The sequence below is a fragment of the Sus scrofa genome, chromosome 13 (genome assembly GCF_054392235.1).
Source record: "Sus scrofa isolate SSC_HxYL_T2T_F1_AM1 chromosome 13, Sscrofa_HxYL_maternal_Yorkshire_Landrace_v2.0, whole genome shotgun sequence".
Classification (NCBI taxonomy): domain Eukaryota; kingdom Metazoa; phylum Chordata; class Mammalia; order Artiodactyla; family Suidae; genus Sus; species Sus scrofa.
This window is the reverse complement of record NC_139395.1, coordinates 146,477,460-147,575,725: the sequence shown is the minus strand read 5'-3', so window position 1 is coordinate 147,575,725 and position 1,098,266 is coordinate 146,477,460. Positions and strand designations below refer to the sequence as shown.

The 1,098,266-nt window shown below is 43.9% G+C and overlaps 6 protein-coding genes, 3 long non-coding RNA genes and 2 pseudogenes across 40 annotated transcripts; 7 read left to right on the top strand and 4 right to left on the bottom strand.

Moving 5' to 3' along the window:
• Nucleotides 1–12,035: 12,035 nt before the first annotated feature.
• Nucleotides 12,036–150,270, bottom strand: LOC110256399 (uncharacterized). 7 transcript variants are annotated; one of them, XM_084990754.1, is made up of 9 exons: nucleotides 150,104–150,270; nucleotides 147,836–147,911; nucleotides 131,173–131,260; nucleotides 82,070–82,208; nucleotides 37,107–37,185; nucleotides 33,003–33,153; nucleotides 18,609–18,694; nucleotides 17,298–17,391; nucleotides 12,036–14,334 (listed from the first exon to the last, which is right to left on the bottom strand). In XM_084990754.1, the coding sequence occupies exons 5-8, from the start codon at nucleotides 37,133–37,135 to the stop codon at nucleotides 17,319–17,321; spliced, it is 339 nt and encodes a 112-aa protein (XP_084846880.1). In that variant the 5' UTR covers nucleotides 37,136–37,185; nucleotides 82,070–82,208; nucleotides 131,173–131,260; nucleotides 147,836–147,911; nucleotides 150,104–150,270; the 3' UTR covers nucleotides 12,036–14,334; nucleotides 17,298–17,318. The 7 variants fall into 7 exon arrangements, 2 of the variants coding, with proteins under 2 accessions (XP_084846880.1, XP_084846881.1); XR_002337851.2 differs by lacking the exons at nucleotides 12,036–14,334; nucleotides 82,070–82,208; nucleotides 131,173–131,260; nucleotides 147,836–147,911; nucleotides 150,104–150,270 and adding exons at nucleotides 25,833–25,978; nucleotides 26,597–26,751; nucleotides 41,148–41,261 and having other exon boundaries at nucleotides 17,252–17,391; XM_084990755.1 differs by lacking the exons at nucleotides 12,036–14,334; nucleotides 82,070–82,208; nucleotides 131,173–131,260; nucleotides 147,836–147,911; nucleotides 150,104–150,270 and adding an exon at nucleotides 41,148–41,261 and having other exon boundaries at nucleotides 17,110–17,391.
• Nucleotides 150,271–172,662: 22,392 nt separating this feature from the next.
• Nucleotides 172,663–217,593, bottom strand: BDH1 (3-hydroxybutyrate dehydrogenase 1). Of its 5 annotated transcripts, none has more exons than XM_021070089.2 (7): nucleotides 217,413–217,593; nucleotides 204,797–204,913; nucleotides 195,355–195,427; nucleotides 194,265–194,375; nucleotides 185,623–185,764; nucleotides 177,342–177,494; nucleotides 172,663–174,809 (listed from the first exon to the last, which is right to left on the bottom strand). In XM_021070089.2, the coding sequence occupies exons 2-7, from the start codon at nucleotides 204,886–204,888 to the stop codon at nucleotides 174,340–174,342; spliced, it is 1,041 nt and encodes a 346-aa protein (XP_020925748.1). In that variant the 5' UTR covers nucleotides 204,889–204,913; nucleotides 217,413–217,593; the 3' UTR covers nucleotides 172,663–174,339. The 5 variants fall into 5 exon arrangements, with proteins under 5 accessions (XP_020925748.1, XP_084846879.1, XP_020925750.1 ...); XM_084990753.1 differs by lacking the exon at nucleotides 217,413–217,593 and adding an exon at nucleotides 213,601–213,845; XM_021070091.2 differs by lacking the exon at nucleotides 217,413–217,593 and adding an exon at nucleotides 213,657–213,845.
• A 52,907-nt stretch (nucleotides 217,594–270,500) lies between these two features.
• LOC146397682 (ubiquitin-conjugating enzyme E2 L3 pseudogene) lies at nucleotides 270,501–271,293 on the top strand (annotated as a pseudogene).
• Nucleotides 271,294–285,619: 14,326 nt separating this feature from the next.
• On the top strand, nucleotides 285,620–305,505 carry APOD (apolipoprotein D). The gene is made up of 5 exons (XM_001926063.8): nucleotides 285,620–285,685; nucleotides 289,227–289,376; nucleotides 297,872–297,993; nucleotides 301,901–301,989; nucleotides 303,766–305,505. The coding sequence occupies exons 2-5, from the start codon at nucleotides 289,254–289,256 to the stop codon at nucleotides 304,002–304,004; spliced, it is 573 nt and encodes a 190-aa protein (XP_001926098.2). The 5' UTR covers nucleotides 285,620–285,685; nucleotides 289,227–289,253; the 3' UTR covers nucleotides 304,005–305,505.
• A 25,458-nt stretch (nucleotides 305,506–330,963) lies between these two features.
• Nucleotides 330,964–359,987, top strand: PPP1R2 (protein phosphatase 1 regulatory inhibitor subunit 2). The gene is made up of 6 exons (XM_021070085.2): nucleotides 330,964–331,385; nucleotides 346,134–346,241; nucleotides 348,816–348,893; nucleotides 349,424–349,518; nucleotides 354,594–354,761; nucleotides 357,315–359,987. Exons 1-6 carry the CDS (start codon nucleotides 331,264–331,266, stop codon nucleotides 357,356–357,358), a joined length of 615 nt encoding a protein of 204 aa, XP_020925744.1. The 5' UTR covers nucleotides 330,964–331,263; the 3' UTR covers nucleotides 357,359–359,987.
• Nucleotides 350,070–350,186, top strand: LOC146397681 (U6atac minor spliceosomal RNA; annotated as a pseudogene).
• Nucleotides 359,988–388,595: 28,608 nt separating the features above from the next.
• On the top strand, nucleotides 388,596–544,741 carry ACAP2 (ArfGAP with coiled-coil, ankyrin repeat and PH domains 2). 15 transcript variants are annotated; one of them, XM_084990739.1, is made up of 26 exons: nucleotides 388,596–388,853; nucleotides 442,291–442,348; nucleotides 443,461–443,692; nucleotides 452,580–452,699; nucleotides 453,564–453,617; nucleotides 481,040–481,098; nucleotides 482,877–483,060; nucleotides 489,539–489,583; nucleotides 492,821–492,916; nucleotides 497,786–497,860; nucleotides 504,365–504,477; nucleotides 510,467–510,487; nucleotides 513,994–514,045; nucleotides 515,778–515,878; nucleotides 516,521–516,626; nucleotides 522,391–522,599; nucleotides 522,941–523,010; nucleotides 524,629–524,720; nucleotides 526,590–526,774; nucleotides 527,444–527,548; nucleotides 527,937–528,029; nucleotides 529,235–529,422; nucleotides 529,994–530,103; nucleotides 531,392–531,502; nucleotides 534,169–534,230; nucleotides 540,303–544,741. In XM_084990739.1, the coding sequence occupies exons 3-26, from the start codon at nucleotides 443,621–443,623 to the stop codon at nucleotides 540,401–540,403; spliced, it is 2,424 nt and encodes an 807-aa protein (XP_084846865.1). In that variant the 5' UTR covers nucleotides 388,596–388,853; nucleotides 442,291–442,348; nucleotides 443,461–443,620; the 3' UTR covers nucleotides 540,404–544,741. The 15 variants fall into 15 exon arrangements, with proteins under 15 accessions (XP_084846865.1, XP_020925737.1, XP_084846872.1 ...); XM_021070078.2 differs by lacking the exon at nucleotides 443,461–443,692; XM_084990746.1 differs by lacking the exon at nucleotides 443,461–443,692 and having other exon boundaries at nucleotides 497,786–497,876.
• A 4,259-nt stretch (nucleotides 544,742–549,000) lies between these two features.
• On the top strand, nucleotides 549,001–750,462 carry XXYLT1 (xyloside xylosyltransferase 1). 3 transcript variants are annotated; one of them, XR_014824568.1, is made up of 4 exons: nucleotides 549,001–549,616; nucleotides 580,627–580,774; nucleotides 670,365–670,927; nucleotides 672,915–674,058. XR_014824568.1 is itself a non-coding variant. In XM_021070076.2 (4 exons), exons 1-4 carry the CDS (start codon nucleotides 549,113–549,115, stop codon nucleotides 747,314–747,316), a joined length of 1,182 nt encoding a protein of 393 aa, XP_020925735.1. In that variant the 5' UTR covers nucleotides 549,001–549,112; the 3' UTR covers nucleotides 747,317–750,462. The 3 variants fall into 3 exon arrangements, 2 of the variants coding, with proteins under 2 accessions (XP_020925735.1, XP_084846877.1); XM_021070076.2 differs by lacking the exon at nucleotides 672,915–674,058 and adding an exon at nucleotides 746,920–750,462 and having other exon boundaries at nucleotides 670,365–670,497; XM_084990751.1 differs by lacking the exon at nucleotides 672,915–674,058 and adding an exon at nucleotides 731,675–734,695 and having other exon boundaries at nucleotides 670,365–670,497.
• Nucleotides 723,342–894,889, bottom strand: LOC110256395 (uncharacterized). 5 transcript variants are annotated; one of them, XR_014824572.1, is made up of 8 exons: nucleotides 894,793–894,889; nucleotides 894,222–894,496; nucleotides 827,605–827,731; nucleotides 825,297–825,930; nucleotides 819,509–819,678; nucleotides 818,003–818,262; nucleotides 816,612–816,721; nucleotides 815,118–815,234 (listed from the first exon to the last, which is right to left on the bottom strand). It is a non-coding gene; the product is annotated as an uncharacterized LOC110256395 (long non-coding RNA). The 5 variants fall into 5 exon arrangements; XR_014824571.1 differs by lacking the exons at nucleotides 815,118–815,234; nucleotides 816,612–816,721; nucleotides 818,003–818,262; ... (3 more) ...; nucleotides 894,222–894,496; nucleotides 894,793–894,889 and adding exons at nucleotides 729,095–731,723; nucleotides 732,641–733,438; nucleotides 734,323–734,591; ... (2 more) ...; nucleotides 740,339–740,654; nucleotides 741,124–741,235; XR_002337840.2 differs by lacking the exons at nucleotides 815,118–815,234; nucleotides 819,509–819,678; nucleotides 825,297–825,930; ... (1 more) ...; nucleotides 894,222–894,496; nucleotides 894,793–894,889 and adding exons at nucleotides 723,342–726,709; nucleotides 734,323–734,654; nucleotides 739,109–739,210; nucleotides 741,124–741,235 and having other exon boundaries at nucleotides 818,003–818,342.
• LOC146397680 (uncharacterized) lies at nucleotides 879,246–927,308 on the top strand. Its single transcript, XR_014824573.1, has 2 exons — nucleotides 879,246–879,438; nucleotides 926,707–927,308. It is a non-coding gene; the product is annotated as an uncharacterized LOC146397680 (long non-coding RNA).
• A 67,341-nt stretch (nucleotides 927,309–994,649) lies between these two features.
• On the bottom strand, nucleotides 994,650–1,024,127 carry LOC110256392 (uncharacterized). 2 transcript variants are annotated; one of them, XR_002337832.2, is made up of 4 exons: nucleotides 1,024,026–1,024,127; nucleotides 1,016,703–1,016,995; nucleotides 1,015,069–1,015,161; nucleotides 994,650–995,420 (listed from the first exon to the last, which is right to left on the bottom strand). It is a non-coding gene; the product is annotated as an uncharacterized LOC110256392 (long non-coding RNA). The 2 variants fall into 2 exon arrangements; XR_002337833.2 differs by lacking the exon at nucleotides 994,650–995,420 and adding an exon at nucleotides 1,001,609–1,001,715 and having other exon boundaries at nucleotides 1,024,026–1,024,121.
• Nucleotides 1,024,128–1,098,266: the final 74,139 nt, after the last annotated feature.

Sequence of the window (1,098,266 nt, the reverse complement as noted above, 5' to 3'; positions counted from 1 at the left end):
CTGGGAGCGGGACTATGGGAGGGCCGGGACCACGCTCCCTGCCTGAGCCACTCAAGTTGTCGAAAGAGACTCCGGAAAACCTCTCTAAGTCACTCCCAGATCTTCGAGCCTCTTCCGCGTAACAGGGACCTACCTCCCTGCTCTGAGGTGCAGAGAGAAGAATCTGCTTAAGTTTGCCCAGAATTAGTGACAAAACTGGAAATACAGAGATCATGTCTTTCAAATCGAAAGTCTCTTTCCAGCAAACCTGATAGCCTTTCACTGAGACAGTACCCTTGGGCCAATAAAGGGAAGTCCGGGGAGACTTGTAGTGTAACAGTTGTTTAGAGGTTTGCTGACCACAGAGTTTCACTTTTGGAATGCACCTTGGAATCCTAACTTGACCCACTCTCTCAGTTTAAGATAAGGAAACAGAGGTCCAGGGTAGGGAAGCAATTTGCCCAAGAATATAGGCTAATCAGCGGCAGCAGCCCAGAATTAGCTCACCTAGCTCCAGTCCAGGGCTCCTTCCACTGCGATTTTTGACAACTTGATAGTAGTATGCTGGTACTGGCAGCAAATCTATGGTCTCCTGCATCATGGAAGTTTGAGCAACAGGTAAAGCAACACTACAAAGAAGAAATGGGATGGAAAAGCAAAAGGAAGCTCTTAAAAGTAAGGAGCTTAAATAGAGGGATTTTTGAAAATAGTAAAATGGTGGGGAGAGTTAATAGTGAAAATGGCTGATGGCTATCAAGACTTCATTGAGGAACTGCGAATGAAAGGGTTCCATTTAAGGAACTATTCTAAGAATGGAATATCTTCAGAATTTAGGAGAAGGAGGAAGGGATTTCACCCACTGTTCATCCATTGTTCAGGAAATGGAGATAAAAACAGAGATCCAAGCCCTGCTCTCAGGACCCACAGCCTAATAACAAATGGATAAAGGCCAGTGCAGGTTTTTCCAGGGGCCGCTGAAAAGTCAAAAACAAAATTTGTACAAGTTCTCAATGTCTTCCTAGTCCTCCCCTAAAAACAAAGAGGAGGGGGAGAAGGAAAAGGAGACGAGGGCACAAAGCCCTTCCTTCTTGTCATCTCCTAGCCCTATGTGGTCAGCTGTGTCCAGAATGGACATGAATGCAGCTAGCCCTTGTTCCACCACTGGGGGTGAAGACAAGTTCAGGCTCAGAATGAGGGGCCTTTAATCTTTATTCCTCCTTTCTATCCATCCGTACGTATCACTTACCTAGAGCTGCATAACAAATTCCTTAAAGCTTAGCAGCTTAAGACTCAGTTCCTCAATAACTAAAACAGCAATAAACATCATCTCACAGTTTCTGTGCATCAGAATTTCAGGAGAGCCTTAGCTGGATGGTTCTGTTGTGGTCTCAAGAAACTGTAGTCGAGTTGTCTACCAGGACTACAGTCATCTGAAAGCTTAACTGGGATTAAAGGAGGCTCTTCCAGTATGGGTGTATGGCTATTCCAATATGCCAATTCTGACTGTTGACAGGAGGCCTCAGTTTCTCACCAAGAAGTTTTGTCTTTAGAGTTTGAATGTCGTCATGACATGGTGGCTGGCTTCCTCCAGAGCAAGTTTTCCAAGAGAGCAAGGCAACAGCCACAACATCTTTCATGACCTAATCTCAGAAGTAACATTCCATCATTTCTGTAATATCCTCTTATTGGTTACTTAGGTCAGCCTCAAGATACCAGGAGGTAAGAATCATGAAGTGCTTTCAAAGACGCTGGCTACCACATTACATACAGCAATGGCATCTGGACTTTTCCAAACAGCTTTTATTTCCTTGAAGTCTTCCTTATTTTATGCAGGGTGCAGCTGCCATCCGCTAAGATCCAATACAAGATCTGACTATTTTCCAACCTCCTCATTAAAAATAATAATAAAAATGGGAATTCCCATTGTGGCTCAGCAGAAATGAATCTGATTACACTAGTCAGTGACCATGAGGTTGCAGGTTTGATCCCTGGCCTCGCTAAGTGGGTTAAGGATCCGGCATTGCTGTGAGCTGTGGTGTAGGTCTCAGAAGTGGCTTGGGTCCCACATTGCTGTGGCTGTGGTGTAGGCCAGCAGCTGTCACTCCAATTCAACCCCTAGCCTGGGAACTTTCATATGCCGTGGGTGCGACCCTAAAAAGCAAAAACAATAATAATAATAATTATATATATATGTATGTATTTTTTCCCAGCTCCTAGTTAACTTGCCTTTCAAATAGCTTAAAAGGCTTAGGAGTCAAAGGACCACAGGGAAAGTCTCAAATCTCCCATTCTTCAATAGAAATGTCAGAGATTTGATTCTCAAAAAATATTGTTTCTCAGTTTTAACCTCCTCTTCCCAATAATCCTTCTACCCAAGCCACCCTTAGAGCTTCACATCTCTGTCTCTGTCCTCTGCCCCATCCAGGTGCCCAGGCTAATTTCTGTAAAGGTACTTGGGTTCTGCCAGACTCTACTGCATCTTTTGCTCTCACTCTGGCAGAGTGGCAGTGTGCTGCCTATGCCAAAGCAATCACTAAGAGGAAAGGACTTGATGCTGTCAAAAACACTTATGCCAACTTGGGCTGCCATAAGAGGAACAGCGCTGAGAATGATGGTAGTGACCCTGCTGGTTTAGACCTCCAGGAAGAGCTCAGGGAGCATTTCTTGGCAGCACACCTTAAGAAGGATCTAGATTAATCAGCATCTGGAAAGAAGAGAGACCCAGAGCAATCAGGGATGTGAAACCTAACCCGAAGGGGAACAATGGAAGAATTTAGGGTCATTTCTCTCAAAAAAGAGAGGGCTTTAGGAAGCTTGACTTTAATCTTCAAACAGGCTTAGACTATGTATCCAGGGGACAGGACTAAAACTAAAGGATGAACATTGTAAGAGCACAAAAGTTTCTTCTTTAATGAAATGTGTCAGAAATGTCCAAAATTCCAAAGACTGTCCTGAGGTGGTGGGAGTTTCCCATCAAGCTGAGGCTGAAAGAGTCCAGCCAGAATTTTTTTTGTCACAGGGAGGTAGATACCTGGGACAGAAGACTGGGTCTTTGACCTTCGAGACCACAGTTCTAAGCGCTTGAAACATCTGCCCCTACCATAGTATTAGTTCCATTTTATCTAGAATCCATTCTGTCTAGTTTAGGCAGTAATGAGACTGACCTCCTTCTGCAAAGATAATTCTTACCAGAATAAAAGGTACAAGTTAAAACCAATTCCCTTTAAAGTGTGGACAGTTGCCCACCTCCATGACAATTAGGCACTGAACTCAGGCCTCAAGTTTCTATATTATGCTGTAATGGGTTCCTAAGTGGGGATTGGCTAACAACTTCTCCCATTTAAACTGTATTTATACTGCTATAGCCCTTCACATGGTATTCAAAGACAGATTTAACTCATTGTAGTCTCTCATAGAAACCTATGAGATAAACTTACTACTTATGATCTCCTACTTTGCAGAGGAGAACACTGAGGAAGAAGGAAATAAATAACCCAGTCCAAGACAGCACAGCTAACTGACAATTAGTTCATTGTTTTTTTCCATTAGACTATGTTGCCTTTTCTCTGCTTGACTCTTTCTTACAACAAACCAACCAACCAACCACTGTGTATGTGCTGGGGCAGGCAGCAGGTATGTGAGACAGATTGGAGATAGAGTCATAAAGATAGAGAGATACTAAAAGAAAAGAAAGGAGAGACACAGAGAGATTCTGATAATAAAACTCAAGCAATAGGCTAGTGTGCTACCTATTGATAATATTTTCGAATGCTTTTAACAGTGGAAATAATTTTGATGCAAATAGGAGTGTCACCTCTGACCACAAAGAAATAAATATCCACACCCTAATCATATGTTTAGACTAAATAAAGTGTTGTGTTTTTTTTTAATGCAAGGGGTTTATTTAAAACGCTCTGTTGCTTCCTTCTCTCCTTCCTTTACCCTGACAAGTACCCTTGAATATTAATGAGAGGTTTCACAGATATATGGGGCATCCAATCTGGAAGGACCCTGAGCCACCGTTTAGTGCTATCCTCTTATATGACAGACAGAAGAGCTCCCAGACAGTATCAGCACCCAATTATCAAAAGACTTTTCCCTGAAGCAAAATGCTACTTGTATTTCAGGAATGATGAATTTTCCTCTTGGTGGGGAAGGGGAGTGGGAATTAGTAATGTTTTCTAAAGCAACCTTTCTAAGTTTAACCAAAGTTCCCTTTCTACTTTGTGAAAAACTGGAGGGTACTGAGAGAACCTGTAGGATCCCATATTGAAATCCTTAGGCTTATACACAAATCTTTTTACGTGAGACAGCCTTCTCACCCCACTCTCAGTCAAGAGGATTACCCGTGTCTATTCAAAGACACGGGTCTCTGGGTAGGAGCCCTGATCAGATTGTCCTTCAAATTGGAATTTGAAGAAACACTACTAGAATTTTAGGAAGTCATTTGTATTCCATTTCTGAGATGTGGCTTGGCTAATAGAATTCTGATAAGTAAAGGAATCCAAATGTTCTTCATAATTGGACATGGATTGAATCCCAGTGACCAATCTCCTTTAGCACAAAATACTACCACAGATTTCCAGAAGCTTTCTGTGCCAGTCTTTCATTTTTGGGAAATGGCAATGGCTAGAACTGTAATTTTCCTGTTCCTCTTGTTGGGTAACCCCAAATTCTTTTATTATTTCCTTTTATTTTAAGCTCACCAGAACGATGAAGATAAATAATCATTTAAATCTTACTTTCTATTTAAATTTCCTCTAAATTAGATTATTTTCTTCCAAAGGGTAATTTTTCCAACTGAGATTTGTGATCAAAACAACTTCTACTTTTCATAAATAAATTGGGTTACAGTTGAGGAAACTTCCAAATATGCTTTTTTAAAAAAACCTGTAAAACTTCCCCAAGTTGGAAATCATTTCAGATTGCAAATCACCATATGAATAAATGAAGCCAAGTCCAAAGTGGGTGAAAGACAACCAAACAATAACTAAATTAACCAAGAATTAAAACAAGAATTAAATGGGGGAGGGACATTATCAATTGCTTATGAAGATGAATAAAGTAATTTGAGAATAAGGAAGTAGCAGATATTAGGTAAGAAATGTTACCATAATAATTTAGAGAAGGTTGGGTTCAGGGGAACAGAATAAAGCCATGTCTCTATTCATTTTTCTCTCAGAAAATAACTCCCAAAATATTGGAACAAAAAGAAACTTGTTTCTCCATCCTCAATGAAAATAAGAGTGCCTAGTAACCCCCATCAAGACAGAAAGTAGTTGGAGAATTGGTTAAATTCCACTGCTTGGGCTGGGGGTTGGAGGAGTGGAAAATACCAAAAAAAAAAAAAAAAAAAAACCAAAGGAAAAAAACAAGTAGGGAAAAAAATGTGTGTGTATGTGTGTGTGTGTGTGTGTGTGTGTGTGTGTGTGTGTGTAAGAGAGAGAGATGGGGCATTCCCTTGGTGGGTCAGTGGTTAACAAACCCGACTGGGATCCATGAAGATGCAGGTTTGATCCCTAGCCTCGCTCAGTGGGTTAAGGATCCAGAGTTGCTATGAGCTCTGGTGTGGGTCTCAAAGGTGGCTTGGATCCTGCGTTGCTGTGGCTGTGGTGTAGGCCACCAGCTGTAGCTCCCATCTGAACCCTGGCCAGGGAATTTCCATGTGCTGTGAGTGCAGCCCTGGAAAAAAACAAGCAAACAAACAAAAATATTTTTTTAAAAAGAGAGATGTATGAACATATTGATTCTGTATGGTAAATACAAGATCGTTCATTCTATTTATCCTCTGTATTTTTGTAAATATTTGAAATGTTTGTCTTTTTTTTTCCTCTTTTCCTTTTAGGGCTGTTCCTACAGCACATGAAAGTTCCCACACTAGCGGCTGAATTGGAGCTGCAGCTGCAGGCTTATGCCACAGCCACAGCAACACAAGATCTGAGCTGCATCTGCAACCTATGCCTCAGCTTGTGGCAACACAGGATACTTAATCCACTAAATGAGGCCCGGGATCAAACCCCAATCCTCACAGACACCTATGTTGAGTTCTTTACCCACTGAGCCACAATTTTAAGATTAAAAATTTAAAACTAAAAAAAGCAGGTACAATTCTCTTGAAGAACCCTAAAAGAGCCAAAGAAATAGACATTCCAGATACCATTGAAGATGAGGTACAGCTAGGTATGGTGGGGTGGGAGCTGAAAAAAGGAAAATGGCTAAATACCTACACAAGGAGAAGTTAGATGCTAGGTTCCCACACACTCAGGCAGTGACCATCTTCTCCTATTACTCCAAACGATAAGAGTTTTATTCACTGGAGAAAAACAGAGGTTTTAAATTTGGGGACACTAGACACAGAAGAAGGTGGTGGTGAGTTACAGTAGTCAAGACAAGAAACCTGAGTTCCCATCGTGGCTCAATGCTTAACGAACCCGACTAGCATCTATGAGGATGCAGGTTTGATCCCCGGCCTCGATCAGTGGGTTAGGCACCTGGCGTTGCCGTGACCTGTGGTGTAGGTTGCAGACACGGCTCACATCCCATGTTGCTATGGTTGTGGCATAAGCCGGTGGCAGCAGCTCCAATTCACCCCTAGCCTGGGAGTCTCCATATGCCATGGGTGAGGCCCTAAATAGACAAAAGACCAAAAGAAAAGGAAACCCCCCCCCCAAAAAAAACCCAGGAAACTAAGGGAAACCTGCACACTGAACACAGAGATTCCTCCTCAGCAGCCCCTTCCTCTTCCTCGATCCAGGAGCCATAGCTGGGCAGATGTTCTTCAGACAAAATTTTTATTAAAAAAACAGGATTGCCCAAGAAAAAATCACCAATAGATATAGTTGGCCTCTAAAAATTAGGCTAAACCATCAGAAAATCAAAACTACAATGAAATACAGCTTAACACCCACCGGGATGACTGTAATTAAAAAGACACATCGGAGGTCCCGTTGTGGCTCAGTGGTTAACGAACCCGACTAGGAACCATGAGGTTGCGGGTTCGATCCTGCCCTTGCTCAGTGGGTTAAGGATCCGGTGTTGCCGTGAGCTGTGATGTAGGTCCCAGACGCGGCTCGGATCAGCGCTGCTGTGGCCCTGGCGTGGGCCAGTGGCTACAGCTCCGATTCAACCCCTAGCCTGGGAACCTCCATATGCCGTGGGAGTGGCCCAAGAAAACGCAAAAAGACAAAAAAAAAAAAAAAGACACATCTGTTAAGATACACCTATTATTATAAAAAGTGCTACTTAGGATATGGATCAATCAGAACCCATATACATTCCTGGGGGCAGAATGTAAAATGGTGGAGCCACTTCAGAAAAGTCTGGCAGTTTCTCAAATGGTTAAACACAGAGTTATTATATGGCACAACAATTCCCCTCCCAAGTATACACCAAAGAGAATTGAAAACATATCTACACAAAAACTGTACACAAATGGTCATAGCATCAGTATCCACAACAGCCCAAAAGTGCAAACAACCTAAAAGTCCATGAACTGATGAATGGATTAATAAAATATGGTTTATCTATACAGTGTATTATTTAGCAATAAAAAGAAAAGAAGAAATGATATATACATATAATATACGTATATATTATATATAGGTGTGCTCTTTGAAAATATTAAAAGAAGTCAGTTATATAAATGACCATATATTGTATGTTTGCATTTATATGAAATGTCCAAAATAGGCAAATCTATACACACAGAAAGGATATTAGTAGCTGCCTGGGTTTGAGGGTTATGGTTGATGGCAGAAGGCTAAGGGGTAAAGCCTGTTGTGGCTCGGTGGGTTAAGAACCTGACTAGTATCCATGAGGATGCAGGTTCAATCCCTGGCCTCACTCAGTGGGTTAAGGATCCAGCACCACCACAAGCTGTGGAGTAGGTTGCAGAAGCAGCTCAGATCTGGCCTTGCCGTGGCTGTGGTGTGGCCCAGAAGCTGCAGCTCTGATTTGAACCCTAGCCTAGGAACTTCCATATGCCACAGGTAAGGCCCTAAAAAAAAAATCCCTTCTCATGTACACAGAACTTCCAGTAAGCTCAGTTTTCACCAGAAAGAGGGTACCAGGGAGACATTTGGGTAATGTCTCCATCATGAAGGATGGAGACAAAAAATAGTCAAACTAAGGGGGAAAAAAAACTCAAAGAAAACAGGAGCTCAGATGAAAGGAAAACAGGGAAAATCAAGAAATTATCATTGACATCCTCAGAGAAGATACTGAATCGATGAAGTGGAAACTATAAACAAAAAGGTAGAAAAGAATTTAAAATTAAAAATTTGGGGGTTCCTGTTGTGGCCCAGGGGTTAAAGAACCCAACTAGCATCCATGAGGATGCGGGTTCGATCCCTGGCCTCCTAAGTGGGTTAAGGATCCAGCATTGCCGTGAGCTGTGGTGTAGGTTGCAGACATGGCTCGGAACCCGCGTTTGCTGTGGCTGCGGTGTAGGCCAGTGGCTGAAGCTCCAATTCAACCCTTAGCTTGGGAAACTCCACATGCCTCGGATGCGCCCCCCAAAAAGCAAAAGACAAAAAGTAATAATAATAAAAATTACAATTAAATGAAAAATTTGAAAACAAAATGCAAAACCCAATAAAAGTTTGGAAGATAAGGTCAAGTAAATTGCCAGAAAGAAAGAAAAAAGGGAAAAAAGATGAAAAACGAGAAAGAAAATATAGGCAAATGAGAAGTTTGGTAAACAAGAATCATCAAATAATAGATATTCCATAAGAGAGGCCAAGGGAGAAAATTGAGTAAATAATATGACATTAACAAAATAAGGGAAAGAAACTAATAAATAAAGCAAGAAATTTATCAGAATTGAAAGACAAGAATCTACACATCAAAAAAGGCCTACTGATCATCAAGATTAATGAAGGTAAAAAGACCCACCCAAACTACATTATTATGGTATTTTATTTTATTTTTTTATTACTCAATGAATTTATTACATTTATAGTTGTACAATTATCATCACAATATTATAGTATTTTATAGTATTTTAGAATGTGGAAAATGTAACGTAGATCCTGAATGCTTCCAGAGAGAAAGAACAGTCCACATACTAAGAATTGGAAATCAGACTGGCATCAGAATTTTAATAACTTTGGAAGTTAGAAGATAGTTAAACAATGCATTTAAAATTCTAAGGAAAATTTACTTTTCCTCAGGATCATATGTCTAACCAGATTACCACTCTGGGTAAAATTTAAAAACAATTTTTTTTCACTATCTCAAAAAATTTATCTCCCATGCATGATTTCTCAAGAGGCTTCTAGATAGATGTGCTTCAGCAAAACAAGGACATAAACCAAAACAGGAAATGTGGGAGCCAAGACACAGGATCAAACGTGGAATAGATGAAAGGAATTCCCAGGATTCTGGCTGAAGACAATTTCAGGACAACAGCTGTGGGGCAGGATTTTGAAAGGAAACAGTACAGATTAGAAGGTTGGAGGACCTCAGGATCAATGCAGTCTAAAACAGACATGGAACTGGTAAACTAATTGATAGTTTTGATTACATGGAAAATTTTATCAAAAATTTTTCAGAGCTGTTGGAGGGGTTGGGAAAACTTAAGATGTTGGAAGAAAACTAAACAAATGAAAAACATCTATTAACTCCAGGAAAATAAGTTATGTAAGAAAGAAAATATTGGAGTTCCTATTGTGGCTCAGCAGGTTAAAGACCTGACATTGTCTGTGTGAGGATGCGGATTCAATCCCTGGCCTTGCTCAATGGATTAAGGATCCAGTGTTGCCATGGCTGTGGCATAGGCCATAGCTGCAGCTCCAATTCAACCCTGGATGGGGAACTTCCATATGCTCCAGGTGCAGCCTTAAAAAGAAAAAAAACAAAACAAAACAGAGGAAAGAAAGGAAAGGAAAAGAAGGAAGGGAGAGAGGGAGGTGGAAAGGAAGAAAGAAAATATCACTATGTACTATTTGGCTCAAAAGTATAATGTTGCTGTAGTCCTAGTAATGAAAACATAATATAGTAATGAAAACTAATTTAACATAAACAAAAAAGAGAGATAGAATTTTTTTTTCTTTTTTTTCTTTTTAGGGTCACACTGTCAGCATATGGAAGTTCCCAGGCTAGGGGTTGAATCAGAGCTGCAGCAGCTGGCCTACACCACAGCCACAGCAACATGGGATCTGAGCCGCATCTGTGACCTACACCATAGCTCATGGCAACGCTGGATCCTTAACCCACTAAGCAAGGCCAGGGATCCAACCTGCATCCCCATGGATACTTATTGGGTCCATTAACCGCTGAGCCACAACAAGAGCTCCAAGAAATACACTTGTAAGAGCGGGATAGCCATCAATAAGTCAACGGTTTCAGATAAATCATACATAGGTAATAGAAAGTTAATTGATGATTTCAACTACCAAATAACATAGAAAAAATTCCAGAAGAAACAGCTAAAAGAATTGAAGATTTTTCTCCAGAGTAGGATGGAAACAGTAGAAGGGTGAGGAGATGACAAAGAACTTGTATTTTTTTATTATTGCTGTAGAACTTTTAGCAGTTTTACTTTTAAAAACTATTTGCATGAAATAATTCTATCAAAAATAAAGATCATTTTAAAAATTATTAGAGAAATTAGGTGATGCACATTGAACCCTTAAGCAAAATTCCATTGCTAAATGTAAACGTAAGGAATCTGATAACTCCACAGTTGCTGCTGGAGACCGAAATGGCCGGAGGGTGTGGTCATTATGAAGCCAAAATGACAAGAGTGCATTCTTTTCTAGGGGGCCTTTAATATTTTCTCCAGAAAATTTTAAATATGGTTCTGCTTGTAGATAATTTTATATACTTCTCAGAACCTTTCCAACTTAATATGTGTGTGAGTGCCTAGGATTTCTGGAAACAAATAGAAGACACTTCATTTCTGCCCCCCCATCACAAGTAAAATCACTGCTTATTAGCATCCAGTATTAAAATATTAGCATGCCTTAGCTTATTTGCTGATGCTTTTTTAAGGGTTTATTTTATTTTATTTTATTTTTTGTCTTTTTGCCTTTTCTAAGGCCACTCTCACAGCATATGGAGGTTCCCAGGCTAGCGGTCTAATAGGAGCTACAGCTGCCGGCCTACACCAGAGCCACAGCAGTGTGGGATCCAAGCTGCATCTGTGACCTACACCACAGCTCACGGCAACACTGGATCCTTAACCCACTGAGAGAGGCCAGGGATCGACCCCACAACCTCATAGTTCCTAGTCGGATACATTAACCACTGAGCCACGATGGGAACTCCTAAGGGTATATTTTAAAACAAATGTACAATTTAAAAAATTATGCAACTAATAGCTATTTATGGTTAAAAAACAAAACTGCAAACAATAGAAGCATACATACTTAAAAGTAAAACTCATCTTCCATTCCCACCCTTCTCCACTGACTCACTCTTTAAAAGTGTATTTTATGACATTCCCATTGTGACACAACAGAAAAGAGACACTCAGTGGTTTAAGGACCTGGCGTTGCCGTGAGCTGTAGTGTAGCTCACAGATGCAGCTCAGATCCCGTGTTGCTGTGGCTGTAGCGTAGGTTGGCAGCTGTAGCTCCAATTCAACCCCTAACCTGGGAACTTCCATATGCCATGGCTGTGGCCCTAAAAACACACACACACACACAAAAAAAGAGTGTATTTTAATAACTTGGTAAACTCCTTTGCAGGAGTATTTTGATTTTTCAAAGGAAATGGAGGTGAGAAAGGAATTCAAGAAACTGATCACTATCTATGATGAGAGACTGAACACGTACACAGATATTGGCTAGACTATATATGACAATAGTCTCTGATCCACAAACTCTTTAGCAACCAGGCCAGGGAGCCAACCACAACCTCTGCAGCAATTGGCCCAGAATGATCAGGACTTGGTTAATGACTGCCAGCTTACATACATTTTGCCCTTGCCTCTAACTTAGGACTAACCAGAGAAAACCAAACATACTCCTCAAATCAATCACATAAATTGTCCTGCTGGTTATCCCACCTCCAGCTTTCCTGTGTCAACAACCTCCAATCAGAGCATACCTGACTTTTTTTTTTTTTTAAACTACAAAGATTTCTTATTCCTCTGCCTGCCTCTGAGTCTATGCCAAACGAGAGATAGTGGCTGATCTTGCACTATAGCAAACCCTGAATAAAAAGCCACTGTTCTCATTCAAGTGGTCATTATTTGTTTCCATAATGACAAGAAAACGTTCCTGTAAGGAGTAAAAATGATAACAGAATAACTGCTTAGTCTACTACTTCAATAAAAGCTTCATTTATGAGGTTCATCTAATATGTATTATGTTAGTATGAGCCAGCCACTAAAATAAATTGAGTTTTTCTACAATTAGAAGAAACTCGTTTAAGAAGGAAACTACTTGAGGGGGCAGGCGGGATGGACTCCAGGTTTGGGTTTGGCATATGCACACTGAGGTATATAGAATGACTGGCCAACAGGGACCTGCTGTATAGCACAGGAAACTCTACCCAATATTCTGTGATGGTTTATGTAGGAAAAGAAACTGAGAAAGAATATATGCGTGTACATGTGTAACTGAATCACTTTGTTTCACATTGCAAATTATCACAACATTGTAAATCAACTATTCTTCAATAAAACTTTAAAAATGGAAAAAGAAAGACAGAAAGGAAGGAAGGGAGGGAGGGAGGAAGAAAGAAACTACTGAGCTGAAGCCTTGGGAGTTGGAAATTTGAATCTGAGTCATTGTTATGGTCTATAGCAGTCAAACAATTTACTTCAAACCTCTCAAAGTTCCTTGGTTAAACGTGAATGAAGAGAAGGCCTCCACAATGAACATAATAGCATAAAAAATACTACTAATAATTTTTCATGCTAATCTAATTTTAAAAATACTTTAGTACTTAGTACTCCTGAAGGTTTTAGTCATTTTTTAAAATTATCTAATTACTTGTCTAAGGATGATTGTTCCTCTCTCTCTCTCTCAATTATACTCAATTTACTATACCAGACCACAAAGTTTTTCATTAGTAAAGTTGGCAAACAGAGCATCTGAAAACATTTTGCTCCAGGGAATGATACTCTGGTAAATTTTACTGAAAATGACATTTTCATTAGCCTTGCTAATGAACTCTGCCTTTTCCTTTGGGAAGCCATGATTTATTAAAAGAATTAAAAGTGTAAAAAAAGCACCAAAATAATTACATTCATTCATTTTGAATATGACTATGATATTTGCAATAGAAAAATTAGTGAGAATTCCCTAAAGTCGTGGTGACTTTTAAACACTGCATAATTTTAGGTACTATCATTAGGAAAGCATTGCACCATTGCTCATTAGAAGGATAATGTCATTGTAATAGCTGTACTCTGAGGCATAAGCTAGTTAAATGAAGCACCAGAAAAAAATGGCAAAGTTTGTTTGGTGTATCACTCTTGTTCCACAGTTTGGTGACTCTGCATTGGAGCAGAAAGAAGTGCAGCTAGTGGCTTAATTTGGAGAAACTTCCAAGGAAAGGTTGCAAGAATATACAACTCTTATAATTGGTCTCTAGGTTTCATTATCTCTTCATGAAGCTGTCTGTTGACACTTAGCTTTGCAAGTTAATTGTGAACAAATCGGGAAAGAGTAAAGACTCAAACAATACAGCATTCAGGAAGATCTCTTTGGATCAGTGCTTTGGAATCCCTTCTTTGTGTTGTGACCTTATACTGGAAACTTGGGTGTGACTGGTGCTCTTCTGGTCCAAGGTGCCAGGAAGTTCAAATCAGGTTAGGGTCAAGCTCAGTCCAGGCTGACTCTGAGGTCAACCTACTGATATGTCCTTTCTTAGGCTAGAATCACTTGAGGAAAACAAGTTACTGGGGGTCATTAGAGCTCTTCTCCAAAGATGAACCACTTGGCTTGTCAACAAAATGGTTCTGCATGTTGGGCTCTGAGCACAGAATCTTGTTGAATGCCTTTTAAATTTGATCATGGAGAGAAGACGGTGTAGGAGTGAGTGAGGGAAACTCCTCTTCAGAGAAAGCTCCTATCCTAGAATCCCCCATACTCAAGGAGGGGACTACTTTAAAATTCATAACCATGGTCTTCTTAAATATAAAAGATAGATTTCTGAAGAAGTGATGATCAGGGGGTTTATTATAGGATAGCAAAGACCTTAGCCAACCCACAGGCAGTGCTGGCAGCAGAGAATTGCTTTAGTCCTGCTGCCTCTTCTGTCCAAGGGGCCTGATACAGGATGCTCTTGGGGGTGGGGCCAATGGATAGCACCTTTGGTGGTTTTAGAAGGAGGCTGGGTCTCTGGAGGTCCTAGAGGTTGGTCAATGCATCAAACTCAGCTGTCTGTAAAAAGGTTGCTCCCCTTCAAATAGGAAATGAAATGTGAAAGCATTAGCAACAAGAAAGCCTTAATTCTTCAATAGGTCATTTCAATTCGAGCGCAATATTTAACAGCACCTATTATGTTCCAGGCACTGTGGTTACACAGGGGAAAATGACCCAAGTTCTCACCCTCAAGGAACTTGTGGTTAAATGAAGGAAGTCAATATAGATAACAAGTATAATGTGATATGTGATGAGAAAACAAATCCCAGGCTGAGCCCTGAAGGATAAATTAGCCAAGGAAGAAAAGTGGAACTAATTTACAGGCTGGAAAGAGGAGGAGAAAAGCAGCAAGGAACTCTGGGAAATCCAGTGAGGCACGGTGAGAGTCTTTCCTATTGCTACCAATTTGGGATTCTAGCTTCCTCTGTTTTCTGAAAAGGGGAGTCTGAGTCTCTCCAGGTACAAGTGATAACATAAGGACCTTCACAGTCACTGTCTTCAGCACCTTGATGAAGTTGCTATGTCCTTCTGTCCCGAGGACTGGTATTTAGCCTTCACCCTTCCCTCTGTTCCTCCTTCCTCCCCCGTGAGCTTCTCACGTCTTCCAACATTTCTACATCAATCTTATTTCCCTCCCTTTTCTTTGCTTTCCCCTTGAGCCTCTGGAAAATGACCTCATTTCATTAGGCAGGGAATTCTGAGCTGAATTCAGGTCTCTAACATGGTCTCATTGGCGAGATACCTTGGAGCTGCCGGCATCCTCTGCTCCCAGGGTAATTAAGGGTCCTGCTGTCATGCTCTTGGAAAGTGATCTCATCAAGTGGGTGTTAGTTCTAGAAAGACAGCCTAATTGAGCAGGAGGCAAAAAGGGAGGGAAGGCCCAGGGAAGATGGGAGGGAGGGAGAGAAGGGGGCACAGCGGGCTGGGACGTTTCTGGGTTAGCAGCTGCTCTCTCACATTCCCAGCTCCCTCTGCAGATTCAGGCCCACCTGCCCAGAGACTTTTAACTCCTGGACTCAGAAGAATAGATTGACATGGTTACTGTGGTATGCTTGAAAAACTTGCCATCTGATGGAGTGAACCCTAGAATTACTTTGTATTCATTAACATTTTCTTCTAGTTTCTGTGCTCACTAAGAAACATTAGAAAACAGAAAAGCACCAAGAAAAAAAAACAAAGTTAACCAAAATTGCACACCCCAAAGATAACTACTAACATTTGCTGTAGGTATTTCCAGTATTTTCCATGCATATACATTTTCCTCACGAAAATAGTACCCTATAGCCTCTTTTTAAAAAAGGGAACTTACTTTTTTTCAGCTTCAAAGGGACTTGATAATAACAGAAAAGTAAGTATCTGTATGAGTTTACACCTTGGAAAATGTTTGGTGCAATTCAACTAATGGGTCAAACATAAGACATTGCAGTATTAGCCTTTCATAAAGATATTTACCCATTTAAGATGATCATTAAGCATACATCATATGTCCACATAAACATACATCCTTGAACGAGGGAATTGGGAGATCTGAGTGCTATTGTCAGTATTGTGCTCTCGACTCGATAAGCCATCTTAAGCAAATCACTCAAATTGTTTTTCTAAATAAAGTTCAAATTCTTAACCATGGTGTATGAGGTCCTGTATTGTCTGGTCCCTCCAGCTATATGGAATCACGTGTAGTTCCCAGAATGTATTATGCTCTCCTGTATTGTGTTTTTGCTTTTGTTTTTTGCCTGAAATACTTCTTTCCCTATGCCCCATTAACTCCTCCTTGCCTTTTAAAAAAATTAATGGTGGTAAAGTACGCATAACATAACCATTTTAACATGTATAGTTCAGTAGCATTAAGTACACTGAAATTGTTGTGCAATCTCCAGAATTCCTTTCATCTTGCAAAACTGAAACTCTATACCCACTGAACAAGGACTCTCCCTTCCATCCTCCCCGCAACCCCTGGCAACAATCATTTTACTTTCTGCCTCTGGGAGTCCGACACCTCAGGTACCTCTTGTAAGTTGAATCATACAGTATTTTTTTTTTTTAATGACTGGCTTACTTCATTTACCATAATGTTCCAGGCTCATCCCTATTGTAGCATGTATTAGGACTGCCTTCTTTTTTAAGGTTGAATAATATTTCATTGTATGTATACATCACATTTTATGTATTTATTCATTTGCCAGAGGACACTTGGGTAGCCTCCAGTTTTTGGCTATTGTGAATAATGCTGCCGTGAATGTGAGTGTACAAATATCTCTTCAAGATTCTGCTTTCAGTTGTGGGGGATATACATCCAGATGTGGAATTGCTGGATTATATGGTAATTCTATTTTTAAAGCCTCCTTTTTTAAAAAAATGATTTTTATTTTTTCCATTATAGTTGGTTTACAGTGTTCTATCAATTTTCTACTGTACAGCAAAGTGACCCAGTCACACATACATATACACAATCTTTTTCTCACATTATCCTCGAATTTTCCATTATTAAAAAGGGATGCTAGCTGAATAAATACTTATTTATACAATGAAGTCTTAGAAGTGGAATTGCTAGGTATAAATTCTTATGGTTTTGATGCATACTGTCACGGCACATGTTCTAAAGGCTTCTTTTTGTCTTGTATCAGCGTCTGTTGCCGGTACCCTGTATCAGCAGGGCAAGGGCCAGTAGTTTGAGGATCCTATATGGTATCTTTAAACTTTACCCCCAAAGAAAAGAAATCTTTATATCAAAATTCTTATTCAGAAGTGAAAAGGCATTGTGTACAACATCAGTTACAAGAAACAAAGTGAATGATCAATCATGCTGCTTAAATTTTCAACTAGTATAATATCAATTTTATTTTTCAATAAAATGGTCCTTCTAAAAAAACATGAAAATCCCTTCAAGTTTGTACATATTACTTTTCAGTTTACAAACCAGTTCTAGTTACATTCCTTTTGTTAGTTATTATGTTCCCTGGCTTACACATGAAAAAATTGAGGTCCAGTGAAGTGACTTGCCTGAGGTCGCAGAGCTGATAATCAGTGCCTTCTGGTTCCAAGTTCATGCACTGTTTTTCCAATGACAGATGATTCATTTGCCAGTTCTTGAGGTCTAATCATCATGGGTAAACACAATACAGACTTTTTAAAGATCTGTTGTTTGTTTGTTTATTTGTTTTTTTCTAAGCTGGAAAGGTGATAATGGTTTGGGGAAAGTAGCTGAAAGCTGTGATTTAGTAAGAAACCATTTTTGTGGACGATACCTAGCACGGAAATATAAATAGTAATTCTTCTTTTCCTGATGCCCTTCATGGTGCTGGTACAATGTGGTACTGACCATGGTGGACCCTGAGGTCAGCCTGCTTGGATTTGAACCTGGGCTCACAGCACAAGTTAACCTCTCTGTGCTTTCATTTCTTCACTGACAAAATGGACAATAACAACTTGCATCGCGTTAGGTTATGGTGACCATTAGATGACATGATGTGAGTGCCTGGCATGTGCTAATCACTTGATACAACTCATTGCTAGTGATGAGGACCTAGATAATACTATTCCTGTTTTATCCTGGGGAAGAGGGTACTTGGAAGGGGCCGGTGTAGAACAAGGTAAGAGTGAAAATAGCTTTCTCTGGTACTGGCCGATTAAAATACATAATTAAAAGGCTGCTCTAGTAGATGATCACTGGTTTTAGAAATTTGATTACAAAATCGTCTAGGGCAGTTTAATTTGTGTTTATTCTGTCTTGTGGTTTGTTGAGCTGCTTCTATCTGTGGGCTTACAGTTTTTGTCGAATTTGAGATATACTTAGCCATTCTTTCTTCAATGATTTTCTGCTTTCCCTTCTGGCACTCTAATTACAAGCATGTTTAACAGCTTGGTATTAAGACCTGGTTCGGGTTTTTTCCCCCCTCTCTTTTTTTCTCTCTGTGGTTCAGTTTAGAAGTTTTGCATTTCTATGTTTCTAAGTTATGGACCCTTATTTTGCAGTGCCTAATATGATATTGTTTTTTCTTTTGACTATACCCAAAACACATGAATGTTTCCAGGCCAGGGGTCAAACCCATAACACAGCAGTGACAATGTCAGGTCCTTAACCTGTTGAACCACAAGGGAACTCCTAATCTGCTGTTAATCGAATAAAATCATAACCATTTCAGATATTATATTTTCCAACTCCAAGTTCCATTGGGTTCTTTAGTATATCTGTCATTTCCCTCTATATGATATTCATTTTCCATTAAATCCTTGAGCATTCTGGTATTAGCTATTTTAAAGTCCCGTCTGCTAATTATATCCTCTGTCATTTGTGACTTTGTCTCGACTTACTGGTTTTTCTCCTGGTATAGGTTATGTTTTCCTGCTTCTTCATATGTCAGGTGAATCTGTTCAGGAGTGGGCGGAATCCCTGGAGTCTAAGGCAAAAAGAGAGAGAAGGAGGAGCATAAGTAAGGAGGATCGACACTGGCTTCTGTCAGAGGAAGATCCAGAACAGGACAATTCTGCTCACACAGAAGCAATGGCAACAGCGCCTTAAATTTATATGGCACCTTGAGGTTCGCAAAGCACTTTCATCTCAATTACCCTCCATAACTTACACTATATCTGTTGCTGGTAACTGGGACAGGGTACAGGTTACAGATGAGAAAACTCATGTTCAGACATGTTTAAGTGACTTGGCCAGAGTCCTATTCACTCAGAAGTCTACGGGGCATTATTACCATTCTTACTGACCTGTAACCTTTCCCATTCGGGTGTTGAGGAAAAAAGCCCAGATTCTCTGCCTCAAGAAATTCTGATGCACGCACAAACCTGATAAACTCTCAGAGTCTTTTAAACTGCCTCCACCCCTTTGTTAAAAATTTTATGAATGACTAAAAGATATTTGTTACCACTAGCAATTTGTTAGTTCCTCCAAGAATATAAAGACATGATGGAATGGGTTGGGAGGACACAATAGTGCTTTCCTCATAAACATACTGGCATTTATTAGCAGGGAGCCCCTAATGTCTTAGGATGATCCTGGGACATCTAACTCACCTTCAGTCACTAGTTAGCCCTTGCATCACTGCTATGTTGTAGCCCTCGTTCCCATCTTTGGAGATTCTAGTCTGAAAGTGGTTGAATGATTTATATCTAATATAGTATAAATTGGACTAAGATGCATTTCTCTTTTCCCCCCTCTTTTCAAGGAATTACATCAGCAAATCTGTATCTACATCAGTAGCTTTAAAACTTTTCTTTTTTTTGGGGGGGGGGCAGCTCCCATTGTGGCTCAGTGGTTTACAGACCTGACTAGTGTCCATGAGCACGTGGGTTCACTCCCTGGCCTCACTCAGTGAGTTAAGGATCCGGTGTTGCTGTGAGCTGTGGTGTATGTTGCAGATGCGGCTCAGATCCCACGTTGCTGTTGCCCTGGCGTAGGCCAGTGGCTGCAGCTCCGATTAGACCCCTAACCTGGGAATCTCCATATGCTGCAGGCTCGGCCCTAAAAAGCATCCCCCCCCCAAAAAAAAAACCCTTTTCCTTTTTAACAGCAGAATATCTTCTAAAAAAATAGAATCTGAAGTGGAGCCCAACTACATAACACAGATAAAAGTCACTTATGATGGAGCATGATAATGTCAGAAAAAAAAAAAGTATACATGTATGTGTGAATGGGTTACCTTGCTGTACAGCAGAAAATTGACAGAACACTGTAAACCAGTTATAACGGAACAAATAAAAATCATTATATATAAAAAAAAAAAAAAGGTGGAAGTGATAGGGTCGAAGAGGGGTGGGGCTGGCAGAGTCCTGCCCTCTGGAAAGCCCCTTAGATCCCACCTGGTGAACCTGAGGCCCTTTTGCTGAGCCCCAGAGCTCCAAAGAATTTGGAAAAACAATAACCTGTATAATAAAATTAAAACATCCATTCAGCCCTCCTTCTACCGAAGGAGACACTGGGTTAGATCTTGGGGTAGCAGCAGGGAGAAGACAAAGTGAGACAGGGATCTACAGCTCAAGAAATTCACAACCTAGGAGGAATACATCCACCAAGAACTAAATACAGGGCAGAAAAGCTAAACCCCAAGAGAGATTCAGATCAAGGGCCACAGAAGCATTCATTCTCTTGACTCGAGGACACTAGCTAAAAGCTCAGAAAATATAACAATGAGGATAAAAGCCGTAGATGGGGGGCTTTTCTCTGTGAAACTTACAAGAAGGATTTCAGTATGCAGAAGTGATCTCTGAGAGAAAGGATATGGTCAGTTTCTAGCTGTCATCATACTTAGAATATTTTTTTTCAAGTTTCTACACATTACATGTATTCATTTAGCATTCGAAGAAAACCTTAAGAAAAAATTGCATGAAATGATAATATCTTTAATGTTAAAGAAAAAGAGCAGATGAAATACTATTTTAAAGTCTACATATATTATTTTCATTTGAGTGAGCTTGAAGACACAGAGAGGAGAGATGACTGAAGGGTTAAAGCCCCGTTTAGAGACCTCCATGGCTCCTTTGCTGGACATTCTAGGTGCTCTATCATCAGTCCTCCGAGTAACTTTCCAGCCAGAGCCACCCCCCCCACCCCTAGTTCTTCCTATAATTTTATTTTAATTTTTTTGGTCTTTTTTTAAGGCTGCACCTATGGCATATGGAGGTTCCCAGGCTTAGGGGTCTCATCGGAGCTGTAGCTGCTGCTGGCCTATGCCGCAACCGCGGCAAACATGGGATCAGAGCCACATCTGCGACCCATACCACAGCTCACAGCAACACCAGATCCTTTAACTCATGGAGCGAGGCCAGGGATTGAACCTGCATCCTCGTGGATACTAGTTGGGTTCATTAACCACTGAGCCATAACGGGAACTCCTTCCTACAAATTTTTAAATTTCAAGCAAACAAACCAATGTTCCCTGGGCAGGCTCTCATTCTATATCTTCACTCACTGTTCCCTCTGCTGAAATACCCCCTTTGCCTTCTCTCCTCTTGTTAAAAACCTGATCCACTTTGTGTCAAAGCCTAGCTCACCTACCATCTCCTCTGGAAAATCTTCAATATCTCTGCACCCCTCACCACCCTCCTCTAAACCCAAAAGGATGATTCTCTTCTCTGGTCTCACATCTGTTGCTTGTTCCTCTATTATTGAACTTCTCACTGTCTGCTTTGCAAAGCATTTGTGTACATCCCTGTCACCAGTATTGAACTAAGAGCCCTTTGAAGGCATAGATGGTGGCCTTTTCATCAGTTTCCCCTAGAAGCCCTAGCACAGCTTCAGGCACCCGGTAAAATAAATATTTTTTTCTCTGATAAATAATTTTTCTCTCTGATAAAATATTACAGAGCATGAGGAAAAAGAAGCCTGGGGAGCTGAGGCTGGATATAACAAGAATAATTCTGAGATGGAAACAAAAAAAAAAAAAAGAGAGAGAGAGAGAGAGAGAGAGAGAGAGAGATCAAGAAAGCAGATGGAGTAGACAGGGATAAACTTTCCCACAGGTAGCTCCTCGGGAAGACATCTCTTTGACCTCACCTTTTGCCAAGACCTACTGCTACCTCATCTCCTGGGTTTTCACAACCCTGTTTCTCTTCACTTCACAAACTGAGGTCAAAATTAGTTAGGACAATCTGGCTTTAAATAACAGAAGCTCAGGAGTTTCCACTGTGCCACAGTGGAAACAAATCCAACTGGTAACCATGAGGTTGCAGGTTCAATCCCTAGCCTTGCTCAATGGGTTAAGGATCCGACATTGCCATGAGCTGTGGTGTAGGTCACAGATGAAGCTTGGATCCCACGTTGCTGTGACTGTGGTGTAGGCTGGTAGCTGTAGCTCCAATTCGAACCCTAGCCATGGAACCTCCATATGCCTCAGGTGCAGCCGTAAAAAGCAAAAAAGAAAGAAAGAAAGAAAGGAAAAAAAAAAAACCCAAAGTTTAATTGTCAATAAAAATATAAAGACAGAGTGGGGGAGAACTTTTAATTGGATGGATGATTGGGAAACTCTTAAAACTTAATAAAGAGAAAAGAAACACCCCAATTTAAAAAGGGCAAATATTGGAATAGACATTTCACCACAGAAGATATATAGATGACAAATAAGCACACAAAAACATGCTCAAAATCAGTAGTCATTAGGGAAATGGGATTTAAAACCATACACGCCTACTCAAATGTCTACAATTAAAAACACTGATTAAACCAAGTTTTGGCAAAGATATAGAACTAGTGGGGCTCTTGTGCAGTTGCAGGGGGAAGCAAAACTGATATGACAACTTTGGAAAACAGTTTAGCAGTTTCCTAAGAAGTTAAATACACTTCTAACACATAACCCAACCATTGGGCATTTTACACTAGAGAAATAAAGACACATATCTGTACATAGACTTTGCACATCATTGTTTATAAAAGCTTTGCTTATAATGTCCAAAACTATAAACCCCCCAAATTTTTATCAAAAGAGGGATGGATAAAGAAATTCAGGTGTATTCATGGAACAGACTACTACTTGATAATAAAAATGAGTTAATTATTGCTACACATGGATGAATATCAAAATAATCATGCTTAGTGAAGGAAGCCAGACATCTCCCGAAAAAAGCATGATCTCATTTATATAAAATTCTAGAAAATGAAAACTAACCCATCATGACAGGAAGCAGATCAGTGGTTGCTGTGGGATGGGTTGAAGGGGCAGGTAGGGCAGGAGGGAGGGATTATCAAAGGTCATGAGTAAACTTTTGGAGGGTAAAAATATACATTTATTATCTTTATTGTGGTGATGGTTTCAGTTTATATACTTTTGTCAAAACATAAAATCCCACACTTCCTTTTTTTTTAGGGCCGCACCCACAACATATGAAAGTTCCCAAGCTAGGGGTTGAATCGGAGCTACAGCTGCTGGCCTCCACAGCTCACAGCAACAGGATCCCCGAGCCACCGAGCAAGGCCAGGGATCAAACCCGAATCCTCATGGATACTAGTTGGATTCATTTCCACTGTGCCATGAAGGGAACTGCCTAAAATCCCACACTTTCAATACATACAGTTTATGGTTCGTCAATTATGCCTCAATAAAGCTTGTTTTTTTAAAGCAACAAACAAGAAATTTCTCTTAAAACTAAACATATAGTTACCATATATACTAATTGCACTCTTGGGCATTTAAGCCAGAAAAATGAAAACTTACGTTTACACAAAAACTACAGGAACATTCACAGTAGCTTTATTCAAATCAGTAAAAAAAAAAAAAATCTGGAAACAATACAAATGTCCTTCATTGGCTGAATGGCTAAAGGAACTCTGGTATCTCCCTGCAATGCATACTGCTCAGCAATGAGAAGGAACAAATATATGGTACATGTAACAACTTGAAAGATCTGAAGGCTGTTGTCTTAGTGATGTGCAAAGGTGATGTGTAAAGCGATCTGCAAAGGTTACGTTTGTAATTGTTCTCAAATTACAATACGATAGGGTAAGTCAACTATACTCCAGCAGAATTAAAAAAAAAAAAAAAGCTATAGAGATGTAGAGCAGATTTGTGGTTGTCAGGGGCCAGAGGGGGTCAGGGAGATGTGACCCTAAGAGGCAGCCCATGGGAGTATCTTTGTGATGGAACTGTTATGATTCCTGACTGTTCTGGTGGTTATATACAATTTATGTGGGGTCAAACTGCGTAGAAATAGACATGTTTATGCACATGATGAGGGCATGTAAAAACTGCTGAAAACTCGAAGTCTATAGTCTACCTAATGTCTGTTTCCTGATTTTAATATTGTTCCAAAGACGTATAAGATGTCACCATTGGGAGAAGTTGGATTCAAGAGACTCTAGGAGCCAGTTTTGTGAATTCTTGTGCTCTATCATGATTTCAAAATAAAAAAGTTTACAAACATGCATAATGGTGATTTAAAAAATAACTCTTCTGGAGATTGCAGGTTGGGCTGGTGAAGTTAAAGCTAAGACAGTTTCCCCCCCAAAGCTCTTTTTAAATGCCTTTACTTAAGTAGCCAGTCTGGGGCAAAGAACAAATGAATTCCTCTTCCTCCTCATTTTAAACCAAGGCAAAAACCCCAAAATGGTGAACAAGTCTATAAACAAGTAGTCTTTTTTTATTTTTTCGTCTTTTTGCCTTTTCTAGGGTCACACTCACGGCATATGGAAGTTCCCAGGCTAGGGGTCTAATCAGAGCTGTAACCACCGGCCTATACCACAGCCACAGCAACTCAGGATCCGAGCCCTATGTCTGCAACCTACACCACAGCTCACGGCAATGCCAGATCCTTAACCCACTGAGCAAGGCCAGGGACCTAACCCGCAACCTCATCGTTCCTAGTTGGATTCGTTAATCACTGTGCCACCACGGGAACTCCTACAAACAAGTAGTCTTGATTGGTCTTTTTTTCTTCAAAGCAGAAGGCATGGGAACGTGACTTTACAGAGGGTGGGGACAGTGTCTTTATGATCCTAGCACTTAGCACAGTGCTTGGCTCCTAGCAGAAGCCCAGAAAAGGCTTGGGAAGGAGGAAAGGAAGGTAGGAAGGAAGGAAGGAAGGAAGGAAGGAAGGAAGGAAGGAAGGAAGGAAGGAGGGAAGGGTAAGGAAAGGGAAGAGACCTCTGGTAGACCTTGGACCATCTTCCTTGTGTGTCAGAGCAGAAAGGTCATGTCAGTTAATGGCAGATCAGATTATAGGACCAACTTCTGAGGGAAGTGCTGGCAAGGAAGGAGAAGGCCCATTGTGTGAAAGGCCACATCCTTAGAAAGTGAAAATTACAACTCCTGCTGGTCTTCTCTTTCGCCAGGGGCAAGGGTGCTCCACAGAGATGAGGCTCCTTTGCAGACTAGAGCCAGGCTGGGACTGGGAGGGCCTTAGAGAGTCACCAATTCAGTCCGTAGTGGAAGGTTTTAAGGATGAATATGAGCTGAGGTCTTGACAGAGAGCCCAGAGTCAGCGAAAGGTGAACCAATTCCAAAGCCAGTTCAGAAGTCCGGAGGGAATCCCAAGGGGAACCTATAATCGGGAGTCAGATCAGGCAGAACTGGCCAGATCAGAGACAAGCACGGCCATCTGAGCAGCGGGGGAGGTGCTCCCTGCCCTCGTCTGTCCTGAGCCCATCTGATGGCACAATTACAGACCAGCCAGAACTGACAACAACAACTACACTGGGACTGATTTCAAAAGGCATCACCAGAATACAAAGCTTTCTAGACTAAATGTTAGGAAAACAGCTAATATTTACTCAGCTTCTCAGGGCTCCTTTCCTCAAGCCTGTTTTGAAGATCCTATAATTCAGTTTGGGTGGACTGTTTGGGTTCAATGTCACATAACCACATTGCCCCCTTTTTCTAGTTCATACCTCCATCTTCCTCCTGGATTCCAAGGTTTTGTGTTTGAAATAGTGTCCACTTGTTTGGGACCTGTTTGCCCTTGGTTATTTGGTTACACTGCCTCCCTCTACGTTTATGTGACTTGGAGTTCCACATTTTTCTCTTACGATCCTTTACACCATGGCATAGCTACTCTAGATTACAGGGTTCAAGGATACAGATTTAGCAGAAATATAGATACCTAGTTTTTCTAAGAAATACATTGAACACAGCACTGTGAGGCCGCATTTTCCTTCGTGACAGCTCTTGACTTATATTTCTCATCCATCTTCTTAACCTTTCACATCATTTCCTGAAGCCATTTCATCTTCCTTCTAAAATGCCAACCTAAAAATAAGCAATCACACTGAAAAGGATCCAGATGGAAACAGAAAAACATGGACACACTCATTCGGTACGCAAAACATTTTCTATATTTGTCAGTAGACTTAAGTTTGCTTCTCATCTTCATGTTTGCCTCATCACAAGGGTGTGTCAGAGATTAAAAGAAATGTTTCAGCCCATTGGAACAAATTCATTCCATGTGGCTTCTGACTTCTGGTGGTAATAGCTTTTATTTTGGCACTGTAAAGGCTTAAGAAAATTATCTGAAAATAAATAGGACTAATTTTGGAATTCCCCTTGTGTTTCAGCGGAAACAAACCCGACTAGTATCAACGAGGATGTGGGTTTGACCCCGGGCTCCGCACAGTGGGTTAAGGATCCGGCGTTGCCGTGAGCTGTGGTGTAGGTAGCAGATGAGCTCAGATCTGGCATTGCTGTGGCTCTGGCATAGGCCAAAAGCTGCAGCTTCCATTTGACCCCTGGCCCTGGGAACTTCCATATGCTGCAGGTACAACCCTAAAAAGCATAAAAAAGAAAAAAAAGGGGGGGGGAGGACTATTTTACATTTTTTATTTGATCAAACTAAGACTTCAGATTATTATATGCGTTCTTAAGAAGTACCTGATTGTCAGGAAAAGAAGGCCGTGTCAAGCTCAGAACTTGGCAAATTCTGTAACCTTTCTTGGTGTAGGAATACGGAAAGCTTTCTAAGTCACGTCTTTTGCTTCTTAGACACAGTCAGTTGGGACATTAGAGTCATGAAAACCAGACGAATGCTGTGGATTACAAGAAAAGTCATAAATGTAAAATAGACTAATCAGAATTCCTAATTGGCTATTATTTTTAGAATGCTCTTGTTTTATTCTCCTTTTAGAAGAAAGAAGAGTGATACATGTGTACACACTTTTATCAGAGGGGATTTCATGAGGAACTTTTTCTCAAAGGAATCTTCTGGTATCAGCACACACATTCATCTAAAAAAAACTATGTTTTCCTTATCTATAGCCTTGTTCACTGGCAACTGGCATTCAGAAGGAGAAAGTTGAGATGCCAAAAGATAATGAATCACCAAAGGAAAAAAAAAATAACATATTCATTACCAAAATAAGCAATCTTTCTACACCATATTAGAACAATTATCAGAATAAAAAGCTGAAATAAAAAGTGTTTACTGGATAACTATCTTTCAGCCAGGAGAGGTCTCGTTTCCTAGGCAGCATGATGAGTCTTTGCAAGACTGTAGTAAAGAGTTATAAATTTTAGGACCAAGTTAAACAATCAAAGCCACTGAAGTCTGCAAATCACTCCCCCAGGATTTGAAAAACATTAGCCCCTAAATTGTGTGGCTTTAGAAAATGGAACTTAGACCTGCTATCAAGTTTAATTCTATATGAATTATCAGTCATGATTTGATTATCTTTTAGGTTCCAAAAATGTTGCGAAATTTCTTTCTTTTTTTTTTCTTTCTGGCTTTTGTCTTTTGAGAGCCACACCCCAGCATATGGAGGTTCCCAGGCTAGGGGTCTCATCAGAGCTACCGCTGCCAGCCTACACCACAGCCACAGCAACGCAGGATCCGAGCCAAATCTGCGAACTACACCACAGTTCACAGCAACTCTGGATCCTTAACCCACTGAGAGAGGCCAGGGATCGAACCCGCAACCTCATGGTTCCTAGTCAGATGATTTCCACTGCTCCAGGACATGAAAGTACAGGTGCTGCAAAGGCAACCAAATGGTTGGTATGCACATTTTCCCGAAGAAGATGTTGGACCTCAAAACCAAGGGGGCCTGTCTTCAAATATCTTCAAGGTGACAAAAGTACAGCCATTCTATCCTGCACACCCATGCATCTAAATCCCACCCTTAGGTCCTGTCTAGACACAGCCCTGACCCAGAGTTGGATGTGGTCTCTCGGCTTCTCGAACTCTCTGAAGTATGAAAGTACCAGCTTGTGACTCCAGGATAGCTGTTCCTTCCCTGGTCAGGAACTTGTTTTTGTTTTTGTTTTCCTGTGACATGTAATTGTTCTACTCTGTAAGCTAGTCATTTATTTACATTTTTCATCTCTCCTAATAGATTATAAACTTTTTTTTTTTTTGTCTTTTTAGAGCCGTACCTGCAGCATATGGAGGTTCCTAGGCTAGGGATTGAATCTGAGCTGTAGTCATCGGCCTACACCACAGCCACAACAATGCCAGATCCAAGCCATGTCTGTGACCTACCTACACCACAGCTCATGGCAACGCCAGATCTTTAACTCACTGAGTGAGGCCAGGGATTGAACTTGCATCCTCATGGATACTAGTCAGATTTGTTTCCACTGAGCCACGACAGGAAATCCAAATTGTAAACTTTTTGAGTGCAAAGACTATATCTTCTTTGACATAACAGATGAACGTGGTAAATTATGAAACACTCTCACAGGTCTAAGTGTCTATTCTTGTGAATTCTTTGCATCTATTAGTGCTTAAGATGTCATAGGTGCCCAAGAAATACTTGTTGACTGACTGAACTACTGAACAAGTGAATGCCTTCAATTATTTCCAGAATTATCAGCAGAATTCCCCATAGTAATTAGAACTCTCTAGATGTTGAGGCCCAGCAAAGAGAAGGTCAGTGCTCTAAAGGGCATTCGTTGGAATGGAGCCTGGCCGGCTGACCTGCCATCCGCAGTTCACTGTCCATCAGACACCAGTGCTGCCACTGATCCTCCATTTCACACTATAGGATTTGGTTGCACCCTGTGGCGTCCTGGCAAGTGGTCCTCAGGGAAGTGTGGCTGTCTGACTCCACGCTAAAAAGGTATTTCAGGACTGGTGAGTGCAGAGGTTTGCCAAAAACTACCCCCATCACTCGCAGGTCCAAATAGCAAGCGTTAGCACAAATATCCTCCCTCAAGAAGCGAGGGGAACTAAATTAAAAGAAACCAAGCTGGGTACTTTGCTTCGTTGCTCTTTTTCTGCCAAATACATAGGACTGAATACATGGAGAAAACGGTTCTGCTTTCAAAATGCTTCCAAATTTTGTGACGCTTTTGAAACTGTTTTATCAATTGTAATCTGTCCTGCAATAGAGATGTCACTTTTAGGGGAAAAAAACAACCTGTTTTGGTAGCAGATGTGGGAGAACTCTAAATAAATTACTTTCTCATCATGACATTAATATTTCTCTTATTTCAAAACCCAGAAAGGAAAAATTCAGAGGGTAAAAAATGAGGTTTCAGAATGGTCACTTGCTGTATCAAATTGGGAATCTAGAGGTCCCCTGGCCATCTGTTCATCTTTCATCTTAGCCAACCACAGGTAAAGCCAGAAGCACCCAGATTCTATGACATGTTTGCAATGCCTCACTGAGAACACTTACCAACTGCTGTATTTTTTCCCACAGAGTCTCACTATTTCACTATAAATACTAAAAGAACAGGCTCCTTGTTCTCAGGCAAGAAAACACAGAAGCTTCATTTGTTTATTATTTTTAGCCACTATGCATTTTGTGTGCTTTATAGCTTCTTGAATGATTGTTTAATTGTGAATATATTGGCATGTGATTTGAGGTCAGCTGTTTGTTCTCTGGGTGGTACAGTCAATCCGTAATCCCGACAGGGAGAAATCTCATTATAGTTCAAGCTTCCAATTCTAGACTAACAGTATATAATCTCTAGCTCTTCAAATCCTCTAGGTCTCTCGTGAAAAACATTTCTCAAACTGTTTCATTATCCTTGGATGTAGTTTTTAAAGCAGTTTCTCTTTTCTACATTGCTCTAAAAAATGAAGATTGGCAAACAGAATAAAAAGATTGCGTCCAATTTCACCACCCAAAGATACTCACAATTAATATTTTGGTACATAGTCTTCTCAGCTGGTTGAGAGAATTCTCTGAACAAGCACCAATACAAACTCAAAATAAGCTCCACTAGGGCTTAAGTGTTGCCATATTCTTCAAAATCTTTTTTTTTTTTTTTTTTTTAAGCCGGAACCACATAAAGTAAGACTTTCTTTTATTTAGTGTTTTCAGTTTGCCACCAGTACACAGCTCAAATGCGCCTTTCATCTCTGGGACGACAGTGTTTTTAAGGAAAAAGTGGATTTCTGCTGTTTCAAAGCTCATTACAAAAATGCCTTGACTGGAGTTTCTGTCATTGCTCAGCAGTTAACGAACCTGATTAGCAGCCATGAGAACCTGGGTTCAATCCCTGGCCTCGCTCAGTGGGTTAAGAATCCAACGTGGCCGCCAGCTGTGGTGTTGGTCACAGACTCAGCTCAGATCTGGCATTGTTGTGGCTCTGGCATAGGGCGGCAGCTACAGCTCCGATTTGACCCCTAGCCTGGGAAACTCCATATGCCTCAAGTGCGGCCCTAAAAAGACAAAAAAAAAAAAAAAAAAGAATGCTTCCACTGATTACATTTCACTGATTTCCTGCTCCTCCCCGATTACCCCTACCCTACCCCAGCACTTCTTAAACATCTACATCTACTCTGGGATCCCTTTGTCTGGTTACTTTGCTTCCATCTTTGCCTCTGAAGGGTGAGAGGAGGAACAAAAGGATAAGATTGGAAGTAAATAAAACAATATTAATAGTGGTCAAGTCTGGAAAATTGGAACACAGGCATTGGTTGCAGTCGATTCTGTATTCTTACAGATGTTTTTAAAGTTCTAAATATCAATAAAACGAAACAAAAGATATGGTCCTTGTGTTCAAAGAGTTCAGGGTCTGATGCAATGCTCAAACAATTATAGGACATTCAAGATTTGCAAACAGATCATCCCTCTAGAGAGCTTTCTAACAGAGGTTACTACAAAGTGCTCGACTCTTGCACTAGAGGAACACAGAGCAGGGAGCAGCCCACCTTTCCCCAGTGATGTCTTCTTAGAGAATGTGGGACGGCTTCTGTAAAAAGGCAGAGTTTGACTTGAAGCTGGGAGGATGAGCAGTTTTTCTGTGATTTCACATGTGAGTAAGGGCACAGTGTAGAAAAAGAACACGACATGTGAAATCAGACTCTGAGACCATACAGTGTGTCTGAGGAACAGAATGTATTTTCAGTATGGCTGGGGTTGTTCTGCGTCAGCAGATCAGCTTGGAGAGGTGGGCATTTACTAGGTGGTGAAGAGTCCCATGTGACAAGCTACCCGATGGTGGATGAGGAAACAATGAAGCAAGCAAAAGGCATAATGCAACTTTTATGTTGGCAAAAATCCTTCAGGAGATAGTGTGGAAGATGGATGGGAGGGAGGTGGAAGGGAGGCAGAGAGACCAATTAGGAGACTCCTGCAATGATCTAGGTGAGAGATGACAATGGCCTAGAATAGGGCAATGGCAGAGAGGGAGTGGAAGACAAATGGGAGGTCTTTAGAAGATAGAATACATATTTCATAGAGACAAATTGGATGTGGGGAGACAGAGAGGACAGAATTGAGAGTGACTTCAGCATTTCTTGCCTTGGAGTTGGGTGATGGTGCAAATTCACTGAGATAGGGAGGAGTAGGGAGGAGATGGAATGGATGAGTAAAATTTACAACATATTGAGTTTGAGGAACCTATGATACATCTTGGAATTGCCCAAGAGACCTTGAGGTCTAGGGATTTGGAGTGAGTGCAGAAAGTGTGCTTCTAGGCTAGAAGTAGACTCACCAATGTGGGATCACTGGGCTGAGGCCAGGTCTCATTGAAGGTGTCCTAGGAAGAGTAAGGGAGAACAGAGGCGGCAACTCTTGGGGTGCTCAACAGTTAAGAGACTGAGGGAAGGACCAAGAGGAAGAAGAACAGGAGAGAGTCACAATGTCAGTCAAGGTTACATCTGCTAAAGCAGGAGATCACTTCAAGAAGAAAGGAACGTGGATAAAGAAGATGTGGTACATATATACAATGGAAAACTACTCAGCCATAAAAAAGAATGAAATAATGTCATGTGCAGCAAGATGGATGCAATTGGAGATTATCATACTAAAGTGAAGTAAGCCAGACAAGGAAAGACAAATACCATATGATATGACTTATATGTGACCTAAAATATGACACAAATGAACCTACCTACAAAACAGAAACAGATTTACGAACATAAAGAACAGACCTGTGGTTGCCGGTGGGGGGGGTGTGGTAGGAGGGTTGGGGGCTGGAAGGAGTGGGAGTTTGGAATTAGCAGAGGCAAACTATTATATATTGAATGGATAAACAACAAGGTCCTACTATATGGCACAGGGAACTATATTCAATATTCCATGATAAACCATAATGGAAAAGAATATTTTAAAAGAAGAATATCTACATGTGTGTATAACTGAATCACTTTGCTGACAGCAGAAATTAACACAGCATTGTAAATCAACTATACTTCAATAAAAAATGAAAGAGGAAGGAAGCAACAGTCTTTAGGTTAGAGCTGGCCGACAAGCCCTGTAAGAGACAGTATTGCCAGATAAAATACACAAGCCCAGGTAATTTGAAATTCAGATGGATACATTTTTTTTTAGTATATACGTATCTTCTACTTTGCTGAATATGCAGCCCCAGTAAGATAAGACTAAAATGTGCATGTAAGTGCGGTAGTTAATGTGGGATCAGAGGACCTGGGGGAGTGGGAGCAGGAGGCGACCAAGTGGCAGTGCATGTGAACCAGTCCTTCCAGAAATCAGGCTGTGAAGCAAAAGTGTAGGGGCAGGGTTAAGATACAGAGGATTTTCCTAAGGAGAGCAGGTGCTAAATGGTGTGTCACCCCCACCTAGCCCAACCAGCTAGAGACCATGTGAGGTTCAAGACTGTGACTTATCTGTCTTTGTAATCAAAGTGCTGACCTGCCCAGACCCTTTTTCTTGTTTATCAGGAACTCAGTAAGTGGTTGCTAAATTAAATGCTTAGACTGAGTTTCTCCATGCCTGTGGTAAAGAACTGAGCTAATCTGGGCGAACCCAGGAGATGCCTCACTTTTACCTCTAGCTGGAAGTTATGATAGCATATTTTGGGCAAATATCATTCACGTTTATCAGAAGGATCTGGGGAGCTGCCTCAGCTCTCCACTGCTACTTACCAGCAAAGGCACTTTGGAGAGGCCAGCCATCATTTCTCCCTCCCCCTGAATACACAGTAGCAGCAGGAGCAGCTGGAAGTCTCTTAATTGCCTTGTGTTTGTCAAGACGATGCAACTCTCCAGGTGAGTGAAACATATTCTGAATACCTGGCTGAGGGGAAAACAAAATAAAACAAAGCTTGCACCAACGCAGCAGAGTAAGTTTCTCAAGCAGCTTTTTGAGGCCAGTGGAAAACTTCAGCATCCTTCACATCAGCCTGAGCTCACACACCACCTTTCCTCCTTTACACGGCCAAATGAAATCCACTCACTGTTGGAGGAATAAAACCAACCATAAAACAAACCTATTAAAAGGCGCTCAAGATCTGAAGCAGGCGAGCAAATGCGCAGGTGCTCCCAAAGACAGGTCTCGGGTGTTTCTGCCCCTAATGCAGCCTGGACTCTGCTGGGGAGGGAGCAAGAAGGTGCTGCCACTGCTATGCCTGGAGGGTCCTGGGGCTCTGCACCTGCTACGGTACAGAATGGAGGTCCCAGGATGGGTCTGGACGGGACAGGGTCTGGGGGTGCTTTCTGTGGGTGGAAGGAGAAGGAAAAATGGTTTCACGGAAAGACTTGGATTTTGAGGCTGGAATAAACCTGGGTTCAATCCCAAGTCCACCCTACTCTAGTTCTGTAGTATCGGGGTCTATAATCTGGTGGTTGTGAGCTAAGCTTTCGAGTTGGACACATTTGGATTTAATTTCTCGTGCTACTGGGGGAAAGAGGAGAACAGGATAACACTTTTCAAATACCTTCCTTATCCATCCTTCTTGCTGTCATTCTGCCTTTATCGCTCTCAGAAAGAGAAAAAGATGAACGGCACCCCAAAGAGGAGGAGGAGGACACGATACAGGGAATGTTCCTGTCAAACAGCTGGAAGGAAAGGAAGGCCCTTCAACTTGGGGAGGAGGAGGAGGAGGCAGGAGGGCAGAGAAGAAGAGCTCAGGAGGGAGGACTAGAAACTGTCAGTTCAGTTGAGGAGGATTCCAGAGCAGTAGGCTGCTCCTCCTTCTGCTTAAGGGGCTCCGGGAGGACCCTGATATAGAGGATGCCACCCTGAGCTGGGGTGAGCTCACAGAGCAGAGAGCGGGCCTGAGGCTGGACCGCCCCCCAGCTCGGTGGTCCTCAGCCTGAGCCAGAAGCTCCTGGGGTCCCTAGCAGGGACACAGAAGGTCTTTCAGAGCTGAGGCCAGCAAGCCCACCAGAGGAGGAAGGGACCCAAAGCAGAGACTGTGAGGGGACCGTCCCCACCACCAGGGACAGACCTGAGACCCAGGTCGGATGTCCTGGTGGGAAGAGGGGTGCCGCTGAGCCAGCAGCGGGGAGGAGAGAGAGAGGGGACATTGCATGACACCAGTCAGGCCAAGAGCACAGGCCACAGGCTGGTGTGGCCTGGACTTGGGCCGCAGGTGTGAACAGGGCCCTGTGAACAGGTGCAGTAGGGACTTCGGGCGTTGAGACCCTGCAGAAGAGAACAAGGCCCAGCCTTCTCAGGCAGGAGAAGCAAGACCTAGGGAGGGAGAAACAGGAAGAAATTTGAGCCTTGAATTATTTAAATACTTGCTCGAAAGAAACTGAGATGATGCAAAAATAAACAAACAAACAATGTCTCTTTTACTCCCATCTTCACTCAAAAAACCTCAAGATCTTTGACTTGACAAATTTCGATTTTTTTTCCTGCTCCTCTGAGGGATGTGAGGCTCTGGAGATCAAAAGCATCAGTTATAGAAAAGAGAGGACCCTACCAATTATGCACATTTGAGGTACAGTATACAAATTTAGAGCACCCCTCTACTCTAGAGGAGCTTTGTAAACTGGGGTTATCTACTTAATTTTGGGGGGCCTTAGTTTCCTCATCTACAAAATGGGAATAATACTACTTCATAAGGGTTGTTGGGTGTATTAATGAAATGATGCACGTGGAGAGGAGGGTATAGCATACACCACTCAGGTTGCCTATTAATGGTTACAAATTTTATTGTGTAGTTTCAATGAGCCTCATTTTCTACCTCTGTAAACTGGGACTGTAACAGCCATCTTAAGAAATGTTTGCAAATAGTGTTAATTTCCCTTTCTCTTCTGTTCCCTTTCTTTCTTTCTTTCTTTTTTTTTTTTTTTTTTTTTTTTTTTTTGTCTTTTTGTCTTTTTGTCTTTTCTAGGGCTGCACCCGCAGCATATGGAGGTTCCCAGGCTACTGTGGCACCACAGCCACAGCAACGCCAGATCTGAGCTGCGTCTGCCACCTACACCACAGCTCACGGCAACGCTGGATCCTTAACCCACTGAGCAAGGCCAGGGATAGAACCCGAAACCTCGTGGTTCCTAGTCAGATTCATCAACCACTGAGCCATGACAGGAACTCTTCTGGGCCCTTTCTGAAGAGCTACCCCTTATCTTAACTTGTCTCCTACCTTAAATAAATACATCTCTCTTTAGTTATTCAATCAAAACACTTTATTTTTATTTTCATTATAGCTGGTTTACAGTGTTCTGTCAATTTTCTACTGTACAGCATGGTGACCCAGTTACACATACATGTTTACATTCTTTGTTCTCACATTATCATGTTCTATCATAAGTGACTAGATATAGTTCCCAGTGCTGCACAGCAGGCTGTCATTGCTTATCCATTCCAAAGGCAATAGTCTGCATCTAACATTTTCTGAGTTTTGGCTCAGTGCAGATCCCTCTCTTGAGGGCTTCCGAGACGATAATAAATAATAATATTTATTATTCACAGTCTGGTTGAAGAAGCAATATTTTTATGTCTTTATCATAGAAGGAAAAAATTATGAGTGTATAGCAAAAGCGCCACAGTCATTCAGAGGAGGCAGAGTTCATTTCTAGTTAGAAGTCAGCGAGTACTTTCGGAATAACATGGTATTTGAACCAGACCTTGAAGAATGAGAAATACTTAGGCCTCTGAGGATTGAGGAGGGCAGTCTAGGTAGAAAATTGTGGACATGAGGCATAGGCAAGTGTGTTGTGATGGATAGGCGGTTCTTGTGACCAGATCAGAGAAGATGAAAGGCTGGGAGTAAAGATAGGCTAGAGAGCTGGGCACAGTCCTGATATGATGGGCCCATGATGCCACCAAGCTAATAATCGTCAGCTTTTCACTTTCTCATAATATGTCATGAAAGGAAGGAAAAGGAACTAGAATGTATTGAGCTCCAGATACATGAGCCACAGCACCGAGACCACTGTTCTATGCATTGAACCTCTAAAGCTTATGGCCATGCTGGGAAGGTACGTATGCATGGAGGATGAAGCTGAGGTTCCGAGAGGGTGAGGGACTTACCTAAGATCACACAGCTAGAAAGTAATCCACTGGGAATAAAATCTGGGTTCGCCTGACCTAAAACTAGTACCATGAGATAAGGCCTTTAGGCCTTATTTGTTATACCTGTTTCCTGTGAAAGCAACCCTTCCTTCCAGCTTCTGTGTTTAAGGAAATTCTCTGGCCAATAAATTAGCAGGCAGGGTGTGCTGGAAGCCATCTGAGGAACCAAGACCCAATAGAAAGACGTTTTTGATTCTAGGATTCAGGACCACGGAAAACTGCCAGAAGGAGATGGGGCTTCTCCTCCTCCAAATGGCTCCATGAGTGTCCTGGTGATCGTGAGCCACCCAAGGGGAACAGCATCTGGGATGAGACCCAATTTAAGAGGGTAATGGGAGACTAGATGAGAGAACCCAAAGATACTTTCGTCTTCCGGGTATTTAGGCTCCATTGAAGCCCCAGAAGATTCCATTTTGAAGTGGATCCTAAGTCAGCATATATGATAGGCTAATGTTTATTGAGAAGGCTCAGAAATACGTCTCTCCTCAGCAGGAACTGATACAGCCAGACCCAAGACATTTTTGGTTTTGTACCTTAAATCTTCTCTCGGGGGCATGAGATACCAGATCTGACTGTGTGAGCCCTGGGGAAGTGACCGAGGCTCAGAGAGATGGGTTGACCTCTCCAAGTTAACACAGATGGGAAGAGGCAGAGTCAAGGTGAGAGCCAGAGGCCTTGATCCTGGCTTTGTTACCATGCTGATCACAGGAGAATAAACCCACCTAATCAGAGGACTGAAGAAATCGTTCATGCTTTCAATGGCCTGTGATGGGGTTTATGAGAATCGTTGAGCTTTTCCATCTAGAAGAGACAGTAAAGATCATTTTGTCCAATTAATTCATTTTATAGATGAGAACACTGAGGTTCAGAATAGGAAGCTGACTTGCCCAAGGTCGTAACACTTAGCGGTGGGACACGGTCTAGGTCACAGATCGGCTGCACATGGTCGGCCCTCTTTCCAGTAATGCTTAATAACATGTTCCACAGACTATTAAGTACCCCAGCTCCCACACCCCCACCCCGCACACTCACATGTGGAGAGTCAAGAGCCCATCGATCACTGCCTTGCATTTAGACAGGCATACCTTTCCAATTTGATGAAGGAGATAAAAACGTGTCCTAACTGCAAATCAACCAGTGAAAGCCACTTCCCAGACATCTGGTATACTTTTCTGGTTTGAAAGCCCCTACATTGTTTCAGCATAAGTCTTAGAAAGCCAAGGCAGCAAGTTGGCCGCCACGCTCCAGCTCATTTTTTATGAAGCTCCCCAAATGCTAAACAGACTTCCTGTGCTCTCAGTGATGAGAACCTCCTCTCTGGCCAAAATCCTGCCCCACTTTTTTCACCCCAGGAATATGCATTGGCCCCACAGCAGGGGCAGCCAGCAAGCAGCCCAGACTGTTTCACCCTCTGGAACAGAATGCCTGAAGCCCACCTCATTCCTGCTTTCCTTTTTCTAGGAGGGGGCCATCCCTGGCTCCCATGAACCCAGGCAGGGGCTGTTTCCCATCACTTCTTGCAATGAGGTCTTTCCTGGAGCCTGAGAGAAGGAAACCAGGTCTCTGCTCCCTCTGGGATTAGTGCCATTCTCCCATCTGTTCTCCCGGAAGGCCCTTTCTCTAGGTCTGGCACGACTTTCTCCCCCAAGACAGGCCCAGCGAGGGTCCATTTGTGTTCCTGCCCTGCATTCCAGCAGAGGCCCTGGGGCACTGTGGCTGGAAATGATTTGTGCAGAGAACTCGGCCAGCTTCCCTTTTAATCCCTCCCAAACTCACAGACGCAGGGATTCCTGCCTCGTTCACCTGGGGGATGGGAGGAACCTCCCTCCCTTTGACTGGGCCTCTCTAAGTGGTGCCCTAAACAGTGAGTCTCCAGGAAAGACGTTGTAAAGAGCCTCTTCCTCCAGGGGTTAATTATGAAATCAAGATCTTTAGAAGCCCCTCCTCCCCGCCCCAGAGCCCCAGAGCTTTGGCTCTTATCTGAGCAGACAGAGTTCAGATTAGAGCCAAACCTCCATTCACCCCGCAGTGTTTCCTGAGTGCCACTCTGCCTGGGGGAGGGTGGGCTGGAGCTGGGCCTGGAAGAATGGGCAGCATTTGCTGAGGACGTTCAGGCGAGGAGACAGGCAAGCTAAGGCCTGGGAGAATGAATGACCAGGGCTGCGGTGAGGAAATGGGAGTCAGGGGCAGCTGGAGGGGAACAGAGAAGGGAGTAATGACTAGTCGGGATCTCAACAGGAAACAGGGGGTAGACCGCAAATGGGATCATTTTAAAAGGGTTTATTCGCCAAGATGTGGGTGTAGGCGAACCACAAAGAACTGAGCAGTAACCTGGGCTCCATGAGAGCCACAGCCTTACCACCTCCAGGCCCGGAGAGGCAGTGACTGGCACAGAGAGAGTGTCAGGTCCAACAGCTGCCTTAGAAGAACAAAGGCCTCGGTCAAGGATGCAGCCTGCTTGAGACACCCTGGCAAGGAGAGGTCCAGGCGGAGGCAGGTTACAGTGAGGTTGTCAAGTTTAAGCCGTAGGGTTCACAGCTACACAGGCCCCTTCCCAGGCCTGGGGAGGAGCCCTAGCAACGTGTTCATATGTCCATGCTTTTGTAAATTTGGAGGTAAATTTTGTAAAAAGTAAGATATTTTGGATCCCAGTTTCCCTCTACCACACGCATCCTATGTTGGGTGGCTTTGGAGGCGTCATAGGCATTTTTAGGATCTGGTTAAGGAGAAGATGAGTTTGGGTTTGGTGGGATATATTTAAGTTGCTCACAGTCACTCTGTATATATTTAATTCACTGCTAGTTGTCCTCACGTAGGAATGGCTCCCAGGAATATTCCTACCACCAACTCATCTGATGTCATGACTTGAAGGTACAGGGAGGTCATGTTGATAAGAATGGGCTTTGGGGAGCTTCCTTTGTGGCTCAGTAGTTAACAAACCCAACTAGGATCCATGAGGATGTGGGTTCAATCCCTGGCCTCACTCAGTGGGTTAAGGATCTGGTGTTGCCCTGAGCTGTGGTGTAGGTCACAGACATGGCTCAGATCTGGCATGGCTGTGGCTGTGGTGTAGGCTGGCAGCTGCAGCTCCCATTCGACCCCTAGCCTGGGAACCTCCATATGCCGTGGGTGTGGCCCTAAAAAGCAAACGAAACAAAACAAAACAAAAATGGGTGTTGGTGCCCAGCATGGGTGTATGAGGGTGGTGAAGAGAACCAAGCTTTGTGTGAGGAACCAAAAACTGGTCTGTGGCCCATCATCAGCCATAAAATTTTAAGTGTAGAATTCACTTCTTATTGTCAGAAATATGCAGCTCGTACAACTAGAAACACGCCGTCTTATTTTCTTTCTACATATTAATTCTCAGATTCCTGTGGTTATAGCCTATAAAAAATTTCAGATCGTATCAAAATTAGCAATTTATTAAGATGAAGAAAGACAATGCAAGTAGAAGAAAAGGACCTTGAATTTTTCAATAATCTCACTGATGAAGAAGAATAAAGCATATAAACTCATTGGGAAAAAATGTACACTTCTTGGGGCTCTGATATAAAATCCTGACATCTTTGAAGATGTCCCAGATTGGGTCCCCTGGAAACAGCCTATGAAATGGAAACTTGCAGGCAACTCTGTCACCGTGGAGAACTCTCAGGAGATATGCTGGTATGGGAATGAGGATGGCAGAGAAGCCGAGCAGCATGTGGCCTCAGCAGATCCCATATTCTAGCAGCTGAGGGATGCCTGCATGGGCCCCACGAGGGCATCTGGGCAAAACCGCACAGAACCTCCATGAAAGATACCATAAAACTCATGGTAGGCCAAAATAATGGGGCAAAGACAAGCTGGTTTATAAGTGTTAGCAATTCAAAGAATAAGATTAGTTCCTGTATAAGAAAATTTGAGATGCCCTAAATCTTAGTTACCTATGGAAGACAATGACAGAGGTCTTCCCAAATTGGACAGCAATCTCAAAATTTTATGTGGTATTACAGATAATGGGATGTGAAACAAATGATTCTACATTACCAATAAAAGGACCCCCAAAGTCCAATCAAATCTATGAGAGGAAAGACTAGATTGTATTTCCATTATTTCTCTAGAACGTTTTATTACAAAGTTGTCAGCTAAAGAGGCAAAGAGTATGCTGCCAAAAAAAGAAAAATATTATTTTTCTACATGTATTGAGTGATAACTTTGGTATTTTTGTGGGCCACTAAAATGGCAAGCTTCCGTCTCATAAAACCAGAATCGCACTCAGACCCAGGCAAATAAATACTCTGTCATCACTCAGCTGTCCCTCTGGAGCTCCCCCATAGCTGAACCCAACAGAAGGCAGAGGCTCCTGCAGGACAGCCCCATGGGCAGGAAGCAGGACAGAGAACGGTGGCAGCTTTTAATTATACCAGCCACAGCTAAGTCCTATGGAACCAGCTTAGGGTGGCCTTGACTGCCAAACTCAGCTTGCAAGTTATTCATAGAAAATGAAACCTGAGTGACATAAAACAAAAACACATATTGAAGGCGCCTTTAATCTGGGGTTGTAAAACACGCCTACCACTAGCCCATGAGGACAAAGTCCTGTTCCCACATAAAGGCAGGAAGACGCGTGTGCTCCTTTCCTCCTCCCTGTGGCCTGGGGCTCCCACGCAAGCCACAGGGGAGGGGAACACGAAGAAGGCGAGGGGTGGAGCATCATCACCTTGGACATGACCCCTAATCAGAGGCTGTGGTTACCCTCCTTTTGCTATTTAGCAGCCTTTTACCTTCTATCCCGAATGGGCACCCCTCCTTCTTCCACGCTGTTAAGTGAGGCCCTTTCTTGTCTTCCCTTCATCCGGTCAGCTCCCACCTGCAGCTCTGCACAGCCAGGGCTGGCTGCACACACGGAATCAAATGGGCCTCCCCCCTTGGAGGGAGGAGCCCAAGTTTGAGGTGGAAATGCCGGGACCCAATTCCTCTGTTGGCTCCTTCGTGACCTTCCTGGGTCAAGGGCACACTGTTCTCCCTCTGCTCCTGCCCCCATTCTCTCCCGCTCTTGGCACACAAAGCTTCCCCACTGGGGGTCTTCCTTTCCCAGTCCTCTGGCCACTCCTTCCCAATCTCTGTCAACATAAGTGTGTTTGATACTACACATGCACGTGCGCGCTCACACACACACACACACACCCCTCAGCTGGCCACTTTCTTCAAGAAGCCTTTCTTTCTTCTCCCTCCAGGAATTAATCTCCTTTCAGAAGGCCCTCAGTGTTTGTCCATGTGCCTCCTATGGCTTGCATCACATTTTGTTGACCTATTTCACTTACTGGTTCACAAGTCTTATCTCCTCTACCAGACAGAGACTGCCTCCAGGACTCAGCTGTGCATGAGTCATTTTTTCTCACAGCAGCAGCTGGCCTACGATGGGCATTTATGAATGGATTCATGGACGCATCTGCCCTTCAAAGTATGAAGGTCTTTCTTCTTGTGAAGGAACAAATATGTATCTCAATTATACACATGTCATGATTACATCCTCATCGTAAAATACTCAGTGTAGATAAAACTAAACTTCCCTTTGTTTATCTCTAATCCTAGTCCCCTCCCAATTATATACCTATACCTGTAAATGAAGGCATAACATGGTTTTAGGGGATTTTTTTTTAAACTATCTAAATTATTTTGCAGCCTGCTTCTTTCATTTTATACTATGTCAACAGTATCTTTCCATCTTTCTGTACCTTAGTTTTTTGCTTTGTTTTGCTTTATAGAGTCACACCTGCGGCATATGGAGGTTCCCAGGCCTAGGGGTCCAATCAGAGTTGCAGCTGCCGGCCTACACCACAGCCACAGCCATGCCAGATCTGAGCCATGTCTGTGACCTACAACCACAGCTCACGGCAACGCCAGATCCTTAACCCACTGAGCGAGGCCAGGGATTGAACCCACATTCTCATGGATACTAGTCGGGTTCATTACTGCTGTGCCACAACAGGAATTCCTACATTAGATTTATGGTAACTCATTCTTCCTAACAGCTCTGAGATTCCATAGTTCGGTTATGCCACAGCTTATTTAACCTCTCCCTTTATTGATGGTTGTTTGTGTTATTTCCAGGATTTTGCTATGTATATGTCTCCTTGCACATGTGGTCTTTCTTCTAGAATAATGATGAAGAATTAGAATTTCAGAGTCAAAGGAATTGTACTTTTAAAGTTACATTAGATTCAAGCAAAAAAAATTATATTAGATGTTGTCAAATTAACTCTCCAAGAGACCGCACTTATAATTCCCCAAACTTTGCCATTACTTGCTGTTATAAACCTTTAACACTTTGGCCAATCTAATGAGAGAAAAATGACATTGTGTTACATTAGTGTGCATTTCCCCATTTGCTCTAAGGAAGGTTGAGCATCACTTGATGGGTTTATTGACCATTTGTCCTTCTTCTTCTGTGAAATGTACGTATACTTTGCCCACTGCTGCATTGGGTAGTTTGTCTTTTTCGTTCAAGATTTATGAGATATCTTGAAGTTCCCTGGTTGCTCAGTGGGTTAAGGACTCAGCAGTGTCACTGCTGTGGCTCTGGTTACAGCTGTGGCTCTGGTTATAGCTGTGGCTCATTTTCCATCCCTGGCCTGAGAACTTGCACATGGCACAGGTGCACACACACACACACAGATTTGTATGATATATTGACAAATTCTGAATACTAATTCTTTTCTATTATGAATAACATTTTGTAAATATTTTCTCGGAATCTGTTGCTTTTTTTTTTTTTTTTTTTTTTTTAGGTCCACAGGCACAGCATATGGAAGTTCCCAGGCTAGGGATCGAATTGGAGCTACAGCTGCTGGCCTTCGTCACAGCCACAGCAATGTCGGATTGTTAACCCACTGAGCGGGGCCAGGGATTGAAACTGCGTCCTCGTTGATATTGTCAGGTTCACTTCTTCTGAGCCACAAAGGGAACTCCTGGTGCTTATTTTTTAATTTTCTTGAAAGTGCCTAGTTTGCTACAAATATTTTCTTTTGATCCAACTTTGAATTTTTCCAAATATATATCTAATTCTCCCAACATTCTTTATGAAATCCATTTTTTCCCTGATGATGTGAAATGCCACTTTTATTGAATAGCAAGATTTCCTATCTACATTAATCTCTTCCTGGACTTTTAACTTTTTTTTTTAATTTTATGGCCACACCCTTGGCATATGGAATTTCCTGGGCCAGGGATTGAATCTGAGCCACATCTACGACCTATGCCACAGCTGTAGCAATGCTGGATCCTTTAACCCACTGCACCTGGCCAGGAATTGAACCTGCGCCTCCACAGCAACCCGAGCTGCTGCAGCCAGATTATTTACCCAAAGTAGGAACTCCCAACTTCTCACTTTTCTTTATCATTTTTTTAGGTATGTTTCTTATAAACAACATTAAGATAGAGTTTTGGTTTTTTTTTTTTTTTAAGCTCAGTCCATAGATTATATCTTTTAAAGAGAGAATTAAATTCATTCAATGTAACGTAACAACAATTATACCTGATTTAATTTCTTCCTGCTTACTTTGAGTTTACGATTTTTTTCTTTTTCTTTTACTACCTTGCTCAAATTGTTACTCCTTTCCACCCTTGTTAATGTGAGAATTCACCTGCAGTCTTTCCATCCCATTAATGGTTATCTCCCCTTTCCTTTTCTAGTGATCATAATCAAACTATTTCTTTACTATTACAGGAAAACAGCTATGATTATTTATTCTGCTTAGATACTCAATTCCCCTATTATTTCTCCCATGTGGGTACTTCTTCACTCCACCAGTGAGATATTGAGGATATTTCCACTTTCCCTGTTTTCCTCTCCTTACCCCAAGAGCCTTTGGGTTCTTTTAGCCTGCCTGCCCTGCCCCCAGCACCTACGTTTTGCTGAAATAGCATAGTACTTTTCTTTCTAGATCTTATTAGAATTTCCTTTGCAGTATTTCGCCTCTATTTTAAGAATCCTTGCTCAGCACTACACATTTCCAGTCCATCATTACCCATTTATGTTGAACTATATATATGGGTTTTAAATCTCTGCACACATATACATATATACACATAGGTAAGCATGTATATATGCATGTATATGTGTATATATTATCACTCACCCCTCTTTCTTCTCTTTTCTGTTATAATATTGGATTTTGGTTGGAGTCTTTTTGAAACTATTTTCTTCAGAGAGTGCTGCAATTTTTGGATCCATGCATATTTGTAAATATATGTACATATGCATAAATATATATGTAAATATATGTGCATACACATAAGTTTATATATATATATTTGTATTTATATATATAAACTTCTGTGGGTGAATCATGACTTGGCTAGGTAAAGAACTGTTGGGCCACTGATCTTGACCTCAGGAGTCTATAGATGTTATTCCACTGTCTTATTTTGTCCTTTTTGTCCTCTGAAATTAGTTAGTCTCACTTTAGGTCTCCTGGACCTGCTTTCAAAAATCTCATATTTTGGAGTTCCCGTCATGGCTCAGTGGAAATGAACCTGACTAGTATCCAAGAGGATGCAGGTTAAGGATCCAGTGTTGCAGACGTGACTCGGATCTGGCGTTGCTGTGGCTGTGGTGTAGGCTGGCAGCCATAGCTCCGATTGGATCCCTAGCCTGGGAACTTCCATATGTCGCAAGTGTGGCCCTAAAAAGCAAACAAAACAAAACAAAAAGTAGACAGAAAGTATAATATAATGAATACTCCTGTGACCATCACTCACCTTAAAAATTTTTTCTTTAGAAACTTCATTTTTTAAAAATTAATTGTTTTATGGCCACACCCATGGCATATGGAAGTTCCTGGGCCAGGGATTGAGTCCAAGCCACAGCCATGACTTACATTGGATCCTTTAATCCACTGTGCCAGGCTGGGGACTGAACCCATGCCTCCACGGCAACCTGAGCCACTGCAGCTGGATCCTTAACCCACTGTGCCACAGCGAGAAACTCCTAAAACTTTCATTGGTGGTAAAATACGTATAACACAAAATGTACCATCATAAGCCTCTTAAGTATACAGTGAGTGGTGTTAAGTCCATTCACACAGCTCCACAACCAATCTCAAGAACTCTTTTCATTTTGCAAAACTGAAACTCCATGCCCAGCAAACAGCAATCTCCACCCCCGCTCCTGCCCCCAGCCCCTGGCAACCACCACTTTCCTTTCTGTCTCTGTGAATCTGACCACTAAAGATGCCTCTTGTAAGTGGAATTATACAGGACAGGTTTTTCTGTGACTGGCTTACTTCACTTAGCATAAATGTCCTCAAAGTTTATTCATGTTGTACCATGTGTCAGGATTGCCTTCCTTTTTACAATTGAATAATAGTCCATTGTTGGCATATACCACATTTTGTTTGTTCATTCCTCTGCCAGCTACAGTAGACTTGTTTCCACCTGTTGGCTACTGCGAATCAAGGCAGCGCCTCATGGCATCCCCCAGCTTTAACAATGATCCCCTCTGAGGCAATCCTGTTGCATCTATAAGCCCACCACGTCCCCCTTCCATATTCTTGTGAAGCAAATCTGAAGGGGGTATTTTACAAACTATATTTTCTATTGGGCTGAAGATCATTCCCAGGGAGAATCAGAGTTTGGAAACCAACAGTATGTCACCGCAAATAGCTTAAAGATGAAGTGCAGTTGAGGTGGGAGAGCTGCTACGGGAATGGTAGATGAGGAACAAAGAGTCAGAGCGTGGCTGAGGCTGATTGCATGAACGTGAGCTTTTGCTTGCCCCTACAATCACCGCATTCCCTCTCTGGCTTCTAGTCCCAGGTCCCAGGAGCAGGAAGGTCTCCAAAGCCCACAGACCACGGCAACCATCCTGGCTTTGGGGGCCTCTGAAAAAGGCTCTGCAAATCTCCGTCCCCTTGCCTTCAGCCGGGGCATTTTGCTTTGGCAACAGCAGGGCTGGAGTCAGGCTATGCCTTGAACTCACTGACACGGCCTTGGGAGCCAAGATCTATTCCTGGAGAAGAGATTAGTGGAAATTCCTCAGGAAGAAATTGGCTGCCTGTGAATGCCAAGAGGCGTCACTAGATAAACTACCCAGAAATGAGGGTTTTAATGTTCATGTCACCTTAAAATTTTGCTGAGCACCTGAGGATGGCGCAAATTAATTAACTTGGCCTCTGTTGCGCCAGCCTCCAGAGCACACAGAGGCTCTCTGCTGGGACTCACCTCGGAGGGGTGGTGTCCCTTGCCTTTGTTACTCCAAGAAATGGAAACGTGTGCTAAGGGAGTATGGCAGTAGCCATTCTGGAAGGGCCTGCATTTATCTTGCCTTGGAGAAAAAAAAAAAAAAAACAATCATTCTCACCCTCTTAGAGATCTCTGGTTTTTTTCTTCCTAACCCCGTCAACATGATGACTGTTCCTCTAACATTCCCCGTGGACAGCTTCCACCTGGGCTCCTTTACATCCAAAGGAAATCATTGCAACAGAAAAATCTTTGGTCTCTCCCCAGCCAGGCCAGTATCCTGGTTTTCTCCTCTTTTTTTCCACTCCAGTGGCCTGAGATTTCTCTCCATCCTCAAGAGAAGCATCAGTAAGTATGTGTGGGAGGATTAGTGCAGGGTTTGATTTGAACATTGTCCTACAGGAGCTGAAGCATCTGGGGCCTGTTTGTACCTCAAACAGTCAGTAGGTACGTGTCTTGAGCCGGTGACATGCTGCTGCTCCTGGCTGAGGTAGTGGCAGCATCCTGCCCGCACTGGGCATGCGCCCGCCACTTCCACTCCATCAAGCTTGACCCCATCTTTCCACCATCTCTCTAATAAACATGCACCTACCACTTCTCCTCTGCCACCCTCTGTTTTCCAGTAAAATCAGGGGATTGAACTGGATAGTTCCAAGGGCCCCTTCTAGCTCTGGGTCTGTGGGAAAAGGTAGAAGTTCTGGAAATTAGAAGCACTTCTGAGGCTCCAGGCCCTAATTCAGAGACCCTAGGGGCCATGTGAGCCAAAGGAGGAGTGGGAGGGAAGTAGGAGCTCCAGGTGAGGCTTTCCAAGGTGGAAGCTGGGATGTGCTTTGGCAGGTATGAAAAAGAGACTGGAGGAGTTCCCAACGTGGCTCAGTGGAAACAAATCTGACCAGCATCCATGAAGACACTGGTTTGATCCTTGGCCTCACTCAGTGGGTTAAGGATCCTGGGTTGCTATGGCTGTGGTGTAGGCCAGCAGCTATAGCTCTGATTTGACCCTAGCCTTGGAAACTCCATATGCTGCAGGTTTGGGCCTAAAGAGACAAAAGACAGAAAAAAGAAAAAGAAAAGAAGAAAAAGACTGGAGAGCGTGGGACAGCGAGTGAGCTGATCTAGCCTGCAGAGGGCTGGACTGGGCCACATGGGTTAGAAAGACTTGTTCCTGACATTGTATGACAGGGTCTTGGAACATCGCTGAGTTTAGGTGGTTATGGATCTGATGCCCAAGGAGGACTTAGGGGCATAACAGCAAAGATTTCCTTTTCTTCCCGTAGAAAGGCAGCTGCAGTGATAAGTGAGCACCCAGGATCAAAAAAGGACTTCAAGATTCAGAACCTAAGGAGGAGTCTGACAGGAGCTGCAACAAGGCGTGCCCAGAACAGGACAATGGAGGCTCCCCACATATTCTAAAGAGGGGTTCTCAAGCCTTAACACTATTGGGATGGCCTTAGGGGCTCTGTTGAAACATGGAGTACCAGCCTGCCCCCCTAGATTTCTGATTCTGTAGGTCTGGGGTCCACCCAGTGAGAATGATGTCATTAAAGAGACTGTCATGAGCAGGTGACTGTCAGAGCTCAGCTAGCAGCTCTGCCCTTTACCAGATGTGGTCTAAATGCATAGCCTCTCCAAACCTGCTTCTTCATCTGTAAAATGGGATTGATGATAATTGAGGAGTGGACTAGAGATACATATAAATCACTCAGAATAGTTTCTGGCACAAAGAGACTGTTCCATAAACATTAGCTATATGTGCCTCTGGATGCAAACCTCCGGCACATGGAAAGTGCTTGGTAGTGCTAGTTTTGTGTGTATTATTAGGCTTGTGCTTGAACATAAGTAAAAGAAACCAACCAGAGTGGCTTGAACAATGAGGGGACCTCTCCCTTTTGTAAAAGAAGCCCAGGGGTGAACAGTCCAGGGCTGGCGTGGCGGCATTGCAGGGACCTCTCAGGACCCAGGTTCCCACTGCCTCGTTGCCTGACTTGCTTTCATCCTCATGGTTGCAGAATGGCTGCTGTACTTCCAGTCCTCATTCCAGGCAGGAAGGGAGGGCACATGAAGGACAAAAAGGCAAACACTTTCTCCTTGTGATATTTGCTGTTATATTCTCAAAGGGAAGTCCTTCCAGGGAATTCTGCCAACATCTCACTGGCCTCATCTCATTCAGCTATGGATGAGCATCTTATGTGGCCATCCTTAGCTGCCGAGGAGGCTGGGAAGTTGGGTAGTTTAGCTTTCCAGATTGTAATGGTAGAGATGGCAAGAAAAAGGAAGTGGAGTGCATGTTGAGGGAGCCAAACAAGGTATCTGCCACCTGACAGTTCAAAGCTTGAAAACTAGGGCCAGTTCAATGAGCCATGGGAGTTTGAAGCCCACAGTTCATCCTGTGCCTTTAGTTGACTGTGTGTGTATATGTGTGTGTGTGTGTGTTTGTGTGTGTGTGTATGTGAGAGAGAGAGAGAACAAGTGAGAGAGGTTTTGCTGTTTTGCTTAGAAAACTTATCTTGCTCTGTCTTGTAGGGTAATTTCTGAGCAGACCTTCTGTTCATCACCCCTTCTCCATCTCTTATCCACCCCTGCAACCTGGGAGCTTCCCCAGGTCCATGATTTTCTTGACTTCTCACTAGACCAGACACCATTATAGAACCAGAGACACACTGTGCACAAGGCACATCTGTCACCGAGCCCCCAGGAGGCTTCCACCCTAGCAGGAAAGACATTAAAAATTAAAATGAAAAAGCACTACCATTATGTTTTAAAGTCTCTAAATAATAGAGATTTGTCCATGACATGAAATTGAATGTGGTTTATTTGATCAAAAAAGAGAATCAAATTTGCCATCAGACTTGCTCCAAAAAGCTTTTTTAAGAATCCTGAAAAATAAATAAATAAATAGGTAAGTAAGTAAATAAATAGAGTTCCCATTACGGTGCAGCAGAAACAAATCCAACTAGGAACCATGAGGTTGTGGGTTGATCCCTGGCCTCGCTCAGTGGGTTAGGGATCCGGCGTTGCCATGAGCTGTGGTGTGGGTCACAGACAAGGCTCGGATCCTGTGTTGCTGTGGCTCTGGTGTAGGCCAGCAGCTGTAGCTCCGATTAGACCCCTAGCCTGGGAACTTCATTATGCCACAAGTGCGGGCCTAAAAAGCAAAAAAAAAAAAAAAAAAAAGAATCCTGGCACACAGTAGGTCCTCAAAAATTTTTGTTGACCTGTTGAAAGACCCTCCCTCTATGAGTGCCTATTTGCTCTCCCTTCCTAGAGCGAATAAGCTCTCTTGGGTCTAGTTCAGCACTGGCACACAGTAGGAACTCAGAGAATATTTATGGAATGAAGCTTATGTCAAATGAAGACTGCCATATTGGCAGTTGGGCCCAAATCCACTTTGAGAGGGTATTCTCTAGGTCACTATTGTGTTATTGGAGTAGTGAATTCTTTTAAACCTCATAAACTTTTGCGTGTGAAGCCAGAGCCTCATTCTGGCACTACACACACACATCTTGTCCCCATGAGGTCACTGCAGGGAGAGATTAACTCCAAGAGCCTCAGCAGGTTTAAATGTCCCTGAGTGTGTGCTGCGTGTTATGCTGCCTGGCTTCCTTTCAAGCTACCCTTTTCTCCCCTCTTGTTTGCAGAAACAATGGCTGTGAATGGGACTCTTCTCTCCACTGAGAGAAGGAATGAGGAGTCTATAGATAGATGCACCAAACTTTATATATATATATATATATATAAGCTTTTTGTTTCTGAAGTTCTCTCTAACCTGAGGACTGTAAGGCACATGCAGGCCGCCTAATCACTGCTGATCAGAGGAAGAGCTACATTTGGGAGGAAGTCCCTAAGGAGCCCTTCCTTCCTGTCTTAGACCTTGGGGTCAAATTGAGTGGAAAATTATTCTGCCACAATAATGAGAATAATGTCAATTTTATCCCAATTCAAGGAAAAGAAAAAAATTTAGAATTCTATCAACTGTAAATTTGTCTTCCATTTTTCTTAAGCTAGGAAAGCTGGGTTTTTTTGTTTGTTTTCATTTTGTTTTGACCATTGGTATGATGCAGCAAATGTAATATTTCCTGAAGGTCCTCAGACATCACTGTGGGCCTTTGCTACTTGGACTAATTGGAACAGCACCACTCCCAGACAGACTCAGAAGCCACCTGCTGCCTAGAAGGCAGGGGGGACAGGTCAGCTTGAGCTGATGCTTAATTGCCTCCAAATAGTTCATGTTCTGATCCACTCACAGAAAGGACACTCAGATAGAAAAGAACCATTTGTCTAAAAATTTTTCTTTGGAGTGACAATGGGGGCAAGCATAAGGCTTAGAGACAGACATTTCTAGGTTCTAATCTCAGCGCTTCTATTCACTAGTTATATAACTTTAGGCAAGTTACTTAACCTCTCTGAGCCTCAGTTTCTCTATCTGTAAAATGGAGTGATGACTACATACCTAGGATATTTAGTAGGGATTGACCAAGGAAATATACAAATAGTGGCTGAGAGTACCCCTGACCCAAGAGAAATGGCCCTTATTATTGCTCTGATTCATATATTGGTGGCTGGGTGGCTTTTGTGGGTGTGTGTGGTGGTGGTGGCCACAGGTGTGTACAGTCGGAAGCACTGGATCCGGCTGCCCTTTCAAAAGCTTTCAAGTTATGGGGCTCAGCACTGCTACCCCTATTATATCCTCATTAATTCTTTATCCATCCCTCAGCCCCAGCTCCACTTCCTCGCACTCACTTTAAAAAAAAAGCAGAAACCTGTGGTTTTCGAGCTGACATTTCATTTAGACACAGGTTTCTAAAGGTCTTTCCTGCCGTTTGGAAGGACCGAAGAATACAAAGAAGGGACGCTGACTCCTGGGAGGGAGACACAGGGCTTCACGGATTCGCTGACACAGCACGTAATCGCCTTTCCGCGTCTCCTGGAGTGAGAGGAGACACAGGCTAATGCTATTTATTAAGTGAGCGCTCACACAGCATGCTTTGCACACTCAGAATGCCCTCAGCATCATGCTTCTCTTCCCGACACGAGCATCCTGTGGCCAAGAGGGCAAGTTTCAGCAATATTGTTGTGCCAACCTGACACACAGGCCTGGCCCAGAGTCCACCTTGCTCTGTTCTGTGGAGCCCCTGGGAGGCCTCAGTCCTGATGGAGCTACGGTCCCGGCAGCTTCATTCGAGGACGAGAGAGTGACAGAGACAGGCTGAGAGAGACAGAGGATCACAGAGGCAAAGACTGAAACGGAGATACATGGAGAAACAGAGGGACAACGAGAGAGAAGCAGAGCGAGACAGCAACAGAGACACACAGGGGGACAGAGGAGAGGGCAAGAGGAGAAACAGACAGAGAGAGGCTTGTGGAGGGATGGAGAGACACAGAACTGTAGAGAGGGAGCTAGAGACAGAGAAAGACCTTCAGAAGGAGAGGGAAAGACACAGGGCTTGGAGGGAGCTGAGGCTGTACAGAGAAGCCAGATTGGGATCAGCAGGACCAGCGGGGGGCGGGGGGGGCGGTCCCTGGGGAGAAGTGTGCACTTTGCACCTAGGAGTCTCTGTACTGAAGTGCTTTCTTAGTTCTCAGCAGCCAGCTGAGTGTCAGGTTCAGAGGACACGCTTCAGAAGTGGGCTGGACGGACTCACAGGGACAGCTGGCTTTCGGCTGCGGTTGACAGAGGCCAGCCATTTACTCCACAGGCTGGAGCTGCAGGCAAGGCCTGGGAGGTCAGAACAGGCTTCCTCCCACGGGACAGAGACAAGGACCTGTGGCCTCAGGCAGCCAGGGATGATGGAGCTGAGGGAGAGGGGTGGCCTCCTACACACCTGGGGACCCATCAGTCAGACCCTGCAAAGACAATGGGGAGGCATCTTGCAGAGGCTGGTCCCTCCCTGGGGCCTCTTCTGTCATCTTGGGAATGAGGGGAGGGGCTGCCTATTTCCTAAGCAAGCCCCTCCCCCTCGGCCTGCACATGCCCACATAGACATAAACACTTCCCAGTCTGCTGGGGGAATGGCTCCTCTTAAGCAGAGAGAGAGGACTTAGTAGTTAAAGTCAGCCTTTGCAGAATTTCCCCATTTTCTCAACACACTGGGGAAACGTGCTTCCCCTAGGAAATGCTAGCTGCCTTCAGCCTGGTACTTCCTGGGATCTCCCACAGATGGAGGCTCTGGGCAGAGGCATCACCTAAGATGCTAAGAGATCATTTTGGGGCCCTGTTTCCAGAGCCTCTCCCTTGCTCCTTTCAACTTCTCATCCCCTGACCTGTCCTGTGTCCTCACCCCTGCCTGTTCTCATTTGCGCTTCCAGGACTACTGAGGCTTCTCTTCCTCCACCCTTGTTCTCCCAGACTCAGTTTGCCCACATCTGCCTTGCAGATTCTTTGGGAGCTTGCCTTTGTCCCTGGGACCCTACCGCAGGTGGCGAGCTCTCCTGCTGGCCAGACCCAAAGCTCACAGGTACATGAGCATCGCCCGGAGGCTGCAGGAGAGGTGCTACCATCTCCTTATTAGAAAGGACACAATGCCCTTTGACCCTGAGTGCTCCACATAGAAGTTGCAATAAAAAGACACTCGTCAGAGAAATCAAAGCCCATCTATGGATTAGGAAGCTTGTCCCTACACGCAGGTAAACGTGCGAGAAAACTGCATTCCTACACCTGTCCTCAGGGCATCTGAAGCAGCCAGTGTGGTCAGTTCACCAAAGGGGAGGCCTGTGCAGGACCTCAGTGTAGCAATAGAGCTGAGTCAAACGTCCCCTGGGGACGTGGGGACCCGTCAGAGAGTTGGCACAGCATGTGGCTTTGTCAGCAGGCTGGCTTTGAGCCCTCATCAATACTAGTTGTCTTACTTTCTGTTTCCCACGTCCTTCAGTTGGCAAAGAACTTTCCTGCTCATTATTATACTGCATTCTTCCCATATTCCTTAGAAGGTAGGCAATCTCCTTTTTTCCCCACAGGTAAAGAGAGTGGGGATTGAAGAGGTACATAACTGCCTCAAATGAAGAGTGCCGGAGCCACGTGACCCGACCTGTATCGTCAGGATTCAAAAGCCAGGCGTGCTTTCCACCCTGGGTACATTTATGGTGAGATACTGTCTGGCCCCTGTCAGCCCTATCTCCTGTCTTTTATTTTCCTCTGCAAAGGGGAAGCCAAAGGGGCAGGAGAGGTCTTCTCATTCCTCAGGGTGTGAGTCCTGGACCCACGCAGAAAAAACTTGCAGCCTGAGGGCTCCTCTTGCAGCTGTCAGACCCGCAGTTCCCCCTCTCCACCCCACACATTCAGGCGCCCTGCCCTGCATGTGGGCCAGAAAACAGCACGAATGCTTGGCTACAGAATGAGCACAGGCCACTGGCTCCAGGGTGACACAAGGCAGCTGGGGGAAGAGAGGGATTTGCTGTGTCTTGTTGCCGGTTACTGCTGAACCATAAGAAAGCTATGGGCTGAGCTGTGTATCTCAGACCAGCCCTTTTTGCTGTCACCTCACTAATACTGGGAAGTGTTTCCTGTTGATTCTCTGGGAGTTTCTGATGATAATTTTCTCTTCTTTCCAAGAATTCTATTTCTTCTTTCTTTCTTTTTTTTTTTTTTTTTTTTTCCTGTCTTTTGTATGTTTAAGGCTGCATCCACGGCACATGGAAGTTACCAGGCTAGGGGGCCGAATTGGAGCTACAACTGCCGGCCTACACCACAAACACAGGAACTCAGGATCTGAGCCATATCTGTGACCTACACCAGAGCTCATGGAAACACTGGATCCTTAACCCACTGAGCAAGGCTAGGGATTGAACCCACTTCCTCATGGATACTGGTCGGGTTCGTTAACCGCTGAGCTATGATGGGAACTCCTCTTATTTTTATTTTATTGCACTAATTAGATTTTCCTGGTATTACAGAATAGCAGTTATTGCAGGGATCTTTGTTCTTGATTTTAATGAGATTATGTCTCATGCTTTACAGTTAAGTATTATGTTTGCTGTTGTCATGAATTGCATTTGATTGCATTGAGGAAGTATTTTTCTATTCCTAGTTGCTTCCAAAAAAAGTTTTTAATGAGTCAGGAGTGTATTAAATTTTCTGATAAATATTTAGCAGCTGCAGAATGCCTTGAGTCAAAGGACTGGGTGAAGAATGCTTGTGGGAACCTATAGTGGTTGGCAGTGCAACCTGGGTCGGGGTGGGGAGTGAGAGGGTGGTCTGGCAGCCTTTGCCAGGAAGACCTGGGGAGACACAGCTCTGCTATTTATCACCTGAGAGGCCTTGGGAGGTCACTTAACCTCTCTGAGCCTCAATTACCTCATCTGTAAAAGGGAAATAATAGTGACCTCCACCTGCTCGTTTTATGAGGCTGAAGTGAAGTGTATGTGTGAAGAGCTGAGATGGCCCATCTCAAAGATGGCCCTGATAATCTCTGCCTCCCGACACTGACCCATATGTCCTCTTCTCCTATGTAGCATTAGGAGTGGTCTCTGTGACCAGCAGAATACAGCAGATGTGATGCTGTGTCACTTCTAAGGCAGGGTCACAAAAGGGCATTGAGGCTTCCTGGGTCACTTGTTCTTGCAAAAAGATCGCATGTTGTGAGCAGCCCTAGGGAGAGGCTCACAGGGTAAGGAATGGAGGCCTGCTGTCAACAACTATGTGTATAAGTCATTTTGGGGGTAGATTCTCCAGCCCCAGTCAGGCCATCAGAGACAGCAGCTGACATGCCCACTGCAACCCCAGAAGCCCTGAGCGGAGGCCATGCAGCCAAGTCACTCCTTGTTTCCTGACCCTCAGAAACCATGTGACATAATAAATGTTTACTGTTTCAAGCTACTGAGTTTGGGGGGTGATATGTGGTTACACAGCAATAGCTAACTAATACAAGTGCCTAGCCTATAGTAAGTGTTCAATCACGGTTATCAATTTCATCAATGTTAGTACTAACAAGCATTTAAGTTTCTAAAAGCTCATCCATTTGACTCTAACACTGAAAACCAATGTAAATGTTTAGCAAAACCCTCCATCCTTCAAGAGATCTTTCTTGTTATTCAGGCCTTAAATTCGAACCATGTCAGGTGACATCCAGCCTCATTTATACAAAGAGTTACATGAAAATGGAAAAGAGTGACATGAAAATTAGTTCATATTTTAGGGAAAATAATTTTGCTGAGAAAGTCACCTTGTTGGTTTCCGCACAGGTGAACTAAGGAGGTTGGAATAGATCTATCTTGTCCAAAATAGTAGCGACTGGCCACGTGTGGCTATTTACATTTATATTTAAATTAATTCGATTTAAATAAACCTGCATATTTATTTTCCTAGTGGTACTAGTCACATTTCAAGTGCACATTTCAAGTGTGTGGAGCTAGTAGCCACAGTATCGGCACAGAGAATGTCTTCATTTTCCCAGAAAGCTCTACTGGGCAGCACTGGCCAGTGTCTAGTGAGGATGGGTATGTGGCTCCTGCAGAGCACGGGCACCATCCCTAGACCATACCCTTTCTTTCTTTCCTTCCTTCCTCTCTCTTCCCTCCTTGCTTTCTCTCTCTCTCCCTTTTTCTTTCCTTCCTTCTTTCTTCCTCTCCACAGCTCTCAGCAGATGCCGCTTGGCCTTTGTTTTGACATGCGTAGGTGAGAGATGTGGCAACTGGTCTTAGGAGGAACGTTCTCACCCTCACTTGCTCAGTATCATTTCGGATTCTTGTGTTTCTATTACAGTTGTCTTATCAGATTAGGTCCTGAATCTCCAATAACCAATTCTGCAATTCCATCTTGATATCCAGTCGGCACCTCAAAAATGCACAAAACCAAAGTCAGTCATTATCAGCTCCAGGCACTGTGCCCTCTGAACGTCTGTGTTTCATCCATGGGACCTTCACCCTCTCTCAGGGGACTTGTGTTCGATTCTCCTCTCCCCTTGCTGCTTTGGTTCTCTATTGACCACTCACCCCAGAATGAGTTCTTTTGATTCCCCTTTCAAACGACTTTTTGTTCCTGTTTCCTCCTCTCCTTCTCTTCTGCCAACATCCTATTTTAGGCCCCCATCTTCGCTGTCATTTGAGTGGTCTTCTAAGTGTCTTGATTTGTTAAAGACCCAGTGGAAAGTCAGGACTTGGGCTTGAAAAGGAAGGCAGACTATGGGGGCAGAGATAGGGAGTCTGGAAAGTCAGACACAGGACTATGACCTGGGGGACCAATAGGCCGACATGATGTTTATTTCTGAGGACAAATTATCTGAGTAGTTGCTGGGGATGGGGCAGGGGGAGTGAGGTCCCTAGAGAGACAGGGCCACACACATATGCATCAGTGACCTCTCATCTCTTCCTGCTGTTTGACAGCTCCTCTCTCACCACTGAGCCATCTAATCCTACTCTTTCCTCATTCACTCATTCATTCATCCATTCAAATAACACTTCCTGAACTTCTATCCTGGAAAGGGCCTTGAGTTGAATATTGCTGTTCTAGGACCCAGAGATAAATAAGAGGTGAGATTCTGCCCTCTGAGAGCTTACAATCCATTTGGGGAAAGTAGGTGGGTAGTTAGAGGGCCAAAAGATGCCAGAGAAGAATGTCTCATTTTCCTCTGCTTATATCTTGTCCCCTCAAAAGGAACCCTGTGAACTGAGCAGGAACACTGACTGCCACAGCAGGGAAAGAGGCTGATGTGCATTAGAGTAGTGCACAACCTATGCAACTGTTCATGGAGGACCTGGCGCTAGTCAGGGCAGGATGTGCACCATGAGCTGCCTGCAGGAGCAGAACCAAAGGGGGGAGTCAGGAACCGATTTGTTTGTTTGTTTTGGTTTGATTTTTAAGGGCCGCACCTGCGGCATATGGAAGTTCCCAGGCTAGGGGTCAAATTGGAGCTGCAGCTGCTGGCCCACCCCACAGCCACAGCAATGCCTGATCCAAGCCACAGGTGCAACCTACACCACAGTGCATGGCAACACCAGATCCTTAACCCACTGAGCAAGGCCAGGGCTCGAACCTGCATCCTCATGGATAATAGTCAGATTCATTACCACTGAGTCACGACAGGAACTCCAAGATTCCTGTCGCAATTCTTAAGGGGGATGAGGTCCAAGTGCCTCTTACCAGCCTGTAATCAGGAAATCAGCCCAGGAGTCAGGAGCTGAGAACAGGAACAGGACAAAGAATGGCACATTATGTGCACAATGGGCAAAGGTTTGGCTGGGGGTTCTGAGGGCTGCTTCTTAGGGGATTTGATTTCCTGGTGCAGGGATATATGAGTGAGGGGGTAAAAAGGAATTTTCTGTTTGTTTTAAGGAGGAGAATCATTTTTTCTCTTCCTTTTATTCTTACCTACACATCTGTATGGCGATGAGGGAGAGAAACAGAAGTAAAAGCGGAAGTTACAGGAGCCAAATTAGAGCAGAACAAAAAGAGGAGACAGCCAGAGCTCACTCACAATGAGAGGGGCTGTATGGGGCTGGTAAGCTCCAAGTCATTTAAAATGCTCAGACACAGGAGTTTCTGCTGTGGCACAGTGGGTTAAGAATCCATCTGCAGTGGCTGAGTCACTGTGGAGGCTTTGGGTTTGATCCCCAGCCTGGCAGTATGGTTTAAAGGATCTGGTGTTGCTGCAGCTGTGGCACAGGTCACAGCTGTAGCTCCAATTCAATCCCTGACCTGGGAACTTCCATATACTGCGGGTGTAGCCATAAAAACAAACAAACAAACAAACAAACAAAACTCAGGAGTTCCCGCTGTGGCTCAGCAGGTTAAGAACCTGACTAGCATCCATGAGGACGCAGGCTCAATCCCTGGCCTCGCTCAGTGGGTTAGGGATCCAACATTGCCATGAGTTGTGTTGTAGGTCACAAACACAGCTCGGATCTGGTGTTGCTGTGGCTGTGGTGTGGGCTGGCAGCTACAGTTCCAATCTGACCCCTAGCCAGGAACTTCCATATGCTGTGGGTGCGGCCCTAAAAAGACCCCCGAAAAAAAAGCTCAGACAGAGAGAGGCTGGGTGGCCTGCCAGGGATGGTATGTGTTGGGGGGTGGGGGTGAGGAATGATTTCTGCTGACTATGGACTCTGAGGTGCTTCCAACTCTTAGAGTGTATGAGGTGTCGAGTGCTATTTGCCAAGTACACTAGGATAGTCAGGGGTCTGTTTAACAGTTTAAGGACCAGTAGGTGATTAGGGCACACATGCGGATTCTTCTCTGTCGTATATTTGAGCAAAGATTTTCTTCTGCCCTTTTTCAGATCTCTAGCCTCACAGGACATAAAATAAGCTAGGGGTCCGGTGTGGACAGCTGGTTGGCTTAGAGTCATCTTCATGCTGGCAGCTGGCCCAGGGCATCAGGCTGGAAGTGTTTCTTTGTTCCACGGTGGGAGGTGGGGGTTGGGGGATAGGGGGATAAGGCTGGAAAGGATTATCAAGAAAAGCTGTTTGGCCATATCCCTGTCAAAGCCACTAGCCCATAAAACACATTTGTGTGGATTAGAAAAAGGCACTCCCAGCTCCAGGAGGACCCAGCCCCCACAGTCTTTTGACTTGACAAGAAGGTCTGGATTTTAGCTCCCAGTTGCTCAGTGGTTAACATGTACCACCGTACTCAGTGGCCCTGATCCCTATTCCCTGCCTTCTCTAAGCTGTTTCTCCTGTGTGCTCTGGACTCAGGACCAGAGAATTGGATCAATCAAGGAAAACGAGTGGGAAACTTAAGGAATAGTTCCATATCAGAAATCAGCCATCTGGAAGACAAAGCCACATGAAGCCAGCATCTAATATCAAGACTGATATCAGCTCTTCTGGGCCCTTCCCAGAGCTGTAGAGCATGGGAGAGCTGAGGACGGAGGGAGACCTTCCCGGAACAAAAGCCCAGATGTCTTCTTCTCTCACCAGGTCATTAAAGGCACTCACTCTTTTACTTGCACTTAAATACTTACGTGTTAAATAGTTTTTGATTTATGTATATGATTAATCTGTGCCTTCAATATCTGTCTATAATTTCATTCTCTGTCTTGAACTCCAAGCCCCTAAAAAGTGCAGGCTCCGCATTACATGAGTAATGTTGCTCAGTAAAATGCTTGGCGCCTTGCCACCTGGTCCTTTCAGATGATAACAATGACAATAAAGTTCAAATTCTGCACTTCCTATCATCTGAACTTCTCCCCACCCACTCCCCTTTCCACCCCACATTGTTTGGTTCTAGCCTCGTATACAACAGCCAGACTGGCCTACATTCCTGGGGCATCCCATCTCCGTGACTCATCTCAAGCTATTTCCTTCATCTGCATACCCCTCTCCTCTCCTCCCATTCTTGAGTGTCCAAATCCATCCCATGGCTGGAAAGTCATCTCCGATACTGTTTCTTATGATATCTTTCCTGACTCCTTGTGCCGGAGTGATCTTGCATCTTCACTCTCCTATGATACTTCGTGTGCACTTTTTATGGATCTAATTACATACCACCTTGTACATTGCTCTCTGAGCAAATGACGGCTTCCCCTGATAATCTGGGACTCCTTGAGGGCAGAGGCTGTGTTTTAGCCACTGTCCCCTCTGAGCTAACCCCAGGGCTGGCCGCCTGGTTTTTATCTCTGTGACCTGGACAAGCCCAGATCCGACTGAGTCTCGATTTGCTCATCAGTAAGCAAGGGATGGAGGGAGATGACCTCTAAGGAGTGTGGTAGCTCCAAGGCCTAGAGTCCACCACCCGCCAAAGGCTCACTGGAGGCCTAGACCATTGTGAAGAGGGCACTTCTCACTAGAAGAGGGACAGCTTTGAGGACTTGTTTACAGAGACCTAAAAATTCCTGGATCATCAAGAAGTTGCAAATTCAAACTGCTTAGTTGTACACATCAGATTTCTCTCTCCCCGTGAGTGGGAATGACATTAAGTGACTCAAAGAGTTGGCACAAAGATGAAATCTCTGTTCTTCAAAGTTGGTACTAGAGCCTCTCCTTCAGCTCCCATTCCTCCCCTCAAGAGGCAAAGGTGGGGCCCACGAAGCTCCCCCCATGGTGGCCAAGGGTGCCGTAGGCACTGAAACCCGGCCCCTCCCGTGGAGACGTCCAGGCTGCCCGTGTCATGTGCAGGCCCCGCGTCAAAGGAGCTGCCTGCCTCAACCCTGGAGACCCTGAGCTGACACCTGTTCTCAGCAATAATCATCAAGCCTTTTGTAAGAGCCTGGGTACGCAAGCAGATCTTTTAAAAATAGACCGATATTGTCTCCCCAGATTCCCGGCGGTGACTCGGCACCGGGTACAGTAGCTGTGAGTCAGGGAGTGTGCAGGCACCCAAGGCCTGTGGGGGAGCCTTAGCAGCAGTTCACTTCTCTCTACTAGAAGCCATAGGGTCACAGCCAAGGAGAGGAGGTTCGCACACCCCACATCCCCGGTCTTCCAGAATGCCACTGTCACCATCAAGCCACAGATTTCTCTGTCTTATAGACATGGCCTGCCACCAAGGCCAAGAGCATTTGCAGGACAGCTCCAGAGCTGGGACAGGGGTGGGAAGGAGACACACCAGGACTCTGACAGCCCATTGTGGGGGCAGATGCCTACCTATGGTCTTGGGGGAGGGGGAGAAGGGGGTGCACAGGAGAGAGAACAGGAGGGGACTGGGAATGGCCAGGCTGATAGAAGCCCAGCCAGGAGTTTGGGGCTTCGGGCCCAGCCGGGCTGCTGACTCACCGTGGGCTCTTAATCTCCTGTGGAGGGCAGGCCCAGCTCCTAGAAGCCTAGAGGGCTTAGTGGTGTTTGTGCAGCTACAGAAATGGGGCCTGTGGGCTGGCACGTAGCCCTGCCTGGCCATGCATGCGGGGGCAGGGGAGCAGGGTGGGGCAGGAGAGAGGAGTGAGAGGCAGGATGAGCCGTTTGGAGAGAGAGATGGGAGCCTGCACCAACCTGCGACAGGAGTGTTTGCAGGGAGATTGCCACAAACAGAATGCTGGGGTGGGAGTCAGGGGAGAGGCAGGCAAACCAACACCCAGGGAGTCAGTCCAGACCCTGTACACCCAGTTTGAGGCCAAGAAAGGTAGGCCCTTTCCAGTTTTCATAGCTAAGTCAAAGACTTCAATTTTCTCCATAAAATATATTAGACCTGCTCCGAGGCCTAAGGACTCCAAGAAGATAAGTGCTTTAGCAGAAACTCAGGACCCATTTCAGAGCTTTTGTTTCTCTCCTTCTGGCTCCTCTACCCCAGCCCTGTCCTCTGAGGGCCCCAGGGTTTACTTCATTCTCTCCCCTGTCTCACTGTGCAAATGTGAGTTGGGAACGAAAGCCCCCAATCCTTGCACCTGCCTTCTCAGATTCTCCAAGAAGGGTGAGGGGAGACCCAGGAAGAGGACTGTGCATCCCAAGGCTCCATGTAAAATGCTGACTCTTGGCACAAAAATGCAGAGATAATGTTGTTTTGAAATATTTTTAGGAGCGTTTCTGTATCTTAAACATCTCGTTGCTCTGTGGTGGCCCATTCCCTGGAGCAGGGCGTGTCAGTGCTTCAGGGGAAGGGCAACATTTGCCTTTGCTGAGGTTTCACTGTCAAATCAGATTTCCATGCATCCCAAGGCTGACAATAGGCTTGAAAGTCAAGGGCTAGGGAGAGAGGATTTTCTAAAGGCCTGGAGGATGGGATCACAGAATTTTATCAGTCCCTCCCGAGGCAGGAGGAGGAAGCGTGGGAGCCCAACCTTCTATTTCCAACAGATCATGGGAAAAGGGAGATGGGGTGGGGGCTGCCAGATAAGCATGTGTCTTCATCTCCCCTCCCCAGGTCCCAGTCTTGGGGGGAGTCATGTTTGCTAGGTCAAGGAGAATACTGTGCCCTCTTGTCAGAGTCTGCAGGGACAACCGCATACATTCCCTGCACACGTGTGAGTATCTCTGGCCACATTAAAGGAGAGGCAGCACGGTGTGGGAATCTCGGGGGCTCCTGGAGGATGATAAAGAACTTAGCTGAAAGTCTGGCTGGGGAGCTGGGGGCAGGGGCAGGGCTTGGCACTGTAGCCGATATCAACGGCCTTTGTAAGTTCTCCGAGAAGTCTAGCCAGGCCTTGGGCCTTGTGGGGCCCAGAGAAAATCCTAGAGGAGCCAAGTCAGCACAGAGACAACTGAGCCCTGGCCAAATTTGCAGCAGACGTCAGCAGCACATCCATCCATTACCTGTGGCCCAGTGGGAGCCCTCAGACCAGCCAACTCTCCACCACGGCTGCACGACAGACTTTCCCCCTGCCATGAGTGAGCCCCGGGTCCACTCCCAAAGGTTCTTGGGTGAAGCATTGGTATTTTTGTAGAAAGCATTCTGGGCTTGGAACGAGGGAAGTGGACTGCTTCCCTTCAGGATTAGAAATATCCTCCAACCCCAAGGCTAGGACCAGGGTGACGCAAGAGAGGCACGGAGGATGCACAGTGTCCGGAGGTGCTCACTGTCAAGGTCACATCAGTGTAGCCTGGGCTCCCCACAGTGTCTCCTTTCATGCGCCCAGGTGCTACCCTGCCTCGCCTAAGCCTGCGCCACCTTGACTTCAGGTAGGTTCCTTCCCTGGCTGCCTGAAGAGGTAACTCAGGCCACCAGGCCTGCTCCTTTAAAAGGCACCAGAAGGTTGCTGATGAAAGTGTCATGAGGTCGGAGTTCCGGTCATGGCTCAGTGGTTAACAAATCCGACTAGGAACCATGAGGTTGCGGGTTCGATCCCTGCCCTTGCTCAGTGGGTTAAGGATCCGGCGTTGCCGTGAGCTGTGGTATAGGTTGCAGACACGGCGCGGATCCTGTGTTGCTGTGGCTCTGGTGTAGGCCAGCAGCTACCGCTCTGATTCGACCCCTAGCCTGGGAACCTCCATATGCCGCGGGAGCGGCCCAAGAAATGGCAAAAAAAGACAAAAAAAAAAAAAAAAAAAAAAAGAAAGTGTCATGGGGCCAAGAGACCTCTGGGGACTGGGCTCAGAAAGAGAGTGGGCAGAAAACCAAAGAATGAACAGACCAAACCCTTACCTTATGTGCTTTGCCAGTTTCTGGGATGAGAATGACATGACATGACCATTGGCTGCAAGATACAGCTTAGTCATTTCCACCAGGCCTCCAAAGCCAGGACATTTTGGTTTAACGTGCTGTGGGGGATGGTGGCCGAGGCCCAGGACTCTTTAGAAAGGGATTCTAGTTGCACAAAGCAAAGTGTGCTCATGTTCTGTTACAGTCACAGAGACCAAGAGGGTGCGCCTGCCTCCAGCAGCGTGTGAGTGAGCTTGGGGGGCCCCTGCCTGGCCCTGGATTGCTCATCCATGGTCTCACCCAGAAATCCGTGCCCGAGGCAGTGAATCAGAAGTCTGCACCGTGGAAGGCAGACTTCTGAGGAGCATTTGGAACCGATTAGCTGGTTAGTGTGAGCTCAGGGCCCCAGTGAATGGCCCAGTACTGTGTGAAAGCGCGGGGCCTTACACGCTGGGACAAACGCCCTCTTTGTCAGTAATAAGTGACCTTTGTTTCCCTCTGCCCGGCCTCCCCGCCTCCCCGCTTCATCCTGGCCTCAGCCTGGCTCCCGGGTCCTCCAGAAGGAAACCTGACCTGGCCTTGCCAATGGAATTGGACAGCCTGAGCTCCAGAGAGCAGACATGGGGGTGTCACTCTGTGTTTTCATCCAAAGTTGTTCTCACCAGGCCTAGGGACAAGGGCAGAGCTGTGTCCTGAACTGTGTCAGAACATCTTTAAATTCTGGCTCTGTTGTCTCCTTTTTCTCCGCCTTGACATCAGCCAGGAGAGCTGTCAGCCAGCAGAGGAAGAGGAGGGAAGCAGGAGACAGCTCCCCATCACTCTTGGGCTCCCAGTCGCTGCTCAGGGCCCTGTCAGCAGCCTCTGGTCCCAGGTCAAAAATCTCCAGTCCTGAACCACTTTTCTTTAGAATGAGAGGTCTGACTTCTTCAGATCTGCTGGCAGAGGGGACCTGACTGCCCTTGGGGGCTCTGGAGAGGGCGAAGATGGAAGCAGCCACTGAGGCTTTCTAATGAACTAGGCCTCTCCTTTCTCTCAGTCTTGGTTTCTGCTGAGAGAAGCAGCATCAATGACCCATAAAACTTAAGCGCTTTTCCCCTGCTCATTTGCTGAGATCTATTCATCTCTTCCGATAGGCAGCAGCGAACCCATCTGCAAGACACCTGGTCTTGATTTAATTAATGCAAAGCAGAGGAACATCAGGCAGGTAAAAATGTGTAATTGGCAAGAGTGTCTCAAGATTGTCTTTGTTGGGTCCCCCCTCCTCCCCTTTCTAGGCAGTGGGAGGGGCTCTGAAGGAGCCAAAGGCAAATACAGCTTAATTCCATCTTGAGCAATTGCTTCAGAAAGCCCGTGAAAAAAAAAAAAAACTGCTGGCTGTTTAACTCAGCAATTTGAGCTTGCATTTGGGAACATCATCAAACTGTACATGCTTTGATCTTTTTTATGCTTCTGTACATAAGGAAAACCAAGTACACCTAATTCCTGGGCCGTGTTGTCATAAGCATTAGAGACTCTTGGCACGTGGCCACGGGTCGGAGGCTGGAGAGGGGCCGGCTTTGTGGGAGGAGGAAACAGCTGGATGCCTTGGAGTGAACACGGCCAGAGCAGCCAAGAGACCAGCGCTCTGATCCCTGTTCCCCAGATGACACTGGGCAGGACTGCCCCCTCCTGACCTCTATGTTCCAGTCTTAAAATAAGGGGTAAGGTCAGATGATTGCTAAATTTCCAAGTCCTCCCTCCCTGACCTCCCAGGCTCTGCTGTTCTTTGCTTCAAGGAAACACATTCTTTCTCACACCACAAACCCAGAGAGGAGAAAGTTTAAGCAAGGGCAAAGGTAATTAGGTACAGACACTGGCACTGCAGGCTTGATTATCAAAACGTTTAAGGGAAAGATAACCAATTGTGGATTATTTGATTCCTTGAAACAGTGGAGCCCCTCAGGTGCAGGGTAGAACCTGCAGCCACAGGAGGAGACAAAAAATTCACTGGCCCCTGGGGGGTTTGTGGGGCATCTGTCACTTTAGCCTTAATCAGCATCACACGCTCTCCTACAACACTAGAAAACCACGTGGGTTTTATGCAATCACCCAAATTAAACCAATACCATTGCCTTCCATGCTACAGCATGCCCAGCTGCTATGAAGGAAGAAAAGTAGAACTGTTCATCCTGTTGGTCTTTTAGGGTTACGCAGTAAATTTATAACAAGAGAAAGACATTCTCAAGGAGACTTATCTTCCAGTTCTTAAGGAGCCTGGATGCCCACCTCTGTCTGTCAAGTCCTATTCGTCCTTCAAGGACCAATTCCATGCCACCTCCCCTGGAAAGCCTCTCCTGATACCCTTGATACCCCTAAGACCCCCAGGTATCAGGACCAGTTGGTTGGTACCATTCAACTGGTTATCCTACACCAATATTGCACTATTTTTGATTCAGTATGTGTCTTATTCTCTTATTTCTCCCCAAGGGCAGGAACTACTGAGGCACAGGAAGGACAGATTTTTTTTTTCTTTTTATGGCTGCACTTGTGGCATATGGAAGTACCCAGGCTTGGGGTTGAATTGGAGCTGCAGCTGTCAGCCTACACCACAGCCACAGCAATGAGGGATCTGAGCTGCATCTGTGACCTAAGCCACAGCTTGCAGCAATGCTAGATCCTTAACCCACCGAGCAAGGCCAGAGATGGAACCCGCATCCTCACAAAGACAACATCAGGTCCTTAACCCACTGAGCCACAATGGGGACTCCAGGACGGATTTTGTTGGAGTGTTCACTGTCCTGACTGTGAGATTGTACAAGAATCTTCTAAGTCTTAACTGAGGAAAACTGTGTAAAGGGGGCACGGGATCACTGTATTATATCTTATAACAGTGTATGCATCTGTAATTATCTCCAAATTAAAAATTTAATTAAAAGCAAAACAGGCAAAATCCTAAGACCTTAAAGAGCGAAGAAACTCAAGATATCCCCTAGTCCTGTCTTTAGCCAGTAGATTAATTTCTGCCACAGCATCCCACATAGAGATTTACCAGCCTTTTTCAAATTCCAGCAATGGAGAATTCACTCTCTCGGGGGGGGGGGGGGGGGGACATTCCATTTTCAGACAATTCCAATTCTATTCTGAAACAAACTGGCCAGGCTCTAACTTCCCCTTGGATCCCACGCAGAAGAAGCTGCTTCTTATCTCCATGACAACTCTTCAGGTACGTGAAGCTGGCCACTACGTTCACCTGGGTCTCCTCCAGGCTGCAGGGTTTCCATTCCCTTATCTCCTTAGTTTTGCGTCTTCATACCATTCCGAGCCTTTTCTCTGAATGTACCTCACGTGTTCCTCTGGTCTCAAACAAGATTCCACAGCCTCCTTTGTTTTGGACACTGCACTGGCTCCAATGCAGTTAGAGACCCCATTAGCATTTTTATGCTACCTCCATCCCATTGGCTCCTATTAAATGAAGAGCCCACAATACAGTCTTTCTGTTAAACCAGCCACAGTCAAGCTCCCCGCCCCTGACTTTGGCAATTAACGTGTTTTGTTTTGACTCAAAAGGAGTGTTACATTTCTCTATACCTGCTGCAGTTCAGCTGACAACTTGAAGGAGGTCTGCGTCTGCGGTGGGATGTGGATGACTGGGAGTGAGAAGATGTGTGCACTTGAGCATGCCGCCATGGGTTGGCCTGCATCCTGCAGCAATGTGCCCAGCGATGTCTGAGTGCTTCCAGTGCTGGCAACCCTAGGGTATTGCTCATTGTTGTTGAATAGCAAGATAGGTTTATTTTTATAACAAGTATTTACTGCAGAACAGCCTAGCAGAACCTCCTGGGTTTCACAACTCTTCTGGCTCTATTACGTACGCAGAATGATGCCAGCCCGACTCCCATCCTCATTCCCCATCCCCTTAGAGACACCGACTGGGAACCAGAGCCTCAGGTTAAGGCCGTCAAGCATCTGTGTCTGCGGCTCAGGAAGACAGGGAGGATGCCTCTGCGGGACACTCGAGGGCAGAGTGGTGTTACCCCTAACTTAGTGAAAAGAGGAGGCAAGCCTTCCAGGCTCTTTATTGCAGAGTGGGACAGAGCACCTGCTTCTGTAAAATCGGTGAGGTCCAACTCTTCTCGGGGCAGGGCAGGGCGGGGAGGTATAGACTCAGTCTAGAGTCCAATGCCCCAAAGCTTCCATTTATCCCGTGTTCTCTTCCTTTGCCTGCTTTAGCATCAAGCACTGTTGCACTGGCCCCTGACAGGCCAGGGGAAGCACATCCCCATCTCTCCCCCTCCTCAAACACCTTCAGTGGCTCATGTTGTCTTGGATTCCATTCCTGCTGCTCTCCCCACATGATTGACATGTCTTAGTTTCGTGCCCTTCCTCTCCACCAATTGTCAAATAAATGGAACTCCACACAAATGCACACTTACACAAAAAGAGTTCCTTGGTTTTCCAATCTCACTCTTCCCTGTGCTGCTCTCTTCTCAGCATCCTAGGGGACACATCCTGGCAGGGTTCACAGAGGAGCTGCTGTGCTTGGTGTCTGGACTGGCCTTACATGACCCTATCTTGCTGTGCTCCCATCCAGTCTATGCCTCTGGCAGAGACTGCTTGGTGTCCCCCAACACCTGGTTTTCCCTTCTTCCATGGTAGTAGACATTTTAGCAGAGCCCATGGTCACCCAGAATGAAGACAACAATCCCCATTCTCCTTTGTAGCCAAGTTATGGCCCATGCAATGGGAGTGCAAATGGCAAGAACAATCTCTCCATCTTTAAGGCAAGGAGGCTCCCCAGGTCCGTGGCTCCTTCCCCCTTTCCCTTGATGGAATGTGGGTGTGGTGGTGAGCCATGCTGGACCATGCAAATGAGGACAACAACCTAGAGATAATGGAACATGGGGAGAAAAGAAGTCCTCACCTCCAATGATTCATTAAGCACCCAACTTTTACCAACTCAGACTTTAATTGAGAAATACGCTTGTGTCTTATTTAAACCCCAGTTACTCTGAGTCTCTGTCCCTTGCAGCTAAACCTGCATCCTCATAGAACTATTCCAACCTTAACTCTTGGCTTTCTGCCCTCTCCCTGCCTCTCTAACTTTCCCCTACTGCTTCATCTCCCAGCTTCTTGGACTAACCTGACCTCTCAAGAGAATCTTGGGTCCTTTCTCTGGCACTGTCCTGACAGGCAAGCATGGCAGAAAGTGGGGAGGGACAGGGGCAAGCTGGCATTTTCGGATTATCTTTGCTCTCTGGTTCCAACCTCTGATACTTGGGTGTCAGACGCCAAGCACCTAGTGCCTCCCAAGCCCTTCTCTTGTTCATTTGCCTTTGAGTCAAGTCCTTGCCTTATTTCTCTGTGACCAGACTGTGAGCTCCCTGAGGGCAGGCGCTGCACCTGCCTCCTCTTGAGAGGTTTTCCAGTAACTTGCCCTTAGCAGGCCCTTCATTAATATGTAGATTTGCATTTCAGGAGTCCTAGAGCACCATGCTGACTCTTGGATGGTGCAGAGAGCTGTGCACTTGTTCCTAGATTTTCCCAGTTATTGAAGCCTTTCCTGCTGGAAAAGGCAATTGGATCAATAAATCCAATCACCAGATGCTTCTCAGTTGGGGTTCTTCCCAGTTCTCTTCTCCACAGAAAGCAAGGGAGGGTTCGGCCTGACTCCATCCCCTATCACCCCAGCTTCCTGAAACAGGTTCTCCCCACCCACTGTTGACCTCTAAGTGTTAAGCCACAAATCCAGAGCAGGCTAAATCTTAGTCACTGAGTTGAAAAGAAAGAATTGGTCGGTATTGTACTTCTTCCCATAACACAGAGAAATAACTCCCCCTCCACCGTGGGCCCGAGGGGGGAAAGTGACTGGGAAATACAGTAGAACCCCTTAGCGCAGTAGTTGATAAGATGACAATATATCCTCTGTACCAGGCTTTCCAGGGCCGAGGGCGCTGGAAGATGCACGCCAGTGCTCAGAGGGCATGGTGGCACCAAGGAGTAGATCCAATCTGAGGGAAAGGAGCCATGCTGCTTTGCCATAGCTGCTTCCAGAGACTAGTGTGAAGGTTCTATGGGAAAATAAAAGCTGTTGGATGCAGAAGACAGAGCTCAGGCTCTGCCACTTCCTGCCTCCCTGAGCAAGCGGTCCTGAACAAGTTGCAGAAGCGTTTTGGACTCACTTTCCTCATCCCGATGGGAAGAGTGGACAGGATGCTCTCCAGGTCCTCTCCTGTCCCAGAACCCTAGGAGGCTGGTTGTTCCTCCTGGCCAGCTGCTCCATGGCTTCCCTCAGCTCCTCTCTGGCCCCAACCCCTCCCAGCCACCCACACACACTGATGCCTTTCCTCACTCCTCCCTGCTGTCTGTGCCTCCTGACTCTGGATGAAGGAAACTGGCACCATCAGAGTTTCCCATAAACACAGACTCCCATGAGCACCAAACCGAGAGGGACTAGGAGGGGGAGGCAGCTCACGAGCCAGGACCTGTGCACCCAGCTCTTTGGATGCCTCAGGCATTTGGTCATCCACTGCCCACTCTGTGCACAGCCAGGAGTGAGAGGAAGCAGGAGAGGGTGGATTGGACCCCTCCACAAATGTCAGTGATTTCTTTAGGGCTCTGACTTATTTTTATTTTATTTTACTTTTCTAGCCAGTTCCAAAGTCCTACCGCACATCCCCACCACCTCATTCACTCATCATCATGTACCTTCTTTTAGTCTCACTTTTTTCCTACCCAAATGAATAATCATAAGCTACGACTGGCTCCCAAAGGTAAGAGTACCAAAATAGTCAATATTTGGATCCTGCTCACTGTCTCCCAGCACACTTTCTCAAAAACTATGTTCTACTGAAACAGCTCTGCCTTATTTAAATTCCTGTTCATCCATGCAGCAGATGGCAAAAATGGCTACAATAGGGAGTTCCCATTGTGGCTCAGTGGTAACGAGTGGGTTAATTATCCATGAGGATGAAGATTCGATCCCTGGCCTCGCTCACTGGGTTAAGGATCCTGCGTTGCCATGAGCTGTGGTGTAGGTTGCAGACACAGCCCAGATCCCGTGTTGCTGTGGCTGTGGTGTAGGCCAGCAGCTCCAATTCTGATTTGATTCCTAGTCTGGGAACTTCCATATGCCAAGGGCATTGCCCTAAAAAGACCCCCCCCCAAAAAAAAATGGCCTCAATAGTTTGTAGCTCCTCCCAATTAAGAAGGGAGCCAATTTCCCTACTCCTTTTTTTTTTTTTAATTTTTATTGTAGTAAGATACACATAAACATAAAACCATTTTAACCATTTAAAGTGTACGGTTCTATGGCATTAAGTACATTCACATTGTTGTGCAGTCATCACCACCATCCACCTCCAAAAGTTTTCCATCTTCCCCAAATGAAACGCTGTACCCATTAAACACTAACACCCCATTCCCTTCTCCCTCCAGCTCCTGGCAACCACTGTTCTACTTTTCGTCTCTATGAATTTGACTATTCTAGGGAGCCTCATGTAAGTGGACTCATACCATATTTTCTTTTTGACTAGCTTATTTCAGTTCATGTAGTGTAGTGTCTTCAAGGTTCATCCATGTTGTAGCATGTGACAGGGTTTCCTACCTTTTTAAGGTGGAACAATAATTCCATTGTACACATCATGCCACATTTTGTTAATCCATTCATACCTGGATTATTCATTAGACACCTTCGCATTTTGGCTGTTGTGAATAATGCTGCTATGTACACAGCGTACAAATATCTGTTCAAGTCTCTGCTTTCAATTCTTTGGGGTATATACCCAGAATTGGAATTGCTGGAACATATGGTAATTTTACATTTTTTTTTTTTTTTTGGTCTTTTTAGGTCTGTACCCATGGCATATGGAAATTCCCAGGCTAGGGGTCAAATCAGAGCTGCAGGCTGCCAGCCTGCACAGCCACACCAAATCTGAGCTGCATCTGTGACCTACACCAGAGCTCACAGCAACATCAGATCCTTAAGCCAGTGAGCAAGGCCGGGGATCAAACCTGCATCCTCATGGGTGCTAGTTGGGTTCATTACCACTGAGCCACAATGGGAACTCCTCATGTTTAATTTTTTTGAGGAATCACCAAACTATTTCCCACAGCGGCTGGACCATTTTACATTCCCGCCAGCAATAACAAATGTTCCAATTTCTTCACATCCTCTCCATCACTTATTATTTTCTGGTTTTGGATAACAGCCATCCCAGTGGGTGTGAAGTGGTATCTCGTGATTTTGATTTGCATTTTCCTAATGATTATGTTACACATCTTTTCGTGGGTTTATTGGCCACTCTTTGGAGAAAGTTCAAGTTCCCCATTCTTTGTACCTGGGTTGGCTATTAGAGTGACCAATCATCTCAGTTTCTTCAGAACTTTCCTAGTTTTTGTACCAAAAGTCCTGTGTCCTGGGAAACCCCTCAGTGCTGGGCAAACTCGGACAGTTGGCCATTCTAGCTGGCCTTGTGTCTTGCTTTGATCAACAGAACGCACTGGAAGCGACAACGCACAGTGCCAGCCTAGGCCTCAAGGGGCTTTACCGCTTCCTCTCACACAGCTCTTGGAAGTCTGCTGCCCCATAAACAAACCCATGTTAGCCCACAGGATGATGAGAGGCATGTGGCCCAGTTGCCTCGTAACTCTTGCTAACAGCCTGCTGGCCACCAGACCAGTGAGTGAGGCCGTCCTCAGTCTTTCAACTGCCAGCCGATTTGCTCTGATGGCCGAGGCACGAGAGCTCAGCGGAGCTCAGCCAAGCTGGCCCAGACCAGTAGACGTGCCAGCCAGGCTGCCGAGCTGTCATCTCAATAAGCGGTGGTTGTTTTAAGGCACTAGGATGGGGGATGATTTGTTACTCAGTGCAAACTAATTCATACAGCTCTCCATAAAGCATGCTCTGCACGTTGTTCTGCTAAGAGCGCCACTGCAGACGGGACACTCCTGTCCCCCCAGTGCCCCTATTCTTAGTGAGAAGAGGTCACCTACTCTTTTTATTGCAGTATGGCCACTGAAGCAGCCAAGGGGTCATTCATTCTCTCTGTCAAAAGCAGACAAAAGTTTCCCCCCTCTTCCCACCCTCTGTCCTCCCACATCATCCACTCTCGTCGCACAAAGAAAGAGGTGCTCATTAGATTTAGAGACTGGAGTGGCCAGAAGGGCCCCTGCTGCATGCCACAGCCAGCTACTCTTTCTTACGCAGTTTCCATTTTTCTCTCACCCATCTTTTTCTTCTTGATCACAGTGCATCTGAAAGAATTCTGACTTGCGTCAAATGCTCTTTCTCCATGTGGCTGAAGCATCTGTGACTTTACTCCTGGTCCACTTGCTTGGTTTCCTGGGCAGCCACAGGGCAAGGGGTTGTTTTGACACAGGAGTCTGGTTGTTGCCATCCAAGAAGCTCTTTCAGAGCTGTTCAGAGGGCCTCATTCTGGGAACTCAAGGTCAAGCAGGACTAGCCCATTCCTCTAAAGGAAAGTTGCTTCTTGCTAGAACTTTCTAATTCTTAATACTCTCAATTAATCAAACTGTAATTGATTGTCTGGAAGGCCCAAAGCATGTGAGCTGCTTTCTTTTCTTCTCATCAACCCCTGGCGAGCCCCTGTACCTACAGAGAGAGGGATTGGGTGATGGTGCCACTCTGGCCTTCAGGGCATGTGGGCAGCTGGACTTGAATGGCAGGGTTGATTCTCAGCCTTAGAGTGGGCCATTTCAAGATTCTCCCTAGTCCTGGGTCAATAAAGATCAAGCCATAGAAATGCCAGGATTGAAGGACTTTAGAAATCACCCAGTCCTGGAGTTCCCATCATGGTGCAGCAGAAACAAATCTGACCAGGAACCATGAGGTTGAGGGTTTGATCCCTGGCCTCACTCAGTGGGTTAAGGATCTGGCGTTGCCTTGAGCTGTGGTGTAGGTCGCAGATGCGGCTCAGATCTGGTGTTGCTGTGGCTGTGGTGTAGGCCGGCAGGTGTAGCTCCAATTGGATCCCTAGCCTGGGAACCTCCATATACTGTGGGTGCAGCCCTAAAAAAAAAAAGACCAAAAGAAAAAGAGAAATCATCCAGTTCAGCTGCCATTTTACAGATGAGGAAACTGAGGCCCAGACCTGCCCAAGTCTGGAAAAGACCTGACCAAGGCTATCCAGCAAGATGGCCCTCTGGCCTCTAGATTGGTGCTGTCTCAACCATTTGACACTATCGACAGATATGGGCTTTGGTTGATTTTTGAAAAATGAGGAGAAGTGAAAAGACGCTGAGGATTTTCTGCAGACTGAACTGTTGGGTGGCAGAAGCACTGGGTGGAGGGCAGTGCCTCCAGGATGAGAGATCTTAGGAAGCCTCCTTCTGTCCTTTCCTTGAGCTGGGAACATCCATAGGACAGAAACAAAAACTTAAAGAAAAAGAAACAAGGAGTTCCTGTTGTGCCACAGTGGAAATGAATCTGACTAGTATCTATGAGGTTGCAGGTTCAATCCCTGGCCTTGCTCAGTGGGTTAAGGATCCAGCGTTGCTGTGAGCTGTGGTATAGGTCGCAGACACGGTCTGGATCTTGCATTGCTGTGGCTGAGATGTAGGCCAGCAGCTGTAGCTGCAATTCAGCAGCTGTCGCTCTGATTCGACCCCTAGCCTTGGAATTTCCACATGCCACACTTGCGGCCCTAAAAAGCAAAAAAAAAAAAAAAAGAGAGAGAGAGAGAAAAGAAAAAAGAAAGAAAGAAAGAAAGAAAAAGAAGCAAGGCCCTTTTCCAAGCCAGCATAGGAACATCTACCAGAAGGGGAATGCCTTGTCCTCCCACCTTTCTATCGAGGAAACACTTTTCTTATGAATGTACACAATTTTCCACAGGAAAGCTCCACTGCATATTACATAGCTCTGCCTCTATTAATTCCTTTCTGATGCTTGTCAGGGTTTCATATTGTGCAATCACTGTAAGGATACACTTCTCAGGGTGTTTTTTCTCTCTAATATTATTTAACATTCTTTTTTTGTGTGTCAATGGAGTCCTCATGTTTGTGTGTGTCCATTGTGTGGGTGCATCATCATTTGCTATCCAGCTTGCCTCAGGCTGAATCTCTGTATCATTTCTAATTCATTAGTATTAATACCAACAGGGTTATTTTTGTGCCAATAGCTCTTTTATTCCTTCGGGTTTATTAATTTGGCATACGCTTTCCTAAACAGAATGACTGGATCATGGCTAGGACTCAGCTCTTGCTACTGCCAGATTACTCTCTGGAAAGATGCAATCAGTCTTCAGGGCCTTCAGCTTCATTTAAATGTGCCATTTCTCCTAGCATTAAACCATACTATCATTGAGTTTTGTCATCTATATTCACATTTGCCATGTCAAACTGGGTCAGCTAAACAGTCAGGAATATGGGCTCTGAATCCAGGGAGAGGATCTGTGAGATGAGGCCAAGAAGCAGACTTGGGCAGAAGCTATGACCAACGCTCCAAGTAGGATGAAGTGATGAGGTTTATTTTTCACAGCCGCTTGTCCCTGGGTATGTGGTGGGCTGGCCTGGATTGAAAATTCAGAGTTAGGTTGCGTTCCACTTTCACAAATGTGTGGTAGAGCCTGAGAACTGTTTCCAGCTTTGTGCTTCTTCCCCTTTTTAGCCAGGCTGTGCATCTTTCTGTGGATGGTTTACTGTCTGCATTTCCCTCTATGCATTTTCTTTGATTTCTTATCTGGTGGTCTCTTTTTCCTACTTTCACTAGCAAAGATCAGAGCCCCTGAACCATGATGAGAAGAAGCACCTTTCTGCACTAGATTCTCCTCACCCTGGGCCCCCAAGGCTCACCAGAAGGCACAGTGATGTGGCTCCCAAGAGTCATTCCTGAGAAGCAGCTCTTCCTGGTTGTGTTTGGTTTGGCCACAATGGTGATAACTGGCCAGAGCTTCTCAGAAGCCCCAGGGAGAAAGGGGGTGGCTCAGGGAGCAGAAACTGTGGACCAGAGAGAGAGCCAGCTACTTGGGCCCATCTCTGCTTTTGCCCACCCTTCCTCACCCACATGTGACTGTTTTCAGAGTGGTATTGTACAGCCTAACTCTCAGAGGTCCCCTTGGGGACTGGTAGGCCAGGTTTGAGCCCATCCCAAGAAGTCTGTCAACCACATGGTCTGCTCTGAAGCCTACAAAGAAAAGTTATATTTAATATCCCTGGGAGAAACCAAATACAGGAAAACCAGTTTTTGTAAGAAGCATTTCTGCCTAAGTCTTTGGTGAACCCTCAGCCCTTGAGAGCTGGACTATGGATTCTTTGGTCTTAATTAGACATGAGGACAAGACCTGAGGCCTTAAGAGGTTGGGGACTTTCCAGGACCCTCCAGAGCCCTAAACAAGGTCATTGTCATCCTCCTAGATCTAGTCAGCAACTGACTGGCACCAGGGAAGACAGTGTGAGCACCTCTCGGTCAGCCTAGCATCCTGTCTAGTGGCCTGACCGTGGGCTGGGCAGTACTTCTTTCCTCCTGAAAGTCTGCAGTGGGTGGGGGATGAGGGTGGAGGTGCAGAATGGATGATCTAATTTTCCACTGGGATAATCAACGTCTTGGTCCCTACCAATGTGAATATTTACCTACCTATGGGCCAGGCCTCAAGGCTTCTGAATAGATGCTTTCTGAACAACCACCCTGAGAATCTTAAAACATGACACAGCCAGCTTCCTTTTCTCACTGATTCTGAAAAAAAGGAGCCTTCCCTGGTCCCTTTCCCACCTTCTGCCACTCCAGACAGGCTAACACTGGATAAAACCCTCCTATAGCCCTCATAGTGAGGACCCCAAAGTTCACTAGAAGACCTTCAGCCAAGCTGCCTTTGCTTAAGACACAATGGCTAGTCTCTGAAGCAGCCAGTAGAGTCTCCAAATACTGGCCAGTACATTGAAAGAAGATCTAAAGGAAACAGGTGAGGGAGTTCCCGTCGTGGCGCAGTGGTTAACGAATCCGACTAGGAACTATGAGGTCGTGGGTTCGGTCCCTGCCCTTGCTCAGTGGGTTAACGATCCGGCGTTGCCATGAGCTGTGGTGTAGGTTGCAGACGCGCTCGGATCCTGCGTTGCTGTGGCTCTGGCGTAGACTGGCGGCTGCAGCTCCGATTCGACCCCTAGCCTGGGAACCTCCATATGCCGCAGGAGCGGCCCAAGAAATAGCAAAAAGGACAAAAAAATAAAATAAAAAAATAGAAAAAAATAAAGGAAACAGGTGAGTTAATGGGGTTTCTTGAACTCCCAGCACATACCCAGAGCAGAAGAACAAGGGGAGAACCAAGAGGCAAGATTAAGGTCTTCTCCCCTGAGTGGCTCTATGTGACCCTGTCACCTAGGCACATATGGGCAAAGCAATAAGGCTGCTGGACTCCAGACTTCTGGGGTTCAGCAAAGCCTCACAGGTCAAAGGGCATGTTCTGGGCTTCCTTGGACCCCAATCAGGATATGACCCTTCTCCAAAGGGAGATGCTATAGGTCACCTCCTAGCACAGTGAGGGATCCAGCATGGGCCCAGGACAGGGACGCATACTCAGCTTAGGCAGAGAGAGCCACAGGGCCAACAACCAGACTTGCTGGCCACTTTTGGGGTAAACATGCGAAGCCAGCAACTGCAATTTTGTGGAGCCACTTGGGGGAAGAAACACAATCCATACCAATCAATTGAAAACATCTGTTCTCAACTTATGGCTGCCAAGAGGGAAGAGGGGAGGGAGTGGGATGGACTGGGAATTGGGGGTTAGTAGATGCAAACGATTACCTTTACCAAGGATAAGCAATGAGGTCCTGCAATATAGCACAGAAAACTATATCCAATCACTTGCAATAGAAGATCATCCAAGAAACCTTAGAAATCTATACATAGAACTTCCATATGACCCCGCAATCCCACTCTTGGGCATCTATCCGGACAAAACTCTACTTAAAAGAGACACGTGTACCCGCATGTTCATTGCAGCACTATTCACAATAGCCAGGACATGGAAACAACCTAAATGTCCATCGACAGATGATTGGATTCGGAAGCTGTGGTATATATATACAATGGAATACTACTCAGCCATAAAAAAGAATGACATAATGCCATTTGCAGCAACATGGGTGGAACTAGAGAATCTCATACTGAGTGAAATGAGCCAGAAAGACAAAGACAAATACCATATGATATCACTTATAACTGGAATCTAATATCCAGCACAAATGAACATCTCCTTAGAAAAGAAAATCATGGACTTGGAGAAGAGACTTGTGGCTGCCTGATGGGAGGGGGAGGGAGTGGGAGGGATCGGGAGCTTGGGCTTATCAGACACAACTTAGAATAGATTTACAAGGAGATCCTGCTGAATAGCATTGAGAACTATGTCTAGATACTCATGTTGCAACAGAAGAAAGGGTGGGGGAAAAAATGTAATTGTAATGTATACATGTAAGGATAACCTGACCCCCTTGCTGTACAGTGGGAAAATAAAAAAAATTATTAAAAAAAAAAAAAGAAGAAGATCATCCAAGAAAAAGAATGTGTGTGTGTGTGTGTGTGTGTGTGTGTGTGTGTGTATGAATGACTGGGTCACTTTGCTGTACAGCAGAGACTGACAGAACATTGCAAATCAACTATGCGTTCATTTTAAAAATTCATTTAAAAATAAATAAAGAAAATGTCTGTTCTCAATGACTCTGAACTTAGAAGTATGAGCTGGGAAAACAAGAAGGGGCATGAACCTCATACAGCAGCAGAGGATGAAAATGGCAGGAGGGACAAGAGAGGGAGACGCAGGCATCCAGGAGAGATCAGCAGAACTGGGTCCATGCAAGGACAGATGTGCAGATGGGACCAAACAGAGGTGATTCTCAAGGCCTTACAGGCCTTGGCGAGGAGAAAACGGAAGTTCACAGCATAACCCATGCCTGGGTGGAGCCTCAGCTCCCTCCAAGAGCAGATTTGACATTGGAAAGCCTTGGCCCTCTCCTTGAACTTGGTTTTCAAGGTTTCAGTGGTGAGTCATCTCATTCCCCCTCAGGCCTGACGTGTCTGAACCAGTAAGCACCTCCAGAGCTGGAGCGCCCGTCATCTTCACACCACGGATGACTAACCACGGCCTGCTCAGTCTCCTAATTATCACAAAATAAAAATGCTACATGCCACAAAGCGGAGGTTTAGGGAACAGTGGGTTTGAATTGCTGCAGGAGCAGCAGAGAGACAAGATAGCAATGAGCTAACCTTTTGACAGGCCCTTGCAATGCTTAGGAGCACAGGCCAAGCAACCCAGGATCCAGAGAGGGTTTTCTCTTTGGCGGACAGTATTGTTAATATCATTCATTACTGCCTCTGATTAGGTTCCCAGGCTCATTAAGATCTCTGAGCCTTTGAATGCTTCTCTTTGATCAGATTGGATTCCACTTTGCTGAGAACTGTCAGGGCTTTCTAGTATCCAGTGCAGACCAGATATCATCTCTTGGCTTGACTTCTTCCTAAGGTCTCTTCCCTGTGCTTCTGTGTGTGCATCGCTGATGACGCAAACCATTGTTCAGGCATGCTGGCTAGCAGACCCATTGCTGCCGGAAGAACTAGGGCTTCTAAGCCAAACAAACCCAACATATCAAGTCCAAAACACTTGAACCAAACTCACTCTAAAAATTATGGAGGTACATATTAACACTCTGGTTAGACACAGAGAACCACAGCTAAGCCAACTTTTAAAAGGAGAGTGAAGAGGGCTCTTACCCTCTCTGATATTAAGACACATTATAAATCCATCGTGATAAAAACAGCAATTTAAAAAATGTATAGGAGTTCCCATGGTGGCTGAGCAGGTTAAGAACCCAACTAGTATCCATGAAGATGCAGGTTAGATCCCTGGCCTCGCTCAGTGAGTCAAGGAATCGGTGTTGCCACAAGCGGTGATGTAGGTCACCGATGGGGCTCGGAGCCTGTTGCTGTGGCTGTGGTGGAGGGATCCCATTTGATACCTAGCCCAGGGAACTTCCATAGGCCGCAGGTGCAGCCATAAAAAGAAAAAAAAAATGTACAAATAGGTCAACAGAACAGAATAGAGTGCTCAGACACAGACTCACATATATATCAGAACTTAATATAGGACAAAGCTGCTACCACAAATTGGTGGCAAAAGACAGATTGTTTAGTAAATGGCTTTGGGAAACTGGCTTACTATAATGGAGAAAAATAAAACTGAGTCCCTACTTAATACCACATACAAAAAAAGTCTCTGGGTGGCTTAAAGACCTAAGTGTAAAAGGTTAAAGAGAATCAGTAGAAATAAATTCAGTAGAATTAAATCCAGAAAAATACCTTTGTGATTCAGGAAAGCCCTTTTAAGATGAAATTTCAAAAGCACAAACTTTTATGAATTTGATTACTTTAAAATTAAGGATTTTTTTTTTCCTGTATCCAAGGCATATGGAAGTTCCTGGACTAGAGATCAAATCTGAGCCACAGCTGCAACCTATACCACAGCTGCTGCAACACCAAATCTTTAACCCACTGCGCCAGGCTGGGGATCAAACCCACAACTCCTCAGTGACCTGAATGCTGCTGTAGGGTCCTTAACCCATGGCACCACAGCAGGAACCCCAAGGATTTCTAATCAACAAAATGAGCTCATGAACAAAGTTAACAGATGATGAAAAAAATAGAAGATATCTGTACCATCTAAACCCAATGGGGAATTGATATGAAGAATACACAAGGATCTTGAAAACTTAGGACTCCAAGAGAAAATGGAGAAAAGATTTAAACAGACATTATATGGAAGAGAAACTCCAAAGAGCTAACTAGTTGGTGGAGGTCAGTTTTCCTGGGAAGCAGGTTCTGAGATGGCGAGTTTTGAGCAGGTTTCTTTGGGAGTGGTGAGGGAGTGAGGAAGCAGCAGTAGGTGCAGCCAGAATCTGATACAGTAGCAGCTTAGGCTGACCCATGGGGGAATGTGGAAACTGGGTGTCCCTTCAGAGAGGTCCTGAGTTTAGCAAGAGGACCCGGCTTCATTTCCCTGCTATCACAAGCCATTGGGTGGATGCTGGACCCCAAGGAGAAGCTGGCTGAAGCGGCTTCCTCCAGCTGAGGGTAACTGCTGGGGCGGGCTCATCTGTGAGCCATCAGCAGCCAGTACTCCTGGCAGCTGGGTTCATGGGGGCCTCGGTCTTAGAGCAGGAATCTGAAGAGTGCACCAGGTATCCACCACAGCCGATATGAAGGAAGACTCAAAAGCATTAGTGATAGGAAAACTACAGATTAAAACAATGAAGAGAGATCATTGTATGTCTTTTTTTAAGGGCCGCACCTGTGGCATAAGGAAGTTTCCAGGCTAGGGGTCGAATCAGAGCTACAGATGCCAGCCTACACCACAGCCATGGTCCAGCAAGGTCAGATCCGAGCCACATCTGTGACCTACACGGCACCTCACAGCAATACTGGATCCTTAACCCACTGAGCAGGGCCAGGGATAGAACCCGCATCCTCATGGATGCTGACTAGGTTGGTTACCACTGAGGCACAATGGGAACTCCTCATTGCATACCTTTGATATTAGCGAAATACAGAAGTGCCAGGTATTGGCAGGGATATGGGACATGACAATTCTTATGGACTGCTGGTGAGAAAAAAAGAACTTCAGAAATGCCCCTCAGCAAACATTCTCAGGAACACTCTGGCATCACAAGTCAAATTCAGTGCAGTATACTAGCCAATTCTCCACTAGGAATATAGATCCCAAGACACTATCATACAATTCGGTAAGGAGATGTGTCTGCACATGTTCTCTGCACAGTTATTTACTGTGGGAGTTGGGGGCTACCTAGGTGTCCGTCACTGAGATTGAGAAATAAAATATAGTGGATGCACACCCTGGAGTACTATGTAGCAGAATTGAAGCAAATAATCAGACATACACACAGCACCATGGGTGGATCCTAAGAATGATGAAAAGAACGGGGAGGAGGAAGTGGAGGAAAAAGGGTAAGAAACATGATGAGTGAGATAGAGCATTTACACAAATTAAAAATACTGCAAACGCGGGGAACTATATTCAATATCTTGAAATAACCTATAAAGGAAAATAATCTGAAAAAGAATATATATATATATATATATATGCATGTCTGTATCACTCTGCTGTATAGCAGAAATTAACACAACACCGTAAAACAACCAATCTTCAACCAATATTAAACAAATACTGCAAGTAAATACTGTTTGTATGAAAACATGCAAACAAAAGGATACACACTAAACACATAAGAATCACTGGGTGAGAGAGGGGAATGGGATTGCAGAATGGGGAGTAAAAGGAATAAGTAAGTAAGTAAATGTGAGAGATTGTGTAGGAACCAATGACGCTACTATCCATGAACCAAGGAGTCAGGTTAATTCAACTCTCTACACCTGATTTCTAAAACAAGCGGCAGTAGCACCAACCTCTTGAGTCCTGGGGAAGCAAGTTCATATTCTCCATCTTCTCTGAGATCTCGCTTAAAAAGTCACAGGCTGAGTCACTGGAAAATGGCAGCGCCTTTCTATATGTCACTCCTCCCTCTTACCTGAGAATGAAATGACATCCACCTCGCATCTATGGTGGGATGAGAAGACTGGCACCTGGATAAAGGTTCACGCCTCTCTCCAGCAGAAGGACCTGGCTCACAGGATGCCTTTTCATTTTCCGTCCTTGAACTCTCCCACCTGTGATTCCAATCAAAGTCCCCCCTTTAACTGACAAGCAATAGGCACAAAGGCCACCCACCCACCCCCGCCTTTGATCAGGACTGGTATGAAAGACAGGGGAAACAAACCAACTCAGTAGTGTCTTAGAACTTGCCCACCTGGGAGAGGGCCCCCGGCATGGTGAGGTGACATTCCTCTGGGAAATGGGCTCCCTTTGGCCCACTGTTCTGGCAAGCCCTCTCTGCTCATGGGGAATGGGTGAGGCGTGAGCTCCCCTTGTGACATCCATCCTGCATGACCCATCAGTCCCATAAAAACTGGAGATCCTGAGAGAGCCAGAAGAATAAGGAGGCTTATCAGTTGATCTTCGGTCCCCTTCCACACAGTGGCTTCAGTGCTGTCCCGGAAGTTCCTAACCCTATCCGGCAAACACCCGAGGACCAAGGTCAGGTTACAAACAAACAAACAAACAAAAAAACTCAGTATTTTGAAATGATCAAATTTCAGATTTGGAAAGGACCTCAAGGTCATTTGATATAACTTCCTTGAACCCACTGTAGGAATTGCTTCTACAAACTCTGTGTTATCATTTATTTATCATCACTGTATCTTACCATGGAACAGCTTTTACTAACAGAAAATATTTCCTAATTTCCCCAAACCGGCTCCCATGCAAAGTACCTGCATCAGTCCTAGCCCTGCCCTTTGAGATATCTTTGAACAAGTGCATTTCTCTTCCCAGGGCCACCCTCCAGAAGTTTGATGGCAAAGCTCCTATCCCCCCGAGTGCCCCCTCTATTCATTTCATCAATATTCTTCCAGAGATTTTATATCTACCAAGCACTGCATTAGGCACATTGTAAACTCTATGAGGGCTTAGTCTGTATTATTATGTGCTGTCTCCACAGCACATTAACGGGCCTAAAATGCAGTAGACATTTAATAAACATTTGCTGAATGAATGCAGAGATGAATAACGTAGTCTCTGCCCCCAAGGAACTCTTGGTCCAGTGGGAGGGGAAGCAGAACTACAGGCAATTATAATCCAGAGCCAGGGAGAGAATGTGGGTTCGAAGAACCTTGAAGGAGAGGTTCTAACCCAGCGTTCCTTGCCCCCACCTCCCTCGTTCACTGTGACATCATTTTGTCACGTATCTGTGCATCTATCTTCACCCTTGGACTGTTCGTTCTTTGAGGACAGAGACTATACTGTGTGTCACTTAGCTTCACATTCCTAATGTTTAACATACGGGGCTGGCAGAGAGGAGGTATTTCATATTTGTTCAGTGAAGTGACTGATGGATGGATGGCTAAATAAATTGATATAGTAATAATCCCAGAGGAAAAGAAATTAAGGGAACTGCTTCTATTGGCCCAAACTAATGATGCTTTAAGTTTTAGGAATTAAAAATAAAAGTTTTAGCCATTTACAAAAACTAAAGTAGAAGTGACAGAAACCTTGGGGGAAGTGACAGTGTCATCCTAGGCTTCCCCAAAGTCTGTGACAGCAGACATTTAATGAGCACCTCTTCTGAGTCCGAGACACTGCCAGACTCTAGGACAAGACAAACAAGACACAGTTCCTATCTTGGAGCAGCTCCCAGGCAAGCTGGTGATGAGCGCTCTGACAGTGTGCAAAGGCTGCTGTAAGGGGCTGGGGAGTCATGAAGGCTTCCTGAAAGCAGAGAGGCCTGAGCTGAGGGCTGAGGAACTGTCCAGGTCAGGAGATGGAGGAAGGCCACCCTAGACGGAGGGACGACACAGACAGAAGCCCAGAGGTGTGAGAACACAAGGAGTTGGGACTTCTGTGTCTGGAGAGTGGGAGGGAGCAATAGAGACTAGGCCCTGCTAAGGAGTTTGGAGTTTATCTTGAGGGCATGAGGGAGACTTTGAAAGAATTCTAAAATCCTATGGTGATTTGCATTCTGGAAGACGGCTCTTATGACCACGAGGAAAATGGATTGGAGGAACCAGAATGCTCTAAGCAAGATGGGTTGGAAGACTCTTTGGAATATACTTGGAAAGTAGAGGGAGAGAACAGACATCAAAAAGCAGCTGCCAGAACCCAGTGACCGGATGTCTGCATTGGCTCTTAGGCTTCAGACTTGGGTGACTAGGCCGGTGGGGAGAGAGCCTCACCCCAGGGGGAGAAGGGGCCGAGGAGCAGGCTCAGGAGCGAAGATGATGAGTTCAAGGCGAGTCTGAGGGGCTGGGGGCCATCTAGACCAACCTCCAAGGAAGATGGACATGTTGGGTCAGGTCAAAGAAGGGAAGTGGCCCTGATACAGACCTGGGAGCCTCCAGGGGACACAGGCCAGGGTGAAACCAGGGGAGTGTGCCCATCACCCAGGAAGGCAGTGCGGCAGGGAGAAGAAAGGGTAATGTGAGCGTCTCAGTCATCTTTTGTGACGATTTCCCAAACATCTTAAAGAATCCTCTGGGTGTCTCAGAGTTATTACCAGTTTAGAGCAGTCTCCTGTCTCAAAGCAAATACAGCAGCATATGAGGAAAGTCATTAGAGAAAAACGGCAATACAGAGAGAGGAGCATGATTTTCCGATGTCCTTTGTGGGTAGCAGAGGGACACAAAGGGAGCTTCATGAAAGAGAAGAGGCAGGAGTCCAGATGAGCATTGCCTGAGTGACGTGGTTTTTGCTTATCTGAGATGATGCCCAGGCCTGACCTTCCCTCCACCCCCACTCCCACCCCCCAGCCCGGGTCCAACATTAAGCAGCAGGCTTCCCTGGAAGCTGCATCTTTGCCTGCCTGGCTCCTTCAGTCATTAAATCTTTGCAAGTTACCAGCATCTGAGGCACATGATGGCCCGAGTGAGCCATGCGCCTGTGGAAAGCTGCCTCCTGGCTGTGAGGAATAAAAATCAATATTTTAAAGGCTGAATTATTCAGACACTGTAGCCCGGGGGTGATTCATAACCTAACGAGCGCCTCAGTAGGAGAACAGCGACTGAGGATTTGTGTGAACTCGGCTTAGCCCACAGTTCTCCATACCATCAGTCACCCGGCTGACAAAAGATGAAATAACAGAATCGTTCTTACACAGTGTCCTGAGGTGCGCCCGGAGGAGCTGGGCTGCTCCCGCTAAGAAGTCCAGGCTAGCATAATAAGGAGAGAAGGAGTTCCCGTGGCGCAGTGGTTAAGGAATCCGACCAGGAACCATGAGGTTGCGGGTTCGATCCCTGCCCTTGCTCAGTGGGTTAACGATCCGGCGTTGCCGTGAGCTGTGGTGTAGGTCACAGATGCTGCTCAGATCCCGAGTTGCTGTGGCTGTGGCGTAGGCCGGTGGCTACAGCTCTGATTAGACCCCTAGCCTGGGAACCTCCATGTGCTGTGGGAGCGGCCCTAGAAAAAGGCAAAAAAAAAGAGAGAGAGAGAAGCAGCTTGCCCTCATGAAGGAGCAGAGGGTCCCCCGGGGCTCTCTGGGCAAGAATTCCAGGCTCCTTCGAACCAGGGAAGGCAGGTTAAGCTGATGAAGGGAGGTTATTCCAAGTACTCCCTTTTAGAATAAAATTTAAGAGCTCCCCTTAGAAAAGTAACAACAGTCTAACATCCTTGACCACAAATCACCGTGTCATGGATGCCCCAAAACCTATTAGTCGGGTCTGTGCATCAGGACCACGAACCATGTCTGGACTGGCCTGGGGAAGGGGATGGAGATGGGATCTGAACGGTTTGGTGACAACTCGCTTCACAAATGGAGAGAGCGCCAAGACCCATCCTAGAGCGAGGGAGGCAGCGTGGCTCAGAGCACATTCCCTGGACTTAGACCGGCAAAGACCTGAGTTTTGAGTCCTTGGCTCCACCTCCATGGGATCTAGGGCAAGAACAGTTTCCCTCTCAGCCTCCAGTTCTGTGACACTAAAGTGATGACAGTAAGCCCCTGCTTACTGGGTTCTTAGGAAGATCAAAAGAACATAAGCAGAAACACCTTGCTGTTCCCTCACACTGGGTCTGAGTTAGGATGTCACTTTGGTTGTTTGAACAGAGGGACCAAAAGAACAATGTCTTAAGCAAGACAGAAGTTTATTTCTCTCTCTCTCTCTTATGAGACTCCCAGCTGGTGTGGCAGCTCTGAGCTGAGAGATCACTAGAGTCCCAGGCACCTTTTTTTTTTTTTTTTTGCTTCTTAGGGCTGCACCCATGGCATATGGAGGTTCCCAGGATTGGGGTGAAACTGGAGCTATAGCTGCTGGCCTACACCACAGCCACAGCAATGCTGGATCCTTAACCCACTGAGTGAGGCCAGGGATTGAACCTGCAACCTCATGGTTCCTAGTTGGAAATGTTTCCGCTGCACCATGACGGGAACTCCATCCAGGCACCTTCTATTACTGCCAAGGGTGTTGAACTTCCTTCGCATGCTCCAAGAAGGCTCCGTGCCACCGCCAGCTACAGCTTTTACAAGGGGCAAAGGGGCAAATGGAGGGCAAGCCCCTTCCCCTAAACCCAGAGGTTTATACACCAACCCTTCTCATTTCCCACTGGCCAGAATGTTGTCACGGAACTCCTGTTGTGGCTCAGCAGAAACCAACCTGACTAGTATCCATGAGGATGTAGGTCTGAGCCCTGGCCTTGCTTGGTGGGTTAAGGATCTGGCATTGCTGTGAGCTGTGGTGTAGGTCACAGACATGGCTCAGATTTGGAGTGGTTGTGGCTGTGGTGTAGGCCAGCGGCTGTAGCTCCTATCTGACCCCTTGCCTGGGAACCTCCGTGTGCTGAGGGTCCAAAGACCAAAAAAAAGAATGTGGCCACAAAGTCACATCTGGCTGTAAGAGGGGCTGGGATATGTAGGTGCTGGGAAGTCACATACTCCACTGAAAATTCTGTGATCATGGAGGAAGAGGAGATAGATATTGAGGGACAAGTCACCCCCACTTTGTGTAATGCCTTTCATGTCCAGATTTCAGATTTCTGTCAGTCCCCTCAGGAGGCCTTCCCCAACCCTCCAGGCCATGGGGACGCTCTGCCCTCTGCTCCCTCACATTATCTTTGGTTTGCTGTTTTCTGCGTAGAATGTAACCTCCATGAGTGTGTGGAGGGCTGTGTCCATCAGCATCTCCACCACCTCCCTGTGCCACCCAGAGAGGGGCACAGAGTGGACAGGTGGCATACCTGTGCCAAGGACTAAGGAGGTCTGTCACCCAAGGGCCCTGGGACGTCCTTGGGGTGGGACTTTATAGCTGTGAGGCCAGCAGTGATCCCCAACCCCAGATTTGTTTGGAACAGAACTGGTGCCTCCTGCTGCCACCCAGGCAACTGGGTATATGTGTGTGTTGGGGGGGTCATCACCCTGAGAACGGGCGGAACTTTCTTTTTGCCCCTTCTTCCTCTTGGTGAAGAACTGTGCCTGTCCTTCGTCAGAGCCTTGGGTGGGTAACTGTGCCCTTTCGTGACAAACTCTGGCTCTGCAGCCCTGTTTTTCAGCTCTGGGGATGAACTGTGTAGGGAGAGCTTCCATAGCACAGTGGCCAGAACTGAGGACACAGGGAGAGATTCAGGCTTCTATTCTCAGCCTCTAGAATGCAGCTCCCAGGCCTGACGCCTGCCCTGTGAGAACAAGGAAGGGACCTCAGGGAGAAAGTCCCAGGCATTGGCCTGCATCCTCGGTGGGAAAAACTGGTTCCCAGAGGCTGGGCCCCTGTTTTGGCCCCACTTAGTGCCTTCCAGCCCACTCCTGATTTGACAGAAACCTCACCATTGTCTTAAAAATCTCCTTCTTCTCAGTTCATTTTCACTGTTACCAGGATTTCTTTAGGGATCCCAGCAAATATGACTTTGGTTCCCTGTGGAAGGGAGGCCAAGCTCCAGGACCGATCTCCAGCCCCTCAGACATATTCTTATCATCACCTTCCTTGTCTTTTATTTATTTATTTATGTATTTGTGTATTTATTTATTTATTTATTTATTTTTAGGGCTGTACCCACGGCATATGGAGGTTCCAAGGCTAGGGGTCTAATTGGAGCTACAGCTGCCAGCCTACACCACAGCCACAGCAACATGGGATTCGAGCTGCCTCAGAGAACTACACCACAGCTCACCGCAATGTCGCCTCCTTAACCCACTGAGGGAGGCCAGAGATCGAACCCGCAACCTCATGGTTACCAGTCAGATTTGTTTTCGCTGCGCTGCAACGGGAACTCCATCCTCCATATCTTTCTGTAACTGGAACCAGAGGGCAACCAGGCATGGGCTCTGAGTGAGCAGCCCTTTTTGGCTCCAGGGACACTGAAAGCGTAAGTCACCACAGACCTGGCCCTGGGGGTGCTGGCTGCTCATTTTACACGGATACACAAAATGAGCCTATTCAAGAGCCAAGTTCAAATTTCCTTGCTTGTATTTTTCCAGAGAGTTGGGGAGAGAGCAGTTGTACTCTGCCAGCAGCCCCTGGGAACTGCTCCCCCTTGCCTGGCATCAAGGAAATCTTCCCTCCCCTCCCCCCACCGTGTACTGGGCTGAGCTAAGAATGGACACAAGCACAGGCTCCTCCCGGCAGCTGGGATTTTTCCCGCATAAAATGGCAGTGTCCCTTTAAGGCTCTGCTGGTCTCCTCTCTTGGACAGGCTGTAGGTTAAATAAATCAACTGACCAGACTTTTCTCACTGGGGGTTCTGGGCTGGAAATTCCTCCTACTTGCTTCAGCTTGTGTGCAGGAACAAAGAGCAGTTAAGAAGGGATTAACTTTTCCCTCTGCTGGCTTCTCTCCTTTCTCAGAATAATTCCATTTCTAACTCAGGGCTTTAGGTTCCTCTTGGAGCTTTGCCTCTTTCCTGGTTCTTTGGTGATGGTCCGTAGAGCTACAGAAAGTTTCCTGGTTGCCTGGGTCTTCTCTGAACCCCATGCGGGGCGCAAGTGTCTCTGTGTGGATTTCACAGTGTGGCTTCTCGCACCCCTGACCCCTGGAATCTCCCATTTCTCTCCAGCACGAATCCTGGGCTGCCCTCTGCGAGGCCAAATAACATTCTCTTAATCGTGTTATTTCCCCCAAGCAGCCTTCTCTTCTGGGAAAAGACTGTGTCCATCAACTTATACGCATTGTCTGCTTCTCATTACAACCTGAAAGCAAAGGGTGATGGTAAGAGCAGAGTTTGGGGAGTTGGCATTTCTGGGTCCTCTTCTTTCCTCTGGCACAAACCAGTGTGTGACCTTGAGAAAGTCATTTCTCTTGGCTGAGCCTTACAGTGCCCTCTGTAACGGAAGAGGGTTCTTCTAGAGCCAACATTCTAGTGTCTATATTAAATAGTCCTGCCATCCCCATGACACTTGATCATCATGAATACACACAGAGGATGACTTGACCTGGGGACTGAGGGGATTATAATCATGAGCTGGATCCTGAAGCCACCTGGCCTCAGCAGCCACTTACCCCCAGACTAGATCTTGCTCTATCTGTGCCCTTTATAGAGAAGAAACTAACAGATTAATGGAACCCAAAGGTAACTGAGACCAGATTCAGAATGAACAGATCAGAGACCTGATATCCCAGGATCTATGCTGTTACCCCGCCTTTTTTTTTTTTTTTTCTTTTTCCTTTTGGCCACTATGGTGGCATATGGCCTTCCCTGGCCAGGGATCTGATCCAAGTCACAATTGTGACCTTTGCTGCATCTGTGGCAACACCGGATCCTAACCCACTGTGCCCAGCTGGGGATCGAACCTGGGTCACAGTACTCCAAAGACATCGCTGATCCTGGTGTCACAGAGGGAACTCCCATGATGTTCCATTTTTATTCCCCAAAAGGGCACCAGGTTTTTCTGTAGTGTTATGCTAAACAGAGGTCTGAGCTAGAATCATCTGGTGCCTGGGACAGGGCTGGGGTGGGGTGGGGCAGGGCTCAAGGCAGACCATCATTTGCTTTGTTCAGGTCTTCTCTTTGAGGTCTCTGCAGACACAAGTACCACTCCCAGCAGCCTTGGGGCTGTTCTACACCAGGTTCACCCCTCCCTGCCCTCAGCATGGCCTAAAAGGCAGGTTTGGCTGTGCGGGGAACAAGTGATGTTTGCACTCAGCAACAATATCACTCAGCAGCCATGTGTCAGTGACTTCAGCTTTCCAAAAACCTGGAAAGAAATCTGCTTTCCAAACAAATGTGAAATATTTGCAAGTTTTCAAAAAGGAGCTGATTCTGTTTTCCATAGGAGAGAAAAGGGAGCTGTAAACGTGGTAATTAGAAACAGACATTTCTTCCATTCTTTTAAAGCAACGAAGATGTTATAAGGCTGGCAGATCAGACCTCTCCGTGTGAAGGACCATTTGGGGACACAAGAACTTGGCAAACAAATTCGGAAAAGCAGGCCCTGCCTCAGCAGGGAAGCTTCAGGCCTTAGCAGCCAGGATATCTTTTCTGAAGCGTGGTCGTGCCCCATAAACAGCATTGCCTTCAGGATTGGCCCAGGGTGCTTGTTTGCGTGGGCCGGTGGGAAGGGTGGATGTGGTGGAAAGGGAAAACATCCTTGAGAGGGATGCCTCAGGTTGCCATGGAATCTCAAGAAGATGCCACGGTCTTCTGTGGTCCCAGTGTCAGCATGAGGAGGTTGGGTCCGAATCTCAGTTGTCTCCCCCGCCCCAGGACTGCAGCTTGGCTTTCATCCCAGCCCCCTCAATGGAGAGAACAAAGAATCATGACTATCTCCCATAGTCGCACAGCCCTGGCTCTACTAGAAACATGTCAGATAGGAAACTGGTTGCTAAAACGTATTTTGGCCAGATTTGTTTGCCTATATTATTGTTTGATCAGCTCCAAAGATCTGGCTGATCTAGGTGGCACTGGAACAAGTGCCACCTACCTCGCACTATATAGATACAGCTTCCTGTTGGCTTTATTTGACTTAAAGTGTGACTACATGAAATTGTATACACATATGAAATTAATGGTTGTTATGCAAGCAAAGCTGATACTCATCCATTTTGGTCATGTTTAAAACAGTGATTGCCTTCCTTGGCTGCACATATAACCGGGGAAGCTGTATAAAAATTCCCACGCCTGAGGCCTACCTCCAGAAAATCTATCTTAATTGATTTGGAGTGGGGCCTGGGCATTGACTTTTTTTTAAAGCTCCCCAGATGATTCTAATTGCAGCCAGGGTTGAGAACCATTGTTCGGAGAGATGCCTGAGAAATGTGCTAATTTAGTAGGGGAAAAAAGAGTCAAATGAGATCTTAGTTTGAATTGGCTGGCTTGTTAGTGTTCAGACCAGTATCTGGACAGGAGCAAAGCTGAGATTACAGTGCCAATGCTGCCATGTAAGGCTTGGAGGGTAAGCCACGTCTCCTAAAGCTGACTTATTACTGTATGTATACTTCAGCCAGAGCAATGATTTGGAAATATTAGATGGAAACCTCATGTTCTATGAATGCAGTTAAAGTCCCTTAACATGCAATAATTATCACTCCATGATCTGAATGGACAGCAGACAATAATGAAGAACTCTTGTATTTAAAATAATCTGCACTGGAAATATTTCTGGCAACACCAGCTCATGATCAGCCAAATGACACAGATTTATATTGCCTGGAATTTCAAGACATCACTCTGGTGATTCATAACAACTAGAGGCTCAAATCACCACCTCTTGCCCCTTAGATGAACTTCTGGTTCAGTGTGTCTGAAGGTGGAGTGGGGAAGACAGTTCAGGTAGCAGAGAACAGAACAAAGGCCAATCACTAAATAGGCGAATTTGAGCTCGTTAGCGGCTGGGACTGATCACCTCTCAGCGGGATTATTCAGGAGCCACAAATGGTTGGTACCCTTGTTTTCCTTTCTCTGGGAAAGACAGGTCCATTAGCTCTCCTGCTGCTTTAGAGCTTTTTTTTTTTTTTCCCCTGACACTCTGGAGGGGACGGTACATTCCAAAAGTTAGAGGACAGCTCAGGGAAATTCATCCTCTTTATAGGAGATCGTTAAGCATATGGTGCCTCGGTGGAATGGGGAAAGCCATTAACAGACAGGAGCCAAGAGAGGGATTAGCTCACAGAAGAGAAGGCTGTTGAGAGCAGCTGGGCTAGATTCAGGAGGAGCTGCCAGGTAGACACCCAGGCTTGGGGATTAAAACTCAGTTTTCATTGCGTGTTTAAAGAGTTCTCTTTTGAACATATACGGGTAGAGTTAGGAACTACCTTCAGGAAGGAGATGCATTAAATTCACCCCCAAAGGACCAAAATCCCCAAAGCTTCAATGCCTGGGGCCTTTCTCCCGGAATGACTCCGAGGCAGGGTGTCTGGCTGTCCCCCAGCTAATGTCAGGGATTTGGGGCCTCGGTGTCAGAGCACAGGCTAAAGTACTCAGGGGTTACCTGATCCCACATTTGCAGAGGCACACACTGACATTTAAGGCTTGAATGGTGCTCCGTTTACAGGTAAATGACGGCCTGGAGAGAGCGCTGCCTAAACCAGGTACTTGACATTTTCTGACCGATTTTGTATTCAAAGAGACCCAGATTAACTTTCATTCCCATCAAGATCTCCCCCAACCCCCACGCGGAAAGGGAATCCCCAGACCCACTCTGGTCCCTGAATGATGCCCAGTCACACCCAAGGCTTAGCCTGCTCTCCCTTCCCCGCGTCTGTGTCTCCAGTGGGGTGAGAAGGACTTTGGTAGAGACTTTGGGGCTGCGAATAAACCATGTGCAACTAATTGGCAGAGTAAACAACAGCACAAAGATAAGGTGGAGAGAGGGGGTGTATAATTGCAAACTGAGGCAGAATTTTGTGAGACTGAATCCTGGGGCAGTCCTGTTTCTCATGGTCCTTGCCTGATGGCTGTGGATTAAACATAAACATCTACTCAATTCAACTCCTTTACCAAATAAGCCAAAGAGTAGCATCTGTTAAATAAATACTGGGTCTCTGTCAATCTGTCTCCTTCTGCAATCCCTGACCTGCCCCAGACTGGCAAACCACCTCTCCTCCTGCTCCGCGGGCCGTGCCTTCCATGGGTGTTCCTGAGCTTTGCTGCCTTGGACTGTGATTGGCGGGGAAAGTGAATCGCCCCAGCTCTGATGGACCACCGTCTTACTTATCCAGCATCCTCAGCATTGGAAAAGCTCTTGAGACTATCTATTGAATGAACCTGTGCAGCCATGTATTCCATCTATCATCTCTGAAAGCCAAAGGACAAAGATGGTGAAAGCCATGGGAACAGAGAACTAGGTATTCGCAAATAACAGAGTAGGATAGGGCTGACTCATGTTATTAAACCACTCACAGCAAGTTAAATTCTCTCTTTTTGCCCATGTTACCTCACTCTCCACATCTGGAAAGGAGGAAGTTCAGTGGGCAGGTCTTGGCTGGGTGTCCCCTCGATCAAGAGTCAGGGGAGCTGTCTTCTAACTGACCGTGTGACCTGGGGCAAGCCCCCTCCTATGAGAAGATTACACTCGATGACCTCCCAAGTCCTTATACTTCTGTCATTCTGTGCATCTAACATCATCATCCTGACATATTCCTTACGGCTGAATGATATTCCATTGAGTGTGTGTGTGTGTATACAACTTCTTTACTTATTATTATTATTATTATCATTTAACCTTTGATTCCAGGGGATTGGAGAAAAGGCTATACCATGGTTTGAGGGCCAGAGGACACCAGGCCTGCATTTACCCACCAGCCCTCAGGTCTGGAGGAGCCAAGGGAAGTGCAGTTTCAAAATGCTCAGTGTCACACATGCCAGACCACAGCTGCACAAAATAGGAAAAATCTTGTTAGGAAATGACCACAGCCCCCTGGAGCTGTGGAAAACATTGCCTCAGACAAAAAGGATGTTTCCAGTGTGGGATGGGGGGGGATCAGCAGTATTGTGTCTGCTGCTGCGGTCTGCCCAGGCAGCTCTTAGCGAATCCTGCCTCGTCAGGCCCTTGGCTCTAGGGCAGTTTTCCCCCCCACTGGTCCTAATGCTAAATGCAGGCTCTCTCCTCTTCTGGCCCCAGCTGTCCCAGGAACCAGACTTGGAAGTCATTTTCAAATTCATCTTTGGACTGCCTTTTAAATGCTTCCTACAGATGCAAAAAATCCAAAATGCTTTCACTGGAATGGTTTTACAGATCATCTCACGATCCTAATTTAATCCCCTGGCCGTACAGAAACACGATGTCCCAGGTAGGCAGTGCCTTGCTCAAGGTCCCATAGAGAGGTCAAGGGGAATGGTCCTGATGCCCACTTCAGGTTCTTTCCATTTCCACCCTGCCTCTGGCCCCAGGGCCAGTTCTCTGCTACCTTCTCACAGCAGCTGTTTCCAAACCAACCAACCTGCCAACCAGGTAACCAACCTGTAAGTGCTTCCTATGAGCCCAGGATGGTGCACTCTGTAGGAAATTACATTTTTCCCATCCCAAAATGCAACAGTAAACACTCAGTTTTTGGTGTACAGCTGGCCCATGTGGTTGAGTCATCCTTTGATCTCTGAAACCAGAACTTAAGAGTTCCACTTATTCCTTGAAAAACACCTAGAAAGGTAGGTGTTGCATATTTTCAGGTGGAATTGATCCCAGCTCTGGGGCAGGGTGGCTTTGGTCTGGGTGGTGCTCTGATCATGCAGGAAGCAGCACCAGGCAGAGAGGCGGTCCCAGCCAGCACAGGTGCAAACCCACACACCCACCCAGGGCAGCCCCCTCTGTCAGCTGCAACCACAATCCCTCTTCCTGAGATTCCAGGGCTGGACCAAGTGCAGCCCTTGCCCAGTTAATGAACTTCAGGCTCACTCACTTAAGATGGTAATAAATCCTTTCCTTCTTAGGCCACCACAGATGAGGCTACGATCTTTTTTAATGTAAATATATTAAATATTAAATGCAATCGACAATAGACATCATATACATGTGTATATATAGTTAGGCCATTCAAGATGGCTCATCTCTTGTTCTTTGAATATCCCCCTGCTTGACTAGTCCCTGCTTCACTCACAGGACTATCCAATCCTCCTAATTACATAAGGTTTATTTTATTTATTTGTATATATTTTTTTGCCTTTTTAGGGCCGCACATGCAACATATAGAAGTTCCAGGCTAGGGGTCAAATTGGAGCTGCGGCCACCACAGCCACAGCAATGCCAGATCTGATCCGTGTCTGCGAACTACACTACAGCTCACGGCAACACTAGATCCTTAACCCACTAAGCAAGGCCAGGGATGGAACCCGAATCCTCATGGTTCCTCGTCGGATTCGTTAAAACACTGAGCTATGATAGGAACTCCTACATAGGGTTTAATTAGCCCCTGGTAACTGATGAGCCCCCCTGACCTCAATCCCCCCTGTAAGTGGTAGCCTCCTTCTCCCCTGAGTAAGGAAAATTACCACCGTGCCCTGTCCACCAGCTGCTGCACCCAGTTGGGTGTTGCTCCAGGACCCTTTGTGTAAGATCCCCCATCCAATGAGCTGGTGATGTCACTGCCCTGTCTCCAGGCCCCCTCTTTGGTCTTAAGGCAGGGTGGCTACAAGGCAGCCCTGACAGCATACTTTAAATGTTTACAAATGCTTTCACCATAAAATGATTTAAGAAAACACTTTTTTTTTTTAATTTTTTTTTTTTGCCATTTCTTGGGCCGCTCCCGCAGCAAATGGAGGTTCCCAGGCTAGGGGTCTAACAGGAGCTGTAGCCACCGGCCTACGCCACAGCCACAGCAACGCGGGATCCGAGCCGCATCTGCAACCTACACCACAGCTCACGGCAACGCCGGATCGTTAACCCACTGAGCAAGGGCAGGGATCGAACCTGCAACCTCATGGTTCCTAGTTGGATTCGTTAACCACTGCACCATGACGGGAACTCCAGAAAACACCTTTTAATTGCTTATTCATAGGTATCTCTTGGCAGTTGATTGCTGTTCATCTTATTGCTGCCCAGAAATAGGACGATCTGTTCTTTTTTAATTGGCTGCTACATCATAGGCAATGGCCCCCTGGGCAGGAATGATCCATTTTAAGAGGAAATGTTTACTAAAATAAAATAGAAAACCAGATGTGATAACACTTACAGATTAGAGATCTATAAAATAAAATTTAAAACATGTTTGTGGTAGAAAATTTGAAAAATACTTTTTAAGAATCCACAATTCCGTCACCTCATGCCTATGAACCGGCCACGTGTCACCGCAAGCACCTGAAATGTGAAAATCTGAATTGAGATGTGCTGTAGGTATAGAAAGACACCCTGCTTAGATTTAGTGCCAAGATTTAGTACAAGATTTGAAGACTTAGTACCAAGAAAAGGAGTATAAAATCTATCATTAATAACTTTAAATATACTAATGTGCTTGAAATGATAACATTTTGGACACAGATTAAATAAAATATACTATTAAAATTCATTTCACCTGTTTTTGTAATGCAGCTACTGAAAATCTTAAATTGACACACATGTGACTTTACATTTCTGTTGGACAGCTAGGTCTAGAGAAAATGCTGCTAACATTTTGGGGTGTGTGTGTGTGTGTGTGTGTGTGTGTGTGTATGTGTGTGTGTGTGTGTTGTGTGTTGTGTGTGTGATTGAAGACTCCAGCTCCTGGAGTCTTCAATTACACATCCAGGTGTGATTTTTCAGCCTGACCCTAGGTAAGGCTTCCCTGGCAGCTACACTGGGAAAGCTGCCCTCCCCGCCCTGGCTGGGCATTGCAGACTTGGAGAGAGTCACAGCCCAGTCTCAGGTCCCCAGCCAGTCATGCCCTTGGCATATTTACACCTCCAGCCCCCGTGTCTTCTTCATTCCCAGGTCTCTTTATCTGAGGCCTTGGGCAGAGGTCTTCCAGGAGCCTCTGCTGAGACCTCCGTGTGGTGGGAGGTGGGAGGACCTAGACACTTCTCCCCACTGTGACTCAGTACCCAGCACTTTTTCACTCTCCATCCTCTCCCTATCCCTACTCCAGCATCCATAAAGCTGCCTCTTATTCAGAACTCCCTCAATTCTGAGATCACCCCACATCTGCACTGATCCACTTGGCCCTCCATCGAGGTGTCGCTTCACAGGGAAAATGAAACGGGAGGTGCCTTCTTGAGTTTAGCCTCATGCTCATTATACTATCACAGCAAGTGATTAAAGGATTCGCCATGACTTTAGTTTTGACTCATTGTTGCTTCGATCAGCTATTCTGACACCTGACTGCTCAGCTTACTCTTCCAGCTCAGCTGAGCTCCTGACAGCCCTTATTTTTTCAAACAAAATGGAGATCTTACTGAAATACAATTTTCTATCTGTATCAGTCAGGGTCCCAACAGGAGTCAAAGAGCACTGTCACATGCGGATAATTCAAGGAGGTTTTATTTATAAAGGGGCTAATAACAAAGATAAGGTTGGAGTATGGGACAACCACAAAGGACAGTTTAGAAACCCAGAGCTGGCAGAGCAGAGCTGCTACTACCCCTAAGTCTGACAGTACACGGGGAGAAAGAGGTCCCCAGAACCAGGAAAGAGAGGGCTATGCAGAGTTGCATTGAAAGGTAGGAAAGTGCCAGACTAAGGCCATGGCACAAGACAGAACCAGGGGAATAAACACCTGACATCCCTCTCCTCCCTCCCTCTAATTGCTGAGGTTCTCATTGGCTGAATCCAATCAGAAGCCAGAGGACATGGAACCCCTGTGGCTGTGGTCGTCTCTCAGTGCAGAGAGCAGAGTAGAGAACTGGGGAGGATTTATCTAGAGAGGCAAATCTCTTATCTGGTACTTTCCTCATGTGGCATTGCCCTAAGTCTTATTGAGCCTGTTAACCCGATTTCCTTCCCAGGGTAACCAATGTCTAGTTCTAGCCTCTACACTGACTGACTGGGCACAATTTATAGGATACTCCACCCCAATACTTCAGTACCACTTGGGTTTCTAGCCTATGGTAGATTCAGAGGGTATTATTTGATGCTGTGTGTGTGTGTGCGCCCGAACACACGTGTACGCATGCGCACACCCACACACACCATGCACCTATAAACATGCATGTATTACAATCTCAATCCCTCTCAGAATATGCTTCCTTCCATATTATCCCTGGGTAGGAGCCCCCAGAGCCAACATGCCTATTGGCTTTGCAGAGGTGACCCATCTTTGGTGGGCCGGTTCCTTTGAATCCTGCCCTGGGTCCTACCCACCCCAACCTCTTCTTTCGTTACCTCTTCTCCCACTGATCATCCACCCACGCCATTCTAGATGAGTCCTTGGTGGATTAATCACAAGTGACTGCTTCCCTCCTAGACACCAGTAATCCACTAAGACAGAGGTTAGGGAAGGGTGCTCTTCCCAGGCTAAGATGTTCAGAATGAAGTGAAGCCCCTGGGACAGCAAGCAGACCTCCCCACTCTCTGATCTTCAATTATCTAGTCCAAATTTTCTGGGAAATTGGATGAAGAGACTAGCCAGGCTAAACAATCCTGGAGCTGAGGGCCTGGAAAGGTGGCAGGAAGAGGGTTGCACGTGAGAAGACAGGGTTGAGCTTCTGTCTACAAAGCCAAGTGATGCTGAGTTGAGGCTGAGACATGCCAGATGCCAGGTAAGGGGTTCCAGGGTCAGCTGGGGGAGCTGTGCTCAGGCACAAGTAAGCTTATTTGAAAAGTAAGTAGGAGCCCAGGAGAAGACTATAGAAAACATGGAGAGACGGTAAGGCCACAGTGGAGATATGACAAGCAGAAGGGAGTCATTTTACAAAACAGGAAAAAAATCTGTTGCAAGGTTCATCATACCTCCAGAGAAAGAAAAGACAATTTAAGTTTGTGAGGAGGAGTTCCCATCGTGGCACAGTGGTTAACGAATCCGACTAGGAACCATGAGGTTGCGGGTTCGGTCCCTGCCCTTGCTCAGTGGGTTAACGATCCGGCGTTGCCGTGAGCTGTGGTGTAGGTTGCAGACGTGGCTCGGATCCTGCGTTGCTGTGGCTCTGGTATAGGCTGGTGGCTACAGCTCCGATTCAACCCCTAGCCTGGGAACCTCCATATGCTGCGGGAGCAGCCCAAGAAATGGCAAAAAAACAAAAAAACAAAAAACAAAACAAAAAAAAAAAACAAAGTTTGTGAGGAGAAGGCAATTTAAATGTAAACCCATGAGGGTACCATCTGAAAGAGAATTCCTTCTGTGCTTATCAAGGCCCTGAAAATGTAGAAGGACCCACACCCACCAGGGGCCAGCCCAAGGGGCAGAGACACATTTCTGGCTGGGAGGAGGCAAGCGAGCAGCAATAATGTCCACCCAGTACTGTCCCTGGCACAAAGAGGGCACCTGACACATTGATGCCAGCCTGGTCATCCATGTCTGCCCAGTCCCGTGATGTCCATATCAGCTGCAGCTTTATATGCCTCCATTCACCCCCTCCTTCATTCACTGGTCCAACAAACGTTTAACAGAACCCCTTGCTCTGTGCTGGGTGCAGCGCTAGGGACTTAGAGACATAAAAGAAGAACAAGTCAGGGGTGCCACCGCCAGGCAGCCAATAGTGTAGTGGAGGAGAAAACCAACACTCCAGAGCTTCCAACACAATAAGGGGCTGTGACAGGGAGAAGCGAGGAAGACCTCACTGAGAAGTGGAGGGCTGAAGGAAAGATGCGGATAAGGAGAGGAGGAGGAGTATGAGAAAGAGTTTATTAGGCAGGTGCTCAGCAAGTATTTCTTGATCCCCTTCCAATGAATACGGAAAACACACACCACAGGGATGTACTAGTCTGTCTTGTGAATCCTGTCACAGTTTTTCTCTTGTAAGGTAGAATCTACATGTAAAGGTTTTCCAAGGGCAAGGATGAGAGACCTTAGATCGCTTTGTGTTCCCAAGTCCTCCAGGGGCTGGCCTTTTGGTCAGCTGCTGAGGAGTAACCAGATCTGAGGAATCACGAAGCATGGAAGGCTGTGGAAAGATCCCTCGGTGGGGATTCCAAGTTTCCAGGTCAGAGGGACTGAGAATCTGCCAACAGCACCTCGAGGCCTTTAAGACTTTCCTGGATGAGAACCTGAGAGACTGTCTCCCTTGTCTAGCCTCACCCTCCCGTGTACACTCAGCTCTGTCTCCTGCACCTGGGAAGCCTGCTCCCTAAATTTAGAATGGGGTTCAGCGCACCTGCCATTCCCCGCCCCTCCATCCTGTTGTGGTCCACTCCCCAGATTTCTGGCCATATATTCTATGGCAGTCCTAGCAGGGCCCCAGTTTCCACTTCTGTTAAGCGCAGGGGCATCTTGACACAGCAGAAACAATAGCGTCTAAAAAGCACTCACTTCTTCTAGCTTCCCCTACTATTCTCTTCCCCACAAGACCGGACCCTCTGGCCTTCCCACTGTCAACCACTACTGGCCCTTTGAGACCTGCCATTCTGGAACCCACTCTCCCAGCCACAGGCTTAAGATAACAGTAACCTCCAGCAGAAAGAATGTAAAATTACAACATGTACACAGATCCTGTCTCTATGAGAGTGAGCAGAAATGACGTCCAATCTCTAATCTCCAAGCAACCCAAGCCGAGTGTGTACCAGACATGGCCTGATGGCCCGAGAGCTGCAGCCCTATCGAGGACTTGAAAGGGGCCAAAGCAATGGCAAGAATGTGAGAGGTCTGATTAATCCACCAAGGACTCTTCTACATATCACCGAACAACTGGGTGTTTGTTTTTCTTTTTAGGGCCGAATCTGCAGCAATACAGAAGTTCCCAAGCTAGGGGTCAAATAGGAGCTGCAGCTGCTGGCCTACACCACAGCCACGGCCACACTGGATCCGAGCCATATCTGTGACCTATGAGCAGCTTGTGGCAACAATGGATCCTTAACCCACTAAGTGAGGCCAGGGATCAAATCCGAGTCCTTGTGGATACTTCGGGTTCTTAACCCACTGAGCCACAAAGAGAACACTTCAAACAGCTGTTATGGCTTGTTTTCCTCTGAGTTCCCTGGACAGTTCCTGTTTTCCACATGCAAGACACTCACTACTCCCTTGTTGGATAAATAAATGAACATGTGAATACTTGGATGGAATTGTCTGAGGTTTTGATTATTCTGATGAGATATTTGGGGGGTCCTAAAGACCCAGGTATTGAATATTTCAATACATATGAAAACATCTGGAGCTCACATATTTCCTCGTTATTTGCACTCTAGGAAACTATGCACTACTAGGCAGAAGCAAGAAAAATCTCTGGTGCTTGGTGATCTAGAGGGAAAGAAGAAACTGTGGTGTGTGTGTGTGTGTGTTTAGTGTAGTGTATAGTGTAGGGAAGAATAGAAATCATTCAAAAATGGAAAAACTCTAGGTCTAAATATTTTTCTTTTTGAGGACTCCCCTGATCAGCTCTCTTGAAGAGGACTCCATCCTTTGCTGTTCACATTAGCCATCAATCGGCCTTCAGGGGTCGGCTCTGAGGTTGTAGTTGGTGTCCAGCCACAAGAGATTGGTGCCTCCCCTGCAGACATCAGAGGCTTGTGCAGGAATGAGGACAGCATCTAACTCCATGGCTCTCTCACCGCACAGAAGACCATCTCTTTTTATTTATTTACTTTTTTTTTTGCTTTTTAGGGCCATACCCATGGCATATGGAGGTTCCCAGGCTAGGGGTCCAATCAGAGCTATAGCTGCTGGCCTACGCCACAGCCTCAGCAATGCCACATCTGAGCCACATCTGCAACCTACACTACAGCTCATGGCAACACCGGATCCTTAGTCCACTGAGTGAGACCAGGGATCGAACCTGCATTCTCGTGGATGCTAGTCAGATTCATTAACCGCCGAGCCACGATGGGAACTCCCACAGAAGACCATCTCCACTGTCCACAGAACCCTTACGGAGGATGATGTGTTGGGTAAGTCTACAACTAGGGCTAGATGCACTGCAGAAAAGGTGGAAGCCCTTTCCATGCCCTTTGGCTTGGAACTGGCCAATGGAGTAGTGGATTCCACTTCTATCCAAAGGGGTGCTAGAAAGGGAGGTAGGCAGCTAGGGCCATATAACAAAGGTTAGAGGGGAAGAAATTGTTCTCCGTGACTACAGTGGAATCACATTGGGTCTGGGGAGCAGCTCAGTTACAGTGAATGCCAGGCAAACCTGCCAGGTCCACGGAGACAGGGCCTCTGCCTCTTAGCTGATGCACAAGCAGGGGAAGCCAGGGCTGCCATAGGAAACAGGAAACGAGATGCTCCTGGGGTGCAGCCACCAGTGTGGTTGGGGCAGGTGGTGGGGGTGCTCATAGTCATGCTGACTGGGAGAGGAGGGCTCAGGGAGCAAGCAGGGTGGCCGTGGCTAACAGGCTTGGAACTGATCACTTTTATTTCCTCCTTTTTTAGGGCTGCACCCACGGCATATAGAAGTTCCCAGGCCAGGGGTCCAATCAGAACTGTTGCTGCTGGCCTACGCCATAGCAACACGGGATCTGAGCCACATCTGCGACCTATGCCACAACTCACGGCAATGCTGGATCCTTAGCCCACTGATTGGGGCCAAGGATCGAACCCATGTCCTCATGGATACTAGTCGGATTCGTTTCCACTGTGCCACAAGGGGAACTCTGAACTGACCACATTTGAAAAGTCTCTTCCTTCCCCCAAATCACAAACTTCCCCTAAACACTGACAGGAGGATTTTTATATTTCCTAGGAAAAGACGGCATCGCTCACTGACCAGATTTGAAGACAAACAGATTGTAAACTTTGTCTTCGTGTGGTATTAGGGTGGGAGGAAAGAGAGACATTCATAGGAACACACACAGAGGACACAGCTATGATGAATTAGTCTCTGAAGTCTTTGACCACACACATGAAATTAATTGGAAATCAGCAGTCAGCCCTAATGTCTGTTCATACCCAAGTGAAAAAAAAAATCAGACTGTTAAGTTTCTCTTATTCTGACATTTTAAATAGCAGGATATAAAAATCCCACAATGAGAGACAGCAAATGCTTTGTTTCTTTTATCTGGGGGATGGGGAGTGGAGATAAAAATATATCTCCTCCTCTTGTCAGTTAATAGATTTTAGTGGAATTGCTAGACCGGAGAGTATCTTATTACAGGGACAGAAACAGACTGGGTTTCCAGTTTGTTACTAGCTGCGGGATCAACCTCATGGTTTGGCTGATGGTTTTTGTTTTTTTTCCCCTTTCTTTCTTTTTCCTTTCTCCTTTAATGAAAATGAAAGTCCTTTGTGCACAATCTCTAAACTTTTAGAATAATCTAATTGTTCTTAAGTCATGTTTCCTGTGGGGACACATGAAGAGTCCTTCTAAACCCATAATCCAAGGCTACAAAAAAAAAAAAAATTGAGGGCGACTGATCAAAGGTGAACTGCCCATTTACAACCTCTCTTTCAAGGCCCCTTCCCATCTTCCTGACAGTTTTATAGAAGTCTTTCTCTTTTGCTGCAACCCAGATCAAAGATTTGGATGTGAGGGTCTCCCCACCCCCCACCTAGCACGGAAGGAAGGGATTACCCCAGGAATTAAAAACTTCAGTGGAGTGGGCTTACCCACCTCCCTGGGGGGTGGGGTGAGACCTGGAGCCTTTTCTTGCCGCTAAGAGCAGAGCCAAACAAAAGCAAGATTAAACTCGGGGTGTCCTTTCTCTGTTCTTGCAGCAGAATAAACTTAGTCCGTCTTCCAGTCTTCAGAGAGAGATTTTCTGATCTTTTGTGCATAGCTTTAGTTAACATCTACAGGTTGCTAGAATCGTGTTCATTTATTGGTCAGTGACCTTCCTTCCCTTCCACCCATGGTAAACCCATGCAACAGTCCCCACCAGGGTACTGGAAGCTTCCCCGACACCATGCGTCTGGGCAGCAGCGAGCAGAGAGAGAGGTGGGAAGAAGATGCAGGGTGTGTTTCGTTGACTTCGTCCACAGCTTCACCCATTTGGTGATTTGCTTTCAATACCACCCTCTGCCGGCTCCTGGACACACCCGGATCTACTTTAGATCTTAGTGCTCATGGTAAAATCTCTGAGAATGCTTCTTTGAGGGCTGGACAGGCCTCTGTTCCTGGAGACTCAGTGCCTCATCCTATAAAGAGACATCAAGAGTGGGAACAGGAGCGCCATGAAGCTCCTCTTCCTCTGGGAGCCACTGGGCCCCCATCCCCACTCCTCTTCACCCTGACCCCACACAGCAGGCTTGATTAGGCCAGACCCTCAGGGCAAGGGTGCTGACAGGAGGCTGAACACACATGTTCCCAAAACTATGGAATCTCTTTGTTTAAAGACACTTGAGAAATCATCTAAGACTCCTCCCACCCCACCACCCTCCCCAGGATATAGAGGAATCCTACAGAGAAGGAGGACAAGCCTGCCCTGAGTCACCCAAAAGCCAGATCCTGAAGCCAGATCTCCTGACTCAGGCCTCTGCTACCTTAGAGCTTAACACAGGATGCTCCCAAAGACATGAAACTCCTAACTGGGCCCTTGGGGACTGCTAGTTTGCCTGGCTGTTTAGGGCTTAATGACAAGGTCGGGGGTGGGGTGGGGCGGAGAATCTGTAACCCAAGCATACTCTCCAAAATTGCCACTTCTAGAGAGACATGCAACCTCCAGAATCCTCTGCATTCTGGCCTGGCCAGTCTCACCACCCTCGGTTCCCTATTCCCCCAAACTGCCTCTGCTCCAGCAATCCCTCTATTCACTGTTCCTGCCTTCCTTTCTTGGCATGGTCCCCTTTGCTCTGCCTGCAATGCATTGTGCCCTCATCTTCACTTAAGCAATTCCTATCCATTTCAAATCCCAGCCCCTCTCCCTCCTAGAGTACTACTCATTCTCTGCTCTAGATGCTTGCCACTCAAAGTGCGGCCACAGACCTGCAGTATCAGCCCCACCCAGAACTACATAATGACAGCCCGCATTTTCACGAGATACTGGTATGCACAATCAGGCATTGAGATGCACTGCTCTTAACTATTGGTGCTCCAAGTGCAGTTCCAGGGCCTGGACCAGCAGCAAATTCTTGAGCCCCACCCCAGGCCTACTGAATCAGAAACTTGGGGGTGGTACCCAACCATCTGTGCTTTAACAAGCCCTGCACATGATTTTGATGCATGCTCAAGTTCAAGAAAGCAGAGACAATCCTTATCTTACCCAGGGCTTCATGGGCACACGACCATAGTTTAAGGCTCCTTATCACTATCTTGAAATTCCTGACCTTTTCTTTGAATGTGTGCCTTGCAACTGAAGTCTGATAAGACACTGGAGCCCACATGCAAACAGAGCAGACGTCTACCACCATTCCTTGCCCCTCCATTGGTGGACAGCAATCACGAGGTTCATGAGGGTGGAACATCAGTGGATCCATAAGGTGTGGAGTTCAGCCAGACTCAAGGAGGGTAAGGGTACGAGATAAGTGTGTTATATCTATGACCGAGTCAGTGGGGTGATGACAGATCCGAGAAGCCATGTTCTCCTTTAGAACCAGAACCTGCTTTTATACACCAAAGAAGGCAATTTAAGAAATATAAATGACCAAGGAACTCTATCATATCCTTTCTCACCCATTACTTCCCTGTAGCTAATCACTGACGTCAAATATTGTGACACAGAAGGAAAGAAAGGATAACACATAGTTTCTTTTCCTTTCCATCCTTTCTTTCTCATCAATGGGCTGAAGGGGAGGAGTATTGGTAAAATGTGGGAGTGTCAAATGGTTAAATAAAAACAACTGAGGTCTGTGTTTTTGCAACATTTCCTCTGTTCTGGTGAGAATGGAATAAATATACGTGAACCAAAAAAAAAAAAAAAGAAAAGAAAAAAACAAAAAACGCATGTACAAACTACAAAAAGTGAACTATATCAATCATTTTGGTGGTTCCAAATTCTAGTTAAATGCTCTTATATTGCTTTTAAGTGAGCATTACACAATATAAAGATGAAAGGTAAAATTCATGTTAATAATTTAATTTTTAAAAAAACTAGAACACATAAAATAGCAAATAAAAAAAACACCATGAGGGAAGTTCCCTTCGTGGCTCAGCGGAAACGAATCCAACTAGTATCCATGAGGATGTGGGTTCAATCCCAGGCCTCACTCAGTGGGTTGAGGATCTGGTGTTGTCGTGAGCTGTGGTGTAGGTCACAGGCGTGGCTCATATCTGGTGTTACTGTGGCTGTGGTGTAGGCCAGCAGCTGTAGCTCAAGTTTGACCCCAAGCCCAGGAAACTCCATATGTTGCAGGTGTGGCCCCCCCCCAAAAAAAAGAAAACAAAACAACAACAACAAATAAAACACCATGACAAGAGAGGCTACACAAGAAAGGAAGAAGTTTTCTATTTTAGTACCTTTAACAGCACATTTTTCCTGCTTTTTGAACAAGGGCCTCCATATCCTAATTTTGCACTGGGGCCAGTAAATTTTGCAGCCATCTCTGTTTTGCCCAGTATTCAGAGAGGGACATTTCTGAGGATGACATGGAACACCATTAATACCCCGCCCCCTCCCTCCACAGGTACAACTGGCCTATCCTAAGCAGCTTAGAACAGACGGTCATCCGAAATTTGAAAGTCTGTCATGGTGAAAAAGAAAAGCAAAATAGCAGTAAAGCCATTCCACTTGCTTTCTGTCAATTGCAGGAAATTTTACAGAGTTGTATTGGCTACAAAGGTTTTCTAAATGTGCATTGTGTTAACTGTAGGCCACCTCTAGATGTTTTAACAGACCTTGAGATGGGCTTAAAATGGATAGTGCCTGCCCTTTCCCTGATCTTCTGCACATAATCAGAAGAATTTTATTGGTTATGTATCTGTTGCTTCCCCAGCCCTAACAAAACTTCAACTTTTTGTGTGCTTTTGCTTTCCTCTGTTACTCTGAAAAGTTGGTGACATCCTTCTATACACGTCCTTGATCTTGTGCCCCTCCTCCCATCTTTGCGAGTATGCCCTCTTAAAATCAGAGCTCCTCAGCAGAAATGCTGGTTTTCTCTAGATGTCTTCTCTTTTTCTTTCTCATCAGGATCATTCACAAGTTTAGATTCTGAATGTTATTTTTAGAACCATCCTTTTTCTAGTCATACTCCTTTTCAGAGGTTCTCACCATGAGATCATTTGTTTTGAACTTTTTGAAGTTTGCTATCTTCAAGTCTATAAGCCTGAAGATACACATCTGACTTGTCCTGCTTGAATGGGATGGACACTCTGCAAAACTCTCATGAGTTTTCTTACTACTAATTGTTCTTTGCTGGCAGAATCAAGTCTGGGCCGTCAGTTCCTCTTGCTGTCACCTGTTCCTTTCAAGAGATGAAATGTTCAATAAAGTTACTAGAATTAACTAAATACTCTGCTTTTCAAAAGAGCAGAGGACTTACAGACTTCTACATAATTTCTATTTAATAAAGTCAACATTTGTCATTGAGTTTTGTCTCTGTGCTACTTTTCCAAAAATGCAACAGCATTACCCATCCAATTTAATCTTCTTACTATGTGACTTTGACATTGCTCCCTTCAATTGGTGGGATCTGTAGTCTCCCCTCTTAAATATATCAGGCTTCTTGCTGTGGTAGAAGGGATGCTATTTGACCTCCAAGTCTGGATCATAACATGTGATACAGCTTCTACCTGGTTTTCTCTAGGGATGTTTGTTCCTGGAACCCAATAGCCATGATGTGAGGAAGCTCAAGTAGGTCAGGTAGAAAAACCACGTGGAGAAGTCACATGTAGGTATTTTTGAAGACACCCCAGGTGAGGTCCCAGCCAATAACCAGAAACTATGGCCAGACTTCTGAGTGGAGAAGGCTCACAAATCAGATGAAAAGTCTCCAGTGACCCACCCCCCCCAGACTTCACATCTTCCCAACTGAGATCCTAGAGACGGTGGCACAAAGATAAGCCATCTCTGCTTTGTCCTATATGAATTCCTGACCTACAGAAATTCTGAGAGAGAATACCTGATGGCTTTTTAAGCCACTGAGTCTTGGAGGATGATTTGTAATGCAGCAGTGGAGAATGTGTGCAGTATTTAAAATGCATTAATTAAGAAAGAAAAATTAAGGCTAATTAAGAATGCATCATCTATACCCTTCTGACTTATTGATCCTTGGTTTACTGCCATTCCAAAAAGCTATCCCTGATATTAAAACAAAAACAAAACAAAACAAAATCAACCAAATAGTCCAATCAAAAACTCATCAGAAGATCTAAACAGACATTTGTCTAAAAAAGACAGATGGCCAAAAAGCACATGAAAAGATGTTCAACATCACTAATTATTAAAGAAATGCAAATCAAAACTACAATGAGGTATCACCTTGCACAGGTCAGAATGGCCATATCATCAAAATGTCTACAAACAATAAATGCTGGAGAGGGTGTGGCGAAAAGGGAACTCTGTTACACTGTTGGTGGGAATGTAAACTGGTACAACCACTATGGAGAACATTATGGAAGTTCCTTAAAAAACTAAATATAGAACTACCATAGGACCCAGCAATCCCACTCCTGGTCATATATCCAGAAATAAACCATAATCCAAAAAGATACATGCACCCCAATGTTCATTACAGCACTATATACAATAGCCAAGAAAAGGAAGTAACCTAAATGTCCATCGATAGAGGAGTGGATAAAGAAGATGTGGTACACATATTCAATGAAATATTACTTAGCTATAAAAAGGAATGAAATAACGCCATTTGCAGCAACATGGATGGAAATAGAAATTATCATACTAAGTGAAGTCAGACAAAGGCAAATATATGATACCACTTACATGTGGAAGCTAATAAAAAAGATACAAAAGAACTTATTTATAAAAACAGAAACAAACTCATAGATTTCAAAATCAAACTTAAGGTTACCAAAGTGGAAACCATAGTGAGAGGGATAAATTAGGAGGATGGGATTAGCATATACACAGATTACTAACAAGGACCTACTGCATAGCATGGGGAAATCTACTCAATATGCTGTCATTTGGGGGAAAAAGAATGGATATATATATAACTGATTCACTTTGCTGTGTACCTGAAACTAACACAACATCGTGAGTCAACTGTACTCCATTAACAAACAAACAAAAAGCTGAAAAGCTATCCCTGTAATTTAAGTCCAGACCCACCCAGTGGAAGTGAAGCCATGATTGTACTAATCCCCAGTCACTGGTCATAGATTGTACTCCCTTTTCTGTCATACTTTTGTATGACACTTAATCATGGTTAAATCAATTAGATCATCCCTGCTTAGTATACCGTGTGGATTTAAGAGCAAAGTTAAAACATTTCTCACATACTTTTCTAACTGATTAACACACAATTCTACTTAATTTCAGACCCCCTGCTGGAACATGTTCCCTCTTACTTTAACTTAGTGAGTCAGAGATCATTTGGTTGCAATGAACAGAACCCAGGCAAACTGGCTTAAGCAAAAAAGAAAAATGATTAGAAATAGATAGATCTGGTGGAACCCAAAGGCAGGAAGTGAGGCCAGGCTTCATGAGAGCTGATGCCAGAAATGGCAAAACTGACAAAAGCCAGGTGGAACCCAAAGGCAGGAAGTGAGGCCAGGCTTCATGAGAGCTGATGCCAGAAATGGCAAAACTGACAAAAGCCAGGTGGGTTTGTCTCTCCAAAACTCTGTCTTTAAGAGCTCTATTGTCTCTTTTATCTGATTCTTTAGGGCATATGCCTCATCTCTCTCCCTCTCCCTCTACCTCTCTCTCTCCCCCCCCCCTCCCTCCAGAGAATAGTTCAGCATGCGGTTAAGGACAATCTCTGAAGTCAAAATGCCTAGATTCAAACACAAATTCCACCATTTAGTTGCTCATGACCTTGGGCAAGTTCCTTAAGTTTCTGTCCTTCAGCTTCTTCATTTATAAAGTGGGGATGAAGATAATCCTCATGGGATTGCTGTGAGATTACATGAATCAATACATAAAAAGTTCTTTGCACAGGGTCCTTCACTTTGCAAGTGTCTGCTTTCATTATTATCTTCCCTGCTCACTTAGCCACATCTGAACAGGGGTGTCCCAATCCCAGCTTCATATCAAATTTATAGCTCAACCATTTGGCAGAAATCTGCTAAGTGTCTGAGACCCAGTTCCATGTTCCCAGAAGGGAGCATCTGAGTCCCGCAGGGATCACATATCTGTCGGTGGTCCAGTCAGCTGTGGTAGGAGGTAAGGGAGTGGGTGATGAGGGGTCCTAGCAGGCTTAGGTGGGGAAGATTTTCTGAGAAAGGAATATGGGTTGGTTCTCAGAAGAGGACTCGTCTGCCAGTGGCCCCCTGAATGTAACCACAACCATTTCCAACATGGCAGCTCCGGCACGCTGAGCCTCAGGTCCAGCTCCCTACTCAGCAGAAGCTGTTCCTATTATTGACTGACCCAAATGGCATGAAGAAGGTGGCTTACTCCAACCAACACACACTCCCCTCTCTCCCACATAACCAGCTCTCCTCCTTCTGCTTGGCATTGAGGACTCTAGTCCTCGGAGATGACAAAATACAAAGGTCTCTTCCTTCTAAAAGATGGCTTTTCCAAATCCTCAGATGGATTTCCCCCTCTGAAGTCATCGCACATTTTCCACCTCTCAGAGAGAACAAAAGGGAAGACGACTCAGGTCCCTCTCATCTAGTATAGTGAGTTGAAGCTATTAAGCATGTCGTGGTGATTTGCTTGTTGAGGCTCTCACTGGTAATGGAAACTTTGAGAAATAATACTTAAAAGTATTGATCTCACCATAGAGAAAAAGAAAATTAAACAAAATGTTAAGCAGAAAGCTAATTAGTTTATCAAAAGGATAATAAGGTTTAAGGAATATGGTTCAAGTCTCCTTTCATTTCTATATATCATTCTAACTCCATTAGACTTGATCATTTGGGGTAAGATGCTCTGAAATGGCATATTTCAAAATTGTAACCTTATCTTCAGAAATACTTGAATGTCATGGATGAATCAATAATGCTTTAAATTATGGAGCAGGGCGATTAGTGGTCTTCCCTGGGAGAGGAGATGGCTGCACCTGCCCACTGAGTGCCGGGCCAGCCTCCAAACTGGCATGAGTTGACCTTTTCCCCGGGCTGGCCTTTTATTGAGGATTCTTCCTGCAATGTCTTAGAAACCTTACAATGGCTGATATTCTTATTCTTTTCTGGTGTTACCATCAGACTTTCTTTCTTAGTGTCTGAGCATTGTGCATTCTTAAGAGGATCCTTTCAGAGAATACAAGAGGTTATTAGGGGGAAATGACCCATGATGAATCATTAGCCCAGTGAAATGACCAACTTGAAAGGAGGTAAAATGTTCCCATCAACTATAAATGAGAAGATTGCTTACAATATATGGTCCATATTCCCCAGATCCAATGTCCCCATTTCCTCTCCTCGGAGTCATCTTCTAATGAATGGCTTGCTGTCCCCATTTTTTTCTTCATGGAAATTGCTCTCTATGCAAAGTTGTCAGAATTATTTACAGTTTGAGCCAAAGAAGCAACCTCTTTCACTCCATCCACTTCTACGAGAAGTAGACAGAACTATCTTAATCCAATCTAATAAAGCTTAGAAGAAAACAAGATGTGTGGCCCATTATTAAATTATGGCTATACCTAATAAACTGCAGATGTCAGAAATAATATCTATAAATGCTACAGGGCATGTGAAGACAATGAACACAACTTACTCCACTAATAATTATAGGGTCATTCATGTTCAATACAGATGCCCAGAAGAAGGATTATACTTTTTGGTGAACTCCCCTGATCTGCTCCTCCAAAGACGCCACCCCAGTTCTCTTTAGCCCATCACTCTAATTTAGTATTTTGTGTAGCACTCGCTGCTCTGATATTTTTATGATTCTTGTTCATAGTTTTTACATATTTATTGCTCACATTCTCTACGAAGGCAGTGAGAGCAGAGCCCTTTCCTGTGTCTCTCTCACCACTGTATTCTCAATGCCTAGAATGAAATCTAGTTTATAGGGCACCCAGTAAATATTTGTTGCATTAATGTGCCCCCAAGTCCCCAGGGTCTCCCAGCCTCACTATTAGCTCCTAAAGAATATATCACCTCTCTTCCTGGCTCCTCCTTAGCGTGGAACCATGTTGGCTCCCCATAATCCATGATACTTGTAGCTGTAGCTATTGCTACAGCAATATGAGGGTGGCTAAGGAACCAGCTTGCTGGGGAAAAGGAAAGGTAACCTCTACAGTCATTCTATGGGCTAGTTCCATTTTTAAAAGGCATTTCCCCCTCATTGGGAAAACTCTGAAAGAGTCAAGTTTTGCTATAAACTTAGTTTCCCATTAGAAACCAGCCAGGCACATAGAGTGCAAAACCATGCAGCAGCCCAGGAGGTGCACTGAACCCCAGAAAGCACCGAGAAACCAGGCCTAGTGTGTGCTGAGCCCCTGGAACTATAATTCCCATAGCAGAAAGTACAAACTGCAACCAGATCTTTCTCAAGACTGGAGTCCTGAATCTAGTCTTGAGATCTTAGTCATCTGTGACTTTAATGCCTTCTCCACTTGCATCACATCCAAAGCACACTGAGTCCTCCGCAAACCCTTCTTGCTTCGGCTGTGGCACCACACCTCCCAGGCACTTACACTTCCTGCTGTGAGTCAGTTACTTATTTACGTTTATCACCGTTCCTTGTAGCCAGAGACCATGTCTGGTCATTTGTCTCTGCCTCCCCCTCCCCCAGCATGATGACTTTCATGAAGTAGGAATTAAAAATATATATTACCTGCCCAACCCTTATGTCTTCTTAAGCAACAACGATAATCTAGAGAAAAACTGGGGCTCATATATAAATATAACATGTAATGGAGATATTTAGGGGGTGGTAAAACAGTGCATTTTTTTCTTTCTTTCTTTCTTTCTTTATTTTTTTTTGAGCCACACCTGAGGTGTATGGAAGTTCCCAGGCTAGGGGTTGAATTGCAGCTGCAGCTACTGGCTATTCCACAGCCACAGCCATGCCAGATCTGAGCCGTGTCTGCATTCCACACCACAGCCACAGCAATGCCAGATCTGATCATGTCTGCAATCCATACCATGGCTCATGGCAACGCCAGATCCTTAATCCAATGATCAAGGCCAGGGATCGAACTCGCATCCTCATGGATACTAACTGGGTTTGTTAACCCTGAGCCATGATGGGAACTGCCAAACAGTGAATTTGTATCCTTAGTTCCTGGTTGTCTGGCAGCTCCCATAGCAAAGGCCAAGACTGGGGGCCTCACCTCCTAACTCCTGTTTTCCTCATGATGGCCAGGCTGTGAGGATGCTGCCATATGGAGGACAGAATACAATGTGAAGAGGTGGGAATCCTCCTCCTCCTGCTCCCATGGGCACTGGGAGAAGGAAAAGAGATAAAAGTTGGGGAAAGAAATAATCTGGTCAGAAATTTATAGTTTATCCCACTCCCTGAGTTGGAAATCCAGGTGGGTGGAGATGCTAGATGACTCCAGGAGAAAGCTAAACGTGAAGATTTTTTTATGAGCCCTCCAATCCACAAGGTCCTCCTGTGAGGGAACCAGCTTGCAGGGTCCCATTACTACCAAGAAGAGGCCACATTATGAGCTAAAAAATGATCAGTTCAAAAAATGGCCTGCATTGGTCCTTTCAGGTCTTACCCCAGGCTCATGTGCTGTAGAAGGGCTTCTAAGATCCCACAAACCCTCTGGGAAATAGAGACAGTAACTGAGGTACAAGTGAGTGGGCCTGTCAGGGGGCATCGTGGTGAGGAACAGAGTGAGCCCACATCAGAGGCCTTACGTTGGATGGGGAAAGTGGCTGAGACTCAAGGGTGTGGGCCAGGAGGGTACCCCGGGACCCTGACTGAACCACAAGGTCCCCTGTGGAAACCAGAAACTGGTCATACACCTGGCTGGCAACAGGAGCCCACGGGACCCGGAGGCCAGCATGACAAGCACGAGCTCCAAGGCCACTGCTGCCATCTTGGGTAGGATGGGGGAGGGGAAAAACATCAGACATTCTAAGCATTCACCCCCAAGAACCTCTCAAAGCTGGAATAGACTGAGCTGCTACTGATTGGCAAGTTACCATTATCTCTACTCCTGTTATACAAGAGGGACAGGATTCATGAGAAAGATTAGATCAAGTATAGGAAAAACAAAACAAAAAACCACACTTGCTCCTTATGCCTGAATGACAAGGATATATAGACTTGCGGCTGTACTACAAATGTTTATCGAGTATTTGCTCTCTCTTTATCTGAAGCTTCATAAAAAGTGTGGTCTAGTATAAAAGTATGATTACCAGTGACACCAAAATTTTGAGTGTCTTTCGGACTCTTTTAAAAATTAATATCTAGCGAATGGATGAGGTTCCAAGAGAACACCAAGTTGGAAAGAGCACTTCGGTCGGTATCATATTAAGAACAAACAATGTCTTCCTGCCTGCCTTGCACAAAGCCGCAGCAGGGACCCCGGGTATACTAAGATGAGTCCCTTGGGGCTATCTTCCAGCCTCTGACTCTCCCCTGTGAATTGCAGCAAAATTCAGAGAAAAGGAAGACAGGGGAAAACTCCGACAGAAGGGCAAGTAGATAAACATGCCGATTTATCACTGCACAATCCTCTGCCTTTTTTATCCTATTGATTTTCCTGCTCTGCTGTGTATGCCACTGTGTCTAGGGGAATGAGTGTGCTTGTGAGCAACCTTGCAGTTGAGCAGGGATAGCTTAGGTAAATTAGACCTTCAGTCAACCTCTCCCCAACCCCACCCTGTCTTCTGGTCCCTATTCTTCAGAAGAAAGAACCACATGTGGTAGAAGCGGGGTGGGACCTGTCTGCCAGTCTCTATCCATCACCATCTGTGTGTCCCCGCTGACCTGAGCTCTGGGAGGCCAGGTCTCTGCAGTGTATCCATCTCTGCAGCCTTGAACCATTTTCCCCAGTGTCAGATGAATGAGTGATGCTTGCAAGAAAGCATAAAGGAGTCTGGAGTAGAGGTGGTAGCCCAACTCTTAGAAGACAGTAAATCCCCTTGGGCTTGATGTGACCGGGGAAACGTCAAGAAGCATTTCAGTCTGCTGTGGGGGAGGTTTGTTGGTCCTTGTCTTCTCCTCACTTAAGAAACAGGTCTGGGGAAGCCATGGAGGATATTGGGGTAGCCTGAGATCCTGGCACAGCAGTGAGAGCTCTAGCGTAGCCCAGATTACTCCTGATCAGGGGGAGCCCCAAGTCCTGGGTGATTCTAGGGAAAAGATTCTAGGGACTTCAAGCACTCACTTTCCACTTACCTGACAAGAACCTCTGAGGGGATTTTGGGACCGCAGGGAAGTCTTGGAAAAAGGGGAGAGACCCTGCATGCCTTCAGCTATCATTTCAATGAGGGCGACTAGAGGGGGACAGGAGCTCCTTGAGAAAGGAGTATGAGGATGAGCAAGGGGAAAAGGTGAGAAATGGAGAGGAGCCTTAGAAAGGGCTGGGGGCTAGAGAAGCAGGAGGGAATGATGGGGAGTTGGGGGTCTCAAGGGCCATGGTCATAGCCATTTGAGGGTTGGAGTCCCTGCTGACATGGGGGCAGGGGGAGGTGAAGGTGGGAGGTGCCACATCTTGGAAATGCCGAGGAATACTGACACCTTTGCAAAATCAGAGACATCCAGAGCCAGAAAGCCTCAGCTTTCCAACACCCTCCTTTTTAAAACAAGAACACTGGGAGTTCCCATCATGGCTCAGTGGTTAACAAATCCAACTAGGAACCATGAGGTTTGCGGGTTCGATCCCTGGCCTTGCTCAGTGGGTTAAGGATCTGGCATTGCCATGAGCTGTGGTGTAGGTTGCAGACTCGACTCAGATCTCGCGTTGCTATGGCTCTGGTGTAGGCCGGTGGCTACAGCTATGATTGGATCCCTAGCCTAGGAACCTCCATATGCTGCAGGAGCAGCCCTAGAAAAGGCAAAAAAAATAAAAAATTTAAAAAATTAAAAATAAAACAAGAACTCTGAGGCCATGAGAGGTCAAGCCACTATCAGAACCACACAGGTCAACAGCCCGGGTATATGGAGGGCTGAGGTCAAGGCTCTCTGCACAGGGGCCCTTGAGTCTCATGAATCTCCAAGAAGAGGCAGTTTGAATGAGGAAGTAGTCAAACAAGAAGGATAAAAGGATTAAAAAAAAAAAAAAAGCAAGTCAATGAAACCTTGCCCAATAAATAGACAAAATTCAGGAAACAGTATTTAATCCTGTTAAAGCTTTGGAAGGAACTGGCAAATCACAGAGCCCTTCTTGACTAGAAAGGAATTACTGATGAAAGAATCTAACTGAGGCCAAGCCTTTCCCCAGAAGAGCCCAGAGCAGTATGAAAATCAAGCGTTGCTCTTCCAAGATGCCAGCAAGTCTCCCTGTGCCTCTCCCAAATCTCTCCTCCCCCACAAAGAAACCCAAATCTCCTCGACATGACCTCAGGGCACAATAAATGCATTTCTAATGAAGGATATATTCATTATGGTTTAGACTCTACTGTTTCTGAGCTTTCTTTACTGTCATCTGATTGAATGAAGAACTAGGCCTGTTATGAAAACTCACATAAGAGGGTCCTGTGGTCCTAGACCACACCTCCCCGAGGGCCGTATGAGACAAAGGGGCACAAATATCAAGGTTCCTTTCTCTGCCACCTGAGTGTTACTGGGTCTTCACGACTCAAGAAGGGCCCAGAGAAACAGCATGCTTTATGAGTTTGGGGTTTAGGGATTAAAAATGGCTCTGACAAATCTGAGGGCAGGTGAGTCAGGTTAGGAGAGGGAGAAAGTGCTGTCAGAGGAAGCTCACTGCAGGGTTGTTATCTGTGGCGAGGAAGCTGAAGGTCACCCATCGTTCACTGTGGAGAGAGAGAGGGGAGAGTCTGATGGAAGGGCAATGGGAACAGATCTTAAAGGCACAGTGCTGGGGGAAGAAGGGAGAAAAGAATGCATCATCATACAGCACCATTTACATCAGATAAACACACATACCAGGAAATAGACAAAAAGATAAAGATTAAATCCATGATTGCCTACAGGAGAAGGAGAATGGAGGGGTGCAAGGAGGAAAAGGGGAATGAATAACGAATACAGGAGCAGGGCCTTGCACAGACCAAAGAGGACAGAGTGTCTTGAGGTCCATGGGAGTTGGGGTGACAAGCACGGGCCCTCCTAAGGAAGATCAGAGTCTTTTCTTGTGAGCTTCAAGAAACAGTCCAAATAAACTGCTCTAGGTTCTGTTCCTTCTCTCTGAAGGCACCCTAATCCTTCAGGAAAGAAATCTGCCTGTGCCTGCTGTGTGAGCTTATGGAGGCCAAAGGGCCAGTGGGCCAGGAGAAGAGGGGCCTCTTTCACTCAGTTGCCTCTTGGATGCAACAACCTATCCGTGGGACTTTGGCTCAGGATTCCAGGTGTCTTTGGGGATATGGAAAGGTGGCCCACAATAAAATAGCAGCAGTCAAAAGCAGTGCTGCTATGCACCCGAAAGAATGCATGTTAACGACACTGATGGAACCTTCGGATTATCTCTGAACCAAATTTTAAGCTCTGAGAGGGGGACATGGCCCCCAGCAAACTCTGGGGGCAGGGGTGCATACAGTTATTAATTTGTTGATAAGTAAAGGGAGGCTTAGAAAGGTTAGACAGTTTGCCTGAGGTCATGCAAAGCAGCAGAGGTGGTGACTCAAAGCCTGTGCTCACCGCCAGGTTACAGTGCCTCCAGCTGCAGCCTGTGCACCCCGGGCACACGGACACACACACTTACATAGGCGTGTTATCAAAGTTACACGTCATGACACAAATTCATACTCTGGTTTCTTCTTCCAACCCAAGCTCTCAAGGGCACAGTGGAAAGGTATTTCTCAGGGGCAGACAAGGGCAGTTGGGATGGCTGCAGAGCTCCTCAGGCAAAGCCACCAAGAATGGCAAGGAGAAGACAGGGGAGGGAGGGGGAGCCGAGGGCAGAAAATGGGGAGGTTTCCCAGCGTGTAATGTGGAGTCAGAAATAGCCATTGAAGACAGATGAAAGCAATGCTTTGCAGCAGACGTGCCCTTGGGTGTATTTCCATCTGAAACTAAGAGAAGGGATGACAAAAAGGACTGTCATCCATGCACTAAGTCTGATCTGAAGCACTTCTCAGGGCAGAACAGGGAGAACAGGTAGTGGAATTTCAAGGTCTGAAGGGATATTGAGGACCATCTCAGCTAACTCCTCAGTGGGCGGTGGAGAGGACAGGCTCGTGCCAAGCCACACAAGAACAAGGACCTGGGCCCTGGGATCCTGGGCCCTGCTTGGCCACCTTGCTACAGTGCCATTTCCTGTCAAGTCAGCTTAGAGGGACGACTCACTCCAGGCCACCCATTGGCCCTGCTCCTCCCTCTCTGCTCCTTCTGTGCCAGCATTCTCATTCTCTCTCTCTCTCTCTTTGAAAGATGACTGCTTCTCGAGAGAAGGGCGAGGGGCAATGAGGCCAAGAGACACCTCTTAGATTGAAGGGCAAGCAGGCAGGGGTGAGATTCTGGACAGATGAGCAGTTCAGCCATGGCTGAGCTCCCTCTATGCACCATCTTTCCAGCCTCTTCTTTGTGCACCCCTCCCCAGGGCTTCCAAGCCCGCCCACTCTTTCTAAACTTGGGGCAGGGGGCCATGACCTTAATTTTTAAAATTCTGGTCAATTTGTTTTTCAAAGAAAACCCAGACCCTGATACAACCATGCAGGGGGCTCCCTCGGCAGGAGAAGCAGAGCCTGTCACAACAGATTATCTTTCTTTCCACCAAAGCAAGAGACACTCCCAGAACACAAAGGGCACTGAGAATCTTGTCTCCTTGGGGGATTTAATTATTGCCATTAGCTGTTCTCCTCTTCAGCAGTGGCATCTTTGCCTCACTGCTCCTAGAGAAGAGGGACATAGAATTTCAGTTTTTAACCCAGGCTGGGCGGGAGCCAGTCCCCCACAGGCACCCGGCGGGAGGGGAGATAAGTGGCCACCTACACAGTTTCAGAGGCTCCGAGTCCCCAAACACAGCCAGCATTCACTAGCTGATCCCCAAAGCCCACCATCAGAGTTTTATTTATTTAGCTTTGGAGTCTGACAGTCAACATTCAAATATTCCTGGAAGAGATGATAGTTAGGACAAGCCATTTGCAACTTGGTATCATTTATTTTTCAGATCACACTCCAAAGGCATTTTTCAGAGCCAGAGAGAAAATCAGATGGCGGAGGAAGGGAAGAAAGTGGAGGGAAAGACGGATCTCACAAATGAGAGGGAAGAGAAGGGCCCAAGAGGAAGCTGGGGAGCGTGGAGCAGGCCCAGCCTGGAGCCCTGGAGCTCAGTATGGGCTCAGCACCAGTGGTACCAGGGACACCTGGATCCTGTCATTCACACAGATTCTGGGGCCTCATCCCAGACCTACTGAATCTAAAACTCCAGGGGTGGGGCCCAGAAATCTGTTTTCACAAGCCCACACGTGACCTCGATGCATTGTCAAGGTTGAGAACCACTGGCTTGCAGTGTTCATCTCTGTACCTTGCAGCTCATCAAGCACTGTCCTCTGACTGCTGTCTCCTCTGCCCTGCAAGAGTGAGCCACGAGAAACCACCACTGTGCATGGCAGGAGCGTGCTCAGCACACAGGAAGGCTCGGTAGCCACAGGAGGTGGGATGGTGACACAGAACAGGACTGCCTTTGGCCAAAATGGCAAGGGCTTGAGCTGAAGGCTGGGGAATTGCTGCTGAAGTCTGGTGAGTGAAAGTGAGAGATGAGCTGAAGGAAGTTCCCCAGGGTAGTCATCTGGGCATCAGAGAGAAACTCAAGTGGGATCACGCTGAGTGAGGAGGCAGAACATGGAGACAGAAGCCTGCTCCAGCCCTGACTGGGGCCCCATAGGGTGTGGGTTCTGGGTCATGAGGCACCACTGGGTGGGAGCACTTCCCACCTCCCTTCCCTCCACATCAACTCTCTTTGGGTCAATATGCTCAGGATGCTGCTCTTAGGCCAGTTCATCTCCTGGTTACCGCCCTCCCCAATCTCTCAGCCCCCAGCCCCCACCCAGGTAACCCCTGTGCCAAAAGCAAGGAGGAGCCCCAAGGAATTAGATGGTGAAGCCTGAAGCACCCTCTGCAAGCTGGGCATGGCTCTTAAGTCCCCTTCCCTGCTATATTTTTCTCCATAGCACTTGTCAGCATCTGAAATATTAGGGTTTTATGTGTGTGTCCATTTCCTTCCACTAGGATGTGAGCCCCATGAGGGCAGGAAGACATTTGATAAATACTTTTTGGAAAAAAAAAAATAGAATGAATCTTGAATTTGGTCAAATCTTTTTTTTTTTTTTTTTTTTTTTGTCTTTTTGCCTTTTCCAGGGCCGCTCTCGCGGCATATGGAGGTTCCCAGGTTAGGGGTCTAATCAGAGCTGTAGCCACCAGCCTACGCCACAGCCACAGCAAGGCAGGATCCGAGCTGTGTCTGCAACCTACACCACAGCTCATGGCAACGCCGGATCCTTAACCCACTGAGCAAGGGCAGGGATCCAACCCGCAACCTCATGGTTTCTAGTTGGATTCGTTAACCACTGCGCCACGGCGGGAACTCCTAATTTGGTCAAATCTTAAACTTTACTTCATAAGCTATCAACATTTATTTTAATACAAAAATTATTCCACCCCCCACCCCCCAATACTTGAGTAAAAATCAATGCCTCGTGTCTTCCTCAAAGTTGGGGCTTCAGATGCCTACACCTCGGCTTCAGGCTTTACTACAGAGTGAAGCTCGCTTATGATCAGACAGCCAGGAGGAGAGAGGAGGAGGAGTCAGGTCTCCTGTGAAGGCAGAATCAGTTCATCAAGGCTCATGTCTCTGGCCTCAGCCTCTGGGAGGCGGAAGTACAAGTAAGTCTTAACCAAGTGACAGGCAATGTACACAAACTTGTCTCCCCAGTGACTGGCACACAGTGGACACCCAATAAAGTGGGCAAAATCTCTGCACGGGAACTCTAGTGAAATCTTGAGGAACAAGACATTCAGGGAACAGTCTTAGGAGATTTGTTCTCCTTGACCTCAGTAACAGGGTCTTAGTCCCTTTGTTTCCCGAGTACTTGGCATGATGTGTGCCCAGAAGGTCTTAAATGAATGCTTGATGAATGAAAAATAGTGTTTCCATTGATTTTTCTGAATATTAAATGACATTTCAGGCCTTATGGATAAGAAAGATTCTTAAATGTATTCTGCAACATTTCTACATTAATAAGTCAAGAATACTGAACTGCTTTGCATCTTCCTATGGGAACACTGACTCCTGCAAATGGTCATCAGCCAGCACCTCCCTGATCATGTGTCATTGTGGGAGGCTGTGGGAAAGAATGCAAGAAAGATGCATGAGATTGAATTTGTTTTAACTCCAAGAAATCACAGGGTATTAAAAGAATTCCCTGCTATCTTTTGCCTTGATAGTGAGGGGCTAAGATTATCTAACCCGAATAGCCTAATCTGACAAATGGAGAAACCAAGCCCCAGAGAGGGATCCAGTAGCCTAATGTGACAAATAGAGACACCAAGGCCCTCAGTGCGTGAAAAGCATTGTCAGAAGGGGAACTTTGGTTCAACACTCTTTCCATTTTATTGCTCTGTCTCTATCTCCTAAGAATAGAAAGCAGGGAAAAATTCTGATTAACTCTTGTTTAAATTCAAATTAAGGGAAAGATATCAATTTGTCTGTATGGCTTTGTTTATTGAGCTCTTTGTATTCAGTACTACCTTAGCAGGGGACAAGGCAGACAAAAAATTGTCCCTATCTATTGCATAATGATGATCTTGATGATAATAAGTAGTTTCAATTTTGGAGTACCGGTTATATAAAAGCATTAGGTGCTTTATATGCATTCCCACAAATCATTCTCACAGCAGCTTTATAAAATAGATCTCTATGGTTAAGCCTCTTTGGGTTGCTCATGACAGAAACTCAGCTCAAACAAGCTTAAGATAAAAGGGAATTATTGGCACACATAAATGAAAATACTGGGAGTTGTCTAGTTTCTGGATAGGCTGGATCCATGTACATAAAAAAATGCTGTCAGAAATCTCTCTCTCCTTCCATCTCCTCTGTGTAAGCTTCACTTTTTAACATGTTCTTTCCATGTGATGAAAAAGATTACCGCCCAGTAGCTCTGGGTTCCGTGAGCCCTACTGTTTATAATTTCAGAAGGAAAGAGACCTGTTCTGACTTGACATCCATATCAGCCCTCCTCAAGACTTTATCTGATCCTCTCTCTGGGTTACGTGGGCACACGTGCACCCATCATTGTATCCAGGAAATGAGTACTTCGGCCACTCCTTTTCTCCATGTGCTGGGGGCGGGGAGAGTCACATATCAGTAGAACTGAAGGAAGGGCAATTCATAATCCCATTTTACAGAGGTTGCAACTGAGATGCACAGAAATGAATCACCCAAGGCCACAGGGCATTAGAGGCAGAACTGGGACAGAAATTCAAAATATTTGTCTCCAAAGCCTGTTTTTAATTTTTCCTGGTTTTTTTTTTTTTTTTGGAGGGGAGGGGAGGGGAGGAGTAGAGGGGGAGATATTCACTTCACATACCTTTTCTTTTTTTTTTTTTTTTTGGCCATGCTCATAGCACGTGGAGGTTCCCTGGCCAGGGAACCACACCACAGCAGCAACCCAAGCCACTGCAGTAACAATGCCAGATTCTTAACTCATTGTGCTGCAAGGGAACTCCACATACTTTTAAATTCACCATTTTAAAAGTGTGCAGTTTGGCGAAAAGCCTATTTTATTTTTAGTCTTTTTAGGGCCGCACCTGTGGCATATGGAAGTTCCCAGATTAGGGGTCGAATCAGAGCTATAGGCGCTGGCCTATAGCACAGCCACACCAACACCAGATCTGAGCCTCATCTTTGACCTACACCACAGCTCATGGCAATGCCAGATCCTTAACCCACTGAGTGAGGCCAGGGATTGAACCTGCGTCCTCAGGGATACTAGTCAGATTCATTTCTGCTGAGCCAGAATAGGAACTGGGAAAAGCCTATTTTAATAATCATCTCAACTTTGCTGGGATCATTGCTCAGTTATAAATTATTTATTTATAAATTAATTATTAAGCAATTTGTTGCTATTAGTGATTGAATTATCAAAGTTATTGAATAATTTACTTTTAAAAACAGAAATCAGAATTAATTAAAAAGTACTGGTCTAATAATGCCATCCTCATTTCCTTGCACTCTGGTGTACTCTTTTAGGTACAGCCAGCAAACTCCTGCTGAAGAGAGTGTTGTCACCTGTTTTGAGTGAAAAAATGCTACAGCTTGGAGTATTGCTATGTCTTGCCATAAATAAAGCTTTCCCCACTGTAAGACAGAATGGGTAAGCCTTCCAAGAAAGACACATTGTATTCTAGGAATATTAGTAGAAATGACAAATCTGTTCAGGAATATTGCAGATTGTAAGAGTAAAATTAAATCAATACCCTTTCCAGATTCCAGGGATGAAGACTCGAAAGAAATGCAATGGAGAAAAGAGCACTTTCTTCCCTGAAGAGTCGAAAACATTAAAGTATTTTGGATCTAACCTAAAAGTACATGCAAAAATCTATTCAGAGAAAATTAAAACACTCTAATAGGGAAAAAAAAAAAAAAGACATTGAATAAATAGAGCTTTTGGCTGGGAAGTTTCTATTTGGTAAATGGTACAAAAGCTAATGCAATCTTGGGCCTCAAGAATATTCTGCTTTAGAAGGAGGGAGGTGATAATCCTGCTTCCTCTTGGTTGCTCAGACCGCACATTTAGGGAAACCCAAACAAACTAGAGTATATCTTGGGGTGGGGGGAGGGATTTTATGTGGCCAGGCTGGCAACAGGTCTGGAAATCACATCATGCAGGGAACTGAGAACGTTTAATCTGGCTGTGAGCGAACAAGAAGCCACTGTGTTAGAGGAGATTTAGGGGTGATTTGAAAGCCTGTAGCAGAGAAGTATTAGACTTGCTCTGTGAGTGCAAATTATAGGAAGAGAGACATTGGGAGCTCTCTCAGAATCAAAACTGGGGAGTTTCCTGGTGGTCTAGTGGTTAGGATTTGGTGCTTTCACCAATGTGGCCCGAGTTCAATCTCTGGTCTGGGAACTGAGATCCCACATTAAGCTGCGGCCAAAAATAAAAAAGTCAGAACAGTCACTGATTTAAATTAAATAACCTTGTGAAGCAGACAGAGTGATATCATCCCTAACAAAGGGATGAGGAAAAGGTCCAGCAAGCAAAAAATGACTTGTCTGTAATCAGTCAGGAGGGGCACACGAGACTGTGGATGCCCCAGTGCAGTGCCCATTGGCTCAGGCTGCTTCCAGACCCGGCACTGAGCTTAAAGAGATGCAGCGAAACAGGTGTGAACAGCCGGCAGGACAGAAGCTACAGGAAAGCTATCAATGTCAAAGCATGACAGACAACTCTGAACATCCTGTGGAGAGAAGAATCAGGCAAGGAGCAGCAACTTCCAGTAGGAAAGTAATGACTTCTGACAAGAAACAGGGATCTCTGTCAGGAAAGCAGGATTTCTGACAGGAGAGCAGGGATTTTTGACAGGCGAGCAATGGTTTATAACAGGAAAACAGGGATTTCCGACAGAAAATGTTGACTTCTGACAGGGTATTAGTGGATTTCTGACAAGAGAACAAGGCTTTCTAAAGAGTGGTGGTGATTCTTCTCAGAACAGTGGTTTTTAAAAGGAGAGGGTGATTCTTGACACAACAGTGATTTCTAACAGGAAAACAGTGATTGCTGCTAGAAGCTCATGGATTTCTGATAGGACATTAGTGCCTATTACACAGGAGAGCAGTGATTTCTGACAGGTCTTTGACAGGAATGAGGGGGTTTTCTTAGGAAGGACAAAAAAGCAGCAGCACAGAACAAACTGGAAAACAACAGGGAGGCATCAAATGCCCTGTGGAAATAGCTGTTGGTCCTGGGTGTGGAGGGAGGTTCATCAGTAACAAGAACAGGCTGGAGCCCAGGAGGCTCAAAATGGGCAGGATCTTGGATCCAACATCTCATTCGGCAGAAGAGGACTGAGGGGCCTGGAGGGAGAGTAGCTAGGAGATTTACAACACAGATGTGAGCAAATTTCTAGGAAATGCATTCCCACCAAGAGACCTGGAGGAAGTCGGAGAAAAGGGAAATCTTCAGTCCCCCAAACCCGGAAATACTAAAGCCTTGGTTTTGACTCAGGAAATTCAAACGAAAGCTTTCACCCTCTTAATGACTTACAGATTCTTGGCAAGGGGGGTAGGACAGGAGAGGTGTGGTCTCTCTAAAGCCGTAGCCCTATAGTTATTCAGGAACCAGTTCCTAGCTTGGTGAGAAATCCGCCTAGAGATAGAGAGGAAAATGAATTAAAGGAGGTGACGGTATCAACGAGAAGCCTCTGATAGAAAAATACTAATCGGAAAGGAAAGAGATTCGCCTCCCGCCGCGTCACGCATGCGCCTATGAGCTCCGGGGCGTGGGGCGGGGGCAGCAATCTGGCCTGGGTCCTGGCCTGCGCCCTTTCCCTGCAGGTGGTGAGGCATCCTATGAGCAAAAGCCCAGCAGTGCACAGTGAAGCAGGCTGTGTCTCAGAGGGAAGGAATGCTTTTTCTTGCAGACTGAGCTCTCATTGACCCCAGCTCCAGGCACCACGTCCACCACGTGACTGGATTCCTGCGGGCACCGAGCGCTAGGAGAATTCTAATTGTGCAGATCCTCAGAACAGCTGCAGCATCCCCGGAGCCAGGAGCTCCAGACTTGCTTGTACTTCCGACCGGATGCGGGGCTCCGCACAGCTCTTCGCTCAGCCCTGCAGGCCTGGAGCAGAGATGGACACACACGGCCTCCTGCGGAAAACTGGCCCCCCACCCACTCACCCACCCTGGGCTCTCTCTGGGGGTCACTTTTCTCCTACAGACCGAGGGAGCATGGTTTTGTATTTCAGCTGCTGCCACCTCTCCTCCCTCTTGGGGTTCCTTTCAGCCCATGCTTGACTCAGAAGAGGAGGCAGAATCCTCTAGCTTTTCCCCCTTAAGATGCCCCTAGCTGATCCTCCTGCCACTTTAATTGCTGCAACCACCAACTGGGAAATAGGATGGTCACTATAAAATTACAGATGAGAAGCAGACTTGAAAAAAATTTTTTTTTAATCTCAAAAACTTGCATTTCCAAAGAGAGCATGATTTTCCTGAGGAGATGCTAGGTGGCTAGTCCTGCCTCACTTTGAGAACCGCCATAATAGACCTTCCCAGGCAAAGCTCTTTCCTGCGTGCCTGCCTGAGGAGGCAAGTGAAATCTGACATGTCCTCAGTAGTGATTTTTATTCCTTCGTTGCCTGGGTCACTGCTCACCCACAATTTCCCAGGGAGAGCAGCAGTGTAAACCAGCAGGCTGCTCAGAGCATCCAGATCAGTCCATTTCTCTGAAGACTCGAAAAGCCTTTCTAGGAGTTCCCGTCGTGGCTCAGTGGTTAATGAATCTGACTAGGAACCATGAGGTTGCGAGTCTGATCCCTGGCCTTGCTCAGTGGGTTAAGGATCCGGTGTTGCCATGAGCTGTGGTGTAGGTCACAGATGTGGCTCGGATCCTGTGTTGCTGTGGCATAGGCCGGCGGCTACAGTTCTAATTCAACCCCTAGCCTGGGAACCTCCATAGGCCGCAGGAAAATAAAAGAAAAAAGACAAAAAGCCTTCCTAGCTGGGTGCTGTTGGGCAAGTTGCTTAACCCTGCTAAGCTTTAGTTACCTCATCTGTAAAATGGGAATAAAACGCCTACTTCACACGATGATTGAAGTGATTAAATGAGATTACATGTGTGTGATATCTGACACTCAGTAGGCTAAATAAATGTGGTCCCCTTACTTCTCACTGGGGTAAGCAGTACCCTTGAGAGCAGGGCCATGGCAGGAAAGACTGTGCTGTTTGTGCGCACCCGACTGAGCAGCGAAGTGGAGACAGAAATACCATGGGTGCTTCACTCGCAGTGTCTTGCCCCCCCCCCCTCGGGTGGGGGCTTCTCTACACAAAGGCTGTGTCTCTCTCACGCACAAAGACACCCTATGGGGAGCAGCAGCTGCTGGGTGTCTGTGCCCGGAACCCAGCCCACCCTGCTGGGAAGAGCCAGAGAATGGCACTTGTTAGGTGAGCTTTTACATTACCTCCCTCCCCACTGTAAGACCAGGTTCTCCTGCTTGTCCTTGGAGGCCCCCAGTGGAGAGCAGCTGCCATGGCAATGGGCTCCCCCTCTGCCATTAGAGGGGTCTCCTTGAGTAGGGCTAGCCTGCCTGTATTTGGCCTCTGGCAGGCCTCGCAGTGGGGTGATTTGTAGGGTCTCAAACTCAGGACCTCTACCTTTATATCCCAAGGCCCCCAAAGAGCTCACTTTAACCCCAAGCAGGGTTGTTTTTTCTCCCCCTCCCCCAAGCGGGAAAAGACTGAAAGATGGAGTTCAAGGCAGAGACTTTCTGGGCTTCCTGAGACTTGATGTAGCTCACATGGGAAGGGGCTACCTGTGCAAGGCTGCTTTGATCATTGCTCGGTTCCATCTTCATTTCTGTCTCAGATAGTTGATAAGGCACGAGATGGGTTATATCTCCTAGAGTCACTCTGTGTATTTCCCTTTTGTTCTGCTTCTCACTGGTACCCAAGGGCATTGTAGTCCACGCTGACAGAAATACACACTCTCAAGTTCATACAACTCAATATCAAAAAAATAAATAAACATCTGAATCAAAAAATGGGCAGAAGACCTAAATAGACATTTCTACAAAGAAGACATGCAGATGGCCAACAGGCACAAAAAATATGTTCAACATTGCTAATTATTAGAGAAATGTACATCCAAATCACAATGAGCTATCACCTCACATCAGTCAGAATTGCTGTCATCAAAAAGTCTACAAATAATAAATGCTGGAGAGGGTGTGGAGAAAAGGGAACCCTCCTACACTGTTGGTAGGAATGTAAATTGGTGCAGTCACTATGGAAAACAGTATGGTGTGTCCTTAAAAAACTAAATATAGAGCTACCATATGATCCAACAATCCCACTCCTGGGCATATATCCAGAAAAGATGAGAAAACTAATTCTAAAAGATACATGCACCCCAATGTTCATAGCAGCATTCTTTATAATAGCCAAGACATGGAAAAAACCCAAGTGCCCAGCAACAAATGACTGGTTTAAGATGTGCTACACACACACACACACACACACACACACACACACACACAGGAATATTACTCAGCCATAAAAAAGGATGGGATACTGCCATTTGCAGCAACATGGATGGATCTAGAGAATATCATACTCAAGTGAAGTCAGGCAGAAAAAGAGAAATATGATATCACTTATATGTGGAGTCTAAGAAACAATACGAATGAATCTATGTACATAACAGAAACAAACTCACACACATGGAAAAAAAGCTTATGGTTACCAAAGGGAAAAGGGAGTTGAGGGAGGAATAAATGAGGAGTATGGGATTAACAGATACTCACTACTATATATAAAATAGACAAGCAACAAGGATTTACTGTATAACACAGGGAATTCTATTCAATACCTCGTAATAACCTATAATGGAAAATAATCGGAAAAAAAAATATATATATATATAAAACTGAAAAAAAAAAAAAAAAACACACTCACAGAAACAGCAGATCCAGGGTTTAGACACACAGGCTTAGAGACCTTGCAGAATGAGATTTTCCTCTCCCAGAGACTAGACAGAACCAAACTTATGGAAGCAGCAAGAGGCAGCTGGGCGGGGACAGGAAGACTGAAAACACCTGAGTCCTTGAAATGGGGGAGGAAAGGGGAAGAAGGGAGCAGGTGGAGAGCAGTCAGTCTGGGGCTCGGTGTGGACCCCCATCGGGCACCCGCTCTTGGTGCTTGTTAGGCCTGGCACAACAAAAGGTGCTTTGGGGGCCAGGAGAAGGGATGAGGCCAAGAGGGAATACCTCACTCCTGAACGGAACCAGGTGGAAATTTCCCTGTAAGTAGAAGGAGTGATTAACACTGCACTGCCGAGGGGTTTGACTGTGGTGGGAAAGTTCTCCTCAAAGGAAGGAATTTCCAATGGAAGATTATTTAGAAAAAGCTGGAAACATTTTAGCAAAAAGCCTCAATGTATCAGCACAAAACTAATTGAATTTCTCAGGTAACTGGAATATCTTTTTTTTTTTTTTTTTTGGTACTATTTTTAGGAGGAAGAGGTAAATAATAAGAAACCAAAAACAACTCAAAGATTTATTTTTAAAAACAGCAAAATATCAACAGCTTCCAGGGACTCCCCCGGCCAGCACAATCCATCCCTACTATATTTTTAAAAAAGAGCAATTGATATTCAAAGGGATGACCCTTGAATCACTAGGGCATCAAAAGGAAGCTTCAGTTCAGTCAGCTGCCAGAATCCCTATTTCCTCTGCATTATGGTGAAGTGGAGCTTGACCATATTTCTAAATTAACACAAGCGCCTTGAAATGGATTTTTCAAGAATTCTAACATCCTGTGGATAAAGGCGACATTGTCTATAAATTGAATGTATTGTGATTCAGGAATGAGCCAGTCTTTGAGAAGAACCCCCTGTGGTGGTTGCATCCTGTAGTCTTTTGACTGGATTGGTTCTTGCTGGTGGTTCTCAACTGGAGGGGGTGGCTAGTGTGGTGTGGGGAAGAACAGGGCCCAAGAATATTTGGCAATGTCTGCAGATATTTTTTGGTGGGGACAGGGGCTACTGCTATATAGTAGAGAGAGGCCATGGATGCTGCTCACCATCTGCAATGCACAAAACAGCTCTCCACAGCAAAGCAGTACTGGACCCAAAATGTCAATGATGCTGAGGTTGAGACCTCGTGGCTCACAGTGATGAAAAAAGAAGATACTCCTAGTGCGGGTCGATAGGGTAGCTGCCCCAAGGCTACTACTCACAGGCCTCAGGACCAGGTTCAGCCCTGTCAGCCATTGCTTGGGGCTGCTCTCACCTTCAGCATGCTCTTAGGATGGGTTTTTTTTTTTTTTTTTTTTTTTTTTGACATTTTAAGGGCGGGACATTCATCTGCAATGTAATGCAACAATCAGGACGTCTGGCTGCTCTCAGCTGGTGACATGGGCACTCAGTTGAGCCTAGAGTGGAACACAGGAGTTGTTCCACCGGGACCTGAGCCTGGGTCCCTAGGTCAGTGCATGTCTTCCCTGGGCAGGACTGGGAGGGTGCTGCCAGGGCTCAACAGGGTAGAGCTACCTCCTCTGGCTTCTACTGGCAACCAGGTCTTCTTGTAACCAGCACCTAGCTTCTTTGGATTTGTTAATGTCATCGGTTGAGCCTGAGCCTGACTTCAACCTGGGGCCAGAGTCCACTTAAGATGATGGTATTATTTGGCTCTGATCCATTCATTTTGTTTCCATTTAATGGTTTAATGAAGGATTTCCCTGATCTGAGAGCTGAGGGAATTCTTTTGAGAAGTCAGCTAATCTGTGAGTGCCTGGAAATTGAATAACTAACATAGTTTGCCCTAGTCTAGTACCAGTACTGGTCAAAAATATTAATATAATGTAGCAATCAATAAAATATTATACAATTTAAACAGTGGTCATAACACATAATAGCTTTCTGCATGTATTTTCTTAAATACTGAAAGTACAAATATCATGTGGGAGTGGGTTTGGGCAAGATTTTGATGATAAAAGGGAGTGCTTATATTGGAAAAAGTTGGGAACCACTGCTAAGACTTCAGAGATTTCTTAGTTCTTGAGCTAGGAGCCACAGTTCCCTAGGGTTGTCCTCCACCTGCCACACCCCAAAGGGTTTGCTTGCTTCCTCTGTCCCCAGGGACACATTGGGAACAGTCTTAACCCCTTGTGTTTGCATACTTTACAATTTCCAAAATGTTTGTTTTCACATCCACTATCTCATTGGTTCATTGGCTCTTCCAAGTGCCAGTGAGGAAGGTCAATGGGGCTATCACTTCTTTCAAGTAAGAGATCCAAGTATTTAAGAGCTTTGATGACCTCATCTTTCATATACTTATGAATCCCGGCTAGTTTATGAGAATTGCACAAAGATAAAGGGAACAGAAAGCAATGAAATAGCCCCTGTTCAGTTGCCATGGAAACCAATGCTTACCTTAGGCTTCCTATTTGGAAAAAAATCCTGAAATTTCCCTTGAGGGTTCCAAGTGATCTTGGGGTTCTCTAAATCTCACTTTCTAAATCTGAAAAGTGAAAAAAACACTGAACCTGAGTATTTCATCTTTGACATTCTATTAGTCTGAATCTATGAGTTCTATTGGCATCATCAAAAGAAGAACTCTCTAGAATAAATTAAGGTTTTGTTGCCTTTGTTCAAGAGAAATCCATCTAATCATCTGTTCATTCATTTAGTCATTCAACAAACTCTGATCAAGCGTAAGGTACTATGCTAGGTTCTGTATAGAATACAGACTTGAAAACCAAAGAAGTCCATAGGACACAAATCTGTGCTGCTAAACTCTATAAGGAAATTAAGGACAACTACAAAAAAGTCATTATAACTGGCTGACAATTGATGCTTTAAACCACTTTTGACAAAAAGTAAAGGGCCCTTCTATTGGAATGTAAAGTATGTAGACTAAGAAAATTTCCTGCAAGTGATTCAGAAATTCTCCAAATTCTAAAAAGGCTCTCGAATGGCTATAATGTTTAGAGAAGACTAGTAATAAAACTCTTTTTCCATCAGTTCTCTGTGATGAGAATCTAAAATCTCATCATACACACTTCAAAACAGGTTCCAGTGCAACTATCTCAAGGGCAAGAAAAAAATACTTGTTAAATTTAATCTAGAGTCTGGTAGTGACTGCTGTCCACTATGGGAATTTCTTCCTGTCTTAAAAAAGTTTCATATGGTACAATTCCATTATTTATATAATATCTTTTCATTTCATCAAAAAAGTAACTACATTTTATTTGGTAGCAGGAGATGGGATTGATCTGGCAAATGGAAACCAAGGAGCTATTTCTAAATGGATGTTTTCACTTTCACTGTTATAAGAAAGATGACAAAATTAGGCAGGAAAATACAAAAGTCTATGACACAAAAGAGGAAATTACGTGTGTGGTACCTGTGTAGAAAGGCTACACTGAGAAGGAGCTGTGGACAGATAAAATGAGGGGCTCGGCAAGCTTTTTTTTTTTTTTTTTTTTTTCCCATTTCTAAGCATCACTGCCCATACCAGTCCCAGGTGCCATGCCCCAAACAGAGCATGAAGGCAGGTAGGATGCTATTCCTGTTTTCAAGATATCTGTGGTCCATATGGGGAAGAATCAGCCAAATAACTGGACAGTGTCAGCCCAGGTTGATCAGGACCCTAACGGGGCCAGCCCTGGGATTATGGACTACATAGGAAGGCCCTTATCCCCAAGTGGGGACCTGTAGATGTTGCCTGGACAGGAGACTCTTCAACATGCTTTCCAGGACTAGGATTTCACCCGTGGCTCTGAAGAGGAATAGACATACAGAACCACAGGTGTGATAAGTGATCCTTCAGAAGAAAAAAAAAAAGAGACTTGAAAACACTGTCAAATCCTCTAATACTTTTACTCAATCATACTTGGAAAGAGGAGCCAGGCAGACGTGGAGGGTCTGGTCAGCAACACCTGCCTCCCAGGTTTGCTCAGGCTGTCACGGAACCTCTAGGGACATCCACTTCCCTCATTAGCAGTGCGCTGGGCCACAGGATGTACCACGGCTGCACTAATATTCACTATATTGGATTACGAAGCCGAGTAATTGCCATTTAAGTTTCAAGTAATGGTGGGAGCATTCATCTGTGTTTTCTTTCATTTGTACAGCAATTAATTTGTACCTAAATGAACAATAAAAATGGTTATGTGATCCAATAAAGTAGAAATGATGGCAGGGAAAAAAATAACCTTGTCTGTTTTACCCTACCAGCACAGCCAAGTCACTCTCTTCCCCTCCCACTGTTATTTGTCTCTCTGGAGAAGGTTATTTTCAGGCAGACAGAGTGGGAACCAGGAGTGTATGCTGGCCTCTGTCAGGGGTCCAGCCTCAAAGGCTGTGGACGGGAAAATGGGATTTGTGTGATGAAAAGTACTGTTGACTTGAAATGGTACAGGCAGGTCACTACTGCAGCGTGCTCCCAAATAAGGTCAGGAAACAGGCTCTCTGGAATGATTTAAGGCAAAGAGAGACACAGACTAACTCAGATGTTCGCACAGGATTAGCAGACTGGGGCTCTCGGGCAGCATATGGCTAGCAGACACATTTTGTTTGGCATGAAAGGGTTTTAAGTCTTTGGATTTGTTTCCAGTGTTTAAAAATTAGGATATTGCACATGAATATTCAGATCTCCAATTCTCTTGAAAAGCTGGAAGTGTTTCCACGGCATCTACATTCCTGCCTGGCAAAACTTGGTTGGAATTGAGTGGTCACTGTCCCCTTTAGCCAGGCAGTGCTTGCCAGTTTATCGCACTCCCTGCCACTCCCTATTGCCCTATACTGTTGTTGCCCTTCTCTTGTTATTAACTTGGCTGGCTCCTGTAGGAGTTTGTGACCTTGGTCTTTGCATTTGTCTAGTCACTAACAAAAGTAACCTGCTTTGTTCACTCCTTATATCAGCTTTTTTTTTTTTTACTTCCTAGAGCATTTTGTTTTTATAGAGTTTGAATGTTTAGGCATGAAGGATAGGCATAATTTCCCTGGCCAAAGATGTTATACCTGTTGCTGTGTGCTTTGGTTTCAGCATTGAAACTGCTGCTGTAGAACCATAGACCTCTCCAAAGGGAAGTTACTTTGGAGAGCATCTTATCTATCTGCCCCATTTAGGAACTGAGGTTCAGAGAGGTCAAGGTGCTTCTTTAAGTCACACAGAAACTTGAGGCAGAGCCAAGACTGGAACTAATTCTAGTACTTTTCCTACTATGTTTCAGCTCCTTCTGGGGGTGCTCATTCATAATACTACATGTCGCAGAGCAAGAGTATAATTCCTCAAGTTGTTGTGCTGTCTTTCCACCTTGGAAAAGTTTGAACAATGTAGGCCTGCTAGCCTGGCTCTGTGCTCTCTAAGATGGCCCTTGGTGACTAGATGTGGCATTTAAAGCTTATTTTCTGATTCAGTCTGTTGACTCCTAAGAGCCTTGAACTGGGAGTGAGGCCAACTGGGTTGGGATCCCAGCTCTCTTGCTTACCAGCTGTGTGACCTTGGGGAAGTTTCCTCACCTCTCTGAGTCAGAATTTCCCAAGTGCAAGACAGGAATGTTTGCCTCACAGGATGTTGTGCTGATCACAGGATGTGACAAACATGAAAGTTCTCAGAAAAATGTAAAAAGTTAGATAAATGCAAGTTACTATTACAGGCTACTAAGCTTAGATATCAGAGAATCTCAGAATCCCTCATTTACTTATTTATTTATTTACTTATTAGGGCTGCACCCATGGCATAAGGAGGTTCCCAGGCTAGGGGTCAAATCGGAGCTACAGCTGCTGGCTTATGCCAGAGCCACAGCCATGCCAGATCCATGTCTGCAACGTACACCAGAGCTCATGGCAACACCGGATCCTTAACCCACTGAGCGAGGCCAGGGATCAAACCCACATCCTCATGGATACTAGTCAGGTTTGTGAACTGCCGAGCCACAATGGGAACTCCCAGAATCCTTCATTTTACATGTGAGGCACTGAGCCTCAGGGAGGAGGGTCATCCAGCTGCTATGGGCAGAGTTCAGATTAGCTAGCAGGCCTCATGTCTTCCTACCGTTAACACAGTTGGACTCATGGATTTTTTCAGTTAATGCCACATGGGACCCAGCGCGTGGACAGCGGGGCCATGGGGTGAAACGGGAAACACCCTAAATTTCCCTCACAAGGGTTTGTGGAAGCAGAATTCCAACCTCAGACGCAGAATCATTTAATGGCTCTCCTTCTAAGGGCAGAGCCCACACTTGCTGGTGGCTGATTCGCAGTCAACGACCACGGACTTGGGAGGCATTATGCTGCGCAAATGAACACTGTTTTTTGCAAATTTGTGGGACCTGCCAGCTCTCTCAGTTTAACTAGTTCTCTGCAGTGACATCCAGACATGTTCTGCATTAAATTAGAGCTGGTAATTTCAGAGGGAAACAGCTCTGAAATGGCAAGAAAGACAAAAATCTGTTCCTTGAAAAATGACACCATATGTGCCCACATCGCTGCCGTTAGGGTAAAAGGCTTTTCCTCCCTTTGTTACTCATCAAGCCGCCAGTGTTAATGTCAGATTTGCAACAGAACCATATACTAATGGAACCCAAATTAGCTCTCAAATTAGCTCTTAACAAGAAACTGGAGGCTAGCTCAAGGCAAGCAGATTTCTCTGACTGTGAGAGACAGAAAGCATGTTAGCAAAGCAGCCGCATATTGATATGCTCAAGCCTCGAAAAAGATCCCTCTTTGCTCTAAGTGAATTGCCCAGGAAGGATTGTGCACAGCCTGCTGTCTGCCTGTGTGTCAGGAACTGGCAGCTCAACCTGCAGTTTTAAGAAAATCTTCCCCCAAACAAAGCAGCTACTGGGAGTCCGGTGTGTGGGTGAGAAGAAAGAGGGATTTCGAGGGTCAGATCTGGGTTGAGGATTGGGCCCTGGGAGTAGCAGTGCTACAGATTTTAGAGTGTGTTCCATTATCACTGTTTATCTAACACCTTTAGAGAACCCAAAGACTACAGACAAACCAGTGATAGAAAATATTTATATAGATAAACAATATTTAGCAGCTGAAATGGTTAATCCTGAGTTATCTTCCACTGTCCTGAAAAATTATGAACTGAAAATTATTCTAAAGAGTATGCTATCAGTACTAACACTTCTGAGATATTAATAGAATGGTAAGCTTCAGTCACAGAGCCCAGACCCTCCAAGGCTTTGAAGCCTGGCTCCTCAATGGCCCCAGGTTGGAATCGGAAGGTCAACAGGTCTGCATTTTGAAGGCCACTTTGGTTTGGAGTTCACCCCAGGTTGGTGGACCAGGGCTGAGGGTAGGAGGGCACAGGAGCTAGGGTGGGTGGTTAGAACCACTGAAACCTACCCAGGGGAAAAAACAAAAGAATGAAGAAACCAAAGTAAAGAAGCAGTTGGAGGAGTTCCCTGATGGTTCCGCTGGTTAAAGATCTGGTGTCGTATGTGGCATGGGTTAGATTCCTAGCCCAGGAATTTCTGCATGCTGCATGTACAACCAAAAAGAAGAAGACGAGGAGGCAGTTGCAGAGTAGCAGAAAGATGGCATTAGTTTAGGTTTGGCGAAGTATGAATTAGGCCCCCTTCCATCAGGAAAAATGTACCCAGTTCTCACGGATGTTCCCATACATGCCAAGAAGCAATGAACTCCTATTTGGCCAAGGAGCACCTCTGAATGTGGCAGCTATGGCACATGAATGCAATTCATCTTCACACCGTGAAACGCACTGAGCACTATTGGCTGAGCACTGGGGTGGTTGGGCTGAGAAAGTTCTCCTCTCAGCCTCATAGAATTCAGTCTACTGGGATGATAAGATGGGTCAAAAAAAAAAAAAAAAAAAACCCAAAATATAAGCAGGAGCAGGTGAGCGTTGTGAGGAAGGGCCCGAGAAAGCCCTTTAGAGCTGCAAATGAAGATCAATTCATTCTGTGTTGTAAGTATCTGCGGAGTCCACACTAAAGAGGTGGCTCCTGAACTGGGCCCAGATAGATGGGTGGAAATGAGCTCCAGGACTTTTAGACTATCAGAGGCCAAGCTCTAAGCTTCTTTGCAAAGAAAAAAGATAGTGGCACAGAATTTAAAGCTCTGGCTTGACTTCTACTCCCTGCTCGGCTTTAAAGACTGCTGTGTATCTTCAACCAATCCATTTAGCTTCTCTGGACATTAAACAAGATGGTATATATGAATGTGCTTTGTACAAGATAAAACACTACACAAACGCTAGTTATTAGTAATGAATGACACATGTATTGCTTCACAGGGTTGTTATAAGACTTCTTTCAAAGTGCTATTCAAAAGAAAGCTATTAATTAAAAAAAAAATTCTAGAATCTTCTGGCCCTGGAAAGAAGTACAAATATAATAAAGGTTTATCATATTATCAACAACTGAAGGAAAAACTGAAGCCCAGGACATACTGTATTAGGTTAACGGGAATTATAACTGACAGAAACATATTACTTATTAAATAAAAAAGAACCTCTTAAACAAATAACAAGTTTTCTAATAATGCTTATAAATCAAATTTTAAGATGAAGAACTTGCTATCATGATTGCTCGTTCTTCCAGGGACTGCTTAACAGGGCAAATCTCATAAACTCACAGCCTTTCGTGTCAGTACAAACAGATCCAGCTCCTGTGATTATCTCCACTATTTAGGATCTGAGGTGCAAACACTCCAACATTGGCGAGCATGGGCTTGGTTCTGTCCATTTCTAAATCTGCCAAGAGCCTCAGGAAGGGGTTTCTAATAAATCTTAGTCATTAATAAAACAAGATCCCTTTGAATCTAATCCTCAAACTCAAGAAAGAGTAAGACCCCCACTTAAAAGCAACAACAGACCACAAAACTTGACAGTACATAAATGGGAAGTAGAGTTTGGAAGGGCTGCGGTAACAGTGGACCATAGGTTAGGTGGCTTCAACAATACAAACTTATTTTCCTCACAGTTCTGGAGGCTAGAATTCCAAAATCAAGGTGTCAGCAGGGTTGGTGTGTCCTGAAGCCTCTCTTGCTGACTTGTAGGTGGCCAATTTCTCCCTGAACCTTCACAGAGTCTGTCCTCTTACCTATCTGTGTCCAGAATTTCCTCTTCTTATAAGGACACCAGTCATACTGGATGAGGGCCCATCCATATGACCTCATTTTATCTTAATTGCCTCTTTAAATGACTTATCTCCAAATACTATTACATTCTGAAGTACTAGGGGTTAGGACTTCAACATACTAACTGGCTGGGGCGTTGGGGTGGGTCATGATTCAGCCTATGAGAAGGCACTTGGTATCTCACGTAACCTTTGGAAAAACCAAAAGCCCACAGACAATCTCACAACACCAGTGGAAGAGAAAGACACTCTCCTGTGCAAACTGCATGCAAATGTAGCATGTATTTTGTCCACTCATGCGGCTGCAGGTGGCCTGTGCAAGAGCACAAATGGCACAAGGCAGTACCTTTCAGTTAAAGTGGCCCCATGGAAATGGGCTCTGGGAGAGGCGGCACTTGTCTGTCAGTGTCAAGGTCAGCTATGCCAGCATCTGAACAGCAGCTGCTAGAGCAGTGGAAAAGGAAGAGGACAAGGAGGGAGGTAGCCATGCAAATTTTCCAGGAACCGTGTGGGTCTCCTTTCTCCAATGGTTTTTGTTTGTTTTGTTTTGCTTTTTCGCTTTTTTCAGGGTCACACCAGCAACATATGGAAGTTCCCACGCTAGGGGTCAAATTGGAGCTGCAGCTGCAGACCCACACCACAGCCACAGCCACACAGGATCCAAGCCACATCTGCAACCTACACCACAGCTCACGGCAACGCCAGATCCTTAACCCTCTGTGTGAGGCCAGGGAGGGAACCCGCATCCTCATGGTTACTAGTTGGGTTCATTACCACTGAGCCACAATGGGAACTCCCCCCAACAGTTTTTTTTAAAAAGAATTCCTCCTAGCCAGTTAGGAAATCTGGGAGCAGATCTTGAGTCCCTGGAGATCTGATTCCCTTCTCCTCCCCCTAAGGCCAATGACAAACAACATCTGATGGGGGAAGACAGAGATGGAAAACACTATCTCATTGACAATAGGCTCTGCCCTTTCAGCTTTCCAAAGAAATCTGCAAAGAATAACAAGTGTGTTCAAACATCATTCTACCCCACCCTACATATGGGGGACCAAGGCCCTCCAATCTGGAAGCTTCCTGGTTTTCCTGTGGGAACAGTGGGTGTGCTTTGAGGCAGGCTCCAGAATGCCTGTAATTTTCCACCTGTGGACCTCCCTGACAGACACAAGCCTAGACAGGAATGACCAAGGGAACCAGGGAAGCACAGCTTCTAGCCTAATGAGAGAGCATCACTGAGAGACACTGGGATTAAGCCAGTCACGACAATGGCCTGAGTTACCCAGTGCCTCCTATGCGCCAGGAATTTACATCTGTTATACAATTTATACAATTTAGCTCTTACTCTGAGATAGAGATCATTACCTTTATTTAATACATGAGGAGGCCCAAGTTCGGCAGAGTCAAATAAATGACTCACTTCCCCAAGACCACCAACTGCAAGTGATGGCACTGGGGGTCGAACCAGAGCTGGGACAGCTGTCCCTAGGACTGTGCTGCCCTCCCCCATGCCCTGGCTGCTGGTAACAGAATCCATGGGACCTGCAGCTTCCCGGCAAGCCTACCATACCTCAGGGGCCACGGTCACTGGAGTCAGCACCACATGGTGCTGCTGCCTCTGCCAAGGGCAGCCTCACGTGCCCGCTCGGCGCCTTGCTCAGAACAGCACACGGAAGGCCTTTAACAAAAGGGAACAGAACTCCAGGATTGTCAGGTCATGACACAAGCCACACTAGGTCACTGGGGCGAACGCCAGCACCCTAATCCCGGATAAAGGTCCTGGGAGGCCCAGGAGAGCTCTCGCTGGATGAGCAGGGGCGCTGGCCTGTCAGCCACTGGTCCTCCCCTTGAGAACAAGAACAGAAACAAATTTCCAGACCTGAAGGGATGGCCCACCACGATTTACAGTGCCCCCTCTTCTCCCCTCTTTACAATGAGGTGCTTAATCCAAGGTCTCTACTGTAATTTCTAGTCTGAAACAGCAACTTGAGGCAGAAAGTGGAGAACAGCGATGCCTAACAGTCATCACTGTTCTTTTAGACAAATCATTCCTCCATCACATGCTTTGCTTCGCTAGCTGCCAAATTGGGCTGATAATGCTGACCACCTATTCCCTTAGAGGAAAGAAGAGCGTGTTTACATCCAGCAGAGCCTGGAGCTCCTGGAGAAAAGTATTAGATAAACACTGTACCATTCACATGGAATCTGGGCTTGTTTTCACTTTCACTGCCAAGCTAGAAATACACAGCATTTCAAATATGCCCTCTAGAGCGCTAAAAGCCTTTTTCATGTTCCTGAGTGCTTTGGGAAAGGAGGCGCTAACGTGTTTTTAAAAACTATGTAATTTTCTCTTTTGGAATTTGGAGTCTCTGGAAGGGTAAGGGAAAACCAGATTAAGACATTAGTCTAGTGGCTCATTCCTATTCACACACACAGACCCTCCTTCTTGGCAGGTGTCAGTCAAAAGTTTATAGAAACACTGTCAGTCTGGGGGAAATCCTGTCTCATCCTCTCCTCCTCATGGAGAGCAAGGTATCTGTTTTTCCTTTTTCTTAATGGAAACTCGTTTCTTCCCCCAATGCCCTTTCTAAACGGCTATTGATTTCCTCTGACTTGAATAGGCCATTAATAATGCTGGGTCCTCAGGAGTCCCTTTAATGTCTTTGTTTGGGGTTGCATTTGCTTGCTGAGGCCCTCTAGGGACCTGCCTTCCAGCCATAGGTGAGCTTTCAGGGTGATGCGCATCACAACCACACACTGAAGAACAAGAAACAAATTTCCAGACCTGAAGGGATGGCCCACCACGATTTACAGTGCCCCCTCTTCTCCCCTCTTTACAATGAGGTGGGGAAGTCAGCTTGCCTGGTGCCCATCCTGTTCCCCCAGGACCTCCACCCATAGCCACGTCCAACCCATGCCTCACGATTGCTCTCAGGGTCACTAGCAGGCAGGCACCTGCTAAAGAGCTGGGAGGTAACACAGTGACAGCTGCTAATAATAAGATGAAGGACTGTCCCTGAACCAGGGACCGCGTAGACATCTCCAGAATCTCTTTGCCCTCTCCAAAAGCTGCTTGCTTCAGTCCCAGTCTGTGGGGGCCTCCACAGCTGTCACCTGGGCCAAACCCCACAGCACATCTCCTCAAGGCCACACCACTCACCACTGTCATGGACAGGGGGCTTCCCTGTTGACCCTGACACATGAAGTACTGTGTGACCTGCCTGGTGCTCGTGCGTGTGCAACAGGGAGGTGCAGAGGAACTCAGGCCCATGGGCCAGATGTCTCCACAGGATATGAGAACAAGCAGATACACTCTTCTCTCACCCTCTCCTGACCGAGAAGCAATTTATATACAGTTGTCATATGGCCTCTCAGAAGACAGTCTCGTGAAACCAGCAGTTGCAGCTTATCCAAGCTGTGGCCAGCTGAAAACACGTCCTTCTCCTGGCTCTCCCTCAGCCTCACTCCTGTTTGCCGTTACTTCTGTTCCTTGGGGCTGCACCCCTAATAAAGCAGAGACTTAAGCATTTACCTCCAGCTCTGCTGTCTGAGGAACCCCAAGTAGACAGGCCTTCATAAGGAGGTGAGCATTTTTAAAGGGATGTCTTGGAGCAAAAGGTGTTGAGACTCAAAGAAAGGCATTCTATGAAATAATGCCATCTGCAGTAACACGGATGGGTCTAGAGATTACCCTATTAAGTGAAGGAAGTCAGAAAGAGGAAGACAAATACCATTTGATATGACTTATATGTGGAATCTAAAATAAGACACAAATCGACATATCTATGAAACAAAAACAGACTCACAGATATAGAGAACAGACTTGTGGCTGCCAAGAGGGAGAGGGGTGGGGAGGGAAGGAGTGGGGGTTCAGGATTAGCAGATGCAAGCTAGTACCTATAGGACGGATAAACAAGGTCCTGCCGTATTGCACAGGGAACTACATTCAATACCTTGTGATAAACCATAATGGAAAAGAATACGAAAAAGTATATAAGGTGTAACTGAATCACTTTGCTGAAATTCTATTCTGTGTGGAGCAGAAATTCACACAATATTGTAAATCAACTCTACTTCAATTAAAAAAAAAATTTAAAGACATTTTGGTGATAGCCTTGTGGACAGTGGGGCTGATGGAGGGTAAAGTCGACCCAGATTTTCAGAAGCGGGGTGGGAAGGCACTGATGCTCTCTTTTGCTGCCTTGTCACCGCACATCAACCACCCTCCTCCTCCTTCTGCCCTTGCCGCGACCCAAGCTTCTCTCTGCCTGGCTCTGCTGTGACATGCTTTTTTCTTTCCATTCGCACATTCTGCTTCCCAAGGTGTTTCATCCCAGAGAAACACCTGCTCCCTCTGAAGGAGGTTGCCTGAATTATAAATGAGCCTCCAGCAGAGAAAGATGTGCTCCAGTGAGAGGAAAGAGAAAAACAGGTAAACAAGTGGGTCAGAACATTCCTCTGAACCTCCCAGGACAATGCAAACTTTGTTTTCCCTCAAGCCCCTGGTGTGAACCCTGAGACCAACCTCAGGATGGTCTGAAATCATACCAATCACCACCTTACTCTGACGCTCTGGGCTCCTCCACCTCTGTTCCTTGCCTCATCTTCTTTCCTCTGCTTGTGAGTGACCTCTTCCCACTCCCACCCTACCCCACCCCTATCCATATCCTATGTGTTCTTCAGGACTCACAACAAAATGCTAGCTCTTCCAGGAAGCCTTCCTGGATTCCCCAGTTGGACATGATCTCTCAAGTCTCAGTTCTTTCCCCATCTTAACTTTTCAACTCCGACTGTAAGCATTCAATTAGTGGGACTCTGGCTATTTCTCCTCAGTGAGTAATTGGTCAGGAAACAGTGAAGGAGGCAGAAGGGAAGGAAGGAGACACCAAGAGTCCTCCATCATGTGCACTGAGTTAGCAAAGACAGACCATTTCCTTAATCCAAGTTGCTTGAAGGGTAAGGAGACCCTTTTCCAAAGGCATGGCTCTCTGCTAGAGAGAGGGTGAGGCCCAGTGACCATCCACATGGCTTTCTAGACCTGCTGAATCCTCTCCTTGATGTGGCCCAGACATCCCATAGAGCTGCCAGATAAAATAAAAGAGGCCTAGCTAAATTGGAATTTTACATAAACAATGAATCATTTTTAATATAAGTATATCCCATGCAATATTTGAAACATACTTAAATTAAAAACTATGTGTTGTTTATCTGAACTTCCAGTTTAACTGGATGTCCTGAATTTTTATTTGCTCAAGTTGGCAACCCTCCCTGAGAGGCTCCTGCAATGCTGTGTTGCAGCCATTCTCTGGCACCAAGTTACAGGTCCCCTCTGGACCTCTGGGGTCAGGGAGAGGTGGTGTCAATCACGAGTGACTTTAGGAATTTCTGGATTATTGATTTCTCCCCCCACCAAACTATTTTGAAACTAGAAAAGAATGATTCCATTTTATTTTTTAGGGTTACTTTTCAGATGGGTTAAAAATACATGCTTTGGAGTTCTTGGTAGCATAGTGGGTTAAGGATCTGATGTTGTCCCTGTAGCAGCCTGGGTCGCTGCTGTGGCACAGGTTCGATTCCTGGTCCAGGAACTTCTATAGGCCACAGGCGCAGCCAAAAGAAAATAAATGTTTTGTCATACTGTATATGCTATATGTGACAGAAACCACTAAACCTGGAAAAGGGCTTACGGATTACAGAGGATAGCCACAGGCATTCTCTCTTCACTCTCAGGATGACCCTGGAAGCACAGGATGGGAAGACGAACAACCATTCTCTGCTTCGTAGCTGGGGAACTGGAGGCCCAGGGAGTTCAGTGACATGCACTGTCCTAGGAATGGTGCTGGTGCCACGCTCCTCCCTCCTTGCAGCCACCTCCTTCGCAGGCCACTGGGCTCCAAGTTAATTAGGCAGCAAAGAAGTCTTTGGAGGAAGCTGAAAGTGAGAGGAAGTGCCCTGGAGGGACTGGTGTGGGCAGAGCAAACCAGAATGGCATGTTTTAATTGATCTTTCATTGTGCCAACGTCTGCCGGCTCCCAGGGCAAGCAGCTGCTATTTCTGAGTCAGCAGCCTTGGGTGAGACTCTGTCTGCCCAGAGTACAGGCATTTCTGGCTCTTTTTCTTTTTTTTTTTTTTTTTTTTTTCCCCAAGCTCTTTGTGCAGTAAGTGGGTCTATGCAAAATAGAAGGTTTCTTCTGCTGTCTTAATTAGCCAAGCTTGGAGCCTGGAGTCCTAGGAATACTGGCAGGGTCACCTACACCTTTGACCCACCCTTCCACTCAGTGTATCCTGGCAGCCCCAAGAGACTTGACTCTGCAGATGAAGCTACACACAGCTCTGAAGATGCTGCAGGAAGCTTCTGAAGCACAAAATACTTTGTGAAGGAGTTTGAAAACTTCCATGCTACTTGGCAAGTTTGTTAGCATTAGTGGTTATTCAGGGCCACCCAGGATGCACATACTCAGCTCTGACTCTGGACAAACAGAATGTTTCCAATAGGAAAAAATAAAGGAACTCTCTTCAATCTTACTGGAGGCCTTAGGATTTGGAAATATCTCTTGTCACCAGACAGGGAGAAGGACCCCTGGACTTGGGGACCCTCTTGCCACTGAACTCACATAGCCAATGCCTGGCTTGCATCTCCACAAAGATATTTAACAGACATCTCAAACCTAACAGAACTCTTGACTCCAACCCTTTCACCCCTAAAATGTGTCCCCCAATCTTCCCCACTTCAATAAAAGACCTCACTATCTACCCAAAAAAATCAATGGTTTTGGCTTACACCAAACATCTAGACTCATCCTTGATTCCTCCTTCCACACCCCCAAAGCCAATCCATCAGCAAGATCTTTTGGTTCTACCATGACGAGATACCTTGAATCTTTCCACTTCACCTCCATTGCCACCATGCATTCCCAAGCCACCATCATCCAATCAGACAACTCACTTAGGTCTGTCCACAGCCATACTGGCTCCATGACAATCCCCTTTCCCATACATCAGCCCAAGGCCCTCTGTGATCTGGTTCCAGCCTACCTCCTCCCCCACAATGGGCTTCTCTTCCTTCAAGTAAGAACAAGAATATCACACGATCTTGTTTAACCCCTTTACTCCTTGAATCTGCCACTTTCATATTTATTCACCCATGTTTATTGTCATGCCATCTTCATCCAACTGTAAGTTCCATGTCTTATTCTCAGCTAGATGCTCAGTATGCCAATGTTAAGGCTGCCATAACAGAGTACCACAAAGTAAATGGCTTAAAACAACAGAAATGTATTCTCTCACAGTTTTGGAGGCTGGACATCCAAAATCAAGGTCTTGGTGGGGCTAAAGCCCCTCTCCAATGCCGCTAGAGGCGTTTCCTTTCTTGTCTCTTCTATCTTCCAGGATCCCTGCCTTCCTTGGCTGTGGCAGCATAACTCCAATCTCTGCCTCCATTTTCACATGACAGACTTTCCCTCTAGGTCTGTGTTTCTCTTCTTATAAGGACACCAGTCATATTGGAGTAGGGCTCACCCTACTGTAGTATGACCACATCTTCACTTGATTATATTTGCAAAGACTCTACTTCCAAATAAGGTCACAGATACTAGGGGTTAGACTTCAGCATATCCTTTTTTTTTGGGGGGGGGGCGCAAAATCAACCTATAACAGCCTTGCATAGTAGATGCTCAAAAAATATTTGAGGGAGGAGTGAATGAATATTTTTAACTGGAGTTGGTAGATTACAGTGAGCTGATTTCAAGAGCAGTGAATACAAGAGCCTCGGGGCTGAATCGCAAGGGGTAGGAAGTCTTTAAGTCTATAATGCCACAGCAACCCACCAGAAAAAGAACATTCAGATAAACTGGTTATTTGGTATTACGTGGTTTTTTAAAAATCTTAGACCCTGACTTTATTTTTTTTTCCCCTCTGATTTCAATAAGCTGGCCAACAAGGCAGCCTGCAGTTTCTAAATGTCTCTACATGTACCTATTTTTGGCTCCTCATGGAGGAGAGGGCAGGTGTAATGGCAGGGCCAGGGGTTCGGAGGGAGGAAGGTGATCTGCTAAGGAAATGGCAGGGCCAAGATGGGGGACCCAGCCATTCCAACTCCTTGGCCAGTGCCCCAGATGGCAGTGACTGTGTGGGTTTCACAGGTCCTGGTCAAGGTCAGTCAGTGTTCATATGGAGCTGCTTGATAAATGCTCGAGAATGAGGAAGAGGATGAGATGCAAGGAACTGTGCTCGGCTTTAAAAGAATCTAACTAGCCAGGACTTGAGTATTAAGAACTGAGACCAGGAGTTCCCGTCGTGGCGCAGTGGTTGACGAATCTGACTAGGAACCATGAGGTTGCGGGTTCGGTCCCTGCCCTTGCTCAGTGGGTTAACGATCCGGCGTTGCCGTGAGCTGTGGTGTAGGTTGCAGACGCGGCTCGGATCACGCGTTGCTGTGGCTCTGGCGTAGACCGGTGGCTGCAGCTCTGATTCGACCCCTAGCCTGGGAACCTCCATATGCCGCGGGAGCAGCCCAAGAAATAGCAACAACAACAACAAAAAAAAGACAGAAAAAAAAAAGAACTGAGACCAATTCTGTACAAATCCATTACAAAGACCAAAAAAAAAAAAAAAAAAAAAAAAAGACTAGAGTAACATCTTTTGAGATCATAGCTTCATAGTATTTTAGAACTGGAAGAAAGATACTGTAATAGGTTCCAAGAACCTGTACTGTCCTCAAAAAAGATAAAATTTCAAGAGTGGGATCAAGTCTCAAAGGGCTCTAAGACCAAAGCAGAACATCCTAAGAGTGTCCCCAAGGGTTCCAGAGGGAATCAGAAGCAAGACAGTGAGTTTCTGTCACTATGACCCTTAAGGAGACTGGATAGAGGAGGGAAGATCCCTTTGACCCAAGTCTGGAGGGGAAAAAAAGCAAGTTTCACATATAGAAATACATTTCTTAGAAAATGGAGTAGCTTGAGCAAAGGAAACTTGAAAAATTGGGTATGTTAGTGACCAGGGGAACAACGGGGGATCATGACCAGAAAGCGAGCTGGGCCAATCAGTTCATCCTACACAGAGACCCTTCATGGGGAAGACCACTGGCATGGGTTCAAGCCCTAGTTCACTGATTCTCCAAGGGACCTTCCCCCCCCTCCCCGGGCCTCTCGGCCTGTCTCCTCATCTCCAGATAAGAGGGTTTTCCAAATATATTAAATGAGGCCTCAAGTTCTACAAAGATGCTGCTTTGATAGGCTTTCTCACTGATCTGTCTGGTAAGACTGAGTTTTAAGAATGGTTTTGTACAATGAAAAAGATTATGCAAATATGTAACTGAGTCATTTTGCTTTCCTGTACAGCAGAGATTAAGACATCTTTTTAAATCAACTATACAAGAAAATTTTTATGCAAATTTATAAATTAAAAAAAAGAATAGTTTTTAGGCTTTAAAAAATGTTTTAAAGCCACTGGTCCCAATAACCAAGTTCCCTTCCACTATATAATTCTATTTCTTTTATGCTGCAGGCTTCAGAGTTCCTCTGGTTTGTTATTCAAATGAAGCATGACTCACATAGGATTTACCGGGTCCCTCTAAATTGTCTACAGCTATATTAAGTCATTTGACCTGTTTCCAGTGGAAAATCCATTTTTATTTAGATCTTTAGGAGAAAGAGCCTAGTACAACTGAAAGAGTCCTGGGAAGCAAGTCAGCAGATCTGGCTCCTTGCTGTAATAACATCCATAAAACAGTATAAATAAAACAATGAATATCTGTTAAATAAATGCAAATGAGTGACACCACCTTGAGCAAGCCTTCTTGTCCCTCTACCCCTGGCTTTTACCATCTCTAAAATCAGGACAATGCCTGCTGGCCTGCCTCACTACACTTTCGTGAGGCTCAAATGAGAGACTGTACTCAAAAGCTCTTTACAAACTATAAAGTACTTCACATGTGTAATGTACCAGGAGGTGCTAGGGCGACAGGGCTTGAGAAAGCAGCTCACCTGGGTGACAGTGGAGGGGCGGTCTGACTCTGAGACCTCAGGAAGTGACAGATGTTCTCTGACAAGCACATCTCAGCTTGGTCATATAAAAGAAAAAAAAAAAAAAAAGAATAAATGCACGCACCACCCACTGTAGATGTTTCACCTCACTCCAAGTTCCAGCTAGTCCTCTCAGCCACAAGGTACCTGAACCTAGACTCATCTCAAAAACTGGTAGAGGCCTAGTGGAGAAGGCGTGGCCAAGACAAATCTAGAAGGAAGACAGAGACAAGAGATCTGGTCTAGCTTCCAAAGATAGTAATCAGTTCTTTGTATTATTTGTGAGCTCAAGATGGGGTTTATATTTATTTTTACCTTTTATTTTACTTCTTTAAATTTCTTTTTTGCCTTTTTACCTTTTTAGGGCTGTACCTGTGGCATATGGAGGTTCCCAGGCTAAGGGTCAAATCAGAGCCACAGCAACACAGGATCCGATCTGCATCTTCGACCTACACCGCAGCTCACGGCAACGCCAGATCCTTAACCCACTGAGCAAGGCCAGGGACTGAACCCGCATCCTCATGGATACTAATGGGGTTTGTTAACCACTGAGCCATGACGGGAACTCCCCAATATATTTTTTTTTATTGAAGTATAGTTGATGTACGATGTTAAGTTCCAGGTGTACGATACAGTGATTCACAATTTTTAAAGGTTATACTCCATCTATAGTTATTATAAAATATTGACTGTATTCCCCATGTTGTACAATATATCCTGCAGCTTATTTTTTTTTTTTTTTTTTGTCTTTTGTCTTTTTTTTGTTGTTGCTATTTCTTGGGCCGCTCCCGCGGCATATGGAGGTTCCCAGGCGTTGAATCGGAGCTGTAGCCACTGGCCTACGCCAGAGCCACAGCAACGTGGGATCCGAGCCGCGTCTGCAACCTACACCACAGCTCACGGCAACGCCGGATCATTAACCCACTGAGCAAGGGCAGGGACCGAACCCACAACCTCATGGTTCCTAGTCGGATTCGTCAACCACTGCACCACGACGGGAACTCCTGCAGCTTATTTTATACCTAATAGTTTGTATCTTGTACTCCCCTATTCCTATAGTTTCCCCTCCCACCCTCCCCACTAGTTTGTTCTCTATATCTGTGAGTCTGCTTCTTTTTTGTAACAATCACTAGTTTATTGCATTTTTTAGATTTCACATATAAGTGATATCATACAGTATTTAGCCTTTCTCTGAGGACTTTTTTAGTTCTTGTCGAATTCCTAATTAAAGTCACATCATTAGGCCAATGCATGGGCACAATTTCTCCTGTGGTTTAAGGAAGCCCTGATTCTTCTACTGAACTTATCCACTGACAATTCATCTATCTATCGACCAAAATTCAACCAATGACAGCTGTCCTTCTCTAGCCCAAACCCCCATCCCCATAAGCTTCTCTGACCCTGCTTTGCCAGAGATCATTCTCAGATGATTCAAATATACTGGCCTACTCAATCAATTAAGGATGGAAATGAGACGTTGCGGCCTGAGCTAGGCTGCCATACTGGAATGCCAGAAAGAATGCCTTTGTCCAGATATATTCCATGGCGCCCCATCTTATGGAACCTTCCTTGGCCCAGTGGAAGGTTCCCCCAGTCCAGCCCCATTCTGGAGGCAATGAGGTCTCCTGGTGGAAGCCCTGAGCTGGGGAGAGGAGACAGACCTCAATTTTGCCTGCCTCTACTGAGAACCATTGAGCATGTTCTGTTCCATAGTGTCTCCGTTTCCCTGCTGATCCAGCCAGCCAGTTGAACTAATCCAGCTGGAAAGCTCCATTCCTTTCCTGGGGGGTTAACCCTGGGGTGAGAGGGAAGCTGAAAGGACAAAGCAGTTCTGTTTTTACCACACTGATACCTGGGTAAGCTTTCCAATGTTGAAGAATTCTGCTAAAGAAATGTTTGCTAAACACCCTCACTCCGTGACTGAGGCTGCCCTAACAACTTTCCATTCCCCATTCTGCAAGAAGCCCATGTACTCTTGGAGCGGTGACTTTACTCAAAACCCCCATAACGAGCCAATTTCAGCCTCACAACCTCCAAGAAGGCAACGTACCTATGAGGATCTCTGCTTCTTCCGAACAACGCACTGGGGGGACCCGGAGCCGTGCCGGCCTTGGAGGGCCTCGAACTGGGTGTCTCAACCGTGCCCCACTTCCCTTACAAGCTCTTAGGACCCCTGGGAGCAGGAACCAAGCTCTGAGTCCAACACCAATCCTGGGGCACAAGGGATACCTGGTGAGTGTCAGTGGATGTGGCAGAAGGTGACGTCACTGACAGGGTCCTGCAGGCTGCTTAGAAGAGGGAAACTTCCAACTCTGAGCCAAAGTGGGGCCAGTGCAAGGGACGGAGACAAGGTCCATTCCCAGAGCCGGCAGAAAGTGGAGCGAATCTGAGGCAACACAGAACGCGGTGCGCTCAGCTCCTTTAACAGCTCCTAGCGCCCACCCCCCCCCCACTCCCGACATGCCTTGCACGTGGCTGCCGCCTTATAAACACAATCCACAGCTGCACCCTATTTCCTCCAGGACTTGCTCTGGCTCCCTCTCTTCCTTTCTGTTCCGAGCCCGCCTCTTCCCCCTTGGGAGAGACCAGCCCTGCCTCTGATCCAACGCCTCTCCGTAGCGTGCGAGCTTGGGGCAGGTCCCTTCTGATTTCTGGACCTCAGTTTTCGAAGTCCTGCCTCATTGACTTTTCCAGAATTCTGCCACCGCTTTTCCTGGATACCTCGCTAGGCTCCATCCTGCCTGAGCCCTGGGGTGCACCCTGGGGCCCTCACTCTTGACTCTCCTTTGGCTCCAGCTCTGGCTCCTGTCCGGCCAGAGACACGAGCTTAAATTGATAGCCCAGGCCTAGCCCTTCTAACAGGCGAGTTGAGATGAAGGCAGGCTTGGCTCCATGGACAAGGGGAGCGCCCCCACCCTCCTATGAAACAAAAGATGCCCTGGGGTCTGGTATTCTAGGCAATAGAGATAGCCAGCCTGCCCCGCTGAGGGCAAGGACTAGAGCTAGCAATGCTGAGAGGAGAAGAGTGGCTCCCTGAGTGGCTAGCATGCCTCTGGATGGAGGCCTGGTGGAGGAGAATGTGAGGAGCAGCTCTACACCTGCCACCTGTGTGACCCTGGGCAAGTCCTCTTGCTGCTCTCCCTCCCTCCCTTCCTTTTACAAACATCTGTTGAGCATCTTGCAGTGGCAAGCCCTCTGCTAGGCTTTGAGGCTTCAAAATATAATCCATGGAGTTCCCGTTGTGGCACAGCAGAAACGAATCCGACTAGGAGCATGAGGTTGCGTGTTCAATCCCTGGCCTCGTTCAGTGGGTTAAGGATCAGGCGTTACCGTAAGCTGTGGTGTAGGTCACAGACACAGCGTTGCTTGTGTTGCTGTGTCTATAGTGTAAACCAGCAGCTGTAACTACTATTTGAGCCCTAGCCTGGGAACCTTCATATGCCATGGGTGCAGCCCTAAAAGACAAATATATACATAGTCCTGACCCTCCAGAATTTCACAATCCAATTGTGAAAGCAGAAATGTGAATGAGAGAGTTCCTGTCATGGCTCAGTGGTAACAAAACTGACCAGTATCCTTGAAGACATGGGTTCAATCCCTGGCCTTGCTCAGTGGGTTAAGGATCTGGCGTTGCTGTGAGCTGTGGTGTAGGCCGGCAGCTGCAGTTCCAATTCAAACCCTAGCCTGGGAACTTCCATATATCACAAGTGTGGCCCTAAAAAGACAAAAAAGAAAGAAATGTGAATGAATAACTATAATATTTTCCTCCTCCCTCAGCTTTCCTATCTGCAGAATGAAGGACTTCCAGCCCTGACACTCTCCCATGCTTTCATCATGTTAGACCATCTGTTCCCACCAGTCTGGTGAAGTGGGAGGCCAGAGTCAGCAGGTCATCCCTGGGGAAGAGTTAGTAATAAATGATGACTCGGATTGCATTGAGGGCAGTCTGCAGTGTGGTTCATTGTGGCCAAGAGATTGCTGTGGTCTGCTGCTTGCTCTCCAAATTTCCATTCTCTTGGCTACTTCAGCTGGAAAACCACCCTACAACTTTCAAAGATTATTTCCAGCATGTCCAGGGGATCCAAGAGGGATCAAACGAAAGACAGCTTATATGTTGGTGTCAGAGCCAACATCCAATTCAAGCTCCATCTGATTGCTGGTCCAGACTATCTGCAGGCCCACCAGACCCCCTTCCCTTTCTTGGCTAGGAATTGAGGACTATGAAACACATGTCTAGGAGTTCCTATCATGGTTCAGTGGAAAAAAATATGATTAGCATCCATGAGGATGAAGGTTCGATCACTGGCCTCACTCAGTGGGTTAAGGATCCAGCATTGCCCTGAGCTGTGGTATAGGTCGCAGACATGGCTGGGATCTGGCATTGCTGTGGCTATGGCGTAGGCTCCAATTGGACCCCTAGGCTGGGAACCTCCATATGCTGTGGGTGGGGCCCTAAAAAGACCAAAAAAGAAGGAGAGAAAAGAAAGAAAGAAAGAAAGAAAGAAAGAAAGAAAGAAAGAGGGAAGGAAGGAAGGAAGGAAGGAAGGAAGGCAGGCAGGCAGGCAGGCAGGCAGGCAAGTGAGAGAGAGAAAGAAAGAGGGAAAGAAAGAAAGAAAAGAAAGAGAGAAAGAAAGAAAAGAAAGAAAGAGAGAGAAGATATACATGTCTAGGAGTGTAAGAGGTTGTCAGGTTGAAATTACTCCACAGCATTTCTGAGGATGCTGCAATAGGCAGCCCAGAGTAGTAATTAATGTTTTTCTGGCTGGTGGGAGATCTCAGATGTTAGTTGCAGAGTTTCTGACTCTCACATTCCCACCTTTCTCTCACACACACCCCACACAGCAACTATCCTCCCTCTTTTCTGTTTCTCAAGTTTCAACTTAGTAAAGGGCAAAGAAGATACCCAGATTATTGGACCTGCCCAAGGTGTCTTCACAATCCAATAGAGGGCCTTCAGTCCACAGCGAGAACAATGACCTCTTTTCTTGGGAACCAGTGACATCCTACCAGTTTTATAGTTATGCAGCAGTCTTGGTCACATGTCTTTTTCCTTTATTTCTTTCTCTCTTTCTTTCTCCCCACTTCTCTTCTTAATATCTTCTAGAATTGGGTTTTTAAGATCCTTGCCTTACATCTGCAAAATCTGCAGAGAATGTGGTCCAAGACAGTCCTGGCTTCCATGAGCTGGTAATTTTAATTCCCAGGTCCAGAAGGACAGACTTGTTGGGCAACTCTGAAATGCAGGGGCTGCTGGAGCACTTCTCATTGCATTGTTCAGCTGGAGCATCAGCCCAGAGACAGGGGCATGGCCAGGCAAACTTCAGGGTTAACTTTGGAGTTATCAAAAGGCTTCTGATGAAAACTGGATCTAGAGAATTTGATCACTGAATATGCAGTGTGGATGATGCCCATTCTCTCCAAGAGGGAGCTGCACTAGCTTCTTCCCTGGGAGCTTCCAGAGATGAGATAGCACTTGGAAGCTGGTGGGACAGAACTCTCTTTACCCTGCACAGCAGCTGACCATCAGCCCTGGTCACAAGGAATCGAGGAAGCCTGCCACAGGCTGCACAGGAAGGCTGTGCCGCCTCTGATAGGCTGATAGCAAAGCATCCAGCTTGACCAACAGAATTTGCTCTTGTATTTGTTTGCTTTTCCTTTTATTTATTTTTATTAATGTATAGTTGATTTCCACTATTGGCTAAATTCTTCTCTGCAGCAAAGTGACTCGGTTGTACATATATACATTCTTTTTTGTATTTTCATTATGCTTTATCCCAGAAGATTGGGGATAGTTCCTCATGCTATACAGTAGGCCCTTGTTGTTTATCCACTGTATATATAACAGTTTTGCTTGCCTTTCCTTTCAGCTTTGGAAGCAACCTTCATCTTCACTGTCCTGTTTTTGGTAGAACAATTTTGATTAGGCATAGAACAATATCTTGCAGTTTCTTCCTGACACTGCTGGATGCACATGGAGGCTAGTATTGAAGGGTTGCACTGAGACACTCTGTCTGGGGTGCTGCATGGGTCACAGCTTCTGAGAGAGTGACTCATAGAGGAAGCCCAGGCCTGCCTGGGAGGCAGGAAGGGTAGCACTTAAGGATTGATGGGCCCTGGATGATGACAGACAAAGGCAGACAGGATGAGGTCCACAGAGACATTGCACCATTCTGGGGGTGACCTGAACAGTCCCCAAAGCAGACAAAAGTGCCAGGAGGATCACTGTTCTCTTTCCTGATGAGTCTGCAAAGCCTTTTCTCTTACCATTTTCTTAAAAGAAACATCTTTTGAATTATCTGTGATTTTGGTTAGGCTCTAGCCAAGGTTCTTTTAAAAATAGGACACATTGCATAGATATTGAATTACCCAGCTTTTGTCAACATCAACACATCATTATCAAAATAGGATCCAGGTGTTCAGCTGAGCAGATCCTCGCACAAATCAGTTTAAATGAATAAACACACTTCCTTCTCCTCTTTGGGAATTCAGCTGAGAAGCAAAAAACAAAGCTAGTGTGGATAAAAATGTAAAAAACATGCAGATATGCACTGGGTGCACAAAATCTGAGCAGACAATAGCACGAAGGAATAAAAGGGGAGGTGTCTAATTCTCAGTGATACCTGCATCCATCTGATGGCATGACGGTGGGCTGATGGCTATCAGTCTGGGCTGCTGGAGAGGGCAGAGTAGACTCGAAGTGTCATTGCCAACTCTTTTGAGTCAAAATGACCCAGATTCAGGGCCCTTGAAGACAGAGACCACCTCCTGTTTATGTTTGAATCCTAACCATCTGCCACAGGGCCCAGCTATCATTTGATTATGAAATCTAGTATGTTGATGTTTTTATAATCTGTTGTGAATGCCTCTGTATCTCCTATTAATTATCCACTAGATGAGACTGTCATAATGAGTATCAAGACTCACAGACATCTGCCACTGGCTTAATTTTGTGACAAGTACAACACGTCACTCTTCTGGAAGCACTTTCCCCCAGATTCCATAAACTGGCAAAATTATCTAGGAGCACCATTTATTAAGCGATGACAATTGCCAGTACAATAAAATAGGAGCCATGGAAAAATGAAATTTAGTGTTCTGGTCAAATAATTAAATATATGTACAGAGCAGAAACTGTTTTTCATTTTAGGGCCACACCTGTGGCATATGGAAGTTCCCAGGCTATGTACGGGTCAAATCAGAGCTGCAGCTGCCAGCCTACACCACCACCTACACCACAGCCACAGCAAAGCTAGATCTGAGCTGCATCTGAAACCTACACCACAGCCTACACAGCAACACCCAATCCTTAACCCACGGAGCAAGGCCAGGGATCAAATGCGAATCCCCATGGATACCAGTTCTTAACCCGCTGAGCCACAATGGGAAGTCCCAGAATGGGTTTTTGTGTCCCTCTAACCCTTAATCCGTTCAGGCTGCTATACCAAACAGCATAGACAGTGTCATTTATAAACAGCAGAAACTCAGTGCTCACTGTTCTGGAGGTCAGAAGTCCAAGATCAGGGTGTCAGCATGATCTGGAGATCCAGAGATGGCAGAGGGGGCTAGGGAGCTGGGTGGGATCCTCTTATAAGAGCACTAATCCCATTCACAAGAGTGCCACCCTCATGATCTAATCACTTCACAGAGGCCCTACCTCCTAACACATATCCTATAGGGGTTAGGATTTCAACATATGACTTTGGGGGAACACAAATATGCAGTCCATAACAAACTCCCACCCCACTCCCCTGCCTTTTCCTGGGGCCTGACAGACCAACAACAGGCCAACTCCAGGGGGAGGCAGAGCAGAGACTCCCTAAGCACATCAATACCCTGGAGATGCTCCAAGATATCAGCTTGGTCAGGAGCAAGCTCAGCTCACCTTACAGAACCCAATGACCTGTTGCCTACCAGCCCCTGCTCCAGTCCCAACCCAGGCAGAGCAGAACCCAGGGTGGCCCAACACCTGTCCTGTCTTGGAGGCTGAAGATGCAAGGAGGGACCTGGGAGTAGGAGCAGTGGGTTGAGAAAGTCTGAAGGGGTAGGATTTGGGGTGGGTGTGGGGGTGCTGCAAGGAGAGAGAGCCAAGGGGGAGGGGCCCTCTGGCCTAGCTCAAAGGATCTAGAACTTCGAAGGGCCCAGGAATTCCCCAAATGGAGTAGAAAAGCCACTTCCAACTGGTTTGGAAGCTACAACACACAGCTGTTTTGTACATTCTTCTGGATTCCGTGGCACATGGATCAGCCAAGAGTAAAACCGAGGAGAAAATGAAAACTTCTCTTCCCTTCTACTCTTCAGGGAGACACTATGGATTTGTTTCATATGCATTTGTTCCCATTCACCCATAAAATAAAAGGGATCATACTGCCACCAGTGCCCAGATTTCTCAGCTTTTTGGGTATCTGATGGGAAGACCAGCCAATCACTGGGATTCCGCATGCAAACAGGGTGGAGCTTTCCAGATGGACCTTTGCATATGAGAAAAAGAATGTATTAGTCTGTATGACTGGGCCACTATGCTCTACAGCAGAAATTGACACAACACTCTAAATCAACTATATGTCAATAAAAAAATTTTTTTTAAATTTTAAGATAACAAAATAAAAATAAAAAAAAAAAAGGACATTTTGAAGCCCTGGGTGCTGGCTGGGCAGGGTGGGGTCAGAGAAATGCAAAGCATCTCAGGCATCAACCCTGGGATTTACTCCCTTCCTCTCCTCTGCCCACAGCACAATCCCCATACCCTTGTCCTGCCTTCTCCGCTCTGAGCTGAAATTACCCCAAGACCTCTGGTGGAGATTGACCCTGTTGGCCCAGGTGAAAAGAAGGACAAGGCCCTGGTCAGAGAGATGCCCAACAAGTCATCACACAGTAGAAGGCAGATTTGGAGCAGGTGCCTCTGCTGGGCAGGTTCACATAAAAGATGTTTTTGGACCCATGAGTTGGGTGGACAGGCAAGCAGGAGGAGAGTCCATGGCCAGTGCAGATAAACCTCCTGGAAGTCCTGCTTCCTGAACCCTGGGGCAGGCTCGAGGTGAGCTGGAGGGGTGCCATCACATGAGCATAGTAACAGAGTCAAGACAAGGAAGAGGGGAACTGTCATGAGGATGAAAGATTAAAAGAGGTTTGGGGGCTGTTCCAGCCTGAGGAGAGGAAGCACATGGAAAAAAATATACTTGATTGACAGCACCTTCCAATGGTTTCCATGGAGAGGTGGGATGGGGTTGGTGATGGTTACCATCAACAGCTCCTTTTGCAACCCTGGGGTGAGCTGCTAACCTAGAATGGGGCAGGGAGAGGAGCACCACCCGATGGCAACTTGGCTAGTGTATGCACTTTACAAAGCATGGTCGCGGGAGGTGGGGGGAGGTAAATTGGGAGGATAGGAATAACATATTACCCTACTGTGTATAAAATAGATCATTAACATGCACCTACTGTCTAGCACAGGGCAATCTACTCAATAGTCTGTAATAACCTATATGGGAAAAAAAAACAGATGTATGTTTATGTATGACTGACTCACTTTGCTGTACACCGAAAACTAATACAACGTTGTAAGTCAACTATACTCCAATTAAAAAAAAAAAAAAAAAAGCATGGTCCCAACCAACATGCCACAGAATAGGACAATGATCTCGAGAAGCAGTGTCATCATCTCACTGCACCTGTTTTACAGATGAGAAGACTAAGATAGGTGCCAACCCTTGCCCACAGCGGTGTTCCTCAAAGCCAGGGTGGTGGACCCCTGGTTGAGTACAAGATGATTTAGGGGGCTATAGGGTGAACACATGTTGTTCAATAGACTTGATGCAAAGAGCCATTAAAAACAGAACTAAAATCATCAAACGGGTGGTTTCAAGGATACTTGCTTAGCAGGAGGCTATGTTTCAAAAGTGAGTTTATTTAAGGTTCATTTAAATCAAGTATTAAATAATATTACATATGGTACTTGGTTTTTATTTTTCAAAAGTGAAGGTGGGAAACCAAGTACAGATGGTGACAGGATGATGACAGCAACCAGTTTTATAATACTTCCTGTGTCCCCAAAGCCTTTACCTGTATCAAATCATGTATTCTCAGGACAGCACTGAGGGGTTGGTACAATTATTATCATTTACAAGGAGGCCTGCGGGGGCCAGGGGGAAGTGGGGCCTGGGAGGAGGATCATGTCCAGGCATTCAGACCGCAAAGCAATGCTCACCAGGCAGAGCTCACTGCTCAGCTGGAAAGTATCTGCTAAGGCCCAGGTGCAGGGGCTTTGAGTAGCTGGGGGTAGGGTTGCAGGGAGGGTTCCACGTGCTTTCCCTATTTCCCATGCAGAACTACAGGAGACTGAATCTCCCCATAGCATAAATAACTTCCTGATGCAAATGAGGATAAACCAGTGACAACAGACCAGCTCCAGAGCAGCCAGTTCTCCCATACCAGGCAGTGGTTATGTTGCAGAGTTGATGTGAGGGTCTCAGGGAGAATCCTGGCTAACTCAATTTCAGGCTGGCCTTCCTGCCTGCTAAACTCTTTCAGATGGTTCTGGCTGGATTTTTGAGGTTGTAACAGGTTTGAAAAAAAAAAAAAAATGTAGGAGTTCCCCTCGTGGTGCAGTAGAAACAAATCTGACTAGGAACCATGAGGTTGCGGGTTCGATCCCTGGCTTCGCTCAGTGGGTTAAGGATCCAGGGTTGCCATGACCTGCGGTGTCGGTCGCAGTCTTGGCTCAGATTTGGCATTGCTGTGGCTGTGGTGTAGGCCAGCAGCAACAGCTCCAATTGGACCCCTAGTCTGGGAACCTCCATATGCCGCAAGTGTGGCCCTAAAAAGACAAAAGACAAAAATAAAAATAAAAATAAAAATTCAGACTCTACATTAGAGGAGGGGAGAGACATTTGGGAAATGCCTGAAGAGAGAAGAGGAGAGAAACTCTGAGTTCAAAGGCTGGCAGGAGAGATGTGGACCCGGAGAGGAAAGCAGAGGCTGATAGGGCCTCGGAATCTAAAGAGTCGTGCTTCTTACTTTTACATGGCAGATAAAAATCTTGTAGCACATCCTCTAGTCAGCACAGTCTTTACAAGCAAGAGCTTTGAGGAGTTTCCACCGTGGCTTAGTGAACCCGACTAGCATCCATGAAGACACTGGTTCGATCCCTGGCCTCACTCAGTGGGTTAAGGATCCAGGGTTGCCATGACCTGTGGTGTAGGTTGCAGATGCGGCTCGGGTCCTACGTTGCTGTGGCTTCGGTGTAGGCCGGCAACTGTAGCTCCGATTGGATTCCTAGCCTGGGAACCTCCATATGCCGTGGTTACAGCCCTAAAAGACAAAAAGGCCAAAAAAACAAAAAAACAACCAAGCAAGAGCTTTGGAATTTCAGAGTCACTGCTCCTTAGCCAGGAGGCCTTGCTTCTCTAGTCAATCTAGTCATCTGGGTCTCAGTCCCGCCATGGGTAAAGTAGAACTCATAAAATGCTGCTCCCAGAGGGAGCTGTGAGGAAGGAATGCAAAATCCTGCCCCTCCTGAGTCTTATTGCACCTGTACTTTTCCTGAAGAGACTGCACTCTGGTCATCTATTCAAGAGATTTTCCCACTTCTGGGACCCTGAGTCTACTCTAAAGAACAAAACATGGGAGGAAATAAACAGAGAGTCAGAGGGCACTTACCACGCTTCCTGATGCCTCCAATAATAGGATGTCAGAGCCCAAAGGCCCTGGGGACCATCTAGTCTTGTGGTCTCAGATATCAGTGGGCCTCAGACCCATCCAGAATCACCAGATGAACAATATAGGTTCCCGCAGATGTCGTTAACCCCACAGCTGATCCGCTAGGCCTAGGGTAAACCCCCACATCAGGGTTTTGTACAAACTTTTGCAGGCGATCCTAACATAAGTTGTTTTGAGAATAGAGATCCCAGTCCTTCGTCCCATCTTACAGAGGAAGAAACTGAGACTCAAAGAGAAATGTCCTCTGATCAAGGTCCCCACTTGTGGACCTGAACCCCAAGCCCAGGCCTCCTGACTCCCACTCCCCTGCACTGGCTGGAGCTGGGACAGGGGCTGCAAAGTGCTTCTCTCCCAGATGGGTTACATGGTTTTTGTTGCCTGAGAGGGCCCTCCCTTGCCAATTGTAAGAGGGACAGCTTGTCACAGGAAAATACCAGAATCAGCATGGATACCCTGTTCTTTGCCAGAGAGGCTGCTGTGGCCTTAGCTGAGGAGGAAGCCCTGTGGGCAAAGCAAAGCCCTGTGGGTAAACAAAGCCCTGAGCCTGTCCTAGGCCTCAGGCCCAGCTGCCAGTTCTGGGCCTTCCAGTGCCCTGGGCAACCTAGGACAAGTCACTCCCCTCCCTGAGTCTCCATGGCATCCAGTTGATAAAATGGAGCTAAATTTGCTACCTGTTGTCCAGCCTGCCTGCCTCGTGGACCTCTGATGCTGGTGTGCTTTGTAAACTCCCAAGTGCTGCCCAAGCAGGAGGGATTTCAGCCACTGGAGATGTGACTGGAATTCTGATTTCCAGCCAGGGTCCCTTGAGGACGTGCTGGGCCCATCTTGGAAATAGCAGAGGAAGCTAAGAAGCTGCCAGCAACGTTCGTGGGAGATTCTCAGAGCCTTATGGGCGGGCTGGCAGGGAGAGCCCCTCTGCTCACACAGCGCTCCCGCGTTAGGGAACCTGCCCTGGCCAAGGACGCCCCTCGCTTCCAGGAGCGTGTGTTGGGAGTGGGGAAGTCACTGGATAGGGGCCTTCCTGCCTCTCACCTGGTGCTGCCAGGACCCTCTGTCCATCTTAAAGCATCCTGGTTCAGGACTCCTAGGAAAAGGTAAGAACACGCCAGGGGTCCAAGAGAGGTGACACGCCACTCTTTCTTTCCATGGCCTGCTTTGGCTCTTAGAGCAGATTCCAGAGGGGGGATTAGCTCATTCAGAGTATTTTTTCCTTCTCACCAGATCGCACCTTTCAGAACCATTTCCCCAGCCGGCAGGAGTCCCAGTTTACCTAGAGTTAACAGGATGCTAAGATTCTGCCACCATTCTGCCCAAAACCTGCTTTGTCACCTTGCTCAACCTCTTCACCTCCTTGAGCCTGTTTTTTCATTCATATATGAGGGAAATAGTACCCATCTCTCCCTCCATCATAGGTCTGCTGTGTCAGAGGAGGATGCCGTGGGGGAGGCTCTGTTGTCATTATCTTGTAGGAGAAGAAGACAGCGGAGGCCTGGACAGGGAGGGAGACCGGGAAGGCGCAGAAATGACCTTCAGTTCCCCTCGTGACACAGCAGAAACGAATCCCACTAGAAACCATGAGGTTGCGGGTTCGATCCCTGGCCTTGCTCAGTGGGTTAAGGATCCAGCGTTGCTGTGGCTGTGGCGTAGGCCGGCAGATGTAGCTCCAATTGGACCCCTAGCGTGGGAACCTCCATAAGCCATGGGTGCAGCCCTAACAAAAAGACAAAAAAAAAAAAAAGAAATGACCTTCAGCTCCAGGAGGCAGGAAAGGGCTGAGGAATGATTTCATTCCTGTCTAAATCTGGGGCTGTCTCAGGGCAGCAGGTCCTTTGTTTTATGATGCTCTTATTCCCGGTGCTGGGCTCAGCCTGGCCACTCAGAGGAGAAGCCAGGTCAGACTCGGGGACCTCGTGGTGATGAAGCCTATGGAAAAGTTTTCGGTCAAAGACCTCATCAGAGAGTTCCTTGACACACAGTTGTGAGGTCACCTAGGCCAGTGCTTTTCAAATCTTTTTTTTTTTTTTTTTTTTTCAGCTGAAACCCTTCTTCACAAGATCTTAAAGCAAACCCCTTATTAGTTCCTTCTGAAGAATCATTGAGTCTCTAGGAAGCACCACTGATTTATTGTGCAGATCGAAGAAACAAAGCTCAGTGCAGGACTGGAATATGACCAAAGCCACACAATAAGTCAGTGGTTAAAACAAATAAATTTCTAAAACTACCTTGGGGAGTTCCTATTGTAGCTCAGTGGTTAACGAACCTGACTAGTATCTGTGAGGACAAGGGTTCGATCACTGGCCTTGCTCAGTGGGTTAAGGATTTGGTGTTGCTGTGGCTGTGGTGTAGGCCGGCAGCTACAGCTCTGATTCAACCCCTAGCCTGGGAACCTCCATATGCCGTGGGTGCGGCCCTAAAAAGACAAAAAATAAAATAAAATAAAACCACCTTGAAGTCAGGTCTCTAACCCTCAGCACAGGTGTCTCCAGGTCAGTGAGGGATCAAACAAAAAAAGGAATTTCCTTCATTTCTAGGCCATTTACACACATGGAGGGAGGAGGCTCAGAATGGAGGTGTGGGGGGTAAATGAGGAAATGTGTGGACTCCGCTGTAATAAACAAATCTTAGTGGAGAGCAGGGAACTCATGGTCTCCTTTGAAAACAAAAATGTTTGGCCAAATGTTTCTGAGGCAGTGAGCCCCTTGTTGACATAAGCAGAAGCCGCCCCAGCAACTCTCCACAAGTGGAAATTCCTTCCAGCTGCCTTAGCTCTGCCTTCCCATTGCTGGCAGCCAGGTTTTGCCAGCGGCCACCATGAGACTGACCCACCCACGGAAGGGCCACAGGTGTCTCCCACAATGGTCACCTGGCACTTGCATGTGTCATCAGCCAGCAAGTGACTTTTTGGTGGACTTTTGGTGTTGGCTTCCTGCGGCGGGGAACTTACAGCCTAGGGGTGGGGAGCGGGCAGAGTGAGACACGCCAATCACTCCACCACGTTGTCGTTAGGCAGATGCTAGAACTAGGCACAGTCCACAGGGGGGAGGAGAGGCACAGGCTTGGTTGCTAAGAGTTTATGAGATCAAGGTCCCATGTGGCGCCTACGGAGCTGGGGCAGGGGGCCGCCCAGCCGAGGAGCGGGGAACGCCTCCCGGCTGCCTGGCCGGGAGGCACGGAAGTGCGGAGACGCTAAGTGCTGGGGCCAGTGACGCGGGGTCACCCGGACGCCCCGCCTCCTGCTCCTCACCTGGAGCCTCCCCGGCTGGGGCGGGGCTTCGGCAGGACAGATGGCTGCTGCTTCCCTTCCTTTGGTCCGGGGGTGGGTGTCGCCACTAGAGTAAAGCAGAGATGCTTCCTGAAAGGAGCTGAGATCAAGCAGAAGGCCCCAGCCCTTCTTGGCGGCTCACCTGGAACAGGGACAGGCCATGGGGGGCGGGGGGCGTTAATCGCCGTATGCGGGAGCTTGCAGACAAGTTCTGATCCAACCCTTAATCCCAAGTGTCAGTTGACAGATGGCAGGGCGCCCTGCCTTCTAAACCCCAGCCACTCCTGGCCATGAGAGACTCAGAATATTCCAATAGGAATGGATCTTAGATACTAGAGCTCGAGTTTTGTGGCTGTTTTGTGGCTCCCACATGGTCGGGGACCATAGGTGAGGCCTCCAGGTTAGGGCGCAAGTCGCGGAGGGAGGGGGATTAGATCCCACCCCGCTTCCCACCCCTCTTTCATCTTTACTGCCTTGAGATTGTGCTGGAGAGGTCATTTAAAGGAGACACTGTAACAAACAGGGTGTGAGGTCGTCTTTCAAGTTCTCTCATTTTGACTTTGTTGTGGGTGACCTTGGGCAAATGAAAAACCTGTGTGTCTTGGGTTCTTCCGGAATAAGAATACTGCTGTCTCCTTAATAGGGTTGTAAGAATTAAGCATGCAGTGGGTTTAGAGCATGTTCTGCCTGGGTCACAGCGTGTTAGGAATGGTTATGATTGTTGTCATTACTGCTATTTTTAAATGAGGAGAGTGAGGTGGGAAATGGAGAAGGGACTTGCCCAGGTGACAAGGGAACTTGGTAGTAAAACAGCGAGCAGTACCAAGCTTTCCCGTCCAGATGGGGTCCTTGATGACTTGGACATTTTGAGGTTGTTGTTTCTTGGAAATCTGTGAAGGTAAACGAAAGCCCATTTAGAGGAAGCCACTCTGTATGAGAGGCCTGGGGCACAACTCCATGATCGGGAGGATGTAAAGGAGAACGGGGGTGGAGGGAGAAGAGAGGAGCAGGAGGAAGTGGAAGAAGAGGGGGTCTAGGGCCCTCTTAGCTCAGCCACTAAGCCACTAACAAGTTAGCTCAAGCTGTTCTATAGCAGGACACCAGACTCGGCAGCCTCTAAACAACCCTTCTGGAGGCTGGTAAGTCCACTGGTCACTGTGTCCTCACATGACAGAAGGGGCCAGGGAGCTTCCTGGAACCTCTTTTATCAGGGCACTAATGCCACTCCTGAGGACTCCGCCCTCATGACTTAAGCCCCTCCCAAAGGCCCCACCTCCCAATACCATCATCTTTAGGGGCTAGGATGTCAGCATATGAATTTGGGGGGCACACAAACATTCAGACCATAGCAGATGATCACACTGGGGGTCCTCTTGAGGGAGACACCCTCATTTAGGTGGAGAAACTAGACCCCAAACATACCTCAATCTAAGAATTTTGTTTGGAGAATAAGGATGATAGTTTGGGATGCCCAGGCTTCCAACCTGACTTATGGTCAATTTCAGTGTGGTCACAGCCTCGTGAATCTCTCCTCTCAACCAAGCTGAGCCTGCTTAGCAGGGACTCTCCTTATAGCCTAAGGAACCCTCAGGGCTTAATAGCAGCAGTTAAAGAGAATCTGGTTCTGAATCCTGTCACTTTCTGACTGACTGGGCAAGCATTTAAACCTAAGCCTCAGTTTAATCATCTATAAAATTGGGATTATAAGTTTTGCCTCATAGTATCATCAGGAGGATCAAATGGGATAACACATATAAAGTGCTTAACCCTGGGCCCGGCACGTAGGAAGTGCTCAATAAATGTTTGTAACTATTATTATCTAATGTGGCTGCCTGTCCCCCCGTGTGCACAATGGCTTCTTCATCTTCTCTCTAGCTGCGGCCTACATCAGTTAGGACTGGTTTGCCTGCAAAGAAATAATCTCAAACTAATGGTAACGCGGAAAAGATGGAAGTTTATTTCCTCTCACATAAAATCCAAATAGGTGATGAAGGGTGGAAAGTGGCTCCCCAGTGTCTGGGATCCAGACACTATCTTCTAATGCCATACATGGCCTTGACCTCTTGGTCCAAGATGGCAGTACCCACGTTCCAGGCAGCAGAATGAAGGAGCCTGAAGGCTGTTTATAAGCTGTCTCTTAAGGATGATTCCTGAAAGCTGTTACCATGTCTGCTTATACACCATTGGCCAGAACACAGTCACATGACCACCTCTAGCTGCAAAGGAAGCTGGGACATGTAGTCTTTATTATGAGCAGCGAAACTTGGTGGATGGATATATCTCTATAGAAAGGGACATGTAGTCTTTATCATGCCCAGCGAAACTTGGTGGATGGATATATCTCTATAGAAAGGGAGAATGGATGTCAGAGACCTGTAGCTGTGTCTTCCCCAAACCTCTGGCTTGTCCAGGACAGCTGGGCAGCTGAGCACTTAAAAACAGGGACAGGAGCATGCTGCTTCTCCTCAGCTTTCCCCAGTGACTGCAACTGAGATGTGGAACAGGAACTCAGGTCTCCTGCCATGGGTCAGAGAAAGTCCTATCCTGTTTAACCACTTCCCCGCCCCTCAACCCTGAAGGCAGGAAAAAACACTGGAGAGGCAGCTGACTGCCCCCTCCTGGCCAGGGAGAGAACATTGCGCAAAACAGGGCTTCAGAAGGGCAGAGTGACCCAGCAAGCAGGTGGGCTTGGCACAGCCTAATGGAATGCCCCAGGGCAGGACACACACCTGAACATTGTGGTGCGGCTGGGCCCCCAAACAGTGCCAAAGTCAAAATGCCAAACTGGACAGACAGAAATGCACTCCAGCCTTCCACCCTGATAACACTCCAGTAGGCCACCTGGCCTCAGCCAGAGCTCAGGGAACACCTGTCCTTCTCCCTCCTAGCCCTTCTTTCACCCCACGAAGTTCTTTGAAAAAGGGAGGAAAGTTCACCAGCATCTCCCTTTGCTGGTCTTTTTTTTTTTTTTTTTTTTTTTGCCTTTTTTTGGGGGGCCACACTCACAGCATATGTAGGTTCCCAGGTTAGGGGTCCAATCGGAGCTAAGCTGCCAGCCTATACCACAGCCACAGCAATGCCAGATCCAAGCCACTTCTGTGACCTACATCACAGCTCACAGCAACACTGGATCCATAACCCACTGAGTGAGGCCAGGAACCTCACAACCTCAGGGTTCCTAGTCGGATTCATTTCTACTGCACCACAGTGGGAATTCCACGCTAGTCCTTCTAAAGCAAGCTGCCAGGCCCTCTCTGCTTCAGGAATTTCCCTGCTAGCAGTTACTAAGGGATAGACAAACCCACAGTCACAAATGCCCTGGCTCTCCTCTCATGTGTACAGTGGAGGAGCACAGACTAGGGGCGGGACACCAAGCTTCTAGGCCCAGATCTGTCACTAACTCAAGATGCAGTGTCCCCTCTTCTTTCACTGCCCCTTTCCTGGCTGTGCCTTGGAGTCCCATCTTTAAGATTCCTGGGCTCTGCCCCAGACTCACTGGTCCTGTTTCTTAACCAGTTTCCCAAGAGATGCACATGCAGTTCGTTTGGGAACCAAGAGACTGGATGACTTTGAGGTCCAGCTTGGAGTGATCTGGCTCTGACGGTTCTGAGGGTCAGGTCTGCCTGAACACTGCCCTCTGAGATCTCACACCCCTGCCCTTGATCATCCATTTTATCTCCAAGGGCTGAACGTCTTCAAGCCTCCCCAAATTACGGCCTTTTTTTTTTTTTTTTGGTTTTGTTTTTTTGCCTTTTCTAGGGCAGCTTCCTGCGGCATATGGAGGTTCCCAGGCTAGGGGTCTAATCAGAGCTGTAGCCACCAGCCTACACCAGAGCCACAGCAACGTGGGATCCAAGCCATGTCTGCAACGTACACCACAGCTCACGGCAACGCCAGATCCTTAACCCACTGAGCAAGGCCAGGGATCGAACCCTCATGGTTCCTAGTCAGATTCCTTAGCCACTGAGCCACAGCAGGAACTCCACGGCACTTTCCCTTCAAGAATTCTGTCCTTCCCAGATGCTGGGCTGGTCCCATGCTGTTCCCTTCAGTGCAAATGCCCTGCCGAGGGCCCTCCCTCCTGTGACTACCAGTCAAAATCCTCTTCACTCATCAAGGCTCCGATGAAACAAGACCGACCTCCATCTAGGGAGCATCTCTAATCTGCCCAATCTGAATGCTCTTCTCCCTCCCCAGGCTTCCCACAGTGTCCATGCCCTGTAGTACCGGATGTCCCCAGGTGATGGCTCTCTCCCTGGGTAGGTGCACAGCCCACCTGTCCCACAGGACTGGGAAGCCCTCAGGGGCTGAGAATGAAATCTTACTGCAGATCCCCTGAAGCCTGACTATAAAGAGCCCTTAACCTTCAGAACTGGAATGCCAAAGGAGAAAAGATGGAGAGGCAGCAGGACCTGGCTAAAATATAACTGAGAGGGAACAGGAAGAATCTAAACACAGACAGCCGGGGGTGGGAGAAACAGGTCCATCCTCCCATCCCCCCACAGCCAAACGAATGGTCTGATTCCTGACCCACCCTGGACAGTTTCAAGGGTTCATGCTGCAGAAAATACCTCCTTCTTTGCCTGGGATGCACTGTTATCCAGGCTTTGAGCTGACAGCCCTTCCGGCCAATAATTCCTTAATCCACTTGGCATCCTCTTCAGGGATTTCCAGAAAGGAGGTGATACAGGGCTGTAGAATTCGTTCTGCTTTTAGCACCCAGAAAGAGGCACCAGGAGGAGGAAATTACTTTCTCTGCCCCAGGCCCTGGAAGGAGCAGGGTGGGCAGGAAAGTGGGCTCTGGCTGCTAGGGTTCAATTTTGAGTATTTCCTGATTTTTGTCTCTGCCTTTGGAACATTAAGGTCTATTCATTTCTCAGAAAGGTTGGAGTGGGTTGGCTGGGAATGGGAAAGGGATATTTAGGCCCTGGCTACACTGACCGGGACACCTTCTAAGTCCCTCCCTTAGGCAGGCGTTGCACTAGGTAACCTTTTTACGCTCACCTAACAACAGTGCAAGGGATCCATTGTTATCCCCATTTTAAACATACAGAAACTGAGGCTAGGAGAGACTAGATCACTTGGTAGTATTACACAATCAGAAGGTTGCAGAACAGGATTCAAAGTCAGGTCTGTCTGGCTCCAGAACTTGTATTCTTTCTACCCCACCTTGTCCAGAATGCAGAACAAAAGTTCCAGCAAAGCTTGTTTCTTTCCCATCCTATGGCTGCAGGCTCTCTGAGGCTCTTCCATCTCTAACACAGCATCACTGGTGGGCTCCTTTCCCTAGGAGTGGCCCACTCAGGGACCCCCAGATCTGCCCCTTCTTTCTCTGCTGCAGAAAAGCAAGAGCCTCCCCCCAAATACCTTTGTGTGTGTGTGTGTGTTCTGTTGCATCCTTTTACTGTGCACTTAACCTCCCAGAAAGTCAGCCCCCAAAGCCGAAAACTCCAATTTGTCACATTCCTCAAAGTGGCGTCCACTCCTCCCTGTCTGAGCCTCTGGTCTGCTTCTACCTTCAGCCTTCGGACCACGTGCCCAGCCCCCGGCATCGCAGAGCCCCCGCGTACCCCCCATCATTCTGCAAGTGGTCGTAGCACTGTTTGCTTGGCCACTGCATGTTGCTGGCAGCTGGGCCATGCCCAGCAGTGATTTTCCAGAGACATTCCGTTTTTATTTTTCCTTTGAGGAAGTCAAGGGGATTCTGCAAGTAGGGAAAGACCCCTTCACATCTGGGGGAGACAGCGAGCTGGGACCCTGAGGCTAGAAAGGAAGGGAGACAATTTTGGTTGGGTGAAGATTGAAAATGACTATTTTTCTTCATTTCTGAGACAATAAAGTATTGTATTTGTCCTCTAAAACCTGCTACCTGTCACCCTGGGTTCAAGTTTCCTAGGAGAACAATGAGCTGCCTGGCACAAAGCAGGAACTCAAATAATAAAGGGGGAAAAAAAAAATAAAGGGGGCAGAGGGAGAGGGAGCAGAAGCTATTAAGTACAGAAGCCGCTGCTGCGCCTCTGAATGCGAGGACGCTCAAGACACTGGTATTTTCCTCCACAACTGCTCCTCCAGTCCCATCAACACCCCTGAAATCACACCACGCCTTCTGCCAGTTTCTTCCACTGGAACAAGTCTGTCCATCCTGCCAGGCTGCAGCAAACTTGATGGTACCCTTCATAATGTCACAGACCTCTCACCAATCACTAGTGGCTTGCCGCTCCTCACCTGTTTCCTTGAAGGGACCCTCGAATCTCCATAAAGTGTGGGTTTTCTCATCCAGCACCATGGCTTTTCCTTGTGTCTTCAGGCAAGTCCCGCACTACCTTGTACACCTTCGGTCAGACATTATGAGCCAAAACCTTTGGCCACAACACAACGCAAGTAGGAGAGAAAGAGAGGCCCCAACAGAGTAAACGACCCAGTAATGGAACAGACATGGCCCAGCAGAGCACTCGCTGGCTGTAAGCACACCAGCCAGTCAGTGCCCAGTGCCGCTCTGCAGTCCGCCAAGCCCGTTTCCACAGGCTTGGAGCAAGCTTTAGCAGCACGGAGACCCTGGGAACAGTGGGCGCTTCCTCCCGAAACCCGGGTGGCTACAGCTGAAGCTGAGAAGAGCAATCAGCCCACTGCTATTTTTGAAGGCACCAGTGTGGTTACTCAGCGAGCTGTAATTAAGCTCATCTATAATTTGATAAGTGGGAGCAGCCTCACATTTTATAGAGTAATTAAGTTTCACCAAGAGAGCAGTGCAGGGAGTTTCTGGGTCCTGGTATCCCCTGAGGTTGGTCCACATTCACACTGTCTCCTCTAACATATGCACATCAATGCTGAGGCCAGAATGGTCTCGGTCCGGCCCTGGGAATTCTTCCTGGCCTTGTGCTCTCCACCGCAGGTTCCCCATTAGAGCCCAGGCTGCTGGCAGATCCAGACACAATAGACATACCTGGGACGAAAGGCTCAACCTCACTTTCTCCACTGCTTTCTGCAAAACTGTGGACTGGAAGAAAGTTGAGGGGTTTTTTTTTTTTTTTTTTTTGGCTTTTTAGGGCTACTCCCACAGCACTTGGAGATTCCCAGGCTAGGGGTCTAATCGGAGCTACAGCTGTTGGCCTACGCCACGGCCACAGCCATGCCAGATCTGAGCCGAGTCTTCAACCTACACCACAATTCACTGCAACGCTGGATCCTTAACCCACTGAGCAAGGCCAGGGATTGAACCATCTACCTCATGGTTCCTAGCCAGAGTTGTTAACCACTGAGCCTACAACCTCATGGTTCCTCATTGGATTTGTTTCGCTGTACCATGATGGGAACTCCGAAAGTTGAGTTTAATGTTCCCTGCCATCACTCCTTCACAGGCTACATGGCCAGCCTCTGGCTAAGTGGTCCAGCCCAGCTCCAGGGCCCTGATGGACAGACAGAGGCAGCCTGGGGGTAAGGGAGAGGGGCCTAGGGATGGAGGCCAGGACTGGATTTCTGTCTTGGCTCTCCCACTTCCTGGCTCTGTAATCTTGGGCAAAGCACCCAGCCCCTGAGGCTCAGTTTCCTCATTTTAAAGTAGGAATAGTAGCCCTGCCTAACTCATAAGCTGTTGATGAGGATCAGATAAGACATGACTCAGGTAGACAATTGTGAGGGGCACGTGTGGGTAAGAAATTTTCATCAGCTCAACAGATGTATTTAAAACCTGTCCCAAGTTTGGTGCTGCTCGAGGGGGTTTAGGTGACCATTCACCTTGGTATGTGTCATCAAAAATGAGATGGGTAAACCCAACTGAAACTCTGTTCAGACAGCGAGGAGTGTGGAAGCTGTGTCAGATGAGGGACCTGGGCTCTCGAACCTGACTTGGCCATTTCCAATCCAGTGTTCTGTGAAGCTCTGGGTCAGAGCCAAGTGTCAAAGGACTTAGGTCAGAGATGGTAGATTTTAGCTCAGTCTTGGGTAAATTTTCCCTATCCAAGGAAACGCCACCTTAGGAAGTAAGGAGATTCCTGCCCCTGGAGGGCTTCGAAGCCTGGCCCCTGTCTAGAAGCTGGGGGTCAAGCTTGATGTTGCCTGAGTCCCTCTTCCTTCTCTGAGGTCCTAGGGGTTCTGGCAGCCCTCCCAGCTCTAATCACAGGCCCTGGACCCTGCCCAGTAGGTACGCACCCTATTCCTCCGAAGCCACAAACCTCACAAACCACCTTCCTTGTACCTACGCACACCAGGAAGGTCTTAGATGCTCTAGGTTTCTTGTTTGTTGTTTGTTCTACACCACAGCCCCATAGCCCTTCTTGTCCCACATCCTTATCTGAGGATTCTCAGGCCTTGTGCTCCTACAACCCTCCAGTCCTTGGAGGGCAGCTCCAGAATCTGTTTCTGTTCAAGGTTAAGGTGTTGGTAGTCTTCGAGCATGTCTTCAGAAATACCCAGGATGGGGCAGTGTGAGCCCAGGCAGATTTCCTCTGGGAGGGATGTGGATGGGCTCTTCTGGCACATCCCCTCCCAGGGAGCAGCACCCAGAGCCCAGGGGGAGGGAAGAGGGAGATGGGGGAGGGCAGAAGGAGGTGGGGGCAGGGGCAGGGGCAGGGGGAGGTGGCTCGTGGGGTAGCACTCCATGGTTGTACTGTGCATATGCCTACAGATCTCTCTCACTGTTACATAATCGAGGTATTTTTTTCCCTCCTTATTTTAGATCCTGGTGCCATCTGCCCTGCTTTTCATGCATTACTAGCTGGAGGTTAGGTCTGACTTGGCCACCCAGTTCTACCCCTTCCTGGGTGAGAGACTTGGGGTGGTCTATTTCCTTGTGTGTAAAATGTCTTACTCCCAGGGCTGCTGTGAGAACCCGGGGAGAGGAGGAGTTGGGCGGGCTGCCTACTGGGCCCAGGCCTGCACAGATGTGCCGGTTGTTCTCTGGCAGTCGGGGCCTGGTGCTACCCAAGCCGAGGGAGCCTCTGCTTGCTCATGTCTGCACCTGCACCAGAACCACTTGGCACAGCTTTGCAGGGCCAGGCCATTTGAAATGCAGGAAGTAAGCAGGTCTCACAAGAGGAGAGTCTGGCAGTCCCCCATCATGGGGAGCAGAGGCACACGTGGCAGGCAGGGCCAGGCTAGCCAGTCACCTGCTCTCCCAGCCCTTGGCCTCAGGGAAAGGGGGACGGGGGTGGGAAGGGGCTGTAACAAGGTGCTGGCAGGAGCAGCTCTCAAAAAGCCCTCACCCAGCCTCCAGCCATCAGGGGAAGGGCCGTTCGGGCTGAAGCACCAGCCCATGGGTCCCCATAGACAGAGATACTACTGGACAAAGTTTCAGGGTCTAGCCCCGCCCAGCCCCCCTCCTCCCTTCCCCAAGTTCCAGGCTTTGCCTCAGACCCAGAGCAGCCTGCTCAAGGTTACACCCTGCAGAGGTGGCAGAGTGGCCCCAATTCGGCCTTCTCCTGGCACCAAGCTCCACATTTAAGCCAGCAAGCTCTTAGAAGAGCGGAAAAGTTGTCACTGAGGAGGTTTGTGTCTTTGTGCCTGGACTGTTTCTGAGTTGGAGATCACGAACCCTTTCAACACTTTGAGACCTCAGGCTCTGGTGGCTGGGAGCTCCCAAATCAGCAGCTGGGGCCTCTCCTGCAGCGAAGGAGGCAGAGCGCCCTCTTGCGGCAGGCGTGGCCATCCAGGACAAGGCGGAAGTCCTGATTTGAACCGTAGGGCTGGAACTCAGGACCCTCTGCTACCTGGAGAAGGGTGTTGCCTGGTTTTGGTCCAGACATACAGGCTCCGGGCAATTGCAGGGATACTAGCCTTCAAACCCAAGCCCAGGAAGTGATAACACAGACACTGCTTAGTGCCCTGGTTTTATTAAAATTAAGGCCATAATAGGAAGGTGAGCTATCAATAAGGCCACCCTGAGAGTCACAGAACAGGTGTGTGTGTGTGTGTGTGTGTGTGTGAGAGAGAGAGAGAGAGAGACAGACAGATGGGGTACCTGGACCCGCCCCTGGGGGAGAAGATGCCACAGTGCCCATCCTATGTATCACGGCTTCTATCAAGGATGCCCCTTCAACATGGGTCCCACGCCAGGTAGAATCAAGCAGACACAAACCAGAAACAAATCACCTCTTAGTCAATGAGCTGCTCCACACAAGTGTGTCCTAAGACAGGCTGGAGAAATCTCAAATGGAGATCTCCAGAATGTCACCACCCCCTCCTCACAGTCAGCTCTGAATCACTGGCTGCAGGCTGCACCCAGCAGCACCACAGACATGCAAAGAGATGCAGGGCGGGCACATGATGGTATGTACGGCTCATGTGAGGCTACAGAGCTCATCAGAGGATCCTTGGATAACTGGGCCCAGAGCAGCCCTGCGACATAAAATGTGAAGCCTTTTGGAGTTCCCATTGTGGCTCAGCAGGTTAAGGACCTGATGTTGTCTCTGTGAGGATGCAGGTTCAATCCCTGACCTCGCCCAGGGAGTTAAGGATCCCCAGCTTCTGCAAGCTGTGGTGTAGGTCACAGACGCAGCTTGAATCGGGTGTGGCTGTGGCTGGCAGCTGCAGCTCCAATTTGACCCCTCGCCTGGGAACTTCCATGTGCTACAGCTACAGCCCTAAAAAGAAAAAAAAATTCGTGGAGCCTTCCTAAGAAGAGGCAGGAATACACAATTTGGACCTTTATATTTTATATAAAGCAGTATAAAAAAACCGACCTATAAAGCAACGAAAGGGTAATTCATGTATCCTCTGTGGGCCAAAACTTCATCATGTACAAAAGAAAAAAAATTTTTTTTGTCATTTTTACTCATGAGGCTGGTTTAAGGATCAAGTGAGACAAATTTTTTGAACTGATGTTCTGTCTTAAAAATGTAAAGGATTTGGGGAGTTCCCGTCGTGGCGCAGTGGTTAACGAATCTGACTAGGAACCATGAGGTTGCGGGTTCAGTCCCTGGCCTTGCTCAGTGGGTTAAGGATCTGGCGTTGCCGTGAGCTGTGGTGTAGGTTGCAGACGTGGCTAGGATCCCGAGTTGCTGTGGCTGTGGTGTAGGCCGGGGGCTACAGCTCCGATTAGACCCCTAGCCTGGGAACCTCCATATGCCACGGGAAGCAGCCCTAGAAAAGGCAAAAAGACAAAAAAAAAAAAAAAAAAAAAAAAAAAAAAAGTAAAGGATTTGGCTTCTAGTTTACAATAAATCTGTTGTTAATTTAACGACATCTCACAAAAAATCTTTGTATAAAATCAACCTCAGAAATTTCTGACAGATGCACCATGTTTGCCCTGAGGTTTGAGGGTCCTGCCCACCACTCTGCACCCCGATCGAGAAGGTCCAGCCAACTTACTGGGCACATGAGTTGGGCTAGGTGACCAGCTTGGGTTAATGGTCAAACTGGCCATAGGTCCTCCTGGGATGGGGATAATCCACAAATGGGTAACCAAGAGGTGAGGACATAAGCTCCTCCCCCTCCCTCCCTTCTTCCTCTCCCCGCACCCAGGGCTCCCCAGCAGAGGCCAGTGTGACACTCCTCAGTGTATGTAGATCCTGTCGGAGATGGCTCCAGGCAAGTGGGTCATGATCTGCATTCGCACCCACCAGTAGTAGTCCATGGGGTGGTAGCGAGTGTAGGGGGTGGTGGAGGTCAGGGCGTGGGTGACAGCATTGATGACGGGAGACGTGTCCGTGGAGCCGCTGTTGCAGAAGTTCTCCATCCTGGCGACCATCTCATCAAAGTACTTCCTGCCGTAGTCTTGACGCACCGCCTCGGGCACCTGCTCCCACATCTTAGTGGCGATGGCCCGGATGCGCTCAGGGCTGTAGAGGCTGGTGGCGACGATGAAGTTGCCGGGCTCCACCACGCTGACCTTCACTCCCAGAGGGTGCATCTCGTAGCGCAGGCAGTCAGAGAAAGCCTCCACCCCGAACTTGGTGATGCAGTAGGGGGAGCGGCTCACATTGGCCAAGCGGCCCATTATGCTGCTGATGTTGACCACGCGGCCTGCGGAGGGAGACAGCAAGCCCCTGCTCAGGACGCACCGCATGAGGACGAGGGCCTGGCACATTTCCCAAGGTCTGGCTGGAACCTGGCTTCCAACCCCTGACACTTGCTTTGCTGTCTGCCAGGCTGGGGCTTGGCCTTCTGAACCATCAGGGACAGGGGGCCTTCTCATTTATAGTCAAGGCCACCTCGGGTCCATACAGCAGCATCCGCAGGCCGGATATTTCCTGGATAGCCAGCTGCACCCGGGCAGCACAGGGAAGGAGAAGCATGAGAAGCAGCCCTGCATAGCAGGAGGCCACAGTATAACTGGGCAGCACAGCTAAGCTATTGTCAGTAACCCCGAATTGTTATCACTTGGCTGCTAAGCCAGTAGGGGCACGGTGCCCAACTTGACTTCAGGGCTAAAGCATGTGGGTATAGTCTCAGGCACAGAGCCGGGAGGAGACCTGGGGGTGTTAGGAGCTGACCACAGCCTCTCCCAGCCCTGGGACAGTGGGTGGAGGAAGAGTCCATCCAGCCCTCAGAGTAAGCCCGGGTGGACTTGAGACCTGATGGCCTTGGATGTGCATGCAGGAAGCTAAGGCACAGCCCCATTCTGGGCACTGTGGGGAGGTACCTTTCAGAAACCTCTAAGTCAGAAGTCAGTGAAGGGTTGGGGTTTTCTTCTAAAACCATACTGCTGCTCTCTGGGTTCATCCTGTCATGGCTGGGACCTTGGGATAGAGCCCACGAAACTCCCCCTTTTAGCCAAAATTAATTGTAGGGAGAAAAATTTGAGTCAGTTTCTTCTTAGGTGGTTTGCTGACATTTGGCTACCGAGCATAGTTCGGGTGTTTTGTCTGTTTTTGCAATTTCTAATCTTGCTTATTATTATTTATCATTTTTACTTACTACCACAATTGTCTATTTTTTTTTTCCATCATACTGTTTTCCATAGCGGCTGCACCAACTTACATTCCCACCAACAGTGGAGGAGGGTTCCCTTTCCTCCACACCCTCTCCAGCATTTGATATTTGTAGACTTATGGCTGGCCATTCTGACCAGTGCGAGATGGAAGCTCATAGTAGTTTTGATGTGCATTCCTCTGAAACTTAGTGATGTTGAGCATCTTTTTATGTGACTGTTGGTCATCCACACATCTTCCTTGGAGAAATGCCTATTTAGGTCTTCTGCCCATCTTTCAATTGTTTGTTTTGTTGTTTTTGAGTTGTATGAGGTGTTTATATATATATATATATATTGGAAATTAAGCCTTTGTCAGTCACATCACTTGCAAATATTTTCTCCCATTCTTACCACGTCTTTTCATCTTATTTATGGTTTCCTTTGCTGTGCAAAAGCTTGTAAGTTTGATTCGGACCCATCTGTTTATTTTTGCTTTTATGTCTATTGCCTTGGAAGACTCACCCAAGATGACACTGGTACCATTTATGTCAGAGAATGTTCTGCCTATGATCTCTTTTAAGAGTTTTATGGTGTCATGTCTTATATTTAAGTCTTTAAGCCATTTTGAGCCTTTTTTTGTGTGCATGGTATAAGGGTGTGTACTAACTTCATTGATTTATATGCAGCTGTCCAACCTTCCCAGCACCACTTGCTGCAGGAGGCTGTCTTTTCCCCATTGTGTAACCTTGCCTCCTTTGTCAAAGATTAACTGACCATAGGTGTGTGTGTGGGGGTTATTTCTGGGCTCTCTATTCTGTTCCATTGATCCATACATCTGTTTCTGTGTCAATACCACACTGTTTTGATTACTGTAGCTTTGTGTATTATCCAAAGCCTGGGAGGATTATGCCTCCTGCTTTATTCTTTTTCCTCAGGATTCTTTGGTCATTCTGGGTCTTTTACGGTTCTGTATAAATTTTAGGATTATTTGTTCTAGTTCTGTAAAAAAAATATGTCATGGGTAATTTGATAGGGATGACATTAAATTTGTAGATTGCGTAGTATGGCCATTTTAACATATTAATTCTTCCAATCCAAGAGCATGAGATATCTTTCCATTTCCTTGAATCATCTTTAATTTCCTTTATTAATGTTGTATCGTTAGCATATAAGTCTTTCACCTCCTTGATCAGGTTTATTCCTAAATATTTAAATTTTTGGTGTGATTTTGAAAGGTTTTTTTTTACATTCTCTTTCTAATATTTCATTGTTAGTATAAAGAAATGATATGCCAAAAGTTACTTAAACACACCCTTGATGATACCTGCTGTGTACACACAGCTCTATGGTTATTTGTCCTGATTAATTTCCCAGATTGGGATTACTGCTGTAATCTTTTAGTCTTTGATGCAGACTGCTGACCTCTTGCCTGTTCTACTTTCTGAAAACCACCCACCCCTTTCCACCCAGCTGTCCAGAGCACCTCTGCTCGCCACCATCCACAGGCCCCTTGTGGACCCTGGGGGTCATGTGCTCAGCCAGTGAGGGTGGTGGATATCGGGTCTGCTGAGACCTATTTCCATTCCCAAAATGAAAAGGTAGAGCAGGTCCGAGGGTAGGAAGAAGTTGTCTTTCTAACTCACCTTTGGCCCTCCGGATGAGAGGGAGAAAGGATTTTGTCACCCGCACCGTGCCCCAGAGGTTCACTTCTGCCACCTCCTTGTAGGTCTCCATGCTGGTGAATTCCACGTCCCCGAACGTTGAGATGCCTGCATTGTTAACCAGGCCCCACAAGCCTGGACAGGAGGAGAAAGAACTGCTGTCATCACAGGGCTCGACCTCAGGGATCACCCATCAGCCCGCAGCCCATTTCCCTCCCTGTTTTTATTCCTTTTCCCCATCACTGGCCAACGTCTTGTCCAAGGCTCTCGGGACACATTCTAGAGTCACTCGGGAAAAGGGGAGATAGAGAGGCCTAAAGAGCTGGCTGTGAGCCTCCCTTCAGTCTAGAGTGTCCAATCCTCATCTCACTTCCACCTGCAGTGGTTCTCTGACCGAACATGACCCAGCCCTGTTGGGGGCCCTCAGCCTGGAGCTCCACCTTCTCTCACTTACTCCACCCTATTCCCTCCAGTCAGGTCCCACACCCTGCACCTGGGCACCTGCATATTCATTCCTGTCTCTGAGCCTTCTCTCACACACTCCCTCTTGTAAGAAACCAGGACAACCTCAGGAGTCTTCCAGACCAAGCCCGTCTCCAGAGGACCAGAGAGAGGACCCAGTGGCACAGAGCAAGTTAGAACCTCAGCCAAGCCTTGATGTTGGGTCAGGCCCCCACGGTGGCTCCACCCTGAGACCCTCCTAACAATGACTCCATTCTCTGATCTCCCCTTTTGTGAACCACGCACACACTGGGTATCATGTGGTGAGCCCCAGGGACCTAGCAAGCTGTTCATCAATATCCCACAAGAATATAGTTTTGCTGGCCGAAAACACCCCTCAGCCCTGTGTGGTTCCTCAGAGCTCAGTACAGGGTCAGAGCAAACACACACTCTTTGAATATACTTGTATTAGGGAGCCATTGACCAAAGCCACCGGCCTTGGCCTGACACTATAGTAACCGCTCGCATGAGCTGTCTCACTACAAGAGGTCCTGACAAGGAACTCGGTGCTGCTGCTGAAAACTGACTGGGAGAATCTGGGAGGGACCAAAAGAAGAGGGGAGGCACCAGCCCATAATATGTTCTGCCAGCCTCCCAGAAGCCCTCCCCTGGGAATCCATCTTGACTGAGAGATGCATGTGCTGCTACAAAGAGCCCAGAGTCAGACCAAACATGGGCAGGAACAGGATATTTGGCTGGAGACAACCCAGAAACTAACCCCCCCTCTGGAAAACCTGAGACTGTGAGGCATGTGGCAGAGCAGTTCTCCTGGGTTCCCTTACCCTGCTGATCTCTGTCCAGGCACCCCTGGACACATGCTTTGTCAGTGCATGTGTTGCCTCGGACAGCTCATTTCTGAGTGTTAGATAAGACAGCTCTCTTGGGCCATGGAAGGGGTCCCCCGTCCTGCAACACTGGGGTGACTGTTCCCTGAAAGACCAGTTAAAGGACAGCTGGCTTTTGTAGACTCCGAGAACACGGGTGCTGGAAGGATCCTTGGAGTTCACTGAGTCAGACAAGTACTCTCACAGCTAGAAAACAGAGGACCTGAAGGGGAAGCCTGGCTTCAGTGTGACCAAGAAGGCGGAGGCAGAGCTGAACTGGGGGATGAGGCAATGAGGAGGCAGCCTCGTGCTGCAGGGCCCTCTCTGAGTTCTGCTTTTGGGGTGCAAGGACTGGATGCGCTGGAGCCTTAGGGTATAAGGGCCCTGTGTCTTTGCAGAAGAAACCCTCAGGGTTTAATCTCCCATGACCATGAGAGGGCTCCTTCCCAAGGGGCAGCTGCAGAGCAGAGCTGCCCTCCTGGGGGCTGTACCAGCTGTGGGAACTCTGGCCCCACTTCGCTTCTCCAGTTAGTCTGTGTAAATGACAGAGTAATTGGTCTCTAGCTGCTTTCCTTCCGTGTTACCCAAATTAAAGCCTTGCCAACTGACCTCTGGTGCCTTCTCCTTCAATTATGGAGAATTAAGGACATTTATTAGGGAAAGGAAATTGCCGGTTAACAAAGAGCTCGTGACATTCTTCCTCCCACTCCCCGTGGCGGCCAAGCTGAAGCCTCCATGCTCAGTCCTCGTGGGTGACCTCACAGTGACGCAGCCTCTGTACCACTCACCCCCCTGCAGGCTTTCCCCCAGGAGGCTTCCCCGTTCTCCTCTTCCCAGGAACAGCAGGAACTCCCCCGTTGTCAAGGCTGACACTTTACCCACCACCTCCCAAACCATCAGCCAGCCAGCCTTCTCTCTCTCTCTCATTTTTTTTTTTCTTGTCTTTTTGCCATTTTTCTGGGCCGATCCTGCAGCATATGGAGGTTCCCAGGCTAGGGGTCGAATAGTTGCTGTAGCCACCGGCCTAAGCCACAGCCACAGCCATGCGGGATCTGAGCCGTGTCTGCAACTTACACCACAGCTCATGGCAACGCTGGATCCTTAACCCACTGAGCAAGGCCAGGGATCGAACTTGCAACCTCATGGTTCCTAGTCGGATTCGTTAACCACTGCGCCACAACAGGAACTCCCATCCTTCTCTCTCTTTTAGGCAACTTGCACACTTCCTTGCCTCTGGCTCCCTCCCTTCAACATTGTTCACATAAAGGCTCAATAAATGTTTCTCAGGTGAATGAATGTCTATAAAGCCCATGTCCCCATGTCCTAAAGAAGCTTCTCTTAACCATGCTGCCCCCTCAGGCCACTGTCCTCTCTTTCCCTCCGCAGCCAGGCTCCTGAGAACACAAGCTATACTCTCCAGTTTCCCACTCCCCTGCCATTCTGAGTCCCAGACCCATGCTGCTCCACAGGGTCCAGGGGGTCACAGGCTAAGGACACCTCCCTCACCCCCCACCCTCACCATCTCACTGGCTTCAGCCTGCCCCTGTGTGAGTTCTACTCATGGCTCCCTGTCCCCCAATGTCCTGTCTTGATCCACCTTCCCTCATAGGATACTCAATGCTTAGGCAGCCTTGTCTTCTTTGTGTACATGGAAATTTCCAGCTGCTTTGTGTTTGATTCATATGGGACAGTACCATACAACATAACACATACAGTCCTTTTATCCACCTAAAAATTAATTTATCTGATATCGACATTGATAAAAGTTTGACTGAACTTGAGCGGCAGAAGCACAGTCCCTTCCTGTGCTGCTGGATTACAGCTCTGCTGACTTGATAAGCAGCAACAGTCTGTGGACCCAGGAAGTCCCTGGAGTCCTCCCAACAGTCTGAATAAACTCACGACATTCCCACTGGTCTGGGTGGCAGCTATTTTCCTGCAACGGCCTCATCACCACCTCTGAGGGCCTATTCCCATGTACATCTCAGGAGACATGGCTCGCTCCTAACCCCACCTCCTCCTCCTGATGGTCACCTTCACCTGATTGTCCCAAAGGTCCCCAACTCAGCCTAACCCACACACCAAGTGCGCAGCAGACTGAGCCTGCTCCTATTTTTTCCTAATAGTTTCACTGTCATCTTCGAGCCCTCCCCTTCATTGCTCCTCCATCTGAGTCATAAATACTGTTAATGTCACTGAGAAAGAGCGAAAGGACAGCTGCTGAGCCCTAAACTACATACTTTGAATCCATTCATTGACCTGATCCTCACAACCAACCTATCAAGGAGACACTAAATTGCCCCATATCTGGATGAGGTGACTGAGGCACAGAGAGCTTAAGCACTTTGCTCAATGTCACCCAGCTAACAGGAAGACAGGATGGCATTAGGACGCGGGTCAGTGTGAAGACACAGCCCTTGTGTTTAATGCAATGCTGCTGCTGGCTTCCTTTGCTGTATCACTAGAATCAGTGTCTTCTTTCCTAATGCACAGCATGAGTCTAGGTCCTGGCTGCCTCCCTCCTGTGTTATTGGAGAAGCACCCCCAGGTTTCCCTGATGCAATCTTTCCTGATCCAACCCCCTCCACCAGACTCTCCTCCTCTGTCAGGCACTCCCTGTTCCTGGGCTTCCCTTCCTGAGCGAGGAATGCGAGTCCTTCTTTCCCATGCTTCTCACTGGCTCCCCACCATGGACTCTGCCCTCTGGGAGCCTGAACAGCCAGCCACCCTCTGCCATCATGGCCTCTCCTGCCTCCACTGCTTCCTGGCTCCCCTCAGCTCCCCTGCCCCTCAGCCTGAGAGCAGCCTTTGTGGACCTGCTCCTGCTGTGGTTGGATGGAGGTGTGAGACTCACAAATGGGTAAGCAGAGGCCCACGTGGGACAAGGTACAAGCCCAAGCTCACACTTATAGTAAGAGGCTAAGCCCAGGGTAACTCCAGTCGTCTCACTCCCAGACCAAGCAGGCCCCAGATGTAGAGTCTTCTCTATCCATGGCATAGCGTCCCCAGGGCTCATAACTGTCCCCAGTGCATGAAGCCACCACTTGGACTTGGCTGGTGCCCAACCTCAAACTTCTCCTACCAGCTCCTGTCCTGTCGGGTGCTCGGCACACTACCAAGTACACAGTAGGCACTCAATAAATGCTTACAAGGTAAGGGGTGGTTTTAAGATCAGGCAATGCCCACAGACTGCTGATTGGTCCACTCACTTGGCCCTTCCCAGAGGTGGGGGAAGTGAGGGCTGGTCACAGGCTCTGGATGTCCAGTCCCTCAGAACCCTGCTGGGGAGCAAAGGGGCTGGTGGCAGAGGGCTCACCAGCTCTAATCTGACAGTCCCCTTCATCTCAGTGCCACAGCTGGCTCCCCTGGCTTTGGCAGCAACTATTCCATGGAGCCAGGGTGAACAGTATCAAACTTGTATCAAAATGTGCCCTCCATGGCTGGGGCAGTGGGGGTGAGGGGAATGGACTTGTCTCCTAGAAGGTTCCTGCCAGGATGGATGGGTGGAGTAAGAGCCAAAAGCAGCCACCGGCTTAGGAAGGCATCTGGTCTGAAAGCTCAGGGAGGGCACCACCTGGAGGTCAAAAACAGTATTGCCTGAGAAGGGGGGAATGTGTTCTGTTTTACCACGAAAAAGGTGGTCCTGGGGGTGAGGGGGGTGGGCAGGAAGAGAAGGAAAGGGAGAGACCTGAGCAACCACACATCTGACAGATTTGTTCCTTTTTCAGACCTAAAAGCTTCAAATCTTTTTCCAAAAAATGCAGTGTTGGTTAAGTAAGGTCTTGAATGGCTTAACAACCCTCACTGCAATGCATCATATGGAAAAAAGCAGCCGGGAAAGGTTTGTGCCTCAGGGTGGTGCTGGGGTTTGAGCCCAATCGAAGGGCAGGGGGTGAGGTGAGTGCCTCCCCCTGTGGCCCAAGTCTGCTCTGCCTTGCCCAGTTAGGCTAACTGGCCAGACCAACACAGGCACTAGAGGTGGTTCTGCCCCGGTGGCAGAGGACAAGGAGGACCAGGGCCCCGAGCAGCCCTCAGCCCTGGTGCAGCCTGGTTCTGTGCTCAGGTCTATACTGATGATTCCTTTCCTTGGCCATTTTAATCACTACAAACCCGCAGGCGGTAATGGAGTGGCTTTATGGCGCTGACTGCAGCTGTCTTCCGGCCTGAAGTTTATGAAGGCAGCACAGGGAAGGCGGGTGGGAGGGGACAAAGCAGGCTGTACCTTCCAAGCTGGTAATCATCCCAGTGGGACCCAGCCTGCCTTTTCTTAATGGCGCAGGAGCCCTGGCTCTGCCTGTTAATTACTAAACAGATGTTCAGTGAGTTTAGAAACCCACAGGCCTTTCCTCAGAGAGCAGAGGGGCCTGGGAATGGCCTGCTGTGATGGTAGGGGTGGCACTGGGCTGACAAGGTGATGCATTGATGACAGCTTCTCTGATAGCCACACAGCAGAGCACAGGAGCCCCTGGGAGATGACTGATAAATGCTCAGCAGAGTGGGGAGCACAGGCCCTGGTCACCCCACCCTCTTTCCTCCTTCCTACCAGCCACTGAAGTCACCATTCCAGAGACCTACCCCCACCCCATTCTATGGGCGAGCAGAGAACTGAGTGAAGCATGCCCTTTTTGCCTGGGCTGTCAAGAAGCTTAAAGGTAAATGTCTTGGATGAAGCAAGGGGCCTCTGTTGTACAACACAGCCCCTCCCACCAAGGTGCTCCATGAGCCGAACTGAGAGGGTACTTGCGGGGAGCCGAGAAAATGCAGGGACTCAAAACAAGGACCTTGCCTGATGGCAAAAAAAAAAAACAAAAACTGAAGGCAGGTTCCTAACCAAGAAAAGGAGCTCACCTGAACGGTACAAGCCGAAGGTGGGCTTCTGGTCAGGAAAAAAGCTCACCTGAACGGTGCATGCCGAAGGTGGGCCTCTGGTCAGGATAAAAGCCTGCCTGAATGGTACAAGCCGAGGGTAGGCCTCAGGTTACACGGCTCTCACTTTGATGTTGATGGGGAAGAATTGGGGCTTTCCTGGGAAAATAATTTCCATGTTTGCACCAGAGAACATGGATTGTTTCTCAGGTGACCTAGTCTTTCCTGCTGTTTTATTTGTTATTCAGTTTTCCTCAGTCTTTCCTGATTATTTACTTATTATTCTTATTTTCCATTCTTATTTTCCTGTGGTGATTTGTGATTTAACAAAGTTACAACAATAATATAATAAGAATTTCATCCTGAAGGACTTTCCCCTATTTTAATCCAACTTAGTTAAAACATAGTGTTTATCTATTAACTAGTTATACAGTAACTTTAGAGTTAGGATCTTAATGAGGTTCATAAAAGTTAGGCATATATTATCCAAAAAACTAGCTGTGAGTTTTGTCTTTGATTTCAAAAGCTTTTAAGTGATAGCTAGTTTAGTTAAGTTGGTTTATATTTACTTACACTGTCTCCCTGCCATAACGCTTTGAAAATATGCACCAGTCTACAAACAAGGTTTGTGAATGCCAAATTCTTGTGTCTAGGGCCTCTTCAAAGTACTCACTAAGTTCAGTTAAGATAGAGACCTTCAAACAGGATGTATAGCTGCTACACCACGTAATAGTTAACCGATGTACTTTTAACACTGGGATGTAATCTGTAGTGAAAAACTGTCTATATAATCAATCACTGTTGCCAATAAACTTTGAGCAGTCCAGCGCCCTGAAAGATGGGACAAAGAGGCTGTCTCTGTTGCAAAAGCCGACATCCCTCCATCTTCTTCGGGAAAGTGTACACTCCCTGGCCGCTGGAGCTGGCCTCCGGCAACAGGCACTTAAGTTCTTATGTTACAGAATTTTCTGCAAGCATGTGACCTTGTTGACGGCAGACCCCCAAACTTTCTGTTCCCTTAGCTTCTGGGGCACTGTACCCAACCACTCTGACATTATCCTTCCCTCCTCTGGCCTCTAGTTGCTTTTATTCCCCAGGAGTCCCTCCTCTCCTCTCTCCCACAGCGAATCTCACTTCCAACCTTGGACACTGATCTCCAGCCCACACACTCCCCAGGGGGCCATGGGCACTTCAGCAACTCCCATCTCTCGACCTCCAGTGAGGGTACCAGGGGGCCAGGACAGAGACCTCTTGCCTCTCCCTCATCCGTATATGCATCCGTCGCCAAGTCTGGCCAGCCCTGTCTTCTCAATACTCCTTGAATCGGATTCCTCCTCTTTCTCAAAGCCCATTGCCCTTGGGTTACACTCAGGCTCTCCCTTTAAATCCACCCTCCACACTGCACCACAGGCCCCAGAGCGAGCCTTTGCAAGTCTGACCAGGTCGCTCCCCACAGCAAATCCCCTTCAGTGGCTCCCACTGCTCTCAGGAGAGTGGCTACCCTCCTGTGCCTGACCCTAAGGCCCTGGATGCCCTCCCTCCCTCAGCTCATGTGCTGCCAACACATGCACCAGACCCGAGCCCTGACTTGCCCCCAGCACAGCCTGTGTGCTTCCCACCATTGTTCATGCTCTCCAGCCTCCTAGAAGGCCCCTCCAGTGCGCTGCTGATCTGCCCTAATTAACCCATTCCCCTGGGCCACCCCAACACCAGGCCACATCCCTCTGTCCTGTGCTGCTCCCCAAGAAGGGATGTGGAAATAATCTGGGTCAGCTCCCCCATGCACGTGAGATCTTTGGGGTCCAGGGCTGTGTCTTGGCCATCTTTGTGTTCCCATCATCAGCCCGCCACCTGGCCCAGAGCAGGCACTCATGAGCATTGGCTGGAGTAAGCTATGTGGCCTCATTGCAACATGATGTTTAACCCACGTCCTGCTACCAAGCAGGAGGGAGAGCTCAAACGATAGAGGAAGCCATCTCTCGGCAGGATGTTAGCGAATGGAGGGTGGTGTTTGGGGAGAGCCCCCTCAGAAAGGCCCAGGCCCTACCCTCGCTGCCCCTGGGTGCTCCTACCTTTCTCAGGGTCCTGCAAGCTCGAGCGGATGGTCTCCACCACTTTCTCTACTTCTTCACTTTTGCAGACATTGAGCTGGACGGTTCTTAATCGATCACTCTTCAAGCTGTCCAGTTCCTTGACCCCGTCATGCCCTTTGTCCTGGGGAGGAAAGAGGAGCTGCCTTGCCCGCCTCCTTTCCACCCTATCTCTGGAATGAGGACCAGGGCCAAGGCGGGGAGGTGCCCCAAGTCCCAGCCAAAGCCTGGGGCTTACTCTCAGACATGGGTGATGATCTCCGGAGGCCCAAGAGGCCTGCTCCACCAGCAGGTGATTCTAGCCAATCCCTAAGCACTGATGACACATCAAGCACCAAACTAAGTGCCACAGACACAAGCCCCCAAAGCCTCACTGGCAGGATGTTTCTCTGAGCAGAGGTTACAAAACTCAGTGCTTATCCAGGCCAAGCATGGGGGTATCAGACAATGGGGAGGTGGGGCCTCAGGAATGGAGCACAGCCCTTGCCTCTCACCCCTGCCGGCTATTGTCCATGTGGGTAAGTAAGCTTAGGTAGTTCCCGGCACAGTGGAAATGAACCCAACTAGTAACCATGAGGTTGCAGGTTCAATCCCTGGCCTCGCTCGGTGGGTTAAGGATCCGGCATTGCCATGAGCTGTGGTGTAGGTCTCAGACATGACAGATCCCAAGTTGCTGTGGCCCTGGCGTAGGCCGGCAGCTGTAGCTCTGATTGGACCCCTAACCTGGGAACCTCCATATGCCACAGGTACGGCCCTAAAAAGCCAAAAAAAAAAAAAAAAGTAAGCTTAGGGTTGCCAGATGCTTAGATTTTTAAGCTAGTAATTAGGATCTCCTTATATCTTAAGTGTTGACAACTTATGCTTTAAAAAAAAATACTACTACGTGGGCCAAAACACACCCACAGCCACATGTGACCAGCAGGCTGCCAGTTTGTCACCAAGGGCCAGTCACCACCAGGTTGGTCAGAGTCCAACTCTAATTTCAGTTCAGTCACTATTAGGCGCTGGGCACTCAGGTGTCTCCCTTAACAGGTGCTCAGTTTTCCCAGCTACAGTTGAAAAGAAGGGCATCATTACCTGTTGTGACCTGCTCAGGTTTATGCAATGAGGAAATCACTTTTTTAAAAAACCTGTTTATGATAAAACGCTGTGCAAATTCAGGTATTATTAACAGGAGAAAAGTGTCACTCGCTCAGCAAACATTTCTCGGGCCTCTCTCATGTTCCAGCACTGTGCTGGGAACAAAGATGCAAAAATAGATAACTCAGCCTCTGTTCTCAAAGAGTCACATTTTGAGGAAGGGGGCAGATGAGCAAGCAAACAATACAGGGCAACATTGCTGTCTGAGAGCTTGAGGGAGGTGGGAGGCTGCACAGCAGGTGGGGCGGGCAGGGAAGGCCCTCCAAAGGCAGTGCCAGCTGATGACATTAACCAGAGGGGCCCCCAGGGACCGGGGACCAGACACTTCAGAAAGAGGGGCACCAGGGACCTGCTGCAAGCCATTGCAGTGGTGGGACAGGAGGCTGGAGAGGTGGACAGGGGTCTGTTTGGGGGGCAGTGGGGAGCTGCTGGAGGATTTACAGAAAGTAGACATCATGCATTGTTCACTGTGCTTCAGGCAGTGCTAAGCACTGGACAGGCCTTATCTCATTAGTCCTCGCATCCTGAGCGGGCTGTACTGCCGTACTTCCTCTAGTCTGTGATATGTATTTTTTTCACCATAGGGATGAGCTACAATCGATGTAAAAATTAAAACACGGTCGGTCATAATTTAATGGGTAGTGACTTTTCTCCGTGATGCATGGAACAGTGATGCATCTCACAAGAGGACAGGAATAGCAGCCAGAGGATGAAATGCCTACTCTCAGCCAAGGGCTTGCCTAGGGCACATCTGCTACTGAAACAAACATCCCCAACAAGGCCAGCGTGGGCAGCATGAGGATGGTCAGCACACGTCAGCAGGGGAAAGTTCTCTGCAGGTTGGGCTGAGTGTTGTAAGCGGTTTGAACCAGGAGGACCCTAACCCCGGGCCTAGAGAATTTACATCATACAATGTCAGAGGGACGTAGGAAAAAATGGTGAAGGGGTTTGGGTCAAATGGAACCAGTGGTGGTGGAGACAGTCACTCTGGAAATAAGGCTCTGGAGAACAGGATGATGAGGGGGCTGACTTGTCCTACGCAGCTCGGAAAACAGGACCAGGGCCGAGATGTCAGATTTGGAGTTTCTGCTCTGGTGCAACAAGTTAAGGATCCAGGGTTGCCACAGCTGTGGTGTAGTTCAAAGCTGTGCCTCGGAGTCGATCCCTGGCTCTGGGAACCTCCAAGTGGGGCACAGCGCTTGAGGCACTAGCCTGCCATGTTCCCTCTTTGCCTGGCAGTTAAAGCTCCTTTTTCTGTCTCCCCCACCTCTGTTTCTGAGTTTCTATTTGGCATCAGTGCACAGAGGCAGCCGATGTTTCGCCAACAGCAGCCAAGAGCCTTCTCACAGAGGAAACTGGGGGTTAATCTCCCTGCCCACAGCTTCAGGCTCAGCATTCAGGCCCCCGGGAGAACTACCCCATCCCACCCCACTCCCCCGCCACCGCCACTTCTCCTGACAGATCTCCCCAGGAGTCCTCATCCACCTCTAAGCTGTCTGCATGACCTCCTGTCCTGCTCCCAACAGTAGGGACAGTGATGGTCAGTTTGCCTCCACTTGTTCAAAAGAAACCTGTCCCAACCCCCCTCAGCCCACAGCCTGCAGACCCCGGAAGCCCCCCGCTTCCAGATTCACCCATCCTGGGGCCAAGGCTGCACTGCCCAGGCCACCTCGCTTCACTGCCTCCAGGGTTTCTGTCCTTGTTCACGTCTTTCTTGCTGCTCAAGGACAAGCGTTTGGTCCTACTGTGTTGGTACCTACGTAACTGGTTTACTCATAAACTCACTTCTTGGAGTTCCCGTCGTGGCGCAGTGGTTGACGAATCCGACTAGGAACCATGAGCTTGCGGGTCCGGTCCCTGCCCTTGCTCAGTGGGTTAAGGATCTGGCGTTGCCGTGAGCTGTAGTGTAGGTTGCAGACGCGGCTCGGATCCTTCGTTGCTGTGGCTCTGGCGTAGGCTGGTGGCTACAGCTCCGATTCGACCCCTAGCCTGGGAACCTCCATATGCCGCGGGAGCGGCCCAAGAAATAGCAAAAAGACAAAAAAAAAAAAAAAAAAAAAAAAAAAACAACTCACTTCTTCCACTATCCCTTTAAACTTCATCGTGGCTATTCTTTCCACCCCTAGATGAAATATCAGGCAAGTCTCTTAGCTTCCCCACTCATTCTCAGATAAGAAAACCTCTTTGTTTTGGCATAGAGCCCAGTTCAACCTACTCATCAGATAAGTCACATCTGCAACCTATACCACAGCTCACACTGGATCACATTTTGGCATTTGTGCATGTGTGCCCTTCACCATTAGAGGGAGTAGCTCTGGTATAGCTTTGGAGGGAGCAGTTTAGCAGATTTGAGTAAATTCTAAAATCTGCACACCTTCCCACCTAACACTTGCACATCCAGAATTACTAATGAAAGCCTGCAAAGACAGGTGCAAGACTATTCACTGTGGCTTTGTTTATAATAACAAAAGTAAGAAATAAAGTGCACACATGAATTCTAGTTACTTTGGGGCAAGAGACTGAAATGAAAAGATTTCTCTTTTTACATCATATACTTCTGTATTGTTTGAATCTATTATGAGTTTGTATTACTCTCGTAATTCCCAAGAAGTAAAAGTTAAAAGGACTAACTAACTCTGATCTGGAAATATGTTCAGATCATGGTAATACAAATTACTATTTATATCTGTTTATATTATAGAAATTTTTACACTGAACAGATATTGTTTTACAGACATTAAACCTAGTTTAAAAAATTCCTTCCCAGGGTTCCTAGGGCCTTAAAAATAAAGAAAAATGTCTCATCCACTGAGCAGAGACAGCAATTTATCCTGAATATCCATTCTTCCCTTCCTCTATAGCAGTAAAATACCTGACTTAAAGCAGGGTTCATATTGTCTCAGAGTACAGACTACATTTTCCAGCTTCCCTAGCAGCCAGGTAAGCCATGTGACTAAGTTTTGGCCAATAGAATGAGAGCACAGGTGCTATAAGTGCACCTTCTGGGTCATGCCTTTAAAGACCAATAAGAGAAACACTCACGGTAGGAGAACTACAAACTAAACATATATGGAGGTACATTTCTCACCTATCAAACTAGCAAAAATCAAAAGTTTGAAGCACATTCTGTTGGTGAAATTATGTAGAAACAAGTATTCACCTACATTATTGGTGGGAATGTAAAATTACATGATAGGAAATTGAAATGATGACATATTTCATTAACCCTTTGACTTAAGTGTAATCTCACTCCTAGGAATTTACCCTGAAGACAAACCTCCAACAATACAAAACTATGCATTCACAGGGTTATTCATAGAGGCAACAATTGTAATTGCAAGATATTGGAAAACAACCTAAATGCTCCTACATATATAGGAAACTGGTAGAGCACTATGATGCTGTTTAAAAGAGTGAGGGAGATCTCTGTGAACCCATATGGAGTGGTTTCCAAAATATACTGGTAAGGGTTTTTTTAGGTACAAAAGGGGTACATACAATATATAAACATTTATGTAAGAAGCAGGAAATGAAAGAATGGAATAGAAAAGAGAGGAGGTGGGAGAGTTCCCATTGTGGCTCAGCAGGTTAAGAACCCAACTACCATCCATGAGGATGAGGGACCCATCCCTGGCCTCACTCAGAGGGTTAAGGATCTGGCATGGCCGCAAGTTGTGGTATAAGCTACAGACACAGCTGCATCAGGCATTGCTGTGGTTGTGGGGTAGGCCTGCAGCTGCAGCTCTGATTCCACCCCTGGCATGAACTTCTATATGCCACAGCTGTGGCCATAAAAAGAAAAAGAACAAACAGATAGGAGGTTGGAGAACAGTACTACTTTGAGGTTACTCTTTACATAATTTTGACTTTAGATTGTTGTTAATGTTTTACATTTTCTAAAATTAAATTAAATCAGTAAGAATGAGAGGAACAAAATACAGAGAAATACATAAACCAAACTATTTTCAAATTAATAACAACAATTTAAAAAAGAATTAATCCAAGTAATTTTAAACACAGTGTTTTGCATACCTTTGGTCAACAGATAAAAAATACTTTAATGAACTCTTGAGCTCTACTGCGGTGGCCACAATAAACTTCCTTGCAGGACAACCTGCTGTGGGAGCAGCTGACAGAAGGTCTCTGGCTGCTGTACCTTCAAATCCACTGTAGCATGAATGCCATGGTCACAGTCATGCGTGCCTGGGCTTCTCTCAGCCAATCGCCAAACACGGAAGGACCTTTGCTTGAGGACTCCCCATCATCCCAGCTGAGACTCTCTAACTGGACTGCAGTCTGCACTCCACCTAACTTATCCTCTTCCTTCTAATTTCTTTCCACAGACCTGCATTACAATCTAATGGATTTCTCCACTTTTCCTGCTCCATTCCCCTTTGGCCATTACAAGCATTTCTCAAATCAATCCCTTGCACATCCGATCCTATTCCAGCATCTGCTTTTGCAGGATCCAAGCTGACACAACAACCTAGTAGGTTTGCTGTTTTTAATGGTATGAATATAGCAATTCTGAACCAAATGTGTGTGTATTGTAGGATTAACCAAATTAGTAAATATACCTATATGGTTGAGAATCAAAGTTCCAACTACAGGAAAAGATGAAACAAATATGGAATACAGGAAGCAAGAAGAATGTTGTTATATTGAATTGGAATAGGTCAGTATAACCTCATGAATTTGTGTGTGCGTGTGTGTGTGTGATATTCATAGGAAACATATAGGAGATAGGCAAATATAAATACAGTGTGTGCACATATATGTGTGTGAGATTATATTTATGTCTTCTAACTTTGCCCACTCAGAGAAACAAGAAGCATCAATGCCTCATAGCAATGAGCTCCTCTAATGCCCAGATGTTGGTTTCTAAATTCCATTAAAAGGAACTAGGTAAAATACATGCCTACACAGAGTCATGTACATAATGTTCATAGCAGCAATAGTCATAATGGCCAAAAAAATCCAAACATTTTTATCCAAATATCCATCAATTAGTGAATAAAATTTTTAATATAGCAAATCCATACAATAAAATACTACCCAGCAGTAAAAAGGAATGAACTACTGATACATTCTACAACTGGTGAATCTCAAACATTATGATAAGTGAAAGAAACCTGACACAAAAGACTATCCACTCTATGATTCCATTTATATGACTAGTCCAGAAAAGGCAAATCCAAAGAGACAGAAATCAGAAGCTACCTCAGCCTAGAGGTAGGTGTGGGTAGGCATGCAAATTGTCAAGAAAGAAATTTCTGAAAGTTGGAAATGTTCTGAAAGTGAATTGTGATAATGGTTGCACAACTCTCTAAATTGGGGAAACTGTCCCCTAATTACTTTTGCAGCTTCATTTCCCAGTGCTTCCTTTCATGCACCCTAAGTTCCACTTGACGAGACTCAGAGGAGCCTCATGCTTCCAAGCTTATGCCCAGGTTAAGTCTTCTGTCTGACAGCTTGTTGCTCTGTCTCCACCCCTGACAGCATTATTCACTCTCCACAGCCCAGAACAAATGTCACTCCTCTGTCATGCCAGAGTCAATCCCTTCTTTCTATGCATTCTCATTATTCTTTGCACGACCCTGAGAACACTCTCCACTCTAATTCCTCCAGCTGTGTCTCTGTATGGCTGTCCCATCACCACTGAATAGTGCTCCCTGGGGGAGGGATCAGGTCTTACTCTTCTTCAGCACTTAGCAAAGTGTCCACACATAATTAGCACTTGGCAAATGAATGAATAAATGAATGAATGAATGGAGCTATGAAGAACAAGAGAGATGAAGTGAATGGAAAAGAAATCAGCTGTTTTAAGCAACAGATGAACCAGTTGTTAGGAAAGCAATTTAAAAACAAACACTGGGCAGTTCTGATAGTGAATACTCAGCTTGGAATAAGATTCTGGGAAGATGACAGAGTAGGAAGTACCAGGAATCTGTCTCCCTACCTAGACAGTAAATGCATGGGCAGAATCTGTCAAATGCAACCACTCTGGAACTCTCGAATCTGTTGAAGGCTTCCAGCTTCCAGGGGAATGCTTAGATGGTAAATTGTGGCTATCTGAGCAATTTCACCACTTCTATTCAACACGTTACTAGAAGTTATAGAGCAATTAGGCAAGAAAAAGAAATGAAATACATCCAAATTGTAAAGGAAGAAGTAAAACTATCCGCTTGCAGGTGATGTGATCTTACATGAAGAAAACCCTAAAGATTCCACAAAAATAAAACCGTTAGAACAAAGGAATTAAGCAAAGTAGCAGGATGAAAATCAATACAAAAAATCAGTTGCATTTCTATATGCACAAACAATACAAAATCTGAAAAAGATATTACAAAAATAATTCTGTTGATAACAGCATCAAAAAAGGCTAAAATACTTAGAAATTAACTTAACCAAGAAGGTGAAAGACTTGTACAATGAAAACTACAAAACACTTCTAAAAGAAATTAAAGGTGATAGAAATAAATGGAAACACATCCTGTCTACATGGATCGGATGACTTAATATTGTTAAAATATCAATACTATGCAATCTACAGATTTTATCCAATACCTGTCAAAAACTTAATGATTTTTTTAAAAAAGGAAAACCATCTTAAAACTCATATGGAAGCTGAAGGGACCCCAAATAGCCAAGACAATCTTAAAAAAGAATGAAACTAGAAAACTCAGACTTACTGATTTTGAAATTACTACAGAGCTACAGTAATCAAAATAGTCTACTACTGGCATAAAGATAGACATATGGGCCAATGGATTAGACTAGAGAGCCCAGAAATAAACTGTCATATAAATGGTCAAATGACTTTTGACAAGGCTGCTTTAACCACTCATGTGGAAAAGACAGTTTTTTCAGCAAATGGTGCTGGGAACACTGGATATCCTCGTGTAAAAGAATGAGTTGGACCCTTACTTAACACCATACACAAATTAATTCAAAAGGGATCAAGGACCTACATGTAAGACCCCAAAAATAAAATTCTTAGAAGAAAACAAAGGGCAAAAGCTTCACAACATTGGATTTGGCAATGATTTCTTGCATATGCCACTAAAGATACAGGTAACAAAATTTAAAATAGGCAAATGGACTTCAAAATTTTTTCTTAATTCTGTACATCAAAAGACACTATCCACAGAGTAAAAAGGCAACCCCCAGAGTGGGAGAAAATATTTGCAAGTCACATATGTGATAAGGATCTAATATCCAGAATATATAGAAATATACATATATAGTTACAAGAGAAAAGTCTATAACATATATTATAAATATATAATATAGTCTATATACAGAAAACCAGAATGTATGTACAAAACTCAATAGCAACAAAAGCAACAACAAAACTTATTCAAAAAATGGGCAAAGGATTTCAACAGATATTTCTCCAAAGAAGATATATGAATGGCGAATAAGCACATGAAACAATAGCCGTGTATAGAAGAATATGATGATGAAGATGATTCATCTCTTACCTTCATCAAGCAGCCAGCAAATACAAGGAAGCCTTTTGAATGCAGATGCTTGGCCAGTGAGAACCCAAATCCAGAGTCACAGCCTGTGACCAGGACAGCTTTGCTGCCAACCTGTTTCCAAAGGTGAGACCCCATGTTAGGAATGGAGGATCCTGAGGGCTGAGTGACTGTCCTCCCCCAGGCAGTGACAATTAGGGCTTCCTAAGTGGGCCAGGCCCGCCCTCCCCACCTGACTCTCACTGTTGGAGAAGCACCATGGTATCGTAGAAACGCCTGGACTCAGAATCAGGAGACCAGATTCTAACCCTGACTCTGCCATCAATGTTACAGTGTTGCTTGAGGACACTAATTCCTCTTTCTGGACCTCAGTTTCCTCATCTAGAATCTCCATTATCACCATCGCCATCATCACTGCCATCTTCACCGTCAAGTATTGAGTATTTACCATATTCAAGGCATTATTTTTATTTAATTCTCACAATAACCCCATATAGTAAGTATGATTATTATACCATGTTACAAGTGAAGAAACAGACTGTTTTGGTTTTTTTTTTTTTTTGGTTTTTTTTGTTTGTTTGTTTTTTGTGTGTTTGCTTTTTAGGGCTGTACCCATGGCATATGGTTTCCAGGCTAGGGGTCGAATCAGAGCTGTGATCGCCTGCCTGCACCACAGCCACAGCAATGCAGGATCCAAGCCACGTCTGCAACCTACACCGCAGCTCAAGGCAACGCTGGATCCTTAACCCACTGAGCAAAGTGAGGGATCAAACCCCCGTCTTCAAAGATACTAGTCAGGGTCATTAACCACTGAACCATGACAGGAACTCCAGAAACAGACATTTTTTAAACGCCCATTAGTGACAGAGCTGGAATTGAAAACCAGGACTGAGACCTCCCATAGTCCCATAGTCCAAACTCTTAACCCCTCGTCTCACTTGATTGGGGAAGGGGGTTGTTCAGTGAGCGAGAGAGTGGCTCCAAGTGCCCTGGCAACACTGCAGCCCTGCTCTGAGGGTGGTTCCAGGCCTGGGAGCTGAGAGGAGGGTTCTGACCACGTGGCTGGTTCCCAGGTGGCCAGGCTGCCACTCACCGGGTTCACCGAATCAGCATAAGTCCGACGGCTGCCAGGGACAAAGGAGGGAGAGTAAAACAGCAGCGAGCCTCTGCAAGAAGAAAGACAGCCATGAACAGAGGCCGTGGTCACACCAGACCTTGTCCCCGGGGTGGAAGCACCTTCGCAGACCCTCAGTCACCAGTGAGCACCACACTACACCCACCCCAGTCCTCTGAGGACAACCTGCTGGTACTACTGAGGAGAAGGGCCTATTTCCTCCAGGGTTACTAGTCTGGGAGAAAGTTTGCCAGCAGTCGCAGTGGCCATTTTCACCACTGTGTAGGAAAAGCCTCCTAGCAACAGACCTTTGTTAACAAAGCCTTCTGCAAAGTCAACGTCTTAACACTTAGGTTTCATATGGCTTCCTGATAGTTTTTTATTTCGAAATAATTCTAGATTCACATGCAGTTAAGAAATAATACAGAGAGGGAGTTTCCTTGTGGCTCAGCAAAAACGAATGCAACTAGGATCCGTGAGGACTGGGGTTCAATCTGTGGCCTCGCTCAGTGGGTTAAGGATCTGGTGTTGCTGTGAGCTGTGGTGTAGGTCACAGACACAGCTGGGATCTGGCTTTGCTGTGGCGGTGGTGTAGGCCCGCAGCTGTAGCTCTGATTCAACCCCAAGCCTGGGAACTTCTACATGCCGCGGGTACGGCCCTAAAAAGCAAAAAAAAAAAAAAAAAAAAAAAAAAAGAAAAAAGAAATAATACAGAGAGATGCCCTGTACCTTTTACCTAGTGGCTCCTAATGGCAACATCTTGCAAAACTCTAGTACAATATCATAACCAGGATACTGACAAATGCAGTGAAAATGCGAACCATTCCATCACCACAAGGAGCCTTCCTTTTATAGCCACTCCCACTCCCTTCCCACTCCACATTCTTTTTAACCACTGTCTGTTCTCCACCTCTATAATTTTGTCATTTCAAGAATGGAATCATATAGTATGTAACCTTTTGGGATTGCTTTTTTCATGCAACTTAAGTCTCTGGAAATACACTGATTGTTGCATTTATCATAAATGTTTCTTTTTACTGCTAAGTTGTATTCCTTGGGATCATGTACCACCTTTAATTCACCTACTGAAGGTCATCAGGGTTGTTTCCAGTTCGGGACTATTGACAAATAAAGCTTCTAGGAACATTCCTGCACAGGTCTTTGTGTGAACCTGTTTTTCTCTTGGGTAAATGCCCAGGAGAGCAATTGCTGGGTCACATGGCAGTTGCATGTTTAGTTTTTCAGAAACTTTCCAAGTGTTTCTCAGAGTGGCTGTGGCATTCTACATTCCCAGCAGCAATGTTGAGTGACCCTGTTCCTCCATATCCCTGCCAGCAGTTGGTGTATCTCTATTTTTTTATTTGAATGATAACTGTGTAAAGATAGCCATTGTGGTCTTAATTTGCATTTCTCTAATGGCTAAAGATGTAGGATATCTTTTCCAAGTGCTTATTTGCTGTCAGTATGATAGAGTTAGTTTCTTCAGTCCCCATCTTGCCCTTGCTGTAGCAAAGTACTGGAAGGGCAGAGAGGTCACAAATTTGTTAAAGTGAAAATACATTTTCAAAGAGAGAGAGAGTGAGTGAGAACTCACGTGTGCGCAGGTTAAAAGAGGGCCTGACTCATTTTACAATTGCTCTTATACTACCCCCTCTACAGGCAATTTGAGTGGAGACCCAGTTTCTCCTGCTCCAGCCCCCTGTGTAAGGGCTGAGTGCTGTTTGATCTTGTATGGGACATATTTGATCTGGTTGGTTTCCAGCAGGATACGTTATTTGCATGGGGAACAGGTTGCAGAGAGGTGGGGTGAGGAATGGGCCACATTCCTTCCTTACCAGGCTGGTGGAGGGGGGGAAAGGGGCATTACAATGAGACACGACCAGAGGCTTTTGGGTTTAATCTCCTTGAAGGGGACTTGAAGCCTATAACAAGGATATCCACTTTGGTAAAATGTCTCTTTGACATCTTTTGTGCATATTCTAACCTGATTGTTCTTTTACTATTGAACTTTTGGAGTTCTTTCTATATGTTCCAGATGCTAGTCTTGTGCTGCACAAAAATAATTTCTCCTCCTCTGTGATTTGTCTTTTCATCCTCTCTAGAGGTCTTTCATAGAGATAAAGTAATTCATTTTCATGAAATCTGACTATTCAATTTTTCCTTTACAGATCATGCTTTTGTGTCAAGTTTCAGAACTCATTGCCTATGCCCCAAACCAAAGATTTTCTCCTGTTTTTTTCTACAAGTTTTAGAGTCTTGTGTTTTACAAGTGAAGTCCGTGATCCATTATAAGTAAACTTTTGTATAAAATGTGAGACTTATTAAAGTTGGTCGATTTTGGTTTTGCCTATGACTCTCCATGCTCAAGCACCATTTTGTTTTCCTCCATTGAATTGCTTTTGCCCCTTTGCTGAATATTAGTTGGCATACCTTTGTGGGTCTATTTCTGGATTCTCTGTTTCACTGAGCTCTGCACTCTCACTTTATCTTTCTTTTTCGAAATTTTTTTTGCTATTCTATTTCCTTTGCCTTTTCATATAAATTTAGAATAATCTTTATAAAAATCTGATGAGGATTTTGATAGAAATTCTGTTAAGCTTGTATATCAATTTGAGGAAAGTCAACATCTTTACTTTTTTGAGTCCTTCAATCTCTGAACATAGGGTGGGTCTCCATTTATTTAGATCTTTGATTTTTTTTTCCTCAGCATTGTAAAGGTTTCAAAGTACAAATCCTGTATATTTTGTTGTATTTATACCTAAGTAACTCATTCTTGCGAGCAATTGTAAATGGTATTGTTTCAGATTTTGATATCTACAAATTCGTTGCTAGGATATATAGATACACTGATTTGTGTTATCTCGTGTTCCGTGTCCTGATGAATGAATTAGTTCTAGGAGTGTTTGTGGATCCCTTGGGGTTTTCTATATAGTCGATCATGTAATTTACAAATAAGAAGAGTTTTATTTCTTCTTTCACAATCTGTAGGATTTTTATTTCCTTTTCTTGCCTTATTGTACTTACTTATTGCACTATGGCGAATCAGGGCTGAGAGCAACATTCTTGCCTTGCTCCCCATCTTGGAGGAAGGCATTAAGTCTTTCACCGGGAAATATGTCAGCTACAGGGTTTTTGTAGATGCTCTTTATCAAGTTTAGAAAGCTCCCTTCCTTGCCTACTTTTCTGAAGGTTTTTATCATACATGGGTGTTAAATTTTGCTTTTTCTGCATTGATAGAGCCTTGTGATTCTTCTTCTTTGGCTTTCGATTTGGTGGGTGAACTGATTTTCAACAATGAACAATCTTTTAAAATTGACAGAACATTGTAAATCAACTATTCTTTAATTTTAAAACATTTTTTAAAAGAAGGGTTAAAAAAACCCACCTTAAAAAAAAAAAAAGTGGACCATCTTTGCATCCCTGGAACAAATCCAATTTTTCATGGTTTGTAATTCTTTTTATATTTTTTGATGAATTCTATTGGAAAATATTTTAAGAATTTTTGCATCTATATTCATGAAGGATATTGGTCTGTATGGTTTTTTGTTTTGTTTTGTTTTGTTTTTTGTACTGTCTTGGTCTGATGTTGGAATGAGGGTAATAACAGCTTCATTAAAATAAATTGGAAGGAGTTACTGCTGGGAACTGATGGGAGTTTCAGCTTCCCAGTGGGTCTACACCCATACCTCCCAGTACCTCATTCCTGCTCCCCACTCTAAGGGAGAGTGTGCTTTCATTACTGCTAAGAGGTGGAGATGGTCCTGACAGTCCTCTCTCTTCACTAGATATCCTCAAACACTGCCCTACCCCACCCCAAGAAGGCTGAGTGCCTTAGTACCAAGGGGTGAGAATGTACGACCTGGCGCCTACTTGGCTTTCTCTGACGCTACCCTAGGTGGGAGCATTGGTCACAAGTGAACAGAATTATATGGTCTGTATGAACAAACCTAGTTAAATGATCCTATTTAGGAGTTCCCGTTGTGGCGCAGTGGAAACGAATCCGAACTCTGAAGTTGTGAGTTCGATCCCTGGCCTTGCTCCGTGGATTAAGGATCCAGCATTACTGTGAGCTGTGGTGTAGGTTGCAGACGCGGCTTGGATCTGGCGTTGCTGTGGCTGTGGTGTAGGCTGGCAGCTGTAGCTCTGATTAGACCCCTAGCCTGGGAACCTCCATATGCTGCAGGTGCAGCCCTAAAAAAGACAATAAATAAATAAATAAATACTGACCTTATTTAAAAATAACTGTATGACTTTTTGCTCTACAAAAAAGGACTAGGTGTCCCTGGCAGAACTAGATTATATGTGCTTGTCCCAGTCATCCCCTTTGCATACTTTAATACTTTTAAATATAACTAAAAGGTCACAGAAAGAAAAAAATTTTATTCCAAACTGACTTATTTCCAGATTTTTTTCTAACCCACCTCCCCATCCTCAAATGTATCCACTCAAACTTGACTCTCTCAGGGTGTATTATATCAGGAACTACTGCTCATACCCAGCTGTCAGTGGCATAATTCTGCTTCTCCAGAGAGCATAAGGCTCCACCCTCCACACCCAATCCCCAAGAGTCAGAACCCCTGGCACTGCTGGGAAGCACCAGCTGACACAGGCGGGCCCTCCTGGGCACCACCTGGCTTCTCAGTCTCCTTCTTTTCCACTGCTGGGACTGCCTCTTCCTGCTCTTATTTCTCCTCTCATTTTTCAGCTTCTGCAGGTGCCAGGGGATCCCTGGCTTGGGGATACTTCTCCATTCACAGGGGACTCAGGCCTGGGAAGGCCTTAGCAGCTCAGTTATAAGCACCTGGGGAGTTTGTCAAAATGCAGGCTCCTGGGTCCCTGCCTGACATTCCGATTCAGTAGGAAGAGGTGGCCCTGGAAATCTGCAGGATTAAGCAGCACCTCAGATAATTCCAGCACAGCAGGACCTGGGAAAGGTTGATGTAGGTGCATTGCGCTCTTCTCAGGTTCTCCCCACTGGCTGTTTACTAGAATCACTTGGGATTGCAGCATGACTATGTGCTTACATTATGAAAAAGAGTTCTTACCACTTAGAGACAGCCAGCTAAGTATTTACACATCAAACACGATGTCCAGGATTTGCTTTGAAATAATCCAGGGGAGGGACGTGGGTGGGGACATAGATGAAACAAGATTGGCCATGAGCGGATAACTGTTGATGCTCAAGTCTGCCAGGGATCAATACACTACTTTCTACTTTTGCGTATCTTTGAAATTCTTTCCAAAATAGTTTAAGAAGAATAACCAGGGAAGCTTTTTAAACTACTCCCATGGTTGGCTTCATTCCTAATGAATGAAATCCAAGTCCCCAAGGGTAGGGCACAGGGATTTTTTTCTTCCCCGCTGTGCTCTAGGTGATTCTAACCTGCAAACAGACAAGTTCCCTGGTGCCCCAGCAGGTTAGGGATCTGGTATCGTCACTGCCGTGGCTTGGGTTCAGTCCCTGACCTGGGAATTTCCACATGCCACAGGTGCAACCAAATAAATAAATAACCTGAAATCCGAGTTCATAACTGCTGTCTTAGAAAAAAAAAAAAAAAAGCACTTTTTCCCTATGGGGTTTCCTTTACAAGCCTCTTGACTGCCAAAGTCTTAACATCTCTGGGGGCAAAATCAGCTCTAGGCCACAGCTCAGCTGGGCCAAGGCAAACACTGCTGTTTGTCACCATTATTTATTCTTTGCATCTGTCTCACTCTCAAAATTTTGTCTAGAGGAGCAATGTGCCCATCTCCTTCCACACAATCACCTACCATGATCACATGACCTCCTCCTGGCCTGTAAGTTACAGAGTCTGCAGGGATTGCTGGGAGAGCTTTGCTTTCCTGATGCAAGTGCAGTTCCTCCCTTCCTCTATGTTGCTTTGCCTCCTGCCTCGACTGAGGCTGGAGGTGAAGGAACATCATGGCATCCTGGGGTGAGAGCCACTATCAGGATGACAGAGCAGAAAGATACAAGAGTCCTGGGTCCACGGATGCTTAGCCAGCCCCAGCCTTCCGGAGGTCTCTGCCCTTCTTAGTGTGACACAGTCCTGATACACTGGCTGATCAAGGCCAGGGTAATGCCCCTGAGGGGTTAAGTCCAAGCCCCATAATAAGAAATTGTGTCCATTTCCCTGGAGGGTCCCCTCTCCCCAGAAGAGTCTTACAGTGGCAGCAAACTACTGGTCAATCAAACCACTTACGCCAACAGCTATGTCAGTCTCACAGGTGATACAAGTTAAATGCAAGATTGTCAGTAGACCTGCTGAGGGATGAATCTCAAAGAGGTGGCCACCAGGTTCAGAGGAGGAGAGCTTGCTGATTTCTATCCTAACCTGGAAGTGCAATCAGATGGGGTGGAGAAGGTGAGATCTGGCTCTTTCCCAAGGGCCTGTGGAAGAACCAGCTGGTTCCCAGAGCACTGGCATCCAGGAACTTACCAGGCCACATTTGAGATGCCACCCCATGCTGGCCAAGGCCTTAATGCTCTCTTCTCCATCCTTCCAGTCTGGGTCTTTATCTCTTTCGTTCCTTTCATCACGAATCAGCAACAATAACCAGTAGCCCAGCTTTCTGCTAAAAGGAGTCAGGAGTCAATTTGACAGGCTGAGTCTAACAAGATGGGTTTAGGAGGGACAAATGTCAGTGACCCAAGTGCAGCTGGGGGGAAATGCTGCCTCACACAGCAGCATCTGTGAAAATAAGTTTAGTCCGAACCGTTACAAGTGACATAGCTGCCAAAAGAAGCTAAGTGAGACTAGGCTGGACAGGAATAAGGGAGGCAAGAGACCCTCCCCAATCTACCCAGGGCAGGCTGCCCTGAAGTATTACATAGTATGTCTGGGCTGGCAGAGCTGAGCACTGGGGCTGAGCCAGCTCAGGTGTGTAACCAGAATCTGGGAGATAGTGTCCTAGAAGGGGCGGGGGTCAGGGGGAATGCATCAGTAAGTCAACCTGCCCCAGAGGGGAGCCAGAGCCTTCTGGCAAAGCCAGAAATCCCAAATCTGAGGGCTGTGCAAAGCCAGTAAGCAGATGTCAGAGCAGGGACCACCTGGCCACTCATGGGGAGGTTTCATATGGACAGATGCTGGGTGACTTGCTGTTCTGAGGTGTCTGGGATGGGGGGTGGGGGTGGGGTTCTGTTTAGAGCACCACATCTAAAGAAGGAGCATAGGCCAAGTGGACATCATTCAGGTGGAAGACCTAGATTCTGAGCAGAGAAACCATGGGAAGTGAGCAAGGAACATACACACAGATGCAATAAGAGAGGTCAGGTGGAGGTACTGGGGTGGCATGGGGTCCCCAGGGATAAGAGATTAACTTGTTCAGTACCAATACAGAATGCAGACCAGGAACAAGGGGCGGCATCTCCAGAGGAAAGATCTCTGCTCCATATGAAGAAGGACTTTATAATATCACTGCCCAAAGACAAGAGGCCTGATGTGAGAGGTACCAACTGCCCCAGGGCTGGAGACAGTTAAATAGGGGCTAAAAGGTCACCTTTTAAGGATGCGATCACAGGATCTACCCATAGGTGGTGACTGGAGTATGAAGCCCTTTCCAAGTGAGATTCAAGCAAAATGATCAGGCCACCGAAAGATCATCTGTCTGATCCAGGAAGAGTGATCACCCAGCAGACCATTCTCCTCACACACTGGATCTCCTTCCCTGACCTCTGCCGACACCTTTGCCCGAAGGACAGCTAAAATTACTCTGACTCAGCTCTGCCCCAATCACCCTGTCCCCACCCTCCCTCAGCCTAACCAGGTTATCTCTAAAATCCTTCCAGGAGATTCAGAATCCCCCATGATTCAACAATTTTTAAAAATTAAAGGGAAGTGAGGCATTAGTCAAGCTCTGGCTCATTTGAGGGGTTTCCCTCTAATTTTTCTTCCCTTTAATTTTTAAAAATTGTTGAATATTTCATGTAACTTACTGAATACTGTACTTAAGTGAAAAACTGAACGTTTGTATGGATAGATTGGCTGTATCACTCCCTTTACTTTGAAGATAAAATCTTTGTAAAAGTATTTTAACTTCCTTCTGGATTATTTTCTCCTCTATAAAAAGTCTCCAGAAATCTCGAAGAGTAACTTTTGACACCGACTGTTACCACATCTATCACTCACTGGAAAAAAAAAAAAAAAAGAAAGAAAGAAAAAATTGCAGCAAACCATCTTCCTTCAAAAGCCCTTCAACAACAGAACCAAGCTCCAGTCCGTCTTCGATGGGATGCTGCCTCTACAGCAGGAGCTATTTTTTTAAACTTTTCTTATATGCTGTCCTCCAGTAGGTGAAGCCCCATCTCCAATCAAGTTTCTGTATCTTGTGGAAATGTTTTTAAGCGAATGCTGCTAAAAACCTAAATGCATGTTCTTTTGATGTATTTACTGGCATGGAAAGTAATCATCCATTTTCTAGCTGCTGGGTCTTTGACTTTACATCTGCCACTTGATTTCTCTCCTCTCAAATACAAAAGAAAGAAAAAGAGCATTATTTTTTCCTTGCTCTGGCTACAAAAGAAGAAAATGAGGCAGCAGAGCACACCAAATCCCCTTGGAAAATGCAATGTCCAGAAGCTCTCAAAGAAGAAGAGCTGCTTGTTTAATGTGGACTTCCTGCTTTCTCTAAATCACACTGTTCAGTGAAGTCTTGTGACATTTTAGTTAACAGCTTTCATTGCTTTCATGTGCAAGATTTTAAAAGTGCCATTATCCAGGTAATCAGAGTAATGAGATCTGTGCCTCCTGATTCAATGCTCCAAGAAGGACATGACCTCGCCCAGGGCGGGGGTGGGGGTGGGGGGTGTAATTCTTCCAAACACACAAATCTGAGTTTAAACACCAGGATATCACACAATCTGCACTGAGAGACATTCTTCCATGGTGTCAAGGTCATCAGTGACAGACAGAGGAACCGCCCTCATAGGAAGAGAATAAGGAGACAGGACAACTAAATGCACTGGGACCCTGGTTTGTATCCTGGACCAGGAAAAGGTCTATTTGTGGTCCACCTGGTGGAATGTGAGTCAATTCTGTAGGTTAGTTAATAGCATTATATCAGTGGTAATTTCCTGTTTTTAATGATTGCACTATGGTTTTGTAAGATGTTAATATTTGCGGAAGTTAGGCAAAGGGGATATAAGAAAACTATTTGTACTTTTGTACTATTTTTGCAACTTTTGTATAAGTGTAGAGTTATTTCAAAATGAAAAGGTTAAAAGGTATCTGATGAAAGATATTCTTCTGTGCCCTGTGTGCCATGGGAAGGTCTCTGTCTTCCTATGACAACTTGGAGTGTCCTTTGCTGGTAGATGGCAGGTATTGAAAGATACCTTTGAGAGTCAGGCCTTATTATGTGTGAAGAGCTCTGCTGGGCCCAGAAAGTGTAGCCTCAAAGCCACCTCCAACCTTCATTTTCTTACCTTGCTCCATTTTCTCTCTCAGAGAAATTCAGGGTTTTCCTTGGGAGCTGCGACAGGGGTCTGGAGAGGCGGGCGGTCAGCATTGTGGCCATAAGAGGCAGAGTGGTCAGGCTCCTCCTGGTGGGTTCGGAAACATAAAATGTACCTTCAGTATTGCCTTGCTGCTTTTAGGGGTTTAGGCTGGCGTGGCCGTTTTCCTTCCAGGTTGTGAAAGTAAAATCGGGCTCTGCCTGTTTGACTCCGGTCCAGTCTGACACCAGACTTCCACCCTCCTCTCAAGCTACAGCCTTCGCGTGATGGAAAAAGTCAGGAGGCTGGGAGTTCCCGTCGTGGCTCAGTAGTTAACGAACCCAACTAGTATCCGTGAGGACATGGGTTCGATCCCTGACCTTGCTCAGTGGGTTAAAGATCTTGTGTTGCTGTGAGCCGTGTTGTAGGTCGCAGATGTGGCTCGGATCCCGTGTTGCTGCAGCTGTGGGCTGTGGTATAGGCCGGCAGCTGTAGCTCCAATTAGACCCCTAGCCTGGGAACGTCCATATGCTGTGGGTGTGGCCCTAAAAACCAAAAAAAAAAAAAAAAAAAAAAAAGTCAGGAGGCTGGCACAGAAATCTGAGTTCTGGTTCAGGCTGTGCCACCGACTCACGGGGCAACCCTGGATGAGTCATCACCCATTTTGTAGCATAAGGAGGTTGGACCAGACCAGTGTCCCTCAAACCAGGCTATGCAGTAACCACTGGCACACTTGGGGACCAGCCCCTCAGGGGTTCCAGCTCCATGAGTCCCACTCTCTTGTCTGTGTTCCCTGTATCCAGCAAAGCATCCATCTCAATCTGTTCACATGTCCCCAGAGAGCTTTTCCAGCCCCAGCCCATGTATCCTTTGATTCAGCTCTCCACCTCACCTCACCCCAATGCATAGGGTCCAGCTCTGGAGCTGAATTCCACAGCATGGAGGCTGGAGCTACGAAATGAGACACGCTCTAGTCAACCTAAATTAACACACACACACAGAGACACACACATATACACACGGAGACTCTCCCACCACCCTATCATTCCCTTTCCAGGTTAAAACAACCTTATTGCAACAAGGCCATGTATCACTTGGTGTCAACTTAAGGCTATTCAGCATGGTGACTAATTTATGCATTATGAATTGTTGATCGGTGTAGACATTAGTTGCCTTCCTATTCTGGTTAATTCTGCTCTGGTGATCCCTCCTGGCCTAAGAAAAGAAAGGGAGGTGGGGAGGAAGTGAGCAAGGCAATCACAGCTGGGGAGCTGTGACTCTTTTCCTGGGGAGCCACCCCAGTCTCTCTTTGCACACCTGCCTGCTTGTGGTTTGTTATGCAGCTCCTATCAGTAACAACTATCTGCCCAGAGGCAGCTCCTCCTCTGCCCTTTGGCCACCTCTCCTAATTTCACTGATAACCAGCCGTCTGGGCCAATGGGGCTGTGATAAGTTCAATAACCAGCCAACTACTGCAGTGTTTACTTCAAGAGGCAGGTGGGGCTGTCTCCTCTGTTTAATCCTCAGTAGAGGAAAACAAATAGGGCTCTTTTGTCTTTTGTGATCCTTCCTGGACCGTGCACTAGGCTCTCACTTCCACTCCAGCTTACTCGCCACGGTCCAGTCTCAGCGCTGCAGCCAGAAAAACCTTTCTAACACCAGTCAGGTTATGTGAGTCCATTGCCTAAAAGCCTCCTCTCCATGCCTTTTATTTATTTTTTTTTCAATTTTTTTTTCTTAGAGTGACTCAGGGGTCGTATGGAAGTTCCCAGGCTAGGGGTCAAATCGGAGCTGTAGCCCTTAGCCTACGCCACACGGATCTGAGAAACAAGGGATCTAAGCCACATCTGCAACCTATACCATCACTCATGGCAAAGCCAGATCCTTAACCCACTGAGCAAGGCCACGGGTTGAACCCGCATTCTCATGGATACTAGCTAGTCGGGTTTGTGACCACCGAGCCACGAGGGGAACTCCTCCATGCCTTTCAAAGCGAGCCTCTGCCTCCCTTCTTCCTGTGTTTTGGTTCCACCCTTCCCTGTGCTCACTGGCTCCCTGCGCTGTGGCCACGCTGACCTTCCAACCAACATATGCCACACTCTTTCTCACCTCAGGGCCCTGGACCTTGATCTTCCTCACTCTAGATGGTTGGTCCTGCAGACCTGGACCAGTTCGACTTCAGAGAGGCTACCCCAACCCCCATGCAACACACAGGGCTTGTTCTCCTAAAGATCACCCTTCAATTCAGAATCCTCTTGTTTTATTACTTTACCTTCCCCTTCTAGATCCTAAGCTCATTGAGGCCAGGCACCTTGTCCAAATGCTCACCACTGAATCCCCCATGCCTGGAAGAAACCTGACTCCAAGGGGCATTCAGTGAGTCTCTGCTAAGTGGGGGTGAGCTGTGTACTCGAACCCCACCTCCATCCCCACACACAGACTGACCCTTCCATGGAGGGCCCCGGCCCAGGCTGGGCTCAGCTTCTTTAAGTGGGGCTCCCCCATCTCACTCAAGCATGGACTAGCTGGCTGAGTGCAGACATCTCCACCTCCTCTCCCCAGGACTGGAGTCTGAGGTCTCCAGCACTGGGTGATTTTAAATCCAGTTGTCTATAATTCAAGCCCTTTCCATCCCTTCGGCTTAATGCCTGTGGCAGAGAATGCCTCAGTTTTATCTCCAAATAGAGGGCTGCTTTCAATTTTATTTTCCTTTGAGTCAGCAATATCTAAAAGCACTGGAGTCAAAATTGCTTAAAGTACATAAAAACTCAGCCCCTTTAATAATGCACGATTGACAATGCACAAAATGCTAGAATTTTAGATCTCTTCTTCTTCTCCCTTTTTCCGGCTCTTAAATATGTTGCTTATTTTCACCCCCAATACAGTGCCACAGGCAGTGGAATTCCTGCACACTCTTCAGGGGTGCCTGCTATCTTAAGTCTTGTGCTGGGCTTTAGTCTCTGTAAATATTAGCTTCTCAAACTTGTAATGCCATTCACTTGCCTTTGGGTCTGGAAACAGAAATCATTGTGGGAGGTGGGTGCTCCCAGTGGATAAGCAGAGCCTCTCTGGGGGCAGGGACCATCTCTTTGACCTTGAACTCAATTAGCTGCTCCAGGGCTACCAACTTCATAACATGTGTCAAACATGCATTCCATTCATCCAGAATCTTCTAACACTGGGAATACTTAGGTCCACTCTCAAGGATACCTCCTCTCTACTGTCAGTGCGTAACCCATAGAAAGCACCCCCTCTCTAAGAAAAAAACCTGTGTGCACCTGGCTGCACTCCTGGGTCAGAGTCAAGGTCTCCCCCGCAAGTGGCAAACATTCCCAGTATTGACATCCTCAGAAGAAGCAGGGCATCAGCAGTAAACAGAAATTCAGGAGGCGAGACTTTGGCAGGAAAGAGAACACTTGAATTACAACCAAGTGGGAGGGGGAGGTCCTGTTCGATGGAGGAGGGCAAGCTGGGTTTAGGCAAAGAACCAACCCGTGTAGGGACCCTACACTGAGGCGCTTAAAGCCAGTAAGACTCCAAGGTCTGACAATAGGCAACCTGTTTCCAACACACGCTACTTGGCTGTTTTATTTGGCCAGCCTAGGGTTCTAAAGGGCAATGTAACCATGGAGCTATGTTATGCTTGAACTCAATACAAAAAGTTTACACTGACTATTTTAAGCCTACCCATGTCGTCTCTTTGAACCACCTGGACACTGTGGACATCTGAGTTTGCGATCTCTTACCAGATAGATGTTTATTATCCTTTGGCTATTTCCCTTCTGATCACTTAGCACAATCTTGCCTAAAGTTTCAGCTGAGCTCAGCTATGTGTGCCAACTGTACAGTTAATGAGGGCTTCCTTGAGGCCATGCAAAAAGGAAAACTGAAAAATTCCTTAGATAACTATGCCTTAAATAACTATTCTAGAACAAAAGTCTAAAAGCATTATACAGCAATATCAAATGATACAGAATGATGTTCTTACTACCATTCTTCATAAACACACAAGTAACTTTTATACAGCTGCCTTTAATAATGCCCTTCCAGGAGTTCCCGTTATGGCACAGTGGTTAACGAATCGAACTAGGAACCATGAGGTTGTGGGTTTGATCCCTGGCCTTGCTCAGTGGGTTAAGGATCCGATGTTGCCATAAGCTGTGGTGTAGTTTGCAGACATGGCTCAGATCCTGCGTTGCTGTGGCTGTGGTATAGGCCGGTGGCTACATCTCTGATTAGACCCCTGGCCTGGGAACCTCCATATGCCGTGGGAATGGCCCTAGAAAAGGGAAAAAAAATTAATAATAATAATAATAATGCCCTTCCATAAAAGCCAAGGATTTAACTTTATAGCCCAGTTCAGCAGAGGCGAACCAAAAGCAGATACCTGGATTAGTCCAACAGACACTCTAGCCACCAGATTAGTCTTAGGTGAAAGCCAGTTCTCCTCAGAGAACATATCACACTTTGTCGTGGCCATCTTTGGGCATCTGTCTTTATAAATATATACAATGATTGCTTTGGTTTCATTATAGCTGGAAGGGTATCTGTCTTGCTCAGCCCATCCCTGTCCTCTCTGACCTGCCTCTTGCCCACAGGATTTGGCCTCTGCAGCTGTGGTTGCCCACCTCTGGCCATGAAGACTGGGTCAGGGAGAGATACCTGTCCCCAGAGGAGCCCACCATTCTGTCCCCTGGCACTGTGAAAGAATGTAAATCAGCCTCTGTGGGGCAGAGACATGTCAACTGGCTGCTGGAGTGGGGAAGGGGCAGCTATGTGACATGCAGCCTGGAGCCAATGACAGAAATGGAGAAAGCCAATCTGCAGAGAGAGAAAGAGAGAAGAGTCAGGCACACGTGTAGCAAGAACCAGAAGATGGAGGTGGAGAGAGAGAGGGGAAAAAAAGAAAAGAGTCTCCTGCAGGCAGATCTGCTCTTGAGACCCAGCTGCCTTCCTGCTCTCACAAGTAAAGTGTGAGCTGTCTTTATTTTCTGTGTTGATTTAAGCAAACTTCAAGTTCTGTCAGTTGCAGCCAAAACAAATAGTGGTGAAAACACACTGAAACCAAGTTCTTTGTCCAGATCATTACCATGAATTCTTAAGCTTGCCCAATATTCTGAGAATGCCACGCTGCCAATCTCGTAATGACAAGAGGAACACAAGCCTCCCCATCACACTTCTTCCCCAAGATAAAATGTCACCAGAGCTATCAAAATGGCCATAATTCCAGCTGCCAGATTTAGCCGGCATCCTGTGCCTCAGAGAACAGGGCTTGCCTACCAAGTTCAAGTCAGACCACTAAAAATGCAATCTCAGGGACCCCTTCTTGGTCTCTTCTCAACACTATGCTGAGCTCTCATAGCTTTAAATATAGTTTAGATGCTGTTATCTCCTAAATGTTCATCTCCAACTGGCTTCTCCTCTGAGAAGTTAGGTTTCCAACTGCCCACCCAACATCTCCGTTCGAATGTTTACTAGGTATCTCAAATATAACCTGTCCAAAACTGAACCTGTGCTGAGATAAGGCCTGGAATATCTGTTCCCCTAGGTCTTCCTCATTCTTGACTCCTTTCTTGTGCACTTCACAGCCAAGCTGTCAGCAAATCCTGGCCCCACCTTCACAATATCTCCAGCATCCTTTTCTCCCATATTTGCCTAAGCCTTCATCCCTTCTTGCCTGGATCATGGCAATGGCCTCCCAACTAGGTGCCCTGCTTCCACTCTAGCCCCTCTTCAGACTCTGCTCAACACTGCCCGCATGATCCAGATCACATCACTCCTGCTCCAAATTCTTGCTCAGAGTAAAAGTCAAAATCACTACAGACTGCCTACAGTCTGGCCTTCTTGCTGTACTTGGAACATGACAGGTAAGCTCCTGCCACAGGGTCTTTGCCTGCCTTTTCTCTCCACCTGAAATGTTCTTCCTCTCACTATCCACAGGGCCCATTCTCTCAATTCAATCTTTTACTCAAATGGTTTCTCAGTGAGACATTCCCGGAGCCACACCATTGATCCCAACACCATCCTGACATTTTCATCCCCTGTCCCTGCTTCCTTTTTTTTCCTCCTTAACAATTTGCCACATTACAACATCATACATACTGTGCGTATTTATTATCTTTCAGGCATTAGAATGTAAATTCTGAGAGCAGGAGTTTTTGTCTATTTTGTCACCATTGTATCCCCAATACTTAACAGTGTCCTGTACACAGTAGGCACATCATATTTGAATGAATTAAGAGAGTTTTCAGCAGAAGAATACCATATGAGCCTTACATTTTAATATGATAACTCTCACTGGGTTAAGCACAGGCTAAAGATGGACAAAAGCAAAAGCAGGGAGACCATTTAGAAGCTGTGCATTAATTCAGGACCATAAGGTACGGCCATGCAGGTTGCATACTGCACAACTCCAGTGAAAGGTGAAAAGGTACTCCCTGGAAATATATAAAAGAGCTGCCATCCCTGGTGGAAACCATGGAGGTGATTAGATGTGGTCAGAGTCTGGCTGTGTTTTGAAGGCAAAGCCCACAGTGATTTACTGACAAATAAATGTAGGCTATGAAAGAAGGAGCAAAGATATTTCCAAGACTTCAGGGGCAAATGCAAAAAATGACATTAGTACAACTGACAGAATAAGAACAGATAAGTGCTTACCACCTTCCAAATCAATGTACAACCCAGGCAGTCCCTACAAATCATATCTCCAACTATACTTTCCTCATGTATTGGTTATACCATTTCTCAATAAGCCCTGCACTTCCCAAGTCTTGTGCCTTGCTCATTCAGCACTGAATCTGAGGTCCCCTTCATCCACCAAATCCTGTTTCAAATAACACCTCCTTCAAGATACCATTCCTAATCCCCTAAGTCAAAAATCAGTCCCTTGCATGGATAAACAATGAAGTCTTACTATATAGCACAGGGTACTATATTCAATATCCTGTGATAAAGCATAATGGAAAATAATATAAAAAAGCATATATATCTATATATATATATATGATTCACTTTGCTGTACAGCAGAAATTAACACATTATAAATGAAATATACTTCAATTGAAATAAAAATCTCAGGAGTTCCCATTGTGGCTCAAAGGAAATGACTCTGACTAGTACCCATAAGGGCACAGGTTTGCTCCCTGGCCTCGCTCAGTGGGTTAAGGATTTGGCATTGCTGTGAGCTGTGGTGTAGGTTGCAGACGCGGCTCGGATCTGGCGTTGCTGTGGCTGTGGTGTAGGCCAGCGGCTACAGCTCAGATTGGACCCCTAGCCTGGGACCTCCATATGCTGTGGGTGAGGCCCTAAAAAGTCAAAAAAAACAAAACAAAGAAACAAAAAAAAAAAAAACAAACCACTTCTTGCCTGTATTCGCCTGTCACTTCTTCCTTCTGTGCCTCTGAAATAGCAGTTAACTTAGGCTGGGTAGTATTAGAGGTATTTCTGTTTATAAACAGCCCATGTCAACCTGGAACGTCAGTGCCCCACAAATAGCACCCACGTAATGTTTCACTGCCCTCTGCCTCCTCCAAAATAACAACTCTGGTATCTGTCAGGAGGCAGACACTGTAAATGTGTATTGAGAGATTTAAAAGCTATACACATTTCAAAGGTCAGCTGCTTCTCCCGCCCGCCTCGGGGGGATATACCCCGTGCAGGGTCAAGCTCAAATACTCTGGTACAAAGTAGGCCATTCGATGCGTCAGAAAGGATTCTGGCAGCCGGAAACCCGCTGTAATGAAACGTATGCCTCTGCAAACCCTCACAGGGTTAGACCGTGACCCTGCATCACCTGACTCTGGACAGACTTAGACTGGAAAAAAAACACGCAGAGCTCAACGGCCTGCGCAGCGCCAAGCCCTCACTCAGTAGGGCGCGGCTGGGAGGCGTGCAGCCGGCGTCTCCGGCGAGCCCTAGCGCGCTGGCAGAACGCAGAACTCCCGAGACGCGCAGGCGCCAAGGGCCCGCGCCGTGTGCAGCACCGCCAGTCGCAGGGCCGCTGTCCCTTACAGCCTACCAGAGGCTGGGAGCTGAGGGGGCCCGGCCAGAGTCGGGCTCCCATTGGCTGAGACGGCACCGCCCAAACAAAGCCCGAACCCTTGCAGGCCCGAGCCCACCACTCCACCCTACCCCCTGCATTCCCCACCTGTCCCCGCGGGGGACCTTGCTCAGTTTCTCCGTCCGTGCGGTCCTCTATATCAACAGCCGGCTCAGCTCGTGCTCAAGAAAGCTGGACCAGCAGTCTGCCGCTGTCCAGTATCTTTCCCGAGGGCACAGCGGGAGGGGAGGAAGCACACCCTCACCAAGTCCTCGAGAACGGAGCCTTGTAGAGGACGCGGAAGGAATGTGGACAAAACCGGGAAGATTTGGTGAAGAAGGAAGCAGTGACTAGTACAGGGGCCAGAAGTCAGTACTGCTCGGCTCAGCCTCTGACTACAATGTTACCTTGGGCGGGTTTTTCTCCCGCCTTGGGGCAGAGTTGTTCTTTTGTAAAAGACAAAAGGCAGGGAAGGTAGTGCCTAGGGTTTCGCCTGGGAACCTGGGGACTGCTAATTCAACTGAGCCTCCTGCCAGGCACATTATTCCGAAAAATAAACGTCAGGCTGAGCTCCCTGAGCATGGGCAGAAGGCCCAGGAGGGCGGCGGACAAGGATCACTTGGAGAGCATACTGTCTGGGCGGGATCCGTACATCTTTCCACCCTTATCCCGGCCGCGGCTGCAGGGCCAAGCCTACAAGACTTAGTGCCTCCTTCCCCACCCACATCCCAGCGACCCCGCACAAATCCAAACCGACCAGAGGGCGCCTGCGCATCACTCCCGAGCTGCAGAGACGCGGACCCCTCCTCTTACCACAAACCAAAGGAGGGTGGGGGTTGCAGTACTAAGGGCTCAGCTGGTGCGTTCGCAGTAACCCGGCTTTCGGAGGGACTAGCGTTCCCCTCTTGTACCACCGAGTGAGGTCGCTACCGCAGTTTTCTTCTCAAAATCCCCTCCACCGTCTCCCGCTCCTGCGGCTTCCAGCCTCCCCTACACGAACACGACTGCAAACCGTGGGTTTGCCGGTTAGGGCTGTGCAGGGCGGAGCCCAAAGGCGGGCGTCGCTGGGGCGGGGAGCGCTCCCGTGCCGCCTCCTTACCTTTGCCGCATCCGGCCTGGCCCCCCTCCCGTATAGGGTACCCCCAGTCCCTAGGCGCCCACCCCGGGATTAACCCCCTGCCACCCATCCGTTTTAGCCCTAAATCGCGCTCAAATCTCCTCCACAGCCATCCCGATTCTGGAATCGGCGATGAAAGATTTCAACGCCAGGCGTTGCGGGTACGGCTAGGTGAAGGTACCGCTCCAGGAAGTGAGAAAACCTGGTGAGGCTGAGGCTCCTTTCAGGTCCTGTGTCTATTTGCTGTCTTTAGAGCTCATTAGGGTTGGTTGATTTTTAAATTTGTCTTTAGATCAGATGAAAATTTTTTCCCCTATGGTTTTAAAAAATAATGGCCCAGCTTCCAGAGTTTAAACAATAGAACACCAGAGGCCAATCCACCACAGATCAGGATCCCCTGCCAAGTTTCCAGGATGAGAAACAGGCCAAGGAGAAGGAATCTATCAGGACAGTTAAGTGGCAGCTCTATGTTTAGGTCAAATGACAGAGGGGGCCTGAATGGAAAGGGACAAGGCAGATGAAAACAGGAAGGAAATAAGGCCGGGGTGGAGCTTTAACGAAGCCTGTCAGCTGTTATGTGAGCTTCTAGAGGGCTGAGACTGTGTCTTCCTTCTTCCACCTGGTCTCCCCCTGCCCATCTCCTGGCACTTAAGAATTTTGAAGACTGGGAGAGCCATGTAGGTAGGATGAACTCGGTTCTCTGTACCCATTTCACACACTCAAGCTTGTTTCAGTGCTGTGTTTCAGAATAGTCACTGGTATGGCATGCCACAGCCACAACACAAATGATTAGACTGGGTCACCAGGTTACACCTGGAGGGTTATGCATTGCCAGAAAAGCAGTTAACTAAAGAAAGAGTTAATATTTCCATTAGGGAAACCATAGATCCTGACTTTAGACTGAGAATTAATGGAAATGAAGCTCAATTTATGGAAGACCAGGACAGAATTGTTCACCAGTCTATGGTGATATCAGACTCCACCTGTGGCTGACCGCACACCTTCCCAGCCTATCTTCTTCCAGCTTTGCTGTGGCTACCAGCTGCATACCGGTGTGACAGCCTGAAAGCACCTTTTCTCAGCTATACCTGGTTATCTTCCTCTCTGGGTACTTCTCAGTCACTGCAGCCTGGGCCCCCTGCAGAAAGCCACAGCCCATTCTGCCACATGCAAAAACCTGGAAGTGCAAAGAATTAACACTTCTGGGACAGCCCTAGACCAAGGCAGACAGACGCTGGTAGAGAAACAGTCCACTGCTCCGTTCTTCCATTGGGCAGTTCTAAGGTACATTCTGTATAGCACCTAAGATGATAGAGCCCTGGGTGCCCACGGTAGTGCCCAGCTTGATCAGCTCAATAACACAACCTTGGATTGCCTTTCTCTTTCCTTCCTGTTAGAGTAGAAAATCAAAGAAGAGGTAGGAGGCTGCATCACTGAGACTTCAAGTGAGTTTTATTGACCAACAGACTGGCCAGGAGCACTGAGAGAGAACTACGGCTCCCCTGGTGCTTAGGGAGCAGTTAGTTATATAGGAAAAGGGGTAGTTTGTATTTTGAGCACAGGTTTGTTCTTGGACTAAGTCAATATTCAAGGGTTAGGGGGGAGGCAATCTCCTTAGGAATATTGGTTAAGGTTTGGGGCAGGGGGTAGAGGGAAGTTGTAAAGAAACATCCCATGACAAATGACTATTTAACCAGTCTCCAAGGCAGCTCCTTGTTGGGGGAGGGATCAGCCTTCTAGATTGTAAGTCTGATTAGAGTTTTGGTGGCGCCTAGCAAGTCACGTCCGATTCTCCACCCAAGACTTCCTTAACTGTTTGACCCTTTCCAGTCCTCCACTCCTATTCCTTGGGATTTGTTCCCAAAATAAAGTACCTCTACACAAGTTCTTGCTCAGAGTCTGTTTCTTGGGGGGGAACCCAGACTAAGCCAATGGTTATCTCAAAAGAAGCCTCTCGGCCCACCTTTCAGGGTCATTCTCAGCAGACTTATCCCAAGTCTGCTAATGAGCAATCCATTTGTTTGAGCTTTTGCACTTTTTATTCTCCAGTTGCCCCACCCTCTAGGGTACCATTAATAAGCTCTCAGACGCAGGCAGGAAGTATCAGAGACTCGCAGGAGAACGGGGCCAGCTGAAGGGCTGGGTCTAGGTTAGGGTTGGACACAACAATTCTCAGCCCCACCTTAAACCTTTTCCCTCCTTCCAAGGTGGGTCTTGGCTGCCAACTTTTTTTTTTTTTTTCAGGTTTATTCATGTATTTACTCTCTAGAAAAGCTGTTGGAGGAAATGCCTGTTAGCACATGAGAATGCACTTTACATTCAGTTTACTTCCAGCAATAATTCAGCATTTTTGGAAATTCATAAATTATTTTTTAGGGCTACACCCGCATATGGAGGTTGCCAGGTTAAGGGTTCAATTGGAGCTGCAGCCGCCGGCCTAGGCCACAGCCACAGCTATGCAGGATCCAAGCCTTGTCTGGGACTTACACCACAGCTCACAGCAACATTGAATCCCCAACCCACTGAGCGAGGCCAGGGATCAAACCTGCATCCTCATGGATACTAGTCAGATTCATTCCCACTGAGCCACCATGGGAACTCCAGAAATTCATAAATTGAAGGCATTATAGATGACAGAATTTTCCAAGTTATAACTCTATGTAAATACAAAACATACTACACTAGGGAAATTTTTCAATATCATGCAAGATAAGGATGTCCCCTTTTAACCCTATTCTTCAACTTTATAGTAGAGATCCTATTGGCTGCTAACTTGAAACTAGAGAAACTCTGGAGTGGGGTTGAACGAGGAAGCAGAGACTGTGTAACCCAGGTCACTGCCAACATAGCATGTGCCAAGATAATGTCTCCTTCCTGCCCTCCCCTCCCCCTGCCTCCCCTGTAAAACAGTTCCTCTGCCCAGATACAAGGTCTCAGGACAGGGTCTTTGGCACCTAGCACATTTCATCTCATTTCCATGTCAAGAGGGTGCTGCTGCAAATTACCGAGCTAGGTTTGGGGAGAAAGAGCCCTTAGTCAGCCTAAGAAGGGAAATGAGACATGTACTTAAGCTAAAGGAACTATTAGAAGCCCTGTAAGTCTGCTAAAAGAGAGACATGTAAGTGTAGTGGGGGTTCTGGTGAGGCTTCAGGACAAGTTTTGGAGGAGGGTGGCATCCTAAAAGACTCTCCATTGGAAAGAAACCCTCAAAAGACACCCCCTCCCCAGAGAGACACAAGGTTTGCTCCTGTCCCTATGTCAGCTCCTAACTACCTCCTTGAATCTCAGCTCAAGCCAATCATCCTCCTAGGCCCCAGCCCTCCCCTGCTAGAACTGGCCCTGCCGCATCTCTGAGTTGAAACTGACAATATTAACAGCCTGAACCTGGCCAGAACACAGATGGACTTGAAACCTACATTTTAAATTAGCACTCACCCGATGTCTGGACTTACCAAAGTTCAGGTTCTTTATGCCTCCACGCAGAAGGATTTCAGAGAGAGACAAAGTGATTGGCAAGAAATAGATTTATTAGGATAGGACACTTGCGAGAGAGGCAAGCGGACAAGAAAGGAGACTCTGCCCCGAGGATCCGGTGGGCTACACTTTCATCATCCAAGGGGAGTGGGGGTGGGGAGTGGGGGAAGACCGCCTCTTCCTCTTTCTTGCAGCAGTAGCTCCTCCTTGGTATCCGGTGAGGTGTGTATTCAAATCAGCAGAAGGGTGGTCCTCAAATTCTTGCCCTTGGTCTGAATCTGAAAGCAGGCCTGATCCCATCACGCCTCCAATAGCCGAGCAAGCCTGCCTTGTGCTGATGGCTTTCCTGAGCAGTTATTAGTTTACAGTGATCTCCCAACGTTCCCTAAGTTTCTCTCTTTAACTATGGTCCTATATCAGGACTTCTACAACTACCTGTGCCTACTCCATTCCTATCAGAATGACCCTGCTGTTCTCTGCCTCCCGCATTGTCGAATGCCAGGTGGTGCAGGTTAAATCCCTTAGCCAGCCACCTGGAAGCCCTCCAGGAGTCCACAAGTGCTGTGCTAAGTTCTAGAGGCTTACAACACCATTTACTATCCCAAACCCCTCAGGGCTTCTGTTTGATGCAACTGAATTTTCTTTAAAAAAAAAATTTTTTTTTTTTAGCTAAAAATCATACTCTTAATCAGCAAAATTTTAGAAGTGTCAGGTAGCTTTTTCAATAATTGATAGTGAAGGAAAGAAAAAGCCCAATGTATTATTTTAAACAAAGCTGTGCTAACTCAGAATCTAGTGTACTGAAGAGCCCTGGAGCCTGTAGTGACTATGACACTGAATTCTGCCCATGGATGAGCATTGGAGGGCCCCAAATTCTCCCTGCAGTGAATGAGCAAGTAAAACAAAGGCTTGGACCTTATGGGGGAGAAAGAGGGGTGTAGCAGGAATCCACATCCCCACTCCCTTTCTGTCTCTTGACTCTAATGTATTTAATTAAAATGATTGTTTAAGCCACAGAGTTGTGCGTGTGTATGTGTTGTTTCTTTTTGTGTGTGTATATTGCGGGCGGAAGGGGCAGTTTGGAAATTTAACCAAAGTTCTTCTGAGATAACTGGTATCTTTGAAAGGGTAAAGTATAGGGAAATTAAAATATCTGCATCCCGACCTCTGCCCATCCACCCCAAGCTACAGAACCGCATGAAACACCTTCCTTCCTGCCGCTTAGCTCGATCTAGCCCTTAGATCCCAGGCATTGCACTTTGTGCTGGGAAAGCAGTGCTAACCCAGGGCAGGGTCCCTGTCTTCAGTAATACGACTTAGTTAATGACCGTTCACTGTGTACCAGATACCATGCCAAGTGCCTTATGTGCATTATTTCACTTAATCTCTGCTGCAATCCTAAAAGTGACTAAAGATTATACCCATTTTCCACCTGAGGAAGTTGAGGCCTAGCGAGGTCAAATAATTGCCCACAGCAACAAGGCTGGGAAATGGCAGAGACAGATCCCATGCAAGTTTGTCCACTCCAAAGACTACCAACTGTCCTAAGGTTGCTACTCTGGAAAAAAAAAAAAATGATGAAAATCCCAGTTTATAAGGCTATTTGGACAACAGAATTATTTTATAACCAGTTGAGCATTGTTTCTGTGAGTAATCTGAACAGAAGCTGGAATTGCTCTGTTATACTGAAATTCCTTTCAATACCCATGCCAAGGTCTGATGCCCTCAACTAGGAAACGTAATTATAGGTCCTAATTGACAATAAGAACTTTGAAAGACAAAAATATGGGACAAAATCCTCAACCCTGAAATCTGACTTAATTCTGAACTACAAATTCTATTTTTCAAGGAATAGTTAATATGTTACAATAAACTGTTTTAAAAACCAGGATGCAAAACTATATGCTTAATATATATCCTACTGTATATAAAATAGGTAAGTAACAAGGTCCTACTGTATAGCACAGGGAAATCTACTCAATACTCTAATCACCTACATGAAAAAAATTTGAAAAAGAATGGATATATGTATACATATAACTGATTCACTTTGCTGGACACCTGAAACTAACACACTGTAAGTCAACTATACTCCAACAAAATTTTTTTTAAAACAACATATGCTTATTTCAATTAATCTTTTCATTTTTCCCAATGAATACGTATTATTTATATTTTATGTTATTGCTTCCAGGGACAGAGCTATTTTATTTTATTTTATTTGTCTTTTTAGGGCCACACCCACAGCATGTAGAAGTTGCCGGGCTAGGGGTCTAATCGGAGCTGTGGCCGCTGGCCTACACCACAGCCCCAGCAACGCCAGATGCGAGCCATGTCTGTGACCTACACCGCAGTCCATGGCAATGCCAGATCCTTAACCCACTGAGCAAGGCCAGGGATCGAATTGGCAATGTCACGGTTCCTAGTTGGATTTGTTTCTGCTGCACCACAATGGGAACTCCCCAGAGCTGACTATTTTAAAAGGGAAATCAAATTACAAAGTTGTTGCCTCCCATTTTGGGTTGTTAGTACCTCTTTCCAAAGGCCTATTTGTTCCTCTCCAAACCCCTCCCTCACACCAGGCTCTTCCCAAGCCTTGAAGGCTTTCCTTCTGCTAATAGTCCTCACGCTCAGCATTCTCTCACCTTGACCAGCTGTGGCAAGTCTTCTTCAGCAATAGTGGCTCAAAGGATTCTCTCTAGGCAAGTCACAAGCCATATACACCTGGAATCCTCTTTTTTTTTTTTTCTTTTTAGGGCCACACCTGCAGCATATGGAAGTTCCTGCAGCTTGTGGCAACATCAGATCCTTAACCTACTGAGCCAGGTATTGAACCTGCATCCTTAGGGAGACTATGTCAGGTTCTTAACTCACTGAGTCACAATGGGAACTCCCACCTGGAAGCCTCTTAACTCTCAGTTGATAGGGTGTAACAGACACCCCTGAAAACGTCTTCCAGGCTTTATGTGTATAATTTTAATGCTTGTCTTTAGCTGGGAAGGGAAATTCTCACATTCATATGATAAGCAAGGCCAACTAATGATAAAATACAATATTTAGAGTTCTGGATGTTTGTGTGCTGGTCATTGAACAGGTAAAGTTCAGCTTTACAACTGTTTGTTTTAAGCTTAAAATGTCTGTGAGTTTGGCCCTCCTTCAAGCAGAGGGTCAAGGTAGGTGCTGTTGCTTAGGGATACATTGAAAAAAAAAAAGATGCCAAAGGGCAGCTCTCCCTGCCAGGCATGTGTGGGCATACATGAGCTTAGGAACAGACCTAAACAGAGTAAGAAATATCCAGAGATTGCCCTGAGCATGACCCAGAATCTGGACCCGATCAAGATTGTGAGATGGTTTTGGACAGGGTCAGCTGCAAGAAAATGGGACCAAAACATACCCACCCCTGAAACCTCCCAGTGAAGGTGAGGAAGAGCACTGTCTGGAATCCAGAAGACCCCTTGAGAGCATCCCTTAGTATTACCAGACCCTGTGACTCAAGTCAGTGGAAAATTACAACAGCTGAATTCAGGCAGCACAACTAATGGTCTAGAGCCTTCCTAAATGAAGGTTTGGGTCACCCCACCAGGTAAAGAACCACGAACTGCTGCGGGCAAAGGGAAGATGGAACGGGCAGTGGAAAAATGTAATTAGAAATACCAGCTACTGGGAGTTCCGGTCCTGGCACAGTGGTTAACGAATCCGACTAAGAACCATAAGGTTGCAGGTTCGATCCCTGGACTTGCTCAGCGGGTTAAGGATCCGGAGTTGCCGTGAGCTGTGGTGTAGGCTGCAGACGCAGCTCAGATCTGGTGTCGCTGTGGCTCTGGCGTAGGCTGGCAGCTACAGCTCCGATTCGACCCCTAGCCTGGGAACCTCCATATGCTGTGGGAGCGGCCCAAGAAATGGCAAAAAAATACAAAAAAAAGAAAAAAAAAAAAAGAAAAAGAAAGGAAGAAAGAAATACCAGCTACAACCATGTGACCAGTTACAGAACAAGGACTGTAACTGTCTTGAGAATTTCTTCCTTATTTTTTATAAAGGTGGGTGATGTCTTTCTTTTCTCTCTTCTCCTCTTAACATGTAACATAAGATGCTTTGACTCTACATCATATGCCATACTATTGCTAAGGTCACATCACAGCGTTTAAATTATGGGATATCAAGGAGAAGAGTGAACATCACCCAAAGGCCTATTTGTTCCTCTCCAAACCCCTCCCTCACACCAGGCTCTTCCCAAGTCTTGAAGGCTTTCCTTCTGCTAATAGTCCTCACGCTCAGCATTCTCTCACCTTGACCAGCTGTGGCAAGTCTTCTTCAGCAATAGTGGCTCAAAGGATTCTCTCTAGGCAAGTCACAAGCCATATACACCTGGAATCCTTTGCATCCTCTTTCGGGGAAAGGGTTAGTGCATTGCTAGTTGTATACAGGATAGTTGTATCTGTAGGTCGAATTACGACCTTGTTATTGCCTTTATGGGGAGAATAAATATGGTTGAAGGAGATGTGTACGGGTGCCAAGTTGACAAGGGGTGAACTATGACGGTTAATTTTATGTGTCAACTTTGCTAGGCCAAATTGCCCAGATATTTGGTCAAACATTATCCTGAATGTCTCTATGAAGTTGTTTTGAACGAGATTAACACTTAAATTGGTGGACTTCGAGTAAAGCAAATTACCCTCCATAATGTGGATGGGCCTCAGCCAACCAAAGAAAGGTGTCCATAGAGAAAGACTGACCTCCCCAGAAGGAGAAGGCATTCTGCTGGCCGACCACCTCCGGACTTGATACAAGGTACAGACCTTGGTACACAAGGTACAGACCTCTTTCCCTGGGTCTGTACCTTGCCAGCCTAACCTAGATTTTGGACTCCAGGTCAAGCCTCCGCAAATGTGTGAACTATTCCTTAAAATCAGTCTCCGTCTCTCTCTTTCCATCCATATAAGCTGTTGATTTATTCCTCAGGACAACACTGACTAATAGACCCACTCAGAGTAGTCTGCTTCCCTGATTGGACCCTAATACGGCATTGAAATAGATTCTTCTAGGGAGTTCTCTGATGGCCTAGCAGGTTGAGGCTCCTGCGTTCTCACCGCTGTGGCTCTGGTTGTTGCTGTGCAGTGTAGGTTTAATCCCTGGCCCAGGAATTCCCACATACTGCCTGTGTGGCAAGAAAGAAAAACAAAACAAAAAACAAACAAACAAAAAAAACTGAGAGAACCTGAAATAAACGTTGCAACTCTCATTTAAAAAAAGAAAAGAGGGAGTTCCCGTCGTGGCGCAGTGGTTAACGAATCTGACTAGGAACCATGAGGTTGCGGGTTCGGTCCCTGCCCTTGCTCAGTGGGTTAATGATCCCGCGTTGCCGTGAACTGTGGTGTAGGTTGCAGACGCGGCTCGGATCCCGCGTTGCTGTGGCTCTGGCATAGGCCGGTGGCTACAGCTCCGATTCGACCCCTAGCCTGGGAACCTCCGTATGCCGCGGGAGCGGCCCAAGAAATAGCAACAACAAAAAAGACAAAAAATAATAATAATAAAATAAAATAAAATAAAAATAAAAAAAGAAAAGAAAAGAAATAGGTCCTTCTAGGAGTTCCCATTGTGGTTCAGCAGTACTAGTATCCATGAGGATGTGGGTTCAATCCCTGGCCTTACTCAGTGCGTTAAGGATCAGGCATCACCCCAAGCTGTAGCGCAGGTCACAGAGGCAGCTTGGATCCTGAGTTGCTGTGGCTATGGCGTAGGTCAGAGGCTACAGCTCCAATTAGACCCCTAGCCTGGGAAGGTCCATATGCCTCACCTTCAGCCCTAAAAAAGAAAGAAAGAAATAGCTCTTCTATTCTGTAATTGGTCCCTCTTTCTGTCTGAGAGGGCAGGACTCAACAGGAGCAGGGAGGGTCCTTACTCACGGGCCTGGGGCACAGCCCAGAGGGGGGCAAGTTGGTCCCAGGCCAAGCTGGGACATGGCAAAGCTTGCTTTTCACCCTCTCCATCCCCTGAGGTCTCTGCGGTGGTCACTGCCTTCCAGGGGCTCACAGTCCAGAGAGGGGGACACACAGGTCTGCAGCTTGCTCCACTCCAGAGCAGCAGGGGCCAGACAATGTAAACAGGCAAAACTGTGATGCTCTGGGAGGATGGAAGAGGGAGCTATTCCTTCAGGTTGGGGCCAAGGAACGGGCTTCATGGAGGAGGTGACTGCCTTGGATCTCAGACTATCACACATATAGGATATTTTTCCTCCAAACTTTTATTTTGAAGGAGTTTAAACATGCAAAAAAGCTGAAGGAAGAGGGAGTTCCCATTGTAGCGCAGTGGAAATGAATCCGACTAGTATCCATGAGAATAAGGGTTCGATCTCTGGCCTCAATCAGTGGGTCTGGGAACCAGCGTTGCCGTGAGCTATGGTGTAGGTTGCAGAACCCGTTTAGATCTGGCATTGCTGTGGCTATGATGTAGGCCAGCAGCCGCAGCTCTGATTCTACCCCTAGGCTGGGAACTTCCATGTGCCATGGGTACAGCCCTAAATGACAAAAAAAAAAAAAAAAAAAAAATGAGGGAAGAATATAATGAGCATCCACATAGCCACAACCTAGATTCACCAACTGTTTGTCATGTTCCAATTTATACACACACACACACACACACACACACACACACACACTTTGCTGAGTCGTTTGAAAATATTTTGCTGACATCAAAACACAAATATTTCAGCCTATAGCTCAAAATACAAGACAAGACAATTCTCCTAAACCATCATGATACTGTTGTCACAAGTCAAGAAATTTAACATTGATAATAATATGATTTAATAGTCCATATTCAAATTTCATCAATTATCCCAATAATATCCTTTACAGATTTAGAGTTTTTTCCCCTTAAGATTCCAGTCAAGAATCATGACTCATATTTGGTTGTCATGTCTCTTTAGTTTCCTTTATCCAGAACAGTACCCTGCCTTTTCTTTTGGGGGAGGGAGGGTCTTTCATGACATTGACAGTTTGATGATTCTAGGCTAGCAGTTTTGTAAAATATCTCCAAAGCTGGATTTGTTTGATCATCTTCTCATGATTGGATCCAGGCTAAATATTTTTGGTAGGCATACTCTACAAGTGATTCTACCTACTACATAGGACAGACTGAGATGGGGAAAGATACCCCAGACATAGGGAACAGCAAAAATGTTGTCCCTTAGGGGTGAAAAAAACCAACATGTCTAGGAATAGCTGTGGCCCCAGGTAGCTGCACTGTGATATGTGCCACATGGGAAGAGGGCAGGAGAAGGGTAAGTGGTGGGAGGATGGCCAGGGAAGTTTGGTCCATGTCCACTGGCCTTTGTTCAGAGGACACTGGGGAATCACAGCCTCTGGAGGCATACTAGCTTTTGAAAAGCGTCTCAAAGACCCAAAAGCCTTCAAGACCTAAATAAATGAGTTTCAAATGGTAGAATGTTGTCCCCAGAAGAGATTTTTCAACAATGGGGCTTTCCCAAGCACCCAGTACACAACATATTATAAACTGGGGAAAAAAAAGAAAGAAAATCTCATATTAAAAAAAAAATCTCATCTAGGAGTTCCTGTCATGGTTCATCAGAAACGAATTTGACTAGCATCCATGAGGATGCAGGTTCGATCCCTGGTCTTAGTCAATGGATTAAGGATCCAGCATTGCCCATGAGCTGCAGTGTAGGTCACAGACGTGGCTCGGATCTTGTGGCTGTGGTGAAGGCCAGCAGCTACAGCTCTGATTCAACCCCTAGCCTGGGAACCTCCATATGCTGCAAGTGTGGCCCTAAATAGACCAAAAAAAAAAAAAAAATCCTCATATAATTACTTTTCATGTCATTCCTCTTTCTTTCACTATTATCTATAGTCTGTCATTAGCTGTTTGCCTCAGAGAGGTTTCCTTCAGCCCCTCCTACCCTTTCCTCTCCCTTCTCTCTCCTTCCCAGTCACCCAAGCCCAAAACCTAAGATTCCCACAGGCGCCCCCCCACCACATCCAGTCTGCAGGGCCCAGCCCTCTGTGGGCCAGGGGAGGGTGGGGGAAGGCAGTGGGGGAGAAACTGACCAACCGATTCTAAATGAGGAAATATGCAAAATTAAGCAGGATAATTTTGAAATAGGTCTCATAAGATCAAAACATATTACAAAGCTAAGCTAGTGAGAAAAGTATGATGCTGGTGCATAAATGATATGCATGTTAATGGAACAAATAATAAGAAACAGAACCACAAATTAATGGAAATTTAACAAACAATAAGATGGTATTGCCAATCAAAAAAAGATGAATTATTTAAAGACACAGGGACAATTATCTACGTATATACCATACACAAAAAAAATTAAAGTAGGAGTTCCCTTGTGGTGCAGTGGATTAAGGATCTGCATTGCTGTGAGCTGCAGGATAGGTCACAGACTCGTCTCTCAGATCCTGCACTGCTGTGGCTGTGGTGTAAGCCAGCAGCTGTAGCTCTGATTCCACCCCTAGCCTGAGAACTTCCATATGCCACAGGTGTGGACCTAAAAAAAAAAAAAAAAATCTAAAAATGAAAACTAAAACTATAAAAAGAAAATATGAGGCTATTTCTATAATTTTATGTTGGAAAGGATTTGCTAAACCCCAACACACTACCCAGGAGACATAAAGAAAAAGACTAAAAAAGCAGACTACTTAAAAAGTTAAGCTTTTGTACAAGCAGAGCCACCATTCAAATCACTGGCTGAGAGAAAACATCTGTAACATATTTAACAGACAAAGGTTAAAAATCCACAATACATAAAGAAAAATATACAAAGGGCAAATAACTCACAAAAAAGAAAATCAAACGGCATAAGAAATATGTTCCAATATGATAATGAATCATAATTTTTAAAATGCAAGTCAAAATATATATATTTTTATAAATCACATTGGTGAAAATTAAAAGCCTAGAGAGACACGGGGAAGCAGCACCTTCATACACTGCTGGCAGGTGTGAAAGTTGCAATCTTTTTTTTTTTTTTTTGGGGGGTCTTTTGTCTTTTGGGGGCCATACCCACAGCATATGGAGGTTCCCAGGCTAAGGGTTGAATCAGAGTTGTAGCTGCCAGCCTACGCCACAACCACAGCCACAGCAATGTAGGATCTAAGCCACGTCTGCGACCCTACACCACAGCTCATGGCAACACCTGATCCTTAACCCACTGAGCGAGGCCAGGGATTGAACCTTCATCTTCGCGGTTACTAGTCGGATTCGATTACCACTGACCCATGATGGGATCTCCGAAATCCTTTTTAAAATCTATTGGGCAGCATGCATGATATCCCCTGACTCAGCAATTCCATTCTAGGACTCTGTTCTACAAAAAATATTAACATACTTCATAAAGATGAGTGTACATGGATACCTGATGCAACATTATTTGTAACCTGATGCAACATTATTTGTAACAGATAAAAAGGGAAGTAAATAATCTAATAATGGAATTTTGAATCAACTATGTACCACCTATTCCCAAAACACCGTCTTCCCAGAATGGCTGCTTTTCTGAGATCACCCTTCCTTGCCTCCTAGCCTTCTCCATCCCCTGAAACACCCTGAAACATGATTCTTTTTGTTGTTGTTGCTTTTTAGGGCTGCACCCACAGCATCTGGAAGTTCCCAGGCTAGGGGTTGAATCGGAGCTGTAGGTGCCAGCCTACACCACAGCCGCAGCAACACCAGATCCAAGCCACATCTGCGACCTACAGTGCAGCTCACAGCAACACCAGATCCTTAACCCACTGAGCAAGGCCAGGGATCGAACCCGAGTCCTCACAGATAATAGTCGGGTTCGTTACTGCTGAGCCAGAAAGAGAACTCCCGAAACATGATTCTTGTTAGAGCAAGTCTGCTTTCCTGGCCACAAGTCATCGATTTATGTGTTCTCCTCTCCTGATCCACAGCAGCCGAACAGAGCCTTTCGCTAAACTGTTGAAACTGGAAGAAAGAGAGCCAGTCTAGGGATGTAAGATATTAAGCTCGGGAGGTGGCTGGGGCGTTCCCAGAAGCTGCACTTCTGCCCTGGGAACCCGACAAAGACAGCTGGTCAGGTCATAGGAAGTGTTAACAGAGACACAGAGGAGCCCTGCAAATAGAGGAGGTGAGAGAGTCCTGCCCTGGCTGCAGATGTCCCTCTTTCTCACGAGCTTCCTGAGATACCCTCTTATTACTCTTATGCTCAATTCTCCTTCTTGCTTAAACTAGTTCTAACGTCCATTCAGTCACAACCAAACAAGAACTAGGATGACTTCCCACCGTGGAAGAGCCATTAAAAAGACTGACATCAAATATATGTAAAGACAGGATACAATGTAACATGAAAAAAAGAATCAAGGTAAGAGTTCCCATCATGGCTCAGCAATAATCCCACTAGCATCCATGAGGATTCGGGTTTGATCCCTGGCCTCCATCAGTGGGTTAAAGATCCAGTGTTGCTGTGAGCTGTGGTGTAGGTAACAGACCCGGCTTGGATCCTGCATTGCTGGGGCTGTGGTGCAGGCCAGCAGCTGCAGCTCTGATTTGACCCCTAGGCTGGGAACCTCCATATGCCTCAGGTGTGTAATTTTAAGAGAACTATTTCTGTAATATACAAAATTACAAATCTTTACTTGGGCATGGAAAAGAACGTGGAATACTAGACACCAAACTCCTAATAGTTATTATTTCTAAGGGATTAAAAAGGCAGAGGGGGTGAGGAACTTTTACTTTTTGCTTTACTTCCAACTTGTTTCAATTTTTTACGCTAAGAATATATTGTTCTTTTATGCTTTAAATAAGCGTTTTACTTTGAATTAGATGTACAGAAAAGTTGCTAAGATAGTGTGTAGAATTCCCATATGCTTCCACCGAATTTCCCTAATGTTAATATTTTATGTAACCCAAGTTTATTTGTCAAAACTAAGAAACTAATATTATTGGCACATCACTATTAACTAAACTCCAGGCTTTATTTGGATTTCACCAGTTTTCCTCGCAAAGGTTCTTTTTTGGTCTCAGGATCTGATCTAAGATACCACATTGCATTTAGATGTCATGTCTCCTAGTTTCCTCTAATCTACAATAGCTTCTCAGTCTTACTTTAATTTTCAGGACCTTGATAGTTTTAAAGAGTTCTGTGGACTGCTCCTCAATTTTTATCTGATGTCTTTCTCATGACTCAAAAAGGGTTTTTAGTTTTGGGGGAGAATATCACAGGGTGAAGTGTTTTCCTCATCACATCACATCAAGAGAAATATTATCAACATAACTTCCCATTAAAGAGGTCAACCTAATCACTTGGTTAAGGCAGTGACTGCCAGGTTACCACACAGGAAAGTTCCTATTTTTCCCTTTCCATATTATTTTTTGGAGGCAAGTCACTAAGTCCAGCTAACACTCAAGGGGGAAGGAATAAAGCCCCAAATCCAGGTGTATTTCTGTTTTAATTAAAATGACTTTTTGGAGTTCCCATCGTGGCGCAGTGGTTAACGAATCCGACTAAGAACCATGAGGTTGCGGGTTCGGTCCCTGGCCTTGCTCAGTGGGTTAAGGATCCGGTGTTGCCGTGAGCTGTGGTACAGGTCGCAGACATGGCTCAGATCCCGTGTTGCTGTGGCTCTGGCGTAGGCCGGTGGCTACAGCTCCGATTAGACCCCTAGCCTGGGAACCTCCATATGCCGCAGGAGCGGCCCAAGAAATGGCAAAAAGACAAAAAAAAAAAAAAAAAAAAAGACTTAGAGCCATTCCTGTGACATATGGAAGTTCCCAGGCTAGGGGTCAAATTGGAACTGTAGCTGCCGACCTACACCACAGTCACGTGGGATTCTGAGTAGCATCTGCCACCTATACCGTAACTCACAGCAACGCCAAATCCTTAACCCACTGAGTGAGGCCAGGGATCAAACCTGCATCCTCATGGATACTAGTTGGGTTTGTAACCCGCTGAGCCACAACAGGAACTCCTGCAATTAAAAAGACTTTTGAGAGCAGGGGTGCTGCCCTACAGTGTTCGGTTCTTGTTTCTGTCTTTCTTCTTTTCTTTTTTTTGCTTTTTAGGCCCACACCCTTGGCATATGGGAGCTCCCAGGCTTGGGTTCAAATTGGAGCTGTAGCCACTGGCCTATACCACAGCCACAGCAACGTGGGATCCTTAATCCACTGAGCAAGGCCAGGGATCGAACCTGTAACCTCATGGTTAATAATTTCCACTGCGCCACAACGGAACTCCCTCTTTCTTTTTTTTCTTTTCTTCTTCTTCTTCTTCTTCTTCTTCTTTTTTTTTTTTTTACAATTGTTCCAATATTTATTTATGCATTCTACAAATATATATTGAGCCCTACTATGGGAAGTATTAGCTCCTGATCAAGACACTGGAGACACTGCAAAGGAGTATTTTTATGGAGCATACATTACCAATAATGAATGCACAAGAGGTTAAAAGACAAATAAAAGCCTACAGGATCCCAGGAGGTGGGGTGTGCAGGGCACAGTCTCAAAATCAGGTGAGAGAAAGGAGAAGCAGAGGGTAATGCAATCCTAGAGACGCAGCCAATGTCTACAGTGCAAATGACAAGTCTTACCACATATATGAACAGGCAAGCTGGACTTATATGAAGGGGCTGAGCCAACTGGATAGCATATGAGAGGACACCATAAGCAATTTCAGGCACAGAATGGGCACTTCATAGATATTTGTTAAATAAATAGATGAAGGAATAACTACATTAAACAGGCACATTCCCCCTTGCTCACTTCAGCACTAAAAAATCCACCAAGACCTTCCAAGGTAATCAGAGGGAGAAGAATTTCAACACCGGAGAATGTGGCTGCCCCTTCCAGCTCCAAATCCTGCCTCCCCTTAGGTACGCCCAAAGCTGCTCCCCTTTCCGTGTACACTCAGGAATGGGCACAGACCTTTTCCCTAATTTCATCAGGGTCAGGGGTGCAGAGTTTTCTGAAACCAGGATGATATGTTTGCCCTGTCTTGGCTTGAGGCTCAGAACAAACTGAAGGGAACATTAGGAAACAGGCCGCCTGATTCCAGAAGTGATAGCAATGTTCACTCAAGGGTTACTGTGATCACAGCCAATGTGGAGGAGTCCCTGGGAACAGCCACGCAACCTGTGCCCATCTTTACTCCATCGTCTCCTTTTTTTAATTTTTTTTTTTTTAGGGCCATATCTGTGGCATATGGAAGTTCCCAGGCTAGGGGTTGAATCAGAGCTGCAGGTGCTAGCCTATGCCACAACCACAGCAACGGGATCCAAGCCACATCTGTGACCTACACAGCAACTTGTGGCAATGCCAGATCCTTAACCCACTGAGTGAGGCCAGGGATCGAACCCACATCCTCATGGGATACTAGTCGGGTTCATTACCGCTAAGCCACAATGGAAACTCCTACTCTATCTTCTGACATCTCCCTAGCATTTCTGCTCCCTGGGGTTCAATGGGGCAAAAAGCAAGTTCACCACCTCCTCTTCCTCCTGAGGGCAGAGAACCAACAAGGAGGCTTGAAAATGGTGGAGCCCCCTTTTCCTGTTCTGTTCTTTGCTACTCTCAGGGTGCTCTGAGGGGTGGGATCATCAAGGGCAGCCTGTGTCAAAATGACAAAGCTGTGGAGAACTCCTGCTCTAGAATCGAAAAAGAAACTAGTGACGTAGCAGGCCTGAAAACTTCTCAAAGTCAATAAAGCAGCATCCAGTTTCGGCCACGCTCTTGCCATGTGACCTTACAACTTCTCCTCCCTGGCCCTTGTCAGTCTGAGTACATAGATTGACAAGGCGGGCTTGGGTTATACGGGAGGTTGCTTAGAGGTCTCATGGTCCATCACTTTGATCCAGTGCAATGCCCTCCTGACCCCTCCATGAATTTTGCTGACCTTTCAAGTTCCCAAGACCTGTGATCCAGGGCGCACAAGCTGGAGACAAGGCGGAGAGCCAGGAAAGGGCCCAGTACCCTTTCCAACAGTAGTACCAACACTTATAAGAAACCGCAATGAACTGAACTGGCTAGAGGTGGAGCCCTCTACCAAACTGAGAAAGAATTTAGCTGTATGTTGAGTTGACGGTTTAATTAAATATTATCATCCAACAGTGTATCACTGAACATCTTAGGTAAATAATACCCCCTCAAATAACAATAAGCCTCTGCCAGCAATGAGTGACTTACCATGTGTACAATCATAATTGCCTTGCTTCTCTTCTGGAAGAAATTAATCTGAATGTGACACTAAGTTTGGACCAGAAAAAGTAAGAAATTCAATTTAATGGGTTTAATTAATTAAAATAAAGCTTTAGAAGATGCCTCTAAAATCAAGGGTTGAAAAAATTTGGATTCCATGCAGTTGCAGATATTTATTCCCTTAATAAAATTACCATGTAAAAATATATCATTTTCATGTACCTCCTAAAGGCTCAATGGCATTTAAAGCAGTAGCAACCTCAAACCTTTGAGGGTATTTAGAACCTCACCTTCCTGACCACTGCTCTCTCTCTCTCTCAAATCCTTTAGATACTCGGAGCAGACCTGTTTAGGTCTTTGAAATCCAGGACAAAAGGTGCCTTAGAAAGGCAGTGAACTGTTTAAAGATCCAAGTCAACCAATGATGGGCCCATGGCAGGACAACTGGCAGAGATTTAGGCCTTGGTAGCTTCTTCTGCAAGATGCACCTGTGCTTCCTGCCACCACCAAGCCTCCTGGCCTCTGTACCATGTAACCTGTCCTGCTCACTGCTGAGCCTTGAGCATGGTTCAGGGCATTTGTCCAGAGCCATGCACCTTGACCACGACCAAGTCCATGCTGACTGGTCTGGACTTTCCTGCTGTGTCTTATTTTCCTGTTTTGGGAAAACAGGAAATCTCGCATGCTCTTTATATCTAATGCTGACACCCTTTCTCTTAACTTTGCTGCTATTCTACCCCACTTCTTTTTGTTGTTCAGTGATCCCCTGGGGCATTACTGGGGAAGAGGGACGTCTTATTTGGGAGAAGTCTCTGAAACAGAGGGATTCAGCAGTGGAGCATCCTTCCAGTGGGAGGTGCAGAGATAATGGAACAGAAATGGGCCCTCAAACTTCCTTTTGCCACTAAGCATCTGTGCCTTGCAGAACATCCACATTCCCCTGGCCCCAACACATCCAGATCAAATACCAATCTTGAGCATTGTCAGGGAGACTGAGACATCCTGCCCTGGGTGAATGCAGAGCCACCTGTCTTTCCATTTCTCCCACCTCTGTCCTCTTTCCAAGGTCCTGCTGCCTTTCATTTTGAGTCCACAAATACGAATCAGCATATTCCACCTCTCACTCCAAAAATTGCCCTTCATTCATTCAACAACAAAAAATTTGAGTAATTAACTATTTGTTCTAGACACTGGGGTTATATCTGGGAAGAAAGCACATAAAAATCTCTGCTCTTGGAGTTCCCATCATGGCTCAGCAGTTAGCGAACCCGACTAGCATCCAAGAGGACACAGGTTCAATCCCTGGCCTCACTCAGTGGATTAAGGATCTGGTATTGCTGTGAGCTGTGGTGTAGGTCACAGACATGGTTTGGATCCCCCATTGCTGTGGCTGTGGCATAGGCCGGCGGCCACAGTCCCGATTGGACTCCTAGCCTGGGAACCTCCATATGCTGCAGGTGTGGCCCTAAAAAAGACAAAATGACCAAAAAAAAAAAAAAAAAATCCCTGCTCTCACTGAGCTTAAACTCTAGTGAGGGCCAAAGAAAATAAAGAAGATAAACAAGTTTTAGTACTGTCAAGGGTGGTAAGTGCCAAGGATAAACATAAAGTAAGAAAAGAAGAGAGGTCGCTGCCAGAGAGGAAGGGATGGAGGTATCACTTAAAATAGCTTCATTTCAGGAGTTCCTGTTGTGGCTCAGGGGTAATGAACCTGACTAGTATCCATGAGGACACAGGTTCGATCCCTGGTCTCACTCAGTGGGTGGGGGATCCGGTGATGCTGTGAGCTGTGATATAGGTCACAGATGCGGCTCAGATCTGGTGTTGCTGTGGCTGTGGTGTAGGCTGGCAGCTGCAGCTCCTATTTGACCCCTAGCCTGGGAACTTCCATATGCCACACCTCCCCACCCCCCCAAAAAAAGCTTAATTTCTAAGGTAATTTTTTTCTCTTTTTTTCTATTCATTGACTTCTATCATTATTAAAATGTACTTGATTTACAATGTTTCTTCAAGTTCTGTTATACAGCAAAGTGACCCAATCACACACATTTCCCTGTGCTGTACAGTAGGGCCCCACTGCCCATTCATTCCAAATATAACAGTTTGCATTCAAAAATCCCCCAAATGCTCCCACTCCCTCCCCTTTCCCCAACCCTGGGAACCTGCTCTCCTTGGCCATGATCTGTTTCTGTTTTTTCATATAGGAGCATCTGTTCCTCAAACGTAATATCTGAACAAAGACTTGAAGGAGCCGAAGTACCAGTCCAGAGAGATATTTGGGGAATAGGAGTTGATCCAAGGTTGGCGGTCCATTTTGAGACCTTTTTTAAGGAAAAAAAAAAAATGTATACAAAATTTGGTGCCAGGCCTTAGGGGTGCCTGTGAAACAGAAGGGTAGGAAGCCTACGCTTGATTAGCTCAAGTGTTCCTCTACCTGGCTCCTCAGAACTGCGTCTGCGCAGGGACCATCAAGCGCAGAGGGAGGCGTGAGCATGCGCAGTGAGTTCAGGCACATAAGGAGGCCCGGGGATCCCGAGCCAAGCCAAGGAGGATGAGAAGCGGGTGAGGTGGGCGTGCAGCCAGAGGGAGCTGGGGACCAGATTGCAGGGGCTGCTGGACTTTTGGCTTTATTGGTTGGATGGGAGCCACTGGTTTTGAGACGCGGAGTAACATGACCCGTCCTGGATTTTGAAAGAATTCCTCTGACCACTATTTGAGGACAGAAGAATGGAAGCAGGGAAATCAGGCAGTTGGAATAATTTAGGAGAGACGTGATGGTGGCTGGGACACGCTGGTAGCAGTAGTGTGAGGAGTGGCCTGATTCTGAATGTGTTTTGAAGAGTAAAGTCTGCAGGATTTGCTACCAGATCAGATGTAAGGGTAAGAGATAGATGTCAGAGATGACTCTGAAGATTTAGTCTGATAACTGGAAGGATGTAGTTCCATTAACATGGATGAGGGGGAAATTTGAGAGCAGATTTTAGGTGGAATATTAGAGTTCAGTTTTGAACATGTTCACACTGAGATGCTTACACACACAAAGAGAGAGATGGAATCTGGAACACAGTCTGCAAAAAATAAATCCCTGGAGCTAGACTAGATGATTAAGGGAGCAGATGTGGAGAGAGAAAAGAAGTAGGTCTAGGGAGTTCCCGTCGTGGCGCAGTGGTTAACGAATCCGATTAGGAACATGAGGTTTCGGGTTCGGTCCCTGCCCTTGCTCAGTGGGTTAAGGATCTGGCGTTGCCGTGAGCTGTGGTGTAGGTTGCAGACGCGGCTCGGATCCCGCATTGCTGTGGCTCTGGCATAGGCCGGTGGCTACAGCTCGGATTAGACCCCTATCCAAGGAACCTCCACATGCCACGGGAGCGGCCCAAGAAATAGCAAAAAAAAAAGACAAAAAAAAAAAAAGAAGTAGGTCTAGATCTGAACCCGGAGCTCCTCTGATATTTACAAGTCAGGGAGGGAGTTCCTGTTGTGGCTTACTGGTAAGGAACCTGAGTATCCATGAGTGACATGGGTTCGATCCCTGGCCTCACTCAGTGTAAGAATCCTGTGTTGCCATGAGCTGTGGTGTAGGTTGGACGAGGCTCAGATCCTGAGTTGCTGTGGCTGTGGTGTAGGCCAGCAGTTATAGCTCTGATTTGAACTCTAGACTGGGAACTTCCATATGCTTCGGGTGCTGCCCTAAAAAGGCCAAAAAAAAAAAAAAAAAAAAAAAAGTCAGAGAAGAGAGAAGGAACCAGTGGAGGAGACAAAGAAGGAGCAGGCATGAGGTAGGAGAAGAACCAAGAAAGAGTGATGGCCTGCCTGCAGGCCGGGTGAGTGAAATGTCTTAAAGAGGCAGCAGTGATCAAGTGCTTCGAAGGCTGCTGATGGGCCAAAATGTGAGACCTGGAAATTGACCACTGAATGTAATAGCAAGTGGAGGCCACTGGTGATCTTACCAAGAGGAGAAGGCATATCAGTGAGAATCCAGACCTTCCTAGAGTGAAAATCAAGCCCCCATTAAATCTTCAGCCTGATACATCTGGCTGTACCGCCTTTAGCCCCATTAGGCAGTTCCCGCCATCTGGTCTGGTCCCTGGGACCTTTCCATCATCACCCAGGACTTTCGGGCTTTTTTTTGCCTCCAGGTTCTTTCCAACCCTGCAAACAGAACTCAGACACCTGGACCAGCACTTCACTTACTGGATGCCACTCATCTCCCAGAGAGCTAGGACTCTGTAATTCCCTTTGTGGAAAAAAGAGACAGAAAAAACAAGAGTGACAAGGAGAGAAAAAGAAGTAAACCTGAGAAAACTGAGTTGCCCATTTTGTCCTTGATGGCAGGAAGTAAGCACTGCCTTCACATCACGAGTTAATTATTACAAGACCGGATCAATGACCACAGGACAGTGTAAGTTGGTAGGAAGATAACTAAAACATATTTATCTGTTTACAAAAGTACTTTTTTTTTTTTTTCTTTTTAGGGCCACACACTCAGCACATGGAAGTTCCCAAGCTAGGGGTTCAATCAGAGCCACAGCTACACCACAGCCATAGCAACACAGAATTGGAGCTGCATCTGCAGCCTACACCACAGCTCACAGCAACAAGGAATCCCTCATCCTCTGAGTGAGGCCAGGGATCAAACCCACATCCTCATGGATACTCTTCGGATTCGTTTATGTTTCGCCACAATGGGAACTTCCAAGTTTTTTTTTTTTTTTCCCAAGTAAAAATAGGTAACTAAACTAATGTGCCCCATTTCTAGAAAGTAAACTTAGCACGGTTTACTTTCAAGTGATATAATTCACATATAAGAACCATACAGTGGTTTATTTTAATATCTCCCCTCCTGACCTTTCTGCTGTTGTTGTTTACATTTTTCTCTACAGATGTTACAAAGCCTACGGTTGTCCTTTTTTTTTTTTTTCCCCGACACACCTGCAGCATATGGAAGTTCCCAGCCTTCGTGGAATCGCAGCTGCAGCTGCAGGCCTACACCACAGCCACAGCAATGCTCAGGTCCAAGGCATATCTGCGACCTACGACACAGCTCACAGCAACACCAGATCCCCTTGTGCAGCTGCAACCCTGCTGGAGGAGCAGAAGCTCAGCTCTGACCTGGGAGACCCTAAGGTGGTACATGGCTGGCAGAGTGGCTGCCAGCTCAAGAGAATGCCATTGCTGCTCTCAAGACACAGCCTGACCCCCAAACCCTGATCTTCAGAACCTTCCCTGCCCTGAATGCTCAAGGCCCTGTGAGCCGCTGCTTCTCGGTCCTGCTTTGTGCTTGTGCGGCGCCCCCTGCTGGGTCCTGGGTGTCCACTTCTCCCTACTGATCCCAGTGCCGTCGGTTTCCTAAGCCCCAGCAGGGCAGCCAGCCCCGCCACTACCTCACTCCCGCTTGACCTTCAGTCTTTGCAGGCACTAAGACCACCACCCGCTCCCAGGAGCTGATGGGAAGTTCTCCATCTGAGGTGGAAAGGTGGCTAAGAGGCAGAGTTCTGCCCTTTCCATGGGCACCACTTTCTCTAGCCCTCCCTGCCTTGCCTTAGGAGTAGTTTCCATGGTGACAGGGTCTGATGTATAGTATTCAGTATAAATATTTTGTAAATAAAGTGTTTTGTGGCAAAAAGAAAGAGTAAGATAGGATTTAGAAAAACATAAATAGAATGTAAACAGCGACCATTAAAAAGAGAGATGGGTTCTCTTGTGGCACAGCGGGTTAGGGATCCAGTGCTGTCACTGCAGTGGCTGGGGTCACTACTGTGGCACAGGTTCCATCCCTGGCCCAGGAACTTCCACATGCTGTGGGTGTGGAGAGAAGAAAATAGAGAAAAGAAGAAAAATGATAAGATATATTTGAAAGCACAAAATGTTTAAACACTGGCAGAAAAGAAAAGAAAAAGAAAAATACCCTAAACAAAATCAAAAAATAAATGACAAAAAGAGAGAACACATATGCAGCAAAGGTGACAGCTCATTAGCTTAATACACAAGAGAACATTTATAAAAAAGATTAAAAGAAAAGGAAGAAAGGAGCAAAGATGAAAAGGGAGTGCATAGAGAAAAAATGGCTAAGAAACATGTAAATGTGCTCAACATTACTAATTTTAAAGCCATACCTATCCCAGTTACATATGCCATTTTTTTCCTGCAGCAGATGGGCAGAGGTTAAAAACTTAGAAATGACCCACCCTGAACATTTGCAGGATTAAAGCAACAATACAAATGCATACCCACATATCATATTATTGAATACTTAAAGGTTATCAATCAAGCAAGCTATTAAATAAAATGTGTTCTTTTTCTTACCTTAACAAATACATCTCAATCACAGTCTGAAAGGCCAGGTTCAAGTCCAGACTTCTCACACTGCCCAGACTTCTGCACCAGAGACAGCTCCTAGCCCTTAGTCCATAGCCTGCCCCTTTGTTTCCCACCCCAGCTCCATCCTCTACTGTGAGATGCCTTATGCCTGGGGCGGGGGGAGTGCGCGCACATGCGCACATGCATGTGTGCACATCCAGCCCACACATCCAAGCTCCATGTCCACTTCATGTCCACCTTAGGGCCTAGGAATGAGTGTACAAGTCATACACATTCTGGAAGATGGATCTGGGAAGAGGCCTATGCAGATCCCAGAGGTAGGCTTAGGACTGTGTGGGAGGGAAATTCTAGAGTCTCATGTACCCAGAGGATGGTTAAGAAGGGGAGGGGTGCAGGCTCTAGATGGGCACATCCCCTTGACCCCATAGAGCCTATGCCATGTGGGAAGGGCACAGCCTGAGGAGAGCCAGAATGGAGCTTTCTACAGCTTGGGTCTGAAGCCAGGGATCCCTCTGGCCCTGGCCTCCGGGAGGTACTAGATGTAGGGCAATAGGCAGGTTTATACAAGAACTGCTTCAAATAAATTTTGCGGAGAGAACAATTTGGCAGTATCCTCCAAAATTCAAACTGGCAGTTCCACTTCTAGTAATGAATCATCTAGAGTTATTTGCGGACGTGCCCAATGGCATACGCATAATTATATTCACTATAACACTATAAAATAAAAAAGTTGCAAACGATATAAATATCCACCAAACAGTGAATGGGTAATTAAATCATGGCACACTCATACCATGAAATATATTCGGCAGCCATTAAATAGGTTAGGCTGCTATGGAAGATCTTCAATATATAGTTTGAAGTGAGAAAAGCAAACTAAGGATCTGTCGTGTAATATGACCAACCCTGTGTGTGTGTGTGTGTGTGTGTGTGTGTGTGTGTGTTATGTGTACATTTGCCAAAAATTTTTCTAGAAAGAATTACAGGAAATACTATGAGTGATTACTTCTGATTAGTAAGAGCAAGGGTTGATGCGGGCCAGGTTTTATTTACACTGCTGTCCATCTGTCTCAATTTGTCAGTGCATTTCGTCCTTTCATAATTAATTTAAAAATGGTACTCTGGGAGTTCCCATCGTGGCTCAGTGGTTAAAGAATCCGACTAGGAACCACGAGGTTTCAGGCTCCATCCCTTGCCTCGCTCAGTGGGTTAAGGATCTGACCTTGCCACGAGCTGTGGTGTAGGTCGCAGATGCAGCTTGGATCCCGAGTTGCTGTGGCTATGGTGTAGACCAGCAGCTACAGCTCTGATTAGACTCCTAGCCTGGGAACCTCCACATGCTGCAGGTGCAGCCCTGAAAAAGACAATAAATAAATAAATAAATAAAAATGGTACCCTGTACAATTTCTCACATGTGTCCAATAACAACCTTGCCTCAGTCAATGACAGCAAATGAGAGTCCACCCCAGGGTGACCCAACCAAGAATCTCTCTCCAGTCAAGTGGGAGTTTGTTCAGCCATTTGCTGCCAGTTGTTTCTCATTCTTCATTTTCAGGGTGGCAGGAACCCTACAGACACCCTGGAGAAAATCTGTCCCACACCAAAATGTGTTTCCTTCATGGGTTTTTCTAGAAGGCTGCAACTGGGCAGTGGGCCAGCAGTCCCTCTGATGCTGGTTCATGCACAGGGCCCTGCAGGCTTAGGGACAAGCTCTGGCCCTGACCTGGCCTAATCTCACCAATGTGGGCACTGGATCAGAGGGTTTTTCTGTTACTAGGAAAACAACTCAGAGTTCCCATCATGGTTCAGTGGTTAACAAATCCGACTAGGAACCCTGAGGTCACCGGTTCCATCCCTGGCCTCGCTCAGTGGATTAAGGATCCAGCGTTGCTGTGAGCTGTGGTGTAGGTTGCAGATGAGGCTTGGATCCCTCATTGCTATGGTTGTGGTGTAGGCTGGCAGCTGTAGCTCTGATTGGACCCCTAGCCTGGGAACCTTCATATGCCACAGGTGTGGCCCTGGAAAAGACAAAAAAACAAAAAAAGAAAGAAAGAAAGAAAGAAAGAAAGAAAGAAAGAAAGAAAGAAAGAAAGAAAGAAAGAAAGAAAGACACAAAGTCACCCTTTCCCAGCAGTGAGTATAATATCAACCCCACCAACTTCTGAGAGAGGCCCAAAGAGATGATCTCTACCAGGCATGAAGTCCTCCATGGCGGGGAGAGGTGATTATTGGTCTGGGAGCTCCTGGATCTCAGGGACCAGAGTGGATTAATAGTACTCCTGATGCCTGGCATAGTGCCAGGCACACAGGTGTCGCTGGACAAGTGTTTGCTGAATTGACATGGGATCTGTCCCCACTCCTGCCATATCACACCTCCTCTGCAAAGAGCTGGCTGTTCCTGAGCTTCATTCCTTTGGGTCTGGAACACTCCTCTCCTAAAGGTGGTCTGAGCTCTTGCAGAAGCTGCACTGTGCCTCTGGCAAAGCTCACCAAGGGAACTCTTGACAAGTTTCTCGCTTTAATACAGCTTATTCTAGAACATCTAGAAAAGGAACATCACTGGTCAAATAAGATAAAAATTATATTTCCCTCCACTTTCCTGCTTCAGCATAAGCTCCTGTGGGACAAACTCCTCTTGGATCTTCTGGTCTTGCATTATATATTCATCCCAGGTGCCTATTTTCATCAGTTTTTTTTTTTTTTTTAGGGCCACACCCATGGCATATGGAGGTTCCCAGGCCAGGGGTCAAATCAGAGCTGCAGTCATTGGCCCACACCAGACCCGGGGTCCAACGCAGGGTCCAAGCCGCAGCTGCAACCTACACCACAGCTCACGGCAATGCCAGATCCTTAACCCACTGAGAGAGGCCAGGGATCAAACCCGCATCCTCACGGACACTAGTCAGGTTCATTAACCACTGAGCCACGAAGGCAACTCCATTCCTCAGTCTTTTTATTGCTTCACCACCATCTGCTGGGGCTACTCAGGCATTTCCACTCTAGCATTCAGCATTGGCTATTGCTGTCTCCAGGCTTCTAGGAGCCACCCTAGAGTGTGCCTCCTCCCGTGGGGTCCCTGCTAGGATGTTAAATCCGTCATCCTGAGACAGTGCCCCTAAGTCAGCCCTTGCTTAGCTCATCTTACATCCCCACCCACTGGTTCAAGCAACCAGCTGTGTTGGCTTAAGACCCTAAGGCCTGTTTAGTAATGAACTTCCTTGTATTTGCTCTGCCTCCTCACTCCCCTTTCGCCTTCACTCGTACCTTCTTGGAACTCAGTCCCTTCCCCCAATAGAGATAATTGTCCAGGCTTTGCCTCAGACTCCATTTTCTGCAGAAACTGGACTCAGGCCAGGATCTTCATGTTTTAACCTGTTCTGAGAAGAGGAAAGGTTTTCCTTCTGGCCCTTGAACTGGGCGTGCCCAGAGCAAGTCCCTCTAGCTTTGGGATGAAAGCAGAAAACCCACCTTTTATGGAAAGATACAGAAGGTAAGGAAGGGTAACATAAAGGCTAAATAGACATTGAACAGGTTCAAATTTAGTCCCTCCCTGAAATGGCACAGCATTTTTTCATTGAAAACAGCTTGGGATGGCAGTTAGCTGAGACATCCCCAGACAGCAGAGGGCAGCAAAGGAGCAGGAGAGAGAATACCAGATGCATCCCCTGTTCACAAGCTATGGTGTATTTCTCCTTTTACTGTGGTCCATGAGGCTCCAGATCCTGACAAGAATGTGGTGTATCCGTGTGTCAGGGAGGATGGAGAGGTGGGGGAGGGACTAGGGGAACCTGTTTCAGAATTTTTAAAAAGGCTTTAGTGTTTAGAAGAGCCACACTGCAAGAAAGAAGGAGGGGAGTGTTCTTTAGGCAAGAACACTCCCAGAGGGTTCTAGGTCCAGCTCTGTCATCAGTCTGTGGCTAACTTTGGCAAGGCACTGCCTCTGCCCAGATCAAAGTCCGTCCTTTCCTGCTACTTTAACATTCTATGACTGCGATTTGGTACCTAGCATGGAGAGAAGACAGGACCCCAGGCAGGTTAGGGGAGCCAGAAAGGGAAGTGAGGGGAGGTCGTATTAACTTAGGAACCATTAAAATCCTTAGACTGGAGTTCCCATCGTGGCTCAGTGGTTAACGAATCCAACTAGGAACCATGAGGTTGTGGGTTTGATCCCTGGCCTCGATCAGTGGGTTAAGGATCTGGCGTTGCCGTGAGCTGTGGTGTAGGTCACAAACGACGTGACTCGGATCTGGCATGGCTGTGGCTGTGCCATAGGCCAGTGGCTACAGCTCCAATTCTACTCTTAGTCTGGGAACCTCCATATGCCACAGGTACGGCCCTAAAAAGACAGACAGAAAGGAAGAAAGTCCGTCCAGATTACACTTTCACTTAGCGTAAGATCCCCCTCATTCTACATCAAGGTCCTTGAGGTCAGAAGAATGAAGAAAAATACAAGCAGGACAAATGAGAAGGTGCCCAAGCCCTGCAAAAAAGGCAGGAAAACAGCAGTTACTAGAAGTGAATGCTAGAAAGATGGTTCTCAACCCTGGCTGCACATTGGAACCACCCAGGGAGCTTTAAAAAAATGCTGCTGCCTGGGTACCACTCCCAGAGATTCTGATTTAATTGTTCTAGGCTACGGCCCAGCTGTCAGAAATGTTAAAAGCTTCAAGGTGATTCTAATGTCAGCTCAAGGCTGAGACCTAGTATTCTGGAGGAAAGAGTCGTCTCTCTTTTTTTTTTTTTTTTTGCTTTTCAGGGCCAAAAAACATGGCATATGGAGGTTCCCAGGCTAGGAGTCCAATCAGAGCTACAGCTGCTGGCCTACACCACAGCCACAGCAACACAGGATCCTTAACCCACTGAGCAAGGCCAGGGATCAAACCCACAACCTCATGGTTCCTAGTGGGATTAATTTCTACAGTGCCACTTATCCAGCCTCCCTGCTCTTAAGAGTCTTCCCAGAGTTGTGGTCCAGCCGGTTAAAAATCTGACTAGTATCAGTGAGGATGCGAGTTTAATCCCTGGGCCCAGTCAGTGGGTTAAGGGATATGCGTTGCTGTGGCTTCGACCTAGGCTGGCAGCTGTAGCTCCAATTCGACCCCTAGCCTGGGAACCTCCATATGCCGCAAATGCAGCTCTACAAAGGGGGAAGAAACAAAGGGAGTCTTCTGTTCTTGTCACTTATTAGCTAAGACGGCTTGCTCCAGAGCCCAGGTGTGTTGTGTAGAAGTCAGCTCTGGGGCACACCCTCCTGCTTATCTGCGCAGGGACTCGGCCCCATCCTCGGGCTTCCAGCTGTCCTCTGCCTCACTGAGTAGGAAAAAAATCCCACTCTCCTGGCAGCATGTTGCACACAAAACAAAGCTCAGGACAGAGTGTCTTGAATAGTCCAGAAAGCTCCACCAGGAAAAAAGACTTGGAAGAAGGCAATTTGAGATGCATGCGGCCAGACTTTTTTTCATTTCCTTTTCAGTTTACATGTAGTCAAGAAAAGCCCTCCGTGGTAAAGGTCGAGGGTTCTTTCCTTGTTGATAAGTCCACACGCACTAGACTGGCCTGTTGTGGGACAGCGTGAGCAGGTAAAACTGTTAGGCTCATTATGGCCTTGAAAAGTGAATCAATATTCCTTGAGGTTCGTTCAGATAGACTCTTTTTTTTTTTTTTTTTTTTGGTCTTTCTGCCGCTCCCGCAGCATATGGAGGTTCCCAGGCTAGGGGTCTAATCAGAGCTGTAGCCGCCAGCCTACACAGGAGCCACAGCAACTCAGGATCCGAGCCACGTCTGCAACCTACACCATAGCTCACGGCAACGCTGGATCCTTAACCCACTGAGCAAGGCCAGGGATCGAACCCACAACCTCATGGTTCCTAGTCGGATTCGTTAACCACTGCGCCATGATGGGAACTCCCAAATAGATTCTTTCTACTGAGACCCATTTGGAAATGTGAAAAGCTCTTTTAGAAGTGAAATGCAGTTTCTACAGAATTCTACATTCTAGATGACCATAGCTTTCACTTCCTGGAGACCTGATTAAACTTTCTAAAAAGTGGGGTCCTTTAAAATGTATTCCAACTGAAAATTAGCCATAGATATCAGAGGCTGAAGAGAGAAAGGTTTTTTTCTTTAAAAGACTATAGTGCTCTCAAATCTGGCACATATGACGTGCTGGGTAAAGGTAGTTTTTTGTTATTAGCTACACAATCCATCAAACAGAGGGCATATGACATCTTCATTTTTGAGCAAATCCAGGTGTGATGGCCACATTTGGAAAAGCAGTGGTTATTATGAGTTTGAAAAGAACAGTCTGCGTGGGGGGTGAGGAGAGCAGCAAGGGGAATAGTTGCCATATTTTATTTCTCTTCTCTTGGAAGCCAGGCAGGGCCCTGGGAACAGCCCGGAGCAGTGGTTCTCATACCTTAGTGTGCAACAGAATCACCCCCAGTTTCTCATTCAGTGGGTCTGGGGTGGGGCCTGAGAATGGGTATATCTAACCAGTTTCTGGGTGATGCCGATGCCACTGGTCTAAGACCACACTTTGAGATCCACTGGCCAGGAGAAGAAGCTGAAAAGAAGGTGGTGCCATTATGCTGAAAAACCCACTGCTGGGATTAGGGCTATGTCCCTGGAAATCAGACCCGGAACAGCCTGTTTCTGAACTGGCAGAAAATAGATGCCTTGTTCTTTTTAGCCAGGAATGACTCAAACACCACAAGAAGCCTTTTATTTGGCTAAAAGAAAATTATATTAATAACATGTCTCTATGATAATGACTTAAACACCATTTCTAGCTTCTGTGTCTGGGCTGTCACGCCCACTACTGTCCAAAGGACTCCAGCTTCATCTTCCCACCCCCAACTCCAGGCTGCACTGGTGGCCTCACGGAACCTCAGAATGTCTTGGTGAAGAGGTTTTATTTATTTTTTATTTTTATTTTTTTGTCTTTTTGCTATTTCTTGGGCTGCTCCCTCGGCATATGGAGGTTCCCAGACTAGGGGTCGAGTCGGAGCTGCAGCCACCAGCCTACGCCAGAGCCACAGCAACACAGGATCCTAGCCGCGTCTGCAACCTACACCACAGCTCACGGCAACGCTGGATCGTCAACCCACTGAGCAAGGGCAGGGACTGAACCTGCAACCCCATGGTTCCTAGTCAGATTTGTTAACCACTGCGCCACGACGGGAACTCCAAGAGGTTTTATTAACCCTAAGAGTTAAACAGAAGTCTTTTCCCATTTTTTAAAAATTATAGTTGATTTACAAATTTGTGCCAGTTTCTGCTGTATAGCAAAGTGACCCAATCATACGTATATATACATTCCTTTTCTTATATTATCTTCCATCATGGTCCAGCCCAAGAGACAGGATATATAGTTCCCTGTGCTATACAGGAGGACCTCATTGCTTATCCATTCTAAATGAAATAGTTTGCATCTGCTAACCCTAAAGTCCCAGTCCATTCCACTCTGTCCCTCCCGGCCCCTCAGCAACCACAAGTCTATTCTGTATGTCTGTGAGTCTTTAAACAGGAGTCTTAATTCCTGTTTTGCCACCAACTAGCCACATCACTTCTCTCTCTCTCTCTGAGCCTAGACCTCCCCATCAATAAAAGGAGTGTTGTCAACAAGATAATAAAAATGAAAATGACAGTGTTTTGATAGTCATGGTTTACTTGGTATTTGCATACATATTAGCTGCAGCACTAATGGTTAGCTCAGTTAACCCTTGTGAAATAATTTTTATTCCCTCCCCATTTTTCACAAAGAAAGACAGAGAACTAGAAAGGCACCATCATTTTGAGGATCAATGTAAAAAAATGGCCACATAGAAAATTCTGCAAAAATTGGCACTGAAGACATAGTCTCTTATGTTACTCAGTGTCTCTTATATACAATATGTGAAGAATTCCTCCTAAAATTTAGTGCCTGATAAATATATCCCTCCAGAACACATAATATACATCATTTTATAAAACAGAATTAACCTCCTAACGCTTCATGTTTTCCTTTTGTTTCAGCTGCCAGGAAGCTTAGCACTAATTATACCAAGATTATAATAACCATTCCTCAAATTTCTGGTAACATTATCTCTCACATCCTCTAATTCCTAATACCTAAATGTTTTCTTACAGAGATAATCTGTGATTAGGATGACGGTGTAATTTACCATCTAAATGGGGCTGTTTTCAGAATGAAAGAGAACACCATGAATAATTATATCAGGGTGACAGATGTAAACCAGGACCATTCCAGGCGAACAGGGCTGGGTGATCACTGTACCTATGATTGGAAGTAGATATGACAAAAATTATATACAAATCATGGGACCTCAATTTGACCTTGTAGATGTGGCAGTTTGGGGTCTCGTTGAATGCAATAAAGTCACACAGAGCTGAAGATGGATTATAATTCAGAAGAAACAACAGCCACAAAAAGATTCTGAATGTATTTGTAAAACTGAGACAGAGAATGGAGCCTCCTCCCTTCAAGCATCCTTGTACCATTTCACTTCCCAAAGCCTCAGCCACCTAAGCCCTGTGGGCATCATGTCCCATGGTCCTATGGCCTAGGGCAACTTGGCAATTCCTTATAGGATGGGCTGAAATCAAGCAGTCTTTTTAAAAGGGAAAGGGGAAGTGCTACCGAATAGTGTAGCACTTAACTGAAGATTGAGAAAAAGTGTGGGTTTTCCATCTCAAAGAATGAAGTGGTGTTGATGAAGGTGGTAGGGCCCTGAAAAGTCACAGTCACCAGGCAGTTTCAAAGGGCATGCCACCCACCATTTGCCTGCTCACACATGCTCTGCCCCACCTCCCTGCAGAAGACTGACCCATTGGCCATGGCAGGATCTGGGAGGAACAGATGGAGGCCATCCAAGGGTTGGTTCTTCTGACCAGGTGCCCTTGTTCACACCCAGACACACTGCTAGATACCCCTCCCACCTTCCCCTTCTCAGAGGTGCAACTGAGTGGGGACCGATGGGGCCTTCCCCCAAAAGACGTTTCTCCCCTCCCCCCACCACAATGTCCTTTGCCTCCTCTTGTCTTCAGGAAAACTAGCCTCCCAGGCCCTTCCCAAGTTCCAAAGAATCAATTTAATCAGAGAAGTGAGAAAATGCAACAAGAAAGGAAAACATTCAAGCAAGACAAAAAAGTAATAATTTAGCCATTAAACAGCCAAGGACTTTTAGTTACTCCTCAAGGGCTGTAGATAATACTATGGGCCATATCCTTTGAGCTATTTTGGATACTGAAACCTCCACCCGGTGGAAGAAGTTAACAGGATGCCGCCCACAAGCACCTAGACCCCAGACCAGTTAAACCAGCAGTTGATGATGTTGACTCCTAATTACATCCCCACCAACCAATCAGAAGTGTGTCCCTGAGCTGATCACAGCACACCACAACTTCCTCTCTCACCCTGTCTTTAAAAATCTTTCCCTGTGAAAGCCATGGGGGAGTTTGGGGTTTTTTTTTTGTCTTTGGGTTTTTTTTTTTTTCCTTCATCTTTTATCTTTTCCAGGGCCGCACCCACAGCTTATGGAGGTTCCCAGGCTAGGGATTTAATCCGAGCTGTAGCCACCGGCCTAGCCAGAACCACAGCAACGCGGGAGCTGAGCTGTGTCTGCAACCTACACCACAGCTCACAGCAACGCCGGATCTTTAAGCCCCTGAGCAAGGCCAGGGATCGAACCCGCAACCTCATGGTTACTAGTCCAGTTTGTTAACCACTGAGCCACTACAGGAACTCCCAGTTTGGGTCTTTTAAGCACTTGCTGGTGAACTCCTTGTCCTTGGTGCCCTGTGATAAATGCTGTGCTTTCCTTTACCACAACCAGGGGTCAGTAGATTGGCTTTACTGAGCACAGGTGAGCCAACTCATATTTGGCTCAGTAACAGGGACAGGTGTGCTTGTTTTGGCCCGGTGAGTCACGGGTGAGGGGTGGGCTAAGTCTTGGGTGTTTCCAGAGGAAAACCAAGGACAGATGTGTTCGGGTGCATGATCAGGCCTCAGAGGCCAAGTGTGGTCAGGCTTCCTGGAACTCAGCAGTCTCCTCCTCGCCTCTCTAATACACCCAGTTAAGCTCTGCTCCTCTTAGTTTCCAATAGGACTGGTCCTAGGAGCCTCATCCCGGCGGCAGGAAGCCATTGCGTCTTTTCCAAGAACCAACACTAGAGGGCGCCCTTCTCCAGCGTCAGGCAAATTTCACGGGGAAGGAGATCTCCAGCTTCTGCCTAAATTGCACGGTGGGAGGCCGGCCCACTCTCCCGCCCACCTTCCACGTGGAAGGGCCTTACCCGGCCAGAAGAGGAGGCTGAGCCACAAACCTCTGAGGAGAGGCAGCGCCGGGCTGGACGGTGAGAAGTGCGGCGATGAGGGAAAAGACCCATCTTCAGAGTCCTTTCTCGGGTCCTTGGGTGGAGTGTTCCCTGGTGGGGAGGAACCTGTCTGCCGGGTGTCCAATGCCTTGGGATGTGAGGAGCTGCCAGGGCTGGGAAAGATCAAATCCAGATAGAAATACTTTTCACAAGGGATGAAACTTCAGGGAGCAAGAAAAGCTTGTGCAACCTGGAGAGTATGCAAGACAAAGCGTGTGTGTGTGTGTGTGTGTGTGTGTGTGTGTGTGTGTGTGTGTGTGTCTCTGTGTGTCTGGTGTGCGCGGTATGTGCGCGCACGTGCCCCCACGTTATAAGGCGCCACCCACGCCCTTTTTATTTTTTATTTATTTTATTTTGTGTCTTTTTAGGGCCACACCTGCAGCATATGGAGGTTCCCAAGCTTGGGGTCCAATCAGAGCCACAGCCGGCAACCTACACCACAGCCACAGCGACTCCAAATCCCCAGCGGCGTCTGTGACCTGCACCACAGATCCCCGCAACGCCGCATCCCCAACCCACTGAGCGAGGCGAGGGATGGAACCCTGCGTCCTCATGGAGCTAGTCGGGTTCGCCAACCGCTGAGCCACAACAGGAAATCCTCCACACCCTTTTTAAAATTGTCCTGTTAAAAAAGGACACTGATGGACACTGTATAAGAGAAGCCCAGGCGTCTTGTAAGAGCAGCTTTGGGCCCGGGCTCATCCCCTTGTTCGTCTGTGGTTCTCTCTCCCTTGTATTCTTCTTGGCCAAGATTTTCTCACAGAGCCCTGGTTTTCTGTGTTAAAAAGGAGGATGGCCTCCAACAGGTAGATGCACAATCTTTAGTTTTCTGGTCACAACCATTTTCAGCTGGAAGCCAGGAGGCCTCGTTCTGCGTGCAGGTAGGAACACGGTGGTTCAAGGAGGTGCAATGTCTTGCCGAGACCAGACTAGACCCCTTGGAGGCTCACTCACTGCCCCTGGCTGCCTCTTCTCACCTCAGAACTACTTGCCATCCTCAGTAAAGAACTCACAGCTGAAAAGAAAACTGCTGGGGCCAGAAAGTTTTTAACTTGGCAAGGACCTCAAAACAAAAACAAAACGGAAAACGCACAGGCGCAAGCATACCTCAGCGCTGTGAGCAGACCTTCAGTCCCTGAGGCAGCACCAAACTAACACCCATCAGCCCTCTGGCTTGGGCCTTTGGGATGGACATGGAGGTCAGCTGCTTGCCTCTACAGCACCCCAGACTTTTCTTTAAAAAAAAAAGTTTATTGGGGTATTGTTGATTGACAATGTTGTGTTAGCTTCAGGTTTATGGCAAAGTGAGTCAGATATATAGATATATCGATATAGATATAGCTATATCTATATATATATCTCCATTTTTTCCATATAGGTTATTATAGAATATTGCATAGACCTCCCTGGGTAGACAGTAGCTCCTTATAAGTTATCTGTTTTACATAGAGTAGTGTGTATGTGTTAATCCCATTCTCCCAGTGTATCCCACCCACACCCCCAGCCCCCTGCCAGGTTTCCCCTTTGGGAACCCTAAGTTTGATTTTTTTTTTTTTTGGTCTTTTTAGGGCTGCACCCACAGCATATGGAGTTTCTCAGGCTAGGGGTGGAATGGGAGCTGTAGCTGCCAGCTTACACCACAACCACAGCAATATGGGATCTGAGCTGCGTCTGCGACCTACAGCACAGCTCACAGCAATGCCGGATCCTTAATCCACTGAGCAAGGCCAAGAATCGAACCTGTGTCCTCATGGATGCTAGCCAAATTTGTTTCTGCTGAGCCACCATGGAACCTCCCCTTAAGTTTGATTTTGAAATCTGTGAGTTTGTTTCTGTTTTATAAATAAGTTCCTTTGTATCATTTTTATTAGACTCCATATAAGTGATATATGATATTTGCCTTTGTCTGACTTCACTTAGTATGATAATCACTAGGTCCATCCATGTTGCTGCAAAAGGCATTATTTCATTCTTCTTTATGGCTAATAGTCCATTGTATATACACACCACATTTTCTTAGTCCATTTCTCTGTTGATGGACATTTAGGTTGCTTCCATGTCTTGCTATTGTAAATAGTGCTGCAATGAACATTGGGGTACATATCTTTTCAAATTATGGTTTTCTCTGGATATATGCCCAGGAGCGGGATTGCCAGGTCATATGGTAGTTCTGCATTTAGTTTTTTGAGGAACCTCCACACTGTTCTCCATAGTTGTTGCACCAACTTACATTCCCACCAACAGCGTAGGGGGGTTCCTTTTCTCTACACCCTCTCCAGCATTTATCGTTTGTAGCCTTTTTGATGATGGCCATGCTGACTGGTGTGAGGCGAGACCTCACTGTAGTTTTGATTTGCATTTCTCTAGTAATTCGTGATGTTGAATATCTGTCCATGTATATCACCCCAAGATTTTCTTCATCCAGACCAAATGATAGAGCCCAGCTGCGGTGGTTATGCACCACTAGTGCTCTGTGTATCCCAAGTGAAATGCAGCCGTTTGTGTCTTCAGTTGGAGAACAGATAGGAGATGGCTGCACATAAAGCCCAAGGTAGCCTGGCAGGTCCACAAATACAGCACATGGCAGCCCCTCCTCTTCCTATTGGGAGGAAGAGTGCAATCCATTGCCTACCTGTGACGTGACCTAACAGTCCTCCCTCCACAGACTGGCATCCTTGGGGGCTATAGATCATGCTGATTTTGGCATACAGCGAAGCTCAATGTCATGGCAGAACCCAAGTTTAATGTAAATGTTGAATTGACTCACCCCGCTGAGCAGTAGCCCTCTCTACAGCCAGAGTGTGGGCAGCTTGAGGACAGGAAGTGTGGCCGTTCATCTTAGATGAGTCTCCGCACAAGCCTGGACACAAGGATGATGGGTGCCTAGGGAGTACCCTTCCAATCCTACCTCCAAGCCAACTGTCTTACTTCCCTGCTGAATTGAATTAAGCCTCAGCTACTTCTCTTGGAAGAAATTGTTACTCTGGAACACAGGGCTAGGATCCTTGGATGTAATCAGTCAACATTTTGAAACACAATAACAAGTAAAAGGCATCTGTTTGTTATTTTTTTAATTAACTCCTGAAGAAAGGACCCTTTACTAGCAATTTTGATAGTCTACCAAGAGTGCACCATTGTTGTCATATTTCTCTGTCTCTCTCTCAAGAATCAACATTTTTTTTTCCCCAAGAGAGTGCCTTCCTCAGAGTGTTTCACCACCCGTGAGAAGCTGGATGGTGCCAGAAGGGAGGTAAATCTTCTGAGAACGGGCTGTTATTCCACTCTTCTTGACCTTGAAGCTCATCTTCATGGAATAAGACACTGAGATTTTTATGTGTTTTCCTTGCTGGTGGATAGATTTTTTTTTTTTTTCCCTATCGCCAGAATGTTCCCAAGCCCCAGCTTGTGCTTTAAAGAAAGTCATGTTAACATAAGAGTCATATTTTTGTTTTCTGTCCCCCACACCCACCTGACTAAGGATCTCAGCCCACCCCTCCAGGGTCCCCCACCTCCCCCAGTCATTTTGGGGAACCCCCCAAGTGCCTCGACCTCCTCAGGGTCAGCCCCCTCACCCACTTCTTTCCTGCCACCATTCACACTCCCGCCCCAGGGCTTCATGGCTTTCTGGTTTCATCGCCCCATTCAGATCCCACAAAGTACTCACCAGGCATGCCTACTCTGCTAAATCAATTCTGTACCAAAATAAATATAACCCCCAAGTGACCCCTTTCTCAGGACTATGCCTTGGGAAAAGTTTTAACAATTTAACAATTTAAGATTAAATATAATCTTAACTGAATAAGATTATATATGGGGAACCCAGAAAACGAGTTAAATGTGGAGAAGATAGAACCTAGTGTAAATTTTCTTTTTTCCTTTTTGGTCATTTTTTGCCCCCTTCTCCCCCCACCCCCCTGCATATGGAGCTCCCGGGCCAGGGGTCAGATCAAAGCCACAGTCTTGACCTAAGTCTCAGATATGGCAACACCAGATCCCTAACCCACTGTGCTGGGCCAGGGATGAAAACCACCTCCCAGCGGCTTCCGAGACACCGCAGATCCCATCCATTGTGCCACAGCAGGAGCTCCTCTTTTTTTTTTTTTTCTTTCTATTACGATTGATCAAATGTTTCATTTTCTTCTAAGACCTCTTAGTATGAGAGGATCATTTGATGATGAAGTGATAAATAAGTGATCCTATGCATGACATCTGCATGATAACCAGACCTCATTTCCCCCGGGCAACAGAGCTCTCCATCCTCATCCCAGGCCCCTTTCAGTCCCTTTGAACCATTTATCATAGATTTACAATCTGCTGGCTGCTGCTCTTCAAAATTCTCATTCTGGTCACAGTTATTACTTCTGCAACATGTTTATCAAGTTGAAGTTTACATGGCAATTAAACCTGCAGAGAATGCTTAGATTTGGTGCAGTTGCAAGGGGAAAAACCCTCTCTCTTTCTCCTGTTATTTCCACCCTTCACCTGCTCAAAAGAGGGTTTGCATCTCTGGGGTGGATTGTGGTTAATGCAAACCCAATCATTTATTTTCTCTGCCTCAGAAATCTTTATCTTTTGTCAAGAACCTTTTCTAGGAGAAGATTGACACTGATGATTGTTTCTCTTCACCACTGGTGGGAAGGGCATGGCTGTCACCCACCTGCCAGTGTCTGAGTCACCCTGATTCAGAGGCAGGAGGCGCCCCTGTGTCTCTCTGTTCTTAATTCTCAGACCCAGCAGGCTGCTATCCCAAAGGAACTGATAGAGCCTTGGGGTTGGTGATGATATGCATGCATCTGCATTAGAGGCATTTGCCTTCAGGGAAACACAAAGACCCCTCTCCTTCTTTTTGGCCACCCCAAGGCATATGGAGTTCCTGAGCCAAGGATCAGATCTGAGCCTCAAGTGCAACCTAAGCCACAGCCGTGGCAACTCGGAATCTTTAACCCACTGTGCGCACTGGGGATTGAAGCTGGGTCCTAGTGCTCCCAAGACACAGCCAATCCCGTTTTGCCACAGCAGGAACTCTGCGACCCCTCTCCTCTTAAGGTGCTCTCCCCCAAACCTTTCCTTACAAAGGGGACCATCTGGGCCAGCCATTTCTAACCGAGAATAATGTCATGCCGTGATAATAGAAGTATTCATCACTAATGTTCATCAAGCACTGACTAGGAAATTCCCCCATGGCAGCACAGGTTGTGACTGTGGCTTGGGTTCGATCCCTGGCCTGGGAACTTCTAAATGCCTCGGGTGTGGCCAAAAAAGAAAAAGATAAAAGCACTTTGTATGTGCCAAAAGTGCTGCATTAAACATAGTATGTGTATTATTACTAATGATGGCCTTTCTGACCGGTATGAGGTAGTATCTCATTGTAGTTTTGATTCACATTTCTCTAAAAATGAGTGATGTCGTACATCTTTTCATGGGCCTGTTGGTCATCTTTATGTCTTCTTTGGAAAAACGTCCATTAGTTCTTCTGCCCATTTTTCAATTGAGTTGTTTGGTTTTTTGTTGTTCAGTTGCATGAGCTCTTTGTATATTTTGGACATTAACTCTTTGTTGGTCTTATTGTTTGCAAATATTTCCTCCCATTGTGTAAGTTGTCTTTTCATTTTGTTTATGGTTTCTTTTTCTGTGCAGAAGGCTGTGAGTTTGATTAGCTCCTATCAGTTTATTTTGCTTTTATTTCTATTGCCTTGGGAGACCTAATAAAAAACTGGTGCAGGGAGTTCCCATTGTGGCGCAGTAGAAACAAATCCGACTAGGAACCATGAGGTTGCAGATTTGATCCTTGACCTCGCTCAGTGGGTTAAGGATCTGGCATTGCTGTGAGCTGTGGTGTAGGTTGCAGATGTGGCTTGGATCCTGCGTTGCTGTGGCTTTGGTGTAGGCCGGCGGCTACAGCTCCAATTAGACCCCTACCCTGGGAAACTCCATACGCTGCGGGTGCATCCCTAAAAAGACAAAAAGACAACAACAACAAAAAAATTGGGTACAATTTATGTTAGAGAATGTTTTGCCTGTGTTCTCTTCCAGGAGTTTTATGGTGTCGTGTCTTATGTTTAAGTGTATAAGCCATTTTGGGTTTATTTGGGGGCCTGGTGTGAGGGTGTGTCCTAACTTCATTGATTTACATGCAGTTGTCTCGCTTGCTGGAGAGATTATCTTTTTTTCATTGTATATTCTCGCCTCCTTTGTCTAAGATTAATTGACCATTGGCATGTGGGTGAGACTGTCTTGATTGCGGTTGCTTTATAGTAAGTCTTGAGGTTGGATGGTGTCCATCCTCTGACTTTGTTCTGAGTATGGGTAGGGTTCTGATAGGGAGGAATGGAGGTGAGGGCACTCAGGAGAGGGAACTGAGCAAAGGTTCAGTAGGGGGAAAGGGGAGATGCACTGGATGATAGTGGGTAGTTACTGTTGTCTGTACCCTAGTTTTGTAAATGTAGTAAGATTATGTTTTCTAGAAAATAAATGCTTCCAAACACAGATGGGATTGTTGTTTCCCATGGGGATTTGAGTACCAGGACCTGCAGAGGAAGAGGGAAAGGAGATCCTAGAAGCACTTTGACTGGCTGTCAAGGGCATTTGCCAGTCAGGGGGCCCGGATTTAATGTTGTGACCTTTAGTTGATAACGTGTCTCACTTTCAGCTTGATATAAGCACAGACAGAGAGAGAGCCCCCAAAGTGTTTTCCTGGGAAGTCAGTGATATTTGGGGAAAGGCCCCGAATTGGAGTCAGGAGACCTGAGTTCTAGCTTGGGCTCTGCCATTTCTGGCCTCATGGTGGGTACAGTTCTCTTCCCCCTTGTGCCCCAGCCCCTTTGTTTCTATAGTGAGGTAATGATAGGTGCCCTTTCAGCCTCCCAGGGGGGAGAGAGTGAGGAGCAGTTAGGTAACATGTATGCAAGCATTTTGTAAACACTGAAGCACTGCCCAGGGGTAAACAATGATGAGGGAGCAAATGCTTGAAGGAAAGACATTGTCAGGCAGGAGCACATGGTCACCTTTTTCACTTTTCCACTTCCCTTCCCACATAACACAGCCTGCACCTCACCAGTGGGTTTTCATAAATAATTAGCATCAATGAGGATACTCCACATATAGACCAAGCCCTGCCCACAGTTTGCCATCATATAGTTGTTAAGTTCCTTGAAGGCAAAGGACCTCCAATTTTCTGTATGCCCATGGTTCCTAGCACAGTGTCTTGCATATATGAGCCATTCAGTGAGTGCGACGTTGCTTTTTTCATTTGTTTGTTTTTTAGAGCTGCACCCACGGCACGTAGAAGTTCACAGGCTAGGGGTCAAATCGAAGCTTCAGCTGCCAGCCTATACCACAGCCACAGCAACACAGGATCCAAGCCACATCTACAACCTACACCACAGCTCATGGCAACACCGGATCCCCAACCCACTGATCGAGGCCAGGGATCAAACTCTCATCCTCATGGATACCAGTTGGAGTCGTTTCTGCTGTGCCACAGCAGGAACTCCCAATGTTGCTTTTTAAAAACAAAACATAATGGGCTTGATAGGTGTTTATATGATAATGTTAGCTGGCCATGAGCCTAGCATGAATCAGATGGTTAAACAAGTAAATGTGCAATGACTAGCAAAGGAAGAGATGCACACATGCCATGACTCAACCATTCCCGTCACAGCTACTGACCCTAGAGAGACTCCCGCACAGGCGCACAAGGAGTCAACAGTGTTGGCAGTGTTCATGCAACATTGTCTGTATTGGAAAGTTGGAAACAACCTAAATGACCATCGCCAGGGCATGAATAAACACATTGTAAAAAATTCAACTGATTGCTAAATGGTAGTAAAAATGAATCAAATCTGAAAAGTTATAGAAAAATACATATAGTGTCACAATTTATTTGAGGTTGGAAACTTCATGTAAAACAATGCTATATAGGCATCCTCACTGTGGTTCAGCAGTAACAAATCCGACTATCATCCATGAGGATGGGAGTTTGATCTCTGGCCTCACTCAGTGTGTTAAGGATCTGGCATTGCCATGAGCTGCAATGTAGGTTGCAGATGCAGGTTGGATCTGGCGTTGCTGTTGCTACAGCTCTGATTTGACCCCTAGCCTAGGAACTTACATATGCCATGGTGCAGCCCCCCCCCCAAAAAAAGACACCCTCCCCCCAAAAAAACAATGCTATGTATTATTTTCTGATTCATGCATTCGATTGTACACAAGCATGCATAGGAAAGATTAACAGGGAGTTCTGATAATGGCTTCTCCAGGGTAGAGTGGGAAAGGAACGTGAGAGGGGAACCTAGGGGGCATCAGTTGTAGCTATAATATCTCAAGCACATGTGGCTGAAAAGATGACTTTTTTTTTTTTTTTTTTTTTTTTTGGTCTTTTTAGGGCCACACCCGAGGCATATGGAGATTCCCAGGCTAGGTGTTGAATCAGAGCTGTAGCTGCTGGCCTACACCACAGCCACGGCAATCCTTAACCCACTGAGCAAGGCCAGGGTCCTTAACCTTCTGAGCAAGGCCAGGGATCGAACCTGCATCCTCATGGATGCTAGTCAGATTCGTTTCTGCTGATCCATAACAGGAACTTCTGAAAAGGTGACTTTAAAAATCTGAAGCAAATGTGGCATCATATTAGATGGCCAAAGCAGAGGGGTGGGTGATTAGGTGATTATTTTACCCAATGCTTTTTATATATCTGATATATTTCCCAATTTGGAAAGTCATTTGTCAACAAAGGTTGGGAGAGCTTTGGATGAAGCTTAGACTGCATTACTAAAAGCCATGTGCCCTAGAGGAGAAATGCGATCAGTTTCTCAACGCTGCCACATGGTGGCACCGCACTCCCCAGGGAGCACTGACAAGCCAGATCTCAAGGAGGGGGGGAGTAAGGGAGGGGAGGGGGTGTGGGGTAGGATGCCTGAGGGCCTGGGAAACTTACAGAGTGAGGAAAGTTAAAGGAACAGGAAATGTTTAACTTGGGAGAGAGAGGATTCAAAGGGACATAGGACCACAGCCTACAAATAACTCAAGTGGAGCAGGCAGCCCACACAGATGGAAATGGGATAGAAGCTGGGAGGGAATATCCCAGCTCATCCTCAGAGCCACTGCTGCCGGACACTGGACCCCGCTGCTGCCGGGTGACATCTGAGCACGTTTGTCCCACATGATAAGGTGAAAGAGCCCATATTCCATGCTTTGGGGATGCTGCAGAGAGGAGTCCTGCTCCGTGTCAGAGGCTGACCAGCTAACCTACAAGGTCCTTTCTAGTGCTGAGAACTGTACAGGTTCAAATTTATATGAGCCTATCTGTAGTTTTAAAACTGTAACAGCATTTATTTTTCATGTTGACATTCCAAAAGGTAGCAATAGCAAATAGTATTCTATCATTGTTTGTCACCTCTTCTGAGAGTTTCTATTCCTTTTTTCTTTCTTTCCTACTATTTTTCTCTGCATGTGTCTCTGTTGCTGATTGATTTGTCCCCTGTGTTTATGTGTCTGTCTGCATCTCTGGTGTCTTTGTCTTTCCTTTCTGGTTCTCTGTCATTTTCTCTTTGTTTCCCACTCCTCACCCATCAACACTCAACCTTCCTCTAGCTTATTTTTTTTCTGGTAGCATTATCTTGTGTATCTATATTTTAATCAGTTTTATTGAGATACAATATACACATGTAATAAAATTCACTCATTTTCAGTTGTCAAATGTATCCATTTGGGAGGCCACCACCAGCCCAAGACAGAGCATTTCATGTTTCCTGCTGCCCTCTGCAGTGAGTCCCTTCCCCCACCCCCTGGCACTTGGCGACCACTGATTTGCTTGCTGTCACTATTGTTTTGCCTGTTCGAGAATGTCATATAAATGAAACAACAGGTAGTTTTTGCACTTGGCTTCTTTCACTTAGCATAATGTTTCTGAGATTCATCTGTTCTGGTGGGTGTCTGTATTTCATTCCTTTTTGATTGAGTAGTTTTCCACCCTATGGATTTATCACTCTTTGTAGTATTCAGCACATTCATCTAGTCACCAGATGATGGATATTAGGGTTGTTTACAATATGGGTCGATAAGAATAAAGCTGCTGTGAACATTCATGTAGCAAGTCTTTATGTGAATGTATGTTTCTCTTGGGTAAATACCTAGGAGTGGAATTGCTGGGTCATATGGCCTATGTGTGTTTAACCTTAGATGAAACTGTGAAACTGCTTTCCAAAGTGGCTACACTATTTTGCATTCCCACCAGCAATGTCTAAGACATTCCATTGCTCCACATGCTAACACTTGGTATGGCAAGTCTTTTTAATTTTAACCATTCTAGTGGGTAAATGGTAATATCTCATTACTTTGTTTTGTCTTTTTAGGGCCATACCCATGGCATATGGAGGTTCCCAGGCTAGGTGTCCAATCAGAGCTATAGCCACTGCCTATGCCACAGCCACAGCAACATCAGATCCGAGCCACATCTGTGACCTACACCACAGCTCACGGCAATGCCAGATCCTTAACCCACTGAGCGAGGCCAGGGATTGAACCTGTGTCCTCCTGGATGCTAGTCAGATTCATTTCCACTGAGCCACCATGAGAACTCCTCATTGCAATTTTAATTGTATTTTCCTAGTAACTAATGACATTTTTTCATGTGCTTATCAGTCTTTCATGTAACTTCTGAGGAAGTGTTTGTTTATTCTTTTGTCTATTTCTTTACTATAGTTGTTCTTTATATATTTAGTGTATAAGACCTTCATCAGATATATTTGCTGGTATTTACTTCCTAGTCTGCGGCTTGTCTTTCATTTTCTTAACAACGTTTTTTTGAAGAGCAAATTTTTAAAATTTGATGAAATCCAATTGATAATTTCTCTTTTATGGCTCATATTTTTTGTGTCCTAAAAAATTGACCTAACCCAGGGTCTCAAAGATTTTGGCTTAGGTTTTCTTCTAGAAATTTGGCTTAGGTTTTCTTCTAGGAATTCAGCCTAGGAATTCTAAGATTTGATTGGACTAAATCCTGACTCTCTCACATGGACGCATGGGCCTCCCTCCACAGGAATTGGGAATTTCAGGTTTCCCATAAGCCACAGCCCACAACACCTGGTGATACTCCTCTTTCTAAATCTGCCAATCTAATCCATGTAAAGTGATGTTGCTTTGTCATTTTAATTTGTCCTGCTCTGCTGACTTATTTAAGTCAGTGTACCTTTTATCAGTGTGACTCCCAGTTGATTTTTTTTTTCTCGTGTGTCCTCAATTGAAAGTGTTTCCCAGGCCCTTTTATAGAGCTTCCCACAGGTATCATTTGGTCCTTCTGCCTTGTTTACTGTCATAGCTGATGGCAATCAGAGGTAACCAGAGGCAAACTAATTCTTTCCTGCAGTCATTAGCTCACACGGTGAATGGTGTCATGAACATGCAGGTGCCTGAATTTCAGGACGAAGCTTCTGTCAGCAGGGCTTTTGCTGCCATAGCATTTGTTTTACTTTTAAATGCCACAAGTAACTAAGTAGCCAGACTTTTTTTTTAGTCATCATACTGGGGGCTCTGTACTCAAGAAGGGAACCCATTCCTTTCTCAAGATGTTTGCTGCTTACTAATAACATCAAAAAATCATCTGTGAGAAAGACAGATGTGGCTACATGAATTATCTGGTTTAGAGTCCAAGGCTATATCTTGAATATGCGTGATTCTGTGAGGAGGGTCAGGCCTATGCTGTGGAAAAAAATTGGCTCAAAGTAGAATTTGGAAAACAAATCATATTCTGCCCAAACATTCTCACAGTAACAAGCCAAATAAAAAATGCTATTAACTTCTTCTAAGTACACTAACATTTCTAGACAGCATTTTAAGTATCATTCTAAAATGCCAGTGCTTATAGCACTGCAGGCTGACTGCACAAGTTATGCAGGGTCAAGATCAAGCTACATAAACCCCTCTAGGGGTGGCTTCTTCCAAGATCAAAAGTGTAGTCAGATTTCCTTTTGACAGTCTCTGGGACTCCTGTCACACAACGTCTCAGAAACTGTCGCCAAGTATGGGCCATCAATTTCTCTGGTCATCTGTCAATGGCATTTTCACCCTGGATATTTTCTAGTTCTACCTACATTTTCACAGTATGGTCTCCTTCTCCTTCTCCTTCTGGTCAGGTCTCCTCCCCTGCACAGATGGCCACATTTTGCTACTAGATCAACTACTTGTAGCAAGGACAACCTAATGCTTTAAGAAGCAAAAAGGTGCCTCTCTACACCTCACCCCCATGGATGCACATCACCTCAGCTATGGATACGTTGAGAGGAAAGGGCTGTTTTGGTTTCAGAAGAATAATTCATTGGCCTCCATCCGTGTTTAGTAGCCGAAAGGAAGTGTGTGTCCAGGGCTACCATATACGGTTGTATGGCTTGTGCACTGCACATAAAGGTCCAATAGAGCTGATGAATGGGGACTGAAATCCAAGTTGTGTGTCCTGACTTAGAGCTGGCTCTTCCCAAAAAGGGTTGCACAAAGGTGCCCAGAGGCCCCCACAGGATCGGTGTTGATCCCAAAGGGCAAGACCCAGAGCTTAGGGAAGGATGAGAACATGCTAAAGTTGTGGTTCTCTTGCACCCTGTAGAAATGAAAATGCTTAGGAGGCTGCCAGAAAGATTGCACATGAGTGCCTTCAGATCCTGGGGGAAAAGGGCTGCATCCATGGTTTTCAATGGAGCAAGGCGGGGTTGCCCCAAATGGACACTCAGCAACATCTCAAGGTGGTTTTGATTGCCATGATTGGGTGTGGCTACTGGTGGTCAGAGGCCAGAGATGCTGCTAAATATCCTGCAGAACTTACAGGACATTCTCCCACATTAGAACAATCTGACCCAAAAGATCATTAAGGCTGATGTTGAGAAACCCTGGGCAACGTCAAGAGAAGAGGAATGGGTTTCCTCCGTCGGTGGATTGTCGGTAATAATGTGGTTCTTTTAACCTATATTTAAGCATGGCCAGTTCCTCCTCCACCCCAATTCTATCCCATCCCATCCTCATTTCCTTCCCACCCGTGCCCCTGGGGCCGTGGGAAAACACAATACTCAAAAGAAACTCCCACATAATGATCGTGCGAGTGTCCATGTGCACAGGTCTGCGTGTATGAGAGACACCGAGGCACACAGAGAAGCAGAAAAATTCACTTAGAGGAGTTCCCGTCGTGGCGCAGTGGTTAACAAATCCAACTAGGAACCATGAGGTTGCGGGTTTGATCCCTGCCCTTACTCAGTGGGTTAACGATCCGGCGTTGCCGTGAGCTGTGGTGTAGGTCCCAGACGCGGCTAGGATCCCGAGTTGCTGTGGCTCTGGCGTAGGCCGGTGGCTACAGCTCCAATTCAACCCCTAGCCTGGGAACCTCCATATGCCGCGGGAGCGGCCCAAGAAATAGCAACAACAACAACAAAAAAGACAAAAGACAAAAAAAAAAAAAAAAAAAAAAGACACTTAGAAAGACAGGAAGAGGAGTTCCCGTTGTGGCTTAGTGGGTTAAAAACCAGACGTAGTGTCCTTGAGGATGTGGATTTGATCCGTGGCCTTGCTTAGTGGGTTGAGGATCTGGCGTTGCTGTGGCTGTGGTGTAGGCTGGCAGCTGTAGGTCCAATTCAACCCCTAGCCTGAGAACTTCCAAGTGCCTCTGTTGTGGCCAAGAAAGACAGACAGACAGACAGAAAGAGGTGTGTAGAGAAAGATAGTGAGGGAGTCAGGTGAGAGGTAGTTGGAATGAGAGGACTGACCTCCAATTTTTTTTTTTTTTCAACAACTCCTACCTCCATTATGCCAGAGCCTAAAAATTCAGTGATAACAAGACCAGGTCCCTGCATGCCACAATCTCTCCAGGAGACAAAGGCCACCAGCTGTCACATGTGTGGAAAGTGGAAAGCTCACGGTGAGTCATAAACAAAGCTGGAGGGGAGATGGAGAGGGGGTGGAATTTCTGCTGGGGGTGGGGGCGCGGGGACACCTCAGGGGAAGGTGACCGTTGAGGTGAATGGGGAGGAGAAGCATTTGTGGGAGGAACAGAAGGAGAAGTGAGGATTCTGGGGTGGGTTTGGGACATGGCAGAGGGCTGGGAGGTGAGGATGCAGGGCAGACCCAGGCAATGGAGGGCAGAGGGGAAATGAGGTTGAAAGGGCAGGTATGACCCCTGTGATCCCCCAGGGCAGGATTAGACCTTGGATCCATGCTTAAAGTTGTAGACCTGAATGATGCCTGGAGTTTCTTGTGTAATAGTTCCTCACCTCTTTCAAGCCTTTGCTCGGGTCTTGCCCTTTCAGTGAGGTCCACCCTGACAACCCTATGAAAAGTCTCACCCCACCTCCCCAGCATCCCCAGCCCTCCATCCTTTCTGTACTACTCACCACCAGGTAACACGCCATGTATAAATCATTTATTAATTTTTTTATTTTTGTATTTCCTAGGGCCACTCCCATGGCATATGGAGGTTCCCAGGCCGGGGGTCTAATCGGAGCTATAGCTGCCGGCCCACACCACAGCCACAGCAACGTGGGATCTGAGCTGCATCTGCGACCTACACCACAGCTCACCGCAATGCGGGATCCTTAACCCACTGAACGAGGTCAGGGATCGAACCCACAACCTCATGGGTCCTAGCTGGATTCGTTAACCACTGAGCCACAACAGGAACTATTCATTTATTGATTTAATGTTTGTATTCCTTGACTAGACTATAAGCTTCATGAGAGCAGGGATTTTCTTTTGTTTACTAGTATGCGTAGTAAATGCTCCACAAATATTTGCTGAATGAATGAATGAACATGGGAGCTGGAAGCATACCTCCAGCCAGCAGCCCCTTCCCAGAACTTTATCTTTCTGACAGTTGCTCCTCAAGCAGTATAATAGTTTTCCAGTGTTGTGTAACAAATTACCACAAACTTACGGATTTGTTTAAAAATCCTGTGGCATGTGAAATTTTCCAGGCCAGCAATTGAACCCACATCACTGCAATGACCCAAGCCGCAGTAGTGAAAATGCTGCATTCTTTTTTTTTTTTTGTCTTTTTGCCATTTCTTGGGTCGCTCCCGCGGCATATGGAGGTTCCCAGGCTAGGGGTCCAATGGGAGCTGTAGCCACTGGCCTACACCAGAGCCACAGCAACATGGGATCCGAGCCACGTCTGCAACCTACACCACAGCTCAGGGCAATGCTGGATCTTAACGAATTCCTAGTCAGATTCGTTAACCACTGAGCCACGATGGGAACTCCAAATGCTGCATTCTAATCTGCTGTGCCACAAACTTAACCTGCTGAACTCCAGACTGAGGGACTTAAAGCAACGCATGTGTTTTATCTCACAGTTTCTGTAGGTCAAGAGTCTCAGCAAAGTTTGCCTGGGTCCACTATTAGGGTCTCATGAAGCTGTGACCAAGGAGGTAGCTGGGACTGGGTCTCATCTGAGGCTCTGCCGGGGAAGGGTCCGTGTCCAAGCTCCCTCAGGTTGTTGGCAGAGCTCACTTCCTGAGTTACAAGATAAAGAGCTTTGGTTTCTCACTGCCTTTTGGCTAGAGGCTGTCCTCAGCTCCCGGAGCCCTCCTGCAGTTCCTTGCCCCGTGGGACTCCCCAGCGTGGCCACTTGCTTCTTCAAAACTGGCAAGGGAGGAGTTCCTGTTGTGGCGCAGCAAAACCAAATCCAACTAGTAACCATGATATTGCAGGTTCAATCCCTGGCCTTGCTCAGTGGGTTAGGGATCTGGCGTGGCTGTGGCATAGGCCAGTGGCTGCAGCTCTGATATGACCCTAGCCTGGGAACCTCCATTTGCCACAGATGCAACCCTAAAAAGAAGAAGAAGAAGAAAAAAAAAAAACTGGCACAGGAGACAGAGACTCTAGCGAGATGACACTACAATTTTATGTAACAAAATAATGTAATCATGTATAATCACCCACATTCCTGTCACCTCTGCCACATGATAGAACTAAGCAAGTCACAGGTTCAATCCACACTCAGCAGAAGGGGGTTGATCATACAAGGGCATGAACACCAGGAGGTAGCATCTGTGGGGCCATTTTAAGAGAAAGTTCACCACAGGAGGTGACAACTGGAAGTGATACTTCTGCTTTGAATGCAGGCAATCCCTTGGTCTTAGGCACACCTCAACCTCTGTGCCATATTAAGGTTATTTCCATATGTGTCTGTCTCTCCCATGAGATTTTGGGCAAGAATTGCTCCCAATCCTCTTTAGAGTCAGCTTTGAGCACAGAGCCTGGCACATAGTAAGCAAGCACTTTGGAATGAATGGGTAGAAGGATGGATGGATGGGTGGTTGGGTGGCTGGCTGGATGGGTGGATGGATAATGGATGGATTTAGGATGGATGGATGCATGAACGGAAGAAAGGCAGAAAAGAAGGGGACATGTGGTAATAAAACAAGGTGAAGGCAGAGCATCTGGACAGAAGGCGTGTGGCCCTCACCTGACAGCAGGCCACACACTGTCAAGTGAGGAGATATAAGTATCAAGGGATGGATCTGCCTATAGATCCAGCCTCATTCCTGGAACTGCCACTTGGAGTCTTCCTATCTGGGCAGCCAGGAGAGCAGAAGCAGACAGCCCCCCTTTCCCAGATATTCTGTTTTCTCTTCAGGAAATAGGAGTAGAAAAAAATCATGAGGGATGTCCAAGTGTTCCATGTGTGAAGACACCAGTGACATCCTGCAGCTCTTTGTGACTTTGCCAGGTCTGGAGGTAATTTCCTAAGAAATAAACTGAAGGAAGAAAGCATTACTTTGTAATCCTCTCTGAGGCTCAAGGGAAAGGCTCTTGATAACAAAGGATTTTATTTTATTTTATTTTATTTTTAGGGCCGCACATGGGGCATATGGAGGTTCCCAGACTAGGGGTCGAATTGGAGCTACAGCTGCCGGCCTACACCACAGCCACAGCAATGCCAGAGCCGAGCCACATCTGCCACCTACACCACAGCTCACAGCAACACCGGATCCTTAACCCACTGAGCGAGGCTAGGGATCAAACCCACAACCTCATGGTTCCTAGTTGGATTTGTTTCTGCTGCGCCAGGACGAGACTCCTGATTTTTAAAGTGCTTCATGCAATAAACATTGTGTTTTGAGTGGAACATCTTTGAGCTCCCTCTACAGTAACAGATGGTAAATCCAGACCTTGGCCTCTGATCCAAGAAGAAAGCCACAGGCACTGCTGGTGCTGGAGGTGGGGTCTCAGGCTGCAATTCTGCTGTCAGAACTGTGAGCTGGCTGCCCCTGGGTGGGCTCACCTCATGATGCTTAGTGTTTTCCACCTGTAATGCCTCTTGGGAGGAAAGACTATGACACATGTTCTGTGATTTTTTTTTTTTTTTTTTTTTTTTTGTTCACCTGATCCGTGACACGTAATTTGTTTTATGTCAGGTAAAGGCCATTAATAGCCAAGGTGAGTGAATGGAGACAAGGTCACACCGGAGGCTGTACCATTTATGTCTTTGCCAATCAGGGCCAAACAGTAAGGCTAAGGTGGCAACTGAGCCTTTGCATGGGTCCATGCTTGTAAAAACCTGTGTGAGAGAAATCTGTGAAATGTTTGGGGCTCCGTCTCCCAGGGGTTGATACACCACAGAAACTCTGCATATTCTGACCCATGTAAAGAGAGTGTCACATTCCAGGTCAAGGCACTAACATTTTTTTTTCTTTTTTTAAATCTAAAATGGAATGTAATGCCATCTAGGAAAAGGTAGATATTTATGGGTATTTTGAATTTATTTATGTATTTATTATTTTTTTAAATTTATTTTTGTCCTTTTTTGCCATTTCTAGGGCCACTACCGCGGCATGTGGAGGTTCCCAGGCTAGGGGTCCAATCGGAGCTGTAGCCACCGGCCTACGTCACAGCTACAGCAACTCAGGATCTGAGCTTCATCTGCAACCTACACCACAGCTCACAGCAACACCGGATCCTTAACCCACGGAGCAAGGCCAGGGATCGAACCCGCAACGTTATGGTTCCTTGTTGGATTTGTTAACCACTGAGCCACGATGGGAACTCCCATATTTTGAATTTAGAAGTAATGGGATATATGGAAAGATATATAGAGACTGAATCAAGTGGTAACCTCAAGGACCCTAACTTTTAAATAAACATTTTAGCCTGGATTTCTCTTCCTGGGTTTTCTTTATAACCTATCAGCCCAGCACCACCAAGCTCGAGGAGCTTAAAGCAAATCTGGAAGAGCTGATGAATAACAGTGGGGTCTTGGAGTTCCTGTTGTGGCTCAGTGGTTAATGAATCCGACTAGGATCCATGAGGTTGTGGGTTTGATCCCTGGCCTTGCTCAGTGGGTTAAGGATCCACTGTTGCCGTGAGCTATGGTGTAGGTTGCAGACGCGGCTCGGGTCCTGAGTTGCTGTCGTTCTGGTGTAGGCCGGCAGCTACAGCTCCAATTAGACCCCTAGCCTGGAAACCTCCATATGCTGTGGGAGCAGCCCTAGAAAAGGCAAAAAAAAAAAAAAAAAAAAAAAACCAGTGGAGTCTTATTTGCTAAAATTGCCCTGAGAGCAAAACAGTAAGGAGACCTCAAAATTTCCCAACACAGTGTTCATCCTTGTTTTGAAAGCAGTGTCCTCATTTGAGAAGAAAGGGGCTTTAATCTGTGCCTCATCACATGGGCTCATCTCCTGGCTCCATGTTTGAGTTCTTCCTCACATCTGTAGAATTCCAAACAGGAGGAACATCGTTCCCCTGGATCTACAATCAGGAACTTGACCTGGAAGCATCATGAGAAACATTAGAAGACAACTAGTTCCCTGCTGGGGTGTCTGAGCCCTGAGTCCACACATTAGGCCCCGACCTTTAAAAAGCTCTAAAAGCTGATGTGGCGCCGGTGGGAAGCTTTCATATAAAGGCATCCGTTAAGTACCCATTCTCCTGCTGGATACACAGCACGTCACTTAGCATGCGGAAGGGACACAGAAGGATTAGCGTCATGGCTCTTACACTCTGGTGACAGATGTGACTTATTCCAGGGCCAGGGGACTGACTCTTAACTGGGGAGCATTTCCCATTCAGGTAGCACCAGGTGTTCACAGCCTGTCTGAGTGGATTGATCCTGGTTTCCTGGGTGGCTTCAAAGAAAATACAGAGCCATCACCTCACTCATTTCCCCAGAAGGGGCTGGTCTGGCAGGTTTTCTCTGTAGAAAAATGTGCATCACATCACACACACACACACACACACACACACACAAACATACCCAGTTGTTCATCCCAAGCAAGTCCTGCATGTTCTCTCAGGGTCCACCTTGTGTCCCATCCTCCCCCCGACTCCTGCCTTAATGGAGGGGTTTTTGATGGCACAGCCTGGGCTCACTCTCAGTAGCTCATGCTTAGTAAATCGTCTCTGTTAGAATGAAAGACTTGCTTTCCATGTGGTCCCCCCCTTTCAACATCAGATCAAGAGGAAAGAAAAAGGTGGGACTCACCATCTCCTCTTCTCCCACTGAATCACTTATGACTCTTTCCTCCTCTTAGTTTTCCATCTCTACTCATATTTCCTCTTAAAACATTTAATCTCAGTGGAGTATTTTCCGAATGAATGAACACTTCTGACAAAAACTGCTTTCTTAATGCATAACCCCTTGACCTTCCAATATTTAAAAATGCATTTGGATACAAAGGCTTTCCCCATCTATTTTACCTGGAGCAGGTTCTAACCTCCTGCTAACCCTGGCCCACTTTCTTCTACTTACGCAGCCCCATTCATTCATTAAAAATTGAGTTTGTTTGTTTATTTGAATTTTGGTCTGTCCTCCGTTGGACTGTAAGCTTCACGAGGACGGAGACCACGTCTCTTCTGCTCTCCAAGGTACCCCCAGCACCCAGCAGCGCGTTGGCCATAAAGGAGAATCTCGTTGAAATACCTGTTGAATGGATAAAAAAATAAAATGGAATGTTCATGATAAGTGATATAGCATTTAGCTAATTAAACTTAAGGTTAACAAATTTAAATACATTCCCTTAGCTAATTAAAAGTGAAAAGGGGGAGTTCCCATCGTGGCTCAGTGGTTAACGAATCCGACTAGGAACCATGAGGTTGCAGGTTCGGTCCCTGGCCTTGCTCAGTGGGTTAAGGATCCAGCATTGCTGTGAGCTGTGGTGTAGGTCACAGATGCGGCTCAGATCCCGAGTTGCTGTGGACTGGCGTAGGCCGGCGGCTACAGCTCCAATTCAACCCCTAGCCTGGGAACCTCCATATGCCACAGGAGTGGCCCAAGAAATGGTAAAAAGGACCCCCCCCCCAAAAAAAAAGTGAAAGGGGGAGTTCCCGTGGTGGTTCAGTGAAAACGAATCTGATTAGTATCCATGAGCACACAGGCTGGATCCCTGGCCTCGCTCAGTGTGTTAAGCATTGGGTGTTGCTGTGAGCTGTGGTATAGGTGGCAGACACAGCTCGGATCTGATGTGACTGTGGCTGTGGCTGTGGTGTAGGCCAGCAGCTACAGCTCCGATTGGACCTCTAGCCTGGGAACCTCCATATGCTGCAGGTGCAGCCCTAAAAAGACAAAAAGACAAAAAAAAATTAGTGCAATTTGTTAGACATGCAAGTTTCTTGTGACCCACCCGGTCCAAAAACATACAGGAAAGGAAAATGTAATGCAGCCTAACCCAGTTAACACATTACAAAGCCACTATAGTAGACACTATTTATAGAACGAATGCTTGAATGAATGAATGAATGAATGATTGGTTGAACGAGCTGGCATAGCTGCAAGAGGCATTTGGCCATCTGGACTCACCAGCATGAGTGCACCATAAGGGATGGCATTTTTGCCTGTTTCATTCATTGTTGAATCCTCAGTACCTAGAGTGGTGCCTGGCCCATGTGGGTGCTTAGGACAATTTTGTGGTATGAATATTGAAGGGGTCTGGCCCCAAATCAAAGGGACTTTTATGGAGTCATTAGAAGACACAACTGGGAGTTCCTGTTGTGGCTCAGCGGGTTAAGAACCCAACTAGTATCCAAGAGGATGTGGGCTCAGTCTCTGGCCTCACTCACTGGGTTAAGGATCTGGTGTTTCAGTGAGCTATGGTGTAGGTCGAAGATGAGGCTCAGATCCCGCGTTGCTGTGGCTGTGATGTAGGCTGGCAGCTCCAATTGGACCTCTAGCCTGGGAATTTCCTTATGCCACGGTTGTGGCCCTAAAAAAAAAAAAGAGTTAAAAAGACACAACTGAATGAAGAGTTTTCTTTGGTACAGAGCGTGGGAAATGCATGAGGAGCCACTTTATACATTTGGCGTAGATGGGCATGAAGTGAAACAAAGGAAAAAACACATTTCCTTCTCTTACAATATATCTCAAGAGAGTACACTATAAAACCATTATAGTAACAATGAGCAAATATCATAAATAATAAACTAATTACAGAGAAGCTTGGCGACTGAGAGCCAAGCATCCTGGCTAAGGGGAAAATAAGGGGAAAGGAAAAATGAGTTAGAAGCATTTTATTCACAGCCTTCCTCCAGGTCCATGTGAGAAACTGCACAGCAAAGTCAATCCTAGAAGGGGCCTTGACCCAACAGGCCATGGATACCCCAGGGCCAGAGCCATTCAGTTAAAACCAGGCTGTACCCTGAGACAGCTTCCTAGTACTTAGTCCTGGGACGGTTCAAGGTTTAGCTCAAATGTTCCACTCCTCTGTTGGAAGGTCTCTGTCAGAAGGTCTCTCATTAACTCTTGACAAAACTGCAGCATCTTGTCTGCATTTTTGTCTCCTTACCCCTCCTACAGATTTCATTTTTGTTTCAAAATATATATGCCTCTCTATGACTCTTCTACAACTCTGTCTCTATATATCAGAAGTACCAAATGTTAACCATGGTTCTCTGGCTGGTGGAATTACTTTTCTTCTTTGTGCTTTCTTGCGTTTTCCACTTTTTCTGAACATGAATTGCTTCTATAATCACACACCCAAAACAATTACAAAAGTGCTTGTAATTGGTACTGAATTTCACCAGATGTAGCACCTTGGGGAAGTTTATTCTCAGCCAAATGGTTTTCAACTTGAATTAGACTTTCTTTGATCTGCATGCCTCATATAAACTAAGAGACTCTATATTTGTCCATCAAAATGCAATAAATAAAATAAAACAAAAGATCGCTTTCCATTTATTACATATGGCATCTGTAAATTGCATATCTAAATGTTAAAGATGTCAAGGAGCCAATGCCACCAAGATCCAAGATAGCAGCCAGCAGGAGGCTGATGAGGGAGCTTGAAGAAATCCTCAAATGTGGGATGAAAAAATTCCTTTACATTCAGGCTGATGAAGCTAATTTATTGACTTGACAAGGACTTATTGTTCCTGACACCCCTCCATATGATAAGGAGATCTTTGGAGTTGAAATCAGTGTTCCAGCAGAGTACGCATTCAAACCACCCAAGATCACATTTAAAACGAAGGTCTCTCACCTGAACATCAATGAAAAGGGGCAGATCTGGAGTTCCCATCATGGCTCAGTGGTTAACGAATCTGACTAGGAATCATGAGGTTTCGGGTTCGATCCCTGGCCTCACTCAGCGGGTTGGGGATCCAGCGTTGCTGTGAGCTGTGGTGTAGGTCACAGATGCGGCTCAGATCCCGAGTTGCTGTGGCTCTGGCGTAGGCCGGCAGCTACAGCTCCAATTCAACCTCTAGCCTGGGAACCTCCATATGCCGTGGGAGCGGCCCTAGAAAAGGCAAAAAGACAAAAAACAAAAAAAAGGGGGGGGGCAGATCTGTCCACTGGTAATTAGTGCTGAAAATTGGAAGCCCACAACCAAAACCCACCAAGTCATCCAGTCCCTCATAGCACTGGTGGATGACCCCCAGTCTGAGCGCCCCTTTGGGCTGACCCAGCAGAAGATTATTCTAAAGGACTGTAAAAAATTCTGTGAGAACGCTGAAGAGTTTATAAAGAAAGAATGGGAGAAGTTGACCTGTGGATTAAAATTTGCCGCGATTGATTCCTGCATGTGAGCATAATCTCTCAGCACATTCAGACAACCTGCCCACAAAACAGGACTCTGTGGAAAATTGATCTGTACCACGGCCTGGCATCCACTTATGGCAGTTGCTAATTTTCTACAGTTTTCTTAAACAAAAGTGGTCTAGGTAACCTATAAAGAAAGGGTTAAAAAGTTAAGATCTTAAAAAAAGGAAGGAAAGAAAAGATATCAATAAATGGTGTCGATATACAAGAAAAATGCGGTTACCATTGTGTCATGGATCTAAATTAGTATAAGGGAAAGAAAAAAAAAGGGGGGGAAAGAAAAAAAACTGAACTGAATATTTGGCTTTAAATTAAAGGGCGTATCTGAGGACTAAGCTTTATGACTCATCCCTGTTTTCATAGCTGGATAAAATCCACTGACAATAAAAAGTATAAAAGTTTCTCCATCCACATTTCTTCAAACAAATCACTAGAGGTGTCCTCACTAAAGTAGATATGGAAGATTCAGGGAGTTCCCGTCGTGGCTCAGTGGGTAACGAACCCAACTAGGAGCCATGAGGTTACGGATTCGATCCCTAGCCTTGCTCAGTGGGTTAAGGATGCAGTGTTGCTGTGAGCTATGGTGTAGGTCGCAGATGCGGCTCAGATCCCACATTGCTGTGGCTGTGGTGTAGGCCGGTGGCTTCAGCTCCAATTTGACCCTCATCCTGGGAACCTCCAAATGCTGCAAGTGCAGCCCTAAAAAGACAAAAAAGACAATAAATAAAGTGGATATGGAAGATTCAAATCATTCTAGACTTTGGAAAGATAAATTTTATATTTCCTCCTGTCCTAATTCTTGGGAGAAATGAGTCACTAAGAGGAAAGCTCATTTCTGTCCCCAAGTCATAGCCCTGGTCTTCCTCTGCCTCTCTGCTTCTCAATGGTTCAGCCAAGCAAGGCTCAGGGCCCTCTTGAGGGGTGAAAGCTTGGAGTGGGGACAAGCTCACTGCCTTCTTCTGTCATTTGTGTCCAAGCAAAAGCAGGTGCAATAAGCATCAAGGGCAGCTTTGGGCAGAGCATGAAGGATGGAGATGGAGGGAGAGTCATAAGAGGGCCGGGCTGCCAGAAGCATGAGGAGGGGGATGAGCAGCCCTCGTGGACAGACGGGAAGAATTGGGGGAACACTCTGTCTGTGTCTTCGTTCTGAGTTTGGTTTGCACTAGATGAGAGAGTGACTTTTTTTCCCACAAGGAAAGCCTGTCCAAAATTAGCCAGATACGGGAATTCCCTCATGGTGCAGTAGGTCAAGGATCCAGCCTTGTCACTGCTGTGGCTCTGGTTACTGCTGTGGCATGGGATGGATCCCTGGCCCAGGAACTTCTGCATTCCACAGGTATAGCCAAAAACCAAACCAAAACAAAACAAAATCAGCCAGGTATTTTGTTCTACCCTTTCTAGATCAGCTCAGGACTCTCACTAACTTCCCAAACCTGGTCTGATCTGACCACCAGAGGCTTATCATAAAAAGTCTGCCCTTCTCCTGGAGTCCATGGACCTCAGCTCTAAGCCACATGCTTAGTCATATACCTACAATAAACCCTCCTTCTCAAATAATCACTTCTGCAATTTGGTGGAAGAACCAACCAGACCACTTGGGTCCTGCAAAGAAACTAACTCATGGAATCCTGGAATGTTTCATTCTCAACCAGTTCTTTTGTGCTGGAGAAACAGACTTTATATTCACCAAGTGTCCCCTAGACTGAGCGCTAAACAAGTTCATAGGGGTAAGACCATGAGAACAACACCCAGAGGAAATTCTTCTGGTGTCAGAACAAACTCCGTGAGCACAAAATGTACTTGCAGTTCAACCCCATCTCTTCTGTCTCATGGTGGGTTACTACAGTTCATCAGGAAAAGAGTTTGGAATTTGCAAAATCTCCAAATCCAGCCTCAGGGAGTCTCTGCCTCTTGGCTTTCTCACTGCTCTTTCATGACCGTAAGAGAGCTTTAATAATCACACTGTGGGTTGCACAACTGTTATTATACCCATAAGAGAGACATAATGCAGAAAAGCAGAATCTGTGTTTGCATGTCCTGTTTCAGATAAACAATCTCATCTGAAGAGAATAGCAGATGCTATGGACCCATGATGCTAGTCCTCTCCTGGTGCTGAGGCTGGAGGGCCTGCAGCAAATGGTTGCAAAACAGAAGCATCTCCACATGCCCTCCTTTCTCACCTTGTAGCCTTTATCTCTGGCTCTCCTCCCCCATGGTGGGTGCATATGTGGAAAAGAGAGGGGGACCCAATGAGTCCTGGTGCTTGTTAGAAGGCCCACAGGCCCTGATGAGAGCTGACAGTTTGGAATCTATGTAGAGTGTAGACTTAAAGACTCAGATAGAGTTATGCAAGGGTCCAAGGATTTTCTTTCTTTCTTTCTTTCTTTTTTTTTTTTTTTGTCTTTTGTCTTTTTAGGGCCGCACCCGCGGCATATAGAGGCTCCCAGGCTAGGGTTCTAATCCGAGCTGTAGCTGCTGGTCTATGCCAGAGCCACAGCAATGCCAGATCCGAGCCGCATCTGTGACCTACACCACAGCCCACAGCAACGCCGGATCCTTAACCCACTGAGCAAGGCCAGTGACTGAACCCGCAACCTCATGGTTCCTAGTCGGATTCGTTTCCACTGCGCCACAATGGGAACTCCAGTCTAAGGATTTTAATGGTTCCTAAGTTAATACGACCTCCCCTCACTTCCCTTTCTGGCTCCCCTAACCTGCCTGGGGTCCTGTCTTCTCTCCATGCTAGGTACCAAATCGCAGTCATAGAATGTTAAAGTAGCAGGAAAGGACGGACTTTGATCTGGGCAGAGGCAGTGCCTTGCCAAAGTTAGCCACAGACTGATGACAGAGCTGGGCCTAGAACCCTCCGGTCTTGATTCACAGACCTCTGCTCTTTCCAGAAGCCCCAACATGCAGGGGATTCTTTCACTGAGCTGTTATGGAGAGTCTCACAGATTCTTGGCTATAAATAATAATGACCTGTCAAGATACCAAAACCACAGTAAGACAAAGCAGGAGCAACCTTCGCTGGCTATGACCTCATTGAGGGCTGACTACAAACTCCCTCATCCTGAGAGTCTCAGGGATCTGAGTGGGGTCCAGTGTCAGAAAGAATAAATTCGGTCACATGAATCCTTCCTTCTCTCTGCTGTTCTGCCCAGGGACCAGTCATAGCATGCCTCATCTCTACCATGTTTTGCTGCAGGTCTCTGTAAAATTATAGACGCTAAGGAAAGGAGGGGGCCTTAAAGAGCATACAGAATAACGCACATCTGTGTGCCTGGAAGATCATGTGTTCGAAGCAGCTGCAGATTTGAAGGCAGCCAACTGTGCCTGTGCCCACTGATCCTGGTGGGACTTGAAAATTTGGCAGGCAGCTGGTTGGTTCATCTGAACAGGTAGCAGTATATTTCAAGCCAGAATATTGACTATGGCACTTGCCTTATTCTATTTGGCAGCCTACATGGCAGGACTCCTAAGAGGAAAATAGAAATTCCCCTCCACTTATCCAATTTTCCTATCTAAAGTCCTGAGGGTATCCCTGTGCTCTGCAGGATGTCCTAATGTAGCCATTTATCCCCTGGGCCATTTCCTTGGCCCATGCTGTCCCTGGACCAGAGACGCGCTTCCTCCCAACCCAACACAGATGCTGTGGGAGGCCTGGTACAGCGACCTGGGCTGGGCTGACTCCGCCACTCCATCTGCTCACAGGAACAGTGCTTCCTTTGTACCATTGTTTGGTGGTTTTTATGTTTGGGTTTTTTTTTTTTTTTTTTTTTCACTTTTCCTTGTCCCCAGTTTCAAACCCAGTCCCTCAGGGTCTCAGCTGAAGCCATCCCTGCCCATGCACATCCCCACACCAGAATTTGTACTTCTTCCCCAAGCAGGCCCTGGGTAGCTTTTCAAATGACCGTCCTGAGGTGGGAGGGTCCTAGGAAATCCAGTCACTTCCCCTCAAATGGAGGCACTGGGCTTCTGGAAAATTCCACAGCCCTGAGCCCTGGCAGGTGAAAGAAAAGGGGAAATGATGAATTAGGTTGATGCCTACATCTTTAGGTCATCTGTGGGGTTCTTTTGAGTGAGTTAGGGTGAATCGCAAGTCAGTGAAATTCTCAAGCCCGAGTCGTTTACTCTGACAACATGAAGATCATCTCAGGCCAAACTGTAGAGAAAAAAAGGCAAAAGTGTGTGTTCCTGCCTTAGGATTGTGAGGCGGGACCCTCCTTCGGTCCCAACAGACTTTCTTTCAACCCCCCTCCTTGGCCCTTTTAGGAAAGTCACAGGCCTTCTGGTCATGATTGAAATTTCCCAATTTGAAGCAGATTTGATGAGCCAGATCCTTCACATGTTTTTCTTTTAAAAGCTGAGTTTGTTTTTCTAAATTTTTGTTATTCCAACTACCTCAAAGCAGCCCAGTCTAAAGACACAGAATGTACCAGGAAGGCAGACACTGGATCATTAAAGGCAAGTGTATATAAGGCATGTTTACCTGAGAGTTCATGATGCCAAATATAAAAGGATTCCTAGCTGACAGGTCAACAGGCATTTTTCCCTGGCGACCAGGGGTCCCCTGTGGTCCCAAGGTACCCAGGGTGGTGTTGCCACTAGGGAAGGAGAGAGTGAGTGAAACAGAAATTTAGGAGGCTGGGAGTTTCCATCGTGGCTCAGCAGTTAACGCATCTGACCATGAGGATGCAGGTTCGATCCCTGGCCTTGCTCAGTGAGTTAAAGATCCGGCATTGCCCTGAGCTGTGGTGTAGGTCACAGACGCGGCTCGGATCCTGTGTTGCTGTAGCTCTGGCGTAGGTTGGCAGCAACAGTGCCAATTCGACCCCTAGCCTGGGAACCTCCATATGCCACGTGTGTGGCCCTAAAAAGACAAAAGACAAAAAAAAAAAAAAAAAGATATTTAGAAGGCTGGATGGAGACAATTTGGAAACTGAAAGTATGTAGGTGTGGAAGGAAAGTGACTCAAAAGTGAAAATCATGTAAAGACAATATCTACTTCACAAGGTTGCTGTAAAGACACAGAGTCCCTGGAATAGTATTTGAGCACCATTGGGTAGATTCTTTTGTTTTTTAAAATTTTCTTGCTAATGTATTTTTTACATTTTTAAAATTAAAGTATAGCTGATTTACAATGCTGTGCCAATTTCTACTGTACAGCAGTGTGACCCCGTCATACTTATATATACATTCCTTTTATTCTCTTATCTTCCATCATCGTCTGTACCAAGAGATTGGATGTGGTCCCCTTTGCTATACAGTAGGACTTCATTGGGATAGATAGTTAATAGAAACAGCTTCTCTCCTCTTCATTGTCTCTCTCCACTTTCATTAAAGGTAAAACCTTCCCATCTGGAAACCTCAAAGGGCCCACCCCAAGAAGGCTCTGCCAGTGGTGTCTTTATCTGAATCTCATGACTAGAGGTCATGGACACACCCCTGCCCCTACTGGTCCCCACTGAACAGATAGAAATAAAAATATCTCTCCAGAGCCGCATCAGGAAAATCCTGAAAGGCATTCTCTTCCAGTCAGAATGTTTTCTTTGTTCCTCTGAGACAAAACCAACATCTCTGTAAGGGACAAAGAGGCAGCCTGACTCGTAAGCCATGCAGATACTATGGGGTTGAGTGATGGCTGTACAGTGGTAGCTGGAGCAGAGCCCTTGAGATTTCAGGACTTGTTGTGATGTATGTTGTAACAACCTGCAGGAGATCTTTTTAAAAACCAAACACACGTATTTCTGAATGTCAGGTTCACATTCAGTCTCAGACCTTTCCAAACACACTCATCCTATGCTCTCCTGATATGTCTTCAGGGCCTTCAGGGAACTGGGACATGTGGACCGGACATGTGTCTGGCCACATTTCTGATTCTTTTCCCCCAAATAGTTTCATCCTCTCATTTATTCAACAAACATTTACCAGGCTCCTACCTTGTGCCAGGCACTGTGCTAGAAGCTGGAGCTTCAAAGAAATATGGCCACATCCCTTCCCACACACAGCCTTGTAGGGAAGACAGACAAACCACAGACTAGAGTGTTAGGTGATGTGTTGCAAGAGTTGGTGCAAGCAGCCCTGGGAGCACAGAGGAGGCCACAGAACCCAACCAGGGTTTCAGGGAGGACCTCCTAAAGGACCACAAGAGTTGGCCAGGTGAAGAGGGCAGGGAGACCTTCCAGGTAAAGGAGCATCAAGTGGCATAACCAAAGAAAAGCAAGGCTGTGGCTCAGTGATTCTCACTTCCCTGCACATAGAGATCATTGGCAGAGCTTTTAACAGTTACTGAGGAATATTTGGAGGTGGGGCCCAGAAAATCAGTCTTATGAAAAGCACCCCAGTATATATAACCAGAGTTAAGGATCACTGGTATAAGGAGGAGTCACTAACACAAGTTGTTTGGAAAAGAAAAACACAAAAAATACTATAATAGGTCACTCCATCAATAATTCTAAAACAGTGGCTCTTAGACCTCTGTGCAAAGGATGCCAGACCAAGGGATGATTTGATCTAGTCTCAGGTCTGTAACAGGTGGACCATACAGCCCCCACTCAAATCCAGAAACCAATGAAAATCTGTGGTTCTGAGTCACCTCCTCTCCCCCATACCCATTCCTCTGCACGCCCACTTGCCCCCTCCAGGAGATATAGCCCATGCAAAACCACTTGCCCTTCTTAATGGAGTGTGCTGTGGTTTTCAAAGCCTGTAATACTCTGCTCATCGCTGTAATGAGAATCTACTTATAAATACTAGTTTCAGAAAATTTAAAAGGAGGCTTCCAGGCCAAACACAGAACTCTAGACACAGTACAACAATACCACTTCTGACAAAGTAAATAATGAGTTAATGATCAAACATGGCCATTTTCTTAGAGACTTAAATGAAAGTATAGAAATCCTATTCTCCCAAGTGGGGCATGGCTCAGTCTGGGAGGGAAAGGGACTACCTTGGACCAAGAGACTGGCCAATGGCTCCCATTTACAAGAAGAATTCACAGGTGGGTGTGGATCCCAGTTCAGCTGGTCACTGCACCATGCCAGGCAAGATATTTAACCTCTGTGAGCCTCCTCTCTGCTCCACAAAATGGGCTGTAATCACATCTACGTGTTGTGGTTGCTCTTGGCTTAAAGGGGATAATATATGTAGAGTACCCAGCATAACAAGTGTCCAGTATCCAAGAGCTGGCTCCTCCGTCAGGGGTAACTCTTAACCAGGATGTCTTCTGGCATCACTTTATTATCAGGTACTGTGTTACAGGAGAGAAGGAACGCAGGAGGTAGAAGGATGGGCCAGGGTGTGGTTGTCCTCCTGCTGCCACACTCTCCCTCCCTCTAGCTTCTCTTTTGGGGCAGCACGTGGCCCCTGGGACAGCTCAATCTGCAGGCTGCTTCTGCCTCTTGGGGTGCAACGCCTGAGTGTGTGGATGGTTCAGCCCCTCTCCCCAGATGAGGATAGCATGTGAGAGCCTGAAGCCTAGGTCTCTCCTCTGCCACCTGGGCCCCCGCCTGTGTGTGATGCTTCATCACTTCCTTTACTGGCCCCTCAGACCAGCTTTAGGAAACCACCCTTCGCTCCTCCGCACTCAGCTGGACCTTGTGAAAAGAAACTCCTCTCCTGGAAGGTAGGTTAATAGCAAGTATGTCAAATCAAGAAGAGACCCCAGAGATCCTCTGGCAGGGTTTTGTGCCTTGGACCCATTGGCAGTTTGGCAAAACTGTCCATAAACGCATAAAACAAAACAGGATCACAAAGAATTCAATTTTATTGAAATATAATTCTACCAACTTCCCATGGAGATCCATGGAGTCCGTATCATAAACACCCACCAGTCAAACCCCAGACTAAAAGCCTGGGAAACTCTCCAGGGTCACCCAGCTAAGAACTTAGAGAGCCAAGGCAAGTCCCCCATCTCCTGATTCTTGGACCTGAGCTCTGTCCTCTGATCTATTTATTATCTTAGAAAGTTTAGGGGAAAAAAGAGAGAGTGAGAGAGATCTTATTACTTCCACATTAAAAAATCCTGAACTTTGGTCACATTGGAAGACATGGAGGTGGCCCTGAGTGCCCTGTGTATATTCCTAAGAACTGGCCTCACTTTATACTGGATTATAAAACTGGACAAAGATTGTTTTCCCAGCAAACATCTGGAAAGGCTTAAGACCATAATAACTTGACTGAGAATTCATTTAGTGCATAGGTAACTGGTAGCAGATGTCCCAGCTCCTGGAATATGTTGGACGACAGTGTTGGATTGTGGACAAGATAGATATGTTCAATTCCTCTGCTTTCAGGCGGGCTTCATCAAGGAGTCCAGGACACTAGCGGAGAAAACTCAGCCCTCCCGCTTGCCTCAACATTTCTCTGGAATTAATAAGCAGTTGGTATCATCCTTCTCTGCTAAGAAGTTTGGAAAGTATTAACTTCCCAGCCAATCTCCTTGTGAACCCTTTCACCCATTTCTGTTGCTGGGGCCATAGAACATGATGGTTACATGTATGGGTTTGGAGTCACACATTTGATGTTAAATTCTCGCTTCATTACTTTACAAAGGTTGCATGACCCCCTCTTCCCACCTCGGTTTTTTCATCTCTCTACTGGGAACAGTACTAATGTATGCCTTGCAGGATGTGTAACAATCAGCACTAATATATGGAAAGCACTGACACAGACCTGGTGTTGCAGTGTTCGGTTGTCAGGAGCTTTATGACAATGAGTGCTCCACCTTCCCCACTATGGCCCTTAATGAATGAAGCCGGTGTGAAGGCAGGTGTCATTAGCAGAGTGACTCTATTCAAAGAAGCCCATTCACCATAGTCAGGGCAGACCTGTTTAGTTTCTTCAACAGATCTCAGCAAGAGGAGTGACTCAACCACAGTCACACAAAGAGAAACCCCCAAATCTTACCACCAAATTGACACACCTCTCCGCCTCTGTTTTCCTCCCCTCGGCCTACCCTCCTGTTTCTATGGACCCAGAACCCTTGCTCCTCTCAGAAGCCAGCCTCTCCACCTGTGCTCTGGATCCCAGGCCCCCCTCCTTCTCAGGATTGCTCTTGTCTCTCCTGCATGGTCAATATTCCTCCTCTACAGGATCATCCCCAGGCACATGCTCTGAGCGTCTCCCTCAACCTCCATGTCTCCTTTCAGCTGCTAACTCGTTTCTCTACTATCCTTCAGCTTCACTAGAGAGTTGCTGTCTCCATATCTCTTTGTCAACACACTCACATTACCATAGAGACAGCCGTTGTCAGAGTCACCACTGACCTCCACTTACTAAACCTGGGGAGTTCTTATCTTCTTTGAATTTTCAGCAAAAGTTGATTACCTCCTCCTTCTTAAAGGAAACATTTTCTTCCCTTGGCTCTGTGATAGCCCATTTCCCTCTTTTTCTTCTGTCTGCATGATTGGCTCCTTCTCCTCCTCTCAGTCTCTCTAGGTTAGAGGGTAGCAGGGATCTGCCCTGAACATCCTTTTCTCCCATTACTGTGTGCTCTCCTTTTGTAACTCCATCCAACCCAATGGCTCCGAGGACCATCTATGTGCTCACGATTCCAAAATCTCTACCTCCAGCCCTGGCTTTTCCCCAGATCTTGACTTGAATACCCAGTTATCCTCTTCACATTTTCACACAGATATCTAACAGGCAACTCAGACATAATTTATCCATGAAGAACTCGAGTTTTCCTCCCAAACTGGCTCCTTCCACAGGCTTCCTAGCTTTAGTTATTAGCATGAGTACTCACCTGGTTGTTCAACCTGTAAATCTAAGAGTCAGTCTATATTCCTTTCTTTCTTTATATTCAATGTACACGCAAGTCTCGTCCGCTTTATCTCCAAAGCATATCCCAAATTAATTCACTTCTCTCCATTTTCATTACAATCACTCTGGTCTAAGCCACTGTGACCTGAGTGACTACAATAGCTTCCCAGCTCAAGCCTCTGCAAACATTCTATAATCCAGTCTTGACAGGGCATTCTGAATGATGTTGTCACACTCTTGCTGAGAACCCTCCAATGCCTTCCCATTGTTCTTGAAATACAATCCAGATTCCTCAAAGCAAGATGTAACATGGCTTCTCCTACTGCTCCAAACTCATCTTGAGCCACTTTCCTCCTCACTCTCTCCACTCCAGCCACACTGGTCTTTCTGTTCCTTGAAAATGTGAAATCTGTCCCCACCCTAGGACTTTTGCACTGGCCATTCTTCCTGGAATGCTCTTCCCCAAGATCCTCGATGACTCTTTCCTTTTGATCATTCACATCCTCAGCTGAAAGTCAGTACTCAGAGAGGTCCTTCCTGACCACAAAACTGAAGTAGCCCACCAGTCACTCCCTGTCACATCACCCTAGTCTCTTGGATAAGTTTTCCTGTCTGTGTGTCTGACTCTCTTCTGCGTGGTAAACTCCTCAAGAGCTTGGACCTTGTCTTCCTTCTTCATTCACCATTACATCTGCAGAACTTAGAGCAGTGTTGAACGTGGCAGTGCTCAATATATATTGTTGCAAGAGTAAACCAATAGATAAATGGATTAGTAACAAGGCTAGGATCAGAGCCCAGGACTCCTGCCGTCCAGTTCCGTGTTCCTCCCCCCATGCCATGTCAAGTTGTAATTCTTACTGGTTTGATTGCTTTCATGCTGTCTACCAGATGATTGGCATCCTTCAACTCTCAACTGGTTCAAAGCTCCTGGAGATAAAGGAAATGGCCACAAGGGAGCAGGAAGGAGAGAAAAGAGGGCATCTGAATAAATCAGAAAGTACATGGTACTCCCCACAAATAATGAGACTTAGTCAATCACCCAATAACTTTCAGTAAACACCTATTCTGTGCCAGGCATTATGCAATTTACCAGGGACAAAAAGACACACCGACTCTGAAGGACCTGACAATCTCCAGAAGGAGACGGTGGGCTTTGTGGCGATGCCCAACATGGTGTGATGGGCCTGAAAACAAAGTAGCACGTGCTGTGGGAACACAAAGCAGAAATGCTGGGGGCTGCATGGCGTGGGCAAGAAATCAGGAAGACCACCAGCCAGTGGAATTTTTGAACTGAGTCTTAAAGAATGAATATGTGTTATCAAAAGCTCTTAGTCTGAAGTTTCACCTGACAAGTACTGTTGTGTTTCCCCTTCATTTTATTTTATTTTTTTTTAATTTTTTTGTCTTTTTAGGGCCACACCCATGGCATATGGAGGTTCCCAGGCTAGGGGTCAAATCAGAGCTGTAGCCGCCAGCCTACATACACCACAGCCACAGCAACACCAAATCCGAGCTGCATCTGAGATCTTCACCACAGCTCACGGCACCACCGGATCCTTAACCTACTGAGCAAGGCAGGGGTGGAACCCATGTCTTTATGGATGCTAGTCAGGTTCATTTCCACTGAGCCACAGTGGAAATTCCACCCCTTAATTTTAACTGACAAAAGAAAAACTCACTTTAGAAGGGCATACAGAATGACTCTGACAGTTGAAAGAACCACTTATTAATAAAGAGAGAAATTTCTATTAGGGAAACTTTTTTAGAGACGGAATAGTTCTTTATTCCTTGCTATAAAAAATCCACCAAACAATTTCATCTTCCCTGAGGGTCTTAAAGTGAAAACACTGAGGCAATTACCTATATGATGAAAAATCACCCAACTGCAGAACTACTTCCCTATAAAACCACAGGCCGTCTCCTTGAAGAAATGTGCTGTCAGGTAAAAGCAAGGTTTCCCATCAGGTGAAATAATGAAGTGGATCTGTGTGTACTGATACAGAGAGATTATTGCCTGAAAACAAGCAAGTTTCAGAACACTGGATATTGCTATTATTGTTATTATGTTGGGATCCGTTTAGGAATACCTAGAAGAATAAATGCAGGAGTCCTCACTGTGGTGCATCAGGTTAAGGGTCCAGCATTATCTCTTTTGCAGTGTACGTTCAATCCTGGGCCTGCTGCAGTGGGTTAAGGATCCAACATTGCTGCAGCTGTGGTATAGGTAGCAGCAATGGCTTGGATTCAATCCCTGGCCCGGGAAATTCCACATGCTGCAGGTGTGGCTGAGAAAAAAAGAATAAATGCAAATGTAACAATCTCTGAGATGTGGGATTATGAGATACACTTTCTGAGGCCTACATTTTGGTACTATTTTCATTGTTTACAACAAAGGTGCACCATTTTGGAATTAAAAAATAAGGACTTGCTCCCCGGCCTTGCTCAGTGGGTTAAGGATCCGGCATTGCCGTGAGCTGTGGTGTAGGTTGCAGACACGGCTCGGATCCCACATTGCTGTGGCTCTGGCATAGGCCGGTGGCTATGGCTCCAATTAGACCCCTAGCTTGGGAACTTCCATATGCTGCGGCAGCGGCCCAAGAAATGGCAAAAAGACAAAAAAATTAAAAAATAAGGACTTGTTTAGAACACAGTTCCTATTCATTTTATGATGCTTAAGAACTTGTACTTGGCTCTACATTCCAGAAACATCTAAAGAGAGGATTTCTCTAAATTATATAATTTTCCAACATTTATAGGAAAAAATAAACCAAGACCCAGGAAGGTAAAGTGATGTTTTTTCTCATGCTATGACTCCTAGGCTAGTACCTTCAGCTCTAGAGTTCTTGATTTAATGCTGATGATTCCAATATACAAATAGATCAATCTTAACTTACACATTTGGAAATTTAGCAGCATTGCTTTGTGGAAAACCATGCAACTATTTAGAATAATAGTTACAGGCTGGCACTTTCCCTGGAAAACGGTTCAAATAGAAGTCGCTTGAATACTATCTCTATCTCTTTTTGCATGTCTTAGAAGACTCAGTGAATTCTTTGAATAGCTAGGTCCTTTCCATTCAGTTTACAAGTGGTTATTGAGCACTTATTCCATGTTCTGGCCACTAAGGGTATAGTCGTAAGTCAATGAGACAAATCCTCTGCTCTTGCGGACCTTAGATCCCAGTGGGGAAAACAATAAGCAAGAAAAAGCATAAATAAAGGATATAATATCAAGAAACAACATGGAAAGGATATAAGGAAGCATGTAAAAGGATAGTGCTATTTTCGAAAGGTCAGAAAGGCCTTTTAAAGGAAGTGACATTAGATCAGGGACCTGGAGGTAGAGAGGGAGCCAGGCAGAGGTCTGGGGGAAAAGCGTTACAGGAATACAGCAAGAGTCAGTGGTCTGAACTGGAATAAGAATTCCTTCTTTCCCTGAAAAGGTAAAAAATATCGCAAAAAAAGAGCTCTCAGTTTGGTATGTGAAGGTTCTGGTATGTGACGGTGTGGTTTGTTGTTACGTTCATAAGGTCTAGTGCTGAAAATTTCACTCTATGGCTTACAAATGTGAGCGTGAGTTTTATTTAGGAATATAAGTCTACTAGAAAAGTACTGTCTTATTTATATGCCACTAAAGATGCCTCCTGCCTTTCACAAAGGCATAGGCTCCAACTCCTGAGAATCATTTCAAAACTGTTCATTCCACAGAGATCAGGCCCAAGCAAAAGTGCCCCTGGGCTGAAATCTGTATCCCTACACACACACACACACACACTCTCCCACCCTGGGCTGAAATCTGTATCCCTACACACACACACACTCCCCCACCCCAAGCAAAGCAAGGCTGCCTAGAGTATGTCTCTAGGAGGGTCATCTGAGGCACAGAGAGGGGAGCTGCAGAAGATGCCTTTGGCATTCAGCTTGAGCCCTGACTGTTAGAGAGCTGGTATCTTCCCTACACACCCAGCTCGGGTGGAGACAGAAATGACAGTCTCTCCTTCACAGTGAAGAGGCTGTGGCTCAGAGACGTGGGTGGCTTGCCCAGGACCACGGAGACCACCAACACTAATTCCTAACCTTTGCTCTGTTGCCTGCGTCCCATTCCAGGCCAGGGACCACATGGGTGGATTTCATGCTCCGTTTTCAGGAAGTAGGATTGTTGATTTTTCATTTACACAAAAATGAAAAATAAATAGCAGATGTTTGAAAACATGTTGCAAGTCCTCTTACTGGAACTTAAAAGTGCGTTCTGACTGAGAAAATTTGGTTTGAAAATGCACAGAGCCAAAAAAGATGTTTTGAATGAAACACACTTTGTCTTTCTCTCTCTCTCTCTCACACACACACAAATATCTCCTTGTTTCGTCTTCAGGGAGCAGCTGTGAAGGAAACTGGGGGAGGGAGTTGAACATAACATCCCATCTTTGTGTTTCATACAGAGCTCAGCTTTTAGGCCAGCCTTCCTGAACTGTAGGGGGTGTGGCATGCATTAAAATTAAACATCAGTGACCCTGAGGAAGCTTATAAAATAGCTTAGGAGAAGCCAGTCACCAACAGAAGGCATCTCACCTTGGATGATTCTGCATGTGGAAACTTCTTTCATCTTGATTTAAAAAAGGTATGTACTGTAGTCTTAATTTTCACTTACGATAAATAATGCTTAAAATAGAGAGAGTCTTGACTTTTCATTGCCCCCCTTTCAGCTAAAAATAATAACTAACATGACTGATGGCCTTTGCAGACTTGGTCTCATTTTTTCCAAAAACAACCTTATAAGGGAAATGTTGTCAGTGGTGTTTTTCAGGGGAAGAAACCAAAGTCCAGATATCCTAAGCAACAGGCCTAAGGTAAGATCACCCACAAATGCCAGAGCTGGGGTACCAACATGGTGTTGACTCACCTCAAAGTCTTCAGCTTGCCTTATGCACCCCCCTCTATACTATACAAGACAATGAGGAATTTTTCCATACACCAATACCACGCTAGGTGAATTCTCAGGGGGCCGTTATCTGGTGTGCATTGCAGTAAAACTGACCCAAAAGTGCTTTGGAATGCATTGGGTGAATAGAAAATGCATGTCATATTAATATTAATCGAATTAACTATTAAATTAAAAATTAATATTAATAGAACATGCAAAAATACTTTCTTCAGAAGATATGTTTTCTTGTTAGATTTCGTAGTGAAATGGTTTTTAAGACCCATTTACTTGTGGGAATGCATCTCATTTTATTATGTGTAATCTACAAAGCTCATCCTTAAGGTTCTGTGGTTCCTGGAGACCCAGGTGGATGCTGACACACAGATGTGTAGACTTGTAGGAGACCTGGCCTGAGTTCTGGCTTCACAGCCTACCAGGAGGCAATTTTACTGAGGTCACAGAGAATGTCAGTGTAGGACCCTTCCAGCGAGGGTGTTGGAGAGATTCAGGCGTCTGTGAAATACTGAGGCCAGGGCTTCTCCCTGAAGAAGCTCAATGAGTATGAGCAGTGATTCATAGAGTCAATTTTGGCCCAGTGTGGATGCACCAGAACCTTAGTAGAATTATGTTTTAATAATTTAATATTTGGTTAAAATAAAATTGAAGTTACGTCTATTTTTTAAGTGTGTGAGCTCACCTCATTAGGACCATCTTCCCACTAGTATGAGAAGATGATACAAAAATAAACCATATACACCCAAGTTCAGAGATATATGTTAATAATGTGATTTACCTTCAGAAGGTGGTCAGTAAGTTTTGGGTGAGTTAGAATGTAAGGGGCGCTAAAAAACATTACAGCTGATAACAGCCCTTTCTCTCACACTCAAAAATTGAATCCTAGGAATAAAAGGACTGCAATAAAGAGGCATCTTTGAGAGAGATGCAAGCAAGGGCAATTAGTTGTGCTCTGAAAACCTCCTACAGAGCCCAAGAACATGTTTCAGCCCACAAGAGAACATTTTATAACAAGGTATTTGTCAGAGTAAGACATTGGGGAACTGACTTTTGGTGTAACTGTCACATGGTGAGACAAGACTCATCTGGTACAAAGGTAGGTGTTTGCTGAAGCCACTGAAGGTGGTGCACAGAGGAAAACACGGCTCAGAGGTGCAGTAGAAGGAAGAGCTGGAGATGGGACCCGAGCCCCAGCCCTCTGCCCCTTCTGGGCCTCAGCTTCCCCATCTGTACACCGGAGAGGAGGGTTTGGGTAAAGGACTTCTAAGGTTCTGTCCAGTTTGAGGGGCCCTATGGAATATGCATAATGTGTGGCCTTCATTTGAGGTTAGAACTCCTGGGCAAGGTACTGAGCGTGGAGCCTCCTTGGGCCCAAGGGTAGAACTGTAGTGGTTCTGAGAACATCTTAGAAATAGATGCAAATTTTTATGGGTTCAGCCTGGGTTTTGGCAAATCCATCATCCCTCGCGGAGGTTAAAAGACAACTAAGTGTTGTTTACCTGGTGGTAGGGGCTGATGGAGAGTGGAGCCTCAAAGACTAGGAAAGTGGTCCCTCAAGGAGGGGACCCAGAGACCACTCCTCCAACACCCACGCCCCCAGACCCTGAATCTGCTTTTACTCATTATATAACTGTTCTTTTGAAAAACAGGCAACAAAACCTCCAGAAGAAAAGCTATTGATTAGTAAAGGTTATTTTGAGGTTCAGAGATTCCTAAGAAAGTGGCTATAATTATTCCTGTTATGACACATCCTTTTAAATACTCAAATCTGAGAACATCTTGCTTTGAGTCGGTCCTCTTCATCCCAGGGAGAAAGGCAAAGAGCTGGAAATAACTCTTGTGCAGCTCCAGGCAAGGAGTCACAAGGAAGAGAACAGACTGAGAGCAAGTCAGTGAAAGAGGTATGGAGCAGCCCAGGCTCCCACCCTGCAGCCCCCACCCCTGCCCACTGCCCCTCCCCAGAGCAGCTTCCACACCCAAGGACACTGGGCTCAAATGCTTGTGGGCACAGTCACAAGTCAGCTGCTGGTCCCTCTCTGATTAAATGTATATCATCTATGAAAAATACCCACAAAAGAAAGAAGGAAGGAAGGAAGGAAAAAAGAAAAGGAAAGAAATTTGGGGGGTTCCCGTTGTGGCTCAGCGGGAACGAATCCAACTGGGAACGATGAGGTTTCAGGTTCAATCCCTGGCCTCACTCGGGGTTAAGGATCTGGCATTGCTGTGAGCTGTGGTGTAGGTTGCAGCAGATCGGATCTGGTGTTGCTGTGGCTGTGGCCTAGGCCAATGGCAACAGCTCAGGTTCGACCCCTAGCCTGGGAACCTCCATATGCTGCCGGTGGGGCCCTAAAAAAAAAAGACAAAAAAAAAAAAAAAAAAAAAAAAAAAAAGGGAAACAATAATTTGTTTCTGCTTTTCGTAGTAATAATAACTAGCATTTATTGGGCATTTTCTCTGTGTCAGACACTGCTCTAAATGTTCTTAATATTTTCTCATTTCTTCTCATGGAACTTCATGAGGTTGGATGATTATTATTCCCACTTAACAGCCAAGGAAACTAAAGCACCCAATGGACACAGTTATCCTTAGTATGTGCAGAGCCAGAGTTCAAACCCAGTCACGGGGACCCAGGGAGCATGGTGCTTCCTGTGCAAGTTTCCAGGCCTGCTCTTGGGTTGATACACAGCCCAGCAAAATGGGGACAGGGTGGAGAGGTGGAGAGAGGGAGGCATTTCTCTGATGAATCACACAGGTCACTAAATGTAGCGCATGGGTTGTTTTCCATTTGTTTTTTCCCACACTGTTCACTTGGTGGCTTCAGTGTCCCCGTTGCCTACTGCACCCCCTCCCCCACCATGCACACATGGTTTCTGTTCTTTCCACAAGTATCTACTGCGCCTGGCACTGCAAGGTTCTGTGGCTGAGTCCAGGGAGAATCAGACAGATATTCATCTTTGGAAAAAGCACAATTTGGTGTGTGGGGTCAGGGGCAGCTCACAAAATAAATCCAACAAACGCTAATACCAGGCAGAGTGTGTTCTAACGGAGGTACAGAAAGTTGTAGAGAGGCTCCTGGGGACACTGATGGTTCAGGGGGCCTGCAGGATGGTTCCGGAGGCAGAGGAGGGGGCTGCTCATGGAGGGACTGGCCAGCCCCGACATCTTCCTCTGGGAACTCAGTGTCCTCAGAACGCCTCCAGCTGCTTTGTTGTCCCCACGCCAGGTCCATCTCCAGCCACCCAGCCCCAAGATGGTGCCAACGCTGCTGCTGCTTCCCGCCCTGGCTGGCCTCCTTGGAGTGGCTGAGGGACAAGCCTTCCACCTCGGGAAATGCCCGAATCCTCCAGTGCAGGAGAATTTTGACGTCAATAAGGTGCGATAAAAGGCAAACTCCCACTTGTTTTGCTGTCTCTTGTTTAAATAAGCATCCTACCAGGTTCAGTTTAATGATTCCGCTTTGTTGGCCACCACAAGCCTTGGGGTAGGTACTTACTGGGGGCTCCCCCAGAGAAGACCCCGCCCGAGATGAGAGCTGGGGAGCAGAGAGGTTTTGGAAGCATGAGCGGGCATGCGGGGAAACCGAGACAGAGAAACAGGAAAGCAGTTTAGGGTGAGTTGAGAAGCAGATTGCTCTGGTAACAGCCAAGGTCAGTCCTGCTAGGGATCCTCTGCGGAAATGCATAGAATGTGCCTGAATGCCCACGGAGGCAAGTGGGCAAAGGGGGCTCCCACGGCACCGGCCAAGCGTCTGACAGAGGAGACACAGGGGCTCGAGGTGGGAGGCTGGCCCTGTGTATGGGAACTGCCCACCATGACGGAGGTGAGCCCAGAGCTGGGCTAAGAGGGCGTGGAACAGGGCATCTACAGCAGCTCCTGCAGATGAAGATGTTGAATGCAACCTATCTGCTCAAGTCACACAGCCGCAAATGTCAGGTAGGATTCAAAACTAGGCTTCCAGGAGTTCCTGTCGTGGCTCAGTGGTTAACGAATCCGACTAGGAACCATGAGGTTGCAGGTTCGATCCCTGGCCTTGTTCAGTGGGTTAAAGGATCCGGCGTTGCCGTGAGCTGTGGTGTAGGTTGCAGATGCAGTTTGGATCTGGCATTGCTGTGGCTCTGGCTCTGGCCAATGGCTACAGCTCCGATTCGACCCCTAGCCTGGGAACCTCCATATGCTGCAGGACCGGCCCTAGAAAAGGCAAAAAGACCAAAAAAACAACAACCTAGGCTTCCCTGTAGGGCAAGACCCCTGTGGGTTACTCAGACAGGGCCTAGAAGAGGACAGAACTCTTCCAAGGGGCTTTCTTGTTACCTACATTAAACAGTTAGCAATATAATTAGCTCACCCATATACAGCTCTTCTTCCTCAAATCAGGCCCAGCCTTAACTTTATATGACTAGGAGTGGGGTGGGGCACTGAGCAGCAAAAAGAGGCAGCCTGACTTAGAGGCTCCCATTGCTCCTAACTCATGCCTAGAATTTCCCCATTAAGACATATTCTTTCTCTCTCTCTATTTTTTTTTTTTTTTTTTTTTTTTTTTTTTTTTTTGTCTTTTTAGTGCTGCACCGAAGGCATATGGAGGTTCCCAGGCTAGGGGTCCAATTGGAGCTATAGCTGCTAGCCCACACCACAGTCACAGCAACGTGGGATCCAAGCCGCGTCTGCGACCTACACCGCAGCTCACAGCAATGCTGGATCCTTAACCCACTGAGCAAGGCCAGGGATCGAACCCGCATCCTCAGGGATGCTAGTCAGATTTGTTTCCACTGAGCCATGATGGGAACTGCAAGATGTATTCTCTTTCTGGAAAGTTTGGCTCTCTTTTAAGAAGCAACATGTTATAAGTAATATTGAAGTTGTCATCAGTTATTCACATGCCAGTGTGAATGTGTGTTGTGAGCTCTTGGGGATGGATTAGGTAGGGAGCTTAAAACCTGACAGGGTGGGGAAGGAGCACCATCAATGTAGAACTGACACAGGTGAGGTAAGAAGGGGAGATATGGTACCCTGGAGTCTACACTGACTTACTCCATTAATTCTAAGGGCTGATCCCTTTATTTAGGTAACCTGGAGGTCCACAGGAGGCTTTCCAGAAAAACTCCGGGAAACTGGAGCTACGTTTCAGTTTTAGGGTAAAAGTCTCAAGACACTTTGGATATTATAGTTGATCTGCATTTACAAAAGTCCTTTAAGGAGTAATTCAGAATTTTTAAAACAGGAGTTCTTGTCATGGCTCAGTGGTTAATGAGCCTGACTAGCACACATGAGGATGCAGGTTCGATCCCTGGCCTTGCTCAGTGGGTTAAGGATCCAGTGTTGCGGTAAGCTGTGGTGTAGGTTGCAGTCATGGCTCAGATCCCGTGTTGCTGTGTCTGCAGTGTAGGCTGGTGGCTATAGCTCCAATTGGACCCCTAGCCTGGGAGCCTCCATATGCTGTGGGTATGGGCCTTTAAAAAAAAAGATTTTTTAAAACAGTTCTATTGAGATATAATTCAAATACTACGTAACTCACCTGTTTATAGTTGTTTTCACTTTCAAAGGTTTTTAGTATATTCAGAGAGTTCTGAAACTGTCATCAAAATCAATTTTAGGACTTTTTTTTTTTTTTTTTTTGTCTTTTCCAGGGCCACACCCGAGGTATGTGGAGGTTCCCAGGCTAGGGGTCAAATCAGAGCTGTAGCCGCCGGCCTATGCCAGAGCCACAGCAATGCCGGATCCAAGATGCATCTGTGACCTACACCACAGCTCAGGGCAATGCCGGATCCTTAACCCACTGAGCGAGGCCAGGAATCAAACCCGAAACCTCATGGTTCCTAGTCAGATTCGTTAACCACTGAGCCACAATGGGAACTCCAGTTTTAGGACATTTTCTATAAATCTGAATATCATTCCAGAAAGAAACCCTATGCTCATTAACAGTCAATCTTCATTTCTCCCCAATCTTCCCTGCTCCAGGCAACCAACTTTCTGTCTCTATGAATTTGCCTATTCTGGACATTTCATAGAAATGGAATCCTACAATATGTGGTCTTTTGTGATTGATTCCTTTTACTCAGCATAATGTTTCCAAGGTTCATCCATGTTATGGTGTGTATCAGTATTGCATTCCTTTTCATTGCTGAAGAATATTTTACTGTGTGGATTATGCCACATTTTATTTATCTGTTCATCATTTGGATTATTTCCACTTTTAAAAAAAATTTATTTGTAATGATTTTTATTTTTTCCATTATAGCTGGTTTACAGTGTTCTGTCAATTTTCTACTGTACAGCAAGGTGACCCAGTTACACATACAAGTATACATTCTTTTTTCTCATATCACCATGCTCCATCATAAGTGACTAGACTTAGTTCCCAGTGCTACACAGCAGGATCTCATTGCTAATCCATTCCAAAGCAATAGTCTGCATTTATTAACCCCAAGTTCCCAATTCCTCCCACTCCCTCCCCCTCCCCCTTGGCAACCACAATTCTATTCTCCAAGTCCATGATTTTCCTTTCTGTGGAAAGGTTCATTTGTGCTGTATATTAGATTCCAGATATAAGTGATATCATATGGTGTTTGTCTTTCTCTTTCTGACTTACTTCACTTAGTATGAGAGTCTCTAGTCCTATCCATGTTGCTGCAAATGGCATTATTTTGTTCTTTTTTATGGCTGAGTAGTATTCCATTGTGTATATATGCCACATCTTCTTAATCCAATCATCTGTTGATGGACATTTAGGTTGTTTCCACGTCTTGACTGTTGTGAATAGTGCTGCAATGAACATGCGGGTGCATGTGTCTTTTTCAAGGAAAGTTTTGTCCAGATACATCCCAAGAGTAGGACTGCTGGGTCACATGGTAGTTGTATGTATAGTTTTCTAAGGTACCTTCATACTGTTTTCCATAGTGGTTGTACCAATTTACATTCCCACCAACAGTGCAGGAGGGTTCCCTTTTCTCCACACCCTCTCCAGCATTTGTTATTTGTGGACTTAATAATGATGGCCATTCTGACTGGTTCGAGGTGGTACCTCATGGTAGTTTTGATTTGCATTTCTCTAATAATCAGGGATGTTGAGCATTTTTTCATGTGCTTGTTGGCTGTCTGTATATCTTCCTTGGAGAAATGTCTATCCAGGTCTTTTGCCGATTTTTCAATTGGGTTTTTGGCTTTTTTGCTGTTAAGTTGTTTAAGTTGTTTGTATATTTTAGAGATTAAGCCCTTGTCTGTTGCTATTTCCACTTTTTGACTCTTAAGAATAATGCTGCTATAAGCATTCATATACAAGGTTTTGTGTGTTTGTTTTTGTGGAGTTTTTTGTAGACATATATTTTCAGTTCTCTGGGATATATGCTTAGGAGAAGAATTGCTAGGTCATGTCATAACTGCATGTTTAAACTTTTGAGAAACTGCCAGCCTATTTTTCAAGAGTCAAACCATTTTGCATTCCCACTGATAGTGTATCATTCTGATTTCTCTGTATTTGACCACACTTTTTACTGTCATCTTTTTGATTGTAGCCATTTTTAGTAGGTATGAAGTGGCATCTCGTTGTGGTTTTGATTTGCATTTCCTTAACAGTTAAGGATGTTGAACATCTTTTATATGCTTCTTGTCTATTTCTATATCTTCTTTGGAGAAATATCTTTTCAAGTCCTTTGCCCATCTTTTAACTGGGCAGTTTATCTTTTAAGTATTGAGATGTGAGTTCTATATATATTTTTAGATACAAGTCCCTTATCAAATACAAGATTTGAAAATATTTTATTCCATTCTAAAGATTGTCTTTTCACTTTATTGATGTGTCCTTTGAAGCATGAAACTTTTTAATATTTATGAAGTCCAGTTTATCTGTCTTTTTGTTGTTGTTGCTTGTGCTTTTGGTGTCATATCTAAAAAAATTTTCTGCCTAATCTAAGGTTATAAAGATTTACTCTTATATTTTCTTCTAAGTGATTTATAGCTGTAATTCTCACATTTCGTTCTTTGACCCATTTTAAGTTAAGGTTTTTTGTTTGTTTGTTTGTTTGTTTCTTATGTTTTGGGGGCCACACTTGCAGCATATGGAGGGTCCCAGGCTAGGTCAAATCAGAGCTACAGCTGCCAACCACAGCCACAGCCATAGCAATGTGGGATCCACAGCAACCTACACCTCAGCTCATAGCAACGCCAGATCTGTAACCCACTGAGTGAGGCCAGGGATCAAACCCGCAGCCTCATGATTCCTAGTCAGATTCATTTCCGATGCACCATGATGGGAACACCTAAGTTAGGTTTTGTATATAGTGTGACATAGGAGTTAAACTTCATTCTTTGTCATGTGATGATCCAGTTGTTCCAGAACTATTTATTGAGAAGATTATTCTTTCCTTATCAAATAGGCTTGACATCCTTGTTGAAAATCAATTGACCATATGTGTAAGAGTTCATTTTCAGACTCTCAATTCTACTGAACTATGTGTCTGTCCTTATACCAGCATTATACAGTCTTGATTATTGTAGTTTTCTAGTAACTTTTAAAATCAAAATACCTGAGTCCTTCAGATTTGTTCTTCCGGCTATTCTGGCTACTCTGATTTCTTCTAGTTGTCCTTTGGATTTTTATATAAATTTTAGGATTGATTTGTCAATTTCTGCAAAAAAGCCAGTTGGAATTTTGGTAGAGACTGTATTGAATCTGTATGTCAATTCAGAGGGTGTTGCCTTCTTAACAACTCTGTCTTCTAATCCATGAACAGAGGATATCTTTCCATTTACTTAGGTCTCCTTTAATTCATTTCAACAATGCTTTGTAGTTTTTGGAATATGTTTTATGTTTCTTTGGTTAAATTTATTCATAAGAATTGTATTCTTTGGATGCTATTGTAAATAGAAGTTTCTTAGTTTGCAAATTGGTCATTCTGCATATCGAAATACATTTGTTTCCTCTATATTAATCTTGTATCCTTTAACCTTGCTGAATTCATTTATTAGTTTAATAGTTTTGTATGTGTATTTGTGTGTATTCTTTAGGGTTTTCTATGTACAAAATCCTGTCATCTGGAAATAGAGATAGTTTTACATCTTCCTTTCCATGATTATTTTAAAATATTGCATTCTCCTTAAATAGAGAAAACGAGACCCAAAAAGACAAAAGGATCCTCATAAAATAATATAATATCATGAGGGAATATGACTTGAAAAGCAATCTTCCACCTCTGAGTTTCCTTTTTTCTGGAAAATCATGCTTCCTCAGTTTTCACTGTGGAGCACTAAAGTCACTTTAACAATAATAGAACTATTTTAAATGCATTGTATATAAAGGAGCTTTTTCTGATGATGCCTTTGCAACGAGTTGAACTCTAACCTTATTCTTTGGTGCTTTAAAAAAAATAAGTCCAGATGAAAACTATTACATTCAGAATGGATAAGCCATAAGATCCTACTCTATAGCATAGGAGTCTATATCCTGTGTCCTGGGCTAGACCATGATGGAAAAGCATATTTTTTAAAAAGAATGTATATATAAATATACACTTTGCTGTACAGCAGAAATTGGCACAACATTATAAATCAACCATACTTTATAAAAATTTTACGAAAGAAAAAACATTTTTAAATAAGTCCAGGAGTTTACTGTGGTGCAGTGGGATTGGCCACATCTTGGGAGCCCTGGGATGCAGGTTCAATCCCCAGCCCAGCTCATTGTGCTGGGGATCCAGTGTTGCTGTAGTTGCAGCTTAGGTTGTAACTGCAGGTGGGATCTGATCCCTGGCCCGGGGACTCCATGTGCTGTAAGGCAGCCAAAAAAGAAAAAGAAAGAATAAGCCCAGTGATTTCAGTCGAAAGCTATGCTTTAATGAATGAGTGGAAAACTTATGTCATAAAGGTGGGCATATATTCTAGCAGAGAGCCATGTGACCGAAGCAATACTGCCCCCTGTTTGCAGTATGTTCTCATTTCAAATTCTGACTTTTTCAAAGTAACTGCATCTCCTTGATTTTGTTTGGTTGAGTAATGTATTTTCAAATTTCTAAATGATTTCAGTTAATACTTTGACTACATAAATATATTCACATCATTCAAAATTCTGAAGATGCAAAAGAACATGCAGTGAAAACTTTCCTCTCCACCTCTATATCCCAGCCTCAGTTTTCCTCCCCAGTAACCAGTAAAAACAGCTCATAGTGTATTTTTAATGTATATGTGTATAAACAAGTACTTGTATAAAAGCAGTAGGCAGCATGATGTCCATGCCCTATCCCCCAGAATCTGCAGATATGTTTCTTTACATGGAAGAGGTATTTTGAAGATGTTATTAAAGTTATGGACCTTAGTATATACACTGTTTTGCACCTGGCTCTTTTCCATTAAATATATCTTGGAGATAATTGCATGTATCTCTCTCTCACTTTTTTTTTTTTTTTTTTTGTGGTCTTTAGGGCTGCATCCGTGACATATGGAAATCCTCAGGCTATGGATCGAATTGGAGCTATTGTTGCCAGCCTACGTCACAGCCACGACAACTCAGGATCTGAGCCGCACCTGTGAGCTACACCACAGCTCACGTCAACTCCAGATCCTTAACCCACTGAGTGAGGCCAGGGATCAAACCCACATCTTCAGGGATACTAGTGGGGTTTGTTACTACTGAGCCATGATGGGAATTCCTGCATATCTTTCTTTTAAAAGAGGATGAATGGATGTGCCATCATTTATTTACCCAGTTCCCTACTAATGCTCATTTAGGCTGTTTCCTGTCTTTTGTTATTACAAATAGTACTGCAATGAATAACCATATACGTACATCATTATCAGATACCTTCTCAGAAGTAAAATTGCTGGGCTGGAGTAGAGTATGCATGGTTTTAGTTTTGCTAGATATTGCCTAATTGCCCTCATGAAGGTGGTAGATTGGACCACCATGCAGGGCAGTGTGTGGCAGCAGGAGTGTGCGCTTGTCTCCCCTCACCCTCACCCTTGTTGGGGACATGGCTCGGATCATCAGTGTCAGAAAATGAGACACATGAACACGGGGAGATCTTGACAAGGCTCTTTACTTCTGCAGAAGGGCCCGGGTACTCAAAAAGGGCACACAAAGAAGAAAAGACCCTCCCTATTTATCCCTAATGCAGGTGATGTACCTGTCCCCTTCCCATTGGTCAGGTCAGAGGGCACATGCTTCTGGGTTGGCTAATTTGAAACAAATTGTTACTGGGAGAAGGGGTGGGGGGTTCTTAGGTGGTTCAGCCCAAACCATGGAGTAACCAAGATTTCCTTTGATGGAAAAGACATTATGTTACTTTCCACACCCTCACCACTGCTCACTTCTTTAAAAGTGGACACTGCAGGGAAGATATGACCCAAGAGCAAACCCCCAGGGGAAGAATAATACAGGTCTTCTAAATCCCGATCACCTGCCAAAAGCCTTGGTGACCAACTCCTTCTGTGGTGGTGGTGGTGGGGGGGCGTCTAGCTAGGAGGAAAATTCAATCAACTCTGGAGCCCCCGCTCCCTACAGTAAACATATCTGACTTGGCACACGATTTGAAGATGCGTTGTTGAATCATGAAATATTTGAGGTGGCACCTTACATCATCTAAACCCATCCCTTCTTTTTACAGAGTTTAGAATTTCACATAGATTTTGACTGAAAGGGACACCAAGAGCTAAATAAGGAGCACTTTAGGAATAGACTGTGGCATTCGACCATTGCCTACACATCCAATTCACTTGTTCTCATTTGAATCAATATCTTACTCAGTGGCTGCTGGGAACAATGCAGCCCATTTAGTCTGGTTTCCCCAGGAAAGGGCTCTGCTCTGAAAGACAACAATGGGGAAGAGTTTGCAGGTCCCCAGAGAGCCACAAGGTTTGCTCTGCTTGTCGTTGTCTCTGCAGTATCTTGGAAGATGGTATGAAATTGAGAAGATCCCAGTGAGCTTTGAGAAGGGAAGTTGCATCCAAGCCAACTACTCACTAAAGGAAAACGGAAACATCAAAGTGATAAACAAGGAGTTGAGGTGAGTGGCCATGGTTTCAAAATTAGTGCACGTCCCAGAGGCAGCCCCACAGAGAGCTGTCCTGAGGTGACTGGTGTCTTTGCCATGTGGGGAGGTTGCAGACATCGCTGGGTCTGAGCTGCCTGCTCACCATAGGTCCTGAGAGGAAAGCTTTGGCAAATAGGATGATAGGGACTAGGAGTCACTCATTCACTTGTGAGCCCCTTATTGTGTCCCAGACCCTATGAGGGGACCTAGGGATTCAATGGTAATGCAAACTGCAAGGTTCCTGCCCTCATTGCAGAATAGACCCTCTGGTAGCCGAGGACAGCAGGGATCCTCTCGTCTGACCTCCAAACCAAGAGAGAAGCCCTTTCTATCGCATCTGCTAATTGAGGACATTTAGCTTAGCTTGAAGCCCTCCAGAAACTGGGAGCTCATCGTTTTCCATGACAGTTTATCTCATCTCTGGACAGTTTTAACTGTTAGAAAACTCCTTTTCTTGTTAAGCAAGAATCAAATATGTATCTCGTTACACTTTAGGTTGTGTGAACGGGAGAGCCTACAGAAATATACTTATCTGCTATTGACGGCTTCTCACAGGTTGATATGTGATCCAAAAATTCGTACTTTAGAAAGCATACTTTTATTTTATTTTATTTTATTTCATTTTATTTCATTTTATTTTTGCTCTTTTTGCCTTTTCTAGGGCCGCTTCCTGCAGCATATGGAGGTTCCCAAGCTAGGGGTCTAATTGGAGTTGTAGCCGCCGGCCTACACCACAGCCACAGCAACGCAGGATCCGAGCCGCGTCTGCAACCTACACCACAGCTCATGGCAACGCCAGATCCTTAGCCCACGGAGCAAGGCCAGGGACCGAACCTGCAACCTCATGGTACCTAGTCAGATTCGTTAACCACTACGCCACTACAGGAACTCCTAGAAAGCAAACTTTTAAAAAGAGCCCTAGCAAGAACTCCGACCCACCTGCCATCAACAAAGATGAAAGTAACAATAAACAATGGTAGCTAATATTAATAGGCATTCTCTGTGGGCAAGCTTCAGTTCTGTATGTGTATGTATATAGGTGTAGGTATGCATGTATATATATATATATATATATATATATATTTATGTGTGTATATGTAAATGAACATAGATATTTATTGAATCCCCATAGCAACCTGAGGTAGGTACTATTATTAACCCCATTTTTATGGATGAGGAAACTGAGGTAAAGGAATTTGCCCAAGGGTCATACAGTTTATACACAATGAAGCTGCAAGTTTCAAAACCAGGGAGAAGTGAAATGGAGAAGAGACTAGAAGACATGTGAAAGAGGCTGAGAAGGAAAGCTTGCCATTCCTGTTCCCTAGTTTGTCTAAGAACTCTGTTCAACTCCAAGAAAACAACTACAACTCAGCCTGGAAGTTACTCAGGCTCAGAGAGGCTTTGTGTGGCCATCCTACTGCCTGTTAAGCATCCTGTGAGCCAAAACACAGAAGTTTGACCCTCTGATCTTGCATAAGCCAAAGCAACAAAGTAAGAATCTTGAGGAGCTCTAAAGGAAACTCCTGCTCATTTCAGAGCCCAGTAAGGGCTGCAGGAATTGAGATGCAGACCCCTAGAAGATCTTGCAGGAATTTTGTAGGCCCCAAAGTTGCAATGACTTTATTTTAAATATTTGTTCCATTCTAAGGCCAAGAGTCAGACAATGAAACAAATTCCCAAACCCATGAGATGCCCCTAGCTCTCCTTCCGAGTTGGCCAGGAGTCTCTTTAACTGTATCCCAAATGTTAGGTCACTCTGCCTCTAAGGTCACTCCTACTTAAGAGCAAGGGCACATGGAAGGTTTGTTTAGTTCAGGAAAATGGTATAGTTTCTCCTCCCAGATGTGCTGCGGAACAAGCAGGGGACATGGCAGGGAATCTAAGCAAAGTACCCTTAGGTAGTGTTAGAATGTGAGGGCCAACACAGGTGGCAGAGGCTAGGGGCTGAAGGACTCAAGCTTTGGAGTTAGGCTGCCCAGTTTCAAAGCCTCATTCTACCACTTACTAATGATTTGATGGTAGGTTGGTTATGACAATTTTCTAAACCTCAGTTTCTTCCTCTGTAATATGGCAATAATTATAGTCCCTCCTTCCATAAGGCCGTGTGAGGGTTAACTAAGGTAACACATGTACAGCACATAAAACAGTGTTTGGTATGTAGTAATCACTGAATATTACCTATTATGGCTAATCCACTTCTACTGTTGAAAATGCAAATGCGTATTTCCTATGAAGAAATTGTGAGTTTATGATCAGACACCAGTGTTTTGAAAACTGTTCTGGAGCCAAACATAAATGAAGGTGGAAAGGGGAAACGTCTTTTGGGAGGCACCTGGTTCGTTGCTAAGCAATTGCATGCAGATAGAATGAGATAGGTTGAGATCCAGGTGAGAGAGCAGGGCATGGTTTCCAGCTCTACTCAGTAATAAACAGAACCTGTAATCCAGGAGCATCAGAGAACACTTCCCATGCCCCCTAACCTGCTACTTATTGTCTGGTTTCTAGGACATCTATCCCCACTAACCATAGCTGACTTTACTGACTTCCTAACACAGGCCATGGCTTTAGTTTTAGATTGTCTGCCCCTCAGAGGGCTGGTGAATGGGCAGCTCCTCTGTTGGCCTGCTAGGAAGAGCACCCTGAATCCTGAGCGCCCTGCTTCACAGCCTCAATCCTTAGCCCTTTCCGCTTGCCCCTATGTCCACGGGGTCTTAGGAAATTATCCAGAAATGAGACTAGCTCCCTTCAAAAGAGTAAAATATTTCATCCATGCAAGCAAAGCACATCACTTTTAAGACACACCACCACTGGGAGTTTCCTGGTGGCTCAGCAGGTTAAGGATCTGGTGTTGTCACTGCTGTGGCGTGGGTTCAGTCACTGGCCTGGGAACTTCTGTATGCTGTAGGCTTGGCCAAAGAAAAAAATTAGACACACCACCGTTTTATATACCACTGAGAAAGAAATGACACTAACATTTGTAAGGTGGCATTAATTGTAAGATGCATATTCACATTTAATGGCTCTGAGATCTGGATGCCTTGGAGAATCCCTGAAGTGAAGTAAATGTTTCCTCACTGCCTGCTTTGAGGAAACCTGGCCTAAGTCAAAACCTCCCACCCTCAATCAGGAGTTCTCTTCTGGCACAGCACGTTAAGGATCTAATGTTATCACTGCAACAGCTCGGGTCGCTGCAGTGGTACAGGTTCGATCCTGGGCCGGGAACTTCCATATGACATGGACGTGGCCAAAACAAAACAAAATACCTCCCACTCTCAATCAGAAGCTTGCTGAACTGGAATAGGTCTCACTGCTCAGGCACATGAACCCCTTTATGGGACAGATGATGTCACATGATCTTACTGAGGTCCAAAGAGGGGGAAAGTTTGCATATCTCCAGACTTCATGTTTTGCAAGATTTTCAGTAATCTAATCAGTCCTTATTTTTCCCTTTGGCCCCTTCTCATTTTTAAAGAAGTGAGTCTTCTCTCTGTGTTAGGTTGTTTCATCTGCTTGCTTTTGCCTTCCTTTTCCTCCCTCTTGATTTGGAGGCCGGGAGCAGGAAATGGCCTTGCAGGCCACTGCACACACTCCAAAAAACAATGTTGACATGCCAGGGCCTCACATATGATCCAGTCCTGGGACACTGCAATTGTTGCTTCCTATCACCCCAAAGCTGCCTGCCTTCCCTTCCCAAGACAGGAAGAAAGCAAAGGGGAGGGAATGGAACTAAGACCCAGCCAGCCTTCAAGAAGCCCCTGACCAGAAATTGTAATGTTGGCCACCATGGTCATTCGTGTCACAAATCTTGCCTTTTGCTGATTTTGGGCTTTTAATGAGTTCAGGTTTTTGTTTTTTGTTTTTTTTCAACTCATTGCAGAGCTGACGGAACTGTGAATCAAATTGAAGGTGAAGCCACCCCAGATAACATCACTGAGCCTGCCAAGTTGGGAGTTAAGTTTTTCTGGTGTAAGTATACCGGTCCCTCAGGAGGTTATCAGGGACAGGACATATCCCAGCTGAAGGCTAGCGCCCTGGGTCAGAGCACTCCTGTCACATCTGAGTGTCACCCATAGTGAATCAACGCATACTTATTTGTTCAGCGCCTACTACCTGCCGTGTGCTGGACTAGGCACTGGAGATATAAAAATGAGCAAGACAGAGCTGGCCCTTGTCCCTACGAGGCTTACGTGTCAGTGTGGATACCAAGAAACACCCAGGGATTTACTATAAAACTACAGTAAGTGTGTCCATAGAGGAAGCGCAGATTGAAGCACATTAGACCTGAAAACCCAATCTCCCCTTATTTCCCAGAGGAAACGAATCACTGAAAAGTTTGTAGTTATTAGCAGAATAGCTAGCATTGCGAAAGCTTGGAGGCAGCAATAAGAGAGAAGGTAGGTTGGAGTCCTGGCTCTGTCTGCCACTTTCTAGCCACATTGTTGGGGTCTGATGGGGGTCCATCTTCCACTTAACTTGAACAAGCTGTGCAGTGAGGTTTCCTAGGTGTTGGGAGGTGGAGTTATTGAATAAGATCCTCTGAATGGAAGGGGAACTTTGAGACCAAAAAATGAAGGCAGCTTCATAAAGTACAATTATGAAATCTATTGTGGGTACCTTAGATGCAGGCAGAATCAGGTGAATAAGAGGCATTCGCAGCTGCACCGCACATCATGAAAGGGGTACAGGGGACTTAAAGGGCAAGGCTAAAAGTGGAGTCTGATTACGAGGGAGAAGCACATCCACACTAATTGGAACTGAGGGTTTTTCCCCCACCCCACCCCCATCCCACCCCCAGGGTCTCATGACCATGAACCATCTGTGTCAGCAAGTCATTCTTCCAGTTTTCATTATCAGATGAAGTGTAAATGTTGATGGGGAAGTTATCTGGCTTGGGTGCATTCCTTGTGAGTAGATTTCAGCTCAGTCATGCAGTCAGGGAGAGGTGTGGGGGCCTAAGAAGGAGCTGACAAAATGGAGTCAGCGTGGTTCAGCCATACATTTGTCTTGGACCCTGACTGTGGATGTCAGATTCACAGAGGAAGTTTCTGGATTCAGATGGAGAAAGTAAATCCTCCATCTTTCTTCTCAAGGACCCTTTTAATGTTGAGTTTTTGGTACTATACAGATATCAATGGATGAATCTTTATAGCTCTTTGAGAGGAAGTGTTTGTAACCTGTTACCCCCTGAATTACTATAGTCTTAAGCCTGGAAGGATTTTCGAAGGTCAGGTGAGAAGAAAAACAAACAAACCAACTTAGCCGCTTCGTCCTCCCTTAGGCAAGTTCTAGAGGAAAGTGGGTGGCACAGACTTGGAAAGCCTGAGGCCCCCGACCTTACATTCTTGATTCTGCTTCGCTAAGTGGTGGCTTCATGTGCACTAGCGTTAAGGGCCGCCTGTCAACCCAGAGGGTCCAACCAAACCCACAGCTACTATGGGCTTCCAGGCACCAACCTGCAATCAGGGAGTGGGGATCCAGAATGATGGCTCTGAACTCTGGCTGCACATTCAAATCACTGGGGAGCTTTCTAAAGTACCCACACCTTCCAGTTCAGAATCTAGGAGTTAGGGGTTGGGGAGGTGGGTTTACTGTTTTTCAAAATTCCCATGTGATTCCCACACGAAGCCAGAATTGAGAACCACTGATGCAGAAGAACTAGGACCCCAGAGCCTAGCTCCCAGGATCCTGAAGAAGGTGTCTCTTGCCTGGTCCCTCCTAACACTGCCCTCCTCTGGTTCTCAGTGATGCCATCAGCTCCATACTGGGTCCTGGCCACCGACTATGAGAACTACGCCCTTGTGTACTCCTGTACCACAATCATCTGGCTTTTTCACCTGGATCATGTTTGGATCTTGGGAAGAAACCCTTATCTCCCTCCAGAAACAGTGACCTATCTCAAAGATATCCTGACCTCTAATGACATTGACATTGAGAAAATGACTATCACAGATCAGGTGAACTGCCCCGAGTACCTGCAATGAGGCTTTAAAGGGAGGCTCCATGTTCTTTCTTTTGCTTTGCGTCCCCCCACCCCGCCCCCGCCCCCAGCCACCCCTCACAAGGACACACCAACCCACCACGACAGATCTCTGCAAATACCAGAAGGGAAATGTGACAGCAGAAGCTAGTGGTGAGGAATTCAAGGCAAGTTGACCCAAACACTTAGCCGTGCACCACCGTGTTACTTTGCAAGCCTGATAATAAAATTGCTGCCGACCTGCTGTTCTCACAGTAGATTCCAAATTGGACTAATTATTATGGGGTTTTAATTATAAGCTTTTGTTTGAAAATCCTTAAGCAGTTGTGTTGAAAAAAAAAAAAAAAAAAAAAAAAAAAAGCTAAGCACTGAACAATTTAAAGGTAACAGTCCCGTTGCTGGAAAGGGAAAGCTGATGGCCAAGACACATTCCAGGTGACCTGAATCCAGGTGTCCCCACCCTGCAGTAGGCATTCCTTGAGGGGAATCATTTGAAGTTTTTGAGTCTCTGACAGTCAATTTCCTGGAAGCATTTACTTTCTCATCAGGAAATCTGCAGAGTCAGGCTGAAGAATGAGCCATCTTGGGTCTGTGCAAGGAGGAAGAGAATCCATAAGGGAGAAGCTGTGGGAATATTTTTAAGAAAATAAAATTTTCCCGGATTTACTGGGACCCAGTTGCATTCCAGGCACTGAAAAATACAGAATCCCTGTCCTCCCAGAGAAACTCACAGACTAGAGAGGGAGACTGACAAGTAAAGATGCAATTTGGGAGTTCTCATTGTGGCTCAGTGGAAAAGAATCCAACTAAGAACCATGAGGTTGTGGGTTCGATCCCTGACCTTGCTCAGTAGGTTAAGGATCCAGCATTGCTGTGAGCTGTGGTGTAGGTCGAAGACCCGGCTTGGATCTGGCATTGCTGTGGCTGTGGCGTAGGCCAGCAGCCTTAGCTCCGATTTGAACCCTAGCCTGGGAACCTCCATATGCCACTGGTGCAGCCCTAAAAAGCAAAAGAAAAAAAAAAAGAAAAGAAAAGACACAATTTGAATCCAAGCTTAGGGATGCAAAGGTGGAGGCATGTGAAGGGAGCTGTGGGAGCTTTGAGAAGGTTTCCACCCCTGCAAGGCACAGGTACCTACAGGGTTGTACATGCACGCCTTGGTGTGTTCCAGCTTCATGGGGTCAGGAACCTCCTGCAGTTTGTTGTTTTGTTTTGTTTTTCTCATGTTGGCTATTAAAATCAGAACAGCCTCAGAATTATCATCCTGCAATTGCTCTTAGCTCACATACCATTTGTAATTGACGAATGTTTTGGGAAATGAATAGAAAATGAAGCCAGTTGATTACATTTTTGCATTTTCAGCATGAATATAAAATATTAATTTCCCCGAGCACTTGAGACTCTTTAATGCTTTATAGTAAAGGCTACAAAAAGTCAGAGAAAACTGCATATGTATAATTTTCATTTTACTAAATAAACATGACCTCAAATTTTGGAATTCGAAATTCCTAAAGGCTGGGGTTCCTGTCGTGGCTCAGTGGTTAACGAACCTGACTAGCAACCAAGAGGATACAGATTCGAGCCCTGGCCTCGATGCAGTGTTGCCGTGAGCTGTGGTGTAGGTCGCAGATGCAGCTAGGATCCCAAGTTGCTGTGGTTGTGGTGTAGGCTGGCAGCCTCAGCTCTGGTTGGACCCCTAGCCTGGGAACCTCCATATGCATGGGTGTGGGCCAAAAATACAAAAAAAAAAAAAAAAAAAAAAAAAAGAGAGAGAGAGAAAAAGAAAAAAAATTCCTAAAGGCTGAAAACCACTAGACAAAAAGGCAGGGAGGAGAAGGTAGATGTTGAAGGAGAACCTCTTCCCACAGGTTGGCCTGCTGTTGCACCCAGCGCTCTACCACACCGCCCGCCCTAGCAGAGGACACCGGGCTCCTCTTCTAAAATACATTTCTTTCCAAGAGCGTTAAGATGCCTATCTACCTCTTTCTCATGCTACAAGATAAGTTTTGATTGTGTTCCTCTTAACAGTTGTCTGGTAGCATCTAAGACAATGAACATGGAGTTCCCTTCATGGCTCAGTGGAAACAAACCTGACTAGCATCCATGAGGATGCAGGTTCGATCCCTGGCCTCACTCAGTGGGTTAGGGATCCGGCGTTGCTGTGAGCTGTGGTGTAGGTTGCAGACGAGGCTCCGATCCTGCATTGCTGTGACTGTGGCGGAGGCCAGCGGCTGTAGCTCAGATTTGCCCCCTAGCCTGGGAACCTCCATATGCCTTGGGTGCAGCACTAAAAAGACAAAAAAAAAAAAAAAAGAGAGAGAGAGAGAGAGAGAATGTGTCTTAATGGGGAAATTCTAGGCATGAATTAGGAGCAATGGGAGCCTCTAAGTCAGGCTGCCTCTTGAAGGGAAGGGTAAGTAAACAGCAAAATAGAGACAGAAGTAAATACCCCTGTGCCCATAAATAAATGAACCCCATGGCCCCATCCTCAGCTCCACCAGTCATCAACATAGCACCAATTTTCTTTCTTTCTTTCTTTTTTTTTTTTTTTTTTTTTTTTTTTTTGTCTTTTTAAGGCCGCACCTGTGGCATATGGAGGTTCCCAGGCTAGGGGTCGAATCGGAGCTGTAGCCACCAGCCTACACCACAGCCACAACAATGCCAAATCCGAGCCGCATCTTTGACCTACACCACAGCTTACAGCAACGCCGGATCCTTAACCCACTGAGCAAAGCCAGGGATGGAACCCGCAACCTCATGGTTCCTAGTTGGATTCATTAACCACTGAGCTACAAAGGGAACTCCACCAATCTTCCTTCAGCTATCACCCACCCACCCACCTACTCACCCCCTTTTTTTTTCCTAGAGTGGTTTTGAGACAAATCCTAAATAGCATCTTATTATTTTGCCTGTTGACGATCTAAGGATAAATCTGTAGCAAGTACAGACACTTTTTAAACAAACAAACAAAAAAAAATGCAAGTTTATGTTTTATATCCTGAAGGTGCTCAGAGAATGTCATTTAATCTATGTAATTAAAAAAAATTATTATCCAGATGAAAGGGAAGATACATGTACAAAAATGTCATCATACTTTTATTCGTAGCAGCCCCCAAACTGAAAGGAGCTAAACTAAAACTAACAGCAGAGGGGAGTTCCCGTCGTGGCTCAGTGGTTAACAAATCCAGCTAGGAACCATGAGGTTGGAGGTTCGATCCCTGGCCTTGCTCAGTGGGTTAAGGATCTGGTGTTGCTGTGAGCTGTGGTATAGATTGCAGACGAGGCTCGGATCCTGCGTTGCTGTGGCTGTGGCGTAGACCAGTGGCTACAGCTCCAATTAGACCCTAGCCTGGGAACCTCCATATGCCACAGGAGTGGCCCAAGAAATGGCAAAAAGACAAAAATAAATAAATAAATAAACAAATGATGCTTGGTTATAATCCACCTTCTTCCAGAAACTGCCTCATGCATAGAAGACACTATAATACATTGGTTAATGGAAAATGTAGATATAAAAAAATAAATAAAACTAACAGCAGAGGAATGGGATCATAAATTATGGAACAGCCCCTTGATGTAATGTGGTGTACTCATTAAAATTCGTGGATATGGGGAGTTCCCTGGTGGCCTAGTGGTTAAGGATCCAGCATTGTCACTGATGTGGCCGGGGTTCAATACTAGGCCTGGGAACTTCTGCATACTTTGAGCACGGTCGAAAAAATTCATGGTTGGAGTTCCCGTCGTGGCGCAGTGGTTAACGAATCCGACTAGGAACCATGAGATTGCGGGTTCCATCCCTGGCCTTGCTCAGTGGGTTAAGGATCTGGTGTTGCCATGAGCTGTGTTGAAGGTTGCAGACTCAGCTCAGATCCACATTGCTGTGGCTCTGGCTCTGGCCAGTGGTTACAGCTCCGATTCGACCCCTAGCCTGGGAACCTGCATATGCCGCAGGAGTGGCCCTAGAAAAGGCAAAAAGACAAAAAAAAAAAAAAAAAAAATTCATGGTTATAAAGACTGCAAGGCCACTTGGGAGCTGATACCTGCCCGTCCACATTCACCCCTTATGAGGGGAGGAGGTTGCAGCGGGGAAGGGCAGAAGGAAGAGGAGGGGTCCCTGCTTGTGACCTTGCTGCTGAGATAGGGTCTGGAACACCATCTCCCCAGCCACATCTGATCGGACCAAGGTGTGTCCACCTGAACTAGTGACAGCTAATCCATAGGCTGAACAGAAACTTCTGATTTTTGTGGCCTACCTGGACAGAAAAGATAAATTAGGCCAATCTAATCAGAATTTGACTTTAAAGGATCTAGAGAGAGGATAATGGAAAACTCTGCAAGTCATGAGGTCATGTAGTTTGGGGTGGCCATTTTTTAGCAATGCACAACTGAAGTTATGAGACTGCAGATCAGAAATGCAAAGATAGGAGTTCCTGTCTCAGCAGTAACAAACCCAACTAGTACGCATGAGGATGCAGGTTCGATCCCTGGCCTTGCTCAGTGGGTTAAGGATCCGGCGTTGTCCTAAGTTGTGGTGTAGGTCGCAGATGCAGCTCAGATGCACCATTTCTGTGGCTATGGTGTAGGTTGGTAGCTACAGCTCTGATTAGACACCTAGCCCAGGAATTTCCATATGCCACTGGTGTGGCCCTAAAGGATGAAGGAAGGAAGGAAGGAAGGAAGGAAGGAAAGAAGGAAGGAAGGAAGGAAGGAAGGAAGGAAAGAAAGAAAGAAAGAAAGAAAGAAAGAAAGAAAGAAAGAAAGAAAGAAAGAAAGAAAGAAAGAAAGAAAGAAAGAAATGCAAAGATAAGCTCAGACTCTACCCAAGGCCCCAATAGAGCAGCTTTAGTAGCTGACAGCTATCTGAATCCTGGCTCCAATTCCTGTAGAGCTTAGCTGGCTTAGGTTCCTATCCTTGAATTTCTGTGAGATTAGGCTCACACACGCCTACACACACACACACACACACACACCTTTTTTCTGAGGTAATGTAACTGAGTAAATGTTCCTTGCAACCTAAAATATCCCCAAGACAAAAGCGTTCACAATATAATATTGAGTGAAAAAAGAAGGCAACATAAGTTGTAGTTACATAAAACGATGGCATAAAATCAAGGACTAGAAATGAAAGAAATATGCTAGAATGGGAGAATTACAGAGAGATTTTTCCTTTTTTATTTTTGGTGCTGGTGTTTGTAGTGTAGGCCCTAAAACTTTAGACCCTAAAACTGCCTCCTAGTTTAGCCTGACCCTCTGGCAAGTTGAGTGCCAAGCCCCAAAGAAATCAGCTTCTTCCAATAATAAAGGTCTCTGGCTTCGAGACCTTTCTGGATTCCCATCCTACTGCACTCCCATCACATCTGAGATGATGGCTTGATTTGTGAATATAGGACATGTTATTAAAACAATTTTTATTTAGTACCAACAAGGTCCTCTGTACACCTGCTTCTAGGAGACATGAAGGGAGAGAAGTCTTTGAGAAAGTTTTTATTTTCACAGTGGGCTAAACATCATGTTCTTTTATTTTAAAAATTCCTCCAAAGCAATCATTTTCACCTTGATAATTAGGAGCGACTATAACCTTTTTAAATATCTGTTAAATATGGTCAACTTTTATGCTAAAATCAATATTTTGACTAAATGCCAAATACAAGACAAAAATAGGTTTATCAAATCTAAGATTCTCCAGTAGAATAAAGCAATCTTAACTAGTTGGTGGTGCTAGAGGCAGTGTGCTGGAAAGCTCTGGAAGGGGACCCGGCCCTAGTCCCTGCTTCAGACCGTCAGCCCAGCTTCCCCCTCCTTCTCCCCCGCCCCACCCCCACCCCCACCCCCACCCCCCACCTCGCCCAGCCTGTCTCCGCACCTGCAGGCCTTCAAAGAACTGAACCAAATGAGGTACCTCTAAGGACTCTTCCAGGTCAAACATTTATAGTTCTGTACATCATATTTTGGGAGATTTTTTTGTTTATTTTTTGTCTTTTGTCCTTTTAGGGCTGCACTAGCGATATAGGGAGGTTCCCAGGCTAGAGATCAAATCAGAGTTGTGGCTGCCAGCCTACGCCACAGCCACAGCAACATGGGATTCAAACTGCGTCTGCCACCTACACCACAGCTCACGGCAACGCTGGATCCTTAACCCACTGAGCAAGGCCAGGGATGGAACCCCCAACCTCATGGTTCCTAGTCAGATTCGTTTCCGCTGCGCCACTAGAGGAACTCCAATCATATTTTCATACATGATTAATAAAGTTAACGGTGTATGTGTACCTTTATAGAGAAAAGAAGCCCAACACTTTGAATTGTTTTGTGTCTCCTAACCCTTAGCAATGTTCACACACACACACACACACATACACAGACATACACGTTACACATTACTCTTTTTTAATTGATACATATATCTTTTTCATACTATACAGTATTTGCATACATTTGTCTATAGGGATATAAACACACATTACTCACATAACGTGTTATGTTCTATAAATGCATTAGGAGTATTATATTTAACTCTCTTGAATTAGGCTGCTAATTATAATTCAAGTATAAAGATGCCAATCTGAAGTTAACTTTTTTTTTTTTCCTATTTTAGGGCCACACCGTGGCATGTGGAGGTTCCCAGGCTAGGGGTCTAATCGGAGCTACAGCTGCCAGCCTATGCCACAGCCACAGCAATGAGGGATCCCAGCTGCTTCTTCGACCTACACCACAGCTCACAGCAATGCCAGATCCTTAACCCACTGAGCAAAGCCAGGGATCGAACCCCATCCTCATGGATATTAGTCAGGTTCATTAATCGCTGAGCCACAAAGGGAACTCCCTGAAGTCAACTCTTAAGCCTCTTCAGTGACCCCAGAGACCCAGGGAGCAATAGCTCATTGAATTATTATTATTATTATTATTATTATTTTTTGTCTTTTTGCTATTTCTTGGGCCGCTCCCGCGGCATGTGGAGATTCCCAAGCTAGGGGTCTAATTGGAGCTGTAGCCACCGGCCTACGCCAGAGCTACAGCAACGCGGGATCCGAGCCGCTTCTGAACCTACACCACAGCTCACGGCAAGGCCGGATCGTTAACCCACTGAGCAAGCGCAGGGACCGAACCCGCAACCTCATGGTTCCTAGTCGGATTCATTAACCACTGAGCCACGACAGGAACTCCTGAATTATTATTTTTTTAACCTTGCAATTTATTTTATTTTACTTTATTTTTTATAAAGATTTTAATTTTTTCCATCATAGCCGGTTTACACTGTTCTGTCAATTTTCTACTGTACAGCAAGGTGACCCAGTTACACATACAAGTATACATTCTTTTTTCTCATATTACCATGCTCCATCATAAGTGACTAGACTTAGTTCCCAAAGCTATACAGCAGGATCTCCTTGCTTATCCATTCCGAAGGCAATAGTTTGCATCTATTAACCCCAAATTCCCAATCCATGCCACTCCCTCCCCCTACCCCTTAGCAACCACAAGTCTGTTCTCCATATCCATGATTTTCTTTTCTGTGGAAAGTTTCATTGATTATGAAGTGACCCTTCAATGAGCAAGGTTCGAAGGGGATTTGAGACAAGCAAGAAGCCAAAGCTCGACACACATGGTCAGATGTGCAAACGTTTATACCCAAATCTCTTCACCCAAGCTTGCTGAAGCCCTACGATGCCTCTGGATACCTGCAAAGAGGTAGGTGCTCGGCTTCTCATTTTCCACGCCCCTCGATCTACATGCACCCTCCTGGCCTGACATCTCAGTCTCCCAGTGGCCCCTCAGCCCAGCTTTCCTGTCTCTCTTCTCTTTGCCCCTTCTCAGGCACCCAGTCTACTGGCTCTCAACCAGAGCAAGCCACAATTTCCTGAGAGAATACAGGCATCCCTTGGGAAGAGAAAGTGGGCAAAAGAGAGCAAATTTTACAAAAACATTCCCCCAAGCAATTCAGATTTGCTTTCATGCCTCAACTGAGAGCTCTTGCTCTGTCAGAACTAACTACTTACCTACCCCTGTGTCTCCCATCTCAGCCCTTTTGGTATACATCATTCCCCTTTCTGAAATCTCCTGCTGTCAAAATCCAACCCACCATGTGTGCATCAATACTTTTGCAGAGCAACTTGGCGATAGCTAGCAAAGTGGAGGAGGACACGACCTTTGGCCTAGTAAATCTTATTCTCTAGTAAATATCCTAGAAATACTGCTGCCCATGAGTACGAGGAGACATGCAAAAATGTTCACTGCACCCCTGCCTGAAAAACTGAGAAACTGAGAACAACTTCAATGTCCACCAATGGAAGAATTTATTTTAAAATTATGGTACCGACACACACAAACACATACACACACAGAGAGAGGAATAGTATGCAACAGTGCAAATGAACTAGAGCTACATGTATCAACACATATCATTTATAAAATATATATTAACATATGTATAAATTTAAATATGCAGAAGGAGAAAAGCAAAAAGCAATGTGCAGAAGGATAGAGTATGATACTATATATATAATGGCATATCATTTCAGAATATATACAAATGCAAGAAAAGTATAATGAAGTTCAGAGAACATTAAGCAACAAATTCCAGGTTACCTCCAGAGGGTGCAGAGAGGGGATTACAATAGGGTAGAGCAACACAAGTAGCTTCCATTACATTGGTAATTGTACTAGTTTCCTATGGCTACTGTAACAAATTGCTACAAAATTAGTTTAAGACAACAGAAATTTATTCTCTCACAGTTCTGAAAGCCAGAAGTCCAAAATATGAAGATGTGAGCAGTGCCATGCTCCCTCTCAAGGCAACTCTGTTCCCTAACCTCTTCCAGCTTTGCAACCTCTGGCATTCCATGGTTTGTAGCCACATCACTCCAATTTTCAAATCTCTTTCTGCTCTGTTGTCACAGGACCTTCTGGTGCAGACAAGGGTGTGTGTGTGTGTGAAATCTCCCCCTGCCTCCCTCTTTGGACACTTGTAATGGCATTTGGGGTCCATCTGGATAATCTAGGATAATCTCCCCATAGCAAGACCTTTAACTTTTGTTTGTTTGTTTGTTTGTTTGTTTTGTTTTTAGGGCTATACCTGAAGCATATGGAACTTCCCAGGCTAGGGGTCCAATTGGAGCTGCAGCTGCCAGCCTATGCCACAGCCACAGAAATGAGGGATCTGAGCCATGTTGGGATCTGTGGGATCTGCGGGATCTGCGACCTACATCACAGTTCACAGCAACACCAGGTCCTTAACCCACTGAGCAAAGCCAGGGATCAAATCTGCATCCTCATGGATACTGGTTGGGTTTGCTACTGCTGAGCCGCAACGGGAACTCCACAAAACCCTTAACTTAATCACATCTGTAAAGATCCCTTTTTCCAGATTTAACATTTACAGGTTTCAGGGATTCGGACCTAATATGGTTGGGAGGGGGTGCATTTTCAGCTACCATAGCAATGTTTTATTCTTAAGCTGAATGGTGGGAAACAGCAAACTTGGGCTTATGACTCTCGACCTTGATTACGGTTATCCGTGCCTGTGCCTGACATCAGACACAGACCATGAACCCCCGATGGAAGCAAAGGTCTCCAGGAGGCTGAAGATCGGTTGTAATGGGAGTAACTCAGCGAGAAGCTTAGAAGACTAGGAGTCATGCTCTAAGAGTAGGGTGTATGAATTTCATGTTAGGGGCAGGGCAGTTCTTGCTAAGAAACCCAGGGTATGACACCTATAAACTGACTCTTGCCATTTTTAGAATTTTTGTGAGTCTCTTTTAAGATGTTAAATTAAAGTGTTTAAAGAGTGAGCCCTCCTCCAAAAATTAAGTCTTAGAGTCCTACAGGCTAAGAAAGAAAGAAAAAAAAGAGAGAAAGAGAGAGAGAGAGAGAAAGAGAGAGAGAGGGAAAGAGGGAAAGAGGGAAAGAAGGAAAGAAAGAAAGGAAGGAAGGAAGGAAGAAAAGAAAGGTGCGGGGAGCCGAGAAGATGCAGGGACTCAAAAAAAGGACCTTGCCTGATGGCAGAAAAACCTGAAGGCAGGTTCCTAACCAAGAAAGGGAGCTCATCTGAACTGTACAAGCCGAAGGTAGGCTTCTGGTCAGGATGAAAGCCTGCCTGCATGGTACAAGCCGAGGGCAGGCCTCAGGTTAACGCAGCTCTCATTTTGATGTTGATGGGGAAGAATTGGGGCTTTCCTGGGGAAACAATTTCCATGTTTGTGCTGGAGAACATGGATTGTTTCTCAGGTGACCTAGTCTTTCCTGCTGTTTTATTTGTTATTCAGTTTTCCTCAGTCTTTCCTGATTATTTACTTATTATTATTTTCCATTCTTATTTTCCTGTGGTGATTTGTGATTTAACAAAGTTACAACAATAATATAATAAGAATTTCATCCTGAAAAACTTTCCCCTATTTTAATCCAACTTAGTTAAAACATAGTGTTTATCTATTAACTAGTTATACAGTAACTTTAGAGTTAGGATCTTAATGAGGTTCATAGAAGTTAGGCATATATTATCCAAAAAACTAGCTGTGAGTTTTGTCTTTGATTTTAAAAGTTTTAAGTGATAGCTAGTTTAGTTAAGTTGGTTTATATTTACTTACACTGTCTCCCTGCCATAACGCTTTGAAGATAAGCACCAGTCTACAAACAAGGTTTGTGAATGCCAAATTCTTGTGTCTATGGCCACTTCAAAGTACTCACTAAGCTTAGTTAAGATAGAGACCTTCAAACAGGATGCATGGCTGCTACACCACGTAATAGTTAACCGATGTACTTTTAACACTGGGATGTAATCTGTAGTGAAAAACTGTCTATATAATCAATCACTGTTGCCAATAAATTTTGAGCAGTCCAGCACCCTGAAAGAAGGGACAAAGAGGCTGTCTCTGTTGCAAAAGCCGTCATCCGTCCATCTTCTTCGGGAAAGTGTACACTCCCTGGCCGCCGGAGCTGGCCTCCAGCAACAGAAAGGAAAGAAAAGAAAGAGAAAGAAAGAAGAAAAAAGAAAGAAAAAATGAAGGAAGGAAGAGGAAGAGAAACCTCTCAAAATCTGAGTGGACTAGATGCTAACTTCTAGCAGTGGAATTTCGGGCATCAAGGACAGGTCGAGGAGAAAAAAAATCCAGTCATATTACATGGGCAGCCATCAGCTCCACTTGCTTGTAATCCAAGCCTTTTGTCTCCAATCCTTCCCAGGACAAAAGAACTACCTGTGCTCTGTGAGTCTGCTCTGTTGAGGTGACAAATGGACTCAGGAGCTCCCTGGCCAGAATGCGCAGTACTGGAAAAAGCAGGGGGCCACTCCTTTGTCAGCAGAGTTCAGCTGTGACTAAGCACATGTTCATTCTTTGCCAGCAGCCTGGTCAGAACAGGACTGGTGAGGTCAAAGCCTGTTCCACGGAGTCAGAGCACTCCTTCCATCTGCCCTCCCTAAACAGGGGAGTGGTTGGTAATGACCAGGACCAACTCTAGTAGAGGATGCTATGGAAATCTTCAAAACTGAGGCTGACATGGCTGTCATTCTTGCTTGGGGCATTGTGTCAACAAAGCATTTTGCGCATGGGAAACAGTCCAGATGGGTCATTTTTGCACCTATGAGTTACTAATATAAATAACCTCTCTACCTTGCAGGCTTAGAAGCTAAGGCTGTTGGCATTTCATTTGGCATTCATTTCTCAGCTCAGATGGCATCTCTGCAGGCATGTACCTAAAGGGATGGCCCCAATTACCATCCATCCCATTATACTTTTTTCTTTCTTAGCACTTTTCACAATCTGTGATTATCCTGTTTACTCATTTGCTTTTATATTTATTGTCTATTTATCCCAAAATGTAGGCTCTCTGAAGATAGGAGCCTTGCTGTTTTATACATTCTTAGATTCTCAGAGTTTAGGATAATGCCTGACACTCAAGAAATTTTTATTGAATGAATGGGTGAACAAATGAATGAATAGATTCAGAGGCTGAATAAATGCCCTAGGATACAGAAAGAATCAGTCATGGAAGTGAAAACAGAGCCCAAATAAATAAATTTGCTACTTTCATATTCATGTTCATTTTCCAAATGGGGAAACAGGTGCCAGCAAAGTGAAATGACTTGAACAAAACTCTGTGGCTAGTTATGGTTATGACTTGTACACTAATGTCTATCAGAGAAAGAATTTACTCATAGGATAATGTGGGGGGTTTCCCTCATTCTGTTTCCCCACCTCCCCAAAAAAAACCAACAAAACACTTGGGAAAAAATTGTTTTTGTCTCTGTGAGACCAAAAAAAACCAAAAAAACCACAACAACAAAAACCTGTGGTACAAAGTCAGTATTACATTTGGTGAGTCAATAACTCTACATAGGAGGATATAGTCAAGGAATAATGACTAAGGGGGTAACTTTGGCTAGGCTTGGTGATACTCTGTGTTAGGAAAGATGAGTGAGAGGAGGACATCCTGCTCCCCAGGACTACCAGACACATGAGATGTCAACAAGGTCTTGGACTCAGACTCTGGTTATTTTTAGCATTAGGAATATGATTTCATATGGCTAAGAGGCAACTCTACCTGGATGCAGGGGACTGACTGATTTCATGAGACTTCCCGGCGTCTAGAGCCATCTGGACAAGGACAGTACAGGAAGCAGGAAGAATAGGAGCTTTTAATGCCCCTCCTCCCATGAAGACTCTGCTGCATCCTTCTGATTTGAGGGACAAATGCAGATTGTGTGTGCTTAATGCATCAATTGAGAGACCAATTAATTTCTTTCTAAGTGTGAATGCTTTATCTATGTCCAGTTCTCATTTTCCCTTTGGGTGTTATAGAACGTATATCCTAGTTCATTCATTTATCCTTACTTTTTCGTCTTTGAAAATGTCTCCCGTTCTGAAACTTGTTTTGATTTATAATGGAAAAGTATCACTGTCATTGAAAAGAGAAAGAATTTTTTTTTCACTTCAAACAAATAAAAGCCCTGAGGTATCATAGCTTCTCATAAGTTCACTGCCAACTGACAGCAAAAGAGTTACCCATAGTAAAGGGAGACTCTAGAAAGATAAGATTTCCCAAAAAACAGTCTTTCTTGGGAGAATCTTTCTTAGCTCTCAAACCTCATCATTAAACTGATGTTGTTTATTAATTATGTCTAGTATTGTGACAACCACTTCAATCACCATCTTAAAGAAAGGCATCTCTCTTTAAAGTCACAAAGAACAGCCAATGGGTAGCTTCCTGAGAGATAATTTTCCATATAGAATGATGGTAACCCTAAATGCTAAATACAAAACTGAAAAAACAAATTGCAAAGCAGTTTAAAATGAAAAAATGTATTATTTTAGAACAATAAAAGAAAGCTAAAAGGAAACTCTTCAAGTAGTAGAGCACCTCTGTTTAAACAGGATCCAGAGAACATCCAAGAAGACATTAGAGGAGGCCAGCAATTTCAACAGGATCAAGCAACAATATGATAGTTTTCTGCCTGAGGGACAAAGACTGGTAACCTGTGCGATCTTTCAGTTCTCTGCTCTGAGGACTGGTTTGACTCATTATCTGAACTATGCCTAAGAATGCCAACAGCTCACATGATAGCTTTGGCAGGAAGGCAGTTCTTCTGTCCTTAAAATTACTGCCTCCAAAGATAAATGCATCGTGTCAACTCTAAATCTCCTTCACTCCTAGCTATTGGTTGGTCAGCTGATCTTTCCCATTAGATGATGAGGACCTTAGGGCAGGAAAAATGTCATTCATTTTTGTAGCCCCCACGTCTAGTACAGAGAAAGGAAGTTAACATACTAGTAGGTGTGGTGCCTGCCTCAAAAGTCAATCCCCTTTAAAGTACTTTTACATTTTTATCTGTTCTACCCTTTCTTTCTTTTTTTTTTTTTTTTTTTTTTTTTGGTATTTGAAAGACTTTTTAAAGTAGTTTGACCAAAAGCACTTGGGAATTTTTACTCCAAATTAGCTTATAATAGATTTGCAACATGTTAAAAAGGATGGCATGTTAGTTCCTTTGTGCCTGTTATTTTTCTTTTATTTGCTATAAATCAAGATCTTAAAATGGCTAAATAATATTTTGGATTCTGAAGCACTAATTATAAATCCCACAAATTATGAAAGCTAACTTGGGAGTTCCTGTTGTGGCTCAATGGGTTATGAACCCAACTAGTATCCATGAGGACTCGGGTTTGATCCCTGGCCTTGCTAATTGGGATCCAACGTTGCTGTGAGCTATGGTGTAGGTCAAAGACCTGGCTCAAATTCCACATTGTTGTGGCTGTGGCGTGGGCCGGCAGCTGCAGCTCCAATTCAGCCCCTATCCTGAGAATTTCCATATGCCAAGATGAGGCCCTAAAAAGCATTAATTAATTAATTAAAGCTAACTTGTGGGAGTTCTCTGGTGGCTCAGCAGGTTAAGGATCTGGCATTGTAACTTCTGTGGCACAGGTCTGACCTCTGGCTTAGGAACTTCTGCATGCCATGGGTATGGCAGGAAAAAAAATTGTGCCAAATATTGAGTGACTGAGAAAGCAAGTTATTTTAAGTATTTACAATTGGGAGTTCCTGTCGTAGTGCAGCAGAAATGAATCCAACTAGGAACCTTGAGGTCGTGGGTTCGATCCCTGGCCTCTGTCAGTGGGTTAAGGATCTGGCATTGCCATGAGCTACGGTGTAGGTCGCAGACACCCCTTGGATCTGGTGTGGCTGTGGCGTAGGCTGGCAGCTACAACTCCGATTAGATCCCTAGCCTGGGAACCTCCATATGCCTCGGTGCGGCCCTAAAAAGACAAAAAGTAAATTTTTTTTAAAAAAAATCAAGTATTTACAATTGGGATCAACTTACAGACAAGTCTTTGAGTCTCCATATAGTCTCCACATCTCATCCACAACAGTGCTGTAAGTGCCCTATCCCCGTCTCATTCAGGCTCTGCTGCTCAGCTTCCATCATGAGTAAAGCCAACATTACCCATTTGAAGGGGGTTGCCTTAGAGTCCACATCTGACGTCTGGAAATCTAGCAATTCTATCAAGAGAAAGTAAAGCAAAAAGGCCAAAAATTAGGGCCTCCCCATAAAAAGCACAGGAAGCCTCCAGAGATGCCAAAAGGGCAGTACATTTGTTAGGTACACTGCTATTAGGAGAACTGACCTGGAGTCCACTCACGTTCTCACAATCTAGAGGGGAAGATAGACAAGAAAATCAACCATTACAAAGTGGGATTCAGAGGCCGCACAGGATTAGGCGCTGCAATTGAGGTTAGAATTGGGCACTATGGGAGCACCAAGGAAGCTCACCTGATGCCAGTCTAAAGAGTCAGGGAAGGTTTCTCTCAGGATCAAATCCTGATCTGCATTTGGAAGTGCAAGATGAAGTTAGCCAGAAATAGAAGGGTGAGGAGGCGGCATCCAAGACAGAAGAAAGACTGTCACACAAAAGAACTCAAAGGATTCGGTAGCATCCAGGGTCCAGGATCTATAGAGGGGCTAGGTAGGTGGCCAAAGTCAGACCACCCACAACCTCATAAACCATGACAAGGAGTGCATCTGAAAGTGGAGGGGGGGGGTGATCGAAGGATTGAAATTTAGGAAGTAATTTAATTTGCATTTAATAAATAAAATCAGAATACCAACTTATTAATTGGCAGTGAAAAAGGTCCCTGAAGAGTAAAGGTCCCCCGCCTTCAGTTGGTTGCGGGGGTGCCAGGGTCTGACGAGGAAGGGGCTGGTGAAATTCAGGCAGCAGCCACCTCAACCATGACCAAGTGGGCATCCACCTACCACCTGTCCAGACACCTTCCCCCCAGGGAAGGGTGCTGTCCTGAGCTGAGCGATGGCTCTGGCAGCAAAGGAAGGTGCAGGGGAGCGTGAACGTGGGAGCATCCACGAGGTGGCTGTTGCGCTAATGTGTGATGACAATGGCCTGAACTAAGGCAGTGGGGATGGGAAGGACAAGGCAGATGTAGGAGATTCTGAGGCAGCGGAGTCCGGTGAGCTTAAGGACTAGCTGGGTGGAGGAAGTTATGAGGGAGTAGGAATCTAAGACAAATGGTTACCAGGAGCCAAAGAGGGAGAGCAAATATGTGAAGACGTGTTTGTGTGGGAAGATAACTGGATTCATGACCTGCTTCCCACCACATTTCAGGATTATCTCTTGCCACAGATGAGCCTAGATCCTTCACACCTGCCAGACTGGACCACTTGTAATTTCCCAACGGTGCCTTGGTACCTTTGTACGCATCGCTCCGGATGACATGACACTGTCGTCCTCTCCTGCTCTACCTGGATGACTCCAATTTATCAGCTCACCAGTGCTGTCCAACCAGCCTTCACTGGCCCTTCTCTTGCTTTCCTTCCCACCCAACTGTTATAGGTTGAATTATACCCCCGACCCCAAAGATGTGTGAACATCCTAATCCTCAGTACCTGTGAATGTGACTTTATTTGAAAATAGAGTCTTCGTGTAGCCATTCTCACTGTGGCAAAGCAGGTTAAGGATCCGGCATTATCTCTGGCTGCACGGGTTAGATCCCCAACCCCACACAGCTGTGGCCCATATTTGCTCCCTGACCCGGGAACTTCTACCTGCCATGGTACAGCCAAAAGAAAAAGAAAAAAAGGGGGGGAAAAAAAAGGAAAATAGGGACTTTGCATGTTTAATCAAATTGAGATGAGGCTATTAGGGTGGACCCTAATCCAACATGACTGCTGTCTTTATAAGAAGAAAGTGCCATATGAAGACAGAAACATGCGAGGAGAACCCCATGTGACCACAGAGGCAGAATGATGCAGGGGCCATTAGGGAAGGCCAAGGTTTAACAGCCAGCACCAGAAGCTCTTCCTTGGAGGAGCCAACGAAGGATTCCACCCAGAGTCTCAGAGGGAGCATGGCTGACACCTTGATTTCAGACTTCTAGTCTCTGGAGCTATGAGGTATTAACTTCTGCTATTTTAAGCTACTTGGTGATACTTTGTTATAGCGGCCACAGAAAACTAATACACCAACCATTACCATGTACCCATGGTTTCATGTTTATATGCTGTATGTTCACTCAGGCATTTGCCATCTAGTCTGCTGAGTGTTTGTCTTATATTTATTCTTTAAATTATGACCTTATCTTCAAGGAAAAGGATCATGTCTTACACATCTTTGTGCATATAGCCCACTGGCACAGTGAATGTTTAATAATAACTTTTTTTTTAATTTTACGATTTATTTTTTCCTCTATAGTTGATTTACAGTGTTGTCAATTTATACTGTAGAGCAAAGTGACCCAGCCACTAATATTCTAAATATTCTTATGTTTCCTATATGAGAGAAAAATGAGCCAAAGTCTTGATGAAATGTTGAGACTGGCAGGAACTTATGAGGTGACAGCAACTGAAAGGGGCAGACTGGGATACATAGTAGCTGATAGGAGCCTTAAGAAGCAGTTTTTACCTTGGGATGTGAATCAGGGTAGGGGGAGTGATGATTGTAGACATAGCCTTGAGAGTCAAGGGGAAAGGCCCACCCCTTCCCAGCCCTGGGCTCCAGGGCACAATGGTGAACTGCCAGCCATGATTTCTAAGAGCTGCATGGGTGAGAAAAACCAGAATTCTCATAAGGTGAGGAATGCAGGCAACACTCTGGGAAGTCCTCTGCAATGTCGGGCTGATCCTTGGCCTGTGTGCCATCGCAACAGCCCACTTGGTAAGGACCCACTCTTCTGAGCCTCCAGAATGCTCCCCATCACTTGTCCATCCTTGGGTCCCCCCATTGAGCCCAGAAACTAAAGGAGAAACACTCAGTACAGCAGAGGCCTCCGTGAAATATATGAACCCACACCTGAGTGATGGCCACTTTTCTTTCTGCTGGGTTGGGGCCAGCCCATGCCCTTTTGGTTACTGAATATTCTGAATGGTATGTTTGGAGGAATGGAGGCTGGAGCGCCAGCAGAAAGGGCTGAGGAGGACTGAGATGCCTGATGATGGCAGTAAGGAAAAAGGTCGCATGTCCGGGAGGCTGAGCGTGAGAGGGTAGGGAGGCCTAGTGAGTGGAACTGGCCTTAGGTGTGAAAGTGCTGATCCGTCGAGCCACTTGAACTCTCTGAAAGCTGCCTGAGCTAGAAGAGAAGCACAGTTTCAGGTGTGGCCCTGAAAAGAAAAAAAAAAGTATGCTAACTTGATTAATCAGAAAATTTTATTCCTGCCCACTCTGTATAAGTTTTCTTTATTTCTATGTCCATCTATGGAGCGAGATGAAACGTGAAACAAAAGCAGTTAATGTTTCATGTGTTCTGTTTAACCCTGAAAGAGTTGGAGGGAATTTATCCTGCAGCCTTAATCTGTTGTTTCCTATTTAGAGGGATTTAGCAAGATCAAAGTGAGTTTCAGCTACGGTCATCCAGGAAGGCCCCCAATCCTGCCCTGCAGCCATTTTAGTATAGAATCAAATATGCTTCTGGACTCTCTTCTGGGATGTGGCAAATAGAATTCATTGCCTTTGACAAGTACCTCTGAGTAGTGTATTAAGAATGTTGGAGTGTTAGGGATACAGTGGACTTTCAAACAATTAAGATTAAAATTAATGTTTGCTAAGGCCTATCTCAGACACAGTTGGGTTTCCAAGTAGGCAAACCATTCATGACAGGCAATTAGAAAGAACATTCTAGTTAGTTGCTAAGAATACAACAGCACAGGTGCCAGAGTTAAAAAACAAAAAATTCTAGGGACAAAACTAGTATTCACTTTGGCTTCATTTTTTGTTCAATTCAGTTCAAGAGGCTGGCTAGAAAACCTCATATATGAGAAAATATGAGGAGCAAATTCCTTAGGGCCCTAGAATGTTCTTGATAGGAGATAGTAAAAAGAAAAAGAGATTATTGGAAACCTTCAGCATTTCTTCCTTTGTTTCATAGATGAGTATACATGCACTGAAACCACCCACCCACATGGCACCCTGCTGCTGGTTTCCCAAGCCTGAGTTTTTCTCGAAGTCTCTCCTAACCTGCTTTCCCCCCGCGACCAAAACAGCTAGACCTCAGTTGCTCCTGCGAGAGCTTTGTGGTTCTAGTGAAGGTTCTCCCCACCTGCCTTAGCCACAGGAGAAGGCAGAGGGTCTGGACTCTTATCCAGAGCACAGGCCCACTTCATAAGAACGCCTGATGGCACAGGTTAGACTTACCCTTCAGGAGAACAGCAACACTGCTCTCACACAACACAGACCCAAAGCACAGAGAGACCCCATTAAAACTGGATGTGTATGTGTGAAAATTTTTTTTTTAGAAAGGGTTCTGAACCCAAGATGAAGAGGGAATGGCTGTTTTAGTTCAATTTATGAAACCAAGCAACCTGTGGTAACTTGAAAAGGACCTGATGCATAACAAGCCCTTCAGTGAAGATTTTTGACAGACTGTTGTTGACAGACACTGCTACTCCCCACCTTTAATGCCTCCTCTGCTTTGTTCAGCAGCCTTTCTTTCCTTTTTTTTTTTTTTTTTTTTTTTTTTTTTTTTTTTTTTTTGTCTTTTTGCCTTTTCTTGAGCCGCTCCAGCGGCATATGGAGGCTCCCAGGCTTGGGGTCTAATTGGAGCTGTAGCCGCCAGCCTATGCCAGAGCCACAGCAACGCAGGATCCGAGCCATGTCTGCGACCTACACCACAGCTCACGGCAATACCGGATCCTTAACCCACTGAGCGAGGCCGGGGATCGAACCCACAACCTCAAGGTTCCTAGTCAGATTCATTAACCACTGAGCCATGACGGGAACTCCTCAGCAGGCTTTCTTATTTCTCCTGTTTCTTCTTCCAGGGTTACAGCTGGTTAATAACTCACCCTGCCACGTAGAAAAAGATATACAAGCTGATAGTTTTCCAAGAAGATGATGTGTTTAAGGGAACCATTGATTGGGAAAGGATTTCAGAGGTGCTTATTTATTCACTGATTTGACCAACACTAATCAGGGGCTTTTCATGGAAAGACACAGCATTCATTCATTTTATGCTGTTGGGGAGCTGAGAAGAGAAATGCACCAGCTGCCAAAGAGGCCACCGTGGGACAGACAGACAGAGAGAATTATGATACCATGATACAAACAGTTCCTCAGGATCCCAGTGGAGGAAAAGACTAACTCTGCCTGAGTGGAGTGGGAAGGAGATGACCTTTGAACTGGGGTAATTCCAGGGCACAAATAGGGGACAGCACTTCACACAAACTAGAAAAGCGTGAAACAGGAGTTCCTGTCATGGCTCAGTGGAAACCAACTAGGAACCGTGAGGTTGCGGGTTGGATCCCTGGCCTCACTCAGTGGGTTAATGATCTGGTGTTGCCATGAGCTGTGGTGTAGGTTGCAGACACGGCTTGGATCCTGCGTTTCTGTGGCTGTGGTGTAGGCCAGCAGCTGTAACTCTGATTTAACCCCTAGCCTGGGAACCTTCATATGCCACAGGTGCAGCCCTAAAAAAAGCAAAAAGCAAAAAAAAAAAAAAAAAAAAAGCATGAAAAAAGTGAAAGAGGAACATGGGGTGGTCTTTTTATCAAACCAGATTTGTCTTGCCTGATGCACAGCAAGCTAAAACACAGAGACCCTGACACTTGCAGCAGAGCGGCTTTATTTGCAAAGCAACCAAGAGAGAACAAGTCTCAAATCTGCCTCCCAAATGCATGGGGCTCAGGGTATTTATGGGATAAAACAGCAGGGTACCTTGAACTGTGGGGAGCATAGGCTAAGGTGATTGAAAGAAGGTACAGTAACTGTCATTCTACGAAGGTGTAAAAAAGCCACAGGCTCCTGTGAGGTCAAAAATGGAGGCTCTTAGCAGGATCTGAAGGTAGACGTTTTCAGCTCTCTGATGTCAAAAGGTCACCAAATGGACACTCCCGCATGTCCATTTGGAGGGTTGGTGGTCCTATCCAGTCTCAACTAGCTCAGCTCAAACTAGACACAGCTGACTCCAAGTTCCTGGAAAACTACCCAGGCAAACATTGTATTAAGCTTTTGCTCCTTGGAGGTCATGCAAGTCTTAAAATGACCTTGATTAGTGAAGGCAGGTGAAACAGATTTGACTCACAGCCCATGGTTTCTCTCTGGGACCTTGAGAATGCTATGGGACTGGCCTGATGAACATGGGAAGAGAGAAAGTGGATGTGAAAAGACAGGGAGCCTAGAATAACAGATGGGGCCATATTGTGAAGGCCCAAGGTGTCTGAAATTTATCCTGGGCAGGGAGCAGTCACTGAAGACTAAGATCCTTGAGTAAAAGATGAAAAGGCAGGAAGGGTCTAGTTAACTGTTTGCTTCGTACCTAACATCGCATCTGACAAAGCAGAGTTGATTTTATAAATTAAGCTTCATTACATAACTCTGGTTTGGTTTTTTTTTTTTTTTTTTTTCAGTACAAGAGCAGTATGAAGACAAATGGACAGTGAGAAAAAATGAGATTGTTCCCTAGGCCAATCTAGAGATTGTTACAGTCAAATGAAAATAGTAAGATTAGGAGTTCCCATCGTGGCACAGTGGTTAACGAATCCGACTAGGAACCATGAGGTTGCGGGTTCAATCCCTGGCCTTGCTCAGTGGGTTAAGGTGTTGCCGTGAGCTGTGGTGTAAGTTGCAGACGTGGCTCGGATCCCCGAGTTGCTGTGGCTGTGGCGTAGGCTGGCAGCTGTAGCTCCGATTAGACCCTTGGCCTAGGAACTTCCATATGCTATAGGTGTGGCCCTAAAAAGGAAAGAAAAAAAAAGAAAGTAAGAAATCTTCCTATTGTAAACAATTGGTATATAGTCTTCAAAATCCGTTTAGTGTTTTCCATAAAGTACCACAGCACATGTACTCTGAATCAGTTTATACTCCTTATTCCATCATGGGTTCATAGAATAGTGAAATGCAATATGCAATAGAATCTGGCAATATTACAATGAAATTACAATATATAGCATTTGCTTACTTACTACTTGCAATAATTTACAAACTAGACCAGTTGACACTTATGGAAAATTTACAGTCACAAAAAGCTGAGAGATTTTTTGGCAGGCACAAGATAAATTTGTAGTTTAGCCAAGAAAATAATTCACATTTACTACTTATGATTCCAAGACTCTTCACACTATTTATCCTGCCTTCTTTCCATTTTTTGACTGATAGATTTTGAAAAGAGTGCTTCTCTAGATTTCATCAATTTAACTAGTTTTTAAAGGGTCAAGAAACATCTAGGAAATAAACCTTTGTATACCTGACAGGAGTACCTATGCTCTGTGGGTCTTCTCAGAAATGTATTTTGGCAGTGTTTTTGGGGGGAGGGTAAGGAATCTTTTTTGGTATGTGTCTTTGAAGAGAAACAGTGGAGAGTTGCAAATCAAAGCCATTTTTCAAACAGAAAATGATTAATCTTTGTCCTTGGCTTTCTCTCTCTCTTTTTAATACGTTTGTATTTTTGTTTAAATAATCTGTCCCCTGCTACCATGAATTGCCACCTCGTACTATAAAATCTGTGATTTTTCTTGTTCTATGGAGGGATTACCTAAAAAGGGAAAGAACAATGGCTATTCTTGGCAAGCCAAGAGTTGCTGCTGATTCAGTGGTCATTAAGTTCTAAGCTTTGGGTATTTTTTAATACAAATTTTATTGGAGTATAGGTGACTTACAATGTTGTGTTGGTTTCAGGTATACAGCAAAGTGAATCAAAGTGAATCATACATACACATATATGCCCATTCTTTTTCAGATTCTTTCCCCATATAGGCTAGCAGAGTATTGAATAGTTTCCCCAGAGCTATATAGTAGGTCCTGGTTACCAATGGATTTTGTGTATAGTGGTGTGTATATGCCAATCTCAAACTCCCAATCCCTCCCCTCAAGGTTTCCCCTTTGGTAAGCATAAGTTTGGTTTCAAAATCTTTGAACCTGTTTGAGTCTTTTGAGTCTGTTTCTGTTTTGCAACCTTTGGGTATTTTTCCAGAGATTGGGGGCGGGCACTATAACTTCTCTGCTCAGTAAGCCCTGGCTGATGACTTAGGTGGACCAGCCACGGAAGCCATTTCTCGCCTGTTCTTGGTGAGCAACCAAGTGATATTGCCTACTCCAAAGAGCAGAGAGCCAACTGGCTCAGCCACATAAGGAGATACAACTGATGTCTCTTCTCTTCCTCTCTACACATAGCATTGAATCAGGCAGCCATGATGAAGTCTTAAAAAGGAGAGCAGAAATACAAATAATTCTTAAACTTGTATATATTTTTAATATTATGATTTGCCTTGAGCTCAATATCTACCTCCAGAAACTGAAACCGGAATGGAAGATTCCATCCACAATCCATCTCTTGGCAGCCAAACCCTCAACACACAGGAAATATAATACAAATTCAGCCAAATTCAATGCTTGGGCTGTTTGGTTCAAACGACTTCCTGTAAGAGAGGATCTCAGCAGAGGTATAGGAGAGGAGCTGTGTTTAGAAGCATTTGGAAATCTTCTTTGGGCAACACTAAGTTATAAAGTGACTCAATTCTTCTTTTTGGTCTTTTTAGGGCTGCACCCATGGCATATGAAAATTCCCAGGCTAGCGGTCAAATTGGAGCTGCAGCTGCCAGCCTACACCACAGCCACAGCAACGCCAGATCCAAGTCGCATCTGTGACCTGCACCACAGCTTACAGCAATGCTGGATCCTTAACCCACTGAGTGGAGCCAGGGATTGAACCCACATCCTCATGGATACTAGTCCACCTTGTTACTGCTGAGTCACGGCAGGAACTCCCTCAATTATTCTAAAATGCAAAGAAAAGATGTACTGGCACTCATAATCTTGCAGTCAAACTAATATTTCATTCATTTTTTTACATATGAAGACAGTCCTCTTCATCTACATTCACTTTTAGTGGGGCTGGGAGTGGAGAAATAATATGAGGCAAAAGTTTGACTTTTGATAATGGAAATTTTTTTTCAAAATTCTTCAGAGAACTCTATACCACTCCCTGTTCTGATGCTTTTTATTTTATTAACTGTAACAAAACACATTATGTCATACTCTGCTAGCGCCTTTCATTAGCGCCTCAAAGCAAGGCAGTGCTTAATTGAAAGCCAAGTCACAGTTAGGTCCAGGGAGATGACTGCTGGCCCCAAGCAGGAACCAAGCAAATCTGCCCAGTAATTTACAACATGAAAGGAAGTTTTGTGTATTCTCTTGAAAACAGGATTACCGCCACTGAACTGGGCTCCTGCTGACAAGGCAGAAGAGGCAATGCAGGTGTTGGAAACTTGGATGGAAAGAACTCAGGAAGGGAGACGGCCGTCCAGCTTCCCCCTCAAAGAGAACCCTCTCTCTCTCCCAGGAGCTTGGCAGGGACTGCCAGGGTATGACATCAGAACCACTGGGCAGTGGAAGACCTGTGGCTAGGAACAGAAGTGGGGCCAGGAGGGGGAGGAGCCAAGGGGGGCTGTGAAGGCCTCTGCCTGGGGAGATCCTTGGAGAATACCTGCAGTGCTGACTAGCAAAGCTGTCGCCTTCCTGCACTTCCTGCTCACTTCCCCCTCCATTGTCTCCATTCAGCAATCTTGCCTTTCCTGAGGCCTTGTTCCATACCAGGAACTCAGCTACAAACCGGGGGCCAGGCAATAAAAACAGAGTCGTTTTCAGGAACCCTGCAATCGTTCCTGAGGAGCAGAGTTCTAAAGCAATGAGCTGAGTGTTGCTCAAGGCACAGACCCTGTGTTAAGGGAGAGGACATTTGGGGTGAAGGAGTAGGAGATTTTTGTGAGATCGCTGCCATGGGGGGAAGTTAAAGTACCTCCACCTTCTCTTCTCCCACCCCCTACATCAAAGGCCAGACCAGGCTAGGAAACAGGTGTCAGTTCAATCTAAGGAAGAACTTTCTGAGTCAGAGCTGCCCAAAGATAAAATGAGTTGTGTTGTGGGGTAGTGAGCTCCTGGCCACTGAAGTTGTTGGAGAAGAGACTGGTTAGCTACCTGGTAGGATTGACAAGGTCCCTTCCCAAAATGGTAGTCTGTGAATCCACCGGGGCTGGTCCACCGGAGGTGGCAATTCTGGATGGACTAGTCTGCTCTGCTCTGGCCTGTCATGAGGATTATGAGGCAGCCTGACCAAGGAAGGGGTGATGGGAAAGAGCCTGGTGATGAGGGGGTTGGGGACTAAGGGTAGGAGCTGGGGGTGGGGGTGGGGAGGTGGGTGGGTATATAAAGCTGCCATCACAGAACCACACGTTGGGTGGTTTTAAACAATAGAAATGTAATGTCTCTCAGTCTGGAGACTAGCAGTCCAAGATCAAGGTGTCAGCAGGATTGGTTCCTTCTGAGAGCACTAAAGGAAGTCTTTTCCATGCTTTTGCCACCTTTGGCTAGCCCCAGGTGGCCCTTGGCTTGTAGATGCATCACCCCAATCCTCTGTCTTCACATGGCCTTCTTCCTATAGGGACATCAGTCATTTTAGATTAGGGGCCCACCTTACTCCAGTACAGCCTCATCTTAACCAATTAGATCTCCATGGAGTACCCTTTGTGGCTCAGTGGAAATGAATATGACTAGTACCCATGAGGATGCAGGTTTGATCCCTGACCTTGCTCAGAGGGTTAAGGATCTGGCATTGCAGTGAGCTATGGTAGAGGTCGCAGACACAGCTTGGATCCCGTGTGGCTGTGGCTGTGGCGTAGGCCAGCAGTTGCATCTCCTATTCAGCCCCTAGCCTGGGAACTTCCACATGCCATGGATGTGGCCCTAAAAAGACCAGAAAAAAAAAAAAATATATATATATATACATTGACACTATTTCTAAACAAGTTTACATTCTGAGGTACTGAGTGTCAGAGATTTAACATAGCTTAATTTTAGGGAGACATGATGCAACCCATAACAGAAGGCGACTTGCTTAAATCTCTGAGACCTCCACATTTCCCACCTGTACAACTTCAGTGTGAGTGCTGCATGCAGAGAGCCTGGGTGGCTGGAGTAAACACCCCCTCCCCCCGACCCCAGCTTGACTTTAGATACAGCCTAGTTCTGAGATTGTTCCCAGAGCTTCAAATTCCTGTCCTTTTCAAGAATCCACTTCTCCTTACTAGAGCCACAGCACCCGCAACCAGGAAACCAACACATCCTGACACCCTAGAGCCTGAGGTCTCTTCGCTTTCATCAAAGTCTTCCCTGGTATCTTTCATTCACACTCAGGCAGAGAGAACTTGGGGAGAGTGTGTGCCAGAGAGTTGTTGCCTCTGCCCTCTTTTTCCTCATTTGGGACTCATCTTATTAAGAGCTAGATAGTTCCTAAGGCTTCTGGCCTATTTCAGCCAGTGTTAGACAGCTGGTTATGCTACAAAGAGTTCCCAAGATGTGGGGGGAGACAGGTTATAAACCACAATTCTAGGAATTCCTGCCATAGATACCTTCCATGGGATTACCAACAAAGAGGGAGAAGGTGGTAAAATGGGGAAATATCAGACTAGAAGAAGTTTCAAGTTCTATGACGACACTTTAAAGATAGGTTGTGTGACAGCAGTGGTCAGGTCACTTCCTCTATCCTTCAGCTTTTCCAATGGTAAGAAGAAGTTGGATTATTTCAAAGCTGATGTTCTATGACTTCACAAAAGTCAATACGATCTCACAATACGTCTCTAAGGACCAATCCAATGCTGATATTTCATGAGTTTATAATGGAGGGTTCAGTTTTTTATGCTAGTTAAACGGAAAGAAACTCCATTTCTCTCAAAGTCAATATTTTGGGAGAATGATGTCACTTTCGAGCCTCAATTTTCAGATCTATAAAATACAGAAATAAAACAATATGAACCTCATGAACTGGTGGGAGCGAGGGAGCTTCAGAGAGATGCACAACTCTGTAACGACTCACGCCAGAAACCTCTCCAAGGTTCTTTGAAACAGCTCCTGGGTTCAACTCCGCGGAAGGGGCGAGCCCACCCAGCAGACCAGAGAGGGCGGGGCGAGGAGGTTGGCATTGTTCTGGCCCCGCCCCCGCCCCGCCCTAGATATCGCGAGAGGGCGGGCCCGCTTGGCTTCGGCGTCGGCGTCGCTCCGGCGCTGTGGCGCTAGGCCGCCTTCATTCCGCGGGCCACGGATAAAGTGCCGGTGGACAAGGGCGCGCGAAGGGCCGCCAGCCACGCGGGGTCGGCGAGACGCCTGAGCGTCCGAGTCGTGTCGTGACAACGATTCTGGTGGGTGTCTCCGCGACAGCAGGTGCAGCCGCTTCAGCCCCAAGCGGGCTCGGCGGCTGCCTGGCGAGTCTCTGCTCGCGCCCAGCCTTTTCCTTCCTGGACCCAACGCTAAGCAGCGACGCTGAGCCGACCGCCGGAGCGGCGGGCAATGGCGGCCTCGACGGCCTCGCACCGGCCCATCAAGGGGATCTTGAAGAACAAGAGTTCTACGACTTCCTCTATGGTGGCCTCGGCCGAACAGCCCGGCAGGAGTGTTGACGAAGAGCTGAGGTGAGAGCCGCGAGGGACGGCCGCTGGTCGTCCGGGGCAGCCTGGGAAACCCCTCCTTCCCGGCCCGGGCGGCCTCGCCCTCCCCCTGCTGCCGTTGCCGACCCGCAGACCGACCCCGGACCTAGAGTTCGAGTGCGGGCCGGCAGGCGGGGCGGCCCCGTAGGTACGGCCCCGGCGCTGCTCGGGTCTCCCTCCGCCGGCTGGGCAGATGGGTGGAGTGATTTTGAAGTAGGCAGGAGTTGTGGCATTTACTGGGTTTTTCTTTCTCTTTTTTAAAGTATGGACCCATATATAATATTTTTAAAACGTATGTCATGATCTTTGAGCTTTTGGAAACTGGGAATATTAAAGAATCAAACGGAAATTTCAAAGCTTCACCTGTTAGGCATTTATTATTTCTTCACCTCCTAATCGAGTGTCTGAAAGTCCTCAGTAATCAAAAAGTGTGTTTCTTGGCTTGGGTACCCTTTAAGATCTAGTCTCAAGCTAATAAGAGACTCTCCGAAAAAGAGATAATTTCTCCATTTTCCTAATTGCTCTTCTTCCGCAGTCATTCCTTTTTAGGTGAACATTATCAAAAGCATCATGCTACATGCACTCTCTTGGGTCCTGGTTTGTCATTATCTCCGCACTAAAAGAAACCGAAATTTTGCTAGTCCTTGATCTGTATTTAATGGAAAGCTACTTATTGTTAACTGTTTTGCATCGGCAACAAGAGCTTGAGCACTTTCTAGTCTTTGTTCCTCTTGAAAGACATTTAAGCTCGGAACAGTTCTGAAAGTACCAACTTAAAATGATCCAGTGATAGTTTAGTTGCTCTTACATACTTAACACACACGTGTGTGAAAACATGTTGACTCATAGCATTGTATGTAATAGTAAATAATTGAGAACAACCCAAGGTCCATTAAGAAGGACTGGTGAAATATTAATTACGGTACATTAGTATAATGGAAAAAAAAGACCAGCCTTTTAAAAAGAATATAATAGGTGTTAATGCGAAGAGAAAGCTATCCTAGGTGCAGTCAATGGATAACACTGAGTTAGAAGTCCTGGGGGGCTTGGGTGTTTTAAGATAGGAAATTCATAAGGACTCCACATTCTGGAAATGAGCCTTAAGAAAAGTTATTGTTGAAATCTGTGAAGTCATAAAGCTAAAATGAGGATGTTCATGAAAACTTAGAATAGTGGAACTAGGGCACACCTGTTTGAAAGGATCATTTTAGGGCTATAAAAGGAACTACAGCTTAGTGATGGTAAATTTATGGGGATTTGTGTTACCTCGAAGAAATCATTAGGTAGGATCACAGCTCAGAATCATGGCCTTTGGGGGCTTGAAAGAACCTTAATTTGTTTAGCAACTAACTCCCCTACTCCCACCCTCTTGGACTCTCTTATATTCTCCACTTGATTTTCCAACCTCTGGGGTAAGCCACTTCAAATGTTGTAGCTCATGGGATTAGGAAAACAGTGTCGCCAAAAGAAAACAACCTCATCAGCACACAGCTATATCAGGAGGACCAAGATAGTCTTAAAAACAAAAATTATGGAAGGCTTTTCTGTGACTTCAGGATATTCAGCATAGGAATATGATTCTCACTGGCATCTAAGTTATTTAGCTATTCTCCAGTGTGAGCTTCTTTTTGTTTGGCTACCATGTAGCTTGTTATTTTCTTCTATCTTCCTGTGCTTCCTTATCTTCTACTTACTCTCAGCCTTAGCCTGCTGTAATTTCCGGTGGCCCCACTCTGTGTGTTGGCCTCTTTTATGTAATTGACTGGGATTTATCTCCAGATCCTTCTTCCTTGAAAGCCACTATGCTACACTGACTCACCTAAACAGGGCAGCTCCTTTTGCAGTAGCTGCTAGCAGGGCAGGTTCACTTAAAAGGGGCCTTTTTCCAAAGACGGTTGACTTAGATTCACTTGACTAAATAAGAAGGTTACAGTCTTTTCTTCAAAGGAAGCTACCAAACCCTAATTCTTTGAGGTTTATGATGTTTGGTTCTAAGTAGTAAAAGGGGGTGGGTTTTTTCATGATAGGTGTTATATGACTGTAAAGAAACTAATTCTTTTGGTAATAGAGTATACATTAGCATTTATGTCACAGCTCATGCAAACAATATTAGTGACTTTATGAGCGCCTCTTTGAACAGAAACACAGTAAAGTTGAACAAATTTGAAACACATTTTTTGTAGCATTTAATTGAATTACACACAGTATTTTCCCTTTCCATAAAAAGGACTGAAAAGAAATAGCACTTTAAATTACAATGCACTTAAAATTCAGAAACTAATAATAATGTTGGAACCAGAGTATAAGGCAAAAAAATCTCATATTAATGTGGAAACGATTAGGGATCTAAGTCAATTCTTACTATTCTCAATAGGTACATTCTATAAAGTCATCACAAACACTGAATTAGTGAATACTGAACTGTTGCTTCTGGGGGAAAACAGACTTAGTTTCCTGCAAGCTTCTGGTCACAGCGTTTTCATCAACCAATCAATCTATAACCTTTTAAAATTTCTGTTTCTGTTTAAAGATATCTAATAAATATATCGTTGATTCATTCATTTGAACACCTGGCCAGCAGCACTATTAAGTTTATCTAACATATTTTTTCCATGAGACACATAATAGCCTTCTTGGGCTTAGGAACACTAGATAGCACTTAAACACCATCCTCGGCAGCCATTTTGAACAGCCAGTTCACCCAAAAAGCAAAACACATGGTTCTAAATAGACACTTGTTACAGTAAGAGCTAAAACAAAAGGTAAAGTATCGCCCTGTTTAACCTAAGCTGGGAACCTGTGCATAGGGCCACTCAGATATGTCTGAAAGAGACCGAGAAAGCTCCTCAAGTTCTGACTTTGGAGTTAGAGATAAATTTTAGCACAAGTTCCCATTGTGGCTTAGCAAGTTAAGAACCCAGCTAGTATCCACGAGGATTCGAGATCGATCCCTGGCTTTGCTCAGTGCGTTAAGGATCTAGCATTACCCCACGCTGTGGTGTAGGTCACAGATGTGGCTGGGATCCTGTGTTGCTGTGGCTATGGCCAGCAGCTGCAGCTCTGGGAACTGCAAGCCTGGGAATTTACACATGCCCTAAAAAGCAAAAAAAAAAATTAGCAAGCAGACAAATTTGCAAATACACAATCTGCGAATAACCATACCTTTTATCGGTGCCTTTATCATGTAAAATACACTGGTGGCTTCCCTTTTCTGCACAAACCACTCCCCTACCACCCAACACCCCATCAGTTGAGAGAGGATATTATTTAACAGAACATTATATTTAACATAGAAAGGTATTACTAAGGGATTTTTCTTTAAGTCATGAGTTATGTTATTCCAGTGGTCTCTAAACTTTTTGATTGTGTGTCTTTTTAGTAGGAAGAAATTGAAATATGTTCCAAATATGTTCATTAATGTTTTATATACATATACTATTACTGTTAGATAATACATCTCAAGGTTCAGTATACACTTAATGCCATATTTTGAATAGTCTTTAGAATTTTTTAAATACAGTTCTTGTCAAACCATCTTTTTTTTTAATGTCTTAGTGCTGTTATTTTTTTTCTCTTTATACTTTGCATTGGTACTGTTATCTTCAATGATTGGTTTCTTCAGGTACCACTTTTTTTTTTTTTTTTTTGTCTTTTTTGTTGTTGTTGTTGTTGTTGTTGATGTTGTTGCTATTTCTTGGGCCGCTCCCGCGGCGTATGGAGGTTCCCAGGCTAGGGGTTGAATCGGAGCTGTAGCCACCGGCCTACGCCAGAGGCACAGCAACGCGGGATCCGAGCCGCGTCTGCAACCTGCACCACAGCTCACGGCAACGTCGGATCGTTAACCCACTGAGCAAGGGCAGGGACCGAACCCGCAACCTCATGGTTCCTAGTCGGATTCGTTAACATTAACCACTCCGCCACGACGGGAACTCCAGGTACCACTTTTTGAGGGCTAGTTCAATTAAAACTGGATAGAATCTGTAATCCATATTATTAGGCATTGACAATCTCAGTATATTCCAGCACACTGCTCAACTAATTAGCTTTTTTTTTTTAAAGGGCCTCACCTGTGGAAGTTCCCAGGCCAGGGCTTGAATCCAAGCTGCAGCTGCAGCTGCCAGCCTACGCCATAGCCATAGCAACGTGGGATCCAAGCTGCATCTTTGACCTACACCACAGCTCACAGCAACGCCAGATGCTTAAAGCACTGATCGAGGCCAGGGATTGAACCCGTATCCTCATAGATACTAGTTGGCTTCGTTACTGCAGAGCCACAATGGGAATGCCCATTGCCCACTGTCATCCCTATGATTGTGGAATTCCCATTCCTTCTGGATATTTTGAATATAGTGAACAATGTGTGAAGGTCAGACATAACAGATCTAATGAGTAGATATGTGTATTTCATCAAAAACAAGATACTGTTGATTCTGAGATGCACCATGATTTATGTAGCACCAAGGAAAAAAAAAATACTGCCTGTAAGACACCATCCATTTTAAGATATATTCTGTTTTCAGAAATATTAAAGTGAGAAAAATGTGTGCTTGGAATTGTTGAAATATGATAGTAAGTGTCACTAAAGCCTATTTTATGAGAAGTGTTAAAGGTTTGTGATTAATCTGGGGCCACATTGCCTAGGTTCAGAGCCTGTTTGCTGCTACTTTTTTTTTTTTGGGGTCTTTTAGGGCTGAACCCGCAGCATATAGAGGTTCCCAGGCTAGGGGTCGAATCTGAGCTACAACTGCCAGCCTTCACCACAGCTGGCATCTGCAGCCTACACTACAGCTCATGGCAACACCAGATCCTTAACCCACTGTGCGAGGCCTGGGATGGAACCTTCGTCCTTATGGATACTAGTCAGATTCATTTCTGCTGAGCCAGGACAGGAACTCCCCTGTTTGCTACTTATTAATTCTGTGACTTACCATGAGTTATTCATGATATCCCTACCTAGTTTAATTATTAAATGAGTTACTAAATGTAAAGTGTTTAATCCAGTACCTCACCCTCAAGTGTAGTCTTATTCAAATAAAAATATAGGGATCTAATTTTCTCCACATCTTAGGGGGTCGTTTTACACAGCATGCTTTGGAGTCACTATATTCAATTCAAATTTTGTAGTAGTTTTAGGTAATATAGGCAAATTCTGCTTGGAAAAATTGTGCTTGAATTAATTTCCTTTAATTTAATTTAATTTAATTTTATTTTATTATTTTTTTTTTTTTGTCTTTTTTTTGCTATTTCTTGGGCCGCTCCCGCGGCATATGGAGGTTCCCAGGCTAGGGGTCAAATCGGAGCTGTAGCCACTGGCCTACGCCAGAGCCACAGCAACGCGGGATCCGAGCCGCGTCTGCAACCTACACCACAGCTCACGGCAATGCCGGATCATTAACCCACTGAGCAGGGGCAGGGACCGAACCCGCAACCTCACGGTTCCTAGTCGGATTCGTTAACCACTGCACCATGACGGGAACTCCCTTCAATTTTATATAAGCATGCTTCAGCTTTATCTTTTTCTGCCTATAAGGGGATTTGGAAAAATGTCACGGGTTCACTGAACAAAAATTTCCAAAAGTGACCTTTTCTTTACTAATTGCTTTTATTGTTAAGTCTTAATTAACTGTTAAGCACTTTAATTGTTCAAGCTTCAAATTCTTGTAGTTTGTCAACCTATGTAAGTTGAATCTTCATTTAAGAAAGAACCATTTCTTGAAATGTGTGGTTAAAGTTTAACACATTGAAGCAAAATCTTGCATCCCACTCCAGGCTTGGCTAAAATTGTAAAAAAGAGCAGTTCACAAGCAATAAGAAGTATGAGCAGGCCTTTGAGAAATCATAGGGGCTATCAAAGCAAAAGTGAGAAGCTGTAACTTTTTCTGGTGCAGATCTAGGCTGCTGGGATAGGGCGGGAAACCATCACCCGAGAGAGAGCGGGAAGCTGAAACCAGCACGTGCTTTCACCCTTACAGCAGATGTTCATGTAAGTGGCAGTGCCCCTGTTTTTTGTAGGTGGAAGTAATGACCCAAGGAAAATTCACACAAACAAATTGTGATAGTATTGGTATTAAACTTAAATTCACTCCTAGGGTTTTGTTACTCAGCTGATGTGTTAATTCTACCTAAACTTAAGATATGCTAATTTCCATATCCGTTGCCCTCTGCTCAGTTTCTTCTACTTCATTGCGGTCCTCCTAAGAATTCCTAGCATTCTTTGCAGTCTATGCCCTTATTTAAATTCATGGTTTTACGGGATACTTATCTTCTTTGGATCTTGGCAATTGTAAGGATTTCTTTTTCTCTTAGTATTGTGTTGAGGAAGTGGACTGAAGCTTTGGGTATATAAAATATTAATTCTGTTTAGAGTGGGGGATTAAATGGCAAGCTAACTAGGAAAAAAATGGGTTATATATAATGTTTTATGTAACATGGTTTTTACCATACGTATGTATATCTTTGAGTTATATGTAATGTAACTTAAACCTTCTAATAAATTTGAGTTTTTTACATTTATGTAGAGAAAAAGAACTCAAATTAATGAGGATGTTTCTAATAGATAAAGGATGTCAGCATAATTCATATAAGGAAAGTAAAATAACAAGCATTTTTCGTATTATTTACTAGGTAGTGAGCAGAGAAACACAGAACAGGTTTAAATTCCACCTTATACCTGCTCAGGTGGAAAAAACACACAGATACACACCCAGTCCTGGCAAAGTTTTGGTAGTTATTTGGGAACATTACAAATTCTTTTTAAAAAGCTATGTGGTGACATGGAGTGAACTATAAAGCTCTTGATAAATTTAACCCAGATATGCTTGTCCTAGCAAATTGTCCTAAAAACATCATTGACTAGACTATGCACAAGTAGAAGTTCCTGTCATGGCTCCATGGAAAGGAATCTGACTAGCATCCACGAGGACGCAGGTTCAATCCTTGCCTCACTCGGGTTAAAGATCTGGCCTTGCCATGAGCTGTGGTGTAGGCCGGCAGCTACAGCTCCAGTTTGACCCCCTAGCCTGGGTACTTCCACATGCCTTGGGTGTGACCCTAAAAGACAAAAAAAAAAAAAGAATATGCACAAACATTCATTTCTGCTTTATTTATTTATTTATTTATTTATTTTTGCTTTTTAGGGCCACACCTGCGGCATATGAAAGTTCTTAGGCTAGGGGTCAAATCAGAGCTGCAGCTGCTGGCCTGTGCCACAGCCACAGCAACATGAGATCCGAGCTAGCCTACATAACAGCTCAGGGCAACGCTGGATCCTCAACCCACTGAGTGAGGCCAGGGATTGAACCCGAAACCTCATGGCTACTAGTCTGGTTCATTACTGCTGAATGAACTCTCCATTTCTGCTTTACTTTAAATAGGAAAACAATTGATTCAATCTAAAAAACTAACATTAAAAAAAACTAACATTAGGTGTTAGATATTTAGATTGAATATTATGCACATAGTATTAAAGAAGTGAAGACTAGAAAATACAAGCAGCTTATGATAAAATACATTTATTGATAGCTTCTGTATCAGTAGATGTATTTTTATATATACTAATAGCTTGTGTGTTTTTTTTCATATGTGTTATACAGAGTGGAAAGAACATACAGAAATCAAAATTATTAATGGGTTAAAGTGCTTTGATTGTGATTATTAAATTTTATCTCCAATTTTAAGAAAATAGCCTCTCTGGAGTTCCCACTGTGGTTCAGTGGGTTAAAAATCCAGCTGCATCAGCTTGGGTCACTGTGGAGGTGCGGTTTGATCCCTGGCCTGGTGCAGTGCATTAAAGATCTGGCATTGCTACAGCTGCAGCATACATCACAACCGTGGCTTGGATTCAGTCACTGACCCAGGAACTTCCGTATGCTGTGGTGCAGCCATAAAAGTGAAAAATAAATAAATAAATAAATAAATCATTTCTTCTTGTATCCTACAGTTCTTTTTCTTCCATAATTATCTCACAAAACAGATTAACAAGGGTGTTGGGGACAGGGACTACCCTTTTAACTCCAATGGGCTATCTTCATTCTTCTATCTTGATGATGAATTGTCATTTTTAATTCAATGTTGTTAACATCATTTAGGAAATATATTTGTTTTACTTTAAGATTAGGAAGCACCTGAAGTTCCCGTTGTGGCACAGTGGTTAACGAATCCGACTAGGAACCACGAGGTTGTGGGTTCAATCCCTGGCCTTGCTCAGTGGGTTAAGGATCTGGCATTGCCGTGAGCTGTGGTGTAGGTTGCAGACGCGGCTCGGATCCCACGTTGCTGTGGCTCTGGCGTATGCCGGCGGCTACAGCTGCAGTTAGACCCCTAGCTTGGGAACCTCCATATGCCGCAGGAGTGGCCCTAGAAAAGGCAAAAAGGCAAAAAGACCAAAAAAAAAAAGATTAGGAAGTACCCAACAAAATCATTTATTTTATATATATTTATTTCTTAAATTTTATTGTGAAGTTTCTGTTGTGGCTCAGCTGGTTAAGAACCTGACATGGTGTCTATGAGGATTGCGGGTTTGATCCCTGGCCTCACTCAGTGGTGCAAGAATCTGTTGTTGCTGCAAGCTGTGGTATGGCAAAAGAAAAAAATATTTTATTGTGATATAGTATACATATAGAAAAGTGTGTTAAATGTAATTTTAAAGCTAAAGGGATAATTCTAAAACAAAGGCCTCTGTAAGTACCATCCTAGTGAAGAAAGGAGTGTTTCCATCACCTCAGAAATGTCTCCTGCTCTTTCTAGTCACAGTCTCCTTCCCTGTAACATAATCACTGTCCTGACTTTTTTTTTCTTAACAGCCTCCCCTGTGGCATATGCTAATGCCCAGGCTAGGGATTTTATTGGAGCTGCAGGCGTATGCCACAGCCACGGCAACACTGGATCCTTAACCTACTGAGTGAGGCCAGGGATTGAACCCACATCCTCACAGACAACATCAGGTCCTTAACCCGCTGAGCCACAAAGGGAACTCCTGTCCTGACTTTTATGGTAATCCCCTAAGTATATATCCCTACACGCTTGAGTTTTTATCTGCCTTTGAAGTTTATATAGAGATGTGCTAGTTATCTTTTAATATCTTTTTTTGAAATTTTATTTATTTTTTACAGAATAAAATACATATATTTAAACACAATTACATTCACACAGATTATTATATCATGACTCTTAAGAAAGAGATTAAGTGACTCCCTCTGGAGAAGTGGAATGGAAAATATGCTGAGACAAATATGAAATTTATTCTATACTTTATCCCATTTTGTATGGCTTTCATCTTTACTATTTAATATTATCTATTAATTTCAATTTTTCTTTAAAAATTAGCATTATATTAAAATTGTCTATATTATGCAACTAAAGTTTATAAAGAAGAAAGCCTTTACCATTAAATATTTTACATAGCATGATAAAAAGAATAACTTAAATAATAATAAAAATAATACAGCCTCTGAAAATAAGTAAAATATAAAATGCATAAATTGGTTAAAAAATAGTGTAAATATATAAATATGTCCTCACAATTTGTTACATCTTATTGATTCTTATTGATTCTTCAATATAGGCATTACACCATTCTAGGTGATGTGATGAACAAGACGTTATAGACTTTACATTGTACCATGGAGGGAAATGGTTATTAATAATACAATTGTAGAACTGTATTATTTAATTGTACAGTGGCATTTTTTAATTATAATTATCATAAATTCTTTGATGGAGAGGAAATCAGAATCAGATCTAAGAAGACTTCAGCATTCCAAGAATGATGTCAAATGACCCCCTTCATGGTGGATTATGCACTTATTTACTATGAGATATATTTCTTCTCCAGAGTTTCCTTGTTTGTGTATCAATTGTAGATTTTTGGTGTGCAGTTATTCTGAAGTTTTGATATGAGTCTATATGTATATGAGATTGTTTTAAGTTGTTGTTCTCTTAATTGCAAGTTCATCTCCAGTGTCCTGCATTTGTACCCACCTCTTCTCATGATTTCTGATTTTGGTGGTATAATTGTGCATGGATGATTTCGTATCTTTACTATATATATACCTTTACTGGTGAGCCTTGTCATTTGTGGAATTTTTGTTTCCTGTTGCTCTCTTTTCTTTTCTGCCTAGAGAAGTTCCTTTAGTATTTGTTGTAAGGCTGGTTTAGTGTTGCTGAATTCTCTCAGCTTTTGCTTATCTTTGAAGGTTTTGACTTCTCCTTCAAATCTGAATGAGAGCCTTACTGGGTAGAGTAATCTTGGTTGGAGGTTTTTTCCTTTCATCACATGAAGTATATCATGCCACTCCCTTCTGGCCTGTAGAGTTTCTGCTGAAAAATCTGCTGATAACCTTATCAGGGTTCCCTTGTATGTTACTTGTTTCTTTTCCCTAGCTGTTTTCAAGATTTTCTCTTTGTCTTTAATTTTGGTCAGTTTGATTAATGTGTGTCTCAGTGTATTCCTCCTTGGGTTTATTTTATATGGTACTCATTGTGCTTCCTGGATTTTAGTGAGTGGTTCCTTTCCTATGTTAGGGAAGTTTTTGGCTGTTATCTCTTGGAATATTTTTTCTGTCTCCTTCTCTCTCTCTTCTCCTTCTGGCACCCCTATATTACAGATGTTGGAGCTTTTAACATTGTCCCAGAGTTCTCTGAGACTCTCTTCATTTGTTTTCAATCTTTTTTCTCTTTTCTGTTCTGCATCCGTAATTTCTTCTAATCTGTCCTCCACCTCGCTTATTCGTTCTTCTGCCTCCTGTATTCTGCTGTTAGCTGCTTCTAGTGAGTTTTTTTATTTCAGTTATTGTATTTTGCATCTCTTCTTGTTTAAGTTTTTTTTTTTTTTTTTTTTGCCACTTCTTGGGCCGCTCCCACGGCATATGGAGGTTCCCAGGCTAGGGGTCAAATCGGAGCTGTAGCCACTGGCCTACGCCAGAGCCACAGCAACACGGGATCCGAGCCACATATGCAACCTACACCACAGCTCACAGCAACGCTGGATCCTTAACCCACTGAGCAAGGGCAGGGATCGAACCCACAACCTCATGGTTCCTAGTTGGATTCGTTAACCACTGCTCCACGACAGGAACTCCCCTTGTTTAAGTTTTATATCTTGTATCTCTTTGCTCAGTGTTTCCTGTAAGTTATCCATCTTTGCCTCCAGTTTATTTTTGATGTCTTGCATCATCTTCAGGATCAACAATCTAAAGTCTTTTTCCTGGAGGCTGATTTTCTGGGGTTATGGTCCTCTGTCTTTCAATTTTTATAGGTTTTTGGTGTGGTGACCTTTTTACTGATAATAGAGTTGTAGCCTCTCTTACTTCTGGTGTCTGCCCCCCTTGTGGCTGAATTCAGTGTGGGGGCTTGCTGTAGGCTTCCTGATGGAAGGGGCTGATGCCTGGTAGGTGGAGCTGATTCTAATCCCTCTGGTGGGTGGGGCTTAGTCTCTGGATGGGATTAGAGGTGGCTGTGTGCCTGAGGGGTCTTTAGGCAGCCTGTTTACTGAGGGGCGGGGCTGTGATCCCACCGGGATTGTTGTTTGCCCTGGGGCTTCTCAGGGCTGACTGATGGGTGGGGCCACATTATCCCAAAATGTCCACCTCCAGAGAAAGGCAGCTGCTGAATATTCCTGAGAGCTTTGCTTTCAATGTCTGTCCCTCACAACAAGCCACATTCACCCCTGTTTTCCCAGGATGTCGTCCAAGAGCTGCAGTCAGGTTTGACCCAGATTCCTATGGAGACCTTGCTCTGCCCTGGGATTCAGTGCACGTGAAAGTCCATGTGTGCCTTTTAAGAATGGGGTCTCTGTTTCCCCCAGTCCTGTGGAGCTCCTGTGCACAAGCCCCACTGGCCTTCAATGCCATATGCTCTGGGGGCTCCTTCTCCCAGTGCCCGATCCCCACAGTTGAGGGTTTGTCGTGGGGCTCAGAACTCTCACTCCTGTAGGTGAGTCTCTGTGAACCAGTTAGTTTTCAGTCTGTGGAGCTTCCCACCCCGGAGGTATGGGGTTGTTTATATCGTGAAGTCAAGTCGCCCCTCCTACCTTGTGATGTGGCCTCCTCTTTTTCTTCTGGAGTAGGGTATCTTTTTTAAGGTTTCTGGTCCATTTGGGTGGAGATTGCTCAGCCTTTAGTTGTGAATTTTGTTGTTTTTAGGATAGAAGTTGAGCTCCAGTCCTTCTATTCGCCATCTTAATCCTCTCTCCCCTCTTTTAATATCTTTAATAGGAAATCTTATTAGGACTATTTGTTAATACAGCTTTTATGAAATTTTTACCTGTGCTTTTGTTTCTGATTCAGACTTAATTCTGGCTTCTCATTTCAGAGGCATTGCCAATACTTCTCTTAAAACTTGTCTGTGTCTTTAATTATCCTAATCAGAAGCTTCCTGATCATTTCTGCTATCTGAAATCTTTAGAAGTATATCTCTTTTCACTGTCGGTTTCCTCACATAGGATATGACCATGGGTAGACCTAATCATTTACTTTCTAAATTTATAGAAATTAGTAGAAAATAGAAGTATTTAGCAAAATACCTGAAACTGTAGATTTAATCAAATAGAATACTGATTGCTTCTTAGAAAAACTCATTCTATAGAAAATTATAAATTTTTCAAAATCATTTAAATTTTGAATCTTGCAGAGCAATCGCAGAAAGCATTCAGTACAAAAGCAATTTAAACATCTTTTCAGAATGCCCTATCTCAAACCATTCTCCCCATTGCTAAGTGATATATAGTTTTAGGACTTTTAATAAAACTTTAGATTTAAAAATCATAAAAACTCCATTTTATTATAATTTACATGTAGAGTAAATATCACCCAAGAGAGAATGTGTGTTGAACTTGACTGTAGTAACAGTAATGAAGCATAACAATATATACTGACAAAATTTAAGTTTGATTAGTTGGAAATTCAGATGAGTACCATGCCGAATGAATAAAACAGTTGTTTAAAGAAGAAATTTTATTTCTGTTCTATAAATTGAGTCATTATTTTTAGCTTCTCATAAGCTCTTAAGATTTTGACTTTTTCCTGAAGACATTAAATAAGCCATTAACAGAAAAAATAGTGTTTGAGTGAGTCCACTTATATGAGATAGCTAGAGTGGTCATAGATACAGAAAATGGAATGGTTGTTGCTGAGAAGTGGGAGTAGCAGATTAGTGTTCAATGGGCACAGAGTTTTAGTTGGGGAAGATGAAAAAGTTACAGAGATGGATATTGGTGATGGTTGCACAGTAATATAAGTGTATTTAGTGTCACAGCTATACATTTAAAAATTGTTAAAATGGTGAATTTTATGGTATGTATATTTTATAGCAATAAAAATATGAAGGAAAAAGGTGCTTAGTCTTAAATGGGGACACTGTGGGCCCTTTTGGGTAGAAAGCAAGAGAACATAAAGTCAGGCTCACCTGCCACGAGTGGGCACATACGATTTTTAAGGTGACTCAACATGGAGAAGAGATAATGATATTAAATTTTTAAGTATGTCATTCTTCAGGAGCATTTCAGGATCTGAGAATTGGTAGATTTAGAAATTGAAGATATCTGCATTAAAACTTCACCAATGTGGAGCAGATATGGAGAGAATGATTTGAATCTGTGTAAAATCAACATTAATTCTTTTGAAAGTAGTTTTATTTTCAAGTATATAACCAAGTTATACATTGTATATGTAACAGAATATTGTTGACTGGCAGAGAGGTCTTTGATGTGCTTTTAAATGAGTAGATAAACGTTTAATTATGGAGCACCGTAATAGTTGTATAAGTATTTTGTTAAATGGATATTGATGGATGTTCATAAAGCACTTACAAAGCATTTCTGTTTCTCTTAAGTAAATTTATCCCAGGTGATCTGAATACATCATTTCTCAGCAAACAATTATTTTTCTAGATTAAAAAAATCTAAGCTATAATTATGTGTACAACCTAAGTCTTTATTAATGGTATTTGAATTTAATGAGGTTTTCCTGATTCTTTTGATTGTTGTGAACACTGCTAAAAAAAATTAGGCCAAGGAAAATACTTCTGTTGTGTTTTTTTAATCAAACTATTAAAATTTTATAGTTGATCCCAAATCCTTAACTACTGCAATCAGGCAATGTGTCAATTCCATTTTTTGCTGTATTCTATAGGCCAGATGAAGATTAAATGCATAATATTTTTTGAATGCCTGGTGAAGAATCTGAATACCCCTCCTTATCCATAGGTTCCACATCCTCAGATACAAACAACCATGGATAAAAAAAATTTCAGAAAGTCTCAAAAAACAAAGCTTGAATTTGCTGTGTGCTGGCAACTACTTGTATAGCATTTATGTTGTATTTACAGCTACTTACATGCCATTTACATTGTATTAGGTATTATAAGTAATCTAGAGATAATTTATACAGGAGGATATGTGGAGGTTATATGCATATACTATGCCATTTTATAGAAAAGATTTGAGCATCCTTGGATTTTGGTATCTTCGCAGGTCCTGGAACCAATCCCCTGAGGATACCGAGGGAAAACTGTGATGTGTTTTAATGTGTGGGCACTAAGTATGCTATAAAGTATTTACTGACATTTTATTATAGTTATAGCTTTTACGCAAGTCAGTTTCTATTCCAAGAACATAGATGTAAAAATAGAAGTCAGATAGAAATTGAAATACGAGATTTGGATGTTTGTGAATTTTAGGTGTGTACATGTTTTTAATCTTTCACTACATTGAGGAAATTTTTTTTCTCTTTCTTTTAGTAAAAAATCCCAGAAGTGGGATGAAATGAACATCCTGGCGACATATCATCCAGCAGACAAAGACTATGGTTTAATGAAAATAGATGAACCTAGCACTCCTTACCATAGGTAATATTTTGTAGAAACCTTTCCTTTTTTGACTTGTTTCCATTTTGCATTTGACATGAGCTTCTGTATAACAGATGATTTGAATCTTTGTTTTTAATAGAAAGGAAAATGAAAATTGGGCTTGTTTGCTTTCTAAGTAGGTATCAGGGGCTTATGGATTCTCTTTGCAAAAAAAAAAAAAAAGTAACTACATATATGGTAACTCATTTTTAACCTTTTCAAAGGTCCTGGATATTTCTATGGTTTCATGTCTTTTTTTTTTGGCTGCATTAGCAGCATGTGGAAGTTCCCAGGCCAGGCATCCAACCTGTGCCACAGCAGATCCTTAACCTGCTGAGCCACCAAGGAACTTTCCCATGTTCTTATTAACTCACATGATATTATAGTTCATATAATTGCATTGTAATGGTTGGCAGTTTTGAGTCTTCCACAATTTCTTTTTGGCTGAGTCCACAGTGTGGAAGTTCCCAGGCCAGGAATTGAACCTGTGCCATAGCAACCTGAGCCACAGCAGTGACAGTGTTGGATGGATCCTTAACCTGTTGCACCACAAGAGAACTCCCACAGTTTTTTTTAATGCATTGAAAAATGATAGTGTGTGGCAGTAGTTACTATGAAGACAAAAATAATGCACCAATAAATACGAGAGGATGGAGATTCTAAATAAGAAGAAATAACCTAATTCAGATCATGTCCTAGACTGTGTTGAAAAAATACAGATTTTCAAGACCGAAAAATCTTATATTTGTCATTGAAGTAAGACAATATAAATACAGAAATTACTATTAGGTAAAGAAATTCTGTTTTAAGTCAACAGAGGAAACTTTGGAAGGTAATGAATTAACTTCATCGTAGCAAAAACAGTAAAAACAAGAATAAACGTGAAGATCTTGACAAGGGGAGGCGTTCCTGTTATGGCTCAGCAGGTTAAGAACCCAGCTAGTATCCATGTAGATACAGGTTCAATCCCTGGCCTTGCTCAGTGAGTTAAGGATCTGGCATTGCTCCAAGCTGTGTTGTAGGTTGCAGATGTGGCTCAGATTTGGCATTGCTGTGGCTGTGGTATAGGCTGCAGCCACAGCTCCAATTCAGTTCAAAACCCCTAGCCCAGAACCTTATGTATGCCATGTACTAGTGGAAAAAAAAAAAAAGCTACAAAAAAGAAAAAAAAGGAAAGAAAGAAAAAGAATATGACAAGGGGAGTAAGAAATAATGAAATAGGTGATATAGATACTGAAACTCAGTACTAATAAAACTTGAGGGAAGAAATAGATACAGCATTTATGTAAATGATTTTTTTTTTCTTTTTAGGGTGGCACTGCGGCGTATGGAGATTCCCAGGCTCAGGGTTGAATTGGAGCTGCAGCGGCTGGGCCCAGCCCCAGCCACAGCACTGGGATACTAGCCGCATCTGTGACCTACATACATCACAGCTCAAAGCAGCGCCACATCCTTAACCCACTGATGGAGGCCAGGAATTGAACCTGCTTCCTCATGAATACTAGTTGGGTTCATTACCACTGAGCCATGACAAGAACTCTGAAAATGATTCTTATTTTTCTTCTAAGTCATGGATATATACTTTAAAACATATCCTAAAACTTCTGTTATACCAGAAGCCAAAGTCAGTGCTTGCTTTCTTTTCAGTAAAGGTAGTAGACATCCTTATCTGTGTTGGTTGGAGATAACCATCCTAAAAAAATTAAGATCAAATATGATTCAAAAAAGTACCTGTTGCCATTATTTTAAACTGTTTATATTTTAAAATAAATATAACAATTTTTGCATTTATGTGGGGAGCAGATTTTTCATTAGAAGGCAGATTGGGAAAGCTAAATAGCTTTTAAACTTCCTCAGGCCTTAGGATCTAATTTTGTTATTTTACCTAACCTGTGTCTACATAGATTATTTGTCTCTTACCTTCAGGTTGATGTACAAATACACATTCTAAAACCATACAAGGGTTTTTTTTGCATTATTTATTCCCTCCCATTGGATAGACTAATTGAAGTGTGTTTCCCCTACCCCCCCCCCCGATTATTCAGGTTTTCAGTATTTATGTATTTTTTCTTTTTTAATCATAGAAGACCTTTTTATTTTTTTTGTTTGTTTGTTTATTTATTTGTCTTTTTGCCTTTTCTTGAGCCGCTCCAGCGGCATATGGAGATTCCCAGGCTAGGGGTCTAATAGGAGCTGTAGCCGCCGGCCTACACCAGAGCCACAGCAACGTGGGATCCGAGCTGTGTCTGCAACCTACACCACAGCTCACGGCAACGCCAGATCCTTAACCCGCTGAGCAAGGGCAGGGACCGAACCCGCAACCTCATGGTTCCTGGTCGGATTCGTTAACCACTGAGCCATGACGGGAACTCCTAGAAGGCCTTTTTAAAATTGATGCTTTACTTTTAAATATTTGCATTGAATAGAAACTATTTAAAATTAAACTTCAAAGATGATGGTAGAGTCATAAATATATTGATAATTTTAGTCAGTAGAATTTTGTTTCTCTACCTCTTTTTTCTACTTGAAAAATTGTAGTTCAGGTATTAATTTATAATATGCTTGTCATCCTAGTATGGTGGGTGATGATGAAGATGCATTGAGTGACTCAGAAACCACTGAAGCCCTGTCCCCAGATATCTTAGCTAAGAAGTAAGTATTGATGATTATAAAGCATTTCCCTCATGCTGTTTTTAATTGTGCAGAGTTAAAGGCATCTTACTTTACTTGTATAAGTGTACATAAAAACAATGTGCTAAAATGAAGTTTATATAGATTTTTCATTGCAACTTTTATAGTCTTATTTCTAGGTTAAGATCAAGGTATGTAGAGGGCAGAACCTGGCACACAAATTCCCTATGTCATTTCCCCAGCAGGGGGAAGGTGTTGTTTGTTGGTTTTAATATCCTCCCACCCGGGTTTTTAAGATGGAAGTGAGAAAGGCAAAAATAAGTTGAAGAAGAAAACTATTCCTTTTCTGTTCATTGATTCTGCTACTTTCCACTCTTCCTGTTGTTTATTGGTTTCTATACCCATTCCAACTCTTTTTTTTTCTTCATCAGGTTAAAGCCAGCATATTCATGATATATAGGTGTTTTTATGAGACTCAAAAATTGAATAAGACCCACAACTAATAAGCTTATCATTGTGTTGATTTCTTTGTAAATTATTGTTGTACATAGATTAATTGCTGCTGAAGGCGCAGAGCCGAAGTACCGGGTTCATGAACAAGAAAGTAGTGGAGATGAGGATACTGACCTCTCACCTGAAGAACAAGGTAGGTTATTCTTTTACTGTTCTTAGCATTATGCTAATAATTTTTGCTAAAATAAATCCATTATTTGAAAGATTATCAAGTGATTTTCCTTTTGAGGAAGTGGATGGTGGGATATTAGGGAGCAACATTTTTATAATTCAGATTCTGTTTGTGTGGGTTTATTGTATAATAAGTTTTGTCCCCCTGGTTTCAAGAAAATTAATTATATTGGAGTTCCTTGGTGGCTTAGCTAGTTAAGGATCCAGCATTGTCACTGCTATGGCATGGGTTACACTCTGTTGTGTAAGCATAGCCAAAAAAAAAGAGAAAACTGTAGGTATTCATTTCTTTGTACCAAGCATTTACTCTATACCAGGAAGATGCTTAGTGAATATTTATTTAAATGTTTAGAGTCATTTAGTGTTTGGATGATCTTAAAGCGGATAGCAGTGAGACCTAATTTCCCATTTGCTTATGCTTTTTCTATATTAAGACAGTGGTGACACCAAATAAATCAAGATGGTCAGACTTGGAGTAAATTTTTTTATTAGGTCCCATTGAACAAAACAGTAGTGTCATAGGAAAGGAGATAAAGATAACCCTCTAAACAACGATAGAAGAGGCTCTTTTAGCCATTATGGGGCATACATAGTTAAGGCATTGCTACCTATTCATTGTTTCTGTTTTTACAAGTAATAATGGTTATCTGCAGAGGTAAGGAAAGAAGGAAGATATTTTACCTTCTTGCTTTTTTTGAGCATTTTGAACCGTGTGAACGTATAATCTCAAGAATTAGGAGTTCCTGTTGTGACTCAGAGGGTTAAGGACCTGATGTTGTCTCTGTGAGGATGCAGGTTTGATCCCTGGCCTTGCTCAGTGGGTTAAGGATCTGTCATTGTCACAAGCTGTAGCATAGGTTGCACGTGTGGCTGTGGCATAGGCTGCAGCTACAGCTCCAGTTTGACCCCAGCCTGGGAACTTCCATATGCCACAGGTGCGGCTATAAAAAGAAAAAGGAAAAAATGGCAATTAAAAATTGTCCAAGCCTATGTATAGGAAAAAAGATGCAATAAAAACACCCTCACAAAAAGGAAAAAGAAAACAGACATTCGTGTACTTGAAGCTTTGAAACATCAGAACTACCTGTACTGTAAAAGAAGTTTAGAAACCTTAGAACTAAGATTCTGAATATTTGCTGGTTTACTGTCAGGGTCTTTGTCATGTGTAGCTGCAGAGGTACAATTTGCTATTCTTTCCTCTTTAGAATATAGTTTATTGAATAAACTGAGAAATTTTACATATAGCATGATCTCAGATTGTATTATATAGATCTTCTACCCTCGGTGACTTCCTTATTTTCCCCAAATATACCCCAAAAGGGCTTTGAAAAGGGTTTCAGATAGAAATTGTTTCTAGAGTTTAATTCATTATTCTCTAAAAACGTGCTCTATTTGCGAATGGGGATTTTTTTTTTTTGTATTTTTAAGTTCATTGATTTTTAAGTATAGTTGATTTACCGTGTTGTGATGATTTCTTTTGTACAACAAAGTAATTCAGTTATACATATACACACAGCCGTTCTTTTTCAGATTCTTTTCAAGAACAGGGAATTTTTTTTAACTTCTTTCTCTGTCTTCATTAGGTATTTTTCCCTCAAATTTTAGTTCCATGAATTAGCCAGCAGGGGGAGCTGTTACACTAGTCGGAGTTTTCATTAGTTCCGTGCCCACTAGTAGAGCTCCTGATACAGGTGTTTGTTGTTTTTAAACAAATTGCATGTTTGAGCATCCTTGTTTATTGACAGAAATTCTTAGAAGATTTTATCTTGTAAGTAGCAGCATAACAAAATACTGACTATGGAGTCAGTATAAGTTATGTCACTTCAGATATATCACTTAACCTAATTGCTTGATTTCTCTCTCAGTTTCCTCATTTTTAAATTTCGGGGCTATAAAAATATTTAGAATCATTGTTGAGCATTATGAGATAAAGAATTAAAAGCACCTTAGCACTGATTCTGGCATATTATAAATACTCAATAAACATTAACTTTTAATAACTTAAAATAATTGGTATATTCTCCATCATATTATTTTGTATAACAGTACAAGAAAGTATAAAAAAGATAATTCACTTGTCAAGTTCACATGGGTAGTTGGTTATTATTAGAACTGAGCCTGAAACCTGAGTTTTTGGACTCTATGCAAGAAGGTTGAGACCACTTGTGTTAACAGCTTTCTACAAAATGAATCCATTGCATATTTTTAAGTTATATAATATATTTTTAGTATTAAAAAACTAAAATACAGCTATAACAAACAAAACCAAATTTAATATCACTGAGAATTAAAAACAAGTAATTTTCTTAGGCTATAAGTATAATTGACAAAAGAAACATATTGTAATAACTCCTAGGAATAAGAAGCTGCAAATTAAAAGTACCATGGTGCTTTTCTTTACTTTCAGATCAACAAAAATTAAAAAGAATGAAAATTTCCCTTTTGGTGTGACTATGGAGAAATAAGTTATTCATATATGGTTGCTGGGCCTGAAAAATGTTTTGACTTTTCCAGAGGGCAATATAGCAACTATATAGCAATCAAAGCCAAAAACTTTAAAATGACACCCTTTGATCTAGAAATTCAATTTCTTAGGGTTTATTTCAGTATTTCTCAAACATTTTTGACCAAGTCCCACTCAATATACACGCATAAATAAAATTACAAAAATTAAAATTTCATGAAACAGGACTGTACTATTTGTAATACATTCCACTTTATGTCATTTCTTTAACATGCTGGTTATGACTTACTAAAGGGTTATAAGGCACATTTTGAAAAGCAGTAACCAGTTGTTGAGAAACTAATAGAACAAAGCACAAAAGCGTATATACAGTTGACCTTTGAGCACCCTGGGTTCGAAGTGTGTAGGTCCACTTACACATGGATTTTTTTTTTTTCTTTTTCACTGAACACCTCCAACAGCACTATATGATTTGTAGTATCTGGTTGAATACACAGATTTAGAACTGTGAATATGAAGGGCCAACTGTAGAGTGGATTTCAACTGTGAGGAGGGTAGGTGCTCCTAACTCCTACATTGTTCAACGTTCAACTGTATATTACATCATAAAACTATGAAAATGCAAAGAGGGAAACTGGAAACCTTTGACAAAGATAGGGGATTTTATAACTCATTACTTTGTAACCTTTTTTTTTTTTTAATACCCTTTTATTTTTATTTTATTTTATTTTATTTTTTTTGTCTTTTTGCCATTTCTTGGGCCGCTCCCGCGGCATATGGAGGTTCCTAAGCTAGGGGTCAAATTGGAGTTGTAGCCACTGGCCTACGCCAGAGCCACAGCAACGCGGGATCCGAGCCACATAGGCAGCCTACACCACAGCTCACGGCAACACCAGATCCTTAACCCCCTGAGCAAGGCCAGGGATCGAATCCGAAACTTCATGGTTCCTAGTGGGATTTGTTAATCACTGCGCCACAACGCGAACTCCATGTAACCTTTTAAAAATTATATCAATCTGCTATGTATGTGGCAGAATTTTACTATATCTTTATATATTTTATTGTGTAAACTCTAGATCATTTTAAGAGTGGGAGGGTCACTATTATAATTCCATCAGACAGTAGATATAAACCGAGATTTCCAGGGACATGGTCATTTTAACTATATAGTAAGTGAGAAAACAGCATACACAACAACATAAGATTGATTTTTAGAAAAAAATCTCTAGTCATAAAATATTAATGATAATTTCTGAGTAAGGAAATTGAATGTTTTAAGTTTCTACCATTTTTTCAGTTGTGTTAGTTTGTTTTGGTTTGGTTTGGTTTTTGGTTTTTTTGGCTGCACCCAAAGCATATGGAAGATCCCAGGCCAGGGATCGAATCTGAGCTGCGGCTGCAACCTATGCCACAGCTGTAGCAATACCAGGTCCTTAAAATCCACTGTGCCACAGCAGCAACTCCTCTACCATTTTTTAAAAGTTTCATTAAAAAGAGCGTGTATTTTTTGTAATGACAAAAAGTCTTACCTTTTTAGTAAATATATCTGGTATCAGAGACATGTAGAAACTTTTTTTTTTTTTAGGTCCGCACTTGCAGCATGTGAAAGTTCCCAGGCTAGGGGTTGACTTGGAACTGTAGCCACCAGTCTACACCACAGCCACAGCAATGCTGGATCCTTAACCTACTGAGTGAGGCCAGAGATCAGATCCGAATCCTCATGGAATACTAGTTGCGTTCATTGCTGCTGAGCCACAATGGGAACTCCTTTTTGGCTCTTTTTTAATATTGGCTTTTGCATTATCTGGAAGTCATCACTAAAAATTTAGTGATGAAGATTTGTTTTTTTTATTTTAATTTTACTTCCTTCTACAATATGGTACTCTGAAAGAGTAAAGCAAATCACAAAATTAACTTATAAATCGGGATGAAGACAGGTGCCTGGCAAGATCTTGGTAGTTTGAAACAAATGTTTATGAGATGATGATATGGATGTTGATCTTGGAACTTTCCTTCCCCCAGCCCAAATAGAGGCTGAAAAGTGACTTGATAGGTAGTGACAGTATGACTGTAAATGCTTGTTTTTAAAACATAAATAAGTATAGATGATAATAAAAGCTTAGAAATATTGAGAAAGTACTTTGAATAGCCGTATTCTGAGAAATTTCTCTATGCCTTTTTGGCCCTTTTTTTGGCTGCACTTGCAGCATGTGGATGGTCCCAGGCCAGGGATCAACCCCATGCCACAGCAGCAACCATGTGCATGTACATACATGCAGGCTTTATATATTGTGATATTATAGTTTGCCTTTTTTTCCATTCAACTCTATCTGGAGAATTTTCCTGTATTTTTAAGTTTTCTTCACAAATATAACTACCAATGGCTCTTACTTCTAGTCTCCCATTAGGATGTACTTGAACCATCTAAGGCAAAGGTTGGTAAACCTTTTTCTATAAAGGGCCAAATAGTAAATATTTTAGGTTTTGTGGGCCATTATGTTCTCTATTGCATCTATTCAACTCTACCATTGAGCACAAAAGCAGCCTTAAGACCTATTTTTTGTATCTTGTAGAAAAAAAGCGACAGTTTGAAATGAAAAGGAAACTTCACTACAATGAAGGACTGAATATTAAATTAGCTAGACAATTAATTTCAAAAGACCTACATGATGATGAGGAGGATGAAGAAATGTCAGAGACTGCAGCTGGAGAAAGCATGAATACAGAAGAATCAAATCAAGGTTAGATGTTTTAAAATTATCATTGAGACTCTTGTGATCCTTTGTGCCTAAATAATGTACTTTATTTTGCTTGAAACTTTTAAGAACCCTAGAAAATTTTGCTAAAATTTAGTTTTTATGCCAAGAGTTTCAAAAGTTTCAGTGCCTTTTGGCCAGTTTCAAAATAATAAGGTTTTTGTGCTCAAGAGTTGATTTAAGACCCTACGTTAATGTTATATGTCTATGTTGTTTGGTTTACTTGGCTTTAAGCAATGATGTTTTGTCTTCATATTAAGCTGTACTTTGTTTTTAATGTTTCAGATCATATTTTATCTGTCATAACAATGTAAATTAAGGTTTAAACTTTTTAAAGAAACGTGTTTGTAGTATGAAAGATTTGTTTTACCTTCCCTTTAGGTATAAGTACATCGTATTTCTCCGGTGTTGATTCTGTTGACTGTTAGGTAGACAGGTTACTTGGTCGATTTTGTTTGCTTTGTTTTTAAGTCTCAGACAGCCAGCCCCTGCAGCCTACCAGTCCTTGATCAGTCATAGGAAATTGATTTTATTTATTTGTTTTTAATAAGCTGTTATTCTGGCATTGGATACAGGTGGAGCTTCTATACCACGAACACAATTTTTTTTGCCCATCTACATACCCTGGGCTATAAACTAATGCTTTTTAGGAGAGATGTAACTCACTTTTATATGTTGTGGCTTGGATGGTTAAGTCTTATGAAAGTAAATAATTATTATTGTTGTGGTAAACACATATGAAATATAAGTGATTTTATGGTAGAACCTGATGACTGTCTTATTATGTCAGGATTACAATATTTTTTGTTATTCCATGTTATGCTTTTGCCTTTCAGTTTGTTTCATATAGCACTTCCATTTTTTTCACTGTAGTCTGTTTAGCTTATATTTAACTTGAAGAAACTTTATCTTGAGTAATTATTATTACATGTTTCTCTTCTCTTTCTTTAAATTTATTATCCCTTTTTAGGTGACCTGTCTCCTAGTTGGTCCTTGTTTCCCTACTGTATATAGCTCGGTAACTTCTTTGGATGTATTCAAAGTAAAATGTTTGATTATAACTTTTCATCAATTTCTACTCAGACTTAAGAGTGACTTTTAGCACTGGGAATACCATTCATTTGCCACTGGAAAGGGGATTTCTTTTTAAGCCACAGCTTTTGAAAAATGATTCTGGCTTTTGTCTATATCTCTGCCTGTAAAAACATTAGATTTCACAGATTTAATGCATAAATACATTTTTTTCGTTTAAGTATAATAATATATGGTTAAAATTTACATTAGCTCAATGCCTGATTTTTTTTTTTTTTCTTCAGTGGAGATGAAGTGCTCCTTACAGGTGGAATGTATCCTATTTAGCTTCAATAAAGTCCACAAAGGAGTTCCCATTGTGGTTCAGCAGTAATGAACCCAACTAGTATCCATGAGGACATGGGTTCGATCCCTGCCCTTACTCAGTGGGTTAAGGATCCAGTGTTGCTGTGAGCTGTGGTATAGGTCGCAGATGCAGCTAGGATCTGGTGTTGCTGTGGCTGTGTGTAGGCCAGCAGCTATAGCTCCAATTTGACCCCTAGCCTGGGAACTTCTATATGCCACAGGTGCAGCCCCCCCCCCCCTCAAAAAAAGGTCCACAGAGGATCCAGTGTTGTCACTGCAGTAGGTGGGTCACTGCTGTGGCATGGGTTTGACCCCTGGCCTAGGAACTTATACATGCCGTGGGCAGGGCCAGAAAAAGTCCACAGAGACAGAAAAGACTACATAATAGAGCATAGGGAAGAAAGTCCCTTATTTACATTCTGACTTTTTTGGAACCTTAAAATTTTTTTGCCAGGTTTTGAAATCTCCAGGTTCTATAGAACCCATTACTTAGCTCCCAGGCTAGGGATGGTACCAGAGCTGCAAATGCTGGCCTATGCCACAGCAGCAGCACTGTGGGATCTGATTCATATGTTCAGCTTACACCATAGTTCACGGCTATGCCAGATCCTTAACTCACTGAGTGAGACCAGGGATTGAAACCATGTCCTCATGGATCATGGGTGCTAGTCAGGTTTGTTACCGCTGAGCCATTACAGAAACTCTGGAACCCATTACTTTTTCATCATTGTCTTTCTCTTCTCTCCTATACTCGTGCCCGGCCTTACCTTTTTTTGTTTTTTTTATAAAAAGAAATGTGGTATGTTTAGACTCTGAGGAATATTTTATAATTTTGATATCATAAATGCAAATCTTTTCATAGCTTTGGATTTTTGAGTTGTAAAAAACTCATAGCTATCCACCTGTGATTTATTCACAGAAGTGTTCAATCTGAAACCTATTTGTTCTACCACTAAGTAGATGCACCTCTTCAGAATTTTTAGAGGGTATACAGATTCTGTCATATCATACTAGTTAGTCTGCATGGAATATACCTTACCTATTTTTTAGATCTTTCTATTTATCATCCATGGCAGTGGGAGGGAACTTTAGCTCAGGTAGTTGTTTTGGCAGTACTCAGCAAATTATGTTGCCGTTTTGTTTTTGTTTTTATCTTTGCAGGATCTGCAAGTGACCAACTGCAAAACAAATCACAGAGTTCATAGAAGAGATTTGCTCAACACTGTAATTGCCACATACAAACCCTGTTACTATAATATACTGCTTCTTGTTCTCTACAATTCATGACTTAAGTACCAAAATGCATACCAGTTATTATATATTGCCAATAATTAAATAACTTTAGAGACTAATTAGACTGAAAATGCCTAATTGATACATATATTCTTGTGCCTAATACTTCACCACAAATACAGTATAGTGTCATCAGTGCAGTCCAAAACTATATTACTTTTGTAAGAACACTGGCTAATTTGTATCAGATATGTAGCTTTTTATGTTTTAGAAGTTATCTTGGGTGGTGAGGGGATCTAATTTATTTTCTTCACTTCTAGATGTGATAGCTCTTATAAAAAGTTGAGTTTTATTAAAAATCAAAATCCATTTGGAACAACCGATCATACGCTGATAGATATTCAGTTTGAAAAGTATTTTAACACATGCCCTTCTGTTTAATTGAAAAGGATTATAAGAGTTACAGTTGCATTTCTGGCATACTGTCTTTAAAGTTCCTGTTGAGTTTCTTTTATGTTTAAAGGAAAGGATTAAACTTTATCTCATCAAAACTAGCTGTTTCCAAAAATAAATTATCAGGTTAAACTTGCTCTAACGTCTGCTCTTACTTTTTGTGTACACTCCATGGGCAGACTTCAGATCAGTTTTTAAATACATATGATATAGTCTCCACATTCCCTTTGTATACCTGTCTAAATCTCCCGCCTTTGTTTCTTACTCCTTTCCACATATACGCACACAATCCTTTACCTTTATAAAGGGTCATAAAGATTGTCATGATTTTAGTAACTTTTCCTTCTCTCACATATCCTGTCATTTGCTACAACAATGAAATCTTATTTTGACTATCAATGCCTATTGGTTTTTCTAATACATGGAGAAAATAGATTGAATAGCAGCAGTACTATAGATGGGAAATACAATTCAACTGTGGATTTCTACAGTTCTCTGATTTACAGCTTGCTAGTTAAAGTGCTATTATTAGTTTATTGTTTGACTTAATTAGACCTTAGAAAAACAACTGAGAGTTTTTATTTTTTGCATGATGAGAGAATTGTGTGTAACCAGTGATGATAGTTCCTAAATGTATAGACAGAAGTAATTCTGAACACATTTTAATTTAAAAACTTTAAATAGTCCCTGCTTTAAGGGAAAATGATAATGTATACTATGACAAATGTACTTTATTCTTTTAACACAGTAAGATTTGGACTTTTTCCCCTGAAATGAAGTGCAGTTCCTATATATCTTGGTTTAGTGATGGTTTCATTTCCAGTCAATTATTTGTGTCTTAATTTTTTTGTTAGCACCAAAAGAATTCATTATATGAACAGACTTTTAAAATAACTTCTGTATATTGTGTATATGAATTGGCTTTTATTCAACAGCTTATCTTCCACTTGCAAGTTTATGGAAATATCAATATGTCAAAATAAATAAAAAGTGGGAGAATCCTTTGCTGTTAGAAGAATGTTTTTATTTTGAATGTCTTTTTTTTTAAACGGGATCCAATCAGTACTTCTGAACTGCAGGTACAGTATTCTAAAACATGTTAGCTAGTAATACCACTGATTTATAAAGAAAGCAGTGTTTATCTCTGCTTTCTGAATTTAGAATGTTGAGGTATTCTTACCTGTTTAAACCTATTTGGGTGTATTTAAGCTCATAAATGTGTATGTTCATGCACACAGACCTCTGTTTCTAGTTTTCTCATTTCAAGTTCTTAGACTGTATCCACATGCTCTTTAGTTGTAGAAATAGCTGCTGTACATTGAAGGAAAGGTAAGACCTTTAACAACTGATCCTTTTGGTGTACAAACTCTTTCTTGAAAAATCACAGGTGAACTCTCATTTCTGCTTTCAGGAGGTAGGTAGTTATCTTAGAGGAATAAGACATGACGTATAGCATGCTCAGTAGGATTTTAGATGGTCACATGAAACTGTTTTCATTATCATGAGTTCTTAATTGACATGGTATTGAACTGTACCCAAAAAGATGAACTTTGGAGTTCCCATCGTGGCTCAGTGGTTAACGAATCTGACTAGGAACCATGAGGTTGTGGGTTTGATCCCTGGCCTCGATCAGTGAGTTAAGGATCTGGTGTTGCCGTGAGCTGTGGTGTAGGTCACAGACGCAGCTCGGATCTGGCATGGCTGTGGCTGTGGCGTAGGCCGGTGGCTATAGCTCCGATTAGACCCCTAGCCTGGGAACTTCCGTATTCCGTGGGTGCGGCCCTAAAAGGGACAAAAGACAAAAAAAAAAAAAAAAAAGAACTTTTATGACTCAAGTTAGGTTTTTCTGTGGAAAAAGCTGTCAATGTTCAATTCTAGCCAAAGTCGACTTAACTTTTAAATCAGTATCATTTTTCTGCTTAACTCTTCCGGTGTCATCTTTTCTGTTTATTCATTTTTCAATCTGAAACTCAGCAGTGATGCTCTTTATAACCTGCATATAAGGGTATTAAAGTGATTGTAAAAATAATTTTAAATTGAAGATTAAAGGAAAGTGCCGCTTTTCCTTAGACTTTTTGTTTTGTTTACACTTTTTTCCTTTTAAATTAGTACACTAACCATATTGTAATAAAATTCAGTCATATGACAGTTGCTTGTGTGTGGATTTTATTTTCTTGCTACCCAGCTACCTCAGGAGTATCTCATGGGCTAAGTGTTCTGGATACCAGGGGGGATCTTGGACTCCATTGTGGAAGAGTAGTTTTTATAGTTGCCCGGCCTTGTGTTAGGTGTCTATTATATAATCCTCAAAACAACTATCTAATCAGCACTTTGGAAGTGAGGAAAATGCTCTTGGCCAAGTTCTTCAATGTCTCATCCATGCCTTTTTAGATGTAGAAATTCCCGCATTTTTGAAGTTGCACTTGACAGGCAAACTTTATTCGGATTATGGTACACATCACATGCTTTAGGAGAAACATTTTTCAGGTGTTTAGTTTGAGTATTTTTTAGTTTAATCTTAAAAAAATTGTTAATTTTATTTGGGCTTTATATACCATTTAGGAAAAATCACAAAAGCACAATTATGCAGTGGCTGGAGATGTCTAAAACATGTGATATGGTTGTGTTCCACAAGTTTGTTTCTAAACAGGATGTTTTAACTTGAGACATGATTTTTTAAATAAAAATCTGTGTTATAAAGAAAGAACTGAACTAGCTTGTATGTACCTAAGGCAGCATTTCCCAGTGTGTTCGATGAAACCCTCAATCCTACCTGTTCCATGGAAAAGATTATAAAAATACATACATAGCATATCCTATTAAAGAGTCTGAGACATTCTGCATAAAGAACCTGTCTAAAACTTGGTTTAACCTAGCATTTTTCAACCATTTCACAACCAGCCCAGTCCCCTTTTCCCTCCAGTAGCACCCTAAATATGAGTAGGGGAATAGGCTGGGGTCTGTAATATATGAAAGCTGAACTTCTCCTAAAATAAGAAAACAGCTTACCATTGAAAGAGGAAAAACATGGTAGCAACAACTGTACATTATAGATTGTGTAAAATTTGCCAATCATAAGACTTTAATTTTCGGTAATTTATGCAAGAAACTGAAATACATACCCAGGGCACATAAGGGTATGGCTGATGTGGTTTGTTATAAGCTGCTGTGGTTTAGTATTGATAACAACTATTGCTCAAAGACTTGCTGCTCTAAGCAAATTTCCAAAATGTCTGTCCTCCCCATTAGCTCACATAACTGATTGACAAGAGCACATCTGTTATTGGGAAAATCAAAGAACAGATAGTAAGTGTTCCCCACGCCTTGGTTACTGCCCCAGTGTTTAGTGGGAGATGTTGGGGGTTTGGGGCTCCTACACTTTAAATTTGGGATTGACTCATCTAAGTTTATTTGAGGAATTATTTGGGGGAGGTAATGCTGAGAGGTGGTAAGTGAGGGTGGATTTGGCAAGTGTATAGTCATGATTTTATCTCAATTGCCCAACCTGAAATTTTTTTCGGTAAGTCTGCCAAGTGAGTGTTTAGCATTTCAGTCCATTAATGGAATTGGAAGAAAACTATAAATTTTTGTTCTCTGTTTAATTCTTTTGGATTGATGGCATTGTTTTGACTAGAAATAGAAGAGGATTGTGCAGGCTGATCTTAGGCATCTTAATATTATTTGACCTCACTTTTTAGGCAAAGGAATTATAAGCAACTTTGCAGTATATCTTAATCTTAATAAAACAGTTCAGCCTGAAAAAGTGTTAACCAGTAATGCACCTAACAAGTATAGGAAGAAGAAAGTTTAGTTATGTTCTTGTCCAGTTTTACTCTGGTATCTGCAGTGTCTCTTACATAAAGCAGTTACTTAAAAGAATATATTTTCATCTTCCTTTCTAAGAGATGCCTGTGTGAAAAATTAGGCACTTTATCGTAGGGCATCATGCCAAAGTAATTGGGAAATATGGGCAGAAGACTTGCCCTGCCTTTAAACATTTTTAAAGTTACATGAACCTAAAGAGCATATCTTTGGGGGAAGAAGGAAGGAGTAAGCTACATGCTTCTCTAGTCGTTCTGAGAAGGCCTTTCTGGTAGGAAAGCCTGGGCTAATTCTAATTAACAAAACTGTTATTTAGCGGATTTTTATGTAATTTTCCTGAAAAAAACCAATGTAAGTTCTCCAGTGACCCATGACAAAATTGTTACTAAGCAAGATATTCTGCAGAAATAAATATCATGTGACCATTTTTAAAACAAATCCAAAATGTTGGATTTCAAAAGTTGAAGCAGATTTGTGGATTGTTGCCAATATAGCCTCTGCTACCATTTTAGTAATCCCTAAATCAGGTTATTGGGAGAAGGGTTGGGTGAGAGGGTCTGTGTCAAGACCACATTATGGGAGCGCCGCTGTAGTTTGAAACATTCAGGAAATGTGCTCTGGTTCAGTGCTAACTTTGAAAGGCAAAGTGGTCCCTGCTTCCACAAGTGGGAGTATGTTGAGTTTTTTATGGTAAATCACAACATATAGAATTCCACCTAGGAATTTTTTAAGCAGCCCTGGTTTGGGGGTGGGGGGATTAGCCAGACTGCAAAGTGAATTGGACCCAGAATAGTAATCTCTATTCTAAGTTTCAGGCACTGTTCTGAAGACCTAGACTGGAATCATCTGAAATTTTAGTCTGGATGAGACACATTAATAAATGTAAAGTTGAAAGATGTTTATTTTTGAGATGATTTTTTTTTTTTTTTTTGGATCTTTGCCCCACCCACAGTATATGGAGGTTCCCAGGCTGTAGCTGCTGGCCTACAACACAGCCACAGCAACTCGGGATCCGAGCCACATCTCCGACCTACAGCACAGCTCACGGCAACGCCAGATCCTTAACCCACTGAGCAAGTCCAGGGATCAAACCTACATCCTCATGGTTGCTAGTCAGATTCGTTTCTGCTGAGTCCCTACGGGAACTCCCTAGACAATTGTTAAATATTAAGGCCAACTGTTTGCCCAGGAATTTGCTGGGCAATGTACATAAAAAGGTAAAATAAAAGTTGGTTCTTAGAAAAAAAGGTAAGGTATTACTGTGACCAAAATCAAAAGATAGAAGAACAGAGGGTTCAGATGTCTATTGGTTACATCATGTATCTCACACATATCAAACATTTCTAAACTGAGCTCTTTTATTTTTCCTCCAGTTCTTAGTGGCATTCTGCCCATATCAGTTAACTTAGCACCATATTATTTCTCAACTTTGATTCATTTTCTCAAATATGCAAAAACAGTCTATTAGTAAACTCTTTTGATTCTACCTCCATGATAAATCTCTCCCCTTCCCTAATCCTCACTGCAGTATCTTAGTCAAACAACCATCATACTTGACCTGTAACTACCACAACCTCCTAAGTGATTTCATACTTCCTAAGTGATTCTATCCCTTTCCAGTCCATTTTCTACAACAGCAAGTATTGCTGCCCTACTTAAAGTCCTTCAGTGATTTCTCCACCATCTTCTATGAATGAGTCCTGATTTCTTAGAACAGCTTAACAAGACTGTCCTGACCCTTAAATACCTCTTCAGACCTTCTTGTGCCACTTTTCTGCTAAATTATTAGGCATACTTTTCCTTTTTTTCAGTTTCTCCAGTTCACTAAGTTTTTCCCTTTTTTTTAGGGCCTAGGCACTAGAAGGTTACTCTCCCTGAAATGCTCTTCATATGGCTTTTTTCATTATTTAGGTTCAGATATAACTTCTCCGGAGGTGCCATTCCCTGACTATCTTATCTAAAAAATGTTTTTCCTATGATTCTTAGACTCTTGTTTCTTTGTCTGGTTGGTTTGCTTGGTTGTTGCCTGACTTCCTCATTGGTAGGATCTTTCTTACTCTCGTATTCTCAGAGCTTGGTATGGGTCAATTCAGTAGAAGCCTCAGTAAATGTTTGCTGAATGTACAAAAGGAAGACAGTTGTTTATAATGTGATTTACCTTCTCCCCGTTACTCTTTAGCATTTTCATATACTTAACGTTTGAATATTAGAAGTGGAAAGGGTTTTATCAACTAGTCTAATGGTCATTGTTTTTCAGAGAAGTCAACCAAAGCAAAGAGAAGTCAAGATTACCCAGCTGGTTTTTGGCAGAGGAGAGGCTGGAATCTAATTCCTCTGACTATTTACACAATAAATCTCTCCTTGGATTGACCAACTGTGTGCTGTCTTGTCTTAAATGGAGGGAGTTAAGAATTAACTCATATGGCGTTTTCTTCATGGCTCAGTGGAAACGAATCTGACTAGTATCCCTGAGGATATAGGTTTGATCCCTGGCCTTGCTCAGTGGGTTAAGGATCTGGCGTTGCCATGAGCTGTGGTGTAGGTTGCAGATACAGCTTGGATCTGTCATTGCTGTGGCTGTGATGCAGGCTGGCAGCTGTAGCTTGGATTCAACCCCTAGCCTGGGACTCTCCATATGCCACTGGTGCGGCCCTAAAACACCCAAAAAACACAAAAAAAGAATTAACTCATTATTCAGGATTATCTGAAAATGAGTTCTTCCATTCGAGTAAAATTTCTCAAAACTGTATTCAAACTATGACTTCTCTTTTTTTGTTATAGTTAACATACACTATTATGCTATTTTCAGGTGTATGGCTTAGTGATTCGTTATTTTTATACACCATGAAATGATCACCATAATAAGGCCAGTTACCATCCATCACCATTCAAAGCTGTTACAATGTTATTGACCTTGTTCCTTAGGTATACAAGATATCTCTGTGACTTATTTTATAGCTACAAGTTTGCACCTATAAGCATGTTGGAAGTAGATCTTGCTAAAGGATGGTGCATCTTGCAATATTCAGATACCAAAGACCCCAGACATCATCTTTATTTACCGACCCTGGTTTGTTCTTATCAACATTGCTTATTATACCGTGTGAAAGACAGTCTTGCCCTCAAGAGCGCATTGAAAGGATTTTTCCCAATCCTTAACATGCTGATCTCTTACAAAAGTAAGACATCTGAGGGTAGTTACCAACTTCTGGATGTGGCCTTTGTGGCTGATTTCCTTGATGCCAAGAGGCTTGTCACTTCCAGCTTCCTGTCTTTGTTTCTGGCTGTAATTGCCAAAAAGCTCACAATGGGTGAATAGTTTGCTACTATAATACTCCCTACTTGCTTTAGGAAGGTCTTTAACATTTCTGAAAAGATAATCAGTTGCCGGGTTCTCTGGTCCAACCAGAACATGAGTCCAAAAAGTTACAAATTTTGAGAACCAGACTTTAAATACTTAGCTTTCTCTTCTGCCCTAATTCTGGAAAATTATATTACGTGTGTTGACAAGATTCTCCTGAAGAATTAAAATGGAAGGGCATGTTTTGCCTTATTCTTCTTGAAAGCTATTTTTCTCAATTATCTAAATGCAAGTGAGTAAAACTGAGAGGACTTTTCAGTTACGTTAAATGATGAGGAGTTCCCTTTGAGGTGCAATGGAAACAAATCTGACTAGGAACCATGAGGTTGCAGGTTCAATCCTGCCCTCGCTCAGTGAGTTAAGGATCCAGTGTTGTCGTGAGCTGTAGGTCACAGATGAGGCTTGGATCTGACGTTGCTCTGGCTGTGGCAAAGGCCGGCAGCTGTACCTCCGATTAGACCCCTAGCCTGGGAAACTTCATATGCCACCGGTTCAGCCCTAAAAAGAAAAAAGACAAACAAAAACAAAAACAAAATAAATGATGGAAAGGTCATTTGCTGAATTTACATAGTCAGAGGGTACCAAGAAAAGATAGAAGAGTAGGAGTTCCCGTCGTGCACAGTGGTTAACGAATCTGACTAGGAACCACGAGGTTGCGGGTTTGATCCCTGGCCTTGCTCAGTGGGTTAAGGATCCGGCATTGCCCTGAGCTGTGGTGTAGGTTGCAGACACAGCTTGGATCTGGCATTGCTGTGGCTCTGGAGTAGGCTAGTGGCTACAGCTCCAATTCGATTCCTAGCCTGGGAACCTCCATATGCCCTGAGAGTGTCCGAAGAAATGGCAAAAAGACAAAAAAAAAAAAAAAAAGTGTGGAACCTATCTTGTATATTTCAGATACTCTACTACATATATTACATGAATTAACTTATTTCGTCCTCCAAACAATGGCTAACAGGATAAAGTCTTCATTAAATTTAGGGTCACCTAGAGTATGTTTATCTTGGTGAGAATTGATTTCATTGGCCTCATGAAGGTGGAAGCCACATCGCAAGGGGCTGAGGAGTGAGTACAAGGTGTGGAAACGGATATTGCATGTGTAGGCAACTTGTTCAAGAACTTGAGTTGTGAAAGGGAAGATGAAGAAGTGGTACAGAGATTTGTATATTTATATTTTAGAAAATGTTTAAACTCAGGAGATGAGAACGTTCATCCTTTGCATATAGGTAAAAGCACATATTATCAGATAAAGTTTCAAATAACGTTTGAAAAAGAAACCTATGAAAGTACCTGATGAATTACCCTGCCTTGCTATTCTTTGAAATAGTTACCTCCCTATCTATGCACGTTATAATGTACACATAATGTTCATTCAGCATCTCATTGCGGTGTCATCTCAGCCTGTTCTTTTAATGCAGTGCCTACAGCACATCGTTTTCTGCAGTGTAGGTTTATGAGATCTATATTAATATCTTCCATTATTTTCATTTGCCTTCAAAAGATCATCTATTTTAAAACCATTAATTAGTCTGTAAACAGATGGCACAACAATTAAGGAATCTTTTTTAGAGCCAGAGGCTTTAGTTTATATTGTTAGAACACCAAGCTTTATGGTTTTTTGTTCACACATTAACAAAAGTTATTGCATCCAAAATTTAGTTAGAAAAATTTAAATAGCTACTGATGGCAAAAAAAAAAAAAAAAAAAAAAAAAAGGCTGCTGAGAAAAACATTACATTTAAAATTACCATCCTTTATCTTGTGTTAAATGAAATTTTGGACAGTAAAAACGGCAGGTCTTAGAGAAGGGGGATATTCCAATGCCCTAAAACAAAACACTTGAGCACAGACCTAGACAGCTTGGAACTAATTTTGGAACTCAGCAGTCAAAGCAAAATTCTTCCAAAGGATATCTGAGAAAAAAACAAGTTTACATTCTTTTGTTTAAACTCAATGTGTACAAAAACTAAACTCATAAAACCTCCCTACCAAACAATGCCATCTTTGTGGAGCAGTGTCTGCCTGTCACCCAATGCTCTGCAAGGCCCTCTTTGATGCCCTCCCTGCCCTCACCCTTACATCTTGTAAGTTATAAGCTCTGTCAATGTTACCTTCAAAATAGCACTTGAATCTGTCCTTTTTAAAAAACATCTTTGTAACTCCTTTCAGTCTGATCCTTCATTACCCACCCTCCAGCTAGTCTCATTCCTTCAGTCCCTCCTTTGTCACCCTTTCTAGTATACATCCATTCTATTCCTGGATGTTAATTTCCTTTTTAAGACAAATGTAGTCATATCTTAAAATATTCCAGGTTCCGAAGACCCTGGTTCCCTACAGCTTACAGGATAAAAATCACAACTTATTTCGCCCTTAGGTCCTTTATGCTCTGCCGCTGGTCCATCTTTCCAGCCCTATTTCTTTCTCCCCTCTGTCTGTCCCCTGGGTTTGTGTGAAACTGGACTGCTCTTTTTTACAGCAGCACAGCTCTTGCGTTCTCACCTTTTTCTTTTCTCTATCAACTCTCTGTCATTCTCACCTCTTCTGTCTCTTGGGTCAAGACTCACCTCTTTCATTAAGATTTTTCGTATGTCATTTTTTCCTTTGGGTCCCTATTACATAATGCATGTTTTTCCCTTCCCACATTCTGCTCTGTGTTATAATTATTTGTGTATCTGTCTTCTCTTCCCTTGACCTAATTACATCTTTCCTATATTTTCTAACACATGGGAAGGTGCATGACAGATGTTTAATTATTCTTGAGTCTTGAGGTATATTGACTAGTGAAGCATTAGCATGTGATTCCAATCTGTAATGATGGAGCCCTAGGGTCGGTTTACAAGATGATGTAGGCAGAAGGACCAAGAGGAAACGTGGCATAGGTTCCAGTGCCTTGGACCTATTTCTTTATCGGATGTAAGAAAACATTCCAGCGGCACGACTCTTAATTCCTCTATAGATCTGGGCACCAAGCAAACTTGCTGGATTGTGAAGGTATCTATATGCAGATCCCAACACATCAGGCTCTCCCAGACACATCTCTTCAGCTTAGTTTGAGCTTTTATTCACCCTGTGCAAGGCCTTACAATATTCAAAGGAGATAAAGATTGGCGATGACATGGTCCCTCTCTCACAGGACTAGAGTAGATTTGGCTTGAACAGCTGTCTGCTTCTAAATCCTGGTTAGCAGAAAAACATAGTGATATTTTATATTTCTCAGTGACATGTGGGTCCAAGGAGATAAAAATGTTAATTTCAGCAGATGTGCCGGTTTTACTCAGGGAGAAGGTGTCAGAATACTGCACCATCACCAAAAATAGCTTCTTGAAGGCACTGGGTGCCTGAATTTAGAAAGATTAAAAATAAAAACAAAAACATTTTGGAGTTCCTGTTGTGGCTCAGTGGTTGACGAGTCCCACTAGGGACCATGAGGTTGCAGGTTTGATCCCTGGCCTTGCTCAGTGGGTTAAGGATCCGGCATTGCCGTGAGCTGTGATGTAGATCACAGATGTGGCTCAGATCCCGCGTTGCTGTGGCTCCCACGTAGGCTGGTGGCTACAGCTCCGATTAGACCCCTAGCCTGTGAACCTCCATATGCCGCAGGAGTGGCCCTAGCAAAGGAAAAAAAAAAAGACAAAACATTTTAACATACTTTTCAAATGGTGGTAAAATATGCTATGCTTTATACAAGGACATGTTCAGTGTGCTTATTTATTAGGACAGTTTCTTGCATAACCCAAATGATAAACATCTCTGCCAAGTTTTTATAAATTCCCAGAGATTTTTCATCTGCCTCTTGCAAGTTATTTACTGATATGGGAAGACTTGTTTAACAGCATTTTGTTATCCACATGCATCTTAATCCAGTTTTGAAGAGAATTTTTATTTTGGCTGCTATTCAGTTCCAAGAGAACAAATTAAGTAAGGTGGGTGACTGTAGCTGGTTGGCAGCTGGGTTTTAGAATAGCTTTGTTCTTAATCTAGTGTGCTTCAATTACACATTACTCCAATTTCCTTCTTAGATTCAAACAACAAAAATAAGATTTTGCTGGAGTTCTTATTGTGGCCCAATGGGTTAAGGATCTGACTTAAGCAGCTCAGTTCACTGAAGAGGTGGGGGTTCAATCCCCAGCTCAGCACAGTGGGTTAAGGATCTGGCATTACCACAACTGTGGCTCAGATTTGATCTCTGGCCCAGAAACCTGCATATGTCGGGGTCTGCCCAAAAAGAGAAGAAGAAGAAGAAGAAAAGATATTGCTAAATACTGTGAAAGTAAGGGAGAAGTTACTAAAATATGGAATAAGGTGATTTTGTGGACATGGAATCCCATTACACTGTGGAAAATAGATGACGCCTTTTAATTATCACACAAGGACGGCAGAAATGGCATGACTGTGATACTACTACATGTATTTGGTTTTACTGAGATCGAAATCACTTTTCCTAAAAGGTAACAAATACAATGAAATTTCAATATGACGTAGGTCATAAAGTGCCTCCCATAACTAACATGAGATCCTCTGTAGATCTGAAAACAGGGGTTACCAACAATATTGACAAAGTCTGTGCCTTGGGTTATTAGCTAACCTGACAACTGTAATCCTTATACATTATGTAACATCTGTATTGATTTTTCTTTATTTGTCAGGTTCTTGAAGCATCTTATAAAGAATATTGTGTTGATACAGACTATAATATATCTTAGAAGATCAGAGACTGTCTTTCATAGAAAATATGTACATCAAGAGACTTTTGGTGCAAAGAAACAAAATCCTTAAGCAAATGGGAATTTATGGCTCTCATAACTCTAAAGTCCAGAGGTAGATAGATCTGACTTTAGAGGTGGCTCTGTTTCCAACTTTTTTTTGGCCATGCCTGAGGCATGCGGAAGTTTCCAGGCCAGGGATGAAACCTCTGCCACAGCTGTAACCAGAATCAACAGTTGTGACACTGCCAGATCCTTAACCTGCTGAGCCACAAGGGAACTCTTCCACCTTTGACTCTGCTTCTCTCTGTGCTGGCCTCACCCTCTCTACCTGGTGGTCGAGTTGGCTGTTGCTGCCTTAGAGCCTCTCACTCACAGAGACCTGAGATGCCAGAGAGAGAGCATCCTTCCACTAAGCTCAGCAAAAATCCCCTGGAGAACTATGATTTGACCCAATCTGGAGCTTGTGCTGCTCCTTCCTGGAACAGTCACCCTGTATGTACATGGTGGGAATGGAGATGGCAAGAGGGCAGATGGAGGACTCCTGGCAAACCTGGATCTCATCTTCACTCCTCACCCAGACTGAGGGACCAAAAAGAATCACTAGGGAAGAGGGAGGGCTGGTCCCCCAAGGAAGGAGCCACAGGCAGATGAAGGCTTGTAGTGTGCTCATTCAAACCCTGTATATTTAAGCACATTCAGAATATTGGGGGAGGCTAATTTCATGTATTGCCTAAACTCTATAATATTTTATTTAAAAGAACATTTATGTAAACATTTATATGCATTTAGTTTTTCTGTTTAAAAATGTTTTTTCTTTACAGGTGAATTTTCTGCTTAGAAAATAAATTGCAGTTTCTGAATTAGTGAAGTCTACCTTAATGAACACAACTGGTTGTCCAACTTGGTAACTGATAGTAATAATGACTAACATTTACTGAGCAGTTTAGTTCTAGAAATTATTCTGTTATATATGTAATGTTTCATTTAATCTCCGAAACAACCCTAATGTGGTAGGTAGTGTTACTGCTACTCTTTTACAAATGAGGAAATGAGGCACTGAGAAAGTACATACCCTGTCCAGGGCCACACACAGTAAATGGTGCACCCAAGAGGCCAACCCAGGCCATTTCTAGAGCCCGGGCTCTTCTTAACAAATGTACTATATTGCTGCCTACGTCCATGTTACACCTCTGTTGCCTATTGTTTGTGTTGGTCTTTGCATATTTTTGCTTTCATTATCTTCTTACCGAATGCGTCATAAAATCCCAGTTCTCTGCCATGGCCTGCAAAGCTATGCCTAACCTGGCTTCTTCCACCTCTCTAGCATCAGCTACCACCATCCCCCCTGCTCACTCTTGGCTATTCCTCAGAGAGAAACACCACTCATTCTGACTTCAGGATTTTTTTTTTTTTCTGTCTTTTTGCCTTTTCTAGGGCCCCTCCCACAGCATATGGAGGTTCCCAGGCTAAGGGTCTAATCGGACGTGTAGCCACCGGTCTACACCAGATCCACAGCAATGCGGGATCCGAGACACGTCTGTGACCTACACCACAGCTCACAGCAACACCAGATCCTTAACCCATTGAACAAGGCTAGGGATTGAACCCGCAACCTCATGGTTCCTAGTTGGATTCATTAACCACTGAGCCACGACGGGAACTCCCTGACTTCAGGATCTAAACAAATTCTTTTCCCTCTGCCTGGACTGCCCTTTCCCCAGATTATTGCCTAGCTTGCTTTCTTTTCATTCAAGTCTCTGATGTTACCTCCTCTCTGCTCACTCTATAACCCCACCTTATTTTATTTTTCTTCATGGCATGTAATCGCTCTTGCAGTTACCTACTATTTGTTCCTGGGTTTGTCAATCCTCCTTTCCACTAGAATGCAAACCCCATGAGGGCAAAGATTTTTGTCTATTTTGTTCACGATGTGTTCCTGGTATCTAGGGCAGTGCCAGGCATACGTAGTAGGTGTTCTCTGTTTATTGAATGAACAAATCTAGTTTCTCCCAAGACTCTAAGAGATAGATAAGGGAGAAAATATATCCTTTTTATAGTTGAAATGATCTCCGAAAGATGAAATAAATGCCTCAAGTGTATTGGCTATTGATTGGATGGGACTAAAGTGAGACTAAAATCCCTCCCTCTTGACTCTCGATCTGGACAGCTTTCACTGTGCCCCCATGGTCTGCCTGATGTCATCTGTTTTTCTCTTCTCTGCATCCAGACTGGTTACAAAACATTTCTGAAATTACTGTCTACATAACTCATCACAGTAACCAAACCACAGCTAAGATGGATTATAGTTTGAGAATTCTTAAGTTAGTGGCCCTAACTTTTGTTGTTTCTTGACTTGGTTTTTCTACCGTTAACACTTTGAAATATCTGTAAATCTGTGTCCTTTTCTCCATCTCCTGTTCCATATGTGGTTAGAATATTTAGCAAAACCCAACGTTCGCATAACTTGAGTGAATTATTTCATTTATTCCATATGGACTTGAATTCCACTCTTGTGTTTACTGATATACGTCATTTCATCTCTCTGGGTCTCAGTTTCCTCCTTTAGTAAATGAGGATAATAATAGGACTTACCTCATCAGGCTGTTCTGTGGATGAAATGAGGTTATGTAAAGTGCCTGACATGTAGTAACAGCTCAAGAAATAGATTCTGAGCTGTGTCGCTATGTTCTATGCAGTCATTGTTGTGAGAATACAATGAACAAGCCAAATCTGCTCCCGTCTCCCTCAGAACTTTCAGTCTAACAGGGAAGATAGTTAAAGAAATAAACACAACACATGTGAAGTACTTTGGGGGGGGTGCAAGGGTGTCAACCTTGGAGTTACCCTTGACTCCTCTCCTCTCATACCCCCACATTCAATCCATCAGCAAATTATGTCAGCTCTACCTCCATAAAACATCCAGAATTTGGCCTCATCTTGCCACCTCTTACTGCTGGCACCTTGACCCAAGCCTTGATCGGCTCTCACCTGCATCAATCTAATAACCTCCTACTTGGTCTCCCTGCTTCCACCCTTGTCTCCTCCAGTTTGTTCCCCATAGAGCACCCAGGCTGGTCCTGGTAAAACTTGAGTGAGAGCATGTCATTTGTGTAGGCAGAATAATGCCATCTCCAAAGTTGTCTATGCTCTAATCCCTGGAACCTATGTCTATATTGCCTTATTTGACCAAGGGAATCTGCAGATGTGATTAAGGACCTTGAGATGTAGAGATTATTCTGGATTATTCAAGTGATCCCAGCCTAGTTGCATGAATCCTTAGAAGTGGATAACCTGGAGTTCCCATTGTGGTTCAGCGGAAACGAATCTGAGTAGTATCCATGAGGATGCAGGTTCAATCCCTGGCCTCGCTCAGTGGGTTAAGGACCCAGTGTTGCTGTGAGCTGTAGTAGGTTGCAGATGCGGCTCAGATCCTGAATTGCTGTGGCTGTGGTGTAGGCTGGCAGCTGTAGCTCTGATTCAATTCCCAGCATGGGAACCTCCATATGCTACGGGTGTGGCCCTAAAAAGACCCCCCCAAAAAAAGAAAAAGTGGGTAATCTTTCCTGTCTGTGGCCAGAGGGAGACATGGCTACAGGAGAATGGTCCCAGAAATGTATATTACCAGCTTTGAAGATGGAGGAATAGGACCTTCCACAGAGGGCTAACTGTACTCCTATTTTCAGAAAGTTTTACTATGTACGTAATTAAAAACGGGCTAGGTCAGAGATCTCATTGTGGCTTAGCGGGTTAAGAACACGACTAGTATCCATGAGGATGTGTGTTCGATCCCTGGCCTCGCTCAATGGATTAAAGACCCAGGGTGCCAAAAGCTACAGCTCAGATCTGGCGTTGCTGTGGCGGTGGCTGTGGCTGGTAGTTGTAGCTCCAATTCGACCCCTAGCCCGAGAACTTCCATATGCTGAGGGTGGGGCTTTAAAAAGAAAAAAAAAACAAAAAACAAAAAACCATGAGCTAGATGGTTCAGAATGCAAGATTTTGCTTATGGGGCTCTTCAAACTGCAGATTGTGACTCACAAGTGGGTCATAGACCAATATGGTGGGTCTAAAGCAGCTTGTAAAAAACAATAACAGACAAGAAAACAGAACATAGCATTTGGGAAGGGCAATACTTCGTGTGTCTTGCCATTTCTGTTTCAATCACACGTACGTCTACATTCCACTCGCACTCCTTGGTCACGAAGTTAAATATATATCTGACCATGGATCCTGGTTTCGCAAGTTTGAGCCACCCTGCAGCAGAGGACCTGTTCTAACTCTCGTTCTGCAGGCTAGCTGTGTCACCTGGGGTGAGTCCTTTCCAGGATCCCTAAGGTTTTTATGGCTCTGTAAGAGCATGACGCTTCATACAGGAGGTCCTCCCTGTTGGTCGTGTGGCCAAATGTCTTGCTGTGACCTACAGTGAGCTAAAAGGCAAAACCCAAGCACTCCTTAAGGGACAGCCCCAAGGAAGCAGTTGGCAAAGCAGAGCAGCTGCAGGCGGCTGATTTCAGATCCCAAAGTACCTTGTGTTTCCAAGTTAGGCAGTGGGCGGAAAGATGGGGAAGTGTGAATTGCTTATCTCCATAGTGCCACCCACCTCGGCTGCCTTCACGAGTCCCATCGACAAGCTGCCGACAGCTCTGTGGCAATGCCCCGGCTCACCCTGGCCCCTTTAAGCTGCCAATTATGGGATCAGCTGAAGAGAACAGTGAGGGCTGGTATGTCCATCAGGAGACCAAGGGGGCTCTGAGTGCCCGATAGTCATCTCTGTGGAATTTCTTTGCCAGAAGTTGCTTGGCAGACCAGCTGTTCCCTGGGCGGAGGGGAGGGTTGGCTCTGGCTAATTATGTGTATGTAGCAACTTAACCAACGCCAGTGGTGATACACATTCCCTTTGTCAGTGGCCGCAGGCCCCTGGCACTAGCCCACCTCTTAGTTTTGCTCTAACAAGTTTTCTGAGTCTCTGAGAGAGGTAGGAAAGCCAGAGTCAGAGCTCAGAGGAACTGCAGCCCTGGGGACTGGGGCCAGGGGAGTTAGATGTTCTCTGTTCTTTGAACGTAGTGATGTAGTGACCAGGTAGAAGCCAGAGTTCACCGAAACAGTATTACACTTAAGGCTCTGAGGGCCCAGGGTGGGCATGGGGTGGTTAACCCCTCGTACCCCTGACCTCTGCCACTTCTCTAACAGTTTATTCCTTGTTCTCAACATTTTACTAGCTTGAAACATCATCCTTCCCTCTTGCATTTCCAGAGTGCACACATCTGGCGATTTGAATGTGTAGTTGTGGATTTATAGCATTTGGGCAAGCAGCTGTTTTGGTGCAAAAGGCCATTAGGAACGTCAACACTACAATGTTTTAAAAAAGAATGCTTCCCTCTAGTGAAACAAGACCTCTTTTAAAAAGTTTTTTGTTTTTTGTTTTTTTTTTTTTTTTTGTCTTTTTAGGGCTGCACCCATGACATATGGAGGTTCCCAGGCTAGGGGTTGAATCAGAGCTGTAGCTGCCTGCCTACACCAGAGCCACAGCAACTCGGGATCTGAGCCATGACTGCGACCTACACCACAGTTCATGGCCATGCAGGATCCTTAACCCACTGAGGGAGGCCAGGGATGGAACCGCATCCTCGGGGATACTAGTCAGATTCGTTTCCTCTGAGCCATGATGGGAACTCCTAAAAAGACTTTTTTTGAGGTCAGTATTGTACTGCAGATCTGTACCATGATATTGGACAGTGCGTTCAAAGGAACTAACAAAGAGGTAAAATTTGTGAGCTCTTCCTCCCTCTTTTTCTTTTTTTAAAACAACAAGCCACCTTTTCGTTAGGAGGGATTAAGGAGTGAGGTAGATAGCTTTTCTAGTAAGGGGCATATTTGGCTCTATTCCTACTGTTGATAAAAATTGAAAAAAAAAGTTTTTAATTTCAGCCATGCAGGTCAAAACCTTGGTTTTCTCTATCAGTGCCAACTTTAGCACATGAAGGAAGAAGAGGAAGAAGACAAATTTATTTCTGTTGCCTTCTACATCCCTAGCACCTCCGCCAAGAGGCAGTTACAGGGAAAAGCCAGATCTTCAGAAGAAAAGCAGTACATGTTCCTCTGAAGGCTGTGGGTGGCACAACACTCGTGTGCCCCTGGCATCAACTGCAGTGAGAAAGGAGGCCTACTCTTCACTGCATACCCCTTTGTACATGCGCAAACATTTAAAATATTTTTATCATAGGAGTTCCAGTCATGGCCCAGCGGAAACGAATCTAACTAGCATTCATGAGGACGCAGGTTCGATCCCTGGCCTCACTCAGTGGGTTAAGTTTCTCGCGTTGCCGTGAGCTGTGGTGTAGCTCGCAGATTCAGCTTGGAACTGGCATGGTTGTGGTGGTGATGTAGGCCGGCAGCCGTAGCTCTGATTCAACCCCTAGCCTGGGAATCTCCATATACATCGGGTGCGGCCCTTAAAAGACAGTAAAATAAAATAAAATATTCATATCATAAACAACATCAGAAAACTAAAGTCAGAGTAACTGCCGTGGTGCAATGGGACTGGCCGCATCTCTGGAGCACTGCGACGCAGGTTTGATCTCCAGCTCCAGCCCAGCGCTCAGGTCACCCCTACAGCTTGGATCCGATCACTGGCCTGGGAACTCCATGTACCACAGGGCAGCCAAAAGAGAAAAAAAAAAGCAAAAAAACCCATAACATCCCCTAATATTTGGATTAAAACTTCATTTTCATAATTCTTGAAAAGAACAAAAGTAAAGAAAACAGGGACTGTGTTTTGAGGCACAAGGCACACTGAAGGGAAGTACCATGTCCTTGTGATAATACCACATCCTCATGTGTAAGCACTTTTAAAGTCATGAATTCAGCACTACAGAGAGGGTTTAGTGGAATTGCACGTTAGTTGGCTAACAGGTGGTAGGAACAGAAATTAAATTTGTATACATTTCTCTTGGAATGCAGGAAAATGTTTGTCTTTGCTGACATACTGGTGTAAGTTCTTTCCTCATTTGATTAGAAAAACATAAAAGTATCTATATCTATATATCTATATCTATATTTTCAAACCTGTCCACAAAAAAAAAGCCTAGGTTCTTAGCATAACTTTTTATTCTCTTCCCTGTAGTCTTCATTTTTTTAAAAGAAAACTCATTTTCACTGCCGTAGTATTTAATATTTTTTAAATTTGAGAGACATGCAGGATATAAATCATTAAAATGAAACAATTAAAATCTGAAACACTTCAGAGTCCACTTTTCTTGGAATAAAAGGTCTGAAGATTTTTTTTTCAGATTATAAAAGCAATATGTATATTTAGAAAAGGAGGAGAGATGACAAAGGAGTAAAGCAAAACAAATAATCATTGCAAACTTTGGATTTATTTCCGTCTCACTCTCTTCCCCCCTCCACCCAAGAATAACTCACATTACATAGTATTCTACTGTATGGATATATTATAATTTATTTAACCCATCTATTAATAAAAATGTAAGATACATCACTTTTTTTCTCTAGAAACAACATTGTAGTAAACAAGGCCATGTACATATCTCCTAGCCTTTTCCAAGATAAATTCAGAAGGTACACATATTTAGCTTTGAGACATAGTGCCAAATAGTCCTTCGGGAACGTTTTGTGTTCCTACAGTGTTTGAGAACCTCTATCCACACAGTCTCACCAATGTTTACTTAATGTTTCCTCCTTATACATGTTTCCTGATTCCGGTTTTTTTTTTTTTTTTTTTTTTTTTTTGGTCTTTTTGTCTTTCTAGGGCATATGGAGGTTCCCGGGCTAGGGGTCTAATCGGAGCCGTAGCCACTGGCCTACACCACTGGCCTACACCACAGCCATAGCAACGCGGGATCTGAGCCGAGTCTGCAACCTACACCACAGCTCACGGCAACGCTGGATCCTTAACCCACTGAGCAAGGCCAGGGATCGAACCCGTGTCTTCATGGATGGTAGTCAGGTTCATTAACTGCTGAGCCATGACAGGAACTCATCCTGTTTCCTTTTTGAAGGTAGTTTATCTTCTCATGCACCAGAACTTTCAAAACTCTGGGGCATAGCCGGCCACACTTCTTTTGAAGAACAGGTATTTTCTTACCTGTTGTGTGTGGCCAAGGGAAGCCTGCAGGGCTTGGATTTTCCCACCTCCTTCTGCAATAAGGAAAGCCCATCTCTTGCAGGTGTGCTAGTCACTTATTTACTATTAAATATTAAGTGGCCCTCAACCATCCTCTTGGCTCTGTGCCATGTGATAGGGGCACAGTGGAAGGCAGAACAGAAACCTCTGCTCTCAGGGAGTTTATTCTAATGGGTTGTTTTCCAAGGCATTCTTTCCATCTCTACTATCTGAGAGGAGAAGAAAAGTATAGTTTTCTAATTTGCATATGTTTGATTTCTGAATTCAGTAATTTCTTTGTTCATTTGTGTTTCTTCCATTTTTTAATATGACCAATCTTGGGTTTTGTTTGTTTGTTTGCTTGTCAGGGTTAGGCACGTTCATCTTTTGCCATTGTAGTGGACACCAGTGCCCCTCTTTATCCCTGATGACTGGCCCCTGACTGCGTTCAGGTGCTGGGTGACCTTGGGAAATGGAGCTGGACTTGGTGCCTGGGTTTTTTAGGAACAGTGTGCTGAGCCTCGGCTCTGGCACAGAATCCCCGTGCAGTCTGATAAGTGCACAGATTACTCTCACTGCACCTCTGTTTCTTCACCTGTAAAGGAAAGGGGCTGGACCAGACAATTTATTTTCAGGTTCCTCTTCCTTCTATGACTTGAGACTAAGTCTGGGGTGGCTGCTTCTCACTGGCAAAGCCTGGGTCCCAATCTCTCCATCTCTGTGTGAAGAGGGCTAGGAAAGAAAATGAAAGCCATCTTCCAGCTTTGCTGGTGGCAGGTTGACTCTGCTGTGTCAAGGGGAGGATTCTCCAGACATTTGGGGTATTCAAAGACAGAGTGACTGCATTCGTTTGCTAGGGTTGCCATCACAAACCACCACAGGCTGGGTGGCTTAAGCCACAGATATTCATTTTCTCACACTTCTGGAAGTTGGATGTCCAAAAGCAGGTTTCTCCCGAGGCCTCTCTCCCCGCCTTGCAGGCAGCAGCCTTCTCATTGTGCCCTCGCTTGGCCTTTTTTCTGCGTGCCTGCATCCCCGGTATCCTTTCCTCTTTTTACAGGGACATCAGCCATACTCTATGAGGGTCTCATCCTTATGACCTTACTTAACCCTAATTACCCCCCCCCCAAAGGCCCTATCTCCAATACAGTGCTATTCTGAGGTCCTCAGGGTTAGGGCTTCAACATATAAATTTGGGGGGAACACTGTTCAGCCAATAAGAAGTAAGGAGCCCAGTCAGGATGCTATTTAGAATAATTCTGGCAAGGGATATTGAAGGCCTGAACCAAGGCAATGATACTGCGGTTTGGAAGGTGGGCACAAATTCAAGAGCTATTGCACAGGAAAAAGTTAATAGATCTGAGGATCAATTAAATGAGGTGGTTATGAGAGAGGAAGCCTTTCAGGAAAGCACACAGAGATAGACCATAGCCAGAGCAAGCAGTTTGGAAGCAAGTGCTTAGAAACTTTGGTGTTTTGGGGAGTTGTCATGTGGCTCAGCAGAAACGAATCTGACTAGCATCCGTGAGGATGCAGGTTCCAGCCCTTGACCTCATTCAGTGGGTTAAGGATTCGGCATGGCCATGAACCGTGGTGTAGTTCGAAAACTCAGCTCAGATCTGGCACTGCTGTGGCTGTGGTGTAGGCTGATGGCTACAGCTCTGATTCGACCCCTAGCCTGGGAACCTCCATGTGCCACGGGGGCAGCCCTAAAAAGAAAGAAAGAAAGAAAAGAGGAGGTCTCATTGTGGCACGGTGGAAACAAATCCGACTAGAAACCATGAGGTTGCAGGTTCGATCCCTGGCCTCGCTCAGTGGGTTAAGAATCCGGTGTTGCCGTGAGCTGTGGCATAGGTTGCAGACTCAGCTCAGATCCTGCGTGGCTGTGGCTGTGGTGTAGGCCGGCGGCTACAGCTCCAATTAGACCCCTAGCCTTGCTGCAGGTGCAGCCCTAAAAAAAAAGACAAAAAGACAAAAAGAAAAGAAACTTTGGTGTTTTCGATCTATGGGGATTGTAGTTGGCAGAGAGTAAGTCTTCTTACTATGCAATAAAGGCAGGAAGGTGGGAAGGGGGTGGAAAGAAGGACAGCAGCAGAGGGTACAGGTGGTACTGAAGCATAGACCCAACAGGACCTGTACCAGGTCCTGGAGGTACAAAATGAACATTAGGTAGCGTTTATTGAGTTTCAGTTATGAAGGTCGCGCATCAGAATTGTCTGTAGGGCTTATGCTCCAGCCCCACCACTGGAAAATCTACTTTAGTAGGTAGGGCCCACACATTCAAACAAACACAGAACAACTCTAAAGGACTCTGTTATATAACCAGGATGAAAAGCTACCAATGAATCAGGCATTGTTAGGCCCTTTGATGTATATCTTATTTCTCATAATCACCCTAACATAAAAGTATCATTATCTGAGCTCGTAATCTGGTGGGGAAATACATGTGCACAAATAATCATGGGAATTTGAATAAAGAAAAGATCATTTAGGGGTTCCTGATGTGGCATGATGGGGTGAGAATCCAACTTTAGTGGCTTGGTCAATGCAGGGGGAGGTGGGTTAGATCTCTAGATCAGCAAAGTGGGTTAAAGGATCTGGTGTTGCTGCAGCTGCGGCTCAGATTCAATCTCTGGCCCGGGAATGCCTCATGCCACAGGTGTGCCCATTAAAAAAAAAAAAAAGACAAAAAGACAAAAAATAAAAATAAATTTTTAAAAAAGATAATTTTGGGAGAAAAATACATCCATTTATTCAGCATTTATCAGACACTTAGTGCCAGGCACTGGGCAAGTTTCTCGAGCTACAAAAAAGAAAAGAATATAATATCACCACACCCAGAAGTTCCAGGTCTGAAGAGAACAGGGGTAAAAAAATCTCAAATTGCATTACTGAGCTGAACTCTGTGCTAATGGAGTTTGCATGCAACAGGTGACAGAACAAGCAGAGCACAAAGAAGTCATGTCACATGACGGGGAAGCACCTGAGGAGATTCCATTTAAGCCAACTTTCAAATAATCAATTGGCGCTCACCTGGCACACAGAGGGAAGGCCCACTCAGGCAGAGGAAACATAACATACCAAGATGGGGCTGAGAAAAAAACACATGGAAGCAGCTGGAAGAATTCCTTTGTGGATGGCTGAAACTGTTTGGAGTAGAGAGATGGGCAGCAAAGAAGGTAGGAAAGGTTGGCGAATTGAAGGGACCTTACTTATGAAATTAAAGAATTTGGAGCTTATCCTACACATCTGTGGTTTTCAAATTATACCCAGTAGAACTGTGAGTACTCCTTGGAGCCCCCTGGTTGGTCATCTGGAAATAGGTGGGCAGGAGGCTGGGTCTCCCTCTCTAGCTCAGGATCAGATCTGAGCTGAAATTGCAACCTACACGGCAGCTACTGCAATGATTCTTTAACCCACTGTGCCAGGTGGGGATTGAACTTGCATTCTGGTGCTGCAGATATGCCACAGATCCTCTTGCACCACATTGGGAACTCCTGGGCCTCCCTTTCCTGATTCAGCCATGATAAAACCAGCTCTGCTTTTGTCCATTTAATAGTGGACTTTTTTCTTTTCTTTCTTTCTTTCTTCTTTTTTTTTTTTTTTTTTTTTTTGTCTTTTTAGGCCTCCACCCGCAGCACATGAAGTTTCTCTGGCTAGAGAATGAATCGGAGCTGTGGCCTACACCACAGCCACAGCAATGCGGGATCTGAGCTGTGTCTGTGACCTACACCAGATCTCACGGCAATCCCGGATCCTTAACTCACTGAGTGAGGCCAGGGATGGAACCCCCATCTTCGTGGATATTAGTCGGTTTCCTTAACCACTGAACCATGATGGGAACTCGGGGCTTTTTCTTTTAAACAAAAGAACCCATGATTAAGGAAAGTTTAAAAACCATAGCTTTAGGTTATGATAAACCATTGAAGAGTTTTAAGCAGGAGAGTGCTAGGAATTTCCAAGGTGAAAACAGCTGCCAACCGTATGTATCAAGATATCAAGAAAAATGGGAGTTCCCGTCGTGGCTCAGTGGTTAACGAATTTGACTAGGAACCATGAGGTTGCGGGTTCGATCCCTGGCCTTCCTCCGTGGGTTAAGGATCTGGCGTTGCCATGAGCTCTGGTGTAGGTTGCAGACTCAGCTCAGATCCCACATTGCTGTGGCTCTGGTGTAGGCCGGTGGCTACAGCTCCAATTGGACCCCTAGCCTGGGAACCTCCATACGCCGAGGGAGCGGACCAAGAAATGGCAAAAAGACAAAAAAAAAAAAAAAAAAAAAAAAGATATCAGGAAAAATAAGCACTGAAGTTCTCCTGGCTTGGCAATTGACAAGTGACTTTGTTGAAAACAGGTGATGGGGTGGACTGGGCATGGAGAACAGAGTGCAGTGGACAGTGGAATGAACTGGAGGAGAAAATGCAGTGACTACACTATTAAGATTCTTAGAGGAGTTCCCGTCATGGCTCAGTGGTAATGAACCTGACTAGTGTTCATGAGGACACAGGTTTGATCCCTGGCCTCACTCAGTGGGTTAAGGATCCGGCATTGCCCTGAGTTGTGGCATAAGCTGGTGACTACAGCTCCAATTCGACCCCTAGCCTTGGAACTTCCATATGCCCTAGGTGTGGCCCTAAAAAGAAAAAAAAAAAAAAAAGAATTCTTAGAAAGCAATGAAGGGGTGTTCCCATTGTGGCTCAGTGGATTAAGAATCCGAGTAATATCCATAAGGATGTGGGTTCCATCCCTGGCCTTGCTCAGTGGATTAAGGATCCGGCCTTGGCATAAGCTGTGGTATAGGTTGCAGAAGTGGCTCAGAACCAGCGTTGCTGTGGCTGCGGTGTAGGCTGGCAGCTGCAGCTCTAATTTGACCCTTAGCCAAATGTGGGTTTATCCAACCCATGTGTCCCCCTTTTTGCTAACCATCTCCTATCCACATGGTCACAGAGGCAAGCTTCTGGAAGCTATGTTTGTATATGGCTGTCCCCTTGGCTGTGGTCAATTGGCCCTTGATGAGGTACATCATCCAAGCTGGGCCAATACTTCCTCCAAGATATTTAGATATTGGGTCAAGAGAGAAAACCCTTTCTCTGCTGTTGCTTGGTTAGTCTCGGGAGCTGGGCCTGGACAGTCAGATGAAGTGAGCTTCGGGTGTACAGAAGAACAAAGCAGATGTATGGGAAGGCTGGGTTGGGGGGTGGAATATTCAGCCTTTACAGGCTCTAGTTCCAACTACTTCTCATGGTCTACGGAAAGCCTGCCATCCCCATTCGGGATGAAATCATCCTATTTTACCACGAACTCTTTATTTTTGCCGTACTCAAATAATTTTTCTTATAACAAAAATGATCCTCTCTGATACAGAGGATATATGCTTCTATTTATCTGTTCTTCAAAAAGAAAAGAAAGGTCAGTTGAGAGAAGGGGTGAGGATAACAAGAAAGACCATTTCCCAGAGGAGCTTGGAAGGGGTGAGGTCTGGAGCACAACGAAGAGATATGCTTTCCTCTGAGACAGGTAAGTGAGACATAAGGCAGATGAGAATGGAGATGAGTTTGTAGGGCAGGGTTGGAAAGAGTATTCCTGCCTAATGACTCCTATGTTCTTTGTGATGGGGCAGAATTATCTACATATCATGAAGGGGTGGGCCACAGCTTGGGTGACAAAGTTTGGGAATAGCCATTGTGTTAGGACACCAAGGATCTGCAGCAGATAAATAATACAAAGACAGTTGAAAATCCTAAGGAGCACCCAGGTCTTGTGATACAGTAATGGAGTGATACAGAGTTGTAGCCCTATAAGCCTGCAGCCCTTGCCTAGCTAACCCCCTTGAAAATACAAACTGGATCACATCATACTCCACCGCTAAAACTTTTCCAATGACTCCTATTGCTTTAAAAGATAAATTGTCTCCAGTATTGCTCAATTAGGGAAGTGGCATCATGAAGGAAATCTCTGGATGCTGGATGTGTGAAATAGCCAGAGAATAAACCTAGGGAGAGGTATGGGGCATGGTCAAAAAAAAAAAATATATTGGAGTTCCTGTCATGGCTCAGCAGAAACAATCTGACTAGCATCTATAAGGACGCAGATTCAATCCCTGACCTCGCTCAGTGGGTTAAGCATCTGGCGTTGCCGTGTGCTGTGGTGTAGTTTGCAGACATGGCTCAGATCTGGCGTGGCTGTGGCTGTGGTGTAGGCAGGCAGCTACAGCTCCGCTCTGATTCCACCCCTAGCCTGGAAACCTCCATATGCTGTGGGTGTGGCCCTAAAAAACAGACCAAAAAAAAAAAAAACCTTGTTCACTGTAAATCAACTATAATTAAAACACACACAAAAATTAAAAAAAAAAATTGTTGAAGTGATGGAGAAAGACATCTCCATCCACTGTTGGTGGATACCAACAGCCTGAAAGAGAGTCTGGGGGTGTGAAGTGAATATGTGTGAGTGAGACAGCAGGAAAACTGAAGGTTGAGCTTGTGCATAGAATGTTCCGGGTGAGACAAAATTTAACGTGGGAACATTTAAAGACTTTCTGGAGTGACAGATTTTGAGACAAAGAGATAACTTTTCTTCTCTCTGTGTGAATGGCACCACCTTCCACCAGTCACCCAAACCTGAAACTGGAGTCATCCTAGGAGTTTGGTCTTTATTTCATCCCTCATATTCAGTTGGCTCCCAGAACCTAAACATCTCTTGACTGCACTCTCCTTGACTGAAAACCTCAAAGTTGCTGAGCCTTTGTCCTGAAAGCCCTGCTCTCCCTTAAAATTCTAATCAGATCTCACTCCCAGGCTTAAGTTCTTCCAATGGCTTCCCATTGCCCTAAGATACAAATTCCTTCATGTGGCAGACAAGGTCCTTAGTATCTGGTCACTGTTTACCTCTGTGCTTTAGTCACATAGTTCTCTGTGATTAAAGGTCCTTGGAAAGATCTTCCTCGTCTTCTTTTGGATCTTACTTGTTCAAGATTCCTCATATCTGCAGAGGTATGAGAAACCGTATTTCCTTCCCTAGGTGAAATGACCATCAGAGTAGGAGTAGCCCCTGTGCATGCTCCTAGTCCAGAACACATCCCATGTTCCCAGCTCCAGTCTGACAGCCCTAGATGGGAAATGCTGTTTATTTCACCTGTAAACCTTACCATAGGGTTTGGCCAGAGCACATGCTCAGTGGATGTTACTGAACAAAGAAAGAATGAGCGGATGTTGAAATCACCTGAGCTGAGGATAGGAGTTGGGGTGGAGGGCTGTGAGTCAGAGGTCAAAGTCTTAGATGAGAGTTTACTAGCTGTATTTTATGGGACCTGACCGTTGACACCTTCTTTTAGCGAAACTGCCTTGTCCAGCAGTCAGCTGTCCTGCATTCCCCATCCTGACCCTATTCCTGTACAAATGACTAAGTTGAATGATCCTGGTCTTCTGTTGGCTCCCCAGAGACCTGTGTGACCTGTCATGAAAAGATGACCTGGGTTCATCAGATTTTCTCCTGGGATCTGGGAACTGGGAAACAGATTAAAATGATAAGCTTGGGGAATGTAGGTGGAAAGGCTACATCAAGAATTGTCGAGAAATACATAGCAGAAGTTGCAGTGGCCCTGAAACCTTTTTGTGACCTGTGCAATGTTTTCTAGTATTTTGAATGAGTTACCAATATTTGAAAATTGGAAGGTTTCATATTGCAATCTGGCTATTTGGCTTCTTTTATAAAATTTGAAGGTCTGGTATGGCAAAAACTGACTGAAGCTGAGTGGAACACAGGGCCTCCTCCCCCACGCCATATGCTTACACGTGGCCAGTTTCACTCATTTACATTATCTGCTTGGCCCCCGTAGCTATCTGACAACCAACTTGTTGAAGCCCTAATGAGGGCTTGCATGAAAGCCAGGTTCATAGGGGAACAGAACCCCTAAGGGAATAGAGAGGAAACTTGGTGGGAATTGAGGAATAGGTGAGAAAGAGAGCAGATACAGCTGCTAAGAGAGGGAAACCAGTGCTCAGAGATGCCTGGGTTCCTGGGCCTCCCAGTTCCAGTAACTCATGGTTACCCTCATCATAGCTCCCTTTACTTGAGATAATTTTCAGTGCAATTAGCCAGGCTAATGCAGGGAGTTACTAGAAAATTGGTGGATAACAGCAATGAGGAAAGGAAGACAGCAGTTTAGTTAGATGATAGTAACCTCGATGAAAAAAATTCTTACATGAAGGTGGAATATAAATTGTGTTTGCTGTCAAGAGTTAGACTCTTGCTGACTATGTATCCTGGCCCAGAAGGATCAGGGAGCGGGTACTGAACAAGCTCTGCTTGAGGGGGTGTATAGTCAGAAGTATTCTCAGAGGAAATCAGAAGCATTCTGGGAAGGGCTATGAATATGCAGGATTCCAGAGGGTTTGGAGGAAGAAACGGATCTGGGGAGAAGAATTTGGAAGAGATTTAAGTTTCGATCATTTACATCCTTTAAGAGTGTAGACTGGGCCTGGTAACAAACTTTCACTGTGTGTTGAGAAGAGAGGTCTATATTTCAGCAAGCAGAGAAGGCTTCCTAAAAGAGATGGCATTTGAGCTGCATTTTACAGAAGAGAGGAAAAAAGGAAGTGCTTCACGAGCAGACAGGGCCACAACTGCAAAGGTCGAATTCTAAAGGGAGAGTGGGCAGTTGTAGTCAGAGTCTGGCATCATGTGGCTTGAGACTCTTAGCAGGTTATTTCTAGATCTTGAGGTTTCCATTATTATAATAAATAATATTATTATAGTTCTTCTACTCTAAGACTCAGTATTCCTATCCTATCTTATTTTTAATATTTCTCAATTTAGGACCTATCTTAAATAGGCTCCAAAGGCTTGCTTTACCAGAGGGCAAAGGAAGATTGTGACAGTGTTATCACTGAGTATATGTAAACTGAGCCATCCACAGAAAGATGTTCATTTGATAATTAGCTTAGTTGAGTTATTTGCACTGATGGTGTCATGCAGTTGAATTTTAATTTGAATCTCAAAGTGTCATTTTAGGTGTCTTTACATTGTGTTCAATCATTGTAACAATGTTGTGTGTGTGTGTGTATATATATGATATATGTAGTATATAATAATCTGTATTATTGTATATATAGATTAGTTGTCATGCATTAGGAATACAATTTAATGTAGAAATGGCTAACTCCCTAAACTTGACATAGAAGTTACAAATCTTGAAAAGGTTGTCTTGACCAACTGAAGTGTCTGAGGACATTGAAGGTTTAACTGTCAATAGTTTCTAGTTGTTAAGAGAAGCTGTGTAGATTCTAGGAATATGGAATTCAATTAAAAAAAAAGAAACCAAGTTCATAACCCAAGAAGAAACATAACGCTTGTATGTTATTTGAAATGTCTCAAAATTATGCTGTTAATTTCTAAAGGAGATCAAGATATAACCATAGGTTTTGAAAAGAGCATGCCATCATGCAATACTTAGCCACATTGTCAAAAGCGTTATATAATATATGACTTCAGGCAGTGGAAGTGAGAAGACTTAACCTTTGGTTATTGTACTGAAGAAGAAAGTGGTCCAATTATGATAACAGCCAACATTTACTGAATGATTACTATGTGGCACTGTGCCTTTAGTGTTTATATCTATTCGGCCTCAGGACAACTCTATGAGATTCGTGGTATTACCTTCATTTTGCAGTGGAAAAGCTAGCAGACAAATCCAGGAAGTCTACCTCCAGAGCCACTATGCTGTTTGAGCACCCTCCCTGTGTATATTTATGGATATGCTTTTTAGGTTGGGTTTAAAAGTATATACTTAAAGAAAATATCTCCATGGTACTTCTTAAAATTGATGACATCTAAGAATCAGAAGTATGAGGTTGTGGGATTATTGTTAGGATCAGATGATGAATATCTGATTTTTCTAGCAGTGGCTCGTAGAAAAATCGTGGATCAGAGGGCAGGTGCTGCAGGTTGGAGTAAGTGAGTCTGCAATTCTCACAACCCTATCATCTTGGAACTGGCAAAGGCTACTGAGAAAGGCGTCAGTAAGGAGGAATGTCTTCTGTGGTTTTGAAAGTGGTTCCTCCACACGAAACGCCCTACCTTTCATACCTGTCTAAATCCTTCTGATCTTTTCATGACTACTCCAAATAACCAGAACCTTCAAAAGTAGTCTCTGATTATATGAAAATATATACATGGGTGATACTTCCAAATTATTAAGTGATGAAGCCAGTAAGTGAGAGATGTATTTTACCGAGGGAGTTACCCTCGCGCCTCTCCTGGCCTCAGTTTCTCTAAAGTGACAGGAAGTAGTGGCCCAGCCAACCTCTTCCTTTTATAATTTATACTCTTAACCTTTTCAGATTTCTGCCAAAGCTGCCTTAAAAAGCGACTCTCCTTCCTCAGACCTGCAGGAGGCGGCCCCTCCGCGTCAGCAGCTCAGCAGGGCGGGGCTGGAAAAGCTGGAGAAGAGGCGGGGGCTCCGGGGGAAGCTCGGCGCGCAGCCACGTGACTTCCTTCCCTAGGAGCCTCAGCCGCCGGCCTCCCAGCAACCGGTGCGTCCCGCCTAACGACGCCTGGCCCTCCGGGACGTAAGTGGCCAGAAGGCTCCCACGGTCGCGCTGCTCATTGGCTCGCGTTGCCGTCGCTCAGGCGCGTTGCCCGAGCGCCCGCAGGCGGTGCTACCGGAAGCCCCGCCTACTGGCCGCCTGTTCGTGGCTGGCTGGCGGAGGCTGTCACTCCCAGGCGGTTTCCCTGAAGACCGGGCTCTGCTGGGGGCGGGAGGAAGAGGGGCCGGACTGGGGCCTGAAGAGCCTTCGCTGAAGCCGCCGTTTTCGCGGCTGCTATGATCAGCGGACTAGGCGCCCTCCGCAGTTCCGCGCAGCGCTAGTCGCGGCCGTGCGCTCGCCGTCGCCGTCTGGGTCCCCAGTGCGGCCGCTCCGGCGGCTCCCTCGGCTCTTCCAAGGCTAGGCGAGGCGGAGGCAGGATGAAGATGACTGTGGATTTCGAGGAGTGTCTGAAGGACTCTCCCCGCTTCAGGTAACCAGCGCGGCCGCCCAGCTCTGGGCCGACGTCACCCGGAGCTGCCTTCCCCAGCGGTGGGGGCGTGAAAGCCGACCCGCGAAACGCTCAGTGGGGCCATTCAGTCCGCGCCCTCCGACGGGGCGGCCGGCCGTTGCGGCCGCTCCCGATCCTGGTTTGTGTGTGTGTGTGTGTGGGGGGGGCGGTGTGCGGCGGCGGCACTACAGCCCCGACAGTCCCTTAGCAAGGGGCGAGGCTGGTCCAGGAGGGGGACGTCTCCTCTTTATCCCCCTTCCTCGCCCTCTGGCCGGGGCGGAGCACCGGAGAGGCCGAGAGCACCGCCTCGGAGGAACTGGGGTGCAACCGCGTCCCCGAAGACTCGTGCCCTTTGCTGGTGCGCGCTCTCGTCCCCTTCCTCTTGCCTCTCATCCTTTCCCCTTCCTTCCGCTCCTTTTTCGTTTCCACCCCACCCCAACCCCTCTTTGAGGGAGCTTGCTGGGCACCCTCCTGCAGTTCACTTAGTTCCTCTTTGCGCTTTTCCGCTCCCCTTACCCCGGGGAGTAGGGAGTGGGGGTCAGTTGGGGACCTCGACTTCTGCTGCTGGCGTGTCCCCTGCCTGGGGGACCCTTAGGAAGGCGCTGGCGGTTGATTTGCACGGGAGTCCAAGGGTGGGAGTGCTTTGACCAACGGCATTCTATCGACCGCGGTCCGAGACTATAGGCTTTTTTTTTTCCCACTTAAGCTCTTTGAAGGTGGCACCGCTGCCGAGAGGTGCTGGGCTCTGAAGGGTGAAGACTAGGAGAAAGAGTGCATATCTGTTTTGAAAACGGAAGTAGGAGGACCCTGAAGATTGTATTTCTGTTCCTCTTCCAGCAGCGTCGGCCCGAGAGGGCCGGGATCACACTCGGATGCTCCCTGTGCATCTGTCACAGAAACTGACGTGGTGGCACTCTGATTCACTTGGGCTGGCCTCCCTCCCTTGAGAGGCGGCGGTCCTGAGTGAGAGTGTCTACAGCACGGGCTCTTTCGGTTTCGTGCATCGTAGGAAACTCAAGAATTGTTTTGGAGAATGGAGTTTTACTAGGTTGTCTTTTACAGCGCTTTCGTAGGATTGTCCTTAGGCCTTAAAAATAAGGCCTTCAAACTTCCGTTAGATTGTGACATGTCTTGAAAGCGTCCCTTGAACATTGATGTGTGTGTGTGTGCCCGCTGATCTCTGGGCCAAGCCTCGGTAGTAAATTCCTGCATCCTCTCCCTGGGAACTAGCTGTTCTCATCGTTATCGCTGTTAATTTGATTTGCCATTTTCTTTTCTGTGAAAAGGAAACTATTGTGAAGCTAAGGAACTCGTATGTCTAAGAGAATGGCCTTTGTTTTTCGTTTTTTAATGTTAATATTATTTGAGATTAGGGCTATTGCTTGTAAAAAGATGCACCTGGTTTGATTGCTGTTGTTGGCATTGTAAAAACTTGTATGTTGGACGTGATTTGACTGGACTCAGAGGAGTTACAAATGGATTGTTTAGGACAGCTTTGCAGTTTAGATTCCAGGACTGTGTGGCCAAGGAAGTAATTTTTGAAGTGTACCTTAGGAAGTTTTGCTTTTTTTGGTGAAATTTTTATTAATATGACCCATCTATTACTGGGTAATGATATAATCGCAGCATATTTTTGTTTGGAGAGTGTGGCTTTGTACTCTGTTTCACATGTTAAATTTCATGAAAAGAAAAAAGTTGAGAGAAGTGATTTGGAAATGCTTCTAACCACTGGTGTTGGTCACAAATCACGTGCTATCCTTGTTTTTGAAATAAAGGAATCATTGAATATAAAATAAGAGGAAAAGATACTGATTAAGTTGTATGGAATATTATAGTGAATGTTACACTTGAGTATAATATCTCTTTTCTGTTAATTAAGATGTTAGGGATTTTTTCAAGAGTTGTTTCCAGTATTCCGTTTACCTTTGGCTGCAAATTGGGAAGAGAAACCAAGATTCAGGAGACTCCAGTATCTTGTGTACATTTGTGGGACTAGATTAGTTTTGCATCAGCGGCAAGAATGCCAAGAAATAAAAATCTTCATTATTCATGTTCTTAATTTTTAAAATTTCCCTATAACCTCATTACAGGGTATAGGTTTCTATTGCATTTGAGAATAATATTTCAGAAGTCTTTTTATTCACATGCCTTATGTGTAAGAGAAACTTTTATGAGCATTGTGCATGTTTGTGAGTGATACATTGAAATGTTTGTATCAAAAGAGAAGATTTGTGAGGGCTGGGCTTTTTTATTCCTTGTAGTGTCCTGATCTATTTGCTGTTTTTAAAACTAATTCCTATTTTTATTCTCCTTCACAAATGAATCTTGTGGCATTTAAGTCTGGCATGTGGACATAACTGCTTTGAGTATTGTGGAATTAATGTAAATGGCAGTTCTTGCTGAAGAAAAATTTTGCCAGTTTAAGCTTTAAACATTAATTTTCCTGTTGTATTGTTAAGGAAAAGAAGAGGAGGTCTGGTTGAAATAGGGAGAAAAGGATGTTGCAGTTGCAACATTGTCTCTAGTAATTTGAATCAAGTCAGTGGTTACTTTTACATTCCTGTGAACATTTCGTTTTGTTTTTAGATTGGAAAGCACATATCATTGTGTAATTTGGGGCTCTCAGTTTTTTAAAAACCAGTCTAAAGGTCAAAATCTTGTTCATTTAAAATCTACAGGAAAGTAAATGTGTCCAAGAGTACTTTTTTTTAAGTAAGGAATTTTCCATTTTGACCAACATTTGTTTGGGCCCTAAATTGTGTGTGTAGTTGCTCTTTAACATTTTATAAAATTTAATAAAAATTGTGCTTTTCCTATATATAAACATTTGGTTCACTCAGGAAGAGAATATTTTGTTTGAAACAAAAAGTTGAATAAATTAGTGCTTTTTGAATTGTGAAAGATTTTTGCTCTAATTCAATCAGATAAAAATATTGAGTCTTTATCTGATGCATTTATTTTTTTTAATCCTTAAACAATGTTTATCTTGCATCATTCTGAAGGTTTTTTTTGTTTGTAGATTGTATTTTAGCTGTGGTCCTTGTTCAGTAACTTAGGATAAACATCTTAAAAGATGTTTTAGTGTGAAAGGTTTTAATGGGTGAGAGACATTGTAATAAAAAATATATATTTTAAAATATATACTTTAAAAATATATACTTATATTCAGGAACACACCATATAGATATAATGTTTTGCTATTAAGCTGGTGCCAATCCTGGCTGGTTTTCCACTTTACCTTCCTGCCATCTTTAGAACATGTATATACTCTTAATAACTAGTGCTGTATATAGGAAAAATATAGTGGGCAAGAGATGAAGCAAAATGTGTTTTTATCTCAGAAGTGGTACAATGGAATTATAAAATAGTCTTTGGAGTTCCTGTCGTGGTGCAGTGGAAGTGAATCCAAGTAGGAACCGTGAGGTTGCGGGTTCGATCCCTGGCCTTGCTCAGTGGGTTAAGGATCCTGTATTGCCATGAGCTGTGGTATAGGTCGAAAATGCTGCTCGGATCTTGTGTTGCTGTGGTGTAGGCCAGCAGCTGCACCTCTGATTTGATCCCTAGCCTATGAACCTCCATATGCCTCGGGTACGGCCCTAAAAAGACAAAGATCAAAAAAAAAAAAAAAGTCTTTTCTTGAACCAAAATATAGGAACCCAGCTATTTCTTATTGCAGCTTTTAATTAATCATTTAATGTAGTATCAACTTAAGTTGAAACAGGAAGAACAAATCTTTATAACATGCCAGACCTCATACCAGATGCTTTTATAGCTTCAGGTTATCTCATTTAACTTTAAAATATATTATGAGGAGTTCCCAATGTGGCGCAATGATGGTGGTATCTCTGGAGCACTGGGATACAGGTTTGATCCCCTGTCCAGCTCAGTGGGCTAAGGATCTGGGATTGCCACAGCTGTGGCATAGGTCGCAACTGCATCTCAGATCTGATCCCTGGCCCAGGATCTCCACATGCCCCAGTGCAGCCAAAAAAGAAAAACAATATATATATGTAGGAATTATTATCTTCATTTAAAAATTGTTAAAAAAAATCCTTAACCTACTCTGCTACCAGGGAACTCCTAAATCAACTTGCTTGACGGTGGAGTTTGAAGTGGTGGACTTGGAAGTGAATTCACTCTTGTACTCCTTCTCTCAAGCCATAGGCTTTAATTGCATTAATTTAATGTTGCATCAAGTTTATGTATGGTGTCTTTTATCATACAGAAATTTAAAAACTGACTTTTGTGTATTGCCTAGAAAAATCTTCCCATTGTCATTATTATAGGTTATGCTTCTACTATTTTATAGCAATTTTTTTTTTTTTTGTCTTTTTTTGTTGTTGTTGTTTTTATTGTTGCTATTTCTTGGGCCGCTCCCGCGGCATATGGAGGTTCCCAGGCTAGGGGTCGAATCGGAGCTGTAGCCACCAGCCTACGCCAGAGCCACAGCAACGCGGGATCCGAGCCGCGTCTGCAACCTACACCACAGCTCACGGCAACGCCGGATCGCCAACCCACCGAGCAAGGGCAGGGACCGAACCCACAACCTCATGGTTCCTAGTCGGATTCGTTAACCACTGCGCCACGACGGGAACTCCTATTTTATAGCAATTTTTAGTTTCATGTAATGCAGCTAGGTTTAGTTTTGACTGTGGGAGGTAATCTTATTTTATTTTCTTCCAAATAGAAGCCCTTGTTTTAATACTTTTTATTGAATAATCCATTCTTTCCCCATTGATTTAAAATTATACACATACATGCATCTATCTTTATCTATCTATCTATCTATCCATCCATCCATCCATATGAACATGGGTCTTTTTCGGGATTCTCTTCTTTTTTTACCAATGTATTTGTCTGTTCTACAAATACTGTTAATATATTAGTTGTAAAACTTTATGGAGTTTCTGTCACGGTGCAGCGGAAATGAATTCAACTAGGAACCATGAGGTGGGGGTTTGTTCCCTGGCCTTGCTCAGAGGGTTAAGGATCTGGCATTGCCATGAGCTGTGGTGTAGGTTGCAGACCGAGGCTCGGATCTGCTGTTGCTGTGGCCGTGGTGTAGGCTGGCAGCTGTAGCTCTGATTAGACCCCTAGCGTGGGAACCTCCATATATCGAGGCTGTGGTCCTAAGAAGCAAAAAAAAAAAAAAAAAAGAAGAAAACTTTATAATTTGTTATGATATCTGATGGGGTAAGTTTTCCTTTTTTTTGAAAACTTAATGGCTGTTCTTAAATATTTTGTCTTTACAGTAGCTTCTTCAATATCTACAATATGTCTTTCTATGTATTTTGGCCTTATTTATTTATAACTTTTTATTTAAGATTTCAATGACAAACCAACTGTATGTTGTTTATAAAAGATATTAGATTCAAGGACCCAAATCAATTGAAAGTAAAAGGATAGAAAAAGATGAACAGTGCAAGCAGTACCTAAAAAAAGCGTTGGAATGGCTGTACTAATATCTGATAAAATAGATTTTAAGACAAAAATTACTAAATATAAAGGACATTTTATAAAGATAAAAGGGTCATTCCATCAGGAAGACCTAGACTTATAAACATGCACTTAGCAGAGCTTTAAAATACATGAAGCAATTGACAGAATTGAAGGGAGAACTAGAAAATCCAATAGTAATAGAGACAAATGCTTTTAGTAATGGATTAGAACAACTAGGCAGATGGTCAACAAGAAATAGAAGATGTGAACAATACTATAAACAATAAGACTCAATACATATTTACAGAAAACTTCACCACAGCAATAGCAGAATTCATATTCCAGTATACATAAAAATATTTTCTAGCACAGACTGTACATTAAGGCATTAAATAAGCGCCAATAAATTTAAAAGTATTGAAATAATACAAAATTTGTTCTTTGGCCACAGTGGAATGAAATTAGAAGTTAATAACAGAGGAAAATCTGAAAAATTCGCAATACATAGAAATGAAGCAAAACATTCCTAAATAACCAGTGGGTCAAAGAAGAAATCACAAGGGAGTAAGGAAATACTTTCAGACAAATGAGAACAAAAATACAGCATAGTGAACTTCCAGAATGCAGCTAAAGCAGTGCTTAGAGGGAAATTTATATCTGTAAACACCTGTATTAAAAAAATATCATGAGTTCCCATCATGGCTCATTGGTTTAAGTGGCCTATTATATACATGAGGATTCGGGTTTGATCCCTGGCCTTGCTCAGTGGGTTAACGATCAGGCATTGCCGTAGACAATGGCTATAGTCACAGATGAGGCTCGGATCTGGTGTTGCTATGGCTGTGGCATTGCCCAGAAGCTGCAGCTCTGATTTCAACTTCTAGCCTGGGAACTTCCATGTGCCACAGGTGTGGCCCTAAAAAGAAAAGACAAAGCAAAACTCAAATCAGTGATATAACCTTACATCTTGAGAAACTATAAGAAGAGCAAACTAATCTCAAAGCAGGAAAGGGAGGAAATAAAAAAGACTAGAGCAGAAGTAAATGAAAATGGAGAATAGAACAACAATAGAGGAAAATCAATGAAACCCAAAATTGGTTGTTCATAAGGATCAACAAAAGTGACGGCCTTTATTTAGAACAGGAAAATACAAGAAGACTCAAATTTCTAGACTCTGGACTGAAGTAGAGGACATCACTGCTATCTTACAAAAATAAGAGAAATTATAAGAGAAAACTGTGTATAATTCTCAGATAATACATTAGTTAAGCTAGATGAAATCGACATATTCTTAGAAAGATACAACTACTAAAAATGACTTAAGAAGAAATAGAAAATCTGAAAAGACATGAAAAAATAGATTGAATTAGTAATCAAAAAACTTCCCCAAGAGAGAAGTCCAGGCCAAAATGGCTTCACTGATGAATTCTATCAAATGTTTAAAGATGAATTAACAATCCTTCTAAGAAATAGAAGAGGAAGTGTCGCTTTCCAACTCTTAACTCTGAGGCCAGTATTACTCTGCTATCAAAATGAGACAAAGATATCACTAGAAAACTATAGGCCAGTATTGTTACGAATACAGCTACAGAAATCCTCAACAAAATAATTAAGCAAATATAGCAACATATAGGAAGTATTGTATACCATGACCAAGTGGGAGTGCAAAAATCAATCAGTGTAATGAACCATATTAATAGAACAAAGAATAAAAAACACAGTCTTGTTAATGGATGCAGAGAATGCATTTGACAAAAATGCAACCCACTTTGATGATGAAAATACTCAATAAACTAGGAATAAAGAATTTCCTCAACCTGTTAAAGGACATCTATAAAACATTCTCAGTTAGTATCATACTTACTTTTGAAAGACCAAAAATTTTTCTTTAAGATTAGGAGAAAAAAGTCTTTTTCTGTTTCTGTTCAACAGTGTAGTGGAGGTTGTAGCCAGTGCAGTTAAGCAAGAAAGAAAAGTAAAGGCATCCATATAAGAAAAGAAGTAGTAAATCCGTCTTTACTTTTAGATTATATACAGTTGCTTCTTGGTATCCATGGGAATTGGTTCCAGTGCAATATCAGTTTGATATCCCTGCAGATATCAAAATCTGTGGATGCTCAAGTTCTTTATATAGAGTAGTGTAGTATATATGATCAGCCCTCTGTACCTGTGTGTTCTGCATCCAAGGACATGGAGGAATGACTATCTTGTATGTAGAAAATCTTAAGGAATGCACAAAAATCAATTAGATCTAATAAGCTCAACAGAGCCACAGGGTGCAAAACCATTGTCAGGACACCACAGTTTATTTATCCATTCACCTACCAAAGGACATCTTGATTGCTTCTAGGTTTTGGCAGGTATGAATGAAGCAGCTATATATATCTGTGTGCAGGTTTTTTTTTTTTTTTTTTTCTTTTCTTTCTTTTTCTTTTTCTTTTTAGGGTCATGCCTGCAGTATATGGAAGTTCCCAGGCTAGGGGTCGAATTGGAGCTACAGCTGTGGGCCACAGCCACAGCAATGCCAGATCTGAGTTTCGTCTGTGACCGCCACCACAGCTCCTGGCAGCACAGCACACTGAACTGCTACGCCACAGCCCAGGGATTGAATGAACCTGCATCCTCATGGATACTAGTCAGGCTTGTTGCCGCTGCCACAGTGGGAACTACGGGTGGAGGTTTTTGTGTGGACATAAGTTTTCCACTCATTTGGGTAAGTACCAAGGAGCACAATTGCTTGGTTGTATGGTGAATGTTATAAGAGTATGTTTAGTTTTGTAAGAAATGCCCAAACTATCTTCCAAACTGGCTGTGCCAGTTGCATTCTCAAGAGGAATGAATGAGAATTCCTGTTGCTCTACTTTCTTACCAGAGTTTGATCAGTATTGTGGAGTTTTGCCATTCTTTTTTTTTTTTTTGTCTTTTTTTGCCATTTCTTGGGCCACTCCCGAGGCATATGGAGGTTCTTCTCAGGGTAGGTAGGGGTTGAATCAGAGATGCAGCCGCTGGCCTATGCCAGAGCCAAGGCAACTTGGGATCTGAGCCACGTCTGCAACCTACACCACAGCTCACGGCAACGCTGGATCCTTAATCCACTGAGCAAGGCAAGGGATCGAACCTGCAACCTCATGGTTCCTAGTCAGATTCATTAACCACTGAGCCACGAAGGGAACTCCGAGTTTGGCCATTCTATTAGGTATGTAGTGGTTATCTCACTGTTTTAATTTGCATTTCTCTGATCATCTATGATATGGAGCATCTTTTTATATGCTTATTTGCCATCTGTATATCTTCTTTGGCAAGGTATCTTGTAAGATCTTTGGTCCATTTTTTATTTGGGTTGTTTGTTTTCTTGCTGAGTTTTAAGAGTTCTTTGTATATTTTGGATAACAGTACTTTATTACATATATATTTTAGGAGTTTTTTCTCTCAGTCTGTGGTTTGTCTTTATTTTCTTGATTCCAGTATTTTTGATATGGGAATTGTGTCCTTCCTATATATATTTGTTGTTGTTGTTGTTGTTGTTGCTATTTCTTGGGCCGCTCCCGCGGCATATGGAGGTTCCCAGGCTAGGGGTCGAATCGGAGCTGTAGCCACCGGCCTGCTACGCCAGAGCCACAGCAACTGAGCAAGGGCAGGGACCGAACCCGCAACCTCATGGTTCCTAGTCGGATTCTTCAACCACTGCGCCACGACGGGAACTCCTGTCCTTCCTATATTGAGTTTACTTTCTTTTTTTTTTTTTTTTTTGTCTTTTTAGAGCTGCACACGCGGCATATGGAAGCTCCCACGCTAGAGGTCCAATCAGAGCTGTAGCCACTGGCCTACACCGCAGCCGTAGCCATGGGGTATCCAAGCCACGTCAGTGACCTGCACCGTAGCTCATGGCAACGCTGGATCCTTAACCCACTGAGCGAGGCCAGGCATGGAACCAGAGTCCTCATGGATACTAGTCAGGTTCGTTAACTGCTGAGCCACAATGGGAACTCCTTGAGTTTATTGATTTGTATTATTATGTATATATTTAGCTTTTTAGGACCACACTCTTGGCATATGGAAGTTCCCAGGCTAGGGCTCAAATTGGAGCTGTATCTGCTGGCCTACACCATAGCCACAGCAATGTGGGATCCAGGCCGTATCTGTGACCTATACTGCAGCTCGCAGCAATGCCAGATCCTTAACCCACTGAGTGAGGCCTTCGTCCTCACGGATAATAGAATTGTTGCCGCTGAGCCACGACAGGAACCCCCCTTGATTTTCATATCGTTGTTTTTTTTCTATTTACTTATTTTGGCAGAGTGCAATTTGCACTATCCTCCCTCAGAAAGATGCATTTTTTATTCTTTTAGATCTTACCTGTCTGAAAATATAGGATTTTAGAATGAAACCATTTTATCTCAGATTTGCAGGCATTGCTTTTTAATTTCTGGTTTTGTGTTGCTGTTGACATATGGTGTTATTTTTATGTCTTGATTCATTCTTTGTCCCTGAGGTATTTTTAGTTTTTTCTTTAATATTGGTATTTTGAAATTTCATAACAATGCGCCTTTGGGTAGGTCTTTTAAATTAATTGTTGTGGACACTTTTTTTTTTTTTTTTGTCTTTTTAGGGCTGCGCCTGCAGCATATGGACGTTCCCAGGCTAGGGGACAAATCAGAGCTGTAGCTGCTGGCCTACACCACAGCCACAGCAACTTGGGATCCGAGCTGGGTCTGCAATCTACACCAGAGTTTATGGCAATGCTGGATCCTCAACCCACTGAGTAAGGCCAGGGATTGAACCTGCATCCTCATGGATACTAGTCAGATTCGTTTCCGCTGAGCCATGATGGGAACTTTGACACTTTTAATCTAAAAACTCACATCTTTTAGTTCTGAGAAATCGTATTATTTCTTTAATAAATTTTCCCCTTTTTTTAATGTTATTTTTATATTTATATTTTGAATGAATCCTCTAATTTTCTTTTTTCTCTCCTTTTCTATTTCTTTGCTTTTTTGGCCTCCTCTCTGGATGATATATCCTACTTATTTTCCAATCCTAGTTCTCAAGAATTCTTTCTTACTTTCTGAATATCCCTCCCCCCCACTTTTTTCAGATGGCCATACCTGCGGCATATGGAAGTTCCCAGACTGGGGGTTGAAGAGGGGCTGCAGCTGCTGGCCTACACCACAACCACAGCAATATAGGATCTGAGCCATGTCTGCAACCTACACCATAGCTTGTGGCAAGATGGCATCCTTGACCCACTGACTGACGCCAGGGCTCAAACCTACATCCTTCAGGACACTATGTCAGGTTTTTAACCTGCTGAGCAACAGCAGGGACTCCTGAATATTCCTTTTAATGTCAACTCATTCTTTAAGAGCTTTCCTTTTCCTTATACATCTGAAAAAATTAGTCATATTAAAAATTTTTATCTCTGAATTATTTCTCTTTCCTCCAAGGTTTTTGTTTGCCTTTTTTTTTTTTTTTTGGTTGGTGTTTGCTTTGATCTCTGATTTTCTTTTAGGAAGTTTTCCTCAAGTGTTTTCTATTGATCCTTAACTCTCTTCTTTTTTTCCCACTCTTTAGGGCTGCACTCGCGGCACATGGAGGTTCCCATGCTAGGGGTCAAATCTTAGCTACAGCTGCCAACCTACACCACAACCACAGATGCAGGGTCCAAGCCACGTCTGCGACACAGCTTAGGGCAATGCCAGATCCTTAACCTGCTGACCGAGGCCAGGGATTGAACCTGCAGCCTCATGGTTCCTGGTTGGATTCGTTTCCACTGCACCACAATGGGAATTCCTTTAACTCTGTTCATATTAAAGAATGAGGCACATAAAAAGTCACTGAGGAGTTCCTGCTGTGGCACAGCAGAAACAAAATGCAGCAGTCTCTGAAGCACCTTGGGTTGCTGCAGTGTCTTGGGTTCAGTCCCTGGCTGGGTACAGTGGGTTAAGGATCCAGTGTTGCCACAGCTGTGGCTTGGATTCAGTCTCTGGCCTGGGAACTTCCATATGCTATGGGGCAGCCAAAAAAAAAAAAAGGTTATTCAAAGTGTGGTATATTTCATTATGGCTTGTTGACTGGTGGGTTTCACTAGAGGATAGTATTTTCATTAGGACCACTCCAAAATGTCAGTGTCTTTAGGTCTTATTTTCCTGATATGTCCTTAAAGAGCCATCTTCTGCCTGCTAGATTGAACCTTAGTATTGGATTTCAGGGAGCTGAGCTAGGGAAGGCCTGGAGAAGGGCTGTGGGGTGAGATTTCCCACTGGAGTTTCTCAGGGGTTTTTTCACTTTGTTTTGTTTTGTTTTTTTTTGTCTTTTTAGGGCCGCACCTGTGGCATATGGAAGTTCCCAGGGTAGGGGTCGAATCAGTGCTGCAGCTGCCGGCCTACACCACAGCCACAGCAGTGTTGGATCCGAGATGAGTCTGTGCTGCAGCCTCTAGCATTGTCAGATCCTTAGCCCCTGAGCAACGCCAGTGATCGAACTTGCATCCTCATGGATACTCATGGATACTAGTTAAGTTTCTTACACTGAGCCACAACAGGAACTGCATTCACCGAGTTTTACGTAGTATTTTTGATTTAATTCTGTTAACCTTTACGGAAATACAGCTCTCGTCTTTTGTCTCTGGGGGAGGGGTGGTCATGTCTGCTTGGTGGAGTGGAGTGAGTATCTGAAGAGTCTAGTTGCTCCTTATGAATATAACATTTCAGCTAATCCTGTTTTTACCCTCTGACCCCTCCTACCTCCATCCCTGTATTTAGAGACATGTGACATCTTCATGTCTCCAACCATTTTGGGATTCTATGTTGTGAATCATCTTGCTTGAAGTTGGCTGAGTTGGATTTTGGCTTTTTCTGGTCCAAGTTACTGTTCTTTTTATTTGCCAGAACTGTGTTGCTACTGTTATTGCCTCTCTTCTTTTCTTTGTGCATTAGCCCCCCCCCATCATTTTAGTTGGATTTTTTGAGAAAATGGAGATAAATGGGTGTATATGGTTTGTGATTACCTGTAGGTTTCTGTGCTTTCAGTAGGCAAAGCGTAATTTTCACTGGGAAACAACACTGTTAGGGTAGTGAGTATGAGTGAACCCAAGAATGTAGGCTCTGAAGGTTGATTACCAGTTTGACTTCTTTTTCACTTACTGGTTGTGAGACCTTGGGTAGGTTTCTTAATTTTTCTTAGTCTCAGTAGGAACAATACTGCCATAATGAGAATTCAGAATGCTTTTCGAAGAAGTAGGTGGGGAGTACCCACTTAGTAATGCTAATCCTTCCTCTTGTTTCTTTAAAAAGAAGCTTGAATGATTTAGTTAGGGATGCTGGCATCCCGAAGTGGAAACAAACTATTGGTTGGAAGAATCTAAAATTCATGAAAGATTAGGCATGTTATTGGTAAATATGAAAAATGATCTATGTTGTGGATTATGAAACAGTAAAAGTAAATGGACAAACTTCACTTTGTTGAAGGGGAGCAGTAAAGGTCTTTAAAAAGGGCCATATGTAGATTTTATGGATAGAGTATTTCAAAAGGTAGAGTGAGCAAAAGAATAATAGAAGGAAAAAAAACAACCAAGAACATAATGTCTTAAGGATTTAAATCTAGTGATGGCAGAGCAAAAGATAAGTGAACTGAAAGGTTATAGAAGAAAACTACTGTGAGAAAATGTATGTGTTTGAGATTACAAGAAGTCTTTCTCCATTGAATTGTATCTTCAGGAATTTGGAGGTTAGACAGACGAGAAGCAGTGCAAATTAAACCTCTATAAAGATTTAGGTAAATGAAGGAATTTATTCTAATCTTATAGTAATGTGTACCTGAAATATGTTAGGATTCTTTATTGAAATATAGTTTTTTTCCTTAAAGTTTTTATATTTTCTGTGATGCCACAAATATATATTTAAATATAAGTTTTTTCACTGCTTAAAAAGTTACAGTTCAGGGAGTTCCCTTGTGATGCAGTGGATTAAGGATCTGGTGTTGTCACAGCAGCTCCTTGGTTCACTGCTGTGTTGAGAGTTGAGGCCAGGGAACTTCCACATGCCTTGGTGTGGTCAAAAAGAAAAAGGTTACAGTTCAATACTGAATTGTAAAAATGGTAAATTAGTTTAACTAAAGGCAGGCAATGGAGAATGGGCACTAGGACACTAGGACACAAGGATTTAACTTTTTTTTTTTTCTCCATTTTTGGTCACCCTGAGGTATAGGGAGTTCCCTAGCCAGGGATCAGATCTGAGCTGCAGTTGTGACCTAGGCTGCAGCTGCCTCAACACAGATCCTCAACCTACTGTGCCTGGCCAGGGATTGAACCCACATCCCAGTGCTTTCAAGACTCCAGTGATCCTGTTGCACCACAGCAGGAACTCCCTAACTTAGTATGTATTTTAGGGTCACTTTTAGACAAAGATGTGAGCAGAGTATGTGTGCTTTTTAAATTGATTCATACAAAATTAAAGTTGATGGAACTAATGATTTTGATTTTTTAGTTCTAGCCAGATATTCATTTTTTTAAAATGAAAATTTTTTGGGCAATATTTTAAATGATTTTTACTTTTTCCATTATAGTTGGCTTCAGACATGTTCATTTTTAAACAGATAAACCTTTTTGTGTTGATTCTTTTTTTAAAACATATTTTTTAATAGTAGTATGTTTTACTTTGATTTTCAGTTTTCTGTTCAAAGGAGACCATTATATATAGTAAGTTAAAAATTCATCTCTGGATTTTTAAATCAAAGTATTTAAACTAATATAATAATAAAGAGACTAGATTTTATTAGTTTTGGTCAGGTAATGTTTTATGTGAATAAAATAAAGATATTTCCTAGCACATTTATCGTTTTATTTGAAGACCTTTTTTTGACGTTTCTTCGAGTTTTATCTGCTGGCTAAGTGCCATCTCCATTTGTCTGAAAAAGCCTTTGTTTTTCTTTGATGTTTGAAGGCTGTTTTCCCAAAGCATAGAATAATTGTTTTTTTTGTTGTTGTTGTTTTGGAGCACAATGTCATTTCATTGTCTTTTGTTTATGTTATCATTTATTTTACAAGTTTGTTCATTTTATTGTTGCTCTTTTAAGGATTATGTGTCTGTTTTCCTCTGGCTGTTTTTAAGATTCTTTTTCTTTGACTGGTTTTCAAGCAGTTTTACCATGATATATGTTGGTGTGGTTCCTGCTGTATTCATCCTGCTTGGGGCTTGTAGGGTTTCTTAATATGTGGGGTTTGTAGACTATCTTTCATCATTTGTAAAATCTCTGGCTATTATATCTAAATATTGCCTCTGCTGCAGTTCTTCTCTTTGGGACTCAATTCCATATGTGTTACACTTTTTTTTTGCTGTGTTCTGTATGTCTCTTGTTCTTTTCTGAAATGTTATGCTTCATAGAGAAACAGGACATTTTTTATTGACTTGTATTTCATCATCTGCTGTTTATAAGCGACTATTAAACCTATTTGTGGCATTCTTCAGTTGTGCTTTTTCACTTTTGGAAATTTTATTTGATTTTCTTTTTTATAGATTCTTGTTCTCTGGTCAAAATTGGTAAATTTTCATCTGTTTTGTGCAGGCTTTTTTTCAAATTTGTGACTATATTGCCACTTTTAAGTCCCTGTCTAATAAAACCAGTTTGTAGATCATCTCTATTTGTTTCATATTTTATTGTTGTTATTTAGTTCTTTCTTTTGGTGGACGTAGTTTTTAATTTTTTTTTCTTTTTAGGGCTGCAGCCATGGCATATGGAAGTTCCTAGGCTAGGGGTCAAATTGGAGCTGCAGTTGCCAGCCTGTGATACAGCCACGGCAACACGGGATCTGAGCCGTGTCTGTGACCTGCGCCACAGCTCGCGGCAGCGCTGGATCCTTAACCCACTGAGCGAGGCCAGGGGTCAAACTTGCGCCCTCATGGATACTAGTCAGATTAGTTTCTGCTGAGCTATGATGGGAACTCCAGAACTCCTGGTTTTTGATTTAATGCTGTACATTGTATATGAAAAATTGTAGATGCTCTGAATGATACTATCTTTCTTCAGAGAGGGTTCACTCTTTCCTTTACGTAGACAGGGTAGCAGATGGTCATCCTGGTCCAATCACTGAATAAGCTTTGTTAGTTCTCTATTGCTGCTCTAATAAATTACCCTAAATTTTGTGGCTTAAAACAACACAAACTTATTATCTTACAGTTCTGGCTGTCAGTTTCAACACAGGTCTCACTCAGCTAAAGTCAAAGTGTTGGCAGGACTGCATTCCTTTCTAGACGATCTTAGGAAGAATCTTTATTTTTTGACTTTTCTAGTTTCAAGGGGCTGCCCATATTTCTTGAATCATAACCCCCTTCTGTCTTCAAAGCCAGCAATGATTGTGACACTCTCTCACTCTCTGCTTCCGTCTTTCACTTAAAAGGACTCTGTGGTAATATTGGGCTTACCCAGATAATTCCAGGATAAGAAATTTGGATTTTATGATTAGTGCAATAGGAAGCCATTAGAAATCAATGGTGAGAAGTGATAAGGCTTATATTTTTAGACTATTTTGACTTGCTGTTTGGAAAATGAATTGTCTCTGGGTGGACAGAGGTATTGTTTGCTGATTAGGGGAAGGCAAGGAAAGAACAGGTTTTTGGTAAAAAAAATCAAGAGTTCAGTTTTTTGTTTTGTTAAGTTTGAGGTACTTAGTAGACACCCAGGTAGAGCTGTTAAGTAGAATTGGCACAGAACTGTAGCCTTGTAATTTTACTTTACAAACTGATATGATCTTATTCCATACTCCCATATAGATTATAAACTCTTTGGGACAGGGACTACCAGTGTCTCTTTTCTTTCACTCTTTGCATAATTCCTTGCACACAATAGTTAGGCTACACACTGTTTTTGCCAAAAATTACATTCATATAATAGTCATACATTCTCCATTTTCACATATCATACTGTTTTTATTTTAGAAATATTTCTATTATTGTACTGTTGATGAATTTGTAAAGCTGTTAAGTAATACATGACAGCTGCCAGGACTTGTTTAACTTCTCTTTCACAACTTCGTAATTAAATCAAACCAAAATCCTTAGGTACTCATGGGTAGTTGCTGTGATTCTTGAGAGCCTAGTCTGTTTCTAGGCTACCAGAATATTTATACATGTGGTTTATGAGGAAATAGTTAATTTTACAAATTGAACTATTCAGAGAAATAATGCTTATTGCAGTTGTATAGAAAAAAATATCATATGCTGTCACCTTGATAAACTCTTAATTTTTCATTTGGATGTCTGCTTAGACTATCTATAACAGTCTTTAAGAAATTGTCATTACTGTATAACCTGAATTAGAATGAGATATTTGAAAGAAGTAATTAAGGCTCCCTAAGTAATTATAAAAGTTGTTCTTAGGATGATGCTCTTAGTAATAGTGAGATCATTGGAATAAGCATTTTTCTTTAAGATAAGCTTTGAAGTGAATGTTGACTTGAAAGTAAATGATCTGAAAATTTTTATCAGTTTTTACTTTAAGTCATGTTTTGGTTATTTATTGCTCTATAACAAACCAGTCTAAAATTTAGTGACTTAATATGACCATTTTATTTTGCTCATGATTCATGGGTCAGAAGTTTGGAAAGGTCTTGGCTAGAAGGTTCACCTCTGATGCATGTTATAACTAGATGGTTGAGGCTGGAAGATCCAGTTCCAGCATGGCTTCTTCATTCTGATGCCCTGGTGCTTTGTGGTCATGTCCTTTCTTCACATGTCATCTCATCCTTGTGGGCAGTTAAGCTACCAAACCATTAAGGGCTAAGACTGGAACAGGTTTAGCATTATTTCTGCTGTGTCCTGTTGGGGCAGTCACAGGAGTCATCCAGATTCAAGGGAATGGAGAAATAGACTTTGTATCTTGATGGGGGAATGAATGGCAGGGTCATGTTCCAGATGATTGTGTGTGGCCATCTTTGGAAAATATAATCTGTTATGCATTATGTCCAAAAGTGCCTTGGCAGTGATGATGAGGAAAATTATAAAAGTGCAATAAGATTGCATATTTAGAGCTAAAGTGAGCTATTTTTGTCTGTCAAATTGACTGTTTTAAGAGTTTCCATTTCTAGGAAAGTTATAGGGAAACAGTCCTTATACTGTTGGAAGAGTGTGGTTTGGTAGTGCTTTTGTGAAAGAGAAAGGAATAAAATATCTCTGAATTTAAAAATACGTATGATTTGAGGAGTTCCCATCGTGGCTTAGCAGAAACAAATCTGACTAGCATCCATGAAGACATAGGTTCGATCCCTGGCCTCCCTCAGTGGGTTAAGGATGTGGCGTTGCTGTGAGCTGTGGTGTAGGTCACAGATGTGGCTGGGATCCTGCATTGCTGTGGCTGTGGGGTAGGCCAGCAGCTGTAGCTCTGATTGGATCCCTAGCCTGGGAACCTCCATATGCCTTGGATGCAGCCCTAAAAAGACAAAAACAAACCCTAAAACACTTTTTGTGGGATCCCAGCCGGGTCTGCCACATGTACCACAGCTCACGGCACAGCCAGATCCTTAACCCACTGAGTGAGGCCAGGGATCGAATGTTTATCCTCATGGATGCTAGTCAGGTTTGTTTCTGCTGAGCCACAATGGGAACTCGACTCAGCTTTTTTATATCTAGGAATTTCTCCTAAGGAATAATAGGAAGTATGTGCAAAGTTATATGAACAAGGATATTTTTCAGATACATTTATCTGGTTATTTATAAGAAAAATTGTGCAAGTAGAATGTTGGTTAAGTAGAACACTATTCAGCTATTAAAATATAATGATAACTGGAGTTCCCATTGTGGCTCAGCAGTAACAAATCCAACTAGTATCCGTGAGGATGTGGATTTGATCCCTGGCCCCACTCGGAGGGTTAAGGATCCAGTGTTGAGCTGTGGTGTAGGTTGCAAGCCATGGATCTGGTGGTGTCGTGGCTGTGGTATAGGCTGGGAGTTGCAGCTCTCATTTGACCGCTAGCCTGGGAACTTCCATATGCCGAGGGTGCAGCCTTAAAAAAAAAGATAACTAACACTTAAAAGTACTTTATGTTTACTAGGACCATTCTTTGTAGTTTATACAACTTGTGAAGTCATGTAGGCCTCACTCTTAGAAGGGCCCTGGGCTTGGTTTAATGCTCTACTGTCACTTTTTTGAAATTATTTATTTAAAAAAAAAAAAGTCTCGGAGTTCCCATTGTGGCTCAGTGGTTAATGAATCTGACTAGGAACCATGAGGTTGCGGGTTTGATCCCTGGCCTCGCTCAGTGAGTTAAGGATCTGGCATTGCCGTGAGCTGTGGTCTAGGTCGTAGATGCAACTTGTATCCCGAGTTGCTGTGGCTGTGGTGTAGGCCGGCAGCTGCAGCTCCGATTGGACCCCTAGCCTGGAAACTTCCATATGCCGCGGGTGCGGCCCTAGAAAACACACACAAAAGAAGTCTTGTTTATTTTTTTTCCAGTGGTCTCTGAGAATTATGCTGTCATTTCTTCTTGTGAACTAGGTTTTTGCTTTTTTAAAGTTGAAAAAACCCAAAAGATAATTTCATGACACAGTGAAAGTTATACAAAACTTAAATTTCAGTGTTCATAAAGAATGTTTTATTGAAACACAGCCGTGCTTATTCATTTACGTATTATCAATGGTAGGTGTTTTTTGGTTTTTTTTTTTGTTTGTTTTTTGTTTTTTTTTTTCTACAACAGCAGAATTGAGTAATTGGAACAGGGACTATATGGCCCTCAAAGCTTAATATTTATTATTATCTATATGGTAAATTTGCCAATACTTGTTCTAATTTGCTTGATGCTTGGTTTATATAAACCACTTCTCTACTCTGCCTTTCATAAGAGAATGAGATACAGACCTCAATTTATGGGGATAATGTCCTGTTATATTATGTGAAAAGAAAAAGAATTTAGAGTAAAATTTAGAATGTGTAATATGACACTGTGTATGTCAAAGGGCTAGATATTAAAAAGTCTGAAAAGCCATTAACTTATTTTATCTCTGGGAAGTGGGAATATGCTTGTCAGCCATTATTTTTGAAGTTTTGTTTACAAAAATAAGTGCTGTTAGTAAAAAAACATTATGGGGAAAAAAAGCAATACATTCTTCGACTTTCCCCTCTGCCCCCTACAACTTTTTATTTTAAAAATGTTCAAACTTACTGAAATGTTGAAAGGATGTACAGCAGATACCTAACTCTTCTAGATTCACCAGTTGTTAACATTTTGGCACATTTTCTTCCTCTATCTGCATTTCTCTCTCTCACATACACATACACACGTTTTTACAGGTTGCGTGTACATATTTTTAAAAAAACACTTGAAAGCTCAGCATGCATCTTCTAAAAACAAGGACATTCTCCTTAATAGTCACATTTATAACACTAACAGTAATTACACATTTGAATTTTCCCAGTTGTGCCAGTATGTCTTTCATAAGTAGGTTTTTTTTTTCTTTGATTCAGCATCCAATTAAGGTTCATGCAGTGGATTGCTTTTTGATTACTTTTAGCCGACTGTACATTCTGTATTCATCATCTCTCACTGGAGCAACTTAGCATTAAGAAAATACTAGATTACTATGGTGCTAGGTGAGGTCTCATTCATACCTGAGGCCTTGATTTGGGTAAGGGCCAAATTGTGCAAGACTTTGTGTATATCATGTAAAGGATTTTGGTGGATCGTCATAGAAGTATTGTAGGAAGCTTTTATAAAGATATGACATGTTCAAATTTGTATAATATATAAAACTAACTTTTGAGGGAAAATATTTTAGTATATTACAATTTGCTACAAAATGATATACATAGCCTTGAACAAAAGTGTAAATACATTTTTGAGATAATCCGGGAAAGCCAAACATGAAGTGATTATTGGTTATTATTAAGGAATTATTGTTATCATGTGTGATAGTGATAAAGAGGTTCTATTAAAATTCTTTTAATCTGTTCAAGGTCAATAAAATAATATAACATCTGGTGTTTTTTTTGAAGTGCATCAGCAGAAAAGTAGCATAGGATTACATGAAACAAGAATGACAAGTTTTGGGAGTTCGTCTTGTGGCTCAGTGGGAACAAATCTGACATCCATGAGGACGCGGGTTCGATCCCTGGCCTTGCTCAGTGGGTTAAGGATCTGGTGTTACCGTGAGCTGTGGTGTAGGTTGCAGATTGTGGCTTAGATCTGGCATGGCTGTGGCTGTGGCATAGGCCAGTGGCTACAGCTCCGATTGGACTCCTAGCCTGGGAACCTTCATATGCTGCAGGTGCAACCCTAAAAAGACCAAAAAAAAAAAAAAAAAAAAGAATGACAAGTTTTGGTAATTATTGAAACTAGGTGATGGGTAAGTGAGAGTGTATCATATATTCCCTCTATTATGTGTGTTTGATTTCATTAAAAATGAAAAAGATATAACCACTGATACTTCATTTTGGACTTAAAAAATGAACTCTAGTAGTTCCCATTGTGGCGTAGCAGAAACAAATCTGATGAGGAACCATTAGGTTGCAGGTTCGATCCCTGGCCTTGCTCAGTGGGTTAAGGATCCGGCGTTGCCATGAGCTGTGGTGTAGGTGGCAGATGTGGCTGGGATCTGGCGCTGCTGTGGCTGTGGTTGTGGCTGGCAGCTGCAGCTCTGATTGGACCTCTAGCCTGGGAACCTCCATATGCTGTGGGTGCGGCCCTAAAAAAAACAACCTTTAGAGCGCTGACTTGTATGTGGAAGTTGTCTGGTATACAAAACTTTTATTACTTTCCAGAGGAGTTCTTTAGTATCAAATAAACATACCAAAGAGACACTTTTTTTTTTTTTTTTTTTTTCCCTGCCATTTCTTGGGCCACTCCCGCGGCATATGGAGGTTCCCAGGCTAGGGGTGGAATCGGAGCTGTAGCCACCAGCCTACACCACAGCCACAGCAATGCGGGATCCGAGCCTTGTCTGCGACCTACACCAGGCCTCACGGCAACGCCAGATCCTTAACCCACTGAGCAAGGCCAGGGATGGAACCCGAAACCTCACGGTTCCTAGTCAGATTCCTTAACCACTGAGCCACGATGGGAACTCCACCAAAGAGACACTTCTAAACACTTGATTAGGAAAATAATTCTGGAGTTCCCTGGTGTTTCCTGAATTGTCACTGCTGTGGCTTGGGTTGCTGCTATGGCATGCGTTCCATCCCTGGCCTGGGAACTTCTGCATGCTGTGGGTATGGCCAAAAAAAAGAAAAGTATTTCTTAGTAAAAATAATTTATTATGTTTCTGAATCTCTTGAAAAGAATTCAGCATTTTAAGGTATTAAGAAATAATTTTGCTCTTACCATATTTGTTTAAAAAGTGCAGTCTTTTTAAGAATGACAGAAAGCTAGCTATGACAATAGAAAAAGTCTGTACAAATTACAAACTGTTGAATTCAAGCCACAACTCACAATTGTAGAACACTGTTGTGGAGATTTCTTATCAATCAGCTATTGTGTTAAGTTCTTTGTAATCTTTCCTATGATTACAGCACTAACACATTACTAGTACTGCTTTTCTATGATTCCAAAAGATGTCAACAATGGCATCTTTTTTGATTTGAATCCAGCAGCTGTATTCTGGCCACCAGTTCAAGTTGTAGTCATTGAAGTAAGGATATGACAATGTTATGAAGGTAGAGTTTGATTCTAAAAAAGTAAACAGATTTCACCGTCTATATTAGCAATGTATTAGTTTTCTCTTTATTTTAATGTCTTATTGAGATCGATGCAGTCAGATAAGCAATTTTAAACCAGAGGGACACATCAAAATCACCTGGGGAGCTTTACCCAAAATACCTTTGTTTGGACACTGCTCCAGGCCTATTGAATCAGAATTTTCCGGGAGAAAATAGGCATGGATAGTTTGAAATAGGCATAGATACTTTGAAAATGCCTTTTTAGGTGATTTTGATGTGAACCTTTACTCAAAGACTGCTGCTTTAAGAGCGTCAGAATTCTTCTTTAACATATGTAAACAGATAATAAAACGGTGATTTTCAGTCTTGTCTTTTTAACCTAATGATTATGATGGCATGATTCTCTACTGGCTGTCTCTAAGTTCATTCCTTATTCTTGCGGTAGTTCTTAATGACCTGATAGCCATTAAAGTGTTTCTAGCAAGCAGGTGATGTGATAGCATTTATAACAGTTAGTAACAGTTTATTAATATTATTACTAACATTATTAGTAACAGTTATTTTGTCACACCTCGTATTGTTCTCAGTAACATCCCAGGGTAGACAACTTCATTGTAGTTTTTCCCTAGATAACCTATTCTCTGCCCAACCCAACAGTACCTATTATTATATTAATAATAATTTTCCTGAGATATTAATTTCATCATTTTTACTTTTATACATAAAAATGCTGTGTCTCTACACTGCCTTTGAGGTAAACTTTGCTGAGGCCTTCTTATTTATCTCTCTTGTATGTCTTCTACTCTAATTTTTTCTTTTCTTGCCACATAAAAACTGCTATAGAGACCACTTCAGACTTCTATATGCAGTGCCCTTTTCTTTAAAAAAAAATTATGAAGCTCTATTTTTTTCTCATCCAAGTTTTAAAAACAATTTATATGAATTGGAAAAATAATATGAGTTGGAAAAACATTCAAAATTAATTCTAAGTGCTAACAACTTAGTGTATATGCTTTCAGACATCTTGCTCTATTTATGCTAACACTCATTTTTCTTGCATGAATGAGATCAGATCATATTCAATCTGTTGCACTTGGCTTTTTTTTTTTCATTTAATGTAATATTCATATTTCTTTGTCAGTACATAGAGATCTGCCTTACTCTTTAAATAGCTCTTACTAATTCTTGAATGGTAATTTGAATATCCCCTGATGAGTTTTTTATTTTCAGTTTATTTTTCCCGTGAGCTTCCTTCTTTACTCCTGGTGTTGTCTTACTCTATTTGTAGCATAAATACCTAAAGGGATCATAATAAGTTGTATAAAAGAGGATATACACTTAAACTTTTAGAAGCTACTGCACATTTTTCTCCAGTAAAAGAAGAAAAATGATGGAGGAATAATTCAAGAAAATATTAATGCTGTCTCTTCTGTTTATGTACATGCATATCATCTTAAAGAAGTAACTTTCTAAATAGATTTTATACATCAGGAGTGGATGTTTAATTCTGTCAAATGCCTTTTATTATCTGAGATGGTCTTAGTTTGGACTGCCATATCAGATTATCATAGACTGGCTGGCTTGGATAACAAACATTTATTTCTCACAGTTCTGGAGATTGTAAGTCCAAGTCAGCGCTGGCATGTTTGAGTTCTTGATGAAGGCCTTTTTCCTGGTGTATAGAGAGAATTCTGATCTCTTCATCTCTTTATAAGGGGGTAATCCCATCATTCCCCTTATAACCTAATCTCATTCTCACTACTTCCCCAAAACCCTACCTCCAAATATCTGGAGATTGGGATTTCAGTATATAAATTTTTTGGGGGAAACCAACATTCAGTCTTTAGTAGAGATAATCATGTTGCTTTTCTTCTTTGACCTGTTAATAGTGAATTAATTTAGTGGATTTCCTAATATTTAAATATTATTACAGTACTATAAGTAATCTTCATTTGGTCAGCATTTTTATAAACACAGATGGATCTTATTAAATTTTATTTATGATTTTTCATTAATATTCAGAATTTATAACGAGCCATTGTTCTGTTTTAGGTTTTGGTAATATAGTAGTCTCCCCTTATCAGCAGGGTATATGTTCCAAGACCCCCAGTAGGTGCCTGAAACCTAGGGTAGTACTGAATTGCCTATGTACTGTTTTGTTTGTTTGCTTGTTTTTGTTTTTTAAGGCCACACATGTGGCATATGGGAATTCCCAGGCTAGGGGTTGAGTTGGAGCTGTAGCTGTCAGCCTATGCCACAGCCTCAGCAACTTGGGATCCAAGCTGTGTCTACAACCTTTAGCCACTGTCTATGGCAAAACTGGATCCTTAACCCACTGAGCAAGGCTAGGGATGGAACATGCATCGTCATGGATACTAGTCAGGTTCATTACCACTGAGCCACAACAGGAACTCCCTATACTGTTTTTTCTTATACGTGTACACCTGCGATAAATTTTGATTTATAAATTAGGCACTGTAAGTGATTAGCAACAATTTATAACAAGATACTGTAATAAAAGTTATGTGAATGTCGTCTCTCTAAATATCTTATTGTAATGTACTCACCCTTTTTGTGATGATATGAGATGATAAAATGCCTTCAGATGAGATGAATTCAGATGAATGACTTTGATATTGTGACAAAGCATTAGGCTGCTGTTGATATTCTGATTATTTGTCAGCAGGAGGGTCATCTGCTTCAGATGATCCTGGATCATCAGGCCATGATGATGTCAATGGTTGAGGATCCAGGGCAGGTTGGAGCAGGGTGGCTGAAGCATTGCTCAGGATAGTGTGCAGTTTAAAATTTGTGAATTGTTTATTGGTGGAACTTGCCATTTGATATCTTTGGCCTGTGGTTGACCGTGGGCAACTCAAACTGTGGAAAGTGAAATCATGGATAAGGGGGGACTACTATAGTGTTATGTTAACTTTTTTAAATGAAGAAAAACAAAGAACAAAAAACAGCAACCCAGCAAGTACCCATTTCTTTCTTCATTCTCTGGTGTAATTTGGCCTTCAAATTATTTGTTCTTAAAGTTGTTACATAATTCACTTAGATATGGGACCTTTCTGACTGTCACTCTTTGGCAGTTTTTTCTTACCCAGAAGTATCTGTTATGGGTTAAATTATGCTCTCCCCCCCCCGCCCCCCCGGATGTATGTTGAAGTTCTAACCCCAGTATCCCAGAATGTGACCTTATTTGGAAATAAGGTCATAGCAGGTATAATTAAGTAAAGAGGAAGTCATGCTTGAGAAGGGTGGAGTTTTTAATCCATTATAACTGGTGTTCGTATAAGAAGGCAGAAGGTAATGTGTGAAGGAAGACAGATATACAGGGAGAAGACCCTCATGTAATGACAGAGGCAAAGATTGGGGTGATGCTGCTGCAAGTCAAGAATTGACCACCACCAGAATCTAGATAGAGGCAAGGAAAGATCCTCTTGTACAGGTTTTCAGAGGCAGCATGACCCTCCCAATACCTTAAACTATACAGTTGTGAGAGAATAAACCTATTGCTCTAAGGTACTCAGTTTTTTGTAATTTGTTATGGGAACCCTAGGAAACTAATATACTATGTATTTCACTCAGGCTTTCAATTTAAAAAAAAATTTATTTACTATAGTTGATTTACAATATAGTATACCTTATAGTTTCAGGTATACAGCTTTAGATTCTTTCCAATTATAGCTAAATAGAAGATATTGAATATAGTTCCATGTGATACACAGTAAATTGTTGTTGTTTATTTTATATATAGTGGTATGTATCTTTTAATGTGATATTCCCAATTTATCTCACCCCCTACTCTCCCCCCTTTGGTAACCATAATTTTGTTTTCTATGTCTTTGAGTCTGTTTTTGTTTTGTAAATAAGTTGATTTGTATTATTATTTTTTAGATTCCACATATAAGTGGTATCATAGAATATTTGTCTTTCTCTGCCTGACTTACTTCATTTAGTATGATAATGTCTAGGTCCATCCATGTTGCTACAAATGGCAATATTTCTTTTTTATGACTGAGTAATACTCCTTTGGGTCACATCTTCTTTATCCATTCATTTATTGAATGGCCATTTCGGTTGCCTCTATATCTTGACTATTGTGAATAATGCTGCAATGAATGTTGATGTGCGTGTATCTTTTTTTTTCTTTCTGCACTTGTAGCATGTGGAAGTTGCTGGGCCAGGGATCAAACCCACACCACAGCTATAACCAGAGCTACGGCAGTGACAATGCAGGAACCTTAACTGGCTGAGTCACAAGGGAACTCTTGCATGTGTCTTTTTGAATTAAATTTTTCATCTTTTCTGGATATATGCCCAGAAGTGGATTGCTGGATTATATGGTAACTTTTAATTTTTTAAGGAACCTGCATGCTATTTTCCATAGTGGCCGTACCAGCTTACATTCCCATCAGCAGCGTAGGAAAGTTCCCTTTTGTGCACATCCTCTGGCATATGGAGTTCCCAGGCCAGGGATCAGATCTGAGCCACAGTTGTGACCTGCGCCACAGCTCTGTGGTAGTGCTGGATACTTAACCCACTGTACTGGGCCAGGGATTGAATCTGCGTCCCAGTGCTCCAGAGACACCACTGATCCTGATGTGAATTTTTTTTATCATTATTTATCATATATTGTTACTGTGTAGTTTTGATTTTCTCTTTGAGTCTGTACTCTTTAGGAGGAAAATTAAAAATACCTAAGATTGGATTTTTTTTTTTTTTTACTTCTGCTTTTTGAGTTTTCATTACATACTGGTTAATGAGTACGATTAGTTGTATTTTTGCTTTATGAAACTTATGAATTTTCTTTGTGGCTTAATCAGTTTTTTAAAGTGATCCATAAATGTTTAAATGGAAGATGTATACTCTTTTTTGTAGAGTACAAATCTTGGTTGATAGCTGTTATGTCTATTGAATCATATTAATAATCTTACATAGTTTCTATCAGAGGTTATAAACTGGCTAACATGGTTTTATTTGGCCCACAGACATATATTTGCTTGTCATGCATTGTGTTGGTCTACATAATGTTAAAAATTAAAATTGATTAAAAGTACCAACATTTAAAAATTTGGAGATTTCATATACACATGTAGATTTTTGGTTTCTTCAGAGGTCTTATTTCAGCTCCTCAAATAGCTCATACTCTGTCCTGCCTCCTCTAGGCTTTGAATAGACTGGATTGTTTGTTCCCTTTGGCTGGAAGACTTTTTCCACTCCCCTTTCCTAGCTTATTGTTCATCCTTTCTTAGTGTCAATCTCAGAAGTCTTCCTTCACCTCTCACGACGAGCTTAAGAAAGATATAGGATAGCAAATAAGCTTATGAAAAGATGCTCAGCTTCATTAGGGAAAGACAGATTATTAATACCCACTGAGATGCCACTGCACACTTTGTATAATGGCTCAAATGATACAGACCAATCATACCAAGTATTGGCAGGTATGTAGAACAACTAAAATTCTCACACACTCTAGTGGATATGTAAAATGACAAAACCACCCTGAAAAGCAATTTGGTAGTTTCTTAAAAGGTTAACGTACTATGATGCAACTCTTTCACTTCTAAGCATTTATCTATGGGAAAAGAAAACATAGATCCGAAAAACAGACTTGAGCATGAATGTTTATAGCACCTTTATTTGTATTAGCTGAAAATTAGAAACAACCCAAATATCCATCAATAAGTGAGTGGATAAACTGGTATATCCTTAAATTATTACTCAGTAACAAAAAGGAATGAACTATTGATACATCCAACAACTTGAATGCATCTCAGAATAGGCATGCTGATTAAAAGAGCCCAGGTCAAAGAGTACATGTTATATTAATTTATTTAAGTTCTTGGAAATTTTGGAGGGGGAGGGAGTGGGATAGACTTGGAATTTGGGGTTGACAGATGCAAACTATTGCCTTTGGAATGGATAAACAATGAGATCCTGCTGTATATAGCACTGGGAACTGTATCTAGTCACTTACGATGGAGCAAGATAATATGAGAAAAAGAATGTATGTATGTGTGACTGGGTCACCTTGCTGTACAGTAGAAAATTGACAGAACACTGTAAACCAGTTATGATGGAAAAAATAAAAATCATTAAAAAATAAGGTCAAAAAAAATAAAACTATGGAATGTCCTTAGGGAGGGGAGGGGCAGGAGGCAGAAATTACAGAGGGGCATGAGGAAGTTTTGGGGGTGATAGATATGTTTATTATATTGATTGTGGTGATGGTTTCATAGATGTGTGTGTATAGATCAAATTGTACATTTAAAATGTGTGTACTGTCTGTTATACCTCAATAAATCTGTTTAAAAAAGAAACTAACCTAGAGAATGTTATTACTGTTACTTCCTAATTTGTCATTGTGGATCTCTAACTGCTTTTCTCTTGTCACACAAAGGCCAGTGCTTCTTGTTATACTGGTTATTTACAGTATTTCTGTCCTTAGCATCCGGTGGATAGTTTAGCCTCTGCAAAGTTTTCCTCATTCTAGGATATAAAACAAGCCCAAGACAACTCTTAAGTGCCTTTTCAAGTGGTTCACATTTTTTACATGGGAAACACTCACCTTGGCCTGTAATCAGCAACAGTGCTACTGCAATTGTAGTCTCCTATTCTAATGGATCTAATTAAATGCTAGTTTTTAGATTTCTCAGGTAGAAGTCAGATAAAACCAGTCCACAGAGTCCCTAAGCTCCAAAAGACAGACACCCACTTTTCAGAATGGTATCCCTAAAACCCTCCTTGTTAGGTGAGAGGTAGGGGAAAACACCAGTCCATCCCTCTCTTGATTTGAAAGTGTTATTGATAGCTTACTCTAAATCTCTCCTCCCAGTTTCCATCTCCTCTTTAGATCTCTTCAGATCCTCCCTACCTCCACCCTTTTAAAAAATATCTGTAGGAGGGTGATCAGCTAAGTATTGTGAGACTACATTTTTTTTTTTTTTTTTTTTTTTTTTTGCCACTTCCTTTGCAGATCTTGTCTGTGTGGTCTAGCACTTCTTTTTGGATAGTGGAAATAAGTACTTGGTAGATAAGACTCAGCTAAGACTGAGACAGTGGTTTATTTGGGTATCATGTTATAGCTTGTTAATAGGACTTTTCTGAACTCTGTTTTAATTTAAAAATCTATACTTAAGATTCTGAAATTGTGGGAGCTCCACTATTCATTTTGTCCAGATTTCATAGTATTGGATGTATACTGTGGTATGGAATTGCAGCCATTCCCTAGTTTTGTAGTAGGCGAAGTTTTGTATAATAATTATTTACTTGTTTTTTGTCTGCACCCATGGCATATAGAAGTTCCCAGGCCAGGGATCGAATCTCCGCTGCAGCTGTGACGTTCCCCACAGCTGTGGCAACACAGAATCCTTAACCCACTGTTCCACAGCGGGAACTGCATAATTTTTTACTTTTTGTTAATGTTTGTAAACATCAGGGAAAGAAATAATCATGCTCTTACAACTTTATTTTTAAAGTGGTCAACTCTCCTTGTTAAAACAGTCATCTCTTCATTCCCTCACCGACTTCCATCTTCACTAAATTTCTGTAGAATGTATTTCTTTGTAATAATTATTCTTAATATTTATTGTTTTATTCTTTTTTATTTATTTCCTTTCAGGTGCTTTAGTGGAATTCATTTGTTTTCTATATTTTTGAAACAATTCTGTATTTCTGTATTGAATTTCTAATTTCTTTATTTTTGGAACAATTAGAATGGGTTATCTTTGATCTCCCCTGATTCAGAGATTTTAGGATTCTCAGAGCCCCTTTGGGAGAAGTCAGGTCGTTATATTATTTGGAGTTTTGTTTTTTTCTTTTTCTTTTGGCTGCCCCACAGCACATGGAGTTACCCAGGCCAGGGATCAGATCAGAGCTGCAGTTGTGACCTAAGCTGCAATTGCAACAATGCTGGATCCTTAACTCACTGGGCCAGGCTGAGAATTGAACCTGTATCCCAGTGCTCCTGAGATGCTGCTGATCCTGTTGCATCACAGTGGGAACTCCTATTTGGGTTTTATAGGTAATGAATAAGTCATATTTGAAGTGACTGGCCAATATAACATAGCAAATTAATGACAATAAGGATTAGAACGCAGATTATACACACTCCATTTTGTTGTCCGGGTTGTCTGGAAATTTTAAGATTTGATTTCTGCTAAGGAATGTGTACCCCCTACCTCTGCCTCCCATAATTAGTTATTACTGCTAGAATAATAGGTAATGTGGGAATGGGGACTACATTTAGTAAAAGTCTCATTTATTAATCGTTTTATTCTCTCCTTTGTCATGCAGTAGGGAGTTATCAAAGTAATTGATCAGAAATGACTGTTGTACTGAAAAATTTACTTACGCCACAGGCTAATTGCTTAATTTTATGTTTTTTCCTGCTCTTTTTTTTATTTGTTGTAACAGTATAGGCTGCAAAAATATAATTCGAATAATGAAAAAGGAGATTTTCAGTACATTGCCTGTGTTAAGAGGTAGTATGTCCTCTGACATAGACCTGACTGTGGGGTCAAGTGAAACATTAAGGACATAAAAGAATGTTGTCAGAGTAAACAGGAAGAAAAGCAATAGGATGCAATGCTGTCTTTTTGCCCAGCCTATGCTAGTGCTAGTCAGCCTTTAACAGTCTTAATCACCAGGAAGCCATTGGTATAGTAAGATTTATTGTGATCAATATAATTAGGAGGCCATTTATTTTGATCTTGAGTCTTGACAACATAACCAAATGCCTAAGAGAAGGAAGAGCACCATAGTCACCCTCTTTATGAAGGTGAAATCATTCTGAGTGGTTCACCACTAAAAAGATTTTCATGGTTTTTCTATCATATCTTATTCCAGACTTAGTGAGATTCCTCTTAAACAAGGATATGGTTTTGTGGCATGACAATAAGTCCTCCCCCCACCCCCTGGAAAACAAATACATGTTAGTTTGTGAGACACATTTATTTTTATTTTTATTTTATTTTATTATTATTTTTTTGTCTTTTAGGGCTGCACCTGAGGCATATGGAGGTTCCCAGGCCAGGGGTCCATTCAGAGCTGTAGCTCCTGGCCTACACCACAGCCACAGCAAAGAGGGATCTGAGCTGCGTCTGTGACCTATACCACAGCTCACGGCAAAGCTGGATCCTTAACCCACTGAGTGAGGGCAGGGATGGAATCCTCAATCCTCGCTCTCATGGATGCTAGTCGGTTTTGTTAATCACTGAGTCACAACGGGAGCTCCTGTGAGACACATTCAACAGTTACGTGGTTAAGTCACATTTTTAGATTGAAAGCTATGTCAGATGGATTCTGAGTAGAACAGCATTCTATTCCTTGTACATCCATCGATGGTCCTCTTCTCCCAAGTTATGGCTGTGTAATTCCTTTCTGCTGCTTATTTCTCTGATCTTTTTTGAGAAATTTAGCTTGTTGAATATAGCCAGAGATAAATCTGTTTTCTCTCTTTCTTAGCTTTTGCATTATAAAATAAGATTATTCTGTTTTTAACACCCTCAAAAAAAAAAAAAAAGTAAGCTACAAAAGTGAAACGCTTGAAAAAAGTAACGTACAGAACAGTGTACACTGCTCTTAAAGGAATGGCTAGGTAGTATACATTGTAGAACAGTGTCTGGAATCATGTGTAAATGTTACTCTGAATCTCATACATTTTCTGATCATAATTTTTTTCAGCTTATAATGTTTAGATTTGATTAGTATAAGGCAGATATAATGAAAAACGAATAAAACAATTCAAAAAGGGGAGTTCCCATCAGAGCTCAGTGGTTAATGAACCCGACTAGTAACCATGAGGTTGCAGGTTCAATCCCTGGCCTCACTCATTGGGTTAAGGATCCAGCATTGCTGTGAGCTGTGGTGTAGGTCGAAGACGTGGCTTGGATCCCGAGTTGCTGTGGCTGTGGCGTAGTCTGGCAGCTAGAGCTCCGATTTGACCCCTAGCCTGGGAACCTCCATATGCCATGGGTGCAGCCCTAAAAAAAAAGACAAAAAGATAAAACAAACACAAACAGAAAATTCAAAAAGGACTTTGAACATGTTTATGCATTAAAGTTAGGACCTTTCCTGTATCCAGATTAAGCAGATTGAAGTAAAGACAGGTTTGGGGAGATCTCACTCAAGTTAATGAAAAAAAATACATAAAATGAATAGAAATGAAGTCAACAAAAAATATGTGGGACTTTATACAACAACGAAAAACTTGATGACAGAAAGGGAAAATATGACTAAGGAATCATATCTGTTGCTTGAAGACTCAACATTGTAAAAGTATAAATTTTTCCTATAAATTTAAATTTCTAGATTTAAATAAATTTAAATGTAAGAACGAATGTTTGTGACTAGCCAAGAAAATTTTGGAAAATAAGAGCAATATTAGAGTACCAAGATTAAAATAGTGATGTGTTTTGAACTGACAGATGAAAAGGAACAGAATTTTTAAAAGTTCTGATACAAACTCAAATGTATATAAGAGTTTAGAGTATGATTAAGGTGATATTTTAAATTTATGCAAAATAGTTATCTGAGAAATAAAGAGAAACAACTGGCTCACTACTTGGCAAAAAACAAGGTAGGGTACATATAATTCTCCAGAATAAATTTAGGTGGAGTGGTGATTTTGCAGTTAAAATTGAAGTTGTGAATGTACTAATGGAAAATATAGATGAGATATATATTAATTTATGATCAGGACAGTTTTTCTAAGCATGACACAAAAGACAAAAGCCTTAAATAGATTTGACTATATAAAAATACTAACTTCCCCTCCATAAATGGAAGATGGGAAAATATTTGGAATATGTGAAGTAAGTTTCAACTCCTTTATATTTAGGGAGTTCTTTGAAGTGTCTTGCAGGAGCTACTGGATTGGTGAACACAGGGCTGTTTAGGAGAGAGTGGCATGCTGTGCCCCTTCCCACATATCTTGCCCATTCTCTTCTGTCTAGCTGTTCCTGAGTTGAATATATTTCTACTGGGTCATAGGAATGCCTCTGCTAATCTGTATTCTCTTTAGATTAGACCTGATACAGATGTATTTAACTGGACTCAAGAATGTGGTTGGAAATGCAAGTAATCTGTAATTAAAAATTGGAAACATAACACCTAGCTTGGATATCTGAAAATGTCTCTGTCAACTTCTGATCTGTGAGAGTAGACTCTAATGTAACAGTTCTTCCCTGTCTTCTCATCCAAGGCCATTCAAATACGTTCAGAATAATATCCTGGGGGAAAAAAAGTCTTTTTTCAGTTCCATTTATGTGAAGTGTCCAGAATAGACCAGTCTGTGGAGATGGAAAGTAGATCAGTGGTTGCCCAGGCCAGGGAGCAGGGGAAGCAGGAATGGGAAGTGACTGCTAATGAGCATGGGGTTTCTTTTGGGGTGATGAAAAATATTCTAAAATTAGTGTTGATGGGTACACAACTCTGTGAATATACTAAAAAAAGATTGATTTGTACATTTAAATATTTTTTTGGCAGTGTACATGATGTGAAGAAGTTCCTGGGTCAGGGATGGAACCTACCCCACAGCAGTGACCTGAGCCACAGCAGTGACAGTGTGGAGTCCTTAACCACTAGACCACCAGGAAACTCCTAATTGTATATTTTAAATGATTATGATATTTGAATTATATCTCAGTAAAGCTGTTAAAGTTTTTAATTGCAAATGTGCGTCAGTAGAAAATAGGCTAGTATCAACTCAGCCATAAAAAAAAGAATGAGATAATGTCATTTTTAGCAACACGGGTGGACCTAGAAATTATCATATTAATTGAAATAAGTCAGAGAAAGAAAAATACCATATCACTTACATGTGAAATCTAAAAGAACGATAGAAAGGAACCTTTTTACAAAATGAAAGTAGGCTCACAGACATAGAAGACAAATTTATGGTTACCAAAGGGGATATTGGGAGGGGGAGATAAATTGGGAGTTTGGGATTAACACACACACACTACTATATATAAAATAAACAGCAAAGACCTACTACTATATAGGCCAGGAAACTATTCAATATCTTATAATGGAAAAAAATCTGAATATATGTATGTATATATAACTGAATCACTTTACTGTACCCCTGAAATTAATACAGTATTGTAAATTAGGAGTTCCCATTGTGGCTCAGCAGGTTAAGGACCAGCATAGTCTCTTTGAGGACACACGTTCGATTCCTAGCCTCTCTCAGTGGGTTAAGGATCTGGCATTGCTGTAAGCTGTGGTGTAAGTTGCAGCTGCAGCTTGGATGTTATGTTGCTGTGGCTGTGGTGTAGGCCTCAGCTGCAGCTCCTATTTGACCCCTAGACTGGGAACAGGTTTCAGACCTAAATAGAAAAAAAAAAAACCCAAACACAATATTGTAAATTAACTGTACTTCAGCTAAAAGTGGTTAAAAAAATAAAATAGGCTAATATCATAAATAGAAAAGAAATTGCAGGTGGCTAGGAAACCTAAAAGTTACTCACTTTTTAAAATTAAATAAATGGTAATAAGTCTGCATTAAGATAGCATTATTTAAAGTCTTTCAATTGACAAAGATTTGAGTATACGCATATATAGTTGGTAGGAATGTAAATTGATTAGACTTTGTGGGAGGCTGTGTATCACTGTGTAACAACAACAACAAAAGCCTTTAAAATATTTATACTCATAAAACATTTATTTTAGCAATTCTACTTTTAGAAATTTCCTTGAGGCTTTTTTCACTTAATAGTCTATTGCAAGTATCTCCATGTTACATAATGTTTTCAGTATTTTGAATAGCCCTGTGTGTGTGTGTGAGAATATTCCCTGCAAACATTTTTACAGGAATGAATGTCCCCCCCCCCTCCTTTTTCTTTTGCTATACCTGCAACATATGGAAGTTCCTGGATCAGGGATCAAATCTGAGTTGCAGCTGTGACCTATGTCACAGTTGCAGCAACTTGGGATCCTTAACCTACTGCACTGGCCAGGGATTGAACCTGCCCCTCAGCAGTGACCTGAGCTGCTACAGAGACAACTTGGATCTTTAACCCACTGTGTCACAGTGGGAACTCCAGGAATGAATGTTCTTATCTAAACTTCTTGCTTATCTCTTTGATTGTTGAGAGTTTATTAAAAAGAATCTTTAAGATGGGTTTCAGGCAGACTAAGCAACCACCCAAGAGCAAGTTAATTGCAAATTGCATGAAATTGCAGTTTCTTGCTTTTTAAAGAAAGTTAATCCTTTAAACTAGGTTTTGGAGCTTTTTGCTGGTGAGGAGATTCAGTTTCTAACTCATGGAGCAAATGGATGCTTAAATTACAGTGTGTTAAGTGACACAATTGAATTGAATCTTAAGAGCAGATAAGAAAGATCTCTATTGTGCATGGGCAAGTAAAACTTCCTAAAATTAGGAATCTTTCAACTGACAGATGAAGGACAAATGGGGAATTACCAAGGTGAAGAGTTTAAGAAGGAGAAGGGCTTCAGGCAGAGAGCTGCCAGTGCCATCATGTAGAATGGTGAGGATGGAGACACAAGTAAGGGCCACATTATGGGCCTTTTGAATCACATTAAGGATAGTAGCGAACCATCGAAAAATATTAGGTAGGAGGTTGATGTATCTTGATCACATTTTTGCTTTTGGGGGCCAAAGGTACTGAATATGGAAGTTCACAGGCTGGTGGTCAAATCACAGCTATAGCTGCTGGCCTACACCACAGCCACAGCAATGCCAGAACCTTCACCCACTGAGCGAGGCCAGCGATCAAACCTGTGTTCTCATGGATACTAGTCAGATTCGTTTCTGCTGAGCCACGATGGGGACTCTTAGTTTATTTATTTGCACAGTTTTCATGGTGTTTTGAAATCCATTGTAAGAAAATACTTAATTGTACTTATCCCGTTTTCTGTGGATAGACATTTGTTACCTATCTTTCTCAGTGCTATGTTCATAATTAGTGTTACTGTGGAGTTCCTGTGCATGTCTCTGCACATGTGAGAGCTGGGGGTGAAACTACCAGGTGGAATTTTACCTGATGTTGACAGATTGCTTTATAGAGGGGTTTTATCAGTATATACTCCTTCTAGTTATGCATGAGCCTGTCTGTTTCATATCCTCTCCTATTGTTAGGTATTGTCAGACTTTAACATTTTTGCCAGTCTGATGGTTGTGAAATAGTATCTCATGATTTTAAATTTGTTTCTTAACTGCCTGTGAGGTGGAGCATCTCTTTTGTGTCAGTTGTCCACTCATGATTTCTGTTTGTGTTTTGCCCTACTGTTTGACCTTTTCTTTCTGATTTGTGGAATTTTTGAACAGATGTACTAATCTGTTATCAGTGAAAATCTCTCCTTCCAATCTGTGGATTTTCACTTTTTAATTTTTTAAAACTCTAAAACTTTATCTTCTGTGACTTGAGACTTTTAAAAATTTACTGCTTCATTTACCGCTTATTTCGAATGTATATATCTATATTATTTTTTAAAGAAAGTTACTTTTATATTTTATACATAGAAAATTTATCAAATCCATGGTATTGAATGGTCGTATATTCGAAAATATTTTAAAGTTATAAATGCTGGAGTTTCTGTTGTGGCGAAGCAGAAACGAATCCGACTAGGAACCATGAGGTTGTGGCTTCAATCCCTGGCCTTGCTCAGTGGATTAAGGATCCGGCATTGCTGTCAGCTTTGGTGTAGGCTGGCAGTTGTAGCTCAGATTCGACCCCCTAGACTGGGAACCCCCATATGCCATGGGTGCGGCCCTAAAAAGCAAAACCAAAACAAAATAAGAGTTATAAATGCTGATGATACAGACATCAGCAAATGCATTTTTAAATAAACTTTATTTTTTAGACTAGTTTTGGGTTCACAGCAAACTTGAGCAGAAAGTACAGAGAGCTCCCATAACCCCCTGCCTCCATATACCTCCCCCACTGTTGACATCAGGCACCAGAGAGGTACCTCTGTCACAATCAAAAAACCTACACTGATACATCATTATTGCCCAAACCTGTAGATTACATTAGGGTTCACTCTCAGTGTTGTTCGCTCCGTGGGTTTTGACAAATGCACCCACCATGATAGTGATATACAGAATAGTTTTGCTGCCCTGAATATTCTCTCTGCTCTGCTGATTCATCCCTCCCTCCCCCTTAATCCCTGTCAACCACTAATCTTTTTAATGTCTCCATAGTTTTGTCTTTTCCAGAATGTCATATTGTTGAAATCATACAGTATGTAACCTTTTCACAGTGACTTCTTTCACTTAGTAATATGCACTTAAGTTTCATGTCTTTTCCTGGTTTGGTATCTCATTCCTTTTTAGCACTGAATAATGTTCCATCATTTGGATATACTGCAGTTTATTTTTCCATTCACCTACTGAAGGACATCTTCGTTGCTTCCAGGTTTTGGCAGTTATGAATAAAGCTGCTGTATACATCAGTGTGCAGGTTTTTGTGTGGACTTAAGGTTTCTGCTCATTTGGGTAAATACCAAGGAGCACAGTTGCTGGATTGTATGCTGTGTATTCTAAGAGTATGCTTAGTTTTATGAAAACAAACTCCTGAACTGGCTCCTAAAGTGGCTTTGCCAATTGCATTCCTGAGAATAGTGATTGATAGTTCCTGTGCTGTACCTTTCACCGGATTTGGTGTTGTTAGTATTCTGGAGTTTGGCCATTGTAATAGGTGTGTAGTTGTATCTTGCTGTTGTTTTTTAAAAATTAAGTAATTAATTGAGGTATAATCGATTTACACTATTATATAAGTATCAAGTGTACAACACAGTGACTCATGATTTTTAAAGATTGTATTCTATTTATAGTTACTTCAAATATTGGCTGTATTCCTTGTGCTATACAGTATATCCTTGTAGCTTATTTATTTTATATATAGTAGTTTGTATCTCTTAATCTCTTACCCTGATCTTGTTCTCCTCTCCCCATTATTGTTTTAATTTGCATTTCTCTCATCACATACGATATGGCGCATCTTTTCAAATGTTTATTTGTCACCCGTATATCTTATTTAGTGGGATGTCCAGATCTTAGGCTCTTTTTTTTTGCTGCATACACACCCACAGTACATGGAAGTTCCTGGGCCAAGGATTGAACCCATGCCTCAGCAGCAACCTGAGCCACTGTAATGATAAATGCTGGATCCTTAACCCACTGTGCCACAAGGGAACCCCCTTTAAGGCCCATTTTTTTTTTTTTTTTTTTTTTTTGTCTTTTTGAGGGTGGCACCTGCGGCATACGGAGGTTCCTAGGCTAGGGGTTTAATCAGAGCTGTAGCTGCTGGCCTGCACCACAGCCATAGCAACACCAGATCTGAGCTGCACCTGCGACCACAGCTCACAGCAACATCGGCTCCTTAATCCACTGAGTAAGGCCAGGGATCGAAGCCGCGACCTCATGTTTCCTTGTCGGATTCTTTTCCGCTGAGCCACGATGGGAACTCCTAAGGCCCATTTTTTAAATTGGGCTGTTTGTTTGCTCATTGTTGAGTTTTAAGAGTTCTTTGTATATTTTGAATAACAGTCTTTTACCAGTTGTATATTTTGCACATATTTTCTCTCAGCTTATGGTTTGTCTTTTTATTCTTTTAAGCGGTATTTACTTTTTTTTTGAAATACATGAACCCAATATTTTTTATTGATTGGGGGGTTAAAATATAGAACGATGATAATATTCTCTGGGTTTTCTTTTATACAGTATAGTTGATTTACAGTGTTGTGTCAGTTTCTGCTGTGTAGCATAGTGACCTAGTCATACGTATATATTCATTCTTTTTCTCATACTATCTTCCATCATATTCTACCCCAAGAGACTGGATATAGTTCCTTGTGCTGTACAGTAAGACCTCATTGCTTATGTATTCTAAATGTAATATTTTGCATCTACCAACCCCAAACTCTCCACCCCCCCCCCCCCCCCACCGTATGATCCAGCAGTCTCACTCCTGGCTATATATCTGGACCAAACTTTCATTCGAAAAGATACATGCATCTTTGTGTTCATTGCAGCACTGTTCACAATAGCCAAGACATGGAAACAACTTAAATGTCCACTGACAGATAAATGGATTAAGAAGATGTGTTACATATGTGTAATGGAATACTGCTCAGCCATAAAAAGAATAATGCCATTTGCAGCAACATGAATGCAGCTAGAGATTCTCATATTAAGTGAAGTAAGTCAGAAAGAGAAAGACAGATATCTAAGTTATCACTTACATGTGTAATCTAAAATATGGCACAAATGAACCTCTTTACAAAACAGAAACAGATCCTGGGCATGGAAAGCCATATTTACTTTTACTTAGACATCAGGCATTCTTGTTTGTGGACTATACTTTCTAATTAATTGATTTGTGTCCTAAGATAGTAAATCAAGTGGTGGTGTTACCCACCAAATAAGGTAAAATCAGTAAAATTTTAAATCAATAAATAGTTCCAATCAGTAAATTTTTTTTTTTTTTTTTTTTTTTTTTTCCTTTTCTAGGGCCACTCCTGCGGCATATGGAGGTTCCCAGGCTAGGGGTCTAATCAGAGCTGTTGCTGCTGGCCTACACCACAGCAGCAGCAATGCAGGATCCGTAATGCACTGAGCAAGGCCAGGGATTGAACCCTCATCCTCATGGTTCCTAGTCAGATTCGTTAACCACTGAGGCATGACGGGAACTCCAATCAATAAAATTTTAAGTTGATTAATACTTCACTAGAAATTTAAATCAATAAATAGTTATGAAAAGAACAAAGTTTTAGTGCTTTAAGGTCTAAGTTTATGCAGAACTCCCCTCTATGGAATATAATAAAACATTTATTCAGCTATTTTCTTCACTATTTATATGGTTGAAGCAATTTCTTTCCATTCTTCAGTATATTTCAGCCATGAATATTTTTTTCTTAAATATTTAAATTTGAAACCCCCTTCCACCACTGTATTTTTTATCCTGTTTTTTCAAAAAAGTGCTTATACTACCTGTTATTTGTATATATTTGTTTATATTTAACAAATATTGTTTGTTGTCTTACCCTCACTTAGATTTCTTTATTGTCTTAAGCCCACTAGATTCCATGAGAGTTGAGATTTATTTTGTTTATTACTGTATCCTAAGTCCTATATATAGTTTCTGATAGCCAGTAAATGCTAAGGAAATATTTTTTGAATGAATAAAAAAATCTTATATTTTAATATGCAAAGCTTTGATATTGTCCAGTGGCATGGCTGTAAATACTATGTGCCATGATTCTAAATTTGTACCCTTAGCTCAGAATTCTAAAATCCAAACTTTCATATTTATTCACTTATTTGATATCACTACTTTGTACATCTAATCAGTATTTCCGAGTCAGGTCCAAAACAGCTCCAGATCTTTTCTCCCCATACCTGCTCTGCTCATAGTCTTCTCCATCTCAGTTGGTTGCAACTCTGACCTTTTGGCTGCTCCAGCCAAAAACTTTTGATCCATCTTTGATTACACATCTGCCTGCTCACTGGTGTACCTGTGCATGCATGCACTCACACTCTACGTCCAGTCTGTGAAGGAGTCCTCTTTAGTTTAAGCCACCTTCCAAATCCTGTATTATTGTACATTCTAGAGAATTTTACTATTAAAAAAAAAATCCCGTTTCTCTCAACTTGAAATTATAGGACTTGCAATGGTTCAATAAAGGTAGTATAGGCTCTTCATTATGTGCGGAAATAACTGACTTTTTTGTTGTTTCATTGTAAATCTATTTTTGAGGTATGTGTGGTTATATTTGTACTTTTTTCTTTTATTTTTCTTTAAAGACTTTTTTTTTTTTTTTTTGGTCTTTTTAGGGCTGCACCTGCAGTATATGGAAGTTCCCAGGGTAGGGATTGAATTGGGGCTGTAGCTGCTGGCCTATATCACAGCTCCAGGTAACACTGGATCCTTAACCCACTGAGCGAGGGCCAGGGATCGAACCCACATCCTCATGGATCCTAGTCGGGTTCATTACTACTGACCCACGACAAGAACTCCTATTTTCTCTAAAGACCTTTAAAGTTACACTTATATGAGGCTGGAAGAGTAATGGCAGATTGGAATCATTGAAGCCTGTAATTTGTAATTGTAGTTGTAAAGGGAATCGGAAGGTTACGCATAAATACATGTGTACTGAGATACAGGTTAAATCATCATAAGTGGCCCTGGGCCCTAGATTACATAATTGTTTTAAAAGCTGCATCTTTCCATATGTCCAGTAAACAGATGTTTTACTTGCTAACAACTGAACTAGGGATATATAGCTAAAGGAACCATAGACTCTGCTCAAGGCATCTCTCTTGAGGCATCTAGACCAATAGATGAATTATCATCTAGCGTGCCAGTGCACTATTTGAAATGAGCATAGGGTGCTTTGTGGAGGAGGTGGTGGTATCGAGGTGCTTATTTCACTGGGGAGTAGAAGGGGTCAGTGTCACAGGTTTCCTGTCCAAAGATGGTTTTGGTGTGAACATTGTAGAACTCTGAGCCTGTTTATTAGGCTCTTGAATTTATATTTTTCTGCATCCTGTTTATAGATCTTGTAAAATTGCATGGATTTAATGGAGATAAAATACTCTGTGAAGTGCTTTTCTAAACACAGCTGCTCTACTTTGATTAAACAGTTTTGACATTCAGAAGTTTGCTAAGATTTCTTCCTTTTCAATTCTGTGATTCTGGGGTTGTTGCTTATTTCCTCTTAATATTTTTTCTTTTTTTAAATTTAATGTACATTATATTGGTTCAAAGGGTGTGTAGGAGACAGTTTACAAATAATCTTGAAGCAATTCTGTACAATATTCTGTGTTGGCAATTCCATACAGCCACGGCCTTCTCTAAGAGGTCCTTTTTAAAAAATTTATTATTATTATTATTATTTTTTGTCTTTTTGCCATTTCTTGGGCTGCTCCCATGGCATATGGAGGTTCCCAGGCTAGGGGTCGAATCAGAGCTGTAGCCGCCAGCCTATGCCAGAGCCACAGCAACGCGGGATCCGAGCCACGTATGCAACCTACACCACAGCTCATGGCAATGCTGGCCGGTTTCTTAACCCACTGAGCGAGGCCAAGGATTGAACCTGCAACCTCATGGTTCCTAGTCAGATTCATTAACCACGGTGCCACGACAGGAACCCTGAGAAGTCCTTTTTCACTGATCTTTTTTGTTATTTTTATAATTTTATATTAATTGTAGAATTAATTGTATTAGTAAATTAATGTATAGTTGATTTACAGTGTTGTGTCAGTTTCTGCTCTGTAGAAAAGTGACCCAGTTATACATACATATACACTCTCTCATATTGTCGTCCATCATATTTTAATCATGAGAGATTGGATATAATTCTCTGTGCTATAGAGTAGGACCTCATTGCTTATCCATTCTAAATGTAATATTTTGCATCTGCTAAGAGTGTTTTTTCTGTTTACTATTTCATATTACTGTTTGATAGTCTTCTCTTAACGTAACAAATGCTGTATCATGCACAGAGTTTCCACCCAAATTGTAAAACACAGAGAAGATGTAAGGCAAAATTGTTTTTATTGTGTATTAAAGTGGATTTTTTTTTGTTAATGGAGGAGACTGGGAAATTTATAGATGTGATTTGTCTCGTAGCCTATAATATGTCACAGAGGGAACCTTGAAAGGCCCAGTAGGTAGTTACCTTACTTACCTGCTCTGATTTGCAGGATGTCTTGTATCTTAAGTACCATTTCTAGTTCTTAAAAAGGGTGAAGGGGGGACAGTCATAAACAAAAGAATATGGAAGGTCTCTGATCATAAGAGTTGACAATTTTATCTGAGCCTGGCCCTAGATGTCTCTACCATTTTGCTGCTTTCTCTCGTTGTGAGTCTGCTGATAGTCCCATCTTACTTGAAGTCCTTAGTCATCTTGACAGTATTATCAGTCACAGTGTTCTTTTCTCACAGAAATCTCCTCCCCCCCCACCTCCCCGTTATGAACCTTGAAGTTTACAGAGCTTTGTCTCCTTAAAGTTATCACTTGTGGCACTCCACTAATGTAATAAGTGTTGCGGTTTAACTGCTTTGGTTGAACATTTGATTTTAATCCTTTAAACAGTAATGGTCACTACCTTATTTTCCTATACGTCAGCACCTACTACAGTAATAAGAACTCTTGGGACTGGATTGACTTTATAAAAAGTCAACTTAATTTTTTTTTTTTTTTTTTTTGGAAGTACACCTGCCTGAGTTTGTTGTGATTTCAAGACAGAAATACTCTTCAGCTTTTTTTTTTTTTTCTTTTTTTCTGGGCCAAGCTGAAGGCAATATTCTTTGTTTGTAGTTGTTTTTTTCCTTAATCTTTTTTTCTCATGAAAGTGACCTTACCCTTCTTTAGAAGACTAGTGCTTTCATTCTAGCTTTACATCCTCTACTGTGAAAATTGAAAGGGACTGTTAACCAGTCATATGTTATTTACTGATCCTAACGTAATAGATGGACCATCTCTTCTTCTACCACCTTCTTTTATGGCACACTAGAATGGTGTTAACTCCTGCTGTAATTATAGTGCCATTTCACCTGTGCTAACTCCTTGGACAAGAAATTCAACCTGTTGGAGGAGGGTGAAATGGAAATAGAGCATTCTGAACTAGTACTGTTTTTTGTGTGTGTGATAAAAAATATCATTTCTTATCTGATCAAAATAAAGCATTATCAGTATTTCCTGAGAAAAGTTTCCTGGAAATAGTGAGTATTTGCCATTGCATATGATAAAAATACAAGGTTGTGTATAGTTCCTCTCTGCTCTGCAGAGCAAATTCTGGAAGTGATTATTGAAATCATACTCCTGTTAAAGAAAGAATCTGGAGCCCTAGGAACAGAAGATCCTTGTACTTTTCCTCCTTCTCCTACCCCCTGTTCTCTGTGTAGGATGATCTGGATAATATTTTACGAGTGTTACCTTTTTCTTTTTTTTATGATGGGCTTTGACTCATAAAGTTATTGACATTATTGACATCTGAGTAATGACTTGAGAGTGTTGTATTCATTCACTTGGACCTGGTGCCTTACATCTAGACCTTGGACTGTGGTTTGGTTGCCTTTTCAATTACTCTCTTCTCTGGCCTCAATGGTTTTACCTTTGCTGCTGTTATCAACAGGGGAGAACTTGAGAGGAGAGGAAGTACATGTCCCTTTAACTACCCTCTGAGAATGGCAGAATAATGTTTACAATCTTTAAAAATGAAATATAATGAAGCTCACCCGGAAGACACATGTTTGAACAGAAGATACAGTTTTTACCCTAAAATGTTAAGCTGAAAAAAAGAAACTTTAAAAAAATCCTACTATTTTCACCTTTATTTATTATCTTGTCTTTTAAGAAGTATGTAGAGGAGGCTTTTGAAAGGGATGAGTGAAACTTAATACTATAAATTTTGTTGAGGTTTTAATGGCTTACTTATATGTTTTTCCTTTTTATCTGACTCTGTTGAAAGCATGAGTGAGGGCCTAGAGGAAATCCTGCTTGGGAGAAGATAATCAAATCCAGGTTCTAGCTTTCCTTTGAATGTTTATTCCAGAATAAAAGAATGTGAAGATGTGGAAGTGGTATTAAAAATGATCCAGACTATCCTTCACTTTTTATGGGATGAGAGAACTGAGGTCTAGAGAGATTCAGTGATCTTTCAGGGACTTATTTGGTAGAATTAGACTAAAATTTGGCTTCCATGTCTTTTCTATTACAGACTTGAATTTGCCATGGATCTTGCCAGGTTAGCTTAAGTTGACAAATCTGAGTGAATAGGAGCAGTTACAATATTTTCTATGTAATATTTGGAGAATGTCCTTTTTTTTTTTTTTTTTTTTTTGGTCTTTTTGGGGCTGTACTCACGGCATATGGAGGTTCCCAGGCTAGGGGTCTAATCAGAGCTGTAGTAGCTGGCCTAAGCCAGAGCCACAGCAACACAAGATCTGAGCCACATCTGGGACCTACACCACAGCTCATGGCAATGCTCTGGATCCTTGACTCGCTGAGTGAGGCCAGGGATCGAACCTGCAGCCTCATGGTTCCTAGTCAGATTCATTTCTGCTGTGCCACGATGGGAACTCCTAAAAAATGTCCTTTTAATTTCACTGAAACTTCTCAAAAATAAAGACAGTTTTTTTTTGTTTGTTTGTTTGTTTGTTTTTTAAATAAAGGTGGCTTATTGGAGTTCTCTTGTGAAGCATTAGGTTAAGGATCTAGCGTTGTCACTGCAACAGCTTGGATTTAGTCCCTGGCCTGGAAACTTCTACATGCTATGGGCACAGCCAAAAAAAAAAAGTGGCTTATTGTTATTGTGAAATAAATGCATATTCAGGGTCTTAACTCCACCTGGTACTGATTGCAGTGTTGATTTTCTTCTGTTTGTGAGCGCTTAGAGGAGTCAGATAGAACTGACCTTGATAACCTTGGAAGAGATTTTCGGATAATATTTTATCATATTATAAAGAGCAGTGGCCTAGATTGAAGTTATGGAGAAGTTAGGAGAAGATGACATTGTGTGTTAACATATGATTTTTGTAAAAGGGCAAAAGTATTGAAGTAGTTTCTCTTAAAGCAATTTGGACTTGCTGTTTTATTTGCTGATCATAGGCCTACTGTAATTTTTTTGTTCCTTTTTAAAAACCACTTCAAATTCTTGTTGGAACTATGTGGTAGCTTAATCTTTTTTTTTTTTTTTTTTGTCTTTTGTCTTTTGTCTTTTTAGGACCAGACCTGCAGCATATGGAGGTTCCCAGGCTAGGGGTCTAATCGGAGCTGTTGCCACCAGCCTATACCACAGTCACAGCAACGTGGGATCCAAGCCGCGTCTGCAGCCTACACCACAGCTCATGGCAACGCCGGATCCTTAACATGCTGAGCAAGGCCAGGGATTGAACCCACAACCTCCTGGTTCCTAGTTGGATTTGTTTCCACTGCTCCATGACGGAAACTCTGTGATAGCTTACTCTTAATACTGCTTTCTTTCCCTTTGGCCCCATAAAATGAAAATGAAAAGAGATTGTGTTTTCTTTAACAATATAGATAATTATAGCTGATATTCACGGGTTACTTACTGAGTGTCAGGCACTGTGCTAAGGTTTTTTAATATATAAAATGTAATTCTCATACATCTCTATGGGAGATATGGTTTTTATTGTCTGCATTTTATAGGTGAAATTGAAACACAAAAAACCTGTTCACTGTTACATAACTAGTAAATAGTAAAATATGGATTCAAACAAGGCAGTCTTTTAAAACTCCATTCCATTGCCTCTCAACATAAAAAAGTGTTACAGATACCCAATTATAAAGGACTCAGAACTTACTGAACAAGATAAGGGGAGGCCATTCATATTACAAAATGATCTAATTAGGGATTTCTCTTAAAAAGTAAGTTTCCAGGGTGTGCAATCTCTGTGTTCTCTGCTCAAAAACCCAGAAGGAGCCTTCTCATAATATGGGGAGTTTTGGTCATCTAGTTTTCCCACCTTTTGAGTTATAGAGCTGTTCTTGGGTCAGTGAGCTACCTGTGATCCTGCTGTTTTCCTTTCTTTGCAAAGATTAACCCAGCATTGCCCAGAATAGATAAAGCCATTGAACTGAGAGAGTTGGTTGGGGGTGGTAGGTCATAGAGATGTATGGGCAACTACTCTGAGTATCTAACTGGTTATTCAATTTATATGCAACTTTTAAGAATATATCTCTTATATAAAACAAAGACATAGATGTTAGTTTCAAAATGCATACATTATAGTTTGAGTATTTGATCTCTTTTATAATTCTTTAGGAGGTGGTTATGGCTCAAATCCGTCTTTAATTATTTGAGGGTATTTATGTACTTAATAAATGAGCTTGAATATGCTGTTAGTTGCATTTTAGATTGCAGCATCATGTGACCTAGTCTTAGATTATCAACTCTATTTTAAGAATATTGCCAGAATTGAGGTGGAAGCTTTTTTTTTTTGGTTCTCAAATGGGTGGGTAGAATAATTCTTTATCATATTTCCTGTTTTTTTCAAATAATTTTCTTTTATAAATGCTCATGCTGCACATACTATTTAGTTATTTTTATGGATAATCTTGTAAAATACAGTGGCTTAAAAAATTTATTTTCTACACCAGGGATATGCAATTATCTGGGTGGGGAAGAGTTCTATTTTTGTGCTTTTCATAGAGATTTACTTATTTCAGAGCCCAAAGTAACCACCATGTGATTAGAAATGTCTCAGTGTTAATACTTGTGCTACATTTTTTCCTATTCTAGTTTCATGTTTTTATTTTTAGTTAACTATTTTGTGAGTTGATCGTTAAAACTGATGCATGAATAGATGAAAGAATGAAGTTGTTACTATTAAAAATGAAGTTACTCTTTCCCTGAAATCTGGGCCTATTAGGGTACAGCCAACTAGAGCTGAGTCCTAAAAATTATTTTCTTGTATATAGTTCATATATATGAAAAAGCATTTTCATCCATGTTCTTGTATTTGATATTCATAGTAAGGAGTCAGTAAACGTTTCCATAAAGGACCAAATCATAGTAAATATTTTAAGCTGTGTGAGCCGTATGGTCTCTCTTTCAGCCACTCAACTCTTCCATTAGAGCGTGACAGCTTATATAGACAGTATGTAAATGGATGAGCTTGACTGTGTTTCCATAAAACTTTATTTATAGACATTGGAATTTGAATTTAATATGATTTTCATGTGTCATTAAATATTCTTCTTTTGATTTTTTCTAACCATTTAAAAATGCAAAAACAATATTTAGTTCATGGACTGTGTGAGAATAGGTTTTGGGCCAGACTTGACTGAGAGGCTGTCATTTGCTGACCCCTGCTCATAATCCTTTGAGACTTTGCTGACTGCCTTCTGTTTTTTTCCCCCTTTATTTTAACATTTTATGTTTTTCTCATTTTGCTACTTAATCGTAAGTTTTCTTTCATTGTTAATGTATGTTTAATGTTTTAATTTTAATAATCTTAAAAAAATCCAGTCATTATTATTACATTTTAAGCTATGGAGGGTAGGATCTGTAATACTGTCTTCTTTAATGCCTTGTACATTTATAAAAATCATATGCTCAATAAATATTTGAGAGAGTTAGAAAGGAGTAATATTATCTTTCAGTAGTTGGATTGTTGTGTAGATTGCTTACTGACTCATTTATGAATTAAACGTGTTCCAGGATGGTTCTCTTGCATTAATGAGTGGAAGTAATAGGCAAAACTCATCTCAGAAAGCAGGGAAGAGAAAGGAAAGAATAAAGCTCTTATTGATTGTATTCTTTGTGTTGTAGTATGTATATATTATGGTCAGTGATATGGAGAATCCCTTATTTAACCTTTACAACTCTTTAAAATAGGTATTTCTTTACTCACTTTACTGGTGAGAAAAACTTAGGTAAAATACTTTAGAGTTAGGTAAGTGAGTGGTGGAGCAGAATTTGAACTGAGGCCGTGATCTTTTCCATATACTTTTCTTTATGTACTAAGGAATATTCAGCAATTAATCAGGCTGCTGTAAACACTAGCTACTTACTTACCGCTACAGGTATTCACACACATCTTAGATGACTAAGAACAGAGATTTTTTTTTTCTTTTAAGAAGGTGAAATGTTGAAGAACCTACATCATAAAATTTCAGATTCTTTGAATGTGTGATTACAAAGGGCTTTATTTTAAAATGACAGGCAAATACACATTTTCCTGCTTATTTCTCTTACATCTATTTAAAGATAGGTGTTTAAAAGCATTTGTTTCACAAATTAGTAGAGTTGCACAATGAAATAAGATTGAGTAATGTACATGCAGTTTCTATCAAACTGTATGCTTAGTAGAAACCAATGATTAAATCAGATCTTAAGCTGGTCTTCAACTAATTTTCTAAGTTGAAGATTGAGTCAAGCTAAATTAAATGAAAATGAAAGTATAACTGAAGAAAGATTTTGGCAGGGTCAGTCATTGTGGAGTTTCTTTTTTTTTTTTTCTTCTTTTGTCTTTTGTTGTTGTTGCTATTTCTTGGGGTGCTCCCTCGGCATATGGAGGTTCCCAGGCTAGGGGTGGAATCGGAGCTGTAGCGACCGGCCTACGCCAGAGCCACAGCAACGCGGGATCCCAGCCGCGTCTGCAACCTACACCACAGCTCACGGCAACGCCGGATCGTTAACCCACTGAGCAAGGGCAGGGACCGAACCCGCAACCTCATGGTTCCTAATCGGTTTCGTTAACCACTGCGCCACGACGGGAACTCCTATTGTGGAGTTTCTTTCTTGACTCAGCAAACATTTTAAGTATCTGTACTGCTATTGGAAGCTCAAAGTAGTGAGAGAAGAGAATAGTGATAAGATGTGCATGAGATGCTGTACACAGTCCACCTTAGTGGGTAGGGGAAAAGGTTCCAAGAAGATCTATCTCCTGGGAAGGTGATAGCTGAACTTACTACTATTCCTTCTTTATTAGCTTTAAAGATTATTTAAAAACACATAGTCATTGAAAATATTAAAACAATTCAGGAGTTCCCGTTGTGGTGCAGCAGAAACAAATCTGACTAGTCTCTGTTTGATACAGGTCTGATCCCTGGCCTCACTCAGTGGTTCAGGGATCCTGGTTGCCGTGAGCTGTGGTGTAGGTTACAGACGCGACTTGGATTTGTTGTTGCTGTGGCTGCAGCTACAGCTCTGCTCTGATTCGACCCCAGCCAGGGAACTTCCATATGCTTTGGGTGCAGCCCTAAAAAGCAAAAAAAAAAAAAAAAAAAAAAAAAAAAAAAAAAAAAATCCAGAAGTATAAGATAAAAAAGTATAAATCCTTATTTTCACTTTCTTCTCTCCAATACCCATTCTTCAGATATAAAATTGGCAGGTTGGTAAATATGCTTCCAGATTTTTTCTTAAAAATATTTTTTTAAATTACAGTTGATTTACAGTGTTCTGTCAAATTCTGCTGTATAGCAAAGTAACCCAGTTATACATATATATACATTATTTTTTTCATGTTATCCTCCATCATGTTCCACCACAAGTGGTCAGATACAGTTCTTTGAGATATACAGCAGAAGCTCATTGCTCATCCATTCCAAATGCAATAGCTTGCATCTACTAACACCAAACTCCCAGTCCCTCCCAGTCCCTCCCCCTCCCTCTTGGCAACCACAGGTCTGTTCTCCATGTCCATGAGTTTGTTTCTTTTCTGTTGATAGGTTCATTTGTGCCATATATTAGATTCCAGATACAAGTATATCATACGATATTTGTTTTTCTCTTTCTAACTTACTTCACTTAGTATGAGTCTCTAGTTCCATCCATTTTACTGCACATGGCATTATTTTGTTCTTTTTTTTTTGTGGTGAAGTAGTATTCCATTGTGTGCATGCACATCTTCTTAATCCATTCATCTCTCCATGGATATTTAAGTTGTTTCCATGTCTTGACTATTATGAATAGTGCTGCATTGAACATAGGGGTGCATATATATATCTTTTTCAGTGAATGTTTCGTATGGATATATGCAAGGTTTTTTTCCTTAATGCATGTACCAAAAGGCTTCCTCCCCCCAAAATTTTGGCTCACACTCTATATAATTTCATAACTTTCTTTTCCCTCTATGGGATAGTCTATAATGGATATGTTTCCATCTCGGTATATATAGATCAATCTCATTTTAAAATCTGCTGTCTCACATAATGGGATAATTTATTTACATTACTTTCTATTTTTGGATATGTAGGTTTCCAACCTATTTTCAAACAATGAAAATCATTGTACGAATATGTTTTCTTTTGTGAATTAAGTTTTAAGTAATGAGTAGCATATAGGCAGTTGAAGAGAGTGAGGATTAATGTGAAGGGGAAATATTTTCTAGGTTAAGGGAACAATGTATAATTTGAAAAACACTGCTGAAGAAAATGACAAATTTTAGTTAGGGGAGAAACTTTTCTGTTTCTATGAAGTGTAATACCTCATATTTTCTTGAACCGTATACTAGAATATGTCATTTTGTGAAATAGGCATCTCGTTACTGAATAATTTATAATTCATAATTTTCTTACTTTGAAGATTAAAAACCATTTTTTCAATAACTGTTACCAGGTAGAGAAGTAGAACCACAAGCAGATAAAAATGATTGAGAGGTAACATGGACGTTAAGTGGGTAGTTTTAGGAATAGAGCTTATATCTCAGCTGTTTTCCTCTTCTTAACTCTAATTGGGAATTTCTTCAGAGTTCAACATAGCTTTTTGGATGACTAGTCACCCACTATTATGCAACTGAACAAATTTAGCTTGATTCAAAAAATATGTATTACAGAGTTGCTAGCTTATCAAGTAGTTATCTGAAAATGGAATAGAGAGATGGCTTAAAGTAGGTGAATGGCATTTTTCACTCATAAGTATAAAAACATATTATCTTTAAAGTTTTAGTTGCTACTGTTTTTGTTCCAAATTTTCAGTTTTGGAATGTTGCATTACAGGGGGTCATATCAAGTACAATTTAGTGTTAGAATTTTATTATTCCCTTGACAAGGAAGAGCGTCTGCCAATTTAAAAAATACATGGGAGGAGTTCCCATCGTGGCTCAGCAGAAACGAATCTGACTAGCAACCATGAGGGCACAGCTTCAATCCCTGGCCTTGCTCAGCTGGTAAAGGATCCAGTGTTGCTGTGAGCTGTGGTGTAGGTTGCAGATGTGGCTCGGATCTGGTGTTGCTGTGGCCGTGGTGTAGGCTGGCAGCTACAGCTCTGATTTGACCCCAATCTGGGAACCTCCGTATGTGCTGTGGATGCAGCCCTAAAAAGCAAAACCAACCAGCCAACCAACCAAACAAAAATACATTGGAGGAGTTCCCGTTGTGGCTCAGGGAAAACGAACCTGACTGGTATCCATGAGGATTCAGGTTCCATCCCTGACCTTGCTCAGTGGGTTAAGGATCCAGTGTTGCTGTGTGGTCTGATTAGACCCTTAGCCTGGGAACTTCCATATGCCATAGGAGTGGCCTGTGTGTGTGTGTGTGTGTGTGTGTGAGAGAGAGAGAGAGAGAGAGAGAGAGAGAGAGAGATATGAGTAAAGTAAGTAATTTTCTTTCTTTTTTTTATTACTCAATGAATTTATTACATTTGTAGTTGTACAATGATCACCACAATCCAATTTTATAGGATTGCCATCCCACAATCCCAACTCATCCCCCCACCCCCTGAACTGTGTCCTTTGGAAACCATAAGTTTTTCAAAGTCTGTGAGTCAGTATCTGTTCTGCAAAGAAGTTCATTCTGTCCTTTTTTCAGATTGTGCATGTCAGTGAAAGCATTTGATGTTGGAGTCTCATTGTCTGACTGACTTCACTTAGCATGATAATTTCTAGGTCCATCCATGCTGCTAAAATTGCTGGTATTTCATTCCTTTTAATGGCTGAGTAATATTCCTTTGTGTGTATGTATCACATCTTCTTGATCCACTCCTCTGTCGATGGGCAGTTAGGTTGTTTCCATGTCTTGGCTATTGCAAACAGTGCTGCAATGAACATCGGAGTACATGTGTCTTTTTGAGTCATGGTTTTCTCTGGATAGATGCCCAGGAGTGGGATTTCTTGGTCAAATGGTAGTTCTAAGTTTAGTTTTCTGAGGAATCTCCATACTGCTTTCCACAGTGGTTGTGCCAATTTACAATCCGACCAACAGTGTACTAGTGTTCCTTTTTCTCCACACCCTCTTCAGCACTTATTGTTTGTAGATTTATGGATGATGGCCATTCTGGTTGGTGTTAGGTGGTACCTCATGGTGGTTTTGATTTGCATTTCTCTAATAATGAGTGATGTTGAACATCTTTTCATGTGTTTTTTGGCCATCTGTATGTCTTCTTTGGAGAACTGTCTGTTTAGATCTTCTGCTCATTTTTTGAGTGGTCTTTAAAACAAACAAACAAAACATTTGAAACAAAATGGTGTGTTAAAGAAGGGCAGTAACATCTTTCTGAACTATTTCTAAAAGTAGAAGCCTTTCTTTTTGGTTGCCAGGGATTCTTTGCTGTTTAGTTACCTTTGCTTTATTCTTTGTAAGGCTCAACTTTTTAAAATTTCGTACTCGTTTTAAAAAACATATGCTAGTTTTAATTACTATTATTAGTTTGAATAATGTGAATGCTTTGATTAAATTAGCCTAATTTAGTGTCCTCTCATTACTTTAAACAACAATTGTATTATCTGTTGTATTACATGATTATGAAGAATTCATACCTCATCTTAAGGTAGTTAGTACTCTGTGTGAAGTGTAATTGTTAAGCATTCATATCTGTATTTTTCATTTGGAGTTATTTTTCGTGAATAAAGTATACATTTCAACACAAAATAATTTTATGTTTCATTTTTCTAGGGCTGCTTTGGAAGAAGTAGAAGGAGATGTGGCCGAATTGGAACTGAAACTGGATAAGGTAAATTTTACCTTAACTTTTTAAAACATTAGTTCTTGTTTTCCATAATGTGTGCCTATGATACCAGATAGTTCATGTGAGTTCTTTTATCTCCATAAGGGTAAGTGCTGATATTATCCTGATTTTATAGATGAGGAAACTGAGTAGTTTGTTGAAAATTTAATCTAAGTGCCAGAGCAAGAATTTGAACCATGTCTTACTAGACATTTTTTGTATTGTTGCAAGTTTATTTCCTTCCCCATCAAAAAGATTGCAGTCTGTCTTTTTTGATGCTTAGTGGATTTCACATATAACCTGGCCACTGTTTTTTATACTTTTGGGTGTGGTCATGTTCAAGTATAAAATTTTAAATAATCTATTTTTTTAAGCTAATGGCAGAAATGCGGTATACAAATTCAGTAATTGATATTAAATGGTCATATTCTATGTAAGGATAAATGTACATTGATTCCTATTTTCTGTACTAATTATTGATAATTTTTTTTTTTTTGCCTCTACCCAAGAAATGTCATCTGCTGTGTAGTGGGGAGAAATATGAGAATGAGTAAGACATTGCTTCTGATCTTAAGTGAAATGTCTCTCTTAAAATTTCTGGAGATAAATCAGATGCATATACTTGAGATAACTTTTCTGAAAATAATTTGCTATTTGTGTAATTATTATTGTAAATTAAATTGTTATGTAAAGCAGTACTTCTCAAACTTTACTGTGCAGGAATACATGGGGCTTTTGTGAAAATATAGATCCATCCAGAATCAGTAAGTCTTGATATCTGAGATTCTGTATTTCCAACCAGATTTTAGGTGGTAGCAATGCTATTGTTCCATAGATTGCACTTTGAATAACCAGGATATAAGATATATTAAGTAGACTGATGGTTTTCAAATGTTTTAAATCATGAAATGTATGTATATAATATGAATAGTATAAAAACTAAAGTAGTAGAATTAGTTATATATGTAAAACAAAATAATTTTAGAAAATGTTTAGTAGTAAATTATTTTTTTACAGCACTCTGTAGTTTTCAAAGCACTTTGATATACATAATGTTTTGGGATTTTTACAATATTCTGTGAGATAGGTAAGACAAGTGGATTATTCTCATTTTGTAGATGAGGATACCAAAGCCCAGGAAGTGAAGAGGACTTATTTCAGATCACAGAGTTAGAAAAAGCAGATCCAGGGTTAGAACCCATCCGTTTTATTCTTAGCTCAGTGTCCTTCTTGTGCACCACTGTACTTCTGGATCCATGTTGAGGGAGCCCATGCCACATGGAAATTTTCCGAGCAACACTAGCAAGCTTCCAGTCAAGTGTTCTTTACAAACTAATGTTACAGTTTTTGGTAAGGATTTCATTTTCAAAAACTTTATTTTCTATTTAAAATTATATATGTGAGAGCATTGTTGTTGTTGTTGTTGTTATTTTACCCCAGGTATTACATTTATTTTTAAGGACTCTGTGAAACAAAGTTTTTAAATCCTTAAGGCAGGCGGCAGAAGATGTAGTTCTGATTTTCTGGTAGATTTATGGGAGAATATGTAGAAAGGCAAGGCTTTTTAAAGAATCACAGAGTGGTATAATAACGATATCTATTCTCTTAGGGTAAAACTGCATCTAAATCAAACAAAACACTTTGCATTGGGGACCTCAAAATTTAAAATGTCAAAACAGAATCCACTGGCAGCATTTTTGTTAATGATTTTGCTTTTATGAGCTGCTGAGCAGCTCCCTCATCCCCCTCTCCCCCTTTATAATTTGGTTAGAGTTGGGAGACTGGTAGAATCTTAAAACCAAAAGATTCAAATGTAAAGCAAGTTATCAAAGTATTGATGTTCAGTACTTAGAACTCTGAACCCTTTCTAGAGTCTGTATTACCTGAAGGGCTCCTACTAAGGGCATCAAGGAAACTTTGACGTCTTTTAAAATACCATCTTCTACCCAAATAGATTTCCATAGTTACTTTTCTGTTTCTCTAGTTTAAGATCTTGATCCTTTGCATAATGTACCTTTCCTCAGTTCTTAAGCTGTTATTGATAATTTTTACTTTAGCATTATGAGGAGTTACAATTAGAGAAGAGAGCCTGAGAGGAGCAGGAAATAGTTGTTGAAGGTGGTGGCATTGAAGGGACCAGTGGAGGGGAGGGGTTGCTTAAGACTAATTTAGTGACTTCATAACTTTTTGCAGGGCAAGTTGTACCTGTAATATCATTGCAAATCATGCTAGAAACAGGTTTAACTAGCTTGATGGCTTAGCTTATATTTATTTTGCTTATAATGTATGCCATTAGTAGTTATACTCTTTGTGTGAATAATGCCCCATGAATTGATGGCATTGTTTTACTTGGTCCAATTGTTTATTCATTCTGCCTGGTATTCTGTCATTGGCAGCATCATAGAGCATCATAGTTACCATCTAGATATAGTTTCTGTATCTATTATATCTTCTTACTGAAGTGCTTCCTCCTTGTTTGCTAAGCAGACACCGGCCCCCCCCCCCCCTTTTTTGGTCTCTTTAGGGCCACACTCAAAGCACATGGAAGTTCCCAGTCGGGATCGAATCAGAGCTGCAGCTGCTGGGCTACGCCACAGCCACAGCAACAGCAGCGCTGGATCCAAGCTTCATCTGTGACCTACAACACTGCTTATGGCAACGCAGGATCGTTAACCCACTAAGCGATGCCAGTGGGATCGAACCTGCATCCTCATGGATGCTAGTCAGGTTCTTTACCCCTAAGGCACGATAGGAACTCCAAGCATGTACCCTTTAAATCACAACTCAAATACTATCAAGCTTAGGTTCTTTTTTATGTATTACATAAATTTTTTTTTTTGCATTTTTATGTTTCTTACATTTTAAAATTATATTTCAATTTAAATTATTACAATACTGTTATAATTTTTGGTTTGAAGCATAGTTTAGTAGTTAAAAAGCACAAAGCCTGGAGCAAGTCTGCCCATATTTGAATCAAGCTTTACCACTCACTATGCCTTATGGCCTTGGTCAAGTTCCTAAACCTTCCTATGTCTCAGTTTCTTCATCTTCAAAATGGGCAAAATAAGAGTGTTTATCTCATAGAGTTATTATGTGAATAAAATGTGTTAATACATGTTAAGTACTTTCTACATGGTAAGTTCTAAATGGATGTTGGATGGTGGTATCTTTTCATTAGAGCTCCTTGAAGATAGATTGTTGTTAAAGTGAAAAGATTCTTATTTTACTCTTAGGTAAAAATCTTCCCTCTTTGTAGGCTTATATTATTCAGTTATATCTGTCATCACTGTCATAAGGACTTTGACAACTGGCAAAGTATCTGTCACCAAGTCAGTCCTTGCCCCTGAATAGCTGCTGTGTATGTGCAGTTTAGCTATATGACAATTTCATTTTCTTAGCAACTCCTGTGACAGTGACCTCTGTTCCAACTCTGAACAGAAAGTAAGTATCTTACTTTCTGAAGTGAGTCTCCAGTCTTTCCAGTTTGCATCTTCACTCCTCCTGCTTCTGTTTTTCAGGCTTATCTAGATCTCTAGTCTTTCAGTCTGTCCACTTCCAATATTTCAGATCCCTTTTATAATCACTTCCCTTTCAGTGTCCTTTTTGAAAAAATACTTTTTTATTGAGTTAAAATTCACCTAACATAAAATTGATCTTTTTAAATTGTACAGTTTGGTGGTTTTTAGTATATTTGCAGTGTATGCCACCCTTACCACTGCTTTGTTCCAGAACATTTCCATTACCTTAAAAAGAAAATCTGTACCTGTTAGCAGTCACTTCCAGTTTCCTTCTCCCTACGTCCTCTGGCAACCAGTGATTTACTTTCTGTCTCTGTAAATTTGCCTCTTCTGGACATTTCATATAAATGGAATCATGCAATATTTGACCTTTTGTAACTGGCTTCTTTCACTTAGTGTAATGTTTTTAAGGTTCATCTGTCTATGTAACATCTTCCAGTATTTCCATTTTATGGCTATTGTATGGATGTACTGTATTTTGTTTACCCATTCATTGATTGATGGACATTTGGGCTGTTTCCACTTTTTGGCTATTATGTATAGTACTGCTATGAACTCTTTCAGTCAACTCTTAATTTTATACATTATTTTATTACATTAATGGAGACCTTCATTTCCCTTCTAGAATACCTACTCTGCAAAATTCTGACTGTATTTGTCTAACCATCTGTATTCTCTGTGTCATATCTGAGCTATAAAGCCCTGCAGGAGAAATTACACAATTATTTGGTGAAACTAAATTGGTGGAGCTAAACATTTCTGGAGTTGTTGATGCAAAGTAATTTTTCTAAGAGTCAATCCGGTTACCTTACTTACTCTCTTTAGCAGCTCTTATACTTAACTGTTTCCTCAAGACTTACCACCTTGCTCTTCATTCTTAGTAGAGAACCTTGACTCTTCCTTCCTTTTGGTGGGAACACCTTTATTTCTTGTTTTTATTCAGAAACTTAACAGAATGTGTCCTTATTCCATTTTTACCCCCATTTGAGTGGTAGAAGTATCCCATTCCTATGCAATTCCAAATTCTAACTCCTCAGGACTTTGCTTTGTCTCTCTCCTTTCCTTTCTCTACCAACTCTTTAGGTAGACAGACATGTTTGTTTCTCTTGAATGAAAACAAAACAAAATCTCATCTCTGAAAGGAGTTGCAAATCTTTACCAAGTAGTTACCATGTGCCAGTAACAGTTTGTGCTAAGATCTTGTGTCTAATCTTGACTCTTTTATAGTAACCTTATATGGTTTGGTACCATTGTTAATATATCATACAAAGAAACTGAAGCTTCTTGATGTTAAGGTCACTCAGAATCACTTAGAGTGTTAAGTATGTCAGCAGAATTTGAACCTAAGCCAAGTGAACCTCTGTTTTTGTTTGTTTGTTTTTTCTTTTTGCCTTTCCTAGGGCTGCTCCCAGGCTAGGGGTCAATCGGAGCTGTAGCCACCAGCCTACACCACAGCAACCTGGGATCCGAGCCACGTCTGCAACCTACACCACAGCTCACGGCAACGCTGGATCCCCAACCCACTGAGCAAGGCCAGGGATCGAACCTGCAACCTCATAGTCAGATTCGTTAACCACTGAGCCACCACGGGAACTCCAATGTGATACATTTCTAAAAGTGAAGTTGCTACCTTAGAGGGAATAGGTGTTTAAAATTTTGATAGTCTTGCTAAGTTGCCTTCCATAGAGATTGTACCAGTTTGCATTCCTACCGACAATGTGTGAGAGTGCCTAGTTCCCCATACCTATGTACTCTAACACAGCATGTTATTACACTTTTTGAGTTTTGCTGTTCTGTAAAAAAATAGTAATTTACCTTTCTTTTATAGTGAGTGAGATTGAATTTCTCACACTTTAGGTGTATTTGAATTTTCTTTTCTGGAAATTACCTGTACATGTCTGTCAGCCAGTTTTTTTCTAGTGCTGATTGGATTTTCAAAAATGAATTGTAGGGAGTTCCCGTCATGGCTCAGTGGAAACAAATCTGACTAGTAACCATGAGGATACAGGTTCGATCCCTGGCCTCACCCAGTGGGTTAAGGATCCCGTGTTTCCGTGAGCTTTGTTGTAGGTTGCAGACGTGTAGGTTCTGATCTGGCATTACTTTGGCTGTGGTGCAGGCCCATTAGAGCTGCAGCTCTAATTCGACTCCTAGCCTGGGAACTTCCATGTGCTGCAAGTGCAGCCCTAAAAAGACAAAGAAAAAAAAAGAAAAAATGAATTGTATACCCTTTCTTATAGTAGGGAAATCAGTCCCTTGTGATTTGTTGCTGGTATTGTTTTCTGATATTGTTATTTGACTAAATTTTTTTGATTAAGTTTTTTTTTTCCTCTTTAAATGTTTTGTTGCTGTGTATTTTAATTGATCAGTTTCTTCTATGGCTTTTGAATTTTGCATCCTCCTCAGAAAGACTTCCTACTTCGAGATTACAAAGAATATTACTTCCTGTTTTCTCGAGTTTTTTTTTTGTTTGTTTTTTTGCCTTGTGGCATGTGGAATTCATGGATCAGGGATTAGATCTGAGCCACAGTTGTGACCTATGCTGCTGCTGTGGCAGTGCTGGATGCTTTAACCCATTGTGCTGGGCTGGGGATCGAACCTGTGTCCTGGTGCTACAGAGACAATGCTGATCCCATTGCTCCACAATGGGAACTCTTGGTTTTCTGATTTAATATATTTGTTTAAATTTGTATTCCATGTGAAATTAATTTTAAGTTCTGGAATACAACTTAGTTTCCTTTTTTTCCCTTTAGACAGCTAGCCAGGGTCCTATATCATTTATTTTTTACCCCTACTGGCTAGAGTGTTATTTTAATCAACTATTGCATATTTGTATCATTCTTGACTCTGTATTCTCTTCCACTGACTAATTTGTCTATTCACATCCATTATCAGACTTTTAATTACTGCACCTTTATATTTTAATAACATATGGGGTAAAGTCCCCACCTCATTATTACTCTTTTTCAAATTTTTTCCGGCTCTTCTTGCGTGTTGGTTACTCCATATGAATTTTAGAATTAGCTTCTTTGTTTGTTTGGTGGAACACTGGTCCTATGAGAATGTTTCTTGAAATGTTTCATCAAATACTTTTGAGAAATGCTGCTTATTATTCTCTCTTTCTAGAATTCACAGTACACATTTATATTTCAAAAGCTCTTAAAAGTTTAGTAATAAAGGAATCTATTTGAATTTACAAACTGAGTTTCCCAGACTTATGTGATCACAGAATCCTTATTTTGGTACAGAATGTTCCTGTGGGATAATCTGTAGAATATATAATGGGGGAGTTCCCGTCATGGCTCAGTGGTTAACGAATCCGACTAGGAGCCATGAGGTTGCGGGTTCGGTCCCTGCCCTTGCTCAGTGGGTTGACGATCCGGCGTTGCCGTGAGCTGTGGTGTAGGTCGTAGACGCGGCTCGGATCCCGCGTTGCTGTGGCTCTGGCGTAGGCTGGCGGCTACGGCTCCGATTAGACCCCTAGCCTGGGAACCTCCATATGCCGCGGGAGCGGCCCAAGAAATAGCAACAACAACAACAAAAAGACAAAAAAAAATATATAATGGGGAAGAAATGGTCTATCGTTATGTCCTTTTTTTTTTTTTTTGGTCTTTTTGCCTTTTCTTGGGCTGCTCCCATGGCATATGGAGGTTCCCAGGCTAGGGGTCTAATTGGAGCTGTAGTCACTGGCCTACTCCAGAGCTATAGCAACGTGGGATCCAAGCCACGTCTGTGACCCACATCACAGCTCGTGGCAACGCCAGATCCTTAACCCACTGAGCAAGGCCAGGGATCAAACGTGCAACCTCATGGTTCCTAGTCAGATTCGTTAACCACTGCGCCATGATGGGAACTCCTGTCATTATGTCTTCTTCATCTACAGTCCATAATGCACTGTAATCTGGCCACAGCCCTGTTAGAACAATTCTTGCTAGAGATGCTGGTAACTCTTTTTCACCAAACTCAAAAGACCTTTTTTTTAAAAGGCTTTTAAAAAGTTTAAAAAGTTATAAAGTTTTAAAAAGTTGTTCTTTATGGATTTTCAGTCTATTCATCCTTTTTTTGTGTGTGTGTCTTTAGAGCCACACCCATGGCATATGAAGGTTCCCACAGCCACAGCAATGCCAGATCCGAGCCATATCTGTGACCTGCCTACACCAGAGCTCACGGCAATGCCAGATCCTAACCCACTGAGCAAGGCCAGGGATCTAACCTGCATCTTCATGGGTGGTCGTCAGATTTGTTTTTACTGAGCTTCGATAGAAACTCCTCATCCATCTCTTGATAATTTGTTTTTTCTTGACTTTGATGATATTAATCTCTTGGTTTTCCTCCTACCTTTCCTTCTTCCTCTTTGGTCTCCTTTGTGGTCACACTCTGACCTCTGCTTTTTGTCTAGGCTATGGTGCTGTAGCACTGACACTGTCTATTTGCTGATGACTCATGTGTTTGTATTTACAGCATCCTTCTCTTTTTTGAGCTTTAAAAATCATTTTTACTTGGGTTTGATAGACTTTCCACTTAGCTTGTTTTACAGACCCATCTAGTTCAGGCCTACTTCACAGACCCAAAGCTGTTAAAACAAGTCACTGATGGACAATACAGCGTCTTTGGGCAAATTAGCATCTTGCAGCACATGTAGTCTTCAGCAAGCAGGGCTCAGGCTGAATTTCAGCCCCTACTTTTTCCTTTTAGTAGGACACTGTCTGCATAACTGTACATGGGTTCTCCACTAAGTTTTTTTTTTTTTTTGGTCTTTTTGTCTTTGTTGTTGTTGTTGTTGTTGCTATTTCTTGGGCCGCTCCCTCGGCATATGGAGGTTCCCAGGCTAGGGGTCGAATCGGAGCTGTAGCCATCAGCCTACGCCAGAGCCACAGCAACGCGGGATCCGAGCTGCGTCTGCAACCTACACCACAGCTCACGGCAACGCCGGATCGTTAACCCACTGAGCAAGGGCAGGGACCGAACCCGCAACCTCATGGTTCCTAGTCGGATTCGTTAACCACTGCGCCACAACAGGAACTCCCCTCCACTAAGTTTTAAATTTGTCTCTCCTCTTTTCTATCTGCACACTACCTTACTTTAGTCTCTCATTGTTTTTGGTCTAATCTCCATATCTTTATTCTTTCTACTTTAGTTTTTGTTCTTCTAGGACATCGTTCTAAAATGAAACTCTGGTCAACTCATCCATTTAATATCTATTATTTCCCATTTTCTTTGATATAAAATGAGAACACCTTAGCATTGCACACAAGGCTTTTCTTGATCTGGTCCTTGTATATATATTTTCACACTGCACCAAGCAACTTAGTGTCTCTGGTTTGCCCTGCCCTCTAAGCTTCTAGGCATGATTTTCCTAGAGTAGTGTCTTCTTAATACTCTCTTCTGATTGCCTAATTGCTGTTGGTCTTCAAGACTTTTTTCGAGTGTTACCTTTTCCGAGAATCCTTCCTGGATCCCCATAGTCCTGGTTAGTAGATGTTCTTCGTTTGTTCCTTCTTTTTTTTTTTTTTTCTTTTTTTCTAGGGCTGTACCTGCGGCATATGGAGGTTCCCAGGCTAGGGGTCCAATCGGAGCTGTAGCTGCCAGCCTATGCCGGAGCCACAGCAACGCAGGATCCAAGCTGCATCTGCAACCTACACCACAGCTCACGGCAACGCTGGGTCTTTAACCCACTGAGCAAGGGCAGGGATCAAACCCGCAACCTCATGGTTCCTAGTTGGATTCGTTAACCACTGCGCCATGACGGGAACTCCTCATTTGTTCTTTCTTACGTGCTTTTGATGAGCATAGCAGTTGTGTTTGTGCTGTAAAGAATTTATCTGCTTGTCTAATGGTTTCAATTAGAACAGAGTTAATATTTTTTATTTCTGTTCCTCAGGGTCCCTGAGTAATAGCTTTAAATTATACTTCTGAGATCCTTTAGGTGTTTTCTCAAGTTTTTCTGTGCTCTTTATCCTCTTCTTGGTGGTCCCTCTTCTACCCTCACGTTAGCCTTTCCTCCTTCATCTAGAGCAGCTCCATTTTGTCTTTTTTTATATTTGACCTTCACCCATGATTTTGTTTACTTACAGAATATGTTCTGTGTCTGAGTTAAAGAAAAAAAAGAAAGGAAGGAATAGAAAAAAGAGAGAAGAAATGAAAGGGAAAAAGAGAAAGATGAAAGAGAGAAAGAAAAAAGGGGAAGATGTGGGGGAGGGGGAAAGACAGGGAGGGAGGAAGGGAGAGAGAGAATCTCAGTCCTAAGATTTAGCACAGTGCCCACAATGGTAGGTACTGGAGAAATATGTTTAATTAATCAATTCTCCTTTGATAGTCTGATATTAAAATAACCAGCATGACTAACCCACCATGCCAGTTTACTTCCCTTTCCTCTGACATACCACAGTTTTGTTTTTTAAAGATCTTTTTTCATACTTCTTGCTCTGCCTAAAGGTTCCTTTTCTTCCTTCTAAGAGGTGCTTACTACATTTTTATGGAGTTAATTTGTGGATTGAATTTCGCTTGATAAAATGATTGGTTGTTGTTATCAGACAGCCTCTGCTTCCTGAAAGGTCAGCTTTTTTGGTACAACTCTCAATTTTCAATTAAGTCTCTGGGGTTTTCTGATGAATTATGATTTATCTTAACTAGGCTGACTCATGTGGTTATTGCTAACACTTGTTCAACTAAGTAATTTGTAAAATTATTTTCAATGATATAATGTTTTTCTTTTTCAGCTTGTGAAACTTTGTATTGCAATGATTGATACTGGAAAAGCCTTTTGTGTTGCAAATAAACAGTTCATGAATGGGATTCGGGACCTGGCACAGTATTCTAGCAATGATGCTGTAGTTGAGGTTAGTATTATTAAAAGTAGTTAAAATGATAAAGGCAACAAGATAAGAATTATGCATCCATTTACCTAACAGTGGTCCTTAAAATTAGAAGAGCTATCACTGGTTGGTACTGTCTTATAAAATCCTGTTTTCTAGGACTGTTAGAAGTTGATGGTTGATTTGCATTGTGAATGTGTTTACTGTACTTGCCATCAGGTGAGCTGAAGCATCCACAGGAGGACCTGGGCAGAGGGAGCAGGGTTATACCTATTAGTAGCTGCTTCTAGGGAGAAGCAGAGAGCATTAGCTTAAGACTAGTATCTAACTGTACATATGGGGAGGTGGGGGCTGCATAGAAAAGTTCTGGTCACCTGGCTATGCTGTGTTAGCTATCCCATGTGGTATTATGACATTTCTTTTATGAGGAATGGTAACTGGTGAAGAAGAAATGGGTATGGTTTGATGGTTATTTGATCTGTAGATGCCTAAATGGGCATGGTCTTGATACACTCAATTTTATCTTTAGGTTTATATATCCCACTTCAGTTTGTTAGTGTAGTAGTATTGATAGGTTTAGTGTAACAGTATTGATAGGGCAGTCTAATTCTTTGCTTGTTCTAGGGTTTTATGTTACTATATGTAGATCTCTATAGAGTGTGCCTGTGAGATAGTGAGATTGTTTTGAGAGATAAATGTTAATGTTTATAATGTGATTTGATCTTTCTGTCAGAAATGCTGAGGTAACATTTATAGCCTATTTTAGTGGCTCTTAAATGACTTGGCTTTCTTTTTTCTTTTTTTTAAAATGTTTATCGAAAGATAGTTGATTTACAATGTTGTGTTACTTTAAAATGACTTGGTTTTCTTTTGGTTTCTTTCTCATAGACAAGTTTGACCAAGTTTTCTGACAGTCTTCAAGAAATGATAAATTTTCACACAGTAAGTGTCAGTAAGTAGGTGTTATTATGACCAGGTTCATGTTTTAGCACTTTTTCTTTAGTGGCAGTCTTTTATAAAATTACTTAAGTAGGAGTTCAATGACTTTGATTTGTCAACAGACTTTTTAGCTGGGTGGATCTAAAATGTGTGTGTGTGTGTGAGAGAGAGAGAGAGAGAGAGAGAGAAAGGAGAGAGAGAGAAAGTTATTTATAATCTTCCATTCTGTAATAGTGAACCTTAATGTCAGTGAAGTATACACCCATAACAGTTAATTTTTTCCCTTAAGTTGTGCTTTTGTAAGTTTTTAAGCAATTATTTTAAGAATGAAGACATACAAGTCATCATTCTAAATTTAGCTATTTCTTTTGTGATATAAATATATCCCCTTTGTGTAATCAGTTACCAGTGTTAAAGGCTGCTGTATTTTTTGAGCTATTTAAATGTGTGTTTAAGATTTGAGGGCAAATCTTCAAGAATAAAGGATATATATTTTGGAATGTCATGATATTCCTTTATACATTTTGTAAATTTTATTAAAAATATGGTACCTTGTAAGCTATATACTTGTAATTTTTAATGTGTATGGCTGTCATGTAATACTTCAGTGCTTCAAAAGTTGTTAACAGCTATTCATAACAGGAATATCAACACTTATATTCTTTGTAAAATATGCTAATTTTCTGTTCTTAGTTAAGTTGATTTTCTTAATTTTTTTGCCAACATATTAAGGATGAAGTTATCTGATAATACTTATTTTAATTGTGGTTTGCATTTTAACAGCAAAATTATCATGAACAAGTATTTGCTTCAGCTTTTGCTTTCAGTTCTCTTGGGTATATATCTAGGTGTGGAATTGCTGGGTAATATGGTAATTCTGTTTCTCTTTTTGAAGAACCATCAAAATGTTTTCCACAGAGGCTATACCATTTTACATTTCTACCAGCAATGTATGAGTGTTCCAGTTTTTCACATCCTTGTGAACGCTTGTTACTTTTCTTTCTTTTTAAAAATTATTATAGCCATCCTAGTAGGTGTGAAGTGGTATCTCATTGTGGGTTTTTTTTTTTCTTTCTACTTTTTTGGCCACCCTGCGGCGTATGGAGTTCCTGGACCAGGGATCCTATCTAAGCTACAGTTGCCACAATGCCAGATCCTTAACCAACTCCGCTGGGCTGGGGAGTGAACCCGTGCCCTGGTGCTGCAGAGATGCCATGGATCCCATTGCCCCACAGCAGGAACTCCTTCATTGTGCTTTTGATTTGCATTTCTGTAATGCACTGGAATGTCTTTTCATCTGCTTATTGTCCATTTTGTATTTTCTTCTGACATTGTTACTCTTGTTGTTCATTCAAGTCCTTTGCCCACTTTTAAGTTGATTTTTAAAAATTGAATTCCTTATATATTCTGAATATTAAACCCTTATCAGATATGTGATATATAAATAATTTTTCTCATTCTGCAAATTGTCTTTTCACTTGTTTGATAATGTCCTTTGATGTATAAAAGTTTTAATTTTTTAATTGATGTATAGTTAATGTTGTGTTAGTTTCAAGTGTACAGCAAAGTGATTGTTAAACTTTTCAGATTCTTTTCCATTATAGGTTATGATAAGATATTGAGTGTAGTTCCCTGTGCTGTACAGTAGGTCCTTGTTGTTTTCCTGTTTTGTATTTAACCGAGTGTATATGTTAATCTCAAATTCCTAATTTATCTCCCCTCCCTGCACCCCTGCTATCCCCTTTGGTAACCATAAGTTTGTTTTCTATGTCTGTGAGTCCATTTCTTCTGCTTTATAACTAAATTTATTTGTATCATTTACAATTTTTTATTTTTTTATTCTTTAAAGTTTTATTGAAGTATAGTTGATTTACAAGGTTGTGATAATTTCTGCTGTACAACAAAGTGATTTTCAGTTATACGTATGCACACAATCCATTCTCTTATCAGATTCTTTTCCCACATAGATTATCACAGAATATTGGGTAGAATTCTTTGTGCTATACAGCAGGTTATATTGGCCAATCATTCCATATACCTTAGTGTGCATATGCCACTCCCAAACTTCCAGTCCATACCCCCCCCCCATCTCCTTTGGTAACCATACATTTTATAAAGTCTGTGAGTCTGCTTCCGATCTGAAAATAAGTTCATTTGTATCCTTTTTTTTTATAACGATTCCACATATAAGTGATATTATATGATATTTATCTTTATCTGACTTCCATTAATTTGTCTGGTAATCTCTAGGTCCGTCCATGTTGCTGCATATATCATTATTTTGTTCTTTTCTGTGGCTGAGTACTATTCCATTTTATCTATCTATCTGTCTATCTATATCATATCTTCTTTATCCATTCTTCTTTCAGTGGACATTTAGGTTGCTTCCATATTTTGGCTGTTGTAAATAGTGCTGCTATAAACTTTGGTGTGCATGTATTTTTTTGAATTAGAGTTTTCTCTGCATATGTGCCCAGGAGTGGGATTGTAGGATCACATAGTAACTCTATTTTTAGTTCTTTGTTTTGTTTATTTTCATTTTTATTTCCATGTGTGTAGGAGAAAGATCCAAAAAGATACTGGTGTGATTTATGTCGAAGAGCGTTCTGCCTGTGTTTTCCTCTAGGAATTTTATAGTATTGTTCTTACATTTAGGTCTGTAATCCATTTTGAGTTTGTTTTTGTGTAAGGTGTTAGAGAATGTTTTTTTTTTGTTTGTTTTTTTTTTTGTCTTTTTGCCATTTCTTGGGCCACTCCTGCGGCATATGGAGGTTCCCAGGCTAGGGGTTGAATTGGAGCTGTAGCTGCCAGCCTACGCCAGAGCCACAGCAATGCGGGATCTGAGCTGCGTCTGCGACCCACACCACAGCTCACAGCAACACCGGATCATCAACCCACTGAGCAAGGGCAGGGATTGAACCCGCAACCCCATGGTTCCTAGTCGGATTCGTTAACCACTGTGCCATGATGGGAACTCCGAGAACGTTCTAATTTCATTCTTCTGTATGTAGTTGTCCAGTTTTCCCAGCACTACTTATTGAAGAGACTGCCTTTTCCCCACTATATATTCTTGCCTCCTTTGTTGTAGATTAATGGACCACAAGTGCTTGGGTTTATTTCTGGTCTTTCTATCCTGATCCATTGATCTGTGTTTTTGTGCCAGTTCTATACTGTTTTGATTACTGTAGCTTTGTAGTATATTGTGAAATCAGGGAGTGTGATTCCTCCAGTTGTATTCTTCTTTCTCAGGATTGTTTTGGATATTCAGGTTCTTTTGTGTTTTAACACAAATTACAAAATTTTTTGTTTCTAGTTCTGTGAAAAATACCATTGGTAATTTGATAGGGATTACATTAAATCTGTAGATTGTCTTGGGTATTATAGTCATTTGAACAGTATTGATTTTTCCAATCCAAGAACATGGTGTCATCTGCAGTTTCTTTCATCAGTATCTTACAGTTTTCAGATTGCAGGTCTTTTGCCTTCTTAGGTAGGATTATTCCCAGGTATTTTATTCTTTTTGGTGCAATGGCTAATAGGATTGTGTTCTTAATTTCTCTTTCTGATCTTTCATTGTTAGTGTATAGAAATATAAGAGGTTTTTGCATATTAATTTTATATCCTTCAACTTTACTGAATTCATTGATGAGCTCTGATAGTTTTCTGGTATTTAGGATTTTCTATGTTTGTATAGTCATCTGCAGTGACAGTTTTGCTTCTTTTCCAATTTGGATTCCTTCTATTTCTTTTTCTTCTCTGATCGCTTTGGTTAGGACTTCCAAAACCGTATTGAATAAAAGTGAGAGTGGGCTTCCTTTTCTTGTCGTTGATCTTAGAAGAAATGCTTGAACCTTTTCACTAATGTAAGCTGTGGGTTTGTCATATGTAGCCTTTATTATTTTGAGGTAGGTTCCCTCTATGCCCACTTTCTGGAGGATTTTATCGTAAATGGATTTTGAATTTTATCAGAAGCTTTTTCTGTATCTCTTGAGATTATCATATATTTTATTCTTCAGTTTGTTAATGTATATATCCTTCTTCTTGTATTGATCCTTTGATCATTATGTAATGTTTGTCTTTGTCTTTTGTAATAGTCTTTATTTTAAAATCTGTTTTTTCTGAAAAGAGTATTGCTACTCTGGCTTTCTTTTGATTTCATTTTTGTGGGATACCTTTTTCCATCTCCTTACTTTGAGGTGTGTCTCTAAATCTGAAGTGAGTCTCTTGTAGCATGCAAATATGTAGGTCTTACTTTTGTTTCCATTCAGCAAGTCTGTATCTTTTGGTCTGAGTATTTAGTCCATTCACGTTTAAGGTAATTATCAATGTGTATGTTCCTATGGCCATTTGTTAATTATTTTGGATTTGTTTTTGTAGGTGTTTTATTTTCCCTTTTCTTCTTTTGTTCTCTTCTTTTGTGATTTGATTACTATCTTTAGTGTTAGGTTTGGATTCCCTTTTTTGTATATGCCTTAGAGATATTTGTTTTGCAGTTATCATGAAGTTTTTGTATAGGAGGCTATATTTTTACATGCTAGTTTTAAGTTTCTGATTTCTTAATTTTAAATGCATTTGGATCCCCTGCTTTTGCAGTCTCCTCCCCTCACAATTACTGTTTTTGATATTATATTTTACATCAAATAGTTTTGCATATCCCTTAGCTGCTTATTGCGGATACAAATGATTTTACTACTTTTGTCTTTTAACTTTCCTCCTAACTTTGTGCATGGATATTTCCTACTTTTTTGTATGTTTGCCTTTACCAGTGAACTTTTCCATTACATAATTTTCTTGTTTCTAGCTGGGCTTTTTCCTTTCTGCCTAGAGAAGTTCCTTTAGCATATGTTGTAAAGCTGGTTTGGTAGTGCTTGATTCTTTTAGCTTTTGCTTGTCTGTAAAGGTTTTGAATTCTTTATCAGACCTGAACAAGAGCCTTGCCAGATAGAACATTTTTGTTTGTAGATTTTTCTCTTTCATCCTTTAAGTATATTGTGTCACTCCCTTATGGTCTGCAGAGTTTCTGCTGAAAAATAAATTGATGGTATTGCAGGAGTTCCCTTGTATGTTATTTGTTGTTTTTCCCTTGTTGCTTTTAGCATTCTCTCTTTAATTTTTTCATTTTGATTACACTATGTTGTGGTGTATTCCTCTGTGAGTTAATCCTGTTTTGGTCTCTGTGCTTCCTGGACTTAAGTGACTGTTTCCTTCCCCACTTTAGAGAAATTTTCAGTTCTAATGTCTTCAACTATTTTCTTTCTTTCTTTTTTTGGTCTTCAGGTATTTTATTAGGGCCTGTCTCTTCTCTCTGAAACCCCTATGATGCAAATATTTGCATATTTGATGTTGTCCCAGAAGTCTCTTAAACTGCTCTTTATTTTCATTCTTTTTTCTTTTCTTTTTCCATTGGCAGTGATTTCCACTACTATTGTCTTTCAACTCACTGACCCATTCTTCTGCCTCATTTAATCTTTTGTTGACTGCTTCTAGTGTATTTTCAGTTTTGTTATTGTGTTCTTTAATTCTGTTTGGTTGTTCTTTATCTTTTCTAATTCTTTGTTAAAAACTTCTGATTTCTCACTCTGTGCATCCATTCTCCTCCAGGGTTCTTTGATCATTTTTATGATCATTACCCTGATCTCTTTTTCAGTAGATTGCCTGACTTTGTTTCACTTAGTAGTCCTTTTGGGGTTTTAATATGTTCTATCATCTGAAAAATATTCCTTGGTTGCCTCATTTTGTCTAAACTGCTGTTTGTGGAGTTCCCACTGTGATGCAGCAGGTTCGATGGTATCTTGGGAGTGTGCTGGGACACAGGTTCTATCCCTGGCCTGGCACTGTGGATTAAGGATTCAGCATTGCTGCAGCTGTGGCCTGGGTCTCAGTTACATCTCAGATCTGATCCCTGGCCTGGGAACTCCATATGCCTCAAGGTGGCCAAAATAAATAAATAAATAAATTTCTATTTGTATTTTTATGTAGTAGCTTATGTATGTAGTTATGTTCCTCAACCTTGGAGAAGTGGCCCTCTGTAGGAGACATCCTGTAAATCTCAGCACTGTACTCCCCTCTTGTCACCCAGAGGCTGGTTCCAGGGAAGTGTCTGGCCTGCATTTGCAGACCTGGTCTTCAGTCTTTAAGACTCTAGTTTTCTTGCTTGCCATGTCTGTCCCCTGGTGGGTGAGGCTGCTCTAGAGGTTTGTGTAGGCTTCCTGATGGGAAGGGCCAGTGCTTGCCCCCTGGAGGGTGGAGCTCAGTTGCAGTGCTCTGGTGGGCAGGGCTATATCTAGGGGTGTATCTAGAGAAGACTGTGGGCTTGCGAAGTCTTTAGGCAGCCTGTATCCTGATGAGTGGAACTGTGTCCCAATTCATTGTTTGCCCTGAAGCATCCCAGCACTGAAGCCTGTAGGCTTTTGGGCGCAGCCAGGTCTTGGTGCCAAAATGTCAGCCTCCAGGAGACCTCATGCAGATGAATGCTCCCCGAGTCTCTGTCCCCACGGTGGGCCACAGCTGCTTCCTGCCTCCTGAGGAGATCCTCCAAAACCAGCAGGTAGGGTATGGCCCAGCCTCCTGGCAAATTACTGCTTTTATGCTTAGTCACAACATGTGTGAGACTTTGTGTGTGCCCTTTAAGAGAGAGGTCTCTATTTTCCCCAATACTGTGGCGCTCCTTTAATCAAGCCCCACTGGCTTTCAAACCAAATGCCGTGGGGCTCCTCTTCCTGAGGACTCCCCAGGCTGGAGAGCTTGGTGTGGGGCTTAGTACTCTCACCCCTGTGGGACAACCTCTGTGATATAATTATTTTCTAGTTTGTAGGTCACCCACAGTGGGGGGTGGGACAGAATTTATGAGATTTGATTATATCATGAGGCCATCCCTTTTACCTGTCTTGTGGTTCTGTCTTTATTTGTAGAGGATTTTTTCTGGTAGGTTCCAGTCTTTTTCAGCAGTGGTGGTTTGCAGATTGTTGTGATTTTGGTGTGCTCCTCAAAGGTGGTGAACTTAGAACTCTTTTACTCTGCCATTTTGGCTGCTCTCTAAAAATTTTCATTTTAATGAATCCCATTTATCATTTTTTCCCCCCTGATATTCCTGCTTTTGGAGTTTTATCCAAGAATCCATTGCTAAATCCCAGATCATGCCAATTTATCCTTTTTTTTTTTTTTCTTCTAAGAGTTTTGTGATTTTAAGCTGTAATGCTTTGCGTCAATTTTTTTTTTTTTTTTCTTTTTGGGGCCGCACTTGCGGCATATGGAAATTCCCAGGTTAGGGGTGGAATCGGAGCTTCAGCTGCCGGCCTACCCCAGAGCCATAATAACGCGGGATCTGAGCCATGTCTATGACCTACACCACAGCTCACAGCAACACTGGATCCTCAACCCACTGATCGAGGGATTGAACCCGCATCCTCATGAATCCTAGTCGGATTTGTTAACCACTGAACCAGGAAGGGAACTCCTACACCAATTTGTTTTTAATGACCTCTTATTCTCTTTTGGCTTTGTGGTGAATTTGGATGCTACTGTATAGTATGTTTGATTTCTCATTAAATCAAGGGATTTGACCTTTTGTTTCCTTTTTCTTTCTTTCTTTTTTTTTTTTTTTTTCTTTTTAGGGCTGCACTTGCGGCATATGGAGGTTCCCAGGCTAGGAGTCCAATCGGAGCTATAGCTGCTGGCCTGTACTGCAAGCCACAGCAATACCAGATCTGAGCCAAGTCTGCAACCTACACCACACCTCATGGCAACACCCGATCTTTAACCCACTGATCGAGGCCAGGGATTGAACCCGCAACCTATTGGTTCCTAGTTGGATTCATTTTTGCTGCGCCACGATGGAAACTCCAATTTGATCTTTTGGATTCACACTTCTTAAAAAATGTAATATAAGTATTAAGAGTTTGTTCAAAATTACTGATTATAAATTAATGTAATAATGTAATATAGTATCCTTTGTAATAGTCCTAGTCTCTAATATTTTCTTTAGATTATTGACTTATTGCTTTATATAAGAATGTCTTGCTTTTGTTATAGTTTTATATTTGAAAAGTTACGATTAAGATAAACTTTTGCTAAATAAATAGTTTAAATGTATGTTGTAATTTTTCTTGCTAAGAAATCTTAACCTTGGAGGATTTTATAAATTATTCTCTTAGAGTAAATTGAGTCTTTAAATATTAGGTTTGTTTGAAACCAGCTTTTAGGGAGTGGCCAAGATGGCAGAGTGGAAGAATTCTGTGTAAGCAGAGTTTGCTTAAAGAGGATAGAGATTGGTCTTTTTAGTGCTAGTGCAGCTAGCTTCCTGACCTGATTCCAATATTTTTTTTTTTTTCTAAAATTGAAAGCGAATAATATTTTTTTATTTTAACAGTGTGAAAAGAATATAGTATTGTGATAGAAACAACTTCGATTGAGTTAGGGCTCCACTGTTATTAGCTGTATTTTGGTTAATTTGTTTAGTCAGTTTAGTATTCTATAAAAAGTGAATTTGCCATGCCAGTATGTAAGGGTGTTGTGATGAAGAACAAAATATGTGCAGATGTCACCCTAGAGAGTGTTATTTCTTCCTTTACCATGTTGGTTGGTATCCATTTGGGAATGTAGGAACCACATAGGCTATTTCTTATAGAAAGATTTTAATACAGTGAATGATTACAGTGTATTGTAAGGGTTAGAGGAATGAAAAAAAGCCATGATGATGCCACCTAGAGATTAGTCAATGTAGTAGGAGCGGATGTCTCTAGGGTTACAGGGAACACGGGTGAAAGTGGTGGTACCAGAGCCCCTCCCCGCTGCACTGTTGAGAACTCTTCCATTGTTCCTGAGCCAGGAAGCTAGAGCTTGCCTTTTTGTTGCTGCTGCAAGAGCCACAGAGCCTGCAGTCCCATTGACATGCCCCGATTGGTCACTGAAGCTGCTGAAAGTTGGAGTAGCTCAGTTGCTCACTGATGGCTCTTTCAGCACAGAAGCAGGAAAACAGGTGGCCTCTCCTTACCTCCTGACTTGGAATTTAATGTCAGCTCCCATTTGCAGAACCTAACCTCTTATCCTGAAGTGGGTTTGGGAAATATACTTTGCAGATTTTAGTTCCTGGTAGTACAGAAGTGATGTAATGGTGAAAGCCAATAAACAACCAGCACTCCAACCATGAAGGCTGTGATTTTGAAAACTTTTTAGTAGGCAAATTATTATACAACCTTGAGTTGATTTTTCTTGTTTGTTTATCAGTTGAAGATTTTTGGTTTGCAGTTACTCTGAAGTTGTAATATAAGAGTCTATATATATACGAGATTGTTTTAAGTTGTTGGTCTCTTAATTGCAAGTGCATCTCCAGTGTCCTGCATTTGTACCCTCCTCTTCTCACGATTTCTGATTTTGGTGGCATAATTGTGTGTGGATGATTTCATATCTTTAATGTGTATATGTCTCTACTGATGAGCCTTGTCATTTGTGGTATTTTTGTTTCTGGTTGCAGCCTTTTCTTTTCTGCCTAGAGAAGTTCCTTTAGTATTTGTTGTAAGGCTGGTTTAGTGTTGCTGAATTCTCTCAGCTTTTGCTTATCTGTGAAGGTTTTGACTTCTCTCAAATCTGAATGAGGGCCTTACTGGGTGAAGTAATCTTGGTTGGAGGTTTTTTGCTTTCATCACATTAAGTACATAATGCCACTCCCTTGTACAACCTTAACAGTTTTTATCTTTGAAACTTTTTTCTGTGTCTTTTTTTTTCTGCATACTTCGTATCCCACACATTACCAAAATATGCCCAAATCAAACTATAGTTTCTCTGTCACCTTCAAGTCTAAACTACTACCACTTTTTGTTTAGCACTATGCAACTTGTATCTGTTTCTCTTCCTGCCCTTTTATAATGAGTTCTGTAACAGCAGCCAGAATGAACTTATAAAAACACAAATTAATTCACAGTATTCCCCTGCTCTAGCTTCCTATCACACTCAAAATAAAATCCTAACCAAGTCCTGTATGATGAGCCTTTTATTGATAACTTCTTGATCTCATCTCTACTCTCTGCTTGGCTGTACCCACTTGGGCTCTTTATTGTTCTTTGAATATGCCAAAGTCATTCTCATTTTAGGGCCTTTGCATTTGCTATCTGTTCTGTGCAGAATGTTCTTCCTCCACATCTATGTGTGACTTTTTACTTAGTATATTCTTTCTCTGTCTGTAGATCTCCTCACTTTATTTAGATCACTGCCTCTGAGAGAAGCCTTCCTTCACCACTGTATGGGCACTTTCTATCAGTTTACTCTGCCTTTTATGTGTGCGTGCACCCCCCCCCCCGCCACATACACGCATCATATATATGTATATGGTCTGGTTCTTAAATATATGTAGTTATGTAATTATTTGTTCTTCTCTATGTTCTATGATTTCAGGCACTTTGTTATATTCATCTCTGCTTCTACCACTTAGGAAGAAATTACTCATGGCAGGGTTGAGGAGATAGGTTATGAACTTATGACAGCTCTTGTATGTTGTTTTATTGTCTTTAAATGAATAAAGATTTGTTAAATCAGTGACAGCTCAGTGAACAAATAGTTAAAAGTATTTAATATTCCTTTAATTTTTCTTTTACTCTTTTGTGTACATGATCTCAGATTTTGACTATACAATTTATGTTGCTTTAGAAAGATATTTGCAGGTTGAGAGGAGATTGCTGTTTGCTTGCCTTTCTGTCTGGAGGTCTAAAGGCTATAGGTTGCTAAGCTTGTGTGTATTTACATGTATACTGGTATGTGTATATACAGAGAGAATTCTTTGTTACCTAGAGGTCTGGTGCCTTTCTAATTTTATCCTATATTCCTTTTATAGCATCTCAGAAATTTTCCTAGTAATAGCTACATATATATGAAACTAGAAGACCTTGATTTACTTTCTTTTAATTTTCTTTCCTTTGACAGTTTTTTAGGCTGTCTACTTTACCTGGGTTTTTTGTTTCTTGTTAAAAAATATTTTTCTCTTAAATTTTCCCAGTAGAAGTATCCTCTGTGTACATGAATCAAGATTCTTATTTTTGTGGCAAAGGTTCTTTCCCCATCATAATGCTATATACCTCACTCAACTAGATTAAAGATAGGAAGGGCATATATATTCTTTGCTGTTATATCCCCAGTACTTGCATAATTCTTATCCTGGGAAGTCATTTAATTTTTCTAAGCTTTATGTTCCACCTCTGTAAAATAAAGAGGCTCTACTAGATGACTTTTAGTTATAAAATTTCTAAGATTATAAAGTATTAATTATTATAAAATTTAAATATGATCTCAGAGCCCTTTGTTAAAATATGGGAAAAACCTAGTTTTATAGAAAATATTTTAGTAGCATTCTTCACAGTGATATTTTAATTACATAGCATTACAGGATAAAAGAGGCTTTATAGGATAAGACAAACTGCTTTCTAAAAGATAATAAAAGATAATAAAACTGAAATTTGCTTTACATGCCATAGCAGAACTCATAGCACTTGAGTTTCAGTGTATCAGTTTGTATCAGGATAAAAGGGTGGATGTTCTAGAGATGGCATTTATGAATAACTTTGTGGGCTTAAATAAATGTTTGAAATAATAGAACCATTTGGGTCATTAGCCAAGATTAAACATAGATTAGGTTTAGATTATCCAGTCATTTTAAAAATATTTTTTTTGGATTCTTTTGTGATTTATTTCCTTTGTAAAAATGGATAGTACTGTTCCTTATTCCTTATAGAATGAGAATTTTGTAGGGTTGTTTTTAATTCATATGTTTTTATAAGATACCAACTCATGACTTTTCCAGAGCACGTCATATATGCTACATTCTGTTACATACTAGAGTTGGTTTGATTACTTACTTGTTTTCCTGAAACTTAGAGCTCTGTTACTGTAACGTCACTGATCACTCTTTTGAATTCTAATTTGCTTTTGGTATAAGTAACATGGAATATTTATTTGATTATTTGCTGAATGAAGTTTTAAAGTTGAATTGGGAGTTCCTCTTGTGGCTTACAGTAATGAACCCAACTAGTATCCATGAAGATGCAGGTTCGATCCCTGGCCTCACTCAGTGGGTTAAGGATCCAGTGTTGCTGTGAGGTGTGGTGTAGGTCACAGATGTGGCTGGGATCCCGCATTGCTGTGGTTCTGGTGTAGGCCAGCAGTGTAGCTCCAATTCAACCCCTTGCCTGGGACTTACCATATGCCACGGGTGTGGCCCTAAAAAGACAAAATAAATAAATAAAGTTGAATTGTTGCATAAAATTCTATGAACATGTGTAGCCTTTTTCTTTTTTATAATTTTGGTTTTGCATATTATAGCTTCCTATTCATTTGCTCAACAAATGGTTTAAGTTAATAAGAATATGGTAGTTTAGTATTTCCCAGCTGTTTCTTATCTCATGTCACAGGTAGAAATTGATGGTTGTATTTTTATGGGACGCTGTAAAAACTGTAGGGGAATGTAAAGATGTCATGTCCTATCTGGTGTGGGTAAAAAATGTTTAAATTTATTTTTTATGGAATTATAGTAAATATAAATAAATATTTAATAATTTCTTTTTAATAAAATTATGTCAAAATACAATATATAGTGTTAGGGAAGGTATTATATATTGAATTATATAATACTTTAATATATTTAAAAAATATCTTAATGAGAAATTTGCACTAGCTTCTGTGAACATTGAAAAAAAGGTCTCATGAATGAAATGGTTCCAAGAAATTTTTTTTTCTTTTTGTCTTTTTAGGGCTGCACACACGGCATAATGGAGATTCCCAGGCCAGGGGTCAAATCGGTGCTGTTGCTGCCGGCCTACGCCGCAGCCACGGCAACACCAGATCCGAGCCGTGTCTGCGACCTACACCACAGCTCACAGCAACGTTGGATCCTTAACCCACTGAGCAAGGCCAGGGATTGAACCTGAATCCTCATGGATGCTAGTTAGATTCGTTAACCGCTGAGCCATGATGGGAATTCCGGTTTCAAGAAATTCCTTTTTTTTTTTTTTTTTTTTCATTTTTCTATTTGTTTTAATATTTTTTTTAATTTTCCCACTGTACAGCAAAGGGGTCAGGTTATCCTTATATGTATACATTACAATTACATTTTTTCCCTCACCCTTTCTTCTGTTGCAACATGAGTATCTAGACATAGTTCTCAATGCTATTCAGCAGGATCTCCTTGTAAATCTATTCTAAGTTGTTCAAGAAATTCTTGGTCAAGATTTAAAAATTGATGATCTTGGAGGATCCGCCATTGCCATGAGCTATGGTGTAGGTCTTAGATGTGGCTCTGATCTGGCATTGCTCTGGCTGTGGTGTAGGCTGATAGCTATAGCTCCTATTTGACCCCTAGCCTGGAAACCTCTGTATGCTGCAGGTGTGGCCCTAAAAAGACCAAAAAAAAAAAAAAAAAAAAAAAAATCGATGATCTTTTTAAATTCTTGGCAATTGTCAATGATGACAACTTTGTCAATGTAGGTAGACATATTAGTGAAAATCAGGTGAGCATTTGTTTGCACTTTCCTTCTGATTGATGGGAGCTCGTTATCACTTATACTTAGAATTTAAATAATTCCATGTCTTTATATTATACTTTATTTATTTATTTTATTTATTTATTCTTTTGCTGTGTCTTTGGGCCGCTCCCGTGGCACATGGAGGTTCCCAGGCTAGGGGTCGAATCGGAGCTGTAGCCACTGGCCTACGCCAGAGCCACAGCAACGCGGGATCCGAGCCGCATCTGTGACCTACACCACAGCTCACGGCAATGCCGGATCCTTAACCCACTGAGCAAGGGCAGGGACTGAACCCGCAACCTCATGGTTCCTAGTTGGATTCGTTAACCACTGCGCCACGATGGGAACTCCCCTAAATGAATTTTTAATGCAGATTTACATCTTGCTGTCTTTGTGGCTGCACTGTCAGTATGCAGAATTGCAATGTTTCCAAATTTATCTTCTCTATTTGTTTTACATTTTTCTTTTAGCATTTGAGTATTTCATCTCTAGAAGTTTGTTTTGATACTATGACAAACAGTTAGTGTTCTTCCAAGTAATCTCCTATTCAGAAAGTTTAACTGTTGCTGTTAATTTAAGCACAGTTATTAACATGTAGAATCATTATTCAGCTATGAATACTTTTGATGCAGCTGTCTTCTGGGTTAGTAATTATTGCTGTGTTTGTTTATCTGGCATGTCACCAAACGCATCTGTTAATTCTGTATTTGAATGTGGCATGTTTTCTATTTCTTTTGCTTCTTTGGAAATTACAAAGTTCTGACATTTTCCTTGTAGGCTGGAATATTATGCAATTTTGCAATTGTATGAGATACTCTAGGTCTTTAATTGGCTAACCTTTGAACCATATTTTTAATCTGATATTGTTATAACTAATCTCATAAAAGAATTTTGTTTATATTTTGTGTTTGCAGAATTTTAGATTACAGATGTTTTTCATTATGAAATGGATATTTTGTGTCAAAGTCCTGTGTGATTCGCATCTGCCATTGCTTTTTTAAATAACTTTCCTATAAAAATATATTTTAGTTGCAGAATCTTGGAACATTGTGTTTGTCTTCTGAATGTAATGACTTTCCAGCATCATTTAATTAAAAAGTTGTCCATTATGGTGGGAAAAAAAAATCAGTAAAAAAGAATTATATTTAAACGTGAAATTAAATAGGATTTTTTTTAAAGGTCACACCCATGGTATATGGAACTTCCTGAGCCAGAGTTTGAATCCAAGCCACAGCAGCAGCCTTCACTGCAGTTGTGGCCGCACTAGATCCTTGAACCCACTTCACCAGTGCGGGAATGGAACTTCCACTTCTACAGCCACCTGAGGTGCTGCAGTTGGACTCTTAACCCACTGCACCACAGTGGGAATTCCAAAATAAGATATGTTTTAAGGTTCAAAAATTGGTAATTTGTAAAATTTTCTGAATTCTTAAAATGTTATAAATTAGATCATATTGCAAGGTTATAAAATTTGGCATTTTAGTAAAATAGAAAATATTCATTTTAGTTACTTCAAGATATGTTACACTCATGTATGATCACAAAACAAATTTTCAAAATGTTTTTGAATCTGCAAAAGCATACAATCCCATTTAAAATGATTTAATTATGTACAATTAATTTCATTTTCAAAATGTTTATTTTTTTATTTTTTATTTTTTAAAATTAATGAAATTTTATTACATTTATAGGTGTACAACGATCATCACAACCAAATTTTGTAGCATTTCCATCTCAAATCCTCAGTGCATCTTTAAAAATAATTTAAAGTAAAACAATGAAGTTTCATCAAGAGTCAGACTTTGGCTAATTAACATTAAAAGTCAAGAAGTAAGAGCTCCCCCACTCCCCCAATCAATTAATTTAATAGGAATACCTCATAGCAAATAATGATGATGCTAAGAAAGCAATCGTGTATTTTACTAGTAAGAAAAATGTAAAAAATAAGAAATAAGAGCAGTAATTGTGAGAAATAAGCCAAAGAAAGATGCGGTATTTGACATGGGGTACAAAACATAGAAGTGATGACAAACAAATTGTGACTAAAAGAGTTTTGGATGATTTCAAATGGTAATGGCAAAGGAAAAGTACAGTTTTGCCAAAGTAATGCTTATTGCATTTAGTCCCTTAGCAAAGCAAGTCATACAACTGATATTAAAATATAATTTCAGCAGTTGTTAATTTCTGAATGCTTAAAATCACTATAAAAACTTTCAAACATCAATACCTTGTGCATGACTATTGATATCTTCTCAGTTTTCTCTGTTTAACAGCCATTGCTAAATTTAGTGACTTCAAACAGCCACCATCATTTATTTGGGTAGAGCTTGGAGGGGCTTGTCTCTGCTCCTGTTGGGGTTTGCTGAGTGGCTTGTCTATGGCTGGAGGATCTAGCCGCAGCTAGATGGCTAGAGTGTGTTGCTGCAGCTGGGGTGGCTAGAATGGCTGGGGTTGGTCAGGCTTCTCCAGCCTGCTGGAGTATCTCATCCTCTAGGATTTTCCTCTTACAGTGTGGCCTCTGTCTTCAGCAGGGTAGTCAGACTTCTTAATGTGATAGCTGACCTTCAAGAGGGTGAACTTATTGGGTGTAAGACTTCTTAAAGCCTAGGCTTAGAAGTCACACAGGATCACTTCTGCTGCATCTTTTTGGTCAGAGCAACACTTGGGGCCTCCCCAGATTTAGAGTAAAAGGAAATAAACTCCACCTCTTGAGGGGATAGTGGCATGCACATGGAGGGATGAGAGGAATTGTTGGTGGCCATCCATATAGACATTCTACCATATCTTTCAGCACACCTGTAATGTGTGCCATGACCCAAGCATTGAGAACCTTTATAGTAGTAAATTGGTCCTTGTCCTTAGAGATTTTTTTTTTTTTTTTTGTCTTTTGTCTTTTTTTGTTGTTGTTGTTGCTATTTCTTGGGCCGCTTCTGCGGCATATGGAGGTTCCCAGGCTAGGGGTTGAATCGGAGCTGCAGCCACCGGCCTACGCCAGAGCCACAGCAATGCGGGATCCAAGCCGCGTCTGCAACCTACACCACAGCTCACGGCAACGCTGGATCGTTAACCCACTGAGCAAGGGCAGGGACCGAACCCGGAACCTCATGGTTCCTAGTCGGATTCGTTAACCACTGCGCCATGACGGGAACTCCTGTCCTTAGAGATTTTTTTTATGTCCTTTGGAGTATGGCATTAGAGTTAAAAAAAATCTCCCTAGGTAATTCTGACATTAAAATTTGAGAACCACTGCTTTAGATCAGTGATTCTTAAATTGTGGTCCCTGGACCAGTAGCATTAGCATAATCTTGTTAGAAGGTCAGATTTTTAGAGCCCATCCAGATCTACTGAATCATAAGCTCTGAGGCTGAAAGCCAGCAATCTGTATTTGAGTACACCTTGCAGGTGATTTTGATATATTCTAAAACATGAGAACCACTGTTTGAGAATAGGAGTTGGCAAACTACAGCTTGCAGGCCATTTTCAGCCCACTGCCCCCCCCATTTCCCTTTTCATACAAATTTTTATTAGAACACAGATAGCTCATTTGTTTCTGTATTGTCTTTGGTTACTTTGGCACAGTGGCATAGTTGAGTAGTTGTGACAGAGACCACATGGCCCATAAGCCTAAAATACTATCTAGCTCTTTACAGAAAAAAAATATGCTGACCTCTGTTCTCAAGACTATTATTGCCCATTTCCAAGGAGTGTATCTGCTGTAATACTAACTGGAAAGAGGCCCTTTTCTGCTTTAGCGAAAGTGATTTAGTGATTTAGTTGCCTTGATGAATTCTTAGTGAAGTGGTGGATGAACCAAGGCTATAATCCAGACTAGTTAGAATTTCTGGGAGTAAGAACCAGGCTTCAGTAATTTTCAGAGCTCTCCAAATCATTCCAGTGTGCAGCCCAGTTTAAGAAACAATGCATTGCTTCCCCCAGACACGCCACTTGGAAATCTTGATAAATGCAGATTCTGATTCTTTAAGTCCGGGGTGGGTGTGGAGATTCTTCATGTCCAAGAAGCATTCAGGTGATGTGGATAATGCTGGTTCACACCTGGGGAACTTTAAAAATACTGATTCCTGAGTCTCATTGTTCTCTCTAGTTATCTTAGCATCAGAGTATTTAAAAGTTCCCCAGGTTATAGTGCTGCCCAACCAATTGAGAACCCTTGAGTCAGAGCAGTTGGTCTCAATCTTTGAGTAACAGAATCACCTAGTGAACTCATTAGAAAAATACAGGGGAATTCTATCCTTCTTTAGCAAACTTGGACTTTTGTATTTTCTGTTAGTTTTGCAAGTAATTTTGATTCACACCCAAGGCAGTTAAGAACCACTACCATAGAGGAATGAAGAAAGGGAGAAAGAAGAGTTTAAATAAATGTATAGGTTAGGACAGGCAGAGGTGTAGAAAAAAACAGAAACAAAGAATAAATATTCACTTGTATACTGGGACCTGTTTCTGATGATAGCAAAAAAGAGTCTTCTTAGTTTTAGGCCTATTTATTATAGGCCTCATGAAATTAACTAAAACAGTGAATCCATCGTGTCAACAGCCACAGCCTTGTGCCCTTCTGTAGATTCTGGAAAGGTCAGGAATGATTGTATTACGTAAAACTGTAAGAAGAGACTGCTGTGGTAGCTCAGTAATATTTACATGGACCACAAAGACTTTAAACTACAAAATTTCTACTCTCAGCCAATGAGACTTAAGTGGTAAGAACTGGAAATAGTTCAGTGCTATCTATGGATGTGTAGCCTTTTCTACTAAACTTCCTAGCGTATGTGCCATCTGTGTAGTGTATCTCAGCTTTCATTCTTTCTTTATCACAGCAGAGAGAGTGTTGCTTTAACTGGGTGCAAACATGAATGGGGAATAACCTGAGTGTAAGGCATTGGTTTTAATCAGCCATAAATTTATGCACTTTAGTAAGATCCTTATATAACTAACAGGTCAAATGACATTGTTGATTATTTGTCATACACATGTTTCTAGGAATAATGCTATTCATTTCCAGAAAACCGAACCTTAGCTTTTGTGTTGGTAGCTTTTTCCGACGCGCCCTCCCACCCCCAGTCTGTCATTGTGGCTTTATTATACATCCCAGGTTTTTGTGGTATATACGTGGAAGAGAAGACCTGAGATGCACTTGATTCTGAGGATGAAACAAACATTTTTTTTTTTTAAGTCTAAAGCCTAGATAAAGTCATGGATGGGTGTTTGCTGAGCACTTTGGGTGAGATCTGGATCAGAAACCCCATCTAGTCAAGATAGTAGAACTTTACACAAGGAAAATGGGAAAAATTTAGGCAAGAGTCTTGCAAAACTTCCTCTGGTACCTAACTTCCAGGGACATTGACAAGGCTGCTTTTATTTCAGTCCTTGCTTCTTCAGTCTTACAGCTTTTTACTTTCACACATCAAAAGAAATGTTGTGAATTCTCTCTTAGTGGGTTATAGATTAGTGACCTGGGATATGAGACTGAGGCAGCTCAATGCAGTAGTTCACCAGAGAAAAGAAAGTTAGTTGGGTAGTTTGTAATTGGCAAATGGGAGACAGTTTTTACTCACTTGCCTTTGCATTAGCAGCATATTTTTCACTCTAATGGAGGTGTTTAAAATAGGTAGGCTAGTAGTTCTCCTTGTGGCTCAGTGGGTTAAGAACCTGACTAGTATCCATGAGGATGCAGTTCCATTCCTGGCCTTGCTCAGTGGGTTAAGGACTTGGCTTTGCAGCAAGCTGTGGTGTAGGTTACAGATGTACCTCAGATTCAGTGTAATTGTGGCTGTGGTGTAGGCTGGCAGCTGCAGCTTCAATTTGAAACCTAGCCAGGGAATTTCCGTATGCCACAGGGAGGTGCCATAAACAGAAAAAAAATAGGTAGGCTAGATTATTGACAATCTCCTGAAATACTTCTCATTCTGTCTAAATATATGCAAAGGTTAGGTAATGCTGTATTTTGAAGAATTTAGATAGTAATGTTTTTATAGCTTTTAAACAACAGTAATAATACATAGAAAAATATTGTTTTTCTGGAATATATTGATTTTTCTAAACTGAAGAATAATTGATATAAACTGCCTATTAAAATGTGCCATTTCATAAATGTTGACATATGTATACCTCCGTAAATATGTCACCCTCAGTTAATTTAATGAACGTACCAATTATGCCTCAAAAACTTTCTTATGCCACTTTATAATTCATTCTCTAATTTGCCACCTTCTCATTCCTAGTCAGTCACTGATCTACTGTCTCATTATTAATTAGTTTGTATTTTCTAGATTTACATGTAAATGTATTTTTTTTTAGGTCTGATTTCTTTCAATGTACTTATTTTGAGAATCATGGTCTGTATATCAATAGTTTATTCCTTTTTTTAATGCTTAATGGTATTGTATTATATAGGTATATCACAATTTATTTATCCATTCATCTGTTAATGGATGTATTAGTTACCTATTGCTATATAACAGATTACCCCAAAACATAGTAACACAAGGAAATTTACTCAGTACTCTGTTATAACCTATATGGGAAAAGAATCTGAAAAGGAATGGATATATGTATATGAATTTACTTTGCATATGCCTGAAATTAACACAACTTTGTAAGTCAGCTGTATTCTAATAAAATTTAAACCCAACCAAAAAAAAACCCCAAATGACAGTAAATATTTACCATCTCATAGTTTCCAGGCCTCAAATTTTTCTAGAGACTAAGCTGGGTGGTTTTGGCCCAGAGTCGTTATTTATTTATTTATTTATTTATTTATTTTTTGGCTTTTTATGGCTGCACCTGTGGCATATGGAAGTTCCCAGGCTAGGGGAGCTGTAGCCGCCAGACTTTGCCACAGCAACTTGGGATCTGAGCTGCATGTGTAATCTATACCACAGCTCACAGCAATGCCAGATCCCCAACCTCCTGAGTGAGGCCAGGAATCCAACCCATGTCCTCATGTATACTAGTCAGGTTTGTTCTGCTGAGCCACAATGGGAACTTCTGGCTCAGAGTCTTCAATTAGATTTCTGGTCAGATATCGGCTGGAGCTTCAGTCATTTGAAGGCTTCATTGGTGCCGGAGAATCCAGTTCCAAGATAGGGCCGTGCATACGGCTGTTGCCTCCAGGCCTTGGTTCCTCACAAAGAGCCTCTTTTTTTTAAATTAAAAAAAAATTTTTTTTTAGGGCTGCGCCTGTGGCATGTGGAAGTTCCGAGGCTAGGGGTTGAATCAGAGCTGCAGCTGCCAGCCTACACCACAGCCACAGCAACGTGGGATTTGAGCTGCGTCTGTGACCACACCACAGCTCACGGCAACAACCGATCTTTAACCCACTGAATGAATCCAGAGATCGAACCTGCATTCTCATGAATACTAGTCAGGTCTGTAACCCGCTGAGACACATCAGAAGCTCCACAAGGAGCATCTTTGCAGGGTTGCTTGAGTCGTTTTAACTACTTGGAATCTGCTTACTCCCAAAACAAGTGATCCAAGTATAAGGGCAAAGAAAAAGATGCAGTACTTTTCATGACTTTAGTTACTCTTTGTTACTTCTTCCATATTACCCTTTGTAAGAAATAAGTCGCTCTTAAGGAGAAAAGAATTAGGCTCCACTTTTGAAGGGAAGAATGTCAAAGAATTTGTGGGCATATTTTAAAGCTAATACAATGAACATTTGAGTTTTTTCTCCTGGTTTTGGCTATTACAAATAAAGCTGCTTATAAAAACATAACATAGGAATTCCCATTGTGGCTCAGCGGTAACGAACCTGACCTAGTATCCATGAAGACGCAGGTTGGATCCCTGGCCCTGCTCTGTGGGTTAAGGATCTGGCATTGCCGTGAGCTGTGGTGTAGGTCACAGATGCGGCTCGGATCTCGTGTTGCTGTGGCTCTGGCGTAGGCCAGCAGCTGTAGCTCCAATTCAACCTCTATCATGTGTAGTAGAAGTGATGAGAGCTGACATCCTTGCCTTGTTCCTGATCGCAGAGAGATCAGTAAATATGATTTTACTAGTGATCTTTCATTAGTAACTATGTCAGCCCTAGGTTTTTCTGTGTGCCTTAAGGATAAAGGAAATTCCCCACTATTCCTAGATTCTTGAAAATTTTTATTAGGAATGGATGTTGGATTTTGTCAAATGCTTTTTAACATCTGTTGAGATGGTCGTACGGTTCTTCTGTTTTAGCTTGTTAACATAGTAAATTGGTGGATTTTTGAATGTTAACTTAGTCTTGTAATTGGTCATGATATGTTGTCCTTTTTATGTGTTGTATGTCATTGTAAGAATTTACATGTGTTAATGAGAGATACTGGTTTGTAGCTTTCTTTTCCTGCAATGTCTTTGTCTAGTTTTGTCCCTCCTAAGAATTTTCTCTTTGAATAGATTTTCTGATAGAAAAGATTTTAAGGGGAAAAGTTTGAGTAGAATTATTTTTTTCTTAAATATTTGGTAGAATTTACCAGTGAGGATATCTTTGTGGAGGGGTTTTTCCCTTTTATTTATTTAATTTGGGAGTGACTTTTTCTGATATTTTATTAGAAGTTGAAATAGCTACTATAAATCTTCATATAGTCATTTTGTTATTGATACATTTTAAAATAATTTATAAAGAATAGTATATTTTACTCCTAAACATATTCCCATACATAAATTAAGAATTTTAATATTTTTAAAAGTTAAAAAAATTTCTTGAGGTAGAATTCAAATATAGTTAAGTTCATGCCTTAAGTATACCATTCAATGAATTTTGACAAATGCATACACTTGCATAACCTAAGTCCCTTTTAAGACCGAGATTGTTACCACTACCTAGAAAATTCTCCCATACCTTATTTTTAGAGAGTCCCAACTCACACCCTAGAGCAAGTACTGTTCTGATTTTTTTGCTTCTTCTATAACTTCATGTAAATAAAATCATATAGTATTTGTGTGTGTGTGACTTCTTTCACTTGGCATACAATTTTTTGGAATTGATCTATACTGTTACATTATCGCTAGTCTCTCCTTTTAATACCTTGTTGTGTTACTTAATTTTACACGAGGTCAGAGAACATGTTCTATATGATGTCACACTGTTGTTTTGTCCCCTGTTACACAGTCTGTTTTCCTAAATGTTAATTTTCCTGAGAATGGAATTTTCTTTTGGTTGGTTTTATGTTTATCTGTCGTTTTAGTAAACCTCATTAGTCATGGTATTTGTTTCTTCTTTTGTTTTTCAAAGTATAATTCTTTTTTTTTAATATTTTATTTTATTTTATTTTTTTTTTTGTCCTTTTGCTGTTTCTTGGGCCGCTCCCGCGGCATAGGGAGGTTCCCAGGCTAGGGGTCCAATCGGAGCTGTAGCCACTGGCCTACACCAGAGCCACAGCAACGCGGGATCCGAGCCGTGTCTGCAACCTACACCACAGCTCACGGCAACGCCGGATCGTTAACCCACTGAGCAAGGGCAGGGACCGAACCCGCAACCTCATGGTTCCTAGTCGGATTCGTTAACCACTGCGCCACGACAGGAACTCCTCAAAGTATAATTCTTCTAGCTTTACAAAGTTTGGTTTTACATAGGTAAATTCTGGAGTGTTTTCCATTTCTCTTTCATAGAGGTTTAACATTTACGATGGCATTTTCTAGTATTATAAATATTTTCAAGCATACAGCAAAGCTGGATTGTACAGTATACATCCCTCTATACATCATGTAGATTCTACCATTATTTCTGTACTTGCTTTGTCATGTGCCTGTACATCTATCCATCAAGCTATGGTAGCATTTTAACTATTCTTTAAAAAACATTTTATACTTTGATTTAGACAAGGAAGTCTATGTGAAAATAAATTCTCCTGGATATTATCTCTTTTTTTTTTATTACTCAAATGAATTTAATCACATCTGTAGTTGTATAATGATCATAACAATCTGATTTCACAAGATTTCCATCCCACAGCCCAAGCACATCCCCCCACCCCCCAAACTGTCTCCTCCAGAGACCATAAGTTCTTCATTGTCTGTGAATCAGCATCTGTTCTGCAAATAAGTTCAATCTGTCCTTTTTTCAGATTCCACATGTCAGTGAAAGCATTTGACGATGGTGTCTCATTGTATGGCTGACTTCACTTAGCATGATAATTTCTAGGTCCATCCATGTTACTAAAAATGCTGGTATTTTGTTCTTTTTAATGGCTGAGTAATATTCCATTGTGTATATGTACCACATCTTCTTGATCCACTCCTCTGTCAATGGACATTTAGGTTGTTTCCATGTTTTGGCTTTTGCAAATAGTGCTGCAGTGAACATCGGAGTACATGTGCCTTTGTGAGCCATGGTTTTCTCTGGATAGATGCCCAGGAGTGGGATTGCTGGATCAAATGGTAGTTCTATGTTTAGTTTTCTGAGGCATCTCCATACTGCTTTCCACAGTGGTTGCACAAATTTGCAGTCCCACCAACAGTGTACCAGAGTTCCTTTTTCTCCACACCCTCTCCAGCACTTATTGTTTGTAGACTTATGGATGATGGCCATTCTGGTTGGTGTAAGGTGGTACCTCATCGTGGTTTTGATTTGCATTTCTCTAATAATGAGTGATGTTGAACATCTTTTCATGTGTTTTTTGGCCATCTGTATGTCTTCTTTGGAGAACTGTCTATTTAGATCTTCTGCCCATTTTTGGATGGGGTTGTTTGTTTTTTTGGTACGCAGCTTATTAATTCTTTTAAAAATCTTCATATCTGTTCTCTTGTTCTTCATATTTTAAAGTTACTTTATTATTTTTTCCTTCACTTTGTTGGGTATAATTGAAATACAGCGCTATATAAGTTTTAGGTATATAGCTATAATGATTTGATTTATGTACACGTGAAATGATTACTGCAGTAAGTTTAGTGAATATCTATTATATAGATACAATATTAAAGAAAGAAGAATTTTTTTTTCTGGTGATGAGAACTCTTATATAGCAGTGTGAATTGTATTTATTGTATACATTACATCCCTAGTACTTATTTATCTTATAAGTGGAAGTTTGTTCCTTTTGACTGCCTTTATCCAGTTCTCCTTGTCCCCATCCTCTGCTAGCTACAAATATGATCTCTTTTTCTATGAGTTTGTTTTTGAGGTATAATTGGTTTATAACACGTTAGTTTCTGGTATACATCATAGTGATTCAATATTTGTATACATTTCAAAATATCCACTATGATAATTCAATTTGTCATCTGTCATTGTACAAAGATATTATTATGTAATTATTAGCAGTATTCCCCAGACCATATGAATTGACTCATTTATTTTGTAACTGAATGTTTGAACCTCTTAATCTCCCTCACCTTTTTCTCTCCTCCCCCCACCCTTCTCCCTTGTGGTTCCCACCTGTTTGTTCTTTGTATCTCTAACTCTGTTTCCCTTTATTATGTTTGTTCGTTTGTTTTGTTTTTTAGATCTCTCATATCAGTGAAATCATATAGTATTTGTCTTTTTCTGTGTTACTCATTTCACATAGCATAATAACCCCTAGGTTCATGCACGGTGTCACAAATGTCAAATATTGGAAGTCCTTGCCACAGCAGTCAGACAAAAAGAAATAAAAGGAATCCAGATTAGAAAGGGAGATGTAAAACCGTCAATGTTTGCAGATGACATGATATTATATAGAAAATCTTAAAGATGCCATCAAAAAACTATTGGAGGAGTTCCCGTCATGGCGCAGTGGTTAACGAATCCGACTAGGAACCATGAGGTTGCAGGTTCGGTCCCTGCCCTTGCTCAGTGGGTTAACGATCCGGCATTGCCGTGAGCTGTGGTGTAGGTTGCAGACGTGGCTCGGATACTGCGTTGCTGTGGCTCTGGCATAGGCTGGCAGCTACAGCTCCGATTCGACCCCTAGCCTGGGAATCTCCATATGCCGCAGGAGCGGCCCAAAGAAATAGCAAAAAAAAAAAAACCAAACAAAAAAAACAAAACTATTGGAACTTGTCAGTGAATTCAGTAAAGTTGCAGGATATAAAACTGATACGCAGAAATCTTTTGCATTTCTATACACTAACAATGAAGTAATCAAACAATTCCACTTATGGTTGCATCCTAAAGAATCAAATACCTGGGAATAAATCTAATCAAGGAAGTAAAAGACATACGCTTGAAAAATTATAAGACACTGATGAAGGAAATTGAAGACAACAAAAGTAGATGGAGATATATCCTTTGCTCACAGATTTGAAGAAGTAATATTTTAAAAATTACTATACTACCTGAGGCATTGCAGAGATTCAGTGTAATCCATATTAAAATACCGATGACATTTTTCAAAGAACTAGAAAAAATACTTCTAAAATTTGTGTGGAAATACAAAAGACCTCAAATAGCCAAAACAATCTTAAGAAAGAAAAACAAAGCTGGAGGTATCATGTGCCCTGATTTCAAAATGTATTGCAAAGCTACTATTAATCAAAACAGTATGGTACTGGCATAAAAACAGACGCATAGCTCAGTGAAACAGAATAGAGAGCCTAGGAATGAACCCACATTTATATGGGCAATTAATTTGTGACAAAGGAAGTAAGACTACATAATGGGGGAAAGGTAGCCTCTTCAATAAATGGTTTTAGGAAAACTGGACAGCTGTATGCAAAAGAATCAAGTGATTACTTTCTCACACAATACAGAAATAAACGCAAAATGGATTAAAGACTTAACTCTAAGATCTGACACATTATAAAACTTCTGAAAGAAAAATAGGCAGTATGTTCTTTATTCATTTGTTTTTGGGCCACACCTATGGCATGTGGAAGTTCTCAGGCCAGGACTTAAACCCTTGCCACCGCAGTGACTCAAGCCACTGCAGTGACAGAGCTGTATCCTTAACCCACTGAATCACAAAAGAACTCTGGCAGTATGCTCTTTGACATCTGTCTTAGCAATATGTTTTTTTAGATGTGTCTCCACAGGTAAGGGAAACAAGCAAAAATGAACAAATGGGACTACATCAAACCAAAAATACTTTTATACAGTGAAGGAAACCATCAACAAAGTGAAAGGCAGAGCCTACTAAATGGGAGAAGATGTTTGCAATGTCATATCCAACAAGGGGCTACTATGTAAAATATACAAGGAACTCATACAACTCAACATCAAAGCAACAACAACAAAAAAACCCCAGTCTAATTAAAAAATAGAGGGCCCGAGTAGACATTTTCCTAAAGAAGATATACAGATGGTCAGCAGGCACATGGAAAGATGCTTGCCATATCAAAACCACAATAAGATACCACCTCACACTTGTCAGAATGGCATTTATCAAAAAGATAACAATAAGTGTTGGTGAGGATATGGAGAGAGGGAGACCCTTGTGTGCTATTGATGGGAATTAAGTAACCATATGCAAGCTGTGAGAAATGAAGTTTTATTCTTGTCTTTAATCTTAGCAACCATTTAAGTTAAAGGGCCATATGATACTTGAATTCAGAATGTAAAACATTTAAATCCACAGATCTTTCCAAATGATAAACCTCTCACCAAGGTATAAGGCAGGTCTAGACTTGTTTTCACTTGTTGTGTTTAATGTATTGGAGTTAAGAAATTTCTGTGGTGGCTAGAGTAGAATTTGTACTTCTCATTTAAGTTGTCTTCCAAAGCCTGAATTAGGATCAAGGAAATAAATTGCTCTACTGATTGAGCATTGTATTTAAATATTAATGTAGATTTGAATTCATTTCTAAATAGAACTAATTTTGTTTTTTAAGCAGAGGATATTGGCTTAAAAATCAGTTGGTTTCTTTTAAAAATATTTATTTCTTATGTAGTCTTCCCTAAGAAATATAAGTGTTATTAGGATTGGAATGTTGTGGGAGGAATATAGTATTTTCAGAACTAAATGAAAATTAGTTTCTTTATTTCTTATTTTTCTAATTGTTTAATGTTCCTTCTTTTAGATCCTATTTGACCAAACTCAGAGATCAATTAAGGCACAGCTTCAGAACTTTGTTAAAGAGTAAGTCAATTGCAGTGAATACAACAGAAAAGCAACTAGTTAATTATCACATCTGGGAGCTGGTATCTTTTGAGAGAACTTATGAACCATGACTTACTGAAAATATTGAAATTATTGTTTATTTTTTTGCTTTGTGAAATTTTTGTTGCATTTCTTTCCAAATTACTTTGTAAAAGAATCATACTTTATGCCTTTCAATGAATCATTATACTATGAACCTTGTGTTCAGAATATATAGCTCAAATTGTTATAGATAAAACATTTTTCTCCTTTTTATGGTCACACCTGCGGCATATGGAAGTTTCTGGGCCAGGTTGAATCGAAGCTGAAGCTTATGCCACAGTCACAGCAACACTAGATCTGAGCTGCATCTGTTACCTGCCCTGCTGTTTGCAGCAACACCAGATCCTTGTCCCACTGAGCCAGGCCAGTGATCAAAACTCACATCCTCACAGAGATATCAGGTCCTTAACCCACTGAGCCATGACAGGAACTCCAAAACATTAAAAAAAAAATGTAAATAAATAAGTGGTTGAAATACTATCAGTTATTATAGTTGTCTCACTATGCTATTTTCTTTAAAGAGAAGATAATAGAATATATAAGAGTGAGTAATGAAGTGCATAATAAGTAATGAAAGTGAACCTTTTTTGTCACATTCATCACATTTGGTATGTACACTAAAATGAATCTAGAAATAATCTAGGAAAGTTTTCCTTTTTCACCTTAATAATTCAGTTTTTCTCTATTAACTCCTGCCTGAGAATATATTAAATTATAAAGTTGATTATGATATAGTATTCAGATATTATAAGCTGTAAATAGTGGCAGATCTTATGAACATAATGCATTGATGTTTTAGTTGGTTAGAATTTGTTGTCCTGGGGGTGATGTCTTGCAGATTGTTTATAAATTACTTTATAATATACTAATATTGAGAATGTCCTTATAGACTGTATACATGAAAATTTATGGTTTCTTAGAAAGAGTTTAAAGTCTCTGCTAGGCGTACTTTATTATTATTATTTTAAAATCTTTTGTCTTCAAGTTATTTTGCCTTGATAGAAAAAATAAAAGCAGAGGGATGTTAGGTATTTACCTAAGATCATTGATGAATTGAGGTTTCAGACTTTCAGGCTATTGAAATGGATACAGTTGCCCTTTATTGGTACATAATTCTTTTAGAGAGCATTATGTGTGTGTTTATTAAGAATATATTCGTGTCCTTTGGCCCACTGATTTTCTTCAACAAGAAATGAATATTATTTCTTAAAGTGTGGTCTATAGGCTACCACAACAATATAATCAAGGATGTGTCTTAAGGAAACCCCTCAGGTTTCTAGGATTTATCCCAAAGACATGAAGAGTTATAATCTTTGGGAGAAGACCCTTGGAATTTACATTTTAAACAAGTTCTCTATGGTATATAAAACTGTTGAAAAATCATTAAATATTAAATATTTAAATATTGGTTCATGTCCCTGAATTTGTCTTTAGAAAAATAACTAACTTAGCTTTTTATGTTTCTGTAATGTTAATTTGATAATTTATTTTTTACCTCAAATTGTATAGATTTAAGTAAGGAAGTGTCAGCTGACTATATCAGGAATAATATGTACTTAGAAATCAATATATATGTTAGTTGGAAGAGCTATTGAGGGTCATTGCACAGTGAATCAAATAAGTAGAGGAACATAAGAATTAAATTTTAAATGTTACTTGGCTAAAGTTTTTGATTAAGAAAGTTTTATGAAAGTTTCACTATGTTAATATTTTAGAGATCTTAGAAAATTCAAAGATGCCAAGAAGCAGTTTGAAAAAGTCAGTGAAGAAAAAGAAAATGCATTAGTAAAAAATGCTCAAGTACAAAGAAACAAACAGCATGAAGTTGAAGAAGCCACAAACATTCTGACAGCAACAAGAAAATGTTTTCGACACATTGCCCTTGATTACGTACTGCAGGTATAGTTATTATATTTTTTCAAAAAATGCTTACTGAATATGTCATTGCTTTTGAGCAATTGGACTGGAGGGACTAAGTAATACTATTTCTTTGAGTTCAAGATTGAACCATGACCTTTTGTGAAAAATTTTCATGTGTCTGTGTGTCATCTGTATGCACATATATGTTTGCAGATGTATGTACCTTTGGTTCTGATTTCTTTCCCTGTTCACTTAACATGGTATTTTTTCCCCTTTCTGTGTTTTGTGAAAAGCATTATTAATTACTGTATTTGCTTCCGTGGAGATGCTGTGTCAATTAAGATCCAGTTATTAGATGTAGTGTTGCCAGTTTTTACTGGCAGTAGTGGAAATAGCATTTTCAATGATTATAAATGATAACGTTTTTGTATACAGATCTTTTTCCTCATCTCTGGTTATTTCCTTCTCTCTCTCTTTTTTTTCTTTTAGGGTTACAGGTGTGGAATATGGAAGTTCCCAGACTAGGGGTCGAATTGCAGCTGAAGCCGCTGGCCTATGCTACAGCTACAGCAACGCCAGATCCAAGCCGTATCTGTGACCTACACCACAGCTCACGGCATCACCGGATCCTTGATCTACTGAGTGAGGCCAGGGATTGAACCCGCATCCTCATGGATACTAGTCAGATTTGTTTCTGCTGCGCCACAACCAGAACTCCCTGACTGTTTCTTTAGAGTAGATTCTTAGACATATGAAGGCTCACGATATTGCCAAATGAAAAAATCTTTCTAGAAACAGTGTACTCAAACTTGCATTAGGTGCTGCTTTTGAAAAGTAGAGACCAGTATTTGGTAAGTTGCCATATGATCTGGGACAGGGGAATCCCCCATAGATTGTTGACTTAACAGTGGTCACAGAGTATTTCTTAAAAAAATACTGAAGTAACCATATGCAAATTAGTTTTTAAAAACTATTCAGATAGTTTTGCAGAAGAAGTTGACTTTTAAGATTTTTTTCTATTAAGTTTCTAGTCAGTAAGTGGGAAGTTAAATTTTTGAAAATGAAATGCACTCCATTTATTAATGAAAGGCTTCTGGAGTGGAGTGGTCTCTTAGCTACCTCACCTTTCTAGCACTTCTGCAGTAGTATGAGTACTGAGTTTGCCTACCCCATTCTACTGAAATGGCTCATGTTAAGGTCTTATTCATGAAATACATTTTGCTTTTTAACCGACTTCACTATTGTGTTCCACTGAAATGGTAGACCATACTCTTTCTTGAAACATAACTTTCGTCTCCATGTATCTTAGACCACTTTTAGGTTTCTTAGCTACTATTTCTTTTCAGCTTCCACCTTGGGTTTCTATCTTTTGTCTGCCTTTTCAATCTCTTTTTAGGGTTTCATCTTTGGTTTTGTTGTTTTCTGATTTTATGATTTCTCTTACAGTTTCATTATGCCCTTTGCTTGAATTACTGCCATATATAGGTGAAAAAAAGCTGTTTTCCTCAGAAGTACTTCACTCTTTTTGTGTTGGAAATGGAAATGTCTTCTTCTCAAATGGCTTCTTATGGCTGTTACCTAACTGAGTGGTGTCACCCTCTTAATAATAGAAGTTCAAAGTTGGAGAATCACGTCATATATTCTGCTTTGTTCTCAGCTTCTATATCTGTCAGTCAGAATTGCCTTGAAAAGTTCTGTGTACCTCTTAAATCTGTTGTTCCTCACTCTTTTGCAGCCCCAACACAGTTCTTGTCTGGAGTATTAAGATGTTCTTATAAAAAGATTGATCTTTCTTGCCTTGCTTTTACCCACCCATTAGCAGTTCTTTCTCTGTTCTGTGATCAGAGTTACTCAAACTTCTCCAGGCGGAATGAATCATTCTTGCTTCTGCTTCTTCTGTGCTGCCATAATGTTGTTATACACATTGCTGTTAGAACACTTATTGTAATTATTTACTTAGATGATATCCCTTTCCTCTACACCAATGATTAGAAAATAGGTAATGTTTTTTGAAAGAATGTACAGCTTAATTTAAAATTTTATTTGGGGAGGGTGAAATTAGCTAAAATAGTCATTATTACCCAACTTACACACTATAAACTATCCATTTCCTTTGGTGTCCATTCATCAGTTTCAAGTTAGGACCTTACCTCTCATAACTATTAGCTCATTTGATTCTTCTAATGAGAACTGTTGTATTATTTTATTATATGGCGAAAGTATCTATTTAGGAGAATAGTAAGTAATAAATATTCAAATTTATAGTTTGTTATGCTTTACTAGAAATATTTGAATATACTTTTGTTTTTTCAAATATATGCTATTTTTCACTTCTAAACAGGCATTTTAAACATTTTCCTAAGGTTTTCTTTAGGACATTTGAAAGTTAATATATTTATTCCTTAAAACTGAATGGGGAGTTCCCGTTGTGGTTCAGTGGAAACGAATCTGACTAGTATCCCTGAGGATGCAGGTTTGATCCCTGGCCTTGCTCAGTGGGTTAAGGATCCGGCGTTTCTGTGTGCTGTGGTGTAGGTCACAGACGCGACCTGTATCTGGCATTGCTGTGGTAGGTCAGTGGCTACAGGTCTGATTTGACCCCTAGCGTTGGGAACCTCTGTGTGCCTCAGGTGCAGCCCTAAAAAGGCAAAAAAATCCCCCAAAACCAAAAAACCCCGCACAACTGAATAGACCTTGAAACAGATATGCAGAAGAAACTAGTGCTTAATTAAGCAAAGTTATTTAAATTTTTATTTTTTTTAATTCAATGAGTTTTTTTACATTTGTAGTTGTATAGCAATCATCACAACCCAACTTTATAGCATTTCTGTCCCAACCCCCCCCAGTCCAGCCCCCCAAATTGTCTCCTTGAAAACCATAAGTTTTTTAAATTCTGTGAGTCAGTATCTGTGTCCACTGTATCCTTTTTTTAGATTCCACATATAGGTGAGAGCATATGATGTTGGTGTTTCACTGTCTGACTAACGTCACTTAGCATGATAATTTCTGGGTCCATCCATGTTGCTGCAAATGCAATTATTTCTTTCCTTTTTTATGGCTGTGTAATATTCCATTGTGTATATGTACCACATCCTCTTTATCCACTCCTCTGTCAGTGGACATTTGGGTTGTTTCCATGTCTTGGCTATTGTATTTAGTGCTGCATGTATCTTTGGAGTACATGTATCTTTTTGCGTTGTGGTTTTCTCTGGATAGATGCCCAGGAGTGGGATTGTTGGATCAAATGGTAATTCTATTTTTAGTTTTTTGAGGAATCTCCATACTGTTTTCCATAGTGGTTGTATCAATTTACATTTCTACCAACAGCGTAATAGGGTTCCTTTTCTCCACACCCTCTCCAGCACTTATTGTTTGTAGACTTATGGATGATGGCCATTCTGGCTGGCGTAAGGTGGTACTTCATAGTGGTTTTGATTTGCATTTTTCTAATAATTGGTGATGTTGAGCATTTTTTCATGTGCCTGTTGGCTATCTGTATATCTTCTTTGGCGAATTAGATCTGCCCATTTTTTGATGGGGTTGTTTGTTTTTTTGGTATTGAGATGTAGGAGGTATTTATAAACTTTAGAGATTAATCCCATGTCAGTCGTTTTCCTTTGCAAGTATTTTCTCCCATTCTTTGGGTTGTCTTTTTGTTTTGTTTAGGGTTTTCCTTTGTTGTACAGAAGCTTATAAGTTTAATTAGGTCCCATTTGCTTATTTTTGTTTTTATTGTCATTACTCTGGGAGGTGGATCAGAGAAGATATTGCTGTGGTTTATGTCAGAGGGTTTGGTCTATGTTTTCCTCTAAGAGTTTTTCTAATTTCATTCTTTTACATGTAGTTGTCCAGTTTTAGATTTTTCTTCATTTGTTTTTATTTTCTGATCAGTGCTTTAAAATTATCCTATTAGGAGTTCCCGTCGTGGCGCAGTGGTTAACGAATCCGACTAGGAACCATGAGGTTGTGGGTTCGATCCCTGCCCTTGCTCAGTGGGTTAACGATCCGGCGTTGCCGTGAGCTGTGATGTAGGTTGCAGACGCGGCTTGGATCTGGCGTTGCTGTGGCTCTGGCGTAGGCAGGTGGCTACAGCTCCGATTAGACCCCTAGCCTGGGAACCTCCATATGCTGCGGGAGCAGCCCAAGAAATAGCAACAACAACAACAACAACAAAGACAAAAAGACAAAATAAATAAATAAATAAATAAATAAATAAATAAAATAAAATTATCCTATTAAAAAACAGGCAGAGTATTCAGTGGGAAGGACGTACTCTAAAGGCAGATATTCTATAATCTTTTGACAGTTTTTAGAAAAAAGTGAATAGTTCTTTTTGTATGTAAACATTTTATTCATTAAGTGTATATGTAAGAACGGACAAAAATAAAATGATTTTCTAAAATGAATTTCTAGAGTTGGGAGAGATAGTACAAAAGGCAACTTTCATAATTTAGTGATCTTTCAATAGTTTAGTCTAATTAAAATATTTGTTTAAAGTCCATTAATTTATTTAACAAATGCTTATTGAGTACTTAACATAGACAATTTGGGATGTAGAACTGGGAGTAAGGCAAAACCTTGCTCTCATGGAACATATGTTTTAGCTGGGGAAAAGACATAAATATATAAGAAAGTATAAGATAGTCATGAAAACTACAAAGAAAATACATAGGGTTGATATACTAAAGAGTGCTTAAAGGCCTACTTTTAAAAAAAGTTTTATTTATTTATTTATTGGGTGACACCTGTGGCATATGGAAGTTTCTAGGCTATGGGTCAAATTGGAGCTGTAGCCTCCGGCCTACACCACAGCCACAGCAACACGGGATCCTTAACCCACTGAGTGAGGCCAGGGATCGAAACAGCATCCTCATGGATCCTAGTTAGGTTCGTTACCACTGAGCCACAATGGGAACTCCCTTAAAGGCCTACTTTAGACTTTTGTGAAGAAGTGCTATTTAAGCTGGTACTTGATAGATAAGAGCCTGTGCCCATCTGGGCATAAAAACCATGGCATGAAGACAGAACATATATAGAATGTAGGCATTGAGGTGGGAGTAGTTTTGGGTTGTGGTTGGAGCGCGGGAAGAGGGAAGGTTGGAGTTCCCGTTGTGGTGCAGCGGAAACGAATCCGACTAGGAGCCATGAGGTTGCAGGTTCAATCCCTGGCCTTGCTCAGTGGGTTAAGGATCCAGCATTGCCATGAGCTGTGGTGTATGTAGGTCACAGACGCAGCTCGGATCTGGCATTGCTGTGGCTGTGGTGTAGGCCAGTGGCTACAGCTCCAATTAGACCCCTAGCCTGGGAACCTCCATATGCTGTGGGTGCGGCCCTGAAAAGACAAAAACAAAAAAACAAAAAAAAACAAAGGGGGAAGTTAGTAGAAAATTGGGTTGGAGAGGTAATCAGGAGCCTCATCACAAAGGGCCTTGGAGGTTGTAGTAGGGAGTTGGGAGATTTCAAGGTAGATGTAATATGATCTTATTTATTGTTTAAAAAGATCACTGTGGTTGCTATGTGAAGAATGGAGTAAGGAGTCCAGAGTAGAAACAGACTGGTTCATAGATTGTCGCAACACTCAGGAAAAGATGTGGAGATTGGTGGTAATGGTGAAAAGTAATAAGTATTTGTATTAAAGATAAGTATTGAAGGATCTTCTTTTTTTTTGTGTGTGTGTTTTTTAGGGCTGCACACACAGTATATGGAGGTTCCCAGGCTAGGGGTTGAATCAGAGCTGCAGCTGCCGGCCTACACCACAGCCACAGCAATGTGGGATCTGAGCTACGTCTGTGATGTACACCACATCATGGTAGTGCTGGATTTCCAACCCACTGAGCAAGGCCAGAGATTGAACCCAAATCCACATGGATACTAGTCAGATTCGTTTCCCCTGTGCCACAACGGGAATCCCTGAAGGGTCTTTTTTTTTTTTTTTTTTTTTTTTTCCCGTCTTTTCTAGGGCCACACCCATGGCATATGGAGGTTCCCAGGCTGGGGTCTAATCAGAGCTGTAGCCGCCGGCCTATGCCAGGGCCACAGCAACGCGGGATCCGAGCTGAGCCTGCAACCTACACCACAGCTCACCGCAACACTGGATCCTTAACCCACTGAGCAAGGCCAGGGATTGAACTCGCAACCTCATGGTTCCTAGTTGGATTCGTTAACCACTGAGCCATGATGGGAATTCCTCCCTGAAGGATCTTAATGACTGGTTAAATAAGGAGGGTGGAGAAAAGATGGAATTATAAGAAATTCAAGTATTTATCAAGGTAATGGTTTAATCAGTACAATTTTATGGTTTTAAACATGGCCAGTTTTTCCTTTGAGTTGAAAAATGGAATGAATTTTGTTGGTATGTTTTTCTTAACTGTTTTTGCAAAAAGGTTAAAATTTTTGTTTTTGTTTACTTTTCTGGAAAAGTATTAAAGTGTTAGAATAAGCAAATTTTACAATGTTTCATTCTGGGTTAGTTTTTAGAATAATGCTTAAGTGATTAATCAAGTGTATTTTCCCTCAGATTAATGTTCTTCAATCAAAAAGGAGATCTGAAATCCTAAAATCAGTAAGATATTTATTGTAATGATGGTTTAAATATTTTAGTATGGCATTAAATGTATGTATTTAAGTATTTTAAAATAGCACCTTATATGTGTGTGTATGTGTGTATATATGTATATTTATTGACTTATTTATTTATTCCAGGTTCATAATTAATCTTCTTAATGTTTTTGTATTTCTTATGTGTCCCTTAGCTGCTTTTTTGTCTCCTTTATGTTACAGTTATTTATATGTGTCTCATCCTCTAATACACTGTAAGCTCCTTAAATCAGAATTTCAGTATTTGAGATTGAGGGCACACATAAATAGTATCATTTTACAGAGTTTTTCCCTTAGGATTGTTGATAATGTATTAGCCTTTTGGAATGAAGTTAGAAAACAAACAAGATGAAATGTGAGGATCACTTTTATTCCCTGAGCCTTTACACAATCATGGCAACAATGATTTTTTAATTTTTTTGTCTTAAAGCTAACAAGGAAGTGGGCAGAAGATGGTAGTGGTATGGACATTACATTCTTTCATATTTTGAGAACCTTAACAATAATTTCTCCTCTCTGATTTTATTCACTAAAGTTTTTTTTTTCTTCTTTTCTCAAAGGGTCTCCTGAAATTGCTTTTGATCCTTGTCCCCACCTAGCTTTTTCCTAAATTCTCTGATAATACTTATGTTATTTCTTATCAGATAAGTACATTATACTTCCTTTTTACCTCCACATCCTTTCTAGATTGAGAGTAATGTGTGTTAATGGCAGAAAATGGGAAAATAAAATGTATGAAGAAAGAACGAAAATATTTATAAATGCTACTACCAAGAGAGAACCATTGTTAATATCTTGGTGTAGTCTGTGTGTGTGTGTGTGTGTGTGTGTGTGTGTGCATGCATGCCTGTTTGTGTGTGTACATGAATGTGTATATATACCTTTTAAAATTACATTTAATTTTTGAAACAAAATAGGTATCATTACCGTATACTGTTTTATAATTTTCTTTTTTCACTAATACACTCCAGAATCATCATGTGCCACCAAACATTTTTTTTTTTAATTTAACAGTGACTTTTGTGCAGGTAGGATTCTACCATATGAAAATAGTAGAAGTAGGCACACTTTTTTTTGAAGGGTTGGATAGTACGTGTTAGGTTTTGTGAGCCATATGGTCTGTGTTGTGCCTGTGCTATTGTAATGAGAAGGCAGTCATAGGCAATATGTAAATGAATGGCATGACTGTGTTCCAATAAAACTTTTTTTAGGAGCATGGAAATTTGAATTTTCTATAATTTTCACATGTTATGAATTACATGTCTTCTTTTCATTTTCTTTAACCATTAAAAAATGCAAAAATCATTGTTAGCTCATAGGCAATCTAAAAAGTTTGGAGGGTGGGTAGTTTGTAGGTTATAGTTTGTTGACTTTGAATATACCTTATATTAATTACTTATTGATGGGTTTTTAAGTAATCTCCCTGTTTTTGACATAAAGGATAACATTATGAGGTCATTCTAATGAATAATATGATTATGTCTTTAGAATAGAGTAAGATGAGATTACTTAGTCAAAGGATTTAAGCATTTATTAAGTTTTTAAAATATATTGTCAGATTTTAAAATATATAAAATATATTTTAAAATGTACTGTTGAATTTTCACGGATAGTGTGTGAGAATGAACGTTTTCCCACATTTTACCAACATTGGGTGTTAATTCCCTCTACTCTAACTGTAATTTGGTAGATAGGAAGTATCATCTCATTGTTAAATTTTGGATTTCTTTGGTAGAAATGAGTATGAACATCTCCTCCCCCCTCCCCCCCTGTTTTTTGTTTCCTTCATCTCATTTTCTGTTGGTGTATTCATGTTTTTCATATTCATTTGTAACATCTCATGTCTATTAAGACTATTAACCCTTCGTCATTTGTTTTTTTCCTAGCTTATCTTAACTTTTAATATGCTTATTATGTGTTTTGATGTGTAGGCATATTTAAAATTTTTATGTAGTTGTAGCTATTAGTTTCCCCACTCTTTTAAAAAAATAATTGTTGGGTTTTTTAAAAGTCATGGTCACAAAGCTGTACAACTGCTGTTGACTGATTCCATAATAATATTTTAGTGAACTGTCATTGTGTTTTTTTCATTGGTTTTTCTCTTCCAAAAAAATTTCTTTTGAATGATTCTTGAGTATTAAGGACCTTACGACCTGTTTTAGATTTCAGGGAATTAAACAGATGTCTCTTCTTGATAAAATTGTATGGATGTTTGAAGGATTCTTTCAGTGTTGTGATTGAATTATTTTAGTTCTTTCTCATGTAAAAACTTAACTAGTAAAAATAAAAGTGATTTTTCTCTCATGAAGAGATAAAATATAGAAAAACTTAGTAAAAAATCTTAACTCATTAACAATAGTTATGGATTTTTGGAATGAATACAGCAAAATCTCCATATTGACAAAAATCTCTTGCCTCATTTTATTTTGGTAGCTTGAGAAAAAAAAATTGTCCTACTTTGTGTTGTGCTTAGTGATCTGGCAGGTTGTAAAGTGTTTGTGATTGTTTTGTTTTGAAAAGCTTTGTGGAGTTCCAGTTGTGGCTCAGTGGTAACGAACCCGACTGGTATTCATGAAGTTGTGGGTTCGCTCCCTGGCCCTGCTCATTGCGTTAAGGATCCACTGTTGCAGTGAGCTTCGGTGTAGGTTGCTGGTGTGCCTTGGATCTGTTGTTGCTGTGGCTGTGGTGTAGGCCGGCAGCTGCAGCTCTGATTCTACCCTTAGCCTGGGAACTTCCATATGCCATGGGTGTAGCCCTAAAAAGAAAAAAAAAAAGAGGGAGAAAGCTTCATATGTCCCCTCCTAGTTTTTTAATATTTTATTTGTAATTTTAGGTATTGCCAGTGTGTTTGGTTGAAAGACACACAAATATTTTATAATGTACCTTGGGAGATGTTGAAGCTATTGAAAACTTGATTCTTTGCATTATTGCAATATGAATTTTGATCATTTGGATATATTCTAAACAACTGTAATTTGGGACATTGTTAATTTTAATCCACTCAGAAATTTCTTTTGTATAAAATTCTTATATTTGCAAATATTTTTAAAGTATTCTCAGTTTAATTTTAAATAGATTTAATATTTCAGGCTCTTATAGAGTCATTTTTAAAGAGTAAATAGGATCAGAATTTTAAAAAAAATTTAGAATATTTATCTAAGAACTGACTTTTAAAATCCTAACCTTCGTTTCCTCCTTTTAGATGCTATCCTTTATGTATGCACATTTGGCCTTCTTTCATCAAGGATATGATCTATTTAGTGAACTTGGGCCCTACATGAAGGATCTTGGTGCACAGGTAATGTTCTCTATTTCTTGATTCTGTGTTATATACCAATATATGTGTTTTTTTCAGTTGAGATGTAATTGACCTGTATTTATTTCAGGTATACAACATAATGATTCAGTATATGTATATACTGCAAAATGATTACCCCAGTAAGTCCGGTTAACATCCATCACCTAACATAGTTATAACTTTTTCTTTCTTCTGGTGAGAACTTTTAAGATCTACTCCTTAGCAACTTTCAGATATACAATATATTATTAACTATAGACACCATGCTGTATATTACATCCCCAGGATTTGTCTATGTTATAACTGGAAGTTTCATATCTTTTGACCTTCCTCACTCATTTTGCCCACTCTCTAACCTCCACCTCTAACCATCTCCAATCTTTTCTGTGAATCAGGGATTTTTTTCTTTTTTTTTCCTTTGGATTCCACATATCAATGAGATCATACCAAAGTTATCTTTCTCTTTCTGACTTAGTGTAATGCCCTCAGACTCCATCCATGTTGTTGCAAAAGACAAAATTTCCCCTTTTTATGACTGAATAATATTCCTGTGTGTGTGTGTGTGTGTGTGTGTGTGTGTGTGTGTGTGTGTGTATGTGTGTACGGCACATTTTAAAATCCATTCATCTGCTGATGGACGATTAAGTTACTTCCATATCTTGGCTAAATAATGCTGCAGTGAACATGTGGTACAGATATCTTTTCGAGTTAGTGGCTTCAGTTCCTTCAGATCAGTAACTAGAAGTGGCATTTCTGGATCATGTAGTAGTTCTATTTTTAATTAAAATTTTTTAAAATTGTAGTTGATTTACATTATTCTGTCAGTTTCTCCTATACAGCATAGTGACCCAGACATACATCCATATCCTCTCTCTTTCTCAAATTATCTTTCATCATGTTCCATCACAAGTGGTTGGACAAAGTTCTCTGTGTTATACAGCAGGACCTCATTGTCTATCCATTCTAAATGTCACAGTTTGCATCTGTTAACTCTCAACTCCTAGTCAGTCCCACTCCCTCCCTCTCTGCCACTGGCAACCACAAGTCTACTGTCCATGTACGTGAGTCTGTGTTCTGTAGATAGGTTTATCTACAGAGGAATCTCCATACTGTTTTATCATGATGGCTGCACCAGTTTCATTCTAACCAGCAGTGCTCAAAGGTTTCCTTTTCTCCATGTCCTTGACACTCATCTCTTGTCTTTTTGCTGACAGCTATTCTGACAGGTACGAGGTGATATCTCATTGTGGTTTTGATTTGCATGCCCTTCATGATTAGTGACATTTGGCCACCTGTTAGCCATATGTATGCCTTCTGCGGGAAAATGTCTTTTCAGATCCTCTGCCTGTTTTTTAATTGTATTGTTTAGGGTTTTTTTTTTGTTATTAAATTGTCTGAATCCTTTATATATTTTAGATATTAATCCCTTATCAAATATGTAATTTGTAAACACTTTTTGCTATTTGGTAGGTTGCCTTTTCATTTTATGGATGGTTTCTTTTGCTGTACAGAAGCTTTTTGGTTTGATGTAGTCTGACTTACCTATTTTTGCTTTTGTTGCCTTTGTTCCAGTATATGTATTTTTAAAGAAATTTAACATATTGGGAAATTTGACATTTCATGGAATATGTTGATAGGACATCCAACCCAGATTTGGAAAAAGGCAAGACCTTCTCATGCTCTAGGTATTCCCCACATCTTATCGAACATTAGATTCCACCCTCATCCTACATTAAATATAAATTATCAAAAAAAAATTGGTTTGTAATTGGCTAATTTCAATAACTGCATATGATGACATTTATTAACTTCAGTTTTGCAGTTTTTAACCTTCCCGGGTCTCAGGTAATTTTGCAGGTCCTTGAAAAGCATCTAAAACCCCAATGCCTATAGTGCCTAGTGGGTAAAATGGCTTGGTTGGAAGTGGCCATTTAGGATATTCTTTCAGTAATTCAGTTATGAGATGATGACATCTAAAACTAGGGTCATGGCAGTAGGGTTGGAGATAAATAGATATACTTGGGGTATATTTAGGATATAGCTAATTGGAGGATGGAGGAACATGATGAATTCAGGTTTAAATGTGTTGATTTTTGAGGATAGGACATCTAAGTGGATGCATCTGGAGCTCAGGAAAAAGCTAGACTAAAGGAGGTAATAATTGCTAATGTAATTGCTAACATATAATTGAAACCCTAAGAGTGGATGGATTGACCCAAGTGGAGTTAATAGGTATTTCAGAACTGTGGAGCCATTTTAGAAAAACATAAGTGCCCAAACCTAATAATTTTGATTTATGTAAGTGAAGGTCAAGGTCTACTAGCATGGAATAAAAAGAGAATCTAGCTCAGTACAGAGCCCTAAAAATGACCTACTCTTAAGAGATGGCTGGTTAAGAAGGGCTTGATGAGAACATAGATGAGAGAGGACTTGGAAAACCAGGAGACCGTGATAGCACAGGACAAGGAAGGAGTGTCTCAATAAGATAGGGGTGGTTGTCAGTACAAATATTGGAAAAAAGTTCAAGTAAATCTAAGACTGAGAACTATCTCTTGGGTTTAGCAGCAAGAAGCTTATGTGTTACTTCTGTGAGAGTTGAGGGTCCAATTACAGTGGGTGGATGAATAGGAAATGGGCAAGTGGAGAACAGGGAAAAGTTTTCAAGAAGTTGTCTTGCGAAGGAGAGAGAGAGAAAAGTGGTAGCTAGAGAGGAATAAGCGTTGGAAAAAGGTTTTATTTAAGATACTATTTTATGTATTAAATTTCCACAGATTTAAAAGCAGATAGGAGTGGGAGAAGTTGAAAAGCAGAGAAGTGGTAAAATCGTAGATGGTAGGAGTGGAAGGGATTCAGAACATAGGTAGAGGATTGGGGTCACCTGGCTAGTTAGAGGAGCCTATTAAACTCGTGATGTCCAACCCTAATAGAAATATGAGAAACATCCTCCTGGGCTCCAGACTCTCTCTTCCCGATAGAGTACCCAGAATCTGGGAGAGAAGACTAGCAGTCTTCACATCTATGTCCTCCAACACTCCACCATGTTGAGAAATTTATTTTTCTTTATGCTTCTCCCCCAGCAGAGGGAGGGGAATCTTCATTTCTGCTGCAATAGCAGCGGGGTGGGATACAGCAGAGAGATTTACTTACCGATTTGACAGTTTTACTACCAGCACTTGCATTGAAGTACTGGTGTAGAAGAAGGTACATGCATGCAAGTTTATAAATACTAATTTGAACCTTGGCAGCTGCCTTCTACTGCATTTCAATCTGAATGTATGAAAAACATCAGTATGCCATTCAATTAAAGGCTATGAAACTGTGGTATGGTGGTTATTCCACTCATTCAGTATAAGAAGCTGTTGAGGATAAACATTTTTCTAGTGCACCATGTACTGGAATTACCCATTAAATCAGTGTGATATGTCGTTAAGGTATGTTTGCATTAGATCCTAAAGTGGAGTAGTATAGTTGATATCTAAAAAAACACTTTGTAATAGTGATACTTCTATTTCAGTTCTTTTTCTTTTAGTTCTTTATAATTGTTCAGTGATATTAAGATTCTCTGGCTAGTACTAGATTCCTGTAGGGAAAAAAATACCATTTGTGATAGTGAATAAAGGACCACATAGTATTTTAAGAAGGCCTTTTTCAATTTAATTTCTAAAGGATATCAGTTAAAACATTTGGACGCTTAATAGTTTGTTTCTCCATATTCTGTTGATATTTACATTTTTATTCATTTATCACACATTAGAGGTTGATGGCTCTTCAGAGTTGAAATGACATCTTGATCTAGAAGATAATAGTATATTTTATAACTTCATCGTTTGTCATTCCAGAAAGAGGAGTTCAGAAAGCCAGAGCTTTTGTTATAATACTGGAAATCGTATAATTTTCTTCTGATGGAAAGGAACAAGAAAGAAATGGGGAAGTTCCTTTTGTGGCAGAATGGGTTAAAAACCCGACATAGTGTCTGTGAGGATGTGGGTTTGATCCCTGGCCTTGCTCATTGGGTTAAAGATCTGGCATTGCTGCAAGCTGTGGCGTAGGTTGCAGATGTGGCCGGGATCTAATGTTGCCATGGCTGTGGCATAGGCTTGCAGCTGCAGCTCTGATTTGACCTGTGGCCCAGGAACTTCTGTATGCCTCAGGTGTGGCCATAAAAGGAAAAATATAAAGAAAAAGAAAAAAAAAAAAAAGAAATGGGATTTTATGATTTCATAATTTTTGGTTTTTTAAAAAAAAGAACCTTAAAAATTGCTGATTTTATTTCTTGGCTTAATGAATGATTACTATTTTATTATTATTACTATTAGTAATTTTTGTTTAGCCTTTTCTTTTATCTGTTGAATTATTTTTTTACTTTTTATATTTGATTATAACATTAGGAAGCTAACTTGAAAACATACGCATCTTGAGTGGTTGGAAGTGTCTGTGAGAACTTGTGAGAGCTGGCACACACTAGCTTAGTGGCTACTTTTTGTTGTTTGGGGGAAAAGTCACCAGTGTATCTTCTTTCTGTTTTTGTTGGTGACACTCAGAATTGCTGAGTAGATCAGCAGGCAGCCATCTAGAGGCATTCTCCTTATTCAAGGAGTGAGTGTATTATCACTATTGTGCCCTTGACAAGGCCTTCTGTCACATTTGCTTGGCACCGTGATTGTTCATAGAAACATTTTCCCTGGTAGAGTTATAGACCTTCTCAAAGAGGATATGATACCACAGGGAAAAAAAAAAAAGAGAACTTCCATTTTTAGCCAAAGTGCCTTTATAGGTAAACCTAAATTGACTGGCTTATTTTGAATATGATTTTTAAAAAAATAATCATGTCTTTAACTTTTAAGTCTGTACAATTTTCTCCTTTTATAGTTGGATCGACTGGTTGTGGATGCAGCAAAGGAGAAAAGGGAAATGGAGCAAAAACATTCCACAATTCAACAAAAGGTACTTGAGGAGAGAAGTTAAAAGAGATTAATTGCTGTATTACACAATTGTTTGATTATTGGTTTCAGCAAGTTATTTTTGTGTTGAAACAAATCCTTTGAGTTGCTTTAATAATTAAATTGTATAGATAAATTCCTCCGTTTTTTGTGAAACATAAAATGTTTTTCCAGTGTTCAGGTATGTATTTTATTGTTCTTTTATATCAAAATATTTGATAGTCATGCTCTTGCACCAGTTTATAACAACCTTAGTATGTTAGGGCCTTAGGGCCCTAACTGATTAAAAGACTACTTATAGTTTCAATTAGGATATCAGCAACACGTACCCCTGTAAAAGTATGTGTGTGTGTGTTTGAGAGCGGGAGAAAAGGGGTGTGTGTTTGAGAGAGAGAGTGCAGGGGTGTGTGTTTGGTGCTAGACGTTTCCAGCTGCAGTCACTCTAGGCAGCACTTACCCTCTCAAGTCATGCTGAAATTTCACTTGTATTTCTTTTTTTTTTTTTTTTGTCCTTTTTTGCTATTTCCTTGGGCCGCTCCCACAGCATATGGAGGTTCCCAGGCTAGGGGTCGAATCAGAGCTGTAGCCATCAGCCTACACCAGAGCCACAGCAATGCTGGATCTGAGCCGCGTCTGCAACCTACACCACAGCTCACGGCAACGCCGGATCGTTAACCCACTGAGCAAGGGCAGGGACCGAACCCGCAACTTCATGGTTCCTAGTCAGATTCGTTAACCACTGCGCCACGACGGGAAATCCTCACTTGCCTAAGCCTAGCTACACTGATGTTTGAAAAAATACATTTTTAAAAGTGAAAATATAAGTGTGAAACCCGTTTTTATTTCTGTGTGCTAAAAGCTTTGAATATGCCATACCTGGAATTTAGGCTAATAATATTTTATCTCTATATAGTCATTGAATTTGTGTGTGTGTATGTGTAGTAATCTGAAAATAAAGGGAGAGAATTGGGGGTTAAATGTAATAATACTAGTATGTAAAAAGATGCCTTCTAAACTTACCTCATAGAGGAGATACCATGATCATGAAGGTTGTTTTCCCAGGATTATCCGTCAAGGAAGCTTAACCATGTCATTCCTGAGATTTCCCCAAATGTAGGAAACTTAACTGTGTAATATTTTGGTAGTGGGCAACAATAGTCATAACTTTCCTCTAAAAGGACAAAGAAAAAAGATGCCTTCTAGGATTTCCTGTTGTGGCACAGCAGAAACGAATCCGACTAGGAACCATGAGGTTGCAGGTTTGATCCCTGGTCTCGCTCAGTGGGTTAAGGATCTGGTGCTGCCGTGAGCTGTGGTGTAGGTCACAGACGTTGCTCTGATCTGGCATGGCTGTGGCTGTGGTGTAGGCCGGCTGCTACAGCTCCAATCAGACCCTAGCCTGGGGACCTCCATATGCCACGGGTGTGGCTCTAAAAAGCAAAAAAAAAAAAAAAAAGAAAAAAGCCTTCTAGCATTGTTTTAAGAAATCTGTTCCCTTTGTATTAAGCAGTCAAATCAACTTTAGTTATGGCTTATTTATTTAGAATTTAAAATATCAGTCTAAAATATCATTTAAAACAGATTTGGCATAGATGATATTACCAGAAAAAAAGTGAGAGTGAAATCAGTAAAAAAGGAAAATGTTACTGGTGATGTTATTAATACTCAAAGAGAAACATTATTTTAAAAGGGTAAGATTTTATACCAGATCACATTCAATTCATTACTTCTGACTACAGTCAGGTAAGACGTACCTCCATGATTTATTTTTTGTTTTGGTCTTTTTAGGGTCATACCTGTAGCATATGGAGGTTTCCAGGCTAGAGGTTAAATTGGAGCTATAGCCTCTGGCCTACGCCACAGCTACAGCATTGCCAGATCTGAGCTGCATCTGTGACCTACACCACAGCTTACACCATGGCTCACAGCAACGCAGAATCTTTAACCCACTGAGTGAGGCCAGGGATCCAACCTGTGTCCTTATGGACACTAGTCAAATTTGTTTCCACTGAGCCACAAGGGTAACTCCTGATTTGTGTTTTTTTTTTTTTTTTTTTTTTCCTGATTTGTTTTATTTAAAGTTAGAATCACTTTTCTGAGTTCCTGTTGTGGCTCAGCGGGTTACAAACCTGACTAATATCCATGAGGATGCTGGTTTGATCCTTGGCCTTGCTCATTGGGTTAAGGATCCAGCATTGCTGTGAACTGTGCTGTGGGTCTCAGATGCAGCCTGGATCCTGAGTTGCTGTGGCTGTGCCGTAGGCAGCTGCAGCTTAGATTCAACCTCTAGCCTGGGAATGTCCATTGGCAGATAATGTGGCCTTAAATAAAAAAGCAAAAAAAGTGAGAATCACTTTTGGTTGGATGACTTGTTTTAATGATATTACCATGGAAAGATTTTTAAAAATTTGTTCGAATCATTTTTAGTTAAAATGAGAGGTGATGATTTTAGAAACATGTGACTGTTTGTTTAAATTGAATTATTTAGTGAATATTATGCATCTTTTAGTTTCTTATCCTATTATATGCACAGCTTAATGTCCAAAAGTAGTAGATTATTAAATCTGATTAATTTAAGTAACTGTCAAATTATTGTTTTCCTTTGAGAAAGTAATGCTATTTTTTTGCTCATTATGAATACTTAACCTTTTTTGTTTTTATTTTTGCCCCTAAATGCTGACACAAGGCTGCATTACAGGTAAAAAAAAAAAAAAAAAAGGAAAAGAAAAAGACCCATCAATTCAAAATTAAAGTGTATCTAATGTAATTATTGAGATTTTTCAAGAATTGAAATTAATCAGTTGAAGAAACAATGATGCCCTGCATATCCATGTACATGCCTTTGGATGTATGCACATATTTCTGATAGATTTATACCCAGGAGTAAAACTACTGGGTCAGAGGGTGATATATGTTGAGCATTAGTAGATAATGCCAAATTATTTTTCAAAATATTACGCCATTCCCAGTAAGCAGCACTGTGTGAGAGTTCTCAGTGTTCCTTGCCACCTTGTCATATAGTGAGAGTTTTAAACTTTTGGCTAATTTTTGTGGGTAGGTATTGACATCTCATTGTGGCTTTAATTTATGCTTTAGTCACAAATGACCTTCCATATAGGGGCACTTAGATATCTTGTTTGTTAAATATCTATTTGTCTTTCTCTTGTTTTTCTATCAGGTTGCCTAACTACCTGTTGATCCTATCTTCAAATGTTCTAAATATTAGATCCCTCTTGGGAGATAGACACTTTTAATTTTCACATAGTTGTAAAAATGTCTTTTCTGTTTGGTACTTTTTGTGTCCTTCCCAGCTCATATTATGATGATATATATCCTGTATAATTTTTTTTTTTTTGCCACACTTGCGGCATGTGGAAGTTCCTGGGCCAGGGATCCAACCTGAATCACAGCAGTGGCCCAAGCTCTACAGTGACAGTGCCAGATCTTTAGCCCACTGAACCACCAGGGAGCTCCTCCTCTATTATCTTCTAAATGTTTATAGATTGGCCTTTTATATCTAGATCTTTAATCAATCTGTAATTGGGTTTTTTTGTGTGTGTGTAATATGAAGTAGAGATCCAGTTTCATTTTATTTTCACATTGGTTGCTAAATGACCTGGAATCAGTTATTAAAAAGTGTGTTTTGTAGTTCTCTGGTGGCCCAGTGGGTTAAGAATCTGGCGTTGTCACTGCTGTGGCTCTGGTTACTGTTGTGTCACAGGTATCTCCCTGGCTGGAAACGTCCACATGCCGTAGGTATGTCCAAAAAAAAAATTGTTTTTGCCCTGATACTAAATGCTGTATTCTGCTATACATCACATTTCCATATATAAGAGGTTTGTTTCAGGCTCTCTATTCTGATTTATTGGTCTTTTTGTCTTAATTATGCCAATATTATGCTATCTTAATTATTTTCAGTTTATAGGTTATCTTGATATCTGGCAAGGCAAGCCCTTCTACCTTCTCTTCTTCCAAAGTAAATCACCAGAGTTCTCTGTTTTCATATAAATTTCAGGAGCAGCTTTCCACATTGCATAAAAATAGCTTTTGAGATTTTATTTGGGATCACATTGGATCTCTGAGTCAATTTGGAAAAGAATCGCTATCTTTATTTTATAATATCCTCTAGTCCATGAGCTTAAAATATTTCTTTGTTTTATTTAATGTCCTTCATAAAGCTTGATAATTTTCTGGTACATCTTTTCTAAGATTTATTTCTAGATGCTTATTCTGCAAGTGTTATTATAAATATTTTTTAAAAAATTACTTTTCTTACTGTTTACTTTTGTCATATGTTAGAATAAAATTGGATTTTTCTGTATTGATTTTGTAGTCTGTAGTCTTGTTAAGCTCTCTTTAATACTCATTTATCTCTGGATTCTTTTGGATGTTATGTATACAGTGTCACATCAATTTGCAAATAATTTTTTCCTTTACTTTTTGTTTGTTATCTTGCTGGCTAGGACTTCCAAAATAATCTTGAGTCAAAGTGGTAATAGTGGTTCTTCTTGTTTTGCTTACAAGTTCAAAAGAGAAAGCTTCTATGAGAGTCCTCTCACTGGCCAGTCTTGGTCTTGCCTTCTATTCCTTGGGCCCCACACCAAAGCTTCAAGTTCTCCTGTGAGGCAAATGCCCTTAAAGTGAAACTTGGCTTCCTTGCTCTGTTTACATTCATGGCTTCCAGTTTTCACTTATTCTTTTGCCTTTGAGTATTCTTTTCTAATTTGTCAGCTCACCAGTGTATTTAAATTATAATATATGTTTTATTCAACATTATTAGTTGCTTTCATTATGAAAGTCTATCTCATTTTAAGTACTATAAAATATTAATTTATATTAATAGTAATTATATTTAAGATTATATCAAGAATATAGTTGAAAATTATAATACTTATAATACACTGCAATTTCAAAGAAGTCTTATTTTATATTTTAAGTGGCTTTGGAATTACTAAAAAACTGCTGTTACAGTTGCTATCTTTAGAATGTTGCCAAACTCAATTACTTCTATTGCTGCCTTAATTCTGTCTACCTGATTAAATAAATTTTAAATGAAGGAATTAAAGTTTTGCTGATTGTTTTCCCAAAAGTTAAGGTAGAAAGAAACATAGCAATTTATTTACAGATTGTTTCATTTGATTATTTTGGATTATTATGTCTTTTATGGTTAAATTTTGACAGATGTCAGCAGTTTTTTTTTTTATATATAATGATTTTTATTTTTTCCATTATAGCTGGTTTACAGTGTTCTGTCATTTTTCTCCTGCACAGCAAGTTGACACATACATGTATACATTCTTTTTTCTCACATTATCATGCTCCATCACAAGTGACCAGATATAGTTCCCGGTGCTATACAGCAGGAAGCAGTTTTGTTTTTAATTCTTAAGTTAGTCTGTTTCCTTTTCTCACTGTCATAAACAGAGATTTGTAAAGTCCTTAGATTATTCTCACTCTGCTTCCCTTCCAGTGCAGGGCCCCCACATCCCAGCATTCTTAGCATGTGATCTCTGCCACATTGGCATGCCAGTCTCTGCCAGAATCATTTTCAAGACAGAAAGTCTACTGCTGTCTAATAGGATGGCATTCTAAGTTTGATCATTGCTCCAGAAGTAATTTTGAAAGTTTCGAGACTGATTTTTAATTTGGGGATTGCAGCAATATTGTAGTTTTATTGAAATTACTTTGGAAGTTCACCAGGAAGTATTTTAAATATAGGATTTATTTTAAAACTCATTGAATCCTTGGAGGAAAATTGATAGTTTGAATTGCATGCATGTGAAGACTAGGATGATTAGAATGACAGTAGTAGATGACAGTGTCATTCTATAGTCCTCATAGAAAGGTGAGCTTGGAATGCCCACTCAACACTGTGGTGCCTCTCCTTTGCAAAAATAAAGTTTGTTTTAGGAAAAAAAATGCGTTTATCTTTTTCTGAACTCCAAATAGTGGAGTTATTATTCCTACCTGATTAAAAAAACAACCATAACTTATTTAGACAATAGTGGTAAATTTAAATAATGACAATTAAATATACCCAATTACTTTTTCATAAAAATTGTTAGCAGGCATATCACCATAAAATGTTGGGATTAATTGAAAACATTTTAAGTGTAATACCTGTAGAATATCAAGTTGTTTTCTTTGTCTATTTGTATAAATTTTTTTTGTGCTTTTAACCACAATGTATGTACAATTTATTATACAAGTTATTCTATAAAATTTACATTGCTTTTTCTCTTTTAATGTGTATTCTCTATAATCATCTTTGTTTTTACACATCATAATAATTATTGCATAATAGTCCACTGAATCGAAATACATTATTATGTTGAAGCATTTTTCTGTTAATGAACATTTAGGTCTCCTCCTTTATGAATATTGTTGATAATAACTGTCTTAATATGTAAAGCTTTTCTACTGTATGAGCTGTTTTCTTAGGATAGATTTGTTGTCTAGGGAACTTAGTAAAAATTATATGAACTTTTTAATATGTTATTTTGTCTAGGATTTCTCCAGTGATGATTCTAAGTTAGAATATAATGTAGATGCTGCAAATGGCATTGTTATGGAAGGATATCTGTTCAAACGAGCCAGCAATGCCTTCAAAACTTGGAACAGGTAATATATTTCAAATCCAGTCTTGCTCTTTCCATATTCTCAGTTTTCTGACTTACCCTGTGGTTTGGCAACTCTTTCCTTCTTAATTCTCAAAATTCACAGCCCATAGTAACTTTCCTGAACCCAGTGCATTGAAGATACGATGCCCTTCTAGAAAATGGGCTTTAAAAGCAAGTGAAAAATAATAGAAACAAGTGGAAAATAACAGTAGTAATTCTAAATTCTAAAATTTAAGCAAAGTTTAAACCAGGAAGCAAGGAGAATTTTTGTAATGCTTTGTCTGTAGTGACTCGATGGTTAAAATGAGTACATTTTTAAATGTGAGCTACCACCCAAATTTATTGTGAATGAAATAGATCGGATCGCAAATTTTATGTAGAGTATAATGGATGAATGAGACAAGTGAGCTTTTTTTCCCCTTTGGGTTCTTCCCCTATATGATGTTTATACACATTTTTACTTGATGTTAGCTTGTGAATCTTTAAGCAAGCTGATCCTGATCTTTTGATCTTTGCAATAACTTTAACCAGGAATTTTAGGAAATGGGATTGTTCTTTTTTTTTGTCTTTTTTTTTGTCTTTTGTCTTTTTGTTGTTGTTGTTGTTGTTGCTATTTCTTGGGCCGCTCCGGCGGCATATGGAGGTTCCCAGGCTAGGGGTCGAATCGGAGCTGTAGCCACCGGCCTACGCCAGAGCCACAGCAACGCGGGATCCGAGCTGCGTCTGCAACCTACACCACAGCTCACGGCAACGCCGGATCGTTAACCCACTGAGCAAGGGCAGGGACCGAACCCGCAACCTCATGGTTCCTAGTCGGATTCGTTAACCACTGCGCCACGACGGGAACTCCGGGATTGTTCTTAAATGTGAAGTGTATGTGGCAGCTGGTGCTCCTTTATTCTAAACTTGATGGCTATCAAAACCTTGGAATTTTTTTCTAATTTTTTAAAAACATTTTTACTTTCTAGGGCCACTCCTGTGACATATGGAAGTCTGCAGGCTAGGGGCCTAATTGGAGCTACAGCTGCTGGCTTACACACAGCCACAGCAATGCCAGATCTGAGCCGCGTCTGTGATCTACACCACAGCTCATGGCATCGCAGGATCCTTTCCCACTAAGCAGGCCCAGTGATAGAACCTGTATCCTCATGGATACTAGTTGGGTGTGTTTCTGCTGAGCCACAATGGGAACTTCCACAATTTTTTTTTGAAACTAATTTTTATGAATATTAATCCAGTGAATGTCTTTTGAATAGTGTATAGAATATTTTATTGTATCTTCTGATGTATTAATAAAGTAAAATAATTTCAGACATTAAGGCAAAAAAAAAGAGATTGGATTGTCTCAGGATCATCCTTCTGAATGACAGTGATTAGTCTTTTATTCAAGGATGCCTCTGTTCTTGCAAAAAAAAAGAAGAGTAGTCAGAAAAATTTTGTAATAATTGAGAATAATATTTATTGGATTCTGGTTAATTGATTTACTATTTATTGGTTGAATGTGTATATTTTATTTGCTACTTGAACAGGATATGAATTCACTTAATGATAGAGAAGATTGTTTTCTTTTAAAAAAATGGACATTAGCAAAATAAATAGAGTGTTCTTGGTAAGTTTAATTTAGTGTATGTTTTTATTAATTTAAATGGAAACGATTATGCTTAAAAATTTAATGTATTGAAATGGGTTCTTAGTGCACTTATATTGATTTCTTGGTGATGAGGTAATGTAGAAAAAACATTCACTGATATTTTTCAAATATCAGTGATTCATTGAGTATTTCTCTAGCATTTGATATTGTCAGATGTTTAAATGGTACATGGTGTGTTGTATTTGAAATAATTATTCTTTACCTGAGAATGAACATAAACTGATAAGAATAAGATTATATTTGATATTAAGTCCCTTTGAGTTAGTAAAACTTTAAAAATAATACACAATATAAAAGGATCAACTAAGTTGGTATGGTTAAGAAGTAATGTTTTAGCTGTTATAAAGTGAACGTGAAAGATTAAAATTCTACTTTTTAAGCTGTAAAAATGAAGCCAATAATCTTTTAAGCCTATCCTGACAGATTTCTATAGCCGGAGTAGGAAATTAAAATAAAAAATAGTGTGATGGTCAAATTTTTATAATAAAGATTTCTCACCCAGTATGGTTTCATGAGATAATGTTAGAATTGAATTTTAACCTTCAGATTTCCAAACAACCTTCCTAAAGTTTTTTGGTTTTTTTTGTCTTTTGTGTTTTTTAGGACCTCACCTCGGCATGTGGAGCTTCTCAGGCTAGGAGTCTAATCGGAGCCGTAGCTGCCGGCCTACACCACAGCCACAGCAATGCAAGACCGAGCCACGTCTGCGACCTACACCACAGCTCACAGCAACGCCAGATCCTTAAGCCACTGAGCGAGGCCAGGGATTGAACACGCAACCTCATGGTTCCTAGTCAGATAAATTAACCACTGAGCCATGACAGGAATTCCCCTTAAAGTGTAACACAGTGAAAATACAGTAAATCTGTAGAAACCATACCATTATGTTAAGAAGAAATGAAATGAACTTCCATCAGAAATGCTCTCACAGTTCAAAATGAAGCACAGTTAAGTGTTAGTGGAAAATTGCATTCCCATCTAGGACAACAGAAAAAAATTAATTCTGATTTAAGCATGGACCTTTTCATTTCTTATTATATATTTGATGAATTCTATTAATTGGTATAGACATTAAAATGTAACTAAAATCACATAGAGAATAACTATAAAATTCTCAATTGTAGTTATGTTACCTACCACTTGCAGAGTAAGACAGACAATTACTTTGGAAATGAGACCATTTTTTACAGGAGATGCCACCTCTCTATGTAGTGTGATGGCAGATATTGACTAGAATCATAGATTGTAGTTACCCTGATTTTTAGTAAAGAAACGGAGGTGCAGGGAGATAGTTGTTCATTCAAGGTCACACAGCTGGTTTGTGGTAAAATTGAGCCTCAAAACCTGGCTAATTAAAAGACTTAATATGGGGAGTTCCCGTCGTGGCTCACTGGTTAATGAATCCGACTAAGGACCATGAGGTTGCAGGTTTGATCCCTGCCCTTGCTCAGTGGGTTAAGGATCTGGCGTTGCCGTGAGCTGTGGTGTAGGTCGCAGATGCGGCTCGGTTCCCATGTTGCTGTGACTCTGGCATAGGCTGGTAGCTGCAGCTCCGATTGTACCCCTAGCCTGCGAACCTCCCATATGCCGTGGGAGCGGCCCAAGAAACGGCAAAAAGACAAAAAAAAAACCAAAAAAACCAAACAATATGAAATTCCAAACAATCTATATTTTGGTAACATAAAATATAACTTCAGCTATAAAAAATAAGCTTAAAAACTTTTTGTAAAAAACCTTCCTAATCCATTTGCATTATTAGGAATTAAATTGTGGGTAGCAAATTGATTTTATTTTCATATGCTTTTTTAAAGAACATTTTAATGGAAACACTAGTAAAAAGCAGACTTGTAAGGAATATGGCATATAAACATTACACAAAGCTCTTTTCAAAAACAGAAGTCAAAACCTTGAAGCAAAAGTCTTCAGTATTTTCTAGGTTATAGGTTAGTAACTTTATAGTTACTATAGTACTATAAGTACTATAAGTAATCTATTAAATGTTATTTAGGATTCCCTCTGCTTTTCAATTTGAAATGTATCTTAATTTTTTATATGAGATTTTCAAAAAACTAATCTTAAGAATCCTTCTTTTTTGGCCACCCCCAGGCATATGGAGTTTCTTAGCTAGGGATCAGATCCCAGCTACAGCTGCCACCAGCAGCTGCAGCAATGCTGGATCACTAACCCACTGTGCAGGGCCGGGGATAGAACCTGCTTTCCAGCAGTCTCAAAACGCCACCAACCCCATTGCACCACTCCTAATATTTTAGGAAATATTTGCAAGTAATTTCTCTTTACCTGTATATGATTTCAGAGTCTGCCCTACTTGATTCTCTATCCAGCTTGATTTAATATATTCTACCAGCCTTTGAATAAAAGACTGAGTGTTTGTGATTTTTATGCCTTAACTTTAAAAATCCCAGAATCTGGAGTTCCCATTGTGATGCTGCAGAAAGAACCTGGTATCTTTTCTAGTATCCGCGAAGATGGGGGTTTGATCCCTTGCCTTGCTCAGTGTTTCAAGGATCCACTGTTGCTGTGAGCTGTGGTGTAGGTCACAGACACACTCAGATCCCACATTGCTGTGGCTGTGGTGTAGGCTGGCAGCTGCAGCTCCGATTCTATTCCTAGCCTGGGAACTTCCATGTACTGTGGGTGCGGCCCTAAAAAAGCAAAAATAAGTAAATAAATAAAAAATCCAGGAGTCTGAGTTTCCATTGTGGCTCAGCTGGTTAAGGACCTGACATTGTCTCTGAGGATGAGGGTTCAATCCCTGGCCTCACTCTGTATGTTAAGGATTTGGTGTTGCCTCACAGATGTGGCTTGGATCCAGTGTTGCCATGGCTCTGGGATAGGCCCCAGCTGCAACTCTGATTTGACCCCCTGGTCCAGGAACTTCCATATACCGCATATGCAGTTGTAAAAAAAAAAAAAACCCAGGAATTCAACTATTCAGATACAAAGTTTTTTTTTCTGCCCACTGTTGAAGTATTTTTTTTTTTTAAATATTGTGGATAATTTTAGGGAATAAATTTTCTCATAGTCACCATGAGATAGTAATTATATAATGATACATTTTCTGTTGTTTATAGTTTTATGGAATAGTGGTATATAATATCTTCAAAAATCAACTTTTAAAAAAGATCTCATTCCTGAAGGAAATGTGAATTAGACTAGGAATTCCCAGATGGTTTTAAAACCTGACACTGTACTTCATAAAAATCTAAGTATATCTTGAAAGCATCATTCTATAATCTAAAATTTAACTGAAAAGATTTTATTTTATGTGATATAATTAAAATAGTGTAGGGAGCGAAACATTTCATGTCTCATGTGAATTGTTGAGCTTGTTTCTGATTGGTTTCAGATTTCCGGTTTGTGATGTTTCTTAAGATTTTTATATGTTTTTTGTATTATATATATATAATATATATATTTTGAAGATATGATATATACAAAATAATCTTTTCCTATCAGGCCATCTTCTCAGTGTGGCAGCTTCACTTCAGGCTCAAGTCGGTGCTAGATGGATTGCTAATACCTATATTTCTTTTCTGCTTTATGATAAATTTAGAAAAACTGAAGGAGCAAGGAAAACAATTAAATATTAACATTATTTAGTTATGAACTGTTAAAACTAATAAAGAGGTTGAATAATTATGTGCTCAGTTTTTGTTGACCTAGAAAATACAGCTAAATGCCTAAAACGTATTATTATACAATATCTGAAAGCAATGAATTCTGTATACTGCTAGAACAGATAGAAATTTTAATGTCTGTGGGCTTTTTAGTTTAAGAAATGTATGCATAGATTAAAGATAAACTACTTACATGTGGCCAAAAAGTCTGCTATCATTTGATGAAAAGAGAGTAAGCAGGTGGGGGGAATTTTTCCGTATGAAACATTCTCATTTGTTTCAGGTTTATATAGATATTTCTGTAGTGATTATTTCCATTAATTTTTTAGGATGAGAAAAGGTGCTATCTATATTTCATAGCTATGATCGTAGTGGCAGAAAATGATAGAGTGTACTTAGTGCTATCAGAGCCTTCTGTACCATAATGCCTGAAGAAAATTGTGAATATTTTTGGAATATTAGCGATTCAGACCCCTAAGAGTTGGAATTAATTATATAAATGCCTGTACATATAATATGTGAGCGAAATACAACAGATATTTTTGATTATTTCATTAGGTTATGAGCTTAAGCTGGTTCCTTTAATTCTTGCTTTATTTTCATATCATGCTAGTCTTTTGCTTATTTTGCACATTTGCGTTTTCATTCTTTTACCACCTTTCCCTTATGTTTTAATCCTGCCCCATTTTTTCACATGACAGGAAAAAGCCCGATCATACCAGGTACCAAATGGCTTCCTTCCCCTCACCCCTACCTTACTCCAGTTTCCTCTTTGGCACGAGAAAGCTCATAATTAACCTGCATTTATTTGGATTACTTGCAATGGATATAAAGTCTCTTGTGTTTTAAATCGGGAAGAAAATGTGAACATCTGATTTTAGGAATGGAATTGTACCTTTTTATTGCTTATCTCCTCAATTTGTTTTAATCTGGAAAAGAACATGTGATATGTTTATAGTTATCCAAAGCAGATATAGATTGAGTAATGCAAATATCTTTATATATATATATATTTTAAAGGGAAATAGGATAATAAATGTTTTTTAAAAATTTTAAATAGTAACGAGGGGTTAGTCCCTTTGTTAATAACCCTATTAATTATGTTTAAAGGAAACATTGTCAGTTCCTAGATTTTGTTGTTTTACTATTTTGATGTTTTTCTCTATGAAAAATTAAAATGAATTTTAAACAAAGAGGCATGTTCAAGCTTTTAACTTTGTTAAAGTCTCACCATTTGGCACCTATATGAAAGTGTACATGAATCCATCATCTGTATAGTTTTAGTGATAAAGTTTCTACAGATTTAGAGGTTTTAACTTTTTTTTTTTTTTTTTTTTGCTTTTTAAGCCTGCCCCTGCAGCATATAGAAGTTCCCAGGCTAGGGGTTGAATTGGAGCTACAGCTGTCAGCCTATGCCACAGCCATAGCAGTGCGGGATCTGAGCTGCATCTGTGACCTCTATCACAGCTTATGGCAATGCCAGATCCTTAACCCACTGAGTGAGGCTAGGGATCGAACCCCCAACCTCATGGTTCCTAGTTAGATTTGTTAACTGCTGAGCCACAAAAGGAACTCCTTAACATGTTCTTGATTTCAAATGCGTCTTGGAACTAGTGATTGAAAATTGTAAAAGATACTTGAGTTATTTTTAAATGTATTCCCCTCCCCCAAATTTTTGGAAGTGCTCACTGATATTTAAAAATTAATGTAATATTTTGGTATGAAATGTTTATTGAGTTATCTCAATTTGAGATAGAAAGTGATGTCTTACCTTTCTTAAAACCAAGAAATTTTCCTTCTAAAAACTTTGTTTTGATTTTGTGATCACTTTCTGAATCTCATAGAATATAGTGTAGTTGTCAGCACAATAGTTTCCAACATTTGTCTTTTTATTATTTAATTACCTTTTAAATTATCTTCAAATTGAAAGTAGCATGAGCTTGAAAAATTAAGTACTTTTCTGTAGTCCATATATGATGAACCTTTCATTTTCCCTTTTATTAGAAGTGTTATTAGCAACTAGGATTATTCTATAGGAGCAGTTAAAAATTACATTTCATTTTACTTGCCTGATTAAAGTCTTGGTCAGTGTACGTGAGTATAGCTAGCTCTTTTTCCTTTTTTGCTTTTTAGGGCCATACCTGCAACATGTGAAAGTTTCCAGGCTAGGGGTCAAATCGGAGCTGTGTCTGCCAGCTTGCACCACAGCAGTGCCAGATCTGCACTGCGTGTGGGCCTACACAACAGCTCATCACAGCAGCTGGATCCTTAACCCACTGAGGGAGGCCAGGGATGGAACCCACAGCCTCATGGATACTAGTCAGGTTAATTACTACTGAGCCATATGGGAACTCCCATCTTTTTTCTTTTTTTAGTTACAGAGGAGGGGGTATAGTATCATAAGACATACAGATCTTAGTTATTAAAATTTTTTCTGCCTAGGATACATTGTGATTTTTTTGTTTGTTTTCTTAGGAGGTGTCAAGTAAAGATGAATTTATAGTGTCTTGAGTACACAAAAGCTGGTGAAGTGGGAATGCCATCTAGAAACAGATCGATGTCAGGGGAGTTAGATTTCAGAAGTATAAGTGATCTACGAAGTTAATAATAAGAGGAAATGGTCTCTAACAAAAAAACATAAATTTTTTTAGTATTTTATTCTTATATTTAGAGGCTGTTATTCTAAGATTTATCAGGTCAAACAAAAATTATTTTTTCAAGACCTCAGAAGCATGAAAAGTTTACATGGATGTTTTTCCATTGTTCAATAAAATTCTTTGTAGTTTTTCATCAAATTATATAATTACTATATATGAAATATAAGAATTTTTGTTAATATAGTTTATTTCAAGTGATTTTTAAAAACACTTTAATCAACATCAGAGATTGTTTCCATTGCATGTCATCCCATATGGCAGGGCTCACCATTTTGTATGTTTGTAGGTATTTCCTTTAACACTTCTAACCAACCATGTGTCTCAAAGCAAAGAAACCCGGAAGTTCTTCCTTTTCTAGCCTGCCTCTTGATGATTTGCATTTAGAGGCAACCCACTTGGTTTTATCTAGATGCTTATTTAACAGATCTCTGTTTTAATAGTAAAGGTGATGCCTGTTTAAATAGCAAGAAAATCTAACAATCTGTCTAGTTTAAAAACAAAAGCATCTAATCATTTTCTCAGCTTTGGAGAATTAATTTTTTAAAACAAATTCTAAATATGTCTAAATATAATTTTTAGTGCTTTGTGTTAGTTTCAAATGAAAAGGTAGAATCTCTATCTGCTAATAGATTAATTACTAATGTTTATACAGTAGAAATCATCTCACATGAAACTAATTTTAAAATAATGACTCAAATATTGTTTTACCTTTCATGCTTGATGAGAATTTTTGCTTCCTTTTATGAATGGCTTTTGGCTGTGATTTTTTTTTTTTTTTTTGTAAGCCTTTAGGTCCTTTTACTGTTTTGATAAATTAGAATTAGTAAATATGCCGAACATAGCATAGTTGTTTCTTCTAAAGAAGATTGCAAGTAAAGAGTTTGTCAGTTAACTTAGAATAATGAGCAGAACAATATAAATAGTTGGGTGAATCATTTTTGGTAATAACTTCAATTATTCTGCTTAGAAGTATTTTATATGAAAGTAAGTCCAAGTAAATTGGCGACTATCTCCTGTTTGATATTAATTCTAAAAGAATGATTAATTTTTTGTTTTGCTTAACCAATCAAATGCTTGCCAGATTAGCTGTGGAAACGTTGAAAACAAAGCACCCTTTATTTCAGTCTTTTATTGTATGCAAATGGATGGTCTTATTTATAATATAAATTTATTTCTACTTTATAACAAAAAATTTTAAAGCAAATGGTTTTGGGGAGAAGATTTATTTTTGAGGAAGATCAAAACTAAATTTTTATTTTAAAACAATTTATTTGGTAATAGCATAAAGGATAACAACTCTTGTTGGGATATAAATTTCTGACATAAAAATGAATCAAAATACAGTAATCTTACTGTCCTACTCTGTGGTTTTAAAATTGTTTAAAATTGTTATTTACCTTCAGTAGTTATTTCATTGATATCATCAGTTTATATAAAGCAAGCCAAAACAATGCATTTCTAAAAACATAATTACTCTAAACTGATTTTCTAGTGCTTTCCCAAATATTTCATTTCTAACAACTGAAATAAATTATATTTGTGAAAACTTAATCTATTTTGTATTTATTTAGACGCTGGTTTTCAATACAGAACAATCAGTTGGTTTACCAGAAAAAGTTTAAGGTAGGTGCTTTGTTAAGTAATTAAATGAAAACCCATTGAGTCCTCAGTTTTACTTTTTTCTTCTTTTTTTTTTTTTTTGTCTTTTGAGGGCCACACCTGCGGCATATGGAGGTTCCCGGGCTAGGGGTCCAATCGGAGCTGTTGCCTCTGGTCTCTGCCAGAGCCACAGCAACACCAGATCTGAGCCGCATCTGCGACCTACACCACAGCTCACGGCAACGCCAGATCCTTAACCCACTGAGCAAGGCCAGGGATCAAACCCGCAACCTCACGGTTCCTAGTCGGATTCGTTTCCGCAGCACCACGATGAGAACTCCCCCAGTTTTAATTTTTTAACCTGCTCCTCTTGGTAATAAATTGCAGTCCATAAATATTCTGTGCAACATTACTGTTTATTAGTTTTATGTTTGAGTATGTATAAGAGGACTCGAAAGTCAAAAGTATCAACATTGATTCCTGAATTGTTAATTCCTAGCTTTCAGATGAATTTTTCTGTGTCCCAGGATTATTATTTTTATTCCATCACGTTTTTCTTTGTCCAGGTGTATAGCAGGAATTCCTTAGTATTGATTTGATGCTAAAGGAAAGGATGCCCTTTCAGAAATATCACCTTAGGGCCAAAAGCAGTAATATAGAAAGGTTAAAAATGACATTAAAATATAAGCTTGAAGTGATTCAAGTAGAAACCTCTAAGTTTGTTGATATTTCTTTTATGTATTTGTTTTCCTGAACCTTATTTTAAGGGTGAATTATATTTATTTAGTGGAAGGTCATATTGAGATTATATGTGATTTGAGAATGTAAAAATATAATTAGAGAAAAAGAACTATTAGTTAACTCTAGCTTTTATGAATGATACATTCAACAGTCAGTCTGAAATATCTACTTTAATCTTGCGATGTGAAATTTTTTTTGCTAGGTTCTTTGTGGCAGGTTTATTTCACACCAAATTCTTTATTTTTTTTTATTTTATTTTTTTTCTGCCTTTTTTCTAGGGCCGCTCCTGCGGCATATGGAAGTTCCCAGGCTAGGAACAACGCAGCAGTATCCGAGCCATGTCTGCAACCTACACCACAGCTCACGGCAACGCCAGATCCTCAACCCACTGAGCAAGTGCAGGGATCGAACCTGCAACCTCATGGTTCCTAGTTGGATTTGTTAACCACTACACCACGACGGGAACTCCCAAGTTCTTTAACTAAATATTTTTTTTCCCTACTCTGATAAACTTTGTTTTGAGTTTATATTTTTATTAAATATTAAAAGTGATAAAAAATTTCTTATTTTCTTAAGTATTTTAAGAAGCATGTATATAGTCTTCTTATTTTTCTTATAGTCATTTAAACTTGACTCGTGAAAGGCCTCTCTTTTGGAGGAAAGTAGCTTTTACTGTATGTGAGTGGGGACCAGAAGAGAAATGGATATGAAAAAAAGTAGAAGAAAGTTAACAAGAGGCTAATATTTATTGAGCACCTGCTAATTAACTACCAAGTGTTGGACTAAGCTCTTTATAGAAACTATCTCATTTAATTTTTATAGAGCAGTTTTATGAGGCAGATAAAATTAACAGTACAGAATTACCTTTATTTATATCTATATTGATAACTCCTATTTCTAATCTAAAATAAGATACAAACTTTTGAAATTAGACCGTTTATTCCACATGCTGTTTTTAAGTGTGTTTTTATTGATAGTGGTTGATAAATGTGGGAGTTTCATTTCCTTATTGTAGGATAATCCCACTGTGGTGGTGGAGGACCTAAGGCTCTGCACAGTGAAACATTGTGAAGACATAGAACGGCGATTCTGCTTTGAGGTGGTCTCTCCAACAAAGTGAGTAGTTCTAAAGAATTTGAGAATGGCTTTTATGTTTCTATAGTTCTATCTTAAAGAACTTTCCCCAAATACAGAAAGATTTGTGTTTCACTTGTGATTATCTGAGCTAAAGCAGGAAAAATTGTTCTAAAAGTAAATTTTAATAATTAATGATTGTACAAATTAAGTCAGATATTTATGTAACTTCTACCCTGGTTCATATTCTTTAAATTCTGTAAAGATTATTGATGTGGCCATATGAAAATATTTTTGCTGTCATCGTAATGAACTGAAGTTATATATCAGCGCAATCTCTCTGATAAATGTCATTTCATATTTCATCCCATTTGAAAAATTAGTCTTATTTTATATGTTAAATTTAAAGTTTTATATATAGATACAAAGTTTCAAATATATATGTAAAGTTTTATATTTATATTATATATATATATATATATATATATATGTGCACACATACATACATACTGATCTTTGATATCTTTATGAACTTACTCTGTCCTAAAGTTAGTTGAAATAAAACCAAGAGAAATTACTTTGGTGAAAAAATTAGTAAATAGCAAACTGAACAAAAAAAGTAAACCTTCTTCTTGTTTTGTGAGTTAATTTAATGTCTGAGAAAACAATGTTATTTCCTTTTAGAAGCTGTATGCTTCAGGCAGATTCTGAGAAACTACGCCAGGCATGGATCAAGGCTGTTCAGACCAGTATTGCTACTGCTTATAGAGAGAAGGGTGATGAATCAGAGGTTAGTAAACAATATTGCAATACCAAATGATATACTGTCAAGATTTTTAATTTTAATTGCAACATTGCAGGATTGTAACATTCTTTTTTATATATAAGATGATTATTTTGTAATTGAAATAGATTGTTTAAAATTATAGACTCACTTTTTCTTTTATTCTCTTATTTTATTCCAGTATTTCAATATACATTTAATCCAATATTTGAATGTGTCCCAGATTGACATAAGGTATTCTGATGTAAATATTTTTCCCCAAATATTTTATCATTCTAATAAAATAGTGAATATGAGAGGGATTTAAAATTAAAACTGGGTAAAAAACAATATAGGAAAGCTCATATTTTTAGTTAAAATTTTCCTAGAGAAGATAAGCTCAGCATGGAGTCTTGCCTCATACATCATCTGGCTTCAGCTACCTAGTGAGTTTACAGACTTTTGAGCAAGGCCGGGAGTGAGTCTTGAGCAATGGAACTCACCCCTTTCTCCACTAGCTTCCTGAAAATGTGGCATTTAAGTCTGTGCATGTCTGAAAAAATCTTTATTCTGTTCTCACATTTGTTTGATAGTTTGGTTGAGTGTGGACTTTTTAGGTTGGAAATAATTAACCTTAAGAATTTTAATAGCAGTGTTTTTCTAGTTTCTAGAGTGGCTGTTGGAGTCTGTCTTGTAACTGATCTTTAACGTTCCTCCTCTCCAATATCTTTGTTTTCTTTTTCTGGAATTTCTGGACTGGTCTAATGATTTTCTTATTTTTTGTTTTTTTTTTTTTGTTTTTTTTGCTCTGCATTCTGGAAGATTTTATTCATCTTCCAAGCCTTCCATTGAATATTTCAGTTCTGCTAGCACATGTTTAATGTGCAAGGGTTCCTTTTTGCTTGCTGAATGTTTATACACAAACACCTGTTCTTTTCTTATGCCTGCAGTGTTAGAGTTAATGGTTCTTAATCTTGACTGCATATTATGATAACACAGGGAGCTTTAAAAAAAAAAAAAAAAATCCCAGCACTTAGGTCCCTTCCCAGAACAACTGAATAGAGTTGAGACCCAGACATCAGTATCTTAAAAAGCTTCCTGGGTGATTTCTGCTTACAGGCAGTATTGAAAACCATTTTATTAGAGGCTTTCCTTGGTTATCTGGTAATCTGTTCATGGTAGCAAATTAAGGACTAACCTTTTCGGAAGCTCTGAGAATGTAGTTAACTCTGTTCTTTGACTTTGTTGACTGTGAGCGTCACCAAAATCTGGACCATTTGTTGAGGAACAACCAGAGAGGTAGGGTCTTTAGAGTCTTTTCAGCTAAGATTCACCAGAGAAGACTCACCAGTCTCCTATTTAGGGGTAAGAGGCTTGCTGGGAGCTAATTGCTGGGCATCTCAGTATTCAGTGTGTATATGTCCATTTAATCCATTGCCTTTCAGGAAAACCCGATCCAGTCACTCTCTGTTTTACTTTCTCAGAGGATAACACCCTGGTCACTTGCTTGTCTTTGTAGAGAGTAGTCCTAATAGTAATTTCCACACCTAATAGTAATTTATTAATATCATCTATCACCAGTCTATATTCAGATGTCTTCAGTTGTCCTAAAAATGTCTTTACAACCATTGTACAAAGTAGGATCTTTTTATGACTGGGCATTGCATCTGGTCTTAGGCCCCTTATCTTTCAGTCTGGAACAGCCTTTTTTTTTTCAATGATGATGAAGACTTGCTGAAAAGATTAGGTTAGTTGTTCCTTTAGATTCCTTCTCATAAGAGTACAACATAGGTGATGTGTATATTTCATGTTGCAATAGGAGATACACAGTATTTAGTTATCCAGCCATTGCTAATGCTAAGATCTTTTGTGTGAAGATGAAACAGACACATTGGATCAGGGAGATGAGAATATGATCCCCCTATAGTGGTATTAAATATCCTTTCTTATTCCCAATCTACTTGGTTACTTGGTGTAACAAATCTACTTTGTGTTACTTTGACCCTATAAAATCTACATCTCCATCAACCACTAATCTAGTGGTTTTATAACTGAATTTGTAATTTCATTAGGAATTACAAAATGATGATTTTTCTAATTCTGTCATCCCATCTGCATTTATTAACCTTCAGTCTTATGTGAAATACAGGTTTTTCTTCATCAACTAGATCTATTTAATAAAATGCTTAATTTTTTTGCTTTTAATTACCACATTTGGTTGATTTATTAGCTATCTTAAGTGGGGACAGTATATGATTTTGGGGATATCATTATGAACTCATGAATTTTGTAAATACAGTGGGTTCCAATGAATTGCAGTAATTACTCTTTTTTCATGTTCAGATTATCACAACTTTGTCTAATAAGAGCTCTGGGTAATGGCTTTTAAAACATTCTCTAATTTTTAGCAGAGTTTTGAGAGGAAACAAATTAAGGTGTGTATCCACATCATCTTGATGAATAAGCTAGTGGTATTACTGAAATACTAGTGTTAGCCATCATACACCAGAAGTAATAAGGATTATGGGAAAAATAGGGATAGGGCCAACCTAAAAGTCTGTGTAAATTTGTAACATGAATACTTTTAGGAACTTAGAATCTCAATAAAAATATAAGCATATTTAAATTCCTAATAAGTGAACACTGTAGTTTAGAATATAGATGAGACTTAACTTTAAGAACTGGTGAAGATGGCTTGGAAGGGTGCAGAAGGTCTGAGGCTTTGGTGACATACGCAAAATACATGAAGATCAGAGAGTATGGTGCAATAAATGCTTTTCAGTCAGAGCACGTGGTCAAAATGAGCTAAGAAGAATAGGGGGATGGGTGTCATGTTCAGTCCTGTGTTTCTTGAGGTGGCCAGCCTAGGTTTTGCTCTGGTAGTGTACTTTGCTTTCAGCGCCTATAAGCTAATGTCTTCGCATTAGCTTAAAAGAGGAAGAATTGGAAATGAACCAACATGATTTCTGCATTATATTGATGTCTTTTCCCTACATGATGATTGCTTATGAGCTAATTCACATTATCAGACACATCCTGGTAAAGCAGATTGTATTTATTTTTTTCAATGTTAAAATAATCTCAAACTTATAGAGAAGCTCCAAGTATAACACAATTTTTTCTCCTGAACTATTTCAGAGTAAGCTGCTAACATATGCCCCATCACCCATTATTACTTTAGTAAGTACTTCCCACAACTAGGACATTCTCCTCTATTTACCATAGTAAAGTCATCAAAATCATGAAATGACCATTGATACATGGCTACCATTTGGTTATTGAATATCATTAAATTTTAATAGTTGTCCCAGTAATGTTCTTTACAGTGAAAAGATCCAGTCCGGGAGCACAGGTCACTTTTAATTGTTATGACTCTTCAGTTTCCTTCAGGAATAATCCCTCAGTTTTACTTTGACTTTCTTAACCTTGATTATTTTGAAGATTACAAGATCCCCCCCCCCCGCCACCTCTTTTTCTTTTTCTTTTCCTTTTTGGCTGCGCCCACAGCATGAGGAAGTTCCCGTACCAGGGATTGAAACAGTACCACAACAGTGCCAGTACCAGATCCTTAACCCACTGCATCACCAGGGAATTCCCTTAAGATTACAAACTTTTGTAGAATGTCCCTTGTGAGTTTGTTTGATGTTTACTCACAAGGTTATGCATTTTTGGCAGGAATATTATATAAATGATGCTGTGTTCTTTCCATTGCATTCTCTCGGGCGGCACATGATTTTGATTTGTCTTATTATTGGTGATGTTAACTTTGGTCATGTGATTTCAGGTGGTGTCTGTTAGACTTCTCTACTGTAAAGTTCTCTATGTAATAGTATGGGGAGAACTATTGAGATTGTTCCTCATTGCACTTTGAATTTTTAAATTATATTAGTATAGGCCCTTATTTTATTCAATGTATTATAATTCCTTACTATCATTATTTGTTTTGTTGTTCAAATTGACCAAAGTTTGGCTAGTGGAGCCCTGGCTCTGTATCCTTTGGCATATTCCTAATTATCTTTGAGTTTTCTAACTTTCTAGCATGATGAGATATTCCCAGTTCATCTTCTTGTACTTTCTCTGCACTAACCTTGAAGTCAGTTTCTTCAGAGTGCCCTAGTGTTTTTTTTTTTTGTTTGTTTTTGTTTTTTTGTTTTTTTGTTTTTGGTGGAGAAAAGTTTTTAGAAACCAAGAAAAGGGAATATACATGATATATGTGTGTATGTGCACTTACACATTTATATCTATAGTCCTTTGGGGGGGGTTGCACCCATGCATATGGAAGTTCCTGGTCCAGGAATCAGACCTGCACCACAGCAATGACCTGAGCTGCTACAGCAACAATACTGGACACTTAACCCACTTTGTCACAGGGGAACTCCATACATCTGTGTGTGTGTGTGTATTTATATTGAAACCACTAGTATGCCTGTTGATATCTTGCATAAGAAATCTGACTCCTATTTATTTTTTAGCAGGTTTACTTAAATGGTCAGTCCCCCTGTATGTGACCAGTACCCTTTCTGCTGCATTACTCCTCCCACCCCCCCACTCCCCAGGGCCCTAACACCTCACTCTAGGTGGCACTACCACTTGGTAGTTCCTTTCCATCCTCAGGCTCTCATTTCCTTTGTTGGGCTGTCTTGCTCTACAGATATCCTTCTTACCCTGCTTGGGAACCAACACCTGCATGAGGTCATGCTCATTTGAGCATATGCTCCTCTCCCAGTGCAATCCACCTAGAGTATTGTATCCCCCACTTTCTTTGCTTAGCTCTACCTACTAGCTATTGGGTTGAGTTTTTAAGAAGAGCAAGACTATGGCTAAATTATATTTCTGTTGATTCCATACTAAAATACTGGCTTGTTAAAAGTTGCAATGTTTTTAAACTGGGAGACTTTTTAGACAATATCTTTAATTGCTTAGAATCCCCAAACTATATCTTTGTATTTTATCATTATTGGCATAGAGTTTTCTGTGTATTTAAAAAATTAGCTTTCTTGGAGTTCTCACTGTGTTGCAATAGGATCAGCGGCATCCCTGCAGCATCAGGGTGCAGGTTTGATCTTCGGCCCAGCACAGTGGACTAAAGGATCTGACATTGCCATAGGTTCCACTGTGGACTGGATCTGATCTCTGACCTGGGAAATCCATATGCCATGGGGTGACCAAAAAATAAAAAAGAAATAAAATAAAATGGTCAATTTGAAAAAACTTAGCTTTTCCTTATTTGCTACCTTTTGCTTTTCTCCCATTTTCCTAATTGCCTATGGGATTTTAGACATTTTGCATTCCCTTGTTGATTTCCTTGTAATTATAATTATGTAATTGATCTATTCTTTAGTAAAAGGCCATACCATTTCCAGTAATTCACTGCAATAATTGAAACACTTTGCCTGCAGTTCAGTAAATACCTTTGAAAATACTTGGTATATGATAATATTAATTTTATTCTTGAGTCTTAATAGTCTCATGTTTACTTTTTCTGTCTCTCATCCTGCCATGTTAAATTCATGTTTCCTTTTCTCTTTGCCACTATATTCTGTACATACATTCATTATGTTGAGTTATTTTTCAGTATTAATATGTTTCTTCCTATACGACTAAAGGCCAGTTGATGGAGGAAGCTATATCTTTTCATCCTGGAATCCCCAGTACTTAGAACAGTGCCTAACTTAAGCCCATAATAGGCCTTCAGTTTATTGATTAGAAGCTTTTGTTTGGAGTATGTATTGTTCAATGTAGTATTACAGTCTTCTTTTTTTTTTTCTTAAATAATTCTTAATTCTTTTAGAAGCTGGATAAGAAATCATCTCCATCCACAGGAAGCCTGGATTCTGGAACTGAGTCAAAAGATAAATTATTGAAAGGAGAAAGTGCACTGCAGCGAGTCCAGTGTATCCCTGGCAATGCCAGCTGTTGTGACTGTGGTCTGGCAGACCCACGGTGGGCCAGCATCAACCTGGGCATCACCCTGTGTATCGAGTGTTCTGGGATTCACCGGTGGGTAGGCATGCCCAGGGTGAGAAACTTCTTCTGATAAACACACATTGTAAATTACTGTGTCCTCTTGGTTAGGGAACCTTGTCCACTTGCGTAATTTGACTGCCAGTTGCTGTCTTTGTACCTTTTGCAAAGTGGATAAAATTCTGCCTTGTGAAGTCTTTTTGAGGACTTTGATTCACTATTCATTATTAACCAGAAAGTCTGTCCCTATTTATATATGTGTTGAGGGCTATATTGGAGACTTTGTCACGCTAAAAGGGAAAAATAAGTTGCATAATATGCAAATAGAGACTTAATAGTTTTATATATTAATGCAGTCTTTTTTTCCTCCCACTTAGGAGTCTTGGAGTTCATTTTTCAAAAGTACGATCTTTAACTTTGGATACCTGGGAGCCTGAGCTTTTAAAGGTAAAATAAATATTTGCTTAAAAATATTTTATGTTTTCACGTAAAAGTCAAGATTTTTGAATCTTGGTTCACAAATGTATGAGTTTCTCAGTGCTCACAGTCAACTAAATTGTAGTGTAACAATCTGATACTATTTTGGCAAATCTGGTCTTTTCATATTGGTTATTTTGTATTGCTAAGCTTATATAGCACTCTTAACTCTCTCAATTCACTTTTTAGGGAAACAGCATCCCTGCATTTTTATGTTTTCTCAGAAATTACCTTAGATTCTGTACTTTAATTTTAATTTTTTGTAATTATATCAATTCTTGCTAAAAATATGCAAGACATTGCTCTAGTGAGCTCCATAATGGATTGGCATAGCATATTATTATCATTGCATTATTTTACCAAAGGCCCATTTGCAAATTTATATTTGTCATGGGTAGTGGTCATCAAACTAAGATATCCTTTTTTCCCTGTTCAAGAATTCATGTCCACGAAAATGTCATAAATAATTTTAAGTCACAACTGGATTTTCAATAAGATTTATAAAATTTATATTGATTAATAGTGTACTCTTTTAATTCCACCATTTAGTTTACCATATTGCAAAAAAACATGTATTACTTTAAATGTTGCAGTGTATTCTGCATTTACTTCTGTCTGAAAATTGTGTTCTTAATGTGCTTCAGTTTTTATTTCAATTCATAAATAAACTGATGATCCAGTCAGTTATTGCAAACTAAAAAGTTTGCTTTGTAGAATTATTGTGTAAACGTCTAAATGAAAGTGCTAAGTTGGCTTCTGTGGTAGAGCCCCAGTTTAGATGGCTTCTATCAATTGTTACGAATTCAGTGGAAAAGAAAGTGGGAGGTGAGGGTACAAATCTAATTTCTGCATCAACTCTGTGGACTCAATTTAGAATCTTTGGTTGACACACAAATGTACAGTACATTAAAAAAATACTGAAACTTAAAAAATATTTTGAAATACTTGTAAATAAAGTATTAGGAGAAAATAGGTTTGGGATGGCATAGGCATAGTATTGTCTATGGAATGGATGGTCAAGGGGGACCTGCTGTATAATGCAGGGAACTCTACCGAGTGTCCTGTGATAACCTATATGGGAAAGGAATCTGAAAAAGAATGGATGTGTGTATGTTTATAACTGAATCATTTTGTTGTACAGCAGAAATTATCACAATATTGTAACTCAACTATACTTCAATAAAACATTTAAAGATGGGGAAAAAAGGAGATGATAGTTTCATTTCTGAGTTGTTTAAAACTTAACCTGTCTGGACTTAGGCTTCCTTTTTCAGTTAATTTAGCAGACGTTGTGAATAATATGTAGCCTTCTGCTAGCCATAGTGGAAGGATAGAAATTCTGGTGGAATATGGGTGAGGAGAAACCCTTTCTTGAGGAGGGTAAACTTCAGGAGGAGGTTTTCTGGTGAAGAATGGCAAAAGAGTGATATTGCTCTTAGTCCTTGTCTCATTTGGCTTTCACTTTAAATATCTTTGTGACATGAGCATTTGAAGAACATGTAAAAAGAATTAAGTAGCTGTATTTGCTTAAAGATCTTTATAGTATTTTTAGGAATTTATAGCTTTTTTTTTTTCTCCTGTCCAACAGCTTATGTGTGAGTTGGGGAATGATGTTATAAATAGAGTTTATGAAGCTAATGTGGAAAAAATGGGAGTAAAGAAACCACAACCAGGACAAAGGTATTACCTCAGTTGTGCTAATGTGTCCCCTCATTTTCCCCCTAATTAGAAATACAGCTATTACTGTATTTCACCATAACTGATATGTAATATTGAGACAGACTATTCCGAAGAGATCATTACCGCTTCTGTTAAAGTGTGGCTGTCTCTTTTTGGATAGGTTAATTAGTTAATTATATTCTATTAATTAGATAATCAGTTATAATTTCCCGATGAGAATCTTAAAAATTAAAGCTCAAATAGGAATGATAAAAACTCTTAGCAGTTAAAGTCGACAAAGTTCTGTTGGTGGCAGACCTTTAAAAAGAGATAAACTGTTCATTCATGTTCACAAGGATCAAGTTTCCACTACCTACAAGGAATAGTTTCACATTGTTTGACTTAGTTCAAATATTTCTTGGTTACATATTTCATACTGGCATTGTTATATTGAAGAGTTAAAGGTGAAAAGGTAGCTTCTTATAGGGAAGAGTATTTATTTAACTGCTGTATGTGAAATTTTACTTCCCAGTTCTATACAGAGAATTCATTGAACGAAGCGGCATAGAGTACTTCAAGGTGGATAATTAGTTTTTGTTGATGTTATTTTTCATCTTTATGATTCTTTTTTTTTTTTTTTTTTTTGGTCTTTTTAAGGTGCACCAGTGGCATATGGAAGTTCCCAAGCTAGGGGTCGCAGCTGTAGGCGAGACAGCAATGCAAGATCCCAGCTGTGTCTGCAACCTACACCACAGCTCGTGGCAACGCCGGATCCTTGACCCACTGAGTGAGGCCAGGAATCGAACCCACATCCTCATGGATACTAGTTGGGTTCATTAACCGGTGAGCCATGATGGGACCTCCCTGTGATCCTTTATATTAGGTATTAATATTTTATTTGCCATAATCCTAATTTGGCTTTATGATAATTAATACTTTTAAAAAGTTATTGCTCTCTAAACCAATTCCAGTTAAATTAGATTCTTATTTTTTTTTGCTAATACATGGCTGTTTGTTATTTCGGACCTTGAGATAGCCTATTTTAGCCAAAGACCTAAGCATTTTAAAAGGATATAAGTAAGAAAAGATACAGAACAAATTGGACATTTTATAATTGTATCATAGATCAAAAGTTTAAAATGTGGAGTTCCCATCATGGCACATCGGAAACAGATCCAACTAGCATCCACGAGGACGCAGGTTTGATCCCTGGTCTCGCTCAGTGGGTTAAGGATCAGGAGTTGCCATGAGCTGTAGTGTAGGTCGAAGACATGGCTTGGATCTGGCGTTGCTGTGGCCGTGACATAGGCTGGCAGCTGTAGCACCCATTTGACCCCTAGCCTGGGAACCTCCATATGCCGTGGGTACAGCCCTAAAAAGACAAAAGACAAAAAAAAAAAAAAAAAAAAGTTTCAAATGTGATACATTTTTGGTTTCCCCACTTAGTTTAGAAATGCTCTATTGTTTTAAAGTAGTTGTCTGATGAAAAATTATGGTCATGAATAGTAGTAGTTCAGTATGTGACATTATTTATTGGAGTAAAAATGGAAATTAAAATTAATTTCTGTAGATTTTAATAGGTTCTTGGTAATGCTTTTCATTCTGTAAAAAAATTGAAATGAATGATAGAAATTAAGAGAATATGAGAGGGCCATGTTAATACTTGTGATTTTTCAATTAGTTTATTATTTGTATTTCATTTAAATGCGAAATCACAGTTCATTAAATATTTGGAAGGAATATGTTGCATAATGTAACAAATTCAGTTTTAACTAGTACTACATATAGTGATTTTCTTTGAAAAATTCAATATGTAATAGCTTCGTTTCAGTATTAACCATGTTAAGAGATTAAGCAGAACATCCTGACATTTTTATATATACCAACCAGACAGGAGAAAGAGGCATATATCAGAGCAAAATACGTGGAGAGGAAATTTGTGGATAAATATTCTATATCATCGTCACCTCCTGAGCAGGAAAAAAAGATTGTCTCTAAAAGTAGTGAAGAAAAGAGGCTGAGCATTTCTAAACTTGGACCAAGTGAACAAGTCAGAGCATTTCCCCAAAGTTCAGGTATTGCAGTCAACTTGTTGTCTATATGAATATTTTCTTAAGCTGAAGTCACTTTGTTAATCTCTGAATTAGTAGGTCTTATAGATTTTTTTTAAATGGTAAAAAAAATCTGTTTACTTCTACATATCCTAAGGAAAATTGGCTTTCTCTGTCTTTAAAACAGTTGAATTTAAATAGCGTCTTGGTAATTCACATTTCTAAGTACAGTTGACCCTTGAACAGCTCAGGTTGGGGCATTGACTCAGTTAAAAGTTCACATATAACTTGTTCACATATAACTTGTAGTTGGCCCGTTGTACATGCGATTCCTTGTATCTGCTCTGCAGGTCCTCTGTATCCTTAGTTCCACATCCCTGGATTCAGCCAGCCCTGGATTGTGTGGTAGTGTAGTATTTACTATTGAAAAAATCCGTGTCTAGGTGGACCCACGTAGTTTAAACCTGTGTTTGTTCAAGGGTCAACTGTGTGTATATGCTCAGGAATAAAACTGCTTAAAATGCAAGGGGAGATGGGAAAGATAAATCTATCATGCAAAAAGCCCTAAATATCTGATTAACCACCTAATATCCTTCCTATTTTTCCCTCCTAAATTTTTCCCAATAACGTTTTTTCCTGCCCTTTTCCCTTCTTATGGCCTGCTTTGTGCTTTGCTAACTTGCATGTCCCCAGTGGTTGCTGTAAATAGCGACGAGGCCAGGCGGGAGTCTCTGTTCTGTCCTGATGAGCTAGATTCACTCTTCTCCTACTTTGATACTTCTTCAAAACTACGTAGTAGTAAGTACTACTCTTGTGGAGCATTCCAAGTCTGTGCCGGTGGTCATTGTGCGGTGTGGCCATTTCTCTAGCTGTTACCCATTGTCTCAGAATTCCACATTACTTAGAGTGATACAATAAATTAAGCTCTTTCCTACCCCTGACACATTATGGGGTAATGAGATATGTAACGACTCTGAAAATAAGTTTATTTTCAGGATTCATGATTAATTCATATTTTGATAAGTGAAGCATTCCATAAGCTTAAAATTGTGATAAATTTATTCCGCTGGTGGTGGCTGAGTTCACGTTGATGTATCAGAGCTCATTTTAAAACCTCGTTGTTTGTGGGACATTTTTTCCTTAATGGTGTGAACTTTAATCACTAGCTGTTTTTTCTCTAAAACAGTCAAAAGTAATGACAGTGGAATCCAGCAGAGCTCTGATGATGGAAGAGAATCTTTACCCTCCACGGTGTCAACGAATAGTTTATATGAGCCTGGTGAGTTTGAGTGAAAGTCAATGTTAATTGGTGTTGTTGGCTGAAAAATGCATGTGGTAAATGCCAAGTTTGATTAAATAGTTTCTAAAGGAAGTGGTGAGTCTTTTAGAAGGTACTAAGGGGCAATTATAATTCTGCTAAATGAGAAAGCAGCTATTTCTTTTCAAATTTAGAAGTCCTCTCCTAGCTGTACATTCTTCTAAGCCTCATGATAAGTGCTAAAAGTGACTTGTCAATAGCTAAGGATAATGTTTAATCCACCTGAACTGCACGTCTTATTACCTTTATCTTTTTTTTTTTTTTTTTTGTGGCTGTCTTTTCTTAGGAAAAAGATCAGAAAATCTCCCTCACCTGCCCTCCGAAATAGGTTTTTCTTCTGACCTGTGCTTTCTTCCTATATTCTCTCCTTTATGATTTCAGTGATTTTTGGTCTTGCACAATATGCGGGGTCATTCTTTAAATTATTTGGACTGCTTGTACTGCAAATTGTGATGGTATTAGACCATCCTAGGAATAAAGTAAAGTAGTGAAATTCTGTAGGAATTTCTTACTGCCTCTTACTGCCTCTTCTGAGTCCTTAAGTCCTGGCTTACAGTAATATACCTAATTTTAATTTAATACCTACCCATCAGATACTGGCAAGAGCTTTGTTTACCACAAAGACCTGGTGAACTAGTTGATATCTTTATTAAGAGAAGTTCACTGGGGAGTTATTCGTCTACAGGAAAGAAGATAACTTTGTGAAAATTTCCATTATCTCATTTTGTTAAACTAGCAGTTTCTTATGTCCCAACTTTCATAATGTGATACAAGTAAGAATTCATTTAAAAATTTTTTATTTATTTATTTATTTATTGTATGTACATTCTTTTTATTTTTATTTTTTATATATAGTGATTTTTTTTTTTCCATTATAGCTGGTTTACAGTATTCTGTCAATTTTCTACTGTACAGCATGACCAAGAATTCATTTTTTAAAGACGTTATACAGTATGCATAAAATTTATTCATTGTAACCGTTTCCAGTGTGCTGTTCTGTGGCATTACATCTGTTCGCATTGTTATGCTGCCATCACCATCATCCATCCGCAGAACTCTTCCTCTTACAAAACTGAGATTCTGTACCTATGAAACAATGACTTCCCATTCTCTCCCTCCCTGCCAAGAGCTCATTTTTTATTGCTGTATTTGTATTTGCTTTTCAGAGGGAGAAAGGCAAGATTCTTCTGTGTTTCTCGACTCTAAACATCTTAATCCAGGACTCCAGCTTTATAGGGCGTCGTATGAAAAAAATCTTCCTAAAATGGCTGAAGCTTTGGCTCATGGCGCTGATGTGAACTGGGCTAATTCCGAGGAAAACAAAGCAACACCACTTATTCAGGCTGTATTAGGGGTATGAGTTTGTAAATTCAGGATTTCAGTGGTAGTATAAAAAAATCATAGTTCATTCTGAGCATAGCATTAGCATTATCTTTTGCTTTAAGAGGTGGGTTGGAAAATAGAAGCAGCAATTAGTAGTAACTTCTGAATACCACTGTGTGTAAGCTTAATTTCCTTTTCTTAAAGAATTTTAGTATTGAAAGTATGGGCTTTGCTAGATCACAGACTACAAATTGAATTCCAATTAGAAGTTGTTCTTGGGGGGAGTTCCCTGGTAGCTCAGCAGGTTAAGGATCCAGCATTGTCATTGTTGTGGCTTAGGTCATTGCTGTGGCCTGGGTTTGATCACTGGTTTGGGAACTTCTGCATGCCATGGGTGCCTCCCCCCCTCAAAAAAAAAGCAGTAGTAGTTGTTTTGGGGAAAAAATAATTTATCATTTCTCTTTTTTCTGGGGGGGTATTTTCTCTTTGAGGGAAAATGCAATAGAAAGGCTATTAAAGTTTTTGATAGAAATATATTTTTGTTCACTTTTTGTACATCACTATTTTTTTCACTATTTTTTTTTTTTTTTTTTTCCTCTAAGGGCTCTTTGGTGACATGCGAGTTTCTCCTACAGAATGGTGCTAATGTGAACCAAAGAGATGTGCAAGGGCGGGGACCACTGCACCACGCCACCGTCTTAGGGCACACGGGGTAAACTGTAGTGCTTATATGTTTAAATAGATTTTATCTGAAAAAAAGTTTTTGCTTTTTCTCAGGTCAAGATCATTAGGTAGAGTTGTAAAGTACTTTCCTGTGACTTATAGTGTCACAATGGAACTTGAAATTTTAAAAAATTTCATTCTGAGAAAAAGATACTTTTACTTCTCAGATAAGAAAAGTGCCAAGCTTATTTTGAACTTTACTGGTTCTTTATATAGGTCTGTTTTTATATTTAAAACTGTTACTGAAATTGTGGGGATTTCATCAGACAGCTTAAGTCTATGTGTGTATTTATGCATGTACAGATAAATTATATACATAGCACACACATTTTGGGAGAATTTTGTAAGTTGATAAATTTTGGTTTTCCCATGGGGTAAAGTCAAATTCTAAAGTAAATTCTTATTCTGTGCTATTGATGTTGTCGTTTCTGGAACAATATTCACATTCACAAAATAGTGAAGCTATAAAAGTGGGCTTCTGCTAGAGGATACAAATAAAAATGTTGGCCTTATATGAAAAGTTTGTGTCATAGGTGATTGTTTTTCAGTAAACCTCTCAAGATCTCCAGTTCTCATTATCTGGACAAGCAAGAAGCTGTCATTTTTTATGTTTATTTTATCTCATCTTCTATTTTTATCATAGCTAATTTTCTTTGCCTATATTAGCAAAGGAATTCATTTCAATAACTTTATCATAAAACTTTTTCTGTACTTAAAAATGGTTGTATTTAATTCATCCTGTGTATTTTCTTCTTTGTAATAATTATTCCCATTTGACATCATAGACTCCATTTATTCATTCTTTAATTTTTTTTCATTTTTGTTGGTTTTTTTTGAGTTATGGGTATTTGTGGAATACAGTGGCGAGATTGCCTCCCATTCTTTGTGGTTGAATTATCATTAATATATTATGCTGTTAACATTACCTTGATTTCCTTCTTTCTCAGATCACGACCTTGAATGATTTTTGTCTTATTTAAGTGTATAGGTATCTGTGTACATACATCTTTTTATATTTTTCCAGGGTAGGGACCATAATTTATATATCCTGCTATGCTATGTATTATCAGGTTAAATATGAAAATACCTTGAGATTTATAAAATGTTGATCATGACAGATTTTTATTATTAAAGTTAGTATTCAATAAAGTCTTATAGAATGAATCAAGAATTCCTAATAAAATGTTATTTCTATAAGTGTTACTTTTTTTTTTTTCAGGTGAATACTAATTTTTTTCTTATTAGCAATATCTCTAAAATACTGTTTCCTTAAACAGGCAGGTATGTTTATTCCTAAAACGAGGTGCCAATCAACATGCCACTGATGAAGAAGGGAAGGACCCTTTGAGTATAGCTGTAGAAGCAGCCAACGCAGATATAGTGACCTTGTAAGTCTTTTCTTCTCACTTGATTATTGTCCATACAGTGCATTACTTGTACAGAGTTTTGTGCATAGGTGTGAAATTTAGACTTGGTTATTCACTAAAAGCCACACTACTTCTCTGACCATGCTAAATGTATTTATTAAGCACTTTGCATACATGAACTTACTTGCCCCCCTCAACCCTACGAGGAAGGTTTTATTATTATCAGCTTCATTATATAAGGAAGCCACACCACAGATAATTTGAGAAACTAGTAAGTAGTGAAGCTAGGGTTTGAAATCAAGAATCTTGGCTCTAAAACCCGTGTAATAGCTACTTCTCTTATTCTTCCTGGTCAGTAAGAATAGAAAACCAGAGACTTTACTGAGCTGGATTCTGTAACTCTTAGTACAGTACTAGGGTGGGAATTGGATTGATACGGTAACCAGTAATTATACTACTACCAAACGAATTAGAGGATTATAAACAGGGAAGCCAACTGCATTGATGTTAGTAACTTTTGCAGTTGTATTGCCTTTGGTCACCACTGCTTAGGAGACCTGTTAGGGCTTATTTTTTGAAAGAATTATTCACATGAGTACTCTATTCTGAGATAAACATTGTTCTTGAATGTTTGGATACAATTTAATATGATCTCTTAAAGAAAGAATCTTGAAGTCTTAATTTGATTGTCATCTTAGATCACAGTTCTTTGTGACACTTGGAATCTAGGAATGTGATTGTCACCTACACTTTACTGTCAGGTAGGAAGTCTCAAGCTTAAGTTGTATGAACGAAGCCTGGGACTGTTGATTCTTTATTTCTCTTTGTAAACCACTGAAATTCATGTGGATGAATTCATTTGTAAGTGACTGAAATTCATGTGGATGAATTCATGAATTCGCTTTCAAAGAGAAACTCCCTTGACTATCTTGAACTGAGCTCCCACTGGGAATTCTTTTTTTTTTCTTTTCTTTTTATGGACACACTTACAGCATATGGAAGTTCCTGAGCTAGGGTTTGAATCAGAACTGCAGCTGCCGGCCTATGCAGCACTGGATCTGACCACATCTGTGACCTATCCTGGATCCTTAGCCCATTGAGTGAGGCCAGGGATCAAACCTGTGTCTTCATAGAGACTATGTTCGGCTCCTTAACCAGCTGAGCCACAGTGGGAACTCCCCCACTGAGAATTCTTGACTTGCCATATATCCCCTCTCTCTGACCCCTGCCAGATTGAAACAAAACAAAACAAAGAAAGCAAAACGTATTTCTTTGTACTCAGCTTCTTTTTCTCACTGGAGGGATTATTGTTATTGTGGAGGTAATTGTAGGAAAATAAAGAACTATTAAAACATTATAGACTTAAAATTGGAGAAGGGTAAGTTATTAAAGAAAAGATGAGTGGTGTGGAGAAGTTAACCTTGGCTGCAGCTTCCCAGCCAATTCTTATAGTAATAGCCCTTCCTCCTCAAAAATATGTTCCCAGATTGTCTAAATTTTCTCATTTTGTTTTGTATGAGGACGCCAGTTTCATTTAAAATTCTTTTTAAATAGTCATCCTCTCTGAAAAGTCCAAATACGAAAGGGAGACTTATGTTGCTATTATTAATTCACACAATAGTTAAAAAAGAAATTGACAAGGAATTGTATTTTGAAGATAGGAAAAGACCATGTCAGTTACCAGAGAGAGGACGTTAGAAGAGGGGGTAAAAATCTGGGAAGGCCATGAGTATTTGCTGGCCTGACGGACAGGCCAGACGTTCTGAGTAGCAGAGGGGCATCACAGGCATCATTTGCCTCTTCCAAAATGTTACTTATGTTTAGTAAGAAAATGGGAAGAAATTCTTGTTTTCTTAATCCAATGCTGCATGTCTTCCTGCTACCAAGAAATGTAACCCAAAAAAGAATGTATAGTCAGTATGTAACTATGGGAAAATCTTGGTAACCTATGGTCGTTTAGTATAATGTCTATATGTCAGAATATATCCCTAGAATTTATAGGTAAGACATACTGTTTGTATGTCTGGAACTACCTTACTTCAGTGTACACTAAGTGTACTTCAGTGTGAGTTCTAGAATGAACTTATGACAGGCTACTGCTTCCATGCTACAGAAGCAAAATTTCAGCAGTTGGCAGTTACGAGTTTGACAGTTGCTTTAGAAGCCAGGAATTCTCCGTGTCTGAAGGAAGTAAGCTGCCAGTGGTGCTGCAGGGAACCTGCTTAAGTGGAGCTGAAATGTAATTTTTTGAAGTCTTTTATTGTCTTCTCTCATGAGAATTACATAAAATACACAGTTGTTGCTTTTTTTGTGTATCCTTTTTCAGCCGCAGCCATGGTATATGGAAATTCCAGGGCTAGGGATTGAATCCATGCTCCATCTGCCATCTGTGCTGCAGCTGCAGCAACACCAGATCCTTAACCCACTGCTTTGGGCCGGGGATCAAACTGGCAATGCCACAGAGACAGGCTGGATCATTAATCCATTGTGCCATAGTGGGAACTCCAAAATACAGTTATTTTTGTATTTCAGATTGCTAAGAATGATAAGAGCCCTTTTATTTCATTGGTAGATACTAGTAAGAGAAAAAATATATCAGTACATGTCCTAGCTATTTATATAATTCATTAGCTTATGAATATTTATATTGTATAACTTTATCTGAAAATCCTTTTATTTAATTTTAGGTTACGTTTAGCAAGAATGAATGAAGAGATGCGGGAATCAGAAGGACTTTATGGACAGCCAGGTCAATATTCTACTAATAACCATACTGAAATGCAGTATAAGAAATGTATCCAAGAATTTATCAGTTTACAGTTGGAAGAGTCATAGTTCTTTAGCAAGCTAACCTAATACTATAGAGTTTTTATAAATTACTTATAAAATGTGAGTTGTTAGTTATGTACTGTAATTACTGAAATCTTGAGAGTGGCTCACTCTCAAGCCTTTAAAAATCTGTAACTATTCCTCCTACAGTACACATTTCCTTGCTGTATTTAATTCTGGCTGCTGACTTCTTTATCTGCTGTACAGATGTCTTCCACATACATTCCAGTAAAGTGAATGGAATGATACTGTATCTTTCTACACTTACAGCAGCACAACAGTCATTTTCTTTTTGGCTGTCAAGTGAATATAACAAAATTGTTTTCTTTTTGTCATTCAGGGAATTTCTATAAATTGTGTTCAGGGAAAAAACCAAATCACTATGTGTTGACGTATAAAAAGTCAGTATGGAAAATACCTAGAAAAAGTTTATTGAAGTAAGAGTTCTATATTTGACTTAAAAATGAGTTGGAGGTTTAGAAATAAAATTTACCAGTAGGTTAAGAAGTTCATAATGAGAATAGTTTATAAGGTATAGGGAAGAGGTCTCATTTTATCTTGTAGCTTTGCCCCAAGCAGTTGTACAATATCTGTTGGATAAATGGAAGTATTTAGAACAATAATTTGTGAACTTGATGGCAAAGTAGACTTATTAGAGAAATCTCAACTCAAGATCAGCTCACATCTCCTTTTGAGCAATTTTTAATCTTTGAGTTGAGATGTTAAAAATAGCAAGAAATGTTGCTGATCAGATTTTTCTTTGATGAATACATCCTAATTAGACATTCTTCACAAAAGACTATAATAATTAGATCTCCGGTTTCATGAATTTGAGTATATGAATTACTGATTTATCTGTTTTAAATTCATATACATGCTGGTTAAAAATTTTAGGAATTCATGACTGAAATAATTGAGACTGTTCAGTTTTCAGTGAGTATATTTGACTTTTTTCAATGCATATTATTTTAAAAGTGGCTTGTGATTTCATTTATTTTTCCTGTTTAAGTATGTTTTGAGATTTTTGTACTTTATGCTAGTAGCAGCCATTTACTTTTATTTTAACCAGATTAATATGTAATTAATATAAATATGGGGCCATTCCTTTCTCAGAAGACTGTATTTATTACTTAGTTTTGGTCTAATTTAATAGGGAACAAGTAAGACCTTTTGAGAATAGAGGCACTTCAGCTAGATACTTCTAATCTAGGGTGTCCCACTTTAATCCTATGGATCAAATAATACTACTGACTCATGATGTACCAAGATGTAAGAGTGCTGATTAAGGGTGAAGTCTCAGCATTAATTCTGAATTTCACCCATTTGTTTTAAACTTGAATGTTAGATTTTAAATAAGTTATAATTTTGTAATAGATATACTTAACTGATAGTATTACTAGGCCATTTTTGAGGCCTTTGTGTTTAAGCACTTTAAAATGAAAATTATTCAAAGAACATGACCTGATATGCGAGATAAGAGTGAACGTCAAGATTTTAAGTTAATTTATTTCCCCCCCTGACATTTTAAACACATGCGTCTGGTCAGCTGCTCTCTCCTTAAGGTGTTTGCCGATGAAGTTGCACCCAGCTGAATAGTCAGAAGGTCACTGGTCGACTTTGCCCTGGAGCTGGGCAGGTCCTTTATGTTCTTGCAGCTTCTAGTTCCACCCAAACTGCTTGGGCTTCTGCCCCCATTTAGGAGCATTTCACTGTCATTTTATGTATTAGTTTATGAGTGTATACTTTCCATTCATCAGTAGAAAGATTTTTCCAATTTATGGGAATGAAATTTTTTTAAAGCCTCATTTAGAAAAACAAGCTTTCCTACTACCCTCAAGTTTTAGTTTAGAAAAGATTAAAAAATAGAAGTCTAGAGATGGTATATCACTAGAATAAAATGAGATTCTGCTTTGATAATAATTAGGTTTTAAATTCATTTAGAGGGCCTCACATTTGAAGCAGAACAATTTTATACAGGTTACATGATGAAATGGCTTAGCAGTTGTTCTCTGGCTCCTTTTCCTTTATAAGTTTTTGGAGGGTAGATGTTTTTGCTCAGGCAACAGGTCCTTTTTCCCCTCTCTGCTTATCACTGTAAATTGCTCTGTCATAGATTTTGGTTGGTTGTCTTATCCAGATCTTTTTTTTTTTGTTACCTAACAGTAGAAGGGAAACCTCAGAATTCTGGGTAGTTTTAAAATGCAAGTGGAGTTCTGTGCTGCAGTGGATTAAGGATCCAGCATGGTCACTGCAGTGGCTTGGGTCACTGCTATGGCTCAGGTTCAATCCCTGGCCTAGGAATTTCCACATGTTGTGTTTGGCCAAAAAAAAAAAAAAAAACAAACAGGTATTTTCATTATGAAGAGCCCTACCATTTAAAATATTCAGATATAATCTTCAGATATCATGAACCTCTTTTTAGGAAATCCCACTTTTGAACTATCAACAATCCTAAGGTCCTGAGACTCCCTATTTCTTTGCAAGGTGATGTAAGAGCACATATTTCCTAAACAGAAGATGTATTCCCCTTTCAGTTCCCACAACTCTTAGGAGGATTGGGTAGGTGGGTGCAGTATCACACGCTGCTCTCCACTGTTGGAAACCAGGTTGGTGCTTCCCAGTTTCTGGCTCTGTGACTACTCTTTTTTTTTTTTTTTTTTTTTTTAATTTTATAATGATTTTTATTTTTTCCATTATAGCTGGTTTATAGTGTTCTGTCAATTTTCTACTATACAGCAAGGTGACCCAGTCACACATACATGTATACATTCTTTTTTTTTCACATCATCATGCTCCATCATAAGTGACTAGATATAGTTCCCAGTACTATGTAGCAGGATCTCATTGCTTATCCATTCCAAAGGCAATAGTTTGCATCTGTTAACCCCAAATTCCCAATCCATCCCACCCCCTCTCTCTCCCCCTTGGCAACCACAGGTCAGTTCTCTATGTCCATGATTTTCTTATCTGTGGAAAGGTTCATTTGTGCCATATATTAGATTCCAGATATAAGTGATATCATATGCTGTTTGTCTATGACTCTTCTTGATTGTTGGCAGAGTTTCTTAGCCAATGAAAATCACCTCTTTAGTGAACCACTGGTTATGTGAGCATGTTGCTGGCAAAGACTGATGGTTGATCTAATCAGTTATAAAAATGAAGCTGTAATCAACCCAGAAAGAGCAGGATCATACACTGATCACCTAGGGGTGGGGTCATACATGCTGCCGAATCTTGCAGGGGAGTACATTTAAGAGAAAATCAGCAAAATCTTGGATCATAACTGCTGTTGCAGTGCTTATTCTGAATACCAAAAATCAAAAACCTTTTTAAACTATCAGTGGAAATTTAGCAGTCCATTTTTTAAAAACTCACATCTGTCGAGGCATATAGGAAAGTTAACCTTCTGAAGAGAAACAGAATGTGATTAAGTAATTTAAAGAATATAACTTAGTATTACAAATATTGGGTGGTTAGTTGTTTACTGTTGATAATAAAGTGTTAAATGTACTTATATGAACTTTCCAGGGCAACATATTCTGGGTTGTGGTTTATGTATTCTAGTGTAGAACAAGTTATATTTGCTGTGGGAAACATTTCAAGTGATTAAAATTGTATTTAAAAAATCACATTGAAGTTCAATTTGTGTTAACTATATTAAATATCTTAGTCACTATTGTTATTGTAATGTATGCTTTTTGACTATATTTTGAGGTCTAAGAAAGGTATTATATTAATTAATGTTTGGTTAGAAACTGAATGTTAACAAAAAGTTTTGTGTATGTGTGTGAAGGTGAGACTTCTTTTTGTATTGTATTAACTCTTCTAAATGTGTTCAGTAAGTGAAACCAATGATTAGTGTAGCACCAACACTTTCCTTCAAGGAAGCATTTAATTCAGTGAATAAAAAGTCTTATAATTTATTTTGCATGGTACAATGGTACTACTAAAATGTACTTGTGGACTGGATACTAGATAATTTAAAAACAAAAAACTGGTGAACCACAAAAAGAAAAAAATCCCATAGCTTGTTATGCAAAATATGCATTGCTAATAGTAGAAGCCATATATTGCCATTGTACTGTTGTAATACTTAAGAATGCTCATCTGGTGCTATCTGTAAACTATTTGGCATTAGTGTCTGCTAGATCCTTCTTCCTACTTTTTCTCGAATGTATAATGTGTGCCTTTTAAGTTACTTCTGGTGTTGAATGGTACAATCAGTGTGGTATTTTTGTATTATAATCTGCACTTTACACTTTCTTGGAAAGTAAAATTCCAGACTCTCCAGTTCGAATAGTATTTTTAAAATATTTATAATGTTTACAATAAATATTTTAAATATTTTAATTCAACATCTAAGAATAAGAAAAATTTTAAATATTTTGTATGGTTTGTTAATTGATATTTTCATGTTTGTCTCTTCTTAGTTTATTTTATATCTTTTAGATTGGCTAAAAACGGGAATAGATTGTAGTTTGTCTTTTAATGTAGGGTAAACTTTTATGAAATCATGGGTATATTTGGATTGTCTCACCAGTTGTTCCAGCATATCAACCTTTATTTTTATTGTTTTAGTAACAATGGTATGAGTTAGATCTTACTCTTAGCCTACCTATTATGATTCTCTTCTTACTGTATTTTTTTCTTTTTAAAGTAGATTGATTCAGGTCATGAGAAAATTTCCAGGGCTAAATGAAAACTATCTAGAGATTTTAATAACTTGCTTTTTACATTGACTAAATATTAAAAGCATTAAAATTTTTTATTGAAAATCCTGGGTTATTCTGTTAGACCTTTTTACTAGATCTTTATCCCTCTCCACCCATTTTTTTTTTTGATTCTCCAGCTTTTGGTATGACATCTGTTGCCTCAAAAAAAAAAAAATCTCGCTTTTTAAAAGCTGACAAAACTTACTGCACTATTAGCAACAACTATAGCAATGAGTTTGTAACAAGATGGATGCAAGGTATTTTATGGGAAATAATTATAAAACCATGTTGCACCAATAATCACCTAAAACAGTATTTGAGAGTCTAAATCTTGAAAACAGAACTATGCCAAACATAAACAAATTAATGTGTTTTACAGGAATCATTCATGATGAATGATTCATTTTGAAAATAAGATTTTATTTTATGCAAATCTATTGTCTGAGGAGTTAATCTGTATGTGTGTATATAGTTTTTCATCACAAGAAGAATAGTATTTAATCTGCTATAATATCAGTATCTATACACTTCTCTGCAAGCATATTTGTACGTACATACACATGTATTACTCTAACAAATGTCTGGTGTTTATTATGCTTCTCTCATAGCATCCCTGCTCGTATGACTTACCCTTAACAAAAACACTTCTGACTAAACTATGATTTTAAAGTCATTTTCTAGGCTTTATTATTTTATAAGCTTAGTAAACACTGGATTAGGTGCATTAGTTTTAGTTAAGTGTTGAAATTTGAGTACAGGCTTACTTTTTCATATGTGTTTAAAATACCTTTAATGAAAAAATATTAAAATAGGAGGCTTTTTTCTTTCTACCTGGTCTTGTCTTTCTAATAACTTGCATCCATCAGAAACATTAGTATTTGTTTTTGGTCTTTTCTTTGACCTTGATCAAGGGAAATATTTATTTAAAATATGCCTGGTTTATTATACTTCATTCAGAATGACTTTTATTTCTCATGTGTTAATAAATGTATTTCTTCACATTGCTTTAAAACACTTGCATCTTGCTCTTTTCTAACTCTGAACTTTCCTCTGTGGCTGCATCTGAGGTGCTTTTTTCAGGTATAGTTTTATTTTTTCTTTCACTATATACTTTCCCAGAACTTACGTTTAGTTGGTCTTATTTCTTCCAAAAATGCTCATCTGAATAAAATTTTAATGTAATGAATTATAAAATAGTTACTAATCATAAAAATGAATGTTGTTTATTAGTACTTTCATTGTATACATTTTAAAAGTCTCCTTATTTTACTTTCATGCAGGTGATGAAACTTACCAGGACATTTTTCGTGATTTCTCCCAAATGGCGTCCAATAATCCAGAGAAACTAAACCGTTTCCAGCAAGATTCACAGAAATTTTGAATTTTTTTAAGAAGGGGAAAATAGTAAATCTGGTTACTCCCTAAAGTATACATCTGAAAACTCACAGATTTTTACTGTTTCAGTGTCTACTTAATTTTAGTAGATACTGAGTGGTTTGAAAAAAAGGTGCCCATTCATTGATATTTTTATAAATCAAAACATAGAGCTCAAATAGTTGGGAGAGGAACCTACCTTAAGACTTGGCTTATTTTTTTTTTTAATATCTGTTTAAAGGTCTATTTTTTACAGATAAAAGTTGAATCTAGACTTAGCCCATCTCTAGGTTGCAAGATCGTAAGAGTTTAGATAGATCTCTTTTTGCCAGTGGGTGATAGCATTGATTTTTTTGTTGTTGTTCTGAGCACTGTGCCCAGGGTCGTTCCTTCAAGTACGTTTGCATCACATGGGAGCCTGATGTCCTATATGGCTGAAGAGTATGTCTTTGCTATAGCTCCCTGATGTTGGTGGCTCAGAAATAGCTTTTTTGCTTTTTGGTAGCCTAGCTATCATATACATATTATGTAATTTAACTGTTAGAGCTAGAGAATATGTGTCCCCTACTTGTTCGTAAATGCAGTACTCAGTTATTGTCCAGTGCTTTAACATACGTATAATGACTGTACAGATTGACATAACTCAGTTCTTTAGATTTATTCCATTTTATGAAGCAAAAAGAAGCCCTTAACATTTTTTTTTTTTTTTTAATTACCAGAAGACTCTCATAGAAGTTGTAGTTCTCTATTGTTGGGTTGATTCCTTAAAATCTTGACAAACTTATTGATGTAATAAAACTGTGTTTCAAAGGTTACTTGAATGTTGCAAAATTATGCTTTCATCAGATTATAACCATCAAAGGAAATGTTGATTTATAAGATAATGTGGAACATTTTTATATTTGAAATTTGTCCTTTTCAAGATAGATTTTTGTTACTGCTCCTAGTGAAAGGAAAATCTCCATAAAAGGAGGGGGGAAAAAACCTGTTTTTTAGTTTATCCTAAAATATATGGCAATAAATTGCTTTTTAATCTTTCTAACTTCTACCCTGTGTACTCATACACAGTATATACTCTTTTAAATTATACCATCTATATTGCTTTAGTATTTAGTTACATGAGTCATAGACCCTTGAGTTTTAAAGTATTATGGATATACTAATTTTCCATGTTTATATTACAGATTAGTCCGATTGACACAGCTTGTCAGAAGTATAAAATAATTTGCCTTATGGTTTCTTTCTAATATTGTCAGCAATTAAGTTTAATTGTCTTTTCCATGTTACATGTAATATTACTGATACTCAGTTTCTAAATAAGAGAGATTTTAAAACTTGAGTTATCAGATAAGTGGAGAAATTATATTGGATGAATAATAAATTTTCCAACATTTTCCAACGAGAAGTAAGTAGAATTTTCTAAGTTGATTGACCTTCAAATCAGAATTTGTCTACACATCAGTTATACTAAAATTCACATCACAAAAAGGTTCCATATTTGGCCAAATTGCCTGCATGTGATGCTTAGTTAATAATAATCACTGTGCATTAGATCAGGATAAAAATATATTTAAGGATTATTTCTAAGGCAGTGCTAACTGTCAAAGCCTTGTATGTTAACTACAACAATAACAGAAACATTAAATCTTTGCTGATTCACCTCAGTCACAGATCACCTGACTGCAAAAGTTGGATTTGTAGCATTTTTATTAGTGTACCTTGAAATTAATTGTCTGAAAGCTCAAGGATAAGGAAATCTGTTGAGAAAAGAAAGAAAGAAGGAGAAAAGGGAAGAAAAGGAAAAGCCCCACTTTTCCTTTGTGGTGTCTCTTTCCTGTTTTGACCCTAGGACTTCAGCTGACCTTTACCTGAGGCAGTTTTTCTTTTGGATCCAGCCTTTGGTCTTCAGGGCACTTTTGGGATCTCTAGTTGTGAAAGCAGTTCTTTATGACACTCTTAACATCTGTGGCTTCAGTCATGAGTTGTTAATGTGGCAGTAATTAGTGTCTACTTAAATTTAGTAATTAGAGATGTACTCACAGTTCACTAAAGATGATCAACAATCATGGTTCTAAATATCTTCAGAGAAAGTGAAATCTTTAAGAGTACAAGGGTACCTGTACATACAAAAATACATTGCTGTGGCTTGATTTCTTGAAGGTGCCAAGACTCAACTTGCATTAAATTTGGCAGAAATGATTCAGTAGTATAACAGCAAGGCTTTAAAGTAAATTAATGGTTACAAGTAGTTACAGAGTAGCTTGGTTCTTAACCAAGGTGAATTTAGCTGTGTCAACTAATAGCTTTTCTATAGTATGTAACAAATCTGAGTTTTCCTATGCTGTGAATTATTAAATACAATATGATATATTATAGTGTAAAGAATGTTAGTCATACTCTTGGGCTTCATAAGTAAGTTCATTTGTGCTTTGTTTTCTTACTCTAACTGATCAGCTGGTATTAGTTTAGGATTCCTTATCATTCCATCAACTCATTATAATTAGCTCATTAACTTAAAAATTAGATTAATCTCAAAATAAGAATAGCAGTACTATGAGGAATTCATAAAATGCAATTTCATGTTAGAACTAGACTAAAGGTAATTGCATGGTTATTTGCAATTTTTCATTATAACACTTACATGTTTACGATTTCTAAGGTTTTACCTTTGGTACAGTCCTTAGGAATTTAGAAGTTTCCAGGGATTCACTACATTACAGTGTTCGCCTAATTGATACTGGTCTTCACTGTGGATTTTAATGAACTTTAGTGTTTACTTTCTAAAACATAGATTGCACTTGGAATGTTACTTTGGTTCTTCATGAACGCATTTTGTGAAAAAAAAATGATACTTTCACAGTTGGAGCAACTTGTTTGTGACGTGTTAAGCAATATTTAAAAAAATATAATTTTACACATGTAAAGTGTAGTCATAATAAGCCAAATTGTATTTAAGACTAAATTTACTGTCCATTTTGAATAAGACATTCCCACATTACTTTTATATCGTCAGATTAACTCTTCTGTTTGATAGCACTTTCCCCTGTGGACATGAGCTGGAAAAATGATATATTTTTATAGGATTGTTTGTCCAGAATGACTTCAGATATGCATGATATAGTGGAAAGAGCACTGACTAGTAATTTCTACGCTTTTTGGATTCAGAGCTCCTCACAAAAAGAAAAAATGAGGGGGCGGGACAAGGTGAAACTATAACAACATCCCTTTGTGTACTGTTCCGCTGCTCACAGCGTACTCTGGCATTACTTTCTCTCTCAGGATTCTCACGGTAGGACTTCTGAGATCTTAATCAAGGAGTGCCAGCGTTGTCTCTGCCAGCAGAGGGGGTCTCTGCTTTGTCCATTGATGGCATAGCTGACACCAGAACCCCTGTACGGCTGACTACTAGTCAGAGGCACTTTACTCGTATCATGGAATGATTTGAAATCTTTGTAAAGCAGCAAAATCTGATAATGACTGCCAGCTTTCCTTGTATACTCCAAGTATTCCGGAGAACCTGGATATAAGATTACTTTGAAGGAATAGATTAGGATTTGAAGACATTACAGTGTAGGGAATTTTATATTTGTGCAGTAACAAACATTAATCAAGGCAAAACGTTGTAAAAGTAGTTTTAATTCACCTTAGGTTTTATTAGTGTCTTAATGCTTCTAAATGAAGACAACTAAAAGGGGCACCAATTTTGTTTGGCTAAATCCTGACATCTAAAAATACAGATTTGTGGGCATCTTTTTCTATTCACATAAATTTATTGACTAAAATGAGATAATGGGGAGGGGGAAGCAAGGTTCGATTAAATAAAATTTTCTCTGCATTGGTCTTTTCCCTATCTTATCTAGATTTTCTTATTTTTCCTCACCATGCCTCCCACTTTTTGGGTGTTAATTTTAAACAGGGAAAGCTCGCTACATTACAAAGGATGTTGGCACCACTTATTTTACACAAAGGCTAAAGGTTGACTTTTGGAAATGATGAGCTACTTTTCCATATGTGTTTACTTGTGCTTTGTGATATTTCTGGATCATTCCAGTCATAAAGACTTATTACATGTAATATTTCTTGCTACTTGTGAAAAGGTGTATTTTTAAAGAATGTATAACCAACAATCCATTTACTTTTTATTAGTATGTAGAGAATTTATTTGTATCTAATTCATGAATGTAGTTTTACTATAGGATGTCATTGTAAATGGAGCAAAGTACATTATCTTTATAGTTATTCTAAAATGTACATTATGTAAGAATTGTAAATATTACACCTGATTAAATACTTTGTATACTGAGAAATTATGTCAAGTCAATAAAATCTCACCTCTGGCACAGTTCTTCTATGCTCAGACTTCTACTTTGTTGTGAACTACAGTTGTAAACATACTTGCTAACAACTATCATGTTTAAGATCCTGAATTGATGTCCAGCCCTATCAGATTGGTCCAGATTGCTTCAATCATCAAGTTCATTTTTATCTTTTAAATATTTTTTTTCTGCCTGATTATGACTCCCAGTTCATTAGCCAAAGACCACAAAAGGCTTTCTTGGCCCTCGTTCTTATTTTTTTCCATGTATGATTGAAATATCTGTTGAAGTTTCTAATCTAGGCAACACATTCACACTTGATCCTTTTAGCAAGCAAACAAAAACATGTTTTTGCATGAATTGAAATTAAAGGAACAAACCTGGAAGTGAACCGCCTGCTTTTGCCTTTTCTTTAAAAGTTAATCAAAAGCCTAGACATAAAACTCTCCTTTGTAATTTGCTTTATTCCACTTCGTTTCATTCTCAGAATGGTTCTTTGATGAAGAGAACCCAAACTGATAGTGCTTTAAATGAAAAAATTAAAATTGGACAAAATCAAGAGTTCAGCTTATCTGCTGACCTGTCACATTTTGAGAGCTCCCAGGCCATGCATCTCGTCAATACTGTTTTGAACAAGGCAGATTATAGAACATGCTAATCAGTTTAGGGAGTGCCGTTCCTAGTACTGAGGAGGAACTGTTACTTCCTTGGTATATGTATCCTTCTAGACCTTTGGGCATATGTATTTATATACAATGGGATGATACTGTTTTGCTACCTGCTGCTTTTTTTTTTTTTTTTTTTCCTTTTCTTTTTTTGTAGGGCTGCACCTACAGCATATGGAAGGAGTTCCCAGGCTAGGAGTTGAATCAAAACTGCAGCAGCTGGCCTACACCACAGCCACAGCAACACAGGATCTGAGCCACGTCTGCGACCTACACCACAGCTCATGGCAACGCCGGATCCTTAACCCACTGAGCAAGGCCAGGGATTGAACCCGCAACCTCATGGATACTAGTCAGGTTCATTACCACTGAGTCACAACAGGAACTCCTGCCTACTTTTGTTAATAATGAGGAACAATTTTCTAAGTCCTTAAGTAACCTGCATCACTTTGGGGAGAATTTGAAAAAATATTTTTATGAAAAATTTCGAGCATATAAAAAAGTAGAGATAATAACCTTGGTAGCATTAGCTCATGGCTAACATTGTTTTATCTATATTCCCACCCATTTTTCTCTTCCCTGTTTTTTTTTTTTTTTTTTTAAACCAAATGCCAGACTTTTCAACAAGTTGTCAAGTATGTATCTCTAAAAGAAGGACTCCTAAGAATCACCTCCTTAAACTCTGAAACTATATACTCGGTATTCAAACTTGCCCAGTGTCTTAAATTGTTCTTTGAAAAAAGGTTTTTCAAATCGGAATTCACGTAAGTTCCATTCGCTGCAATTGGCTAATACATCTCTTGAGTCTCTATAGGTTCTTCCTCCACTTATCACTTAAAAAAAAAGTCGGATTCGTTTCCACTGCGCCATGGCAGGAACTCTGGATATATTACTTTTAATGACAGTACTTATTTTAGTTTCACTTTAGTGATGAACATTTGGTTCCAATAGCTTAACATAAGCCTAGGTCTGCATTACCCTTACGCCTGAATATTTTGAGTACATTCTTTATTGTTTCCTTAGGATGAATTCCTAGAAGTGAAAATGCTGGTTCATAATGTGTGGGTATATCTTTCAGGCTCATTCAGTGAATCAGGCACTGTTTTAGGTACTGGGAATATTATGGGTGAAAAAGTAGACATACTATCTGTTCTCTTGGAGTCTTTTCTTCTTGCAGTGGAGAAAGATGGGACCGGGTAGTTCATAGATGGCCCTATGGGATCCTTGAGGATGGTGCCTCAACTGGACACTGGATGGGCTGTGTTTAGAGACCACTTCTCTGGGCAGTGACCTCTAAGACAAGGTCCGAAGCAGGACAGGTTGGCGGGGTGAATATCCAGGACAGTGCTTTTCAAACTTTGGCTTGTAAAAGAATCACCATCAAGGTCCAGGCTCATGGATAATAATAGGGCCCTTGTGTTTTAACTAAGCTTCCCATTGCTTCTGATGTCACAGCAATGCAGGATCCCAGCTGTATCTGCGAACTACACCACTGGACAAGGCCAGGGATCGAACCCGAGTCCTCATGTAGACTAGTTGGGTTCACTAACCACTGAGCCATGATGGGAACTCCTCTGTAAAATTTATTTTGTTGTTCACTTTTATTCATAAATTCCAGGAGTAGTGATCTTACAAAGGTTTGAAAAATAAAATATTTGTTGAATGGATTATAAAATAAGTGGCAGGGAAAAAAACCCACCTTATTGATGGTGTGTGTGTGGGGGGTGACTAAAAGGCACAAGTCCAGAATTATCTCTCCGTTATAAATGAACAATAGTTAGAATGTAATAATACAGCAGTAGCACTCTGCTTTGGGGATTCTGTGGTACATGTAATAAAGTCTTAGTAGAGATTTGGGATTTAGTATTGTAAATACTCTAGAGAAGCTATGATTGCTAAATTATATTTTGCACTTGTTGGATCTCTAGGCTTCGTTTTAGAATTTGGTGTTTAGGGAGTTCCCATCATGGCACAGTGGAAACAAATCCAACTAGGAACCAGGGGGTTGTGGGTTCAATCCTTGGCCTTACCTGGTAGGTTAAGGATCCGGGGTTTCTGTAAACTGTGGTGTAAATCGCAGATTCTGCTTGGATCTGGTGTTGCTGTGGCTGTGGAGCTACATAGGCTGGGAGCTACATAGGCTGGCAGCTACAGCTCCGATTGGACCCCTAGCGTGGAAATGGTAAGACTTGGGTAAGGATCCTGGCTCCATTATTTGTTAGTCAACTACATTTGGGGAGTTAGTTTCTCTAAATCTCATGTTCCTCAATTGTCAAGTGCAAATAACACTGCTTCTTAATGTTGTGAGGATTAAATGAACTAAAGTAAAACCCTGTTATTCAAGCAAGTTCATTCTGCTATTGCGGTCCCCACTCTGCCCCGCAAGGTGAGTAGTATGTTGAGTTTGTTGCCAAGACTGCTTCGGAAGTCCAGTATTATTCAGATAAATGTTGCTCCAGTTGAAAAGAACAAGAGTTAAAAATGAGATGAATTGTGGTTCTGGGAACCCAGTTGAGAAATAATGGGATGTTACAATAAATGGGCGGGAGGGAATTTGTGTGTGCCTGTGTTTTCACCTGCACCTCTTTCAAGCATGCAGACCCTTGTGCATGTTTACTTATGTAGTTGGCAGTGTCCAACTATACTGTCAAAACTGCCACTGTGTGACCTTGGACGAGTGACCTCAGCTGTGCCTCAGTTAGGAATTTCCTGGAGTTCCTGTTGTGGTTCAGTGGGTTAAGGACTTGATGTTGTTTCTGTGAGGATGCAGGTTTGATCTCTGGTCTTGCTCAGTGGGTTAAGGATCCCACCTTCCTGCAAGCTGTGGTCACTGCTGTGCTGCTGTTTCCATCTCTGGCCCCAGAGCTTCCACATGCTACAGGTGTAGCCAAAAGGAAAAAGAATTTGCAAAATTACCTGTTACATATTAAGTCTTTTTTAAAATGTTTAAGTTTTTGTTTTGTGTTTTGTGTGTGTGTGTGTGTGTGTGTGTGTGTGTGTGTGTGTGTGTGTGTGTGTGTTTAAGGAGTATCACGATCTTTGGTATTACTCCCCTTCAGAGCTCTGGGCTCCTCTAAATTTTGGGCATTTGGGCCCCCCTGGTGGCCACACCTTTAAATTGCTTCCAGTGGGCCTCAGAGTTGCCAAGTGAGGTGGGCAGGCGATTTACACCTTGGTTGTCATTCCACCTTCACTGAGAATGGGGAAGGAGTGGCCAGTGTAAATTCTTTAGCCCCAGCTAAACTCCAAGGTGTGAAAGGAGTCAGAGAGAGGACTTGAGGCCTTCAAGAAATTAGAGGAATAACGGTATAAAGAGAAAAATGTTTTTTGCCCAATTTAGTCTTTTGAGTAGCCGAGGGCTTAGCTTTGGTTTCTAGCGTCTGGGGCTGGGCACTTAAGAGGGCCATTTTTCACAGACGGTATAGCCAGCTGGCCTCTCTGTCTTGGTCCTCACCAGATCCTCTGACCACCTGGGGGATGGGGGTCGGGGGTCGGGAGTGAATCCCGTGAACTCGCGGCACATCTCGGCTGTAATCCTTCCGAGCCTAGGACCCAGCGGCTGCAGGACAGCCCTGGCCCCGCCTCTCGAGCATCAGCGCTCGTGGATTGGCCCTCGGCAGCAAGGCTCCGCCCCCGCCATGGCTGCCGCCCGCCGACTGAGCTACTAAGTGGCTACCGGGGTATTGGTCTCCGCTGCAGTTTCCCGGCTGCTCTGTGTCGGCGGGCTGGTGGCGCATGGGTCTCCTCCGAGGCGTGCCCCCATGCGCTCGGGCCATGGCACGCCTGGGCGCTGTGCGCTCCCACTATTGTGCGCTGCTCCTGGCCGCGGCGCTTGCGGTCTGTGCCTTTTACTACCTCGGCTCCGGCCGGGAGACCTTCTCCAGCGCCACCAAGAGGCTGAAGGAGGCCCGCGCCGGGGCCCCAGCCGTGCCCTCGCCGCCGGTGCTGGAGGTGGCGCGGGGCTCCGTGGCGCCAGCCCTGGGTGCTAAGGCCAAGAGCCTGGAGAGCGGCGGGGCTGGGCCGGTGGACTACCACCTGCTGATGATGTTCACCAAGGCGGAACACAATGCCGCGCTGCAGGCCAAGGCTCGCATCGCGCTCCGCTCCCTGCTGCGCCTTGCTAAGTTCGAGGCGAATGAGGTGCTTAACCTGCACTTCGTGAGCGAGGAGGCCAGCCGCGAGGTGGCCAAGGCCCTGCTGCGAGAGCTGCTGCCGCCCGCCGCCGGCTTCAAGTGCAAGGTGAGCAGGGGCCTCAGCTGGAGGCTCCGGGCGGGTGGCTCTGTCAGTGCGCGCGCCCCACCAGGCTCAGGGGGTCGGGAGGGAGGCGACTTCGCTGCGCTGCCTACTGTCAACGCCAACTCGCACCCTCTCCCCGAAGTGGACTGGAGGCATCGTCGGGGGCGTGTCCGGGTGGGTGCCTCGGCGTTAGCTGACTACCCTGACCTGGTATCCCCCTTTAACTGTGGCCCCCTTGAGAATCGGCACGCCCCTTCCTTACTAGCGTTGCAGGGTTCACTGGTGAGTGCCTTCACAGTCTGCCCCTCTTTTTAATCTCCTCCAGTCTTTGGCTTTTGAGGATGGAACAGGTCATTTGAAGGCACCAGTATTCTTCTGCTGCAGAATCTGATAGACAGGGTCGTAGGCCTCTTGAATTCTTGAAGTTACAGTGGCATTTCTCATAGCTCCAAGGTATCTCAGTCGGAACTGGTCAAGCTCCAGTGTGAACCACCTCATCTCCTTTATGTGTCCCTTCTCCCCCACCCTCTAGGGTCATGAGCTCATTTAGAGAAGCAGAGGGTTCTTCCCAGGGAGGAAGAGAACGCTCCAGGAGGTACAGATAAGATCTGGGGAGAGCAGGGCAGAGCTAGTCATTGGACCAACCTGCCTCCTCATCCTCTGGCTTCACCACCTGGCTCTGCTCGGGGATTCCTAGCTTAGTGTCAATGGCCTCAGTTAAATTGCTTGCCTCCTTTTAACCTCATGGTTGCACAGAGGGGACTGATTTTGGAATAGGAATAGTAGGTGATCTTAAAAGATGGAGCCTGATGGTGGGGGGAGGGGTGGTGAGGGGAGCTGATGCCAGCATCCTGCAGGCCTCCAGGTCTCTTGTTTGTTGACTACAGAATCGATTTCTGGGTGGTGGGCCTGGCTCTCCACTCCAACCTACATTTTTGTCCTTCCTCTGCATGTACCTTAGATCTTAATTGTACTGAATGAGCCTTTATACAAGCTCTCTTCTCCACCCAGAATGTCCTTCCTTCTCTCCTGGGCCTTTGGCCACTCTTTGCTTTCACCCCCCCCCAGGAATGTCCATAGACTTAGGGACAATCTGTGCCCAGCCCTTGACAGATCTCTATTCCAGCTTCCCCTGCCCAGAAGAAATGAGCCCTCCAGGAACACCCACCGTAGTCAGAGAGTCCATGATATAGAAATCCAGGTCCTGGAACTTGTGGCTGGAGGGGCCCCAGAGACCCACTGTCTCTGTTGGGGTTTTTCAGCCTGGGGCTCAGTTTCCCTAATTGCAGTCTCTGGGGGTGGCCCTTAGGATTCTAATGTTTGAGAGATTCTGTGCTAGTCCCAGGGAGCAAACCAAGGGCCCTTGATCATAGGGCCAGTCTGTGCAAAACTGGGATTTGACTGGCTCTCCAGACATCAGCTCGAAGACTGTCATTGTCATCGCTTCACTTTCTGAGTCAGAGTTTGTAACTCCCGCCTACTGTACCACATTGCCAGGGCTCTACTGTCTCCTTGAGCTCCAGCTACAGTGTCTTGTCACATACCCTCTGCTGTCCGGCCTACCTGCCCCTTCTTCCGTCGTTCCACTGGCAGGGTACCCTTACTCTCTGCATCACTGAGAGTTGCCCATCTTCAGATGCCAGCCCCCCCCTTGGAGCCTTCCAAAGAATCCCCATCTGAAAGACACGTCTGCCTCTTCCTTGCATACCTCCCTGTGCTGTGACTACAAGACGTCTTATCTCCCATCCCTATGCTGGCCATGCAGCAGAGGCACGGAGACTACTGGTCCAGGGCAGGTCCAGCCTCAGGACCAGGGTTCCCTTCTTGGAGTTTGTGTTTCATGCTCTGACTCCCTTCCTCTGCTGGGCCCAGTTCTGACAGCCACAGCCATTGCCCAAGGCCTGAGGCAGCTGCAGATGGCCACACCACCCCTGCTGAGGCACCAGGAATGGGGCTATGTTCATATAAGGACTCATCAGTTCTAGCTAAAATGACTCCTATTCCTTTTGGATTGTTTTTTTGTGAACCTATTCTCTGTTTGTGACAGAGGATGCTCTTTTTTCTTTAAATGTGTTGTCCTAAAAGATTCGCCTCATTTTATTTGTCATTGAATTCTTCCTTGGGTTTGGAATATTCCTGAAAGGAATGCTTCTCTTGGAACCACTTCACACCTACCTTTCCCTCTGCTTGGAGACTGCCTCCATCCCTGCTCCCCATCCTTGACTAGTACTCTGCTTTCAGGTCTCAGTGTAAATGTTATGTCCTTGGTCAACCTTTCCTTGGCCCCCATTGTGCCCTCTCATCACACCAAGGACTTCTCCTTACAGTGACATGACTGTATCACTTCTCATGGTTGTCATTATATAGGTATTGAATGAATTAGGTATCTACCTTGCTAGACTGTAAACTCCTTAAGGACTTGGACCCTGACTTCCTTTAAGGGTCAGCCCCGCACTGAACATCACGTCTCACACGTGGGAGTGCATCTTATACTGAGAAGTATTTTTTTCAGTGTTAATTAGGAGGAAGGAACTAATTGACTCTGAGCTGGAAGGGATCTTCAAGAATGTACGGCGCGGCACCCCAGGTGAGGAGACTTATCTAAGGCCCCATGGGGAGTTACTGACCTGGCTGGGGCTGGACCCAAGTCCTGGGCCACTGTTTTTCCCTTTGTACCATGTTCTCCCTTTAAGGAGCACATCTCTCTTGTAAGAGAAGGTGAGAGAACAATCCACTCCTCGGGAGAGTTACTCTAAAGTGTGTTAGAACTCCTTGGGAAGAGGGAGGCAGCTCCTGGCTCAGCCAGCTGTCTGTGAACAGCCTGGGAGCTCTTCCTCCTCAGGGAGGGATCTGGGGCTCTGCTCTGCAGGGGAAAGGGCAGGGCAGGACAGCAGGGAGCCGGCCTAGGACTCAGCTCACACTCGGGAGTTCTCTTCTCTGGCCATTTTCAAATGCCACTGAAATGGTTGCAGAAATCCATCACAGAACATTACTAGTGACTTTAGGTTACATTTTGGTTATTGCGTATTAGCTAAAAAGCCATTCTCTTAACCAGAAAAATCTCGTTTTGATTATAATTGAAAGTCTTTCTAAATCTACTGGTTTGTTCTCTCCTAACAGTATGGAAATATATTATTTGCTCACATATTTAATAAACCTGTTATGTTCAAGGTACTGGCTTAGGAGCTGCTCATTTAATAGGTCTATGGAGTAACTGCATCAGACTCTCCTGGGAATGCTTACAAGTACAGAATCATGGCCCCTGCCCCAGCTTATGGGTCAGAATCATCTCCTGGTGGGGCTTAGGCTGTATGAGGCTGTAAACTTGTACGAGGCTGTGGCAGCAGGCGTAGGGGGGCCCTGCTGTGAGGGATTTAGGAAGGCCCGGTGCTCTCCTGCCCTCTTTCAGTCCCAGCTCTGATGTCCTCTCCTCTGAGCAGCCTTACCTGTGAGCACAATGCCTGGCACATAGTAGGCCTTCAGGAAGCATTTGCCTTTCATCCGGACTGTGCTGGCTCTGCTGGACTGAGGAAGGCTACCTCATGCCTCATTCCCACTCAGAACCCCTGCTCCTGGGCTCGCTGTCACTCCACGTCATGCCAGCTCTCCAGCCCCACAGCAGCTGGCTTCAGTGTCCCTGTCCAGCCTTTCCGCCCTAAGCTGCAGAAGGCACCGTCCCTTCTCTTGGAGCTTTGCTCGCTTTGCTTCCAGCCATCTGTTTCCCCATTCTGTCCATCAAGTGGGATCCCACACATCTAAAACTTAGGTCCAGACCTGTTTCATTTATAAGGCTTCCTAGCTGTATTATGTTTGATAGAATATGCTATGGGGACCCCAATTAGTGGTAGTTTAAGCACGATGGAGCTTTATTTCCCATTTGAACAGAGTCCAGAGGTAGGTATTCCCGGTCCGGCATAGGAGCTTCGCGACATCCTCAGGGTCCTAGGCTCCTTACACCTCTGTTTCACCATCCCCATGGGCTGGCCCTTGTCCTCAGGGGCCAGGATGGCTGCTGGAGCTTGAGCCATCACATCTGTGTTGTGGCAGCAGGATGGAAGAAGAACCACAGAAACTTACCCAGTTAAAAATAGGAGTTCCGTTCATAAGGAGAGAAGAGCAGGTTTGGGGTGGGCAACCTGTTATCTCTGCCCAGCACTCTGTGGATGCTGAAACCAACGTGAATGACTGAGCACCTGCCATGTGGGACCCTGAATTCACAACTGCAGGGGGCACATATGGGGCAGGCAGAGCCCCTGCCATCCAGGAACCCATGTCACTTAGCCTCACACCCACGCATGGCCTGTCCTGTGGCTAAAACTGCTGGGTTGGGCAGGAGATGGTTCCGAGGGAAAGAGACACCCAGAGTTTAAGCCAGTGGCCAGTTACTGGGTGACGTGGGTCACCCTGCTCGCCTCTCATGGCCTCCGAGGCCTCCTCTGAAATGAGATTGAGCAGCTACCTCGCAGGGCGGTGAGCATCAAATGCCTGCACTGTAAGGTGTGTAGCCCAGTGTTGCTGTGCCCGTTGTCAGGTGTCCAGTCTCACAACACAGTTCTACTCTGCTGACTCCTGGGGATTCAGCACTGAAGGGACCCTGTGGCCATCTCCCTCCTTTTCAAGGTGGCCAGCCCCCTGCAGAGGCCTGGGGGGCTTACCCAGCTCTGTGGGGACACCATCAGGGTACAGCAGGACTGCTTCTTGTGCTGTTGCCTTGTTATCACTCATCTTAACCACCCAGCAAAGCCTTCCCCGAACCCCTTTTCTAAAGCAACCGCCACCCCAGCCCTCATTGTCTTTCCCATCACCTTGTCTGCAGCACGTGTGAATCTGTTCATTCATTCAGAAGAGGTTAGTGGTGCTTACCCTCTGCCAGGCGCTGTTCTAGGTGCCCGTGAGGATTGGGAAGAGAACCAGGTCCCTGCCCTCGTGCGGCTTATGTGCTGGGACTTTTTGGGGGTGGTGGGGGGGGAGGTCGACTTTAAACAGATCAACAGGTCCACGTAGAGTGAGTTGGATTGTGATGAGTTGTAGAGAGCAAACTAAAGCTGGGTAAGGACACAGGGAGTGGTTGTGTGTCGGGGTGGGGAGTGGTGGGCTGTTTTGTACAGATGGTCAGGGAAGGCCCCACGGACATGGGGACAGCTGAGCAGCGGCTGAGGGAAGTGAGAGTGAGAGCTATTTGGACATCAAGAAGCAAGTTTGCAGAAGTCACTACCCTGTTTCCTACTTTGCATCTGCCTCTCCTCCTAGAGTATCATCTCCATGAGGGCAGGGCGTTCCTCACCTTCTTGCTCTGCTGAAGTGGGCAGGCACCCCAGAAACACCACCCTTGTTTCTGGCCTCAGCTGGGAGTGACAGACACAGGGGCAGGTGCCTCCCAACCTGGAACAGAGACCAGACAGATTTCTGGAGGGACAGACAGCTCTGGACAGCTGCTGGCTGCCCTGCGGGAGGGGCAGGCTCTCTGAGGCTAATTCCAGGGGAGGTGGCAGGGGGGCAGACCTGCCTCCCAAACTCGATCATCATGTCAGTTTCTCTTCCTGCCTTAGGGAGGTGGTGGTGGGTAGTGTGGGGTGGGGAAGGAGATGGGAAGGGGGCAGGAGGTAGGGGGTGCTGGTCTAGTGGGGTGTCCTCCAGGTGGAAGGCATGAAACAGAGGAAACAGGTGTTCCCCCTTCCTCCATCACCGTTATATTTTTTGTACAGTTCCTGGCATCTTCTGGGCTCTCGGTAATATTTTATAGTCGACTGCCTAGTAGCTTATATTAATTAAACACAAGAAGTCATAGAAGAGTTCTGGGTGATCTGGCCCTTGTTCACCCAACTTTAGCATCCTCAGTGAAGGAGGCTGGGTTGTTCCATCTCCACATGACAAGTTAGAAATAAGAGGGAGGCTGTGTGCTTTCCACACTTAAAAGTAGCCATTGTGGGGGTTCCTGTTGTGGCTCAGCAGATTAAGCATCTGACTAGTATCTATGAAGATGTGGGTTCAATCCCTGGCCTCACTCACTGGGTTAAAGGAGCGGGCATTGCCACAAGCTATGGTGAAGGTGGCAGTTGCGGCTTGGATCCTGTGGTGTGGTGGCTGTGGGGTAGGCCAGCAGCTGCAGCTCCAATTCCACCCCTAGCCTGGGAACTTCCATATGCCGCCATTGCAGCCCTAAAAAAGAAAAAAAAAAAAAGTAGCTGTTGGATTCCAGGATGAGTGTGTGCTGAGGACTGGGGGTGACGAGACACATGAAAGCGCTGCACACTGTGAGGGAATTCCCAGTTTTCTTTTACTCTAAGAGCAAAACTGTTGGGAGTTGCCATTGTGGCTCAACAGGTTAAGAACCTGACATAGTGTCTGAGAGGATGCAGGATTGATCCCTGGCCTTGCTCCGTGGGTTAAGGATCTGGCGTTGCTGTGAGCTGTGGTGTAGGTCACAGATGCAGCTCAGATCTGATGTTAGGTGTGGCTGTGGTGTAGGTGGGCAGCTGCAGCTCTGATTCGACCCCTAGCCCAGGAACCTCCATATGCTGCAGAAGCAGCCTTAAAAAGAAAAAAAGAAAAAAAAAAAAAAAAAAAAAAAGGGAAAAGGAAAAAAGACCAAAACTGTGAGTGGCTTTGAAAAGGTGAATCCCTCAGCTCACAGCTGGTGCGTGAAAGAAGCCTGGAGGGTAAAGACCTGGCTGCTGGCTGCCACCTCTTCATTGTTGTTGTGGATGAAGCTAATGAACAGCAGGTGACCTTGCAATGCAGCTTCTCCAGCTTGTCACAGCAGCAGTTACCATGACCAGAAGAAAACTTTTGAGCAAATTAGGACAATCTGGGAAAGAGATGTTGAAAGAAAGTGTCCCGTAATAAGAGGTTCTTTGAAAAGATCAGCTGACATTTGATACTATAGAATTTAGAGAGCAGTGGTATTTTACCAAATGCAGTGGAACTCTTTTAAATGATAAGATTTTCATGAAACACCTGTAGTACTTTGGGTACCAGTGCATGTGTCTCACGGAAAGCTTTCATCATGGATCTATAGGGGAAAAACTCTGTATAGTGTTATTGTATCTTGTCCAATATATTCTGGATAATTTCACAAGTATGTGTTGAAATTTCAAGGCTAAGCCCATAACATAAGGTCAGCGATCATCATGTAGAGGAAATACACTGATACCAGGGTGATTTGCAAATGCCTTGGGGCCTTCAGCGCACAGATGAAATGTGCCAGCTTGGGCTAACAGTCATTCTTCATGATTAACCTGACTGTTGTCTGTTCCAATAGGTCATTTTTTGAAGACAGATAATTACATGTCCTTGCAATAAAAAAACCCTGAACTATATTTCACATGCCACTAAAATTTACCCTTTTAAAATATACATGAGGACAAAACTGGAAAACTTTGAGATCTCCCTTATTATATCATGGTCACAGGTCATGGAAAATACAGTTCTATCATGATGTCATTAGAATCAGAAGTATGTATTATTAGCTTTGTAGATAGGAAGAGATACTGTTTAATATTTTTAAAATGCACAATTCAGTGGTTTTTTAATATATTCACAAGATTGTTTAGTTATAACCACTAATTCTAGAACATGGCATCACCCCATGAAGAAACCCCATGCCCATCAGCAGTCCCTTCCCTCTTTCCTCTCAGCCCTCTCTGCTTTCTGTCTCTATAAATTTGCCTTTTCTGAATATTGCATGTAAATGGATCTTTTGTATCTGGCTTCTTTCAATTAGTGTAATCTTTTTTTTTTTGTCTTTTTTTTGCTATTTCTTGGGCGCTCCAGCGGCATATGGAAGTTCCCAGGCTAGGGGTCTAATCGGAGCTGGAGCCACCGGCCTATGCCAGAGCCACAGCAACGCAGGATCCAAGCTGCGTCTGCAACCTTCACCACAGCTCACAGCAACGCTGGATCCTTAACCCACTGAGCAAGGGCAGGGATCGAACCCGCAACCTCATGGTTCCTAGTCGGATTCGTTAACCACTGCGCCACAATGGGAACTCCTTTTTTTTTTTAAAGGGCTGCACCTGCAGCATATGGAAGTTTCCAGACTAGGGGCTGAATTGGAGCTGCAGCTGCTGGCCTATGCCATAGCCACAGCAACTCGAGGTCCGAGCCGTGTCTGTGACCTACACTACAGTTCACGGCAATGCTGGATTCTTAACCCACTGAGCGAGGCCAGGGATTGAACCCGCATTCTCATGGATGCCAGTTGGGTTCATTGCTGCTAAGCCACAATGAGAACTCCTCAGTGTAATGTTTTTAAGGTTCATGTGATAGCATGACTTTGTATGGTTGAATAATATTCCGCTGTACGGTGATTTACTTTTTATTTATTCATTTGTTAGTCAACAGACATTTGAGTTCCCACATTTTGGCTTATCAGTAATTGGCTGTGGACATTCACTTACACTGGATACATGTTTTCACATCTCTTGGGTACACACCTAGGAGTGGAATGATTGGTCATATGGTGACTGTTTAACTTTTTGAGGCATCACCCCATGAAGAAACCCCATGCCCATCAGCAGTCCCCTCCCTCTTTCCTCTCAGCCCTCTCTGCTTTCTGTCTCTATAAATTTGCCTTCATGGGGTGAGGCACTGTTTAACTTTTTGTCAGACTGTTTTCCAAAGGAGCTGTAATATTTTCCGTTCCCATCAGCAATGTGTGAGTGTTCCAATTGCTCCGTGTCCTTGTCAGCACTTATCATTGTCTGCCTTTTGGATTCTAGCTATGTGAGTGGGTAGGAGGTTTGATTTGCATTTCCCCAATAACTAGTGAGGAGATGACTACATATTGATACGGACAGCTGAATAAGTGTATTTGGTATTTTTCTCATATATTTACTGAAACGCATTTCACATGAAAAACCCTTTCTCTTGACTCTCCCCTCCCCGTCCTAAAGGGTGTTGTAACATCTCTGGAATTGCTTGTATTCTGAAGCACATGGAGATTTCTGATAACGTTATGCCTAAAGTCACCGAGGTGTTACTAGTATGAAGACTTGATTAGGAGAATTGTAACATTTGTTCAGCGCTTTAGAGCCTATGGAAGTGGTTTCAGGAACATCTCCCTTAAGCATCCCTGTGACCTGTGAAGGAGCCCCAGAGCTGAGAGCTCCAGTGACTTACTTGTGCTCCCACCCTAGGCCCTGGGGGGTGGGGGTGTGTGAGGGGGGGCTGGACTGTGTAACATACTTTGAGGAGTAGGAGGCAGGACAAGACAGGCAGCCACTGAGGGGCAGGTGTAGCCCACCTTGCAGTCTGTATCGTCCCCCTGCCCAGATGCCCCACATCAGTACATTCAGTCTGAATAAAGATGGTGCTTGCTGCCATCCAGCTTTGAAGAGTCTCTCGGAATCATCAAACACTGTCCTCCCCGTGAGCGGACAGATCCTGGGGAAGAGGAGGGGCAAGGATTTATCCAGAGGTTCTCACAGCTGTGGTTAGAATGAATTCAGGCCTTTCACTCTTCTCTTTGAGTGTCACTGTTTTCAGAGTCCCCTGGCTCTTCTGGAAGGGTGGGTGAGACCCAGTGGAGCCTCTTCTCCCTGGGTCCCCAAGGATGCCTCTGGCTGGGATGGGCAGGGGAGGCACCACTCTGACCATCAGGGGGCCGTCCCTCTGTGGGTCCTTTGGGGCCAGCTTGCCAGCTGTGCAGTGTCTCCGATGGACCAGGGAGTTAGGATTGGGGGAGCTCTATTCCTCCCGGGGAAACTACATGGTTTGTCTTCCGCTTGAGGGTTCCCGCAGGAGGGAGCTTCAGGGCTAGAATCAGCGCCCGGGCCTCCTGGGCCAGGAGCAGACAGAGGAGGAGCTGCAGGAGTGCAGCCCATACTGGACCTCAGGCCTCCTGGCTGGTCACCACATTGTCCCAGGGACCCGGTAGGGGGAGAGCTTGCCCTCCTGCTCCCAGGCTGGGTCACCTCCCCTGCCTGTCGAGCCGAGTGCGGCGCTCAGAGCAGCCACTGGAGGGCGCTGCTGCACCGCGTTTGCTCAACCGGAGCCCCAATCCCGGCAGCCCCAAGGCCGGGAACCCAGAACCAGAGCTGCTTCTCCCTCCAGGAAAGCCTGGGGCACAAGCAGAGCTGTTTTTGTTCAGTCTCCATGAGCATTCCCCTCTCTCCCCTTCGTGTTTTAGAAAGGAAGCTGATATGAAAGGGGATCTGCCTGGCAATCGTGGGCTGTCTTTTCCTTCCTGCATCGAGTGTAAACCTGCTCTGATGAGGCCCTTTGAGAAAGGCGGATGGAAAACAAACTGGGATGGTTGGATCCTGGATGGAGAAGCCTTCAGTGCTTCTCTGCAGCACAGAGGGAAGAGTGTGGATGAAGGGCGGGGTGTGTCTGGGCATCCTTAGCTGTCCTCACCCCTCTTTGGTCCCTGCCCTGTGACTCTAGCTGGGCCCTGCCCACGGGCCTCACTGCTTCCCAGGGCCCATCTTTACTCTATCTGGGGTCCATCTAGCACGTGCCCTGCGTCCAGGTGAAGGGAGGCAGGCTTCTGCTTAAGAGGGGGAACTGTGCTTATTGCAGCTTGAAGGTGGAGCCCCTCCCACCCACTCTTGAGCTCCCCGTTGCGCCACAGGATTTCAGATCTCTCCGAAGCTCCATGTATCTTGCTTCTTGGTGGGCGAGAGGACAGCACGGTGGGGAGGCTTCAGTGACCCAGGTCCTGGGCCTGGCAGGCCCCTAGCTGCCTGACTGCCTGATCCTATGCATCCTCAGCTGTCAGATGGGCTGCAATCCCCACCTCAGGCCGTGTGGCAGTGGTGAGAGGCCTCGGCAGAGAGGAGGAGCCAGGCTGTAACTGGGAGGAGCCAAGGGAAGCCTCCTGCCCCTGTGGCCACAGCAGACTCCCAGGCTACCACAGGGCCCCTCCCAGCTTCCCTTCCTCACACCCTTTCTGGTTGCAAGCTCTTGCCTTTGGCCTTGAGGCTGCTCACACTTGCCTGAGGGCTGCACTGGGCGGTCAGGCTGGCTGGTCAGGATGGTCAGGCCGGGCCCCAGGAGGCAGCTCTGTGTGCTCCCATTGCTGTTTCAGGTACCTGTTCTGAGCAGCTGAGCCAGGCCCTGTCAGCTGGCACAAAGCCTGCTGTTAGCTTAATGTCTTTTAAATTAAAGCCATTTGTTTTATTTATTGGGGTAATTACTGTTAAGCAGCCCCATTAAGTGATCTGCCTGCTGGTGGGATGTGTGCTGCTGAGAGCCTGACCTCTTCGCCCTGCATTGGTGTTGATCTGGCCACAGCCTGGGCGCACATCTCTCTCCCTTCCTCTTCCTCTCCCGCTGGAGCGCACCACCCCTCCAGCCACCAGCGGGGTTCCATCACCAATGGGAGGCGCGAGGGCAGGAGGGCAGTCTGTGACATTTGGGAACAGTGTAGCTCAGGATGTAAACCTTCTGAGCTGAGCCTCCGACCCCTCACACATGACCTTACTAGAGGGGCTGTAAGGCAAAAATGAGGCAACATTGGGGCTCTAGCACATGACAGGTGGCTAGTGTTGGCTGCCACTAGTGGTACCTGAGTAAGTGTTGGGGGAGGAGCCTTCTCTCATCATTTTAGAAGGCACGACGCTTGTTGATTCAGTTGGAGCACAGCAAAGTTAGCTTGAAGATGTTTATTTCAGGGTGTTTTAGTCTGTTGAGGCTGTTATGACAAAATACCACAGATGGGGAGGCTAATAAACAACAGAAATTTCTCTCTTGGGGGTCTGGAGGCTGGTCAAGGTGCCAGCCTGGTGGGGTTCTGCCAAAGGCCTTTTCCCGATTGCAGACTGCCAACTTCTCACTGTGTCCTCATGAGGTGGGAGGGCCTAGGGGGCTCTCTGGAGCCTCATGTATCAGGGCACTAATCTCTTTCGTGAGGGCCCCACCCTCATGACCTACACACCTCCTGAAGGCCCCACCTCCTCATGTCATCACGTTGGGGGTTAGGATGTCAGCATATGAATTGGGGGGGGAGACACATTTAGACTGGAGCACAGGGTGTCCTCACGTTCTTTCAAGTCTTCCTCAGTTCCCTTAACTAGAGTCTCTCCTCTGACCCTCCCCAGGCCCCCATTCCCTCAGCAACACACGGTTTGCCTCTCTCTGAAGGTACTGCGTGCTGTGGCTGCAGTTGGTGCTCAGGTGTGTCCATGCTTCCTCTCTCCTGCTGGAAGGAAGAGGGCCTGGTCATCTCTCCCTTCTCCCCTGGGCCTAGCACATGCCTGGCTCTGGGCAGAGGCTCAGCAAAGGCTATCTTGCCTTGGCCTGTGCTCTGGAGCACATGCTGCTGTTTCTTGTCAGGATGGTGAAGGTGGGCTATGCTTTGCAGTCTTTGTGTAGGCAACATGGAAGATCCTGCTGCATCCTCTCTATGAAGGTTCCTTTCTAGAAATTCCAATGCTAGAATTTTCTAGAAGGTTCCAGTTCAAACTTGTTTATAGTAAACAGAGCACTTTTCATGTTTTGTTTACCTCTTTTTTAAAAAAATTATTTTTATTTTTTCCATTACAGTTGGTTTACAGTGTTCTGTCAACTTTCTACTGTAGAGCAAAGTGACCCATCACACATACATATATATTCTTTTTTTCACATTATCCTACATCCATGCTCCATTGTAAGTGACTAGATGCAGTTCCCAGTGCTATACAGCAGGATTGTTTACCTCTTTTTAATGGTGTTTGTTTTCTTGGTCTGATTGCATACAGCAATTGTTCATAATCTTTTGGGATATTTAGCAAAGTATAAATCATAAGTGATTTTAAAAAGCCAGACTATGGGGGAGACCTCCCATCCCCCAGAGCTTGCTCACTTCCCCTGTTCCCACCCAGCCCTCTGGGGGGTGGTGTCTTGGGTCTTGCCCTCTGTGGCTCACACCCCACCAATGGCTGTGAGGGGGCCCTGTTCTTACCAGATCTTCATGGCAGTCCAGGACGTGGGCTCTGTGAGACCTGCCCAGACGGTCAGACTCCTTGAGTCCTGGTCACTGGATTCTGGAGGGGCTTCGTTATCTCTGGCAGGTGGACGGGTGGCCTGGCCATTGTCTGACAGCCCGTGCAGGATCAGGCAGAGTGCAAGCTTTGCTCTGGGCACCACTCTCTGGGGGGGCAGGAAGACAGAGGGCAGTGGATTCCTGGTGTGCCTGGGGCTAGCCCTTGGGGATGGAGGGGGCTGTCTGTGAGGACAGAGGGGGCTGTCTGTGGGGGTCAGGGAGCTTTGGGGAGGTGGTGCCATCATAAGTTGGTAGGATGTGACCCTCCCAGTCTTGAAGAGGAGGAGGGGCAGCCGGGGCAACAGGCTGGCCTTGTCTCCTATACCTGGCAGGAGAGGCATGACCAGAAATTGAGGGGATGGGCTGGGCCACTTGGCTGGTGGGCATTGCTGGGACATAGCCTGGATTGTCCGGACCCCAGAGTAGGCAGAGGGAGCCGGAGAGCCTGTGCAGCCTGGCTACAGTAGGCAGCGGCTGCCTGGAGCTGTGGGAGCCTCTTCATGCCTCTGGGGCTTTGCTCAGGTGCTTCCTCTCCTGAACACCCATCCTCCCTTCTTGATCTGGTTGACACGTTTTGCCCTTCAAAATTAAGCTCTGGTGGGTGCCAATTATGTGGGGAGGCCACTCCACCCTGGGTTAGTTTAGTCCTTTCCTTAGGAGGCCTGCTGTGCAGAAGTCAGCCAGTCTGCAGGCTCCGGGGACAGGGCTGTCATGTCCTGTATCTCAGGGCGTAGTGTCACCCGGGGCCTGGCATAGGGGCAGACCCAGCACGAGCTTGTGCAAGCGGAGCAGGTGGGCAGTGCAGTGTACATGCTTGCTCCTGAGAGCCTGCTTTCACACGTTAGGATGTGGATGGCAGCTTTGGGAATCCTTGCCATCTACAGAGGCCTCTTGATTGAAGTGAAGGCTTCCTTGCACCTTGTAACATAGACTCTCCAGACAGCAAGTCGTCCAGCCTGAAACCAGCCTGAAACTAGATTGGAGACTTCCTCCTGGGTTCCAGAACCATCTCCTGGATATAGCTTGCAGATCCTGATGCTGATCTGGGGGAGTGGGGAGGGGCTTGGCTTGTGTTCCTGTCGTAGGTGTTTCATTCTCCCCCGCCCTTTAGGGGTAGGGAGGATGGGGCTGCTTTGGCCCCTTGATCTGCCTGGAGCACCTGCTGGTGAGCAGCTTGGGGCTGCGGTTCAGCCTCTTGGGTGCGCAGCCCAGCCCTGCCCATCGGCACCTTCTCGGCTGCAGTGTGGTGGGCAGAGTGATCTGGGGTTCCAGGGCTCTCCCTGGCCCTGGCTTTCATTGCAAAGCCTTTCAAGTTCTCTCATCTGTAAGATGGGCAGGGGGTTCTAGCCCTGAGTCGTAGTCCATAGCTCTTCTACCAGCATGTTGACACTGGACATGGGAAGTGGTAAAACAAACGTCCTTTCCAGACTTTTCCTGAGTCAGAGGGTAGGAGGCCAGGGGTGGGGGGTCGGGGGGCTTGAAGCCGCTGTTTGTGTCTTTCTGGGAGGGTCCTCCCAGACCCTCCTTGCCGACTCTGCCCTCCCCCTGGGAGATACTGGTTCATTTCGCGGCCCCGGCCCCCAGCCAGGCTGCACCTCAGGGAGGCAGTGGGGCGTTTGGAGGCAGCCCGGCTCTCAGCTGTTCCCAGCGTCTCCATGATGCTGGGTTCTATGTCTGTTCTTTTATTGAAACTTGGCCATTCCTCCTTTGAGGAGGGAGGGATTCTTCCCTAGGAAGAGGTCTCCCAGGTGAAGATTTTGGTTCCAGAGGTGGTTCAGAGCTTGCTTAGGGCCATGCAGCCCTGAGGTGGCGGAACGTGGATGAGAGCTGGTCTTTCTGACTCGTAGGCACCCTGTCCTGATGTCTGTGCTGTCTGTTGTTTTGGTGGGTCCTTCCAGGCCCTGCAAACAGGGAATCAGGAGGGCTGGGGTCCCCCAGGAGGGTGCCCGCTGCTCGCTAGGGCCTCACACACACAGCCTCTTCCCCTTGTCAGCTGGTGGCAGGACCACACATTGTGTGAGAAGGGCAGGGGAACCTCAGTGGGCCTAGGGCGGAGCTCATTCCTCCTTCAGGTTCTGCCCTAGAACCAGCCGGGAGCCACCGTTTAGGATGTGGGATCTTAGAGGACTGTCACGTTTGGAGCCCTGCCTCCCTCAAGTGGCAGTGGGTCACAAGAGGTCAGAACGAGGAAACTGGAAAGGCCATGGGGTTCTGTCCCCTGTTACCCATGAGGAAGCTGGCCCAGAGAGGGAAAGTGACTCGGGCAAGGCCACACAGCTAGTCAGCGGACAGGGGTTTAGGCAGGTCCCCACTGCCCACACTGCCTGCCTGCCGTCCATGTCATTTGCTCTCAGGCCAGCTCTGGCAGTGCTGGTCTCTGTGTGCTTCATTGTCTTCTGCCTTTGTTCTTAGCCTGACACATTTTTCAGATCTCACCCACCTGTGACTGCCCTGCAGTCGCCTGTGTTTTGTGTGCATTGAATGGTCTTGCTTCCCGCCCCGCTGAGCAGCGGTTCTAGAATCCAGCTGATTGGGCCTCCTCAGGTGCAGGCCCCAGAGCTGCCCGAAAGGCCCTCACTGCCCCTTTGCCAGGCATTGCTCAGCCCGAATGGGGGCTCATCAGGCCTTAGTGTGTGTGTGTGTGTGTGTGTGTGTGTGTGTGTGTGGTGGGGGTATAAGGAATCCCACTGCTGTCTCCTGCTTGGGTCTGCACCCCTTCAGACCCAGTCCTGCTGTGTCTGTTACAAGGCTGTTTGGGTGCCTGCTCCCCATCATGGGAGCTGATACACATGACTCACAGTAGGTGCTCTGGGAAACTTTTCCTGCTGTACCGTCCAGCTCACCCCACCTGGAGAATCTACTCTGTCTGGAGACCCTTTGCCTGACCTATGCCTCCGTCCTCCTCTGCTCTGTCTGCAGTGGGAGTGAAGCTGCCCAATGGGAGGCCTTGGGGGCAGGGTCCGATTGGGCTCCCTGTGCAGCCTAGTGCAGCAGTGGGCCTGCACCTCTCCAGTGAGCATGGTGTTGGCTACAGATGGGCCTGTGCAGACTCCCAGTCCACCTGGTCCCTCTAAGAGGCACAGTATCATCACCCATCTCAAAATGTGGGGATGAAGTGACGTAATGTGTCTAAAGGAGCTGTGTGTGCACAGCACTGCTGAGGACTTGAGGCTGGGCTGCCCCATCCTCTGTGAAGGCTGTCCTGGCCTGCCTCCTGCCCCCAGAATGGCACCTCATGGCTCATCCTGTGTCCCAGGTCACATCCTGGTGCCGGTGACTGGGCCCCAGCCGGGGATGTGTGAGCCAGCTGCGTGGGTGCTCAGGTGTGTCTTATAAAAGAGCAAATTTGGCACAGAGGTGGCCTGGCTGCCCACCTTCTTCCATTCAGTGTACATACTGAGTAGGAGTGAGAGGATGACTGAGCCCTGGGGGTTGTCTGAGCAGCCTTGCATCCCAGGGTCCCCAGCTCTCTCATAGGAGAGAAGGAGAAGGAATGGGCTTTCTGCTCAGGAACAGAGCTCCCAGGGTGGGGGTGGGAGGAGACCTCGATGTGGGAATACCCTGGAGGGAGGGGCACCTGTACCCCGTGCTTGGCAAGATGCTTGTGATTTCGGCTGCTGCTGATCTGTTAAGGTGAGTTTAATCTGCAGTCCGTGTAGGGAGAGACTCTGGTCTTGGGTCCCCAGGATGGGGCACTGCTGGCGCCTGAGTCATGGCCAAAGTCTCAGGTCCCTGATCGTCCTCCCAGTCTGTGGCTCAGTCAGCCAGGCATGGGCAGTGGACAGGGTATGGGCTGCCCAGCTCCAGGCTTCCCAGTCTTGGGAGCACTGGTCACCTCGGCTGGCTAGTGGCTCCTTTTGTCAGTGACAACTGGACTGTTACACAGTGGGGTGAGCAGTGCTCCAAGAGGAAGTGAGACGGTGGGGAGGTCCGTTGTGTTTACTTGCTCTGCTTCCGACTCCCCAAGCAGCTTTGCTTTGATCGGAAACGTGAGCAACCGAAGTTCGTCACCGAAACGGCTCTCAGAGAGTTGCAGGACTTTGAGAGCAAATGCAGAACGAAGACATTTCTCTTTCCTTAAAGGGAGAGCTCTGTCTCAAGCCCCGGGCTCTGGAAGAGGAAATATGACCTTGCTGTTCAACCTCCTAGTTTCTGGAGCTGTTGACTTCGGCCCTGCCCTGTGACATGTGCAGCATCTGGAGTTGATTTATGGAAATCTGTGGGGATCTGTGAGAGCCTGGAAAGAATGAAAGGGAGTTCTTGCTGCCCTGTGAGAGTATTCAGCTCTGATCCCTGGGCCTTGGGGGGGTATGAGGGGGAAGGGCCCCGAGAAAGGTGGGCAGGTGGGAGCAGTGACAGCCCCCACTTTGTGACCCACTTCAACCAGGAGTATAAAATTATAGATCAGATGGAACATTCTTATTTCTCCAGGTTCCCTTTGGTCCTTGTCCCCTGGCCGGGTACCTCTGGGGTGGCAGGGACAGGGTTTCTCATGGTGGCGCATCTCAGAAACACCCACCCATCTTTCTGTCTCATCTTGTCCTTACTGTTAATGTGGCTGCAGCGTAAATGACTGTCCTATTTCTTTTGTAAGCCATTCTGCAGGCTTCTAATGAATAACGCCACAGAGAACATCTGTGTTTTCCTTCTTTTCAATTTTTCCTGGGAACCCTTCCTTGACTCTTCACAAGGAACACTTTCCATTCCTAAAGGGTCCTCCATCTAAAAATTAATATCAGAAAATCAGGACTCAGGAGTTCCCATTGTGGCTCAGTGGTTAATGAACCCGACTAGCATCCATGAGGACGTGGGTTCGATCCCTGGCCTTGCTCAGTGGGTTAAGGATCCAGGGTTGCTGTGAGCTGTGGTGTAGGTCACAAACGAGGCTTGGCTCCCTGCGTTGCTGTGGCTGTGGTATAGGCCAGCAGCTGTAGCTCTGATTCAACCCCTAGCCTGGAAACTTCCACATGCCCAAGTATAGCCCTAAAAAAGCCAAAAAAAAAAAAAAAATTAAGCAACAAGGATTTATTGTATACCATAGATTAACTAGATTCAGTATCTTGTAATAACTTATAATGGAAAATAATCTGAAAAATATCTATAACTGAATTACTTTGCTGTAGACCTGAAGCTAACACAATATTCTAAATCAACTATACTTCAATAAAATTTTTTAGTATTTTGTTTTTTGTATATTATGAAGCATCAAAAAATCCAGAAAAAAATGTAATAGGTACCTTTTTTCCTACTATATACGTTAAATAGGGGCTAACATTTTGCTCTCTTTGCTTAGATTCTTTTTTTATTTTTTATTTTTTTACTTAAAAAAATTTTTTTTATTACTCACATGAATTTATCACATCTATAGCTGTATAATGATCATCACTGTCCAATTTCACAGGATTTCCATCCCACAACCCAGGCACATCCCCCCACCCCCCTAGATTCTTTTTTTAAAATAAAAATAGATGCAGCTCAAGCCCACCCTGTTTCCCCCCCCCGCCCACCGTGGTGTCCACTGTCACATACAAGAAGGTGATGTGCTTTGTGGGATTTGTGTTTTTGTATTTTTACCAGATATATGTCTGTTCATGGACATACACACATATACACACATATAAAATATACATTTGATTGCTTTATCTTAAACAGTTATGTAAACGCTCTTGTTATATACCCTTTCGATACTTTTTTTTTCCCACTGGACATTATGGTTTTGAGATGTATCTGTGTTGATATGTGCAGGTACCATTTGGCCTCAGTAACAACCTGAGCCACTGCAGTGACAATGCCAGATCCTTAACCCACTGAGCCACAGGAGAACTCCTTGTGTGACCATTTTAACTGCCACATCAGATTTCATCGAGGGGAGACCTCAGCAGATTCATTTTCCCTCTGAGGGATGAGCAGGTTGCCTCTGTGTTTTTTTGTCCTCGTAAGCATCACTGCAGTGAACCTCCAGGTGCGCATCTGCGTACTTATAGTACGTGAGTTCCTCCAGACTCCACCCCTGTAAGGACCTTTCCACCTGGCCGGGGGTGGGGTGGGGTGGGGGGTGGTCCATGCGTCTCTCCAAGAGCCTGCTAAGCTCTTCCCCAGGATGGCGGTCCCCGCCCACTGCTCATTCTGTGAACACTTAGTGTAGACTCCCTTTTCTGGGTGTGGGTCCAGCTGCCTTTGGAAGGGAGGTGGAAACTTGAGGGCAGCTTTGGGAATGGGAAAGAAGGGCTGCTGGAGGCAGGCCTGAGTGCCCCTCTGTGCTGCCGCAGGATTTCTGGTCGTGTCGAGACTTAGACCAATCTTCCTAATATTTTCCGCTTCTCTGTGGTTGTGGGTGGAGAGGAGGGTGCCCCCAGCTGCAGGTGGCTGCCCTTGTCCGGGAGGCACCGCGCCTGGTTTTGGGGCTGGCGCCTCAAGTGACTACCCATGTAACCTGGGGAGAGCCCCGTCCCCCTTACTGGGCCTCACTCTCCGTCTCTGAGACGTGAGGGATGGAATCTGTGACTCTTAGGGCCTCTTGGCTCGCCCACATTGCTCGCCCATTTTGGCTTTTGCAGTTAGCAGAGGGGCTCCCCCTCCTAGCCCTGCCTGCTAGGCCTGAGCCTTGGTCAGCTGGCAAGTCGGGCTGGAGGTCAGGGGCTGCCTTGTTGGGCAGCGGAGGCCTGGTGCTCCTCGGTGACCTGCCTGTCCCCTCAGTGGAATGGTCTGTGCTCTCATACAGTTTGAGGGAGGGGCCTCAGATCCCAGGGGCTTAAGGACAAAGCAGATGACAGGGGCTGCTGCTGGCCCCCGGAGATGCCCAGGAAAGCCAGGGGCAGAGGAACACTGCTTTCTTTCTAAGGCCCGTGTGAGCCCAGGCTGTACTGCTGCCGTGTGAAACCTTCCTGGAGCCAGTGTTTACTGTGTGCCTGAGAGGTGCCCGCCCTGCCCAGGGCCCTGGTGCACACTGGCTGTGTTGGGGGTCAGAGGGGAAGTCACAACCCCCGCCCTTGTGCCGCTTACCTTCTGGCAGGAAGCCTGTAAATGAGCCAATAATACTTCTCGGCTTTGCTGCCTGGCACACCATGATGTAGGGGCTCAAAAAGAGTTAGGGTTCATGTCATCTTTGTTGTTCTTTGGGAAGCAGGTGAGCAAATGGTGCATCCTTGGAGGTGAGTTAGGAGTTAGCGGGATGAGAAGCTTGGGGTGCGGGGCAGTCACGATCTTCAGTCAGACAAGTGGGGGCTCCGTCTCTGAGAAGGTGGCATTGGAGCAGAGGCCTGCGGGGTGAAGGAGCTGGCCAGGCAGCTGCTGACAGAGAGCCTTTGGGCAACAGGTGCCTGGCTTGTTCGAGGAGCAGCGGACTCCCCTGGGGGACATGGTGGGAAGGGGCAGGGCTAGCGGGAGGAGGGCGGGTCCAGGCCAGGCCCAGTGAGGGTTCGGATCTTGATGGAGTGATGGAAGGGCTGCTTCTGGGTTTTGAGCAGAGAAGGGTCACTCTGGCTGCTGGGTAGAGGACAGAATGAAGGGGAGCCCCGTTAGGAAGCCAGTGTCTTAGCCCAGGGGAGCGAGGATGCTCGTCTGAGAGGGGGAAGCTGGGGGTGGGTGTGGGTGTGGGGGAACTGCTGGGCCCACCAGGAGAAGGGTTCTCTACCCTAGAGGTTATTGAGACACGACTTGTGGCCATGAGAGGGCTGTAGACGATGTGTGTGTCTTTGGCAGAGCCGGGGTGTAGTGTACACACTTAGCAGGACGTTGCGAGGGTGTGAAATAAGAAAAGTGGAGCAAGGGTGGCCCACAGTGCTTATGTGGGGTCTGGACTCAGAGAGGCCTGGGCTTGAATCAGCCATCCACCAAGTCACCTGGGCCAGGCAATGACACCGCTCCAAGTCCCCTCTTCCTCAAGGGCCTGGCGTTGACGAGAAGTGATGGACGTGTGGCTGTCCACATTGCTGGCTGACCCCTGTTTCATTTTGCTCCACTGTAGTCCTGCCACAAGCAGGTGCCCATGCTTCGAGTGGCAGGGCTCAGAGTGGTGCTGGGACTGGGACGTGGCCTGGGGACTGTCTTAGCCTGAAGATCCAGGCGGGGACTCAGTGGACAGGCTGTGGACGGGAGTCCGGAGATCCGGTCCTGACGTCACTGTGTGACCCTGGGGAAGGCAGGGACTCAGCCTCTGGACACCTCCCGGCTGCCCGTGTTGTGCTCGGCATTTTAAACACATCCTTGCGCCCTCAAAAGGAAGTGATGGACACGAGCAGTGCCCCCAGAGTTGAGCCATTGACTGCTTCTGTCATGCTTTTTGCCAAGATCCTAGAACTGCCGGCAGCATTGACGGCTTACTATGTACTCTAAACTGACTCACCTCTTCTTCTTAGCCTCTCCCTAGGTAGTGCTTATGAAATCATAATTCTACCGTGTTTTTACTCATTTTTCTAATGTTTTATATCTCAAACTATGTCCATGTGTGTTAAAATAAAGCGGTTGGTCTGTGTGCCTCTTGGGAGCCCCTTTTATTCCCCTCCAGAGGTGTGTACCACATCTCAGGGGTCACAGGATGAGGAGGTTTCAGGAAACCCAGGAGAGCAGGCAGCCTCGGAAAATAACGGACACTGTCCTGGAGTCCGGCTGGTCTGAGCTCAGCCGGGCGCTCCAGGGGTCATGGGCGCCCTACTTCGGGTGCCCACTGTGTCCCCCATCCTCGGGAGCTAGAAGGGGAGGGGGCTAGTGTGGACCGAGGAGGGGGTGCGGGAGGCCTGGCGGAGGCTGCCTTCCCACCTGCCCAGTGAAGCAGGAAGCTGGCTGAGTGCCTCCCTTTGGGTGTCACCCGTGTAAATCAGCAGTGTTCTTTGGGAGATCATAGATCATGAGAGATGCTCCCACAAATCAACAAGGCATCTGGGGGAGAACGCCTGACAGGCCGATAGCCACCCGGCTCCCGGGCTCACAATACGGTCCTGACACTGCCTGGTCGGCACTGTCCTCCCATCTCCTCTCCCTTCCTGGCTGCTTTTCTCTCGCTCACACCTTTGCTTTTCTGTGGTGGTAGAAAACAGTATATTGTAGAAAACTGGATCCTATTGTCAGAAAAATTCAGTATTAAATGAAACAACCCAAACCTCAACATTGATAGAAGAGGTGAGTTAAGGAATGATGATAGGAGTGCCCGTCATGGCTCAGTGAATGAATCCGACTAGGAACCATAAGGTTGTGGGTTCGACCCCTGGTCTTGTGCAGTGGGTTAAGGATCTGGTGGGGCTGTGGCTGTGGTGCAGGCCTGTGGCTACAGCTCCAATTAGACCCCTAGCCTGGGAACTTCCATATGCCATGGGTGTGGCCCTAAAAAGACAAAAGAAAAAAAAGGAATGATGATACCCACTACACAGGTTGTTTGAAATCATTGAACAGATTTTTCAGTGAGTGCTGGAGGAGGTGGGGAGCCACTGGGGGCACTTGCTTTTAAGGATGACTGCTCAGCATCGAGAGAAGGGCCCTGGGAGCAGCAGGCAGGGCCGCGGGTGTTGGTGGCTATGGCCTTGGGGCTGGGGGCTGTGGGCATTGGATGGACTGTGCTGTAGAAATCATAGATTTCTGCTCCCGGAACCCCACAGCTATGTTGCAGACGTCTGCAAGGGCACATGGCCTGTCTGAGGGTGCTGTCAGCTGGTCACGGACACGTGCAGACTCTGGAAGATAGCACAGACTCTTTTTTTTTGCCCCCACGTTTCCTTTGGAGTCACCTTATGGCTCGTCAGCCCTGGAGGGGCATCTGGGTCCGATCCTCTGTCTCTCTCCCCGCCTTTCAGCGTGTTTGTCTTCTCTTGGATCCTCTTTCACCCTCCAGGGACATGCTCTGTCCTGGTGATTGGCTGTAGTTCCTGGTGGTCGTCCTGGAAATTCATGTGGAAGGCCCCGGTGTGTGAAGGTCTAAGAGCAGAGTACCCGCAAGTCAGACCAACCTTTTTATGGCTTATACCCCGTCTGTGCCTTGCTGTGCTCACAGGTCTTCCTCTCTTTCTCTTCTTACCCAAGACCCTGTCACTCTTGGGGGGGGAGGTGGAGCTCAGGGCAAGGGGGAAGCGAAGTTGGCGCTGCCAGCTGGGTGCACAGAGGAGGCTCCTCTCCTCCGGACACGGTGGCCTGCGCTTCCTGGACTCCTTGTTGGGGGCTCCTGAGGCAGCAGGCAGTTTAGGTCTCAGGGGGAGAAGGGGCTTATCATCGCCATTTATTCTCTCTCTGTCACTGGCAAGCAAATGAAACCAGGTTTTAACATGCGTGGGGATGGAGGCAGAGCTGGAGAGAAGGACCCGGCACATGTGTGCGCTTGTAGAAGTCCCGTCCCCTGCCCTCACCTGTGCCCCCTCAGCCTTCTTCTTTGGACTCACTGGGGACTTGCCCAGGGCTGCACTGCCTGTGGTGTCCGGACCTGAACCTGTCTGGTTCCCTGAGTCCCACTGGCACTGGGTTAAATGGGGCCCTCTGTCACCCTCCTTTTCAAAGTGTCTGGGGGCCACCTACAGTGGTGTCCCTGGGGGTGGCTTTTATTTATTATTAATATTTTTTTTTGTATTTTGTCTTATTAGGGCTGCACCCATGGCATATGGAGGTTCCCAGGCTAGGGGTCCAATTGTAGCTGCAGCTGCTGGCCTACACCACAGCCACAGCAATGGCAGATCTGAGCCATGTCTGCGACCTACACCACAGCTTACGGCAATGCCAGATCCTTAACCCGCTAAGCGAGGCCAAGGATCGAACCTGTGTCCTCATGGATACTAGCTGAGCTATGATGGGAACTCCCTGGGGGTGGCTTTAAATGAAGAGTCCTGAGCCTCACCTGGGACCCTGACTTGGGATGTCTGGGGTCAGGACCCAGGAGTCTGCATCTTCTCCAGGCTCCCCAGGGCGGGCCTACACACATGAAGATGGACCTCGGATCTAGACCCCCCCTCCAGGCAGTGTATCTGGAGCTCATGGACTTGGTAGACACACGCCCCTGTTGAAGCTGTTCAGCCCTCAGTCACTCACTGTCCAGGGGTCCTTTTCCACAGGTGCCAGGCCTGTTCCTCTTCTGTCCTGTTTCTTCCTCATCCTGTCCTACCCTGGCCATATGGAGGTGTGTGTGTGGGGGGGGGGTGCAGACAAGGATGCCCTGTTGTGGGTAAGGCGGGAGGGGCTGCAGCTTTTGAGCTGTTAGTAAACTGGGTCATGAGAATGGGGTTGGAAATTACTTTGGAAATTAGACGGGCAGGCTTCTTTTTTCCCCTTCAGCTGCTGGTGGTTCTGCCTGACAAAATGGAATTATATCCAGGACATCTTGCAGATGATGAACAACAAGTGAAGTCGCATGGAGGGGGGCAACCTGTGGATTTATATTTTTCTTTTCTCATAAAAACTGCACATCAGTGATGGTTTTAGTTTTTTCGTTCCCCAAATTTATAGCGTTTTTCACTTATCCTGGGAGATCTTTGTTTGCAAAGGGCACTGAAAGTGTTGAAAGAGGACAGTGTGCAGCCGCGGATAACTGATAGTATTTTAGGGCTTGATAGTGATTAAAAAAAAAAGAGTTCAATTTATCTCTCTGTTGCTCCACCTACCTTTCAATCAATCATCTGTCTATAGCTCCATCCAGAAAAGCTTCATTTAAGGAGATGATATTTTTTAGTAATGTCATAACCTTTAATAACCTTTGATATTATTTCTGACAAAATTTAAAAATAGGGCATAGGTGGAAACAGCTTACAGGTTGGGTACCAAATTTACTAGGCAGCAGCTCTCCTTCTGACAAAGTGAGGTATTGCAGGCAGCCCCGCTGGACATTCTAACCAGCAGATTAAACAGAAAACCCATATTCCTGAAGGTTTAGAGTGAGTCCCATGGGCAAGAAACTCCTCTCCTTTGGCTGAAGAGCCAGGATGGAGGTGGGGGAGCTCACGATGCGCCCCAGGGGGGTCCTGAGGTCAAGAAGGAGCCTCAGGTCCTCAGGGCCTGCAGGGCCACTGCCCTGTCTCCTGTGAGTTGTGGTGTAGGTTGCAGATGCGGCTCTGATTCGACCCTAGCCTGGGAGCTTCCATATGCCCCAAGTGTGGCCCTAAAAAAAAAAAAAAAAAAAAAATAGCAGGGACTGGCTGTGTGTGTTGGGGGGGGCGGTTGGGGGAGGAGCTACTTTTTTGATCAGGGAAGTTCTCAGGAGGTGGCATTTGAACTAGAAGGACCTAGGTACTTGATGATTCTGGGGGAGAGTGTTCTGAAGAGGCAACAGCTGGTGCAAAGGCCCTGCGGTGTAGGTGTGTTTGGCATGTTTGTGGGATTGAAAGACTGCCAGTCTATTAGCAGATTTTTCTATGAGAAAACAAACTCCTCCCCACCCCAGGAAGTCATTTTTCCTCCAGCTCTTGTTGGAATTGATTACTAGGATCACACAAATGAGGAATGTTTTGTGGGTGCCGACCAGCCTGTGGTGGGGCTCACTCTGTCCCCAGCCAGTCAGAACACTGCAGAGCTAGGCACTTCCTGTAATTTCTGTATCATATCTTGGGCTATTTATTGCAGAGCGTATTCTTTGATCAAATCTCAGCATTCTTATATGGGACAGGCACTCATACTCTCGTGGAATGGGGTGATAAGGTCATTTGTCCTTAATTGAGCTCCTGCTATGTTCCCCATAAAAGTCTGTGAGGCGGGCACCATGATTCTCTCCCATTTTATAGACAAAGTGGTTTCAGTATTTTGACCAGTATTGCCAGGTGACAAAAAGGCGGTTTTAGCATCTGAACCCAGAACTGCCCACCCCAGCCTGGGCCTGACTGCCCAGCACAGGTGTGATTCTAGCTCAAACTGGTGCCCGCAGAGCCGGGCAATCGCTCCATGGAAGGTGAATCTGCCCACCCACTGGTGGCTGTTGCCCTTGGCACTTTCTTGCTGCATCCAGATGTTGCCTCCAAAGCCTTCCTACCCAGTGGCCCGGGCCGTCCCTCGGGAAAACCAGACACCTATTTGCTGTTCCTCTGCAGCACGGGCATTCCTGCATGTGGCTGGTGCACTGGGAATGTTGCATCTCAGCAGGCGCCCCAGAGCTTTGTGTGGTCACTCTTCCCTCACTGGCTTTTCTATGACAGCTGAATCCATTGAGGTGACGTGACTGTCCCTTGGCACTGTGTCCATGGCCAGAGGAGCTGCTGCTTTTCAAGAAGCCACTGGTGTTTCTTAGAAACCTTTGCATCTCCCTGTGTGCAGGGCCACCACCTCCTTCCTTGGCTCCAAGAGCTTGGTGTGGCCTGACTTCCAGTGGGCATGCCAAGTGATAGATGAGTTTTCTCCATCGGGTTCAGCTCCGGCGTGGCATGGCCTGTGTCCCCAGTGCATGTTTGGGGGAGCAGTGGTCTGGCTCTTCAGGCCTGTCTGTCCCTGCCTGGCACCAGGCTCTGCTGTCCCGGGTGCTTTGGCCTCCTGTGTGGGACATGTCGAGCAGGTGCTGTGCCTGGTGGATGAGACGCAAGCTCCCCATCCCCGCCTCCCCAACCCGCTTTGCAAGAGAGGTGAGTTTTTCCAGTCTCTTCGTCGACACAGTGCCCTCTCAACTACATGCTTTATTTTGAACCATGACGTATAGCTTGAGACCACCTTAGCCTGAAACTGCTTTAGTCATGACTGAACTTGGGAGCTTCTAGACTTTACTTGGCAGAATTCATGAAACCTAATAGGAGGCAAAGAAATTGAACACAAATGTAGCCACTGTTTCTGGGATTTCCATCTCATAGTTATAAGTGGGGAATATTTTAATTTAAGAGAATCTTTCTTTTAAAGAGGCTACAAATATTTGATTATAGGCTAATGAAAACACCAACCACCTAAGTGATATGAACATGGGTTGGGATAGATACCATTTCCAACAACAACATCCTACACAAAGTTTTTAGGAACTGTATCCAAAACATCTTAAATGGATGATAAGAATGATGTGTTCTGGAAAACTGCTCTGAATGACGGAACTTGACCCCAAGGTCAATAAAGACATTGGTGTTGAGGAAGCACATGAAGGATTTGACAAAAATTGTTTTTTTTTTTTTGTAAGCTGTTTTTTTTTGGGGGGGTGGGGGAATAATAATAAGATTTTTTATTTAAAATGTGTAGATAAATGAGTTAATAAAAGCTGGTAATGATTGGGCTTTTAAATCTACATCCCTAAAATATGTATCTAGTGAACCATTATTTTGGATCTTCTCAGTGGTCAGTTGTCTTCATTACGGGGAGTCACCTTGTGGTCCTGGGTTTCTAGGGTGTATGGTACTTCTTCCTGCAGCCCATGAAGTGGGGGTTTGAAAAGGAGGAACGGAGTGAGGGGTGGCATATTCCCTGCCCCTCTTCTTCTCTCTCTCTCTCTCTCTTTTTGTCTTTTTAGGGCAGCACCTACGGCATATGGAAGTTCCTATGATAGGGGTCCAATCAGAGATACGGCTGCCGGCCTACACCACAGCCACAGCAACGCCAGATCCGAGCCGTGTCTGCAAGCTAAGCCACAGCTCAAGGCAACACCATTTCCTTAACCCACTGAGTGAGGCCAGGGATCCAACCCACATCCTCATGGATACAAGTGGGGTTCATAGTCCACTGAGCCATAGCAGGAACACCCCTCTTTTTCTCTTTCCATCGTCTTGCTTCGCTTTGCCCTGCAAGGCACAGCCCCTGCCTGGGCTGGGTGGGGGCTTCAGAGAGTGCCAGACTCCAACCTTCCCTCTCAGGAGACCACAGTTTGCAAACCTGTTTTAGACGCTGAAGGGCCTGGATGTTTTGATTCACCCTTGCAGTGTCTTGGTTTGTTTGCTTCTTGCTGCAGAAAGTATATTCCATGGAACATATTAATCTATCTTTAAGTAGATTTATTATGTGAAATAGTCATTGGAGCGGACTCCACCGTACAGCCTTTGGAACAGCATACCAGGTGGTACTGTTTGTCCTCATAAATCTATTAATGCTGATGGGAGGTAACTGCCTCCTGTGAAGCTTTGGGGTGAGATGGGGGCCTGGGTAGAGGAGGAAGCTGCCTGCGGCTCTCTCCCCCTCATGGCTTGGCTGCGGCAGTCCCTGCTCTGTGTGTGTGTGTGTGTGTGTGGGTGGGTGTGGGTGGGTGGGTGTGTGTGTGTGTGTGGTTGTACATATCCATTCTTTCTCTTCCTTTTTGATGACTACAGAGGCTTTCATTTCTGAGGGCCCTCTTGTCAGCTGCCAGCTTCTCATCAAATTCCAAGCTTCCAGCAGTGGTTGGAAGTATAATGAGGCTCAGAGGGAAGAGCTGCCTCATGAGTAAAGACTGATCTGTGAGCAGAGGGAATTCAGGGGACCGAGGAGGGGGCAGGATGCTAACACTGAGGAAGAAGCAAAGCGTGGCAACCCCTGGGCTGGGTGTCTTATCTGCTTGTCCCATGTGGTCCCTAACAGCCACCCGGGAAGGAGGTGTCATCGTTCTTGTGTTATCCATGAAGAAATGGAGGCTCAGTGGATGTTCTGAGAGGTCTGGTAACTTGTGCAAAATGCAGCTCATTTAGTTCAGCCAGTCTATCCTGATGGCCTGGGCCTGGGTGCAGGGCACGGTCATAGCCCCTGGCTTCTAGGAGTGCCCCATGCAGCAGCCGCAGAAACAGGACCTGCAGAGGAGTCAGGCAGGGAGGTGGTGCCTCCTTCCCTGTGACCTGGGGGGCACAGGATGGCGTGACAAATTGTGGGAGGTGGTGGGAAGGCTGTAGTGGGCATCTGAGCAAAGTTGGAAGACTGAATGGGAGTTTACCAGGCAGGTGCGGGCTGGGAGAGGGAGTTCCAGATGGTGCCAAAAGCAGGTACAAAATACGTGAGGACAGAGGCCACCAAGCTGTGGCCAGCGGGGCGGGGGAGGGGGGACGACCTGGCTCAGTTCTGCTTAATCCCCAGGAGAGGGGAGTGGAGGGTTAGCCAGAGCCACTAGGGCAGGGCCTTGCTGGGGCATTTGGACTGTAACCCAGGCTCTGAGGACCCACTGGAGGCGGTCACGGAGAGAGAGAACCAAATTTGTATATTTGGAAAATTATTGTAGGGGCACAAAAGAGGCTGGTTTGGAGGGGGTGGGCAGGAGTGGGAACCCGTGAGGTTTGTGATGCTGAGCGGCCAGGATGTCAGGTGAGTGGGGCGGGGGGGTGGGGTGTGCCAGGCAGAAGCCATCACTTGGTGCCTGTGTTGAGAAACAGCAGAACCGTCTGGAGGCTCCATCCCAGGCTGACAGGCCACAAACAAGAAGTCAAAGTCAAAGAAAAAAGCAGTCAGTGAAAGGATAAAGGGAAATAGTGCATTAGAAGAGAAATGTCAAGAAGTTGTAAAAAGATCTTTTATGAAGAGAGAAAAAAATTGGAGTTACAGTTAGGGAATGATGAGAAATAACACAATATAAACTTTTTTAAAAAAAGTTTAATAGTGTTTTCGAAACTTAAATGGATCTGAGGGTAAAAGCAAATACTTGAGTTAAAACAAAAGCAGGTTTCTGGGCAAAAGCAGAACCCAAAGCAGGGAGAAGCTGAGGGGGTGGCTGGCTGCTGCGGGGCTGTGAGAAGTGCTTATTCTAACCATCTGATGGCTGTCGCCTCTGGGAGTGCAGGCTGGACGGGTGACACTGCAGGTGACATGGGGTCACTGGGCCTGGGAGAAACTGACAGAAAGGGCAGAATAAGTGACAAAACAGATCTTCCCTGTGTGGCTGTGTGGGGACTTCTTGGGCGCCGCCTACACCGGTCATTTCTCCTGCAGGCAGGGCCACAGACAGCGTGGCCTCTCCTTTCATTGTCAGTGCCCTCTTCAGGCAGGTTCTTGGCCCTACAGTTGGGGCGGTGGCCGCCTCACGGGTTTGTCCCGTCCTGTTAGCGGCCAGGGAAGAGGGAGGTGGAAGGTCATCACCAGATCTCTTGTGGGGGTTAAAGGAGGAGGAACATCTGGGCTTCTGTCCTGAGTCTGGTTTCCTGTTGTTCTGCAGGGTCCACAGAACAACAGGAAAACTTGTAGGACGTAGGTGAGCGGAGGGCCCCGCAGGCTGGTATCTTGTATGAGGCTGCGGCTCCGTGTGGGACAGGCTGGTAATCTGGAATAATGTCAAACAAGGAAAACCAGCTCGTTGGGGTCTCTTAGCTCCTCTCATCCCTGGTCGTGCTGATGTGTTCCTCGGTCGGTCACCGTTAAGGAAAGAGGAAGCATGTGTAGTGGAAAGAGCGTGGGACTGGGAGTTTGGAGAGCAGGGGTCAAGTTCTGGGTCTGGCACTATGTGACCTCTCTGAGCACCTGCTTTCTCATTTGTGACTTGGAGCTGTAATATCGTGATGGCTGCTTGCTGAAGTCCAGGCTGTTGTGGGGCATCTGCACACATGTGAGAGCATGTCATAGACTCCAGAGATCTGTTCAATAGCTGGTGACATCGATAGACTCTAAGTGTTTTTAGGAAAGCGGTGCCTGGTTTTTCCTGATGCCTCTGCCAGGCCCTCCAAAGTGTCTGAGACATTCAAGAAATGCTGGTTGAGTCAATGAATGAGTTTACTGTAGCACTAGGCACGTTCTGGTCCCGTTTTCTAGTGCCAGAACCTCTCACTGTTGCTTTGTTGGACAAGGGGGGCGGTGGAGTCTGCTGAACATGTGTAGTGGCTTCCAGGTGATGCTGGAGCCAGTGCCAGCCCCCCTGACTTTCTGAGGGTCCTGATTTCAGGACCTGACCTTTAACCTGGTTTTCAGTCACTGGGCACAGAGCTCTCTCCATGGCGGCCCAGTTTGAAGTTCACAAGCAGCAGACTGGGGGCTGCTCTCATGCCCCTCCTGGCTCCTGCTCCTCTTCCACTACTTGCATGCCTGCCTGCACACCCTCCCTCGTCCCTGTCTCTGTATCCAGCCTTTGCTGCCTCTTTGTTGCTCCCTGTGGCCTTAGCTCCTAGGGTTTCTGAGTCCCCTGCTCCTGGGCCCCCTGCTCGTAGGTTCTAGAGAGGCAGCGTCTGCCCCCTCTGCGGCCTGAATGTACTGGGTGCCTGGGTGGGGTGTGCTCACTCTTGCTGTCTCCCGCGCCCTCCTGCAGGTCGTCTTCCACGACGTCGGCGTGCTGACGGACAAGCTCTTCCCCGTCGTGGAGGCCATGCAGAAACACTTCAGTGCCGGCTCTGGGACCTACTACAGCGACTCCATCTTCTTCCTCTCGGTGGCCATGCATCAGATCATGCCCAAAGGTAACCTGACTGTGCCGCAGTAGTCCCCGGGGTGTGGCTTTGTGTCTGTTTCCTGGCCCCAGTACTGCTGGTGCCCTATATCAGAGAAGAGCTGCCCTCCAACACAAGGGAGAGGGTGAGGGGGCCGGCCAAGGCTTCTGTGTGCAGAGCTTCCCCCACAGAGACTCCAGGGCAGGGCCTTGGGCCGCACAGCTCCTGGGGCCCAATCACAAGGACGTGGTGTGAGTTGTGTGGTGCAGAGTCTCTGGATCAGGGCATCTGGGCTCCAGCCCTGACTTTGCTCCTTGCATGCATGCCCTGTGGGACTCAGTTTGCTCCTCTGTAACTGGCAGGTTGAACTAGCTGACCCTCCATCCCAGTCTGTGGTCTTCTTCTTTCTGGTTTGAACCTATACTTATCTGATTTTTAAAATGTCAAATCTAGATGTGAGAGATGCAAATTATGACTGAGTAAGACTTATTTGGAGACTCTGATGCACAATAAAGTATTTTCTGGTCCCTCCAGGGCAGAAGAGATAGGATTGTCTGGTCTGTGTTAAGTCAGCCTTATGTGGAAGTGCTGGCAGGTTATCCTTGGACTGGAATGATAGGGGTGGGGGGGTGGAGCTCCCATTTGTGGGGTGTCCCACCCTTCTGGGTTCTTCTCTTCCAAATGGCTCTTGATTGATTCTGGAGCCCTGGATATTGCTCTACCCCTATTTCTGGGTATGGTGAACTGAGAATTTTGGGGTGGGGCGGGGAGTTTTGAGGTCTTTGGGTAGCAGCTATCCAAACTGTGACTAGTTGACTTTCTAGCAGTCCTCAGATCAAGCAGAACCTGATGGCCCACGGGATAGCCAGGCCACTTGGTGGAGGCCGCTGCTTGGGCCCAGCAGACAGAGCGGAAGGGCAGTTGGGAGCAGTGCTATTTGAAGGGGTCAGTGAAGCTGGTCCCAGCTCGGCCGCTAACCCCTATGTGCCTTTGCTGAGGCCTCAGCACCTAAACCCACCTAAAAATAGGGAGGCTGATCTGGTGAAGAGTCCAGAGTTATAGGAATGTCCATATAGGTTTCTGTAGTTCGGGGGAGCAGAGGGAAGAGGGCTTCTACCTCTCTGTCCCACCGCCACCTCACTCCTAGCGCTCCGTCTTGACACTGTGCAGATCAGGCCTGCCTGCACAGGAGCAGGATGCTATTTGGTCAAAAGGTATTGCAGTTAAACTGGCCCTTTGAAATATCTTGACTAGATGGGCCTTAAGGGCCTGGCCAGTCCGTGTTGCCCGGCATACATGACTGACCCTGAATGAAGCTCTGTGACAGAAGAAGTGGAAAAGGACAGCAGAGGACCTGGGAGGAGGCTTGCCTGACCTTCCTTTCCCTCCTCCCTCCCCATGCCCTCCCTCTCTCCCTCGTTCCCTCCCTGCCTCATCAGCTGATGGCTCTCTGCCCATAATGTGCTAAACTCTAACCCAGGTTTTGCTTTGGGGCACACAGAGGGAGGGGATTATCAGGACGGAGAAGATGCTTTGGCCTTGCAGTGCTGGAGAGGATGAGGCAGTGACCTGTAAGTGCAAACGACAAGAGTTAGGGACCCCAGGCTGAAGCCTCTCTGGTCCCTCACTCTGCTTTGTCCCATAGCCTGGCCTTGGCTCCGGGCCGTGTCTGTGGAAGAGAGGCTTTGGCCCGAGCTTCACTGTCCAGACAGGAGACCAGATCATAGGTGTCCCTCCCAGTGGTCCAGGGGCTCCGAGGGGCCAGGGTCAGGAAGTGGGGAAGAAGCTGCCTGAGATGTGCCGACCCAAACATGAACGCTTCTCCTGCTTCTCTAGGTGGTTTGATTTGCTGTCAGAGATTCTTTTTTACATCTGCCCAGAAAAAAAAGCGCGTTATTAGAAGTTGATAAAGTTTGATAATTGTACAATGAAAGGAGCAGTCCTGGGGTTCCCCGCGGAGTTTGGGTGTTTGTGTGAGCAGTCTGGCCACTATGCACTTGGCAGTGTGGCGAAGCTCCCAGGGGCAGGCCCTTGGGATTGCCTACACTTCTGGGGAGGGCGCTTTGTTTCCTAAACCGTGAGTGCTGTCCTGGGTTTGTCATGGCTCTTTAGTGCTGCCGTGTTTTGTATTCATTGTTTTAAATTATAGACACTGCTGTTGTTTTGTGCCTTGTTGATGGTTTTGTTCTTGTGTAATTGCTGCATTCTTGCTATTTTGGTTTATTTTGTCTCTTTCACAGTGTTCTTATTCCTCCGGGAAAGTGAGAATGGGGTGTGGGTGGATCGTAAACCCTTGGTTTCACCCAGAAGGCCGGGTCAGAGAAGCCTCTGCTCCCCGACTTAGGTCTCAGGAGGCCCTGTCTGGTGTTTGCCCTAGAAATCCAGGTTATTTCTGTGCCCCAAAGCCTTCTTCCCTACCCTTTTGGAAGCATAAGTGTCACCCTTCTGTACCCAAACTACCTTTTACAATGTATTCTTCTTTTTCTATTTTAAAAGTAAAACTCATTCCACGGAGTTCCTGTTGTGGCTCAGTGGTTAACGAATCCGACTAGGAACCATGAGGTTGTGGGTTCGATCCCTGGCCTTTCTCAGTGGGTTAAGGATCCGGTGTTGCCATGAGCTGTGGTGTAGGTTGCAGACACAGCTCGGATCCTGAGTTGCTGTGGCTCTAGCATAGGCTAGTGGCTACAGCTCCGATTAGACCCCCAGCCTGGGACCCTTCATATGCTGTAGGAGTGGCCCAAGAAATGGCAAAAAGATGAAAAAATAAAAATAAAAGCAAAACTCATTCCTAAAAAAAAAAAAAAAAAAAAAATCGGAAAATTACATTAAAAGAGAAAAGAAGTTATCCCTTGGAGTTCCCGTCATAGCTCAGCGGAAACAAATCTGACTAGTATTCATGAGGACACAGGTTCGATCCCTGGCCTCTCTCAGTGGGTTAAGGATCCGGCGTTGCTGTGAGCTGTGGTGTAAGTCTCAGACTTGGCTCAGATCCTGAATTGCTGTGGCTGTGGTGTAGACCGGCAGCTACAGCTCTGATTCGACCCCTGGCCTGGGAACCTCCACATGCTGCGGATGCAGCCCTAAAAGGACCAAACCCCCCCCCCCCAAAAAAAAACCAAAAAAAACCCAAAAACCAAAAAAGAAGTTATCCCTTTACGACTACATAAACATCACCACTGTTAGTTCTCTGATCATCTTCTAGTACTTCCTATCATGGAGCTTTGTTGAAAAATCTAGGCAAAGTAGGAGTTAGTTATACTATATATTTTAAGCTTTCTGCATCTTTTTTTAATATATCAAAACATGAAATTGAACTTTCATTTAAGTGAAAAAATGAAAGAAATGGTACAAGTAAATCTGTTTCATGACTTTTCAGCTAATGCCACTCATCACCATTTTCTGTGTAATCAGTCTTTGAAAATTTTTTGAATGGATGCATTGAGTAGATGAACCTTAGTTCACTTCATCATTTCTGTGTCCTCAGCTGTCTGTTTTTCCCTACAGTCATCAATTATGCTGCTGAATAGCCTCACGCATGACGATTATTTTCCTTGCTTAGGATTATTTCCTTAGGCTAGCTCCTCACAGAAGAAATTTGTGGGCCAAAGGTGACCCTTACAAAGCCAGCCTGTGTCACCTGCCCTCGCCCTGGTGTCTTGGCCTGCACATGAGAGGTTCTGTACAATTTTCTAAGCCCATGGTGTCTGACCTCTTGGAGGGACTTGAGGCAGTCACATAAGAGCTCTAGGACAGTTGCTGTCCCCACTTGACAGGAGAGGAAGCGAGGAGCTGAGGGCAGGCCCCTTCTCCGAGTCCTAGTTCTCCCTGAAGAAGTCCTAAGGCTTTGGCCTGAGCTCATTTTGATGGTGAAACTTGGGTGCCAGCCTCTCATCCTCTCATACCCGCCGAGCCCCCTGAGGCTTCCAAGGCCTGAGCTCCCTCCTCTTCCTGGCCCCTCCGCTTCAGCCCTGCCTAGGGGGTCTGGCTGGGCCAGGTGGGTGATGGCGAACCCTGTGCTTTACCCTGACTGTACCCACCCCGGGTGCAGTGCTGCTCAGGCCACATCTGCAGAGAGAAAAGAGAGGCTTTGCTGGTGGAATACGCTGGCTCTGATTTTAGTCAGACTTTGTTTTTCCTTCCTTTGCTTGTTGGAGGGGTCGCGTGCTGCTGGCTGGTCCTGCCACTCACATGTGCCTGCCCATGCATTCTACACAGACATGCAGCCTCTCTCTGCGCCTCACTCACACCCACAGGGCTTTTATCTCCTCCTGCCAGAGGTGTTGGGTTTGTCGCCATTGGAAGCATCTTATGCAATGGAAAAGAAAATATTTTTTGTCCAACTGGAGTTCGAGAGAGCAAAGTGCAGCTTCTCTCTCCTATGCCACATGGCTCCAAGGAGCTGTTGGCTCTGGCTTAGAAACACGGGTCATAAAAACAGCCCTGACCGAGACTGAACCATGATTCCTGGTCCATGGTTGTGGTGGGGTTCCTCTTGGTAGGGAAGCAGGTGCCCAGACAGTCAGCAGAGGGTGAGCCTGGCCACAAGCCCCAGGAGACTTTTCTGGAAGGCCCTGCTGTCCTGTGGTCAATGCTTTGTTAATAGACATCCTTTGCCAGGGGTCTGGTGTTTGCATGACATGGTGCTGGGCTCTCTGGGTGTCCCAGAGATGTTTGTTGGGTTGCTGCTTCTTGGGCTCATGGTGGTGGGGGGTAGGTGGCATAGTCTAGCAATTAGGCAGAAAGTCATGAAGACCACAAGGGAGATCCATACAGGGCTGAGCATTCAGAAAAGGATGAGTCCCAGGCATCTGGCAGGAAGGAGGGGGGCTTCATGGAGGAGGTGGTACTTGAGGTGGGCTTTGAAAGGTGGGTGAGAGAGTTCCCGTCGTGGCTCTGTGGTTAATGAATCTGACTAGGAACCATGAGGTTATGGGTTCGATCTCTGGCCTTGCTCAGTGGGTTAAGGATCCGGTGTTGCCTTGAGCTGTGGTGTAGATTGCAGAGGTGGCTTGGATCCTGCGTTGCTGTGGTTCTGGTGTAGGCCGGCAGCTGCAGCTCCGATTCAATCCCTAGCCTGGGAACCTCCATATGCCGTGGAAGTGGCCTGAGCAAAGGCAAAAAGCCAAAAAAAAAAAAAGAAAGGTGGGTGAAATATCATTGTGTGGAAACAGGCAGGAGCAGTTCAGGCAGCTGGGGAGAGTGTGCCACCTTTTTGGAGAAACCCTGAGGGCACGTGTCCAGAAATGGTGAGAAGAGAAGTTGGGCGAGAGAGGTTGGCTTGTGCTATGGGAGCTTGGATGCCAGGCTTAGGGGCTGGCTCTGAACACTGAGCCTTTGTGAGCATTTTGACAGGGAGGAGCTTGACCAGATCCATGTTTAGGATGTGTCTGAGACTGGGAGTGGATTACAAGAGGAAATGTTGGGGTCTGGGGCATATCTTTACCATATCTTAGCTGGACAGGCTGTAAGAGATCCACAGGCGGACTCCATGGCCTCAAACAGCAACTGATCTGAAGTGTGCAGGTGTGTGTGTGCATGTGCACGTGTGAACCAAGCATGTCACATACGGAAGGTGAACTGCAGGACCGGGTGAGACCTGACAGGCACCCACAGCTTTTGCACAGCCTCCCTCTTGCCACCAGAGCCCAGGGACTGTAGATGTTACGCTGGCTACCGCGGGAACAGCTGTGAACTAATTTCAGCTTTTAGCAACTCTGTGGCTTAAGAACAAGAGGAAGTGAAGAACTTACCAGAGTGGGCAGAGCAGACAGTCTTCTACTCTGAGCTCATAAGCCCCTGTAAAAACCAGTGCAGGCATTCCTGTTGTGGAACTTCTTGCTAGTCAGTCCTTTGCACTTGAGTGTGAATTAGTCCCCAGTCTGATTGCTTTCCTGTAACACTGAGTGGAGATAGATGGCCCAAGGGGCTGAGGTGAATAATATGTTAAATAATGACAAATAAATGAGGTTAAGGGAAAGGTGGAAGGAAGGAGAAAAAACAAATTTTGGAGCCCTGTGTTCTCCTGGGGTCTTCTGGAGATAGGCTCAGGCTAATCCAGAGAAACTCCTGAGTCCAGGCAGAAGGAGGTTGGGAGGGAGGCCAGTTGCCTGATTAGACCTTGACGAGGTCTCAGTCCTGGGAAGGTCAAAGAAACTGCCCTCCTCGTCTAGTATGTTCCCTTTGGGGCCCCACGTGTCTGGCCACTGGGCCCTGGAACTCAGGCCTGAGTGATGAAGCTTGGCTGTAGTCACACTGTTCATCGACCTGGCTTCTGTGGGCTGGTCTGGTCCCTGACCCTGGTGTCTGTTGGGGTGGGAATGTAGAAACTTCCAGTTGCTTGACTTCTTGTTGAGCCTTGGGCAAAACTAGCTCCATGGGAGATGGGGGTTTATACATCTTGGGCCCCAGTGGGGCCTTGGCAGCTGCTCACTGGGTCTGTGCCCGTCATGGTGTCCTGTCTCCAGGGGCCCTGGGTTTTGGTGGGTTTCCCTGCCTGCAGTTGAGGAGTAAGTTCTGCATAATCCTTTGTCTGCACAGAGGAGGGTGGCTTGGAATTGCAGCAGTCTCTCCTGGCTTGGCCTGTGGTGGCGGCATTGATGCCTCTGGGCTCAGGATTCCAAGGTTGCTGGCTGTGGGCTGTGCCTGCGGCACTGGTGTCTGGTCTGCTCTGTGTGTCAGAGCAGGTGGGGTCACCCATGGAGTGTGGGGACTGTCACTCTGGCTCTGCTTGGGCCATGCCGAGGAGGGGGCATTTGAAGTGAGGAAGAGGGTGTCCTGCGCTTATCTAGGGACAAGATCTTCAGTCCTAACCTTTCATCTTTATAGAGGATTCTCATGTCCACCTGTAAGTGTGTGAGGGGCGCGGTACAGCAGGCACCATGATCCTATTTTTCAGATAAACGAATTGAGGCACAGAGAAGGGCAGAGACTTTCCTGGGGTCACAGAGCCTGACTGAGGCCCTCTGATTCCCAGCGGTGTGCACAGGGACATCCTTCCACATCCCTCCACGTTCCTGGCTTGAGCTAGAGGCCGGGCCGGCCGTGCTGCTCACGTGTCCAGTCTCACCCTTCAGGCCTGGCCTCTCAGACGCGTGGGAAGTTCATATTTGCGGAAGCTTCTCTCTGTCTGCTTCAGGGTCAGTCAACCAGAATCGGAGGGCCAGCTCAGCCTCAGCCCTATTCCTGGGCTTTGGGGTTCTTTTTTTTTTTTTTTTTTTGTCTTTTGTCTTTTTTTTGTCTGTTGTTGTTGTTGTTGCTGTTGTTGCTATTTCTTGGGCCGCTCCCGCAGCATATGGAGGTTCCCAGGCTAGGGGTCGAATCGGAGCTGTAGCCACTGGCCTACGCCAGAGCCGCAGCAACTCGGGATCCGAGCCGCGTCTGCGACCTACACCACAGCTCACGGCAACGCCAGATCGTTAACCCACTGAGCAAGGGCAGGGACCGAACCCGCAACCTCATGGTTCCTAGTCGGATTCGTTAACCACTGCGCCACGACGGGAACTCCGGCTTTGGGGTTCTTAAAGAAAATTCAGTTTTGCTTGTTTCTTCTTTCCAGCATTAGTTTTCTGATCTGTGAAGTGGGGGTAGTTTTACTTTTTTTTTTTTTTTTTTTTTTTTTAAATTTTGGTTCCAGACTATTGTGGGGTGAGGAAAGTGTGGGAAAATACCGAATGAACTGTGAGTTGGGGCTGCTATTATCATTATTATTATTATTACTTCATTTTGATGATTCTTCGGGTCAGATGCCCCTAAAGCAGTGGTTCCCAAGGCTAACCACTGAGGGGGCCTCCTGCCCCCACCCCAACTGTCCAGTCACCAATGGCTCTCTCTCCCATTTGCCCCCAGGAGAAAAGCAGTGCTCACTTAGGGGGAATGGACTGTGCTGGATGGGGTGCACTGGCCAGAGAGGTGGGGTCTGGCCGGTTGTCACCTCTAGGCTGGCACAGGGCATTGTGTTATCCTCTACTGTGTGACCACGTAATTCATAAGAGGTTGGAGCAGGGATTGCTGAAGGTGGTTGAGGAGATCTATTATTTATTTCAAGCCTCCTAACAATTCTGTGACTTAAACAGGAGTTAGAGGTTGCAGTTTTACAGGTGGACCTTATGAGGCCCAGTGAAATGAGGGGATTTGGTCAAAGTGACCTAGTGACTAAGAGGCAGAACCCAGATGAGGACCTCAGCCTGTCCGACTCCAGTTCTCTCCTGGCCTCAGTTTCCCCAGCTCTTCAAAGAGGGTGTCAGGTCCCATCATCTCCCCAGTCCTTTCCAGCCAGGCATTCGCTCCCCTAAACACGTACTAGGAGTGTACTGCTGTGGAGGGGTGTGTGTGTGTGTGTGTGTGTGTGTGTGTGTGTGTGTGTGTGTGTGTCCCATCATCTCCCCAGTCCTTTCCAGCCAGGCATTTGCTCCCCCTAAACACATACTAGGAGTGTACTGCTGTGGAGGGTGTGTGTGTGTGTGTGTGTGTGTGTGTGTGTGTGTGTGTGTATGTGTATCTTCTTCACTCCAACTTATCAGACTCCCGCTCTGGTCTTCAGCCTTTGCATCTTCTCCATGTCTGTTGCAATCTGTAGTTGTAGGTAGTCACGTAAAAAAAATAATAATAAACTGTATTTTTTAGAACAGGCTTAGATTTATAGAAAAATGTGAAGATAGTACAGAGTTCTCATACATCTCAACCCAGTTTCCCCTAATATTAACATATTACATTAGTGTGGTGTATTAATAAACGTAATAAACCGATATTGATAGATTATTATCATCTAAAGGCCACACTATACAGATGCCCTTAGTTTTGTTTCAGGTTCTTTTTCTTTATGTTTTGTAAATTTTTTTTTTTTTTTTTGGTCTTTTGTCTTTTTAGGGCCGCACCCTCAGCATATGGAGGTTCCCAGGCTAGGGGTCTAATCAGAGCTGTAGCCGCCGGCCTACACCACAGCTCACAGCAACGCTGGATCCTTAACCCACTGAGCGAGGCCAGGGATCGAACCTGCAACCTCATGGTTCCTAGTTGGATTCATTTCCACTGCGCCACAATGGGAACTCCAGTTTCAAGTTCTTTTTCTCTCCCAGGACCCATCCAGGACACCGCATTACATTTGGTTGTCATGTCTCCGTAGGCTTCCCTTGGCAGTGACATTTTCTCCAGCTTGCCTTGCTCTCAAACATAGCAGTACTGAACAGATATTTTGTAGAGGGTTTGTCAGTTTGAATTTGTCTGATGTTTTTGTCATCATTAGACTGGAGTTAGGAGTTTTAGGGAGGAAGTGATGTTTTTCTTACATTGTATCAATGATGCATCGCTTTATCTCAGGGGTGCATGATTTATCACTGTTGATGTGGACCTTGATCAGCTATGGTATTTGTCGGATTTCTCCACTGTAAAGTTTCTCTCTCTCTCTCTTTTTTTTTTTTTTTTTGTCTTTTTGCTATTTCTTGGGCCGCTCCTGCGGCATATGGAGATTCCCAGGCTAGGGGTCCAATCGGAGCTGTAGCTACCAGCCTACACCAGAGCCACAGCAACGTGGGATCCGAGCCGCATCTGCAACCTACACCACAGCTCACGGCAACGCCGGATCGTTAACCCACTGAGCAAGGGCAGGGACCGAACCCAAAACCTTATGGTTCCTAGTCGTATTCGTTAACCACTGCGCCACGACGGGAACTCCTCTCTTTTTTTTTTTAAGGGCTGCACCTGAGACATATGGAGGTTCCCACGCTAGAGGTGGAATCAGAGCTGTAGCCACCGGCCTACACCACAGCCACAGCAAGATGGGCTCCAAGCCGAATCTGAGACCTACACCACAAGATCTGCAACGCGGATCCTTAGTCCACTGAGCGAGGCCAGGGATCAAACCTGCATCCTCGTGGATGCTAGTCAGATTCGTTTCCGCTGAGCCCCGATGATATTGCCTAAAGTTTCTCTTATTTCCCCCCGCCCATGCTTAAAAAATGTAGATGGTCACTTTTCAAAAGATGAGTGTTTACTGCTGGGGCCTCATCTTGCACATTGTGCTGGTCGTATCTGCCCCACGCCCGCAATGCCACTCGTCATGGTCTGTGGCAGCCCAGACATTTCGAAAGACTGCTTTACCATTCAAAAGGTAGGCTCTGTTTTGCTATATGTGAACTTCTCTTGACATCCAGGCCCAGAGTCTGCAGAGAACCCTGAGCTAGGCAGGTCTGGAGCAGCCTGAAAGGGGAGTCTGTGTCATAGGGAATAGGAGTTCAGGCTCTGGGTTGGACAGAACTGGGTGCAAATTGCCTCTTAGACTCACTAGATTTGTGACCATGGTAAGTTACTTTAACAAGGCTATGCGGTCTTTGTCTTTCTCTGTCTGACTTATTTCACTTAGTGTAATGCCCTCCAAGTCCATCCATGTTGCTGCAGATGGCAAAAAAAATTCAAATACTGTATAACTTATATGTGGAATCTAAAAAATACAACATATAGCGAATATAACAAAAAAGGAGCAGACTCATAGAGAACAAAGTAGTGGTTACCGGTGGGGAGAGGGACAGGGGGAGGGGCAAAATAAGGGTGGAGGAGTAAGCGGCACAAACTGTTAGGTATAAAATAAGCTACATGGGCAGTTCCTATTGTGACTCAGGGGAAACAAACCCACCTAACATCCATGGGGACGTGGGTTTGATCCCTTGCTCCACTCAGTGGGTTAAAGGATCCAGCATTGCTGTGAGCTGTGGGGTAGGTTGCAGACATGGCTCGGATCTGGCATTGCTGCGGCTGTGGTGTAGGCTGGCAGTGGCATCTCCAATTCGACCCCTAGCTTGAGAACCTCCATATGCTATGGGTATGGCCCTAAAAGCCAAAAAAAAAAAAAAAAAAAAACCATAAAATAAGCTACATGGATATATTGTATAACACAGGGAATATAGCAAATATTTTATATGATAACTATAAATGGAGTATAATCTTTAAAAATTGTGAATCACTGTATTATATATACTAAATTGTGTAACATATAATATTGTACAGTAACTATACTTCAATTAAAATAAATAAATAAAAAGGCTGTGTGATATAGTAGCTAAGAACTTGGGCCTGGAGCCAGAGTGCCTGGGTTCTTGGCAGCCCCCTCATTGACCTGCTGTGTGACTCTGGCCGAGTTATTGTACCTGCCTAGGCCTCAGTTTCCTCATCTATAAAATCAAGATTATAGCTCCCATCCTATGGGGTTGGTGTGAGAACTTGATGAATTAATAGATGTGGTGGGCTTAGAACGGTGCCTGGTATATGATAAAGTGTCAGCTTGTCTCCTCTCTGGATCGGTTTCCTTATCTGGAAACGGGGGCTGATGAAGTACGTGAGAGGATTAACGAGATGCTACCTCCAACAGCCCTCAGCACGGTGCCTGGCACATGGTGAGTGCCTGGTAATTATAGCAGCATGAGTCATGCCTCCAAACGCAGCACCAAAGGGTATGGGGCTGGAGTTACGCTCAGTCTCTCAGGCCAGCCACCTTTACCTTGGAAAGAGCTTCTGATGAGGGAGAAGGAGATTTTCTGGAGGATCCCGGGCAAGTCGAGTGACCTCTTATCTCCCAGGTGCAGATTGCCATCTCTGGCCTGCCTTCCTCTCAGGATTACCATGAGCGAGAGATGGAGTAATGCAGCTTAAGCTGCTCCTTCCCCCACCCCAAGGCCTGTTCCACCACCTCCCAGAATCAGAGCGCCTGAAATCAGTGCAATGACAGCACTTACTATAACCAACTGCCCCATCCTGCTCATGCTTCCTAAGCAGACCTGTGTGTATAACATTCAGGCAAATGCAAAATGCTGTAAACGCCCTAAAAATGTAGGACTCGGGACCTCTGCCCCAGAGTCACCTCCTAGAAGCCTCACGTCATGTTTGCTGCTGTGGAACAGAATGACAACGATGACTGGTGATGAGTGGGGGGGTGACCCCATCCTGTGCCCAGTCCCCTTCTCCTGACATCATGGGTGCCATCACCCCTAAGCATCCTTATTTCAGCAGTCTGTCCCTTGGGCCTTGCTGTCCTGAGTCTGGAGGCAGAAGCCTGGACTCCTGTGAGGACTTTCTTGGATCCACTTGGAGTCGCTGGTGCTGGATGAGAAAGGCAGGTGCATCTCAGCCCAGGTTACAGGCCCAAGTGAGAAAGAATGGAGTCAGGGCTAGAAAGCCTGTAGGCTGCGGACAAACCCAAGTGGGAAAATCCAGACTGGCAACTCTTATTTATTCATTTGTGCTTCGTAACTGAGGGCAGTGTGTAGCCTTTTGCAGAAAGCCTTTAAAGTTTTCCATCTTTTTTTTTCCCCCCTTAAATGAAATTGGACAGAGGTAGTAAAAGCTTTATTCAGTTTGGACTTCTTTGTTCTGTGCTTTTTGTGTTTTTACTCACTCCTGTGGGGGGTCTTTAATGTTCTCCACTGTTGTCTCATGGCAGTTTCATAAAAGAGAAGGCTTTTAAGGCTGGTTTGTGGAACTTCGTAACTTCATTCAGTGTGAACCCAAATCAGGAAGCTAGTCTATAATCAATGTGGAATCATCCATCAGCGAGGCAGACCTGTATCTAGTGGGAGGGGTCCTGCAGTGGAATGGACGTGGCTCTGGAACCTGGGGTGCGGTGGAGAAGGGGTGGGGATCCTGGGGTGACCTCTTCTTACCCCTGCCTCATCAGCTTTGCTCTCAGGAGAAAGCAGAAACAAGGGGCCCCCTAAACTCACAGATGGTTTAATCGGTTTTCCAGGCTCCAAAATCCTTAACGGGAAACGTGGCCACCAGCCTGTGCTGGTACCCACAGCTATCCCATGGCCTCTGCTTATTTCAGGGCTGAAGAGGTCTGAGGCGTGGTGTACTGTGGATGTGGGCTCAGCAGGCCTGGGAGTGAGTTTTTGCTCTGTCCGCACTGTTCTGGCTGTGGGCTGTAGGACAGAGGGACAGCTTCCCCCGCTGCCCTGATTCTTCCAGGGGATGGTGAAATAGGATCTGATTCTAGGACCCTGTTTGCTAGTGGGCACGGTCACTGTGCCAAAGGTCACATCCTTGAGGGTGTCTTCCCTTCCATCTGGAGTTTTCTTCTCGTTCCCGAAAAGGTGGAAACAGGGCTGCCTCAGCCTGGCGAGTGGGACACCCCCTCCTTCTCTCTCCTGCACCCCTCAGGCTGACTTGGGCTGGAGGGGAGTGGGGTTCTGCTGAGACTGGGCCTCACCACAGTCTGGTTTTCTGGAGAGTTCTGCCTCAAAGCCCAGCTAATGCGGACTTGATGCTTGACTTCCCCAGCTGCCCTTACTGCTGGGGTGTCTAAATGTGTCAGAAGCCTCTTCAGGAGTAGGGTCACTGGGCTGCTCTGAGTTCTCTGAGCTCCTCAATTTTTTTTTTCCAGCTCGAATCTTTGGATTTCTTTTCTTTACTTCTGGAATTATTCTGGAAAAAGGCAGCATCTAGGACTGCCAAACCCCGCCTAACTCCTAACAGAGGCTCTGGGTGAACAACTGCATGTCTCTCCCTCTTTGTTGAGAAAGTGGGGACAACTGATTGTACAAATGTCATCGGGTTGGATGGGGACAGAGATGGCATGACTAATAACAGGTTATTAGCACTTTTCCTCTCAGAGGGTCCAGCGCATAGCAGCACGCCAAAGCCTCTGATAAATACCGATAAATAAAAAAAAGAAGTTTAACTCAGTGCTTTTCAAACATAACTTCTCATCGAACCCCTTTCTGAGGAATCCTTATTGACATTCTGAGACAGGGCTGTGTCACAGAACTCACTGTCAGCCATGCTGCCCTGGAACTAGCTTAATGAATAAGCCGAGGTGTGTGTGGCTCTCTCTGTGGGGGCTTGGGGGTCAGGAAGCCTCAGCCCTCAGGGAGAGGCGCTTGCTTTTCAGCCAGTCCTTCCTCTTCCCCCTGCAGCTGCCCAGGCTCTAATTATTCACTGTTTTGTTGCCTCTCCCACGACCACTTCCTGAGCAGATCTGCAGTTGCTTTGGGGATGCCTGAAGTTGGCCTCAGACCCAGAAGGGTTAGGAAGACTTTCTCTGGATCATGAAGCATGGTGGGGACCACGGGGAACAGGACTGCTTAACGGGTGTGTCTGGTGTCCCTGTGCAAGCAGGGTGCCCTGGGGGCCTTGACAACCTGGAGTGGTTTCAGAGGAGGCTGACCCTGCGTGGTCCCAAACGGACCCTTGAGGGAACAGGGCCTCTGCATCAGAGAAGACTCAGTGGGAGAGAGGAGGCAGGCCTGTTCTGTGTGGGAATTTCCAGCTCTGTGTCCACCTTTCTGTGAGCCCCGGGGGCAGGTCCTCACCTTCACCCTGAGGGCTTGGATGAGGTCCAGGGAGGAGACTGGTCATTTATGGCCATGGTCTGCCATCTGTTTGGCCACGTTAGCCTCCTTACAGGGGCGTTGAGTGGCAGTGGCTGGGAACTGCCTGGTCTCGTCTCGTAGCCCTGGGTTCCATGTCATGTCGCCTGCGATGCTATGGGCTGAAGCCCTCTTTAGAGCTGTGCCCGTCAGCTCTGCTCCTCCTGCAGCTGCATCACTGCATTGCTTCCCTGCCCCTGTGCCCAGACCACCCTCCCCCAGGGATCCCCAGTGGAGCCCCTTCACCTCCTTTTCTCACTTCCCCTGTTAGGCATCTCTGAGCATCCAGCGGAACAGTGGGCTCATCCCCTCTGGAGCATCTGCCGTGACCCCTACTCTACCCGATAGAAAATGTATTTTACTTTTTTCTTTCCTTTTTAAAAATTTTAAAATTTATTTTATTTATTTATTTTTTTTGCTTTCTTTTAGAGCCGCACCCACAGCATGTGGAGGTTCCCAGGCTAGGGTCTAATTGGAGCTGTAGCTGCCAACCTACACCAGAGCCACAGCAACGCCAGGTCCGAGCCATGTCTGTGACCTACACCACAACTCACGGCAATGCCGGATTCTTGACCCACTGAGCGAGGCCAGGGATTGAAGCCGCAACCTCATGGTTCCTAGTTGGATTCGTTTCCACTGCACCATGACGGGAACTCCCACTTTTTTCTTTGATCATCTGTCTCCTGCACCCAAATGTAGGCTCCTTGAGAGCAGGACGTCTTATGTGTTTTGTTCATTGCTGTGCTCCCAGTGCCTAGAACAATACCATGCACATAGTAGGTGTTCAGTAAATATCTGTTGAATGAATCTAAATAGCGTAAATGAATCTGTTTTTGTCAGGTGTATATCTTTCCCTTGCCTATTTTGCTGGTCACCTCAGTGCACCAGAGGCGACTCACTGCCTCAGCACTTTTTCTTTTCTTTTAATTTTTTTTATTGAAGTATAGTTGGTTCACAGTGTTTCTTTGGTTTCTGTTGTACAGCAAAGTGACCCAATCACACCCAGTTCCCTGTGCTGTGCAGTAGGGTCCCCATTACCCATTCATTCCAAATATAACAGTTTGCATCCAAAACCCCCAAACTGCTTGTCCATCCCACTCCCTCCCTGCTTCTCCCTGGGAAGCACAAATCTGCTCTCCTTGGCCATGCCTGGCTTTTCTTAAGCATGTTTAGAACTGCCTGGAGGTAGAGTCCAGCAGCTCTGATCCATTGCATAGAAACAGGGTATTCATGTGGATTCATCTCCACCAGGAGCTTGGGTTTTCTGGACAGCACTTCCTGGTGGGTCCTTAAGCCGTTTCTTTTTTTTTTTTTTTTTTTTTAAGGGCCGCACCGAGGCATATAGAAGTTCCCAGGCCAGGGGTCGAATCGGAGCTGTAGCCGCTGACCTATACCACAGCCATAGCAACAGCAACGTGGGATCTAAGCCGTATCTGTGACCTACACCACAGCTCATAGCAATGCCAGATCCCCGACTCACTGAGTGAGGCCAGGAATCCAACGCACATCCTCATGGTTCCTAGTCAGATTTGTTTCCACTGTGCCGCAATGGGAACTCTGGGTCCCCAAGCCTTGAGGAAACACAGCCAACTCTGATTCCTGGGGCAGCCAGCAGTGCCCTGACTGCCAGTGTTCATGAGGCACAGGAGTTCTCCTGTGGCAGAAAGCAAGAGGAAAAACAGATATTCAGGAACTTGCCTGAGTGGAAACATCTGAGTAAACACTGAACAAAGGTTATGAACATGTATCGCGTGATTGCAGTGAAAACTGTTTTCTGGCAGCTCCCATGGAGCAGTCTTGAGGCATTTTGTCTTCTTATTCTGAAGCAGGACAACTGAGCAGATTTCTCGCAAAATGCTAAAAATAATATTGTGACAGGGACCACTTTCTATTAACTTAATGCCAGAGGCTGCTGGTAAGCTAATGAAAATAGTTGCCAAATTGATTGAACAGTAATACTTCCATTTTGGTCCCCCCATTAGATTCTGTCGCTTAACTTTTCAAGATCCTCTTTTAAATTCTTGGCCACCCGTCAAAGGCATTAGCCATCATTTATTGCTGTCAAGAGGTCAAACAGTGTTTATTCTCGGCATCTCGTCACCGGTGAAGGGTCTGCCCTCTCCTGCCTTATGTGGGGTGCTGGCTGGTGCTGCTGCCCTGGCCTCTGGCAGCTCCCCTTCTCCTTGGGGAGGGAGTCCAAGCGGGTGGGTATTCACAGAGCCAGAGGTCAGAGGTCAGCAGTCCAGGGCCTAGACTTAGGGAGATAGTGGGGGATTCTCTGCATGGAGAATGGACCAGATATTCTCACTTCTGTCAGAGTTCAGAGGGGGATCTTTGTCATGGAGGGTGCGGTGGGTCTGTGTCAGCCTCGGAGGCTGAGGGGTTGAGAGTGGTGAGGAGAAGGACGGGCGTTCTGGGCAAGGGAAGTGCTGGGCAACCTGGGTCTCAGCCTGGGCGGAGGCCAGCGTGCCCTGGGAATGCTGCCTCCTCTTCAGGTGGCATCAGATCCCAAATCCATCAGCCAGTGGACCCAACAAGCACCTCCGGCCTTGATGTTAAGTACGTGTCTTCTTGTCCCTGTCTCTGTGCATTCAGTTTCTCTACACAAGCCATGTGTGTAATTGGCGAGGACCAGGTCCTACCGGTTGAGCATCTTGCATCGAATCTCAGGCCTGTTCTTCCTTCCTTTCCCCCACCCACTTACTTTGGCTCCTGGACTGAGCCTTTGTTTGGAATGTTCCTGGCTGTGCTGGGCCTTCCCGAGAGAGCGCTGCAGGGATCCATGCTTTGGCTGCTCCTGTCGGCCCTTCCTCTCCCCTCCATCCCCCCCCCAGCATAGTTTCTTGCTGCTCCCCAACAGCCGTCCTGTTTGCCAGCAGAGTAGCTGCCTGAAATTGGTCTCGGCTTCCTGCATCCTGGCCTTGCTCGGCTCTTCCTTCGGCCGGGAGCGCCTCCCCCATGTACGCAGTCACTGCATGGCCTATCAGAAGGGCCCCCAGAGGGCAGGCTCCCCGAGCACACAGGGTGTCAGCAGGGCCTCTGCTGGACCTTAGAGAGTCCTTGGTCAGGTGTAATGAGACATGATGTGAACTGAAACTTTTTGTAAAATCTGAAAGCCCTTGGTGGATGGGTAGCGTGATTCCCATCACGTATGGATAAGAACTCTCAGGAGGCCAGTGATTCCACTGAGTGAATGGGATCACCTTGTGGGTGTGGAGTTCTGATGATAAAAGAGCTCTCCCAGGGAGCTGTCACAGGTAGTTCTAAAGGCAGCCTTAATCCTTGGTTTTTTGTCTTCTGTCTCACACCAGCTTCTTGCCTTGCTTCAGGACTGACTTTTTTTTTTGTCTTTTCTAGGGCCGCACCCACCGCCTATGGAGGTTCCCAGGCTAGGGGTCTAATTGGAGCTGTAGCCGCCGGCCTACGCCACAGCCACAGCAACTCTGGATCCAAGTCGAGTCTGCAACCTACACCAGAGCTCACGGCAACGATGGATCCTCAACCCACTGAGCGAGGCCAGGGATTGAACCCACAGCGTCATGGTTCTTAGTTGGATTTGTTAACCACTGTGCCACGACGGGAACTCCAGGACTGACTTCTTAACCAGGTTTAGTTGCTTCCTGCCCTAATCTCGCTCCCATCTAAAGCTCTGGGACATAACTTCTCTGAGAGGTGACTGAGCGTGTGGGGTACAGGGAGTGATGGTTTCCTTTTGCACTGAATTGGGGTAGTCAGGTTCAATATTGATTTTTTTTTTTTAATGGCCACACTCAAGGCATATGGAAGTTCCCAGGCCAGGGATAGAATCCGAGCTGCAGCTATGATTATGTTGCAGGTGCAGCAATGCTAGATCCTTTAATCTACTACACTGGGCTGGGGACTGAACCCACACTTCCACTGGGGCAGTCAGATTCTTAACCCACTGCGCAACAGTGGGAACTCCTCAAGATTGATTTTTTTTTTTTAAAGCATTGCCTATCACAGAAGATGGTTTGTCTATTCTAGTCACTAATCACAGAACTGTGAAATTTAGGGGAACTAGAAGTGCTTGAGACAGGAGTGAACTTTTGACCGTGAGCTGACTCGGTGGCTAACCTCCAGTAAACTCCCCCAGGCAAGCCTTCTGACCGGGGGTCCTGGCCCTTGTCTGATGACCTCTAAGGAGCCCTAGGTGCTCTCCCGCCTTCTCCTTCTTTTCTTCCTCTTCTCCTTTCCTATGAGAAATGGAGACTCACGCAAATCAGCACGGGATGAGGGATTATTATGGGATGAGCTAGAACAAGAGAGTCTGGGAACAGGGGCAGCTCTGGGCATTCGGGGGATTCTTTCCCTTTCTCTCTCTCTAACGGCATCTCTGTTTCTGTCTGTACTTCTCCATTTTCTTTTCTCTACACTGCTTTTTAAGAAGGTGTTTTTTTCTGTTCCTGAGGAACTGAAGCTTTCGTGGGCTTCTGTTTGTTATGACTTTCCCATATCAGGCATCACCTCTTGGTATTTTTTATCTCAGATCCTGAAAGAGAGTCTCCTGGCCCACAGGGCATGAGGTGTTGATTTTTTTTTTTTTTATTACTCAAGTGAATTTATCACATCTGTAGTTGTATAATGATCATAATCTAATTTCACAGGATTTCCATCCCACAGCCCAAGCACATCCCCCCACCCCCCAAACTGTCTCCTCTGGAGGCCATAAGTTTTTCAATGTCTGTGAGTCAGCATCTGTTCTGCAAAGAAGTACAGTCTGTCCTTTTTTCAGATTCCACATGTCAGTGAAAGCATTTGATGTTGGTGTCTCATTGTCTGACTGACTTCACTTGGCATGATAGTTTCTAGGTCCATCCATGTTGCTAAAAATGCTGGTATTTCGTTCCTTTTAATGGCTGAGTAATATTCCATTGTGTATATGTACCACATCTTCTTGATCCACTCCTCTGTGATGGACATTTAGATTGTTTCCATGTTTTGGCTTTTGTAAATAGTGCTGTAGTGAACATCAGAGTACATGTGTCTTTGAGAGTCATGGTTTTCTCTGGATAGATGCCCAGGAGTGGGATTGCTGGATCAAATGGTAGTTCTATGTTTAGTTTTCTGAGGCATCTCCATACTGCTTTCCACAGTGGTTGCACCAATTTACAATCCCACCAATAGTATACTAGGGTTCCCTTTTCTCCACACCCTCTCCAGCACTTATTGTTTATAGACTTATGGATGATGGCCATTCTGGCTGGTGTAAGGTGGTACCTCATGGTGGTTTTGATTTGCATTTCTCTAATAATGAGTGATGTTGAACATCTTTTCATGTGTTTTTTGGCCATCCGTATGTCTTCTTTGGAGAACTGTCTATTTAGATCTTCTGCTCATTTTTTGATGGGGTTGTTTATTTTTTTGGTATGGAGCTGCAGAAGGTGTTTATAAATTTTGGAGATTAATCCCTTGTCAGTTGATTCACCTACAAAGATTTTCCCATTCTGTGGGTTGTCTTTTTGTGTTATTTGGGGTTTCCTTTGCTGTGCAGAAACTTTGAAGTTTGATTAGGTCCCATTTGTTTATTTTGTTATTATTGTCAATACTCAAAGAGGTGGATCTGAAAAGATGTTGCTGTCGTTTATGTCAGAGAGTGTTTGGCCTGTGTTTTCCTCTAAGAGTTTTATAGTGTCTGGTCTTATATCTAGGTCTTTAATCCATTTGGAGTTTATTTTTGTGTATGGTGTTAGGGAGTGTTCTAATTTCATTCTTTTCCATGTGGCTGTCCAGTTTTCCCAGCACCACTTATTGAACAATCTATCCTTTCTCCATTGTATATTCTTGCCTCCTTTGTCATAGATGAGTTGGCTGTAGGTGCATGGGTTGAATTCTGGGCTTTCTATCCTGTTCCACTGATCTATATTTCTGTCTTTGTGCCAGTACCATACGGTTTTGATGACTGTTTCTTTGTAGTATAGTCTGAAGTCAGGGAGCCTGATTCCTCCAGCTCCATTTTTCTTTTTCAGGATGTCTTTGGCTATTCTGGGTCTTTTGTGCTTCCAAACAAACTTTAAAATATTTTGTTCGAGTTCTGTGAAAAATGTCCTTGGTAATTTGATAGGGATTGCATTGAATATGTATATTACCTTAGGTAGTATAGTCATTTTGATAATATTAACTCTTCCAATCCATGAGCATGGGGTGTTGATTTTTTTGTTATTGGTCCAGTCAGCTGGGATCAGAGCAGGTGGGGTCATGTGGTCCCAAACCTAGCCACCTGGGCCTGCCTCTCAGCAAGGCTGAGGGGGACAGGTGTGTGACTGCTGCTCTCAGAGCAGCCATGGGCATGGGGGGAGGGGAAAGGAAAAGACATGCATCAGATGTGGGGTTTGCCCTCATGACTTCATTTTCTTCTTCTTTTTTTTGGTCTTTTCTAGGGCCACATCCACAGCACATGGAGGTTCCCAGGCTAGGGGTCTAATCGCAGCTGTAGCCACAGCAACACAGGATCCAAGCCTCATCCTTGACTCACACCACAGGTCACGGTAATGCCAGATCCTTAACCCACTGAGCGAGGCCAGGGATCAAACCTGCAACCTCATGGTTTCTGGTGGGATTCGTTTCGCTGTGTCACAACGGGAATGCCAATATTTTCTTCTTCTACTAAAGTATTGTTGATTTACAGTGTTGTGCCAATTTCTGCTGTGCAGCAAAGTGACCCAGTCATACATATATAAACATTCCCTTTTTTATATTATCTCCTGTCATGGGCTATGCCAAGGGACTGGATATACAGTATCCCTGTGCCGTACAGCAGAGCCTCATTACATATCTATTCTAAATGTAATTGTGTGCATCTACTAACCCCAGTCTCCCAGTCCATCTCACTCCCTCCCTTCCTCCCTCTTGGCAATCCCTTTTGTCATTTTAAGAATGTTATATGAATGGAATCATAATGTAACCTGTTGAAATTGCCTTTTTTTCTCTCAACGTAATTCTTTCACATTGTTGCGTGTATCATATGCATTCTTTTTTTTTTTGTCTTTTTAGGGTTGCTCCTGTGGCATATGGAGGTTCCCAGGCTAGGGGTCAAATCAGAGCTGTAGCCACTGGCCTACACCACAGCCACAGCAACGCCAGATCCTAGCCACGTCTGCAACCTATACCATAGCTCATGGCAACACCGGATCCCTAACCTGGCATTGAGCGAGGCCAGGGATCGAACCTGGGTTCTCACGGATACCAGTCAGATTCATTTCCGCTGAGCCACGATGGGAACTCCAAACGCATTCCTTTTTATTGCTGACTAGTATTCCACGCTATAGATATACCCCAGTTTGTTTCACCATTCATTCATTGAAGGACATCTGGGTTGTTTCCAGTTTTTGGTTATTTTGAAGTAAGCTGCTGTGACATTTATGTGCAAGTTTTTGTGCAAACTTAAATGGTTATTCCTCTGGAATAAATGCTTAAAAGAACAGGAGCTGGGTCTTATAGTAGTTTCATGATTAGTTTCATAAGAAATTGCCAAGCTTTCCCCGAGTGGCTATGCCATTTTACACACCTGCCAGCGATGTGCATGTTTTCTCTATAGGTCCATCTATAGGTCTGCTTTCCTTTTGCCTCTATTTTCTTCCCTACCAGTTGGAGATAGAAAACTGTGTTTTGATATGTTGCATAATTGAGATGATACATGTGAAACTGCTTTATAAACTGTCCCTAACTGGGATTATTGGTGCTTCTCTCTTGTGGGGTGTCTGAAAATGGCATTGTAGCACCTTTGGGCAGTACGGTAGTTGTTGACTATCTGCTCCTGCGTTTCTCAGCCTGGCTGGATTCTGCAGGGCAGCTGGGTCACCAGGGTAGCCACAGGTCAAATGTCTTGGCTTTTAAAGGACCTGGGGGCCAGGAGTGAGATAGTCAGGTTGCCTGAGCAACCGGTGAGACCGTAGTCCCTGCCCACCACCCTGGCACGCTCCAGGCCACCGCCCCAGCTGCTGCAACTGGTCCTCCAGTCACCTCCTCATTCTTCCTTGTCCCAGCTGGCAGTTCTGCCGACCAGAATACGGAGATGCTTGGGTGTGTTGAGTGTGTGTGTGTGTGTGTGTGTGTGTGTGTGTGTGTGTGTGTGTGTGTATACTGACATTTTAGCCACACGTCCACACCAGATTTGCTTGAGATCATGGCAGTTTTCTAGCACAACATGTACAGCAAATTTCAGAGTTTATTAGAAATAAACATGTGAGGCTTTTTCAAAGCACTTCCTCGTCCCCTCCCCTGTGCTGTGTCTGCTACGACTGTAATTTCCTCAGTGTTGTCAGCCTTCCCCCTCCCTTGCTGAGCTGTTGCCTGATGTCCCTGACGTTACGGGCAGCCTCTGTTCCAGGAGCTGACCTAACTGAATGTCCCCAGGTTCCTGGGTGATCTCAGACAAGAAGCACAGCAGTTACCGAGCCTCCAGCCCCATCGGCATTAAGAAGGCCAGGCCTGGCGTCCCACAGCAGGGGGCTGAGAGGGATTAGTAATAGACTTGTGGAAAAACACTACGTTAGAGGAACCGTTCTGGAGAGACACTAACACCACAGAGAGGATGGATCTGTCAGGCTGTTTGCATCTTATGCTAAATGCCAAGCAATTGCTAGATCTCGTGCTGTGTGTTCTAGAAAATGAGATTTCAGTTTCGTTAGACTCGCCGCTTTGGTGGGTTTTCTCTAGTGCTAGCCTGCTCCCCTTTTGCATTGCTGTCCACCCCTGGCCTGGGGTTGGGGTTGTGTCTGCTACTCTCTTGAAGGACATGTGGGCCCAAAATGGTTTTCCCTGAGGTGCAGGAGTGGGAACAAGTCACTGAGTTCACTAATGGTGGTGAGGGTGGGGAGTGGGGGGCCCTGGCATGGGTGTTCCTGTTGAAGTGTCACAGAGCTGTGAACATGAATTGCAGCCAGAGGGCAGTTAGGTTTCTTTGGGGCTGGAACCTGCTCGCCGTTTTTATCTCCTTGTCCCTGACACATTACCCTTCCTTTGGGGGTGGAGCTCAAAGAGTCAGACCTCTTGCCTTGGTGGCATTGTGTCCCTCTTCTTTGGGCCCCTGTGACTCCCAGTGGCCTTTCTGTGGGTGGTCACTCTCCTGGTAGCAAGCTTGGTGGCCCTGAGAGCCCAGGGGCATGCTGTTTATCACACAGTCCCTTTCACTCACCTCTTACTTTCTATAACACTTTCATTAACGCCTGCCCCAGACTCGATCCTGTGGGAAGTGCTCAGATGCAGCCTCCCTGGCTCTTGGCCCCACAGAGCTTATAGGCTGTTTAGAAAGAGACCCCATTCCTAGCAACCTACCCCGCCTCCATATTCTTTTCTTTTTTCTTTCTTTTTTGGGTCTTTTTAGGGACACACCCATTGCACATGGAGGTTCCCAGGCTAGGGGTCAAATCGGAGCAGCAGATGCTGTCCTACACCACAGGCCCAGCAATGAGGGATCCGAGCCACATCTGCAACATATACCATAGCTCACGGCAACACTGGATCCTTAACCCACTGAGCGAGGCCTGGGATCGAACCTGCATCCTCATGAATACTAATCAGATTTGTTTCCATTGAGCCACAAAGGGAACTCCTCTGTATTCTTGCTGCGGTCTCTTTGGGTCAGATCCCTGTGGTCTGTTGTTATTGTAACAACAGAGGCCATGATTAAGAGAAGGCTCACCTTGTGCCAGTCAGGTGTGGAATGCCTTTCTATTTTATCTTATCTCCCATTAGCCCAGAGAGGTGCAGCTCCCGACTTTACAGCCTAGAGGGATCAGGTGAATTGCCCCAAGACACAGCCCTGATGGGAGAGCTGGACAGAAGGTGGACTGCCAGCCTCCAGGGCCTGCTCTTTACCAGTAAAAGGGAGGTTGGCTGATCCACAAACCTGGCAGAAACTTAGCTGAATCTCTCCCTGGCCACCTTTATATTCATTTTTAAGGACAGTGAACAGTACACAGCCTCAAATAACCAAGCACAGAGAAAGCAAGGTACAATGAGTGAGAACGAGCAAAAACAAGAGACAGCAGAAGTAGACCCTCTGAGACTTCAGATATTGGAATTATCCGATACAGATCATAAAAAAAGTCTAATCTCTTTAGAAAAACAAAAGACAAGCCTGAAAATACCTGCAGGAAGCTATAAAAAAATGACCTGACACATTTGAAAAACAACCGAAATGAACTTTTTAGAAATAAAGAATTCAGTAATCAAAACAAAAAATTATGGGCGGTCAATTAGAAAAAATCTTAAAAATGAAGATTTTTAAAGGTAACCAGTGCATGGATTCCTTTGTTCCTTCTTAACTACCTCAATTCCACTCCCTTCTTCAAGGGTAAGCACTGTAAATAGATCGGTAGGTTTCATTTTAGGCCTTTTTCCATGCTCTTATGAACACACATGTCAACACACAACAAAAGTGTTTTTTTAAAAATATAAATGAGGAGTTCCCGTCGTGGCTCAGAGGTTAACGAATCCTACTAGGCACCATGGGGTTGCGGGTTCGATCCCTGGCCTCCCTCAGTGGGTTAAGGATACGGCGTTGCCGTGAGCTGTGGTGTAGGTCACAGACGTGGCTCAGATCCCGTGTTGCTGTGGCTGTGGCGTAGGCTGGCAGCTGCAGCTCTGATTTGACCCCTAGCCTGGGAACGTCCATATGCCGCAGGAGCGGCCCAAGAAATGGAAAAAAAAAAAAAAAAATTAAAAATATAAATGAGATTAAACTCTACATTTTGACTTGCAACTTGCTTCTCCCCCCTTAATAACATGATAGACATTTGGATATCAGTGCATATAGATTTACCACATTGATGAAATTAATTTAAAATTTTTGTTGTCTTATTTTTCAACCACCTCCCCATGGTAGAAAATTCAGAAAACACAAAAGGATATACAGAAAAACTAAGTCTTCTTACCCTTATTCCTGCCACCAAGTTCTCAACTTCCTGGAAAATTTCTGTACATTATTTCTTTTTGTCACTTTAACAGCATGTCTTGCTGATATATTCAGGTCAGTGTGTTTAGGGGTGCCTCATTCTTTTATAGTTACAGAATATTTTATTATATAGGATTTAATTGACTTAACTGGTCCCTTGTTGACGTACCTTTAGATTATTTCCAAATGTTATGATTAAAAACAGTGCTGCAGTTACTACCTTGTTCACAAGGATTTTACACATGTGCAGGGTTTAGGGATGAATTTTTATTTATTTATTTATTGTCTTTTTAGGGCCACACCCAAAGCATATGGAGGTTCCCAGGCTAGGGGTCTAATCGGAGCTGTAGCCACCAGCCTATGCCTGAGCCACAGCAACACCAGATCCGAGTTGTGTCTGCAACCTACACCACAGCTCATGGCAACGTGGATCCTTAACCCACTGAGCAAGGCCAGGGATCAAATCTGCAACCTCATGGTTCCTAGTCAGATTCGTTTCTGCTGAGCCACGACAGGAACTCCCTGTTGGATGAATTCTTAAAAGTGAAATTGTTGAATCAAAGGTGTTTGCATTTAAAAATTTGATAGATATGGACAGATTGCCCTCCATCATGTTTATATCAATTTCTAAACCCACCAGCAATGAATGAGATTATCTGTTTCCCCATACCCCGCCCTGAAAGTAAGCAAATTATTGGATCTTTGCCAGTTTTATAGGTGAAAAATTATATCTAATGGAATATTAATTTTTCTTGTTCTTATTTTGGGTGAATTGGATCTCCTTTAATATGGTAAGAATCACTGAATTTCCTTTTCTTTGAACTATTTATATTTTTAGCCAATTTTTCTATTGGGTTGTTGGCTTTTTCTTACTGATTCCAAGAATCTCTTTATTCATTAAGGCAATTAGTATTTTTGGGCCTGATATACATTGAGTTTTTTTTTTCTTGCTTTTTAGGGCTGCACTCACAGCACATGGAAGTTTCCAGGCTAGGGGTCCAATCGGAGCTATAGCTGCCAGCCTACGCCACAGCCATAGCCACAGCCACAGCTGATCTGAGTCTTGTCTGTGACCTACACCACAGCTCATGGCAATGCCGGATCCTTAACCCACTGAGCGAGGCCAGGGGTCAAACCCACATCCTCAGGAATATTTGTTGGATTCGTTTCCACTGCAACACAATGGGAACTCCTTGAAAATATATTTTTTTTTAAAGTTTGTTCTCTTTGACTCTTTTTTTCCCCTACAAAGACTGAAAAAAAATTGTGTTGTCAGATGTGCCAGTCTTTTGTGATTTTTAGATTTTTTTGTCACACCTAGAAAAGTCTTCTTCACCTCAGGATTATAAAAAACATTTCGTGATTTCTGATGAAGCAGTCTGTAAATTGTAGTGTGTCAATAGGAAAACAAACTATTATTATCCTTAAGAATTGTCCTGACCTACTTTCTTCTCTAAATTCATTTAAAGTAACTCTTTTTTCAAGGTGACCCAAGTGGGTGACTCAGAACACAGAAGGTTGGCACTAGGGATCTGATAGTCTTAGGATAGCCTTTTAGCTCAGGCTTGTGGATGCCAGATCAACAGTCTTCTCAGGATTCCTAGATTTTCCTCTTTGGGGGCCATTGGTAGAGATGGCAGGCTCTACATATGGGAATATGTATATAGAAATTTACAGGATGGCGGGGGGACCAGTGTGCTCTAAAGCCCTTGCCTAAGGCCTCCTCTTCCCAGAACAGAGCTTGGATGGGCACTTCATAGCATCTGCTTCTAGATTCTCTTTGTCTTTTGATTGACAGCCCACATCTTAAGACTTAGCAGTGTATTCTGTCAGTATTGCCAACTTTTTTGGGACCTAGTTGGTCTCCTTAAGATGACCTTGCAATCTCTGCCCTATTCCATTATGTGTCAATTTTAGGATTCATTCTAAACACTATGTTTAGTTCTTTTGTTTTTTTGGTCTGAGAAGTCTCTCTGTAGCCCTTTGTGCTGACACCTGGAACAAAGTGAGATTCAACACCCTAGAAACTTGTTCCAAGTAGGAAATTGACCTCATCCAGTTCCTTTATACTCTTGGCTCTTAGCTCTCAGTTACCTGTGCGGCTGGAGGAAAGGAGCAGAAAGGTCGCTAAGTTCCAAACTCAGAGTTAATCAGAATGCCGAGACGTTGGGGCCCTCTGGGCTCAGGATATGATGCCTTTATCCCTTGGCCAGCCAGGTTCTCTGAGGGTGAGACGGTCCCTGGGACATCATCAGCCCAGTAGGGGCTTGGGTTTGGGGGGTGAGCCAGGATGGGTCTTCTACCTGAGATGGCCCAAAGTGTGACAAGCCGTGGAAGTCAAGCCAGGTTCCTTGTGAGAGGGATGCTTGAGACTCCAGTACAATTTCTGAATCCAAAAGGGCAGAAATGGGATCCTCAACAAGGAACAGCCACGACAAGACTTGGGGTAAAGTGAGTGTGGAACTGGGGAGGAGGCTCTGGGAGGGCTGGTGCTTCCTTCTGTTGGCATGTGCTCTGAGAGTGTGTTAGGATGGCTTAGAGACCGAGGACCGAGATGGACCTGCAGGGGTAGGTAGCTGGATAGAATGTCCCAGAGCAGCTGGGTTAATGTGTGTGCTGGGCCTCCCAGGATATACAGAGCGCCTCTCTCTGCAGGGACTGGGGACCCTGCCCAAATAATCCTGACCTTGTCCAGCTGATGATTTGAAAGGCCGTAGATTCGACACCCTTTTCAAAGAGGAACCCCGAAGTTGGGTAGTCTCTTATAAGATGCTGGAAGGGATGCTTGTGATCAGCCCTGCCATTTGGCTCCTAACAAGAGGGTGGAGTGAATCACCTAGAGAGTGTTTTCAAAATCTGTTGCTTGGGATCCAGCACTTAGGGATTTTTTTTTTTTTTTTAAGATGAATTTTATATCCAGTGAAAAATGGAGATTCTTGACTCAGTAGGTCTGGGGTTAGATCTAGATGGATTATTTCCAAAAAGTACCCTGGCTAAGTCTAATGTTCATTTCCAGTTGAGAACCTGGGTTCACTTTACCCCTGAATTTTACCAATGGAGAGACTGAGGCCCAGAGAGGTGGCTGGTGGTGGAACACAAGAGCACATTGGATTCAGGGGCTCATATTGGGCCAGGGGCAAAAGCCTAGATTTCCTTCTTGTGGTCCAGGGCTCTTTCTACCGAGTGACTGTTATCCTTAAATGGGTAGCCGATGAAGTCAGAATAGAACACGGCTCTTCGACCCTCTCTTCCCAGCCCAGTCTAAAGTCACAGTGTAGTCCCAGATCCCTGCTCTCCAGAGCCCAGGAGGGGGTCCACATGAGCCAGCTGATTGTAGGTCAGTGAGCACTGGTCACCAAACCTTTTGCCTGGGGGGAGCCAAGATGTAAGGCCTAGAGGCAAGTCCCGTGTCCTGGTGCAGGTCTCCTGGTAAGCCCTGAGCGAAGCAGTTTCCAGGCTTGATTCCAGAGGAGTTATGGCATTCCACTACTGCTAGTGAACTGTGCTATGCACTTGGATGAATTATCTCATGTGATCCACCCTTGGGAGGGGGTAGTCATTTATTTCATTTTACGGATAAGGAAGCAGGTTTAGTAACAAGGCCAGGGTTACCCAGCTGGCCGGACTGGAGCTGGAGTTCAAGCCCAGGCAGAATGACTCCAGCCCTGGGCTCCCACCCTGACTACTCTTGCAGATCAGATGCCTTCCAGAGCGCTGGCTATGAAAGAAATCTGTAGAGCAGTGTTCTCTAAACTGCATGTTCCTGGGAAGACCCTTACAGGAAATGGGAAAAGCAGTGATGGAAAAATATGTGGAGAAAGAGCATTTGATCCCTCCTTGGAGACTGATAGTGAGCTTCATACCGGAGACTTGGAGATCGGCGACGAGGAAATGTGGCGACAAGGAAATCTCTAGCTTTGATTAACTGGCAGTTCCCCAACTGATTCACCCATGGAGCCCTTTTTTTTTCCATATCACCCTACATGGCTTTCAGGCCGCTGTTCCTCAAACACCAGTTTGGGAAACACCATCATGAAAGTTAAGTCCAGTTCTCTCATTTTTAGTGAATACAGAAGGGAAGGACTTATCTAACATCCAACATGTGTGTGTCACAGGGCTGAGGGTGTCTGTGTCCTGAGCCTTGTCACGATGGCCATCTTCATGGGGACCCCTGAGGGGAGGCGATGGATGATAACTCCAGAGAGGCCCTTTAGATCAGACCTCTATAAAGGTGGTGGAATGTTTTGATGGAAATGGTTCGTTCTGTCTGTAGATACACAGAGACACAGAGGTTGTATTTTGAGGGACTCTAGATAAAATTCAAAATTCCACTTTCTTTCCCCTATGGATAAAATCCCACCTCCTCTCTCCCAAGGTAGTGATGCGACCCCTGAGCCAGAGGCTAAGGGAACAGACTGGTTGCTTAATCTGGATTCCTCCTCTGGTCCTGCCAGTGGGGCCTCTTCCGTGGGCCCCGTGTTTCCTCCCCAACACTGGAGCCCTGGCCCAGTGGAAGCATCCACACATCCCACCTCTTCACTCACACTGCAGATTAGTTTCAGTCCCTGGTAATAGAGTTGATCAAAATTTATTTCCAAGAGGCAAGGCGCTATCCATTGATGTTTAGAGAGGTTTGTTTTCTGCAGTGTGCTTGGCAAAATGCCTACCAGTATTTACTCATTAACTTGAGAATTGGTTTTTGTGCTCCCATCTGAGGACTCTGCAGCTTTAATCTGAATTTTCTGTAGTCATCAATGCTCTCAGTGGGGAGCGGAGGGGGTATTTTGCTCCCTGTGACAGAGAAGTCACTTCCCAAACTGGCTCTCAAGAACTGTGGGTGCCCTGTCCTTGCAAACACCATGGAACTTTCCTCTGACCACAGAGGCGTTCAGGTTAAAGGTTTTGTTGTGTGTTGCATGGTGGTTAAGAGCCCTGGAACAACATGGCCTGGGTCTGAAGGCAGCTCTGCCATAAGCGACTGAAAATAATAGTCTCTGCTTGTGGAGATGATTGAGTTAATATACAAAATGTGCTTGGGGATCCTGGGCACATACCAAGTGCTGGGTGAGGCTTAATGTTCCTGCCCTTGTTGGAGTGGCTTCACTCGGGACCTCCCGACAGCCCAGATCTTTGGACACCCAGGCCCTGGGCTCTCTGTCCTCGACCCTCTTTACTTACCACGGAGTCACTGGGGCCTGGAACTCCCTCCTTAGGCCCAGGACCTTCCCAGGCTGAAAGGCCTGGGCGGCTTGCTCCTGATTGGCTCTTTCTAAAACTCTGGCGAGTGGGAGGAGTAATGCTACATTGCTTGGCTCCTCATCCTTTTCATGAGTCACCTGTGCCAATTCTGACCGCCTACATTTTGCATCCCTCCCTTCCCAAGCCTACTTCTGGGCTGTTTTCCTCAAGGATTACTCCACCATCAGGAAAGGCAACTTATTTTTTTCTAATCCAAGCCAGACAGAATTGGGTGAGCCTGACATATACTGTCTCTCTCTAAGCCCCAGTTGAATGGTTATTGGATTATCTGCCATTATGAATTAGTCTCACTTTGGCTAGTCTGATTTTATGGATGAGTGAGAGCCGGGGGTGAGGTCCGTGATTAGCCCAGGAGCCAAGCCCAGCTCTGGGTGACTTCTCTCTCCAACTTGAATGGAAGGTAATGGGTGGGCGGGGCTGGTGTCTGCTCCCCCACCAGTTTGGGGCCTGCAGGTCCTTGGAGGGAAGCCTCTGGGTTTGCTTTTCTCTAAGCTCCCCATCTGGGTTAGGGGAGTGTGTGGAGAGGCCCAGTGAGCAGAGCATTTCTAGAGAGGGAGCGTGATTGCCTGTGTCAAGTGCTGATGATGGGTTAGTGTGAGGAGGGCTGGCTTTAGCAACGTGAAGGTCATCTGTGACCTTGACGAGCAGCCTCACTGGAGCAGTGGCGAGTGTGAGCCTGAGTGAAGTGGATATATAACCGTTTCCCTTTTTATAGGACATTTAATTTCTTTAGATTGTTTCAGTTTTTGTCATTTTATGTTATGATGCTTGTGAATATTTTTAGGTATATAGTTTTTCTTTTCGAATATTGTTTCATCACTGAACCGAAGGACTAAAACTTTTTTTGTTGTTGTTGTTGTCTTTTTGCCTTTTCTAGGGCCGCTCCCGCAGCACATGGAGATTCCCAGGCTATGGGTCTAATCGGAGCTCTAGCCTCTGGTCTACACCACAGCCACAGCAACGCGGGATCCGAGCCGTGTCTGTGACCTACACCACAGCTTATGGCAACACCAGATCCTTAACCCACTGAGCAACGCCGGGGATTGAACCCACAACCTCATGGTTCCCAGTCGGATTCGTTAACCACTGAGCCACGACGGGAACTCCTAAAACATTTTTAATATTATACCACTAATATTTGACTCTCAGTCTGTCTTTTGCAGATTCCCCAAAACAATTTGTAATAGCATTGCATTTTTGCTATAAATATTTCTGGTAGAAATAGAGACTGGCTCCTATTATTTTAAGTTAAAAGCCAGTTGAGCCACGGAAACTCTTTGCCAATTCAGTGCGGAGGTGCGGAAAATAATTGCCTCAATGCATATTGATTTTTTTCAATCCAAGGTGGTTATGCTCTGAGATAACTTACCAACAATGGCTTTTTAAAAGGACATATCCGTCCCAAAGCAAAGAATTTCCCTTCGACTAGTTGCTCTGCCTGTCTTGAAATCTGCTACTTCTTTATACAACATTTCCGTGAAGTGACAATTAATGACTTGAAATTATAGCCAACTTAGTCTCATCTCATTCTAATATTCCTCATTACCTTGGTATTTTAGTTTCTGCAAAGCATTTTATAATTATCTCTTTTTCCTGTCTGATATGACTCTTAAATTTTGTTTTACATAATCTGGGCCCCAACTCTTAATATGGTGATGAAATGATGACAAAATTCCAAGCAAGTTATTTATTCGGCTTTCGAAAGAGAGAGAAAGCTGGGGCCTCATTCCTCTTTCATGTTTGCCTCACGGGTCTGACTCACCCACGTGGTCTCTCCCTCTGGGTGTTTTTTCCCCCTAAGATGCTTAGCTGAAAGGTTAAAGGAACCATCCCCAGACCTCTATGAGCACACCTGCTGCCCTAGGGGGAGTGTTTGTATATATATAGGGTTGCTGGTCCAGTGGAAATGCTGGAGGGGATGCAGGGGAAGGCAGGGCCTGGGTGGGCTGTGGGGGGGGGGGGTGGCGCAAGGTCCGTGGGTGAGGTCAGGAAGCACCCAGCCCTGCCCAGCGGCCCCCCTGATGGGTTGTTGGCCAGTGTTCAGTGGCTAGAGCTGTGCTGTCTGAATCAGTAGCCACTGGCCACATGTGGCTATATAAATTTAAATTAATTTAAAGTAAATGAAGTTAAAAGGTCAATTCCTCGAGCACACTGGTCGGTCGTATTTGATGTGTTCAGCAGCCACATGTGATGGGTAGCGACTGCATTGAACAGCGCAGAATCGGAAGCTTCCCATCATTGTAGACATTTCTATGAGCCTGCGCCGATCTAGACGGCGTGACAGCACCCCCCTTCCCTCACCCGCTTTGAGAGGCCAACATTTAGGGTTCTTTTTGCTCAGACCCCTCCTACAGAGGATGGAGTTCAGCTTCCTGAACAAGTGAAGTTGACAGTGATCTGGGGAAGGAGGCTGCGACCTCAGGACAGAGTCCCCCGACGCACACCTGAGGCACCCCCAGTGAGGAGGCAAAGGGACTGTGCCTTGGAGGTCAGGGCAAGTCCCAGGCCCACGGAAGCACCCTGGATAGCTTGGTGGAGAGCCTGCAGCTGTGGCTGGGTGGCTGAAGTCCTGCCCACCAGGGGGTTTAGCTGGGATGTGGGGGAAGGCCGAGCTCCCAGGGCAGCACTGCCCACCTCTCAGAGCTGTTCCAGAGAGCTCTGTGAGCGGGGTTGGTGGGGCGGGCAGAGGGAGTGTTTCAAGAGCCGAGCAAATGGGACACAAAGGCTTGTCATTCCTGAATCTCTTTCATTTATAATATACTAGGAGTGGCCTCTGCCCAGGCATCCGAGTGATTCCAAGAACAAAGGAACAAATAAGAAAAAGACGGCTTTTTTTTTTTTTTCTTTCCCAAAGCTAAAAGTGACTCTATCCAATGGACTTTTCAGTAGGACTCCTTTTAGCTTTCTCAAAGCTGCTGGGGAAGGAGTCCACAGTGGCCACCCCTGGGGGTGCTCAGGGCCACCTTCTAGAGCACTTCAAAGGCGTGCCTATGGTATGAGTAATAGTAATAGTGATAGTGAGATTGAGGGTGTTATTGAGTAATAACAGTAATGCCAGTACAGTTGACCCTTGAACGACGCAGGGGCTGGGGTACCAACCCTCCCTGCAGTGAAAATCTACTATAACTTTACTATCAGCCCTCTGTCCCTGTGGTTCCACATTTGCGTGTTCAGCCAACCTCAGATCGTGTCATGCTGTAGTGTGTATTTCTTGAAATCCTGTGTAAGTGGAACTGCACAGTTCAAACCTGAATTGTTGAAGAGTCCACTGTAGTGAATACAGGCATAACTCATTTTATGGTGTGTCCTGTTACTGTGCTTGCAGTTTTCTTTTCTTTTTTTTTTTTTTTTAAATAAATGGAAGCTTTGTGGCAGCCATGCATCCGGAAAGTCCACTGGCACCATTTTTCCAACACTGTTTGCTCATTTCGTGTCTCTATGTCTTATTTTGATAATTCTTACAATATTTCAAACTTTTTCGTTATTATTATGTTAGTCATTGTGATCTGTGATCAGTGATCTCTGACGTTACTATTGTATTTGTTTGGGGGCACATGAACGGCACCTGCATAAGATGGTGAACTTGATAAATGTTGAGTATGTTCTCACTGCTGCACTGACAGGCCCTTCCTGCATTTCTCTCCTCCCTCTACTTGGGCCTCCCTGTTCCCTGAGGTACAATGATATTGAAATTAGGCCAATTAATAACCCTACAGTGGCCTCTCAGTGTTTAAGTGCAAGGGAGAATTGCACATCTCTCACTTTAAATCAAAAGCTAGAAAAGATTAAGCTGGGAGTTCCCATTGTGGTGCAGTGGAAATGAATCCGACTGGGAACCATGAGGTTGCGGGTTTGATCCCTGGTCTCGCTCAGTGGGTTAAGAATCTGGCATTGCCATGAGCTGTGGTGTAGGTCGCAGACATGGCTCAGATTCTACATTGCTGTAGCTGTGGTTTAGGCTGGCAGCTGCAGCTCCAATTTGACCCCTGGCCTGGGAACCTGCATATGCTGCAGGTGCAGCCCTAAAAATGAAAAGAAAAGAAAAGATTAAGCTTAGTGAGGAGGGCCTGTCCAAAGCTGAGACAGGCCAAAAGCTAGGCCCCTTGCACCAGTCAGCTGAATTGTGAATGCAGAGGAAAAGCCCTTGAAGGGAATTAAAGTGCTACTCTAGTGAACCTACCTACGAATAATAAGAAATTGAAACAGGCTTGCTGCTGATATGGAGAAAGTTTTAGTGGTCTGGATAGGAGATCAAACCAGCCAGATATTCCCTTAAATTAAAGCCTCACCCAGAGCAAGGCTCCAACTCTCCTCAGTTGTACCAAGGCTGAGTGAGGTGAGGAAGCTGCAGAAGGCAAGTCTGAAGCTACTAGAGCTTGGTTTATAAAGTTTAAGGAAAGAAGCTGTGTCCATAACATGCAAGTGCAAGGGGGAGCAGCAAGGACTGATGTAGAAACTGCTGCAAGTTATCCAGAAGATCCAGCTAAGATAAGTAATGAAGATGACTACACGGAACAACAGATTTTCAGTGGAAGTGAAACAGCTTCATATTGGAAGAAGATGCCGTCTAAGACTTTCATAGCTAGAGAGGAGAAAATGCCCGGCTTCACAACTTCAAAGGACAGGCTGCCTCTCTTGTTAGGGGCTAATGCAGCTGGTGAGCCAATGCTCACTTACTATTCTGAAAGTCCCAGGGCCCTTAAGAATTATGCTAAATTGATTCTGCCTGTGCCCTAGAAATGGAACACCAAGGTCTGGATGATGGCACATCTGTTTATAACACGGTTTGCTGAATATTTTAAGCACTCCATGGAGACCTACTCCTCAGAATAAAAGATCCCTTTCTAAATATTACTGCTCATAGACAACACACCTGTTCACCCGAGAGCTCTGATGAAGATGTACAATGAGATTAATATTGTTTTCATGCCTGTTAACACAGCATCCATTCTGTAGCCCCTGGATCAAGCAATTATTTATTTATTTATTTATTATTATTATTATTTTTGCTGCACCCATGGCACGTGGAAGTTCCTGGGTCAGGGATCAAACCTGTGCCATAACAGAGACCCAAGCCACAGCAGTGACAATGCCGGATCCTTAACCCTTTAGGCCAGGGCACTCTGATCAAGGAGGAATTTTGACCTTCAAGTCTTATGATTTGAGAACTACATGTTTAAGGCCATAGCTGCCATAGATGGATCCTCTAAGGGATCTGGACAAAGTCGACTGAAACCTTCTGGAAAGGTCTCACCATTCTAAATGCCATAAAGAACATTCATGATTCACAGGAAGAGGTTATCAACATTAGCAGGAGTTGGGAAGACGTTGAGTCTCACCCTCACAGATGACACTGAGGGGTTCAAGACTTCAGTGAAGGAAATAACTGCAGATGTGGTAGAAATAGCAAGAGAAATGGAATTGGCAGTGGAGCCTGAAGATGTGCTGTCTCGTGATAAAACTTGAATGGATGAGGAGTTGTTTCTGCTAGATGAGCAAAGAAGTCATTTCTTGAGATGGAATCTACTTCTGTTGAAGATGCTGTGAAGATTGTTGAAATAACAACAAAGGGTGTCGAATATTAATCAACTGAATTGGTAAAGCAGGGGTAGGGTTTAAGAGGACTGACTCCAGTTTTGAAAGAAGTTTTCCTGTGGGTAAAATGTTATCAAAGAACATTGCATGCTCCAGATAAATTGTTCATGGATATAAGGGTCCATTGATGGACAGACTTCATTGTTGTCTCGTTTGAAGAAATTGCCACAGCCACCCTGGCCTTTAGCATTCACCATCCTGATCAGTTAGCAGCCATTCAGACCCTCCACCCAGCAAAACATTATGACTTGCTGAAGACTAAGATGGTAGTTAGCATTTTTTTTAGCAACAAAGTATTTTAAAATTATAGTACGTACATTTTTTTAGACATAATGCTATTGCATACCTAATAGACTACAGCATAGCATAAACTTTTATATGCACTGAAAAACCAAAAAACATTTGTGACTTGCCTTACTGTAACATTTGCTTTATTGCAGTGGTTTGGAACTGAACCTGTAATATCTCTGAGGTATGCCTGTATTTGCATAATGCTTACTAAGATCCAGGAAGCGCTGTAAGTGATTGATGTAAATTCTTTTAAGAGAACATTTGTGAGAACGGCAGCAACTTTTGCCTTTGGAGGGTGCCCAATGAGAAAGGCCTAACACTACAGCATTTAACAGCATCAAAAACCAATGTAATAGCAGATGCTATATTTTATGGTTTAAAACTTTGCTTTATATACATTTCTTTTTTTCCAAACATTTTTGTTGAGATACAATTTACATACCATAAAATTCACTCATTGTAAATTCACAATTCAATGATTTTGGTAAATTTATAGTTATGCAACTATCATCGCAACTCAGTTTTAGAACCTTTCCATCACTTGGAAAAGTTACCTTGTGCTTGTTTGCAGTTAATCCCTGCTCCCACTTTTAGCTATAGGCCATCACTGATCTTTCTTTCTCTATAAATTTGACTTATATGAAAATTACTTATGAATGGAATCATACAGTATGTAGTATTTGGCATCTGGGTGCTTAGCATATCTTTTTGGGGTTTATTCACTTCTAAGTGTTAAATTGTATTCCATTGTATGGATATACTACATTTTGTTCATGTATTCACAGACTGATAGACATGTGGGTTGTTTCCATTTTGGAGTAATTTGAATAATTTTACGAACATTCATGTTTATGTTTTTGTGGGAACATATGTTTTCATTTTTCTTCAGTTGATTCTTAGGTGCAATGGACTGAATGTTTGTGTCTGCCCATAATTCATATGTTGAAATTCTAATCCCCAAATGTGGTAGCATTTGGAGGTGAGACCTCTGGGAGGTGATTGGTTCTGGTAGTTTTTCTGTGCAGATTCTTTGGGATATTTTTTTTTCCTTTTTTCTTTTTTCTTTTTTTTTTTTTTTTTTTTTTTTTGGGCATACCAAAGGATGTGGAAGTTTCTGGGCCAGGGATCAAACCTGAGCTGCAGCTGCCATCTACACCACAGCTGCAGCAACACCAGCTCCATTAGCCCAAGGATGGAACCTGTGCTGTCACAGAGACAATGATGGATTCTTAACCTGCTGTGCCTCAGCAGGAACTCCCTCCCAGGGATTTTTAACATGCAGGATCATGGCATCTGTGAATAAAGACAATTTTAATTCCTCCTCTCTAATCAGGAGAGCTTTAATTAATTAGATGATGATGATGATGATGGATATTTTTGTCTTATTGCACTAGCTAGAACTTCCAGCACAGAGTTGAATATAAGTGGCAAAAGCAGTGCCCTGTTTCCAGTCCCAGAAAGAAAGCAGTATGTTTTGCATGTATGACCTAATAAATCCTTCAGTCATAAGATGGGTGAAAAAAATTCTCTCACCATTTGTGTATTATGATTGTCTGTAGTTTTTTTTTTTTAATTGTGTAGTTGCTCTTAATCAAGTAGAATAAATTCCCTTATATTTCTAGCTTATTGGAGTTTTTTATTTTGTCTTTTGAGATGATCCATGGTCTTTGTCTTTTATTCTGTTAATATGGTGCATTACATTAATTAATTTTGGATGGTACACCACCCTGGCATTCCTGGGTTAAGTCCCCACTTGGTTATCCTACATAATCCTTTTTATATGTTGGTAGGTAGTGTTGACTAATATTTTGTTAAGAATTAAAATTTTCTTTTCTTGTGATGTCTTTGGTTTCATAGAATATGTTGGGAACTGTTTCTTCCTCCTATTTTCTGAAGGATTTTGTGAGGGATTGGTATCATTTCTTTAAAGATTTGATATGATTTACCTTTGAGATCATCTGGGCCTGAGCATTTCTTTGTGGGAGGATTTTTAAATTTCCTGTTATAGATCCATTCAGATCACCTATTTCTTTTCTGATCGGTTTTGATCATTTATGTCTTTCTATACATTTCTGTTTTATCTAAATTTTCTGCTTTGTTGGTATAAAATTCTTCTGTAAGATTGGTGGTGGTGTCCCTTCTTTCATCACACATTTTGTAGAATTTCTCTTCCCTCTTTCTCTCTTTCATTCTCTGTCTCTCTCTCTCAGCAGTCTAGTCAGGTATTTGTCAAAAAAAATTTTTTTTTTTTGGTCTTTTTTGAGGGCCGCACAGGCAGCATGTGGAGGTTCCCAGGCTAGGGGTCTAATTGGAGCTGTAGCTGCTGCCTTGCGCCACAGCCATAGCAGTGCCAGATCCGAGCCGAGACTGTGACCTACACCGCAGCTCACGGCAATGCTGGATCCTTAACCCCCTCTGAGTGAGGCCAGGGATTGAACCTGCAACCTCATGGTTCCTAGTCAGATTCATTTCCGCTGCGCCACAATAGGAACTCCCGGATTTGTCAGTTTTTTGATCTTTAAGAAACGGCTTTCGGTTTCTTATTTTCTCTAGAGTTTTCCCTTCTCTTTAATTGATTTCTGCCCTAATATTTTTGATTTCTTTTCTTCTGATTGCTTTAGTTTTTGCTTGTTCTTTGGTTTCTAGTTTCTTAAGGTGAAGGTTAAGTTATTTGTTTGAGACCCTTCTTTTATGACATAGGCATTTAAAGCTATACATTCTTCTCTAAGCATTGCTTTGGCTGTATCCCACATATTTTGATATGCTGTTTTCATTTTCATTGAGTTCAAAATATTTTCTAATTTCCCTTATGTCTTTTTTTGACCAGTAGGTTATTTAAAAGTATGTAATTTTTTGGAGGTGTTTTTGGGTGTCTTCCTGCTGTTGATTTCTAATTTTATTTTTTTTTTTTTTTTTTTTTTTTTTTTTTTTTTTTTTTTTTTAATTTTATTTTCCCACTGTACAGCAAGGGGGTCAGGTTATCCTTACATGTATACATTACAATTACAGTTTTTCCCCCACCATTTCTTCTGTTGCAACATGAGTATCTAGACATAGTTATCAATGCTATTCAGCGGGATCTCCTTGTAAATCTATTCTAAGTTGTGTCTGATAAGCCCAAGCTCCCGATCCCTCCCACTCCCTCCCCCTCCCATCAGGCAACCACAAGTCTCTTCTCCAAGTCCATGATTGATTTTCTTTTCTGAGGAGATGTTCATTTGTGCTGGATATTAGATTCCAGTTATAAGTGATGTCATATGGTATTTGTCTTTGTCTTTCTGGCTCATTTCACTCAGTATGAGATTCTCTAGTTCCATCCATGTTGCTGCAAATGGCATTATGTCATCCTTTTTTATGGCTGAGTAGTATTCCATCGTGTATATATACCACATCTTCCGAATCCAATCCTCTGTCGATGGACATTTGGATTGTTTCCATGTCCTGGCTATTGTGAATAGTGCTGCAATGAACATGCGGGTGCATGTGTCTCTTTTAAGTAGAGCTTTGTCCGGATAGATGCCCAAGAGTGGGATTGCAGGGTCATATGGAAGTTCTATGTATAGATTTCTAAGGTATCTCCAAACTGTTCTCCATAGTGGCTGTACCAGTTTACATTCCCACCAACAGTGCAGGAGGGTTCCCTTTTCTCCACAGCCCCTCCAGCACTTGTTATTTGTGGATTTATTAATGATGGCCATTCTGACTGGTGTGAGGTGGTATCTCATGGTAGTTTTGATTTGCATTTCTCTTATAATCAGCGATGTTGAGCATTTTTTCATGTGTTTGTTGGCCATCTGTATATCTTCCTTGGAGAAATGTCTATTCAGGTCTTTTGCCCATTTTTCCATTGATTGATTGGTTTTTTTGCTGTTGAGTTGTATAAGTTGCTTGTATATTCTAGAGATTAAGCCCTTGTCAGTTGCATCATTTGAAACTATTTTCTCCCATTCTGTAAGTTGTCTTTTTGTTTTCTTTTGGGTTTCCTTTGCTGTGCAAAAGCTTTTCAGTTTGATGAGGTCCCATGGGTTTATTTTTGCTCTAATTTCTATTGCTTTGGGAGACTGACCTGAGAAAATATTCATGATGTTGATGTCAGAGAGTGTTTTGCCTATGTTTTCTTCTAGGAGTTTGATGGTGTCCTGTCGTATATTTAAGTCTTTCAGCCATTTGGAGTTTATTTTTGTGCATGGTGTGAGGGTGTGTTCTAGTTTCATTGCTTTGCATACAGCTGTCCAGGTTTCCCAGCAATACTTGCTGAATAGACTTTCCTTTTCCCATTTGATGTTCTTGCCTCCCTTGTCAAAGATTAATTGACCATAGGTGTCAGGGTTAATTTCCAGATTCTCTATTCTGTTCCATTGGTCTGTCTGTCTGTTTTGATACCAGTACCACACTGTTTTGATGACTGTGGCTTTGTAGTATTTCTTGAAGTCTGGGAGAGTGATGCCTCCTGCTTGGTTTTTGTTTCTCAGGATTGCTTTGGCGATTCTCGGTCTTTTGTGGTTCCATATAAATGTTTGGATTGTTTGTTCTAGTTCTGTGAAAAATGTCATGGGTAATTTGATAGGGATTGCATTGAATCTGTAGATTGCTTTGGGTAGGATGGCCATTTTCACAATATTGATTTTTCCAATCCAGGAACATGGAATATCTTTCCATTTTTTTACATCTTCTTTGATTTCTTTGATTAAGGTTTTATAGTTCTCGGCATATAGGTCCTTTACCTCTTTGGTTAGGTGTATTCCGAGGTATTTGATTTTGTGAGGTACAATTTTAAAAGGTATCGTATTTTTGTATTCCTTTTCTAATGCTTCATTGCTGGTATACAGAAATGCAACTGACTTCTGAATGTTAATCTTATATCCTGCCACTTTGCTGAATTTATTAATCAGTTCAAGGAGTTTTGGGGTTGAGTCCTTAGGGTTTTCTAGGTATAGAATCATGTCATCTGCATACAGTGACAGTTTGATCTCTTCTCTTCCTATATGGATGCCTTTGATTTCTTTTGTTTGTCTAATTGCTGTGGCTAAGACTTCCAAAACGATGTTGAAGAGCAGTGGTGAGAGTGGGCATCCCTGTCTTGTTCCAGATTTGAGTGAGAAGGCTTTCAGTTTTTCCCCATTGAGGATTATATTTGCTGTGGGTTTATCATAAATGGCTTTGATTATATTCAGGAATGTTCCCTCTATACCCACTTTGGCGAGGGTCTTGATCATGAATGGATGTTGAACTTTGTCAAATGCTTTTTCTGCATCTATTGAGATGATCATATGATTTTTGACCTTTTTTTTGTTAATGTGGTGTATGATGTTGATTGATTTGCGTATGTTGAACCATCCTTGAGAACCTGGGATGAACCCAACCTGGTCATGGTGTATAATTTTTTTGATATGTTGTTGGATTCGGTTGGCTAAGATTTTGTTGAGAATTTTTGCATCTATATTCATCAATGATATTGGGCGATAGTTTTCTTTTTTGGTGGTATCTCTGCCTGGTTTTGGAATGAGGGTGATGGTGGCCTCATAGAATGTCTTTGGGAGTATTCCTTCTTCTTCAACCTTTTGAAAGAGTTTAAGGAGGATGGGCACCAATTCCTCTTTATATGTTTGATAGAATTCACCTGTGAAGCCATCTGGTCCTGGGCTTTTATTTGTAGGGAGTGATTTTATGACCTCTTCAATTTCATTTCTGGTGATTGGTCTGTTCAGTTGGTCTGTTTCTGCTTGATTCAGTTTTGGCAGGCTGTAAGATTCTAGAAAATTGTCCATTTCTTCCAGATTGTCAAACTTATTGCCATATAGTTGTTCATAGTATTCTCTTATGGTTTTTTGTATTTCTGCTGTATCCGTTGTGATTTCTCCTTTTTCATTTATAATTTTGGTGATTTGGGTTCTTTCTCTCCTCTTTTTAGTGAGTCTGGCCAGGGGTTTATCAATTTTGTTCACCTTTTCAAAGAACCAGCTCTTGGTTTTATTAATTTTCTCTATTGTTTTTTGAGTCTCTATTTTATTGATTTCTTCTTTGATCTTTACAATTTCCTTCCTTCTGCTGACTTTAGGACTTCTTTGTTCTTCTTTTTCTAATTCATTTAGGTGGAGGGTTAAGTTGTCAATTTGGGATCTTTCTTCTTTTTTGAGAAAGGCCTGTATTGCTATAAATTTCCCTCTGAGCACTGCTTTCGCAGCATCCCATAGATTTTGAGAGGTTGTGTCTTCATTATCATTTGTTTCAAGATAGTTTTTAATTTCCTTCTTGATTTCCTCATTGACCCATTGGTTTTTTAGTAGCATGTTGTTTAGTCTCCATGGAGTAGGTTTTTTCTCTTTCCTTTTCCCATGGTTGATTTCTAATTTCATGGCATTGTGGTCAGAGAAGATACTTGAGATAATTTCTATGCTCCTAAATTTATTGAGATTCGCTTTATGTCCCAATATGTGGTCAATTCTTGAGAATGTTCCATGAGCATTTGAGAAGAATGTGTATTCTGATTTTTTTGGATGTAGTGTCCTGAAGATATCAATTAAGTCTAACTTTTCTATTGTTTCCTTTAGGATCTCTGTTGCTTTATTGGTTTTCTGTCTAGAGGATCTGTCCATTGATGTGAGGGGGGTATTTAGGTCTCCTACTATGATTGTATTCTCATCAATATCTCCCTTTATGTCTGTTAATATTTGTTGTATGTATCTGGGTGCTCCTATGTTTGGGGCATATATGTTGATGATAGTAACATCCTCTCCTTGGATGGATCCCTTAATCATTAAATAGTGTCCTTCTTTGTCTTTCTTTATGTCTTTTGTTTTAAAGTCTATTTTGTCTGATATGAGCGTTGCAACTCCTGCTTTTCTGTCATGTCTATTGGCATGAAATACTTTTCCCCAGCCTTTCACTTTCAATCTATATGTATCTTTTGTCCTAAGGTGAGTTTCTTGTAGGCAGCATATTGAAGGTTTTTGCCGTTTTATCCACTCAGCCATTCTGTGTCTTTTGATTGGGGCATTCAGTCCATTGACATTTAAGGTGATAATTGATAGATGATTATTTATTGCCATTTGATCCTCGTGTTCCAGTTGATTCTATGGTTCTCCATTCTTCCTTTCTTTTTTTTTTTTTTTTTTTTTTTTTTTTTTTTTTTTTGGTTGGATGGTCTCCTGTTATTATCTGCTTGAGTGTTTTTTTTTTCATTTTTTGCAAATGCAATATTTGGTTTTGGCTTGTGGTTGCCCTGTTTTTTAAGTATGCTAACCCCTTCCCATAATTGTGTGTTTTAGCCTGATGGTCCTGTAAGTTCAAACACTTCATTATTATATTAAAATTAAGAAGAGAGACATACATACAAACAAAAAGGATTATTTACCTCCTAACATCCCTTGCCCACATTTTATGGTTTTGATGACTCTTTTATTTTTTTCTTTTTAATTTTATTTTGTTTGAAGCATGTTCATGATTAAATCTGTATGCTGGCTTATTTGAATGACTGCTCTCTGATTGTATCTTCCTCTGTCCTAGTTCTTCCTCTTCTTCTTCTTCTTTTTTTTTTTTTTTTTTCTTTTTTCTTCCCTTTCCTTCCTTTCTTTTGGTTTAGAGAAGCCCTTTCAATATTTCCTTTAACCTGGGTTTTGTGTTGCTGTATTCTTTAAGTTTTTGTTTGTTGGGAAAAATTTTTATTTCCCCTTCTATTTTAAATGATATTCTTGCTGGATAAAGTATTCTAGGTTGCATATTTTTTCCTTTGAGCACTTTAAATATCTCTTGCCATTCCCTCCTGGCCTGTAGTGTTTCTGTAGAGAAATCAGCTGATATTCTTATGGGGGTTCCCTTGTAGGTAACATTCTGTTTTTCTCTTGCTGCCTTTAGGATCCTCTCTTTATCACTAACTTTTGCCATTTTTATTATGATGTGTCTTGGTGTGGGTCTGTTTGGGTTCAGTTTGTTTGGGGCCCTCTGTGCTTCTTGTATCTTGAATCCAGTATCCTTTAGATTTGGGAAGTTTCCAGCGATAATTTCTTCAAATATATTTTCCATTCCCTTATCTTTTTCTACTCCTTCTGGAATTCCTATTATGCGTAGATTGGCTCGTTTTATATTATCCCATAGGTCTCTTATATTGCTTTCCAGTTTTTTGATTCGGTTTTCTGTCTGTTGACCAGATTGAGTGATTTCCATTATTCTATCTTCCATATCACTGATTCGTTCTTCTGCATTATTCATTCTGGTTTTTACTGCCCCTAGTTCAGTTTGCATCTCTGCAAATGAATGTTCTAGTTTTTCTTGGCTCCTCCTTATATTTTCTAGCTCCTTTCTGAGGGTATCTGCATTGCTGTTCATATCTTCTCTTAATTCCTTCAGTATTTTCACTATTTCTCTTTTGAACTCCAGGTCTGTCAGACTGCAGAGATCAGTTTCATTGTTGACTGTTTTAGGTGAGTTCTCCTGTTGGTTTGACTGGGGGTGGTTTCTCAGCTTCTTCATCTTGCTTGTTGTCTTCTTTCTCCTGAGGGAGTTGTACTCTCCGTTATCGGGTAGTGTTTGCCTTGTCACTGCCGTGGAATATTTCCTGAGGGCTGTCGTTGTTGGTCAATCTTTTTTTGAGGCAGTGTGGCTTTTCTGGAGTGTTGATGGGACTAACAGTGTTTCTTTGAAGCAAAGGAGGACTTCCTGAGGGCAGACAGGACTGGGAGGTCCACCCCACGATGGTAGCAGATTTCACTTGGTTCTCAGCACCCCCTGGGGTCTTGGGCGGGTAGCAGGGCCCTTGGAGACTCAAGAGGTTCCTCCCCAGGGCAGCCCGATTCAGAAAGACCGTCTGAGATCTTTTCCCGATTCCGCCAGGCTTGTTGCAGCTTTTCTGGGCTGCAGGGGGTCCTGCCTGGAGCTGGCAGTCCTATGCAGCTGGTCCACTAGGTCTCAGCACCCCTTGGGGTCTTGGGCGAGTAGCAGGGCCTTTGGAGACTCAAGAGGCTCCTCCCCAGAACAGCCCGATTCAGAAAGACCGTCTGAGATCTTTTCCCAATTCGGCCAGGCTTGTTGCAGCTTTTCTGGGCTGCAGGGGGTCCTGCCTGGAGCTGGCAGTCCTATGCAGCTGGTCCACTAGGTCTCAGCACCCCTTGGGGTCTTGGGCGGGTAGCAGGGCCCTTGGAGACTCAAGAGGCTCCTCCCCAGGGCAGCCCGATTCAGAAAGACCGTTTGAGATCTTTTCCTGATTCGGCCAGGCTTGTTGCACCTTTTCTGGGCTGCAGGGGGTCCTGCCTGGAGCTGGCAGTCCTATGCAGCTGGTCCACTAGGTCTCAGCACCCCCTGGGGTCTTGGGCGGGTAGCAGGGCCCTTGGAGGCTCAAGAGGCTCCTCCCCAGGACAGCCCGACTCAGAAAGACCGTCTGAGATCTTTTCCCGATTCCGCCAGGCTTGTTGCAGCTTTTCTGGGCTGCAGGGGGTCCTGCCTGGAGCTGGCAGTCCTATGCAGCTGGTCCACTAGGTCTCAGCACCCCTTGGGGTCTTGGGCGGGTAGCAGGGCCCTTGGAGACTCAAGAGGCTCCTCCCCAGGACAGCCCGACTCAGAAAGACCGTCTGAGATCTTTTCCCGATTCGGCCAGGCTTGTTGCAGCTTTTCTGGGCTGCAGGGGGTCCTGCCTGGAGCTGGCAGTCCTATGCAGCTGGTCCCCTAGGTCTTAGCACCCCCTGGGGTCTTGGGCGTGTAGCAAGGCCCTTGGAGACTCAAGAGGCTCCTCCCCGGGGGAGCCCGTCTCAGAAAAACCGTCGGAGAATTAGGTCGATCTATTCACGGCCTGGCTAGGCTTGTTCTAGCTTTTCTGGGCTGCAGGCCTTTTCTAGGGGGCTGGTGGTGTTTGGTGCTGCTCTGTGGAAGTGTAGCCCCTCCAAAGGGCAAGCAGGCCTGTGCAGGGAGAGCCCCTGCGGTGGTAGGCTTCAGGCAATTGTTGAGGCCAGCCCTCCTGGATGGCAGGCAGCCCCAGGTTTGGCGAGAGCGTAGGGGGTGGCGGGGGTGGGGGGAGGGAATGCACTGGGAAGCACAGCTTTCTGCTAGCTAGCGGGCCTGTAAGCTTGCTGTGGCGTGGGGGGTATTCTATGGGGACCCACCCCTTCTTCTCTCCCCTCCCCAGCACGGGCGCAGACCAGGCTCTTCTCCCAGGTTCCCTCTGAGGCGGCTTTCCACTTCCCCGCCCCTAGAGTATTGCTCCCTTCCTCTGCGACAGCTTTGTTTTCTAGTCTCCCAGGCAGTCTCTGCCCCGTCAAATGGTTTAGAGACCTCCCAAGCAGTTTCCGCTCTTCCCCGCCCCCCTAGCCCGGGGACTAATCTCTGGAGCCGAGGTCTCGGTGCCCAGCCCCCACCCAGGCGGCGCCCCCCGGCCCTTTCTTGGGGACTAACCTTCGGAGGCGAGGTCTCGGTGCCCAGCCCCAACCCAGGCGTCCCCCGGCCCCCTCTCGGGGACCAACCTTCAGAGCTGAGGTCTTGGTGCCCAGCCCCCACCCAGGCGTCCCCCGGCCCTTTCCCGGGGACTAACCTCTGGAGCCGAGGATTCGGTGCCCAGCCCCCACCCAGGCGTCTCAATTTTTGGTGACTGTGCCCGTAGTTCAGATGGTCCGTTGGGTTCTTGATCGTTTTTCCGTACTCCGACTTACTGCTACACTCTTCTCTGCATCTGGAGATTCCTCCGGTTCGTTTGATCTTTCCCCCGGTAGGAGACTTTCCAGGGTGCGGGATCCCTTTCTCCTCCGCAGTTCCCTTTCGGGAGCGCCCGTCCCGCTCGGATTCACCTTCTCTCACTCTCCTCTTTTCTCCCGTTCTGCCCAATAATGTCACGAACTTCTTGCCGTTATTGGAGTTTAGGTTCCTCTGCCAGCGATTGGTTGTTGTTCTGTGCGAGTCATTTCTTCTGTAGATGTGCTTTTTTTGTTGTGTTTGTGGGAGAGGGCGAGCGTGTCCCCCTACTCCTCCGCCATCTTGTCCTCCCGCCGATTTCTAATTTTAAACAGAGAACATACTTGATATGATTTCAAACCTTTTAAGTTTATTTAGGCTTGTTTTATGGGCTAGCATACAATCTGTCCCAGGGAGTCTTTCATGTGTTTTCAGTGTGCTGAATCTGTATATTATATGTTCTGCAATCATTAGATGGAGTGACATATATATATTAGATGAAGTTAGTTGATTGTGTTGTTCAAGTCTTCTATATTCTTGCTAATATTCTGTGTAGTTGCTCTATCAGTTATCAAGAATGGAGTATTTAAATTTCCAACTATAATTGTTAAAATTCTCTATTTCTCTTCTCAGTTCTCTTAGTAGTTGCTTCATGTATTTTGGGGGATCTGTTTTATTATTGTCTATTTATTTATTTATTTATTTATTTTTGTCTTTTTTTATTTATGGGCCACATCAGTGGCATATGGAGGTTCCCAGGCTAGGGGTCAAATCGGAGCTGTAGCCACCGGCCTACACCACAGCCACAGCAACGCGGGATTCCAGCCGCGTCTGCAACCTACACCACAGCTCATGGCAATGCCGGATCCTTAACCCACTGAGCAAGGCCAGGGATTGAACCTGCATCCTCATGGATGCTAGTCGGGTTCATTAACCAGTGAGCCACAATGGGAACTCTGGAGGATCTAGTTTTAGGTACATATGCATGTATAATTGTTACATCTTCTTGGTGTATTGACCCTTTTATTATTTAGAACTGTCCCTCTTTTTTCTCTAATAATAATGCTTGTGTTACAGTCTGGTTTTGTTTCTTATTAATTTGGCCACTCTAGTTTTCTTATTTTTTTTCACGATGTAGTTTTTTTCCCATTTTGCTTTTAACCTGTTTTTGTCTTTGAATCTTTAAAGTGTTTCATTTATAGATAGCACATAGTTGGATTCTGCTTTTTATCCAGTCTGGCAATCCTTGCCTTTGTTTAGAATACCTAGATTATTTATGTTTAATATAATTAATTGATATGGTTAGATTTACATTTGCTATTACAATATTTGTTTTCTATATATTGGCTACATTTTCTGTACCTGTATTTTTCCTTGATTTCCTTCTTTTATGTTAAATAAATATATTTTAGTGTATTTCAATTCTTCTGTTGGTATTTTCACTGTATTTTTTGAGTTATTTTCTTCATGGTTGCTCCAGGGCTTACAAGGTGCACTTTAAGTTAACACTATCTACTTTAGATTAATAGGAACTTAATTCCTATAAAACAGAACATTTAGGAATTTCCCATCATGGCTCAGTGGTAACAAGCCTGACTAGTATCCGTGAGGATGTGGTTTCAATCCCTGGCCTCACTCAGTGGGTTCAGGATCTGGCATTGCTGTGAGCTGTGGTGTAGGTTGCAAATGCTGCTTGGACAGGTATTGCTATAGCTGTGGTGTAGGCTGGCAGCTGTAGCTCCAATTCAACCCGTAGGCTGGGAACTTCCATATGCTGCGATGCAGCCCTAAAAAAAAAAAAAAAGAAAGAAAGAAAGAAAGAAGGAAAGAAAGAAAAATTATTCCAGTGAAGTTCCATTCTCTCTCCCTTCCTTTGTGCTATTATTGTCATATTTATTACATGTATATATGTTATAATCCCAATAATACAGTGTTAAATATTACTTCATGAAATATTATGTTTCTTTTTTTCTTATTCTTTTTTTTGCCATGCCCACGGCATGAAGACATTCCCAGGCCAGGGATCAAACCCATGCCATAGCAGCGATCCAAACCACAGCAGGATCCTTAACCCACTGAACCCCTGGGAGACCCCTATGTTTCTTTTTTAAGTTAAGAGAAGAAATGAAAAAAATAGGTAATATACATATTTAGTGCTAACATATATATTTTTAAAACATTCCTGGTGCTTTTCATCTTTTCCTGTAGATTCAGATGACCATCTGACAGAATTTCCTTTTAGCCTAAGGACTTCCTTTAATATTTCTTAATATGGCTTGTCTGTGAATGATGAGTCCTCTGTGTCTTTATCTGGAACTGTCTTTATCTTGTTTTCACTTTAGAGGAATTGTTTTGCCAGACAATTTTCTTTTGCTGCCTTCAAGGTTTTGCCTTTCTCTTTCTTTTTCAAGAGTTTGATTACGCTTTGTCTAGGTATAGATTTCTTTGTATTTATCCTGCTTGGTGTTTGTTGATCTTCTTGCATGTGTAGATTAATGTTTTTCATCCAGTTTCAGACATTTTCAGTCATTTCTCCTACAAACATTTTTTCTTTGCTCTTCCCTTGTCTATTCCTAAAACTCTCCTTGCATGTTTATGGTATATTTGATGTTGTCCCACAAATCCTTGAGACTCAGGTTCATTTTTCTGCAGTATTTTCTATCTATTCTTCAGATTGAGTAATTTCTATTTCATTATATTCAAGTACATTGATTCTTTTGCTTTCTTGAATCTTCTGGTGAGCTCCTCTCGTAGCTTTTCATTTCAGATATTGAACTCTTTTACTCTAGAATTTTCATTTGGTTCTTAAAAATTTTTTGTCCTTAATGGATTTCCCATTGTGGCACAGTGGAAACAAATCCAATTAGGAACCATGAGGTTGCAGGTTTGATCCCTGGCCTCACGCAGTGGGTTAAGGATCTGGTGTTGCTATGAGCTGTGATATAGGTCGCAGATGTGGCTCGGATCTGGCATTGCTATGGCTCTGGTGTAGGCTGGCAGCTATAACTTTGATTAGACCCCTAGCCTGGGAACCTCCATATGCAGCAGGTGTGGCCCTTAAAAAAAAGCAAAAAAAAATTTTTATCCTTATTGAAAATCTTTGTTGACTCATTATCATATTTTTCTTATAATTCTTTAAACATGTTTTTCTTTAGTTTGTTGGACATATTTATAATAATCTGCTTTGAATTTTTTGTCTGCTAAATCCAACATCTGGGTACGTTAAAAAATAATTTCTATTAACTGTTGTATTTCCTGAGTATAGGTCACACTTTTCTGTTTCTTTGTATGTCTGACAATTTTTTGTTGAAAACTTAACATTTTGATTATATATTTAGCAACTCTGGTTTCTGATATTTTTCCCTAGTGGTTGTTATTTCTATGTAATTTTTTTTTCTCTCTTGAGTAATTGCCTGGAGTAAATCTGTGAAATTCATATATATCTATATCTACCTATCTATATCTATATGTATCTATATCTATATTTATCGTTTTAGGGCTGCACCAGCAGCATATGGAAATTCCCAGGCTAGGGGTGGAATCAGAGCTGTTGCTGCCGGCCTACACCACAGCCACAGCAATGCAGGATCTGAGCCATATCTTTGACCTACCACTGCAGCTCATAGCAACGCCAGATCCTTAATCCACTGAGTGAGGCCAGGAACCAAACTTGTGTCCTTATGGATACTAGTCAGGTTCATTACCACTGAGCCATGATGGGAACTCCTGTGTGTGTGTGTGTGTGTGTGTGTGTGTGTGTGTGTATACATATATACTTTTTAAAAAAAAAATTAATTTCCTAATTTTAAAGCCTGGATCACTAGAGGTTGCCCCTATGTTTGTGTAGCTTAGTGGGCAAGTCATGTATGTTTTAGATCTCTGTTTCCTGTGTAAAATGGGAATAATGGTTCGTGGGGGTTTGAATTACCTAATCAGTGTGAAGTATCAGCCTAGTGATTCCTATATAGTTAGTGCTCAATGTGTGTGAGTATAATTATTATTTACTATTGCTGTGTGAGGAAAGTAAGGCTCAGAGAGATGAAGTGACTCAAGATGACACATATGGTGAAAGCTAGAGCAGGGCTTGAACTTGGGCCAGGCTGATGCTTTTCTATCAGGCTGACACCTCCTGATTCTGAGATGTTTCTGTCATGTTAAATCATAAAATGTTTAAGTGCTTGATGGGGTGAGGATTGCAAAATATTTTGCCCCTTTAACCCCAAGATTCTGTGATTCTGAGATAGTGCACAATGGACAGAAATGGGAGCAAGTAATTTTAGCTGTCAAACCTTGAGCCGGGTGGGCCCCTGTGATCACCTAGCGCTGGCAATCAGGGCCTCAAGATGCCTGAGGATCTAAAGTCGGGGAGACCACGTCTACCCAGGAGGCATCTTTGGCCCTTAGTCTGGAAAGTGTCTGGCAGAGCTCACTTCACCGGTCCTTTGCAGCAGTCTGGATTTCTGGAGAGCTCCCTGGGGCCAGCGTACCTTACGTCACTGTCTGCCCAGCTTAGGAAATGAGAGGAAACTGCAGAAGAGAGTTTGCAGATCAGATCTAGCTGTGGCTGGAATGCCTGTCTCTGTGGTCCCGCTGACCCGCAGCCCTCTCCAGCCAGCACAGGGGATTGTTTGGGCTCCCTTCCTGGATTTCCTTCCTCAAGGAGTAAAGGGCAATTCCTACATTTGTAGCTAGCTGGCTAGAGACTACTTCTATGAACTCTGCCTTTGGGAGGCACGCTAATTTAATGCTGTCCCTTCGACTTTTTTCCTGTTAGAAGCGGTAGCTCTGGGATCAAACCTTTTCTAGAGTCAGGGGTTTGCTCCTGCATCTAAATTTAGAACCAAGGAAAGTCATTGAGGCCTTACTTGAACTCATGTCCTTGGGATGCGTTGAGTACCACAGTGACTTTCTTTAGTAGGGCCTTTGTCAGAGAGAAAGAATTTGTCTTTAAAAAAAAAAAAAAAATTGGAGGGGTAAAAGGTTGACAGTAAACAAGGACACGTCTTTGAAGTGTTTAGTGTGAAAGGGAAGTTTTGACTATTTCCTGGCATTCGTCTAACTCATAAGGGCACAACTTTGTTAATGATGCCCAGGCATGTCCATTAGCACCAAGTCTCCCCACGATATTAAGAGCATGTTCCCTGGAATGCAGCTTGCATTCATCAATTCTGGCTACACATGAAAGGTTCCAGCCAGCTGGGATTCTCCCTCAGTTTGCGTGCAATTAGAATTAGAGGAGTCTAGGGGAATCGTTTCCAGAGGTGGAATCGCCTTTCTTTTGCCTTCTCTGTGCTGTCGCTCTCGAGTTCAGAGTAAACCTTAGGTGGAGACACTGGGGGAGATTGCCAATGATGAACTGCATCCTTATGGTTCCTCAGAGTGCTGCAGAGATAATTTGAAATTTCCTGAAAAAATGGCGTGGGATAATGCCTGTGGAGAAGATATTGAGAGAAGGGATTCTGTAGAGGAAGTTGGGAGAATGAGAAGCAAAGCTTCAGCTAGTATTGCCAGTAAGAGGACTCGGGTAGATGGAGGGGCGGTCGCCAGACTTCATTCCTTCACTCATTCAGCAAAGATCTATTAAATTCCTACTGCGAGCCAAATCCTACCCTAAGTACCGGGGATGCAGAGGTTAGAAAAACAGATGTGGCCTCTGTCCTCATGGAACCTACAGTAAAGAGCCATTAATGAGAGAATGGAGCAAATGGTTAATTAATTGGGATAAGGGCAGTGGAGGGGAGCTGCAGGGGCTGTGTTAGTGGGGATTTGGGGTGTGTGTGCTGGGGGCTATTAAGAAGGGCCTCCCTGAGAGGGTGATGTTTAAGGTGAGACTGATTGGATGGATAGTTGGGACTGAGCTGGGCCAGGAAGCAGAGCAGGAGGTGTATAGCCCAAGAGCCTGGTGGACATAAAGGCTTTGGGGGTGGAAGGAGCTTGATGTGTCTTAGACTCAGCGACCTAACTGGTGTTGTGGAGCCCAGTGAACTGCAGACCAGGGCTGGAGGGGTGGGCGGGGCCGGGATTGAGAGCTGGGGACTTGATCCTGGGGACTGTGGGGTTTATAACCATCGATGGAGTTTCAAGCAAGGTTTAAAGTGGTTTGCCTTCTCATCTAGTGCCTTATTTAAGTGCTTTTTCATGCATTCTTCTGTGGCATGGATTGGAGTGTGGCCTGGATTTGAGGATCCCCATGGAGCACATCAAAGCCCAGTGGAGAGTTCTGTTTGTGGCATGTGGTCTGGGAGCCAGCGTTGGGAGGTTTTGAAGAGGAGGATGACATAGTCTGGGGAGCAGCTCTGCGGTGGCTTTCAAGTTCTGGGGAAACATAGTATGTCCCAGAAGGCAGCTGAGGAAGCCGGTCCAAGCATTTAGGAGGGAAGTGGCTTGGGATTTGTAAGTGAGGGGGGGAGGTTTAGCACTCCGGGCAGGTGTCAGAGGGATGCTGGAGCTGGAAAGTTCTAGTCTGAAGTCTTCAGAGCTGGAGTGCTCAGGAGAGAGACGGCCTTCATAGGAAAATGAATACGGGTTACAGATCTGACTGAGGAGGGGAGGGAAGAGTGGCAGGAGGGGCTTCTGGCCTTGTGGTGAGAGGAAAGGTGGATATCCAGGTGCAGAGGCGGCCTATGAGGCCCCCCCCCCGCCGTGAGAGAAAAAGGGTTAGGGCTCACTTTCAGCATTCAGGAAGGACCTGATGGAAGAAGTGAAGCCACTGTCCCTCTGTGTCCCTCAGCATCTGGAGGGTACTGGTAACTCCACGACCTCAGAGCAGAGGGCTAGAATCATTTGGGCCACAGCTCTAAAGTCAGAAAGCTGACATTCATAAATCAGCACAAATTGAGCTCATTACATAGTCATTCAGGGACTTTCAGTGAAAAAACAAAAGCAGATCAAAAACCCCTCCAGACCAGAGCCTCGTTCTGGAAGCAGGACCCAAACAAAGATCCCAGCAGCTGGCTTTCTGCTCAGGTGTGTCTGTCCTCCGGGTGCTGGTTCTGGGGAAGGTCCCCTCCAGCCGTCATTCTTCCCGGTTCCCTGCAGATGTGCTCAGAGTTTTGAGTTCCACTCATCACATTATCCTGATGGGACATTCCCCCACCAAACTGCTTTTTCCGTTCTTAAGTCTTCTGAGCTCTGAGACTGTGAGCCATCCAAAACCCTGCCTTTTCTCTATTTCTCAGAACAGTTCTTTCTTCTCAGTACTCTAGTGCATTCCCCTTTCCTTCCTTTCCCCCCTTTTCTCGCCTTCTTTTTCTTTAACTGAAGTGAGGCTGTATGTGGAGCTGTCACTGCCCAGCAGAAGGGTAGCCAGAAAGGGACACCAAGCCCTTCTTGCTACGACTTCTGATTTGTACAACCTGTAAAATGAGCTGTATGAAACACGGAGCGTTTGGAAGTGAAGTCAGTCAGACAATGAGACACCAACATCAGATGCTTTCACTGACATGTGGAATTTTAAAAAAGGACACAATGAACTTCTTTGCAGAATAGATACTGACTCACAGACTTGGAAATACATATAGTTTCCAAAGGTGACAGTTTGGGGGGTGGGGGGGATGCTCTGGGGTTGTGGGATGGAAATCCTATAAAATTGGATTGTGGTGATCATTGTACAATGATAAATGTAATAGATTCATTGAGTAATTTAAAAAAAAGAGAAAGGGACTAAAAAAAATATGGAGCATTTGGGAAAATGAAACTGAAGGAATTGTTTAAGATACAAGAATAAACTATAAATCTCTCTCTTTTTTTGTCTGCACCCATGGCATGCAGAAGTTCCTGGGCCAGGTATTAAACCCACACCACAACAGTGACTCCAGCCACAGCAGTGACAACGCCAGATCCTTAGCCTGCTGTGCCACCAGGGAACTCCTATAAAACTCTTCTTTATAGTGTAGTCTATTTTCTTGGTAAAGATAAGAGTGATTGGCATGAGGGGGGAACTTCAGATTTTTTTTTTCCCTTAACTAAAGTAAAGACATGTCCTTCAGGACTGGTCATTTCCCCAGAATATTTTCCTTCTCCTCCTCTCTAGATGATAGACTGAGAAGATCTAACAGAGATCTTCATTCTGGAATTTAGGATGGTGCTTCTCTCTTAAAATGAGATGCCTCACAGGAGGGCCTAGGGCCATCAAGTGGATCTCAGAGCTCTTTGCCCCTGGAAAGTCTTAGGCCTTTAGCCCTTTTCTGGCTGTTCAACCTTCACTAGTTCCCTTCAAGCCTTGGGATTTTGAGGGCTGGGATCTGAGTTGGTTTCAAATTACCCCTTTCCTGGAACTGGAGTAACAATTGGGTTCTGGGCCATTTCACTTCCTTCTTGTTCACAACCATAGCAGAGCCGTGACCCCAGTCTGGAGGGACTTGAGTCCTCTGGATTCCTGGAAATGGCTTGACTGTCTTTGACGGTTGCTGCAGATGAAAGCTGGTTTCTCCGAGGGCCCCACAGCAGGCCCATCCCAGTCTGAATCCCAAGAGTTCAGTGGGAGGTGGACAGTGGGTGGAATGGAGGGAAGTATTTACAGTTCCCAAACCCGAACTTCAGCCCAGCTTTGCTACCCACTGGTTGTGTGAGTTTCCTTCTTTTTGTCATGCCTGAGCCTCAGTTTCTTGATTTGTAAAATGAGTGTAATAACAGATATCCCACAGGGTCTTAGAGAATATTAAGGAGATTGGAGTTCCCTGTGGCTCAGCAGGTTAAGGATCCAGCATTGTCACTGCTGTGGCTCGTGTCCAATCCCTGGCCCAGGATCTTGCCCATGCACAGGTGTGGCCAAAAAAAAAAAAAAGAAAAAAGAAAGGACATGAAGTAAATAAAAATGTAATGTAAGCTTTAATAACATTATTAATTTTTCCTGTTTTGTCTAGATTGGGGAGTTCTTTTATCCTCAGTACATGCTTTAGCACCAGACACATTACAAAACTCTCAGTAAACCTTTGCATGTTTAGGGAGTTGTTTTGGCAGCCCCAACTTAATGGTTCACATTCTGACCTTTTATAGGGAGGTAGTTGTTGTTATTGTTGGGAGAAAAAATAGACTTCACATAAAGGGATGAAAAATGTAAGGTCTTTTGTTCCTTTTTTTAATTTCCTTCCTTCCACCAAGACTTTTCGTATTATCTTCACCTCTTGATGGGGAAAGCAGACCTTGGCTTATTGCTAGATTTCCAGGAGGAGGAAGGAGAATGAAAAACAAGCAGGATGTTTTCTCCTCTGCAGAACTGTTTACAAGCTTTGGCCGTGGGAGTAACACACCCCAGGGTCTGGCTCTGTGGCCTTAGGCTTGGCCACTTGCATACAGGGCTGACTGATTTATTTGGAAAGTGATGTGAGACTTAGAATCTTTACAATGGAGATGCTTTGTTCCAGTCCCTTGTAGAGTAAAAGCTGCTATTGCTTTAGATGAACAGGTTGCTTTATGTATTTGTCATTGTCAGATAGTAGCAGCATTAGCAGTAGCAGTAGCTGACATTAATTGAGCAATTACCAGATGCTGGCCGCTGTTTTAGGTGCTTTATGAGTGCTAATCCATAATCCATGTAGCCACCATGTGAAATCAGAAAATAGGTACTATAGTTTTCTCATCTTAAAAGTGAAAAAAATCCAGCACAGAAAGGTAGGTGACTTGTCCACAAACACACTCCCGGTTGAGTGGCTGACACAGTGTTGGGGAAGATGACAACTAAGAATCAGGGGATTTGGATTAACGAATTAACGTGCTCTTCACTGTGTCTGGCACAGGCAGGACCTGAACCAATGGCAGCTTTTAGTCACATTGGTCTAGAAGTAGCCTGGAGGGGAAGTGGGGTGTCTCTTGAGATAGAAAGTATGTTTGGTTCCCATTGTGGCTCAGCGGAAACGAATCTGACTGGGAACCATGAGGTTTCGGGTTCGATCCCTGGCCCTGCTCAGTGGGTTAAGGATCTGGCATTGCTTTTGCTGTGGCTGTAGTGTAGGATGGCGGCTACAGCTCTAATTCGACTCCTAGCCTCCATATGCCACAAGTGCTGCCCTAAAAATACCAAAAAAAGAAAAAAAAAAAAGTGTGTTTGTAGTAGCATATGTCACTGGAGGTCTTACGGGAACAGGGCCATCAAAAAAAATACTCCAACTCCTTTGGAACTAACCTCAGAATTGAGCCTAAGAGCTTAACGAATGTCTGTGAATGAATTAGACAGTTCATTCATCTCTGCCTCATTTATCCATATATAGCACGTTGGGCAGGGGTATGGCCCATGGAGGAAAGCCTTGCTGATTCAAACCCTCTGCCAGATACCGCCTGTGACACATAACTGCTCTGCGTCCAGATTTCCTCCTTTACGAAGGGAGGATAATGATAATATACCTATCTCCATGGTTGTTGTGACAACCAATTGAGTGTATATAACAGGAAGACCTTAAAATAGTATCTGGCCCATGGTAAGCATTCAGACAACAATAATTTACTATTATTGTTGATATTTATTACCAGCTTCCTACTTAATCCCTTGCCTTATTCCTCAGAATGTTGCAGATGCTCACTAAAAGAACACAGAGTTAAAAAAAAATAAAGATAATATGAGAAAAATGATATTTATATAATTGGGTCCCTTTGCTGTCCTGCAGAAATTGGCATAACATTGTAAATCAACTATAATTAAAAAACTAAAAAAAAAAAAAAATCAAACAGAGACTCAGGGCCAGGGAGTAAACGTATAGAAAATGAAAGCTTAGGTCTCATAGACAAAGATGTCAAGACATAGTTGCGGAAGCAGCTCTTCAGCTCACAGCCAGTGCAGCGGGGGAGACTGTGCCCCTTCATCAGTGAGGAGGAAGCAAACTCTCCTGAGCATTGACTTCTGAAATAAATGACATGTTTATTCTCTTTTATTAGAGAAAATGAGCCCTAAGTTCTAAACACTGGCTTTGTTCACTGTCCATCAGACACATGGGAAACCTTTACCCGAAATCTTTTGTTAACACTTAATTCTTTGGAATCATTTGGGCGTTTTCTATTTTGGTTTATGGTCCACACTCATTGGCCCAGCAGGGACGAACCACATCACTTACTTTTTTACAGCTAAAGGTCTTATACCACCTTGCCTTTGAAAAGCTCTTATGAACAAAATCCCATGGTAGCGATAGGGTTCTGAGGAGCGCCCTTGTCGCCGCTGCTCCCGGCGAGCGGATGTGCGGTTGTGGGGTGAGGAGCAGTGGATGCCTTTCCAGTCTGCTGGGGCGTGTGCGGAGCCGTCAGGCCGTGAGCTGGGTCACGTTTGCAGTGGCGCTGGCTGCCCGGGTCACTGCTGCCGCCTGGTCCTCTTGGCCAGACGGGGCCACATCGTGCTCTGGGGCTGGGAGGGGCCACGGGGACTGTCCCCAGAGGCTGACCCTTATCTGTTTGTTTGCCTGTTTCCAAGGGCTACAGAGCCAGGAAGAGGAATACAGCTCCTGTAGAAAGAAAAAGGAACAGGAAATTGTTCAAAAGGGAATGATGAAATGAGAAAGGCAACAGGAAACGGCTCGGGAGTCAGGGGAGGCATCAACCGAAGGAAAAATAAGTTTTGAGGACCAGGTGGGCCGGAGGGATAAAGCAGCCCCAAACCTTGGGGACGCCTTCCTTGTTGGCCCCGACCAGCCAGGTCTCCAGGACGGAAGTGACCTCCCTGGGTTCTGAGGGTCTGTGCCACCCCTTGCTCTGGCTTCAGCACAGACCTGGGCTTCTGGAGCTAGAAATGAGCCTGTGCCCATGGGAGCCAGACCCTCCCAGTGTGCTCGTGTCCATCTGCCCCCCCCCCCGCCCCTCCTCTGCTCCTGTCCTTCCTCTGCAAGGTCAAGAGTGTTCTCCCAGGGACCCTGGGGCCCCAGGTCACTCCCTGGTGCTGCTCAGAGATCTCTGTCCCACCCCAGTGGCTCCTTTACTCCACTTTATCCTGGTCCCATTCTGTCCTGGTGAGCGACTGCCCATGTGTGAGGGGGTCAAAGCAGGAGTGGGGGTGAGGTGGTGCGTGGGGAGCACAGTGTTCTCAGAGGAGCGAACACCCGTCACTCAGCTTGGAGGGTGCAGACGCAGGGCTTCTTGGGTCAGAGGCCACACTTAGGACGTCATTTGGTGAAGGTGGCTTGCTTTAACATTTGTGCCACATCTTTATAACTGAGTGGGATTTGGGATGTCGCCTTTTAGTGTTTCTCTTCCAGGAAGGAGGAAATAGAGTCCCCAGTTAGAAACCTGCTTTCCTCTGAGTATGTCAAGCTGGTTTGTTTTGTTTCTGGGGATCGATGATCAATTTGTAACCTAATAATATCCTCTCAGAGGTTTGTATCTCGGGGCCATTTCTCACCACCCCCACCTATTCCCATGAGCACACACACAGAGATCTCTTGAGCGTAATGATTCTTTGGCTGGGATTCAGGTTCGGTTTAAATAGGACGTGACTGCAAACCAGTCCGTGAACTTCCATATCCTCTTTCTGGTCAGACTATTGAACATTGCAGTTTTTAGTGGCGATAAGGGAGTAGCTTCGTTGGGTGAGAGAATTTCAAGGTTGGAAAAAACTGGAAGGTTTGATCCCTTCATCTGTTTCTGTCTCTCCCGTGGTGTCTCCAGGGCCAGAGGCTGTGCAGTGCATCCTGCTTGGGCTCCTGATGACAGGGAGCTGCCACGGCCGCCGCCAGAAGCAGCCTCTTTCATCTGCAGACATGTTTTGGTTTTAGAAAGTTCTTTCTTACATTGTCCAAAGCCTGCTTTTATCTGTTGATGCTTATACCAACTCTTGACCTCAGTGAAGAAGCCTAGTTCCTTTCCTTCAGAAATTCAAAGGCAGCTTTCAATCAGGGGAAACAGCCCTGGTTTCCTCGTGTGTTCCCCACGGGAAACACTTCTAGACTGTTCACGAGCCAGATGCCTGCTTCTGAGGATGCCCCTGTTGGTCTCTGTCCTCTTCAAATATGGATCTGAACACAGTACTTCAGAGATGGGCACCATGAGAGGGACAGATGCAAACTGGACTACAGAGCAAGGCAATGTCCTTGTACACTTCTGCTGATGGAGCCGCACGGGGCTTCTTAGTGGTTGGCTGCTAGAGATGCAGTGCATCAAGGCACAGCAAGTCACTGTGTACCCCCTTTGCTGTGGCCACCCCTCCTCCAAGAATGGACCCCCCTCAATTTGAGACTGCATAATGAGACCTCCTGAGGGGAGCAGGGTGGCTTCCTAAACTGGTCCGAACGTGACTTGGGAGAGTGAGGAAGGAGGCGGCATGGGGTTTCTGTGGTGCTTGTGGGGTGCAATGGGGTGAGGGTTTGAACATTCTGCTAGTTCCAAGGGCTTTCTCATCAGCTGGCCCAGGTGTGGAGCAGAAGGGCAAGAGGAGGCATTGAGGCTTGAAAGCTGTCAGCAGTGAAGTATCAAAAACTGGAGTCACACGACCATTCTTTGTCTGCTTCCTGAACTCAACAAACCTGTTGGGTCTGCTTCTTTATTTTCTAAGTCCTTGGTGGGAATATTTAACAGAGTGAGTTTGAAGAGAGCACCCTGAATTCATACACATGAACTCATCGTGCATTTGAGGTTCTCCTTCAGATCTGGTTCCCTGGGCTGGGGATAAAAGGAAGGGGAGACATAGCACAGTGGATTGACACACAGATGCCTCATGAATATTACGAGCATAAGGTAGAATTGTGTAAACAATTAATGTAAAGGAGCAAGTATTTCTGCACGGATGGCCAGGGAGGTCTGCAGAGGATAAGGAGTTTGGCCGGAGGACACCTGCTCAAGCCTGAGGAAGGGGCAGAGCTGTCACAAGCAGGGAACTCCTGGCTGGTCATGCTGGTGTGACCGTCCAGAGAGAGGAGGTGGCATGTGGTCCCTGACATGCTAGAGAGGGGGCGTCAGCTGTGAGGGGCTTGCGAGCTCCTTCCCCGTTGGTTCTAAGTCATTGGCTGTGTCCTACATCTAAAATCACATTTCTAGCAAGCCCTGTAGGCATGTATTCTGTGAGGTAAGGAGTGTTGCTATGGGAACAGTGACTCTTGCATCTTTGTACTGAGCTATTCACATTGTCACTTCCGGCCCCAAACTTCTGCCTGCTGCGTGTTCAAAGTCCCTAGGTGAGCATAAGGAGGCAGTGCACGCAGGCTGCTCTGAGAAATACACACTGATGTCACTCTGCTCCAGTTCTCCAGCCTCCTCAAAGTCAGCACTTCTCCAAAGGTGAGGACTGGGGAGCTGAGGGGGCATAATAGATGTGGTAAATGAATCAAGTTACACCAGCCAATCAGAGAGGTGGCGCCCGCTGGTGGTTTGTAAATATAGATTATTGAGTTTGCGACTGAGACCCGGAACTGGATTTATATTCACGATCTGCTTGTCTTCTCACTTCATCCAGGTATTCTTAGATCAGGCAGGTGGAGGATGAGCCCAAAGGTATTAGAGTTACCTGGAGGAGATTTAAACATTTTATATAGCCCCCCTCTGCCTATGATTAAGTAATGCACCCCAGAATGGGGCAGGGGTGCCTCTTCTCCCTTTTAGTATGTGGGCAGATAAAAGATTGTGCTTTCTCACCATATCCATGGCCTGATCTCAGCTATGGCCTGTACACGGTACCCTGAACAATGATGACTCCTGCAGTAGGAAGACTACGCTAGACAGGCTGCAGTAACAAACACGCCCTGGGAGCTCAGCGATGTAATAGGCATGTGTTATTCTCCCAAGCACATTGCACTTTGGATATAGCAGCTCTCTAGGGCAACTTCCTTTCAAGCAACAACCTCGGGATCCAGACCACTTCCATCCTGTCGCCACAACCCCTGGAACACAGGCTTACAGAAGAAGAGGATGGGGCTATGCAGTGACTTTCACAGAAGATAAAACAGGCATCACTTCTGCCACAGTTTGTGAGCCAGGAACTAGTCAGAGGGCCACCCACCTGCAAGGAGCTAGGGAACAGGATGTGGATGAGCACTGGTAATAGTCTGACCACCATGTCCATCTGAGATCTGTTTTAAAAAGTCTTAGGGGAGTTGCCGTCATGGCTCAGCGGTTAACGAATCTGACTAGGAACCATGATGTTGAGGGTTCAATCCATGGCCTTGCTCAGTGGGTTAAGGGTCCGGCGTTGCCCTGAGCTGTGGTATAGGTCACAGATACAGCTTGGATCCCGCAGTGATGTGGTTGTGGTGTAGGCCAGCAGCTACAGCTCCGATTCGACCGCTAGTCTGGGAACCTCCATATGCTGTGGAAGCGGCCCAAGAAATGGCAAAAAGACCAAAAAAAAAAAAAAAAAAAAAAAGCCTTAGTTAACACTGGCCCTGGAAATCCCCGTCGGAATAGCGCATAGGTACATCAGAGTCAACATGCAACCCGGAACTGATGGTCTTCCTCTCCTCAACTTTGCCCTTCTTATCTTGGCAAATGATAGACTGTCTGAGCTGGAAACAAAGGACTTGTCTTTGATTTCCCTTCCTGCCTCATTCCCCGTAAGATTGTCACAAAGTCTCACCAGTTCTCCTTATACCTCTCTTTCTTTTTTGGCCAACTCATAGCATGTGGAATTCCCAGGCCAGGGATCAGATCTGAGCCACAATTGCTACCTAAACCACAGGTGTGGCAACGCGGGATCCTTAATCCACTGTGCCAGGCCAGGGATCGAACCTGTGTCCCAGTGCCCCAAGGCACCACTAATCCCATTGCACCACAGTAGGAGCTCTACCTCTCTTCTCCTCTCGTCTCTTCTCTTCTTTTCTCTCCCCTTCCCTTCTTTTTTGACCATCCCACAGCCTATGGAGTTCCTGGGCCAGGGATCTGTTCCAAGCTGTAGTTGTGACCTATGCTACAGCTGTGGTAAGGCTGGATCCATAACCCACTGTGCCAGGCAGGGAATTGAACCTGTGTCCCAACATTTCAGAGATAGCCCTGATCCCATTGTGTCATAGCGGGAACTCCTCTTTTTTTTTTAGCTGTTAAATGATTTTTGTTTGGCAACAGGCAAAATTATATGTGCAACTTTCTTTTTTTTTCTTCCAGTTTAATTGAGGTATAATTGACGCACAGCTCTAGATAAGCTTGAGTGCAGCATGATGACTTAACTTATATATATCATGAAATGCCTCCCACATAACCTCTTGATAGCTTCTGCCCCTGTTCCTGTCCATAGGGCTGGTGCCCTGTCAATGCATATTGCATGGCCACCCCAGTTGTAAAAAAATTTGAAATACTTACAGTCTGGTTGGTGAATTGACATCCCCCCAGCCCTCAGCAACACTGGCTTGTGGACTCCAGGATCCTTCTCCAGGGCTCCAGGCAGCTTCTTTTCCCATTGGTTCATTTTCTCTTGTGCTTCATCAACCAGTAGGTCCTCTTGTTACCTATGAGGTCTTGCCACTTGTCCTCTAAGGACGTGGCTTGAGCATTACCTGCTGGATGTCTTTTCCTGACCTTCCTCCCCAGCAGAATTTGTGGTCCATCTCTGTGGCTCTTAGGATAGCCCTGATGGCTCTGAGGAATGACTGCTTAATAGTCACCTCCATGAGACACTGAGCTCCTTAAGTGGGCAGCTCCCTCCCAAGTGAGTCCGGTTCTTGGAGGGTCTTGTCTCTCCTCCTTTTCAAAACGGTAGTTAGTGAATGTGCCAAGCACTGTGCTGCGTGCTAACATTATAAACCCTTGTGGAGCCTATGGTCCCCCTGGAGAGGCCAACCCTAAATAAGTAAACAATTAAATGTATAATTGCAAATTGTAAAAAGTCCTTAGAGGACAAACGATGGGGTGCCTGGAGTAAGAGAGTCTGGGAAAGTCATTGGACTTGGTCTGTGGGGATCCTCATTTCATGAGGGAAATGGAAGGCTCATCCGCTTTTGAAGGTCCTGGTATTTGAGACAGAGGTGGAGTGGGGACCGCGAGGGTTTCCCAGCTGCCGTGAGATGTGTTTTTCTTCGGTTTTGATTTTTTTAAAATTATTTATTTATTTGTTTGTTTGTTTGTTTTTTGGCCACACCTGTGGCATGTGGATGTTCCCAGGCCAGGAATCAAACCCATGCCACAGCAGTGACCCGGGCCACAACAGTGATAACACCAGATTCTTTACTGGGCCACCAGGGAACGCTCAGATGTGGTTTTAAAGAAGCTGATGGCTGGGATGATCCACAGCCTGCATTAAAAAAAATCACCAGAGCAGAATCCGTGGACATGGGTCCTCCTTGGGCTGTGGGCTTGCTGTTGGCTTCCTGTCCTGCTGCCAGATGGGTGACTCTGACCCCTGCAAAGTGAGGGAGCCAAAGGCTATGTCAGCAGCGTCCCTGCTGACATGGGTTCTGTGATCCACTCACTGCCTGTGGAAGACACGCCGGGAGGGACACCTGGACCCTTTCCTTCAGGGAGGGAAGGTCTGGTAGACAATAGGAGGGCCCTGTGGCCAGAGGGGGCGCAGGTGCCCCCTAGACGGTGAGCAGGTGCTGAGTGGGGGTGGGGCAGTGCCTGCCTTCTAAATGGAAGTTCACTTCCTCCAGGGCGATTCCTTTAGAGTTTGCTTCTCTGGAGCCTGTCCTTTAGCCTGAGCTGTTTGACAGCTGTGCTGGGGATGGTGGGAAGAAGGAAATGGGGAGAAATAGGAAGCTCACTGGCCATTTGAAAACCAGGCAGGAAGATGAGAGAGCTTTGAAATGATGCTTTTAATCATTGATAAAATAGGATCCAATTAATAAAAATACAGTTTGTCTTAGGCACATATCAAGTGTGTCCCGGGAACTGTTCTTCTGCCAAGTCTCCTAAAACTCAGAATGCCATTTGGCGTCAGGTGCCACCTAGGTCAGCTGCCTCCCTGGCATGTGTGCCGTGATGGTGACTGCAGAGTTAGAACCAGCAGGGGCCCGAGGGACCGCCTGGGCCTAGCCCCTGGTTCTATGGAGAGGACGTGGACCCAGGTCACAGCGGGATGGACTACATGTGCCTGGGACCCTGTGATCGACACCGGCTTCCTGGTCTCACCAGGAAACCACAGGGGCTGCCCAGGTTTGTGCTGTTAGGAATGCCGCCTCTGGCTCAGGAGGCCCCTCTTCCTTCCATCCAGCAGTGGGGCCTGAGGCGGGCAGGGCAGGGGCTGGCTTGGGCAGTTTCCTCATCTCCGGAGTCAGTGAAGAACAGCATAGGGAGGTTTGCTCTGATGCGAAGCAGTTGGCTTCAGCCTAGCTGGAGAGACCCCTGCTTTTTACCTCCCTTTGGAGCCCCAGCCCTTTGTGGCCACCAGGGGCCATATGTGGCCCCACCTCCTCGCTGGCAGGACCATGCCACTGTGCTGGGGCAGGGCTCCCCACTGGGCAGCCAGAGAGCAGAGGAGTGTGTTTATTAGGGGACTCAGGCAATTTCTTGGTGTTCGGAGGGGGGTTTGGGGTTCGCAGCCCCGGGTATAGGAACCTCCACTTTGCTCCCCATCATCCTGGGTGGGCTCCAGTTGGCCAGGCCCAGAAAAGCCTGCATTCACGTGGCCGCAGCAGCACTCTGTTCTGAGCCATAGCCTTTTTTTTTTTTTTAATCTTTTTAGGGCTGAACCCGCAGCTTACGGAGATTCCCAGGCGAGGGTTCAAATCGGAGCTGTAGCCGCTGGCCTACACCATAGCCACAGCAACGCCAGATCTGAGCCGCCTCTGTGATCTGCATCACAGCTCATGGCAACGCTGGATCCTTAACCCGCTGAATGAGGCAAGGGATCGAACCTGTGTCCATGGATACTAGTCAGATTAGTCTCCACTGAGCCATGACGGGAACTCCTGAGCCATAGTTTTAAAGCAGAGCCTCATCCTCTCTGGTCTCTCCTTTGGCAGCTGCCCTCTCACCATCCCCTTGCTCATTCTGCCCTGGGAGAGCTGTCCAGCCTGCAGGCCTGACCCTCTCAGTCTGGTGATCAGTAGCTTCCCTGGCTCCCTGGCTCCCGGCCAAAGTGTGTCACTGGGATCCTCTGCAATGTGCCCCCAGACTGCCTCTGCAGCTCATCTGCCCCCCTGCCCTGTACACGCCTTCACTCCAGCCCAGTTGGCTGGCTTTCTGCTCTCCCCTGAAGTCTTGCAGGCTCCCAGCCTTCTGTCATGCGTGTCCCACATAGGAAGATGGGTTCATATCTGCCTTTCAAAGCCTGCTGTGGACTGGATTATATCCCCCGGATTGCTGTGTTGAAGCTCAGCTCCCAATGTGATGGTATTTGGAGATGGGGCCTTCGAAAGGTTGCTGGGGTTAAATGATGTCATGGGGTGAGCCCTGTCCTTACTGAAAAGGGGGTGATAGCAGAGTGCTGTCCCCCTCTGAGCGAGCACAGAGGAAGGGCCCTGTGAGGACACAGTGAGAAGGCCGCATCTGCAATCAGGAGAGAGAGCTCTCACAAAAAACTGAATTCGCCAGGACCTTGATCATGGGCTCCAACCTCCCGAACTGTGAGAAAATCACTGGCTGAAGTTTAAGCCACCCAGATGGTGGCCTTTTGTTACAGCATTCAGAGCAGACTAAGACCCCGTCTTCACTAAAGCCGCCTCCTCTCTGCACCCACAGCACTGGCTCTCCCTTCCTGGACACTTATCCTAGGCTTCCCGGGATTATCATTGTCAATAATTGCAGGAGTTCCTGTGGTGGCACAGCAGAAATGAACCTGACTAATATCCACAAGGACACAGGTTTGATCCCTGGCCTCACTCAGTGGGCCAGGGTCTGGCGTTGCCGTGAGCTGTGGTGTAGGTCACAGATGCAGCTTAGATCTGGCATGGCTGTGGCTGTGGTGTAGGCCGGCAGCTGTAGCTCTGATTCAGCCCGTAGCCTGGGAACTTCCATATGCTGTGGGTGTGGCCCTATAAAGCAAAACAAAAACAAAAAACTTAATCTCCACCCCTAGACTCTCAGTAGTTTGAGAGACGGGACGATGTTTTGCTTCTCCTAATCAGAGTGCCAGGTACTAAATATTTATTCAGCCAATAACTGAATGAATTAAACACACACACACACACTCAGTCCCTGCTCCTTGCCAGTTGGCTGTTAGGCTGCGTAGAGTCCTTTTGTGGCCGCTTTTCACTTCTCTCCGCTCCTGGTGATCATTTGATCTGCTCTCTGCTGGGTACTCAACCTGTGCGTGAGGGAGGGGCCCACAGTGTTATCTCCCCACCCTCCTCCTGGCCTGGTTGGCCTGGTTGTGCAGCTTGTCCCAGCTCAGTTGCTGGGAGAAAAGGAGTTGTTTTGGTGATAGCACAAAGGGGAGTCAAGGCCAGGCCCAGACCCAGACCATGATGACAAGGAAAGCGAGAGTACACGTGTCCCTAAGCCTTCCTGGTATTGTCTTCCTCCAGAAATAGCTGCCCCGTTCTCTGTCTTTGGACCCCAGCCTCACAAAGGTTAGAGGATGGAGAGAAGCAGCTCCCTGAAGGGGCTGGGGTGGGGTTGAATCTCTCAAGTTCAGCCAGGGTGCCCGAAGTCCCTGTGCTGCCTGAGAGTGACACGGAAGCAGAGCCCTTGCCTGTCATTTCCCTGATAACATCTGCTGTGGCGAGAACAGTGCCTGGCATAAAGCTGGGGGGTAGTAAGTATTTGTTGACCGATAGGAAGAATGCAGAGTTACTCATCACGAACAGGGAGGCATCTGGTGTCTTCGAACTGTGTGTAGCGCACACCAACCATGTTGTGTGTGTGGCTAGTGGGACGGTCCCTTGGAGGGGCGGTTGTGGTGCTTCCCCAGGGCCAGGAGAGGGCAGGGCTGTGCTCATGCCCGGCAGTGCCTAGCAATTGACTTCCTAGGGGAGTGTTTTCCTCCTGAGCTGTTTTACTTCTAGCGACATTGAGTTTCCTTTTTTTTTTGTCTTTTTGGGGCTATACCTGTGGCATATGGAGGTTCCCAGACTAGGGGTTGAATCAGAGCTATAGCTGCCAGCCTACACCACAGCCACAGCAACTCGAGATCCGAACCACGTCTGCAGCCTACACCACAGCTCATGGCAACCCACTGAGTGAGGCCAGGGATCAAGTCCTCATGGATACTATTCGGGTTCATTAACTTCTGAGCCACAACGGATGAGTTTCCATTTTTATTACAGCATCTGAAGCTTCTCATTAGATGCAGAAGGCAAATTTGGTGCAGTTTCAGATTTCTCTTTTGAAAAGGAGAAAGCTCCGTTCTTGGACGGAAAATCCCAGCTCTGTCTGAGCTAGAAGTGTTTTTGATAGTTAGGAAGATCTGAAGTCATAGAGACCTTGTTTATATTCAAGGAATTAAAGCTACAAGCCTCATGACTATACTTCAGATAGAAGTGGAGGTGAAAATCTTTTAAGAAGAAAATAAGGCGTCCACAGAAAAGGAACATTCTTTTTTCCTTGTGGTATGTGTTTCTTCATTTCTATAACCACATAGTCACGCCTGGCTTTATAATCGAAATCAGCTGGAAATAATTCTAAGATTGTTCAACTCTTTCATCACTGGCAGTTCCCAAACTCTGTACCTGGCTGTTTATCACCAAGGACTCTAATGATGTCACAGCATACTGTTAGATGAATTTCAAAGGTGACTTGATCTCCTAATGTTGGACTGGAATATTCAGAAAGCCTATTTGCCCTGACCTAGCATCGCGGTGGCCAGACCATGGAGTCCTGTGGGAATCCTCCTGCCTCGGTAGAGAAGAGGAGGGCCGGGCCATGGCCTCCCTGATTAATCAGAGCAGTGGAGCCTTCGAGGAGAGGCAAGGCACCGATCACTGGCCACCCTCCTGCCAAGAAAAGGTTAAAGTGTCATATGTTTCCATAGGAATGCTGAAGTTTTTCCTTCATGCAGGCATGCAGGAAATTAAACCACAAGAAAGGCCAAGTTGAATTTCTTAATCTACCCCAAACAATGAAATTTGAAGTGTGGGTTTATGGTTGGAAAGTGACTGGGTAAAAATAGCACCAACTGACTCAACAAATCTGCTGCCTCAGGCTCCCAGAGCCACTGGTGCGTGCGGACTCTGCTGACAGACCCCTGTTCTTCGGTCAGCGCTTGCCCTCCCTTGGGAAGGCGGGTGGCCAGGAGAACTCGGGCCCACTTGTGTCGTCATCTACCTGGGTTTCCTGCTTTCTGCATTCTCAATGCTGTGAGTCTCCAGTCCAGGCTCAGCAGTGTCCCTTGGTGGACGTGACTCGGAGGGAAGCCCCCTGTCTGCTTTGGGTGTTGGGTGGAGATGGTCTCTGTGCCTGGGGCAGTGGCAGCTTTTTTGCTTTCAGCCGTCCTTGTCCACACAAGGTTTGCACGGTCACTCCCCTGGCAGGGGGGACTGCTCTGCCTCGGGCTACCTTGCTTGCTGCAGAGGGTTGACTGAACTTCTCTGTGATCTCGTGTCCTCTTGAATCTCTAAGGCTGACCTTTCCGTTCTGGGTTCCTGGAGGGCAAATTGGCCTCTGAGAGACTCATCCCAATAAACGTGAGGATTTTTCTAAGCTGTTTAGATACCCAAAGCACCTGCCATTTGCCTTGGACTTCCAAGATGTGCTTGGCAAGAGAAGATGGGGAAAATGTAGCACAAATTCAATTAGATAAGTAACAGGAAAAAGAACCAGATGAGAGTAACTCCAAGCTCAGCTTATCGTTTGCTTTTTCTTTGAAAAAATGCATTTGGAAACCCAGAAAACCACCTTGTGGTGAAGTAGGAGGCAGGCAGCTGTTTCTAGATGGACTTGACTTAGGAAAGCGATTATAAATATGGGTAACTCTGGCCCCTTTGAGAAGAATCTTGAAGAAACTTGAGGTTATGGCAAAATGCCTTAAATCTGATCTACTTTGCCAGAAAATGAATATTTTTATGAGGTAGTTAATTAATCCCTTTAGGAATGTTTTTAATTGAAAAGCAATACATGTCCATTTTGAAAAGATGGACAAGTATTTAAAAATAGGTATTTTCTTCTACTTGCGTGTGTGTATATACTATAGATATATACACACATATAAATATATATTTGACATACTGATAACATGATCACAATATTACATATTTTAATATATTCATGTATTTCTGTGAAAACAAAACTGCATACATATATACTGTAGGATATTTAGAATAGCATAAAGAAGACATTTAAGGTAAACTGTAATTTCACTATGGAATGAGCATATGTGGTAGTTGGTCTCCATAGATGACCTCCTAAGGAGCCATCCCTCCCAGCGTTCACACCTGTGTGCCATCCCCTCTCCCCTCTCCAAGGCTCTGTGGCTTGTTTTTGCTGGATAGGATACAGTGGAAGTGATGCAGCTTGACTTCTGAGGCTCAGTTACCAGGAGCACTATGCAGTTTCAGCCCGGGTCTCTGGGAACACTTGTTCTTGGCAAGCTCTCTTTTGGAATCCAGCTGCCTTGCTGGCAGAAGCCAAAGCCCTGGGGGAACCCACATGAAAGTGTTCTGGTTGACAGCCCCAGCTGAGCTCTCTGCTGATAGCCAGCATCAACTGCTAGCCATATGTGTGATGTGGCTGTCCAGCCTGGCTGAGTCTTTGGAAGACTGTAGCCTCTGCTGCCATTTTCCAGTGTCCACAAAGGCAGCCCCAGGTGAGGACCACCCAGCTGAGCCTCCCTGACCCACAGAACCGTGAAGGATAAAAACTGCTGTTTTAAGCCTCTAAGTTTTTTTTTAATGATTTCATTTTTTCCATTATAGTTTATTTACAGTGTTCTGTCAATTTCTACTGTACAGCAAAGTGACCCAGTCATACATGCATATATATATATATATATACACATTATCTTTTTCTCACATTATACTCCATCATGTTCCATCACATGTGACTAGATATAGTTCCCTGTGCTATACAGTAGGATCTTGTTTCTTACCCACTCCAAATGCAATAGTTTGTATCTGTTAACCCCAAACTCCCAGTCCATCCTATTCCCTCCTCCTCCCCATTGGTAACAACTTTGTTCTCCAAATCCATGAAATTCTTTTCTATGAAAAGGTTTATTTACGCCTTATATTAGATTCCAGATATATGTGATATCATATGGTATTTGTTTTTCTCTTTCTGACTTCACTTAGTATGAGAGTCTCTAGTTCCATCCATGTTGCTGCAAATGGCATTATTTTGTCCTTTTTTATGGCTGAGTAGTATTCCACTGTGTATGTATACTGCTTCTTCATGTACTAATCTGTCAGTGGACATTTAGGTTGTTTCCATGTCGTGGCTATTGTGAATAGTGCTGCAATGAACTGGTGCATGTATCTTTTTCAGTGAAAGTTTTGTCCAGATATATGCTGAGGAGTGGGATTGCTGGGTCATATGGTAGTTCTATATTTAGTTTTCTGAGGTATCTCTATACTGTTTCATAGTGGTTGTACCAATTTACATTCCCACCAACAATGTAGGAGGGTTCCCTTTTCTCCACATCCCCTCCACCATTTGTTATTTGTTGACTTGTTAATGATGGCCGTTCTGACAGGTGTGAGATGGTACCTCATAGTAGTTTTGGTTTGCATTTCTCTAATAATTCGTGATGTTGAGCATTTTTTCTTGTGCCTGTTGGCCATCTGTATATCTTCTTTGGATAAATGTCTGTTCAGGTCTTCTGTCCATTTTTCAATTGGGTTGTTGGCTCTTTTGCTGTTGAGTTGTATAAATTGTTTGTATATTTTAGAGATTAAGCCCTTGTTAGTTGCATTGTTTGAAACCATTCTCTCCCATTCTGTAGGTTGTCTTTTAGGGTTTTTTTTTTTTTATGGTTTCCTTTGCTGTGCAAAAGCTTGTCAGTTTGATTAGGCCCCATTTGTTTACTTTTGCTTTTATTTCTGTTGCCTTGGGAGACTGACCTAAGAAAACATTTGTAAGGTTGATGTCAGAGATTGTTTTGCCTATGTTCTCTTCTAGGAGTTTGATGGTGTCTTGTCTTATGTTTAAGTCTTTAAGCCATTTTAGGTTTATTTTTATGCATGGTGTGAGGGCATGTTCCGGTTTCATTGATTTACATGCAACTATCCAGGTTTCCCAGCAGCACATGCTGAAAAGACTTTTTCCCATTTTATATTCTTGCCTCCTTTGTCGAAGATTAATTGACTATATGTGTCTGGGTTTATTTCTCGGTTCTCTATTCTGTTTCATTGGTCTGTATGTCTGTTTCGGTACCAGTACCACACTGTCTTCATTACTGTGGCTCTGTACTATTGCCTGAAGTCTGGGAGAGTTATGCCTCCTGCTTGGTTTTTGGTCTTCCTCAGGATTGTTTTGGCAATTCTGGGTCTTTTATGGTTCCATATAAATTTTTGGATTGTTTGTTCTAGTTCTGTGAAAAATATCATTGGTAATTTGATAGAGACTGAATTGAATCTGTAGATTGCTTTGGGCAGTATGGCCATTTTTACGATATTCATTCTTCCAACCCCAGAGCATGGAATAGCTTTCCATTTCTTTGAATCCCCTTTAATTTCCTTGATTAATGTTTCATAGTTCTCAGCATCTAAGTCTTGCACCTCCTTGGTCAGGTTTATTCATAGGTATTTAATTTTTTTAAATTAAAATTTAATTAAAATTGTGCAATTTTAAAAGGTATTTTTATATTCCTTTTCTAATATTTCATTGTTAGTATACAGAAATGAACCTGATTTCTGAGTGTTAATCTTGTATCCTGCTACTTTGCTGAATTTGTTGATCAGTTCAAGTAGTTTTGGGGTTGAGTCCTTGGGGTATTTCTATATATGGTATCATGTCCTCTGCATACAGTGACAGTTTTACCTCTTCTCTTCCTATTTGGATGCCTTTTATTTCTTTTGTTTTGTCTGATTGCTGTGGCAAGTTCTTCCAATACTATGTTGAATAAAAGTGGTGAGAGTGGGCATCCTTGTCTTGTTCCAGATTTTAGTGGGAAAGCTTTCAGCTTTTCTCCATTGAGTATTATATTTGCTGTAGGTTTGTCATAAATGGCTTTGATTATGTCAAGGTATGTTCCCTCTATACCCACTTTGGTAAGAGTTTTTATCATGAGTGGATGTTGGACTTCGTCAAATGCTTTTTCTGCATCTATTGAAATGATCATGTGGTTTTTGACTTTTCTTTTGTTAATGCGGTGTATGATGTTGATTGATTTGCATATTTTGAACCATCCTGGTGAACTTGGGATGAATCCCACTTGGTCGTGGTGTATGATCTTTTTTATGTGTTGTTAGATTTGGTTGGCTAAAATTGTGTCGAAAATTTTTGCGTCTTGGTTTTGATGTAGTTTGTTATACAGCTACAGAAAACTGGCATGGGGTGTGGGCTAATTTCAAAGTAAACCCATTCAAAGGGAGCATGATGAGGCCAAAGAGCTCAGCCTCTAGGACCAGAAAGGCCTAAGGTATATTCTTGTTCTGTCACTCTCTAACCATGTGAACTTAGGTGGGTTTTGGCTGCTATAAACCTTCATTTTCCACATTTGTTAAATGGGAATTGGGAGATTTAAAAGTATCCCAGTGTCTTGCACTTAGTAGGTGCTAAGTAAGTGTTAGTTTCTTTCTTTCTTTTTTTTTTTTTTTTTTTGTCTTTTTGCCATTTCCCAGGCTATGGGTCTAATTGGAGCTGAGCTGCCAGCCTACACCACAGCCACAGCAACGTGGGATCTGCGCCACATCTGCGACCCACACCACAGCTCACGACAACGCCGGATCGTTAACCCACTGAGCAAGGGCAGGGATCGAACCTGAAACCTCATGGTTCCTAGTCAGATTCGTTAACCACTGCGTCACGACGGGAACTCCTAAGTGTTAGTTTCCATATGGTCACATTGAATAGTCATGGAGAACTGTGATAAGGAATCATTGACAACAGCAGTGGCAGCAGCAGAAAATACACAATGAAAATGCTGCTATATTTGCATGTTTTGCGGCTCTAAATGATCTCATTCTTTTTTGAACCTCTGCCACACTTAGCAGAGTACTGGGCACACAGTAGGGACCTCATGGCTTGCTTGACTTGGCATGGCTGAGGTCAACATGGTGAGGCATATTTTTTGTGCCTGATATACCAGTGGTACTCTGAGGACAAGCTGCTAGGTTATGAGTGAGGGAGAAAAGGCCACCATCTCTGTTCAGAGTCACAAGGAGGCAGGGCTGGGAGGGGTTTCAGAGAACATCTACTCTGATGCTCTCATCTTCAGTCTGAGAAGATGGATGTCCAGGGGGAAGTGGCTTGTCCAAGGCTGGACCTAGTGGCAGAGTCAGGCCCGTGAGCCAGGGATTTAAGCCAGTGCCCTGTCAGCTCTCACTTGGCCAGAGTTCCTAGGTTCACATTGCATTAAATAATGCAGAGCATGTTGTATGCTGTTTTTAAAAAGGGGGGCTCAAAATTAACGTCTCCCAATAGTGGGAGAAGTTGACGTGCTACGCCTCCTGACATGATGGACTGAGATGGAAGTTCCCAGGCTAGGGGTCAAATTGGAGCTATAGCTGCCAGCCTATGCCACAGCCACAGCAGTGCAGGATCCAAGCCATGTCTGTGACCTACACCACCGCTCACGGCAATGCTGGATCCTTAATCCACTGAGCGAGGCCAGGGATCCAACCTGCATCCTCATGGATACCAGTCGGATTCATTTCCACTGCACCGCAATGGGAACTCTTCTGTGCTTTTCTTGACAAAGATGCGTAACCTGAATCTAATCAGAAGGAAATATTAGCAAACCCAACTGAGGAAGATTTTACTAAATAATTGGCTGTGTTCCTCAAATTGTCCCAGGTCCCGGAAGAAGAGGAAGGACTGAGGAGCTATTTCAGGGTGAAGAGACGTGACAACCATATGCCATCCTGGACCAGATATTTTGTTTTTGGTTTTGGAGAGTTGACAACTTTTGAATGAGATTGTAAATTAAATGGTAGTGATGTATTACTGTTAATTTCCTGAGTTTGATGGTTGTTCTGTTATTGTAAGAGTGTCCTTGCCGTAGAATGTACATACTGAAATATTTAGAGGTTAATTTTTTCTTCTCTTTCATTTGCAATTATGTCAGTTTGGCATTATATTTTATGTCTTTAATTTAAAAATTACAACAAATGACTTAATTTTATTTAATTAAAAACTAGAAACTAAAGTAATTAAATGGAATTAAAATTTAATTAAAATAGGGAAATGAATCAATCAGTGCTTAAGTACAATTTGGTAGGATCTTTTTAGTTGTTGTGTCTGTGATGGGAACAGGTTATAAAGAGAGTTTCAAATGCAAATTGGAGTCTGGGCTCATAGCACAGGACCAGTATTTGACTTCTCCATGCTCTTGGATAATTCTTATTAGATTCATATAGGAGGGGCTCTCTCTTTCTCTCTCTCTTTTTTTGTCTTTTTAGGGCCACACCCACAACATATGGACATTCCTAGGCTATGGGCTGAATTGTAGCTATAGCTGCCAGCCTGTACCACAGCCACAGCAGCGCTAGATTGGAGCTGCGTCTGCGACCTATACCACAGCTCGCTGGCAATGCCAGATCCTTAACCTACTGAGTAAGGCCAGGGATCGAACCTGTGTCCTTATGGATACTAGCTGGGTTCGTTACCTCTAAGCCACGATGGGAACTCTGTAGGAGGGGCTCTCTTAACCAAGGTTAAGGTTAACTGGGATGAAAACAGTGAAATGTGGGCTCTATCTTCAGTGGGAGAAAACTATAAAATGGGGACAATAAAGCCTACTTGTAAGGATTAAATGAGGTAAAATATGTAAAAATGACCCAACCCAGTACTTAGTTCCTAAGCATATGGGAGCCTCACCATTTTACAGTTGACGATGGTTCATCATTTTTTTAATTGAAATATAATTGATTTACAATATTATATTAGTTTATGATCTACAGCAAAGTGATTCTCTCTCTAGTTTTGTTCTTTCTTTTTTGTATTCTTTTCCATTATGGTTTATTGCAGGATATTGAAATAATTCCCTGTGCTGTGTAGTAAGCTCTTATTGGTTATATATTTTATACATAGTAGTGTGTATATGTTAATCCAAAACCCCAGTTCATCCCTTCTTTGCCCCCTTTATCTTTTGGTGGCCATAGTTTGTCTTCTATGTCTCTGAGTCCACTGCTCTTTTGTAAATAATTTCATTCGTATCATATTTTAGATTCCACATATAAGTGTTGTCATACAATATTTCTCTGATTTACTTCACTTAGTGTGATAATATTTAGGTCCGTCCATGTTGCTGCAAATGGCATTATTTCATTTTTTTAATGGCTCAATTATATATTCTGTCATGTATATGTACCACATCTTCTTTATCCATTCATCTCTTGATGGACATTTAACTTGTTTCCCTTTTTTGGCTGCTCTGAACACTGATGTGTATGTATCTTTTCAAATTATAGTTTGTCTGGCTGGAAGCCCAGAACTGGGATTGCTAGGTAATATGGCAACTCTATTTTCAGTTTTCTGAGAAACACCCATACTGTTCTCCCCAGTGGCTGCACCAATTTCCATTCCCACCAGCAGTGTAGGAGGGTTCCCTTTCTCCCACCCTCTCCAACATTTATTATTTGTAGACTTTGGTGATGGCCATTCTGACTAGTGTGAAGTGGTACCTCATGTAGTTTTGATTTGCATTTCTCTAATAACTAATGATATTGAACATCTTTTCATGTGCCTATTGACCGTCTGCATTTCTTCTTTCCAGAAATATCTATTTAGTTAGGTATTCTGACCATTGTTTGGTTGGGTTGTATTTTTTTATTATTGAATTGTATGAGCTATTTGCATATTTGGAAATTAATCCTTTATCAGTTGCATTATTTGTAAGTATTTTCTCCTAGTCCATAGGTTGTCTTTTCGTTTTGTTCATGGTTTCCATCTTTTGTTTGTTTGTTTTAATGTAGCCTAAAAGGAGTTCCCCTGCGGCTCAGTGGTAACAAACCTGACTAGTATCCATGAGGACCCAGGTTTGATCCCTGGCCCCACTCAGTGGGTTAATGATCCAGTGTTGCCTTGAGCTGTAGTGTAGGCTGTAGACATGGCTTGGATCTAGCGTTGCCATGGCTGTGGTGTAGGCTGGCAGCTGTAGCTCTGATTAGACTCCTAGCCTTGGAACTTCCATATACTGCAGGTGCAGCCCTAAAAAGACAAAAATAAATAAATAAATGTCCATAAAATTAAAATAATATGACATCTTTTCAGAAGGCCTGGCTCAGGAGGCAGGAAACCTGGAGAGCCGTGGGACCTTTGGCAAGTCAGTTTGCAAACTGTCGCAGAGGGACAAGTGTTCCTCCTGAAAACACTAAAACTTTTAATCTTTTAGAAAGGAAAACAGAATTTCTTTTCTTCCTGCTATAAAAAGGTAACGGGATGGGTAGTTATTCACCGAAAAATCTCAGGGAGATATTTCTGGGTTTGTAAAGTGGAGAAACTGGTTTTTGTCGTTGCAGTTTGCCTTAACGTGGATTTCTGGGCACAAAGAATGATGTGGGGGCCTTTCCTTCCTCAACTCTTCCATGGTCCTGGGGTGAAGTCATGTGCTCGCATGTGCCGAGGGGGGCTTCCACCCTCAGGGGAGAAGCTGGCTGTTCTCTGCCTGATCTACTCACCTTCCTGGTGTAAGCATCAGGTGGTGCCTGTCCCCCTCTTGCAGGTCCTCCTGCTCTATCAGCTATAGAGGAGGCTGAGGGCTGCTGGAAATGCTGGTGGACTGCAAGACTCCTTGTCAGAAGGATGCATCTGCCTGGTGAAAGGCACTCTGGCAGCTCAGCCCCAGCAAAAGAGTGACCGATCCATTGCTTACGTCGTGAAGAACCGCTGCCAAAATACAGAAATTTCTTTTATTAGTGAAATGAAAGTGACCAAGGTACTGGGACCTTGAGAACAGTACTGCCTGTGCTGGCTTTGGTGCTGTTGTCAGAGCCCTCGGGTCAGCATCTGCTCTAGCATACAGTCAGGCCATGTGCAGGAAATGTGATTTCAGTGTTGGAGTGGAACGAAGCCACTCAAGAGGTTCACCACCGGAGACAGTGTTAGGAGATGTCACCCATCCTGGTCGTGGTGGTGGGGGGTTGGGGGGGTTGGCAAGCGAGGCATCCTGCTCACAGAACTCCCATGGGCATTACAAAGACAGTTTGGGGGTGTGTCCCAGCTCACTGGGGTCTGGCTATTTCTGGCTTGGCTCACCTTACTAGTGACCAGGCCAGGATTTAGAGACCTGTTGGGACACAGGGCAAGGAGCCAGGCCGGGAGGAAAGCGTGAGGCGGGTGATGAAGGACAAGAGTCCTTCAGGATGGCAGCTTGGGGCTGGTAGGTGCACATCTCAGTGGTGGACCAGCTAGGAGCAGACGAGGGTTGAGCAACCATCTAGGAGGTGAGCAGACAGGAGTCCTGGCAGGAACCACGCTAGTGGCGCCACTGGAACAAGGGAACTTTGTGAACAAGGAAAAGGGGTCTGGACGTGGGTCAGATGATGTGGATTTAGTGCCTGTGTTGACAGTATTGACCATGTGAACTCAGCAAAATTTAATCTCTCTGGGCCTCGATTTTTTCATTTGCAAAGTGGGTGGAATTAATACTGCCTGCTGGGAACTACTGCTAGTTGCTGCTCTGTTCTCTCCTTTTCCATTTTTAACTGAATCCCATTTATTTGGGAGCAGTGTCATGCCCAGTAAATGAATACATTTTACAGCTTTCCTTGCAGCTAGGTGTGGCCATGGGACTAAATTTTATCTGATGTGATGTAAATAAACTTTTTTTTCCCATTTTTTTTATTACTCAAATGAATTTATCACATCTGTAGTTGTATAATGATCATAACAATCTGATTTCACAGGATTTCCATCCCACAGCCCAGGCACATTCCCTCAGCCCCCAAACTGTCTCCTCTGGAGACCATAAGTTTTTCAATGTCTGTGAGTCAGCATCTGTTCTGCAAAGAACTTCAGTCTGTCCTTTTTTCAGATTCCACATGTCAGTGAAAGCATTTGATGTTGGTGTCTCATTGTCTGACTGACTTCACTTAGCATGATAATTTCTAGGTCCATCCATGTTGCTAAAAATGCTGGTATTTCATTCCTTTTAATGGCTGAGTAATATTCCATTGTGTATATGTACCACATCTTCTTGATCCACTCCTCTGTCGATGGACATTTAGGTTGTTTTCATGTCTTGGCTGTTGTAAATAGTGCTGCAGTGAACATTGGAGTACGTGTGTCTTTGCGAGTTGTGGACAGATGCCCAGGAGTGGGATTGCTGGATCAAATGGTAGTTCTATGTTTAGTTTTCTGAGGCATCTCCATACTGCTTTCCACAGTGGTTTCGCCAATTTACAATCCCACCAACAGTATACTAGGGTTCCTTTTTCTCCACACCCTCTCCAGCACTTATTGTTTGTAGAAATTCTCAATGGTGAAAAGCTGAAAGAGTTCCCACTGAGATCAGGAACAAGACAAGGATGTCTGCTCTCACCACTACTCTTCAACATAGTTCTGGAAGTCCTAGCCACAGCAATCAGAGAAGTAAAAGAAATAAAAGAATCAAAATTGGATGTAAATAAACTGTTAAAGGCTTCCAGAAAGGTTGCTTAAAGGGTCTGCCTTATTGCAGGGGGCAAGGGCAGAGGGGCTTTCCCCTTCCTCCTCTCTGTTGCCTGGAAAGCAGCCCTGTTGGCTGGAGCATCACTAGCTGTCTTGAACAGGACAGAAACCAGATCTAGGATAGAAGAACAAGAAGGTAGATGAAGCCTTGATAGCGTCACAAAGCAGCCATACCATTAACTGGATGGCTTAGCTATGGTCTTATGTGTATTTAAACTATTGTTATTTCAGGTCTTCTGTTATATGCAGTTGGACCCAGCCCACACAGATGTACCTGCCCCCTGGCGTTGTTGGAAAGATTAAAAGGGCTAAAGCACAGGAAAGAGTTTTGTGAGCTGGGAATACCCTTTGAACATTGCCATGTGCTGTAAGATATAAGGAATCAGGAAAACATAAGGAATTATTGTCATTGTCATCTGAGTAGATCAGAGGGGGAGAGCTGGCCAGATCCAGGAGCAGGAGTGTGTGTCAGGGTGAGTGTGGTGATGGGGAACCACAGGGCAAAGGGATGAAACTTTGCTTTCCTAATTCTGCCTGGAATCCATGGGTATGGGGTCAGTTCAAATGCCAGTGCAGAGGGAGAGAGGAGGTGGAAGGTGTAGAGAGAGAGGCCGGATGAGATTAGAATCAGGAGCTACCATACTTCCAATAATGAGCCTCACAATGAGGAATTTGCCAAGTTGAGCTTTGTCTGTTTGGGCAGACCAGTGGTAGCTGTTGTATCACTATTTCCAGAAAACACCTATTAATTCTTCCCAAAGAGGATTGCTTTCTGCAGCCGCCATCCTCAGGAGTCTGTGAAAAAAGCCTGCTGGTAAAGAGCAGAGACCAGGTTCAGTCTCAGTGTTGGGGGATAAAGTCAGGTGTGGTTCTGCCCCAAACGGGGAGGAGAGCTTACACATAGCAGACACCAGAGAGCTGTAAGCTGTGGAGAGGCCAGCAGGGACCACAGACACCCATACCATAGAAATGAACGGATGGGGGACATTCTGCTTTTCAAATCTAAAATTCAATTTCCCCTGCATATTGAACTTCATAAAGAAGTGCCTGAGCTATAATTTCACATTGGCAGTAGAAATGAGAGGGAAATTGAGACCGGGTGTTATATTTGTTGTCATCTTATATATGGCCCTAAAGTTTTTCAGCCAAGTTCAAAATAAATTCTGTCCTCTCCTAAAGGATGTGATTTATAGCAAGTCACAGAAGGTGCCTAGGGTGAGGGAGGAGACCCAGGTTACCCTGCTGCTGAAGCCAAAAGCATGTCTTTTCATAATACTTTATTTTGTCCACAAAACAGGAGCTGAAAGTTGTAAAAAATGTTATGGCTGAGCCATAGCTAACACGCCATGCTTAATTTTGAGAGGGGTGAGTAGGGTTCATAGAAGGAATTTGCTGTCTAGCTAATACATAAAACTGACTGTGGTCATTAATTTCAACCTCTTGGCCCCAAAGCCTTTCACCAGAGCTGCTAACAGGTTGTATAAATCACTCATATGAACTCCATTTCCTCTCCCTTTCCCTCCTCCCTCCGGAGAGGGGCTGGCCGCTAATGTGGAAAGCGGAGATTAGCCCAGAGGACTTCCTGACTGAGCAGAGCCTGCTGACCTGCGTGCTGCTTGCATCCTGGCCATCCTGGGACCCGGAAGGCAGGGAAGCAGGGCGCTGAGGAGCAAGCATGGGTTTCAGAATTTCCTGTCGACTTACTTTTGTGGCCTGAAACCTCTTTTTCCTGCAGTGTCTCCAGTGACCCTTGCTCAATGCAAGGGAACCCCAGTAGCTTCAAGTTCCTTGAGGGTGGGGGTCTTGAGGGAGGTGGCTGTGGGCAGTGGGAAACGCCTTCTCTGTCCATAGAAACCACAGTCACTGCCCACGATGCTCTGGAGCAGTATGGTATTTGCGCTCTTGACATGGCAGCATTTCTTGTCTTCTTTAAAGATAGTGGAATTTGGCATTCCCGCTGTGGCACAGTGGGATTGGCAGCGTCTCTGCAGTGCCAGGACCAGGTTCCATCCCCGGGCCAGCACAGTGAGTTAAAGGATCTGGCTGCAGCTGTGGCGTAGGTCGAAACTGGCTTGGATCTGATCCCTGGCTCAGGAAGTCCATATTCCGTGGGGCGGCCAAAAAAGAAAAAAGAAAAAAAAAAGCAGAATTTGAAAAGGGGCTTCAGGGGTGTCTGAAGGGTTTTCTCAGAAGCCTGTATAAGGCAAATCTGTGCTTGCTCTCAACTCCGCGCTTCCTCGCCAGGTCATCCCTGACAAGTCAGCAAAACCTCTCTGAGCCTCAGCTTCCTCAGTTGAAGATGGGACGTCCTAACACCCACGCGGCAGAGCCGCTGGTGGAGGGTCATGAGCTGAGTCAGTAACTGTTAAGCCCTGGCACGGGCCTGGCACACTCCCGCTCTCCCTGCTCCGAGGGAGGGAGCACCCGGTTGACCAGGCTGGAGGAGCCCCAAGAATCTGAGCCCTTGGACCCTTGGCAGTTTGCACTGTGTTCCTTCGTGCCAGCAATTCCCACCGTTAGCCAGCTGTTCCGCAGCTGGGCCTTACATGGCCAAGGGACTGGAGAAGGGGCTCTGAAGGAGGGGGAGAAGCCCAGCTGGGAGGCGACCCAAGCTCCCTGTTGGATGTCAGAACCACCCCAGCCCATTCCATCCTCGGACCCCCTCAAGGACACTGCTTGGGTCTGTGCGCCGCCCTGGCGGGCCCTCCGTCACGCACAGCCTGAGACCCTCCAGTGGGAAGAGCCAGGCTGGTGTGGTGCGTTGGGGACTGTCTCTTCCCAGTCAGGAGCCTCTGACCCTTAGAGGAAGTCTCTACCCTTCGCAGCTGCCCTTTAACTCCTGGAGGCCAGAGGTGCTGCTGGGCAGCAATTAACAAGCTCCAGAGGATGATAAAGCAGGTGGCGAATTGCTGCAGTTTTGCCAAGCAGACAAAGAGAAACGAACTCCGTTTCCAAGCAGCTGCTTCCAGGTCCTCACAGGCTCAGGACGCCCTGCATAGTTTGGGGTTGTCATAATTTCCCTCCCTTCCCAAACCCCCTCCCAGTTAGTGGAAAGCTTGGGCTGATGTTCTGAGGTGAGAGCCCTCTGATGTGTTATAAATATTTATCTCCGGGAAGCTCTGATGCAGAAAGGGAGAGAAGGAGCTTGCATTGTTCATCTGCCCCTTGCAGAAGTCCTGTCTGCTGCCCAGGGTGGTGGACCCAGCGCTTACCTAAGCACATCTTATCTTTTCATCATTTCCTGACCAATTTTGTTGTGTGTTGTTTTGTGTGTGTTAAGATGTGTCTATTGTTTCTGGGGATAGGAGAAGGGAGGGGAGAGGAAAAGGAGGTTTTCTTTTTTTTTTTTTTAAATCCTTTTGTTTGTTTGAGGGTATCATTAATTACTCACTCTGGGTTGTAATTCCATCCATGGTCAGATGACATGCCTTGTGGCCAGTTTAATTGGAAGCTGATGATGAGCGGTCTCAAGCCTGTTTCCACCAGGGAGTGTTACTTGGGAACCTCCCAGCTGGTTCTAAGGCCATGGATGTTGCCTTCTGCAGTGTGCTTGTGCAGAGATCGGCCTTACAGCCCACCATGCTGGTGCTCAGGGCCTCAGATGCAGCAGCAGAGGTGGGCTTCCTGAACCCCCGAGAACAATCACCTCCTCACTTCTGTCCAGGGCAAGGGTCTGAGGATGGTTATGGGGTCTCGAAGGTCTTGAAAGTGCATCTTGAGCCAGTGCTTGGGATCTTGTCCTTTTTTGCTAGAACCGAGGGGCACCCTTCTGTTAGCCTGAAACTGGAGCACGAGAGGATGAAGCAAGCGTACCTGTCCCCTTGTAAAGATGGTACCACATTTTTTACTTTATCCCCTGGAGTTGAAGGTCAGGAGGAAGTATGTCTCAGACCAGCAAGCCTGCCCAATGTTTCCCAGTCTGAGTGGACATACAGCCGTGGATCCTATCTTGTGGTCACACGTTCATCAGTCCTATGTGACCCCTGAACCACCTTCTGTACCTCGTAGGCCGTAATTCTTCCACTTCCTAAAATAGCCCAGATCGTCTTGCCTGATCTCTTGCCAGACTACCACCCTCCATGGAAACCAGTGTTTAAAACTCCGACCGCTGACCTGTGAGGTTGGAATGCCGGAAGCTCTTCCAGTTTCCATCATCTACCAAAGAGGCCGGGACAGCCAGCATCAGGGGGCTGAACTCATCTGAGGAGGCTGGCCAGCCACAATTATGTTCCTCAGACACTGGGTGCACACGCAGGCCTTTTCCTAACACTCGAGCCAAGCTTCCTTTACCTGAGAAAATGACCAAGGCACAGACTGAGGTTAAGTCCTTGTTGTTGTGATGTAAGCACATGTGTGAGAAGATTTTGAGTCGGAGGGGCTGCTTAGAATGTCCCTCCCCTAACTAGTTGGATGTAGCAGGAAACACATTCTCAGGAATGCCCAGATCTACCTAGAACAGAGGACGCTGGGCTGTGGGGCAGTCAGTGGTTGACCTCTGGTTGCTGTGGCTTCACACTAGGCCCTGAGCCATGTCTCTATGGGTGACTTTTGGATGCTACATCAGGTTCCTGCCTCCCTTTGAAGTTAGCAGAGCTCAAGGTATGTTCTTAGAGGAATGTAAAGATTCCTTTTGACATCCCTGCCTGGTGATATGTGAAGAGATGGAGAGCCTTTTTCTCCTTCCCAAAAGCTGGCTATAAGGTGGGTGACTCATGAAGGTCTCTTTCTGTTTTTTGGCTACTACTTAGTAATCTTCAGGTCTTCATGTTCATGGGATGAAATGCTGATCCTCCATGAGCTAGTCGTGCTGGGTGCCTGGCAAGTCTTGTCACAACGCTTTGGGCCATTAGACAATGTCATCTGCTCCCTCAGCATTCATGGCCCGTGCTGGGAGTGGGTGGTTAACATGAGTGTGTTGGCTAGGGACCCAGAAGATCTGAGTTCTGGGATCAGTTTTGCCACTCAGCTTGACTGTATGATCCCTGACATGTCCCTCGTCTTCTTTGGTCCTCAGTTTTCCCCATCTCTGCAACGGATATATTGTCCTTAGTTATTATCAGATTCTCTTTTCGAATTCGTTACCCTCAATTATTCTGTCCTCTATGTTTTTGCTATCTTCTCATTGGATTTTGACACAGTGGGCATTCAACCAGCCTTAGATGCTAGCCATTCTTTTGAATTTTGTAGATGACTAGGCCTCCTTTTTCTTAGACATTCTTCCGCATGCTTTTTAGATTTCATCTCTTTGCTTTGGGAGCCATTATCTTATTCATTTATTCCTTACATTTCAGTGGTCCTTCTGCTCTCATCACAGTGGTCCTCCATCCAGCATCCTCTCCAGGCCATCCCTGTGGCGGCCACGTCTACATGTCAGTCTTGTTTCATCCTTGGAACGGCCTTTGAGCATTACGTGTAAAACCCTTGGTGTATAGTTCCCACAGAGAGATGACTGTATCAAGGACCAGAAACCAGAGGAAGGGGCCCTTTAAAAAGATCCCATCCTAATGAATTCCAGCATTCCTGGTAAGCATCTTCCTCTTTTCGGCAGCAACGTTTACAACTTGGCATCTTATTTCACAATTGCATAAAAGGATAACCATCTGGACAGATGCCTGCAGGATAGTACAGGCTGTGTTGGGAGCTGTCAGACTCCCTGCATAGAAGGGAGTGTCCTCTTGCCTCTGCCTGAGAGGTGACAACTGGGTCAGTCCTTTCACATCATGTAAAGGAGTCACTTCATGCTGTCTTCTTCCTTCCTAACCAGTGAACCTAGTTTGGTGAAGTCTCTTTTGAAAAAAGTGTTACCAATTTTAAGCAAACCCTTCCTGAAAGGTGCTTTACAAATGAGGAGTTATAAAAAAAAAAAATTGTAAAGCATCTCAAATTCCTGTGTCTAGGGCTATGTGTGACCTTCCCAAGTTCACTCCCAGCCAGTCCCTAAAGGGCAGGGGAAATGCTCAGATTTATTGAAGGGCTCCACCCAAATGCAGGAACTGGATCTCCTCAAAGACATGGCCCTCTGCCCAGGGCCTGTCTGGCAGGGCCGAGAAGGAGGCATTTGGGCTGCTCCTGGCAGGCTAGGTAGGATTTACATGGGCTTGCAAGACCAAAGCCTACACACAGCACATGGTAGGCTTTCAAGGAAAATGACAGACAGACCGAATGGCCCCTCTATCAGGAGTTCCTTTAATTAGAATGAAATTACCACTTTTATATACAGGACTTCCTCCTGATTCCCCTTTGGCCAGGTTGTCCCTCTGCTTTTTGACTGTCAAGGTCTTTGGCACTTCTGTGCTCCTAGGCCCCCCATGTGGGTAGCACTGGAGCTCAACTCTGCCTCCCTGGAGCTCCTCTCCCATCAGAAGCAGAATCAGGGTCTACTGGGAAGAGCGTGCTGGGCCTTCCAGTCAAGCAGACCTGGGTTCAGATCCCAGCTCTGACACTTGTTGGTTATGAGGCCGTGGGCAATTGTTTTTAACCTTTTTAAGCCTCCATTTGTTTGTTTCTCTTTTTTAATGAGGAAAATTTTTATTTTGATATCCAGCATCTTGTAGAAACTAATATTCTCAATGAAATATTCACTTATTCATTGAAAAAAATGTAATGGCCTAGGAGTTCCCACTGTGGCACAGTGGGTTATGAATCTGACTGCAGCAGCCTGAATTGCTGTGGAGGCATGGGTTCAATCCCACAGTGGGTTAAAGAATCCAGTGTTGCCCCAGCTGCAGCATAGGTTGCAGCTGCAGCTCAGATTTAGTCCCTGTCCCAGGAAACTTCCCTATGCCATGGGTATGACCATAAAAAAAAAAAAAAAAAAAAGTAATGGCCTAGCTATGGCAACCACTATTCTGGCAATGGAGGCCTTCACTGTTAGAATTGACATCCTCTTTGAGGCAGAGACACATACAGCGAGTGCTCACCCTGCGTGGTCCTGATAGGCATGAATTTCGGTTAGACAGTTTAGCTCAATACCATCAGTCCCCGCAACACATGGTTCAAATTTAAGTTACCACCATTTACTGTGCACAGTTGCATAAAGTACACACTCTGCTGCTAGCTCTACTTCAGTCCACAAATCATCTTGTAACAGACTAAGCCTCTCTTCATCTGAACATGGGATGACTCCACTTTACTTGTTGGGCGGTGAAGAGAAATAAACTCTTGCCTGTGTCATAATAGTGGACACATAAGAACCACTCGGAGAAAGGATGCTTCCATGTGGCCATCGCAGATGTTATTGGAAGTACTCCCAGGGCCTGGAAGATGAGAGCTCCCCCTCTTTCATAACCCTGACGATGCCACGAAACCACCACTGTACATCCTTGAGGCCTCCCATCTCAGGCCAAACACCCTTGTGCTCGCCCCCTGCATCCCCAAGATGATGTGGTTTCTCTGCTTGGGATGGTGGTGCCATCCTGTCCCTGCTTACGAGGGCTCCGCTCTGCCTCATGTCAGAGCTGCCTGAGGCCCTGGGTGTGGTGCTCGGGACACCAGAGATGGACCAATAGAAAGAAGGGAAATGACTGCAGGTGGTTTAGTGTGTGTGGTGGGGCCGCCTCATCATGACTGGTAATGACTGCAACTAATCAGAGCTGTAGCCATTGGCCTACGCCAGAGCCACAGCAATGCGGGATCTGAGCTGCATCTGTGACCTACACCACAGCTCACGGCAACACCGGATCCTTAACCTGCTGAGCGAGGCCAGGGATCAAACCCACAGCCTCATGGTTCCTAGTTGGGTTCATTAACCACTGCGCCACGACGGGAACTCCCATCATGACTTGTAATGACTGCAACCTGTGCCTGGACATTGTCTCCTGGGACACAGTGTCTGTCTGTCTTTAAGGTCACCATCAGGTTCCTTCCCTCTATTCCCAGGGCCACCTCTTGGGAGCAGCAGATGCCCTGAGACTCTGCCCTGTGCCCTGTCTCTCTTCTCCTTCCTGGTTTAGGGCAGCTTTCTGAGAGACAGCCAGGTCACCACGAGGGCTCCCCGACCTCCAGGCTCTCAGGTTATCACCCTTCCTCCTTTCTCGGTGGTTGTGATTGTTGTCTTCCGTGCAGAAGGGAAAGCAGCAATTTTGCTCACATTTATGTGTGGGGTGGGCAATGTGAAGGCTGGCAGCTGGGGCCCCGCTGGCCTGGGCACCCATTCTCCTCCACTCCTCTTCCCACAGGGACCCCGGAAGCCACCTGCTTCCCTCTCACTTGCCTCTGGCCTGGGCAGCTGGATTCTCGCTTACTGGCACTTATTTATTTACTTATTTTTTGCAGAAAACTGATATAGGATGTCAGCTAATGATTTGTTTCTGTGTCACCAAGGAAAACAGAACAGGAACAAATGAGTCAGTTTTTCTTGAATCATAAGCTGTGATTTCTTCATAAACGAATCTAGAGAAAGGTTGTAGAATTCCACAGATGTTCCTGAGTGTTTACTGAATGCCAGGCCCCGCACTATGAGTGGATGGAGGCCAAGATGCCAGAGATGGGGTCCCTGGCTTCAGGGGGCTTCTGTGGGCAGCTGGTCCTGACAGCATTGTGCTCTGTGTGCTGGGTCCACATGAAATGCTGGTGGGGAGCCGAGGGGGGAGCCCAGCCTTCTGGGTGGATGACATGGTATTTCACTGCTCCTTGCCTGCCCCAGTCCCCCTCTTTGTTAAGTCTTCCTTGACTGCCTCAAATTCTAGTGAGTCCCCTACTCTCCAGACCCTGGGTTCCTGTGGTGCCCATAGCTCAGATGAATAAGATGTTCCCACTTGTCATCTAGGATCACAGGCTCACCAGGCACAAGTCTCAGCCGCACATTTTTTTTTTTTTTTTTTTTTTTTTGCTTTTTTAGGGCTGCACCCATGGCATATGAAAGTTCCCAGGCTAGGGGTCCAATCGGAGCTATAGCTGCCGGCCTACACCACAGCCACAGCAATGCCAGATCCGAGCCGTGTCTGTGACCTACACCACAGTTCATGGCAATGCCAGATCCTTAGCCCACTGAGTGAGCCTAGGGATCGAACCTGCAATCTCATCGTTTCTAGTTGGATTCATTTCTGCTGCGCCACGACCAGAACTGCCTCAGCTACACTTTAACAAATGAAACAACTGAGGTTTAGAGAAGGAAGCAATTTCCCTCGAGTCACAGAATCAGTCAGCAGCAAAATCGGAATCTGTACCACATGCTCTGATGCCCAGGCCAGGGCTTCTCTGAGTACCGAGTACTTACCCTCCTTCACCACTGAGCCCCGAGCCGCCCCTCTTCCGCTTCACATCAGCTCTGGGTGCCCCGCTGTTTCTAGTCGCCTGTGTGTTTCTCCCTGAGGGCAGGGCCCCATCCTCCTGTTGTTGGGTCCCCTGATGGCACTGCCAGCCCAGGAGCTCAGACAGGCTGGTTGGGTGAAGAATGGAGAACCAACTCAACATTCTCTCCTCCCTTCTCACCCCTGACTCATCTGGAGGCAGAGGAAGCAAACAACTCTTCGGAGCCGGTAACTGTGAGACTCAGTCTGCCTAATTATAGCTCAGTTAGTCTTTCAGACAGTGGATTAAATATACCTAACAGCATCTGAGGTCTCTTAGCTGGATCTCTCTGGGTCAGCATCCCAACTCCACGTATATCTAGGTTTGCAGAAATATTAACAAGAACCTGAAGTGACAGCAGTTTTTACTCCCCTTCTCTGTGGGTCATTTACTACCTGCCTCCCCCAACACCTGTATGCTTTGAATTTTAAGTATGGTGTGCAGGTACCGTATCATCTAAATCAGATACTTTTGAGAAGAAATGGTGCTCTCCTGACAAGGACAGTGGCCTAAACTGGGCGACCTGGTTGCCTAGCTTTATAGAAAACACGTGTCTGCATTTGGAAGTAAAGCTACCGGGCCAGTGTTTTCCACGAAGGCTTTTTGTGAATGGGAGGGAGGTTGCTGGTCGATGAAGGGCCTTTGTTTCCAGCAGTGTCTCTGCATTATTTGGTGCCAGCAAGCATAATCTAGAACGCTTTTCTGCACCCTCCTCCTTATCTTCTATCATTGACTGAGCCTCTGAGGATGTGTGTCTATGTCATTGTTGTCCTTTTCTTTCCTCCAGAGATCCTGCGGATAATTCAGCTGGACCTAGACCTAAAGTACAAGACCAACATCCGGGAATTGTTTGAGGAGTTTGACAACTTCCTGCCAGGTGCTGTCATTGGCATAGCAAGGGAGATGCAGCCCGTGTACAGGTATGTGGCAGCAGCTGGCGGGCAGCCTCAGGACACTGCTCCCCCCAGCCACCTCTCCTTCATCCCTGGTTAACTGGGATTGGGAGTCTGCAGTCTTGCCCTGAATATCTCAGGGCCACATTTGTGCTTACTGCTTACGGCTACTAGTATGGGAAGTGGGCTTGCACCAAAATGGTCCATGTTACCTCATTCATGTCGGGGAGTTTGTGACATTTTTTTCTTGTGGAAAGGCCAGCCATTTGGGTTGTTGGTTCTGGATCAACTCAGGATTTTAAAATCTGGGGCTTTGCCTTAACAGAAGAGGTATGAAGATATAGCTTTAACTTGGGAGCTCCTGTCTTGGCTCAGTGGAAGCGAATCCAACTAGTATCCATGAGGACGTGGGTTCAATCCCTGGCTCCCCTCAGTGGGTTAAGGATCCAGCACTGCTGTGAGCTGTGGTGTAGGTCACAGATGCGGCTTGGATCCTGCATTGCTGTGGCTGTGGTGTACGCCAGCGGCTGTACTTCCGATTGGACTCCTAGCCTGGGAACCATCATATGCCACAAGTGTGGCCCTAAAAAAAAAAAAAAAAAAGATATAGCTTTAACTTGCCAGTCTGGTGATGAATGAGGTTTCCTTGGCCTCTAAGTCACCAGTAATGCACAGACACTGCTGGAAACAAAGGTCCTCCCTGTATAAGCGGAGGGGATTTGTCAACATCTCCCAGGGAGGGTCCCAGGGAGGGGGAGACAGCACAGCCTCCAGACACAGACTGGCATCGCCTAGTGAAGAGTGTGTTCTCTTGTGAAGCAGTGTTTCCTTGTCAGGTGTGCAGTGCAGAGAAATGGCAGCCCCTGAGAATTAAGAGCACCATTCGGGAAGGTTCGTTGCGGTCTTGTTTGTAGCAGCCAGGGCTGAAAACAACGTAAATGCTCAGAGAGCAGAATGGGTAAATAAAATATATTTATCCAATTCAGGCCGATATTAAGGTAAAAACGAGCAGACGGCAGCTCTGTGCACTGATAGGCAGAACGAAACTGTACACTTTAGGGACATATACACAAGTGGTAAACATTATAAGGAAAAGCAAGGAAATGATGATTCCCAAAAGCCAGCATGACAGTTACCTGTGGAGCTGGTGGAGGAGTGGTGGGGAGGCGGACGTGGGTGGGGGTTGCCTCCGGGGGCTGCAGTGCTTTCATGCTCGCCTTGAGGTGCTGTACATATATTTGCATGTACTACTTTATGTGTAATATTTGTCTCATATTTTTTATTTTTTTGTCTTTTTGCCATTTCTTGGGCCGCTCCTGCGGCATATGGAGGTTCCCAGGCTAGGGGTCCAATTGGAGCTGTAGCCGCCAGCCTACTCCACAGCCACAGCCACGCGGGATCTGAGCCACGTCTGTGACCTACACCACAGCTCACAGCAACGCCGGATCCTTAACCCACTGAGCAGGGCCAGGGACCGAACCCTCAACCTCATGGTTCCTAGTCGGATTCGTTAACCACTGAGACACGACAGGAACTCCTCTTATATTTTTTAACAATTAGAAAAGGAAAGGAAAAGAGAAGCACCTATGGGTCTTTGCTAAAAACGAGGCCCATGGTGCTGGGTGCAGAGTCCCACGTTGCTGGCTCTTCCTCCTCTAGGCAGAGCTGTGGCTCACCCAGGGCCTGGAGCTGGGATTTCCCTCCCCGCCGGGGCCTGCTGCACTGGATTCTCATTGCGGCCCTTCATGCTGGCTCCCGGTGCTGGGAGCCGGGCCCACTCTTTAAAAGCTGCAGGGCACAGGCAGCTGGTGATTCCAGAACATGATTTCCTCTAAGATCAAGGAGAGTGACAGCCTCAGCTTGGTTGTAGATCCCGTAACAGGAAATTCCTGCAAGGCGCCTGAATGAGCTGATAACTCCTGGGCCTGGTGAGCTGTTCTCCCTCCGTAAGCCTCTCACAGGATGGAGCATCACAAAGTGGAGCCCTTGACTCTGCTGTGGGTGGGGAAGGGGGAGACTTTGGGTACACACCTGCCCTTGTAGTCAGAGCAGCCTTCCCACCTCATCCCCCACTCTCATACAAGGCGAATCTTACGTCTGAGGCTCTAGATGTGACACGAGGAGGAGATGGGAGGAGCAATGAACTGGGAGTCCTACGTGTTGGTCCCAGCTCAGCCACCAAGCCTGGGGCTGTGGCTCCCCCCGGCTGAGAGTGGGAACAGGTGGGCTCCAGGCCTCCATCCTGCAGCCCTGGCCCTCGCTGGTTCCGCGTTGTCTTTCTTTCTTTCTTCTTTTTTTTTTTTTTCTTTTTGCTATTTCTTTGGGCCGCTCCCGTGGCATATGGAGGTTCCCAGGCTAGGGGTCGAATTGGAGCTGTAGCCACTGGCCTACGCCAGAGCCACAGCAACGTGGGATCCGAGCCGCGTCTGCAACCTACACCACAGCTCACGGCAACGCCGGATCGTTAACCCTCTGAGCAAGGGCAGGGACCGAACCTGCAACCTCATGCTTCCTAGTCGGATTTGTTAACCACTGCGCCACGACGGGAACTCCCGCGTTGTCTTTCTTCATCCCGGGCGGCTTGTTGGCTGGGGAACTCCTCTCTGCTCTGTAGGGCCTGTGCCCCTGGATTGTTAAACCAAGCTAACTGTTAGGTGCAGTTAGAGCTATGAGGCTGCAGACCCTGGTGTGAAATCCTCTTATGGAACACACATGGAAAGATGACCACACTTAATTTAAATGGGATTGGAATATATTTTCTATAGAAACCGATTTTATAAACGGTAATACTTCGAATCTATTCCATGGGCCTGTTCAAAAGAAATCTGGGAAAGATTTTAGACCCAAAATGAAATTGAGTTTTCCTTACCTTCAGAATCTTTAATTATCATTCTGTACAAGGAGACAGATGAGCTCCCTGCGACAGGGCTCCTTGAGTCCAAAAACTGCTGTGTCTGTAGGGCTCGTGGGCTTGGAAGCAACAGAAATGAAAAGTCCTTGACAGGCTCTTCCCCCTTCCATTCTCCTCCAGCTGAAATGTTTCTAAAGGTCTCTGATAATTACGGTCTGCAAATGACTGCCCTGTGCTAATCTGCGCCCCACCGGCTCTGGGTAATTACCTTTGGATAGTTGCCGCCTGTCTCCTGCTGGGGCTGGGAATGGTTCGGTGCTGGCTGGGGCCGACAGGAATGGAGTGTGGTTTTTTTGCCGACTTCCATGAGAAAACTGGAGACTCCAGTGGCCCAAACAATCAAGTGTTAGTGGCTGCCAGTTTGGAGCCTGTGTCTGGGTGTGGCTGGGGTGGGGGGCGGAGATGCAGGCAGGCGAGTGAGTGAACAGAGACAGAACAAGGGCAGGCAGAGCCAGGCGCTGTCGTGGGCAGTCTCAGCCCCATCCCTGTGGCCTTGGCGGTCCCGTCAGAGCTGGTGGTGAATCCCTGAGGCCATCTGCCCACCTCTGTGGCACTCGCCGCTCCCCAAGCAACTGGCAGCAGGGACCCCGCTGCTACGTGGTCTCCCTGAGTGTCCACTGTGAGGCGGGCAAGGATTTTTATCATAAAAAGGATCTGCTAGCATCTGTGAAAAGAAAGGAAAATTTAGAAACCAAACCGCACAAAAGCAAAAATCGACTGATTAACGGCACATTCTGATCTGGAAATTCACGACGCAGAAATAAATTTGGACCGCCCCAGCTGTGTTATTTTTATCATCACTTGTCCGACAGTTACTATACTTCAAAAAGGGCGCGTATTAAGTCATTTTTATGGCTATTTCCCTTTGATTGTGTGCCATGAATGTTAGAAGCTTGCGGGGAGGGGGCAGAAAGTATTTCCCACTGTCCTTTTGACAAACAGCTTTTTAAAAAACAATCCCCCCACCCCCACGCCCGCCCTTCCCCAAACATAACACCAAATCAGCTGTGCTTTCAGGAAACTGATGGCTCGTGGGATGCTAGCATAGTGATAGTGGAGCTTTTTTCACTTGGGTCCCTGTAGGATTCTTTTGCGTCAAATATTGCATGAGCGACCTTCCTCGTCTGAAAACTGGGGGCGGTGGTCGAATGGGGGGAATGTCGTCCTTCCAGTGTTGACACTGCGTCTTCGTCAGGGAACTGTGCTTAGTCGGGCAATGTGGTTAGCCAGGATAAAGGGCCAAAAGGAGAGAAGGGTCTAGTGCTTTCTCTGAAAACAGAATGCTTTCCATAAAGAGACAACTCCATTTTGCAAATATGGGTTAGTCCAGGATGCCATTTGGCATTTACTTCCTTGTAAATGTATTGGAAAAGTAAAGGACACTGTTGGATTTGCTTTGTGTACAACCTATGAAAGTTATAAAGGTGTATCAGCAGGCAAAGCAGCCCTATATAAAATTTTTTTTTTTTTTTTGTCTTTTAGGGCTGCACCTGTGGCCTATGGTGGTTCCCAGGCTAGGGGTCCAGGCGGAATTGTAGCCACTGGCCTACGCCACAGCCACAGCAACCTGGGATCCAAGCTGCATCTGTGACCTACACCACAGCTCACGGCAGTGCGGGATCCTTAATCCACTGAACGAGGCCAGGGATCAAACCTGCATCCTCACGGATCCTAGTCGGGTTTGCTAACTGCTGCGCCGTGACGGGAACTCCAAGCAGCCCTATATAGAAGTAGTGCTCAAGTTATACCCAGAAGCCATGAATTATAAACCTGCCTTTCATGAATTAACCCATGTGACACTTTGCAAGTCAGATGATTCTCTGCACTTCTCTGTTTTCAGCTATAAGTAGGGATAAATAGATCTAATACACAGAATTACTGGAAAACATAAATGAAATAATGCACATGAGTGTTCCTGGTGTAAGAGAGACCCTCAGTAAGGAGTATGTCCGTCCTCCCTTATTATCACAACTCCATCTGTGTTTTCCTTTCCAGCTGATCTGTGGTTCTGTGGCCCTCCTACTCTAGTCCACCCCCAACCACAGAGAGTTGCCGCTTAAAATACAGGACACTCTGTTAAACGGAATTTCAGATAAACAACAAATATTTGTTTTCTGTAAGTGTAGCCCAAATTGCACGGGGATATACCTATACAAATAAGTATTCTTTGTGTGAAATTTAATTTCTTGCGTATCCTGTTTTTTTTTTGTTTTCTGGTTGTTTTTGTTTTGTTTTGTTTTGCTAAGTCTGGCAGCTCTACCCCTCCCTTTGAAGTTGAAGAAAGTGATTTGGCTTTTCCATGAGATGCCTGAGTGAGCAGGAACAAAGGGTATGGACGTGGAGTCTGTGAGGGAGATGAGTGTGAGAGAGCAAGTGTGTGGTTGGCAGTCCCTCAAAGTCTCTGTGAGGCACCAGGTCTCCAGGTCTGGGGTTCACCCACCCCTCTGCAGGAGCCAGTCACCTGGGAGGTCACTGGGGTTAGGAAGCCTGGCAGTGGCTTAGCTTCTGGCCACAGGGCTCCAGCTGAGCCTGGAGAGAGAGAGCGAGAGAGAGAGAGAGAGAGAGAGAGAGAGAGAGAGAGAGAGAGAGCGAGCGAGAATGTGTGTGTGTGTGTGTGTGTGTGTGTGTGTGTGTATTGAGGAGCTGGGGTCTTGGCCATTGGTCACAGTCACTCTGTCTTGAGCTGGCCACCTGAGGAGCTGCTGAATGGCAGCTTTGTTGGCTGGCGGGGGCCGTGGGCTTCCGGTTCATTCTCTCTTGGCTCCTCAGGCTGGCTCTTTGCTGGTTTGAGCCCAAACCCACGGTGAGGTGGAAGCAGCAGGCGAATCCTGTTAGCTGCTGATAACACACCACCAGGCAGGAATTTGCTTTTGTGGTAAATATTTTAATAGTGTCCACTCTTTTACCTTTTTTAGGTCCCATGATTTTTATTGACAGCGTTTGTGCTAGCCTAGCCTCTTTCCAGATGCTTGGAATGGAAATGTCCAGCTTATCTGCAGGGCAGCCTTTTTCTACTCCTGGGACTGGTGAAGGGCTCTCAGGGGTATTGGGAAGGCGTTGAGGACTAGCTCAGAAGTGGGGGGAGTAAGTAGACTGACACCACCTCTAGTGCTCGTGGCTGTGTGACCTTGGACAGGTTTCTAGACCTTTCTGAGCCTCAGTTTCTTTAGCTCAGACCTGGAGATTCCAGCACTGTACAATACCATGCATGGCAGAATTGATTGAGGACTTAATTGGACATGGGTCCAGCACAGGGTAGCACCCCCTTTTGGTGGTGGCAATTTCATCTAGTCCCACTCAGCCACTTATTAGTTCTTTGACCCTTAACCTCTGAGTTTGAGGCTTTTTTGTTTTTGTTTTTTGGCTACACCCACAGCATGCCCAAGTCCCCCGGGGTCAAGGATCAAACCCGGCACCACAGCAGTGATGACACTAAATCCTTAACTGCTAGCCCAACAAGGAACCCCTTCAATTTCTTTATGATATGTAAAATTGGACCAACTGATAACTTACTAAGTAGTACTGATATTTTGGCTTCTCAGCATCTGAACCCCCTTCCTATGTTTGAGGAACTTCTTGCCAAATAGGCCTGCTTCCCTTTATGGAAGACATAAGGGCTGGAAGCTCTCTTTCCTGGACTCCTTGCAGCTAGGGGTGTTCTCTCCCTGCCCCCCTGAGGAGAGCACCATTGAGAATTTAATATCCATGCAGGCTGGGTTTTATACTTTTGCTATATACCCTAAGCAATATCAGGCATTTGTGAAACAAAAACTGACAGTGTTACAAGGAGAAAACAAGGAGTCTGCATTAGTGGAGTGACATTTTCTCATGCTTCTATCAGAGGCCAGGAGCTCAAAGAGGGGGGAGAGACGCATAAAGACTGAGCAGAGGAGGAAGGAAAGAGGAGGGGCTGGGAGAGGGAGGAGGACAAACCGAGCCTGAAGCAGGCTCCGGCCCCCGTTTCATACCCAGCACCCTGGCTGGGGGCCTGGGGTATCTCAGGGCCCCACAGAGGGCGAACTTCTGGCCACTTGCTGCTTTTGGTGGCTGGTGGCTGTAACCTTGATCACCAGGGTGGTTTCTGTTCTGTCTTCTGGTCCAGGGAGATGTGCGTCTCATCTTTCACCCCTACTGCTTCCCTGCCCCTGCCACTTTCCTTGCATTAAAAATGTTATATAAGAGTAATACATTTTCATTAAAAATGCAAACGGTATACAAGGATTATTATTTTCCCAGAAATTGTCTGCAGATTTATCGGTGGTATGCGTGTGTGTGCCCGTGGGTGCTTGCTTTGTAAATACCCTTGTGCATCTTTTTTTGTTCACTACACAGTGTATGTGGCTGTCCTTCTACCTCAGTATTCCTTTATTAAACATTGCTAGTCACCCAAGAGAATTTTTTTTTTTTTTTTTACTTTTTATTTTGCAAAACTTCTAACAGACTAAAGCAGACAGAATCATGTCTTATTCATGGAGCTTCAATAATTATCAACTCTTAGCCAACCTTGTTTCATCTCTACCCGCATCCCCCACCGGAGCTGCCCCCATAATTTTGCCCCATTATTTGTCTGCCCGAGACGGCACACTGTTCCATTGGTAAATGTCATTTGTAATCTGTTGTGTTCAAAAGTTATTCTATGTGCCGTTGCTGGGTTCAAAGCCGAGGAGGTTGTGTGGACTCAGGGTGTCATTTTGTCTTTAAGCTCCTCTGTCTGAAATCAGTTTGCATGACGGAGGAAAAGAGACAGATATGCTCTAACATCTAGCCACGCGGCATTTTCCATCCCTCTCCAGATCGTCTTATGTCAGGATGTTAATGTAACACTCGTGTCTGGAAGGTTTTACGGCGGATATAAATTCAGGTCCATTGTTCGCTAGGCCTGAAGCTCTGCTTTTTAAGAGAACCCTGCCAACACCATCATTTCAGGATGAGTAAGCCTAGGACTTGGAGATGAAAGGTAGTAGATTTTCTTCTTCCTGCTGACACCTCAGGATGAACTTCTTGGCTCTTGTTCTTGTGTTTTTTTAAAAAAATTAACCAAGATTGAAACTGTCAGTTTCCATTAGAGTTAAATGTGAATAGAGAAGAGCCTGCCAGCTTGTTAAACAGTGACTGATAAAGCAGCCCAGTATTCCTCTGCCCCCGGGGTGTGAGCAGATGGGGCCGACTGCTTTCGCAGAGCCCAGGTGACCAGGAGGCAGTGGTGAAGCCCCTGCAGAAATCACTGATAAAAGGGGGGAGAGATACCTGCCCTGTGGTAGAGATAAAAATATCTATTAGGAGGTTGTTATTTCGAAATAATACCACTGGGAAAATGTATTTTAAAAGGAAAAAGCTGCACACAGAAGAACCTGAGTGGAACTGTGTGACTGTTAATATAATTGTTCCCTCTCTGATGGCCGTGCCTCCTGGGGAAGCTGCAAACATCCCAAGGTCATCTGAAGGCCAAGGGAGTCAGGGAGGCCCCTGAAAGTTGAGCATTTAGGCTAAGATGAGGTCCTGGTGACCATGTGAAGGGTTGCCCTTCTCTGAAAACAACTCATTGCAGCTCTTCGGTCACCCTGTGCATCATGAGCCCTCTGGCTCTACTGAATCAATAAACAAGATCCATCGCAGGGTGTACCTAGCACAGATGTCACTGAAAGAACGAGTGAGGAAATGACTGAGCAGATGTGGTGGCACCAAGTGGCATGTTCTCTTTAGGGTGTGTGAACCGAGTGCCATGCACATAGTAGATGCTGGCTGAATACACGAAGGAACAGTTGTTTAATCAGAGGATGCTTCCTCAGTGGTGTGCAGGCCAGCTATTAAGTAAGGGTCCATGGTCTCGTTGCTGCTATTCTTACAGAAATGGCTTTCACATTTTTTTTTTTTAAAGACAATCCACAGGAAACATTGTTATTCTCAATTTTTATTGGGCTCATTGCGTGTGAACCACAGGATTAGGTGCTTGGAGGAATTACGAGGCGGAACACATGGTTCCTGCTTTCAAGGAAATTATGAGAGGAAGATGGGGCGGATGAAATTCAGTAAAGACACCAACGCCAAAGATACAAACACCAAGTCAGTGCTGCTGTTTAGAGGTTTCCTTGGGATGGGACGCTTTGCCGCAGGGAGGAGGAACTTCGCTGTGTGGCCCACATCATCCTCAGTTAAATATTGTGCCTTCAGAATTGGAGGATGTGTGTGTGTGTGTGTGTGTGTGTGTGTGTGTGTGTGTGTGTGTGTGTGTGTGTGTGTGTGTGTGATGCTTCTGTCTTTCCTCTGAAAGGTCCCTTGGAAAGGTGGTGGGATTTACAGGCCTAGCCTCCAGGAAGCACGCTTAAGCTGGTCCTGGCTCTGGGCACAATTAGCAAACTCACCCAGTGGGCTTTTGCCATGGGTGTGGCTGAGCAGGAGAGAGAAACTAGATACATCCTCCAGAAGCTGGCAGCCTGGTTGGCAGGACCACCTCCCTGGATGGCTCTACTGGGGGGTGGGCCGGGGCAGGTGCTCCAACTGAGGCCCAACCAAGGATGACAGGCCCAGAAGGACTGTCCTTTTTTGCAGTACTACAGCTTGTTTCTTTTGCGGGATAAACATCTCATTGAGAGAACCTCATTTGTAATCTAGGCAACGAAAAAGACTTATCTATAAGCATCTTCCTGGGGGAAAAAAGGCAAAATAGCATAGTTGAATCACAGTGACATATGTACAAGAGGGACTTTCTGTGACAAACAGTGTGTGAAAAGGGCTGAGTTAAGCATGACCGGCTCCATGTGAGGGGAATTTCAATACAGCTCCACAGCCACCCCAGGCACACATTTCAGCCACATGACTGCATTTCTGCAGGTGATTAAGTGAAATGGATGTTTAGTCCCTAGGCCCTCTGCCTCTAGGTTAGCTGCAGAATTGATATTGCAGAAATATCAAGCTTTTAAAGTGGACTTGTGTTTGAAATGAACGCCTTACCTCCTACTCCTGCATCGGGTGACTTCTTTAACCAAGCCATTTACCGTTGCTTGTCGGGCATGCCTGTGATCTTCTGTCTGGAGGTGGCAGAATTGGTCCCCCCCCCATTAAGGAACTGCCATAGAAGCAAGTTGATCTTGGGACCCAGACATCCTAGGCATCCCCATCTTCGAGACTTTTCTGTCACTCTTCGTAAAAGAGAAGAAGCTTATTTAGAAGTCAGAATTGCTTTTTATATAATAATTTTCCTGGACATTTGCTATGTTCCTGCCTCTGTAGGTAAGCACTCCTTATGAGGTTTGCTGGTCCTGATGTGTTTTCAGGAACACGAGGTCATGGAGATGCTCATGGGGCCTCATTACTGTCAGGCAGCATGGAGTGGGTGCCAGTGCATTTGGCCTTGGCCCTCACTGTAGGGAAACACTGCCTCCCTTAATAAGATGAGGCCCAGTGTCTGCATCGAGTATAAGCAAGGGACACCTTTCCCTAACTGCTAAGACCATCATATCCTGCTTGATCCAAGAATCATGAACTAGGAACTGTAAAGAAGGCAATATAATTCTAGCTCTCTAACTTGGCTCAACAGTGAGGAAGATTTTAATGTTCCTAATAATGTAACTGTGGTTCATTGGTATTCAACTCTCGGAGAGCCTAGAAGAAGACAGTGTCTAAGCAAGGTAAAGGCAAAAAGATGAAGCATATTTTTTAGCAGGAACAACCAAAGCAGAGGATGGGCATCTGCAGTTCTTCCGCCTGCTCCTTCCTGCCAAGGGGTCAGCAGGGTGTGGGAAGGGTACGACGTGACCTTGTTTCTTCAGCCCACCTCTCTGCTCACACCTCACACACCTCCTTTCAGCTCCTGTCAAAGGTTCGAGGCATCATAAAGATGATCAAGCAATACATTATGTATGAAAGGAGTAGAGAGAGACTTTGAGGCCTGGTTGATGCAGAAGGCACTGAAACAACCAGCCAGAACCTGGGAGAGAGGTGCAGGTAAATGGAATAGCTGGACTGCATGTGATTAGCTGCAAGTTCAGGTCCCCACCAGCCCCGCGCATAGGCCAGAGCAGAGGAGCCCCCGTCTCCAGGCCACCTGCCCTGGGACACTCAGGATCCGAGGGAGATGAGTGGTTTTTAAATTAAAAACTATAAAATGAGAGAACATCTGGTTAGGCTCTCAAAAGAAAAGGGGAACATCCTGCGAATATAACATCTTGTAACAAGCACAAGAATCTTTGTGATTCAGAAACTCAGGATCCAGCCTATAGCAGTTTAATTTTAGGTAAAGGCCTCCAGGAAGTAATATGCGTTTTTGAAGATTAAAAATGGATTGTGACTGAGAAGGAAGGAGAGCAGTTGACTGAAAAGCCATCTATGCCCTGGTTCTTAACTGGTGTTTTTAATGTTCTTATTTATTTTGCATGAATATGGGCCTGATGTTTGGATTTTTTTTTTTTTTTAAGAGAAGCCAGAAATCTGTGTTATTGATATAAAAGCTCCTGATTTTAAAATAGTGATAATTAAGCAAACAGTCTGCTGGACAAAACAAGACAAAATGGTGCATCAGATTCAACCCGAGAACTACCAGTTTGAGGCTGTGACTCTAAAAGTTCACGGAGGAAAAAAACTGACCAAATGCCTCCTACTTGGCCTGGACTTTCTGAAGGCTTTGGTTGGCTGACCCTTGGAGACTCATGGTAACAGTTTTGGGGTCTCAAACGTTATTTTTCTCAAAAGTTTTCTCCCATTACTTGAAGCACTTGATTTTTATTGGTATTTTAAAATTCCATCAAATGGTTTCCCAACTAACCTCATGCTTTAATCATAAAATGCCAAGGCCAAACGTAATTCTTGACCAAAAATGTAATTTGGGACGAAAATAAAAAGATCCCCAGACTTACCGTTTATTAGAGTGGGCAACTGCTTCCACTTTAATGTGTGTGAGAACGACCCTCAGTGTCTGAGGGTGCTTTTAGGAGGTTGAAGGTCTAGACGGGAAGGGGAGGAGCAGAAACGCCCAAGGCAAGAGGGAAGAAGATGGGGCTGGAGTCGCGTGGCAGCTGTAAGTTTGCTGCTTCTCATCCACCAACCTGTCTGTTTGGTGCTTCCTGATGAGCAAACCAGGGCAAAGCGTAGCCTATGGCGACCCCAGCCCACGCCCCACCCCCCACCCCACGCCCCCGCCTCCCAGCCTTGCCCTCTGCGCAGGCCCGGAAGTGAGGACACTGGGGCGTGGCCTTCTTGCTGGCCCTTCTGGAAATCCTCCTCCCTGGTCTTAGAGTCACAGGTAGCTAATGAATTGGTTTCCCTTTCTGTACAATTTATCAAATGTCCCTTTTTTTTTCCCCGCCAAGTTGACGAACAGAAGTCTTAGAGCCAAGATTGGGTACACTTCTCTGTAGGATGCCTCCCAGCATCTTTGCTGGCTAAGATAAATCCTTCTGGAACAAAGCGGGGGGTCGAATGTAAAGAGAAGGAGGGAAGGAGGCTGGCTGCACTCTGCATTCGACTCCCCTTTCTAGACCTGCCTGCCTATTGTGATTCAAGTGAGAAATGGTCCTGGAGGAAGTACGACTTGTGTAGGGTGGCCATTTAACTTCACCATCAATTTTTTGGTGAAACTAGAACATTTTGAGAGGGAAAAGGGGATGCTGTTAACAACCACGCCGGGCCCATCCTGGGCCACCCGAGGGTGTGTAATCACCCTAAGCTCGAGGTGACAGAGTGGGAAGGGTGGAGGGAAAAGGACTGGGTCGGGGATGAGACAGGGGAAGGAAGCTGTGAGAGGCTGAGGTATTGAGGGTCGGAAATACTGCTGAGGTTGGCAGTGTGTCTGGATCCATCATCTCTTAGAACCAGGAGTGGAAGCATGGGCCGGTCTCGGGCCAGAGTTTGGCTTATGCGTGGACTTGCAAGTTGGAGAGTGAAAGCAGCCTGTCTCAGTGAATACATCTTACCAGGCCTGCCCCACACTGGTTTCCCATTGTTAATGCGGGAGCTTGATTGGCCCTGGATTGAATGGGAAGATGGGCCTTTCTCTGTTGGGTTGGCTCACACGCCATAGAAAATAACTTGAGAACCAACCACTGAGCTTTGGCCATAATTCTCCATGGAAGGAATCAGGGGAAAGAAGTGAAGGGGAGGTGATTGCCTCTCAAAAGTGTAAATGCTTTGTTTTCACCATTGCTTTTTGGCTGGTCTCAAAAATCCCCAAGAGCCACTTTGAGTGTGCACTCAGTGCAGGCAGAATTTCACCAAGGCTGCACCCTGTCAGGCTGTGCAGGCTGGGAGGCCTAAAGATAAGGGGCTTGTCTCCCCAGACAGGGGTGGAGGGCCCAGGAAATGTGGCCACATGCCTCCTGGACAGTGCATTATGTCTGGAGCAGAATTTCCAGAAGCTGGGAGGGGCCCTTGTCTGGCAGAAACCGGCCGGGGCTATGGGTAATGGTAGCGCAGCCCAGCACAGCCCAGCACAGCCCAGCACAGCCCATCTCCAGGAGGGGAATAGAATGGAAACTAGATACCACTGTGGATTTCCCTAGGCCTGGCCTGGGTTCATCCAAGATGAAGGCCTTAGGCAGTGAACCAGAGCTGGGCATTTCAGTGGTTGGGTACATTTTGGGGAGGTGGCCTTTGTCCTCTCATCTCAGGACATCCCAACTTATCCATGCTAACTTGGTGACTTAACAGCTGAGCTGAGGATTTCACAGGTATTGCTGAGGGTCTGCCCTATGCCAGGCTCAGTGGACAGGCTACTCCCCCTGCATCCGCTTCCCCTCTTCCCCAGCAATGTACAGTCTGGACAACTGGCCCTGCTGGCAGCTGAGGGGCCGGGCACCCTGTGAAAGAGTCTGTGGCTGCATTCCTAGAACTCAGAGGTACCTCCAGACCTCACTTCATTCTTGCTGCTAGTTCTGACACTCAAGGTCCTGGTTCCCTGCTTACCACGTCATATCATGTTCTGCCTCTTAGACATTCCTTAGCCAGACTGGCCACTTGGCTTTCACTGTCATTTCATGCTAGACACAGTCCCTTGGCTCATTGACAGCTTTGTCTTGAGCAGCCAAGACAACCTACCCCTTCCCTGTCTCCCTGGCCCCGAATTAACCAGTGACCTCACTCTTAATGCTTTCTTGCGTACCTACTATAATGCTAGTCTCAAGTCCAAATGCAGCCCTCTGCCCAGGGATGTTCTTAGTCTGCCCCACCCTCCACCCTTACCTTCCCTCTCTCCCACCCCCTCTCTGTGCCTTTTGTTTCAGTCGCACTGAACCCCTGCTGTCTCCCAGACAGGTGCTCACCTGCATGTGTGGCCTTTGGGGATGCCCTTCCCTCTGGCTAGGATGCGCTCCCTCTGTCCTGCTCTCCAGTTTACCCCACTTGTCCTTCAAGGGCCGCGTGAGAAGCCACCACTTCCAGAGAGCCCCCGGAGGGCATTCTTGCTCCCGGCCGTAACTCCCACCCCTTACCACCCACCGACCGCCCTGAGATCATTTAACAGGTCATAACTCGGAAGCCAGGTGCTTCCCGTGTGTGCACGCGCGCATGGCTGCCCCGACAAGGCTGTGACCCCTTTGAGGACAGGGCCTTGACTAATAAAACATTGCCACCCTTTCTTCCAGGCTCACAAATACAGTTTGGAAGCCTTGAACTTTACAGTTCCTCCAGCCATCATGCGACTCTGGTTCTCTAAAAACATCTTGGAGTTTTAAGGCTTGGTTATCATTTTCAAATAGTGGCATGCAGGATCCAGAGGAAGCAGAGGGGACTGAACTTTAGCCATGGGGATAAAAATCCAATCACTTAGTTTGTGGGGAAGATACATGCTGTCGTTGCATTGTGAAGATAGGCTAGAATGTTGGGAAATTATCCGACTGTGAAATCTGATGGACCCAGGTAGATATCTGGTTCCACAAAGCCATATTACTTTGCATAATATATTTAAACGTTTTAAAACCTCATCTTCCTTTTTTTTATATAATGATTTTTATTTCTTCCCTTATAGCTGGTTTACAGTGTTCTGTCAATTATGTACTGTACAGCAAGGTGACCCAGTTATACATACATGTATACATTCTTTTTTCTCACATTATCATGCTCCATCATACATCATAAGTGACTAGACTACACAGCAGGTTCTCATTGCTCATCCATTCCAAAGGCAATAGTCTGCATCTGTTAACCCCAAGCTCCCAATCCATCCCACTCCCTCTCTCTTGGCAACCACAAGTCTATTCTCCAAGTCCATGATTTTCTTCTCTGTGGAAAGGTTCATTTGTGCCATATATTAGATTCCAGATATGTGATATCATGTGGTATTTGTCTTTCTCTTTCTGACTTACTTCACTCAGTATGAGAGTCTCTAGTTCCATCCATGTTGCTGCAAATGACATTATTTCATTCTTTTTTATGGCTGAGTAGTATTCCATTGTGTATATATACCACATCTTTCTAATCCAATCATCTGTCGATGGACATTTGGGTTGTTTCCAGCTCTTGACTATTGTGAATAGTGCTGCAATGAACATGTGGGTGCATGTGTCTTTTTCAAGGAAAATTTTGTCCGAATATATGCCTAAGAGTGGGATTGCTGGGTCATATGGTAGTTCTATGTGTAGTTTTCTGAGGTATCTCCATATTGTTTTCCATAGTGGTTGTACCAATTTACATTCCCACCAACAGTGTAGAAGGATTCCCTTTTCTCCACACCCCCTCCACCATTTGTTATTTGTGGACTTATTAATGATGGCCGTTCTGACTGGTGTGAGGTGGTATCTCATGGTAGTTTTGATTTGCATTTCTCTAATGATCAGTGATATTGAGCGTTTTTTCATGTGCTTGTTGGCCATCTGTACATCTTCCTTGGAGAAATGTCTATTCAGGTCTTTTGCCCATTTTTCAATTGGGTTGTTGGCTATTTTGCTGTTGAGTTGTGTAAGTTGTTTGTATATTTTGGAGATTAAGCCCTTGTCCGTTGCATCATTTGCAACTATTTTCTCCCATTCTGTAAGTTGTCTTTTTGTTTTCTTTTTGGTTTCCTTTGCCATGCAAAAGCTTGTCAGTTTGATTAGGTCCCTTGAAAACCTCATCTTCCTTATCTATGAAATGGGGATACACTCAGCATATTAGTTATAAGTGATTTCTGCTCCCTGCTCCATGGCATATATGACAAATGTGACTCACATGTCACAATGCAGGCAGAAGGATGTGTGTAGGAAAAGCTTGCCTGCTGATTCTGATGCTGGAGTTTCTGCCTTCTCTTCTCCCTGTTTGAGCATCACTTGCCTAATCCTGTGGGTGCTCCATGAACAGTTAAAAATGAACTGATGTCATATATACATCACACAATGCCAGGTGTAGAGGTGCTCAGTGAGTGTCCCCCTCCCCGTCCTACACAATTCAGACCTTCCCTTGGTGCTAATCAGTGGTGGGCAATGTTCCCAGAACTCAGAGGGGCTGCTGTAGAGCCTGAGGTGGGGCCACCTTTTGAAGCCAGAAGGACTTTGTCCCAGCTTGGAAAGGCAGCATGCTGTGCAGGAAGAGGCTGCATCCTGCCTGACACGAAGCTGCCACTGGTGCTTCTCTCTTCACAGTCTTTGAGGTTCCAGGCCAGTTGCATGCTCTTGGCCATGATGAAGAACATGACTTTGCTTTTCTGTTCCAAGAGCCAGAAGACCAGTGGGGAAAGCCCAGTGGCAAAGGTGCAGAAACTGGCTAGATTGGAGCTGACCTTGAGCAGCAGCTATGTTTTGGAAATTGCAAAGGGAAAACAGCTCACAGCATATAGTGGCAAGGGTTTTTGAAGAACCTGTCTTAAAGCATTTCAGGCTTCTTCTTGTAATGTGCCCATCCCTGTGTGTCACTCTACCCCTTTGCCCCCAAAGAAGAGTCGCACTTCACTCTCTCTCTCACTCCACTGTCTCAGGGTCCTTTATCTGTCCCAGCTTTACCAAGCTGGCTGACGCCAGCAAATTCTCCACGGTTCATGGGTACCTTGGCCTCCTGTAAATGTGTGGGGTGACCCCGGGGGCCCTCAGCTAAGCCTGAGCTTGTGGACAGCCTCAGAGGGTATGACCAGGTTGAAATCTATCCACCTCCATTTATGTATGTATGTATGTATGTATGTATGTATGTATCTTTTTAGGGCCACACCTGTAGCATATGGAAGTTCCCAGGCTAAGGGTCAAACTGGAGCTGCAGCTGCTGCCTGACACCACAGCCACAGCAACGCCAGATCCAAGACCCATCTCCAACCTACACCACAGCTCACAGCAACGCCAGATCCTTAACCCACTGAGTGAGACCAGGGATTGAACCTGTGTCCTCATGGATACTAGTCAGATTTGTTTCTGCTGAGACAGAAATTAATGGGAATTCCTATCGACCTTCATTTAGACACCTGTCATTCTCAGTGTGAGAACCTGTCTTTGGAGCCAGGCTCTTATGATGGAGGTATTAGCATCCCATGCCACTTTTGTTCTAAAGACAAAGAATAAGCCATTTACTTTCTTTTCTTTACATTTATTTTTATTTTTATTTTATTTTTTATGGCTGTACCCACAGCATATGGAAGTTCCTGGGCCAGGGATTGAATCAAACCTGTGCCTTTGCAGCCACCCGAGCTGTTGAGTCAGGTTCTTAACCCATTGTGCCATAGTGGGAACTTCCAAGCTGTTTACTTTCTTGAGCCTCCTCTTGGTCCTTTCTTGCCCAAGCCCTTGGACAGGCGGGCCATCACCTTACCGGCAACTCAGGTGTGTTCTGTGAGCTGTGAGCTTCTCGCTGTGCTTCTTTGCTCCTGCCAGTGGTCAGAACAGCACTGCAGTCCCTTAGGCTCCAACAGAGCTCAACTGTTTCCACATTGGTTTCACATTTGCTCCTCATACTAATTTAGCGAAGTAGGAAGCAGAGAGTTTTATCCCTGCTTCGCAGAAGAGACTGATTTGGGGGGAGGTTAGATATGCCCAGGGTCACTCTGTCACTTGGTCAGGACTAGAGCCCAGGCCCCTGGCCTCAGTGCCCTGCTGGTGCTCTCTGTGCCTAAGGTCCTAGGTGGATGGTTCCTGGATTCTGCCCTTGATTTCCTGAATTATAAGGCAGCAGATCTGGGGAGTTTCCGTCATGGCTCAGTGGAAACAAATCTGACTAGCATCCATGAGGACTCAGGTTTAATCCCTGGCCTCACTTGGTGGGTTAAAAGTCCAGTGTTGCCATGAGCTGTGGTGTAGGTTGCAGATGCAGCTCAGATCTGGCATCGCTGTGGCTGTGGTATAGGCCAGCAGCTGTAGCTCCGATTGGTCCCCTAGCTTGGGAACCTCCATATGCCATGGGGTGTGGCCCTAAAATTAAAGAAAAGAAATAAGGCAGTAGATCTGGAGAGGTTTTCCCGTCTCATGCCCAGCTACCTCGCAGCCTGAGTCCCCTTCTTTGGGATTTACAGCATATACAGTCGCCCCCCACCCCAACTGCCTGTATCCTCAGGTTCCACATTCATCATTCAACCTACCATGGATCAAAAACAAAAAAAATTCCCAGAAGCAAACTTGAATTTGCCACACACTGGCAACTGTTTACATAGATTCTACATTGTATTTACAACTATTTACATAGCACTGACAGTGTGTTAGGTATTATAAGTAATCTAGGGATGATTTAAAGTGTGTGGGAGGATGTATATAAGTTATATGCAAATACTGCTGCATTTTATGTAAAGAACTCGAGCATCCACAGATTTTGGTCTTCTTGGGGGGTCCTGGCATCAGTCCCCCACAGATACCCAGGAAAGGCTGTACTGACTTGCACGTTAAAGACAGTCACAGCCTTTCCATGAAAACATTGAAAGAGCACTCAAATCCTTCCTTCGAGGTTGAGCCCCCTGACCTCTGTCCCCAATTTGGCAAAAGCTGGATTTCTGTCCCAGCTTGTATGGGTTCCCCCTGGCAAAAGCAGTTACATCACTTTTCCTCACAGCACAGTGACATCCCTGTCTGTGATGAAGGTGTAATTAGACTTGGTGATGGCTCTTCTCGGTCTGTTTCTGGGACTTTTGGCTTTGGGGGCATCCCAGTGGTATAGGTTTTAGTAGGATTTGTGTTCAGTCAGTCCACTCATGGGTTGTATACCCGAGAGGGAATGTGTTTGGCTCTTAGAGGACTTGGGCTTCATTTCTAGATGTCTGCAGCTTGACTTGGATTGAATTTCTCTTACTGTTAAGGAAGCATTAGTACATTTTCCTTTCTTCCCTCTTTCCTTCTTCCATCCATCCATCCGTCCAGTCCTCTTCCCCATCGAAGATGACAGAAGAGATTTCCTAGGGCGTCTTTGAATCTGATGAGTTTCAACATCTACCCCCTAACTTACAGAAACCCCATCCTGCTACTTACTGCAAAAGCAGCCTGTTTCTATTCTAGTGTCTGTCCTCCGGTCTCACCCTCCTGGAGCTGAGCCTGGGGATCATGCGCAGAACCGGACTGGGGTCTCCAGGGAGGTCTGGAGGTGCTCAACGTGTCACCAGCTCTTGGAAATTGAACCTACCTACACTTTGCCTCTTCCCTCCCATCTCCCTGCTGCCTCTTTGCTGTCATTGCAGTGCGTAACGAGCCTGCCTCATCCTGCTGAATGATTGTTGGATGAGAAGCTGGAGAGACAGCCTTGGGGTGGCTTGAGCCAAGTCCCTTCCTCTCTGTCGGTGCTGGTTTCCTCTCTAAACTGAGAAGGATGAATTGAAATGTCTTTCCTACTTCTAGCAGACAATTAGAAATTCTGTTAAAATAATTACAGAGTCTCAGGCATAGGGGAAACATCTGAGGGCATCTTTTCTTGTGTGTACCTTCCCCCTTGAGAGTCCCTGACTTATCAAGTTTCAGCTTGATTACCTCCCATAATGGGGAACTTGCCACTTCCAAAGCAGCCCATTATTTTATTTTTGGCCAAGTTGAAATTCATTAGCATGTTTTTCTGTATATTAATTAAAAAAAAAACCCAAAACCTGCTTCCCTGCGGTTTCTACCCATTGTCACTTCTGAACTCTGGGGCCATATGGAGGTGTGTGTGTGTGTGTGTGTGTTTGTGTTTGTACACGCTACCCCACAAAAGTCATTTGGATAGGCAGAGAAGTTCTCATTTCCTCCTAGTCGTCTTTTGTGTGGCCAATAGCCCTTCCCTGCCACACACACCCTTCTCCCTCCCCCAAGGAAGGACCTTCTACATCTGGACATCAGCAAGTTGGAAATAGGGGTGGAAAAGCCTTCCATCTTGCCCCAGGCACCCAGAGGCAGGAAGGATGCCTCTCTGGAGCAAGGCTCTGTGGGCACACATTTCTCACCAGGGAAGCTAGGCTCCCAGCCTGTAGCTTTCCCTGAGTCCCACCCTGCCTTCCGGGGGCTGACTGTCTGCTCCTGGGACACAAATGTCTGTGCAGACTGCATGCAGAACCCTCTTCCTCGGGCCTTCCCTGGGCCTCTGCCCTGTGCACACAGCTCAGAGGCGTAACGACAAGTAGGCATCATGCTCTTGTTTTGGGTCCAAGGGACCATCAAGGTTTCCAGGACATCTGGAGCTATTTGAAGAAGAAAGGGGCAAAAGAGAGAAAGCTTTGGGACAGCCAGGGTCCAGAAGAAATGTTTGAACGTATTGGGTGCTGCCCAGAGGGACCCAGGGCTTGCACGGGCTGCCCCAGGCGTGGCTGCACGGATGGACCGCCTTCTTTGCTTTCCCTTCCTCACTTGTCTCCTCCCATCTCCATTTTAAGGAAAAAAATAGATTCTTGGTGATTGTGTCCTTTCTCCTGACGGGTGGGCTGGCCTGGCCATCTTGAGCCAGAGAACCACGGTAAGGCGGGTGTTAGAGGATTCAGGCAGTGACGGGCACATGCCAGGATGCTTTTCCAAACAATGCTGTCCCAAAGAGCCACTTTTTCTTCCTGCTGTCTGGGCAGGCCCTGAACCTCCTGGGGTCCCCGCCAGGTGAGGCTGGTCTATTTTCACAGCTGTGAGCTCCAAGGGCCTCTTCCTGGCAGCTGGACGTCATGGCTGGGGACATCAGCTTTGGGGGATTTCTCTAGGGCCACACTGAGACCGTACAGCTTCTATTATCACCTAAAAACTAGCTTAAATTTTATATTGGGATAAAAGTGAATGGAACCCCTAGTTATTTCTGATACACATCCAGGCTGATCTCTAGAGGTTTTGAAATCTTGAGCTTCGCACAGAGGGGGTTCTGGTGGGAAGCCGTAGTTCTGCCCTCACATTCAGGGCTCTGAGTGTCTAGCCTGCAGGAGGTTCTGGGGGAGCGGGGCTCCCAGCCTCTCAGGTTGGGAAAGCCGGGTCACTTCCTTCTTCCCTCTCTGAACTGGGCTGAAGGGGATGCTAATGAGACAGCAGAATGGAGAGGTTAAGGGTACAGGCTGGGCTGGGATTGAAATCTGGTTCTGCCCCTCATTGCCTACATGACCTCGAACTGGCCATTTGACCTCACTGTGCCTGGGGCATGGTCTGTAAAATAGGACCTTCCTGGTGGGTAGGGGTGGACCTGGGAGGACTGAACAAGTTAACATTTGTCTATTGCCTAGAACAACGCCTGGAACAAGTGCTCTGTGAATATTTGTAACAAGTAAAGCAGTGGTGCCAAAATATGCAAAGCAGCATGGTGACTCTTCACCAAGACTATACCTTTGAGAGGTTTTAACCACCAGATCATCCCCCTGTGGTGGTTATTCCAACAGAGGTGATTAAAATATGGAACGCTGTCATTCCAAAATCAGAGGCTGAAGACCTGATTTTCTTGGTGCAGACATGTTCCTTTAGAGCCCAGTAGATGCTGTCACATACGGAACAATTTCTCCAGACTCTCTGGTCACCTTTGCCTGCTGTCCTTCTAGAAATCTTGGGCACCTATTGGATGTGCCAGCATTTTTTCTTCTTCCCACTTTGGGAGAAAGGTCCCACCTTTCTCCCTGCCCCACGGAGCTGGCAGAACTGTCCACCTGCAGATGTAGCTGCTGTGACTCAGATGTCATTTAGGAAACATTCATTTTCCATTCCTCTTCAGTGCTTCACAGCCTGGCCACCACCTTTCTGTTTAGCAGGACGTGCATTTCAAGCTTCAGCTGTTGCTGTCTGCCCATTTCATGCTCCTTGATCTGCCTGATTCCTGTCTGCACCATCCTCATTCCATGAGGCTGCTGAGACCATGCTGGTGTGTACATCTGCCCGCTACCTCCGCCCAAAAGGTCTTTCTGCATGAGATGGTGTGAGATTCTATCTCACTGGAACTCAGTTAACGGGAAGATTTGGTTTACAGAATGTAGCTAGTTCTGCCCTTGATAATTAGAAAATCCAGTTCATCTGAATATATGGTTTTGGCAGTTTTCCTGTTGTGGCTCAGCGGTAACAAAATGAGGATCTGGGTTTGATCCTTGGCCCCGCTCGGTGGGTTAAGAATCTGGTGTTGCCATGAGCTGTGGTGTAGGTTGCAGACGGGGCTTGGATCTGGCATGGCTGTGGCTGTGGCATAGGCTGGCAGCTATGGCTCTGATTCAACCCCTTGCCTGGGAACCTCCATATGCTGTGGGTGCGGCCTGGAAAAGAAAAAAGAAAAAAAGAATATATAGTTTTGATGGAGAATTAGTGTGGAATTAGGCAAACTAAAGTCAGTCTTCCTTCACCTTCCTTGGTGGTAAAATAAGAAGCATATTGTATGTCTCATGGAGTTGTTTGAAGATCTGCAGAAACCTTAAAGCCCTATGTCCATCTCTGAAAAATTATTTTATTACTAGATTTCAAGTGTCCAGCTTCATGGGGTCTCCTGAATGGTGGGCATCAGCTATGAACCTCCAAGTCAGTGACCACTAGAAACGTGGCATCACCCCTGGGCTCTTTGGCTCTGACTTGGTGCCTCAGGAAGGCTATCCATCATCTCCTTGGCCAAGGCAAAGGTCATTTGTGCCTCTAAAACTTTATTTTCCTCTGTTGTAGTTTAAATTAAGGATGAACAGAAATATGCTTTATAATAGCAATAATAACTCATACTTAGCGTGTGTCATGCGTCAAGCGCCGTTCCCAGTGCTCGGATGTCTCATTATCCCACTTCCGTGACGTCAGCACTGTTTCTCGTCCCACTTTATAGGTGAAGGAGTAAAGGCCCTGAAAGGACAAGTGCATGCCCAGCATGTTACAGCCTGTCACGTGGAGCCTGGCTTCCGACCTTGGCACTGCCCCATCACTGTGCTGTCCTTATTCCCTGGGTGTGCAGGTTGGCATTGATGGGTCCCAGGGGTGCCCCTTTTGGTGGTGGTCCCACTCTGAGGAAGGAGTGCCCCAGAAAATGACTTGGTATTCCGAGCTGCCTGCGAGAACCTCAGTCTGTGTCCCAGGGGCTCTGCGTGTGAGAATGAAGCATTGTATCCAACTCTCCTGGGTCTGTTTAAACAGGGATCAAGGGCAGGAGCTGGCAGTGTGCCTGGTGTTCTGGGTTTTAGGCCATCCCGTTAGTAACCTATAGGGGAGGCCACCCCTTTCCCTGGGGCCTCAGTGTTGAGCCCTGGGCTTGCGGACACTCCGATCCTGGAGGGTGTGGTTGTCAGGGGCCCGTGTAGTCTGTTTAATACCTTTCCCTTAAAGTAGAAATAAGAATGAAGCCTCCTGCTGGTGTTTGGGGCCTGCTCTGTCCAGGCAGCACTGGGCGCTGGGGACGCAGAAAGGAGCTGGACCCAGGCCGGCTGCCCCCAGGGGTGCTGAGGTTGAGGACTGGAGGGGCCGGGGTGGGAACTGGTCCTGGGGCTGACACTCTAGAAAGGCCATTTTCAGCAGAAGGAGCATCCAGAGTGAGGGCAGGGGCCGGAAAGGGTAGGGCTGGCTTTAGGACTGAAGGACAGGGGCTGGGGCACAGGGGCAGCCTAAGAGGGAAGGAAAGTTGAAGGCAGCAGGTTTTCAAAAACTCAAGTGTTTGCGACTGTGCTCGTCCCCTCTGCGGGCTGGTCCAGGGGCCGTGTCATGTGTGTGTTCGCCCCTTTCCAGCCCATCCCTGACCCCATTCACAGCGAGGCCCAGGGTGCAGACATGGCCCCACAGCAGTAGCAGGCAGGCCCTCGGCCCTCTGCCTCCAGCTCACCAGCCTGGCTCCAGCCTCAGTCCCTGTGTCTGAGCTCCTGTTGCCTCAGCTCTGTTGGGATCCTCAGTTCTTTAGGAGTGAGGCCCAGCTGGGCTCCCTGTGGTCTTGCTGCCTGGCTTCCAGCATCTTCCTGATGGCCCTCCCAGATGCTAACCAGCTGCCTGGCCTTCTTTGTGGCCATGTCTACTCCCTGAGCCCTTTAGGGGAGAACCAGGAGTGACTGTATCCCCATTTTACAGAATTTGCCCAAAGTCACAAAGGTAGAAAATGGAGGTGCCAGACTCAAGCATAATCCAGTATTCTTTTTACTACATTGTAACACTGTAATCTTTGCGGTGAAAATAGCCTGTTATGTCCTGTGGCTAGAATTTCATCATCTCCTGCCTGCTCTGCCAGCCTAGCGCTGCCCTACAGCTCATGCTCAGAGAGCAGTCTTCTCAGAAGGAGATTCTCACCTCCCAGCTTGAAGCGTCACTGCATGGCTGACTTGTAACCACAGTGGAGGAAAGAGAGTGGGAAAAGTGTCTTTCAGGTGGAGTGGAGCTTTCTGGAGATGCATTTTCCTGCTGCAGCAATTCCCAGCCATTCTTCCTGACTGCCGATTTGTGCATTCTGCTGCACTTGCAGAAACAGCTGTGCAATAGCTCGCCAAACGCTCTATGTCTAGTTTGCTCCGGGACAGGTAGCTGCAAAGCCAGGGCCTGCCGTTGCTTGCATGGTGCCAATAAGAATGCAGAGCTAGGACTGAAAAATGCACCTGCATTTTAGATGACCATGTCAAAGTCTTGTGCCGACAGTGACCTGTGTGTCCCTTTCATGGGCATGTTTGGAAATGAATGGGGTTGGCCAAGAGGGTGAAAGAGACCTTCTCCAGCTGCTTCAGGTTCTGATCTAGGGTGACTGACCACGATGGGGGAGATGGTCTTTGGCAATTAGGATGCTTGTGTCAGAGAGAGGCTGCTGGTCCCAGCAAAGGAAGAGGAACAGGCGGGTGGAACAGGTCAGCGGAAGGGAGAACATGTTTGTGGTGCGTTTCTGCGGGCAGGCTGCAGGGGAGGGGGCCGGATGGGATGGTATCACGGAGAGGGAGGCGCCTGACTGGTGCTATTTGCACACCTCGCAGGCCCTGCCTGCCTTCCTTCCCTGTGGCTTATAGTTGGTGGGACAGCCCCTTCTGATCTGATCTGGCTTCAACCTGATCTTTTAGCCCATTTCCCTCCCCGCCCTCCCCCTGCCATGAAGCCGTGTGCTTTGTGAGCTGTGTGTGGGTCTGAGTGCATCTCTTCAGATTCTCAAAGGCCCTGGTCTGAGTCCAGCCCCTTGGGATCGCCTGTTGCCTCTGTCCTCCTTCTCCTCCAAGGCTTTGCATGTGCCTGTCCTCAGCCTGGCATGCCCTTCCCTGGCTCCAGCTGTTGAAACCCTACGTGTTTTGTAAGCTGACCTCAAGCAGAGCTGCTTCCATGAAGTGTTCCCTGACCCTCGCAGCCCCTCAGGTGGACGCACGTCTCCCTTTCCATCTGCTCCTGAAGCTCTTTACTCACGGCTGTAGCGTCACCGCAGCTCGACTGTCAAATTTTTGAAAGCAAGCAAGTTCTCCCCTCACTCATCCCTCTATCTTTCACCCCCAGCCCAGGCCCATCTTGCAGTTTCCAAAAGACAGCAGGCTGCACAGTCCCCTGTCCATTGAGTTGAATCGTTGTCCCTTCCAAGTCAGTTCCAGAGTCATCCCTAAAGGTGTGGGGGGCCACTGGAGCTGTAGCCCATGTTCCTCAGTGAGGGATCCAGAGATCTACCAGGAAGTCCCGGGAAAAGTGCCTCATACTGAGTATTTGCTGAGCCCGGCACAAAGGCCAAGAGCTGTGCAAATGGCCAAAAAGCCGATGAGAAGATGCTGGACGTCATTAGTCTTCAGGGACATGCAAATCAGCACCACACTGAGATGCCACTACACACCCACCAGAATGACTATAGTACAAAGACAGGCACGAACAAGCGTTGGTGAGGTGGTGGGAAAATCGGAACCTTCACAGACAGCCTGTGGGAACCTAAAATGGTGCAGTTGCTTTGGAACCCAGCCTGGCTAGTCCTCAGAAAGTGGAACATAGTTACCACATAAACCAGCCATTCTGTTCCTAGATATATGTCCAAGAAATTGAAAGTATATGCCCACTCAAAAAGTTGTGCATGAGTGCTCCTAGCTGTACTGTTTATGAGGGGCACAAGGTGGAGACAGCCCAGATGCCCATCAGCTGGTGCGTGGATAAATCAAATGTGGTATATCCATATAAGGGAATATTATTTGGCCATTAAAAGAAAGGAACTATTGACACATGCTATGACATAGATGCAATGAAAACGTTATGCTGGTAGTTCCCGTTGTGGTTTAGTGGGTTAAGGACCTGACATAGTGTCCGTGAGGATGCAGCTTTGATTCCTGGCCTCCCTCAGTGGGTTAAGGATACGGAGTTCCTGCATGCTTCCGCATAGGTTGTGGATGCAGCTTGGATCCTTCATTGCTGTGGCTGTGGCTGTGGCCTCAGCTGCAGCTCTCATTCAACGCCTAGCCCGGGAACTTCCATGGGCCACAGGTGTGGCCCGTGGGGGAAAAAAAAAAAAAATGAAATGAAAACATTATGCTGAATGAAAGAAGCTGGTCACAGAAACCCACATGTTGTCTGCTTCCATGTATCTGAAATGTCCAGAAATAGGATGACATGTTTGCTTAGGGCTGGGTTTGCAGTTGAGTTTGGGAGGTTTGTGGGAGTGATGGCTACTTTAGTACAGGAACTCTTTTTGAGGTGATGAAAATGGCTTACCTGGATTGTGATAATAGCTGCACCCCTCTGTAAATATACTGAAGACCATTGGATTTTATACTTTAAATGGGTAAATTGTATGCTATGGGAATTATGTGCCGATAAAATCTTGCTCCAAAAAAATCAGGGTGGGAGTAGATATACTGCTGTAATTTACGTGTAGACGTCAATGTATGTGCTAAACTTGTTTTTGTCTCGGAAGGAGACATCTTTTAATGCTCTCCTTGTCTGCCTGGAGCCTACCACCTTTCCCCCACGCAATATTTTTTCCGGAATGGAACATGCATAAGTACTGACAGATCTGTATAAAGTCGTTTTTTAAAGATGAAAAATTTTATTTCATTTTTATGATTGAGCTGCCCTTTTTCTTTGCAAGAGAATTGAAATGACTCAGATTGCATTTGGATGTCTTGGTTGGCCCCTGGGACAACAGAGCTCTACTCATCTTTCAAGGCTGGTGACTGCTCTCACTCACTCGTTCAGCTGTTCGGTCGGCCCTCCATTCTTTCCCTGCAAACGTGTGTTGTGTGCCAGTGTTTTAGGATCTGAAGAGACAGAAATCAAAGTCTCCCCCACCAAGAAGCTTATAGTGCAGTGGGAGAGACATTCACCCAAGCCACAAGGGATCAGTATTGTGACAGTAGGCTCTGTGAACACATCACAGAGGCCCCTGAGCTCAACTAGGGATAATCCGGGAAGGCATCAGGAAAAAGGGAATTGTCGGGAGACAAGGAGGAGTTGGCCCGGATGAAAGGATGTTTTAGGTAAAGGGAGCTGCATGGGCAGTGGCCAGGGTGCTTCAGGGAACTGTGGAGCTCAGTCCAAGGTGGGCAGGGTCAGGGTCAGACATGGAGTGCCTCAGAAACCATGCAAAGGTTTTTTGTTCTTTGTCCCGTAGGGAATGGGGAAGCTTGGTTTCATTTTCATTTTAGGAAGGTCCAGTTGGCTGCATGATGGAGATTACGATGGAAATTACATCAGAGAGGAGTGAAAGCATGGATTCCTGGGATGGGGGTGAGATTTAGGGGGGGAAGCTGGGTGGGAGGGTGAGAGCACCATGGGGTCAGGGATGTTCCCTGAGATGATGCTTGGACATCCTGGTACGTGATGGTGCCCATTTGTGAGCTAGGAGGCAATGGGGGACATGTAGGCTTTGGTAGGTCCTTTGCCTCCTGGGGCAGCACTGGCTCTGAGCTCTCCATGCTTACATAGGCAGCCCTGGGCCACATGTGTCCCCGAATCAGCCGGAAGCCAGCAGTGTGACCCCACGCTCAGTCACAGGTCCCAGTCCCCGTGGTCCTGGGCTCCTGGCACACCAAGCTCTCTCACTTCTCTGGACTCAGGGTTCACTCACTGTCTGTAATGAGGAGGTGGGTTTACTGATCTTTCTGCTCCCTTCCAGCTCTGATAGTCTATCATTCTGTTGGATGGGAGATTACACATTTGCACAATCACCTCTTTTGATGATTTACCTAATCATTTCAGAGACACTTCAAATTCATTTCTGACCATCCATCCACTCTGAGAGAATTCCCAAAACTTAGATTTTGATCTTTCCGTTCCTGCCTTCCCAAGGCCTCTCTTCCAAGCGCTCATCTCTGAACATTCAGATTTACTGGGGAGCTGTGTTGGTGAAAGCTTTTCCCAAGGACGCTTCCAAAAGGTGATGCCCATGCCAGGTAGTTCAGGTTCCTCCCACCGTCACCTCTTAGGGCCTCTTCCTTTAATTTCTTAGCCTAGTTCTTTTGTCTTTTTAGGGCCGCACCCACGACATATGGAGGTTCCCAGGCTAGGGGTTGAATTGGAGCTGTAGCCGCCGACCTACACCACAGCCACAGCAATGCCAGATCCGAGCCATGTCTGCGACCTACACCACCACTCATGGCAACGCTGGATCCTTGACCCGCTGAGCGAGGTCAGGGATCAAGCCTGCAACCTCATGGTTCCTAGTTCGATTCGTTAACCACTGCGCCACAATGGGAACACTGGGAACTCTTTTTTTATTTACTTATTTTTATTTTTTTTCTTGGCCCCCGTTCTAAAAGTCCACCAGAAGAACATTCTCTAAAATGGACCAGGTATGGGTTGCTATTCTCGAGTTGCAGAATGGTACCTACGAAGATGAAAGGACTCTTTCTCTCTGCTTCCCCATGAGAGTGTTTTGGTCCCTGTGCTTTACAGCATCACAATTACATCGCAACCAGGCAAGAAAATCAAATCACCTCCTGCCAGATTCTAGTGTTTTTCCACTAGGCGACCAGGGCAGGAGGAGGGCTTCTCCCGCCTCCGCCCAGCTGACAGACACGTGGCCTGGCTGTTGACTATTTTCTCCAGGGAGGGGATGGTGGACAGGCTGAGGGAAGGAGCCAGACTTCTTCAGGGCTGTCTGTTGTTCTGTGTCACCTCTTTCTCAAGAAGGGACAATCTGTCCCTGCACACTTCTTTCCCTGGCAGTCACTTTGTCCTTTGGGGTCTTTGCCAAAACTGTCCCAGTATCCGGGAAGGTCAGAGGTGGACGGTCTAGTCCAAATCCATGAGTTCCTTCCTAGAGAACAGGGGTTGTGTCTTCGTCACCTTTATGTGTCCAGCACTGGACATGGTGCTGAGCACATAGAATCTCCACGAACGTTCACTGAGTGAATGAAGAAATGGCAGAATGACTGATTCGGTTTACGAATGAGGAGGCAACTCTGCCCTTCCTTGACCAGGGGCATGAGATTCTATTAGCGCCCATTGGACTGTGCCCAAGGCACAGGCGATGTCTCGGCCACATCGGCACCCATGGGCCGGCCCAGCGCAGGGTGGGAGTGGGTGGATACACAAATACCCGCACTGCTGCAGAGCTGGCATGGCTTCTTCTTCCAGCCCAAGAAGAAGCCTTGGCGGTGGTCTTGGTGGTGGGCCCTTACCCTGCCTCAGGCTGACAAGGGGGCTGGGTGTCTCAACCACCTAAGTGAATTAGGAGTGGGACACAACCCATTAAAAAAGAGAAGGAGAACTGCATCAGCTTGCTCAGGGAAGGTCTGCAATGAAGAGAAATTTAAAAATAACCCTACAGAGTGTGTATGTGATGTGGCTGTTTGTCACTGTTGACATTTTTCATTTGCTGACTGCAGAGCAATAATTCCTAGATGTGGTTTTGTGGTCTTTCCTGCTCTCTTACTCTGTGATCTCAAGGGTTGTCAAGAACTTGCCAAAAGTTGCTTGACTCAGAATTTTAATTCACGTATTTTTATTGATTTACTTATACCTTAGGCCCCATCAACTTGCAAAGATTTTTTTTTTTTTTTTGGCTGCACCCACTGCACATGGAAGTTCCTGGGCCAAGGATGGAATCTGAGCTGGAGCTGCCACCTACCCTACAGCTGTGGCAATGCTGGATCCTTAACCCACTGAGCCAGGCCAGGGATCAAACCCATGCTGCCACAGAGAATGATGGATCATTAACCCGCTGTGCCATGGCGGGAATTCCAACTTGCAAGGATTTTTTTTTTTTTTTTTTTTTTTTGTCTTTTTGCCATTTCTTGGGCCGCTCCTGCGGCATATGGAGGTTCCCAGGCTGGGGGTCTAATCAGAGCTGTAGCTGCCAGCCTACACCAGAGCCACAGCAACGCAGGATCCAAGCCGCATCTGCAAACTACACCACAGCTCATTGCAACGCCGGATCCTTAACCCACTGAGCAAGGCCAGAGACTGAACCCGCAACCTCATGGTTCTTAGTCGGATTCATTAACCACTGCGCCACGATGGGAACTCCCAACTTGCAAGGATTTTTAAGGTGGCATCTGATAAAGGTGTCTAGGGAATGTTTAAGTAGAAAAATAAAAGGTTTTAAAACGTGTAGAAAGCGGGAATAAAAAGTAGGATACTTAATTGCTTTGATTGAGGAGTCAGTGAGCACTTAGCTTCTTGGAGACCAAGAAAAAATGGTGAAATTCATGATAACATTTTGCAGCAGAAGCCGGTGGAGTCAGACGCCCTCTGCCCTCTCAGATTTCAGCTGTGGTTGTAGTGAGTGAACTCAGAGCTTAGACTCACTCTGAGGCATCCATAGGGCGTGGGACCTGGGGACGAAGGGGCCAACCTCTTGCCCGCTTGGAGAGCAGTTCCAGGAGGCCCCTGGACACTTCTCTGTGTCCTGGCTGTACCAGCTGCTGTGCCTCCAGCTGGAGTCTAGAAAACGCACCCTTAGGTTGGTTTCACAGTGTTCCTTGCCCGCCGGGCCCCTCTTGGACCCCACTACCCTGGTTCCTGGGCAGACACTGTTTTCCTCTGGGTGTCTCCCCTTCAGGGGGCTCAGGGGTCATGTGCACAGTAAACACCACCCTTAGTTTAGCTCCAGGGCTCCAGCGATTGTGGTGAACACTCAAGGATCTATAGCCCCCATGTTTCCATTTCCATCCTCTCCTGTTTTCGCCGTCACTTTTCAGAAGAGACTGTTTTGTGACAAGGATCAAGGAAAGGACTCCTGGACAGGACTCTCCTTTGTCTTGCCCAGAACTACCCTCTGCCCACTTTTCCCGGCAGCGGGCACTGTCATCTGATCAGGCTCCCCTGTCGTGGAAGACGGGGGTGTGGGGACCGAGGCCTTCTGGGGTTCTCCTCACGACAGGCTCGGCCCCTGCTTCTAGATTGGCACTGTCAGGGCCTTGCAGGCTGATCCTACTCCTGGCCGCGGATTCTGCTTGTGGACATTTCAGCTTATTTCAGCTTATTTCATTTCTGTTGGAAAGCAATGAGCTGGTTGAGCTAGTTTTGTACCCGGAAGCCTGGGGGCCACCCAGGGCCACAGGGGATAAACTGAGCTTGGTTTCCAATGCGGGATCACTCCCCACCCTAGGAGGTCTGAAGCAGATGGCCAGCCTGAAGGATGACTGTTACAGACCTGCTCTGCTCACCCTGTCCTTGAAGCTGCCCTGGCACCCCTCCTGGTTAGGACCCTGCTGTTTCATGGCACTTTCTAAGAGACCTGCCTTGGGTGGCACCCTAATTCCTGAGGCCCCCAGAGGAAGGAGATGGGGGTGAAAGGAATCAGCTCCAGGCTTTCCCCACCTTTACCGCATCCCTTACGTTCTGGGGGCTGTTCTAGGCAAAGGGAGGAGTGGAGGCTACACGCATCCTTTTTCAGGCCCCCAGTTATCAGTGCCGCTTTCTGTCAACATCAGGCTCTTTGTCCTGTTCTTAGCAGAAGAGTTTCTCTTGTATCTCTGGTAACTTTTTTCCTTGTTCTGTGGTTCTGTGGTCACTTCTTTTCTTTCTTCCTAGGCCAGAGCTTCTGGAGGGTGGAGAGTAAATAAGCCTTTCATATTTTCTTTTATTTTTTTTTTAATTTTTTTTTTCATCTTTTTGTCTTTTCTAGGGCTGCACCCACATCATATAGAGGTTCCCAGGCTAGGGGTCCAATTGGAGCTATAGCCGCCAGCCTACACCACAGACACAGCAACGCCAGATCCAAGCCTCATCTGCGGCCCACACCACAGCCCATGGATCCTTAACCCACTGAGCAAGGTGAGGGATCGAACCCACAACCTCACGGTTCTGAGTCAGATTCATTAACCACTGTGCCACGACAGGAACTCCCCTTTCATGTTTTCTTTCTCCTTGTGAGTAACTGCATAGTAAATATGTAATAAATGAATGGATACTGGGTTGGCTTGAAAGAAGTTGGGATGCCTTTTATTCCTGCTGTATTTGTTTCCCCCCAACATGTGTCAAATAACTCTCAGCCTTCTTGCTCACAGTGCATCAGTGTTAGGAAATATAGGTGTGTCTTGCATCCATGAAAAATGGTTCCCCTGCTGGCTCGGACTCCAGCTTTTCTGGAACCAGCCCCTTTTCACACTCTGATCGGCTCTAGTAGGAGCCTGGCTGACCACAACTAGCAGAGGCAGCCCTACCGTGCTGACAGTCAGTACCCGTTGTTCCACGGGGCTTTAGCATCTGGAAGCAAAAGGACTCATTGTCGAGGTGTCTTGGGCTCTTGGAAGGAGATATTAAGGCTCGTATTCATTAGTCTATCAGTCAACAAATATTTACCGAGTGCTGTCTGCTCGCCAGGCCCTGTGCCGGGGCCAGGATGCATTCATGAACAAAACAGACATGGTCCCTACCCCATGGAGCCCACGCTCTAGCAGGGGAGACATAGAAACATTACGCAAATGATTAACAGGAAAAAAGTGTTACTCTGTGCCGAGCCAGAAGGTCTCAGCACTCTCTCACGCTGTCATTGCAAACCATCGCCTTCCAGGTTGTTCCTCCAGTTTGGATTCATACCCATCGGCTTCCCAGAAGCATTTCAGTCCCCAGCTATCTTGTCAGCTCCTGGAGAAAGTCTTGGCACTTTCCCTAAAGCAGCTGCCAAGCACCTGGAACATTACCATTTAGCATGAGGTTCCCTGTGTGACCACTCTGGTCCTCAGTCTCTTCATCTGTACAATGAGGGCTCTGTGGTCCAGGGCAACGCTTCTCAAGGTGCCCTCCAGAACATGTCCTGGAGAAAAGGGTTTCATGATGAGATACGTTTGGGGAGTTGAATATTTTATGTAAATATATGTATTCCCCCCACCTCTAGATTCATAGAGGATATTAAGGACTCTGAGAAGTTCTGTATACACAATCTGGCCTGGCTCTGTTGAGTGTAACCTTTCTTAAACTTTGGACCCAGATCCTTATTTTCCCGAGGCTTTGAGACTCCACAGAGGCTGCTGGTCCAGAGACCTTGGAAGGCCCCTTCCGCTCTAGCCCTCTCTAGGTAGGGCTCTGGTGACGCTCTGGGCTGGAGGACAGAAGCTGGTGTGGGGCATCGGTCCAGAGCCTGGAGCATGCCACAGCACCCCTTCCTTTGGGACTGTCTTGCCTGTGTCCAAGGAGACGGCTGACCACATTTCCTGCAGCAGATTCTGGAGACATTTTAAGATACTCACTCTTGGTGGCACTGCCTCGGAATCCACAATCCTTCTTAATTGGCCTCAGAACCATCCGCTCGCCAAACCATCTGTCATGGGAAACCTGAGCAGTAGTCAGGGTTTCATTAATAATTCAGCTGACAGCTCCTTCAGACTCAGGCCTTCTAGCCCTTGGGACTCACTTTTCTTCTACCTCCAGAGATGTTCCAGGGAGAGTTCTCTGTTAGGGTGCAGGTGTTAATGGCTCAGGCAGCGGTACCTCCATGCTCTCCCAGAATCCCCAAAGCCTCATCAGTCAGAAGAGGGAAGATCGATACAGGTTAATCCCACTCTAATTATTCCAGCCAGCTCGGAGGGATGGGCTTGCTGACCGGGAGGCTCTGGGGAGTGAATGCCAAGGGCAGGCGTCAGGCAAGCCCTTTGTGCTGGGGTGACGGTTGAGAGGGGCTTATGCACTGTAATAGACTCCTTCTATCTATAGCTTCTCCAGCCATTCAGTAAAAACTTACATAGCATCTTTTTTTTTTTTTGCAAGTTAGAGATACCTAAAAATATTGGTTGAATTCGTTCTAGCTGATTAGATCTGCATCGCATTCCCATTTAGTAGAATGATAGACTGTCACAGCTGAATGGGAACATAGAAATCATCACCTCCGGCTCCTTCATTTTTCAGTGTAGGAAGATGAGACTGGAGGAGAGTGACAGTCAAGGTTACCCAGCTGGTTCGTGCAGAACCTGCCCCGTCCCCAGGCCTCCTGGCTCATAGCCCCTTGTCCTCTCCAGCATGTCACACACACCCCCTGCCCTGGGCTCAGTGAGCACAGTGTTCTTCTTGGAGTGCGGCGAGCGGTCCCAGGCACCGTGATCTTGGGACACCAGATGCTCTTTTCCTTCTCAGGCGCTGTGACGCCAAGGATAGCACATCCGTCCTGGCTGTCATGCTGATGGGGCTAAGAGGCAGCTTTGTTATGTCCTATCAATAAGGTATTAAGAAAAAAAGAGCCGGGCTCTCTTCCCTTCTTCTCTCAGCTTCCCTGCTCATTTGTGGTGACTAGTGCTGGCTGTCACCTCAAGACCCCTCTTCCCTCGGAGAGACTCGCCTCCAGTGGAGTCACGGAGGCCTGGGAATCAGCCCTTCGCATCCTCCTGTGGGCTCCCCCAGGCCTGGCTGGGGTGTTCAGGCTCTGGCTACTTCCTGGCTAGACACTGAGCTGGATTTTCCACCTCCCCCTGGAGCCCGGAGAGAAAGGGGGGAGGGGGAGCTCAGAGAGCCTACCTTCGCCATCTGCATGGGGGGAGGGTGACAGAAGAGGGCCCTGGGATCCTGAGTTTCTCATGGAGTCTCAGGGCTGAGGTGCCCTTGGACATGACTGGGTCCCGCACCCACTCTTTATAGATGAGGACCTGGAGGCCCTTATTTAAGGTTGAAGGGCCAGTTGATGGCAGAGCTGGGGTAAAGCCCAGGCTGCTGGATGCCCTCTCCATGTTTTTCCTGTTGTTTCAGCTACAGGCCTTCAGCCTTTCTAGTTTGGGATGTCCTTTTCCAGGGTAGGGCCAGCGTGTCTCAGTCCCAAGCCCTAGTGGTTAGAAAGTAGAGAGCAGGTGTGGGGAGCAGAGAGTGCTCTGTTGTGGCCGATGGGGATTTTATAGTGAGGTGGAGGGAGGAGCTGGCAGAGTTGGCAGGGGCTGTTCAGCAGAGGGACGCATGCCCAGAGGGGCTGTGCTCTGCGGGCAGAGCAGAGCTGGCATGAGCCAGGGCTCCCGGGGCCTCTCTGCACCCCTTCCAACATAGGGACCCAGACTTCCTTTACTTCCTCTCTGCACTAGAGGGAGCCCCTTCTCTCCTAACTTTTTTTTTTTTTTTTTTTTTTTTTGGAATTTTAATCTGGGGCAGTACTTGGCCAAGTTTCTGCCTGGAAGATTTAGGGAGCTGCCCCCAAGACTGGGCCTGGTTGGCCTGAGGGGAGGGCTGACCACATTCTCAGGTGGGAAGACAGACAGACGCCTGGCTGGCTTGGCAGCTTCAGACCCCCTGGGTGACTCCAAGGCCCCCAGGAAGCTCAGTGAGGCTTTGAGTAAGTGCAGTGTCTCCAAGGGCAGTGTGTCAGCTGAGTTAAGGATGCTGTGGGTGCAGGTGTTTGAACTGCCGAGAAGGGATTCAAGGAGGCGGCAGAGGCAGCCAGACCTAGCCCATGCCCCTCCTCTCCCGCTCCAACCTTGACCACCTCCAAGCCACAACTCACACAGTCCTGTCAGTGACCACAGAACAGGGTGCATTGCCAGGCCCTGTGGCAGGTGAGGGTTCTGGGAAACAGGTCCTGGGGTCCTGGCTCCACGGAAGCTCAGGTGAGGGGAGGGGCACGGGGTGCAGGAACTATGCTGGCTCAGAGCTTCTTCCCTCCAGGATCCGGCATAGTGGATACTCAGTGACTGAGCCACAGAGAAGGGACGTCTCAAGTGAAATTAGAATAATGGAAACAGGTGCTGAGCTTTTGCTTTTGAGCAACATTGGAGCATTTTTCATGGACCTGGACTCATCTGAAGAGAACGCCAAAGGGGTGATACTAATGCCGACAATGGTAATAATATCATGAGAGCATAACAGCAATGGAGCGATTCTTGTACTCAACCTGCCACTGCTGATGGGAATGTTTATTAGGGCGCATACTGTGCCAGGCACTGTGCTAAGCACTTTATGTGGAACCTTCGTTAATCCTCATGGCAATTTTATAAAAATCATTATTGACATTACCCCCATTTTCCAGATGAGAACGCTGAGGCAGATTTTTTTGTGGGGGATAAAAAGCAGCTTTGTTGAAGCTTTCATTCACATACCATACAATTCATCCATTTCAGGTACAATTCAGTATTTTAAAATATATCTGTAGAGTTGTGCAGATATCATCACAACCTGATTTTTTTATGATTTTTACTTTTTCTATTATAGTCGATTTACAAGGTTCTGTCAATTTCTGCTGTACAGCAGAGGCACAGATTGTTGACACGCTCGCTCATGGTCAGCCTCCGAGCCAGGAGGTGGTGGCGCCAGAATTCTAGGCACGGTCTGAGGCTCTTTACCCGGCTATCCTCTGTGGTCCATGGGGGCGCATCTGGGCAGCAGAGGGGCGCCAGTGGTGTTTGGAAAGAGGACACCCCACGAGGTTGGGAAGCAACAGCAGCAGTGCAGGAGAGGTGGGGCCCTTGCTGGACATCTCAGCTCTTCTCTTCTTTGAGCACATGGTCCCCTTCCTGGGGCCTTGATGGAGGCCTTAGCAAACAGGGTAGAAACCTAAGCTTTTCATTTGCAGAGAGCAAAGAGAGACCACGTGAGTTTTGACTGGAATCCGATCTGGAGAAAGGGCAGCTAGTGCCCCAGTCATCCCGCAGGAATCCTGCAGAGCCAGTGGGGTCTTCCCTCCAGGGGGAGCACGGGGACAGTGCTGGGGGCGCCCCCCCCAACCCCGGCCCAGACCCTCCTGCCCGCCTTTCCCTCCTTCAGCCAGAAACCCTCAGCCTTGTTGTTTCAACTGCACAGCGCAGGTTACCAGCTATTGTTCTTGGAAGCTTTTCTGTGATCTTAGGACCTTTGAGAAAAGAGCAAACAGCTACAAAAACACAGGGTAGTTAAAAAATGTTTGCGATTTTTGTGCTGCATGGAACAAAAGAGGCATTCAGGAGACTCAGCATTGTTCCGGGGGAGCGGGACGGCCCCCTTCTCCCTTGGGAGCATCCCACTGCCAGCTGTGGAATGTCTTAGACCGTAGTCTCGCGGTGTTGGGCTTCTCCTCCATACGGGGTCTGGCCTGGGGTCGCTCTTGCACTTGGAATCACCTTTAATGCTCGCTCGGTTTCCATCTAATGCAGTCTTTCCTCTCATTGGGAAAAGTGGCTCCATATCATCACCCAGTCGGTCCCCTTAGTTTCGTACTAGTTACCAGCCACCCTGTCTCTTTCTGAATGCCTTCGACAGCCTATCCTCAGCAGGGATAATAAAGTCATATTTATTTATATAGCAACACAGTGTACATAGTAATTTCCTTTATTGTTTCATTATACAGGAATCACCTCTATTTTATCAAAGGTAGAATTGAGGTTCGAAGCAGGGATATTTCTCAGCTAGTAACTAGCGGAGCCCGATGAACGCAGTGCTCTTAGAACCCTACTAAGATGCCTCCTTCAAGAAACTAAATTTGGAAAGCCTATGGCCTCCGCTTCCTGGGGAATCCTAAAACACTGTGGACCCACTGTTGTCTTTGAGGCTCTCAAACCCTGGGCCCAGGACTCTCTCATTCTGAGCTGGTGCATTTCCCCCATGGCGGCCCAGGGACCCCCAGCCCTGCAGCAGGGGGCTGTGAGAGAGCCAAGGTGCTCCTGGGCCTTCTCCGGGGCCACACGCTTTAATCACCTCTTCCTGTGCCTCCTGCTGCTTCCACGCCTGGTTTAATCTGCGCAGCCTTCCCCGTGTAAGTCAAGGCCAGACGAGCTCAGCAGGGGGCATCTGGGGCTGAGCGTGGACACCGCCATTTGGACGTGGAGGGTCTTTGCCTGCATCCTCTCCAAATCCCCAGGCTTCTCTGGAAAAGTAACGGCTTGACCTGCCATCAGGAAATTCCTGAGACGCATACTCAACACCAGTCTGAGGAACTGGGGCTGTTTAGTCAAGATAAGAGAGAGCCCGTGGGGGCACGATCCCTGTCTTCATGTCAGAGGAAATACGCTTGTTCCTTGTGGCTCCAGGGGGCAGGGCTTTGAGCAGAGAGTGGATGCTTGGATGCGGTTAGGTTCAGCACCATGTGAAAAAGACCTCACTACGCGGAGTTTTCAGAAAGAAAAAAAAAAAAAAAGAGAGTATGTGATCCGGGGCAGCGTGCATTTTCTCTCCCTGGAAATTCCTGTTCCTCTGAGGAGGAGGCTATGACGTGGGCTTCAGGGAACGGCAGCTCCAGCCCTGAGTGGAGAATGAGATAACCATTTCCCTTTACACCTATTGGCCTGTGATGGCACCGTCCACGGTGTCCTTTAGAACCAAGCTGCCCTCAAGGACCAAGTCGACCCAGGACAGGGCTCTGGAGGCACTCCAATGGCTGAAGAGGATCAGGGACAGAGGAGGCCACCGACCTCTCTCCCTGTGAGGGACCCGTGCTTTTGGTCTTAGCCTTGTTTCTCTGGGTGTGGAGCGGGTGGTGGGGGCGGTAGCGGTGGTGGTGACCACAAGGGCCTATGAGTGGTTTCTATAGAGACGATGAGCTGAGTTGGCACATGGCTGGGCTGTCCTGATTGCTGGCTCTCCTGGTGGGGTCTTGAGAGAGGAGAGGATATGTAACAGCTCATTTCCACATTCTCACCTTGCAGACCGTGGGAGAAGTTTGCTGGAAAGAGCAGCGTGGCGGAAGGGCGGGGCTGCCCTTCCAGCAGCCTTGTGAGTTGGAAGTATGGATGGAGGGGGGCAAGGACTCCCCAGATTGTGACCTTTTCATGATTCATCATTCTTCAGTGCAGGAACATGTGTGTGTGTGTGTGTGTGTGTGTGTGAGAGAGAGAGAGAGAGAGAGAGAGAGAGAGAGACAAACACATGGACAGACAGACGGACAGAAGGAGAGATGCTCCCGTTTTGTTTTCTCTGTTCCCTTTGTCTCCCTGTCTGAGCTCCACACCAAATAACTCATTTTATCTTATTTTATTTTTATTTCCCCAATACATTCTTTTTTTTCCCTAATGTTCAGCATGGCGACCCAGTTACACATACATGTATACATTGTTTTTTCTCACATTTATCATGCTCCATCATAAGTGACCAGACATAGCTCTCAGTGCTGCACAGCAGGATTTCATTGCTCATCCATTCCAAAGGCAATAGTCTGCGTCTATTAACCCCAAGCTCCCAATCCACCCCACTCCCTCCCCTTCCCCCTTGGCAACCACAGAATCTTTCCAGACTTTTACCTATGCTTATCAATTATATAGTTACACACACCAACACATATGTGTTAAGATTTTTTTAAGTAATTGTTTTCTAAAAATGGGATATTAATCACAGTCACTGCACACTGCTTTTCTTATTCATCAGTACTTTATAGAAAATCCCTCCAAGCCAGCTGGTATACCACTTACTTCATTTTTTTATTCTTTAGAGCAGATGGTCTTTATTTTATTAAACCATTCTTATGTTGACGGGCATTCACTTTGTCTCCAGTTTTTAAATTTACAATAACTACCTCCATAAACATCCATAGACTGCTTCCATAAACTTCCTCGTGTATGTCTGTATATCCTTATGGACTACTGCTTTTATTTCCCAGAGGTAGATTCCCAGGAGTAAGAGTGCTGAGCTGAAGGGTGGAGTGTTTTTATTTTTGATAGATATTTCCAGACTGTGTTCCAAAAGGACTACTGCAGTTCTCATTTCCATTAGGGGTTGGTGGGGGTACCTGATCCCCCATCCCCACAGCATTAATTGTTACTTCCTTGTTAACGTCAGCCCTCTGATGGCTAGACAGTAATATCTCACTGTTACCCTGATTTTCATTTCTCTGACTCCTGTTGAGTCTGAGCATCCTTACACACGTGTATCTGCTCTTTGCATTGCTCTGCCATGAATTGCCTCCTAGGATCCCAGGGGAAGGGACCAACAAGACTCCAGGTGAGGCGGCAAGCAAGGGTGTATTTCCACAAGAGCTTTCACTGGGTCCTGGGTAACTGATGGCTCTCTCTCCCCCACCCATCCCCTTCCTTTCCCCTCCTCATCTCTCCCCCCACCCCATCTCTCTCCCCTCCCCCTTCCTTCTCTGCATCTCTCCCCCCTCTTCTCCTCCCCATCTCTCTCCCCCCAATTCCTTCTCCTCTCCATCTCTCTCCCCCCCTTCTCCTCCTCTCTCCCCCCACTTCTCCTCCCCATCCTCTCCCACTGGCATAGGTTTTAAAGTCCACAGACATGAGAAATTCAATCACATTCTCCCAAAGGTCCCGGGGCAGGGCAAGGGTAAGCAGAAAATGAAGCTGTAAGCAGGTGAGAGCTGGCAGGCTGGTGGGTGGTTAGTTGCCCTTGTCCCTTGTGTGGCCCTGGGCTGGTTCCTTCGCTTCAGCCTGTCTCTCTTGACCCTGGCTGCAGGCTTCGCTTTTCCAGCTGTCACATTGAACTTCCCACATCAGACCTCGTCACCCTTTAGGTAACTGAGCCCCAGTCCTGGTACTGACACACTTAGCTCACACTTCCACCATCTCCCTCCACTCAGACATGCCCCCCAGGCCCCCCTGCCCTCCATCTCAGCTCCAAGATGAGCACGTCAGGGCCCTCCTCCAGAGCTGCCCTGGAGACTGACTAGCCCACCCTTGGAGTCTCATGGTGCCCTTTAAATAGCGATGCTCACAGGAGCACTTCTATTCTGGTTCCCTGGCATTCGAGCTTGCTTGGTTATATCCAGATGGTTTATCCACCAGGGGTCAGCACTGGAAACAGGAACCACGCAGGTATTCCAGGTATTATAAGCAGAAGGGGTTTAACAGTGGGAACTTGCGTGCTTACAGTGTTGATGGAGGGGCTGAAGGGCAGGTTCTAGACAGGGCCTTTTGAGTGACTCCTAGATCATACAGCTGCCAGTCCCACAGCTATTTCTGGACTCTCCAGTGGGGTGAAGGACCTCGACCCTAAGGTGAGGTCCAGGGATTAGAGTTTGGACAAGAAGCTGCCTCCACCGCCCTGCTTTTTGGATACCCAGGAAACTGCAGCATGATGCCTCGGTTTAGAGCAACGAGGAGCAGTGACAGCCAGGAGCTGCGTCCCCTCCCTCCACGTCTCCCTCACTCTTGCTTCACAGATCCTGACTTAGATGCACGGCTCCCAGTAGGAGTTTCCCTGGATCTGAGCTCCTGATAGGAAGGTGAAGGAGAGGCTTAGGGGGGACTAACCACACATCTGCCTCAGACAGGTTGGATTTTGACGGGGGAAGTGGGTGGGGCATTCTGCACTCACACCACAGAATTCAGCATTCTGAATTTTAGTCCGAGGCCTGTGTGACTGGCCTGATGGGCTCCAGCCAGATTGGATGTTCGTGTCCCCCCGCCCCCAGCCCCAGGGAACTCGGGCCCAGAGGCCAGACTCGCCCACCCCCACCCCCCAGGTTCTTCCCAGACTGCGCAGCAGCGCTTCCTGCAGGTGGCGGCCCCTCCGTGGAGTAAGTTCCTCCCTTCCAGTGGACATGGTTCCACTGTGCCAGCAAGGGGACTTCCCTCACATCTCTCAGCTGTTCTAAGCATATCAGGCATTGCTGCCCGCCTGAGTGCTCCCAAAGCTTTATACTTTTATTTTTACCTAGTTTTCCCTGATTCCAGAGTGACAAGCTTGGTAGAGATGCAGGCAATATGACTGTACAAAGTCGTGTCGGCTTCAGCAGGAGATGCTCTTTTGTTTGGGGTCATTAGGATTTCGTGTCCAATCCTGGTCTTCGTTATTCAGCATGTTAAAGGGATGTTCTCCCGGCGCTGTAATGACAAGAACATTTTCTTTCTCATGACATGGTGGTGTGACATGATGCCTGTGGGCTTTGGAGGGGAAATGTGTTTTAGGTGTCAGGGAAGTGACAATGATTGGGTCTCAGGGGGCCGTGGGAGAGCTCTGAGTTTGGGGGTGTGAAAGCTGAAAGCAGCTTGTGGCTGCAGAACTGGCGGCACATTTAGTGTCTGGAGGTAAAGATTGGCTTGTCATAGGAAGTGGAATTCAGGGGCGATCATGGACCCGGGCAGAGGCCTCTGGGCCTCCTCTCAGATCCCGGCACAGCACCTTATGCAGAGGAGGTGCTCAAAACTGTTTATTTATTTCCTGGAAGGAGATAGTAAGAGGTTGAATGCATGTAAGCAGGAGCTAGGAGGCTGGTGAGTCCCAGCGTTTTCCAGGTCTGCAGGCAGTAGATGTCCCCCAGGCCTAGGCCCTCTGTTTGGGGGAAAACAGACCAGGGCTCCAGGGTGTTCAGGGCTCCAGGATGCGGAGAAAGTGGCCACCCCCTGCAGCTCTCCCAGAGAGCCTTTAGAAAGGGGCACAGATTTATAGGAGAAGTTGCCAGCGTGATGGAGCAGAATCCAGAGGTGCTTCTCCAGCGTATTCTCATGGTTCTTCCAGAACTAAATCTTGGGATGCGTTCTGAATTTTAGTCCAAGGCCTGTGTGACTGGACTGGTGGGCTCCAGCCAGACTGGATGCTCTTGTCCGCCCCACCCCCCGACCCCGGCCCGATGTGTGCCAGGCGTTCACCTTCTCATCGTTGCTTGTGCCGCTTCCTGGGGGCCTTCTCCTCTCCTGTCCCCACCTTGAGAAGCCCTCTTTGTCTTTCCCGGCCACACCTTCCTCATTGCATTTCGTGAGCATCAGCCACGGGAACGCCCTCTCGCCCGATCTGAACACCCAGAGAAGCTTCTCTTCCCTTCCTGCTGGCCCTTGCCCCTTTCTGCCCCCTGGTTCATTCTGTGGATGCCCTGCAAGCCTCCCCCCTCCACAGCCCAGCTCTGCTTCCCAGGTTCTGGCTCAGAGTTGGTGTCGACACTCGTTTGTGGAATAAATAATTAAAAAGTGAAGTGAAACATCCATTAAACAGAGGGGAAATCCCAAACCAGTTGCGGAGAAAGGATTCTGACCAAAAACAGCAGCGTCTTTGTTAGGAGAGTAAATCCTCAGAGTTGTCATCCCAAAACAAAAATGTTCTTTTCTGTTTCTTTAATGTTATTTCTATAGGAGATGGTGGATGTTCACTAAATTCAGTGTGCGAATCATTTCATGATGTGTACAAGTCAAATCATTATGCTGTACACTTAAATTTATACAGCGCTGTAGGTCAACTATATCACAATAAAACTGGAAGGAAATAAATAAGAAAAATGAGTAAACAAACACTTTAGTGGGAAAAAAAAAAAAAAAGGGACAGTGCAGTAGTGTGGTTAGGCCAACAGGTGCTAGATCCACACTGCCTGGGTTTGGTCCTGACTCGGCCACTTAATAGCTCTGTGACCTTAGGCAAGCCCTTAACCTCTCTGTGCCTTGGTTTTCTCATCTGTTAAGCAAGGATGAGGCTAATACCCACCTCACAGGGCTGTTGTGAGAATTCAAATATTATGAAGTGTATAAAGTTCTTTGACTAGTGCCTGGGGTATATGAAGTGTTAATATACCCACCTTTCCCCAAATAAACTTTTGAAACTTTCTTACTTGCTTGTCAGAAGATGGTGCCAGATCCTGGGGGTTTTCTGGGCACCCACTGGATCTGCACCTCTGTTTAAATCCCATGCTCGGGGCCAAATCAGAGACATTCCCCTGAGAGGGCTCGCTCCATCCATCCCATGGAAGAGAAGAAGGGTAGGAAGTTTCCCCGACGGAGGACTGGCTACGGCCAGGCTCTGTGCGAGGGCTGCTTATACAAAATGCTGTTTAATCTTTACAACAGCCTTTAGATGTGTATTAATATTCCCATCTTGCAGGAAGCTGAAGCCCCAAGAACTCAGCTAGTGAGTGGCATGGCTTGCAGCTGAAAAGCAGATCAGACTTGAAAACCTGTGTTCTCCTGGCTGCCTCCAGCGGCTGGGCCATGGAGGAGTGTGTGCGTGGTCCCAACAGGGGCAGAGTGGGCTTGTTGGCCCTGCCCCAAGTGCCTCACAGGATAGCCCTGCAGGTGTCAGGAGGGGGAGGAGTGGATGGCTTCCAGCGCCTAGAAGACCCACAAGCATCCATTAAAGTGTTGCCCACTGTTGAGCTGTGATAGTTCACAGAATCTGACCTGGATTCCTTGGATTTGCCAAGAGGTCAGAGGTATCAACAGCCTTATTTCTGTTTTCTAGTCTTTGAATTTTCTTCTTGGTTAGAAAAGATCCTATTGGTTTTAAAAATAAATATACTCTGGAGTTCCCATTGTGGTGCAGCAAAAACGAATCCGACTAGGAACCATGAGGTGGCAGGTTCGATTCCTAGCCTCGCTTAGTGGGTTAAGGATCCGGCGTTGCCGAGAGCAGTGGTGTAGGTCGCAGACACGGCTCGGATCCAGCATTGCTGTGGCTCTGGTGTAGGATGGCGGCTATAGCTCTGATTAGACCCCTAGTCTGGGAACCTCCATATGCCGTGGGTGCGGCCCTAAAAAGACAAAAGACAAAAATAAAAAAATATATATATTCTCATTTTTTTCCTCACTTCAGCTGATGTGATATACCAGTTTACTGATTGATATCAGCACCTCATCATTTGCATATTTATGCAGCCACAGTAATGCCAAGTAAACTGTAGAAGGAATGAGTTCCTCTGCCATTTACACCCATCTCAATGTACACTTTGCACATAGAACCTGCATGTGCTATTTGAAGCAAGCTTTCATCACTGGGCTGAGCAAATAATGTTTAATATTTACATGGTTTTCTCCTGTGGGAGGCAAGGAATAAGGACACCTTACCTCTATTTTAAATCTTTAAGGAGTTCCCTTTATGGCGCAGTGGTTAATGAATCGGACTAGGAACCATGAGGTTGCAGGTTTGATCCCTGGCCTTGTACCCCCAGCCTGGGAACATGCGTGTGCCACGGGAGCGGCCCTAGAAAAGACCAAAAAATAAATAAATAAATAAATAAATCTTTAAATTGAGTTTGTAGTTCTGAAACTGTTTTGTTGTAACAGGTAAAATAGCCCCAAGCGTCTCTGAGGATGGCATATATTCAAAGCCCATCTGTCGGCTTTCCTGGCTTGAAGGCAGCAGAATTCCATGGGACAATATATGATTCAAGAGTCATTGCTGGTGGTGGTGGGCTGGGGACCAGTGGCAGAGATGGCACCATGGGGTCAACCTTGGCCACAATTAGCATGTCCCTTACCTGCTGCTTACAGATGGCCACATGACGGGTACACCTCCCTCATAAGAAACACTGACACCACCCCACACTGCCCTGGAGAAGTGTCCTGGCAGAGGGAGGACCCACAGCCAAGCCAGTCAGCCCAGCCCCGTCCCCTCCTTTCCTGCCCTCCCTCTCCCCTTCCCTCCCCACTCTCTTACTCTCTCCCTTCCCATCATCTGCCATTTCCCCCCCCCCCATATATTTATCTCCCTCTCACTTACTGTTATGGGTTGAACTGTGTCCCTATGTTGAAGTCCTAAGCCCAGTGCCCCAGGATGTGACCTCATTTGGAAACAGGGTCAGTACATGTGATTAGTTAAGGTGGGATCGTGAGGACGGGCCCTAATGCAATGTTTGATGTCCTTATTAAAAGGGGAATTTGGGACCCAGACATACTTGCCCTGGGAGAGCACCATGTGGGGAAGAAGGCAGAGATCGAGCTTCACTTCCACCAGCTAAGGACACCAAAGATCACTAACAAACCACCCAAGCTAGGGGAGAGGCAGAGAGCAGATGGGGTCTCCCAGGCCTGGGAGGGACAACCCTGCCCACACATTGATCTAGGACTTCTGGCCTGTAAAACTGGTGCAACAATATATTTCTGCTGTTTAAGATACCCAGTTTGTGGTACTTAGTTCCAGCAGCCCTAGCAAACTTACACACACACACACACACACACACCCTCCTGGCTGTGGTACTTAGTTCCAGCAGCCCTAGCAAACTTACACACACACACACACACACACACACACACACACACACACACACACACCCTCCTGGCTTGGGAAGCCCTGGCCTGGTTATTATCACTGTCTCACAGCCTACTGCTTTTTTTGGGGGGTGGGGGTGGGGGGGTGGGGGGTGGTCAGGTGAACAGGAATTCTGCAGGGGTGTTGGCCTCTCATGTAGATGCACCATGCGTGTATCTTCCTTTTTAATATTGTGCTCTTGTTCAAGAATGGAGATCTGCAAAACAAAACAAACAGACAAAAAACAAAGAAAGGATATGATCTGATGTAGTGAGCATGCATTTTTTGGGGGTAGATAGACTAGGATGATTTAAACTCCGGATTGTGTCATTTTCTGGTTATTTTACTTCTCTGAGACTTTGTTGCCTTATTGATATATTGGAAATAATAATAATGCCTTTGGGATTGTTAGGAGAACTAAAGAAAATGCAAGTAAAACTCAGAGCATAATGCTTGATTTATAAGATGAGAGCTGCCTTAATTGTTGTTATTGATGAACATTTTGTGGGAAATGACTCTGAACAGTAGCATGTTGTAAAGGTCAATCCTGGGGTTTGCTTTGCTGAAATACCGGAGTTCTAGTTTGTGTCTGGTTGGGACTGTTACATGTTACTCTTTCTTTCTGGTTTGTAGTGTTTTCCAGCTTTTAAACTTTGAACATATATTTTACAGACAAGAAATTGATTTTTTTTAAAATGGAGAAATATTTTTATTAAGTCTCATGAATAAACATTAATAAACAGCCATTTGATAACAGTTGAAGGTTGTTGAGAAAGGTTCCACTTATGCCTCGTTTGGGGATTTTTTTTTCTGTCTTGCTCAGAGTGCATGTTTTGGTAAACGTAGTGGTTTGCATTTCTAATTAATCTTTATGCCTGGATGATTTTAATATGCAGTTATATTTAGTAAAGAAAAACAAGGGTGGATGGAAGGAGCAGCATGCTGTGGCTGGCCAGGCTGGGACCAGCACTGGAGCCTGCAACCCAGGGCCGCCCCTGTAGGCCAGTGGAGGAGGTGCTGAGCGCCACCCACCCCTGTGGGGGGGCGATGACCGGTTGCTGCCACCAGATGAGTGGTGGGGGGGAAGGCTTTCCCCTTCAAATGGGGCATAGTTCGATTTTGCGACAGGTGCACTGCGATGGAGTAGGTACCCAGGTAGGGCTGTTTTTGTTTGCTGTGTGGTTGTGGCAGGCAGGCAGTGGGGAGTGGAAGAAGGGCCCTGCCGCACAGGAAGCGTGCTTGGAGGGCGACTGGCGCATTCAAAACGTGAGGTGCCTCCTCCATTCCAAAGGCAATAGTTTACATCCATTAACCCCAAGCTCCCAATCCAATGAGATCCTGCTGTGTAGCCCTGGGAACTATGTCTAGTCACTTATGATGGAGCATGATAATGTGAGAAAACAGAATGTGTACATGTATGTGTAACTGGGTCACCATGCTGTACAGCAGAAAAAAAAAATCGTATTGGGAAAATAATTTAAAATATATATATACATAAAGATGAACAAACAAACAAAAAGGTGCCACATCTATCACCTGGCTCCCGAGGCCGCGAGGGTTAAAGCAGACTGAGCTGGATCATCAGATCCACTCACAGTGGGACTCCTGGGAGGGATAACGGTGGAGGGTGGGTTTAATTTTGCCCCTGGCACTTTGTGGCCCCCTCACTTCTTTCTGAAAGGAGTTCGGAGGCAGTTTTTAAATCTTGCGGAAACGAAGCTGTAAATGGAAGGTGAAAGGTTGTTCTAGGCAAAACAAAACAAATGTGCTCTTTCCACAAGGCACAGGGTTTTATTTTTATTTTCTAATCCTGTTAGCAACAGAAAAAGACTCTGAGGAGCCCCTGATTTTATTACCACCGGGAGCACTTGATCTGTCGTTGGTGGGCACCCTGGCCAGATATCCAGGGCTCCGTCGTCTTCTTCCCCGGGGTGGGGGGCTGGTCTGGGAACTCAGCCACCGCGGCCTAGGAGCCGGGAGTGCTGATGGTCCCTTCTGTCTCCTGTCTGGGTAGAGGGGTGTCCATCATGTCCACTACCGAGGGGTACTGGCTTACATCCTGAGGCAGAGGTGGCAGGGGGAAGACGGTGGTGAAAGGAAAGTGCGAAGAGAAGGTGGCGCGGGTTAATCGGATTAGGTGGCTCCTCGCAGAGCTGCGCTGCTGAGAGGCCCCCAGACCCTTCCGCGTGGGTGCAGTTTCACGCTTCACCAGCAGGGGTCGCTCCTGGGTCACGCCCAGGGCTGCGTGCAGGTGGGAGAACTTTTTGGGCCTCCTCCCCTACAACAGCTTAGAATCACTGAGCTCTGGAACGTTCCAGCTGATGAGATTTGACACCATCTTGAGGCGCTGAGAGAGGAAGTGGCTAGCCCCTTGAGAGAGGGTGTATTTGGGTCCCAACTGCGGCAGAAACTTGCGGGCTAGGGTGGGGGTGAGACCAAAACAAGAGCATCTCTGATGATGAACATTAGTGAATGAAGGTATATATGTGGCTTCCACAAAGAGATGTTATTATTTTTCTCAGTGATAATATGAAGTAACTTTATTGTTTGATCCCCACTTTATTAATGATAACGAGTTGGTCACATTGGCTTAAAGAGCCCACGTTTAATTTATAGCATCTTTTTCATAGCAACAGTTAAATGCTACTAGGCAGTGAAATGCTGCCTGAAATGAGAAATTCACATACTTACTAATATGTATTATTTCCAGAGAAAGGTCGGCATTAAGCTTACTAAGAGGTAATGATATTCGGGTAAGAAAAGGTAGGAAAACAGGAGGTGTGACTTTAGTGCTGGTGGTTGGCAGTGTCACCAGGAAAGGAGAAGTCCAGGCTTTGCAGCCTCACAATGCAGACAGTGGCTGAACACCTGCAGAGGTGCTGATGCCTGTGGATAATGCTCACCCTCTGACCCCAGTGTCTGAACCAGGGCTCCAGGTCATTGCTCTGAGGCCTGTGTGTAGAGTTGGAGCCTACACTTGACTGGAGCTTCCGGGATGAATTGTAGTTTCTGAAGGAATCTGAGCTGCTGACACCTCAGAGCAGCGCAGTGAGCAAAAAGTGACCCTAGACGCCCACACCTACAGGGCCTTTAGAGCAACTTAAGTGCTTAATTTCCTCTGCCTGCTTCTTTTTATGAAAAATGTAAATAAACCACTCTTGAGCCATTAACCTTTGAAAGCTGTGTGTTAAAGAATGATTTCTTGTTATTATATCGTTTGCTCTCCCTTCTAACAGACACATGCTTCTTTTTTTTTAAGAGTAGAAATTTAAATAGTCTTAATAGAGCCCAGATAATTTTGCAGGTGAGCCTCTCACCTGTGTACTTCTTGTGGTATTTTGCCAGTGGACCTAGATCAAATAAAATAATATGGTATCTTGGAGTTCCTGTCGTTCCTCAGTGGTTAACAAACCCAACTAGTATCCATGAGGATGTGGGTTTGATCCCTGGCCTTGCTTATTGGGTTAAGGATCCAGCATTGCCATCAGCTGTGGTGTAGGTCGCAGACATGGCTCGGATCCTGTATTGCTGTGGCTGTGGTGTAGGCCGGCAGCAACAGCTCCGATTCGACCTCTAGCCCGGGAACCTCCATATGCTGTGGGTGCAACCCTAAAAAGACAGAAAAAAAAGAAATAATATAGTATCTAGAAATGCCTGCGCTTCTCAAACTTTGAAAACCACTTATGCTGGGGGTGCTGCAAATCACCGAATAAATGTTCTGCATCTTCCAAATGAGTCAGTTTTACTTAAAGATTTGGTAGGGGGAAAATTGGCACATTCAGACATATTTGGGTATGTTATAGAATAGAATATTAAAGTTTTGTAGATCTTTTAGGAAGAAGTTTCAGTAATCCCGGTATGTTTATGGTGTTATCATTTTATTATTATAATATTTTAGCTTTATGCACTAGACGTATGAGACAAAAATGAGTGTTCAGTTATATACTTGGGAAGATGAGGAGAGGAGTACCACCTTACCAGCGGTTCCCCAAAGTCATTGTGGCCACGTCACAATCACGCCCTTAAAATACGGGTTCCCAAGCCTTCTCCCGGAGGGTTTCTGATTCAGTTGGTCTAGGGTGGCACCTCCAAATCTGCATGTTGGACATAAACCCCCAAAGTGATTCTGGTCTGTAACGAGACTTGGGAACCTAAGAACAAGTTTATTCTGACTATAGGCACTGGGAAAGGGGCTGCAAACTAGTATCCCCCAAACCAGGCAGAAGAGTGGTTTTATTTTTGCGTGTGTGTGTGTTTTTTTTTCCTGTAGCATTTTTAAAACTATGTATTCGTTGTCACTATTTAAAATCAGGATATTTTATAGCTTTTCTTTAAAACTCAGACATCAGGGAATACTACGCCTGCCTTCTCTCCAAGTCCCACGGCCAGAGCTGCGCAGTGGCCGTCGTTTGGATGGCCCATACTTCTCATCAGGTCTCCCCAGCACCTCCACCACATGCACCACCCCAGCTTCACTCAGCCACATCATTACCTGGCCCTCTGGGCACTGGAGTTTTGATCCTGCTCAGTGGACACGTGGTTCTGCATAATGTTCTTTAATCATAACGAACAGCTGAGTCACAGGCATCCTGGTCCAGTGAACAGCCGGAGTCTGCCGCTGCCTCCGCTGCCCCTGCCCCGTCCTGGCCCCAAGGGAACAGCTCACCTCTGTTCTCACCTGGGAAGTGAGTCCTTTTAGTGAGAAGGACTTCAGCTGAGAAGTTATTGGGATTCACAATCCTCCTGCTTGGTACTTCTCCTTGTCTTGTGGTCACTTCCCTGTGCTGCTTTTGCTGTTTCGAGAGGCCCATTTTTCTCTCACGGGACCTACCCTCCCACAAAACACACACGCATATGGATCCCTTGTGGCCATCATCATGGGAGCATGATCCCAGAGTGCTCCCGCTCACCGTCAATTTCACCGCCGTGAACGCCCCTTTTCCCTTCACCACTGGTCCCATTCTAAACTCCGGGTCATTCTGTTTCATATATAAAAAGGAGCCCAGGAGTTCCTGTCATGCCTCAGCAGAAATGAATCCGACGGGTAACCACAAGGTTGCGGGTTCGATCCTTGGCCTTGCTCAGTGGGTTAAAGATCTAGCATTCCCTTGAGCTGTGGTGTAGGTCCAAGGTGAGGCTTAGATCCTGCGTTGCTGTGGCCGTGGCCGTGGCTGTGGCTGGCAGCTGTAGCTCCAAACTAGACCCCTAGCCTGGGAACCTCCATATCCCCATATCCTCTATATGCAGCGGATGCGGCCCTAAAAAGCAAAAAAAAAAAAAGGAGCCCAAATGCCATGAGGAGACAGTTTTTATTTATATTTTATTTTTTTCTTTTTAGGACCACACCTGTGACATACGGAAGTTCCCAGGGGTCATATCGGAGCTACACCAGGTCCAAGCCTCATCTGCAACCTATACCACAGCTCACAGCAGTGCCGGATCTTCAACCCACTGAGTGAGGCCAGGGATCGAACCCACATCCTCGTGGGCGCTAGTTGGGTTCATTATTGCTAAGCCACAGTGGGAACTCTCGGAGACAGTTTTTATAGGCGATTGTGTTCAGAATTCCACACAACAGACATGAAGCTATGACCCATTAGAGCGTGGTACTCCTGTGCCCTTGTTGGGACGGGGTGTCCCACCCAGCATATGGTTTGGCAGGAACGGGAAGTGCGATAGGCGGGTCCTAGCCCTGCTCAGCAATCAGAGGCATGACCCCCACTCCTGTTGTCTTCTGAGAGACCACAGGGGTTCTCTTTTATTCCATGAGGTCAAAGGCTGCCATTTGGATTGCTCACTTGAGAGGACTGCATTGTTTCTGTCATTTTTTGTTCTAGTGTCCCAGGCCCTGAGTCGCAATTCTCTTGCCTAGCAGCTTGCCCCTTGCTGGATCCCAGAGGTCTAGACCACAGGGCATCACCTCTTCCCACAATTATCTGAGTAGGTAAAAGTGCAGAGATGGTGAACGGCAATAACCTTTAAAAGGCTTTGAAAGGCAAATAACATTTTCCTTTTAAAATCGAACCCCTCTGCCTTACCTAGATTGATTCTTCTGGGCCCTGAGCATGGATGACTTATCACTCCAGAAGTGAGGAGTACGCTGCTACATGGAGATGCATTTCTGCCCTTCTTTTTTTCTTGCCACCAGATGGCTGGCATTAAGAGGCCCAGTCTCATGGCCCCGAATCCCAGTCTCTGGTCCTGAGCAAGTCACCATTTCCGTGTAGGATTTCCAGCCTTACCTTCGTCTGCTGCCTGGGGCACCAATGGTCACTACCTTCAGCCCCTGTCCTCCCCATCAGGCACCGACATTTCACTCCTTAGAGATATAAAAAGTAGCTAAATCAGAAAACATTCTAGCTTCACTCTTGGAAAACATTCTAACTTCACTCTTGGAAAAACCAGACCTGCCAGGCATCCTTTCTGACACGTCCCAGTTTCATCTACTTCATCTTAATTAAGGGCCAGGTGCTCTCATTTTCATTCAAAACATGTTAATCAGAGAAACATGCGGAACCACCCTGTTTTAGCCACATCTCACTGAAATGTATAGTGTACAAAAAAATCCCTCGGGCTAATGAATGTTTGTAAATATTTACTTAAAGCAAATGAAAATTGCGTGTATTTCTAGAGAAATTCATAAAAGAGGGGAGGGAGTGGTTTTTGCAAAAGGAGCTGTGTTGACCTGTTTCACCATGGCGATGCCCTTGGTGCGTAGATGCTAACCTGCCAGGGAGACACTGTGGGTTTATCCCAATGGGTGAGGGCGGGGGATGGGGGGGACTGTGTTTATTCTGTGCTGTAAATTAATTAGGTAGATTATGTTCAGTCTGGTGGTGCACATCCAGGCTCTAAAAGGGTAGTACAGCCCTGGCAAGTGGCCCAGTAGCCTCTGAGATAACAAGGTTTATTGGTTGCGGCCTCACTGTCATGAGCTGTGAGGTGCTTTGTGGCCGCCCTACCGAGGCTGGGCATGGCTGGAACAGCTCCCAAACGCCTTCACAAACACCAGCCCCAGCCTTGGCTGCGTGGGGCCCAGCTGTTTTGAAAAGGCAGATTTTTGTCCTTACTCTTTGTTGGTGAAATATCCCCGTCTAGAAAAATTCACTTCAGTCAATGGAGACAGTCCTTCCTGCCTGCCAGGCACTGGGCTAGGCAGTGGGGATTCGGATATAAAAAAGACGCAGGCCCTGTGCGCCGAGGACTCCCAGCTGAATGGGACAGAGAGGCGCACAGAGTGATTATAGACACCACAGCCACGGATGTGACCAAGGCTGGGAGGCGGGAGGAGAGAAGTACACCGAGGACGCCGCCTCTGGGCTGGGTTTGAATGAAGAGACGTCTCTGGTAGACTTGGGGGGTAAGGACGCTGTGCCCAAGAGGAACAGCAGCACGGCGGGTGGTCATGGCAGGTGGCACATGCGGGGACTCCAGCAGCTCCGGGCTGGGTGTGCACACGGGGCAGGGCTGGGGAGCAGAGGAGGATGTGGTGGGGCAGGGGCTGGATCGTGGGGTCCACGTGTTGTGCCGAGGAGCTGCAGTTCCTTCTCTAGGCAGTGAGGGCGTGATGTCACCCTAATGTCAACGTAGACGACTCTGTAGACCTCTGCCTTCCAGGAGAGGGGTCACACCCCAACCCCATCCTAGCCAAATCATGCTGTCTTGTTATCTGGCTGGTCAAGATGCCGAGCTGTGACGCACTTCCATGTATGCGAACAGGTCGCACTTTCTGAGCAAAACCCCAAGCCGGTTGCTGACCCAAGATTCAGATATGAGTAGGAAACCAGCCCTGTCCACCTGTCCATCAGATGTCCATAGGCTAGGCGGGGAAGGGAGGATGAGTGGGGCTGGACCACTTGTTGTAGAGTGATTATAGCCTGTTGTATGAAGCAGTGGAAGCAAAAGCGATGGGGAGATTCATTCCAAATTCTCCTGGAACCTGCAAGTTCTAGATTCTACCAGACTTTTCTTCTGAACAGTTATTATGGTACTTTATTTAATCTGGCTTCGTTTTTTTGAGTGTAGATAGGGAGACTTTTTTTTGCCCCCCCTTTTCTGAGCCTAGTGATAAACAGATCCCAAATATTACACTTGAAAAACAATTTTTTCTTAAGAGCCTCTATACTGAACAGGATTTCAAATATAATTAGTGCATTTAATTCTTTATCTTGTAGTTCTGTCTTTGCTTAGTTTTACAGGGAAAGGGGCTTGTGGGCCAGTTTATTATTATTATTTTTAAATGGACTTTCCTTCTGACGACTTGGCACATGCAGACTGACAGTTCAATGGTGGCCTTGCTGGGGTGACAGGTGCTTCAACGGTGTGTGTGTGTGTATGCAGACTAGCCTCTGTGGTCGCAAGGCGGGGTGGTGATGGGGGCAGAGCACCGTCTGTCCAGCTACTGCCCTTAGTATCCCCACCCCTGCACCAGGGCCTGCTTCATACGTGTGAAATAGAACAGGTTTATCTCTTTAACTCTCTGCGGTTTATTGTTTCATCTCCCGGGAAGGGAGAAGGAGAGGAAAAAAAATAGTCCTCCTTCAGCAGAAAGCGGGTGTTGTTTGAGAGCCTGACCTCTGTCCCCTATGTCCTCTGTTCTCTCGGAACATTCCACGTTAATTACACAGTCCACCACTGCCACGGCTTTTCCTTTGGCATCTGCAGCTTTGGAAACCAGATGGATTGTGATTGCAGAGCTGGAAGCAGTGAGAGAGAGAAAGCCACCGCCCTGCAGGGCCGACGGCCTGGAGGCAGCTTGGAGATGGGCAGCCTGAGGGAGAGGCCCAGGGTGGGGTCCCATGAGCTGCGGGTGTTGGGGCTACAGGCAGGAGTGACGCTGCAGGCAACAATCCCCTGCCAATTCTGTCACCAGACACCAGGGCTCCGGTGCTCAGATGTGAAGGGAAAGAATGCATCTTCCCTGGCACCTGGGCTCAGCAACCGGCCAGCCCAGCCCAGTGAGAGGGCAACTCCCAGGGCCTTGCCAAAGTTTGGGCCACTGTGTGTGTGTGTGTGTGTGTGTGAGGGAGAGAGAATATCGGTAACAAAATCTGCCACATTAACGTTTGTGTAGTCATTGGCATTAATTCCATTCTCAGGGTTGTGCAACCATCACCACTATCTATTTCTGGAATATTTTCATAACCCCAAACAGAAACTCTGTACTGGTTAAGCAATAGCTCCTCACTCCCCTTCCCTCCGCCCCTCGGACCCTCTAGTCCACTTTCTGTCTCTGTGAATTTGCCTGTTCTAGGTGGTTCAGATGCGTGGACTCCCAATATTTGTCTCCTACGCCATTCTTTGTCACCTCCAGGCCCTGGAGCACCCTGTCTGTCCCTCCGCTGCCCCCATGCTGGGCTCCGGGCCTCTCGGTCCTTCCTCCTCATTCTTTGCTGAGGCTGTGCTCCCCACAGGGCCTTTCTTTTTTGAAATCGAAGTACAGCTGATTGACGATATTATATTAGGTTCAGGTGTCTGGCATAGTGATTCAGTATTTTTGCAGATTATACTCCATCATTGGCTATTACAAGATAATGGCTATAATTCCCTGTGCTGTGTACCATATCCTTGCTGCTGATCTCTCTTTCCCTGGGCCCTTTTTGATTCCCCTCAACCAGCCTGCTCTTTCTCTGTCTGGAACATTTGGTTTGAAGCGCCCTTTCAGGTCACGCAGACTGCTCTGTGGGAGCTTATCCGTGTAAGGGTCTTTTCTGCATCTGGGCTCCCCCGATGAACCAGGAGCCCCTGGAGGGGGCGGCAGGACTGGGCAGCGTGGATCTCGGGGCTGTGCTTGTCTAGGTGGGATGTTCCTTGGGGGTTTGTCCCCTGAGGTGTGGTGAGGATGGTATCATTAGAGGGGCTCTGCCTGCCTTTGAACCCAGGCTTCACTTACTCGGTGAGTGGCTTTGCTAAATTCCTTAATGTCTGTAAGGTGCAGGTTCCTCACCTATAAAATGAAGATAATAATAGTGCCTAAGTCACAAGCTCACGACGAGTAAATGAATTCAAGTTAGTGAAGCACCTAGAACATGCTGACATGCGCTGTGTCATACGTGTTGGCCATGATTGTTGTCACCTACGTCACAAAGTCATGAGGAGAAAGTGAGATCATTCATATAAGTTGTTTTAAAAGCGGCTGGCATCTAAAAAGCATTTAGTAAATGTCAGGGACCATTTTGTGTGTGTGCGCATGCGTGCAAGTCTATGTGTATATGTATTTTTACACCAAAGCCAGCTTAGCTCTGAGACCCATCCCGGGGGCTGCCTCTAACTTGAAGTTGCCACTCTTCTGATAAAAGGGGATTGAACCACCTCGGGGGCAGATAAAAACACACCTGCCAGCATCTCCTGTTCTTTTGAAGACAAGAACAGAGAACATGGAAGCGCCAGAAGGTGGATGCTAAGGGAAGGGCTCAGGAGTGTGGTGAGGTGTCAATCAGTACAGCCTCAACCAGGAGGTGTCATCCGAGTTCATAGCAGTCTTAGCCTTTTAGCCTTAAAAAAAATTTTTTTGGAAACAAATCATGCGAATTTGCATTCCTTCTAAACCTCAGGCAAAAGATCCTCACACTCCATCTCCGTTTGGAAGACCGAGTGGGCTTTACCATTCATGCGAGTGCATATAGTTTCAATCAAGCATCTCATTTCTTTAAACCCACAAAAGAAAAGTTATCTTCGGTGGAAACCAAGCTTTAAAAACTGTCTCTGCGCTCTGATTTTAATTGCCGGTTAAGAGAGACCTCAACCCTGCTTGTTAAATAGCTGTGTGAGTTGTTAGCAGGGCATGGAGGAGGGCTGGGGTTAGAAATGGCCTCCTTGCAAATTTCTCTCTCTTCCCGAAGAAAAGAGGACACAGAACTAGCTGGGAAATTGAACCTCAGCTTCCCCAAGGCAGAAGAAACGTGTGTGTACATGTGTGCATGTACACGTGTGTGCATGTATGTTGGGGGGGGCACTCTGGGAACAGAGCATGGTTTCCGGGGCTCACAGGGCCACGTGTGTCCCTTCGCACTGGATGTGGGCTGGTACCATGCCAGGGGGATCCTCCAGTCCCAGCAGGTACCCTCTACAACTATGTTGAAATGACATGATTTTTTCTTTTTCTAAATTGAAGTATGGTTGTTTTACAATATCATCTTTGTTTCGGGTGTACAGCATACTTTTCAGATTCTTTTCCATTACAGGTTATTACGAGATAGTGAATATAGCTCCCCATGCTTTACAGTAAATCCCTATCACCTATCCATTTTATTTAGAGTAGTTTGTATCTGTTAATCCCATACCCTTAATGTATTCCTCCTTCCCCTCCCTTTCCCCTTTGGTAATCATACATTTTCTATGTCTAGGAGTCTCTCATTTTTTTTTTCATTTTTTAAATTAGTTGATTTACAGTATTGTGCCAATTTCTGTTGTACAGCACAGACCCCCAGTCATACATAAATATACGCAGTCTCTTCTGTTATCTTCCATCATGTACTATCACAAGAGACTGGATATAGTTCCCTGTGCTGTACAGCGGGACCTCATTGCTTATCCATTCTAAATGTAATAGTTTGCATCTACTAACCCCAAATTCCCCATCCATCACACTCCTTCTCTCTTCCTCCTTGGCAACCACAAGTCTGTTGTGTCTGTGAATCTGCTTCTGTTTTATAGATAGGCTCACGTGTGCCACATTTTAGATTCCACATATAAGTGATGTCATACAATATGTCTTTCTCTGACTTATTTTACTTAGTATGATAATCTCTAGGTCCATCCATGTTGCTGCAAATGGCGGTATTCTTTTTATGGCTGAGTAATAGTTCATTGCATATCTACCACATCTTCTTAAGCAAGTTGTTGATGGACACTTCGAGTTGTTTCCATGTCTTGCCTATTTAAATAATGCAGCTGTGAACTTCGGGGTGCAAGTATCTTTTTGAATTAGTTTTCATCTTTTCCACATATATATGCCCAGGAGTGGGACTGCTGGCTCATAGGGTAGCTCTCTGATTAGTTTTTTCAAGGAATCTGCATACTCTTTTCCACAGGGGGTGTGCCAATTTACATTCCTACCAACAATGTAAGAGGGTTTCCTTTTCTTCACACTCCCTCTGGCATTTATTATTTGTAGACTTTTTGATGATGGCCATTCTGACCAATGTGAGGTGGTAACTCACTGTAGTTTTGGTTTGTGTTTCTCTAATCATTAGTGATGTTGAGCATTGTTTCCTGTGCCTATTGGCCATCTGTGTCTTCTTCCAAGAATTGTCTATTTAGGCCATGTGCCCACTGTTGGATTGGGTTTTTTTTTTTTTTTAATTGAGTTATGTGAGCTGAAACAGCATAATTTTCTGATTAAGATCAAAGGCGCTTGCTTTTGTATATGTGTTGGGGGCAGGGCTAGAGTACAGACTGATTATCGATAAACGCTTGCTGCAATCGTTGGCTTTAGTCTAATTCCTCTTCTTGCCTTTGCCTTAAATCTTGGAAGCAGCACTGAGGAGTTCCTGTTGTGGCTCAGCGAAAATGAATCTGACTAGTATCTATGAGGATGCAGGTTCAATCCCTGGCCTCTCTCAGTGGGTTAAGGGTCCAGCATTGCTGTGAGCTGTGGTGTAGGTCGCAGACGTGGCTCGGATCTGGCGTTGCTGTGGCTGTGGTGTAGGCCAGCAGCTATAGCTCAGATTTGACCCCTAGCCCGGGAACCTCCATTATGCCGTGGGTGTGGGCCTAAAAATCATGTACTGAGCTCCATTCTTGGAGCCCCTAGCCTTTCCCTCGGCCCAATCAAAACCTCTGAAGCTGCTTGAGAACCTTAGGCCAGGAAAAGGGATGGGGAGGAGGGGTTCTGCTGCATGGTCCTTTTCCCAGCCAGACTGAGGAATGCAGCTTCTAAAGCACCTAGCTTTCTTCTATTGAGCTGCTGGCCTGTGTAGTGAGAATCAGTAAGTGGGGACATGCAGTCCCCTCCAGTGGTCGCTGCCCTGGCCCGCAGGGCAGGAGGCAGAGGGGCTTGGTTGGGCCCTTACCCAGGGCTCTCCAGGCGGCCTGACCCCTGCAGGTCCTTGCTCTGTATGGCTCCTCCTATGTGTTAGCTGGGTCCTTGTCCACACAAATAACAAAGTCACTTAAGGGATCGCCCATCACCATGGTCTGAACAACCCCCTTCCTCAGCATCAGGTACACAGCACTCCGAGCAGGCTGTGGAGACCCCTGGCCTGGGAGATGGGCTTCTGGGCCCTCCCACTCCCCTCCCTGATCACATAGGGCACAGGTTATGTGCCAGATCCAGGACTAACAGCAGAAGAAGAGGAAGACCTCTCAGCCATCACCTGCCGTGCTCCGCGGTCTTCAGGTGTTACTTCATTTAATTCTCTGGCAGTACCTCTCCTGTGAGGTATCATGTTCCTGCTTACAGGGAGAAAGCTGAAGCAGAAGGCAGAGAGGCTGCACTTGCATGCCCCAGCGGCCTCTGGCTGTCGGTTCTGCATTACTTCGTGTCACCCTCAGGGTGGTCACTGGAGGTGCGATGCTTGGTTCTGGTGGAGCTGGTGCCAGGGCGCAGCTTGACTGGCCCAAGTCTCTTTCCTCTTTCTGCTCACTCCCTAAAGTGTGGCCTTTGTACCACAGTAGCAGCATCACCTGGGAGCTTGTCAGAGATACAGTGTCCCACTCCTCTCCCCTGCTGAACCCCAGCTGCATGTTAACTGGCTCTCCAGACACACATTTTGTGGGCACAATAATGTCTGCTCCTATGGACGAGCAGACGGCCTACATACTGAAGATTCAGCACCCGCACAGGTCTAGAGGCCGCATGCATCCAGGGGCTGCGGGAGTAGGGAGGCAACTCAGAGTTGGCTCCTTGAGTCCTTTGTACCTGGATGGCACTCAGAGAGGAGGGCAGAGGCCGGAAGGGCTTCGTTGGGAAGAGTTTCCTGACCTCCCGCGAGGAGTCCAGCTCTGAACCAGGTGAGGAGCAGCCTGTGTCGGCAGCCCTGCGCAAGTGTCTGGGCAGAGCGGCAAGAGGCCTGGCGGGGCCTGCATGCGTGTGGGCAGGTGTCTGGGTCTTGGAGAAGGGGGCGCTGGGAGGAGGGGAGGGGAGCGTAGAGGACGCAGGCGGACACAGGGGTGTGGGCAGGGTGCCAGCGCTGGGCTCCGTGGGGCCCAGCCCAGTTCTGCTGCGTGCGTTCATTCCTCTCCTCCGCCTCCTTCCCAAGGTGTGTCTACAGCCCAGGTTTCTTCTCGCTTTTCGTCAGGCTCAGACCTAGTCGGGAACCTGTCACCACCCCAACTCTCCTGCCCCAAGCAGAAGGGCCCTGCAGGTTCCACATGGGGCACACGGCAGGGCCGCTTAGCGCCTCCGCTGGTGGTACGAGGATTTGCAGGATGAGGGCCCCCACTGAGTGTGCGAGTGAAAAGCAGGGCCTGATTCTTTTGGGCTGGTTCAGGGGGTCAGGACACTTATTCCTCGAGCAGCAGTCAGGCAGCCTGAAGGGCTGTGGGGAGACAGGCAGGGAGAGGGCGGCCAGGAGCCCTAAAGGAGGAAAGGCCGCCCCCTGGATGGCCAGAGAATTCCAGAAGAATGGCTCTGGGAGTGGCTTCCAGCAGACTGCTGCTGTCTTCAGAGGATTCCTAATTACTCTCCACCATGGGTAGTGGCTTGGCCTAGCATCTCATTTGAAGGCCAACTTTGATCTCTTTTTAAATTCCACTCTTCACATTCACTCAAGTCTCAGGTGGCTGTTCTGGTTAAGCCAAGGCCCTCCACCCCCACCCCAGAAAGAGCTGAGAGGTCACAGGCCCTGTGTGCCCTGGAGCCGGGTTCTCTCCACTTGCTCTTCCAGCCCTGGGAGCCCCCGGCATGCCTGTGGGCACCTGACGGTGGGGAGAGAGCAGGAAGGTAGTTCCCATGTTTTTCTGCCTTCAGAGGGAGCACCCCAGGCTCAGCAGAGATCCTGGTGAACCTGACGAACCATCTAGAAGACATGGAAAAGAGACCTGAGCAGAACGAGGAGGTGGCTCAGGGGCACACTCCAGTTTGAAGAGAAAAACAGCCCCCAGGAAGGCAGCAGGATGCACCAGGAAGACAGAGGAAGCCCACCGGCCCTGGGAGACACTGAAGGTGGCAGAGGCCCAGAGGGAGCAGGGGAAAAAAGGCAGGTTTGCTCCAAGTCATTTGGAAAGAAGTCAGCGTGTAAATGGCCCACCCAGGCCAGTGTCTCACAGCCGACCCTTCCCCATCCCACCAGCCTGGTCCTGTGTTCGGAGAGATGCACAAAGGCAGTGAGCGTGGTGCCTGCACTGAGGCGGGTGTGGGTGGCACAGAGCCACATAGATCTGAGCTGGGAGGGTCTCCTTGTTGTGCAGGTAGGAAAATGAGGCTTGACAGGGGAGTGACATGGCTGGCGTCCCTGTGTGAGTTGACGATGATTAAATAGCTGTTGCCATTTATGCTGTACCCAGGCATGGAGCTCCACCCTTCTTCAGTCCTTCTGTCCATTCACCCGTCCTCAGGTCCTGTTCTGCACCTGCTGACCATCTCCTGAATCCCCCTCTTCCCTCCATCCCTGCCACCACCATGCTGCCCCCACCCGGGTCACTCCACCTATCTTGCTGCTTCCAGCCCTGCCTCCTCCACCCCAGGCCTGACCTTGCTCCTACACAAGCTGCCTTGCTTTGACCCTTTTTTACTCCCAGCATCAAGGTCAGCCTCCCTGACCTTCCTCACAGAACCCTTCCTGGTCTGACCCCGGCCTGCCACCCATCTCACCCCAGCCGAGCTGGACCACGCTCTGTTCCCCAGGCCAGACACACCCTCGCTGCCCACCTGTATTCTCTACCCGCCTGACTCTTCACGTCTGGGCTCACATGCCCATTTCTCCAGGATGCCTACCTTGAATCCCTCAAGACTAGGAGAGCCTCGCTTCAGGGGTCCCAAAGCTCTCCCTTGCTATGCTCTTCTGTCTCTTGTCGCCCAGAGTTGTGATGGCCTCTTGGCTGGTCTGCATCCTCACCAGATGCGAAGCTCCAGGAGGGCAGGAGTCGTAATCGTCTTGCAGGTTCAGTGTTGTCTCCCAGGGCCTAGAATGGGGTCTTGCACACAGTAGGTTTTCAGTCTGTCTTCAGTAAATGTGCCAGGCGCTCCTCTGGCGCTTTGCATACCCTCCTTAGCTGATTTAAGCCTCAAGGAGATCTCAGTCTCTCAGGTATAACAGGTGACCACACCAGAAAGTTAAAGTAGAACGGGCTGGAGGCCCCGCCTCTGGGAAGGGACAGCCCTGAGTTTGCAGCCCAGGCCTGATTCCACAGCCGCTGCTTGGAATCCCTGTGCTAGTTGACTGTGGGCTCGGCTGGACCCTGGCAAGTTGAGAGACGGATGGGGTGGGACCTAGTCCCAGCCAGCGAGGCCCAGGCAATGCCTGAGCTTCCAGGCCACTTTGGAGGAGTTATGTTCTGAACCAGACTGTTCAGATACCCCACTAGGAGTGTCGCTTTTTGAGTCAGCCTAGCGCACCTGTTATCTGAGCTGGCCTGTCAGGAGGACAGACTATGTTGTGGATTTTCTTCTTCTCTCCTTTAAAAGGGAGAAAGCAGCGAAGACGACGAGGTGGAGTGCCAGACTAGGAGGGTTCAGGGCACAGTGTGCAGGCAGCTGTGTCAGGATGCTGGCAGCCGGGGCCAAGCTGGATGTCTGGAGGTCAGGTTTAAGGGTACACTATAAAGAGGACCTCTAATGCTGCCGCCCCCTGCATTGGGCCCTGGGCAGCCCTTGGGTGAGGAGAGGCTTAAACAGTAGAACGATCTTTCTGCATCTCAGGGCACCATGGAGCTGCAAGAGGCGGCAGCACTGAAGGGGTGGCTGCCCCTGGGGCTGCGGAGGTGGCTGGCCTGGCCAGCAGTCCAAGGCCTCTTTCCTGTGCTGAGTGCAGGGGTTGTGCCATCCACCAAAGGGCAAGGCTCTGAGGGGCCTGAGAGCATGAATTAGACCCTGGGCCAGCCACTGGTGGAACGGTCAGAATGAGCCCAGGATAGGAGTGGTTTCCCTTCCTGTCCTGGACTCTGCCAGGCTGTCCCCACATACAGACTGTAGCTCAGAAACACCCACCACAGCCCCAGGCAGGGCAGGGCTCTCAGGGTGTGAGGGGTACATGGAGGGCACACCAGCTCCATTTCTGACTTCACTACAGGGCCAGGGATGAGGACGGGACTCTGACACTGGTGCCACGTCACTGTCCCCTGCAGAGAGGCTGGTAAGGGGTGGAGCTTTGGGCCAAACCGATAGATTCTGTCTCCAAAGCACACACCCCTTCTGGAAACCATCCTGCGGGGACCCCCACGGAGCCTCCTTTTGTCCTTAACTTGAACTTCCAAATGACAACAGTTTCCTTGCCCACTTGCCCTCACAGGAGGACTTAGAATGCATGAATAATGTAGGTCCCACAGGGCGAGCCCTTTGTTTTAGAGGTGACGTCCACATGAAGACACTGTGGCCACGCAGAGAAGCATGGACTCTGGAGGGCTTCTATGTTTTGAGAGATCTGGGGAGTGGCTGCCTCTGTGGCCTCCCTTTCTTACCTTGTGCTCCTGTGGCTGGCAGGAGGCCTGTCTCAGGAGGGTCAGAAAGACCTTCTGCTGAGAGCCAATGTGGGCTGTCCCCAGCCTCGTGACTGGTTGTCCCATCCAAAGGGGACCCTGCGGGACGGCGGTCTCTGTGCAAATTCTCTTTGCGGCCTCAGTGCCCTCGCATTCTAGGGCACCAGGATTCGCTTTCCTAGGCTGATGGGGTCCTGGGATCATGTGTAGAGAGCATGCTTGGGTGGTTGAACTCTCCAGATGATGGCGCGCTAAGAACAGGCAGCAAGGATTGACCTAAGTATTCTAGGGAAAGAACTGGATGTACTATGTCCCTTAAAAAAAAAAAAAAAAAAAAAAAAAAAAAAAAAAAAAGATTTTCTTTAGTCAAAATCTGGAAGCAAAAGCAGAGGCTTGCTGGGGCGGCAGGGCCCACGGGCAGCTTGGTGGTGCCTGGGCTGGCCATGTGAGCGGTTATGTCCTAGCTGGGTAACGCTGTGCAAGCTGCTTCCCCTCTCGGTGTTGCTGGGTGATCTCCACAGGATTGGGGTGCCAGGGCCATGACTGGAACCAGGCTTCCTTACCCCAGCCTGCTCTGTGGTTGGACTGGCCTGATGTAATTCAGACCCCCCATCCCCAGTCTTGGTGTGTGGACCCCCCCCCCATCCTGTCTCACCACTCCACCAGCCAGACCTCCTGTGACAACCAGAGCACTGAGAAGCCCTTCTCAGAGTTCTTCCTCCCTCCGGCTCTGAACTTGAGAAGTGCACATTGAGCAGGCGGGCAGGAACATCCCCGTCTCCCCAGAATTCCTTTCCGCCAGTCATTTCAGCATAAACCCGTGGAACCCCAGTGGAAACGGGGGTCATAGCAGGAGAAGAGAAAGTGAGGGCCTCTGAAGCAATGAGAAGTGCGATGAGAGCGCACATTGAGAGGCCAACCCATAGGCTCCACCTATGCACGGGCCCCCCTGTGGGGAGCACAGTGCTAAGCAGAGAGGGCACTTCCTCCTGCCCCTGCAACCTCACCCCCAGGCTTAGCCTTGTAGGAGGGCTGTGTGACCACCAGCCCATGACTTAACTTCTCTGAGCCTTCATGTTCTTATCTGTGAAACAGAAAGAGTACCGACCATAGATATTGTCATGAGGAACTGAGTGCAGGTAAAGCTGAGTAAGAGCTGCAGCGAGTGGCGGCAGCTCTTCTCCCCCGACCCCCTCATTATTGCAGGCACAGTGTTTGGTCCACACTATGCTCTGAACAGCTGTTTACTGAAGACGTAGGGATATGGGGGTCCTCCCTTCTGAGAAGGAGTTGATGAGTTCAGAAGCCTCCGGTGCTGGGGAAACTGGAGGAGAGGCCCTAGGGGTCATCTTGGTGGGGGAGAGGTGGGTACAGAGCTACCTGCATGGGGCTGAGGCCAGATGTCTGGGACCTGCACAGAGGGAGCTGGCTTCAGCACGTGTGTGTGTAGTGTGCCTTGTGGCTGAGGGCAAAATTGGAAGGGTCTTGCTTCAGAGGCCCTCACTTTCTCTTCTCCTGCTCTGACCCCTGTTTCCACCGGGGTTCCACTGTAATGACTGTGGAAGGGAGTTCTGGGGAGATGGGAATGTTCCTGCCCCGCCTGCTCCAGCTCGGGTGCTCAGACAGCACTCCAGGGGGAGAGGGGAGATGGGCAGCTTTCTGCAGCATCCAGTGATTCCACCAGGAAAGGAGGGAGGGAGGCAAGAAGCTAAGAACAGTCTACCCCCAGTTCCTGAGACCTGCATCTATGAGCGCCCACAAAGAACATAAGAGGACTCGGCAGAAGCCAATACATACACCGATTGCCCCCGACCCCTGACACAGGGTGTGCGCTGCTGCAGGGCTTATGACTGAGAAGCACCCAGGAGCCCAATACTCGACAACAGTGGGGCTTTGCTGGCGCATGGAAATGGGTTTTGAAACAATCGACAAAAACCCAGGTTGTAGCCACATGCTGGTGCTGCACGCAGAGAGAGATTGATAGTGGTGTCTGGTGATGGCTACACTCCTTGAACTTCACCCCCAAAGTTTCATGCACAGTGACCCCTAGTCCTGGCGTGGAACCCCAGGCTTGGGAAAGGGAAAGGATCCTAGACCTGATTAATCCACTTGACAGACACAGGAACTGAGGTCCCAGGAGGGAAGTAACTTGCCCAAGGTCATCCTGCTTGGGGGTCAGAGCCAAGTGAACCAGATTCAGTGCCCCAGCTTGCCACAGACCAGGCCAGGGAAGCATGCATTTGCCACCGAGAAGTCACACCGCTGCTCACGGAACGTGATCCGTGTCCTCGGCTTCCGTATCTCCTCTGATGGGATTGAGCGTTTCACCTTCAATGCCTCATTAAGATTCAACCACCTTGTTTCTGTAATGAGAAGCCTGAAGCACAGAGAGCTCTAGCGCCTCGTCCAGGGTAGTAAGCGGAGGTCCAGGATTTGAACACAGACTGTCTGCCCCAGAACCTGCGTTCTTAGCCTGATTGTACATTGGAACCGTTTTTAAGTCAGTGGACAAGTCATAGATACCTGCATCCCCCTCCCCTCAACCTGACTGCTAATCCCTGGGGATGGAAGCTGGCAGAACCGGGCCCACCCTTCTGGCACCAAAAGCTCTCTGCTTCCAGAAAGCATCTCCCCAACAGTGCCACCCAGGACCGTGACAAAGTGAGAAGGCGCAGCGAAGAATTCGCATAAACTTGGCAAGTGGCCATGCCACTTATTTCCCGGCCATTCGCAGCATTAAAATGGTATCCGTGCTTACTCGTGTGGTTTTCATTCCTTTAGAAAATTATTAGAGTCATTAGAAAGTCTTTCTGAGTATGACCCTCAGGCCAGCAGCATGAGCATTACCTGGGAGCTTGTCAGAAGTGCAGCATCTGAGTGGGAACCTGCACTTTAACAAGTCCCAGGTGTGGTCTGCTGCCAGGGACAGGATTCCAAGGGGCAGAGCCTGTCTGGCCGATCGCCGTCCCCCCACGGTGCCTTGTGATCCTCATTGTTTGCATCCATGTGCTGACCACTCACTTTACTGTTGACCACGACCCATGCCATAAGTGTGTAGGATGGGGATGGGGACGGGGACAGGGGCAGGCAAAGGTGGAGGTCAGCCGGATGAAGTGGGAGGGCTCACAGACTGCTCTGGGCTTGAGAAGTAACGCACTTTCCTGTAGCTTGGTTGCCTCTGTGCAGGGTCCACCGCACCCAGGTAGTGGGCACTGGGCTGGCTGGAGCTGGATTCTGGACACAAGGTGAAATTCCCCCCGTGCCCCTCCCCATCGCCCTTCCTGCACATGCCTGTGTTCAGCTCACTGTCCCAGAAAAGCACCCCAGCGTGTGTCCTGGGCACTTCTCTCCCATGTCCCCTAGTGCCGCGGGGCTGTTGGGAGCAATGAGCCAGTTCTGAAGGTGACTCTCAGCCTCTCTCTTCCCCCTGATCAAAGTCCTTCCCTTCAGCCCAGCGTCAGGGAAGGGGCAGATTGTGGAGCTGAGCTGGGCCCCTGCACGGGGGTCATGAGCAACCCGGCCTGCTGGCTGTGGGCCCTGCAGTCTCCTGCTTGGGTCCCAGGGTTCCCCCCAGATTTGAGCTGTTCCTTAGCAGCAACACACAAGCCCCTGTACTTGGAGGCCAGGGGCTCTTCCAGGACCAGCTCTGGGAAGGACACTGTTGGGTCAGGTTACCATCTGGGGCTCTTCGTGGCTCACCTTTCTCACCCCTGCATCCCATCCCAGGTGTGGAGTCCTGGGCTCGCAGAGCCAGCTTTTCTCCTTTGCCTCCTCTGTCCTCCCCCACTCAGGGAGACCTGGCTCCTCCCTCCTGTGAAGGCCTCCTGGCCCCAGCTCACAGGGCCCAGGGCCCTCTCCCCTGTCTACCTCTCTGAACTATTGTTCCACCACTTTCATTCGGCTTCCTCCTCTTTTAAATTTCTGCCATCCGATTTTACAGACTCTTATTCCTTTGTTCATTCATTCCTTCTTTAATCCATTCCTCTGAAACGTAGTGGTTCCCATGGGCCTTCTGTGACTCAAATGCCCATGCCAGGCTCTCAAGACATAAAAATGAACAAGACATTCCAGTCATCAATCCAGGGCTTCCTGCCTCCATGCACGCCCTCACTACTCTTTCATTCAAATTGGATTGATGAATTGCTTTTCCCAGGGGCCCTCATAAACAGTTTCTCTTTCTCAAGCCCTTCTTTGCACCCCAGCCCCTCTCTCTCACCCCCCTCAACCTTTCAAGATTGAGCATTCATCAAAAAGGAGTTTTTTCAATATTCCTAATTCCTGCCTCAGAACCACTGCACCTTCTTTCTTCTGTCCCTTCCCTAGTCTCAGATGCATCCAAGATGTCCCTCTTGGCATATGCTTCTGCCTGGCTCTTCTGACCTTAGGCAAATGTCTTATGTCTTTCTTTCACACTCATCTGTAAATTGGAGCTAAGAGTACCTACCCCATGGGTTTGTTACAAATATTGAGTTAATACATTTAAGGACTTAACACAGGGCCTGACCCATAGTAAGTGCTCACTAAACACTAGCCACTATCATGATTATCATTCCTCAAAGGCCACCCTCCCATTCACCCTGGGTTTTTCCTGTTCATTCGGGCACACGGGCCCCTTTCCCTCAGCGTGTACACACACTTGGTTCCCTCTCTGTAAATACACTTCCCTCTGCCCTCCCTTTGCTGCAGGTGCTGCTGCCTGCCCTGCCTGTACCCCCTGTGCTTGCGCCCCCCAGGCCAAGTGTCCAGCCTCTTAGTCTCTATCACTCACCCTTCAAAGGTCCCCGAGAGCTCCCGTAGCATTTCCAGGTCTTCCTCCTCCATGGCTTTCAGCACCGTCGGGTTGCAGGCAGGCAGTGAGGAGCTGTTGAGCCTGGGTCGGGAGCCAGGAGACACATCATCTAGGGCACAGGGAGAGATGGACCCCACAGACTCCCAGGGGGCCGAGGGCAGGTTCCGTGGGGGTGGCGGAGGGCAGGAACGAGTGGTCCCAGGGGCTCTGTCTCTGCTCCCTATGCCTGGAGCAGGGCGCCTTCTGGTGGCGAGATGTATGGAGGGGGAACCAAGTGGGTGGCTCAGGTGGGACTTGAAGGACCCTGAGGCTAAGGTGAGGATGTCATCATGGTCATTGAAATTACTGAGGGTACCCCTAGGGATGGGGCGGAGAAGGGGGCATGGATGGTGGGCAGAGCTGGTAACAAGCAAGGGGGTGAGGAGGCAGCTAGACTGATGGGTGGTGGGAGGGCAGCTCCGTAGCAGGAGGCAGTGTGCGTTCCTGGGGGAGGGTTGGGAGCCTGGCTGGGGTGTCATTCTGTCCCCATCCATGTCTGTTCAAATGGGAAGTTGATATCAGTAAGAGGGTTTGGGGGGTGTGTGTCAACATCAGGGGAGAGGCCCACTGGATTGGATGGGGATGAGGGGTGGGGGAGGGAGGCTGGGGGCATTTTTGGGTGCCTGGGGGACCAGGGGTTGGAGTGGGCACAGTGGGTCTGTAGGTCCATCTCACAGCAGATAGACAGCCCCATGGCCTAGTTGGTACCAGCCGCTTAGGCCGTCCTTGGTGGGGACAGGTGGCTGGCCTACCCCAAGGTCCTACATCTTTCCTTGCTCTTCTTCTTCCATTCCGTAAATGTCAGAACTCTCCAGAATTCTGTCCTGCCCACTTTGCACTGTGCTCGTGATGTGTTGCCAGCCCCTTGCTGGACTTCTCCACACTGCTACTCTCTCTGGCGTCTACTGAAGCCTGGACTGGTCACTCCGATCTTCCTCCTAGTCTTGCAGTGATGTTAGCACCTCCACCATCCCCGTAGTACCCTAGGCCTGAAGCCCATCAGAGCTCCATCTGCCTGGCTGAACCCTCCAATGCCTTTTCCCCATCATCTCTGCCCAAGTCTCTCCCCCGGTTCCTCCACCCTCCAGGGCTGCCCAGTTCCGCATGTCCATCCACACTCCAGAACTATTTGTCAGACTGAGGGATGCTGAATCCCCCAGCCTCGCCTACCTAGTCACAGCTCTGGGGCAGCAGGCACGGGAGGAAGCCAAGACATCAGGCAGGCTGGGGGCTCCAGCCAGGACGATGCTTTACAGAAGGGCATCCCACCCCTCCTGAGGGCACAGGGAGCAGCCTGCACCCCAGTGGTGCCTCAGGCCCACAGACAGTCCCCCAGAGGCTCCTGAGCAAAGAAGGGCTGTGTGCCTTTGGAGGGCAGTCCTGTGGCAGATAGAGGCCTTGATGGCAGGGGTGTTCATGCTCCATGATTCCAGCGCCCTGCCAGGTTTCGCAGAACCCCACAGAAGTGGGCAGGTCATAGCAGGTACTGCTTTGGGAGAGATACACATGATGTGTGTCACTTTTATCATTCCAGACTCTTTGGAGCAGGAAGCCATGTTGAAACATAACCCTGCAGAAGGCTGGATGAGGGCCCGTCCTCGGGGCACCACCAGACCCGGGGAAGAGCATGGGTGGGGAGGGACGTCTGCCTTCTGGGGCCGAGCACCATGGTGCCAGCCAGGGCCACTCCTCAGGGGCCTGGCGCTGGGCAGGGTTTGGCATGCGTTTGCTCCTAGAGTCCAGGACAGCCACAAGGGGTGTCTCACCCTCAGTCCCACTTTTGCTCAACAAACCAAGGTCCTGAGAGGCCCCGTGGCTCATACAGCCAGTCTTAGCCCAGACCCGGGGTTCCAGGCGCAGCCCCCCTCCACTTCAGGACTGCCACTGACGGTGTATTCACACCCGACTCTCAGCTCCTCACTGCCATGTCCTAAGGATAGGGGTGCTGTACTCACCTCCGTGTTGGTTGGGTCTAGTAGGTGCTCCATTAAATAATCTGAGTGATTGCTGATTGACTTCTCCGTTCAGTGTGCTCTCAACACACATTCCTGCTTGTCTCACGAAGACCTAGGGACACGGCAGAGGGGAGTTTGAGGCACCTCTCTGCTGCCTGACCAGTCCTACTGCCCGTAACCTGTGTGACTTTGAGAAAGTATCTTACCCTCTCTGACCAGCAGGGTCAGAGACCTACCTGCCTAGGCTTTGCTAGCAAGTGATCCCAGCAAGGATCAGTTGTGACTCTTGGCGGTAAGAAATGCCCAGGGCAGTGGGCAATTTTACAGCCTCAATGCCCCCCCCCCCACAGTCCATACCCTCTCCAGTTTGATACCCAAGCAGTGGTTCCCCTAGAGAACTGAAGGGTCAACACCTGTCCTGCCCAACCACAGCCTCAGCTCAAGGCAGGACAGAGAGACGGTGCCACTGCTCTACAATCAACCCCCGGAACTGTCACCCCACAGGATGGGGCTGGCTGGAACACTAGGCTGCCGCCGAACCTGGCTCCGCATCCTGGCCCTTCCTCTCAGAGCACTGGAAAGCAGAGTCCCTTCCAAGTCAAACAAGAGCTGATTGGGCCTGGTACACCACACAGGCACAAGGGAAGCAGGGCTTCCTGATTCCGGCCTTTTTGCTGATTAGATGCATCCAGATGGCGAGCTTCCTCCAGGGGAGGCTGGCCTCGCTTGCCTCTTAGTGACTTGCCCTCAGCGTGAAGACCTTGAGCCACAGTGGAATGTGCCCTGTGCGAGGCCGTCCTTGAGACTTACACTGGAACCTTCTTGGCCTGAGAGCCTGTGGCTAGAACTCAGCCTGAGTTGGCACAGGCCTCTCAAACCTTCCTAGAGGGTGTGTGCAGACTGCCCAGATCCAGTGTGTGTTCCCATCCTTGCTTCTCCCCACTTGGATGTGAACGTGGGGAACTGAGCCTTAGGAGCTGAGAAAGGCCAACCTAGGAAGAAAAAATCAGGAAGAAACAGGGAGGCAAAAGGGTCAGTATTTGGGGGGCTCTTTTCTGGAGAACGAGAGCTTTGGGTCTCTGGCCGAGAGACCTGTTAGATGACCTTAGCGGTGATCATCAGGGGAAAGGCCTGAGGGAGGAGAGGATGCTGCTTTTCAAAATGACTTCAAATATCCCCCCTTCCTGTAAAGATGGCTTTTCCTCATAACAACTAGTCCACTAGCTTTTAGGTCTTTTTAAAGACTACTTTTTTTTTTTTTTTTTTTTTTTTTTGCTTTTTAGGGCCGCATCCACGGCGTATGGAGGTTCCCAGGCTAGGGGTCCAATGGGAGCTGTAGCTGCCGGCCTACACCACAGCCACAGCAACACCAGATCTGAGCCGCGTCTGTGACCTACACCACAGCTCACGGCAATGCCGGATCCTTAACCCACTGAGCAAGGCCAGGGACCGAACCCACAACCTCATGGTTTCTAGTTGGGTTCGTTTCTTCTGCGCCATGATGGGCACTCTCTTTAAAGACTATTAATAAAACATATTTGATAGAAAAAATTTAGAAAATGCATCACCCATAATTAGAATGTGCTTGAAGGTTCTTCAGTTGCCCTTTCCCAGTAAGCCTTGTTGACTTCTGGAAGGACTCGCTATGTACATGGACCATCTATCTGCTCGGGGGCTTATCTCACAGTTAAGGTTATTTCTAAAGGGGCAGGAACCTTATCCCCTCTGGCAGGGTCACCAGGTGACCGTGGGGGATGGGACCAAGATTCTGCAAGGCCTGAATGCAGACAGGCAACACAACATGGCTGGGCTGTGCGCATGGACGTTAATCTGAGAAACTTCTGGAAACTGCAGGACTCAGAACCAGATTCCTTCATTCAGAGAGGTTTCCTGCAGCCTCAGCATGTGCCCCTGGCAGTGCCCTGTGAGTATATATGGTTGGCCCAGGCCCTGGGAGGAAGGCAGGGGTCTGGGGTGCTCTCTGATCCATCCCGCAGTCAGTGAAGCACCAGCAGCGGCTGCATCACCTGATGGCTTGGTCCCTAGCGCCCGTGGCCTTGGGGTGTGCCAGCCAAATTCAAAACAAGATTGAAATCCAAGTGTTGTTCCTTGCAACACTAGCCCGTGGTGGCATCTGAGGCCGTCAAAGATGAAAGGGGCCTCGAAGATCAGAAGCCCTGGATATGAGTCGGGGCCCTGCCCCTGACAATTGAGAGCCTCTGTTCCTTCCCATTGAACTGCAGGCTATAGTGCCCCTGCGGTGCCAGAGAGGAACGAGGCAGAGAATGTGAGAGGAATTTGCAGCCCTCGTGTGCAGCGGCGGATGAGGAACTGGGGACCCCACCTCGGTAGGTGGGTCCACATTTGACCAGAGCCCCTTATGTGAGTGCTCATCCCTTCCACGTGCCTGTATCACTCTCATCCCCAAGGCTGGCGCGGTTTCTCTGCAGGACCCAGCTGACGTGGAGGCCAGAGGAACCCACCATTCCCCTAAGCAGCTGCTCTGTTTTGCTGGGTTCATCGCAGGTAGTAGGCACACTTTAAACAAGAGCAGGAATTTTGTTCTTAGACAATGACTGGTTCATCTTCAGGCTGTGTTCCTGCTTCAGCAGACACTCTGGGCAGCTTGCATTTCCAATTTCCTGTCCCTCCCTGGCTTCTCCTTACAAATCATAATATGTTGATGTCCCAGACCTGCTTCTTTCTGGCTGTTATAAGATGCTTCTTTGTGCTGATGGAGTGGCGGTGTGAGGCAGCATATTCCCGAAGAGCCACCTGGGTCATTGTCTCTGCCGGGAAGGATGTTCTGTCCATCTCCCTGCCTATGGCTCCGCCCTCCTGAGCCCAGCAGTTTCAGTGCCAGGTCACTCTGGTGTAGACAAGATGATGTGGGGGAGCTTCCCTGCTGAGGTTGGTAAGGGCACCCCAGGGCTGCTGAGGGCCCCTCACCTCCCCAGCTTTCAGGAGAAGCCCTTCTGAACCCTTTTAAAACCTCTGAGCACCCTCCCATGGGTCCCTTTTCCTCACGCACCCCTAAAGTAGATCTGGCAATGGTGGCTCTAGGGCTCAGAGAAGCAGCAGGTTTTTTTTTTTCAGCAGCAGGAGCTCTGTGTCCTGACATTTTCCTGTCCCTGGTGTCAGACAACATTGATGGCCACGTAGCCTGAGCTGTACTGACCCCTCCCTTGGTCCTCGTCATCACTCACGGTTCCTGAGGTGCTGCTGTGCCAGGCGCTGAGGAAGGAGAGGTGATGGTGGTCCTGGGAAAAGTCACAGAACAAAGGGCGGCAGACCTCACCCTCACAGCCCATGCCACCAGCCCGTGCCACTTTCCCCCGCCCTGTCCTCTGGGAAGGGAAGAGACAGAGCTGTGGGGGGAAGTACCGCAGGACGAGGGGGCTGGATGGCATGTGAGATGTCCAGGGGCTCCGGGCACAGAGACTCTGCTTCTCTGCTGCCATCTTCTCCTTTCCTTCAGGTCTCCTCCTGGAGGGTGAATCCAGTGCCTTGGCGATAAAATAACCCTCCCCTTAAAACAGGCAGAGATACAAGCCCTATACCTAAGGTGACATATAACTTATAATCTGACCAAACGTTTCAATGGATGACCAGCTGTGCAGATTTGCCAGGACCCAGGAGCTTCTCAGGACATGGGACAGTTGGTCCCTCTGCTTTTGAAAATAAAAAGGGAACATGACTATTCATTCAATTTGCAATATGTTCTGATTCCCCTTATGATTTCCTTTTGGCCAATGGATTGTTTAAAGGTGCCTTGCTTGATTTTCAGCTATTTGGAAATTTTCTAGATTTTTTTTTTTTTTTAAGTTTCCAGTGCAAGTCCATTTTGGTTAGGGAACATTCCTTATATGATTTTAAAACTTTTTCCATTTATTGAGACTTGCTTTGTTATCCAGCATACATGGTCTATCTTGGTGAATGTTCCATTTACCAGACAAAAAACAGGTGTTCTGCTGTTGTTGGGTAGCAAGTTCTACAAATGTTGCCTAGGCCAAGTTGGTTGATCTTCTACAAATGTTGCCTAGGCCAAGTTGGTTCAGATCTTCAATATCCTTTTTCTACTTGGTCAGTTACTGAGAGGGTTATTAAAATTTCCAACTAGAATAGTAAAATAAAGAACAAAACAAACAACCCCCCCCCAAAAAAAACCCTCCCCTGGTTGGAGGGTCCCTCCTTTACCATGCTGTGGTGGCCCAGGTCTATTGGTAGAATTTTGGTTGGTTTGCAACCTGTTCCTCAAATTAACCATTAGGAAGAAACATGGTTAAATGAACTAGCAGTTGTCAAACTGCATTCTTACCCCGCTATGATCCCATCACTGCAGGCTTTAGTGGCTGGAAAGATCCAGCATCTCTGTTTGCTCTTTGGAAGCTTATTTTTGCCAAGGTTGTTATCACCAAGTAGGCGCCAGAGCTCTGCTCCTCTCCCAGTCCAATTATGGTGAAATTTAGACAATGAACCTGTGTGTTCCATCTGTAAGAATGTCCAAATGGAATGCACTGCCCCTGGCCATGAGCACACTTTCGGCCCCTTTGTGATATGCAAGACCTCAAGGAAGGCGTCTCGATTCCCAGACCTGGGAAAATGTGTTAGAAGTGGAAAATGGACGGGGATAGCCAGGCCTCTGGTTTTCTTTCCACTGCGCCACCGTCACTTCACCACCTAGCTCCTGCCCTGAGATTGGTTGGGGAGCTGCTCCGTGCGAGGCCAGAGGGTGGCATTACCAGGCTTGGAACAGAGCTGATTTTGCCATGATGCATTTCCCAATTTACTGACTAGGGAAGGGGTAAAGCTGGTAAAGTAGGTGGGAACCCTCCCCCGCCTGCCCCTGCCTGGAACAAAAGGCTCTCAGTCATTCCTCTTTCCTCCAGGCCGCAGGCCCCTCTGCTGTGACTGCATTATCTCAGGGGGTGTGCAGCCTGGGGCTCTCTCTGCCCACCCAGTGCAGGAACTTGATAGGGAGGATGGGGGAGAACCGAGTGGCTAGTGCTCTAATCTTCTCATCCCTGGGGAGGGTTCTGGATCCGACTTCCCTTCTCCAAATGGAAGCATTTGGACCGAGGACCTAAAAGGTGGCCCCCTGGCTCTAGCATCCGTGAGCTGTGGGCCTAGGCTGGATTTCTAAATCTGCCTAGAGAGAAATTGAAATCAATCGAGCTGACCTTCTCTCTAAAACAACCGTAATTCTACCTGACTGTCCTGCAGCTGCTTTTTGCAGTTTCAGAAATGCAAGGCATGGGGGTCTTTAGGAAAAGTGACTTATTTTCAAGCAAAAAGAAACCGATTTTGATTCAGCCTGCGTTTAGCTCCCTGTGTCTTTATCCCATCACCACCTAGATTGTTGTACCTTCAGACTAGATGCTGGAGCTGGATGCTGGGTTGAGTTGCTGCTTGTGCTGGTTGCTGGTTGTGTGACTTTGGGGAAGTTCCCAAGCCTCTCTGACACCTCGCGTGTGCGGTGACGTATTGTCTCAGAGGGGACGGTGCCTGCCGTTCCCCGAGTCTGTACAAATGTGAGCAATGGTGACAATGATGTCATCCCGTGGTGGCCGAGGGTGGCAGGCAGAGCATGAGCCTTGGCCTCGGGAGACTCAGACTGGCTCTCCTCTTGCTGGCGCAATGATCCATCCAGCTTCTGAACCTCAGGATGTCTCCGTTCCCCTGAAACTGGAGCGAAAACGGAGCCTCCCTGCAGGGTGCTCCTGAAGACCCAGGGAAAGGGCTGGCAGGCTGCTCCCCCCCACAGCAAGCTAAGTCTCTTCTCTTTCCCCTTCCCAGGCACACGTTCTGGCAGTTCCGCCACGAGAACCCCAAGACCCGGGTCGGGGGCCCTCCCCCCGACGGGCTCCCCGGCTTCAACAGCGGGGTGATGCTGCTCAACCTGGAGGCCATGCGCCAGTCCCCGCTGTACAGCCGCCTGCTGGAGCCGGCGCAGGTGCAGCAGCTGGCCGCCAAGTACCGCTTCCGGGGTCACCTCGGGGACCAGGACTTCTTCACCATGATCGGCATGGAGCATCCTGAGCTCTTCCATGTGCTGGACTGTACCTGGAACCGGCAGCTCTGCACCTGGTGGAGGGACCACGGCTACAGCGACGTCTTTGATGCCTACTTCCGCTGCGAGGGCCACGTCAAGATCTACCATGGGAACTGCAACACACCCATCCCAGAGGCCTAGGCACCTCTCATCCGCTGGGTCCTCGGGCTCTGGGGAAGGAGAGGGGCAGGGTGCCCCGACAGGCCTGGAGTGCTGTCCCAACTCCTACAGAGACACCACAAGGATGTCCTTGTGACCAGGTGCTGCAGCTCTCCCACTGCGGGTCATTGTCCTGAGGCCACCTAGTGACGACTGGCCTGTACCCCACTGGTGCTTGGGACCCTTTTGTGGCCAGGGGGCCAAGTGTCGTGAAGGATGAACACATAGCCCTGGCCTGGTGGGCTAGGAAGCCTTTGAAAAGAAGGAAGAAAACGGTCCCCCTTGCCTTCAGCCCCCAAAGCATGGAAGTCCTTTTAAGAACTGGGCTTTCCTGGACCAAAAATCAATTTATTTTCAATCAACAGGTGAGAGAGAAAGAGTACTGCTGTAGCTCCCAATGCCCCCTCTGAATACGTGAGCCAGGGTTTTAACAACCGGCCCAGAGTTGAAGCATCCAAACGAATGCCAGCCTTCCACGTGCACACCCTGGGAGGCTGTGTGCTTCTTGCCACGGTGCTCACGTCACCCGGCACAGGTGTAAAGATCACCTCCTCTCTGGGGAGGGCCTTCAGCACCAATTGTGGCCCACAGAGGAAACCTGGACTCATTATTTTAGCCTTCATAGCATTTCTCTCGCATTTCGCTCCCAATTGCATTACAGAAGCTCATTATCCCTGACTCACCCGTGCCAGCGCCAGGTGACCAGACTCTGCTCAGAAATCAAACTCGCCATCAAAGAACAGAGATGGGCCATTCCCAAGGGTGCCTGGATTGGGAAGACCCATTCCAAAAAGGAGCCCAGCAGCACCTGTGCAGCTTGGAAGGGGTCTCGCTCTTAGGCTTACAAGCATTCTAGTCTCTTGATTTAGCAGAATCACCCTTGTGACTTTGTTGCACCAGGTCAGACTCTATACCTTAGAAGAAATTAGGCTGTCATTTCTTTCTTTGTGGCAGCACTCACAGCATGTGGAAGGTTCCTGGGCCAGGGATCAAACCCACACCACAGCAGCCACCCAAACCGCTGTAGTGACAATACCGGATCTTTAGCCGGCTGTGTCACAGGAGAACTCCGGGCTGTCATTTCCTGATTTCTGCTTTTAATGAGTTCTCCTGTAAGCGGACTGCAAACATGGTCCATTCTGTATCATCTAGCCATGGTCCTCGGGGGAAAATGTTGTTGAACTTTCATCTTATTTCAATTGCATTTACTTTTTTTTTTTCTCTCCAGGAGTGGGAATAATAATCTTTGAGAATGCAGTGGTTTATACTGTTTGCTCTCTGATCAGTTTTCTACTACCTGAAGGTTCTGAATCAAGAGTGTGGTCACTGTCATTCAACGTCTCCCTCCCCACAGGATTAAGCTGGGGTGCTCACAGCGGGTCCCCCAGGCCTAAGGGGGAGCATGTCTGGGAAGGCAGCGGGGAGGCCAGCAGTGTTGTATTGGACTCAAAATAGAGAATCATTTCGTTCGAACTTGTGCGCAGGCCTATCTGCTCCTGGGAGCAAAACCCACCACCTCATCCCTGCTCATCAAGCATAGCCCTGACAGTCTGGTCACCTCATCGTCTGATGAAGCGGAGCACACATTTCTAACTCAGCTCTCGCAGAGCTGGTCTGTCTTCTTAGGTGCCTGATTCCCTGTTCTTAGCTACCAATTACTGAATGCCTGCTGCGTGCCCAGCATTGTATTAGGAGTGTGAGAACATGCACTATCACTGATGCTCATAAAAATCTCATGAAGCTCATTCAGAATTTCTAAAATTTGTTGTAAGAAAATAACGAGATTTGTGGACAGAGGGTCCTTGTTTATCCCAGCCTTTTTTATAGTAGAAAGAAATTGAGAGCAATTTAAACTGCTGAATAGGGGAGTGGATAAATAACCTATGTTAATCCATACAATGGAGTACTTTAGGCATTGAAAATCATATTTTTAAAAAATAATGCTTTGGAAAATGCTTACAATGTGCTACTGAGAATGCAAAATACAGAGTTACATGGACAGTATGATCCTAGTGTTAGTCTTTAAATTACATATATATGTGTATGGTGTTTGTAAATATTTAAAGAGCTTGTTCTGCTATGTTTCATTCGTTCAACTCCTAAATTAATCATGCGTTTCAAACACCATATTAAAAAAGCCATCTATTTGGGCAGTTCTTGTTGTGGCTCACTGAGTTACCCAACTAGCATCCATGAGGATGTGGGTTCAATCCCTGGCCTCGGTCAGAGGGTTAAGGATCGGGCGTTGCCGTGAGCTGTGGTATAGGTCACAGACATGGCTTGGATCTGATGTGGCTGTGGTGTCAGCCGGTAGCTGTAGCTCCAATTCGACCCCTAACCTGGGAACCTCCATATGCCACAAGTACAATCCAAAAAAAGGGGGGGGGGGAGTGAGTGAAACACTAGAGTATTTAGACTTACAACAGCAAATATATTTTTCCAACAATTTCAACCATTTCAACAACATTAAAGTGTTTCTATAGCTATGAGTGTATTTTTTCATTGTGAGGAGAAGGCAGTCAGCTGATTGATCACAATGGGCAAAAGCCAAACAAAATCTCGTTTACCTTTGAGATCACCCACTCACGAGTGTCGCCCCTCTCTGTCATGAGTAGCCTTGACCTCACACCTTCATGGTGAAGAGCGAAGAACTAACCCTGCCAGACTAACAAAGCCATCATGTGCTCCTCTGCTTTATCACGAGCAACGTTCTGACAAATCCTGGCAGCCTGGTTCCTGATAAGGATCCTGTTCTGATCCATGCAGTGCAAACATAACGAATTGTGTTTAATTTGTCTTGTAAGTAGAGCATATGCCTTAAGGATGATCAGAAGTCTGAAAAGAGACACTTCCTGGAATAAGGTGCTTTTTAAAATCTCCACCTGTATTTATGTTTATATTTTCCATAGTGAAAACTCTTCCATAATAAACAATACAGGCTATAAAATTCTAGCCACCCACCTTCCTCCCAGTTCCCTCTAAGTATCATCCTGGCCACGTGACAGCTCATGCTTGGCCATGGTTACCATTATCCATAAGAAAACATCATCGTGGTTCCGTAGGCTCTGGGTTTTTGGCTTTCCTTATGGATGCCCTAGCTCTCCAAATAAAAGGGACCTAATAATAAATAACATCTCCAGACTCTGCTTTCTTTTCTGATACCGTCATCTTTTGTGTGTACACCAATGATAGTGGCCTTTGCAAGGTGTGTGGGCTTGTTGAAGAGATTTATTCTTGTATATGTGTCGAAACCAAACGACGGCATCCCCTTTCCCATAACATCACTTCACGCCAAAGAGTGATGTGTTGGTTCCACAGGCCAAGCCTAGGCCCCCTGCCCCCCTGGGGCTCATGGGCTAAGGAAACAATTACATCTATGACTTGTCATCTGCTTTGACCAAAGGCCAAACCTCCGCTCATTCTAAGACCTCCTGGCTGATCTCAGCACGGAGACCCTAGGTGGGGCGGCATGGAGTTTGGCAGGGTGAGCAGTGATTTCTGAGCAAGCAGGGGTGCCATCGCAAGAACCTAGGCCCTGAGACAGGCCTGGCTTTGAGTCCACATTCTGCCCTCGCTACCCTGGCAATCTTGGACAAGCAAGGTCACTTCTTTCCTTATTTCTAGACCCAGCTAATGAGAACTCCCTCAAAAAGTGCTGTTGGAAGAAAAGAGATGTGTAAGGGTTTGTAGGCTGAGAAATAATACATAGATGCAAGTGAATTCTTAAGAGTTATTACTTAAAACACCCTTTCTAGAAAATAAATGAGCCATGGTGGTGGGGGGGGACATTAAGCGTCATCACTAAACTGAGTAGATGACCAGATGCTTGCTTGTAGGATGATTTTTGTTGGTGACTCCACTCTGCAGAGGCCTAGATGGGCCCAGGAGCTCTCAGGTCCTTGGATAAACCCCCTCCCTCTCTGGGCCCAGTTTCCTCATCTGTGAAAACAAGGGGGCAAGGGGCATGGCCTCAATCTCTGAGCAGCACCTGCCCTGGCTCAGTTGGAAGTAATGTTTGCATCCATTGGGGTTCACACGTGCACATGGCAGGGGGTTGAAATCAAAGGCAGAAACTGCAGACCCCAACGCACCCGTTGCCAACTTGGAATTGACCGTTCACACTGCAACTCACTCAAAAGGCACTGAGAGCACACTCCCCCCTCCCAATCCGGAGAGGCCAAGTGAGGAGCACAGACACACTGGAGAACTGGGGGTGGTATTAAAATCCAGAGAGAGCCGACTGCTGTCCACGAGCCCCAGCCCCTCTGCTTGGGACTGACTTTAGCTATGGCAGCTAAAATCTTGTCTGAGCCTTCGGCTTATGTGACCGGCTCCCACAGGGCCTCCCAGGTAGAGCTGCTCTACAGAGGGACCCACGCCCCATGGGTCTTTCCCTGGGGAGGCCCGAGCCTTGAGTCCTTGGCCAGGGACCCCATGGAAATGCCCTGCAGGACACTCTTTGAGTGGACTGGCCAGCCATTCCCAGAGGTGCTTGCAAAGATCAAAAACCTTCCTGGAGTGAAGGCTTCCTTACCTGGGACTGGCTAGGCTCCCAGGGTATGTACAGGCATACCGCAAATCTGAAGATGTGTCTGCTCCACTCATTCTGCAGCCTCACCGAGCACCCCGCATTCTCAGAGCCTCAGAAATTCTGCTGCCTCCTCGCCAGACCCTCTTCCCTGATAGGACGTGCTCCAGGCCTCCCCTGAGCCCTGCTCTCTGCACACAGGTCCGAACAAGACCATGGAGCACTGAGTCTGGGGTGTTTCTGATCCTAGTGTAGAGTTCCCTCTTGGTACCAAGATTGAGTCAATAAGAAACAGATAATTTTTGAGAACTATGTCTAGATACTCATGTTGCAACAGAACAAAGGGTGGGGAAAAAATGTAATTGCAATGTATACATGTAAGGATAACTTGATCCCCTTGCTGTACAGTGGGAAAATAAAAAAAAAAATGAAAAAAAAAAGAAACAGATAATTTGAACAGACTGATTACTACCAGTGAAATAGAATCTGTAATAAAAAAACAAATAAACAAAAAACAAACTTCCTACAACCAAAAGTCTAGGACCCGATAGCTTTGCTGCAAAATTCTACCAAACATACAAGAACTTATATCTATCCTTCTCAATCTCTTCCAAAAGACTGAAGAGGAGAGGACCCTCCCAAAGCCATTCTATGAAGCCATCATTACCTTGATATAAAACCAGACAGAGACACCACAAAAAGAAAATTATGGACCAATATCTTTGATGAATATAGATGCAAAAATTCTCAATAAAATATGAGTAAACCAAAGCCAACAATACATAAAAGGATCATATACCATGATCAAATTGGAGTCATTCTAGGGTTATAAGGATGGTTCAACACAATCAATCAATCTACAGCACATCAACAAAAGGAAAGACAAAAACCACACTCAAGCTGCCCTGGGTAGAACCTGGTGTTCCTGCATTACAGCATCCTGCCCTCTCAGGAAGGCCTCCCCTCTCTCACCCCAGGCAGCCAGGAAGCTCCAACCCTATCACCCTCATCCAGCCTGGGCCTGGCACTTCCCAAAGCACAGAATGCCTTTACCCAAAGCCCAAATCTATACTAAGAGTTTCCACTAGATGTGTGTGGAATTTCCAAGCTTGAAGGATGCTGTCAGAGATGCAGATAATCCTTTTTTGTTAGCAACAGTCTGAGCCATAAAGTGGCAGGGATGTAGATAATCTTCCAAGGCTAAGTCAACATATGCTTTGAAAAATGTAAGTTCTTCACAGTCACAGACAGGCAGCTTCAACGTCAATTTGAGTCCATCTCATCTTGTCCCTCCTTTCAGGAAAGCTAACCTGATCTCTAATCCAGGAAGCCATGACAACCCTTCTCTCCAGCATCCCTCTGGGGGCTTTTGTGGCCCCTGCTCTCCTGCCTATCTTTCCTGGCCCAGCCTCTTTCCCCAGGGACCCTGGGATACCCCCTTCCACCCTGTGTGCTTTGAAACTTCTCAGCCAGGGCTCCCACCATGTCACCCCATGTCCAAACCACTGTGTACTCTGATCTCATACCACTCCCCACCTCTCCTTACAGGGATTTTGCTGCCCCGAGGAAGGGAGCTCTGAGGTGGAGGTTTATGTGCAGGAAGCTTCCTGGGGGGATTCCGTGGGAAAGGAGGGGGAAAGAACTGGGCAGGGAGAAGCTGAGCTGTGAGGCAGTCGTGATAAAGGCCTCAGCCAGCCCCACAGAGAGCTGCCAGGTTGGGGTGGCCTTGCAGAGGAGCCCTGGTTGAAGCCTGGCAGTGAGGCCTTCAACTCTGTCAAGTCACTGGGCACAGGCTTCCCCAGGGTAGGCTTATCTGTGCAGCACACCAGAGTGTCCACTCTGGAAGCCCTGGCCATGCAGCCAAGCTGTTCACAACCCACCCCCCTCCTGCATCTTCCTCCTTGGCTTTCCTCTGAACTAATCTTTGTTCTTTCTTTCAAAGTCCTTCAAAGCAGAAGGCCTCTCCTGCTTCAGCTCTACCCTATTCCAGGTTTCTTGGCCATCTCCCTGAGCAGGAGCCCAGACTTGTAGTATAGGCTGCTACCTCTCCATGGTGACACCACCCCCACTGTTACAGCCCAGATTGCCCCACGGTGTCAGGCCAGTTCTGCTGGCAACACTAGGGAAGATAGTATGCTGTCTGTAGGAAGCAAGGACTACTCTTCCGTTCCTTCCCTCTAGACTCTGATCCCTGCAGGATCCCAGGGACCCACCTGCCTCTACACTTTCCAAGATCTGTACATGGCCCAGAGTCCATGGACAGGCTGGAGGCAAGCCACTTGGCACAAACAGCAAGACCTGGGACAACTTGACGGGTGGGATGCTCTCCAGAGATCAATAACCAAACACCAGGAAGAAACTGCCCTTCCCAGGGGTGATGTCTGAGTTATGAGCCTCTGCCAGAATTTCCTCCTGCTCACTGTGGGGAAAGGAAGGAGGAATTCTGCACATAGAGTATGGGCTTTGGAGGAGGTGGGCCCAAGCTTATATCCTAGCTGTGACACTGTTGATTTATGTATGTCATGGATGTTTACCAAGCCCCAGCGATGGGTTAGATTCTTGGGTCACTGTAGTAGAGAGCGTGGGTCAATCCTGCTCTAGCAGAAGTTCCTATACAGTGAGGTAGTCTCATTGCTACAGGTTAAGTACACTGAGCGGGGGCTGCATGTGCACCTAGAGGGGTACCCTAGGGTCCAGACTGATGGTAAGAGATGTGCTCTATAGATATAACAAGAACCCCAACCCCTGGTGAGAGAGCATGGCTCTGTGGCCTTCAGGAACATACTTTACTTCTCTAAGCTTCCCAGTTATAGCCATCTGATGGCTATCATCCTCACAAAAGAAATAATGTAAGTATCAAAGTCTCTGATCCCTATTCATGGACTAGAGTTCCAACTCATTACTACGATAAATACAGGGAGCTACCATTTTCTTGGTATAAGAAAATTCCTTAAGTTCTGAGAATAAGTAGGGGCTAAGGACACTATCCTATCCAGGGCTGGGTGGGACTTAAGACTGCAAAGATTCACAGCCTTGCTGTGCCATGGCCACCAACTTGCTTTGCAAGTTACATCCCATCTCTAGAACTTACTTGACTGCTTTGTAACAGAACAGAGCTGAACCAGAATCTGTCATTCAAGGCCACATTTAAAATCCAAGTTGGGGTAGAGGGGATCAAGATGGCAAAGGAGTAAGACATGGTGTTCACCTTATCCCACAAATGCATTAAAAAAATATATACATGGAGAACAATTAGCAGAGAACATCTACTGAATGCTGGCGGAAGACCTTAAACCTCCGAAAAGGGCAAGAAACCCTCCACATAACTGGGTAGAACAAAAGGAAAAAAGAGGAAGAGAGTTAGAAAGAAAAAGGAATCAACACAGGACCAGAACTCCTGAGAGAGATCTGTGAAAGAGGCAAAGAACACACACCTTGGGAAACCACCTAACTGACAGAAAGATCAGCTGATACGGAGGGACCTCAAAGCCACAGAGAAAAGTGCAGCAGCTGAACTGAGGAGGGAAAAGCAGAGAGAGAATCACAAAGACCATTGGTACCACTGCCCCTGGACACCCCAGCTCAGGTGCTTGGGTGTGGGCTAGGTGCTGAGACTCAGGCTCTGGAGGTCAGTTCTGGGAGAGGACCAGGGTTGGCAGTGTGGAAACAGCCTGAGGGAGCTAGGGAGTGGTGCAGCAAGGGTTGGGGAGCAGAGTGCCACAGCCAAGGGAACCCATGAGGAGGTATGGACTGGCAGGAGAAGCAAGGCACCATTGTTGAGGAGGGCAAGAGGAGGAAGGGTAGACCATCATAGGAATATATTTCCCTGCACATTCACAGACTCTCAGAAGTTGGGAATATGGGCAGCAAGGAGCCTCTTGTGTGGGCTACAGGTGACTGCTCCTACTGTGCTGGCTACAGGTGGCAGCACCTCCTGCATGGGCTAAGTGTGGTCTAAAGGCAGCACACACAAACCATCTTAGTTACCTCTGATTCCAGAGGTGGGTGTGGCCTGCCACCACTAGGGGTCCATGAATAGTCACAAACTGCAGCCCCAGTCACCTCAGAGGTCAGCACAGAGGAGGGCACTGCAATCAAGCACCACTTATTGTTGCTCTCATTCCCCTGGGAATGCACATTCCCTGCTACTGCCAAATGCTCCAGGTGCCACCCAAACCTGCCTGAGGCTCACTGGCACTTCCCAGGGCCCTGCAACTAGGAGCAGCCCACACCACCTTCCCAGAGGTTCTTGCTACTGCCAAGGGTCCAGCAACCAGGCACTGGCTACTAGCCCTGCCCACTATCTCCATCTCCTTGGAAACACATGCAGCACCACATCAAGGGGATAACAGCCTGCACACACTGAGGAAAGAGACAGAAAGCATCCAAAACCCTCATGCCAGGAATAAACAGCACTAACAAAACAACTAGGGGGGCTCTAGCATGTAAACATCCCTCCAAAACTACAGTAGTTGGTTTCCCTAAACTCATAGAATAAGAAAAATATAAGCAAAATGAAACAGCTCAGGAAACATTCCTAGTTAGAAGAATAGGAGAATTCACCTGAAGGAGCAAACAATGAAATAGACCTCTGCAGTCTAACAGACACTGAGTTCAAAAAGGAGATAGTGAAAATACTGAAGGAATTAAGGGTGAGTAAGAACGAATTAAGAGCAGATATGAACAGTAATGCAGATAACTTTAGAAAGGAAATAAAAAATATAAGGGGGAGCCAAGAAAAAATAGAAAATTCATTTGCAGAGATTCAAACTGAGTTTAATGCACTGCAGAGCAGAATGAATAAAGCAGAGGAATGATTTAGTGACTTGGAAGATAGAATAATGGAAATCACTCAATCAGGACAGCAGACAAAAAACCAAATGAAAAAAACATAAAAGCAATATAAGAGATCTATGGAATAATATAAATCAGGCCAATCCATGCATAATAGGGATTACAGAAGAAGAAAAAGAAATGAGGATTGAAAATATATTTGAAGAAATTACGGCTGAAAACTTTCCAAATATAAAGGGAACAGATATAAAGATATAGGAAGCACAGAAGGCCCCAAACAATGGCCTAAATGCAAATAGATACACACCAAGACATATCATAATATAAATGGGAAAAGGTGAAGATCCAGAGAGGATTCTCAAGGCAGTAAGAGAAAAAGAGTTAATAATAAGGGAAGCCCCATAAGGCTATCAGCTGCTTTCTCTACAGAAACATTACAGGCCAGAAGAAAGTGACAAGATACACTCAAAGTTCTAGAAGGGAAAAATTCAGAGCCTACAATTCTCTACCCAGCAAGAATATCACTTAAAATAGAGGAGAAATAAAGAATTTCTCCAAAAACAAAAACTAAAAGAGTACAGCAATACTAAACCAATTCCAAAGGAAAAACTGAAAGGGCGCCTCTAAATAAAAGAACTAAGAAGAAACAGGATGCTGGAAATCACGATTGGAAAGTAATCAGTAAAATAAGCCAGTATACAGAGCTAAAGGAAAAAAAAAAAAAAAAAACCTACTGTAAAAGTGATGAGACAGGATTAAGACGGTGGAATAGAAGGACTGGAGCTCAACTTCTCTCATAAAAGCAACAAAATTACAACCAAATGCTGAGCAATCTTCAACCAAATGGACTGGAAACTTTCAAAAAGATATCCTACTCCAGAAGACAAAGAGGAGGTCACATCAAGAGGTAGTAGGGGCAGGAGTTCCCGTCGTGGCACAGTGGTTAACGAATCTGACTAGGAACCTTGAGGTTGCAGGTTCGGTCCCTGCCCCTGCTCAGTGGGTTAACGATCCGGCGTTGCCATGAGCTGTGGTGTAGGTTGCAGACGCGGCTCGGATCCCACGTTGTTGTGGCTCTGGTGTAGGCCAGTGGCTACAGCTCCGATTCGACCCCTAGCCTGGAAACCTCCATATGCCGCAGGAGCGGCCCAAAGAAATAGCAAAAAGACAAAAAAAAAAAAAAAAAAAAAAAAGAGGTAGTAGGGGCAATTATGCAATATAAGCAACCCCATACCTCCTGGGTGGGAAGCCCCCCAGACTGGAAAGTAACTGGATCACAGAAACTCACCTACAGGAGTGAAAGTTCTGAGCCCCGTGCCTGGGGCTCTGGCATTGGGAGAAAGAGCCCCTGGAACATCTGGCATTGAAGGCCAGTGGGGCTTGTGTGCAGGAGCTCCAAGGGACTGGGGGAAACGGAGACCCCATTCTTAAAAGGCACACACAGAATTTCATGTGCATTGGGTCCTGGGGCAAAGCAAAGTCTCAATAGGAATCTGGGTCAAACCTGACTGCAGTTCTTGGAGGACCTCCTGGGAAAACAGGGGTGAATGTGGCTTGTTGTGGGGAAAGAGCATTGGAAGGAAATATCATGGGAATATTCATCAGCATACGTTTCTCTGGAGGTGGCCATTACAGGAAAATCTAGCCCCATCCATCAGAGCTGAGAAGCCCCAGGGCAAACAACAATCCAGGTGGGATCATAGCCCCACCCATCAGTAAACAGGCTGCTTAAAGACGCCCCAGGCACAGAGCCTCTAATCTCACCTAGAGACAAAGCCCCACCCACCAGAGGAATAGGAATCAGATCCACCTACCAGTGGGCAGGCACCAGTCCCTCCCATCAGGAAGCCTACAGCAAGCCCCAATACCAACATCAGTCACAGGGGGGGCAGACACCAGAAGTAAAGAGGCCATAACTCTATTATCTGTAAAAAGGTCACCAGGCCAAAAAACTATAAAAATGAAAAGATAGAGAACTATAACTCAGATAAGGGAGAAAGAAAAAAACCCAGAAAAACAGCTAATCAGGAGACTCTCAGCCTCCAGGAAGAAGACTTTAGACTGTTGGTGCTGAAAATGATGAGAGACATTGGAAATAAACTGGAGGCAAAGATGGATAATTTACAGGAAACACTGAGCAAAGAAAATACAAGATATAAAACTTAAACAAGAAGAGATGCAAAACACAGTAACTGAAATAGAAAATTCATTAGAAACAGCCAATAGCAGAATACAGGAGGCAGAAGAATGAATAAGTGAGGTGGAGAACAGATGAGTGGAAATCATGGATGTGGAACAGAAAATAGAAAAAAGATTGAAAATGAATGAAGAGACTCTCAGAGAACTCTGGGACAATGTTAAACACACCAACATCCGTAATATAGGGGTGCCAGAAGGAGAAGAGAGAAAGGGACAGAAAAAATATTCAAAGAGATAAGAGCCAAAAACTTCCCTAACATGGGAAAGGAACCACTTGCTCAAATCCAGGAAGTGCAATGAGTACCATATAAAATAAACCCAAGGAGGAATACCCTGAGACACATATTAATCAAACTGACCAAAATTAAAGACAAAGAGAAAATATTGAAAGCAGCTAGGGAAAAGAAACAGAAGACATACAAGGGAACCCAGATAAGCTTATCAGCACACTTTTCAGCAGAAACTCTGCAGGCCAGAAGGGAGTGGCATGATATACTTAACGTGATGAAAGTGAGAAACCTCCAACCAAGATTACTTTACACAGCAAGGCTCTCAGATTTGGAGAAAACAAAAGCTTCACAGATAAGCAAAAGCAAAGAGAATTCAGCAACACTAAACCAGCTTTACAACAAATACTAAAGAAACTTCTCTAGGTAGAAAAGGCCATGACCAGGAAAAAAAAAAAAAAAAAACCAAAAATGACAAGGCTCACCAGTAAAGGTATATATAGAGTAAAGATACGAAATCATCCATGCACAATTATGCCACCAAAATCAGAAATTGTGAGAAGACGAGGGTACAAATGCAGGATACTGGAGATGCACTTGCAATTAAGAGACCAACAACTTAGAACAATCTCGTATATACATATATATATACACACACACATATATATACATACTTGTATATCAAAACTTCAGAGTAACTGCAAACCAAAAATCTACAATTGATACACAAACAAATAAGAAAAATCAACTCAAATACAACACTAAAGATAGTCATCAAACCAGAAGAGGAGAGTATAAGAAGAGAAGAAAAAAGAGCAACAAAAACAAATGCAAAGCAATTAATAAAATGGCAATAAGAACATATATATCAATAATTGCCTTAATTTTTTTTTTGGTCTTTTTGCTATTTCTTTGGGCTGCATCTGTGGCGTATGGAGGTTCCCAGGCTAGGGGTCTAATCTGAGCTGTAGCTACCGGCCTACGCTAGAGCCACAGCAATGCAGGATCCAAGCCACGTCTGCAACCTACACCACAACTCACGGCAACGCTGGATCGTTAACCCACTGAGCAAGGGCAGGGACTGAACCCACAACCTCATGGTTCCTAGTCGGATTCGTTAACCAATGCGCCACGACGGGAACTCCTGCCTTAAATGTTAATAAACTACACGTCCCAACCAAAAGACACAGACTGGCTGAATGGATACAAAAACAAGACCCAGATATATGCTGTCTTCAAGAGACCCACTTCACTTCTAGGAACACATACAAATTGAAAGTGAGAGGATGGAAAAAATATTCCATGCAAACAGGAATCAAAAGAAAGATGGAGTGGCAATACTCATTATCAGACAAAATAGACCTTAAAATGAAGACTATTTTAAGAGACAAGGAAGGTCACTACATAGTGATCAAAAGGTCAATCCAAGGAATTCCCATTGTGGTGCAGCGATTAACAAATCTGACTAGGAACCATGAGGTTGCAGGTTTGATTGCTGGCCTTGCTCAGTGGGTTAAGGATCCAGCATTGCCATGAGCTGTGGTGTAGGTTGCAGATGCGGCTCGGATCCTGTGTTGCTGCGGCTCTGGCATAGGCTGGCAGCTACAGCTCCGATTTGACCCCTAGCCTGGGAACCTCCACATGCCGCAGGAGTGGCCCAAGAAATGGGAAAAAGACAAAAAAAAAAAAAAAATCAATCCAAGAAGAAGATACATCAATTTTAAATATCTATACACCCAACATAGGTTCACCACAATATATAAGGCATCTTCTAACAACCTTAAAAGGACAAATCGACAAAAACACAATCATAGTAGGGGACTTTAACACCCCACTTACAGCAATGGACAGATCATCCAGACAGAAAATCAATAAGGAAACACAGGCCCTGAATGAATCATTAGACCAGATGGACTTAATAGATATTTATAGGACATTCCATCTGAAAGCAACAGAATAACATTCTTCTCAAGTGCACACGGAATATTCTCTATGATTGATCACATCCTGGGCTACAAATCCAACCTCGGTAACTTTAAGAAAACTGAAATCATATCAAGCATCTTTTCTGACCACAATACTATACAACTGGAAATCAACAAGAAAAAAAATGCAAAAAACACAAACACATGGAGACTAAACAACATGCTGCTAAACAGCCAATGGATCACTGAAGAAAACAAAGAGGAAATTAAAAAATACCTAGAAGCAAATGACAGCAAAGATATGACACTCCAAAAGCCAGGGGATGCAACAAAAGCAGTTCTAAGAGGAAAATTTATAGCAATACAAGCCCACCTCAGGAAACAAAAAGCTCAAATAAGCAAGCTAACTTTACATCTAAAGCAGCTTAAGAGAGAACAGACAAGACCTAAAGTTAGTAGAAGGAAAGAAATCATCAAGATCAGAGCAGAAATCAATGAAATAGAAACAAAGAAAACCATAGAAAAGATCAATGAAACAAAAAGCTGGTTCTTTGAAAAGATGAACAAAATTGAAAAACCCATAGCCAGACTTAATAAAAAAAAAAGACAGAGGACTCAAATCAGTCAAATTAGAAATGAAAAAGGAGAAGTAACAATGGACATCACAGAAATACAAAGGATCATAAGAGACAACTTTATGCCAATAAAATGGAAAACCTAGAAGAAATGGACAAATTCTTAGAGAAGTACAATCTTCCAAGACTAAACCAAGACGAAATAGGAAAGATGAAAGGACGAATCACAAGTACTGAAATTCAAACTGTTATTAAAAAACTTCCAACAATCAAAAGTCCATGACCAGATGGCTTCACAGGCGAATTCTATCAAACATTTAGAGAAGAGCTAACACCTCTCCTACTGAAACTCTTCCAATAAATTGCAGAGGAAGAGACATTCCCAAATTCATCCTATGAGGCCACCACCACCCTGATACCAAAACCAGACAGAGATACCACAAAAAAAGAAAACTACAGGCCAATTTCACTGATGAACATCGATGCAAAGATCCTCAACAAAATACTAGCAAACCAAATCCAACAATACATTAAAAGGATTGTACATCATGATCAAGTGGGATTTATCCCAGGGATGCAAGGATTCTTCAATATCCACAAATCCATCAGTGTGATACACCACATTAACAAACTGAGGAATAAAACCCATATGATCCTCTCAATAGATGCAGAAAAAGCCTTTGACAAAATGCAACACCCATCTCTGATAAAAACCCTTCAGAAAGTGGGCATAGGGGGAACCTACCTCAATATAATAAAGGCCATATATGACAAACCCAGGGCTAACATCATTCTCAATGGTGAAAAGCTGAAGGAATTCCTGCTGAGACCAGGAACAAGACAAGGATGTCTGCTGTCACCACTACTATTCAACATAGTTTTGGAAGTCCTAGCCACAGCCATCAGAGAAGTAAAACAAATAAAAGGAATCCAAATTGGAAAGTAAGTAAAACTATCACTATTTGCAGAAAACTGTTAGAGCTCATCAATGACTTTGGCAAATTTGCAGGATACAAAATTAATACACAGAAACTGATGGCATTTCTATATACAAACAATGAAAGATAAGAAAGAGAAATTAGCAAAACAATCCTGTTTACCATCACATCCAAAAGAATAAAATACCTAGGAGTAAACCTACCTAAAGAGACAAAAGACTTGTACTCTGAAAACTATAAGGAACTGATCAAAGAAATCAAAGGACACAAATAGATGGAAAGACATACCATGCTCATGGTTTGGAAGAGTCAATATCATCAAATAACTATACTACCCAAGGCAGTCTACAGATTCAATACAATCCCTATCAAATTACCAAGGACATTTTTCATGGAACTCGAACAAAATATTTTAAAGTTTGACTGGAAGCACAAAAGACCCAGAATAGCCAAAGACATCCTGAAAAAGAAAAATGGAGCTGGAGGAATCAGGCTCCCTGACTTCAGACTATACTACAAAGAAACAGTCATCAAAACCATATGTGCTGGCAGAAATATAGATCAGTGGAACAGGATAGAAAGCCCAGAATTAACCCATGCACCTACAGTCAACTAATCTTTGACCAAGGAGGCAAGAATATACAATGGAGAAAAGACGGCCTGTTCAATAAGTGGTGCTGGGAAAACTGGACATCCACATGGATAAGAATGAAATTAGAAAACTTCCTAACACCATACAAACAACAAACTCAAAATGGATTAAAGACCTAGATATAAGACCAGACACTATAAAACTTAGAGGAAAACATAGGCCAAACACTCTCTGACATAAATGACGGCAACATCTTCTCAGATCCACCTCTTAGAGTAATGACAGTAAAAACCAAAATAAACAAATGGAACCTAATGAAACTTAAAAGTTTCTGCACAGCAAAGGAAACCCTAAACAAAACGACAACCCTCAGTATGGGAGAAAATCTTTGCAAATGAATTGACTGACAAGGGATGAATTTCCAAAATTTGTAAACACCTTCTGCAGCTCCATACCAAAAAAAACAAACCACCCCATCAAAAAATGGGCAGAAGATCTGAACAGACAATTCTCCAAAGAAGACATACAGATGGCCAAAAAAACACATGAAAAAATGTTCAACATCACTCATCATTAGAGAAATGCACATCAAAACCACCATGAGGTACCACCTTACACCAGCCAGAATGGCCATCAGCAAAAAGTCTACAAACAATAAGTGCTGGAGAGGGCGTGGAGAAAAAGGAACCCTATTACACTGTTGGTGGGATTGTAAATTGGCGCAACCACTGTGGAAAACAATATGGAGATGCCTCAGAAAACTAAAAATGGAACTACCATTTGATCCAGCAATCCCACTCCTGGGCATATATCCTAAGAAAACCACAACTCGCAAAGAGACATGTACTCCAGTGCTCATTACAGCACTATTTGCAACAGTCAAGACATGGAAACAACCTAAACCATTGATAGAGGAGTGGATGAAGAAGATGTGGTACATATACACAGTGGAATATTACTCAGCCATTAAAAGGAATGAAATACCAGCATTTTTAGCAACATGGATGGACCTAGAAATTATCATGCTGAGTGAAGTCAGTCAGACAATGAGACACCAACATCCAATGCTTTCACTGACATGTGGAATCTAAAAAAAGGACAGAATGAACTTCTTTGCAGAAGAGATACTGACTCACAGACTTTGAAAAACTTATGGCTTCCAAAGGAGAGAGGTTGGGGTGGGGTGGGGGGATGCTCTGGGTGTTTGGCATGGAAATGCTATAAAATTGGGTTGTGATGATTATTGTACAACTATAAATGTAATAAATTCATTGAGTAATAAAAAAACTTGAAAAAAACGATAATAGCAAAAGGATATACATGATGATGTTAAAAAATCAATATCATAAATGAAAGAAAATCTAGACTTTTTTTTAGAATGTGTTTGAGCCTATTTGACTACAAGGCTAAATCAAGCAGATACAGGACAGGGTTAAAATACTTTAAAAACAGGGCAACTGCAAGTCAAAACCAAACATTACATTCACAAAAAGTAAAGGACACAAGCATAAAATAAATGGAAATCATCCAACCAAAAAAAGAAAGGAATGAAGGAAAAAACATAGAATCAACTGGAAAACAGAATCAACTAGAAAACAAGGTTTAAAATGGCCATAAACACATATTTATCAATAATTACCTTAAATGTCAATGGAATTATGCTCTCATCAAAAGAAAGAGCGGCAGACTGGATAAAATACAAGAGCCTAAAATATGTTGCCTACAAGAGACTCACCTTAGGGCAAAGGACACATACAATTTGAAAGTGAGAGGAAAAAGATATTATATGTAAATGGAAAAGACAGGAAAGCAGGAGTTGCAAAACTACTATCAGGCAAAATAGATTTTAAAACAAAGGCCATAAAGAAAGACAAAGAAGGACACTAATGATAAAAGGATCAGTTCCAAAAGAGGATATTATACTCATCAATATATAGGTCCCTAATATAGGAGCACTCAAATACGTACAACAAATGCTAAGAGACATAAAAGGAGAAATTGATAGGAATACAATGAAAGTTAGGAGACTTTAACACCCCACTCAGATCAATGGACAGATCCTTTTCTTAGGCAGAAAATCACTAAGTCAACAGAGATCCTAAGTGACACAATAGAAAAGTTAGACTTAACTGATATTTTCAGGACACTACATCCCAAAAAATCAGGATGTAAATTCTTTTCAAGTGCACATGGAACATTCTCAAGGAGTGACCATCAACTGGGGCTGAAAACTTTTCCAAAATCTAAAGGAAACTAACATGAACAAATTTAAAAGTGCAGAAATCATTTCAAGTATTCTTTTTGACCGCAATGGTGTGAAACTAGAAATCAACCACAGGAAAAGAGGAAAAAATGACTACATGGAGAGTAAACAACATGCTACTGAAAAAACAATGGCGCAATGAGGAAATCAAAGGCAAAATTAGCAAATACCTTAGACAAATGATAATGAAAACACAACCATTCAAAAATCCATGAGAGTATGCAAAAGCAGTGCTTAGAGGAAAGTTCATAATGATACATACCTCCCTCAAAAAAGGAAAATATCAAATTGACAACCCATAATCTAAAACAATTAGAAAAACAAACAAAACCTAAATCATCAGAAGGAAGGAAATTATCAAGACCAGAGAGGAAATCAATAAAATAGAGATTCAAAAAATAATAGAAAAAAAATCAATAAAAGAACTGGTTCTCTGAAAGGGTAAACAAAATCTACAAACCTCTGGCCAGACTCACCAAGAAGAGGAGAGAAAGAATGCAAATAAACAAAATAAGAAATGAGGGGAGTTCCCAAAGTCGTTAATGAACTTGACGAGTATCCATGAGGACGTGGGTTTGATCTCACTCAGTGGGTTAAGGATCTGGTGTTGCTGTGAGCTGTGGTGTAGGTTGCAGACACAGCTCAAAATCCTGCATTGCTGTGGCTGTGGGGTAGGCCAGCAGCTAAAGCTCTGATTCAACGCCTAGCCTGGGAAACTCCATATGCTGTGGGTGCAGCCCTAAAAAGATTACACACACACACACACACACACACACACACACACACACGAAATGAAAGAGGAGAAATCTCAATGGATACTGCAGAAATACAAAGAAATCATTAAGAGAATACCATGAACAATTATACGCCAAATTTGACAACCTAGAAGAAATGGACAACTTTCTAGAGACATACAGCCACCAAAACTGAATCAAGAAGAAATAGATGAACTGAACAGACCAGTCGCTAAGAATGAAATTGAGTATGTAATAAAAACACTGCCTACAAACACAAGTCCAGGACCAGATGGCTTCACAAATTCTACCAAACATACAAAGAAGAAATTATATCCATCCTCCTTACATTTTTCCAAAATGTTGAAGGAATAATCCCAAAGACATTCTATGAAGCCACCATCACTTAATAACACAACCAAAGATACTACCAAAAAAGAAAATTACAGGCAAATATCTTTGATAAATATAGATGCAAAAATTAGGTAACCAAATTCAAAAAATATACAAAGATCATATACCACAAAGTGGGATTCATCCTAAGTTCACAAGGATTGTTCAACATCTGCAAATCAATCAACATCATATACCACATTAACAAAAGAAAAGTGAAAAACCACATGAACTTCTCAATTAATGCAGAAAAAGCATTTGACAAAATCCAAAATCCATCCATGATAAAAACTCTTACCATGTGTCTTTTTTTTTTTTTTTTTTTTGTCTTTTGTCTTTTTAGGGCCATACCTGTGGCATATGGAGGTTCCCAGGCTAGGGGTCTAATCCAAGCTATAGCCGCCGGCCTACGCCAGAGCCACAGCAACACCAGATCCGAGCTGCATCTGCGACCTACACCACAGCTCATGGCAACGCCGGATCCTTAAGCCACTGAGCAATGTCAGGGATCGAACCTGCAACCTCATCATTCCTAGTCGGATTCCTTAACCACTGAGCCACGATTGCAACTCCCACCATGTGTCTTTAAGGAAAGTTTTGTCCAGATATATGCCCAAGAGTGAGATTTCTGGATCATATGGTAGTTCTGTGTACTGATTTCTAAGGTACCTCCATACTGTTCCCCATAGTGGTTGTACCAGCTTACATTCCCACCAACAGTGTAGGAGGGTTCCCTTTTCTCCACACCCCCTCCACCATTTGTTATTTGTGGACTTATTAATGACTGACTGGTGTGAGGGTATCTCATGGTAGTTTTGATTTGCATTTCTCTAATGATCAGGAATGATGAGCATTTTTTCATGTGCTTGCTGGCCATCTGTACATCTTCTTTGGAGAAATGTCTATTCAGGTCTTTTGCCCATTTTTCACTTAGGTTGTTGGCTTTTTTGCTGTTGAGTTGTATGAGTAGCTTGTATATTCTAGAGATTAAGCCCTTGTCCGTTGCATCATTTGAAGCTATTTTCTCCCATTCTGTAAGTTGTCTTTTTGTTTTCTTTTTGGTTTCCTTTGCTGTGCAAAAGCTTGTCAGTTTGATTAGGTCCCATGGGTTTATTTTTGCTTTTATTTCTGCTGCTTTGAGAGACTGACCTGAGAAAATATTTGTGAGGTTGATGTCAGAATGTTTTGCCTATGTTCTCTTCCAGGAGTTTGATGGTGTCTTGTGTTATATTTAAGTCTTTAAGCCAATTTTGAGCTTTATTTTCGTGCATGGTGTGAAGGTGTGTGATTTGCATGCAGCTGTCCAGGTTTCCCAGCAATTCTTGCTGAATAGACTGTCTTTTTCCCATTTTATGTTCTTGCCTCCTTTGTCAAAGATTAATTGACCACAGATGTCAGGGTTTATTTCTGCGTTCTCTATTCTGTCTCATTGGTCTGTGTGTCTCTTTTGGTACCAGTACCACACTATCTTGATGACTGTGGCTTTGTAATATTGCTTGAGGTCTGGGAGAGTTATGCTTCCTGCTTGGTTTTTGTTTCTCAGGATTGCTTTGCCAATTCTGGGTCTCTTGTGGTTCTATATAAATTTTTGGATTGCTTGTTTTAGCTCTGTGAAAAATGTCATTGGTAATTTGATAGGGATTACATTGAATAGGGATTGCATTGACTCTGTAGATTGCTTTGTGTAGTATGGCCATTTCTACAGTATTAGTTTTTCCAATCCAGTAACATGGACTATCTTTCCATTTCTCTACATCTTCTTTAATTTCCTTGATTAATGTTTTATAGTTCTCAGCATATAGGTCCTTTCGCCTCCTTGGTCAGGTGTATTCCCAGGTATTTGATTTTTTGGGGTGCAATTTAAAAAGGTATTGTGTTTTTGTATTCCTTTTCTAAAGTCTCATTGCTAGTACACAGAAATGCTACTGCTTTCTGAATGTTAATCTTATATCCTACTACTTTGCTGAATTTGTTGATCAGTTTAAGTAGTTTTTGGGTTGAGTCCTTAGGGTTTTCTATCTATAGTAGCACCTGCATGTTCACTGAAGCTCTATTCACAATAGCCAAGACATGGAAACAACCCAAATGTCCAATAACAGATGACTGGATTAGGAAGATGTGGTATATATACACAATGAAATACTACTCAGCCATAAAAAAGAACAAAATAATGCTATTTGCAGCAACATGGATGGAACTAGCGAGTCTCATACTAAGTGAAGTAAGTCAGAAAGAGAGAGACAAATACTATAGGATATCACATATCTGGAATCTAATATATGGCACAATTGAACCTTTCCACACAAAAGAAAATCATGGACTTGGAGAATACACTTGTGGTTGCCCAGGGAGAGGAGGAGGAAGTGGGAGGGATTGAGAGCTTGGGGTTAACAGAGGCAAACCATTGCTTTTGGAATGGATTAATGATGAGATCTTGCTGTGTAGCACTGAGAACTATGACTAGATACTTATAATGCAGCACAACAATGGGAGAAAAAATTATGTATACATGTATGTGTAACTGGGTCCTCATGCTGTACAGTGGGAAAAAAAGTGTGTTGGGGAAATAAAAAATTCAAAAAAAGGTAAAGGAATGGTGCGTATCCAATTTTTTGTCATATTTTAAACTCTGGGTCCTCTGATGTTCACATGTGCTGACAGGTGAGAAAATCTCTCCTTCCATGTTGAGCATTTGAATATGGGATATTGAATCTTTGTTCAGGAATTATGTTCAAAATTAACTTCTAAATGCAGATCCATCAAATGCATGATTAATTTAGACTACAAATATTATCTTTGTCATTATAAATCTTTATTCAGAAAAAAAAAATCTTACCAAAGTGGGTATAGAGGGAACATACTTTAACATAATCAAAGCCATTTATGACAAACCCACAGAAAATATAAGACTCAATGGAAAAAAGCTGAAAGCCTTCCTACTAAAATCTGGAACAAGACAAGGATGCCCACTCTCAGCACTTTTATTCAACATAGTATTGGAAGGCCTAGCCACAGCAATCAGACAAACAAAAGAAGTAAAAGATATCCAAATTGGAAGAGAAGAGGTAAAATTGTCACTCTATGCAGATGACATGATACTATGTATGGAAAACCCTATTGATTCCACACAAAAAAATATTCAATTGACCAATGAATTCAGCAAAGTAGCAGGATACAAGATTAACATTCAGAAATAGGTTGCATGCCTGTGCAATCAAATATTAGAAAAGGAATGTAAAAATATAATAGCTTTTTAAATTGCACCCCAAAAATTAAATACCTGGGAATAAACTTGGTGAAGGAGGTAAAAGACTTAAGATGCTGAGAACTATAAAATATTAATCAATGAAATTAAAGAGGATTTGAAGAAAACGGAAAGATATTCCATGCTCCTGGGTTGCAAGAATTAGTATCATATCATACTACTCAAAGAAATCTACAGATTCAATGCATTCCCTATCAAATTACCCATGACATTTTTCACAGAACTAGAACAATCCAAAAATTTATATGGAGCCATAAAAGACCCAGAATTTCCAAAACAATCCTGATGAAGAACAAAAACCAAGCAGGAGGCGTAACTCTCTCAAACTCCAGGCAATATTACAGAGCCACAGTAATGGTAACCAAAACAGATATACAGACCAATGGAACAGAATAGAGAACCCAGAAGTAAACCCAGACACCAATGGTCAATTATTTTTTGACAAAGGAGGCAAGAGTATAAAATGGGGAATAAAACAGTCTTTTTCAGCAAGTGGTGCTGGAAAAACTGGACAGGCACATGCAAGTCAATGAAACTAGAACACACCCTCACACCATGTACAAAAATAAACTCAAAATTGCTTAAAGACTTAAGCATAAGACAAGACACCACTAAACTCCTAGAAGAGAACATAGGCAAAACATTCTCTGACATCAACCTCCCAAATATTTTCTCAGGTTAGTATCCCAAGGCAACAGAAATAAAAGCAGTGGGACCTAATCAAACTGACAAGCTTTTGCACAGCAAAGGAAACAATAAAAAAAACAAACAAAAGGACAACTTACAGAATGGGAGAAAAGAGTTTCAAATGATACAACTGACAAGGACTTAATCTCTAAAATACACAAACATCTTATACAACTCCACAGCAAAAAAAGACAACAACCCAATGGAACAATGGGCAAAAGACCTAAATATACATTTCTCCAAAGAAGATGTACAGATGGCCAACAAGCACATGAAAAAATGTTCGACATCACTAATTATTAAATGCAAATCAAAACTACTATGAGATACCACCTCACACCAGTCAGAATGGCCACCATTAATAAGTCCACAAATAGCAAATGCTGGAGGGGGTGTTTAGAAAAGGGATCCCTCCTACACTGCTGGTGGGAATGTAAATTGGTAAAACCACTATGAAAACAGTATGGAGGTACCTCAGAAAACAAAATATAGAACTACCATATCCCCCAGCAATCCCACTCTTGGGCGTATATCCAAAAAAACTTGCCGTGAAAAAGACACATTCACACATATGTTCATTGCAGCACTATTCACAATAGCCAAGACATGGAAACAAGCTAAATGTCCATTGACAGAGGAGTGGATCAAGAAGATGTGGTATATATACACAATGGAATACTACTCATCTATGAAAAAATAATGTCACTGGCAGCCACATGGATGGAATTGGAGACTCTTATACTAAGTGAAATTAAGTAAGAAAGAGGAAGACAAATACCATATGGTATCACTTATATGTGGAATCTAATATACAGCACAAATGAGCCTTTCTACAGAAAAAAAAAAACCTCATGGACATGGAGAACACACTTGTGGTTGCCAAAGGGGTGGGAATGGGATGGACTGGGAGTTTGGGGTTAGTAGGTACAAATTATAGCATTTGGAATGGATAAACAATGAGATCCTGCTGTATAGCACAGGGAACTGTATCTGGTCATTTTTAAAAAAATTATGTATCTAGGAGTTCCTGTTGTGGCTCAGTGGTTAACAAATCCGACTAGGGACCATGAGGTTGCAGGTTCAATCCCTGGCCTTGCTCAGTGGGTTAAGGATCTGGCATTGCTATGAGCTGTGGTGTAGGTTGCAGACATGGCTTGGATCCCGTGTTGCTGTGGCTGTGGTGTAGGCCAGTGGCTACAACTCCAATTAGACCCCTAGCCTAGGAACCTCCATATGTCGCAAGAGCGGCCCAAGAAATGGAAAAAAGACAAAAAAAAAATTACGTATCTAGTCATTTGTGGTAGAACATGATGGACGGTAGATTTGAGAAAAAGAATGTATGTGTATGTGGGGGGGCACTTTACTGTACAGCAGAAATTGACAGGTTATAAATAAATCCAAGTTGTGACCAGGGATCAAGATGGTGGGATAAGAGTACATGGATCTCACTTTCTCCTACCAATGCATCAAAACTATATCTACATGTGGGACAATTCTCATAGAAAATCAATTGGAAATTGGAAGAAGATCTCTTATACAACCAAAGCTGCAAGAAAGAACTCCACATGATCAGGTAAGAGGGGAAAAAAATCAGGAATGGGCCAGCACCCTGGGAGGAATATGTATAGCTTACCCTGGCAAGCTACTTTGCCCACTTAGAAGTCTGCCAGGATAGACAAAGGGGCTGAAGGGCCTGGGTGCTGCTCACCATGAGTGTGCATGGGTTAGGTTGCTAACAGTAAAGGTGGAGAGAGACTAGTGTTGACAGCTGCAGCCTTGCTGCACTTCCAGTCCAGAGTGTGTACCAGGCAGGGCTTCTAGTACATGTAACTACTAGGTTCTGAATCTTGGGTGTATAGGCCCTGGGAGAGGCTGCATGGAGATAGCCCAGAGGGCCTAGGGTATGGTCTATGCATAACCTCCAAGCCCATAATCAGTGTGCATATGGTTGTGGTCGGGTCTGGCTGAGAAGACTTTATTGGTGCACACAACTGGTGGTGCCACAGAAATTTGTATCTTAGGTGGATAGTCCCTGGGGAGAAGTTCTTGTGGTTCAGAGTGCTCCAGCTCTTTCCATCCTGCACTGCAGTTTAGAGGTGGATCTGCAGCAGACAGTTTCTAAAAGAGTGACACAGAGGCAGCCCAAGTCTCAGGCAGCAGCACAACCACCTTGATTCCTGCAGCCACAGCATGCTGGCCCCCTACACTAGCACACTCAACACCATGGCCTAGCATTAGGTCTGGGACAAACACAATAGAGAAAGGTGCATAACCTTGGGAGGCTGCTAAGCAGAACCATGGACACCTGCGTAGGCAGCACATGTTTGCTGTGACCACATGGGCCTCACTTGCTTCAGCACTCACCTCTTTTGGGACAGAGCAGGCACTCAAGGGAAACACAGTCATATCAAACCCAAACCTCAAGATGTCTATTCAAACTGGAGAGCAGACCCCATAGCTGACAAGTCTGTGACAGCCATGGAACAAAAAGGAGTCCCTGCCCAACATTCACTGAAGGTTCTGGTCACCACAATACTGATCACACCCACTATCAAAGTGACAACAGTTAGCACACTCTGAGGAAAGACATGGCATGCATCCATACCAATAAAAGGTCCTCATACAAAAAATACTAGACTCACAGTCTAGACAGGGATAGTTCCACATAGAAACATCACTTCAAGACCACAGTGGATAACTGTTTCCCCTAAAGCCATAGTCAGAGAAATTTAAGTAAAATGAAAAAGTAGAGGAACTACTTCCAATCAAAAGAACAAGAAAAATCCCCTGAAAGAATGAATGAAACAGACCATATCAGTCTACTAGAGCCCAAGTTCAAAAAGGAGACCTTAAAAATGCTCAAGGACTTAAGATAGTAAATAGAAATTCAGATAACTGCAACAGGAATTAGAAACTATAAAGAGGAACCAATAAAAATTAGATTTTTATCTTGGCAACTGAGTTGTATATCTAAAAGCAATGAATAACAGACTACATAATGCAGAAGAACAAGTAAGTGATCTGGAAGTCAGAATAATGGAAATCACCCCATCAGAATAGCATACAGAAAAACAAATGGAAGATAATGAAAGCAACCTACAAAATCCATAGGGTAATATAAAGCATGCAAACTGATGCATAATAGGGGTTTCAGAAGAAAAGAGAGGAGAGGGTCAAAAATATAGTAGATGAAATTATGGCTGAAAACGTCCCTAACCTAAAGAAGAAACAGATATCTAGGTACAGGAAGCACAGAGAGACCCAAACAAGATGAATCCAATCAGACCCATACCAAAACATATCATAATTAAAACAGCAAAATATACAAAGAGAGGATTCTAAAGGCAGCAAGAGAAAAACAAGGAGCCATTTACAAGAGAATTTCCATAAGGCTATTAGCTGATTTCTATACATCAACTTTGTAGGCCAGAAGGAATGGCATGATACATTCAGTCTTGAAAGGGAAAAACCTGCCACCTACAATGCTCTTACACAGCAAGATTTATCATTTAGAAAAGAAAAATAATCTCTCAGACAAGCAAAAACAAAAGAATTCAGCAATACTAAACCTACCCTGAAACAAATACTGAAATTCTAAGAGAAGAATCTGCAAGAGAAAAATCACAATAGAAAAGGAAAATATATAAAAAATATTGAAGATCAACCTCAATAAGTCAGTATATAGATTAAAAAACAATTTTTTGATAAAAATGATTATAATTACAATTAACAAAAGAAATAAGCATGAAAATGCAAAATAGGACATCAAAAATCACAAACTATAGGAGAAAGAAGTATAAACATGCAGATCTTTTAGAATATGTTTCACATTGTCAGTTTAAAGCAAAGAGATATAGGTATGGGTTAACACACTTGAAAACCAAGGTTATCACAAATCAGAAAAATACCAGTAGGTTCACAAAAACCAAAAAAGAAAGGAACTCAGGATAATACAAAAGAAAAACATCAAGGAGAGTTCCCATCATGGCTTAGTTGTTAACGAACCCAACTAGTATTCATGAGGACATGGGTTTGATCCCTAGCCTCACTCAGTGGGTTAAGGATCTGGCATTACCATGAGCTGTGGTGTAGGCTGCAGATGTGGCTCAGATCCAGTGTTGCAGGCTGGAAGCTACAGCTCCATTTTGACTCCTAGCCTGGGAACCTCCATATGCTACAAGTGTGGCTCTAAAATGGCAAAAAAAATAAAACAAATAAATCAAACTACAAAAGGAGAAACAAAGAGTATAAAAATCAACTGAGAAACAAGGTTTAATGTGGCAATAAACACATACCTGTTAATAATTGCTCATAGACTTAATATCCCAATAAAAAGGTAACAGTGAAGGTTGGATTAAAAAAACAAAAACATATAACATGTTACCTACAAGTGATTCACTTCAGGGCAAAAGACACACATAGATTAAAAGTGAGAATGGAAAAAGGTATTTCATGCAAATGGAAATGACATGAAAGCAGGGGTAACAATACTATTATCAGACAAAATAGACTTTAAAACACAAGTCCATAAAGAAAGACAAGGGACACTATACAATGACAAAGGGGTCAATACAAGAAGAATATATTACACTCTTCAGCATATACGCACCCAATACAGCAGCATGTAAACATGTAACAAATACTAACAGACATAAAAGAATAAATTGACAGGAATACAGTAATAGCAGACAACTTTAATACCTCCTCTGGCATCAATGGAAAGGTCATCTGTAGAGAAAAATCAGTAATGCAAAGGAGATCCTAAACGACGCAATAGAACGTTGGACATAACTGACATCTACAGGACACTATATCCAAAAAAAAATTTTAAGCATACCCATGAAACATTCTCAAAGATTGATCATGTACTAGGACATAAAACAAGCCTCAATAAATTTAAGAGGATAGAAATTATTTCAAGCACATTTTCTGACCACAACAGTATGAAATTATAAATAAAGCACAGAAAGAAAAAAATGGGTAAAAAATAAGCATAAGAAGACTAAACAACAAGCTACTAAAAATTCAATGGGTCTATGATGAAATTAAAGAAGAAATCAGAAAGTACCTCAAGATGAATGACAATGAAAACACAACCCTACAAAATCTATGGGATGAAGCAAAAGCCATTCAAAAGAGGGCAGTTCATAACCATATAGGACTTCCTCAAGAAAAAAAATTTCAAATAAACAATGTAACATACCACTCAAAATAATTAGAATAAGAATAATATGTAAAACCAAAGCCAGCAGAAGGAAAAAAATAATAAAGATCAGAGAGGGAATAAATATAGATCCAAAAACAGAAAAGATGAATAAAACCAAGAGCTGTTTCTTTGAAGGGGTTAAAAAAAAAAAAAAAAAGACAAACATCTAGCCAGGCTCATCAAGAAGAGAGGACCGAGATGAAAAAAAAAAATGAAATTAAAGAGGAGGAATCATGACAGATACCACAGAAATACAAAAAAAGTCATGAGAGAATATTATGAACAGTTATATGCTAAAAAATTGGACAATCTAGGAGAAAGGTACAAGTTTCTAGAAACATATAGCCTGGAAAAACTGAGTCAAGAGGAAATAGATAATTTGAACAGACTGATCACCAGAAGTGAAGTAGAAGAATCTATAATTAAAAAATAAAAAACTTTCTGCAAGCAAAAGTCCAGACTGGGTGGGCTTCACTGGAAAATTCTACTCAACATATGAAGAATGTATACTTATCTTTCTCAAACTCCTCCAAAAGACTGAAGAGGAAGAAACACTCCCAAAGTCATCCTATGAAGTCACCAACACTCTGATACAAAACCAAAGACACTACAAAAAGAGGACATCACAGGCTAATATCTTTGATGAATATAGATGTAAAAATGAGCAAACTGAATACAACAATACATTAAAAAATCATACAGCATGATCAAGTGGAATTTATCCCAGGGATGCGAAGATTTTTCAGTACCTGCAAATCAGTGTAATACACCACATTAACAAACTGAATAAAAAACCATCTGATCATCTCAATAGATCCATAAAAAGCTTTTGACAAAATTTCAACACCCATTTATGATTTTAAAAACTCTCCAGAAAGTGGAAATAGAGGGAACCTACCTCAACATAATAAAGGCCACATATGACAAACACATAGCTAACATTCATACTCAATGGAGAAAGACTGAAACCATTTCTTCTAATATAGGAACAAAACAAGGATGTCTACTCTTGCCACTTTTATTTAACATACTTTTGGAAGTCCTAGCTATGGCAATCAGAGAAGAAAAATAAAAGGAGTCCAAATTGGAAAAGTAAAACTCACTATTTGCAGATGACATACTATACATAGAAAAGACTTAAGATGCTACCAGAAAACTACTAGAACTCACCAATGAATTAAAGTTGTAGGATACAAAATTGGTACACAGAAATCTCTTGCATTCCTATACATTAGCAATGAAAGCTCAGAAAAAGAAATTAAGGAAACAATCCCATTTACTATTGCATTGAAAACAATACCTAGGAATAAACCTACCTAAGGAGCCAAAAAGACCTTTACTCTGAAAACTATAAGATGCTGTTGAAAGAAATCAAAGATGACTCAAATGGAAAGGTATGTCACATTTTTGGATTGGAAGATTCAATATCATTAAGATGACTATACTACCCAAGGCAATCCACAAATTCAGTGTAACCCCTATTAACTTACCAATGGCATTTTTCAAAGAACTAGAACCAAAAAAATCTCAAAATTTGTATGGAAAAATCAAAGATCCCAAAGAGCCAAAGCAATCTTCAGAAAGAATAACAGAGCTGGAGGAATCAGACTCTCTAGTTTCCAACTATAAAGCTACAGTAATCAAAATATATGGTACTGGCACAAAAGACAGAAATATAGGTGAAACAGGATCAAGGCCCAGAAATAAACACACACATCTATGGTCAATTAATCTATGACAAAGGAGTCAAGAACATAAAATGGAGCAAAGACAATCTCTTCAATAAGAGGTGCTGGTAAAACTGGAAAACTACATGTGAAAGAATGAAATTAGAATGTTCTCTAGCACCATACACAGAAACAAACTCAAAATGGCTTAAAGACCTAAATTTTAGTGCAGATACTATAAAATTCTTAGAGGAAAACATAGGTAGAACACTCTTTGACATAAATCATATCAATACCTTTCCTGACCCACCTCTTAGTAACGAAAATACAGAAATAAACAAATGGGGCCTAATTAAACTTAAAAGGCTTTTGCAGAGCAAAATAAACTATCAACAAAATGAAAAGACAGGAGTTCCCATCGTGGTGCAGTGGAAACGAATCCAACTAGGAACCATGAGGTTGTGGTTAGATCCCTGGTCTTGCTCAGTGGGTTAAGGATCCAGCATTGACATGAGCTGTGGTGTAGGTTGCAGACGCGGCTCAGATCTGGCATTGCTGTGGCTCTGGCATAGGCTGGTAGCTACAGCTCCGATTAGATCCCTAGCCTGGGAACCTCCATATACCGCAGGTGCAGCCCTAAAAAGACAAAAAGACAAAAAAACCAAAACCCAAAAAACAACCAAAAAAACCCCCCAAAAAAACAAAATGAAAAGACAACTCACAGAATGGGAGAAAATCTTTGCAAATGAAGCAACCAACAAGTGATTAAGCTCCAAAATGAACATCTCAAACAGCTTTACATAAAACAAACAACCCCCCCCAAAAAACCAAGCAAACCAGCTAAAAAAATGGTCAGAAGATATAAACAGACATTTCTCCAAAGAAGACATAAAGATGGCCAAAAAGCATATGAAAAGATGCTCAACGTCACTAATTATTAGAGAAATGCTATCACCTCACACCAGTTGGAATGGCCATCATCAAAAAGTCTACAAACAATAAATGCTGGAGAGAGTGTGGAGAAAAGAGAATTCTCCTATACTGTTGGTGGGAATGTAAGTTGGTGCAACCAGTATGGAGAACAGTATGAAGGTTTCTTAAAAAACTAAATATAGAACTACCACATGTTCTAGAAATCCCACTCCTGGGCATATATCTAGAGAAAACCGTAATTTGAAAACATACCTGTATCCCATTGTTCATTGCATTGTTATTTACAATAGCCAAGACATGGAAGCAACCTAAATGGCCATTAGCAGAGGACTGAATAAACACGATGTGGTACATATAGATAATGGAATATTACTAATCCATAAAAGAGCATGAAATAATGCCATCTGCAGCAACATGGATGGACCTAGAAATTATATTAAGTGAAGTCAGAGAAAGGTATCAGATAAAATCACTGATGTACGGAATGTAATGGAAATGATACAATAGGACTTACAAAACAGAAACAGACTTAAAGATTTTGAAACCCAACTTATGTTTTCCAAAGGGGAACGTTGCGGGGGGGATAAATTAGGGGGTTGGGATTGATATGTAAACACTACTGTATATAAAATAGATGGATAACAAAGACCTACCTGATAGGACAGGAAAATTTACTCAATACTGTGCAATAACATATGGGAAAAGAATCTGAAAAGGAATGGATATATGAGTATGTATAACCAATTTACTTTGCTGTATGCCTGAAATTTAATATAACTTTGTAAGTCAACTATACTCCAATAAAAATTTTAAAATGTATGAGCAAACTGAATATAAAAATACATAAATGAGATCATAGATCATGGTCAAGCTGGATTCATTCCAGGGTCAACAGGATGGTTCAACATAATGCAAATCGATTGATGTGATACACCACATTAACAAAAGAAAAGACAAAAAGCATGTGATCATCTCAATAGACACAGAGCAAGCATCTGATAAAATTCAATATACATTCATGATAAAAACTCTCACCATAGTGGGCATTAAGGGACTATATCTCAATGAAATAAAAGACATCTACAATAAACCCATAGCCAACATAATATTCAGTGAAAAGTTAAAAGCCTTCCTGCTAAATTCAAGAAAATGACAAGGATGTCCACTCTAGCCACATCTATTCAACATACTATTGGAAGTCCTACCCACAATAGTCAGAAAAGAAAAGTAAATTAAAAGTATATAAATGTGGAAGGGAAAAGGTAAAAACTCACTATTTGCAGATGACATGGTACTCTATATATAGGGAACCCTAAAGGCTTAGAACTAATGAATTCAGCAAGGTTAACAGAATACAGGATTAGTACACAGAAATCTGTTGCCTTTCTTTACACTAGCCATGAAATTATCAGAAAGAGAAAGTTAAAAAAACCTATTTAAAATCTCATGAAAAAAATAAAACCATAGGAATAAACTTCACCAAAGAGATGAAAGACTTATCACTATGAAACATTGATAAAGGAAACTGAAGATGATTCAAAGAAATGGAAAGATCTCCCATGCTCTTGCACTGGAAGAATATTGTTAAAATGGCCATACTACCGAAAGCAATCTACAGATTTAATGTGATCCCAATCAAAATACCTACAGCATTTTTCACAGAACTAGAATAGTTCTAAAATTTACATGGACCCACAAAAGACCTGGAATTGCAAAGGAAATCCTGAGAAAAATAGAATAAATCTGGAGGAATAATCCCCCCATGCTTCAGATAATACTACCAACATATAGTTATCAAAACACACTAATATTGGCACAAAAACAGACATATAGACCAATGGAACCGACTAGAGAGGCCAAAAATAAACACACATCTCTGCAGTCAATCTACAATAGAGGAGGCAAGAATATACAATGAAGAAAAGACAAGTCTCTTCAGCAAGTGATATTGGGAAAGCTGTTCAAATAAATTAGAACACTTTTTCACACCATATGCAAAAGCAAGCTCAAAATGGTTCAAAGACCTATATATAAGGCATGACACCATAAAAGTCCTAGAAGAGAACATAGGCAAAACACTCTCAGACAATGAGACATAAACTGTAGCATTATTTTCTTAGATCATTATTCTATTATTGCAGATAATTATTCTATTATTGCCTTAGTCTCCCAAGGCAAAAGAAATAAACAAATGGAACCTAATCAAACTGAAAAGCTTTTACAAAGAAAAGGAAACCACCAAGAGAACAAAAAGAAAATATTTTCAAATGATGCAACTGACAAGGGGTGAATATCCAAAATATACAAACAACTCATACAACTCAATATCAAAACACAAACAATCCAATCAAAAAATGGGCAGAAGACCTAAACAGACAATTTTCCAAAAAGACAAGACACATAGCCAACAGGCACATGAAAAGACATTTAACATTGCTGATTGTTAGAAAAATTCAAATCAGAACCACAGTGAGCTATTACATCACACCAGTCAGAATGGCAATCATTAAAATGTCTGCAAATAATAAAATGCTGGAGAAGGTGTGGAGAAAAGTGAACCCTTCTACACTGTTAGTGGGAATGTAAATTGGCACAGCCATGGTGGAAAAGAGAGATTCCTTAAAAACCTTAAAGTAGAAGTACCATATGATCCAGCAATCCCACTCCTGGGCATATATATCCAGAATAGACAAAAACTCTAATTTGAAAAGATACATGCATTCCAATGTTCATTGTAGCACTGTTTACAATAGCCAAGACATGGAAGCAACCTAAATGTCTATTGAAAGAGTAATGGATAGAGATGTGGTACATATATAATTGATATTACTCAATCATAAAAAAGAATGAAATAATACATTTGCAGTAACATGGATGGACCTAGAGATTATCATATTAAATGAAGTCATACAAAGAAAATATGATATCACTTATATGTGACATCTAAAAAGATGAAACCAATGAACTTATTTACAAAGCAGAAACAGACTCAAGAACTTATGGTTACCCAAGGGGAAAGCTTGGGGGAGGGATAAATTAGGAGTTTGGGATTAATGTATACACACCACTCTATATAAAATAGATAAATCAACAAGGACCTACTATATAGCAATGAGAACTATATTCAATATCTTGTAATAACCTATAGTGGAAAATAATCTGAAAAAATATATATAACTGAATCATTTTGCTGTACACCTGAAACCAACATGTTATTATAAGTCAACTACACTTCAATTAAAAAGTAACAACAAAAAATCCCCAAATCCCCACAATGAGGTATCACCTCAGACCAGTCAGAATACCTAGCATCAAAATATCTATAAATAATAAATGCTGCAGAGGGTACGGAGAAAAAATGAACCCTCCTACACTGTTACTGGGACAGTAAGTTGATGTAGCCACTATAGAAAACACTATGGGTATTCTTCAAAAAACTAAAAATAGAGTTAATGTATGATCCAGCAATCCCACTCCTGGGCATACATCCAGATGAAATACTAATTTGAACAGATACATGCACCCCAAATATTATAGCACTATTTACAAATAGCCAAGACATGGAAACAATCCAAGTGTCCATCAATAGGTTATTGGTTTAAGGAGATACTGCATATTTATACAATGGAATATTATTTAGCCATAAAAAGAATCAAATATTGCCCTTTGCAACAACATGGATGGACCTAGAGAATATCATACTAGTGAAGTGAGTCAAAGACAAATATTATGTGTGGAATCTAAGTCAACTTATTTAAGAAACAGAAATAGGAGTTCCCGTCGTGGCGCAGTGGTTAACGAATCTGACTAGGAACCATGAGATTGCGGATTCGGTCCCTGCCCTTGCTCAGTGGGTTGACGATCCGGCGTTGCCGTGAGCTGTGGTGTAGGTTGCAGACATGGCTTGGATCCCGCGTTGCTGTGGCTCTGGCATAGGCCAGTGGCTACAGCTCCGATTCGACCCCTAGCCTGGGAACCTCCATATGCCACGGGAGTGGCCCAAAGAAATAGCAAAGAGACAAAAAAAAAAAAAAAAAAAAAAAAAGAAACAGAAATATACCTACCGACATAGAAAACAGACTTATGGTTACTGAAGGAGTAAAGGAAGGAAACAGGATAAATTAGATTAGTATAGGATTAACAGGTACAAACAGATATACCCAAAATAGATAAGAAAGATTTACTATTACAGGGAATTATATTCAATATTTTGTAATAACCTAGAGTCTAAAATAAACTGAAAAAATATAACTGAAGCACTTTGTTGAGCACTTGAAATCAGCACAGTATTGTAAATCTAATATACTTCAATGCAAATGGGGTTTGTAGATGCAAACTATTACATTTGGAACAGATGGGTAATGGGATCCTACCATACAGCACAGGGAACTATGCCCAGTCTCCTGGGTTAGAACACGATGGAAGATAGTATTAAAAAAAAGAAGAAAAAAGAAAAAAGAATGTATGTGTATGTGCGGTTGGGTCACTTTGCTATACAGCAGAAACTGAAGGAACACTATCAATCAACTATACCTTTTGTATGTGTATGTCTTTTTAGGACACCCATGGCATATGGAAGCTCCCAGGCTTAGGGTCAAATTGGAGCTGTAGCTGCTGGCCTACACCACAACCACATCAATGCCAGATCTGAGCCACATCAGAGGCTTACACCACAGTTCACAGCAACACCAGATCCTTAACCCTCTTAGCGAGGCCAGGGATCGAACCACTTCCTTATGGATACTAGTCAAATCTTAACCTGCTGAGCCAACATGGGAACTCCAACTATACCTTGATTAGCAACAACAACAACAAAACCCACATCTCCCCTCCCCCCAAAGAAGAGTATATTCAATTGTAACCCCCCAAAAAGATTATATTCGGCTGCAAACAAAACAAAAAACGAGTTGATTATTCAGCCCTTGCTAACGTGATGACTTTATATCCTCTTATGTACTTTACTGCATGTGGTATTGTTTGCTTGTTTAGAAGAAATAGCTATTCTTTTATTAAGACTTAGGTAGAATAGACAACAGTTTAAAAAAATAATTTTAGAAAAAGAAAAGTAAAATCCAAGTTGGCATCCTCATGTTCTAGGGAGTCACCAAGGGGACAGGAGAGGCGCCCCAGGAATAGTCTGGTTGACTGTCCTTGAACTATCCAGTGGAGAAGTGTGAAACCTGTGATTGCACCCGCTTGGTACCAAATGACAAGAAAATGCAAAATGTATGAAGTGCAGAGAGTGGCTTCCTGCCTCAAGTCTATGGGATGTGTCTTTGTGGTAAAAACTTGCTTTCATCCACATGAACTTTCAATAGCCTGTGAAAATGAAGGAGCAAATGGGTTGGTCCTTGTGCTTCCCCAAACAAGCCCAGCCCAGAGTCTCATGTGGCCCTGTCCAGAGCCCCCTTCCTGCTCCTTGCTCAATCTCATTTTCCCCACCTCCTGCTCCTCCATGACAGCATAGCTCCTCCAGCTCAGAGCTGGAGGAAGCCTTCTCTGAACTCCTAGCTGAGGTTAGAAATCCCTTCTCTGTCACCCAGACGCTTGTGCACCCCTCTGCAACAAAAAATGTGGAGAATTTCACATGTCAAGGGTTTCTTGTAACAGAAAGCAGTCACACTGAAAAGTGAGCTCCATCTCTTGCATAGCAGGTGTGAAGGAGGTCCAGGAACCTCTGGCTAACAACATCCTATAGTCCTCAGCCTGGCTTGCAGAGGGAAACAGGAGTCCAGGGGTCCCTGGGGATGCAGCTGTGAGGCCGGGACTATAGAGGAAAAAGACAGAAGAGCTAGGATTTGTTTTAAGAGAAGAGTCACAAGTGAGGGATTTGGAGCACGGGGGGCGGGGGGCATACAGAGATGTGGGAAGAGTTTTCCAGAAAGTCTAAGATTCAGAGACACTGGTGGCAGGGGGTTATGAATAGGATCACCTTTCCCCTTTTTCGCAAAACAGAGATATTCATTGACCTCACTCTTGTATTTAGTTTTGGTTGCTGGACTACATGCTGTTGACTATGACTGGGTTACATTGGGTCCCAGGGTTTGTTGCCCAGACATCACTGTAATCATGGTGCCTCTCCAATTTTCCAACTCTGCCTGTAGTCTATGCACTTCTGTAAGACAGGAACCCTGGCATCCTTGTGCCTCCAGCAGCTAAATCAGTGCCTGGCATTTGGTGGGTGCTTATCCAAACTTCAGTTATTTGAGTGCATGAGTAAGTGAAACTCATGCTCACACCTTGAGCATAGAAGAGAAATGGCATGAGTGGATTTGGGAGTAAGAGAAACGAGTGAAGAGAGGCCTAAAATTCCTCATGTCATAGAATCCCACTAGGGGCCAAAGGAGAGGGGACAGGAAAGTATTGAGCAGCTGCGAGGACACGGCATTAGAGCTGAATTGGGGGAGATGAGTAGAAGCCCAGAAGTCAACAGTCATGACAGGAAATCTCCCTGTGTCCCCATTTAATGACTATCCTGTACTCACATTGGTCCTTTCATCAAACTTAATGAAATCCTGGGATCTGACATTCTCTCTGGTGATAGTTTTGCCTATAAAACTCCCAGAATCTGATTGAGGATGCCCTCGAATGTTCTATTAGCCCTGCTCAGTGAGACTGAGAGGGATGACCCTCAGGTGAAGGTAGAGTGGAAAAGAGATGCTTACAGAGGCAGTGAGCTCCACGTCACTGAAGGTATGCTAGCAGAGGCTGTGAAACCTCTCGAATAGACATGAGATAAAAATTAAGCCACAGGTGGGAGCTTATGCGGCTTGACCTGTGCGTCCCAGATAACCCTGAAATTCTCGGATTTCCAAGCCCTTTCCCACAACAAAACTCCACTGAGAAACATTTACTCTCGACACTTGAGCATTTTCAGGGTTCGAGTTCTAGGGGTTCTGCCTACTTCTAGGAAGGAGGTTCCTCTAAAGACTATAGGACAAGGATCTTATGAAAACCCCTTCCATACTCGCTTCAGTCTTCCTTTTCCCAGTTTCTATGTGGGAACTTCCTACAAGCAGTACTATACAAAGCCAAGCTGAACATCCCACAGGCAAGCAGAGACCTGCATAGAGAGAGATGGCTCAGGGAAGGGGCATCAGGCTGGGCCTGGCCTGAAAGGTAGTGAAATGGCACTTGATGGAAACTCATCCTCCTGCAAGGATTTTAACTGTGGACCCAGCCCAAGTGCTGGTCAGCCCCCAGATTAAGCTACATACATGGGCTAAAACCTTGAGAAGGGAGGGCGATTAATAAAAGCAGCATTAAAGAGTAAAAGATGATATCCTTTTTTAAAAAATTACAGTGGCATTTTAAAAAGGAAGATTAATGATCTTAGCAAAATGAAGAAAGAACAATCCTGACCCAATCAAGATAACATTTTCCAGTGCCAAATTGTGCTTGCTGTGATTTCTGTTTCATTAAAAAGTCATTAACAAGCACTATTGGTGACAGGAGACAAAAATGGAGCAGAAGGAGTTGAGCTCACCCCCCCCCCCACAAAAAACACCAAAATCACAATTAACTGAACAACCATCGACAAAAAAGGCTAGAACCTACTAAAAAAAGATATCCTACATCCAAAGACAAAGAAGAAGCCACAAGAAGACAGTAGGAGGGGTGATCTCATGATCTAATCAAGGCTCATGCACAATGGGTGGGTGACCCACAACCTGGAAAATGGGAGAAAGAGTTATGAGCCCCTTGTCAGGTTCCCCAGCCTGGGGTCCAGCCACCAGGAGAAGCCTCCAGTGCATTTGGCTGTGAAGGCCAATGAGGCTTGTGTGCATTGGCTCCACAGGACAGGGGGAAACAGAAATGCCACTCTTCAAAAGTCTTCACATACACTGGGACCCAGAGCAAAGTATGTCTCTATAGGAGCCTGGGCCTAAGTCTAGACCTCTGCTAGGGTCTCCTGGGGAGGCAGGTATCAGCTGTGGCCCTCTGTGGGGGCAAGACCACTAGTGGCAGAAGCCCCAGGGAATATCCATCAGTGTGAGGTACCCTGAAGGTTGCTCTTTTGGCACTGAGACCTGGCCCTACCCAACAGCCTGCAGTATCCAAGGCTAGGACATCTCAGGACAACAACCAACCGGGTGGGGACACAGACTCCCTCATCAGCAGACAGACTGCCTAAAGTCATCCTGAACCCACAGCCACCTCTAAACACACCCCTTGACACAGCCTGGTCCACCAGAGGGATAAGGCCCAGCTCCACCCACCAGCAGGCAGGCACCAGTCCCTCCCACAAGGAAGCCTGCACAAGTCCCTGGAACAACCTTATGGGGCAGACACTAGAAGCAAGAGGAACTACAGTCCTGCAGCCTGTGGAATGGAGACCACAAACACAAAGTGAGACAAAACAAGATGGCAGAGAAATATGTTCCAGACAAAGGAACAAGATAAAACCCCCAAGGTGGGATCAAAATGGTGGAAGAGTAGGATGTGGCACTCACCTTCTCCCACAAACACAAAAACCTTCCACTTGTAGGACAGTTTTCACTGAACATCTATTGAACACTGGCAGAAGACCTCAAACTTCCCAAAAGCACAAGAAACCCTCCACTTAACTGGGTAGAACAAAACAAAAAGAGAGAAAAGGAATAAGGATGGGACCAGAACTCCTGAGAGGAGGTTGTGAAAGATGAAGGGAATATGCACCCTGGGAGGCCACCTAACTGATGGGGAGATCAACCACTACAGAGGGGGAGACTCACAGCCTTGGAGAAAAGCGCAACAGCTAATCTGAGGAGGGCAAAGCAGAGAGAGAGCCGCCCAGACAAGCATTACTCACAACCAGGTACACTAAAACCTGAGACACTCGAGGCAGGGGGCTGGGCACTGAGGATCAGGTTTCTGAGGTCAGTTCTGGGGTAAGGACTAGGTTTGGATGTGTGGAAACAGCCTGAGGGACCTAGGGAGCAGGATATCATAGCTGAGGGAGCATAGGAGGATGTCTGGACCTGCTAGAGAAGCAAGGCACCATTGTTGGGGAGTGTGAGAAGAGGGGGGAGTGGATCACCATAGGAACTCTTTCCCCTTCACATGCATGGGCTCTCAGGAGGTGGGACATCTCTTGTGTGGGTTATGGGGGTGGAGTGTAAACCACTACAGCCATCTTGGACTCCTGAGGTGGGCTTGACCCACTACCACTAAGAGTCCCATGAAGAGGCACTGCCTGTGGCCCCAGCCCCCCCTTAGGGGTCGCTACCACAGAGAGCAGTGCAACCAATCTCCACCCACTGCCCCCACCTCCTTGCAAGCACAAGTGGGCCATATACATTCACATTACCTATCAAGGGGATAACAGCCTGCATACACTGGCAAAAGAGAAAGCAAGCATCCAAACCAAAATCAGCCCTCACACCAAAAAAAACAAACAAACAAAAAAGTAAGCCCTCACAAGCTGTTCAGGGATGCTCCTGCATGTAAATAGCTCTACAAGACTACAGTAGGTATTTATTTTCCCTAAACCCACAAAGTAAGAGAAATATAAGCAAAATGAAGAAACACAAGGAACCATTCCCAGTTAAAAGAACAGGAGAATTTCCTGAAGAAGCAAACAATGAAAAAGACCTCTGCGGTCTAAAAGATACTGAGTTCAAGAAGGAGGTAATGAAAATACTGAACAAATTAAGAACAGATACCAATGGTAACACAGATTCTTTTTAAAAGGAACTAGAAAATATAAGGAAGGGCCAAGAAAAATTAGAAAATTCATCTGCAGAGACAAAAATTGAGTTCAAGGCATTGAATGGTACAGTGAATAATGCAGAGAAATGAGTAAGTGTCTTGAAAGATAGAATAATGGAAAGCACCCAATCAGGACAGTAGACAGAAAGCCAAAAGAAAAAAACACAAAGCAATAAAAGATCTATGGGATAACAGAAAGTGTGCCAATCTATGCATAATAAGGATTTCAGCTGGAGGGGGGGGAAAGGATTGAAAATATATTTGAAGAACTCATGGCTGAAAATTATCCAAATCTTAAGGAAACAGATATCAAGACAGGAAGCACAGACGGCCCCAAACAAGTTGAACCCAAACAGACCCACACCAAAACATTGTAATAAAAATGGCCAAAGATAAAGTTAAGGAAAGGATTCTAAAAGTAGCAAGAGAAAACAAAATAATTATAAGGAAACCTCCATCAGACTCTCAGATGACTTCTCTACAGATATGCTACAGGCTAGAAGAGAGTGGCAAGATATACTCAAAGTTCTAAAAGGAAAAAGTTTACGACCTAGAATATGCTACCCAGCAAGATTATCATTTAAAATAGGAGAAAGAAATAATTTCTCAGGCAAACAAACACTAAAAGAACAAAACCACCCTAAAAAGAAATATTGAAAGTTCTCCTCTAAATAGGAAAAAAGTAAGAAGATATAGGATGATGGAAATCACAGTGAGAAAGTAATCACTTAAAAAAGCCAGTATACAGATTAAAAAAAAACTATTTGTGAAAGCAATGATAGAAACAAGGAACAGCAAAAGGATAAACAAAATCATAAAAGGTGGGGAAGGAGAGTAGGAAAATTTAGACCTTTTTCTTTAGAATGTATTTGATCCTAAATGACTATCAGTCTAAAGCAAACAGATACAGGAAGGGGTTAACATACTTGAAAAACAGGGCAACCACAAATCAAAAACAACACATTTACAAAAACCAGAAAATAAGGTAAAATGAAATTATCCAACCAAAAAAAATTGAAAAAGAAACAAAGGAGAAACATACAATCAATTGGAAAACAAGATTTAAAATAGAATACATATTTATCAATAATTTTACTTTAAATGTCAATAGACCAAATGCTCCAATCAAAAGACAGAGCGGCAGACTGGATAAAAAAACAAGAGCCTAGAATATTCTGCCCATAAGAGACCCCCCTTAGGGTAAAGAACATATATAAATTGAAAGTGAGAAGATGGAAAAAGATATTTCATGTGAATGCAAATGATAGGAAAGCATGTGTTGCAATACTCATATCAGACAAAAGAAGACTTTAAAACAGAGGCCATAAAGAAAGATACAGGACACTAATGATAAAAGGATTCGTGAAGAGCATATTATACACATCAACATATGTGTCCCTAAAATAGTATTTATGTATTTGCATGCTTCCAACAGACATAAAAGAAGAAATTGATGGGACTACAATAACAGTAGACTTTAACAACCCACTCATAACAATGGACAGATCTAACAGAAAAAAAAATCAATATAGCAACAGAGATACTAAATGACACTATAGAACAGACCTAAATGATATTTTCAAGACATTACATCCAAATAACCAAGAATACACATTATTTAAGTACACATGAAACATTCTAAAGGATTAGCCACATACTGGGGCACAAAACTAACCTCAACAAATTTATGATTATTTGAAGCATCTTCTCTGGCCAAAATGGCATGAAACTAGAAATCAACCACAGACAAAAAATGAGAAAAAACCAACCACATGGAGATTAAACATGCTGCTAAATAACCAATAGGTCAACAAGGAAATCAAAAAGGAAATTAAAAAATACCTTGAGACAAATGACAATGAAAACACAACCATACAAAATCTATGGGATGCCGCAAAAGCAGTTATTAGAGGGATGTTCATATCAATAAGGCCTTCCTCAAACAAGAAGAATCTCAAATCAACAACCTTACCTACTGCCTGAAAGAATTAGAAAAACAAAACCTAAAGTCAGCAGAATGAAGGCAATCAAAGATCAGAGAGGAAATCAATCAAACATAGATTTTAAAAAACAATAGAAAAACCCCAAGATCTGGTTCTCTGAAATGGTAAAGAAAAGTGACAGACCTCTGGCCAGACTCACCAAGTAGAAGAGAGAACTCAAGTAAACAAAAAACACAATGAAAAAGGAGAAATCTCAACTGATACTGCAGAAATACAAAAAAAACATAAGAAAATACTCTGAAAGATTATATGTCAACAAATTTGACAACCTAGAAGAAATCAGCAACTTCCTAGAAACATACAGCCTACCAAAACTGAATCAAGAAAAAAAAATAGATAATTTGAATAGACTAATCACTGCAAATAAAATTGAACATGTAATAAAAACACTTCCTACAAACACAAGTCCAGGACCAGATGGCTTCACAGGCAAATTCTACCAAACATACAAAGAGGAAATTTTACCCACCCTTCTTAAACTTTTCCAAAAGATTGAAGAACATTCCCAAAGACATTCTATGAAACTATCTTCATCCTAATACAACCAAAGATACCACTAAAAAAGAAAATTATAGGACTATATCTTTAATCAATATAGATATAAAAATCCTCAACAAAATTTTAGCCAACAGAATCCAATAATACATAAAAAAGATCATACAACATGACTGAGTGGGATTCATCCCTAGATCATGAGATTGGTTCAACATATGCAAATAAATGTCATATACCACATTAACAAAAGTAAAAACAAAACAAAACAAAACAATCATTTCAACAGAGGCAAAAAAGCATTTGACAAACTCCAATATCCATTCACGGTAAAAACGCTTACCAAAGAGGATATAGAGGGAATATATTGTAACATAATAAAAGCCATTTATGACAAACCCATAGCCAATATAATACTCAGAGAAAAGCTGAAAACCTTCCCACTAAAATCTGGAAAAGACAAGGTGTCCACTCTCACCACTTTTATTCAACATAGTATTGGAAGTTCTAGCCATTGATATATAAAATATATATAATATGAATGTATAATATATACAAATTGGAAGAAGTAAAATTATCATTATATGCATATGCCATGATACTATATATAGAAAACTTTAATGATTCCACACAAAAACTTTGGAACGGATAAAGGAATTCACCAAAATAACAAAGTACAAGATTAACACTGTATTAATCTTGCTTGCGTTTCTGTATGCTAACAATGAAATATCAGAAAAGGAATATAAAAAATACCTTTAAAATCACACCCCCAAAATTAAATACCTAGGAATAAACCTGACCAAGAAGGTGAAAAACTTAGATGCTGAGAACTATAAAACATTAAGGAAGTTAAAGAGAATTCAAAGAAATGGAAAGATATCACATGCTCCTGGATGGGAAGAATATTGTTAAAATGGCCATACTACCCAAAACAATCTATAGATTTAATGTGATCCCTACCAAATTACCCATGACATTTTTCACAGAACTAGAACAAATAATCCAAAAATTTATATGGAACCATATAAGACACAGAATTGCCAAAGCAACCTTGAGGAAAAAAAGCAAAGCAAGATGTATAATTCTCACAGAGTTCAGACAATATTACAAAGCTACAGTAATCAAGACAGTGTGGTACTAGTAAAAAAACAGACATGCAGACCAATGGAACAGAGTAGATATCCCAGAAATAAACCCACACACCTATGGCCAATTAATCTTCAACAAAGTAGGCAAGAATATAAAATGGGAAAAGACAATCTCTTCAGCAGGTAGTGCTAAGAAAACTGGACAATTGCATGTAAATCAGTGACACTAGAAACACCCTCAGGCCATGCACAGCAATAAACTCAAAATGGCTTAAAGACTTAAAACACAAGACTCCATGAAACTCCTAGAAAGGAACATAAGCAAAATATTTCTCTGATATCAACCATACAAATGTTTTCTTACATCAGTCTCCCAAGGCAATAGAAATGAAAACAAAAACAAATGGGACCTAATCAAACTTAAGTTATTGCACAGCAAAGGAAACCATTTTTAAAAAAGGCAAAAAGCCAACCTACAGAATGGGAGAAAATAGTTCCAAATGATGAAGCTGACAAGGGCTTAACCTCAAATACATACAAACAACTTATACAAATCAAAAACAACCCAATTAAAAAATGGGCAGAAGACCTAAATAGACATTTCTCCAATGAAGACAGAGAAGGCCAATAGCCACATGAAAAAATGCTCAATATCAGTGATTATTAGATAAATGCAAATCAAAACTACAATAAGGTACCACCTCACACCTGTCAGAATGGTCATCATTAACAAGTCAACAAATACCAAATGCTGGAGAAGGTGTGGTGAAAAGGGAACTCTCCTACATTGCTGAATGTAAACTGGTACAACCACTATGGAAAACAGTATGGCGGCTCCTCAGAAAACTAAATATAGAGCTACCATATGATTCAGCATTTCCAGTCCTGGGCATATATCTGGACAAAACTGCAGTTCAAAAAAATACATGCACGTATATGTTCATAGAAGCACTATTCACAATAGCTAGGAAATGGAAGCAACCTAAATATCAACCAACAAATGGTCTAGGAAGACTTGGTATATATATGCAATAGAATACTACTTAGCCATATAAAAGAATAATACCATTTGCAGCAACATGGATGCAACTAGACACTAAAATACTAAGTCAAAACATACCATATGGCATCACTTATAAGTGGAATCTAAAATATATCATAAATGAAGATATCTGCAAATCAGAAACAGACTCACAGACACAGGAACAGACTTTTGATTGACAAGGTGGAAGGAGGAGGGAGTGGTGTTAACTGGGAGTTTCAGGTTGGTAAATGCAAAATATTATATTTATAATGAATAAGCAAAAAGCTTGCCTTGTATAGCAAAGAGAACTGTATCCAGTGTCTTAGGATAGATCATGATGGAATACAAAAAAAAAAATAATGTATATATATGTATGACTGGGTCACCTTGCTGTACATCAGAAATTGGCACAAAAATATAAATCAACACACTTTAATTTTTAATAAGGAAACATGGACTCCTATGTTCATAGCAGAAGTATTCACAGTAGCCATGACATGGAAGCAACCTAAATGTCAATGGACAGATGAATTGGTGTACATATATACAATGGAATACTACTTAGCCATAACAAAGAAGTAATGTCATTTGAAGCAACATGGATGAAACTAGAGATAATCCTAATAACTGAAATAAGTCAAAAAGAAGGACAAATATCATGATATCACTTATGTGGAATCTAAAATATGGCACTAATGAACTTATCTACTAAGCAGAAACTCTCAGAGAAAAGACTTGTGTTTGCAAGGTAGAGTAGAGAGGGATTGGGATGGACTGGGATTTTGTGGTTAGTAGATACAAATTACTGCATTTAGAATGGATAAGCAATGAAGTCTTACTGTATAGCACAGGAAACTGTGTCCAGTCATTTCAGATAGACCATGATGGAAGATAAGAAAGGTAGCCATGTATATATAGGTATGACTGGGTCACTTTGCTGTACAGTAGAAATAGGCACAACATTGTAAATCATCTATAATTTAAAAAATATACATGCCACTGTATGTTCATAGCAGCACTATTCACAAACCAAGACATGGAAGCAATCTACAAGTCCCTCAACAGATGAAAGGGTTAGGATGTGGTATATATATACAATGGAATCCTACTTAGCCATAAAAAAGAATGAAATAATGACATCACATCTGCAGCAACATGGATGCAACTAGAGATGATGACACTAAGTGAAGTCAGTCAGAAAGAGAAAGAAATACTACAGAATATCACTCATATGTGGAATCCAAAATAGGCACAAATGAACTTTTCTGCACAACAGAAATGGACTCCCAAACATACAGAACAGCCATGTGGTTGCCAAGGGGGTGGGTGGAGGAGGGAGTGGGATGGACTGGGAATTTGGGGTTAGTAGATGCAAACTATTCCATTTAGAATGATCAGGAATGAGGCCCTACTGTACAGGCAGGTTGCCATGAAATTAGAAATCAACCATGGGAAAAGCAAAGAGAAAAAACCTACTCCATGGAGACTAAACAACATGCTACTAAAAAACCAATGGGTCAATGAGGAAATCAAGAAGGAAATTAAAAACTACCTTGAAACAAATGATAATGAAGACACAACCTCTCAAAATCTATGGGATGCTGCGAAAGCAGTGCTCAGAAGGAAATTTATAGCAATCCAGGCCTTTCTCAAAACAGAAGAAAGATCCCAAATTGACAACTTAACCCTCCACCTAAACGAATTAGAAAAAGAAGAACAAAAAAGTCCTAAAGTCAGCAGAAGGAAGGAAATTATAAAGATCAAAGAAGAAATCAATAAAATAGAGACTCAAAAAACAATAGAGAAAATTAATAAAACCAAGAGCTGGTTCTTTGAAAAGGTGAACAAAATTGACAAACCCCTGGCCAGACTCACTAAAAAGAGGAGAGAAAGAACCCAAATAACCAAAATTATAAATGAAAAAGGAGAAATCACAACAGATACAGCAGAAATACAAAAAACCATAAGAGAATACTATGAACAACTATACGGCAACAAGTTTGACAATCTGGAAGAAATGGACAATTTTCTAGAATCTTACAGCCTGCCAAAACTGAATCAAGCAGAAACAGACCAACTGAACAGACCGATCACTAGAAATGAAATTGAAGAGGTCATAAAATCACTCCCTACAAATAAAAGTCCAGGACCAGATGGCTTCACAGGTGAATTTTATCAAACATATAAAGAGGAATTGGTGCCCATCCTCCTTAAACTCTTTCAAAAGGTTGAAGAAGAAGGAATACTCCCAAAGACATTCTATGAGGCCACCATCACCCTCATTCCAAAACCAGACAGAGATACCACCAAAAAAGAAAACTATCGGCCAATATCATTGATGAATATAGATGCAAAAATTCTCAACAAAATCTTAGCCAACCGAATCCAACAACATACCAAAAAAAAAATTATACACCATGACCAGGTTGGGTTCATCCCAGGTTCACAAGGATGGTTCAACATACGCAAATCAATCAGCATCATACACCACATTAACAAAAAAAAAGTCAAAAATCATATGATCATCTCAATAGATGCAGAAAAAGCATTTGACAAAGTTCAACATCCATTCATGATCAAGACCCTCGCCAAAGTGGGTATAGAGGGAACATTCCTGAATATAATCAAAGCCATTTATGATAAACCCACAGCAAATATAATACTCAATGGGGAAAAACTGAAAGCCTTCTCACTCAAATCTGGAACAAGACAGGGATGCCCACTCTCACCACTGCTCTTCAACATAGTTTTGGAAGTCTTAGCCACAGCAATTAGACAAACAAAAGAAATAAAAGGCATCCATATAGGAAGAGAAGAGATCAAACTGTCACTGTATGCAGATGACATGATACTACACCTAGAAAACCCTAAGGACTTAACCCCAAAACTCCTTGAACTGATTAATAAATTCAGCAAAGTGGCAGGATATAAGATTAACATTCAGAAGTCAGTTGCATTTCTGTATACCAGCAATGAAACATTAGAAAAGGAATACAAAAATACGATACCTTTTAAAATTGTGCCTCACAAAATCAAATACCTCGGAATACACCTGACCAAGGAGGTAAAGGACCTATATGCCGAGAACTATAAAACTTTAATCAAAGAAATCAAAGAAGATGTAAAGAAATGGAAAGATATTCCATGTTCCTGGATTGGAAAAATCAATATTGTGAAAATGGCCATACTACCCAAAGCAATCTACAGATTCAATGCAATCCCTATCAAATTACCCATGACATTGTTCACAGAACTAGAACAAACAATCCAAACATTTATATGGAACCACAAAAGACCCAGAATCGCCAAAGCAATCCTGAGAAACAAAAACCAAGCAGGAGGCATAACTCTCCCAGACTTCAAGAAATACTACAAAGCCACAGTCATCAAAACAGTGTGGTACTGGTATCAAAACAGACAGACAGACCAATGGAACAGAATAGAGAATCCGGAAATAAACCCTGACACCTATGGTCAATTAATCTTTGACAAGGGAGGCAAGAACATAAAATGGGAAAAGGAAAGTCTATTCAGCAAGCATTGCTGGGAAACCTGGACAGCTGCATGCAAAGCAATGAAACTAGAACACACCCTCACACCATGCACAAAAATAAACTCCAAATGGCTGAAAGACTTAAATATAACACAAGACACCATCAAACTCCTAGAAGAAAACATAGGCAAAACACTCTCTGACATCAACATCATGAATATTTTCTCAGGTCAGTCTCCCAAAGCAATAGAAATTAGAGCAAAAATAAACCCATGGGACCTCATCAAACTGAAAAGCTTTTGCACAGCAAAGGAAACCAAAAAGAAAACAAAAAGACAACTTACAGAATGGGAGAAAATAGTTTCAAATGATGCAACTGACAAGGGCTTAATCTCTAGAATATATAAACAATTTAAACAACCCAACAGCAAAAAAGCCAATCAATCAATGGAAAAATGGGCAAAAGACCTGAATAGACATTTCTCCAAAGAAGATATACAGATGGCCAACAAACACATGAAAAAATGCTCAACATCGCTGATTATAAGAGAAATGCAAATCAAAACTACCATGAGATACCACCTCACACCAGTCAGAACCGCCATCATTAATAAATCCACAAATAACAAGTGCTGGAGGGGCTGTGGAGAAAAGGGAACCCTCCTGCACTGCTGGTGGGAATAGAAACTGGTACAGCCACTATGGAGAACAGTTTGGAGATACCTTAGAAATCTATACATAGAACTTCCATATGACCCTGCAATCCCACTCTTGGGCATCTATCCAGACAAAGCTCTACTTAAAAGGGACACATGCACCCGCATGTTCATTGCAGCACTATTCACAATAGCCAGGACATGGAAACAATCCAAATGTCCATCGACAGATGATTGGATTCGGAAGAAGTGGTATATATACACAATGGAATACTACTCAGCCACAAAAAAGGATGACATAATGCCATTTGCAGCAACATGGATGGAACTAGAGACTCTCATACTGAGTGAAATGAGCCAGAAAGACAAAGGCAAATACCATATGATATCACTTATAACTGGAATCTAATATCCAGCACAAATGAACATCTCCTCAGAAAAGAACATCATGGACTTGGAGAAGAGACTTGTGGTTGCCTGATGGGAGGGGGAGGGAGTGGGAGGGATCGGGAGCTTGGGCTTATCAGACACAACCTAGAATAGATTTACAAGGAGATCCTGCTGAATAGCATTGAGAACTATGTCTAGATACTCATATTGCAACAGAAGAAAGGGTGGGGGAAAAACTGTAATTGTAATGTATACATGTAAGGATAACCTGACCCCCTTGCTATACAGTGGGAAAATAAAAAAAAAATTAAAACAACATTGTATGTCAACTATACTAATAAAAAAATACATGTGCCCATATGTTCATAGCAGCATTATTCACAATAGCCAAGACATGGAAGCAACCTAAATGTCCATTGATAGATAAGTGGATTAAGATGTGGCACATGGGAGTTCCCATTGTGGCTCAGTGGAAACGAATCTGACTAGTATCCATGAAGACACAGGTTCTATCCCTGGCATCACTCAGTGGGTTAGGGATCTGGCATTGCTGTGAGCTGTGGTGTAGGTCGAAAATGTGGCTCGGAACTGGCATTGTTGTGGCTATGGGATAGGCTGGCAGATACAGCTCCAACTGGACCCCTAGCCTAGGAACTTCCATATGCCATGGGTGTGGCCCTAAAAAGACAAAAAAAAAAAAAAAAAGATACGGCACACATAGGAATACTACTTATACAATGGAATACTACTTAGTCATATAAAAAAATGAAATGTCATTTCCAACAACATGGATACAACTAATGATTATCATACTAAGTGAAATAAGTAGAGAGTTAAGACAAGTACCATATGATATCACTTTTATGTGGAATGTAAAATATGGCGCAAATGAACCAATATACAAAACAGGAATAGACTCCCAGACATAAAGAGACTTGTTACTGAGGGGGAGGCAGAGGGATTGATTGGGAGTTTGTAATTAGCAGCTTCAAACTATCACATTTAGAACAGATAAGCAATGAAGTCTTAATATATAGCACATGGAACTATATCCAGTCTCTTGGGATAGATCATGATGGAAGATAAGAAAGGGAATGTGTATATATATGCATGACTGGGTTACTCTGCTGTAGAGCAAATATTGGCACAAACTTGCAAATCAACTATACTTTAATTAAAAATAACAAGATACATGCACTCCTACATGCATAGCAGCAGCATTCACAATAGCCAAGACATGGGAACAATCTAAATGTCCATTGACAGATGAATGGATTAAGAAGATGTGGTACATAAACAAAATGTAATACTACTCAGCCATAAGAACAAAATAATGCCATTTGCAGCAACATGGATAGAAACAAACTCTCATACTAAGTGAAGTATGTCAGAAAGAGAAAGACAAATACCATATATCATCTCATATCTGGAATCTAACATATGGCACAAATGAACCCTTCCACAGAAAAGAAACTCATGGACTTGGAGAACAGACAGTGGTTGCCGAGGGGGAGGGCATGAGATGGACTGGGAGTTTGGTGTTAGTAGATGCAAACTAGAGCATTTAGAGTGGCTAAGCAATGACTTGCTGCTGTATAGCACAGAACTATATGTAATCACTTGTGATGGAATATGATAGAAGATAATGTGAGAAAGTTATATATAATTATCTATAACTGGGTCACTTTATAGCAGAAATTGACAGAACATTGTAAATCAATTATAATAAATTTTTCTTTTGAAAACAAAATTGACAAACCTTTGCTAGACTAAGAGGAGGACTCGAATTAATAAAATTAGAAAAAGTGACAACTGACACCACAGAAATACAAAAGATCATAAGAGCAACAATATGACAATAAAATGGACAACCTAGAAGAAATGGACAGATTCTTACAAAGGTACAACCTACCAAGACTGAACACAGAATAGAAAACATCCACAAATACTGAGATGGAAAATGTGATTTAAAACTGTCAAAAGCAAAACAAAACAAAACAAAATAAACATCCAGGATCTGATGGCTTCACAGGAGAATTCTATCAAAAGTTTAAAGAGTTAACACCTAATCTTCTGAAACTTTTCCAAAAAATTGCAGAGGAAGGAATTTCTATTCATTGCCAAGCTCATTATATGAAGCCACCATCACCCTGATATCAAAATTAGACAAAGATATCACAAAAAAGAAAATTACAGGCTAATATCACTGATAACTATAGATGCAAAAATCCTCAACAAAACAAACTGAATCCAACTGTATATTAAAAGGATCACATACCATGAGAAAGAGGGATTTATCCTGGGGATGCAAAGATTCTTTATTATCTTCAAATCATTTAGTGTGATATACCACATCAACAAACAGAAAAATAAGAACCATATAATCATCTCAGTAGATGCAGAAAAACCTTCTGACAAAATCAACACCCATTTCTGTGGAAAAACTCTTCAGAAAGTAGGCATAGAGAGAACATACCTCAAAATAATAATAGCCATAAATGATAAACCCACAGCCAACATCGTTCCCAATGGTGAAAAACTGAAACCATTTCCATGAAGATCAGGAACAAGATAAGGATGCCCACTTTCACCACTATTATCCAAAACTATATTGGAAGTCCTAGCCACAGCAATCAGAGAAGAAAAAAAAATAAAAGGAATCTAAATTAGAAAAATGGAGTAAAACTATTACTGTTTACAGATGACATGATACTATACCCTGGCGAAATCCTAAAGACACTACCAGAAAACTGTTAGAGCTCATCAATGAATTTGGTAAAGTTGCAGGATCCAAAATTAATATACAGAAATCAATTGCATTTCTATACACTAGCCATGAAAGATCAGAAAAAGAAATTAGGGAAACCATCCTATTCACCATCATATCAAAAATAATAAAACAATTAGAAATAAACCAATTATTTTATTAATTAGGAATAATAGTTAATACAATAATAGGAATAAACCTAAAGGAGACCAAAGACTTATACTCTAAAAACTATTAAGACACTGATGAAGAAATTCAAATATGACACAATGGAAAGACACACATGATTTTGGATTGGAAGAATCAATATTGTGAAAGTGACTGTATTATCCAAGGCAATCTACAGATTCAATGCAATCCCTACTAAATTATCAATGATATTCTTTACAGAACCAGAACATTTTAAAATTTGCATGAAAACACAAAAGACCCTCAATAGCCAAAGCAATATTGAAAAACAGAGGAGAATCAGGCTCCCTGATTTCAGACTATACAACAAAGCTGCAGTTATCAAAATATATGGTATTGGCACAAAACAGGATAGAAAGCTCAGAAATAAACCCAAGCACCTATGGTTACCTAACCTATGACAAAGGTGACAAGAACATACAGTAGAGAAAAAATAGTCTCTTCAATAAGTGGTGCTGGGAAAACTGGACAGCTACATGTGAAAGAATGAAATTAGAATATTCTCTGACACCTAACACAAAACCAAAATCAAAATGAATTAAATACCTAAATTTAAGGCCAATACTATAAAACTCCTAGAAGAACACACAGGCAGAATGCTGACATAAATCATAGCAACATCTTGTTTTATCTACTTCATAATGACAATAAAAATAAGCCAGTGGGACCTAATTAAACTCAAAAGCCTTTACACAGCAAAGGAAAGCACTAAAAAAAAAAAAAAAAAATGAAAAGTCTACCCACAGAATGGGAGAAAATCTTTGCATACAATGCAACTGACAAGGGCTTAATCTCCAAAACATACTAACAACTCAACAGAAAAAAACAACCCAATCAAAACATGGGCAGAAGACCTAAGCAGACATTTCTCCAAAGAAGATATACAGATAGCTAACAGGCACATGAAAAAATGCTCAACATCACTATTTATTAGAGAAATGCAAAACAAAACTACAATGAGGTACCTCTTCACACTAGTCATAATGGCTATCATTAACTATTAAACAAATACCAAATGCTGGAGAGGGTATGGATAAAGGGGAACCCTCCTACACTGGTGGTGGGAATGTAAATTGGTATGACCACTGTGGAAAACCACATGGAGATACCTCAGAAGACTAAATATAGACTACTATAGGATCCAGCAATCCCACTCTCCTCAGCATCTATCTAGAGAAAACCATAATTCAAAAAGATATATGCACCCTAATATTCACTGCAGCACTATTCACAATAGCCAAGACATGAAAGTAACCTAAATGTCCATTGACAGAGGAATGGGATAAAGATGTGGTACATATATACAATGGAATATTACTTAGCCATAAAAAGGAAATAACGCTACTTGCAGCAACACAGGCAAACCTAGAAATTATCATACTAAGTAAAGTCAGACAAAGACAAATATCATAATGTCACTTATATATGGAATCTAAAAAAAGATACAAATGAACTTATTTACAAAACAGAAACATTCACAAACTTTGAAAACAATTTGCAGTTATTAAATGGGAAAGGTGGGGAGAGGGATAATTAGGATTTTGAGATTAACATAAATACACTACTATATAAAATAGATATGATCAACAAGGACCTGCTGCATTGCGCAGGGAACTCTATTCAGTATTCTGCAATAACCTATATGGGAAAAGAATCTTAAAAACAATGGATATATATATATATTTGTGTGTATATATACATATATATATAACTGAATCACTTTTGTATACCTGAAATTAACACATTGTAAATCAACTATACTCCAATATAAATTAAAAATTAAATTGAAAAAAGATCTGATATAATCATGGAAGGTGGGTATATTGAGCAAACACATCATAAAACAGTAGGACAGATGTCAGTAAATTTCTTTTTTTTTTTGTCTTTTTAGGCCCACACTCACAGCATATGGAGGTTCCCAGGCTAGGAGTCTAGTCAGAGCTGTTGTTGCTGGCTTATGTCAGAGCCACAGCAATGACAGATCTGAGCCATGCCTGTGACCTACACCACAGCTCATGGCAATGCTGGATCCTTAACCCATTGAGTGAGGCCAGAGATCAAACCCTCAGCTTCATGGTTCCTAGTCAGATTCGCTTCCGCTGCACCATGACAGGAACTCTGACGTCAGTAAATTTCTTGCAAAGAGTTTCAAAATGCTATTTTGCCTGTTTATATAAATTGGTTATATTTCAATATTTTCACTTTTAGTAACTTCAAGTTTCAATTAAGTCCACACCTAGAGAAAGGAACCCAAAACAATTTTTTTCCCTTAGTATAAAAGTGTAAATTTTTAAAAAGATGGTCTGGATAATCATATCTCACAAACAATAGGGATAAGAAAGTATCAATCTCCATAAATACTTGCAGGTGCTTCATGATACTACCGACTCAAATATTTTGACAATTGATTTTGAAGTACTCATATTCATATGTACAGTAAAAATATGATCAGAGAAATAAAATTGTTTCTGTAGAAGAGTATTACAACAACAAACGAGCACTATCATTGCTCTGTACTATGGTTGAATGAGTGCAGTCCAGGAAGTCTTTGGTCAGAGATGGGCTTAAGCTCTCTCTGGGTTCAACTTGCTGTGCCTGGGCCACTGCATTGCTCAGCCCAGTCGAGGTAGTGCAGGAGCCCTGTCGGCCTGAGGTCTGAAGCATATAACTAGAAATGCCAGCCAGCTGCTTCCTGCTGTATAAATGACGGTGGGGGCTTTCCCCTCTAAAATAAGGCATTCTACCCAGTTACCCTCACCCATTTATAGCCCTCTTTTCACTTCTGGTTCTTTTAGGGATAAGAGAGAACAGTAGGGGAAGTAGTTGCAGGTGACAGCCTTTCTGTATGTGTTCACAGTACTTCATGAGGGTTCCTAAACAAGCACTTACAAAGGGCCTTCACTTTCACAACCTCACTCAGTCTTACAGCAGTGTACCAACCACCTCCCTGCCCCCACCCCTGCCATCAAAGACGGAACAGAGACAATTATCCACATGGTACACAAAGGGTAAACCGAGGCTCAGAGAGGTCGAGTTAATTGTTTATGCTTGCCTAGCTTGAAAATCATAAAACTAGTATGATAGGAAAGGACTCCTGGCTCTCAACTCTTATATCAGTTCCTACTGTATATCAAACACTGCTCTAAGCACTAGGATATAGTAGTGATCAAGATAGACATGGTCCCTGCCCTCATGGAACTTATCTTCTAATGGGAAGAAACAGGTAACAAAGATGTAAACCAATAAACAAGCCGGATCATCTTACACAGAGATGAGTGGATAGTGATTCAGTAGCTACTGGAGTGGGAGATGCTCTTTAGGATGAATGCTCAGGGAAGTCCTCTCTGAGTTGTTGACATCTGAACCAAGAACTGAACAAGGAGGAGGAGGGTTTGTGAAACCTTGGGGAAGAGGATGCCAGGCAGAGGAAACAGCAAGAGCAAAGGCACCAAGGAAGAAAAAAGCCAGGGAATTCCTGTCATGGTGCAGTGGAAACAACTAGGAACCATGAGGTTGTGGGTTCAATCCCTGGCCTTGCTCAGTGGGTTAAGGATCCAGTGTTGCCATGAGCTGTGGTGTAGGTCGCAGACATGGCTCAGATCTGGCATTGCTGTGGCTCTGGCATAGGCTGGCAGCAACAGCTCTGATTGGACCCTTAGCCTGGGAACTTCCATATGCCATGGGTGTGGCCCTAAAAAGATAAAAGACAAAAATGAATAAACTCACTTAAAAGAAAAAAGCAACACTTGTTGAGGGACTGTTAGAAGGCCAGAGTGGCTGAGGACAGAGAAGAGGGCCAGGGGAGGAGGTAGGGTAAGAGTTAGAGGTCATATCAGGAGGGCCTCATTAGCCACAGGGAGGAGTAGTAGGGTTTTTATCTGAAGTGTGATGGGAAGACACTGGAGAATTTCAAACAGCGAAATGACATGATCTGGTTGTTATATAGAAATTGTAGGTGGGCAAGAGTGTCACAAGGAAGACCGATAAGGAGGAGATACAATAGTTTAGGCAGAAGGTGATAGAAAGGTGTAGGCTTGGGTTGGTGACTGGTTAAGGAGGAACAAGAAAGGAAAGAGAAGGTTTTACTTTGAAGAGAAAGCAGCCAGGTCTTGCCATGAAAGAGGCCCACAGTCAGGCTGGGATGAATACAAGAGGGGAATTACAGCTTTCTCTTGTGTTTTTGGCTCAAGCAATTGGCCTTTATTAAGACAGAAGACTTAGAAGTAGTCTTGAAGTAGTTCTTTTTTTAGGGGAGAAGAAATAGTGTCTTACTGATGACAAATGGGAGATGTTTATTAAAGCAACCAAGTGTAGATCTCAAACATACTGACAGAGTTCAGGGGAGAGGCTGGTTATGGGCTATTCTTCTGAGTCAGATTTGTGGTTTCAAGATGCTAGGTGAGGACATATCACACCCTTCCTTCTCCTCTTTAAAATTGCCTCCAAAACAAAACAAAAACCTAAAATAAAACTCCAAGTCTGGTGAAGTGAGGAGATGTCTGTAACTCCAAACAACAATATATGAAGATGGGAAGTAGATAGAGAAATAAGAAATAAACTTAGCAGAAAGGAGAAGCCCCAACCTAAGTGAAGGCGGAGGATACTGGCAGGAAGGGAGCTGGTCTACCTTGCAGAACCCCTGTAGGGAACAGGAGTTAGAGGTACTAGACAGGAATGATGGGAGTGAGGCCAGGGAAATGGAGGCTGAAAACTGGGCAGGGGTAGGGGCAGGGAGTGTCTGAAAATCTGTGTAAGGAGAAGTAGTCCTTACCCAGATCCTCACTAGAAAGTACCCTTTCTCCAATCTGGTAGGAAACTGGAACTTTATTCTCTGGATAATGAATCAGGGAGGCCTGAGAGCAGGGAGCAGGGATGAAGCCCTAGGAACAACAAACTAAGCTCCTTCCCAGAAGCTAGCATCTATCCTTGGGCAGACAGGAAGAGGAGGAGCTTTCTAGTCTCTGGAGAAACTGAAGTGCCCACGAATACCTGTAGCTACTGACTCTGCGGACACAACGTGAAAATACCAGTGATCACCTAATCACCCCACAAGGAAGCTCTCCAGTCTCCTAATCTTACTCGTGCCCAAAGTTTCCTATAACATTTGGCCACAAAGGCACTGTCGAGTTCCAGCAAATATTTGAGGAAAGCATCTACACAAAATACAAGAGACCAAGACAATCAGAAGAAGAAAAACAAACAAACAAACAAAAAACCAAAAAACAAACAAAAAATACCCAGAAGAAGCAAATAGTACCTAAGAGATTTTTTTAAATGTCAAAATAAAATCCTCAGAAAGATGAGATTGTTTTAAATCCATGAGACAGAAATAGAAACTACATTAAAAAAAAAAAAAACAAAAAACAGCCAGAGATCACAATATATTCTTGGAAATCAGAAATGCTAGCTAAAATAAAAAAATTTAATTACAGGGTTGGATGATAAATTTAGGGAAATTTCCAGGAACTAGTGGTGGGGGGAACAAAGGTGGAAAACAGTGAAGATGTTCTTAAAATCAGCAGATCCAGTAGGAGTTCTAAGAAGAGAAATCAGAGAAAGTAATAAAGAGGATATTACCAAAAGAATAGTATAAGATATGTAAGAAAATATAAGAAAATAACTAGGGGACATAATGCTCACTCCAAAGAATGCAAGAAGTCCTAAATCAGTGCAATCAACATGAAATTTAAGAGTGCTAGAGATAGGAGTTCCTGCTATAGGTTAAGGATCTGGCATTGCTGCAGTTACAGCACACGTCACAGGTGTGGCTCAGATTCAATCCCTGGTACAAGAATTCCATATGCCACAGATGAGGCCATAATAAGAAAATTAAAAAAAAAATTTAAACAGTGCCAGAGATAAAAATACTAAAAAATTCTAGTCAAGTGTGAGGCTGGAACAAAGATGTTTTCCAACACACAAAATCTCAGAATATTTTCCTCCCACATGTTTCACAGGAGGCTTTTAGAAGAAAAGCTCCACCACAATGATGGAGAGAATCAAGAAAGGATCATTCATGGGATTGAGGCAAGAGGGCCAATTAAGGTTAAAGGGAACACTCACCTGTACAGCATGCCTGGAGAACAGAGTATAGTATAGTTTTGAGGAGGCAGTCAAAGGGGGATTGTGGGGGTACAACTGATAAATTTAGTGACATATTTGACTAAAAATTTATATTGATAGGCCTTAGATGGTATAGGAAGATATAGCCAGATGGTAAAAGAGAACTAAAACTTTTTAGGCTGGAGTTATTTTCATTTAATTAAAGAAAGAAAATACATACACTTGGCCCATCAATGAATATTATTAACATAATTGTATAAATAAGATATTACTGCACATTTCTCTAAAACTCACATGTAAGGAGAGGGGGGAAGGGATGTAAAATTCAAATCATTATTGTAAGAAGTTAAAAGATATTATATAAAATTGATCATTAGAAAAGAGCAAGATGCATATTGTTTAGAAATATGGAGGGAAATACTAGAAGGAAAGTAAAGGCCTTTACAGAGACCATTTCTGAGGAGTATGAAGAAGGGTAGGGAAGATATCACTGGTTTTTAGAAATAAGATTGGGAGTTCCCATTGTGGCTCAGTGGTAATGAACCCAACTAGTATGCATGAGGATGCAGGCTTAATTATTTACCTCATTCAGTGGGTTAAAGATCTGGTGTTGGTGAGAGTGAGAGAGAGAGAGTGAGAATTCCTGTCATGGCACAGTGGAAATGAATCCGACTAAGAACCATGAGGTTGCAGGTTCAATCCCTGGCCTCACTCAGTGGGTTAAGGATCCGGCATTGCCATGAGCTGTGGTGTAGGTCACAGACATGCCTTGGATCCTGCATTGCTATGGCTTAGGCTGGCAGCTGTAGCTCTGATTGGCCCCTAGCCTGGGAAACTCCATATGCTGCTGGTGTGGCCCTGAAAAAAATAAATCATCAATAAAACCAAGAGCTGGCTCTTCGAAAAGGTAAACAAAACTGACAAACCTCTGACTGGACCCACCAAGAGGAGAGAAAAAAACCCAAATAAACAGAATAAGAAATGAAAAAGGAGAAATCTCAATGAATACTGTGGAAATACAAAAAAACCGTAAGAGAAAACTATGAACAATTGTATGTCAACAAATTTGATAACCTAGAAGAGATGGACAATTTTCTAGAGACTTTACAGCCTGCCAAAACTGAATCAAGAAGAATCAGATCAACTGAATAGACCGAGCACTAGAAATGAAATTGAATATATAACAAAAACACTCTCTACAAACACAAGTCCAGGACCAGAGGCTTCACAGGTGAATTCTACCAAACATACAAAGAGGAACTTACTCACATCTCAAACTTTTCCAGAAGGTTGAAGGAATACTCCCAAAGACATTCAATGATGCCACCATCAACCTAATACCAAAGCCAGACAAACGTACTACCAAAAAAGAAAATTACAGGCCAATATCTTTGATGAAAATAGATGCAAAAATTAACAAAATTTTAGCCAACTGAATCCAACAATATATAAAAAAGATCATATACCACGACCAAGGTTCACAACAAGTATGGTTCAACGTATGCAAAAATCAGTATCATACACGGTCACACGGTTAGAGAGTGACAGAACAAGAATATACCTTAAGCCTTTCTGGTCCTAGAGGCTGAGCTCTTTGGCCTCATCATGCTCCCTTTGAGGGAGCCCACACCCCATGCCAGTTTTCTGTAGCTGTATAACAAACTACATCAAAACCGAGATGCAAAAATTCTCGACACAATTTTAGCCAACCAAATCTAACAACACATAAAAAAGATCATACACCACGACCAAGTGGGATTCATCCCAAGTTCACCAGGATGGTTCAAAATATGCAAATCAATCAACATCATACACCGCATTAACAAAAGAAAAGTCAAAAAACCACATGATCATTTCAATAGATGCAGAAAAAGCATTTGACAAAGTCCAACATTCATTCATGATAAAAACTCTTACCAAGGTATTGAGGGAACATAACTTAATGTAATAAAAGCCATTTATGACAAACCCACAGCAAATATAATACTCAATGGAGAAAAGCTGAAAAGCCTTCCCACTAAAATAGGGAACAAGACAAGGATGCCCACTCTCACCACTTTTATTCAACATAATATTGGAAGGCCTAGCCACAGCAATCAGACAAACAAAAGAAATAAAGTGTATCCAAATTGGAAGAGAAGAGGTAAAATTGTCACTCTATGCAGATTACATGATACCATATATGGAAAATCTTAAGGACTCCACACAAAAACTACTTGAATTGCTCAACGAATTTAGCAAAGTAGCAGGATACAAGATTAACATTCGGAAATCATTGACAGAACACTGTAAACCAGATATAATGGAAAAAATAAAAGTCATTATGAAAAAAAATAAAAACATTTGGAAATTTCTTGCATTTCTGTATACTAACAATGAAATATTAGAAAAGGAATATAAAAAACGTAACTTTTAAAATCATACCCCCCAAAAATTAAATACTTTGGAATAAACCTGACCAAAGAGGTGAAAGACTTAGATGCTGAGAACTATGAAACATTTAATCAAGGAAATTAAAGAAGATTCAAAGAAATGGAAAGATTATTCCAAGCTCCTGGGTTGCAAGAATTAATATCATAAAAATGGCCACACTACCCAAAGCAACCTACAGATCAATGCAATCCCTATCAAGTTACCCATGACATTTTTTGCAGAACTAAAACAATCCAAAAATTTATATGGAACCACAAAAGACACAGAATTGCCAAAACAATCCTGAGGAAGACCAAAAACCAAGCAGGAGGCATAACTCTCCCAGACTTCATGCAATATCACAAAACTACAGTAATCAAGACAGTGTGGTACGTGTACCAAAACAGACGTACAGACCAATGGAACAGAATAGAGAACCCAGAAATAAACCCAGGCACCTATGGTCAATTAATCTTTGACAAAGGAGGCCAAGAATATACAATGGGAAAAAGATAGTCTCTTGAGCAAGTGGTGCTGGGAAAACTGGACAGCCATATGCAAATCAATGAAACTGCAACACACACTCACACTACGCAAAAAAATAAACTCAAAATGGCTTAAAGACTTAAAGACAAGACACCATCAAAATCCTAGAAGAGAACATAGGTAAAACATTCTGACACCAATAGTGCAAATGTTAGTTTAGTCTCCCAAGGCAACAGAAATAAAAGCAAAAGTAAACAAATGGGACCTAATCAAACTGACAAACTTTTGCACAGCAAAGGAAACCATAAAAAAAAAAAACCCTAAAAGACAACCTATAGAATGGGAGAAAATAGTTTCAAATGATGCAAATGACAAGGGCTTAATCTCTAAAATATAAAAACAACTTATACAACTCAACAGCAAAAAAACCCAACAACCCAACTGAAAAATGGGCAAAAGACCTGAAAGGACATTTATCCAAAGAAGATGTACAGATGGCCAACAAGCTCATGAAAAAAATGCTCAACGTCGCTGATTATGAGAGAAATGCAAATCAAAACTACCAGGTACCACCTCATACCAGTTAGATTGGCCATCACGAATAATTCCACAAATAATAAATGCTGGAAAGGGTGTCGAGAAAAGGGAACCCTCTTACACTGTTGGTGGGAATGAATATTGGTACAACCGCTACAGAAAACACGCATGGAGATAACTCAGAAAACTAAATATAGAACTACCATAGGATCTAGCAATCTCACTCCTGGGCATATATCCAGATAAAACTTTCCTTGAAAAAGTTACATACACCTGCATGTTCATTGCAGCAGTATTCACAATAGCCAAGACATGGAAACAAGCTAAATGCCTATCAATAGATAAACAGATTAAGAAGATATGGTACATACACACAATGGAATATTACCATTCAGCCAAGAAAACCCACAAAATAATGTCATTTGCAGCAACATGGATGGAACTAGAGACTCTCACACTAAGTGAACTAAGCCAGAAAGAGACAGATACCATATGATATCACTTAAATCTGGAATCTAATATATGACACAAATGAACCTTTCCACAGAAAAGGAACTTGGAGAACAGATTTGTGGTTGCCAAGGGGGAGGGGGAGGGCATGAGATGGACGGGGAATCTGGGGTTAATAGACACAAACTATTGCATTTGGAGTGGATAAGCAATGAGATTCTACTGTATAACACAGAGAACTGTATCTAGCCACTTGTGATGGAGCAGGATGGAGGATAATGTGAGAAAATGAATGTGTATATATGTGTGTGTGTGTGTGTGTGTGTGTGTGTGTGTGTGTGTGTGTGTGAGAGAGAGAGACTGGGTCACTTTGCTGTACAGTAGAAAACTGACAGAACACTATAAACCAACTATAATAGAAAAAATAAAAATTAAAAAATACAAGAACAAAATCTACATGATCATTTCAATAGATGCATAAAAAGCATTTGACAAAAATCCAACATCCATTCATGGTAAGAACTCTTACCAAAGCGGGTATAGAGGGGAACATAATAAAAGCCATTTATGACAAACCTATACCAATATAATACTCAATGGAGAAAAGCTGAAAGCCTTCCTACTAAAATCTGGAAGAGACAGGATGCCCACTTTCACTGCTTTTATTCAACATAGTACTGGAAGTCCTAGCCACTGCAATTAGCCAATGAACATAAAATGTACCCAAATTGGAAAAGAAGAGGTAAAACTTGCCACTCTTTGCGGATGACATGATACTATATGCTGAAAACCCTAAGGGCTCTACCCAAAAATTACTCAAACTGATAAACTAGTTCAATAAAATAGCCAGACACAAGATTAACATTCAGAAATTGGCTGCATTTCTGAATATTAACAATGGAATATTAGAAGAGGAATATTTAAAAATATCTTTTAAAACTGCACCCCCCAAAAATAAAATACCTAAGAATAAGCCTAACCAAGAGGTGAAAAGACCTATATACTGTAAACAATAAAACATTAAATCAAGGAAATTAAAGAGGATTCAAAGAATTGGAGAGATATTCCATGCTCCTGGATTGGAAGAATATTGTTAAAAGATCATACTACCCAAAACAATCTATAGATTTAATGCAATCACCTATCAAATTACCCATGATGTTTTTCACACAGAACTGTAACAATCCAAAAATTCAAATGGAAACATAAAAGACCTAGCATTATCAAAGCTTTCCTGAGGGAAAAAAACAAAACAGAAGGATAACTTTCCCAGACTTCAGACAATATTAAAAAGCCAGAGTAATCAAGACATTGTGGTACTGGTACAAAAAACAGACATGTGGACCAATGGAACTAAATAGAGAGCCTAGAAATAAATCCAGACACCTACAGTCAATTAACATTCAACAAAGGGGGCAAGAATTTAAAATGGGGAAAAAACAGTCTTTTCAGAAAGTGGTGCTAGGAAAAATAGATGGCTGCATGTAAATCAATGAAACTACAACATACCCTCACACCATGCACAAAAATAGACTAAAAATGGCTTAAAGACTTAAGAAACCATAAAACTCCCAGAAGAGAACATAGGCAAAACATTCTCTGACATCAGCTGTATAAATGTTTTCTTAGGTCAGTCTCCCAAGGCAATATACATAGAAGCAAAAACTTAAGTTTTTTCACAGCAAAGGAAATGATAAAATGAAAAGATAACCTATGGAATGGGAGAAAATAGTTGCTAACAATGCAACTGACAAGGGTTTAATCTCCAATATATACAAACAACTCATACAACTAAACAACAACAAAAACAACCCAATCAAAAAACAGGCAGAAGACCTAATTAAACATTTCTCCAAATAAGACATATGGATGGCCAACATATCCTCAACATCACTAACAGAGAAATGTGAATGAAAACTACAATGAAATACTGCCTTGCACTGATCAGAATGGACATCATTAATAAGTACACAAATAACAATGCTGGAGAGGGTATGGAGAAAAGGGAACCTTCCTACACTGTTGGTGGGAATGTAAATTAGTACAACCACTATGGAAAACATGAGATAACTCAGAAAACTAAATTTAGAACTACCCTAGGACCCAGAAATCCCACTCTTTGGCATATACCCAGACAAAACTAGAATTCAAAAAGATACATGCACCTGAATGTTCATAGCAGCACTATACACAATAGCCAAGACATGACAACACCTGAACGTCCATCAACAGATAATGGATTAAGGAGATGTGGTACATATACAAAATGGACTACTACTCAGTCATAAAAAAGAACAAAATAATGCCATTTGCAGCAATGTGGATGGAACTAGAGACTCTCATACTAAGTGAAGTTAAGTCAGAGAAAGACAAATACCATATGATATCATTTATATGTGGAATCTAAAATGTGACACAAATGAACCTATCTACAGAAGAAAGACTCACAGACATGGAGAATAGATTTTTGCTGCCAAGGGGGAGGTAGTGGGATGGACTGGGAGTCTGGAGTTAGCAGATACAAACTACTACATTTAGAATGGATAAACAATGAGGTGCTACTATATATCATAGGGAACTATATCCAATCTCTTGTGATAGAACATGATAGAAGATAATGAGAAAAAATGTGTATATATTTACATACACAACTGGGTCATTTTGCTGTACAGCAGAATTTGACAGAACATTGTAAATCAACAAAAAAAAAAATACAGATAAAGCCCTGCCCCCAAAAAGAAAAAGAATGTGTATACATGTATGACTGGGTCACTGCTGTACAGCAGATATTGACACAATACTGTAAATCAACTATAACTGAAAAATTTTAAAAAACCATTAGGTTGAAGTTATTCTGGTACATGAATGAAATAGAATTAAAGATGGCTTTTTAAACTATATAATTCACACTCACCAAAATCAGACTGGTCTTCTCTCCCCCAGCACAGATTTAAAACTTATTGGCTGTCATATCACTAGCAATCCCTTTTTAACACCTGCCCCCAGTAAAAACAAAATGAACAAAACTACTTTATCTCCTGTGCCTCAAATTTACTTTGTGCTGGAGCTGGCTCATACCAGCTTGCAAGAGTTTGATTGTTAATTTGTCAAGAGTTGTGCAATCTGGTTCTGTGGTATTGTGATTTGTTATAAGAAATAAATAGTTCAGTTTCTAGAACTTTCTAAGCTTCTAAAACCCTTAAGTGATAGATAAAGGTATCTTTTGTTGTTAGCGAGGTGACTTTTGAGATGCCCCTAGGTGACTGAAGGATGGGGGATGATTGCCAGGGGAAATAACCCATGACTGGAGGTTGGAACTTTCAAGCCACGTCTCCCCCCTCAACCTCCTGGGGAAAAGGTGAGGGAAGATAGGCTGGAGGTTGAATCAGTTGCCAATGATTTAATCAATCATGCCTCTGTTTGAAACCTCCACAAAATACCAGAAAGATGGGGTTTGGCAAGCTTCCCGGTGGAACACATGGAGCTTCAGGTAGAATGGCATACCTCACCTTATTAGGGCCTGAGATCCCTTCCCACAGTACCTTGTCCTATGCAGCTTTTCCATCTGGTTGGTCTTGAGTTACAACCTTTCAAACTGGTTATCTAGTAAGTGAAATGTTTATCTGAATTCTGTGAACCACACTAGCAAATTAATCAAACCCAAGAAAGGTGATCATGGGAACCTCTGATTTACAGCTGATTTGTCACAAGCATGGGTAACAAATCTGGACTTGTGACTGGTATTGGAACTTGGGCTTGTGGGGGAAGTCCTGTGGGACTGAGCCCTTAACCTGAGGGATCTGATGCTACCTCTGGATAGAGTGTCCAAACTGAGTTACATTGTACAACACCCAGGTGGTATCTGGAGAACTGCTAGTTGGCAAAGTGATCCCTCCCCACCACATCACACACATACACCCTTGCATTGGAATGAGTGATCAGAACCACCTTTTAGGTTGTTAGATGCAACCATCATTTAAGATTAAACTATATAAACTTCAATTAAATTATCTTAAAAGCAAAAATAACCAATACTCAAAACTTACCACCTTATAATTATTTTATACCATTTTACAATTATCTATGCTATTGAAGTTATCTGTATCTGTGTGGTGGAAATATCATCTAAAAACAGGCCATTGTGCATCTTTCCCCACTCTGCCTTGGTGACATTGTTTTGGTAGCTTGAATTCAACCACAGTGGGAATATTTATGTCATAGAAATTGGCCAGATTCAATGCAATCCATATCAAATTATCAAGGACAGTCTTCACAGAACCAAACGAAGTATTTTAAAATTTTTATAAAAACAAAAAATACCCCAAATAGCCAATGCAACACTGAAAAAGAAAAATGGAAACGGAAGAAAGCAGGCTCTCTGACTTCAGACAATACTACAAAGCTACAGTTATCCAAACAATATGGTACTGGCACAAAAACAGAAATATAGATCAATGGAACAGGATAGAAAGCCCAGAAATAAACCCAAGCACGTATGGTCAACTATCAATGACAAAGGTGGCAAGAACATACAGTGGAAAAAAGGTGGTCTCTTCAGTAAGTAGTGCTGGGAAAATTGGACAGCTACATGTAAAAGAATGAAATTAGAACACTCTCTAACACCATACACAAAAATAAACTCAAAATGGATTAAAGACCTAAATATAAGGCCAGATACTATAAAACTCCTAAAGGAAAACACAAGCAGAATGCTCTCTGACATAAAATCACAGCAACTTCTTGTTTGATCCACCTCCTGGAATATGGTCAATAGAAACAAACAAACAAACAAACAAACAAAAAAAAACCAATGGGACCTAATTAAACTCAAAAGCTTTTGCATAGCAAAGGAAACCTAAAACAAAACAAAACGACAGCTCTAGAATGGGAGAAAATCTTTGCAAACAATGCAACAGACAAAGACTTCATCTCCAAAATACACAAACTCACAGAACAGCAAAACAAAACAAAAAACAAATTCAAAAATGGGCAGAAGAGCTAAATAAATATTTTTCCAAAGAAGATAATACAGGTGACCAACAGGCACATGAAAAAAATGCTCAGCATTACTAATTACTAGACAAATGCAAATCAAAACTACAATGAAATACTACCTCACACTGGTCACAGTGGCCATCGTTAACAAGTCCATAAATACCAATCGCTGGAGAGGGTGTAGAGAAGTGGGAACCCTCCTTCACTGTTGGTGGGAATGTAAACTGGAACAATCGCTAGGAAAATAGTATAGAGGTAGCTCAGAAAACTAAATATAGAACTACCATAGGATCTAGCAATCTCACTCTGGGCATGTACCTGGACAAAACTTTCCTTGAAAAGGATACATGCACTCGTATGTTCATTACAGCACAATTCACAATAGCCAAGACATGGAAACAACCTAAATGTCCATCCACAGATAAATGGATTAAGAAGATGTGGTACATATACACAATGGAATACTACTCAGCCATAAAAAATGAAATGCCATTTGCAGCAACATAGTTGGAAACAGAGACCTTCATACTAAGTGAAGTCAGAAAAAGACAAATACCATATGATATCACTTATATGAGGGATCTAAAATATGGCACAAATGAACCTATCTACAGACAGATTATGGCCATGGAGACCAGACTTGTGGTTGCTGGGGGGAGGGGAGAGGAGTGGGAAGGATGGAGAGTTTGGGGTTGGAACAGCTACATTTGGAATGGATGGGCAATGTACAGCACAGGGAACTGTGTATGACTGAACCACACTGCTGTACAACAGAAACTGAAGAAACATTGTCAATGAACTAGAATATATATAAAAAAAGAAACTGTCAAACACCACGAACCAGGGTTTTTGCCTCATACTGCCAGTGATTAAACATACCAGAACATCACTGCTTATACAATTCTTTGCATATTCCCCTTGGATTCCAGTTGGATGAATGGATAGATTGCTTGTTGACTGGTTTTATGGCTGTCTGCTAGATAATTGGCTGGGTAGTTGGAAGGCCCCTCTCTTTCTGACAGTCACTGGAGCCTAAAGACCACAGTCCCAGTGCAGGATCAGCAGAGCATGAGGAAGGCCTGGCTCTAGCTGCTAAACGTCTCTCCTTAGCTAAAATGGATCATCCCTCTGCTCAGTCTTGCCTAAGCCTGGATAAGGAAGAGCTTGCCTGGAGAAGTGGGCTATCTCTACCATTTTGCCAGAAGGAAAGCCTTCTGTGCAGAGGGAAGAGGATACCTTTTATTCTCTTCATGCCTTTAAGTGGCTTTGGTCCCCTGCCAACTGCACATACACACCCAGCACTAGAGGTTGACAGCACCACTCCTCACTGATACACTGCTTATTTTCATAGAGCCTTGATTGACAGCTAGGCTGAGGGAAGAGTTAGATACACATCTCAGATCATAAAGAAATTACTGGTAAGAAACTCAGGCAGATATTGGTACCAGGGAATATGAAGAGACCAGCATTAACTAACAATGATGGGTGAATGGCAGCAGGCTGTTGTATAACCTGATTCCACTGGAGAAGCAAAGCGGGGCCCCTCTGACTCACCAGTACCTGCCCCCACTGCCATCCCAGCTCCCTCAAGAATGTCAGGAAATACCTCCTACCATTTTCCCATTTTCCAGGGCTTCTTGAAATGGTGGAGGGCTGGGTTTTCATCTCTGCTCTGTTTCTCTGTGATCCTGAATATGTTAATTCATCTCTCTGGGCCTTCCACCTGTTAAAATAATGGAATGAACTTAGATCAGCATATCTCAGAACATGTTAATGGCTATTAAAAAAAAAAAAGATTTTGTGGTCAGAAGTCAAAAGGTTTCTTAGGCAAATGTTTGCAAAACCCCATATCCACCCTGAATCCCTTTCTCAGAGATTTGCAATCCTCTCTTGCACAAATTAAAGGCTCTGAGAAGTTCTGCAGGAGAGAACTATGTCTATTTTTCCTCTAAGACATCTCAAATCTATTTCACCACAGAATCCTTTTTAAAGAATTGCTGTTGTAGAGTATCTTCAAGGATGGGTAACAACCGTTTGCAGATAAGGCCCCTGCAGTATGACCTGCCTGATTCCAGGGGTCATTGTGATTGGTCCATATTTATTTCCAAGTCACCAGCCATAGGGTAAGGTGAAACAGGATGGAACAAACATTGTGGGCCTCATCAGCCCCAGGTGCTCTACATCACTCACGTTATTTAAATCTAATGAAAAACTCTGAAAGGAGAGCAGCTCACACCAATTTAACAGATGAAGACTATGAGGCTTAATGATGTTACATTACTAACTCAAATCCTCCCAGTTGGCCAGCAGCAGAGCTGAGCAGCAGCCTGTCTGCTTCTTAGGCCCCTGCCCTTCCCTCCCCGCCATGGGTCTCCCAGGAGGGAGGGTGGGCTCAGCCTGGGTTCTTTCTTTCTGGGAAAGAGCTGCAGCAGTTGCCATTGCTTTCTGGGCCTGAATAAACCCTCCCCCTACACACAGAGCTCCCCTGACTCAGCCTCCCAGAGCAGCTGTGCCTGCAGGGCTGCTTGGGCTCTGTCCCTGTCTCTGTGCTGTGGCTGCTCTGTGGCCTGGCTGCCACCAAGTATTTGGTCTTTCTGGGTGTCTGCCTTGTGTCCAGCACCTCATTTCCCTCAGGAAGTCTCCTGTTCTCCTGGGGCCCTCTCTGTGCCCCCTCCCCTTTCTCCTTCCTGGCACTCTCACAGGTACCCTTAGAGACAGATTTGTGCTTTCTCTACCTCAGGACTGAGGGACTCAGGAGCCCTGGCTTCTGGCTCTGGGGATATTGTGGGCAGCCTGAGGTCAGCCCAGCACTTCGTTGAGTGTGTCAGTGAGTTTCAGAGACCCTGCTCCCAGACCCTCTACATCCCCACCCCAACTCCACCCCGCCTCAGAAATAGGGACATTCCTGGGAGATGGGAGGGTGAGAAAAGGGAAGCTTGGTAGATAGAAAAATATTGGCATCAGACAGGCCCTGACCCTCCAGCGGAACCACTCTGAGCCTCACCTGGGAGACGGAGATCCTGGGTGGGTCTGAGAATGAAACAGGATGATGCATGCAGAGTTCTTAACGCCCAGCTCTGCATGCAGTGTGAGTGATGCGCAGTGGGGAGGGTGAGGAAGATGGTACTGCTGAAGACGAGAGGCTCAACCGCATAGCGAGCCCTCTGAGGCTGTGGCTTGGAGGGGAGGCTCGCTTGGAAGTGGACTCCAAGGTGAAGCTCAGCGTCCGGGGTGTGTACTAGGGAGCGCTGTTAGCATCCACACCTGTGGGCGCAAAGGGCGGAAGCAGGATCGCATAAAGGAAGAAGCTGAGGCTTCAGCTGATTCCAGAGGCCCTGGAGTGCGGGTGGCGGGGTGACGAGCCAGAGATTTATACCCCTGGGTTGATCGCTCACCCACTGTGGGACACCCAGGAGCGAGCGAGACCTTGCTGCAGGCGGCTTTCTTCAGCCCCACCCCGCCCACCCCGCCCACCCCGCCCACAGGCCGGGAGTGGAGACGGACTTCCGGCGGTGCTCCCAGCAGCCGGGAAGATGAGTCACTCTTTCCAAGGAGGTTTCCGCAGTGCATCAGGGTGCCCACCCCAGAAGTCCTCGAGTGTAGTGGTTCTCAAACTCAAATCACCTGGAGGCTGTGTTAAATCATTGCTGGAACCCCAAGTTCTGGAGTATCTCTTTCAGTGGGTCCTAAGCCGGCCTAAGAATTTGTTCCCAGGTGGAGGTGGGACCACATTATCTCAATGTTCTAGTCGAATCCCTTCATACCCTACAGGTGGGGTATCTCTTGGGAACTAAGTGAATACCCTATTCCCCAGCGACCTCTCTCCCAATGGTTTTAGGCTCTGTGGACTTGCTGGTGTCAATTTTTCTATAAATGGCACTCGCACATCTATGAAGAATGGTGGGCAGGTGGGGGCCCAGAAGGCCCATGGGCTTGTGGAAGAGAACATGACACTGCTCAGTGGTTGCGAAGGGTGGTTTGTTAAGTCTCTAATTCCTTCTAGTTTTGTTAGTTGGCATTCTTCTAGAAAGAGATAACTTTCTCTTTACCGTTTAGGCCAGTGGGTCTATGCTTGAACTACCTAGGAGCTTTTAAAAATGACTAGAGCCCACCCCCATCCCCCAAATTCTGTTTTAATTGATCTAGTTGGGGCTTGAGCATCCATAGCTTTTTAAAGCTCCCAGGTGATTCTGCTGTGTAGTCAGGGCCTAGAGCCTGCCCTGGGTTCTGGGCCACCATGGAAGAGTTGGAGGCAGGGGAGCAAAGACCCACTGAGGGTTCAGAAGGGGCCTTCTCACTGCAGAGGGGAAGGTGCTTGGGAGTGGGGAGTAGGGCTGGGGGCGGGGAGTGGAGTGAGAATGATGCTGTAATAATCCTGTGGAAACACCGTGAAGGGCAAATCGAAGGAATAAAGGTCATGTGTGAAAGCACTTAGATGTTGCAGTCCCAGGGGCTGTCTCTGAGGATGTTGTGGGCTGGAGTTCATAAAAAGTGAATCTCTTTCACGCACCTGGCATGGCCTGCGTTTCAAGCGTTTCACATCCTTCACATCTCACACTTAGAAGCATCTGGGAGGACAGAGAAGGGCTGAGGATGAGGGTGAGGTATGTGCCCTCCCTTCCGCTTTGCTCTCCAGCCCCTGAGATCTGAACGGCTGCCTGCCCCTCACTTGGCAAGTGGCTGTAAGACACAAGAGGGAACATGATCCTTTCGGCTTATGATTCTCATTAGTTTTGAGACTACCTCTGGGGTTGGCTTTATGCTGCTCTTTATTTAAATGGCACTCGCACATCTATGAAGAATGGTGGGCAGGTGGGGGCCCAGAAGGCCCATGGGCTTGTGGAAGAGAACATGACACTGCTCAGCACCCTGGCAGAGTGTGACCAGACAGGTTGGTGGCTGCTGGGGCTGAGCAGACTCCAGGGCAGCTCAGGAAAGCCCATCGGGGGTGACAGGGTCTGGCTTTGCAGAAGGGGCCCTTCTTGGGCATCTGAAAGCAGCTTTTTTAAAGGGCTGCAGCTAGAATCGTTGGCATGCTGACCCTGGGTTGTTTCGTCTATCTTTCCTTAGCTCTGCAAACCCCTCAGGAAAGGCCTGGCCTGGGCCCAGCCTGTCATCACTCTCTTTCGCTCCTCTGTGGCCCTGCACTGAGTACAGCAGCAGGGAACACCAGGGGTTTGTGGGCTGGTGAGCAGATGAGACCAACTACTCTCTCCAGGTTTATCCACTGCAAGCTGCATGTGCAGGGTGGGGGTGGGGAGGCCTTTGGGACTTCAGCTTTGGTGCCATATGACCTTAGGTGGGTCACCTTCCCTTTCTGGGTTTCAGGCTCCCCAACTTTTAAAAAGGGCAATATTTGTCTCTGTCCTCCAAGAATTTTTGGGCAGATCCAAGCTGTTGGCCTTGGAACCCAGTGAAGAGCCTGGTTGAATGTGGGGGAGAAGAGTTATTTCCATCATGAGGGAGAATCCTCAGGTCCCTCCCTCCCCACAGGAGCTTTGCAAATCTGGGGCAGTGTTTTTCTCCTTATAGCTGGGTGGCTAGATTTCATTGTCTTTCTCCTCCTGCAGCTCTCCATCTCTTTCAAAAGATGAACCTGCCTGCCACTCAACTCTGGAGCAGTGCTGTGAGGTTCAATGGAATAATACTTGCAAAAATCATCTGGCTATGAAACCAGCTCCTTTCTTTGCCTTCTCGGGGCTCCTCAGGCCTGCCTCTCCACTCCCAGAGGAGGCTGGGGTCCTTTCTGGGCCCCCAGTTTCAGAAGTCCCCTCCTCCCCCATCCTGTCCTCTTGCTGCCCCAGCTCTGGGTCCCCGGCAGTTTGTCCTGGGTCCTCTGACACCCCAGAGCAGGCCCCTTTGTGGACTGCCAAGCCCTGGCCACCTGGCCCTCTGAAGGCCAAAGATTTATCCAAAAGGACCAAGCTTTTTTCTTGCATTTTTTCTCCCTTTCTTGGAGAATGTCAAACAGAGAAAGGCAGTTTAGAAGAAATCAATATCCTCAGATGGAGGAGAACCTGCTGCATTAAAAGCAAATCAATTCGGCACAAATTTACCCGGCACCCGCTGTGGGTGGGGCCCTCAGCCCTGGAGGGAATCAGAGTTGAATCAGCCCCCGCTGGGCCACAGAGAAGCTCACTGGCAGGAGGGAAGATGGACACAGGCATTAATAATTTTTATTTAACCTGAAGAGTGTGGCCAAACCAGAAAGCCATTTACCCCTTTGAGCTGCCACTTCCTTACCTGCGGTATGCAGGTAATATCTAGCTAGGGCTGTTGTGCAGAAAACAGGAGGCGAATTTTTAGACATGTATGTGAAAGGGCTCTGCAAGTAGCAACCTACTATCCATGCTTTTCTATCCATAATGACCAGTGTTATAATGGTGGTCTAGGAGAAGGAGAGATCGACTTGGACTTGGGGGGGCTATGGCCATGTTTCTTGGAGGAGGCTGGATGTGCACCTTGCGAAATGGTGTGATACTAAGTTTGATATTAAGTTAATACCAGAGTAATGAGATAGCAAATGGCATAAGCATAACACAAGGCTCTTTCCTTTTCACAGAACAATCCCAAGGTAGGTGGCCCAGGGCCGGTATAGCAGCCCCATGGAGTCAAGAACCCACAGTGACCTTCTGTCTCATCGCTTTTCTATATATTGCTTCAGACCCAAGATTACCTCATGGCCCCAAATGGCTGCTCCCATTCCAGCCATTAAATCCACATTCCAGACACTAAGAAGGAGGGAAATAAAAGGAGAAAGGTGCATCCCTTCAAGAAAATGTCCTGGCCTAGATCTTAGTCACATGGCCATATCTACTGCAAGAAATGCTGGAAAATGTAGTCTTTATTCTGAGCAGCTATATCCGTAGCTAAATATCCCATGGAACAGGGGAGAACAGATATTAGAACCAACAAGCCTCAGCTGCTACAGGTAGGCAGGCCTCTGGTTGTCTGCAGACTTTGTCTCCAGCCCTCATTTCTGTCTGCTTTTAGGAGACCTCCTGCTGCACCTCCCTCCCATCTGGTATCCAGAAGAATGAACTCAAAGGGCTTGGCCAGCTGGCTCTGAATTCTGACCTCCCTGCGAAAGCATAGAAGGTTACTTACACTGTTTCAGCTGCTCCAGAAAGAGCTCTACCAGGGGGATGGGGATGAGGGTTGTGTGCTGTTATCTGTACAACCTTGGGGGCATGAACCCACTGATCTGAAGAAGATTTGTCCCCAACAGAAGAGGCCCTCTCTCCGAGGCACCTCTGAGGCCCCAGAGGAGAAGGCGGGCTGAGGAGCTGAGAAAGATGCACCCCCTTCTCTCCCCAGAGGTGGGAGGGAGACTCTGTCCCTGACCCCCTTCGACTCTTCCCAAGTGGACAGGGCTGGCCTGTCCAGACCCTGGGCCCCTCCACCTGAAAAGGAGAAGCCTGGGGAGGAGCTGGGCAAGTTGCTAAGAGAAGCTGCCTGGAGAATTCCACCTCTGCCTGCCTCGGGGTGTCCAGGCTTCTGGAACACGGGGTGTCCTGTGAGACTCTTGGTGTTCATGTTCCTGCCCAGCACTGCCTGGCTTCCTACAAAGGCCTCCTCTCCCAGCTCAGGGCCTTGCCCTGGCCCTGTGCCTGCCTTGTCCCCGTCCTTCTGCAGTCTGGTGAAAAAGCTCATCCTATTTTCACTTACACTGATCCTTGGCCTGGAATGCACCCTCCTCCCTGCCTGGCCTCAGGCCAGCCCCTCCTCCAAAGCCCCCTGTGTCCTCTTGCCTCAGTGCCCTGCTTCTACTGCACTTGGCTGTGACCATTTCCTACCACCCCCACCACGCGACAAAGTGAATCCCCTTTGCGCTCAACTCACACCTCTCCTAATGGCACCACTTTTGGTCTCAGGTGTAGGTATTTGGTTCCTGTCCTGAGTTCTCCCCTAAACTGAGACCCTTGAGGTAGAGGGGCCATCTCTGTGTCTCTCCCCAGTTAGGACCTGGCCCAGAGTAGGTGCTCAGTGGTGTGTGCGGAGGGAACGCTGCTGGGCACAGGTTAACCCATCTCCCCACTGCCCCCTGAGTAAGAGGAGTTTGCTCATGGTAACATGGTGGTGGGTCCCCAGAACTATCAGGACTTTAAGGCTATATGGGTAGATTTAAAAGACTTGGTCGGGGAGCTCCCCCTGTGGCTCAGTAGTAATGAATTGGACTAGTATCCCTGGGGATGTGGGTTCAATCCCTGGCCTTGCTCAGTGCGTTAAAGATCTGGTACGTGAGCTGTGGTGTAGGTCGCAGACGCGGCTCAGATCCCGCATTGCTGTGGCTGTGGTGTAGGCCAGCAGGTGTAGCTCCAATTTGATCCTTAACCTGGAAACTTTCATATGCCACAGATGTGGCCCTAAAAAGACACACACAAAACAATCGGCTTGGTGGGCAGGCTGGACACTCACTGCATGGGACATATACTCTAGTTCCAAACAGCCTGGTTTCAAACAAACTCACGGGAACAAGTTGTCTTTGGTGAATTTGGGGACTCATGGCATTTCCCAGACCCCAGAGCCCTGTCTGAATCAGCCGAAGATGGGAAGGACATAAAGACTCCTGAAGTGGGAAGAAGCAGATGTGACATGGAAAGTCCTCCAGCCCCTTGTCCTTGTTCTTTGAAACCATAAAGGCCTGAAACCTTCTCCCCACTCCATCTCTTCTGCACTAATGAAAGCCTAGAAATTCCACAGTGGTTGGGATTGAAGCTGTCAATTTCGCTGTGTCCTAAACAGACTTCTCTGAACCTTGAAGGTCAAAGTTGCATCACTTCCTGGATGGGAAAGAAAATGATCAATCATCAGCTCCAATCACTCTTCCATTCTCTTTTAACCTATGCAATGAACCCCGTCTGATTCAGTGTGGACACTGCGAGGTGTGTCTGTGCAGGTGCACCGAAAAGTCCCTGCCTGATCCCTGTCTCTGCTGATCTTCACTCAGACCTATTTATCCAGCGCTGCTATTGCTGATATGTACCTGTTAAACACTTTAGTTTCAGGAGAAAAAGTGTATCCAGGACTGTTGTTATACTCTCCTACCCTCATGCTGAAGGTAATTCAAGATGGAAAGTGACCATTCTGAGGAACTTTCTCTAGGACTAAAATTTTAGATTTTGTTCAGCTATTTGTTTTAGCATCTCAACTTTTTTTGGATGATATAGCTGATACCTGAGAACATATGCAGTGTTTTAGCTTTTTACCATATCTACTTTGCATACAGAAGAGCATACTTAAGTGTGCAGCTGGATGCATCTTTGCAAATAGTACATACCTGGGTAACCACTTCCTCATTTTTAAAGTCCTCATTAATACAAATAAGATTCCATCAGGAGAGGAAGCCTCAGCTGGGGCTCCAGATCAGAGCTGTATTTAGACTTACCAGCTAGAAGGTAGGTTTAACCTTCAGAAACCACCCATGTAAGGGCCCTTGTCTCTGCTTCCCAGTGGGCCTGAGGTGGTCCCTGAGTTATCATATTGTATTCAATTTTTAAACACTGAAGTATAGTTGATTTACAATATTGTACTAGTTTCAGGTGCACAGCAAATTGATGCAGATTACATATACCTGGCAGGTTATTTTCCATTATAGGTTATTACAAGATATAAATACATTTCCCTGTGTTATGCAGTAAATCTTTGTTGCTTATTTATGTTTAGTAGTTTACATATATATTAATCTCATACTCCTAATTTATTTCTCCCCCTGCCTTTCCCCTTTAGTAATCATAAATTTGTTTTCTGTGAGTCTATTTCTGTTTTGGTGTATAGATTCATTTATATTATTTTTTAGATTCCACATCTAGGTGATATAATAGTTGTCTTTGACTTACTTCACACAAATTAACTTATTTGCTTAAGAACATAGCTGAGTGCAGTGTTTTTAGGAATTTTACATTGAAATTATCAATTTATTTTAAGTTTACCCTTTGGAGTGGTCTTCAGCTGGACCATGTGGGGCAACTTCTTTGGAACCCCTGTTTCCTGCAGTGTCTGATAGGTGATTTTCCAGAGCTCAAGAATCACACAGGGAACCGCATTGTCGGTTCTAAAGGCCCAGTTAGAGTATAACTGAATCACTGATTTACCAAAGTGTCCAGAATTGCCTTCACTTACTCTGACCTGGGCAATTTTGGAGGAAAATGGATTTGGGATGTAAATGTTCTGTGATGACCACATGGTCCTGGGACATAAGCCCCTCAGGCTCCTTGAACGCAGAGATTCAGGAACCAGCGGCCAAGTTCGCCAAACAGATGAGGTCCCCTTCCCACCCCGAGAGGTGCCCCACTCACCAAGGGATCCTAGGGTGCTGGCAACCCCTGGTCCTGGCTGCCAGAAGACCAACCCTGCTACCTTCTACCACACTTGTGTCACAGGGAAATTCCAGGCTTCTCCAGAGACCATTTCAATGGCTTGGAATCCTGCTCTTTGACCTGTCTGGGCTGGTGCAGGCCTGGGAGGAAAGGAAAGTAAATCAAGAGAAATCCATTTGATCACAGGCAGGATGTTTATCTTTCAACAGGAAACTTGCTAAGGAAGAAGAGAAGGGGTTTGGAATGAGAGTGCTGTGTGAGCCTTGGCCTGTCCATGCCTTTGCTCATCAAGGGTAGTGCCTGCTGTGACCCATGAAGGCTCACTGGGAGTGGCATCATGGCCATGCTAAGCCCCAGCCCTGCCCTTCCCGCCAAGGTCCCTCCAGGGGTGCACCTCCCTCTGGACTATAGAGGGCAGCTGAAGGGCCCAGCCTGGCTCCCTGGGGCTTTCCAAGCAGAGGAGAGAATGAGTCTTCACTGAAGCCAATAAGCCAGCCTCCCTCCAGGATTCAAGTCTTCTCCACAGCTGGGGAGGCAGTGCTGGGGCGAGGAGTACGATTGGGAAGCCAAATTCAGGTGTTCCCTGTGGGGGTGTCATCTGGCCATTCAGGATCTGGAAAGAGAGAGGGTGCCTGTATCCTTCTGGTTTGAGTCTTGAGAATCATTTGCCTGGGACACTTGTCACTCCCCCTTTATATCTTTACATCTCTATCCTTGTCTGACTCTGGCCAGAAACCCTGTGTTGGCTTTAGATGCTAAAGATCATGGAGGGGCCCAGAAATCCTTTCCCAAAGCTTGCAGAAATCCAGTGGCTGTGGTCAAAAGCCCATTTGCTAATCAGCTGGTGAAAGGTCATGGCCTTTCAAGCCCTGCCCAGTAGATGGTGTCTACCCTGCAGTCCCAAGGGCACCTTAAATGACCACATGGAAAATTAACTTGGCACTTGCCCCCTCCCCACTTCCTGCCCCACTCTACCCTCTCCTTCCTTCTGCTGGACACCTGAGAAGTCCAACTTAGTCCATATCCCCCAATCCTCCTAACATTTAAAATCAAAATCTAGGAGTTCCCATCATGAATCAGCAGTTAGTGAGCCCAACTAACATCCATGAGGATGTGGGTTCAATCCCTGGCCTCGCTCAGTGGGTTAAGGATCTGGCGTTGCTGTGAGCTGTGTTGTATGTTGCAGATGCAGCTCAGATCCTGCATTGCTGTGGTTGTAGTGAGGCCAGTGGCTACAAGTCGAATTAGACCCCTAGCCTTGGAATCTCCATATGCCGTGGGTGTGGCCCTAAAAAGACAAAAAGACTAAAAAAAAAAAAAGTAAAATAAAATCAGAATCTAGGAAATTATCCGATGTCCCAAAGATGTGTTTTGTGACAAACCCCATTTCACTTGATTTGGTTAAACTGATTTCTTTTCATTCATTCAATAATTCATTCATTCATTCTCTCCAGACACTTCTAAAGTGCTGGGTACTGTGCTGGAGCTAAAGTCACAGAGGGGAGGAAGATTCAGGTGAGGCTTGCAGGGACAGTGTCCTGGACAACTGCCATGCACCCAGGAGGCAGGAAGAGCACTGTGCACTGGACTGGAGTGCAGCCCTCAGTGGGCTCCACACTTATCACGCTCCTGTTCATCAAAAATCTGCATAGTTCACAACAGGAAATATAGGGCACAAAATAATGGTCATTGTCAATAACTGAGAATCAAAAGGTAGGAAAAGGGAATAAAATGGGCTCTGTAGGCATCATGTATTTTCAGAAAATGGAGTTCATTCACTCAGGAGGCTTGATGGATAACTGAAGTGGATCAACTAGAAAGAACATACAGAGAACAGAAGCCTCGTGGAACCCCTCTATGAAGTAGACAAGGCCCTGTGTTGGCACATCACATGTTATCAGCAGCTATAATTCTCAGAACAACCCCCTGCAGCAGGTACTCTGCACCTTCCCATTTTTTGGATAAAGAAACAAGGTCAGAGGAATTACATGGCTGGCCCACAGACACAGGACTAGAGCTGGGATTCAAACACAGGTCTGTCCAACTCTAGTGTTTCTGTTAATTACAGCACAGAAAGGATTCCTTGTTTCCACCAGCTTCTTTTTAATCCAGACTAGGCATTCGTGTACCGGCTAACCTAGCCTTTGAGTGCAGGGACATATATTTAGCACCTACAAAGTGCAAAATTAGCTGTTATGTGTTTGTTGGTATTCTGGGAACAGACTGTTGACAATTACCACCCAGGCTTTATCTCACGTACTGTGTTGAAATCTCTGCCCATATTTACCTTGCCCACATAATGGCTCTGGAAATGGAATGGACTGGAAGTCAGGTGACTGGAGATTTAATCCTGGGTTTGTAGGGGATTATCAGCGTAACCTTGGAGAAGTCACTTTTCTCTGGTTTCAATTTCCCTGTTTGAAAATGAAAAAGAATGCAACCATTCTACTTTTAAGACTAGGAGAGAAGTACAGGTGCATTAAGAAGCATGCCTATGGATGTTCATGGCAGTGCTGCATGTAATTGTGAAAAAATGAAGACTGCTACTGTCATGCGGTCCATGATGGCCCTCAATGATCCCCCCTCCTGGTATTGCCCTGGGTATAGTCCTCTCCCATTGAACCAGGGTTGTTATGCATGACCAACAGCCACTACATGGCAGAATGATAGCATGCTATTCTTGAGCTCAGGCTATAAAAGGATGGCAACTTCCATCCTGGGTTCACTCCCTCTTTCTCATCACTAGGGAAGCTGCCTTGTTGTGAGCAGCTTTGTGAAAGCTCCATGCAAAGAAGGACTGAATCTTCTTCCCAACACCCATGTATGCGAGACACTTTACACTGCAATTTTTATCCCCAGCCAAGTCTCCAGTTGACTATAGTCCTGGCCCACAGCTCAACTGCAACCTCACAAGAGACCCTAATTCAGAACTACCAGCATAAGCTGTTCTCAGACCCCTGGCCTCAGAAACTGTGTGAGATGATATATGTGTGTTGTTTTAAGCTGCTAAATTGGGGAGCAATTTGCTACATGGCAATAAAAACTAATACACTCACTATAGAATGTTATATAGCAGTTAAAAAATAGATTAGATTTCTGTGTGCTGATATGGAAAGATTTCTAAGGTATATTTATAAGAAAATAATAACTACAGAAAAATATACAGAGCTGTATCCCTTTTACATAAAACACTATCACCCCTCACTATATTTTTGTGCATTTACAAAATAGTAGTCATCAAAATATACCAACTACTAACCTTGGTTTACCTCTTAGTAAGGGGGCCAGAGGAGGATGCAAAAGAGGACTTTCATTTTTTTATTCAATATATCTCAATTTTATTTTAGATTTTTACCGTGATAATGTGTTCATGTATTACTTAAATACAATTATTTATTTATTTATTTATTTATTTATTTATTTATTTATTTATTGTCTTTTTGCCTTTTCTAGAGCCGCTCCTGCAGCATATGGAGGTTCCCAGTCTAGGGGTCGAATTGGAGCTGTAGCTACCGGCCTACGCCAGAGCCACAGCAATGCGGGATCCGAGCCACGTCTGTGACCCACATCACAGCTCACGGCAATGCCGGATCCTTAACCCACTGAGCAAGGCCAGGGGTCGAACCCACAACCTCATGGTTCCTAGTCGGATTTGTTAACCGCTGCGCAACAACGGCAACTCCTATACAATTTTTAAAAATTCTTCTTTAAACAGAGGGATTGGACTGCATGATCAATGAGGTCTCTTTCAACTCTAGTATTTTAGAGTTCTATTAAAATAGTCACTGAACACAAATTAAAAGAAGGGGTAACATTTATTACCTCTTTGTTGTCAAGCATTATGAAGTTTGATAAATTAATTTTTGGCAAAAATGTCAGGAAAACTGGTACTCTTATATACCACTTCTGGACAACTAAAGTGAGAATCATTTGGGAAAGCTGGTTAGGATGTGAATAAGATAATGTAAACTAGAATGAAACATGCAGACTCCACACCCTTGGAAGTCTAGCATTTCTACTTCTATATATTCATTCTTTTACATAGAATCATTCTGGAAACCAGATGGTATTGTGATTATTGACATAAACACTATATTTCAAGGAGCATTCTGTCACACATGTAAGGATGTACATGGCAGAAAGGCATGTAAGAGCAAATACTAAGATATAAGCTAAATGTCCATAAATAAATGTTAGTGTATTTTCATACTATGAAATACTATGAAACCATTAAAATGAATGAGTTACACTTATATGTCACAATGTGGATAAATCTATGATATATCAAGTGAAAAGATATACTGCAGAATGTTACATAGATGATACCATTTAAAACCATAAACACAAAAACCATCTTGTCTCCTAAGTTTCAATGAAAAATCATAGAAAAATGTCTGTAATGGTATAAGCCAAAGTCATAAGGCTAAGTGTCTGTATCTCTGGAGAAGAAGAAGAGACTACAATTGAGGGATAACTAAAAGAGACTTAACCTTTGTCTGCAATGTTCTGATGTGATTAAATAGTTATAAAGCACTAGTAAGAACTATAAAGAAGTATTTAAATATTCATGTGTCATTAAAAATTAAATTAGAAATACTCACTTGCTCATACCAAGAACTCTGCCTGGATAAGAAGGAATTCTGAGCAATTTATTTAAGAGCAATAATCTCATCTCTGACTGGGTGCACATCAGAATCACCTGGAGCTTTAGGAAAAAATGTTAGCCCTGCCCACACCCAGCAACTCTGGTATAATTAGGGGATGGCTCTATACTTGCTGATTTTCAAAGGCTTCCTAGGTTATTCTAGTGGACAGTCAGGGCTGAGAACCCCTGGTTTAGAGCAGCAGGCTCTGGAAAACTGACAAAGACAATAGGACACGGAGGAGAGATAATGATGTGGTCTCATGGATTAGATACTGGAATAAGAAAAAGATATTAGTAAAATCCAAATAAATCCATAATTTAGTTAATAGTGTGTACCAACATTAACCTCTCAGTTTTGATAAATGTACCCTAGTTAGGTAAGACATGAACATGAGGGAAGATGGGTGAAGGGTGTAGGGAATCTCTCCGTAGTAACTCTACAACTCTTCTGTGAATCTAAAACTATTTCAAAATAAAAAAGTGTTACATATCTTGGATAACTGTTCTGGTAATATTTAAATTCTTGCTCAATTTAAAAAAATAATTCAGGGGCAGAGATCAAGATGGTAGAGTAGGATTATGGAGCTCACCTTTCCCCACAAACACATCAATTATATATCTCGACATAGAACAATTCTCACAGAAAACTGAAATATTGCAGAATAGCTCTTATACAACAAAAGCTGCAAGAAAGATCCCTACATAACCAGGTAGGATAAAAAAAAAAGGAATTGGGGTAGAACTTGCACCCTGGGAAGAAGCTATGAAACAGGAAATGTTGTATTGCCCTGAAAATCCCCTTTGTGGGATGGGAGGTCTACTGGGAGAGATAGGGTGCTGGAATGGTCTGAGAGGCACGTGCAGATTCTGAGTTGATAGCAATCAGGGGCAGAGAGACTGGCACTGAAGGCTACCATGTCACCATGCTTCCTAGACAAAAATGCATGCCTGCTAGTATGCAGTGGCTAGGTACAGAAACTCAGGCTTCAATCAATAGACCCTGGAAGAGGACTCAGTTTAGCTGCATGGAGACAGCCAAAGAGCCAGGACTATGGTCTGAAATATCATTGTTAATGCAAGCAAGATAGGTCATGGGTCTGCCATAGGAGCCCCATTATCAGTGCACACAGAGTGTGATGTGGGTCTGCCATAAGAACCCCACTGTCAGCATGCTTGTGGTGGGGCTTGGCTATGGCCATGGCAGACTTTGTGAGGGTTCACATGCTAGGGGCAGGGCTGACATTGGAGCTGGATCTGGGGGCAGGTCCAGGAACAGTGGACTTTGTGGGCACATCCAGAGGATGGTGGGATACTGAGTCCAGCACTGCAGGGCCATATGAGATCCTGAAAGAGGGATGGTATGGTATAACAAAACACACAAGACTTTTTTAGAAAGTGGGAGACCAGGAGGCACTCTGTTTTTCAGAACAAAGGCTTTAGCCCTCATGACTTTTATTAGGGAAGGTGATGTAGGTTAATGAGCAAAATTGGGTGCAGGCAATGACAAAGCCATCTCTTAGTAAATAACAAAAGAAACCACTAGCAACTAGTTACAGGTGCATACCTCTAGGGCATACTGCAGCTGCTCATGGTTAAAGCATAACTCCCTTGTCTTGTCTTTGAAGGAGACCCTGTACCTTAGAACTCTGCACCAGCATTCCTTAGCTTGTTGTGCTTCTGCACGTGCATCAAATTTGCCTTCTGCAGAGTTTGGCAGTTCAGTGGTTCCCAATGGTGGGAAACATTATAGAATTGCATGTCCCTTAGGACAGCCCCTGGGAAGAAACATACAATGGTTCCTTTTCCAGCCCCATTTGCCTCACACTGCAGCTTGGAGCCAGATCTAGGGGCTTCTACTCCAACAACTGGGGAGCAGACCCTGGCCATGACAGGGTTATGAAATCACAAAGCAAATAGGAGGCCCCACTCTAAATTCAGTGCATGCTTTGGTCACCACAATGCCAAAATACCTACTATCAAGGGGACAACAGCCCACACATGCTGAGAAAAGGCATAGCTGGCATGTATAACAAAAACAGCCCTCACTCTAAAAGTACTGAACCCACACAGTCTACACAGGAATGTTTCCACATAAAAATAGCCCTTCAAGACCAAAGTAGATAACTTCTTATCCTAAATTCATAGAATCAGCGAAAAAGCAGAGAAACTACTCCCCATTAAAAATAAGAAGAAAAATCCCTTGAAAGAACAAACAATGAAACAGAACTGACCACTCTACCAGACCCTGAGTTCAGAAAGGAGGTAACAAAAATGCTAAAGGAATTAAGAAAGATTATTGATGGAAATGCAGATCACTGTAACAAGGAACTAGAAACTATAAAGAGGAACCAATCAAAATTAGAAAACTCAATTTCTGAGATAAAACCAATCTGAAAGCAATGAACAGCAGATTAAATAATGCATAAGAATGAATAAGTGATCTGGAAGACAGGATAATGGAAATTATCCAATCAGAACAACAGACAGAAAGACAAATGAAAAAAAAATGAAAGCAACATACAAGATTATGGAGTATAAAGTGTTCCAACTAACACATGATAGAGGTTCAGAAGGAGAAAAAAGAGAAAAAGGGATGAAAATATATTTGAAAAAAATATGGCTAAAAGCTTCTCAAACCTAAAGAAGGAAACGATATCCAGGTATAGGAAGCACAGAGGGTCCCAAACAAAATCGACACAGACAAAACCACACCAAGCATATAATTAAAATGGCAAAAGTTAAAGAGAGGATTCTAAAGGCAGTGAGAGAAAAATCAATACAAGGGAACCCACATAAAGCTATCAGCTGATTTCTCTACAGAAACTGCCAATCAGAAGAGAGTGGTATGATATATTCAAAGTCTTGAAAGGGAAAAACTTACAACCTAGGATATTCTATCCAGCAAGATTATCATTTAGAATAGAAGTAGAAATTAAGAATTTCTCAAATAATAAAAGACTAAAAGAATGCAGCAATACTAAACTTAAAATAAAGGAAATATTGAAAAATCATCCCAAAATAGAAAAGAAACCAGAATCTATAGGAAAGGGGAAAAAAAATAGGAAAGTCAAATAAATAAAAGTATTGAATTGCAGCTAAATAAGCTAATAGGTAGATTGAAAACAATAAATTTTGTAAAAAAATTATAACTACAATGGAGAATAAAAGGATAAAATGAAGATGTAAAATAGAATATCAAAATCACAAAATATGGGGGAGGAAATAAAAAAATAGATCTTTTAGGATGTGTTTGAACTTACATTACTATCAGTCTAAAGCAAGCAAATGTAGTTATGGGTTATTATTCTTGAAAACCAGGGTAACTACAAATTAAAAAACACAATAGATTCACAAAAACCAAAAAGAAAGGAACTTGAGCATAATACAAAAGAAAATCATCAAACCACAAAAGTAAAAACAAAAACAAGAAGAAAGGAACTAAGAACTACAAAATCAACTGGAAAATAAGATTTACAATGGCAATAAATACATACTTACCAATAATTACTTTAAATGTCAACAGGCTAAATGCCCCAATCAGAAGACATAGAGTGACAGATTGGTTAAGAAGAACCTACAATAGCATGCCTACAAAAGACTTACTGTAGGTTAAAAGATATACATAAATTGAAAGTGAGGGGATGGAAAAATATACTTTATGCAATGGAAATGAAAATAATGTAGCTGTAGCAAGGCTGATATCAGACAAAAGAGACTTTAAAACAAAGTCCATAAAGGAAGACAAAGAAGCACACTATATAATGATAAAAGCATCAATACAAGAAGAGGATATTATACTTAGTAACATATATGGACCCAAAATAGGAGCACATAAATATATGAAACAAATACTAACAGGCATAAAGGGACAAATTGACAGACATACAATAATGGTAGAAGACTTTAACATCCCACTGACATCAATAGACAGATCTTCCAGATATAAAGTCTATAACAATTAGAGATTCCAGATGACACAATAGAACAGTTGGATATAATTGATATCTACAGGACACTCCATCCAAAAAACCCAGGATGCACATTCTTTTCAAGCATGTGAGGAACATTCTCTAGGACAGACCATATAATAGGTCACAAAACAAGCTTCAAGAAATTTAAGAGGACAGATATTATTTCAAACCTCTTTCATATCACAGTGGTATGAAACGTGAAATCAACCACAAAAAGAAAAATGGGGGGAAAAAAACACTGGGAGACTAAACAACAAGGAAATCAGAAAATACCTTGAGAAAAATGACAATGAAAAAGCTACCTTACAAAATCGATGGGATGGAGCAAAAGCAGTTCTAAGAAGGAAGTTTATAGCAATACAGGCCTTCCTCAAGAACATGAAAAATCTCAAATAAACAATTTAACCTACAACCTAAAAGAATTAGGAAAAGAACAAAAAAAATCCAAAGTCAGCAGAAGGAAGGAGGTAATAAAAAATAGAGAGGAAATGAATAAAACAGAGATTAAAAACAATAGAAAATAAAAATCAAGATTTGGCTTTTAAAAATCTAAACAGAATCAACAAACCTCTAGGCTCACTGAGAAGAAAAAATAAACAATATAAGAAATAGGAACTCCCGTTGTGGCTCAGTGGTTAATGAATCTGACTAGGAACCATGAGGTTGCAGGTTCAATCCCTGGCCTTATTCAGTGGGTTAAGGATCCGGGGTTACTGTGAGCTGTGGTATAGGTTGCAGATGTGGCTTGGATCTTGCATTGCTGTGGCTCTGGCATAGGCTGGTGGCTACAGCTCTGATTAGACTCCTGGCCTGGGAACCTCCATATGCCATGGGAGTGGCCCTAGAAAAGGCAAAAAGACAAAAAATAAAAAAAATAAAAATAAAAAAATAAAATAAAATAAGAAAAGAGGAGAAATTATAAATATTACTGCAGAAATACAATCACACTCACTAATGTTTGCATTGTAGGGATCCCAGAAGGAGATGGGAAAGAAAATGGGTCTTAGAAAATATTTGGAGACATAATAGCTGAAAACTACCCTATCCTGGAGAAGGAAACAGTCACCCAATTTCAGGAAGCAAAGAGAGTCCCATACAAGAATAACCCATAGAGAAATGCATTAGGACTTGAAATTAAATGACAAAAAATTAAAACTAAAGAGAAAATATTAAAAGCAGAAAGAGAATTCAACACTCTCACACCAGACTCAGAAGGCAGATGTAAAGTGATAACCATCTTCCTGGTGCTTCACCAGTTTTCTGCTGGAAAGTGGCGTCATGGAGATGTTGGTTTTTCTAAGGCAGTTTCCCAATGACTAACCACTAGTTTCATGAGAATTTGAGGCAGATGGGGTAGCGGTGGCAAGCAACAGCTTCCTGACCCTGAGATAAAAGTTCCAGGAAACAAATTTAGTGGATTCTCTACTTTCCTGATTGTGTCATCTTCCATTATAGGCCAGTTTGGGGGTGTGATTCTGAGATCTGTTCCTTAAGGACCAGTCAGGAGCTGATGTCTTCAGCCCTTCCAGCAATTTTATTGAGTCCTTCTTGGCAAAATAATATAAGCCGACATCTACAGCTAGATGGACCTTTTGAACCCTTCCAAGGGCTTGGTTGGCAGTGTAAATTAAACCACAGAATACAAAATCACATTTAAGGGGGTCTGCTGTACCCTGTAACCTATGAGGGATAGCTATGGAGGGCTCCAACCAAGATGTCAGAGCAGTAGGTTGTGGAACCCCCCCCCAATGAATATATCAAAAATACATTCACAAATGGAACTGTTCTCACAGCTATTGAGCACTAGCAGAAGACCTCAGACACCTGAAAGTACCAGAAAGATCTTTACAAAATTAGGTAGGATGAAAGGAAGAAAAAGAAGATGCAGGATGGGGCCTGTACCCCTGGGAAGGAGCTGAAGGGGAGGAGAGGTTCCCACATCCTGGAAAGCCCCTAACTGGTGGGGAGATCATCTGGGACAAAAAAGGAGCTTCAGAGGCTCAGAGGAGAGCACAACAACCAGTTTACAGCAGGTAGAACAGAAAGAGGTCTATGCCGACACTACACTCCAGCCTGAGATGCACATCTGCTGGTATAGGAGAGGCTGTGTGCTGAAACTCAGGGTTTAGAGGATAGACCCAGGGAAGAGGAATGGTGTTGGCTCTGTGGAGATAGCCTTAGGAGCTGGAATGTGGTATGGCTACAATTGGGAGTGTTGCCAAAAGAATCCTGGGCCTACCATAGAAGTGAAGCACTATTGTTAAGTGGTGCTGAGGGTGGGGCTGCCACAGCAGCTTCCTTCTGCATGAGCCAACCCCTGCCTCTGCAAGCTTCTGGAGAGCATGCCCAGAGGCCAAATGGGCTGGCTCCTACAACCCAGCTGCAACCTTGGCTGGCCCCTGTACCAACTGCTGCCTTAGCTGGCCCTGGGAGCAGAAACCAGAAGGTTCCCATACTCAGAGATGGGGCTGAAAACACAACTGATCCACAGGGGCCCCATAACTTAGGAAGCAGGACTGAAATCCCTTCCTGCATCCAAGCAAGGCATGGATTTACACCTCCACAACCAGCTTTGTAAATTTAGTGCCTGTGGGACATACAAATGGACAAAAAGTGTTCCAATGGCTGGGGAGGGTCTGACCTTAGCAGCTGTGGGCTATGTGGTTGTATGAACGTGGGGGCTGTGCTGGGCCAGGATCTAGGCTGCCTCCGTAGCTCCCACAGTGGGTATGTGTGTGACTATAGAAGTCCTGGGACCTGACTTCAGTGGATCTGCACTGGTGGCCTTCTGAAGACAACACTTGAGAGAGACCAGGATTAATTGCAGGCATTCCCACAGTTGAGGAGGGGTCAAAAGCAGTACCAACCATAGTGTGTTTTGTGAGCTTGCGCAATGGTGACAGGTTACTCAACAGAGCATATTCTTTGGTGAACAGCACTGGGAGAGGAATAATCAGTGGCTCTTCTCCCAGAAGGAGAACTCCAATCCCACCTACCTTGTACCACAGCTCAGAAATGCAGCTCAGAAGTGGGTCTGGGGACTTCTACTCCAAGAACTAGGGAGAAGATCCTGCCCCTGACAGGGCAGTAACAACAACAGAGCAAAGAGGAGACCCTGCTCAATATCCAGTGCAGACTCCATCACCACAACACCAGTCACACCTCCTATGAAGAGGATAATGGCCAGTATACATTGAGGAAAGAGGTGGCAGTCATTCATACTAAAAACACTTGCACCCAAAATATTAAACCCAAATGGGATACACAGGATGATTCTCACATAAAATAGCTCTCCAAGACCATAGCAGATAATTATTTCTCCTAAGCCCACAGAGTAAGATAAATATAAGTAAAATAAAGAAGCAGAGGGATCACTTTCAATTAAAAGATCAAAAGAATTCCTCTGAGAGAATGCCATATAATATCACTTATATCTGGAATCTAATACATAGCACAAATGAACCTTTCCACAGAAAATAAATTCACGGACTTGGAGAACAGACTTGTGGTTGCCAAGGGTGAGGGGGAGGGATTGGAATGGACTGAGAGTTTGGGGTTAATAGATGTAAACTATTGCATTTGGAATGGATAAGCAATGAGATCCTGCTATATAGCAGAGGGAAGTATTATATAGTCACTTGCGATGCAACATAATGGAGGATAACGTGAGAAAAAGAATGTATATCTGTGTATGTATATATATATATATATATACACACACACATATATATGTATGTATATGTATGCGTGTGAGAGAGAGAGGGAGAGAGTGGGTCACTTTACTGTACAGTAGAAAACTGACAGAACACTGTAAACCAACTATAATGGAAAAAATAAAAATCATATAAAAATTAAAAAAACAAGAACAAACAATGAAACATCTCTTCAGTCTAATAGACACCAAGTTCAAAAAGGAGATAATGAAAATGCTATTAATTTTGAAATTCTATTAATTAATTAAGAAATTAAGAATTAAATTAAGAAATTATAAAATTAAGAATTAAGAAATGCTGTTTACAAAAATGTAGATTACTGTAAAAAGACTAGAAACTGTAAAGAAGAGCCAAAAAATTTAGAAAATTTATTTTCAGAGACTAAAGCTGAACTAAAGGAATGAATAGCAGAAAGAACAGTGCAAAAGAATGAATAAGTGATCTGGAAGACAGAATGGTGGAAAATACCCAATTAGAAGAGCATACAGAAATCCAAATTTAAAAATGAAAACACTATAAGAGACTTAGGGATAATATAAAGCATGCCAATTTACACATAACAGGAGTCCAGGAGAAGAGAATGGAGATTTAAATGTATTTGAAGAAATTATGGCTGAAAACTTCCCAAATCTAAAGAGGAAACTGATGTCCCAGGCAGAGAAGGCACAGAGGGTCCCAAACAAGATAAATCCAAACATACCTACACAAGATATATTATAATAAAAATGGCAAAATTTAAAGATTAAGAGAGGATTCAAAAGGAGGCAAGAAAAAAAAAAAGGTTAATTACAAGGGAACCCCCATAATACTATCAGCTGGTTTCTCTAGATAAATGCTACAGGCCAGAAGGGAGTGGCAAGATATATTTAAAGTCTTGAAAGGGAAAATCTGCAACAGAGGATACTCTGTCCAGCAAGATTATCATTTAGAATAGGAGAGATGAGGAATTTTTCTCAGACAAGCAAAAACTAAAATAATAAAGCCATACTAAACCTGTCCTAAAGAATATATTGAAAGGTTACCTCTAAATAGAAATGAAATAAGGACCTATAAGAAAGAGAAAAATCTCAACTGGAAAGTAAATCACTTAAATAAGCCAGTACACAGGGTTTAAAAAAATTTTTTTTTAAATTGTGTTAAAGTGATGGTAACCACCATAAAGAGTAAAATGGTGAACATTCAGCTGTAAAAGAGGATATCAAAATCATAAAATGTTGGGGAAGGAAGTAGGAAATTTAGATCTTTTTCCTAGAATGTGTTTGAGCCTATATAACTACAAGTCTAAAGCAAGCAGATATAGGAAGGTGTTAATATACCTGAAAAACAGGGCAACCACAAGTCAAAAACATACAATAGATCACAAAAAAAAAAAAGATGAGAACATAAGCATAATGCAAAAGAAAATTATCAAAACACAAAAGGAAAAGAAAGGGACAAAGAAAACATATGAAATTAACAGGAAAACAGGTTTAAAATAGCAATAAATACATGTTTATCAATAATTATCTTAAATGTCAATGGATTGAATGCTCCAATCAAAAGACACAGAGTGGCAGATTTAATAACAAAACAAGAGCCTATACTATGCTTCCAAAGAGACCCACTTTAGAGCAAGGGACATGTAGATTGAAAGTGAGAGGATGGGAAAATGATATTTCATGTGAACAGAAATGACAAGAAAGTGGTGTTGGGCAGTATTCAGACAAAATAGACTTTAAAACAAAGTGTATAAAGAGAGATAAAGGACACCATATAATAATAAATGGATCAATACAAGGAGAGGATATTACACTCATCAACATGTATGCACCCAATATTGGAACACCCATACATATAAAAAATACAGACATAAAAGGAGAAATTGACAGAATATAATAATCATAGGAGACTTTAACACCCCCACTCACATCAATGGACAGATCTTTGTCGCAGAAAAGCAGTAAGGAGACAGAGATCCTAAATGATACACTAGAATAGACTTCATTGCAATCTTCAGGACATTACAGCCAAAAAAAGCAGAATATACATTATTTTCATAAGAACATGACATTCTCTAGGACAGATCACATACCAGGATATAAAACAAGCCTCAACAAATTTCAGGGTATGGAAATTACTTCAAGCATCTTTTTTGAGCACAATGGCATGAAACTAGGAATCAACCACAGAAAAAGAAACGAAGAAAAAACTTACATGGAGACCAAACAAAATGCTACACAAAAACCAAAGGGTCAATAAGGAAATAAAGAAAGAAATTTTAAAAAATACCTTGAGGCAAATGACAATGAAAACACAGCCAAACCTTATGGGATGCAGGAGTTCCCTGGTGGCTCAGCAGATTAAGGCTATGATATAGTCACTAATGTTGCTCTGGTTACTACTGTGGCATGGGCCCAATTCCTGGCCCAGGAAATTCTGCATGTTGTGGGTGCAGCAAAAACAAAACAAAACAAAACAAAACAACAACAAAACAATTCTATGGGATGTAGCAAAAGAGGTTCTTAGAGAGGAGTTCATAGTGATAGAGGTCTCCTTTAAAAAACAAGAAAAATCTCAAATAAACAACCTAATCCACCACCTAAAAGCATTTTTAAAAAGAGAACAAAACCAAAACTCAGCAGAATAAAGGAGATAATAAAGATCAGAAAGGAAATACATAAAATAGAGATTAAGGAAATAATAGGAAAAAAATCAATAAAACCAAGAGCCCATTCTTTGAAAGGGTAAACAAAATTGACAAATTTCTGGCTGGTTTCACAAAAAAGAAAAGAGAGAAGACTCAAAGAAAATAATAAGTGAAAGAGGAGAAATCACAACTGACACTGCAGAAATACAAAAAAACACATGAAAATACTATGAAAAATTACATGCCAACAAATTTGACAACTAGAAGAAATGGACAACTTTCTAGAAACATATAGCCCACTAAAATTTAATCAAGAAGAAATGTATAACTTGAACAGACTGACCACTAGAAGTGAAATAGAAAGTGTAAAACTTAAAACAAAACAAAACAAAAAACAACTCCTTACTAACAAAAGTCCAGGACCAGATAACTTCACTGGGGAATTCCACCAAACACACAAACAAGAACTATACTGATCATTCTTAAACCATTCCAAAAGATTGAAGAAGAAGGATCACTCTCAAAGACATTCTATGAAGCCACCATCACCCTGATACCAAAACCAGACAAAGACACTACCAAAAAATAAAATTACAGGGCAACATAATTTGATGAATATAGATGTAAAAATTCTCAACAAAATATTGGCAAACTGACTCCAACAACACATAAAAAAGGTCATACACCATGACCAAGTTGGATTCATCCCAGGGTCACAAGGATGGTTCAACATGTGCAAATCAATCAATGTGATACACCTCATTAATAAAAGACAAAAACCACATGATTATCTCAATAGATACATAAAGTGCATCTGATAAAATTCAATATCCATTCATAGTAAAAACCCTTATGAAAGTGGGTATAGAGAGAACATATCTTAACATACTAAAAGCCATTTATGACAAAACCTCAGCTAATATAATACTCAATGGTGAAAAGCTGAAAGCCTTCCTGCTAAGATCTGGAACAAGATGCACTTTCACCACTGCTCTTCGACATAGTATTGGAAGTCGTAGCCACAGCAACCAGAACAAAAAAAAAAAAAAGGAATAAAAGGTATTCAAATTGGTAGAGAAGAGGTATGCAGATGATATGATACTATATATATAGAAAATACTAAGGACTCTGCACAAAAACTGCTAGAACTGATAAACAAATTCAGCAAAGTAGCAGGACACAAGATTAACATACAGAATTCAGTTGCATTCCTTTATACACTAACCATGAAATATCAGAAAAAGAATGTAAAAAAAAATCACTTTTTAAAAATTGCATAAAAATATTTAGGAATAAACCTCACCAAGGTGAAAGACCTATACATTAAGAACTATAAAACATTATTAAAGGGAGTTAGGAGTTCCCATTGTGGTGCAGTGGTTAACGAATCCAACTAGTAACAATGAGGTTGCGGGTTTGATCCCTAGCCTTGCTCAGTGGGTTAAGGATCCAGCGTTGCTGTGTGCTGTGGTGTAGGTCGCAGACATGGCTCAGATCTGGCACTGCTGTGGCTCTGGTGTAGGCTGCTGGCTACAGCTCCAATTAGACCCCGAGCCTGGGAACCTTCACATGCCACGTGTGTGGCCCTAGAAAAAGCAAAAAGACATAAATGAATGAATGAATGAATGAATGGAGTTAAAGAGGATTCAAAGAAATGGAAATATATCCCATGCTCTTGAATTGGAAGAATTAATATCATTAAATGGCCATATTATCCAAAGCAATCTACAGATTTAGTACAATCCCTCTCAAATTACCCATGGTGTTTTTCACAGAATTAGAATAATCCTAAAATTTATATGGAACTAGAGAAGACCCAGATTTTTGTCAAAACAATCCTAAGAAAAAACAGCAAGCAGGAGGCATAATCCTCCCAGACTTCAGACAATACTACAAAGATACAGTAATCAAAATAGCATGGTATTGGCACATAAACATACACACAGACTATTGGAACAGAGTAGAGAGCAGAACAGAAATAAACTCACACATCTATGGACAATTACACCTTGACAAAAAAGGCAAGAATATACTATGAATAAAAGACAGTCTCTCTCTCTTACTTTTTCCTTTTTTTTGAGGGCTGCCCCCATGGCATATGGAACTTCCCAGGCTAGGGGTTGAATCAGAGCTATGGCTGTCAGCCTACACCACAGCAACCCCAGATCCACCGAGTCTGCAACCTACACCACAGCTCACAGCAATGCTGGATCCTTAACCTACTGAGCAAGGCCAGGGATCAAACCTGCATCTTCATGGATCCTAGTCAGGTTCATTAACCACTAAGCCACAAAGGGAACTCCTGAAAAGACAGTCTCTTCAGCAAGCAGTGTTGGGAAAGTTAGACAGCTACATATAAATCAGTAAGGTTAGAACACATCTTCATACCATACACAAAAATAAACTCAAAATGGCTCAAAGACTTCAATGTAAGACACCATAAAACTCTTATAAGAAAATACAGGCAAAACATTCTCTGACATAAATCATACCACTGTCTTCTTAGGTCAGTCTCCCAAGGCAATAGAAATAAAAGTAAAAACAAAAAAATAGGTCCTAATCATAAGCTTTCTCAGAGCAAAGGAAACCATAAACAAAATGAAAAGACAAGTACAGACTGGGAGAAAACATTTGCAAGTGATGTGACCAAAAAGGGCTTAATTTCCAAAATATACAAACAGCTCATACAATTCAATAACAAAAACCAAGAAACCTACTTGAAAAATGGGCACAAGACCTAAATAGACATTTAACTAAAGAAGACATACAGATGGCCAACAGACTCACAAAAAGATGCTCAACATTGCCAATGATTAGAGAAATGCAAGCCAAAACCACAATGAGGTACCACTTCATACCAGTCAGAATGGCCATCATTAAAAAGTCTACAAATAATAAATTCTGGAGAGGGTATGGAGAAAAGGGAACTCTCTACATTGTTGATGGGAATGTAAATTGGTGCAACCACTATGGAAAACAGTGTGGAAGTTCCTCAAAAAACTAAAAACTGAGCTGCCATATGTTCTAGCAATCCCACTTGTGGGCATATACCCAGACAAAACTATAATTTGAAAAGACACATGCACCCTATGTTCATAGCAGCCCTATTTACAATGGCCAGGACATGGAAACAACCTAAATGTCCATCCACAGATGAACGGATAAAAGGTAATATTTATAGACAACCAGATACTGCTGAGCCATAAAAAAAAGAATGAAATTTTGCCATTTGTAGCAATGTGGATTGTCTTGGAGGGTATTATGCTAAGTGCAGTAAGTCAGAGAGATAAAGACAAATATTGTCTGATATCGCTTGTATGTGGACTCTAAAAAATATAACAAATTGGTAAATATAACAAAAAGAGGAGTTCCCATTGAGGTGCAGTGGTTAACGAATCCAACTAGGAACCATGAGGTTGCGGGTTCTATCCCTAGCCTTGCTCAGTGGGTGAAGGATCGGGAGTGGCTGTGAGCTGTGGTGTAGGTTGCAGACGTAGCTTGGATCCTGCGTTGCTGTGGCTCTGGCGTAGGCCGGCAGCTACAGCTCCGATTAGACCCCTAGCCTTGGAATCTCCATATGTCGAGGGAGCAGCCCTAGAAAAGGCAAAAAGACAAAAAAAAAAAAAAAAAAGAAAGAAAGAAACATGCAGATATAGAGAAAAATCTAGTGGTTACTAAAAGGAGAGAGGAAACATAGGGGTAGGGAGTTAAGAGACACAGACTCTTATGAATAAAATAAGCTCCAACTATATACTACACAACATGGGGAATATAGCCAAAGTTTTATGATCACTCTAAAAGAAGTATAAGTTTTAAAAACTGTGAGTCACTATATTCTATACCTGTAAGTTATAAAAATATTGTCCATCAACTATGCTTCAATAAAAAAATTTTAAAAAGAAAAAAACTTTAGTTGTATAAAAAAGTCTTTCATATATTTGTGTTCTTGAGTGTTGTACTTTAAAATGTTGGGGGTAGATTTCCCCAGATCTGGTGCTCATAAGGTTTCTAGGTAAGAACAGAGTTTGATCTAGAACCTCAGAACCTCCCCTCCAGCTGGAGCCCCAGAATTCTTACTAGAGAGGAGCCTCAGAGGAATCATACCCTTTCCTTTGGGGTTGCAGGCTTTCAGCAATGAAAAGGTGTTAAACAATGTTCATATTCTCCAGAGAACATTTTCCTCAAGGTTCACAGGCTAAATTTCTCAGGAGTAAGAACTGTCCATGAAGCCCGCTGGCTGTTCCATAATGAGATGGCAATAGAGGGAGTTTCTGCTCTCCACTCTAGGATTGGCGGCATCCCTAGAGTGCTGGGATGCAGTTTCCTTAACCCAGCACAGTGGGCTAAGGATCTGGCATTGCCACAGGTGCAGCATAGGTGGCAACTGTGCCTTTAACCTGATCCCTGGCCTGGGAATTCAATATACTGCGGGGCGGCCAAAAACAAACAAACAAACAACCCAAAAAACAGAGATGGCAGGAGAAGAAAGGTCTTTTCCACAAGAGGGAAAAACCCCAGAGCCTTTGAACTGAGAGAATCTGAACACTCTTGGGTCTGATGAACTCTTTGCATAGAATGGGAGAACAAAGGCCAGAGAAATGGGAAGGCCAAGCCACGCCTGCTGGGAGTAAGGCTAAGGCAGCCTTCAGATCTAGTTCTCTTGACCTGCAAATATAGGGCCCTTCCTGTTACTTCACCCATGTTCCTGTACTTGACAAGCAGGTGTTTGTATGGGAGGATCTAGTGTCTGGGCTGAAGAGCACCCAGAACTTAAATTGTGGTTACTTATAACTCCCTCTGTTTCTGCCAAGTTAAATTTCTCCTTTTCAATTAGTTGTAAGAGATGGGCTCTGGGAGAGGGCGCCAATATGCCAGCTGCTAACACCTCACAGAATGCAATCATCTGATCAAATTAATAAACTCTGGACCTACCTTCACCAGAATGCTGGACCCTGTTCCTGCTGGCACTCTTGGCTGATAAGGCTGTTCCTCCATTTTTTCTGGAGGGCCAGGGCCTCACTCAGTTGACTTGGGTGTTTAGCTGAGATGAATGGGCCATGTTGCCACAACATTTCTCCAGAATTTATGCCATCCCTCTCCCCAAGCCTGACGGCCCACTCAGAGGCCTGAGATTGGCCTGCCCAACTCAGAACATCTTATTCAGGGTTTGTTTGAGTGAAAATGGCCTTGGAGAAAAGCAATTGCTTCTAAGAGCATTCTCAGTAAAGTGCCTCTGATTGATCTTGCTTGAGGAGGGACAGTAATGATCCTGGCCTGTGGGTTTGAGGGGGATGTTCTGGGGAGATGGGAGCAGCAGTTCTCAGCCTGGCTGCGCAGCGCAATCACCACCCCATCCCCCATCCCCTGCCACACTGGGATCTAACTGATTTGAGGGCCCAGACATGGGTATTTTTAGAAGTGACACAATTGGCTTTAATAAACAGCTAGGATTGGGGACTCCTGGGCTGGAGAGAAAGGGAGAAAGAACATGAAGGCCAGTGGATGAGATGGGTCATGTTTGCTAAGCCAAGAAACCTTCTAGAGACGGGAGTGACTGGCCCATTGGTTTGCACATTCTTGGCAAATTAAAGTCAAGTTTCAGTTGAGCAAAAATCTGTGGGTCACCTAGTCTGTGCTGGGTGTGGAAGGAGACTGGGATGGAAAGAGTCATCTCTCCCAGCCACTCAACCAGCTGTCACCTGGAGCAGGAGAGGAGGAGGCCAAGTCCCACCCACAGCTCCTGTGGAGGAGATGGGGGAGGCGGTGCCCAGCTCCTACCATGGTCTCTTTCCACCACGTCCTCCTACATATGGCTATAAACCTGAAGTGTTGGGTGACTGTCTCCTCTGAACAGCCTTCCCTTAGAGGGGCACTCTAGTACAGTAGGTGATCATATAGGCTCTGGAAGCAAACTGCCTGGGTTACCTGAAGCTCCAGTGCTTCCTAGCTGTGTGACTCAGGGCCCATGACATAAACTCTCTGTGCTTCAGTTTCCTCATCTGTCAAGTGGGGATAATGAAAGCATCAACTCCACAGAGCTGGAATGGCTAAATGAGTCAGTATCTGGCCCTCCACACATGCTCATTCAAGCTTAGCTCTTGTTAGGCCTGCAGGCTCACCAATCATGCCTCTTGGTTGGAAGGAAGGGAAGTTTCTCTACAGAACAACCCTGTCTTCCTGGTGCATAGGCAATTCCAGGGTAGCATACCTACCACCTGTACTCACTTCTTTCCTGTACCCCCAACTACCTGATCTCAGATGCACCTGTGTAACTGAGCATGCCCTGGTGGGGTCTTTCCAGGACAGACCAGCCCCCCCCACCACCACCATGTCCTCTGCCTGCCTCTTGTTTGTAGGAAAACTTTAGCCTCCTAGGCCTTCTCTGAGTTCCAAAGAATAAATTTAATCAGAGAAGTGAGAAAATGAAGAAACAAAGGAAAACAGACAAGAAAGACAAAATAATAGTTTAGCCATTAAAGTCAAGGACCTTTAGTTCCTCCTTAAGAGCAGTAGTTATTATTCTGAAGCCATAGCCTTTAAGCTATTTTGCAGACACTGAAACCCCCACCAGGTGGAAGACGTTAACTGTATGCCGCCCACAAGCAAGTAGACCCCAGACACGTAGGAACCAGAAGGTTAATGATGTTAACTCCCAATTATATCACCACCAACCAATCAGAAGAATGTCTACAAGCTGATCACACACCCAGAAACTCTCTACCTCACTCCATCTTCAAAAAACCTTTCCCTGAAAGCCATCGGGGAGTTTAGGCCTTTTGTCCATTATCTTCCTGGACTCCTTGTTCGGCACCCTGCAATAAGGGTTTCTCTTTCCTTCACCACAACCCAGTGTCAGTAGATGGGCTTTCAGTGATAAGGTGAACAGACCCAAGTTTGGTTCAGTAACACCTGGGCTTAGCTCCATCTACAACTTGCACAGGTCACTTTACCTGTGCTCAGCTCTCACCTGGACCTGGGTCCCCTCTGTGCTTGGTTCTTGTCTGAGCCAGTCCCGCTGTTCCCACAGATTCACCTGTTACCACCTTGAGCTTGTGTTGGGGAAGCATCAAGGGCAGGTATGTGAGGGTGAACTGACTTCAGCGGGAAGGAATCACATATTCCTGTGGCTGAAAAAGAAATGTCATTGATGAGCTGGGATGGTGAAACATTCACCATGTCAATGGAGAAATTTCAGTGAAGGGCCTCTGAAAAGCAGCAAAGAAAACCACTGCAGAAGCAGGTGAGCGGGAACTTTCCTACTCTCCTTGCCTCATCTCTTTCTCCCATGGTGCCTACCCCGGGAAGGGCAGGAACCACAATTAGCAAGAGGGGGAGGAAGAGTAGAAGCAGTAAAGGGGAGAGAGGGAGAAGCTCAGCCTTCCTGTTATAGTCTGAATTGTGTCCCTCCCCAAACTCACGTGCTCAAGCTCCAACCCCCAGTACCTGAGAATAACCTGAGAATATGACCGTGTTTGGAGATAAGACTGTGAATGATGTGATTAAGTTAAAGTGAGGGTGTAGGATGAATCCTAGTACAAGGTGATTGGTGTCTTGATGAGAAGAGGACATGTGGACACACAAGGAGACACCAGGAGTAGAAATGCAAAGAAAGACCATAGGAGGACACAGCGAGAAAGGCCATTTGCAAGCCAAGGAGAGAGGCCTCAGGAGAAACCAAACCTGCAGAAACCTTGACCTGTGAATTCCTACCTCTAGAACTGTAAGAGAGTAAATTTCTGTTGTTTAAGCCACCCAGTCTGGGATGTTTTGCCATAGCCGTCCTGGCAAACTAATGTATTTCCCCAGCGAGATGCTTTCTAAGGACTCTGTCGTTTAATATCCTGCAATTTCTTTGGTACCCTCACTGAGAATTTTTTAAAATTGTCTCTGGCCCCTGAGGAAGTTCTGAAAGGGAGAGCCTGGTGCTGGGATTGGGGTGCTGAGTTCTGGGGTATGTTGCTAGCCATCTCCCATGCAAGCTCAGGGCACAGGAAGGATGGTGAAGTAGGTGATTCCCTGCAAGTGTAGCTCAGCCTGCCCTCTCATTTCACAGCTGCTCTGCTGAGCGAACTCCCCAAGTTAAGCAGTGATGTAGTTCACAGCCAATGGTGAGCAGAGAGGGCACCCCGCCAGGTTGTCCAGGCAGATCCTGCCTTCCTCACCATGAATAAAGGGTCAGACCAGCCTCTAAAAGTATGTATTACTGACAGGCTTTACCACGTAGTGAGTTCAAGTCATTTCAGCTGAGTGCTGGCTGCATGTTGAATCCTCTGTTTGGAACATGCTTGCTAGGAGCTTACCAAGAGATCTGGCCCAACCTCCATCCCCAGCCCTTCTTCTCCACACCAGAGCACCTCGTGTACCTGTGTTAGTCAGGGTTCTTTTAGTTGCAAGTGGCAAAAAACCAATTCAAATCAACATAAACAAATAGGAAGGAATTTATTAATTCACACAACTAGAAAGTTCTAAAGGATGCATATGGCTTAAGGATTCAAGGGTTTAAGTGACAATATCAGTAATATGGCTCTTTATTCTCTCTCCTGATAGCCTGTTTTCCTCTTTGCTGGCTTCATTCTCAGATAGACTTTCCCTACATTAAGTAATTGCCTAGCAAATCTTTTATCAGAAGGACCCCAGTAAGATCTGGCCAAGATTCTGATTGGCTCTTCTTAGGTCATGTGCCCATTTCTACACTAAACATTATTATCAAAGGGGGGAGTGTATACAGGCCTGTATCATATGCACAGCCTTGAGTAGGGGAAGGAGTTGTCCATGTGGAATGGGCTCCCTACTTTTAGGAAAGTTTCTGTGAGTAGAAGAGAAGGAGAAAGGATTCAGGGCAAACAAAACTTATAGCTGGCACAGTCTGCTGCAGAGCTAAATAGAACAGAATTGTTACTATTGCCAGAGCCCCTCCTTATATTTCCCCATCACCTTGACTCAGGCCTTCCTCCAGCCTGTACTGAAAAAAAATTAACATAAAACATGATGGTTATGATCAAACACTACTGCCATCCAGAAAAGCAAGCTCAGTAAGTTCCAAAAAGTAGAACTACTACAGACTTTCTTTGATCCCAATGCAATACAAGTAAAAATGGATAAAACCAGAAGTAAAAATCCCTATTATTTAAAATTTTTAAAATAATAAGAACCAAATTTTGTTCTTCTGGTTTCTGGTCCAACATTTAAGGAGCTTGGAAGTTGCCACTCACTCCTAATGACAAGTAAAAGGCTGAACAAACTGAAATATTAACAACTCTTTTTAGATCTGTCAGAGAAGGGAGGTCACAGGGCAAAACACTGCCCCCCAAATTGAAGAAACAAATAATCACCACTTACTAGTGTAGAAACCTCTGTGGGAACCAGTACTAAGTTAGGAAAACATGAACTATAATCAATGATTGCTGAAGGCTTAATGTGGATAACTCTGTGATTTAGAAACTTCCACTCTGTGAGAGATACAAAAGAATGAGAAGACAAGCCATAGCCTAGGAGAGCATTTTGCAAAAGCCATATCTCATAAAAGACTGTTACCAAAAGTATGCAAAGAACACTTCAAATTCAATGATAAGGAAACAAACAACTTGATTTAAGAAATTCACAAAAGACCTAAAGTGACACCTCACCAAAAGAAATATACAGATGGTAAATAAGCAGTCTGTGCTATTTTGTTATAGCAACCCTTTCTGACTAAAATATCCACACAAAAAAATGCAAAACAAATGTTTATTACAGCTTTATTCATAATTTCTAAAACTTGGAAACAACCATGGTGTCCTTAAGTAGGTGAATGGGTAAACAAATTGTGGTACATCCATACAATAGAATATTATTCAGCACTAAAAAGAAATACTAGGTCCCTAAAAGACATGAATAAATCTTAAATGCATCTCGCTAAGTGAAAGAAGTCAATCTAAAAGTGCTACATAACCAAATGATTCTAACTGTATGATATTCTGGAAAGAGCATAACTATGGAGGTAGGAAAAAGATTTGTGATAGGGTTGGCTAAGGTTCATCTTTTTTATCTTGAAGCAACTCATATTTATTAATTTCATTATCATTTTTCTAATCTAAAGATTCACTAATCTTTATTTATTTATTTGGTTTTTGCTTTTTAAGGCCACGCCCATGGCATATGGAGGTTCCCAGGCTAGGGGTCGATTCAGAGCTGTAGCTGCCGGCCGATGCCATAGCCACAGCAATGCCATATCTGAAACATGTCTGTGACCTATACCATAGCTCATGACTATGCTGAATCCTTAACCCACTGAGTGAGGTTAGGGATTTAACCTGCGTCCTCATGGATGCTAGTCAGATTTGTTTCCACTAAGCCGCTATGGGAACTTCAAGATTCACTAATCTTTAATGTATTTATTTATTCACTTATACCTGGATAAGAAAGTAATATTCTCAGATACAGAACTAACTAAAAGGGTTGTGTGATGTTTCTTCCCTCCATTCTATGCAAATAATTTTGAAAATCTGGGTGAAATAGATTGTTTTATAAGGGAATGTAAGTTCCCACAAATTACCCCCAAATAGATAGAAGATATAAACAGAAAAAGTAATAAAGAACAGGAGAAAATATTGTCAAATGACTACAACAATATCAGGAGACCCAGATGGCATCACAAAAGAATTACATGAAAATCTAAAAGGATGATAATAATAATGCTAGTTGTTACTCTGTAACATAGGAAAGGTTTTTATGACATATAACACTGATACCAAAACCAAAAAAAGTACACACAAAAAGAAGAAAACTGCAAACAAACTCCACTTTGATTATCAATGCAAAGAAATCCCAAATGAAGTATTAGCCAAAAGAATACACTAGCAAATTAAAGCCATTTCAAATAAGTGATGAAATTATGGATTACTTAATAAATAGAATTGGTACAATCATTAGCTGTCTGGAAATGATTAACTTGGATCTATACCTCATATTTTGCATCAAAATAATTCCACATGAATCAAATATTTAAATATAAAAATACTGTAAGATACCATGAGATTTTTTTTTCATTTTTCAAAATAGAGAAAGTCTTTCTCAATACAACTGCCAATGCAAAATCCATAAGAAGCTTATAAATTTAAGTACATAATTTTTTTAAAAAAACAGTTCAGTATGGAAAGAAGCACCATAAACAAAGTCTGAAAAAAGGTTGGAAAAATAGCAAATTATATCATAAATAAAAGCCTCTTAATATTTAAGAACCCCTACAAATCCACAAGAAAAAGACCCACAGCCCAGTAGAAAAACAGGCAAAGGTTATGAATAGACAATTCACAGAAGAGAAAATACAGATAGTTTTTAAACAAATGAAAAGGTGTTCAACATCACTTATAAAATGAAATGCAATTAAACTATGATGAGATTACCATCTTTGCCTGTCAGACTGGCAAAGATAAGACAACCAGATAACACGGTGAGGTAGTGAGGATGGGAAGGAATAGGCTCTGTTACACTCTTACTAGAGGGGGTGTAAATGGGTACAATTTTCCGAAGAACTCTAACAAATATCTTGCAAAAAATGACACAACCCTTTGATCCAGAAAATTGACTTTTATGAGTTTATCCTGCAGATCTGCACATCTACAAGATGACTCATGTTTAAGAGCATTGATTGCAACATTTTGTCATTGTAAATGACTATAAATGACCTAAATAACTGTCAGTAGAGGATTGAGTTAATAAATTGTGGAACAAGTACATGAAGAACACTATCAGCTATGATTAAGGCAGAGCAGAAGAATATATGGGAATGCTGCACTCCTTTTAACCTCTCTGTAAATCTGAAACTCTTCTAAAGGAAAAACAATAACAAAGAAAACCCTACAACCTGTGGATCACCCATGCCAGGGGCTGTGCTATAAAGGAAGTAAAAGAACTATTACTATCCTCAAAGAACTTGAATATGAATAAAGCCCAGTTCAATTCAAAAGACTGATTGTAGCTAGATAGTACAGTTCTTTATAACAAAGAGAGAGACAGTCCAACAGATACAAGGCAGCTTTGCATATCTGATATGGAACAATCTCCAAGAAGAGAACAACATGTACAGTATGCTACATTGCTACATTCTTTTTTTTGAAGAAAAACATATATTTGCTTATAAATGCATAGGGTATCTCTAAAATTATATTTAAGAAACTGTTAATGGAATTCTTCTGTGGCACAGCAGGTTAAGGATCTAGTGCTCTCACTGTAGCACCTTGAGTGGATGCTATGGTGTGGGTTTAATCCCTGGCCCAGAAACTTCCACGTGGATATGTGGCCAAAAAAAAAAAAAAAAAAAAAAAAAAAAAAAAAAAAAAGATTGCCTCTAGGGAGGGAACCTGGCTAATATGATGCAAAGACTATTCTGTTTTACTTTAAATTGTTCTATATATTTTATATTTTACACCCTGTCATGAATTATCAGATTTAAAAAAATTAATAATGCAATTCATGGAGGGAGGATAGTCAGGGAATGCTTCCTAGGAGAAGAGGCATCAGGTGGGTCTTAAAGGATGATGTTGATAATGGCCAAAATGTCCAGGGCAAAGGGACTGCACGAACAAAGGAATGGAAATGGGAAGCTAGAGGAGGGAGCTGGAGAGAATCACATGATAGTTTCACTGAAACAAAATCTTTAATAAAGTGACAGCTAAGAAAATATCTCTATATTTCTATGTGGGATGATAGGGCCCAGTGAGTAAAAATCAGTCAAACACTGTACTGTTTACCAGCTCTGCGACCTTGGGATTTACATACCTTCTGTAAAGTATACATAATGGTAGAAATTTTTAGGGTTTTATGAAGACTATATAGGTAAGATCAAGGGCTCAGTCCAGGCCTTTCAGCAGGAGGTACTCAGTGAGTCTCAGTTCTTCTATGACTAGAGGGCTCCTAGGGCTGGATTTATGCTGTGGGCAATGAGAAGTTAGTACAGATTTTTTGTCAGTAGAGTAACATCACCAGAGCTGAAATTTAGGAAAAGTACCTAGTCACCTGTGTGGGGTGAACTGCAACGGCATGAGATGGGAGTAAAAGAGACCAGGGAGGAGGCTGCTGACATAGTCTAAAGGAGAAAAGGAAGAGGAAAGAGAAGAGGAAGGTCTGAACTAGGCAGGTGCCACAATTAGGGAAGGACAGACTTGGTAACATAAGAAAATTAACAGAGAAGAAGGTATATTGAAGAAAATTTGGGGTTTTAAATTTAAGTAACACAGAGGTTTATGACACCTCTAAAGAAATATAAATCCTGAAGAAATGAGCAGGATTGATAGAGAGATAACTTTTTGGATGTGTTTTAACATGTGAAGAAATCCAGGTAGAGATAATCAGTATGAAGCTACAGATATGGGAAACTCCAGGAAAATGCTGAGATAAGGTATAATACTGAAATTGATGTTAAAGAGGACTTTTATTTTCAAAAGAGAGAAGGCCAGCTTGAATTAGATTAGGCAAAGAGTCTATTTATGCGTGGATCTGCAAAGTCTAAGGAATGCAAGCATGGCTGGATCCAGGGGCTCAAACAATAGCCTCAGGTCTTAGGCACTTATCTTTCTGCCCTCATATGCTATGCTTGGCTTTATTTTCTTACAACCTCTCACATGAGACAGCAAGATAACCACTGGAAGCTCTATTAACTCCAAGAGAAAGGTTTTTTTCTCTTATAAATTTTGCAGAAAAGTTCTGGGTAAGGCTATATTTGGCTTGGATTAGATCACTCCTACTAGAGAAAAAGCAGAAAAATCAGCAAAGAGTGGTGTCAAGGGAACTCCTAAGGAGGAGTAATCATTGATGTCAAGTTCTAAGAGAAAAACTTGTTAAGGAATGAATAAACTTTAATTTATGTATATTGGACAGCCACATGTAAATCATGAAACTGGAACACACCCTCACAGCATACACTAAAATAAACTCAAAATGGCTTAAAGACTTAAATGTAAGACAAGACACCATCAAATTCCTAGAAGAGAACATGGGCAAAACATTCTCTGATATCAACCTTACAAATGTTTTCTTAGGTCTGTATCCCAAGGCAACAGAAATAAAAGCAAAAATAAACAAATGGGACCTAATTAAATTAACAAGCTTTTGCACAGCAAAGGAAACCATAAAAAAAAATGACCATCTACAGAATGGGAGACAATATTTTTAAACAATGCAACTGACAAGGGCTTAATCTCTAAAATATACAATGTATACAACTCAACAGCAAGAAAAGAAAAAAAAAAAAAACCACCCCAACAACCCAATTGAAAAATGGGCAAAAGGTCTGAATAGACATTTCTCCAAAGAAGATATACAGATGGCCAATAAGCACATGAAAAGATGCTCCAAATCACTGATTATGAGAGAAATGCAAATCGAAACTACTATGAGGTACCACCCCACACCTGTCAGAATGGCCATCATTAATAAGTCAACAAATACTAAATGCTGTAGAAGGTGTGGAGAAAAGGGAACCTTCATACACTGTTGATGGGAATGTCAATTGGTACAACCACTATGGAAAACTGTATGGCAGTACCTCAGAAAACTAAATATAGACTACCATATGACCCGGCAATCCCACTCTTGGGCATATATCCAGACAAAACTTTCCTTGAAAAAGACACACACATCTGTATGTTCAGTGCAGCAATCTTCACAACAGCCAAGACATGGAAACAACCTAAATGTCCATTGATAAATAAATGGATTAAAAAGATGTGGTATACACAATGGAATATTACTCAGCCATAAAAAGAATAAAATAATGCCATTTGCAGCAACATGGGTGGAACTAGAGACTCTCATACTAAATGAAGTATGTCAGAGAGAGAAAGACAAATACCATATGATATCACTTATATATGGAATCTAACATATGGCACAAATTAACCCTTCCACAGAAAAGAAACTCATGGACTTGGAGAACAGACTTGTGGTTGCCAAGGAGGGGGAGGGAAGGGGATGGACTGGGAGTCTGGGATTAATAGTTGCAAACTATTGCATTTGGAGTGGATAAGCAATGGGATCCTACTGAATAGCATAGGGAACAATATTTAGTCACTTGTGGTGGAGCGTGATGGAGGATTGTGTGAGAAAAGAATGTATATATCTGTGTGTGTGTGTGTGTGTGTGTGTGCATGCATTTGTGTGACTGGGTCACTTTGCTGTTTAGTAGAAAAATGACAGAACACTGTAAATCAAGTATAATGGAAAAATATAAATAATTAAGAAAATAGAGAGAAATGAAAATGAAAACATGACAATCCCAAACCCACATGACACAACAAAAGTAATTCTAAGAGGGAAATTCATAGCAATACAAGCTGACCTTAGGAAATAAGAAACATCTCAAATAACCAAACTAACATTATACCTATAGAAACTAGATGAAGAAGAATAAACAATACTTAAAGCTAGTAGAAGGAAGAGTTTCTGCTGTGGCACGGTGGGTTAGGAATCCAACTGCAGTGGCTCAGGTTGCTGTGGAGGTACAGGTTTGATCCTTGGCCCAATGCAGTGGGCTAAAGGATCCAGTGTTTCTGAAGCTGCACTGAGGTTCACAGCTGGGCCTCAGACTCAGTCCCTGACCCTGGAACTTCCATATGCTGGGGGTGTGTCCATAAAAAAAAAGAAAGCTAGTAGAAGGGAAGATATAGAGATCAGTGATGAAATAGAGAATAATATAACAATAGAAAAGATCAATGAAACTAAAAGGTAGTTCTTTGAAAAGTAAAACAAAATTGATAAACCTTTAGCCTGATTCATTAAGGAAAAAAAAAGGAGAGGGCTCAAATCAGAAATGAAAAGGAGAAGTTATAACAAACAGAATAGAAATACAAAGAATAACAAGAGACTACTACAAGAAACTATTTGCCAATAAAATGGACAACCTAGAAAAAATAAACAGTTTCTTAGAAAAGTACAATCTCCCAAGACAGAACCAGGAAGGAATAGAAAATATTAACAGATCGATTACAAGTACTGAAATTAAAATTGTAATTTAAAAAACTCCTAATAAGGAGTTTCCATTGTGGCTCAGAGGAAACAAATCTAATATCCATGAGAATGCAGTTTTGATCCCTGGCCTCACTCAGTGGGTTAAAGATCTGATGCTGCCATGAGCTGCTGTGTAGGCCACAGACATAGCTTGGATCTGGCATTGCTGTGACTGTGGTGTAGGCCAATGGCTACAGGTCCAATTTGACCCCTAGCCTGGGAACCTCTATATGTCACATGTATGGCCCTAAAAAGACAAAAAAACTCCCAACAAACAAAAGTCCAGAACCAGATTGCTTCACAGGTGAATTCTGTCATATATTTAGAGAAGAGGTAACACCCATCCTTCTGAAATTATTCCAAAAAACTGCAGAAGAAGAAATATTTCTGAATGCATTCTATGAGGCCAACATCACTCTGATACCAAAACCAGACAAATGTATCACAAAAAGAAAGAAAATTATAGGCCAGTATCACCAATAAATATAGACACAAAAATCCTAAACAAAGCACTAGCAAACTAAATCCAACCATACATTAAAAGAATCATATACAATGATCAAATGGGATTTATTCCAGGGATGCAAGGATTTTTCAATGTCTTCAAATCAATCAATGAGATACACCATATTAACAAATTGAAGGATAAAAACCATATAATGATATCAACAGTTGCAGGAAAAGCTTTTGACAAAATTCAGCACCAATTTATGGTAAAAACTCTCCAAAAAGCAGGTACAGATGGAACATCATAAAGGCCATATATGACAAACTCACAGCTAACATCATACTCAACAGTAAAAAGTTGAAAGTATTTCCTTTAAGATAAGGAAAGGAAAAGGACCCCCACTCTTGCCACTTTTATTCAACAGAGTTTTAGAAGTCATAGCCACAGCAATAAGACAAGAAAAAGAAATAAAAGATATCCAAATTTTAAAGGAAGAAGTAAAATTGTCACTGTTTACAGGTGACATTATTTCTATATATAGAAAATCCTAAAGATAACACCAGAAATAAATTAGAGCTCATCAATGAATGTGGTAAAGTTGCAGCATAAAAAAATTAATATTCAGAAATCTGTAGCATTGCTATACACTAACAACATATTAGCAGAAAGAGAAATTAAGGAAACAATCCCATTTACCATAGCATGAAAAAAAATAAAATATCTAGGAATGAACTTACCTAAGAAGGCAAAGTACCTGTACTCAAACAACTATAAGACACTGATGAAAGAAATTGACACAAACATATAGAATTGTATGTTGTATTTTTGGATTGAAAGAATCAATATTGTTAAAATGGAAATCTATACATTCAGTGCAATCCTTATCAAAATACCCATGGCATTTTTTCACACAAATAGAACAAATAATTTAAAATTTTTATGGAAACAAATAGCTAAAACAATCTTGAGAAAGAAGAACAGGGCTTGGATAATCATGCTCTCATAATTCAGAGTATACTACAAAACTACAGTAATCAAAACAGCACTGTATGGGCATAAAAACAGACACATATATCAATGAAACAGGATAGAGGGCCCAGAAATAAATCCATGCACTTATGGCCAATTAATCCACAACAAAAGGGGCAAGAATATACAATGAGAAAAGACAATCTCTTCAATAAGTGGTTCTGGGAAAATTCAACAGCTACATGTAAAAGAATGAATTAAAACATTCTCTAACACCAAAATAAAAAAAAACCCTCAAAATGGATTAAAGATTTAATGTAATATTGGATATTATAAAACTCCTAGAGAAAAACATAGGCAGAACACAGTTTGACATAAACCACAGAAATTTTTTGATCTGTCTCCTAAAGAAAATGAAATAAAAGCAAAAATAAACAAATAGGACTTAATTAAATTTGAAATTGTTTGCACAGCAAAGGAAACCATCCACAAAATAAAAAGCCAACCTACTGAATTGGAGAAGATATTTTCAAATAATAGAACTGACAAGGAATTAATATCCAACAGATATAAACTGCTCTTACAACTCTACATTAAAAAACAAGAAGCCTGATCAAAAATGGACAAAACACATTTTTACAAAGAGGAAACTCAGATTGCCAACAGGTACATGAAAAGATGCTCAACATCAATAATCATCAGGGAAATGCAAATCAATAACCACGTGAAGATATCACCACACACTTGTCAGAGTAGTTGTCTTCAAAAAGAACACAAATAACAAATGTTGGCAAGAATGTGGAAAAAAGGAAATCATTGTACACTGTTGGTGGGAATGTAAATTGGTGCAGCCACTGTATAAAAGTATGAAGATTTCTCAAAACACTAAAAATAAAACTACCAAATAACCCAGCAATTCCACTACTGGGTATATATCCACCCAAAATAAGAACACTAATTTGAAAAGATACATAGACCCCAATGTTCATTGCAGCATTATTCACAATTGCCAAGATATGGAAATGACTTAAGTATCCATCAGCAGATGAACAGATAAAGAAAAAGTATTGTGTGTGTGTATGCACACATAATGGAATACTTTTCAGCATAATAAAAATGAAATTTTACCATTTGCGGTAACATGGATTGAATTGGAGGGTATTGTGCTAAGTAAATAAGTCAGAGAGAGAGAGAGTCTATATGATACAACTTACATGTGGAATCTTAAAAAAATGTAACAAACTAGTAAATATAACAAAAAAGAAACAGAGTGACAAATATAGAGAACAAACTGATGGTTACAGGTGGGGAGAGGGGAGGTGGGATGGGCAATATAGGAGTAGGGGAGGAAGAGTTACAAACTATTATCTAAAAATAACCTATAAGGATTATTTTTAATAATCCTTGTGTACAACACAAGAAATATAGCCAATATTTTATAACTATAATAGAGTATAATTAAAAATTGTGAATAACTATACCATATACCTGTAATTTACATAATGTAAAGCAGTTATACTTCTTTTTTTTTTTTTTTTTTTTTTTTTTTGTCTTTTGTTGTTGTTGTTGCTATTTCTTGGGCCGCTCCCGCGGCATATGGAGGTTCCCAGGCCAGGGGTCGAATCGGAGCTGTAGCCACCGGCCTACGCCAGAGGCACAGCAACGCAGGATCCGAGCCGCGTCTGCAACCTACACCACAGCTCACGGCAACGCCGGATCGTTAACCCACTGAGCAAGGGCAGGGACCGAACCTGCAACCTCATGGTTCCTAGTCGGATTCATTAACCACTGCGCCACGACGGGAACTCCAAGCAGTTATACTTCAATAAAAAATATCAAATATGTAAAAAAAACCCAATACTTATTATCACACTTTCTGTGGACCTGTAATCTGGGTGCAACTTAGCTGAGCCCCTTATCTCAGAGTCACTTGCAAGGCTCTAATCAAGGTTTTGGCTGAAGCTGTGATCTCATATGAAGGCTTGGCTTGAGAAGAATCCACTTCAAGCTCATTCACATGGCAATGGGCAGTATTCCATTCTTCATTGGGTGTTGGTCAGAGGCTGCCCTCATGTTTTTTGTCATGTGGGCCGTACAACATATCATTTGACTTTCATAAGAGTGAGCAAATAGGAGAGAGAGAGAAAGAGTAAAAGCCATGGGAGAGAGAGAGAAAGTAAAAGCCGTAGTCTTTTACAACCTTAATTTGAAAGTGATATCACATCACTTTTCCTATTCATTAGAATCAAGTCACTAGGCACAGTCCATACTATAGAAGAAGGGATTATATAAGGGCATGAATACCAGGTGACAAGGATCATTGGGAGTCTTGTCAGAAGCTGCCTACCACACTGAATCATTAGGAAATACATAATACATTTGAAAAGGTAGAAACCTTCACCTTTGAGGCCACATTTTCTAGAAACAAAGCAATATGGCCAGAAAACAAATAATTTGTAAAGTAAAATAGCAAGAAACTATGTATCAAATCCAGGGGATACAATCAAAATTATACTTGGAGGAATTTCATAGCATTAATTGATAGTGATATTTGACAAAAAATAATTAAAATAAATGGACCCCACCTTCAATTTAGGAGGCTAATTATCCTCTATTCTCAACAAATAGACAATAGAAGCAGCAAGAACAAATGCAAAAATCTGAAACCTGAAAATAATAAAATTAATAAATAATCCAAGTGCTCATTTGAAAAATAAAATAAAATAGGCAAATCTCTAATAGAGTTAACCAAGAAAATAAAGGAAGACTTACATCTAACATTAGATTTGACAAAGGGAATATAACATCATGAGCAGGGACATTGTTTTCAAATAAAAGAGAACATTGTGCACTATATTCACAGATAGATTCAAAAATCTTTGGAAGAGAAACAGAATGATTATAGAAAAAGAATCCAGAGAGCCATGCAGATTTCAAAGAACAGCTCTGTGGGTGAATTCTGTTCAATTCAATTCAATTCACATGCCATTTATTCCAGAGTTTGGAAAAATATCCCATTTAATTCTACAAAGAAAGCATCACCCTGATACCCAAATTTTCTTAGACAAAGCTCTCTCTTTAGACCTTTGGTTTTCTGTCCTACTTGTTCTCTGAATACAGTGACTTTTCCCAGTCCTGTGCTGCTGGAGGAGAAGGATACTATAGACTCAGCAGTGACAGTCTGTTCTCTCTTCAGAATCCCTGTCTGTTCTGGGGCTCAGGCAGGAGAATCTGGAAGGTTCAGACAAAAGCTAAGGATTTTGGCTGCCTGGAGTACCTTCTCTCACCTTCTTTAAAAGGAGTGTGATTGACTGTGGCTTAGCTGGGCCCTGTGAGATGCTCCAACTCTGCTGGAGAGTTGGGAAAACCACATACAGATTCTTGACTCTGGTCAGAAAAACTTGAGATCTCATAAGAAAAGGTGTCTTTCAAATAGCCTGGAGGGAAGAGTAGAGAAAATTGAAACTGAGAAAAAGAGAAAGCAAAAAAGCAAAAATAATAAGTATTTTTCTCCAGGTATTTTGAGATTTAACTGACATATAACATTGTGTATATTTAAGGTATACCACGTGTTGATTTGATATATATAATGTTACAAAATGGTTACTACCACAGCTTTAGCTAACACCTCCATCATGTCACATAATTACCATTGCTTTTCTGTGGTGAGAACATTTAAGATCTACTCTCTTAGTAGCTTTCAAGTATACGATACATCACTATGTTGTATATTAGATCCTCTGAACTGGAAAATTGTACTCTTTGACCAGTATCTCCCCATTTCCCCCACCCTTCAGCCCCTGGTAACTGTACTCTTTGTTTCTATGAGTTTGGCTTTTTTAGATTCCACATATATGTGATATTACACAGAACTTGTCTTTCTCTTTCTGGCTTATTTCACTTAGCATAATGCCCTCAGGTTTCATCCGCATCATCACAAATGGAAGGATTTCTTTATTTCTCATGGCTGATTAATATTCCACCGTGTATGTATATACCACATCTCTTTTAGCCACTGACTCACTGATGCACACTTAGGTTGTTTCCATATCTTGGCTATTGTGAATAATGCTGCAATAAGTATGGAAGTGCAGATATCCCTCTGAGATCCTGTTTTTATTTCCTTTGGATATATATACAGAAGTAGGATTATGGGATCAAGTGGTAGTTCTATTTTTAATTTTTTGAGGAACCTCCAGTTTTCCATAATGGGCATACCAATGTATGTTCCTACCAACAGTGCACAAGTGTTTTCTTTTCCCCAAATCCTTGTCAACACTTGTTACCACTTGTCTTTTTGATAAGTAATTTCAATAGGTGTGAGATGATGTCTTGTGGTTTTGATTTACAGCTCCCTGATGACTAGTAAGATTAAGCACCTTGTCATGTACCTATTGTCCACTTTATGTCTTCTTTGGAAAGTTTTATATTCAGTTCTTCAGCCCCCTTTTTAATCAGATTGTTTATTTCCTGTTAAGTTGCATGAGTTCTTGATATAGTTTGGATATTAACCCCTTACCAGATATATGATTTACAAATATTTATGTTCTTCTACTCCAGAGGTTGCCTTTTTATTTTGTTGATTCTTTTGCTGTGCAGAAGCTTTTTAGCTCAATGTAGTCTTTTCACTTTTGCTCTTTTTGCTTATGCTTTTGGTGTTTTATCCAAAAAGTCATTACCAAGACCAATATCAAGAAAATTTTCCCCTGTTTTCTTCCAGGAGATTTATGGGTTCAGCTCATATGTCTAAGTCTTTGACCACTTCAAGTTATTTTTTGTGAATGGTGTTAGGGGTCCAATTTTATTCTTCTATATATGGTTATCTAGTTTTCCCAACACCATTTATTGAAGAGACTGTCTTTTCCCTCTGAGTATTCTTGGCTAATTTTTCAAATATTAGTTGACTGTATGTTTATTTCTATGCTTTCTATTCTGTTCCATTGGTCTATGTGTCTATTTTTATGACAGTACTATATTGTTTGATTACTATAGCTTCATAGAATAATTTTAAATCAGGATGTGTAGTGATAGCAAATTAGTTCTTTTTTCTCAGTTTTTTTTGTTTTTGGTTTTGTTTTGTTTTTTTTTTTTTTTGCTATTTGGGGTCTTTCATTGTCACATAGATATTTTAGAATTGTTTTTTTCTATTTCTGTAAAAAATGCCACTGGAATTTTGATAGGTATTGCATTCAATCTATAGATGGCTTTGGCTGCTATAGATATTTCAGCAATATTAATTCTTCTGATCACTGAACATGAGATAGATTTCCATTTGTTTGTGCCTTCAATTTCTTTCATAAAAGTCTTGTAGTTTTTAGTATACAAATATTTCATTTCCCTGGCTTAATTTATTCCTAAGCATTTTGTTGTTTTGATGGTATTGTGAGTGGGATTGCTTTCTTTGTTTCTTTTATTTTTTAGATGTTTCATTGTTAGTCTTAGAAATGCAACTGATTTCTGTGTGTTGATTTTGTATCCTGAAACTTTCCTGTATTCAGTGAAACCAAATTCACTGAATACATCATTTTTTGATGGCGTCTTTAGGATTTTTTTTTCTATATAAGATTATATCACCTGCAAAGAAAGACAATTTAACTTTTTCTTCTCTGATTTGGATGTTTTTATAAATACTAGTATTAAAATGGATCTTATGGCTTTGTTCTAAGCGTCTTAGAAGCCAGTATAAAAAACAAAACATGGAACATTATATAAAAGATGCAAACATATTTTCTTAGAGAAGACAATTTTGCTGGCACTAAATTCTAAAATTATTTTTACCAAGTGTTTATATAAGGAAAGTAGAGACATATATTAGACTAATTCTTCAATAAAGATTCCATAGTAAATGTAGGAAATTAATTCTGGCTCTTTCTTGCAATGACTGTCCAGAAAAGCCCAGAAAAAAAATTAAAGCACAGACCAATAAAGGAGATTCTTCAAGAGGCTGAGTCTCTGCAACCCAAGCAGGAAAAGCCAAGACAATGTTTGGTCATTGGGAGAGTGAGCATTTTCTGTAGAGTGTTGGGCAAAAGCCATTTTTAGAAGTTAAGATACAATTTGGAAGCAAGGAAATAGGGACAGCAGGCAATCTGTAGTCAAGGAAGTTGATGAAGGTGTGGTGAAAACCTTCTAGTGAATTTTTAGTTATTTTGGAACTTTTCTTACTCCCTTAGAGTTAGAAGAGGGTTATTACTTCTCCTGCTACCAAGTAGAGGAGGCCTTGTACTGAGAAAGGGGAGACATAAGATTAAAACGGCCTACTTTTCTGTGTCCCTGCATGGAAGACAGTTGCTCTGGAAAGTCACTTTGACCTGTAGGAACTTTGCCTGAGTAAGGAAAAAGAAACCTAACCTTTGCTATGTTAGATTTGGGGCTGTTGGTTACAGCAGAGTAACCTAGTCTGTCTTAACCTAATACAAGAAGGATGAGGCAAGAGGAATGAGAAGGGAAGCATGGTGAAGAAAGTCTATTTTTAACTATAGAGAAGGCCTTAATGAATTTATAGGCTAAGGAAAATGACCCATAAGAGGTGGAGAAGCTGGAGCTATAGGAAAGAGAGGACCTGACTGGCCATTCGAGTTTAACACATGACAGCACTTGTATGATTTCCAGGAAGAGAGGGAGGTTTGCAGTGTCCAAATGGTGACATAAGAGGCTTTGGAACTCACCTCTTCCCTTGGATACACTGAATCTACAGCTGCACATGGAAAAACCGCTTCTGAAAGAAATCCAGAAACTACCTGAACAACTCCTATACATTGGACCAATGAGAAAATACCTTCATCTAAGTAGGTAGGAAAGGCTGAGACACACTCTCACCATAAACCCTGCCCTTGCACAGAAAGAAGAAGGTTTATGTTGGGTCAAGAAGAGAGATACATCTCCCTTGAGCACAAAGGGAAGGAAACTATGAGCAATGAGAAAGAGTTGGAAGTAAGGAAGCTAACAGCTTTTGTCTGGTAGTCTTGATTTCCTCTATAAATGAAGAAATGAGGATGACCAGTAAGAGGCAGGATGTGGTGGTGGGACAATATTTCAAATAAAGGGGAAAGGTTTGGGAACCCCCAAGAGGTGACTCACTGGGTGGTGAGGAAGCAAAGGTGCCTGCTACAGCAGCTCAGCATGAATTTGTGGAAAACCTAGTTTTTGAAAAGCTGTGACTTTCCTTAGGAAATCTCTGTCTCCTCATAGTGGGCAAAGGATAGTCCCATTAGTTTTCCTGGGGGAAAGGCAAGTTCCCCACCGCTGAAGCTACTGAAGCAGAGCTTGTATAACCAATTGGTAGGAATACTGTGAAGGGGACTCCTGAATTGGATGGGGTAAATAACCTTCATGTTCTCTATCAACCTTGAGATTTTATGATTCTATAATCTAGGTATTGTATTAACTTAATAAAAATCAAATTACTTCCAGCCTATGCAAATTACAGTGACCTGCCTATCAGCTTCCCTAAGGGAATGGATTAAAAATGCTGTGCACTTAGACTAGATTATGCGATTCTTGCACTCCCTTTCCAGGTCAGTTCTCCTAAGTATCAGGTTATTATGATGGAGCAGATGTACCATTGTGCTAACTGATAAGTTAGCAAAGTATTCATCTCTCTTGAGCAGGTATGATAGAATGGTTGGAAATGGAGTATCATCTTGATAAATATTCTTTTTGCTTGCTGGTGACTTTTGGAATTTTCTGTTCCTAAAATCAGAATTTCCTCTGCTGGTTCTGGGTTATCAAAGTTTTGTTCTCTTTAAAGGATTTGATTTAGTGCTTATAACTTGGAATCAGCTTTGTAAAGGAGGCAGGTGAGAGTGGAGAAGTTAGAAAAAACAAAGGCTGCACCAAAGTTACAATGCTCGCTTCATATTGGGACAGAGTTATATATTCCCAGCCTAGATCAAGGGATCTTTTGAACAAAGGTTCAATATATAAATCATAAAAAACTACTGAATATCTTGCAATTCTATTCTAGTTATTTTAGAACTGTAGTGATTTTTATTCTCTTCTCTAGACTTATCCAAATTTTCTAAGTTTCATAAAATGTGCACATAAAATGAGTTTATTACTTTTACAAATACTTTGACATTTGTTGAGGCTTTCTTTATAGCTCAGTTTGTGGTTAGGTCTCATTGATCCTACATATATGTTTGAAAAGAATACATGTTATGAAGGAGGACAATATTGTCTTCATCAATTAGATAAAGCTTGGGCAGTTTGTGGTTAGGTCTCATTGATCCTACATATATGTTTGAAAAGAATACATGTTATGAAGGAGGACAATATTGTCTTCATCAATTAGATAAAGCTTGTTAATTTCTAGTCATTTCAAGTATCCCCCCCAACCACTTCTATCACCATAACAATCCATTCAATGACCAGCAGCAGGTGCATTTTCAGGAGGAATGGGAGACGTCAGCTTGTCAACATGACCTCCAGCCCTAATCTGAAGATCTTTATCCGAGGAAGTCTCTTTTTAGCTTCTGGTCAGTTTGTACCATCTTGTGATGCAAATCACCTGCCCAACACTGAAATATTTCTACACAGAATTGGGCTTTATGCTACTCTTTGGCATAGGAAATATTGTTTGAGTATCCCTCACACTCAGCATCAGTAGATTAGAGGAATATCAACATTAGCTACATCCTACACGTCAGGATAGAAGTAGAGGGAAAATGTTATGAGATCAGAGCAAGTGCAGATCATCACCCTGCCCACAGATAATAAAATGACATGGATAAATAGCTTCATAGGGCCTAATGGTTAAGAACAAAGGGGCAGAAATAGTAATAAAAACTCCAAACATCACTAAAAACTACAAAACTTTGATGAAAGAAATTGAAGACACAAACAAATGGAAAGCTATCTCATGTTCAGTGATCAGAAGAATTAATATTGCTGAAATATCTATAGTAGCCAAAGCCATCTATAGATTGAATGCAATACCTATCAAAATTCCAGTGGCATTTTTTACAGAAATAGAAAAAAACAATTCTAAAATATCTATGTGACAATGAAAGAGCCCAAATAGCAATAACAACAACAAAACCAAAAACAAAAAAAACTGAGAAAAAAGAACTAATTTGCTATCACTACACATCCTGATTTAAAACTATTCTATGAAGCTATAGTCAGAAAGAACTCTTTGCTTCTGGTTAATGTCACCCCACAAACGTAGTGACAAGTATGTTGGTTAAACTCTCTGACCTCATGTTTCAACTGAAAATATTGTGATTTAAAGTGAGAACCTGTTTATTGACACCATCCTTGGCTATTTACAAAATGGATATTAAAGATTTTGATTTCAGAGTTCCCATGTGGCACAGCGGAAATAAATCTGACTAGGAACCATAAGGTTGCCAGTTCAATCCCTGGCCTTGCTCAGTGGGTTAAGGATCCAGTGTTGCTGTGAACTGTGGTGTAGGTTGCAGACACAGCTTGGATCTGGCATTGCTGTGACTCTGGTGTAGGCCGGCAGCTACAGCTCCGATTAGACCCCTAGCCTGGGAACTTCCATTTGCTGCAGGTGCGGCCCTAGAAAAGACAGAAAAACGAATTAAAAAAAAGTCCATACTTAGATGATTCTTTAAGCCACGTAGAAGGAGAACCAGGTAGCAAAATGGAAAGAGAAAAGGACTGTTGCAGAATCCTAGCCTGACTAGAAGTACTGTAACAGCAGCTGAAATTTAGCTCTTCAAGATTTTGACTATCTGTATGATTCTTCACCAGTCCACAATACCATGATTCTTATATGGAATAATTAATTGCACTTACCAAACAGATCCTGTGGTAGATGGACGGTAAACACTGTTGATGTGAAACACTGTAAAGCCCAGGGAGAAAACAGATTGTAGGAAAATAATTGGAAATACATAAATTCTTCTGCCATGAGCTCCTGGATACATCACAACAAAAAATGACTGTAAATTAATATCCAAGTGTACAAGTAAGAAAGGAAAGTCACCAAGCACAAGAAATGAAGAGGGGAATAAAGCTTTAGAGGAAAGTGCTGCTGCTGCTGACTCCAGGGTGGAGAAGCGGTAGCTGCATGAGTGACTAGCGTGGAGGGAGGCATGGTTGTCACACTGTTGTCAGCTTCAGGAACCTGGAGGGCTTGGGCTTTCATGTCCATTTGGGAGCAGGAAATGAAATTTTGGGCCACATAAGGCAGAGCGTTAGAATGAGACCCCTGCTTATAGCTGACCTTTAGGAGGACAACACCCTCAGGGGAAGTATAGATTAGAAAGAAACCTGTCCACTGGCTTAGCAAGATGACAAGAAAGCATGTCTGTCTCTGCTTGGGTTCAGTGTGAAAAATCCTCCCCTGAGGAAATCAAAACCCAGGGTTTGTGTCTCACATAGATTTAAGTCTGAATTTATACCACTCAGAAGCTAGGAAACTCTCAAGCAAAAAACCTTAATAAAAAGTGGGTCCCAGGCTGCTGATACTTTTGATTTGCCTGGAGAAGTAAATACAACACCACCTTGGAGGGACTATTCCATAATCTGGGATGAAAGGAATTTCATGGAACACACAAAGCAATTAAAATCATAGTAGCATTATTTATAATAGTCCACCTAAATGTCCATCACCTGATGAGTGAACAAAATGTGTTATGTCCATACAATGGAATATTATTTGGCAATGAAAAAAAATGAGTACTGGTACATACAACAACATGGATAAACCTCAAAACTACTATACTAAATGAAAGAAGCCAGTCATGGAGTTCCCATCATGGCGCAGTGGTTAACGAATCTGACTAGGAACCATGAGGTTGCGGGTTCAATCCCTGCCCTTGCTCAGTGGGTTAACAATCCGGCATTGCCATGAGCTGTGGTATAGTTTGCAGATGCGGCTCGGATCCTGCATTGCTGTGGCTCTGGCACAGGCTGGCAGCTACAGCTCTGATTAGACCCCTAGCCTGGGAACCTCCATATGCCATGGGAGCAGCCCAAGAAATGGCAAAAAGACAAAAAAAAAAAAAAAAAGAAAAAAAGAAAGAAAGAAAGAAGCCAGTCACAAAAGACCACATATTGCACAATTCCATTTATATGAGATGTAAAGAGTAGATAAACCCATGGAGACAGAAAGTAGACTGATGGCTGCCTAGGACTGAGGGTGGGAGGGGAGGCATGTTAAGAGAATGGTATGTATAGGGTTCCTTTTACATTAATAAAATATCCCCAAATTGGCTATAATAATAGTTGTACAACTTTATGAATATACCAAAAATTGAATTATATACTTTGAATGGGTTAATAAATATGTTATGTGAATTATATCATATATAGCTTCGTTTAAAAAAAAAAGGAGCTTGGAGTTTCCGTCGTGGTTCAGTGGTTAATGAATCCGACTAGGAACCATGAGGTTGTGGGTTTGATCCCTGGCCTCGCTCAGTGGGTTAAGGATCCCGTGTTGCCGTGAGCTGTGGAGTAGGTCGCAGATGCAGATTGGATCTGGCGTTGCTGTGGCTCTGGCGTAGGCTGGTGGTAACAGCTCCAATTAGACCCCTAGCTTGGGAAACTCCACATGCCGAAGGTGTGGCCCTAGAAAAGACAGAAAGACCAAAAAAAAAAAAAAAAAGTAGCCTGAAAATGAGTGAGCTAGGTCTAAAAGTCAAGAAATCAGAAAAAGTACAAAAAGAGTAAACTTTAAGAAAATAGAAGGAAGAATAATGGTGGAAGCATAAACAAATGAAATAGCAATAGGGAATCTTTGCAAAAAATAATATGGCATGACTGCTAGAGAAAACATGAGAGAGAGCTAAGTAATCCAGGAACATCAGGAATGGAAAGGGGGTCATCATTGTGGATGCTGCAGATATTGCAAAGATAATGAATGGGTTTTATGAAGAAATTTATGTCCAGAGGAAAAGGATCAAGATGGTAGAGGAGGAGTTCCCATCGTGGCGCAGTGGTTAACGAATCCGACTAGGAACCATGAGGTTGCAGGTTCGATCCCTGCCCTTGCTCAGTGGGTTAACAATCCGGCATTGCTGTGAACTGTGGTGTAGGTTGCAGACGCGGCTTGGGTCCTGCGTTGCTGTGGCTTTGGCATAGGCCGCCGGCAGCTACAGCTTGGATCCGACCCCTAGCCTGGGAACCTCCATATGCCATGGGAGCAGCCCAAGAAATAGCAAAAAGACCAAAAAAAAAAAAAAAAAAAGATGGTAGAGGAATAAGGCATTGTGCTCATCTTTTCCCACAAACACATAAAAAAACACACAGATCATCTACTGAATGCTTGCAGAAGAATGTAAACCTCCCAAAAGGGCAAGAAACCCTCCAAAGAACTGGATAGAACTAAAGAAAAAAGAAAGAGAGAGAGAGAGAGAGAAAAGGAATCAAGATGGGACTGAGAAGGAGCTGTGAAAGAGAAAAGGATCCCACACACTGGGAAGCCACCTATCCAATGGGGACATCAGCTCAGACAGAGGGACCTCAAAGGTGGAGAAAAATGCAGCAGCTGGACTGAGGAGGGCAAAGCAGAGTGAGAGCTACACAAATCACCTGTGCAATGCTCCAGGCAGTGCCCACACATGCTTGATCATTGTCACTTCCGAGGACCCTGCAACTAGGAGCAGCCTGTGCAGCAACTCCTGCATGGGTTAAGCAGGATGGAGTGCTTCTTTCAGAGTCTATGAGTAGCAGGGGCAAATCACCATAGTTATCTCTGATTCCAGAGGTAGGCATGGCCTGCCACCAGTAGGGGCCTCTAAATAAGCACCACTTGCAGCCCCAATCACTTCAGAAGGTACCAAAGAGTAGGGCATTGTGATCAACAACACCTGTTGATACTCTCACTCCATGGGAAAGCACACACCCTGCCACTGCCACTGCCAAATGCTCCAGGAACCACCTAAATCTGCCCAAGGCTCATTTCCACTTCCCAGGGCCCTACAACTAGGAGTAACCTGCCCTACCTTCCTGCAGGTTCTAGCTACTGTCAAGAGCCCAGCAACCAGGCACTGACTTCTAGCCCTGCCCATGGCCTCCTTCTCCCTGGAAACACACTCAGCACCCTATCAAGGGATATATTGCTCACACTGAAGAAAGAGAGAGAGCAAATGTCCAAACTCCCATGCCAAAAATAAATAGTAACCACCCACAAAATACAAAGGGGTGCTCTTGGATTGAAATAGCCCTCAATACTACAGTAGTTGGTTTCCCTAAATTCACAGAATAAGAAAAATATAAGCAAAATGAAGAAGCTCAGGAACCACTCCCAGTTAAAAGAACAGGAGAATTCACCTGAAGCACCAAACAATGAAACAGATCTCTGCAGTCTAACAGACACTAAATTCAAAAGGGAGATGGGGAAAACAATGAAGGAATTAAGGGTGAATACAAAGGAATTAAGAGTGGACATAAACAGTAATGCAGATTACTTTAGAAAGGAACTGGAGGAGTTCCCGTTGTGGCGCAGTGGTTAACGAATCCGACTAGGAACCATGAGGTTGTAGGTTCGGTCCCTGCCCTTGCTCAGCGGGTTAAGGATCCGGCGTTGCCGTGAGCTGTGGTGTAGGTTGCAGACGCAGCTCGGATCCCACATTGCTGTGGCTCTGGCCTAGGCCAGTGGCTACAGCTCGATTCGACCCCTAGCCTGGGAACCTCCATATGCCACGGCAGCAGCCCAAGAAATAGCAAAAAAGACAAAAAATTAAAAAAAAATAAAAATAAAAAGTTTCTTTATTAAAAAAAAAAAAAGAAAGGAACTGGAAAATATAAGGAGGAACCAAGAAAAGTTAGAAAATTCATTTGCAGAGAAGCAAACTGAGTTAAAGGCACTAAAGAGAGAATGAATAATGCAGAGGAATGAATGAATGACTTGGAAGACAGAATAATGTAAATCACCCAATCAAAACAGCAGACAGAAAACCAAATGAAAAAACATGAAAGCAATATAAAAAATCTATGGGATAATATAAAGTAGGCCAATCTATGCATAATAGGGATTCCAGAAGGAGAAGAAAAAGAAAAGGGGATTGAAAATATATTTGAAGTGATTATGGCTGAAAACTTTCCAAATCTAAAGGAAACAGATATCAAGAAACAGGAATCGCAGAGGACCCAAACAAGTTGAACCCAAACAGGCCCACACAAAAGATATTATAGTAAAAATGGCAAAAGTTAAAGATAAGGAGAGGATTCTAAAGACAGCAAGAGAAAAACAAAGTGTTGATTATAAGGGAACCCCCGTAAGGCTATCAGCTGCTTTATTTACAGAAACAGCACAGGCCAGAAGAGAGTGGCAAGATATAGTCAAAGTTCTAAAAGGGAAAATCTTGCAGCCTAGAATGCTCTATCCAGCAAGAATATCATTTAAAATACAAGGAGAAATAAAGAATTTCTCCAACAAACAAAAACTGAAAGAGTATAGCAATACTAAACATGTTCTAAAAGAAATACTGAAAGGGCTTCTCTAAATAAAAAAGAAGTAAGAATAAATAGGAAGGAGGAAATCACAACTGGAAAGCAATCACTTAAATAAGCCAGTATATAGATCTAAAAGGGGGAAAAAAACCTATTGTAAAAGCGATGATAAAAACAAGGAGCAGCAAAAGGACAAACACGAGGATGTTTAAAAAAAGACTTCAAAATCATAGAATGTGGGGAAGGAAAGTAACAAAATCTAGAATTTTTTTTTTAAAGAATGTGTTTCAGCCCATTATGACTATCAGGCTAAAGCAAGCAGATATAGGAAGGGGTTAACATACTTGAAAAACAGGGCAACCACAAATCAAAACCAAATATTGCATTAACAAAAACTAAAAAGGACACGAGCATAAAATAAAAGGAAATCATCCAATCAAAGAAAGAAAGGATAAACACAGAATCATCTGGAAAACAAGGTTTAAAATGGCAATAAAGGAGTTCCCGTCGTGGCGCAGTGGTTAACGAATCCGACTAGGAACCATGAGGTTGCGGATTCGGTCCCTGCCCTTGCTCAGTGGGTTAACGATCCGGTGTTGCTGTGAATTGTGGTGTAGGTTGCAGACGCGGCTTGGATCCCTCGTTGCTGTGGCTCTGGCATAGGCCGGTGGCTACGGCTCCGATTCAACCCCTAGCCTGGGAACCTCCATATGCCACGGGAGCGGCCCAAGAAATAGCAACAACAACAACAACAGCAAAAGACAAAAGACAAAAAAATAAATAAATAAATTAAAAAAAATAAAATGGCAATAAATACATATTTATCAACAATTATCTTAAATGTCAATGGACTGAATGCTCCAATCAAAAGACACAGAGTGGAAGACTGGATAAAAAAGCAAGAGCCTACAATATGCTGTCTACAAGAGACTCACCTTAGGGCAAAGGACACATATAGAATGAAAGTGAGGGAATGGGAAAAGATATTTCATGACAATGGACAAGACAGGAAAGCAGGAGTTGCAATACTCATATCAGACAAAATAGACTTCAAAATGAAGGCCATAAAAGAGACAAGGACACTATTTAATGATAAAAGGATCCATTCAAGAAGAGAATATTACAATCATCAATATATATGCCTCTTAAATGGGAGCACCCAGATACATGCAACAAATACTAACAGACATAAAAGGAGAAATTGATGGGAATACAATAATTGTAGGAGACTTTAGAACCCCACTCACATCAATGGACAGATCCTCTAGACAGAAAATCAATAAGGCAACAGAGACCCTAAATGACACAATAGAAAAGTTAGACTTCATTGACATCTTTAGGACATTAAATCCAAAACAATCAGAATATATATTCTTTTCAAGTGCACATGGAGCATTCTCAAGGATGGATCACATACTGGGGCACAAAAGTAACCTCAGCAAATTTAAGAGTATAGAGATTATTTCAAGTATCTTCTCTGACCACAATGACATGAAACTAGAAATCAACCACAGGAAAAGAAGTGAGAAAAAACTAACTACATGGAGATTAAACAACATGCTACTAAAAAACCAATAGGTCAATGAGAAAATCCAAAATCAAACTAAAAAATGCTGTGAGACAAATGATAATGAAGACACAACCATTCAAAATCTATGAGATTCTTCAAAAGCAGTGCTGAGAGGGAAAATTATAGCAATACAGGCCTTCCTCAAAAAAGAAGAAAAATCTCAAATTGACAACTTAACCTACCACCTAAATGAAATAGAAAAAGAAAAACAAACAAAACCTAAAGTCAGAAGGAAAGGAAACCTAAAGAAGGAAGGAAATCATAAAGATCAGAAAAGAAATCAATAAAAGAGACTCAAAAAACAACAGGAAAAAAAAACAATAAAACCAAGAACAGGGTCTTTGAAAGATTAAACAAAATTGACAAACCTGTGCAGACTCACCAAGAAGAGGAGAGAAAAAACCCAAATAAACAGAATTAGAAGTGAAAAAGAAGAAATCTCAACAGATACTGCACAAATACAAAAAACCATAAGAGAATCCTATGAACAATTATACGCCAATAAATTTGACAACCTAGAAGAAATGGACAACTTTCTAGAGACTTACAGCCCACCAAAACTGAATCAAGAAGAAAAAGACCAACTGAACAGACTGATTGCTAGAAATGAAATTGAATATATAATAAAAACACTCCCTACAAACAAAAGTCCAGGACCAGATGACTTCACAGGTGAATTCCACTAAACACACAAAGAGGAACTTATAACCATATTTCTTAAAATTTTCCAAAAGGTTGAAGAAGAAGGAATACTCCCAAAGACATTCTATGAAGCCACCATCACTCTAATACCAAAACCAAAGATACTACCAAAAAAGAAAAATAGAGTACAATATCTTTGATGAATATAGATGCAAAAATTCTCAGCAAAAGTTTAGCCAACTGAATCCAACAACATATCAAAAAAATCATACACCATCCCAAGTTCACAAGGATGGTTCAAAATATGCAAATCAATCAAAGTCATACACCACATTAACAAAAGAAAATCAAAAACCACATGATCATTTTAATAGATGCAGAAAAAGCATTTGACAAAGTCCAACATTAATTCATGATAAAAACCCTATGGGAATATACCTTAGCATAATCAAAACCATTTATGACAAACCCTCAGCAAATATAACACTCAATGGAGAAAAGCTGAAAGCCTTCTCACTAAAATCTGGAGCAAGACAAGGATGCCCACTTTCACCACTTTTATTCAACATAGTATTGGAAGGCCTAGCCATAGCAATCAGACAAATGAAAGAAATATAATGTATCCAAATTGGAAGAGAAGAGGTAAAATTGTCATTCTATGCAGCTGACATGATACTATATATAGAAAATCCTAAGGACTCTGTATGAAAACTACTCAAACTGATCAATGAATTCAGCAAAGTAGCAGGATACAAGATTAACATTCAGAAATTGGTGGCATTTCTATATACTAACAATGGAATATTAGAAAAAGAATACAAAAAATAACTTTTAAAATCACACCCCCCAAAATTAAATACCTAGGAACAAACCTGACCAAGGAGGTGAAAGCCTTAGATGCTGAGAACTATGAAACATTTAATCAAGGAAATTAAAGAGGATTCAAAGAAATGGAAAGATACTCCATGCTCCTGGGTTAGAAGAATTAATATCATAAAAATGGCCATACTACCCAAAGCAATCTCCAAATTCAATGCAATCCCTATCAAATTACCCATGATATTTTTCACAGAACTAGAACAAGTAATCCAGAAATGTATATGAAACCACAAAAGACCCAGAATTGACAAAGCAATCCTGAGGAACAAAAACCAAGCAGAAGCCATAACTCTCCCAGACTTCAGGCAATATTCAAAGCTACAGTAATCACAACAGCATGGTACTGGTACCAAAACAGACAGACAGACCAATGGAACAAAATAGAGAACCCAGAAATAAACCCAGACACCTATGGTCAGTTAATCTTCAACAAAGGAGGGAAGAATAAAAAGTGGGAAAAAGATAGTCTCTTGAGCAAGTGGTGCTGGGAAAACTGCATAGCCATACATAAATCAATGAAACTGGAACATACTCTCACACCATGCACAAAAATAAACTCAAAATGGCTTAAAGACTTAAACATAAGGCAAGATACACTAAAACTCCTAGAAGAGACCATAAGCAAAACATTTTGACATCAACTGTACAAATATTTTCTTATGTCATTCTCCCAAGGCAACAGAAATAAAAGCAAAAGTAAACAAATGGGACCTAATCAAATTGACAAGATTTTGCACAGCAAAGGAAACCATTAAAAAAAAAGACCTCCTATGGAATGGGAGAAAATAGTTTCAAATGATGCAACTGACAAGGGCTTAATTTCTAAAATATACAAACAACTTATACAACTCAGCAAAAAGACCAACAACCGAATCGAAAAATGGACAAAAGACATGAATAGACATTTTTCCAAAAAAAATATACAGATAGCCAACAAGCACATGAAAAAATGCTCAGCATCACTGATTATGAGAGAAATGCAAATCAAAACTTCTATGAGGTACCACCTCACACCAGTCAGAATGGCCATCATTAACAAGTCAACAAATAACAAATGCTGGAGAGGGTGTGGAGAAAAGGAACCTTCCTATACTGTTGATGGGAATGTCAAGTGGTACAACCACTACGGAAAAAAGTATATCAGTATCTCAGAAAACTAAATATAGAACACCATGTGACCCAGAAACCTCACTCTTGGGCATATATCCAGACAAAATTTTCATTGAAAAAGATACATACACCTATATGTTCATCGTGGCACTATTCACAATACTCAAGACATGGAAACAACCTAAATGTTCATCTACAGATGATTGGACTAGGAAGATGTGTGTGTATATATACACAATGGAATACTACTCAGCCATAGAAAAGAACAAACCAATGCCATTTGCAGTAATATGGATGAACTAGAGAGTCTCTTACTAAATGACATGTCAGAAAGAAAAAGACAATTACCATATGATATTACTTACATCTGGAATCTCATATATGGCACAAATGAACTTTTCCACAGAAAAGAAACTCATGGACTTGGGGAACAGACTTGTGGTTGCCAAGGGGAAAGGAAGGGAGTGGGTTGGACTGGGAATTTGGGGTTAGTAGATGCAAACTACTGCATTTGGAGTGGATAAGCAATGAGATCCTGCTGTATAGCACAGGGAACTATATCTAGCACTTGTGATGGAACACGATGGAGGATAATGTAAGAAAAAGAATATATGACTGGGTCACTTGCTGTACAGTGGAAACTTACAGAACACTATAAATCAACTATAACAGAAAAAATAAAAATCATAAAATTAAAAAAAAGAAAAAAAATTTATGTCCATAAATCAAAGAAAAGACAAATTCACCCCCAAAATTATATGTTATTTGAGAAATAACAGGTCTCTGGCTTTTTTAAAAGGATCAGTTTAATGTATGGAGAGGAGGATGCAGGAGTAATGGAAAAATAATAAATTCGGATGAGGTGTAGAGTCAGGGAAGAGCAGTGGTCCATCAGGCAAACCGGGACAGACCCCCATGGAGGGAGCTGATTGGCTTTGAGGGTCACCAGTTGGAGGGGTATTTGAGGCTAGTAGTGAGCACAGAGGAACAGTGCAGGTCTCCAGTGGCCACTTTCCCAGAGCCACATGCTGCTCCAGGGCTTCCCATCTCTCATTCAGTGAGGAGGGCCCTTCCTCCATTTCCACACTGGGTCGCCATCTGCTCTGCTACCATTTGTTCTGTATCTTAACATGGGTTCTTCTTCTGGTCGGGGTTTTTGATTTCCTTCCCTGTCAAGTGAGAGAATTTGTCAAGAAGATGTCTCTGCTTCTCTCCAACTCCAGAGTTCTCTAAGTTTGAGTTGTCCTATCTTCTAGTAGGTGCAAGAGATGTAAGATGGAAATGTTTGGCAGTTTGGCAGGTCAGCAGGTCCTTCACAAATCCAAGTTACAGAGCAAGATCTGGGGTGGTGGTTCTCACTCTGTTCCAGGGAACCCTATGGTTCCAATAATGATTCTAAGGGATCTCTGAGGGGGGAAGATGAGCTTTGGGGCTTAGGCCTCCTACCAGAGTGTCCTCCTGTGAAGCTTTGCCAGAGTTGTTTTATATTCTTGTGAAAGTTCATTTGCAAAAAAGCTCAACTCTAAGCAATTCTGAAGATCCCTCCACTATCTAAGCTGCAGCAAGAAAACAGCCATAATTTTGGTCATTGATGTTTGAAGGGGAGTCTCTGCTGAGGCTCAAGTCTTAGGGGGACATGTGCTATGGGCTAGCACAAGGGTCTCTTATCCACCATGGATTGCAGAACTCAGGACTGACCTGACTTTGTGTTTGCTATGAGGCCATCAGAGCACTTGATATATTATCGATTGGCCGTGCATTGTTCAAAGGGCCTCAGAAAAATATGAGCCAGCATTTGATGTGGCTTCTGCAGAAGGTGCTGAGTTTGCTGGGCATCTGCAAGGTGGATGCTGACTATGGGCTCAATCCCATATGAGGTTTATGGTGAGAAAGACATGGGAGCGGGAGGCCAGCAAGGAAGGCACTTGTTGAACACAAAGGAAGAAAAAGCCAGCTCCTGAGTCCACTTGGTGAGAAAAGGGAGCTAAATAACTAGAGGACAATCAGTGGCATTGGGGCAAGGGGAGGGATTACAGAAGGAAAAGGAGCTATTTGTCAAGGGGCCTGGGGAAGTTGTCAGATGGAAGAAGGAAGGGTTACAATTGTGTGGCTCTTAGGGGTGGAACCAGGAGCTGTGAGTGGAAATTAAAGGGGTCACATCTAACGCTGTGAAGCCACTTCTGACAGTAAGACCTACCTGAGGACCTCCCTCCTCCCTCCTGAAGTCATGAGTGCCCTCCAATGCAGGTGCTCAGAAGCAGGACAATTCTTCTTGGGGATACTGAAGAGAGAATGGGTGATGGGGGGATGGAGTGGGTGGCAGGATTTGTGAGGTCCCTGTGGCCCCTTCTAGCTCTTCCAGCTTCTGGCTAGGAGCCGCATTTTTAGGTGCTGACCCGGGTGCAATCAAGGTTCAGAGAAAGAACTCAGCACAGTCTGGAGTGGTCAACGGGGGCTTCCTTAGGCCCTTGAACTCAACATTGAAAATATCAGCTGTGCTCAGGGCAGCATAGTGAGGAAATTACAGCACCTACACTGCACTATGATCACAGGCTTGGGTATGAGATACCATCAGGAGACGAGACTGGGCACTGAGGGCTGATGTAACCCATAACTGGAGCCATCACATGGGCCTGGTTAGCTTGGCTCTGTACCTTCTGAGCAGGGCTTGGAGTGAAAAGCACATTTATGAAATGCCCCCATTCATTTCCTGCCAAAGATCCTATCTGAAGCCAGGGTTCTTGCCTCCTGGAGAAGTAACTGTTTCTCACAAAGCCATCCCTGTCCCTAAAGATGCCGAGGGAACAGTAAGGGAGGAACAGTTTTTATTTGGCAATGCAAACTGGTATGTTTGCCCTCTATTTTCTTAAGTAATACTTCTTTGCTGGTTGAAACATCTAGTGTGAGAGATTGGGCCAACTTAACACTGCATCATTTCCTATCCCATACTTTGGTTGATCTGAGAGAAAAGCACTGAAAAGCTGTGAAAATGATCTGAGTCACTGTAGATGCTGTAGCCACAGGCCACTGTAGATGCTGTAGAAAGCAGCTAGATTCCCATACTGCAGATACAAGGCCGTCTGAGATGGTTTAGCCTGCTGTAGCCGGGTGCTCCAGCTGAAAGAGACTGCAACATCTAAGGAGAATGGAAACAGGGTGTCAAGGAATAACCTGACTTCTACAAGGCAGCCTTGCAGGTAACCACCATGTTTACCAGCCCATGAAAATGGGTAATGGTATTTAGCACTGCTTTCCCTATCTATCCTATTAAACACAGGAAGATCAAAAAACCCCACAGTCATTATAATAGGATAATCTGCATTGTCCTTGGCCTGGACCTGTGGCAATTCTTCTCTGTGAAAATCTGGCTGAAATGCTGTGTGTTCTGAGAAGGCTCAGAAGTAAGAGCTTTGATCCATAAGCTGGTGTGACCCTGAGCTTTGTGAGATGGGTGATAGCTGACCTGACCATGGCCCAGCCAGCCCTAGATTGGGTAGAGCCCCAGATGAGGGACACATAGGCTGACCTCTTGCTTCTTGGAGCCTGTGCACATGGGGGAGGGACTTAGTTGGCTGACCTGGGCCATGGCCCCTGGGGACTGCCTGGGGTATTGACATAGGAGTGGGCTTGGGGGGAGGATGAGCATTCTGAAATGAGCTCACCGTTCGCTAGAGGACAGCAGCCCTCCTCCAGAACCATCGCTCTGAGAACAGGGAGGCCAGTTTTGCTTCTTTGGCTGCTTCTTTGGCTTTCCTTTCAGCCTGAGCTCTTCCTCTGCTCCCATCTCTCCCCCCTCAGATTTCACTGTCCCTCACCTACCTGCCATTCGCTACCTTCCTTAGGGAAGGGCGAGTGTCTGGATCTGCCAGGCTGCCTGAGGGAGGGGACGCCGTTCTTGCTTCACCTCCATGATGCCCCTGCTAAACACAGGGGCTCAGCAGATGCCTGGTGCCTCAGCTCAGGGAGGAGGCCCTGTGTTGCCGCCAACTTTGGCACATGGCAGGGGCTCCATACATGTTCACTTAATAAAGGCCCGAGGTTCCAGAGGATGGGAAGTACCTCACTCTTCTCCATCTCTCGGCAGCATTGCAGGACCTGGCCTTCCGAAGGTACTCTGGGACTCTGACTCTCTTAGCCCTTGATTCCCCAGGTCCTTCATCTCAGGATGAAGCCAGGCTTGGGGAACCTTCTGCAACTGCTTTTGATCTTTCCAGTAGGTCCCTAGGCATATAGAAAGGAGGCTGTCTCTTCAGGTCTATGAAGTGGAGACTTCTTCCTCAAGCATGCTGTGGGGAGTTGGCTCTGATGTCAGGCCCTGCATGTGTGCATGTGAGCGGGCACTCTTGCTTCTCTCAACTGACAGGGAGGCTCCCAGCACAGAGCCCAGATGACCGGGCCCGAGCTCTCCCTCTGCCCATGTTTCCCTCCCTCTGGAGGGGAATGGATCTCCAGATCAGCCAGCTGGTGTCAGAGGGAGGAAGGCTGGGGCCACATTGTCAAGAGTGGGTGCCAGGAGTCAGAGCCACGAGTAGCCACCCAGCTGAGCCACAGGGTGAAGGGGTTGGCTCCCAGACAGAAGCCTGCTGCTGGGAGCTTGCAGCTGGCAAATCGAGCTGTGGGCAGCCCAGCCCTGATCTGGGAAGGGAGTCTTTGGACTAATCACCTGTTGGAGGAGTCCCCTGTCATGCAGGAACAGGTCCCTCTTAGTACCTCTACTGGTTCCATCGTCGTTGGCTGGGGGCTGCCACTTTCCTATTTCTCCTGTGTGTCTCCTGAGGGCTGAGGATTCTCGCCTTCCCTGGTCAGGCCTGCACTGTGGTCTAAGGGGTCCCTGGCTCTCTCCCCTTTATCCTTCAAGACCATTTTTCCATAAATTTCTCATATGTCTAAATGTGGGTATCTGCTTTTCAGAGGATCTGAACCATCACATGCATGGGGTATATTCCTCTGTGTCTGGCTTCCTTCTGCATCATCTGTTGACAAGAGCCACCAGCTCACAGTGCAGGAAGGGCATTACTTTGGATCCAGCCAGGGTCCTCTTCCCCATGATAAGAGGCCTTATGGCTTCAGGTGGCCTCCTGGGTCACATCTCACCAGAGCCAGGGCCCCTGACAGCATCTCCGATGGGTAGTCACCTGGATCCTGCTCGAGCATCTCCGGGGAGAGGCTCCTCCCTCCTCTGTGAGTCCATTGGAGGGCAATTCAATTTGCTAGGAAATTCTTCCCTGTGTGCCTGTCTCCCCGCTCCAGGGGTACAGCTGACACAGACCGTTTGCTCATTTCTTTTTTCTCTGAAGGAGTGTTACCTGAGGCCTGCCATTGGAGGCCCGTGTGAAATCTCACCTCAGACAGGGTAGGGGGCGGGGGGTGGGGGTGGGGTGTAGAGTGGGGAGTGCCGGAGGCCCAGCCCAGGGCCTTTCCTCTGTGCAGGGGTGTTGGCAGAGGCAACCCCTGATGTGGGGTGGCGGGAGGTGATGGGTGAAGAGAAGTGCCTCCATCAAGGTTTCGGCAGCAGCAGTCTGAGTGCCCTGGCTTATTCTTTGGGCATAAAGCACCCTCCTTTTGCTAAAGGGGGATTAAAAACCTGTGGTCATCTGTCTCACCGGCCTGGTTTTATGTTCCAGTTCTAATTCACGAAGGTTGTGTGATCTTGAGACTTCATTCAATCTCTCTGTGTCTTGATCTCCTCATTTAAAATAGGATAATAATACTACCTCCCAGATCTCTTTGAGGATTAAATAATTTAATGTTTGGTGGAAGACAATTTTTAGCTAACTGGCATCTATGCAGTGGCCCCAGCACACAGTTATGAACTGCTGGTCCTGAATGTGAGTTTGGACCCCCATGTGTGTGATAGGTTGAATGGTGACCCCTAAAAAGACATGTCCTTGTCCTAATCCCTAGAACCTGTGATTGTGACCTTATGTGGAAAAAAGGGTCTTTACAGATGTAATTAAATTAAAGCTCTTGGAATGAGATCATCCTAGATTATCTGGGAGGACTGTAAATCAATAATGTGTCCTTACAAGAGACAGAAGATGTCCTCACCCAGACCACAACGAGCTCATAGAAGGAGCTGCAAAGGTTTTGGGCTGATTAAATCTGGAGCTGAAATGATTTGCCATCTTAACGATGCAATCCTTCCTGCCAGAGCAGATGGTACAAAGGCTTGCTTTTCATATCCGTGTCCTTGTAACAGGAAAAACCACATTTTGGAAGTAAAGAGAGTTGTCACATGAACGAAACATTATGCAGTATCTTGTATGTGTGAAGAAAAAAAGAAAGAATAGCTCTATGGATGTTGACAGAAGTCTGCCTTTGGAGAAAGATCCCATTCATGCCCAGAGCATCAAGACTGCTCTCCTGCCAGTCTTCTCCCTTCTTTCCTTCAAAACATATTTATGAAACTTCAGGATTATGCCAGGCACTGCAGTAAATGTTGAGGACATAGCTGTGAACACGTAAAACAGCCTTTCTCCTGCCTGGGCCTGCAGCCAAGGAGGGGAGACAGGCCTTAACTGAAACACAGACACATCATTTTGAATGGTGATAGTGGTAAGTGCTATGAATTTGCCTTGGTGCCCTTGTCAAAATTCAATGACCGTACGTACACATGTGGCTCTATTTCTGGGTTCTCTATTCTGCCCATGGATCTGAGTCTCTTCTTTTGCTAATACCACACTGTCATCTGCTGCAGGCAGCCTTGAAAGTTGGGGTGCACAGGCCCCAAATGTACTCTTTTCCAAAATTGCTTTGTCTCCCCTGGTTCTGTTTTTTCCCTATCTAAATTTTAGCATCTACTTTTTCAATTCAATTAGCCATACATGTCAAGTGTTAGGAAGGAAAATCCGTGGAGTGAAAGATTTTTCACAAGCAAAGTTTTAGCAGTCAAAGTTTTCGCCTCCACTATTAGGTCAAAGGCAGCTTCTTTTTTGCTTTTGAGGTTTCCCACAGGGGACTGAGGTTCTATGATCCTTTCCAAATGCTTTGAGGTAGCTGATGGTTGGATGTAGGTCAGAACTCCAGAGCTGCCCAAACCATCCTTTGTGTATTTTTGCTTCTTTGCCTCATCTTTTATAACCAAATAAGTGAAGCTGGAGACATGATGCTTGCCTCTAAAACAGAATGTCGAGGAGGGTCAGGAGAAAGAGGCCATCTGGTGGCCAAGGACTTAGACCAGACCACAGGATGTGACCTGCAGGCTGACAGGTTCACAGTCCCTGAGCCCCTCCCACGTGAGCCAAAGTGCAGAGCTGGAGTGTTCCATTTAGGGTTTTAGGGGACTGCAGGCCGTCCTGTCTGGTTAATTCAAACATGAGAGAAGGGGCCAGGCAGGGAGCTTGCCTCTTGCCCAGGGAGCCCTAATGGTCCTGGCCAAGCAGGGAGCCAGCAGATGCCTCCTCGCTCTGTGTTGTTATCAGCAGCAGCATCTGCCTGGCTCAGTTCAGGCTGCGCGCTGCTTGCTGCTGGGAGGTGGGCAGGCAGGCAGAGCCTGCAGGCTGCATGTTGCCCTCACTGGCTCTCAACTGTCAGGAGACAGGCAGGAAGAGACATGGAAGTGGAAGCTCAGGCTGTCTGGGGCCTCCCAGTGAGAGAGAAATGAGAGGCGGGACCAGCGCAAAGCTACCAAGTTGTCCAGTAGACTCACCCCAAAGCCCAGTCCTCTGTCCCTCATGGAGGCAGGGAGGCCCTGAGACCTGGAGGACAAGATTCCTGCCCTTCAGAGTCTCATGCTTTGCTGAGGGAAGGAGAGGGGGCCTTCCCAGACAGAGATCTAAAAATGTCCACGTGACAAAGAAATCTGAAAATGCTCCACATGTACAAAGCGGCAAAGAGGGGCAAGGGCACTGGACTCAGGACTGAGACGGCCTCTTATCTCACCTCAGCCACTGCCTGTTTCCATGGCCTTGGGCAGCCACATGATTTCTCTAAGTCGATTTTCCTTCACTGCAAAATGGGATAGTCATTCTGCCAGTCTTTCAGGCTAGTTGAAAATTAAAATAAATGGTAGACAGAGGATTGGGTAGAGAGAGTCCTAATGATAGACATTAATACAGTGTTTACTGTGAGCCCAGCATCAGCCCAGGCCCTCTAGATACACGAACTCACTGAATCCCCACATCGCACCTCACGAGAGAGGTGCTGTGATTAGGTCCATGATGCAGAGGAGGAAAAGGAGGTTCTGAAAGGTAATGGAACTTACTGAAGATCAGGTGGTGGGGCTGGGATTTCACACGGGTCTCTCTGCCTCCAGAACCCTTGCTCTGAAATACGGCACTCTTACATCTTTGATGAAAATTCTCTGGGAACTACAGCGCATTGTACAAACCTAAAAGTTATTCAGTTAGTTTTTCTCTCACAATCCTCATTTGGAAACTGAAGCTGTGTGGCGAAGGTTGGATTAGATCAGATGCTCTGCTCCTTGGAGAGCCAGCAGCAGGTAAAGCAGCAGGAAAGGAGGCCTCCCATTGGCAAAGCTCTTGAGAGCCTGGGCAAAGCGCACTGAGGGGCAGAGAGAGAACACAGCCCCATGAAAGGAGGGCCTCAGGGTGGAGTCTGGTGACCAGAGGCAGCTCCTCTGGTGGCTTGGGGGGTGTAGTTTGCCTCCCAAAGCGTGCCTGAGCCTCACCCCTGCAGGAACAGCCCTGCCAGATGATAGAGGCTTGGAGGAACCTTGATCTGGGAATACACAGCAGGGAGAAAAGAGGCTGGAAATGGACACACATGGGAGTAACTGGTGACAAGATGCAGGGCTGTTTGGGGGCAGAAGGGGCTCTAGGGGTCTCCTAGTCAGACCCTCTTAAGCCTGAGGCTGGGGGATTTAGAAGGGCCTGGAATAACCCCTGGTGGGTAGTTTACCCTAAATTACCTCCTTCTACGATCTGTATCATGGGCCTGAGTTTCCACGCTCAGAGCTTTCCACCTTTGAGTTAAACATTGCCCTGTTTTGCAACTACTTTGAAGATGCAAGCTTACCTGGGACCATGGAGTCACCAGGAAATGAGTAGGAGAGAGCCTGGACCCAGTGAGTAGCAGGAAGAGGGCACCAGGCTAGGAGAAGATGAAGAAAGATGTGGCAAGCAGGAAATTAGCAAGAGGGCATTTTGTCAACTCTCTGGTTTCACCTACAGCTGGTCCTCAGAGAGCCAGTCTCCATGGAGAACTGGGCTTACCAGGGACCTCTGGTTAATCTCTGCATTTATCAGTTAGGAGGACTTTGCTGCTGTCACACATGTGCCCCCCAAAATTTAGGGCTCTAATACCATATGAATGTCTTATGGCACAGAATCTTCAAATTTCTTCTTAGGCACAGTCTACAGCAGGGTGGGGCCCTCGGCTCTGCATAACCATTCAGGGTCCCAATATCCTCCCCTCCTCACTGCTCAGGGGCCTCTGAGTGGGGAGAGAATGAGAGTGATTATGGCAGCTGGGACATTTTTATGCGCCAGGCTTGTCATTGGCCTTCATGTCTTCCACCCACATCAACCAGATCTCAGCCACCGGGCTCTACCTGATTATAAGGGGAGGTCCTCTAGCTGTGTGCCCAGGAGGAAGAGGCAAACAGTTGTTTCTGCCCACACTGGGACCCCTCTCCTTTCTTTCAGAAATGGATCAGAGCAAAGTTTGGGTCACCGGGAAGGTTCCATGGAGGAGGCTGTGCTGGCTCTGGCCTGGAAAGATGGGAGACTTCTCCTTGAGATGGGGTGGGGGCTGTGTGCAGAGGTGCAGAGATGACCCATATGCCTAGACTCTGTCCTCCCACCCATGTGCAACCCACAGGTGCAGGAGGACAGGGCCGATCCCACCAGCTAACTCAGGAGGGAGCAGTGTAATTTGGGAGGACTAAGGAGGGTAGTTTACCCCAAATATCTCGGGCCACCTGATCTGCACAAATAAGCACACATCTCATCTCTTCTCATGAGGACAAAAGGTGGTTATTTTGTGAGTCAGGAAGGTGCTTTTATAGCCAGTAATTACATAGTCATTGGGGGAAATGTAATAAAAATCATCCCTCTCTTCATTTACTTAAATGTGATTTTTCAGTAGCCATTATGTAATTACTGGTATTTTTCAGTAGCATTATTAAGAATAAACGGGCCACTATCTCTCCATCACCATACAGATTCAAATGTGAGAAGTGCCTCATTAGACAGGGACAGTGGGGAGAAAAGGGGCCATTATCTTGCAGGAGACTCTGGCAAGGCTCAAGGCACATTTGTCAGGTGGTTTGGAACACATGGTACCAAAACCAAGGGCTGGTGCTGACAGAATGGTTTGCAGCTGTCTTCTGTGTTCAGCCCACTTCTCTACACCTGCCCTCACACCTCTGGACACAAAGTATCTCAGAGAATGTATCTCCTGCCCTTGGCTAATGGCAGACCTGCCTGCCATCTGAAGCCCCGGGCAGGGCCCTTAGAAAGAAACAAACTGAGTGTATATTTTAAAACTTGTCCTGCTGTGTCCTTTTCCCCAGCTCTCCCCACCCCTAGATGACTGGGATGGAGATCGATATTCTTTTTCCCAGAATATCCCTTCAAATGGCAGAGTTTGTTTCAAAAGAGCAGATCTGGGACCACTTAAAACTGCCCATTCCCAGCATATGCACAGCTGTTCCTGAGGGTCTTAAATGATTCACAAGGAATACAAGAAACACTGTGGGGCTTGGAGAGAGGAACACTGTGTACTTCTGCTCAGGTTGTGCACTGCCCAACTCTGGGGGCAGAGGTGCCACTCACCAGACTCCAGTGCATACCCATCACCCAACTGTAGGTGGGTGGTCCTGCTACAGAATCCTGGACATAGCTAAGAGGACAGGAGGCAGCTAGGAATCCCCTGGCTGGTGCTGCCAGGCTCTCATTCCAGTGAATCAAACATGTTCCAGACTTCTTGTCAATTGCTAACATAAAGGCAATTGCATTTGCGTGGCAGGACATGGGAGCCATCAGCTAGGCCTTATGTTCTGGGCAAAGACATACCTTGCACTGCTCCTTAGTCAAAAGTCGCTCCTTCCCTATAATCCAAAGGGGTGAATGTATTGCACAAATGAACCTATCTGATAAACAGAGGCAGACTCAGACATGCAGAGCAGATTTATGGTTGCCAAGGTGGTGGTGGTGGGGAATGGGATAGACTGGGAGTTGGGGTTAGAAGATGTAAACCATTGCATTTAGAATGGAAAAGCAGGTGGGATCAAGATGATGGAGGAGTAAGATGTGATGCTCACCTTCAAACACATTAAAAACAATCTACATGTAGAACGATTCACATAGAACATCTACTGAACACTGACAGAAGACCTTAAATCTTCAAAAAGGGCAAGAGGAGTTCCCGTCATGGTTCAGTAGAAACAAATCTGACTAGCATCCCTGAGGACACAGGTTCAATCCCTGGCCTTGCTCAGTGGGCTAAGGATCTGGCATTTCCTTGAGCTGTGGTGTAGATTGCATACATGACTCAGATCCTGTGTTGCCGTGGCTGTGGCCAGCAGTTGTAGCTCCAATTCAACCCCTAGGCTGGGAACCTCCGTGTGCTGTGATGCGGCCCTTAAAAAAAAAAAAAAAAAGGAGAGGGGAAGAAACCCTCCACATAACTGGGCAGAAAAAAAAGGAGGAAAAAAAGAGAGAAGAGGAAAAAAAAGAATCAGGATGGGGCCAGCACTCCTGAGAGGGAGCTGTGAAAGAAGAAAGGAACCCGTACCCTGGGAGTCCACCTAACTGATCAGGAGATTAGCCAAGACAGAGTGGAAACCTCAACACCTGGGAGAAAAACACAGTAGCCAAACAGAGGAGGGCAAAATAAAGAGAGAGCCATACAGACCATCAGTACCACCTCCTGAGACACCATAGCCTGAGACACTCGAGAGAGTGCTGGGTGCTGAGACTCAGGTTTCAGAGGTCAGTTTTGGGGAGAGGACTAGAGATGGCTATGTGGAAACAGCCTGAGGGGCTACAAAGCTGAGGCTGAGAAGCTGAGTGCCACAGCTGATAGAACACTGCAGGAGAACTGGGCCCATAGGAGAAGCAAGGTGCCATTGTTGGGGAGAGCAAAAGGGGGAGGGGTGGAACCACCATAGGATTATCTTTCTCTGAGTATGTGAGGGATCTTGGGTGGTGGGGAACCTCTTGCACGGGCTATAGGTGGTGGGGGCAAACCACACACAGCAGCCATCTCAGACTCCAGATGTGAGTGTGGCCTGCCAACAGTAGGGGTCCATGAACAGGTACTACCTGCAGGCCCAGGCACCTCAGGGATTGTCTCAGAGGAGGGTACTGCAACCAAGCACCACCCATTGTTACTCTCACTCCCCTGGGAATGTATACACACTGCTGTTGCCACTGCCAAAGGCTCTGGGCATTGCCTACACCAGCCTGAATGTCACTGCCACTTCCCTAGGCCAGCAACCAGGAAAAGCCTGCATTGCCTCCCTGCCAGTCCTCACTCTGTCAAGGGCCCAGCATCCAGGCACTAGCTACAAGCTTTGCCCACTACCTCCATCTCCCTGAAGCACATATAGGCTATACAACAGTACACACCTCATAAAGAGGATAACAGCCTGCACACCTGAGGAAAGAGACAGAAAGCATCCAAGCCAAAAGCAGCCCCCCCCACACACAAATAATAAGCCCTCACAAACTACCCAGAGGCACTCTTACATATAAATAGCCCTCCAAGACTATAGTATTTGGTTTCCCTAAACTCATAGAAGTAGAAAAATACAAGGAAAATGAAGAAGTTCAGGAACCATTCCCAGTTAAAGGAACAGAATTCACCTGAAGCACCAAACAATGAAAACAGTGTCAGTTTAACAGATTCTGAGTTCAAAAAGGAGATGATGAAAATTCTGAAGGAATTAAGAGTGGATATGAATAGTAATGTAGATTGCTTTTAAAAGGAACTAGAAAATATGAGGAGCCAAGAAAAATTAGAAAATTCATTTGCGGAGATGCAAACTGAGTTAAAGGTATTGAAGAGTAGAATGAATAATGCAGAGTAATGACTAAGCGACTTGGAAGATAGAATATTGGAAATCACCCAATCAGCAGATAGAAAACCAAATGAAGAAACATGAAAACAATATAAGAGATCTATGGGATAATATAAAGTGGGCCAATCTATGCATAATAGCAATTCCAGAAGGAGAAGAAAAAGAAAAGGGGATTGAAAATACATTTGAAGAAATTATGGCAGAAAATTTTACAGATATAAAGGAAACAGATATCAAGATACAGGAAGGAGAGAGGGCCCCAAACAAGTTGAACCCAAACAGACCCACGCCAAGACATATTATAATAAAAATGGCAAAAGTTAAAAAAGTTAAAGATAAGGAGATGATTCTAAAGGCAGCAAGAGAAAAAGAAAGAGTTAATTATAAGGAAACTCATACAAGGCTATCAGCTGATTTCTCTACAGAAACACTACAGGCCAGAAGAGCGTGACAAGATATAGTCAAAATTCTAAGATGGAAAAATGTGCAATCTGGAATACTCTAAACAGCAGGAATATCATTAAAAATAGAATAAAGAATTTCTCCAAAAGTTATTGCACACCAAAGGAAACAACTTTAAAAAAAAGTCTAAAAGACAACCTACAGAATGGGATAAAATAGTGGCAAATGATGCAACTGACAAGTGCTTAACCTCAAACATATACAAACAACTCATACAACTCAACAACACAAAACAAACAACCCAATTAAAAAATGAGCAGAAGACCTACACAGACAGTTCTCCAAAGACAACAAATGGATGACCAACAGGCATATGAAAAAATGCTCAACATCACTAATTATTAGAGAAATGCAAATCAAGACTACAATTTGGCGCCACCTCATACGTGTCAGAATGGCTATTATTAATAGTCTACAAATAACAAATGCTGGAGAGGGTGTGGAGGAAAGGGTCTGTTGGTGGGAACATAAATTAGTACCAACACTACAGAAAATAGTATGGAGGTGCCTCAGAAAACTAAAAATAGACCTACAATGTAATCCAGCAATCCTACTCCTGGGCATATATCCAGACAAAACTATAATTCAAAAAGATACATGAACCCCTATGTGCATTGCAGCACTATTCACGTAGCCAAGACATGGAAACAAGATAAATGTCCCTAAGATGGGTATATATGCACAATGGAATACTGCTCATCCATAAAAAAGAACAAAGTAATGCCATTTGAAGCAACAAGGATGGAACTAGAGATTTTTATACTAAGTGAAATAATTCAGAAAGAGAAAGCCAAATACCATATGATATCACTTATATCTGGAATCTAATATATGGCACGAATGAACCTTTCCACATAAAAGAAACTCATGGACTTGGAGAACAGGCTTGTGATTGCCAAGGGGAGAGGGAGGGAGTGAGATGTACCAGGAATTTGTGAGTTAGTAGATGCAGATTATTACACTTAGAATGGATAAGCAATGTTGTCCTGCTATATGGTACAGGGAACTATATCCAGTCTCTTTGATAGAGCATGATGGAAGATAATATGAGAAAAAGAACACACACACACACACACACACGTCACTTTTCTGTATAGCAGAAATTGACAGAACATTGTAAATCAACTATAATACAAAATTTTTTGAAGAAAGACCATATTCGCCACATACTGAAACATATATTATTTGCAACCTTTTAAACTTAAGATGAAAATTTGGGATGGCAATTTAAAAATATGAAAAGAGGTGTATTTTTTACAAAATTCTTTTAGATGTGCAACAAGCAAAAAATTTTTGAAGGACACTGTTCTAGTTTTGACAACAAAAAACAGAACTGCTAACTCATAATATATGTTTATCTTCTTCTTTACAGAATGATACCAGGCTCAATGGATACACATATCAGCCTCTCAGCATTTTGACATAAGGTTTTTTTTCCCTGTATCCTCACTTGGATTTGGAATTTTCAGATTTTAACACCCCCCTCTTTTTAAACCAATATATATGCACATACATTGGTGTCTCACTGTGTTTTAATTTGGATTTCCCTGGTTACTAATTAGATTATATTTTCATATGTTTATCACCATATCGATTTCCTTTTCAGCAGAGTGCCTATTCAGTCTCTTGTCCATATTTTTTTCTTTTGAGTAGTTTGTGCTTTTCTAATTGCTTTGGAATAATTCTTAACATATTTTGGTCACTATTTTTCAGTTAATTGTATAGAAGATAACTTTGAGTTCATGATTCATATTTATTCTTCTTATTATTTTTTAATAGTTATTGCCCCAATAGAATTTTTTTTAAACTGTACAACATGGTGACCCAGTTACACATACATGTACACATTCTATTTTCGCATATTATCATGCTCCATCATAAGTGACTAGACATAGTCCCAGGGCCACACAGCAGGATCTCACTGCTAATCCATTCCAAAGGCAATAGTTTGTATCAATTAACCCCAAGCTCCCCAACCACCCCACTCCCTCCTCCTCCTCCTTGGCAACCACAAGTCTATTCTCCAAGTCCATGATTTTATTTCTGTGCCATAAATTAGATTCCAGATATAAGTGATATCATATGGTATTTGTCTTTCTCTTTCTGAATTACTTTACTCAGTATGAGAATCTCTAGTTCCATCCATGTTGCTGCAAATGGCATTATTTTGTTCTTTTTTATGGCTAAGTAGTATTCCATTGTGTATATATATCACATCTTCCTAATCTAATCGTCTGTCGGCAGACATTTGGGTTGTTTCCATGTCTGGGCTATTATGAATAGAGCTGCAATGAACATATATGTGCAATGACTCGTATTTTTATTCTCTTTATAGTATTATGTGATAGATAAATTTTCAGTGATTTCTTTGCATCTTAAATCTTTCTCTACTTCAAAATCATAAAAGTTATTTTGTCATGTAAAAAAAAAGGAATGGATAAGCAATGAGGTCCTGCTATAGCACATGGAACTATATCCCACCTCTTGGGATAGACCAGGATGGAAGATAATCTAAGAAAAGGAATGTATATTTATGTGTGACTGGGTGACTTTTCTATACAGCATAAATCAGCACATGGTCAACCAACTACACTTTAATTTTTAAAAAATGACAGGAAAAAAAAGAAGTGAATGGATGGGATTGTCTTCTCCTTTGGGAGGTGAGGACTCCGGGATACTGGAGGGAAAACCCTCCTGAGAAATACAAATCTGAGGATCTCAGGGAAAGGAGAGTATTTGAGTGTTTGGGCCTATAGGACCAGTGGGAGGGAAAAGTGCAGCCTTTGAAGCAAGAGCCAGGTTTAGAGCCTGTACACCAAGCTTGGTGCTCAACTCTCAGGCTGAACAGGTTTGGTCAACCAGGTTGGTGCTGAGAGATGATTCTTTCACTCAACCATCTCATATCCATCAAGCCTTTTCCTCACAGTGCCGCAGGCACTGTTCCAATGCATTCTGTCAACTCAGTTAGTCCTCATGAGGACAAGTACGGTATTTCTGTGCTCCCCATTTTACTTTATTAAACATTTTTTTGAACTTAAAACAATTGAATGTGATCCTCATTTGAGAGATGAGGAAACAGATGCATAGATTGATTTGCCTAAGATCACACAGTTTTTTTGTTTGTTTGTTTGTTTGTTTTTGTTTTTTTTTGTGGTGATCTGGGATTTGAACCCAGTCTCTCTGGCCCAAAGGCTCATTTCCAACCATGATGCTCATCTGTGTTCAAGGTTAAGTGAAAACAGGAAATGAGACTGGAAGAGGTGGATGTGAGACGATAGATGGATCTGTCCCAAATATCCTTATCTAGCCATCTTTTGACTCCTCACTATCTTTCCCTCCCTCTTTTCTCTTCCACCTCCTCTCATGCTTTTATATCATACCCTCCCTTCCAACAAGGCTAATCCTTAGGCCCCTTTCTCTGGGCAGGGGGGCTATTCCCAGGTCCCCACTTTTTCCTGTCCATCCACACTAGGTCTCCCTTTCAAATTTGATGCCAATTTCACTGTCTTTAAGAAGCCTGCACAGGCTCACTTCAATCATTTGTTTCATCAATAACTCTTGAGCAGCTACTTTGCATCAGGGACCATTCTAAGCCACAGGATGCAGAAATGGAGGAGCCAAGGGCCTTACCCTTAAATTACTCACTTTCTAGCTGGGGAGACAGTGAATATTCAGAGCAGTGGATAGAATAGACACTAGGGGTCTATTCTAGAAGAGACTAGGGGTCCCTGGAACATCAGCTCTCAAGCTTAATGTACCAGTGAATCACCTGGGGAGCTGGTTAAAAGGTCCAAGTGGGGACTGATGTTCTGCCTTCCCAACAAGCTCCCAGGTGATTTGGCTGCTGCTGAGGACTACACTTTATATAGCAAGACGCCCGAGGATTTCAGAAGCTATGATAGGAACATATGCCTGATGCTGGGGGTAGGGGACTCAAAGAGGAACTGAGAGTCTGGGAAGGGGCTGAGGCTGGAGCCAATCTGACAAAAGACAACACTCTCAGAAGTGTTGGTCAGAATCTATTCCGGAATAATAGATATTCTGTCTACTCCTGCCTTGGCTTGCTCTCAGAGGTTGCTGGCTTCTGGAAAGTGTAGGTTGGGTTAGGAGTTGGGCTGAGATCTCTTCCAGCTATGACATTTTTAGGAGTCTGTGATTCTTACCCAAACTAGCAAAATAGTTCCAGGAATTTTGGTGGGCCAGTCCTGGAGCTTGGTAGACAGAAGGGACCTTAGAAAGGACATAATTCAACCCCTTCATTTGGCACACGAGAAAACAGATCCCAAGATGGGGAGTAATTTTCCAAGATCACATGGTGGGTCAGGCCCAGACCCCAGACCCCAGCTCACAACCGCCAGGTCTGGGGTCCTTCCCTTATACAGTTTCTGGGAGTGGGCAGGTGGGGTGGGAGGTGAAGGGTATTCCCATTTCATGACGTTTCATGCAAAATCCCCCCCACCCCATGGAGTTGCCCCACCTTCCATGATCCCGAGCCATTTAGCATGAAACAAAAAAATGAAATAAATGACTCACCTGGGAGGAGTGACCTGAGTCCTTCTGGGAGGAGCTGGCGACAATCACAGCGAAGTGTTCCCAGCCTGCCCATGGGGTTCTCACAAGGGAAATCACAGAGTCCTCGTGATAATCACCACAAGGACTTCAGTGCAGAGTCTCTCAGTCTCAAGCGATCCACGTGAGCTGTACAGCTTCCCAGGTGTTTAAATGCAACAAAGAAGCAGCTGGAACCTGTTTGGCCACCAAGTGCATTAGCTGAGGGTGTGCCTGCCTTTGGTGCTGGGACCTGTGGGCTGGAGAGATGCAGACGAGCACGTGCGCGTGCATCCACACACACCAGCTCACGGGCTTCCATGAGCACTCACGCACATGCAGGTCTCGTGCACACAATCGAGCATACCTGCACACACACCTCAATATTCTGGAAAGCTCAGGAAGCCAGCAAAGGCACTGGGCACAGTGGTGCCACCACAAATGCCCTTTTGGAACTCTGAAAAGCAAACTAGTGCAGCCTGCAAGCTGAAACCCTATCCCCCTTGAAAAATAAGTCCCACCCTTCCCCCCAGAGGATTAACCAGGTTCTCCTCACCCACTGTTTTAATTAATACCAGGCACAGCTGGCGGATGGCTGAGCCTGAGGCTGCATGAAGGCTGAATTTCCAATATGTCAACAAGCTTGGATAGCTGTTGTGATGATCAGGATGCTTTGGTTAAATAAACAGACGCAGCAAGAAATGCTAATAAGCGAAAGCGGGTCAGGTGCTTATCTGTAGCGAGGTAACTGCTTTCCCACTCCCGCTTTTGGCCACTGTCCAGGCCAGCCCTGCTGTGTCAGAGATTAGAAGGCCCTGCCCCTTGCCCTTCTCAGCTCATCTAGCCAGGAGGCCAGCCACCTGCTGACTCCCTCCTCACCCATCAGGCAAGCCCCCCACCCCCACCCCAGTCATCCTCTCTCCTGACATCACCCTTTCTAACCCCTCTCTCCTGTAGGTAAATTCTGCAGACATCTGCCAAACTGATAGGGGTTGAGGGGAGGGATGAGACCCTGGAGGATTGAAACCTGTGGGCTGAGGCTTTTGCCCTCAAAAAGCCCCCATCAAGTTGGAGAAACAGACCTAACCTCCAGAAACTCAAATTCTGCTTGTGGGCTGAGAGCTGGGTGATTGAACATGGCGCTGATCCCATGCTATGGGAGAGAGGAAGGTTAAGTCTCCTGGAAAAGTTGGGAAGACTTGGCTTTGGTGTGTTTGAGCAGGTCTTGGAGGATGAGAGAAATGTCAGAAGAGAAACTTCCTTGGGAGCAGAGAGGCAAAGGCACACACCTGTCTGCACATGGGCACATCAGGGGGCTGATAGGAGCCAGGCTGGGGGCTTGGTCGTGGGAAGGGGGAGAAGGTTCTCTACTGAAGCCACAGGAGAAGGGGGAAATCACATAGAGGCTTTAAGGGCATTCAGGGGAGTATGAGCCTTACTTTGAGGGGCAGCTGGGAGCCAAGACAGGCTGATCCATCTATACCAATGCCATCTCATGATGGGCCTCCTGTGGTCTCCTAGCTGGGGCAGTGCCACATGGAGGGTGGAGCAGATGTAGACCAAGGGACAGCTGGGTCTCATAACGTTAATACTAGACTGGCACTGCAGCTGGATGGCCTTTAGCCCAGGGGTCCCCTGCTGCATATGCGGCTCTTTCCCTTTGCCTCTATAGGAATTTATATGAAAATGATGGAGAAGTTCTGCCTCGAATCAGTGTTGTTTGTTAAACTCAAGAACTTGTCTGGGAATCCCCGGTATCCTTTGTTGGGCCCTCAATTGAGAAGTACTGTTCTAGTTACTCTGCTATTGTCCACTTGGCTTACATAGGCCACCAGAGAACTTCAGTTGTGAACTGCAGTTTTTGGATCCAGGTCAAATTGTATTATGCATAATTCACTGGCTGACACTGGGAGACCTTATAGGAAGGCTAATGTGTTTCCTGAAAAATACACTGTTGAGGATTTACTAATAAACATGAAAGAGTACTCTCTTTATGAAGACCTAAGGGATCTAATTTCTCTCAGACCTTAGAACCAGGAAGTTGACCTTTTCCTCAACAACTGGTTTATCCTCACTATGCTCTTAGTCTTGTAATTGATTGTATCTCTCTCCTTGCATTAGCTGCCTGGAAGCTCAGAAGAAAATTTTGGCTCACTCTATCAAAGTGGATAGGGCCCAACTTACTATTCTTTCCCTTCCAATTTCCTCACTGAAGTTTTTAAAATTCAGGCCAATTTGTTTTTGTAAGCCACCAAGAATCATATGACCATGATGTCAGGACAACAAAAAAATTAATAGTCATGGGCATGAAACTGGGAAGAATTTTAGAGAAAATCTGGTCCTGCCCCTTAAATTATAGAGAATACAATTAAGACTCTGAGAGGAAGTTCCCATCATGGCTCAGTGGTAGCGAACCTGACTAATATCCATTAGGACACAGGTTCGATCCCTAGCCCTGCTCAGTGGGTTAAGGATCCGGTGTTCCATGAGCTATGGTATAGGTCACAGAGGAGACTTGGATCCCATGTTGCTGTGCCTGTGGGCATAGGCTGGCAGCCACAGCTCCGATTCGATCCTTAGCCTGGGAACTTCTGTATGCCATGGGTGCAGCCCTGAAAAAGCAAAACAGAGAGCAAGAGAGAGAAGACTCTGAGAGGAGTGAAGTGTCAGGTGCCTTAGTAAACTAGGGGTCGGGAGTGGGGGCTGGACCTAACCCAGATGCCTGTCCTAACTACTTTTCTTTCTACTGTGTCACTGAACCACCAAGTCCAGAAGAGGATTTTTTCCCACCCCTTTCCACGCAGTATCACAAAACCATCTCTGAAATAATCAACCCATCTTGCTGCTCTGGCTTCCCCCTAGGGACTCTCTTAGCATCACCAATTGGGTTAACATGCCCCAAACACTCTCTATCCGGAGCTGAGGGAAGCTGTCATCTTCTGCATCGTAGGGGGCAGAATGTGGGCATTTAAAAAATAAGTTGTTTTAAAGAAAATCATTCTGAAATGAATGCTAGACCCTGAAGTGAGCTAGCTATCTGTGCTGATTAGGAATCAAAGTTGTGGATGCCCCGTTTCACTGTCTCTGGAGGGAAAGAAATGGGAGGGAAAGATGCTTTATAACAATCCTTGAGAAATTGAAAGAGAGATAGGAATGACAGCTTCTGTCTTCTGTGACCCCAGACAGCAGTGAATCAGCCCCTCTGCATCATTTGTAAACTCTAAAGAGCAGCATTACCATAAATTCACGAGGGGTTGTGGCAGGAAGGGGAGCAGATCTCTAGCCTGAGAAGTGGGCAGTCAGTGTTAGTGGAAGGTATCTCTTTTCTTCATAGCACAAATTAGACTCTGTCTGCCTACAAACCCAGCGAACAGCCAGTCTTCCACCCGGGTTCTCTGGGACTGTCTCTGAGGTCTTCAATCTCTAGGCAGTAGACTCTGGGCTTCACTGACTTTTGATGGTGGCTGATGAAATGTGCTCTTTGTCCTCTTGCTGAGGCAGAGACAAGACTCTGTGGACCTCGCAGGCTAGGAGGTTGGGATGTGGGTGACCACCCAAATCTTGAATGGGCCTGGGCTCATATCTGGGATCCCAACTCCAGGCAGCCCCATCCTCTCAGCATGAAAATCTGGGGTGGGCTTTGAGGATTTGGACAATCTGGATGATCCTAGAAAGCACTCCTCTGCTTCCTCTAGCTCTCAACTGAGTCCTTGCATCCTTGAGGAGCCTTCTCTGACCTCCTGATCAGTTCTCATCATACCATCAGTCTCTCCTTCTTGGTACTTGTGATGCCTTTACGTTTACATTAATTTGCACAATTTTCATTTAATGTCTCTCTTCCAAGGAAGTATGTACTCCACGAGGACAGGTCAAGTGATAGTTGTCACTTGCCATGTGCCAAGCCCAGTGTCTGGCCCATGGCTACAGTTTGGATCATGAATAAGTGAAGAAATGAATGAACTTCTGGACCTAAGTGTTTACTGTCTTTGATCTCTAGAATTAGTCCTGGTGCCCCATGGGGCTGGGCTGGGCAGGGGACAGAAGCTTCCTCTATCATTAACCTTTGGCAGGGATGTTCCCACGCAAGTAGGCTTAGGATGTGATGGCTGTAGTTACAGGCGAAGAATGTGAGCCTCAGCCTGGAAAGTGGTCCTGGGAGAGGACTGGAGGTTGAGATCAGAGTCAAAGGCACAGGGCACTGACCAGGGAGGTATCTGAGCAGCCAGACACCCTGACACTCTGGTCTAGGTTTCCATTTCACAGACATGATGGTGAAGCAAGTGGGATCCACTTTGTTTGTACGTATGTTTTTAAACCTCTGGTTTTCATATTATAAAATTAATGAAAGAAGGAATCCGAGCAGACAATAAGTATATGAACACCTCTTTAATAATCACGAAAATGCAAATTTAAACAAAAATGAGATACCATTTCCACTCATCAGCTTGACAAAAAGAAAATGGGCTGACAGTGCCAGTGTTGGGGAAGAGGCGAGGAGGCCCTCACAGGTCAGTGGGGGGCAAAAAAAGGGGAAACTGCTTTGAGAGCTATTTGGGATTGTCTGGTGAACCCGAAAATGTACAGACCCTGGCAGCCAGTGACCATTTCTAGATACATGTTCTAGTCTAGAGCAGTGGTTCTCAAACTGTAGCTTGCACTGAACCACCTGGAATTTTAGATTTGCTAAAATAGATTGCCCAGTGCCAGGGTTTCTTGTTCAGGTGGAACCTGAGAATTTGCATTTCTACTAAGTTCTCAGGAGATATTGGTGCTGCTTTGTCCTGGGAGCACACTTTGAGAACTGCAGTTCTACTTAAATTCTTGCTTACGTGCCCAGGAAGACATGCCCAGGGATGTTTATTGTATCATATCTTATAGTGAAAATTAGGAAAAACAAAAAACAAAAACCAAAGTCCATCAGGGGAAGGCTGGAGAAAGATATTGTGGGGTATTACACAATGGATTATTATACAGCAGTTAAGTAAACCAAACAAATATGTTTATTTCAACACAGATATCTCTAGAAGGATGTACATTGCAGAGTATTGTATATAGTATAATATCACTTTATTGGTAGTTTAAAAACAATGTAAAAAAATTCCAATTCTACATATATACATTCCTGTATAATACAGGAACTAAAACATGGGCTAAACGCACTTCTAATCTATAAAAGCTGTGGAGTTCCTGTCGTGTCTCAGGAACCCAACATCATGTCTGTCCATGGGGATGCAGGTTCGATCCCTGGCCTTGTTCAGTGGGTTAAGGATCCGGCATTGCCATGAGCTGCAGTGCAGGTCACAGATGTAGCTCGGATCCATGTTGCTGTGGCTGTGGCTGTGGCTGCAGCTACAGCTGCAGCTCTGATATGACCCCTAGCCTGGGAACTTCCACATGCCGAAGTTGTGGCAGTTAAAAAAATTTTAAGAAGCTATGGTCTCTGGAGAGGATGGGGGACTAGGACTGGGGAAAGGGGACACAGGGGCTTCTATCTAGTCTGTTCTTTCATTCCCTAAAAAAAGAAGCTCTAAATCAACTATGATCTTTTTATTATGGGGCAGGTATATGGTTTTTAATATTTTTTGTGCTTTTCTATATTCTTTAAGTGGATTTTGAAACAGAGTAATATATGTTCATTGCAGAAAATTAGAGAATGTAGAAAATGATAAAGACAGAAATTAAGGAGTTCCTGTTGTGGCTCAGTGGTTAAGGAATCTGACTAGCATCCGTGAAGACACAGGTTGGATCCCTGGCCTTGCTCAGTGGGTTAAGGATCCAGCGTTGCAGTGAGATCTGGTGTAGGTCGAAGATGTGGCTCGGATCCTGTATTGCTGTGGCTGTGGCATAGGCCAGCGGCTACAGATCCGATTCTACCCCTAGCCTGGGAACCTCTATATATCATGGGTGCAGCCCTTAAAAAAAAAAAAAATACAGAAATTTACAAATCCATTGTAAATTTTTTGAAATTCTTTCCAATTTGATTCACTTACAAAAAAGAAAACAGGGACCATGCACACTATTGACTTGTTTGCATCCTGGCTTAATAAGATATTGTAAATAGTTTCCCATTCATTAAATTGTTTGGGGTAACATCCTTTTAGTTAGCTACATAATAATCCATCCTTGGGTAGCATTTTTATTTAAGCAACCCCTTATTGGTCACTCAGGTTTCTAGGTTTTCACTGTTATAAATAACAAGGTGATGAATAGCCTAATACATCCGGTTTTGTCCAGGTTGCTTCCTTCTCTGCCTGGGGGCAGCAGTGTCCCTGAGTTTGGGGGTCACAAGGTGGGTGACACTGTCTGTCCCACTGGGCCTGGGGTAGGGTGGCTTGGGATATTAGTGACACAGATCTGTGGAGGGAGGTGGCCTTGGACACCAGTTAAGTTCCTGGAGCCCTGGAAGTCCAGAACCTGCAGGGCTCCCCCTCCCCCTCCATTCATTCACTGCAGGACCTGTGTGGCCCTGGGGCAGGAACATGAGGCAATTAGAGATGAGTAGGCCTGGTCTAGATGGGAGGTGCAGGCATGGCCACAAATAGAATAGTTTAAGGTATCACCTGGAAGAGAACCCAAAGGGGCTGCAGGAGTCCTGAGGAGGGTGTGGTTGGTTCTGTGCAGTGAAGACAGTTGGGGAATTTTCAGGAAGGAGGTTACACACACACTAGGTGTTTGGTTTAATAAAAAAAAAAAAGAAGAAGAAGAAGAAATTTTTTTTTATTACTCGCTTTATTGAGTTGTGTTTTACGTATCATGAGATTCAACCATTTCAAGCATAGAATTCAATGAGTTTTAGTAACTTTACCAAGTGGCACAACCATCACCATGTATCAGTTTTAGGACGTTTTCAGCCCCTCAAAAAAGATCCCTCACACCATTAACATCCCCATTCCTAGGCAACCACTAATCCAATTTCTAACTCTGAATTTGCAGTAAAGGATGGAAACTGGACCTTAACTTGTGGTAACTGCAAGGAAAATGTAAAACCTGGGTACACAGGTGGTTTCCCTCTTTATAGCAGAAGAGCAACTCCCTAGCTTCTCACTTTGCCATCAGGGGTGAAATTCTGAACTTGGAAGCTTCAAACAGTCAAGACCTCTTCACGCCCTAGAAGCCTGATTTCTGTGCTTGGTCAGCAAAGTCCTTCTTTCCTTGTGCCTTTTGGCTAGCCAGCTATCTGCTCTTCCCAAAGTCCCCAAGCTCAGGAATTCCCGTCGTGGCTCAATGGTTAACGAACCCGACTAGGAACCATGAGGTTGCAAGTTCGATCCCTGGCCTCGCTGGGTGGGTTAAGGATCCGGTGTTGCCATGACCTGTGGTGTAGGTCGCAGATGCTGCTCGGATCCCACGTTGCTGTGGCTCTGGCATAGGCCAGTGGCTACAGCTCCTATTCAACCCCTAGCCTGGGAACCTCCATATGCTGGGAGTGCGGCCCTAGAAAAGACAATAAGACAAAAGACAAAAAAAAAAAAAAAAAAAAAAAAAAAGTCCCCAAGCTCACTCAAGGTGAGCACTGTCCCTGGCTTTGAAAACACTTTTGGCTGTGGATTTCCTGGCCTGGCGGTCACGGACAAGCTGGCTAGAGGGTCTCAGGGAGCTCCACACGGTGCAGCAGAGTCATCTTAGCACAGTGAGGGTCTCTACCCTCTTGATATCATCTTCCCTGGTCCCATTGTAATGGGGGTCCTCCTGATCTCTGCTCATCTTGAGCCCAAACATTTTTCACCCTGAGAAGGAGGGAAATGCAAGCAGTTCATTTGTGTTCAGTCTGTCCGCCGTGTTATAATCAGCTGTGCCTTGAGATGCTCTGTGTGAGTTTCTTTGAAATAACTTCTTTTCCCCTAATTTCAATACTAATGCCATCTCAATGCAGAAGAGTAACACAAAAATCAGTCCCTTCCATGACCTCACCTGAAGATAACCCCTGTTGCATTTGGGTGTGTGTACTTCCTGTCTTTTTTCCCCACTTGCCTGGCATTTTGTCAGCTTCCATTAAATCCCCATGGAGGTGGGGAAGTGTTTAGAATGATCGGGACCCAGCCTGGCTCTTCCTGGTCTGGAAGCCCTGGCCTCGGGCTCCCATCCTGGATTATACATGGGCTGCTTCTGGCACTTTGAACTAGTTGTTTAACCTTGATCTTAGTTTTTCCCTCTGACAACGAGCCACATGCTTGACTCTGGGCAGAGAGTCCCTCTGCCTGGGGCATTATCTGCTGTGTAAAGAAAGGCAGTCAACTTGGAGCTATTAATAGTTCTAAATTCTCTAAAGAATATCTGGGCAGCAGGTTGCAACACATCTGAGATAATTCAATTTTTACAGAAGCTATTTCCATTAATCATTTATTAATGGCTCTCCCAACTGAGGCAATTAAGTAGACCCAAGATTAAAAAGAGCCCATATTCATTTCATATCTGTCTAATTACCCTGAAGTTCACGGATCCTGGAAGAATGTGAAAAATGGACTACAGTTTTGTTTTTTCTTTTTTTGTACTTTGCATTTCTGTCTGTGTTTGGCTTCAGCCCCCAAATGGGGCAGACTCTGGGGTGTGTGTGCATGCATGCGTTCGTTTGTGTGTACGTGTAACACCCAGTGGTCCAGGCTCAGAGGGGAGGGGCACTGATTGTGAAGCCTGAGGAAGCCTGTGGGGTTGAGGCAGGAGCCAGGGCAGCGCTGCTTGAGGAACAGGTAGCCCAAAGAGCCAACCGAGCCTGTCTTCTGCGATGTGAGGGTTAGAGGTAGGGAAATAGAGCAGCAGCTTCCTGGACTTGTCCAAGACAAGGCTGAAGAGCAGGGGACAGCAGGATGGACCGGATGTCACAGGGCACCTCCCAGCTGAAGGCAGTGTTAGGTACTTGAGCTTTGTACTCTCGTTAATCCTTCTCAAACTCTGTGGGTTAGATAGCAATAGCCACACTTTGACATAAGGAAAATGGGGCTCTGAGAGGCTCCAAGTCACACCACTGACAGCAGCAGAGCCAAGGCTGGAGTCCAGGTGCTCTGAACGCAGTGTCTTGGCTCTTCCCCTGAACCACACAGGCATTGTCATGCAGCCTAGCCTGGCACATGCAGAGATTCTGCCAAGGAAGCAGAAAAAGCCAAACAGTGTGTATTTTCCACTGCCATGGGAATATAGCACTCCATTTTTTTTTTTTTTCAGGGACTAGAGATTGTAATTAAAGAATTCCCAGGGAGTCCAGCAGAGCTGAGAAAGGGGAATTCTTACCCAATGTCCTTCTCTGGGGAAGGTCCTGAAGATGTGAACTGATTCCTGCTTTCCAACCCCCTTCCCAGAAACCCTTGGGTCCCGGGGGGTTATTTTCAGCCTGTGTGACCTTGGACACCTGTCTATTGCTTCCAGCCTGGAGCAAAGGGTGGAGGCAGAAGGTGGAAACCAAGGGTGTAGGATGTGAGTTTGGGGCAGCTGGACCTAGAAATGTAGGTAGGGCTCCATGGGAACTGGATTGAGGATTTAAATGGTCTCTTGGTGCCTGTGGCTAGGTCAGTGGTGTTCAAAGTGAGGGGTGCAAACCCCTGCAGGTAAAGGATACAGCCATGGAGACTCGAGCATTGCTGGTTTAGAAGGACTACCAAGTCCAGATGCTTGGCTTCTCTGGTACTCTTTCCTAAAGCTGATCTCCTTGGGAGGCACTGGGCTTCACGCTAACCCTTCTCCTACCACAAGTCTGATTTGCCCTTGCCTATTAAAGCATATGAGACCTCCTGGGCTATAAAGAAAATGGAGCCCACTTTTAAGGATTAATCAAGCCACCCCAAGCCCTCAGGGCACAAAGCCTTTCAAGGTCCTACACACATTTCTGTTAAAGGGTGAAGCCTGGCCTTAGAATTGGAATTGGGGCCCAGGTTGGGATATTCTGAGTCCAGACGCGTAGAAGAGTGCAGCAGTGGACGTAATAACAACTTTTATTTAAGAACTTTAACCCTTCTAGCCCCCAAATAGAACTCTAAGCTTTCCAGGATGGTCACGTTTTTCAAAATACCCTGAAAAAAAAAAGACAGATAAATTTGTATGGGATGTCTTTCATATCTGTGTGCATTATTCAATAAAGTTATTTTTATCAAATCACATCATAAATTATTTATTCCAGGTGCAGACAATCTTCATCTTCTTTCATCTTTTAAAATGTTATTTTCTACCTCTCATTTAAAGTATGCTGGCTGTGGGCCAATTATTTTTTAGTGTGATTTATCTTTTCTCTTTCATGAAATACATGGGACAATTTTAACTTTCATTTTTTTTTACACTCTTTTTCAAATACTCTTTCCCATTACGGTGTTCGTAGGACATTGAATATAGTTCTCTGGGCTCTACAGTAGGCCCTTGCTATTTATTCCCTCCATGAATAATAGCTCACATCTGCTAACCCCAACCTCCCATTCACCTCCCCCGGCACCTCGACAACCACAAGTCTGTTCTCTATGTCTGTGAGTCTGTTTCTGCTTTGAAGATAAGTTCATTTGTGTCATATTTTAGATTCCTCATATAAGTGATAGCATATGGTATTTGTCTTTCTGACCGACTTCACTTAGTATGATAATTTCTAGTTGCATCCATGTTGCCCTTTGTAAAAATAAATGGTATTATTTTGTTCTCTCTTTATGGATGAGTAGTAATCCATTATATATAATTACATAGAACAATTTGATCATAATGTCCAAGGAAATGAATGGAATTAGTTTTTTAACGTATTCCCAAAAACCAACACCGGACTTCAAAGAAAAAGTATGCTTTTTATCAAACTCCTAGCTTGCTAAAAAACTTACAACTGTGGCTCCACAGTACAACATTATTTATAAATATTACAAATTAAGTAATCAGTAATCATATATTGAGCTATGATTTTGTTTTTATAATGTAAATAGATTAAATAATTATACTGGGTCAAAATCATGTAAATCTTGACCTATTTTTAGAATCTTATCTTATGAGATTTCTTCCAAAATTTATTTTCCAAGAGATTGTATGGTATTCCTTAAAATGCTTATTACTTTTCTGATAAAAAGTAAGCCTGATTTGGTTGACAGATTTAACAGTAAGTACTGGATGACAAGTTGTATGAGAACTATTTTTCATAGGTTGGTGAATGAAATCTGCAGTATCTAGGTATTGTGAAAAGCGCCACCTCTGGCTTCTAGTTCCTCACCTCTGAGATGAATTGGGCGTGAGGAGGCCAAGATCTATGAGCTACAGATCTATGAGTTTTCCTCCACAGTGCCGACCTGTTGGGTTTCTGCGATGATCAGATTTGAAATTGAGACCCAGGCAAAGGTGAGTCAAGCCATGAAGAGGATTCATAGCAGAGAAGGAATGACAGTTTCTGCTTCTTGAGCCCCTGAAGACCTACTCTTTTCTACTGACTCTGATGTTTTCTTTTTCTTCTCTCCTTTTTTAAAAACTTTCCTTAGAAGCAACATAGCAGACCTCTCACATCTTATTGATAAGAGTTAGGTCCCCTGCTTCTCCATCATTTATTTGTTTGGGGGTGGACATGTGATCTACTTCTGGCTAATCCCTGTGTCACACAGAAGTTCCTAGGCTAGGGGCTGAACTGGAGCTGCAGCTGCCAACCTAGACCACAGCCATGGCACCACCAGATCTGAGCTGCCTCTGTGACCTACACCGCAGCTTGCCGCAACGCTGGATGCTTAACCCACTGAGTGAGGCCAGGGATGGAACCCACATCCTCATGGACACTATGCTGGGTTTTTAACCTGTTGAGCCATAACGGGAACTCCCTGAATCTTATGTTTAATCAGCAGGGTGATTGCAGATGCAAGGCTGACTTGGCAAACCCAGGAGCTGCCGTTTCTGCGATACCGGCTCGTAGGGCTCTCAAATGACTTCCCGGCCCAGCAAGTCCCAGACTCAGCACTCCTGGCAACTCTGTACCCCGCAGTGGGCACTGTACCCCCTGTTGCCTGGGGGTGGGAGTGGGGCACTGACTGAGGGGCCTGCCAGGTCATAGCAGTGCCTAAGGATGAGGGAGGGAGTTGGAGACAGTGACTGGAGGAAGCAGGCAGGGCAGGAGGTATGCCTTTTCCTGCTGTGTGTCACTTGGGGAAGCAAAACCCCAGAGAAGCTAAATGACTCATCCCCATCATGCAGCTGGTTTTGGGCCAGACCTAGAGTGCTGGCTTTGATTGCTGGCCTGGGATTTTTTCCATCATCCCACTGCCTGCCGGGTATGGACCGGGTTGGTAAATCAGTGCCATTTAACTGTGTTTCTGTTTTGAGTTTCTTGAGCAGAGAAGAAATTAGCAAATCAGCGCAAAGAAGCTCCTGCTCTTGGAAACCCCATACAAATGATCACAGCTGGAGAGGATGGCCCTGCAAGCCTGACCCCAGGGCCCTCAGCTGCCCTGTCCCTCCTCCAAGGACCTTGCAGGATACCCTGTCAGATTGACATTGAGGGGTGGCGGCTGCAAGGCCCTTGAATTCTGTGAGGTTTCTGTTCCATCAGACTCCTGACATTCTGAGAGGAGACCTGGGCTCTGTTTCTGACCTGGAGGGTCACCAGCTGCATGATCCAGAGAGGAGCCTCGTTTCCTTATCAGGGGCCGGGAGTGGGGGTGGGTGGACTCAGAGGTCTCTAAGGCCCCTGTGACCCTGGTCCTGTAGGAAGGGGAAAGGTCTTCTGGAATAGAATTGTTTTTATCTCAGCAAGCGCTGAAGTCCGACATTTCCAAATGAAGCCTGATGAGAGAAAGAAGGAATACTAATACAATCCTATGATTACATAACATGTATTATCTATATATTTTCCCACATACACAGGAGGGAGAAAAACCATTATACTCAGGACCCTGGGGGGTGGAAATTGGGCTGTATTCTTGATTCTTCTGCTACTTGGTTTCCTCTTAGATTTTGCTTCTTCAACTTGGTCCCGGCTCAGCTACGGTCGATTGAACAACTAGGCACTTTCATAAACAGGAGCTCCATCAGCTCCTTTTATGCTCTGGTTAGTTTTTCTCTCTAGAGCTTCTTTGCGTCTGTCCAGAGGAACCTGTGAGCTGTCTTCCCATGTCTGTGGTGGGGTGGAGACGTTGCAGGGGGGTTGCCGGACCTGGTAGGGAATTTGACTACATGAGGTCCTGACTCACCTTGATGCCAGACAACTCAGTTCTGAGGAGTTTCGCCTCAGCCATATTAGTCAGGGCTCTTGCAGGTAAACGTGACAGAAACCCAGCTCACACTCGCTTACACACAAAGGAAAACCGTGGGCTCAGGAAACTGGGCAAGATGAGTGGAGTGGACAAGGGGCACCTCTGGATTGAGGACTCAGCGATGTGGTCAGGTCTCTCACCAACACTCAATCACTTTTCTCTCTTTGTGAGTTGTCTTCATTTTTTTTTTTTTCTACCACAAATAGAAATATTTGGCATGGGGTGGAGGGTGGGGGAAAGAGGAGAGGCAAGGCTGCAGACAAGCCAATTGAATCTACTTCAGTTAGTGGCCCTAGAGGAGAGAGACCTTGCTGTCTACAAGTCCCAGGGGAAGGTTCTCATCAGCTGTCTTAGGCCACATGCCCATATCTGGGACCAACACCATATCCAGGCCAGGTTAGGGCAACAGGGTACTGCCATTGGCAGTCAAATAGAATTCTATAGAAACAGGTCAGGTGGGAAGAGCGGTTAGTAAATGAGGGGGCAATGTTATCAGATGGGGGGGATCAGATACTGTGAGAGATCAAAGCAATAGGAAGCCATTAAAGATATGGTAACAGTCAGTGTCCAGTAACCAGAATAGAGAAAATGTAATAGAAAGAACCAGTTATTAACTAGATAACCCAAGGGTAAAAGGAGACCTCTAAGGTGGGACAGAGGTACAAACTTTAGGAAGCAGCCACTTTCCCCTGGCTGAGGGAGCAAAGGGAACATTTAGAAGCACAGGGAGGAGCCCTGCAGAGCTGGAACTCAGTCTTGGGAGGAGGGAGGGGCCTGTGCCTGGGCCCAGACTCCCAGCAGGGGCGCCAGCTGGCTGTGGACAGTGTCCTTGGGGGGCAGGGTGGGGTGAAACAGGTTCTACAGGAGCTGGAAAAGCTGCAAACTGGAGTCAGCTGCTGCTCCAGTTTGGCCCGGTCTTGGGCCAAGGGAAAAATTGTGCTGGGATGGTGCTCACAGAGACAGGAAGCCCACAGGAAGCAGACGGGGAACAAACAGGAAAGAGCGAGCAGGCTCTCCCGCCTCCAGCCTGTAGACTCCCTCTTGCGCCCCCTATCAGCAGAGCTAACAGCGCCAGCCTGCAAAGCCAAGGGTGAGTATGGAATCCCAGCTCCAGCCCAGCACAGACACAGTGACTTGGTAATTGACCCTGATGTCTTACTGCAGGGGTTCTGGTTGGTGTGGCCTTCAGAGCAGCAGTCTGTCTCCCTCAGGAGGCTGTGGACTTCTGGAGGTCAGGGGCATGACTGATCTATCTGTGTCCTTCTCAGGGTCTGGTACCCTGCCTGGGGGGATCCTGCCCTACTGTGTTCATAATGCTGAAATGTACCGCAGGAGGTCAAGGGGCCAGTGGGTCCTGGGGCAGCTCCAGCCCTGCCTGTCCAGCCTTTACAGTTCCTGTCTGTCTTCCCTCGGACTGTGATTCTAGGCTCTCCCTGGAGTCCTGTGAAGCAGGGATGGGGCATTGAACACTGACTGTGAACACCCCGGGGCAGGCTCTGTGCAGCCTGGTTGGTATGCCCACAACCCTCTTCTCATCCTCACTCACTTTCTGATGAGGTCCCAGCTCCACTTCTAACAAGGTTTGTGGCTTTGGGCAAGTTATTGGACCATCCTGAGCCCCAGTTTCCCCAGAAAGCCCCCTTCAGTCCTTTAATCTCTTCACTAAGAGACAAGCTTGGTCCTCTCCATCCCATGTCCAGCTTCCTTCCTCCAATCCCCCTTCCCCATCATCCTGCTTCTTAAAGGACTGACAATTTCACATCGTATTTAGGCTTTGAAAAGCAGTCAAGACTAGCAAGACAGAGATCTGTGTAGCTCAGAGGAAAGTAAACATTCAGGACAACTGGGACTTGCTGAGCAGGGCTGTGGGACAGCTGCAGGATGAAGCAAGCCCCTGTGGTGTGGCGTGGGGAGCAAAGGAGGAGAGAAGGCAGGAGGGAAAGGGGCTCTGCGTCTACCCTAAGGAAGCAGGAGAATAGGGGGCTCCCAGTGAATTCCAGATCCCTTGAGTGTTTGAGCCCGACCTCTCAGGTGAAGGCCTGAGCCTCCCAGCCTCCAGCTGCTTCCACAGGGGCAACAGTCCCCATGGGGGTAAAGGGCCCATAAAGACTTGGTGTGGCCATGTAGGCAATGGGATTAGGCCAGTGACCGATACAGAGAAAACACGCCAATGACAAAGGGTAGCTCTAGCTGCATTAGAGCCCTGACCACATTCTGGCCTGTGTTAAAGGTTTCTGTGTGTAAGCTTCTCTTTCTCACTAACCTCAAGTTCTTTAAGGTAGAGGCTGTGTCCAATTTTTCTCTGGTGATGTTCTGCCCAAAGAATATGGGGAAGAGGGGTATATCTGGAGACCAAGGTCAAGGCTGGGTGAGGATTAGGAGGGCCTCCTGTGGCAGCGTGGCCCTAGATCACGGCTGTGAGCTGAGGCAGAGGCGTGAGTGGTGGAAGATGGGACATTTCCCAGTGAGGGGCCCTGGCAGGCAGGCAGACAGGATCAAAGCACAGCACCCTCTTTCCCAGCCAGAAGAGAGTTCACCAAAGACCCTGGCACTCCAAGGGGAGGCTAATTGGGTCCTGAGGGCTGACAAGGGTTCCAGGACCCTCTTGGCATCCTTCCGGCCAAAGAGCACCTGCTTCCTTAGGAATTTAATTTCCCTTTATTGAATGCAGCTCTCAGATGAGGCATAGTTTGGGCCATTTCTTTTCATTCTTTTCTTTTTTTTGAAATGAGCCACTCTTGTGAGAAGATTCCAGCACCTGGCACCTTTGAAATACTGGGGTGGGATGGGAATTGACATTTTCCAGAGCAGGTCCTCAGCACAGTTATCACCTGTCTCCCTCCATCTGCTCAGCTGCTCATCTATCTGCCCTGCTCAGCGCTGGCAGAAAGGTTTGCTTACCAGCCAGTCCTGGACAGTCTTTCCTTGGTGGGGGGCTGGTGGGTGGAGAGATGTCTGGTTCCAGACTGCTGACACTTTTTCCTGTGGCCCAGACACACAGCAGGAGGTGGACATACCATCTTTTCCTTCCACCTGAACTTGAAAAATGACTCAGGAGTTGGCCTGTGTTTGCGTCTGAATCCTGGCTCTGTGGCACCCTGGGCAAGTCAGTTCACCTCTCCATTCCTCAGTTTTCTCTTCTGTAAATTAACTACCCCAGAGAGTTATTGTGAGGCTTAAATCAGATAATCAGGGTGAGAAGTTTAGCACAGGACCTGGCCCATGGTGTGTATGATGGAAGTAGAGTTTATATTAGGAGGAGCGCATATTCATTTCCTGTGGCCACTGTAACATACTACCATAAACTGGGTGGCTTAGAACAACGGAAACTTATCCTGTCACAGCTCTGGAGTATAGAAGTCCAAAATCAAGGTACCAGCAGGGCCATGCTGCCTCCAGAGGCGCTAGGGGAGAATCCATTCCTTGCCTCTTCCAGCTTCCGGTGGTTGCCAGCATTCCCTGGTTTGTGGGTCCCTCACTCCAGTCTTTAAGGCTGGCATCTTCAAGTCTCTCTCCCTGATCTGTCTTTACCTGGCCTTCTCTTCTATGTACAGCATCAAAACTCCTTCCACCTCTCTAATAAGGAGATGCAATCCATTTAGGGCCTGTCCAGGTAATTCAGGATAGTTTCCCCTTCTCAAGACTTTTCATTTAGTCATGTTTGCAAAGACTCTTTTTTTCCCCCCACTATGAGGTAACATTCACGGGCCCTGGAGATCAGGATCTTTGGGGGCCCACTTTTCGGCCTACCAAAGAGGGCCGGGCTGGAGAGTGGGGGAGAGACTTGATGCCATTGGTCATTGTCCTAGGACGGGCTCCCTAGAAGCAGACCCTGGATGAGGACCCACGTGCACAAGGTTTATTAGGGAAGTTCTCCTGGGAGAAACAGGGAAGAGTGGGAGAAGCAGATCAGAGAGGGGAAAGGTGCTAAGCACTGTGAAATTTGAAGACTCAGCTGCAGGCTACTCCCACAGGGAGCTTTAAAAAGAAAAATCCCTGAAATTTGAATCTCAATTTTATCATTATCCAATCCTATTTCCTTCCTTACCTTTCCCTAGGAAATTATTGTCATAAATTTGATGTTCCTTCTTGTCCACCTTAAAAATGTTAATAACATATATGTGTGCCCATGAGCAATGTAAAGTCTTATCTTCTGTATTTAAAAAAAATATATAGTAATATAAAGAAATTTTATTGATTTTATATAGCTTTCTACCCCTTTTTGTTCGTTTGTTTTTGCTTTATGTGTCTTTCTGCTGTTTGTTTTTGCTTTTTAGAGCTGCACCCATGGCATATGGAAGTTCCCAGACTAGGGTCAAATGGGAGCTGTAGGTGCCGGCCTACACCACAGCCACAGCAACACCAGATCTGAGCCGCACCTGCAACCTACACCACAGCTCACGGCAATGCTGAATCTCTAATCCACTGAGCAAGGCCAGGGATCGAACCTGTACCCTCATGGATACTAGTTGGGTTTGGAAACTGCTGAGCTACAATGGGAACTCCTGCCCCTTTGCTTTTTTCACTCAGTGTAGGCTTTGGGGGAATCTGTCCATATTGAGACATAAAGATTTAGTTCATTCATTTTAACTGCTGCTAATTAATATATATCACTCTTATTTTATTCATTATTTCCTTGATGGAAATTTATTTGCTAATTTTTTAATTTGGAAATTTAGGATGTTTACTTCATTATTACAACAGTGCTGAGCTGTCTCCTTACCCACATAGAAGAATTTTTCTAGGGTTGATACCTCAGGAATTTGCTAGGTCATATCATGTGTGTATTTTTCACTTAAGATGAAAACTGCAAAGCCGTCCTCTAGAGGCTGTGCTAATTTATCCCCTGACATGCAGCGTATATGTTCCTATTCCCTCACATTCTCAAATAGATTAGTATTGGACCTTTGATTTTTTTCAAGGCATGAGGAATGAAATGGTATCATAATGCTTTAATTTGTTTTCCATGAGTTCTTAGGAAGCTGAGCATTTTTTCAGGTGTTCATTGGCCCTTTGCGTTTCCTCTTCTGCGATTACCTCTTCATATCTCTTACCCTGCTTTCGGTTGGGCTGAATGTCTTTTTTCTCACTGAGATGTAGAAAGAAGGTCTTTATATACTCTCAAAATACTTTTTGGCTGTTGTATTTTCAGTTTCTAATGTCACTTCCTCGTGACAAGATATTTTGATTTTGATAGAAACTAATCTATTAATTTTTAAACAGTTTCTCCTTTTTATGTCTTGTAAGCTTTCTCTTACCTGCTGTCATTGAGATACATACGTACGTCTGGGTCACTGTGCTGTACAGCAGAAATTGACACAATGCTATAAATCAACCTCTAAGGCATATGCAGGGTGGGTTCAACCCCTATCATCTCTTTGAATCTCCTCTTCATTTGAGCATCCACATAGCTTTGGATCTTGGTTTTAGGTTGACCATTTTAATTTATGGTGTTTTACCTAGTATTTCCATGTGTTTGGTGCAAGATGGGAACTTGACACATTCCTGAAGGACTTCGATACCTAGAAAAGATTGTGCCATTTGCAAATAAGCAGCATGTACCATTCTAGAGGGCCAGCACTGCCCTGCTCTCTCAATCTAGGTGCTCGGTCTTTATCTTGCCCCAACTTCCCCCAAGATTCTGCCTCTGATGTCTTTGAAGTGCACTCTGCCCCAGGGGGCGGGGTCCTTCCTGCAGCTGGTGAGGACCTGATGGCCCTGGAGCATTGCTGCTGGCAGTGTCCGCCTGTGCTCAGTGACAATACAAACCCCTGGGGCTTGACTCAGCCCACGAGACATCCGCATTGGCATCTGTTTCAAGTGCATGCAAGGCGCCCAACAATTTGGGCGAGTAATAGCATTGAATTTGGCAAAGTTAGAAGCTGTGTCACTGAAAATAGCTCCCGGAGGTAACTCGACTTCTGCTTTAATTAGCCACTTTGGCTGGCGAAATGAGCTAAAGTTACCACGATCCAAAATGGATTAAGTTAAAAGTGAAGTGGTTAGAAAGTTACAGATCCTTCTCTATGCCACTGAAGATGAGCTTTCCAAGTCTCATGTAAAGAGAAAGGGAATCATTTAAAAAACCATTAGAAAATATGTAACTGATATATTATTTCCTCAAAATGTTGAAGCACGTTTAAAAATGTAGAGCAATATGACATTACGGTTTTTGTAAAACACAAAGAGACAGAGTCAGTTATAAAGGAGGCATTTCCCAGGAAGAGAAACATCATCTTTGGTCAGGCTTCTCAGTGGCAACAATAGAAAGCTGTTTTGCTCATTTAAACCAAAAAGAGACTTTAGAGCTTAGAAAATAGTCCATGAGTTCCCACTGTGGCTCAGCGGTAACGAACCCAACTAGTATCCATGAGGATTCGGGTTCTAACCCTGGGTTAACGATCCAGCATTGCTGTGGCTGTGGCATAGGCTGGCAGCTGCAGCTCCTATTTCACCCCTAGCCTGGGAACCTCTATATGCTGTGAGTTTGGCCCTGAACAAGAAAAGAAAATATCTCAGAACAGAGAAGGCTAGCAGTGCTCAGTTTCATACCCGAACTGCAGCCCAGAACCAGACTGGGGAGGATGCTGTTGTCACATCTGCTGGGAAATACAAGGCATCAGCTGGAATCCCTTCCACCCCGGGATGCCAAGCGCTTGTTACTGTTGGCTCCACCACTCCTGCTGCTGTCCCCTCCCTCAGGACTGGCATCACAACCACAGATTCTGCCATCCCTGGAATGCTTTTTCTGTTGACCCTATTGTTTTTTAACATCAGATCCTGGCTCATATCTGGGGCAGTGGAATCTGATTGGCTGAGTCTAACCATGTACTCCTGTCCTTGTTACAAGGGAGGCTGGAAAAACACAAATCTAGCCTTCTTGGCTCCACGGTGGGAGGAGGGCTCTGCTTCCTATCATGACTCATAAGGTGGTAAATTCACAAGCATGGGGGAAGGGTTTCAGATGCTGGGCTGTCAAAACAACAGCGATTACCAGACAAATGTTCTCTACAATTAGTTCCTGCCTGGAAAATGACATTTTAAAAGAAAAATACCTGGAAAGCATGTGAAAAGTTGACCCAGGATGACTGATTTGTCAAAAGATCAAAGGAATGTTTACCAAAAAAGGTTGAGTGGAAAATAACAACATCAAAGCAGGAGGAAATACAACTCATAAAAAAAAAAAAATCCAGATCAAGAGTAGGCAAAGGACTTGAATAGACATTTCTCCAAAAAGATAGACAGGCGGTCAATAAGCACATGAAAATGTGGCCAATGTCATTAGCCACCAGGGAAATGAAAATCTAAACCACAATGAGATACCAGTTTGCACCCACTGGGATGGCTTTAATCAAAAAGACAGATCATAACAAGCGTTGGTGAGAATGTGAAGAAATTGGAACTCTTATACACCACTCTACCACATTACATAGGTGGGAATGTAAAACTGGAGTCATTTTGGAAAACAGTCTAGCAATTCCTCAAATGGTCAAATGCAGAGTTACCGCATGACCCAGCAATTCTATTCCTAGGTATACATCCAAGAGAAATGCAAATGTACATCCACAGGAAAACCCATGTATGAATGTTTAGAGCATCATTATTCATAAAAGGTAGAGGATAGAAAAAATCTGAATGTCTTTCCACTGCTGAATGAATAAGCAAAATAAAATATGTCTATAGAATGGAATGTTAGTCAAGCGTAAAAAGGAATGAAGTGCTGACAATGCTACAACATGAATGTACCTTAAAAACATTATGCTAAGTAGTTCCTGTCATGGCTCAGCGGTTAATGAACCCGACTAGCATCCATGAGGACGCAGGTTTGGCGGGTTAAGGATCCCGCATTGCTGTGAGCTGCGGCATAGGTCGCAGATGCAGCTCGGATTGCTGTGGCTGTGGTGTAGGTGAGCAGCTACAGCTCTGAGTGGACCCCTAGCCCAGGAACCTCCGTATGCCATGGGTGCGGTCCTAAAACACCAAAAAACAAACAAACAAACAAAAAACTTTATACTGAGAGAAGCCAGTCACAAAAGACCACACATGATATTATTCCAGCCCAGAATAGGCAAATCTACAATAGAGCTAGTAGATTGTGGTTGCTTAGGGCTGAAATTGGGGGTTAGAGCTTGGAAAGTGATAGCTTAAGTGTTCAAGTTTTTTTATGATGAAATTGTTCTAAAATTGTGGTGTTAGTTGCACATATCTGTAAATATACTAAAAACCATCAAGTCATACACTTTTAAGGAGTGAATTGTGTGGTAGGGGAATTATATCACAATAAAGCTGTTATTAAAGAAAAAGATTTGCTTATTATAGAGAAGGAGAAAGAAAGGGAAAAATGATAATTTACTTAGTGTTAACATTGGGGGATATTTCTTTTCCCTCTTTTTCTAGGCAAATTTTTTGTTTGTTTGTTTGTTTTGTTTTGTATTTTGTCCTTTTAGGGCCACACCCGTGGCATATGGAGGTTCCCAGGCTAGGGGTCCAATCGGAGCTGCAGTCACCGGCGTACGCCAAAGCCACAGCAACACGGGATCCGAGCCACGTCTGCAACCTACACCACAGCTCACGGCAACGCCGCATCGTTAACCCACTGAGCAAGGGCAGGGACCGAACCCGCAACCTCAAGGTTCCTAGTCGGATTTGTTAACCACCGCGCCACGACGGGAACTCCAAAGACATTGTTTTAAGAGAAGGAAATCCCATGCCCCCCTCCCTCAGGCCCTAAACTGGGTGCTCTCCTCCGTGATTCCCTGCTTTTTTCTTGGAGATGGCTTTGCCCTGTAACATGTGCAGTCAATACTAGTGTTTTTGTCTGTCTGGGCCCTGAGTTGATTGCTGTTTTGTACTATTCAAAATGACATGTTGGATTTTTTTCAATAACTATTTTTTAAATTGAAGTGTATATAATTTACAATGTCGTCTTAGCTTCAGGTGTACAGCAAAGTGATTCACTTATACATATATCCATTCTTTCTCCGATTCTTTTCATCATAGGTTATTACAAGACATTGAAGACAGTTGTGCTCTACAGTAGGTCCTTGTTGTTTGTCTATTTTATACAGAGTAGTGTGTAAATATTAATCCCAAGCTCCTAATTTATCCCCCCCTCATATCCCCTCTGGTGACCATACATAGAAAACAGACCTAGTGTATTTTTAAAGCATACATATATAAATAGCACAGGAGAAGAGGCAACAGCAACAGAATTTGGAAGCTGAGAAACTGCTAGACAAGTGGTAACTGACTCAGCAGATACATTAAAACTGAATACAAGCCAGTAAGGGGGAAAGTTGAGAAACAACCCAATTTGGGGAGTCTGTGTAGTACTTAGGAACACAGCACCTGGTTCTATAAACGAGAGCAAATTCGCTTTCAAAAGAGGAGGATTGGTGGCAAGTCAACTTAAAAAGCAGATAGATCCCAAGACCACCTCCCCCGACTCCAAGTAGACACATGTTCTGTGCCCCTTCTGAAGACTGCTGCTCTATCTCTGGAAAGGGTAACACAGGGGGTACTGGACTGGGCCTAGCTGATGGCAAGGGTGCCAAATTGAAAGTAGGAGGAGTATGTGAAAGTTTAGAGACACTTAGCTCCTAAAACATGGGCAGTTAGGTGAATACACTCCAGGCAGGAGGTTGATGAATTTTCTCCAGGACTGGCTGACAGAAAATCCCTAAAGATAATTATATCAGGAACTCTCCATGAAATGGCTGGGCCAGTTTAACTTACAGTGAGGACCATAGCCAACAAGCCACACATACACTCAGAACTCTGTATCAGCATTTTTCTGCTTCACCCTTAGATACGATCAACAGGCAAGGACTGTTTAATCTTCCCCATAGAGGGAATATTACTGAGCCACAAAGAAGAATGAAATAATGTCATTTGCAGCTACATGGGTGGACCTAGAGGTTATCATACTAAGCAAAGCTAAGTCAAAAAGAGGTAAACACCACATGGTATCACCTGTATGTGGAATCTAAAATATGGCGCAAATGAACTTATTTATGAAACAGAAACAGACTCACAAACATAGAGAACAGACTTGCAGACTTGTGGTTGCCATGGGTGTAGGGAAGGTATGGATTGGGAGTTTGGGATTAGGAGGTTCAAACTAGTATATATAGAATAGATAAACTACAAAGTCCTATGATATAGCATTGGCAACTATATTCAATATCTTGTAATGAAGCATAATGGAAAAGAAAAAAAATAACAAATTAATCGTCCCATTGAGAAGCATGGTATGTTTCACCTTAATGTATCCAGGATATTTACGACCCTTTGTGGGGTTTTATATCCTATTGATGGTGTGTACATTAATTATTAAGTTCATTTCTCCTATGTTTATTGTCAAATATGAAATGGACTTTTTCTCCAAGTATTTCCTAACTGATTGTTGGCTATGTATGTACCAAAGTTATTACTTTTTGTGCTTACTTTGTACCCACTACTTTATTGAACTTTCTTATTAATCCCCCAAATTTTCAGCTGCATCTTGGATTTTGTGGGTCAACAATTTCACCACATGAAAATTATGTTAACTTGTCTCCTTTTCCTTTTCTATAGCTACATTTCTTTTTTATGGTTTCATCTGCCTTGGCAGCCAGTTTTAAAAGAGTGCTGATTAACAGTGGTGATACTAGACATTCTTGTCTGTCCTTGATTAATAAGTTTGCTTCTAAGGGTCTTGCCATTAGGTATTGTCCTTAAGTTGGTTTAAGAAAGATATTCTTTATCATATAAAGGAAATGTTCTTTTTTGTTTCTTTTTCAGGAATTGATTGAATTTTATAAAATGTCTTAACAGTACTTGTTGATATGTGCATATAGTTTTTCCTTTGACTTATTGAGACACTACTGAATAAACAAAATTAGTGCCATTCCTTGAGTCAATCAGTTAGACATAGCAGCAGGAACACGAGAGGACATAGGCCTTCTGGGTGAATGGCCATCCTCAGCAGGCAGCTCCCTTGCAGGCACTCCCCCATACCCCCCTGCCTGGATACTTTCACCACCTCCAGTAGTCTCCAAAGTTCCCCCCAAGATGGGAGAGTCATTTTAATCTCTTGCCATTTAAAATGTGGCCCATGGACCAGAAGCTTCAGCATCACCAGGGAGCTTATTCAAAATGCAGAATCCCAGACCCCAGCCCAGACCTACTGAATCAGGAGGTGACATTTATTTAATGAGACCTCCCAGGAGATGTGTGTGACCATGAAAGTTTTAGGAACACTGTTCCCCATACAGCAGTGGCTTTTCCTACTTGTGATTTTGCTAATAGGATAGCCCTCTAGTTCCAGCCAAGAGCTGTTGAGAGAAGTTCTAGGGTATTCCTCCATGTAAATATAAGACACAGAGAGACAGAGGTAGACAGAGAACAGGCCTGGGATGAGCACACATGTGCATGAAACTTTTCAGTATCCCTGAGCAATCTGCACCCCTGTGAGAGCCAACCTTTCAGGTGCATGGGTCGGGAAAGGGAGCACCCCCTGAGGTAGTACGGGGAGGAGAGGGGAGGGGAGGAGAGGAAAGCTTTTCCTAGGAAGGCCACTTGATAGTTTGCTTTGACCAGCTGCAGATGGTAAATCCTAAAGGGCCTGAATCTTTGGGGGAGGGGATGCTGCCGGTTAATTATCTGCAGATTTGATGGTTAGCAGCTGCTGGAGAAAGGATTTCCTCTGGTTTTCTTGGGACACTGAATGTGGTTAAGAAGACGTAGGATTAAGACTGTGAGCATGAGCGCACGCACGTATGTGTGTTCTTTGGAAAGTGCCCCAGCCTCTCTACATTTGTTTCCTTGTTTGTAGGACAGAGACAGACATCCCTGCCTATAACCTGGGCATTGGGTGGTAGTGGTGGTGGGAGGGGGAAGAGGTTGGGTAGTGAAGACCAGTTAGAAAGTCCTGTGGATCACTGTGAGCTCCATAAAGGTGGTGGTCAATCAAAGGTGCCCTTGACATGAATCACAGCCACAAGATGCTGTCATCATCCTCTGACACAGACTTCCCATGCTTCTCCAGAAAATTGCAAATGGAACGAGGGAAAATGGAACTGGCAGAGCAGAGAGCACACCTGTCTTTTCAACTGACACTCCAGGTTCATATTAAAAAAAAAAAAAAACATGCTTCAGAACATCTTTTTGGAATATAGATTGGGTCAACTTCAAAGAAGCTTGCATATCAAAAGCATTTTGCTATTAAATTTTATAAGTGAGACTAGAAACAATCATTTAAGACAGTGCTAGAAAGAGTGACTTGATGGCACAGCTCTGAGGGTACCAGAGAATGGAAAGATCAAAGAGTGATTGATCAGATGCATTACAGACAGGGGAAGAACAGAGACATAGGAGAAACATTCCCGCTGAAGAATCTCAGACCTAGGAAAGAATCTTTGAAAAAGTAGATGAGGAAGGGAAAAATATGTATTGAGCCTCTGCCACTAGCCAGGCACTGTACTAGGGGCTCTATAGCAACACTGCTCTGACTTTAAAGTGCTCATGTATTAGTTACAGGACAGAGTTGAGCTTCAAATTCAGATCCGTTAGACTCTGGAAGTCACACCCAAATACACCACTCTCTCTTATGATCTCCCATAAAGCAGTGCTCTTCAAACTTCAATTATCAATCACTGATGATGTTGTTTAACTGCGGATTCTGATTCAGAACATCTGAATTCAGAAGCTTGGGACTCACCTCATCTGGGGTGAGTCCCAAGCTTCTGTAGTTCTAAAAAGTTCCCAGGTGATGCTGCTATTATTGATTCATGGATCACAGTTAAAAAGCAAGACCTTAGATGTAGTTTATTCTAATTATTTGCAACTGTAAATGCATATAAGCTTTACCCAGGGGTCCCCAGACCCAGGATATTTTGAGAAGTTCTCTAGTTCATTCTAATGTTCCACTAGAATTAAGAATTGCTGATCTATTCTGCTGGTTCTGAATCAAAGTGTGGGGATAGAGATGGTTTGCAGGTGGGGGGTAGGATATGACTTGGAACAGAATCGTCTATGGAGTTTTTTCAAAATGTTTATCTCTTTGTGGATATGTATAGTTTCCAAAACACACATGCCCTTCTGTTCTGAGATTCAAATGTGTTTCCTGAATGCACACCCTTCTGGCTACCTCCTCTTGATGATTTCAGGATACTGGAAGTCATAAATGAGGACCAACTGGCCCTGGAAGAATTAAACATAATTCAAGAAACAATTAAGAATATTTTAAAAATTGTAATCAGCATTCAGAGAGATCAAGAGAGTGCTGCATCCATAAGAATGAGGAACTTGATAATGAAATTCAAAATTCAATGGGGTAAGCTGAATAATATAATGGACAAGAGTGAAAACCAAACCAAATTGGAAATTTGAAAAGGAAATCTCCAGTTTACAGAGCAAAAGTACATAGAAAGAAAATAGAGAAAAGTCAAGAGACATGGAAGATAAATCAGAAGGTTCATAATCTGCCCAAGAACAGTTTTAATAGAAAAATATACATTTAAAAATACGGAGAAAAAGCATTTCCTGAACTGAAAAAAGTAGGAGTTTTCAGATTGAAACAGTCCACAGTATGTCAAGAAGTATTTATTAACCAAAGACCATGGTCTAGACATGTTCTGATGGAGTGGCAGACTCTAAGGATAAAAACAAAAAGTATAAAAGCTAGAGTTCCCATCATGGTGCCTCGGAAATGACTCCAACTAGGAACCATGAGGTTGCAGGTTCAATCACTGGCCTTGCTCAGTGGGTTAAGAATCCAGCATTGCTGTAAGTTGTGGTGTAGGTCACAGATGCAACTTGGATCTGGCATTGCTGTGGTTATGGCGTAGGTTGGCAGCTACAGGTCTGATTAGACCCCTAGCCTGGGAATCTCCATATGCCATGGGTGCTGCCCTAAAAAGACAAAAGAAAAAAGACAAAAAAGTATAAAAGCTTACAGAGCAAGGAAAAGTGGTACCCTGAAAAGTAACAGGACTGACATGAGATTTCTTCTCAATAGCTATACTGGATGCTAGAAGTCTATGATGCAATGTCCTCAAATTTCTGAGGAAAAATCATTTTTTAGTTTATAAAATAGAGTTTTACACCTAGCTAAACTGTCAACAAGAGGATGGCACACCATATAGTCTTTTTTAAGGTATGGAAGAAATTATAATGTTATCATATTTGTTTCCTATGCCTGCTGTAACAAATTACCACAAACTTGGTGGCTTAAAAAGACAGAAGTATATCCTTTCATCATCCTGGAGTACAGATGAAATGAGTATCATTGGACTGAGATCAAGTTGTTGGCAGGGCTGCACTCCCCTGGTTGTAGGAGAAAAGTTTCCTTGCCTCTTCCAACTTCTTTTTTTTTTTTTTTTTGTCTTTTTGTCTTTTTTTTTTTTTTTTTTAGGGCTGCACCTGTGGCATATGGAGGTTCCCAGGCCAGGGGTCGAATCAGAGCTGTAGCTGCTGCCCAGCAACAAACACCACAGCTCACAGCAACACTGGATCCTTAACCCACAGAGCGAGGCCAGGGATCGAACCCGAAATCTCATGGTTCCTAGTTGGATACCTTTCCACTGTGCCACAGTGGGAACTCCACCTCTTCCAGCTTCTGATGGTAGCTGGCACATCTTGGTTTGTGGCTGCATCACTCTAGCCTTTAAGATGAGCATCTTCTTCTCTCTCTCTTTCATCTTCATATCTACTTCTGCTCTAAGTATGTGTGAGAAATTTCCATCTGTTTGTCTTACAGGGACACCTAGGATTGCATTTAGGGCCCTTTGGATAATCTCCCCATCTCAAAATCCTTAACTTAGTTACATCTGCCAAGATCCCTATTTTGCCATGGAAGGTAACATTTACATTTCTGGGAAGTAGGATATACACATTTTTTGTAGCAGCCATATTTCAGCCTACCACAATTTACCAATCACACACCCTCAATGAAAACAAATTTTGAGGAAATATTCCAGCAAAACTGAAAAAGGAATTAAAACGAAGATTACATGAGAGCCAAGAAAAAGTGCAGCTGAAACTGATCCAGAAGATGTGAAGAAAGCTGAAAGGGAATGATGCATCTCTGCTAGATTCTTTGCTTCATAGAAAAGCCTCCTTAGAGTGTCCGAGGGTCCATGACGGTGAATACATTTTCTTCTCTGTAGATCCAGGCTTCAGTGAATAGGGTTGAGGCATCACAATGCTGTTTATTGACTTTCAGCCTTTAGAATGATCTTATGGACAAAATGTGGAACACTCTTATAGTTAAAGAACAGAGTACAAATGTTATAAACCTTGAAATTGTAAACATATATATAATTAAATACATCTGCATTAAAACTGAGCATTAGAGAGAGGTAGAAAAAAAGAGGTTCACTACTTTTCTCAACTTTCATAGGAAGGAGTTAATGAATGTTGCATTAAGTGAATAAGTCAATGCTGATTTTTAGGTAGATTACTGATAGTAATAAGAGTACCCACTGGAAGAACACAAAAGAGTAATATAATTAATCAAATTAGGAAGTTAAAACCATACAGAAATGGGGGATGGGGTAAATGTGCTGAACTCCTAATCCTGCATAGAGGAACAATCAAGAGATGCCATCTAAAGATAAGCCAAAGGAGTTCCCATCCTGGCTCAGCTGTAATGAACCTGACTAATATCCGTGAGGACATGGGTTCGATCCCTGGCCTTGTTCAGTGGTTAAGGATCCAGTGTTGTTGAGAGCTGCAGTGTAGGTCTCAGATGCAGCTAGGACCTCATGTTTCTGTGGCTGTGGTGTAGGCTGGCTGCTATAGCTCCTATTCAGCCCCTAGCCTGGGAACTTCCATATGCCACAGGAACCACCATAAAAGCAAAAAAAAAAAAAAAGATAAGCCAAAAAATCAAGATCAGGTTGTGCTTTTTAAAATTTTAATAGAAATTACCACAAGAAATAAAAATAGAAACTTTCATGAGAAGTTTCTTCTGGGGAGTGGTACTGTGTTTAGAAGAGAAGAGACTTTTACTTTTTGCTTTATTCTCTTTTGCTATTTTGAACACTTTACACAATGTACCGCCTTACACAAGCCAGAATGGCCATCATCAAAAAGTCTACAAACAATAAGTGCTGGAGAGGGTGTGGAGAAAAAGGAACCCTACTACACTGTTGGTGGAATTGTAAATTGGTGCAACCACTGTGGAAAACAGTATGGAAAGGCCTTAGGAAACTAAACATAGAACTACCATTTGACCCAGAAATCCCACTCCTGGGCATCTATCCAGAGAAAACCATGACTCGAAAAGACACATGTACTCCAATGTTCATTGCAGCACTATTTGCAACAGCCAAGACATGGAAACAACCTAAATGTCCATCAACAGAGGAGTGGATCAAGAAGATGTAGTGCATATACACAATGGAATATTACTCAGCCATTAAAAGAAACGAAGTCCTGGTGTTTTTAGCAACATGGATGGACCTAGAAATTATCATGCTAAGTGTAGTCAGTCAGACAATGAGACCCCAACATCAAATGCTATCACTGATATGTGGAATCTGAAAAAAGGACAGAATGAACTTCTTTGCAAAAGAGATACTGACTCACAGACTTTGAAAAACTTTTGGTTTCCAAAGGAGACAGTTCAGGGGGTGGGGGATGCATTGGGGTTGTGGGATAGAAATCCTATAAAATTGGATTGTGATGATCATTGTACAACTATAAATGCAATAAATTCACTGAAAAAAAAATCAGTGGGTGCAGTGCCTGGCATTTGGTATGTATTGAATAAATTGTGGATGTCATTACAGAGGGCATTGGATGGTGTGTGAGAGAGAATAAGCCAGGTCACCTATGAGGTCCTTCCACCCTAAGATTCCCAGGCCTTTGGAAGCAGTGACTGAACCTGGGTACTTAGCTCAGAGTCCTATCTGAAAGCCAGAGGATCCCAAGTCCTGAGTCTTCCCTTCCATTTCTACTATGGGGACCACAAGGTCAGGTCTAGGGTGGCCTCTTTCCCACTTTGCCAGCTGGAGGCTGAGGGATATCCAGATCACACTGAGAGTCAGAGGTCAAACAGAAGAGGCCATCTGCTAGGAGGGTGGCAACATGATGTGGGGTACCCCTCCCAAGAGTGTTGGGAGGCTTGGAAAATTACTGTATATTAAGACCTTTGATACTCTTGCGGCAAAGCACCCCCCCCCCAAGGGGCCAGCCATCATATAGCAGCTTTCCCATTGGGCCCCTGGAGATATACAGGCTTCCATCTCACCTGTGCCACTCCTGCCGTGCACCCAGCGTGCAGCATGGAAGGTGCCCTGGGCCGTGACTCGGCAGTGCATTCCCAGCCACGGGCGTCATGGCACCGCCCTGATGGATTCTCCAGCCCAGACATTCAGGCAGACGCTGTGTGCAGACGCCAAGCTCTCCCAGGGCCATGACCACGAGCCATTTATAAAAGCAGCTTCCACATAATCACGCCACTGTCCCTGCAAGGACATGACCTGCCACAGAGCCAGAAAGCTACACCCTGAACTTCAACCCCACAGCAAACGTCACAGACGAGGAGATGATGTGATAGCCTGTTTTCCTTCTAAAGCATGTAGCTGTGAGTAGTTGCTTTCCCACAGAGCCCTTCTCTTTCATACCAGAAAGCAATGATGTCCTCCTGATGGCAAAGCCCTTGGTGCCAGGACCACGTGCTCAGGTGGGGCCCAGCCCGCTCTCAGAAGGCTTGGGTTTGGTCATGCCTGGCAAGGGCAAGCCAAAAGCACATCACCACAGGGGGCTTCAGAGGGATCCAGGGAGCATGGATGTCCTCCTCTAAACCAATCAACTTATAAGCAAAAGCTTTTTAAGGAAGCCTCAACAGAATCCTGGTAACAGTGTCCCCTGACTTGCTGGGAGCCAGAGGTGGTTCAGCAGATGCCGGGAGAGCCTGATGACCACTTGGAAGGGGGAGGAGGTGGAAAGGTCCCCCCTCTTGTTGTAGCAAAGGATTGGAATGGCGGATGTTTTACAAATTTATTAAAGTGAAAGTACATTTTCAGAGAAAGAGAGAGAAAGCTCATGAGTGCACGGGTTAAAAAAAAAAGAGAGCTTGGCTCCCTCTGTACATGAGTGGAGACCCAATTTCTTCTACACCAGCCCCTTATGCCTTGCTAAGGGCTGAGTGTTGTTTGATCTTGTATGGGGCATATTTGATCTTCTGATTGGTCTCAGGCAGGATGCCTTATTTGCATGGGGAACAGGTTATGTAGAGGCAAGGTGAGGAATTGACCACATTCCTTCTCAGGTAGGGAGTAAGCAGCCCAGGCTGGTTAAGGTGAGGGAAGGGGCATTACAATGAGACAAGCCCAAAGGCTTTTGGATTTAATCTCCTTGAAGGGGACTTGAAGCCTATAACAGGAAGAAAAAAGCTAGGAGACTTTCTGGTTGTCCCTTTTTCTTTTCTTTCTTTCCTTCTTTCTTTCTTTCTTCCTTTTTCTTTCTTTCTTTTTTTTAAGGGCCACACCCATGGCATATGGAAGTTCCTGTAACTAGGGGTCAAATTGGAGCTGCAGCCGCAGCTACCAGCCTACATCACAGCCACAGCAACACGGGATTGAAGCTGTGTCTGCAACCTACACCACAGCTCATGGCAACCCCAGATCCTTAACCCACTGAGCGAGGCCAGGGATCAAACCTGCATCCTCATGGACATTAAGTCTGGTTCTTGACCAAGCCCCTGAGCCACAACAGGAACTCCCCCTCCCCCTCTTCTTGATTCTCCTTCAACACTGAATATTGCTTGGGCAGATCAAGTTGCAATTGGCCCGGTCCTCCCCACTCTGGCTGGAAGATCACTGATGCTCCCCTGGGGAGCTGCAACGTCCTGCTGAGAGGTCAGGGATGCAAGTCAACATGTCCAGGGAAGGCTCATGGTCCTGGAGACCAGATGCAGACTAAGCCATCTATGGGAGGAGCCAGCTGAGCCCTGGAGCAGCCAGGGGAGGAATGGTGTCCGCAGTAGAGAGGCAGCCTGCTGTCTTCTGGGCAGGTCAGGCCACATCCAGTGGTCAAGTAAGGCCCTAAGCATCACCACATAGGAGGGACAGTGAAACACTGGGCTGATGGTGAGGGCCATCTGAGGAAGGTAGAGGCTCCAGGGTGGAGGCGGGTGAGAAAAGACGTCAGTGCTGTCCTCCGGGCCTAGAAAAACACCCTGGAGAAGAGCCAGCTGCAGCATGCTCTGAGGCTCTGTGGGAGGGGTGGGGCGCTGGGTGGGGGAGAGTTACAAGCAACCAGAATACAGCTCACTATTACGTACTTTATTTTCCCAGGCTTATCAAGGATGCTGTACATGGCTTTGGAAGGTTATGATCAAGCTGTACCTAGAGATGCTCAACAGAATACAGAGCTTCTTGTCAAGGATGCGGTGGAAGAGATTCAAACACCATCGAATAGTGATTAGACCAAACATGCTCAACTGTCCCTTTTTAATCCTGAGACTCTCTGATTGTATCATTAAAACAGACCTTATGAAATGGGCACAACTCATGAAAATGGGACCCTCTTCTCCCCTCCCTCTGTGGGATAATAATGTTTAAAGACTCCTCTCCTCACCAAAGGGTCTTTCTTCCTTCCTTCCCTTTGTCATCCCTCCCACCCCGGGGCCTTGATTGTACAAAGCCACTCAGGACTGATGTTGCCTGTTCCAGGGTCCTTGTCAGCCTGAGCAAGGCCATGGGACAGCTGTTGGGCACGTGTCCCAAACTGGGGAGCCAGAAACAACATCTTTAATTGATTTCTCTGTAACAAGCCATGTCCCCTCTGACACCATACTCCTTTGAAGCCCTCCTTGTTTTGAAATATTTTCACATTCAGTTTCCTTTCCCATCTTAAAAAAATGAGAAAATAAAAATGTATTCATTGTCCATCCCAACATTACTCTTCCTTATCAGTTTCAGTTGGAATGTTCCATACCAGCCCCAGTTCTGTCTTACAGTGTCCTGGGAATCAGCACGCCTCTCCTCTTTTGATTCAGTAATCCGCATTTCCCAATAAAGTGGAGGCCTGAATGGAGATGGAAAAATGGAGAGTCAGAGCTCTCAAGCCCCGAGGAAGCAGTGAACTTGAGGGTGGGTCCAGGAGGTAAAGGAGCCAGTGTTGGCCATTCCAGGATTCTGCAAAGCAGGTCACTTTCATCTAGGCTTCGGAGGCAGGACTAACAAACGTCCTGATGGGATGGTGGGCGCTCTAAGGGATGTGCCTGCAATTCATACTCTTTTGATCCGCAGCAAACTGCCACCAGAGGCTCCAAGATTGTTGCTGCTGAAGTAATGGGGACCACAGCAAGGAGCCTGGGTGTGGCTGGAGGAGGAGTTGATGCCCACGGGGTGTGATTCCTCAGACAAAGGGGATGTGTGCCAGCCATGGGCTGAGCCCCAGAACCAGTGTGGGGGTATAGGGAAAGGGGATTTGGGGAAAGTATCTGATTCTAGCATTGGGCTGAAAACCCTGGGATTTGGCTACTTTGACCCATGGCGCACCACCAACACCACTGACCACTCTGCTACCACCTTATTTTGGGCCTTTACCTTTCTTCCCCTTGATTGAGAACACCCTCCTAATGGGTCTCCTTGCCTTCAGACTGGGCCCACTGCCCTCTCTGCAACCCCTTCAGCTCCCGATCCACTCTCTACACCTATCTGATCTGATCACGCCCAGGCTTCCAAGGTTCTGATGTGCCCCATCTCCTTCAAGGAGACTCAGGACACATTCTTTGCCTTTTTCGTTTGTGTTTTCTGTCTTTTTTTTTTTTTTTTTTTCTTTTACCACCACACCTGCGACATATGGAAGTTCCCAGATTGGGGTAGAATTGGAGCTATAGCCACTGGCCTATATCATGGCCACGGTAATGCCAGATCTTTAACCTACTGAGTGAGACCAGGGATTGAACTCCCATCCTCATGGATACTAGTTGGGTTCTTAACACCATGAGCCACAAGGAGACTGCCAGGACACGTTCTTTGAATGAATGGATGAATAAGCTAATGAGTAAGGAGGGTGGACTCTGTGTACATTGAAGCACTCGATGTATGCTTTGGGGGTGGGGGAAGGGTTGGGGCCTCAGGCATTAGGGAGTCAGATGATCCTTTAAGGCAGGAAAGTACACAGTCAAAGCTCTCCAAAGGCAGAGGTTGGAGGGAGTCCAGAGACCTGGGTTCTGACCCTAGTCCCTATGATGTGGGGCAGAGGTCAGCCCCCGCTCTTTCACTAGGAGAAGTGAAGCCCAGCGCACTTCTCCTAGGAGTGTGGCATGGCATCACTCACACACTCCTTCCTGAGTAGCTCTCTGAGCCGCAAGAATAAGGAGGGATATTGGTGGTGAGTGTAATGAGAATCCAGGCCAAACAAGAGAGGTTAAAGAACTCAATCACCACTGCAGGTGGCACACACTCGTGCAGGAGCACCACAAACCCCTGGAGGCTCTGAGGCTTGGGTAGGAAAGTATAGACCATAAATTGATTTTTGTTGATTCACTGTGTTTAGCTGAGAAGATTCACTGGGTTTTCATTACTCAGATTAAAAAAAAATTTTTTTTTTGTCTTTTCATTTGGACATTGGATGGTGTCTAGGGATAATACTTTCATTATATTAAACTATCCCCAAGTTTGGGGATTGTTATAGGAATGGCAGATCCCCATTAATATGGTGATTGATTTTATATCGGGAGGTAGAAGAAGAGAGCTTAAATGGAAAGACAGTTTCCTAGAAGAAGTGGGGATTTTAACAATAGTTTTACTGAGGTATAACTGACAAATAAAATTGTAGTATATTTAAAGTGTACAACATGATGGCTTGATATATGTACTTTGTGAAGATTCCCACTATCCTTTCACATTAATTAACACTTCTATTATGAAGAGGGTTTTTTTCCCACAGCCCCAAGGCCCTGAATTTCTGACACTTTCTCTTTCATTCCATTTCATCTTGCAAACTAGCCAGTTCTTTCCTGAGCTTATCTTTTTCTCGTAATAACTTGCTGAATGCAGCCAATAAGAAGAAACACGCAGTGGGAATATTCTCATTTCCATCCTCTTCCTCTTTTTAAAATTTTTTTATTTTTATGTTCACACCCATGAGATATGGAAGTTCCCTGCCCAGGGATTGAATCAATTCTGCAGCAGTGACCCATGCTGTAGCTGTGCTAACAGTGGATCTTTTAACCAGCTGTGCCAGGCCAAGGAATGAGCCTGTGCCTCTGCAGCAACTTGAACCACTGCAATTGGATTTTTAACCCACTGTTCCACAGCAGGAATGCCTGTCCTCTTCCTCTTAAGCATGTATTTTTGACTTTCAAGTTATCTCAGGCAACAGTTTTTACCAAATGTTTTTTTCTGAACATAACGAGGATCTCTTGTCACCTAAACCACTACATCTCTTTTCTCTTTCCTCAGTCAAGATTTATCTTTTAATTTTTCTTATGGGAGTTCCCTACTTCAAGAAACACATTAGTCAAAGATGCTAATTTCTGAAACAAACAGCAGTCAAATCTCAGTGAACATGCAACTGATACAAAATAAGTTTGTTCTCAGAAGAAAGTTGACTCAGGGTGGGCATGGGAGTAAAGAGAGCTCTGCTCCATGTTGTCACTCAGGAACCCATGCTCCTTACATTGTGGGGCTCAGATATGCCTTAGGGCACTGGACCCCTTCACTGGATTATGGAATCTAGTTTGCAGGTGGGGGAAGAGAGATCATGAAGAAGTTCATGAAAAGTCTTTAGGGCAAGCCTGCAAGTGCCTATCCATTGGCAAGAACTATGTACATGGCCCCGTTAGATGTAAGAGCTTTTGGGTATTTTAAGTCTACTGGTAGTCCAGGAAGAAAAGGAGAAACAGATATTGGTGCCCAGGAGCATTCTCTGCAGGTTCCCTCTCCTCATGCTACGGGCGTGATGGACACAGAGATACACCCCCACTTCTCCCTTTAATGAAGTACTTCAGAGAGGGCTAGCTGCTGACAGCCTCCAACTGCTGGCCTCTTTAGGAATCACCTTAGTTGCAAGATGCCACCTCACCCAACGTCACTGTCCTTTCTGAGGTGGCCCTCATCCAATGACTGGTAAAGACAGGGGTATAACAGCCAGGTCATTCTGACCCCAGGCAGGAGAGCTTTGATGCGGGTACTTTGGCTCCAGATCCTTGTGAGTTTGGCAGACACTGTTCTTGGGTCTGCTTTGTAGCTAGACTTCTCCTTTGGTCCAGTTAGGCTTTCCCTTCCTCTCCATAGCTATCAATCATAAGGGCACTTCCTAGTAAACATGCTGCAGACAAATCCCATCTCAGGGTTGGCTTCCTTCAAGAGCAAATCTCCATCAGTGGGTGTACGTGGTAACTCTATCAGGGCTCTTTTCAATTTGTGTACTGTTCTGTTGTTTCCTACCATGGCCCCAGCCCTCATAACAGTTCCAGACACACAGTGTGTGCTCACTAAAATATATGTTTAAGTGAATGTCTGTACAGCTGTCATTCTGCTTTGCCAAACCCCCTGCCTAGAGGACAAGGTCCATATGATTGTCTTCTCTGTGTCATCAGCTCCCTGATAAGTGCCTGACACTGAATCATAACTCAAAAACTTTTTTTTTTATGAATACATAGAGAGTGTGACTCATCAAAGAATGGCGGGAAAGATCCTCTTAGACCAAAGATCAGCCCAGAATTTCTATGTAGGAAAGACTAGGGGTGAAACACCAGTAGAGAGTTTGAATGTCCAATGATCTATCTTTAGCTGATATTTGCCAAATGGGTGTTCTTTTTAATTAGTGTATATTTGTTTGAGGTAAACAATGGAGATCATTGGGGAATAAAGCCTGCTCAAACCTCCTTGGGCTGTGCCTTCAGTCCCACTGAAGGCTGGAAGCCTGTGGAAGTGGGGGGAGGAGAGAGCACCCTCTCCACACTCATTCCCTGAGCACCTATAGGCCTGACAGCAGGGGCTGTAAAGAGAGTGGGCTCCAGAGGCTGTGGGTCTCTTCCTGAGGACACTTGCAAGAAAACTGAGGAGACAAGACAAATTCATCATGAAAAATTAAATACCCCTGGGATTGAAACAAGACAATACAAATAGATGGGATATGGGCCCTGTTAGAGGTCACCTCAGAGGCCAAGAAGAAAGTCGGCAGAAGGCTGCTGCTCTGAATTGAGGCAATTTGTTATCTGCTCGGTTTTCAGCACCATAGACCCATAAATAGAGCTGGATGTCAAAGGAGAAAAGGGGATAAATAAAAGTTATAGATGAAGTTGAAATAAATAGAATAGGTGATTGATGAGAGAGAGACCAGCAGACCAAAAGGCGTGGGAGAAGACAGATGGATGAGAAAGTGGGGGAAATGAGGGAGAGAGAGAGGGAGGCGAGAAGAGGACAGAGTGAAAGAAACTTTTGAGCTGGACCTCAGGCTGCGTTCCCTCCATCCGTTCAGACCAGCGCTGTTCCTCACATATGTTCCCAGAGGGCAGAGGCATGGACCCTCTGATGGTCCTGTGGCCCTCAGAGCTCCCCTCTTCCTCAGAACCCGGGCTCCTGCCTCCCAAGAGCCCCGCAGCCTCCAGATCTCAGGTCTGAGAGCCTGGAGTCACTGAGCTCAGACACTGCCCCTCTCTGTCCTGCTTGAATCTTCCTCTTCTGCCTTCCTTCCTCTAGCTCTTATCCTACCCGTGCTCTGCAATCCTGAAATCCCTGCTGGGAAATCAAGCAGCCAGATCCTGCTCTGCCTCTGGTGCGGTTGGTGAGGATGTCATGTCCAAGAGTAAAAGCAGGACACGATGGGCCCAAGTCCTCTTCTAGAGGGGAACTCACATGGTGGGTGATGGGGGGAAGGTATACAGGAAAGTGAAAATGCTCTATACACAAAAAGACAAAATAACGTGTTAATGGGGTCGGAGTTTTCTTCCCCGATTGCTCTCAAAACAGTAACCCTCAAATAAGAATGGTGGTAAATAGGTATTTCTTTCTTCAGATGGAAACTAGCACAAAGTCCTAAAACAGATTATCCAGAGAGCTTGAGTACTGTGCAAGCCAAATTCAATGAAGGGTTGAGAAGCACATTTTCAGGGAGAACAGAGAGAGGTCTGGAGTGGAGCCAGGAGAGACCCCAGGGACTGGACTAGGAGAAACCTAACTGCCCCTCTCCCTCCCTGGCCTTTCAAATGAAGGGATTGGACCCATCCTCTTCAGAGTCCATCCTGTTTTGCTGTCTTAGCCCAGAACAAAAGAAGGGGATAAAAATAGTGATTCCAGCCGGAGTCTTCAAGGGTGATGGCTTTGATGGGTATCAAATGGGCACTTTATGCCGGTGTTGCCAGTTCATTAGCATGATGTTGACAACCCAGTGTGGATAAAGTTCTGGTTGTCCCCAAGTCCAAACTGGGGGACAGAGAGGGCTAGGCAAACAGAAGAGAGGTGGAGAGATGGAAATACAGATAGACCAGAGGGAAAGGGTGGCCATGCAAAGAACAGGCAATTTTTCACCAAACTCCTTCCCCTGGACAGGACCACAGGCACATGGGAGGCGTGTCCCAGTGCTAGGATCCCCCACCACCTCCAGATGAGGACCTCCACCTAGCAATTGTAGTTCTAGTGTTAGTTCATTTAATTGGAATATACATATTTACAGAAAGCTACACAAAACTCTAACACTTACGAATGAATTTGTATTACAACAGCATTTACATTAATTTGAAAAAATAGTAGTGCTTTTGTATCTAAGAAATATTTATTTAGACCTCAGGCAGAGTGCTTAGCCCTCAATATATAGTGAGGAAGACGTGGTTAATAAAATAATCACAGAGATAACTAGGGTTGCAACAGTGTCAAGGGCTGCTGAGGAGCAGAACACAGGGCACCGTGTGTGTGTGTGTGTGTGTGTGTGTGTGTGTGTGTGTGTGTGTGACTGGGAGGGGGGACTTGCCCGAGTCTTGGAAGGCAGGGAAAACCTCCCCAAGGAAACCCTATGAAGCTGAAAACCAGAGTAAGAGAAGGAAGAGTTAATTAGATGAAGAGGTGAGGGGATTCTGCAGAGAGGGGACGGCATGCCCAAAAGCCTTGGGTCAGCATCCTCTACGCTCCTGTCTTCCCTGAACTGTTAACTGTGACCTGGTGGAGGGAGGATCTGCTTCTGGTTGTCTCTAAGCTCAGTCTGGGGCCTCGTTCTTGCAGGCGCTCACTAAATCCTTAAACTGAATTCAACTGAATTCTCACACCCTGTTTAGATGCACCCAGCCATTCAGGCCACTGTTGACACAAGAGCAGCCTGCCCCTGCCCTCCTGAACTTGAGTACCCAGACCTCTCAATGACTGCACCAACGTGAGCCACGTTTCAAGTGGTTTGTGCAATGTTAGCCCCTTTGGCCTATAGTGGATGCTGTCTGTGGGCTGGCATCAATATTTGTCAGGTGTTGCCACAGGCAGAGCTGTAGCAGGGGCGGAGTGGCCAGCACTCTTTAGATGCTGCCCTTGCAAATGGTGACCAAATGGTGCTTAATCAAGCCCAGAGAAGCTTGTGCTGGGAGCAGACTCTCTGATCTCCAACTGACACTGCCTCTCCTGGGGTCAGAGACAGAGCATTAGAGCCCCAGAGATGCCAGAGAGGCACCAGAGTCAGTCTGGTCCCGCCACAAATGAGAACCCTCTTGTTACTAAGCATCTGCATCGGAGGCTGAGGACGCAGGGCCGCTGTCTGCCATAGAGGCCTGCACAAGCCTATCAGTTCAGTAGGGCCACTTAAAAAAAACACAGCTTATTTTTCCCTTGACTGTGAAGCAGGGAGCAGGTTGGAGCTGGTTCTTCCTGGGTCCTGAGCCCTCTGGGGATGCTGCCAGGTCAGCTGTCCCCAACCACGTGGAGCCTAGGGTAGGCAGGGCCCCCCTCACTCTGGAGGGGGTGGGGAGGCATTGTGATGGGATGGGGGATGAAGAGCATGGCCTGGGGTTCACACAGGAGTTCCAGAGTCCCAACATGGATAGAACTAGAGACCCTCTACTGAGTGAAGTCAGTCAGAAAGAGAAAGAAAAATACCGTATGATATCACTTATATCTGGAATCTAATGTATGGCACAAATGAATTTTTCCGCAGAAAAGAAAATCATAGACGTGAAGAACAGATTTGTGGTTGCCAAGAGGGGGGGAGAGGGAGTGGGGTGGACTGGGAATTTGGGGTTAATAGATGCAAACTATTGCCTTTGGAATGGATAAGCAATGAGATGCTGCTGTATAGCACTGGGAATCGTATCTAGTCACTTGCAAAGGAGAATTATAATGTGAGAAAAAAAGAATGTACATATGAAAGTGTGACTGGGTCACCTTGCTGTACAGTAGAAAATTGACAGAACACTGTAATCCAGCTATGATGGAAAAAAATAAAAATCATTAAAAAAAAATTCCAGAGTCCTGCAGGCCTAGACCTGATATCGGTGTGTTCTGCCCTGTCACCTGATAGCACCAAGTGACCCAGGACTATGATCAAGACAAGGGGATGATACTTGAACTCACCAGGCCACCCAACAGATAGCCTTTGCTCTGCCCACCCGGGGGAGCCTGACCTTCCAGCCACTCCCTCTGACCTACTGGAGAGCCCCAGTTTGTAGCCTGGCATTCCAGCTCTGCTGCTGATAGAACACCATCCCTCACCAACTTCCTTCAGGCACCTATATCCCAGCCAAGATGCAAGGCTGCCCCTTTGCTCCTGCAACCTGGAGAACCATCCATCCCGGCCCCATCCAATTCTGCCAGCCCAAATTTCACTTTCTCCTCAAGGCCTCCTGGGATCTTTATTGTTACAAGGAATGTGTCCTCCTTCTCAGCTCTTAAGTGGCGTTGCTTACTCCCTGCCCTGTCTCACGGCTACATGGGCACTTGTCTGACCCACCCTGTTCTCTGAGAACAGGAAGACTGTGTCATCACCCATCTGGCCTCTTGCCTCTGTCTCCCCTGAGCCCGGCACCAGTCCAGTGTCGACCACCAGCTGCTGCTGGAGTGAGTACTGGAGCTCAGCCTGGGTGCTCAGCTGGCCCAGAGAGCCCGCTGGCAGTCAGGAAGCCTGCTAAGCTGCCCTGCAATCATGAAGTCCCACTCATCTCCTAGAGAAGATAGAACTTCTTGCCTGGAAGAGAGCAGAGCCAGGGGTGATACTCAACACTGCCTGGGCTGTTAGCCCTCCTCAGCAGTCATCATTAATCCCTGAAGAGGCTGTGCTGAGGTCATTTTTCAGCAAAAATATGTCACCCAGATCAAGGCTGGTTCTTGGCAGAGGCAGCAACTACAGAAACCAAGGGCATTTGTCTGGAAGGGAGGCATAGGAACTCTTCACTGCTGCTTCTCCCTGGGGACTGGCAGCTCTGAGTTCCTGCCTTCACCTTCTCTTGCCTTCCTGTTTGCCTTGAAACATCCCCCTTGTGGGCAGATGCTGGACCTCAAACTGTCCTCTTAAAGTCTAATGGGGAAGCAGGGAACAGCACCGAGGAGGGGGAGCAGCCAGCCTGGAGGATGCAGCAGAAAGCTGGGGGTGGGGGGCGGGGGCAGGGCTCTTCATCCTTTCCACTTCTAAAGTCACTCTTTTCCCTACCAATTCCCAGAGCATCTGAGGGACATGTGCACCCATGATATTGATAGACTTTCCTGCCATGAACTCTTCTAAGCTCTGCACACCATCAGCTCATTTAAATCCTCCCAACAATGTTGGGAGTTAGTTTCTCTTTTCACCGCCATTTAATAATCAGGAAATCAAAGGCACAGAGAGGTTAAGTAATTGATCTAAGATCACATAGTTAATAAGTAGGATTTGAATCCAGGACCGTCAGTTCCAAAGTCAGCATTTATTCTGCTCTTGCTGCCCAGGCTTCAAAATGCCACTGACACCAGCTGGAAAGACACATGTTCAACCTTCAACAAGTCACCTCACCCTCCTGGACCTGCTTTCTCATCAGTAGAGAGGAGAAGATATTGGTAAGTCATTGCAGTGAGATTTCATTAAGGGAACTGTGCAAAGCATGTGGAAGAGGAGTGGGAGACAGAATAGTTGCATGAAAACATATTCACGCATAGGGGCAGGTACCAGACCCCACAAGTGCAGAGATTTTCCCAGAGGCCACAGTGATAAAGTAAAGTCTGATGGCAGGGCCATGGCCAGGGTCAGGATATTGGTGCTGGCACCCTGACAGATGAGGCCTTGGCTTGTTTGACTGATGATGTCAATGGGAATTCCTCCTAGTCTCCCAGGACTTGGCGTTCAATTACTTATAAGAACCAAATTAGGCAATCAAGTGAGGGCGTCTGAATTTCTTTAGCATTTCTGAGGAGAAAGAATTGCTCTTAGGAATGAAGCTCACAGCCCCCTGTAGCTTTTTTTTTTTTTTTTAATTCTAGTTGATTTACAATGTTCTGTCAATTTCTGCTGTACAGCCAAGTGACCCAGACATATGTATACATTCTTTTTCTCACATTATCCTCCATAGTGTTCCATCACATGTGATTGGATATAGTTCTCTGTGCTATACAGCATCTCATTGCTTATCCACTCTAAATGCAACAGTTTGCATCTACTAACCCCAAACTCCCTATCTTTTACCTGGCATTTCATGTTTTATACAACTTCTCACTGTCAAACCCAGCTGCCAGGGCTTTTTTGTCCAACATCCTTGTCCCGGACCTGGAATTTCGTTTTTAATTCCCGGATGAGGCAGCCAGCTGCATGCACCAACGACAGGCAGGGGTTCAACTGGAAAAGCATCTGACCTTGTCGGGCATTGTCCTCTTGCCTGTGAGACTCAGAGTTGGTTTCGGTTGGTAGAAATGTTTCCTTAGCCTGAATGAGCAAACAGACACAGGCTGACTGACTTGCAGCTCTTCTAGGTGATTCCTTGGTTCAAAAAACAAGGAGTCCCATACTCTAAACTCTCAGGGCAAAGACTGATGCCTGGAAAGTTTAGAGCATGTCACTTCTTGTTTTGGGGGTTTAAAAAAATTTTTTTTATTAAATTATATTTGATTTGCAATGTTCCTTCAATTTCTGCTGTACAGCAAAGAGACTCAGTCATATGTGTATATACATATTCATATACATATTCTTTTTTCCATGCTATCTTCCATCATGTCCTAATCCAAGAGATTGGACATAGTTTCCTGTGCTGTACAGTAGGACCTCAGTGCTTATCTATTCCAAATGTAGCAGTTTGCTTCTATGCATCCCAAACTCCCCATCTGTCCCCCTCCCTCCCTGTTTTTTTGGAATCGTGGGAGCTTTGGGCCAGAGGAGACCCCACACTTTATGGGGTTTGAATCCTGTTCCCTTTTCTATCATTTTCCTTGTGAGTGGTTGTCAAATTTCTCCTTGGATGCCCTCACTGATGGAGAACTTGCTACATCTCCAGGCCAGCTCAGAGGGAGAGAGGGCAGCTCTTCCATGTTTTCACAGCCAGACTCTAACTGCTCTAGCAGAAACCCCTACCATGGAAATCAGAACTTGGGAACTAGAATCACCTGCTTAGCAAATCCTGAGCCAGGGACTCAGCAATAAGGCCGTACATGTCCCTCCATGAGGGACTCTTGGAGATGACCTGGTCTGACTGCCTTTTTTTAAAGAGGTGGAAGCAACTTCCCTAGGCAGGTTCATTGTTGGCAGGGTTCGCCTCTCCCTACACTGACAGCTAACAGTGGTTGAGTCCTTACTGCATTCCAGGAATATTGATGAATGCTTGCAGCAGCAAGATTTCATTCAGCCGCTATTACACACCGCTAAGATGGGAATTATTCATCTATCAGATGAAGTGACCGAGATTCAAAGAGGCAAAATATGTTGTCCAAAATCACAGCAGATGATTAATGGCTGAGCCAGGACTTGAACCCAGGCTTGTCTGAATTCAAAGCCCTTGTTCTCAGCTGTCAGTGCTATGCCCAGCTTCATGGAAGATAAAATGTTGGGTTTTCTTCTGTGGATGAAATTGAGTGGGTCTTATTATTAAGGATTTCAAGCTTTACAGTAGGCTCTGAGTTCATGTAAAATGCTAAGGTCGGGTCTATGCAAATAAGAATATTAGGGGAAAATATACCATCAAATAATAGAAATCTGGTTTAATCAATCATTTGCAGCTTGTCTAGCCAGTTTCTTCCTAGCTGGTTTGCATGTGGACTTACAGTCCGAAGGCCCGAAGGGTACCTGTTAGTCTCATCAGGAGAGTAATTTGTTTTATTTCCTGACTCATAGCATCTCCAGGTGAGATCATAAGAAGTTGGAGATAACTAATATTTCCTTTAGAAGCACAGAGCTCCCAAAAGGTTTTTTTAAAATTGGAGCAAGAAATTACTATTTAGCTGGAAAAGACATTAACATGATATTATTTAAAACAACGGAAAGAACTTTTTAGCCATTATTTAAAATTAATTTTCCCTCAGGTAAAAACTTCTGTTAAATCAAAGCTCCAACTTGAGATTTAACTGTGAGAATTGCTCTGCTGTGGAGAGACAGCCTTTGGGTAGTTGAGGTTCTCGGCGCTGACTTATTTTAGAGTGTCCCAAGGCACTGATTGAAACTCTTCTGTCCTTTCCTGTCTGCTCCCAGAAAAGGCAGAGGGGAAGCTGACAAAGCCTCTACATTTCCATTTGCTCTTGCAAATACAATCTGCCAAGTTGGAAGGTAGGCTGTCTTATTAGCCTGGAAGCCATTTGGCCAAATACTTCTTCACCTTGCCCGGAAGTCAGACTGCCCTTTGCTGTCGCCTTTTCTGCTGCATTCTGATGGGGCTGCCTTCCAAGAGTAGAGGATCTCTGGAACACAGAAAACAGAATCCCCTCTTTGCCCCCTCTGACCACCTTGGAGACAGCCTTGCACCAAAGCTCCTTGTCACTTTGCACATGGGGCTGGTGCTGCTGGGCTGAGGGCAGCATAGCTCTGACCAAGTCGTTTTAAGGCCATTTTGGCCATTTGGAAACAGAGATTCAACAAGTTGGTGAATGACATATTTTATGCTGCTCTTGAGCTAAAGCGATTCCCCCAACCCCCCATCTTGGGGGAAAACGTCCACTATCCTTTGCACCCAGGATGGTTTTCTGTTCCTTCTCACAGGTAGAGGTTTTCATCTTATACCCTCTCCCTACTTCTAATGGCTTGCCTGGGGTGACAAGATTTGCCCTTCCCTGCCAGTAGTTTAAAGCCATAGGGCAGAAGGTTCTGGATAGAGCTTTCTGTTTTTTTCCTGTAGCATCAGCTTCCCAACCTTCATGACTTAACTACCAAGGGGGCTTTCTTGTCTATGGTCCCAGCTGCCCCATATTTCATTTCTTTTTGCTTTTTAGGGCTGCACCTGCAACATATGGAATCTCCCAGGGATCAAATAGGAGCTGCAGCTGTCGGCCTACACCCAGCTGTGTCTGTGACCTACACCATAGCTCATGGCAACACCACATCCTTCACCCGCTGAGTGGGGCCAGGGATTGAACCCACATCCTCATGGATCTAGTTGGGTTCATAACCCGCTGAGCTACAATGGGAATTCCCTGCCCCATCCTTCTTGAGAGCACCTGATGCAGGGTCTTGGAGAAGAATCTAGATGGGAACTCCTCTTGTGTTTGTAGTTGTTCTTGGACCCACAATGCCCATGCTAGCCCATGCTCAATCTCCAGTAAGTTACTTGCAATTTGAGCAGAATTCTCACACCTGGTATGTCTTCCTCCCATGATATACCTCGGATGCACCAAGGTCCATTAAACATCTCTTCTCTGAAGTCCCCATCTTTTCTTCAATTTCAGGCTACATGGTTCCCCTGAAATCTCAGCTCTTTGATGGGTTCAAGAAAAGTTATAATTTTGAGGTTTGGCTGGCTTTTTGCTGTTTGTAGGGCAGGGGTAATATTCTTTTCAGCTTCTCAGCACAACTCAGTGGTCTCAGCCCCTCTGGAGCTTTAGGTTCCTGCTCCTCCCTCATCAGCATATTCCTTGGGTCAGAGGCTATGTCTAGTTATTGATGGTACTCTCCATCCTTGCCATGAAGTGAGCATCACTAAGTGTTTGTGGAGGGAAATGGGCTCTGAAAGTGGCAGATAGTGAGGCAGCCGGAGTTTTTGGCAAAGGGAGGAGGCTCAGGAAGGACCAAGGCTCTTGCAAAATTGTACTTGGGAAATTTTGTGCCCCAGATTCCTGTATCTGTGCCCATTTACACTTAGCCTTCCTCATCACACCCTTCTCCAAAATTAGGGTCTACTTAGATGCCTGAACGCTCAGAACAGAATACATGCCTCTTACTCAGATCCTCTTCCAAAGTGTAGAGAACCCGGAGAATTCTGAAGTATTCATTCACCAAAGCGTGTATCAAGATCCTTCTTTGTGCCAGGCACTTTTAGATGCCTCTCGATCCTGAGTCCATGCTTGAGGCTCTAAGTGATTCCACCTGAGTCTCCATGTGCATCGGTATAATGTAACTCCTGTGATCAACAGCCTCAACATTGCAGAGCCTTAGTGCAAAGACATTCATAGTCCAATAGAGAGAGGCATTGCTGGGCAGCCTTCCATGATCCTGGCTTTTTCTACCTTGAACTCTTCTTTCTGCTAGAGCTTCTTCATTCAGCTGGCAGATGATTAATGAGACCACAGAGAAAACACCCTTCTTAACCATAACCATGCAGAAGTCAAATATGTTCATTCTATTATCAACTTGTTGATGACAGTTAGTCACATCGTCTGCTCAGATGCAAGGGAGACTGAGAAATATCATCTAACAGAGACTATATTTGCTTTGTAGCAACCATTCTATACTCTAGAAGGGGAACATCAATTTTGGGTGATGTTTGCCATGTCTGCCACAGTTTTAGAGAGAGTAGATGGACAATGATGCTGATCAATTGATTCCAGCAAGGATTAAATCTTGAAAAGTCTCCACAGAAGTAGTTCACAACCATTCTGAGCTAGGCAATATTTGGACTATGACCTTGGAAGGTTTAGAGTGTGAGATGGGGAGATTTGGGGTGTGGGCAGGAAGATACCTGAGGCGTCAGCTGAGGAGACTGGGGAATAAGAGCTGACCACTTCCTAGACTTTGACTGGGGCATGTGCTAGTTTGCCATATGAGGTGCAAGTTCTTCTACCTGGAATTAGAGATTCTTCATGATCTTGCCCTGAGAAACTTAACTAGGCTCCTTCCACTACTCCTCTACTTATCCTCTATGCTTGGATTACATTGTACCCTGCCATCCTCCTTACAGACCAAATAGATATTCATTCATTCATCCTTTGTTAAACACTGCCACTCTCTAGGAAGGAGCACAAGAATGAATAAGTTGTCTTGTGCTCTGACTTTTTCAAAATGAGCCTCTGCTGGGAACTTGAAATGCTGATACCAGATAACTTCCTTCCTTGGGGAACTATCTCTTCATCGTCCTGCCTTTCTCTGAGTCAATACTTACTGTAGACTCTCTGGTCTGGTTCTGGCACCTACATGATGCAACAGCCTCTTCCACATCTTTCCCACAATAGCCATTTAGTGTTGGCTAGATGTATGCCAAGGTCAGAGGCTTCACTACCTCCTGAGACACCTGATAGAAAGAACTAAGCCCTGTTTCCCTTTGAGTGCTACCTTAGGGCCACAGAGTACAAATTGCCCCTTTGTCCACAGGGGAGATCTTCAAAGATTGATTGGGTCTTCCTTTTTGAAAGGCTTCTCACCAGACAGCATCTTCTTGCTCTGAGACCTCACTCGGATCCAGTTTTTTCAAGTACACATTAGAGGTCTTCCAGTTCCCTGGTCCCCAAATCACTTGCCCATTGCTGTCCTCATATGCATCTGTTCATGGATCCCTGACCATGTGCCAACTAATAGCAATGCATGGCATTAAACATAGGCTGACTCTATCAGATAAATCCAACATTGAGTAGGAGAAGACGGTGCAAGATGCCTTACAGAGACTTTGTCCTCCCTCTTTTGAGAAACTTCAGAACAATCTTGCACACATTTGGGCATATTCAGAGATGGGCTTGCAAAAAGTTAAATTAAGTGTTCTAGAAGTTTTAAATTTACTTTCTTCTCTTTTACTTATCAGTTTGAGCATTCTCCAAATGACATTCTTTTGGGGGGAAAATAGTCTGAAACTTCATGAAATATATGTTTAAGCTATAGTAGGTAATAAAAATATGGCATCTGCATAGTCAATTATAATTTCCATGAGAAGATGGGTGTGAGCAGAGTTCTAGAAGCCTTTTGCTTTGCCTTTGTGTCTCTCTTCAGTAATTTCCTCTCACATCCTTCTGTCCCTAGGCCTAGAAACCTGGTAAATAAGCAAGCCCCGGAGAGATCCAGAGAGGCAGCAACATCCTGGAAATTTGAGGCCATGAGGTTAAGCACAAAAATGCTCTCTTTCCAGGAAGGAATGATTGAATCAGAGCAATGACCTTGGCATCCAATTAGTCCTTGTCCAACTTTTCCCACTCTTTTCCTCTCTGCCCCCTCCCCTTGTGCCCTCAGCTGGGGAGAGGGGGCTGGGACTGCACCCAGCTCTCTTGCATAAGCCATTCCTGTCTTTGGCATGTGCCCCAGGACTTTCTGCATCCACAAAGCAGGGCTGAGTCAAGCTTCCTCTCCAGCTCCGAGAAGAATGCCTGTCAGGAAGCTCAATTATTTCGAGAATGTGAAATACAGTATTTTAATGGAGTCATTTTCCATGTCGCTGTAGAAAAAGGATGTTGCATTTGTTGTTGGTCTATCTGCAAATGAGTCTTATTCACACCAGAGAGCTTTCCTGATTTCGACACAACCAACTCTGGGTACTTTTCTCTGCCACCAAGAGATTTTGGCTGTGGCTTTCTCTCCACAGGTGCAGTGCACTGAGACGGGCTGTTGAAATGTAGGAGGTGTTCTTAGGAAAAGGGACTGACTTTGGAACTAATCCTGTGATTACAGTGCCAACCTTAAAGCAAAACATCAAGCAGGGCGTTGGCATTTATTTCTAGATACTGTGCCTGGTCCTAAAATGAAACCATGATGCTAGCAGCAGGGCAGGAGAAACCAGTGCCTCTTGTGCTATTTGGCTGCTAACCATATGGATAAATTTTCCAACATTTTACTTTTGGTTGATGTTCTTCCCATAATAAACACCAAACCAGTCAGTACCAATAGACGGTTTTTGGCAATAGAGTCAAATTCCATTAGTCAAATGCCTCACTTTTCTTTATTTAGGATGGTCTGTTGGAGCCTCTTCTTTGTTGGAATAGTTTTATATGTATCACAGTAAAGATGATGAAAATAAATAATTAAAATAACAAAGTTGAAAGTATAAGTCATATTGCTGGGCTACGGAGCTCCAAATGCTTCACTACTCTCACACACACACACACACACACACACACACACACACACAATCCTTGTGTAGCAGTCATTTTCCAGATAAAACTGAGCTACACAAACATACTTTGGGTATGTGTGATTTCACTTAAAACACGCGCCCTGGATCAGAGACCTATTGCAAAATCCAGTCAATTCAGGGAAATGAATAATCCTTACTCTTGGATCACTTTGAGAGGGTTCAGGCTTATTCAAAGCCAGAAAAAGAAATGTTTTTTAGAACCAAAGCTTCCTGTGCTGTGTGGAGCCCTAGTATGACTTCACTGAGGGGAAGTAAAGGCAGAGGAAGGGAATGTCCTGGGAAGAGGCCAAGTGACCAGACCAAGGCTTAGAGATCTCTGAGATGCACCTACGTAGGTCTGGCCTGCCCTGCTCAGCAGTTTGCCTGCCCCTCCCCCTGGGGGGCGGGGAGTGGAGGAGAGAAGGGCAAGTGTCCTTGTTTGGATGTATGTTTTGCGGATGAGGGATAGGTTGTTAACATTTTTTTGACTTTGAAAATGCTCTTGACTGCCTGCTGCACCAAACTTGCTTTACTAGCTTAGAAGACAAATATGACTACATCTGTTCGCAATGTTCCTGCCAACCACTGTTGCCACCCCCACAGCCAAATTCACGGGAAGTCCTGTCCCTTTCCTGGTAACAACCAGGAATTCTCAAGTGCTTTCAGAGTAGAAAGAAGGACAAACCACCAGGGTTCTGCCTGAGAAGATCCCTCTGCTCCTCCCCAGGCTTACATGCCCACCACCAATGAAAAGGTGCTGGGAGGGGGATGGAGTCTCTACACCTAGGGGAGAGCAAGGATCCATTGCTTTCCCAACCCTACACCCAAGTTTCCCGCCCAGGAGGAGGTTGGAAAAAAGGGGATAGAGCTACTCGGTTCTTTCCTGCTAGCTGGTCCCAGACCCAATCAGCTCAGGCCAAGTTTATAAACATGTGGCTCTTCCAAAGGATGAAGTCAAGGATGCTTTGGGGCTCTTTCTCCCAGGAGATTCCTTGACTCTCCAAGTTTACCAGCCCCTTCCTAGAGGAGGGCAGTGGGATGAAATCTCCACATCTGTGAATAATTCTAGGTTTAACCCCTCCCTACTGCCAAGTTGAATTATATGTCCATGGTACAAAGGTTTTGCAAGACACAAGGAGGCTGTGATATTTAATCGTGTCATTTGCTAGAGAGCTTGAGACTTGAGGCAGGAACTAGGAAGTCTCAACATGTATTCCTAAGAAGTCTACTTCCACCTGAGACGTCTGCCCCAAGTAGAGAAGACACCTGGTAGTAATAATAGTAGTTTTGGGATCTGCCCACTTAAGCATGTGGGACTAATTCAGAGTATATATAATCTAATTTTTAAATAGTGTATATAATTATTTTGAATTCAAATAAACTGTTCTGATTGCTATATTTTTCCCCTAACATCTTGTTTTAAGATTCTCAGTCCTACAGAAAATTTTCAAGAACAGTACAATGCCATACACTTATGATCTGTGTACTTTTCTGTAATACTTCAGTAAAAGAAGACTAAGACTAGCACAGTGAACACATATATATCCTTCAACTAGATTCACCAGCTTTAATGTTTTGCCTAATTTTATCTCTGTCTCTCTGCACACACACACATTCATTTATATATTAAAATATGTATGGGGTGTTCCTTGCTGGCTCAGTGGGTTGGCATCGTTACTGCTGTGACTCTGGTTGCTGCTGTGGCCCGGGTTCAATTCCTGGACTGGAATTTTCTGCACGCTGCAGGTGCAACCAAAAACCAAAATGTGTAAGTGTGCATATGTATATAGCTTTCAGGTTGTGAGAGTATATTGCAGACACCACAATTCTTCACTCCTTAATACTGTGTATCTGCAAATAGAATCTTCTCCTCCATAACCACATTCACTTTGAAGAAACTTAACAAGGATACAAAACTATTATCAGAGATGTAGTTATTATTCAAGTTCTCCCAATTGCCATTATAGCTGGATTTTAAAATATCTAGGATACACTAAAAACAAGCCCCACAACTTAAAAAAAATCTTTTAAGGCTGACATTTTTGAGGACTTTAGATTAGTTGTTTTGCAGACTTGAATGTTTTGAACTTTTCTGATTGTTTTCACGTGATTTATGTTAAGCATTTTTCAGCAGGGACAATATATAGATGATGTTGTTTGCTTCCATTGCATCTCATGAGGGGCAGCACAAGACACCTCTGTTCCTTTATAGGGGATCTTAAGGTTTGATTGTTCAGTTAAGGTAATGGCAGCCAGATTTCTCCTCTGTGATTACTATATATCTCAACTGAAAAGAGTATGTTGAGAGAACATTCTAAATAACTAAAAAATAATAATACTTTTAGCTACTGGCTAATGTAATGGTCTATTTTATCTCTTCTTTTCCCATTAGTTTCCTGATAGGATTCCGTGGCCATCCAAAACCCTGCTGAAAGGCACTGGTCCGTTTGTACGGCTTCCTACCTTTGGAAACCAGCTGGTTGCTTGTCCACAATGACTCTCATTGGATGAAAGATCCTCACTCCCCTCATCAGTTCAAAGATGTTCTCTGACTAAACTCGGCCAGTCTGCCAGACTGGAGGGAGCCTCTGCTGACTTTTCCTATCTCTCTCTGGGAGGGAGCTGTCAGAAGGAATCTCTTTTTAAGGATCATACATGAACACAAATGATTCGATCAAAATAGAGCTCATCTTCCCCAACTAATCTCACAAACATGGGACAACATTAAACCCAACTAAAAACACACAGACAAGACAGGGGAGTTTCAAAATGAAGGAGATTATAATGTAGAAAAAGACTGGAAGTTAGGAGAGTTGGTTCAAGTGCCAACTTGATTTATAAGCTATGTGCTTTTAGGCAACTCCTTTGCCTCTCTGAATGTCAGGGTTATTAGCTCCAGAAATAATTTATTTTATGTCTGTCTGTTAATGTGCCAGATAGGAGAAACTTGATGAATTTTCATAGGAATTGGATGGCCATTTAGGGTATATAATAACATTTGCTTTGGGTGGCCCTGAGGGATGCCTCAAAGAAGTAAATAAGTGTATCAGTCAGAATAGTCCCAGTTATGCTTTGCTAACAAGTTATTCCCAAATCTCAGAGACTTACAACCAGAATTTCTTTCTTTATTATATTGTTTGCCTGTTATTGGCTTTCTGTGACGCCAGGTTAGTAGCAGTGGTGAAACACTGATTTAATGATGGTTAAAGGTCCTCTAAAAATCCTCCAGGGTGGGAGTGGGGGTCCAGCAGTCTGTTATGGAGGGATTTCAATACTTATTTCATGAATGTCACAGGCTTATTGTGGGGACTGAGTGGGATGTCACATGTGACAAGACTGGGTTATACATGTGAGATTTGATTGTGTCCACTAGACTTGGAGCTCCCAGGGGGTGGGGAATAGAGTTTATTCATTTTTTTAATTCCTAATGCTCAGCCCATAGTAGCATATAGTAGAATCTGAATAAATGTTGATAGAATGAATGACGGAATGAGGACATTACAAGGAAATTTAGTTCAGGTAAGAAAAAATTTCCAAATTGATGTTTGAAAGTGATGGATAAATTCTTCTTATGAAGTTGGCATAACCTTGCTTGACAAGAGTTATCAAGGAAGAAAAGTTATAAACCAATGCCTCCTAGGAAAACGAATGTAATAGCCCCAAAGAAGGAGCTCCTTTTACAGCAATGGAGTAGCTTGTGCTGGACCTCCCAGAGGCAAAAATTGTAAATTCTGAATAAAATATACAGAGCAACGAGCTGAAGGCAAGAGCAGACAGAAACCAGAGGGGAATGGACATTTAGAAAAAAGGGATGGCACAGGGTGAGCACCCTTTTTAAAATGGTTTTTTTACTATGGAAAGAAAGGAAGAGTATTGGAGAAGATATAAATAAAGGCAAGATAAAATCTTTAATTTTTCTTATTCTTAATTAATATAAAAGATAACCATTTGTTTAAGTATTAATAATAATGTATTGGTGGAAATGTAGCTTATTGATGAGTGAAATGAAGGATAGTAATGTCATAGGAATGGGAGAGAATTGGAATCAAGGTACCTACACTATGTGTAACATGGTATAGCGTTATTTTAAAAATGCATTTAGGAATTCCCATCACAGCACAGCAGAAACAAATCTAAGAACCATGAAGTTTCGGGTTTGATCTCTGGCCTCGCTCAGTGGGTTGCGGTGAGATGTGGTGTAGGTTGCAGATGCGGCTTGGATCTGGCATTGCTGTGGCTGTGGAGTAGGCTGGCAGCTACAGCTCTGATTAGACCCCCCCTAGCCTGGGAACCTCCATATGGGCATGGCCCTAAAAAGGCAAAAGACACACACACACACAAAAAAAAAGCATTTAGATTAGTTTTAAAATGTGTGTTGGAAACCCTAGGGAACCTACTAAAAATTTTAATAAAGTATATTTTTACGATAAGAGAGGAGATAAAATGAAATCATATTAAATGTTCATTCACAGCCAGGAAAGTTAGAAAAAAAAGGAGGAAAAATAATGAACAGAAAATAGTTACAAATATGGTAGATATTAATCCAACCGTATCAATAATGGCTTTCACTGTGAATGGTCTAAATAAACCAATTAAAATATATATTGTCAGGTTGAATAAAAAACAAGACTTAACTATATGCTACTTACAAGAAACCCACTTTAAATGTAAAGATTCCGATTAATTAAGCATGAAAGGATAGAGGAAGATATGCTAAGACAAATCAAAAGAAAACAGGAATGACTATATTAATTTCAAACACATCTTACTTTGGAATACAGAAAATTATCAAAGATAAAGAAGGACAGTACAGAGTGATAATGGGACCAATTTTCCAAGAAAACATAACAATTCTAAATGGATATGCAACTAACAAAACATGAAAATACGTGAGTTAAAAATAGATATAACTCAAGGAGAAGTGGACAAAATTTACTATTATATTTGGAGACTTCAATGCACCTCTTTCAGGAATTGATAAATCAAGCAGTCAGAAAATCAGTAAGAATATAGTTGAACAGAATGGCATTATCAATCAACTTGATCTTATCGACATTTCAAAAATACTCCATCCAAAACCAGCAGAGTACACATTCTTCTCAAGCTTACAGGAACATTTACAAAGATAGATCATGTTCTGAGCCATAAAACATACCTTAATAAATTTAAGAGAATATAAATCATATAACTTGTATTCTCAGTCCACAATAGAATTAAGCTAAAAATCGATAATAGAAAGATAGCTGGGAAGTCTCCAACTATTTGGATATTAAACAACACACTTCTGAATAACACATGGGCCAATGAAGCAGTCTCAAGAGAATTATTTTTAGCTAAATTAAAATAAAAATACAATTAACCAAAATTTGTGGGATGCGGCAAAAACAGCATTTACAGGAAAATGTATAGCATTGAATGCATATATTAGAAAAGAAGAAAGATTCAAAATCCATGCTCTAATCTTCTACTTTAGGAAAATAAATAGTAAAAATTAGGGCAGAACTCTATCAAACTGAAAACAGAAAAAACAGAGAAAAGTCAATGAAATAAAAAGGAGTTTTTTGGTTTCTTTCTTTCTTTTTTTTAAGATCAATAAAACCAACAAAACTCTAGGCTGACTATCCAGGAAGAAAAGAGAAAAGACACAAAATACCAGTATAGAAATAAAAGAAGGCTCATCTACTGGTCCTATGGACATTAAAGGGTGATAAAGGAACACTATAAGTAGCCCTAAACCCACAAATTTAATAACTTAGATGAAATTAACTGATTCCTTGAGAGATACAGATTACCAATACTCACACCAGGAGAAACAGATAATCTGAATAGGCCTATACCTATTAAGGAAATTGAATAAAAAACTAATAAACTTCCAAAAAAGAAAGCATCAAGGTCATACAACTTTATTAGCAAATTCAACCACACACTTAAGGAAGAAATTATACCAGTTTTCCACCATGTCTTTCAGAAAATATGAATTCACTAATTGTAACAAAGATGTTATTAATAAAGAAAACTGGGTGTGAGGTATACAAGAATTCTCTGTACTATCTTTACAATTTTTCTGTAAATAGAAAACTGTTCTAAAATAAAATAAAAAGTCTTTTTCAGATAAAGGAAAACTGGGATAATTCATTGCCAGCAAACCTGCACTCCAAGCAATACTAAAGAAAGGCCTAAAGGAAAATAGTACCAGATGTTAGATCAGATCTTCAGGAAGATATAAAAAGTATCAGAAGTGGTAACCTTGTGCGTGTATATTTTTTAAACAATTTTTTTTCCTCTTCATTTCTTTAAAATACATCTTAGAGTTTAAAGCAAAAGTTACAGCGCTGCATTGTAGGGTTTACAGAGTATGTAAGTGTAATACTTGTCAGAACTGTAGCATAAAAGATGGAAGTTAAAATGAGTTTGGAGTTAGAAGGTTCTTATTAAGTGAAATGATTCCAAGGAAACTGAAAAGCCAAGGATACACATTGAGGTATCCAGAGCAACTGCTTAAAAACGATGCAAAGAGGTATAGCTAAAAAGCCAATAGAAAAATTAAAATAAAATTCTAGAGAATATTCAATTAATCCAAAGTGAGGGAGAAAGAACAGAAGAGCAAATATCAAATGATACAAACAAGAAACAAAATACTAGACCTAAATACAAACATATCAGTAATGACATTGATAACAGATACCATCCTGTCATTGACAATGACAAGATGAACTGCACATCCCAATTAAGAGGCAGAGATTATTGGAATGGATTTTACAATTACATGATGTCTAAAAGAGATATTTTTAAAATATAATGACATAGACATTGAATATGAAAGAATAGAAAAATCATGCAAATAGAAAACATAAAAAATTGAAGTGGCTATTTTAATATCAAACAAAATAAACCTCTATTACCACACATAAAGAAATGCTTCATCATGATAAGAGGGGGAGGGCCACAGGAAAATATAACCATCACAAATATGCATGCATCCAGTAACAGAGCTTCAAAATGTATGAAGCAAAAACTGACAGAATTAGAGGGAGAAAAAGACAATTCTAATGAAAGATGCTGATAATAGAGGAAACTGAGAGTGGGAAATATAGTGGTCCCCCCAAATATAAATCACCGTGGCACTTATCTAACCATATATGGGCAAGAGCTCTACAAGGAATATTAAAAAATGATGAGAGAAATTAAAGATAAATAAATAGAGAGATGGAGAGATACACCATGGTTAAGAATTAGAAGACTCAAGAGTTCCCGTCGTGGCTCAGTGGTTAAGGAACCATGAAGTTTTGGGTTTGATCCCTGGCCTTGCTCAGTGGGTTAAGGATCTGGTGTTGCCATGGGCTCGGATCTGGTGTTGCTGTGGTTGTGGCGTAGGCCGGTGGCTACAGCTCCAATTCGATCCCTAGCCTGGGAGCCTCCATATGCCTTGGGCACGGCCCTAAAGAGACAAAAAAAAAAAAAAAAAAAAAGAATTAAAAGACTCAGTGTTGTTAAGATGACTATTCTCCCCAAAATGACTCACAGATTTATAACAATCTCAGTCAAATTCAAGTGGACTTTTTGAAAACACAAACTGGCAAGCTGCTTTTAGAATTTATTTGGAAATACAGAGGACCTAGGAACACCAAAGCTTTTTTTTTAAGGTAGAGAAATTTTTAGACCATCCCATTTAATAACTTACCATAAACCATTGTAATGAAGGCAGAGTCAAGTAGGTGAAAAGCTACACATGGACAACAATGGGGAAACAGAACTACATGTATATGATCACTTGATATTTCTACAAAGCAGCCAAGGAAGTCCAACAGGGAAAAGAAACGTCTTCTCAACAAGTAGTGTTCAATCAAATGGGCGTCTCTACAGAAAATAGTGGACGTTAAGCCCTTAGAGCCCACCGTGTGGAATGGAATAATGAACAAGGCATGGACCATAGCCCTAACTATCAAACTTAAAAATGTAAGACCTCTAGAGGAAAATATAGGAGCCAATAACTTTTAACCTTGGAGTAAGCAAAGATTTCTTAGAACCAAGAAATCTTGAGAATCATAAAAGAAGAAATAACTATTCAAATAATTGAATTTCTTCACAATTAAAGACTTTTTCTCTTTGAAAGACACATTAAGAAAATAATAGGGAGTTCCCATCGTGGCGCAGTGGTTAACGAATCCGACTAGGAACCACGAGGTTGCGGGTTTGATCCCTGCCCTTGCTCAGTGGGTTAAGGATCTGGCGTTGCCGTGAGCTGTGGTGTAGGTCGCAGACGCGGCTCGGATCCCGCGTTGCTGTGGCTCTGGCGTAGATTGTCGGCTACAGCTCTGATTAGACCCCTAGCCTGGGAACCTCCCATATGCCGCAGGAGCGGCTCAAGAAATGGCAAAAAGACAAAAAAAAAGAAAATAATAAGGTAAGCCACAGACTCGGTGAACTTTCTTTTTGCAAGTACTCCCTATTTCCTTAGAAAGATCTGGTGGGCCGCACCGTCCAGCATATGGAAGTTCCCAGGCCAGGGGTTGAATCAGAGCTGCAGCTACCAGTCTGCACCACAGCCGCGGCAACATTGGATCCGTAACCCACGAAGCAGGGCCAAGGATCGAACAATGGGGAGAGCTATTAGGGATACAGCTGTGTAAATTTTTCCCTTGAGTAGTTAGGGTCGCTGCAACTCACTGAGTGGTACAGAGAAAGGGCAGTGGGGTGGCCTGAGGGTGACCACAGCCACAGTCTGTCTAGAATCTGTGTGTCGTGTGGAAAGAAACACTCTCCCTGGATTCTGGCTCAAGTAATGCTCTGTTCCCCTGACCTAGGAGATGAAGGAGGTGGCAATGAGTGTCTCTAAGGTGAAGGGATTGATTCAGAATAAGACCTAAGACCAGGGGAACTGCCTCTGAAATAATGATCAGTCACCCCTGAATAGAAGTGGCCTCAGCTGGCACAGCTGGTTGTGCTAACTCAAACTTGAACAGAGATAGCCAAGCCCCCTTTAGTTTAAGGAGTCAATATAATGTGTCTGGGTTCGGGACTTGTCAACCCTTTAAAACGATGCTAAATAACAAACAAACAAACAAAAAAGCAAAGTCTGCTCCTGCTGCCCCCTTCCCCAAAGCAAGCATTGGTGGGATTCTCTGGCTGCTGTGGGAGGGTCTGAAGGAGCACTTGGGAGACTTCCAGGCCTCTCCTGACCCCAGGGAAGCAGTTGGGCTCCCCACGGCCCAGGGAGAAAGGACCTTCCTGGCTTCCAGGTAGGCAGGGGACTGCTCCTTTGACTTACCGGTTCAGGCACAGATGGAGAAGGGAAGCACAAGGGTATAAAGTTCACACTCTGAAATTACATCCAAGCAGAAAATGAGGCAGCTGGACAGTTGTTCTAGGCACAAAAGGCCCAGTGGTTCCCATTTGAAGAGAGAAAAAAAGAAATTGTCACCATTTCTCATGTGCTCAGCAGCTCTCAGTTCTTTTTTTTTTTTTTTTTTTTTTTTTCTTTTTTCCTTTTAAAATTTTTTTCATTATGGCCGCCCCCATAGCATATGGAAGTTCCCAGGCCAGAGACTGAATCCAACTGCTTGACCCACTGCACCAGGCCAGGGATCAAACCCAGGCCTCTGCAGCAACCCAAGTAGCTGCAGTTGGATTCTTAACCCACCGTGCCACAGCAGAAACTCTCACTAGCTCTTAGTTGTTAAACTGTTGCCTGTGGGACCCCATCTGAGCCTGACATCTGGACAGAACACTGATGTAGAGGTTGGCAGATGTTACTCTACCAAGAGTAGGCTGTGGGGCCCAAACTGGGTTCTTATCTGTAGGTTCTGGGTCATGAGGGCTGCCTCACATGAAGCAACAGATGACCATCCAGTCAGCAAATGCTTACTCAAGGTCTGGCAGTTTCTACCAGCACCTGAGAGAAAGCAGAACAGGATTCCTGCCCCTGAGGAATGCCAGGCTCGGGGTAAAGCCCCTTCCATGTTCTTAGCCATCAATACCTTCTCTCCACTCTCTCTTTAGGTATCTGCTTTAGCTGAAGAATTGCTACCTCCAGGGAGCCTCCCCTACCCCCAATAAGCTGAATTAGATCCTCTATTAAAGACCCCCCTAGCACCCTTTATTTTTTCATCATGATAATTAGCAGACCTGTTATTACCTGTCCAATGAACTCCCCACAGGACCATAACCCTCAAGAAGGCAAAGAGTGTCACAAGCACTTTTTACTAAACAGTACCTGGCACAGAAGAAGCAGTCAAGAAAAATTTGTTAAACTGAAGTAATTCGTGCAAATGTGAAATGGTATAAACCTTATCTTTACAGACCGGGGACTGTGTGCCCAAAGAAAAGATGAAGCTTATGGTGGCCACATGGCATGATGGCAATGATGAGATCAGGACACAGCATCCCACCCACCATCCAATAAGAATGGGACTAGAACACAGCATCCCACCCTGCCCCCCATCCAATAAGGATGGAACTAGGGAGTTCCTGTTGTGGCTCAGCAGAAACAAATCCAACTGGTATCCATGAGGTTGAGGGTTCAATCCCTGGCTTGGATCAGTGAGCTGTAGTGTAGGTCGAAGACATGGCTCGGATCCTATGTTGCTGTGGCCATGGTGTAGGCCAGCAGCTGTAGCTCCAATTCGACCTCTGGCCTGGGAACCTCCCTATGCCATGAACGTGGCCCTAGAAAAGAAAAGAAAAGAAAAGAAAAGAAAAGAAAAGAAAAGAAAAGAAAAGAAAAGAAAAGAAAAGAAAAGAAAAAGAATGGGACTAAGACACAGCATCCCACCGCACACCCCATCCAATAAGAATGGGACTAGGACATAGCATCCCACCCCACTCTCATCCAATAAGGATGGGACTAGGACACAGCATCCCACCCTACTCCCACCCCCTTCCAATAAGAATGGGACAGGACACAGCATCCCACCCCCAACCAATGTGCTTCTAGGAGCAGGAGGGGCTGCCATGTGTCTTCTTCATTCCAGTAGGGAAACCTGGCTTGGAGGACCAGGGGAAATGAGAGGAGGGTGCCTAATTTGTCCAGCTCTCCTAATGGTCTCCACTGTACACTCAGCCGCCACACTATTAGGCTATCCTCCCCTGACACTAGCAGTTTCTTAGCAAAATCCAGAAGTGTGGAAAGGTTAGCACTATCCCGTGCTGCAATGCCAGGCCCCAGCCAGCCTCCTGTCTGTGAGGCCTGCGTATTTGCCAATGACCTACTTGAACTGTATGCCGTTCAAGGTCTTTGGTGAAGGCATGATGTTCAGTGCATATTTGTAGCACCCTTGGTAGTGACTCCTGGTTTGATGTACAATGAATACATATTACAGAATTATCATGGGGTAGATTTATTGGAGGTGGGACATAACCAAGTTTTATGAAAAATAATTACCGCCATCAAGCTGATATAATTACTAGTACTGGTTTTGCCAGGGCTGCTATCCAATTTTATTTATAGGCAATTTTTCTGATCTAGTTTAAACTACACCCTGAGAATAATTGGTCTGTTTTAATTCATTTTCAGACTGCTCCTCTGCTGCCCCAGCTGGCCTGGGAGGATGAGCTGAGCACATATGCAGTGGCTGTTGTTGTGGCCGTTCTGGATGCTTGGAAGGGAGGGCTGGCCAGAGAGCCCCTTGCCCTTCTGCAAGGAGGAGGGGGCCACTATGGGTGGGTCCTGTCAGAATCCTGCCCTGGTTGTCTTTCTCTTGAATAAATGATTATATCCTTTGGGATGTAGGATCCAGGGGAGAAACTGACTATAGACTATAGGATTGTAAGGGCAACAGAATAGAAAGAAAATAAGTCTGAGAGTTACGCAGAGCTACTCTGTTCCATTTCTGTTTCCACCACTTGTATCCAGGTGACCTTTACTTACAGGGTCTTAGTTTCTGTCTTTGTAAAGAAGGGGTGTCTAGGGAGTTCCTGTTGTGGTGCAGTGGTAACCTGACTACTATCCATGAGGACGCGGGTTCAATCCCTGGCCTCACTCAGGGGGTTAAGGATCTGGCATTGCCATAAGCTGTGGCGTAGGTCACAGACTCAGCTCAGATCCTGTGTTGCAGTGGCTGTGGTGTGGGCCAGCAGCTACAGCTCCAATTCGACCCCTAGTCTGAGGATTTCTGTATGCTGTGGGTGCAGCCCTAAAAGGCCAAAAAAAAAAAAAAAGATGTTGGACTTGGAGAGTTGTTGAGAGGATATGGGATGATTGAACCAGCCCATTCCAAGCGTGGCACCACCAGCAGGTAGACAATTAAATGTTCCTGGGTGGTGGAGGATGGAGTTGGGGAGGTTAACCTCCTTAAGTGCCAGAGCTAGAGGGGGACCCTGGGAAACAGGGTAGCTATCATCTCACAGATCCTGTAGGGGAGCAGCCTTAGCTCTGAGGTCACATTCTGTCACAGCTGAGAGGGTCAGGGTGAGCGCCTGACCTGAGGGCAGCAGACCTTTATGCTGAGCGGCTTTTCTAGGGGGGAGCTTAGCCTGAAAGCCTAGTCTGAACAAGATAGATAGGCAATTAGCTGAGCCAAGTGGATTTCCTCTGAATGGTCTGTGAGGGGCAGAAGCCAGAAGGCATCCAAGGAGAAGCAGAGGGAGAGGAGCCAGCTAAGGTTAAGGGTGGAGCACAGAGCTGCTGCAGGTCCTGTTAACCCACAAAGGGCTTCCTGGACGACGAATGTGCCTCAGGTACATAGCTTCACGCCAGGCTCCACAGAGTCCGGCTTTGTGGCTGTTTCTGGATTCCTTGCTGATTCTGACTTCCTTACAGCCACTGCTTTCCGACGACAACCCTCATCAATTGAGATAACCCATGTGGGTCTCTGTCCCTTGCAACAAGAAGCCAGCATGTCACCCGAGACAGGTGAGACAATGTCCTGCCCTGCAGCCCCACTCACCAGCATGTCACACACCCAGGACACCAGAGAAACCCCAGCATCAGTCACTGGACTCATGGCCCAGGTCACCTGACTCCTAATTCACTGAGAAGAAGGGGCCAAATTTGGGTTCCTCCAAGAGCTGACAGGCATGGTTTTGTGGGGAAGTGGTCGAAGGCAGGGTGAGGAAAGGGGTCACAAAAGCAGTCATTTCTGGCACTAGGTCCAGTTTTCTTCAAAATGCCATGTTTGCCAGAGTGTATCTTCCCCTCCCCACAGCTACTCACGCAGTGTTTGTGGTGACTTCTTTCCTGGTATTCTTTTTTTTTGTCTTTTTAGGGCCACCCCCCGCAGCATATGGAGGTTCCCAGGCTAGGGGTCGAATCAGAGCTGTAGCCGCTGGCCTACACCACAGCCACAGCAACGTAGGATCTGAGCCGCGTCTGCGACCTACAGCCCAGCTGACAGCAACGCCGGATCCTTAACCCACTGATCGAGGCCAGGGATCCAACCCGCAACCTCATGGTTCCTAGTTGGATTCGTTAACCACTGAGCCACAACGGGAACTCCTTTCCTGGTATTCCTAATAATGCTGGCCTCCCCCTCTGTGACAGCTCACACCACGATGGGGATGGGGCAGGGGGAGAGCATTGTGTAGCTGTCTTTCGGCTCGTGTATGGTTTTGGATATGTATCTGAGAGTGTGTGAGCACCCCTATATCTTCAGAGAAAACCTGTGGGGTCCTGGAGCACTGAGAGCCTGTCTCATGCTTCCTTTCTCTAGTGAACACTGGGAACTTCAGCTGAGATCCCAAGGCATCCACAAAGCCCCACTCTGGGTATCCCCAAGGCACGCTCACCCCCTTCAAAGACAATTTAAACCATTACAGGAGTTCCCGCTGTGGTGCAGCAGGTTAAGGATCCAGCTCTGAGATGATGCGGGTTCAATCCCCAGCCCCAGGCCCAGCGAAGTGGGTTAAGGATCAGATGTTGCTACAGCTGTGGCGTAGCTCACAACTGCAGCTCAGATGCAATTCCTGGCCCAGGAACTTACATATGCAACAACAAAAAACTTTACAAATCTCTTAACAACCCTTCGCCACCACTTCCTGCCTTGCTCTCAACAAGTGACCCCGACTTTTACTTCACTGTAGAACAGAGACCATTCCATGGAAACAACAAAACTTCCTAACCACAGCTATAATTTTTTTTTTCAGATGAGAAAGGAAACAGTTTCACTATTGAATACGTGTTTTGGTTTTTTTTTGTTTTTTGTTTTTTTGTTTTTTTGGCTTCATTGAGGTATAATTAATTTTAAAAAGGTAATATATTTAAAGTGTACATTATGATGATTTGATATATGTATACATTGTGAAAGAATGCCTCCCATCTAGTTAACTAACTCATTCATCACCTCACCTATTTGTCTTTTGGTGTGTGTGTGAGAGAGAGAGAGAGAAAGAACGTTTAAGTTCTATTCTCTTAGCAAATTTCAACAATACTGTACAATGCTATCAATGATAGTTACCATGTTGTACAGTAGATCTAAAGACCTTATTCCTCTTATAGCTGAACTTTTGTACCCTTTGACCAATTTCTTCCTATTCCCCCAGCCCACAGCTCCTGGCAACCATTTTTCCACTCTGTTTCTATGAGTTTGACTTTTCCTTAGATTGTACATATAAAGGATACCACAAAGTATTTGTCTTTGTCTAGTTTATTCCAAAGCTAATTTTTTTTTTTTTTTTTTTTTTTTTTTTTTTTTTTTTTTTTTTTGCTTTTTAGGGCCACACCTGTGGCTTATGGAAGCTCCCAGGCTAGGGATCGAATTGGAGCTATAGCCACTGGCCTACACCAGAGCCACAGCAATGCTGGATCCTTAACCCACTGAGTGAGGCCAGGGATCAAACCCACATCCTCATGGACACTAGTTGGATTCATTTCTGCTGCACCACAACAGGAACTCCTCCACAGCTAAATATTTGTGTTTGTATCCAGTTCTTTCCTGCTTCCGTTTTACTTCTGTGAGAGAAAAATCCAAATGTTCTGGATCCTAACCATGACTTTCTTTTTTCTTTCAACCACTATTCTTAAAGGCCTAAGAATGGTACTTTCACCATTTCCAAATTCCTGAAAGACATTAGTCTTTGAGAATTGGGAATGAAAAATTAGAATTTCTGGGAATCCCAGGAATTACTAAAATCACAAGTTATTGTAAAAATATTTTGCAAAATTCTCCATACTCTTTACTCATTATGGTTATCTAAAAGGTTTTATTTAATAAATAGGACTACTAAGTTTGGTAGCCTTTGTAAAATATTTGTCCTTGATAATATATAGAGAGCATTTACACTTTGGTAATATTTGTGAAGAAGTGTTGCTTATAGCATATATTCCAACACTGAAAAACACCAGTGAATATCATTGGGTAGTATTTGAATAATACTGAATCTCCTAGCAAGGATAACAGCACCTCACAGAAATTGTGTGGAAATTGTTGGTTTAAGGACTGACCTTGCTTCCAAAACTCTCTTCCTTGGAATACCATTCATAAAGTTTGTATTGCTTACTGTACATAGAAATATAAATATTTATTGTTTTTAGAGCAGTGACTCACCATTAGCAACAGAAAAGTCCAGAAATGCACATTTATAGCAAGGCAATAGCCACAAGCAAGACTGACCAGTTGAGACTATGATCACTTCTCTCTTACAGGCTCCTGAAGCCTTCATCAACCTTAGCCTTCAGGTCCATGGGCCAGTATTTCCTGCTCTTGCCTTAGACTTGATGTCAGTGGATGCTCTTGAAGAGTAATGTCTCTTATGTTAATTTTCAATCTTTAATTCTCACAAAAGAATTATAATCCCTTTTCCCAGTTTCTTGACTTATTTTTCTTGATATTCAGGATTTGGAAACATAAATTTCCTAAAATTGCAGAGAGGTAATTCCTGCATTCCTGGAACCACTAATATTGGGCCATGTGGTAGGTGCCATAGTTGTAAGTAAGGGCTGCAATGTGAGGATGTGACAGACCCTGAATATGAAGTCTGGTTATATTGCTTACTATCTATGTGACCTTGTGCAAATTATTTAACATCTCTGAGTCTCTGTTTCCTAATTAGTAAACTTAATTCATGGAGTTGTTTTGAGATTATATGTGTTTTTAAAGCCTTTAGCAATCTCTGGCACACAACATGTGAAAATATATATTGCTGGAGTTCCTGTCATGGCTCAGCAGTTAACAAACTCAACTAGCAACCATGAGGATGTGCATTCCATCCCTGGCTCACTCATTGGGTTGGGGATCTGGTGTTGTCGTGAGCTGCGATGTAGGCCAGTGGCTGCAGCTCCGATTCGACCCCTAGCCTGGGACCCTCCATATGCCACAGGTGGGACCTCCCAAAAAAAGATAAAAAGAGAAAAGAAAATATATATTATAGCTATTAAGACACAAATCCTGGAGTTCCCATTGTGGCTCAGTGGGTTAAGAACTTGGCGTTGTCTCTGTGAGGATGAAGGTTAAAGCCTCACTCAGTGGGTTAAGGATCCATTGTTGCCACAGATGCAGTTCGGATCCAGTGTTGCCCTGGCTATGGTGTAGGCCTCAGCTGCAGCTCCAATTCAACTCCTAGCCCAGGAACTTCTATATGCTGTGGGAATTAAAAAAAAAAAAAAAAAAAGATAGAAATCCTGATGAAGAAATGCATGATCGGTACCAGAACTGTCCAAGAGAAATAGTAGAACATGAAACACAGACATAAGTTTACAGTTTCTGGTAGCCATATAAGGAAAGTAAAAATAAACAGATGAAATTAATTTTAATAATATATTTAACCCACTATATCCAAAGTATTATCATTTCAGCAAGCATCCAATATAAAAATAATCAATGATATATTTTACATACTTTTTAAAAAAAAACAAGTCATCAAAATCAAGTGAGTTTTTTAGAGTATATCTTAATTTGGGCACTAAATTGTTACTAGATAAATTTTATCTATAATTATATTTCATAACATTTACGATTGAAAAAGTAAATTTGTACACTCAAGTTGTTCCAAGCATACTTAAAATTTTTATGGTAACTGAATAAAGTATCAAAAGGTAATTTTTCTTTAATATTTATATCCATGTCACCAACTTTATCTTTTTCAGAAGAAACACTTTAACTTTGAAGCAAAAAGCATATTAGTTGCAACAGTACTACTGTTCAAATTCAGTAAATTGACTAACTAGAGTCAACTAAGTATCATTAGCATAGAGTTCAAAGACACTGTGTAAATTGAAAAGCAATTCTATACTTGCTGATACAACAAAGCAGTCTTCAAATTTTCTTGTATTTTTGGCAGCAAATTTAAAAGATACCATTACATACAATTAAAATCTTCTTCATGCTGGAGTTCTCCCTCTGGTGCAACAGGATTGGCGGCATCTCTGGAGTGACAGGACATAGGTTAGATTTCCTGCCTGGCACAGCAGATTAAAGGATCTGATGATCCCTGGCCCGAGGAATCCATATGCTGTGGAGTGGCACCCCCCAAAATCTTCTGCATGTGAATTCATGTTAGAAAATGTAAAAAAGCATTATGGTTAATTTTTATTATAAATAGTTTCTATTTCAGCATAAATTCTCATATCTGTCTAGCTAGGTCATGAAAAGCTATTTCTTTCCTGGGGACTTCAAATTTTGCTCATTCATATGCAGTATGATATGCCATATTTTGTCCATGATTATTTTTATTTTTTGGGTATGTGCACAGCATATGGAAGTTCCCAGGCCAGGGAATGAACCCACAACACAGCAATGACCCAAGCTGCTGCAGTGACAACACAGGATCCTTAACCCACTGTGCCATAAGAGAACTCCATGTCTATGATTATTTAATACTTGGCAAGCATTATTCTTATTTCAAGAAAATTTGAATTGGAGGTCTTTGTTAAAAAAAAAAAAAACCATTAAACCCACAAGTACTGTCAAAGAACCCAAGATTATTAAATTTATTATCTTTGTTTATAATATTTCCATAAATTGGCAATAACTTATACTTTTTCATGTGTATTCTGAAAATTAAGACAATAATATCAATGATAGTTACATAATTCTTCAGAAGTTGACAAAAAAATACTTTCATGAGGAAAACATACTTTTGTTTCAGAATTCCAATAAAATCTAGATTTTTAAATCTAATATAATTGGGAGATGGGATTAAGATAGCAGAATAGTAGGACTAGAGCTCAACTACTCTCCTATAAACAAGAAAATTTACAACCAAATGCTTAGCAATCTTCAACCAAATGGACTGGAAACTTTCAAAAAGATATCCTACTCCAGAAGACAAAGAGGAGGCCACATCAAGAGGTAGGAGGGGAGATTACACAATATAAGCAAGCCCCTATTTCCCAGGTGGGAAGCCACACAGACTGGAAAGTAACTGTATCATAGAGACTCACCTACAGGAGTGAGAGTTCTGAGCCCCACATTGACCCCCCATGTGTGGGGATCTGGCACTGGGAGAAAGAGTCCCTGGAGCATCTGGCATTGAAAGCCAGTGTGGCTTGTGCACAGGAGCTCAATGGGATTGGGGGAAACAGAGACCCTATTCCTTTTTTGTTTTTTGTTTTTTTGTGTGTGTTTGTTTTCTTTTTTTGGCTTTTTGCCATTTCTTGGGCCGATCCCGTGGCATATGGAGGTTCCCAGGCTAGGGGTCTAATCAGAGCTGTAGCTGCCAGCCTATGCCAGAGCCACAGCAATGCAGGATCCGAGCTGCGTCTGCAAGCTACAGCCATGTCTGCAAGCTACACCACAGCTCACGGCAACGCCAGATAGTTAACCCACTGAGCAAGGGCAGGGATCGAACCCACAACCTCATGGTTCCTAGTCGGATTTGTTAACCACTGTGCCACAACGGGAACTCCAGAGACCCTATTCTTAAAAGGTGCACACAGACTTTCATGTGCACTGGGTCCCAGGGCAAAGCAAAGTGTGCATAGGAATCTGGGCCAGACCTGACTGCAGTTCTTGGAGGACCTCCTGGGTAAACAAGGGTGAATGTGGCTGGCTGTGAGGGAAGGACATTGGAAGCAAAGCTCTTGGGAATATTCATCAGCATGCCTTTCTCTGGAGGTGGCCATTTTGGGAAAATCTGGCTCCACCCATAAGTGCTGAGAAGCCCCAGGCCGAACAACAATCCAGGTGGGATTAACAGCCCCACCCACCAGTAAACAGGCTGCCTAAAGACCCCCAGGCACACAGCAGCCTCTAATTCCATTCAGAGACAAAGCCCCACCCACCAGGGTGATAGGAATCAGCTCCACCTACCAATGGGCAGGCGTCAGTCCCTCCCATCAGGAAGCCTACAGCAAGCCCCAATACCAACTTCAGCCACAAAGGGGGCAGATACCAGAAGAGAGGCTACAACTCTATTATCTGTAAAAAGGTCACTGCACCAAAAACCTATAAAAATGAAGAGACAGAGAAGTATAACTCAGATGAGGGAGAAAGAAAAAAAACCTAGAAAAACAGGTAAGTGATCAGGAGATTCTCAGCCTCCAGGAAAAAGACTTTAGACTGTTGATGCTGAAGATGATGCAAGACATTGGAAATAAACTGGAGGCAAAGATGGATAATTTACAGGAAACACTGAGCAAAGAAAATACAAGATATAAAACTTAAGCAAGAAGAGATGCAAAATACAATAACTGAAATAAAAAATTCATTAGAAGCAACCAATAGCAGAATACAGGAGGCAGAAGAATGAATAGTGAGGTGGAGGACAGATTAGTGCAAATCACAGATGCAGAATAGAAAAGAGAAAAAAGATTGAAAACAAATGAAGAGACTGTCAGAGAACTCTGGGACAATGTTAAACGCACCAGCATCCGTAATATAGGGGTGCCAGAAGGAGAAGATGAGAGAGAAAGGGACAGAAAAAATATTCAGAGATAATTCCCTCCCCCTAACATGGGAAAGGAACCACTCACTTAAATCTAGGAAGTGCAATGAGTACCATATAAAATAAACCCAAGGAGGAACACCCTGAGACACATATTAATCAAACTGACCAAAATTAAAGACAAAGAGAAAATCTTGAAAGCAGCTAGGGAAAAGAAACAAATAACATACAAAGGAACCCCGATAAGGTTATCGGCAGACTTTTCAACAGAAACTCTGCAGGCCAGAAGGGAGGTATGATATATTCAATGTGATGAAAGGAAAAAACCTACAACCAAGATTAATTTACCCAGCAAGGCTCTCATTCAAATTTGAAGGAGAAATCAAAAGCTTCACAGATAAGCCAAAGCTAAGAGAATTCAGAAACACTAAACCAGCTTTACAACAAATACTAAAGGAATTTCTCTAGGCAGAAAAGAAAAGGCTGCAACCAGAAACAAAAATACCAAAAATGACAAGGCTCACCAGTAAATGTATATATACAGTAAAGATACAGAATCATACATGCACAATTATGCCAACAAAATCAGATATCATGAGAAGAGGGTAAAAATGCAGAACAATGGAGATGTACTTGCAATTAAGAAAGCAACAACTTAAAACAATCTCACATATATATATATATATAGAGAGAGAGAGATAGAGAGAGTCATATCAAAACTTCAGAATAACTGCAAACCAAAAATCTACAATTGATACAAACACAAATAAGAAAAACCAACTCAAATACAACTCTAAAGACAGTCATCAAACCAGAAGAGGAGAGAAGAATAGAAGAAAAAAAGCAACAAAAACAAATGCAAAGCAATTAATAAAATGGCAATAAGAACATGCATATCAATAATTACCTTAAATGTTAATGGACAACCTCCCCAACCAAAAGACAGACTGGCTGAATGGATACAAAAACAAGACCCACATATACGGTGTCTTCAAGAGACCAATTTCACTCCTAAGGACACATACAAATTAAAAGTGAGATGATGGAAGAAAATATTCCATGCAAGCAAAGATCAAAAGAAAGCTGGAGCAGCAATACTCATATCAGACAAAATAAACCTTAAAATGAAGAATATTTTAAGAGACAAGGAAGGTCACTACATAATGATCAAAGGATCAATCCAATAAGAAGATATAACAATTTTAAATATCTACACACACAACCTAGGTTCACCACAATGTATAAGGCAACTGCTAACAACCTTAATAGGACAAATTGACAATAATGCAATAATAGTGGGGGACTTTAACACCCCGCTTACATCAATGGACAGATCGTCCAGGCAGAAAATCAATAGGAAACTCAGGCCCTGAATGAAGCATTAGACCAGATGGACTTAATAGATATTTATAGGACATTCTATCCAAAAGCAACAGAATACACATTCTTCTCAAGTTCACATGGAACATTCTCTACGATTGATCACATCCTCGGCTACAAATCCAACCTCGGTAACTTTAAGAAAATTGAAATCATATCAAGCATGCTTTCCCGATTACAACTGAAAATCAACAACAAGAAAAAAACTGCAAAAAACACAAACACGTGGAGACTAAACAACATGCTACTAAACAACCAATGGATCACTGAAGAAAACAAAGAGGAAATTAAAAAATACCTAGGAGCAAATGACAACAAAGATACAACACTTCAAAACCTATGGGATGCAGCAAAAGCCATTCTAATAGGAAAGCTTATAGCAATATGAGCCCACCTCAGGAAACAAGAAAAAGCTCACATAAACAAGGTAACTTTAACATCTAAAACAGCTCAAGAGAGAGCAGCCAAGACCTAAACTTAGTAGAAGGAAAGAAATCATCAAGATCAGAGCAGAAATCAATGAAATAGAAACAAAGAAAACCATAGAAAAGATCAAAGAAATGAAAAGCTGGTTCTTTGAAAAGATCAACGAAATTGATAAACCCTTAGCCAGACTTATCAAGAAAAAAAGAGAGAGGACTCAAATCAGTCAAATTAGAAATGAAAAAGGAGAAGTAACAATGGACATCACAGAAATACAAAAGATCATAAAAGACTACTCTATGCAACTATATGCCAATAAAACAGAAAACCTAGAAGAAATGGACAAATTCTTAGAGAAGTACAATCTTCCAAGACTAAACCAAGATGAAATAGAAAAGATGAAAGGACCAATCACAAGAACTGAAATTGAAACTGTGATTAAAAAACTCCCAACAAACAGAAGTTCAGGCCAGATGGCTTCATAGGCGAATTCTATCAAACATTTAGAGAAGAGCTAATGCCTATCCTTCTGAAACTATTCCAATAAGTCACAGAGGAAGGGACACTTCCAAACTCATTCTATGAGGCCACCATCACCCTGATACCAAAACCAGACAAAGATACCACAAAAAAAGAAAACTACAGGCCCCTTTCGCTGATGAACATCGATGCAAAAATCCTCAACAAAATACTAGCAAACCGAATCCAACAATACATTAAAATGATTGTACATCACGATCAAGGGGGATTTATCCCAGGAATGCAAGGATTCTTCAATATCCACAAATCCATCAGTGTGATACACCACATTAACAAACTGAGGAATAAAACCCATATGATCCTCTCAATAGATGCAGAAAAAACCTTTGACAAAATGCAACACCCATCTCTGATAAAAAACCCTTCAGAAAGTGGGCATAGAGGGAACCTACCTCAATATAATAAAGGCCATATATGACAAACCTACAGCTAACATCATTCCTCAATGGCGAAAAGCTGAAGGAATTCCTGCTGAGACCAGGAACAAGACAAGGCTGTCTGCTCTCACCCTACACTTCAACATAGTTTTGGAAGTCCTAGCCACGGCAATCAGAGAAGTAAAACAAATAAAAGGAATCCAAATTGGAAAGGAAGAAGTAAAACTATCACTATTTGCAGATGACATGATACTATACCTAAAGAATCCTAAAGAGTCTACCAGAAAACTGTCAGAGCTTATCAATGAATTTGGCAAAGTTGCAGGTTACAAAATTAATAGACAGAAATTGATGGCATTTCTATATACTAACAATGTAAGATCAGAGAGAGAAATTAGGGAAGCAATCGTGTTTACTGTCGCATCCAAAAGAATAAAATACCTAGGAGTAAACTTACCTAAAGAGACAAAAGACCTGTACTCTGAAAACTATAAGGAACTGATGAAAGCAACCAGAGATGACACAAATAGATGGAAAGACATACCATGCTCTTGGATTGGAAGAGTCAATATCATCAAAATGACTATACTACCCAAGAGAATCTACAGATTCAATACAATCCCTATCAAATTGCCAAGGACATTTTTCATGGAACTCGAACAAAATATTTTAAAGTTTGCTTGGAAGCACAAAAGACCCAGAATAGCCAAAGCCATCCTGAAAAAGAAAAATGGAGCTGGAGGAATCAGGCTCCCTGACTTCAGACTATACTACAAAGAAACAGTCATCGAAACTCTATGGTACAAAGACAGACATATAAATCAGTGTAACAGGATAGAAAGCCCAGAATTAAACCCATGCATCTGCAGCCAACTCATCTATGACCAAGGAGGCAAGAATATACAATGGAGAAAAGACAGCTTGTTCAATAAGTGGTGCTGGGAAAACTGGACAGCCACATGGAAAAGAATGAAATTAGAACACTCCCTAACATCATACACAAAAATAAACTCAAAATGAATTAAAGACCTAGATAAAAGACCAGATACTATAAAACTCTTAGAGGAAAACATAGGCCAAACACTCTCTGACATAAACGATAGCAACATCTTCTCAGATCTACCTCTTAGAGTAATGATAGTAAAAACCAAAATAAACAAATGGGACTTAATTAAACTCAAAAGTTTCTGCACAGCAAAGGAAACCCTCAACAAAGTGAAAATACAACCGTCAGAATGGGAGAAAATCTTTGCAAATGAATTGACTGACAAGGGGTTAATCTCCAAAATTTATAAACACCTCCTACCACTCAATACCAAACAAACAACCAACCCCATCAAAAAATGGGCAGAAAATCTAAACAGACAATTCTCCAAAGAAGACATACAGATGGCTAAAAAACACATGAAAAGATGTTCAACATCACTCATCATTAGAGAAATGCAAATCAAAACCACTGTAAGGTATCATCTTATACCAGCCAGAATGGCCATCATCAAAAAGTCTACAAACAATAAGTGTTGGAGAGGGTGTGGAGAAAAAGGAACCCTACTACACTGTTGGTGGAATTGTAAATTGGTGCAACCACTGTGGAAAACAGTATGGAGAGGCCTCAGGAAACTAAACATAGAACTACCATTTGACCCAGCAATCCCACTCCTGGGCATCTATCCAGAGAAAACCATGACTCGAAAAGACACATGTACTCCAATGTTCATTGCAGCACTATTTGCAACAGCCAAGACATGGAAACAACCTAAATGTCCATCAACAGAGGAGTGGATCAAGAAGATGTAGTGCATATACACAATGGAATATTACTCAGCCATTAAAAGGAACAAAATCCTGGTGTTTTTAGCAACATGGATGGACCTAGAAATTATCATGCTAAGTGTAGTCAGTCAGACAATGAGACCCCAACATCAAATGCTATCACTGATATGTGGAATCTGAAAAAAGGACAGAATGAACTTCTTTGCAGAAGAGATACTGACTCACAGACTTTGAAAAACTTTTGGTTTCCAAAGGAGAGAGGCTGGGGTATGAGGGGATGTGCTGGGGGTGTGGGATGGAAATCCTATAAAACTGGATTGTGATGATCATTATACAACTATAAATGTAATAAATTCATTGAGTAATTTAAAAAATACTATGTATAAAATAAATAAGCAACAAGGATGTATTTTATAAAAATAAATTTAACATATTTGAAGCACTATCCATCATGATAGAAACTAATTTTTCATACTTAGCAGAAATTCTTATTTGACAGAAATAAATGAAAAAAAATTATGTCATGAATTTGGCTTTGTTGACCATAAACTGGTGATATTTCTTCATAAATTTGGACACATTTTGAGATAAAATATATACAAATACTAATTGGTTGGAATCTCTTATATTGTATGACTCATCTAAAGCTTTATAAAGAAAATTACAATTTAAAAATGTTGATTAGTTGATTTTGGATGTTATTGAAAGGTTTTGCATTCTATTAACAATTGTTTGGTGGCTTAATTGAGGATCTCTCACAATTAGTAAAATGTCTTTTTTCTTCATAATTTTCTGTCAAATTTCCATGTCTTAAATAGTAAAAGTAAATGTTTACCATCATTCCCCTAAATTTTTTTGTGTTTGCAAAAATCCAGATGATTTCATAGTTGACCAAAGTTATAGCTCAGATACCATTAAAAATACTTTTGATTTTTTGTTGAGTATTTAATTCTCATTACAAGTGACTCATTTCATTGATTCTTTTTTGGTTGCTAACAGGAAACTTATCGAATTCATTATTATTTGCTGACAAGCTCTCTTAGTCATGTCTACTTTGCTATATCTGTGAAAACATTTATACAACCAACAGCTTTTTTGTTTTGCCCTGCTGCAGTAAATGGTAAATGCTATGCTCTGTCTCTATCACCATCTTTTTTAAATGATTTTTATTTTTTCCATTATAGTTGGTTTACAGTATACTGTCGATTTTCTACTGTACAGCAAAGTGACCCAGTCACACATGCATAATACATTCTTTTTCTCACATTATCCTCCATCATGCTCCATCGTAAGTGACTAGATATAGTTCCCAGTGCTATATGGCAGGATCTCATTGATTATCCATTCCAAAGGCAATAGTTTGCTCTATTGCCATCTTATTTCTGCTTCTCTCTTAATGTTGATTTCCTTCTTTAAATAACATTACTCCACTTATGTGGGAACCTGTTCACTGGAAACTCACTTTTGGGGAAATAAAGGACTAATCTCTATCAACTTCTGTTAGAAAACTTCCAGGGAAGGATTCTGATTGGCTTGGGGGGAAGATGGGATGCTTTGATTGGTCCAGTGTGTGCCATTTACCTACTCTCAAGACCAAACAGGTGGGGTCTGTCACCAGAAGAAGGGATAGAAGCCCAAAGGAGTCACCCTTAATTAACCCAGGGTTCATTCAGACTGGTTATTTCTTGGAGGAGATGTTCCCTTATCTGAGTCAAATCATGAATTATAGGTAACCAGTCTAAATGGAGGAAAAAGGAGGGGAGTGGAAGAAAGACATTCCAGGGAGGGGGAAATATGAGGAAAAGCACAGGGGTAAGAAAGAGCATGATGTATAATCCCCTGTACTAGACTGTAAGAATTTTGAAGGCAGTGACTGTCTTATTCATCCTTTTCTCCATCCATCTGCTTGACTTATGTGAGATGCTCCCTACCTGTCCATTAACTAAATGAATGAATAATAAATAGTCAGCGGGAGTTCCCGTCATGGCTCAGTGGGAAACATGAGGTTGCCTGTTCGACCCCTGGCCTCGCTCAGTGGGTTAAGGATCCGGCATTGCCATGAGCTGTGGTATAAGTCTCAGAGGTGGCTCGGATCTGGTGTTGCTGTGGCTGTGGTGTAGGCCAGTGGCTACAGCTCCAATTCAACCCCTAGCCTGGGAACCTCCATATGCCTCTAGTGCGGCCCTAAAAAAGACCAAAAAATAAATAAATAAATAATAAACAGTCAGCAACATTTCATAGTTTGACAGTGCCACCAGGCAAGGGTTGAAGTGACTCCTCTATGCCGTCTGAGAGCACAATCTGGGGCTCCATGTAAACTCCACTGAATGTCAGAAAATAACTTGCTTTTCACTTTTTTCTGGGAAAATAACAATTATAAAAACCCACAAAAGAGGTTTGGCCACCAAGGCTTTTGTTTGTCATCATCAAGCCTTGCTATTCAGTTGCATTGTAAGGTATCAGGTCAAACTTTCCCTATGAGAATGAATCACATTTCATTACACTCCAAAATGCAAAGACACAAGTATGACCATTTCAATAAATTCCAGGTACAAAATAATCTGAATTAATGACAAATGGAGGTGTGTTTTTAACATTTAAAATTTTTTATCCAAGTTTCACAAATATATACTTTTAAAGAATCAAATTATTCTGGAGTTCCCTGGTGACTCAACAGGTTAAGGACCTGGCATTGTCAGTGCAGTGGCTTGGGTTCAATACCTGGCCTGGGAACTTCCACATACTGTGCACATGGCAAAAAAATCCTGCTCATATGGTTATACTGTCATTTAACTTAGATCCATATTCATTGTTTACATTATTCTGACTCTGTAAATACTATTTATGGCTGAACCATGTGGTGTACTATGGTTTCTCTTCCTTTCTTGTCCAACTTTTGGCTTACCCTGGAGGTAATAATTGCCTTTTTTTTTTCACTTGCTAAGTTTTCTATGTACTCAACACCAAGTTAATCTCTCTCCTGAATGTATATTTTTCTCTCAACAAATGCAGTAAATTTAAGCACAATAAGCATTCTAGCAATTTTATTTTCTTGACAAAGTTGCTTGTGACCTGATCCAATCTGGGATCTTCCTTCATCATCACCTCAAGGAGTTCTTTCACCTCTCTCTAGAATTGGATCCTCTTTGTTTTAGATCCTACATTCTCTTCTCACTTTACTAAATCATTTTGGTGGAGCATATCCTCTAGTTTTCCAAGAAAGAGTACATAGAAATAATTTCTTGGAGTTCCCGTCGTGGCGCAGTGGTTAACGAATCCAACCAGGAACCACGAGGTTGCGGGTTCGGTCCCTGCCCTTGCTCAGTGTGTCAAGGATCCGGCGTTACCGTGAGCTGTGGTGTAGGTTGCAGACGTGGCTCGGATCCTGCATTGCTGTGGCTCTGGCGTAAGCCGGTGGCTACAGCTCCGATTCAACCCCTAGCCTGGGAACCTCCATATGCCACGGGAGCAGCCCAAGAAATAGCAAAAAGACCAAAAAAAAAAAAAAAATCAAAAAAAAAAAGAAAGAATTTCTTGTTTTTGTCCTTGTACATTTGAAAAAAGACAAAATTTGAATACATTTCTAGTTTATTCTCACACTTGATGTAGAATTTTAGGTGGGGAAATATTATTGCCCAATTTTGAAGGCACTGTTTCATTGTCATGTTGTTTCCAGTTTAGTTGTTGTGAAATTCTAGCATTTTGATTCTGATTATTGTTTCTTTGAGTGAAATCAATCCCTCCCTTACCTCCCAAAACTTGCAGGATCTTCTAAAATTTCACAATGATTTGTCTGCCGTGAGTCTTGTTTTATCCATTTTACTGGGCATTTTTCAATTGGAAATTTATGCCTTTCAATTCTAGGGAAATTTCTCAAGCTGTTTATTTGGTGGTTTCTTCTCTATTTTTCTTTCTGGAACTCCTATTATTTGGATATTGGATCTCCACAATTTGTCCTCTATTTTTTTTTTTAAGATTTTCTTCCTTATTTTCTCTGCTTTGCTTTTTTGTTCTACTTTTGGGAACATTTCTTCACCTTAATTTTCTAATATTTCTATTGAGTTTTTTGTTTGTGCTTTCATATTTTTAGTTTGCAATGGCTTTTATAGTGTTCTCACAGGATCCTATTTCTGTTTCACAGAATGCAATATCTTATCTCTGCAAGGCTATTATGATAGTTTTTTTAAATTTATCCTCTTTGCATAGTTTCTTCCATCCAAGTTTCTTTTTTCTTTCTGTTTGTTCTGGCCTCTTTTACATTAGAGACTTTCCACCAGTGTCTGGCAATCATTTGCTGTTTATGTGTACTTAAAAATGGGACCTTAACAACACATTGGAAGTTGCAGGGGGCAGGGGCCTTATCCACTGTGGTTTTTGGTGGACAGTGATCTGGACAGGGACCCATAATTTCAATACCTTATCTTTTCTCTTGAGCTGTTTATCTGCTGCAGAGAGTAATACTCTTCCCTCTCCTATCTGAACTATATAATCTGGTTTCCAGTATTCAGGATACTGGGTGGAAGAAGAAAGTTGGTGCTCTCAACAGATAACATCTGTGCTTTCATTTAGTGTCTGTTTTCTGTATGATACCTCTGTCCTCAGTATATTCTCTCAATGCAGACCATTTATTGAGAATCAGCCTCCAGTCTTCTACAAAGGGAAGTTTCCTCTCTGTGAAGTACAGGAAGAAAACCAGAAACCTAACCATCCCTTATACAGTTCTTAACCAGTCCTCACATTTTAGCCCTCTGTTACCCCCATTTCCAGGGGGTACCTGAAGCCATCAATTCCGGAGCCATTTGACAGTTCTTCAATATAAAATCAGAATATTTCCTGGCTTTCCGTAGGCTTCCTTAGAATTCAGCTTCCTCAGGTCTGCTGCATCAGATCCTGCTCATCCATCTGCTTACTAGCCTCTGAAATATTGTTACTCATGACTCCTTTCCCACTTTCTTTGTTCTCATGAGGGTATGACTTGTTTAACTTATAATTTTTAAAATGATGTTTGAGGTGGAAGGGAGATCAATCTATATGTTCAACCCATCATTAGTCCTGGAGTTCTGGTCATTTTTCACTTTAAAAAATTTCACCAAGTAGTTCTAAATAGCAAGCTGCTCTGATGCATTTAAAATAATTTTTGGTTAGTAAATCCATATTTCACAGTTTTCAGAAACTGTTATTTTTCTGGAAAGCAAGGTGACTCCCTTGATAGAAACAATTCGTCATCAGTGAGGAGAAAACGCAGACCTACTTCTGTGGAATTTCAGGTGTCTATCCTTTGAAAGATTTTTATTTACATGAGCAGCAGTAAAAGTTTGGTCTCTGGATGAAGAAATGACATTTGTTTCAGAAAAGGAGCTTAGAAAATGACTGGTATGTCCTTGTGGTGATCATGGCAGTGGCTCCCCTGTGGCACTGTTCTAAGCCAGCCATTGCTTTAGGAATAGGCATGTGACCCAAGTGCAACAAAGGCATTGCCTGGAGGTCTGCTGGGAGTCTTCTGGTAGAGGTTTTCTTGCTTCTGAAAAAAGAGGCACAAGGAAGAGACAGCTTCTGCTGTTGCTCCAGATGCTGCTGTTTCTGGGTATTACGCCTGGGATTGCCACAGTCATCTAGCGAGGAAGTCTTGTATCCAACTGAAACTGAGGACTGCAAAGTAGATGAATGAAACAAATGGACTCCTTGCTGCCTTGCTGAGCTGCTGACTGACCCGAGCTTGGGCTTCCCCTTCCTCTGAACTTTAAGTTTGTAGGAAATGATATCTGCCTTTATTCCTTAAACCAATCTGAGCTGGATTCTGCGTTTTCTCAGCTAAAAACATCCTAACTCCATATGCCGCCAATACACAAGCCACACTCTAAGTCAGGAGAGCATTTATTTTTCAAAAATTATGTAGAAATATAAAATGATTTATAGGCTCTGTTTAGATCATAAAAATAGATTCAGGAAGAATGAGTTTAATATCTGTACTGATAGGAATCAAGTGCCCGAAGGTTACTTTTTGTACACTGTTTCTTTCATTGTTCTAAGTCCCCCTTCCTTCCTTTTTTTTTTTTTTTTCTTTTTTTTCTTTTTAGGACTGCACCTGAGGCATATGGAAGTTTCTAGGCTAGGGGTCAAGTCAGAGCTACCAGCTGCCTGCCACAGCCACAGCAATGTGGGATCCAAGCCACACCACAGCTCACAGCAATGCTAGATCCTTAATCCACTGAGCAAAACCAGGGATCAAACATCCATCCTCATGGATACTAGTGTTTGTAACCCACTGGGCTGCAATGGGAACTCCTGAGTCTCACTTTCTATCAAACAAAAATTTGGACTTTTTTCTCCATTTTCTTGGGTCCCATTAAATATAAAATAGAGCAGAAAATAAAATTGCAGTGAAATGAATCTTCAGAATTAAGTGGAGTATATAATTCCATTATTTCAATTGCTTTTATCCATCCTTTGAGGTTCTCCTTTGAAGGGGACTTTTACAGTAGACTGCTCTGAAAGTTATTTGAGTTTCAATGCTGCGGATTATCCATTAAAAGAGCAAAGTTATTATTTTTTATAATAAGCAGATTTAGCAGAGAATATCTTGAGAGGGGGCTGGGGCCAAGATTAGGTGAGTAAATGTTTTACTATTAACACCAGGCCCTATTGTGTAATGGCTAAGAATACAGGCTTTGAGGGTCAAGAGAGTGGGTTCAAATCCTGGCTTTACCATTTTCTAGCTGTGTGGCTGCAGATAAGTGACTTAGCTTCTCTGAGCTTCCAATTCATCATCTATAAAATGAGAGTAATAATAATACTTACCTCACAGGGTTGATAGGAAGATTTAATGAAGAAACACATGTTTTTAAAAATACTTAGAACAGTGCCTGATACACAGAAAGTACTCAATAAAAATTGGCTGCTATTATTATTATCATTATCATCATTAGTCAGGATTATTCTATCCAATATTTATTGAGGACCCATAAGAGCTCTCCCCTCAGTGTTAGAGTCACAGGTACCCAGCTGGTTAGGTCAAGGAGAGAGGTACAAAGAGATGCTTTCAAAGCCCTGGCTTATGCTGACTGCTTCACACTCCCCTGCACCTCAAGGCTTCCCATCCCTCCTTTTCTCATTCTCCCCCAACATGTCCATGGTCACTTTATCCTGGCCCCCCGGCCTTGCCCTGGGCCCTGAGAGAAGTGTTCCACTCAGTTGGGATCTGTTTCATCCTTCTTCTGCGTGAAGACACGGCTCCCAACCCAACTACTTCCCACTCTGAGACCTCTCCCAGCTCATTCCTCGAAATATGACTCTACTCCATTTTATTCAAGGCTCTTTTGTTACCAAGTCACTCAAACAATCCTGGACAAAGGGGTGGGAGACTTGGGAGTCCTTGGAGGGCCACGAAATCCTTAACACTTTCTGCAAGGGGCTGCTTTAGGTCCTGGGCACTGGAGGGCATGCAGAGGTAACACACACGCCAATGACCATCAGTTGGCCTGGAAATAAAGGCCCTGTGAGAGTGGAGGTGAGGTCTTTGGGAGAACAGAGGAAAAAGAATTTCTGAGTTGGTGAATCAAGAAAGGCTTCCTACTAGAGGACATGATAATTAAGCGGCATCCAAGGATGAAGGGCTTAGACATGCCGCAGTACCAAGGTTTCAGAAGGGGAGGAGAGAGCATGGGCAATGCCACAATGTCCTTTTCTTTCCAGAAGATGGCATGGTTGGGGAATACTGTGAGCAGACCATGTTATGTCATTCATTATCTCATTCATTTGTTTATTCACTTCTGGATGCTCATTACATGGCATAGAGACATTTCCATCCTTAATTTAACTTGGATTACTGCCCTTCGTGTCTCTTCTCTTCCCTTTGGGTGAATGTCCCTCCTGCATAGCTTCCCAGAGTCCATAGGTTAATCATCAAAAATGTAAGACTTTTTGACTCTGAAAGTCTGGACTCTGTGACTATCCCTTCCCCCTGGGCTGTTCCCTGTCTCTTTACTGCCTATTTTATTTTATTTATTTCTTTTATTGTCTTTTCTAGGGCCGCACCCTTGGCATATGGAGGTTCCCAGGCTAGGGGTTGAATCAGAGCTACAGCTGCCAGCCTACACCACAGCCACAGCAATGTAGGATCTGAGCCGCGTCTGCGACCTACAGCCCAGCTCACGGCAACGCCAGATCCTCAACCCACTGAGTGAGGCCAGGGATCAAACCCGCAACCTCATGTTTCCTAGTTGGATTCGTTAACCACTGAGCCATGACGGGAACTCCTTTACTGCCTATTTAGAGTAAGGAGAGGACTTGGTCTTCTTTAAGGTCTAGCTCAAAGACTACCTCCCATGAGAAGGAAAAAAGGAAATGGCTTTCACTGAATAGCTTCTCTGTGCAGGCACCTTCTAGGCCTTCCCCCCAACACCCCCTTATTTAATCCTCACCATTGTCATGGTGGGGGCTTCATCCAGGCTATTCACTCAGGCTCTATTAATGGATCACTCTGTGATGTCAACCCCAAAGTCGGTTTCTCCTTGGTGTCCATCCCTTCACTCATGATGGGAGCAGCCACAAGAACCTATAGTTCATAGCCCTGGTTCACTGAGTCCCAAGTTTGCTGCAGAATCTGGCCGATTTGGGAGTCCAGCCATCATCTTCCTGAGGATGTGCTATAGTGACTCATGACCAGCCCCATGGGAGAATAATCCAGAATTGACTTGCCAAAATTCAACAATAGCAGCATTTTAATCATCTCCTAGGAGTGACGGATGTCACTGCCTCCAGGGGAAGAGGAGGTGTTCCACCCAGCTGCATCCTACACAAGGCCTCCCTTCCTCTCAGGTGGGTGACAGTGTTGGCAGGATGGGGCGGAGGGGTGGGTGAAAGGTAGTGTCACTTGTTCACAATCAGAGAACTTGAAAGGATGCTGCAGTTTGAGGATCCTCTAAGCCATGGACCCTAGTGTGTAAAATAGAGGATTGAAGTACATGATTCCCAAGTCTCCTTGCAGTGCACAGGCTCCAGGGTTCTAAACATTCCAGAGCACCTGTGCTACCCTTGAGGTTTTATGCTTTTGAAGCATGAGTGTGAACCTGGAAATTAAGGTTATGGAGCCCTAAAAGGAGAAGAAATTCTTCCAGTTTATTTCTCATCAGCTGTTGTCAAAGCCACCCTTGTGTCCTGATCCTTGTCATCCTTTTTTTATTTGCTAGTCATTTTTCATGATCAGATGTTCAATCCAGGAACTGGGACTTCTGGGAAAAGAGAACCCAGTCAGATCTTTACCTTCTGCAGGGCCCTTGCTTTCATATCCTGGGCTCCTCAGAAGACATCAGCTATTAAAGATATGGAATGCAATGATGGCTGGAGAAGCCACAGTGATCCAGGGCAAGATGCCATACTGATGACTTGTTACCGCTTTGAAGACAGTTCTCAGACCAGCATCTCCAATGTCAACCTCTCTCCACAGCTACTGGGTACCTGTGGGTATCTCATATTCAGTATGCTCACTGAACTCAAAGTCCTACCCTAAAAACTTGCCCTCCTTCTGCACCTTACACTTTAACACCACCAGAGGGATAATTTGCATTCCTCCCCGTCCCCCTCATCTCTCTGGCTTTCCTACCATCTGATCTTTAATTCTATTTGGAATAAATTTCAATAAGTGTGAGTCTGAAGGGGACTAGACATTCTCACCTTTGCCCTATAGTGATGGGGGCATGCTCATGTGACTAGTGACTGGGTCATGCTCACATGACTTAGACATGGTCATTCACACCATGCAAAAGGGATTTTAGTTCCTGAGAATGACAATGGTCTAGTGATTACTCACAGCAGGAGTGGAGGAGGGTAGTGTCACAAGTGTCTAATCATAGGAATGCTTTGGCTTGGACCTGACCAGGCTGATCTTGTTGTTTGACCCAGGTTCCAGCCCCTCTTGGTCCTGCCTGTTTTCTGAAACCGGTTCTCCAGACTTCCCATTGATTTGGAGAGCTCTAATAAACATAATTTAATATTTTGTTTCTTCTTAGAGATCTGGAATCAGTTTCTGTTGTTGGCAACTAAGTCCTGGCTGGTACCCTCTCTGTTTCCCAGTTCTCCAAATCAGGAAGCTGGAAATCCTTTTTTGACTGTCCCTTTATGGTTCACACACCACTGGTCACAGATCCACTTTTCCTGCCCTTCTATGACCCCACAGTCATCCTTAACCAGGCCTTCATTACATTCGCCTACCTGCTGCCCCTGGGTTGATGGCTTCTCTGGCCTCCGGGCTCTTCTTAACCGTAAGCACCCACTTTCGATTAAACCTCAGAATCCAGGTTCAGGCTGCATCTTCCACCAGGGCTTTTGGCATAGGAGGAAAAAGAGACAGTTAGAGAAAAGAAAGGTGTTCAGCAACACTGAGTGGAGAGGGAGGAGAGAAAGCAGGTGCCACGAAACAGGTGTAACTTGGTTGTCCTTGTAATAGCACAGCCTGCCAGGGATCCTGAGATGAGACCAAATTTTCCCCCTCATTGGTACTTTACCCTGTTTTCTAAATGCACATCGGTGTAAAGTATTAATTACATTTTAAATGGACATAACTTAGATGCAGTTTTATCTTGCTTTTCTAGTAGCCAAGTTCCTTGAGGATACATTAATTGATTTTAAATCCAAATCAGCCCAATGCACTTGGACAGTTTGCTGGGTAATGGAAATTAGCAATGACTTCCGTAAAGGAAATGTGTAATGTCAACTCCTTTATTTTGGCACATTTGTATCACTGTGGATGAGGTAACCCTTATTATGGGTGGAGAAGGCCCAGAAGCACCAAGCTCTTTATTTATTCAGTAAATATATATTGAGCATCTTCTTTATGTAAAGGACTGTGTAAGGCACTGGGCATCCAATGGTAAATGAGAGACACTTGGTCCCCTAATGAAGCTTACATCTGAACAGCATTGATCCTAGAAAGCCTGTGGAGTTGGTCTGCAGAACCTTCTCCCTGGCATCCCCATCTAAGGTTGCCAAGTTGAGCAAATAAAAATACAGGACACCGAGTTAAATCTGAATTTCAGATAAATAATGAGTCATTTTTTAGTCTAAGTATTGTCCCCTAAAATACTTATGTTCAACTGAATTGAGCGTTTCTATTTTATTTGGCAATCTACCACCCTGACTCCCAAGCCAGCAAGTTGCCCTGTGCCCCCGTGAGCCCTGACACCTGCTCTGAAGCAGCACCTTCCCCAGTGTAAGAGTGCAGACTCAACCAGCTCTCTTCCAAAATAGACTCGTCACAAGGAGAATTCCAGCTGTGTCTGCTCTCAGCTAGCTGTCCCCAGGAAAGAATTCATTTCAGACATTTTGACAGCATTGACCCCAAGCAAGGAACAACATGTTCTAAGTAGGATACAGAAGTGAGTAATACACAGCCACCACCCTAAGGAACCTGAAGACTAGCAGGACAGGAGAGTAAGCTATTCATATAATTGTGACACAATGTGGAAGATGAACAATGACTCGGGTGTCAAGAGGAGGCAGGGAGGAAGAGATCATATTTCCTTTGCAGGGTAGGAGTCTTGAGGGCATCATGGAGGAGGTGGCCTTTACAGTGAACTAGACCAATGACAAACCCACCAAATCACTTGACAGCTTGGATATGGTCATTATAAACTCCTAGCAGTGCCCACAATCAGTCACAGTTGCCATCCCACATGATGTCTTTTCATCATCCTTGACCTCTGAGTATGCCTAATGCTACTGAGGGGGACCTTCTGGAAACGGCCTGCTAGGTGGAGCAGTCAGTACAGATTCAAGTCATGAGAAAGTGCCTGTGTGTTTAGAGAACTCTGAGAAGTCTCAGGTAGCCAAAGTCTAGGGCTCTGTGTAGGTGTGTGGCTGGAGAGTTCATCCCCAAGGTATGTCAAGGTCAGGGTTTGGAAGTCTAGGATCACAAGGAGCTGACAGTTCCCCTGGAAAGCTGGGTTTGGGCAGTGGGCATCTGCTCTTCCCCAAGAAGGGCCTCCCCACCCAAGAGCCTGCCTGAGCACAGTTCCTACTCCCAAGCAGCCAGTGGACACTGGCTGTGCGGAAGGAGGGAATGTCAATCACATTCTTGGTAAATATTTAGACACCTGAGGTTTTGAACAGATAACACTTCAGAGCCTGCTTTATGCTTGTATAGCATTTAATAAGGGAGAGGAAAAACTTCTCATTCATTGCTTCCTGGTTAATATGAGGGAGCTTTCTCCAGCCAGGCAAACATTTACAGCAGCAGTGGCTAAGCCCGGCCCTGATAATGGGCCAAAGGTGGCCAGAGAAGGAAGCCAAATGCTCCTAGTGCCTACTTGCAGAGGAAACAGCAAACACAATGACCCACAGGGTCTGTGGGCTCTCAGCATTGGAGGGATGCTTTGGTCTGTGATAGTGCCACAGGGATTAATTTACACACTCAACACATTGCATGTAGACTGTCCCAGTGCTAAGGTCTTGGGAGACTGAAATGCTGATGGCTGGTTAATGAATTTTCCCCCAGCAAGTCAGTCGGACAGGCTCTAGCTGCCCCCCACCCACCCCGCCCAACAGTTGGTTTATTACTGGGTCTGGGCTCCCTGGCCAGGGAGTGTTTTTGTGAAATTAAAGTGATGTTGCTAAGTGGGTACACATAACCACCTCCCTCTCCTCCTTCTGCTTGACAGCCCCTGCACTGAAGGAATAGTGCATGAGAGTGTGTTTGTGTTCCTCCAAAACTTAATTAAAGCTGCCAGCAGCATGGAGTCAGCCTGCACCCAGGGTTCAAGTGAGGCAGGGGCAGGCTCTGGGGCCCCCGCTGGGTCCACCACCCTGGTGGACCCCTGCCCTTCAGACCCCTTGGGACCAGGGAAGGAAAGCAGATGGTACTCTGCTGGGGCCACTGAGGTCAGAGCTGCAGGACCCCATCCTTGCCCCTCTGGCTTGTGCCTATTCCTCCCTATAGGGTGATCCAGCCCTCACATGCCCTTTTCTGAGCCTGCCTCCTGTTGCATCTTGACCTCCCTGGGTGTTTTCACTTTCCCCAGCCTCCATCTCGAGGTTTTGGAGACTGGACTCTAACTTGACTCTGTTTTCACCAAGCGTGGGGGACCCTGTTGGAAGGGCCCAGGTCGTGCTTCCCCTGGATGGGGCCCAATGTGGCGTCCTCCCCTTCCCTCTCCTCCCCCTCCCTCTCCCCCTCTCCTCCTCCCTCCACCAGGCAGGCTGAGCTAGAAACCACAGGAAGGGGCTGGGTTGCCTTTGGCTGCTGAGGCTGAAAGCTGGAGGTGGGGGACTCAGGAAACCCAGGCTTGATTCCAAAGTGAATTGGAAAGATCCCCAATGGCCAGGGGATACCTTAGATACATGAGGCTCTAAAAACCTCTGAGTGGCAAAGGACTTTTTTTAGTTTCCGTTAAACTTCAAAACTTCTGCTTTGAAGCACACTCCTACCGATGAGGAATAATACGTCTTTTTATTAATTCTCGTAAATAGAATGCATGGTCAGGGGAGGAATCAAAAAACTGTAAAACAGGATAAAAGGCAAAGGAAAGGCCCCTTCATCAGCCCTGATCCCACATTCTCACTCCCCAGAGGTAAATTGTGAGCAGTTTCCTGGGGCAGTTAGGTTTCAAAGAAACACAATTCAGGATTGAAGCTGCAGACTCTGGGTGGTGTGTTTGGAATGCAAAGGAGGAGTGTGCGTGTGTACATGTGGGAGTGTGGGCGTATGTGTGTGTGCGTGTGTGCGCACAGGCCGTGGGTTACTAACACAGGCTCTGCTGTCAATAGCCTGGGTTCAGATTCCAGCTCCTCTGCTCCCAGCTGTGTGGCAGGTTGGGCCATTTGCTTCACTTTTTAGCACCTCGGTTTTATTATTTGTAACTTGTAAATCATGATAATATTCGTCCTACCCAGTTGTAGAGATTAGAGGATTTTTCAGCTCATGAAACGTCTATGAACCTGCAAAAGGCGCTATGAAAACTGCTCATCTGCGCCTCAGTCCCACCTCCTTCCTGAACCAACGATAATTCCAGTAAGTCCTCCAGCGTGTGTACCGCCGTAGAGTTTACAATCCAGGGCACAGACTTTCCCAGGATGCAGACACATGATCCCCAAAGAGATGAAGAAACCCGGGAGCAGCCACTTGGCTCAGGTCTAGAGCTGTATGTGCCAGATTTGGGCCCAAACCCCAAACAGCGTGGTTTTCGGCTGCTCCCATGGGGACCTCAGTGGCTGTCTGAGACGTGAGCACAGGAGCATGTGACGCTGGGCTGAGGAAGGGCTCCTTCCTGCAGATCCCCTGTCACCCCTCCAACTCCCTCCAGGAATCCGGCCTCGTGATTTTGATGTGACCACTGGGACAGCCATCAGGCCTCTTGTCCTGGGCTCAAGCCACAGGTCTCAGGGGCAGAAGCATCTTTGGTCAAGTGTCTGTCTTCTTCCCTCCCCTTCTCCTTGATGAGTGTTTATCATTTTAAGCAATTTAATCACTTATCGTCTGGTATCTTTACAAAGGTATTGCTTTTTTCCGTATCATGAAAGTGGTGCCTATGACGTATTGAAAGCATAAACAAGCAAACAGAAAGTGAGACTAAATATCACAGCAGAATTGTTTTCTGCCTTCAAGGAGTGTCTTCTCTGGCTCCCAACTTGCCCAGTGATGCCCACCAAAAGCAAGGACTCTTCAGCCAAGGATTTGTGTCAGCCCCTCTGAGCTTCAGCAACAAGCTGATATCGTATGAAACTTCCCGAGTCACAGGATCACTGATTACAATGATTTTGAGCTGCAAATTTCTGATGTAATTAGATGACACCATGATGTAATAATTTTTAAAGCTGCTGCTTTTTAAATTTCTTTTTACATTTTAATTTATTCTTTTATACATGTGCCTCTTACTTGAAAAATGAAGTTAAGAACTCCACCCCTCAGGTGGAATTTGACAAAGTGCTCGGAAAAATCAATTTGGTCCGCGGATGTGAAAGTGCCTCCCTGCCTCGGCTCTGACTCTTTGATATACTATCACTGGGTTGTTTGAGCAAGAAAATAAACTTGTTGTAGGGTTTCTACAAACTGTTATCTTGCGTCATGGAACTCAAAGACCAGTGGGGCAAGAGGAGCAGGTAACATGCGGTTACCATGGGGGACACTGAGTGTTATTATAAAGATGTTTACCAAGGGTGATGGGAGCACCAGGATGGGGCACTGCCTCTTCCTGCAGAGGAAAGAAGGCCTGGAGATGCTTTACCAGGGAGCTGGACATTGAGCAGGAACTTGAATGACCTTTAGGGGTTGGGAGCACCAGGATGGGGCACTGCCTCTTCCTGCAGAGGAAAGAAGGCCTGGAGATGCTTTACCAGGGAGCTGGACATTGAGCAGGAACTTGAATGACCTTTAGGGGTTGGTTAGGCAGAGAAAGGATGGCGGGAAGAAAGATGCGGCAGGTAGGTAGGTGTGGCCAGGACCCTAAGGGGTGGGGGAGGTGGAAGGGGTAGGGTGTGAGCCAGAGTGGGGTGGGGTCCGAGGGATCAAGAGGGATCAAGAGATGAGACTTGCAGGTTAAGGATCTGACGTTGCCTCTATGAGGACACGGGTTCAATCCCTGGTCTCACTCAGTAGGTCAAGGATCTGGTGTTGCCTCGAGTCACAGACGCGGCTGGGATCTGGCATTGCTGTGGCTGTGGTGTAGGCTGGCAGCTGTAGCTCCGAGTTGACCCCTAGCTCCGGAACTTCCACGTGCTGTAGGTGCAGCCCTAAAAAAGGAAAAAAAAAAAAAAAAAGACGAGGCTGAAAGAGGTGATTGTGAAGGAACTTGCTGCCATGCTGAAGATGTGGGTCATGATGAATTTGGACCTCGGGACCCCTACCCTCTGTTTGTTTTCGAATCCCTGGGTCTGATGCAGGCAGGATGGAGGAAGAAGGGCTCAGCCTCAGGAACCCCCAGGGGACGTGCTGGGCAAGTCAGCTTGGGGAGGACGGGAGGCTGCGTCCCTCTCACTTGCACTTTTACCCCTTCCTTTCAGGGTTTCTTCGGAAAGTTCCTGTTTCTCTTACCAAGTGTCTGTCTTCAGCCAAGTCACTTATGAATATTGAAACACACACACGCACACACACATACACAGCAAAGCAAAGCAAAGGGAAACAATTAGTTGACTGGTTTTTTTCCTTCACTGTTTTAATGTGGAACTTGGGACTGTAGGAAAATACTACTTAGAAGACAAGGAAAAATCGAAGGGGAGCAGGTAGTAAACAGGAAAAACAAGGAAGTAAAATTGAATCTCCTCAGAGGCGTGAGCTAACTTTTGGCCTTTTAGAGGATTTTCCGCTCCTCTCTGATGAGGGGTTATGGAAGCAGAGAGGAGAGACCTGACTCTCTCACTAGTTACGTGCATCTTTCTTGGACAAATTAGGGCCATCTGGGTTCTGTCAAGGTGAGAAATGCTTTCAGCAGCTGTGAAAGCCGTCACACTCTCAGAGCCCATAAGTGAGCGCAAGGGAGAATGGAGCCAGGCCTCCCTCTGCTCAGCCCCTCTCCCAGCCTGGCTCCCCTCCCCCTCCCACCCCTCACAACCCAGCCAGTCAGGAAGGAACCAGAAGTCGTGGAAACAGCTGGTCCTGCTCAGCTGCAGTTGCCCCAACCAGCTGATCCTCGCTCTCTGAGCTGTTGAACCTGTCTGGGCTGCAAGGGCTGGAGGCGAGGGGCAGAAGGCTTTTTCCTGGGACGTGGCGCTTGTTGGATGCAGGAGAGACCCAGGGTCCTGGCAGTGCCAGCTCCCCTGACCGCCAGCATCTGTGGCTACAGTCAGAGCTCTGGAGGTGACTCACTCAATCCTGGCTTCCCCAGGGCATGAGGTGTAGTAATGGGGTGTGGGACTGGGACAGTGGAAGAGCATTGAGATACCACCTCTCCTGCAGGCTTGTCAGTCGGGATGAGAGGTCAAGAAACTGGGCAGGCCCACTTGCTTCTGGTCACTGCTAAGTTTTTCTCTAAATGCAACTTTATTCCTAATGTTTAGAAAGAGATACAGATAGGAGGAAGAAAACAGGTCTCGACTGGTATGACCAGATGCCCCCAAGTCTCAGGCCCTGGGAAGGCAAAAATGAATAGGACATGTCTCTCCAAGAGCTCTGTGTTCTTAATTAGAACTTCTTGTTTTTGCCGTGCCCACAGCACATGGTAGTTCCCAGTTCAGGAATCAAACCCGTGCCACAGCAGCCACCAGACACAAAGCAGTAACAATATCAGATCCTTAACCTGCTGTGCCACCAGGGAACTCCTTCATCAGCACTTTATCCCTCTCCCTATCCCTCCCTGGAAGCCAAGGGGAGGTGCCTCTCTCACCCAGCAAAGGCTGAGGCTGCTCAAATCCCAGCATCCTAACTTTTTTAAAAATCTTTTTAGGGCTGTACCCATGGCATATGGAAGTTCCCAGGCTAGGGGTCAAATCAGAGCTATAGCTGCCAGGCTACGTCACAGCCACAGCAGTGCAGGATCTGTGCTGCGTCTGCTATTTACCCCCAGATTTTGGAGGGAAAACATTGCTGGTTACCTTTTCTTCCACTGCCTGAGTCACCACCACCCACAGTCAGACCCAGGCTAGGTGAGCACCCTGACTTGGGAAAGTGGAACCCCTTCTGGGGACCCTGTTCTCCCAGCTTTGCTTCCACCCTTTCCCTCTCTTTGTGAAACACCTGCTCACACCTTGCTGCCTTTCTCTTGGCCTCCTGGTCCCTCATATACCCCCTCTTTCCACAGTCTCCTTGCTTCTTTTTGTCAAGCTCAGAATGGTGACACAGATCCCTGAGTGCTGGGCTGGATAACGAGACCTGTGCTCTCACCCTGGGGCTCCCCCCTCCCTCCCTCCCTGCCCTCATTCATCCTCCTCACCTCGTGGACACCCACTCTTTGCCAGGCACCTTGGTGGATGCTGGGGACAAACGGTGTCTCAGACAGAACCGGGTCCCACTCTCACACAGTCCAATCACCCCCTACAATGTGTGGGACCTTGAGCGAGTCCACAGCTCTGGATCCATTTCCTTCCTTCCACGCCTTCCTCTGACACCCAGGAAGTCTCCATCCTGTGATTTCTTGTGGTTGAATGGTTGAATGGCTGGTTGAGACCTGAACACCACAGGGGCGAGGCTGGGCAATTTGAGTTGCAACTCAAGGATGCTCAGACTCAGTGCCCACCCCTCCTGTAACTCCTGTAACTATACAATACCACTCCCTCAAGACGAATTTATTCATGTTCTCTTAAAGCATCACCAAAAGGAAGTCCCAAACATTTACCTAAGAGCCATGCACTTGGCCTCATTTGCTCAACTGGCCAAATCCCCAAACTTCCTCCCTCTATGGACACCAACCCTGCTATGGAATCTAAACTGATCCCTGCCCCACCCAAGGCAGGGTCTCTCCCAGGACAGTATTCTCAGGGGGACCCCTCACTCAAGCTCATCTTAGAAAAGTGAGGCTGTTTTCTGAAATCTGTGTTCTCCCATAGACAGCCCCCCTAGCAGAAAGAATCAGCAGCTTGCCTCCCATGGCATGTTCCATATTGGTCAGGACAGCCCACCAGTCAATCCAGAAGGTCCATCAGGAGAGATTTAGCCCCTGGAAGGGGTTCTTCCAGGCTTATCACGAACCTGTGTTTGCATGGTTAGCACTCTGCTTTTATTTATACCGTATGTTATAAATCATTTAAAAATAGCAACATTCCATAAAGATGTATGTACTCACTTCATAAGAAAATGAAATAAGCTGTCCATAGGAAAAATTATTACCTTAACACTTTGATGGTTGACGGGGGGCAGGAGGGCAGAGGGAGTTGGACATTTGGCTGGTGATCCTCAAAACCACCTTCCCGGGTGAGCAGCACCTGGAAGACCCCGGATGCTGGAGGCCCCAAGGCATAGCTCCAAGAGCCTGAGGAGTGAGTGCTGTCACCGCTCTGGGCTTCAATTTCCTCGTCTGTAAAGCTGAGGTCAAAGTTCCCTCCCACTTATGACTCTTGAGACTCAAATCAAATAACATAACGGATGCAATCCTCCTTTTGTGAGGAGCCAAGCTCTGTGTAAATGGAGGATGGCGTCACTGTTGCTTTGATTGCAACCTGGTCACCCACAGGAAATGAAATATGGTGGAACCCCTGGCAACACTACAGAGCAGGTTTCTCCCCAAATTCCCATCAGAAGTTCCTCCCCCTGTGCTCCATCTCCACCCATCTGGCCGCTCGTGTTTGTGGGCTCACGGCACACGGTGGCATAGTTCCTGGCTTCAGACGTCCCTTGGAATCTGCTGTGCCAAATCCAGTTTGTTCTGACTCCTCTCTCAACATGAATGTGAGTTTGCATGTGTCAATGAATTAGGTGACAGTGGGGGCTGGGCAGGCCCGGGCTTGTTCATTATAATTCCTAGCTGTGACTCATCCAGAGTTCAAGCCTCATTAAAGCTCAGGTCTAAACCCTCCTGGCAGCATGGGAACTCATCAGTTCAGAAATTTTCACCAAAGGCTTGGTATCCCAAAGGCGTCTGCAGGGACAGCCACAGACACCCCATCACCTGAGGCAGCATGTGATTTAAGGGTCCTGGCAGTCAGTCTGGTTCCTGCTGCCCCAGGTACTTACTCCAGAGGGTTCGGGAGCTGGAAAGGGGTTGAGAATGCCACCATGCCCCCTTTCATTTTAGAGATGGGAGTCAGATGCCTGGGGAGAGAAGTGATTGGACCTGGGGCAGGAGATAAGCTTGTGGTTGTGAGAATCTAACCCACCAGTCTCTGCCCAGTTGAATAGCAGCCACCCCTTCCCCAAAAAATCTCATGTCCACTCAGTACCTGTGAATGTGACTTTATTTGAAAATTGAGTCTGTGTAGGTGTCACGAGTTAAACTGAGGTCATTCTGAATCAGACCAGGGCCTAAATCCCACGCTGTCCTCATAAGAAGGCCAGGTGAAGACTGACACGCAGGGAGGATGCAGGCGATGGTGGAGCAGAGCTGGGTGATGCAGCTGCCAGCCAGGGATGCTGGAGAGGGTGCCCCCACTCAAGGCTGGAAGAAGCAGGAAGGAATCTCCTCTAGTGCCTCCGGGGCAGTGGGGCCCTGCTGACACTCTGGTTTCAGACTTCTGGCCTCCAGAACTTGGGGAGAATACATTTTCGTGATTTTAAGCCACCCAGTTTGTGATGCTTTTTTCCGGCAGCCCTGGGGACCAAACCCACAGGCCAGGGATCTCTCTGCTGTTTCCTGCAGAAGCACAACCAGCCCTCACTGCACACAGGGCTGAGGGCTGGGCTGAGCTATTTTCATGAATCGTCTCATTTAATCCTCATCCCAAGCACAAGAATATATTACGGAATTCCTGTCATGGCTCAGCAGTAACAAACCTGACTAGTATCCATGAGGGTGCGAGTTAGATCCCTGGCCTTGTTCAGTGGGTTAAGGATCAGGCGTTGCCATGAGCTGTGGTGTGGGTCGCAGATGCGGCTCAGATCCCGCATTGCTGTGGCTGTGGTGTAGGCCGGCAGCTGTAGCTCAGATTCGACCTCTAGCCTGGGAACGTCCATATGCCACTAGTGTGGCCCTAAAAAGACCAAAAAAAAAAAAAGGTAAGAATATATTACAATTCTCAAAGCAGCTCTGTGAAATAGGGCCCTTTTCTTTCTTTTTCTTTCATTGTAGTTTTGAGGAGGAAGTAATCCCATGACACAAAAACATAAAAGCAACTAAAAGGTATGATCCACAGTGAAAAGTATCCTTCCAGCCTACCCTGTACCCCACCTCGCACCACTCTGTTCTCCTCTCTGAGGGTAGCCATGGTTACCAGGTTCTTCAGAGCTATGCTATGGGTAAACCTGCAGGTCCACTAAAACCTTCTCCCTCCCCCACACCTTTCTAAAACACAGATTATAATACACTCTGCTGATGGCTCTGTGTCTCCCTCTTCACTCATTAATACATCTTGGTGCTTCCATCCTCATCTCAGCAACGCTGGACCCAGATGAGCATCCCAACTTCTGGAAGTGCCCACTCCCTGTGCCCCCTTTCTGTCCTGGTCTTCCTTTTGCCTTATTGGTCATCCTTGGCAGGCTCCTTTGCTGGCCGCTCTTTGTCTTCCCTACTTTAAATGCTGGTGACCTTCTAGCCCATTTCTCATCCCCCTCCTCCCTCTCTCTCTAAGCCATTTTTCTCCTAAAGCATGATACATGTAAATGCTATAGACTGAATGTTTGTGATCCCCCAAATTCACAGATTGAAATCCTAACCCCCATGTGAAGGTAGCAGGTGGTGGGGCCTTTGGGAGGTGCTCACATCATGAGGCTAGAGTTCCCATAAGGGGGATTAGTACCTTTGTAAAAGGGACCCCAGAGAGCCCTCTTGCCCCTTCCACAATGTGAGGACATGGTGAGAAGAGAGTCGTCCTGATCCAGGAGGCAGGTGTTCACAAGACATCAGATCTGCTGGTGCCTTGCCCTTGGACTTCCCAGCCTCCAGAAAGGTGAAAAATGTTTGTTGTCTAAGTCACCCAATCTATAGCAGTCTTATTCATCCGGAATGGTCTAAGATAGTAAGTAAGCTCACACTTACTTGGAAGCTGCTGGCCCCTCACATCTTGATCTCCAGGTTGGACCTCTGCTGAATCCAGTCTGCCAAGTTATTACATCCTCATCTGGCCATCTCATCGATATTTCAAAATTTATGTAATCAGAAGTCATTTTTTTTTTAGGCTGCACCTGTGGCATACGGAAGTTCCTAGGTTAGGGATGGAATCGGAGCTGCAGCTGTTGGCCTACACCACAGCCACAGCAATGCCAGATCCAAGTCGCATCTGTGATCTATGCCACAGTTTTGGGTTTGGATCTAGAATGCTAGATCCTAACCCAGTGAGCCAGGCCAGGTATCGAACCCACATTCTCGCAGACACTATGTTGGGTTCTTAACCTGCTGAGCCGCAACAAGAATTCCTCAGTCAGAAGTCTTGATCCCCTCCATCTGTCCTCCTCCATATAAGTAAGTGGTACCCACTTTCCCTCACTGGCTCTGGCAGATCACCCCACTAACCTTCCCCCCCCCACACACACACACACGTGCACACATGCTCACTCCATCCCCAGTCCACTCACAAGCCCTGGGGATTCTACCTTCTGAAAATATTCCTCTCTGTCTACCTCTTCCCACCTCTCCCACCATCAATGTGTCTCTAGGGACTCCTGCAGCAGCCTCCTGCCCAGTCTCTTCAGTTCCATTCTTCACCCCCACCCCATCTCCACACAAGCAGCCAGCGTGGTATCTTAACACTTCTGTGACTGCCCACTGCCTTAGAATACAATCCAAATTCCTTCCCAACTACCAAGCCCTAAGATGGACTCCAGCCTATCTCTCCTGCCTCACCAGATGCTGGTCTCCTTTCAGTTTCCTCTTCTTCCTCTCCGTTTTTTGTTTGTTTGTTTTTGTTTTTTGTTTTTTTGCTTTTTAGGGCCACATGTGCAGCATATGGAATTTCCCAGGCTAGGGGTCAAATTGGAGCTGAAGCCACTAGCCTACACCACAGCCACAGCAACAATGGTTCCTTCACCCATGGAGTGGGGCCAGGTCTTGAAACCAGCCTCGTGGGTACTAGTCGGATTCGTTTCTGCTGTACTACGATGGGAACTCCTCCTTGCAGTTTCTTGACTGGGCTCTTTCTGGCCCAAGAACTTTTGCATGTGTGCCCTTTACTTAATAAGCTCTGCTCTGGTTGTCTCTTATTCCTCTGGGGTTCAATGGAAGTGTCGCCCCTCAATGAGACCCTTCTTGATTGGCCTGTTATTCTGCATCTCAGCTCATGATTTCTTTCTTTTCTAACACTTATGGCCATGATGGTGATTATATTGACATAAATTTGATTTTTGACTCTACCTTCTCCACATGTAAACTCCACCATGGCAGGAATCTATCTGCCATTTGCCGTTTGCCATTGAGTCTGTCTATCTCATTTGCCATTGTATCCCTAGAGTCTAGTGCCCTGCATAGCACATAGTAGGCTATCAATGAAGTACATTAAATGAATAAACAAATCCCCCCTTTTTTTAACAGATGGGAAAGGGTTGGACGATTGGGGTGGCTGAATTACTTGGCTAAGGCCACACAGCAAGTATGTAATAGAGCCAGGCTTTGACACCAAGGCAATCTGAGTCTAGAGATGGAGTTTAGATATGGGAAGCTGTGAAGGGAGGTGAGTTGTCACTGTGGATATTCAGATGTCATCTACCTGCAGAGAAGGAATTGAATCCCACATGCTTTTTCTTCTCTTGGGGGGGCAACATGATAAGCTCTAGTTTTTAGTACTAGGTGGGAGTAAGGAGGTGGGGTTGGGGAGGTGGGGTTGGGGAGATGGTGAGGTTTAAGGACCTTAGATTTTGTCAGGCCTGCAGATGGGGCAGGAGAAACACCTGTCCCCAGACTTCCCACCCTGTCATTGCAGAGGGAACCAGACCTCCCCAAAGGCCATGCCTCCCCATCAGTAGTGTCAGTTACACCCATCAGGAAGATCAGGGAACTGGGGCTGTCACCCTGATGATAATTTACAGCCTTCTTTTAGATCCTGTTGCCTCTGCTGTGAATAAGAGAGGCTATTTCAGAACTGTGGGCTAATAGAGAAAAAGGTTTCATCACTTTTGCAGAAATCTTGAAGCTTTTAAATATTCAGCCCTTATCACCAGAGATATGTGCAAAAAATATGGGCTAGTTATGCCAGGGCACACTCAGCAGGGCCTGGGAATCAGAGTCCACTCTGTGTCCCATTGTCTCTGCGAGCCCCCCCTCCAAACATCTGTTGACCAAATATTTACTTTTCCATCGCTATATGAATTGCCTTCCTCCCCTTTGAGGTCCCAAACCACTACATCCCACATCTTTCTTTTTTTTTTCATTTTTTAAAGTTTTATTGAAGTGTAGTTGATTTACAATGTGATGGTGTTTCTGATATACAACAAAGTGATTCAGTTATACATATATGCACATCCATTCTCTTTCAGATTCTTTTCCTACACAGATTATCACAGAATACTGGGTGGAGTTCTCTGTGTCATACAGCAGGTCCCCATTGGACAATCATTCCAGATACCTCAGTGTGCATCTGCCAATCCCAACCCCCCAGTCCATCCCTCTCCCACTCCCACCTGTCTTCTTTGGTAACCAAAAGTTTGTTTTCAAAGTCTGTGAGTCTGTTTCTGTTCTGCAAGTAAGTTCATTTGTATCCTTTTTTTAGATTCCACATATAAGTGATATATGATGTTTGTCTTTCACTGCCTGACTTCACTTAATATGATAATCTCTAGGTCCATCCATGTTGCTACAAATGACATGATTTCATTCTTTTTTCTAGCTGAGTAATATTCCATTGTAAACATACCATATCTTCTTTATCCATTCTTCTGTCAATGGACATTTAGGTTGCCTCCAGGTCTTGGATATTGTAAATAGTGCCACAAAGAACACCATGGTGCAGCAACATCTTTATTTTTTTTTAAATTTTTTGTCTTTTTGCCTTTTCTAGGGCCGCTCCCGTGGCACATGGAGGTTCCCAGACTAGGGGCCAAATAGGAGCTGTTGCTGCTGTCCTACGCCAGAGCCACAGCAATGCGGGACCCGAGCTGCATCTGCGACCTACACCACAGCTCACGGCGATGCTGGATCCTTAGCCCACTGAGCAAGGCCAGGGACCAAACCCGCAACCTCATGATTCCTAGTCGGATTCATTAACCACTGCACTACTACGGGAACTCCAACATCTTTATTTTTTAACTGACATATAGTTGCTATACAATGTTGTGTAGGTTGCAGGTGTACAAAATGGTGATTCACAATCTTTAAATGTTATACCCCATTTATGGTTATTATAAACTGTTGACTCTATTCCCCATGTTGCACAATACATCCGTGTAGCTTATTTTGTACAGAGTAGTTTGTAACTTCTTAATCCCCTAGCCCTAGATTGCCCCTCCCCCACCCCCGCCCCCACCCCCCCCACCCTAGGTGGCCCCTGGCTTGTTCTCTGCGTCTGTGAGTCTGCTTTTTTTTTTTGTTATATTCACTAGTTTCTCAGTTCCTCTTTTGTCTTCAGCCGAAAATGGAATTTAAGGTAAGGGATTTCGCCGTTTTGCTGAGATACTCAGTTTTCCTGAGTCTCTGCCAAGTATCCCTGTTATTCAACTTTTGTTTGACTTTTCTCCTCTAAATAAATAAATAAATAGGCAGCTCCTTCCTTCTGGTTGAAAAAGTTCTACTTTTGTTAAGCAATTTCACTGTGAGAGGGAGCCATTGAAGGTGAGCCGCAGGGACTGGGAAAACCGGGGGTCCGCCCTTCAGCTGCATCTGGAGGAAGGTGAACTGGTACTCCGTTCCTCCAGCAGGGGTGGCTGACCACGGAGACATTTCTCTCAACCCAGCAGAGAAAAAGTGCATTGTGTGCAAGGGAATTGCATGTTCTTCCTTCCTTTCTTCCCTGGGCTTGTACGGAGACTTCTCATAAGCACATCCCTTCTTCACTAAAGACCAGGAGGAGTAAGGGGTGAGGACAAGGGAGTATAGCTGTTCCTACACCTTTTTTTGGTTTCCTTAAAAAAAAATTTTTTTGAAACATGAAATTCACATGGAAAACTGCACCTCTGAGAAGTCTCCCAAATGAGATTAGTATTCACCAAATTTTCACGCTTCACATTGACTTCCATGAGAGAAGCCTATTTCCCCAGTGAGTTTGGACTTGGCCACATGATTGGCTTTGGCCAATGGAATGTGGGCAGCAGTCAAAGGACATGGGTTCCTAGCCTAGACCTTAAGAGACCTGTATATTTTCTTTCACCCATCTTGGGATCCTGCCTTTCACCTTAAAAGAACATACCTCGGAGAGCTGCCAGTTAAAGGAGGAAGCGAGTCGTGTGGAGTGGCCCTGCCCTCATCCAGCAGCTTAGAGCCAAAGCCAGCCCAGCCCAACCCAGAACTCTACCCACAAGAAGTCAGCAGGAAGTAAATACTTATTGCCTGCCACTGGGTATGGGGGTGGTTTGTTGTGGCAATAGCCGGCCTTTATAATAACTACACAGCTCAATAAATTTTTACCAAGTGAATATACCTTTGCAGCAGCACATAGATCAGTAAATAGGATATCACACCTGAGAAGTCCAGTCTTCCTGATAACCCAGGCTTGTTCCTACACCCTTCTCCAAGTAACCACTAACCTGACTTCTAATAGCCTAGAAGAATTTTGTCTGATTTCTTACTTTCCATAAAGGAAACATGCGGAATATACTCATTAGTGTCTGCCTGCTGTCATTCAATACCATGTTTGTAGGCTTGATCCCTCTATTGTTGCACGTGGTAGTAGTTCACACATTCCCATGGTTATGTTGTGAGTATACTATAATTTATTTTCCCATTCTATTGTTACAGGTATCTGGGAGGTTTTCTGATTTCAGCTGTTCTGAATAGCTATCGATATTCCTGTACATGTCTTTTGGTGAACATGTATACATTCTATACTAGGAGAGAACTTATATATAAAATATGTGTATATTCAGCTCTAGTAGATACCACCAAACTATTTTCCAAAGATCATGTGCCAATTTAACTACTGGCAGCTATGAGAGTTCTGGTTGCTCCACATCCTTGCCAATATGAGGTATTTCCCATCTTTTAAAATTTGGTGATTCTTATGGGTGTGTTGCTGGATTGCATATAGATTTTAATTTGCATTTCCCTGATGAGTAATAACAAGCCATTTTTCATTAAGTTTATTGGCCATTTGGATATTCTGTTTCTGTGAAGTGTCTCTTTGAGCCTTTTGCGTATTTTCTTCTGGGCTTTCTCTTTCTTACAGATTTACAAAAGTTTTTTTTTATATATTCTGGATATTAGTTCTATCTGTGTTACAAATATCTTCTTCCACTCTGTAGGCTGCCTTTTTACTTTCTCCATGGTATGTTTTTCATGAGCAGAAGTTCTTGATTTTAATATGCCATTGACTCTTGATCAACACGGGCTTGAACTGCATGGGTTCACTTACAACAGGTAGTGCTGTGTTTACAACCCATGGTTGATCAGATCCTTGGAAGAGGAATGGAGGACTGCCCGGCTCTGCAGCATACACAGATTTTGGTATCTATGGTGGGTTCTGGAACCGATCCCCCGTGGATACTGAGAAAAGACTCTCATCCAGTTTCTCGATTTGACTCTTTACGGTTAGTGACATTTTTTCCCCATGTAAGAGATTGTTACCTATTCCAAGGGAATGAAGATGTTCTCCTGTGTTTTCTTCTGAAAGCTTATTGATCAACTGGGATTGATTTATGTGTGTGGTAAGAGGTAGGCGTTAAAATATGTCTTTTTTCCTCTATGAATAGCCAATTGACCCAGAAGCATTTCATTGAAAGAGCCATCTTCTCCCCTCTGCACTGCAGTGTTGCTGTTTGTTTCTTATTTGAGAACTGAAAAAAAAAAAAAAAAAAAAAAAAAAAAGCCATTGTTTAGAAACCTGCTTTCAAGCTAGATGAACTAGATTTGTACGCTAGCTTTCATACCCTAGCTGTGGATTTGGGATGAGTTATTTCCTGTCTCTGAGTCTCAGTTTCCTCATCTGTATTTGAGAGAAAGGAAGCTTTTCATCTCAGAGTCTCACAGACATCAAATGGGAAAATGCACCCAAAAAGCCCTTAGTACAGCACCTGGGAGTGAAGGCTCAATAAAAGTCTGCTGTGCCTTGTCCCACCGTGATGATCATTTTCCTGATGTTAGCACAACTAAGTCAAATGGGATTTTTCAGATCTGGGAGACAACTCTGCGGTCTGTGCTCACTTGTTTCCTTACCTCTGGCTTTATATCCCTCGATGCTCCCTAACCAGCGCAGTGCTCCCCGCCCTAGAACCCTTACTATTTCCAGCCTTTGCTTTCCTGGGCCCTCTGTGAAATCAGCAACCTCCCCACATTATTTATTACCTCCCCCCACATCTGTCTTTGAAGCCATAGACCCAGCTTCCCTAGTGAGCTGGCATCCCTGACCATACTTTTCTGGTTTGTTTGTGACACTCAGCCAGCTGCTGGCCTGTCCAGCCGAGAACCAAAAAGATGCTTTTTTAGGACAACATCCTGTCTTTGTGAAATTGCTTTGTAGAGAAACAGCTGTGAAAGAAGGCCGCTTGGCCCAGTTCTCTGGCAGCCAAGTTTTAACTCAATGCAAAGCACAGATAAAATAAACATCAGACATTTCACACATCAATCTGGTTAGAGTTTTGTGACCTTGCTGGTTAAAAATGTCTTGGCACTTCCCGTGGGCAAGTGAAATTAACACTCTTGGGGAAACTGAATGAAGAGGCTAGATTGGAAATAAGCTCCCTGGGGTTTGGCTTCTGTCTATGGAAATCTCAGCGGTTTATTTGTGTTTTAGGAAGCTGCAAATGTCCCCATTTTTGATTTTCGAGATCGGGTTAAATTTTTTCAGGGTCTGACCTTAAAATATAGTTTCCTGTGCTATATAGTAAGTCCTTGTTGGTCAACTATTTTATATCTAGTAGTGTGTATATGTTAATCCTAAACCCCTAATTTATCCCTACCTCACTTTCCCCTCTGGTAACCATAAGTTTGTTTTCTATGTCTATGGGTCTAGTTCTGCTTTGTATATAAGTTCACTTGTATCTTTTTTTTTTAATTCCACATATATGTGATATTATATGATATTTATCTTTCTCTGCCTGACTTACTTCACTTAGCGTGGTAATCACTAGGTCCATCCATGTTGCTGCAAATGGCATTATTTCACTCTTTCTTATGATTGAGTAATTTCTCATTGTACCACAGCTTCCTTATCCATTCATCTGTCGATGTACTCTTAGGTTGCCACCATGTCTTGGCTATTGTAAATAGTGCTACAGTGAACATTGGGGTGCATATATTTTTTTGACTTATGGCTTTCTCTGGCTATATGTCTAGGAGTGGGATTACAGGATTGTAGGGTCATATGGTAGCACAGGGAACTATACTCAATATTTTGTAATAACCTATAAGGGAAAAGAATCTGAAAGTTTTTATATGTGTGTGTGTGTGCATATATATATACATAATATAAAACTGAATCTCTTTGGTGTACACCTGAAACTAACACAACATTGTAAATCTACTATATTTCAATGTAAAAAAAAAGATATTTTTATTTCAAAAACAAAGAACAAAAACAAATTGACTAATTAAATGGTCTGATCTTCCACTACCTGAACAGAAGACATTGCTCAAGCCGGGGTGTATGCCTTCCTGGTGTATCATTCACTTACTTGGTCCACTCACAGATAGGATACCTTATTACACTCAGTCCTCTGCTAGGGGCACAAGCTAAAAAGATAAATAGTCTACCTTTCAAAATTCTTTTATTTAGATGGTAACATTTAATTCACAACATTTTATATTATAGGGCAGATATTTCCAGAAGAAAAGCTGGTGTTATCTTTAAACATTTCTGCCATGCCTGTGTTTGTATCCAACTTAACAAGACAAGTGCCTTGGCCCATGACCTCTGGGGCAACTCTCCCCAGGTGCTGATTGCATAGCACATCCCCGATGAGAAGGGCTTCTCAGTTTGGCTTGATTGTGATGTTTTCTACTTTGCATCCCACCAGAGAGCATCTATTTAGTCCCTATATTTATTTTAATCAAAATCATGTATATATAAGTTGGTGTCCAATATCTGCTGGGTCTAGTTACCTGAAATCTTAAATAAGACGCAAACTTCTTTTAGATTAACCTGGCGATATTTAGAAATCATATCACTTTCAATGGAGTGAGCGTTTTGGGGGAACTTTTCATCAGATGTCAAAACCAGTCCCTCCTGCTCTCGTCATTTCAGGAAAAAATATGTATGTATATTTATATACATATAAAAAATAAGTATATATATTTATATATGTAAAAATAAGTATATATAGTTATATACATATGTATAGATAGTGTGTGTGTGTATATATATATATACTATTTCAAATTGTAAAGATTCTCATGTTGTGATTACACTACCATGGCATCAAATCATCAGTTAATACATGAAATAGAATTTTGTGTTTTCAAAAATATTTTTGCCAAGTCTGGTTCTTCAAGTCACAAACTATCTTTTTACAAGTTCTTTTGAGACCAGCAGTTTCCAAGCTTTTTTGAAAGAGTATCTATCAATAAGAAAAAATTTGAGGATCCCTTCCCAATACATTTTGTTTGCTCATTTACCACTTATACTCACAAAGAGAATGTGGAATAAAGACCCCCCCACACCTCATTCTAAAGAAAGCTGCAAAAGATATTCAGGTAGGACTTTGACAGCAAGACTTGTCTTGAGTTCATCAAACCCTGGCCTAGACGTTTCAAAGGAGTTCATTGATGTCAGGAAATTCATGAAAGTAGAGAAGTCTTTTGCTTTTTCCTCTGCTCCCTGTGGAGGGAAAGGGAGGCACTTACTCCAGGCCAAGAGAGGGGACTTAAGAGAACTGCTAAAAGAATTAGAGGTGTCTGCAAAAAAGGGGACTATGGAACCCACTCTCTGCCTGCTGCTTGCTGAGCTCCTGAGGGGAATCGTATCACAAGAAGGCATTGTGAGAGCAGTTCCTCGAGTGAGACAAAGAGCATCCCAAGAAGCACATAATGCCTGGAGGCCACCAGACACCCAGGGGAGTGTGCAGGGAGGAGGCTGACTGGGGCTGCCTGTGATGCAGGACAAGAAAAGAGGCCAAGGTGGGAGCAGCCTGCACTGACACTGACTGGCTGGGCCAGGATGCATGAGGCGCCACGGGCCAAGGGGATGGTTCAAAGGACTCTCAGCTATGACGTATATGGAGGGACATCTTCCAAGATGCTGGCCTCTGGAGCTGAGGAAATTCCAACCCTAAAAAGCTGGAGATTTACAGAAGGGAGGTTTGCAAGAGGTCACTCAGAGAGCACATTGCTAAATGACAGGGACAGTGAGTGTAGTGGGTGTGCCTTCATGGTGCTGGGGCGGGGGGGGGGGGGTGTAGGGCATGGACATCACCAAATAACACCCAGACACATGCCATGAAACAGACAGGAGTTGGTGGATGGCTACCCAGACAGAAGGCACCAGCAGTCAGATTAAAGGAGCATAAACTAATAGAACTACCATATATGATCCGGCCGTCCCACTCCTGGGCATCTATCTGGAGAAAATCATCATTTGAAAAGATACATGTACCCCAGTGTTCGTAGCAGCACTATTTTCAAGACATGGAAGCAACTTAAATGTTCATGAACAGAGGAATGGATACAGAAGATATGGTACAGGAGTTCCCGTTGTGGCACAGCGGGAACGAATCTGACTAGTATCCATGAGCAAGAATGTTTGATCCCTGGCCTCGCTTAGTGGGTCAGGGACATACAGTTGCCATAAGCTGTGGCATAGGTTACAGACGTGGCTCAGATCCCAAGTTGCTGTGGCTGTGGTGTAGGCTGGCAGCTACAGCTCCAATTTGACCCCTAACCTCCATATGCCGCAGATATGGCCCTAAAAATTAAAAGCAAACAAACAAACAAAAAGATATGATACATATATATATATATATATAATGGAATATTACTCAGCCATAAAAAGAATGAAATAATGCCATTTGCAGCAACATAGATGGACCTAGAGATTATTTCTTCATGCTAAGAGAAATAAGTCAGGCAGAGAATGACAAATATCATATAAGATCATTAATATGTGGACGCTAACAAAAATGATACGAAAGAACTTATTCACAGAACAGAAACAGACTCAAAGATTTTGAAACCAAACTTATGCTTACCAAAGGGGAAACCTTAGAAAAAGGATAAATAAGGAGGCTGGGATACACACGACATATACAAAATTGATAAATAACAGGGACCTATTGTATAGCACAGGGAACTCTACTCAATATTCTGTAATAACCTACACGGGAAAAGGATCTGAACAAGAATGGATATATGTATATGTATAACTGAGTCACTTTGCTGGATACTTGAAGTTAACATTGTAAGTCAACTATACTCCAATAAAAATTTTTAAAAGAGGAAAAAATAGCATAAACAATCATGCAAGACCTGGATGCTTTTCCTTTGATGCCCCCTCCATTGCTCCCAAGCTGGAGGAGCTGCCAATGGGCAGGGAACACACGGAGGAAGAGTGAAAGAACATCCCGTTTCCTGTTGCAAGTCCTCAAGCCGGGAATTAGCCCTGAGACAGGGGAGAGAACGATTATTTCATCGGATGTGAGTTTGAAGTTTAAGACGTTCAGTTTGGCCTGAACTTTTTAGTCCCCGAAAATGAGACCGTTCAAATTGCTGAAAATGACCAAAAAGCTAGCTTCCTGCCTGAGATGTTGTCAAAGATGGAAAAGGAGATTGAAGAAGGCACGTTTTTGAAAGTAACTGTGGAAGAAAAATAAAGCTGTTTCCTGCTTGTATTTACTGAGATTAGACCACTCAATAAACCAGCCATAGGGAGTTCCCATCCTGACGCAGTGGTTAACGAATCCAACTAGGAACCATGAGGTTGTGGGTTTGATCCCTGGCCTCGCTCAGTGGGTCAAGGATCCAGCGTTGCCGTGAGCTGTGGTGTAGGTCACAGACATGGCTTGGATCCTGCATTGCTGTGGCTCTGGCATTGGCCGGAGGCTGCAGGTCCTATTCAACCCCTAGCCTGGGAACCTCCATATGCCACGGGAGTGGCCCAAGAAATGGCAAAAAGGCAAATAAAAAAAAAAAAAAAAAAACAGCTATATCAGAAAAACTGGAATTTCTTTTCCTTTCTTCCTTTCTTTCTTTCTTCCTTTCTTTCTTTCTTTCTTTCTTTCTTTCTTTCTTTCTTTCTTTCTTTCTTTCTTTCCTTCTTTCTTTTCTTTCTTTCTCTCTTTCTCTTTCTTTCTTTTTTTCTTCCTTTTTCTTCAGGTAAAAATAAATGCAGAAAGAAGTCCTAATATTTTCCTCTTGCACCCTAGTACATCATCTCCTGCTGCCCCTGGCCTGAGTAGCTACACTGGAGGCCAGTGCCCCACCCCTGGTCCATGGTCATCTTGGCACACACAGCTCAGAGCAAAGCTCAGGAAATGCATCATACATTTCTAAGCCCACCAAGGCTGATCACTCACTCATCCATTCATTCATTCATCCATTCACCCATCTCCTGCCTGCTCCCAAACATCAGGCTGTGTGCACATCTTGGAGATTTCATTGCTGAATAAAACAGACAAGATCTCTGCCCTTCAGAAGTTTACAATCGAGTAATAGAAAACATATAATAAATACATAAGTATGTATTTACAAAATGTGGTTAGTATAATATCAGTGGCAGAAAAAGAAAAAAAAAACCAAATAAAAACAACAACAACAACAACAAAAACCCTAGAGTACAGTAAAGAAGAATTGTGTGTGTGTGTGTATTGTTAGGGGGCAATCCACTGGCAAATCCCCCCATAACCACTCTAGCGGCTGAAAATTACCCAAAGAAAGCCCAGAAATTACTATGCATTAGGCTGGGCATTTTCATTTGATCTTATTTTATTTTTTTCTTTTTAGGGCTGCACTCACGGCATGTGGAGGTCCCCAGACTAGGGGTCAAATCAGAGCTGTAGCTGCCAGCCTACGCCACAGCTCACAGCAACACTGGATCCTTAACCCCATGAGCAAGGCCCACTTCCTCACGGATCCTAGTCAGGTTCGTTAACCGCTGAGCCACGAAGGGAACTCCCGGCATTTTCATTTTAGAAGAGTGTGTTCCTGGAAGGGAAATGAGGTCAAAGAGAATGTGTGTTTGCGTGTGTATTTACTTAAAAGATAATTTTGTCTAACAAACATTTGCTGAGACTCTGCTTTGAGTAAGGAAGAATGAAAGGCAGTGCCATGGAGAGAGATTTACTAGTTAAGCCTGGGCCAGGAATCTCTGGGTATTGAGGGATATCTGATCATCTCAGCCATTTATAACAGGGAAGTGCTGAGCTTGCTGTTGGCTGCCTAGCCTTGACATGTCCGGGCTAGGAGCAGACTCCATGAAGAAGGAAGAATGCTGAGAAAGCTGTCACCAGGAGTTAGATTTCTCCTTGAGATGAGCCACCATCTGACATGAAGCCCCAGCTTTAGACTCCTGTCTTCTTGGCTCTTTTGCTTTCCAACTCTTGGTCTAAGGCATGAACAATAGTATTGCATTCCTTCAACAATAGTATTGTATCCCTCCTCCTGGACAGGAGACTTCTTAGATGAATTTATACATGATGTCATTTAAATCTCAGCACAACCTCATGACGAGGGCATTGGCACCTGCAATTTACAGATGAGGAAGCTGGGAGTCATGCTAGTCAAGTCCTTTACCCATATTCCATGTAGATCCAGGTTTCTGATGCATATTGGTCCCCATGCAATCCTGTGCTCTCTCCTCCATCCCACCATGCCTCCAACTAGACCCTAGATTTTGAGCATCTTGAGGCTGAGACCTTGTCTCATTCATTCCTGTAGCCCCCAGAGCCCAGAATTGTGAGGAATACAGCCATTCATCCATCCATCCATCCAACACATTTATTGAGCCCTAATTAACTGCCAGGACCTGTGCCCTGTGGTCATTAAATATCTGAGAAATGAAAGAGGGAAGGGAGGAAAAAGGAGAGAAAAGTGGATGTATAGTGGGGCTCAAGAGAGACAGCCACAGGACCTGGGCTGTGCGGGAGGAAGGGCAGCCTGGAGGGCTGGGCGGAGCCCTGGCTGGGTATCACCCCTGGCTCTGGCCCTAATCTGCTTTGTCCTTACCTCTCTGGGCTTCAATTTTCACAGAAATTTCCAGTGCTCCTCAGGTGCCTTTATGACAGGTAATTCTAAAGTCTTTGTAAACTGAGCAACCCATGGGGCCTGACCATTCCTTTCATTGGTGTGGTCTTTCCATGATTTGACTGTGTTCTTCTCAGGAGGAAGAACTTTTTTCCTAAGGAGTGATTCAGAGGGGAAGCCGGAATTGAGAACCACCTGTTCACATGTTTGTCTTCCCATTAACTGTAGAGGCTAGAAGCCAGGTATCCAAAGCTCCAAGGCTTCTAGCCCTGTGTCTGACCTGTAGGAAATCTGAGAAATGGGTTTTTATTATTGTTATTTCTAATGAACTAATTATGAACAACAATAGAAAGTAAATGGAAAACTTAGAAGAAAAAGGGGGAGAAGTAGCAGCAACCTATGCTGAACATTTCAATATTGAAGGATTATTATATTATCTTCATCTAATCTCTCTGGGCCTCGATGTCCCAGCTGTAAAAGATAGAAAATATATAAATCCTGGTAAACCAGCTCGATAAGTAAATAAGTGAACAAAAAGCCCTAATTTGTAACATTTGCCAATTTCCCTAGTGTAAATACTCTCATCATGGTCAGTTTTCACTTGTGGTCTAATGACGGCCCAGGAAATTCCTCTACCTTTAGCAGTCATCCTCCCAAGCCTGTACCAGCCAGCTCCAGCAGAGCATGCAGGGGAAGAAACGATTTGAACCCCTCCGATGGTGGAGTGGTGCCTGCCTCATGGGAAGTATTAGATAAATATCAGCTATTGTCATGATCATTATTTTTTTTTTCTTTTTAGGGCTGCAGCTGAGGCCTACAGAAGTTCCTAGGCCAAGGGTCAGATTGGAGCTGCAGCTGCTGGCACATGCTACAGCCATAACCACAGCAAGGCCGGATCTGAGCTGTATCTGCTACCTACACTGCAACTTACGGCAACACCAGATTCCAACTCCTGATTAAGGCCAGGGATTGAACCTGCATCCTTGGGTTTGTAACCCACTGAGCCACAATGGGAACTCCCATTATAGTTACTAATACTGTTACTTTCTTTATTCCTGTTTTGCAAGCAGACAATTTTTTTTTCCTCTTCCAGGACTCTAAAGGGAATAGGATTTTTTTTTTTTCAGTGTTTTAAGTCTGGAACCTGGTAGCTCCCAGTACCTACGCAGTGTTCTCATGCAATCTTCTTACCATCGGAGGTCATTTAACAGAAACGAATAACATGTTATTAGAGGTCACTGTTTAGGAAGCACTTTCATGGCTTTTTCTCCTCTTTTGATACCAACTGCCACCCAGTGAGGAAGGGAAGGATTCCCATTTTGCAGATGAAGAATTGTGGTTCAAGAGAGTGGGACTGAGCAGAGTCACACAGCAGAGTCAGCTCTCAAAAAAGCCCAGGGGAGTTCCTGTTCTGGTGCAGCAGAAACGAATCCATAGTATACACAAGGGTGAGGGTTCGATCCCTGGCCTCAATCAGTGGGTTAAGGATCCCGCATTGCTGGGAGCTGTGGTTTAGGTCACAGATGCAGCTTGGATCCTGAGTTGCTGTGGCTGTGGTGTAGGCTGGCAGCTGTAGCTCCAATGGGACCCCAACCTGGGAATTTCCATATGCCACAGGTGCGTCCTTAAAAAGCAAAAAAAAAAAAAAAAAAAAAAAAAAAAAAAAAAAGAAAGAAAAAGAAAAAGAAAAAAAGAAAAGAAAAAGAAAAGCAAGCAAACAAGCAAGCAAGCCCAGGGCCCTTTCCGCCTATCATAACTGCACTGGTGTGGGACCCACGGTTTCCCTGACCAGGAATGCAACTTGAACTGGGAGAGAAGGAGGGAAGAAAGGAGGAAGGTGGACGGTCTCATCCACTTGAAGCAGAAGCGCACAGCGCTCCCGGCATCCAGAGCCTGAGAGGAACATAGTAATTCAGTGCAGATGCCTTCAGGGAGCACTTTTTGCAAAGGCATCTCCAAAGGGAAAGATTACTCATTCATGGTGGGGTGAAAGTGGACCCATCGCTAGCTTTTAATTTGAGCTTGAGTTACTGAGATAATTAAGTCTGGCAGTGAGAGTATTAGCCGTGTGGAGCAAGAAACCCTGTTCCCTGGAAGACACCAAATGCAGTTTAATAGGATGGGTCTGTGGGAGTACGTATTAAGGACAGGCTGGGGAGGACTCCTGTGATACTAAGGAGATTGGTGCCTGCTAAGTTGAGTGGCTAAGAGGGCTCCCCAGATGCAATTCTTGGGCTGCAACCTCTCCTTACTGAAGAGGCAATAGCTGTGTCTCTTGAGGATGGAAGGTACTCCATGCTGTACTCTGGAGATTAGCGAGAAGAGGCAGTATCAGGAGGAGGGCACACATGACGTGTTGCCTCTGTCATTTGTCCTGCAATGTGCCACCTGCTCAGAGGGGGCTCACCAAGAGGGAGGGGGTTTGGAGGTGATTCTCCTACATTTTCTCCCCAAAGTTCTCTGGTGACTTGGTGCTTACAAGAGGACTTGGGGAGAGTCAGGCTCCCTGTAGCTGTGCATAGAGCAAAGTGTCCACATGGAGAACAGGTGCAGGACCCCTGGGTCCTGCCAGGGTGATCCATGGAGAGATAGCTGCAGATTTTCATCTCAAGGTAACCCCAAACAAATGCATCAGCATCTATCAACTGTGTAAACAACAGTAGGAGAGAACCTACCGGGTTGGATACCAAATATTTTTTAACTCATACAGTTTTATTAATATTATTAAATCAATAATCACCAATAATTTGCTTCCAGACCCTTGTTACTATGTTTCACATTGACCAGAAAAAACCAAGCTGATACCCAGGAGAAAAGTGAGTTCCAGAAAGCCTGTGGGTCCCAGGTGGCTTTGGGAGGAACTGCTGGACCTAGAGTCATGAAGGATGCTGTTTCACTGCCCCATGCTGTGGGCTCCACTCTCCAGACCTGATCTGTCCGGGTAACACTCCTCCAGTACCTATGCTCTGGGATGCTCCCCTCTTGGGGTGAGCATGGTCCACTTTAGCAAGTTCCTTTTATGTCCAGAGCCCAAAGGCGAGGGGACCAGCATTGCTGAGCAGGTCCTAAGTGACAGTCTCAGTGCTGATTGCTTCCTCTACATTACCTCATTAAATCGCTAGAACCAGCAATATGGGGTGTTCATTCTTACCCACTCTTTCCAGGAGAAGCAAGATGCCCAGGGTGGTTGACCTGGGAGGCAGTAGGAGATGGTGGATGGGGCTCTAACTCTGCCTTCCTGGCTCCTCCAAGCCCAGTGTTACAAGCATGGGCAGCTTGGCTTGGATCAGCACAGGACTGGTCCTTCCTTGATCCAGGAAGAACCCTTCCACTAATGTAGGCCATGCAAATTAATTTTGGCATATCATATTATTGGCCCATAATGAGGAGAACTAAGATTAAATACTCATTATGTGCCACACCTTCTGTTAAGCCCATATCGAAGGTAGCTTGATAAAATGGAAGAAACATCAGCCTGGGAAAGAGAAAGCCTTGGATTCAAATCCTAAGCTGTATTGGTGATATAGTATCGAGCATGGCTGCCTTCCAAACCCTACTTGTGAGCTGTGCAACTTACGTAATTTTTCTGAATCTCAATATTCTCATCTGTAAGTGAGTATGATAATAACATGGACTCTTCTTCACAAAATTGTGAAAATTAACTGAGGTAACTGATGTGAAAGCATAAATGTTAGCATCCTCTCATATTCGTCATAAACCTAAACCAAATGCCCATACCCCAGCCCTTTAATAGTCCAGTCTCCAACTTTGTTGGACTTCAGACCTTTATATCAATAGATTTCAGAGCACTTCTTCACCCTCTTTTTGAACAAGAGTTCATTTGCCACTCCTGGAGGCCAGCTCCTTTCACTATTTCCCCCAAATCTTCTCCAGTGCTTTAGCAACCTTATTAAGTCATTGAGTAATCTAGGAATGCATTCCATACTCACTCATGGGATGTAATAAAGACTCTAAGAGTGGCAGAGAGGGGAATATTTCATTTGCCCCTTTGTCCTCTATTATTCAGCACCTGCCACAGAGGACTTAGCACCTGTGGGAGGTACCATGGAAGATGAGGATGTGAAAGGCACCATCTCTGTCTCCACGGAGCACACATTTTAGGAAATAACTAGACAGGGAGGCAGAGAGCATTACACACCTAGGAAGCACCTGGGGGAAGGAGAGACATCTTTAGGCTTGGGTACCACAGAGGAAGACAGATTAGGACAACTTCCCTAACCTTTCTGGAATGTGAACAACTTTGTTAACCTTTCGACCAGGCTTTGAGGAGTAGACATGGTTTAGGAGGGGATCTGGAAAGATAAAGGTCAGTTGGGGGTTCATGGAGCTGTACATAGGACATGACAAGAGGTCCTGTCTGGTTGGAGCTTAAAGTTATGTCAGAGAAAAACAAGAGATAGTTTGGCTGGAGCAGAGTATAGAAATCTTAAACATTGTACTCTTTGTAACATCAGTGAAGAGCCACTGACTCAGGGTTTTCAAAAGAGGAGTGACATGATCCCCAACCTAGAGATGTTCTGTCAATCAGACAGAGGAAATAGGAACCAGAGAGAGGGATGTTGATGCAAAAGTCAATAGCCAGATGAGAGATAAAAAGGCAAGCATTGGCATAGGGGTAGGAAGCAGGAAGGCAGGAAGGCAGGAAAGGCCACAGGAGCTGTTCAGGTTGAGCAGCTGATGGAAGGACCCTTTAGGTTCCTATCCAGGTCTACCAGTCCCCACACATGGGGCCTTAACCTTTCTGAGCCTCAGTTCTCATAGCTGAGAAGGAAAACCCTTGGACCAGAAGGTGATTTCCAAATGTCCTGCAGCCCTGGTCACCTCTGACTCTCTGTCTGACGTTTTTGTCATTGCTCTTCAGGCTTGCTGGCCAACTGTCGGACAGGGGAAGACCCCCAAGCCATGTCCCAATCACCTTGTCAACAGCCAGTAATTTTTCTTTTGTCAGGCCTTGCAAAGACTCCTCATAAATGAAGTTAAATCTGTTGGATTTAACTTCGCAAAGCTTCCCAAACCAAATGATCCTAATACCAAAAACAATCAATGGAGCAAAATAATAATGTCAAGAATACACAAGAATGTTCTTTTTGTTATAGAGGAGGCATTTCAAGTGCATGAAGAAAGGATAAGTTCACCCAGCAGACCTGGAACCAATGGCTCTTTAGGAAAAAATAACATTCCATCCCTACCTCACTCTTTGGACCAATATTACTTCCAAATGGCTTCAAGAGTGAAATAAAATATTCTTGGAAAATAAAATTGAACCCCTTCAGTCATCTTGAGGTAGGGAAGTTTCTCTTAGCATGACACCAAGGCAGTTACAATAAAAGAAGAGATTAATAGATTTGACCATATAAATATTTAAAAATTCTGCATCCCAAAGATACCAAAGCCATTCCACAGGGTTGCATCAGTCCTTTTAGGAAGAGCAGGAAAACCATGTCTGATTATCTCAACATGGCATGGCCGAACCCATTACTGAAGGAAGTGAAGAAAACTAATTTCAGGGGAAAGTTCAGAAGAGAAGGAAGACGGCACCGCAGGCTGGAATGGGGGCTTCAGGGAGAGGATGCTGGGAGCCAAAGGCAAGAGGATCCTGGTCTCCCACTCCTGGGGCAGGGCTCCCCCCACCTGCCTTAAAGAGGAGTTTAAAGGTCCTGTTGGTCTCCCGTGCCCCCCACCTCCCATAGGACTAAACAAAGCCCCTGCAAGGTCTGCCCTTTCTAGACCTTAGACTTCATGGCTGTCTAGGTGACAGGAATAAGGAGCTTCACCTCCTTCTATTCGGGATCCTTGGCCCCTCCTGGGAGCTGTGGGAGCTTGTCTTTCCTGTTCTGTCTCCACCACCTGAGTATCACAAGGGAGAGATTTAGTGTCATGCTGTGTCCACGGCCACTGGCTGCATGCCAGGCCTCAGTGCCCACAAGAAACATGATTCCACCTGCTCTAGGGAACAACGGCACCACATGCCTCATGGCTCACAGATGAGCGGCTGGAAGTCTCTGAGGATGGATCATTGCTCGTCAGAGCCAGCAGATTCCTTCTTGGCTGACTCTCCTCGGGGAGGCTGAGAAGGAGTCCAGCACTGCCAGCAGAGAAGCAGCTCCTTTTTGGTCCCCTCTCCAACCACAGGCTGCTGGCCTCTAGTGAGCAGTGGTTGGGATGGGTTGCTGGGACACTGCACTACCCTTAGCAGCAGATCATATGTCATATGGAGAGTTTTAGAAAGACAGGCAATATGGAGAGTGGGGGTGGGGGGGGGGAGAATTCAAGTTGTATCCAAAGGTGCAATTTACATGTGCTTGGGTCTCCTAGCAAACTGGGACTCACTGAATAAGGCCCCTCCAGGAAGTTGCGGGAGCTTGAATAAGGGTGAGGGTGCAGTGGTGGTGAGGGTGGCAGGGTGTCCTGGGATTGCCTCCAGATTAGGATAGACAAGAAGATACCTGAAAGAGATGTTTCAATGCATATAGGCAAGCTTGGGGTTGAGGGAAGAACCATGGGACCCTTCAAATCTCTTCTCACCTTGACTTTAGGGAACTCTGTTTAAGTTTTTATCCTCTTGTTCCTTAGGAAATTTTTCATAAAATATCACATTCCCATAGTCAGAGAACTAAGATGCCCCTTTCCTGGCCTCAGTGCAAGAGGATTCCACGCAGTTCCTGGGGCACTTAGTACATTTCCTCTCCTTCAGGGGTTCCCCACCTTGGCTGCACCTGGACTCACCTGGGGAGTTTTAACAAATGTTGATGCCGGGGCTCCATCTCCAGAGGCCTCAATGCTCTGGGTTGGGGGTGTGGCTTGGCCATTGAACATGTGCACTCTATCTAGTTTTGGATCAACAAGCAAGAGCCCAGGCATTTTGAAGGAGCAATCTAGGGCAGACTTGAGCTGCAGAACCGCCATCACCTTACCCCCACTGATTAAGAAAATTCAGAGGAAAATCTTCCTGTTGAAAGCTTAGGGTGAACAGGTTCACTTTTGATGGGTGAATGTAAAAGGAAAAGGGTTTAATTTACCTAGATTTTCCTCTTGCCCATATGAGAGAGTTCTGAAACCATCTAAAATGAATCGGATTCCAGAAGCAGAGGCTGCTGAAATGTGGGTACTAGGGGAGAGTAGTTTACACTGAAAACCAGGAGGCCCAGTGCTGGCTTGTCTCTTGAGCAATTTCTGGTTTTCACAAATATGTCTGCAATAGCCTTGAGCCCATCTGTCCTCACTGTTCTGACTGCCCCTGTCTGAATCCAGGCCCCGCCTCTTCCTGCTGCAGAATCGCAGCCTCCTAACTGACCTCTGTACCACCAGCCTTTTCCTTCTCCAAATCCTCTGCCTCATGCCCAAGACATCTTTCTAGAGTGAGCATGTCATGCTCCTGCTTAAACATCCTGCCATGTCTACTTCCTTATTGCCCTGAAATAAAACTTAACTCCTTGGTACAACTCATCAAGTCACGCATGATCTAGCACATACCTACCTCTCTGGTTTCACCTCAGATTTCTCTTTAATCCCCCACCTGCCATGCCCTCCATGCCACAAGGAAATAGAACGACTTGTGTTGTGCCCTTTTATGTCCTGGGTCTTTGTTCAGAGGGGGTCTGTCTTTCTGGAACATCCTCTTCACCCCCTTCTTCTCTTGGCTGAGTCCCACTGGTTTTTCGAGAAGCTTCCTTGAAGCCCCTGGCCCAGGTTAAGAGGCCTCGCTCTGTTCCTGAAATCCCCCAGGTATGCAGCTCAGTTACTACTCACCACACTGTATTCTGATCCCCTGTTTATTTGTCTGCTCTAGACTGTTATCTCTTCAGCACCATCCCAGCACCCAATCCACAGCCTAATACAAGAAAATAAACCTTTGTCCTAAGTGGCACCTGTTTTCCTATGTGTTAATAAAATCTTGTTGAAGAATAAAGAGTAATTGCACTTTCTGGCTAAACATGAGATGGAAGCAAACAGCACGGGAAGGCTTAAGGATGGCATTGTGACCTTGGCCAGTGCCCATTCCACTGCCAAGATGAGTCACTTGGAGGGCAGAGTCACTTGTGAGCTGGGTTTTCCCACACTTGACATGATCTGAATTTTGTAGCAGGTGTGATGAGCTGTCATTCCCCATTCTATTTGAGTGTGGGTCTGGAGAAACATCAGCCAGTCCAGAAAGCTGAGGCGGGTTCCATGCACTTTTCCTTTAGAGCTGAAGAGCTGGCAGGGGGTCCAAGTGCTGAAGAAAGGCTCCAGGACCCAGGTTGGGAGACCTATTTCTAGCCCCAGATCTGCCACCAACTCCCCGTGTGACCTTGGACAAACTGCTTCCTCACCCTGGCTTCATTTTCACCGTCTATAGTTGGTCTAGACCAGAAGCTCTAACTTTTGGGTGTCTAGTCTATCAGAAATCCTCAAAGATAGTCTGTGTCTGTGATTTCCAAAGGCCTGATGGAAACTTACAAAGGGCTGACCTGATGAAAGAATCAATTTCTGGAGTTCCCACTGGCTCAGGGGGTTAAGGACCCAACATTGTCTCTGTGAGGATAGGGGTTCTATCCCTGGCCTCCCTCAAGGTTAAGGATCCAGCATTGCCACAAGCTGCAGCATAGGTTTCAGATATCGCTTGAAGGGCATTGCTGTGTCTGTGGCATAGGCGGGCAGCTGCAGCTCCAATTTGACACCTAGCCTGAGAACTTCCATATACCACAGGTGTGGCCCTAAAAAGAGGAAGAAGAAGAAGGAGAAGGAGAAGGAGAAGGAGAAGGAGGGGAAGGGAAAGAGGAAGAAGGAGAAGGAGAAGAAGAAACCAAATTCCATTGCTTTTGACTAGCATTGCACAGATTGCATATATTGAGACACCCATGACAATTATAAACCTTATCAGCAGTTGTACATATTCTTACTAAATATTGGGGAAATAAATTTATGTAACAATATATTTAGTTTGATTAGCATAAAATCCTTCTAAATGAGAGGCAAGAATGAAGGCTATCTTTTGAAACATTGGGGGTTTGCAGGAGCCAGCATTCTCTAGCTCTGAGAGTCTAAGATGAGCTAAGGAACACAGGCCCCCTCCACCCCACCCCCACTCCCTCCTCCACAGTACACAGCACTACCTGCCCCTGGGATCAGCTGCACACTTACTCACTTCAGACAAGAGCAGACAAGAGCAGGGGCCCACCTGTGTGCTCAGAAAAAGGTGGAGAACTTGGTGAGTTGAGATTTGGATCCTTGCTTGCCCAGAGAATCTCTCAAAAACCACTGACAACTCACTTTTATCCTCATTGCTTCCTTTTCTACAAAATAATGTCCATTTCTAGCTATCCTAGAGAAAACTTTTAACCCTTGGATAGGGAATGAAGAGAGGCAGGTGGTGAAACCAGAATTACAATTCGCTGATGTGGATCCACCACACGTGCACTTTGCACACACACACACACACACACACACACATACTCATGGTCTCCTACAAGGTATATATATCTCTGACCTTCCTGGGCCTCTCTTTGTGTCCCCTCCTTCTTGCTTGAGTAAAAGTAGGCACTTGGGGTGTCAGGAGAAGAAACTGCTAGATTTAGAGCCTGAGACCCTAGAAAGCCTTTGAGCATCATCCCACCCACCCCAGACACCAGAAAAAGCTCGGCCTCAGGGTGGGACCAATGACCTGATTCCCTGATGCTCAAGGGGGAACATATAGGAGGGCCCTGAATTTGGCAGAGGGAGAAGGATGCTCTGAGACATTTCACCCAAACTCCCTCTCACAAAACTAAAAATGACCCTTCAGATCCAGGGTGAGACTACGAGGATGAATAAGACCAAGTTGGGCCATTCAAATCTCTTGGTGTGGGAGTTCCCATTGTGGCTCAGTGGTAATGAACCTGACTAGCATCCATGAGGATGTAGGTTTGATCCCTAGCATTGTTCAGTCGGTTAAGGATCTGGCGTTTCCATGAGCTGTGGTATAGGTTGCAGACAAGGCTCGGATCCCTAGTTGCTATGTGGTGTAGGTGGGCAGCTACAGCTCCAATCCCACGCATAGCCTGGGAGCTTTCTTATGCTGTAGGTGTGGCCCTAAAAACCATTTATAGGTATTTATAGGAGTTTGGCATAAGAAGTAGCTCAGCTGCCATTACCATCATCACCATCATCAGCATCACACAGAGCGAGGAGCAGCTGCTCATTGGCCTGTAATATACAAAAACGGCCTCCACATCCATTATCTTATTTGAGCCCACGATCACCATGTAAAGCGGGCACAGCAGGGATTAATTCCTGCTCCTCATCCATTTAAAGGATGAGAAAACTGCAACTTCCAGAAGAGGAGGGACCTGTCCTCCAGCCACCCAACAGTCAGGAGCAGAGACAGGACTAGAACCCAGGCCTCCCAGCGTCCGTCCAGGGTCCTTTCCCTGCAGACTTCTGCCTTCCCCAAAGCACTTTGGGAAATGGTGGGAACAGGGAGGGAGCCCCCAGAGGTGGACCAAGCCCCCGGTCATACTGAGGACAGACGAGCAAGGACCCTGTGCCCTGACGGAGGTCTGTAAACCCCTCTGGGGTCACTGGTGGTCCTCGTCCCTCCCTGAGAAGCAAGAGAGGTTCTAGTTGGCTTGCTTTTTTTATTGCAATGGAGCTGAATCTTCAAACTGAGTTTGTCAGAAAAATTGATGCAAATTAAAGATGAGCCCTCAGCTCTCCATAGCCCGTTGAGTTAAGAGGCCTCGGGGAGGTGTTCAGGAGCTGTCTCTCCCGGTGAGGTCCAGCCCTCCTTCACTGGCTCCCAAGTCTCCTTCTCTGTAATCTGAGGAGCATTCCTCACAATGAGCATCCCCCACTTTCCTCAGCAAGACCCCTCTGGGTACTTTCTTCTCCTGAAGCCTCTCTTGGGCTCTTTCCCCGCTCCTTTATTTATTTATTTATTCACTTATTTATTTACTTATTTATTTAGGCTTCACCCACGACATGTGAAATTTCTCAGGCCAGGGATCGAACCCGCACCACAGCAGTGACAATGCTGTATCCTTAAATGCTAGGCCATCAGGGAACTCCTTTCCTCTCACCTTTAAATCAGCCCAACCTAGTCTCAGAAATGTGCTAAAAGCCCCTAGAAGTCCATCTGCAAACCTGGAGTCTCCAGTTCCAGAGAGCCAGGCCTTCAGCTGACCTCTCAGACACAAAGTGCCTACATCTGCTCCTTGCTTCTCCAGCCCTCCGCCTGCAGCCTGCTGGGCTCCTGTCCTGCAGATTCCATGGCTCGCACTCTCAGAAGAGGAGGTTCCAGCCTCTCCACTTTGTATGTGGAAGGACTTCCTTCTCATTGCTGCTCCTCCCACCCCAGGAAAGCATTCCATCCCTTTTGGCTTTTAACCTTGTCAGCAATATACATCATGAATCTTTGACTCCAAAGTGACTCTTGATTCGCTGATCAGAGTTTTTAACAAGACTGCCCCAGCTCATCCATGTTGGCCTTTGGGTTATTACTGTATCAATACCTTCACTTTTTTTATGGCCACACCTGCAGCAAATGGAAGTTCCCAGGCTAGGGGTGGAATTAGAGCTGTAACTCCCAGCCTACACCACAGCCACAGCCACTGCAACACCGGATCCAAACCACATCTGCAACCTACACCACTGTTTATGGCAACACTGGATCCTTAGCCCACTGAACAAAGCCGATCAAAGCTGCAGCCTCACAGACACTATGTCAGGTTCTGAGCCCACTGAGCCACAATGGGAACTCCTGTATTAATATTTTATTATGGGTTTCTGAATTCCTCAGGGCCTAGAACAGAGATTGCTCCAAACCTCCATGTTGACTGAGTTGAGGGGAATCTCTCAGTGAATGATGGGGTCAGGCTTTCCAGGGCAGCCTTCTAAGCAGGGTTCTCCTTAGGTGGGTGGGGCTAGGGTGGGGAGGGCAGCTCCACCAGCGTGAGACCACCCAGGTGTGTGCACTTGAAAGGAAGCCTCACCGTCAGCATCTTCAGAGGCCTCCTGGCATATCGGTCATGACATAGTTCATACTGGACTTCACAGGGTTTAGAAAAGAGGAAGGCGATGTGTCTCACAGCTGGCCACCCCTCCAAGTACTCCTGAGGGACAGACTCGAGTCTAAGCCCCACTCGAGCAGGGAGGGGAGGCTCTTCTGGACTGGTGGTCAGGCCAGAGCACCTGGCTCCTTCGGAAAGACCTTGGAAGGGAATTAACACGCTGCCTTAATCTTCCTTGACTCACCTCCTCCATCTTTCCCTCAGACGCTCCAAGGCCAGAATTTGTGCTTTGGACCAGCAGTGAGTTGCTGGGATGAATCATGCTTACCTCAAACCTTCAGCAGGTAGTAAAATGGACTTCTTTTGAGTGATGTAAAAGCACATAGGATGAGGCTGGGGGAAATTCTGGAGCTGTGATGCTCTAGGAAGGAGAGAAGACATTCTGCTGTCAACACAAGGACGTCTTCCAGGCTGGTATGAACTAAGCACTTGCTCTTACTTCCTGCTTGTCCCCGAGCTTAGAAGCCTGCCAAAATGAAGCTGTTTTCATCTGTTAGTTGTTGTCCTTTGGAAAGTTACCACTGATGGGATTTAAGATGATGTCACGAAGACTCTGAGACTTTAAATTTCCTTTTGCTTTGTATTTTCATTGCGTAGGTGGTTAAGGGTCTTTATGTGGACCTATCTACATGATACATCCACATCTAATTCACTTTGAGGAAGAATTTTGTACCAATTTTAAAAACCAATAGAATAGAATCGCAGGGGAGGCACGGGGTGAAATTAATCAAATGCTGTGATACTGAATTTGACTACAGGTCAGACCTCATTACTGCAGGTTCAGCTTTGGCCTAAACTCTTTATCACAAGAAGATTTTGGACTCCAAACACAAGTCCTCTCCTGTGAAGCAATGAGTAATTCAACACTATTAAAAAATAGGACCACAAAAGCGTGGAGGCGTTTCATCTGTTACCTCAAATACTCTTTGGAATAAGGTGAAGGAAGAAGACAGGAAGGTGGGCAGGAGGTGAAAGGAAGGATTCTAGTGAGTTTCTTGCAATTCATTTGTAAGAAATCTGGCCTATTAACACTTCCTAGTGCCCTCCGAAGGGAGGATTCCGGAAAACAAGATTAAGAAGTGCTCCACTATTAACCCCAAATGCCCAGTCCCTCCCACTTGACTGGGAATTTGGGGTTAATAGATGCAAACTACTGCCTTTGGAATGGATAAGCAATGAGATCCTGCTGTATAGCACTGGGACCTATATATAGTTACTTATGATGGAGCATGATAATGTGAGAAAAAAGAATGTATACATGTATGTGTGACTGGGTCACTTTGCTGTATAGTAGAAAATTGACAAAACACTGCAAACCAGCTATAATGGAAAAAAATAAAAATCAATTAAAAAAAAAAAAAGGCGTTCCTGTCATGGCTCAGTGGTTAACGAATCCAACTAGGAACCATGAGGTTGCGGGTTCCATCCCTGGCCTTGCTCAGTGGGTTAAGGATCCGGCATTGCCGTGAGCTGTGGTGTAGGTCACAGACGAGGCTCGGATCTGACGTTGCTGTGGCTCTGGCGTAGGTCAGCTGTTGTAGCTCTGATTCAACCCCTAGCCTGGAAACCTCCATATGCTGCAGGAGTGGCCCTGGAAAAGGCAAAAAGACAAATAAATAAATAAATAAATACAAATTTAAAAAATTAAAAAATTAAAAAGAAGTGCTTCACTAGAACCAAAGCCTCATCAGGAATCCTTCAGGAATTCCCCCACTATCAGTTTCCCCTTTTTACCATTGAGATGTCCCATTACCTAATCAGCCCACATTCTGGTCCTAAAAACGCTGCCCCAAAGGTCTTGAAGCAAAGTTTTCATTTGTGTTACCAGGTCTCAGTCTCTTTGCTTTACACCTGTCTATATGTAAAGAAAAAAAGGTAAAGAAAACTGAAATAGCAGCTGACCTTCTGTTTTTCTACCAAACCAGAAGCCACACATTCTCTTCAGAGTCTCGAGATCTCCTTTGCCGTGATTTGAGCAAGCGTGTGCTCAGGCACATGTGACACTTGCCAATGATTTCTGCACCACTGGAGAGACGCAGGTGAGCCACAGATAGGACAGCAGCCTCCAACGAGATCCCTGCTTCAGCTCCTCGATTCTGGGACTTTTGAACCATCTTGCCCAACTCTATCTTCATAAGTACAAGAAGAAGTCTCCTCAAGAGCTATATGCTGAGCTGGAGGATGTCATGGCAGGGCTGCAAGGGGACAGGAGAGAGCTTGAGTTTTTGCCAAGCCCAGGAAGGGAGGTTCCAAGTTCGTAGACACCAGCTTCCCCAGCTCAGAGCTCAGAGAGTGGCTCCTAGGAAAGTTAAACCAAAATCCACACAAGCTGAGTTTGCTCTTGGCTATACTTCCTTCTATCCTACTCAACTCAATCCACCCAGCTCACCTCCTGTCTTGGCCAGGCCCTGGGGGTGGGAGCAGGACTGGCTGAGGGGATACAGAGATGAATTGGACCCAGCCTGCACTCACCAGGACCTGCAGTCTGGTTATGAGTGATGCTGTAGAAGGCAGTAAATTGTGAGTGCTGGCCAACAAGGAATCAAGATGGTCTTGCCATGCTGATGGGGAGATGCAAAGGGGTATCATTGGTACAACCTGTGTCTGTTGAATGCTGCCTTGGAGCCAGATCCTGGGCTGGGTGCTGATGGCGGGGAGAGTGGAGAAGGAACAATACAAGCCTAGGGAGTTTATGGTCCAGGGCATTGAGAAGGTATATACAGGGAGTTCCCCTCGTGGCGCAGCGGAAGTGAATCCAACTAGGAACCATGAGGTTGCGGGTTCGATCCCTGGTCTTGCTCAGTGGGTTAAGGATCCAGCGTTGCTGTGAGCTGTGATGTAGGTCACAGATGTGGCTCGGATTCCGCATTGCTGTGGCTGTGGTGCAGGCCAGCGGCTACAGCTCCGATTCAACCCCTAGCCTGGGAACCTCCATACACCACAGGTGCAGCCCTAAAAGACAAAAGACAAAAAAAAAAAAAAAAAGGAAGAAGAAGAAGAAGAGGAAGAAGGTATATATACATCTAGCCAAATTCCAGAAGCAGTCTGATAGGAGCTACAAAGCAGTGCCAAGTCCCTGAGAAGGCACGAATTCACATCTGGGTGAGAGTCACATGATTGACAGGACGGCAGTAGGAGGAGGTACCATCTGAGATGGTCTTGGAAATGTACAGGGCTTGACATAGCAATAAGGTGCTTGGTCTCTGGGGGCATTTTGTTCCCAGGGACTTTAATGGGAGGGGTCAGAAGAGCCATGCTCGCCAGGCTCCTGGGGAGGGGTCCTCAGCCCACTGCCAGCCTGAAGGTGGTGGTGCCATTCCAGTGGCATGAGTGCTGCTTCCTTTCCACCATCCCTGGCCCTCAGGCTGGGAGCAGGAGACTGGGTTCTCATCCTGGCCCATTCTGGCATTCAGGGAGGCCAAGGACCTTCTTAGGGTCACAGTTCCCCATGTAGACCCCAGGGGAACTGGGATGGTTAAGGGCATCATTGTTGGGGAAGGATGGGCCCACAGAGCTGTCTCCATCCCTCTACCCATCCCAGGGGAGAAATGCTGCGGGGCTGAGCTAGTGGATTCCACCAGGAGGATGGATGCCCCATCCCTTAGGTTCACGTGTGTGTGTGTGTGTGTGTGTGTGTGTGTGTGTGTGTGTTAGGAAACTTACTGGAATGGCCCTCCTTAACCTTTTAGAATTCCTTTAGACTGACACTTGCTCCCGCCATCTCCCTCCCTGACCCACACCTTCCACCCCCAATCTAGGCACATGCCAGTTTGCCAGCATTACACAATGAGCCAGGGCCCAGCTAGCTCTCTGGAAACTGGCGAGCTGCCAGGCTCAGCTGGGCTCACCCCATGAGCAGAGCTTCACGCTCTCCTCCTGCATTGGTGAGCCTGTGAACACATATTTCCATATGTCAAGAGGCAGCATGCGGCTCATGAAGGAATCATTGAGGTGCAGTCCTGAAAGGCAAATAGACTAAGGCTTCCACAAAACTCTTGCAGAAACCAACAAGAAGACTGATGGACTGCCAGTCAGGGAGGGCTCACCCCTTTGCTCACTGGCCCATTCCAAGTCTACAATGTTTTCTTACAGGAAGTTCTTCCTTGGATGGAGTTAGGGCTCATGATTTTGACCTCTGGCAAAACCAAAGCCTCTTTCAGTGTCACACCTCCCTCTCTTCTGGGCTCCTCTCTGCCAGTTCCTGTAAGCTGCTTCTTAGAGGCAGGGACACTCCGGCTGGGATCTCTCTGAAGGGTGTTTCTTGGCTCTGTTACACTGCCTGCTTCTGCAGTCTTTGAAATGTCCAGCACGGTCTTTCCAAGGTCAAAAGGACATCCGGCCTATGCTGGGCACTGTAGGGGGATACAAAGAATGCGACACACAAGGACCCAGTGCTCTGATGGCTTGCAGTCCAAGAAAGGAGCCATCATCCACGTGCAAATAAGTGCCTGAAAAGAGGTGTGGAAAAAGCACTGGAGAGTACGGCAGGAATTCAGAGTCACATCCAGCCTGGTGATGGTGGTGTCTGCGGGGAGCGGGGAGGAGGGAGATGGGAACAAGAATCAGGAAAGCTGTCTGGAAGAAGGTGGCTTTGAACTGGGTTAAGAAGGATGTAGCTGATTTGGGCAGGGAAAGAGGGGGGATGATCCAGAGAAGAGTGAGCAGGAAGATGAAAAGGCCGGGGCAGGTACACACAAGACGGTGAAGATGCCATTTGGGCAGCTGTGGGCGTTATGATGGGGAATAAGCGGGGTTGATGTTGGGAGATAAGTGAGACCCACCCTCAGGGGTTTGAACACTGTGTGATAAAACTTAGACCTGAGAGCTGCACATTTTCTGTTTGTCTCTCCAGATCTAGTCTCCACTCCATCGTGGTAGATGAATACAAAAGCCACCATCAGTTATCCCCGTCCCTGTATCCACGTCCCCTTGCCACGCACCTTTCACCACTCTCCTGCTCTGATTCTCAGCTCAGTTACGTGACGTGTTTGCTCAGTGGGATGTTAGCAGTTGTGCATAAGAAGAAGCTCAAAAAGGACTTGCCCCTGGGGGTTTGTCCTCTCTTGCTGCTCTTGGCCTCCTGCCACCATGTGGATGAGCATGCAGGAGGACCAGAGGTCACGTGGAGGCACACTGACCGCAGAGGCACAGATAAGCCCCAGCAGGGATCAGCAGACCTGCCCAGCTCAGCCCAGGCCAAACAGTTAACCTGAGGAATTGTGAGCTAAATAAACAGTGGTTGTTTAAGCTTCTAGGTTTTGGGGTGGTTGGTTATGCAGCAAAAGCCAACTGCTGCAGGAACACAGCCAGCTTTGAGAGACCCAGCCTGGGAAGTCCCGGGATATACAGAGCATATGGGAGAAATGTGAATCATTGTGGCTGGAGCATAGACCACGGCAGGTTGCTAAAATATAGCCATCCCTTCTTCCCCCCACCCCACCCCCACTCCACCCCTCAAGAGGTAGAATCTATTTTGCAGCTCTTTGAATCAGGATGGCCATGAGACTTGTTTGGGCCAAACATGCAGAAGCAAATGCAAGCGCATCATGTTAGATACTCCAAGGAAAAATTAACCACAGCACTAGCCAGCTTGCAAGGCTAAGTCACCATTTTTCCCCACCAGCCCAGACACAGGACCAGAGCTGCCCCTCCCCCAGGGGTGCAGCCCCTCCTCTCTCCCGGAGCAGCAAAAATTGCTTGGAGCCGAAAGACACTGGCATTCCACACCAGAGGCTGTCAACTGACAAGACACGCCATCTGGGGGACTTTGGGAGACTCGGGTTTGATTCTTTCTGAAAAGATGACAAAATCCAGATAGCGAGACTTGGTGACATGTGAGGGGATAGTGCAGGATGCATGCCTGCATTCACCTCTTGGTTAGGACAATTCTTTATCGTGTGGGACTGTCCTAGGCATCGCAGGCTGATTGGCACTCTGACCCCAGCCCACTAAATGCAAAGAGCACCTCCCAGTCACTGTGACAATAAAAAATGCCTGCTCCCATAACAATCACTTGCAGAGTGGGAGCAGAGGGACAATACAGCCCCAGGTTGAGAAACTCTACTGGGGAGAAAAGGGAGAGAGAATTAGGGGAGAAGGAAGATCTTTGTGGGCAATTGCCAAAGCCCAAGGCATGCACTGATAGGACAACCACATTCTCCAGAGATTTGGTGGCTCTGGAGTCCATCTGGGGGATGGTGGAAGGTGGCCCCGGACAGGAAGCTGGGGGCCAGCAGTGCGCGGAGGGCGGTAAACAGCAGACTGAGCATGTTAGACCTCGCCTTGGGCAGTGGGAGGTCCCCGAGTGACAGTGGTGACGGCTAAGCTGCTCCCCACCGGAGGCCACCAGTGCATCCTTTTCAGCAGGAAATCTCTAAAGGGAGACCCAGGGAAAAAGCCGTGCTGCCAGAACTTCCTGGAGGGACTCCCTGAAAGGAAGGCGTGCTTGGGAAAGTCAGGGGCTGTTTCTCAGACATCTGTGCTCCTAGTTTCAGACCATTTCCCTCAGGGTAGATGGCAGCTTTGGGCCAGAGCCTGAGAGCTTTGGGGGCTGACCTGTCCCAAAATGTGAATTGGGATTCAGTCTGGCATTGAATGATGTTTCCAGCCTCAGCTCCACGGTGCCCTCCCCACAGTGGGCTAGCATGCACCCACCATGGCCGCAACCTACCCCCCACACACACACCCATCCATTGGGTGATCCAGTGACCCCCTGCTGCTCTAGGATCCTCCTGCAGCAGCCCCCACCCCCGCCCCCTGCAGGCAGATCCCTGTGAGAGCCAAGCACTTTTTCCCTGCTCTTCTCCCTACCCCCCCAACCCTGCTCCGGCCCCCCGCAGTAACCCTGGCGCTCCCGGAGGGGATCTCACCCCCGCAACAGGGCCCGTGCCCAGCTCAGTGTCTGGGGACAAGGGGGTGTGGAGGTGCCTGTTGAATGAATGAAATTCTTTTCTCTGAAATGCCTTTAAAGTTGCTTTTTTTTTTCTGTAACCAGGGGCAGTGGCTGGAACGGTTGGAATGTGGCCTTCGTTTTCCCCTGGTTTTACTCCTCTGAGCATTGGCCAGACTCCCTTGTCATTTCTGGTCCCAGGGGGATTTCACATTTTAAATTCCCTCGGAGGTAGGATGATTCCAGGGCATCTTTTCTCTCCATCCTGCCCTGATACCTCTTCCTTCCTCACCAGAACGTTCTAGGACCATCAGGCACCAGTGAACCAAACTTCTGATCACTCTCCCAGTAGTCATTTGATGGCACCTCTTTTTTCCCTGAAGCCCAACCAAACAAGATTTTCACCTCAGCACCTTCCTTCTCGTGGGAGCTGAAGTTCTCACTGTGTCACGATGCCAGCCAGGTTTCCTTGACCTGCTGCTTCCCAGGCCCCTCACTGAGATGGGAGCTTTTGAACATGCAACTAACATCATCTGTGACCTACACAGAAATGCTGGATCCTTAGCCCACTGAGAAAGGCCAGGGATTGAACCCTCGTCCTCATGGAGACTAGTCAGGTTCGTTACTGCTGAGCCACAATGGGAACGCCTACAAACATTTAGATTTAAAGCCCATTATTGAGCATGCTCTTGCAGGCACCAACCATAGTCACTTTCACATCCCTGTGGCAGGTCCTCCATTGGCTGCGGGTGAGGTGACGACAGTGCAGGCTGAGGCTGAGCCACCTAAGCTGTGACCCTGAGGGTTCCAGGAGTCTCCTTTGGGCCCTAGCTGAGGCTTCCATCCTGGGCTGCCTGCTGGGAGGATGGGGGAGGCTGAGAGAGCCAGGCAACCCAAATGTGTTCTTATACCGTGAGATCCCTAGCCCCAGACCTCCACTCTGTCCGCAAGCTGACTTGGGTCCCCCACAGAGCAAGACTTGGGGTTACCTACCTCAGGATCTTAGCCAGAGCCCCATTTGGAAGCCCAGGAGGTATGGACATTCACCAACATGCTATGATTTGAACCTACTCAGTCTCCATAGAGATCCCTCCCAGGATCTACCAGCCCTGGAACACCCATTCCTACAGAGCAGCCCAGACACCTCATTCTGTCTTTAGCAGCCCCCATGGTCTAGCCCCCACGGTCTAGCCCCCACCCACCTTTCCACTGTCCACCTCCTGGCACTCGTCTCATAGATTTGCTCCTGTCATGTAGAATAGGCAGAAATTTTCCTCATATTCCCCAGGCCTTTCCACCTCCAGCCCTTTGCTTCTGCACTTTTCTCTGCTAACAAGGCTATCCTGGTTATCTGGTAACCTAACAACAGCACCACAAACTTAATGGCTTAAGACATTAACCCTCTCATCATTGCTGTGGGCTTATCTCAAGGTTCAATGAGAGAAGAATCCACTGCCCAGTTTTTGTAGCTGTTGGCAAGATTCAGGCCCCTGAAGGTGGATGGACCGAGGGCCTCAGCTTCTTCTTGGCTGTTGACCAAAGGCTGCCCTCATTCTTCGAGGGATTTTGGCCAGAACCTGCCCTCAGTTTCTTCCCACATGGGCTTCCACTAAAGGATCACTTGCTTCTTCTAAGCCAGCAAAGGAGAGGGTTTTCTAATCAGATGGGCATTCCAATTACATCATGCAATCATGGAAGTGAGCTCAGCCATCTTTGTGTATGCTATGGCTCAAGAAACAAGTCACAGGTCCTGCCCACCCTCAAGGGGAGGGGATGGCACAGGCATGAGCATCAGGAAGAGAAGATCATGGGGCCACCTCAGCATCTGCCCACCACACAGGCCCTTCTACCCCCTCTAAGGGCCTGAGCCTAAAGAGGAATTCATGGATGCTTCCTTTAACCATCCCAACAAGAATTCTCTATCTTTTCTGAGCTCCCACGTGGTTTTGCTTGACTTATCCTCTGGTGTTTCATTCATCCATTCAGGATTTTAATAACTCCATTTTGAGGATTTACTATATGCCTGATGCTAGAGGAAGTGCAGATAATGGTTAAGTCTGCAAGTTCTGGAATCAGAGGCTCTCGGTCCATATCCTGTGTCTGCAGCTTTATTCTGGGCCTCAGTTTACTCACCTGTAAATACTATTAGCAGGTGGTAGAGTTTTAAAGTTTAAATGAAATCACCATGTCCAAAGCTTAACTTGGAGCTGGGCTCATAGAAAGAGATCAGGAATGGTTAAATCTTATTTTAGGTGCCGTGGTGATTTCCTAGGATGTCATCCTGCCATAACAGAGCCCACATAGCCTTGTCATATGTGTTTCTATGTGTGCCTTACCTCTCAGCAGGCTGTCTGTAACTTCCCTGAGGACACGTCCCAGTCTTAGTGCTCTCTGCCACCTCGATGCCACTTAGCACAGGGTCTGGGTTACTGGAGGCTTCAGTAACTGGCTATGGGTGTAGACAATCTCTAAGCCACGCCCACTGGCAGCGCATCCTGTCAACACAGCCAATCTGCCACCAGCCCTCACTTCCCCTGCCCTGCGCACCTGCAACCCTGGTCTGCCCACTTCCACGTTTGTCACCTGCAGTGTGTTCAGATGCAGAATTATGAAACTGATATGAAATAACGGCAGACTGAGTGTTCTGCTTTCCTCCTTCCCCTACTTGCTGTTTGGCAAATGCAGGTGGCTAGTGTGTCCTGTGGAAGAATTTCTCTGCAGGGGAGCTGGGAGCCAGGGCTGGGAGTGAGTGGGCAGAGGGAGAAAGGGAGTGGCTGAGAGGCAAGAGGAGCCAAGCCTCTGAAACCACATTGGCCTTTCACTTTTTGCTTGCCCAGAATCTAACCCCTCCTTTCCTGTTTTGCAAGAATCCTTGTTCTGTGGGTCTTATGGGGGAGACAGGGCTCTGTCTCACCAGAGAAAATCAAAGTCCCAGCCACCCTCTCTCCACGTCCTGGCCTTACGGGCCTGGACCGCTAAGGTAGACTGTGGCTTCAGGTTGCCAGCTTGGGTTATCTCAGGATAACCCTGGTTATCTCAGGATTCCTAGACACAGAAAGAGAGAAATCCACGAGGCATATTTCCACCCCATTTTGGCCTCTGCAATGTCTGTCCACCTTGGGGTTTTGAAGGACCTGGTTCAGAGAAGAATCGAAGAGGGTGTGTCCTCTGCAGCAGCATTTTTTTCAGCTCATGTTCACTTCTCATCACCTCTTACTTATTCCTTTTTTTTTTTTTTTTTTTTTGTAAGGAAGTTGAGGAAGAGAATAAAACTGCAATTAGCTGCCTGCATTTACTGTCTGGGCTCACACCCAGCTCGTCAGGACTGTGTTCACAGCATTCCCAAGCCAAATGTCTCACCAGGGCCTAATTGCAGCCTCTAAGACAGGGAGTGGGAGAGCGAAAATGGGCCATAAGAAAGTCTGAAAAGCAGTTTTTTTAAAAAAGAAGTGGCTACTTATAAAAATTAGGATTCTCAAACTGGAAAGAACCCTGGAAATTGAATCAAAGAGCTGGCATCAACCTCAGGAGGTGTCTGGTCAGAAATCCCTGCTATGGAGTTGCCATTGTGGTTAAGAACTCGACATGGTAACTGTGAAGATGTGGATTTGATCCCTGGCCTTGCTCAGTGAGGTAAGGATCTGACGTTGCCACAAGTTGGGGCCTAGTTCGCAAGATACGCCTCGGATCTTGTGTTGCTGTGGCTGTGGAGTAGGCCAGCAGCTGCAGCTCCAATTTGACTCCTAGCCTGGGAACCTCCATATGCCATGGGTGTGCCCCCCCAAAAGAAATCCCTGCTACAGCAGACTGTGTACTTTGCTTATCCAGCAGCTCTCCTTCTTCCTTGCTCATAGTACCCCAGTTTTGTTCAGGTACTGAGTACCCATGTGTTTCATGGACACGCCCCATACGCGTTGACCAATTTAAGCTAGTTCAGTCAATTCCTTTCCTATTTCCAGAGACTGGGGACTCCACCCCTGCCAGTGAGGTATAAACAGAAGGCCATGAGGGCTTCTGAGAAAATATTCTCTATCTATAAAAAGAACCTCTACACTTGCTCCTTCCCATATTTGGATGTATATGTACGAGGAACCATTACTCCCAATGGTGCTGCCATCTTGGACCATGAGGGAACTCCCAAGAGAAGCCCAGAGATGCTGCCCCAGAGCCCTGACACACTCCATGGGCTGCATCATCACCTTATTATATTAGATAACAGGACTTCTTATTACAATGGATAACAAATTTATCATTGTTTAAGCAACTTTTATTTATTTATTTATTTAGTCTTTTTATGGCCACACTTGAAGCATATGGAAGTTCCCAGGCCAGGAGTCGAATCAGAGCTGCAGCTGCAGGCCAATGCCACAGCCACAGCAATGCAGGATCCTAGCCACAGCTGCAATCTACACCACAGCTCACAGCAACACTGAATACTTAACCCACTGAGCAGGGCCAGAGATCAAACCTGCAGCCTCATGGATACTAGTTGGGTTTGTTACCGTTGAGCCACAATGGGAACACCTGTTAAGCAATTTTTAATATGTGATGCTGTTAGTTACAGCCTCAAGCCTCCTAACTGACAGGCTTACCCACACTACTTTCATGGGCCTCTGCCAGGACCTCCAGGAATAGGGCACTCACTACCTTCCCACCTCAAGAAGAGGTTATTAGCATGTTGCCTCTGATATGGAATTGAAATCACACCCTGGTACCTGACCCCATAATGGATACTGGTTTCTGCCCTCTGGAATCAGAGAGAGTAAGCCATCATCCTCTTTCCTGAGCCTTCTCTGCAGGCCTTAGAGGACAGCTTCTATGTCTATCTATGTCCTAGATTTTGCAATCTTTTCAGGTCACTGAGAGACACTATATCCAAGGCTGGCTCAGACTCCTCAACTCATCATCCTATGGGCGACATAACCAAGGCTGCGAGAGCACAGAGACCCTGCTCAAGGTCACCCAGAAAGCTGGAAGCAGAGCCTCTCAATAATGATAGGCAGATGGTGAAAATGTCGTGGAAATAGTATAGACAATAAGAGTTACTGACCATTTTTAACTGAGGAAGGATCAGGCAGCCTCATGGAGGGAGGGAGCACTTGAGCTTGATCTTAAACTAGAAGTAGTACTTGTAAATAAAGAGGATCAAGAGAGAAGAATCCATAAGTAAATACAAGAATGACCTCGGCAACAATGTCAACATTCCCCACCTGAGTAGGTGTCTGGCAAAGAGCTGGGTACCTTGTGAGATAGCCATCTGTCTTAACTCTTAGAAAGTTCTTTCTTAGGCTAAACAGAAGCCTGCTTCTCTATCTCTCATTCCTTGGTCCTAATTCTGACTTCCAGATCCCTAGAGAACAGAGCAGTTGCCCCATCCCCACAGCAGATCTTTGCAGTGGGGGAGGTCCCAGACTTTCCATTTCTCCAGGCTGATTACCCCAGTCCTCCTGGTCGTTTCTTACAGAACATTTCATCATAGTCTTGGTCATTAACACTGGGATGCGTCCCAATTTGTTAATGTTCCCTCAAGTTTGTTGCCCAGAACCCAACCTAACACTCCAGGGTGGCCTTCCCAATAAGAATGGAAACCATCCACACCCCACAGCTTATGGTCTGTGTTATTCATTCTGCTATCGTCATCAACATAACTTTATGAGACATTTTAGAAGACTCTTCATCAACAAATCTAAAACATTCTTTACCAGCAAGGTAAAAGTTGCAAATCACTTTATTGTTCATTGCAAGAACTTCCTAAAAGATTTAGCAGCTCATTATTACAAAACATCTAATGACAGTTTACACCCTTTTGAATCCCTTGCCTCAAAGTCTTTGCCTTGCTGTATCCATCAATCCTAAACTGTTATGTCATGAGCCTTGCCCAGCCCTAATCAAGCACTACCTGTCTGCCTCAGTTGAAAGACTCATCTTAAACCGGATTTCAAAATCCCTACAAGTAGCCTGACTTTGTTGGATTTCCTTCCGGACTCTGCTAAGACTCTATTGAAGTAGCACTCTCCCTCACTGCAATAAAAATAAATTCAGTGTTTTCTCAAGGGCGGGTTGTCTTAGGGGGCCAGCATTCTACACCAGCAAACTATAGGAAAAGAAGGACCCTCGCCTCCCTGACTGATCCTAGCTCCTTATGGACCATCACCTCCCAAGTCCTCACCATAGACTCTGAAGAAGCTTCTCAGAGCCATCTCTTTCCAGGCTCTCCCATCTTCTTGAAACTTGGGTTTTTTTCACTGGAGCTTGAGAAAGGAACCATTAAATCTCTTAACCAGAGTTCCCATTATGGCTCAATGGTAATGAACCCGACTAGTATCCATGGAGATGCAGGTTCAATCCCTAGCCTTGCTCAGGGGGTTAAGGATCTGGAGTTAAGTGAGCTGTGGAGTAGGTCGTAGATACGGTTCGTATCCTATGGTTGTGGCGTAGACTGGCAGCTGCAGCTCCAATTTGACCCCTAGCCTGAGAACCTCCATTTGCCATGGGTGTGGCCCTAAAAAAAACTGCTTGCCCTACTCCACCAGTCACACATCCCCCACCTCCACACCTTCATTTCACTCAATTGCTTTTGCTCTCTCTCTCAACAGACAGTTAAAGGAATACAGAAATATCAGTAGACATATAAACAGGGGCCTCCTTTAGCATGTTCTCTTAGCATTTTCTCACTCAGTTCTGAGCTTCAACAAGCCCACCCCCATAACGGTCACTCTCAGTTTTTAAGCACATGCTTAATTGCCTTTTATTTTTCTTGGGGAGATTTCAGTCCACATTCCATTGGATTATCTGTGGGGTAATTAGTTTTATAAATGAATGTATCTGAGAAATGGACTCCAAAGGCCTGCCGCCTGATGTATGACCTTGCACTGGGTGACTTGAGCAAGTCCCTCCCCTTTGTCACCCCTGTTCCCTGCTCTATCAGGGAGGGGGCTGGGCTAGATGATCTCCAAGGGCCCTATACTCCCCCAAGATCCTGCAGTTCTGATTCCATGCCCAAAGGAGAAGGCATTTGGAGGAAAACATTATTTTTGTTTTTAATTATAAAAACAAAACATGCTTGTAAAAGAAATTATGCAAAACCTAAAATATCATTGTTCCTTCCTTCTCCCATCAATTCTCCTGGAGAGTCTTTGCCAAGCACACTCAAAGCACACTTCTTTGATGATGTTGACCCCAATGACCCCTAATTCACTGGGATAACTAAGGACTATTCTGAGAAGAAATTGTGTTCTTAGAGTTTCTCTTTTTTTCCTGGAGAAAAATTACAGAATTTTTGGGTTCTTTTAGGAGGGCTTGCTGCCTGAGACCTCACCTATGTCCTTGTCAGAAAACAGGACACAGCCACTTGCAGCAACACTGCTGGACCCCTAGAAATTATCAAACTAAGTAAAGTAAGGCAGACAGAGAAAGACAAATACCAGATGATATCACCTGTAAGTGGACTCTTAAAAAAATGATGTAAATGAGCTTGTTTACAAAATGTAGATAGATGCACAGACATAGAAAACAAACTTATGGTTACCAAATGGGATAGCGAGGCCAGGGCAGGGGCAGAGAAATAATTAGGAGTTTGGGATTAACATATACATACTACTATAGATAAAATAGATAAACAACAAGGACCTATGGTATATCACAAGGACATATATTCACTGTCTTGTAATAACTTATAATGGAAAAGAATCTGAAAAATCACTTTGCTGTACACCTGGGAAAAACACAACCTTGTAAATTAACTATACTTCAGTTTTTAAAAATGGTTTTCGAAAAGAAAGAAAAGAAAATGGGATCCAGAATCCTGCCTTAACCCAAGACTTGGATTTGCAGGAACTTCGGGAATCAGTGACCAGGGCACTGACTTTCCCTCAGCAGCCGTGGCTGGATATTCAGGCCCAGGACTAGAGCCTAGGACAGTAATATTAGCCTCAGCACTTTGCTCTTCCCACAAAACAAGAACATTACTTTCTTGGGTGTCTAAAGTTTTCATCACAGGAGTTGGGATCCATGGAGGAGAAATGAGACAACACAAATTAATGGAGACTAACATAGAGATGCATTTTTTGTTGTTGTTGTTATCCTGTCTCTGGGAAAGCAGCTTATTAGGGAAAGAAGGATTGAGGGCGCTGACTCCTGAAGGTCCAGCCACAAGCATCCTTTCTTTGCCCTTAGCTCACTCCCAGCCCTGAGGGCCATTAGACCTGAGAGAGGAGAAGTAAATAGAAGCCAGCATGGCCCCAGGAGGGAGATCTGGACAAGGCCATGCAGATGTGGGTGTGAGGTGTGGCTCAGTGGTGAGGAAGAGGTAGGTGCTGTGAGAGGCATGCATGCAAGGGGGACAAACAGGACTATTCATCAGGCAGAGGGAGCGGGGGAGGAGGACTGGGCCATGGGCTGCTGCTTAAATAAGGATCAGATTGAGGGACAGTTAGTGGAACTTGACCCATGAGAGAGCATCACCGGTCCTGGTCCTCCCTCCCAAAGGGACTTGTGAAAGCTCAATGGAAGTTACAGAACCAGAGGACAAAAGAGCCCAGGACGTTAAGATCCTTGTCATAATACTATTCACTCATTCATTTGTCCACTCACTCTACAAATGTTTACCAAGCCCTTTCTATGTCTCAGGCACTGTGCTAGGCCCTGGGGATATCATGGTAAATAAGACAGATGTGGTTCCTGTTCTTTAGAAGGCTTCAGTTTAGTGAAGCAGTCAGATATTGAATTAATTTCCAAGTGAATCATCAAGCAGAAGGAGTAGGGGGGAGGGGAGGGGCTTGGACGTGAGCAAGGTCAGAGAGTGGCCAGCATGGCAGACTAGAGGGCATAAGGAACAGGTGCTTGCAAAGAGCTAAACCATGTGGGATGGGGTTGAGTAAGGTTGGTGGCCTGATCCTGGGGAGAGACGAAGGTCCCAGGGTCGGGGCTGGAGCTTCTAGAGAGTCTTACAGGTACATCTGGCTGGGCTGGTACTGGATTGAATGCATGGGGCATGGAGAAGGGGCAGTTGTCTATGACCCCTGGGCTTAAGGCTTGTAGGGGCTGAATGAGGTGCGGTGGGAGTGGGGAGCAGTGACATGAGAGGTGCCTCACATGGTCTCCTCAGATCTAGGCCACACGATCATGTGACCTTTGATTCTGAGATGGAGATCAGAGGCTCTTTGGGATGAAAGTACTTCCTCTCTACAAAGCTACTAGAAAGGGACTAGCAATGTCTCTGCATTCCTTGCAGATCAATTCATTCTCAGTGTTTCCTTCTCAACGATGGAATACTACTTAGCCATAAAAAAAGAATAAAATAGGAGTTCCCATTGTGGCGCAGTGGAAATGAATCCAACTAGTATCCATAAGGATTGCAGTTTGACCCCTGGCCTCACTCAGTGTGTCAGGGATCGATCCAGCGTTGTCATGAGCTGTGGGGTAGGTCGCAGATGTGACTCAGATCCTGCATTGCTGTGGCTGTGGCATAGGCTGGTAGCTGTAGCTCCAATTCCGCCCCTAGCCTGGCAACTTCCATATGCTGCACGTGTGGCCCTTTAAAGACAACGAAGAAGAAGAATGAAAGACTAAAACAATGCCATTTGCAGCAACATGGATGGAACTAGAGATTTTCATACTAAGTGAAGTAAGCCAGAAAGAGAAAGACAAAAACCATTTGATATCACTTATATGTGGAACCTAAAATATGACACAGATGTTCTACAGAACAGAAGCAGACTCACAGACAGGGATAGCAGACTTGTGTTTACCAAGCAGCAGAGGAAAGGAATGGGATGAACTGGAGTTCAGAGTTAATGGATGCAAATTTTTACATTTAGAATGAATAAACAATGAGGTCCTGCTGTATAGCACAGGGAACTATGTCCAATCACTTATGATGAAACATGATGGAAGATAACATGAGAAAGAAAGTATATATAGATGTATGATTGGACCACTTTGCTGTACAGCAGAAATTGACAAAACAATGTAAATCAACTATAATAAAAAAATTTTTAATTAAAAAAAATGAGTTTGATGACCCAAATTAGGGATTGGAATTTGGAGGTGCGTACTCAGGAGCACTTCCTTAAAAGGAAGGTGGATGAAGTCACCGAGAAGCCAGGGCCCCAGAAATGAGAGGAAGTGGGACAGTGCAAAGCATCTCAATAACTCTCTGGGAAAATCCACTCCTTCTATCATCTCACTGGCAGTGTTCAGTTTTCTATGTGCTCAATTTCCTCATCTGTCAAATGGAGTCAGTCATCTCACAGGACTATTGAGAGAAAGAAGTTAGACTGGGTGCATGTTAGAGCCCAAAGCACTGCTCTGAAGTGTAGCAGGTACTTGGTAAGTGTTAGCATCCTCTCTTTGCTTTTGGCCTCAACCAGCCCCTGTGGAATGGAGCATACTATGGACGGACCTGGCTCACCATGGGGAGTGAGGCAAGTATGCTGAAGCTCTCGATGACCTGCACAGTACCATGCAAACAGAAGTATAATTACCATCAGGATGATGGTGATTCATGGTGATAATTATGATGAAATGTGACCTAGGGGGTCAGTAGGCTTATAAATAGCAGGGAGAGCTGGGATTCCCTGTGTAACAACGATGGGTGGGAAAAGTGTGCCTGGTAAGAAGAGCGTGGATGTGGTTGGAAGGACTTAGGATTGAATCTTGACTCTGCCACTACTAGCTGTGTGACCTCTGAAACTTCTTGACCTCTCTGCATCTTATCTTCTCATCCAAACCATATGGATGATGCCATCTAGCTCATAGGATTGTCCCCAGCAAGTGCACTGACACACAGAGCTCCTGGTACCGAACAGGCAGAAGAACACAGTGTCGAGTCCAGGTAAAGGAGGAATTTAACCTAATGGTACCTCAGGTTCCTCAACTGTGAAATACAGATATTAATAGTACCTGCTTCCTTGGTTTTGATGACTAAGTCATATAATGTAAGGAAAATATATACAACAGTACCTCATCAATAATCATTATTAGCAAAATAGGTGCCCTGGAGAACTGGCTCTGTCCCCATTCCAGGTCCCCTCTAACTTCACCTGTGGTCCTTACCTGAGGAAGAAGTCTCCTTTAGAGCAGGAGGGTCCTGGATTCCACAGAGGGTTTTGTACCATCTCATAGTCCTGTATGGAGCAGCCTGGAAGTCATTTGGGGAGTATGGCTGGACTCACAGTCTTTTGGTTACCTTGGAACTATGATGCTTTTACAAGAGAGGCCTACCCTTCTCTTCTAGGGAGTAGAGATAGCTCCTGTACTAGTCAGGGTTCTGTAGAGAAGCAGAATCAGCAGGATATGTTTGTTGTTTGTTTGTTTTAAGGAATTACCCCTCTCACCCAGTTTTGAAGGCTTAGTAAACCCAAACTCCAGCAGGCTGGAGACTTGGAAGAGTTGCAGTTTGAGTCCAAAGGGCAGTCCACTGGAACAGTTGCTGGTGCTCCAGGGAGGTCAGTCTTTGTTCTAGGCCTTCGACTGATTGGATGAGCCCACCCACATTACGGAGGGCAATCTGCTTTCCTCAAAGTTCACCAACGTAAACAGTCATCTCATCCAAACAACATCTAACATCCAGAATAATGTTTGACTAAAGATCTGGGCACCATGACCCAGCCAAGGTGACAGACACATAAAATTAACCATTGTAGTTCCTTTCTTTCACTTTTCTTCTTTGTGAAAACTTCTGGGAGTTTCCATTGTGGCGCAGGAGAAACGAATCTGACTAGGGACCATGAGGTTGCGGGTTCTATCCCTGGCCTCGCTCAGTGGGTTAAGGATCTGGCATTGGCATGAACTGTGGTGTAGGTCACCTACGCAGCTCAAATCCCGTGTTGCTGTGGCTGTGTCATACGCCGGTAACTGTAGCTCTTATTCTACCCCTAACCTGGGAACTTAAATATGCCACAGGTGCAGCCCTAAAAAGCCAAAAAAAAGAAAAAAGAAAAAAGAAAAAAGAAAAGAAAAAAGGAAAAAAAAAAAAAGAAAGCTTCTGGGTTCAAACTAAGGCTTTGGGAGAAACAAGAACATCTTTAACTTCCCATGGGCCCAGAACAGACCCTAGGGCTGGGTAGGCCTCACCCACTTCCCTTGAGATGACAATATCAGTCTAGAGATTGGCAACTATAACTAGAGATGGAGAAGCAGACCAGAGAGGGGAAGTAACTTACCTCAGGTCACATAGCAAAGCCAGCCCTACAGCCTTGGGCTCCCAACCAGCCCTACATTCTCAGAGTGGATGTTGACTCCACTCTCCTAACCCCCAAATGCTGGGGAGAGAAGATCTTTGATGTCTACAGAGGCCTCTGGCTGCTCAATGCCTGTCTCTGAAAGATCGGCTCTTCGCAAAGAGAATCCTTCCAGCCTTTTATTTCAGGCATATTCTTTTTCCCCCAAATGTATTGCATTCTGCTGAGCTGGACTGGGTTGAGATCAATGACATTAAGATGCACGGAGGAGAAGTTAGTGATTTTTTTCCCCCTTCAGATATCAGGAGGCTTCCTGAAGCTTGTGGTCAGATAAGCTGCTTTGTCTCCTCTGCCGAAAGTTCTTCAGGAGAATCACAGAATCTTGGAGTAGGAAGGAGCTTCTAGAGGAGTTTGCTTTAGCCACTTCCTTTGCTTTGCAGATAAAGGCACCAGGGACCCAGGATAGGGAAATAATATGCCCCAGACATCAGGAAACCCAGCTAACCAGATGCTCATATACTGTTCTCTTCACTCACATTATAAAGGGAAGTGTAAGAAAAACAAAACCAAACCTGACATTACTAAATGACTTGTTCTGTGTGTTACACCCACCACTGCCTTAAATTTGTGGCTTTTTTCTCTTCTTTTTTTTAAGGGATTGGCAAGGTGGCAACACGTTATTAGGCTGGGATGGCCAGGAAGCAGGGCAGAGTAAGCAGATGCATGCCCAGTGCCCATGGAGAGAGGGCTCCAGCACCCCCCACCCAGTACTCCCCACCCAGGGCTGGGCCATGGAGGGGACAGCACAGGTCCGGAAGCACTGTGAGCCTGCTGGTACACGAGCAGTCTCAGGGCCAGGGTGTCCACAGCCACCTCCAGCCCTGGCTGCTGGGTGCTCTTCAGGATTTGGTCCTGGGAAGAGGTAGCCCAGGGCTGGCTGAGGCAGAGGAGTGGAGAGACAGAGTCTACTGGAAGCCTTCCATGGTCCAAGTGAGACGCAATGGGGGCGGGGCTCTACAGTTGCAGGGTAGGTGGGGAGGATGAAGGCGTTTAATGGGATCCAAAGACAATTCTGAGAGAGAACTGAGGGCACAGTGACTGCTTAGATGTGAGCTATGGGAATGTTGGAGCTCAGGGCTCCTGTCTCAATTGCTCCATGGATAGACTGCTACCCGGGACCAGGGAGTTTTAGAGGATGAGCAAATGAGCTTTGGATACGTTAAGAGAGGAATGTGTGGGATGTCCAGAGGAGAGAGCGTGGAGGCAGTGGGATGTGTGGACCTGATGCTCAGAGCAGAGGATTGAGCTTGAGATGTGGGATTCCACCCGAGTGCTCTGGAAGCCAAACCCGTGAGAGGGAGCATCCACCGGAAGAGCTCACAGCCAAGTAAAAGCAGAGCCAGCGCAACTCCTGAATGAGAGCTGGTTGCACAAAGCCGTGTCCCTAAAGGAGGGTGATCAGGGCTCATAGACACCTCCTTAGAGAGAGTTTCTGCCCCATCTTCTCACAGTCATCTCCTCCTCTGACCAGCATCCTGTATGTCTGCTGATAGGACGGGGTCTCTCTCTGCCCGGGAAGTAACGCCCCCAGGTTTGTGAGAGCAGCACATTCCTCTGCTACTTTCTGTCTTGCTAAAAAATTCCCTCGGAGTAGGGACAGCTTGAACAAGGAGAACACAGGTGTGACTGATACCTCAGTCTCCCCACCACCCAAAGGTTTCCAGGCCAGGCAGAGCATCTGCTGAGTTCTCTGACCCCGTTCCACCCCCACCCCAGGCAGACCCAGAGCCTCCCAGAAGGGAGAGCACAGCCCTATCCCACAGAGAGGCTAAGTGGCTTTCTCTGGTGCCCTGAGTGCAGCATTAAGAACCAGTGTCAGTAATTTGTCACCTTGAGTTCTTTCCAGCTGCTTGGTAATTCATGTTAAATCCCCCATGAGTATGTGTGCTGCTTCCTGGCAGGTTTCAGAAAATAGAGGTCAAGAGAAAATGAAAGCATTTCTGAGATTCCTCAGATCAGGTGGCTTAACAATTTTTTAAAAAAATTTTTTTAAATAACTCACTCTAGGTTAGCAGAAATTCCATTCAGAAGGACTCTGGCATAGCAGCATGAGTTGAATTATACATTATTCATTCAGCGCCAGCTATGAATTATACATTATTTATTCAGTAACTACGAACCCGGCAGGTGATTGCTAAACTAAACTTCCTGGCACACACACATACACACACAGAGCTCAGAAACAAGGGAGCAACAGCAGCCTCTTCTCAGGGTGGCCCTTGCAAGGAGGAAGACTAAGAATGCTGCTGGTAAGGGTCTCTGTTTGATCTAAATGGAAACTTGGGTGCACCCCATGTGCCAAATACAGTGCTAGGCACTCACCATGTGTGATGACATTTGTCCACTACAACCCATGAGGTATCATTATCTCCCTTTTACACTTAGCAGATGGGGACTTTGAGGGTGGTAGCAACCCACCTAAAGCCTTGAGCCCAAGTCTCCAATTCAAAATCCAGAGCTCTTTTCAAAACTGCACTAGAAGAAGCTGATGGCTATTGTGGTAGCTCATCTCCAACATGGTCCCAGGGAACTACTCTTGGGGGTGACACCCTTGAGTAGGTGCCTCCCATGCTGATTCTTGGATGGCCCCCTGTAACCAAATGATTGTGGCAGATGCTCTGTGATCTCTGAGGCTAGGTCATAAGAAGCCTTCCAGCTTCTTGATCTCTTAGAATGTTTGTTCTGGTAGATGCCAGTTGCCATGTAAGAAATCTGACTTCCCTGAGACTGCCATGCTGTGAGGAAGCCCAAGCTAACCACATGAAGAGGCTACCAGGCGACAGAGAGATGCTCAGTCTGCACCCAGCTGTTCAGGCCATCTCAGGGGAGGACAAAACATGCAAGCAAAGAAGCCGTTTTGAATGTTCCCACTCAGTTGAGTCTTCAGATGACTTTAGTCTCTCAGCTGGCCCCTGACTGCAACCACCTGCAGAACCTCAGGTAAGAATGGCTCAGGTGAGCCCAGGCAACCCTCAGAATCATGGGAAATCATACATTTTTGTTTTAAATGACTCTTTTCTAATGGTTTGTTGCACAGTGATAACTGAAACCGTTGGGCTTCGGGACTATTTTGTCTATTATAGTCATTATGACCAATTTTTATTAACCACTACTAAGCACTCTAATTTATTATTCCAATTGATTTTCACAAGAACCCTATGAGGCAGTGTTTATTATTATTCACTTAAGCTGTTTGACATATGAGAACTGTTCAGAGATCTTAAGTAATCTCTGTGGCCAGAGATTGCTAACAGATTGTTAACTGTTCAGAGATGTTAAGTAATCTATGTGGCCAGGGCCACACATCAAGTAAGTTGAAAGGCCAGGATTCAAACCCCAACCGTCCAACTCTGGACGTTATGCTATCACACAATGCTGACGCTGTGACTCGATGCCGGTGTCCCAGAGGACTGACCCCTAATGGATGAGCTCAGATCCGAGGGTTTGCCTTAAAAAGTCTCACTTTGCCTATACAGATTGCTCTGGAAGGTCTAGAGCAGCCATCTGGGTTCATGCTGAGTCTTTCAGGGACAAGCAAGCCAGGGTTTTCTGAATTCATTCACGTGGAGAAACAAATGGTCCTGACCTTTTCTTTCTAAGATATTTTTCAAGGGAGGTCAGTGCTGCCAGCAGGGTCTAGATTGATGGCATCAGAGGCTGAGAAGTAGAGCCTCCGCCCTGCATTGCTTCATGTGGTACCTTGGGTCAGATCAGCCAGAGACGCCCTGGGGCTCAAAATGTCATGTCAATTGCGATTCAGAACAGACTTCCTCCCTTTTGTTCCCACTTTTATTGCTTTTCTCAGCTGGGGACCCCTAGAGCTGCTTTAGATTCCCTGTCCTCGGAGCAAAAGAGATGGGAAGGGCAGGAATCATGCCACAGGAAGTAAGGTTAGGGCTGGAGGACCACGCCTCTGCTTGAGGACCTGTGCACCAACACTGCTGGGGCCCCACGGCTGGGCCCAGGGCAGGGACCAGGGTGGAGTGATACAGGCCCATGCTCCCCCATGACGTGGCCCTCTGTGAGCAGCTGGGCACTGGGGACTGTGACCCTGATTGATGGTGGCAGCTCTTGTTCAGGGTCGAGGTATTGAAAAGGGCTGATCTGCGTGCACCTCTGGTTTTCGGCTCCATTTCCTCCAGCCGGACCTCTCTGTGCTGCCTGCCCCCCACGCTCGCAGCGCTAGCCTCAGAGCGCATCCTGATGCCGGCACAGGGGAGAGGGACCTGGATCAGGAATGGCACTGGGACACCATGAGAGACACAACAGCTCCTCACTCACGGGAATAAACATGAGCATGGTGGGAAAGTCCTCCACATTCCAGCCTCCAGAGAGCTGCCAGCCTACCCACTGCCTCTCCATCCCCTCCCGGTTCTGCCCTGCTCGCCCTCTGCCTGCACAGCCTTCATCATGGTGGGGAAAGTCGCCATTCTCCACTCCCTCTGTCATGATGCTCCCAAACTTCAGTCCCTTAAATTCCTTTGTACCATTTTTCCCATATCCACATTCCACCTGTACTGTTATTTACTTACTAGTTTTCTTTCAACCGATTCTTCCTTTATAATTTTTCTTCTTTTTAGGGCTGTACCCACAGCATATGGAAGTTCCCAGGCTAGAGGTCAAATCGGAGCTGCTGCGCCAGCCTATCCCACAGCCACAGCCACACCAGATCCAAGCCACATTTGCAACCTATACTATAGCTCATGGCAACACTGGATCCTTAACCCACTGAGCGAGGCCAGAGATCAAACTGGCATCCTCACAGAGACGATGTTGGTTCTTAACCTGCTGAGCCACAGTGGGGACTACTCTTCCTTTACGCTTACATGCGTTGATTTTAAAAGTCAAAATATATGATGGGAAACCATTATCACTTGCCATAAATGGAAGATGCTCGCACCCATGAATTCCAAAAAACCCAAAGAGTGTCATTAAATTTTAGCAAAATATTGTAGTCTGCCAAGATCTAGGCTGGAGATTTGTCCTGTGTTTATTAAAAGGAATGTTACTCTCTGTTAAAAATGTAACATTAGAGACTGCCCTTAAACTAAAAAAGCTGAAGAGAATGAAAAAGGGCAAAGTTGCCTTACTCTGCAATTTAATGCTATTCAGTGTTGTCCCTATATCACCCTAAAATCTTTTCTCCTCCCACCCATGGCCTGTATTTCATGCTTTGATAGTTCCTTGTCCTGCCCAATCCTGCTGAGTTTTTAAAGATGACTGAAAGGTCTTACCACTCCTGCCTGTATCTTTCTCTTCTTTCTCTAAATATATATAGTAACAGATATCATTTGATAGTGATCAGGTACCATTTATTAGGACAGTTTTTTTTTAATGGTCACACCAGCAGCATATGGAAGTTCCTGGGCCGGGGATTGAATCCAAGCCACAGCAGCTACCAGAGCCACTGCAGTCAGGTTCTTAACCCTCAGTGCCACAAGGGGAGCTCCTATTATGACAGTTCTTATAACCCAATTGTCACCTAATTGTTTTGGGGCTCTGTGTTCTATTTTTACAGGGTCTCACCCTCCTAGAAGGCAGTAACTGTGAACTCGTGTGTGTGTGCGCGCGCGTGTGTGTGTGTGTGTGTGTGTGTGTGTGTGTGTGGTCCATGTGTCTGTGGGGAAGAGGCGGGTGTGAAAGGAGAGTGATGGGGATTTCATACAGTATCTTTCAAGTTACTGAGCACAAAGGTGATGTTTGATGTAGCCATGCTGTTTTAAATGCAACTCCATCACTCCTATTTATAACTGTGTGGCTCTGACATTGATTTTTTTCCATCATATCAAATAATATGTATAAAAATAACAAAATAATTTCCCAGCTCAGCATACTTATTTCATTACATGTTTATTTATTACAACACAGGTCTAGCATAACAAAAACCTTGCAATATCACCTCCATTTTCTATAAAGGCTGAGTTGTCTGCAGCTGGAATTATTTACATTAGAGAGGGAAAGCATTAGAGATTTATTAACTAACTTTATCTTTTACTCTTTTACTTATTCATTCAGCAAAACTTGACAGAGCATCAACCACATAACAAACACTAGGGGAATAAAAATGAAGAAAAAGTTGTGTTTCTGATTCAGAGACACTCATAATTTAGAAAGAGAGATGACACAAAAAGCAGTCATTACAATTCAACACAAATGCACTAATGCAGGCATCCACCATGGGCTATGGGAACTGGAGAGAGATTTCGATTCTGACTAGGAGAGCTGGAAAAGGTAACACAAAAGCGATGACCTTTGAATGAAGCTTTGAAAATGAGTCAGAGGGCATTCCAGGCCAAAGAATGAGCGGAAGTAAGGGCATGGCACCTTGCATCTTGGGTGTTTTAAAAGTGGCAGTGACTAGAGGTGGTTAGACCCTGAAGTATCTGGAGAGGGGACAGGAGGTAAAACTGGAATGAGAGCTTGGGGTCAAACTTCGAGGTCTCTATGTGCCTGGCGGTGGGGAGCGTTGAAGGTCTTTAAGTAGGAATATATAACAGAGATAGCTTGTTACCTCTTGCAGTATTTATTCTCCCCTTCCCTCTTTTTTTACAGAACTCTGCTGTTTTGCTGGGCTGATTAATTTCCAAACCAAAAGATGATATTCCTCAGTTTCCCATGAAATGGGAGGCAGCCACAAAAACATGTTTTGACAAAAAGATATAAGCTGAATGTTGTATGGAACTTCTAGGAAGGCTACTGCAAGAGAGATGAGTTAGGGTATGAGTTAAACCCCATTTCTCCTTCTGCATGTTATCTTCTCTTGTCTTGCAACTTGGGTGTGATGGTTGGAGTTTCAGCAACATTTTTGGACTACAAAGTCACCTTGATGATGAAAACCAAAATTGAAAATAGTAGAGTAGAAAGAAGAGCCACCAGCCTCGTGTGTTGTTTTGTCTTTTAGGTGAGAAACGAAGACATTTTCATGTTGTTGAAATTATTATAAAATATCTAAATACATACATAGACACACACACACATAATGGATAAAAAATAAGGTGCTACTATATAGCACATGGAACTGTATTCAATATCCTGTAATAAACCATAATGAAAAAGAATATATAGGCATTCCCGTCGTGGCTCAGTGGTTAACGGGTCCAACTAAGAACCATGAGGTTGCGGGTTTGATCCCTGGCCTCGCTCAGTGGGTTAAGGATCCAGCGTTGCCGTGAGCTGTGGTGTAGGTCGCAGACGCGGCTCGGATCCCAAGTTGCTGTGGCTCTGGTGTAGGCCAGTGGCTACAGCTCCCATTGGACCCCTAGCCTGGGAACCTCCATACGCCATGGGAGCAGCCCTAGAAAAGGCAAAAAGACAAAAAAAAAAAAAAAAGAATATATAAATGTATAACAGAGTCACTTTGCTATTCAGCAGAAATTAATACAACATTGTAAACCAACTATACCTCAATATAATTTTTTAAAGATTATTGCTATTTGCGAGTTTTAAGTATCTAAACATACTTAATTCTCTCTGACTTAAAGACCATGTCTAATGATTCCAGTATTTGGATCTGTTTCTGTATGGTTTTTCCCCTTGGTTTCATCATTTGGTCTTGCTTTCTGGTATCCCTGGCCATTCCTGATTGCAAACCAAACATGGTATAGAACTGTCCTATTTTTAAAAGCAGCTACCAGCCACATAGAGCTATTTGAATTAGAATTAAATTAAATCAAGAACTCAGTTCTTCAGCTGTATATATCACATTCCAAGTGCTCAAGAGCCGCATAGCGCTAGTGGCTGCTATATTGGTCAGTGCAGATAACAGAACATTCCCATCAACGCAAGAAGTAGACACTGCTGGTATGGAGATCATTTGATGGTTTGGAGGATATCCTTTCCTCCAGTGAGGAAACTCTGGTTTCTGACAGCAGTGTGGCTAGGAACTCCTTTGGTTTGATAGCCCCTCCACTCCGTCTTTGGTCTCTCTGTTCCCATGAGATTGTTGAATGCTCTGCTCAGCTTCTCAAACTCCAGATCGCTGCTGACGAAAGGACAAATGCCTCGGAGTTCCCATCGTGGCTCAGCGGTTAACGAATCCGACTAGGAACCATGAGGTTTCAGGTTTGATCCTTGGCTTCACTCAGTGGGTTAAGGATCTGGCATTGCCATGAGCTGTGGTGTAGGTCACAGGCATGTTTTGGATCTGGAATTGCTGTGGCTCTGGAGTAGGCCAGTGGCAACAGCTCTGATTAGACCCCTAGCCTGGGAACCTCCGTATACCGCAGGTATGGCCCTAAAAAGCAAAAATAAAATAAAAAAATAAAACAAGAGGGGTAATTAAAACTCAGGAAGAAAAAGTGGGGGGAAGTGGTCCAGTGGTCAGTTATCTAAATCAACCAAAGACTTTGTGGGGGATACCCTGATGGCTTGTAGAAGGTTCCCTGGCCAAGGATGGAATCCATACCACAACAGTGACAACGTCAGATCTTTAACCACTAGGCCACCGGGGAACCTTTAAATCAACCAAAGATTTTTATTTTTATTTATTTATTTATTTATTTATTTATTTATTTATTTTGACAACTGCACCTGGGGCATGTGGAAGTTCCCTAGCCATGGGTAGAATCAGAGCTACCAGCCTACAGCAGAGCCACAGCTTACATCAATGCTGGATCCTTAACCCACTGAGCCAGCCCAAGGATCTAACCTGCATCCTCACGGAGACTACAACAGGCCCTCAACCCAATGAGCCACAATGGGAACTCCTCAGCCAAAGATTTTTAAACAAAGGAACGTCAAGGGAGGCAGCCTGGCCCTTTACCCAGTGAGGCTGTCTATTGGAGACTGCCATCTCTGAAGTGGAGGCCTCGACAATCAACATGTAAGTCAGGACTCACACTGCACAGGGTATCCCTAAGGCAGCATGGCCTTCAAAGCCCAGCAGACCACAGGGGGAGCAGGGAGAATGCCTGACACCTGGGCTTCTGCTGTCCAGAGGTGAGCACAAGTCAGATCCTGCAGCATCCTCCTGGCCAAGTTCAGGCATTTGGGCTTTACTCTGGGGGCGCTCGGGGTCAGAACATTATGTGATGTGATGTGCACATTCCAAAACAGACTCCAAATGGAAAGAGATGGGAGAGAAGAGATTGTACGAAATGATTTAGGATCTGCTGGTTAGTCTCCACGTGAGAGAAGATGCAGATTTGCTCAGGAGAGGGTGGAAGGGAGGCAGGGGGGTGGGGAGAGCTGGCAGACATTTCAGAGGCACAAAGAATAGAACGTGGGCAAGATCTAGCGTGACTGCTAGGTGTTCCTCCTTAAAGCAGGTCCCCAGGAAGAACCACGGGAGGTGGAGGAAAGGCAATGAGCTCTGTGTGGACATGGTGGCTTGAGGTATCTATGGGCACTTCAAGGCAGTGGGACGGACTATGAGTCTAAGGATCAAGGGCAAGTGCCAGGGGAGAGATTTGGAATCTGGAGTCCCTGGTCCGAGCTAGCTTCTGTCTGCATCACCCCTCCTCTAGACTCCCTGGAGGTGGCCTGGTATCTGCCTATGGGCTGCCCCTGACCCCCTGAGGTTAGACTTCTCACCATCTTCTTCTAGGACCTCCCTAGATGACCCATCCTGCCCTGTGGGCTGGCCATGCCTGTGGGCCCCAGTCTTCACAGTCTGTCTCACCCTGCCTGCTAGGAACTGGAGTTCTGACAGGGGTGGCCCCAGCCAGCTTAGTCCTCCAGCTGAGCCAAGAGCTCACCGTCTAAAGGGGCTTCTGTCTTCTCAGAGCTGACTGCGTGGGCCCTCATGAGAGCCACCCCAGAAGGCACTTGGAATCCCTTCTCTGGGCCTCAGTTTCCAGTTCTGAGAGCGACTGGGTGGGAAGAGACAGTATTTAATTGTCACAAGCATAGTCTCTCTCCACCCTGGCCTGCAGTCTCTCTAAAAAATATAAAGAGGTGCTGCCTCTCTAGGGCTGGCTGTGACGTCACAGAGCTGGCTCTAGTCACGACTCCAACAGCCCTGCTGAAATGATTCTCTTCGGAAATGTTCTTGCGAGAAGTGATTTCTGTGCCCACATGAAGCACATTTGTTCTCATGCAGCAGGAAGGGGCCATTTAGTGAATTACTTCTTTCTCTAACCACTCGGTGCCCTGGGAGAGTTCATTCATTTCACAGAGGCAAGCAATTTACTCCTGTAGTTTCACCATGAGCTGTGCCAGGCCTCCAAAGCTCTGGAAAATTCCCCAAGTCTCCTCCCACAAATGGCTGCTATTGCTCAGCAGGCTGAACAGAATCTTTCAAGGTTCTCTGGCTGGTGGCTTGTTCCTGACGAACATTCATGAAACACCTCTAGGTGCAAAACACTGCGTGAGACTCCTGGGAGATATAGAAGACGGTGTGTCACTCCCCTAAAGACTCTCAGATAGGGAGTTCCGGTGTGGCTCTGTGGGTTATGAACCCAACTAGTATCCATGAGGATGCAGGTTCGATCCCTGGCCTCTCTCAGTGGGTTAAGGATCTGGCGTTGCCATGAGCTGTGGTGTAGGTCACAGACATGGCTTGGATTCCGTGTTGCTGTGGCTGTGACGTAGGCTGGTGGCTACAGCTCCAATTTGACCCCTAGCCTGGGAACCTCCATATGCCGAGGGTGTGGCCCTAAGAAGACAAAAACAAACAAACCTGGGAGACAGAACCCAGGCGTGGAGTCTGGAGACCATCCACGAAGCCCTGGACCAGCCCTGTTATCCTCCATCTCTCCAGCTGAGCAATGAGGAGACTTGGTCATTCATGTCTACATCCCCCTCTCTGCCTTCCAAAAGGCTGCACAGAAAGCAGCCAGCAATTGCAGTGTTTGATGGAAGGTTAAAGGGCCTAGCTGGCTCCCCCAAAGCCACCTCTTTGCTGCACCTCAATACACAGAGCAAATGATTTCCCTTCTGTACCTTTGCTTCCTGCACCTGCAATGGCTCTTTCCCCATTCTGCCATGCCCAGCTACTCTTCCCTTCAGCGTCCCCTGACTCCTGTGGGTATTGGTCTGGCAAGATTTTAAGGCCTTCAAACCTTTGAGCTCTAATTAGAGCTTTGTGTCTTTGAGATCCCATTATTTGCAGACTGCAAGCTATAGGGCAGGGTCAGCTCATAGGTGACAGAACAGTATTATGCACTATATGCATGTGTAAAAAAGTTGAGTGAAAAATTAAGACCCAGAAGAATTGTGTTTCCTGTTGTTAGAATTTTAAAAACTTCACATATAATAAAAATAAACAAAATTGCTTATATAACAAAGCTTTTTAAAATCAAGAAAATAATAAGCAAATAGTTGACTTAGCAGGGGGAGGAAGAGGGATGGGACGGCAAAGAAACACACAGGCAGATATGCTACTGTCAAAGCTCTGGCTCTTTGAAGTGGTTCATCAGTGTTAACTACATCATAAAGAGATGATAATCAATTCACTGACTAATTAAAAAAAAAGGCCATTACTTCATGAGAGTATGTCAGGAACCAAGACTATAATAAGAAAAAGAAGACAGAGAAAAATGAAACCAATGCCAAGGAATAAGAGATGAGACTCCAGTGCTGGGAACCAGGGTTCTGTCTGATGACAACTCGGGATTCTCAGCCTCCTGGGTTTGGATCAGGGTATTTGTGGGGGACATTGACCCATTAGGTACAGAGTCCTTGGAAGAAATGCCATGGACTCTTAGTTGTGGCAGTTCTCTCCATGGATTGACGTCATCAAGGGCTGTCATCCTGAAGGTCTGGGAATGATTGGTTTCTTCCTATCTCATGTGTTTCATCCTTTGGGGAACAATATTGTCTGGAAATGCTTATCTTGCCCTGCAGTAATACACCCATTGATTGATATGAACCAGCACTCAGCGGTCACATGCTTTTGTTGGGGAGACAGCCTGAGGCTTCTCAGCAGGGTGAAGTGCCTCAGAGGGATGCCCTATTCACTTGCCACACAAAGGGCATACTCACCTCCACATCGGCTCTCTGCTGTCCCAGCCGGCTGGCAGTACCTCCGTACCCAGGCAGGGCATGGATGAAAGGGCAGAGTGGAGTGGAATGAGGAAGTCTGACGTCAGGGCCCTACTCTTTCTGCTTGGGCATCTTGGCTTCACTACAGGGTCTTTGGTCCCCTCAAATGATCACCTTCCCGCCTAAGCTGGCTTGGTTGCCAAGCTTCCTCTATAAAGAAGGGACTAAGTTGCTACTTGTGGTCTGGTCCAGGCAAGATAGATCAGGATGGGAGCACAGATTTCCCATCTGCCTCTGTATGCTGGGGCTTGGAATGGCGTTGTCTAGGAAGCAGCTGTAATTGTGTAATGACAGGTGAAATACTCGCTCTCTTCAGCAGGATGAGAAGATGGTGAGCTGTTATTGTTATTATTTTTGCTTTACCAAAAGAGAGAGTCATAAAGCCCCAGGGCCACTTGGCTAATAGACACATAATTCACCAGGAGCTCTCTAATGCATCATGTAACAGGCATGCGAGCAAGCTCTCTGCTCTCCTCCTAGCCCTGGTCTGGCTGAACAATTGGGGCCAAAACCAATGCAATGTGGACTGTCCCCCAATGGTCCAGATGTTTGCATCAGGCATCAAGCCCTCCCCCACCGCCGCCTCTTGAGGCCTGTGTTGCACCACCTTGACCCTCAGAACCTCTTGCACTAGTGAATCTGAATTTGTCACCAAGAGGAAAATTGTCCACTCCAGAAGTTAAAACCCTGTTGCTAATCATTTGCCTGACCTGTCATCACGGCAGGAACTGCAAAGAGAGGACCAGTCCTCCCCACCCTGACTCTTCTCCCTCATAATAATGCATATAATTTTTATATGTGTCCCAGCCACATGGGTTTACTTGGTCTCTAAAAAAAAAAAAAATCTTTAAACTTTGGCAGCATACTGTGTCCACAATAGCCAGATTCTCCTTCCCAACTTCCTATCTTAACATTCTGTTCCTTCTTCAAGCCCCAAGTTGAATACTGCCTCCTCTTTGGAACCTGTCTTATTTCTCCTGGTTGGAATTAATTCTTCTCCTTCTGCACTTCCCCCTCTCATGGCATCTAAACTGTATGCCGTGGGTAGTGAGTACATTGGTTTGCTGATAAGTCCCTGATGGGCAGGGAATGAGATGCTGAGAGGTCAGACACATGAAGCAGTAGCAGAGTGAGACCCTGGCAGGTGCTAAAGGGACAGTAGCTCCTCTTTCTTGCACAGCACCTTGGAACAGAGGGGACTTCAGAGTATAGCTGGCTATTCGTGGGACTGAGAGAAGGTCAAAATGACAGATAAGCCCAAGCAATAAGGAAAAGGATACAAGTTTTCTAAGACTTCTGAAATATTTGTTCTGAGTGGAAAAAGATAAGAAATGAATTCAATTTATTTATAATACAATTTGGAGGGGGTTGTTTCCAATTTAGTTTCATCAAGTACAGGAAATGAATCAAATGGTGTGGTTTGAGTTTCTTAATTTTGAATATTTGAAATCGTCCCATCTGTTGTCCTCTGCCAGCCTATGCAGTATCTGACCCACAAGTTCTGCCAGAAGAATGAGAGAAGGTGGCCACGTCTTTAATTACAATGAACCCCACATGTCGGGTTTCCTCTTTGGCTTAAAGTGAGTGCGGGAATCATCATTTACCCTTGCAAGATTTTGTTAGATAGAATTTTTGCTGTCATATTTCTAATAATGGGATGCAGCCTCCAAATCCAGCTGAGCTATTAGACGATTCTATGGCAAAAAACACAAGTTGCAATTATTTTTGTTTCCGTCTTCAGAGAGTCTCAATCTTACTGTTTATCTTCAGATGGAATGATGTAAGGGGAATGAGCTCAGACCAGCTCAAGGTGGGTTGGCAATGGTTGCTGCCCCTGCCACTAGCACCCCCATCAGCACCCCCATTTAATGAGCACCGGCTCACTGTCAGTCTCTACACTGCATGCAAATTCTGCAAAATAAGTAATGTTTCCTTTGTTTTAAGATAAGGGAAATGAGGCCGCCAAAGGGCAAGCAGTTTCAGCTTAAGGCTGAAGTTAGGTTTCAAAATCAAACCTATAGCCTTTGATGTGTGTCTCATTCCCAGCACTTCCCCGCCCAGACCTCCTCCTGCCCTGAAGCCAGGCTGACTTTTGGGCGGAAGCACGTGGCAGCTGGGTGTGGGCATCGCTTGCCTTAACTGCATCTGGAGATTGTGCTCCAGAGTTTATGGAGCACTGGGGCTCCTCTTCTTTGAAACTCTTCTGCTTTTTTGACGTTATGAGAAGAGTTTCCTCTCCTGCCCACCCCCCAACTTAAGGACTTAAATACCAATCAGGACAACATCTCCTGTAGCTTGAGCCCTGGATTCCTTTTTTTTTTTTTTTTTTTTTTTTTAATTTTTTATTTATTTATTTATTTTGTCTTTTTAGGGCCACACCCGCAGCATATGCAAGTTCCCAAGCTAGGGGTCCAATCAGAGCTGCGACCGGCCTACACCAGAGTAATAGCAACACCCGATCCCTGGCCCACTGAGTGAGGCCAGGGATTGAACCTGCATCCTCATGGATACCAGTCAGGTTGGTTCCCTCCGTGACACCACAGGAACCCCGAGCTCTGGTTTCTTTCTGAATCTCGGCATTGAGTGGAAAGCACTGCGTTGAGTGCCCGCAGATTCACGGGCGGTTTACCTGGAGCAAGTTACTCAGTGTCTCTGAGCTTCAGTGTCCTTAAAATGAGGCTAATCAAATGACAAAAATGATGTGTTGAGTGGTCATGTCTAGAATAACACACAGAACATACTAAGCACGCCCTAAAAGGTATATTAATTAATTGAGTAAATAAGCATAACGACAGTCCCCTCGAGGGTTGGTGTTTATCCTGAGAGATGCAATAAAGACCAAAGGGCTCTGTCAGTGCAGCACCCAAGATACATACCTGGGACGATTCCAGATGGCCTCACGGAGGTGATGCTGACCCCTGGAGCAGGTAGTGATTTGTCCAGGGTGCCTTTTGCTTAGTGGGGAGCAGATGTGCTGCCTTCCCCTGCAGCCCTACAGCCCTCAGTGCCCTGCCCCGGGGCAGGAAGTTCTAGACAGCAGGAGCCCAGCACCTCCAAGGACAGAGAAGATGAAACCAGCCTTCAGGGTGGGGCGGGTGGGGGGGAACGGTCTCCAATCTTTCACTTTGGTGGTCGCCGCCTAGACCTAACTTTAAAGGACTGCAGTGGACAGAGGCTCCAGCCTATTTAAATAACCCAGATCTTGTATCCGGAGAGACCCAAAAGTAGTTAAAACCCAGCTAATATTTGTCAGTCCCAGAAGCACCTCCAGTGTTCACTCCAGCGACTGGGAAGGCAGCCATTCAGGGGAGTGGGTGATTGATGGGTGTAATATGCTCCAGCAGCTCCAGGCTGAGCCTTTATCGCATTAGCTCCCACGCCCTGGAGCGGGATGCGTGATTCAATCCGCTGCACGTGGCGGATGGGCCTGCTTGGACACGAGGGCGCCTCTCTCCAGACACTTTCTCAGGGCCAAGGAGAAGATCACGAGGAAGGACACAGGGTGCTAAAGGGAGGGCAGGAGACTTAGGCTGGAGGGCTGCCACTCATGCTGACACCGGTGCCATGGGGCTGGAGGACCACAGGCAAATGGTCATTTCTGTAAAAAAATCAAGCATCCCTACCTGAAAAGAGTGAAGTGGTTATTGTGATGGTGATGTGGGACTGCAGGTATTTTTACTACCTTTTTCAGATAAATAAGGCTCACATTCTTTCTATCATTAAAAGAATGAAAATGGATCATTCTTTTTAGGATATAATCTCCCAACGGATGAAAAACCCTCCAAAGTTTTCAATGGTGACACCGGTAGAGAGAAGTCAGGCTTCAGATGGTTAAGAGGACTCTTAGCAATTGCAAACATGCCTGTAATCTTCAGAGATATAAGATATTTTAAAAATTTCTTTAAATAAATGTTAAGCCAGAATCTTTTTTTTTTTTTTTTCCTTTTAGTGCCACACCCTTGCCATATGGAAGTTTCCAGGCTAGGGGTCAAATCATAGCTACAGCTGCCAGCCTACACCACAGCCACCGCAACTCGGGATCCCCTACACACTGAGCAAGGCCAGGGATTGAACCTCATCCTTATGGATACTAGTCAGATTTTAGTATCTGCACCACAATGGGAACTCCCAGAATCATTTTTTAAAACTAGAGCATCCCTTCTCCTGGTCAGACCCATTTGTTCCATTTAAGATGCAGTGGGTGAGGCAGTCAGGGAACAAGTAGCTTCATGGATTGAACCTGCTCGTTTTTGCTTAAAACTTGTCTGCTTTCATGCTTCTGGCTTGTTTTTCTTTGGAGTTTTTGAAGTTACTATGCTCTGCTCATTTGTTGTTCTCAAAGCCTTGGGCTCACTCAGACAAAGAGAACTTGGACCAGTGGAGAGAACATTTGATTAGGAACTCAGAGACCAAACCAGCTCTGTGATCTTGGGAAATTTCACTCTTCCAAGGACTATCTAGGGCCTTCATTATGTGCAGGGGATCCAACCAGATGCCACAGATGATGCCAAGATGTACGAAACAGCCTCTGCCCCAAGGTGCTTACAACCCCCTCCTGAGTCTCTGTTTCTTTATCTGAAAACTGAGAATCAGGGGAAGTGCCCAACTTTCCCCACCAGATCAAGTGTGAAAGCAGTGAGCTCAGTGCCTGGCACACGGAAGGGGCTCAGCCCACCTGACAATGACCTTGGAAGCGACCACTTTTCTCTTATCCCTGTATATGAAGTGTCTAATTAAACAAAGTGTCATCAAAATCTGTTAACTTGCTGTTTTTATTTAAAAGCAAGACATTATTTATAACGCCATGTGGTTATCCAAGGATATGGACTTAAAGAACCAACCCATCTTTGTCTGAGGAAGTTGGCAAGGAGGGCAGACAGGGGCAAGTGGCTCCCTCATTCAGCAGGTACAGAGTACTGCCTGCCAGTAGGAGTCTGCTTTTATGCCATTAAAAATAAATAATTCCCCCAAAGTGAAGAAGAAATGTAGTCTGCAATTATCCTAAGGAAAAAAATCTCGGTCAGAGAAAGACCCCCTGAGAAAAATCACCACCACCTGGCAACCCCTCTTCATCAACTGGGAGGGAAAGGAGAGATCTAAAACCGTGCAGTGAGTATAGTGGGTGGGCCATAGCTCGGATTTTCCACCATGACAAATCGAAGTGGGAGAGCAGATGGCAGGTCCTCAGAGCAGCACCCTCCACTGAAGAAGAGGAACTCCCTGGATTCAGAGGCTCAGCTTGGTTGGCATCAAATGAAAAAGCAAAGCCCAGGAAACAGGTGCTTCCCCTATAAATCGCTGTTACCCTTTCATGTGCAGGGTCCCTCAGGATTACTCTGGCTGACCCATCCTGCTGGAACATCACAGGTCAGTTCAGGGAGAGGCTGAGGACCACCAATGCACAGCCACCAGAGAGGGACATATCGATCTGTCCTCAAAGGATTGACAGCCCTGGTGGGAGAGGGGACTCAGGGCTGCAAGAAGCCAGGAGAAGATGGTTCTTTGAGATACTAGTCTGCCATCTTCTTGGTCTGCTGGCTTTCTGATTAAAGTCATTATTCCTTGCCCCAACAACTTGTCTCCAGATTTATTGGCCTGTTGTGCAGTGAGCAGAGTGATCTTGAACTCAGTGTCAATAGCTGTCATGGTTGGGAAGAAATGAGAACTTGACGTGGCCCAGGGATGAATCATGAATTTGAGGTTTCTGCACCTGTGGAAGAGACCACTCCTCCCTACTGAAGGTTACTATCCTCCTTTGCTTAAAAATGTTGTAACAGGAGTTCCTGTCATGCGCAGTGGTTAACGAATCCGACTAGGAACCATGAGGTTGCAAGTTCGATCCCTGCCCTTGCTCAGTGGGTTAAGGATCCGGCATGGCCGTGAGTTGTGGTGTGGGTCGCAGACACGGCTCGGATCCCGCATTGCTGTGGCTCTGGCGTAGGCTGGCAGCTACAGCTCCAATTCGACCCCTAGCCTGGGAACCTCCATATGCCGCGGGAGCGGCCCAAGGAATGCCAAAAAGACAAAAAAAATAAAAATAAAAATAAAAAGTTGTAACAGCCTTTGCTTTGCAAGATAACAAGTCTCCACTCCTCTTCCTTCCCACCCCAGGATCTAGTCCCACTTCTTCTCCTGGTCACCAGAACATCTATCAACTCACCAAATACACGCACGCACACACACACACACACACACACACACACACAAACTTGGGGGAAAGTGCAGAGCCTATTAAGGGGAGAATAGGACTACATGACAAAGGAAGCACACAGCCTCACCAGCATGTCCCAACAGAAGCCTAGAGAACATGCTGTGGGGTGGATTCCAAGGTTGCCAGAGCAACAGGGACAGAATGTAAAGCTGGTTAAGGAAGAATTTATTGCTATGGGAGCGCTCTGCACTGATGTCGGCCTTAACACCCTGGCAAGAGCCCCAGGAGATGGTGCTAATACGTTGTGTGCTCTGTCTTAGAAAGCTAGAAAAAAAGTGGAAGTGGAAATTCTAAAACTGCAGTGAAGGAAGAGATCCAAGGGCTTTGGGCCTGTTAGATTGGCTGTATCGCATGACTCCAGAAGGCCCACCAGTTGACCACACTCCATGAGAGGGTCTAGAAGACCCTCCATTTACCAAGGCAGTGAGAATGGTTATCGGCACCAGCATCGTTGAGAAGCTCAGGGGTCCCCCCAGGCCAGGGCTGATGGTAGGAGATGCTGCTACTGAACCAGGCTCCCTAGTAGCAATGGGAATAACAGAATCCTAATGTGACAGATCAGCGGACAGTACTTGAGACTATCAGCAGTGGGGAAGTACAGTTATCTCAACAAACAATGAGGACGGAGTGATAATCAAGGGGCTTAATCCATAGAGCCGTGCAGATACAGTTAGTAGAATACTGCTGTTTTGGAGTTCCCATTGTGACTCAGCAGGTTAAGAACCCTGCTAGTATCCATAAGGATGCACATTCAAGCCCTGGCCTCACTCAGTGGATTGGGTATCTGGCGTTGCTGTGAGCAGCTCTGATTCACCCCCTAGCCTGGGAACCTCCAGATGCCGCCAGTATTGCTCTAATAAAGGCCAAAAAAAAAAAAGAATATGGCTTTTTTAAGTGCAGGATATGGGTGGCAAACCAGGGTTTTAATTAATCTGCACAATAAAAAGAAATCAAAGATGGATGAGACAGAGGGCAGCTGCCCCAATAAAAAAGCCATGATCCTCGCTTGGAGCCACATTAAATTAAATATGGGAAAAGTATTCATGGCTATAGGCCAAAATGCTAGTATGATCAGCCTTGAGAATAATCAAAAATGGGTGCCTGGAATGAGGGGGAGATGGAAGGGATGGAAAGAGGAGGGAAGTTCTGGCATCACTACCAGTCACAGTGAGAAGAGATAGTCCCCATCGTGGCATAACAAGAAACAGAGGTTCGGAGTTCCCACTGTGGCTCATCGGGTTAAGAACCCAACTAGTATCCATGAGGATTCAGGTTCAATCCCTGGCCTCACTCAGTGGGTGGGGGATCCAGCGTTGCCCTGAGCTATGGTGTAGGCCAGCGGCTGCAGCTCCAATTTGACCTCTACTCTGGGAACTTCCATATGCCACAGGTGCAGCCCTAAAAAGAAGCGGAAAAAAAAAATTGAGCTTCAAATATACTCATTAAACTTACCAGTAAGAGACTAAATCCAGTGCGGCAGATATACTGGGAGGGGGCAGTGGGGTGGTAGAGGAAGTAAGTGAGCTAAATCTCTCTCCATCTGTCAAGGCAATAAACAATGTCTAAAGTTAATGATTGAAGAATTAATCATACAAGCTGCTTAGTTAGAAGCTTGAAGGTAACTACTAGGAAGCTAATTAAAAACAATACAGCTTCCCCCAACCAAATGGGTATCAATGGTTGTCTTTGGGTTGTGGAACTGGCTGGAGAGAGGCGAAGAAGAGGCTTGGCCTGTTGTTTTACTTACTCTTGCGTATTCTTATTTTTAATCAAGCATGTGTATCACTTAGGGCATCTTTAAATAATAGTGTAGAAGAGAAAAAACAGACAATTCTCATACTGTCAAGTCTGCAACCAAAAATGGAATGCTCACAAGGAATCTGTTACATGTTAAGTTGTCCTCCATAAGACTGAACTGGCTAGTAAGGGCTAGGCAGAGAACTGCAAAGCATTTGGCTTCAAATTCCAAAAGAAAGAGCAGTTTAGGATTGCGGCGTCTCTGCCACTCCAATGAATACGTATCAGGTAAGCACTGCTTCAAGTCCGTTCTTGGAGTGTGAAGACCAGGCAAGAGTTGCTGAGATGGAATTGGCCCTTGAGTCAACTGGTCCAGTCCCAGTTTGTGGCAGGTTCATGGTCAATGCCTTGGCCTCCAAAGAGGACACTGTTTACATGAAAGGACCCTGGGAGCTGTCAAAGTCATAGGATCTCTTTCCTCCATCTTCAGGAAGTACTTTAGTGATGATTCCGTCACTAAAGTACAGGCACAGACGCAAGTCAGGCAGCCCCTGCTGGGTGGGTATCCTTCATCTTTCTGCCTCTTGCAGGTTATGTGACCCCCACCCCCCTCCATCCGAGCCAGTTGCTTGGCGTCATCAAGCCTCAGTTTCCTCACTGGTAAAACAAGGCTAATAAAACCTCCTCCCAGAGAAGCTGAGAGAATACAGAAAAACACAGGATGTTTGGGGTTAGTACACACAAACTATTGCTTTTAGAGTGGATAAGCAATGAGGTCCTGCTGTACAGCACAGGGAACTATATCCAGTCACCTGTGATGGAACATGATGGAGGATAATGTGAGAAAAAGAAGGTATGTATATATATGTCTGACTGGGTCCCTTTGCTGTACAGCAGAAATTGACAGAACCTTGTAACTCAACTATGAAAAAAATTTTTGTACAGCATCTCGCCTGCCACAGTGGGACAGATGGAGGGGAGGGTGGAGAGGGCAGAGATCTCCCATCACCCAGCCTCAGGAGGGCCCGAGGGCAGATTTGCAGGCCTCTGGGTTGGAGAACACCACCGAGCCCGTGAGGAGAGGCTCTGTGCAGCTGGGAGGGCAGAGGGGCTGAAAGGGCAAAGAAAAAGCGGCCATCTGATGGTGTCTCTGTAACCAGACAGCAGCCTGTCAGTTACCTGGCTGGGATGCCTCACAACTTCATAAATAATCAAAGGGCACTGAATCATAGAAAGTCATAGAGAACAGCTTCCCTGTGCTAATTTTATTTCCCAGGGCAGCCCAGCTTGACGCTCCATCTGTTTTCAGCGTGACCCTGATTTCTACCTAATTTCTCAGTTGGATTTCTAGCAGAGAAAGGATAAGGGCTTTGCTCATAAGACCTCAATGTGGTTACTTTTTACAGCAATCCTTTAGTTTTCAGGGGAAAGCGTGAGGTATACGGACAGACCCACTTGTTATTGCAGTCCCCTCGGAATATACAGCCCAGCTGTTCATGCTCTCCAAGTCTCAGGGTCTCCGTCTGGTAAATGACACCTCCTCTGCCAGACCACTGAAGACACATAGGAAATGTCTATCTGTCCTCTGAACAGCTGAAGGGATTTGACATCAGGTATATTATTTTTGTTATCATCGTACTGACACTGACAACTGGCAAACTCTTTCAAGTTGCTTATCTTGGTGGTTTTTCTATAGACTTAATTTCACAGACCAGTAAGATTTCAAAATGCAAGGAACCAATATAGGGTTGACACCTTAAATTTTGCTGAATAAGGTCATTAAAGGCAAACTACTATCCATTAGCAACATACTTTCATTTTTTTTTAATAAAAGGGATATTTAACATACACACAGAGAGAACAAATGACATAATATTAGAATAAAGGACATCCTTTTTTTTTTTTATTTTGCTTTTTAGGACCGCACCTGCAGCATACAGAGGTTCCCAGGCTAGGGGTCTAATCAGAGTGACAGCTGCTGGCCACAGCCACAGCAAGGCCAGATCCTAGCCGTGTCTGCGACCTACAACACAGCTCATGGCAATGCCAGATCCTTAACCCACTGACCGAGGCCAGGGATCGAACCCACAACCTCATGGTTCCTAGTCAGATTCATTTTTGCTTCACCGCAATGGGAACTCCCAAGGACATTCTTTTTAAATTGATGATAATTTGCTTTGGGAAACCTGCGATGTTAACATTTTTCTCACTTCTTCATGGGTTGGTGAGAACTTTGTTGTAAACTGACTCCATAGATCTGTAGCCAATAATCACGAGCTCAGTTCTTTTGATCCTCAAAACAACAAACAAGGAAGATGAGGAAAGGACCGAAGTATTATTTCCATTTCCCAGGGGAGCGAACTGAGTCAAAGAGAGGGGAACTAACTTCTGAGGCTTCTTAGAGCTCTAAGTAGCTGTTCTTTTACTGCCATCATTTTCATCATCATCAAAACCCTTAATGCAGTGTTTCCTAAGTGCCAGGCATTGTCCTAAGCGCTTTACAAGCATCACCTCATCTCATCCTCACAGCAGCCATTCGACTGAAGGCACCAGTATCCCTGTTGGGTAATGGGTAAAGTGCAGGTTAGAAAGGTGGAGTCATGTGATCATCTATGTGGAAGTAGCTTGTCCAGTGTCACACAGCTAGTACCGGGCAGAGCCAAGATTCAAACCCAAGTTTAGGCAGCCCTAAAGCTGCTGCATTTTATAGCTTATCTCTCTACAAGGTCATGAGCTAGAAGAGGGATATTCGCTCCCAATCCCAAATCTTCTGACTCTTGGCCCACTGCTCTTCCCCCAAAGGAAAGATCTGAAGAACCTGCAGAAAGTAGAGGTCTCTGTCTCTTCCTGCAGCTCCCATCTGTCCCTATACACCGACACTTGGCTCCATTGCCATGAATAGCGGGAACCCGGAGATGGGAGTGAGAAGCTGAGTAAAGAAGCCAGAGTAATTGCCCCTGACATTGGCTGTCAGATTTCATTATCAGCAATGAACCCAGGGCTCTTGCCTCTTCTGTTTAGGAAGCATTCATCCAGGCAAGGCAAAGCAGCTCTTGGCATTCTACTACTCTTTAAGGATTAAGACTCAAGCAGATTCAGCGGAGGCGGAACTCTCTAATGCTCCTCGATGGAATCTGTTTTATTTCCCAAATGAGGAGTCAAAGTGTACCCCTGTGCTCTGGATGGATGGGCAGTTCCCTTCTGGTAAGTAAAGGATGATGTACAGAGAGTAGGTTATTCGTAACCTTCTAGTTAGCTGAATGCTAATTTGATGCAGCATCTCCCTGAGAGCCAAGCAGTGCAAGACTCTGCCCTTCACCCCTCACCAGATGCCCCCATGAGGGCCTCCTACAGCCCCAGGGTGAGGGTCCCCAGGCTGAGGGATGCCCAGAAAGAGCCCATGAACCCCCTTCTAGACCTTGCACCATGTTCATGGGACCACAGGGTCCCTGTTCACATAGTCTTGAGCCACTTCCAGGGCCCGAACTGGCACTTTTTTTTTTCGTCTTTTGTCCTCTTAGGACTGCACCCATGGCACATGGAGGTTCCCAGACTAGGGGTCTAAGCAGAGCTGTTGCTGCCGGCCTATGCCAGAGCCACAGCAAAGCTAGATCCAAACCGCATCTGCGACCTATACCACAACTCATGGCAACGCCGGATCCTTAACCCACTGAGCGAGGCCAGGGATCGAACCCGCAACCTCATGGTTCCTGGTTGGATACATTTCCGCTGCGCCACCATGGGAACTCATGAACTGGCTTCTTACCAAATCTGCAGAGGTCAGGGTGTGTCAGGTGTGAAAAGAGAAGCATAGTTTTAAAGACAGTCTGTGGGAAACATCATATGATCTCATTTACATGGGGAATCTTAAAAAAGGATACAAATGAACTTATGCAGGAACTAATGCAGGACAGAAATAGACTCAAGACTTTGAGACACTTACAAAAAGGGACAGGTAGAGGTTGGGGGAATAGATGGATGGGGGGTTTGGGACTGGCCTACGCACACTGAGGTGTACGGAATGACGGGCCAACGGGGGCCTGCTGGACAGCACAGAGCCCTCTACACAATATTCTGTGATCAGCTATGTGGGAAAAGAATCCGAGAATGGATGTGCGTGTATAACTGACGCACTCCGTTGCACAGCAGAAATTATCACAACCTCGTACCTCAACTCTACTTCAATAAAATCTTTAAAAAATGAAAAATAAATAAATAGCCTCTGTCTGTGGGTTGAATACTATGTTCCGTACTCCTCCCCCCATCACACAGAGGGAGGGGGCTTACACCCTCCTACTCCCAGCCCTTCTCTACCTGTGCCAACAGGAGAATGGAGATGGAGTCTTTAAATAAATGTAACAGAATGAACTTGACTTTAGTGTCACTAGACTCAATGGAGGGTAGTGGGAGTGACACATAGTCTGCAAACAAGAGGTTTCAGTGAAATCTGTACGAGGACCAGTGAGATCCTACCCCTTTCCTCGGTCAGGCATATGCCCTCCAGAAAGGAGCCAGACTCTGTGTCACTGGAGAAACTGAACAGATGGCAAGAACAGACCCCGAGAAACTGGCACCTTGGGGGGCCCTCAGTGAAGGGGCTCGCCTGTTCTCTGATCATGCTGCAGCAACACTCCCCAGGCAAGAAGCTAGTGTTACAATCACTCACCTGAAACTCCTCCCCATTCTTTCACCCTCCTGCCTCCATAGCACTGACAACCACATGCCCCTCTGTCATCTTTGCAGTCCTCTGAAGTTCTGGAAAGCTTGCTGTCCTCCTCAGCAAGAGGACAATTGTGTGCTTTGTGCTTTTCCTAAAGCTCCATCCCTTGCACCCAATGACCTCATCTCATTGGTCTTTAATAGAAGCCACAAGAGTGCAACACCCTCCTAGCCTCACAACCCTGCAAAGTTGAAACCACACCTATATCCTCACCAGCTTCTTCCCTCCGCCGTGATGGACAAGGTACCCTGCCTCCTGCCTGAGGCCCTCTCCTCCTGATGGCCTCCCTCCTGCTCTCGGACTCCTCTCCTACAACGATCTCCTCTCTCAACACATCCTCAGCTCTTCCTGTCTGCTTGACCACCCCTCCAACAAGCAGTCCCCCACCTCCCAGTGCCACCTGTGCCCTCTTCCATTCCTGCCCAACTACTGCCCCATTTCTCTTCCTCTTCACAACAAGACGTAGTGAAACATTGGCCACACCCAGTATGCCCTTTCCTCACCTTCGTCCACTCTGGAACTTACTTTTTCAGTCTGGAACTTATCATCATCTTCATCACTCTGGAACTTACTATCCGGACCTTCCTTGGCATTGGTTATGGCCCCTGATACTCTGCACTGAGGTCCACTTTGTTATGTCAATGTCTGGTTTTGACTGTCAAGGGCAATCGATCTCCAGCAGGGGTTGTTGTCTGGGAATATTCCATGTGCCTAAGTTGATGAAGCGATGGCTCAGGGTGGTCGTGCCCTTGCCTCTGCTAGGGACATTGGGGTTCTGTGGCTCTGAACTGGCTTTGATATCAATGTCTTGGTCTTGGGTTTCTGCCCATTCCGGACATGTGTGTGGTGTGGCACAAGCTTAGTTTTCCAATTTCTTTAAGTGTCTTTCTCAGCAGATCTCCAGCTTCCTCACTGTGGACCCAGAGCCGTGAGTGCAGTTTCTCCATTTCATTTCAGGGGCAGCCGCCTCTTTATTTACCTTCTCCTCCATTCACATGCCCGTCACTAGACTCCAGGAGAGATGGTTGTTCCTTTGAGATTGGACGGGAACAGGAGTGACCCTTAGAGCACAGGAGCATGTGCTAAAAAATTCTGTGTGGCACTGATCAGTTTTTCCAGGAAAATAGAGTAGAAGAATGGAAAGAGTAAAACCAAATCTATGTTGTTACACTAAATATGTTTCTAAATTAGGCTAATTTTATGATTAAAAAAGAAATAATTATTTAATTTCTCATTACCAGCTTTCTTCCTCTCTCCCCTCCCTTCCCCCTAACATCCCCCCCGACCCCGCCCTCTGCTTCCTTCCTTCTCTTTTTTCTTTCTCTTTGCTCTTCCTCAGGCTTAGTGGTGTAACACTAAACCATCTTGATTGATATTATTTTTCCTCTGACCAACCCCCTTCTTTTCTAAAAGCTTGAGGGCATATTTATAATTCATACAGATCAGTTTCTACAATCATTTGACTTTTTCCTACATTTCCTTCCTCCCCTCCCTCCCTTCTTTTTTTTGGGGGGGGATCTTTTTTTTAGGGCCACACCTGCGGCATATGGAGGTTCCCAAGTTAGGGGTTGAATCAGAGCTGTAGCTGCTGGCCTACACCACAGCGACAGAATGCCAGATCCTAGCCGTGTCTGTGACCTACACCACAGCTCACAGCAATGCCAGATCCTTAACCCACTGAGCAAGGACAGGGATCAAACCAGCAACCTCATGGCTACTAGTCAGATTTGTTTCCACTGAGCCACAACAGGAACGCTTCCTTTTTTTTTTTTTTTTTTTTTTTTTAATAATGCAGAATAACCCCAAGCAAATTAATAACAAGCCAAATAAACTATTTATTTATTTATTTTGAGATGGGGGAAAAAGCACTGCTTATGACAGTGGCTTTCCTGTGTCCCTTTTCACACACCTCATTAGCCAGGGGATGGCGTGGGGGGTTCTCCTTCGGTTTTCATCACAGTATACACTTTGGCTATATTTTAAGAGCCTCCAAAGATGAAAATGGCCTGAGTTATTCTTTTTTTCTTTCTTTTATTTTGGTAGGCAAATTTTACTCAAAGTTTTCCAGAAGATATTTACATTAAAAATTGTGAGAAACTTGCCACTAAAAATAAATGTCATAACCAATGTGCTTAGACTACTGTTTAGTACTTTGTTTACATATATTAAGCACTTACTATCTTTGTTATTAAACCATTTAAAAATCTTATTAAAACAATATTTAGGCTAAACTTAAACACTTAGGATTCTGTATTTCCTTATATGCATTAACATGAGCATTAAATCTCTTACGGCAAGTTAGAAGTTTCATTTAAATCTCCGTGACATATTATAGAATATGTTTGTTTTAAAGAAAAAGAATAGTGATTTAGGCTACCTCCTTGGCTCTTTCTGGTGTAGCAATATCTAAAAGAAAATGAGGTTGTTTGAACTTTTCGGTCTTTTGGATTCGAAATGAACTTAAAACTTCATTTATTGATATAACTCTAGTGTATCCCAAATTAATCAAAACCCAACTTTCAGTTATTGGAATTAAATAAAACCTTTCCCATATAGGTAAATTTGCTCTTTTTTTTTTTTTTTCCCAGGGCTGCACCTGCAGCATATGGAGGTTCCCAGGCTAGGGTTTGATTTGGAGCTGTAGCCGCCGGCCTACACCACAGCCACACAGCAACACAGGATCCGAGCTGAGTCTGCAACCTACACCACAGCTCATGGCAGCACCAGATCCTTAACCAACGGGGGTGGGGGCAGGGTACGAACCTGCTTCCTCATGGATATTAGTGGGGTTCAGAGCCATGGGAACGTCTTCCTTGAGGTATTATTCTTAAGGGTGAATTTCCCATAAAGTAATCAGCTTTGTAATGAAAAGTCTCTTGCCCTCAGTGCCTGTGTGTTCAGCACCCTGAGCTATACCCCTCCATGGATCAAAACACATCGGATTTCAGGGGACATGGCTACATCCCCTCCTCCATGCACTGTTTGAGAAAGACTCCATTTCCCCCAGCACCCTGCCCCATTTAATTTTCTCCTCAGGAAATAATCCCGCCTCCCTCTTCATCCATGTGTCATGGATTCTTCCCCAGGGATGAAGTAGGAGACCTGTTTAAAGGAAGGAAGCTACAGAGAATTCTGACTCTTTGAAAGCCTTTCCTGAAAGGTTCCTTGGAGAAGTGGGTCATGGAAACTGTGGTGGGAGTTTCCCACCTGGCCAGTGTGAGGCGCCCAAGGACACACCCCCAGGTGTGTGGGGAGTAGACACCGCCACCTCCCTGGTCACAGAGAACGACCGCTTTTAAACCAAAGGTGAAGGATCTGACCTGTGTGCCCAACTATCCCATTTTCTGGTTTTATCCGTGAGAGCATGGACGCCCAAGAGGGAACCTGACCACAGGGTCAGGCAGTGACTCAGGGGCACAGCTTCTAGGCTTCTCCCAGCACCTCTCACGTGTCTAATTTGCATTCCTTCCCGATTCCTGCCCCAAGACCACCCAGAACATCTTGTTGTCCCCCCATATCGGACAGAATGTGTGGAAACAAAATGTGGTTTCGTTTGCTTGCTGTGCACCTGCACATCTCCTTCTCCTCCAGAAAGTCTTTTTAGGAAGGAGGGGGAGGGTGGATTACAAAATCAAACAAGCAATTATCAGGTATTACAACTCCCCACAGTGTGGTAATCCTTAAGCTATGTGTCTTGGGATGAAAGAGAAGAATGTAGGAAACCCAGAATTCTGTGGGTGGAGCTGGGGGTGAAATCATATCTCCCTAAACACCATTTTAAGGAATGTATTCAAAAACTTGGTTTACAAACAGATTAAATTAAAGGGATTGATTATTTACATACCTAAGTGTGCCTTTAAAAATCGACAGGGCCTTGTGCTGGGAACCTGGACCAGACTTCCACTTACCAACTAATTACATAACCTTGGTAAGCCCTGCATTTCTCATTAGATATAAAGCTATTTATATCTTTCTCATATGGTCAAAGCCAGGATGTTGTGTTGTAACTCAGCACCAGTGCGGGCCCCGGTCACTTTTAGTGAGCTAAGGTCATAGGTAAGATAGGGACACAGAAGGAGAACAGTGCAGACAGTCCATCCTTGAGAGTCTTGGGAACCCTGTCTAAACAACACAAAGAGACAGCATAGGAGGCCGGATTGGGCTTCAACTCTCGCCGGTAGGAACGATCACACCGGCTAATTAACAGCAAAGACTGGGAGGATCCTGACAATATTGCCACAGCCTCTGCTTGAATCTCCCAGCACGGGGAACTCACCACCTCCCCAGCAGCCTGTACAATGATTCTTGCTTTTAGGGACTTAAAAAACACACCACCTTCTCTCTCTCTCTGGGCTCTCAAGGAGTAAGCCTGCTTCTGGACCACACGGAGGATGGCCATTCAGCTATCTGAAGATAGTTCCCATGTCTCCCTTTATTGATTGATTGATTGATTGATTTGATTTGATTTGATTTTTCTTTTTTTTTTTTTTAAGGATGCACCCATGGCATATGGAGGTTCCCAGGCCAGGGGTTGAATTGGAGCTACAGCTGCCGGCCTACACCATAGCCACAGCAACACGGGATCCAAGCTGCTTCTGTGACCTCCACCACAGCTCACAGCAACGCCGGATCCCCAACCCGCTGAGAGAGGCCAGGGATCGAACCCACAACCTCGTGGTTACCAGTTGGATTCATTTTTGCTGCGCCACAATGGGAGCTCCCCGGTGCCTCCATTTAGACTTCTTCATCCCAGGATCCCCCTTCCTCCAGCTGCTCCTGATGGAACTTCATTTTGAACGTGAACGAAATAGGAGCTGGGTGTTCCCCTGCCTGGCATCTGTTATGACTCTGGCAAAACTGCCGTGATGCATAAGCGCCCATCTTGATGACATCATCTCCACTGAAGAGTGGGCCTCTGTTGACACGTTACCTGTTGGTTCTACATCCCCAGTCAAGGGTCGCAGCTATAGGATTTAGCCAGTGTCAGGAAGGCCTGGGTTCTGACAGATTGTTCCAGCACATTCCAGACAGGAGGAGAAGTAGGAACTAGAAAGACCTTCCACCGCTTCCTTCCTTCTTCTCTCCCTCTGTCCTTCCCTCCCTCTCTGTGGTCACTTGGGACTCCCCCAGCTCCCTTCTGAGGGGGGACCAGGCTCCCTGTTCTTGCCTCCTCAGACAAGCCCTGGAGCTTCATCTTGATTTCCTTTCCTCTTGATGCAGCCACTTTACCCCTGAGATTCTGTCCTCCTCCAGCCCGGCTCCTGCCCCCACCATCTTTTATCCACCTGTCTCCATGCAAACACTCAGGATCTGAGGCCTAAAGATTGTCACTGGTCAGGACCTCAAGAAACCATTGGCATGGGAGGAATACAGTCAATAATTATGCAGTAGCTCTGTAGGATGACAGGTCATAACTAGACCTCCCTTGGTGATCATTTTGAACTCTACAGAAATAGCAAATCGCCATGTTGCAAAAAAAAAAAAAAAAAAAAAAAAATGCCAGAAAGATCTCACAGTTCTAGGAACATCTGTTCCCAGATGCCCTTCTGAGACAGAAAACTGTAATCTCATTGGGCTTCCATCCTTCTTTTCCAAGGGAGAGAATCTTGCCTGGTCATTCGAGCAGTCAGGCCAGAGGCAGGAACACGGCAACCTCAGGGCCTGGGAACATTCTGTGCTGCAGGGTGGCTGGCCAGTGTCAGGGTTCCATGGCCACACAAAGCAGGGAGTAGAATGGAGTGGGGGACTCAAGTGGCCTCAGTAGCACCAGTGTATCTTGAGCCAGTGGCCTGAACTCTCTAAGAAATTCACCCGTGTGCTGACCTGGCTCAAGTTCAAATATCTTACATGCCATTGTACAGTGTGGTGTGTGTGTGTGTGTGTGTGTGTGTGTGTGTGTGTAGTGGGGGGTGTGGGTGTGGTGGTGGGGTATCCAGGCATATACATGGCTCCTCTCAATGACCTTCACAGACAGAAAGGAAAGTGTCTCTTTTCTCAACCAAAGTCTTCCACGTTAAGATTTAAAAAATCCAATATCCCACGATAGCCTATCATCCCTGTGCTTACTATTTTTGTCTGGAATTAAGAAGTTTTTTGGCTTAAAGAGAGCAATTTGTGTGTTAGAAAAATTTTGGATATATTTAAATAAAATATGCTGAATTTGGCTTTTAAAAAATGTTTTTGCAATATGCCCTAACATTTGTTAGGAGAAACAAGAGTTGGAAGCTTGAAAATATTAGCCTGCCTGCTTTGCTGGACATTCTTTTACAGCTCTTATAAACTAGGAAATAACACTGCAAGTTGAAATTGAGTCACTGCTTCTGCCATATGTTTCGTGAGCAAACTGGGAAAGAGGATGAGCCCTGGAAAGACGCCTCTTCCTGTTATCTTCCCAGAAGCCATTTAGTGTTGAAAGAAAAAGTGAGCCTCGTGGAGCATAAATTCCATATCGTGATGGCGAACTTCCTTCCCTTTAACCATATGTCAGAAGCACTTGCATTCCAGAATTCAAAAACCACCTGTGATCTTTCCTAAACCAGAACAGATGTATCCAGGAAACGTGGCTGGGCCAGGCCCTGTGTCCACGGATGGCTTCTTTCCAGTACGTGGGCGAATGGCACAGAGGGCGGCCAGAGGCCCGTGGAAAGACCTTGGCAAGCACACAGGCTGAGTGTGGGCCTATAGGCCTCCCTGTGGCAAGCAGGCACCGTGGGGAATATGTATAGAACATACACGTATATGTATTGATTTTTAGCACACATTTATGCTTGTGTGCATGCATGAATTCACACAACCAGAGTGTATTAAGACCTACCATAAGTTATTACCAAGGACCTCAGGCAAATTCTAAGTCCTTGCTTTCAAGACATTCCCAGACCACTTAACAGTTGATGATTAAAAAACAACAACAACAACAACAACAAAAAACACCCTGGGGTCAAGGAGTGGGCAGAAGGGGAGACTCATCTGCATCAAGGCAGTGTCTGGCATCTCCAGCTAGAGTGGGGGTGCAGGGAGAACATGAAGGGGAACACGAGAAAGCACAGTGGGGAGGAGGCATGGAAGGAGGGGAGCAGCAGCGTCTGCCCACCTGTCAATACTCCTCGTGGGGCAGGCACAGGTGCTGGGACCTATGGAGGCAGGTGCCGCCCAGACAGGAGAGCCACCCTCCTCCTCAGGTTCATCTGTCCACTGGCCCTCAGCCATCTCAGAACTGCCCTCTAGTCACCACGCTCTGCCCTCTCATTCAGGGAGTGGTCAGCTTGCCCTCCGGGCAAAGCTGTCCCATCTTGCCTGCTCCCTCTGTTTCCCTCTAGCTATTCCCTCTGCTTTGGTGCAGAGCCACGTTTCTTGACAGAGTCGCCCACCTGGGGTGGTCTTCACTGTCCCCTCCACTCTGCCTGAGTCTGGTCCCATCTGCCTCTGCAATCCCCACCCTCACCAGGTCCATCCTTAGACACCCTCCAGCCCTTACACTGCCCGGCCCTCTGGAGCATCTAATGCTGCTCACAGGGCCCCCCACCTGGGACCCGCCCTCCTTGGGCTGGTGAGATGATGCTCTCTCCTGAGGCTTCTTCTCTGGAGGCCAGGCTGATCCCAGGGTCTCTGTCTTCCTTCCTGCCCTACCCCCATGTACACCACTGGCCTGTCCATCTGCCATCTGTCCAGACCATCTCTGCTCCATCATCACAACTCCATAGCCGTGTTTCTCAACCCTGGCTAGTTACAAGGTGCACCCGGGAACTTTTAAAATACACTGATGCCTCAGGGAGCATATTTAATACCTTATAATAATCTATAAAGGAAATGAATCTAATATATATGTATACAAATATATATATGAATCACTTTGCTATACACCTGAAACTAATACAACATTGTAAATCAACTATATTTAAAAAAAATTTTTTAAAGACACCAACAAGTGCTGGTGAGGATGTGGAGAAGTTGGAACCCTCGTGCATTGCTGATAGGATTAAAAACTGATGCAGCCACTCTGGAAAACAGTCTGCCTCAAAATGTTAAACACAGAATTTACCCTATGACCTAGCAATTCCACCCCTGGAATATAGATAGTCAAGAGCAGTGAAAATATATGCCAAAAAAAACTTGTACATGAGTGGCTGTAGTGATATTCATATCAGCCAAAAGCTGGAAATATTCAAAATGTCCATCAACAGATGAATGCATAAAGAAAATGTGGCATAGCCATACAATAATAAAATAAATAAAAAGTAAAAAAATTAAATAATAAATAAAAATAAATAAGTAATGATATGTACCTTAAAACATTATGCTAAGCGCAGAAGCCAATTACAAAAAGCCACGTGCTACACGATTCACTTTATGTGAAATGTCCAGAGTAGGCAAAATTATAGACACAGAGAGTAGATTAGTGGTGACCTGGAACTGGGAGTTTTGCAGGGAAATGGGAAGCGACTACTAATAGGTACAGGGTTTCTTTTCAGGATGATGAATATATTTTAAAATAGATAATGATGATAGTTACATATATTCATAAATATTGAATGTACCCTATAAATGAATGAATTAAATGATTTGCGAATAAATCTTTTATTTTAAAAATGTTTTCTGAAATATGCATATGTATACATATATATCTATAATAAATACAGTTATATACTTGCATTGGTACGTGTATACATATATATGTGTGTGTGTGTGTGTGTATACACACATACCGATGCCAAGGCCCATATCTGCAGTAACTGAATCAGTAATTGAATTCTGGAAGCAGGCCCCAGATACCAGTATCTTTCCTTTTCTTATCATTTAAGCTCTCCCGTTGGTTTCAGTGAGAGTGAGAATGAGACCCACTGCTCTACAGATTTTATCAACTCCCCACCCCCTTCCAAACTGATACATCCATGCCTAATTTCTCCTCTGAGCTCCCAATTATATATCTGACATCCTGCTTCATGTGGCCGCTTGGATGTCCCAGTGGCTCCTTACCACAGCAGACTCAAACCAAGCCTGCCCTTCCCCTCCACCTACTCCTCCTCTGTGTCCCCTGCTCCCCGAAAGGCACCGGCCTGCTCCCAGTCACCCAGAGTTGACCCTGGGCAGACCTCAGACTCATTCCTCCTGTCTTCACACATCCAATGGGTCACTAAGCCCTGTGACTAATTTTCAGCCTACCTTTTAATTACTTTTAAGTACCTCTAGGATCAGATTCTGCTTTTTCATCCTCTCTGACTCCACCTATCTCTGTCCAGGCCCTGATTCTGTCTCACCTGAACTATTTTAACAACCTCCATCTGGCCTCCTTCTCCCCAGCCTTGCTCCCCTCCAGTCCTCCACACAGCCAGCACAAGGACGCCTCCAAAACCCCCATGCAATCATGCTGTTCTCTGCTGAGAACCTCCAGTGACTCCCGCCGCCCTCCAGACAGCCCTGTGCCTCCACCCTGACCCTGCTGATGGACCAGCCTCACGGTCATTGCCTCCTGGCCACACCGGATCTGACCTGCATTTCCCTTCCACACACTCCCAGTGCCTCCCGCCTGACCCAGGCTGCTCCTCCCCCATCTGGCTCTTCTATTTGCCACTCAGCCTTCAGACACCCATAGGGATGACCTCACTCCTGAAGCTTTTCATGACGTCTGCCACCACCCTGTGCCCAACATGTACTTAGGAATTGTGTCCTGTCGCTGTCACCTCCCCGAGACAGGGGTGACATTTACCTCTGAGCCTAGCACAGGGTGGGCCTGGCCTGGCATGGGTATTCAGGGAATGGGTATTCAAATGAATGAATGAATGAGTGAAAGGATAGTGAGAAGTCTTATTCTAGGGGAGGTGGGTGTGGCGCTGTGTAGCCGTCTGAGAAGGGAACGCTGAGCCTATCCTGTGCTGGCCACGGTCATCCCACCTTCAGATACACCCAAGAATTTGTTTTGCATTCTATACCCTAACAGGGATGTTGCAAGAGCACAAATAATCCTTTATTTTCCTAATCTGAGAAATGGGGATAGTAATATCCAATTAGCAGGAGTGCCATGAGGATCAGGGAAGGAATAGATATGAATATGCTTTCAAAATTATAAATGATCATTTGAACATGAGGGATGAACGTCCACTGCCCTGGCTTGGCAGAAGCCTCTGTGTCAGGGGTTCAGAGACTGTCCAGTGTGGAAAGGTTGACACAGCTGACATAATGGTGGCCCTGTCTGCCTGGCAGTGTCCCCGGAGAAGGCAAGGCTGTACTTGCAGGGTGGCCTTGCACCGTCAGCTATCCCTGTGGTCAGAGAGGAGGATGTGGGGGTTTAAGTCCAGCTCCTTAACTGACCCAAGGCCCCACCTGGCCATAAACTTGGAGTTTGCATGCAGGCAGTGAGGAGTTCTCTCTCCACCTGTGGTTAGCAGCCTGCAGGGCCTTAAAAATAGTGCTGGGAAGATATTTTTAGTACATCATCCTGAGGCGTGGCTGGAGCCTGTGGCCTCCTGTGACGCATGAAAATTGTTTTGGCTCTGTTCGGGAGTGATTCAGACAGCTGGTTTTGGACTTCGGGGGCGTAAAAATAAAAACAAGGTGGGGGAGGCTGGGTTCCAGCCACAGGGAACCCCTGCCCCCACAACATCTGAATAATTGCTCTTGAGAAAGTTGAAGCCAAGCCTTGGTTCTCTGGAGATTTCACAGATGACCGTTCCGGCAGGAAGGTTTCAGGTCGGTGAGCGGGGACAAAGAGCAGAATGAGCCCATGTTACAGGTCAGAGACTGAGGCTGTGAACAGGTGCTTGACTTGCCCCAAATCTTCCGATATTTACGTGGAGGGACCTCATCTGGATCCAGGTCTAATTCCCAAGCCCCTGCTGTCTTGCCAATTTCCCTACTGAAAGAAGGCTTCAAAGTCTACAAAGCACTTCCATAAACATCATCTCTTTGATCCTCTGTCAGGTAGATTATGATTCTTATTTACAGGGGAGGGACCGAGGCTCAGAAAGCAAAGTGACTCGCTCCCATCTCACACCCGATGAGCCCTCAAGACACACCAGGGCCCCCAGAGGACAAGTTCCTGGCACGTGGGGGGCTAAGGAGAACGACCAGTGGCCTTGTGCAGGAAGGGGGCTATGGACACAAACTCTGCGACACCTGACAGGCCTGGGTCCATGCTCGTGGGAGCCTCCAGGAGACAGGGAAGCAAATGCAGAGGGACCCAGAGCCTCTGTGGAAAAGGCGGGAGGATGAACTAAGGGCTTGACACTGGCTGGGGGACCTGCTGCTCCCAGAGGAGCCTGGTGGGCAGCGCTCAGGTAAACAGTGAGCACTGAGAGGGAGCCTGAGCCGGTCGGTGGTGGCCCAGTCACTTCCACTCCCACTACAGCCCTGCACGTGGCTGCCAGGGCTGTCACCTTGGTCACTGAGAGAATGAGCATGTCCAATTGGCTCTAGATGTCATGTGAGGAATGGCTAATAAAAACCACCAGCCTGTGGGGATGCATTTCACTCTCTGGGATCAGCAACACAAGTGGACAAGAGAACATGCATCTGCAGCGCCTCGTCGTGTTGACTCAAAACAACACGGAAGCAGGAGAAACCACATGAAATCCTGCCATGCAGACCTACTTAAAGCTTGGAGACCATCACTCACCCCAGACATGTCTTGCACTTGTAAGAATGTGTACAATTCTACACAAATGAGAAAATTCCATGCTGTACTATCTGCTCTCTTTTGACTTACATTAACTAGTCAATCATATATCAATAAATACAAATCTGTATCATTTAAACGACTGTACCCCATTCCATGGTACAAGTGCACCTTCCTTTAGTATTCTTCTAACTGCGATTCACATTGTACTTCATGTCTACACCATCTTTCACAATCCTTAAATCGTGCACCTCAATCAAAATGCACAAAAATTGGAGTTCCTGTCATGGCGCAGTGGTTAACGAATCCGACTGGGGACCATGAGGTTGTGGGTTCAATCCCTGGCCTTGCTCAGTGGCTTGAGCATCCGGTGTTGCCGTGAGCTGTGATGTAGTTCGCAGACGCGGCTCGGATCTGGTTGGAGACGCAGCTCGGGTCCCGCATTGCTGTGGCTCTGGTGTAGGTCAGTGGCTACAGCTCCGATTAGACCCCTAGCCTGGGAACCTCCATATGCCGCGGGAGCGGCCCTAGAAAAGGCAAAAAGACAAAAAAAAAATGCACAAAAATAAACACTTTGCTTAACAGAGCCTCCTACCCACTGCCCTCCACTCCAGCCCAGGATTCTGTGGCCCCCAGCCTTGAGCTCTGGAGGATTTTATCAACTTTCTAGACATTTTATGCTCATTGATGGAATCTGAAACCTCTTGCAGCTATTCTCAAGCTCTGATTCTGAGTCATCCTTTCACTGCCCATCTTTGAAATTCAGCAAACATACCAGCCCTGCAGGAAAAAGATGGTGAAGTCTTCATAGAGAAGCCTCAGGATGCCAATTAGGAGGAACTAAAGGCTGGAGTTCTTCAATCCCACGGAGAAGTCAGTAAGAAGTGTTGACAATTGCTCTTTGAGAACAAAGTCCCGTTGTGACCAAGGTAGCCTTTGTTTCTATTTTTGTCTTTATGCTTATTTATGGATTTTTAAGAGAGTCCTCCTGGATATGACGGTCTTCTGACATCCCTTCTAGGCAAACTAGAGGAATAAGAGTAATTCTCAAAGAAAACAGGGATGAATCAGCACTGTGGACCACAAAAGGTTGACAAGCCCCTCTGAGATGTGGATTCCAGGGTTTTATATGGAGGAAAACAGAAGTTCTCTGCTGAGAGAAGGGACTTGCCCCAAAATATAAGGAACTCAGAATTCATGACACCGGGCTAGGTTTTTTCTTACTGTGTTACCTGCTGTATCAAGATCATCCTCAATGTTAAAGCCTAGGAGTTACCCATCCCAGCAAATCTCTTTAAGAATAAGTTAATTCAAAAAACACTTATTGAGTTCTTCCCTATTATATGCTGGGAACTGTGCTAGCTACTGGGGATATAATAATGAACAGGAGAGAATCTGAGCTTAAAGGTCTTACCTTCTGGCAAGGGGAACAGTCTACTAAGCAGGCAATTAGCGTATCTTATGGTAATGGCCCTACAGAGGGTTATCAGAAGGTTCTGAAAACAACAGCAAGCTCTCCTAGTCCACCTGCTGGGAAAGAAGTGGTGGTGGTGGAGGGTGTTGAGTGTTCTGCCCTGGTACCCTCAGGTCATGACTAACCAGGGTCTTCAAGACTGACTAGAAATTAAGGAAGGGAGGACTGGGAGCTCCAAGAGTAGTGCAGCATGTTCAAAGACCTGAAGCAAGTGCAAGCATGAGATTCAAGTATTTGAAGCATGACTACAAGAGTTAAGGAATAAGGATGTAGCTAGAGTTAACAGGGGTCAAGATGGGAGTATTCCGTGGAGAAGGTCAAAGAGGCTTAGATCTTCTCTTGAGGTCTAGGGAGGCCATGGAGGGGCAATGGTGGCCGGTCGATCTGTGGTTTCAAAGATAGCTCTGGGTTGCTGTGTGGAGAAGAAATTAAAGGCGAACCAGGGTGGCATCAGGAAGGCTGGTCGGTGAGCCATGAAGCGTCTGGACAGGGGGTGATGGTGGCAGGGGGTGAAGAGAAGAGGATGTACCAAGAGATATTTAAGAAAAAGAGTCAAAATGACTTTGTGAGTTATTGGAAATCCATGTTCATTAGAGAAGCTCTAATTCCTTGCCAATGATATTTAAAATCCTTCAATTACTAACTCAGATGTCTTGGTTCACTTAGAAATCTAACACAAAAAAATGTGCATGCCAGCTCCTGGCTGGTTCTGGCCATACCTGATGCCCTGGTCTCACTTCCTTCAGGCCATGGACTCTTGGGGCTCTGCATGTGTGAACATCTACATAATTAATTTCCCTCCCAGAGTACATCAGGAAGTCTTACAGGGAGATAACTAGTAATGAGATTGCAACAGATTGGAGAGAATTCCAGATAGATACAGAGAGAGAGCCATACATTATATATAAATTTTATATAGACAGAGATGTATGTCTATGTATATATTTTTCAAATATATAAATACATATAAATTTCCCCTCGGTAATTTATACATGAGCCCTTTCACAGGAAAACTCCTAAAGAATGAGTTCTAACAGTGGTCTGCTTCCCATCCTGAAAAACTCCTGTGGTGTCATGTAGGACAAGCCTGAGGCTAAATCAGCACCACAACCCTCCATCAGATGGGGGATGTGCAGACGGAGAAGGAGGGGCCTGGCAGGCACTTCCAGTTAAGCCAGAAAAAACAAAGAATGAAGCAAGATATCTATAAATCAGGGCAGGGTGTTTTTGAGATAAGTGAACAAATTGTAAACAGATGATAAGAACTTGACGGAGCTGAGGTTAAGGACCCCTAAGGGCACCCACCTGATAGGCTATTTAAAAAAGAAAGGACTGTTCTTAGAAACAGGAAATTCCGGAGTTCCCGTTGTGGTTAACGAATCCAACTAGGAACCATGAGGTTGCGGGTTCAGCCCCTGCCCTTGCTCAGTGGGTTAAGGATCAGGCGTTGCTGTGAGCTGTAGTGTAGGTTGCAGATGCGGCTCGGATCCCGCATTGCGATGGCTGTGGTGTAGGCCGGTGGCTACGGCTCTGATTAGACCCCTAGCCTGGGAACCTCCATATGCCTCGGGAGCAGCCCCAGAAAAAGACAAAAAAAAAAGACGAAAAAAAGAAACAGGAAATTCCTGGGTGACACAGCACATGCGCAGTACTCTGAAAGTGAAGGCAGAGGGTCAGAAGCCGTCGTCTGTGCTCCCAGCATGTTGCCTGCTTGGCACAGGGGTCGCACTAAATATGAATGAATGAATGATGAATGATTACTTCATGGAATAAATACTTCATATTTACAAGTATTGATAAGTCAAATACTGACTTTGACCTAATGGCGCTTGTTGAAAGCCTTACAGGGGCAAGTGCCAGTACAGGTATGTATTCTTTTGACAGGGCAAGGTGTGCCAGACAGAATCCCTTAGTGCTGTAGGGATCTATCCATGAGCTACTGCGGTGTCTTCTAAGCTTTTGGAGAGCAGGGATTCTGGACAAGCAATCCAAGAAGAGCTAAAGGAAACCCAGCCTCCCTGCTTTCCTGGATCCTGGAAGGAAGACCTCCTGAAATGGACCCCTTTGGGCATCCCACGCTCCTATCAAGACACCAAGGAAAGTGCAGTGCCCTCCTAGAGGGAGATACATTGTGTCCGACGATGGCTGTGAGTGAGTGAGCTAGAGGATGTGGGGTTCGTGTGTGTGTATGTCTGTGTGTGCGTGCGCACACGAGGGGTTGAGACTGTGATTTATGAATACATTAAAGTGTATACATACATGTATGTCTATTGGGATTTTGATTAAAATTTCCTTTCTTGAGCTCTTCTGTTGGAAAAGATAGCCATCATTTAATGGTAACCAGCAGCACCTTTTCCAACCGACAAAAGAGATACACCTAATTAGTCATAGGTTTGAAGAGCAGATCTTCTTGCCTCTTGGAAGTGTGTGAAAATATTAAAAATTTATCTAAATGAAGACCCCAAAAGGCTGGTTTGGGGTTTATTGCAGAGGATTTTTGGCTTCTTTCCAGCTTCTCAATTGAGTTGTATATAGACATGGATGACATTAGCCCATCAGATAAGCAAGATGTTACTGTGATAGAAAAATAATGCAGGAACATAGAAAGTGCTCAGCATATAAGTATAAATGAAGGGAATGAAGTTAATGAAGGAGTGAGGGGGAATCATACAGTATTTAAAAGGCAAATCATCTTGCTTAGGAGGACACACGTGGATTGAAGTATTCAAGGAAGGCTCGTTCATGCATGCACGCATTCATTCTTTTTTTAAAACTTCATTTAATAGGAGTTCTCATCATGGCTCAGCAGTTACAAACCCAACTAGTATCCATGAAGATGTGGGTTCGATCCCTGGCCCTGCTTATTGGGATCCAGCATTGCTGCGAGCTGTGGTGTAGGTCACATACTCAGCTCAGATCTGGTGTTGCTGTGTCTGTGGCCTAGACCAGCGGCCACAGCTCTGATTCAACCCCTAGCCTGGGAACCTCCCTCTGCTGCAGATGTGGCCTTAAAAAAAAAAAAAAAGGCAAAAATATAAATAAAATAAAACTTCATTTAATGGACTTTGATGTCTGCCATGTGTCAGGTACTAGACTGGGAGCTGGCTAAACAGTAGTAGAAAAACATATCTGGTCTTTGTGCTCATGGAACTTACAGTCTAGTGGAGAGGCAAGAACGCAGATGAATAAAAAGGACATAATAAAAAGTACTATGAAGATAAAGGACAGTAGACATGAGAGAATAACAGGGAAAACCCACCTTGGACTGGACATCCTCTTGGGAAAGCTGCCACTTAAGCTGATGCCTAAACAATGAGAAGGATTCCGTCACATGCAAAGCCTGGAGAAGGGCATTCAGGCAGAAAGAACAGCATCTGTAGTGACTTAAGGCAGGGAAGGACTTGGCATTGGAAGAAACTGAAAAGAGAGGACAGTGTACCCAAGAGCTGGAGGGAAGAGAGACAGGAGATGAAGAGGGAAAGAGAAGAGGGGCCAGGTCACATAGGGCCTGGGAGATCATGGGAAGGAGTCTGGATTACATTCTTTTTTTTTGCCTTTTTGCCTTTTCTAGGGCTGCTTCCTGCAGCATGTGGAGGTTCCCAGGCTAGGGGTCCAATCGGAGCTGTAGCCGCCCGCTGTCTTACACCACAGCCACAGAAACGCCAGATCCGAGCCGCATCTGCAACCTACACCACAGCTCACAGCAAGGCCGGATCCTTAACCCACTGAGCAAGGCCAGGGATCAAACCCGCAACCTCATGGTTCTTAGTCAGATTTGTTAACCACTGAGCCACGACGGGAACTCCTGGATTACATTCTGATGGCAATAGAAAGTCACCGATGGGTTTGACTCCGAGTAAAAGCATCATGGGGTTTAGGTTTTTCAGCAGTCTGGCTGCTCTGTGAGGAATGGATTGGATAAGACAGGAGTGGAGGGAGTGAGAACAGAGCGACCGTCGTGATGATCTAGAAAGGAGGAGGTGGAGGGGGTGGAGCAGGAGGCAAGTGGACTCCACAGGTATTTCATAGTTTTATTTTCAATTTCATTTTTATTATATTTTAGTTTTAATTTAATTTTATTTATTAAACTATAGTTATGTACAATATTGTGTTAATTTCAGGTGTACAGCTTCAGATTCTTTTCCATTATAGGTTATTACAAGATATTGAGTGTAGTTCCCTGTGCTATACAGTAAATTCCTATTGTTTGTTTTATATATAATGGTATGTATCTATTAATCCCATACTCCTAATTTATCCCCCCCCCTTCCTCTTTCCCCTTAGGTAGTCATAAGTTTGTTTTCTATGTCTATGAGTCTATTTCTGCTTCAGAAATAAGTTGCTTTGTATTATTGTTTTAGATTTCACATAGAAGTCATATCATATAATATTTGTCTTCCTTTGCCTGACTTATTTGATTTAGTATGATAATCTCTAGGTCCATCTATGTTGCGCAAGTGGCATTTTTTCATTCTTTTTTATGGCTGAGTGGTATTCCACTGTATACATGTACTACATCTTCTTTATCCATTCATCTGTTTATGGACATTTAGGTTACTTCCGTGTCTTGGCTATTGCAAATACTGTTGCTATGAACATTGGGGAGCATGTGCCTTTTTAGTTTAGAGTTTTTGTCTTTTCCAGATATATGCCCAGGATTGGGATTGCTGGATCATACAGTAACTAATTTTTTAAGGAACCTCCATACTGTTTTCCATAGTGGCTGTACCAATTTTCATTCCCAACAACAGTAGGGGGGTTCCTTTTTCTCCACACCCTCTCTAGCATCTATGATTTTTAGACATTTTAATGGTCATTCTGACTACTACTTCATTGTAATTTTAGGTATTTTGAAGACAGAATGGACAGGACAGGGGCTGGTTGGACACAGGGATTAGAAAGAGGACAAGGTTAAAAGAGTATTTCAGGTTTGGACAACTGTTCTTCATTTGTTTAAATAAGGGAAAAAAGTAACAAGACATAACATTAGGGGAAAATGAGGAGTAGGATAAATTCTACAGATATTGAGTAAGTCTTACACTGTACCAAATACTGCAGCAGATGAGAAAAAATTTCATGAGGACTGAGTTCTTCTCATCTGCTTCAGGTTGCTGGAATTATTGTCCTGTCTTTTGGGTTACTGGACCAATAAGGTAAATAGAGCAATTGCTCATACCTCGGAAAAATAAATCATATCCTGAAAGATAATGATTAAATTAAAAATAAGATGGGTTGTTATTTTAAATTAGGATTTTTCTGCCTATCAGAAATCTTTGGGGGAAAGATTGTCACATGATGAATTTGGAAGCCCAAGTAATGGAAGAAGATACAATTAACCAGGTAAAGAACATCATTTTCCACAACAGGAGTCTCAAGCAAACTGGGAATAAAACATAACAGGCAAAGAAAATGGAAAGATGATCTCAAAGACAAAAAGCATTCTCAGGACTTGAAAGTGTATGAGGAAGAGACTCAGTAGCAGTAGAACCTGGGCTAAGAAAAGCCTTGTTGGCTCAGTCCTGAAGGAAAGGGGACAGACCATTGTCTTCTGTTAAAAGGGAGGGAATGAAAAGATGGTGGGCACACTGGCAGAAGGCATCCAAGGTGACCATGAGTCTGCAGGTGGCCCTGCTGCCTTCCTCTGCCCCAAGGAAGGAAGGCAGAGCCCCTTAGTCACTGGGGTCCCACAAAGAGTCAAAGAACTCCAATGCTTCCTGCACTGCCCACCACAGCCTCACCCTTTCTCCCCTCCTGCCCTACAGAACCAACCTCCACCCAGAGCCTTCTCCTTGTAGGCTGGCTTCTCTCTCATTCCTTGGCTGAAAGGCCTTCCTTTCCACTGTTGTCATAGTCATGATCAACAATATTGACTTAGCATGAGGGTACACAGTTGTATGAGCAGCAGTGTGACCACAGCAACCCACAGCCCTTTGGAATTACTGTATAAAAAAGAGCTCTCCCAGCAATGAACTGGGAGAATTAACAGCAATTAACCAAGAAAACTTCCATCAGAGAATGAAAAAATGGAACTGATTGACAGAAAGTCTAACCCAAAGTGGCAGCTTAGGCTAAGGAGAGAAGCTGGGTACACCTGGAGGAGCTGAGGGAACAAGAAGTCAGGAACCTCAGTTTTCCAAACCATGAGGTAGTGAACTCTGCCAATCAGTTGAGCACAGAAGTAGATTCTCCCCTGGCTGAGCCTCCAGACTGGCTGACACCTTGAACACAGCCTTGCGAGAACTTGAGCAGAGGACCCAGACTCCTGATCCATGGAAACTGTGTATTCTTTTTTTTTTTTTTTTGTTATTGCTCAATGAATTTATTACACTTATAGTTGTACAATGATCATCAGAATCCAATTTTATAGGATTTCCATCCCACACCCCCCAGTGCATCCCTCCATCCCCCAAACTGTCTCCTTTGGAAACCATAAATTTTTCAGTCTGTGAGTCGGTATCTCTTCTGCAAAGTTCATTCTGTCCTTTTTTCAGATTCCACATATCAGTGATAGCATTTGATGTTGATGTCTCATTGTCTGACTGACTACACTTAGCATGATAATTTCTAGGTCCATCCATGTTGCTAAAAATGCCATTATTCTGTTCCTTTTAATGGCTGAGTGATAGTCCATTGTGTCTATGTACCACATCTTCTTTATCCACTCCCCTGTAATGGACATTTAGGCTGCTTCCATATCTTGGCTGTTGCAAATATGCTGCAATGAACATTGGAGTACATGTGTCTTTTCGAGTCATGGTTTTCTCTGGATAGATGCCCAGGAGTGGGATTGCTGGATCAAATGGTAGTTCTATGTTTAGTTTTCTGAGGCATCTCCATACTGCTTTCCACAGTGGTTGTACCAATTTACAATTCCACCAACAGTGTAATAGGGTTCCTTTTTCTCCACACCCTCTCCAGCACTTATTGTTTGTAGACTTTTTGCTGATGGCCATTCTGGCTGGTGTAAAGTGGTACCTCATAGTGGTTTTGATTTGCATTTCTCTAATGATGAGTGAGGTTGAACATCTTTTCATGTGTTTTTTGGCCATCCGTATGTCTGCTTTGGAGAATTGTCTGTTTAGATCTTCTGCCCATTTTTTGATGGGGTTGGTTGTTTGTTTGGTATTGAGTGGTAGGAGGTGTTTATAAATTTTGGAGATTAACCCCTTGTCAGTCAATTCATTTGCAAAGATTTTCTCCCATTCTGTCGGTTGTCTTTTCATTTTGTTGAGGGTTTCCTTTGCTGTGCAGAAACTTTTGAGTTTAATTAAGTCCCATTTGTTTATTTTGGTTTTTACTGTCATTACTCTAAGAGGTAGATCTGAGAAGATGTTGCTGTTGTTTATGTCAGAGAGTGTTTGGCATATGTTTTCCTCTAAGAGTTTTTGAATATCTGGTCTTTTATCTAGGTCTTTAATTCATTTTGAGTTTATTTTTGTGTGTGATGTTAGGGAGTGTTCTAATTTCATTCTTTTCCATGTGGCTGTCCAGTTTTCCCAGCACCACTTATTGAACAAGCTGTCTTTTCTCCATTGTATATTCTTGCCTCCTTGGTCATAGATGAGTTGGCTGTAGATGCATGGGTTTAATTCTGGGCTTTCTATCCTGTTACACTGATCTATATGTCTGTCTTTGTACCATAGAGTTTTGATGACTGTTTCTTTGTAGTATAGTCTGAAGTGAGGGAGCCTGATTCCTCCAGCTCCATTTTTCTTTTTCAGGATGGCTTTGGCTATTCTGGGTCTTTTGTGCTTCCAAGCAAACTTTAAAATATTTTGTTTGAGTTCTGTGAAAAATGTCCTTGGTAATTTGATAGGGATTGTATTGAATCTGTAGATTCTCTTGGGTAGTATAGTCATTTTGATGATATTGACTCTTCCAATCCAAGAGCATGGTATGTCTTTCCATCTATTTGTGTCATCTTTGATTTCTTTCATCAGTATCTTATAATTTTCAGAGTACAAGTCTTTTGTCTCTTTAGGTAGGTTTACTCCTAGGTATTGTATTTTTTTTTTTTTTGTCTTTTTGCCTTTTCTTGAGCTGCTCCTGCAGTATATGGAGGTTCCCAGGCTAGGGGTCTAATCAGAGCTGTAGCCATGGCCTACACCAGAGCCACAGCAATGCGGGATCCAAGCCGCATCTGCAAGCTACACCACAGCTCATGGCAACACCAGATCCTTAACCCACTGAGCAAGGCCAGGGATCGAACCCACAACCTCATGGATCCTAGTCGGATTCGTTAACCACTGGGCCATGACGGGAACTCCGGTATTTTATTCTTTTGGATGCGATGGTAAGTGGGAGTGCTTCCCTAATTTCTCTTTCTGATCTTTCGTTGTTAGTATAAAGAAATGCAGTCAATTTCTGTGTATTAATTTTGTATCCTGCGACTTTGCCAAATTCATTGATAAGCTCTAACAGTTTTCTGGTAGAGTCTTTAGGATATTCTAGGTATAGTATCATGTCATCTGCAAATAGTGATAGTTTTCAGAAACTGTGTATTCTTTTAAGTTGTTAATGTGTGGTTATTTGTTACACAGTGATAGATAATGAATACCACTTCCTAGATGTTGGGAAAACTAAATGAAGTCCTGCTCATAAAGCTTATAGCACAGAGTCTGACACATAATGGGGCCTTAGTAATGGTGGCTATTATTAACGTCACCATCACACCTTTGTGGTACCAGAGACAAGGCGGGGAAAATTGTGCTCTTGTTCTTTTGGGAAGGGTCTCACAAGAAGGCCGACTTCAAGGCGAGTTATAGAGAAGGACTTAGATAAAGAAGAGGATGGGGGAGGTGGGAGAATGGAGGTGGGGATGAGAGATATTATCCAGGGGACAGTACGGACGTAGAACTTATATGGCAGTGACTGTTTCCTTCCTTCATTTGTACATTTAATGTTATTTCTAGCAACTGTGGAAACAATTGTCAATAGGCAAAATTTTTGTATCAGTTTAAAAGGACACACACAAACCATGTAATGCACAGAGGAGGAGAATGTTCTAAGAGCCCTCAGACCCAGAAGGAGTGACTGATAGGTTTCTGTACAATAGGTTTGGCTCTAGTGGGAGATCCATATGTGGGAAAGGTGAGAGGTCGTGGAAGAGTAGGGGAAGGTCACTTGGGTCACCAGTCTCCTGTAGCACACCTTTGTGTGAACTAGAAACAATGTCCCTCTGAAAGGACCACTTAGGACAAGGCATGCCTTTGAATAGCCCCTTGGCATTAGGGTTGTCAAACAGAAGGTGCTTTGTGCAAGAGAGGAAAAGAAAGCCTTCCTGTGGAGAGGCAAGATGGAATGAAGTTCCATGACATGGAGCAGGGTTGGGTAAAGGGAGTGTAGGCTGGATTTCAGCCGCTTGCCCCACTCAGCCAGGTGCCTATGCACAGGGCACACACTGCCAAGCTGTGTGCCAGGACCCTCCTAGGCCAAAAAGGGGAAGGCTCTGGGTCCAGGGGTCTGTCCCCTGCAGTCCCACTCCCAGAGCTGACAGCAGCCATCTACTGGCCAGTACTCAGGCACAGTTCTGCAGAGCATTGTCAGATGTCCTGCTTTGATACACATTTAAATTCATGTACTTATCATGACAATGCTATGAGGTAGGTACTTGCTATGGTCTAAAGGTTTGAGCACCCCCTCCCAAATTCATATGTTGAAATATTAACACCCAAGGTGACTGTATGAGGAAGTGGGACTTTGGGGAGGTGATTAATTCATGAGGGTGGAGCCCCCATGAGTGGAATTAGGGCCCTGATAAAACAAACCCCCGAGAGCCCTCTTGCCCCCCTACCATCTGAAGACACAGCAAGAAGACAGCCATCTATGAACCAGGAAGTAAGTTTTTACCAGACACTGACTCGCCAGCACCATGATCTTGGACTTTCCAGTCTCCAGAACTGTGAAGAATAAACTTCTGTTGTTTATAAGCCACTCAGTATCTGGAATTTTGTTATAGCGGCCCAAACTAAGACAGTTCTGTTATCACCCCATTACGAGGATAAGAAAAGGAGATACAGAGAGGTAAGTGGAAAGGCAGGATTCCAACCCAGGCAATCTGGCTTCTGAGCCCCTGCTTCTAACCATGCATGCGGCCTCTCCACATGACATAGAGACACGGTGCTATCTTGTGGAGGTTAGAGCCTAGCAGCTGCTAGAAGACCTCTTCACAAGGGCTTGAGGACCATGCCTGAATGCCAGCACCTCAGTGTCCTTCTTACAGGGCCCAGATCCCTCTGACGGGCAGGATAGCCCATGCAGTGCTGCTTGAGCAGCTGTCAGGGTATCATAGTGTGGGTGATAAGAGCCTACAGACAAAGAATTGTAGGGTCTTGCACCTGGTCACATAGGAAATGTCACTCCCATCCCACTAGAGCTGCCAGAAAGTGAGCTAATCCAGTGTTAATCAGTGTCCACTCCCCATCCATTACCAGGCCCTGCCTTCAGCTACTGGAGTCTCTTGGTTCCAAGCACTGGGATTCCTAGAGTTTTAGTTAAAGAAGGCAACGCCTATGTGGAGGATCCTTTCCATTCTGATGAGTAACAGATTTGTCCTGCTTGATAAGGGAGTGTGTTCACTATCTGAGTATATAACCCCCTACCTTTTTAACAGAGATTCACAGCACAAAAGGCATTTTTGTGAAAATCATGTCATTTGGTGCTCAAAACATACGCTGTATGACACGTATCATGCTCATTTCATGGATGAGGACACTGAGACTGAGAGACATCAAATGGCTGGACTGAAAGACCAGCTATCAAACATCGAAGGAACCAAACCCTGCTCTTCCGTCTTCAAATCCAGGACTCTTCCCTTTATACCATAGCATCCCAGTGTAAAGTGAAAAGTCAATAGCATCTATGGTTTTTAATCACATGTGATTGGAATTCCCATTGTGGCTCAGCAGGTTAAGAACCCAACATGGTGTCCACGAGGATGTGGGTTCAATCCCTGGCCTCGCTCAGTAGGTAAAGAATCTGGCGTTGCTGTAGCTGTGGCATCTGATTGCAGAGGGGATCTGGTGCTGCGGTGGCTGTAGCATAAGTCAGCAGCTGCACCTTGACCTCTAGCCTGGGAACTTCCATATGCCACAGGTGTGGCTATTTAAAAAATTTAAATTAAAAAAAATATGATGAACAGCCAGACAAGAAATTTCTATCATTGCCATTGGCTCCCAGTCCTGAAGCATCTCCCAGTGCATCAGTATGCTTTGCTGTGGTTTTGAGGACAAACACAACATGCCAGATTGGCTAAGGAAGCTGAGAGAGGTACGGTGTGTGTGTTGCTAAGATACAATGCATCCCCTTTGGGATTGCCAAGACTCCCTGTGCTCCCTGAGTACCGCAATCTGATGAGCAGCGCTGAGGGGAAGGAGCATAGGTTCTATCTAGCATAGGTTCTCTATCTAGCCTGGGACTGTGACCTTGGAGCCCTGAGTTCAGTCCTGCTCTCAACTTACTAATGTGTTCTAGGCAAGTCATGTACCTTCTCTGGGACTCACCTTCCTCATCTGTAAAATGGAGTAAAACTCTGTGTCCTGACTGTCTCACAGGGCTGTCATGGGAATCAGATGTGATAATGGACATTAAAGGAGTGTATTTGTCTACTAAGAAAGGTGGATATGAGTGAGGCATCACATCCCAGCCACTTGGAATCTTTCCCAAATCAAAGTCATTTGCTGATCCTAGAAAAATGAGTGACAATTCTTGGACCCCACCCCCCACCCCACTCCAGCTGATGAGATCTCCCACCAGTTTACCTGAATAATATCCTATGACTTGGAGTCTTCCTGCCAGCCTCACTCAAAATATTGTCAATAGACCACAGATCCATTGAATAGCTGGCTTCCTTTTGAGGGAGGCTATCCCACTGAGAGATGTGGAAAGGAATATGGAGCCACTTCTACGAGGATACCTAGTGAATTCATGTGTAGTAGCAGCTCTGCTGGAACCCAAAGTAATCTTTCCACCATTTCCAACTCAACTTGTCTAGTTGGCTTCCAACTTCACTTCTAGCCCTAAGTCTCCGAATCTATGAAGCTGGTTCACTCCACTACTGTTGCCAATGCAATTTACCTCTCTAAATGCCATTTTCCCATCTACAAAAACCAAATTGCGTTTCCTTCCCACCAGCTGCAGCGTGCTGCTGCGCAGTTTAATTAGACAGTCACTCTAAACCCGATGATCTCCTTGGAGGACGCCTGCCTCACTCAATCACTCAGTTGTAATGAGATCATTGCTGGAACTGGCAGCTCACACAGCCTCAGAATTCAAGCAAAGAACACCAGACTGCTTTACAGAAAAGCTCCTTAAGCTTCAGGTGCCCTGGGGGGTGGCTGCTGCCCAGCTGATGTCAACCTTCCCACCAGCAGCCTCTCCAAGATGCAACAATCACAGCTAGCCTTGCCAGCATCTCATAAACTTCTCCCCACGTAAGTTCTCTTGGGCTCTCTGCTGCTCTTCCTTAGAAGTCAAACTTCTACAACCACCATGGAAAACAATATGGAGGTACCTCAGAAAACTAAATATAGAAATGCTATATGATCCAACAATCTTGCTCCTGGGCATTTTTCCAGACAAAACTTTGATTGAAGAACATACAATTACCCCTATTTTCATTGTAACACTATTCACAATAGCCAAGACATGGGAACAACCTGAATGTCCATCCACAGAAAAATAGATTAAGAAAATGTGGTACATATTCACAATGGAATAATACTCAGCCATAGAAAAGAACAAAGTAATGCCATTTGCAGCAACATGAATGGAACTAGATACTCTCATACTAAGTGAAGTAAGTCAGAAAGAGACAAATATCATGTGATATCACTTATATCTGGAATCTAATATATGGCACAAATGAACCTATCTACAGAAAAGAAACAAACTCTTGGATGTAGAGAACAGACTTGTAGTTGCCAAGGAGGAGGGAGTGGGATGAACTGGGAGTTTGGGGTTAGTAGCTGCAAACTATTGTTCTTAGAGTGGATAAGCAATGAGATCCTGCTGTATAGAACAATGAACTATATCTAGTCACTTGTGATGGAACATGATGGAGGATAATTGAGAAAAAGAATGTGTATATATATGTGTATATAAAACTGGGTCACTTTGCTATACTGCAGAAATTGAAAGAACACTGTAAATCAACAATAATTAAAAAAATATTTTTAAGACAAATCTTCATGGACAGAGCCTGGAGAAGAAGAGGAGGAAGACTGGAGTTCATGACATACCATTTCTGGTCTAGCTGGTCTTTAGCCTACCAGAAGTGAGAAACTTTGAGAGCTGAAGAGTTAGTACTGCAGTTCTCAACGTGTGTGCTAGGGATCCCTGGAGTTCCCAAGACCCTTTCAGGGGTTCCTTGAGGTCAAAACTATGCTCCTTATGGTACAGAAAAAGTTATTTGCCTTTCCTCCCCATCTTGGTATTTGCAGTGATGATGCAAAAGCAACAGTGAGTAAAACTGCTGGTCCCTTAACACAAACCAAGGTAGCAACACTACACTATACGGATAATCATTTTACCCTTCACTATCAAGCATTCATGATAAAAAAAATAATAATAAATAAATGTTTTAAAAGTCGGTTTCACTCAAGATGGTCCTTGATGAAACAAGAAAGTATTAACTTTATTAAATCTCAACCCTTGAGTAACGCATTGCTTTAAAATTCTGCGTGATGAACTAAATACACGTGAACACTTCTACCTTAAGTGGATATACGATGCTCATCTCAAAGAAAAATCATTCATGTAACTGAGTAGTGAGCTGTACCAGTCACTTTTTCAGAAAACATGTTTTAACTGGAAAGAAGCAACTGACAAACTATGGTTATTCAGACTCGGGTTTTGGCAGATATTTTCTCAAAAATGAAACTGATGAGTCTTCCTGAAAGGAAAGCAATTGACATTATTTGTTGCCAATGGCAAAATCTGCACTTTCAAGTGAGAATTCAAATTTTGAAAACGTTATGCCTGCCATTGTAAGTCTGACAACTTCCTAATACATCATGACTTTTCCAATGATATTCCAATAGTGATATTAATGAATGTGATTTTTTAAATAGTGAATAATGAAATGTGGCAACATTTGGAAAATGTGTATAACTCAGCAAACCAATATGCTTCAAATGACCAATGCCCAGTGTTTGAAAAAAAAAAAGATACTTTTAAATTGCAAAACAAAAAAACTTTAATGTAGAAGAGTACAAAAGAATCATTGATACAGTTTCAGATTTCACATCATAACTGAGCTTTTTAAGAAACTACTACTTCCTAAGTTTGTGTGTAGTATCAAAAAAAGAATATCCATCATTATCTAAGAAGGCCATGAAAATACTCCTCCCTTTTAAACTACATATATGCATAAGGCCAGATTTTTCTCATATATGTCATAGTATAACATAGCACAAAAGGACATAGTCCAACAGACTCCAGCTTAAACTATTAAGCCAAATTTTCTTTTTTTAGGGCAACACCCACTGCATATGGAGGTTCCCAGGGTAGGGGTTGTATTGGAGCTATAACCTCTGGCCTAAGCCACAGCCACAGCCACAGCCACAGCAACGCCAGATCCGAGCCTCATCTGCAACCTATACCACAGCTCACAGCAAAGCCAGATCCCCAACCCACTGAGCGGGGCCAGGGATCGAACCTGCATCCTCATGGATACTAGCCAGATTCATTTCCACTAAACCATGACGAAAATCTATTAAGCCAAATATTAAAGCAACTTGCAAAAAATATAAAGCAATGCCATTCTTCTCAGTAATTTGTTTTTGTTGTTTGGAGAAATATAATTAGTTTTTATTTTTTATATTTTTAATTGTATATAAATATATATGCATCATGATGTAAATGAATTCTTTCAACTCTTAGTTTTGCCAAATATAGTCAACCACCAAATTACAGCAATATATCCCGAGGGTGTTTTGAGGTAACAAAGTATTCACTTTTGTGTCATTTATCCTGAAGTTATTGTTTCTCAGGAGACAATTGGAGTCTGAGTGCTCTAATGTATTTTTGATATGATGAAGCAAAAGAGCTTTCTTTTATAAATGTTATCATATTAAACTTTACATCCAGTAAATAAGGATGCAAATAACTTTGTTATCAAAAGATTTGATAATTTGTATTATCAGATACCCAACCTTGAAAGCTAAGAGGTAAAAAAAAAAACAAAAACATGTTCTCAGGTCCCATATATTACCTATTTAGTAATTGGGGGCAGGATTTGGTAATCTGTATTTTTTTGTTTTTAAAATAAATTTTATTGGAGAATAGTTGACTTAGAAAGTTGTGTTAATTTTAAGCGTACAACAAAGTAAATCAGATATATATATATATATATATATATATATATATATATATATCCATTCTTTTTCAGATTTTTTTCCCATATGGGTTATTACATAGTATTGAGTGAATTACCCTGTGCTATACATAGTAGGTCCTTGTTACCTATCTATTTTATATATAGTAGTGTGTCTATCCCAACCCTCTAATTTGTCTCTCCTGCCCCATGTTTTCCCTTTGGCAACCATAAATTTGGTTTTAAAATGTTTGAGTCTGGAGTTCCCGTCGTGGCACAGCAGAAATGAATCCAACTAGGAACCATGAGGTTTCGGGTTCAATCCCTGGCCTCACTCAGTGGGTTAAGGATCCGGCATTGCTGTGAGCTGTGGTGTAGGTCACAGATGCGGCTTGGATCTGGTGTTGCTGTGGCTCTGGTGTAGGCCCTCAGCTACAGCTCTGATTAGCCCCTAGTGTGGGAACTTCCATATGCCGCAGGTGTAGCCCTAAAAAGACAGAAAGACAAAAAAAATTTTTAAAAATAAAATCTTTGAGTCTATTTCTATTTTGTAAGTTCTTTTGTATCACTTTTTGTCCACATATTGGTGATCTCATATGATACTTGTCTTTGACTTACTTCACTTACTATGATAATTTCTAGGTCCATCCACGTTGCCGCAAATGGCATTATTTCATTCTTTTTTACGGCTAAGTAATATTCCATTTTATATATGTACCACACCTTTTTTATGGTCACACCCACAGCATATGGACATCCCCAGGCTAGGGATTGAATCAGAGCCACAGCTACAGTCTAGGCTGCAGTTGCTACAGTTCCAGATCCTTTAACCCACTGCAACGGGCTGGAGATTGAACACTTGCCATTTCTCTATTGATGGACATTTAGGTTGCTCCCATGTCTTGGCTATTGTAAACAGTGCAGTGATATATTTTGGGGTACATGCATCTTTTTGAATTATGGTTTTCTCTAGATATATGCCCAGGAGTGGGATTGCTGGATCATATGGTAGTTCTATATTTAGCTTTATGAGGAACCTCCATACTGTACTCCATAGTGGTTGCACCAGCTTACATTCCCAGCAACAGTGTAGGAGGGTTCCCTTTTCTCCACACCCTCTCCAGCATTTATTGTTTGTAGACTTTTTGATGATGGCGATTCTGACTGGCATGGGGTGATACCTCACTGTAGTTTTGATTTGCATTTCTCTAATCATTAGCTATGTTGAGCATCTTTTCATGTGTTTTTGGCCATCTGTCTGTCTTCCTTGGAGAAATGTCTATTCAGATCTCCTGCCCATTTTTTGATTGGGTTGTTTGGGTTTTTTTTTTTTTTGATATTGAGCTGCATGAGTTGTTGGTATATTTTGGAGATTAATCCTTTGTCAGTCATTTTATTTGCAAATATTTTCTCCCATTCTGTGGGTTGTCTTTTCGTTTTGTTTCTGGTTTCCTTTGCTGTGCAAAAGCTTTTAAGTTTAATTAGGTCCAATTGGTTCATTTTTGCTTTTATTTTCATTACTCTAGGAGGTGGGTCAAGAAAGATATTGCTGAAATTTATGTCAAAGAGTAACACGGTATATATTGATAGACATAACTTACAGAAATAATAGCTCTTTGGAGTCTTCAGTAATTTTTAACAATATAAAGGAGTCATGAGATCCAATAATTTGAGAACCCATAGATTATTATATTCTGTAGTTTTAGGATCCTGGACCTGCAGAAGACTATCTGTGGTCAAGAATTAGATGGAAGCCTTCCACTGCTGGCAAGAGCCGATGAGGGCCAGAACTAAAGCAGTGCCAGAAGGACTGGCCAGAGGTGCAATGTGTATTATTTTGTATCTTATTTTGGTTTGATGGCAACACTGATGTCTCTAGGACCATAGCCCTGGTGTAGACCTGGTCCCCTCTGAAGGAATGGTCATTTCCAACACCAGTTATTATTGAGGATAAAATGGGTGCCCCGACAAGAAGCAGAAATGGAGCACATCTTGCTCTGGCTGCCTGGTTAGAGCCTTGTGGAGTCAAGGGAATTGGGCACATATTCTGCTTGGCAAGTGCTGAAATAATGCCATTACAGGGATACATAAGAGGATGCCATGATGAGGTAGGATCTGCAGGCTTCCAAGAGAAATTCCAGGGTGTCTTTTGTCACGTTATGTCCTGCGTTCACTTTCTTCTTGTTATCAATGATTCTTTGGTGAAACAAATCTTGTCAAACCGTCCAGCTTTGTCTCTGCTGGAGCAAAGTAAGGGCAGAAGCATATGTTTATGCAGGGAGAATAACAAGCCCTTTCCCAGGTCACTGTGGATGGGAGTGATGGTTAGAGAGGACATCTCAGGAGGGGGAATCTTGTGAATCAGAAAAATGGCTTCTCCACCCAGCCACAGCTAGACAAAATGAATGGAAGGAGCTGAAGGCAGCTGGTGAGTGACTCCCACACCTCTTCTACTTGGAGTTTGAGATGCCCATTAGGCATCCCCGATGGAAGTGCCCGGAAGACAGAAAGTTGCAAAGTCTGGAGTGGGGGTGTCAACTTGAGAATCATCCACCTCTTATAATTAATGGTTTTCAGGCTTTGGAGTGATTCAGTGTCACCTATGGAGAATTTCAAAAAGGAAAATGCTGGCCCAGACCAACTCAATCAGAATCTCCAGGGGTGATTCTGATGCCCACCATAGGGTGGGAGTGGGGGGAGGGGGGAGGGTGGGTTCATGAAGGTGGAGGAGATACTAAGATCTCCCAGGAAAAGGAGAAAGAGCGAGTTCAAAATGCAGCCCCAAACCCCAAAACATCTCACTGTTGAGCACCAGAAATCCGCACTTCCTGTCAGTAAAGAATGTGTTTGATTAAATTCTAATGAGTGTTCAGCTACTGGCCCACTCCAGCACATGGAGTACGTGAATCACTCATCCTTAGGCAGTACAAGAGTCCTCTGCTAATGTTTGGAGCCTTAAATGTACCCACTTAAGTTTCCCATATATCAGGCTAAATTAGGGATCCCAGAAGCTGCACACGGATCTGGCCATAAACAGGAGAAAAGCTGGGGACCATACGGGACAACCCTCAGCCTCCCTAGATGCAGCTGCGGAGAGTGGACAGTTTCTCCTAGGAACAATAGCTTTTGCCTGCAGCCCTGGACTGAATGAAATTAACATCTCTGAAACACATCCAGGGAACAGACTGTTCTCTATAGTTGCTCTTCTAGAAAAGGAGGGGGGAAAGGTGAGTAAAACCATTTTCCTTTTTCTTTCTTTCTTTCTGTTTCTTTTTTCTATTTTCTTTCTTTCTTTCTTTCTTCTTTCTTTCTTTCTTTCCTTTTCTTTTTTTTTTTAAGCATGCAAGAAAAGTCTTTATTACAGAAAAGCAAACAGCTCCCAGGACAGCTAGGAGGGGGAGAAGAGCCCCTCCCCTATTGTCCTATAGGGGTTTTTATCCCTTAAAGATGGGGGGATGTCATGATGGAGTTCCCATCATGACTCAGTGGTTAACGAATCCAACTGGGAACCATGAGGTTGAGGGTTCAATCCCTGGCCTCGCTCAGTGGGTTAAGGATCCAGCGTTGCTGTGAGCTGTGGTGTAGGTTGAAGATGCAGCTCGGATCTGGCATTGCTGTGGCTCTGGCATAGGCCAGTGGCTACAGCTCCGGTTAGATCCCTAGCCTGGGAACCTCCACACGCTATGGGTGCAGCCCTAGAAAAGACAGAAAGACAAAAAAAAAAGTTGGGGGTACCAACATGGGGTCCAGAAAGATGTGGTTTTCTCCCATTGGCCTTGCCCAGTTACCTTTATCAGTCCTCGTCCATTACAGGTCTTATTACGGGTCTTAGGGATGAAAATGTCCCATAAGTCTCATGGTTTCTTTGCCCTTCCCTTCCCATAGACTGAGTCACAGGGGCTTAGAGAGTCTTGTCCATCTGGGCATGGGTATACTCCCTACAGTAAACAAGACCTGTGGGGATGTTACTCCCTGGAGCCCTTAAGCCACAAATGTTAATCCATAGCTATATCAAAGAATGCATCAAAGCCCATGCTCCTATACTGACTACCTGAGGTTAATATTCTGCCTCAATCCCCCCTCTAGAGTTGGAGACTCTAACTGCGGGGGTGGGGGGGGGGGGATGACGACCACTCTAGCTGCTTCCTGCTGAAAAGAGGCATTGTTAGGGGAAAGCAGATAGGTCTTCACTCGTGGGATGGTCAAGTGGGCTTCAGTACATTACACTGGGCACCCCTTCCATCACCATTTGAAGGTCGATAGCTTTTAATTGGGATGTAATGAAGCAAGAAATACAATTAATTATACGGGGTCTGATTAAAAGGATCAAGATCACTATGATGACTATGGTGAGCAGATATTTCCACCAGAAGGAGGAGGTCAACCAGTTCCAGAGGGCAGCTCCAAAAACTGGAGCTGGATCAGACGTCTTAATGAATCTACTGCCGGAGATCTCACAGGGAATCAGACGCGTTCTTGTGAACACTGGTGTATTGGATCAGATCCCAGACAAGCCCCCAAAAGATGATGCCAGAAAGATGTTAGTGAGAATCTGGGTTCTTGTTCACGCAGTGGAAGCATGAACTTCATGAACACACAGGCAGCAAGCAAGCAAAGTCTTTATTACAGGAAAGCCAGCAGCTCCCAGGACAGCTGGGAGGAGGGAGAAGAGCCCCTGTTTTCTTTTTTTTTTTTTTAAACAACCTTCTCTAGGTCACACAGTAGGAGCTAGATATCTTAACCAGGATTTCAAACTTCTTCTTTTAAATGCCATTATTTTGTTCCCCTTATGGAACATAGGTTTGGGACAATATTGCCTGTTTCAATGCAACAATTATTAACAGGTTTTCCCATGAACTGATGAATTAATGAACGTAAATATATAAGTTGCATATCAGCTTTGCCTATGTTTGCTGGAGCACTAGGGTTCCAGGTGACCCATAGCAGGAACATTTATATATACTGTGGGCCCCCCAAACTGAGCATTGATAAGGCACAAACTCCTTGCCATGGGGACTTGCAGAAATGCACTGCAGGACTTCTCAGTGCTACCTGGGAGAGAGGGAAACTCCTGCTCAGTGTTGGTAATAGAGATGCCTCAGGTGAGCTTCTGAACCAAAGATAAGATGGCAGTGGTCCAAGCACATATTCTGAAACCTGTAGAGTTATATTGGCTGCAAGCAAGCCAGATTAACCTGTTGGCTGAGTGATTCCCCGCAAGTGTGGTCCAGGCACCACAGGCATCAGAATCATTAGGGGAGAGAGTTCCCATTGTCGCACAGCAGAAACAAATTCCACTAGTATCCATAAGGATGTGGGTTCAACCCCTGGCCTCACTCAGTAGGTCCAGGATCTATCGTTGCTGTGAGCTGTGGTGAAGGTTGCAGACGCAGCTCAGATCCCGTGTGGCTGTGGCTGTGACTGTGGTGTAGGCCAGTGGCTAGAGCTCCAATTCCACCCCTAGACTGGGAATCTCCATATGCTGCAGGTGCAGTCCTAAAAAGCAAAAGAAAAAAAAAAAAAAAGAATCACCAGAGGAAATTGTTAAAATGCTTATTCCTCAACATCACCCCAGACTGAAATAGACTCTCAGAGACGGGCTCTACCACCTGCACTTTAAACGTTTCCAGGTAATTCTGAGGCACCTTCCCCTTGAGAGCTACAGACAAGTACTCTGTACTGCCAGCCATCCCAGGGCAGGTTGCTTTGTGAACAAAGATGGTCAATCCTGGGGAAACAGCTGAGTCAGCCCCACAGCCCCTCTTCGTTATGACGTTCATCACATGCCCTCACAGCCTGAGTCTTATTCCGCCCTCACTAGCTCAGGGAGGTTGCAAAGGAGGGCAGCACCAGGGAGGGTCTCAGCTCTTCTGTCACCCGCATTTCCTCCCTTTGAGGATTTCTCCCTCACAACTCACACTCCTCATCCACACTTGGGCCAAACAGACCACATGAAAATGTTCTACCCTGTATCCTCCCCACTCTGGCTAGGGAATACATTCCCACCCCCACCAGTGGAGTAGACAGCACCACCCACAAATTGGAGGGGCTTGGACAGGGGACCAGGAGAAGGTAGACATCCAGAGAGGGGAGGGGCTACTGCACAAGGGTGGACAGGGCGAGATGCCCCGGCACTACTCAAGCCTAGACTCCCTCCCCTTCCCCGACTCTGGAGGGAGAGACACACACTTTTCCAACACCAGACCCTCAGCTCTGACTCCGTGAGCCCAGCTCACCTGCCCTCCCCCCACCTCCGGCCTCCATGGGAGCTTCAGAGACAAGGGCTGACCTTCTGCCCGAGCTGCCCTAACTCAGGGCCACCCAGCCCGCATTCCTCTCTTGGGGAATCTGAGCTTCAGAGAGAGGATAGAATGAGCAGGACGCTGGTGTTAAGGCAGATGGGAACACCGAGGACCCTTTGATGGACTCTCTGCCCCTTGCTGGCACCAGAGGGACAGTCCCTATGGGCAGGCTGCTATTTCCTTCTAGACTAGGGCAGTTCAGTAGTGACAGTGCAGAGGGGGGTGTGTTCCCCCTGGCTCCTGGAGCCCACGACCCTCTCCCCACCACACCTTGTCCCCAGCTGATGCCACTCACCTCCCACCTATGAGTTCCAGGACACAGCCCTGCTATAAGAAACCCAAGGCCAAGTCATCCAGAAACCCTGGAACCTCTCTGTGGGGGTTCTCACATCTCCCCTTTCCCTGCTTTAGCCGGGAAAGGGGTCGAGAACCTCAGGCTCCCCTTCTGCCTTGAGTGGGAGCCATCTGCCCCAATAATACATGTGGTAAGATGCCTAACAGTTACCCTGCCTCCTTGGTCAGTCTCGCTGCTGTGGCTCTGAGGGGCAAGGCACAAGCAGTAGGGGCTCTGTCACTGAAGCCAGGAGCTCAGTTCCCTTGCTGGCCCCCACTCACAGGTAGAAACTTTCCTTTCCCTGCCCTCCCCAGCATCCTAATTTGTAAGCAGAGTCCAAATCGTACCTAATCCTTGGGGCCATTGTGAGATCTGATAATAGATATTGAAGAAAATGCTTAGAAGACAGTAAAGCAGGCTGTGTTTAAATGTATCTTTCTTTCATTTTTGATGATGATTTAAGCATTTTTCCTACTTATAAAAGTCATATATATAGTGTATATATGTCATATAAGTGTATATTATTTATAAAAAGTCATATATATGTCATGCTTATATGACTTTTATAAGCCGTATATATGTGTGTGCATGCATATAGAGTATACATATAGCAAAAATCTTGGAAAGAACAGGAGAGAATAAGGAAATAATTATCCACAAGCCTACCCCCTGAGCACCCCAAGTCACTTTTGGTTTATTTCTTTCTTCTTTTTTTAAACAATTTTTTTTCTTTTTACAGTTGCCTCTGTGGCATATGGAAGTTCCTGGGCCAGGGGTTGAATCAGAGCTGCAGCTTCAAACTACATCACAGCTTGCAGCATCACTGGATCCTTAACTCACTGAGCGAGGCCAGGGATCAAACCTGCATCCTCAGAAAGACAACATCAGGTCCTTAACACGCTGAGCCACAGCAGGGACTCTTTTTTAAACAACTTTTAATTCAATGTAACATAATCATTTTCCCATGGTATCAAAAAATCTTCTTAGACTGAGTTCCCACTGTGGTGCCAGAGGATCCATGGCATCTCTGCAGCACCTGGGACACAGGTTCAATCCCCATCCTAGCACAATGGGTTAAGAATCCATTGTTGCCACAGGTGTGATGTAGGTCGGCTTGGATCAGATCCCTGGCCTGGGAACTCCATATGCTGCAGGGCAGCCAAAGGGGGAAAAATCTTCTTATATATGATGTGTAATAGCAGTGGACATTTTTAAGTATAAAATGCTTTGAGATACTTTTACAGGATAACTGCCCAGAGTCAGATCACTGGGTTAAAGGGTATGAATATTTTATGACCTCTGATGCATATGTAGTAGCTATTGTTATCCCTTTTTCCCCAGGGCTGGAAACTGTAACTTAAAAATTGAAAGCATGTGTCCTAGCTTATACAGCTCATCCCCAGCAAGGCTACGACCAAAGCACAGGGCAAGCGGTCCACATTCTGTGATCTGTACTCATCAGCACAGCACAGGAGAGAAGGCTTCAACTGTCCTACAGAGCATCTGACCATTGCACTGATGAGGACAAAACGCCCTGGGGGTAATCGAATATGGACCAAGGGCTGATGCACAGAAAGATCAGCCTGGGGGCTGGGGCATGTGGGTTCTACTGGGGGCTTTTCTGCTAACTCATCACCTGGAGCAAGTCCTTTTGGCCTCAGCTTCAGCCGTGCAAGAGGAAGAGCTTGGACTGGGTCTAATACACTGCCCCCTGCCCAGATACATCACTACCAAAACAAAACCGGAAACATTTTGGTTTTGTTTTTGCATAAAAAGACCCAAGATAATCCATTTGCTCCAGCTCAGTGTAACTGTTTGCTCTGTTGGCCGTAAAACTGATCCAGCTGGATACCAAAGCCAGCAGGTTGGGGTTAATGAGACAGCCAGCTCCGGAAAACATGCCTCAAGCCGGAATCTTCCAGCAAGAGGCAGAAAAATGCAGTCCTTTCAAGATCAAGTCGGATGGTGGGAAACAAGGCTCGGCACTGGGTCTCAGCTCCAGGCTCCACCGTCAGCACTGTAAAAAGATCCCATCAGTTCCAGTCCTTGGGATGGAGGACATCAGCACCAGTGGTCCAGGATTCCTGGCTACTGCCTGTCCCTGTGTGTGCACAGGTGCGTGCACAAGTGTGCTGATGGGCAGCCACCCAGGATGCTCAGAGTGTAAAGAATGGTGCTCTGGATTGTCTTCCCAAATGACCAAGAACTTGGAATGCCACATCAGCAGTTGTGAAATCAAGGCCAAGGGAACAAGGCGAGTGGGCAGCTGTTTGTCGGATGCTAACATGCAGAGTGCAGCTTCCCAGGACTCAGAGATGACTGCCTCAGTTCTGAGTGCAGGTCAAGTCCCGAGATCTGTGGGAAATGACGCTCCACCTGCATCTCTGTCCCATTCCCAATACAGGGCTATTATAAAATGTATAACTGTTATAGACTATACATAAGAACTATGTATCCTAAGGTACATAGATATTCCTCAACATTTCTGGGCATGGAGGAAGATGAGGCAGGGGAATGGTGAGTCCAGGGAAGAAACACAGGAAGAGGCTGGATGCTCTGGGTGAAAATGCTCACGTGGAGTGTCAGGAAGACAAGTCACTGACACAGAACAAGCCGCATGACGTGTCACTTGCACAAATAAAGGCACTTATACAGAAAAGAACACACCTCTTGCAAGAACATATGCAAATAAAAATATAAATGTAAGTGCAATAAAATGGTGGTCTATGGGTTAAGAAAGGGAATACAGGGTGGGGATAACCTCCTTTCATCCAATGATGACTGTACCATGAAATGAGGAACAGCCTTAGCTCAGCCTTCTTGACTTAAGGTCCAAAATTTTAGAGGGAGTTCCCTGGTGGCCTAGAGGTTAAGGATCTGGCACTGTCATGGCTGTGGTGCAGGTTCTAACTTAGGCCTGGAAATTTCCGAGGGCTGTGGGCGTGGCCAAAAAATTGTTTTAAAGAAAAGGAAGAAAAAGAGACCCAAGTAAGCCAAACCCAGGAAATGTCAGTAAGCATGGCTTGGAAGAGTTTGTTTTTAGGAAAGGAGGAGAAAGGTGATTTGAACCCCCAGGGGTCAGAGTTCAGGCCACCCTTAGTTCTCAGCCCTGGACTCACCTTGGGGCCACCAGGAGAGCTTTTAGAAAAGACTGGACACCTGCCTTAGTTGTCTTGGGGTGAGCCCAGGCTTGATAGGGAAAAAGACCCGGGTGGAGCAGCCAGGACTGAGAGGATGGTGCTGAAGCATCCCTACCATGCCTTGGGGCTCCAGCATTCAGGACACACAGGAAGGGAGGGCTTGCCCATGGCTGGAAGAAGAAGCATTTTCAGAAAGGAAGGCTCAGCTGTGGCCTGAGAAGAGAGGTGATCACATTGAGCAAGGCTCTGTTTTAGAAGGTGGGGTAGGAGTTCCCCTCGTGGCTCAGTGGTTAACGAATCCAACTAGGAACCATGAGGTTGCGGGTTCGATCCCTGCCCTTGCTCAGTGGGTTAACGATCCGGCATTGCCATGAGCTATGGTGTAGGTTGCAGACACGGCTCAGATCCTGCGTTGCTGTGGCTCTGGTGTAGGCCAGTGGCTACAGCTCCGATTAGACCCCTAGCCTGGGAACCTCCATATGTCATGGGAGCGGCCCAAGAAAAAGGCAAAAAGACAAAAAACAAAAAACAAACAAAAAAAAAAAACGGGGGGGGGTAGAGGAGAAACCAGAGCGGGGAGGGGTGTCCAGGGGAAGCCTGGGGTGGGGGAGGGGAGATGGCAGGATCAGAGGCTGCAGTAGGGAGCAGGGCCAGGGCGACACCTGCAGCTGACCCCGTCATGTTACAGAAAATACGAAGATCGTGAAAAGAAAGTGACTTATCCAGGAGTTTCCATTGTGGCACTCAGGAAACGAATCCAACTAGGAACCATGAGGTTGCTGGGTCAATCCCTGGCCTCGCCCAGTGGGTTAAGGATCTGGCGTTGCCGTGAGCTGTGGTGTAGGTCACAGATGCGGCTCAGATCCCGAGTTGCTATGGCTGTGGTGTAAGCCAGCACCTACAGCTCCAATTAGACCCTTAGCCTGGGAACCTCCATATGCCCCAAATGCGACACTAAAAAGCAAGAAAAGGAAGAAAGAAGGAAGGCAGGAAGGCAGGCAGGAAGGAAGGAAGGAAAGAGAGAGAGAGAGAGAGAAAGAAAGAAAGAAAGAAAGAAAGAAAGAAAGAAAGAGAGAGAGAGAGAGAGAGAGAAAGAAAGAAAGAAAGAAAGAAAGAAAGAAAGAAAGAAAGAAAGAAAGAAAGAAAGAAAGAAAGAAAGAAAGGAAGGAAGGAAGGAAGAAAGAAAGGAAGAAAGAAAGAAATTACGAACGAGACTTATCCAGAGATTGGGGGTCCAACACAGGTACCCCATCCCACTGCTCCTTCCAGGGGTCTTCCCACTGCCCACCTCCACTCAGGGCTCCTCCCACTGCTGCGGCCAAGTGTCCCCCATCTTCCCCTGTCTGACCGAGCCCCATCACAGAAGCAGGGGAGACGATGCCCCAGAGGGAACTGGCAGGTGAGTTGAGCTTCCTGAGAAAATATAAAGGAGAGTTCAGGGAGAAATCTGACGCATTATCATTGTTTCTTCCTTTCTCCTTCTCCAGTAATGGTTTTCCCTCATCACCCTCGGA

Coding starts and splice junctions, on each gene's coding strand:
- BDH1 (XM_021070089.2), bottom strand. CDS start 204,888: ATGGCCACAATGCTGACCGCCCGCCTCTCCAGACCCCTGTCGCAGCTC. Junction 194,376..195,354: donor ATGCTGATTCGGTGAACCCG/GTGAGTGGCAGC, acceptor CTTTGGAAACAG/GTTGGCAGCAAAGCTGTCCT. Junction 177,495..185,622: donor CTTGCAGGACCCTGAGAAAG/GTAGGAGCACCC, acceptor CCTCCTGTCCAG/GCTTGTGGGGCCTGGTTAAC.
- PPP1R2 (XM_021070085.2), top strand. CDS start 331,264: ATGGCGGCCTCGACGGCCTCGCACCGGCCCATCAAGGGGATCTTGAAG. Junction 346,242..348,815: donor CCTAGCACTCCTTACCATAG/GTAATATTTTGT, acceptor TTGTCATCCTAG/TATGGTGGGTGATGATGAAG. Junction 348,894..349,423: donor CCAGATATCTTAGCTAAGAA/GTAAGTATTGAT, acceptor TGTTGTACATAG/ATTAATTGCTGCTGAAGGCG.
- ACAP2 (XM_021070078.2), top strand. CDS start 388,801: ATGAAGATGACTGTGGATTTCGAGGAGTGTCTGAAGGACTCTCCCCGC. Junction 442,349..452,579: donor TGGAACTGAAACTGGATAAG/GTAAATTTTACC, acceptor TTTCTTTTTCAG/CTTGTGAAACTTTGTATTGC. Junction 531,503..534,168: donor AACGCAGATATAGTGACCTT/GTAAGTCTTTTC, acceptor ATTTAATTTTAG/GTTACGTTTAGCAAGAATGA.
- APOD (XM_001926063.8), top strand. CDS start 289,254: ATGGTGCCAACGCTGCTGCTGCTTCCCGCCCTGGCTGGCCTCCTTGGA. Junction 289,377..297,871: donor AGAATTTTGACGTCAATAAG/GTGCGATAAAAG, acceptor TTGTCTCTGCAG/TATCTTGGAAGATGGTATGA. Junction 297,994..301,900: donor GTGATAAACAAGGAGTTGAG/GTGAGTGGCCAT, acceptor AACTCATTGCAG/AGCTGACGGAACTGTGAATC.
- LOC110256399 (XM_084990754.1), bottom strand. CDS start 37,135: ATGAACGATTTCTTCAGTCCTCTGATTAG. Junction 33,154..37,106: donor TTCTTCAGTCCTCTGATTAG/GTGGGTTTATTC, acceptor TTTTCCCCTCAG/CCAGGTATTCAGAATATGTT. Junction 17,392..18,608: donor CTATACCAGGAGAAAAACCA/GTAAGTCGAGAC, acceptor CATGATGATTAG/ACCTCAAGAACTGGCAAATG.
- XXYLT1 (XM_021070076.2), top strand. CDS start 549,113: ATGGGTCTCCTCCGAGGCGTGCCCCCATGCGCTCGGGCCATGGCACGC. Junction 549,617..580,626: donor CCGCCGGCTTCAAGTGCAAG/GTGAGCAGGGGC, acceptor GCCCTCCTGCAG/GTCGTCTTCCACGACGTCGG. Junction 670,498..746,919: donor GAGATGCAGCCCGTGTACAG/GTATGTGGCAGC, acceptor TCCCCTTCCCAG/GCACACGTTCTGGCAGTTCC.